Source organism: Giraffa tippelskirchi, chromosome 13 (genome assembly GCF_054371585.1).
Source record: "Giraffa tippelskirchi isolate mGirTip1 chromosome 13, T2T-mGirTip1v1.2.pri, whole genome shotgun sequence".
In the NCBI taxonomy this organism is placed as follows: Eukaryota; Metazoa; Chordata; class Mammalia; order Artiodactyla; family Giraffidae; genus Giraffa; species Giraffa tippelskirchi.
This window is the reverse complement of record NC_137287.1, coordinates 29892020-31042844: the sequence shown is the minus strand read 5'-3', so window position 1 is coordinate 31042844 and position 1150825 is coordinate 29892020. Positions and strand designations below refer to the sequence as shown.

The window sequence follows — 1150825 nt, the reverse complement described above, 5'->3', positions numbered from 1 at the left end:
GCTGCAAATAAGAATTAGTTGGTGAAAAACTAAAAATAGAGTTGTCATATGATCTAGCAATCCCACTCCTGTGTACATATCCAGACAAAACTCTAAATAAACAAATTCATTAAAAAAAAAAAAAAAAGATGTGTGTACCCCAATGTTCATAGCAGCATTATTCACAATAGCCAGGACATGGAAACAACCTAAATATCTACCGACAGATGAACAGATAAAGAAAATGTAGTGTGTATATATAGATATAATGGAATACTACTCAGCTGTAAAACAGAATGAAATAATGTCATTTGCAGCAACATGGACAGACCTAGAGATTATCATACTAAGTGAAGGAAGTCAGAAAGAGAAAGACAAACATCATATTATACCACTTATATGTAAAATCTAAAATACAACACAAATGAATATATCTACAAAAAAAAAAAAAACAGACTTACAGACATGGGGCTCAGACTTGCGGTTGCCAAGGCATAAGTGGGTTTGGGAGGGAAGGATTGGGAGTTTGGGATTAGCAGATATGAACTATTATATATAGAATGGATAAACAACAAGGTCCTGCTGAAGAGTACAGGGAACTATGTTCAATATCCTGTGATAGGCCAGAATGGAAAAGAATACAAAAAAGAATACACATGTATATACATATATATATATTCAGTTATATTGAATCCCTTTGCTGTACAGCAGGAATACATTACATATCAACTATATTTAAATAAAAAATGTTAAAAAATCACTAGGTGAACTTTAAAGGGTCACACCATCTCCACATCCCCAAAAGGGCCTAAGAGACAATCACTGAAAGAGCAAATGTCACAACAGCCACTCTGGTGGTCAACTCTGGTACCCATGCCTCTAGCTGTAGGTAATTTCTACATCTTTTAACAAAGTGGGGCTAGTTATTCCCATTTTACGGATAAGGAAATTGAGGCTCAAGGTAACTAGAAAGCGGCAGAGCTGGGCTCAAACACAGCCCCAAATGCCCTGTCGGCCAGCGGGTTGCAGGCCTTTTAGCTCGTGCTGGAGTCTCCAGCCCCTCTGGGTGGAAAGTCCCCAGCCCTCAGATCGAGAGAATGAGGTTGCTTGTGGTCAGGCTCAGCTGTGGATAAAAGCCCCTAAGAGCTGGGCCTTGGGAATAACTCCTGCCTGACCCCAAAGCCACCCCGGGCCTGGGTTGGCGGCTGTGAATAATGGATGACACTGGGGAGAACTCTGTGGCTGATGATTCATCTTCACTGTGATGATGGTCAACGGCCTCTGGTGCGGGGAGGGGAGGATGGATGGACTTCCCCACAAGAGGCCCAGGCTCCCCCCTCCCTCCCCAGCCTCTCCCCAGCCTCAGAGTCAAAGGCAGGGGCCATAGGAGAATCAGGGGTCAACCCCACTGCCTATTACTCCCCCATCTCAACCTCTAGACCCTTCCACCTGGAGAAGCAAGGCCCAGAGACTAGATTCTGGAGGGTGAGGGAGGGAAGGAATGGCTTTGAAATGTGATGCAGTTGAATGGTCTTCTCAGGTGGCTCAGTGGTAAAGAATCCGCCTGCCAGTGCAGGGGTCCTGGGTTTGATCCCTGGGTTGGGAAGATCCCCCTGGGGAAGGACATGGCAACCCACTCCAGTATCCTTACCTGGAAAATCCCATGGACAGAGGAGCCTGGTGGGCTACAGTCCATGGGGTCACAAAGAGCTGGACACAGTTGAGCACAATGGCACAATGGCTGATGGATAAGGGCTCTGTAGCTCAACTGCCAGGGTTCAAGTCCTCTGACTCATGTTAGCATTGTGCCTTTGGGGGACTCACTCATCCTATCTGAGACTCGGTTTCATTACCTGTAAAGTGTGGAAGATACCATCAACTTCATGGAGCTGTCAGGGGTCAAATGAATAAATAACACATGAAAAGTGCTTGGCCTCGTCTGGCACATAGTAAGTACTCAATAAATGTTAGTTAGGTTGTGTACCCACAATGTGGGTAAGCTTTTCTGCATACTTTGTCTCATGTACTCCTTGTGGCACCCAAGGACAGTATTTGCTATAATTCTCATTTTACAGATGAGGAAACCAAGGATCACAGAGATTAAGTAGAAGATCACAAAGTAGTCCATGAGAGGAGCAGAATTTGAACTCAATATCCAGTGAACAATTTCCAGTACACTCAAGAGTCCTAGTGGAACATCCTGCCCTGCTCTCCTACACTTGTTACCCTACAAAAGTTCCTCAGTTTACACAATCCATCCTTTGTTACACAAAAATTGACTCCAGATTAAGGACTTAAATACCAAAAACCAACAAAAAACCCACCTTAAAAAATTTTTAGCAGGAATGAGAGGAATAATCCTTTCGAACCTAATGATGCAAAGATGATAGATTATAGACTTAAATGTCAAAAACAAAGCTTCAGAAACCTTAGCAGGAAATATAGGTGAATATATTTTAGACCTCAGCGTTAAAAAAGATGTTCAGCATCATTAGTGATCAAGAAATGCAAATCAAGATCTCGACTGGGAACAATTTCACAGTCAACTGGAAAACATTTTTAAATCGAATCATACCAAGTGCTGGAGAGGATGTGGATTGTACCTGTTGCTGGCAGGAGTGTAATTGGGGCAACCATTTCATAAAGTACCTTGCTGTCATCTCTCACAATTGAATATTCATGTATTCAGAATCCTAGTGATTCCACTTCCGGGTAAACACTCCAGGGAAACTCTCGCATGCACAATCAAGAGCCACTTATAAGGATGCCCAAGGATTTCCCTGGTGGTCCGGTGGTTAAGAATCTGCCTTCCAAAGCAGGAGACGAAGGTTCGATCCTGGGTCGAGGAACTAAGATCCCACATGCTGCAGGGCAACCAAGCTCAAGCATCTCAACTACTGAGCCTGTGCACTCTGGAGCTCACAGACCACAGCTAGAGAGAAGCCTGTGCACTGTACCAAACAGCCCATGTGCCACAACTAAGCCCAACAAAGCCAAAAAAATATTAAAAAAAAAAAAAAAGAATGCTCAAACAGCACTGTAAATTAGCAGACACCTGGACACCATTCAAGAGGCTGTCCACAGGAAACCAGACTGGTCAGCCATGATACACTGACCTAAGAGAACATGACACAACAGTTAAAATAAGCAAATCCCAGTATGGGCCAATCTTAGCTATATGTAGCTACTAAATGATGAAATGAAGTCTCTTAAGATTCACATATCTTGATACTCTTTTTTTGGCTATCTGGCTTCCCTTTGTTGATGGATTGAATTGTGTCCTTGAAGAGATACACTGAAGTCTTAATCCCTGGTACCCGTACATGTAACCTTATTTGAACCCATATAGGGTCTTTACTGATGTGATTAAAGTTTATTTTTAAATTTTTTTAAATTTATTTATGGCTGTGCTGGGTCTTCGTTGCTGTGCATGGGTTTTCTCCAGTTGTGGTGCGCAGGCTTCTCATTGCAGTGGCTTCTCTTGTTGCAGAGCATGGGCTCTAGGCACATGGGCTCAGTAGATATGGCGTGCAGGCTTAGCTGCCCCATGGCATATGGGATCTTCCCAACCAGGAATTGAACCAGTGTCCCCTACATTGGAAGGTGGATTCTTAACCACTGGACCACCAGGGAAGTGGTATTATTTAAGTTTAGATGAGGTCATATGAGTTAGAGTAGGCTCTAAATCCAATGACTGGTGTACTTATAAGAAGGGGAAGAAGTCCCAGTAACAATTAGTCCCAGTAACAAACAAAAGAAGTAAAAAGCATCCAAGTTGGAAAGGAAAAAGTAAAATTATCTGTTTGCAGATGACATGATCTTATGTACAGAAAATCCTAAAGACTCCATCAAAAAGCTATTAGAGGACTTCCATGGTGTTCCAGTGATCAAAACTGCGCTTCCACTGCAGAGGGAGCGGATTCCATCCCTGGGCAGGGAACTAAGATCCCACGTGCCTTGCAATGTGGCCAAAAACACTTTTTTAAAAAATCTATTAGAACTAATAAATGAATTCAGTAACATTGCAGGATATAGAAATCAACATACAAAAATCACTTGTGTTTCTATCCATTAACAGGGAACTATCTGAAAGTGAAATTAAGAAAGTAATCACGTTCACAATAGCATTAAAAACAATAAAATCCTTAGGAATAAATTTAACCAAGGAGGTGAAAGACCTGTACACTGACAACTATAAGACAAAAAACAAAACAAAACCAAAAAAAAAAAAAAACCTGTAAGATAGTGATGAAAGAAACTGAAGACACAAATAAATGGAAAGCTCTCTTGCGTTCTCGGATTGGAAGAATTAATATTGTGAAAATGTGCATACTACACAAAGTGATCTATAGAATCAATGCAGTTCCTATCAAAATTCCAATGGCATTTTTCACAGAAATAAAAAAGTACCCTAAAACTTATATGGGACCACAAAAGACTCCAAATAGTCAAAGCAATCTTGAGAAAGAACAAAGCTGGAGGAATCACACTTTCTGATTTCAAGCTATATTACAGAGCTTTAATAAAACATACTGGCATAGGGACTTCCCTGGTGGTTTAGTGGCTAAGACTCCACATTCCCAATGCAGGGGGCCCCGGTTCTATCCCTGGTCAGGGAACTAGATCCCACATGCCCCACAAAGACTGAACATCCTGAGGGCTGCAACTAAGAGCCTGCGCAGTCAAATTAATAAATGTGATAAAAAGATACTGGCATAAAAAAGGCACCGAGACCAGTGAATATTAGAGACCCCAGACGTTAAACCTACACAAATACAGTCAACTGATTTTTGACAAGGCGACAAGAACACGCAATGGAGAAAGGACAGTCTCTTCAATAAATGATGCTGGGGAAGCTGGATGTTCACATGGCAAACAATGAAACTGAATCCCTGTCTTAGACCACTCACAAACTCAAAATGGATCAAAGACTTAAATGTAAGACCTGAAACCATAAAACTACTAGAAGAAAATATCAGGATGAAGCCCTTTGATATTGGACTTGGCAATGATTTCTTGGATAAGACACCAAAAGCTCGGGCAGTAAAAACTAAAATAAGCAAGTGGGACTACATCAAACTAAAGAGCTTGTGTAAAGCAAAGGAAACAATCAACAAAACGAAAAGGCAACCTACAGAATGGGAGAAAATGTTTGCAAACCATACATCTGACAAGCAGTTAATGTCTAAAATATACAAAGAACTCAACTCAATAGCAAAAACAAGAATTTGCTATATTTAAAATGGGCAAAGGACCCAAATAGACATTTTCCAAAGAAAACATTCAGATGGCCAATAAGCACATGAAAAGGTGCTCAACATCACTAATTATTGGGGAAAAGCAAATTGAAATCACAATACCACTTCACACAAAAGAGAACCTTTGTGCACACTGGTGGGAATGCAAATTGGGCAGCTACTATGGAAATCAGTATGGAGATTCCTCAAAAAATGAAAAATAGAACTGTCATGTGATCCAGCAATCACTCCTGGGTATATATCCAAATGAGACGAAATCAGTATCTTGAAGAGATATCTGAACTCCCATGTTTATTGCAGCATTCTTCATGATAGCCAAGACATAGTAAAAAAAAAACCTAAATGTCTTTCAATGAATGAATGGATAAAGAAAATGTGGCATATATATACACACACACATATGTAATATATCATATCATATATGTAATATAATATATATATACGCGCGCACACACATTGGGGGAGGAAATGGCAACCCACTCCAGTATTCTTGCCTGGAAAATCCTGTGGACAGAGGAGCCTGGTGGACTAGTTGCAAAGAATCAGACATGACTGAGTGACTGAGCACGCAGGCATATACGTAAGCACACACAATATAATACTATTCCACCATATGTTAAGTGAAATAAGCCAGACAAAGACAAATACCATATGGTTATCACTTACACGTGGAGAAGAAAGGAAGTGGGAAAGAGATCGAGAAAGAAAGAGAGAGAAGGAAAGCAAGCCAATTTCACAGAAACAGAAAATAGAACAGTGGTTGCCAGGGGCTGTGGGGGAGGAAGAAATAAGGAGATAAAAAGGTCAAAGGGTACAAACTTGCAGTTACAAGAATAGACTCTGAGGGCTAACGTACAGCATGCTGACTATAGTTAACAGTTCGTTACCGTATACGTGAAAGTTGCAGAGTAGGTATTAAACATTCTCACCCCATGTACGTAGGTGCATACACACACACACACAGAGTTAGCCATGTGAGGTGATGAACATGTTCATTATCTCGATCTGGGTAATCATTCCACAATGTGTATGTATTAATATTGGAAGTTTCACACTGTGCACTTTAAATTATACAATTATATTTGCCAATTATCCCTCAATAAAGTCGAGGGAGAAAAGGGAGAGGTGATGACACACAGAGGGGCAGGCATGTGAAGACAGAGGCAGGGATTAGGGTGACGCATCTACAAGCCTCAGATTGCCGAGGATTGCTGGCAACCACCAAAAGCCAGGAGAGAAGCATGGAACACGTCCTCCCCTAGAGCATGCAAAGAGGACATGGCTCTGCCAGCACCTTGATCTTGAACTTCTAGCTTCCAGAGCTGTGAGAGAATAAATGTCTACTGTATTAAGCCATCCAGTTTGTGGGAATTTCTTCCAGCAGCCCTGGGAAGCTAATACACCCTTTCAATAAAGTTAGTAAGAAGACGCTAACATTAAAAAAAAAAAACATAAAAGGAGAAGGGGGGCGGCAGAGGATGAGATGGTTAGATAGCATCACTGACTCAATGGACATGAACCTGAGCAAACTCCAGGAGATAGGAGCCTGGCAGGCTACAGTCCATGGGGTTCCCAGAGAGTCGGACATGACTTAGCAACTGAACAACAACAACAACATAAAAATAGACTTGGAGAATAAAACCGTACAAGAAAGAAAGCAGGGAGCAATGAAGACAGGACCCAAGGCGATGGGGATGCCAAGGCGGATGGGATGGGGAAACCTCAAGACTGGACATTGGCCATTGTTAGGGTCCTAGCTTTTGATTAATGGGTTACGTAGTGTGGATCACATGATTAAAGTAACTGTGGAAATTTTTAAGAAAACGAGGTCATGCAAGAACCAAAGAGAATACACCATGATCTGGGTTATGATCAGTCCATAATTCTCTGTACCTGAAGTTTGCTAATAAAATTACTTAAAAGTCAACAACAAAAAATTACTTAAAACCTAAATAAAAGGGATTCCTGCACCACTGCCTTCTTCCACATCTGTGACAGAGCGCCCCTCTCCCCTGCCCCCTCCCAGCCCCCACACCTCTCCCCTTACTGTCTTTCCCTTCTCCCCCAGCGCATACACAGTCTGACAAGCCCGGCAGAGTACTCATTTCTGCGTTTATAATCTGTCTTCCCTCTGAGAGGCTGTGAACGCCATGAGGGCTGAGGTTCCCGTCTGATTCACGCCTGTCTCCCCAGGAGGGAGCACAGTGCCTGGCACAGAGGAGGTGCTCCATAAAGATCGGCTAAATGAACGAAAAAAACTGAGTGAATAAATGAAGGATATGGTGAATCGGCGATGAAGGGGCTCTGGAGCTCAGGTGAACGTGTGTTTGCGGGGGGTGGGGGGAGGGGCGGTGGGTACCACATGTGGAAATACAGGGCAGGCTTCAGGCAGGGAGGAACCTGGGGGCAGTCATGCCCTCCCCACTCCCCAAGACTGCCCCTCATCACGCTGATAAGAGACTCCAGGAATGAAGACCAGAACCAATCCAGGTTCCTCTCAACCCATGACAACCCAGCTAGATTTTTCCAGGAGACGCAGGAGCCCATGGGATGTCTCCGCCCTGGCTGGGGGCTCTTGTCTGGCACTGAAGTAAGAGCACCAGGCTTTGAGCCACTGTGGGGTTCACCTCTGGTGTGTACCCCACTTCAGCCTTCCATCTGCCCCCATCTTCACTGCTGCTAGCTCCCCTAACCATCTCCTGTTATTTCTATTACATTTTACTTTAAACTAACCCACTTATTTTTTCTTCTCCCTAAAGAGACTGATTTCAAAAGGAATGGAGGAGGCTGGGGAAGGAATTCACTGGTGGTCCAATGGTTGGATGTCCGCCTGCCAATGCAGGGGACGTGGGTTTGTTTCCTGGTCTGGGAAGTTCCCACACGGTGCGGGGCAGCTGCGCCCATGCACCGCAACTACTGAAGCCTGCGTGCCCTAGAGCTTGTGCTGTGCAGCAGGGGAGGCCGTCGTAGTGAGAGGCCCGTGCACCGCAATAGACAGTGCCCCCCGCTCCATGCTACAACTGGAGGGAGCCCACATACATCAGCGAAGACCCAGCACAGCCAAAAATAAAAATCAAGAGCAAATTTTTTAAATAGTTAAAAAAAAAAAAAGAATGGGGGAAATTCCCTGGTGGACCCAGTGGTTAGGACGTGGCGCTTCACTGTTATGGTATGGGTTTTAGTCCCTGGCTGGCAACCTAAGATCCCACCAGCTTCACAGCACAGCCAACATAAATAAATACATAAAAAGGAATGGGTATGTCACTATCATAAACGGAAAAGCAATATCTGGGCCAAAAGTAGACAGTAACATAAACTGCAGAAAAGCAACACGTTGTTCAATTCGAGATGGGAGTGTGGATTGCCCAAGACTGTCAGCCTGAGGTTATAAGGTTATAAGGGGCCCGAGTCAGCGCTAGAGACTCTAGAGGCCAGAGAGATGTTATACTCACTGACCAGCAAGGGCCGATTTCTCTCCTTGACCCAGATTCCTGGGTGACTCAGAGTTAGGTGACGACTTCTGTCCCACCTAACCTCGCCCTGCAGAACTCACCTCTCACCCTTTGCAGAACTGCCCTCTGGCCCAGCAGTTCTCTTCATGTTTAGGCCTGGAAGCCTAAGAGCAGTGGGCTGGGCAGGAGGCCCCACTGGAGTCTCCCCGAAGGCTGGCTGAGGCCTCTCTATTCCCTGGCAAGCCCCTCCCTTGTCCCAGCCCCTCCTGCGCCCCAAGGGAAGTGGGCACAGGGCCAAGCTGGCACAGGGCAGGCCCAGCTGGGCCCCAGCAAGCCCCAGGGAGCCAAGGCAAGCTCAGCCCTCGCCCTTAATTACCTTCCTGGCTAATGAGCATCTAAAAACCTCCCTGTCATCGTCAGAAGGACCCCTGGGATGCTGGGGGCAGGGAAGTTCTACAGACCAGATGTCACCAATGGAGGGAGGTATCAGCACCCCCCCCCCTTGGAGAGAGGAAATGGGCTTGGGGAGGGGAGCTATACTTCCTGTCTCTTTGTAGGGGAGAAAGCTAGGGTTGGGGCAGACAGGGTGGCGGTTAAGTTCAGGACTTGGCAGTCTACTGGGAGGGCTTGAATCAAGGCTTGGTGAGCACCACCTGTGACCTTTAGCAAGTGCACTAGCCCCTTGTGGCACAAAGCGTGGTACCCAAACCATCACTACCACCTAGGGGCTTATGAGAAATGCAGAACCTTGGGCCCCAACCTACTGAGTCAGAATCTACAATTTAACAAGCCTCCCCCCACCCAGGTAATTTCTGTGCACATGTGCTGCTCTGTGCCTCAGTTGTTCCATCTGTAAAATGGGGGTTAAAATCGGTTCATATATATGTTGTAGTGTTTAGAACACAGTTTGCTGCTCTTATTATTTATTCGTTGTTATTGTTATTGTTGAAGCAACTCACTCTGGGCAAGACAGATAGCTGGGCTATTCCCAGCCCCCCACCTTTCAGCACCCCAGAGGTGGGTTGTCCCTCTGAAGACCAAGAGCCTGAGGCTCACAGAAATGCAGTGATTTGCCCAAGATCCAAATGAGGAAGCCCAGGTTCACTCCCAAACCTGTCCAACCCCACCACTAATGTTAAGAGTGAATGGAGTGGGGAGGGAGGTGGAAGGGGGGTTCTGGAAGGGGAAAACATGTACACCCATGGTGGATTCATGTCAATGTATGGCAAAACAAATACAATATTGTAAAGTTAAAAAATAGAAAATAAGCTAATTATAAAAAAAAAAAAGAGTGAATGGAGGACTTCCCTGGCGGTTCAGTGGTTAAGACTCCATGCTTCCAATGCAAGGGGCACAAGTTTGATCCCTGGTCAGGGGACTAAGACCCCACATGCTGTGTGGCATGGCCAAAAAATAAGTATTAAAAAAAAAAAGAGTGAATGGAATTGTTTCCTCTATACTAAACCCTTGTGGTGCTCACAACTGCCCTTGCTGTCACCCCCATTTTTCAGGCAATGAAACTGAGGGTCAGAGAGGTCAGGCTGCTTTTCTAAAGCTACTCAGCAGGAAAGGCTGCACTGCACCCAGACAGTCTGATGCTCATCATCCATGCTATGCTGTATCCCCCCATCACTATTTTTCCCTCCCAGAATCTTTTCTCCCAAAGTGTCCCCGAGTCCCTTGTCACCTTTTTGCCAACCCTGGCTCTGGGGCTCTGGGCCTGCCCCTCCCATCTGCTAACCACTAATGAGGTCTTTGGCCACTTGAGGCTGGGACCACAGAGGCCGCTGAAACTGACTCTGTGGGAAGAACTTGCTTCCTTTCACCCGGGGCTCTCAGGTGTGGCTGACCGGCCAGGAGCCTTTGAGGGTGGCGCTGGGCCAACTCAGGAGTAGGAGCTGTGTTGAGCTGTCTGACTCTGGCCTCTGGGGAGTTGGCCTGGAGCTGAATGCCCCTCTGCCTCTCTGTCCACTCTCACTTAACCCCCAGCTCACCTCCTGGGCCTAGCCTCTTGGCTAGGGTGCAGCTAGGTCAGACCCAGAGGTCTGCAGTTTGCCCATTCATTCCTTCCTTCAGATAAGCACAAATAAGATACTCTTGTAAATGTACAATTTTGCAGTGCACAAGCTAGAACATAACACACAGCACTGCGTGGAAATCAGGGAGGGCCCTCTGAAAGATGGAGTGGAAGAACGTTTCAGCTGAAGCAAACAGCACAAGCAGAGGCCCAGAGATGGGAAACAGCATGGTGCATTTGAAACAGGAAGACACCAACCCCAAGCAGACGGAGCAGAAAGAGCGTGGTGACTACGACCTTGAGAGTGGGGCCTTCCATCTTCTCCCAGAGGGCTCTTTTTTTTTTAAATTTATTTTTGTCTGTGCTGGGTCTTTGTTGCTGCCCAAGGGTTTTCTCTAGTTGCAACAAGTGGGGGTGAGTCTCTAGTTGTGCTTGGGCTTCTCAATGTGGTGGCTTCTCTTGTTGTGGAACATGGGCTCGAGGACACACAGGCTCAGCAATTGCAACCCGTGGGCTCAGTACTTGTGGCGAGGGGGCTTACTTGCCCGGCAGCATGTGAAATCTTCCCGGACCAGGACTGAACTGTTCCCTGCACTGGCAGGTGGATTCTTAACCTCTGGACCACCAGGGAAGTTCGAGGACTCTGCTTGAGACTGGAAAAGACATTTCCAGACAAGACTACTAGTTCCAGGATGAGGTGGTCCACCTGCCCCTTCCTACCTTCCAAGCCAGAGGCGGTGGTCCAGGGAACTTGGGCCACAGAGGCCTTGAAGGACCCACCCTTGCCCCCCTTACAGCCAGCTGGCCACAAGGGGGAGGAGTGTCCTCTTTCTTGACCGCCTTTCTGGGTGGACAAGTGGACTAACTGGCAGTCATTCCCGGGCAAACAAGCCTGGCCTCCAATCCTGTCTTTATTATATGTGGGCTGTGGTACTTCAGTTCTCTGGAACATCAACTGCAAAATGAGTAGCTCTTCCTTCCCCAGTTGTCTCCATTAAGTGTGTTGAGAGGCGAGCACAGGGCCTAGCGCTGGGTGAAACCTAATCGCGGGGGTCTATTACGTTCAATAACCATGATTAAAAGAGGCCAAAAAGCTGCAAATCGTGTTTCAGCCCGCAGCAGAATGAGAGCCCCGTTGAGGGCAGGGTCCTTGCTTGTGTTGTTCGTGGCTATTCCGGCCACCACTGGTACACCCAAGGTACACGGCTGGCGTTCCACAAACGTCGAATGAATGGATGGATGATGCAGTAACGAACTAATTAATAAATGAGTGAATGACCAGCTCCCGCCTCGAGGGAGGACATGTAACTCAGGGGTCCTGTCTGTCTTTTGTTCTGCCCAGGCAGCTTGCCACACTCTTACCTGCTATTTGCCTCAGTTCTCCCCTCTGTTTGCTGGCTGGAGTAAGGGAAGCCTCTGGGGATTGGAGGCGGAGGTTCCGGGCACTGGGGCCCCGCACCCCACCAGCGCCCAATCGACGTGAGCGGAGGCCGAGCCCGCCCCCCGCCCCCAGTTCTGCCAGCTGCGCGCAGCCCCCGCCCCTCCCGGGCGGCCCGCCTCGCGCGCACGTGACCCCGTCCCGGCTCGCCCCGCCCAGTCGTCCAAGCGCGGGCTCCCATTGGCTACTCAAGGAGGATCCCGCCCCCGCCCGGGGGCGGAGCCGGAGACGCCCCGCCCGCCGCAGAGCGGGGCTCCTGCGTCCGGACGGTGCGCGGCGTCCGGACCCCCGGGGCTGCTACGGGGTGATCGGGTCGGGCTGCGGACGGCGCCATGGTGAGCGGAGCTGGGAAGGGCCGGGGCGGGCGGGTGCCGGGTGTTCGGGCCCAGTGGGGCCCTGCAGAAGGGGAAGAGGCGGCCCCGCCTGGGGTTGGGGCGGCCCCGCCTGGGGTTGGGGCGCGCGCTGGGAGGCTCGGTCGCGGGCTAGGGGGTGGGGTGGGGGGGGTCGCTGCGGCGGGGGAGGGGCAGCCTGGGCGGGGGGCGCGGCTTTGGGAGGAGGGTCTGTTCCGGGGGGCCGCGCCCGCGGGCGGGGGTTCTTTGTCCGCTGCGCTGCGGAGAGATCGGGACAAAGGAGGCGGCGGGGGGCGGCGGCGGCAGCTTTGCAGGGAGCGAGTGTACCCCTCACCAACGCAGTCCGTGCCCCTCACCGCGGCCCGCAGTTCGGCGCCCCAGGCCGGCCGCGGGGCTCCTCGGGACACTTAAGAGATTTTCAAAAATTAACAGGAGGCGGGGATCCTGGCAGCCTTCCGGGTGGTCAGGAGGAATCCGGGGGTTAGGGGAGGGGGTTCTGGCGACGTCTGGCGCCCACTTCGCAGGTGGGGAAACTGAGGACGGGCTGCGATGTTTGGTGCCCGGTTACGTCGGCAGTGACTGCGCGGCGTGGGCATGACTGGGTCTCGTAGTCCCGCGTCCCCCAAGCTCCCTCCCCCAGTCAAGCCGACTGGAATTGCCTCTCCAGCTGTCGTTCCCCCTCCAGCTGTCCCCTCACCCCAGGCCGCGTTTCTTCCTCTCTCCAGCCTCTTCTTAGCTCTTTGGTAGAGGCGGGGAGACGACGGAGTCCCCTGGCAGGGTTAAATGAGAGGGTGGTGGAGAGCACCTGGCATCGCGCCTGCACGTCGCCCGCGCTTGGCACGCGGGAGCTGCCCGGGCGCTTGTCATCCCCATGTCCCCAGCATAGAGCCCTCGGCCCCAGTCACCCAGACTGCTCTGATGGGGGCGGACTGGATTCACCTGTCCCCCTAGGCCCCTCAGGCATGGGAGCGGGGGAGGTGGGGATCAAATAATATGCCATTTGAGTATCAGAGTAGAAATCCCAGATTCTGGATCCGGGGCTGCCTGGGTTTGAATCCCTGCGCAGTTACTTTCGAGCTGTGTGACCTTGGGCAGTTGACTTAACTTCTCTGAGCCACAGACTTTTGAGGCTGAGAAGTGATGCTCTGTGTGAAGTGTTTAGCCCAGTGTCAGGCAGAGTAATCACTGCCAACTTCTGTTAGGCATCTACTGTTACTACCAAAGTTGTCCGGCAAGTGGGCCTACCCCGGGGCAGCCTGTGAGAATGACCAGTGGCTGATTCACAGGGCGCGGGCCTAGGAGACTGAGACTGACCTTGGGGCAGTCCCTGGGGCTCTGCCTGCGCCAGCTTCCTCTTCTGCACAGGGGAACCCAGAGGGTTCTGGTGTGAATTTCCTCTTCGGGAGGACCGTGGTGTAATGGGTGGGTGGTGGAAGGTGAGGTGACACTGGACGCAGAGCTGGGCACAGCGCAGTTAATCTCTCATCTGCATCGCCACTGTTCTCGCCCTGGCTCATCGAGGGCAGTGGCCTGTGTGATGCTCCCTTGGGTCCAGACTCCGGCCCAGCCTGGCACAGAGTAGATATTCCACTTGCCCCCTTGACGTGCCCCACCCTCCCCAACAGTCCTGTGTTCCTCATTAGAAACTGGGCAGGAAACGTTTCCACTTTGTGAACTGGGGTCCCCCGAAGAGACAGAGCGGGGTTTGTTGGGACATCTGACAGATGGTTCTGTCGGGGGAAGGGGCATGGCTTAACTGTGCAGAGGTGGTTGGTCCCCTGTAAGCAGGACAGTCCCAGAAGGTAGCGGCTGCAGGGCAGGGGTAGCTAACTGGTGTCCAGCTGGGCCGGGTGACACTCGTGATGTGCCCAGTTAAGCGAGAAGAAGGTGGCAGCATGTCCTTTGAGGAAGGTGCTATTTGTGGCACTGGGCCTGCACCCAGTTTTGTACCCTCCTGGGAGCAGGTCCTTTGGAGAGGGGGTGCTGTGAGGGGCCACCCTGAGGTCTCGCTGTCCTCCCTATGACACCCAAGAAGGTGTGGGGCCTGGCGACACACAAACCTGGTGGTTCCATAGTCCTGTTGTCACATTTCTGATCACTTCTCAGCTTCCCCACAGCCTAGCTGGTGAGGTCAGGGTCTCGTTCCCATTTTGCAGGCTGAGAAACTGAGGCCGTTAGGGGCCAGCTTGCTTGGCTGAGTCACTGTAGCTCATGATATTGAGTGGAGGGTTGGGCTGGGGTGAAGGAGGGGACTCGAATCAAATCTTCTCTTCTGGGGGCTGGGGCTCCGCTGGGCCTGGGGTGTGTGAAGGGACCTCCAGAGTTGGGTTAAGGCTTCATTTTGGGGTCCCCTGAAGAGGCAGGGGTGACACACCCAACTTGACATTGAGGAAGACCTAAGCGGTGGGCCCCTGAGGACAGCAGGACAGTGGGAGATGCCTGGCTTGCTGGTGGCCGAGGCAGGGACAGTCCTTTGAACCCACTGGTGTGTGGTGGGAGGCCGGGGTGGCAAGCTCAGAGGGGTGGCGTCTGCAGCCACTGGGCTTTTACATCTTGTTTTTCCAGGAGCAGTGAGTGAGATCCCAGGGAGGCGGAGCAGGAGGGCGGAGGGAGGGTGGAGGATTGGCACTGTGTGTTTGGGGATCCAAATGGCCTTGGGCTTCCAGCACCAGCCTCCCTCCTGACTAAGGGAGCTGGCAAGGAGCTGCTGTGGAGGTTGGGGGGAGCATGGCCCGTCGCCCACCCCTAGAGTGCCTCGGCTGTGCGCTGGCTCCCAGGCTGGCCTGAGCCTCTCCCCCTGCACTTGGAAGCCCCTGCCCTTTGTTCTGGTGGGGCCCACTTTTGGGTCCCCTCCTCCATGTTTCTACCCAGGTTCACTGTTGGATAATCCGCTCAAGCTCCCCGCGCCTTAGTTTCCCCACCTGTGAAACTCGGATGGGAACCCTCAGCAGCACTAGCCACCAGTTTGTTAGGAGGATCAGGTGATGGTGTGGAATAAAGTGTTAACCACTTGGCTGCGTGTTCTGAGGGGGTCCAGGTTTCTCGTGTACCGTTCTGGGCATTCACCCAGCCTGTGGTCCTCCCTGTCCTTCCCTAGCTCAAGGTGAGGGGTCAACTGACATACAGGAGACAGCTTGCAGGAGGGAGGCCCGGAAGAGATGGAGCCATCGGTAGGGTCCAGCCCAGGACGTGAGGGTTGCAGGGAGAACCAGCCGGCTTCAGGTTGCTCTGGGATCTGCATCTTGGTGACATCTTCCCTTCCCCACAATATGTGTGGGGACAGCTGCCCCTCCAGGGGCTCAGGTCAGGCCTGCCTGGGACCCGCTTGCACACGTGACTCCCACCCCCACGCTCAGGCTGCAGCCTGTCCTTCCTCCGTGGTAGTTTTGAGATTCAGGGGCGTTCAGGGGTAGGGGCTGCCTAGGCCAGCAGGGGGTCTCCTCTGACTGCTGCTCCCTCCGAGGATCAGCACACAAGTATTGAGCACCTGCTGTGTGCTGGTAACAGGGCTGGGGCTCCAGCAATGGGTAGGATGGATGGTAACCCTCCTCCAGGCTCAGAGTCCACTGTGGGAAGGAGTTGGCAGCCAGGGAAGCACCTTTCCTGACCCAAGAGAATGTCAGGAGGCAAAAAAGCACCGGGAAATGAGAAAGTAGGATAAGACCAGGGCCAGTGGGGGGGGGGGGCGTCTGGAGCCTGAGAGGTCTGGGGAGGCCGCCCCAGAGGCATCTTCTGAGAAAGTTCCCTCTGATGCGAAACAGCCAGTCATGGGACCTGCAGGAAAGAACACCGCAGGCAGAAGGAACAGAAAGTGCAGAGGCCTTGGGGAGGGAGGTGGGAGGCAGGAGGGTGTGAAGAAGCTGGGGAGGCAGGGGAATTCGGATTCTCTGCTGGTACCAGGGAGGGTTCTGAGCAGGAGATGACGCGACCAGATTTTGTAAAAGATGGGTTCTCAGGAAGTACTTGCGGAGGGAATGAAGTAATAAACACACACGTTTGGGGGTGGGGGAGGGAACTTGGTCAGGTGTGACTCTGGCCTGGTCACCGGCTCTGTGCTCCCTCGAGGGAGACGCCCAGACCTGGCTCCGCCCCCTCCTCCTGGCCTCGGGTGCCGGGGCGGTGAGGGGGGCAGCAGACAGGGTTTAGAGGTCACTGCCCCTCTCGGAGGGTCCCTTGGAGCTGGGGCTACCTCTGCCTCTGTTTTTTCATCCGTCCTGGGACTGCTGGTTCTCCCCCAGGGCTCAGGGGGCACTTCCTGGGCTCCCCAGCTGGTTTAGCCCCTGAGGTCCCCTCCCCAGGTTCTTGCTGCCATTGTTTGATTTCTGACTTCCTGTCCCCAAACCCACTGCCTACCCCCCAGTCTCCAAACACACACACTTCCCCTTCCGAATTGATACTGACTTCCCTTCCTGTCCAAGAACCCAGGGTTGGGGCAGGCACCCCAGCAGGCGCTGGACACCCAGGAGGACGAGTGGAGAGGGCAGGGTGGAGAGGGACAGGCAGCTAGGTGTGCTCCCAAGTGGGAAGAGAGCATGGGGGTTGGGACAGGTTTACCCAGTGCTGCCAGCAGGCTCTAGGGGTGGGGGGTGGGGGGAGGGGTCACCTATCCTACTTGGAGGCCCACGAGAACGGGCTGAGCAGGGCTGTGGAAGCTGATGGCAGCCCTCATGGTGGCAGGGGAGAGGCCAGGAGGACATGCCCTGGGCGGCCCAGAAGTGCGCGGGGCCACACCTGGAGCAAGTATTCCAGCCTGGTGCTGACACTGAAGCCAGGGTGGCAGACTGAGATGGGTGCCCTGGAGGGAGGGAGTGCAAAACGCAGGACCAAGGGGGCTTCCTGGGCTGAGCGGTCAGGAAGGCTCCCTGCCTGGGCTGGAACTAACCAGGGCAGGGTTCTCAGCCTCCGCATGATGTTTGTTTGGGGAACCGTCCCCAGTAGTGGGGGAGGTTTAGCAGCACACCTGGTCTCTATCCAGTTGGTACCAGTAGCAACCCCCCTGCCCCACACCAATTATAACCAAAAATGTCTTCAGACATTGCCAGATGTCCCCTCGGGGGCATGACTGTCCCCACTTGAGAATCACTGAGCCAGGGTTAGGGGAGCAGAAGCATTTGGGCAGAGGGACCCTGCTGGGCAAAGGCCTGGAGGTAGAAGGGAGTGTGGGGTCAGTGGGAGGTGCACAGGGGCTGGGGCTGCTTTGTATCAGATCCTGAAGGTCACTGACGGGGCACTGGCTGCAATGGTCCCGGTGGACCAGGGAGCCCATTGAGAGTGATGACAGCGGCCTGACCCTGGAGGTGGTAAGAAGGGCACAGACTCCAGATGTGTTGCCCCCTCCAAGCCCAGACCCCACTGCCAGTGTGGGGGTGGGAGCAGGGCAGAAATTTTCTCAGGGCCTGGTCCCTAGACAGACTCAGGGACATTGACTTTGCTGCCCAGAAGGTGGTCCTGGGATGGGGGTGGGGGGAACTCCTTGGTGTGGAGGAGAATCATTGCTAATGAAGGCTGTCATAGCTCAAGGATGGCACTCCATCCTGTTTGGAGGGAAACCCTTCCCCCTTCCAGCGCTGTCTACCTGCACTGATGTCAGTCTTCTCCAAAAGCAGCAGCTTCAGACAGCTGAGCACCGACTCTGCGCCGGCCCTGTGCCCAAGGCGCCCCGGGCTCTCCTGCACCCTCATGACCACCTGGCTGTTACTATTATTTGCTCCTTGTGTGGTCAGGCAGGAGATGTTAAAAAGGGCTAGGTCTGGGACCCAGGGGAGCCACCACCTCCAACCTCAGGGGGCTATCCCTGTCTCCCCGCTCCCCTACCCCACCCAAACCAGCTGATCGCCACTGGCTACATGTGGAATCTTCCCAAACCAGGGATCAAACTCCCTCAGCTCCTCGCACTTGCTAGCGGACCCTCCTGCCTTTCAGAGCCTTAGCAGATGGTGTTCCACTGCCAGGAACGCTTTTCTCCGAGGGCTGACCTTCCCACATGTCCCAGCATCACCTCCCAGGTGTCTGTCGCCTGCCCCGCCCAGTTTAACCTGGTGGCATCTGGTCCCCTATGTTCCCAGTGTGACTTTCCTGCATTTGTAGAAACAGGTGTTTGGCATATTGACCTGTCTGTAGTCTGGCTCCTGCACTAGACGCTGAGCCCGGTGAGGGCAGAGGCCGGAATGTCCCACTTCTCCTGTGCCCTCCTCAAAGTTCCCGAGCCCAGGGCAGCTACAGCTCCTTTGGGAACAAAGGCTGTCACCGGCTGCACCCTCTCATAGGTGTACCGGAAGGCTCGCTGAACTGTATACTTCCCCGGTCGGGGCTGATGTCATTTCCCTGCTTTCGAATCCCTCGTCTCTGGCTGTCTCGAAGTACTGGCTCCTTTCATCTGTGAGTACTTACTAAACACCCAATGGTGCTGGGTTTCTAGAACATTCATTCACCTAGAACAGACGCTCTTTCAGCCTCCACCGCGGTGGGGTCACAGGACTCGGGTGCCACCTCTCCTGCCTCTCAGGTTCCTGCCTGAGTGCGGGTGACTGGCTGGCTAGTAGCAGAGGCACTGAAGGTATTAAATGGAAGCAGCTGGGGTGAGTAAAGAACGCTGGTGGCATCATGAGCCAAAAAAACCAGCAAACGCCAACCGGCCTGTTTTTCACTAGGATGAGGGCAGGCCCGGTCAGGCTTACAAACTGATTAAAAATAGATCCAGTGGAAGACCCAGCGAGAGCCGTGTGAGCCGTCAGGGTCCCCAGCAGAGTGTCCCATTCTCTTGCTTTGTCTTTCAGGGCTCTCGGGTCCAGCCTTGCTGAGCTGTCCCCACGCTAGACCTTCCTGCGGAGCCAGCCTCTCCCCCCCACAAGCGCTGACCATGTCTATTATGGACCACAGCCCCACCACGGGAGTGGTCACGGTCATCGTCATCCTCATTGCCATCGCCGCCCTGGGGGCCTTGATCTTGGGCTGCTGGTGCTACCTGCGACTCCAGCGCATCAGCCAGTCGGAGGACGAGGAGAGCATCGTAGGGGATGGTGAGACCAAGGAGCCCTTCCTGCTGGTGCAGTACTCGGCCAAGGGACCGTGCGTGGAGAGGAAGGCCAAGCTGACCCCCAACGGCCCTGAAGTCCACGGCTGAGCCGGGATGCGGAGGCTCCTGGGCCTGTTTGTAGCCAGCCGGGAGAGGCACAGGAGGGGCAAAACCACAGACATGCCTCCGCCTAAGAGGAAGGGTTGACACTTGCTGGCATGGCCTCGCCGGGCTTCATCATCGCATGCACTGACTCCCGGGGCCCCAGTGGTCCCGATCCGGGCTCACTGGCCCTGGGCAACCCCTCGGCGTCCTGGTGGGACTGCCCATTGCAGGCAGTGGGCAGACCTGACCTAGCTGGGGCTCTTGGCCCCGCAGCGCTTTTTTTGTTACTTGAATGTTTAGCTGAGCCTGTTTTTGATGGAGCTACTACTACTGTAACGCGTGAACTCACAAGCCTGTGAACTGTAAATAGGCCCCAGAAGCACGTGCTTAAGCCTCTTTCGCTGATTTTTTAAAATACCGCGTAGAGCACATGGGACTGTTCGAACTAAGGCTGAGCTGAGTCAAGGCAGTGGGGGAGGGTGGTTTTAGACGTGTAAGACCCACATGGCACTCGGCAGGGGCCTCTGATACACGTGTGTGTACGTAGTGGACGTGACATGTTGGTTTAAGCCTCGCAGCCGACCCTTTGGGGTGCCTTGGTGGTTTGGTTTGTGAGCGCTCAATGGGAGCGGCGGCGCGACCCGCCCCCATTCCCCGCCCCGCTAGCTCCCGGTAGGTGAGGTAGTTAAATGCCTGTTCCCTGTTGCTGGTGGAGCGATTGCAAGGAAGCTGCTGCGGCTGCTTGGGAGCCGGTGAAGGACGAGTCCCGAGGCTGCCAGGCGTCCCAGTGGCAGAGCAGTTTCTGGCCCCCGTGGCCTTGAGCATGCTGGGCGCCCCGCCCCCACCCCCCACCCGGCTTTATTGAGCGCTGGCTTCGCTAGAAAAACACCAGAGCTGCCGCCTTCACCTGGTATCCGAAACCCTACTGGCCCAGGAAGGGGAGACAATGGCGGTTTTGGTTTGTTGTTGTATTTAATGTTTTGTGCACTGGAGGGGGCCGGGGCTTAGTTTCCCCCTCCTGCCCTTTTCACGGATCTGCTTCCTTTCCGCTCAGATTCCCACACACCTGCTCCATTTCACTGTCCTCAGCGGGCCACCGACAAGGAGGGTCCCTGACCTTGCTCTGAGAGTGCCCAGTGTCGTTTCTTGGGTGCCTGAGGAAGCAGGAGTACTTTAGTGGGCCCCAAGGGGAGGGGGCAGGTGGAGGGATAAAGGGCTTAAGGTTCAGGACTTGGTTTTTGCAAAGATAAGGAGCTGGATGGCCATCGACACCCCCCACCCCTCGCCCCTCCATGGTATTCCTTGTGTAGACTTCAGTGAACTCCGGTTTTTAATGACACCACTGTAAACAATCCTAAACGATGATTAGATGGTGATTTGTGTCCACATCCTCGGGAATAAACTGGAGGCCAGCCCTGGCAGAGCTGCAGAGCGCTGGCCCCCAGCACTTGAGCCTCCTGCGGCAGCAGAGGCAGGGAGCGCCCGGCTAACCCCAGGCCGCCCCCCACCCCATCAGAGCTCCCTGCCCAGAGCTCTGGCCTCCTGGGCATACTGAAGGCGGCTCCTCTGGCCTCATCCAGATCTCCCCTAAAAAAGTGTGTTGAACTAATCCAACTTTCTAGAACCCCTAGGAGGGAGCTTAGGGAACACTTCTCTTAGCAGTGTACCCCTAAATTAAGGGTCCAACCTTAAATGATAGCTTGGGGGGAGGAGAGGGGTAGCTAGCTCAAAAGACAATTTGAGCTGAAGGCAGGATTGAGCGCACAGGAGGCTACTGAGGGATCCTTGGAAGGCGGCCGGCTTTAGAGCAGGGGAGATGCTGCCTTTGATCCCCACCTGGGGATGGTCAAGTGTCAGACTGGAAACCAGCAGAGGCAGGACACAGGGTGTGGGCTGGAGGGGGGAGTCAGAGGTTCTAAAGGGGTCAACTGGAAGGTCAAGGAGGTGTGCTTTCTAATGGAGGACGTAAAACTGGGGCAGGTGTGGGGGTGTCTCATCCATTCCCCTCGCATTTCAGAGCTTCGGGCTTTCTACCTCTACTTTCTGCAGCCGGCGGTCAGCACCTGAGGCTGGCTGTCCTTCCCCCAAGTAACCGAAGCACTTGCATTTTCAGTCCGAGCCTGACCCTGAAAACGACCACCGCTTGACTGTCAGGCTTGCCCCGAGCTTCTTACCATGCCCATGCAGTTTCCGTTTTAAGAAAATGAACCGTCACTTTCTCCTTAGTTTCACTCTTGGAGGGTCCTTATCCGTTGACATCTATGCCTCTTGTACCAGGCGTATCAGCATGGTGTCAGTGCCAGGTCACAGGCACAGTGGGGCACTAGTGGGGTCTCTAGGGGAGGTGGAAGGGCCCACAGGACTGGTGACCAACCACACAATAGCTCTGTTCTTCTTTGTCAGTAGCTACTTTTTTTAGCATCGACACCAGAGCCACGCACTCCAATGGCTCAGTTAAGTTATGACCTCTCATTGAATTCTTTTTGAATAGCCCAACTGTTGCATCCAAGTTTCCTGACTTGTCAGGACGTTAACCTTTCATCCTGCGTGTCATGGCAGAGGCAACAGGAGGGGGATGGGGAGGGAACTCCGACTGAGCCACTGAAACAGGGACTAACTTTTCTGACGAACCTTCACATGGACTGTGCTACTGTTTTTGTCTCAAAGCTACCAAGTTTGTGCAATAAGTGGAGGGGATGTCACCCCTATTCAATAAAAGCTGAATGACATTCAAGTTGATTTTCTAGACCACTGAGAAAATCTTTATTTACAATAAATTTCAATAAAATTTGCATAAATATATTCCCAATGTACAGTTTTCTCCTTTGATTTCTTCATGTCATTTTCCAAAGTCAGTCTGTCCGATTCTCGGGGCTCCTCTCAGAGGCCAGCGTGGAAGTGACATTGGCAGGCGGGGGGCTGCTGGCGGGTAGCCGGGGGGCGCCCGGGGGCTCGGGGTGCTCTGAGCGCGCCTTGCTCGGGGGCACGTGGTCGTCCACCCTGTCCCTGCCCTCCAGCTTCCGCTCCATGGTGGCCACCAGGATCTTGAGCCACGTGTTCTCAGTGAGGAGGGTCTCTGAGGCGTCGGCCAGCTCCTGGAGCTTGCGGGCCACCTCGTCGAGCTCCTGGGTCTTATGCTCGTACAGGGCCCGCAGCTGCTCGCTGTGCAGCCGCAGCAGGTCATGCTGCCGCTCCAGTGTGTGCTGCTGCCGGAGCAGCCGGTGCTCATCCCTGCGTGCGCTGGCGAGCCGGGCCTCCACCTGCACCTGCGCCCGCTGCAGGGCACCAATCTCTGCCCGCAGCTTCCGGATCTCTCTCTCCAAGTGGGCAATGTGCCCCTGCTGCAGGACCGCCTCGCTCTGAAGACACTCTGCGGTGGGCGGGCCAGCCAGGTTCCAGGGGGTGGAAGCAGGGTCTGAGTGATGCAGGATGAACCGCAGCAGGTTGGGAAGGGTGATGGGAAGGTCTTCAGGGTATTTCACACTTAGGTCCTTTCTGGGGAGAAAGGGGGAAGGAATCAAAGATCAGAGAGCCGCGCCACCGTTCTTAGTCCAAAACCAGGCTGCCGGCGAAGGTCAAGCTGCTATTTCCTACCAAAAGGAAGTCCGCATGGAAAATGTCATCTGGAAAAAAATGTTCTACATAGCTGAGGATGTCCCCTGTGCTGGTTCTGTAATTAAAGTGGTTTATCTCAAAGGTGTGTCTGCCTATGAGGACAAAGAGCTCGGACTCTGTTCACAACCTTCCTGGAAAGATAAGAGCTCCCAGGCCTAAAGCCAGTGGTGTGTCATTAAGAGTGTCCTGGGGCCAGATCACCACCATATCATTCTTGTGGCCATCAGCAATGCTTGTTGAGATGGGGAAAACCTCCAACACTCAGCCTGACTCTTCAGCAAGCATTTATTACACATTATCTGAGCAAGAGTTCTCAACTGGAGTGACTATCCCCAACCCTTTGGACACCGGGCAACACCTGGAGATACATTTTACTGTCACAATGGGGAAGGTGTTACTGGAGCCCCACCCTTGACAAACAGACTGAGGGGCTCTGAAGAATGAAGGTTGCCCTGCCCTAAGAAAAGACAAAAGGTATTCTATCAAAGGGTAGCCCTTTCCCTATGGAAGAAAAATCACAGGGAAATTAAAACCAGATATGCCCCATTTTATATGTTTATGGAAAATTTCAGGTAAATGGAATAATTTTTTTAAAACTTTGGGGGTAAGCACATAACCATGTCTTCCTTTAAAGCATAGTTTCCTTAACATGTAAGCTTTCTCCAAGTGGGGCCTCCCAGCCATTCAATTGACAACTGAGAACACCGTGGCCCCTGTGAAGAGTGGGTGAGGACGGGCAAGCAGAGGTTGCATCTGCCCCCAAGCTCTGCAGCACAACCTGGTCTTCCAGGACACAGCAAATGTGAACCATCCCCAGCAAAGAGCTTAGTGGGTGTATCTGGGGACACAGGACAGAAAATGACACTGGTAAGCATGCTGTTTTTCAGTGTCTGGAGCAATCTCCATGAACCTACCTGAAGGGTGTGCTAAAATACTTTCAAACTCCTTAAGCAGCAAGGACCCAGAGCATCAACAAGTTGCTTCCCAAATGGTAATCGTTCTGCAGGAGTGGTGGTAAAGGTCCCACTGTTTATCTGACTCTCCTGGAAGTTCACCAAGAGCATGCATATGCACCTCTAGCACGTAATAAAAGGCCAAATGCAAATTGGCCAATGGGCTATAATACAGAAGGAGGGTGGGCTGCTCCTCTAAAGAAGCGAGGTCCTTCCCCAGGGGCCATGCTAGAGGGAACCCCCTCCTATTTCTAATGTGCTGGTCCAGGGCCAGGCCAGAGCACCTGCCTTGTGAAACGTCACACAGAAGACATGGTGGAACAAGAGTGGCTCTGAGATGCCCCTGAGTGGGAACGTGGCCCTGCAGGAGAAGGAGGCGGCCCAGGTTGCACGCTGTGGCAAAGGACAAGCTCTCTCCTACGGTTTCACTTTCATGATGATTAAATCCAACGTGCTCATTGAGGGCAATCTGCAAAAGGTGTAAAAAGCACACAAGAGGCATTCACCAGACCACTTGTAAGCCTCACTCCTGCAAAGCCATCGCCATCAACCCCTTGATACCTTCCCCTCCGCACACATTTTAACCCAGTGCATGTGTAAATTTATATTTTACCAAAATGCATATGCACTTTTCCATTCTCTTCACGAAAGATAACATAAGCATGTGACTGTGAGAAAGGTCTTACTGCATGATATCAGTCTCTTCACGTCCTTTTCTGTGAGCCGTCAGCTCTCTGCCCATCTACCTTCTGAGTAAACTGAACACTCACTTTGGACCAGCTAGTAATGAGCTTATTCACTTCTGATTACCATTTCTTTTTAGGAAATAAGAAAAAAATTCTGTTCCAGGGCTGCCCTGGTGGCTCAGTGGTAAAGAACCCATTTGCCAATGCAGGGCACACGGGTTTGATCCCTGATCCAGGAAGATCCCACACGCCGTGAAGCAGCTGGGCCTGAGCGCCACAACTACTGAGCCTGTGCTCTAGAGCCAGGGAACGCCAACTACCGAGCCCACATGCCCTAGAGCCCATGCTCTGCCACAGAAGAAGCCACCGCAACGAGAAGCCCACGCTCTTCAACTAGAGTAGCCCCTGCTAGCTGCAACTAGAGAAAACCCACATGCATCACCGAAGACCCAGCACAGCCAAACGTAAATAAATAAATATTTTATAAAAAAGAAAGTTTCCATTCCAGGGCAGTAAGACTTTGGTTCTCAAGCTCTCTCTGTTAAACTAGAACTGGACAGTCTTCTCTATTCAGTATTTACTTCCTTGACTTTTCAATTCAGGGAAACAAGAAGGGGCTGCAGCACCCTTCTTGCAGGGCATGTGCGACTCCCTTGGGTGGCCTCAGAGCGAAAAGAGCAACCCAAACACGAAACCATCTAGCTGCTGGGAGTGCCTTCGTGCAAAGGCGTGTACTGGGGGTTATGACTTCACCGCTTTTTCAAACTAGGCTTGAAATTTGAAAAATGAGGTGTTAAACTTCACACCCACCTCTGTCCCACACAAGGTGAAATTGCTTGTATCATTGTCCATGCTTCCTGGACTGTGTGGCACTTGAGATGCTTCTTAGAAAGAAAAAGGCTCATCACCACACAGTGGTGGAACGGGGTGAGTCACGCTCTGTTTTTAGTGCGTGATCTGACAAGACCCTACTACCACAGGAAGTGTTCCAGCAAAAATTCTTTGAGATAGAGAGGAAAAACCAAGGAAATGAATCAGTACACATGAAGGAAGCACTCTCCTTAGAGAAACACGCGAAGCACGACAGTGGCTGCAATAAACAGTAAAAGCGAACGCCGGAGAATAAAACACGTGAGTTAGAGAGCATTACTAAACTCATCCTGCGAGTGCTTTTCCCTGAGAAGATATTGTCAAAGCCATGTGACTGGGTCTCTGAGGACCCATCCTTTTAAAAACAAAAAGGAATTTATACAAAGAGAACATTTGGCTTGTCAGCCTTTAAAAGGCCAAGAGTTAATTTCCCTTCCACCAAAACATCCGGATTCATGTTCGCTGACCGCCAGGTCGGCGTCCTTTTGCTTACCTAACGGCCCATCCCTGCTGGCTGGGCTCTCAGGGAGGGTGCCCTGATGGCTGACCTTGGGGCGCCCTTAGACAAATGTGAAGAGATCAAGGTGACAGCCCTTGAAGTGACATTCATGGGGAGAAGGCTCTGTGAGCCCTAGAATGGGGGTGCAGCGGGCAGGAGAGCCTCTTTCCTCCCTGCACCAGGGAGCCAAGGAAGCCATCCGCAGGGCTCAATGAGAAATGAATGACTCACGTGGAAGCGGGCAAGTCGGGCCTGAGTCCCCGAGAGCCCAGCCACGAGCTCCTCCTTTGCCCACTTGAACCTGGGGCTCTTTGCTGTCAGTCTCAGCACTCACTGTGCTCCTAAGGCCAAGAAGGTGAACGAGTTCCAGCGGCCAGATTCATGCTTGTGTAAAACACACTCCGGGAGGGGCACATCTATTAAAACCACCACCCCTGACACCGTGACACCAAAGCCCCTTTCCCCTTGGTCCCTAGTGGTACATGTGTCAAACAATGCATTTTATTATAAATATTTTAGTAATACATAACGATTTGCATTTCACTTCTGTAAATTACCTCAAACTCATTTTATTTTCGGCAAAAGAATCCCATCTGCCCAAATGCTGGGAAAAAAAAAAAAAATCAGCATTACCTGTTACAGGGAAAAAATAAGACAGTAGGAAGACGATCAACCATGAATTCCCAAGGAAGATCATTCTGAGACACATCGATCCTGGCAAAGGGAAAGAACAGAAAACGTAAAAGAGTAGCCCAAGAAACTCCAACCTGGAACCTGAAAGCATTTTCTCAAATAACTTAAGAACCGGGAGCACCACGTACGCCACACGGACTGGGTCCTGGCAGTGAGCACACCACTGGCAGGCACAGCGCGTGTGAGAAACACCGAGACTCCCAGGACAGGCAACTGCTCATCTGACTCACTGGGAAATGTAGTGGGGTTTTGTTTTTTTTTTTCCCTTTGATGTGGACAATTTTTAAGTCTCTTATTGAATTTGTTACGATATTGCTTCTGTTTCATGTTTTGGTTTTTTGGCCAGGAGGCATGTAGAAGCCTAGCTCTCCGACCAAGGATCAAACCTGCACCCCCTGCATTGGAAGGTGAAGTCTAAACCACTGGACCAGCAGGGAAGTCCTGAAATGTAACAATGTGTTGAAAGTAAAAGTGAATTCCAAAAAATATAAAAAAGTCTCACTAACACCTGACAGGTAGTCCACCTAACTGACAGAATATGGGCAAGTACTTTAACCCATGAATCAGCTCTGGTAAAAGGAAATCATTGTGCAAAATACATCATGCCTCTGAAAATGTAACAAAACTGGGAACGAAAGATAATACTCTATATTTTGTAAGTCTAGACAGAGACCAAAAAAGTTGTATTTTCTTAGCAGATTTTAGATTAATTTTCTAATACAGGAAATGACATCTGGGCTAAATTACCCAACCTGTGCACTTGCTTTCTGCTCAACTAGGTGGAGGCACCTCTTCAGCCAGCACTGAGCTGGACCTGCAGGAGGGCCTCCCCACTCGCCCCCAGGACTGCTCAGCTGAAGCAAAAAGAACATCCTAGGAAGAGGAAGTGGCACCCCACTCCAGTACTCTTGCCTGGAAAATCCCATGGACGGAGGAGCCTGGTAGGCTGTAGTCCCTGGGGTCGCTTAGAGTCGGACACAACTGAGCGACTTCACTTTCACTTTTCCCTTTCATGCACTAGAGAAGGAAATGGCAACCCACTCCAGTATTCTTGCCTGGAGAATCCCAGGGACGGCGGAGCCTGGTGGGCTGCCGTCTATGGGGTCGCACAGAGTCGGACACGACTGAAGCGACTTAGCAGCAGCAGCAGCAGCAGCAGCAAGAGGAAGCGGACCGAGGAAGGCCATCTAGGCCAAAGGATGGAAATGTTCTGAATCATTAACTCAACAGAAGTTTTCAGAATGTATAATTGGGAGCGGGAGGAATCAGTGCCATGCATTTGTCCAGAAGGATGAAATTCACTTAAAAAAAAAATGACATAACCAAATCATAATGGTTTTTAATAGCTTCACTAACAAAACAGCACTCCCGCCTCCCCCTGTGAAAGGCTACAGAGAACATCAGTCCTATTTTTTAAGCAAGTGGTTTATAATCAAATGCTTTTTCTCCTAATTTTTTACTTCAAAGAAAAACTAAACTGTAAAATCAAAAAAATATATTTGTAAACGTCCCCTCAGAATCCCACTGGGCTTATCAGGACCTCCTTTCTGCCATTCTCATTCAAGTTCTGGTGTCTGTGCCTACATACTGTGAAGAGCAGTAGTCATATTTCACATTCTATTCTTTTCAAAATTAACTGTATGAAAAGCATTGTTCTAATGAAGGGGTAAAAATCCTATCAAATGCTCAACCATAATTTATGTAACCATTTTTCTCCTGTCAGATATAAATAACACTGCAATGATGAGCACATGCTTCTCTGGGAGTCCCATTTCCTTAATTCCCCAAAGTGAAATTAACTGGGTCAAAAGTATATAACCATTTTTGTGACTTCTTACAAATGGTGCTAAAATGTTTTCCAAAAAGCTTATGCCAGTTTACTTTCTCTATTAGCTACATCTGACTGTGCCAATTTCATTTGATTTTATCAACATAAGATCCTACCAATGGGAATTCCCTGGCGGTCCAGTGGTTAGGACTCTGGGTTTTCACTGGGTTTGATTCCTGGTCGGGACCTGAAAGCCACATGATGTGGCCAAAACAAAAACAAACAAACAAAAAAAGATTCTACCACTCAAGAGCATTCATTAATAAACGTAAATGACATTTTGCTATTGTTTTAATTTACATTTACTAGATTATCATTTCCCTACTTGTTTATTCACTCTCTCCTCTTAGGTGGAAAGTCTGTTTTGTGACCTTTCTTTCACACCGCAGTCCTTCTCAGCTGTTTCTCCCTCCATCCCCCACTTCCTCTGTGGTAAAATATACATAACACAAAATGTACCATCTTAACCATTTCTAAGTACACAGTGCTTTCATAACGCTGTGTAAACAGGAACTGACCCCACTCGACAACCACTCCCGTTCTCCCCGAACCCCTCAGTAACCACCATTCTGCTTTCTACCTCTATGACTCTGGCTACTCCAGGGGCCTCGCACAAGGGAAACCGCCGCACAGTGTTTGTCCTTCTGTGTCTCGTTTCACTTAGCATGAACATCCTCAAGGTGCACCCGTGTTACAGAACGTCCTTCCTAAAATTTTTAAGGCTGAATAATATTCCACTATACGTACAAACCATATTTTGCTCTCAGCAGTTTTCTTAAACCACTTTAATTTCTCAGGGTCTGGAGTATGAAGGCCTGATTCTGAATCCTGATCCCTTATTTACAGGTTGCTTGACTCTGGGCAAGCTGCCTGATATTTCTGTGTCTCAGATTCGTCCTCAGTAAAAAGAGAGTGGTGATCACACCTGTTCCACTGACTGTCCTAAGGATTAAGTCAGATAACGTGTCTACATAAAAGTCTCACAGCACAGTAACTCCTCAAGTGTGGCTCTAAATCATTATTTACAGCATACACAAAAGGAAAGACATACGTGCTGGAAAATACAGCTACTGTCCTTTTTTAAGTCGGTTTTCTGTATTTTCATTGCACATTTTCCTAGTGAAATCTGTTCATCTTTCACTATTTGGCAAGTTTCCACCTCTCAAAGCAACCAGCAAATTCAATATTCTATTTTCTGTCATTTTCTCTGATTTGATTTATATTTAATTCTACCTATCTGAAGCGGTTTTCTTGGGGAGGAGGGAGAAAGAAGATATAGCTTAAATTTAAATAATTTTCCCTCCAAACTGCCTACTACCTCATCCAAAAACTCTTTGAGCATTGTTCTTACAAAACAGTGATTTAAAATTTTCCTCTTCCTTTTAGGAATGAGGAGGGAAACAAGGCCTGCTGGAGAGATTCGCTCCAGGTCCCAGGGCTGGTTGACAGTGTGTCAGAGACTGACCCCCTTTTGCTGGGCCAAGGCCCCAGTGATGTATATTCCAGAAAGCTGGCCACTTGGGGGGCTGTCTAAGCAAACAGGTCAGCATTGCTCCCACAGAAACACCCTCATGCTCCGATGAATTTGATCAGGGCTGAACACACTCAACATCACGCAAGGAACACTCAATATTCACCAGGAAGACTCTGGCGCCAATGAGGTTTTGCTCACAGCTTCCAACTGACAATCAACTCTGTCTTGCCCAAGTCCACAGAAAACTGGCAGACCCTTGCAAGCCACGTGGCTAAGCTGGAAGGAAGAGCAATGACAGGCACCCAGCCCAGTGCGCTGCAGCACGGGCTTCCTTACCTCGCCACAGTGAACGTGTCTGAGGGCAGGAGCCGAGCTAGCTGGATGAAGACATGATTGAGGGCTGGACAGAAGCCACACCACTGTGCGTAGTAAAGTAGCAACACGTCCTGTGGGAAGAAGTTGGCTGTTACTGGGCTTCTGGGGTCCTCACTGTCCTTAGGGCCCGGCAGGCATTCCATAAATGCTGCTCATGCACAAAGTACAGTAAGAACCTGATCTTTGGGTATTTCTAAAAAATATTTATTTATTTGGCTGCACTGGGTCTCTTAGTTGTGACATACGGGATCCAGTTCCCTGACGAGGGATGGAACCCAGGCCTGCTGCACTGGGAGCTGAGTCTTAGCCACTGGACCACCAGGGAAGTCCCTGATCTTTTGGTGTTTTCAACTATGTGCTTTTTTAAGGATGCTTTGCAATCACAAAAGCACCATGTAATTCATGCACGTTCTGCAGTAAGGCTGTCATGTGGTCAGTCTTTTGAACATCAGCACCAATTGCTCCACACATGACTGCAGCTTTGGAAATTATTTTAATAGGGACAGATGGCTTGATTTCTGCCTCGCTCGATTCCATACCTGTTTCTGAAGGACTACTTCCCAGAAGGTATCAGTCGTCACTTCAGTGATTAAACGCTGAGAAGTGAACTGGGTAGAGTCACTTCCAATAAGATGCCTTTTCAGGGGACTGTAGAGAACACTGAAGTTTTGAATGAAAGACTCTAAAAATAAAGAGAAAATGAGATCAGCTCTTCTCTTGGTACAAGGAGAGTAGCTGGCCCACTTTAAACTCTACACTTTAAAAAGTGGGCTGGCTTCACAGGCCCACATTTTTAACACTTTATGTACAGGCAGAACTCTGAACAAAATCCATGCAGGAGGGGACAGTGGGGTTGCATTGGCTGTAGTAACTCAGCAGACAGCACTTTAGCTAACAAAGCACCGCTCAAGAGTTCCATGGTCTACCGTGCACAGGCTAGGAATTCGATGCTCTTTTTTTTCTAACACTGGTCCACAAGACACCAGAGACTGGGTAAGTCATCAACGAGTCACCATTGAGATTTCAACCTACAATACCAGGACCTTTAAGCCTAACTACTGATGCAGTTAACTGCACGAGCTACTGTAATTTGGGAGGTGTTCAAACACTCATTCATCTGAGGGTGAGGAGCTATGGTTTGTGTTTCCTTTACTAGAGTTCCTCAAGTTTCTTCTTTAATTAAAAGGTTAAGTGAAATAAACAACTATATTTAGTGGGAAAACAGCATAAGACCCATAAATAATCCAAAATCCTAACTTGAACCAACAGTTTTACCCTCCCCACCAAGAACTATGTCTTCAGATTCCTTTGTTTCATCTGAAGCAGCACTAATCGAGTTTCATTTCTTTTTTTTTTTTTCTTCTCTCTCCATTCTGAGGTCCTAGTGAACAATGACATGCTCCGTGGAGGAAGGAGGAAGGGAAGAAGGTTGAGTGAATACTAAAGAGAATCAGTCACCAACATCTGAATGACATTTAGTTGGTTTTTTGAAACATAAAACCCAGAACTGTTCACTAATTTGAATGAGGGCTGAATTCTGAAACTGCCCCAGAGACGGCTGACTTGAGAGTCACCTCTCCAAAACAACACGGTGGATGTTTTTGTATGAGGACTTTGACAAATTTTGTCACCAATCACAGGACAGAGAACAACAGAACAAGATATTTCAGAGTAGATACAGAAGATGAAAAGAAATCAGAAGACAGCTTCTTTTAGATCACCCTTAAATTCAGGGTGCGCCCATCATGAGCTCACTAAATGCTTGACTATCAGCACAGGAGGCAGGAAAATCCAATCAACGCTTCCTTTAAAAATACAGGCTTGTTTCATTTTAAGAAAACCCAGTACACCATGTAACTTCAGGCAACATGAATGATGAACAAGGTGTGATATCAAAAGTGGACGCACTTCATTAAGTGACTATTCACGGGGTTCCTCTACACACTCAGGAGGCTTCATGTTTTAGAATATAATTTGATGTAGGAAAAATAAATCACCATTTACATAAGCCTTTTCAAACGTGTCTAATGTTGGAAACAAGCTTCATTTGGACTTAAAAGACAGCACTTAAAGTGACTAATATTTAGGGATTTTGAGTTTCTTCTTACTTTTATGCTCTCCAAAACTTGAAAACGAAAGGCTGCCCCCCACCACCACATTCCTCGTCTCCACTTGGCAAACGCCGACTTTCCCCCATGGTTCCAACGAGGCTGAACTAACACAGCTTTTGAATTTGCACTTCCTTGTGTGCACATCAAGGATGTCAGCGAAGCCCTGGGAACAGGACATGTGGGCTGGGTCACTGCTGCTGCCAGGCTCTAAGGGCAAGCTCAAGGTGCTTTCCCATAATGATGATTCACCCCCTTCCCAGCCCTGCCCCCAAAGTGGGTCTTGCTGGTTTGCAATCTGACACTTGTTTATTGCACTTGACACTTGCTTGTTACCATCTAGGCACCCAAGGTCACAGCAGTATTCCTCAACCTGCTAAAAAAGAGCAGCAGAACGAATTAGGTCTGGTGGCCCTAATATGTAGTTAAACCTGCAAAAAGGGGGCCAGGTGGTTCTATCACTCCACTGCTTTCTGTGAAGCTCCTGCCAGGGCTGCTCATCAGCCCCAGGGGAGTTACTACCAGACCCACTCAGCACCACCTTGTCCGTCACTGTGGCCAGGTTCCCACCTTGGAAATGTAGCAGGCACTGCCAATCTGGGACACTGGACTCTAAGCCCCCAAGGGCTAAGTGACCAACTTATCCAGAATTTGGAGTTAGGAAGTTTCTGTTTCATTTAATGGACAAAATTAGCTTCTTTTAAAATTACAACTGCAGTGTGAAGATTTTAAATGAGCTAGTAAGAGCCAACCGTCATGAGATCCCTAAATAACAGTTGCCTATGGAAAGTTAAGCAAAGCGTTAGGCTTGGGGAAGGAAATGGCCCACGGTACCTAGGGTGAACTTCATAAGAGCCTGCTTTGGATCCAAGATATAGTGGGACTCTTCCTTCACATCAACAATTGTGGCAAACTCCTTCACCCGAGCGGCGCTCGGAGCACCCAGCCTCTCCGCGTACAACCAGAACAGATTGGAATCCAGAAGGTAGATGTTTAGGGTCTTGTTGGTTCTGCAGCTCAGGCCTGTGAAGCTGGAGCTGTTTGCCTCCAGTTCAGGAAAGAGATACCTGTTCTCCTCAATGTGAGGAACAGAGTCCAGGCTCTCAACCTCGCACTTCTTCTCCAGGGAAGAAAATGCAATGGGCGGGGTTTCAAAGATACCTTGTTCAGAATCAATGAAGCCTGCTACGCCCCTGTTTATGGTCCTGCAACATGCAGTGTAGTAGCTGAAAGGGCTGTAGAAACTTAGAAAATTGCTGCATTCTATGCTGTCTGATGCCACATGATAAAAGGTCTGCTCCTTGAGGTAGAAAGAATCCAGAGCTGCTGCCATCTCGAAGAAGCTGCACTGGGGCACGCTGACCGAGCTCGGCCTGAGGCCGCCGGCTGTCTGGTTGACACACAGTTCACACACATTGTGGGTTCTGGAGATGGAGTGCCACCGTGGCAGCACCACCGTGTTGCAGCAGGGTGACGCCGTTATCAGTGGCGGGTCCGGTAGCCGGGCTGGGGGCTCAGGTGCCAGGGACTTGAACGCCGGGGCGTCCACTCGTCGCAGGTGCTGGAGGAGCCGCTCCACCACCTGGTCCCCGTGACAGTTGTTGTACTCCAAGGCCACTTCGGTGATCTGAAACACAGGGCGGAGCTTGTGAGAGGGGCTAGGGGACCGAGGGACTGACCCGGGGGCTCACAGGCCTAGAGAGCATCCTGTCTGATTCAGAAGGAAGAGCCCTGGCCGGAAATAGCAATAAACAGGAAGCTGTCACACCTAGAGCTATTAATAGAGAGGTCTGGGTCACATTTCAGATCATGTCACTCTGTTAACAAATACTGAACCACCTGTTTGTGGAGACAGAAGGGGTCTTAGAGGGAGATATCTTAGCCTATCACGTGACAGGATGAAGCCGCTCACCCCACAATACACATCCGGGTCGTCGAAAAACCAGGGACAGAATCTAAGTCTGAACCCCCAGCTGAGTCACTTTCCTTTACATCCTTAGACTCCTCCAGAGGAGGTCTTCATTCTTCCTCTTAAATATAACAGCCTAGCCTAAAAAAACTTGCCAAACACCTAACGAGTAGATCAACTATTTCACGGCATCTGTGTTTCCAAATAAATTCATGCACCAGAGGAGCCCACAAATTCAACCTGTTCCACACCATACTCCTCCATTTTGCCTTCCTGCTCCTGCACCACCCTCTCTGGAAAACAGCACATTCAAACCAGAAACATCAGCCAGCCCTGAATTCCTCCTCCGCATCACCCCCACCTCCAGTCCAGCCAGCACTGACTTGGGCAGCGTCTCTTTTGCATCCTCACGGCCACTGCCTTCGACTAGGCCTCCCTCCTCACAGGCCACCATTTTCTCCCCCCACCCACTGAGCCTCCACACTGCCACCCCTTATTTTTAAAAATACCACCCAAAGCATGAGGCTCCTCTGCCAAACGACAGTCAATGGCTTCCCTTATCTGGAGGGGAAAACCAAACACAGTCTGACCCAAGTCTGCCTTTCTGGTTGCCCCATCATCTTTACAGCGGGCTGGGTCGGGGCCTCCTCCACCTGACAAACCTCAACACTCTCCCCAAGACCCTACACCAGTAAAGGCAACTCCACCCCAACCTGGGGAGAGGCAGGTTCCGCATCTTTAAGGTCCCAGAAGTCCTTCCCAGAGAGCCTCACAACTGTCTGTCGAGACACCCCTCTTCCCCATAGGCTCAGGGATCCTCGCAGACAGGACTGGGCTTGATTTATCCTGCTGTGCCCCCGAGCCTTGCCCTGAGCCAGGCACATACCAAAGGCTCGACAAACACATGGTGAACGGAAGGCATCTCAGGGGAATGTACACACTCCCACTTCTTGGTGAGATGATCCGCTTCACCCTGAGATCAGTGTTAGCCATTTAGATTCAAGTTCCATTCTAGGACTCTTCCATTTCCAAACTCAGAACCTTTCACCACCCAACACCGCCCCAGTTTAATGCAAAAGACCAGCAAGTCATTCTAATCCAGAGGCACTCATACTGCCTAAAACTGTGCTAACGTAAGTCAAATCCCGCCACGGTTAGTTAAAGGGTGTTAAGTCATTCAGGATTCTGTTTCATTAAAGAGGGTGCATGTGTGTGTGCGTGTGTGTAAAAACCATTTAGTACGTGCTTTTCCAATTTAAAAGAAAACCCATATTTTATAACACATGTACTTATGGACAGAGTTAATTTAAGACACATGTGTTTGTTCAGAAAAACAAATTGTTCGAATAGTTCCTGGGCATAAAAAAGGTTACTTTAGATGATAAAACCAGTGTTTTGGTCCCCCCTCCCACATACACATGCACACACAAGAACATCTCAGCCCTTCTTAAAGGGTAAGGCTCCAACAGCACATTATACTGCAAAGTTCAAGCCTATGTGATTAATAAAGCGCCCAGCTGCCCTCTTGCCTCATCTTGGTACTGCTTTATATTCAAAGACATAACAGATCACCACCCCCAGTCCCCCGCCAAACCCACAAAAATTCAAGTACAGTCAGCCCTTCATATCCTGTATCTGCAATTCAAACAACATGGGTCAAAAATATTGAGGGGAAAAAAATTTCAGAAAACAAAGTTTGAGTTTGCTGCACACAGGCAACTATTTACATAGCGTTTATAATGGTATTGAGACGTACAAGATGGGGGTTCGATCCCAGGGTTGGAAAGATCCCCTGGAGGAAGGCATGGCAACCTACCCCGGTATTCTTACCTGAGAAATCCCCAGGACAGAGGAGCCTGGCAGACTATGGTTCAAGGGGTCGCAAAGAGTCAGACACGACTGAGCAACTAACACCGTCACTTATACAGTATTAGGTATAAGTATTATAAGTAATCTTAGAGATGATTTAAAATATACAGGAGGACATGCATAGGTTATATGTAAATGCTATGCCATTTCACAATGGAGAACTTGAGCATGTTTGGAGTTTGGTATATGGATACCAGGGGATGGCTGGATGAAAACCCCACATTTACTACAAACAACTTAAAGAACTCTTAATACTAGAGCATCTTAGTAAAGTAAGAGTGTCTTAGTTCATAAAATAACTGTGTAGTGAAGATTTTCCAAAGAAATGAAGTCTTATTACTTCAAGTCCTCCCTAATCAGAGAATCGACAGAGCCATTTCACTTCCCTCCTCTAAGCCACAGGAGCAGCGTCCACTCAGAAGGCCCCCAGCAGGGATGAATCATGTCAACAAAGAGGCTCCAGAGTAGCCATGGGAGGGGCCTGGCCTGGCAAGGGTCCTGCCTCCCTGTTCCCTCAGGAAGGCTCCTGAGGGCCCAGGAGAAGCAGCATCTGGTGAGCCTGGCCAGTGGCTCATGGACTCTCTGAAATTGGTTTTGGCCAATTAAGGGATCCTGGAGGGAAGGAAAAAATTAAACCTCCAGTAAACCCAATTGAGCAATACCAGGCGCTCTCTGCTGATTGTTACTGCTCTAAATGCCTCCGAATGATCCATACATAAAATAAACTCACACCCAGAGACAGGCAACACACTCAGAAGAGGCAGGCGGGAGGGGCTGCCTTCTGATGACGATCGGCTCTGTGAGCCACAGAAGGGTTTGGAAAACACGGGATCCCAAGGTCACCCTACCACTGCTGGACTGAGTGTGGTCAGGGCCGCCAGCCCGGCTAAATGCCTGTGATGACAGCACCCCCAAGGCCACAGTAAACCCCGCCTGTGCTGTCCACCCCCTCCACACCTCTCCCGAACATCAGTCGCGGCAGGAAGAGGGAACCTGGCCCGTCTCCAGAGAGGCCTGGTTTGACCGCCCTGTCTGTTCCGCCTCACCCAGACCTGAGACGCTGTAAATAATACAGCCAGAGAGGCCACGGTGGGTCCCAACCAAGAAGGCACAGGCTCTCCTGCCCACTTACAGGAAGGAGTGACACCACGAAACGCAGCAGCCTCTCAGCAAGTAAGGGAAACCACTCATCGTGGAACGAGAAAAGCCTCTAAGTCAACGAGGTTCGCCTGTTACTTCTGAGACGCCTCCTCCCACTGTGGCTCTTACCTCATCTATTAAAGGGTGACTCTCGGCTAAGGGATTAAAAGGTATGAATACAAAAAGTGCTGGTCCTTTCTTCAGCTCATTGTTCAGCAGGAGACTCTTGCCGCCGTGCGGCCGCAGCCATCGGAGGAGCATCTCTCGGTTTTCTAAGGCCCACTTATAGATGTTCTCGGCGGTGTAGTTGATGACCTCCCTGGGAAAGACCTGGGAAGGACAAACGCACAGACATAAGAGGCGAGGCAGGATCACAGCACCACCCCCGCCCGGCCTCAGCCCTCTCTTCACAGGTGAGGAAAATGAGGCTCAGAGCAGCCACACCACCTGCCCCGGCCTGGGCGGCTGCACTCTGGCTCCGCCTCTCCAGACAGGGCACTTCCTCACAAGTGGCTTGGAAAGCAAAAGCTTCTGTGAGAGGTGACTTTCAGATCATGTGATTCATCTCTTCCCCTTTAGGCAGAAAAGATGAGTTTGTTTATCTATCAACAAATAAGTTTCCCTGCCTGCTGCTGGCAAGTGACCTCTACCTTCCTGCGTAAAGTGAAGAGAAATGATGGAGTCGGGGGTCATTTTATCCTTGGGAAAATCATGTTTCCCTTGTCCTTGGGGACTCTCTGTTAGGGCAGAAGTTTGTATCTGTCTTGCTTACCTGTCTCCCCACCCACCCCCATCCCCCGCCCCAGGGACTAGAATACCTGGCACAGAGCAGGAACTCAACAAATATTTGCATGAAACTCTGAGTGACCTAGAACTTGTATACAAGGCCATGGATCATACTTTATGTATACAGAATTAAGGAGAGATATGCCTAGATTTTTTTTTGCTTTGTTTTTCTCTAACAAAGTATGTCAACATAAAATTATTTTTGAAATTCCAATGATATAAATTACAGGGTTTCAAACAAAACTCCCCCAAAATGCTTGGAGAGTTGCACAAAATGAGATATTTTATACTTCCCCAAACAGAGGTTTAAATCGACTTATAACAAGATGTCCACTGCTTTTACTTTAAAAAAAAAAATACTGGTATCCCATTAATATTTCATTTGCTGAAAGGAATTCTGCTGCTCTGTCAATGAGCTACCCTTAAAAACTATGGAATGGACACCATGAATTCAGTATCTTTTTCAGTATCTTTCTCAAAGTCCTATATTCTTTTCGCCATCTATTTTAAATTTCTTTCTCAGTACCCGTTACTATACATAAACATGATATATGTTGGTTGTAAAGCATGTTACAAAAGAAGGATGAAGTAAAATGATAGACAGCAGAAGCAGATGAAGTCCAAAGAAACTTAAGACAGAGGCACAAGGAGAATGGGCGGGCGGCAGGAGAAACCGTCAGATTTTGATGCCCAGAGCAGGATGTTGGGAAAAAAATGTTAATTGTCTTAATGAACATTTCTATCTGGAAAACATGGAATATATTTGACTTTGGGAATATAAATTGCAAGAAGTAAAGCCATCTGGGTTACTAGAGAAAGGCAGAAGCCAGGGAGACTGGCCACAGAGGGCGCCCCTCAGCAGTCCCTCTGCAGGCAAGAGCCTTGTACACTGAGCCAAGGGGAGCGTGGGTTTAAAGGCTGGGCACACTGGGTACGGGGGTTCGGGTCCTCACTCGACCTGGAAGTCACTGACGCTGTCAATGAAGTCGGAGAGAGAAAACACTGAAGAAAATAAACTCAGTGCTGGGACTGAGGAAGTAGCAATAAACAGAGCAGAAGCACAGGACTAAGCACAACACAGGTCAGAAGCTCAGAAATAGCTAAGTTGGGGCCAGTCCACCAACAAGCAAATAAAATCAGTCAACAAAGACAACAATGGAAAACCGAGGCGCTCTGGGGTGGGAAGCCACCAGTTTCTCACTGTGACTTGACAAGAATTTCCAAATCCATCTCATCAGCTAAAGGAGAAAAGCATGTCACGTTACTACTCTTGATAAATGGAACAAATGAACAAAGGATAACGCCCAATGGAACCTTAACCTTTGAGAACATGGCCCCAGAGGAACACTTCTCCAATACAGCAATTCTGCAATTTCATCCAAGAAGGAAAGCTAACAAGGCTGCATCAAAATCTAAGAATATAAACAGAATTTCTAGCTGTTAAATCCAAGCGCTCTGGGGCACAGGCTCTAGAGGGGGCTGAGGGGACTCAGTTTGCATATAAAACCATATGCACTCTCCTAGAGACAGCGTCTACAGATTTTACCCAGTTCTCAAAGAAGTCTGTGATCTAAACAAGGTTAAGAACCACTGCGCTAATAGAAACGTGATTTTAAAATACTTACAAGTGATGTGTTGAAATGTCTATGTAAATACACACTTCCAGAGTGTACTAAGGATACCAGTTTCGCAAGATGCTTATTTGTGATAACCCCAAATCGTACTGTTCCTAGGTAATCTGAAACAGAAAATTTTCCTTTATTAAAAAGAAAAAGCCTATGCCTTAATACAACCACAAAACCCAATGATCAAATCTTGACACACAGATTTCCCCGGAGCAAAGCTTTTTGGCCACCTAGCCTAGACAGACAAGGAGGAGGCGAAGAATCCACCTCCTCAAACAGAGCGCACGTCTCCTCCCGAGTACCTGCCTCTGACTAGACCTGCGCTGTTTCGTCCCTGTTCCCCTACTCACAAGCCTCACCTGAGAGCCCAGGCACATACTATTCTCTCTGTCTGGACATTTCCATGCCAGTTCCTTCTCATCATTCAGATCTCGGCTCCCACCCCACCTTCTCTGAGAAGGCTTTCTTGACCACCTGCTTCCAGGCAAAAACACTCAAGAGGATGGTCTGTAAGGGGACACCAAGGCTCCCTCCTGACTCAAGCCTTCTCTTTACCATTACTCTAAGCTTTTAATAGCACTTACTAACGTTTACATAAGCCTACTGATTTATTTAGATTTTCTTTGGTCCAACTTCCTCTTAAATCCTTGTTTATTGCTCTTTACCCCAGCATCTACAGCAGCAGCTGGGCATATGTGTATTGATCTCTTGAGCAATAAATGTTAGTTACATGAATCAATCTAGCATATACAAAGAACTCATATGAATTAGTAAGAAAAATAAAACAGGTAAAAATGGGCAAATCACAGAAAAGGAAATGTAAGAGACTAATTGTGCACTTAACCTCACTATTTCGGAGGAAAGCAAATGAAAACACAATTGCCACTTTTCACATTCAAAATGCCCCAGATTTGAAACATAGGAAGTTCCAGACATTGATGACCAGTAAAGAAATGAGTACTCTGCTGCAAAGCTGGTGGAAAAGGCAGACTGGCAGCCACCTGGGGGAGCAATCTGCTGTGCTGTCCACGACGGAACCCGGACACGGCCCGCAGCCCCTCATCCACTTCTTGAAGCCTACACATGTGCCCTGAGAGTTATACCCAAGGGTAGTCACCAAAGAATTGCCTGCAGATGTTGAAAACAGTGGGGCAGGGCAATCTACACAGCCTGAACAGATTTTCTAAGACACATGTGAGTAAAAAAGCAAAGACACCGTGTACCTTTTATGTGGAAAAATGCCTCACACTTACAAAGTATGTTTTCTCCTACAGGCACATATGGTTACAAATATATACAGAATCTGAAAGGATAATAAAAACTGTTTTGTGCTGGGGGTTGGAGATCAAAGAGGACTTGATCCTTATGTGTGAAGCTTTCTTTTTCCCCCTAAGGAGTATATTTAATGTAATATTTGTGTGATTAAAAGTTGACTAAAATATGTAGTATTAAAAGAGGGTGGATAAAACGATGTAGGAAAAGGTACATTTTTTCCTACCCCCTTTCTGCTTTACTAGCAGATGTTAAGTAAAATATCAGTTAAACATTGTGTGCTACACTAGGTCGTTCAGTCATGTCTGACTCTTTGTGACCCCATGGACTGTAGTCCGCCAAGCTCCTCTGTCCATGGAATTTTCCAGGCAAGAATACTGGAGTGGGTTGCCATTTCCTTCTCCAGGGGATCTTCCTGACCCAGGAATCGAACCCGTGTCTCTCGTGCCTCCTGCATCGGCAGGTGGATTCTTTACCACTGCACCACCTGGGAAGCTCTATCTTATGAAAATAAGTCAAAATCACTTTAAAGTGTCCTGTGCAGAGATGTTCACTGCATCATTATCTACAGACCAAAAAAAAAAAAAAAAACTTTAAATGTTACCAAGTGATATCTAAGTAAACACACAAAGTTTCTAGCTTACTCACACAAGCCCACCTTCCAGCAGGGGTGGCCTCTTCCTCTCAGAAGAGGAGTGACTACTGAGGATGAGGCGAGAGTGACTGTGTCCCTCACACCAGGCTGGACAATCTAACACAAACCTGATGAGTTGAAAATGGCACAGAACCAAAGAAACACAAGAAGAATAAGCCCAAAACGACAGGAAAGGCTTATATACAGGGTGGACGGCAAAGGGTGGGGTGGGGTGGGCAATGGGAGCCAGAGAATGGGAATGAGGCAGCTTAACCTTCCTCTCAGCTCCAGACTTAGAACCACAGCAAAGTTTCACAGCCTTCACAATCAAAACCTAGACTCATTACACCAGCCACCGTGTGGGGATCCAACGTGGAACACAAGCACTAACAGACAAACCTGATGGCACTGCAAACACTGCGCACCTCAGTGAGGGGGTGGTGGCTGGTGAGGACAAAGAACTGAACCAGAGAAGAGCTGCAAACAGTTTCTTGACTGGATACTGTCAAGACAGCGAGAGCCAGGCTTCTCAGGGAAGGAGAAAGAAGTTACACATGAAGAGAGAGAGGAAAGTTAAAGTAAACTCTGCAGTGTCAGACTGGAATCAGAGGAAATTAGAATAAACTTCCAATTTTTAGTATAAACTTATGACTTAAGACACAGATAATAGATACAGGACAGAGGCATGCATGGGCGTAGGAATAAACACATATATGTCTGAGCTCTCCACCTGCTGAAAGGGCCTAGAAGTAATGACACTCAATACCAAGAAGCCCCAGATCTGGGTTTCTAAATGTCATTCTCTAATAAAAAGAATCCGGGGCTTCTTGGAGAAGAGGCTGATCCCAGAGCTGGGGCAAAAGCAGTACAAGATGAGCCTGAAACATCTTGCTGAGACAGGAAAGAAGTGCTCATAAAACGAGGAAAATTTGTTCAAAGGACACAGATGCCAACTCAAGATGCTAATGGCCAAAGCCGGAACAATCTGAGCAACAAAATAAACGACCAGTATTTTTCAAAAGTGTCCACGTCATGGAAAGTAAGAAAAGAGTGAGGAACTGTTACAGGAGGAGACTAAGGAGAAAAAATAATTAGCTGCAACACAGGATCCCAGACCGAATCTTGGAACAGAAAACAGACGTTACTGAAAACAATGGCAAAACTCAAATAAGGTCTGCGGTTTACAGACCTTCACACTGGACCAATGTTAATTTCTTAGTTTTGACAAAAGCACCACCACAAATGGTTAAATCATGTTAACACTGGGGTGAAGCTAGGTGAAGGTAGGGCATTAGGAAACTCTGGATCCATCCATCCGCACAACATTTCTGCAACTATAAAACTGGTTCAAATTTGAAATTAAAAAAAAAAAAAAAAGTGGCATAACATGTAAGTTCAGATTCCAAAGCTGCTGGAAGAAAGAGCAGGAGGACCCAGGAGGCGAAATGCACTGGTAGGAGCAAACACACCACCCTCCATCCAGCAGGAGGCTCAATATTGGCAGACCACCACCAATAGAGAGAGGGGTGAAGGAGAAGCAGCCAGTAGGAAACTCATTTGAGAGTCCGCCAAAGTCACCAACATGATTTACTGGAGCAGAGGAATCGGGAGTGACAGCCTGACTCAAAAGCTGAAAGGGGCCATTCAAAAACCAGCTTAACTGCACTCATAAGAATGGACAGCCGCCTGCATGGGGCAGATTTTAACACACCAAACATATTACAATTTCAAAACTTTACAAAAATCACACATTTTAAAAGTTCCTTCAGATAGTGGAAATCTTGCTGGAAGCAGCAGTTTATCTGTTCAGTCTCCTGTGTATAAGGAGCACTTGAATTAGCAGGAGAAGTTCACCGTGTTAAGAATGACACACGAAAATAACACTTCTCATCTCCATATCCAGAACATTCTGTCAGGCAGGGCTCCAGGGCTTTCTACAATAGGGGTCTTTGTCGATTATAAAATGAATAATTTTGTCCCAAAATGAATGAAGCTTTAACATTTTAACTGAGGATTCTGAATGTAGTGAATAATAAAAAACAAAGGCAGTACAAGGCTCTCCCCTCTCCCTTCAGTGGGTACAACAATGGCATGATCCTATTCAATTAATAATAACAATAATAATAATAATAATAAAATCTTAATAAATGCTGTTAGCCAGGTAACTGGCCAGCTACAGTCTATTAACCATCCAGGGAAAGGTGTCAGAAAAACTACTGCAACATGTAATGACATCCTAAAAGAACATCTGGGTGAAAGCAGGAGTTACTGAGGAGTTTCTGTAGCTGGTCACACAGACACGAAGTACATCAAGGTGACCACAGCAAGAAGACTGTGTCTGTTGTCTGCTACAGAAGTTACTGAGTCCTTGGTTTGGTCTCCCTTAGCTACATGGCAACCTGCTGGGCACACAGCCACCACTTGGCTCCCCATGAGACATGGGATGAGCGGAACGAATATATCATGGTATTTCGCTGTTTGTGTGCTTTGAGGAACAAACGGCCTTGCTTTGATCCATGAAATCTTGTCTACTTTCAGCACTTACTGCAGGTTTACCCCTTGCTACCTTTCATGAGGTTGGGGTTCTTTTCTGTCACTCACACAATGCTCTACCCCTGCTTCCCTCACCCTCTGGGTGGAGCTTTCATTGACCTTCCACGCGCCACTTCACCATTTACCTCCTGGCAACCACCAAGGACACACTGAGAATGGAAAGATCTGAAACTCCATCTGGTTTCCACTCAGACTCATCTGGCTCACTTGTGATCTTTCCGGTGTGCATCAGGAGTTTTTGTTTTTGGTCACTGCATCATGTTTTAATATCAGACTGCTTTATATTGCTTAAAACCATTGCTTTAAATTCAATTTTTAACATTAAAACTTCAGTTCAGTATTAAGGTAAACTGAAAACATTCTGAGGCAAGACCTCAGTGAGGCAAAATATTAAAATTCTCAAACATTCCAGAAAAGAACAAAAATTAGTTCCTCTTGTTAGCAAAAGGTTTTTTGTTTCCCTTTTTATTGATGTATGGTTGATTTATAATCCAGTATGAGTTTCAGGTGTACAGCAAAATGATTCAATTTATATTTTTTTTTCAGATTTTCCATTAATAGATGTTTAACTGCTTTCAAATTAGTAATAAAAATCTTGCCAGAAGCAAAGCTACACAATTCACACTCACCAACTAACAGACTACCAGGAAGACACTGAAGTATTAGCTCAAGGAGGTGCCTGCAGGTGACTCAGTATCTTAGGATATAATTGCTTTTTCCCAGGACACCAGGATAACGAGGCCTAGGTCCTAAGTGCATGGTCCTAGGTGGTAGCCACTAACCACGTGTGGCTAGCGAGCACTTGAAATATGAGCAATTGAGGGACTAAATTTTTTACTTTATTTGACTTTAATCTAATTTGAAAGTGATACTCAACTCAGTTATAGGAAAACATTCAAAATATGAGTTTGTAATGTTAAACTAATAACATATTGTAAAGAAACTATATTTCAATAAAAACACACAAAATGAAACAATATAAAACTATTTGGTATGTAAAACACTTTTTTCAGCTGTAAATTGTATGAAATCTAAATACAGATCAAGTATTTCCAGTGAACACCTAGCATCTGAATTGAAGTGTGCTGTTACATGTACAAGACTTGGTTAAAAAAATGTAAAATATCTCAACAGTTTTTATGCTTATTACATGTTGAAATGCTAATAATTGGGATACACTGGGTTAAATAAAATATAAATTATTCAATTGATTTCACCTATTTCTTCTTCAATTTTAAGGCAGCCACTAGAAAATTTTAAAATTTCTCTGTGGTTCATGTTAAAGTTCTACTGAACTATGCCAAGGTGATCATGACGAAAAAGCAAGATTCATGTAACTCAGGAAGAAGATCAGCCTCAGATAAGTCCAGCAGCCAGTAAGCCTTAATAATGGACAGTTATCTGGGAAGGACACATAAGACAAAGATGTTTTTTCGTGAAAACCTCTCTAAATAGCAGAGAATGGTTATTTTTAAGAATGTGTCCCATTCTCTCCTTCAGAAAGGAAAAGGTGGGGATTAAGACCTTGTGACTCTGGATATAAAAACAGCCAAGCTTCTGAAATTAATTCTCTCTCAGAGGTCTACATTAAACAGCATTTGGTGCCCTACAAAGTAAGATACCCAAGGATACACTGAAAGAATGAGCAGACATGCTGGAACTGAATGGAAATTTTCACCTCGGGACCAGCCATCTGCTCTCCAGGAGGCTTCTACGTGAGCTAACCTCTCAGGGATCTCAGGGCAAAATGGAACATCAGGTCGAGAAAAATACTGATACAGAACACTGCTAACAAATAAACCCTGATATTCTTCAAACTGAGTACCACTGGATTAAGTCACGTAGGTTTTAACCTACATGGCTAAGAAGTTATTTACTCCCTGGGAAAATTTCTCTCAATTCTTTACTCTGAGAGGTGGTCACATTCCCAAAGGCAAAACCTGTATTGTGGTTCCTTCCATGCCAGGAACAAGTCTCATTTTACTCTATGCTCTGACATTTTTATTAACTTCTGCTTTCCCACTCTTCTTTCCAAGGCTTTGGACAAGGAAGAAAAAGGAAGACTATAGGATTGTATTAAAAGGGACAACAACAGCCCCTCCAAGGTTACTTAGCATTTCCACTGTAGTGACTTGGCATCAGCCACTGGATGATGACTTCACGCACTTCCAATGCTACATGCATTCATCAAAATAAAAAAATCTGCAAAGAAATGCAACTGTATAGACATGTTTGTCTTCAGTGCATGAACTATAGCTATGGCTGGCATTTTTCCCGCAGAAATGTGACTCTGAGATTTGTTATATTGTCAATTTCTTTTTTTTTTTGGCTGTGCGGCATGGCTTACTGGATCTGAATTCCCCAACCAGAGACTGAATCACCCAGCCCACAGCAACGAAAGCACAGAATCCTAACCACCAGACCACCAGGCAACTCCCTCAAAATCCTTAATGTAAAACACAAAGCAATTATGTAGAAAAAAGTCTGACATGTTTACAAGTAAACATGTAACTTCTTAGCAGTGATTTTCCTTTTACTTGTGAGTTAGGAAGGAGGGAAAGAAAAACATCATCCCAAGTTCATCATTTGAGGGGAACATAAACTATAGAGCTAAACAGGAACTGTCCTATACACTAACATGACCGTAAACACCCTCGCACCATTGTTCTCATTTAGCCAAAGCATAATATTAAAATGATCAATTTGAATACATCTCTTGTATGTATTTCAACTAAGTTTCTTTCTAAAAAAAAAAAGCCTCAGGGAGGGAAAGACTTCACTAAAGAAACATTATCTCCTTAGAAATTCCTCCTCCATCCCCTCTTATGCTGCACTTAGGGTCTAGCATTGGTGTCATATATATATATATATTTATTTATTTATTTATTTATTTATTTTTTAATCATGCTTTACAAAAATAAAAACAATTCTTAGCTGCCAGGTCTAAAAAAAAACAGGCCACGGGACAGAACATTTTCAAGCTGAAGTCTCCTTTAGAGGCAACTAGGGCAAAGCTCCCTTATGCTGCAGATGGGGACCCTGAAGAGTAAGAAGGGGAGACTAGGTGAGTCGTGGTCACACAGGACACGTGCCACTAACACAACTAGTCAGGAGAGCCAGTCCCCAACTACAAGTTAAGAAGATACCACTAAAGTCTAGGAGAAAATCAGAAAACAACATTGGTTGCTAAGTGGGAGACACAGTCAAGGAGTGCAACAAGAGTTCCAAGAAAGGAGCTGGTGGACAGAAATCTCCACTCTGTCTACAGAGCACCAGATGTCACGCTGACTGGGCAATATCTACAACTCCCACAGGACTTCAGCTAGGCCCCGAAAAATTAGGAAGGCAGATACTAACCAGGGTGAGGCACTGCATTTTAAGCAGGATCATGAGCAAAGCCTTGGAGGTGGGAATCGCCATAATAGGCCGCCTGCCTCATCCCAGGAGAGCAGAGGCAGATGGAGTGACGTGGTCGTGGTTCCTATCGCACTCCTCACTTACTGGACGTGACTATATTAAGTCGCTGTTTCTGCTGTAACAAATTACCCACTAATTTAGTAGCTTTAAAAAATATCTTACAGTTTGGAGGTCGAAGTCCAAAAATGGGCCTCACTGGGCTAAAATCAAGGTGTCCAGCAGGGAGTGCTCCTTCCAGAGGTTGCAGGGGAGAATCCATCTCCTTGCCCTTCCTACCTTCAGAAGCTACCTGCATTTCTTGGCTTGTGGTCCCTTTGGTCTTCAAAACCAGCAATGGCCAGACAAATCCTTCTCTCACTGGATCACTCTGACACCACTTTGCCTCTCGATTCCACTTTTAAGAACTGTTCTGATTATCTTGGGCCCACTCAGATACTCCAGAGTAACCTCCCTTTCTCAATGTCAGCTGAGTAGCACCTTAAATCCACACACAACCTCCATTTCCTCTTGTCATGCAATGTAACATACTCACAGGTCCTGGGATTAGAATGTGGACATCTCTGGGGAGCCAGTGACCTGGGGTCTGTTAACAACCTCTCCCAAGCTTCAGTCTCCTCACCTGAGACAGTAACACTGAGATGGTAACATCCTACTTCAAAGAGTGGCAGTGAAGATTGGATCTTCCGGGTAAAGTGCTCTGTTCAGCATCAACTTATCATGCTCAATGTTACATAACAAGCAGTCAAGTGGAGGCCAGAACTGGGTTTGTCTGAACCAAATGGTTTCACTGTAAGTGTGTGACTTTATTATAGAAGGTGATCCCTGAGAGGTTTTTAAGATTTTAATGTTTTGGGTTCTTTGTCTAGGAGACTTATTTCAGCTTAAAACAACAATAAGAAAAAAACCCCACCAAAACCCCACAACAACCCTGGAAAAATAGGATCAAAAATCAAAACACACACAGACAGGGACTTCCCTGGTGGTCCAGAGGTTAAGAATCCATGCTTCCACTACAGGGGGCACAGGTTCCATCTCTGGTTGGGGAACTGGGATTCCACACGCCGCACAGCATGGCCAAAAAGAAAACCCCCAAAACACAACAACAAAAACACATATACATACACACTCATAAAACAGGTAAACTTCAAAAAGGTAGAAAATACCACAAAACAATTAGAAAGTAAAGACAGTGTAATTTTTCAAACACACAGGTCCAAGGATCAGAGTATCTACAAGTGACCACTAAGCTTGGTTCTGAGCTCTCCGCACACCTTTTGCTTCTTTCAGAGCCACCTGTCTTCCACTCTCTTGTTCTTCATCCTCACTCTCTTGTTCCTGACTCCTCATCCTCCTGGGAAACCCCACCCACTTTCAGTCTTCCCTGATTTGACCTGCACACCCCATACCTCCGTGCTCCGACAAAGCCTGTCACAGATGTGTTGCTGCACTCGCCCTGTGGACAAGCCCACCTGTGGGCCACCCTATGGGGGCACTATGGATGGTAAGAGGTGTTACTCTTCTTTACAGCTGGAGTACAAAGTGGACCCTCAAAAGTTCGCTGAATTAATAAGTCATGCTTCTGAATCTAACTCAAGAACAGGAATGTTTGGTTTCAGGCTTAGTGCTTATCTAGCAGCACTGCTTATCTAGCAGGGAGTTGGTGACGGACAGGGAGGCCTGGCGTGCTGCAGTCCATGGGGTCACAAAGAGTCGGACACAACTGAGCGACTGAACTGAACTGAGCAGCACTTACAAGGCTGAGGAGATGTCATAATGGGAATAAAAGCATTTTCTATGAAATAGGATCATATCCTTGCTAAAATAATAGCAACATAATTAAAAAGTCATTTTAAAATGGGAATAAAGAAGTATGGAATTCCTAATATGTTTACTCTAACGTGTATTAATTAGTACCCAGAGGGCCTCAGATCACCAGCAGTTAGTTAGAAAAAGACTTCTCTCTGCAAGTGAGTATAGTGACAATACTCACTAATCAGTACTCATTAATACTCAATAATCTCAACAAAAAGATTATCTGAGAAAACCAACTAATCAAGAAACTGTTTCATTCACGGAGGATTGTTAAACCCAATGCCTAGTCCAAACTTCCAAGAGTTAAGACCCAGGAACCTGAGGAAATACAATAATCTCAGAATCAACCTTGCCTAAGAAGTCAGTCCCTTGCTTTTTGTTTTGTTTTTTTAATGGTTGTTGGTCTTTTAAAAAATGTTATTTATTTACTTATGTGGTTCTTAGTTATGGCATGTGAACTCTTAGTTGCAGCCACGTGGGATCTAGTTTTCTAACCATGGATCAAACCTGGGCCCCCTGCGTTGGGAGTGCAGAGTCTTAGCTATTGGACCGTCAGGGAAGTCCCAGCTCCTTGTTTTTTCAATGACTTTAAGAATGTCACTTACAGGATAAGAAAATCCTACCTTTCAGATCTCTTGATGTTGTATAAATTTTCATAATCTAACAGAGAAATGCTCCAAAAAAGCTTTATTCATGAGTACAGATATGGAGAAGGGAACTTTTTTGTGTCCTGACAGGATTGTCCCAGCAAATCGCAGCACCAAAAAACGCCACCTGGTGGAGGAGAGGGACCCTACACTGGAATTACTTCCTCTAATCAATTTCTATTAAAAAAAAAATTCACTGCAACAGTTATTTTCCAGAAGTGTTCCTTAGAAGACTAATGCCACAAAGTTTGCTGTCAACTATACTCAGGAATTCCTAAAGGTGAAAGAAGGGAGTGGGTCTTTAGTTGACAGTTCAGTATATTTTGAGGATGACATTTAAATATTGTGTGTGTGTGTGTGTGTGTGTGTGTTAGCCACTCAGTCATGTCCAGCTCTTTATGACCCCATCGACTGTAGCCCGCCAGGCTCCTCTGTCCATGGAATTCTCCAGGCAAGAATACTGGAGTGGGTTGCCATTCACTTCTTCAAAATATCATGTGTATTTCAATTTAATCCATTAGGATTCTAGTGTCAGGAGACAGTGAGAAGCCAAGAACGAGCCAGGTTGGGCCTCCGTCCAGCCCAGACTGAGTGACTCCTGCAACTCTGGTCTAGGGAACCTGAAAGGACAGACATGAGGGGACGTGGAGGTGGTGGGCAGGAGATCCAAAGTGACAACATCCCCCTGAGAAAATCACTCCCACCTCGGCAATCTCAAGGTAAAGTGTTCTTTACGAGTTATTCATTCAAACTTTTAGCTAAACTGTAAGAACCGCAGGAGCCCAATGACGAAACCTTGGCCTCAAGGCACTCAGTAATACTGTCTGAACAAACTAGCTCACATTCTGGTGGGACAGAGATGCAGTCAGTTCCATGGGGAGAACACCATGCCTCACCATCATCCCTTGGTGTCCACAGGGAACTGGTTCCAGCCCCACCCCCGCCAACTCCCCTTGAATACAAAAATCCAGGGATGCTCAAGTCCCCTATGCAAAATGGCACAGCATTTGCATGTAACCTACACACATCTTCTGGTATACTTTAGATCACCTCTAGATTACTTATAACACCTAACACAGTGTAAATGCTCAATAAATAGTTGTAGATACAATGTAATGCTATGTCAGTTAGTTGGCAGATGTATGACAAATTCAATTTTTGCTTTGGGGAACTTCCTGGAATTTTTCTAATATTTTCAATCCAGGGTTGGCTGAATCCACAGGTGAACACAGAGGGCTAACTACACAAAAAGAAGCAAGGACGGAGAGCTCCAGGAAAAGGGAAGACGAAGACCTGCTGGTTGGTTTAGGTGCAGAACACCTGGTGTAGATGCTTTTAAGAAAACAGACCCAGAAGTTACTTCAGGTGCTTTCAGTCAGTGGCTTTCTCATTAAACTATTATAGATTTTCAGACTATTACTTTATTCACACACAACATAATTCACACACAATGTGGCCTTGTAAAACAAGCATTTACCCTTACCTCCACTCTCTCCCATGTTATGGCAAAGAAAATCAAACACAGAAAAGTTGAATGTTTTGTTTAAGTGTATAGACCCTGCCGGGGCAGACAAAGGCTAGGGCCCAGACACCAGCTTCCAGGCCCCTGCTTTCCCCTCAGGAAGCACTGCATCCCTTCTGAAGGTCAAATGGACGAAATTTCTTGCAAATTTTCTCTTTTAAAAAGGGCAATGAATCATAGCAGAATATAACAACATTTTACCAAAACACATCTTTACAGTAAACAAATAATCCTAAGACAGAAGAAAATCAAGTAGGCACCCTAAAAATATCAACCCCTCTATCAAATTTTCTTTAGGCAAAAGAAGAAAGAGCCTGTCTGCCAAGATCAAGGTGAAAAGGCTTAAAGAGGAAAGGCTTGGGAGTCTAGGAAGAAAGGAAAAGTACAAGGGACTGGCATCCCCAGGATCCAGAAACACACCCAGAATGCCAGCCCACAGTTAATCATTCAGCACTTTGAAAGGATTAATCAGTAATGAGGGTGTGTAAGACCTTTGGGGCTTTCCACGTGGTGCAATGGTAAAGAACCTGCCTGCCGATGCAGGAGATACAAGAGACATGGGTTCAATTCCTGGATCAGGAAAATCCCCTGAAGGAGGGAATGGCAACCCACTCCAGTATTCTTGCATGGAAAATCCCAAAGACGTAGGAGCCTGGTCAGACGTGACTGAGCATGCATGCATGCCAAGAACATTTACAAAAAATTGAAAGGGAGGTTTGAATAAATGAATAATTATGCTGTGAGCCTAGAAAGGGAAGCTAAATTTTATGAAAATGTCAATTACCTCTAAGTCAATATAAACATTTAATAAAATTCCCAGCCCAATGCACAGATGGATATAAAAGAATATTTCTTAAAACACAAGAACTAAAAGAAGCAGAGTCCAGACTTCACCAGGTACTCACTTACAGAGCAAGAAAGGAAATTATATTTACTCATAAAAAAGAGGGTTCTAGACCAAGAGAAAACACAGAAAATAGACCCAATTACACATAAGACAATATTTTTTGGTTAAGCAGGCATCATCAAGATGAAGAATAAAGGAAGTGTTACTCTGTAAATAGTGCTAACTGATTAGCTAGTAAGAAGTGAGGAAAATCAACTGTGTTCTGTATTTTAAGCCAAGGTAAACCCAGGCAGCATAAAATGTTAAATAATTTTAAAATCCAAAAAGAAGAAAGTGAACTAATTAGTGATCAGATTTTTTAAAAAATAAATAGATCAAGAAAAAGAACCAAAGATTTAACTACATGAAAATATAGAACTGCTATATTAAAAAAAAGATAAAAGTAAAATGGCTGGAAAATAATGGACAGAAATATAACAAAGGGCGACTGCCCACAACCATCTAACAGCAGGGCCAACATAAACTGACGAATCAGCACCCAGATGGAGCCCAACAGGCAGAAGACACAGGTGACTGAGATGGCCCCTCTCAGTACACCACCCCCCGACATCCAAGCAGAGTGCTTCATATATGGTACATTCTCAAAATATTTGTAGACCAATGGCAAGCTAAACAAACGTTAGAGAGTGTCCTGGCTATTTCTAAGGCAATTTTTTTTAAAAAAACAAATCATAAGGCAATGGAAAGACATGTGCATTTTATATACGCTCGTGGCCTGGTGAACCACGACATCTGCTTTCTACCACAACAGTCTAAACACTTCATCAGTTAAGCTCTCTATAACCAAATGTTAAACGGGTCAAATGTTTCTCAGGCCTCAATTTGTGTACACGACAGAAACGCAACAATGACCTAGAATTTACATTTCAAACTGTCCCGTTAAAAAAAAAAAAGCCTGCATGGTCTTCTCTTACTGAACATCGGCTATTAATAGTAAGTAAAATACCATTTGACTTCAGTGTAGGAGAAAGCAAAGGTGAAAAACACCCAGATGCCCAAGGAAGATTTACTTTAGGTAATCCTTCACAGTACATATTTCATAGACATTCACCCTTCCAAATTTGTGTTTTTCTTCTAAAAATGGTCATTAAAGCTTAAGTGGGAGCTTAGCCACAAAAATGGAGTGAAAAATTATTAAATACAATGAACTCAGTTCTTGCAAAGTCCATAGGCAACAGGATTTTACAAGACCCAACTAGAGAGGGAAGAAATGTAGTAAATTTACTGAGCTAGATTTATTCCGAGAAGAAATTTGATATAATCATTTGTCAAAATTAAGTGATTTGACCAAAAGGTTTGTTTTGTACCTTCAAGTAGTCTTATAACCCATTTGTTACCCTCCTTGCTTAAAAAAAGGAACAGAAAAACAAACTTATTAAAAAAACTTTTAATAAGCCAACTATATTAAAAAAAATGGGAATAAAGGCTACTACCTTATATTTGGAAAGATTTTTTCCAAAAGAAGAAATGTTTTGGAAACCTCTGAATGAAAAGGTAATTTAAGATGAAACATTAACACACATTATAAGTCAGCTGGATAACAACAGACCATTTCAAATCTTGAAACAGCTTCTCCAACTCAAGAACTTGAATGCTGCCATTAGTCTAGTGACTAACTCTAGGCTACCCTTTTATACATCATCTTCAAAGGACTTTATTTAGTTTTCTAAGAGGATTTTTGAACATCTATCTACTTAAGCTTATTTAAGTTGGCAGTATTTTGTCTTCAAAATTCAAACTCTGACTCACTGAGCCTCCTTAGTCACCTGAAGCTGTGCAGCCCAGTCTTTCAAGGGGACAGAAGAGACACCTAATGTGACAGGTTGAGTTCCTCTCCCAACGTCCTCTGCATGAAAAGCATGCACACAGTAGATTCTCTGTGCATAAAACCTTAAGACAATGTACACACTAAAATGGCCAATAATACAACTGTTTGACGTATTAATAGTATACTATCATAATATCCCCCCAAATATTGAAGCAATGTACTATCCAGTAACAGGAGGATGGCTACATATTTTGGCTGGCCTACTGAAGGATCAACGCAATCACTCATCTGGCAAATAGTGATTGAGACCCTGCTATGTGCCAGATGCTGGAGAAAGAACACTAAACTGAAGACACACAGTTCCCACCCTCAGAAACCTCCCAGTCCCAGGAAAACGACAGACGGTAAACAAATCATCTCATAAGTAGGCACATAAATATAAACTAGGCTGAGTGCTATGAAAGAAAACAACAAATCTCTCCCCAGCGTGGGAGACTGAGGAGGTGCTATTTGAGGGGAATCTGGAGGATAAACAGGGGTTTAAAAGGTGGAGAGCTGGGCCCTGAGCATGGAGAGGGAACATTTCAGGCAGAAGGACTGGCACAGCAGCCCCTGTGTGAGGAAGGAGTGTCAGGACTGGGTACCAGTTAAGTGTCCACTGGTCTAGTCTAGGGGTGGGAAGAGGCTTGGACCACAGCTTGTAACAAGGAGATGAAGAGCAGATTAAAGTATCTAACAGAGAACTGATTTAATGTCACAGCTGATACAGAGAAAGAAAATGGAGCAACATGAAAAAATGGGCAGGATACAATGTTTAACTTACAAAGCAGGGCTTCAAATAAGATATGATTTAGCTAAGTAAAAAAAATATGTATATATGGATTTGAGAATAGTGAACCTGGCCGTAGGCTGATGCTGTAATGTGACATGACTTTCATACAACTGACAATACAACCGCTAAAAACTTCACACAAAATGAGCGAATATGATATAATAAAATTTAAAGTGCAAAATACAACATTGTAGACACGGTGTGATCAAGTTACATTAAGAAAAAGTCTCTAAACATTTAAGAGACTATACTTGAAACAGCAAAAAATTCTGTCAATAGAACATAAAACAATGTAATACAAATACAGAGAAAAAGAATCAAGAGAACTAAAATAAATAATCACAAAGATAACCTATGCAAAAGTAGATATCAATATACATACATTTCGGTTAAAGCACTAATGTGTTAATACGAATCCTGTTTACCTTTCTTTAATGAATGCAGTGCTGAGGTGAAGAAGGTCAAATAACCCGGTGGCTGGGGTGAGCCAATGAACTCAAAGTACCCGAGAACTCCAGGCTGTAGAACAAGAGCAGAATTAGGTGACTGGGGTATTGCTGGTCACTGCATAAAGAGAAATATTTCAAAACAAGAAAGACATGCCATTATAACTTAACAATCACAATCTGTTGCATTCTCTTTTTTAAAAACCTAATAGAAGCCCATGAAAAAAGTTGCCAGTTAGCTCTGACCCTTTCCCTCCATTTAGACAGCAGACAGGGTAAGGAGTTGAGTTGAGTTGCAGCAGCTTTTACACAGGCAGTTCAGAGGGTCTTCCCACCCTCTGTGGACCATTCTCCTACGTCCCTGGTTTGAAACCTCACCATCAAGTTCAAGTACTCACTTGCCTTTGTTCAGCAATTCTAGGCAAACTAGTTCAAAGATTTGTAACCTTGCTCACATTTCTTCCTCCCCTCACTCCAAACACGCCTTCACGCTCACTGGCAATCAGGCTACCCGAGTGGCTTCACAGCGCTCAAGGTCATCCTTCGAGGGGCTCCTTCCTCCCCTCGCACTCAGAGCCCAGCACTCCACAGGGGCAACACTTCTCTCTTGTCAAGTCAGTCTGCGGAGGGCTCTCTTGTTCCTCCACCCCAGCTTCCACCTGCTCATTTTACTTCTCTAAGCTTAGAATCGCACACCCGTCCATTCTGCCAAACCAATTGACTGTGCTCCACCAGACACATTCTGCTTTCATGTTCAGAATAATTTCTTCCTTCTTAGAAGGCCCTGCAGACACCATTCTGTCTGACTTTGTTCTGTAACTAAATGTTTCTGAAGCCCAACTGTGAGATCCTTGAGCAAAGAGTGCTGGCTGGGAGTCAGAAGACCTAAGCTCAAGTCTGATAGCTCAGTGATCTGGGGTGAACCCTTCAATGTGAAGCTCGGCTTTCTTAACTGGCAAATGGGGACCATTCATCCTGGGGTTACTGAGAAGAATGAGCTTGATGAACATAAAGCACTAGGCAAAGGTAAGGAGTCCTTTCTAGCCCTAAAACACACAACACTGTTTTTAATAAATAATTTTGGAGCTGATGTGATCATTGGGACAAAGACCCAAATAGTAAAATAGAAATTCTCCCTGTTGGTAAAGTTTAAAATCAGTATGTTGTACAAAAAAGGAAATTTCTGACTTATAATGGAACATACTATCTTTCAAATCTAAAGCATTTGTTTAGTCTAATAAGGTTTCATTTTAAATAAATTAACTGCTTTTCATTCTGGTAGAGACTGAGACAATGTTTAAACTTAATATCAAAAAAAAAAATTCAGCAAATAACTAGTTTCTCAAACAACTGAGGAAATAAGAAAGTAAAGTTATTGAAACAAGATTTTTTTTTTTTTTTGCTAAATTTCTTAAAATGTTTTCAACAAGCCAATCCAAAATTGGCTCAAAGTAGAATAACACAGTGTTTGGGTTCCTCAGGTTTTAAACCAACCTATGACGGTGTATCAGCCTTTCTACCATGAACAAAGGAAAACAAGATCTTCAGGACTTTCAGTCAGTTAATACTGGGTAATACAAGATAAAATGAAAAGTGATGGAAAGAAAACACACCCGTTTAAATTTCTTTCAATCTCCTAAATCAAAACCAATTGGAACAAACTCATTCTAAATATTAAGAAAGGTTTTATGACCAAGAATTATATGAAGTGAGCTTCAAACTCTCTTCTCCCATCATGTTATTTCAGGTGGCTTCACAGGAGAAGACATATGGCCCATAAACACGTATCTATCTACATGCATGTATGTAATTACATGTGTGTTTATGTAAACACACCTCAATGGAAATAAAAACTATCTGAATTCTACGTCTTCATGAGAAATGCAGATTAAACCTTTAAAAATGAATAAAGGTTAAACCACTTGCAGGGGTCCTCTGCAGGCCTTTCAACAGCGTAAGGGTTTATCCCTGTTGAGGGCACCACTGCCGTGGTTTACCAAGGGGCTACGCAGTTTGAATGAAGGAGCCTCTATTCTCAGAAGACCTGGTACTGAAATTTCCAAAGAAATTCCACAAAAAATACAAAAAAACCCATAGGTAAAATTATTTTTATTTTTTACTGCCAAAAATAGGAAGATCATAAAATTCAACAACTATATGGAAGGATTAAAGGTTGCATAAATCATAAAATACTAGCTGTTTTAAAGAAACAGGCAACGTCTATTTTAGGTACTATTTTTCAAATATTCATAGTAGTGTGACAGTCTACTAAACTTTGAAAAGTGGCATGTTTCAGAATGTCACTTAAAACTAACATTTCAAAATACTAAAAAGGAAATAAAGTGACAATTATCTGTTTATTTCTATTGCAAATTACCATTTAAAAGTTATTAAACTGGCTCTGGTTATGCTTCAGGTAAAATAAATTTCACAACCATTTCTCCAAAGTTTCAATGTCTCTCCAACCAAAGCTGTTATCTGAGAAATGATTATATATTTCAGAGTTTCCTCCACAGTTCTTTTTTTAAATCTGCAAAAAGAAGTTTGGGGAACAAAACACACGCCTATCCACATACATGACCGTGCCAGGTCTACACTCCTTATTTGCTGGGCTACATATCAACCCAGGGGCTGGTTCAAAGCAGACACCAGGGCCCCTGCCTCATATACTTTTGAGGCTCTCTTTCAGATGAGCAGGCCAAGCACATGGGGCAGCCTGACCTTGGCTGAGGGTGGGGCAGAAGCCTGCTGGCATGCAGGCTGTCCCTCCTCACTCTGATGCCCACCAGTGTGTAACGATGGCCCAACCTCAGGGTCCAGCCACAGTGTTTCCATCAGTCCCTCCTGATGCCAGGACGGCTGTCAGGTGAACAGAACAGCCCACAGGAACCTAACTGCCAGTGTTACCCTTTCCTTCATTTGCCCATCTCATCAAAGGTGTAATCAGGACACACCACAGTCGCAAGACACCTCTGTGCCCTCAACTCCCACTGCTCTGCCCTCTGCTCTAGTCACCGCCCTCCCAAATCCAATTCCTCCCTCAGGACCTTTGCACTCACTGTTCCTGCCTCCTGGAGCACTTTCCCCAAATTTCCTCAGGGATGGATCACATCACACAGGCTTCACTCTAAGTCTCTGTCCAAATGTCACATCCTCAGAGATGTTATCTCTGCCTTCTAAGACACTCACACCTCCCTCTCTGCTCTCATATCTGTCCTGTCACTTGTCTCTGTCTGTAGCAATGGTTTTCTGATATTACCTCGTGTGTTAAAGCCTTCTAGGGCTGCCATGACAAATCACCACAAACTTGGTGGCTTAAACCAACAGAAATTTATTCTCATGGTGAAGAACAAAACACGAAGAGTACCAGATTATACCCTAACCCAGTCTGTGGGTTTTCAGCTCCATTCCATGATGTACAGTATATTCCGTACCTGCTATAAGGAGGCTGGAAATAGGCTAAATGGGCTATTTATAGGAGGCCAGCCCAACCTCATCAGCATAAAATATGTCTTTCCTAAGTGAGCACCATTTGCAGTGTGGCATAAATTTCAGCAGAAGGTGTGCGCGCCCTCTAGTGGCCATGAGAACAGTTACCTCCACGTGTTGCTTTCCTCAATGGCAACAATATTTCTGAATTAATGTTAACCTTCACTTAGAAAATGTAAAGCTACTTAATTCACAGTTGTATAGAACTATGAATTAACATAAACAGTATCTACTTCTTTGTGCAACATCAGAGTACAAACAACACTTTTACTAACAAACAACCAGATAACAGCAGGTACCAGGCAGCATTCTAGGTTTGTCTCCAAAGTGCTCAGATTTCTGTCAATTGGCAATTTACCCAATGCCCTGCTTCTCCCTCCAAACACCTTCCAAATGTTCTCTTAGCCAACTTAAATTTAAAACAACTTGATTTATCAAAACTTCTAAGAATAAATGAATGGATATATGCTAAATCACTGCTCTTTAAAAGATAAATTATAGAAATTCATGAAAAGATTTTGAAAATATTTTGGTTACAGATATGAGCTTTAAATAATACTGTTGGCATCTGGTGGTAGACTGAAAGGTACAAATCAGATGATTCTGTCACATGCTTTAAAATATAAAAAAGTAAGCATTATTGACATAGAAGCTACCAATACTTAAGACAAATGATGTCTGAAAATTACCGACAGAGGAGTCATAAAATTAGTGACTGTGAAAGTGACATTACCGCGCTCAGTCCTATTCCCTTTCCAATCAACTTAATGTCTAAATAAAAATGACACTGGCCTATGTTTGACTATGCTGTCCCCAAGTAATAAACTGTCTTGTCTGTATCTTAAACATGTAGGAAGAACTTTCAAGGAAGAAGAATTTTATCATACAATTAGAGTAAATGAAGAAAGCAGAATTTCTTAACATGGTCTGCAACAAGATGACATAAAGCTCCTGATCTCTGCCTGCAGTGTCCACCATCAAATCCATTTAGTTTTAGCTACATTCGTGATTTATAAGGCAGGTATGATTTTAGTGCATATCTGGGGAGAACATTCTAGACTCTACCAAGCGTCAATCCTGTGATTTTCATACACAGAACACTCCCAGTTCTGCAGAATAAATGCTAATGACTCAATGAATAAAACTTTGCTTCTTTAATAGTAAGTCAATAGCCATGGCCCATCCTTTATCACTAATTATTCCTAGAACTATTCTTAAAGATGAAGGAAAAAAAGTTACAGTCAAGTTAAGATTTCAAAATTTTTCTTCCATGAAGAAGGAAGGATCAAAAGTGACATAAAAATAATTAAACATTCAAAGTTTTAACCTCTAGTTACATGGTGAAATTTCAAATCAGAGACTTTAATCATTCCTTTGTATATAAGGAAGAATCCTGGGAGCCAGAAGACCTGGACTACAGTCCAATCTCCACTTAGAGTAAATCATACCGTCTCTGCCTCTCTGTACCTTTACCTTCTTAATCTGTTTAAAGGATCTACAGTTTCCATCTACCTCACATGGCTGCTGGGAAAATCAGAAGTAAAAGCACTTGAAAACTGCTGGTCACTTACCCAAGCATAGTTTACTCACTCTTTGTTTGCTGATAATGTCTAAGGTATTTTGGAATTTACAGAGTCAAGCACTTACAATATTCACCCTTTAATGTCTTTTTGCAATGTTCAGTCAATTAAACGCAATACTGTTTTCCTAAAAATAGCATCTGGGTTTAGTGTCATATTTTACAAACATAAAAGTATGGTGAATGATGAGCAATCTGATTTGGGTAGGTCTGAGGTATTCTAAGTCAAATAAAATATTGGTTAGGGAATTCTCCCGCAGTCCAATGGTTAGGACTCTGTTTCCACTGCAGGGAGCATGGGTTCGATGCCTGGCTGGAGAACTAAGAACCAGCAAGCCGTGCAACACTGTCAAAACTGTATCCATATATGTATATATACATGCTGCTGCTAAGTCGCTTCAGTCGTGTCCGACTCTGTGCGACCCCACAGACGGCAGCCCACCAGGCTCCGCCGTCGCTAGGATTCTCCAGGCAAGAATACTGGAGTGGGTTGCCATTTCCTTCTCCAGCGCATGAAAGAGAAAAGTGAAAGTGAAGTCGATGAGTCGTGTCTGACTCTTAGCGACCCTATGGACTGCAGCCTACCAGGCTCCTCCGTCCATGGGATTCTCCAGGCAAGAGTACTGGAGTGGGGTGCCATTGCCTTCACACACACACATATATTTTTTCTCCATTTGTTAAAAACTTCTGCTCTTCTAGGTAATTATCAAATAATCTGAAATAGGCTTTTAAAAGGATTTGTCTGTAGGACTTATAAAAGTTCAAGCCAACCTAGAATTAGGGCATTTCTGTTTATAACAGCATTAGAAGCATATGTGAATAGAGTTCAGTATACATAGAATAATGAAGTTTCTGTCAATATAGAAAGTTGTTAATTGCAGGGTAGCATCACTTCCCAAGTAATAAACACTACACAATCTTACAATGATCCACACTGTTCATAAATAGCTGGATTAGAGACAAATTTATAACTAACCAATATGGGGGTATTTTTTAATGAGGAGGAAATTATCAAATGCATTCCTGTAATACATCGCAGACACATCTAGAGACAGAAGCAGTGCCATCCTAACAAACCTTAGAAGTGCCACGGAAACATTAAATAATTATTTCTGCCCAATTTTGGTATACCTAAATTTAAACACACTTGATATTGAAATCCGTATTTGTAATTTCATGGAATATGAAATCCATATTTGTTTAATATGGATTTTGATATTAAAATCCATATTTGTTTAATATGGATTTTGATATTAAAATCCATATTTGTTTAATATGGATTTTGATATTAAAATCCATATTAAACACACTTGATATTGAAATCCATATTTGTAAAGACAACATTTGGATATTGTAACCCAAATACAGATTTTATATTGAAATCCATATTTGATCAAAGCAAGCATCTGTCATACTAAGACTTCTTTAAATCAGCAATACCCTTAACACACTTAGGATGCATGCTTTTTTTGGGCAGGGGGAGGATGTGATACAAACAAACTGAGTAAAAAGCTGAGCATCAGGGACATCTATAGATGAAAAATAACTCATTCCTCGCTCTAGCTCCCCACGGGTAACACTCCAGAATTTTCTAGTTATGGCACTGCTTAATTTTCATCTCTCTACTGACACTGTGATAAGCAGACTCTTGCAATAATTAGATTGTGGCTTTCTGTGTGCTATATGAAAAAATGTGTGTGTTATATTATACTAAGACCTGTGAGGCATCCTAAAGACCTTATTTGAGGAAACAATCATTCAGAGTAGTGGTTCTCAACCAGGATATTTTGTGCCCCTAAGGGACACGTGACAATGCCTGGATATTTTTGGTTGTCACAAGTAAGGGGGAGGGGCGATGTTATTGGTATCTAGTAGGTGGAGGCCAAGGATGCTGCTGACCATTCTGCAGGGCATGGGACAATCCCCCACAACACAGAATTATCTGATTCCAAATGTCAATAATGCCGAGGCTGAGAAACCTTAATTTAGAGGATGCCTATAAAGTTTATTATGTTCCAGAATGGGGCCTCTAAAAATTCCTTTAAACTTTTTTATTTATTCAACTATCAAAACCATGACAGTGGTTTCATTTCTGGATCTGAAATTGTGTCTTTATGCTATCTCACGGAGACTGAATGAAGTTGATATCACTTCTTTCTAGGCAGTATCTGGCACGTTTCACAAGATAAAAAGACTTCTCATTTTAAACCATGCTGGGCTCAACTCCCAAATTCTTTCACAATTAATCAAATACTGTCTCTTGCCAACCCAACAGTTTCATCTCAGTGAACAGGAGCCCAGCAAAGATGGTCCCATCTTGGCAGCCCTCTCTTGGGTCCCATCTAAACGCAGTCTAATCATTGTCGTCATCTTTCTAATTAAGTGGGCTGCCCCCCAAAAAACAACAACAACAAACAACTTGAGTAATGTCACTGGCACAACACCGAGTCTGCTGTGAACTCAACATCAGACTCGGAGCATCATCTCTGAAAGTTGCTGCTGAAAAGCAGGTTCTAAGAATGCAGAAGCTCAAGGTCAGGAATCCTCCTTGCTGCTCAGTCATAGCTGTGCCCTCATCCCTCTCCTGCAGATCCGACTACAGAGACACTAAAAACATCTTAGAGACAGTAATAAAAAAGGGTTAGAAAGATCTCTGATACACATACTCAAAGGAACTGTTTCAAAAATACTTTCCCAACCAATAATGATGAATCTTCTTTTGTCTTGTCTCTTTCCAACCTCTAAACTTACCTAAGCCCAAACAGGAGGGATTATCTGAGCCATCTCCCTTACTTCAGAGATGAGAAATCTGCATAAAACGCAGAAATCAAAGATTTCTGTCAGAGCTAAAACCCAGCCCTATAGAGTCCTAGCTGAGTCCATCTCAAAACATGACCTCTGCTTAAGAACCCGCTCAAAACTCTCTGTACACAAATCTCTCACGAGCTGGATATAATCATAAAGCCACCTCTCTGTGCTCTTTTAAAGCCAAATAATCTCCGTCTTTTTTCCACACTCTTTTGGGGACAGGTTGGTACATGCTGTCTGCTATGTGATGTTCCACAGCTCTTCTCCCATCTCTTTACTTTCTAGAGGACACTGAGTGAAAATGTAAAGGAAAAAAGAGGACACCAATCCAGGCCCAATGTTCTACAGAAGTCTCAACAGAGTTCACCTGAAGGAAGACCTCTTGGCCTCCTTGCATTTTTATGCATTTAATAAAACAGAAAGAACATATTCCTAGCTTTTTTTTTTAAACTAAACTACAACTTAAAAGAAAAACCAGATATCTTATAGTAAAATGCTGTCATTTTTTATCATCTTAGTTACAAAACAAACAAAAGGTTTTTATATAAGTAGGGAATTCCAGCAGATGTTATGCACATTTTAAGTTCTCTCAGTAGTGCTTAATATCCAGGATTTTTCCACAATGTAATTTTCACTAATAGATTTTCATTTATTATGACTACATCCTAGCTGACATTTTCTTTTTTAAATCTCATTTAACTCCTGTTTTACCAATGAGAAAATGGAGGCTTAAAGAGGTTAAGTACTAGCCGGAGGCCACATAGCTAAGAAGACAGAGGTGAGTTTGGACTCAAGTTTGTCTGAGTCCTGATTCTTTCCCATCTTGCTGGACCACCCCCAGTGACTGACTGTCATCTACTGAAAATCTAGGTGAAAACCCTCATCGCACAATCACTGCACCTAAAAGTTTAAAAGGAGTCTCAGGAAAACCCTGCTCCCAGATCTTGATGCCTGGCAGATGAGTGACCTGCCCCAAGTCACAGAACCAGTTGGTGCTGCCAGAGGGATGGGGCCCAGGTGCCCTGCCTCCCACTGTAGGACCTGCTCACCAGCCTCCCAGGAAAATGGGAGCAAGCCCAGAAGGGGCTCGGAAACCTACCCTTTATCCACCTAAGAGTTCGGAAGCATTCACCCTAAGGCACATCTGTGAACTAGAAGCAGAATAACTGGAGAGAAACACTGCTGCCTAGAGAATCTGCTAACAGTTAACACGAAAGTGTTTCTGGCACAACTGAAAAAAGCTGTAAATGATGTTCTGGGGAAAGAAATTCATATCCCATTTATATAAAATATACACAGTGCAAAAGGTAAATTTTAACCAAATGACAATTACTAAATTCTCAAGTAGTGAGAGGTGGATTAATATGCTTTTTGTCTCTACTAGGTACTCATAGTCTTGATTTTGTTGTAGCTAAGTATCATTTTTACTTGTGACCAAGTGGCTGAGATGGTAAAGAATCTGCCTGCAATGCAGGAGGCTCAGGACTGGGAAGATCCCCTGAAGAAGGGAATGGCTACCCACTTCAGTATTCTTGCCTGGAGAATTCCATGGATAGAGCCTGGTGGGCAACAGTCCATGAGGTCCCAAAAGAGTCAGACACGACTCAGCGACTAACATTATAAGTATGATTTTACATTTGATCCAGTGAGTTTTTCTGTGGAACTATTTTTATAATTTTTGAGATTATTTTAAGATTTATATTGGTCTCTCAATAATAACCTGTCCTGAACACGCATTGAGGATCTCAGCAAAATGATCCATCAGGGGTTGACTGGCAATAGGAAAACAGTTGAGATGCCATGTTAGGAAACTTTCTGTTAATAAACCTTGAAATTTTTATGCATTTAATAAAACAGAAATAACATATTCCTAGCTTTTTTTTTTTTAAACTAAACCAAAATTTACAAGAAAAACCAGATATCTTATAGTAAAATGCTGTCAGCATCATATAAAATTTTTAGAAATCTATGTCCTAGGTGCTTTAGTCCCTTCAGTCACGTCTGGCTCTTTGCAACTCTATGGACTGTATCCCGCCAGGCTCCTCTGTCCATGGGATTCTCCAGGCAAGAATACTGGAGTGGGTTCCTGTGCCCTTTTCCAGGGGATCTTCCCAACCTAGGGAATCTTCCTGACACAGGGATCGAACCCACGTCTCTTATGTCTCCTGCACTGGCAGGCGGGTCCTCTACCACCCGGGATGCCCTAAAATGCTGTGTGCATCATGTAAAATTTTTAGAAATCTACAATTTCATATAAATTGTAAATTAATTCTTACATACTCTAAGCTAATTGTGAGACAAACTGAAAGTTTGTTTAAAATTCCCGAATAAAAAATAGTATTCACAAGTTTTCTGTTCTGTAAAAACTCACTTAGCCAAGCCATCCCTATAATTAAGTATCTCCAAAAGCATTTAATTGGGGCTTACCTATAATGTGATCTTTTAATTGCTGCAAATCAGGAGGTATAAAGACTCTTCTAATAAAAACAATCCAATGCAACCCAGTGAAGCCTGAGGAAATGGGAGAAGATAGGAAAGACAGGTACCTCGTAGTTTGAGAGAAAATCTAGTAATTCTGATTGAGATGGGATGTAGAGAAGTGGTTTCATCACCCGGCGGACAAACTTCTCAATGTAAACCGCACTCATGGGGCCTTTGTATTCGATTGGTCCAAAACTAGTACCAAAAAAATAAAAATACACCATGCATTAAACCTGTAATATATAACTGAAATCATCAACACCACAAAATGAAAATCTCCTGTTTTAGGATCCCAACTGGTTCATATGTCAGTAGCCCTCCTTGTCTCAGGAGGGTAGCTGGAGGCCTAATTAACAGCAAGCATTTTATGTGAGGGGAGGTACAACTGGCCATTACTTTTTAACATGAAATTAATTCTGCAAACTGAATTTCAGAGCAAAGTTCATTCTAGTCTCTGAAAAAAAAATTAATTCTCACAATAACATTTCTATAAAAAACAAAAAACAGGCAACTCTGAAAACTGACCAAATGCCAAAGGATTCCAGGATCTTTACACAATTCTGCTGTGGGGTGGGAGAGGGGAGGAAGGAGGAGGGGAGGGGTAGACTTTCAAGTCATTGTGAAATAAGGAACAAGTTGAGGAGTTGGTCCTTGGCCTACTAAAAAGTAGTTACTAAATATTCTCAGAGGCACTTACACAAAGGATCACTAAATAAACCTTAAACCTACTTAAAACTTTATTACAGCAAAAAATTATATGAAGGTATGAAGTCAGGGGACTGTACAAATGATCTTCCCTGTTTTCCCAGGCAGCTGTCCTTGGGGACACACAGGAATTTGATTTAGTACCGATAAGCAATACTGCCAACACCAAGTTATCCTCCTAAGCTAATCAGAATGCTCACAGGGCTTTCTTCACTCTTGCACAATAGACATTGCTCAAATATAACGGGATGGTATGTGGCGAGGATGGGGGAATATGGGGAAGTTCAGCAAATCTATACCCATTCTTCTCTCTGAAGAGAAATTGACACTAAGCTTCCTGTTAATAGCAGCAACAGAGCACAGAACAGAACTATATACATGGGGATCACAATGTTAATATAAGATGACAGAAATTAATACACATACATATAATGTGATGACATAAACACAATCTTCAGTGTGCACTGCAGAATATGACAGCAGACAGAGAACATCAGCATGAAAGAGGTAAAAAGAGCATTCTACACACAGCCGAGACACTGGGTCAGCGACTCGATCGATTCAAGACTTACTACAATTTATTTGCTAACTAATTTGTTTTTAAATTACTACCACCACCTGCCCCATCATCCACCACCAATTTCTGATTTAAAGGAAGAAATCAAAAAAATCATCTGATAACTTATTTTGCTTAGCAGAAAAGTGGGCAAGGGATCTGGAAACCTTGTCTACTCAAGCAAACAGGCTCTGCTGAGGGTTACAAGGGTAACCCTCAGCAGAGCCTCCGTGTTACAAGGGTCCCAGGGACCTGGTGTAACGAGAAGATCCCCAGATGCAGGTCGTAGAGCACGTTTTGCCAGCATACCATGGCCACTGCTTTCAGACAAGCTGACTGAGGGCAGCTGAATTCTGCACAGAGTGTTTTGGGAAAACAACTTCCTGCTTCAGAGCCTTTCCTAAACTGCCTTTGTGACTGGTAACAAAACAAGTCAAAAGATGGAGTCTGCTTTCACACAACAGGAAAGCCTGTCAATTTTTATAGGTAGCTACTACTAGTTAAGCTGTTACACAAACAGCACAGAATACAAAAAGGCTACCTTTTGGGTGCCTCTGCCATAGCACTTTATTTTTGGTACAATGGGAATGGTAGATGTTGAAATGAGTATTAATTGTTCTGAACTGACTTAAACAAGTAAAGGTTTAACAGGCCAAGATGAGGAGCAAGCACTCTAAGGTATACCAGCTTCAGATTCCTCATCTGTAAAATAAAGAGGGCTGGACTAAGGATTTCTGATGTTCCTTTCATGTCCTTTCAATCTTCCTATAAAACTAAGAAAACCAATGGTGTAAGACAATGCTGCACACCCACATATCCTGAAATGACATTTGTACTCAATTCAAGGGAACTCTTGTGATTTTAAATGTCACATCAAGTTAAGTCTACCTCTGGGCAGCGGGCTTGGTTACACACAGTTGCAAGGCCTACACTCCCTGCTAGCCATCTGCGCCCTATTTCCAAAAAAAGAAACACAGGGATCTCTTCAGGGCAAGCTCATCGCCCATTACACACCACCTAGGTTTAGAACTTTCAAATATTAATATAACACCATATACTTACCTTAAAGAAAAGAAGTGACCATCAGAAAGTTACTCAGAGAAACCGTCTTTATACCCAGAGGGAAATTTGAGGGTGGAGATGGGGTAGGAATGTGTCTTTTTGCCCAAATACTATTTAATAGCTCCCAAGAAACAACACTCTGAGCCACACAAGTTTTATGTTAGAGACACAGGAACGTGCTGGAAGGGGATAGATAATCCACACATGATAGTCTGGTGATATCTGTAATAAATCCCCATTGATTAAGGCCCAAGAATTTTAGAGGGAGGTAATAAAGCCTAAAAAGTAAAGTTCTTACTGGTCAACTCTTCTTAACCCTTCAAGCCAATTACACTGAACAGAGCCCAGAATTTCATTTTCTGTCTCCAAAATCCTTCAAGTCAGATTTTAGACCTAACATCCATAATGGGGTTTCCCAGGTGGCTCAGTGGTAAAGAATCCACCTGCCAGTGTAGGAGCCACAGGAGACATGGGTTCAATCCCTAGGTTGAGGAAGATCCCCTGGAGGAGGAAATGGCAACCCACTCTTGCTGGGATAATCCCATGAACAGAGGAGCCTGGAGGGCTATAGTCCATAGAATCGCAAAGAGTCAGACACAACTGAGCAACTAAACACCCAGAGCAAGGCCTGGGCAGTTCTCCAAAATCAAACACCCAGTATCTTTGGAGCAAAATGCGTACAATGGCACCTGATGTGGTGTAAAGACTACAGGTGGCCTCTTGGTACTTTAGGCCAGATGGATGCATTTGGGGACAATGTTCACAGAACTCTTTCAGGTTTTCAGAGCTCTCTGGATTTCAGAATGACAGATTATAGGACTGAAGACTTGTAGTTTTTTTCTTCCCAATTTGAAAAGATGTTAGATATCCTCCTGACTATGCTATGCTGCTAGATAACGGGATAAGGACTTTAGTACATTTTTATTCCATAAAACACTTCTATAATATTTGAAACATACAGCCACACAGTGGAGTAACCAGTACAATTGAAAACAATGCTACTGAATATGTAATGACATGGAAAAATGTTCACAAAAAAAAAAGCAGTTGAGGAGATATTACTACTATCAATACATGATCCCATTTTTTAAATAAAAAGAGGGGGGTGTGAATATGTACAGTCACAGGAGGATATAAATCAAAACACATAGTGATTATGGATGGTTGATAAATCACAGATCCTTTTATTTGCTTATTTGTTATTTTCTCAATTTTCTATAGTGGATACTTTTAAACAGGATAAAACAAAAATTCACGTTGAAACTGATATACTGAATTGGATTAGAAACACTACTTGAAAGTTCTTACCTCCGATGATACAGATATATTACAGGAAAATAAAAAAAGTGTTTCTGTTTTCTGCATTTCCCCTGATTCCACCAACAGTTAACTGCGACAAACAACACCTGCAAGTCAAAGAAGGTTTCAAATGACTATAAATAGCAACTGAAAAATCACCAAGATTTAATAAACAAAATTATAGAAATGAAACAATCCCTCTCTGAAACAGAAAGCATTAAAAAAATCATTTTGGGTGTTCAAAGAAGGGCATCATTTACCCTGACAAGGACAAAGAAAGACTAGTCCACAGTGTCCAGCTGGGATTCTGAATATTTTAGAGTCTGGTCTAAGAGGAAAATGAATTGCTTCAAATCCTAAAGTGAATGACACCAAAAAACTTTTTCTAAGCATGATTATACTAAAACTTACCAGTAGGATATGTCTTTTGATAGTCAAACTAAGCATCTGAGAATAAAAACAATCTTACCTACAGTTGAAATACCAAAAATTTCAAAGAACCGTTTTTAATAATGATATTAAAAACTAATAAAGATAATAGATGACTAGAACTATGCTCTAAAATGTACTATCAGATAGCAAAAATATGGATTAAATATGTATTTATAGGTAGATGCTGAAGTATTTAAGGAGACATATCCCAATGCCTGAAATTTACTTTGAACTGTACCCAACATGGTATGGAGCATAGTTTCTCACCTTTGTTACTACCGACATTTTGGGCACGAATTGATACAGGTTTTCTGCTGCTGTTGTATGTTTTTGCTGGGGGCGGGGGGTGGGAAGGGCACACAGTGGATGTCAGATGCTGCGGGATCCCTGGCCTCCCCTCTCTAGTAGTGACAACCCAAAACCTCTCCAGACAGTCCCAAAAGTCCCCTGAGGACAAAAATGCTTCTAGTTGAGAACCACTGATTACATGGATGATAAGATGAGCAGATACACGATAAAACAAGCCTAATAAAATGTTATTAGAAGTTAAGTGGCAGACATAGCTCCCCTTTGCTAGTATATGTTTAAAAATCTTTGTAATAAAGTACTGAAAAATATGAAGACTACAAATGAAAAGTCACTTTCAGATGCCTTATACTGACCAGATAGCAGTATTGCTCCTTTTATACTCTACCTATACTTTATAACAGTATCTTTACTAAGGCTGACACCTCAAAAATAGGGCACAATCTACCACATTTGCTAATTTTATTAAGTAATGTGACTCCAGAAATTTTTGCCTGTTTCCAAAAATAAATCCACTCCTTCTCCGTACTGAGAACACAGAACAATAAGCTCTCAATTTAGAAGGAGCTGAAAAATTTTTGTGAAAGAAAGCAGAGCATCAGTTGTGGATGGCACTGTAACCTCCACCACTTGTCCTGTGACCTTTAACAAACTGTTCTGCCCTCTAAAACCAAGGTCGTGCTTCAGGGCAACCAGCATCAGCTTGCAGGGCTGTTCTTAGGAGCAGGGGCCTGCACACCAGCACGCGATCCCTACCGTCACTCTGAAGGACATATTCCTTAGGCTGGCAGTAATATAACAAGTAGTTGACACTTACCCTAAAATACAACAAACTCTCACATTTTCCCCCACAAGTGCTCTAAATGAGGAATGACTAACAAAGGAGTGACTTCCTTTAAGCTTGCCTCCCAGAGCTCCCTTCGAGTTGTTTTCTTCCCACAAGTGTCCCCAGCTTGATTACTATCAGCCATTCTTAAGGGGAGTTGGGAAGGAGGGGGAGACAAGGAATAGACTGATTCCATGGGTCCAAAGCTGGAACACGAAATCACAACCCCCTGAGAAGTAACGCTATCAATACAAAAATCAATGTATTTATACAGTACTTGGCATCACATTCAGGGGTATAACATAATTAAAAAGGTTTTACTAGGCTGGGCAGGAAGTCTAGCCACCATTTATAACATTGTTTCTAAGAAAATCCAACTGAGAGTTCCAAATGAACTTCTGAAACTCAACTGTGCCACAGGTCACCCCAGATCAGTGGGTCTCAACAGCAGCCTCTTAGAAACCTGTGGGATGCCTTTTGGCTGACTGCATCGGTCAGGGGGTACTAGAGGGCACGAGGTGGGCAGCAGCTGTGGCACCAACATCCTGCAGTGCTTCAAGCTGCTCTGCACATGGAACGATCCTCCATATCGCCCAGAGCAGTTTTAAATGTCCTGCCGAACACTGACGTGGAGGGAAACCTGTTCATTATTATTCAACTCAGAACTTGACTCCATTTTATATATGTCAATCCAAAGCATGGCTTCTGTGTTCACTGAATTTCTCAAGAAGGCAACCTCTGTTTAATTGAGGGCAGAAAGGACTTTGGTTGGCTCAGAACTTTACCAAGAGCTGTTCACCATTTAGAAAAATCAAGTCGCTGACAGCAATGCCCTCATGGCCCCTGTGTGGCCAACACATCCTACTTTATGGGGCTGCATTTGTAACTGTTGCTGCATTTATAACTCACAGTGGTTCTACATAAAGGTACAGGGACCTAACTTACCCCAGCACTTACATACTAAAACACATGTTTAATTATATACCACTTTAAAATACTTGTTTTATAAAGGTCAACTGGGATCCACTGGATTGAAAACCATTGCCAGACAGAAGGCCTGTATATCAATTGTCTATATATCCCTCTTACCAAGCATGAAGGTGGCGTTCATTAAATATTTGTTGAATGTAGCTATGGTCTAGGTATTTGAAAGGTCTGCCTAGTTACACTGTAGTCATGACACATAAATTTCTCTTACGTAAAATAACTAACCAGCAAATATTAACAGTATATTCAATGAGGATTTTCAGTCTCTCCACTAAAACCAGACAGCTTGGCACCCTGAGATGAGCACTGCCCTCATCACGAGAAAACGTGGCATCTCCTCCCGCTCCTGCCTCTAACCAACTATGACAACCACAATCAGAAAGCCTCTGCTCACAGGGGCTTTACGATTTAGGCTTGAAATAAGGCTCCTGGCTTTCACCCTGGCAAAATCAGCCATCTGGGAAAGGTGTCTCTGTGGGGAGAACCTGCCCTGTACCTGGACTGCCAGTTATCTGATGGTCAGGCTGAATGTCCACCTTACCTGGTCTGAAAGCCGACTCGCTGCTTGTTCAATTTCGGCCCTGGCGGCAATGGACTGGCCACACCACGGAGCATAGAAGAACAGCAGCACCACCTCCGAATCCCGGCGAATGTGCTCTGCATAGTCCAGCTGCCCCTGGAAGAGGTCAAGAACCGGAGACCTCGAGGAGAAAAAGCTGACAGGTGGCTTTGCTGGAATTATCACATCTTTTGCTCGACTAAAAAAAGAGCAAACACAAGATTGTTTAGTTTATGTTCTTCGAACAACAGCTCTGTGTAGAAAGAGAACAAAGCTTAAAAGAAAAGTCTTCTCTTAAATAAGAAAAGGGACTTCCCCAAACACTGGCCTGGAGGATAAAAGCAGTACTTTGTGCTAAGCGAAGGCAAGATTTGACTGAGAGAATGCAAGACTCAAATGACATGTTAAAACCATTCTCTAACACTGTCTGCCCTGGGTGTGGGATGGGAGGGCAGTGGAGAGCAGACGAGAAGAGCGTCTTTGAATAATCCGGACTCTTGCCTCCCCCACCCAAGACTCCATCCTTCTCTCTCTGAAGCCTTGCTCTCCACAAAAGCCACCGATGTCCAGGGTTTCAGAGCCACCAGTGAGCTTGCTCAGAACCAAGGAGGGAGCACACATGGCACCACTAAGGCATGGGAAACGCTTACAGTCCACTCACACTAAGTTCATCAGCCGCGGTTGGCCTGTACTTAGGACACTCAGGCAAAACTAATAATAACATAGATGTCTCCATTTGCATGTATGTATCATGATCCAAAGGTTAATAAAGATGAATAGCAAAGCAACTGCCCATTTCACTGGAAAACAGGTTTCCTAAGTATGTACTTAAGATTCACAGAAGGTGAGGGGGAGAAAGAAAATAAAACTAAACAAGTGGCCAGAGCCAAGACAAGGTCTGGGCTGAAGCTGCATCCCACCAGGTTAAAGGGCCCCAGTGAACACTGAGCTGTCCACACAACGGATTAAAAAAGTATAAAACCATTAGAGCAGCTTAGCTAAGAAACCAAGAGAGGAAATAAAAATGGAACCCTACAAAAATTCAATTAACCCAAAAGAGGGCATTTCCTAGATGTTCAGTGGTTGACACTCCATGCTTTCAAACTGTTGAGGGCCTGGGTTTGATCCCTGGTTGGGAAACTGCGATTCCCGCAGACAATGTAACAGGTAGGGGGTGGGGGGGTGGGGGGAAGGTGAGCAGAAAAAGGACCAAGAGAGGAAAAAAAACCAGAAAGTATAAATGGAAAACAAACTGCCAGATGGTAAACACAAACCCAACCATATCAACAATTACATTAAATATAAGAGGACTAAACCACCCAATTAAGAGGAAGAGATTGCCAGGCTGGATAATGAAGCAAAACCCAACCATATGCTCTCTAAAAGCATTTTATTTTTTTTTATTTATTTTTTTTTTTTAAATTTATTTTATTTATTTGGCTGTGCTGGGTCTTAGTTGCAACATGTGGGATCTAGTTCCCTGACCAGGGAATGAACCTGGAACCTCCTGCATTGGGAGCACAGAGTCCCAGCCAATGGACCACCAGGGAAGCCCCTCTAAAAGCATTTTAAACATAAAGACATAGACAGCATGAAACCACATGGATGGGAAGATAGACCACATATATAGTAAGCACAAAAAAGCTGTAATAAATCATTAGGTGAAAGGATAAATAAACTAATTGTGTGTTCTTACAATTAAATGTTACTCAGTAATTTAAAAAAATGATACATACTATAACTGGATGAGTTTCAAAATACACTGAAAGAAGTCAGACACTAAAGAATACATATAATATGAATGCATTGACATGAAATTCCAACAGGCAAAACTAATCTATAATGAAATAAATCACATCAGCGGTGGTCTGGAGCTGGGAGTAGAGCAATGAAGACTGACTGCAGAGGGCACTGAGGAAAGTTTCTGGGGACAAGGAATTAAAAGGATAGACGTGGTTACACTGGCCAAAAGCCACAGACCTACATATGTAAAATGTGTGAATTCTACCGAATGTAAATTATAGCACAATGGCATTGATGAGAAATAAGTTTGGCTGATGGTCACCTCCTTGGTGAGGACTGCTCCGATGATTCTCCCCCCTTTTTTTTTCTCAGATTTCTGTTAGTTGCTTTCAACAGCCCTCACCATAATCTGTGACTTACTTACTTACCTGTTTATTAACTCCATAAGGGTAAGGACCCTGACTCTTTTTTTCACTGATAAATCCTCACTGTTTAGCAGCTCCCAGTACTGCAAAGGTCAGTAATCTGTGAAATGAACAAACCTACCCTACTCATCTCATTTGAATATATGTGAAAGCAAATTAAACATAAATCCATACAGATATTATTAATCTGAATCAAAAATGTCAGAAGGTCCATTTGCATTACAAGGAATGATTCTAGGGACCACTTTATTCTGTTCTAACTTTATATGTGTTCAAATGAACTTGATCATCTGGTCTCTCAGTACACAGCAAAGTAGCAGGAAGGAGGAACAGGTAGGAACATGCTGCCAGCTCTGAGATATGCAGCAGACAGACAGATACTTAGAACCAAAAAAGAAATCAGACATCTGGGTTGCTTCCATGTCCTGGTGGTGGTTTAGTCGCTAAGTTGAGTTTGACTCTTACGACTCCAAGGACTGTAGCCTGCCAGGCTCCTCTGTCCATGAGATTCTCCAGGCAAGAATACTGGAGTGGGTTGCCATTTCCTTGTCCAGGGGATCTTCCCAACCCAGGAATCAAACCCAGGTCTCCTGCAGTGTAGGCAGATTCTTTACCAACTGAGCTATGAGAAGCCCCTCCATGTCCTAGATATTGTAAATAGTGCTGCAATGAACATTGGGATACATGTGTCTTTTTCAGCTATGGTCTCTCAAGGGTATATGCCCAGTAATGGGACATAGAAGCAACCTAGATGTCCACTGACAGACGAATGGGTAAAGAAGTTGTAGTGTTAATACAATGGAATATTATTCAGCCATAAAAAGGAATGCATTTGAGTCAGTTCTAATAAGGTGGATGAACCTAGAGCCTATAATACAAAGTGAAGTTAAGTCAGAAAGAGAAAAACAAATACTATATATTAACACATATATATGGAATCTATAAAGATGGTACTGATGAACCTGTTTGCAAGACAGCAATGGAGACACAGACATAGAGAACAGACTTGTGAACACAGTAGGGGAAGGAGAGGGTGAGAAGAATTGAGAGAGTAACACTGAAACCTGTATTACCGTATGTAAAATAGACAGCCAGTGTGAAAATGCTGTGTGACGCAGGGAGCTCAAACCAGTGCTCTGTGACAGCCTAAAGGGGTGGGATGAGGTGGAAGGTGGGAGGGAGGTTCCAGAGGGAGGGGACATATGTATACCTGTGGCTGATTCATGCTAATGTATGGCAGAAACCAACACAATACTGTACAGCAATCATCCTTCAATTACAAATACATAAATTAAAAAAAAAAAAAAGAAATCATATAAATACCCAAGACCAAAGCTACTCTTAAGAGCCTTGGGTCATTTAGTTTGAGGAAAAGAGTACACACCCTCCTCTACATCTAGGTGTCAGCTTCCTGAATTAAGACAGTTTTAAATATATTGCTTCCCCATTTTAACAAAAAATTATTAACATCATAAAGTAATGCTGTTAAAAGTCAGAGCAAATCTCCTATTTAAGCACTCATGCTAATATTTTAACTCTGCAATCAGGGAGCTTTGTCTAAGTAAAACATCTTCATAAGCCCAAAAATTCAGTCACTTACACAATAATTAAAAAAAAAAAGAATTCACTGACCAAATGTTACTGTGTTTCAGGCACTGCTGTATAGGAACTAAGGCTATAGGAGCAGGGACCTGTTCTCAAGGGGCTTCCTTTCTCAGGCGAGAAGACATGCAAACAAGCAAACCTGTAAACAGACATAAAACCATACAAAATGATCGTGCTCGCTGAAGAAGTCAACACGGAGATGTGGCAGGGCACCTGGCAGCTCCTCCATGGGGTGGTAGTCAGGGTGGTATCTTTAAAGCTGAGATGTGAGTGATAGGAAGGCAGTCACGCAGAGGGAAGGCCCTGAGGCAAGTTGACACATTCTCAGCAAGTCCAAGTCTTTAGAGGTATTATTTTTCTACTCTTCAAATTGGGTGGTAAGAGTTAAATAAGCGAACGGAAGGAAAATGCAGATCTGTGACAAGGCAAACAAAGGACAATCATCAACCTAGTACTGTTGATGAGACAGCTCCTCAAGTAAAGGAGCCAGACAGGCCCATGGCCCATCAAAAAGCAAACATTAACCAGGGCAGAGAAACCCATTTGCCTCTGCCCCAACAGAAGCATTCATGAGTTGCCATTTAACTCCTAAATTTCCTACTGTTTTTGAGAAACTACCGAGATGAAAGATTTCCTGCAGCTTTGAAGCCAAAGTCTCAGGTACCAAAAAACTCAAAGAGCTGGTTGCAAACAAGGAAGTCGTGTCACAACTCCCAATTTCTATATGAGAATCACGCTCTACACCTCCTTCCAAAGAGGATCTGAGGCAGCTTTGAGTTTACAAAACGAAATAAAGCAAAACGAATATATACACATAGAGAGATAATGAGGGACAGGGAAGCCTGGCATGCTGCAGCCCATGGGGTCGCAGAAAGTCAGAGACGACTGAGCGACTGAACAGAGATAACAGAGACAGACACCCAAAGACACACTTATAACTTTTTCTCCACAAAAACACACCCACAAAGCAGGGTAAAAGGAAAGGATGAAGTTATGGACATTCAATGCATAGAAAGGCAGCTAGGACAGAGATTAAGTGCTCAGAAATGCACAACTAATTATTCATAGTGTTTCAACCCAAATCAACCATTTTTCCTTTTTTCAAAAATTAATTAATTTGGCTGTGCCAGTAAACAATAAGACACTAAAGGGGGTTGTCTTATTTCAGGTCTGGAGCTATTAATAAAAAATAACTTTAAAAAACATTCTACTCTCCTTTAAGCCTCTGTCCTCATTAACATACAAGATCTTAAAAGCAAAATAGGAAAAGAGCGGCAGAAATGTCAGAGTCAGTTGTAGAACAATCAAGTAGTATCATGACACCATTGAATCAAAGGAGATTATAAAAAAAATCAATTTGAGTCTATTAAAAGACTGTAAAATTTGCCAGTGGCACAGAAAAAAGCTAGACAGGCAAACAGGCTGTTCAGTGGCTCATTCTCCTTGCCTGAAACAGGTGGGATCTTGCTCAGCCTGCTCCATTAACTGGATTTACACTGCTTCTTCCTGAAATCTCAAAGGACTTTCATATCTACTAAGTCTTGTTCTCTCAGAGAAATCACTACCTTTTATTGCTATAAATGGACAAACTGATGCAAGTAATCTCTCCACCCTTGTAGGGGAGAGAACTTCTCTTTCTCATCTGAACTCGAATACCAAGTTGCCATATTCTACCCTGTACAATACTTTGTGTAATTCCCTTGTGCAGGACGTGACACAGAACACAGTTAAGAGCCTCGTTTCTGACAATAAAGGATTCAAATTCCAGCTCAGCCACTTATTAGGTGGAAGTGAATTGGGGCAAGTTTTGCAACATGGCCAAAGCTTCACTCCTTCGTGTGTAAACTGGAAGAGAGAGAGAGAGAGAGAGAGAGAGAGAGAGAGAGAGAGAGAGAGAGAGAGAGAGAGAGAGAGAGAGAGAGAGAGAGAGAGAGAGAGAGAGAGAGAGAGAGAGAGAGAGAGAGAGAGAGAGAGAGAGAGAGAGAGAGAGAGAGAGAGAGAGAGAGAGAGAGAGAGAGAGAGAGAGAGAGAGAGAGAGAGAGAGAGAGAGAGAGAGAGAGAGAGAGAGAGAGAGAGAGAGAGAGAGAGAGAGAGAGAGAGAGAGAGAGAGAGAGAGAGAGAGAGAGAGAGAGAGAGAGAGAGAGAGAGAGAGAGAGAGAGAGAGAGAGAGAGAGAGAGAGAGAGAGAGAGAGAGAGAGAGAGAGAGAGAGAGAGAGAGAGAGAGAGAGAGAGAGAGAGAGAGAGAGAGAGAGAGAGAGAGAGAGAGAGAGAGAGAGAGAGAGAGAGAGAGAGAGAGAGAGAGAGAGAGAGAGAGAGAGAGAGAGAGAGAGAGAGAGAGAGAGAGAGTGTGTGTGTGTGTGTGTGTGTGTCTGTCTGTGTCTGTCTGTCTGTCTGTCTGTCTCTTTACTGGGTGACTTAGTGTCTGTGTGTGTGTCTCTCTCTTTACTGGGTGACTTAGTGTGTGTGTGTGTGTGTGTGTGTGTATCTCTTTACTGGGTGACTTAGTGTCTGTGTGTATGTGTGTGTGTGTGTATCTCTTTACTGGGTGACTTTGTGTGTGTGTGTGTGTGTGTGCGCGCGTGCGTATGTGTATTTCTTTACTGGGTGACTTAAGTGATCCATAACAGGCTCTCAGGTCATGTATTAAATAAATAAATGCATTCATGGAATCTGTAGTTCTCAAACAGGCAACTCTGTTCCCTAGAGGACATCAGGTGAGATCTGGAGACATTTTTTGTTGTCATACTGTGGGGGGTAGGGGGTAAGAGCGGTAGTAGGTAGAGGCTAGGGATGCCGCTGAACATCTCAGAATGTACAGGACAGCCTGCTACCACAAGAATTATCTGAGTCAAAATATCAAGGCTGAGAAACACAGCTGGCAGGCTGCACCTGGCACATGGCAAATGCTCAATGAGGTTTGGTTTTGTTTTTTTACTATATGACTTTTTTTTTTAATTAGGGGTATAGTTGTTTTACAATGTTGTGTTAGTTTCTCCTCTACAGCGAAGCAGATCAGCTATACATACACTTCTGTGTGTCTGTCTGTATGTGTGGGTGTGCGCGCGCTCAGTCATGTCCAACTCTCTGCGACCCCAAGGACTGCAGCCCTCCAGGCTTCTCTGTCCATAGATTTTCCAGGCAAGAATACTGGAGTGGGTTGCCATTTCCTTCTCCAGAGGATCTTCCTGACCCAGGGATCAAACCTGTATCTCCTGCACTGGCAGGTGGATTCTTTACCACTGAGCCACCTGAAAAGCCCATATGTATCTATGATTCCCTCTTTTTTGGATTTCCTTTCCATTTAAGTCACCAGAGAGCATTATGTTGAGTTCCCTGTGCTATACAACAGGTTCTCATTATTATCTACTTTATACATATTAGCGTATATGTGTCAATCCCCATCTCTTAATTCATCAGCGATAATTATTATAATTTCTTCTTTCCACTAAAATCTCCAATCTTTTGACATCTCTTTGATATCAGGGGTCACATATTGTCCTTAGCAGACTCCATAAAAATGTTCCAAGTTGAAATCTTCCCAGTGGCCACTATGCCAGACAGTGGCACCACAGACTTATAAATAAACTGGAGTCCCAGGAGACACACTCTGGACACACTAAAAGACTAAAACACACTAGACACGCTAAAACATACAGCAAAATTTGTACTTGTGTCCTTTTCCAAAGCAAGACACATTAACTGTCTTTCCCTCCCCCACTCCACCCACTAGCTCCAGCCTACTCAAGCCTTTCTTCCAGTTTCAGGAAAACACCAGTCCACCAGTCTTGTCCAGCCCCAGGACCTTTGCACCTGCTGTTTCCTCTACCCTGGACATTTCCCCCCAGATCTCCCCAGTACTAGCCCCTTCCCCTTCTTGGGTGATTCTCCTATATAGCTCCCCGGGGAAGGTCTTTCTGCCACACCTTCATCGCTTCTATTCCCTGCACAGCACTTACTGAAACCCTTTAAAATTATATTAAGGTTACTCGTTTACTGCCTGTATACCACCCCCTGGAATGGAGAACGGGGACTTTTGATATTCACCGCTCACCTTGGAGGAGCCCTCCGCACACAGTAAGTGCGGATAAATAATCGTTAGATCCATGAGTGCATGAATTCTCAACGTCGGGACGCTAATGGTCGTCTACGCCTACCAGAGGCATAAGGGAAATAAAACAGGTGATAAATGAGGGTCCTACAGCATGCGCAGAAGTGACAGGTGCACCCTCAAGAAATCGCAACAGGTGACAAGCACATCAGAACCTGGCCCACCTTTCCTCGGTATGAAAATGGGAGGAAAGGGCGCCGGGCAGCATCTCAGAGCCTCGCCTGAGGGCTCGCTGGCCGGAGAGAAGGGAAAGCGGCGGGCAGGGCCGCATGCGGCAGGCAGGAGGGTCAAGTCCACCAGCCGGGGCAAAGTCAGGCCCGACTTCCGGAGGCAGCTTCGACCCTCCACTCTGAGGCCCCCAAGCCGGCCACGTGCCGCCGGCCGGGCCGAGGGGCGCCGGGCCGGGGCCAGGACCGGGGTGGGGTGCGGGCCGCCTCACCTGCAGGTAAACTTGAGGGCGAGGAGCAGCGCGCAGCCGAGCGCCACGGCCCCGCAGAGCAGCTCGGGCCGCCGGCGCGCCATGAGAGAGGCGCCGCGCAGCCCGCGGCGGAGCCGGCCCTCCGAGGACGCAGCCGGGGCCGGGCTGAGGGAGCCGGAGCCCGCGGGGCCGCCGCCGCCGCCCTCGTCCTCGGCGTCGTCGCTGCTGCTGCTGCCGCCGCCGCCGCCGCGGCCTCCGCATTCCGACATTACATGCTCCCCGTCGCCGGCTTTATACCGCCGCCGCCGCCGCCGCCAAGGGCCCGAAGGCCCGGCCCGGCCCGGCCCGTCGCTCCCCAATCCCGCAGCTCGCCGCGCCCGCTAACCCCGAAGCTCCACGTCAGCCCGGCCGCCGCCACGGCTCCCGCCCACTCCGCGCAGAAGGCGGAGCCGGACACCGCCCGGAAGCCCCGCCCTCGTGGCCACGCCCCTCGCTCGTGGCGTCTGCGCGGCCCCACCCACCGCCGGCGCCGCCGCGAAGACGTGTTCGTCCCACAGGCCCCACCCCGTGGCTGGAGTCCCCGCGCACGTCGCCGTTGCCACGTGCTCTCCCCGTTTACGCCCGTCCGTACACTGGGTCTGCGCAGGCGCCGGCGCTAGGTGTCCGGCTGCCTCTACCGCGGGTTCAACCCATTGCTGCCCTAAGGCAGCCCGGGCTGCGGAGAGTCCCCGCCTGGTTTCGGGAGTTTAAAAGAGCTGTGATGGTGACAGCAGTCGCGTGTGGGACACATCTGTGGAATTGCAGTGGTATCAGTACCGACCTCACAGAGATGCTCTGAAGGTTAACTGAGGTCCTTGTTGGAAACTGCTGGGCCCATCGTGAGTGCTAAATAAGTCTTAGGGACTGTTCTCTCCCAGTGTCCATTTCCTGCACAGTGAAGTGCTGTGCGCCACGGTACCACGTCCCTACACCACAGCCCTGGGAAGACGGTCAGTGCATCTTGTACTCACTTTAGAGATGGGAAAACCGAGGCTTGGAAAAGCCCCTTGACCGAGTCCACAAGGCATTAGGGGAGTGGATTCGAAAGCAGTTTGGTTAACAAGCCGCTCCAGCGATTCTCTGCCGACTCTAAATCCTCTCTGACTCTAAATGTTAATGAAAGTGAAAGTCGCTCAGTCGTGTCCGACTCTTTGCGACCCCATGGACTATGCAGCCCTTTGAATTCTCCAGGCCAGGATACTGCAGTGGGTAGCCTTTCCCTTCTCTAGGGGATCTTCCCAACCCGGAGATCGAACCCAGGTCTTCCTGCATTGCAGACGGATTGTTTACCAGCCGAGCCACAGGGGGAGCCCCAAATGTTTTAAATGTTATGTCATTTCTAAATAAGTTTTTGTGATTAAAAACGACAAGTCGGAGAAGGGTGAAATGTGATTTGAGAGTGACAGAAAGAGGTTGTTTACCTGAGACACGTATACCTGGAGCTAAGAGAATGTCCATAATTACCCAACAGCTGGGGCCAAAGATCTAGACTAGAGTTCTGCTGTCAATAACTACAAACCAGGTAAATAAAACATGGAGAGAACTAAAAGCAGTATGATGCCACACAAAAACAAAAAAAAAACAAAAAAAACCCAGAATATGAGAAGTCACCTATGCCACAAGCCAGTGTGCTAACCCCAGTCCAAGGTTTCCAGGGAGGTAGAGGGCTCTAGGAATGGCCACCTGCCTAAGTGGCCCAGAGCATTCAGTTTGTTAACTACGGAGGCTTAACATGTTGGTAGCTCATGTTCGCATGCCATTTTGCTCTTTGGTTTGTATATCTCACATCTTTTTTTTTTTTTAATATTGTTTTTTTTGGCTGCACCAGATCTTAGTTGCAGCATGTGGGATATAGTTCTCTGACCAGGGATGGAACTTGGCCCTCCTGCGTTAAAAGTGCAGAGTCTTAGCCACTGGACAACCAGGGAAGTATCTTGTCTCACAATCACAATTTTTTTGCTCTTTACTTCCTTCCTTTATGTTAACTGGCTCTTGTCTAAAACACTGTTAATTCCTGTAATGATTTAAAACTTATTTTTTTTCAGTTTATATGCTTAGCGGAGGCATTTAGGGATTGTGTGTTAGTTGCTCAGTCGTGTCCAACTCTCTGTGACCCCACTGACTGTAGCCCACCACTCCTCTGTCTGTGGAATTCTCTAGGCAAGGATACTGTAGTGGATAGCCATTCCCTTCTCCAGGGGATCTTTCTGACCTAGAAATCAAACCTGAGTCTCCCCCATTGCAGGCAGATTCTTTACCATCTGAGCCACCAGGGAAGCCCTTCAGAGATTACAGTATACATTTTTTCTGACTCTACTTCAGATTTACATTAACTTAATTCCAGTAAGATATGGAAAATGCTCCAATATAGCTCCATTTCCTCCTCCCATTTTTATGCTATTATTGCTCTTTTTTAATCTACTACAAACTCAGTAATACAGTGTTATGTTATTGTTTTATATAATATTGTTGGAAGAAGCTGAGAAAATTTTTAAAAATGCATTTCTAGTTTTTTAAAAAGATGTTAACTTTATTTACCATTTCTAGTTCTCTTGATTTGTTTAGATCTGAGTTCATACAGTGTATTGCAATGGCACCCCACTCCAGTACTCTTGCCTGGAAAATCCCATGGACGGAGGAGCCTGGTAGCCTGCAGTCCATGGGGTCGCTAAGAGTCGGATACAACTGAGCGACTTCACTTTCACTTTTCACTTTCATGCATTGGAGAAGGAAATGGCAACCCACTCCAGTGTTCTTGCCTGGAGAATCCCAGGGAAGGGGGAGCCTGGTGGCTGCCATCTATGGGGTCACACAGAGTCGGACACGACTAAAGCAGCAGCAGCAGCATTGATAACAAAAACAAATACGGTCCAAAGTCATGGGTACTCATTCACTGTAGGCCACTAGGGAAGAATCCACCCTACTCTTTCATAAGACACCTGTCTTTTGCATAGGCCTTTACAAAGTTCAAAGTGCTTTTGTTGCCTGTGGGCTATTTCATGAGATCCATTATATCTTATGGCAGTGCAGGGCGGTGTCTTACAAGCCAGGAGACCAAGGTATATTTCCTTTGCTCCTCTCTTTCCAGGCATTGCTACTCCAGCAGTGATGGACAATGGGAAATTCATTTCAGATGACACCAGACCATCTGGGTCAGGCTGCCCTGCTCTTCAAGGCTTGTTCTTGTTCAGTCATTAAATCGTGTCAGCCCTAACTAGTCCACGTCAACCAGTATCTGTGCTTTCATGGCCACTTTTCATACCATGATCAAGGTGGTGGCATTTGCATAGCGGGCAGGGAGAAGATTACATATATTTCTGTCTTTGTGCCTGTGCTCAGTCGTGTCTGACTCTTTGCAGCCCCATGGACTGTAGCCTGCTGGGCTCCTCTGCCCATGGAATTTTCCAGACAAGAATACTGGAGTGGGTTGCCATTTCCTCCCCCAGGGGATCTTCCCAACCCAGAGATCAAACCCATGTCTCTCTTGTCTCCATGTTGGCAGGCGGATTCTTAACCACCATGCCACCTAGGACATATATTTTTCCCAGGTATTAATCCTGTCTTAGAATTGCAGAGAAATAATTACTTGTTAATTGTTCTTTAATTAGAGCTCTTTCTTTTTGTGTGTGTGCAAATAATCATAGCTTTTCCCCTGCCCAAAATTTTATAATTCTGTCTTTTTAACTGTCTCATTACTATTGTTTCTAAGCTAAATTTGGTTATTTTTAAAAGTGAGTTACTATGGTAACTCAGAAAGCAATGCTATCACTTGCTTCAAATATTTTATTCTACTTTGTCCCTTCCTTAAATCTGAGTCTCTGGTTTGGTATTCTGTCAGTGTTTCTTACACAAGAAAACCCATATTTTACATCCTGTAGTTTCAACAAAATTTTTTAAAAATTGAAGTATAGTTGATTTACAATATTGTGTTAGTTTCAGATGTACAGCACAGTGTGTTTTGTGGATTACGTTCCATTATAAGTTATTACATGATATTGGGTAATGCCCTGTGCTATATACAAGGTATAGTAATTACAAGAGATTCAGTAATTCCCTGTACTATGTAGAAGGTATAGTAAATCCTTGTTGCTGACCTGTTTTATGTATAGTAGTTTGTATCTGTTGATTTCATACTCCTAATTTGTCCCTCCCTCTCTCCTTCAGTAACCATAAATTTGTTTTCTGTGTCTGTGAATCTGTTTGTGTTTTGTATATAGGTTCATTTGTATTATCTTTTTAGATTCTACATATAATGGATATCATATAGTATCTTTTTCTGACTTATTTCACTAAGTATAATATTCTGTGATCCATCCAAGTTGCTACAAATTTCACTTTTGTATGGCTGAGTTAACATTCCATTGTATGTATATGTATATATGTGTGTATGTATATATATATACACACATATACTTATATACATATATATATAACATGTAAACATTTGTTGTTGTTGTTTAGTGTCTCTAAAAGTCATGTCCGACTCTTTGCGACCTCATGGATAGCCTTCCAGGCTCCCCTGTCCTTGGGATGTCCCAGGCAACAATACTGGAGTGGGTTGCCATTTCCTTCTTGGGGGGAATCTTCCTGACGCAGGGATTGAACCCGTGTCTCTTACATTGCAGGCATATTCTTTACCACTGAGCTACCAGAGAAGTGTACTTGTGTGTGTGTGTATATATGTGTGTGTGTGTATGTATATATATATGAAACATCTAATGCTTGATGATTTTTTTTTTGTGCTTGTTAATTTTTAAAGCCTCAAAGCATTTACTTACTAAACAGGATGTGCCTAACAAGGTACAGGTTGGCAGGTAACACAGGAGAGAGCCCACACCCTGAGCCTACCAGGTAAAGCTGGACAATGGTGCTGTTTCTTGGAGACTTAATATCAAGATAGAAGAGCTGGCTTTCCATAAATTGGCACTCCTTGTTCCCTTGCAACAGATACTGACAGGAAATCCATATTCTCATCTCTGCAGGTCAACTAAGGAGTGTTTGAACCCACACTAACTGCCCAGGAAACATGCTGTCCTTCGGTTTACCAGTGGGGATCGCTGGGAAACAGCCCTCAAAGAGCAGACCCAAGAATGGTGAGGGTGATGGAGAGGGGTGAGCACTTCCAGCCCCAGCCTCCTGTCCAGGCACATCCAACACAGGTGGGAGAACTGGGCCGAGGAAAATCTATCTGCCACCTCCCAACACCTCTTCAGGACTGATGGGACCAGCTCATTGCAGCCAACACAACTTACACATGAATGTTCCTGTTCACAGGAGCCAGAAGGAGGAAACAAGCTGAATGCCCATCAACAGAGGAATGGGTAAACAAAATGTAACAGATCTGCACAATGAAGGATTATTCAGCAGTTAAAAGGAATGAAATGCTGATAACATGCTACAGTGTAGATGAACCTTGAAAACACTGTTACTGTTCAGTCACTAAGTGGTGCCCTCCACAGACTGCAGCAAGCCAGGCTTCCCTGTCCTCTGCAATCTCCATTGCGTCAGTGATGCCGTCCAATCATCTCCTCCTCTGCTGCCCTCTTAAACATTACACTCAGTAAAAGAAGCCAGTCAGAAAAGGCCACATATTCTATAACTCCACGTAGATGCAATGTCCAGCACAGGCAGAAAGCAGATTAGGGACTTCCCTGTCCTTGTCTAGGACAACCCTAGAAAAGACTCCGAGCTCAAGATGCAGGGGGCCTGGGTTCAATCCCTGGTCAGGGAACTAGATCCCACATGCCACAACCTGGCACAGCCAAATAAATATTTTTTTTAAATAAGGAAAGCAGATTAGTGGTCACCTACAGCTTGAGACCAGTAACGCTGGTCAACTTCAGCTGACCAGCTGAAGTTGAACAGTTCTATGAAAACCTACAAGACCTTTTAGAACACCCAAAAAAGGTGTCCTTTTCATTATAGGGGACTGGAATGTAAAAGTAGGAAGTCAAGAAACACCTGGAATAACAGGCAAATTTGGCCTTGGAATATAGAATGAAGCAGGGCAAAAGCTAATAGAGTTTTGCCAAGAGAATGCACTGGTCGTAGCAAACACCCTCTTCCAACAACACAAGAGAAGACTCTACACATGGACATCACCAGATGGTCAACACCAAAATCATATTGATTATATTCTTTGTAGCCAAAGATGGAGCAGTTCTATACAGTCAGCAAAAACAAGACTGGGAGTGAACTGTGGATCAGATCATGAACTCCTTATTGCCAAATTCAGGCTGCAATTGAAGAAAGTGGAGAAAACCACTCGACCATTCAAGTATGACCTACATCAAATCCCTTACGACTATACAGTAGAAGTGAGGAATAGATTTAAAGGACTAGATCTCATAGACAGACTACCTGATGAACTATGGATGGAGGTTTGTGACATTATACAGGAGACAGGAATCAAGACCATCCCCAAGAAAAAGAAATGCAAAAAAGCAAAATGGCTGTCTGAGGAGGCCTTACAAATAGCTGTGAAAAGATGGGAAGTGGAAAGCAAAGGAGAAAAGGAAAGATATTCCCATCTGAATGCAGAGTTCCAAAGAATAGCAAGGAGAGATAAGAAAGCCTTCCTCAGTGATCAGTGCAAAGAAATAGAGGAAAACAATAGAATGGGAAAGCCTAGAGATCTTTTCAAGAAAATTAGAGATACCAAGGGAACGTTTCATGCAAAGATGCGCTCAATAAAGGACAGAAATGATAGGGACCTAAAAGAAGCAGAAGATATTAAGAAGAGGTGGCAAGAATACACAGAAGAACTGTACAAAAAAGATCTTCACAACCCAGACAATCACGATGATGTGATCACTCACCTAGAGCCAGACATCCTGGAATGTGAAGTCAAGTGGGCCTTAGGAAGCATCACTACGAACAAAGCTAGCGGAGGTGATGGAGTTCCAGTTGAGCTATTTCAAATCCTAAAAGATGACGCTGTGAAAGTGCTGCACTCAATATGCCAGCAAATTTGGAAAACTCAGCAGTGGCCACAGGACTGGAAAATGTCAGTTTTCATTCCAATCCCAAAGAAAGGCAATGCCAAAGAATGCTGAAACTACTGCACAATTGCACTCATCTCACATGCTGGTAAAGTAATGCTCAAAATTCTCCAAGCCAGGCTTCAGCAATACGTGAATCGTGAACTTCCAGATGTTCAAGCTGGTTTTAGAAAAGGCAGAGGAACCAGAGATCAAATTGCCGACATCCACTGGATCATCGAGAAAGCAAGAGAGTTCCAGAAAAACATCTATTTCTGCTTCATTGACTATGCCAAAGCCTTTGACTGTGTGGATCACAATAAACTGTGGAAAATTCTGAAAGAGATGGGCATACCAGACCACCTGACCTGCCTCTTGAGAAACCTGTATGCAGGTCAGGAAGCAACAGTTAGAACTGGACATGGAACAACAGACTGGTTCCAAATAGGAAAAGGAGTACATCAAGGCTGTATATTGTCACCCTGCTTATTTAACTTATATGCAGAGTACATCATGAGAAATGCTGGGCTGGAAGAAACACAAGCTGGAATCAAGATAGCTGGGAGAAATATCAATAACCTCAGATATGTGGATGACACCACCCTTATGGCAGAAAGTGAAAAAGAACTAAGGAGCCTCTTGATGAAAGTGAAAGAGGAGAGTGGAAAAGTTGGCTTAAAGCTCAACGTTCAGAAAACTAAGATCATGGTATCTGGTCCCATCACTTCATGGGAAATAGATGGGGAAACAGTGGAAACAGTGTCAGACTTTATTTTTTTGGGCTCCAAAATCACTGCTGATGGTGATTGCAGCCATGAAATTAGAAGATGCTTACTCCTTGGAAGGAAGGTTATGGCCAACCTAGATAGCATATTTAAAAGCAGAGACATTACTTTGCCAACAAAAGTCCGTCTAGTTAGGGCTATGGTTTTTCCAGTGGTCATGTATGGATGTGAGAGTTGGACTATAAAGAAAGCTGAGCGCCAAAGAACTGATGCTTTTGAACTGTGGTGTTGGAGAAGACTCTTGAGAGTCCCTTGGACTGCAAGGAGATCCAACCAGTCCATCCTAAAGGAGATCAGTCCTGGGTGTTCATTGGAAAGACTGATGTTGAAGCTGAAACTCCAATACTTTGGCCACCTGATGCAAAGAGCTGACTCATTGGAAAAGACCCTGATGCTGGGAAAGATTGAGGGCAGGAGGAGAAGGGGACGACAGAGGATGAGACGGCTGGATGGCATCACCAACTCGATGGACATGGGTTTGGGTGGACTCTGGAAGTTGGTGATGGACAGGGAGGCCTGGCATGCTGCGGTTCATGGGGTTGCAAAGAGTCAGACAGGATTGAGCGACTGAACTAAACAGCTTGAAAATCAGGGGGAGTGGGTAGACTAGGGTGTGGGTTTTATTTTTATGGAATGAAACACTTTAAGATTCATTGTGGTGATTGTAGCACCTTTGGATTTTACTAAAACCATGGATTTATACTTTAAAATGGTAACATTGTGGGGTTTTAAAATTGTATCTCCATTTGTTAAACATTGAAACAAACAAAAAATCCACTCTGGAGGAGACAGGCAGATAAACCTGTCCAAGTAGACACATTATTAGTTTCCAGTGCTGTTAATATTGCAGTTTTGCTCTTTTTTTTTTTTTTTTTTGACCCATTTTTTGATTGGGTCATTTATTTTTCTGTAATTCAGCTGCAGGAGTTGCTTGTATATTTTTGAGATTAATTGTTTGTCTGTTGCTTTGTTTGCTATTATTTTCTCCCATTCTGAAGGCTATCTTTTCACCTTGCTTATAGTTTCCTTTGTTGTGCAAAAGCTTTTAATTAGGTCCCATTTGTTTATTTTTGCTTTTATTTCCAATATGTTGTGTTTCTATTAAAGTTTTTCTAATTATTCCCTTACTGTCATTTTACAATTTTTGGACTCTGAAGTCACATCCCTTCTGTGGCTCCTTATACTGGCCACTTGTGTCTTAGTGACTTTCTTTTCTTGATTAGTCGACATTAGTTTTGCTCTTTTATACCTTATTTTCCTTCCCTCCTTCCACTCCACTCTCTTCTCTTCATTTCTCCTCCCACTCCAGTCTCTTCTCTTCATTTCTCCTCCCACTCCACTCTCTTCTCTTCATTTCTAGGATGGGGATGTGACTTCATCATCGAGTAATTAGACTGATTTCCTGATGCTGAATATTCACTGATGCTGGAAGGACTGATGCTGAAGCTTCAGTATTTTGGCCACCTGATGCAAAAAGCTGACTGATTGGCAAAAACCCTGATGCTGGAAAAGAAAGTCAAAAGAGAAGGGGGCAGCAGAGGGTGAGATGGTTAGAGAGCATCACTGACTCAATGGACATGATTCTGGGCAAACTCCATCAGACAGTGAGGACAGGGGAACCTGGTGCACTGCAGTCCGTGGGGTCGCAGAGTCGGATACGACTGTGACTGAATGACCGTAAATCCTGGTGCTGAGACCAAGGCTGTGGCCTGCAGGGTTCTTAGGTGGAAACCAGAGCAACGAACTGGATGACTTAGGCAGAAGTGCGATTTACTGCAAAGATGGTTCAGAGCACAGAGAACTGCAAGAGAGCCGAGGCACAGAAAATTTTGAGGTGGGTTGTGAAAATAAAAAAAATTCTCCTCTTGACCAGTCAGAGGATTCCAAACTAGGTTTCAAGGCTGGATTTCCAAAGTTAAAACAATCAACTTTTTAAACTGCAGGTTGAAACAGAGCACCAGAGATATCTTTTTTAACATCTATTCTCCCTGGAAAGAGCACAAAAGAAGTCTGGAAGGATGGAGAAGAAAAACGTCATGAAGGCCGTCAGACTAGGGAGACTTAGCAGAACGACAACAGTGCCTTTCTGTGTCTGTGCTGACCGTGTCTTCAGCAGCCTTTCAACAACCACAACGACCCTATTGATCACGTCTTGCTAGACGGCTATCTCTGTGGAGTCCCACAGCCAACGTCCTAGCTGACCATGTGTCCCCTTGCTGAGTGTTCATCTGAATGAAACACAGGAGAGCTCCTAGAGCTCCTAGAGGGGTGAGCACATCGGTCAATAAGAGAAGCCTTTTAGCAACCCGAATCGCAGGAGAGTGGGAGAGTGGCAGTTGCTGTCATGTCTCTCCAATTTACCTTCTGTCATTAATTGCTTAAAGAAAAGTGTTAAGAAAATCTAGGAAATTCCCTGGTGATCCAATGGTTAGGATTTCATGCTTCCACTGCCAAGGGCCCAGGTTCGATTGCTGGTTGGGGAACTGGGATCCCACAAGCTGCATGGAGTGGCCAGAAAAAAAAAGATCTAACCTTGTGATTTTAGTACCCAGTTTTAACAATTCTTTGTGAGGCAAGGACCACACCACAAAATGAAAGACATCTATATATAAAATCTTTATTACAGGCAATATTGGTCCATACACTACACAATACCAACAGTACAAGTTTAATCTTTCAAAATCATCATTTAAACAGCAAAAGACCAAGAAATAAAATTTGAGTCAACTGATTATTTTTCAAAATAGTCTCAATGCACATTATCCTCAGTTCCCTTATTATAGTGAAACATACAAATACAGAAAAATACCCCATTTAACATATACTAGTGTTAAATGGTTATTTGGCTTAAAATCTGAGTTAAGAAAATCCTTTTTAGCAACCTACGTACAGATAAGTAGCGAACTTTATTAGACAAATTCGTTCCTCTTAAAAATGCGTGAAGAATTTCATCCATCATGTGTTCTGATCCTAGTACAGTGTTTCTCTCCCACCATCGTGGTTCTTATCTGAAGGACCAACTCAAGGAGTCGTCCTAGACATCACCTCTTCCCCAACACAATTCATCCAAAAGTCTGTTCAACAGATGGCAACCAGTAGCGGTCACTTCGCCATGTGAGGCCCTAAGAGCCTGGCCAGACCTGTCCAACAGCCCGTTTTCCTACCTACTGTGGGTTGCTGCTCAGGAGGGACGAGAGACGCCAATACAAGCAGAAAACCTGCAGCTCCTCTGCTACGTGCCTTAGAACACTTTCAATGTTTCTGGTCAATGCCCTGATTAGGTAACATACATAAAAGCCAGCATATTAGTTTAAATCTTTAAACAAAAAACTATATTTTCCAAAGTCATTATCGTTGGGGGCAATTAAGTGATCTTTTCGTGCTTTGTTGAGCTTCATCTTTAGGGCATCTCTTCTCTCTTCCCATTCATGAAGTTCAGCGTTGCCATGTGCAAATTTACAGCTGCTTCCTTCTGAGCAGGTACCATTCATATACCTGTTAGGACAAGTCAGCTTGGTAAGTGTCCACCCGTTGTTTATAACAATCTTTGAAACGTGCTCTTCACTACCTTTATGGTTTGCGTTAAACTTTTAGCTCAAACTCATAATCCTAGAAAAATGAGTATTTTTAAAACTTTTATATTGGAGTATAATAAAAATGAGTATTTTATTGTCTTGGCATCTAGAATAGAGAAATCAGTACGTTAAACTATTTAAATGCACTAGTTAATGAAAAAGACTGATTGCTAGGGGGCCAAAAAACACTTCACTCCTTCCTGATGCAGTAGAAAGAAATCAGAGGGGATAGGAAGTAGAAAATATCTTCAATAATTCTCGTATCACATGGATCTAAATTGTGAAATCAACAACAAAATAAGGATCAATTCAAAATTACACGGCTTTTCACTGAAAAATTTTCTAACTACACTTAAAAGACTGATACTATTAATACTATTTCCATCTGACCTGAGAAAGTTCCAGGTTGACACTTGAATATAATTCAAAGGCAGTTTCAAAAGTGATGAACATCTACTACGAAAAGATGGTTGTGAAGAGTCAGAGAATCCTCACTGCCAGCTCAGAGATCATCTGGGCAAGCCTGAGTGAACTTACTTCCCTATTTGGTTATCTTAAGATGTTTCACTCCAATGCAGGCAAACTAGTGGATCTTTTCAGGTAACACAGATGAGTGAAGGAAATGTTCAAGGAGCAACTAAAACTCTGAGCCCAAATGCCAACATCCAAGATTAGAAGATTTTGCCACCCAGGTACCCTGTCTGCTGTATCCCAGGTAGTGCTTAGTGGTAAAGAAACTGTCTGCCAAAGCAGAAGAGGTGAGTGACGTTGGTTCGATCCCTGCATCAGGAAGAACCCCCTGGAGAAGGAAATGGCAACCTACTCTAGTATTCTTGCCTGGAGAATTCCATAGACAGGGGAGCCTGGAGGGCTACAATCCATGGGGTGGCAGAGTCTGACACAACGGAAGCGATTTAGCCTGCACCCTGTCTACTGATACAATGACTGTGCAACTCAAGCCCGATCAGCAGAGCTCGCGTGGGGAGCTGCAGAGACCCACGTACCTATCACAAATACTAAAATACCCCGTTGGAAAGCGGTGCTGCCAGCAGTACTGGTCGTCTTCGGTGTGGAAGACCTTCTCTTTGTGCTTCTCGGAGGAGATGTGGCCCTGCCACTGCTTCTCACTGTTGCAGTTCTTCCCGCACATCCAGCAGTGAAAGTCCACCTGCAGGGCACGGAAGACACGCATCGCGTCAGCAGCTACTGTCTGGGGGGCCCCTAATGGGGCACCCATATTCAGGCCCCAGATCGACTAAAAACAACTCCACCTAAGACCCACATTCTATTCCTGGGGAGCCCGTCCAGCGGGGATAGCTGGGAGAGATGGGCCGAGGGTCCCCCCAGCACGTAGGAAGCAGAGAGCCAGGGCAATGGGCTGGGCTGGGGGTCCAGGCACTCTCACAAGAAGCCGGTGTGCCAACAGGGTGTCTGTTGGGAGGATGGGGGGCCAGGTTCAAACCAGGGTCCTGGGGAGGATAAATACCATGAGGAAAATCAGAGAGGATAGGAAAGCCCAGGGCTCACCTACTGCGCCAAGAACAAGGAGCAGCAACTCCACTCTTGCACACGAACCGAGCCCCTACTGCGGGCCAGGACTTGTGCCAGGGGCCAGGGAAGTACCCGCGATGGGAAGACACCACCCCACGGGCACAGACCCATGAACTGTATTAGGAACCCTGTGCTACCACAGATGCAAGCGTGCAGTGTTTGAGCAGTACTTCCCAAGTGCCCTGGGTCAGAATCTTGTGTGACGCTGGGTAAGAACAGGTTTACAGAGGGACTTCCCTCCGTGCTTCCAATGCAGGGGATGTGGGTTTGATCCCTGGCGGGGGAACCAGGATCTCACATGCTGTGCGGTGCTGGGGGGCAGGGGAAAGGCGTAGGGGAGAGAACAGGCTCACAGAGACAGGTGACTCTCACGACCCAGCAAGTCGGGGTGACCCTGCTCTGGAAACCCCAGCAGTACTTAAGAAAAGGTGGCGAGGCAATCAGCGCTGAGCCCAGGCAGAGAGGGCAGAGTCCACAGGGCTTATCGTGAGCAGATACACGTCCCTGACCTGGGTCTGACTGATTCAATTCAGAGAGAGGCCAAAAAAACAAGACTGGAAACAAGAAGCAGAGTTAACGCGGACGTCTGTGTCAGTTTAAAAAACCATGCTGGGCAGAACTACAGATTAGGAATCGACAGTCCAAGATATGGAGACACGGCCTGGAAAAAGACACACTGGATCTGGTCCCTCTGGGAAGGGTGATAACTGGGGTTCCAACCTCATCTGTGACATTTTATTTACTTAAGAGAAGCAAACACAGCAAACTGTTTAACATCAGTTGACTTGGGATGGTTGGCTCAAGATACTATACTCTTTATATTAACCCTTTTACTTTTCTGAAAAATGTTAAAAGAAAGCCCAGTGAAACATCGCAGGTGACTTATGTCTGGATGGAACCCAGAGACAGAGGTCAGACTGCAAGAGGGTGATAAGGGAACACGAGGACTTGGGTGAGGTGGGCCCGGGGGGCACTTCCCTTATGGTCTAGTGGTTAAGACTCCAGTGCAGGGGGCATGGGTTCAATCCTTGGCTGGAGAACTAAGATCCCACATGCTGCACAGCATCCCATCCAAAAACAAGGAGGACCTGGGGGTAGGGAGCCCTCGATCCCTGAGCACCTGCCGTGACCCAGCAGTGGGATACACCTGCAGGCTCATCACGCTTTGTGTCTCCCTCACAGAGGTGTTCAGTAAGCTACCCAGGGTCTCATGCTAGTGACTCACCAGCTCCTGCTTCCAGAGTCAGAAAAAGGAGGCAGGAAAGGAGTTTTGGGGATGAAGAGGCTTAGACTCACAGCGGGGAGCCATCGCAAAGAGAAGATGAAGAGCCGGGAGGCAGGCAGGCCAGCTGGGAGCGAGGGAGCCAGGTTTGGGAGAAGGTGGGAAAGAAAAGAAAGGCCTGGAAGCACAGGCGAGGGAACCAACCTGCGGTACTTACAGTAACTTCCGCGTAATCTGTCGGCATGTGGATTTGCTTTCCATTCTCTTTGCTGGACTGACTGGCTGCATCATCGCTTTTTTCATTTTTTTGGCTCTTTAGCCAGAGTTCATAAAACTGCTCCATATCTTGTACTAAAGAAAAATGAACTCCTTTCAGCGGCAAATATTTAAAGACACCATTTAAATACACACAAGAGCACGCACTCTTTTTGCATCAGTCGGCATAATTTTCAAAAGAAAATCAAGAGGCAAACAGAGACTGATTATGTATTAGGACAGGAGAGACGGGCCAATTCCAGACACCCAGGGTAAGAACCAAATTCAGGTCCGTTAGGGCACGGACAAACGTTAGTTTTCAAGATTGATGAACTCCTCCCTGCATTTGCAAGACCCCTTGTGGGTGTTTAAAATTCAGAAACCCAAGACTTCCCTGGTGGTCCAGTGGTTAAGATTCTGAGCTTCCACTGGAGGGGACACAAGCTTGATCCCTGGTCAGGGACTAACATCCTGCATGCCACATGGTGCAGCCAAAAAAATAAAATTCAGAAGCCATTTCAAGGGCATTGCTGAAAAGGAAAGCCACAGCTTCACAATGGCCCATGTCAAACACTCAATCTCAGTGCCATATCCACAGGCAACTTACACAGCTCCTCACTGTTTACTGAGAAAGGTGAGAAACCGACTATAGGGACCAAGATTCTGACCCTGATGGGGCCCTGTCAGTCCAGCTACTGTCCCAGAGGACTGACACGCAGGGGTGCAATTTACAACAGCACGGTGATGACCAGGTTCTGGGCTGTGGCTGCAAGCTGCTTCTTACAGTAGGAACAAGTGTATCTAGCATTACCATCCACTGATAAAACTAAGGTTTCTCAGCCACAGCACCACCTGGATGCTGAGCCGGATAATTCTTTGCTGCTGGATAAGCCTTGTGCACTGTACAATGTTTAACAATCTCCCTGGCCTCTGCCCACTAGCTTCCAGTAGCACTGCCCCATAAATCATAACAATAAAAAAGGTCCAGACGCTACCAACTGTCCCCAGGGGGAGAGGGGTGTGGGTAGCAAAATTCATCCCCAGCTGAGAGGCACTGAGTTTAAAAACAAAAAAAGCTGGAAATGAGGATCTGGTCAAAACCCGGCTCTACTGTCTGCTCAAGTGTTTCTAACAATATACCTCCACCTAAGATTAGAGATTGATTATGTTCTTCGCAGCCCAAGATGGAGAAGCTCTATACAGTCAGCAAAAACAAGACCATGAGCTGACTGTGGCTCGGATCAGGAACTCCTTATTGCCAAATTCAGACTGAAATTGAAGAAAGTGGAGAAAACCACTCGACCATTCAGGTATGACCTAAATCAAATCCCTTTTGACTATACAGTGAAAGTGAGAAATAGATTTAAGGGACTAGATCTGATAGAGTGCCTGATGAACTATAGATGGAGGTTCGTGACATTGTACAGGAGACAGGAATCAAGACCATCCCCAAGAAAAAGAAATGCAAAAAAGCAAAATGGTTGTCTGAGGAGGCCTTACAAATAGCTGTGAAAAGAAGGGAAGCGAAAAGAAAAGGAGAAAAGGAAAGATATACCCATTTGAATGCAGAGTTCCAAAGAATAGCAAGGAGAGATAAGAAAGCCTTCCTCAGCGATCAATGCAAAGAAATAGAGGAAAACAATAGAATGGGAAAGACTAGAGATCTACCAAGGGAACATTTCATGCAAAGATGGGCTCAATAAAGGACAGAAATGGTAGGGACCTAACAGAAGCAGAAGATATTAAGAAGAGGTGGCAAGAATACACAGAAGAACTATACAAAAAAGATCTTCAAGACCCAGACAATCATGATGGTGTGATCACTCACCTAGAGCCAGACATCCTGGAATGTGAAGTCAAGTGGGCCTTAGGAAGCATCACTATGAACAAAGCTAGTGGAGGTGATGGAGTTCCAGTTGAGCTATTTCAAATCCTGAAAGATGATGCTGTGAAAGTGCTGCACTCAATATGCCAGCAAATATGGAAAACTCAGCAGTGGCCACAGGACTGGAAAAGGTCAGTTTTCATTCCAGTCCCTAAGAAAGGCAATGCCAAAGAATGCTGAAACTACTGCACAATTGCACTCATCTCACATGCTGGTAAAGTAATGCTCAAAATTCTCCAAGCCAGGCTTCAGCAATACATGAACCGTAAACTTCCAGATGTTCAAGCTGGTTTTAGAAAAGGCAGAGGAACCAGAGATCAAATTGCCAACATCCACTGGATCATCGAAAAAGCAAGAGAGTTCCAGAAAAACATCTATTTCTGCTTCATTGACTATGCCAAAGCCTTTGACTGTGTGGATCACAATAAACTGTGGAAAATTCTGAAAGAGATGGGCATACCAGACCACCTGACCCCCCTCTTGAGAAACCTGTATGCAGGTCAGGAAGCAACAGTTAGAACTGGACATGGAACAACAGACTGGTTCCAAATAGGAAAAGGAGTATGTCAAGGCTGTATATTGTCACTCTGCTTATTTAACTTATATACAGAGTACATCATGAGAAATGCTGGGCTGGAGGAAGCACAAGCTGGAATCAAGATTGCCGGGAGAAATATCAATCACCTCAGATATGCAGGTGACACCACCCTTATGGCAGAAAGTGAAGAACTAAAAAGTCTCTTGATGAAAGTGAGAGAGGAGAGTGAAAAAGTTGGCTTAAAGCTCAACATTCAGAAAACTAAGATCATGGCATCCAGTTCCATCACTTCATGGCAAATAGATGGAGAAACAGTGGAAACAGTGGCTGACTTTATTTTTCTGGGCTCCAAAATCACTGCAGATGGTGATTGCAGCAATGAAATTAAAAGACGCTTACTCCTTGGAATGAAAGTTATGACCAACCTAGACAGCATATTGAAAAGCAGAGACATTACTTTGCCAACAAAGGTCTGTCTAGTCAAGGCTATGGTTTTTCCAGTGGTCATGTATGGATGTGAAAGCTGGAATATAAAGAAAGCTGAGCGCCAAACAATTGATGCTTTTGAACTGTGGTGTTGGAGAAGACTCTTGAGAGTCCCTTGGACTGCAAGGAGATCCAATCAGTCCATCCTAAAGGAGATCAGTCCTGGGTGTTCATTGGAAGGACTGATGTTGAAGTTGAAACTCCAATACTTTGGCCACCTGATGCAAAGAGCTGACTCATTGGAAAAGACCCTGATGCTAGGAAAGATTGAAGGCAGGAGGAGAAGGAGATGACAGAGGATGAGATGGTTAGATGGCGTCACTGACTCGATGGACATGGGTTTGGGTGGACTCCGGGAGTTGGTGATGGACAGGGAGGCCTGGCGTGCTGCGGTTCATGGGGTTGCAAAGACTCGGACACGACTGAGTGACTGAACTGAACTGAACTGAAGATTAGAGATAAAATAGGAAATCCTTCTTCCTTCAGGTCAGTGGTAGCAGGAATTGCTGCAAGAGCCCAGATTTGCAAGGATACCTTCAGGAAGGCCAACCTTAAGTCCTCACTCCAAGCAAGGAGTCCCACTCACACAAGTCACTGAATGTTTACATGGCTGAAATACAATAGGTGATGTGCTTAAATCAGATTGGTTCTTGTAATCTCCAGATTGCAGATCTTAAGCCATCAGTAAATTTTGATCAGTTTACTTAAGACTGAAGAACAACGATCCTGGTAGCAAAACCTTTTCTGGTCAGAAGTGAAAGGTTGCCTGAGGCTTCTCTCCAAGGCTCTCACAGTAAAACTGACCCTTGACGAAGACAAGCATTCTCTCCTTGGGCCTTTGCGTCTGGGCCTGTTCTACCCATAAGAGTTCCCGGAAGAAAACTCCAGTTCCAACCTGATGAATTCAGGGGTGACTCTTCACACTAGGAGCAGGTGATCTGACCTGAGCACTCGCGGAGGGACTGAACTTCTCCAGACAGTGACTCAGGGACACGCCTATGATGTCAGAGGATGCTGACCTATGTTTTTGTATCCAAATTTGACCTAAGCAAACACGATTGGTGGTCAGACTGCTTCATTGATAAAATGAGATAGTGGTTTAGAGCACAGACTGCCTTCCGTGTTCCCTGTAAGCTGGCAATTTACAGGGAGGAAAGAGACTTCCAGGTGAGCTGGATTCCGTGGGTGTCAAGGCCATGGTTAATCATCAACTTACTCCCGTTCTCCTTCATGTAGGTCCACACTTCTCGTTCCTCAGGACTGTGAGCAAAGGAACAGTTTCCAACGTACTGACATTTTTTCCCAGAAGCAATATGATTGCACAGCTGTATAAAAAAAAATACATGAATATGCTTTAAGACAGAGTACACTGAGTAAAACTGCCTAATTTTTACATTTAAGCAAAATAAATATTATTATCCATGCTAATGCTGAGTAATATAATTTTTAAATGAGATTAATTTGCTCCTATTCAAATTGACTGTAAGCCCCAAAGACATGAGATGATATCAAGCTTTCTGTCTCAAAACTTTTCAAAAGAGCATAAGTATGGAACTGGAGTATGGAACATTTTCTTATGAGAAAATGTCAACAGATTAACTTATTCAGAGTATCTGCTTTTAACACAGCAGAGCACTTTATCTCTGCAGTGCAAGTCTCTAGCCCTCTCAATATGACATATCCTACTCTCCTCTGCCTGACACCCAGGATACCTCCTTGTCAGCACTTGGGAAGCAGGAAAGAAACGGCAGACGCCTCCAGTAAACAAAGTGAGAGAAAACCTCCGACGTTTACTTCTCACCGATACTGGCAGCTAATCTCAGCCATCATTCACTAGCTCTGCAGTGTCAGAAGACAATTATTCCACTAACCAGGCCATCCAGTTATACAGCATTCAAGTAATACCTCTTGTGGTTATTTGCATTTTTATTTTACAGAGTAAATACTGTGATACTGGTAGGAAAAATAGTGATAGCAGTCAGCAGAACACAGATTTCCCTAAGACCTGTGACTATTAAGAACTAGGAATACCACTGTCACCGAGAGCTCATTCGTAAATATCATCAATGTACTTGTCTTTACGGAGCATAAATCCTAGTACAATTCATTGTTAGCTTGTCTTAGTTTATCCGTGTTTCAACAGGAGCTGGCTCTATGCATTAGTTTACATAACAGTAAATGCTTAGCATTGACTTTCACCAAAAATCAAGAAGCAGTTAACACTAAACACTGCTCCTTTCCTCTCCTGAACCAAAGAAAGTCAGGGACCCCCCCAACCCCTTTACAATTTCTTGCAGGAAATCAAGAGTCAACAAAACATGCTTGTGATGGATTTTCTTATATTCTTTTCCCAGTCAAGCCTCAGGAAGTTCTTAGGTATTACTTGGTAGACACTGACCATCGTCTTTCAAAGCTCAGTGATAAGCAGCAGGGAGAAGAGAAGATAAAGGAGAAGGCCGCTCTGTGCTGGGTTTTTACACAACACCATCTCACATATCTTCCCTAGGATGCAATGATTTCCATTTACAGATGAGCAAACTGAGGCCAACTAACAGGCCATTTGGGCAGACCCTGAAGCCCATCCTCTCTCCGCCTCACCACACTGTCTACGCACATTCACGCACGCAGAGTATTATTTCTTGTTTTAGAAAAAGGATCCCTTAGCAATATCTAGTGAGGTAGGGAAACAGAGGAAATGGGCTCCTATAAACACTGCAGGTAGAACACCGCGTCTGCAATGAGAATAATCAGTGGTCCTAGGCAGCTGCCTCATGAGCTACAACTGTTCCCAGTCGTCTTTGTTTTGGCAAAATTTTGAGGAGTACATCTATAATCTCCACCATCTACTGAAGCACAAGATAATCACTGGTTCTAATAAGCCTTCCTCCTCTCTTATTATAGCTCACTAATAAATCACCCATATCTATGAGGCTGAAACCACAGTGGATAAACACAAACACATCACCTCCTTCAAAGACTGGCCTTGTAACCTGCTTTAAGTTTCACAAACTGCAAGGTGCCCTGGATGAGGGGAAATGAACCCGCCTCTTCCTCAACTCCTTGGCAGTTTGTAGAAGGAGCCTCGTTAGTGGGGACTCTGCAGTCCATCTGCACTGCTGCTCTGAGCAAAAGACTCTCTCCATGTTTCCTCCGCTGGGGCAGAAAGCGCCCCTCACCTGAGCTCAGTTTGTAAAACCCTGCCAGACCCTCGCTTGTGAACAGGGAAGTCGGGCCAGTTTCAAGCTTTGCCCAGAAGACCATCTTTAAGACCACATAGGGGACCAGAAGAACCGAGCTGAAACGTGCCACCTTGTAAGTCAGTTTGGTATTCTCAATCTAAGGGCTTTTAGGGAACATGTTGCTCTAACAGGAAGCATTTTTCCTTTGGGTCACTTCAAGAAAATCCTGTAATGTTAGGTATCGTTTAGCGAGCATCCATTGCTTCAGTGAAAGAAACAGGCGTGATAAAAAAATAAATAAAAACACCAAAACTCGTCAACAGAGTTAATTATACGGAAAGTCTCGGGTTTGATAGCAAAGCTGAGGAATCAAATACAGATGAAATTCTCTCCCATTTGCTCACAGTCATTCATCTGGAAAATAAGCTGAGTCTAGACCATCACTTTTCTCTAGTTCATTTTCTATGTCTCCTAAGTAACTCATTCCAATCAACCTAAAAACTGCACTGGAGCCACACACACAAAAAGGGAAGGAAAACAAAAGGACCACTTAGATTTTAGTAACATGACAAGCATTATTTAAAGAGTACCAGTTTCCATCTGAATTACTACTACTTTCTAATGATTTGAAATGCCTAATAAAAAAAAAAGTGGCTTAAAAATTACGTATGTACATCAAACTGTAAAGGCATTTGTTTCTTTGTGGGAAGAGGACGGATGTTCATCCACTTCTTACGTTCAATAGACATCACTCTCATCGCACGACGATCTTTGGTCCACCTAAGAAAAATGGAGTTCAGAAAAAACAAAAACACACTGGCAAAGGCATAATATAAAGGGGCAGGTACAAAGTCTGTACCTAAGAGACCAGAGATTTTTTTTTTCAACCCTTCTAAAAGAAACGCCTTATGATTCTGTCATTTCACTTCCTGTTGATATTATAAACAGACATTCCCTATGAATCCTAAACAAGGAAATGGTAAAATACAGGAAAAACACTATTGAATTTTGTTGAATTCTTAGCTACTAAATCCTAAAAATCTCTTTCCTTTTGCTTTGCAATTACTCCTAAATTGTCTGCTTTCCTTTGCTCTCCTCACAGTCTTAATCTTTTTTCTTATATGTACGATTTTACGCCCATGAAAAGAAACAGGCACTATTTCCACACACACACTACTTACGAATGCCTTGCTTTTGCACTGCAATATTTTCTGTTTTTGTCTGGTTCAATGACTTGGCCATTTCTCAGACACTGAGCACATACAAATTTTATCTTCATATTAAGGGATCCAGGCATTATTTGATTGCCAAGTACCTTAAATAATAAAGAGATCAGTTTTAATTGAAGAGAAAACCAGTTTTCTGAGAACATATTCATTCACCATGCACAACTCTGTGCTATTATTTTTTTTATATATAAAAGCACACAACTTCTGTTTTTGTCTGGTCTGATGATTTGACCACTACATATATACGATCTGATAACTAAATTTCCAGTTCTCCACCCAAATATAAGAGAATATGATGAAAGTAGATGACAGATGCCAAATCTCAATTTATCAAAGTCAGCTCTGGTGTTAATGTTTAGGATTTGTGGGGAGAGAGGAAGGAAGATGGCTAGATAAAGCAGTCTGGCTAAGTGGTAAGCAAAACTACACAGTCTACCTCCCCTACTCCGGGGATCCCCACAGCCCAAGACCCCAGCTGTTTTGCCAAATAAACTGAATAAGAAAACTGTATCCTGAAAAAAAAAAAAAAAAAAGAAAACTGTATCCTGGAACTTCCCTGAGAGTCCAGTAGTTAGGACTCTGCGCTTTCTACTGCAGGGGATGTGGATTCAATCCCTGGTTGGGGCACTAAGATCTTACATGCTGTGTGGTGTGGCCAAAAGATAAAATAATTAGAGAAAATTGTACCCTATATTCTTTTCTTCTTTGGCTATGCAGGATCTTTTAGTTTCCTGACCAGGGATCAAACCCATGGCCCCTGCAGTGGAATCACAGAGTCCTAACCACTGGACCACTGGGAATTCCCTAACCTGTTTCTTGGCAGGTGTTATGAAATGCCTATTTTTTTTTTTAATGATAATCAACTAAAATTCAGAAAATTTTTTTTCACATTTACTCAATTTTTTTTCCCACTTAACTCAATAAACTCAAGAAAATTCGAGAGTAACTGGATTGTATGGAAGTATAAACTGCATCTGCCAACTACTAACGTCCATCAGGCCATTCCAGAAAAGATCCCAAATGCAGAAGGGACAAAGGAAAAACATACCTGAGCTCCAGGTACGTTTGCTTCCAAATTTTGCCAATATCGCTTAGATTCCTGGGCAATATCATCATGTGAGATACCTGAGAAATGCCGAAGACTTTTTTTTAGGTTCTTTACGCAATACCAGGCCACTGTCTAGGCACAGTCAGACTCAATTCTTTACCCCCATTTGGCATAATCTGTCACCAAGGATGAATATCATACTACTCTTTTGAATGGAATCTTTACAAATACAGCTCTTGGTGCCTTTTGAAGAATCTTTCTTCCTCACGGATCCGTACTACATACATGAACTTGTATCAGCAATTACTATACGAGACCACATTCAAAATAAGCCACTCTAAAGATGAAGTGACTCAGGTTTAAGACTCAGGATAAAATCAACAGTGCTGCCACACCAGACTGATGGAGAAAGGTCTTCGATACCATTTTGTAAACTCTTGACTGCTCTTGAGGGGACCTGTCTCAATCTCGCACAAACCTACCTGTTTCACTTTGCAATATCCAGACTTTCAATTCTACAAGACTATGTGCATAAAAGCACTCGTCTTCCCTTAAACAGCCATATCGAACCTCATGTCGGCATAAATCAAGCTGACACTGGCCATGAAAAGAACGTATTTTGGAATACTTTACTGTTGTCTCTCGCAAAATGTGGACAAGGCACCTAAGAGGAAAATGGAGTGACATTTTACTACTGTTCTACCATAGCTTTTTAAAAAAATGTATATACACACATGTGTGTGTGCTTAACCCCTCAGTCATATCTGACTCTTTGTGACCCCATGAACTTAGCCCGCCAGGCTCTTATCCTTGGAATTCTCAGGCAAGACTACTAGAGTGGGTTGTCATTCCCTTCTGCAGCAGATCTTCCCAATCCAGGGATCAAACCCACGTCTCCTGCATTACAGATGGATTTTTTACCATCTGAGCGACCAGGAAACCCATATACACATACAAAATGTAAAATTCTGGACTGAAAATACATTTTAAATCTTTATCAGAAAAAAACAAATCACTGTATGCAACTGTAGAATTAATTGGGGAGAGGAGAGGATCATTATGTTAGGCTATATTAAAATACCTAAATCCATGTCATGAGAAGCTATAAATCAGTATTGCTTTTCTGTATTAAATCTTAATAATTCATTTTAAAATTCTCGGCAAAACCTATTACCCATTTAAAAATAGTCACCATCCTTCAAAACAACAACACATGAGAGGGGAATGCCTGGGAAGATACTACTCTGATATAAAAAGAGGATTAATTTTGTCACTAAAAATAGTAGAAAATACCAACATACTTATTGTCTTCAAATTCATGCTTTGTAACCGGATGAGAACAAGAAGTAGAATTATCTTTGTTTCTTTTACTTATCATTCTAGGTTTATGATCAAAACATTTCTGAAATAGACAGAGAAGAAGAATTATCTTAAAAACGTAATACAAGATGATAACTTTTGTGTGATGCTGATGACATTCATACTTACATATTACAAGCATATGTAAATTAACACTCGGCAAATAGGACGTCTTAATGTTATTCTTTTGGATAGTAATAGTGGCTACCATTGCTAAGCAAATGCTTTAGCATACAGCAGGACCAGAGCTAAGTACTTGATACTGCTGGGTCAGAAATCACCACCTGTTTCACAGTAGAAAAAAGATTTGGAGACAGTACCTCACAAAGGAATATAAATTCTCCAAGATGCTCCTGGAGCAGTTTGAACACAGTATAGCTGATCTTTCCATTGCCACCAAAGAAAGCCTCTCTGCTGAATGCCCCCTTCCGCTCCAGCGTCCAGACATCTATCTCCTCCTGGCAATAAGCAAATGTGCAGTGGCCTGAATATCTACATTCCTCCTCAGCAGCAACATCTAGAAAGACAGGAAATTAACAGAGGTGGGATGGATTGGGAGATTGGGATTGGCATGCATATAACTAATATGAATAAAACAGATAATTAATGACAACCGACAGTATAGCACAGGGAATTCTACTCGATGCTCTGTGGTGACCTAAATGGGAGGAAAATCTAAGGAAGAGGGGATGTATGTATATGTGTGGCTGATTCACTTTGCTGTAAAGCAGAAACTAATACAACATTGTAAAGTAACTATCCTCTGAAAAAGGACAGTTTCAAACAAGATAAATTTCAAACAAAATTTAAAAAAAAAAGTAGGGGGGAGACAGGGAATTAAAAGACATTTAAAACATGGGCCACTATGTTTTCAAAGCCAATGAATATTAAACACACTAAGGGCATTGTTTAAATTTTTGTAACAATTCATGGATAGCTTCAAACCATGGTACACATATTACTATGCAGGAATGGTGTATCGAAAGCATGAAAGTGTTAGTTGCTCAGTTGTGTCTGACTCTTTGCGACCCCATGGACTGTAGCCTGCCAGGCTCATGGAATTCTCTAGGCAAGAATACTGCAGTGGGTAGACATCCCCTTCTACAAGGGATCTTCTCGACCCAGGATTGAACCTGGGTCTCCTGCATTGCAGGGAGATTCTTTACCATCTGAGCCACCAGGGAAGTCCCAATGGTATTAACTCTTAAACAAATGAACAAACAAAAAACAGCAGCACAATTCTAAATTACTTTTATTTCAGAAAGGGCAAAAAAAGCCCTGATGTTTGCATGTTCACCACCTAAGTTTAGAAAATCATTTCAGTTCAGTTCACTCAGTCGTGTCCGACTCTTTGCGACCCCATGGACTGCAGCACGGCAGGCTTCCCTGTCCATCACCATCTCCTGGAGTTTACTCAAACTCATGTCCGTTGAGTCAGTGATGCCATCTAACCATCTCATCCTCTGACATCCCTTTCTCCCGCCTTCAATCTTTCCCAGCATCAGGGTCTTTTCAAATGAATCAGCTCTTCGCATCGGGTGGCAAAAGTATTGGAGTTTCACCTTCAACATCAGTCCTTCCAATGAATATTCAGGACTGATCTCCTTTAGGATGGACTGATTGGATCTCCTTGCAGTCCAAGGGACTCTTAAGAGTCTTCTCCAACACCACAGTTCAAAAGCATCAATTGTTTGGCGCTCAGCTTTCTTTATAGTCCAACTCTCATATCCATATATGACCACTGGAAAAACCATAGCCTTGACTAGACAGACCTTTGTTGGCAAAGTAATGTCTCTGCTTTTTAATATGCTGTCTAGGTTGGTTATAACTTTTCTCCCAAGGAGTAAGCATCTTTTTATTTCATGGCTGCAGTCACCATCTGCAGTGATTTTGGAGCCCAGAAAAATAAAGTCAGCCACTGTTTCCACTGTTTCTCCATCTATTTGCCATGAAGTGATGGGACCTGATGCCATGATCTTTGTTTTCTGAATGTTGAGCTTTAAGCCAACTTTTACACTCTCCTCTTTCACCTTCATCAAGAGGCTCTTTAGTTCTTCTTCACTTTCTGCCATAAGGGTGGTGTCACCTGCATATCTGAGGTTATTGATATTTCTCCCGGCAATCTTGATTCCAGCTTGCGATTCATCCAGCCCAGTGTTTCTCATGATGTACTCTGCATATAAGTTAAATAAGCAGGGTGACAATATATAGCCTTGATGTACTCCTTTTCCTATTTGGAACCAGTCTGTTGTTCCATGTCCAGTTCTAACTGTTGCTTCCTGACCTGCATACAGATTTCTCAGGAGGCAGGTCAGGTGGTCTGGTATGCCCATCTCTTTCAGAATTTTCCACAGTTTATTGTGATCCACACAGTCAAGGGCTTTGGCATAGTCAAAAAAGCAGAAATAGATGTTTTTCTGGAACTCTCTTGCTTTTTCGATGATCCAGTGGATGTTGGCAATTTGATCTCTGGTTCCTCTGCCTTTTCTAAAATCAGCTTGAACATCTGGAAGTTCACAGTTCACGTATTGCTGAAGCCTGGCTTGGAGAATTTTGAGCATTACTTTACTAGCATGTGAGATGAGTGCAATTGTGCGGTAGTTTCAGCATTCTTTGGCATTGCCTTTCTTAGGGACTGGAATGAAAACTGACCTTTTCCAGTCCTGTGGCCACTGCTGAGTTTTCCAAATTTGCTGGCATATTGAGTGCAGCACTTTCACAGCATCATCTTTCAGGATTTGAAATAGCTCAACTGGAACTCCATCACCTCCGCTAGCTTTGTTCGTAGTGATGCTTCCTAAGGCCCACTTGACTTCACATTCCAGGATGTCTGGCTCTAGGTGAGTGATCACACCATCGTGATTATCTGGGTCTTGAAGATCTTTTTTGTATAGTTCTGTGTATTCTTGCCACCTCTCCTTAATATCTTCTGCTTCTGTTAGGTCCCTACCATTTCTGTCCTTTATTGAGCCCATCTTTGCATGCAATGTTCCCTTGGTATCTTCTAATTTTCTTGAAGAGATCTCTAGCCTTTCCCATTCTATAATTTATGGACATTCAAAGCTCCTTTCCTGAATATTCATTGGAAGGAATGATGCTGAAGCTGAAGCTCCAATACTTTGGCCACCTGATGTGAAGAACTGACTCACTGGAAAAGACCCTGATGCTGGAAAGGATTGAAGGCAGAAGGAAAAGGTACAACAGAGGTTGGCATGATTGGATGGCATCACCAACTCAATGGACATGAGTTTGAGCAAACTCCAGGAGTTGGTGATGGGCAGGGAAGCCTAGTGTGCTGCAGTCCATGGGGTAGCAGAGTCAGACACGAACGACTGAGCAACTTAACTGACTGAAAGCTCGTTTAGGTGACGCGGTCTGACAAAAATGAAAACACTATATTTCTCAAAAATATATTAAAAGAGTACCATTATCAAAGCCTTAGTTCAGTGTTCTGATTCTGTTTAGACTATGTCAGAGAACCGAAAGTTTGAGACAGTTTTCTATTTAAAACCTGGTGAAACCCCTGTTTCAAAAAATAACTATAAAACACCCACTAGACAGCAAATTAAAAGCAAATGTAAAAATAATACAAAAAAATACTAATCTTTCAAACCAAGGAATTTGCTGTTAACTCTAAACATTTTTAGTAACAGTAATACTGGGACCATTGTCATAAAAGTAGCAAATTGTTTCTCACTTAGGCCATGGTATACCAATTAAGTAATTATAGCACATACCTTTACATATATAATAAGGTCCTTCATAATTTGTTTTTGTAGGTCTTGGACGTATTTTTTTCCATGATTTATCTTCTACATTCTTTATCCTACCAATTAAAATATCTTTCTTACATTTATGGTCTAGATTAGCATGATAAGTGAAATCCATTAGCTTAGGGCCTGAAAAAGATATAAAAAGGATTGTTCATGTGCACAAGAAGTATCATTTCATTTTACAGGCACAGTTAAAAGCAGATGTGAGCAACTGAATAACGATTATTAAATTCCCATGAAAAAGTCCTTTCATAACCCCCAAGTACAAACAAGCTAGGGAAAGTAATTTTTGTCTCTTGTGCTGTCAAAGATGAGAACAAAAACACCAGTGCTCCCAAGATATAACCCTTATTTAATTATTAGAATAGGAATTCCAATGGCTTCTAAAGGTAAAGTGAAAGTCTCTCAGTCGTGTCCAACTCTTTGTGACCCCATGGACTCTACAGTTCATGAATTCTCCAGGCCAGAATACTGGAGTGGGTAGCCTTTCCCTTCTCCAGGGGATCTTCCCAACCCAGGGATCAAACCCAGGTCTCCCACATTGCAGGCGGATTCTTTACCAACTGAGTAAAGGTAAAGCATGTGCTTAAATAAACTAAGAAAGAAAATGAATTTGGGACCCGTTTAGAATAAACTGTGTTTGTATCACTTGACTTAGGGGTAAAGGTATGAAATAATCCAACAGAAAGTACTCTAATTTTCACAAACATGGTATCACATACTGGTCTTAAAATGCTTTTTTCTAGTTCTCATTCTGTTTGAAAATGATCAAGTTCTTAAACATATACTTAAAATACAAAGAATTTTCAAAATCAGGTAAATATTCTATTCCAAATGATTCTATACATAAAATTATATCAAAGAAGAACCGAGACTTATCCTATTAGACTCTAAAGGCTCCTAATCAATAATTGCTGCTTCTTTAGAAAGAACTCAAATAAAGATGCAAGAGTCACAATAGTTGGTGTTTCCACATAGATTTACAAATTCCTAAGAACTCTCAGGTTATTGACGGGCTCCTCGGTTTGGTCCTGACCTGATTTTACAAAACAGATCTGGCAAGCTTGTCTCAGTTCATGGGTTCCTTCAAGGGGATGTCTTGGGGTCACTGAAGAAGCGGGTTTAGCTACTGCACTTCCAAAAAAGTTTCCAAAGTCATTCCGAGGGTGACTTGAAATTCCTAGGAAACTCTCAGAAGCAAACAGACTGCCTGGTCCATTCATCTGCAAGAAGCATAAGAAAACAAAAAACAAAAAAACAAAAAACAGCCAACAAATATTGCACTATCACTAAAAAAGAAAACAAACGCATCTGAAAAATGAGACATTCTGTACAGACTAGAAGTGGGACTATTCTGTCCTTACTACGTTTCTGTTTAAGAACCATTTCCTTCTACATTTTCCTGTCTTTGGGGTCTCTAGGCCCCTCCCCCACATTTTGGGATGCTCCATGAGTTGTTATAAGTGATGGGTAATTGTTCTGTTTCATCAGCCAACAGGGTTTTCATGCCCTGATCTTGCATTTCCTCATCATTCACGCTGTGCTAAAGCCTCTTACACTGCTGATTAATTTGCCATGACAGATCCAGCCTTAAACACTGAGCACTTATTACTGGATGTTCCAGAAGAGTCTTATTTTAGCACTCTTTCCCACAGCACACACAAAATTCCAGGGAACTGGTACCGTTCATTCAAATAACTCAGTTACTTAAGTAAAAGACCTATTTGCAATTTAAGCAACGTAGTTACAAAAGAGGAAGTGGCACTTACAAGTAAAAGGGAAGAATTACTGTTGTTAAGCGCTGTTCCCTCTCTAGAAGTTGAGGTGGACAGATCTAAAATAATAAAAAAACTTCAACAGACCTTTTCATTCTAATCATGTAATAAGAACATCAGGGCTTAGCAGCTCACTATGGCTTCCCACCTTATTTCCCATCCCAGTTCTGAGAAGCTTTCTTGCTTATTGTTGACACCCAAAGAGAGCTATGGAGTCTCTCCTCTCCTCCAGAAACCAAGGACATAAATAATCCTTAGACAAACAAATTTCAATAAAAAGCAATTTTTCAGGGACATGAGCTAAGGCAGGGCCTATCAAATGGGAATGTTAAAAAGACTAAGAAGATAATTCACATTAAAAATGGGAAAGGATTCTCTCCTTTTCAAAGTATGAAGCAGAAACTCATCAAAACATTAAGAGAATCAGTCAGGTTCAATTTCTTTCTTTTTCTTAGTGTACCACCAATTACTATTTCTCTGCCCTCTGTTTTCCACAAATTTTCATTTGTTCAGTTGCCAATCTTTAAATCAATTATTTCAATTTTGATTCGTTTAACTGTAATGATGCCTGACAAAAATATGAAGATTTTTCTTGTGGCTACTTAGAGGATACATTAAGCCTAGGATTACAAAAACAGGAGTCAGGCCCAAACCTCAGCAATCCCTTGCAAAAGTAAAGCACCATAGTTTGCTGAGCTCAATGGATGAAGCCAAAAATACATGGTTCTATTATCATTCTAAACACTGATTTTAAATTAGTCTTAACTAAGTATTGCCTAGTTCAGAATTTAAAAGGATAACCTATCTTTAAGACTCTTTAAGAGGGGGTTATCCCTTTTCTAGAGAAAACATTAACAGTCATTCCCCCCTCAACAACAGACACCCACCTTAACAAGCTATCCTATTAAAAAAAAAAAAAAAAACAATAAACAGTGCCACATACATTCCTTCTCTTAGGCCTTTGCTTCTTGATCTCCACAATGGCACAGTTAAGTCCAGGTGAATTTAAAACAGGAAGGTTCAGGTTTTAGAGCTACAATGTATTTTCAGCTACAATGAAAACAACTCAAGTACCAACTATCTAGTGTTAGTTAAACAGACTTTTTTAGAAAATGAACTGTAACTGTTTACATAAGCAGCTTGAGTCTTACCTCGTTTGGATTCACTCATTGAAAATGAATTTAAAGAAGAACAGAAATCTTCTAAGGACGAAGTCAAAGGCGGATACAGCTCCGAGAAGGAGGGCGCTGGTGCGTATCTCGCCCCGATGGGCAAGGCGCCCAAAAGAGACGCCGCCGAGAAGGGCACGTTCGGGCCAACGCTGGGAGTTGGGAGGGGGCCTCTGACTAAGGCTGACGGCTGGGGAGGAAACAAGACCGGATTGAAGTCCGTGAAACTCTGTCCCAAGCTGGCCAAACTGCTGTTAATACCAGCACATAAGAACAAATTATTCCCATGGCTGATTCATGTCAATGTATGGCAAAAACTATTACAATATTGTAAAGTAATTATCCCCCAACTAAAATAAATAAATTTATAAAAAAAAAAAAAAAGAACAAATTATTCCACTGGGTGATCTTGTTAGGTAACAAAGCTGAAGTCAAAATCAAGACAGCAGAATCCAAGCGACAGAGCTGACTTCTTCTCCAGCCCACTTTTTGAAAAGTCTGAAGATGTGACTTCTAACATCACCGTGACCCAAATGAGAAGTCCCTGCTTCATTTCCCAAGCTTCCTAGGATTTCTAACATTCCCTACTCTGAGCCAACCAGATTTCCTCAAAGAGGAACCACAAGGGCATGTATGGGGCCAGGGCAGAAGGAAGAGTGGTTGAGAGAAGGGAGCTGCAGCAGCCTGGAGAACTGGGGACCATCTTTTTGGAGATGTGAATGTACAACCTCACGAGAACAAATGGAACGATGCCTTGCCCCTCCCCCACACAGCGATGATTTTTCAAGAGCTTCCTGTATCAATTAAAATACCTTCCACTATTTTAATATACTTCACAGCAGGAGTCAGCGAACTTTCCTATAAAAGGCGGGATATACTGTCCATTTAATCCTCCTAACCCTCTGAGGTGCATCCTATGAGGACCGTCACTGTACAGATAAGGAAACCGAGGGACTGAGAGGTGAAATAACCTGCCCCAGACCAAAGCGGAAGGAACCAACTCCCCCACCCACACCACACATTGTCTGTCTGCCTTTTACATCTTCTCTTTGTCAGCTCCACAAGGACATCACTGGTTTTACTCTCCCCGGAAACAAGCTCTGAGTTTCCCTCTCCACGTCATCATTCTAGTACTACTGCTGCCACTATCTTAATATACTTCACAGCAGGAGTCAGTGAACTTTTCTATAAAGGGCTGGATATTAATACAGCCCTATTAATATTGTAGGCTTTGTGGATTACACAGTCTCTGGTGCAACTACTCAACTCTGTTACTGCAGTGTCATGAGATATTTTCATGTATCTTAAAACATTCTTCTTTTCCCTTTCTTCCAACTATGTAAAAATCTCAAAACCAGTCTTAAGTGTTCAGACCATATAAAACAGGTAGCAGGCCAGATTTCGCCTGTGGACCCAAGTTTGCTTTATGGTTATGTAGCTATAGAAGAAGCATCCTTAAGGAATGAGAAATCCTTAATCTATCGATTCATTTTGCCTTACACACCGAATGTCTATTCTTTGCCAGGGAGTTAAATTTCCCTTTCCCATAACATGTGATTCCTAGTCTATTCTGTTTTTTTAATTTAAAAAATAACAAAATTAGCCAGTTACTACTGGAAAAGGACGAAAGTAATTTTCAAGAAAGCCTAAGTTTAGCCTAAAGTCAATACTGAAAATATCTAACAGGTTATACCACAATTTTTAAAAAAAGGGGGAGAAAAAAAGGCAGGTTTTAAGAAGGAGTCAGACTGAAATTTACCATGACGGTTTCATTAGTTTCAGGTGCAGAATCCAGGAGATCATCTATTTCATCTCCGAGGACCATATCTCCATCATCTAAAAATGCTTCCGGTGTGCTGAAGGGGATCTTTCCTCCATTTGCCAACACTGTCGATGGTAGAGAACTCTCTTCCACTTGCAGTGGCAAAACAGAAGTTAAGGGCATAATAGAAACTGAGGCCAGCTCATTTCCAACTTGGTGAGAAAAACTGGATGCAGGTATAGAAACAACAGAAAGTGCTTCTTGCCTCGGAGTTAATAAATCTGTAACATGAATGGACATGTGCTCACTTATTTTCAGTATATTTACATAATACAATAGCCAATAACAAAAAAAATGAAGAGCAAGGTGAAAATATGAAAGCAATTATAAACAGATAGATACAACAGTGAAAGCAATTCAAATAAAAGAGTAAAAGCAATTCTAAAAAACAGTTTGTTTTGCCCAGGAACAGATATATTCACTTGTGAAAACGCTTCCTTCTTTCTCAAAATGCCTGGGCTCCTTTTGGGTGGAGCTACTAGAGGGAGGTGACGCCACGGTGGACGCCTCTGCTGACAGTCAGTACCATCAGTCACTGCTGACACAGCCAGAGGCACAGAGGTGGTTTCTGAAATTACTCGTTTTAGTACTAACGACACAGCAATCCTAACTGACAACACTGTAATGTACATAACATCTAAAGCTGGCACTTTTCTTTTTCTTTTTTTTGGTGTGCAGTGAGGCATGTGGGATCTTAGTTCTCTGACCAGGTTCAAACCTGCACTCTGCATTGGAAGCGTGCAGTTTTAACCACTGGACCACCAGGGAAGCCCCCAAGGCTGGCACTTCAGATTAAGAGGACATGTGTGTGAAAACATACCTGGTTCGATATCTTCCACAGAACAGTTCAAAGCCTAGAAATTGAACCAAATAATAGATCATAGTATTTTGAGGATTCTAGACTATAAAGCAAGCTATAAAACTCACTCTAAGAGAGCAATGCCAATTCTCATATCTGACCTCCTTCCAATTAAGACAGAGACAAATAAAACGTGTAAACCTTTGTAATGGCCAGTCCAGTGCACACTCAGTCGTGTGGACCAGTCCAGTGCATGCCCAGTCGTGTCTGACTCTTTGTGACCCATGGACTGTAGCCAACCAGGCTCCTCTGTCCATGGAATTTCCCAGGCAAGAATACTAGAGTGGGGTTCCACTTCCTTTTCGGGATCTTCCCAACTCAGGGATCAAACCTGCATCTCTTGCGTCTCCTGCATTGGCAGGCCACCTGGCTGGGAAGCCCAACCTTTGTAATACGTTGGATTAAACAGTGTGGGCCTCTTGCCACTCATTTTGTGTGGCCTAGTATTTCTCCAAGGATAATCAGGAGCTTTCCAGTTCCAGAGGGACCAGTGTAGCCACTACACCCTCCCCAACTCACAGCGGCCTCTTAACAGCTCTAACAAGACTTATCTCTAAGAAAGATAAATCTTGTTAGTTGTGTTTAACCCCATGACTTCTAAAATTATTACATGGCCCAAACTCACTTTTTCTAATAACACCTAACATCTATGAACGTCCTGTAAAATGCTCCATGGGCCTTCAGGAAATGTTGATTGAGAGCAAAAGATATGACTTGAGCTGTTTGTTTTCTTTTCATAGGGCAGGAAGCTCTGGCCACTTAGGTGTATGAGGAATAAAAAGGTCTCAAAAATAAACAAAAACCAAAAATATTAAAAGCAGAACTGCTAATACTTCTATCTTCTTTTCTTTTTTTTTAAAATTATGATTCTCATAAGAGTAATAACCTTACCTTTGTAGCCCCATCCCTAGGAACTGATTTTAGTGAGAGCTGAAAGAAAATTAAGATGCTACTTTAAAACCAGAACTGACTCCAAGTTACAAAACAAAATGAAAATACCTTATGGCGAGAACTCCAGCTTACCTCGGCTCTAACATATGCTTTTCTTATTTTAAATCCCAATTTCTGAGCTAGTTCTTGAGTTAATTTTATTACATGTTCATCCTGAAAAAAGTCAGAATATACGATTAATGGAGGGTTATATTTACCAACCACAGAGAAGAAGGGACAAAACAGTTCTAACTTATCCTCTGTCAAGACATTTGCTTTATGGGCAATTATTCCCAGCTGCAGCAGGTGGACAGCTGGCTGGAAAACATAACTTTTTGATGCCATTCATCTAAAGCAATAAAATGGCTAGGATGTAAACAAATGAACTAGAACATAAATACCATACCTGAGGCACTGCCAAGGAGCACTTCGCTACAGCATCATAAGCCTCTCTGAATCTTCCCAAATCACTTAGAGCCTTAGATTTCCGATACAGAGCTTTGTAGTTACTGGCATTTAAACTGAGGACTGTATCACAGTCTTCTAAAACTTTATCATGGAAACCCTGGTGAGTGAGACCAAATAAAGTTAGCAATCAATTCATGTCTTGCAATGATGTAAACACAAACAAATTCAGATTCTCCTCTCAAATGGATTGTTAGTGGGTTTTATTGGTCTTTTTAAAATCATTTTCATTATGAAATTTCAAATACAGAAAAGTAGAAAGAATATCATGGTTACCTATGTAACCACCACCCAGACCTTGGGCCATAAAAGACTCCAGATCTTCAAGAAAGAAAGCTGTCCGGGTATAGCTGAGGTCCCTAAGTGTTACTCCCCTGTCCTGTTTTCCTCACCTTTTAGTGGAGCTCATTAAAATGTTAAATGGCAATGTAACTCCCAAAGAGAGGGCTGAAGAGGAATATATTACAGAAAACCAAAGAAATCATCAATGAATGCTCACTGGCAAACAACTAGGTAACAACACGGGTACTTAAAATTCATGGTTAAATGTGACTGAATGTATATATGAAAACTGTAAGAACATCAAAATACGGTTTTTTAAGTTGAGATAAGTGATGAGGTTGTGTTAATTCTTTTGAAGGCTCACTACTGTTGTTTTTTAATTAAAAAGAAAAAACTCCTAAGAGAAACCTTAGGAGCAAACTGTCAGCAGAGACACCTGGATACACCCATCTGTGAATACCCGTATCTTCCTAGGCTGACTTTTTTCTTTTTTTTAAGAGCAGACATCCCCCTCCCCCAAAGCCATACTCAAAAGGGAATCTCCAAGGACCAGTATCTAAGAAACAAATTATTTTAAAAAATTCCTAAGTATTTGGCCAAAACTGATTTTTCAAAGCTTGAGGCCTCTCTAAAGCAGCTAATACATCTTTCTTATAAACTGAAATTAGAAAGCTGACTTTTGCTAATGTACTATGTTACTGAAAACCTTTTTTCTCTCCAGAAACATTGCTTTACAAATCACAACTCACCATATTGGAATAGCAAGCAATACGATTTATATATAGTTTTTCAATGATTTCTTTAGGGATTAAAATTTCTTCAGACTTTGCATAATCAGCTATACTCAAAGCTTCTGAATACTGATTTATAGAGTGGTTCCAATCACGTTCGCGATAAACATCATTTCCTTCATTAAAAAGATTTCTCACAAGAGCACGTAAATATACCTTAAAAAAAATAAAAAGAATGTTACCCCTTGAAACTCTTTAAGGAACAAGTCAGAGTGCAACCAAATTTTAATTTCTGTATCTAAAACTTCAGAGGAAATAATGTGACAGAGCAACAAGCATTGTTGTAAGAAATTATGAAATCCAGGCCAGGTCACTACTATCTCAGCTAGGGTTTCATCCTGCTTCCTTTTTCAAGAAAAAATTCAATTAAGGAAAGTGCTCCAAAAGCAGCCTGTCAATATTTGTTGACATCGCCAACTCTGTGCCAAGGATAAAAGGCTCATGGTTAAATGTTAGAGCCTTTTAAGGCTTCTAACTGGTATTTCTAATTGTCTTCCCAAAAAGGCAGTAACGAATGTGTATAAGTGGCTTGCTTGAGAGCACCCCTGCCAACATGTGTACACACGTGTGTGAGCACCCACACATAAAATCTACCTGTTTCTAGGGGAAAAACGGTATCCTTTACTTATTTGCATATCTGATTACCAGCAAGGTTGAATTTCTCCACATTTTAATGGACCATTTGTATTTCTTCCTTTGTAAATGTTCAGGTGGCTTACTGATTTAGGGGGTGCAGTTCAGTTCAGTTGCTCAGTCGTGTCCAACTCTTTGCAACCCCGTGGACTGCAGCACGCCAGGCCTCCCTGTCCATCACCAACTCCCAGAGCTTGCTCAAACTCATGTCCATCAAGTCGGTGATGCCATCCAACCATCTCATCCTCTGTCATCCCCTTCTCCTGCCTTCAATCTTTCCCAGCACCAGGGTCTTTTCCAGTGAGTCAGTTCTTGGCATCAGGTGGCCAAAGTATTGGAGCTTCAGCTTCAGCATCAGTCCTTCCAATGAATATTCAGGACTGATTTCCTTTAGGACTGACTGGTTTGATCTCCTTACAGTACAGGGGACACTCAAGAGTCTTCTCCAACACCACAATTCAAAAGCATCAATTCTTAGGTGCTCAGCTTTCTTCATGGTCCAACTCTCACATCCATACATGACTACTGGAAAAACCATAGCTTTGACTAGATGGACCTGTGTCGGCAAAGTAATGTCTCTGCTTTTTAATATGCTGTCTAGGTTGGTCATAGTTTTTCTTCCAGGGGATGTCAAATCTTTTTTTTATTGCTTTTAGTATACATGTTCTTATGGTAGGGGCAAAGGTTCTTTAAGTTTCCTTCAGGATTACTATCATTGCTTTAAGATTTTAAAAGTCCCTTTCCGGGACTTCCCTGGTGGCCCAGTGGTTAAGAATCTGCCTTCCAATGACGGGGACACCAGTTTGATCCCTGGTCACAGAACTAGATCCTGCATGCCTCGGAGCAGCTAAGCTTGTGCACCTCAACTAGAGAGTCTGTGCACCGCAACGAAGACCCAGTGCAGCCCCCAAAATAAATTAAATAAATAAGTAATTCTTTCTTAGCAAGGGGGCAGATAAACATGCAGCTCTTCATCTCGTTTCATGAATTCACGTCTAAGCTGATGAAAGTGACAAAGGAAACTGTCCAGATTGATCTTTAACAACTGAGGTGACTTGAGAGACAGGCTGGTTCCCCTCTCTGGGCCCCGAGTGCCCATCTGTAAAATCAAAGGACTGCTCCACATGATTGCTAGCTCTCATACTTTACAGTTATACCTCTATTTGGAGAAAAGGAAGGAAGAGAGAGGCTGAAATGAACAGAGAGGGAAGGAGGCAGAGAGAAAGGAGTGACGTTCAGAAACACCAAAACCCGCAGAGACACAAAGCCGCAGGGAACTAACGGTCTGCAGAGATGAGGGTGTTTAGTTCCAGGCCTAGTAAACTGGGCTTTCTCTCTAACTAGATTCATCTCCAGCTCTTTCATTTGACTATCCAGTCACCCCTTTACGATGACAATTTCTCTGCTAAAGAAAAACCAGCAGATACTCTGTACTCTCCTTCTCAACATAATCTGTCCCTCTCATTCTTCCTGAAATGAAAGGCTAAAAGTAATTGTCAAGGACTCAAAAGAAATTACTTCAAAATTATATTAATAGAGGAAAGAAAATACACAACTGTATAAGTATGACGGGAAAAACTAACCTTGTCTTACATACACGAGTTGACAAACTTTTCCTATAAATACCCAGAGAGTAAGGATTTGAGGCTTTGTGAGCCATACGGTCTCTCTCAACCATGTCATGAAAGCAGCCAGATAACACATTAGCAAATCCACAGCATGGCTGTGTTCCAATAAAACTTTATTTACAAAAACAGACAGAGGGCCACATCGGGGTTTGCCAAGCCGGGCAACATGTGACAGTTCACAGGCTACTTTCAAATAGATCTTTTCCTTACCGCATATTGTTCCTGTGTTCCTGGATACGACAGCGGTGACCTAAGAAGAAGAAACCAGTTAATTTTGATGATCAGGTCCCTGTCAGGATTTGTTCATCCAGGAGTGACCCTAAAACTGGGGTTCTCATTAGCTCACCACTGGTTCAAAGCACATTTGAAAGACCTATTTGTCCTCTATGACCATGATTCACATATAACTGTAGTCATGAAAAAAATCTAAAACTATTCTTTTGTATTTTCTTTAGGGTAACATTTACCTTTCAAATCTACTTCTACTAACAGAGGGCCTAATTCTTCAAATGCTGAAAAAGTTTTAAAATAGTACAGAACCACTAGTTCTACTTGTTTCAATTCACTGCAGAACAGAGGGAAAGAATATCCCCTTCCCAGGAGGGACAAAGAAGTCTTTCTGCCTGGACACAGCCACCCGGGCTGTGGTCCTGTTGCTGATGTGCGTCACGAAGGCCAGTTGGAGACCGGGCTTCTCAACAGAAGGACTGTGACCACAAAAGCCCTGGGTCCTGACCGATGTTGACTTTCCCTCATCAGAGTGAAACTAGATTCAAATTCCTCCGTCAAACATTTTGGGAGATACGTCAGGATTTTAACCCTGAAATATTGGTGACGGCAAGATCCACCTCAGAACACAAAAGGACTGATGTTCCGGGAGCAGAAAGCATTGCTGGGACAGAAATATCTGATTTCTAACCCAAATGAATAGGACTGAAAGTTTCCTATCCCCTGCTAAATGCACAGCCACACCAAAAAGGAACTGCTACGTGGCGAGGACACAGGCGTGCAGGGAGCCCTTACTGTATAAACTGTAGTCCTTCCTTAATGTTCTGCTGCCTTTTTCTTCTCTCCTCGGACACACTGGACATGTTATCCCACACATCCACTTTCTAAAGGAGAAATCTGGAAAGAAACAGGCAAGAAGTTACACAAGGCACGGGGCTCCTGGACCCCAATTAAAACACTCATGAGCGAGGTCATGTCGCACAATTAACTGTGGACGCATCCATCTCCTCCGGCCTGACTAGGGTCTTCGAGGCCAAGGACACCACCTGAGCTGGGCCCGTGGTCCCCGCTGTCTTGTACGCCTCAAGCAGAGGATGTCCATACTGCCTGCTCCACGTTGAACAGCCGGGCAGATTCGGCAGGCCCCTCCTAAACAATCTCCACGCACAAGTCACCTCTCTCTCCCCTTCTCATCTACCCTCCTTCAACTGCAGGTTTTGTTTCTGGCCTGTCTACGCACGCGGAAGCAGTCATGAGAACAGTCCTGGCCTTGTTTTGCTTCTGGAAACCTTCCAGGAGCAAAAAGGTTTCATATCCGCTTGCCTCTGAGGGATTTTGACTTCCTTGTGAGCAGAGTCTAAGCCTGATCTGTACTTTGTTACACAGACTTTTGAAACAATCCTTGTTGATACAACTGATAGAATTGAGGATCTAAGTGAAGTTACTTTAATTGCAATTTTCTGGACAGGGTTTACCTTAAATGTAACTCAGGTTGATGTCAACACCCGGGGTATTTACCCTGACTGGCCATTGTTCATGAAGTATTTCCCAGAAAGCTACAGGAGAATCACAGAGAAGAGAAATGGGATAAAACGTCACCTCTCAGCGTCCTAAACTAGGGTCACTCAATCTCAGCCATTTGGGGAAGAAAGCTATGACAAACCCAGACAGCATATGAAAAAGCAGAGACATCACTTTGCCAACAAAGGTCCGTCTAGTCAAGGCTATGGTTTTTCCAGTGGTCATGTATGGATGTGAGAGTTGGACCATAAAGAAAGTTGAGCACCGAAGAATTGATGCTTTTGAACTGCGGTGTTGGAGAAGACTCTTGCGAGTCCTTTGGACTGCAAGGAGATCAAACCAGTCAATCCTAAAGGAAATCAACCCTGATTTCCTGGAAGGAAATCACTGGAAGGACTGATGCTGATGTTCAAGCTCCAATACTCTGGTCGGATGTGAAGAGCTGACTCGTTGGGAAAGACCCTGATGCTGGGAAAGACTGAAGGCAAAAGGAGAAGGGGACGACAGAGGATGAGATGGTTAGATGGCATCACTGACTCAATGGACATGAATTTGAGCAAACTCTGGGAGATAGTGAAGGACAGGGAAGCCTGGTGTGCTGTAGTCCACAGGGTCACAGAGAGTCCAATGTGACTTAGAGACTAAATAACAACAACAAACTCTCTAGCATGGAGAGCTGTCCTGTGCGCCATGAGATGCTAGCAGCTTCCTGACCTCTGCCCACTAAGTGCCAGCAGCACTCCTCCCCTCAGCTGTGACAAACCAGTATCTCCAGATATTGTTAAAAGCTCCCTGGTGGGGTGGGGAGGGGTTGGGGGGTCCACACAGTCACCCTTGGATGAGGACTCCTGAGAGTTAATTCTAAGAGGACATCATGTCATGAAAACTATGGATCTGCACCCATGTTTCAAGTATACACAGCTGAATTGTTTTAGTTTCATTACTGCTTACCATGTGTTAAGCAAGTTTTATTTTTAATTCTACCGTTTTTCAAAGTGTAGAGTGGGATGGAGGCTGGAGTGCCCTGAAACCTGGGAACTAGTGCTAAGGCTTTTTTCTTTTTTTCCCCTTTTAGTTTTATTGAGATACCATTAAATACAGCACTGTGTAAGGTTAAGGTGTAAAACACAATGATCTGACATAAAAACCTCATGAAATGATTACCATAACAGGCTTAGTGAACATCCATCACTTCGTATAAACACAAAATTTAAAGAATATAAAGATACTTTTTTTCCTTGTGATGTGAACTTTTACTCTACTCTCTCAACAACTTTCATGCTTCCCTGGTAGCTTAGCAGTCAAGAATCCACCTGCAATGCCAGAGACATGGGTGCGATCCCTGGGTAGGGAAGATGCCCTGGAGAAGGAAATGGCAACCCACTTCAGTATCCTTGCCTGGGAAACGGCCATGGACAGAGGAGCCTGGAGGGCTACAGTCCACGGGGTCATGAAGAGTCACACAACTGAGGTAACTGAGCACGAGCTACACACGAGACAGCTCCAGACGGGCTGACAGAGAGGAGCAGCGGTGAGAGAAACCCGGGGGCTGGGAGAGGGTAAGACAGAGTCTCTTCACAGCACACCTTAAAAAGTTCTTTTTAAACCTTGTGAATAAATGACCTCTGGAAAAAGAAAGTATTCAAAGAAGCCTATGTGGCTTCTGAGCCCTTCCTTAGAAAGATGACTTCCAGGGCCACTTGACTTTTTTCTCCTTTAACTTAAGTCAGAGTCAGAACCTTGGAGCTCAAAGGCACCCAGGGCTGCACCTGGGGGCCCAGGGTGGTCAGGCCGGAGGGACTGGGATGCAAGAAGAGAAGTTGAAGGCAAGAAGCCTCTCCTCTCCTTCAGTGAACGACGGGCCTCTCCTCACCCTTGTCTGGTGAGGTGCGGAATTAGTTTGAGGTTCACTTGAAAAGTAAAGCTGGCTCTTGGGCTCGGACCTAGGTGGCGGCCACCTGGCAAAACACACCAACAAGGTCAGAATCGTGGGCAAACCCGGGACCTGTTGTGGGGCCTCCCTCAGGAAAATGGTGAAGAAAACTGAAACCAGCCAGCACCCGGGTACACCTGCTCCTTCTGTGGCAAAACCAAGATGAAGAGACAAGCTGTGGGCATTTGGCACCATGGTTCCTGTGTGAGAACCGCAGCTGGTGGTGCCTGGACCTTCACCTCCACCTCTGCCGTCACAGTCAAGTCTGCCATCAGAAAGAAGACTGAAGGAATTAAAGGACCAGTAGAAGCACCACCATTTGATAACGTTGCCTAGCCAGTAATAAATGGGTTCATTTATGTAACAACAACAAAAACCACAAATCTGTGGACTCAGAAGGGACTCTGGGGTTAGGATAATCCTCTAAGATAAGAGCCTTAGAGCTGCCTCCCCAGGAAGTGCTCGAAAACCTTGAACCCTGGCCTCTTAAGGACAAAGGGCAGCAGAGAAAGAGCTGACGACTCAAGCAAGTGATTAAGAGAAAGTAAGATGTAGATTCTTAACAGCAGGAAACACCATGCCATCTTTACATGTTTCAAGATTGGGGAACATAACATGAGGTGATATTTAAATATATAATACGACACAGCGTTTCGTGTTCTGTAAAATTTTCCCCTAAATTTTGTTATGAAAAATTTTATACACACAGGAAAGTTAATTTTTTTTTTTTTACCATGAATACCATATACCTCTATGCTACCTATATCCTACAATTAATATTTTGGTATATGTAGTACATCTGCCCATCTTTACTGACGCCTGCCCACCCTCCGTCCATCCACCAACACAATTTTGTAAACTGCAAAGTGAGCTGCAGACATCAATTATAACTCACCGCGAAACACCTCAGCATTATGTGGAGTTCAACATCTGTCTGCAGTTTTTAAGGTAAAACGCACACACGTTAAGGCAGGTTTTGACAAACGATAGATACATTCGTGTAACCCAGACCCTGGTCTTGAGACCCACCACTGCCTTCACTCCAGGAAGTTCCCTCGGGGCCCTTCTCTCCCCTCCCCCGCACCCAGGGCATTCACTGTTCTGATTTTGTCCCACCAGTAATTAGTTTTCCCTGTGAGATGAAGCCTCCCCCCACATCTCATCTTAAAATAAAACAATAAAGGCTTTTCACACCGTCTTATTTTGGGATCCAGTCAACAGAATCCGGCCTCAGTTTTAAGGTGAAGGAGAACGTGATAAAGTTAATCCAACAACCAGTTCTCCTCTTCAGATTCAGCAGCACATGACAGGGGTCCCTTCCCTCCTCAGAGTGGCGGGGGGGGGGGGGGGGGGGGAGGGGAGGCTTCATCTCCAGCTGAGCTCTAAACATGAGGGCCCTGGGGTGCACCAGAACCCCTCTGCCTGTGCCCCCACCACCACCCTCTCCCCTCAGGAATCCCTTGCCCTGCCCAGATGTGAAATATTCTCATCAAGGGCCCGACAATGCCCTGTGTCCATCCCTTGGCAGAGCTCACAGATACGTTCTACCCAGTAGTTCTACCTGGATGTCCAGACGCCACCCGCTGTTCAGAAAGCAGGGCTTTAATACCATGACAGTGAAAAGGAACGTCGCCTTCCCAGCCCCATCATTCAGCCGCTTGTGTGCCCTCTGAGGGCAATCAGTCAACAGAACATCATTGACACAGATCTGTTAGGCATCCTGACAAAGACACTCTGTGAACAAAGCTGTGCCTGGACTACAGAGGTGGTTACATGAACCTACACGTGGGATAAGACTGCACAGAAACACACACACGTGAATGAAAAGCTAAGGTCATAGACATGAGTTTCCGGGCTTGGCTATGGCCCTTCAGTTAGGCAAACAACACCACTGGGGGAGGCAGACGAACGGTTCATGAGATTCAATATATGACCTTCGCAGTATCCTGTGAGTCTACAATTATTTCAAAATAAAAGGTTAAAAATATCCTGTCCATATGTTATTTTTTGTACAAACCAGGGCTCCTAACACGTGTCCGCACCTTACTTTGCCGGACTAGTCTTGAAGGTCAGTCCACGTCAGCACATATCAAGCTGCTCCGTGACATGGCTGCACCGTAGCGTCACCAAGCCCCTCGGGATGGACATTTTGGTCGTTTCCAATCTTTAAAAGTTCACCAGGTACACGGGACATTTCATATGCTGCTGCTGCTGCTGCTGCTAAGTCACTTCAGTCGTGTCCGACTCTGTGCGACTGCATAAAGGCAGCCCACCAGGCTCCCCCATCCCTGGGATTCTCCAGGCAAGAACACGGGAGTGGGTTGCCATTTCCTTCTCCAGTGCGTGAAAGTGAAGTCGCTCAGTTGTGTCCAACTCTTCCCGACCTCATGGACTGCAGCCTACCAGGCTCCTCTGTCCATGGGATTCTCCAGGCAAGAGTACTGGAGTGGGGTGCCATGGCCTTCTCCGATTTCATATGCGCATATTTTCAAAGAGTTTCCAAAGAATGAAGAGTAGGCGCATTTCTTTATTTTGCCAGCTACTGCCCAGTTTTACCAAGTGACGTTCCCCACCACCAGTGCACAGGAAATGATGGAGTTTCCAGGCCGTCAGAGAGACAGCTTTGGCTGGGGCTTTGTTTCAGTCTTCCTATCATTAGTGAGGCTGAACACCTCTTAAGATTTAAGAGCCGTTTGTACTTCCTTTTCTGTGAACTGTTTCATTTCCTTCGTGCATTTTTCTTCAAGGCTGAGCTGTTCTGATTCATGGAAGCTCTTTACATGTTGAGGAAAGCAGTCCTTTGTGATGTTATTATTATTTTCCCCAACATGATGGCAAACTTTTGATGTTAGTTATGGTTCTTTCTGACAGCAAAAGTCATTATTTTTAAGTAGCTCAATACTTTTTTTTATGGCTTCTGGATTTTGACATATTCAGAAATGCCTGCTGGGCTTCCCTGATGGCTCGGTAGTTAAGAATGCCTGTCAAGCAGGCAACAAGGGTTTTGATCCTTGATCTGGGAAGATCCCACATGCCACGGAACAAGTAAGCCTGTGTGCCCCAACTACTGAGCCCATGCTCCAGAGCCCGGGAGCTGCAACTACTGAGCCCACATACCACAGTTACTAAAGCCCGCACGCCTTCGAGCCCACCCTCTGCAACAAAAGAAGCCACCGAAATGAGAAGCCCATGCACCGCAACTAGAGTAGCCCCGGCTCGCTGCAACTAGAGAAAAGCCCTCACAGCAATGAAGACCCAACACTGCTAAAATAAAGAAAGAAATAAGATTATTTAAAAAAAGAAAGAAATGCCTGCACCACTCTGAGATTACAAAATAACTCTCCACATTTTCATCTAGTAGTCTGTTTCATTAAAAAAAATTTTTTTTTTCTTAAACCGGACCCACCAGTTTACTCTAAGAAGTGATATATATATACATATTCCCTCTCAAATAGCTACCAGTTGCCCAAATGCCATTTACAAAAAGGCCATCTATCCTACACTGACATGTGTAAGACCCACAGAAAATCCTGGGCCAATGTGTGACCTTTACTTAGCATTTCTAACTGGAAGGCCCCTAATGTTACACCCTCCTCCTCCCAAGCCTAACTCTGCCCTTCTCAGTACTGAAATCTCCTCCTGGTCGACTGCTCAAACCAGAAATCTTTCTCTCACCACATCCAACCAATCTACCAACAAAGCGTCTGTCGGTGACACTGTCAAAAATAGACGCAGGGCACCCCAAACCTGAGAGCGCTCAGGCCTCCTGCGCCACCCCAGCCCCAGTCACAGGTGGGTGTCGCAATTCCCTCCTCCCCCACCTCTGCTCTGGGTCCCCAACCTCACCGTCCCTCCCCCATCCTGTCCCCACACTACACTGAAAGGAATGCTCTTTAAAAACACAAGTCGGGTATTATGGTCTTGCTTAAACTCCTCCGCTGGCATGCCCTCAGCACCCAGAACCAAATCTAGACTCCTGACGGCACCGCCGCCCTCACCCGGCCCGGGTCACGCTGCTCCTCTTCCTGTGGGTCCCTGGGGTGAGTCAAGGGCTCCACGCTTCCGGAAGCTCATGCATGCAGTTTCCTCTGCCCACGACGCCCTTCCCAGATCTGCCCTGAGCTGGCTCCTTTCAGCCCTGAGTCTTGGCTTCAGGGTCAGCTTTAGAGGCTGACCCATCACTCCCTACCAGGAGACCCCCTGTCTTTCTTAGCCACGATCACCTCACACTCCCTGGGTCCAGGTCAATGACAACCTGAGCGAAGAATGAATGAAGTGGCTGAGCGTAAAGAGAACACTCTATTCAAAGTCCCTGGGGCAGTGGTTCAGTCAAGGCAGCGTGATAAACCAAAGGACGGGGCCAAAGAGGAAGTGACCGGACGCCAGCGGGGCCGGCTGAGGGGAACCCCACGTCCTTAGGGAGAAAACAAGGGAGTGAATCAATAGGGTGGGAATCAACCGGACCACAACAGAGGAAAACCCCGAAACCCTAAGCCACTCCTGAAGGAGTTCACTCATCACCAACAGGGGACGAGCCAGTCAGCCACACCTTGAGCCAGTCAGCCACACCTTCTTCTCCTTAAACGGAGAGGAAGTGGTGGGTGGGTGGGTGGGGGGAGCTTGGAACAGTAAAAATAAATAAACAAAATCAGCCAGAAACTCAATTACAGAGTCTGAGCAAACTCTACGAGATGGTGGAGGACAGGTGAGCCTGGCGTGCTGTCATCCAGGGGGCCCGCGAAAGAATGACACGACGGAGCCACTGAACAACAACAACAATTCATTCATTAGCTAAACTCCTGTAAACTGGAACGTGCATCACCTCTCTGGAACCAGCTGATTTTAAGTTCCCTACTCACTTTGAAGCTTCACAGAAGGCAAGGTCCCCTGGCTCTCCAGTGTAACTCCTTACATATTTATTCTGTGCCAGTGAGGTGACACCCACTATATCAAAGCCTAGTACAAACCTATAACTAAACCATGGAACGCGAAACTGTGAAATTCTGGCCTTTCATGGTAACTTTGGGAACCAGCATCCATTATCAGAAGACACCAAGGAAACGAAATGTGACTACAATATACGGCAGAGATAAAAATCACAGCTATCACTGACGGCTCTGACTGGATGCCGGGCATTGTTCCAAGTGCTTTCTGAGCGTGAAATCATCTAATCCTAAGAATCCTGAGAGGCAGGTACTGAGAGGAAACTGGAGCACAGAGAAGTGAGGCCGCCGGGCCAGGCTCACACAGCCAGGAAGCGGCCCAGCCGCCCAGGCTGGCTCCCGGCCTGAATTCCCATCCGAGGAGCTCTGCCAGGAGGGCCAGCGTGGCTCCGAGGGCGCCGGGGCTGGGCTCTGAAAGACACAGGCAGCTGCCATAGACAGGTGGGCACTTCAGTGCCACTCAAGAGGAACAGAATAAATACAGCCCTCTGCACACTCAGGCACACAGGATGACATCTGCACGGGATGAAATTTAAAGCAACTCAGAGAAGCAGAGGGGGTCGATGGTGTGGACACAGGGAATTTTTGGACAGCGCTCCAGGGCCGAGTGGCGAGTGGAAATACGCTCCGCCCACGACATTATGTGTTTAGAAAGAGGAATAAATATTATTAAACAGCCGTACTTCCAAGACATCCTTACACGGGACCAGAGAAGGTGCCCCAGGGAATGTGCAGCACAGTGCCTGAATTTTTGCCTAAAAAGGCATTCCTAAGTTGCAAGTGAAAAATTATAATCATCAGCCTGTAGTCAGTGCGGTCCTCAGACTCAAGCCTCTCTGGGTCAAGGTGTAAACAACACACAAAGTAGTTAAAGTAACTGTTCCCTGTCACCCCAGCTTGCAACAGTGTTCCTGCACTATGGAAACACTTAAAAAAGCAGGTGGATACATTACATCCCAGAGATACCACAAACCCAGGGAGGGAAACATTATTACAGATGTTCTGGAACCTTCTTGGAACAGGGAAATCTCCTCCTGGATACCCTTATGAGGCAGTTTGCCCCTTCTACTGAAAACGAAAGCCCCAAGATGAAGGCTGTGCTAAGCAACATCAGAGAGGAAATTTCACAGTTTTACTCCACCCCCAACCCCTCTCCCCACCCCCCTAGCTATTCACTTTGAACTTGCTCTCAGATCTCTCAGATATAACATGTGCCAGGTGCCCCTTGCAGGGGGCCCAGGCCTCCTAAGGCCCAGGAAACATCTTGCCTGACACAGGAATCCTGTATGGGAGGAATGAACAAGAAAGACAAAAAATCTTGTACTAACAGCTTGCCCAGGGGCACCCAGGCCCTGGGTCAGTGACATGCCCAGGACTGCAGAGGTGTGCTGAACTGCCAGATTACTACCCTGCTCCAGACTCAAGCATTCTAATAAAATACAAAGGTTCCACTTTCTCATTTGTGCAACAGAAAAATTTCTGCCTCTCTTTTACTGTATCCATTACCTGGTCCCCAAGGCTTCACAGTATGTGAAACTAATATTAATTAGGTAACTAAACAACACATCGCTAAACTCATAACAAAATTAAAAAGCAAACTTCTTATTTGGGCAAAACCTGGTAAGGATAAATGACCCTGTTTCTTTGCATCAAGGGAAATTTTCACCTCACTTAATATGCTTCTATTGTGTGTGTGCGTGTATGTGAATTAAATTTTTTAAATTAATGTTTGGAACAAGTACACATTTTAAACTTCTGGATTAATATTATTTCTCCACCCTAAAAATACTATCTAAGGTTTTTCTCTTGATTTGTAAACATTTCACACTTTGGAGAACACAAATTTCACTTCCAATCCTAAGATTCTGGAGAAAAAGTATTTTCACTAACACACACACACTTCAAGATATTATCTGGAAATCAAATCTCCACACATTATACTTTCTCTTGAAAGTCATTCTAGAGTAACCAAGGCAACAGAATACAGACATCTTCTGTTCTGTTCTACCTTGTCCTTTACTGGAATGCTCACAACTCTCCAAGAGTCACTGTCACCATTACTGGACTTGAGATTCTATACTAATTGATTCTCTCCTACTTAACATTGATTTAACCCTCCCAAACTGACAGGTTTTACAGTTAGTCAAAATGAAGAATTAGGGGACAGTATCATTAACAACCACCATTTTTACTCGTAAAAACTGACAGTATCTAACAGTTGGGAAGGGAAGAGTGTAGGTCAGTGTGTGACGAGCACCCAAGAAAGAGCCATGGTAACTTGAAGGAAGGCATTTAGGTGGCAGAGGACCTGAAAATTAACATGTGCTTTGCATTACACACACACCCCACCCCCAAAAAATATTCAGCTTCCATAGCTCACAGTTTGATTCTGAGTGAAACTATCTGCAGACTCCAGTAGACAGCAGATGGAAAACATTTTTTTCAGCAAAGAAAATTCCGTCCACTAATTTGAATTATCCTGAAAATTAGGACAAGATCCTCATTAAGCAATCAGCTGGGCAGTCCAGTTGAGGGTGAGAAGGAAGAGGCAGGGGGTTCCTTGAGAGCCTAGCAGAGGAGGCCACATGCCATCACAGAAGCAGGAAAAAATAAGCAGAGGGCACAGGCTCCTAATCACCCCTGCCCCATTCCGAAGCTCTGGCTGAACGCTGTCCAAGAGAAATATAATGCCAGTCACATATCTAATTTTAAATTTTCAAGTAGCCATGTTAAAAGGAGAAGAGAGAACAAAATGAAACCAGTGACATTAATTTTAAGAATGTATTTAAGTTAACCTATACATTCGAAACATTATCATTTCAACATGTATGATTTAAGCAGGAAAAAAACGACGAATGGGGGTGTTTTACTGTTTTCTCCTAAATGATTTAAAATCAGGTGTGTTTCTTTCACCGAAGAGGGCATCTCTAGTAGGTCAAGCCACATTGCAAGCGCTCTGGCGGTCAGCGGCCACCTTCCGGGGGCAGCTCACACGAACTTCAGGCGGACGGTTGGCTTTTAAAATACCTAACTACGTATCGGAGGACGGGGGGGGGGGAACCCAAGTCCCGAAAATTTCACCCAATCAGGGTGCAGGCGCGACCTCTTGGGACCAGCCAGAGCTTTCCAGCTGGACCACACCCCTGCAGTGACCGTCCCCGATAGGAAATTCACGCTAATGGGAACTGACAGGTCTTCATTCTTTAAGGGTGGGGACGAGAAACCTCCAGCCCGGGCCGTCTCGGTGTCCACAATAAAGACAGGAAACCATTCGTGCGCGTCCTAGACGTGAGCCCCGCGCAAAAAAAAATTAATAAAAAACGGGGGGGGGAGAGTGACCCGAAATGAACGAGTCAAGCGCCCTGCGAGCATCCTTCCAGCCCCCAAACCCAAGGTACTGGATTGGTGGGGGTGGGGGTCCTCGACCACCGAAACAGGAACAAATAGTACGGGAAAATATATACACACACACACACACATATATATATATTTTAAATAACCAGAGAAGGGGTGTTTTGTCAACCGAAACTCATGGAGGAATGCGGCGCGCAGCGGCGCCCGTGCGCCCCACTTGGCGGAGACGCGCCCCCCGCCGCCCCCCAGGGAGGGAGGGACAGGGACCGCCCGCCCCCGTCGGCGCGCCCGCGGGGGCCCGGGCGGCGGCGCGCGCTCGGGCCGCCCCTGCGCCGGGGCCGCGCGCCCTTTGTGGCCGAGCCCCGCGCCCCCGGGGCCGCCGTTCCGCCGCGGGGCGGCCGAGCGCGCCCCTCCCCCGCCCGTGTCCGTTACCAGCCGCGCGCGAGCACGAGGCGGCGGCGGGCGGGGGCCGGGCGGCGCGCGGGGCGGCGGGCCGGCTGCGCGCACCTACCTGCGGGGACGGCCGCGCCGGCGGGCGGGCAGCGGCACACGGTGAGCGGGCGACGGCGGCGGCGGCCTGGGCGCTCGCTCGCAGCTTTCCTCCGCGGCGAACCGGCGGCGGCGGTGGCGGCGGCAGCGGCTCCTCGGCCTCCGCGCGGCGCCCTCTGGCGGCCGGAGGTCGCGCCCGCCGCCCGAGAGACGCCGCCATTGGCTGCGCCCGCGAGCGTCGGCGCCGGGGGCGGTGGCGGCGCCACGTCGGGCCGGGCGGCGGCGGCGGCGGCGGCACCGGGAGGCGGCGACCCTCGGCCCCGGCCCCCGGGGCCGCCCCCGAGGCGGGCGCGCGGTCCTTGCCGGCCTGCGGCCGCGGGGCGGAGCCAATGGAGGGGCCGCGCGGCTCCCGGAAGCAGCGGTCCTGGGCACCGATTGGGGGTGGACGTGCGGTTCAAATGGATGCGCGCCGGGCGTGTGTTTTTCTGGGCCGCGCGGCCCCTGAGCAGAAGAGCTGGGAGTTAGAACGCGTCTCACAGGGAACTGACCTCGTTTTGCCTGTCGGGAGGCCTCCCTCCCGAGCCACTGTTTATTTAGCAAGTCCTTAGCTGGTGCTCCTTACCCTCCGGCTTGTAAACTGTTGGGAGCCTCTGGACATCGTTGTTGTCCTCTTTCCTGCAGATGAGAAAGAGTACGGAACTCAGTGGCGGCTCAGACATGGACGGCTAGAGGGCCTGGCTCCCGTCCTTCCAATGGCACCTCATCTACGTGTATTTTCTTGTTTCTTTTTTAAGATTATTTTTTTATGTTACCTTTTTTTTTTTTCCTCCACCAGAGCATCACTTTATTGTTAATCTGTCGTCAGCAATCTAAAACTCTTTAATAGGTACCCCCCTATCCTGGTGATGTGGACTTTTTTTTAAAGTGTTGGATTTGTTACAATGTTTATGTTTTGGTTTTTCCGGCTTCAAGGCATGTGGGGATCTTTGTACCCCATCCCCACCCCTTCACTACCAGGGATGGAACCTGAAGCCCCTGCGTTGGAAGGCAGAGTCTTGACCTTTGGACCATCAGGAAGACCCCCATCCACCTGTATTTTCAACAGCTAGCGGTGCTGGGGGCTCTGGCGGTGGACAAGACAAGGTCCCTGCCCCATAATGGGATGCGGAGTGGCAGTGGGAACCCACCAAGATGCAGAAAAGATGGTTCTGGGCAGTGAAAAGCCAGGAGACTTAGGTCTGGGTAAAGAGACCATAATGGGAGAGCTTCATTTAAAATAGGAGGGAGGGACGCTTCTGCAGTGGTGATAGTCTGCAGAGTTGAGGAAGGTGCTCCCAGCAGAGGGAGGATCAACTGGCAAAAACCGGGAGGCTGGAGCTTGGTGTCTGGGGAACCGGAGGGAACTCTTTGGCTGGTGTGTTTGAGGGCAGACAGGTCTGAGTAACCGAAGCGGGCCACTGTTTGGAATTTGGAGCTTGTTCTGCGTGGCACTGCTGAGTCTGAATTGGGAGTGACACGATGTGATCTGCATTTCAGGAAGTTCTCTAGGGATATTGTGCTGAGATTGGGCGTTGTAGGAGGGACAAGAAGGGGAACCGGGAGACTGCTGGGTGGCTCTGACAGTGATCTGGGTGATGTCAGTTTATAAACCTGGTGTACTAGCTCAGGCTGCTGTAGCAAGATACCAACAGACCTGGAGGCTTAAACAAGAATGCATTTTCCCAGAGTTCTGGAGGCTGGAAGTCCCAAGATCAGGGTGTTGGCAGGGTTAGTTTCTGACAGGAACTGTCGGCTTGGCTGGCAGAGGGTCACCTTCTCGTGGTGTCGTCACGTGGTCTTTCCTCTGTGTACAAGCCTTTCTCTTCATAGGAGGACACCTATCATATTGGCTTGGGGCTCCACCCTTTTGACTTCATTTAAGCTTAATTACCTCCTCGAAGGCCCTATCTCCAGATACAGTCATGTCAGGAGTTAAAGCTTCAATGTACGAATTTGGAGGGGACACAATTCAGTCCGTAACACCAGGTAAGCACTGTGACAAGCATTCAAGGAGAGCTGACCCTCTGAGGAAGGGATTCTGTTCATCACTCAGGTCTCAGCTCAGATGTCTTCTCTTGGAGAGGCCTTCCCTGACTGTCACCTAAAATTGCCCATTGACTCAGTGCTCTGTTTGGTCATCTCTCTCTGGAATGACCTTGCTTAATCATTTGGGTTCTTATTTGTGGTCTTCCTCCTCCCCCGTAGGACAGTAGAGATTCTTCCTGCTCTGTTCTCTACTCCCAGCCCCTAGAATAGTGCTAGCACTCTATAAACGTTTCTCAAATGGATGTCGCCAAGTAGCTAGGAGCTAAAGTCTTCAGGATGAGCAAGAGGAAACCGGCCGCAGGGGTGCATGGAGAGAGGAGACTTAAGTCAGAAGATGCTAAAAGGGGACTTCTCTGGTGGTCTAATGGTGAAGACTGCACTTCCAATGCAGGGAGTGCAGGTTTGATCCCTGGTCAGGGAACTAAGATCCCATGTGTTGACACAGCAAAAAAAAAAAGAAGAAGAAGATGCCGAAAGGCCAGAGTGGCTGGACCACAGACACCTGAGTGGGGTCCCAGAAAATTTAGAGAGGTTATGAGCAAGGACCAGGCCCTGAAGGGTGTTGTAAAGCTACATGAAGATGGACATCATTTTGCCAGTACAAGGGAAAACTCCATGGGATTGTACGAGTTGCCTCTGGCTGCTGTAACAAATCACCAAGAAACTTAGTGACTTAAAATAATGCATGTGTACTATCTTACAGTTCTGGCGGTCTGACAATGGATCTCGTGGGCTAAAGTCAAGGTATGGGCAGGGCTGATTCCTTCTGGAGGCTCCAGAAAAGACTCTGTTCTCTTGCGTTTCTCATCTTTTGGGAGCTGCAGCCTCCCTTCGCTCACGGTATCTCCTGTCATCTTCAAAACCAGCAGTGATTAGGGAAGCCTTTCTCAGGATGCATCTCCCCAGCTCTGCCTCCGATGTCAGGTCTTCTCTGACTCTCCTGCTTTCTTCTTTCCTTTGTAAGTACCTTGTGACACAGAGCCCGTCCAGATCATACAGGATGATTTTCACATCTCTCTCATCTATCCATGGGAGAGTTCTTATGACCAGAACTGTGTATTCTACTAAGCAAGAGAAGGCAAACCAGGCCTGTTCTTTTTTTTTAATTCATCTATTTTGTTTATTTGACTGTGCTGGGATCTTAGTTTCCACATGCAGGATCTTTCATTGTGGTGTGCAGGCTCAGTGATTGTGGTGCGTGGGCTAAGTTGCTCCGTGTCTTATGAGATCTTAGTTCCCCAACCAGGGATTGAACCAGAGTCCCCTGCATTGCAAGGTGGATTCTTTTTTTTTTTTTTTTTTCAAGGTGGATTCTTAACCACTGGAACACCAGGGAACTCCCAAGACCTGTTCTTTTTATTTTATTTGGCCTGTTCTTTTTAGATGGCTTTTGTTGTTGCTAAAGTGTGTTGCATTAGTTTGTGATCCCAGTCTTCCTGCCCACCTTGAATTCTCCACTCCTCTGCATGTTATCCTGTCAAAATTCTCAACTGTATAAGGAGTCAGTATATGTCTATTTTTGGTTGCCTTGGTTTTTCCTTTCAGCAGGGCACCAAATTAGGAGTCTTAGTTTAAGAACCTCATCTCCTAGCACTCATCTGGAAATGTGGGAGTGAGTTCTTAGACTGTGGGGATCTCTGGCCAGCAGCTCCTGCACCCTGGCAGTAACATCAGTGATGGCTCTGTTTTGTGTATAACGTTTCTGAAGATTCTCAGGTGCAGCTGGCATGCACACATGACAAAAGTGGGTTTTGTCTTATATATTCACATCCTAAGTCCCCTCCAAAGGGAAAAAAAAAATGTTCATACCATTATATAAACACCATTCTCTCTCACTCAAGTTCCTCCAAATAAATATGAAGTGAATGTTGTGGCACGAATGTTTGTGTCCCCTCTCTTAAGTTCATATGTTAGAAATCCAACCCCTCAATGTGATGATATTAGAAGGTGGGCCTCTGGGAGGTTGGGTCATGAGGGTGCAGCCATTATGAACAGGATTAGTGCCCTTATAAAAGAGGCATGAAGGAAATGATTTCTCTCCCCATCATGTGAGGACACAAGGAGAAGACAGCCATCTGCAAGCTGGGACGAGGGTCTCACCACACATGTCAGATCAGTTGTCATCTTGATCTTGGGCTTCCCAGCCTTCATATCTGTGAGGGGAAAAAAAAAAAAATGTCTCTTGTTTAAGCCACCCAATCTATGGTTATTTTGTGGGAGCAGCAGGTACAAACTGGGCCAGTGAACATCTAAGATACAAGCAGTTGGTTAGTAGGAGATAGCACAGTGGGGAGGGGACTTGGAATTTGGGAAACAAGGGTTAAATCCCAGTTTGCTCCTTACCCATATGGATGGCCTGGGGCCCATTTCTCACACCTTACTCTTGAGCTCAGTCTTAATATGTGGCTAATAATCCCTCTCTCATGGTGAGGACTAAATGATGTGTACATAAGGCACCTGGCACAGAGAATGGTCAATAATTAACAGTTACATCTCCCTCAAGGTTTGACTAATGAATGGAATAAACTTGCCGCCATGATCTTGGAGGTGGGGGGGCACTTGCGCCAGGCCACACCCCCAGACACCATGAAGCGCGCTCCCTAGCCCCCCTACATTTGGAAAAACTGTTCCTGGTGGGGGCATGATGGAAGGGTGGCAGATCTCTTAGGTATCCTGAAGGGGAAAAATGCTTGAGTCACTGGCTTGAAAATGGAACCTCAGGGGACTTCCCTGGGTGATCCCATGATTAAGACTTCACCTTCCAGTGCTGAGGGTGTGGGTTTGATCCCTGGTCCGGGTGCTAAGATCCCGCATGCCTCTTGGCCAAGAAACAAAAACGTAAAACAGAAACAAAAATAAAAATAAAACAGAAGTCATATTGTAACAAATTCAGTAAAGACTTTAAAAATGGTCCACATCAAAAACAAAAAATCTTTAAAAAATGATTTAAAGATAGACCCACCATCTCAGAGATAAACCCACTATCTTGAGGCTATTATCAATGTATTATCTACAGAAATGGATTCACCACAGGGCCAACCTCAAATAAGAATGAAAATCTAAATGATCTGTTTGCAAGTATTATATTTGTTGTTGTGGTTCAGTCACTAAGTTGTGTCCGACTCTTTGCGACCCCACGAACTGCAGCATGCCAGGCTTCTCTGTCCTTCACTACCTCTCTGAGTTTGGTCAAACTCATGTCCATTGAGTCCGTGATGCCATCCAACCATCTCATCCTCTGATGCCCCTTTCTCCTCTTCCCCTCAATCTTTCCCAACATTAAGGTCTTTTCCAATGAGTCAGTCTTTGCATCAGGTGGCCAAAGTACTACAGCTTCAGCATCTTCCTTCCAATGAATATTCAGGGCTGATTTCCTTTGAGATTGACTGGTTTGATCTCCTTGCTGCCCAAGGAACTTTATTCTCCAGTGCCACAGTTTGAAAGCATCAGTGAATATACGTGTTCCAGAAAAGGAAAACCTTCAATTTTATGGTGACTCAGAACAGGAAAGGCACATGTTAAATGTTTGCTAAATGACCACATGATACTTCAACAAGCCACACGCATGAATTATCTCAGTGCTCCTATGGGAACCTGTGCTGGAACCTACATGTTCAGCATTTTTTTAAATGTGATATTATTATATTCCTTGAATAGTTATGTGAACTGAGTAATCACGGTAAATCACTGGGACTATACTTCTTCCAATACTTTGGCCACCTGATGCAAAGAGCTGACTCATTTGAAAAGACCCTGATGCTGGGAAAGATTGAGGGCAGGAGGAGAAGGGGATGATAGAGGATGAGATGGTTGGATGGCATCATTGACTCAATGGACATGGGTTTGGGTAGACTCCAGCAGTTGGTGATGGACAGGGAGGCCTGGCGTGCTGCGGTTCATGGGGTCGCAAAGAGTCAGACATGACTGAGCTTCTGAACTGAACTGAACAGATACTTCTTCCACATTCTGCTTTGATGAAATGCTAAAGTAAGAAAGATACAAAAAATATAAACTGGATTCCTTTATTTGGCTTTGTAGGTATATGGATTAGGCATGTGCTTCCTCTCCACTTTCTCTTGGTATTTTTCTCATGTTACTCAGCTTTGAAGATAGCTTGCTAAAACCTCCACCCATGGGCTGGCAGCCTGTACATCAACTTACATGTGTGACTAATTGCAGGTGAGGAGACATCCCGACTCAGGGATCGAAGCTGGGTTTTCTGTGCTGCACTCAGATTTTTTTTACCATCTGAGCCACCAGGGAAGCCCAGTATAGAGCAAAAGAGCCCTAATTATCCAAGAAAATAAAAGAAGCAGACAGATAAATAACTGGAGAAATAAGATGAAAGACTTGATGTTTTACTTGTCAGCATTTTTTCCAGGAATTCTTTGGAGTTCCCCCCCAGAAGGATACAATGTAGGAAAACAGATTTCTGCCTCCAAAGTGTGTTCCCTTGACTCTCAGCCTGGACTTGATACTAAGTTTGGTGCCACAATGTATCACACAGTTCCTTGCTTTTATGTGGGGAGACACATTTAACATTTAGAGAAAGAATTGCTCCAGTTTCTATTAATAGAAGCTTTGGGGAATGGAGGATCATGAGAAATCCAGGAGTGCTGTCTTCACAGAAGAAATTATTTTCGATTTTTTCCCCTACTTCTTGCTGCCCCAAAGCTGGGAGTTCAAGGATCCCCTTTCCGTGTGTTCTGTCTTCCTCTCCATACCTATTCTCAGCTGACTTTTCCTCCCCCATCCACTGATTAATCCAGCCCCTGCCTTCTACTGCCTCCAGCCTCTGGAACTCAAACCACCTGGAAATGGTCCTTCTGGAATAGTGGATGGGATCCAGGGAGCTCCATTCATCTGTTCAACAAATGTGAGTGCCAACTACATTCAGTGTGCTAACTTCCGAAACCTAGAGTTCCTACACTCAAGATACTTAAAATTATACTTGCTATTTGAAGATCCTCCAAGATGTGGGCTTGGGAAATAGACAGAACAGGAAAGAGCACAGGGACCCTGGGCGTGTGTGGTCAGTCTCACAGTCAGGTCAGACTCTTTGTGACCCCATGAACTGTAGCCTGCCAGGTTCCTCTGTCCGTGGGATTTTTCAGGCAAGAATACTGGAGTGAGTTGCCATTTCCTCCTCCAGGGGATCTTCCTGACCCAGGGATTGAACCCGAGTCTCCTGCATTGGCAGGTGGGTTCTTTACCACCGAGCCATCTGTGAAGCCCCTATGATGAACCTAAAGCATAGGTTAAGCAAACGTGATCTGTTGGATGTAGGGTCCAAGATCTCTGTCTTTTAACATGTGAAATTCTCAGGACATGTGTACATGAGGAGGATAAACATGAAATCAGAAGAAAACTTACCACCGACACTGCAGTTTAAAAGGTACTTACTGCCTCAATTAAAGGAAATGGTTGGCAGGCTCCTTTAATCCAACTAATCTACAATAGAGTGCTTTTTTTTTTTTAAACATGCTCAAGGATCATAAATTTTACTCAGTCTTTTATAGCCTTTGACAGGGTGCCAAGGCTTATTAAGAAATTGCAGAAGCCATAAATATAAAAAATGTACAAATTCTCCCTTGAGTAACCACATGAATGTTTCCAACAACATGTCCAAAGCCATTTTCCCCTTCTGTGAAGTTGTTATAAAATGTACTTAGCACAAATCTACATCTGCTGCTCTAGACTGATTTATAGCAAAAATTTAAATTAATGTATTTTTAAAGACATTTGCAAAAAAGGAATAAATGTGAATAAACTCTAAATCTGAATCATAGTCATCTGGTTGTGCTATAAATTTTAAATATCAATTAAAAAAAAAAAAAACCCGAGCCAGCTCTGCTCCCTATCATTCAGCGTCCATCCTTCAGGCATGCTATTTAAGGCATTTGTTTTCATCAGAAAAGGTGTTTCTAGGAACATGCATGTGTGTGTGTGTTTGTATATGTGTGTATATGCTGCTGCTGCTAAATCGCTTCAGTCATGTCCGACTCTGTGCGACCCCACAGACGGCAGCCCACCAGGCTCCGCCATCCCTGGGATTCTCCAGGCAAGAACACTGGAGTGGGTTGCCATTTCCTTCTCCAGTGCATGAAAGGGAAAAGTGAAAGTGAAGTCGCTCAGTCGTGTCCGACTCTTAGCAACCCCATGAACTGTAGCCTACCAGGCTCCTCCGTCCATGGGATTTTCCAAGCAACCCCCCAAAATTCATATATTCCACACAAATTTATTATAGGATGTGCTTAAATCTCTTGTTTCTTTTCTAGAACAAAATCTAACTAGGTTTTAGGGACTTCTCTGGCAGTCCAGTGGTTAGGACTCCACGCTTCCATTGTAGGGGCACAGGTTCAATCCCTGGTCGGGGAACTGGCATCACACAGGCAACACAGCATGGCCAAAAAAATAAAGTTATATATTTTTAAAAAATCTAACCAGATTTTAAACATTCTTAGGTGCATCATGACTTTGTAAGGGCTCCCTTTGCTTCTCAATTCAAATGTTACTTTGCCTCACCTCATCTACAGTATCAGCAAAGTCTGTCTTGCTTTTCTTCAGCTTTGATCAGAGGAGCAGGTTTTAAGTTGACAACCCTTTACTGGTATTTTCTTTCTTTTTTTTTTTTTTTTCCTGGCTGCACTACTTGGCTTATGGGATCTTAGTTCCCCAACCTGGGATTGAACCCCAACCCCTGTCATTGGAAGCATGGAGTCCCAATCTCTAGGGAATTCTCTACTGGCATTTTCTTTAAAGTCTATGAATGGGTATATCAAGAATTTTTTAGTAGCAATGATCTTTAAGTAGGGGGCCCTGCTTAGCCTAGATTAAAGCAGAAGGCGAGTTTAACTTAATCACATGTAAATTCACCTGTCCAGGTAAAGCCAGCTTCAGTGTCAACAAAACCCAGTCTTTCTCCATCAGTCAGCTCTGTTTGTCACTCTCAGGCAGTTCCTCCCTTTATGGAGTCCAGAGAGCTGCTAGCAGTTTCAGGCTTATGGGGTGTCTTCTCAGCAACCCCCACAAATATTCAAGGCCTGAGTCTCATTGGCCAGAACCAGGTCATTGTCTGACCATCCTGAATCAATCACTGAGGCTTGGGGGATGTCATACAACTGAGTTGTTGTCCACTGACATTGTATACAATCATGTTAGAAAATAATGACTTGGGCTTCAATTATATACTCACACCTGGTGCTGGGGGTCAGTATATAATTCTGTTTCTTGGTTGAGCTCTGTCAGCTCAGCCAAGAAAGGGAAAAGAATTATCCCTCCAAGGAAAAGTACTTGATACCTAAAGAAGATTATAAGTGCTGGCACATTTTTCCAAAACAAAGACTCTATTTCTAGTGCTGATAAAAGAAGATAATAAATGGATGTAGGTCCTGTTCTTTTCCAATTCTCTACCGTCCTAGCCAATCTCATTGACGGTTCTGGCCTCCACTGTCGTTTATGCACTGATGGCTCTTCCATGTAGGTCTCTAGCCCAGATCAGTCCTGAGTCCCAGCCCAATAAACAATCCAGCTGCCTACTTAACATCTCTTCTTGGACAGCTCAGAAGCATTTCTAATACCACATCTCAAAAGTTGAACTCATGACCTCCCTGTCTGCATATGACACTTTCTTAGGGAAACCTTCCCTAACTTTCCCAAGGAGATCAAGTCTGCCCAGCAGAGACACTCAGTGTGTGGTATACTTCCCTTTTGGCACTAGACACAAGTGCAAGGTCACATTTGTTTGCATTTTATTTGATTCATATTTGTCTCCCTTCCTAGACTGAAGCCCCATGAGGGTAGTGACTGTATCTTTTTTCCTTAACATCGTATCCCATAGAGACTGGAACACAGATAGTCAATAAACATTTCATTTATTATATTAGTATTTATTGGTATATAACTTTTTATTGAGAAGTGTGTCCCACTACTATATAAATACCCTCTAAAAAAAAGACACTTTGCTAGTCAGAAATTAATCCAAAGTACAGCAGACCAGAGGGGTGGTAGTGGGTAGGAAGATATTGATTATGAATACATGCTCCTTGACACCCACTGCCCTGCAACACAGATTTCCTAAGGCAAATTTAAAAGGCCACCTTGAAAGATTTCCAAGAGCATGAGGGCTCTCAGAAGACACAAAAGTAAAAAAGATTGCATGTAACATCATATACGTATATATTTTTATTGCATATGCATGCATTTATATTATATTTCTATTCAACAATAAAGCAAATCTATTCAGTTCTACATTTGGATTCCTCTAAAATGTATATAGCATTCGTATTTTACTCTAAAGTTATAGATATGGCTTTTATTACAATGAAAATGCTATAATCTTTTCATTCAGTTTCCTAAGCTATTAAAATTTTTATTGAATGAAAGATTCTTTAAATTCTATAATGTTTATAATTTTCAAATGTTTCCCATACACAATTTCATGTAATCCCCTAATAACCCTTATCTCCCCACCCCTCTGTGGCCTCTCTGCACTTACTTCTCCCCACTGGTTCTCTGTTCTCTGAATCTGCTTCTTTGTGGTTTTATTCACTAGTTTGTTGTAACTTTTACACTCCACATATAAGGGATACCATAAATTATTTGTATTTCTCTGTCTTATTTCACTTATGTTCTCCGAGTTCATCCATGTTGTTACAAATAAAACTTCATTCTTTTTTATGGCTGAGTAGTATTCCATTGTGTGTGTGTGTCTCACATCTTCTTTATTCATTCATCTGTTGATAAACACTTAGGTTGCTTCCATTCCTTAGCAATTGTAAATAATGCAGCTATGGACCCTGGGATTCATGTATCTTTCTGAATTTGTATTTTATAACATTTTGTATTTAGTTATGAAAATCAAGCAATTATTGAATAGCATTCTGTCCATTATGGTTGAGATATCCCTGTTAGAAGTGATCAGCCCAGGAGGAAATAAAGCAGAGACTGATAAGATCAGAGAAAAGGTCAGGGAATGAAAGGCAGACAAGGAAGGAAAAGTCAACAATAAGATGTGATCAGCCAGGGAGCAAACTGTCCTTCAACGAAGCCAACTCTGTGACAAAGTTCAACATGTTTAATAAACAAACGTAGCAGTTCTGGTGGTAATTTTTGTGTTATGTGCTTTTTACAATTTTTTAAAGTGGCAGCTCTGGAAATTATTTGCCCCATAAAAGCAATTAAGTAGATTACTAGAAGGCTGTGAAGTAAAATAGCTTTAAAATAGTGAGGAACTGTTAATTTTGATGGCCAACAGCCATCATGAGAAGAATCTATTCTTTTTTAAAAAAATATTTATTTACTTATTTATTTTGGTCATGCTGCGTTTTAGTTTCAGCATGTGAACTCTAACTCAAAGCATTGGGATCTAGTCCCCTGACCAAGAATCAAACCTTGGCCCTGGGGTTTCCCCAGTGGTCCAGTGGTTAAGAATCTGCCTTGCAGTGCAGGGGATGCAAGTTTGATTCCTGATCGGGGAACTGAGATCCCACATATATTGGAACAACTAAGAATGTGCGCCACAAATAGAGAGTCCATGAGCCACAAAGCAGACCCAACACAGCCAAAATAAATAAATTAAAAAAAAAAAGAAAAAACCTTGGCCCTCTGTATTGGGAGCTTAGAGTCTTAGCCACTGGACCACCAGGAAAGTCCCCTACGAGTGAAAGACCACAGAGGAATACTAAAATATTAAAATCAAATGCAAAAGTCAAGAGAAAGGATATGGGAAAAGTGAATAGCATTCACGAACTGCAGGAAGCAAATAAGGTGAATTACACAACCACAATATCAAGAGATTAAAAAGTAAATTTGCTAGAGGAGAAAAAAGTAAAAGTTTTCCTCCATTAAACTCTGAAAGCTCACAATACTCTGAGAGCATCCTGGTAACATTTGAAACTATCTGATTTTATTAGCAATTCTAAAGAAGGAAGTGACATGGTATCTTGTTCAAATTCAGTAATTATTAAGTGATCATAGAATATATCATTTCATTTAAAAAATCACGAGGCTAGTGTAAACCATATTGATGATTTGGTCTAAGATTATACAACAAGCTATCTCTAAACTTTTTCTTTGCAAAATCAGGACCAAAGTTTGATGTATAATAAACATGAAATACAATTTACATATTTTATGTGCATACACATATATGTGCAAACATTATTTTGTAGGTATAATTATGCATTTGCACACATTATAACTATTTAATCCAATCCAGGTTAAAATTGTAATTCTGATTCAGTGAACTCCAAATTAGGACAGTTTTGTTGTATTGGCAGCAACTGGTATTTTCCATGCCTGCATTCATTTTCTTAAGTCTCTTTCTTTTTTTTCAATGAAGTTATTTTTAATTTTTTTTTGAATTTTTTATTTTTATTTTTTAATTAATTTATTTTAATTGGAGGCTAATTACTTTACAATATTGTGATGAACATTGACATGAATGAGCCACAGGTATACATGTGTCCCACCATCCTGAACCCCCAGGTCTCTTTTAGATTTTTACTACTTACAGTGGGGTGGGTGGACCTTTGAGCTTGTTAGAAATCTACTTCAGTACACCTGGGGTGAGGCCTGAGTTTTTTTGCACATCTTACAAGTTCATAGGCCATACCAACACTACTGGTCCATGGACCACACTTCTGAGAAGTGAGATTCCTCTAGAGACTGTCTTATTTGCCTTTGGTAAAGTTTATTCCTTTTCTTAGGGGTCTCTGTGTTTTCACCTAAAAAAAAAAAATGATGAGATATTGGGACTTCCTAGTGCACCCAGTTAGAAAAAATATGTTTGAACATATTCAAATATATTTAATTTATATTCTTTATTCTTTAAGATGAACAACTCCTTTCTTCCCGAATGACAACTCTTGTTTAGTGAGAGTTAAAAACAAACTTTCAGAGGGCTATGACAGGCCACTGGTGACACCCTGTGGTCAGTCCTTATAATTACAATAGCATTTGGGGTGTTTCTTGGTGCGGGGCTTCCCTGGTGGCTCAGATAGTAAAGAATCTGCCCACAATGTGGGAAATATGGGTTCAATCCCTGGGTTAGGAAGTTCCCCTGGAGAAGGGAATGGCAACCCACTCCAGTATTCTTGCCTGGAGAATTCCAAGGACAGAGGAGCCTGGCGGGCTACAGTCTATGGGGTCACAAAGAGTCAGACAGAACTGAGCAGCTAACACTTTCACTTTTACTTTTCAATGTAAAATTAGACAAACTGGCATTAGGTGGTTTTGGTTTTTATTTGTTTTGTTTTTCATTTTTATTGGAGTATATTTGGTTTACTGTGTTGTGTTAGTTTCTGCTGTATGGCAAAATGAACCTGTTATACATATACATATATCCCTTCTTTTTTTGGATTCCCTTCCTGTTTAGGTACCACAGAGCACTGAGTAGAGTTCCCCATGCTATACAGCAGGTTCTCATCTATTTTATACATAATATCAATAGTATATATCTGTCAATCCCAGCCTCCCAATTCATCCTGCCCCTCCCCCTTCCCTCTTTGGTACACATAAGTTTGTTCTCTTCATCTGCATCTTTATAGCTGCTTTGCAAATAAGTTCATCTGTGTCGTTTTTTAAGATTCCACATATAAACATTAATACATGGTATTTGTCTGTTTCTGAGTTACTCTAAATGACAGTCTCCAGGTCTTATAAATTTCAATAGTCTATGTTTTCATACAATTTAATTTTAAAACTTATTATTTTGAAATAATTACATATTCACAGGAGATTACTAAGAAATGTATGGGGAAGTCCCATGTGCCCTTCCCCCAGCCTCTCCCAGCGTTAGTGTATTATACTCTAACACCAGGAGGCTGACACTGACTAGATTTCACCAGTTATACACAGACTCATTTGTGACAATAGCATTTTGACAGATCAAGGAAACCACAGTAGGCCTGTAAGATTATTTTATGTTGGTGCTTCATGCTTAGTCGCTCAGTTTGTGTCCGACTCTTTGCGACCCCATGGACTGTAGCCCACCAAACTCCTCTGTCCATGGGATTTTCCAGGCAAGAATACTTGAGAAGGTTGCCATTTCCTTCTCCATGTTGGTGCTTAAATAATATTAAATTCAAAGACCAACTGGAAATTCTCCCTTAGCCTTGTGGCAACATAAAGTGAATCTTATATTCTATTTTTTTAATTTATTTATTTTAATTGGAGGCTAATTACTTTACAATATTGTATTGGTTTTGCCGTACATTGACATGAATCTGCCATGGGTGTACATGTGTTCCCCATCCTGAACCCTCCTCCCACCTCCCTCCCCATCCCATCCCTCTGTGTTATCCCAGTGCACCAGCCCCGAGCACCCTGCATCATGCATCGAACCTGGACTGGCGATTCGTTTCACATATGATAATATACATGTTTCAATGCCATTCTCCCAAATCATCCCACCCTCGCCCTCTCCTACAGAGTCCAAAAGACTGTTCTATACATCTGTGTCTCTTTTGCTATCTCACATACAGGGTTATCGTTACCATCTTTCTAAATTCCATATATATGCATTAGTATACTGTATTGGTGTTTTTCTTTCTGGCTTACTTCACTCTGTATAATAGGCTCCAGTTTCATCCACCTCATTAGAACTGATTCAAATGTATTCTTTTTAATGGCTGAGTAGTATTCCATTGTGTATATGTACCACAGCTTCCTAATCCATTCGTCTGCTGATGGACATCTAGGTTGCTTCCATGTCCTGGCTATTATAAACAGTGCTGCGATGAACATTGGGGTACACGTGTCTCTTTCAATTCTGGTTTCCTCAGTGTGTGTACCCAACAGTGGGATTGCTGGGTCATATGGCAGTTCTATTTCCAGTTTTTAAGGAATCTCCACACTGTTCTCCATAGTGGCTGTACTAGTTTGCATTCCCACCAACAGTGAAAGAGGGTTCCATTTTCTCCACACCAAATCTTGTATTCTAAAACTCACAGTTTTATTGAGACAAATATTGCAAACAGTGTAACATAGTAAAATTATCACTGGACTGAGAACCAGAAAGCTCAGGTTCTAGTTCTTGGTTTGATTCAACAGAGCAGTAATCTCCCTGTAATTCTTATATCTCTATAAAAAGCTTTCACTTTCTTGGTTTAAGAATTTGTTTCTGTAAGGCGTGCATGCATGTGTGTGTGTGTGTGTGTGTGTGGCCGCACGGCATGTGGGATCTTAGTTCCCTGACCAGGGATCAAACCCACGACCCCCTGCATTGGAAGCTCAGAATCTTAACCACGGGATTGCCAGGGAAGTTCCTATTAGGCTTCTTGAGAAAGAGTACACCTCAAGCCAATGTTTCTGACCTTGTGTGTCTGAAAATATCTCTATCCTAACCTCACCTTTGATTGATAATTTTCCTGAGTATGGCTTTTCTTAGACAGGAAATTATTCTTCTGTTGGGAATTGGAAGGCATCCTGCATTGTTTTATTCTTCCTTAGTTCCTTTTTTTTCTTCTTGCTTGGGTGACTCATTCATCGTAGAGCTTTCTTCAGATGTTTGGTAATTCTTTACTGCCTTGTGTTAAGAACAAAGCATCTAAAAGCCATTCAGGATCTCTTCAAACAGCCTTTTAAACTGGTGAATTTGCAGAAGGAGCATAAAGAGGCCAACCAACTTTTCACTGAGTAAGCCTAGGTCTCTTTACGTTAAAGTGGTAAGTCGCCTGAGAAAGGAGTCTCCAGTCTCCCATGAGAAGTTGGGAGCTGGAAATAAGGACGGACAAGAAGTCTGATGCCCAGTTAACATGGGTGAACTTGATTTTAGATCAACATACATCGTTTAGGCATAATGTTTAACTGCTTCAGTACAGCCATCTAAGAAGTAAATTCTTTTTTTTTTTAATATGTTTACTTATTTTATTTATTTATTTGGCTGCACCAGGCCTTAGTTGCAACACACAGGATCTTTTATTGCAGCATGTAAATTCTTAGTTGAGGCATGTGGGATCTAGTTCCCTGACCAGGGATTGAACCTAGGCCCCCTGCATTGAGAGCTCGGAGTCTTAGCCACTGGACCACCAGGAAAGTCCCAGTAAATTCTTATATTGACCAAGTTTCATGTATCTTAAGAAGCAGGAGGTAGAGTGGAGAGGGAGAGATAAAGAGAGTTGGAGACATTTGAAAGGAAGCAATCATGGTGGAATACAGGGTCTAACTCAGATGAGGGGAGAAATGAAGACATTAGAGGATTCGTGGAAATTGAGAAAATTGGGAGTTTTTTTGTGTGTGTCTGTGTGTGTTGGCGGTCTCATGAGAAAAGAATTTCGAGAGTGGGAAAAATAGCATGAAGGACCTGAATGGGACTTCCCTGGTGGTCCAGTGGTTAGGAATCCACCTGCCAATGCAGGGGACACAGGTTTGATCCTTGGTCCGGGAAGACTCCACATGCTGAGGGGCGACTAAGCCCGTGCGCCACAACTACTGAGCCCACATGTCCTAGAGCCTAAGCTCTGCAACAAGAGAAGCCCCCGCAGTGAGAAGCCTGCACACCACAACTCGAGAGTAGCCTCAGCTCACCACAGCTAGAGAAAGCCCAAGCACAGCGATGAAGACCCAGTGTGGACAAAATAAACAAAGGAGTTAATTAATTTTTGTAAAAATAGAACCTAAAAAGTTGGAATGATTAAAAGTGAGAATTCAGGGCACTGTTGTGGGTGATAAAGTATGGAGTGTAGCAGAAAGGTCATTGGCTAGAGAGAGCCCAAAACCAAGCTGCTGTCCATAAAGTAGTGAATGAAAAAAAATAAAATGTGGTCTCTCCATGCAATGGAATATGATTTGGCATCCAAAAATGAAGTACTGATACAAGGTACACATGGGTGAGCCTAGACACATGTTAAGTGAAAGAAGCTAGCTGCAAAAACCCTTACATGCGTGAAATGTCCAGAGTAGGCAAATCTGTAGAGATAGAAAGTATATTAGTAGCTGCCTATGTCTGGGAGGAATGGAGGAGGACATGGCAACCTACTCCAGTATTCTTACCTGGAGAATCCCATGGACAGAGGAGCCTGGTGGGTTAGAGGGCATGGGGTCGCAAAGAGTTGGGCATGACTGCACACACACGTCTGGGAGGAAATAGGTTATGAGGTTGGAGGGGGCGGGGCAAGGAAAATGTTCTACAGTTGGTGATGATTGCTCAATGGTGAATATACTGGAAACCATTAAACTGCACACTTTAAATCGATGGGTTTAAAAACAAAAATAAACAAATAGGACTTAAAAGCTTTTGCCCAGCAAAGGAAATCATAAAACAAACAAAAAGATAACCTACAGAATGGGAGGAAATATTTGCAAATGATGGAGCCAATAAGGGATTAATTTCCAAAATATACAAACAGTTCATGCAGCTCAATATAAAAAAATAATCAAAAAATGGGCAGATCTAAATAGACATTTCTCCAAAGAAGACATAAACATGACCAACAGGCCCATGAAAAGATGCTCCACGCTGCTGATTATTATGGAGAAGGCAATGGCACCCCACTCCAGTACTCTTGCCTGGAAAATCCCATGGACCCAGGAGCCTGGTAGGCTACAGTCCATGGGGTCACTAAGAGTTGGACACCACTGAGCGACTTCACTTTCACTTTTCCCGTTCATGCACTGGAGAAGGAAATGGCAACCCACTCCAGTATTCTTGCCTGGAGAATCCCAGGGATGGCGGAGCCTGGTGGGCTGCCATCTATGGGGTCACACAGAGTCGGACACGACTGAAGCGACTTAGCAGCAGCAGCTGATTATTAGAGAAATGGAAATCAAAACTATAATGAGATATCACCTCACTCTAGTCAGAATGGCCATCATCAAAAGGTTTACAAATAATAAATGCTGGTGAGGGTGTGGAGAAAAAGGAAGCCTCCTACACTGTTGGTGGGAATGTAAATTGGTGCCGTCACTATGGAGAACAGTATGAAGATTTCTTAAAAAACTAAAAATAGAGCTACCATATGATCCTGAAATCCCATTCCTGTGCATATATCTGGAGAATAACATGATCCAAAAGGATCATGCACCCCAATGTTCATTGCGGTGCTGTTTACAATAGCCAAGACACAGAATCAACCTAAACGGCCATTGACAGAGGAATGTAAAGAAGATGTGGTACATATATACAATGGAATATTACTCAGCTATTAAAAAATGAAATAATGTCATTTGCAGCAACATAGATGGACCTAGAAATTGTCATATGGAGTGAAGTAAGTCAGAAAGAGTTCAGTTCAGTTCAGTCGCTCAGTCGTGTCCAACTCTTTGCGACCCCATGAATTGCAGCACGCCAGGCCTCTCTGTCCATCACCAACTCCCAGAGTCTACCCAAACCCATGTCCATCGAGTCGGTGATGCCATCCAACCATCTCATCCTCTGGCGTCCCCTTCTCCTCCCGCCCCCAATCCTACCCAGCATTAGGGTCTTTGCCAATGAGTCAACCCTTCGCATGAGGTGCCCAAAGTATTGGAGTTTCAGCCTCAACATCAGTCCTTCCAATGAACATCCAGGATTGATCTCTTTTAGGATGGATTGATTGGATCTCCTTGCAGTCCAAGGGACTCTCAAGAGTCTTCTCCAACACCACAGTTCAAAAGCATCAATTCATTGGCGCTCAGCTTTCTTCACCGTCCAACTCTCACATCCATACATGACCACTGGAAAAACCATAGCCCTAACTAGACGGACTTTTGTTGGCAAAGTAATGTCTCTGCTTTTAAATATGCTATCTAGGTTGGCCATAACCTTCATTCCAAGGAGTAAGTGTCTTCTAATTTCATGGCTGCAATCACCATCAGCAGTGATTTTGGAGCCCAAAAAAATAAAGTCTGACACTGTTTCCACTGTTTCCCCATCTATTTCCCATGAAGTGATGGGACCAGATGCCATGATCTTAGTTTTCTGAACGTTGAGCTTTAAGCCAACTTTTTCACTCTCCTCTTTCACCTTCATCAAGAGGCTCTTTAGTTCTTTTTCACTTTCTGCCATAAGGGTGGTGTCATCCGCATATCTGAGGTTATTGATATTTCTCCCGGCAATCTTGATTCCAGCTTGTGTTTCTTCCAGCCCAGCGTTTCTCATGATGTACTCTGCATATAAATTAAATAAGCAGGGTGACAATATACAGCCTTGACGTACTCCTTTTCCTATTTGGAACCAGTCTGTTGTTCCATGTCCAGTTCTAACTGTTGCTTCCTGACCTGCATACAGGTTTCTCAAGAGACAGATCAGATGGTCTGGTGTTCCCATCTCTTTCAGAATTTTCCACAGTTTATTGTGATCCACACAGTACATGTTTATACCCCCAGAAATACCAAGAAGGATGCCCAGAAAATCAAGCATCATCCCAAGGAGGACAACCACATTGTTAAAAGCTGCGATCGTGATAGCAATTCCCAGAGCCAAAATCACGAATCCCAGGCTGGTGAGGATGAGGGAATCCCGGTAACGAATGTAAAAAGGTTTTTGCAGCATGCTTTTTGGTAGCCTTATCCTCCAGTTATGAGGCTCAAACATGGTGAGTCTTTGCTGCTGCAGTTGCAAAAAGAAAAGTAATGTGTTAGATATGCAAAATATTAATATTTCTCTCTATTTGAGATGACATTTTATTTAGATACAATCTAAAATCTACTGTGAACATGACTTGTTAGACTATTTATTGAATCTAATACTCTGAGAAGATAACGTAAAGGGCTAGGTTTGGGTTTTTGTTTGTTTTATATTTTTGGCCACCTTGTACAGCATGTGGGATCTTAGTTCCCTGTGTGTGTGTGTGCTCAGTTGCTCAGTCGTGTCTAACTCTTCGATCCCACCTGCCAGGCTCCTCTGTCCATGAGATTCTCCAGGCAAGAATACTGGAGTGGGTTGCCATTTCCTCCTCCAGCTTAGTTCCCTGACCAGGGATCAAACCCGAGCCCCCTGCCCTGGGAGTGTGGTCTTAACCACTAGACCACAGGGAAGTCCCAGGGCTAGGTTTCAGACAGTACTTTTGTCCTCCATGAAGATCTCTCAGAAGTTACAGTCTCATATACCTTTTTAGATGCGCTTCCCTGGTGGCTCAGCAGTAAAGGATCCGCCTGCAATGCAAGAGACGCCAGTTTGATCCCTGGGTAGAGAAGATTCCCTGGAAAGGAAAATGGCAGCCCCCTCCAGTATCTTGCCTGGGAAATGCCACAGCCTGGTGAGCTACAGTCCTTGGAGTCACAAGAGTTGGACACGACTTACCAACTAATGTACTGTGTTTTTGGATGGGATTACAGCAACAGGCACTGCAGATAATATTCTGGCATCCATTTTAACATTGGATTAGCTATTCATTCATGCATTCATTTCCCAGATTTAAACAGTCTTCTCAGTGACAAAGAAGTTATCAACAAACTTTTGTTAACTATACAGAAATATGAATGCTTCATATGTAATTAAGAAATACTCTAGTTTAAATTCAGCATTCAGCATTGTGTGTGCATCCTAAATCATTTCAGTTGTGTCCGACTCTTTGCAACTCCATGGACTGTAGCTCACCAGGCTCCTCTGTCCATGGGATTCTCCAGGTAAGAATACTGGAGTCGGTTGCCATTCCTTTCTACAGGTGATTTTCCCAAACCAGGGATCAAACCCAAGTCTCTTACATCTCCTGCATTGGCAGGTGGGTTCTTCACCACTAGCGCCACCTGGGAAGCCCATTGAGCACCGTATCAACATTTAAAAACAAAACACACACACACATATAGCCAACAAATAATGGCTATCCCAAGCATGGAAACATGGCTTAGCATGACAAAAGTCACTATAACACAACACCACATTTAAAAAGTATATGAAAAAAGCCCATATGAGTATTGAAATAGGTGCCGATAAATCATTTGATTAAATTTCAGAGCCATTCATGATTTTTTAAAGTACTTATCAAAATGGTGACTGAAATTTTCTTTTACAAAATTTTCTTAATTCAATGCATATATCTACAAAAAGTTAACACTTTCATGAAAGACAGTCGTGTTTTACTTACCCAGTAGTATGTAAACTTAAAAATAAGGAGGAGTTTAAAGAAATCAGCTAGCAGACTTTCCAACCAAACTGGCATAACCTTTGGAGAAGAGTTGAAGCCTTTCCTTTTCCTTTTAAGAGGGAGAGGATCTTGATTAGATAATGACAATAATGTGAACTTTCTGGGGATGCCATTATTAGGCCTCAGAGGAGCACTTAGTCCTCCTTAGCACGGTAATTTGCCCTCTCTGGAGGGCTGTGAAGGACTTCATTAATGGGACTGGTAGTGAGCTTACTCTTGTTAATGTTAGCACAGAGAACACCCAGGTATCTCTGAGTACTCTCAAGACATATGGGTCTATTTCACACGGATAATGTCTTCCACTGAGGAGCTAAACCTGGTCCTTCTATGTTTCCTCTTCTACTAGTTTGTTAACTACTAAGTTAGTGGTTCTCTACTCTTGATGTATATCTGACTCACTTGGGAGCTTGACACAACCATGTGTAAAATAGACAGCTAGTGGGAAGCTCCTGTATAGCACAGGGATTTCATCTCAGTGCTCTGTGATGACCTAGATAGGTGGGAGTAGGGGTGGGTGGAAGGGAGGTCCAAGAAAGAGAGAATATATATATATATACATATATATAGCTGATTTGCTTTGTTGTACAGCAGAAACTAACACAACTGCTGCTGCTAAGTCGCGACAGTCGTGTCCGACTCTGTGCGACCCCATAGACGGCAGCCCACCAGGCTCTTCTGTTCCTGGGGTTCTCCAGGCAAGAATACTGGAGTGGGTTGCCATTTCCTCCTCCAGTGCATGAAGGTGAAAACTGAAAGTGAAGTCGCTCAGTCGTGTCCGACTCTTAGTGACCCCATGGGCTGCAGCCTACCAGGGTCCTCTGTCCATGGGGTTTCCAGGCAAGAGTACTGGAGTGGGGTGCCATTGCCTTCTCCAACTAACACAACATTGTAAAGCAATTTTGAAAGTGAAGTGAAAGTGAAAGTCACTCAGTCGTATCTGACTCTTTGCAACCCTATGGACTGTAGCCCACCAGGCTCCTCTGTCCATGGAATTCTCCAGGCAGGAATACTGGAGTGTAGTGCCATTTTTTTCTCCAGGCGGTCTTCCTGACCCAGGGATCAAACCTGGGTCTCCCACATCACAGTCAGATTCTTTACCATCTGAGCCACCAGGGAAGCCCTTATACTCCAATAAAAATGAAAACATACCCACGGTGTCATCTCAGCTACTATATCAATACCCCTGGGGATGGTGTTTGGGCCTCAGGAGGTCCCCCGATGACTCTAATATGCAGCCAGGACTGAGAAGAGTGGTAATAAATTTATAAACTACTTATGAGAAAGGTCATCATCAGAAATGCTATCTCCTGTATGTTACTTTAGGCCAAATGTTTTACAGACAGAATCTTGTGAGTCAGGTATTGTCATCCATATTTTACCAACAGGAAAACCAGATACAGAGAGTTAAATAAGTTGCACAGAGTTTTCAGGCAGGAAGTGGCAGAATTAGGATTCAACTCGGAGTCTGTTTTCCTTCTATGGTCTCTTTGGCACCATAGAGTAGTCATAACACCTTTGGTATTTCGTAATACCTCCCTTTCAGGCCTGGGCAGGTGGACTAGATCAGAGTTTCTCAAAGAGAATTCTCCAAGGTAGCAGCAGCATCATCACCTGGGATCTTGTTAGAAATGCAAGTTCTGGAGATTCCAACCTAGACCTACTGGATTAGGAATTCTTAGGGGTGGGATCTGGCAGTCTGGCTTTCAGTAAGCCCTTCAGGAGACTCTGAAGCCCTCTCTGTTGGCTTCCCTGGTGGCTTATCAGTCTGTTGGCTTCCCTGGTGGCTTATTGGTAAAGAACCTACCTGCCAATATAGGAGACGTTGGTTCGATCCCTGGGTCAGGAAGATCCCCTGGAGAGGGAAATGGCAAGCCATTCCAGTGTTCTTGCTTGGGAAACTCCATGGACAGGGGAGCCTGGAAGGCTACAGTCCAGGGGTTCGCAAAAGTGTTGGACATGACTGAGCAACTAAACAACAGCAGCAAAGTTTAAAAATGACTGATTCAAGGACTTCCCTGGTGGTCCAGTGGCTAAGACTCTGCATTCCCAGTGCAGGGGGTTGGTGTTCAATCTCTGGTTGGGGAACTAGATACAACATGCTGCAACTAAGAGTTTGCATGCCACAATAAAGATCAATGATCCTGCATGCTGCAACTAAAGCCCAATGCAGCCAAATAAATAAATAAATACTAAAAAATAAAAACAATTGTTTCAGATATTCAGTTCTGTTTGGCCATCCTCATGATGCCTGGAACTCCTCAAACAAAGAAAGAAAACCTCTGTCTTTGCATACTCCCAAGTAGACTGTATGTCTATAGATCTGATATCCCCAGTTTAAAACTACACCAAGAAAAAGAAGAAGCAAGAATGTCAGAAGGGGCCAAGAAAGATTTCTTTATGAGGAAAGAAGATAATTTTAAAATATTTTATTAAAGGCAGGAGTCTACTGCTTCTTCTATTACCAAATCAAACTTGGATCTGCTTGCCCAGATGCAGTAAGATCTGCTCACACTGGGTCTTGGTGAAAGAAAGTGCAGTGTTTATTGCAGGCACCAAGCAAGGAGTCCAGGCAGCTAGTGCTCAAAACACCCAAACTCCCCAGTGGCTTTCAAGATAAAGGAGAGGGGTTGTGGGCACATAATCAGCTCATGAACATTCTTCTGATTGGTTGGTGGTGAGGTAACTGGAGAGTCAACTTCATCAACCTTCTGGTTCCAACCTGGCTGGGGTCTGTGTGCTCGTGGTCAGCAAGCAGTTAACTTCTTCCACTTCATGGGAGTTGAAATACCTGCAAAAGGCTCAAAAACATAGCTCAGAAGATAACTGGTAGCCCTTGAGGAGGAACTAAAAGTCCTTGACTTTGTTTAATGGCTAAAGTATTATTATTGCCTCGCTTGACTGTTTTCCTTTGTTTCTACATTTTTTTATAAATCTCATGTGTTTAAACATTGTTTCCACTGTCCCCATCACTAATGGCTGACCTCGTAGACTTCTTCTCTCCTTCATCTTCCAAATCTTTTCATTTTTCAGTTTCTGCCCTCATTTTCAATTTCCAAGTGTCCTTGCCTTGGTTACCAATCCTTCACACAATCTGATTCTTGTTTCATTTTGTGATACAGCCTACTACCCTAGACCTGAGAATATTAATTATATGTTGAAAGAAAAAAAATATTTTCTGTTTACTATCTGCATCAGTTCCCTCTGCAAATTACTTTTAGCTGTTCTAGCATGAGAGAAGAATTCCTTCAAGGTCCTTGATTCTGGCCTCTGTCTTCCTATGTCAAGGGCCATTGGGTAGGGCCATTGACTGGTGAGATTTCTAGATGAGTAGGTGGCATGGTGAGTCCATTTCTCAATGGTGACGGGGGTGGGGCACCCAGAAACGTCAGAAAAAGGGAAGGAAGATATTCTTTTAGGCACTTTTCTCATAGAGGCATCTGCCAGTTCCCGGCCTGGCAGCAAAGGAGAAGATACAATGAAATAGAAGGACAGCAGTGTGGGTGACTGAAGTTTGTGATCATGATTTGAAGGACACCTTCTTGTGTCACTTGCTCCAGGAGGTGTGGCTTCTTGGGTTTCTGGACTATGTGGATAGGCCAATAAAAGTGCCAGGAATATACAGGAGGGTCAGAGAGGGTGAAAAATTGGGAACCCAAGAGGGACAAGAAAAAAGTCAAGGTGCTATGGGAGGAACTTCCCTGGTGGTCCAGTGGCTAAGACTCCTTGCTCCCAATGCAGTGGGGCCCGGGTTCCATCCCTGGTCAGGGAACTAGATCCCACAGGCCGCAAGTAAGACTTGATGCAGCCAAATAAATAAATATTTAAAAAAAATAAAAATAAAAACCCCACAGACTTAGAGAACAAATTTATGGTTGCCAGGGGGAAGGGATATTTAGGGAGTTTGGGATCGACATGAACACACTGCTATATCTTAAACGGATAACCAACAAGTTACTACTGCAACATGTACAACCTACTGTACAGTAAATGGCACTATGCTCCATGTTATGGAGCAGCCTGGATGGGAGGGGAGTTTGGGGGAGAATGGATACATATATATGTGTGGCTGAGTCCCTTTGCTGTTCACCTGAAACTATCACAACTTTGTTAATCAGCTATACCCCAACACAAAATATAAAGTTGCTTTTTTTTTTTTTAGTAAAATGTTAAGCTAAAAGGAAAAAAACAAGGCACTACAGGAGAGCAAAGAGACCATGGCATCAAAGGAGTGGAGAACTCCATACCATCCAGGATCGTCAAGTAGGGGTAGAAGAGAAAGTTAGTGAGGACAAGGAGGCTGTGTGTTTCGAGGATGCGGGGTCTGCAATGATATTTGGGAATTTCGACAATGCACAGGACAGGACCATGGAGGTAGATAACTCTTGGGGAAGATGGGAACATGACAAAGCATGTGAAGAGGGCTGTGAGCTAGGCACATGTGGGCCTGGGAGGGTCCCCTCTGTGCATGTTAAAGTCCACAGGAATTGATGTGAAGAGAGAGTGAGCAGCAGAAACTGGATCTTAGTGATGGTTGGAAGGGAGCAAGAAGGTTGGTAGTTATGGCAACAGGGAGGCAGAGACTGGTTCCTTCATCTGACGTGAATTTGAAAGGATTCTGCAGAAAGATATTTCAGAGAGGCAAGAACATTCCAAAATCAGATAGTAAGCTTTTTAGAAACCAGAGTTTCTTTCTTTTTTAAACAATGTTCAAGGGGTGTTTTAAAATGTCCAAAGGCACAAAGGTATTAGGGGTTTAACATCAAATTATAAATCAGGTGTTTGTGGTTGGTGCTCCCTTTTCAAAATAGCTATTTCTAAGCCTCTGGGGGTTTCTAAGGTTTGATAACTCTTCTAGGCTTAAGGGTAAATTTTCTGGGTTTTGTTTGACAAGCTTCATACAAGGCAAAGATTGCAATAATGACAATAAAAACAATTCCAGAAATAGCCATCATCATTGCTAGACAAAAAGGTATCTGATCAGCAAAGAAAGCCACTGCTTTCAGGAACAAAGTGATTACTCCAAAATAAAAAAGCCAGATACATTTGTATAAACTCTGTATTCTCAGCAGCTAGCTCCTCAGGTTATGAGCTTGAAAAGTTGGGATCATGACGATCTTATCTGCAGAGGTTAGAAGGAAAAAAATAAGGGCAAATAAATCAAAGGTTGACTGGGAACCCATCTCTCCATTTGCCATGACATTGCTTTTAGACAAAATTTTGAAAGTGAAAGTTGCTCAGTCGTGTCTGACTCTTTGCAACCATGGAATTCTCCAGGCCAAAATACTGGAGTGGGTAGCTTTTCCCTTCTCCAGGGGGACTTCCCAACCCAGGGATCGAACCCAGGTCTCCCACATTGCAGGCGGATTCTTTACCAGCTGAGCCACAAGGGAAGCCCTAGACAAAATTTTGAATTCTATTCACTCTAAGTTGTAATATGTCCTGATGGAGTGAAACAAAGGGCTAGGGTCTAGGATGACCAAGGAAGGTTGCCAGGAAGTCAGGAAACATAAGTATATTAATTTCCTTTAAATACTTATTTCAATAACCATAATGAAACTATCACAAACTTCTGGAACATTTCCACAGAGCACTAGGGCATAGCTCATAGTCCTGTGGTTTGTTGGGGACGAGAAGAAACTCAAGAGCTCATTTTAAGGAAGTGTCAGAATTACTTAAATGCATCATTTAAAATTGTTATACTAGTTTCAGTACGGGTGATACAGATCACAAAGCAAAACCTCTATTAATTTAGGTTTAATGGAATAGAGGCAGAAAACAACGTGTACTTTAGACAAACCCTATCAAAGGTAATTTGAATTCTTGCATGCATGTGTGAGTGTTCAGTCGCTTCAGTCACGTCCAACTCTTCACGACCCTTTGGACTGTAGCCTGCCAGCCTCCTCTGCGCGTGGGACTCTCCAGGTAAGAATACTTCAGTGTTTCCATGCCCTCTTGCATAGGGTCCCTTATATACACAAAACATTGACAATAAAGAAATAAAACCAATAGAAAAACAGAGGGTATAACAAGAAACCCCTATCTGTGGAATTGCAATGGCTGGTGAACTTGAAAAGGTATCCCTGACCTCGCTTAGAAATAAGAAAAAGAGAGTCTTTAATGACTTTCAGACACATCGCTGCTTTTATAAATAAATAGAGGTGATAGTGGGGCTTACCTGGTATGAAATGCAGCTTTTTTCACAACAGAAACCAGCAAACACACCTCAAGATGAGATGCTAAGCACAATGCTTTCTGTTTCTTTTATAGGAGACAGGATCCTGATTGGATTATTGCAATAACATGGATTCTATGGGAAGCCTTTTTCACCCATCAGCTTAGCTTTCTCCCAATTGAGCCAATGATATAAGATGCTGGGGTCTGAGAAAGCTTCTTAAAGGAGACATTGATGACAAACACTTGCTCTATTGTTTGTTACTGTTGTTTAGTCGCTAAGTCATTTCTGACTCTTGGAGACCCCCAGGACTGTAGCCCACCTGGCTCCTCTGTCCATGGGATTTCCCAGGCAAGAATACTGGAGTGGGTTGCCATGCCCTCCTCCAGGGAATCTTCCCAATCCAGGGATCGAACTCAATGTCTTCTGCATTGGCAGGCAGATTCTTTACCACTGAGCCAGCAGGGAAGCCCTTGTTATGTGGAAGTTAAGAGTAATGTGTCTTGGAAAAAAACTAGGAAATGATCATTTGTTTTCCCCCTGGTTGTTAATGGTGGTTGTCTCATTTGGCTTCACCTGATGATGGCTCAGACTTCCCAGATGACGCTAGTGGTAAAGAACCCACCTGATGACGCAGGAGCTGCGGGTTCAATCTCTGGGTCAGGAAGACCCCCTGGAAGAGGGTATGGAAACCCATTCCAGTATTCTTGCCCGGAGAATCCCACAGACTGAGGAGTCTGGTGGGCTGCAGTCCATAGGGTTGCACAGACTCAGACACAACTAACGTGATTTAGCGCACATGCACGCACGATGATGATTTGGTAAACTTGAGGAAAGCTTCCTTCTCAGCTGCAGCCCACTTGATACCAGCTTTTCCCAACCACCTCTGGGCTTGAAAAATCTCAGGGCGCTTGTTGAAAGCTCAGCTGTCCAGATCCTTTCTTGAAGGACCAGTCTTCCATAACCACCTCTGGGGAATCTTAATACCATTACCAAACCAGGCACAGCAAGCTAAACGCTGAGGTGCCGAGGCTTTGCCAAGGGAGGAGACAAACTAGAGATAGGAGAACAAGTCTCAGATCCACTTCCCCAAAGCTGAAGGGAGTTGGGATAGTTGTAAGATAAGCAGAATGGAATTGGGCATGAGGGAAAAGTGATTGGAGGTAGAGGAAAAAGTTGAGGTAACTCTAAGTTCCTGTGAAACAACTGAACCATGTGAAGCTGGGAAGGTATGCAACTAAAGAGAGGAAACAGAAAGAAAGGAAAATAACTGAATCCAGCATGATCAGTGAAGGCAGTTTACAAGCAGAGGGGTTTTAGCCAGCTGCCCCCTGATCTGTTGCTCTGTAGGACAAACTCAAGAATTCCTGTTAGGGCTTCCTTGGTGGTCCAGTGGTTAATAATCTGCCAAGCAATGCAGGGTTTGATCCCGGTCTGGGAAGATCTCACATGCCACGGGGCAACTAAGCCCGAGCCTGAGCATGTTAGAGCCCGTGCTCTACAAGAAGAAAAGCTCTCATGCCGCAAGAAAGAGTGGCCCCTGATCACCGTTGCAACTAGAGAAAGCCCTCACACTGCAACAAAGTTCCCGTGTAGCCAAAAATAAATATTTTTTAAAAAGCACCACTGTTTATTGCAGCACTATTCACAATAGCCAAGACATAGAAACAACCTGTTTTCATCGACAGATGAATGGATAAAGAAGATGTGGTATATACATAATGGAATATCATTCAGCCATTAAAAAAGAATGAAATCATGCCATTTGCACCAACATGGATGGATCTAGAGATTGTCATACTAAGTGAAGTAAGTCACAGGGAGAAAGACAGGTATCATATGATTTCACTTATATGTGGAATCTGAAATATGACACAGGTGGTCATATTTAAATATGACCCTGGTGGTCCAGTGATTACGACTCCGTGCTCTCAATGCAGGGGACACTGGTTAGATACCTGGATGGGGAAGATTTCACATGCCATGTGGCGTGGCCAATAAAAGTTTTAAATTAAGAATTTTTAAAGTAAGTAAAAAATAAAATGTGACACGAATTTATCTATGAAACAGAAACAGATTCATAGACATAGAATAGACTTATGGTTGCCAAGGGGGAGGGGGTTGGAGGTGGGATGGATTGAGAGCTCGGGATTAGCAGATGCAAACTATTATATATAGAATGGATAAACAACAAGGTTCTACTGCATAGCACAGGGAAATACATTCAATATGCTGTGATAATCCATAATGAAAAATAATATTAAAAAATGTGTATATATGTATGTATATGCATGTATAACTGCCTGCTGTATATCAGAAATTAACACATTGTAAATCAATTATGTTTCAATAAAATAAATTAAAAAAAATCATACTCTGTTAACAAGAGATGACAGAGGGTTAGGGAGAAAGGGAGTCCAGTTCAAAGGCAGTTTCAGTGACATTATTTTGTAAGATGTTACTTATACATTACCTAGGATTTTTTTGTTAAGTATGATGCCTGTATTGTCATCTAGTGGGCTGCATGGCGGTCTGGGTTTTGATTACAAAGTAACACATATATTCTTTGGGAGACTTTGAAAAAAATAAGAAAGATCCAAATAGAGGTATTCCGCCACCCAGAACCAATCCCCGTTAACGATGGCTTCCACTGTGTTTAGTTTTTTGAGGCATACTTACTACATATTAAAAAATCATACATATTTGATATATATATTTTGATGTGTTTGGACATATACCTATACCCGTGATATCATCATCAAAATCAAAGTAGTAAATATATCCTTCACCTCCAAAGCATTTTTTGCGTTTCTTGGCTTTTTTTTTGTAAGACTACAACATGAGATCTACTCTCATGTTTTTAAGTGCACAAAACCATTTTGATATCAGTTTTAGGAACAGTAAAATAAGGTCATGTTACAGTGTGTGTGTGTTCCAGGGTTGATTTGTTTTCATTTCTTTGGGGAAAATTCTTGGAATTGTGGCAGCTTATGTCATGGCTACAGTCTGATCACCATGTCATTAATTTCTTCCACCTGGTGAGGGGTTTGGTCTCTACAAAACAGCCCACAGGATATGGCTCAGAACATTATCTATAATCCTTGAGAAGGAACTAAAGGTCCTTGACTTTGCTTACTGACTGTTGTTTTGTCCTATTTGATTGTTGTTCTTGGCTTCCGCCTTTTCTCCCTTCTGATTAAAGTTATTCTTTGGCTAAAGTTTTTTTCATACACAAAAGGCAGGCTGAGGACATGCAGGCCAAGGGCCATAGGGTCCTGCTCCATTTCAATAGCAGAGATAAAATTGGGACATTGCAAGTGAGGAGTCATGAGTTGGGAACCTGGAGTCTTCAATGGGGTCACCTCCGTACATGTTAAAATTAGCAGGAGCCTATATGAAAAGCCAGAGTAAGAGGTAGGTCATAAGTGATGGGAGGAAGAGAGCAAGAAGTTGGTAGAAGCAAAAACCTCTTGGAGGAAGGACTTCCCTGGTGGTGCAGTGGATAGTAATCTGCCTCCCAATGTAGGGAACACAGGTTCAATCCCTGCTCTGGGAAGATCCCACATGCCACAGAGCAACTGAGCCTGAGAGCTGCAACTACTGAAGCCCAAGCACCCTAGAGTCCGCGCTCCGCAACAAGAGATGCCACCGCAATGAGAAGCCCATGCACCGCAGTGAAGAGTAGCCCATGCTCTGCGCAACTAGAGGAAGCCCATACAAAGCAACCAAGACCCAGTGCAGGCAAAAATAAAAATAAATAAAATAAAAACAGGTGGGAGAACACTGGTACATTTATCTGTCACATATTTGAGGGAAAAAAAAGGCTTTCCCCAGGAAGAGATTTCACAGAGGCAATAGGGAACAAGAATTTTCCAAAATCATAACTTTTTAAAAAGTCAACGTTTATTCCTTTTAAAATGCTCTAAAGACTTTAAAAAGGTCCACAGTCCTAAGGAGGTTCAGATTTCAGATAAGATGATAGTCAGGTGCTGACGATTGGAATCTGTTGCTGAAGCTTAAATTTCAATGTGTTCAATTCTATACCTCCATGATTCTTCCACTTGGGGAGGGATAAATTCCTCCAGCTTTTGGCAGACTTCATAAAAAATGAACACTCCAATAATGATGAGAAAAACGCTGGCAGTAATAATTATTGTGATTACCAGGAATAACGTCTTGCGATCCAGAGGGAAAACTGCCATGGCAATTCCAAAAATCAAAACGATGAATACAGCAAAGAACAAAAAGAATTGTTTGTATAATCGATATGAACCCTTGACATGATTTATTCTCGGAAACCAGTTTGACTGACCATAAACTCGAGGTGGTGAGATCATAATGAATCTTGTCTGCAGGGATAAGAGGAGAAAAATGTTAAGGTTAGATAAACTGAAAGGTTGACTAACTATTGCTGATGCTGGAGACACGGATTCAATTCCTGGGTTGGGAAGACCCCTTGGAGAAGGAAATGGCAATCCACACCAGTATTCTTGCCTGGAAAATCACATAGACAGAGGAGCCTGATGGGCTACAGTCCATGGGGTCGCAAAAGAGCTGGACACGACTTAGCAGCTAAACAACAACTGTATAGTACAGGGGACTCTTCTCAATACTCTTTAATGAACTATGTGGGAAAAGACTTCAAAAAAGAATAGAGCTATATATAACTGATTCACTTTTCTATACAGCAGAAACTAACACAACATCATAAATCAACTGTACTGCAACAAAAACAACAAAAAACTTTTTTAAAGCAAACCAAAAAAAAGGTATACATGTTCTATGACTGGGGTTTTAAGAAAACTTAAAAGTTTTCTGTGTTTAATATATTTCTGTGTTGTAATATATTTTCTCAGTCTATTTGGGCTGCTCTAACAAAATGCCACAGACTGGATGACTTATAACAGCAGAAATATAGGATCATGGTCTTGAGGCTGCAACTCTGAGATCAGGAAGCCAGTATCACCGGAGAGAGACCTCTCCTGGGTTGCAGGTTTTTCCTTTTATCCCCACCTTGGGGAAGGGGAAAAGCAGGTCCGTGGAATCTTTTCTAAGAGCATTAATCTCACTCATTAGATCTCAGTCCTTTTGACCTAACCACCTCCCAAAGGCCCCACCTCCTAATACTATCACCTAAAGGGGTAGGACTTCAACATATGAATTTGGGGAGAGAAAAGTTTAGACCATAGCCGTGTTATTTTGATCACACGTATACGAATCATAACTGTAACCCAGTTCAGAAGAAATTTTACAGTTAGAACATCATGGTCAGAAGAATTTGCCTTAAATCCAAGCATATACATATACATATTAACATGTATCTTTGTTGCAGAGAACAATGATATGAGTGATCAAAAAGGACTTTAAAGCATAACATACTTTATTAAGACTCATTTCAGGAGAGATTGAATGAAATGGAAGAACAAATTAAAGAAAAGGAAATAAAGCAAAGCTTGAGACAAAGAAAAATTTGTTTATGTGTATTTCAAATGAATGATGGTGGTGAAGGTTCAGGCTTATACATACATTTGAAAGTGGCATAGCAGTTATTTTGATGGGTCAGCATTTACAATATACCAGAGAGTACATTCTTTGTGACTATTTAAGGTGATGGAAAACTTTAGAAGTCAACTTAATGTATAAGTAACTATGGAGTTTCTCCAAAAATATTATGATACATGAGATCAAGGAAATTGAAGAACTCAAACATAGGGAGAAAAACATCAAAAATTGCCTCATTTTGTAAATTGCCTTTAGCTCAAATGCTTTGGTTATTTCACCATTTTTTACATTCTTTGTGTTGGCAGATTCTCTTTTTTAGAATCAGCAGTTCTATTCTTCTTTGAGAACTTATCAGAAATTGCAGGGAATTTTGTCAAATGCATTTTCAGCAGTTGTTGGTAAATGTGACTTTCTGCTTTTTTTCACTAATATGATGAGGTTTATCAATTTTCCTAATTTGGACCTATCCTTGTGTTCTTGAACTCATGGCCATCTTTATTAACTGGTACAAGTAATTTTCTAACTCATGGCGGCATTCAGTTTTTGTAGGAGAATGCCCCCCCTTTTTTGTAACAGAAGATGCAGGTTCAAGCATTTAGGCAAGAAATTGCTAAAGTCTGCCACTGATTCTTCAGTGATTCAGCCAACAATAACAGCAATAGCAACAAATGTTATGAACATGTGCTAAAGTTACAACAAAATGTTAATTTGTTAACATTAAGGAGGGTAGGTGAGTGTTCATTGTGTTTTAACATTTAACATACTTGAAAATTGTGGTTACATGGAAGCAACCTAGATGTCCACTGACAAGAATGGATAAAGAAGCTGTGGTACATAAATAAAATGGAATATTACTTAGCCATAAAAAATAATGCATTTGAGTCAGTTCTAATGAAACAGATAAACTTAGAGCCTATTATACAGATTGAAGTAAGTCAGAAAGAGAAAAACAAATATCATATTAATGCATATATAAATGGAATCTAGAAAGATGGTACTGATTAACCTATTTGCAGGGCAGCAATGGAGGCTCAGATATTGAGAACAGACTTGCGGACACAGAATGGGAAGGAGTGGGTGGGACAAATAGGGAGAGTTGCATGGAAACATATACACTATCATATGTAAAATAGATAGCCAGTGGAACTTTGCTGTATGACTCAGGGAACTTAAACCGGTGCTCTGTGACAACCTGGAGGGGTGGGATGGGTTGGGAGGTGGGACAGAGGGCCACAAGGAAGAGGACATATATATATATATATATATACTTATGGCTGATTCACATTGCTGTATAGCAGAAACCAACACAATACTGTAAAGCAATTATCCATCAATTAAAAATAAATAGACTTTTAAAATTGTGATTAAAGGTTTTTTAAAAAGTAAGATTTTATTCATTCATTATGTTAAGAACTTTATCAAGTAGGTTTTTAAGTTAGACTATGCCCCAGTTTCATCATGGAGATTTTTATGGGTGCTGGGCTGAGGTAAAATTATCTCTATAAAAAGGTGCCTTTGAAAATTTTCCAGAGCTCAGAGCAATAGGCCACTCAGGCTCTTTAGGTGGAGGTGTGAATTTATCTTCTGGAGTGATTTGTCTGCTGAAAGTATCTGTTACTTCTTGATCCCTTCTGATAACTTTTCAAGGAAACTATCCCTTTCACATAAATTATCGGGTATTTTGATATGTAGTTGTACATTACCTTCTTAATAATTCCTTTTACCTGACTCTATTTCTTGTTATTGCTCACCAAATGCTCATTTATAAAAAAAAGTGTTTTGACAGAATTGATCTACTTGTCACCGTTTATAAGAACAAGCTTTTAGTGTTACCCATCAGGCATGGTATTGTATTTGGTTTCAAGTTTAATTTAGGCTTTTACATTTCCTCCTCTATTTCCATTGATTTTATTTATTCTAGTTTCTTAGATTGAATGCATATTTTCAGTCTTGCTAAGTAAGGAAAGCACTTATGTTTTACTCAGAAAAATGAAATAAAGATGCCTTAAAGAAGAAAGAAAACTCTTGAATGGCATTAAGACATCACAGACAAAGTTTTGGTAAGTCACTATTTTATACACATAAGAGTTAATATCCTTCCTAAACAAAGAACATCAACAAATTAAGGAAAAAAGAAAAGCAGACAAACGGCAAAACAGGAAACACATTGGAGGAACTGCAATGGTTAGTGAATCTAAAAAGATACCTAAAAAAAAAAAAATAACTCTCCCCTCACTGAGTAATTATGAGAAGAGCATCTATAATGATTTCCAAACACCACTACAGTTATGTGCATCTATAATGATTTCCAAACACCACTACAGTTACATGCAAAAAATTGTAGATTTCTTTACCTGGCTTGCAATGCAGCTGTTGAACAAGTAGAAACGTCAAACTCCTTTCAAGATGAAACATCCAACACAGCTCTTTGTGTTTCTTTTATAGGAGACAGATCTTGATTGGATAACAACAACATGGATTCTGCGGAGGGCCATTTCACTCATTAGCTTAGTTTTCTCCCAATTCATCCAATGATATAAGATCCTGGGGGTGCTGAGAAAGCTCTTTAAAGGAGATCCTGGTGACAAATCCTTGCTATATGGTGGTTAAGGGTCATGTATTGTGGAAAACATTAGGAAATCACATAGGTTTTTTCCCCTGCTTGTTGATGGTGGTGGTTTCCATTCATCTTTACCTGATGACGGTTTGGTCAAAGTGAGGGAAGGTTCATTCTTTCTCAGCTGCCACCCGCTTTATACCAGGGTTTCCCTACTTCCCTGAGCTTGAGAATCACTGAGGCTCTTATTGAAAGCACAATTCACCTGGTGCTTCATGGAGTACTCAGCAGTGGGACTGGGAGTATGAGCTTTACACAGCACCAGGGGCTTCTTTTTTTAAATTCATTGGTTTGTTTTGTTTTTTGAGTTTTATTTTGTCTTTGGTCACATCACATAGCATGTGGGATCTTAGTTCCCCACCCAGCCAGGGATCCAACTTGTACCCCTTGCAGTGGAAGTATGGAATCTTAACCACTGGACCACCAGGGAAGTGTCTGATTTTTTGGATTCCATGTTTCAGTGAAAACATACAGAACTTGTCTTCTTTTTATCTAGCTTATTTCACTAAGCATGATCCTTGCCAAGTCCATGCATGCATGCATGCTAATTTGCTTCAGTCGTGTCTGACTCTTTGCAGTCCTATGGACTGTAGCCTGCCAGGCTCCTCTGTCCATGGGATTCTCCAGGCAAGAACACTGGAGTGGGTTGCTATGCCCTTCTCCAGGGGATCTTCTTGACCCCAGGATCGAACCCAGGTCTCCTGCATTGCAGGCGGATTCTTAACCATTTGAGCCACTAGGGAAGCCCTCTCCAGGTCTATAATGTTGTTGCAAATAGCAGAATTTCATTCTTTTTTTATGACTGATTATTGTAGCTAATATTGCTGTGCTGTGCTGTGCCTAGTCCTTCAGTCATGTCCTACTCTTTCCAACCCATGGACTGTAGCATTTCTGGCTCCTCTGTCCATGGGGATTCTCCAGGCAAGAATACTGGAGCGGGTAGCCTATCCCTTCTCCAGGGGAACTTCCTGACCCAGGAATCGAACCAGGGTCTCCTGCATTGCAGCTGGGTTCTTTACCAGCTGAGCTACTTGGGAAGCCCAGCTAGTACTTCTAATACTATGTTAAACAGAAATGATGGGAGTGGGCATTCTTGTCTTGCTCTTGAATTTAGAGGAGACACTTTCAGCTTTTCACTGTTGAGTATGTTAACTGTAGGTACTAGGAGCTTCTTAATATCATCAAAGTTTGGAGAAACACTGCCTAAAATAATTCACTCTATGCTTCTTTATTCACTTGCATGCACAAGTGAGGTACAAAGCCAGCACATATTCAAAGTGTACAATTCATTGAGTTTTGGCATGTATGAATCAATAAAAGCATCAGTCTAATTAAAATAAAAATATATCTATCACCTCCAAAGTTTTATTGTGCTTCTCTGTAATCCACACCTCCTCTCTTCCATTCCCAGGCAACCACAAATCTACAATCTGTCATTAAAAGTGATTTCACATTTTTATATAAATGACATTACCTGATATGTACTTTTCTGTGTCTGGCTTGTTCCCTTAGCATAATTATTTTGAGATTCATTCATGTTGTCTTGAGTATCAACAGACTGTTTGTTTTCACATTGAGTAGTATTCCATTGCAAAGTAAAGTGAAGTGAAAGTCGCTCAGTTGTGTCTAACTCTCTGTGACTGCATGGACTATACAGTTCATGGGATTCTCCAGGTAAGAATACTGGAGTGGGTAGCCATTCCCTTCGCTAGGGGATCTCCCCAACCCAGGGATCAAACCCAGGTCTCCCACACTGCAGGCAGATTCTTTACCTGCTGAGCCATCAGGGAAGCCCAAGGTGGGCTTGGAATGGAAGGGAAGAGGTGTGGATCACAAAGAAGCACAATTCCACTGCAAGGATAAACCTATTCCCTCTGTGGATGGATATGTAAGTTGGTTCCAGCTGAGACCATCACAAGTAATTTTAGATATTTGAAGAGGTACAATGAAGGAGAGATTGCTTCTCCCTTTTCTTTTGAAAAAAAGTCACTAGGAAAAAGTTAAATATGACAGATGGTCATAAAGAAGAGAAGAGAGACACCCTATGCACATGGAAAGACTGTCAGAAAATACACCCTCCTTCTGTTTGAGAGGTGGGGACTTGAATATTAGTTTCTTATAAATTCTCAGTCTCAAAAGTGCAAGACAGGGCTTCCCTGACTGCTCAGTGGTAAAGAATCCACCTGCCAGTGCAGGAGACATGGGTTGGATCCAGAAAAGACCACTCACCACAACTAGAGAAAAGCTCTCACAGCAACAAAGATCCTGCTTAGCCAAAAATAAATAAATAAATAAATATATATTTAAAGCGCAAGATACTTCAAAAGCATTTAGGGGATGCATCCATAGTTCAAGGATGGAAAAGTCAAGGCAAAAAGTCATAGCTGTTTTTAAATGTAGCACATGTGAGAGATGGGCACAGCGCTGGGTACCCACAGAGTCTCCCTGCCACTGGGTAGCACAGCAAGTCTCCCTTTTGAAAATGTAATTTCATGTCATGTATTCTTTAAACAGGTCATCTGGGTATATTTTATTTTTCAACATTTGATTTTTTTGATTACAGAATCTCGAGAACTTCGGGAAAATAAAATTGCAATTTTATTTTTTGACATTTGTTTGACTACAGAATCTTGAAAAATTTGGAAAGATAAAAGAGATGTTTAAGTACAAATAGGGTCAATAGTTATTCCAGCTCCCAGAGACAGTCAACACTGATGATGGTTTCCTTTTGTGTTTCTATCTTTTTAATATCAGTTGGATGGTAAGATATTTCATGGTCTTGTTCTATTGTATCAAGATTTTGAAAAATTCTTCACTGTTGGACATTGTTTTCAGTTTTCCCCCACTGTAAACTGTTCTTCTTGAATTTCTTTTTACGTTTATTGTACACAACTTTTTGAATTAAGTCCTGCTCTCATTTTTAAAAAGAATTTTACTTTTATTTTTTTAAATTGGAGGATAATTGCTTTATAATGTGTGTTAATTTCTGCTGTATAACAACGTGAATCAACTATAAGTATACATATGTCCCCTTTTTCTCAAGTATCCCTCCAACCCCTCTATTTTTTTAACTTTTTATTTTGTATTGGAGTATAGCCAGTTAACAATGTTGTGATAGTTTCAAACAGACAGCAAGGGGTCTCAGCCACACATATAAATGCATCCATTCTCCCTCAAACTCCCCTCCCATCCAGTCTGCCCCATAACATTGCCTGAACTCATAATTCAAGAGTTCCTGCTTTTTTCTTATGAATCCTTTATAACACCCTATTGTTGTTTCAATTATGTAGTATGTTCTAAGTGTCTGAAAATGTCAGTTACCTAGTTGAAAGCTAGGTCTGTTTACTGCTCCCTACACTCTCCATGCCCTCTAACGTCTTCTGAGTTTGCAAACCATGGCAGAGGCTTTCTCAGAGGGTCCTAGCTTCTGGGATCTCCCTTCTCATTTCAGAGGGAAGACCCCAGGGCTTTTGCATAGGGCTTGTTGGAGGATAAGGTTTCCTTGATGAGTAGGTTCTGTTGTTCACTCACTAAGCTGTGTTTGACTCTTTGTGACCCCATGGGCTACAGCACACCAGGCTTCCCTGTCCCTCACTGTCTCCCGGAGTTTGCTCAGATTCATGCCCATTGAGTCAGTGATGCCATCCAACCCTCAGGTCAGAGTAGGTTGAGCAGTGTTTTTATTATGGGATCCCTACATGTTAGGGAAGGGACAGTTTTTCTTTGGCCAGTAAACTTAGCAAAGAGTCTTCCAATTCCTGCCTGAACTGAAAGACTGGAAACAGCTCAGAAAAGCAGGACAACAGTGGTGATCCCTTTGATGAATGATCCTGATTGAAAGGAATTAAAATCACTGAGGCTTTCCTGGTGGCTCAGTGATAAAGAGTCCCCCTGCCAATGCGAGGGAAATGGGTTCGATCCCTGGTCCAGAAAGATCCCACATCCCTAGGAGCAACTAAGCCCATGAGCCACAGATGCTGAACACTTGGTCTAGGCTCAGGAGCCACAACTACTGGGCCCATGTGCTGCACCTACTGAAGCCCACATGCCTAGAGCCCATGCTCTGCAGCAAGAGAGGCCACCGCAATGAGAAGCCCGCAACTAGAGGGTGGCCCCTGCTTGCCACAACTAGAGAAAAGCCTGAGCAACAGAGAAGACCCAGCACGGCCAAAGAAATAATAAAATTTTAAGAAAAAGAAAGGAAGAGATCACCTTTATTGAGTGATTATCTCCTTGGATTCGTGTACACAGGGAGATAGCTTAGTTCAAGCAGGTTCACATGTCTGCACATCACCAGGCATGTAGAAGGGAATGCATAAGGCATGAATAAGGGGAGGAAAAGTAGAAGGTAATTCCAAGAAGAAGCACCAAAGCGATAAGAAGTCGAGGCACTGTGGGAGAGTAAGGAGACCTTACAAGGGTGGACCACACCATTACATCGGAGGATGGTCAGGTGAGGGATGCCAGGGGAATTGCCAGGGCTGTGTGGTGGGAGGAAGGGGTGTCTGAGGGATCGTTTTGGAGACTCACAGGCAACAGTGATGAAAAATTACAGGACAGGATGACGAACAAGATCTGGGCACTGCCATGGAGGTTGGCCATGAGCTGGGCACCTATGGTCTTGGATGGGTCAATTAATATCTGCAGGAGTCCACATGAAAAGGCAGAGTGAGAGGCAGGGGCTGGGTCTTCGGTGATGGTTGGAAGTGCGCTGTGGCAACAGGGAGGAGGAATCTGGCTGGAACTTGAAAGAACAGCTTCTGTAAGAAGACTGAAGAGAGGCAATAGGGAATACAAACATTCCAAAATCAAATAAGCTTTTTTTTAAAAGCCAGAGTTTATTCCTATTTAAATCATTAAAATACCCAAGTCCCAAGGATTTCTAGGTTTAAGATGATATTACAGTCAGGTGGCAACCATTGGTTTTTTTCATTTCTAAAATCTTACAAGGATCCCGAGGGATTCTCCTCCTTGAAAATTTTTCTTGTATGAAAGCTGATACCTTGTTTACTTCACACAAGTACATCAATCCAGTGAGTATGAAAAACACAATGCCGGTAACAATCATGGTCATTACAAGGGCAAAAGGGGGATGACCAGAGAACAAAGTGATGAAAATACCGCCGAGTAACAATGCTAATGTCACAGCGTAGAACAAATAGAAGCATATCCAGCATCTATGTGAAACCTCTTCTTGCGTGATTTTTTGAAACCAGGTCCACTGATTATTAGCTGGAAAAGCTGGGATCATGATGAGTTTTAGCTACAGGGACTAGAGGAAGAAAAAAGTGAAGGTCAGATAAATCAAAAGGTTAACTTGATGTGGCTTTGCTTTTAAATGAAGTTTCAAATTCCATTCACCCTAAGTTATCTACCTGTCAAGGCAGGAGACTCTGGGGATGAGGGTTTGGTCCCTAGGTCAGGAAGATCCCCTGCAGAAGGAAATGCCAACCCACCCTAGTGTTCTTGCCTGGAAAATGCCAGGGACAGAGGAGCCTGGGTGGGCTACAGTCCATGGCACCACAAGGAGCCAGACACGATTTAGTGACTGAGCATGCATGCACGCTAAGTTATCGTGTCCTGGTGATATAATACACAGGGCTAGTAATTAAAACAACCTAGGAATGTTGCTAGAAAAATCAGGGATGATTGGTATTTAATCCATATTTATTTTAAATATTTCTTTCAATATCTCCGTGAAGCTGTCTGTCCCCAGCTTCTGAGTCATTTTCAGAAAAACCAGTAGGGATTCTGGGTATATCATGTTGTCCTGAGGTTTGCTGGCAGACATGAAAAGACTCAGAACACACATTGCACTTTATGGGAATATCAACATTACTTGGAGGTATATCTAAGATTGTTCATCAGATACAGATGAAACGGAACACCAAGCAAGGGCCTCATTATTTAATTTAGATACAGGTATATGGCTTCCCTGGTGGCTCTGAGGTAAACAATCCTTCAGTCAACACAGGAGACTCGGGTTTGATTCCCAACTGGGGAAGATCCCACTTGCCTCAGAGCAGCTAAGCCCCTGAGCCTGTGGTCCAGAGCCCAGGAGCAGCAACTGTTGAAACCCAAGTGCTCTAGAGCCCATGCTCCCCATCAAGAGAAGCCACAATGAGAAGCCCGTGCACCGCAATTAGAGAGCAGCTTCCTGCTCAGCAACTAGAGAAAAGCCAGTGCAGCAACAAAGACTCCGCACAGCCAAAATTCTTAAAAATTAAAATAACATTTTTTAAAAAGATTATAGATACAGATATAATGGTATGGAATGCATGCTAAAAGCAACACACCCTCCAGACAAAAACGGAACAAGAGAACTTTGACCTGCAGCCCAGGGGGCTGTGATTTCCGTCCTCTGCCAGTAGGAAGACCCAGCTGCAAGGTTTGACCAGCAAGACCGAAGGAAGCTTCCAGAAGGAAATTCCCCACCCATGCCCTTGTCCTTGCCTGAGTGGACTGAAGAGGAGTCTTGAGTTCACCAGGCTTCCCGGGGGCACTTGGGAGGGCGGAGTTAAAGAAGAGTCAGCGATAACTCCTGTATTGATCGATGGTTTATCAGACAGATGGGCTGCCTGCTGTCTCAGGACCCACCTGGCGATAGACAGGGTTTCTAATTAGTGCGGTTAAGGGCCACAGTCTCCACAACGTTGTAAATCGACTATTTTTTTTTTTTAATTAAAATAAAAAAAAAGAGCCACAACAATCTCAACTGAATCACAGGATTTATTACTCTCCATTATATTATTAATCTCTAGTTTCTCAGGTATAAAGTCTACTTGATCAACAAATCCTGGTACTAGCACGTTTTGTTACATTTCAAAAAACATTTAAGGAGCAATACCCCACAAGAATACTGTCAAGTGTTACATTTTAATAACTATGAGACCTGGGTTTGATCCCTGGGTTGGGAAGATCCCCTGGAGAAGGGAAAGGCTACCCACTCCAGTATTCTGACCTGGAGAATTCCATGGACTGAGTCCATGGGGTTGCAAAGAGTCGGACACGACTGAGTGACTTTCACTTTCACTTTCTTTCACTTCATTTTAATCCATTGACCATGTTTGCACTTTTGCATGAAAAGGAACTCTATGTTCCCTCCTAAATGAATAGCCAAGTAGTCCTCTACCACTTATGGAATATTTAATCGTTGCACATTGTTTTGAAATGCTACCCCTATCATATTAAATAACTACACCATAGGGTATGTTTCAACACTCTGTCTTCCATTATATCTAGCCTTTTGCCAGTCCTAAATTGTACTGATTTAGACCCCATTTGTGATCCTGTTCAAAGTGTTTCCTGACAATCTGTCTATTAGACATCTCTTGGCATTACCCTCAACAGCCGGAGACAAGTTGGGCCTTATAATTGAAATTATAACTAACCATTTCTTGGAAAGACATTGCATTTTATAATAATAAGAATTCCTTTTCAGGAAGAGCTCTCTACTGAGTTCATCTTTCTAGTGTTAATTACTGCTTTATGCTCAGTTCTTATTTAATATTTATATTTCTGTTCCTTTACTTCTATGTATAACACAAAATTACAATTATATACAATGACATATGATTAACTTAATAATTGAAATTTTTATTCATTCTAATTGGCATTTACCATCATAAAGGAGAACTACTAGATTTGTAAACCGTTTCTTATCACTAGACATTTAAATTTGCTGTACTAATTCTAAAACTCTTCAGTTGAATCCTGGATTTTCTAGGTATAAAACTATATCCATAAGAATAATTTTCCTAGTCATTTTACTATTGCATTTACCTAATTACATCATCTAGAACAGTGATCTTCAAATGAACCTACATGTACTCTCAGGGACGAAAAGTACACCCAGGTGGTTTGTGTTTGGAAAGTTCTATCAGGCTCTACAACCTCAGCTGCTGTCCTTCCTACAGCTGCTCTGCCTGCAGGCAGGGTATTCCTTTGGCAGATGTCTTTCGCCTTCTTCAAACGAAAATCATCTCATTCGTATTTATCTTGCTATGGTGCATTGCGTTAGAGTAGGTATTAAAAAAATATCTGATGGCACCGAATATAGGAACAATTAGAAATGTGGGCAGCTATCTTAAGAAAATAAATGACTAATAACTGGGTAACAGATAGTTTTACAAATGGAAGTCACTTATTTTTTGCTGTTAACAAAACCTGGAGGAATCAATGGAAGCTTCATCTAAGGGAAATAACTCAATAAAAGATAATTTTGTGATTTTTCCATATAAGCTTGAAGGAGTCCAAAATATTAAATAACATCTCTGTACACGCCCATCTCTATGTTTGTGAATCAGTTTCTCTTGTCTCTGAAAAATAAAAGTGTAATGATGCTGAAGTTGGTCTCATTCTAGCAGTGAGAATTCTGTACATACATATGCATTTTGAAAAGGGAAAAAAAAATGAGACAAGAACCTATTATTACATCATTGGAGATGAAGCCTTTACCAGTGTCCTTTTGCTGTTAAAAATATGATTTGCACTATCATATTTTGATCACAGGTATACTAACTGTATTTTTAACTTAAAAGAAACTTAACACCTAGAGTCTTATAGTCAAAAATATTTCTTACAATTCAGGTTTATGTATACTCTTACTGCAGAGAACTAGGAGAAAAGGAAAGATATACCCATCTGAATACAGAGTTCCAAAGAATAGCAAGGAGAGATAAAAAAGCCTTCCTCAGTGATCATTGTAAAGAAATAGAGGAGAGCTATAGAATGGGAAAGACTAGAGATCTTTTCAAGAAAATTAGAGATACCAAGGGAATATTTCATGCAAAGATGAGCACAGTAAAGAACAGAAATTGTATGGACCTAACAGAGGCAGAAGATATTAAGAAGAGGTGGCAAGAATACACAGAAAAACTATACAAAAAAGATCTTCATGACCCGCATAATCACGATGGTGTGATCACTCACCTAGAGCCAGACATCCTGGAATGTGAAGTAAAGTGGGCCTTAGGAAGCATCACTACAAACAAAGCTAGCGGAGGTGATGGAATTCCAGTTGAGCTATTTCAAATCCTAAAATATGCTGTGAAAGTGCTGCACTCAATATGCCAGCAAATTTGGAAAACTCAGCAGTGGCCACAGGACTGGAAAAGGTCAGTTTTCGTTACAATCCCAAAGAAAGGCAATGCCAAAGAATGCTCAGACTACCGCACAATTGCACTCATCTCACACACTAGCAAAGTAATGCCCAAAATTCTCCAAGCCAGGTTTCAACAGTATGTGAACTGTGAACTTCCAGATGTTCAAACTGGATTTAAAAAAGGCAGAAGAACCAGAAATAAAATTGTCAACTTCCTCTAGATCATCAAAAAAGCAAGAGAGTTCCAGAAAAACATCTATTTCTGCTTTATTGACTATGCCAAAGCCTTTGACTGTGTGGATCACAACAAACTGTGGAAAATTCTGAAAGAGATGGGAATACCAGACCACCTGACCTGCCTCCTGAGAGATCTGTATGCAGGTCAAGAAGCCACAGTTAGAACCGGACATGGAATAACAGACTGCTTCCAAATTGGGAAAGGAGTACGTCAAAGCTGTATGTTGTCACTCCGCTTATTTAACTTATATGCAGAGTACATCATGAGAAATACTGGACTGGATGAAGCACAAGCTGGAATCAAGATTGCCAGGAGAAATACCAATAACCTCAGATATGCAGATAACACCATACTTATGGCAGAAAGCAAAGAAGAACTAAAGAGCCTCTTGATGAAAGTGAAAGAAGAGAGTGAAAAAGTTGGCTTAAAATTCAACATTCAGAAAACTAAGATCATGGCATCAGGTCCCATCACTTCATGGCAAATAGATGGAGAAACAATGAAAACAGTGGCAGACTTTATTTTTTTTGAGCTCCAAAATCACTGCAGATGGTGACTGCAGCCATGAAATTAGAAGATGCTTACTCCTTGGAAGAAAAGTTATGACCAACTTAGACAGCATATTAAAAAGCAGAGACATTACTTTGCCAACCAAGTTCCGTCTAGTCAAGGCTATGGTTTTTCCAGTAGTCATGTATGGATGGAGAGTTGGACTATAAAGAAAGCTGAGGATCGAAGAACTGATGCTTTTGAACTGTGGTGTTGGAGAAGACTCTTGAGAGTTCCTTGGACTGCAAGGAGATCCAACCAATCCAACCAAAAGGAAATCAGTCCTGAATATTCATTGGAAGGACTGATGCTGAAGCTGAAACTCCAATACTTTGGCCACCTGGTGCCAAGAACTGACTCACTGGAAAATATCCTGATGCTGGGAAAGATTGAAGGCAGGAGGAGAAGGGGACGACAGAGGATGAGATGGCTGGATGGCATCACCGACTCAACGGACATGAGTTTGAGTAAGCTCTGGGAGTTGGTGATGGACGGGGAAGCCTGGCATGCTGCAGTCCACGGGGTTGCAAACAGTCGGACACAACTGAGCGACTGAAATGAACTGAACCAGTTATGACCAAATAATTTGTTAAATCTAAGTATAGATAAGCCATCTTTTGATTATTTAAATTTTTATAAATTAAAACTATTATGACTAAGTTAAAAAAAATAGGGGTTAATTTTCTTGTTTCGTTAGGAATTTTTACATATGTTTTAAACTTAAGGCCCCAGTTTTGTTGCGGGAATTTTTATGGATGCTGAGACTAGGGTAAATCTATCTACCTTGGTAAAATAATTGCAAAGCCTTCCAGCAACTCAAAGGAAGCAGCTCCTCAGGCTATCCCTAGGTAAATGTGTGACCAACATTTAAAATTATTTGAAGAAAGTGGTTTGTTTGGGGTCTGTCTTTTCTAAATTTAATTTTGGTAATGTCTGTTTTCCAGAAAATTATTCATGTAGTCTAGGGTGTCAAGCATACTGGTATGAAGTTGTCTGTTATTTATAATTTTTTGTCCAACATTTCTTGCCTTATTCATAATAAACTTGAAGTTTTTAATTGACTTGACAGGGTTCCAAAAAGAAAAATACTTTCCTTTCCCCCAAACCAGCTTTTACTTATATCCATCAACCATAATGTTTGCTCTCCAGTTGATTAATTTTAGATGTCATTAAATTCCTTCTCCATTCCGTATGTTTAAGAAGCATTTTTTTCAATTCCTAGATTGAATGCATGTTTTATGTAATTTCAATCTTGCTAAATAAAGAAAAAAGTTCAAGCTTGTACTGAAAAAAATTAGCACAGCTGCCATAAAGGAAAAAAGACACTAGAGATGAAGTTAAAGGGACAGATGGGAGAATATATTTTCAACAAAGAGAAGACAAAGAGTTAAAATCAAACAAAGAACACCACAAACAAAGAGCACAACAAATTAAAGGGAAAAAATTAAACTGACAAAGGGCATGAGAGAAAACACACATCTGAGGAACTGCAATGCTCTGTGAATCTCAAAAGATACTCCTGACCTTACCTAGTCATGAAAAAAAGAGCTTTCTTAATGACTTCCAATCACACCACTACTTTTACATAAATGTAAAAAAAAAATCATGCTTTACCTGGCATTAAATGCAGCTCTTTCTCAACAGAAACCAGCAAACACCCTTCAAGGTAAAATGCTAAGCATAGCTCTTTGTGTCTCGTTTATAGGAAACAGGATCTTGATTGGATAATTGCAATAGCATGGATTCTATAGAGAACTATTTCATTCATCAGCTTAGTTTTCTTCCAGTTCATCCAATGATATAAGATGTCCGGGGACTGGAAAACTTCTTAAAGGAGGGACAGGTTTCATACACTTGTTATATGATGGTTAAGGATAATGTGCCATAAATAAAGCCCAGGAAATGATCATTTGTGTTCCCCTTGGTATATTAATGGTAGTTGTTTCATTTGGATTCACCTGATGATGGTTTGGTCAAGATAAGAGCTGCCACCCAGCGGGTACCAGGATTTTTCCAACTGCCTTGAGCTTGAAAATTCCGGGGACACTTGTTGAGAGCACAGCTCACCTGGTGCTTCATGGAGGCTCCAGCAGCGGGACCAGGAGCCTGGGCCACCCACACAGCACCACGGGCTTCTTAATATCAGCACACTGATGTTAAGCCTGCTGGGGAGACTGCTTAAAATTATTACTCTGTGCTTCTTTATTCACAGGTTCATGGATGTACAAATGACATACAAACAATGGCACAAATTTAAAGTGTAAAATTCAGTGAGCTTTGACATATCATCAGCACAAACAAGATCACTAAACACATTCACTGCCCTCCAAAGTTTCCTGATGTCCTCTTGTTATCCATGCCTCCCTCCCTATACTCAACCAGCCACCTGGTCTGATTTCTGTTACTAAAGATTATTTTGCATTTTATGTAAATAGTATCAAGTACGTATTCTTTTCTCTTTTGCTTCTTTCACTTAGGATAATTATGTTGAGATTCATTCCTATTGTTTTGAGTATCTATAGTTTGTTCCTTTTTATTTTAAATAATATTGCACTGTATAGATATATCACTGTTGGTTTAATCCATTCTCTTATTTACGAACATTAGATTGTTTCCAGTTTGGAGCCATTACAAACAATTTAGGACATTAAAGAGTATAAATGCCAGTTTACTGTTTCTTTATTGAAAAGGAAATTTTTTTGACAAATGCTTGAAATCATATAGACTGGGAATATAGGTTAAAAATTAAAGCCTTATATATTTTGGGAAAAGATGATCAGAAAACCAATCATCCTTATGCTTGGGAGTTGTTGGATTTGAATATCTTCTCTTACAGAACTTTTCAGAAGTGCAAGATATTTCCGAAGTATCATGGGGATGTTTCCCCATTCCAGTGGTAGAAAAGCCAACACAAAAAGTTGATGATTGTGTTTAACGCAATACCAAGAAATGGTCTGTATGTGATGTCAGCAGACAAGCTAGGTACTGTCTTTCAGCTCCTTGCCACTTTTGGGAGAAATATATTTTCATTTCCTATAATATTTCACTGAGCCACCGAGATAGATAAAGACATCTATCCATACATATAGATATATATATATACACAGATAGATGGATGGATCTATCTATAAATGTACATGTGTGTATGCATATATATACATATATATGCAATTTTGGTTTTTAAACTATTTAGTCTTTTTTATTGTTGTTTTTGTTCAGTCTCTCAGTCGTGTCCAACTCTTTGCAACCCCATGGACTGCAACACATGAGGCTTCCTTGTCCATTTTATCGCCATGCAATAAAAAAAAAAAAGCCTTAGTGAAACGTTGAGAAAATCCAAAAAAATTCAACTAGAAACAAAGTTCATTACTTACCCCACTGAGAAACAATCAGCGAAATGGTGATTTCCTGTTACGTTTACTTCTTTGTGACATCAGCTCATGGATGATAAATGTTTCTTTGTCTTATTCTATTGTGTCTTTCAAAAAGTATTAGACATTGTTTTCAGTATTTTCCACTGGAAGTGATTTGTCTTGAATTTATCCCCTCACCTGTATGACACAACAGTTTTGGATTTTGAATTTTTCCTCTCATTTTTGATTTTCAAGAGCCCTTGCATTTTTTTTCTGGATCCTTTATGACACTCTATACTTCATTTATATGCTGCTTCCTACATGTCTGAAATGTTAAAGATATAAGTTGAAAGATGTTTTTCTGTGTGCTGCTCTCTGCATTGTTTGAGCATCCTCTAAAGACCTTTGAGTTTGCCAACCATGACAGAAAGAAAAAGTGAAAGTGTTAGTCGCTCAGTCGTGTCTGACCCTTTGCGACCTCATGGACTGTAGCCCACCAGGCTCCTCTGTCCATGGAATTCTCCAGGCAAGAATACTGGAGTGGGTAGCCATTCCTTTCTCCAGGGAATCTTCCCAACCCAGGGATCAGACTAGGGTCTCCTGCACTGCAGGCAGATTCTTTACCTTCTGAGCCACCAACCATAACAGAATCCTTCCTCAAAGGTCTTAGTTTCTGGGCTCTCCCTTCATATTCAGGGAGGTACTCACGGCTATTGGATAGGGCTGGTGCACTGGTGGGATCTGTAGGGTGATTAGGTGAGTTGGTGGCATAATAAGTCATCATTTCATTGTGGAACCCCCACACACACGTGTTGAGGGAGCAAAGACGTTTGGTCAATTATATTAAAAGACAAAATTTCACTCTTGGGAGTTCCTTGACCATCCATCCAGTGGTTAGGACTCTGTGCTTCCATTGCCCAGACCTGGGGTTGATCCCTGGTTGGGGAACTAAGATCCCACAATCTGCATGGTGTGGCCAAAATAAGATTTCACTGTCCATTAGGACTGAAGGAGTGGGGAACAACCTCAGTAGGGAGTCTCCTCTGAGGCAATAATCATGATTTTCAAAGAAGTCAGTCAACCTTGTAGCATGACTTGCTCTAAGATGTTTGGGTCTATAGATTCATGTCCACAGTGGGAAACTTCAGTGGGCTTCCTATGTGCCCAGGCCTGGAGAGTTATAAGGGGTAGGACATTGGGGTTATTTTCAGTGACAAAGTGTCTCTTCTTGACCCAGATTTAGTTCAGCTCCTCTGAGACCTCGTCCCAATTAGGACTCAACTTCTGCACTTCTCTGCTGGTCTTTGCATCTTCCAATCTGAGCTGGAAACTTGCTAAGTTGGTTTAGTGAGAAACCCCCACCCCTGATGGCTGATCAGATTCCTCTTTCTCCCCACCCCCAGCTCTCAGGTGATGTCACCTTGACCTGCCTTCTGCAAAAATCCTGTTAGGTTGATTTAGCCAGATTCACCATGGCCCCCCAAACCCCTCTAATGTTTCCCCAGTAATTTTCTACCCAGTGACTGATCCCCAAACTTCACCTGCTCCATAAATTCCCACTTGAACATATTGTAGGAGAACTCAGCCCAGGGGGCTTCCCTGGTGGTTCAGTGGCAAAGATTCTGCACTCCCAATACAGGGGGCCTGGGTTCGATCCCTGGTCAGGGAACTAGATTCCACATGCCACAACTAAGGCTGGGTGCAGCTAAATAAATAAATATTAAAAAAAAAAAAAAAAGAATTGAGCCCAGTTCTATGCTGAGGTCTCTTTTCCCATTGCAATATTTCCTGAGTAAAATCTAATTTTATTACTTTAACTACTGGCTGGCTCTAGTTTTCTTAGACATCAAGAAGCTCAGAACTTTTGAAGTGTGGTGAGCCAGTGAGGTGTCTGCAATGATGTTCTAGAGGGTCTCACAGGTAGCATTTATGACAAGGCACAAAACATGACCATGGATGGTGAGAAAAGAACAGGACATGGCAGGTGATAAGGGCCGTGAGCTCGGCCCCTGTGATCTTGAAGGGATCACCTCTGTGCTTATTGAAATCTGCAGGAGTTGACAGTTAAGACCCAGATGAGAAGCACTAGTGATGGTAGGAAGAGAATAAGAAGGTTGGGAGCTGCAGAAACAAGCAGGATAAAACTAGTTTCGAGATGAATTTGAGGGAAAGAGGACTTCTGAAGGAAGAGAGATTTCATACAGGCAAGAGAGAACAAACAGATTCCAAACTCAGAAAACAAAACTTACTAGAAGTCAGAGTTTATTTCTACGTTAATTATACTCAAGGAACTTTCAAAAGGTTAAAAGACCCAGTGATATCTGGCTTTAATATATATCATAGTGAGGTGCTGATAGTTGCTGCCTCTGGTTCAAAACCCTCTGGATGACCGTGGACAGTTCGATGCCTCACTAATTCTTCTGGTCCAAGAGAGGTGTAGTTTGAGTTTCGGCATAATCCATACAAGAGTATCCCTCCCGAAATGAGGATTAAAACGATGCCAGAAGCAATCATTGTCACTGAGAGGGAGAAAGGTAAACTATTACCGAAGAAGGCCACCACAGCAATTTTGAGGAGCATAATTATTAATCCAATACTGAACCAACATATGGGCTTGCAGAATTCTCGCTTTAGTCTTTGAAACCAGGTCCACTGACCACGAGCTTGAGTAGCTGGGATCATGACGAGTCTTATCTGTAAGATGAGGGGTGGGAAAAAATTGTTGTTTGTTGTTTAGTCACGAAGTCATGTCCAACTCTTTTGCAACCCCATGGATGATAGCCCGTCAGTCTCCTCTGTCCATGGGATTTTCCAGACAAGAATACTGGAGTGGGTTGCCATTTCCTTCTCCAAGGGATTTTCCTGACCCAGGAATTGAACCTGTGCCTCCTACATTGGCAGGCAGATACTTGACCACTGAGCCATGTGGGAAGCCCAAGTTAAAAATTAAGCTTTGAAAAATCAAAAGGTTGACCAGGAACCTATCTCCCCAACTGGCATGACAGTGCTTTTGGATCAAATTTTTAATTATATTCACTGAGTTACCAAGTGTCCTGATGGTATAAAACAAAAGACTTCTTTCTGGACGACCTGGGAGTTGACTTCCAAAGAAAATTGACAGAAAATACAAGAGGATGAGTACATATTCTTAATTTCCTTTCACTGTTTCTTTCAGTAACCCCCATGAAATCATCTATCACAAACTTCTAGATTACATCCAGAGAACACTACAGAATTGGGGCCATGACCCACAGACCTGAGGTTTGCTAGAAGACATGGTTGCATCTTATTGAACTATCAGCCAATTCTCAAATGATTCAGAAAATAATTATATACCTATGTACCACATCAGAACATTAACAAGTTTTTGTACCAAAGTGGAGAGTAGGGACTGTGTGTTGTGCCTTTCTAAAACTTGTCTAAGTGTTTGTAAATTATGATTAAAAGTTTTTAAAAGACAAGATTTGCTCGCATTGTTAAGAATTTTTCCATTATATTTTTAGTTTTATCAAGAGGATTTTTATGGGTGTTGAGGTCAGGGTAACACTGCTTTTGCAAGATGACTGTGAAGCTGTTAGAACTGTCTTTTCAGGCCAACATAGATAGATGTGTGACCTCCTTTCTCATTTCTTCTAAAAAGGTTGGTTTATTCTGATGTTTCTACTCTCCTTGATTCACTTTTGGTAACTTTTGGTAACACTCTTTGGTGACTTATTTACTCTAAATATGGCCAGACACAGAATTAATGTATTAGCATTTGTTTAAATAAATGGTGAGAAAGAAAAAGAAAACCATATATTTTTTTTTGTCTAAAATGCCAAGTATATTGCCATGAAGTTTTACATGAACTTTTTCATAACTTCTTTTATCTGACTATATTTCTTGCCTCATTCATACAATTTTCACTTTGTTTTTTTGTTTTTTGTTTTCGGCTTGCCACGTTTAGCTACTTGTCACCTTCTTCAAGAACTAACTTGAGTGTTACCAGGCATGGCTTCAGTTTTCCAATTTATTTTGTTCCCTTATTAAACTCCTCCTCCTCCATTTCTATTGGTTTTATTACTGTTTTTTTTTTCCCAGAGCCTTAGGTTGAAGGCATGTTTTAATTTGTCTGGCTAAATAAATAAATTCTTTTAAGTTTTTCTTGGAAAAAGTGAAACAGGTGCTTTAAAGGGGAAAAAAAAAGGACGAAGGGGAAGGAGGAGAAGCGCTTAAAGCGGCGGGAGCGGTGCGGGAGTGGGGTAGGACCCAGGGCTCAGGCAGGCCCCCGCCCGCCTCCCTCCCGCCTCAGTGGACCCTGCCCGGGGCGGCCGCGGCGGCGGTGGCGGGGCTGAAGTGACTGGGCGGTGCCGGCGCAGGAGACGATGCGGTTTTCCAGTTACAACACAGGGATCACCGCAAACACAGCCGCCACAGAAGCACTATGGCATTACTTCTCCCATCAGCTTAGCAGCCCCCAAGGAGACTAACTGCCTACTCACACAGAAGCTCGTTGAGACTCTGAAGCCCTTTGGGGTTTTTGAAGAGGAAGAGGAACTGCAGCGCAGGATTTTAATTTTGGGAAAACTAAACAACCTGGTAAAAGAGTGGATATGAGAAATCACTGAAAGCAAGAATCTTCCACAATCTGTAATTGAAAATGTTGGTGGGGAAATTTTTACATTTGGATCTTACAGATTAGGAGTACATACAAAAGGTGCTGATATTGATTGCGTTGTGTGTTGCACCAAGACATGTTGATCGAAGTGATTTTTTCACCTCGTTCTATGATAAGTTGAAATTACAGGAAGAAGTTAAAGATTTAAGAGCTGTTGAAGAGGCATTTGTATCAGTTATCAAACTGTGACAACTTCAGGTTAACCCTGAGAGCTATCAAACTGTGGGCCAAACGCCACAACATCTATTCCAGTATATTAGGTTTCCTCGGTGGCGTTTCCTGGGCTGTGCTAGTAGCAAGAACTTGCCAGCTTTATCCAAATGCAATAGCATCAACTCTTGTACATAAATTTTTCTTGGTATTTTCTAAATGGTATGTGTTTAGATTATATTAAAACAAAATTGATTGTAGACACTGAAAAAAAATAAAATAAAGGGAAAAAAAAATTCCTTGACGGGCAAGAGGCATTACAGGCAAGTTATGGTAAATGATCAGTTGGGAGAATGTATTTTATATGCATAGAAAATAAAGACACGCAGAGGGCTTCACAGATGGTTCAGTGGTAAAGAATTAACCCGCAAATGAAGGAAACACAAGAGACTTGGGTTTGATCCCTGGGTGGGGAAGATCTCCTGGAATGGGAAATGGCAAACCAGAATACTGGCAACTCCAGTATTCTTACCTGGAAAATTTCATGGATGGGGGAGCCTGGCAGGCTACAGTCCATGGGGTCTCAAAGAGTCAGAAACTATTGACACATATACACAGAACATCAACAAGTAAGGGAAAACAGACAAAAGGCAAAACAAGAAACACATCTGAGGAGCTGCAATGATCAGTGAATCTTTTTTAGACATACCTGAGTTCACCTAGTAACAAGGAAAAAAAAAATCTTCAACGACTTTCAAACATACCACAACATAACGTTTTTTAAAAACATAGTTCCCTTTACCTGATTAAATGAATCTCCTTAATAACAAACAGGCAAACAACAAACAGGCAAACACCTTTCAAGATGAAAGCTTGAGCACAGCTACCTCACTGCGTTTCTTTTATAGGAGACAGGATCTTGATTGGATAATTGCAATAACATGGATTCTATGGAGAGCCATTATCACCTGTCAGCTTTCAACCCAACTAATCCAACAATAGAAGGTGGTGAGAGGCTGAGAACCTTGTGGGACACTCACGTGTCATATACTGATTAAGGATCATGCATTTACGTAAAACACTAGGAAATCATAGGTTTGTTTATCCCTGGGTTGTTGATAGTCATGGTTTCATTAGGCCTCACTTGATGATTTGGTCAAAATGAGGGAAGTCTCTTCCTCAGCTATTACCCAGTTGGTATCAGTGGTTTCCAACCGCCCTGAGTTTGAGAAGTCTGGGACCCATGTGGACCATTTTTAAAGTCTTTACTGAATTTGTTAAAATATTGCTTCTGTTATGTTTTGTTTTTTTTGGCCATGGTGCATGTAGGATCTTAGCTTCCTGACCAGGGATTGAACCTGCACCGATTCATGAGCTTTTGAAGTGCAGTTCAATGAATTTTGACATATATATATATATGTCAAAATTCATTGAATATATATATATATATATATATATATGAAAGCATCAGCACAAATAAGGTCATAAACACATCCATTGCCTCCCAAAGTTTCTTTGTATCTTTTGGTAATCCACATCTCCCCTCCCATCCCCAGGCAGCAACCACTAATATGCTTTTTGTTACTATATTTTACTTGATACTGAAAGAAGTACAATTAAGAAAAGAGAACTTTTCTTTTTTCATTAGAACAGAAATTTTATGGGTGAAACTTGAAAAATATAAATGGTTAAAAAAAAAAGAAGCAAGTGAAAAATTCTATTTGTATAAAACAGCAATGGAAAATACACTATTCTCATATGTTTGGGACATGGGGTTTTGGATATTATTTTCTTACAAATGTTCAGTCTTTTTTTTTTTTTTTACCATGGGGCTCAACATGTGGGGATCTTAGCTCTCTGACCAGGGATCAAACTGGTGCCCCCTGCAGTGGAAGGTCAGAGTGCTAACCACTGGACCACCAGAGAGGTCCCTAGAACATGTCAGTATCTGGTGGTACTCAGGGAGAAACTGGAAGGGATTTAGAGGCATCTGTATGAAGTTAGTGGGGAAAATGCAAAACATGTTCTGTATTCTAGAATTATATTAAACTACACCCTATTAGGAAAAACCAAATATTGAATTTTTATAAAACTCCCCAATAGTAGGTTTTTATATTTATAAATGAGAAGTTTGAACTTGCTTCTGTGAACATTAGTTCTTATCAAAGCTGTTTGAGATATAATTCATGTAACATACAATTTACTCTTAGCAAGTGTACAGTTCAGAGGGTTTTAGTATGTTTTTCACTCTTCTACAACCATCACCATGAATTCCAGGACATTTTCATCATCTCCCAAAGAAACCTTGTACCCATTAGTGTTACTTCCCATCCCCTCCCTCCCTCTGAACCTGACAACCACTAATCTACTTTCTGTCTGTACGCTTTACCTATTCTGGACATTTTATATAAATGAAATCTTACGATATATGGTCATTGTGTCTTGCTCCTTTTACTTAATACAGTTAAGTCCCCTACATACAAATGCCATTTCAAGAGCAATTTTGTTAAGTCCAATGAAGTTAGTTAGGTACTCAGCTAATGCAATCAGCTATATAGTACTGTCTGACCACTTCCAATTTACTTTGATTCATGGACCTAACATTCCAGGTTCCTATGCATTATTGTTCTTTAACATCAGACTTTACTTCCATCACTAGTCACATCCACAACTGGGCGTTGTTTTCACTTTGGCTCCATCTCTTCATTCTTTCTGGAGTTACTTCTCCACTGATCTCCAGTAGCATATTGGGGACCTACCGACCTGGGGAGTTCATCTTCCAGTGTCCTATATTTTTGCCTTTTCATACTGTTCATGGGGTTCTCAAGGCAAGAATACTGAAGTGGCTTGCCATTCCCTTCTCCAGTGGACCACATTTTGTCAGAATTCTCCAGTATGACCTGTCCTTCTTGGGTGGCCCCAGATGGCATGGGTCATAGTTTCATTGAGTTAGATAAGGCTGTGGTCCATGTGATCAGTTTGGTTAGTTTTCTGTGATTGTGGTTTTCATTCTGTCTGCCCTCTGATGGATAAGAGGCTTATGGAAGCTTCCTGATAGGAGAGACTGACCATTGGGGAAACTGGTTCTTATTCTGATGGGCAGGGCCATGCTCAGTAAATCTTAATTCCAATTTTCCGTTGATAGGTGTTCCCTCCCTTTTGTTTGGCCTGAGGCCAAACTATGGTAGGAGTAATGACTATAACGGCCACTTCCTTCAAAAGGACTTGTGCATGCACACCATTACTTTGCTAATAAGTCTGTCTAGTCAAACCTAGGGTTTTTCCAGTAGTCATGTACGGATGAGAGTTGGACCATGAAGAAAGCTGAGCGCTGAAGAATTGATGCTTTTGAACTGTGGTGTTGGAGAAGACTCTTGAGAGTCCCTTGGATTGCAAGGAGATCCAACCAGTCCGTCCTAAACGAAATCAGTCCTGACTATTCATTGAAAGGACTGACACTGAAGTTGGATCTCCAATACTTTGGCCAACTGATGCGAAGAACTGACTCATTGGAAAAGACCCGGATGCTGGGAAAGACTGAAGGCAGGAGAAGGGGAAGACAGGAGATGAGATGGTTGGATGGCATCATCGACTCGATGGACATGAGTTTGAACAAGCTCCAGGAGTTGGTGATGGACAGGGAAGCCTGGCGTGTTGCAGTCCATGGGGTCGCAGAGTCAGACATGACTGAGTGATTGAACTGAATTGATACAGTACTGTACTGTAATAGGTTTATAAAACTTTTCACACAAATAATGCACAAAAAATAAACAAAAAACAAGGAAAATATTTTTAATCCTATGGTACAGGACCTAGGACAGTACAACAGCTGGCATTAAGGGGCTGGCATCGAGTGAACAGGCAAGAAGGGTTACTGATGGAAGAGGGAGAAGAGGTAGGAGACGGTAGCACTGAAGGATCATCAGCAATAGGAGATGAAGGGCGAACTGCAATTTCACTCACCCCTGATGTTGGCTTGCTGGATTCAATTCTATCCACCCTCTTGCTTCCAGACACCCTGGGCTTGAAATAGATACTATACTACTGTACTCTATCCACCCTCTTGCTTCCAGACACCCTGGGCTTGAGATAGATACTATACTACTGTACTCTATACAGTACTGTACAGTACATTAAAAAGCACAACCGCTTATGGAGGATGCACACGTGACAATATATGCCAGACACGTGAGCCACCTTACGTGACTGCACATGCAAACACATACTTCCACCTTGGAAGTTCAGAGGTTAACAGGTCATAGTATTTTCAACGTCCATCTATGTTGTGGAATCTATCAGTAAGTCATTCCTTTTTGTGGTTTAATAATATTTCATTGAACGGATATATTACATTTTATCCATTCATCAGTTGATGGACATTGGGTTGTTTTTACTTCTTCTCTATTATGAATAATGCTGCTATAAACATTCAAGTACAAATCTTTCTGTGGACCTATGGTCTTAATGTTCTTGGGTGTATACAAAGGAATGGATGTGGTTAACTTGTTTTTTTAAGGTGTTTCAAGAAATGGCCAGACTGTTTTCCAAAGCAGCTGCACCATTTCATATTCCCATTTGCAATGCATTCCAATTTCTTCACATCCCTCTTGTCTTTTAGGGTCAAGTGGTATATCTCACTGTGGTTTTGATTAGCATTTCCCTGATGACTAACGATGACCATCTTTTCAAGTGCTTGTTGGTCATTTGTGTATCTCTTTTGGGCAAATGTCCATTCTGACTCTGCTCATTTTAAAAATTGGACTGTCTTTTGTTATTTTTGAACTATAGGTCTACAGTCTTAAATACACCTTCCCATAGAACCTAGTTTCTATGGTAAACAAATCAATTATGCTAAACCCCTACATTAAATGTAGTATACTCACCTTAAACAGTCTAAAAGGACAGTGGAGTGAAAAACTTTTGTTTCAAAAGCTTTCATGATTTAAAAACCTGGAGAACCACCTAAAGCTCTTATTCCTTTAGTCGTTCTATTCATCAACGACCTGATCTCTGAAAGCATGCCTCACTTCGTCCTTTCTGTATTAGTGACTACATCACTTACCACTCGAGACAATTACCCAGTTCAAATACAGCCGAAGTACCTGCAGTCAATTTACTGCCTCAGGGTATGTTTAACGATGACCCAAGTTTTATAGTCTTTTCTCCTGAGCTTCCTCCCTTAGGTAAGTAAATCTATGTAGGGTGAGGAGTAATCTGGAGGAATAAGGAAATGCTATAGGAAATAAGTATTTTCTTGCTTCCAGCGTGCAGGATTGGATCCAGGGCCTCTATAAATGACGATGGTTAATTTCCCTCAACAAATGTATGCTAATTCAGTGATCTGGAACCTTGGGCCATGGAATCAATTATTAAGACCCATCTCAGCACGGGGGACACGAAACTGGAGTTGGTTACCAGTTCCATGGCTGATTTGCATGCAGCAAGTCCAAAAGTGGCCTGCAGACAAGCTCTGGATACGTCTGCACAAATTATTGTAATGGAACTGTCAAGTGAACAAATGGTTGAAAGCAGATGAAGAAAAGAATTATCTCATAGGCATTCAAGTAAAACACCAACAAGATTTGGAATGCCAACAGTGCATCATGAAACAAATGTGACACTTTAATAATAAAAAACACAACCATGGAGAAGCACTGTATTTTCCCTCTATTATACTAGCAAATACACAGAAGAACAACAAAATAAATGGACTTACTTCCAACTACTGGTTCTTATACACCCATGAATATGTATCAGAATTACTTGTGGAGGTATTACAAAATATAATGAAGTCTAGGTAGGCCTCACTCTGAGGTTGCAGCAGGGGTCAGAGTCAGAACCCAGGTATTTTTTTTACAAGCTCTTCAGATAGCTGAATTTCCTGCTGGTTGAGTCTCTGATTTTAGGTTGACTGGGGTACTTTGGGTTTTTTGGGCCGCTGTGTCAGGGTACGGGGGGCTTTTTTCGCAGATTTACTAGCAGTGGTGAAGAACTTGGCCTCTGGCTTTTTGGGAGTCTGTCTTGGGTCTTTTTTCCCCAGTGAAGTGTTTCTTTCTTTCTCCACCTCTTCTTTGACTCTGGCCTTCTTCCCTGGGCCTTTCCCTGGGGTCTTAGACTCCACAGCTATTGGGGTCTCCAGGGCTGGGGAGGCCTTTCTCTTCTTTCCACGAGCTGTGTTGGGACCAGGACTCTTTTTCGGAGACTTCTTTCCTGTGGCAGCTTTTTGTATCTAAGAAAAAGAAAAAGGTGGGTGAATATGGGCCAGACTACTGACAATGTAACCCAAAGAGCTTCTGTTCTTAAAATTTAGAGAACCCGTAAAAGGCACACTGTAGCACAAAGAGTAAGGAATGGCTTTTTCCTTCTGCCCTGCAAATATTTTGAAAGGCAGCTGCATTTCATTATTAATGACTGTATAAAGGACCCTAGTATCTTCTTGGTCCAATCAGAGGAAAACCATCTTTTCCTAAGGCTGGGGCTAAGGGCTCTGGGAAGCACATGCTGGGAGCACAGCAGAGAGACCTGTGACCATCCTGACTCTTCTTCACCCCCAGGAGTAAATTCCCTATATGTGGGTTAGGGCAGTGGGTTACCCTGCTGAAAATCAGGTTGGTTGGCTGGTAACCCAGTGAAAACCAACTATGGGGCCTGTTAGAAAAAAGGAGGGACCGTACTCCAGGCTGGGACTCCTGGATTTTCCAAGCACCCTAGATGATCCAAGGACAACATTCAAGCGATGGATTGTGTCCCACACAGAGAGACAATATAGACAAAACCACCAACAGGACTTTGTTTCTGACAATATAAAACAACAGACGGAAATTCTGAAAAACATTAAAAATATGATGAAACTTTTGTATCTTTCCCCAAATTTCCTAGGTGGTTCAAAAGGCACACACACTTCTACACTCTTTTTCCAACCATGCTGCACAGCTTGTGGGATCTTAGTTCCCTGACCAGGCATCGAACCCGGGACTACGGCAGTGAAAGCACCAAGTCCAACCACTGGACCTCCAGGGACCTGCCGACACTTGAATACTCTTGAATTGTATCACCCAGGCAGTGATGCTTTCCCCTCTTTAATCTCCAGCATATCACCTTCCAGTCACATTAAAACAAATACAGCTTACTTCTTCTAGAAACAATTATACTGTTTACAGTAAACACACTGATCATCAACATTAATTTCAAGTATATTAAAAAAATCTCAATAGCACTTTGGGGATACTTTAAAAGGAATACTTTCACTAACACAGGAAAATTATAATTCTGTTGAAGATTTTAAGGATCACTGTTACGAAAATATACATAATAGGTAAAGTGCAGGGACAGCCGTGGGACAACCCTGACGGGCTACGCCCAGAGAGGCTGTGAGTCTCACAGACAGATGGTGAGGGCCACCCTCCAATCTCTTAAAAAGGACCCACTGCTCCCCTCTGAGGTCTCTCCCTGATCACTGGATGGATACTCCGAGTGAAAACAAAGCACCCCAAAATAAAAAAACTCAGTTCCTTTATACCACCTCCTCTGAAACCCATGAAGTCAGACTTCCATTAAGAGCCACACAGGGCCAAGTGTTTGAAAAGGTGTCAGAGGCAGGACACAGCACCCAAGTTTCCCCTCAGGTAAGTTTTTTGAGACAAATTATGTGGTGACTGAGGACTCACCTTCGGAAACTGAACCTGCTCTTCAAAACCACAGGCAACATGGTTGAATTATTAGCATTATTAATATGGCTGAGTCTCCCTTGATTCCAAGGTACATGAAGAAAGCCTTGGCTGACTACATGTCACTCTAATATTTAAGGAGGGGGGCAGAGTCAGTCAGGGGTTCCTGGGGCTCACCCTAGTATTTTTCATCCCTTACTTCACAAATTTCTACAAGTGATGCCTCCCAGGTGTAGCACTTCCTGTCCCTCAGCAGTGCCTGCCAGCACACGGGGGGCCCCAGAACCCCTCCACAATGGGCACCAATATTAATGAAAATACCTTGGTGCTTCCTGCAGCTGGAGTTTCCTTCAACGGCACCAGCAACGGGATTTCATCTTCAGAATCGTCTTGTGCTTTAGGCAGGGCGCTCAACCCATTGGTCTTCTTCTGGGGTGCAGGGTCCTGGGCTGGAACACCCCCAGTTTTGGGGGCTGCTGCATCTGTCGTTGGGGCAGGTTTGGCCTTTCCAGCCTGCTTCAGAAGCTTCTTTTCTTTCTTCTCCTGCTGCCTTTTAAGAGCTCTTTCTTTCTTCTTTCGGCTTTTCTTTGATACCTCCAAAAAGAACCAAGCATAATTTTAAGGGTGGAATCTTCTTAGCGCGTACAGTCAGGTCTTTCATCAGCTCCTGAAAGGGCCTAGACCTGCACAAGATCCAAGCAAACGAGCCCCACTGCTACCACCTGAAACCCAACTCCACTTTGTCTCAAAGCCACAGCCAAAGATGCATTTTATGTGGTAAATTCTATCCAGAATCTGGGTATGTGAAGCTTGTAGTCACCGGCTGTGTGGAAGTCAATTTCATCTATAAGTTGAGTTACAAATAATTCAGAACTGTACAGTATGTGTTGTGAAATAGCTGGTTTTCCATATATGCAGGGTTCCATATCTACAGACTCAACCAGATGTGAATCAAAAATATTTGGGGGGGGGATCCCCAAAGTTCAAAAGAGCAAAACTTAAATATGCTGCACTCTGGCAACTCTTTACATAGCATTCACACTGCATTCAGTATTACAACCTAAAGATGATTTAAAGCATATGGGAGGATGTGTGTAGTTTAACTTATATACAGGACATTGTTGTTCAGGCACGAAAACAAACAAACAAAAAAACCACTCATTGGACACATGGATGAACATGGGTGGAGAAACACTGAATCAACTAGGAGACTGGTCCAACCAATAACAAAAGGTTCCACTTTCTCTCCTGCCACTTTTTATAATAGTACCAGCAGTACTTAAAACCCACAAACCAGAACCAAGAGGCATATCAGCTTCAAGCAGTCTTACATTTTGCCCACGAATAACCAAGTACTCAACAGCCTAGATTTTGGGTTTCCTCTTCCTCAGCCTCTCTTGCAGGCTCTTCTGAACCTTTGTTCTCTCTTCTTGGGCTGTGCTTACAGACATGATGAAGCCTGTCCAGGATATGAACTTCTACTAACCTTTTTCAACAGGTCTCGTACGCGGAGTCCCTTGGCTTCACCTTGACTGCTGACAAAGGAAGAGAAGACAGGCAGGGAAACTGACCGCTCAGTCTTCACAAACAAGAGCTTCACGCTCTCCCACTTCTGAAACAGAGAGAAGAGCGACGTCAACTGTGCGGGTTTTGCTTCTTTTACATGAAGGACTGACTGCGAGACATCTGCGAGACCGTACCTCCGGCAGTTTCTGCGAGAGACTTTTCGCAACGGCAACGACATTTTCAACGATGTGCTGAATCGGCATCCCCGTGTGACCGATGCGGATAGTGCTGAAAAAGCATCCGACACAGAGATGTGAAAATGTAACTTGTTTCTCAAAATAAAGCATAGACTGGTATATGAGAAATAGAAGTACACAAGCCAAACATTTTTTTTTAGGGTCGAAACATTAAGATCTTCAGGTCCGCCATTTATTTTAAGAGAAGATGATCATCTTTCCTGTTCTAGAAGAAATACCCTCCTCCTGAAATATCAAGAGGTGATTAGCTGCTGCTCTCTGGTGACCTAGATGGGAGGGAAATGCAGGAGGGAGGGGGTATGTGTATATGTATGGCTGATTCACTTCACTGTACAGCAGAAAGTACACAACTTTGTGAAGTAACTATACCCCTGCCATCAAAACAAGAAATGACTGAGGAGTTGGCACATAATTGTGTGAGGCTGGGAGGGTCAGTGGGGAGGGCCACAGGGAATTCTACCTGCATTCTGGAGAACACAGGTCCCCGAGCCAGCCCTCAAGCTTTGCTGAGGGTGATAACTCCGAATAGTGGCTGTTCTGGAAAGGATCCACTCCCAGAAGGACCACTTGCTATCTTTATAGCCCCACTGCCCTGACGCAGCATCAGTTGCTCGTGGAATAGCATCTTCTGGCCGAGAGCAAAACTATCTCCTCAGTTGAAGCAGAGGGCACCCACGGGCCAGTGGAGAGAAGTGAAGTGCCCACAGCTCAGCCACCAGGTCCCCTGGTCCTGCCAGCTCCCACTTTCCCTACCAGCGGAGCTGACAGGCAGGCTGGCTGTTGGTGGGGTATCTGCAGAATGAGGGTGACATGGGCTGGTGATCCCACCTCCCTCAAACCAAACAAGGGGCTTGCCCATTCTGTGTGCCCACTGGCACTGACCTGCAAGCACACCCTGAACCAGGCCTCTGACCCTCAAGCTAATTGATTCCCACAAACCACTAATTTTATGTCAGCCTATAATATATAGAGTGGGGGGTCCAGGCCTGACTATCAACTCTACTTAGTTCCTTAACTCATCCAAGTAGGAGAGTTCCCACCTGCAGGCAGAAGATGACACCAGAGTCCACCCATCTCCCCCGCCACGCCCTGCTCTAACCTGCCCGGAGACACTGTTGAGGGCTGGCCTCACTGGTGAGCAGAGTCAAGACATCCTGTTTTGTTATGGATGGGACCACTGGGTCCACATGGGCTTCCGGGGTATCTCTGGGTGGAAAGGCTCTACAGCCCTGCCCTACTGGCAGCCGCCCAGCCCCACACCACAGACGTCCCAGTCATCAGATTACGTATTTTATGAAATGATGTTGACTTATGTTTCTTCACATAACTCAAACTTAACCTTCCCTTCAGGGACTCAAACTCAACCTGCTTCTCAGTCTAATTAAAAAAAAAAAAGAAAAAGGCTGAGCCGCTATCTGTCCATCTAAAGGCTGGGATGCAGTCACGGCCCTAAAAGGTCTTTGGTGGGTGTGGGGATTCCACCCAGCTCAGCATTCCAGGAAAGAGAAGCTCCATGAGACCATGCCGAGATATAAGACGGGCTGGTGAAATGGGGGATGAGGAACTAACTCACTTCTCAAGAAGTTAAAGCAAGACTGAAGTGGGCCTTGACTTTAAAGGATAAATGATGCTGGTCAACACAGAAGCCCAGAACTACTAACGTTCCCTAAGCATCGGTCTTACTCTCCTGTTTCCCTGGACATCCGGAGGTACCCTGTCCAATACAGTAAAAGTCAGCAGACGTGCCTTTTTAAATTCAGCTAAGAACAAGTGAAGTTGGACATTCGGTTCCTCAGCTGCAGCAGCCCCATCACGAGCTCAGCAGCCACGTATGGGTCGTCCTCCTGTGAGACTGCACAGCCACAGACCGTCTCCAGCACTGTGGAAAGTTCTAGGGAGCACCACCGTTCTAGAGAACTGAATACTTCAAAGTAATGAATTTTAGTTTTAACTGAAGAATCTGATTTCATTAACACCATCTTATAAATGTTTATACAGCCACCACTGTTGTCATTTAGTCACTGAGTCGTGTTCGAGTCTTTGCAACCCAAATAACACCATTACTAAAGATAAAATTAAACAGAGGCCCACCTTCATGCCTTTTACCTACCTGCAAGAACCACTCTTAGAGATGTTTAAGACCGTCCCCCCAATGCAGTCGTTGATCTCTCTAGATAAAGTCTTGGACTGAAGGTTTACAGATACTGGAACCCTAGAACAACACAATGGCTCTTTACTGCAGCACACACACAGCCGTAAACATCACGTTACTCAAGTCCAGTCACTGCTGAGAAACTTACTTCTTTCTATTGTAGAAATGCCTCCCCAGATGTGAGGGCAAGAGCCGCCTGATTCTGGCATCTGTTATGAAGAAGTCAAAACTACCCAAGAGGCGGAGCTTGGCTTCATAGGCTTTATATTCCTTTTTTAAAGTTCGGAGGGGGATAATCTAGAAAATTTAAGAAAATGTAAAAACGTGAATTAATATACAAAATAGAAACAGACTCAGTGATACAACAAACAAACTTATGGTTACCAAAGGGGAGGGGGAGGGGGAGGAACAAATTAGGAGTTTGGGATCAACAGATACAAAATGATATTGTAAACCAACTATACTTCGATAAAAAAGAAAAAGGAGAAAGAAAGCAGAGGAGAAAAAAAGAGAAAGTATAAAAACACAAAAAAACTAAGAACCTGGACAAGAAGAAGAAATGGGGACAATTTGTGTTTAGATTTTAAAATGCCTTGGAGTCACAGCTGAGTGGACACGAATGTGCCTAAAACAGCACAGGCACTAGGCTGAATGCTGGGGACACAGAGGAATGAGTGGACCGTCAGCTAAGTGTCGAGCCAGAGGCAAACCCAGGACACCCTAAAGGAGAAAGGAGCAATTTAACAGAGCAACCTTCTGTAAAATCTTCAAGACAGAAACATCACTGATGCACATGTAGAGCTCTTAGGCCAACAAACCTCAACAGCTCATTCATTACAAGGTCGAGTTGAGTATGCCCTACCCAAAGCCAATGAGAATTAAAAAGGGAAAATTAAGTTAAAAATTAAATTCCCAGGAGAGGAACATGTACTAGGTAATGTATTATTTGTCTCTTCAACTGAAATCTTTTTTTGGGGGGAGGGGGAGCCAAAAGGCATGAGGGATCTTAGCTCCCTGACCAGGGCTCGAACCCAGGCCCCCTGCAGTGGAAGCACAGGATCTTAACCACCAGAACACCAGGGAAGACCCTCTTGTCACCTCAACTGAATCCAATCTTTAGTTGTCTTGAAACTATTAACCTGCTCCCTACCTGAGAAATGGTTTTGATCCCATGCTTGTTTAGAAGCTTCTTATAAAAACGTTCTGTCTGTTCAGAGGTTAAATTGGGTTCATCTTTGGTAAATAAACAAACATCTGCTAAATCTGATCGAATACCATGAGGCAAAGACCTGCAAAATACATGAGACAGACCAAGGAATAAAGCATTATAACTGATCATATATATGTTTATATTCCACAGAATACACAGTAAATCCAGTCACTTCAATAAACTTTATTCATGTTTTTTAAACAAATAAGCTACTGAGCACAGCACACACATACACACAGTTTTCAATGGTACAGAAAAGTTAAGACTCAAATACTAAATCACCACAAATATCCACAGACTGAAATACCATTAACATTTGGCACGCCATTAAGAGTTAAAATATATCAAGGACACTCAAAATAGTACAAATGTAACTATTATTTGGCCACAACACACATGGCATTTTAGCTCCTTGCAGGGTTCAAACCTGTGCCTCCTGCTTTGGAAGGTGGAATCCTAACGACTGGCCCACTGGGGAAGTCTGATCATTATTTTATATGTTTGCTATATATACACATGTACTATGAAGTGCTAGAATAATCCAGTTTCATCAGGGCAGTTCTGGTTCAGAACGCTACCTTGCAGAAACCTCTGGGCTCCATAATCATAACTCTTAAGAGCTGAAACAGAAAACAGAGCAAACCTAAGGGACCAGCAAACATGCATTATGTTGAGTCTCAAAAAGGGAAAAAAAGGCTTAGCTCAGGTGCTAGGTCTATGTGTCCTGAGGAAACATTTCCTTAGTTTAAGAGGAGAGCAAGCCACAGGGGCAGGACTTGGACCATGAGATGGCAAGTGGCAGAAATCACCAAGAGGTGAGCGGCTGGGAAAATAACCTGGAGAATGTGAGGGCAAAAGTGTGGAATAAAGAAAGAACACACCCAGATACGCAAAGTAGTAACTAAAACATGGCTAGGGCCTTTCATGGGGATGAGTTAAGAGAGTCTGAGGGTTAAAGGGGTCTTCCCAATATATAACCATTCTTTTAAAAAAACATTATTTTTAGATGTCTTCATTGACTTTGTTACAGTGTTTCTGTTTTTTGGTTTTGGCCAGGAGGCATGAGGGATCCCAGCTTCCCAATCAGGGATCGAACTTGCACCCTCCTGCATTAGAAGGTGTAGCCCTAACCACTGGACATCTGGGGATAACATCTCCAATTGTAGCTACTCTTAACCTCCATCCTCCACCCTTATGGGGGAAAGAAGAGCTATCCCACATCCTGGTTTCTATAACAGAGCTAGCTTTGGAAATGAAGGATTCCAGACAGGCAGGTTACCAGAAAGAATACAGGACACTCAGTTAAACCTGAACCATGTTTTAAGTATAATTATGCCCCCACACTACATGGGACCTACTTACACTAACAAAAAAATTCCCCTGTATTTTTATTTGCTGCTGCTACTGCTGCTGCTAAGTCACTTCAGTCGTGTCCGACTCTGTGCGACCCCACAGACAGCAGCCCACCAGGCTCCCCCGTCCCTGGGATTCTCCAGGCAAGAACACTGGAGTGGGTTGTCATTTCCCTCTCCAATGCGTGAAAGTGAAAAGTGAAAGTGAAGTTGCTCAGTCGTGTCCGACTTATAGCGACCCCATGGACTGCAGCCTACCAGACTCCTCGGTTCATGGGATTTTCTAGGCAAGAGTACTGGAGTGGCTTGCCATTGCCTTCTCCTTTATTTGCTAAGTCTGGCAACTTTGACCTAAGAGTTCTGGCAATACGAATGTGTAATCTTCATGGGTTTCTTTTCTGTAATGAATTCACTGTCAAATTTTTAATAGGAAAAACTCATTCTCTGTATATAGGAATGAGTTTAGCACTTCAGTAATTTTAGCCTGGAACTAGTTTGACAAGGAAAGAGAACAGATTCTATGAAAATACAAAAGCTGCTTCATTTATTCTAACCTTTGTCCTCTCAAAAACCAGGTTTTCAGATTCAACAGAACTGAGTTTGGGTTAGGTCAAATCATCCATCAACCGTTCAGAAAACTGATGGAATTTTTAAAAATTTAGGCTTGTTTAAATCCAATGGTTTTCAAATCAGATATTTTGAGTTTGCAAAGTTTCCACCAAAAACTAAGTTGACAGTTGTTAAAGTTCCACGAAACAGCCAAGCAGTTAAGACCAGCAAAAGTAGAAAACAAGAACTTACAATCTGACCCTCAGTTCTTTACTTGGAATTTTCCATAACACCACCATTAAAAAGAAATTTTCATTCTCATTCAGAAGTAATCCATTCGCATTTTTCCTGGATCTGGAATGTGCCAACAGAGCCTCCACTGCCTTCTTAACCTGCAACGTGAAGATACACAAGTAAGTCAAATTTCAATCGAATTTAGCAAAATTCAAAATCTAGCCCCTCCCCGGAATTTGCCCCTGCTCAATTTCTATTTTCGCAGGTAACCTCCAAAACCATATGCATCAAGATTGTGCAATTTGTAATCAGAGGAATGCAGCCAACTGAAGTCCAGTGGCTAAGACTCTTGAGTTTCCACTGCAGGAGGCACAGGTCCACGCATGGCCAAAACAAAACATCAAGTGGGAGCATGCTTCCCCTGCACACAATAATGAAGGTAGCAAACCCCATAAAGGCGCAATACATCTGCATCTCACATTTTCTGAGTGCTTATTATGTGCCGGCCTCCTTGCTTTGCATCACCTTCTCTGATCCTGGAGAGCAGAGCCCATTTTTAAATCCAAGGAAGTTACCAAGGATCAAGCTACTTGGCCAAACGACATGGGGTATGTGTATGCTGCTGCTGCTGCTAAGTCACTTCAGTCGTGTCTGACTCTGTGCGACCCCATAGATGGCAGCCCACCAGGCTCCGCCGTCCCTGGGATTCTCCAGGCAAGATTCTGGAGTGGGTTGCCATTTCCTTCTCCAATGCAGGAAAGGGAAAAGTGAAAGTGACGTACAGCTTATTCATCTAGCTGTACAGCAGAAACTAATACAACATTGTAAAACAACTATACTCCGATAAAAATAAAAAATAAAGCTTTCTAATTAACAGCTTTATTTCTAACAAAGCCTAATTTGCAGAATGTTAAAGGGAAAACCAGTCCATCCTAGAGGAAATCAGTCCTGAATATTCACTGGAAGGACTGATGCTGAAGCTGAAACTCCAATACTTTGGCCACCTGATGTCAAGAACTGACTCATGGAAAAAGACCCTGATGCTGGGAAAGATTGAAGGCAGGAGGAGAAGGGGACGACAGAGGATGAGATGGTTGGATGGCATCACCGACTCAATGGACATGAGTTTGAGTATACTCTGGGAGCTGGTGATGGACAGGAAGGCCTGGTGTGCTGCAGTCCCTGGGTCGCAAAGAGTCGGACACGACTGAGCGACTGAACTGAAAGGGAAAACTTGGTAGGACCTTAGAAAAGAATTCCCTTAGAATACCCAGAAGGAATCAAACCAGTCGTGTGGTTTTCAAGATATAATTTGGGCCTGTTTTAGAGACATTCCCTTTCCTCTTGCCCCACTGTACTGCTGTTATAAGGAGATTCTTTTTGTGTTCTGATACCTACTCATCTTGTGAGAAACAAAATATTTAAGTAATGTTAAACTTGGAGAAGGGGGTGGCAGAGGATGAGATGGTTGGACTGACTCAATGGACATAAACTGCAGCAAACTTCAGGAGATAGTGAAGGACAGGGGAGCCTGTCATGCTCTGGTTGGACACAACTTAGCGATGGAACAACAACAAAAACTCTGTGAGGCAGTTCAAAATGGAGTCACAGTGGCCAGCATGAACTTCTGTATCAGTTGTTTTAAAACATCTGCTAGCAATTTCCCTGGTGGTCTAGTGGCTAAGACTCTGTGCTTCCAGTGCAGGGGCCTGGGTTCCAACCCTGGTTAGGTGGCTAGATCCCACATGCAGCAATCAAGAGTTTCCACATGAGGCCACTAAGACCCGGATCTGTCAAATAAATATTTTTTAAAAACCTGCTGTAAGACTGCAAGTGTCTCAGAGTGATAAACTGAGAGTGTTACTTTAGATGAGAAATTTGATGGGCAATGTGTGTGGAATAGAAGGAGCAACTGATAGAGCCATGACCCACTCCCCTGTAATAACTGTGTGTGCTAAGTCTCTTCAGTGGTGTCTGACTCTGTGGAACCCCATGGACCCACCAGGCTCCTCTGTCCATGAGATTCTCCAGGAAAGAACACTGGAGTGGGTTGCTAGTTCCTTCTCCAGGGGATCTTCCCCACCCAGGGATCAAACCCTGCGTCTCTTATGTCTCCTGCATTGGCAGGTGGGTTCTTTACCACCACTCCTCAAAAAGAGACCCCGGAGCCCAGAGACGTGAAGTCTCCTCGCTGGAGGACCCGTCTCCACGCTGCTGAGAGCTGTTCCAGACGGATACTGCCGGAGGCCTTGTTTCAGCAGGAGCCTGCTTCCCTCTTGGGCTTGTTAAGAGACCAGCTGCCAGACTGCTTCTTGTGCTGCGACGCCTCCTCCCAGGACTTCTCCTTGGAGGCTACTCTTTGTTCTGCGCTAATTATTTGCAATCAACTGAGAGGTTATGAATTGGAAGAAACAAAAGCAAAAAAAGGCAAACGGCAGGGAAGCAAGAGCCAGGTGGGCCTCACTCCAAGGCCCCAAGGTATACCTGAAATCCTATTCAAGATAAGGGACTAGCCTGGCGGTCCGGCGGTTAGGACTCTGAGCTCACACTGCAGATGGCACGGGTTTCATTCCTAGTCGGGGAACTAGAACCACGGAAGCCGCGCGGAGCGGCCATTAAAAAAAAAAAAATCAACTCAAGAGAGCCAGGCCGCAGGGCAGAAGGAGGCGGGCGTCTAGTCGGCTGTTTAAGGCAGCGGGACAACGGAGAACACCGCGAACGAGCGACCCTAAGCCCAGAAGGCGTTCACACCGGCGCGGAGCCCGCCCTCGGAATCAGCGACTCACAAGGCCTCAGCCGCCCCGCTTCCAAACTCCCCGCCCAGGGGCCACTCACCTGCTCTTCGTCCAGCTGCTCCGGGCCGGCAGGGGTCTCTGGAGTCGAAGCGGAAGTCGCGGTTGAGGTTGACGGCGGGGTAGAAGCCGAAGCCTCCATGTCGCCTTCACCGCGTGGAGACTCGCGTGCCGACTCGGGAGCTGGCTCTCCGTGAGCACGCGCGGACCCACTCCCGTAGCCGGAAGCTGGGAGGCGGGAACGGACGCTCGCGTCACTTCCGGGAGCGCGGGGTCGAACGCTTCGGCGTCGCGGCGTCAGGGATTGGCGGGCTTGAGCAAACTGAGGTAGGTTTTCCGTGTGCGATCTGAGTCGCTACGACGAGGGGCATAGATGCCTGTGAAGTTTCTTCAGCTCCCGGTGTCTGTGAGGCGCGGGGAGCAGCCTGGCAACGCCTGGCTCTCACTCTTCCACGAAAGCGGGCGAGCGCTTTGAAGCGAAAAGGGAAGCCAGTCCGCCCACCCGGTGGGGCCACCCGCTCTGGGTGGACCCCGACTTTGGAGCAGGAGGCGCGGGGCGTGGGGAATCCGGCCCCACCACCTACCTGCCGGGTGACCTGGGGCGAACCCCCGCCGCTGCCCAGCCACAGGCCCTTCCCCGCCGGCTGGTGACGGTTCCGTGCACGGGAAACACCGGGCGAGTTGTTAAGCGGGGTGGGGCCCGAACGGTGAGCCGGGGCCGGTCTCCTGAGCTTCGAGTTTCACGGAGGAGGAAGGTAAGAGCAAGTGCAGGTAACGGCGCAGGCTGGAGAACGGGAGAAGGCCCCTCTCCCTCCCCGCGGCCCCACAGGTGACCACTGGCTGCCTGTTTCTCCTGGAGCTTTCCGGGGATGTTCCACGTATGTTTAGGAAATACTTATACTTACTTCTCTTAATGGATGGTTGGGCTTCAATTTAGTTTTTTTTCTTTTTTAAGACAAATAGTAGGCTCTATACCCATCGTTCTGTACGTTGCCCGTTTCTCTTAAGGTATCTCAGAGGTTGTCCAAATCAGTACTTAAGGCTTTGCCTCTTTTTTTTTGTTTTTACAGCCATATGGCCTTTCACCACGGAGGTAAACTAGAGTTTTTTAAGGAGCTTTTTGATGGATATTCAGGATGGCTTGTTTTGCAAAGAGCTACAGATACATGTATATGTATGGCTGAGTCCATCTGCTGTCCACCTGAAACTGTCATAACATTGTTAATTGGCTATACTCCAATACAAAATAAAAAGTTTAATTAAAAAGATTAAGTACAAACTACTGTACATAAAATAGATAAGCAGCAAAGATTTACTGATAAAGAAATTAGCTGAATCACTGTGTTGTACACCTGAAACTAACACTATATTGTAAATCAAATGTCTCTTAAAAAAAAAAAGCTTTGAAAATTTTTATGTGAAAGGATGGGAGTAGGATGCTTTCCATGTCAGTTGCTTTCAAGGAAATGCTCCTTTCCTGTTGCCAAAGCTGGAAAAAGGAGAGTTCTGCTGATCTGTAGTACTGACTTTGTCTTTTTAAAAAAAAAATATTGAAATACAGTTAATTTACAGTATTATGTCTCGTTTTTTCTTTAACCAAAAACTTGTAGGAAAAATGTTCTCGACCTTTGCCACCGATTCCCACTTGCCTGTTTTAGAATCTGGAATTCCATTTAGAATTCCATTTTAACACGATAATGAGCTGTTACTTTAGGCTTCATGTACTGTGTCTCCTAGTATTCTGAAAAGAGCATTGAGGCTGCCACATGTTGTGTCACCTGAGTTCAAGTCAAGAACCAGACTTTCAGGCCAAGGGAACAGCATGAATTCAGGTAAAAGAGGATGGTGGTGTTTGGAAGTAGTAAGTGGCTTGGAGTAGGGATGCGCAGAGGGGAGAAAAAGGAGATGAGGCTAGAGTGGGTAGGTTAAGGAATTTATTATCAAGCTGAAGTTTTATATTTTGGAGAAACCATACGGATACAAGATTTTTGAACTGGTGTCAGGAAAGAAGAGGAATTAGTAATGAATTAGACTTTAGGAAAATTGATCTTTCTGTGGTATTGTCGTGGTTAAAAGAAAGAGTCATATGCCCACAAATTCACTGAAGCTTTAAGTGATGGAGTTTCATTCCCCTGTCCCTTGAATAAGGGCTCAACTTAGTGATTTGCTTTTAATAAATAGAATAGAGCAGAAGTGAGGGAATGTCACTTTGGAGATTAGATTATAAAAAGACTATAGGTTCAACCTTAAGTGTTCTTTTCCCCTCCCTCTTTCTGTTGTTCAGATTACTCACTCTGGGTGAAGCTCTGAGAAGTCCTGAGACTACTCAGGCAACCATCTTCCCTGGCGGTCCCATGGTTAAGACTCCAACCTTCCACTGCAGGGAGAACTAAGGTCCCACAGGCTGCACAGCAAGGCTGAAAAGAAAAAACGAAACTGGAAATACACGAGATTGCCAAAAGAAGCAGCAGAGAGTCAGAATAGAGGTATGGAGAAACCCTCAATTAGGAGACAGGAGGAAAAAGAGCCTATAAAATCGAGAAATAGTTTAGGATGTAAAAGAAAACCAAGAGGGTGCTTAGGAATGGAGAAGTGAGCATGTGTTAGTACCATAAATACTGAAGAACTTCTGAAAAGCCATTTGTTGGGCAGTTAAGTCATGGTGACCTTATAGAAAACAATTTCAGTGAAAGGATTATGAGAGATACAAGTGAGAGAGGAAAAAATGGAACATTGGTATATTTTAAACTTTTGTTTACTATTAAGACAGATGAAGGAAGTGAAAATATTTTTGTGTCCCAGGGAATTCTTTGTATTGCCAATTCTCCTTACTATCAATGATAATGTATATAATAGCACTTGCTTATCTACCTTTCTGTCTTCCCTGGTGACTCAGTCAGTAAAGAGTCTGCCTGCAATGCAGGAAACACGGGTTCAATCCTTGGGTCAGGAAGATCCCCTGGAGAAGGAAATGGCAACCCACTCCAGTGTTCTTGCCTGGGAAATCCTATGGACAGAGGAGCATGGCGGGCTACAGTCCATGGGGTCACAAAAGGTTGGACACAATTATATATTTAAATATAGATTTATATAGATATAAATGCTATGTCAACCTCTATAGCATCTGTTGAATTACTAGTTAGCATTTTTTATTTCTCCACAGATTGAACATCTGTGGTCTTAACCTATTCACTTTCAATCCATAGGTCGCAACTCATGTATGTGCTTACCACCAGGGAGTTTACAACTTAACAGGGCAACAGGGCAAAGTAAGACCTACGAGGCAGGGTGTGATCAATGCTGTAATTTTTATAAGCTGCCACATGAACTCAGATTACTTACAAACTGAAAGGATAGCATTAGTAAGAAGAGTTCTCTAAATTTGGTGTTTTCACCCTTGTGTGATAGTGACTGATGATTAGTTTGTTTCCTCTATGCACTAGATGGAGTCCTTTGAGACCAGAACTGGAGGTCAAGTTTACTTGGTGTACACACAGGGTCTGCATGGCATGTAGTGAGTGGACACTGAATCTGTGAATCCCTTCTTACCTTCTGAAGGCTTTACTCTTTTAATTTTCCTCCTATTCCATTGTCTTCATTTTCCTTTTCTCCACTAGCTGTCTTTGTGCTTCATGTGTGTTCTTAAGAAATAATGCCATGCTATTTTTTTCCCCTGCCTTTTTTTGTCTTTGTAGTCAAGTGCTGTAAAGTGCTTTCAGCTTTCTCCTAACTCCTTCATTTCAATCACACTATTACTATTCTCTCCAAAGTCATCAATGACCTTTTAATTCAAATAATTTTTTAAAAATCCTCATTCTTTTTGCTCTGTTGTATTTGAAACCATTCTCATGTTCAGTGAAATTTCTCGAGGAATTTTATCCCTTCCTAAATATCCATGCCTGCTATTTATTAAGACCTGAATTAGCCATTAGTAAGCACTAGTTTTAAATGTGAATTGTACTTCATTTGTTTCTGTATAGACATAGTTGCCACAGTATGTTATTTAACTTTGGGATTTATGCTGGAAAATGTTTTACTCTTATCGATTAGTCTTTTAAAAGAACTAACCTGAAAAACTAATCCATATTATTCTATAAAATTTCACTCAATACCTGAGGGTAAATATTTCATTCATAAATGAAATAACTTAAATTTTTCTTAAACTGATGTCAGTTCTACCTCTTCTTTTTAAAACTTTTAAACTCAAGTTACTATTGAACACACACAAGATTAATACTCTGTAAACTCTATCCAGACTCCACCTACTTAATTACATTTATGCCCATCTATCCTTTATCCACTTTTAAATGAATTAAACATGATAATTGCCAGCCAAAATGAAAATTGTACTTGTAAAGGAATAATAAAGGCATTTCTATTAGTGGTGACTGAGTTAAAGGAAAAGTAGTAAGTATCTTGAACCATATATACAAATTGCTTTTTAAAAATTAATACATTAACATCTTGGTGAAGAAATCAAAGTAATTAGCATGTACATTTCCAATGGAACAATTACTAAGTTTTGTAGTATTTCTTTTCTAGTAACCATATATTAAGTAAGAGTCAGTCAACATTTTGAGTACCCAGGTCTCACTGAATACTATTGTTTCCCTGAAGATACAAAAAGAGGTTTCTCTTTATTCTTGAAATTTTTTTAGTAGTTGCAAAATCTGCCTGCTTATTAACAAAATGGCATCAACTATATGCAAAGTAGTATATGATCGTATAAAGGATTTAATAAATCATAATGCAACTACCTGCAAAGAATGTATGAAGTTGTTGGATGGTAAAGTTTAATAACAAATTTAATAATGGAGCTCAAATTCTAGTTACTTGAAAATAAACATTTGCTAGAATCAACTAGTAAATCTAGATAGCCCTGCAGAGTTAGGATAATTATTAGTACAAATGGCAAAACAAGCTATATAGTTAAATATCTATGTCTGGGTTATGTAAAAGCAATTTTTAAAATGTTCTGTCAGTGTCCTCAAGATCCATCCTGGTATTGAAATCTGCTAGGAAATATTGATCTAGGCATAAGGTGAAACAGTGTTGCTAACAGTATAGACTGTGGCATAAGGGAAATAGGAAGAATATGGTCTTTTTGGTCAGAAAGATCTGAGTCTGGATCCTAACTCAGTAATATAGTAGTTATTTAGCTTTGGATAAGTCAGCTAATCTTCCAAGCCTCAATTTTTTTATTTTTTTAAATGTGTAAGAGGAAACTAGTTCTCCATTGGAATTGTTAAGAGAATTGAATGAGATAATGTATATATGTACATAGTACCTGGCACATACTGTAATAGGACAGGGTTAGCCCTTTGCTGAAAATAATCATTATTAAAAGGATTGGAAAGTGAAATGTGCATCTTAGGGTCTGAAAGAAGGGAGGCAGTGTACCTAAACTCAAGGAGGGAAGAAGAGGTTGATAAGTCAAGAAATTACTAGATTCTGATTTAAAAAAAAAAAATTTTTAGGGAATGAAGGCCCTAGGGAATGAGAAGCAGGAAAACAGTGAAACCAGAGAAAATTTCAGTAGGGAAACTATTAACCTGTTTGCTATTCCTGTTTAGCTCTCTCCTTGTATCTGTACAGCTATGTGGGGGCCTTGAGTACCCCATTTAACTCTGTCTCACAAAAGACACCAACGCCTCCTTGTACACTATTTAGGAAGACAACTTTTTAATCCTATCAGCCTTAATTTAGAGGAATTATATTCCCTGAGAAATGTCATCAAGACTATTCTTAGAAGTGATTTCTAGGCTTAAAAAAGTTGGGGAGGGCGCCTTTCAACACCATCGATCATCTTATATTATTGAACATAAGCAGCTGACAACTTCTTGGAGGACTGTGTTCATTTAACCATAACAGTATGTAACTGGTAAATGTTATTGATAGTCAAAGTGCATCTTTACATAAATTAGGAAGGTTTTCAATAGCCTCAATATTTAGGCTTCCCTGATAGCTCAGTTGGTAGAGTCCACCTGCAATGCAGGAGACCCCAGTTCAATCCCTGGGTTGGGAAGATCCCCTGGAGAAGAGAAAGGCTACCCACTCCAGTATTCTTGCCTGGAGAATTCCAGTCCATGGGGTCGCAAAGATTTGGACACAACTGAATAACTTTCACTTTCAGTAGCCTCTTTGAAGTATTATGATAGGTCATCAATAAGGGATCAATAGAAGAACTTCTAAAAGTTATTCATACATGTAATTTAATAAAATCTACCAAAAAAGAAAACAAAGACTTAGCCCTGAGATTTAAAGAGTTAATCAGTAGAGGTACAAGTCAGATGAACTTGGTTCTAACAACATGAAAGTCTTATAGGGACAATCTAGTATTTTTTTCTCTTAGTATTTATTTGGCTGCACGGAGTCTTAGTTTTCTGCGTGGGTTCTGGTTCCCTGACCAGGGATCAAACCCAGGCCCTCTGCCTTGGGTGCAGAGTCTTAGCCACTGGGCCAACAGGGAAGTCCTGGGACAATCTAGTGTTATAACTGACAGGGCACATCAAAGGGAACAGAGTGAAGCAGGCACTCAAGACTGATAGATTGGGAGGGAAGCTCAAGTTATTTCACCACCTTTGGTCTGTTTGGTAACAGCTTTATAAAAGCAGATTAAGGAAGGAGATGTGAAGCTTTTCTCCCTGGCTTATTCACTCATTTGCATTTCTAATGATAATTCAAACAAATTACCCAGCAGTAAAGAGAATAAACTAGTGATAAAACAGGTGGTTTAATTAATCTCTGAAACCCCCAGAAAAAAGACAACTGGGTGCACAACATGATTCCATTTACCTGGAGTTCAAAAACAGGCAAAACTAATCTATGGCAGAGTAGTGATTGCCTTGGCAGGAGGAAGGGATGGATTGAAAGAGGCAGAAAGAAACTTTCTGTAGTGATGAAAATGTTCTAGATGTTGATGGGGTGTTAACATAATTGTATACACCAGATAATTCATTGTGCATTTCTCTGTATGCAGTTCAGTTCAGTCACTCAGTCGTGTCCGACTCTTTGCGACCCCATGAATTGCAGCACGCCAGGCCTCTCTGTATGCAAGTTTTATCTTAATAAAAAAAAAAAAAAAATTCTCCTTTGTGTACACATTCTGTCTGCTGGACCTTCTTTATAAACAGTAATTACTCTTCAGACTCTAATCTTTCAAATTTTCTTTCTTTTATTCTAAAACTAAGTGTATTTGCCAGGAAAATAGCAAAGATGGCGATGGAGATAGTTTTTGTTTGAAGTATAACAATTTGTGTGATTTATTAGCAAACACAAAGTTCTTCAGGAGGACTGACTGTACTGCTCAATTCAGAAGAGTGAAGTCTCAACCTAGACAGTCACAAACAAGAGTGCAAAGCAGTTTCAACATGTTTCTTCCATTATGCCTGCTCTAGCTAAACTACTGTACTAGTAGAAATTATCAGTAGCCTCGCTCTTCACTAAACTCATAGAACTTTTGGTGAAAATGCCTTAGACATGCAAATTAGGTTCATATAAATCATGAAATTACAACTTCTTTTACTGCTTATTCTTGTTTATTTCACTTTTAAGACCAATGTTGAGTTTAGAGGACAAATTAAATACAAATTAAATACAAAGAACCACAAAAAGATGCCATGACCTTATACGACTTCAAAATCTTCATGCTAGCATCAAATCTTGGTTCTTTTAAAATTCAGAAAACTTAAAATCTAATTGTAATTTGGTCATCATTTATTCTAGACTGGGAGATAAAATTCTCCACTACAAAGCTAAAACATCCAAGGTACTAATGCTATTTGTCTGTTTTAAGATGCGTTGATACAACTTTTGTATCTGACACTGGTTCCATGGGCCATGAAGTATCAAAAATACTCTATTGTTAGCCTTGCACACACTGCTGTACAGTGCCTGTGTGTCATCTGACGCCTGAACATGACATTGAGAACTGTAAAGAAAACAGATACACTCAGAGTATGACACAATACAGTAATTATAAACAAACGGACAAGTCCTTCAAAAGGGAAGATGACAATTTTTATTGTTATTACAAAAGCAATTTTTTTTAACTTCAGTCATTTGAATAATTGCAAGAGCAGACTAAGGGCTTAATCCTCACACAGGCACCAAGTCAGGCACAGTAGGTAGCTACAAATCATAAGAAAAAGGTTTCTTTACCTTGGATTCCCATAATTCCTACCTAGAGCATTCTGCCATGCTTTGGAAATAGGTTAAAAACCCAGCAAACCTAATCAGTTCCCTTCAATTCTGTTTTTTAAAAAAGGAGAGCTAGGTATTAACCTGCCACCTAGTGAAAACTAGTCAATAAATCCTGGCCTGAGAGAGATCCACATTTCTTCTAGAATAAAGAGAAGAAACTAGTTAACTAAGATGTGTGCCAAATGTTAAGTCCTTAAAATGCAGACCTGGGCTCAGACATCAGTTTCACCTAACGCATGTGGGTGGTCTGGTTGCCTGAGGTGTGCAGGAGCTCCAGCTCCAGCACAAACACTCTTCCCGGGCAGCAGGCAAGGAGGTAGCGGGGACTTGGGCTGACAAGCACTAAGCTAATGTGCCTGGCAGAGGGGAGCCTCGGGAAGCACAACGTCATCCTACCTTTGCTGTCCACAAACCTGAGGTTTCCACAGTACATAGTAAAGGGCACAGTGGCATGTGTGACAAGGCAGAAAAGACTACCACCATTCTGAGGGTCACTTAAATCCTGCCTGATTTTCTGCCTAATCAGACATGGTGCCTTTCTGCTTCTCCTTTATTTTGGAGAACACTCCAATGTTCCCACACCTCCATGCCCTTAAAACACTTCTTAATAAACAACTCAGCTAGCACATTACTGTTTCAAGGAAGCATAGGATTAGAGGTATGTGAAAAGTGTATTTACTGAAGGAAGACTCAGTTATGTCCTAGGATATTGAAAATTAAGAATATCCTAGAGCCAAAACCATCATAAGTAGAACCAAATTTACCCTATCTGAAATTTGGCAGTACATTGGTTCAAATGGAATCCACTGAACTACAGGGAAATAAAAACACTTCCTATTCCATTTACTATGAAATCTAATAAAACCAACTGACTGCTAAATTTAAACCTACTAGTCTTTGAGTTGTGCACGTGTAAGTACATTTATTTACTTAAGTTGCTGCCATGGCAAGATCTCTAGAGGAAAGAAACAAGATCATAAACATGTTAGATGACATCTGCTACAATCATGGGAAAAATCAGCTGGAGGAAATATAAGCCATGTTATTTGGAGACAGAAAATCGTCCCCTAAATTCTGTTGATTGCTATCTACCTTATGTATGTATGTCTGTGAGAGGATTAATGGCACAGTTTATTCTGATAAGATAGGCCAACACTGAACAATCAGAGTTATCATTCTACAATCAGAGTTATAGTGCTGTTACCAGCATTTTCACAAAGCTGAAAGTTGCTTGATGTTAAGAGCTGTAATAAAAACTTTCCTACCCAAACCAATGAAGCTGTCATCCATGAAGCAGCAGTCCATAAGAAGTCCACACCAATGAGGAAAGGTGCTAGAGTGCTGTCAGGTGGAACAGCCATCAAAGACCACGGAGTAATTACAGTCACAACTAGTGTTTCTGAAGATTGCCAGGGAGTTTTCTTGATTTTTTTTTTTCAAAAGTTCATCATGAAAGCAGTTTTTGAGCATAAGTTCACCTTTTTCTTGGGTTGCAAAACTGCAGCTGGTTGAACGTATGACCCCCAATATCTGTAGCACTTCAGCTGAGGATGCCAGTATCTGTCAACTGCATCACATTCAAAGTCCATCCTATTTTGTAAAAGTAGTTCTTGTAGTTTATGTAACTATCAGACAAGTATGAACTACCTCTTGTTACAGTGAATAATCTGTATTCTTCTACAATTCACAAAGTTTTTACATTCAATTATCACATATTTCAAGACTCAATTCAAAACAAATATACATGGGCTTAATTATTCAAGAATACCTTACTACTTGTCACTGAATTTTATAGCATTATATACTCAGTCCATCTCTTTTAGTTTGATTTTACATAGATTTTCACTGGATGAATTATGTTTGCAAATTAAAAATAAGAAACATATTTCCCCTTCTCCCATAGTAAGAAATAAAGGTTTAAAAATGGCAATTATTTAATGTTTATTTCAATTATCTTTAAGTTTATTAATTTAAAAAACTATGGTTAAATAATCTAGCATGAAAGCTGTATAAAGAACATCATTAATGTAAAAAGATGCAAAGAAAATTGTGATTCTAACATATCTATGCTAAAGACAGAAAAGAAAATGTTTAGGTCTGTAATATCCTAAGTCTGTAGCCAATTACCCTGTTTTTGCATTGTCAACAATATAAACACACTTGCACTTGCAGAAGACAAAATGACAGCATAGGAATTGATATTGCTTTTCATAGGTCCAGCATCTCCCCACACTGCTAGTTCACTTCAGACACATCTGCCTGTCCAAGTAACCAGGCAGCGTAATGAAGATTTTAAAATGCATCAAGTAAGCATTCTTCCCACAGAACTTCAAAGCCCACAAAAATGTATGGTGTTGGTTAATTTAACAATGAGGTTTCTTCTAAATAATCTTACTTGCATAAATGTGCAAGAATCCATCGAAAGTTTTATTTCATATTTATTCTCTATATTTTTTTAGAGGTAGGCCCTTCACAGTTGATATCTAAGTCATTTTGAGTCTTGGCAACATGCACATAATATTCTAAAAGTGTAACTGTTTCATTAGCAAACATAAATTTTTTAAAAAATGTGTTTAATTTAAAAATGGAAGTAATTTCAGTGACTCTTGGGCTTTTAAAGATTCATTAAAATCCAAGCAATTGCTAGTATTTTGTTCTTATTAACTTGGAAGTATAAGAAGTTATAATGTACTGATTAAAGCTCCCACATATTCTAGAAAACTAAAAGCCCAGATTTGCAAACATAGTATAACTTAAATTTCATGCAACTTTAATAGCCATGAGTATAGTTATAGGAAACTGCAGGACAGTAACTGTGCTCTGTCTGTAAGATGTAGCCTCATTCGTGAAATGAATGGGAATTTTACAGTTATGAAAACATGATTAGATTTAATTTTTATGTTTTGTGGCTGGAAATAGAGGAGGCTTTTCTTTTCTGAGGTGGAAGATTACAGGGAAGGGACATGTTATTAGAAACACAATTACAAAGTATCTTATTTAGAGATTAAGCCAATCTAAAAGAGGCTAAGTCTTCCATAAATGGCAACACTCAAAAATCAAGGGGGGGGGGCTTCCAATAAACCCAGAAAGAATCCCTGAAAGTATCCCTTTCATTTCCCATTTATTCTCATTAAAAATTTCAAAATCATGACAGTTGTAGCAGAAGGTCAGGATTCCATCTAAAAACCACCACAGTGCTGCACTCTGGTCCATCCAAATCATAATTTAGCAAATTTCAGCATATATTTAAGACAATTTTGAATAATTGAGAAAAATATACTGTGCTTGATTCTACTTGTCATTGTTAACTTTAGTCTGCGCAGATTCTGATGGTTCTAAATATGTGTTCATTTAGTTACTGGATGAGATCTAGCTTTAACCAGCAAGGGTCATCCAGCCTTTAAAATTACTGACATAAACAATAAATAAACTGAGCAAATGTGGAACCGGCACTTGCAATTGATACGGTTTTCATACTAGTTGCATGCAGCTCTTATAAATACTAAAGGAGGCATTTTTGCCAGGTCTCAACATGCTGTCTTTATTGTAAATTTCACTAATTTAACAAGTTAATGGAATTTTTTGTAGGGGTACAATTTCATTATGCTTTATACTTATAAAAACTACAGTATGCTGCTCCTGTGTTTTAAAACCACTTACTTTAAGAAACCATGTTAAAATATCAATTGGCAGGAAATAACTGAGAGACCTAATAAAGCAGTGTCATAGTTGCATAAAGATATTATATGTATGCATTAACCATCAAAAGAAGGGGTCCATCTAACTCTTTCTTTTAATACAAACTTGAACATGGTTTGTAAGCGCCTCATTTAAGTAGTGGAGAGGGAAAGAGTTTAGAAAAGTCCAAGTAATAAAATGTACTTGATTACTTGGTAAAGTTAAAAAGCTAATGCAACAGTGTTACATCCAGATAAAAAACAGTATTCAAAAGCAATTCAAATACCGAAAAGGGTTTCAAATTGAATATTTTATTAACATGGTAGTTGTCTTTGTAACATGTGCACACACACTCGCACACTCAGAATGATCTGCCTGGGGGAAAAAAAGACTAGGTATGCCTAAGGGGAAATGAAAAATAAAAAAATTCCTGGTAGGTTTTTCATTATTGTAGGCGATTATGTCCACATCACTTACAAAGCTATTGCCAAATCTGTCCAAGGAAGCAGAGTTTGAGAGGGGAAGAAAAAAATCTTGGGAAAAATTCAACAGTGGCATAGCAGAGCTCTCAATATGAGAAAGCTGACATAATGTGGACTTTTGCTGTGAATTTTGTCTTTGCAAAGTATGGGGAGAGGTTTGTCAATGGGCAGAAAATAAGAGAAGGCGGTGTGAAGTAGGCTTTTGCAGTCAATTTTCCTCACAGTATTGTGCAGGGTCATCAAGAAAATGCTTAGTCTTTCTCTGGAACCAGTTTCAGAACTTTTCCAATTGCAATGGTCTTACCTAGAAATGAAATTTTTAAGAAACCTTTTCAGTAGTTAACAGCAAGGCTATGTTAGATATTAAAACTTTATCATTATTTTACAATGTAAATTACTAATTAAAACCTATGCTGAAAAGTAAAGTGTAGATATATACATTCAGTGGAATTATTATTTGGCAATAAAAAGGAATGAATTATATACATATCACAGCATGGTTGAACGTCAAAAACATGCTGAGTGAAATAAACTGCACACTAAAGGCCACAAACTATATGATTCTATTTATAAGTCATGTCCAAAAAAGGTAGGCAGAGAAAAAGCAGACATATCATTGCCTACAAACGGTTAGAGATAGAATAATAGGTGGTAACTTTGTAAACAGGTATTTGGGTTCCTTTTTCAGATGTTATAAATGTTATAAAATTAGGATGTAGTGATGAATGTACAACTCTGAACATACTAATTTATTGAACTATATACTCCAAACAGGTCAGTTTCACGGTATATAAATTATCTCAATGCTGCTGCTGCTGCGTCGCTTCAGTCGTGTCCGACTCTGTGCGACCCCATAGACGGAAGCCCACCAGGCTCCGCTGTCCCTGGGATTCTCCAGGCAAGAACACTGGAGTGGGTTGCCATTTCCTTCTCCAATGCATGAAAGTGAAAAGTGAAAGTGAAGTCGCTCAGTCGTGTCTGACTCTTCGCGACCCCATGGACTGCAGCCTACCAGGCTCTTCTGTCCATGGGATTTTCCAGGCAAGAGTACTGGAGTGGGGTGCCATTGCCTTCTCCCATAAAAGCTGTTAAAAAGGGCTCTCAGACTCTATTATTAGACATACAAAATCCATTTGGTCTTATGAAAAACCTAAAAGCCAAGCTATTCTTTAGGGGAAAAAAAAATTCTGAAGTTAAAAATTCTTGCTACATTAATTTCTAATTGGTAACTAAAATTCTCATTTTGTTATATTAATAGGAAAGCCCCAATAGCCAGTTCCACTATCATCAAGAAGACTTTTAAGATAATGATTTTAAATGTATACCATCTTTATATAGTTTCCTCTGAAATAAAGCTCAGGGACCATATCCATCATATTCCTGGTGCTTGGCACAACTCCTAACATTCAGCAGATAGACAGTAAAGTTTTTGCTGAATAGAATTGGAACTAATATGCGCACTGACTATTCTTTATTTCAGGTGAACCATAAAGTTTTATGTAAAGTCTTCCATAGTCTTAAAATAGTTACCTAAATTAATAATCTATAAGAGAAATGTTCTATTAAATACAAAGACATTTTGTTTCTATGATACCAAAGTTTCATAGCTGTTTGAGATAGGAAAATTACAGCTATTCCAGCTCACTCAGGTAGAAGTGGACACACACTAAAGAACATAAATATTAAATCTTGAAAATATTAGGCATTAAGACTATCAATCTATGTACTCCTTTATCTCCCCCCATTTCAGTGCAGTTAAAGTTTATCATATTGGATTTTAAAATGATTTTTTCTGAAAAAATAAGATTATCTACCTCAGAGGTTTGCTTATTAGCAAAAACTTGCTCTACTGGATAAAGTCCTTCAAGATGAGTTTTTATCACACATATTACATAGGATTTCATCATAGAAGTGTCTTATTTAGCAATAAATAAAAGGACTCAAAATCCACTGCCTGCAAAATATCAAGATTAAGGTTCTTCATCTAGAGAATTACTACTAAAATGTATGGTCAAGTCTGTTTAATTCATTCAACTCATAAAACATATATCACATATATTATAAACAGGTATCCAAGTTTCCTATGAACTTCCAATGTGCACTGTACTCAGATGAAAACTACCAAAGCTAAGCACCTTAGACAGACCTCTGGACATCAATTTAAAGGCTTACCCTCATCTCTTAAAGTAAAGCGACCCATCTGAGGGAAGTCTTTAAAGGTCTCAAGGCAGATGGTTCCTGCTGTCCTCAAGCGGGCAATGCACACTTGATCCTGTTTCACAAAACGGGGTCGAGTCTTACTTTTTTCTCCTGATTTCTTGTCTACCAAGCAGATTAAGGCCTATCCAAGAAAAAAGGATGAGATTAGAATAATGCCTAATAAAAGAATCTTTAAGACCAGGAGTGTGAATAATGGTCTTAAAACAAAAACCCCAATTATCTTAAAACTCACTGTTATTTCGACTTCTTCAATACAGGTATGGATATGCAGCACCGCATTATAACCTGGGCAGATGATGGACTTGTGCTCTATAATCACTATCTGTCAAACAAAAAAATTATCATTTTTATCCCTAGGTAAAAAAAGAATGTGTAACTCACAATTTCAGTAGGGCACCAACTTATTTTTGTGTTAGAAGTGATAGGTCAGATTGGGTTACCTCAAAGCATGAATTTTTGATATCCTTTTCCTACTGATCTTGGCAAGTGCCCAAACTTTAAAAACAGGCAACTTTCTTCTCTGGGAAGCCTTTCCTCGATACTCCCCCACCAAGGCGTTCACTGCTGCTCACATGCTAGAATTTTCTCTCCTGATATGAACTTAGTTTTATCCATTTCCCAGTATCCAAGCTCCAAAGTTAACAACCTTGTATCTGACATCAAAATCTAACTTGATTAATCATCATATAACAACTCAAAAATTCTGTGAGTTGTACCAATTACTTATTCTGTCATCCTCCTGGGGAAGTCAGGTTGCTAATAACATGGAGAAATTGTGTTTTCTTATCTAGAAATTTGCTTGCTCTGAATGAGCAGACAAACCATGACTTCCAAGGCAACTATGCTCTACTTAAAGTGAAAGACACTTTTAGCAAAATATTAAGTATTAATATATATTATCAACAAAATAAAAACTAAAAATGCATACTCTCTACCCAGGACTTGTACCATCAAAGACTCTATGGGTATGAGATGTACATCACAGCTGTTGTGATCTCTATATATGGTTTATCCTATTTCAGTTCCCCTTCTGCACACAATGGCGTATCACCAATAATCAGGACAAAGGGCATTTAAATCCTACTCTCATCATGACAGTAAAGGTCATCATGATAACCACAATATCTGGTTTACCTGGGCATCAAATGTGCGACCAGAATGACAAAGATTATTAGGATCACAAAGTATGAACCCTGGAAGAATCTCCTCCTCTTCAATTCCTTTCAGTCTGATTTTGAGGTTTTCACCTGGGGCTACAGAATCGGTTTCCACATCATCAGAAAGGATTCCAAGGACTTCCACATTGTGCTTAAAAAGAAACCAAGATTGGAAAATTTTTGATACATTCACAACATTATAGAATGGAAAATGATCTGTTTGCTGAAAACTTGCAAGTCACATTTTTCTGTGGCTGTTGATTAGCCAAAGTAATTCTTTCAAGTTTAAAACTTTGTAACATTTGTATAACACGAACTTAATGAAAGTCATATCCTAGAATTACAAGTTGCCAATTAAAAAGATTTATCTGTCATCTTTTTAATATCACATCCTAATAATTTCCAAACAGAATATCTGCCTTTTTTACTTTTTTAAAATTAAAACATAAATCATTTTAATTTTATAGCTATAACTTTTATTATTCTTAAATTGCAGGAGTTAAAAGGCATAGCTTCTATTACCTATCAATCCCCAAACATCTGAAGAATGTATTTTTCTAAGGTTATTTGAACAACTAAGCTTTAAAAGCACACTGAATGTTTAATAGGTAGAGGGTTTCCTTCTAGGGTGATGAAAATGTTTTGGAACTAGACGTGGTGATGGCTGCACAATACTATGAACGTACAAAATGTCAACAGTAGTAAAATTTGTCTTTTACTACAATTTTTTTTTTTTAAGCATACAGATGGGGAAAAATGTTAAAAGCAATACCCACAAAGTAGTCCCTTATTTTACTCCATTTCCTCCCTTGGAGATAATTCATATTTTTAAAACACATGCCAGAAAACAAAACAAAATAACAACCTTCAAGACAAAATGAACTTTCTCACAATGGTAGATAAATGGTAGAGAATCCAGAATCATTGTATTCCATACCAGAATTCTACAAACTGTCATCTGCTAAACTCCAGTAGTTTCTCCCTCATACACATACACAAATAATGGCTTTCTTTCCCAAAAGGTAGCTTATACCTTACTGATACCTGTCTTGAAATTCATTCCAAAAACTGGTAGGACAGGCATATTTGCTAGGAAATTCTTTAGAGTAATGGAATAAAGAGGTAGAAACTAGCAGTTCCATCATATATAACCAAACAAGTATGTTTTCTACTTTTTGCCCAAATAATCCAGTGTAACAATTCCTTTCCCTAAATGAAGACTTTTACAACTAAACAATAGAGCAAGTCAAATCTGTAATCCATACTTGTTGAAAATTAAGATTAATTTTTTAATTACTTTCTGAGAGGTAGTAAAGATTTTACCTACTCAAACTGCTTCACAAAAGTGGAGTCATACGTGATTTATGTATGTATGACTGGCTGGCTTATTTCACTTAGTAATAATGCCCTCCAGGTTCATCCATGTTGTAGCCTATATTAGAATATCCTTCCTTTCTAAGCTGAGTGATACGCCGTTTTATGTATACACCATATTTGTTTGCTCCTGCTTCCATGTTTTGGCTATGAACATTGGTTCTTCAAGGTCTGCTTTCAGCTTTTAAGGGTGTATACTCAGATATGGAACTGCTGGATCATGATTATGCTATTATTATTATTTTTGTTTTTGAAGAAGTGCCATTGTTTTCCACAGCAGCTGCACAATTTTGCGTTCCTACCAACAATGCAGAACGGGCTCCAAATTTCTATATCCTCACCAGCATTGTTCTTTTCTTTTCTTTTTTTTAAATAGCCATCCAGATGGCTGTGAAGTATTATCTCACTATAACTTTGATTTGCATTTCCCTAATGATTAATGATGTTGAGCTTCTTTTCATGTGTTTGTTGGTCATTGGTTCATCTTCTTTGGAGAAATGCCTGCTTTAAGTTCTTTGCTAATTTTTTAGTCAAGTTCTTTCTTTTTGTTGTTGAGTTGTAGGAGTTCTTGATATATTATGGATAGTAACCCCTTTATCAGATTTATGATATACAATTTCTTATCCCCATTCTGTAGGTTGCCTACCTATAGTTTTTTAATGTAAAATAGTCTTACATCTGGGCTCCCCTGGTTGCTCAGACAGTCAAGAATCCGCCTGCAATGCAGGAGACCTGGGTTCAATCCCTGGGTTGGGAAGATGCCCCGGAGGAGGGCATGGCAACCCACTCCAGTATTCTTGCTTGGAGAATCCCCATGGACAGAGGAGCCTGGTGGACTACAGTCCATGGGATCACAAAGAGTCGGACACAACTGAGCAATTAAGCACAGCACAGCACAGTCTAACATCTTTTAAAACATTTAATTCTATTCCACTGAAACTCAGGGACTGAAGTAAACTGAGTTCTTAAGGACTGATTAACACTTGTAAGATATGCTACACTGACCTGTTCAATAATTAGTGTAAAGTGATAGTTTCTAAAGAGAACTAATATATTAAGTCTCTTCACCTTTAGCTACAGCCCAGCACTAAGTTCACTTGCCCATAGTAAGTACTTTTCTATTGTGATAAAATACTCATATTTACCTTTTTAAACTATTTTACATTGTACAGTTCAGTGGCATCTACATTCACAATGGTATATATACAACCATTATCAGTATCTGGTTCCAAAACATCATCACCTCAAAAGGAAGTTCTGTACCCATTAAGAATCCACTCCCCATTCTTCTTCCCCCAGCCCCTTGCTTCCATCTCCACAAGCAAACTTGACTTTTGTGATTGCTCAATAGACAAAATACAACAAGGATTCAAACTGACCATTATTTTCATTCGTTTATCACTGCATAGTTACCTTTTAAAGAAAAGAGACTAGGATAGGATACTCTGATCTCCAATGCATACTGCTGCTGCTGCTGCTAAGTCACTTCAGTCGTGTCCGACTCTGTGCGACCCTACAGACGGCAGCCCAGCAGGCTCCCCCATCCCTGGGATTCTCCAGGCAAGAATATTGGAGTGGGTTGCCATTTCCTTCTCCAGTGCATGAAACGGAAAAGTGGAAGTGAAGTCGCTCAGTTGTGTCCGACTCTTGGTGACCCCGTGGACTGCAGCCTACCAGGCTCCTCCGTCCATGGGAATATCCAGGCAAGAGTACCGGAGTGGGGTGCCATTGCCTTCTCCGATGCATAAGGCATCAAGAAACCCCAAAGTATAATTTGTAAGGTTTCAGTTAAACCTCAACAGTACATTGACAATTATCTTTTGTAATATTTTTTGCCTGCAATAAGCATGGTAAAGAAATTCTCAGTTAAATCTAACAAAATCTCTATTTGGAGGTTCTGATAATTCAGACCTTTTCCTATGTAAATAACATCTTTGGATTGTTAGAGAAGTCCTCTGGAAAACAGGTAACAGTTTCTTAGTAACAGGTCATCTGCAATTACCAGCAACTGACTAGTCAGAAATAACACAAAGGAATATAGTTCATTGAGATTTTTTCATGTTATTTAATGAAACCCTCTCCTATAAGGAAGAAACTACAATAAGGTAGTAAGAGTCAAGAAAAGACCCATTTATGATTAAAAAAAAAAATCCCTTTCTCCCCAAATAAATTAGGAGCATACACATTTTATAGTATCCAACATAACTACTATGTACAAAAAATACAGCTAATTATATCAATGTTAAACCTGAGTTTTCATCCATGGCTCACTTACTAATCTAGAATGTTAACAGAAGCAAATCACTTAACCACTTCAGGTCTCTATTTACTTCCTATAAAATAACGAATTGAAGCTCTCATGACAACGTACCTTTTAACTCTGACATGGTGCTAATACTGTCCCTTCTCCATTTGTCAATAAATAATGCCACATATTCTTGATTAAATTTTGCACTTGACATTAACTAGCTCTGCATAGCTCAGTCGGTCAAGAATCTGCCTGCAATGCAGGAGATCTGGGTTCGATCCCTGGGTTGGGAAGATACCCTGGAGAAGGAAATGGCAACCCACTCCAGTATTCTTGCCTGGAGAATCCCATGGAAAGAGGAGCCCGGTGGGCTACAGTTCATGGGGTCGCAAGTTCATGGGGTCGCAAGAATTGGACACAACTTAGCGACAAAACCACCACCACCACCAATGCTGGATTTAAAAAATGGTTTCTTTTAATGAAATCCCTAAGATTGAAAAGTTATGATTCCTTATTAATATTTTCAAGAGAAAATTTAAATGAACAAGAGCATTATTAATTCTTACCTTGTTTGGCATCATCACAAGCTGCTGGCCTTTACAAATAGATCCTGATTCCAGCTTTCCCAGGACCACAGTGCCCATATCCTATTTAAATTTAAAATAAAAAACCAAATGTCAGACTTCTGTTACTACTATACAGGAGTTCAACAACCCAAAGTGAAATCTTGCAAGGCTTGTTCAGAAAAGAAAATCTTTAGCTCAAGTGGTAGAATGTTTAGGATTAATCTTAGACACAGGCAACAAATACTCTGTGTCAAAAGCATATATATATATAATACTAATAAATAAGTATACCTAGGATTTAAAAAGAAAACACACTGCAGGAGACAGAATTTTACGTTTGAAGATCTAAATTTCTTGTTCAAATTGAGGGTCTCTCAAAACTGTCTGAGATGTTCCCTATTTAAAAACTACATGTTCAAGAAATTTAGCATGAAGCTAATGAAATAATGATGTATTTGAAAAAAAGCAAAATACTACATATTGATAGTGCAGTACTTAAAAAAATGAAGCTGAAAACATAGTTAAAAATAGTGAAGCTTATTATTTTTTTCTTTATTGAAGCTTATTTTTTAAAGACTAACATCCAGTGTTGGTTAGGTTATGGTAAACAAGTTCATATACTGCTGGTGGTCATGTAAATTAGTGTGTAAATTATTTTGGAAGGCTATTTGTCAGTATCTATCAACTTTAATGTACAAACTCTTTCAACAGTTTTACTTATAAGAATCTCACCAAAAAATGATCACTGGCTGAAAGAAAAACAGCCAAAATAAACCAAGCTGACGATTAAATTATGGTCTATCTATATCACTGAATAACATAATGTTTATTAAAGAGATACCTGTGTTATGTTGTTAATTATTAAAGTTATTTCATAGTTTAAAACAGAAGACAAAATAATTTGTCACCTCCCATAAAACCTAATTTCTTGAACATTTTGGGTACCTTGTACTTATCCACAATTGGCAGCCTGATTGGTCCATCAACTGATCTATTGAAGTTTGGCAAATTATCCAGATACGGAATAAATGGTAATCCACTGTGAATATAATAAAATTAAAGAGACAACATAAATGTTAAAATTTTAAGACATTACATGGCTCTAACTTTATCTAGTTCATTTCACTTATTCCTCAGAAACGTTTTCTAACAAATAACAAAATAGACCAATATAATGAAAAAGTTTCCCTGTAAACTTATAAAAATATTTAACGGCAAATAACCCACGTTGTAATAAATTGAATCCACTCTATATAACTTTTTATGGACTTTTTCCAGCTCTGAAATCAAGATTCTATAATTTTCCCTTTAAAACTACAGTATGTGAATTGGGAGGTTTAATATTGCCAAGATCACAACGTTCCCCCCAAACTGATCTACAAATTCAGTTCAGTTCTTATTAAAGTCCCACTGCCTTTTTGCAGAAATTTGACCAGCTGATCCTAATGTTCATATGGAAATTCAAGGGACCCAAAAAGGCACAATATTCTGGGGGTGGGGTTGGGGAATAAAAGTCAAAGACACACTTCCCAATTTAAATATTCAAAAAGCTGAAGTATTCAAGACTTTACCTTATAAAAAATTAATCCAAAATGAAACACACACCTAAGAGCTTCAATAGGCTTAAATGAAAATAACAGGTCTAACTCTTTATGACTGGACTGGGCAACAATTCCCTAGGCATGACACCAAAAGCACAATTAAGAGAAAAAATAAACAAGACTTCATCAAAATTAAGACCTTTTTGTACTTCAAAGGACACTATGAAGAAAGTAAAAAGATAGTCCACAGAATGGGAGAAAACGCTTGCAAATCATGTCTCTGATAAGGGAAATGTACCCAGTGCATAAAGTACTCTAACAACTCAGTAACAAAAAGAAAACCCAGTTAAAAGACAAAGGTCATGGCATTTTTAAAGCCAAGGTTACACTCAATATTTTGTTAAATTACTGGGCTTCCTGGGTAGCTCAACCCATGAAGAATCTGCCTGCAATGCAGGAGACCCTGGTTTGGTCCCTGGGTGGGGAAGATCCCCTGGAGAAGGGAAAGGTTACCCACTCCAGTATTCTTGCCTGGAGAATCCCATGGACAGAGGAGCCTGGTGGGCTACGGTCCATGGGGTCGTAAAGAGTCAGACACGACTGAGCAACTAACACATATACACACACTGGGCCTTCCCTAGTGATCCAGGGGCCACGGATTCGATCCCTAGTCAGGGAATAAGATCCCACATGCCATGTGGCCAAAAAATTAATTAAAAATTACTTAATAAGACATAAACTTTAAAAAGGGTTACTTACATGTACCAAGGACAGAAATCTGATTGCTCCTTAAGATTTGCTCCTGTCAGTCCTGAGCATGGCATGAAGTGAATGTCCTTTTTGGGATTGAAGCCAACTTTTTTCAAAAATGGCACCAGTTTCTCTTTACATTCTTCATATCTGTTAATATTTATAAATAACTCAATTATAATGTAAAGCAACTGACCTCTACAGTTTCAACATTAAACAAAGTGTCTATGAAAAAACAATAAGACATCCAAGCTTACCTCTCATTGCTCCAATTTACTGTTGGATCATCCATCTTATTAATAAGCACAATTAAGTGTTTTACACCTGCTGTCTTTGCCAACATTGCATGTTCTCTTGTCTGTCCTCCTTTTTCAAATCCAGTTTCAAACTCTCCTTTCCTGGCAGAGATTACCTGTTTCAAGAAATCAGTAGTTTATTCTTAAACATTCAAGTACACTCTTCTAGCAATACAATATTTTTCAGTTTTATCAGAAGCATCTTGCAAGAAAATAGAAGTGAGTGAGTTAGTCATTCAGTGTGTCCAACTCTTTGTGACCCCATAGACTATAGCCTGACAGGCTCCTCTGTCCACAGGATTCTGCAGGCAAAAATACTGGAGTGGGCTGCCTTCTCCAGGGGATTTTCCTGACCCAAGCATTGAACCTGGGTCTCCTGCATTGGAGGTAGATTCTTTTATCGTCTGAGCATATATATACTTTTGAATGTCACAGTGTCTAAATACTTTAAAATTTTGGTATGTTTCTTCTCATCCCCAATTCTCCAAAATCTAGTACACCTTTATATTTTACATTTCAAACATATATGTGATTTAGTGCTAGTACAATAACTACCCCCAAGTTGCAAAATGACTGAAAATCTTAAACAGATAATTTTTTAGTCGTTTTTGTACCCATAGGATTGAGTACAAAATGGATTAGGTTTAGCCGTCAGTGGACACTAATTTCTGACACAGAAAGAGATAATAGCAATGGTAGAGAAAAGCAGAAACATTTTCATAAGTAAATCAAATTATGAAGATTTCTTGGGCAGATTAGTGAAACAAAGTGAAAATTGTGACTTTGTATATTTTATAGTTCACTGTAATCTAAATTCTAGCTTTTAGAAGGTAAATCCAAGTGTTTACATTTTACAGTTGGGCTGCTAACAAATACAGGGATGAATTGGAAACATCTTTCCTTACCAGTACAGCCAAATCAGCTTGAGAAGCACCACCAATCATATTTGGGACAAAACTCTTGTGGCCAGGGGCATCTAGAATTGTAAAATGTTTCTTTTCCGTTTCAAAATAGGCACGACCCACTTCTACTGTTTTACCCTTGTCTCTTTCTTCCTGATTTGTGTCTAAGGCCCAAGATAAGTACCTGAAATAATTTTAAAATAAGAATACTGGTAAGAACATGAGTTTTAAAAATATTCTTCTACCATTAAATGTGTAATTAATGGTAGAAGAATTTTATGTTCAACATACATTTAAATTATGAACAGGACTAGGTTGAAATAAAAGTTAAATAACTAAAACTTAAATTCTTCTGATTCAGACACTCAAGAGCTTTTATATACATCCAGTGTCAATTATACATTCTGTAAGCAAATATTATGTATAGTAACAAGATGACAACATACAAAGAAAGACTATTTAGTACCAATGCCAATATCACTATGAGTTAAGTAATGAGTTCCTTTATATTTCATTTTAAAAATCATCTAGCACAAGGTATAATACAAATAAGGCTGTCTAAGGGTACCTTTCAAAAGTGAAGGCCACTAACCTGCCATTTGGGAACAATGGTTACTTGCTAAAAATTATTTTGATATTTCATTGCCATATAAAAATTACATAAATAAATTCAAACCACCCATAACAGTGTTAATTTAGATTACCTCATCACATCATCTGTATTTCATTATAAGTAATCCATTTTTTAGTATTATATTGATTAGGAACTTTTCCCCTTAACACAGAAATACAATTAAAAAAAAAAAAGACCACCAATGTCCTATTGAGATAAAGCTTGTTAACTTAAGAAAAAACTAAGATAAGGTTAGAAAGAAGAAAACAGCTGACCCTTTCTCCATGCAAAGGCAACTACTGCCAATATATTATTCTTTTTTCTTTCAACTGTTTACTCACATAATGATCATACCCTTACGTACTATTATGTTATCTGCTTTCTTCCCAAATTCCACTGTAACATCTGTTCCTGATTATTATAAATTCTGTGAATGAAATTTTGTGGCCAGGTAGTGTCTCAATTAAATAGATGCTTTATAATTTATCCCACAAGTCTCCTCTCGTGAATTTACATGTTCAGTTCAGTTCAGTTGCTCAGTCATGTCCGACTATTTGCGACCCCATGAATCGCAGCCTGCCAGGCCTCCCTGTCCATCACCAACTCCTGGAGTTTACCCAAACCCATGTCCATCGAGTTGGTGATGCCATCCAACCATCTCATCCTCTGTCGTCCCCTTCTCCTCCTGCCCCCAATCCCTCCCAGCATCAGAGTCCAGTAGACTACAAAAGCATTAAATAAGTAGTTTCCTGAAAAGTAACTTATAGTGTCATAAAAGTTTACCAAGTTTCTCTGTTTTTTTCTTTAGCTTCTCTTTCATATTTCTCAAGTGTCCGTTTGTCAACCATTCCAGTCAAATACCTGAAAACATTGAAAGAAAAGAGAAACAAACATTTAATTACTCATGAATTGCTCAGTTGTGAAGTTAGGAAATCTTTAAAGCTCTCGAAGGGAATCTGAACTCCATAAAAAAGCTACTTTAAAGTACAAGTGCCACTGGGGTAGATGCTGAAATCATGGAAAATTTCAGTGGAAAAGACATTTACAGTCTCAGATTACCTCCCCCAAGGTAATGGGAAAAAAATAACTTGACAGTGCTGAATTCTGGCAGCGGACACCTTAACCAAGTAATCATGGCTATTATCACCAGTAATAGATAAAACATACTGAATATTGCGATCATCTGCGCTCTCATATGAGCACAACATACCTTGAGATATTCTTTTCCAAAATGCACACCCTCAATCTAATTATTAACATCGTCAAACCCAAACCGAAGAACATCTGATAAAATAACCAAACAGCACTCTTCAAATTATGAAGGTCATGAAAGACATGATCAACATGATCATGCTGTCACACGTTGGAGGAGAATAAAGAGACATAACAAGTAAGTGTAATGTGGAATTCTAGAACAGAAAAAATGATACTGGTTGAAAAACTGGTGAAATTCAAATGAGATCTGTAGTTTAGTTAGTCAGTTTGTATTGGGATGACTATACAATGGTTATTTAGTATGTTAACATTAAGATAGGCTGAATAAAATTGTCTTAACAATTCCACTACTGTTTTTGGAACCTTTCTCTAAGTCTAAAATTATTTCAAAATAAATGTCTTTTTAAAACAGCAAGTGTAAATACTACCACAAAAGAAAGGAATTCTAAGTGTTATCTAAGCAATTAAATCTTACTATTTAATATTTAAAACATACTAGTCAAAATGAGATTGTAATTCTTAAATAATTCCTTAGTAATACCTAGCTGCTTCCCTTGACTCTATCCAAATCAAATCCTGTTCTAAGCTTCTGTCTCTGGGTGTTCTCAATAGTCATCTATAGTGCATATTTCTAACCATTTTGGTATAGAATCTTTGTGAAACATCAATGAAAATTCCAGCCCATAATCAAAAAATATACACTCTCCTAAAACACAACATCAAATGGGCCTGCCACTTCTTTCCACAGAGTCTTAGGTAAGAATTCCTGTATAACAGCCTGCTTTAGGGTCTGTTGTAGAAATTTTCAGCAGTAACTGGCAAATTTACTGATTAAGATTACTTAACAAAGCAAGACAATGAAGATATGCCCTCTAGACCCTCTGTTATCTTTTAAGATAACAGCTTAAAGAAATGAGTCTACTTTAGGAGAGATTAAAAAGATGTTTTAATTAAATTATATATAAAACAAAGTAAAATTTCTTATTATCTAGGGTTCTATATTACTTTTTATTAACAAATCTACAAGACAGCTTTTAGAAATACATTTAATTAAGATTTCATGAGAGTCTTACAGTGATAACAAAAGGTATTTAACAAAAAATATACTTACATTATTTGTCCTCCAATGGTTGACTTGCCAGCATCTAAAAGTAACAACATGATCAACAACAGGCAAACCACAGGTGTAGTCAAACCAAAACACAAGGACTATATAGGAACACAACCAAAGGCCCATTTAACATACCTAATTACAGCTTGCAAAAGCGACTGCAAAGAATAGAATCTGGGTCAGAAGTTCTGGTTACCTTCTCTCCTTGAATCTAAGACCCCCCTTGCAGCTCTATAGTGACTTAGGACTACTTACTGATAATATGAATTACCCAAGGGGAGCCTCAGAAGGAGAACAAAAGTAGCCAAAGACCCCTGAACTACATTTAGGTAGTCTGCTTTGCACTTTTAGCCAATATAGGTGTTCCTTTACAAATTTCAAAGGAGTTCTTGCTACTAAAAAAAAAGCAGAATGGTGTATCATCAAATTCAAGAGAAGGCAGAGATAAGAGAAAGGAAAGAAAAAGGGGCACATAATTCTGTTATTTTTCTTCTCACACAAAAAAATAGTCTTAAAAAAAAAATATTAACTAACAGATGTTATAACATGCTGAGCTATCACCAGTGGCTTACAGACCAATTATGTATCACATACAAATATACTTATTTTCTTCCAGCTACCATGCCACCACAACTTCCAAGAATACACTGCTGGCAGTGTTCTGCCAGGTAAAAAATCCACTGGGTTAAAAATCAAGACATTTTATATTAATTTAGTTTAGTTTCACTAAATACTTCAAGTAGCTAAATAAGATGTTCTCTGTCTGATGGATTCAATAACTTTGGTCATTTCTTATCATTGCTACAAGTACAACTTACCTACATGTCCAATGAATACTACATTTACATGTTCTTTCTTAGGAGCACCTGGCGGTGCAACCACAGATTTAGGTTTTGGTATTTCCTCTTCCTCCTCCATCATTTCCTGGGCACTTTCCTCTGTGGGCCTCCCATCTCCCAAGGAACCACCATCTGGCTCTGCTTCACTTATTTCTTCTTTGTGCTCCCATGATTCTTCTGGGGACATCTCTGTCTCCCCATTTTCTACTGAAATAAAATATTTTAGTGTAGTAGTCTGAAAAAGATTTATCATCTATCTATGCATTAAAACACAGATGCTTTTAAACAACAAACAGAACAGAACAGAACATATTCAGTTCCATATCCTAACATCTAGTGACACACAAGCAAGAAAATCTTTCATAACAGAAACAGACAAGCTGGCCTCACAGGTGACATCAGAGCTCTGACTCAGACTAGGAGAGACTATTTTAATGGAGCTTCATCTTCATAAGGACGAACAAAATATGAGCAGGACATCTAACACTCCTAACAGCTCAATTATTCTGGCATCAAGATGTCCAGTAGAAAAGGGGAAGTTCAAAATCAGAATACAATAAAGTGCGAAAAGATTTAGATTTCTCTTTTTCCTTTGGAAGTAGTAGAACTTGGGTATCAATGTTATTAAACACCTTGGGAATATGAAACCCTTAAGGGTAAGAAAGTTACAAAAAGGAAGAAAATTTTCACAAACGTAAATTAAATACACCTATTCAAACTGATTTAGCATTTCCTCCATTTGATTATTTTATATTTGCCATCACTAAATTTATCATGGCAGTTTTAATGCCCCATTAGCTCTGCTTGCTAAATCCTAATGGCAAAGACTCAATTTTCAATGTAGTTTTAAATGTAGGCATTATATTATCATAACACTTACATTTGCACCTTAAATCTTGAGACTGAAAGAGTTTCATATTACTGTATTAATATGGTCAGAAATTTTCTTACCAATAGGTTCTGAAAGTTCCATGCTAACAGCTGAATTTGAACCTAGACAAGAAATTGAGATACAATATATATTTACAAAATAGTATCTAGATTTACATACCACAGACAATTTAATGCTTTCTCAATTAGTTGTTCAAAGAGTCACATCATAGAAAATTACCTTCACACAACAATGACTGTTCCTCTTGAGAAGATTCCACAGGTGCTGTTTAACAGAAATAAGCTCTATTAAAAATTGAGACCTATACATCCATTTTACTTATCTTTTAAGAAACAGGAAAAACAAAAGTTCAATAACAAAACAAAAACCTCAATAATTCAGAACAATGACAACTAACCCAGGCTTTCAAATTACAAATCTGTTTAACCTAAAAAAAAAAATCTACCAATTACAGCCAATTTTAAAACATTTTCAGTAATTGAAATGCATTCACAAAAGCATGTTTATTCTCTGACTCTACTTCATAAACGTTTCCTTTACAGATACTGTAAAAGTAACCTACAGCCCAGCACAGATAAAATTAGATTTTACTCAACAAATATACATTACTACTCTAGATTCTCTAGCCCAAGAAGCAATGATTAGTCCTTGTTAAGATTCTATAATACATGTTACCATCAAGATCCTTAAATAAATTCTATTCGATACCAATAAAATGAAAAGGACATTCATATATAGTCTCTGGAATGCATCCAGGCCCTTACATCATCTCAGAACAAGTGGTTATAATGATGCTAGTTTTGTCCTATATTAGAATTCTAAGGTCAAGCAATAACCCAGTTTTCACAACTATCACATTACAAACTTTATGACACCACTGGAAGAGATGTATGTGAAATATACACTAATACCCCAATCCATACGTTTATTTTTTATAGTAAGTACTCTTGCTTTAAAGAATCTACAAGAGGCAAAAAGACATCAGAGAATTTGAAGTCACATGAATCCTGCACACCAATAAAGAACAGTGAATTCTTAACCTGCAAGACTCACATTTAAAATCAGTGTCCAATCTGCCTCCTTAGCACAGTAGGCAGCACATGAATCTCATAAAATCAGTGCCTAGGAAGTATTAACACCCGTAAGTCAACAAAAAGCTTGGGGCCCAATCTCCAGTAACATGAAGTGCTAAAGAAAGTAATTGCTGAGAGTTCCCTTGGGGCCTACTAGGATTCCAGGCTTTCACTGCCATAGCCCTGGGTTCAGTCTCTGCTCAAGGAACTGAGACTCCACAAGCCACATGGCATGGCCAAAAGAAAAGAAGGAAAGAAAGAAATTCCTGTCCCTGAAAGGTCAAGGGCAACTGATTTTTTTTGAGGAAGGAAGTGACATGCCAAGTGTGACTTAGGGAGATCATTCTATGGTAGTACACAGATGAACCAGAGAGGTAAAGACACTACAAGTCAGAAAGACCAACAACCCTACTTACAAGAAAGTATGCCATCAGAACAAATGAGTGGTACAACCAGAGAAGGAGTTCAGTGCAAAGATAAAGGGAGCAAAGATCTGACAGGAGCAGGGAGGAAGAATGAAAAGTCTAAGATGACCCCACCCTATGTGATTAGCAGGGTATATTTTAACAGGAACTGGGGGGAAAAATCCTTTGAACTCAGTCCACAAAGTAAAAGGAATTGTACTTCAGATATAATATAGATTTTTTTTTTTTTTTGGTTTTCCTATTAAGAAAAGTTTATAGGTAAGATAAAGAAAACTTACTCAATTTTCAGAAAAAGGCAGTGCTAAATGAAATCAAGTTCATATGCCACCCTAGGGATGGAAGAGGTGGCAAAAGGACAGACCTGAGCTGATTCCTGGCTTGAAATTCTGGCTTGTCATTTGTTAGTTTTCAGATACAATTATTTCACTGGAGTCATGAAGATGACATGACATCTGCCAGACAGGATTAAATGAAAGAATAATTTGTTTAGTTATCAAATAACTCATGGCACCTAGCTATTCAACAAATGAGTCTCTACCTCCTAACATGGACTGAGTATCAATTCTATCAGCTAACATGTACTGAGTGTCTATTATGGTCTAGACAGGGATTAAGAAGCACTCACCGATCCATATAGTGCTGGAGGTAGGGAGGGAGTTGGTGGCAAATTACCCTCATTCCAATTAACCTTTTTTGAGCCCTTATGTGCTAACTGCTGTCTCCTCTAATTCCCCTGAAAACCCTATGAAATAGACAACTACCATCTAACATTCAGACGTATCAGACTCAAGTAGGCTTTTCAAGTTATATAAGTCCCATCCTGCCCTTCCTCAGATGGCCCCTGTTGAAAATCACTCAGAAAAAGTGAACTGAGTAAAAGATGATGTACATATATTCTAAGGCAGGAAAAGACTGAGATAACTGGTATAGTAGACTCTCCTGTCACTTAGTAAGATAACCCAAACTGCAAGTGAGCTTTATAAAATGAAGTAGTACATACATCTGACCACCTAGTTCTAGAACCAACTTACAAATACACAACATATGCATTAGGCTGTAAGGCACTTCTCCTGACAGTGACATCAGTCATAAGTTCACCCCCATGGGTGCATAATGCAAAATCTGTTCATGGTTTTATTTTTCAAGGTATCTTACTTTTATTGAATATTTGTCTTAAGTTTATAAAGCTTAGAGACAAAGTACCAAAACCAATTAAGTGCTTAATATACACCTAATGATATGCATTCAGACCACAGAAGACGTTATAAACTTATTGGTAATGCTAGTGACATTTGCAAACTGATGTTTTTGGAATTAATGAAGCAGAAAAATCACATATAACAAAATGTTCCTTAAATTTAAGCTTCTCAATATGGTTGTACCCAGGCTTTACACATTCATGCAAGCCCTTCTTGTTCATTTTACTCTGGTCTTATTCACAATGCACATCACATCCAGATTTTACTGGCTATTATTAATCCTGGGCTTAGAATTCTACTAGACCCAAAGTCATTTGTTCATGGTTAGCAAACAGGATTATTAGCGCTTGATTTCTCAAGTCTTGCACAGTTCATACCTATCAGTGAAAGAGAAGAAAAACCTCCCAAGGAATGAAATTATGGTTTCATTATTCCAATGGTATCTCCATGTTCAGACACACATTCTTATAGAGTATTTGAAGGAATAATTCTAATAGAGTAGGAAAGTTATCAGAGTGTACAAGTGATTAAAACTGCCATACCCTAAGTTAAAAGGAGAAACTAATAATTGTGGTGAAATTACTACAATTTTTAAAACAAGATTTTACCAAAAGACAGCCAGGCAACAATACTGCCTGTGTTTTAACACAGATGATAATCTGGGTCTTAAAACTGCTAGTTAAATATGATCATGGTGAAATATGCTAGTCACAAAAGGTCACATGTTATACCACTCCACTTCTATGAAATATTCAGAATAGGTAAATCCAGAGAGGCAGAAAGCAGACTGGTGGTTATCAGAAGCTGGAAGGAAAGGGGAAGGGGAAGGGGGGGCGAAAATGCTTTGGAACTAGACAGAGGTGATAGTTTTTACAACACTGCTGCTGCTGCTAAGTCGCTTCTGTCGTGTCCGACTCTATGTGACCCCATAGACGGCAACCCACCAGGCTCCCCCGTCCCTGGGATTCTCCAGGCAAGAACACTGGAGTGGGTTGCCATTTCCTTCTCCAATGCATGAAAGTGAAAAGTGAAAGTGAAGTCGCTCAGTTGTGTCCAACTCTTCCCGACCCCATGGACTGCAGCCTACCAGGCTCCTCCGTCCATGGGATTTTCCAGGCAAGAGTACTGGAGTGGGGTGCCATTGCCTTCTCCTTACAACACTGAGAATGTTTTAAATGCCATGAATTGTTCACTCTAAAATGGTTAATTTTATGTTATACAGATTTTTTTTTAATATAAAAAAATGTAAAGATACGATCATGGATCAAAGGACTTCAACATGGCAACTCCTATTTTGCCAGCTTATAGTAAGGACAGCACAAGTTAGTCAAGACCATACATGTGGCAGGGAATGAAAGCCATGTTTTAATTTAAGCTATATATTTTAAACATAAACGATGACCATTTCTCAAAAAGTGCTTAATCCATCTATTTCATAAATCAGCAAGTTAAATTAGCACTGATTTAGGTATAAAACCAGTCTCTAATCCCCTTAACACACTAAAACAGCTATTTAAAATAGCCATCTTAACTAAAATATCTTACTCCTGTTAGCTAAATGTTGTGTTCATTAAAGAAAAATAAAAACAACTTCAGTGCTGTCACAGAAGTAACACGTGTCCTACACTGCATGGATCTGAGAAATAGTGTGACGATTCTATCTGAGTTTCTACAATGATAGAAATATCTGTGCTGTGATGATAGTCACTAGCCACATGTGGCTATTAAGCACTTGAAGGGTAGCTACTGTGGCTGAGGAACTGAATTTTAGATTTTAGTTTTAAAATTAAACACCCACATGTGCCCAGTTCTGGCTCCTCTGAAGGAGTCACCTCAGTTGCCCTATGAACTTGCCTTATCTGGTTTTCCACTTTGCCCTATTCTCCAACCACTCTCCACCTGAAGGGCTAATGAGCTGGCTTCTTGACTCCTCTAAGATATGACCCTCTTTCAATTATAGATCCACCCACACACACAGCTTAGTTCTTGTTCCTTAGGAAATTATAGACTTCTAGAATGACTGGTTTTCTGAAACATGGAGACTTTTTTCTCTACTTTGTCTCCACAGGTTGGCACAGTGTACTGTATAGAATAAATACACACTTAATTTTTACTGAATTAACTTCAGCAGTAGGGTTCAGAACAATTTTATGTGTGCCAATTTTCTAAGGGAGTTAGAGAAACAATATCCAAGAGATGTTAACAGTTTGAGTAAGGAACTAAAATTCTCTGGCACACAGGTAACCACATAGTCTCACAAAAGCTGAGGCATTTTCTCCCAGACAACACTGGAAAATAGTAAAGGCAGACATCAGAAAGAAAAGCCTGCAGAACATGTACAAGGGTCATTGGTTTTGCCTTAACTACCTAACCCTCTAAAAATAAAAAGGCACAATGTTACAGATAATGGTGATCACAGCTGTTTATTTTACATCATTTCCTAAAATGTATTAAGAAATAATTTCAAAATGTTACTTTAAATTAGAGCATTGCGGGGCTTCACTGGTGGCTCAGTGGTAAGGAATTCGCCTGCCAATGCAGGAGACACAGGTTTGCTCGCTGATCTTGGCAAGTAAGCCCATGCACTCCACAACTACTGAGCCTGTTTGCTGCAACTGCTGAAGCTCGTGAGCCATAAGAGAAGCCACTGCAATCAGAAGCCTGAACTGCAACTAGGGAGTAGCCTCCACTCACAACTAGAGAAAAGCCTGCACAGTAACAAAGACCCAGCACAGCCAAAAAATAAAATAATAAAAATTTAAAACAGAGCATTGCCTACTATGACAATGTACCAGCTACTACTGAGAAAGAACATGGAGACAGTGCCATGGTGCACAAACTCATAAGCCCAGTTTTTGAAAAAGTGTCTCAGTCAAAAGATCGTTTAACTTCCAGTTACAAGGAAACAACTAATGGAATTATTATTACTAAGATAAGCTTTGAAGTCAGATCCAGGTTCTAATCCCAACTCCTCCATTTATTCATGGATGTCACCTCCCCTATTTATTTAGCTTCTCTGAAACTTAATTTTCTTATCTGCAAAAATAGGTCATCAGTATCTATACCTCAAGAGGTTGTTAAGGGCATTTTAACCAAGTGGTAACTGCTCAATAAATTTATTATTACAATAAGCACTTCAATGTCCCATAATGATTGTAAAAACTTTTAAGAATGAAATATAAGAAAGGCAAATTCCAGGGCCACTCTCTCAGAAGATCCATGCTGGTTGTTGTAATTAGCTCTGGGCATGCTCTTTTTTTTGCCATTATTAAACAGCATGGTGTGGTGGAGAGCACTAAATTAGCAACTGGCAAATTTGGATTCTAGACTCAACTGTGTCCTTAAATCTGTGAGTGACCTTAGGCATTCACTCAGCATCTCTTATTATTACTGCCAGGTCATCTCTGGTCCTAACGTTCTGCTGCTGCTAAGTCGCTTCTGTCGTAACCGACTCTGTGTGACCCCATAGATGGCAGCCCACCAGGCTCCCCCGTCCCTGGGATTCTCCAGGCAAGAACACTGGAGTGGGTTGCCATTTCCTTCTCCAATGCATGAAAGTGAAAAGTGAAAGTGAAGTCGCTCAGTTGTGTCCGACTCTTCGAGAACCCCTGGACTGCAGCCTACCAGGCTCCTCCGTCCATGGGATTTTCCAGGCAAGAGTACTGGAGTGGGGTGCCATCACCTCCTCCGCCTAACATTCTAAAGAACCTATTTACTCAGTCACTAAAGCAATATCAACCTGATCAGGCTTTTCTGTTGAGTAACTAAAGTTCTACTCTATTTTTCAAACAATGCTAAAAGATAGTCTTTAAAATTTATATACTATCTGCTGCAAAAAGAATGAGATATTTAATTTCAGATACCACAAAAAAGTACAAAGATAACAGAATACCATCCATGTGAAACCAAACACAAAGGAGATGGACACAGACTGCTTAGTAGTACTATAAGAACTCCTACTGTAGTTCTACAGAAACAGTCAACCCAATGACATTCTAAGGTATGTACTTTTTTAAATAAATTGAGGGATAGTTGTTTGGATGTACAACACAGTGATTCACAATTTTTTTTTAATTATTTTTTTGTGATTCCAATTTTTAAAGGTTATACTCTATAATTATTGTAAAACATTGGCTGAATTCTCTATGCTGTACAATATATCCTTGTAGTTTATTTTATACATAGTAGTTTGCTAAGGTATAGTTTTTTATTTCAAGTGAAGAGAAATACAGTTACTTAGAATGTGGTCTGGAATTTGGTTTGACCACTCTCAGACAAGGCTAGCTCAAAAAATCCTTGCTAAGTGTTCCTCTCACCTAGGAAGGAGAGTATGATGGGGATTGTTTTAACTTGGAATAGTAATGTAATAACTACCCTTCCTTAGAACCAAGTCACTTATGAAAAAACCAACAACACATCTGTAGCCCAGCCGCACTTCGTTAAAATCTACCAAAAGCAGGAATAAAACTCTTAAGAAGCTTTGGTATGAACCATAAACTGACAGCTAAAAAAGGAGTCTGAGGACCTCAGAACAACCAAGTAGCCAAAATCTGGCTTCTCCCAAAATTTTAAGAACTGTTAATTGAATGGTGAAATTCTAAATAAGGAGCCAGAATCACAGTAACTCACCGATGTTTGATATGGTAACTCACATGGTAAAGCGCCTGCCTACAATACAGGAGACCCAGGTTTGATACCTGGATCTGGAAGATCCCCTGGAGAAGGGACTGGCAACCCACTCCAGTATTCTAGCCTGGTAAAATCCCATGGATGGAGGAGCCAGGCAGGCTACGGTCAATGGGATCGAAAAGAGTCGGACACGACTGAGCGACCAACACTTACTTACAAGTAAAGATGACTGGTACTCTAGCAAATTCCTAGCAAACTTGAAGTACAGAAACACAAGAAAGGTGAATTTTATGTTAATTATACCTTGGATATTCACAGGGGACACTTAGTAGAAAACAGATCTGTGGTTTTATGATTAGGGTGACATGACTGAAATTATTTATATAAGGAAACCTGTGAACAGTGCTTCTCAGCTTTGAAAGCCCCCTCTCTGCACTCTGTGTATGGCCCTCTTACCATGAAGGGTCTTCCATTAGAGTAGACTGGGTATCTGATCCCTTTCTGGACTCCTTGAGAATCAGTTATCCATCTTGGTGGTATGACTTTGAGTGCCTAGCACAGCATCCTGCTTTCTGCAGGCAGGCAGTGTCTGTTCATTAACTGCCATATACATACCTGAGCAAAACCAGGGATTCACATCTCGAAAAATTCCATTCCAATACAGCTAACTCACCAGGAAAGATGATCAAATCTCTTTTTCATTCCTTCCTCTCCAATCAGAAAGACAACACTGTTTTAACACTTTAAGACATTTCCTCCCCAGCAAACAAAACAAGGCTTAAAATCTGTTCTCTATATTTCCCAACACACCATGATATGTTTTCATTACCTTTTCATGCAGTACAATTCCAGAAAAAAAGCAAAAAATAAACAAAAGAAAAAAAAAAAAGCAGTGAATAAAACCTGCTCTAAAATTCCCATGGGAATTCCCTGGCAGTGCAGAGGTCAGGACTCGATGCTTCCACTGCAGGGGGAACTAAGATCCCACATGCGGCAATGTGGCCAAATAAATAAAAAATAAAATTTATTCCCAAACAAAGTTTCTAACAGTTGCAACAGCTGCTCAACATGGAGCAGCCCTAGTGGATGCCCTCACTTGTTCCCTGAACCCCCACATCTGAGTCACTCCACATGTAAAATCATGAAACGCGAGCCAAAATTGAATGATCTCTAATAATCAGTATGGCTGGGTAGGAAAAGAAATAATACTCCAGGAACAATACTTTCCCTGATCTCCTCAGCCCACTTAACCAATTCACTATCTCATCTGAAAAGTCCTTTCTATTAGAATTGTTACTGCAGGCATTCAGTCACAAGAAAAATGTCTCGGGGCAACCATATCTACCATCTCTTTAAACTTAACTATCAGTCAACTTGTATTCTTTAACATAAAAAAGTATAAGAGCCCTTCAGGACAAAATGACTGTTACTTTGAGTCTGTATCTTCTCTACTCAGGTGGCCCAGAAGAGGTCACCTTTGGGAAAATTCAGTGAATAACAGCATCCACCAAATGACTTAATCCCCTTCTAAGGACTAACTGGCTTCCCTAGTGGATCAGCGGTAAAGAATCCGCCTGCCAATTCAGGAGACATGGATTTGTTCTTGGATTCCCTGGAGAAAGAAATGGCAACCCGCTCCAGTATTCTTGCCTGGGAAATCCCATGGATAGAGGAGCCTGGCAGGCTACAGTCCACAGGGTCGCAAAGAGTTGGACATGATTTAGTGACTAAACAACGACAAGGATTTACTAAGGACTGCTGGTTTTATTCGGAGAAGGCAATGGCACCCCACTCCAGTACTCTTGCCTGGAAAATCCCATGGACGGAGGAGCCTGGTAGGCTATAGTCCATGGGGTCGCTAAGAGTCGGACACGACTGAGCGACTTCACTTTAACTTTTCCCTTTCATGCACTGGAGAAGGAAATGGCAACCCACTCCAGTATTCTTGCCTGGAGAATCCTAGGGACGGCGGAGCCTCGTAGGCTGCCATCTATAGGGTCGCACAGAGTTGGACACGACTGAAGCGACTTAGCAGCAGCAGCAGCAGCAGCAGCAGCTGGTTTTATTCCATATCCATTTCACAATGGCAGATTTGAGAGGCAATGAGGGAGGGATGATAGAACTCTATACCATTACTTCAGAAGCTCTGGCCAAGTTCTATGGCCTATTTTGTGTTCCTCTCCAAATTCCTACATTGAAATCCTAATGCCCAAAGTAATGGTATTGGGTGGGGTCTTTGGGTGGCCTTAGACCATGTGGGCAGAGCCTTCATGAATGGGATTAGTGCCTTTATAAAAGAGGCCCCCAGAGAACTCCCTTGCCTCGTCAGCCCTGGGAGGACACAGAAAGCAGTCAGTCAGCAGTCTGTTATCCAGAAGAGGAGAGAGAGCCCTCACCCAGCCAGGCTGGCACCCTGATCTCAGACTTCCAGGCTCCAGACTGTGAGCAATAAACTTCTGTTGTTTACAGGCTACCAAGTCTACAGTATTTTGTTATAGCAGCCCAAACAGACCAAGACACCAAGCAATCCTGATGAACACTGCTGAACTTGTTTCTCATTTAACAATAAAAAAGCCTGAACTTGGTGCAAATTGGAACTGAAAATAAGTACATTTGATTATAGAAAATGTTTATTCTGGCACACACAACACTTGTCTACATTTTCATTCATCTGAAGGACTCTAAATGACCATTATTTAGCCATTTTACTTCGATCTGGAGAGAACTGTACTTAAATTTTCAGACATCCAAGGTCAACACTGAATCCCAAGCTGTGACTAGGGATATCCTATAGCTGGATATAAGGATTAACCAGCAGCCTGCCAGTGAAAGTGGATGACTTTTTGTGCAAAAGCATCTCCTCTTACCGGCTGCTCCAAGTACCACTGGGGGGAAAAAAAAAACGGAAGAGAGAAAAAGAAAACTAGCCTTCTTTCTGGAGAATGAAAGATACTCATTATACACATGTACATTTTAAAAGCTGTTAATTCTAGGGCTTCCCTGGTGGTCCTATGCTTAAGAATCTGCCTGCCAATGCAGGGGACCTGGGTTCAATCCCTGGTCCAGGAAGACCCCACAAGTGGTGGAGCAAGTAAGTCCCTGCACCACAACTACTGAGCCTGCGGGCCTACAGGCCCTGGTCCACAACAAGAGAAGCCCCGCACACAGGAAAGAAGACCCAGTGCATTCATAAATAACTAAAGAAAAGTCCTTCGTGATAGTGCTCTGTCTCTAGACTCCTTCAAGAGCTCTCCTGGTATCCAGTTTAAAAACATATCCACCACCAGTTTTAGCTATGACTTAATAACAGAAGAAAACATGGTAGCCCTACAGTTGATTTCCTCACTAAAAAATAGTTGCACACTTTATGGGCGTCCCCTTCACAAATTTCAACCTAAGTGCCATTTCAATGTTTTCCCTGCTTCTTCCAAACATAGTTCTTTGCTCTTATGCTGGTATAATCTATGGGCCTGAATTTATGCTGGAACATGCAATCCAACAGTGCCACATTAACTCTGGACCATCCATTCTTTCCCAAATAGACGTCCTATAGAGGATGGATGAGTTGTTGTTTTTTTAATATTAACTGGCATTTTGTAGAAACAGCTAATAAGAGTCAGTAACACCAAAATAGGTTTCTGATTAAAAAAAAGAAGGAAAGAAAAAACTGACCATCATGTAAAGGTAGGGACAACCACTTCCCTACACTTTCTACATCTCCAACTTCTGGCAGTGTCACAGAGGAAAGGATTAACAGTAAAACTTCAAATTAGCAAATAAATATCAGGAAGAGAAAAGACAGTCCTTCATAAGAGGCAATGCCTACTCATTCAAGAATGACCACCCTTCCAGACCACTGCTCTAAGGATTGCCATCCCTTGATGACTGGCTGATGGCTACATAGGCTGGAAATGGAGTCCTAGGTCTAGTCAGAGTGATACTAGTAACTCTAGATTTACAAGGGAGGGTCAAAAAAGAAAATGGCCAGATAAGAGCAAACTGCATGATAAGGTTTGGGGAAATAGGCACTTTTAGGAGTTGGTAAGTGAACGAGTTTATGTAGACCAAAGGAGTAAGCAAAATTAAGCTTCTGTTTAAAGGGAAAACATCAACGGCTTTACACAAGTAAAAGAAATACCAGTAAATAAAATAACTAAATCCAACTGTGTGCCCAAAAGCATTTCCCCAAACTCTCTTTTTGCCTCGAGAGAGAAAACTGCAGGCAGTTTCTGAAGAAACTAAACTCCTAGAGCACTTTTACAATGTCTACCTATCCAAGAAACAGGACAACAAAGAACTTCAGAGAGGAATCAAGTTCACTCATTTGACATTCCTAGAAAATCAGTACCTGAAAGCATGCTATCACTTAAGCATCCCCTAAGTACAGGGAGATTTTTGAAGACTTGAAGTCACAGAAAGTCACTCGACTAGCCATGGTCAAAACTGCATATGACTCCTAAGAATTATTGTTTTAACAAATGCTCAGGTGTCTGAACAGACTAACTCCTGATACAAGAACACAGAGAATGAGTTACACCAAGCAACCTGAATGAGGCAAACGATTTTTAACCCAATAAAAATTCTAAACGTGTCATCAACTAAGGGGAAGAATCCAAGTCCCACTTAAGAAAAAGGGCACACAGATCAACGTCATTTCCTACACAATTAAACGTTAAGTGAAGAACTCTAACTTTGGGACACTCTGTTAACTTCACAACCTTACAAAATGCTAAGGATCTATTGACAGCCAACAGTTTCGGCCCGGTGGCAGGGCTGCAATGCATCCTGGGATTCCTTCGGGACTGTTCGGGTCCGTGGACATTTAAAACGTAATTACACTTTCGATAACAGGCATTGCAGCGGGGGAAGCTCTCTCGTCTAGGCCCAAGGTTAAGGGAAAACGCGAGCTTTCGTCCGCCCCAACTCCTCAGCGCTCTCAACGCCCATCCGGCCGACTCCTGGCTCCATCTGTCCTGGCTTCTAGGCCTCGTGGCACTGACCCCCTCTCTGTCCCATACGGTTCCCACTTCCTAGCGGGGAACTGCGCCCCAGCGGGGGGAGGTGAGAGGCGAACCCCAGGCCCCACCAGTGCGCCCCGCACCCTGCTCGCGCCGCCCCCCGCCGCGGTCGCCCCACACAGGCCGCCTCCCCGGCCCCGGGTCGCCCCACCCAGGACAGCCGGCGCCGCTGTCAGCGCCCCACGTGCCTCCCGGCCCCACGGCCACGCGTCCCCCGCCGGGAGCGGCGCGCCCCCGACCCCACCCCGGGCCCCGTCCCAGGTGGGCTCGGGCCCCCAGGCCAGCTGCCCCAGCCCTCGCAGCACGGCATCCCCCCGTCCCGGGGGCTGATCCGTGTCCCAGCCCTTTACCCGAAGGGCCTCCCGCGCCGCTGCCGGCTCCGTGGTTGTTGGCGGCGGCGCCAGCTGGGGATGCCGGCGACTGGGCCGGTCCCCGCAGGAAGGACGGCACGAACTCGGCGGCGTGGACGTTGGGCACGAAGGGCTTGGCGTTGACGTTGAGCTGCCGGCTGAAGGCCGCGCTGAGGTGCTCACGCTGGGCCTCGGCCGCAGCCGCCGCCAAGGGGCCGCCGGCGCCGCCGCACGGGCCCGGCCCGGGGGCTTCCATGTCCGTCTGGTCCCAGCAGTCGGGCGCCGAGTCGCTGCTGCTGCTGCTGCTCCCTCCGCCGCCGCCGCCGCCGCCGCCGCCGCCACCACTGCCGGGATCCATGATCGGGGGGGCCGTGTGTGTGGTGAAGAGAGGGCGGGAAATGGAGGCGGGGGCGACGGGCCGGGGAGGAGCAGGCCGCGCTGACCCAGGAAAGCGGGAAGGCAGAGGGCCGGGGGCTAGCGGCACAATCCCCGGCGTCGTCGCGGCGGCAGCTTAAGTCCCGACTCAGCACTCGCGACGACGACGGCGGCGGCGGCGGCGGCGGCGGCGGCGACCAAACCCTCCTCGTGTGTGCGCTCTGGTCTCCTCCCACCCAGCCCCAACCACCTCCGACTGTCTCAGCGCCAACCCCACGCCCGGCGCGGATTGACCCCTCGCCGCCACCCGTACCTTCGCCTCGGTAGTTCTCGGCCCCGGGCGACCCCGTTTCCACTTATGAAGCGCGGCAGAAGGCGGAACTACGAGTTCCGGCAGCGCCCGCGCGACCCCGCTGCGGTTTTCCCGGGGGCCGACGGGAGTCTGAGTTCGGGGCCGAGAGCAACCGGAAGCGGCGCCGGCTCCCGGCAGGCAGCGCGAGGAGGCGGAGGTCTGGTTGCCGCACGGCTGCCCCACCTGTCACCGAGTGGGGGCGGGGGTGGGAGCGAACCCTGGCGCGACTCGGCGCGGGGCGGCGGACCGCGAGCCTCTCAGGTCGCGGAGGTGGCCAGTTCCGTCCTGTTCTGCACAGAACGCGGGAAAATGGACAGCAGTTCCAAGGTGGAGAGAAAAGCCTTCAACTCCTGAAAATCGTCCCCTTCTCGTTTCACCAGCCCTCTGCGTTCCCTGTCTCACAGACATCCTACCTCGTTCTCTTTCATTCCACCTTCCTCCTCCCTGCCCCCAGTCAGAATTTGCCCTACATTTCAAAGACGACTCAGGGCGTCTTTCATTTTCTGTATTCATTTGGTAGAAGAGACCATAAAACTGTGAGCCATTACCACTTAAACTGCTTTGTGGCTCATAAAGCCCAGCCTGGCAGAGGGGATTATTAACTGGAAACTTACAGTGACTCACTGTCTGTATGACTAGTCATTTAAAGCCTTCACTCAAACTTTTCCATCCCTTCCTCCTCTCGGCCAAGGGCTTTGTAAATTAAATAGAGGATTACCATATTCCATGATGTAACCAGCTAGTCCCACCTAACAGGGTTATTTTTGTGCTTCATAATACACCTTCCGGTGAAGCGGTTTTATTTTGAATGGCCGAATTTGCTCAGGTTTTCCCGAAGTACTTTATTGACTGCTCCCAGTTGCTGTTTGGTAAATATGGGAAAAGGGAAGAAAAAGCAGAAGATAAATATATAGATCTAACTGCTGGAAGTAGGAAGGTACCTGTTAAGTTTTCCTGTAATTCACCCTTGCGGAGCCCAAGACCGAGAAAAACATATTGTTGATATTTTTCTCCAAGAAGTCTAGACAGAGTGCAACTAACCAGATCAATAGAAATTACGGCGTACAAGCGGGAACACAGAATGTTTAAGAACCGTATGTGAAGATCCTATATCTAGATTTTAATTTTAATTTTAAATGTCTGTTTTAAAGATAAAAGAGGACCCAGCCTAATGAGACAAATCAAAAGCAAACCTGTCAGTTAACTTTGAGAACGAATCCTACTCTAAAGTGGTTTGAAATTGTGTTTAATATGAAATTAGCAAATTTGCTGGTTGCTTTGTTTCTTTAACACATAACACTTGGGAAATTGAGCCCTATAAATGTAAAGAAACCAGAAACCTCAATTATCACGAGGCTGGATTTAAGCTTCTGGACAGGTCTGTGATTCATGTTCCCTGAAATTTTCTGGATCTTAATTCCCCCACTCCCCATAACAAAGGATTTATTCCTCTCATTAATACAAAGTTCTGGTTACAGCCTATTAATATAGTTCTCTGAAGAGCCCACTGAATCTTATATGTTCCGCTTTAACCTTGGTGTTAAGTGGATTTTCCTCAGGTTTACAGAGAATTTAGCAATGATTGATATAAAAACCAGACCTTCTTTCATATAGGAGGCCACCTTTGCTGCTGAATCAGAATCACAAGAAGAAGAAGATACAATGTATCCAAAATAAAGTGCCTGAAGTGCCCTCACAGTCAAGATTTGCTTTCCCCAACCTGCTTCTAAGAAAATGTCAACACAAGCAACTGACTCAAATAGTGAACCACAGGGTCCTTCTCCTTACCACACTTCAAGAGGAACACCCTGAGGGCACTGGGTGATCACTCTGATAGGTTAGTTCTTCACATCTAATTAAATTAGCAGAGTTTCTTTGGTATATTTTTCCTAGGGATGAAGAAAGTACTAAGACTGCAGCTTAGAGAAGTTGATGTCATTAACTGTCCCTGAATAGGATAATTACTCAGGAAAGAATCCACTCTATTGGTTTTCAAAAGCCTTAACCTGCCTGGGTAGAGACACTGCTCCAAACAGAAAAGGAAGAAGCTTTTTTTTTTCTTTTTTTAAATTGAGATATAATTGATTTACAATGTCTTGATAATTACCGTTGTGCTAAGACTAGGCAACTTGAGGTTAGAATCGTTTGTTCATCTTTTTATATTTATAATGCTCCGTATAATGCCTGGCATAGAAAATGTGCTTGATAAATGTTAGATGAATGAATGGGGAAATCAGTAGGGAATCTGGGACAATACTGCCCTTTTACACTCATTGGGGCTATTGAGACACAGGATTCTCAACTTTGAGAGTTGGTTTTCCAAGGACATCCTGGGAGTCCCTGTGATGCACACACAAAGTTAGTTGACAACAAGAGGAATCACCCTGAGGGCCTGGAATTGGAATATGAAATATGTTGTGGAATAACAATAGCTCCAAACTGGAAACAACCTAAATGTCCATGAACAGAGAAATGGTTAAGTAAGTGATGTATGTAGCATGTGCTAAGTCACCTCACTCATGTCCGACTCTTTGTGACCCTATGGACTGTAGCCCACCAGGCTCTTCTATCTATGGGATTCTCCAGGCAAGAATACTAGAGTGGAGTTGCTGTTTCCTTCTCCAGGGGATCTCCCTGACCCAGGGATCAAACCCAGATCTTCTGTGTCTCCTGCATTGGCAGGCAGGTTCTTTACCACCAGTGCCACTTGGGAAGCCCCTAAGTAAGTGATGGTGTATCAATATTATGAGATAACATTTAGCTATGAGGCCAACTTGGAAATACATGTGTAATAAATATGATGTATCACTATTATGGAATAACATGTAGCTATGAGGCCAACTTGGAAATACACATATAATATACAGTACAGAAGGGGGAAAGCAAGATATCTAATATCTTGCTAATATCTAATATCTGTGTATAAATATGTAGTGGATCACTGTACTTAGTATACAGTCTTATTTATGTAAAGATATCTAGCTTTTTTTAATATTTATTTTTATTTATTTATTTGGTTGTGCCAGGTCTTAGTTGCAACATTTGGGATCTTTAGTTGTGTCATGTGAACTCTTAGCATGTGGGATCTAGTTCCCCGACCAGGGATGGAACCTGGGCCCTCTGCATTGGGAGGGTGGAGTCTTAGCCACTGGATCGCTAGGGAAATCCCAAAATATCTAGCTTTATTTCCTCTGTCTTGAATTCTCTTTCCCTAGATCTTAACCTCCCTAACTGTCGTCATTCATTTCAGATGTCGCCATTCATTTCAGAGACCTCTCCTAACCACCCTGGCCCTCCATCAACCCACATCACTCTCTACCATCTTACCCACTTTTATTTTTTCACAGCGTTTACCACAACTGAAAATCACATTCATTCCCAAGCTTACTGCCCATCTCTTACTAGAAAATTAATTCCTCCAGCCTGTCTTATTCACCATTGAGTTTCCCATCATCTAAGCATTGGCTCACGTGGGTATAAAGTCCTCAGTAAACCTCCAGGAGAGAAGGAAACATATGTATCTCTGGATGCTATAAAGCTTTTTAAAGTTTGGAGAGTTATAAACAGTTAAGGGAGGCTTCCTTGGTGGCTCAGTGTAAAGAATCCACCTGTTGTTGCAAGAAACATGGGTTCGAGTCCTGATCCAGAAAGATCCCACTTACTGTGAAGCAGCTAAGCCCGTATGCCCCAACTACTGAGCCTGTGCTCAAAAGAGCCTGGGAGCTGCAACTACTGAACCCATATGCCACAATTATGAAGCCTATGTGCTACAAAGCCCGTGTTCCACAACAAGAGAAATCACTGCAATGAGAAGCCTGGGCACAGCAACTAGGGAGTAGCCCCCAGTCTCTGCTGCTAGAGAAAGTCTAAGTGCAGCAGTGAAGACCCAGGACACCCAAAAATAAATAAATAAAATGCAATTATAAAAAAGTAAAAATAAAAGACCTCCTCTCTATAAGACTTCCTTTGTTAACTTTAAAAAAATAATAAAAATTAAAAAAATAAACAGTTAAGGGAAGGTATATTTGTGGGATGGGATTGGACATGGAGATGAGCAGCTGGGAAAAGAAATTATAATTTTTAACTTAAACCTTTATGTTTAGATTTTCCTACAACAAGCAAATTGCTTAAAAAAAATTTTTTTTAGTAAGATGAAATTCACATAGCGTAAAATTGACCATTTAAAATAAGTAAGCAATTCAGTCGTACTTAGTGAGCTTACAGTGTTGTACAACCACCACCTCTATCTAGTTCCAAAACATTTTCATCACGGCATAAGGAAACCCATAACTGTTGTGAGAACAATCCCCATTCCTTTAGGATCCTGCTCCCCATCTCCTCTCCCCACTGCCCCTGAAACTCACCAATCTCGTTTCTATCTCTAGGATTTGCCTACTCTGGTCATTTCATATAAATGGAATCATACACTATATAACCTTTTGTTTCCGACTTCTTTCACTTAGCAAACTATTCTCAAAATTCATCCATGTTGTAGTATGTTATTGTTTAGTTGCTCAGTTGTGTCTGACTTTTTGGGACCCTGTAGACTGCAGCATACCAGGCTTGTCTGTCCTTCACTGTCTCCCGGAGTTTGCTCAGATTCATGTCCATTGAGTTGGTGATGCTACCTAGCCATCTCATCCTCCACTTTTGCCTTCAATCTTTCCCAGTGTCAGTGCCTTTTCTGATGAGTCAGCTCTTTACATCAGGTAGCCAAGGTATTGGAGCTCCAGCTTCAGCATAAGTCCTTCCTTGAGTATTCAGGGTTGTTTTCCTTTAGGGTTGACTGGTTTGATCTCCTTGTTGTAGTATGTATTGGTATTTTATCCCTTTTTATGATGGAGTACTATTCCATTGTGTGGATGTACCACTTTTTATTTATCCATTAATTTGTCAATGAGCAAATCGCTTTTGTAACTTAAAGACATTAAAAATAAACTAAAGGTTAAATAGGGGAAGTCCCATTAAGGTGTCGAGGCTACTTAATTGTACTGTGGCAATGACAGTTTCCTGGTTTTGATAGTGTACTATAGTTATTATGTAAGGTGTGGCCATGGTGGAGAACTGGGTAATGGGTACATTGGACCTTTTGTAATGTTTTTTGCAAATTCTTATGAGCCTATGGTTACTTCAAAATAAAAAGTTAAAAGGTTAAAGACTATCATACTGGGACTTCCCTGATGGTCCAATGGTTAAGATTCCACGCTTCCAGTGCAGGGGCACAGGTTCCATCCCTGGCTGGGGAACTAAGATTCTGAATGCTGTGTGGTACCACCAAAAACAAATGAAAAACCTCTTATCTAACAAAAAAAAACACATATTTTTTGAACTCTTAGAGCCCACCTGTAATTATACAGACATTAGCTTAAGTTCCCTAGTCCTTACCAAAAGATTTTTTTTCTGTCCTTCTTAATTAATTTTGTTTGGGCCAGGGGTAGCATTAGGGAAGCTTTTTTTTTTTTAATCTTTGAGGATTTTGTAAATATAGAAGACTACAAAGAATCATAAGCACTCACATACTTAGATATAATCCCAGTATTGTCAGTTTTTAAAATATCATCATCTTGTTTCATGTTTTAAAATCAGAAATAGAACATTCCAGTGTACATGCCACCTCTTTACTCCCACCTCTGTCCCATTCTATCCCCTCCAAAAAGGCAACCACTATTATATATTTGAAAGTGAAAGTCACTCAGTTGTGTCCAACTCTTTGTGACATATACATATACATGTACGTATACATATACGTATTGCTAATACGTATACGTATGTGAACCGTGAACTTCCAGATGTTCAAGCTGGTGTCAGAAAAGGCAGAGGAACCAGAGATCAAATTGCCAACATCCGCTGGATCATCAAAAAAGCAAGAGAGTTCCAGAAAAACATCTATTTCTGCTTTATTGACTATGCCAAAGCCTTTGACTGTGTGGATCACAATAAACTGTGGAAAATTCTGAAAGAGATAGAAATACCAGACCACCTGACCTGCATCTTGAGAAATCTGTATGCAGATCAGGAAGCAATAGTTGTAACTGGACATGGAACAACAGACTGATTCCAAATAGGAAAAGGAGTACATCAAGGCTGTATATTGTCACCTTGCTTATTTAATTTATATGCAGAATACATCATGAGAAATGCTGGGCTGGATTAAGCACAAGCTGGAATCAAGATTGCCGGGAGAAATATCAATAACCTCAGATATGCAGATGACACCACCCTTATTGCAGAAAGTGAAGAAGAACTAAAGGGCCTCTTGATGAAAGTGAAAGAGGAGAGTGAAAAAGTTGGCTTAAAACTCAAGATTCAGAAAACTAAGATCATGGCACCTGGTCCCATCACTTCATGGCAAATAGATGGAGTAACAATGGAAACAGTGACAGACTTTTTTTTTTTTTCGAGCTCCAAAATCACTGCAGATGGTGACTGCAGCCATGAAATTAAAAGACGCTCATTGGAAGGAAAGTTATGACCAACTTAGACAGCATATTAAAAAGCAGAGACATTACTTTGCCAACAAAGGTCCGTCTAGTCAAGGCTATGGTTTTTCCAGCAGTCACGTATGGATGTGAGAGTTGGACTATAAAGAAAGCTGAGTGCCAAAGAATTGATGCTTTTGAACTGTGGTGTTGGAGAAGACTCTTGAGAGTCCCTTGGACTGCAAGGAGATCCAACAAGTCCATCCTAAAGGAAATCAGTCTTGAATGTTCATTGGAAGGACTAATGCTGAAGCTGAAACTCTAATACTTTGGCCACCTGATGTGAAGAGCTGACTCATTTGAAAAGACCCTGATGCTGGGAAAGATTGAAGGCGGGAGAAAGGGATAACAGAGGATGAGATGGTTGGATGGCATCACCAACTCAATGGACATGAGTTTGAGTGAACTCCAGGAGGTGGTGATGGACAGGGAGGCCTGTGTGCTGCAGTCCATGGGGTCGCAAAGAGTCAGACACAAGTGAGCAACTGAACTGACTGACTGATACATATACGTGTGACTGTATAGTCCATGGAATTCTCCAGGCCAGAATACTGGAGTAGGTAACCTTTTCCTTCTCTGAGGGATCTTCCCAACCCAGGGATCAAATCCAGGTCTCCCACATTGCAGGTGGATTCTTTACCAGCTGAGCCACAAGGGAAGCCCAAGAACACTGGAGTGGGTAGCCTATGCCTTCTCCAACAGATCTTCCCGACCCAGGAATTGAACTGGGGTTTCTTGCATTGCAGGCAGATTCTTTACCAACTGAGCTATCAGGGAAGCCCTATGAGAGCCATCTATTTAAAGACATATATACATATAAGTCAATGAAAAATACACTGTATTTAAAATTTACATATAATATACAAAATCTATCTTTCACTTCATGTGTTTATCTTTTAACTACTCTATAATAACTCCATCTATGTTTATACATCTTTTTTTTAATTCACCCATTTCCCTAAACTTTTAGGTTGTTTCCAATTTTTTGTTATACCAACAATAATTATACAAGTGTTGGGATCCTTTCAGAACCAAGTTATAGAAATTTCAACTCAAAGAAAATTTAACTTTAAGAAATGTATTTTCTTACTTAACTATAAACCCTAAGATAGGACTGACTTCTTAGTCCATTGGTTCAGAGCTTAATGACATCACCAGTGACCTACATCTTTCCATCTGTCTGCTGCCTTGGGTGTGGCTTCATTCTCAGGCTGGCCCCAAGATGGGTGCAGGGTTCCAGATAAGAGAGAGTTCCAGATGCCATGCCCAGAGAAGTAAGAGAGAGCATTGTACCCTGTGGCCCTCTTCTAGGAATGAGGAAACTTTTTTCAGAAGCTCTCTTTGAGATATCTCCTCCCATGTCACTGGCCAGCATTTGGATCACCTTCCCATTCTTGAAAAGGAGATCTCTCTCTTTTTATTGTAAAATAGAGATAACATAAAAACTGTACCACTTCAGCCATTTGTAAGTGTACATTTCAGTGCCATCAAGTACATTCGTACTGTTGTGCAGTGAACACCACCATCCATCTCCAGAACTTTTTCGTCTTTCCAATCTGAGACTCTGCATCCATTAAACAGTAACTTCCATCCTCCCCTCCTCCAGCCCTTGGCAATCGCCATTCTGCTTTCTGTGTCTATGATTTTGAACAGATGTCTCATAGGTCTTCCCTGGTGGCTCAGAAGGGAAAGAATCTGCCTGTAATGCAGGAGACCCAGGTCCTATTCCTGGGTTGGGAAGGTCCCCTGGAGAAGGAAATGGCAACCCACTCCAGTATTCTTGTCTGGAGAATTCCATGGACAGAGGAGCCTGGCAGGCTATAGTCCATTGGGTCACAAAGAGCCAGACATGACTGAGCGACTAACACACACACACACACTGATGCCTCATAGAACCCTATAGTAACACATACTGTACTTAACTTGGCATGATGTCCTCCAGTTTCATTCATGTTGTAGAATATGTTAAAATTTATTTCCTTTTCAGAATATCCTCTTTAAGGTAAAATAATATTTCATTGTCTCCATATACTGCATTTTGTTTATCCATCAGTCAGTAGGTACTGAGTTGCTTCCATCTGTGGGCTACTGTGAATAATGCTGTTTTGGATATGAGTGTACAAATATCTGCTCAAGTTCCTGCTTTCAGTTCTTTTATGTATATATGTAGAAGTAGAATTGCAGAATCATATGGTAATTCTATGTTTAATTTTTTGAAGAACTGCTATGCTTTTTTTCCACATTTTCACCAGTAATGCTCAAGGACTCCAGTTTTTCCATATCCTCACCAACGCTTGTAGTTTTCTGTTTTTGCTTTGTTATTTTCTTTTTATTTATTTATTTACTGGCTGTGCTGGGTTTTCGTTTCTGCCTATGGGGCTTTCTCTAGTTGCAGAGAGTGGAGGCTACTCTCTAGTTGTGGTGTGAGGGCTTCTCATTGTGGTGGCTTCTCCTGCTGCAGAGCATGGGCTCTTAGGCACATGGGCTTCAGTAGTTGCAGCACGTGGGCTCAGTAGTTGCAGCTCCGGGGCTCTAGAGCACAGGCTCAGTAGCTGTGGTGCACAGGCTTAGCTGCTCCTGAGCCTGTGGGATCTTCCTGGATCAGGAATCGAACCTGTGTCTCCTGCATTGACAGGTGGATTCTTTACCACTGAACCACCAGGGTTTTGTTATTTTAAATAATAATCATCCTAATGAGTGTGAAGTGGTATCTCACTGTGGAAAGTGAATCTCTTAAACTAGTGGTTTGCACTACTGGTTGCACATGAAAATTACCTGGGGAAACTTTAAACCCAACCCATATCTAGATTCTGATATACTTGGTCTGGGGTAGGACCATGGACACTGATGAATTTTAAGTACATTCCACGCAAAGCTTCCATGTGAGACCAGGCTTGAGAACCACTGGTCAGGTTGTTTTTGTTCTTTAAAAAAAAAATTTATTTTTTGGCAGCACCTGGCAGCATGTGGGACCTTAGTTCTCCAACCAGGGATAGAACTCATGCCACCTGCAGTGGAACCTCAGAGTCCTAACCCTTGGAAGACCAGGGAATTCTCCTCCTAAAAATTTTTTTTAAATTGAAGTACAGTTGATTTACAAATATTTGTCAGTTTCAAGTGTGTGAGTGTGTGTGTGTGTGTGTGTGTGTGTATCTATATCTACATAGATATATATGTTTTTTCAGATTCTTTTCCCTTTGGGTTATTACAAAATAGTGAGTATAGTTAGTTCCCTGTGCAGTAGATCCTTTATTATCTATTTTATATATAGTAGTGTGTATATGTTAATCCCAAACTCCTAATTTATCCCTACCCCCAACCCCGCCCGTGTTTTGTTTTTGTTAAGTACAGTCAACTCTGACTTATTGATAGAAATTTGGAACCAGATAGCAATAATGAACAGAAAATACATGGCTTGTTTTAATTTCCTCACCCAGCAAACATTTTGTCAAAATTGGCAACAAACTCTGTGATAAATTTACTGGTTCTGCACTTTGGCTAGACTTTCTCATTTTATGTGTTGTGTTTATTTTTAACAGCTTATTGAGATTTAATTCACATGCCATACAGTTTGCCTATTTAAAGGTTCCTGTTTGGTGGTTTTTAGTCTATTCTCAGTTGTGACACACTGTCACCAAATTTAATGGTATTTCTTTGTATTTTAAAGTCTAGATCAATGAATATGCCCCTTGGAATGAAATTACCTAAGAGGTGACATCAAACAGAAAAGAAGCAGAGAAAAGGGGTCTCAATGAGTCACAAATACATAAACAAAGATTGCACTGTGCAAGATATAAAGGTAAGCAAAGATTGAATTACTACAGATGATGACGATGATGGTGATATTATTACCTGAAAAACTGGGTTCACCTTTGGGTAGGTGTCAAGCCAAAAGATTTATTACCTGCCACAAGTAAAGAAGACACCGGGGATCTTTCCCTAAGCAACGTCTCCCTGAACAACAAAATTGGGAAAGTTCTACAGTAAGGGTTTATGCATATTCATGAAGGGGCTTGAGCAGAGGAGAATTCAGGATGGAATTGGGGCCATGGCTGACAGAGTCCAAACTTCAGTTGATCTAAGTCACGAGGGTCCACATCACCATTCCATTCTCCACCCAAATTACTGCAGAACTCAAAGTTTGTTATCAGATTGTTCCTCCCTTGAGGAAGAACTAGGACTCTGTCTTATAGCTAAACTATGGTTTCCTGACAGCTTATCCTTTGTTCCTGTGCTCCCCCATTTCCGAGAGCCCTGTTCAAGGGCAAGCCTGGTGGCCAGGCTTACATCACAACATGGCTTAGGCCAAAAACGGCTTCTTTTATGTCAAGAAATTGTGAAATGCCTTCTGCTCTATGCTCTACTGGTAAACAAGGAACTGGGATGTGAACAATCAAGAAAGCAACTTTGGCCCCAGATAGCTAGATGCATATGAAAGAAATGATTTCAGCAAGACTGGATGCTTGCATATTCCTATACACAGAGGATCACTAAATCTTTTCAGTTTTGTTAATCTTTTGATATTCAGATTTCCTGCCCTTTGCTGCAAACTTGTATGTAACCTGGCTCCTACCCCACCTCCACAGAGTCAGCTCTCTCGGGGGTCGCCTGAGATACTATCTCCCAGACTCGAGTCCTTAACATTCCCACCAAATAACATAACTCTCTATTTACAGGTTGTGACTAATATTTTTTTTAGTCGACAAAAGCCATGCCTGGTCCTCTTTCTCCAGGGACTCCCTGCCCTACTTGCTTACAATATTGTTAAAACTTGGTGATGCCAAGGAGATTACGACTTTGAGCCTGAGAACTCCATCTTAATCAATCAACCTGAAATTGGTTCTTGTGAAACTGGCTTCCTCTCCGCTCCTGTGTATTATCCGCCTTTCCGATGAACTGCTACAAAAACCTGTTGTTCTGGTTTCTCCAGAATTCAGAGAGATGCTTCTGTGAGTAAACCTTGTATGTCACTTTTCCCATTCATCTGAAGCAAATGCTTGTTTTCAGAGCTCTTAGTCAGTTAAATCCTGGTGCCTTCCATGTCCAAAATCCAGGAAGTTTAATGATTGCTGAACCCCTGGGGTCCATTTAAATGGGTTTGTCTCCCTAAAGTAGAATGAAGCCACCAGCACCACCTTAGAAGCTGCCTGTTTCCTCAGCTGGCATAGCCCAACTCTCCCTGTGTTATCAGAGCAGGGCCATGAAAAAGTGTCTACATAGCAGCAGTCCCCAAGTTCCACTGGCTTATTGATTTACATTTGAAATAGCTGTCTCAGTGCTAACGATTATCTTGTTACATCCCCTTTGTGAGTGTAAAAGACCCGTGTTGGAGAGCTGAGAGAAAGTCTGATAGTAATCAGCTGACTCAGATGAAAAGTTGATTCATTCTGCAGAAATAAGGGTTCATGATTCCTGAGGTATGAACACAGTGCTGGTGAGGTTTGACACCTTTCATTCCAGGGTCCCCACTCCCCCCGCCCTAACATTTCTACAGACTTCTTGCTGGGAAATGTATGTTGTAGGTGGAAAAAGGAAAACTCCAACTTGGTTCAGTAGTTTTAAACTGCACAGCTAACCTATGAAATCATGTATGAAAGTGAAAGTGAAGTCGTGTCCAACTCTTTGTGACCCCATGGACTGTAACCTGCCAGGCTCCTCTGTCCATGGGATTTTCCGGGCAAGAATACTGGAGTGGGTTGCCATTTCCTTCTCCAGGAGATCTTCCCCACACAGGGATCGAACCTGGGTCTCCCTCATTGTAGACAGACGCTTTACCATCTGAACCACCAGGAAAGTCATGAAATCATGTATATGTTATACAAATATGTAATAATAACAATGATATTTTATTAACAAAAATAACTAGCTTTATATGTCTATTTTTTTAAGAATCGGGGTAAAATATATGTAATACAATTTACCATTTTAATCTCTTTTATTAAAAAAAAAATTTATGTATTTGGCTGCTTCAGGCCTTAGTTGCAGCACTGGGGATTTTCAGTTGCAGCATGAGAACTCTTAATTGCAGCATGTGGGATCTAGTTCCCTGACCAGAGTTTAAACCCATGACCCCTGATTGGAAGCTCAGAATCTTAGCCACTGGACCACCAGAGAAGTCCCTTAGTCACTTTTAGTTCCGTGGCATTAAGTACATCCACATTTTTCTACAACCATCACCACCATCCATCCATATAACATTTCCATCACCCCTGACAGAAACTTTGTAAACAATAGCTCCCTTCTGCTAGCCCCTGGTAACCTCTATTTTACTTTCTATCTCTATCAATTTGCCAATATTAGGTACCTCATATGTGGAATCATGCAGTAGCTGTCCCTTTGTGTCTGGCTAATTTTTCACTCAGCATGTTTTCAAGGTTTATCCATGTTGTATCAGAATCTGATTCCTTTGTAAGGCTGAATAATATTCCATCATATTCCATCCAATTATCCATTGATGGTCACTTGGTGGTTTCCACTTTTTGGCTGTTTCAAATAATGCTGTTATGAACATTGGAATACAAGAATTTTTGAGTCCTGGCTTTTTGGTTCTTTTGGGTATATACCCATAAGTGAAATTGCTGGATCTTATGATTATTATCAATGCAAGAAACATGCTCATCCAGCCTAAACTCAAAGAATGGACTTGGAGAAACAAGCTGCAGCCGGAAACAAGGCTTCAGTGATGGTCTTCCAAGATTGGGTGTCTGGTGGGCAGGCACACCCAGAGTTGTTACACGGAGCATCTTATCCCTAGCACACAAGTCCCTCCCCCAGTTCCTCACTGGCTGAGCACTATGGGTGAACAATCTTCCTGGATATCGCCTAGGTTTGTTGCCTCCCTCTTTATGGGCTGACCTCTGCCTTACATCTTGTTTCCTCCTTTCCTGCACACCTATTCCTGTACTTACATTTTGAATTCACCAATAGGATGAACCCTCACAAAACCCTAATTCCATTCCTATGTTTTGAATTCACCGAACCCGCATGACAATCCTAGGCATCCCACCTATCAGCTATTATTACATCAGCAAGCTGTCACCCAGAGCTAGCTATTCTTGAAAATGGACCACTTAAAGTTTTTTATTTCTTATATTGATATCTTTAACGTAACTTCAAAATTTACTTTAGTGTCACAACAGCCACAAAGAGCCACGTGTTTTATCATATCCTTTGTCAAAGGGAGAAAATTTAAGTTCAGAGAAATTAAATGACTTGAACCCAAGTCTGTCAGACTGCAAAGCTGGGGCTCATCCTCTACGTCTTCACATGTAATACTAACGTCACTGGTATGTCTTGCATAGAAACTCAATCAGAAGCTGCACAGCAGCTTCCCTGGTGCTCCAGTGGCCAAGACTCCATGCTCCCAATGCCGAGGGGCTGGGGTTCGATCCCTGTTCAGGGAACTGAATCCCACATGCCGCAACTAAAAGATCCTGCATGCTGCAACATAGATCTGAGATCCCGTGTGCCACAACTGAGAACCTTGTCAACTTCCAGAGAAGATTGGAAGCATTTTATAATAAAACTGTAGGGACAGTAATGCCAAAAAGCATGAAACAAGAGGAAAATCAGAAACTAAAATATAAAAATAGGAGAAGAAGGGAGAAAGTTTATCAAGATTTATTGATTGAGAAAGGTACATGGACTTAGCTCCAGTTCCTCAGCACAGGGTAAAGAGAGTGAGCGACATCCTTCTCTTTGGTAGTTGAGTACACACCAGTTCATTTATTTATTCACTCATTCATTGGTTAATTTTTTTAATCTTTTTTTTGTTTGTTTTTTTGGCTGCTCTGTGTCTTCGTTGCTACACACAGGCTTTCTCTGGTTGCAGCATGTAGGCTTCTCATTGCAGTGGCTTCTTGTGTTGTGGAGCATGGCCTCTAGGGTGTGCAGGGCATTGGTTCATTTTATTTCAGTTCATTGTGAGTCTACTGGGAGCCAACAAACTTCCTTCTGATCCTGATGTCATCCCCTGGAAACTGACGTTAGCACAACCTACAATGTTGGGCTCTCCTTCCCTTTCTGTGTGCATGTAGGCTAAGTTGCTTCAGTCGTGTCCGATTTTTTGTGATCCTATGGACCATAGCCTGGCAGACTCCTCTGAAGTGGGTTGCCATTTCCTCCTCCAGAGGATCTTCCCCACCCAAGAATCAAACCTGCATCTCCAACTCCTCTTGCATTGCTGGAGAATTTTTTACCGCTGAGCCACTGGAGAAGCCCCCTTCCCTTCCTAATGTCTCATTTCTAACTGTGATTGGCTTTCATTATTTCCACTTTGTTGAGGTCATGACAAGCATGCTCAAAAAGGTGGATTAGACATTTACCAGTGTATAATTCAACATAAGCTTAAGATGTAGCTTTCAGAACATGAGAAACATCAAAGACCATCTCTATCTTCAGTTCTTCAAAGATGGTCCCTCAGTCACTGTCATTATTCTTGTCTCATTGATTCATCAGCAGTCATCTAGTTCTCTGACACCTTTTGTAATGGGGTTTCTTCCTCTAGAGGGCATCAGGATTCTGAGAACTAGCAAAAGATGCACCAAGAACTGCTGATTGCTTTTCTGAGCTTGATTCTACCTTGTTTTTTTCTTATTCTTTACTCTCAAAGAGGGAGGGAAAGAAATGGAGTGAGGGCATCCTTTTAGCCATATATGTAACTAGTTAGTTAGTTGTTTCAAAAAGATATCTGATACAAATATTGCAAAATGTTTTTATTTAACTCTAAATGATGGGTATGCAGGTGTCTGTGAAGTTGTTTCTCTGTAACTTTTTGTGTTTGAAACACTTTGTAATTTTTAAACATCTAATTTGTGCAACAATAGAAATCTATGCAGGGCTTCCCTGGTGGCACAGCCAATAAAGAATCTACCTGCAATGCAGGAGACACAGGAGGCTCAGGTTCGATCCCTGAGTGGGGAAGCTCCCCCAGAGGAGGGCATGATAACCCACTCCAGTATTCTTACCTGGAGAATCCCAAGGACAGAGGAGCTTGGCAGACTACAATCCATGGGGTGGCAAACTGTAGGACACAGCTGAAGTGACTGAGCAGCAGCAGCAGCAGAAATCTATGCAAGGTGATTTTCTAGAGGCTTATTGGGATTTTATTTTTTTCATCTTTATTGAAGTATAATTGACAAATAAAACTGGAATATATTTAAAGTAACAATATGATTATTTGATATACATTGTGAAATGATCACCACAAACAATTTAACATTTATTACCTCATATAGTTAGTTTTGTTTTAATGAACATGTTCTCCGCAAGATTTAAGGGGAAGGCAGAGCAGGGAATAAGTGCCTTCATTAGGAGAATACCCAGAAGGCTTCTCTGAGAAGGTGACCCCTTGGCTGAGTTCTGACAGATAGATAGGAGTTCACCAGAGGAAATGATCTTCAACATAAACTCAGCATGAGATTGCATAATTCAGTTATAAGAGGCTTTGGGGAAGGGAAGTGTATGGTCCAATAATAAGCAGAATAAGTTTCTGTTTATTTAGAGTGATCTAATTATTGATGGGTAGCAGAATATGTCCACCCAACATCGATACAGCATGACAAGCACAAGGGTATGGCTACTGCCTGACAAATGCCAGAACATTTGTCCCCTCAGTCAAACTAACAGAATGTGATCCTTCCTGGCTAACCATTCATTTAACAAATGTTATTTCACACCTACAGTTTTCAAAATTTAAATATTAATGTGCCATTGATTATACACTGAACCCACTCTTGCTGACTGCAAACTTTGCAAATAAGAATAAGCCATAGAAGGACCTTCCTGGGGGTCCAGTGGCTAAGACTAGGAACTCCCAATGCGGGGGGCCCAGATTTGATCCCTGGTCAGGGAACTAGATCCTGCATGCCACAAATATGAGTTTTCTTGCTGCAACTAAAAAAGATCCCACATGCCACAATGAAGATTAAAGACCCTGCATGCCACAACTAAGACCTGGCACAGCCAAATAAATAAATAAATATTAAATTCAAAGTTGAATTTCTTTTTTAAAAAAAGAAGCCATAGAGACTGACTCATTTATTTCTGTTGAAATATAGTTGATTTACAATGTTGTGTTAATTTCAGATACACAGCAAAGTGGTTTAGTTATAAAAAAAAGTGAAAATGTTAGTATTCAGTCATGTTCAACTCTTTGCAACCCCATGGACTGTAGCCCACCAGGCTCCTCTTGTCCATGAAATTCTACAGGCAAGAATAGTGGGGAAGGTTGCCATTTCCTTCTCCAGGAGATCTTCCTGATCCAGGGATCAAACCCAGGTATCCTGCATTGCAGGCAGATTCTTTACCATTTGAGCCACTAGGGAAGCCCTGATTTAGTTTACATATATTCTTTTTTTTTTAATATTCTCTTCCATTATCAGCTATTACAAGATATTGAGTATAGTTTCTTGTGCTATACCATGGGTCCTCATTGGTTATCTATTTTATATACAGTAACATATATAGAGACTGACTCTCGATTCACTCTATACAGGGCAAGGTGTGTCCCCATACCTTGATAAACCAGCTAGTCATGTATCTAGAGATAAATCAGGTTATTTGTGACCATCTGTAAAGAGAAGTGTTGAGAGCCTATATGTTTGAGACGAGTCAGGGGAGGAAAGTAGAACATAATAAAGAGTCCAGCTTGGAGTTAGACAGGTCTGAGGCTGAATCTTCCCACCACATTTAACTGTTTGACTTTGGACAAGCCTTAACCTCTCTGAGCCTTTTCCCCTTAAAACTCTGAACATATGGCTTGTACTCTGAAAGTGGTCATTGTAATATGTTAAGGGTTGTGATGGTAACTCCCCTGAATGATTACTTAAGACAACAGAAAATGAATTTGAGTTGTTGCAGGACTTATTTAGATTACACATGAGGAAGAACTTTCTACTTGTTAGCATGCCCGAGTTAGACAGCAGGCCCTCGGCTGGCAGGATGAAGAGTGGGGAGGGAACAGCCAGAGCTTCTTGGGAGGGCCCATCTAGAGTCTGAAGGTAGGACCATGGGGGTGGCCAGAAAGAAGCCCCTTGTCTCGAGGAAGATCTGAGTTTTATAAAGGTGATGGGCCAGGATCTGTGTGGACTTTGGGACCAACCCACCCTCAACCTCACTTCTCCAACTGTGTCTCCTGCCTCTCTCCATCACGGGCTTCTCTGTACACTTCAACCGCTCCTTTCAAATTCCCCGACTCACCAAGCTTGTGTCTTCCTCAAGTTCTGTAGTCTTGCCGCTCCTTCTGTCTGGCACGCTGTGTCCCCTGAACCTCACAAGACTGGCTACTTCTCGACATTCAAGTTTCAGCTGAGAGGTTACCTCCTCCTCAGAGAGATTTCTCTCTTAAAATAGAAATCCCCCTCCTCCTCACTCTATATCACATCACACTGATTTACTACTCAATCCTTGTTACTTGCAGGTTTGATATTTGCAAATCTGTCTACTTGTTAGAATTTATTTGTAACCCCCAAATCAATACTCGAAACGCTTTCTTGGTCATTCTCAGACATGTATCGAGTGGCAAAAAAAATTCCATCATCTGACATACACTTTCCCTGCTGAGTTGGAGAAAGGCCATCTTCTGCCTTGGTTCTGCTGTCACATTATAAGCAAGAGTCCTTCTCAGGAGGAGATCAGGACACAGACTGCCTGAAATTGTCCCATGTCTGTGTCTTCTTGTTGATTACTGCTTATCTGTGAGCCTCAGCAGTTGAGTTGCTTTAAGAGCTGCAGCCTCAGCTTCCACATCAGGGCTGTCTCCCCTGTGCCTAGCAGGCACTCAATGTGTCCCATTAATGGAGAAACAAATGAAAAGATCAGTCTGTTTGCACTGTGCTGATGGATGACCATGGAAGAGATGAAGGCAGAGAGCATCCAGGCATGCCAGTGTGGGACTACTCATCCAGAAACAGCCTTTTCTGTGTTGCTTACCTGGCCAGGGATGGATCCTGTGGGGACAGACTTCTGAGTGTTTACCAGACACCAAGAATGTGGTCCAAAGATAGGCAGATCAATTGTCATAAAAATAGCATCCACTGTTGTTGTTGTTCAGTCACTCAGTCGTATCTGACTCTTTGTGACGCCATGAGTGCAGCATGTCAGGGTTCCCTGCCCTTCCCTATCTCCAAGAGTTTGCTCAAACTCATGTCCATTGAATGGATGATGCCATCCAACTATCTCATCCTCTGTCGCCCCTTCTCCTCTTGACCTCTTTCCCAGCATCAGCGCCTTTTCTAAGGAGTCGGCTCTTCCCATTAAGTGGCCAAAGTGTTGGAGCTTCAGCTTCAGCATCAGTCCTTTCAATGAATATGCAGGGTTGATTTCCTGTAGGATTGACTGGTTTGATGTCTTTGCTGTCCAGGGGACTCTCAAAAATCTTCTCTAGCACCACAATTCGAAGGCATCCATTCTTTGGTGCTCAGCCTTCTTTATGGTCCAATTCTCATATCCATACGTGACTACTGGAAAAACCATAGCTTTGACTATACTGTGTCCATTGAGTGGGCTGTTTTTATGAGTCAGATGCCTTGCTTGGTGTGGTGCTCACATGTTTAATCCCCGCAACCTCTCTGTGGGGATGGGTTATCCCCTCAAACAGGTGAAATAACTGACCCAGGATCCCAGAGCTAACCCTGATACACTGACCATTGGTGATGTACTGTTGTTTTTTTTTACGTTTCTGAGCTACAAATACATTCTGTTTTCAACTATCTGCCAAAAGCATAAATAGCTGAGCTTTAAAATGACACCTAGCTAGATCTCTATTTGTCTGAATAAATGCTGCATATGGCATATGATATGTTTGTAACTGTTGCAATACTCCTTTTCGTCTTCACCCTGACAGTTCTGTAGAGATACAGTGTATTGTTTTATAGAATTTAAAACATGCTCAACACTTTGTGCTAAGGCATTGCTGCTTCAAAAATGTTTACAATTTGAGAGGGGTGGGGCATCAAGAGAAGCTGGAAAGGCTATAGGAGTCCTCCTGGAGTCTTAAGTTACAGAGCCTGATGGGAGTGGTGGTATCAGAGGATAAAATGCGCTTGCTGTAATTCGTATGAGATAGCTGAGAGTTTAAGTCAAGGGTGATCTTGTGACATCTCAGAACTGGCAGATGGCTTGGGTAGTTGAGGGGAGAGGTTACTGGAAAGGCTTTGGGGAGAGAAGAAAGGTGTGCTTGCCTTCTATTTCTCTCTCTCTTGTATTCCTCACCCTTAATGGTTTTATGATGACCATGCCTGAGATAAGGAGATCCAAGGCATTTCTAAGTTCCATTATAATGTTTCAAACCACTTTTTTAAAGTTGATAAAGGTTTTATTTATTTATTTTTTGACCTCATGGCATGTGGAACTTCCCTGACCAGGGGTCGAACCCATGCCCCTGCATTGGAAGCACAGAGTCCTAACCACTGGACCACCAGGGAAGTCCCCTCTCTATATACATTTTAAATTACTTAGTTGGATTTACTTGCAACATTTCATCTCAACATTATTTATGGATAAGCAAGGTGCCGTGGTACTTGTGCTGAGACCTGTTTGCCTTTTTCTTTCTTTTTTTTTTTCTGTTTGCCTTTTTCATATCACACCTTTCGTTGAATTCCAGGGGTGCCCCCTCAGAGAATGAGTCTCGGAAGGTAGCTATGCCTTCATATGGTCCTGATGGTCCAGGGTCTAGTGAGTTGGCTTTGTGTATTTTTTTCAAGTCATTCAGAGGTTATCAGACTCAGAAACTGATTCATAATTATGAAAATCTTAAGAACTTAGTATAGAAAGAAAAATGTCTGTTCACTTATGTACCTAGAAAAATGTCACTGCTGAGATGACTGGAATCCTGTGCTGGTTTGATAAGAAGATCTCTGCTGTACAGGAAAATGAACATGGGACTTATAAGGTATTTATCTTTTTTGTGTTTGGCTTATTTCACTTAGCAGAGTGTTCTCTAGATTCATCCATGTTGTAGCAAGTGTCAGCATGTCCTTCCTTTTCGAGGCTGAACAATATTCCACTTCATGTGTTTTCATGTTTGGCTTATCCATTTATCCATCAGTGGACCTTTGGGTTGTTTCCACCTTTGTCTATTGTGAGTGAACCTTTGGCTTTTGCTATTAACATTGGTGTACGAATATCTGCTCAAGTCCCTGCTTTCAATTCTTTTGTGTATATACCCAGAAGTGTAATTGCTGAATCATATAGTTGTTGTTGTGTTCGGTTGTGTCTGACTCTTTTTGGCCCCACAGAGTGTAGCTTGCCAGTCTCCTCTGTCCCTGAGATTTTTCCTGGCAAGAATATTGGAGTGAGTTGCCATTTCCTCCTTCAGAGGATCTTCCCAACGCAAAGATGGAACCCACATCTCCTGCATTGCAGGCAGACTCTTTACCACTGAGCCACGAAAGAATCATATAATACTTCTAAGTTAATTTTTTTGAGAAGTCACCATACTGTTTTCCACAGTGGCTGTACCATATTATATTCCCACCAATGTTGCGTGAGAATTCCAATTTTTCCACTCCACATCCTCATCAACATCTGTTGTTTTCTGTTTTGTTTTGTTTTTATAGTAGCCATCCTAATGGGTGTGGAGTGGTATCTCACTGCAGTTTTGATTTGCACTTCTCTAATGATTAGTGATGTTGAGCATTTTTAAAGTGGTTTTTTTTTTTTTTTTTTTTTTTTTTTGCCATTTGCGTATGTTCTTTGGAAAAAAGTCTCTTCTTTATGCATCAGGGTATCCAGTTCTGTAGCATCTTTTTTCATAGCTACATAGTACTCTATCGTGTGCTCTCTTGTTTGTTGTTGTTCATTCACCAAGTTGTGTCTGACTCTTTGCAACCCCATGAACTGCAGCACACCAGGCTCCCCTGTCTTTCTATCTCTCTGAGTTTGTTCAGGTTCATATCCATTGAGTCGGTGATGCCATCCAACCATTTCATCCTCTACCACCCCATTCTCCTCCTGCCTTCAATCTTTCCCAGCATCAGGGTCTTTTCCAGTGAGTCGGCTCTCTGCATCAGGTGGCCAAAGTATTGGAGCTTCAGCTTCAGCATCAGTCCTTCCAATGAATATTCAGGGTAGATGCTCTAAACCAATTTCTCACGGTTTTAAGCAATGTGATGATGAACATTCTTGTAGCCAAATTTTTGAAAGGTTTTTTTGAAGTTATAATTCGATAAAACAAGTTCCTGGATGTGGACTTCTGGGTCAAAGAATGTATATACTTTCAGATCTTTTCAGCCCACATTCCCTAATGCCTTTTGGAGCAAGAGCACTGCCTTCATTCCTGCCCACATTGTAAGAGAGAGAGACACTGCAGTAGTTAGTGTTCAGAAACACGTTTTAAGGCTTTATCCCTCATAAGTTATAATTATGTCCTGTTTCTTTGGGGTTTCAATTGCCTTTGTCAGATTAGCCCGGCTGGTGGATGCTAATCCTCATGGCTCTTACTAAACACTATTAATGTCACTAAGCTAATAACAGCAGCAGTGTTCGACTCAGCAAGCTTGCGTCTCACTTCCAGCCAAGCGATTAGAGTCTGTTTATAATTGCTTGGTGGAAAGACTGGCTGATTTCCAATTAACAAACCAGACAAATAGTGTTCATTTGCAGTGTTTGTTTCTGTATAATAAACCAAGTGTTTCCATAATTCACTTTCTAATTAAACATAAAATCAGAGAATGATAATTTGCCCGATGTTTTCTGATACTTCTTGGATAAATATTTGCACCCTTGTTATTGAATATTTGTTTCTGAAGATGCATTTGGTTTTTGTTTCCACTTGCCCATAGCTTTTCAGTGTCAGATGTAGGAAGGACACGAAAGACTTGTGCGGATCTGCGCAATGATATTCAAATGAAAATGGCTTTGTCTTCATCAGAGTGAACCAGCTCTCACTTGTTTTATGTCTACATGACATTCATGCTCTTTTCTTGCATGACCTGTCATGAATGGGTGGTCCATTTCTAAGAAGACAGCATAAAAAATAGGGGGTTATAGTCAATTAAGATTCTGGTTGAGGACTTCCCTGGTGGTCCAGTAGTTAAGAATCTGCCTACCAATGCAGGGGATACCGGTTCAGTCTCTGGTCCTGGAAGATTCCATGTGCTTCAGGGCAACTAAGCCCATGTACTACAACTACTGCACCTGCATGCCCTAGAGCCTGTGCTCTACAACAAGAGAAGCCATCACCATGAGAAGCCTGTGCACTGCAACTAGAGAAAGAGAGTGTGCACAGCAACGAAGATCCCAGGCAACCAAGAATAAACAAACAAATAAAACCTTAGAAATAAACAAAAAGATTCTGTTTAAATCCTGAGGTTGAACCCAAACTTCAGTGTGTGCCTAATATTTATTGATTTGTTTATTATGTAGCATGTTCTATGGCACTAATATATATATTTTAAAAGATACACAAAAAATTTTAAATTAAACCTTAAGATAGAAAAGTCTAGGGTCTAAAGCCCTAGACTCAGAGAAATTTGGTTCTACTATGTACCAGCCTGGGTGAGTAATCAAATTTCTGTGTGTATCAGGTTTATCTATAAAGAGGCACTATAATAATCATAATCATAGCCTCGCTTTAAATGATAAAACAATTGTAAAAGTGTCTAGCATGCACCAGAAATGTAAAACTATTCCCTTTGTAAATATTAGGTATTATTATTGTTGTTCAGTGGCTAAGTCATATCAGACTCTTTGTGACCCCCTTCAGCACATCAGGCTCCCCTGTCCTTCACTGTCTCCTGGAGTTTACTCAAACTCATGTCCATTGAGTCGGTGATACCATCTCATCCTGTGTCGCCCCCTTCTCCTGCCCTCAATCTTTCCCTGCATCAGGGTTTTTCCAGTGAGTCTGCTCTTCACATCAGGTGGCCAAAGTATTGGATCTTCAGCTTCAACATCAGTCCTTCCAATGAATATTCAGGACTGATTTCCTTTAGGATTGACTGGTTTGATCTCCTTGCATTCCAAGGGACTCTCAAGAGTCTTCTCCAGCACCAAAATTTGAAGGCATCAATTCTTTGGCACTCAGCTTTCTTTATGGTCCAACTCTCACATCCATACATGACTACTAGAAAAATCATAGCTTTGACTATACAGACCTTTGTCAGCAAAATGATGTCTCTGCTTTTTAATATGCTCACTAGGTTTGTTACAGCTTTTCTTCCAGGGAGCAAGCATCTTTTAATTTCATGTCTGTAGTCACTGTCCACAATGATTTTGGAGGCCAAGAATATGAAGTCTGACACTATTTCCATTTTTTCCCCCATCTATTTGCCAAGAAGTGATGGGACTAGATGCCATTATTAGCATAATTGTTATGATGCCTTCCAGATCTTGCAGAAATTTGCAGTAGAACATTTGAGAAGAAAGTGGTGTAACAAGAAGAAAGTGGTATAACTGTACTTCTGTGATAAAATGTTGTTTCAGGTCTGCTAATGCTATTTTGAGTGCTAGCTTCCCTGGGTTGGGAAGATCCTCTGGAGAAGGGATAGGCTATCCACTCCAGTATTCTTGGGCTTCCCTTGTGGCTCAGCTGGTAAAAAATTGCCTGCAATATGGGAGACCTGGGTTCGATCCCTGGTTTGGGAAGATCCCCTGGAGAAGGGAAAGGCTACCCACTCCAGTATTCTGGCCTGGAGAATTCCATGGACTGTATATTCCATGGGGTCACAAAGAGCCGGACACGACTGAGTGACTTTCACTTTCCCTTGGCCAGAGACATTTGAACTTGTTTTGAACATAATCAGGGCTCTTAATTCCTGTGAGGGATGTGCCTTATCAGCTCATAGTCTTTATGTGGGTTAAGCAGAATAGTTGAGCCATTGGCACTGAGTTTAAACTCTGATGCATTCGCAGAGCAGGTGCTTAATAAATGCCTGTTGACTGTTGTCCAGGGATTTAGTCAACGGTATTTTGGGGCACACCATCACCATTTCCTCTCTCTTCCTCCATGTTTTAGGTGACTTTCTTCTTTGAAAATACCTGCCATGCGCTTTCTGAAGACAGTTGTGTTTGTACTAGTTCATTCCACTTACTTACCACGGATGGTTGGACTAAGGTGGCTACCCACTTCAGAAACTGCCATTCTGTGCTGAATGCTCAGCTTCTCTGTACACCAAATTGAATCTCAGAGCCAGAGTTTTGGATAAAATAGGAAAGGATAGCTTTATTACTTTGCCAGGCAATGGGGGCCACAGTGGGCTAATGCTCTCAAAACCACGAGTCTCAACTTGGAAAATATAGAAGTTCTGTAGTAATTGTTCAAAGAGGGTGTGATTGGCTCATGGACATTCTTCTGATGAATCAGTGGTGAGGTAAGTAGGAGTCAGCATCATCAAACTTCAGGTCCAACTGGTCTGAGATCTCTGTGCTTGTGGGCAGCATACCATAGTTAACTTCTCCACCTGGAGGGGGTTCCAGTATCTGCAAAGATATTGTCGTGTGCATCCTTTGATGGGGGTACAAGGCCTTGCCCTGAGGCTGCCTTTGACTATTTCTCACTGATCTCTCATCCCCTCCCTTCCCTAATTAACAACTGCTTAAAACTGCCCACTGGGACTCAGGGAAGGCTATAGAGGTTGAATGAAGGCTGCTTCCTGTAATCAAAGAAATGGGGAACACAGAGAGGCCTTATGCCCAGGAGCCCCACAGGGCCCTGCATGCTATCAATTCTTCTAAGGAAGACTCCTTCCTTGCCTCTGCTAGCTCCTGGGGATAGCCGGCAAATCTTGGCCTTACTTGGCTTGTAGAAACATCTCTTCAGTCTCTGCTTCTGTCTTCACATGGCTTGCTCCATGTGTGACTGTCCAAATTTCCCTCTTTTCTAAAAAAATTTTTAATTAATTTACTTTTTGGCTGCACTGGGTCTTCATTGCTGCGTGCATGGGCTTTCTCTAGTTGTGGTGAGTAGGGGCTACTCTCTAGTTGCGGTGCATGGTCTTCTCACTGCAGTGGCTTCTCTTGTTGTGGAGCAAGGGTCTCTAGAGCATGGTCTCAGTAGTTGTGGTATAGACTTAGTTGCCCCTAGGCATGTGGAATCTTCGTGGACCAAGGATCGAACCCATGTCCCCTGTATTGGCAGGCAGATTCGTCACCACCAGACCACCACAGAAGTCCTCTCTCTTTTTATAAGGACAGCAGTCCTGGATTGGGGGCACCCTAATGACCTTATGTTAACCTGATTACCTTATGTAACCTGGTTACATCAGTAAAGATCCCAGTTCCAGGTAAGGTCACATCGCAGATACTAACGGTTAGGGCTTCAACGTACCTTATTCTAGGGCGACACAATTCAACCCATTATGAGGGGGGCACACGCTGCTCTTTTGGGTCGACAGCATAGACCATGGAAGGAGGGCTCCAAGAGCAGAGTGAAGACAGGACCTCTGTCCTTTGGTGGGAAGGTCCTAGGTGTGTCTGAACAAAAGCCAAGAGGACAGTGTGGCTGGAACAGAGCTCAAGAAGAAACTGAGGCCAAACAGGTTGAGGGGTAAGGGACCCAGGTGGTGGGTGCAGACCTTTCCCCTTATACCCTGTTCTTGCCACAGGGCAGTGCTGGCCCATGATGACCAAAGTGACCACATTTTTAACGAGACTAGAAATCTCAATTTTTAAAATGTGAAACCTCTTAATTTTTGAGCATTAATAACAAGATTCATTTGATGCTGTCAGTTTGAAGGATGGCATTGGAAGAGGAGAGGGAGTCCAGAAAGGCATCATGGAGAAGATTCAAGACAGTGAATAGAAATGAGAAAAAAAAGGACCCAGTTACCAAAATCCAGAGAAAGGAGCTGTAGATGTGGGACAGGGGTGCCTGGCAAGAGTTGTGGCCTGTAGTGGAGAAATGCAACCAACACGCCGTATCTTGGCAGGGAGGGAGCAGGGATATTAATACCTCAGCCTCTTTCCTCCTGTGTCCTATTCTTCTCCAAGTGCCTTCATTTCGCTGAACCCAACTATGAGCTAGAGGGCAGGGATTAACTATCGTTGATGTGGTCCACACTACTCAGCCTCCTGGGGCAGAAAGCAGGGTAGAGGAGGTAGAGGGTGGGTCTGTATGAGTAAGTGGAAACCATTCAGCACAGGAAGAAACTCCACATGTCCTTGGCAACAACGTAGAACTTTCCAACAGTCCAAAAGATAGAATGGGCCACCTGATGGATGAGAATGGTGTTATAGACAACCTAGTGGGATCAGACATCAGCTGAGAGATCGGGCTACATGACAAAGTCTTTATCAAGGACTTTAAGGGATTAAATGATTCTGTGAAAGCTATTGCCACAAGCTGTCCTCCCCCTTTATCCTTAGATGGGACAACAATAGTAATGACAACAGCAATAGTAATAGTAATAACAATAACTGCTAACATGTAATTAACATGTAATGGACACATGGTGTTCGAGGTACTGTGCTAAGCTATTTGCATGCACCACCATATTTATGCCTCACAATAACCCTATTAGGTAGCTACTTTTACTGATGCCATTTTATGGATGAGTAAACTGTAAACTGCAGATGGTGACTGTAGCCATGAAATTAAAAGATGCTTGCTCCTTGGAAAGAAAGCTATGACAAACCTATACAGAGTATTAAAAAGCAGAGTCATCTATTGCTTCGCTGATACAGATCCGTATAGTCAAAGGTTTTTCCAGTAGTCATGTACAGATGTGAGAGCTGGACCATAAAGAAGGCTGAGTGTGGAAGAAATGATGCTCTCAAATTGTGCTTCTGGAGAAGACTCTTGAGAGTCCCTTGGACAGCAAGGAGATCAAACCAGTCGATCCTAAAGGAAATCAACCCTGAATATCCATTGGAAGGACTGTTGCTGAAGTTGAAGCTCCACTATTTTGGCCACCTGGTGTGAAGAGCTGACTCATTAGAAAAGACCCTGATGATGGTAAAGATTGAAGGCAAAAGAAGGGGGTGGCAGAGGATAAGATGATTAGATAGTATCATTAACTCAAAGGACATGAATCTGAGAAAACTCCAGGTGATAGTGGAGGATGAGAGCCTGGCAGGAGTTCTGTAGTCCCTGTCCGTGGGGTTGCAGGGTCAGACATGACTTAGCGACTGAACAACAACAACAGCAACAAACTGAAGCTTAGAAAGAACAGTAACTTGCCGGAGGTCATACTACTGTAACTGTCAGAGTTGGGACTTGAACCCAGGTTTCTGCAATGGATAGATGTAGCCAGAGAAGGCGATGGCACCCCACTCTAGTACTCTTGCCTGGAAAATCCCATGGATGGAGGAGCCTGGTAGGCTGCAGTCCATGGGGTTGCGAAGAGTCAGACACGACTCTGCAACTTCACTTTCACTTTTCACTTTCATGCATTGGAGAAGGAAATGGCAACCCACTCCAGTGTTCTTGCCTGGAGAATCCCAGGGACAGAGGAGCCTGGTGGGCTGCCATCTATGGGGTCACATGGAGTCAGACACGACTGAAGTGACTTAGCAGCAGCAGCAGCAGCAGCAGCAGCCTGAAAGCCAGAAAAATGGTAGTGATCTTGCAGTGAGAATGAGGAGGATGTATGGATTTCCTCTGAAAAGAATGAACTTCCCAGGCATAGACATCTCTAAGAGTGGGACCCAGAGTTCGCTGTGGTCTCTCTCCAGTGTCTGGATGCAGGGGCTTTACTGGCTTCTAGAGCAGCTGAGGTCACCAGTTTCAGTTCTTCCTGACAGTTCACTAGGGCTCCGTCAGCTTTTCAGTCTCTGGCTGAGTCATCCATCAGCTAAGTACATAAACAGAGCTCCCTCTCCAGCTGGGAAAAAGGAGAGCTATAAATAATAAAACTGGGGTTCCGCCTGGAACCAGATTCTCATGGGAGAGGACACCGGTGGTGGCCAAAGTCTGTCAATCTTCCTCTTTGCTGACTTCCAGGCCTGGTTTCTGCTGATCTATGTGTCTTGGCAAACTGAATGGGAATGATGCCCTCCAGAGGCCTCTAACATATTTCAACAGACTCTTTGTGCCTATGACCCAGGGCAGAATTGAGGGTCCTGTTTTTCAGAGGGGAAGATAATAGTTTCAGGGCCACATGGCTCACTGTGGGGAACTATACTTTACAGCTGGCTTATACTCAGTCATGTCTGACTCTCTGTGATCCCATGGACTGTAGCCTGCCAGGGTCCTCTATCCATGAAATTTTTCAGGTAAGAATACTGTAGTGGGTTGCCATTCCCTCTTCCAGGGGATCTTCTCAACCTAGGGATTGAACCCACATCTCCTGTGTCTCCTGCATTGGCAAACAGATTCTTTACCACTAAGCCACCTGGGAATCCCATAGTTTATAGTATGCAACTATAAAGTGAGATCATCATTGAATCCACTGCATAATGAAAACTAGAGGGTACCACGTAAGAAGTATGTGTAGATGGTGCTTGATACCTAGTAGTCACTCAGTAAGTGTTTGTTGAATGAAAAGTGCCTCATGATATAATTCTACACTTGATCTTAGCGAAAAGGCTGAGAAGCGATGATGATATAATTCTAGAAGTAGCACTTCTCTGTTAATTTTGCCCTACTGTGTGTAACATTCTTGGCTGAATTACATTAAATGCTTTCTCTACATGAATTGTGATAATCATATGATTTATTCCTTTTAGACTACCAATGTGATAAATTACAAGGATAGATTTTCTTATGTTGAGCCATCCTTGCATTCTTGAAATATACCCTACTTAAGAAATACTATTTTCTGAATACACTGTTGGATTTTGTTGGCTAATTTTCCATGTAGAATTTTCTTTCCTTTTTTCCAGCTTTATTGTGTGTAATTGACAATTAGAAATTTGTATACTTAAGGTACACAACTTGATAATTTGATAAACATTCACATCATAAAATAATCACTGCAATCAAACTAATTAATATGTGAATCACCTCACAAATTTACCATCTTCTTCTCCTGACTTTTTTTAACGTGGTGAGGACATTTAAGATACACTCTGTTAGCAAATTTCAAGTGTGCAACATAGTACCGTTATTCATAGTAAATGTTGTGCATTAGATTTCCAGAACTTACTCACTTCGCATAACTGAAGCTTCGTACTTCTTGACCAACATCTCCTTATTTCTCCCTCCCCATAGCCCTTGCCAGTCACCATTCTACTCTGCTCCTATGAGTTTGACTTTTCCTTTTTAAATGTTTCTCTTCTTATTCATTTATTTATTTTTGACTGTGCTGGATCTTCGTTGCTGCGTGCAGGCTTTGCGGTGAACGGGGGCGACCCTTTGTTGTAGTGTGTGGGCTGTAAGCACACGGGCTTCAGGAGTTGTGGTGCACAGGCTTAGGTGTCCCATGGCATGTGGGATCTTCCCAGACCAGGGATTGAACCTGTGTCCCTTGCATTGGCAGGCAGATTCTTAACCACTGGACCATCAGGGAAGCCTGAGTTTGACTGTTTTAGATTCCACAAGTGAGATAATGTAACATTTGCCTTTCTGCATCTGCCTTACTTCCTTTAGCATAATGTCCTTCAGGTTTATACACATCATTGCAAATAGCAGAATTTCCTCCTTTATAAAGGCTGAATAATAGTCCATTATTTAGATATATACCACATTTTCTGAATCAAGAAGTAGAAAGCCTTAACAGACCAATAGGAAGATTGATTCAGAAATTCAATTAAAAACTTCACAACAAAGAAAAGCCCAGACTGCAGGAGTGAACACTACCAAACATTCAAAGAATTATTGATCCTTCTTCAATTCTTAAAATAAAAAAAAGAAGAGACAATACCTCCAAACACATTTTGTGAAGCTAGCATCACCCTGAGACCCAAACCAAAAAAACTACCAGAAAAGAAAAGTACAGACCAATATCCCTGATAAGTATTGGTGTAAAAATCCTCCATAGAATATTAGCAAACTGAATTCAACAGTACATTAAAAGGATCATATGCTATGACCAAGTGAAATTTATCCCTGGGATGCAAGAATGTTTCAATACTATGTAGGATTTTGACATCCACATTCATAAATAAAATAGGCCTATAATTTCCTTATATTGATCTTCTCTGGTTTTAGAATCAAGATTATACCCATCTTGAGCTTTCCTAGTGGTCCAGTGGTTAAGAATCCACCTCTCATTGCAGGAGACACAGATTCACTCCCTGGTCCGGGAAGATCCCACATACCGTGAGGTAACTAAGCCCATGTGCCACAACTACGGAACCCACATGCAGCAGCTACTGAAGCCTGCATGCCTAGAGCCCATGCTCTGCAACAAGAGAAGCCACTGCAATAAGAAGCTGGCATACCACAACTAGAGAGTAGCCCTCACTCACCGCAGCTAGACAAAGCTCATGCACAGCAACAAAGACCCATCACAGCCAAAGAAAAGAGAAGATTATGCCAGTCTCATGTTATCTGGACAGCTTTCTCTGTTTCCCTGTCTCAGATAGTTTCTTGAAAGTATCTACTTATAAAATCGTCTGGACATGAAATTTGGGGAAGATGGAAGCCTTTGGTGATTTTTCATTTTCTTTAACACTAATCAGTTTATTTTAGCATTCTACTCCTTTTTCATGCCTGTTCCTAGGAATTCATCTATCTCCCAAGCCATTTGATTGTAATGGCTGAATAAGAGTTCATCTAGTCTAGGTATGTGTGTGTAGGGGCTTCCCAGGTGGCACTAGTGGTAAAGAACACGCCTGCCAGTGCAGCAGATGCAAGAGCCATGGATTCGATTCCTGGGTTGGGAACATCCCCTGGAGGAGTGCATGATGACCCACCCCAGCATTCTTGCTTGGAGATTTCCATGGACAGAGGAGCCTGGCAGGCCACAGTCCATAGAGTCACAAAAGTCAGACATGACTGAAACGATTTAGCATGCACACACACACTTGTGTGGTAACTCATAGACCAGCCTGGGACCTGCCTACCACAAGAGGGCTAGATAGCATATGAAACTGTCTTAGAAACACCTACCATCTTGCACCTCAGGGCATGTAGAAACCCAAAGTCCTCCTCTTATTTTCTGTTTCTTTCCAGGAAGTGTATGTTTTCCTGGCATTCCCCGCCTCTTGGGGTTCTGGTTTGTCTATGTGCCGTCTCTTTCCCACACCATGTCACACCTGATGTGAATTCAACTTCTTCAGTTTCCACAACAGCCAATAAAGCAGAGATTTTAGGGGAAATTATGGCGAGTGCTCCTGCCATATAGTGCATAGCTTTCTACCATTTACTGACTTTTTATCTCCTCTCCTCTTCCTGTCTCTGCCCCCCATCCTCTCCCTCTAAGATTTACCCCTAGAATCTTCTCTTTTTCTTTTTTTAAGTAGCCTCCGCTTCTTCCAAAGCCTTAGTACCCTAACGCCTGAGAAAGAAGTGGAGACTCACTTTCTTACCCATGTGCTTATTTAGTCACCTTTACCAATAAGAGGAATTAAGTGAAGAGGAATTAAATAGCCTCTTGATGAAGGTGAAAGAGGAAAGTGAAAAAAATGGCTTGAAATTCAACATTTAAAAGACGAAGATCATGGCATCTCGTCCCATCACTTTATGGCAAATAGATGGGGAAACAATGGAAACAGTGACAGACTTTATCTTCTTGGACTCCAAAATCACTGTGGATGATGACTGTAGCCATGAAATTAAAAGACACTTGCTTCTTGGAAGAAAAGCAATGGCAAACTTAGACAACATATTAAAAAACAGAGACATTACTTTGCTTACAAAGGCCCGTATAGTCAAAGTTATGGTTTTTCCAGTAGTCATGTATGGATGTGGGAGTTGGACAATAAAGTCTGAGCACCGAAGAATTGATTTTTGAACTGTGGTGTTGGAGAAGACTCTTGAGTGTCCCTTGGACAGGAAGGAGATCAAACTAGTCAATCCTAAAAAAATCAGTCCTGAATATTCATTGGAAGGACTGATACTGAAGATGAAGCTCCAGTACTTTGGCCACCGATGCGAAGAGCTGACTCATTGGAAAAGACCCTGATGCTGGGAAAGATTGAAGGCAGGAGGAGAAGGGGATGACAGAGGATAAGATGGTTGGATGGCAGAGTTTGAGCAAACTCCAGGAGTTGGTGAAGGACAGAGAAACCTGGCATGCTGCAATCCATGGGGTCACAAAGAGTCAGACACAATGGAGCAACTGAACAACAACAACCACCAGTAAGACTGTTCTCTCTCCCTAAGAAGGGATTCTTATTTTGCTGTTAAAGACATATAATTTTCTCAATTTTTTGAATCTATCCAGCTTTGGGTATTAATTATCCAATGTCTAGCCAACATTTGGGCTATTGGGACTTTATTAAGATGAGAAAAGGATAAATAGAGAATGACTGAAACCTATATTCTGGAATGAAAACTACAACCTTAGTAACTTAAATAGAAAGGCACACAATGGATTAAAAGTTATATACAATGGGATTCATTCTGATATTAATTTCTTGTACTTTCTCATGAAGAAACTTTTACACTTTTGTTAGCTTGAACTAAAATAATATTTTGGTTGTGGTTCAGTGGAGTGTTCATTTCTCCCCACTATTCTCTGTACCTTCCTTTTAAAAAAAATTTACTTATGAATACATTTAAGAATTATGTATTTATAGCATGTGGGATCTATCTTTGTTGCGGCATGCAGGATCTTATTAGTTGCAGCTTTCAAACTCTTAGTTGTGGCATGTGGGATGTAGTTCTCCGACCAGGGATTGAACCCAGGCCCCCTGCATTGGGAGCGTGAAGTCTTAGCCACTGGACCACCAGGGAAGTCCCTCTGTACCTTCCTTTGTTCTTATTCCTTGAAGTCTCTTCTGGAGGCAGTTGCTTCCCTGTATCAAGTCCCTTGTGTTCTTTGGATTGAATTCTTAGTCTTCACCTCAGCAAACATGCAAAGTTCCCTCCAAATACCCCATGTTTGCCTCAGAATTGATAAGGGAATGTGCCCCTCTCTACTCTATTCAATAAACTGCAAGTTACAGAAAATCCAAATCAAGCTGGCTTAAACAATGGGAAGGATTTCTTGGCTTCTGTGATGGAAGAAGTCTGGAGGTTGGATGGAGTTGGAGTACTGTTTCATCAGTGTTCTGAAGCTGTTCCTCTGAGTCACTTTGTCCTAGAATAATGGGAAGGTCCTGGACCTCACATCTGTTTAGAAGAAACAAGACTCCCGTTTCTTCATGCCTTGCTCTTAAGAGTGAGGAAATGTTTCATGAAAAGACGCCAAACCATAATCATTATTACAGAAATGAAAATTAAAACCACAATGAGGTACTTCCCTGGCAATCTAGGGTTAAGACTCCAAGCTTCCACTGCTGGGAGAGTAGGTTTAATTCCTGGTCGGGGAACTAAGATCCTGAATGCCATGCGGTGAAACCAAAAACACCTCCCCAAAAACAACCACCTCCCAAAACCCACAATGTGATACCACTTCATTTCTATCAGGGTGGCTATAATAAAAAAGACAGAATAACAAATGGTGAGGATATGGGGAAATAGGAACCCTTATACGTTTAGGGGTTGTAAGAGTCAGACACAACTTAGTGACTAAACCACCACCACCACCAAACGTTGTGGTAGGAATATAAAATGGGGTAGTCACTTCAGAAAACAGTTTTTGGCAGCTTATTAAAAATGTAAACTTAAATTTACCATCTGATCCATCAGTTTCCAAAGTATTCATAAGTGAGAGAAAAGAAAACATATGTCCCCATAAAGACCTGTACAAGAATGTTCACAGCAGCATTACTCATAATAGCCAGAAAGTGATAACAAGTCAGATGTCCATCAACTGATGACTGAATAAACAAAATGTGGTATGTCCTTACGATGAAATATTATTTGGTGATAAAAAGGAGTGAAGTACTGATTTCTACTACAGTGTGGGTGAACCTTGAAAACATGCTAAGTAAAAGAAGTCAGTCACAGAAGACCATGCATCGTATGATTGTATCTGTATGAAACGTTCAGGAGAGGCAAATTCACAGAGACAGAAAGCGGATTAGTGTTTGCCTAGGGCTTGGAGTGGGACTAGAGTTGTCTGTAAATGAGTATACTGAGGTGATGAAAATGTTCTAAAACTATGATGGTGATGGTTGTGCAGTTAAGTAAATTTACTAAAAATCATTCAGTAATGTGCCTGAAATGGTTCATAGTATGTTAGAAAAAAGAGTGAGAGAGAAGAAAATAAAAGAGAGAGAATGTTTTCCCAAATGCCCCTAGCAAGCCACTTCTTTGATTCATTGGCCCAAGCTGTGACTTAGGGAATGGGATGCAGTGACCGGGCCTTGATTCTGGAAAGAGAAAGCCCATGCCTGGAGCTGGGACTGTGGGCAGCTCACCTGAAGCATGTGGGCTGTGGGGAGAGATCACCACCTAAATAAAACAAAAATCAGAGTATTGCAAGGAAGGTAGAAATGAAAGCTGAGTGGGCAGCCACTAAGGTATCAACCACAACCAAGACTGATTGCTTAATATGGTGACCCTACCCCTGCATTCTCTGATCTGTTACCACATTTGGTCTCCGAGTTCTCTGCCTGGTATGGCAAAGGGAAGGAGAGGTTATGGGAAGAATCACTTCTTGAGAATATGGAACCTCAACTAGGGTGACCAACTGACCTGGTTTCCCTGGGATGGAGTGGTTTCCTGGGATCCAGAACTCAAGGTACCAACACTGGGGAAATCACAAGCAGAGAGGCTGGTTACCTGATGACCTCACCAAATACAATATTGAAGCACTTCTAATGAACTGATGAATCTTGGCATCCATGGCTACTAATGCCACAGAAAGTCAATCATTATGTGTCTCTGATGAACACACACCCAACACCACTTCTGAAATGTTTTTTTTTTGGTGCAAAATCTACACCTAAATATAAAGAAATATGTAGATATAATCAGTTAATAGGAAATACAGAGGACCATGAATGATGTGAAATGACTACACACAGGCACTCTAGGACAAATGACAGATGACCTAAATTCTTCAATGAATACATTGGAAGGGGAAAAAACAGGGATGGAGGGAGGATCTGTAGGTTAAAAGACACTTGAGAAGCATATCAACTGATTGCCTTATGCAGATCTTATTTTTTTTTAATATTTTATTTATTTACTTGGCTGCACTGGGTCTTAGTTGAGTCAGGTGGTATCATTAATCTTCATTGTGGCATGTGAGCTCTCAGTTGTGGCATGTAGGATATAGTTCCCTGGCCAGGGATTGAACCCAAGCCCACTGCATTGGGAGTACAGAGTCTTAGCCACTGGACCACCAGAGAAGTCCCTATATCTTTTTTTTCCTAAATATTTGTTTATTTGGCTGCACTGAGTCTTAATTGCTACATGTGGGATCTTGGTTTCCTGACCAAGGATCAAACCCAGGTCCCCTGCATGGGGAGCAATTAATCTTAGCCACTGGGCCACCAGGGAAGTCCCACCCAGATATTATTTGGATCCTGATTTGAAGAAATTAAGAGAGTGTCTGTGTGTCATGGAATGTCTAACAAGTTATTTGATGATATTAAGAAATTATTGGTATATAAAAATAGATAAATAACAAAATGTTCTAAAACTATAGTGGTGATTTACTATAGAGCACAACAAACTATATTCAACATCTTGCAATAATCTGTATTAGAGAAGAATTGGGAAAATTTTATATGTATAGCTGAATCATTTTGCCATACACCTGAAACTAACACAATATTGTAAATCAAATATACTTCAATTTTAAAAATTATTGGTATAATACTGTTTGAGGTTAAACTTTCTCAAAAAGAGTCTTTACCTGTTAGATATACATACTGAAATACTTGCAGTCAAAATGGTTTGATGTCTGGGGATTGCTTCAAAATAATCTGGGAGGAAGTGAGTGGGGGTCACACTGAAGACACGTTGGCCTATAGTTGATAATTTTTGAAGCCACGTGATGGTATATGAGGGTTGTTATATTGTTCTCTTTACTTTTTGAAGGATTGACATGTTCCCTTATCAGAACAATTAAAAGCAGCATCATGGTGTTCTTCTCTTGTCTATGTAACTCTCCCTGCTCGGGGTCTGCTCTTAGTCACAAGTAGGTCAGGATCTCACCAGAATTTAGAATTTCACAAAATTCTGTGAATTTTCCAACAATTTGGGTGAAGGACAAGGCCAACTTTTCCTTATGCCAAATTAAAACAAAACCAGGAACTTCCCTGGTGGTCCAGTGGCCAAGACTCTGCAGTCCCCAATGCAGGGGGCTAGGGTTCGATCCCAGGTCAGGGAACTAGATTCTACATGCCACAACTTAGACCCAGCACAGCCAAATAAGTAAATAGAGTGGGTAGCCCTTCCCTTCTCCAGGGGATCTTCCCAACCCAGGGATTGAACCAGGGTCTCCCACATTGCAGGCAGATTCTTTACCATCTGAACCATCAGGGAAGCCCAGATAAAAAATATTAGAAAAAAGAAAAACAAACAACAATTTAAAACTCCCATTTACTTTCAGCATCATTTCATTAAAGGAAGAGCATACAAACACCAATAACATCACTTCAGAAGAGTCCAGCCTTTCAACTGGGCACAGTGAGCCTCATGGACAGATTTGTTCTGTGCCCCTCTTGTGTCAGTTCACCCTGAGACTGGCTGCACCAACACCCTGGGGACAGAAAGGGAGGCTGGAGGGCCAGCTGCTCTCACTTCTTTCCTGCTAATGAGGGAAGGACTTGGAGGCTGCTGTCATTACCATGTATAAGGCTCGCAAATCTTCAGCCTCTCCAGGGGTTCAGGTGAGGGTCTCCCCCCAAAACTGTATCCCCTGCAACTCATGAATGCACTTCCCTTTCTATTGAATCCTAGTAGTGTGTCTGTGGGAGGTAAGGGAGTTGTAAACTCAGGGAGGGCTTTTCTGCTTGATGAAATGCTTTGTACTTGAATGGAAAATAACAGCTGGGCTCAAGGCACCAAGGGCCCTCTGTCTGTGCTCAGCTGGTGGTGAGGGCTCCTCTGAGACCTCAGGAGAGCGGAGCTGGCCTTGCTGTTTGCATCCATTGGCTGCCTGGCTGTGCCCCTGAGACCTAAGCTACCACCTCATACACTGTAACTTGCTCCTTTTTCCTTCTCTTCCTCCTCTCTCTAGCACCCCACCTAACAAGCGATTTTGATTTTTTCTGAAGGCAATAAATTTCAGGATCAGAGCCCTCTTTTCCTTGAAACTCAGGCACATGGAAGACAGATCTTTTTTGTGTGTGAAAAAATGTTATAAAACTAGATAGTGGTGATAGTTGCAGCACAATGTTACAAATGCATGACATGCCACTAATGGTAGATTATATGTTATGTGTTCATTCATCATTCACTCAGTCGCTCAGTCATGTCTGAATCTTTTGCAGCCCCATGGACTGCAGCCCTCCAGGTTCCTCTGTCCTGGACAAGGATACTAGAGTGGGTTGCCATTTCCTTCTCCAGGGGCTTTTCCCAACCCTGGGATTGAACCCACGTCTCCTGCATTGGTGGGCAGATTGTTTGCCACCGTGCCACCTGGGAAGCCCATGCTATATGTATTTACCACAATTAAAATAAGAAACAAACAAAAAGAAACAGACTGTCCCTTCTGTTCTCTTTGGGGAAGACTCTTAAAGAAGGTCCAATATTAGAATATCAGAAATGGAAGAGATCTTAGAGGACATCTGGTCTACCCTGTCAATTCATAGATTAAGGGTCCTGACGTTCATCCTGGAGAAGTGATGGACCTCAGGACCCTCAAGACCACACAGCAATTTAGACAGGAGAATTTCACCGTCTACCAGTGGCTCTCTTGGTCCTGACCAGGGAGAGGCACTGGTCTTGTGTCTTTTCACAGTAATGATCTCTTGGACCTGGGCACCCTCAGTTTATATGCAGCCACCAGACAGTTTTTTTTTTTTGGCTGTATTGTGTTTAATATTCAAAATTAATTGCTAGCATTTAAAATCAGGCAAATTCTGGGATTTTCCCAGCAGTCCGGTGGTTAAGATAGGACTTCCTATGCAGGGTGTGAGTTTGATCCCTGTTTGGGGAATTAAGGTCCCACGTGCTGTGGGGTGTGCAGACAAAATAAATAAATAAATAAATAAAATCAAGCAAATTCACATAAAAATCCAGATTTCCAGCTTCTTCTAACAGAAAGCTCTGGCAGGTTTGGGCCCATATTCCCACATGGCGGTGATGGGAGCTGATAAGGATTGGGTTCTTCCCAGTTCTCCGTAGTCCCCACCATTCCCCACTGTCTCCCACTTATCCTCAGGTCTCTGTTGTTTTTCTAATGTTCAGCCTGCTTTTGTCATTTCTCTTGCCTGCCTGCCCTGGGGAGGTAGGAGGATTGGCAGCCCTGCTTCAGTCTGGACTGGAGGACTGTGGGTCTCTGAACATTTTTCCTAGGTGCATTTCAGCTGCTGGATGGAGTACAGTTGGCCTTTTGTATCCGCAGTTTATCCGCATCTGTGGGTTCAACTAATCATGGATCAAAACTGTTGCAGGAAGGGGGATCTCTTCCGCGAGCGGGCTCTTGTCTAACACTCAGAAATGAATTGTCCAAGGAGACGCACGTGCTGACAAGGCAAGACACTTTATTGGGAAGGGGTGCCCAGGCAGAGAACAGTAGGGGAAGGGAACTCAGGAGGACTGCTCTGCCATGTGGCTCGCAGTCTCAGGTTTTATGGTGATGAGATTAGTTTCTGGGTTGTGTTTGGCCAGTCATTCTGACTCAGGGTCCTTCCTGGTGGTGCATGCCTTGTTCAGCCAAGATGAATGCCAGCAAGAAGGATTCTGGGAGGCGGCAGGACATGTGGCGTCTCCTTTTGACTTTTCCCAAACTCTTCTGATTGGTGGTAGCATATTAGTTCCATGTTCCTTACCAGGACCTCCTGTTGTAAAACAGCTCACACAAATGGTTACTATGGTGCCTGGCCAGGGTGGGTGGTTTCAGTCAGTGTGCTTCACCTAACAAAACTATTTGGGGTGGGACTTCCGTGGTGGTCCACACTTCCAATGCAGGGGGCATGGATTTAATCCCTAGTTGGGGAACTGAGCTCCCACATGCCTCTCTGTGTGGCCAAAAGCAAGACAAAACAAAAAACTATTTTGGGGGAAAAAAATCCAGATAATTCCAAAAAACAAAACTTGAATTTGCTGCATGCTTTGGCAACCATTTACATAGCACTCATGTTGTATTAGGTTTTATAAGTAATCGAGAGATGATTTAAAGTATATGGAAGGATGTACGTTGGTTACATGCAAATACTACACCATTTTACATAAGGACTTGAGTATCCATGGATTTTGGTATCCGAGAGGCAGGGCCCTTCAGTCCTGGAAGCAGTCGCCCTTGGATAACGAGGGATGACTGTACACCTGGAGTTCCATTTATCTCATCCATTTCAGCTCCACCTACACTGCGGCCCCAAGATATTGTGGACTAGCTTTGGCTGAAGAACTTGCTTCTCTGTGGTGCCTTGCCTTGAAGAAATGTTCCTGTTTTACAGGTGGGGAAGCTATAAGAGGCGGCTGTGATGGCTCCGCGCAGAAGTGAGGCGGCTGCGACGGCTCCGCGCAGAAGTGTGGCCGAGAGGAGCTAGGCGCCTGGGGCCGGGGGCTGCGGCCGAGAAGGGCTAGGCCGGGCTGGGGGCCGAGGGCGGCGGCCGACAGGGCCTAGGCTGGGCCGGGGGCCGGGGACCGGGGGTGGCGGCGAGAGGAGTTACCCAAGGCCCAAGGAGCAGGGGCTGCGTGGGCACAGGAGGGCCGAGAGGAGTTACTCCACATTCAAGGTCAGGAGGGGCCGTCGTGAGTAGATACCCCTTGTCCAAGGTAAGGAGCAACGGCTGCACTTTGCTGGAGCAGCCATGAAGAAATACCCCACGTCCAAGGTAAGAAAAACTCAAGTAAGATGGTAAGTGTTGCGAGAGGGCATCAGAGGGCAGACACACTGAAACTAAAATTACAGAAAACTAGCTAATCTAATCGCACGGACCACAGCCTTGTCTATCTCAATGAAACTAAGCCATGCCGTGTGGGGCCACCCAAGACGGATGGGTCGTGGTGGAGAGATCTGACAGAATGTGGTCCACTGGAGAAGGGCATGGCAAACCACTTCAGTATTCTTGCCTTGAGAACCCCATGAACAGTATGAAAAGGCAAAAAGATAGGACACTGAAAGATGAACTCCCCAGGTCAGTAGGTGCCCAATATGCTAATGGAGATCAGTGGAGAAATAACTCCAGAAAGCATGATGGGATGGAGCCAAAGCAAAAACGATACCCAGCTGTGGAGGTGACTGGTGATAGACACAAAGTCCGATGCTGTAAAGAGCAATATTGCATAGGAACCTGGAATGTTAGGTCCATGAATCAAGGCAAATTGGAAGTGGTCAAACAGGAGATGGCAAGAGTGAATGTCGACATTCTAGGAATCAGCGAACTAAGATGGACTGGAATGGGTGAATTTAACTCAGATGACCATTATATCTACTACTGTGGGCAAGAATCCTTTAGAAGAAATGGAGTAGCCATCATGGTCAACAAAAGAGTCTGAAAGGCAGTACTTGGATGCAATCTCAAAAACGACAGAATGATCTCTGTTTGTTTCCAAGGCAAACCATTCAATATCACAGTAATCCATGTCTATGCCCCGACCAGTAATGCCAAAGATGCTGAAGTTGAACGGTTCTATGAAGACCTACAAGACCTTCTAGAATTAACACCCAAAAAAGATGTCCTTTTCATTATAGGGGACTGGAATGCAAAAGTAGGAAGTCAAGAAACACCTGGCATAACAGGCAAATTTAGCCTTGGAGTACAGAATGAAGCAGGGCAAAGGCTAATAGAGTTTTGCCAAGAGAACGCACTGGTAATAGCAAACACTCTATTCCAACAACACAAGAGAAGACTCTACACATGGACATCACCAGATGGTCAACACCGAAATCAGATTGATTATATTCTTTGCCGCCAAAGATGGAGAAGCTCTATACAGTCAGCAAAAACAAGACCGGGAGCAGACTGTGGCTCAGATCATGAACTGCTTATTGCCAAATTCAGACTTAAATTGAAGAAAGTAGGGAAAACCACTAGTCCATTCAGATATGACCTAGATCAAATCCCTTATGAGTATACAGTAGAAGTGACAAATAGATTTAAGGGACTAGATCTGATAGACACAGTGCCTGATGAATTATGGACAGAGGTTCGTGACATTGTACAGGAGACAGGGATCAAGACAATCCCCGTGGAAAAGAAATGCAAAAAAGCAAAATGGCTGTCTGAGGAGGCCTTACAGATAGCTGAGAAGAGAAGAGAAGCAAAAAGCAAAGGAGAAAAGGAAAGATATTCCCATCTGAATGCAGAGTTCCAAAGAATAGCAAGGAGAGATAAGAAAGCCTTCCTCAGCGATCAATGCAAAGAAATAGAGGAAAACAACAGATTGGGAAAGACTAGAGATCTCTTCAAGAAAATTAGAGATACCAAAGGAACATTTCATGCAAAGATAGGCTCGATAAAGGACAGAAATGGTATGGACCTAACAGAAGCAGAAGATGTTAAGAAGAGGTGGCAAGAATACACAGAAGAACTGTACAAAAAACATCTTCATGACCCAGATAATCACGATGGTGTGATCACTCACCTGGAGCCAGACATCCTGGAATGTGAAGTCAAGTAGGCCTTAGAAAGCATCACTACGAACAAAGCTAGTGGAGGTGATGGAATTCCAGTTGAGCTATTTCAAATCCTCAAAAATGATGCTGTGAAAGTGCTGCACTCGATATGCCAGCAAATTTGGAAAACTTAGCAGTGGCCACAGGACTGGAAAAGGTCCGTTTTCATTCCAATCCCAAAGAAAGGCAATGCCAAAGAATGCTGAAACTACCGCACAATTGCACTCATCTCACATGCTAGTAAAGTAATGCTCAAAATACTCCAAGCCAGGCTTCAGCAATACGTGAACTGTGAACTTCCAGATGTTCAAGCTGGTTTTAGAAAAGGCAGAGGAACCAGAGATCAAATTGCCAATATCTGCTGGATCATCGAAAAAGCAAGAGAGTTCCAGAAAAACATCTATTTCTGCTTTATTGACTATGCCAAAGCCTTTGACTGTGTGGATCACAATAAACTGTGGAAAATTCTGAAAGAGATGGGAATACCAGACCATCTGACCTGTCTCTTGAGAAACCTATATGCAGATCAGGAAGCAACAGTTAGAACTGGACATGGAACAACAGACTGGTTCCAAATAGGAAAAGGAGTATGTCAAGGCTGTATATTGTCACCCTACTTATTTAACTTATATGCAGAGTACATCATGAGAAATGCTGGGCTGGAAGAAACACAAGCTGGAATCAAGATCACCGGGAGAAATACCAATAACCTCAGATATGCGGATGACACCACCCTTATGGCAGAAAGTGAAGAAGAACTAAAGAGCCTCTTGATGAAAGTGAAAGAGTGAGAAAGTTGGCTTAAAGCTCAACATTCAGAAAACTAAGATCATGGCATCTGGTCCCATCACTCCATGGGAAATAGATTGGGAAACAGTGGAAACAGTGTCAGACTTTACTTTTTTGGGCTCCAGAATCACTGCTGACGGTGACTGCAGCCATGAAATTAAAAGACGCTTACTCCTTGGAAGGAAGGTTATGGCCAACCTAGATAGCATATTTAAAAGCAGAGACATTACTTTGCCAAAAAAAGTCCGTCTAGTCAAGGCTATGGTTTTTCCAGTGGTCATGTATGGATGTGAGAGTTGGACAGTGAAGAAAGCTGAGCGCCGAAGAATTGATGCTTTTGAACTGTGGTGTTGGAGAAGACTCCTGAGAGTCCCTTGGACTGCAAGGAGATCCAATCAATCCATCCTAAAGGAGATCAATCCTGGGTGTTCATTGGAAGGACTGATGTTGAAGCTGAAACTCCAATACTTTGGCCACCTCATGTGAAGAGTTGACTCATTGGAAAAGACCCTAATGCTGGGTAGGATTGGGGGCAGGAGGAGAAGGGGACGACAGAGGATGAGATAGTTGGATGGCATCACCGACTCGATGGACATGGGTTTGGGTAGACTCCGGGAGTTGATGATGGACAGAGAGGCCTGGCATGCTGCAATTCATGGGGTCGCAAAGAGTCGGACACGACTGAGTGACTGAACTGAACTGAAGCTATAAGAGAAACAAACAGGGATGTGTCCAAAGAAGAAAGTCGCTTGAAGGCCTGGCACTGTGTTTGAATGGTTGCAGGCTTAGAGTGGTACCTCCACACAATGGAATATTATTAAGCCATAAAAAGAAATAAAGTTCTGATACATGCCACAGTATGGATGCACCTTGAAAACACAGCGCTAACAAAAAGGCACGTTTCGTATGACTTGACTTATATGAGGTACTTAGAAGAGGCTGCCTGTCCACGGGGTCGCACAGAGTCGGACATGACTGAAGCGACTTAGCAGCAGTAGCAGCAGCAGTAGAAGAGGGAAATCCATAGAGACGGAAACTAAAACAGAGGTTACCAGGGACTGGGGGAAAAGGGGGATGAGGAGGTATTATTAAATGAATATAGAGTTTCTGTTAGAGGTGGTGAACAATTTTGGAAAAAGAAAGTGATTATGGTTGTAGGACATGCTGAATATAATTAATGCCACAAGCATAGTTCACTTAAAAGCAGTTAAAATGGTACATTTCATGTTGTATACATTTTATCACAATAAACACGATAAGGAAATAGCAGAGAAAAATGTAATCATCTGCAAGAAGTTCCATGTGGTATTGCTGCATCTTTCTCTAAATACAGAGACAGAGAATGTATTTCTCTAAATACAGAGAATGGTACTAAATACAGAGAAACAGGAATAAACATTTTTTAAAGCTTTGTTTTCATCTAGGACACCACTGAGAAGTGAGTGGCCATTTCCTTCCTACTCTTGACAACAACAACTCATTCCTCACCCAGCAGTTCACCTGTTGCTCCCCTGTCCTTTGCACTCCCAGAATTTTGCATTCACAACATTTAGTAAGTTGCAGTGTATCATCTTTCAGGGTGATGATCTGATTAATGTGTTTTCTCACTTGGTTATAAGCATCACAGCATCATGAGGGCAGGAATCGTGCCTGGTTTTTGGTTCGGCATTATATCCCCAGCACTTAGCCCAGGGCCTGGCATATAGTTAGGATCTCAACAGATACTTCATGAATGAAAAGACTAGAAGTTCATAAAGAAGGTGTACTGGAGGTCAAAGTATCACCAGGGAAGACACATATTCTGTAGCCACCATGTTGCCTAGAGGGTATTTCCGCTATGATTCATGTGGCTTGGGGTTATTCCCCATTTTTGCTAGCCAGAGTCTCTTTCTACTGTTTGGAACCAAAAAACAAACCAAAACAAAAAAACACCTTCCATTATATAATCTCCCTGAGCCTGAGTTTCTTTACCTATAAAATAGAGGTAATAATAGCTTGCCACTGTTGGGACAATTGTGCTTAGTTGTGTCTGACTGTTTGCAACCCCATGGACTATAGCCCGCCAGGATCCTCAGTTCTTGGGATTGTCCTGGAAAGAATACTGGAGTGGGTTGTCATTTCCTCCTCCAGGGTATCTTCCCCACCCAGGGATTGAACCTGTGTTTCCTGCATTGCAGGCAGATTCTTTACCACTGAGCCACCTGGGAAGTCCAGTAATGGAAGGTACTAATAGTACCTTCCATGTATTCATTTTAATAAGGATTACATCAATGAACTCAGTGTTCACCAAGATGATGAGAGAAAAGGAGGAGAAAGATGGTGCCCTGTGTATTTCCTATCCTGCCGAAACAATTTTCCACATACTGAATGGCTTAAAACAACCACATTTATTCTTGTATAGCTCCGGAGATCGAAAGTCTGAATTGGGTCAGCAGGGCTGCCTTCCTTCTGGAGGTTCTAGAGGAGAATCCATTGCCTTGCCTTTTCTAGGGTTGCCCTTTCTTTCTAAAGGTCACCCGCATTCCTTGGCCCATGATCCCCCATCATTCCAACCTCTGTTCCTGTTGGGATCCCTCCTTCTCTGACTGTTACCCTCTTGTCTCTCTCATATAAGGACCCTTGTGACTGCACTGAGCCCATCTGGAAAGTCTATGATGATCTCTCAATCACAAGATGCTTAACTCAATCTGCAGACTCATTTTGCCAAGTGCCTTTTGTCATGTAAGGTATCACTTTTCTTTGGAGGGCTCTTATGCAGCCTACCACTCCATGTGTCTGAAGTTTTGATTTGTAGCTATTTATGTGGTTATTGTGGTTTTTCCAGTGGTCATGTATGGATGTGAGAGTTGGACGGTGAAGAAAGCTGAGCGCCGAAGAATTGATGCTTTTGAACTGTGGTGTTGGAGAAGACTCTTGAGAGTCCCTTGGACTGCAAGGAGATCAAATTAATCCATCCTAAAAGAGATCAATCCTGGGTGTTCATTGAAAGGTCTGATGTTGAAGCTGAAACTCCAATACTTTGGCCACCTCATGCGAAGGGTTGACTCATTGGAAAAGACCCTAATGCTGGGTAGGATTGGGGACGGGAGGAGAAGGGGACGACAGAGGATGAGATGGTTGGATGGCATCACTGACTCGATGGACATGGGTTTGGGTAGACTCCGGGAGTTGGTGATGGACAGAGAGGCCTGGTGTGCTGCTATTCATGGGGTCGCAAAGAGTCGGACACGACTGAGCGACTGAACTGAACTGATGTGGTTATAAATATTCCAAAATTCCAAGAAAAATAAGTTATCTTTCCTGCCTTCAATACTTATAATACTGCTGGGGAAACAAACCGTTTACCAGTCCATGAAGCCCCAGGCAGTGGTCAGTGCTGCTGTGAGAGGTGAAGGTGATGCTTTGAGAATATGAAGATGAGTGTAAGGATCCTTTGTTTCACTGGGTATCTCCTCTGCTCAGACCTGCAGCTTATAACCTCATAGGCTGTGCCTGCTCAGATCCTGGGGGCCACCTTCCCAGGAAAGACGGTGGGAATGTTGTCTCCTGGAAGTGTGTGACACAGCATTCCTGCCTTCTCCTCACAGGAAGTGGGAGCTTTGGGAAAGGCAAGGTGGAATCTCTTCACTAGATCAGTAGACGTCTTTACTTTCTACTTTTGTAGATTCCTGTGGTCTGCATGTCTGTGTTTTTTCCCAAATTCACATATTGAAATCCTAACCCTAAATGTGACAGCATCAGATGTGGGGTGTTTGGGAGGTGCTTAAGTCATGAGGGCAAAGCCCTTCTGAATGAGATTAGTGCTCTTATAAAAGAGCACCACAGTGGATAATAACCTGCCTGCCAATGCAGGGAACACAAGTTCGATCCCTGGTCCGGGAAGATTCCATGTGCTGCGGAGCAGCTAAGCCCGTGGGCCACAACTACTGAGCCCTCACACCTAGAGTCCGTGCTCCATAACAAGAGAAGCCACCACAATGAGAAGCCCGCTCACTGCAATGGATAGTAGACTCTGCTTGCTGCAACTAGAGAAAGCCCATGTGCAGCAGTAAAGACCCAGGGCAAACACAAATAAATAAATAAATAAAAATTTTAAAAATTAAGAAAAAAAAAAATAGGTGCCAGAGAGCTCCTCTCTCCCCTTGGGCCTTGTGAGGACACAGCAGCAACTGTGCACCACTTACCTGCTCATGCTGGTCCCCTGATCTTGGACTTCTAGCCTCTAAAACTGTGAGTACTGCATTTCTGCTGTTTATAGTGCACCCTGTCTGTGGTATTTTTGATATAGCAGCCCTAACAGACTAAGACTCTGATGATTTGGTAAATTTCATGTGTACCCTACAACCATTAGCATTAATTTTAGCTTAGGGTCTGACAGATAAATTGATGGTTAAAAAGGGATAAGTGGCAAGGGGGAAGGCATGTCCCCCTCCTCCAACTTCCCAGAGCCCTGGAGAAATTGTGTCAGTTAGAAATAGGACAGGATGGTCCAAAGAGCAAGAAATCAGCTGCTAGATCATCCACTGTGATACAGTGTGCATTATTCCTAGAAGGCAGGAAACCATGCCCTTCTCTCATCAAGATAGTAAAGCACCACTGCTAACAGTAATAAAAACAGTCTGTGAGCAATTTACTTGGGGTACTTACAAGAGAGTCCTACCACTGTGTGTCCAGATAGACTTTACTCAGCTTCCAAGTGCTCAGGTAACTGACTCTGGGTCTGGCATGTGGCTAGAATGAGTTGGGTCATTCATTGGTGAGTTCTTAGTTTTTCAGCTGGCATCTGTCCTGGGACCTGGTCCACGAACTCTGCTTTCCCAGAATAAAAATTGTGATGTGTGTCTCAGTAAGGATTGGTTGATGTTTGTGAGCTATGTGCCAAATGCGAAGGTCTTAAAACTTACTTATATGTCAAATTAAAAAAAAAATTTTATTATGTGTTTATTTGGCCTTGTTGGGTCTTCGTTGCTGCATGCAGACTTTTTTCCCTAGCTGCAGCAAGCAGGAGCTTCTCTCTAGTTGCGGTGTACAGGCTTCTCATTGTGGTGGCTTCTCTTTTTGCAGAGCTCAGCCACTTGGACGCTCAGGCTTCAGTCGTTGTGGCCCATGGGCTTAGTTGCTCTGCATCAGGTGGGATCTTCCTGGAGCAGGGATCGAACCCGTGTCTCCTGCACAGGCAGGTGGATTCTTGACCATTGAGCCACTAGGGAAGCCCTTATTGTGGTTTCAATTTGCAGTTCCTGGATGGTTAATGGTGTTGGGCATCTTTTCTTGTGCTTATTGACTGTTTGTGTATCTTCCTTGGAGAAATATCTGTTCAGATCCTTTGCCCATTTTGTAATGAGTATATTCAATCTTGAAGGGTCTCCTAAATGATTGCATACAGCAGCCACTATAGAATGGTGATTCATTGTGGGCACTCTGCTGTTGGTGGCCTCGATTTGAATCTCACTTTGGCCATGTATTAGTACATGACCTTGATCATTCTCTCCAGACCTCAGTTTTTCCTGTCCTATTGGGATAGAAATATTAGCGACTTTTTAAGGTTGTTGTAAGGATTAAAAAGGCAGCGCATATCAAAGGCTTAGTAAGAATTAATAAGGACTTAGTAAATATTATTAATACCCATAATGGAAATAACATTAACACTTACTAAGCATACGACATCTCATTTCATCTACACAGCAATATTGCAAAATAGGTTTAATCATCTCCATTTTATAAGCAAGCTTCAGTTGAAGCTCAGGGAGATGAGGGAATGTGTCCCTGGCTATACAGCTGGTAAGAGACAGAGCAGATTCCTACCTGGATCTGAATGACTGCAATGCTGTGCCGTGCTTAGTCGCTCAGTCATGTCAGACTCTTTGCGACCCCCTGGACTGTAGCCCACCAGGCTCCTCTGGTCATGGAGATTCTCCAGGCAAGAATATTGGAGTGGGTTGCCATTTCCTGCTCCAGGGGATCTTTCCAACCCAAGGATTGAACCCAGGTCTCCCAAATTGCCAACAGATTCTTTACCATCTGAGCCACCAGAGAACCCCATATATATGTATTTATATGGTGGCTTCTGACTTTCCACCTTTAACATGAGAAAGGTTGCTCCGGTTTATGGAGGGAAATGCCTCCACTGTAGTAGCCCTTATTGGAGCAGGACTTGGTGAAGTCCAACACAGTAACTAACTGACTACAGGGCCCTCCTCAAATGGTTCCTGCTGCTGCTGCTGCTGCTAAGTCGTTTCTGTCGTGTCTGAGTCTGTGAGACCCCATAGATGGCAGCCCTCCAGGCTCCTCCGTCCCTGGGATTCTCCAGACAAGAATACCAGAGTGGGTTGCCATTTCCTTCTCCAATGCATGCATGCTTCAGTCATGTCCAACTCTGTGCAACCCCATGGACAGCAGCCCACCAGGCTCCTCTGTCCACAGGATTCTCTAGGCAAGAATACTGGAGTGTGTTACCATTTCCTTCTCCATAGGTTCCTGCTATTCAAGTGCAGTTGTCACTAAGCAAATACTGTCAGAAAAGAATTAGTATTTTGGCTCTCTGAGCAGCACCATGGCAGTCGACAAGAACAAGAGCCTTATGAAAGGTGGTAAAAAGGGAGCCAAGATGAAAGTGGTCGACCTATTTTTAAGAAAGATTGGTATGCTGTGAAAGCATCAACTGTGTTCAGTGTAAGAAATATTGGGAAAGCATTTGTCACGAGACCTCAAGGAATCAAAATCGCATCTGATGGCCTCAAGGTTGTGTTTTTGAAGTGACCCTTGTTGATCTGTAGGATGATGAAGTTGCATTGAGAAAATTCAAGCTCATTACTGAGGATGGTCAGGGCAAAAATTGCCTAATTTCCATGGCCTGGATCTCATCAGTGACAAAATATGCTCCATGGTTAAAAAAATGGCAGACCATGATTGAAGCTCATGTTGATGTCAAGACTATCAATGGTTATTTGCTTCATCTGTTCTGTGTGGGTTTTACTAAAAAATGCAACAGATTTGGAAGCCTCTTATGCCCAGCACCAACAGGTCCACCAGACCTGCAAGAGGCTGATGGAAATCATGGCCCGAGAGGTGAAGATAAATGACTTGAAAAAGGTGGTCAATAAATTGATTCCACGGCTTCCTTGGTGGTGCAGTGGCTAAGAATCTGCCTGCCAATGCAGGGACACCAGTTCGATCCCTGGTCAGGGAAGATCCCACATGCCACAGGGCAAGTAAGCTCATGTCCCACAACTACTGAGCCTGCACTCTGGAGTCCCATAAGCCGCAACTACTGAGCCCACGTTCCGCAACTTCTGAAGCCTGTGCACCTAGAGCCTGTGCTCCGCAATGAGCAGCCTCCACAGTGAGAAACTCCACATGCTGCAATGAAGAGTAGCCACCGCTCGCCGCAACTAGAGAAAGCCTGAGCATAGCAATGAAGACCCAGCACAGCCAAAACTACATATGTAAATAAATAATTTAAAAAAGACATTGATTCCAGACAGCACTGGAAAAAACATAGAAAATTCTTGCCAACCTTTCCACTCCATGATGTATCTGTTAGAAAAGTAAAAATGCTGAAGGAGCCCAAATCTGAATTAGAAAAACTTACGGAGCTACACATTGAAGGTAGCAGTTCTGGAAAAGCTACTGGGCATGAGACAGGTACTAAAGCTGAACAAACTGATGGATATGAGCCACCTATCCAAGAATTTTTTTAAGTTCAGACTTTTAATGGTGACAAATAAAAGGTCTTATTTGTGGCACATTTTTTGTGGTCATTCTTTTTAGATAATCTGACAGCTTGTTTAATTATGTGTTCTGATTTGATAGTAATGTGAATTTTTCTGAAAAAAAAAAAAAAGGAATCAGAGAAGAACGTAGTAATGAAATCATCACCAGCTTATTTGGACAGAGAAAAACTATAGCACCCCATGGCCAAGGATGTGTTCATTTCACTTTGGGCGGGTTTTTGAGTCAGAGGATCTTTTCATACAACCCTGGCAAGCTCTCCCTGTTTCGCATGGCTTCTCCTTCAAGAACCTCACAGAGCTAACTGGAAAAGGATGAAAGATAAGAGTCCAGGGAGGCTCCCTCTCTTCCCAGAACCACTATTTATGATTCCTGTGTAGTTCCCCATAGTGACATTAGGTGTCACCTTTGAGTCATCTGAGGCCAGTCTCTCAGCAACTGTCAAAATGCCTCATTTCGCAAGAGTTTCTGGCTCTCTAAAATCCAGTTTGGAGGCGTTCATTACCAGCACCCCGGCCCCAAAGCAGTTTGGATAATCTGGTTCTCATTTACGGAACCAAGCTTGCCGTTAAGAAGAGGCTTCCAGTAGCTGGATAACCTAAAAGGGGCTCTGTGCCTGTGACTTTACAACTGATTTCTCTGTTGTTGAAAGTGGGGGTGATGAATGAGGCTTCCCCGATGGCTCAGCAGGTAAAGAATCTGCTTGCAATGCAGGAGATATGGGAGACGTGGGTTCGATCCCTGGGTCGGGAAGATCCCCTGGAGGAAGGCATGGCAACCCACCCCAGTATTCTTGCCTGGAGAATCCCATGGACAGAGAAGCCTGGCGGGCTACAGTCTATGGGGTTGCAAAGAGTCAGACATGACTGAAGTGACTATGCACGCATGCACGACATATGGATAAGAGACGGTTTATGCAAGGGCCCTACCAGCTCAAAGCCCTGTTCTCCCAGAGTTCTCTGCTCTGCCCTGTCCAATCGGCTCACACCTGTGTCTACACTAGGCTGTGAGCACCTGTGGGCAATGGGGGAATTGGGACTGTTTCCTTTCTTCCCTTCTTCCCTCCCTTCCTTCTTTCCTCCTTTCTTTTCTATTTCTCTTCCCTTCCATCTTTCCTCCCTTTCTCTCTTGCTTCCTTGCATTCCATGCATATTAAGTGCCAGACACTGGAGCTAAAACAGAGAACAAAACAACCAATCTCTCTTCCTTCGTGGAATTGACATTCTGATTCCTTATTTGTCTGTAAGTTCTCAGCACTTAGCACGTGGTAGGCACTTAACTGCTTTCATGGCTTGGTGTATACTCTTCCAGTTTTTTCCTATGTGTATACTAACATGATACATGATATTTAAATTTTAGATGGAAATGAGATCATGCATTAATACTATATGTGTGTGTGTGTGTGTGTATATATATATATATATATATTCTGTAACTCACCACCACCCACCCCAGCTTAATAGTGTCTCATGGCCATCTTTCCAGGTTAGAATATAAAAATCGACTTCAGGGTTTGCATGTCCCCAAGATGCTATTTGGGCTTCCCAGGTGGTGCTAGTGGAGATGCTAGTGAAGATCCCCTGGAGAAGGGCATGGCAACCCACTCCAGTATTCTTGCCTAGAGAAATCCCATGGACAGAGGGGCCTGGTATGCTACAGTTCATAGGGTCACACACTGTCAGACAAGACTGAAGTTACTCAGCAAGCAAGCAAGCAAGATGCTATTTGGAGTCGCTCTGCCCCTTGGAGTCTAGAAAAGACTGGCTTCAACCCAAATTCATTCCCTGTGGAATCTCAGGGTCAGGTTAGGATTGTGAATGGGCCAGGTATTCATGTTCTCATGGTCACTTCTGGTCCCTGTTAATGCTTCTTCTGTTAATTTCATTCAATATATTTAATCAATCTCCTACTATTAGACATTTAGGTTGTTTCCAGTCTTTTCCTATCACAAACAGTGCTGTAGTGAAAAAGCTTGTTCATCCTTTGTTTTATGTGTGTTGAATAAATTGCCGTAACTGGCATTGCTGGGTCATTTAGCAATATATATTGCTATAGATACAGGTATTATAATATCTATGAATACTGGTCAATTCCCTTCATGGAAGCTGTACTAGTTCTCATTCCCAATAGGATATGTTACAAATTGTGATCTTTGCCTAACTGTGCAAATGTACACTCACACACACTTTTTTATATTCTTTTCCTTTTTGTTTTTTTGGAATTGTTGATCTGCGGGAGCTTTTAACATGTCAGAGAAACTATCCTTTTGTAACTTAAAGTACAGATATTTTTTCTTAGTTTATTATTTATTTTCTTATCATCCTTTTTTAAAAAACAGCTGCTTAATATCCCATAAACAATTTTAAGCCATCTCTTTTTGCTAGACATCTTGGTTGTTTTCAATTTTTGGCTATTATAAATGACAAAGATCTTTCTACTAATCTGCAGTGCATTTCTTTATACTAAATTCCTAAAAGTGGAACTGCTTGGTGAAAGAAAGTGCTGTGCTGTGCTTAGTCGCTCTGTCATGTCCAATTCTTTGTGACTGCATGGACTGTAGTCCGCCAGGCTCCTCTGTCCATGGGGATTCTCCAGGCACGAATACTGGAGTGGGTTGCCATACCCTCCTCCAGGGGATCTTCCTGACCCAGGGATCGGACCCAGGTCTCCCACATTGCAGGCGGATTCTTTACCATCTGAGCCACCAGGGAAGCCCAAGAATACTGGAGTGGGTAGCCTATTTCCTTTGCCAGGGGATCTTCCCGACCCAGGAATTGAACTGGGATTTCCTGCATTACAGGCAGATTCTTAGCCGGTTGAGCTACCATGGAAGCCCTGGTGAAAGAATATGGACCATAAAAAGCCTTTTAATACATATTGGGCCTTGGATATTATATTTTTAAAATCTTGTATTTATTTATTTAACTTTTTTTTTTTTTTTGGTTGCCCTGGGTCTTAGGTGCAGTATGCTGGACCTTTAGTTTTAGTTGTGGCATGTGGGATCTAGTTCCCTGACCAGGGATTGAGCCCAAGCCCCTTGCATTGGGAGCATGCAGACTTAGCCACTGGACCACCAGGGAAGTCCTTTCTATTATTTAAAAACAATTGTTTAGTAGTTTAAAAAAAAAATTCCCTATGTCCCAGTGGCCCATCTGCTCAGGGTGAGTCTAATCTATCCTCTCACCCCTTTTCATTTGCTCTGTGTTATTTTGAAGCAAATCATTTCATTTATAAAAATCAAAGGATATAAAGAGATGCTATCTTTGAATGAGAAATTCACCATCTCTTCCCCCCAGTTCTTCTAGGTAGTGGCAATGGAAAGCTACCGTGATGCTGTTTAGAGTCTTCCTCCTGGAGCCTGCTGGGGGGCGAACGTTGAATCCCATTGGCATGCCCCTTCTCTGGAGCTCTGCTCTTGTTTTGCAGACAGGACAAAATGTTCATCCACATGGATGACTCAGCTAGCCCCAAGCCTCTTTGGTTCACTGCAGAATCCCCACATACCCAAAAGCTTTGCTTCAACCGTACGTTTTCACTTATTTTTTATTAATTCCAGAGGCAGTCAGGAAATTGCCATTGGTCCATGAATCATGCAGGAATCTTTTCTCTGCCCTTTCCCATTTGGATGTGGCTTCCTGGAAAAATACCCAGGTGGACAGGCGCTTCTCCCATGCAGTCTTGACTTCATGGGCACTGACGCCTGGCTGGTGGAGGGCTCTGTCTGTCCCATGGCTGAGCCCCAGAGCCTACCCAAGACCCTCCAGGCCATATTCTGAAAATTCCTCCTGCTTCTGACAGGCCTCCAGTCTCCTTCCTTAGTTGGCTTTATCCTGGGGATACTTGGCATTGAGGGGGTTGGGGTGGACACTATCAGCCAGGTCTGCTTCCTCATTTACACAGAGCCAGTTATTGCCAAGACAGCTGCTAGCACTCAGAATTTGGGAAACAGAGAATCAATAGGGGTGCAGCAGTATCCATAACAGCTGCTGGCTGCCTAGCTGTCTCTGCACAAATGACCTGACCCAGTGCTGGCCACTGTGGTGCTGGGGCCTTCTCACTTAGCTCACTAAAGCCTCCAGTGCCCTGTAGACAGGCATGTCATTATTCTGATTTTACCCAAGAGGCTCTCAGAGAGACCAGGGGACTCAATGAAAGCTATATAGCTTTAGCAGGTCCTGGTACTGGAGTTTTGAATCCAGGTCCTTAAGCTGGAATTTTGACCCTAAGATCCTCAACCTTTTGATTCATTTTTAAAATTCATTTTATTTTTATTTGTTTATTTGGCTGTGTCAGGTATTAATTGTGGCACTTTGGGGCGCTTAGCTGAGGCTCAAGGGCTTGGTTTCCCTCGGCATGTGGGGTTTTAGTTCCTTGACCAGGGATCAAACCTACTTCCCCTGCATTGGAAGGCAGATTCTGAACCACTGGACCACGAGGGAAGTCCTTTGATTCATTTTTTAAAAACAAAGCAGGTAGAGGTCATAGCAGAGAGGCTGCCCAATCAACTCCCCCTCTGAGGCCCAACCTGGAGAAACCAAGGGCAGTAAGGTCAGGTTGGGGGTGGCATAAACATTGGCTAATGACACTTTTCTGGGTATAAGTGATTGCCAGATGGAGGCTTCCCAAGGGAAAGTTTGCTTGTAAGTAATGGCTTCTGGCCTCTTTGGGCTACTGTCTGTGTTACCAACTGCAAGCTTCTATTGCTTGCCCCGTGGCAGGACAGTAAATCGAGAGATGAGTTGTTGGGGCAAGGAATAGCAGCTTATTCAGAAAGCCAGAGAACTGAAAGATAGTGGATTAGTGTCACAGAGAGTTGGGCATGACTTAATGATGGAACAACAAGTGTCCCAAAGAACCGTCTTTCCTGAGTTAGAATTCAGGAAGCCTGAATTATACAAAAGGGGAGGAGGTAAAGTCCTGATTCTGGTCAGATTCTGGAAGAGATATCTTAATTTCTTCCTTCTTACAGTCGTTCACATGTGGGCCTGGTCAGGAGGTTTTCTATAAGGTAACAAAGGTATTTTAGCTTAACATTCATTACATGGGAGCCAGGGTTCTCAGAGATAGGCCATTACGTATGATTTAATCTTATGGGCAATATCCCTTTTGTGATTAACTTGCAGCAAAAGCAATGGAAGACAAAGGTTAAAGTAAAAGAAACACATCCAATACGGAATCAGAATTATAGCTAGAGATAAGCGGGGGACCTCTCAGTTCAGCAATGGGCTACAATGGGGGCTTTGGAATGTTCCTCCGTCACTCTGAATGGACAGCCCTGTACATCCCTGCAGATTGGAGTACTTTGCTCAAGGGGGGATGCTGGGCCTGTGGTCTTCTCTGCCCATCTCATCAGGACTCTGAGCCACCAGGAACTATGGAATGTCACCATGGTGGAAATTTGCCCTTCTTATAAGGAGAGGGAAATTTGCACATGGACAGACACCTGGGAGAATACATCTGAGGCATCTGATAGAGGCAAATATTGGAGCCAAGGAATGCCAAGGATTGCTGGCAGTGTCCAGAAGCTGGAAGGAGTGAGGAAGGTTCTAGAGCCTCCAGAAGAACCAACCCTACCAACACCTTGATTTCAGACTGCTGCCCTCCGGAACCAGGAGATGATACATTTCTGTTGTTTCAAGCCATCCAGTTGTGAAAGTTGTTACCTAGGAAACAAATACAGTTGGTTAATTATTTTGTTTGCTTACTTGCTTATGGTTTTTCTTCTGATTGACAAGACTCTTATTTGTTTATTCTCTCTTGTATCCCTAGTGCCCAGCTGTGGGTCAAACACAGAAAGAACTTGCCACATATTTTTAGATGAATCAAATCTCTCACATAATCAGCCATAACATCTTGTCAACTGTAGCTTGTCTTGTGTTCATTGCCTTGTATTATGTCCTTCACTCTCACTTTAGGTCATCATCTCCCTCTGAGTTTTTTTGGGCAGCTGGGTTGTATCTTCCTTGCTGTGCCCGGGCTTTCTCTAGCTGTGGCAAGTGGGCTTCTCATTGCAGTTGCTTCCCTTTTTGAGGAGCACAAGCTCTAGGGAGCTCAGGCTTCAGTAGTTTCAGCTCTTGGGCTCAGCAGTTGTGGCTCAATGGCTTCGTTGCTCCAGGGCATGTGGGATGCTCCCCAAAGAGGGATTGACCCCTTGTTTCCTGCACTGCAAGGAGGATTCTTAACTACTGCACCATCAGAGAAGCCCTCTCCCTCTGAATTTTTGCAGGAGCCTTCCATCTTGTCTCCTTGCAGCTTAACTTTTTCTCTTCATTTTAACACAAATCCGATCTTCTCACTTCCCCATTTTAAACCCTTTATTCTTTCCCTGCTGTCTATATTAGCTGTTGGACCTTGTGTGTGTGGGTATATGTGAGCATGTGTGTGTTCAGTTGTGTCCAACTCTTTGTGACTCCGTGGACTGTAGCCCACCAGGTTCTTCTGTCCATGGAATTTTCCAGGCAAGAATACTGGAGTGGGTTGCCATGTCCTTCTCCAGGGGATCTTCCCAACCCAGGAATTGAACCTGCATCTCTTGCGTTGGACCTGGGGCATGCGACATAAACTCTCAGCCTCAGCCTCCGTTTCCTCATCTGTGGAATGGGAGTAATAATTGCACCGACCTCCCACCAAGTTGATGTGAAGATTAGCTGAGAATCAATTGATTCTCACAGAGCACAACGCCTGGCACATCACAGGGGCCCTGTGAATGCTGGCTTTCACCATTAGGTCAGCATTTGTGTGGGATTGAGGCTAGAGACCTGAGGCTATATAAAATGAGTCCTTTGTTAAGATGGAGAAAAGCATTTTAAAAGTCATGCATTCAAAATTGGCTTGCCCAACAAAGTGATTAAAAGGCAGAGTTTGTCTAGCCTTTTGGCCTGTTAAAGTTTGGAGAAGACATCTATTTTGAAAGCACGAGTTTGCATATCATTAAACATACAATGAAAACACATTAAGTGAAAACCTTAAAGTAGGCTCACATTTATATTAAAATTACATCATTTGTACCATCGACATAATCTTAAATGTGGAAATAAAGGAATTGATTTTAATCATGGCTCAGAATTGATGCTCTCTATTTCTAAAAACCTCTTAATCAGGAAATTTCCCAAGAGAAATTGTTTAAAATACAGGGTAACACATGTGAGAGCAATTCCAAAATTTAATGTGTGCAAATTATTCATAGATTCATAATTTTATTATAGCGTACTGGATTTGGGGAATCAAGCCCAGGTGAAGAGAAGCTTAAAAAAGGCCCATAAGTGAAATGAATTTAAATATTACAACTCCCTTCCTGTCTACCGAGAGCGTTCACTAAAGCACTAGCAATTTTAATAAGATTGGAAGTTCTTGTTGATTTGAAAGGCTAAATTGGTGAGAACCTCTCTTTTTTTAAAAAAATCTTTCTTTGAAGAAGTCAGACTTTCTGTAGAATTGAACAGTTCTGTAATGTGGTCAGATGCTCTTCTCAAGCTGCTTTGTTTGATTTGGCAAGTTTTAAAAATAGTGCCAGCAGGGAAGATAGTAAATGATTGAAAACAGAAATATGAACATGGCTTGCTAGTATTATTATTTACTACTTATTAAAATTAGAAATTCTCTTAAAAGTTAATAGGTGAGGGACTTCCCTGGTGGTCCAGTGGTTAAGACTTCACTTTCCATTGCAGGAGGTGTAGGTTCAATTTTGGGTCGGGGAGTTAAGATCCCACATGCCTCCTGGCCCCCCAGATCCAAACATAAAACAGAAGTAATATTGTAACAAATTCAATAAAGACTTTATAATGGTCCACATCGAAAGAAAAAAAGTCTTTAAAAAGTTAATAGGCAAGAAAGAGGCTTTTGGCCAAAGTATAGTAGACTGGGAGGGCACCCTCGTGTGTGTGTGTGTGTGTGTGTGTGTGTGTGGTGTGTTTAATGACCTTTCTGCCTTGTGATGCATCTATTTCTGGACCCATCTCAGTCATTGCGGATCCTTGGTTTCCTAGAAACACTGAGAGGAGGTAAAGACTGTTTGACACGGAGACCGGAGATTTTACTGTCTCCTGGGAGCATACCAGGCCATGGAAAATTGAACCATGACTTGGGCCTGTGCCCAGTAGGAAAGGAGAACTCTTTCCACTGGCTTATTTTATTCAGTTCAGTTCAGTTCAGTCGCTCAGTCATGTCCGACTCTTTGCAACCCCATGGACCGCAGCACGCCAGGCTTCCCTGTTCATCACCAACTCCCGGAGCCTACCCAAACTCATGTTCATCGCATCGGTGATGCCATCCAACCATCTCATCCTCTGTCGTCCCCTTCTCCTCCCGCCTTCAATTTTTCCCAGCATCAGGGTCTTTTCTAGTGAGTCAGTTCTTTACATCAGGTGGCCAAAGGATTGGAGTTTCAGCTTCAGCATCAGTCCTTCCAATGAACATTCAGGACTGATTTCCTTTAGGATGGACTGGTTGGATCTCCTTGCAGTCCAAGGGACTCTCAAGAGTCTTCTCCAACACCACAGCTCAAAAGCATCAATTCTTCGGTGCTCAGCTTTCTTTATAGTCCAACTCTCACATCCATACATGACTACTGGAAAAACCATACCTTTGACTAGACGGGACTTTGTCTTATTTTAAAAAAGTAAAATCTCCTAAAATGGTCTTTGCTTACACACATATACCTTCATGTTGTATACAATAGACAACAATACAGAAAGGAACTTTCCTGGTGGTCTAGTGGATAAGACCCTGTGCTCCCAGTGCAGGGGGCCCAGGTTCAAGCCCTGGTCAGGAAACTAGATCCCACATTCTGCAGCTAAAAAATCCCACATACCGCAACTAAACATCCCATATGCCAAAGCGAAGCTTGAAGATCACACGTGCTGTAAGCAAGACCCAGAGCAGCCAAATAAAGAAGGAAAGAAAGAAAATAGTATGGATAAAATGATAGTGTCCCTTGACCCTCTTACCCTCCCCTCCCCCTCTCCATTTGGGACACTGGTTCCTCATTCCAAGTTCAACAGCCATCGTTGTTACCATTGCCATGCATCTCCTTCGAGATATTTTCTGTGCATTTGTAAACACGTATGCATAGAGAAACTGAGTTTGTACATGATTTCTAATTCACATTTTAAAAAAATTCTAAGCTATACGTGCTCCTAGTTGAAGGCTCCAATCATTAAACAAGTTCTGAGGAGGAACAGCAGGCCCAGCCGGCCCTGTTTCTAGCTCCCTGTTCACGCTACCCTAAAGTGAACCTTTTCAACTTGTTCCTCATCCCTCTTTAACTCTCAGTAACGAGCTTAGATGTCTACTTCAGATGTTTTCAGCTTCAGGCTTTGTCTTTTGACTTCCCAGGGTGGAAGAAGCTGTAGACTTCTGTTTTATGCTGTCGCCAGCAACTGCTCAACCCCCCTTCTGTGCTCCTCTCATCGTGGTACCAAAATCTTGGTTAGATCAATATTTGAATTATTATAAACAGGGATGTGCCTTTCACAGCTGAGCCATGTTGAATACCATGGAGTTCAGGGGTCTGTTTTTTATTTGCTTTCTTGACATTAGTAATTGTTAAGTTTCCCCATGTGTGTCATGTTCTATATTCTCACCACTAATTAAACTGTAAGCTCTCTCTCCAGATCGTCCCCACTGCTATATGCATTAGGTTTTCCATCAGCCTTATCCTGGAGTAACTCTCCAGGAGCCTTTTGACCTGATCCATTTGGGACTATCTTCTCCCTAAGCTCCATGTACAGATGTTACCCTGGGAACTTTCTTCCCATCACCCTGGGATTGCTTCTCCTTTCTCTTGAGCTGGGTTTCCTCTTGCCTGGGTATCTTCCTCTTTTTTGGTATGTTTATTTATTATCCCCTCCAGTAGATTTCTGAGGAAAGATGTATGAGTATTGTGTGTAGTTTTTCTGTAAGACATATCTTATTAGACTGTTGTTCCATATTATTCCTTTTTTTCTACTTAACCTTGTGTTTTGACAATCTCTCTCCATCGGTGTGAATAATCTCCCTCTTATTTTAATGGTTGAGTAGATCATAGAAACCCTCTTAACTGAAACAATTGGCATTCTCTGTTGGATACTTGGCTTCCCATGTGGCCCTAGTGGTAAAGAATCCGCCTGCCAATGCAGGAGACTCCAGTTCGAACCCTGAGTGGGGAAAATCCCCTGGAGGAGGAAATGGCAACCCACTCCAGTATTCTTGCCTGGGAAATTCCATAGACAGAGGAGCCTGGCAGGTTAAAGTCTATGGCATTGCAAAGAGTTGGACACAACTGAGCATGCACGATGCTTCATTGAAAATTAGAATCATAAGGAAGACATACGGTTGCAAAGAGTGGCTCAAAGCTCACCAATTCTATTTCCTCACAAGAAGACTGCAAGTCCCTGCCTCCCTTGCAGTTAGGGTGGGGGCCGTGAACCAGAGATTGACCAAAGATAAGTGAAATATGTAAATGTATGTATTAGGGTTCTCCAGAGGAACAGAACCAATAGGGTATATATAGAGAGATTTATTGTGAGGAATTGGTCACAGAGGCTGAGAAGTCCCAAGATTTGTAGTCAGCCAGCTGGACACCCAGGAAAGCCAATGACTTTGTTCTAGTCTAAGTCTGAAGGATGATATCCCGGCTCCAAGACAGTTAGGCTCAGAGGGTAGACTTTTGAGCCTTTTTGTTCTCTTCAGGTCTTCAATGAATTAGACGAGGCCAACTCACAATGGCGAGGGCCATCTGCTTTCCCCAGTCTACCAACTCAGATGCTCACCTTTTTCAGAAACACCTTTACAGACGGAGGCAGAATAACATTTCACCAGTATCTGTGCACCCTGTGGCCCAGTCAAGTTGACACATAGGATGTATCATTGCAGTGTGATAGGTCTCTTGCAGACCTTGCCCTAATCCCCCTGGTGGATTCCTCTATATAGTCTTTCTTTCCTCTCTGTGGTGCTTTTGGAGACCACATATTAGAGGTGATGGAGTCAGAGGGAAGGCCTGGACCTCTGGTTCACCATCTGTCTATAATGATATTAACAAATGAATGAATGAATAACTGGGGAAGAAGGAAAAGCCCTTCCTTATAGAACAATGCCAACTCGAACATGTACAAGGAACGATGGAATTAGAAAGTCACCATCTGGCAGCCACCGCAGTGAGGAGTGTTTCGGGCAAAAATCTTCAATGGATGCTAAAATTAGTAGATGAAAGATTGACGAGAAACTGGATATTTGCATAGTTTCAAAATAAATCCGAGTAAGATATTTATAAATCAGGAAGGTTAAAAAGTGACAATTTAGAATGGAGAAACCTGGCTGAGACCATCTTAACCAGCAATCCAAATGGACATCACCAGCAATGTGTCAAATATACATCCTGTGCCTTTGACACAAAGCCCTCAGAGGGACCAATGTCACGTCTGTGGTGTTCTGACCACGTGTGCACCAGGGGGAAAAATGCAATGAACTCCAACCCAGGGACATTCTAAAAAAAGAATAGGCCTGTGCTCATTTAAAAATTATTTATTTGTTTATTTATGGCTGTGCTGGGTCTTCTTTGCTGCTTGGACTTTTCTCTATTTGTGGTAAGTAGGGGCCACTCTCTAGTGCTGGTACACGGGCTTCTCATTGCAATGGCTTCTCTTGTTGCAGAGTACAGGCTCAGAAGTTGTGGAGCATGGACTTAGTTGCTCCCAGGCATGTGGGATCTTCCTGACCCAGGGATCAAACCCATGTCTCTTGCATTGGCAGGTGAATTCTTTACCACTGAGCCGCCAGGAAATCCCTGGGCCTGTGCACTTTGATTTTTTTTTTTTAATTTATCTTTTGGCCATGCAGCGTGTGGGATCTTCGTTCCCCCACCAAGGATTGAACCCAGGCCCTCAGCAGTGAGCAGCTTCCCTGGTGGCCCAAATGGTAAAGAATCAGCCTGCATTACAGGAGATCTGAGTTCGATCCCTGGGTTGGGAAGATCCCTGGGAGAAGGGAATGGCTACCCTACAGTATTCTTGCCTGGAGAATTCCATGGACAAAGGAGCCTGGCAGTTTACAGTCCATGGGGTTGCAAAGAGTCAGACATGATTGAGCAACTAACACTCAGCAGTGAGAGCAAAGAATCTTAATCAAGGAGTTCCCAAGAATAAATTTTTAAAATTTATCTTTATTTAGTTTTTTTCTATTTTTTGGCCACACTGCCCTGCATATGGGATCTTAGTTCCCTGACCATGGATCGAACCTGGGACCCCTGCAGTGGAAGCATGGTATCTTAACCACTGGACCACCAGGGATGTCCCAACGGCCTGTGCTCTTTGAGAAATGCCCAGATAGTGAAAGGCAAAGACAGAGGAAGAGTTCCATACTCAAGGAGAGTTGCTTTCTTCCTGGATTGGATTCTAGACCAGGAAAAGAGATGTTTTCTTTTGCTATTAATGGGAAATTGGTGAGATCTGAATAAGGTCTTAGATGATAGTATCCATGTTCATTATCATCAATATTAATTTCCTGATTTTAACAATCATACTGTACCTGTGTGATAGAATGTCCTTGTTTTTAGGGAATACACACTGACATATTTAAGGGTGAAGAAATATCATGTCCGCAAGTTGATTCCTAAATCATTCATAAAAATGGCAAAATTATGTATATATAAAGAGAGACCCTGATGCTGGGAAAGATTGAAGGCAAAAGGAGGAGAAGGCGACAGAGGAGATGGTTTGATAGCATCACTGACTCATTGGACATGAATTTGAGCAAACTCTCGGAGATAGTGAAGGACAGGGAAGCCTGGTATTCTGCAGTCCATGGGGTCTCAGAGTCGGACACGACTTAGTGACTGAACAACAGCAAAGAGAGAGTATCCTCTAGAGAGAAGTAGAATTACAGAGCAAGTGTAAAATGTCAGCATTTCTGTAAGTATGAAATTTTGTCAAAACAAAGTTCTGGGAATTTCCTGGTGGTCCAGTAGCTACGATTTGGCTCTTTCATTGCCAAGGACCTGGGTTCAATCCCTGGTCAGGGAACCAAGATCCTACAAGCTGCACAGTGTGAGCAAAACCAAAAAAAAATAAAATAAAACAAAACGGCATAATAGGGAAACCTCTGCCATCATAAATCTCAATGTTGATTTCACTACAATGAATTTTCTGAAAAGTAATTTTCAGGTAGGATGTACTTTTTGTTACATAGTGACAATTATCATTGTAATTTTCTTTATTCTATGAAGGGATCCATTAATTAAACATTAAATGTGTTTAATGTTTAATTAATGTGGTGTTAAATGTGTCAAAGGAAATATATAGCAAGTTGCTTTTTTAAAATGTCTAATGTTTTTAGGCATTTTTGTGGATAGTTTGAATGATATACTTATTTCCACTCAGCCTGAGAGGTTTGGGTTCATGGGGCTTACAAAGTATCCCACAATGTTGACAGAAATAAAAAATGTATAAAAATAAAAAAACTCAAGAATGTGTTTCTACCAAGAGACAATATTTACTTAAGTAAAAATTGATGTGCTTTGGGACTTCCTCGGTGATTCAGTGGTTATGACTCTGCATTCCCAATGCAGGGGGCCCGAGTTCAATCCCTGGTCAGGGAGCGAGATCCCTCATGCTGCAACTAAGACCTGGTACAGTTGAAAACAAACAAAATACCATGCTTATTAAAAAAAAAATTGACGTGTTATTATCAAGTCTTTCCAAAGTGTTCAAATTAGTTTTCAAATACACCCTAACTCTTTTTATTTTTCACATTTTCACTGGTTTATGTGATATTTATACAAACAATAATAAGAACGAGTACAAATGTAAATAGGTCTGGAAACCCAGGCAATTGACTTTTGGAATAAACATGCAGTTCAACAAATGGGAACAAACGTACACTTCTGTGTGGTAGTTCAATATCTCCTCCCACTCTTGCTGTGGGCCCCACATGGTTGATCTTACAGACTGGTGAGTATTGATTAGTCCAGCTAGTTTGCTAATTGGAGATCATTAAAGGAAATTTGGTCTTCCCTGGTGGCTCAGTGGTAAAGAATCTGCCTGCTGATGCAGGAGATGCAGGTTTGATCCTTGGGCTAGGAAGATCCCCGGGAGAAGGAAATGGCTACCTACTCCAGTATTCTTGCCTGGGAAATCCCATGGACAGAGGGGCCTGGTGGGCTACAGTCCATGGGGTCTCAGAGTTGAACACGACTTAGAGACTAAACACCACCACCACCACCACCACCAAAGGAAATTCACATTTTATTAACTAGTGTGCATTTACTGTTTGGCTTCCCTGGTGGCTCAGTGGTAAAGAATCTGCCTGTTGGTTCAGGAGATGCGGGTTTGATCCGTGGGTTAGGAAGATCCCCTGGAGATCTTATTTGGCTTAACCATTCCCCTAGTGATGGACATTTCACCAAGATATTCTAAGCTTGGATAATACAGTGTGTCCTAGTTACGACCCATCTCTATGGCAAAACAGATAACAAGAGAGGAAAGGGAAGCTATCCCTGATACTTACCGTCTTGTTCAGGGGTTTTCAATGTTTCAAAGTTGGCAACACCACTCCTAAATTCAGCATGGTTTTCTAAAGAGGCTTAAGAGGGGTTCTTTCCTGATGGTCCAGCTGTAAAGAATCCGCCTTCCAATGTAGGAGGCGTTGGTTTGATCCCTGGTGGGGGAAACTAAGATCCCACATGCCTCAGGGCAACCAGAGAAAGCTTGCATACCGAAACAAAGAGCCCAGACGCTGCAGCAAAGACACAGTGCAGTCTAAAATAAAATAAAATAAAATAAAAAGAGCCCGTTGCTAACATTTTCACGTTGATGGGATTGAGTGTCTATTAGAGAAAGCCAGAAGTAGCTCATTGTATTGGTCAGGACTCTTTAAAATGCAAGACAGGGACTTCCCTGGTGGTCCAGTGGTTAAGACTCTGTGCTTACAATGCAGGGGGCTCAGGTTCCATCCCTGGTCAGGGAAATAACATCCCACATGCAGTGCGGCCAAAAAAATACATTAAAAAAATACATTAAAAAAATGCAAGAGACCGAAAAGAAACTCACATATACTCAAAGGAAAGGAATTTATTGGCATGTATATCTAAAAAAATCCCTAACTTTTGGCACTGCCAAAAGTTTGAACCTTCAGAAGTTCAAATAGGTAAATATTTCCATTAAATTTATCTCTTCCTCCCAAATATTAAGATTCATTAAAGGGAGTGAATCATTTATTGGCTGGAGAAATGTATTGATCAGTCACATATGCCTGTACATTTTAGTCTACGATGTATGTATCTGTAACAGCATTTCCTGAAATGGGTTCCTTAGGACATCAGTTCTGTTAATAGATGTTCTGTGGAAAAGGGTCCATGGTCGGATATGTTTGGGAAACACTGAACTCTGTGCTATAGGATAGAACCTCGCTGTTTACCCATCCTATATAAAAGCTTACATTCTGTATAAAAGCTTACATCTGCTAACTGCAACTTCTCATTCTATCCCTCCTCCAATCCCTTCTTTGGCAACCACCTGTCTGTTCTCTATTTCCACGATTCTGTTTCTGGTTCATTTTTGTCATGTTTTTAGATTCCACATATAAGATATCATATGGTATTCGTCTTTCTCTTTCTGACTTACTTCACTTAGTATGATAATCTCTAGGTCCACGCATGTTGTGGTACATTTCATTCTTTTTTATGGCTGAGTAGTATTCCATTGTATATATGTATTACACCTTCTTTGGCTTCCCAGGTGGCCCAGGGGTAAAGAATCCACCTGCCGATGCAGGAGATGCAGGAGACATGGATTTGATCTCTGGGTCAGGAAGATCCCCGGAGTATGAAACAGCTACCCACTCCAGTATTCTTGCCTGGAGAATTCCACGGACAGAGGAAACTGGTGGGCTACAGTTCATGAGGTCACAAAGAGTTGGACATGACTGAGTGACTGAGCACTCACACATACCACATCTTCATGCATTTATCTGTCGATAGACATTTAGGTTGTTTCCATGTCTTGGCTATTGTGAGTAATGCTGCTATGAACATGTATCTTTTTGAATTATAGTTTTGTCTGATATATTCCCAGGAGTGGGATTAGTGGATCATTTTTTGTTGAACTTGACGTCCTAATGGGAGAGACAAGTCTTAAATAATTATGCTATCCCTTTTGCTGAGCCATAGGGTATTTTTTTTAAAGTTATTTATTTTTTTAATTGAAGGATAATTGCTTTACAGAATTTTGTTGTTTTCTGTCAAACCTCAACATGAATCAGCCATAGGTGTACATATGTCCCCTCCCTCTTGAACCTCCCCCCAGCCCCCTCCCCATTGCACCCCTCTAGGCTGATATAGAGCCCCTGTTTGAGTTTCCTGAGACATACAGTAAATTCCCGTTGGTTATCTATTTTACACATGGTGACGTAAGTTTCCATGTTATTCTCTGCATACATCTCACCCTCTCCTCCCTTCTCCCCATGTCCATAGGTCTGTTCTCTATGTCTGTTTATCCATTGCTACCTTGCAAACAAATTCATCAGTACCATCTTTCTAGATTCCATTTATATGTATTAGTATACAATATTTATCTTTCTCTTTCTGACTTACTTCACTCTGTATAACAGGCTCTGGGTTCATCCACCTCATTAGAACTGACTCAAATGTGTTCCTTTTTAAGCCATAGGGTATTTATAAATAATATTCTTGGTGTGTTAACTGATATTCTTAGTCTTTTTGAGATACATTATGAGACTCCATGAAATATTATTAAATATTTGTAGATGAACATTGATTGGTGACATTGAACAAATCATATAACAGTGTTCCCGATATTCATCTAAGTGATGTGGAAATTGTATATTATGGAACTACTCAAACTTTAAAAATATTTATCAAACGATATATATAACAAGCCGCTTGGAGACTGGTTCCTATGTTCTAGGCCCTGTAATAATTGTATTATATAGATTGCTTTGCAATATCCTTACAACAGCTCTCTGAGGTAGATGGCTCAGTGGTAAGAAACTGCCTGCAATGCAGGAGATGGGAGTTCAATCCCCTGGAGAAAGGAGTGGCTATCTATTCCAGTATTTGTACCTGAAAAATTCCATGGACAGAGGAGCCTGGCAGGCTACAGTCCGTGGGGTTGCAAAGAGTTGGACACAACTGAGTGATGGAACAGGCACACATGCGTGTATAAAACAGGTAACTGATGAGGACTTGCTGTAGAGCGCAGAGAACTCTCCTCAGTGCTCTGTGGTGACCTAACTGGGAAGGAAGTCCAAGGAAGAGGGGATATCTGTGTACATGTGGCTGATTCACTTTGTGGTACAGCAGAAACTAACACAACATCGTAAAGCAGCTCTACTCCAATTAAATAATAAAAAATAAAAGAAAGGTCCATGGAAACCATAGAGGGCTGCTTCCCAAACACGCCTGGAGACTGGCAGTCATGACAGTGACCCTCAGAGGGGCATGCCGCTGGGTTCCTGCCTCCCTGACCATCCCAGGTGCCACCGCTCACCACTGCTTCCCCACCGAGACTCCCAGTCAGGCCCGAGCACAGTCGCGGGACTAGTGCATTGAGCCCATTCCTGTGAGACCCAGGACTCCTCGACAGGAAACTTGGGCTCAAGAAGTGACCCCTCCCATCAGCCTGGCCTTGGCATTCTTTACTACTAGCACCACCTGGGAAGCCCTATTCTTTATAAGTGCTTTTCTTCAAAACCTGTTGCAATCTAATTCTACTTTGGTGACTGCTTCTCAGAGGGCCTCCAACTCACAGTTGAGTTTCTTTCCACTGTACCCTCAGCCCTCATTCACCTCTTTTCAGGCTTTCTCTTAGTACCATGCTTTTCCCTTAATATCACTTTCACAATTTTAGGTAGTTTAAAAAAAATTTTTTTTTCCTGTGTCCTCCACTAGACTCTGTTACAGCAGAGTCTAGTCCTCCACTAAACTCTGTTACAGCAGGAGCCACATCTAAAATGAACTCACCGTTGTATCTTGGTGCCTGACATAGTGCCTAGGACAAAGTGGACACTCAGTCAGTATTTATGGAGTGGGGGGAATTTTCTCTGCTTCTCAAGTCATCTAATCACCCGGGCCCCGCTGTCAGCATGCTCTGTATCTTGTGGGTGTTGGTGTTTACAGTGGAGACAAAAAGTGTCACAAGGAGAAGTCAGTGGTTTGAAAGACATAAAATCAAACTTTCTTGCCATGATGAGTCTTAGAAACAGTCAGGACCCCCTGAAAATCAGAGTGAAGCCACTTTGAAAAATAATGAAGAGCTAATAGAAGGTGGCATTTCCGAAGAGGTTAGAGAAGGCAGAAGTTCAGAGGGGCTGGTCTTCAAAGGGAATCTTCTTGGAAAACTAGCAGATGACCTTGAGACTTGGCCTCAAATCAAATTAGCCTTTTCATGTTCACAAGCAAACAGGTGTCTGAGGGATGCAGAGATCTGAGTATGAGGGAGAGAGGGAGGAAGAAGGTCTTTGTATGGGAATCTGCCATCCCAGGATTTGCCCAGCAGAGATGCTGATGCTTCATTAGATCCTGGCTCTGAGCTGTTCCATCTCCTCCAGCTCTCCTTAGCATAAGCTGAGCCTCCCTCAGGCTCTGTTTCAGGTTTAAGAAGAAACCAGATCGTCTGCATTTATGGGTATATGCCAAAGGGCATTTCTGGCTTCACGAAGTTTGCTGTTCCTTTCGGTTCTTGTTAGTTTTGTGTTCTTTTGAAATTTCTTTCATTTTGGACTGCAGTACACTAGCAAAGGGCTTCCCAGGTGGCTCAATGGTAAAGAATCCACCTGCCAATGTAGGAGACACGGGAGATGCAGTGTTAGAAATGGAAACCCATTCCAGTATTCTTGCTTGGGAGATCCTTTGGACAGAGGAGCCTGGTGGGCTATATAGTCCATGGGGCAAAAGCTTGGACATGACTTAGCGACAACACAACCACAACAACAACACTAGCAAAAGCTTGTTTAGAAATATTTAGTGCTCATAAAGAAGTTTTCAGTGGTAGTGAAGAGGCAGTGCTGCCCAATGGTTAATACTGTGGCTTTGGATGCTGTATCAGTCAGGGTAGATGAGGCCGTGTTGCAGTAACAAACATCACCCAGGTCTCATTCACGCAACATGTCTCAGGATGCATGCATTGCTATCACAAAATATCATAGGCTGGGTGGATTAAACAATAGACACTTATTTCTATTGTTTAGAAATAAATTCTAAGTCTGGGTAGTCTGAGATCAACGTGTCAGCAGGTGTGGTGTCTGGTGAGAGCTCCCTTCCTGGTTCACAGCCGGCTGTCTTCTCCCTGTGTTCTCCCTTGGCACTTGAGCGCTCAAGTTCTCTGGTGGGAACTCTGCTCAATGTCATGTGGCAGTCTGGATGGGAGGGGAGTTTGGGGGAGAATGGATACGTGTATATGTTTGGCTAGCTTGCTTTGCTGTGCACCTGAGCCTATCACAGCATTTTTCTTTTTAAATTTATTTTGGCTGCCCTGAGTCTTTGCTGCTGTGTGTGGGCTTTTGTCTAGTTGTGGCCAACAGAGGCTACTCTCTAGTTGTGGTGTGCGGGCTTCTCGTGGTGGCTTCTCTTGTTATGGAGCACAGGCTCTAGGGCATGCGGACTTCAGTAGCTGTGGCTTGCATGGGCTTAATTGTCCCATGGTACGTGGAATCTTCCTGGACCAGGGATTGAATCTGCAACCCCTGCATTGGCAGGCAGATTTTAACCACTGGACCGCCAGGGAAGTCCTATCATAATATCGTTCATTGCTATATTCCAATGTAAAATAAAAAGCTTAAAACTTTTTTTTTAAAAAAGAAGAAAGTTCCCTGATGTCTCTTCTTGGAAGGGCACTAATCTCATCATAATGGCCTCCCCCTTCATGACCTCATCTAAGCTTCATCACCTCCCAAAGGCCGCACCTCCAAATACCATCACATTGGGAATTGGGGTTTCAACAGATAAATCTGGGGTACAAACATTCCACCCATCACAGTTTCCTTCCTGAATCATCTGGGGCTGTGCTTCTGTCATCCTCCCATTGGAATCCAGGCTCATGAGCTGTCAACATCTGGGCCATTGCTATTCAACGTGGCAGAGGCAACGAGAACATGGTTGAATTAGGCCCTGGCCCCTGTCTTCAAGTGACATGTGTCTCTTCTGCTCACATTCAAAAGCAAGTTATTCATCTATGTGTGACTTCAAAGAGGGGCATGGAAAATACAATCCTGGCTTGTGCTTAGGCGAGAACTGTGTTACTGGGAACAGCTCCAGCGATAGCCAGAGTCACACAGTCTAGACGTTGCCAGGAAGATATTTTCTAGATGTGACCAACATTCAAATCAGTGGACTTTCAATAAAGCAGATTACCCTCCATAATGGGGGTGAGCCTCATCTAATCAGTTGAAGGCCTTAAGAGCAAAGACTGAAGTTTGCTCTTCCCAAAAAAATTTGGCCTCAAGCCTGCAACTTGGAAACCCTAGAATTTCCATACTGCCTGGTTTGCTTTCTGGATTTTGGACTCAATACTGTAACATCAACTCTTCCCTGTATTTTTAGCCTGTTAGGCTGCCCTATGATTTTGGACTTGCAGCCCACAACTGCATGAGCTAATTCCTTAAAATACCTGTCTGTCTATTGATCTCCTTTTGAAATTTATTTATTTATTGGCTATGCTGGGTCTTCGTTGCTGCAAGAGGGCTCTCTCTAGTTGAGGAGAGTGGGGGGCCACTCTCTAATTGTGATGCGTGGGCTTCTCTTGCTGCAGAGCACAGGCTCTAGGGCACTTGAGCTTCCCTAGTTGCGGCTCATGGACTCAATAGTTGCAGCTCTCAGGTGTTAGAACACAGGCTCAGTAGTTGTGGTGTGCGGGCGTAGCTGCCTCGAAGCATCTTCCTGATCCAGGGATTGAACTCATGTCCCCTGCATTGGCAGACAGATTCTTACCCACTGGACCACAAGGGAAGCCCTATCTCCTTTTGGTTCTGTCTTTTTGGAATAACTTGACTAATACATAGTTCTACCCCAACTATACTATTTACCCCTCAACCTGTCAACATCCAGTCCAGAGCTAAGCCTTGTTTTCTTGAACCCGCTCCCAAATCACCTAATACAAATGCAAATCCTGTAATGAGAACTGTCTAACCTTCTCGAATAAAAAGGAAGCACTAAATAATAATTATCAAAATAACGTGTCATAATAAATACCATGGACATCCACTAAAGTAAATGACATTAAAAGCATCTAACCACTGACAGTATCACAACGATATTTGAATTTCTGGAAGCTGTTTTCCTACTTTGAGAAAAAGTAAGAGTTTTGGACTGAACTTGTGGATTTCCTGTGGGCCACTATGCTAGCTCTGTGCTAGCAGAGTCATCAGTCATCCTATACAAAGAGAATTCTTGGGACTTCCCTTGTGGTCCAGTGGCTAAGACTCTGTGTTCCCAATGCAACGAGCCTGGGTTTGATCTCTGGTCAGGGAACTAGCTCCCACATGCTGCAACTAAAGATCCCACATGCTGTAAGGAAAACTGAAGATCCCATATGCTGCAACTAAGACCTGGCACAGTCAAATAAATATTTAAAAAGAAAAAAAGAACTCCTGCTTTTGCTTGCTATGCATTACTTTAGTACTAACCCCTTGCCTTAACCCATCTTTCAAACTCAGGTACATTCTGTCCTCCACCCTTGCAGTGCCTCTTTGCTTCATCAGCCTTTGAAATTCTAGCGTTTATTATTTTTTAATAAATTAATTGATTTATTTGAAATTTCAGCAATTCATGAATGATATTGTTTTCCTGGCTTTAGTTTTGGGGCAGTTCCATTGATCAGCAAGGAGATCAAACCAGTCGATCCTAAAAGAAATCAACACTGAATATTCATTGGAAGGACTGATGCTGAAGCTGAAGCTCAAATACTTTGGCCACCTGATGTGAAGAGCTGACTCATTGGAAAAGACCCTGATTCTGGAAAAGATTGAGAGCAAGAGGAGAAGGGGGCCACTGAGGATGAGATGGTTGGATGGCATCATTGACTCCATGGGCATGAGTTTGAACAATCTCTGGGAGGTAGTGAGGGACAGGGAAGCCTGGTATGCTCAGTCCATGGAGTCACAAAGAGTCGGACATGACTTAGTGACCGAACAACAGCAACTTTTAGTGGGGTCTCCTCCTGGTTATACTGCTCTAGCCAGCCTTGGGCAAACAACCTTTCCAGAAGTTGACTAGCTCTGGGCTTCTTTTTAATAATAACGAAATCACTAAAATTTGCTGAGCACTTACTCTGGGCTTGAAACTTTGCTCATAAATTATTTGTGCATAAATTTACGTGTTTTAGAAATCATTTTACTTAATCCTTGCTACAATTCCACAAAGTTGATATATTATCAAAGACATTGTTATAGATAAGGAATTTGAGGCTCAGAGAGGTTAAGCTACTTGCCCAAGGTCACACAGGATTCATTGTGGTGGAGCTGGGCTTTAGATTTTTCTGGCTCCAAAGCTTGTGCCTTACTCATAATGCTGTGCCACTATGCAGGCAGGATTCTGGACAGCTCTGAGTGAATATTTATTTTAAAACAGTTATTTATTTATTTGGCTGTGTCAAGTCTTAGTTGCAGCATATAGAGTCTTTCTTTGCAGTGTGTGAGCTCCAGAACACCCTGACTCAGTAGTTGCGGCATGAGGCTTCATTGACCCCAAGGCACATGGGATCTTAGTTCCCTGACCAGGATTCCAACGTGCATCTCCCACAATGGAAGGTGAAGTCTTAACCAGTGGACCACCAGGGAAGTTCCTGGGTGGATATTTCAACAGCAAGAATAAAGAGATGTAACAGTCAGGGATGGTCATGGGAGCTGAGCCACCGTGAGTGGTAGAGCATCTGGGACATATTATAGAAATCAGATCTTCCACTGTTGTGGAGGGAGCTGGGGAGCTGAAGACCAGAGGAATCACTGACCAGTTGACCTGTGGAGTCAGGAACGTCCAGTTGCTAACATGGCGCTGTGAGAGGGAGCTTGTGAGATTTGTCTAGGTTGCCTCTTTGCGGCCCCCACCTCTGTGAATCAGCAGGTAACCTGATGGCAAAATGGTGGGGCTAGGGCCACTGTTGGTCAGCAGGGCGTCAGGTGGGAAGAAGAGCTAAATGCAGAGCAAAGGAGAATGAGGATATGCCTGAACCCATGAGGTGTCTTTGTGACCATCCATCACTGCATGTGACAATGATGTCCTTTGGAGAACAGGAAGCTACTGCTTCCTATGCTCTTTCTCAGTCTCATGCATGTTCCTCTGTGGGTCAACTCAGCCCTGGAACCATGTGGGGATGCTGGGAGACACAGCTCCCAGAGAAACCTGGGGGACATAGGACGACAGAGCACAGAGGTTACTCAAGGTGGTCCACAGAAGGCAAGGACTGGGTGTGCAGTCAAGGTGTTGCAGGAAGGGGGACCCCTTCCAGGGCCTGAGAGTGGGCTCTTGTCTAACACTCGGAAATGAATTGTCCAAGGGGACAATTGTCTCTGACAAAGCAAGAGCCTTTATTGGGAAGGGGCGCCCTGGGTGGAAAGCAGGGGTTAAGGGAACCAGGAGAACTGCTCTGCCACATGGCTTGCAGTTTGGGGTTTTATGGTGATGGGATTAGTTTCTGCATTGTCTTTGTCCAACCACTGACTCAGGGTCTTTCCTGGTGGCAAACACCTTGCTCAACTAAGATAGGTTCCAGCAAAAAGGATTCTGAGAGGTAGTAAGACATGTGGTGCCTCCTTTTGTGCTTTCCCAAACTCATCTGGTTGGTGGTGGCTTATTAGTTCCATGTTCCTTACCAGGACCTCCTGTCGTAAAATAACTCACGGAAATGGATACTATGGTTCCTGGTCAGAGTGGGTGGATTCAGTCAGCATGTTTCCCTAACAAAAGGCCTTGATTTTTGTTTTTTTAAATACTTATTATTTATTTATTTTGGCTGTGCCAGGTCTTAGTTGTAGCATGCAGGATCTTTTAGTTGCAGCATGTGGGGTCTAGTTGTCTGACCAGGGGGCGAACCCTGGGCCCCCTGTATTGGGTGCATGGAGTCTTAGCCACTGGACCACCCAGGAAGTCCCCCTTCCAGGGCCTTGTGATGGTGAGTTTTGTGTGTCAGTTTGATGGGCCAAGGGGTGCCCAGATATTTGGTCAAACATTATTCTGGGTGGGTCTGTGTGGGTATTATTGGATTTATTAGCATCCAAATGGGGCTTCCCTGGTGGTTCAGATGGTAAAGAATCTGCCTGTAATGCAGGAGACTCAGGTTCCATCCCTGGGTCAGGAAGATCCCCTGGAGAAGGGAATGGCAACCCACTCCAGTATTCTTGCCTGAGAAATCCCATGGACAGAGGAGCCTGGGGGATTACAGTCCAATGGGGTCGCAAAGAGTCGGACATGACCGAAGCGACTTAGCACGGCACAGCATCTGAATGAGTATACTGAGTAAAGCAGATGGCCCTCGTCCAAAGAGTTGAAGGTCTGCCTGCCTGCAGAGCTGAGAACCCAATCTTTTCCTGCCTTTGGACTCAAGCTGAAACATCAGCTCTTTTAGGGTCTGGAGCCTGCTGGTTCTTAAGCTGGAACTTTAAACTCAGACTAAAACAAAACCATCACTGCTGATTTTCCTGGGTCCCCAGCTTGCCAACTGCACATCTTAGGACTTTTCAGCCTCCTTAATTTAGCGAACCAATTTCTTACAGTAAATCTCTTTCTCTCTATATATACATCCTGTTCTGTTTCTCTGGAGAACCTTGACAAACATAAGTCTAGAGAAATCTACTGAAACCCTTGGAAGAACTTGTGTACTGTTGGTTTGGAGTTCAGAGCTAAAGGTCAGCGTGTTCTGCTGTGAAAACTTGCTAGTCATTTAGTAATTTGGGAAAAGGATCCTTTAATTGAGTGGATTTTCCTTGCAACTGGGAGATGTTATACTAGTCAGTTACACTTACAGAACACACTAATGGCTTTGGAGTTTTGAGGCAGCGTCTTGTCGCTTCTTTAGAGCGTTGAGTGACTGCTGAAGCTTGATACTGACTCAGGGTTTGGTTTTCCTCCCTGTTTTCTCTGTGTAAAGTGATCACTCTTTTGGTGATGTTATTACATCTACAAACTTTTTCAAGAAACTTAAAAAAAAAATCCTTATTGTTAAAATATGCTATTTACTTCTGTTTTATTACTTGGCTAACTCCCCAGATCACAGTCTTTGTGGACTAGAGAGAATTGTAGAGATAATCTGGCCTGACATTTCCCCAAATTGTGTTCACAAAACATTTATTCCTAAATTTTCATAGGTGATCCTTCAAAAGAGGGATTCAGTGACCAAGTAGATTTGAAAAGGCAGTATACACGCCCTCCCGCTTTTGAAGAATCCAAATGTACTTTAATAAAGTTTGAGATACCTCTTTTAAAAAAATATTTACTTTATTTATTTGGCTGTGTCGGGTCTTAGTTGCAGCACACTGCATCTTCAGTTGTTGCGACATGTGGGATCTTGTTCCCCCACCAGGGATTGAACCTGGGGCCCCTGCATTAGGAACACAGAGTCTTAGCCACTGGACCACTAGGGAAGTCCACCCAAATGCACTTTAGTAAAGTTTGAGATTCCTCTTAAACTTTGAAATGGATGTATCAAGTAGGCAGTTGGTAGATGGGTCTGGATTTCAGGGTCAGGGTTGGAGTTGAACATACAGATTTGGAAGGTAAAATATTAAATACCATGGGAACAGATGAGACGAGTAAGGAGAGCTTAGAAGGCATGAGTGTGTGAGGCCTGGAAGCGGTGCAGCTCTCTTGTGACCATGAGGGAAAGATCTGGGAATGGACCCAAGACTCAGAAGATGGCATTGATGAGGCAAGTGACAGAGAAAAACTTCAGCTACTATAGCTGATTCTACTATACTTTTCAGCTGTAATACTAGTAAATTCTTTTTGAACTTAAGTTTTTATGTCATTTCTATGGGAAGAATCCTGACTAACATGACATCTCCTAATCCTTTATCTTTGTCTCCTATGTTTCCCCATCTCCTTTGCTGTCATGGAGGAGAATCAGCTGACCCAAAGATGCCAGAATTCACGTGTTCTACTGTGAAAACTTGCTAGTCGTTTGGTAATTTGGGAAAAGGATCTTTTAATTGAGTGCAATTTTCCTTGCAATTGGGAGATGTTATACTGGTTATCCTTATCCTTAGGAGCAAAGGGGAAGGCACAGCTTACCTCAATCAGTGTCTATTGTTGAAATTTCAGGCAAGAGTGGAGGAATTAGTTAAGAATGGGTGGATATGGATAAGCATTTTATGTTTGGATTATTAGCAGTCAACCCAAACTGACTCTGGCTCACATAAGCCACAAAAGAACTTTATTGGAAGGATCACAGGTTTTCCCCACAAAATCAAGCTGAACAAGCTGAACAGCAAACGCGGGGAAGAGGAGGGACCAGAGCCGCCCTGGGGAGCCTCAGCAGGCTGGCATTACCCTCCTCTCTGGGCTGCCCATCCACTGATGGGTTACAGCTGCAAGCTCTGCCCTCTCTGGTTCAAGCTTGAAATGACTTGGAGAAAGATGCTTTTGGGGAGAGAGTGTGAGGTAAGATGAAGATCCCCAGCCTGGTTCCCAGGAGTCCACCCAGCACACCTGAGAGGCTTGGCAACAGGTCAGGAGGCGATTGCCATGACCTCTCTGAGGATGGAGCCATTCTTGGGCTTCTCCAGGATGCTCGAGGCCTACATGGGATTAAGAACAACCTCTGCAGGGACTTCCCTGGCAGTCCAGTGGCAAAGTCTCTGTGCTCCCAATGCAGGGGACACAGGTTCAATCCCTGGTCAGGGAACTAGATCCCACATGCTACAACTAAGAGTTTGCGTGGCTCAACTGAAAAAGATCCTGTGTGCTGAAACTAAGACTTGGTGCAGCCGAATAAATAAATTATTGTCGTTGTTCAGTTGCCAAGTTGTGCCTGACTCTTTGTGAGCCCATGGACTACAGCACACCAGGCTTCCTTCCCTGTCCTTCACTATCTCCTGGAGTTTGCTCAAATTCATGTCCACTGAGTCGGTGAAAAATAAAGAACAACCCCTGGAGGCCTTCGTTGCTTGTAAGTCCCAGGGAGGGTGCTTTGGCCCTCACGCTGTCTCAGACTCTGCCCATCCTGGTCTGACATCTTTAATCTTTATTATTTCCCCTTTAGACTATGATCTTCATCTTTGGGTAACTTTCCTTTTACTCTACTCTTTTCCCTCCTCCAAGCTCCCCAGCTACTATAGACAGAATTAGTGAGACGACAGCTTGCTGTGTGTGGGCTCTCACCAGACACCAAATCAGCTGACACCTTCATCTTGGAGTGCCCAGCCTTGAGAGCTGGGAGAAATATAGTTTTGTTGTGCATAAGCCATCCAGTCTATGGTATTTTGTATAGTAGACTCAGTGGACTAATATAGCACCCTTTAAAAAAATGGTTCTTATTGAAGAAATAGCCATTACTATTACAAATAATTATTCATACAGTACCAAAATTTTTCAATGAAAAGTAAATTTGTTTTTCCACCCTGGACTTTCTGTCTCTTGCTGGAGGCAATGATTACTATCAGTCTCCTGAGCATCTTTTCAGATGTAGTATATGTTTATATCTCTATATAAACCCTACATATTTTATTTTATTTTTTGTTTGTCTTTAAGTTTATTTTTAAAAATATTTTAAAAATTATTTAAAAATATTTTAAAAATATTATATATTTTATTTGTAAACACAACAGAGAAGATTGAAAACACACTCTTCAGTACTTTTCATTTTCCACTTAGTGATGTACTGTTCACATCAGAGGGCATTGGTTTCATTCTTTTACATGGTTGCATAGTATTCTACTGTGAGGTTTCCCCATGATGGACAGGCTCGTGTGACTACAAATGATGCTGCAGTGAACATCTTTCTACATGGCACTTCAGGCACCTGAGCCAGTACATCTGTCAGAAACAGCAGTGCTTTCCACCAGACTTCCCCGGCATGGCCTACTTTGGCCACTTCCTCTTTCTCTCCACTCCTTAAGTAACTGCAATATACCGACTGACAGACTCAAAGGCCACCAGTGACCCCTTCCCTAGAGCATCAACTCTGACTTTTCCACAGAATTTGATCCCACTTCCTATCCTTCTCTGAAACTCTCCTTGCTTGGCTGATAGGAGAGATAACCTTTGTCCTGGCCTATCTCTAATCATGCTTTTCCTGTGTCCTTTCCAATCTCCCAGGGTCACCATTTGGTGGAGCCTGAGGGCATGGGACCTGCTGGGCCAGCTCTTTCAGCTCTTGGTTGTCCCACTCAGGCTGTCACACCCATTGACCTCACCTCTGGAGGAATGTGAGATTTTGATCAATCTAAGTTCAAACTTTCCTCTAGGCTCAAGCCTTTCATTAAAAAAAAAAAAGTGTGTTCTTTTTAATTCTTGCATTTATCATTGTTTTCATATCAAAAAGTGTAAAGAATAACCAAAAATAAAACAAAAGAATAACACAGGAAATGCCGATTTGTCCACCATTCAGCTTAATAAAATGTGACCAATATAGGTGAAGCTTCTTTTGCCCCCTTTCTGCCCCCTAGAGATATGCACTGTCCTTAATCTGAGATTTTTCCTGTCCTTGCATTTTACTTGAGTCCTGTATTTCTGATTGACTTCTTTGGATATTTCCATATGGGTATCTCTCAGTATGGTTAAATGCAAACACATGTGATTGCATTTATGTAAAAGGAAGAATGAATCAATCAATCTGGCCACCTACAGAAATCCTTCCAGAAAGATCTATATCTCGAATTGGCTAAACAGAACATATTGGCAATAGCATGGGGGACTCTACTCAGTAATAACCCATATGGGAAAAGAGTATGAAAAAGAATAGATATGAGAATATGTATAACTGAATCACTTTGTATAATACAATATCATAAATCAACTATACTCCAATATAAAGTGAAAAAAAAAACCAAACAAAGAACACATTGGTAGGCCTGTTTGCAAATTCTGTTTTATATACCCCAATATTAATGGTGATTGTTTCTGTATGCTACAACTATGGATAATTTTGCTATATGCCCAACTGTTTTTTCAAAGTTTTCAACAGTGGAACATAGACATTGGAACATTCAATAGACATTGAATAGACGTTCAACAGTGGAACATAGAGATAACGTAGACATATGTTATTATATTAATTTATTGTCGTTGTTCAGTCACTAAGTCATGTCCACCTCTCTTTGACTCCATGGACTGTAGCACACCAGGCTTCCCTGTCCTTCACTATCTTCCAGAGTTTGCTCAAATTTATCTCCATTGAGTTGGTGATGCTATCCAACCATCTCATCTTTTGCTGCCCCCTTCTTCTCCTGCCCTCAGTCTTTCCCAGCATCAAGGTCTTTTCCAGTGAGTTGGCTCTTCACATCAGATGGCCAAAGTACTGGAGCTTCGGCTTCAGCATCAGTCCTTCCAATGAATATTCAGTGTTGATTTCTTTCAGGATTGACTGGTTTGATTTCCTTGCTGTCCAAGGAACTCTCGAGAGTCTTCTCCAGCACCACAATTCGAAAGCATTATATTAATAGTCACATATTATTATTATATGACTATTATATGACTATATATTATTATTATATGACTATTAATATAATGCTTTCGAATTGTGGTGCTGGAGAAGACTCCCAAGAGTTAATAGTCATATATTATTATTATATGACTATGTCCCACATATGTCTTCCCCTAGCCCTCTTTTACCTACCTCTTTTTTTTTTTTAACCTCTTTTACCCTAGAAGTAAAAATAGAAGTTGCCTCTTTTAACCTAGAAGTCTCTATTTGTTGGAATTCTGGTAGTCTTCCTAGGTTTAAAACCTGGTAATCGTGCTTCATACTCCTTTCTTCTCACATTCTTCTTTCTTAAAAAAAAAAAAATTGTTCATTTGGCTTTACCCGGTCTTAGTTTCAGCATGCAGAATCTTCAGTTGCAGCAAGTGAATGCTCAGTTGCAGCAGGTGGGATCTAGTTCCCTGACCAGAGATCGAACCCCGGGCCCCCTGCATTGGGCACATGGAGTCTTAGTCACTGGATTACCAGGGAAGTCTCCCCATCTCACATTCTATCTTCCCACTATATTTTGTGGTTATTTGAGTGCATTTCCATCTCCTCTAAGAAATGGCAACCCACTCCAGTATTCTTGCCTGAAAAATCCTATGGACAGAGGAGCCTGGTGGGCTCCAGTCCAAAGGGTCGCAAAGAGTTTGACTCGACTGAGTGACTAAGCACGCATGCAAGCTGTCTCCTCTGTTAGATTTTAAGTTCTTTTAAGTGGCTCAGACCTTGTCTTATCTCTCTCCCTGGGGCCCATCACACAGCACAGATCACAGAACAGATGCTTCAGAAATGGTTATTGAACCTTCTGCTTGATGCCTCAGGCTTGTTGACAGTCCTGCAATTGTCACCTGCCTGAGAAATTTCCTCTATAAATAAGCAGTTTCTGTTTCAAGTATGGTTTGCTCTTGCTGCATATATCCCCTCTCTTACCCAACTCAAGCCTCAAACTTAGAAACTGGAATTAGTGTTGGTATTCAAATCCTTAGCCACAGTACAAAGAGTCAGCCCCCTTAAGAACCAAGTCATCAATGTGAAGTTCTGTTTTTTTTCCTCGACATTCTGGCTGTTGTCACTACATTTGCTGGGGAATTCTCAACAAGAGTTTACTTGTCTTTCCATGCAGTTCTTTCTGTGGTTTCTTTGTTTCTTTTTGTGATCCAGTTCCAGATGGCTCAGCGGTGCTCCCCAAATGAATATTTTGACAGATTGCTGAATTCTTGCAAATCGTGTCAACTTCGATGCCCTAATACCCCTCCTGTAATATGTCAGCATTATTGTAACACAAGTAAGTAATCCTGTTTGAACGATTACTCATTGGTGTGAAGTATTTGCTGTGTGTGTGTGTGTGTGTGTGCTTAGTTGCTCAGCTGTGTCCGACCCTTTGCGACACTATGGACTGTAGCCCACCAGGCTCCTCTGTCCATGAGGATTCTCCAGGCAAGAATACTGGAGTGGGTTGCCATACCCTCCTCCATGGGAATCTCCCCAACCCAGGTCTCCCACATTGCAGGCGGATTCTTGACCGTCTGAGCCACCAGGGAAGCCTAAGAATACTGGAGTTGACTGTTTATTCAAAGAAGAAACATTATGGGGAAGGTGGTGAGATTTTCTGAATCAAAAAGAGAAAGAAAATAAGGCAATCATTTAAATGCCAACAGGAATGGATACTTTTTCAGAACTCAACTCTATTTTATTCTGCAGTCTTAGCAACATAGATTTTTATCATCTCTCCTAATTATTAACTTAGAACTTAAAAGTCAATGCTGAGGAATTAGGGGAACCGGTTGGTAAATAATCTTTACCTGATGTGAATATTATGTTACCAGATTCATTCTCTCTCTGACGTTCTTTTGATTCAGTGAAAGGAACAAATACATTTCTCTGGACCTGTTTGGGCCTGAGCTTGATAGTTTCCTTGACAGTTTTCGTATTGATGTTCTTGCTAAGGAAGATGAGCTCCGAACCATTAAAGGACAAACTTAAAAACACAGGTTGGTTTGATGGTTGATCTTTGAAATCTCTTTCCAAGAGGTGGCTGTTGTGAATTTCAATTCATTTTCTTCTTTCATGTTGTGTATCTCATCTGGTAAGTGCCCTTTTGAGTGTGTTAGATGACAGTTGGGTTAAATGAACTCTTGGGAGAAGTGAGCTTCCTTTCCGATGTTTACACCTTCTTTGTTAATATCGTACCATGTCAGCCTTCCTCAACATTCTTCCTTTGGTATTTACTCTTTTGAAGTACTGAGGCCTCCTTGGAAAACATCCATCTCTTTGACCAAAGTTAGCACATTGATTAAACATCACACTATCAGAAATAGTTATCCGGGTCTGGTACTATCTGAAAAAAGTGTATTTGACAAGACTGGTGGGCATATTTTCACACAAATACAAGTGTTGTTTGCTCAGATGAACATTCTACTGCTGAAAAATGCTAGAAATGAATACCAATTGCTCCTGGATTATTTAAGCAATCGTTTCAAAGATCTTTATCTTTATTAAGCAGTAGAGAATCAGTCCCAGAGAAGCGAATATTCTGCTGCAGAGTTTATTAAGAGAAAAATATTTCAGCACCTTTGCCCATGATCTAATTTCTAAACGCTTTGGAGTCATTGCCCTGTTTCTTTATGCGTGTATTTTCCGTGCATAATCTATACGGCAACATTTCGTCTGCTTTCTAGTGCAGAAAGGGGAGGAAGATGGCTGTTCCATATCATTTACTCATTTCTCTTTTTGCCTGGGGCCTGAGAGACAGGTGGGGAGTGACTTCAACTGTGACATTTTGGAAGATAGAGGTATACTGTGGAACATTGGGAAAGTATTAAAACGTGCCTGCACAGGCGTGTAATGGGGACACAACAGAGACTCCTTCCTTATGGGATCATGAAAGATTCATTAAAAAAAAAAAAAGTAATCTGCCACAGAATGCTCTGTAAGAGAAACATCTTTACTTTGAATTGTAAAGTGTCACCCAAGACTCATTTTTGTATGCTGTAACACATGCTGATCTGTCATTTCACAATTGTAAAAAGGGTCGGTGTCTTAATGCCTCCAAGGGCCATGTGGGTCAGAAACAAATGTAGTGGATCACTGGAGGTTCGGTGATAAGGGAGTGAGTGCCCAGCTTGAAGGAGACAAAGGCTATTGACTCCCAAGTGTTTTCTTGTAGGAATGTCAGTTGCCACTGGCCACATTTTGTTGTCTTTAAAAAAAAAAATAAAGTAAAAGAGGGACTTCCAGGATGGTCCACTGGTTAAGAATCTGCACTTCCACTGCAGGGGGTACGACTTTGATCGCTGGTGGGGGAAGTTCTGCGACCCTTTGGACTTTGTGACCCTATGGACTGTATGTAGCCCACTAGGCTCCTCTGTCCGTGGGATTCTCCAGGGAAGAATACTGGAGTGGGTTGCTATTTCGTCCTCCAGTGGATCTTCCTGACCCAGGGATTGAAACTGCATCTCCGTGTCTCCTGCAGTGCAGGCGGATTCTTTACCCCTGAACCACCTGGGAAGCACCCCCAAGCCATGAGATGTGGCCACAAAAAAGAGAGACCAGTTGTCTAGATTTGTATGTAAAATCTCTTGATTTTCAAATGTGGGCCAACATAAAACAGATAAGCAAACACTTTAAAAATACTGTGTGCCCTAAACTGAGCATGTCTTTGAACCCAACATGGCCCATGGTCTTTCAGCTCATGACTTGGGGTGTAAGGCCCGCTTCTTTAGGGGGAAGACTTCTGTCTTCTCTTGCTTTGATCCCTGATGCATGCTGCTAAGTGTGGCACAACCTAGCACCCTGAAAGGTTTAGGATAATGGTTCTGTTTTTGTGCAATCAGGAGCGGTTCTCCAGAAGAATGCTAACGCAGACCTGGATGTTAGCAATAATAGCAGTATCGTGGCTGAACCTTTTCTTTCAAGAGGCCTGGGGTACACAGTAGAAGAATGTACGTGTGAAGACTGTGTCAGGAGCAAACCAAAGGTCGATTCTGACCATTTCTTCCCCCTCCCAGCCATGGAGGAAGGCGCGACCATTCTTGTCACCACAAAAACAAGCGACTACTGCGACAGTCTGCTAGCCACCACCAGTGTCACAAGGATGGAGCAATCAATTTCTACCAGATAATTAACCATATCAATGGTATAGAGCTACTTGGAAAATCTCTGTCCTAAGGGAAGGATGGTGTCTCAGATCTCTTTAAGATGATTGTACTTATCAGCAGATGATATGACTTTCCAGCCTCTAATTCTGGAAAATCTTTATGTTAGCTATGTTTTTCTACCTTATTGTTTGGAGCTTAACTCTGGAAACTTCCTTGGTTTCATGATTAAATTGATTCACTGAAAAAAACAAAAAAAGCACCGCAATGTGTAGATCCCATAGTCACATATTTCTATGGTTAGGTGGCTTCTCTCCTACACATGCACACATACATTTCAGGACAGACTGGATTTCTCTTTATTGTTAAAGGAAAGCAAGGTGATCCGATGTACTCTCTGTATATAGAAGCCTGGAGTCAGCCACCCTGATTCAGTGTGCAGGGCATGACTGGTTCCTGACCTTGGGAGCTTTCAGCTTCATGGAGTCATACAGGCATTATTTTAATTGTGTAAATGAACGTGTAGCTGCAAACTGTGATAAAAGTGTACTTGGTATCATTTTTGCAGTTAATGCAGGAAGTAATAATGACATATAGCATTTATGTAGCCTTTCTAATGTGCCAGGGGTTGTTCCAAGTGCTTTACCTGTACTAAGGCATTTAATGTACACGACAAATCACAAGGTAGGTGGACCACTACTATCTCCCTGTTACACATGATGACAGAAACGGAATCAGAGCAAGGGTCACATAGACGGCAAATGCAGAGCCAAAATGAAACCCAGACATTCTGATCTATCCCTTTTTCTTCTTCTCACATTAATTTAATTCCATTTCTGAGTTTCTCGTCTCTTTGGGTTACCCATTATTGGGAGAGGGTTGCCTTCCTTGGGTTGTGCAAAGGTCCTGGGGTGTTATAGAAACATGCAATGCCCTCTGGTGTCTGTTGACTTTGATCATTGTTAAGATAATGCCCATTAGCACATCAGAGAACCTCAAGGTCTTGGGGCTTTGTGTTGGGTTTGGGATATGGAGAAACTTGATGAGCTGTTTCTACCTACTTGGGGCCCATCATGGCTCCATTCCAGGGCCTTGAGGGCCATAGATGATACAGCATAGTGGTGAAGACATTGGCTCTTTGAGATTGAATCCTCTGTTACCAGGAAGCTATAGACGCTGGGTGACTGAGAAAGTTTACCACTCCCTGTTTTAGTTTCCCCATCTGTAAAATGAGGATAATAACAGTATCCACTTATAACATTGTTTTAAAGATTAAATGAAAATATACCCACACCTACATTTATTATTATTTTTTCCCATGATACGTTTCGGGTTCATGGTAAGTACTCTGTGTTAGTTCCATTGCCATTGTGGTTTTTATTAGCACTTTGAGGTCTAGTTTCTCTGAGCGCAGGCAGGCACTTTGTCTGTTATATGGCCTGGGAATATTCCTCCTAGCTTCTCACAGCCCTTCTTCCTTCTCTCCTTACTGCTCCATTCCCCTCAATGAGTTTAGATTTTTCCAAAAGCTCAGAAGTGCTATTGACCTTAGGCTTTTGATTCTTGGTTCTCCAGTACTGGGCTAAGTCTCAGGAGGAAGGACTTACCGTACTTAAAGGGAGTAGCTGGTGGGGGAGGATGTGAAGTACACACTACAAGTTCAATAACATATCCCATTTCAAGTGCCAAGAAGACAAGGTACAGGGCACTGTAAGAAGGTTTATCACTCCATGAATCAGGTATGTGATGTCTAGGCAAAGTTACAGAGGCAGACAGACCTAACCTAGACTTTCTGGGGGGGAAGAGAAGGGATTCAGACACACTGATGCTTTAACTAGAATAACAAATTAGCAACAACTGTAAAGTACAATTATGAACATGGTAAAAAAACCACCTTAACAACCAAAGAATTTTCAAGAATTCCCCAACACAAGAATTTTCATTTCTACATTCTATCACAGTCCCTACACATGACTGTGTTTTGACACAACTGTAATCATAGTGTACAGACCATTTTGCATGCGGCTTTTTAAAATTACTGTATTATCTTCGGCCTTTCCTTGTGTTTCCATTACCTTTATAATTAGCATTTTCAAAAACGGTGGGGTGGGCCACGATTTGCTTAGCTATTCTCTAACCTGGCTTTGGTGCTTTCCACTCTCTATTATAAACAGTGCTGCAGAGCATCCTTCTAAAGAGCTCGCAACCTCTGCTGAGTCCACAAGGTAAATTCCCAGGGGCCAGAGATGACGTGTAGAGAAGCAAGGTAATAGCAGACCACCACGGGGCTGTAGGCCACACACAGCTGGGCTGGCATTCTGGCTCCATTTCCCCATGGGGGCCTCAGCTCAGTGTTCTGTGGATCAAGACTTGGGACTGGATCAATCGTTCTCAGGCAACACTGGGGAAAAAAAAAATCAGAGAGAATACATTCCCTGCAGAATTTTGTTAAATAGCTTCTTAAATGTATGCATTTGTGTGCTGGGTTGTGGTGTAAAATGTTGCTTTCTTTCACTCTGGGTGGAGGGCTACAGTCCACTGGATCGAAAAGAGTCCCACATGACTAAGCGATTAACACTTTCACTTTCTTTTTCTTGGGCCAAACAAGACGGGAAAATGCTTCTTTACCCTTTCTGAGCCCTCCTTCTCTTATCTAAAACGGGACAGTAACAACTTTTCAAATACAACCCATCCACTGTTCATGCCACTGCTACCACCCTAGCCTCAGGCACTGGCACCTCTTGCTGAACAACTGCAGTGCCCCCCTAACCAGCAGCCCCTTCTCCCACCCTGACCCACTCACCACGATTCATTCTCAACCCAGGAAGAGGTCATTCTCAACCCAGGAAGAGGAATCACGTTAAAACCTCACTAAGATTGTGTCACTCCTCTGCTTCAGTTCAGTTCAGTCGCTCAGTCCTGGCCGACTCTTTGTGACCTCACGGACTGCGGCACCCCAGGCCTCCCTGTCCATCACCAACTCACGGAGCCTACTCAAACTCATGTCCATCGCATCAGTGATGCCATCCAACCATCTCATCCTTTGTCATCCCTTTCTCCCACCTTCACTCTTTCCCAGCATCAGGGTCTTTTCCAATGAGTTGGTTCTTCGCATCAGGTGGCCAAAGTATTGGAGTTTCAGCTTCAACACCAGTCCTTCCAATGAATATTCAGGACTGATTTCCTTTAAGATGGACTGGTTGGATCTCCTTGTAGTTCAAGTCCTCTGCTTAAACTCCTGTAATGATTTTCCACTCCCTACCTCCCTTCTCTGGTGGCTCAGACCGTTAAGAATTCGCCTGCATTGAGGGAGACCTGGGTTTGATCCCTGGGTTCGGAACATCCCCTGGAGAAGGGAACAGCTACCCACTCCAGTATTCTTCCCTGGATAATCCCCATGGACAGAGGAGCCTGGCGCTAAAGTCCATGGGCTCCCAAAAAGTCAGACACGACTGAGCGGCTTTCACTTTCACCTCCTTAGAGTGAGGCAGAAAAGCCCAACCCCTTCACCCGCATCTTCCATCTTCTCTCTCAAAGCCCTTTTCTTGCTCACCCTTTGGCTCCAGGCAACCCCTGCAGGCAGGAGGTTCCTTCCGGAACACCCTTCCTGCCGATCTTCCCGGGCCACCTTCCTCCTACCATCCAGGACTCTAAAGTCGTCTGCACAGAGAGGCCCTCCGGGACTTCCCACCTCCCTTGTACCCACGCTTTGGCCCATTTCTCTTTTTTAATGTCCCCGTTGCCCTCCTAGGGCTCTCTGGCACCGTGTTGCTTCATGTCTCGTGGCCACCTTCCCGCCTGGCTCCCCCACAGAGATGTGAACTCAGGCTGGCGGGGAGGCGTCCCAGCCGGTCTCCACCGCACCCGGAGACTAGCGAACCACGAGGCGTCCCAGCTGGCGTGTCTACGACTGCCCCGGGCGCCCGGCAACCTTGGCACAACAAGCCGCGCCTCAGTCTGGCCACCTCGCGCGGGTGCCCGTGTTTACCTTCCGGGTCGGGGGCGGGGCCGCGGCAGCTGAGCTCCACTTCCGGGGCGGGGCGGCAGGCGGGCGCGCGGCGCGCCGTCTCCCGGCCTGTCTGGAGCGCGGCAGCGGCAGTGGCGGCAGTGGCGGCAGTGGTGGCGGCGCGGCAGGCACCGGCCTGGGGAGCAGCACCATGAGCGGTGAGTGGCGGCCTGGCCGCTGTCACCCGCCCCGGCCGCTCCGGCTCCCGCCGCTCCAGCTACACATTCCAGCCTGCGAGTCCCTGCGTCCCGCTTGCTCGCGGACCCCGTCCCGTCGCGCCCAGTTTCAGGACCCCTGTACTCCCAGGTTCTGGCCCGTGGTCGCCTGCACTTTTCTGGAGTGCCGGGTCCAGGCACTCCTAGTCCCTAGACCCCTGTCCATCACTTACACAGCCTGCTGCTGGACACCTGTCCCCCGGATCCCTCAGTCCCTCTCCATCCTCCGACCCCCTTGTGCAATTACCAGACCCCCTGTTCTCAGACCTCCTGTATCTCAGTCCCTCCTAACTCCTCGACCCTCTGAGTCTCAGTTGCACTCCTGGGTCCCCCTGTTCCCCAGCCACTCCTGAGGCCTCTGTCCACAGTCACTCCAGTCTCCGCAGGGGCAAAGTGTTGCTGACCATTCTGTTGCTGGTCATTCTTAGTTTGCTGACCCGTGCCCCGCGTTGCCCCTGCTCTCAGTTCCCGGAGGACTCTGAGTTCTCCAGGCTCTTTGTCTTCCCCGACCCCACGGTTCCCTCCTCCCCTCTCCCCCCAGTTCTTTTCTGTTCCAGTCCCCAGTTGTTCCCAGTTTCTCATTTTTCCTCTCTGAGCCTTGCTTCTTGCATTTTGGTTCTTTTTTTCATTCTTCAGCTCCTTCCATTTCTGATCCAGCTCGTTTGAGGTCTCACTTGACCTGCCCTGCAGCGCTTCCCCTGCTGTCCAGTGTAGAGCCCATCTGGGGGTCTCCGCCCTTCCCGTCCATCCCTCTCCCTTCCACTGGAGTGCTGGGTGGTTTTGGTGGGAGGCTGGGAGGGTTGTGTGTACAGCCTGTCCTCAGCGTTTCTGAAGTTTAGTCCCTAGGCTTGGACGGGTGTTCCCAGCCCTTTCCACTCACGAGATCTGTTGTGTTTTGGTGCTAAGTCATCCCTGGGTGTAGTATGTGGAGATGGGAGTGACTCAGGGAAGCCTCCCAGCTACCCTGACTGGGATCTGGATTTACTTAGGAAGACCCGCCTACCCTCCTTCTGCCTGTTTTCCCCTCACTGTGGAATTGCCTGTACAAAATCCTTGCAACCAGCGCTGCTGGCCCTGACCTTGGACCCGGGCTTTTCTGGAGGTTGAGGCGGGGCAAAGTGAAGGCCCTGTGTCTCTCTTCATCTTTAACTTTTAAGTTAACTCTGTGGATCATTTCCAACAATTTAGGTGCCTTTTGTTGTGCTATTCATGAGTAAAGTTTGTGAAATTGATGATGCTGTTGCGGAGCTGGGGAGGGGCGTTTTCCTGGGAGGTAGTCCAGCTTCTGTTGTCAGATGATTTTTGGTCTACTTGAGGGTTTCTGGTCCTTGAACATTAGTGATACCACAACAAAGATATGATGAGTTCATCCAGGAGTTAATGTAGCTTGAAATAAGTGCAGACCCTGGGGGCAGACAGCTTGGGTTCAAATCCTAGCTTTGCCACAGAAAGCTGTATGATTTAGAGCAAGGTGCTTGAACATTCTGGAAGTCTCAGCAAAATGAGAATAAATAATAGTACCTGACTCTTAGGCCTGTTGCAGTGACTAAGTAACATTACTCAGGTAAAGTGATTGGTACTGTGCTTCTCATATGGTAAGGAGCTTGGAGCTGCTATTGTTGTTTCTGTAAGGACCCTGTGGGGTTCAGTTTGGGTTGTTTTCTGGCTTCCCTTCTGGGACAAGGGCTGGGGCTAAGTAGGAGCCCTGGAAATCTCTTCCTTTTTGTGTGAGCATGGTGTCTCTACCTTAGACTCTCAATCCTGTCCCCTTCTCTCTGCTGCCTACATTGTGAGAGCCAGTGAAATCGACAAACCAAGGGAAACTGACCAATGTAGCCTTCAAGGAGCAACTTAGGATCAAAACTAAAGAAATTTTAAAATTCAGTTGAAAAATCCCATTAGGTTTAAGGTTAAACAAATTATAGAAGGAAACTAACACATGATTTTTTTAGGGAGAAGCATTAAGGATGAAAGTCTTCTTTTGGAAAGATTGTAACTGAGGCAGAAAAAGTGGTTGGTGATGATTGGAAGGGAAAGTTCAAGGTGTTTTTCACCTGTGGGATTAATTAGCACATAAAAAAATGTGGCATGGAACTGTTTCCTGTCTTCTGTGTTTTTTTTTTTAATTTAAGAAAATTTCAAGGCAAAAAAAAAAAGCGGTGAGGATAGTCTAATGAACTGTTACCAACTCATGACCATTTCACCCATATACCTATCTACTTCCTGCCTTCCTCCCCAGTTTGTTTTGAAGCAAGTCCCAGATACTGTATCATTTCATCTGTAAGTTTTTTTTAAATATGTGTCTCTAAGCTATAGGGATCTTTTTTAAAAAACATAACTCAATTCCATTATCATGCATCTGAGAAATAAGCAGTGATTCATTAATAACAGATATTCAATGTTCAGATTTCCATGATTGCCTTATAATTTCATTTTATAGTGTATTTTTTTTGGTGGGGGGCGGGGGGCAAGCTGCGCTACTTGTAGGAACTTAGATCCCCGACCAGGGATTGAACCCACCCCAGCAGTGGAAGTGCTGAGTCCTAGCTACTGGACTACCAGGGAATTCCGTATAGTGTATTTTTAAAATCTCAGGGTCTAAATAAGGTTTAAACAATGCAGATTGGTTTGTCTTTTACTTTTTTTTAGATCTCTCTCTCTTTAAGTTTGTTTCTTTAAATTTTTGCCATATTCACAGAATTGTGCAAACATCACCATATGAAATTTTAGAACATTTTCATTACTCCAAAAAGAAACTTCATACTCATTAACAGCTGTTCTTCATTTTCCGTTTCCTCAGCCCCAGGCAACCAGCGATCTAGTTTTTCTCTCAATGGATTTACCTATTCTGGATATTTTGTATAAATCAAATCATACAATAGGTGGCCTTTTGTGTCTGACTCTTTTCTCTAAGTATCATGTTTTGAAGCTTCATCATGTTGTAGCATGTATCTGTACTTCATTCCTTTTAGTGACAAAATAATATTATGTTATGTGGGTATTCCATATTTTGTTTGTCCATTCATCATTTGATGGACATTGACTTGTTTCCACTTTTGGGGTATTATGAATAATGCCGCTGTGAACATTCACAGAGAAGTTTTTGTGCAGATAGCATGTTTTCATGTCTCTTGGGTAGATATCTAAGAATAGAATTGCTGAGTGCATTTTTTAAAGTAATTGTGCTGGGTCTTTGTTGCTTTGTGTGGGCTTTTTCTCTAGTTGCAGCTAGTGGGGGTTACTCTTCCTTGTGGTGTGCAGGCTTCTCGTTTTGGTAGCTTGTTGCAGAGCACAGGCTCTAGGCACGTGGGCTCAGTAGTTGTAGCACGTGGCCTCAGTAGTTGTGGCTCACAGGCTTAATTGTTCCAAGGCATATGGAATCTTCCTGGACTGGAGATCAAACCCGTGTCCCCTGCCTTGGCAGGCAGATTCTTATCCACTGAGCCACTGGGGAAGTCTTGTTGAGTGCATTTGAAGAACTGTCAGACTATTTTCCAAAGTAGCTGCACCGTTTTCCATTCATCCAGCACTGTAAGAAGGTTCTGGTTTCTTCATGTCCTCATCAGTGCTCTTTTTGAAAATAGCCATTCTAGTGAGTGTGAAGTGGTATCTCTTTGTGGTTTTGATTTGGATTTTCCTGATGAGATCCAACCAGTCAATCCTAAAGGAAATCAGTCCTGAATATTCATTGGAAGGACTGATGCTGAAGCTCCAATACTTTGGCCACCTAATGCGAAGAACCAACTCATTAGAAAAGACCCTGGTGCTGGGAAAGATTGAAGGCAGAAGGAGAAGGGGACGACAGAGGATGAGATGGTTGGATGGCATCACCGATGCGATGGACATGAGTTTGAGTAGGCTCTGGGAGTTGGTGATGGACAGGAAAGCCTGGCGTGCTGCAGTCCATGGGGTTGCAAAGAGTCGGACACAACTGAGCGACTGAACTGACTGATGAGTATGGATACTGAACATCTATCTTTTCATGTGCTTGTTGGCCATTTGTGTATTTTCTCTGGAGAAATGTCTGTTCAGAGTCTTTGTCCATTTTTCTTTTTTTAAACTGAGTTTTTCTTTATTGCTGAGCTGTAAGAATTCTATATAATTTCTGGCTACAAGTCCCTTATATCTTTACAATTTTTTTTTCTCCCGTCTGTAGGTTGTTTTTTCACATTCTTGATGGTATCCTTTGAAACACAAAGTCTGTTTTTAAACTATGCATTCCCCTTTCATCTCTCTCTCTTTTTTTGCCCCCCTGACATTTTTATTGAAGGAAACACTGTACTTTGGTGGGATTTTGCTGATGGCATCCTTTTGGTGTGGTTCATTGACATGTTTCTCAGTCTCTCACATAGCCTATAAATTGGCAATTAGAGTTTGCTGTGTTTTGTAGTTGAAAATGTTCCAATAGAGGCAGAGGTCAGATGGCTACAAGGCCCAATACATTAAGTGCAAATAACCAGGAAGTGGAATGGTTAGGTAATGCACGCACAAGACAAATGGGCATCATGGGGCCAGAAACAACTAAGATGACCACTAATAGGGGAGTGGACACATGTATGTGGTATGGTCACATAGTAGAAAGCCTCAAAGATGTTAAAAGGAATAAAATAGATTTATACACATCAGCATGACTATATCTTAACCTTAGGGTTCTCTAAAAAGAAGCAGGGTACAAAATTATACCTAAAATATATACCTTGATGTACATTAAGATGTGCACGTAAAACAGTGTTTATGGATTCATGTATGTGTGTAGAAGGAAATAAGTTGCCAGGATGATGGCTACCTGCCGGATGTGGGTGGTTGTCTTAGCACAATATGTCATGATTTGCTTGTTTCTCTTTAAAGAATCCGGTAGGTAGGAATACTTGATCACCAGCCTCTATCAGCTAAGGCATTCTGATTTTCAGATAACGCTTTTGCTTTTACTGGGAAAAGTAGAACTTGTAGGGGCAGAAAGTCATTATTCTGGTTTTCAGGCACTGTCTTTGGTAAGTCTTTATGTTTGAAGCTCCTTGGTACTCGTTTCAATCAGTAATTATTCTGTCATGAATCCTTCTTACACTAGAAAGACCCTGAAATCCTGGCTTCAAGGTCTGGGAAAGCCAGACCCAGAGAGGTCAAATAATGAGTGAAACAGACAAGCTCTAAGGATCTGAAACACCAGAGATTGGGGGCTTAGTTTACTGCTGCGTCTTGCCTGATGTTTAGGTACATTTTGGCAGCTTTTTCTTATTTTTCTGGAATGTTGAAGGTTATGATTTTCTCTCTGGCATTGACTACCTCATGTCCAGCTTGTATTGGAATAAAGGATCAGCTGATGGCAGGGTCAGGGGGAGACAAATTAGTTTGGGATTAACAGCTAGATACTACTATATATAAAATAGTAAGCAATAAGTACCTGCTGTGTAGCACAGGAAACTATATTCAATATCTTGTAATTAATTGTAATGAACCTATAATGGGAAAGAATGTGAAAAAGAACCTATGTGTATGTGTGTGTGTATATATATATATAAAATATGTATATAAAACATATATAATATATGGGTTTCCCTGGTGGCTCAGATGGTTATATATATATATATCTGAATCACTTTTCTATATACTGAAACTAATAGAACATTGTAAATTACCTATACTGCAGTTAAAAAAAGTGGTTTAAAAAAAAAGAATGAGCTGAAATGAATGAATGGAAAAGAGAATAGCTGTGGTTTTCATTCAAGGCAGAAAAGGTGATGATATCCATGCATAGCTCCCCCCCACCCCCAAATGAAGGCCCTGGGCTGATGTGTTACAGCAGATTGTGAGAAGCAAGTATCCTGCTGTCAGCAGACATTTGACTGCCTCCCTTGTAAGCAAGTGGCATTGGGCTCAGTTCCATGGATCTCCACTCCCACTTCCCTGTCGCATGGCTGTGCCTGGGTGACCAACAGGAAGTCAAACTCTCAGAGGGCTTGAATTTTGAAACTGAATTCTCTAAATTCTGGCAGTGTGAACATGTGTCGTTGTTGTTGTTATTCCATCGCTAAGTCATGTCCAACTCTTTGCAACCCTATGGACTGCAGCATGCCAGGCTCCTTTGTCCTTCGCTGTCTCTGGGAGTTTGCTCAGATTCATGTCCACGGAGTCGGTGATGCCATTTAGCCATCTCATCCTCTGCCACCCTCTTTTCCTTTTGCCTTCCGTCTTTCCCAGCATCAGGAGTTTTCCAGTGAGTTGGCTCTTCGCATCAGGTGGCCAAAGTATTGTAGCTTCAGCTCCAGCATCGGTCCTTCCAGTGAATATTCAGGGTTGATTTCCTTGAGGATTGAGTGGTTGGATCTCCTTGCAGTCCAAGGGACTCTCAGGAGTCTTCTTCAGCACCACAAAATCCCAGATAAAGCAGCTCCCATCCTACCTGCACATCAGCTGTGAGTTTTCAGCTGGTGATATCACCCCTGTGGAGGTGAAACATCTGCTCTTGTGTCTAAGGCACAGATCTGCGTGATGTACAGATTATCTGTGGTATTGCGATTTCATGGTGGGAGTGATTAAGAAAAAAATGTCTAAGAAGGATCCTAGGAGGGAAGGAGAAAAAGCTTGAGAAACACTGACATAGGCTGAAGTAAGTTTATCACTATCACATAAATTCGCATTTTGCTTTTACCCTTAACATTTCTGAATAAAACTTTATCATATTGCTATGTGGTCTTCATATTGTTCACTTTTATGGACTTCACAATCCATCAGTAATCCATCATTATGCATGTGACATAATTTTTAAAACACTGACTTGTGAAAGTTATCCACCCCCTCTATTTTTCCTTTTCCCTTTTTCTGGCTGTGCTGGGTCTTCTTTGCGGTGCACAGGCTTCACTAACTGGGGCATGCGGGCTTCTCTGGCTGTGGTGTGCGGGCTTAGCTGCTCCATGGCATGTGGGGTCTTGATTCCCTGATTAGGGATTGAACCATGTCCCCTGCACTGGAAGGCAAATTCTTTACCACTGGACCACCAAGGAAGTCCCTTTTTCTTTTTCTTTTTCCCTATTATAAGTAATGATGCAGTGAACATTTTTGTTCAAGGTAGTTTTCGTTTCTTTCAATGATGTCTTGAGGATAATTTCCCTAAAGTAGCCTTAACGTGAAAGTATTGATGGTTCTTGATTTCTCTTTCTGCCAAAGCCATTGCGCTTGTTTAAAATGCTACCAGTGAGAGTGAGACGCTAGTGGCAGCAGAATCTAGCCGGAAATTCAGGGTTCAGCATTCAGCAGGCTTTTATTGGGTGACACTTTGGTGCATATTTCGTCACGTAGGAAAAGGCTGTACTGTCAGTGTTTGTTGAAGGGACTCGAATGAATGTACCCAAAGTGTTAGAGTAATGCATGTGTTAACTAGGACTCTTTAGTTGCATGTGGTGGAAGCTGATTCTGCACACTGGGAATTTATTTATTTTTAACTGTACATAATTCTATGTATTTAATTATTTTTGGCTATACTGGGTTTTTGTTGCTGTGCTCAGGCTTTCTCTAGTTGTGGCAAACAGGGGCTACTCTAGTTGCCTGCACGGGCCCAGTAATCGCAGTTGGTGGGCACATGAGCTTAGTTGCATGTGGAGTCTTCCTGGACCAGGGATCGAACCCCTGTCCTCTGCATTGGCAGGCGGAGTCTTAACCACTGGACCGCCAGGGGAGTCCTCAATGGGAGTTTAAAGCATCTTGTGCTGGGAAGGTCTAGGGTAGGTGTCTTCAGGCTCAGCTGGCGCTTAGAGAGTCATCAGGACTACCTTTCTGTCTGGCTGGCTACCACTTTCGTCTCTGTTAGCTTCACCCTCAGGCAGCCTCCCCACCGTGGAGGCAAGAGGGCCACCGGCAGCTCTTGGGTCACATCCTACAATGTAGTAACACCCAAGCAGGGCAGACTTTTCCCAGTTGCTCCAGCGAAATCCTGGGGCTCACTCACTGCTGTCTGGCTTGCCGTGCAGCCTTCCTGGAACCAACCGGTCAGCGTGGCCCTGGCTGCCCAGGCCTGGGTCCTGTGCCCAGCCCAGAGCCCAAGGGTGGGCGTCCCTCCCACCTGTCATCTGGTTGGAGGATGAACTGAAGGGGGAGGGCACTTGTAATTGGGAGCGGGGTGCTCAAGGAAGACGTCATCGTGGGAAGGTTCTGTTTCAGCAGAGACCCGAGGGAGGGGAGAGGCTCCTGAGCTGCTGGATGGGTCAGAATTCCTTTTGCAGAGGTGGGAAAGGGTGTGGGAGAAGCAGCTGAGGCCCCCAGGGGGAGGGAGGACCCTTCCCCACCCTGACTTCAGCTTGTCCACCTGTCCATCTCAGAGCCTTCCGCTCCCTGCCTCTGCCACCCTTCGCCAGCTTCGCACAAGGAGGGAAGCTTGTCCTCAGCATCTCGTTTCTCCTTACCTGCATCAGCATATTTTGGAATCTGCCCTTTCCTCCTTCTCCTTAAAAAAATTAAGCAAAACTCCAAAATGATACCAAAGACTATTATGAAAACATAATAGACCTATAAATATATTTACCTTTCTAGCGTATGAACAGTTTAGATTTTTAGGTATTCACTTCTGTCTGTGGATTGCAGGCAGATTCTTTACCATCTGAGCCACCAGGGAAGGCCTGACTATGTTCAGAGCACAGGCATTTTATCCAATTGCATTGAGTCTACACTTGAATTAGTGTTTCCATATATTATAACATTTTCCCATGTTCTTTCTCCTCACAATTCTGTAGAAATGTGTAACATTCCGCTAAATTGACGTGCCGCAGTTATTTAACCTTTCTCCTAGTGCAGGAAAAGATAGTAAATTCCATTTTTGATGTTCTGGGACGGAGCTGGCAAATGTTTTCTATAAAGGGCCAGATAGTAAATATTTTGTGCTTTGCGGGCCAGCTGATCTCTGTCCCAGCTACGCATTGCTGTTGTACAAAAGCAGCACAGGCAGTACGTAAGTGAAAGGACATGGCTGTGTTCCAATAAAACTTTATTTAGAAGAACTGCAGTGGTTCGGATTGGCTTGGGGGCTGTCGTTGGCTGACGCCTGTGCTAGAACACTGCTGGAAAAATCTGTGCCCCTGACACTGGGTTTAGGCGGGGGTCATGTTGCAGTGGAAAGTGATGTGAACTCAGACAGTCCTGCATTTAACTCCCTACTTGAAGAACCTGGGCAGGTTGTTGAACTGCGACTCTTTATTGGTTTATTTTTATTTTATTTTATTTTTTGGCTTCATTACTGCACTCGGGCTTTTTCTAGTCACGGAGAGCAAGGGTTATTCTCTTGCTGTGGTGCACGAGCTTCTCATTGCGGGGGCTTCTCTTGTTGTGGAGCACAGGCTCTAGGCACAGGGGCTTCAGTAGTTGCGACTAGCTGGCTCTAAGGCGTTCAGCCTTCAGTGGTTCAGGCTTCAGGCACAGGGGCTCATTCATTGTGGCTTGTGGGCTCAGTAGTTGCAACATGCGGGCTCTAGAGCACATGCTCAGTAGTTGTGGCCCATGGGCTCAGTTGCTCCGAGGCATGTGGGATCTTCCCCGACCTTTCTTATCTACTGTGCCACCAGGGAAGTCCATGAACTTCTGTGACTCTTAATTCCCTCATCAGAAGATGGAAATGAAAGTGAGTGATGGGGGCTTGCTTCCCTGGTGGTCCAGTGGTTAAGAATCCAACTTGCAATGCAGGGGATGTGGGTTCTCTCCCTGGTCAGGGAAGTGAGGTCTCACATTCCACAGAGCAACTAAGCCTGTGTTAGTTGGGATCTACTGGGGTCCTGCATGCCAAAACTAAGATGCCACGTAGCCAAATAAATAAATGTTGAAAAAAAAAAGTGAGTGATGAATGTGAGTGTTGTTACTTTTCTCATCACCTGCGCTGCACCCCACCCCCTTCCACCCCTCTCCACCCTTTTCCACCTTAGTTTAGTTTCCCAGGGGTCAGGAAGGTGCTTTGATATTCTTGTAGCTTTTGGTGTTTCCTATACCATGCTTCCCAGGACTCTGAACCACTCCTCATTACCAGTAGTTCATTCCTGTTTCCCTGAAGCTTTACCTGCAGTGGGGAATTCCATTTTTTTTTTTTTAATAAATTGAAGCATAATTGCTTTATGATGTTGTACTAGTTTCAGATGTATACCAAAATGATTCAGTTATATGTGTATTCTTTTTTCCATTATAGGTGATAAGATATTGAATATAGTTCTTTATGCTATGCAGTAGGACCTTGCTGTTCATCTACTATATGTATAGTAGTGTGTATCTGTTAATCCCAAATTCCTAATTTATCCCCCCCACAAACTACTGCACAATTGCACTCATCTCACACGCTAGCAAAGTAATGCTCAAAATTCTCCAAGTCAGGCTCCAACAGTACGTGAACCAAGAACTTCCAGATGTTCAAACTGGATTTAGAAAAGGCAGAGGAACCAGAGATAAATTGCCAACATCCGTTGGATCATAGAAAAAGCAAGAGAGTTCCAGAAAAACATCTACTTCTGCTTTATTGACTACGCCAAACCCTTTGACTGTGTGGATCACAACAAACTGTGGAAAATTCTTTAAGAGATGGGAATACCAGATCACCTGACCTGCCTCCTGAGAAATCTGTACTCAGGTCAAGAAGCAACAGTTAGAACCAGACATGGAACAATGGATTGATTCCAAATTGGGAAAAGAGTATGTCAAGGCTGTATATTGTCACCCTGCTTATTTAACTTCTATGAAGAGTACATCGTGTGAGATGCCAGGCTTGATGAAGCACAAGCTGGAATCAAGATTGCCGGGAGAAATATCAATAACCTCAGATATGCAGATGACACCACCCTTATGGCAGAAAGTGAAGAAGAACTAAAGAGCCTCTTGATGAAAGTGAAAGAGAAGAGTAAAAAAGCTGGCTTCAAACTCAACATTCAAAAAACAAAGATTATGGCATCCAGTCCCATCACTTCATGGCAAATAGATGGGGAAACAATGGAAATAGTGACAGATTTTATTTTTTGGGGTTCCAAAATCACTGCAGATGGTGACTGCAGCCATGAAATTAAAAGACACTTGCTTCCTGGAAGAAAAGTTATGACCAACCTAGACAGCATATTAAGAAGCAGAGACATTACTTTGCTGACAAAGGTCTGTCTAGTCAAAGCTATGGTTTTTCCAGTAGTCATGTACTGGAAAATGTACATGTGAGCGTTGGACCAGACTGCCTTACCTGCCTCCTGAGAAATCTGTATGCAGGTCAAGAACAGTTGCTTCTTGACCTGCATACAAGCACATGTACATATGAGATGTGAGAGTTGCACCATAAAGAAAGCTGAGCAGTGAAGAATTGGTGCCTTTGAACTGTGGTGTTGGAGAAGACTCTTGAGAGTCCCTTGGACTGCAAGGAGATCAAACCAGTCCATCCTAAAAGAAATCATTCATGAATATTCATTGGAAGAACTGATGCTGAAGCTGAAACTCCAATCCTTTGGCCACCTCATGTGAAGAACTGACTCATTGGAAAAGACCCTGATGCTGGGAAAGATTGAAGGTGGGAGGAGAAGGGGACGACAGAGGATAAGATGGTTGGATGGCATCACCGACTCAATGGACATGAGTTTGAGTAAGCTCCGGGAATTGGTGATGGAGAGGAAGGCTTGGCGTGCTGCAGTCCACGGGGTCACAAAGAGCTGGACACAACTGAGCGACTGAACGGAATTGAACTGAACCGCCTCCCTCTCCCCTTTGATAGCCACAAGTTTGTTTTCTGTCTGTGAGTCTGTTTCTGTTTTGTACATAAGTTCATTTGCATCATTTTTTAAAATTCCATATTTAAGTGATATCATAGGATATTCGTCTTTCTCTGGCTTGACTTCACTTGGTATGATAATCTCTAGGTCCGTCCATATTGCTGCAAATGCCAATATTTCATTCTTCTTTATGGTTGAGTAGTATTCCATTTATATATATACCACATCTTTTTAAAATTAATTAATTAATTTGGCTGTGACAGATGTTTGTAGCTCATGGAATCGTCAGTCTTTGTTGCAGCGTGCGGGATCTTTAGTTGTGGCCTGTGGGATCTAGTTCCTCGACCAGGGATCGACCCCTTGCCTCCTGCATTGAGAGTGCAGAGTCTTGGCCACTGGACCACTGGGGAAGTCTGTACCAGATCTTCTTTATCCATTCATCTATTGATGGACAGTTATGTTGCTTGCATATCCTGGCTGTTGTAAATAGTGCCTTTGTGAACAGCGGTACAAGAATCTTTTTGAATTAGAGTTTTTCCCAGGTATATGCCTAGGAGTAGGATTGATCCTCTCTCTGTATATAATAGTTTAGAGCTGCTAATCCCACATGCCCAGTCCTTCCCTCGCCCACCCCTACCCCCTTGGCAACCACGTGTCTGTTCTCTATGTCTGTGAATCTGTTCCTGTTTTGTGCTGCTGCTGCTGCTGCTGCTAAGTCGCTTCAGTCGTGTCTGACTCTGTGCGACCCCACAGATGGCAGCCTACCAGGCTCTGCCGTCCCTGGGATTTTCCAGGCAAGAACACTGGAGTGGGTTGCCATTTCCTTCTCCAGTGCATGAAAGTGAAAAGTGAAAGTGAAGTCGCTCAGTTGTGTCTGACTCTTGGCGACCCCATGAACTGCAGCCTACCAGGCTCCTCCGTCCATGGGATTTTCCAGGCAAGAGTATTGGAGTGGGTTCCCGTTTTGTAGATATATTTAAATAAATATTTTAATTTTTGTCTGGGTCTTTGTTGCTTCGCATGGGCTGTCTCTAGTTGTGGCAAGCAGGGGCTACTCTGCAGTGTGTGGGCTTCTCATTGTGGTGGCTTTTCTTGTGGAGCACAGGCTCTAGGCACACGGGCTTCAGTAGTTGCAGCACATGGACTCAGTAGTTGAGACTTGTGGGCTCTAGATCGCAGGCTCTGTAGTTGTGGCTCATGGGCTTTAGTTGCTCCATGGCATTTGGAATCTTTCTGGACCAGGGATCGAACCTGTGTCCCCTGCATTGGCAGGTGAATCTCATCTACTGCACCACCAGGGAAGTCCTTTGCCATATTTTAGATTCCACATAATTGATATCGTACAGTATTTGTTTTTCTGATTTACTTCACTTAGTATGATAGTCTCTAGTTGCATCCATGTTGCTGCAGATAACTTTATTTCATTCTTTTTTATGGCTGAGTAGTATTCCATTGTATATATGCACCACGTCTTCTTTACCCATTCATCAGTGGATGGAGGTTGAGGTTGTTTCCATGTGTTGGCAGTTGTGAACAGTGCTGCTGTGACCACTGGGGTGCGTGTATTTTTTGGAATTACAGTTTTGTCCACGTATATGTCCAGGAGTAGGATTGTTGGATCATATGATATTTCTATTTTGAGTTTTCTGAGTAACCTCCACACTGTACCAATTTACATTCCCATCAACAGTGTAGGAGGGTTCCCTTTTTCCCCACACCCTCTCTGGCATTTGTTATTTGTAGACTTCCTGATGATGGGCATTCTTATGGTTGTGTTTCCCTGAAGCTTCCCTGGTGGCTCAGCTGGTAAAGAATCCGCCTGCAGTGCAGGAGACCTGGGTTTGATCCCTGGGTTGGGAAGATCCCCCTAAGAAGGGAAAGGCCAGCCACTCCAGTATTCTGGCCTGGAGAATTCCATGGACTGTATAGTCCATGGGGGTCTCAAAGAGTCGGACATGACTGAGCGACTTTCACTTCACTTGCCAGCAAACGGGGAATTTCACTTTAAACGTTTGTTGGTGAATTTAGTAGGTATACAGCGATAGCATGTGGTGGTTGACGTGGTAAATTTCCAGTCTGCATTTCTCCAACCATGAGGGAAGATACACTTGCTCTTCATAGTGTTTGTGGCTGCACTTTTCCTACAGCAAGGATTGGCAAACTGGGCTGACAGCCTGTTTTGTAAATAAAGCTTTATTGGAACCCAGCCACACCCGTTCTAGCCATTGCCTCTGGCTGTTTTTGCACTCTGATGGCAGAATTAAGTAGCTGTAACAGGGACCGTCTGGCTTGAAAAGCCAAAAATATTTACCATTTTGCTCTTTACAGAAAATATGTGCCGACCTCTGCTCTAGAGCGAATTCTTTGCCTGTTTATGAGTCCACTGTTGACCCAGTCTTTGTTTTCAGGCATCACAAGGCCACTTGAACGGCCCAAGCCCATCTGCCTCCCAGCACAGCTTGCCTCTTTCCATTGTGTGGTGGTGGACAGCCTGTCCTTTTGTCCTCATCCACCTGCGCCAGTTTGCCCAACAATCCTGGGAACCAGTGCCCTGACTTTGGGGGTGAATGACTGTCCGTTTTATCTGTTCATGGGCTAGTGCTTCACTCATGCACTGCTCATTGCACTCTCGAGGCTGCTGCTGTGTCCTGGCCGTTCGGGTCTTCTCCCTTCCTTCTTTCCTTGCTTCCCTCCTCTTTCCCTCCCTCCCTCCTTTCTTTCCATTTCTGTCTCTGTCTTTCTCTCTTTCCCCCTCCCTCCCTCCATTCATTCCTTCTTCCTTCCTTTTTCTCTTTCTGTCTTTTGCCACGCTGCACGTGGGATCTTAGTTCCCTGTCCAGGGATCAGACCCATGCCCCCTGAAGTGGAAGCTCAGAGTCTTAACCACTGGACCACCAGGGGAGTCCCAAGACCTCTCCATTTAAAGCAGCCACTTGGGGGACCAGAGAACTGAACCCCAGTCTTTTAAAAATTATTTATGTATTGGCTTTGCTGGGTCTTCGTTGCCGCGTGGGCTTTTCTCTAGTGGTGAGTGGGGGCTACTCTCCAGTTGTGCTTGCAGGCGTCTCGTTGTGGCGGCTTCTCTTTTTGCAGAGCATGGGGTCAAGGGCACGTGGGCTCAGTAGTTGCAGCTCCCAGGCTCTAGAGCACAGGCTCAATAGTTGTGGCGCTCCGGCTTAGTGCTCTGAGGCACGTGGGATCTTCCTAGATCAGGAACTGAACCTGTGTCTCCTGCATTGGCGGGCAGATTTGTTACCACTGAGCCACCAGGGAAGCTTCAACCCTGGAGTCTTGATCCAACAGTTGTTGAGTTCCTTCTGTGAGAAGGGGGACCAGAAACACAAATCACCCAAGATAACGTCCCCCACATACAGGGCTCCATAGACATGCCATGTGAATTGCAGTTTGGCAGGGTATGTTGAACAAATCCTATAATATCATTGCAGGTATCTTGTGTTTGTTGTGTAATATCAGTAAGTCATCTGTTGTGTTTTCATCTGTGCTTTCAGATGTCATGGCCCCAGTGTAGATAATTTGGTGCAGGAGGAGATGGGAACAAAGGAGCTTTGGGCCAGAGCGGGGAATAGCCGTTGTGGAAGTGGTGGCCCTCACCGAGGGCCTGGCCACTGTCGTGAAGGAAGAGCTCTGCTGGACAGGGCAGCAGAGGAGTGGGGTTACGGCTGGAACGGCATGTGGGAGCAAGGCATGGTTTTTATTAAACTGTGGGGGGATATTATGACATCCTCATATGCAGCAATAATTGCATACATGAGAAGAGGGAATTGAAGATGTAGGAGAAAGAGGGACCGTTGGAGCAGGTGAGAGGAGGTGGGGTTCAGAGCACAAGTGGAGGTTTATGTGCTTTTGCCTCTCAGAGCCTCAGTTTCATTATCTGTGAAATGGGATAATTAAATTTACATGAGGGCAGAATTCCCCAGTTTCAGCTCTCTTGACGTTGGCTGGATAATTGTGTCAGGCTGTCCTGTACATGTGGTAAACGCCAGCAGCAGCCCCCTAGTTGTGTCAAAAATGTCTGCAGATGTTGCCAAGTGTCCTGTTAAGGGGAGGAATCCTGGTTGAGAATTGCTTCTCCCTACCACTCCTCTGTTGTTATTGTTGTTTAGTTGCTAAGTTGTGCCTGACTCTCTGCAAGCCCATGAACTCTAGTAGCCCACCAGGCTCCTCTGTCCATGGAATTTCCCAGGCAAGAATACTGGAGTGTGTTGCCATGTCCTTCTCCAGGGGATCTTCCCAACCCAGGGATCAAACCTGTATTGGCAGGTGGATTCTTTACCAGTGAGCCACCTGGGAAGCCTACTCCTCGGCAGGGATCCCTTGTATTAAGTAAACCTCCTTGAATTCTCCTCACTTGAGAGTGCCTGCCACTTCCTGTTAGGAGCCTGACTGATACATCAGACACTCCCTCCCGTCAGTGTAATCAGAAACACGAAAGAGAAGTGAGCTTGGCTTTTCCACCCAACACATGGAAACTTGTGTTTCCATGGGGGGCTGGGCACTCTCTGGAGTCCTGTCCCACCCCTAGGGGACGCCTGCTGTGGTGGCTCCTTTGGCTTCGAATGGGCTTTATCTATTGCCCTTCCCACAAAATGTTTTCTTATTGAGGCGAAATTCAGATACCCTAATGTCAGGGAACCTTTTCTCTGGACTTTCCTGGTGGCTCAGTTGGTAAAGAATCTGCCTGTAATGCAGGAGGCCTGGGTTCGAGCCCTGGGTGGGGAAGATCCCCTGGAGAAGGGAATGGCACCCCACTCCAGTATTCTTGCCTGGGAAATCCTGTGGACAGAAGAGCCTGGTGAGCTATAGCCCATGGGGGTGACAAAGAGTCAGATACGACTTAGTGACTAAACCACCACCATGATGTGAAACGGTGTATGCTTTTAATACAATTAAAACAATGAACAGTTGTGAAATTAGAAATTTAAGCATTATAAAAACAATTAACCAGTTAACAATTTTTAACTGTTTAAAAATGAACAGTTCAGGGGCAGTTTAGCACATGGGAAATGTCATGCACTCACCACGTCCATCTAGTTCCTAAACACCTTCCTCACCCCCAGAGGACACCCTGTACCCATTAAGCAGTTGTGTTCTCTCAGTATGGATTTTCCTCTTCTAGTCTTTCCTGGTTTTTTAAATTATTTATTTGTTTGTTTTTGGCTGCACTGGGTCTTAGTTGCTGCATGCAGGCTTCTTTCTTGTGGAGCATGGGCATGGGCTGTAGGCTCCAGGGTGCACAGGCTTCACTAGTTGTGGCGCTTGGATTTCTAGTAGTCCTGAGACATGTGGAATCTTTCTGGGCCAGGGATCAAACCCACATTCCCTGCATGGGCAGGTGAATCCCTAACAAGTGGATCACCAGGGACGTTGCCTTCCTATTTTTTTAAAGCACAGCTCAAGTTCCCACCTTCCCTGGTGGCTCAGTGGGTAATGAATCTGCCTGCAATCCAGGAGACCCGAGTTCGATCACTGTGTTGGGAAGATTCCTTGGAGAAGGAAATCGCAACTCACTGTAATATTCATTCCTGGGAAATCCCATGGACGGAGGAGCCTGGCGAGCTACAGCCCATGGGGTCGCAAAGAGTTGGACACGACTTAGTGACTTAAACCACCACCAAAATCCCGCTCTTGCAGTCTGCTTCCCCTGGCCCCCAGCAGGCCAGCAGTGTGGCGTGGAAGGTCAGCAGACCAGGCTCTCAGCAGTGCTTTGCTCCCTGACCCCTGGCCCCCAGAGAACCTTGCCATCTTCTTTTCTTATACCTTGTACCCACTGAGTGCCTTGTCAAGGCTGACGCTGTTGTTGTTGTTTGGTCCCTAAGTCGTGTCTGACTCTTTGCGAACCCATGGATCATGGCCCACCAGGCTTCTCTGTCCATGGAATTCTCCAGGCAAGAATACTGGAGAGGGTGGCCGTTTCCTTCTCCAGGTGATCTCCCCAACCCAGGGATCGAACCCACGGATTCTTTACTGCTGAGCCACCAGGGAAGCCCAAGGGTGGGCCTTAGACCAGAGAAGTGACTTTCCCTCTGCTACTGCGTAGGGAGGTAAGGAAGTACTGCTGTGTCAGTGTCTGTGCATCCTTGACCAAGTGACCTGACTCCATGGTGGACAGGAACTGTGTTTACCTTGACCTCCCGGATTTTGACAGGGACTGGAGAAGGAATGTACACCTTGGGTGCATCTTGCTGGTTTTCCCCTTCCCAGATGCCCGAGATGCGTTTTCACCTTCACACTCCCCTGGGCCACAGACACCGAGGCCTGGATTGGATTGCTTTGCCTGTGGTCCAGATGAAAGTCCTTCTTAGAACCAGAGGTCTTAGGCCTCTGGGATGTAGGGCAGCCCACAACAACAGCAACAACAATAGTCAACACGTATAAAGTGCTTGGTGTATACCAGGCACTGTTCTAGATGCGTGATACCCATTCAGTCGTTTACTAACTGTGGGAGGTGCAGAGAAGTTAAGTAACTTGTCCATGGTCACACAGATGGTGACCTGCGCTACTCTTAACCCCTGCTCCGCCTCCCCAGGAGGTCACTGAAGGCTGGAGGTTTGTGGGAAAACATTAGTGTAGGATCTGAAGGCTTCTAAACACGAGAGACAACAGGGAGGCGCGTGAACTGGGTGACTGATTTTCATCGCAGGTGATTTCTGAGATAGAGCTTCAGGGGACCACTGTATTTCTCTGACACGTTGGTGGACCCCTGGGGGTATTCCCCGGGGCTCCTCTCACTTTCTATTTTCATTTTGATGGTGCTCTAACAAAAAATTGGGTTTCCCTGGCGGCTCAGACCTCAGACGGTAAAGAATCTACCTGTAGTGCAGGAGACCCAGGTTTGATCCCTAGGCCGGGAAGATCCCCTGGAGAAGGGAATGGCAACCTACTCTAGTATTCTTGCCTGGAGAATTCCATAGACAAAGGAGCCTGGCGGGCTGCAGCCAGAGTCAGCACATAGTCAGTCACGACTGAGCGACTAACACTTTCACTTCAACAAGAAATTAAAAAGAAACCTGTTCTGTGAATCACTTTGCTGGTACACCTGAAACTCACACAGTATTATAAATCAACTCTATTCCAATTTTTCCTTTTTTTTTTTAGAAAAGGAAGCCTGTTCTGGCTCATCTGACTGATAGTGTTGACTCAGGGCCATTGTTGCAGAAGGAAGGAAGCAGAAAGGCTGGGATTTTGTAGAGAAATCGTTCCTGAATTGGCACTGGGGCTGTCACTGCAGGTTTCTTACAGGTTGAGGGTGAGCAGGATTTAACAGATGGCCGAGTCAGTGGACTTGGAGTTGAATCCCTCCATGAGCAGTGGCCATGAGTGAAGGTCTTTCCCTCTCAGCCTCAGTGCTCTGTTGAGTGGAGCCCACCTTTCCTTCTTCGTGAAGGATTTGATGTGTGTGCGTGTGTGTGTACCCAGTCACTCAGTCGTGTCTGACTCTATGTGACCCTGTGGACTGCAGCACACCAGACTCCTCTGTCAATGGGATTTCCCAGGCAAGAATACTGGAATAGGTTGCCTTTTCCTTCCAGGGGATCTTCCACTCCAGAAGTCAAATCTGCATTTCCTGCATTGGCAGGCAGATTCTTTACTTCTGAGCCACCTGGGAAGCCCTGAAGGATTCGATGCTGGCCACTTCATGGCTTAGCCCACCATGAGGCTCAGTAGGTGGGCACCTGCTCCTCTTGCCCTGGGAGAGGGCCTGTATTCTCCTCCTGGTTGCTGGAGAAGGCAGGAAAGAGCCCGGTGTAGCACTGCTTGCTCTGCCTGCCCATCTCAGAACAGAGCCCCCAGGTTTGCAGACTGCAGAGCTCAGAGGGTATGATCTCATGCAGAAACCAGTGCCCCCAGAAGGGAAGTGACTGTCCCCATCACAGGGTCAGCAAGCAGCCTGACCAGGATGAGAACTCATGAGGCCTCGTGACTTCCCTCCAGCGCTCCTTCCACGGCGCCTCCTCCTGGGCGCCTCCTGCCATTGGTGAATGTTGAGAAGGGCACCCGCGCTCCCCCTGCCCTGGGAGACGTGGGTCTTTTAATCCCATTCAGGGCTAGGATGGTCATGGGCACCCCTCCAGGGGTGAGGATTGTCTCCTTCAAGTGCACTTCTTGTCTGGGGAGGGTGCGTGGCGGGCTGTTTCTCTGGAGAGCAGGCTTTCTTCCCACCGCAGGGAGGCTTTGCAGGATGAGGCAGGGAAGGCTGCTGACTGCTCCAGGAAAGCAGTGTCGCAGATTCCGTAGGATAGCTCTGGGGTCCTCGCTAGGGCTAGGCACTCTATCCTCACTCCTCCCTTGTGCGTCAGCAGCCGGCAGCATCAGCGGCACGTGAGAGCTTGTGAGAAATACAGAGTCCCAGGCCCCACCCAGCCCTTCAGTTAGAACCTGCCTTTTAGCCAAGACCCCAGGAGATTCATATGCAGGTGAAAGCTTGTGAATTACTGCACTAACTAGGATCAGTAATGAGATGATGGAGATTTGTATTTTCTTTGTCAATCCCCCACCGCCCCGATTTGTTGTTATTGTATTTCTTCACATGAATTACTTTATAAAAAAAATTATGTTGAAATACATGTAACATAAAATTTGCCATCTTAACCATTTTTTGAATGTTTATTTATTTACTTACTTTTGGCTATGCTGGGGCTTTGTCGCTGTGTGGGGCTTTTTTCTAGTTGTGATGAGCGGGGTCTGCTCCCTAGTTGTGATGCGAGGGCTTCTCGATGCGGTGGCTTCTCTTGTTGCAGAGCACAGGCTTTAGGGTGCTTAGACTTCAGTAATTGTGGTTCCTGGGCTCTAGGTCACAGGCTCAGTAGTTGTGGCACGCAGGCTTAGTTGCTCTGCAGCATGTGGGATCTTCCCGGATCAGGGATTAAACCCCCGTTTCCTGCATTGGCAGGTGGATACTTTACCCCTGAGCCACCAGGGAAGCCCCTCATATTTATTTTTATTTATTTTATTTGGCTGCTTTGGGTCTTAGTTGCAGCACATGCGATCTTTAGCTGTGGCATGAGTAGTTCCCTGACTGGGGATCGAACCTGGGCCCCCTGCCTTGGGAGCAGGGAGTCTTAGTCTGGACCACCAGGGAGGTCCCCGTCTTAAGCATTTATAAGTGTACAGTTTCGTGGCATTAAATATCTTCTGACTGTTGTGTGGCCGTCACCACCATCCATCCCCAGGACTTTCTTCATCTTGTAAAAGTGTAGATGTGTAGCTATGAAACTCTAACCCCCATTCTCTTCCCTCGCCTCTGCTGACAACCACCATTATACTTTCTTCCTTTATGATTTTGATTACTCTTAGTATCTCATGTAATTGGAATCATACAGTGTTTTATCTCTTTGTGTCTGGTTTATTTCACTTAGCATGATGTCTTCAAGGCTCATTTGTGTTGTAGCATACTGCAGAGTTGCCTTGCCTTTTAAGGCTGAAAAATACCCATTGTATGTACATGCCACATTTTGCGTCTCCATTCACCTGTTGATGTACACAGGAGTTGCTTCCACATTTCAGCTACTGTGAATAATGCTGCTATGAACGTAAGCGTATAAATAGCTCTTCAAGACCGTGCTCTCAATTCTTCCGAGCATACACCCAGAAGTGCTGGGTTGTGGATGATAATTCTAAAACACGAATTACTGTTATGATCAGAAAAAAATAGCAAAAGCACTTCAGGGGGGAAAACCTTGTCAGATTTCCAGTTGGCATCGCCCAAGGGCAAGTAGAGTTGTTGGGTGCAGTAACTTGGAAAAAGGAAGAGAGCAAGGCTGCCTTCCCCATTCTGGTGTTAGAGGGAGAAGAGTGGAAACTCGCCCTCCTGCTGCACGAGGAGCAGGGTGTGCTGACAGAGGTGTGTGTGAGGGCCTCAGGCGGGTGGGGTTTCTAGCCATCCTGAAGGACGCTTCAAGATGGCCTCTGGTCTGGTGGGAAGGGTGCGTGGGCTGACCTCTCTCAAGACCTCTTCCAGAAGAATTATAGTGGTAGTGTTTGGAAAAGGTCAGTTTTATTACTGTGTGTCCATAGAGAGTCTACGGATTGGTTTAAGGCCTGGGGTAAGGCAGGAGCCCATGCAATAGTCCTGACACAGCCCTTAAGGGGCATGGTCTCCAGTTAGGGTCACGGTTCCAACTACTGGTATTCAAGTTAGAACAGAAACCTGGACCCACTATCGTGGTCCACGAGGCCTTTGTGACTGGCTCCTGCCTGCCTCTCTGATCTTTGCTTCCCCTTTTCTGCTTTCTGCTTAAGTCACTGGAGACTTCCTTCAGGTCCTGGGAGACGGAAGCCAGGCTGTTTTTGCCTCTCTTCCCTGGCTGTTTGCTCCGCCTGGAACGCTGGTCTCCCATATCTTTCCATGACTGCTCCTCCATGTTATAAAAGGCTCGGCTGGGGTGTTGCGTGTGCAGAGAACTTCCATGACTGCCCTGCCAGACGTGGCCCTCCAGCTTCCTCCCGGTCTCTTCACTTCATCTGGTTTTTCTTCCTAGTTTGACTCTCTAACACCTTCTCCTCTGTTAGGAACCATTTGTTTCTTGCTAATAGCATTTTCACTCCATGAGAAGATGGCTCTTTTATAGTACTTAACTCCTGTGTCCCCAGTACTTAGAACATTGCCTGGCACCCAGTAGAAGTTCAGCAAATATCGAGTGGGTGAGCGCATGTGCTTGCGTGTCCTTTATGAGCTCTGAGCTTCTGTTTCCCCATCTGTGATTCAGGGATCCTGATACCTGGCTGGTAGGGTGGTCATGAAAATTATAGGACGCAGTGTGTTCAGAGGACTCAGTTTGGTGCCTGGTGTGCAGGAAGTGCTCAGCACATGGGCACGGTTGTTAGCAACTGGGTGGCCCTGGCATGACTTGGATGAAACACTGACCATCTCGTTCTCTCTTTGAAACAATATTTATCTGTCTATTTATTTGGCTGTGCCAGGTCTCAGTTGCGACATGCAGGATCTTTTTGTTGTGGCAAGTGAGATCTAGTTCCTGGACTGAACCTGGACCCCCTGTACTGGGAGCCACTGGACCACCAGGGAAGTCCCAATACTGACTTCTCTTGTAACCCTAAATTTGGGTCTCCTGTGAAACAGCGGTGTTCAGTGTCTGGTGCCACGTCTCTGTGGACTGGAGTCACTGGGCCCCCTGTGGAGCCTCAGCTGTGGTTCTGACGGTGCTCTGCCTGGGCCTTCTGAGTGGCCTAGCCTGCATTTGTGCTCAGTTGCTCAGTTGTGTCTGATTCTTTGCGACCTTGTGGACTGTAACCCACCAGGCTCCTCTGTCCATGGGATTCTCCATGGACAAGAGTACTGGAGCAGGTTGCCATTCCCAACTCTAGGGGATCTTCCTGACCCAGGGACCCGCATCTCCTGCGTCTCCTGCATTGGCAGGCAGATTCTTTACCACTGAGCCACCTGGGAAGATGGAAGTGGCCTTGCCCCACACCCTCTTAAATGGGAGTTTGGTGTCTGCCGTGTGTATCAGTTGGGAATGCTTTTGACTGTAAGTAACCACCCAACGTACAGGGCTTGAACAAATGGAATGATTTGTTCTGTGAGAGCCCTGAGATTTCTAGTGTTGGTTCAGCGGCAAAGTGACATCAGGGCTGGTGTCTTTGTGATCCCATTGGGCTTCCCTTCCCCGCAGACGCTGCTCTGGCTTCCCCCGATGTGTTTAGGATGCAGGCATGAGGGATGGAAGCAGGAATGAAGCCATTAGCATCTGTCCTTTTATAAGGATGGCACAGTTTCCCCAGGCCCCTCCCAGCGCTCTTCTGCTTACATCTCATCAGCTGGAACTTCTTAAGGTCAGCCTTACAAGAGAGGCTGAGTAATTAGATTTTTCATGGGAAAATGATGTTAGAGATGATGGTGAGGTCAGCCAACCAGCAGTGCCTGCTGTACTACGAAATCTATGTTTTAAGTTAGACTATTGGTTCTCAACTGGGGGCAGTTTTGTTCCCCAGAGGATGTCTGGCAGAATCCGGAGATTTGCGTTGCCACAACTAGGGTGTGTGTGTGTTTGTGTGTGTGTGTGTGTGTGTGTGTGTGTGTGTGTGTGTGTGTGCGCGTGCGCGCATGCGCATGTGCACTAATGGTATCTCATGGGTAGAGGCTAGGCGTTGCCACAACTAGGGTGTGTGTGTTTGTGTGTGTGTGTGTGTGTGTGTGTGTGCGCACGCGTGCATGTGCACTAATGGTATCTCATGGGTAGAGGCCAGGGATGCTGCCAGACATCTTAACAGTTCACAGGGCAGCTGCAGAAAGTTATCTGATCCAAATGTCAGTGACATCAAGGTTGAGAAACCCTTAAGTTAGATCATTCCAGAAACATCATCCAAATTTGGGGAACACTTGTTTAGCTGCATTCCTGTGATGTAGTGACAGGAAAGTAGTCAGACCTCATTGTACTGGTGCAGATTATTGATACCTGGTCTTGTTATTGATTTTATTAAAGAGAAGGTTGATGCTGGCTGAGAACAGCAAAATGCTACATGTCAGAGACTCTTAGTAGAAGGCAGATGTCAAACAGAACTAATTAAGCCCCATTGCCTTCTAGGAACACAGAACAATGACATGAAAAGACAGTTTCTGCTGGAGCGACTGCTGGATGCAGTGAAACAGGTAAGAAGAAAGCTCATGTTGGATCTTGAGTTCAAATCATAGTGTCAGATAATGAACGTAGAAGTCATTTCTGCCCTTCTGTCTACACAGACCTACTTCTGCCTTGAATCTGGAAACAGTGAGGCTAATCATTTCCCCCAGCAAGTGATAGTGATCAGAGGTGGGGACAGAGGGGCTCCTGTGTCCTGACATCCTGAAGCCCCCGGAGGACCCACCCCCATCCTTCAGTAGTATCCCTTTGAGAAGGGCATTAATGTGGGTTTCAAAGTCTTATTTCCAAGCAGTTTTTTTGTTTGTTTTTGCTGCACTGCATGGCTTGTAGTAAAATGCATGAACTAAAATCCTCAGATTGAACCCAGGCCCACGGCAGTGAGAGCAGGATCCTGACCACTGGACCACTGGGGAATTTCCAAAGCAGACCTGGATTCGATCCCTGGATTGGGAAAATCCCCTGGAGAAGAGAAAGGCTACCCGCTCCAGCATTCTGGCCTGGAGAATTCCATGGACTGTAGAGTCTATGGGGTCGCAAAGAGTCGGACACGACTGAGCGGCTTTCACGTTCACAGGGTGCTGCAGTGCTGGTTGGGAGCTAGGGCCCCCGTGAGCCCAAGAACAGAAACAAGGCCATGCTCAGGGTCATATGGAGTCTCCAGATGGGCTCTGCTTGGTTTGCTTGACGCTGAATTGGTGCCTGGCTTTCGGCTGGGTGTGGAAGCGGGCGTTGACACGAGGCTGGCATCAGGTTGTCTGCTTACAACTACCTGACAGGCCTCGTTTCTTGCACGTTCATCGTGTGTCTGGCGCTCTGCTGAGTGCTTTCCATCGAATCCTTCCAGCCACCCTATGAGACAGTTCTTGCAATTATTGCCACTTTACAGATGAAGGAATGAAGAACTGAAGCTCAGGTCCAATAACTTGCTGCCAGTGTCATAGTTAAAAAGCGGCAGAGCTGGGATCCAGCCCTAGGAATTCACGTTTCAGAAGGGGCGACTGGCAGTTATTGGTGTGTCATCACAATATAGGGAGATAAATATGTCCTTGAATGGAAGTGCCTGTTAAGGGTTGATGTGGGCTCAGAGAATTTAGCATCTGCCCAAGCCTTGAGGCATCCAGGTATGGCGGAAAGGACACAGACTCAGGTGTAGCTGGGGTGGAAGGCCAGCTTTGTCTCCTGATAGCTGTGTGTGCTGGGGCAACTTACCCAGCCTCTCTGAGCATCCTTCTTGTCTTTAATTGGGTCACCCATCTCTATAGGGCTGTGGAGGGAATTGCTTTTGTTAAAGGGGTTAAGGGCCATGGCCAGCGCCTGGTCCCCAATAAATGTAGAGCCAACGTTATTAGTTTTTTTCTTTCTTTGCCCCAGAAATGGAATGCAAAATAAGATGAAGAGGTAAGTCCAACCACCTCAAATGTAGCAGTTAAACAGAAATAACTTGGATATTCCACCCAGAGCTATTACTACTATTTGGGAGGGTGAAAGTGTGGTACATATGCCTTTTAAAAACCAACTTTAGCTATTACAGTGCTTGGCAAATAGTAATTTCTCAATACATAAAATTTAATAGTTTAGTTTTCTTTAATATCTTGAGTGTTGAGGTTGAAACCCTATTCAATTTAGGATTAATTGGACTGGGTAACCTGCTAGTTTTTACTTCATGTTTTGTTTATTATGTGTATCTTTTCATATGCATGTGGAAGACACTATGATTTCTTAGCTTCATTAAGAAATTAAAATTTCTTCAAGTTGGAAAGAAAAAAATAAAAACCAACTTTATTGAGGTGTGATTTGCATACAATATAAATACCAATTTTAAGTGTGCAGTTCTTTGAGTTTTGACCGAAGTATCATTTAAATTTCTGCATATACACACACACCCCCCGACACACATATGTATGATAATAAATTTAGGAATCTGGTAAACCTGCTACCCACAGTGGAGGCTCTATACCTTTGAAAGAGAGTAGTGGAGAGTGGTAATGGTTGCACAATATTGTGAATTGAGTTGCATAACTAAAAATGGTTGAAATGGTAAATTTTATGTTATCCACATTTCAGCACCGTTAAAGGAAAAAAAAAGATTGCTTTTGTTTCCACCCTCCCTGGGTGAATTGTCATTCAGCACAACCAGAGGGCTTGTTTGAAGCTTGATGTATGCTGTCATAACTTCACAGCAGCCATAACAACTTTGGGCCCTGTCAGAAGGGACCCGTCATCATCACAGATTTGTGGCAGTTTTAATTATTGCCTGTTAAGAGCTCTGAGTTATTGACAGTCAGCTGCTGACAGATAGAAGCAACTTCCTAGAGAATCTGCAGACGGCTTCTGTTTTCCTCTTAGCGCTGCCTTTGCGCAAGGCTCCTTTCCGTACAAGCTGGGGGTAAAAGGGCTTCTTCCTTTAAATGGTGGCTGGAAGGCTGGGGTGCCCGCCGTCCCACTTCTTGGGCTGACCCCCAGCGCTCAGGGACGCCCTGACTCGACCACCAGGGTTCCTGGCCCCGGGTCCCCCCAGGCCCGAAGGCCCCTGGGGGCGGTTTTGTGTGTCCATCCCAATGGCTGATCTCAGCGACTTTTTTCTTCCTGCAGTGCCAGATCCGCTTTGGAGGGAGAAAGGAGATCGCCTCAGATTCCGACAGCAGGTAAATAATGTAGCCTCTGAAAACTCTTACCCTCAAGGCCAAAAAGATAGCCAGAGATACACCAGCTTTTATATTCTGCCTCTGCAGCCAAGTGGGGCAGTGATTACGTTACCAAGTTTGAGTTTGGACAGCAGGCCAATAACTGAGACACAAGTTGTTGGGGCAAAGAATAACTGCTTGATTCAGAAAACCAGCTAACCAGAAGATGCTGGGCTTGTGTCTGCAAAGAACCATCTTGCCTGAGTTAGCATTCAGGCTCCTTTTATGATAAAAGGGGAGGGGATAAAGTCAAACACTTCCTGGTTCCCATTGGCCTCCAAAGGGATGTGTTAATTTCTTCTTCCTGCAGTCATTCACTGATGGTCCTGGTCAGGAGGTTTTCTATGAGCTAAACACAAGTATTTTAGCTTAATGCTCATTACCTGGGAAGCAGGGTTCCCAGACATGGGCCATTATGTGTAATTTAAACTTCTAGGTAACATCCCTTTAGTGATTAACTTGTCATAGAATGCAAAAATTCTTCCCTATTACAATTACATTTGGTTGGGGGGAGGGTGTAGATCTATACAGTGCTGCTGCTGCTGCTAAGTCGCTTCAGTCGTGTCCGACTCTGTGCGACCCCATGGAGGGCAGCCCACCAGGCTCTATACAGTGACTACTTGTCTAAAGTACTCCCAGCTCCCTGTCATCCTCTTTCTAGGAATCTTCTCTGAGGGAATTACTTGAAATGCCTTTCCATGTGAAGTTATTTTCACAGTAATTTATAATGATGAAAACTCAGAAATCTGAATGCTCAACAATTGGGAAATGGTGAATAATGAAACTACTGGTGCATCAGTAGTTTGAAATGTTCTATAACCCATTACACTGATGTCCATACAGAATTTGTTATAAGCAGAAAAATGCAAATGTAGGAATTTAAAAGTAATATATTTCAAATATATTTGAAAGAGACGCGTGTACCCCAATGTTCATCGCAGCACTGTTTACAATAGCCAGGACATGGAAGCAACCTAGATGTCCATCAGCAGACGAATGGATAAGGAAGCTGTGGTACATATACACAATGGAATATTACTCAGCCATTAAAAAAAATACATTTGAATCGGTTCTACTGAGATGGATGAAACTGGAGCCCATTATACAGAGTGAAGTAAGCCAGAAAGAAAAACAACAATACAGTATACTAATGCATATATATGGAATTTGAAAGATGGTAACGATAACCCTATATGCGAGACAGAATAAGAGACACAGATGCATAGAACAATTTTATGGACTCTGAGGGAGAAGGTGAGGGTGGGACGTTCTGGGAGAATAGCATTGAAACATGTATATTATCATATGTGAAACAGAACACCATTCCATGTTCGATGCATGAGACAAGGGCTCAGAGCCGGGGCAATGGGATGACCCAGAGGGATGGGATGGGGAGGGAGGTGGGTGGGGGGTCCAGGAAGGGGAACACATGTAAACCCATGGCTGATTCATGTCAATATATGGCAAAAACTATTACAATATTGTAAAGTAATTAGCCCCCAACTAAAATAAATAAATTTATTAAAAAAAAAAAGTAATATATTTAATAAAAATTAAAAGAGCAGCATTCAGAGTTAATATGGATGCAGAGTGATCCTCCACGTGTTAAAAGACTCTGGCAAAAAACATACCAAAATGTAAATAGAGGTCATGTTGAGGTTAAGACTATTGGGAATCTGTATCCTTTCTGATATTTTGTCACATTTTATTCTGTGATTGTGTGTCCCTTTTATAATTAAAACAAGTCCTAAAAATGGCCATTCACCTTCATGACCCAGGAAAGGCTGACATGACTGCATAAGCTTGTATAAGAGATACAGGCATTTGCTGGAAATGCCCAGTGAAGGTCAAGGCTGATCTGTGCTCTGCAGCTAGGGAAAAGCGGGGGGGAGGGGAGGAACATTCCCGAAAAGGAAGAGACAGGAGGGAACTCACTGCTCAGCATTCATCTCAATTCGGAGACGTGTGTGTTCCCTCTGACCCTGACCCACCCAGCCCAGCCAATTCCTTCTCTGTCCCTCCAACCCTTGCTCTTCTATTGGCACTTTACCAGCCATGAGCAGAGCGTGCAGTGCTACATTTTCATGGAGTTATGGGAACTGTTCGAAACCAGTGCCGATTTAAAATTCTACCCCTCACCCCTACAGTCTCTGCCTCTTCTTTGCTCAGTTTTTCTCCACAGCACCAACTAACGACTGTATATTGTGTTTTTTACATCTTTTGTTTCATTTCTTCCAGTTTCCCCATACCACAATGTCCACCCTGCAGGCAGAGATGTTTGGCTGTCTTGTTCAAGGTGCATCCTCAGTTCCTGGAAGCATCTAGAAGGTGCTCAGGGAGATCCGTTGTCTGGTTGATTGTGTGCCTGGCTTCCTACCACACATGGTCAAGGGTATAAAGATCTGTGAGCTTGGAGGGCAGCGGGGCAGCTTCTCCATTTTCTTCTGAGTATTTTGCACAGACATTCTGTGCCTGTCACTCTTGAGGTTCTCTACGTGTTTGTGGCATTAGATCATTAAACTGATTTATTGCTTCAGTTCTTCCTGAGGGCCTACTATGGAGCCTGGCCTCTATCAGTGCAGGGGTCCTCCTTTTGGGACCAGGGTCACCTGCATGAGAATGGGAGTCCTTGATCTCCTGAACCAGGAGGTAGGGGTGTGTGTGTGTGTGTGTTTATGGGTGCATGGGTGTATGTAGTCAGGAGCTCTTTATCACTTTTTTTCACAATTATGCTTTTTATTTCCTTAGAGAAGCCATCTCTGAATGTTAGATGAACATGTTCTTATATAGTAGAGCTTACCGTTATAACTTATTCTGTAAACTGTTGTATTTTATAGTAGAATTTACAAAGTTAATTCCTTCTATGGTATTAATAACTGTGGTTTCCAGCTTCCAGCAAGACCCCGCTTCATCATGATAATGATAGTTACTGTCTCTGACTGTTCCTGCCGCTCCTTGTTTGTATTGACTCTTAGTCTCAGGGCAGCCCCAGGACAAGCAGAGGTATAATTCTTTCTTCACAGATGAGAAAACAGAGGCCCAGAGAGGGAAGCTAATACAGCCTTGGTGTACCATCTCGGGAATGTTAGGGTTGAAGGTTGGACCCTAGTTTCTTGGGCTCCAAAATCTATTCTTTCTATGTTCTTTCATATTTAGTGATTGCATTGGTATTGAGCTAGGTTAAATTTTTTCTGTTTTTCTCCCCCCTTAAAGAGTTCCTTCTCAATATCTGAGTCTTGGTCTCCTCTTGTCATGTGTCTGGCTAAAGGAGGCACCACCTTTGTGTAGGAAAGGCCACATTATTGTCCTTACTTGGTGAGAAAGTCTAACCTCAAGAGGGAAAGTCAGTGACTGTTTTAAAGCCACTGTCGTGAGGTCTGAAAAGAAAGGTGATTCACCTCTCTCTGCACCCCTTCAGACAGCCTGGCACCAGGATGGATCTCAGATCCATTGGCTTCTCTCCAGCTCCCCAGCTGTCGCCCGTCCCGGTCACCCCGTCGCTCACAGGGCGGCCACCGTGGACCTTCTCCTGTCTCTTTTCTTGCCCTGCCTCCTCTGTATCTAGAGGGCTCTGCAGAAGCAGATTCCCGTCCGTCACCCACCCCCCACGGAAAACCTTCCACTGCCTTCTCTTTGCTCTTGGGAAAAAGACCCACATGCTTAACGACCTGGAGGGCCCCCTAGCTCTCCCCTGGCTCTGTGCCCCTGCCACCCTGGCCTGGCCTTTTCTGGTTTTTGTTTTTCGTTCTTAAGGCCTTTCAGTCATTTTTCAGGGAAGCCTTCCAGGTCCCTGATATGAATCCTCCACACTCTTCTCCAGCCCTGGCCGCCTGGGCTGTTTTCCTCGCTCTAGACCAGGGACTGGCAGACTCTTCCTGTTAAGGCTCGGATTTGTCCTCAGGCTGTACTGTGCTGACCCGGCTCTGTACCGTTCGAGGCTATAAACCTCTGTGTGATGAATGCATTACATCTGTCTGCTCAATTGGATAGCCAGCTGGAGAGAAGCCTGGTTTGCCCACGCTGCTTCCACAGTACCTGACACATACAAGTGCTTGTGTGTGCGTGTGTGTGTGCTGAGTCGCTTCAGTCGTGTCCGACTCTTTGCGACCCTATGGACTGTAGTCTGCCAGGCTTCTCTGTCCGTGGAATTCTCCAGGCAAGAATACTGGAGTTGCCATGCCCTCCTCCAGGGGATCTTCCCGACTCAGGGATCGAACCTGCGTCTCCTGCATCGGCAGGCGGGTTCCCTCTCCCTGAGCCACCAGGGAAGCCCAACAGTGAGTTACTGAACGCCTCCTTGGTGTAACGTTCTGTGCTTGACACTGGGGCTTCCAGAGTATTGCTGACATGTTTCTGCCCCTCAGATGACTCCGTGTCCACCAGGGGATATAATCCAGTGAGGCGACGATGACGGAATGTGACACTGAGGGTGACATCTTAGGGACTGTTGGATGCCCTGCTCAGGCCGGGCTTCGAATGTTATCTCTTCCCCTTTCCAGCTGCATCTCTCACCCCTCTAAGTTCAAGAGTTAGATCTACTGTGATACTGTGATTTATAATAAGAAACATACATCATTGCCCCATTTCTGGTACTACTATTAAAACCCCTGAAATTTCCAAAGCAATGAGAGCCAGAAAGGTATCTTTTGTGATGTTAATGTAGTGACTTTGGCTGGCTGCCAGGAGGACCAACCACATGATTAAGGGGTTGGAACTTTTCAGTTCCATCTCAGGACCACCAGGGAGGGGAGAGGGGCTGGAGATGGAGTTCAGTTGCCAGTGGCCAATGATTTAACCAATTAAATCTATATAATGAAGTGAAGCTGCTCAGTCTTGTCCAACTCTTTGCGACCCCATGGACTGTAGCCTATCAGGCTCCTCCGTCCATGGGATTTTCCAGGCAAGAATAGTGTATAATGAAGCCTCCATGAGAACCCCGGGGTTTAGAGAGCTTCTGGGTCAGTGAATACTTACAGGTGCAAGGAGAGTGGCCCACTAGGGGAGTGGCCCACTGGGGGAGTGGCCGACTGGGGGAGTGGTCCACTGGAGGGGGGGGATGGTCCACTGGGGGAGTGGTCCACTGGGGGAGTGGCCGACTGGGGGAGTGGTCCACTGGAGGAGTGGCCGACTGGGGGAGTGGTCCACTGGGGGAGTGGCTGACTGGGGGAGTGCCCCACTGGGGGAGCGGTCCACTGGGGGAGTGGTCCACTGGGGGAGCGGCCGACTGGGAGAGCGGCCCGCTGGGGGAGCGGCCAACTGGGGGAGCGGCCGACTGGGGGAGTGGCCCGCTGGGGGAGCGGCCGACTGGGGGAGCGGTCCGCTGGGGGAGTGGCCGACTGGGGGAGTGGTCCACTGGGGGAGTGGTCCACTGGGGGAGTGGCCCACTGGGGGAGTGGCCCACTGGAAGCCTTGTGCTCTCTTCCCATACCTTTCTTCTATCTGGCTGTTCCTGAGTTACATCCTTTTATAATAAACCAGCAATCTAGTAAATAAAAAGGTTTCTCTGAGTTCTGGGAGCTGCTCTAGCAGATTAATTGAACCCAAAGAGGAGGTCACGGAAACCCCTGAGATGCATAAGTGGTCAATCAGAAGCGCCCGTGACAGTCTGGACTTGTGATTGGTGTCTGAAGTGGTGCTTGGGGCAGAAGGTATTTACTCTTAGTGCTACTCTGTTCAGGGCCCACAGTGCTGGCTTTCCACTTGCAACAGTGATGGAGTTTTTCCCTTTAAAACAGGTTTATACACATGGAAAAAGTGAGTCGGACTCAAGACGAGTAAATAATAGAAACATCCTCAGGGCCTTTCCTTGCAGTCCATTGGCTAAGACTTCACCTTCCACTGCAGAGGGTGAGGGTTCGATTCCTGGTCGGTGAGCTAAGATCCCACATGTCTCACGGGCAAAAAACCAAAACATGAAACAGAAGCAGTGTTGTAACAAATTCAGTAAAGACTTTAAAAATGGTCCACATCCAAAAAAAAAAAAAAATGGGAAAGAGAAAGAAATACCCTCACAAATGACAAAAGTGGCCGAGATCTCCGTGGATGACTGAAATTGAGGAAGGAGAGAGCTGGTCAGAACTACACGATGTTCAGTATTGTTTGGCTAAAACCCCGATTGCGAAGCACGTCTGTGTCTGTGTCTGTGTGAGAGATTTGTTTGGTTTTGCAAGATGACACAGCAGGACACAGCAGCTCTCACATGAAGTATAAAACAACGTTGATAGAAAGGCAAATGACAGGCGGGGATGTTTTTTCCCCATCAGATCTTGTCCTTGGTAAACCTCTCGGGAGGAAGAGGTGGTGGTCATAAGGCTCCATCCTGCACTCATTTCTCCTCTGTTGGCCTTGTTCTCCTGCTCTGTCTTCTCCTAAGGACAAGGACACATTCTTGTGCTTCATTAAACTGATTGCTCATTCCATCAGTCACACTGGCCTGTGGGGAGGCAGTAACATATCTTTTGAATAGTTTGCCTTCTAGAAAGAATGGCCTAAGAACTAGCGGGCGCTGAAGTCCCTTTGAAGACTACATACGCTGGTGCTCCACAGGTGCATCTTCTTCCCATGTGGGATTACAGAACATGCTAATGTTTCCTGTGGAATTAGAAAGAGCAACCCAAACCAGGGGGCAGCAGAGTGAGCGCGGGATGTGGAGCTCAGAGCTTGAATCCTGGTGTTGCCAGTTCCCGGTTGTGTTGGACCGGGGACGAGTTTCTGACTTCCTTGTGCCTCAGTGTTCTCATCTGTAAATGGGGAGAGTAGTGATAATATTCACTCCATAGAGCTGTGAGTTAGTTCATGTGCAGCCCTTAGGCTAATGCCTGGCGTCTAATAAGTTTCTAGCCATTGTTAGCCGTTGGGCTTCCCTGGTGGCTCAGATGGTAAAGAATCTGCCTGCAATGCAGGAGACCCAGGGTTGATCCCTGGGTCAGGAAGATCCCCTGGAGAAGGGAATGGCTACCCACTCCAGTATTCTTGCCTGCGAAATTCCATGAACAGAGGAACCTGGTGGGTTAGAGTCCATGGGGTCAGAAAGAGTCGGACACAGCTGAAGTGACTCACACTTTTACTTTCAGTTTTCACTGCCATTATAATTTTCTGTGAAGTGTCTTGACACTTGGTAAATATTCTCTGCACATGGGTGTCTGCCATTGTGGGTGGCAACGGGTTGGCTTTGGGTATTTGCCTTGTTTAGACAGAGTAGATTTTTGTGACTCGTTCATGTGACTATGTCAGAAGAAATCAGAGGGGAGCATTCTTTCAAAACATGCCAGGGAAGAGTTCTGGTTTTGGTGATTTTTCTTTGTTGCCATTCAGTCACTCAGTCATGTCCAACTCTTTTGCCACCTCGTGGACTGTAGCCCACCAGGCTCCTCTGTCCATGGAATTTCCCAGGCAAGAATACTGGAGTGGGTTGCCATTTCCTTCTCCAGGGGATCTTCCCAACCCAGGAATTGAACCTGCATCTTGTGCATTGGCAGGCGGATTCTTCACTGAGCCACCTGAGATTTTTCTTTACCTGTTAAGGAATTCGAAACTGTGTTGAACTTTTTAGGAAGCTAAAGAACGAAACCAGCTGCCCTTTGCTGTTCCCTAATATTATTTCTGGGACACCGTTGAAAACTGCCTTGTGTGTTCCTTTGGACAATTATGAAACTGAATGGCTTTTTCAGACATTCCTTTTCCTCTTTTAAATGTCTCTGGATGTTCGTCATGTGTTTTGTTTTTTTTTTTTAATGTTCAGTTCGTCACAGATTTACCAGCCTCTTAGTGGTTTGAGGTGTTGACCGGATATTCTAATTCTTCTCATCCTGGCAAAACCCCCTGGGGTTCATTAATTGGATTTCTTATCTCCTCTGCCTGAGCACTTGCTTTCCACCTTGAGGCTCTAGTAGCAGATAGTTCCATATTGCATTTGCTTTCATTTTACTCTGTGGATCAAATGAATTGATTTCTTTTTGGGAAAAGATTATTTTTAGCAAATAGGGGGAGCCCTAGGGCATTTGGCAAATCTGAGCACATTTCCATCAGAATTTTAATAAATATTTATGTTTTTATATTAATAGTTTTTGAGAGCAGTGCTAGGCCCATAGGGAATCACGGGTCAGCACAGTCATCATCGTCATCGCCACCATCCTGATGTGGAGAGAGGCCTTGAGCATGAAGGATGAGCTCTGGAGTCAGGCATACTTATCTTCATGGTCACCGGGTCCACAGATCACCAGTTGTACATGTGTGCTAACTCAGGTGGCACTAATGGTAAAGAACCTGCCTGACAGTGCAGGAGACGTAGGAGACCCAGGTTTGATCCCTGGGTCAGGAAGATCCCCTGGAAGAGGGCAGAGCAACCCACTCCAGTATTCTTGCCTGGAGAATCCCATGGATAGAGGAGCCTGGCAGGCTACAGTCCATAGGGTTGCAAAGAGACATGATTGAAGCCTCTTAGCATGTACACACGTGGCATCTCTAGACCTTTCTTGCACCATCTATAAAATTAGATGATGAGAGTTTTCCTGGTGGCTCAGTGGTAAAGAATCTGCCTGCCAATGCAGGAGACTCAGCTTCAGTCCCTCGTCCAAGAAGATCCCACATGCCGTGGAACAGCTAAGCCAGTGCTCCATACTTTTGAGCCTGTGCCCTAGAGACCACGCTCCACAATGAGAGAAGCCACCACAGTGAGAGTTCACAGACCACAACTAGAGAGTGGCTCCTGTTCATGGCAACTAGAGAAAAGCCCTCGCAGCAATCAAGACCCAGTACAGCCAAAAACAAATAAATAGATAAATAAAATAGATAAACAGATAATTAAAAAAAATTAGATGGTGATCGTGGTACCAACTTCCTGGCATTGAAATGAGGATTAGATATAATAGTGTTAGCTTGACACACCCAGTGAGAACTTCGTAAGTGCAGTACATTTCCTTCCTGTGACTAGACATACCAGTATTTTGGCTAATTTGGAAACTGAAGGCTAGAATGATTCTCATTAATTCCTTCACTCAGCAGATACTTATTTATAGTCACTGAGTTGGCATTGGCACTGCAAGCTGGATGAGATGGTTGACGTTCTGAAGGAACTCAGTTGAGCCTGGGCAGTGGACGTGTAAATTGCAGACGGTCATGGTGGCCTGTAGTAATAATTACGTAGTATAGACTTGAGAGGCGAGTACAGGGTCTTTAGTTTTCAGATGGGCAGGATGGGACTTGCAGGCAGCAGGAGTAGCAAATGCAGGGGAGTGAGAGAAAGTCTTGGGATTGTGGATGGTGTGTTGTTTGTGCCGGAAGTTTGGCTGTAAAGTCAATAGATTCTTGACTTGTTGTCATAGGGAAGCATTTGAACTTTTTTCGATAGAATATTATTTTTTTAAACTATGGCTATTTGTATAAGATTTTCACAATTTTTGCCACTCCCCATACCGTTTGTGCCAGAGATTGACTTGAGGTGGAATTTTAAGGCCTCCCTTGTCTACTCAGGTTTTGTCAGTGAAGTCAAAGATTGATGGCTGCTTAAATATTCTTCTTGACATAGTAAAATGATTAACCTGAAAATGTTCATTTTATGGTCCCCCAAAAATCATGTTATGTACCGTGTAACCCAAGCAGAATGTGGCAAGAAAGAAGATGATGTTATCAGGTTTGCATTTCAGGAGGGTGGCTTCTGATCAACAGGCCAGGGTGGTGGGCCAGAGAGATGGGGTCGGGGTTGCAGTGAGAGGGGGCTGCTCTGTGCAGTGGATGAGGAAGCTGAATAGAGGTGGTGGTGCTGGGAGAAGGGACAGAAAGCTTAGGGTGAGCCTGGATGAGACTGACTGGGGGATGAGACCTAAATGCTCTGGCTCTAAGAATGGCCAGAAATCAGAACAAATGTATATTGTTTTAGATTTTGTTTATTTTTTAAAAACCATTTTTTTTTGGCTGTAATAATAGGCTGCGAATTTTATTCTCAGTTGCCTTTGCTTTCCCAAAGACATATCTGTACTGCAGGATGGCCTGCATCTTACCTGTTTTTTTGTTTCTTATTGGAGTATAGTTGATTTGCAATGTTGTGTTAGTTTCAGGTGTATAGCAAACTGATTCAGTTTTGTGAATATATGTTGTGTTTGTTGTTTTGTCTCCAAATTGTGTCTGACTCTTTGCAACTGCATGGACTGTAACCCGCCGCCGTGTTCCTCTGTTCAGAGGATTTCCCAGGCAAGGATACTGAAATGGGTACCATTTCCTTCTCTAGGGTATCTTCCTGACCCCAGGATTGAACCCGCATCTCCTGCACTGGCAGGCGATTCTTTACCACTGAGTCACCAGGGAAGTCTGTCTGTCTATCTATGTATCTATCTATCTACTCTTTTTTTAGGTCTTTTTGCTATATAGGTCATTACAGAATATTGAGTAGAGTTCCCTGTGCTATACAATAGGTCCTTATTATTATTTTATGTAGAGTAGTGTATATACACCAGTTCCAATCTATCTCTCCCCCTCATCCCCCCTCCTCCCCCTGCCCAGTAATTGTAAGTTTGTTTTCTGCTTCTGTGACTCAATTGTTTGTTGAAAGGAAGCTTTTGGTGTGGAGTTTTCTTTCTTCCAGGTTATGGACTCTGACCAAACTGGGAGATCCATTGGCCACTGGACCTGATATCATGTCTCTGCTTCCTCATTTCCCATTTATTCGGTCCTTCTGCATTGAGGGGCTCTTGGCTTTCTCCATCCTCTTTTTCCCTTTTGATTTATCAGCTCCATAGACTGATTCCTTCTTAGCTTTCACCTCCCATCCCTGACTTTGAAGCTCCTCATCTACCAAAACAATTCCAAGTGCAAGCAGGACCAAAGCTTGGGGGTCTGTCTACCCCAGAGAAGATAGTTGCTGTGTTTTTATATGTGTGTATTTTAATTAATACATTAATATTTATTTATTTGTTTGGCTACACTGAGTCCCACCAGGAGGTTCCTATAGTTGTTTTGTGTTTCTTTGTTTTTTTTTTTTTTTTGGCCAAACTGCAGCTTGTGGGATCCTAGTTCCCCAACCAAGGATTGAACCCACACCCCCTGCGTTGGAAGTTCAGAGTCTTAACCACTGGACCACCTGGGAAATCCAGTTACTGTATTTATTTTAGTAACTTTTAAAAATGGTCAGAAATGATTTAACTCATTTAAAAATCGGTTATTTTTCCAATTTCCGATTCCTCTGGTAGAACATTCATCTGATTTGTTTTTACATGCCCATCTGCCATCCTCAGGCCTAATAGTATCTTGAAAACTGTTGGCTTGGGGGTTTTCACTGTTACCAAGCTTGCATTTTTTTTCTGGTTCTTTGTTGCTTGCTTTTTTTTTTTCCCCCTCTTTTTCTCTACTGCATCTCTTCTCGCTCCCTCTGGGTAACTTATGTTAAAGATTAAGAATCATTTGTTCTGTGTATTTCTCCACATTCTTACAAATAAAATACACATATGTATACACACATACACGTACACAGGTTTTATTGCCATTGTCTTCCAAAAATTCAATTATATATAATGTTCTGCATCTGTATTTTGTCTCTTGGCACTATGCTGTCAAATCCTTTCCAAGTTAGAGTTCTAAAAATTCTTCTTAAAAAGCTGCACTATATTGTATTACGTGAAATGTACCAACAGTTGCCTACGAAGTAATACTGACTTTGTGTCCAATTTTTACTACTGTGGACAGTGAAACAGTAGACATCCTTGAGCATCTTTTCTCATGTATTGAGGATTTTATTTGTTTGGCAGAGATTTCCGGGAGCTGAGTTGCTGGGCCAAAGAGAACGTGTTTATTTTTAACAGTTGTGGTCAGGTATCTTTCTAAAAAACTTCTACTGGTAGTGCATGAAACTACCCTTTTCTTCCTTTCTAATAATAGTTTTGAGTGTTGTTTTGAAGTTTTGTCAGTCTGATGGGTGAAAAGTGGTGGCTCACTTGTCATTGTAATTTGCATCTGTTGATTGCCAGTGAATTTCAGTTTTTTATTTTTTAATGTTTGTTGGCTATTTGACTTTGCTCTTTTGTGCAGAGGTGCTTCATATTGTTTGCCCTGTTTCTTGTTGGATTATTTGTCCCCTTATCAGTTTGTGAGAGCTGTTTGTGTATGACAGTAATTAATTAACCTTTCATCTGTTTTTTGCATTGCAAATATTTTCCAGATCTGTCCATTATCTTTTTAAACACAGGTAATAGTGTCTATTATAATACTACTTTGAAATTTCTTTTAAAAAATTAATTTTTGGCTGTGCTGGGCCTTCATTACTGCATGTGGGCTTTCTGTAGTTGCGGCGAGCGTGTTTCTCATTGAGGTGGCTTCTCTTGTTGTGGAGCACAGGCTCTGGGTGCGCGGGCATTTGTAGTTGTGGTGCACAGGGTTAGTTGCCCCAAGGCATGTGGAATCTTCCTGGACCAGGGATCAAACCTGTGTCCCTTACATTGGCAGGCAGGTTCTCAACCACTGGACCACCAGGGAAGCCCTTAAATTTTTTTACACAATTAAATGTCTCTTTACTGGTCCATATACTAACCTACCAGTTTCTGGGTTTTCAGTGTTTTATGATCTTCCTCAACATTTGAGTGTGCGTGTGGTCTTTTACATTTTCCTGTAAGATTTTTATTGTTATCAGTTAAGCCTTTGATCCTTCTGGGATTTATCTTTGTATAGCTCCTGGGATAAAATTAAAACCAGTTTTAATTTCTTCTAGATGGATGCCACCTTTCTCAGAGATCTTTTTGGCTCTTTATCTCTGGTCTGCTTTTTACTTGCTTTCCATTTATCTAGCACAGAGAGAGGATGCTCTCAGCCAAAGCAGGGAGGACTGATTGAGAGCACCGCGCTGATTTGATTCACTGGTCCATGGACCCCTGGCTCAGCAAGGAGTGGCAGAGAACCTTGCATGTTGGTGCTGCCTTGCTGTGGGTGAGGAGCCCAGCCTCACCTCCCAGCCCTCATTACCCTTCTCTAGACACATTGGCCTGAGTTTCCAAGGATGCTTCCATCCTCTCACATGAGTGTAGATGATGCAAATAACTGAAGCCCACTCCTCTTCCTCTTTCTCTTCCTCCTCTTTCAAATAGGAATCCTACCATTTCTATTACTCTGTAACTTGATTTAAAAAAAAAAAACAAAAACCTGGGCGTATATTATGGACATTGTTCCATGTCACTGGGTAACATAATTGTGCAGCCTGCCATCAATGGCTTCTTCATAATAAAGAAAGAACAGCCAGTGCCAGTTTTCACTGGGTAATTCCATCGACTGTGAGGCACACCTGGATTTCCGAGACCTTAAAACGTGGAGGAAAAGGTGCTGCTTTGGTTGTTTAGATTTGGCATCTCATTCTTTTAAAATTTCTACCTGGTATTTGGTAGTATTGCAGTCCTGTAACTTATTAGTGTTTTCCTGTTAATGGGCATTCAGGTTGTGTCTAGTTTTGTTTCTGCTTTTATTGTTACCACAATGCCGCAATAGAGATGTTTGTGTATATGTATATCTTTGCCTTCTCGTGCTTTTATATTTGTTTATTTTGGCTTTTAATTGTGAGTTAACTATGGAGGCACAGGCAATTGTAAGAAATAGAAAGATCCCATTTATCTTTTACTCAGTTTTCTCCAGTGGTCTTACCTTAAAAAATTCTTGGATGGTAGGTATTTCACACTTTGCTAGTTTCACGTGTGTATGTGTATTGAGCTCTGTGCAGTTTTATCACTCTGTATGTGTCCCCACCACAGTCAAGGTGCAGAATAATTTAATCACCACAGGGTTCCTTCTGTTTTTTTTTTCTTTTTTTTAACCATACCCACCTCCCTCCTGTCCCTTCCCTCCCCATCCCTAACTCCTGGCCATTACCACTCTCTTCTCCAGTTGTATAATTTTGTCATTCTAAGAATGTTATGTAAATAGAATCATGCAGTGTGTAACCTTTTGGGTCTGGCTTTTTTTTTTTTCCCCCTAATCAGGGTAATTTCCTTGAGATTCACCCAGACTGTTGCGTGTATCAATAGTGTGTGCTCCTTTTTATTGCCAAGTAGTATTCTGTGGTCTGGATGTACCATGGTCTTTTTATTCACTGAAGGACGTCTGGGTTGTTTTCAGTTTTTGGCTACTGCAAATAATGCTGCTGGAAACATTTATGTACAGGTCATTGCTGTGAACCTAAGCTTTCATTTCTCTGAGGTAAGTACTCAAGAACGCAGTTTCTGGCTTGTATGACATTTGCATGTTTAGTTTTATAAGAAACTGCCAACTGTTTTCCATATTGACTATACCCTTTACATTCCCTCCAGCAACGTGTGAGTGATCCATTTCCTCTGCATTCTTGTCATCTTTTAATATTCTCATGATTTTCTATTTTAGCCATCCTATAGGTATGTAGGCGTATTGCACTGTAGTGTTAACGTGCATTTCTCTAATGGCGAATGATGTTGAACATATTTTCATGTTCTTGGACATGTGTATCCTCTTTGGTGAAATGTCTGTTCATGGTTTTTGCTCATTTATAATTAGAAGTGCTTTTATTTTTATAGGATAAATTCCTAGAAGTAGGATTGCTGAGCCAAAGGGTCTGTGCTTAGTTGCTGTCCGACTCTTGGCGACCACGTAGACTGTAGCCCGCCAGGCTCCTCTGTCCATGGGATTTCCCAGGCAAGGATACTGGAGTGGGTTGCTGTTTCCATTGCCAAAGGATCTTCCCGACCCAGCAATCGAAGCTGCATCTTCTGTGTCTCCTGCACTGCAGGTGGATTCTTTACCCACTGAGCCATCCAGGACAAAGGGTATAGTCTTTTTAACAAGTTGTATGGCCTGATCTCTTTGTAGAGAGATGTAGCAATTCACATTCATATTCCTACCAACAGGACCCAATTATATGTACTTTTGCTAGATCTGTGACTGGTTTTAAATTGATAGTCCCAAGTGGTATCTTAGTATTGCAGTACTTTCCTGGTCACTAGTGAGATTGAAATCTTTTCTATGTTTGTTGGGCAACTGTATTTCCTCCTTTCATGGTTTATTGGTTCACCTTCTTTAATAGTTTTTTTGTTTGGCGTTGGTCTTGTCCATCTGTAGAAACTCTTCATGTACTATGGCTTTTAATTTTTTTTTCCAGTTATGTGCACTGTAAATATTTTCTCTAGTCTATCATTTATTGCTTTACCATATTTATCATATCTTTTGCCACGTTGAAATTTAAAATTTTTTTGTGGTTAATTCTATAAACCTTTAAAATTCTGCTTTGAGAGTATCCTGTCCTGAAAGTTCTCCTGTATTTTTCTCTACAATTTTTTACAGTTTTATTTTTCTTGTTGATATTGTTCAGTTGCTAATTGTGTCCAACTGTTTGCAACCGCATGGACCGCAGCACGCCAGGCTTCCCTGTCCTTCACTGTCTCTCGGATTTTGCTCAAATTGATTTCCATTGAGTCGGTGATGCTACCTAACCATCTCATCCTCTGCTGCCCTCTTCTCCTTTTGCCTTCAATCTTCCCCAGCAGCAGAGTCTTTTCCAGTGAGTCAGCTCTTTACATCATGTGGCCAAAGTGTTATTTTTCTACACTTATATATTTTCTTGATCTTGATGCACACTTACATATTTTCTTGATCTTTATGTATGTGGAATTTAGTTCTGTGGTTGTTTGAGACAAAACTTTATTCTTAATTTTCTTTCAGCCCTGTAACTACTTGTGTCAGTGCCACTGTTAAATAGCCCATTCTTGCCCTTCTGAATTGAAGTACTTCCAGTATTATATATAAAATGTTTCCATATTTATTTGGATTTTTGGGGGCAGGGAGGTTCTCTATACTGCTCTATTAATTTGTTTATCACTGTACCCAAAACCACACTGGACCAAGTTCTTCCTGTGATTAGTATTGCAATTATATTAATTGTGTATGTTAATTTGGGAAGAATTGACATTTTTATTTAAATAGATCTTCCCATTTAGGAAAGTACTGTTTTTATTTATTTTGATCTTTATACCTTTTAAGAATATTATGGTTTTATTCATATAGGACATGTATCTTTCTTATTAAAATATGATTTATTTCACTTTTGTTACTATTGTGAATGTTGTTCCCCTCCACCATTTTGTTGACTTAAAAAAATCAACTTTTAATGTTACAGTTTCTTTTATTGCAGCATTTAAAATTTGCTGGTTAAAAACATTTTTATATCTTTTTGTAGGTCTCCTTTTTTTGGCTTAACTTTATAATCTGTGCTTTTAAAAAATGCCATTTCAAATTCTCTGCAAATAATGGTTGCATGATTTTTTTCTCAGTATAACTTTGATGCCATGTTTCTTCATTTTTTGTAGTTCAGGATAGCAGTGTTTCTGGTACTTGGGACATGAATACTTTTTAAATGCAAAAAAAGAAGCTAAGTGAGAAAAACATAGAAGTGAGAAAGACATCACCAGTAATTATTTTACTAGGTTGCTGTTAATTTTTTACATAATTCCCTTCAAATTTTTTTGTGTTTTTTTTAGCATAGTTGAAAACATACTTAATATACAGTTTCATACCCTGCTTATGTTTCATTTCATATTATAAACCTATTGGTTTATCATTATAAACTCTTGATAAATATTTTAAAGGCTAAGTGGCATTCGATTATATGTTGTAGTATCATTTAACCAATTCCCCAAATGTCAAATCTTTATGTATTTTTAACTTTCCACAGTTGTAAAGGATGTTTTGAATATTTTCATTCTTAAATCTTTATCTGACTTGTAGATTACAGTTGAGGATTGATTGGTGCTAGTAAAATTCAGCCAGAAAGGATGTGTACTTCTCTGAAAATTTTTAACACACAAATGTAGGGCATGGCCCATTTCAAATGACTGTCATGTGATGGCCTTGCTGTAGCAAGGCTAGTTGATTGTACTGTGTTAAATCTGAGATGTGGCTAATGCTGTTAATGGCCGGTTTTTATGGGTACTGTCAACTCTGTTCTAGGTGACTTTGGAACTTTTCACATGAGGACGGTCCATTCCATTTTCACTATTGTACTTGCTCTTCACCAAAACATTCCAATAAAGCTGTAACATAGTGAAAGGATCAGTTTGAAGTTACGCGCTCTGTCACCAGGTTAATTTGATGTGGTTCTTAAAAATGCAGCTTTTATTACTAATCCTGTCTGTCTCACATTCACCATAAATGTCTTATAGTTGTCATAAAAAGTACAGGATTCTTAGGATTCTTATTAAAGATTAATGTGACAGGTTAAGCAGTCTTGAAATATAGGACGCAGCTCAGGAAAACCAGTGCCTGCAGAATTTTAGCAGTAAAGCAGTTAAGCTTGTGCAAAGTCCAGCTGTGCTGGTGGTGGTGGTGGGAGACAGTTTTAGCAGGAGAAGGTTATTTCAGTTTTAGCAGGAGAAGGTTATTTCATTTTCCACTGTTAACTCCTTCACTGCTTCAAGCTTTTACTGAGCACCCTGAGGGCAGGTTTTATTATTTTTTTTAAGCAGCTTTATTGAAGTCTAATTTACTTACCATAAAAATCTACTCCTTGTACATGTACAATGCAGTGAATTTTTAAAAGTAAATTTATAGAGTTGTGCAGTCATCACCCCAATTCAGTTTCAGAACATTTTCATTACCCCAAAGAGTTTCTTTATGCCAGTTTATAGTTAATCCCTGATTCCAGCCTTAGGCGAGCACTAATGTAATGGGTTGGCCAAAAAGTTCTTTTGGGTTTTTCCATAAGATGTTAAGGAAAGGCTACCCACTCCAGTATTCTGGCCTGGAGAATTCCATGGACTGCAGTCCATGGGGTCTCAAAAGAGTTGGACACGACTGAGTCACTTTCACATAAGATGTTTTGGCCAACCCAATACTTGTAGTTTCTATATATTTACCTTTTCTTGACATCTCATGGAATCATACAATGTATGGCTTTTAGGTCTGATTTCTTCCCTCTAGCATAATATTTTCAAGGCTTGTCGTTGTTGTAGCATGTGTCAGTACTTGATTCCTTTTTATTGCTGAATAGAATTCCATTGTATCAATATAGGGGCTTCCCAGGTGGCACTAGTGGTGAAGAACCTGCCTGCCAGTGCAGGAGACTTAAGAGACACAGGTTCTATCCCTGGGTTGGGAAGATCCCCTGGAGGAGGACATGGCAACCCACTCCAGTATTCTTGCCTGGAGAATCCGATGGACAGAGGAGCCTGGTGGGCTGCGGTCCATAGAGTTGCACAGAGTTGGATGTGACTGAAGCAATTTAGCATACGCACATGCATGTATCAATATACCACATTTTATTTATCCACTTATCTGGTGAATAGCTGTATACATAAAAACTTGAAGTGATTTTCTTGGCTGGTGCTTTTTAAAAAAAATTAAAACATCCACTGTTAAGTGCCCCGCTTAATTAAAAGCATGGCCAATTCATTAACTTAGAGTAGAGGTTAGATGTGAGAAAATGCCGTGGAGACAGCCCAGTCCTTCCTCCCACCCCCAACATGGGTCTCAGAGAGCACTCAGTGGAGGGCATTCTGGAAGATAGGAGAGACTGAGCTGAGAAAACGGTGAGCTCCATGAAAGCAGGTGCCCCTTTCATTCTGCAGGAAGTATCATCTTGCTCTGAGTCAGATGAGAAGAAATGGAACACCTTCAGGTGACATGATTATAAGTCAGTACCCATAGCATGCCCACCACAAGATGAAGGGTATAGATTCCTGTGGTTGGACAAGTGTGTTCTCTTTGGTTCCCTAGTCTTAACTGTCCTGGATTCCAACTTATACAAGATCTCCAGAGATGCCCCTCTTACCTAAGTAGACATCAAGTCCATGTTCTGAGTTCTTCGAGGGGAGGGACAATTCTGGTCACATACATCGCAGAAGCCAGGCATCCTGCCGGGTGCTGGAGCAACTAAGATGACTGAGGCGTGATCCTGGCTGTCAGGGAACTTGAGTTAGCCAGAGGAGACAGTGGTGGAGAGCAGATTGTTCACAGAGAGACTGGCCAAGTATTGCAGCATGAGGAAGCACTCAGGAAGGCTTCCTGGAGGAGGGGATCCTTGAGCTAAGTCTTGAATGACCTGTAGATATAAGCTCAGGTGAGATGGGGAGGGTGAGAAATAGAATGGCCTTCAGTAAGGCAGACATTTTGTAATAAACTAATTATAGGACTAATGCCCACCTTGGTTTTCTGCTGTGTTGGGTTGATTGCGACCTAGGTGCATCTGGAAGGTAATCCTGCTGATGTAACCCAAACCTCAGGGGCTGTGTTAGTGCTGTTCCTCTGCATTCCATTCACCTTAGAGGCCAGATGTTATTATAGAGTTGGCGGGGCAGTTATTGACTTGTGCATTGGAGCCAAACAACCTGACTGGGATTGTTGAGTTAATCGTTGTATTTGCAGATGATTCGTTTAAAGATACAGGCTGTGGTTTAATATGGAGACCTCTAAACACAGACCAGACTTTCCTGGTGGCTCAGAGGTTAAAGCGTCTGCCTCCAATGCAGGAGACCCAGGTTCGATCCCTGGGTCGGGAAGATCCCCTGGAGAAGGAAATGGCAACCCACTCCAGTATTCTTGCCTGGAGAATCCCATGGACGGAGGAGCCTGGTAGGCTACAGTCCATGGGGTCGCAAAGAGTCGGACACGACTGAGCGACTTCACTCACTTCACTCACTCAAACACAGACCAAGGTTCCCCCTCTGCCTCCTCACCCCACCACCCTGAGACGGGACCCTTGGTCAGGCTCCATTTTATCATGCTTCTCTTTTGGTTTCTGTGGGATTTAGTTTTGGGGGGTGTCCTAGCTTTACAGGGAGCCCTCAGAAGTGTGCCCCTGTGGATATACAGAGAGACTAGCATGTGTACATCTAATATTAGAGTGACATCTGCCCAGTGAAAAGGGTTGTTTCAATGTGAGGGAGTCTTCTGGGACCAAGGTTCATCACTCTTGCACATACCCACTGAAAAAGCATATACGGAGCACACGCTATGTATCAGGCACTGAGGGAACTAGGTGCAGGGGAGCCAGGAGGACCAGTAGGAGTTGGAAGCCAAATAGTGTAGGTGAGGACACGTGTTAGGTTTGGGATGCAGGAAGGGACTCCTTCCTTTGGAGGGCTAACTTTGATCATTGGCAGTAGTAGCCTGGAATGCTGGGATGGATTAGTGATGTCTGCCACAGGCACAGACTAGAGAGTCAGCATACATGTGCTGTGTATTTGCTGATACTGTGTTAGGGTTTCCTGGTATAGTCAGAACACTTGAGTAAAGATGGCATATGGAAGTGAGTGGACTTTTGTCTGAGAATAAAGCCTGTTTGTCATGGTACGGGGTGTAGTGGGAACTACCTTGGATAGCGTGGGGGTGGGTAGGTCTGGAGTACGGATATTGCTGTTAATTACATACTTATTATGTGCTCTTAAGTGTCTCTAAGCCTCAGTTTCCTGACATGTAAAATGCAGGTAATAATACCTGCCCCAATCATATCATCATGGGAGGAGCTAGTGAAATCATGGATGTGAAGATGTTTACCACCCACAGCATGATAAACACTTGGAGTATAATTACTGCAGGTGTGGGAGTGGGTGGAGCAGGAAATGCCTGCAGTTAGGCAGGGATGAGCCAGGTGGTGATGGCCTCAGGGTCTTTACATGGGGCCCCTCTGCCCAGCCTGCTGCCTCTTGTCACGTCTAGGTCATGAGTCTAAGGTTACCTCCATTCGGGCCACACCGTCTAAGCCTGTTCTTGCCTTGGCTCTATCCACCACCTCATCTTGTTTTATTTTCTTCAGAGTTCTCATTAACTGATAGGATCTGGTTGGCTTATTTGTGAATCTCTCCCTGCTGGAACCGTAAGGCAGAGAGAGAAACCTTATCTGTCTCACTCCCACCTTTGTATCCTCAGAGCCTAGAATAGTGCCTGGCACCTGGGACAAGTTCAGGATTTCTTAACGTTTGTTGCCTGAGGGAACGGAAGAGTGTCTGAGGTCCACAGATCCAGTCGGGCTGGGGGCCCGGGAGCCCTGGGAGGACTGTTAAGAATCGAGTGTGGTTATGGTGACCTCATCTCTGTGAACATGATCCTGAATCTCCCATTTCTTTGGTTATTGAGAAATAAATTCAATTAAATGCACAGTAATTGTAACTTAATTGAAAATTTCATCAACTCCAGATCTGCCTTCAACAATGTAATCTCTTAACAACAAAATAAAGAACAAGAATCAGAATTCATATTATTTCTTTAGGGTATGTAACAGGCCATGAAATTACACAGTGTTTCCAATTTGGCAGACCTGCGAATTCAATCTCTGAGAAGATAATCTTGTTTCATAAAGGACATGATATGAATTAGAGTTGAAACTTGTGAATTGGATACAAATTAACACCCAACCCACACACAACTGATTTGTTTTTAAATTGGCTTTCCCCCCCAACCCCCGCTGGCTGGCACCAGTTCCATTTCCCCTTGTCTCTTGTGAATTGTTTCTGTGCTTTCACCAGTCTGATGAACAGCGCTGGACTGCCTGGGGCTGCCCTGAGTTAACCTGAAAGGAACATAGATGGGGAGAGCTAGTGGGGAGTCAGTTACATGTCGGTTACCTGCCTGTAAATCCTGGTGTCTAGTGTGTTCCTTCACTTGCTTCTCCTGGGAGATGCCCACGCCACCCTGGTTGTTTCTCCGCCTTCCCAGGGTGGACTGATGAATCACTGGTTCTCTTGCAGGGTAACCTGTCTGTGTGCCCAGTTTGAAGCTGTCCTGCAGCACGGCTTGAAGAGGAGTCGAGGGTTAGCACTCACGGCAGCCGCAATCAAACAGGCAGCAGGCTTCGCCAGCAAAACTGAAACAGGTACTGCTCGGCTGGGTGAACCCCAGAGCATGTCCCTTCCTCTATGCCCTTTTAAGTTTTATTTACTTTTTAGTAACAAGCAAGGCAGTCATCCTGTGGGACTGCTGGGGGCGGGAGGCCTGTGGTGATGGGAAATCCACGGTAAGGATGTCTCACTCGCAGTCAGTACCTGTATTGTCTGGCATGTTAATTGAAAGGAAGTCACCCTTTTGTGCAGAATTCTCAGAGCCACGTGTTGTGGTCTCAAGGGAGTTGGGGGGGCCTGCCGCTGAGGTGCTTATTTCGCCAGTGTGGTGTAGCAATTGCTGAGAAGTGAATAATCTGTTCTGATTTGATGCACAAGGATAGCAAGGCATTTTATAATTAAATCTGTCTTCAGTAACAGTGACAGAAATCAGGCAGATCTCTGAGCTTAGAATTCTGCTACCATCCATTTTGAAGTTGTCACAGCATTTCCCTTGTTCTGTGCTCCTGTGTCTCTGAACGATAGGAATGATGCTAGTAATAATAACTCTTAGCACCCATGGGTACTAAGTGTCAGCCTGGCATGTTGTTAGTCTTTCATATAAATTAACTCGCTCAGTTCACAGGACAGCGCTGTGAGTGGTCGAGATCTTCATCTGTGTTCTCTGCAGTGCAGCCATCATTTGTTCAATGGTTTGCTTTGGATCTGAACTTTTTTTTCCTTTTTTCTTAATTTCTTTATTTTCAATTGAAGGACAATTGCAATACTGATTTCTGCCTGGATCTTAACTTTTTTGTTTTTAATATTTATTTATTTGGTTGTGCCGGGTCTCAGTTGTGGCATGTGGGATCCAGCTCCCCGACCAGGGATTGAACCCGGGACCCCCCTGCATTGGGAGAGCTGAGTCTTAGCCACTGGACCACCAGGGAAGTCCCTGGATCTGAACTTTGAACTGTATCATGTTGTATAAAACCCCCCCGCACCCCCGATTTTGAAGAGCAGGTTCTTTAAGACCCCGTTTGTGCGTGCCACCTTGAATTCCTGAATCTTGCTGCTGTGATGTCAGTGTCCCTGCTGAATGAAATGTGTCACCTTTTGCTGGTCCACCTCCTTTCACATCGAGAAATCAGCCCTGGCTGTGTTCGGTAGAGCCGTCTTGAAATTCTCTGCCGACTACCTTTCCCTCTCACCCATGTTGGCATATCTTCCTTCCCCTTTCTCTGAGCCCTCCAGCAAGTCTTTGATCCTGTTCATCTCACCAGTTGCTCTTTTTCAGAAATGAATGTGGTTCCTCTTGGGCCTGCAAGAAGGATTCCTGTCACCGTTGATTTTTCTTCCGCCTTCCTGGGTCACAGTGGGCCAGTTCAGAGAAGAGCCAGCGTAAAGAGCCTCAGTCCTCGTAGAAACTGCAGCTAGCTACCTTGGCCACCTTGAATGTCAGTCTCAGTAGTCTCTGTGGCACTTAAAAAAAAAATTTGTCTGAGCCAGATCGTGTGACGTCCTTGATCTTCGTTGTGGCATATAGACTGTTAGTTGGGACATGTGGGATCTAGTTCCCTGACCAGTGATGGAACCTGGGCCCCCTGCCTTGGGAGTGCAGAATCTTAGCCCCTGGACCACTGGGAAAGTCCCTTGGTAGCATCTTATGTCCAGGACGCTTCCCTGAGCTCTGTGTGGAAGTGGTTTAGGGCTGATTGATGGCTATTTGAGGACATGGCTTTTCCCAGAGTACCCCCTGGCTTGCTGGCCCCTCTTTTTATTTCCTTCTTACCTGTCTGTGGGGAACTACCTCGGAGAAACTGGTGTGAAATGGACCACAAGGCTCTGGACAGTTCTGGGCATGGCAGAGGCAACCATGGCTTTGGAGTCAAACTCTGAGGGTAAGCCTGGCATGACCCTGGGAAAATGCCCCTCCGTGCCTTCCATTTTCACTTGTAAAGACAGAGCATCTCGTCTCCCTGGGGGTTTGTCAGGAAGATTCACATGATAACCTCATGTGAAGCACCTGCTTCATTTCAGAGACATGCCCTGCCCCCAAATGTTTAACCAGTTACCTTCTCCTAAACACCCTTTGCACGTCTAACCTCTTTCTCCATCTCACCCCGTCTTGAGGCTCTGACCTTTTGACCATGAAGAATGGCTCTTTCTGTTCCCATCCAGACTAGAATTCGTGTCTTTTTGTTACTTGGCCCTGATGATCACAGAAGCACCTACACATTTGTGAGGCATCACCAGCTTTCACATTCTCATTGTTTCTCTGCATCTTAGCATGATTTCTACCCTCTCATCTTCAAGAGGCTGATAAGCAAGCGGCCTCTGGCTTTGTTTCTGCCGAGGACTGTGTGCTGCCCAGTCTCCTGGCCAGTTAGAAGTGAAGCAAAGACCAGACTAGCTTCGCCCTTGAGTAGCTGCCAAGGGCTTGTGTCATCATTGTCTGCAGCATTAATTAACCATTCACAGGTGCAGGATGGTCCTTGGCTGATTAAAACCTCTTTCCTGCCTTTGAATGTTTGATTAGAAACCTCATGGGTGAGGGGCAGGTGTTTTTTCAGCTGCTAAGAGTTGGGAAAGATCAGATCAATGGCTTTTTATGGTTGTTCTTAAAGCCATTGGAATGGCCTTGCCAGGCAGAATGGAGAAAATGAAATCCTAAGAGACGGATCAGACAGAAAAGAGCCTTGTCCGGCTCCCTCGTCCCTCCTGGCTGCGGGGCTGGGCCCTCTGTGTAGCTTAGTGATCAGGAAGCAGGGTTGAAATCCCCTCTCCGTGACTTGTCACACACAAGCTCTCTGGGACATCTCCTCTCTCAGCTTCTGTTTCCTCTTGTGTAAAATAAAGATCGTAGTAGGATCTGCCTTGTAGGGTTTTGGTGGGGGCTCGAGGCCTTGGTATTGATCTGCCCGAGCTGGTGTATGGTGATAACATGCCAGTTACTTTGCAGCATAGGTGATGGTGTCCTTGCTTTTCAAATGATGACACTGAGTCTCAGATTAGTTAATAAGTTGCCCAAGTTCCCATCTACAGCTGGTAAATGGCAGAGCTGAGGATTCCAGCCCAGGTCAGACCCATGTCAAATTCCTGGCTCTTCCCTGCTCCCTGCCTCCTCGGGCAGCCGGCCTGAGGCCCATTATTGCTCCTCTGTGGACCTCTCCAGCTCCGTTAACTGAATTGGAAGTGACAGGAGAGAATGAGTAGTGGTGAATTAATCCACAAGGCTGTTGCATTAGCTCTGTTTCTAAATGAAGAGAGAAAAGCTGAACTTCAGCATAATGATTGAACAAAATGACATTGTTGAAAATCACAAAAGTGGGATAATACTGAGAGTCTACCAGGGGCACGCCTGCTGCGTTTGGTTGTCGGGGGTTAGGCTGCATGTAGGGCTGAATTTGGAAGTCAGTGCCCTCGCAGAGTGTGGTTTTTTGTGTTTTTTAATTGATTTGTTACAATACTACTTATTTTGTGCATGTTCTGGTTTCTTGGCCCCCGAGGCATGTGGGATCTGGGCTCCCTGACTGGGCTCGAACCTCGCACCACTTGCATTGGGAGGTGAAGTCTTACCCTGGACTGCCAGGGAAATCCTTTGTAGAGTGTATTTAAAAATTTGTTTTTAAGATTCCAACATTGAAAAATTATGAGATCTCATGTGGAGATGTGGGTTTGTAGGTTTTCTTGAACTTGGGGACCTGCACCTCTGGGCCCACGTTGACAGTTAACTCTGCTGAGGGCCCAGCACCCCTGCCCTCTGTCAGGCCAGAAGTGCTTCATCCACCGCAGTCTGCGCCCCTCCCCGTGGCCCCCGACCCTCGAGATAGAATGTTGGCCGCCGTTTATTGTTGTCCTGTTAGTACTGTTCCCCCTCTTCTTATCAGAAATTCAACAGTTTTCAAGAGTAAACCGCTCCCAGGTTGTAAGCCACTGAAGTCAGTTTCTGGAGTATCGGAACTGTTATTTTTGTCATATTTGTCCAGCTTTATCATTGCTTTCAGGGCCAGGATTTGTTAACGTTCTCACCGTTAACAAAAGTCCGTTATTTTTTGTTTTTGTTTTCCTTTTGAATACGCTCTTGTCTTTGCACGGTATCTGGTTATTTTCGACTGAATGCCAGATGTTGTGTATGAAGAAGGGTAGAGATAATTTGAAGTTTGGGATGGTGTGGTGTTGTCTTTCTTCGGAGAGGATTTACTGTTGCTTCTCAGTTAGGACAGAGGGAGATCCACTTAATCCAGTCAAGGATCAAGCCAGTTCACACCTGGGCTTTAGTATTTGTGACGGCCCATGTATTTCCAGGGTGTAGTTTTTTGGGGTTTCCAGCTTATATCAGCTTCCTGGAGGTGCCATGGCAAATTTGCACACCGTGGGTGGCTCAAAACAACAGAGAGATAATTTACCTTTTCACAGTCTGGAGGCCAGGAGTCCAAGATCTAGGTGTCAGCAGGGTTGGTTACTTCTGGAAGGCTCTGAGGGAGGGTGTGTTCCTGGCATGCGGTGCTTGTCAGCAGTCCCTGCCGTCCCTCATCTTGTAGCTTTGTCACCCCCGTCTCGGTCTCTGTCTTCACATGGCCTTCTTTCCTTTGTGTCCATGTCCCTCTGTGTCCCCTCCTCTCCTTAGAAGGACACCAGTTGTATTAGACTAGGCGCCCTCCCCCTTCCCCTGCTCCGGTATGACCTCCTCTCAACTAATGACATCTGCCTAGAGCTTTCCCCCAAATAGTCACATTCTGGGGCTCCACGTGGACTTGAATTCTGGGGAGACATAGTTGATGTGTTAAACAGTGCCCTTCTGCATCTGCAGGTCCTGAACTCTTATTTTCTTTCTTCTTCGTTTTTTTTTTTTTTAAGACTCTGGGAATTCTGAAAGCTCCTCTTACTTCTCAACTACAGAGATGCTCTGTAGTTGGAAAAAGCCTCAGAGCAAAACCTGGCTCTCCATGTAGTTAGGACTCATGTCTGTAGACTTGCCTTCTCTTTGGAATCTGAGTTCCTCACGTCTTTCCTGTCTTTGCAGAGGTCCCCGGACTTCAGCTTTTGTTTTTTTTTTTTAAAAAAACAAGTCTGGCTTTTCCAGTTGCTGTTGTTTTTCTGGAGAAGTTGGTCTGGTTCAAGCAAATCTTCCATAGTTGACAGTGTGTCCTTGAATGGTGCTTCCATTGTGTGCCTTTTCCCGTGGCCCAATGTGCCCCCTCTGTGCATGACCATCTTCAGTTACCTTTATACCAATCGGGTACCAGGATTTCCTCCTGGGATCGACTGTAGTCTGGGAAAGGGAGTTTGCAGGCAGTTTTCCTTCAGTTTTGTGATGATTTTAATTCCTACCTATATATTGTATATCTCCCATTCCCTAGTTTGCTGTCTGTTAGGTGTTTTTGTCTGGTTTATTTTTTAAATTAATTTTTATTGGCGTATAGTTGCTTTACAATGTTGTATTAGTTCCTTCTGTACAGCAAAGTGAATCAGCTATACATATTCATATAACCTGTCTTTTTTAGACTTCCTTTCCTTTTAGGTCACCACAGAGAATTGAGTAGAGTCCCCTGTGTTACACAGTAGGTTCTCATAAGTTATCTATTTTATTATATATGGTAGTGTATATTTGTCAATCCCAGTCTCCCAATTCATCCCACCCCTCTCCCTGCCTTGGTATCCATACATTTGTTCTCTACATCTGTCTCTATATCTGCTTTGCAAATAAGTTCATCTATACCATTTTCCTAGATTCCACATATAAGCGTTAATTTACGATATTTGTTTTTCTCTTGCTGACATATTTCACTCTGTATGACAGTCTCTAGGTCTATCCATGTATCTGCAAATGGTACTGTTTCTTTCTTTCTTTCTCTTTTCTTTCTTTTCTTTCTTTTTTATGGTTGAGTAATAGTCCGTTTTCTATAGGTACCATATCTTCTTTATCCACTCCTCTGTTGATGGACATTTAAGTTGCTTCCATGTCTTGGCTATTGTAAACCATGCTGCAGTGAACATTGGGGCACATGTATCTTTTTGAATTATGGTTTTCTCTCAGTATGTGCCCGGTAGTGGGATTACTGAGTCATATGGTAGTTCTGTTTTTAGTGTTTTAAGGAACCTCGCTACTGTTCTCCATAGTGGCTGTAACCAATTTACATTCCCACCAGCAGTGTAGGAGGGGTTGCTTTCCTCCACACCCCCTCCAGCATTTATTGTTTGTAGATTTTTTTGATAATAGCCATTCTGACCGGTGTGTATTTTGTTTATTTTTGATTTTAGCTTAGCATTCAGGTTTCTCTTTGTTTTTGACTTGGGGAGTTTTTCCCCATTTCACCCCCTATGAAATGTTAGTAAGGTAAACATTATTCTAAGAAGTACATTGCCAGCTCAGCTGTGTCTTGGTGGGCATCCCAAACTGTGATCCCTTTGAATAGACTCTCCAGTTAGTTGGGTTACACAGCACCCAGAGAAGCTTGGAATAAGGTCACTTGGTGTGTCTCCTTTAGAATTCAGACCCCAGAAATAAAAGCCTGCTGTGCCCGGTAGAGTCATTTGCTCTGACTTTGACAAGTGACTGGGTTTATTTGCTCAGACAGTTGATTTACTGGTGATGAGATAGGAACCTGTGTTTTCCGAGTCTGGTCCTGTAATTTGTTTAACTTTTCCATTCCAGTTACGCAAGTGAGCGTGAATAATTACAGCAGACAGTGGTAATTCCCCACCCTGCAGTCCCTTCTTTCTTGCTAATAGAACTCTGATTTTGTTCTGATGTTGGGTGGCCACCAGCTTCAGCCCTGAAGCTGGTTTCAGGGGGAGTGAATCTGGATCAGATCAGGCCAGCCATAATGATTTCCACCTTGGTAGTAGTTGACTTAGGATTAGGTCTGAGATGCAATCCTGACCAAAGGGAAGGAAGGAGAGGTCTGCCAAGAGGCTTCTGAGAAGGCCTCTTGCAATTTAAATGCAGACACAGAAAGGCTTATCTTATGGCCGTGGGTTGTTGTGTGAGACTGTGATGTTTGGAGCTGTGGCAGTGATCTTATGACCATGATGATGGAACAAGTCTGAAGACGAAAGTCAGTACACTCAGGATGGGAGCTCAGAAAGATGGAAAGTACCTGGCCCCTGATAATGTCACTGAGCTACTGAATCAACCAACCCTGGACTTAGTGTTATGTGAGATAATTAATTCCCTAATATTTTAAGGCACTTGAAGTTGGATTTCTTTTTACTCATATCCAAAATCATCCTAACTTAAATGAGAGAGAAAAGCAAGACAACTTAAGAAAAGTCAGAGCCTCTGTGCCAGAAATGGGAGGAATGATGTGATTAGCACGTTCGAACACATTCACCCTAGACATGACACCTGGATGTTTTCTGCTCTTTTCCTTGGACCACAGGCCTGGCTTTCTTAGTGTTTGCTGGTGACTCATGTCGAGCAGCTCTGTGACCTAGGGAGTTTGTCAGACTGTTTGTGCTCCTTTTTCTATTTTATTGTTGAAATGATTTTGCAGAGTGAATGACAGCATCCCCATTTTACAGATGAAAAACAATGAGTCTCAAAGAAATGAAGTAATTTCATTAATGTACCAGAGCCAAAAAGTGGCAGAGCTGGAATTTCTATTCAGGCCTACATGATTGTGATTCTGAAGTGCCTGACTTAAAAAAAAAATTATATTTATTTATTTTTTTGGCTGCTCTTGGTCCTAGTTGCAGCATGTGGGATCTAGTTTCCCCACCAGGGATGGAATCTGGGCCCATTGCATTGGGAACCTGGAGTCCTAGCTGCTGGACCACCAGAGAAGTCGATGAAGCTCGTAATTTTATTCTTAATGGCATATTGTTTCCAGAAAGAGGACTCTCTGAAATACCACGATCACCCCAGTTTGAATTTGTGAATAAATTAAGCAGTAAGTACTGAGTAAGTTAGGATCACTCAGCGTAGAGGTCAGCAAATCACGTCCCACCACCTGTTTTTGTAAATGAAATTTTATTGGAACACAGTCACAAACATTCATCTGATAACTGTCTGTGGCTGCTTTTAGGCAAAAGTTGTGACTGAGGCCATGTGGCCCATAAAGTCTTAAGTAGATACTAGTGGGTCCTTTACAGAAGAAGTGTGCCAAGTCCTGTCTTAGAGAACAAAGGTCAGAGGATGCCACCAAAACCTGTTGTCACACTGTGTTCAGATGTCTGTTGTCCATTTACCCCACTAGATGGTGAGCGCTGGGAGTGCCAGGCACCATGTCTGTTTCGCTTCCTCCTGACTTTCCAGCTCCTAGCGTGGTGTCTAGAAGTATATGGGTTCTTCAATAAAATTATATTCAATAAATATCCTTTGGTTGGAAGGAAGGGCTTCGTTCAGTGTGCGTAGTACTATGTTTCATGATTCCTGAGGTACATTGAGCCATGATCACTCTAGAGTTACTTCTTGTTACTAGTTCATAGCCTGTGCTTTCTTACTGTGTTCTCATGTGGTGGAAGGAGCCTCTTTTATCAGGGCACTAATCCCATTCATAAGGGCTCCACCCTCGTCATCTAAGAGTCCACTCAAAGCCCCATATCCTAATATCATCATCTTTGGGGGTTAGAATTTCAATAGATGAATTTTGAGGGGACCCACTCAGTTATAAAAGTGGCATTTCAATGGCATTACCTTGGAATTTGATGTTCTTGTAGATCACCATCAGGTTATGTGTTGGCAGTCTGTTACAAGGTGATAGGCCTGATTCTGAACATACCAGAGGTGCATTTATTATCAAGATACCCGTCTTGTAAAACTTAAATGTAATTTTCCTTATCTGCTCAGCAGCCTTTGTCACCTCTGACCCTGACACTTTGTCTTCTCTCTTCTGTGATACCATGGCCCAACCTCTTGGCACACTTTCTACCTCTCTGCAGATCCTTCCTGGCGTATCACTTCTACACCCTCAGACATTAAATGTTACTTATCCTTGGATTGGGCTTCCCAGAATCTGCCTGCCAATGCAGGAGACATAAGAGACTCAGGTTTGATCCCTGGGTTGGGAAGATCCCCTGGAGGTGGACATGGCAAACTACTCCAATATTCTTGCCTGGAGAATCCCATGGACAGAGGAGCCTGGTGGGCTACAGTCAAGGGGGTCACAAAGAGTCCAACATGACTGAAGTGACTTAGCATGTATGTGTCCTTGGATTCTGTTGTTAACTCTTGTTTCTACACATATCCTCTGAATTTCTTGGTGAAAATTGCTGTCTATGTGTTGATTAAGTTATATCTCCTGCAGGTCAACTCCTGGTCTTTCTCTTGAGTGTCTCCATTTGAATGTACCAAGGGCTTGTCAGAGTCTACATGACTGAGTCGTCATCCCTACCCTCACCCCCATGTTTGCTCCTGTGTTCCCTGCTTAGTGCAGGGAACTGCACTAAGGGCTCTGCCCTTTACCCAGGTCCCCTGGCCAGCCCTCAGGCTCCCTCCCAGCCTCCTCCTTCCCCCACAACTGCTCAAACTTCTATTTTTTCTCTCACTCTTTTAAAAATTGTCATAAAGTTCAGTCGCTCAGTCATGTCTGACTCTTTGTGACCCCATAGACTGCAGCACACCAGGCTTCCCTGTCCATCACCAACTCCCAGAACCTGCTCACTCATGTCCATTGAGTTGGTGATGCCATCCAACCATCTCATCCTCTGTCATCCCCTTCTCCCACCTTCAATCTTTCCCAGCATCAGGGTCTTTTCTAATCTGTCAGTTCTTCACGTCAAGTGGCCAAAGTATTGGAGCTTTAGCTTCAGCATGAGTCCTTCCAATGAATATTCAGGATTGATTTCCTTTAGGATTGACTGGTTTGATCTCCTTGAGATCAAAAAAGTATTCACACCATTAAAATGTCCATTTTAACCGTTTTTAAGTGTAAGGCATTGAGTGCATTCACGTTATACAGCCATCACCACCATCCATCTTCAGAACCTTTTCATCTTCCCAAATTGAAATGCCACCCCCATTAAATAACAACTCTCCATTTACCCTCCCACTAGCCCCTGGCAACCACCAATCTATGTCTCTATGAATTTGGTTACTTTAGGTCCTTCATGTAAGTAAAGTCATGTAGTATTTGTCCTTTTGTATTTGGCTTATTTCACTTAGCATAATGTCTTCAAGGTTCATGCATTTGTAGCATGTGTCACAATTTCCTTCTTTTTTAAGATTAGGTAATAATCCATTGAGTTATACAAGGCTGTGGTCCATGTGATCAGATTGGCTAGTTTTCTGTGATTATGGTTTCAGTGTGTCTGCCCTCTGATGCCCTCTCACAACACCTACCGTCTTACTTGGGTTTCTCTTACCTTGGACGTGGGTACTGTTCATGGCTGCTCCAGCAAAGTGCAGCCGATGCTCCTTACCTTGGACGAGGGGTGTGTCCTCATGGCCACCCCTCCTGACCTTGAACGTGGAGTAGCTCCTCTCGGCCCTCCTGTGCCCATGTAGCTGCTGCTCCTTGGATGTGGGGTTGCTTCTCTCGGCCACTGCCCCTGACCTCGGATGTGGGGTAGCTCCTCTCGGCCACCGCCCCTGACCTCGGATGTGGGGTAGCTCCTCTCGGCCGCGCTTCTGCGCCATCTGTCGCAGCTGCCGCGCTTCTGCGCCGTCCATCGCAGCCAATCACTGCAGATGGTGACTGCAGCCATGAAATTAAAAGACACTTACTCCTTGGAAGGAAAGTTATGACCAACCTAGATAGCATATTAAAAAGCAGAGACATTACTTTGCCAACAAAGGTCCGTTTAGTCAAGGCTATGGTTTTTCCAGTAGTCATTTATGGATGTGAGAGTTGGACAGTGAAGAAAGCTGAGCGCGGAAGAATTGATGCTTTTGAACTGTGGTGTTGGAGAAGACTCTTGAGAGTCCCTTGGACTGCAAGGAGAGCCAACCCATCCATCATAAAGGAGATCAGTCCTAGGTGTTCATTGGAAGGACTGATGTTGAAGCCGAAACTCCAATACTTTGGCCACCTCATGCGAAGAGTTGACTCATTGGAAAAGACCCCGTTGCTGGGAAGGATTGGGGTCAGGAGGAGAAGGGGATGACAGAGGATGAGATGGCTGGATGGCATCACCGACTCGATGGACATGAGTTTGGGTAAACTCCGGGAGTTGGTGATGGACAGGGAGGCCTGGCGTGCTGCGATTCATGGAATCGCAAAGAGTTGGACACGACTGAGCAACTGAACTGAACTGAACTGAATAATCCATTGCATGGATAGAGCACACTTTGTTTATCCACCCATCATTGATGGGTTGTTTCTGCTTATTGGCTATTGTGAAAAGTGCAGCCACGAACATGTTCTTGCTTTCAGTTCTTTTGGGTACACACTCAGAAGTAGAATGGCTGGATCATACGGTAATTCTGTGTTTATTTTTTTGAAGAACCACCATACTGTTTTCCATACCAGATGCTTCTTTTAAAATTCCCACCAGCAATGCATAAGAGTTTCAATTTCTTAATAATACATAAGAGTTCCAATTTCTCCACGTCTTCACCAACATTGTTACTTGTGTGTGTGTGTTGTAAAATTTTGTTACATAAATTAACCCATTTATTATAGGCTAAAAATGAAAGTATTATTTGCTCAGTTGTGTCTGATTCTTTGCGACCCCATGGACTGTAGCCCACTAGGCTCCTCTGTCCATGGAATTCTCCTGGGAAGAATACTGGAGTGGGTTGCCTTTTCCTTCTTCAGGGGATCTTCCTGACCCAAGGATCGAACCCAGTGTCTTTTGCATCTCCTGTATTGGCAGCTAGGTTCTTTACCACTAGTGCCATCTGGGAAGCTAGCAACACTATCAAATGGTGGTGCTTCTACTGGTCCTTCAATTCTTTCAATCTTCTTTCTGATGGCAGACTTTACTGTGACGGCAGAGGTGGTGGTGAAGGTCCAGGCACCACCAGCTGCTGTTCTCATACAGGAACCACAGTGCCAAATGCCCACAGCTCATCTCTTCATCTTGGTTTTGCCACAGAAGGAGCAGGTGTACTTGGTGTGCTGGCTGGTTTCAGTTTTCTTCACCATTTTCCTGAGGGAGGCCCCATAACGGGTCCCATGTTTGCCCATGATTCTGACCTCAGTGCATTTCGCCAGGTTGCCACCACTTACGTCTGAGCCCAGGAGCTATTTGTGTTCTTTCTGATGGTAGCCATTCTGCCAGGTGCCAGGTGATATCTTCATGGTGGTTTTGATCTCTTCTGTCTTGAAGTTTCAGATATCTCTCAAAGTCATTTATGAGCTCCCTACCAGTTCAGCCTGACAATGTCCCTCCTATTGGTTCCTGCCACCCGCCTTGCCCCCCCAGTAGTCCTGAGTCCTCCTCTTGACAAACCTCAGTATGATGCCACCTGTTTTCTTGTTTCCCTCTCAGTGGTCAGGGGCTGGGTCCATTCTTGGTCACATTGCAGCTTGTGTACTATAAGGACCTGGCCATCGAAAGACTACATTTGGAATAATGACTCGAGGACCCAGACTTCAGGTCTTGCTGCTCGTTCTCCTGGGGTGCCAAGCCCCGCCCCCTTCTGTCTGTACATCTTCACAGTTGAAAGCAGGTGGTATTAATATACCCCCAATGCTAAAATTAGAGAAACCAACTTCCGTGATCCTCAGTGGGGAATTTTGAAAATGGTTGATTGCATTTAACTCAAATCTGAGTTTATATTTTGCTTCACGAGGTCACCTTGGGTAACAATTTCATTTCTGTAGAAAATTATTTGTGGAAGAAGCTACCTGTGCCAGGAGAACCCCGGGCCCATCCTTTTGATCGTGAGGGGAAGTCCACCCTCCCCACCCTTCCATCGCTGTCGTGTTTTCAGTTCCCTGTTTGTATTTCTCTGTTAAATTCACAAACTTGCAAATCAGCTAAGGTCTGGTGCAAGAGACATTGGGCGGATGTTTGCCGAAGGGGCAGAGAAGATGTCCAGATTGGGAATAAAAATGTTCAGCAGCTGGTGGGGAAATGCTGGCCTTAGGGAGGGAGCCAGCGTGCTATCCCCATGGGTGAGCTGTTAACCAGTGAGATGCTAGATTTGCCCGCATTGGCGGGCAGACTCTTTACAACGGAGCCACCTGGGAAGCCCTTACTATTTATAATAGAATATTATTCAGTCATAAAAAGAAATGCTGCTACCTACTATAACATGGATGAACCTTAAAAGCACACTAAGTGAAAGTTGTCAGACACAAAAGATCACATGTTGTGTAATTCCACTTATACGTAGAATCTACAATAGTCAAATTCATAGAGATAGAAAGTATGTGGAATAGAGGTTTACGGGGGGTGGGTTGTGGGAGGGGAGGATGGGGAGAGTGTTAGTGTTCAATGGCTGTGAGGTTTCTGTTTTGATGATGAAAAAGTTCTGGAAATGGATAGTGGTGGTAGTTGCATGACTTTGTGAATGTGCTTCATGTCGCTGAATTAGACACTTGAAATAGTTAAAGTGGTAAATTTTTTTATGTATGTTTTGCCACAGTTTGAGAGAGCAGAAGGAAAGTTTCAAGTTTACATACTTTGTGTGAGTCTTTATCATATGTTCTTCATGGTAAACGCCCAGTCCCTGTGTTCTAGTTCCAAGAGGCAGCCTTGTGGCTGATTGAGTGATGGCCAAGTGAGAAAGCCACGGCCCCTCGTTGGAAACTCGGCTTTGCCAGTGCCCTTGTGTCTTGTTGTCAGGCTCATCGAGGTGTGACTGGGCCTTGAGGACGCCTGTGGTCACCCAGGTCTCAGGCTGAAACGTGGAAGCACTTGGCTTGCCTTTTGTTCCTGGAATGGTTGATACTGTATATGGCTGGCTGATTCTGTTGGTTTCCTACTTAAAAATCCACCCCTCTTTTCTTCTTTGGCTTATCATAGCCCTGATTGTGCTTGGGGCTGTGGGGTGTCCTTCTCTAGGTCAAAGCTCATGAGCGGTTTAGCCAGTCTTGACATGTTCTTCACTCTCTTGTGTGCATTTATCCTTGTCTGAAAAAAAAAATGAGGTAACAGAGCTGGCTTTATCTTATCCTTTTTCTCCTGTTCCAGTTGTGAAGGCAAGGCCCAGAGTGGCCACCTGATGTGAAGAGCCGACTCATTGGAAAAGACCCTGATGCTGGGAAGGATTGAGGGCAAGAGGAGAGGGGAATGACAGAGGCTGAGATGGTTAGATAGCATCACCGACTTAATGGACATGAGTTTGAGCAAACTCCGGGACAGTGAAGGAAGGGAATCCTGGCGTGCTGCAGTCCATGGGGTCACAAAGAGTCGGACACGACTGAGCGACTGGACGACAGCAGAGTGGCGACAGCGCCCTGAGACAGTGAGGTGAAGGTCGGGAGGGTGGGCATTCCGCCCGTGACAGAGCCCTCCAGCCAGCTGGCTGTACCTCCAGACTAAATGCGTCTTTTGTTGTTTACAGGGGGCCTCGCTCCTTATCTTTGTGTTTTCTGTTTCTTATTGAGCGGTGCTTTTGTTTTTTTGTTTATTTTTTATGTTAATTTTCTTTTTAAGGTTTTCGGTCATACTCCATAGCATGTGGACCTTGGTTCCTCAACCGGGGGTTGAACTCGCACGCCCTAAGTTGGAAGGCAGAGTCTTCACCACTGGGCTGCTGCAGGAATCCCTGTTTCTTGTTTAATTTTGAGGGATGTCTTCCCCCCAGAGCCTGCCATGTTGTGGGTCCCCCCGAAATGATTGTCAGGTGATTGAAGAACATGCCCGTGCTCGCTGCATTAGGCTTCTGCTAGTTGCAAGTGACAGCCAGACTCGCAGACAGCCCGAAGCAGAAGAGGGCACTTCCTGACTTCAGTAAATAAGAAAGCTAGGGGTGGAGCCGGATCCAGGGGCTCAGCATCCCCAACGTCTGTCCCTGGGTCTCTCTCATCACCACTTCTCTGGGTTGGCCGCTCTCCCAGGTGGGCCACTCTACATGAGAGGGTACAGTGGCCCCAGGAAGCGCCAGATTGACGTGGCTATTAAGAGTTCCTACCTCTAGCACAGAGGTTAACAGACTTCTTCCTTAAGGGATCGAATAGCGAGTACAGTACTTTAGGCTTTGTGGGCTGTAAGTTTTTATAGCAGCTCTGCCTTTGTAGCAGATGACTTGTAAACAAATGCACGTGACTGCGTTCCAAAAAAACTTTATTTGCACACACAGCGATGGGGCTGCTGAATTTGGCCCTTTGGTTGTTGTCTGCTGACTTCACTCTGAAAGGAGACAAGGCCTCTCTTGTAGTGGTTCAGGTGGAGTCGTGGGGAGTGCCGAGTGGTCCAGGGCTGGGACCGGGGTGAGGCCAGGGGAATACTTACTTTAGGCAGAGAATTGCAGGGAGCTCCAAAAACCCTCAGCAAACAAGATCCATCATATTTTTATATAATATTAAAAAAATAAAAACACAGAAAAGACTCCATCACATAATGGTGACACAAAAGTCATACAAAATGTCAAACAGGGCCAGAACAAGGGGGTGCTGAGTAAGGCGATTTGAGGCACACACCCTGCTGCAGCCAGATGGTTGCTCAGCCCGGGTCACCTGCCGAGCCCTTTGGGAGACAGTGGTTAGTAGTGCTAAAGGTACTTTACAGAGAACCAAACGGAACACGGATCCCCTGGGAAAGAGAGGTACAGTGGCCAGAAGAAAGGGCAAGACTTGCTGTTTGCCTATCTTGGCCATGAAGTACTTCATACACATGCTTTATTTTCTCAGTTTTTTCCCCCTCATCTCAAACCTCAAAGGCAGGTAGTTATCCCCATTTTACAGATGAGGAAAATAAAGGACAGAATAAGCTGCCCGGGGTCACGCAAGACCTGAACTAGAATTTGAGCCAGGGTTTTTGTCCTCCAAAGTGCATTCTTTGAATTGGCATCAGTTAGTGTTGAAACTTTGCAAAAATCCTCTGTCATCCTCTGTCAGCAGGGACCCCCAGGTAGCTCACCTTAGTGCTCCCTTCCTGGCTCTTGTTCTTGTCAGCAGATGGCTTTCAGGAGCTGGGAGAACCAGAAGCCCTCACCCCCTTTTGTAATCAGCCTCCGGTTTAAAGCAGTAAGCAATCAGTGTATATGCCCCAATTAAATTATGGACACTGCAGGTGTTAAGTGGCAGGTGAGCTGCGCTTTAAATAGACCACGTTAATTCTGGCAGTGGGAGTGGAGCCCTGCTGGGATATTGATGATCTGCAGCCGCATCACTCAGGCGAGCTTTAGAAGGATTCTGGAGCGGTAAGCAATTTACAAAATGGAAAGGTGCAAACACACCTTGAAGTGTTTCATGTGTTTTCAAGGTCAGAGGGAGGTGACTGCAGTTTTCACAAAAGACAGGATGCAGGTGAGAGTCACTGGACTGATGAAGTCATGCTGGACGTACTGATGGTTGTCTGGTGGGTTACAATGCAAGTTATTGGCTGGCTGGCTGGCCGGCCCCGAGTGATGCTCTCAGCAAATGCCCTGTTTTGGTTTCTGAGAGAGGCTTCAAGCAGAAGCCTTCCTTCACTTTATTCTATCTTTATGTGCAGACACTTGACTCGGAGTGGTTTCATACAACACTTTGCTGCCTAGGACAGTTTTTTTTTAAAGAAAAATTTTTAACTTTTAATAGGAAACATGTTAAAAGAAAAGTTATGCATTTGTGTGGTTTGGACTGATCTAATGGGTTGCGGGGGACTTCCCTGGTGGTCCAGTGGCCTAGACTCCATGCTCCCAATGCAGGGGGCACAGGTTCGATCCCTGGTCAGGGAACTAGATTCCACATGCTGCAACTGAGTTAAAATTTTAAAGAAGTAACTAGTGGGTTTCAGAAAGGGGTTAGTTTGGCATTAAGGGATTGAGACAGAAGGCATTCTGAGTGATCCACTCCGCTGGTGGTTTTACCAGTCCTTCTTAGGATGTTTCTTCGAAATGATTTCAGAGATTGACTTGATCCACAAATACACACACACACTTGTACGTATGTACACATTTAGATGCTGTGGAGAGAAAAAGGAAAAGAGGAAACAACCTGTATGCTCTTGGATAAGAAGGTAATTATTTAGCAAACGGTGGTTGGTCACCGTGGGCTGGACGTCACGCTCAGTGTTTTATCTCCCTTTTCTCCCGTTACCCCAGTAACCCTGGGGGAGTCTACACTTCGGGGCTTCTATTAGGAGAGAGAGGAGTCTGAAGGGTAGCATGCTTGAGGGACCTGCTCGGTCCCTTCCGCTAAAGACCTCCTCACCTGTTGTCCTGCCCACAGGACCAAAAGCTTGTTAGGGACGCGACCTTCTTGTCTGCCTGGGGGCCCATAGCCTCGCCCAGCTCATGACTCCCAGGAAGAAGGCAGTCTGTACTCCCTGAGCTCAATTGCAGTCTTAGACTGAGCTTATCAGCCTGGTGTTCCAGTTTATGGAGATGTGTGCATTCACATCCTTCTGGAAGGAAGGTTCAAAGATCTTGTCACCTTCTCAGAGGGGTCAGTGAGTCTGTTTAGCTTCCGGGTTGGAATCCATCATGCAATTGTGAACATGATCCTTTTCAAGGAGGCAGAGGCCCCCTCACTTTGCAACACGATGTGATGACCTGGTTCACAGTGTGACAGCTCTGACGTCCCTTTCTGCTGTTCCACTTATAACTGTGTATCACTGGGCCGGTTACTTCACTTGTCTGGGTCTCAGCCTTGTCTTTGACATGGAGACGGCCTTGGTGGATGTGAGGACTGAGGTTAGATGAAAAGTGGGGAGTGCAGTGGCTGGTACGTAGTTAATGCTCAATAAGTAGCAGTGGCTGTCCCTGTTGTTGCTTGTTATTATTATTGACAGCATTGAAAAGTATTGATGAACTACTGTTAAGTAAAGAAGATTGGTCACAAAAGTAGGTATATACTAGAATCACACCTATGAAAAAAAATCTGTGTGTGTATGGACAGAAAAGGCAGGATGTGAAGCGATGTGATGACTATTTTATGGATAAAAACATGCTTCTTAGCTTTTCCCTTAAAGCCTTAAATCTGTTCCTATTCTTAGACATACAGAAATCTCCCTGAAGGAACTAGAAATGAAGATGGTTAGTTATGCACAGGGATGTTCAAAGGGAAAATTGGCATTGTATTATGTTCCCAGTAGTCGTGAAATAAATAGTGTTTAACTGGGGAGCCATTGAAAAGCATGTTTTCAAATATCTTTAAATGTTACGGAGAAAATGTTCATGATCTAGACAAGAAAAGAAACAAGTCCAGATATAAAGCTACATATGTGGTGTGTGTGTGTGTATTATAAATGTACACGTGTCCCTGGAGGAGGGCATGGCAACCCACTCCAGTATTCTTGCCTGGAGAATCCCATGGACAGAGGAACCTGGTGAGCTATAGTCCATGGGGTCGCAAAGAGTCAGACAAAACTGAAGTGACTGAGTGCACACACATACATATATGATACATAGTATGATGATATGTTAATTTCTTTTGGCTGCTGTAGCAAATTACTGCACACTTTGTGGCTTATAACAACACAAATTAATTTTCCTACATTTACGGAGGGCAGAAGTCCAGAGTCAGTCTCACTGGGCTAAAGGCAAGGTGATGGCAAGGCTGGTCCCTTCTCCTGGGCAGGATCTGTTCCTTGCCTCTTCTGGCTTCTGGCAGCTTCTGGTGGCATTTGGCAGTTTCCAGCATTCCTTGGTAGTGGCTGCATCACTCCAGGCTCTGCTTCCCTGGTCATGGCGTTTGCCTTCCCTTCTGCCTCAGATCTCCCTCCCTGTCCCTCTTTTTTTAAAAAATTTTATTATTTATTTTTATTTTTGGCTGTGCTGGGTCTTCATTGCTGCGCACAGGCTTTCTCTAGTTGTGGAGAGCAGCGGCTACTCTTCGTTGTGGTGCATGGGATTCTCATTGCGGTGGGTTCTCTTGTTGTGGTTCCTGGGCTCTAGAACACAGGCTCAATAATTGTGGTGCACGGGCTTCTCATTGTTGTGGGTGCTTTTGTTGTGGAGCGCGGGTGCTAGGGTGAGTGGGCTTCAGTAGTTGAAGCATGTGGGTTCAGTGGTTTTGGTTCCTAGGCTGTAGAGCACAGGCTCAATGGTTGTGGTACACAGGCTTAGTTGCTCCAAGGCATGTGGGATCTTCCCGGGCTAGAGATCCAACCTGTATCTTCTGCATTGATTGGCAGGTGGCTTCTTTACCACTGAGCCACCAGGGAAGCCCTCCTCCTACCTCTTTTAAAGATACCTGTGGTTATGTCAGGCCCAGAGAGACTATCCAGGGTAATCACCCTGTCTCAAGATCCTGAATTTAGTCACGGCTACAGAGTCCCTTGTGCCGTGTAAGGTAACATGTCCAGATTCCAGGGCTTATGATGTGGTTATCTTTGGGGGTCACGATTCCTTCTATCACCGATGTCAGTTTTGTAGAAAAAAGCAAAGTGCGGGCAAAGAGATTGATTTGAAAATGTTAATTTAACAGTGATCACCTCTGGGTGGTGCATGGGAGGGTCATTTTTTTTTCCTGCATCAAGCAGCTTGTGGGATCTTAGTTTCCTGACCAGGGATCGAACCCAGGCCCACGGCAGTGAAAACCCTGAGTCCTAACCACTGGACTGCCAGGGAATTCCCTGGGTAGGGCGGGGTCGTGTTTATTTTGGGTATACTGTCCGGTATCTTCCTTTTCCATGCTAAGAAGTAATTCCTTTACTACCATCAACACCGCCCCTGGATGCTCCTCTGCACGCGATGTGCGCCCCACGGCGTGGTCCCCTGTCTCCACAGAGCCCGTGTTCTGGTTCTACGTGAAGGAGGTGCTCAGCAAGCACGAACTACAGCGCTTCTACGCCCTGCGCCACATCGCCTCGGACGTGGGCCGCGGCCGCGCCTGGCTGCGCTGCGCCCTCAACGAGAACTCCCTCGAACGCTACCTGCACACGCTCCTGGCCGACCGCGGCCGGCTCAGGTACCTGGGCAGGGCGGGGCGGGGGAGTGGGTGCACCCGGGGCCAGGGGTGACCATCACAGGATCTGCCCACCTGCATCCGGGATGGCTGGGTTCCCCTCTTTCAGCCCCAGCTTGGCCGGCTGGGTCGTTGGGCACAGTCCGCCAGAGACCAGGTGAAGATACCTGTCAGGCTCCCTCCACGTGGCAACTGCATGCAGCAGGCACTCAATAGATGCCTGTTATTATTAAGGCCTGGGGTGTGGAGTTAGCTGTTGTCTTAGGACATGTGTGCCCCTCTTGGCAGAATTTTAATCTCGGTTTCTTTCAGATCCAAAATTTCTTGCTCTTTAGATGTCGGGTGTTCAGTGCCCTGTTTCTTGCCGTGTATCTTCTTGCACACTGGGTACTGGATGATTCTTCTGGCCTTTTTTTTTTTTAAGAGGTTTGTTGATCTCAAACTGATGGAAAGTAATAGGGGCGTTTTAAGTTGAGGAGAGAAGTCATTTGTTATTAAAAGCAACCTCTCCCATTCTTTCGGTTTCTTTTTTTCTTGATCATAAAGTTTATTCTGTCAGTTAGTATAGGCGAGGTTACGCTGCCGTAACAAGCGTCTTGGAAACCTCAGTGACTTGAGACCACCAAGTCCATGTCTTCCGCCTGCTACATGTCTGTCATGGGTTGAGGGTCTCATCTCAGGGACCCAGGCTGACAGAGGTGTGTCTCTGCATATGCTTTCTAGATTGCCAAGGCAGACAGGGGGCTCTGGCAAAGGGAAACACTGGCCCTCCAAGCTTCTGCCCACCGTGAAGCTTCACTTCCATGCATATTTTATTGGCCAGCAAGTCACACCACCATGGGCAAGCTCAGCAGGGTAGGCGAGATATGTTTATTCCTCAGAGATAGGGAGAAGGCACTGAATATGTATCAGTGGTAGTACAGTCAGCCACCTTCCCTTCAGAAACATTTGATGGATGCTGTAGAAGCCACTGGGGCAAGACTGAAATCACTCGTAAACTGCATAGACAGCTCTGCTAGCGTGTTGGTGGGTTTTCATGTCATTGTGCTTGTGTGCTGATGTCTATGACTTCTCTTTTCTGTCTCCCTCTCTCTACCCCTCCCTCGCTGTTTCTCTCCCTCTCCCTCCCTGTCTCTCTTCCTCCCTCCCTCCCTCCCTCCCTCTCTCGCTATTATTTTCCCTCTGAGACGGGTGGACCAGACATGTTGTTTTGTGTCACCTGATGGTACAAAGAGACAGTGACCAATTCTGCCCCGGTCCCTTGAATAACTTCCACGTCAGCAGTGCCCAGATCCTCAACAGTGAAATGTCACTTAATTCAATAAGCTGGCATTTATTTCATCAGTGCTATGATACAGTCCCCTGATTTCATATCTTGCTGTGCGTCCCCTGGCTCAGGTCTCATCTGCTGTTTCTTCTGCTGCTCGAGGTCGCCTTTCTTCCAATAGTTGAGGTGTTCCGGTGTTAGGTGTTCCAGGCTTGTGCACTAAGGCTGTTAAAGACACCCTTGAAATTCTCTCATTTGATGCGGCCTGTGATATAGCTTGTCCAGCTGTGTGTTCAGACCCTGTAGGTATGAAATGGGAGGGATGGGGGCCAGGGAGACTGGCGACAGCAGTACCCACGTGCTGCTTAGGACTGTTCACGTCTGAGTCGGGAGGCTGCGCGTGTCTGCGGGTGCCTCTGAGCACTAACCAGCTTTCATTAAAGAAAACACACTTGTGTTTCTTGCTTCCCTGGTGGCTCAGCGATAAAGAATCCACCTGCCAGTGTAGGAGAGGCAGGTTCAATCCCTGGGTCAGGAAGATCCTCTGGTGAAGGAAATGGCAACCCACTCTAGTATTCTTGCCTAGGAAATCCCACAGACGGAGGAGCCTGCTGGGCTGCATATAATCCACAGGGTTGCAAGAGAGTCAGACGTGACTAAGCGACTAAACAACAACTCATGTTTCTTAACAGAAGTGTTGTTTTTTTTTTGCGAAGCTCGTTCCAGCAGATGATTTGCAAGTGCCATCTGTCATCTGTATCCCCAGGTTCTGCATCTGTGGACTCAACCAGCCGTGGATTGAGTGCTGTGTTTAAGATCTGTGGTTGGTTGAACCCATGGTGGCAGAATTTTTGGATTTGGAGGGCTACCTGTACTATGCTCTTGTATGTAAGCATCCTCAACTTTGGTATTCTTAGTGGGTCCTAGAGCCAATCCCCCGTGGTCACTGAGGGACAGGTGTCCTTCAGAGTCGTACTCTCAGTGTCAAGGTTGAATGTGACAGTGAGCAATAGAAGGGAATCAGCTGTTACGACTCACCCTTGTACTTCGCTGAATCACTATCCCCTCTAATTCAGTGTGGGAAAACCAAATTCATTTACGTGCAAGAAAACTGGCTTCAGTCTGTAAAGAGTCACAGTTTGAGGAATGAGAGGTCTGACTGCAATGCCAGCCTGAAGATACAGTCTGTGCTTCCACTGACTTCTTTGCTGGGTTAAGTATGTTGACAGTGATGTCTGTCTTTTCTCTTTCTGTTGGTTGCATTCAGTCACTTCAGCAGCTATGTATCTGGTCTTTCGCTGAACTCCAGGTCACCCATCACTGACCGTACTTCGGTGAAATTGAATTTTGACTCCTTTAGTTTACAGTTCTCTAACCTGGTGGGGATGTCAGAGATGAGGATATTTACTTGTTATTGCTTAGCTGGGGGTCGGCTAAAGAGCTGGGCCAGGGGGCTGGGAGAGCTGCCTTTGAGCCCAGGCTGTACCATTTATTGCTGAATGACCTTGGACAATGGAATGACCAGTTGGCCTTCTGGTCCCCTCCTCTACAACTGCCGTTTAGGTCTGTGGGCTTTTTTAGCTTCCCAGCCCATTCCAGGGGATAATTTGGGCTTTTGAGGCTGCTGCCCAAACTGGTGTTACATAAAGATGCCTTGGTTGAAGGGCCCAGGGAACTAAAATTTTGTTCTGAAATTGTCTCTTCTTGTATGAGTCCACTCAGGGGGTCCCTGTGGGCTGACTTGCATTTCCTGTCTATTTCTTAGAAACATTGCTTAAGTGAAAGTCACTGCTGTTTGTCCCCTTTTTCTTTTCTGCTTTATAAGTAATGCGTTTCCATCTCATGCCTGTCTTGGTACTCTCAGGCTCTAATGATCTCAGGGGACCGATGAGGAAGTTGTAGGGTATACACATTCAATCCTTTATTTATAAACAGAAGACCCAGCGCAGCAGAGACCGTGCATGGCCACTTTTGCATGGACAGGCACGAACTTTCCAGGGAGCCCTATGAAGGAGTTGTCTGGCTAACGGATGCTGAGAACAACGGTTCAGAGCATTCCCTCTCTCTCTTTTCCATTTGCAGCACGTTTTATGAAGACTGGGCTTTTGTCATGGATGAAGAAAGGTCTAGCATGCTTCCCACCATGGCAGCTGGTAAGCTTGGCCAGGGCCAGGGGCGGGGGGCAGTGGGTCCTCTGAAGCTTGGTGAGCAGAGGAGCTGCCTGGGAGTGAATGTGTAACTCCACGGGGTGCTGTGGGTTCTCCCGTCCCTCAATGAATGAAAGGGCCACTCATCACTCGCCACTATCCTTCCTTAGTGGTGATGAACACTGAGTCCATTTATCTAGAATTGTGATACCCTGGCTGGGAAAGCATGGGGTCAAGGAGTTTTGACTGAGGCTTTGCAAGTGTGAGATAAAGATCCAGGGAACTGGGAGAGGAGACACGCCTTGGAAGCCTGGCTCTCCCTCCCTCTGGCCGGTGTCTTGGGGCAAATCCGGTGAGTTTTTTACCTTTACCTTCCTCTTCTGCGAGGTGGGAATACTGATGGCACTGCAGTCTCCTTGATAGGGTTGTGAAAGAATCAGATGAGAGAGTTGGAGAAGGAAATGGCAACCCACTCCAGTGTTCTTGCCTGGAGAATCCCAGGGACAGAGGAGCCTGGTGGGCTGCCGTCTCTGGGGTCGCACAGAGTCGGACACGACTGAAGTGACTTAGCATGCATGCATGCATGCATTGGAGAAGGAAATGGCAACCCACTCCAGTATTCTTGCCTGGAGAATCCCAGGGACAGAGGAGCCTGGTGGGCTGCTGTCTGTGGGGTCGCACAGAGTTGGACACGACTGATGCGATTTAGCAGCAGCAGCAACAGCAGCAGATGAGAGAGTCAGTATCTGATTTGTTCTGGTGAAAGCCCTGCCTTGGTACTAGTTGATGAATTGTTAAATTGTCTAACGTTTGACTCTCACTCAAAACGTGAATGCAACTGAAGAGGGTACCTTGCTTCTTTCTTCCAAATCCTTTATGGCGTCTTTCTCTCTTTCCTGAAAGTTTTCACTGAGTCCCACCTGCTGAGTTTCATTAGGCTTGTCCATTGATGAGGAAAAGTCAGATGACCATGATGTCGTATGTAGGCCATAGGAGACCAGTGCACATTTTTGCCTGAAGGTATTATGGACATGATATTGGTGCACACTTTTTTTTTTAATTGGAGGATAATTGCTTTACAGTGTTGTGTTGGTTACTTTACAGTGTTGTATTGGTTACTGTCATATGACAATGCGAATCAGCCATAATTTTATATATCCCCTCCCTCTTGATTGGAGAAGGAAATAGCAACCCACTCCAGTATTCTTGCCTGGAGAATTCCATGGACAGAGGAGCCTGGTGGGCTCCAGTCCATGGGGTTGCAGAGAGTTGGACATGACTGAGCGACTGTCACTCACTCCCTCCTTCCCTCTTGATCCTCCATCCCCCCTCCTATCCCACTCCCCTAGGTCATCACAGAACGTCAGGCTGGGCTCCCTGTGTTATATAGCGGCTTTCTGCTAATTACCTATTTTGCACAATAGTGTGTATATGTCATGTTTTGATCGCTTACCAAGCTGATTCTGGTGGGTTATGGTCTTTAATATTCTGTAAGAGAGACTGTTGTCCCTCTTTTATAGATAAGGAAACTGAAGCTCAGAGAGGTCATGAATGGCTTGACCAAGGTCTCAAAGCTACTGAGTGGCCATGCTGGGGCTCAGCCCAGGCAGTCCAACCCCAGAATTTAAGCCTTCCCCTCCCCATGACTGACTTCTTATTTGCGTTTGTCTTCCTGACAAATAGGGAAAGACTTTGGAAGACTCAACTCCCATGATAACGGTGTCTCCTGACCCCAGTTTTGTGGGAGTTTTTTGTTTTTTTTTCAGTCACCGTTTGAGATGAGTGTGTACCCTCTTGTGTCCTCTAACGTCTGCAGCTTGTTTGTTGTGTTAGAAGTGTGACTGTTGAACAGCAGACCCTCCAGACTTTTCCCTTTTCGGGGGGTAGGTCTGAACTCCATACTCTTCGCAATTAACATCGACAACAAGGACTTAAACGGGCAGAGTAAGTTTGCTCCCACCGTCTCGGACCTCTTGAAGGAATCCACGCAGAATGTGACCTCCTTGCTGAAGGAATCCACGCAAGGAGTGAGCAGCCTTTTCAGGGAGATCACAGCGTCCTCGGCTGTCTCCATCCTCAGCAGAGCTGAGCAGGAGACCGACCCCCTGCCCGTGGTGTCCAAGCACGTCACTGCCGGTGAGAGAGGACGGGGGTGGGAGGGACGGGGGCATCGAGCGGGGATGAGATGAAAGCCCCAAGGGAAGTGAAATCCGATACACTGGTATTTTCAGTTCACGTTTGTGTTTGTCTTTCTTACTCTTATTCGCTCAGAAAGGGTGCTGAGAGGCTTCCTGGGACGTGAGGATGACAGGGTAGCCAAGCCAACAGCTGAGTCAGAGCAAACCGAGAAGGGAGGGCGTGATGGTCACGTGAAGCCAGGGGAGGTTGCCCTTCGTTCCTTTGTCCCTTCATCCATTCATTCGTTTAATTATCCTTCTGATCAGTGGGATGAAAGCCCAGCTTAGGATGCTATGGAGAATGTAGACTGTTGAGGGGGTGACGTTTAAGTGGAGTCCAGGGAAAGAGAGGAGATGGCCGGCTTTGACTCTAGGCTCTGGGGAGGCAAAGGAAAGCGGATTCAGTTCTGATTAATTTTGCAAGAAGTTTTACAATGCCCCTTGAACCTCTGGAACATCCAGAACGTTGAAACAGCAAAACAGGAAATTTTGGGTATAAGAGCTTAATCCTGTTATTCTCCAATCCCTTAAATAAGGCAGTAATCATAGTCATCTCTGGAGTTATTAATGATGGGGAAGCTCAGAATTCCATGGAGTCTGGTGCACACTGGCTTTGTCTTGCCTTCTCCTTTTTTAAAAAAACTATTAATTATTAAAAAATTTTTTTTGGCTGTGTTGCAGGGCATGTGGGGTTTTAGTTCCCTGACCAGGGATTGAACCTGTGCCCCTTGCATTGGAAGCACAGAATCTTAACCACCAGACCACCAGGAGGTCCCACCCTCTCCTTGTTGAACAGAGACCCCATGCAAATGACATGGACTATTGATGACTGTGTGCCAGAGATGCTGGGATTTATGTATCCAAAAGAGTATCTTTTCCATCCATTTTGGGAACCCAGCTTTTGACATTGTCTCTGAGTTGTGACGCACCAGTGAAGCATCACCACGTCACACCTTAGCAGATGGATTTGTCTTTTTGAAATCGGCTCCAAAGTGCCTCACACCCAAGGTTGATGATTAAGATGCGTGAACAAGCTGGCTCACCTAAGTGCTAGGCACCACGGCAGTCTTGACTTCTGTTTCAGTTTGTCTTTGCTGCATAACAAATAGCTCTGAAATGTAGTAGCTTGAAACAGACAACCTCAATTTATTCCTTCTTCATGAGTCTGTGGGTTGGCAGGATGGTTCTTCTGCTGGTTTCACCTGGGCTCCCTCATGGGGCTGCATTCAGCTGGTGACTGAGCTGGAAGGTCCAAGGTGGCCCCACTCACGCATCTGGAGATGGTGCTGACTCTTGGCTGGGGTATCTCAGTTTCCCCTACATTGGCCTCTCATCCTCCAATAAACTAGACTGGCTTCTTCTGTGGTAGTTTCAGGGCTGTATTTCATGAGGGTAACGCCTGGGCTCTAGAACTCACACATTTGTTATTTCTGCCACATTCTGTTCTTAAAAGCAGAGCACTAAGCTGGCCTAGATTCAAGAGGGTGGAGAAATAGACACCACCCATGATGGGAGCAGTCCTGCTGAAAAGGGGAACCTTGCAGGGCTGGGAGGAATTGTGGCTGTTGAACAATCACTTACAATCCCTAAACTGATTTTCTTGGTCTCATCTCCCAGCCATGAGAATGTTTTCCGAAGTGAAAGGGTAAAAATCATTTCAATAATGATTCATCTTTTGAATCAAAGTGCTTGGAAAGATTGCTTAGAAGGAATGATTGTAGTGTGTGCTCTGTGACGTATTTCAAACCAGAAGTAGAGGTCCGCATCCATTTTGCTTGGTCTCTCATAGACAGATTTTTTTTTTCCCCCCAAGGATTAAAAAAAAGATCTGAGTTTATCTTCAATTTATTTTTGAGTAGAACAGGAAGAGATTTTCCACAGTCTAGAGGCAGAATGGGTTGATCATCACTTTTTCTCGCCTGCTTTTTCTTATCTCATATCTTTTGCCAGATGCCAGATGTAAAAGGGAGCGGAAGAAGAAAAAGAAGGTGACCAACATCATCTCGTTTGATGACGAGGAAGATGAGCAGAGCTCCGGGGATGTTTTTAAGAAGATCCCCGGGGCGGGGGAGAGCTCGGAGGAGAACTCCGACCGGTCCTCAATCAATATCATGTCGGCCTTTGAAAGCCCCTTTGGGCCAAATTCCAACGGAAGTCAGGGCAGCAACTCTTGGAAAATAGATTCTCTGTCTCTGAACGGGGAGTTTGGGTACCAGAAGCTGGACGTGAAAAGCATTGACGATGAAGACGTGGACGAGAATGAGGATGACGTATATGGGAGCACGCCCGGAAGGAAGCGCCCAGGCCACTCGGAGTCGCCGGAGAAGTAAGTTCCACCCGAGAGCTTCTACGGAAGGGCAGTAGGGGACTTCCTGGGTGGTCCAGCGGTTGAGACTTCGCCTTCCAGTGCAGGAGGTGTGGGTTCGATCCCTGGTTAGGGAGCTAACATCCCACGTGTCCCCAGGTCAAAAAACCAAACATGAAAAACAAGCAATATTGTGAGAAATTCAATCAAGACTTTAAAAATGGTCCACATCTAAGGAATCTGCCTGCCAACGCAGGTGACATGGGTTTGATCCCTGGTCTGGGAGGATTTCACATGCCTCTTGAGCAGCTAAGCCCGTGTACCATAACCTGCGCTCTGGAGCTGGAGAGCTGCAACTACTGCGCCCGTGGGCTGCAGCTACTAAAGCCCGCACACCCTGGAGCCTGTGCTCTGCAACAAGAGAAGCCACTGCAAGGAGAAGCCCACACACCACACAAGAGAGAGTAGAGAGTAGCCCCTGCTCGCTACAACTAGAGAAAAAGCCCACACAGCAACGAAGACCCAACATAGCCAAATAAATAAGTTAAAAAAATAAAAGATCCACATTAAAAAAACAACAAACCTTAAAAAATGTAAAAAAAAAAAGGGTGGTACATAGGCTGCTGGCTCTTTCTGCAGTTTTGGGTGATGTTAGGCTGCAAATTTTTTATTTGTGTGTGGCATCTTTCATTATTCAGATCTTGATTTCGGGGGAAGGAGCATGAGCTTAACTCTACTCCTGAAAACTAAGTGGAGGGAATATATATATTATTGGAAGGTACTTATTGCAGCATTGGTGTCAAGATGTATGACCTGAAACTCTTGCTTTGTGTTTATGTCTTTGATTTTATTCCTTGAATTTTGCTCGCATGTCTTACTTGCCACCAGCCCAGGAAGTTCAGGAGAGAGGCAAGGTATTCTAGAGAACAGTCTCAGGCTGGTAATTTCTGTGTTTATCCTTAGGGTAACTTGCCTGCACTTAACCACCTTAACCCTGGAGCTGTAGTATGTTTATACCTTCGAGAGGGGCTTGATACAGGTGAACATGTGAAGCAGAAAAGCAAAGTTAGGATGTTGAACCTTAGAATCATGACAACCCGGGCTGACATTTACTAGCTCCGTGGCTTAGTGTAGACTAGGACGAACGAGTTTCTTCACCTCCCAGAGCCTCAGGCCTCACCTGAGATCCGAGAGAACAACAGCACGTGCTTTGCAGAGTTGTTGTCCAGTCAGTGGGACCCTGCATGTGAGGCCTTAGGCATTGGTGCTGGCACGTTGAGACAGACAGCCCCGGAGCTGTGGCTGCTGTGGTGCTGTAACCCTTGTAATCATTCCTGTCCTTGTTCTTACCCTTTTTTAAAAAGTTAATTAATTCATTCTTGTCTCATTACTGTGAGGGCTTTTCTCCAGTTGCAGAGGACGGGGACTGCTCTCACTTCGGTGCACAGGCTTCTCATTGTGGTGCCTTCTCTCTTGCAAAGCATGGGCTCTAGAGAGTGGGCTCGGCGGTTGTGGCACACGGGCTTAGCTGCCCCGTGGTTTGTGGAATCTTCCCGGACCAGGGATCGAACCCGTGTTGCCTGCATTGACAGGTGGACTTTTAACTACTGAACCACCAGGGAAGTCCTGCTCTTACTCTTGATGCTGAATCAACTAGTGACTTCTCACCCGAGCTCTGCAGTGTGCAGTGCCACCCTAGTCACGGCCGTCTTCAAAACCAGCCTGCCAAAGAGTACAAGGAAGAGACCGAGACCCCACGGGGTGCTGAAGGGGCCAAGTGCGCCTCCAGTCCTAAGCTTGGCGTCTCCATGTGTTGAGTCAGAGTTTTTTTTTCTTTCATGAGACTCTGCCTGTTTTTGTCTTTGATTTTTACTCTTATCCTCATTCACGTGGATGCTCACGATAGTAGCGTTGCCTCCGTATCATCTAGGACAGGCCAGACGCTGCAAGCTGCAGACGCACTGGATCCTAATACTTAAAGCGGTCCCGGAGGGTTCGTGGGTGTCACCCCACTTGATGGATGAAAGACCCAGATTCTTTAATGCAGAGAATTGAGATTTGTCAAAGCAATGGGCAAAACCAGGATTAAGGTTAGGTTGCCCTGGCTCCATTTTTTTTCCTGCCCAAGGTTTTTTCCTCCTCCTGATACATGTTAGGGCAGTCCGCCTGTGGCTTGGTTCTTGCTCACTGGGTATGGATGATTTTGTACCTGGATCTAGTCTTGTGACCCATGCTGTTAGGGTTCTCCAGAGAAACAGAACCGATAGTGTATGTGTGTGTGTTTCTGCATATGTATGTATGTATGTATTTACCTACAGGGATTTACTTTAAGAAATTGGCTCATGTGATTGTGGAACTTGACAAGTCTAAAATCTGCAAGGTAGACCTACAAACTGGAGGCCCAGGGGAGGACTGCAGTTCGAATCTGAAGACAGTCTGCCTATAGAATTTCTTTTTCTTTGGGGGGGAAAAAGTCCATGTTTTTCTACTGAGGCCTTTAACTGATTAGGCAAAGACCCCCTCACTTATGGAGGGTGATCTGCTTTACTTGCACTCTCCCGACTTACATTTTAATCTCATCTAACCAAATGCCTTCACAGAAACATCAAGAATAACGTTTAGTCAAATATTTGGGTACCATGGCCTCGCCAAGTTGACACATAAAGTTAACCATCCCACCTGCCTATGGTTCTTCCCCTGGGCCTTTTAGGAAACGCTATTTGCAATTTCTGTCCCAGTAAGTAAGCACATCTCCGAGTTGCTTCACTCCATGAGTCGGTTCTGTGGCCTCAGACAGTTGTTTCTATTCCTGCTGGACCAGCGCCATTGAGGGGAGGCCAGCTTATGAGCCGGGGCAGCCGCTGGCATTGTGATGTGTGAGACACAAAACAGTGTAGGCTGACCTTTACAGGCTCGGCCCTCCGAGGCCACTGGGCCTCCTGTGGATTATGGACAGCTGCTCCCTGGCATAAAGAGGGGATCTCGAGCCAACATCCTGCAGAGCATCTTGAGGAAAGAGCAGTGATGAGATGGCCTACTGAGTAATGCTTTGATTTTGCTTCTAAGCTAGATTCATGTGAAAGGTCTGGGAACCTGGAGTGGCTGGGACTTTAGAGTTTAATAGCGCAGCCAGGTCTGTGGGAGGAAAGGGGCCAGGCCAGGAGAAGCACGTGTTGGGTTGCAGCGGCCCCTGGCAAAGTCGAAAGCTCTGATTGTTTTTCATTAATAGATGCGCTGTTGGCCAAATATTGGGTTTACACTTCCACGTGCTGGCAATTAAACCACTTCTTGGATGACTGAGGAAAGATCTTGTCCCTCCCACTTCAATATTTATAAGCGGTTCAGTTCAGTTCAGTCGCTCAGTCACGTCTGATTCTTTGCGACCCCATGGACTGCAGCACACCAGACTTGCCTATCCATCACCAACTCCCGAAGCGTGCACAGACTCATGTCCATCGAGTCAGTGAGGCCATCCAACCATCTCATCCTTTGTTGTCCCCTTCCTCCTGCCTTCTGTCTTTCTCAGCATCAGGTCTTTTCCAGTGAGTCAGTTCTTCTCATCAGGTGGCCAAGGTATTGGAGCTTCAGCTTCACCATCAGTCCTTCCAATGAATATTCAGGAGCAATATCCTTTAAGATTGACTGGTTTGATCTTGCAGTCCAAGAGACTCTCAAGAGTCTTCTCCAACGCCACAGTTCAAAAGCATCAGTTCTTCAGTGCTCAGCCTTCTTTACAGTCCAACTCTCACATCCGTACATGACTACTGGAAAAACCATAGCTTTAACTAGATGGACCTTTGTCGGCAAAGTAATGTCTCTGCTGTCTAGGTTAGTCATAGCTTTTCTTCCAGGGAGCAAGTGTCCTTTAATTTCATGGCTGCAGTCACCATCTGCAGTGATTTTGGAGCCCGAGAAATAAAGTCTGTCACCGTTTCCATTGTTTCCCCATCTATTTGCCATGAAGTGATGGGACCAGATGCCATGATCTTTGTTTTTTGAATGTTGAGTTTTAAGCCAGCTTTTTCACTCTCCTCTTTCACTTTCGTCAAGAGGCTCTTTAGTTCTTCTTTGCTTTCTGCTATAAGGGTAGTGTCATCTGCATATCTGAGGTTATTGATATTTTTCCCAGCAAACTTGATTCCAGCTTGTGCTTCGTCTATCCCAGCATTTCACATGACGTACTCTGCATATAAGTTAAATAAGCAGGGTAACAGTGTCCAGCCTTGATGTACTCCTTTCCCGATTTGGAACCAGTCTGTTGTTCCATGTCCACTTCTAACTGTTGCTTCTTAACCTGCATACAGATTTCTCAGGAGGCAGGTAAGGTGGTCTGGTATTCCCATCTCTTAAAGAATTTTCCAAGATTTGTTGCGATCCACACAGTCAAAGGCTTTGGCATAGTCAATAAAGCAGAAAGTAGATGTTTTTCTGAAACTCTCTTGTTTTTTCTATGATCCGGTGGATGTTGGTGATTTGATCTCTGGTTCCTCTGCCTTTTCTAAATCCAGCTTGAACATCTGAAAGTTCTTGGTTCACATACTGGTGAAGCCTGGCTTGGAGAATTTTGAGCATTCCTTTACTAGCGTGTGAGATGAGTGCAATTGTGCGGTAGTTTGAACATTCTTTGGCACTGCCCTTCTTTGGGATTGGAATGAAAACTGACCTTTTCCAGTCCTGTGGCCACTGCTGAGTTTTTCCAAGTTTGCTGGCATATTGAGTGCAGCACTTCACAACATCATCTTTTAGGATTTGAAATAGCTCCTGGAATTCCATCACCTCCACTAGCTTTGTTGGTAGTGATGCTTCCTAAGGCCCACTTGACTTCACATTCCAGGATGTCTGGCTCTAGGTGAGTGATCACACCATCGTGATTATCTGGGTCATGAAGATCTTTTTTGTACAGTTCTTCTCTGTATTCTTGCCACCTCTTATTAATATCTTCTTCTCTTAGGTGCATACCATTTCTGTCCTTTATTGAGCCCATCTTTGCATGAAATGTTTCCTTGGTATCTGTAATTTTCTTGAAGAGCTCTCTAGTCTTTCCCATTCTATTGTTTTCCTCTATTTCTTTGCACTGATCACTGAGGAAGGCTTTCTTGTCTTTCCTTCCTATTCTTTGGAACTCTGCATTCAGATGGGAGTATCTTTCCTTTTCTCCTTTGCCTTTCGCTTCCCTTCTTTTCACAGCTATTTGTAAGGCCTCCTCAGACAACCATTTTGCCGCTTTGCATTTCTTTTTCTTGGGGGTGGTCTTGATCACTGCCTCCTGTACAGTGTCATGAACCTCTTTCCTTAGTTCTTCAGGCATTCTGTCTATCAGATCTAATCCCTTGAATCCATTTGTCACTTCTACTGTATAATCATAAGCAATTTGATTTAGGTGGATTTGATTTATAAGTGATAGCTTTTCTTTTTTTTTTGACCGTGCTGCATGGCATTCGGGATCCTTGACCAGGGACCGAACCCATGCCCCCCCTGCAGTGGAAGCGCAGGGCCTTAGACACTGGACTGCCAGGGAAGCCCCTGATTATTTTTCTTAAAAAAGAATAATACCTTTATTATAAAAAGGGATTTTCCTGTCACTTTATATGTGCCCTATGAAACCAACAGGGAAGTGGGGTGAAAACATAATTCGAAAAGAATTACCAGCCTGAAAAAAATTGCATTTAAATAGCAACTAAGCAAACGCATAGTGAAACCAGACACTGCGCTTTGCCGTCATCTTCATCAAGTTTGAAAAAGAGAAATAGGTGGAGGGCGGCCCCGGGCGAGCGCCCTGCCAGGACGGCTGGCTCTCAGTGTGTCCTCAGTGCTCGGAGTCTTCCAGACACGTAGTAGGCATTAACACGCGTAAAGGTCAGGCCAGCCCTCGCTCACATCATCCTGATAGAGCGTCGGCCACGTCCGCAGCCTCTGGGGAGAGCAATGTGATGCAACGTCAGGAGCCTTAAAAATGTTTTGTTGTTGTTGTTCATTCACTCAGTCGTGTCTGACTCTCTGCGACCCCATGGACCGCAGCACTCCAGGCTTCCCTGTCCTTCACCATCTCCCGGAGTTTGCGCAAAGTCATGTCCATTGCGTCGGAGATGCCATCCAACCATCTCATCCTCTGTCGTCCCCTTCTCTTCTTGCCCTCAATATTTAGTCTGCTCGATTTAGTAATTTCACTGCTGGGAAGCTGTTCTGAGGACGGGTCTCAGGACAAAGGTTGTTGCCTCCAGATGACAACGTGTTGATTTAGAGAGACAATGCAGTGGACCTGACTGAAAGGTGCAGCCTCGGAGGAGCCATTCACAGTGAACAGTGGAGTATTTCATAGTTCAGATCTTAAATCTTAATGTTCAGGATCTTAAACCTCTTGAATGACATCTGAGAGTATCCACATAGTATGAGGATGAACTTATATGTTGAATGAAAAAAGGAAATTATAAAAACCTACATTTAGTTGCGTCACAACCTCTTAAAGAGAAGTATGCGAGTAAAGAAAAAGACACTGAGGCGATTGTGTCCAGGTCAGTCATGTTTTCGATAATGTGACTTTGGGTATGTTATTTTCCCCCTCCTCTTTGGACTTCCCTGGTGGCTCAGCTGGTAAAGAATCTGCTTGCAATGCAGGAGACCTGGGTTCAATCCCTGGGTCAGGAAGGTCCCCTGGAGAAGGGAATGGCACCCCACTCCAGTATTCTTGAAGGATCTCTTGGACAGAGGAGCTTGGCGGGCTGTAGCCTGTCGGGTCACAAAGAGTCAGACATGACTAAGCAGCTAACCCTACCCTCCTCTTTCTGGCATTTTCTAGGTTGTTTTTTTTTTTCTTTTAGAGTATCTTAATGAAAAGCAACACCCGTTCTGTTTTTAAGCCCAGCTGTGGCACCGTATTCTGAATTGGTCTCTGCTTCAGGAATGACTTCAGTGTAACCCCTTTTTGAGGTGGGGTCCTTTGCCCACTTTTATGTGGATCCAAATCGCAGCTGATGGGGCCTGACTTCACCTTGTACTCTGCGCGTGTTGTTGGAAAGTGGCAAGATATATGTCCCCTTAGAAATAGTAGAGTAGCATGGAAACATACATATTACCATATATAAGTGAGATAGCCAGTGGGAATTTGCTGTATGACACAGGGATCTCAACCTGGTGCTTGGTGACAACCTAGAGGGATGAGATGCGGTGGGAGGTGGGAGGGAGGTTCAAGAGGGTGGGAACATATATATACCTGTGGCTGATTCATGTTGATATGTGACAGAAACCAGCACAACATTGTAAAGCAGTTATCCTTCAATTAAAAATAGATAAATTAAAAAAATTACAGAAGTAAAGATTCAACAACAACAAAAAGAAGCAGCAGGAAATCTCACCTGCCTTGAGTTGGTGCAGCAGCAGGAAAGGACTGTGGTTTCGCAGCTGTGTCCCGAGACAGACGCCACTTCTGGGCGTCTGTCTGGGAGTCCCCCTGGTTGCCAGCTGGTGGATCGGAGCCCCGGGCAGGCAGACAGCTCTTTACAGATTGCAGAGGCAGAGCCACGTTCACCCCAGCACCCAGCTCTGCTGCAGGGCACACAGGTGGGGGCGCTAACTTTCCCATGTCTCACGGTGTGCATTACCTGCAGGCTAAGTCACGGAGCTGGCAGAAGTCTGTTAAGGTCACTTCTCCTTGTGTGTCTTGCTGAATGTCACATGTGTGACCAAAAGCTCCAGAGGACTCAAAGGAGAATGGCTATAGGACAAGCCTTAAAGGAAGAGTTGGCAGGGACTTCCCCGATGGCACCGTGGTTAAGAATCCGCCTGCCAATGTGGGGGACACAGGTTCGATCCCTGGTCCAGGAAGATCGCACATGCTGTGGAGCAACTAAGCCCCATGCCCTGCAACTACTGAAGCCCGAGCGCCCTAGAGCTCATGCTCGGCAGCGAGAAGCCACCACGATGAGAAGCCCGTGCCCCTCAGTGAAGGGTAGCCCCCACTCGCCACAGCTCAAGAAAGCCCACACATAGCAATGAAGACCCAGTGTAGCCATATAAACAAATAAAATTTTTAAAAGGTTAAAAAAAAGAGCTGGCAAACTGGCCTGCTGGCCAAATCTACCCCCAGGCCAAGAATGGCTGTTACATTTTTTGAAGCATTGTAAACCAATCAAATAAAAATCAACAAAGTGTACTGGATGAGATGGTTTGATAGCATCACCGCCTCAGTGGACATGAGTTTGAGCAAATTCCAGGGGATGGTGAAGGACAGGGAAGCCTGGTGTGCTGCAGTCCATGGGGTCGCAAAGAGTTGGACACGACTTGGCTACTGAACAGTGACAATGGCCGCATAGCCTAAAGTATTGACGATGTGGTCCTTTTCAAAAAAATTTTGTTAATCCCTGCTCTATATGAAAGAAATATATACATCGTGTAAATGATGGGCAGTGGCCAGGAGACTCATAGTAACTGGATCTGGAAGACCTGGGCTGAATTCTGCCAGCCTTGGTCCTGGCCAAGTGATGGACTTGGACAAGTCTCCTGATCTCTTTGAGTTGTTTTTGTCCCCTCCTTTCCCCTCCCCTTCCTCCTCCTCCTCCTCTCTGCCTCCCTCCCTCCATTAAGTAGCTATGACTGTGATCTACTGTGCTGTTCTTTACATCTGATTTACGACCTGAGTTTATAAACCTTCAAGTCCCACACAGATGCATCCTGGTATTTATCAGTGTTGGCTTCTTGCCCAGAAGCAGATGCTGCAGTGGGCAGATACTTTCTCAAACCCATGTAACCAAACCAGCCTGGCGTTACAAAGGTCGAACAGGCTAGTTTGGCACGTGGTGGGTAAGGTGACACTGTAACAGATCATATGAGCCTGGTTAATATTCGAGCTGACCCCTTTTCTTGGAAGTGGTGCAGACGCAGTCTGGTCTGGTTCTGTCTTTTTACTCCTGAGGGTTTGAAAACCAGTGAGGCAGAGCGACACTGGCCCAAGCTTATTGCAGAACCCAGAGCCCACGGGGCCTCATCTCGCTTCAGCCCTGGCATGTGCCGCCCTCCCCTTCCATCCCTGTTGCCCCCTCCACCTCCCGTCGTGGAGCCAGCGCTTCCCTCTCCACTCACTTCAAACCTCCCTTCTTCAAGGAGTCCTTCCACCACCTTCCTGTCCAGCCCCATGAACCTGAGCTGCTGTTTCTCACTTTCTTGTGGGATCGTATGTTTCATGTCGGGCTTCCCAGGTGGTGGTAGTGGCAAACAATCCGCCTGCCAGTGCAGGAGATGTAAGAGACGTGGGTTTGATCCCTGGGTCGGGAAGATCCCCCTGGAGAAGGGCATGACAACACACTCCAGTATTCCTGCCTGGAGAATCCCATGGACAGAGGAGCCTGGTGGGCTACAGTCCATGAGGTCACGGAGTCGGACACGACTGAAGTGACTTTGCATGCATGCACATCACTTCATGTCTGCACCCCCCAGCAGACAGTAAGCTCCACGAGGGCAGGATGGACCTTGTTGGCTGGCTCTTTGCCAGCACAGAGTGTGTGTGTGTGTGTGTGTGTGTGTGTGTGTGTGTGTGTGTGTGTGTGTGTGTGTGTGTATGCATGTGTGTGTTCACTGCCTGGCAGGTAGGAGGGGTTCAGTACACATGGGCTGAAAGGGCCTCCTCGTGTTCTCAGCCTCGTCCCGGCCTGGCTGGTTCCCCGGGGGGACTGGGTGGGGCCCAGCACCGCTTGGTGCCCCGGGCCCTGACCCGCAGCTGTGTTCTCTCCCCCAGGTCGCGGGACGGGGGCGCCTGCCTCCCCCAGATGCACGGCTGGGCCCCGCTGCAGGTGCTGCACGGTCACGCCGAGGTGCTCTTCCCGGTCAGCGGTGTGGGCTCCTACGGGCCTACAGGTGGGTGTCCTCGGTTCCTCCCCGCCTCCCGCATGGGCTGTGGCCGGAGCAGTGGCAGGAGAGGCCGGATCAGGGGTCATGTCTGTGGTTGGTGGCGGGGGGGGAAAGGAAGTGGGGAGGCCGGGGCTCAGGGCAGGCGGCCCGTGTCAGCAGGGGAGCCCCAGTGGCTTGTCTCCTCGCTGAACCAGGGTATTTTGCGGTACTCTTGCCTGAGCGGGTGTTGACACGTCACCTGGGAGCCCCCAGGCCCACTTCCTTTCTTGTCGGCGATCTGTTGAACTTGGTGGCATACAAGCAGGTTACAAATGGTGACCATTATTTTTGCCTCTCAGGAGGAGGGAGGAGGTCAGCACCTGTAGCTCTAAAGGCCCTCGCACCCTTGGCAGCTGAGGGCTTGGAATCAGGGAGTAAGCTTGCCGAAAAGTGGGCAAGCCTTTCTGGCCCGTTCCTTGTGACTGAGGGGGCGCTTGTGTGGTTTGTTGTTACTTTCTTTAGCTAGAGCAGGTCGTGCTGGGAGGTGTCGGGGTGGGGGTGGGAGTCGTGGCTGAGCCCCGCGCTCCTGGCGGGGTGGGTGTGCGTGGCGCCCGGCACAGCGGAGCGCCGGGTTGCTCTTGGTGCCTCTGCAGCCCCGTGTCGGCGAGGCCTCCCCGGCCCCACAGCACAGGTGCCCCTCTCACCCTCCGAGGCCCAGGTTTAGGAAGCTGTGGACGGTTGTGAACGGGAGCCCACCGGCTGCTCAGGAAGCTGTCGACATTCTGAACCGGATGACAGACGGTTGTCACGGCACCGCGTGAGGAACAGAAACCCCATCCAACTAGCACGGGGAGGGCGGGCCCGTCCCCGGGTGCAGTCGGGGCTGGGGAGAGGGCACGCCGGTCACCTCGAAGTTGCCGAGGCGGCAGGTGGCCGCCCCGCGAGGCGGTGTCGCTGGTGTGAGTGACCGCCGTCCGCCAGGCTGGTCTCCTGTCCTGGGAAGTGCGGACGGCGGTGATGAATGCACAGTGCTCGGTCTGGGTTAGCTCACTCCCTCCTGACCGCAGCCCGAGAGGAAGGGGAGTTACTGTTCAGATGTGGGGTGAAGGTCCCCCGAGTGAGTCTGAGAGGAGAGGCCAGGCATGCAGGAGGGCCCTGGGTAGGCTCCCTGCTGGCTTCATACTAGTGGGGTGACGGGGGGCATCTTGTGGGCGCCGGAGGCTGAAACCTGGGGATGGAGGGACCCAGCCTGGCCTGCAGTCCTCCTGGTCCTGTGCCCCCCTTCCTGGTGGGGGTCTGCCCCGTCTCCTTTCCCTGCTGGTCGGTCTGTGTTCCTTCAGCTTTCTCCCGCTCTCATTTGGTCTGTATCTGGCTGAGGTGCCAACACCACTGCCCTGGCCGCGTATCCTTCTATACTAACCAGGGCTTCTGTCTGGGTCTCGGGTGAATCCTGGAGCGGGCCGGTCTGGGAGCCCCTATGCCCTCCTTCTGCTCAGGTGACCAGCCTGGGTCTGAGTCCCCCAGGCTTGGGACATGGTCACCTCGCCCTTGCCTGCTCAGGGGCAGTGTGGACTCGGGCAGAGTGTCTGAGAAGTAGGCGTGGCCGGCAGGGAGTAGGTGGTCCTCACGTGCATCTAGGACCACTGGAGGGTTTCCAGGGCTTGTTCACAGCATCCGAGTTGGGGTCCACGCCCCTTATTCTACCCCCACCGACAGGCCTTTCGGCTGGGTCGTGAACTGTCGCTGGGCTGGCTTGTCAGGCTGTCCCCAGGGCTTGGCTTGTGTGCTGTTCATGTTGGGGTTCAGTCACAGAACCCGGCGTTCTGGCTGGCCTCGGGGATCCTCGCTGGGAGGTGTATCCCCACCTGGCAGGTTTCTCTCGATCCCTCCTCCGGCTCTCAGCCTCCCAGACCCAGAGGCTCCGTCTTGTCCCTGTTGAGTGGACCCCGAGCTCCAGCTGGTCTAGACCATCCTCGCCAGGGATGCTGGGTGTGAGCCCGTCTGCCAGCCCTTTAATTGACTACAGTAACGAAGCTGCCAGGAGTCTTGGAAGCTTGTGACAGCCTGAGGGGCAAACCCGCTGTTGGTGGGAACATTGCCCGGGAAGACATGTTATTCTCAGGCTGCTCAAAGATGCTAGAATCAGAGCTGCAGGAGCCGTGACTTGGCGGGAATGCCACTCACATCAGATCCCGGCTCTGTGTACTCAGGGAACTCAGTGCTCTGTGGTGACCCAAAGGGGAGAGAAATCCAAAAGAGAGAGAATATATATATATATATATCAGATTCATTTTGCTGTATAGTAGAAACTAACACAACTTTGTAAAGCAACTATACTCTAATATAAATTAAAAAAAAAAAAGAGGTGGGAGTGAGTGGAGTAGCTTCGTGAGAACAGCAGGTGGAAGGGAAAGTGAGAGAATGCTTTTCCTTGTAGGATTCCCTTTTCAACCCCTTAAGAGCGGGGAATCTTGAGCAGAACTAGATGAAAACGGAGGAGGTCACAGGACAGACGGCTTAGGAAGCGAGACGAGCTCCCTTCTGTCCCCCGTCCCGATCCAGGCCTGGTTGGGGGCCTTGACACGCCAGGAGTTTGTCTAGCATGCAGGTGTTCTCCTGAGTGACATTGGCCTTGATGTCCCCCAGGGGCACGGATTTTGCCCTTTTTCCTGGAAAGAGACATGAACAGCGGCTAGTATATCTATGAAGGTCTGTGCTGCCGCTTGCCTGTTGTTTGTAGAGATGACTTATGGCCTCCTTTCTTCCAAATGCCTTTCCTGCTTGGTGCAGGGCTCTTGAGAGAGTGGCAGTCATGCGGTTGTGACAGGTGGACACTGCTGCCCCCGTGTGTCCGTCTCCAGACACTGCAGCCTGGAGCCCTTTTGTCTAACAGCTGATTTATTATTATTCCCTGGTTCTGAGGTTGTCTCTGGATATGGACTTCATGCATAATGCCAGGTGGCTCAAGATCAGAAAGGTTAATAAATCAAGTCATAGGGAATGTAGTCAGTACTGCTGTAATAACTGTGGGTGACAGATAGTTGCTAGATTTATTGCGGTGATCAATATGTAATGTAATCAGTTTCTAATATAAATGCTGGATTGCCATGCTGTACACCTGGAACTGATAAAGAGTATTGTGTGGGAGCCATACTTCAGTAAAGGAAAAAAATGCCGAAGTGGGAGAATAGGGCCTTCAGCCAGTGACTGATGCCAAGTCTGAGATGACGGCCGAAATAAATGAAATGGGCAGCAGACGAAAGCCCAGCATGTCGATGGGGAAGGCCTTGCATGTCAGCGGAGTTAGCAGGCGAGCCGGTGTCTGCACCGTGTCCCTGTCTCATGGGGGAGCTGAGGGCGAGAGCAGAAGCCTGACTTTCTCTGCGGCTGCTGTCTCTGTGCAGATGCCCCCCTCGGGAGCCTGGAGAACGGGACGGGACCCGAGGACCACATCCTCCCAGAGCCGGGACCCCGGTACAGGTGAGCGTGCAGCCCCTACCCCCGGCCGCCTCCGGGACCAGACGGTCCTCTTCACAACTCTGCCTTTCCTTCTTTTTGAAAGTCCCTCTGCTGGGCTTGAAGGGCAGGGCCTCACTTCACAGGAATTCAGTTCAACTTTGGTCTGACATCCTAGGGCACCAAGTGGCCAAGGGTCTCAGGCCCGAGACCTGGTGTTGGTCACATTTCATTTGCACACCACCTTTACTTCTCCTACTTTGGGGGCCATGGCTAGGTACTTCCACTGTCATAATTTGCTTGATTTAATATTTGATGATAAACCATTGGACAATTTTAATATTACACTTTACAGTTTTAGTATTATGTGATATTTAAATGGGGAAGGAAATGGCACCCCACTCCAGTATTCTTGCCTGGAAAATCCCTTAGAGGAGCCTGGCGGGCTACAGTCCATGTATGGGATTGCAAAGAATCAGACACAACTGAGCGCACACACACATAATATTGAAACCACTTTGGTGTCAGGTATTTGTGAAGTGCCTAGGGCTTCCCAGGTGGCTCAGTGATAAAGAATCTGCCTGCAGTGCAGGAGACGAGGGTTTGATCCCTGGGTCAGGAAGATCCCCTGGAGAAGGAAATGGCAACCCACTCCAGGATTCTTGCCTGGAGAATCGCTTGGACAGAGGAGCCTGGCGGGCTACGGTCCATAAAGTCGCACAGAGTCAGATATGACTGAAGCGACTTAGCACACACATGCCACGTCAGTTTTTTTTTGTTTTTTTTTCCAAATCTAAGTGTCTGAAAGGAAAGCTGAGCTGTTCAGAGTCACTGGACGTTAGGTGGCAGAGCTGAGATGGACAGTGAAGACCCCCTGATGCCGCCGTGATCCTTGCTGCCCTTGCAGCTCTCTCCTTCCTCCCCTCCTTGGCTTTAATTTGGTGTCTCTGAGATACAATGTCTGCATTTGCAACCTTGGCTCCAGGGTGTGGGCATAGTTTACCTCTGCCTATGCTTTGTGTTCCAGTCTCGCCCTGCTTTCGGAGAGGCACTGCCTGTAGGAGGCTTGTACAAGTTAGTGCAGTGCCAGGAAGGGTTGGTGTCACTTGAAGGAAACATCAGTCCTTCCAGTGAATATTCACGATCGATTTCCCTTAGGATTGACTGGTTGGATCCCCTTGCTGTCCAAGGGTCTCTCAAGAGTCTTCTCCAACAGCACAGTTCAAAAGCATCCATTCTTTGGTGCTCAGCCTTCTTTATGGTCCAGCTGTTGCACCTGGACATGACTACTGGAAAAACCGTAGCTTTGACTATATGGGCCACTGGGTATTCCCCTGGGAGCTGTTTTCATGAAAGATGTGAAGTGTTATTTTTCCATGTTGCAAATTCTTTGTAACTACACGGCCGGCCAGCTCTCATTATTTGTGGTGGTCGTGTTCTCTCAAGACGGAGCCATTGCCCCTAGGTCCCTAGGAGGGTGTCTGGTCACAGCATTTTGGTCAGTGGATCAGTAAGTACCTTTGTTTTCTGTCTGCTCCTGTTTAAAGATATCTCTTTGAATACCCGTTGTTGACTCGCTGACAGGGAACTCATGACCGGCAGCACTGTCATCGTCTGTGTGTGTGCTAAGTCGCTCAGTCGTGTCCGACTCTCTTTGCGAGCCCATGGACTGTAGCCCACCAGGCTCTTCTGTCCATGGGATTCTCTGGGCAAGAATACTGGAGTGGGTTGCCGTGCCCTCCTCCGGGGGATTTTCCTGACCCAGGGAACCAACCCGCATCTCTGGCATCTCCTGCATTGGTAGGCGGGTTCTTTACCACTGCACCATCACGCTGAATAGAGGCTGCCTCACATAGGTTTCCTCCACGAGGCACCGCACAGTCCTGTGTTTAGGAACACCAGACAGTTTGGGCTTCCTGGGAGGTGCTAGTGGTAAAGAACTCACCTGCAGTGCAGGAGATGTGAGAGACTTTTTGGTTCGATCCCTGGGTCAGGAAGATCCCCTGGAGAAGGAAATGGCAACCCACTGCAGTATTCTTGCCTGGAGAATTCCATGGACAGAGGAGCCTGGCAGGCTATAGTCCTTAGGGTCACAAAGAGTCGGACACGACTGAAGGGACTGAGCACACACACATGCATGTACATGTTCGTGGATGACCATGTCAGCCCCAAGAGTGCGGAGTTTTGGGGTTACAGTTAAACTTCAGGGAGTAGGTGAATTTCCAGATACGGAATCTACACATAGAGGGGATTAACTGTGATCTCAAAGGGCCGCCTTCCCTTCCTTCGAGTTGGGAAACCTGAATGAGCTCATTGCCTGCTGTGTTCGTTTTGAATGTTGAGGTGGTGTGTTTTAAGTGGCTGACTCTTAACTTCCTTCTGCTTGCCTTTCCAGTGTGGAAGCCAGTCCTCCAGGCCAGGAAAGTCCTCTGAGCAGCCTGTTACCTTCTGCCTCGGTGCCAGAGTCCATGACAGTTAGTAAGTACTTTCTGGGCAGTGTCTGCCATCCCTGGGGCCTGCACATCTTGGAGGCAGGGACTTTGCGCTGGCTCCTGCATGACCATGGACTTTACAGAGTCTGGGATGAAGTCAGGTGTGTGGGTGCCTGGTTGTGGACTTGAAGTGTGGTGTGTGGTCGTTAAGCTCCCTGAGCTATGAAACCTGATAACCTGGGTTCATGCATCGTTTTGTTAAAGCAGGAGCCCCCAACCTTTATGCCCCTAGGGATCAGTTTCATGGAAGACAATTCTTCCATTTACCCAGGGGGCAGGGATGGTTTCTGGATGATTCAGGCGCTTTACCTTTATTATGCCGCCGCCCATGTGACAGGAGGCAGAGCTCAGGCAGTAATGTGCGTGATGGGGAGCAGCTGTAAATGCAGATGAAGGTTCCATCGCTCACTGCCTTTCCCTTCTTGCTGTGTGGCCCAGTTCCCAGCAGGTCTTGAACTGGTACCAGCTCGGGAGTTGAGGACCCCTGCTCTAAAGGACACAGAGGTGGAGCAGCAGGGAGGCCGAGGGAAACTTCTGTCCTTCAAGGTTTCAGGGTTTGCCTCCTGCAAGGCCGTCAGCTACAGAGGAGGTTTCTAGTTGGGTTTCGTTTGTATCCCTGGAGGAATCACTTTTGTACGTGAGGGAGAGTGTGTCTCAAAGATGAATGAAGGTTGCTAATGATCAGGTGCAACCTGTTGACAACCTCACCGCTCAGAAAAGGTACAGCAATTAAGGTTAGGTTTCAGTTCAGTTCAGTAGCTCAGTCGTGTCCGACTCTTTGCAGGCCCATGGACTGCAGCATGCCAGGCTTCCCTGTCCATCACCAACTCCCGGAGCTTGCTCAAACTCATGTCCGTAGAGTCGGTGATGCCATCCAACCATCTCATCCTCTGTCGTTCCCTTCTCCTCCTTCCTTCACTCTTTCTCAGCATCTTTCTCAGGGTCTTTTCCAACGAGCCAGTTCTTTGCATCAGGTGGCCAAAGTATTGGAGTTTCAGCTTCGGCATCAGTCCTTCCAATGAATATTCAGGACTGTTTCCTTTAGGATTGACTGTCTCAACCTCCTTCCAGTCCAAGGGACTCTCAAGAGTCTTCTCCAATACCACAGTTCAAAAGCATCAATTCTTCAGTGCTCAGCTTTCTTTATGGTCCAACTTCTCACATCCATACATGACTACTGGAAAAACCATGGCTTTGACTAGAATGACATTTGTTGGCAAAGTAGTGTCTCTACTTTTTTTTTTTTTTCTTAGTCCTTTATTTTTTTTTTTAATTTATTTATTTTAGTTGGGGGCTAATTACTTTACAATATTGTAGTGGTTTTTGCCATACATTGACATTCTACTTTTTAATATGCTGTTTAGGTTGGTCATAGCCTTTCTTCCAGGGAGCAAGTGTCTTTTAATTTCATGGCTGCAGTCACCATCTGCAGTGATTCTGGAGCCCAAGACAATAAAGTGTGTCACCTTTTCCATTGTTTCTCCATCTATTTGCCATGAAGTGATGGGACTGGATGCCAAGATCTTTGTTTTTTGAATGTTGAGTTTTAAGCCAGCTTTTTCACTATCCTCTTTCACTTTCATCAGGAGGCTATTGATGAAAGGTTAGGTTTGAGTGGCTTTATATAATAAAGACTAAACCAACCAGCTGTGGCTTAATATGATAGAAATCGTCTTTCTGTCCAGAGGTAGGCAGGCTGGGCCAGTGTGTGGCTCCATGGTCACCAGAGAGTAGGGCTCCTTCTGTCTTGCTTCGTTGTCCAAAATGGCTGTTTTAGGTCCAGCCATCTCATTCTCATCCCGGGTATCAGGAATGAGGAGGGGGCAAAGGAGAAACTTCCTCCATTTCCTTAGGTAGGATTCAGGGATCTGAACTTAGAAAAGAAATTACAACTTTTTCCTCTAGCCTCTGACTGAAATTTAGTATTCAGTATTGCCTTCATTTTTTATTGTTTTAATTTATCTTTAAAAAATTAATTAACTTTTTTTTTTGGTTGTGCTGGGTCTTCTTGCCGTGTAGGGGCTTTCTCTCACTGTGATGCTCAGGCTCCTCATTGCGGTGGCTTCTCTTGTTGCGGAGCACAGGCTCGAGAGCATGGGCTTAGTAGTTTGGTGCACAGGCTCAGTTACCCTGTGGCAGGTGGAATCTTCCTGGACCAGGCATCGAACCCATGCACCCTGCATTGGCAGGAGGATTCTTAACCACTGGACCACTGGGGAAATCCTTGATTTATTTTTTTTTCAGTTGAAGTATTATTTACAATATTATTAGTTCCAGGTGTACAACACAGTGATTCAAAATTTTTATGGGTTATGTTGGATATAAAGTTGTTGTGATATGTTGGCGATAGTCTCTGTGCTGTACAGTATGTCCTTGTAGTTTATTTTATCCATCATCATTTGTACCTCTTACCCTTTCCTCCATTTTGTCCCTTCCCATTCTCTCTCCCTATTGGTAACCACTAGTTTGTCCTCTGTATCCATGAGTCTGTTTTTCATTTGTTATGTTCATTTGTTTATTTTATTTTTAAGATTCCACATATAAATGATATCATACAGTATTTGTCCTTTTCTGTGCTAAGCGTGGTACCTTCTAAGTCCATCTGTGTTGCTTCTAATGGCAAAATTTCATTCTTTTTCATGGCTGAATAATATTCCTCTGTGTGTGTGTGTGTGTGTGTGTGTGTGTGTGTGTGTGTGTGTGTGTGTGTGTGTGTGTGTGTGTGTGTGTGTGTGTGTGTGTGTGTGTGTGTGTGTGTGTGTGTGTGTGTCTTCTTTGTCCACTCATCTGTTGCTGGACGCTTAGGTTGCATTTTCTTTAATGATGAAAGTAGCAGCGAATTATAGAAACCTTAGTAGTCTCAGCCATGTGAGCGACTTTGTCACTGATAGAAGTCACTGGCTCCTGTAACAGCAATATGAAAAAGATCTCACAATGTCATTTCTACTTGAAAATAGAGTTTTTTAATGAGAAAATGTAAAATCCTGTGTACTAGTCGGTCACTTGTCTTTTTTTATGTTTTGATAATTCTATTTCAGTACAATCAGTTTCCTTTGTAATCTTGAGCGTTTTATGTTGTGTATTTTAAAACATTTTTCTGAGAAGAGATGCATGGGCTTCATCACCAGGCTATGCAGTGGTCCTCTGGCACAAAGGAGATGAACCTTTCCCCTCCCCCAGACTGTAAGGACCCTTCCTAGAAGGTGCACACAGCTTCCCACTTGGTGGCTGACATCTGTCCCAAGGCCTCCCCTGGCTGCTCAGGAGACAACGTGTCCATCCCGTTTTCCCCCCAAAATAACCCCATGGCTAAGGAAGGAAGAGGGCTTCTCTGGTAGCTCAGCTGGTAAAGAATCCGCCTGCAATGCAGAAGACTCCGGTTTGATCCCCTGGGTTGGGAAGATCCCCTGGAGAAGGGAAAGGCTACCCACTCCAGTATTCTGGCCTGGAGAATTCCATTTACTGTATAGTCCATGGGGTCGCAAAGAGTCGGACACGACTGAGCGACTTTCACTTTCGCTAAGGAAGGAAGAGTGGAGTCTGAGGGGCATCCAGTGTTCTTTTATTTATTTAAAAAGAATTTGTTTATTTTTGACTGCACTGGGTCTTAGGTACAGCATGTGGGATCTAGTTCCCTGACCAGGGATTGAGCCCAGGCCCCGCTGCGTTAGAGGGTGGAGTCTTAGCCACTGAACCACCAGGGAAGTCCTAAAAATGGAGTTTTATGTGATGACTGCTGGGGAGAGCCACTCTTAGTTGCCTTGAATAGTGGGTAACTGTGAAAATAAAGATAATGGAAAGGAGCCAGCGCTGGTGAGTCGGCCTGGACATGGTTGCCCGTCTAAGGATGAGAATGGTGCCAGCACCATCTCAGTGCTAAAGGCAGGTATTAAGGTGTTTCCAGAAGTCACCGGGATGAGTGGAAGAGAGCAGAGGAATTCTCTCTCTGCCTGTTTGACGCCTCGTCTTCTTAGCACCTGCAGAGCTGCTGTTGGTCACACTGTGATGTGGAGGGCTGAGACCTTACGCTGGCCCCCAGGTGTATCTGCTCTGAATTACACCAGTTTTTGCCTCATTCACATTTGTTTTGAGAAGGACGGTGACCCCAAGAGTGAGGGTACAAACATCCCGACGCCCCACACCCCGCCCGGCCCCATGGTACCCAGCACTGTGCTTTCACGTGGGTCTCCTGCACCCTGGGATGCAGTCCCGCCATCTCAGACACGATGTGCTCTGTCAGCTACTCTTCAGGGTCAAGAGAGATCGTGGTCTGTGGGTCTGCCTCAGACATCATCTGACTTGGAGGAAGATGCCGGCCCTGCCCGTGCGTTTCACTAAGAACATGCCTCTGAACGCACTTGACTTAGGCTGATGGCAGTGTACGCTTTAAATAAAAGAAGGGCTTCCCTGGTGGCTCAGATGATAAAGAATCTGCCTGCAATGCAGGAGACCTCAGTTTGATCCCTGGGTTGGGAAGATCCCCTGAAGGAGGGAAAGGCACCTTCCCTTGGACAGAGGAGCCTGGCTGGCTACAGTCCATGGGGTCGCAAAGAGTCGAACTGCTGAGCAACTATCATTTTTTAAAAAAGAATTTTATTTATTTTTATTTTTGGCTATGCTTGGTCATTGTTGCTTTGCGAGAACTGCTCTCTAGTTGCGGTGCTTGGGCTCCATTGCGGTGGTGTCTCTTGTTGTGGAGCACAGGCTCAGTAGTTGTGGCACACGAGCTTAGTTGCTCCACAGCATATGGGATCCTCCTGGATCAGGGATAGAACCCGTGTCTCCTACGTTGGCAGGTGGATTCTTTACCATTGAGCCCCCCGGGAAGCCCAGTCCTACACGTCTCTAACAGTGTAGATCTGGTTTTCTTATTTGGTATCTTTGGCAAATCCAGAGTTTATAGCCAGCATCTCTGAAGAAAAACTTCACTACATCTACATTTTGACCTTCGACACTCGGTAGCAGTGTGGTTTATGGGGGATAAGAGTGTGTGTGGTGGGCGGGGGTTCTGTTTTCTGCAGTGGTGGCTGTAAATTTCAGGGAACCTTCACTGCTGTCTGTCCTGTGGGTGTTCCAAACAAGAGATCAGAACCCTTGGAAATTTTGCCACCGTGGGTGCTTTTGACTTAGACCCTCCCCATCTTGCCCCTGCGTCCTGTGTTATTGCAAAAAAAAAAAAATGAGAGCAAGTCTGTCTGGGTATCCAGGGAGTATTATTGTACTTTGCTAGTGTTGTTGTTAACAAAGTACCCTACACCAACAGCGTAAACAGCAGAAGTGTGTTTCTCATAGCTCTGGAGCCTGGAAGTCCCCTAGAATCCAGGCGCTGGCAGTCTGGTTTCTGGTGAGGCCTCTCTCTTGGGTTGACGGCCTTCTCTCTGTGAGTGCGCATCCCTGTTGTCTCTTCTCATAAAGAAGCTTTAATTGCCTCTTTAAAGTTCCTCCCTCCAAATGTAATCAAAACACATAAATTTAAGAGAGACGTAATTCCCAGGTGGTGCAGCGGTAAAGAACCCACCTGCCAATGCAGGAGACGTGGGTTTGATCCCTGGGTGGGGAGGATCCCCTGGAGGAGGACATGGCAACTCACTCCGGTATTCATGCCTGGAGAATTCCTCCTGGACAGAGGAGCCTGGCGGGCCACAGTCCATGGGGTCGCAGAGTCGGACACGACTGAAGCGACTGAGCATGCACACACACACGTACGTATGTGAAGCAGCTTGGATTCCTCTCCAGAGGAGACGCTCGACTCTCACGAACCCCAGAGGAGCCTGGCAGAGGAACCCCAACTCTGTTCCCTGGACGTCACCCTGACGTCCCACCAGGTGAGCCCCAGCCCGCGTTGTAGCTGCGTCACCCTGTCAGAGGGTTCTCCCCTGCCCACCCTGGTGCTCCAGTCTTGGACTTCCGGCCCCTAGAGTGGTGTGCAGTACATTTCTGATGTTTATCAGCTGCCCAGTCTGCTGTGTCCTGTTACTGCTGCTCAAACATACTGAGACCCTGAGGGTCAGTGGGGCTGTGACACTGGCCGCGCTTACCCCTTGTCCATACCAGCCCCTCTTTGCAAGTCGCTGCCTCTCGGCCTCCCAGTCCCCCCCACTTCCGCTGACGCTCCCTGTCCTGGGTTCCTGTGCCACCCCGTGGATGGTCCAGGAGCTCGCCCTGCAGCTTCTTCCCCCTCCCCTCTCTCCACCTTTCCCTCCTCAGAACTCAGGACCTCTGCCACTCTTCTCACTGGAGATGGTTCACAGAGTTTCACCTGCAAAGGTTAAAAGTGAAAGTCTCAGTCTTGTCCGACTCTTTTCCTTTGTGACTCCATGGACTATACAGTCCATGGAATTCTCCAGGCCAGAACACTGGAATGGGTAGCCTTTCCCTTCTCAAAGGGATCTTCCCAACCCAGGAATCGAACTCAGGTCTCCCACATTGCAGGTGGATTCTTTAGCAGCTGAGCCATAAGGGCAGCCCAAGAATACTGGAGTGGGTAGCTTATCCCTTCTCCAGCAGATCTTCCCAACCGAGGAATCGAACTGGGGCCTCTTGCATTGTAGGCGGATTCTTTACCAACTGAGCTACCAGGGAAGCCAGAGGTGATCATTTTCACGTCTTCCTGGAATAATAAATATTTAATTTATTTAATTATTATTCTAATCCTTTTAACTCCCGTTTTCTTTTCTCCACCTTTATCTCAGAAATCTTTGTCTCTCTTTTATGGGATCAAAATATGACCTTATTTTGAAGGGGTAGATAGAAATAGAGTTTGTCTAATATACTGGAATGGATGCAAAAGAAAAGCGTATATTTTTGAAGTGAACCTGGACGCAAGAAATCTGTGTGGTTCACCTCCAAGGCCTTTAAAAATACTCAGCAGGACTTCTCATTCTACCCTGGAATTGGCACAATATAGCTTTCCACCTTGTCATCATTTGCTGTTGAAGCTGACTTACTCCAGACACCAAATTTTGTGATGAATAAAATTCCATTTTCTATTTTGCAGTTCCATTTAACTTTTGGCATTCTTTTAAACTGAATTTGTGGCAACAGTGTTTCAACAGAATTTTAGATGAAATGGTCCTCAGATCCTTGTCTGGGGTCCATGAGGGTCCAGATGGGAGTGGTGGGCAAGAGAGAAGCCATGCAGCAGCACCGTCATGATGGAGGTTGACCCAGACCCCAGGAGTGTTTTTGAAATAGCAGGCATCTCTGCTTTGGCCGGGAGTGCGTTAGTCTGTGTGGTGACAAGCAGGGTTAGCTAATACCGAGGATTCACAGGCAAACGTGGTTCATGGGGTTGGCAGAGGAGGGGCTCTTGGTGGTCAGTAATAATCATGATGATGATTAATACTCATTAAATGGTATCACCCCAGTCAATGCCAGAAACACAATCTATCACTTACCAGTTTCCGTCCACCCTCCCGACAGGTTGGTTGAATGATGAAGAGCACTTATATGATCCGCCCTCTTGGCAAATTTTTGAAGGGTGCTTTTCTGGATAAAGAAAAAAGTGCACTTTCTTTTTGTCCCTTTTCTTCTTCTTCCTTCCTTCCTCCCATTCTTCTACTATTTGATAGATTTTTTTTTCATACATTCAGAACCTCTTTATGCCAGTGCTGACCAGTTGACAGACACTGAGATGCTTCTGGCCAGCACGTGGCAGAGCAAGAGGCCAGAGTCTTGCCCTGGGGACTCACCGGACCGATGGGAGGACAGAGCCATGGGGGTGCTGTTTTCAGGTGCGTTACCCCGGAAGGTCTCTCGGGAGACAGGCTGCAGGACGCGGGGCCGGGGCCGGCCTTGGTGGCGCCTGGGCCGAGGTGAGGGGGCGAGCTGAGCCGGAGGACCCCGGGTGTTACCCCCAGCGCAGCAGGATGTCAGCGGCGGGTCTGCAGCCGGAGCCACGTGACTCTCGCCGCTTGTTCTTGCAGCGCGCAGACTGTTGAGTTGCGTGCCTGCCTTTCTCCTTCCTGGCGGCCCTTCCTCTCCTGAGTGGATCCCCAAGGGCCTCCCTTGTGCCTTGCAGTTGACTCTGCCATCCTCACTTTCTCAAGCGCTGACAGTCCCTAGTGGGCGCCCTGAGTGCGGGGTGCTGACACCCTTAGTTCAGACAGATGTGCTAAGGGCGACGGTGGGAGAGGTTTGGGGTAGGAGGCCTGTCTGGAGCCTTCGTCCTGGGGTCAAGCCCCAGCTCCAGGAACTTCCCAGCTACTTTTCTCTTTCATAAATACTTATTTATTTGGCTTCACCGGGTCTTAGTTGTGACATACAAACTCCCAGTTGGTGGCATGCTCCGCGACCAGGGATCAAACCTGGGCCACCCACCTTGGGAGCACGGAGTCTCAGCCTCTGGACCACCAGGGAAGCCCCTTAGTTTCTTTTCCTTTTTCCCCAGACTCTCTGGGCCCTGGTCCCTCATTGGTAAAATGAAGACACTTAACACTGGCTTCTCAGGGTCGATTGGAGGGTTAAATGCACTAACATCCAAAGGCACAAAACCTGAGCCCTGAACCAGACGTTGCGTGGGGTCAGAGCCTTCTCCTGTGTGGAGAAGCTTCCATAGGTGGTGAGCATCGCTTTTCTGGTTCTGCAGAGTCAGGTCATTGCCCACGGAGGCCGAGGACCCGGCCGAGGATGGAGGACGGTGAGAGACTCAGCGTGACGTCCAGTATCATCCCCCTGTGTACAGGTGTCAGGTGGGGGTGTCACCCCAGGCCCCAGGGGGACCAGCTCTTCCCGAAATCTTTTCTGAGGATCCTCTTTGGGGATCAGCTCTGAGCCCATTCAGTAGCCCCAAGGGTCCACACTCTAAATCCTGTTGTTGTGGTTTGGTCCCTAAGTCACGTCCAACTGCTTCGCCATTCCATGGACTACAGCCCACCAACCAGGCTCCTCTGCCCATGGGATTTCCCAGGCAAGAATACTGGAGTGGGTGGCCATTTCCTCCTCCAAGGGATCTTCCCCACCCAGGGATAGAACTGGCATCTCCTGCATTGGCAGGTGGGTTCTTTACCACTGAGCCACCTGGGAAGCCCACGCTCTAAACCTTAGAGCTACACCCCTGGGATTCTCGACTCTGGTCTTATGTTTCCGTGCTGGTTCTTTCCAGATGATGCCTGCCAGGCTTCACATACCAGATCCACCTGTAAGTTCGTACTTATTTCTGGGGGCAATTACAGATCTTTCACGGAAGGCCTGGAAAAGATGAATAATGTGGATATTTCCCCATTTATTTTCCAAATGTGAACCAGGTTGTATCTATACCATCACCCAGTTTTCGCAACATTCCTGCAAAGTGGGGGTGTTGGCTTCATTTTGTAGTTGGAGAAGCAGAGGCTGTGGTGAAGGTCCCACTGCGAGGACTTGGGGAGCCTGGGTTCCTCCCCTACCCCTGTTCCTGGACACTTGCAGCTTCTGGAGTGCCCTGCCCTCAAGCAAAGCATTCAGGTCTGTGGAAATGACCCTGTGGGAGAGGCTGCCCTTCCCTGGCCACCCATCTGAGGGCCTGCTACCATCACCCGCCTCTTACCACCCACCTTTTTGTCTGCTGGCCCCTCCACTCCCCGGCGCCTGAAACCCTGCCTGCCGTGTACTTGCTGCTCAAAGACACTTTAGTTGGGAGGTCCCTGGGGTACAGTGGATGGGAATCTGCCTGCCAATGCAGGGGACAGGGGTTCGATCCCTGGTCAGGAAGATCCTACATGCCACAGAGCAGCTAAGCCCGTGCACCATGACTACGGAACCTGCAGCTGCAACTACCAAAGCCTGTATGCCTAGAGCCTGTGCCTCACGGCAAGAGGGGCCACCGCAACGAGACCCCGTGCTCCACAGCTAGAGAGCAGCCCCTCCTCGCCTCAACTAGAGAAAGGCCGCACAGTAGTGAAGACCAAGCACAGCCAAAAACAAACAAATAAATAATGAAGACACTTTAGTTGAAGGCATGAAGGAAGGAAAGCACGAACGTGTATTCTCATTCTAACACGTGAAAAATTACAAAGGCTCTGGTAGGAATGAACTGAAAGTGAGTTCCCCAAGCACAAGCATACATCTATTTTCATCACCTTTGCATCCCTCTCCTGGTCCTCGGGAAAAACCCAGAAGTATGAAGCTGCCTGCGGAGTAAAGGAGTGCGTGACTGCCCCTTTCTGCCGCTGCATCCTGGGGCAGAGGGAGCACCAGGCTGGGAGTCGGGAGCACCTGGTTCTGATTCCGGCTCCGATAGCGGCAGGCCCTTGTGCCTCTCTGGGCCTCAGTTTCCCCAGCTCTAAAGCAGAGGAGCCCACCCCCAGGGACTCCTTGCGCTTCTAGCCATCTGTTCCAGGAAAAGGGCCATGATATTCACATCCCCCTTTGCAGCCGTTCCACCTCTGGGTTGTCAAAGTCTGGATGATTCCAGCATCAGGCCTGGTCTCCTGGGCTGTTCTGATGGCAAGACATGCCTGTGCATTTCCCCCTCGCCGACTGTTTCCTCTGCAAATGTGTCGACTGTTGCATTGACTTTGAGTGACCTTTGGCTGCGGGAGCTGGTATCCATGATCACACTGGCTCTGATATTTGGCCTGCAGCTTTCTCGACTCTGGGCCAGGTGTTGGTCGATGTGGGAAGTGTGACTGGGCCCAGGCTCCTGGAGACTACTTTGAAATGATGCTGTCTTCCAGAATGTGTAAAGCAGCATCAGCATTCTTTATGAGAGACAAAGGTCACCTCAGGTTTTCATTCCGAGAGGCCAGCAACCTTGACATAGTCACTGCCAAGTTTCCATCATCAGTACTGCTAGTTCATACATGTACATCCATTGTTACTGTGTTTCCTTTATTTTTCTAGTACCCTGGTATGGGTGGTGGTGGATGAATTGCTGTGAAGACAGCCTTTTGGGGTGGAAGGAATGCTGGAGTCAGGCAGACCACAGTACTGCTGTTCGAGAGCTGTGTGACCTTGGGCAAATGCCTTGCCTTCTCTGAACTTGGCTTCCCAATCCATGAAATGGAAGTCATGTTACCTGCTTGCAGGATTCTCCTGAGGTCTAGTCCAGAGCCTAGGCTATATTGTCTAGGAGCTTCTTGGAGGCCCATAGATAGTTTACGAGACTTCAGAAGCCTTTTGCAGTTGTATGCAAAATGATGTTTGTATATTTGTGTTCCCTTGTGAGTTTTCCTGGAGAGAAGGTCCTTTGCTTTTATCACTCTCCTTCAAAGGATTGCAGACCTCAGAAAGAAGTAAGACCACTTTGTGATAATTGCACCTAGCATCTGCCACAACCCTCATAATCTCGGTATCATCATTCTGCTTCCTGACGATCCTTTCAGCCAGATTGACTGAGTTCTTACCCACCTCCTTCCTCACATTAGCAGTGGGGAATTACTTAACCTGTCCGGGCCTCTGTGTTTTCCTCTATATAAAATGAGTCTCTGCTAACCGCACGCGCCTGACAGGGTCATGAGGATTCAATGAATGAATCGTGAAAAATGCTCAGGATGGTTTATGTAAATTATACCTTGATAGGAAAAACGAAACATAACGTGACTAGGAAGAGTGCCTGGCATATTAAATGTTCACTGTGTCTGTAAGGTGCTATTTTGTTGTTAACATCCTGAAGGGATACTTTGCTGGCTAGTCATCCTGAGAACAGTGTCTGGGCCTTCTTGTTGACTTGCAGGTGCACAGACCTGATTTTGGGTTTTCCTGACGCCGTCCTTCCTGCACAGGCCCCTCGGGGTGTCTTGCCATGGTGTCTCCTCCTCAATCTCCCCTCTCCTCTAGAGGAGATGAACCCGTGTACTCTTTCTGTGAGGCCAGCAGCCTCAAGAATGGGAGTGTGGGGCTTCCCTGGTGGTCCAGTGGTTAAGAATCCGCCTGCCAACGTGGGGGATGTGTGTTTGAACGCTGGTCTGGGAAGATCCCACATATCAGGGCAATGAAGCCCCACACTGCTGAAGCCTGTGCACCCTGAGCCTGTGCTCTGCAACAAGGGAAGCCATCTCAGTGAGAAGCCCGTGCACCACAACGAGGAGTAGCCCCTGCTCACTGCACCTAGAGAAAGCCGGTGTGCAGCAGCAAAGACCCAGCGCAGCTGCAAATAAATAAATCTTAAAAAAAGAGAGAAGGAATGGATGTGTGATGAGATAGGACATTGGTTCTCAGCCGGGGGTGAGCTCAACCCCTAGGGTGCACTTGGCAATGACTGGGGCCGATTTTGGTCATCACAGCTGGGATACGGATGCTGCTGGAATCTGGTGGGTGATCCCCAGGGATTGCTGCCAAATGCCCTGCAGCACACGGGCCAGGCCCCACAGTGGAGAAGTATGCAGCCCCAAATGTCAGTGCCCAGGATGAGAAACCCTGAACACGCAGTGGGGCTATTTTCCAGGAGCCGTATTTTTACTTTAGACGTTTTTTTTGTTGTTATTGTTTTTAAACCACCTGCCTCCTGCATGATTCAGGGAGTGAAACAGGCTAAAAATGAACCTGAACAAAATGACAGATCCCAGAAAGTGTTTGTTCTTGCCTGTGCATTGGGGAGCTGTTCTCTCACCTCTGCACTGAAGGTGATTTAGGGGGGCTGTAGGGTACGTAAGGACAAACACCTGTAAAAGTTACCAGAATAAATGATCCCAGCCTGATAGCCGCAGTGACAGTCACACCCAGCATATGCAGCTCATTCGACTCTTTTGCGACCCCATGGACTGTGTAGCCTGCCAGGCTCCTCTGTCCATGGGATTTCCCAGGCAAGAACACTGGAGTGGGTTGCCACTTCCTCCTCCAGGGGATCTTTCCGATCCAGGGATGAAATCTGAGCGTCCTGCACTGCAGGCGGGTTCTTTACCACTGAGCCGCCAGGTGCTGTTTTCCCAGAACATAATTGAAAATTCCTGCAGTTGATATTTATTGGCATTCATGTAAGCCTTGCGTTCCTTCACTTCCTCTTTAGAAAATGAGTTTCTGCCCTCGAATTTATTTCTTTGTTTGAATATATGATGATTTGGGAAGTTGCAAGAAACCAGGCTCAGCCTGCATCTCTGTCGGTTGCAGGAAGAGCAGCGCTGGAGCCACCAGGGGGCGCTCTGGCCCTTTCTCTGCCTGCCTCTCCCCTGCTTTCCTTCTGGGGCTCGCTGCTGGCTCAATTTCTGACGTCCAGCGCCGGGTGCCCTATTTTAATGGTGCGGGGGTGGTGGGAGCAATGGTCTTTTCTAGAGGAAAACATCACGCGTTCACAGAACATCCTATTTGCCATCAGCACAGTTGTGGCCGTAGGTTGCCAGTCACTTTCTGGTTTAGGTGTCTGGTTGTGTTTTTGAAATGCAATATACAGCTAATTAGAAAATATTTCTCTTTGTCATTATTTTTCATGAGATATAATTGATTATTCAGGGATATTATTCAGTACTTGAATCCCAATCATTGCCTTCTTTTTCCTTTTTTGGGCGGTGGATGGGGAGTGATAGGTAGAGGGGAGAGTTAGGTCCAGATAATCAACCTAATCGCTTCCTTTTGATTTCTCCCCACTTCTGATCTTGAACCAGGGCAGAGGGGGCAAGAGAAACATCCTCAGTTGTCAGTAGGCCTGGCTCAGCGGATCCTTTTTCCTCCTGGCTATTGTGGGAAGGGATTCTCAGTACTAGTGAGGAGGTCTGGCTGGTTGCCTGGCAACGTGGTTCCAAACACTGGGCAGCTTGGAGAGCCCATAGTAAATGATTCAGAGGGAGATGGCCAGGCCCCCCACTGCCTGGGTGAGGGCTTGACAGTGCAGTTTCAGGAGGAGGTGGTGGGCCAGCGGCCCACACGCTAGTTGTGCTCGAGCCCTCTGGCCCTGAACCACATGGAGTGAAGCTAGTTGGTGTGTACGTGCCAAGTCGCTTCAGTTGTGTCCGACTCTTCCCGACCCCATGGACTGTAGCCTGCCCATGGGGATTCTCCAGACAAGAATACCAGAGTGGGTTGCCATGTTCTCTGCCAGGGGATCTTCCCGACCCAGCATTGGGCAGGTGGATTCCTTATCACTAGTGCCACCTGGGAAGCCCAAATCTAGTTGGTATAGCTGACAAAGCCTTAAGTTGGACAAGTTTCTTGCAACGGGAAATTTCCCACTGAATTTTTTCTAGTAGGCTTTCAGCGCCTGACTTGTTATTTGGAACATTCCACATGGAATTTATTTCATTCATTTAAAAAAGTTATTTCTTTTTAAAAATCAGGAGTATAGTTGCTTTACAATGTTGGGTTGGTTTCTGCTCAACAATGATGTGAATCAGCTAAATGCTTACATATATCCCCTCCCTCTTGAGAGGATGGAATTTAGACATATGTCTCCATTCTTTATTCATCTATTATTCAGCCCACAAAGATTTACTGAGCACTTGTCACATGCCGGGCCCTGGGGAGTCCAGGTGACAGTGACCCAGCTCTGCCCTCAGAGGCCCTGTGCCTGAGGGTCACCATCATTCAGGTGCAGGTTGTAAGAGAACCAGCATCAGAGTCGTCATGTGGACCAGATGAATTAGTACAGATGAAGTGCTTATGCCAGTGTGCTCAGGACCTAGTCGATGCGAGCTCCTGCTGCACAGACACTGCCCATAGGGAGCTGAAAATCCGGGGGAAGTAACAGTGGTCATTAAATACAGAAACAAAAAAAATAAAATACTGAGACAAAGTGCGATTGCACAGGGGGAAAGGAAGGCTGTTGGGTCCCCCGCCTTGACCCCCGGGGGGTGATGGTTTCTTTGTTACCTGTGCGTGACCTCCATGGTGACCTTCTCCCACCCCTACCCTGCAAGAGTTCCCCCCTTTCCTGGAAGCTGGGAATCCTAATCCGAGTATCAGATCAGTAGCACAGCTTCGGCCTCTTACCTGGAGCCACAGAGGCCTGGAAACACACTGGGGCCCGGATGATTGGAAGTCACACAGGCTTTGTTTCCTCGCTCCTCAAACAGCAAGGGGAAAAACAGTGGAGGAGATGAGGGTGGTAAGGGTGGGGGCTTGCTGGGGAGAGGGTGATGGAGGAAGAAAGGGTGCAGGGGTGGGAGTGAGGGAAGCCTGGACAAGGAGGGGAGGGCAGGGGCCAGAGAGGAGCAGCCGTGTCAGATGCCTGGGTGGTCTGGAGGGGCTTTTCTCACCCTTGGGGGGAGATGGGGCTGCCGCTGCTCAGTCCCTTGCCCTGTTCACTCTGCCTCTACCGCGACCCCCATGGGAGGGACGGTCTGGAGGAGGAGGGGCTCATTCAGGGAGGCTGTGTGCGTGCAGCCTTGCCCCAGCCCCCCCCCCACAACCTGCTCCCCAGGGCCTTTGCACCCCAAGGCCTGTCCAGGAGTCTCTCTTGCAGTGCTTTAGGAGGTGGCACTGCCCTTGCAGGACTTCTCTTGTGGCTCAGCTGGTAAAGAATCTGCCTGCAATGCAGGAGACCCGGGTTTGATCCCTGGGTTGGGAAGATCCCCTGGAGAAGGGAAAGCCTCCGCACTCCAGTATTCTGGCCTGGAGAATTCCTTGACTGTATAGTCCATGGAGTGGCAAAGAGTCGGACACGACTGAGCGACTTTCACTTTCACTGCCCTTGCAAAGCTAAGCAGGGGGCGGCTGTGGGCTCCCTTGGTCTCAGCGTCGTCTCGGTTCTTTTTTGAGCCATACATGATTTTCTATTTTTTTCCTTTTGAGTTTTCTTCTTTCAGTAGAGGTCGGTTGATCCCTGCAAGGGTCACCGTTAACAACTCCGACTCCTCATTTGTCCACACATGTTGGAAGGAGGGAGCTCCCGGATAACTTTGAACTTGAGCTTTCTCATCCTCTCTCTCAGCCTGGCCTGGTTGCAGCTTATGTAACGGCTCGGTGCAGTTCACAGCAGATCCGAAACAGGCTTCTTGCTCAGCCGATAAGGCGCCAGTTGCACCCATTTGAAGTGTCAGCTTTGCCACCAGGAGAGCCAGGAGGTGGGGCCATTTCGAGGGTGGGGGTCGCCTGGCTGGGCGTGGATGGAACCGGTCACCCTGGGCTGTGTGTGTCCTGAAAGGGGAGGGGCGGTGAGAACACTCCAGCTCCTACAGCTCTGGCCCTGCTATCTGCCGAGCCCACTCATTTCCCTCCCTGGACCCTTTTTCCTTATTTCTAAAAGGAGCTCGTAACACCCACCTGTGAGGAGCCGCTCGCTCAGCTTGGGAGCCTGATCAGTGAACCCAAATTCTTCCAACTCTTCCCTTCTTCCAACTCCACTTCCTCCCCCTTTCCTCCCTCCCCTGGATCTTAAACGTCAACTCAAAAAATTACTGTTAACATTTTTTGTTTTGTATATTAATACAGTTTCGTGGGGTCAAAAACCTCAACAGTTAACTGCTGGGCACAGCAAAGTTTCCCTTCCTGTCTGATCTCAGCCCCAGCTCCCCCTGCAGGGTTCTGAGCTTTGCGGTCACAGCCGTCAGGCCCAGTCAGGGGTCAGAGGGACAAAGCTGGTGCTTACCTATGACCGTCCTTGAGCGCTTTGCAGCGATGCCACCACGTCTCGGCGGCTCTGAGCTGCTCCGGGTCTCCACATGGGCTGTCAGGTTCACGCGCTGATGCCAGCCGTGCCAGCCCGGCTGCCTGGGGCATAGTCCCCTCGCCCCGCCTTTCTTGGCTTGGTATCCCTTCCTCATCCTTTAAGATTTGGCTTAGATGTCACCTCTTCTAGATAGAGAGAGATGCAGGTCAAAATGGTAGCTTGTTATTAATCAAGCTGATTGTGAAACAGGGCTTTAAGCCTGTGGGCAGGTGGGCCTGTATAAGCACCATCTGAGTTTGCTTGTCAGGTGGGGACCCCACAGCGGCGGCTCCTGGGTGTACACCGTGGCTGTGCCCTGAGAGAGGGAGAACCCGCGTGTGCTGAGCTGGGCTGGCCCAGTGCCCCCTCCTGGGCTCTGAAGTGGGACCAGTCACCTCTGTTCTGGGAGCAGAGACTGAGGGGCGGAGAGAGGGGGTGGGGGGCGGGGGGCGGGGGGGCCCTGTTCCAGGTGGAAATGGACAGTCAGGGACTTGGCGATTCCTCTCCAAGCTCCTTGCTTGGGAAGAGGCATCGAGATTTCAGGCTGTTTTTAGATATATGATCGACGGTTAGTGACTTTCCTAAGGCTGTTTTCTCTTCTGCAAAACGGGGTCACTAACCCATCCCCCCCATATCTGCTGGGAACGTTTGGTGAGATAAAGTAGGTAAGGACAGGTGCCTGAATCTGCAGGGTGAGCGACTCTGGCCCATTGGCCCATGAGGCATCTGTGTAGCAGATAGTTACTGAGGACCTCCCGTGTGCCAGGCACCGTGCAGACTCGAGGGCGGGAACCTCAGCCTCCACACGGTTTCCTTTGAGTGAGGTTACTCCCTGTCGTGGGGCTGTCGTGTGAACTGGAGGGTGTTACCAGCATCCCTGGCCTCTTCCCACTCGATGCCAGTACCCCCGCTCCAGCTGTGACACCCGAAACTGTCTCTGATATTGCCAGGTGTTCCCTGGGGGGGAAGTCACTGTTCCAGCAGGAAACATGGACCTTACGTCCCAGAGGGGGAGCAGGGAGACCACAAACGTGTATCAGGTGAGGGCCTGTCTGAAGCAAAATGAAACCGAACGAGAGCGCAGACGGAGAGTGGCCAGAGGGGTGCTGGGTCCTGCCGTCTACCAAGGTCCGTCTGATGAGGGGACTTCTGCGTCAAGGCCTGGATGGAGTGAGGAAGGGTGTTCCCAGCAGAGGGACAGCCTGTGCAAAGGCTCTGGGGTAGGAGGGTGCTGGGCTTGACTTAAGCAGAATCAGCCTTGGACGGTAGGTGGTGAGGGTAGGGCAGGTGGGGAGGCTTTTGCTTCTACTCTGAATGAGATGGGGGAGCATTAGGGACTTAAGCGCAGGGGAGGGACTCCATCTGACCTGTGTCCACTGCGTGGAGAGTTGATGGGGTGGGGGCTGGAGGGCCAGGGAGACGGCAGGGGCAGCAGCTGGTCCAGGCAGGAGATGCTGGCCACGTGAGGCAGGTTTAGGACTCCCCTTATAAGAAGATGACCTCAGATGATGAGTGCAGTACACATCCATGACTGAAGGGCCCGGAACGCCTTTCTCTACCCCAGCCCTGCTCCTCCCGGGATTAAGAGAATCTCTCCATCTTTTAGCTGCTATTTCTGCCGCTCCACAGTCTTGTTGATCCACCGTTTCTTGACTGAACACTTTGTAGCTTTCTATCACTTTCTGCTAGGATGAGGAGGTGTGGTGTGTCCTGATTTGAGCCCTTTTCTGGGCTGAAGGTGGCAGCCTCTTCTGTTCTCAAGGCTTTGCTATTCTGTGTTTTTCTCTCATCTAATTGAGACATCCTAAGGCAGCTTTCCCCCCGGTTTTGTCTTTCAGGATCTTTGGTTTCTCTCTCAATGTGTTCCTCCCTCTAATGAACAGTTGACCCCTAATTAATTTTAATCATTTTATACTGGCGACTTGAGTTAGTCACAGCTGTCCCTTGATGTCTTTTTAATGCATCCTTGTTTTTCCATTTATCATCTCTCCACGGTGTTCTTGTAATCATTAATTTATTCATTCATTCCTAGAGGCCTAACTGTGCGATTAGGGCCCTTCTAACGTTTACTGGTAAAAAGATAGAAATATACTTGAGAAAAATAACTTCCCCTCACTTCCGTTTCCTAGAATTGAAAACCCTCGTCTTGAGAGCCAGGCTCTCCCTGCAGAGGAGGCAGCTCCGACTCAGAACTGGTCTCCTTGAAACTGTGTCTACCCCTTGGTCCCGGACCGTCTGACCCTTAGATGCTTTGTTTGAAAATCAAGCTGTCGCTTGATGTTTGTGGGCACTTAGGTGACAGGAGAATCTTCTCACTGGATTCCAGACACAAACGTCACCCTCCTCCGAGATCTCTGAGGCCAGTGCTCTTGGGAATGTTCTTGTCACCCAAGTTGCCTGGCCAAGTGGCTTCACCCATGGTCACTCTGGGATTAGCTCTGGGTTTGGGATCATTTCCATGCACTGTATTTATCACTGTTGTTATTTTTGGTTTTGGCTCCAATGGGTCTTCGTTGTGGCGTGTGGGCTTTGTCTAGTTGCGGTGCTCAGGCTCCAGAACACAAAGGACTCAGTAGTTGTGGTGCAGGCTTAGTGGCCCTGTGGCATGTGGGATCTCAGTTCCCCAGCCAGGAATTGAACCTGTGTCCCATGCATTGGAAGGCGGATTCTTAACCACTGGACCACCAGGGAAGTCCCAGGAATGATTTTTGTAGTGCCCAGAATAGGTGATGTACCAATTGCTGTGGAAATCTCTTAACTTTTTCTGTGAATGTCTTTGATGAAAGTAGTTGGTGACCCTTGGCTTTATTGCCAGAGTCTTCTTTGCCTTGCTGAGATAGGTACCAAGGAATGATGATGCCAAGTAGAAGGACCTAGAAAGGATGCCAAAGGCTAGTACTGCATCCCATGTCTGCCGGGAATGTGGTTGGTTCCACTCCCGCAGGCGTGTCTGGCTGGCTCCAACTTGAACCTGCTTGGATTTTATCACCGCTTCTTTGTGCCTTGTTCCTGGTCAGTCAGCCCAGGGAGGAATGGAGGCTTACCCTGAGTTTCTGGGAAGTCAGCCTGCATCCTTAAAATGTGAGAAACACACCAAACAATTGTCTTCACAGTTAGACCCACAATTAACCCCAGTATGAAGCCAGGCTGTATGAAGAATCCAATTGTAACACATTACTGACCAGGGGATTTTTGCAGAAACTAATGCCTGTGGCTGGCGACTTGTTATATAAGTGAATACTGAAATGTTTCTGATCATTAATATTCGGGTAATAAAAGATGTATTAATGTGTTTTTAGTCAGTAAATTAAAAGACGCTTGCTCCTTGGAAGGAAAGTTATAACCAACCTAGATAGCATATTAAAAAGCATAGACATTGCTTTGCCAACAAAGGTCCGTCTAGTCAAGGCTATGGTTTTTCCAGTGGTCATGTATGGATGTGAGAGTTGGACTATAAAGAAAGCTGAGCACTGAAGAATTGATGCTTTTGAACTGTGGTGTTGGAGAAGACTCTTGAGAGTCCCTTGGACTGCAAGGAGATCCAACCAGTCCATCCTAAAGGAGATCAGTCCTGGGTGTTCATTGGAAGGACTGATGTTGAAGCTGGAACTCCAATACTTTGGCCACCTCATGCGAAGCGTTGACTCATTGGAAAAGACCCTGATGCTGGGTAGGATTGGGGGCAGGAGGAGAAGGGGACGACAGAGGATGAGATGGCTGGATGGCATCACCGACTCGATGGACGTGATTTTGGGTAAACTCTGGGAGTTGGTGATGGACAGGGAGGCCTGGCGTGCTGCGATTCATGGGGTTGCAAAGAGTCAGACACGACTGAGCGACTGAACTGAACTGAGTCAATAAATTGTTAAAAGAGTATTTTGGGAATAAGTCTTTGGGAATAAGTCCATTAACTAGTTTATGATGAAGTTTGACCCTTGAGTCTAAATTAGATTTTTCTTTTTTCCCCCCTCTTCTGAGTAGCACTGATCATTTAACACAGCAGATGTCTTTTTTCAGATAATAAGTTAGCAATCCCTGGTGGCTCAGTGGGTAAGAGTCTGCCTGCCAACGCAGGAGACGCAAGAGATGCTGGTTCAGTCCCTGCGTTGGGAAGATCCTCTGGAGCAGGAAGTGGCAACCCACTCCAGTATCTTGCGTGGAAAATCCCATGGACAGAGGAGCCTGGTGGGCTACAGTCCATGGGGTCACAAAGAGTTGGACACGACTGAGCGACTAAACAACAACAAAGTTAGCAATAGGCTAAAAATGGTGACATTTGCCACCTGTGTTTGCAGAGTCCTGTCCCCGCCCCCCAGATTCATCGCCCGGTCCTGTTGTGTTTCCCCAAAGTGGAGCGATCACTCCGGAGAGGCGAGTTTGGCCGAGTTCTCTTTGTGTGGGTGTTAAGTTCAGGTGACTGAGCGGAGAAGTTGGGACCGAGGGACTCCGGCAGGACATGTTTAATGCCGTTTGGTCTGCGTGGGAGGAGACAGAGCAGCTGCGTTCCGCAGGGCAGCCTCCATTATCCGTCTTCACTGAGGCAGCTCCTCCCCGGGTACTGAGCGGACGTCGCCATATGAATCAGGAGAGGGAGGTGGCAGAGACACTGCAGCGAGATCATCTCAGCTTCCTGCGAGATGCTTCCATCAGGGACCCGGGAGGCCCGGCCTCCGTGAATCTCCTCTGCTCTTCCTGGCTGGCGTGGGCTGAGGGATGGGACCACTCACCCCGCCAACGCATTAGTCGCTGCGTCGGGAGGTGGATCTGTCGGCGCCTGGGGCAGGAAGTTGCTCTGTAACAAGGACTCAGAGTAACACTGGTTTAGACAGGCTAGGATTTGATTTCTCCCCACACAGCAGCTGGGGACCCAATGTCCTCTCATCTGGTCACTCTGTCATCTGTTGACGTTGCCCTTGTCTGCCTGCACATTTCTGCCTGAGAGGAGGCACGGTCCCTGCTCCTGAGGGTGCGGACCCCAAGTTTTCAGCCTCACTTCCACCCACCTCCCTTCACCTGGAGGGAGTTAGAGGGTCACCTCCAGCTGCTGTGGAAGGTGGAAAGTGTATTTATTCCACATGGTCCTGTGACCAGCTGTGCACAACACCATCAATCTGACCAGGCGCGCGCGCGCACACACACACACGCACACACACGCACGCACGCACACACACACACACACACACACACACACACACGGGCTTCCCAAGTCACAGTGGTAAAGAATCTGCCTGCCAATGCCAGACACTAGAAAATCCCATGAACAGAGGAGCCTGGAGGGCTACTGTCCATGGGGTCGCGAAGAGTGGGACTCGACTGAGTGACTGAGCGCAGGCACAGATAATATAGAAAGCTTTCTGTTTCGAAAGATTTTAAGCCTCATAAGAATTTATAAATTGTAGTAGAGAATTTCCACGTGCCATTCCCCAAGCTCCCCTTGATACCATCCTACAGAACAATAGCACACTGTTAGAATCAGAGAAAGGACACCGCTGCAGACCTTATCTGGGTTCTGCCAGTTCTCATGTGAGCTGTTGCACGTGTTTGGAGCGGTGAGAGATGCTGTCACTTATGTTAGATCCACGTGGCCAGCGCTTTTCAAAAGTGGTGGCACTTTTGAAAATCCCTTCAGTGGTTGCCCATCCTTGGGGATCAAGTCTGGGACCTTCCGTGAGCAGCTCCCACCTCATCTCCCGCTCTCCTGTGTCCTTGACCTGCACATAAACAGCTGGTGTTTCTCTGGCGCTTACTGTGTGGTCGCCTCACTTCCTGCCTTTGCTTATACCCGTAGGTGGCACACTGGCGGTCCACAGAGGGGTTCTGTTTGGGCTGTGCAATGTTGAAAACCTTTTTAGAAATTAGTTGCTGACATTGAATCATCATCAGATTTTCCTGTTAGAAACAGCATCAATAAACCAGTACATTTGACCTCAGTGGAATAAACCCAAACCTTTGCGGTCCTCAGGCGTGTTTGCATTGCCGCATCCTTGTAGAAGGCCATTATCACGCTCCTTTCCAGCCCCATCCTGGGGCCCCCAGGGAGCTGAGTGTGCCCTTCCTGACAGAAGCAGTTTCCTCTGTTGTGAGGGTCTTGCTCAATTTGGGGGTGATCCCTACTCACTGCAAGCCTCTGTGCAAGCGTCTTTTCTCTGAGGAAGAGCTTCTTGGCCCTCTTCACCCACAAGCTTTTGGGGCCCTCTGCAGTCTTTGCTGGCCTCCATCACTCAGCTCCCTGCCCACTGTTAGCCTGGCAGCTGCCCCCGCAAGTCTGCAAGTTCCTGGAGGGCAGGGGGCTGGCTCAGGGGTCGTCTCTTCTTTCCTCTACTGTGTGTTGGCAGCGTTGTGCCTGGTGCCTGGCCCTTTGTAAGTGATTCATCACTGCTGTTTGAGTGAACAGTACAGAATCAAGGTGATTAATAGGTGATCGGTAGGTGTCAGCACATGGACTGCCCACCTGCAGCAGGACCCTGCCCTGAGCTGCGTGCTCGCACACCTTCCCCAAGATCCTGGTGGAATTTGTTCTCTTGTCCATCTTATGTGTGAAAAACAGCAGCCTGGAGAGATTACAGAGCTGGTTTTCAATGACACAATGAGGTACTTACTGGTGAAGCTATGACATGACTTTGGCCATGGGCTTTTTTTTTTTTATGGCCACGGATTGATCGACAGCCCCAGATTGAGACATAAATATGTATTAAGAATTGCTAGAAAAGCACAGGAAAAAGGGAAAGGTCAGTGTTGAGCCAAAGAGATTTCCTGTTAATGTATCAATTGCTGTTGGAAGTCCCAAAGAGGATAATTATGCCAGTTGAGCCGAGATGGCAGACAGGCCTGGCATCGGAGGAGAGGTTCTTCCTGGACAATCTCGGGGCACGAGAAGCCCTCCTGGTGGCAGAGGAAGCTGACTTTTCCTAACTTCCCTGACGTTCTTTGAGAAGCACCGATGGAGATGAGGAAGGGGTCAGGGCAAGATTGGAGGAGAATGCCACCTGGCTGTCGGGGCCAGGTTTCCCGTTGTGTTGCCTCTTTAAGGAAAGTGCTGTGCCAGGCCCTGGGGAGATGTGCTTGGTGACTTCTTTGGAAACAGGAAGGAAGCAGGAAGACCTGACCCAGGAGAGCTGGCTCGGGCTTCGCCCTTTTAACCCTTTGAGTCTTGGAGGTGTAGTGTCTTTTCTTTTTAAATTTTATTTTATTTTTAAACTTTTGGCTGCCTCGGGTCTTCATTGCAGCACACGGGCTCTCTCTAGTTGCAGCTCGCAGGCTCTCTAGTTGTGGCGTGGGATCTTAGTTCCCCAACCAGAGTTTGAACCCACGTCCCCTGCATTGGAAGGCGAGTTCTTAACCACTGGACCCTGAGGGAAGTCTTCTCTCCTTCTTTTAGGAGAGGGTTAGAGGCGTCCAGGCTTGTGAGGCCCCTACTGTTGTATGTGGGCACTCTGTGGGCAGTAGCTCTTCTGGCCTGAACTCACTCGGTTCCCCTGGCAGCCCTGTGAGTTGGGTGGTCATACCCCTGTGCCCAGAGGCCACTGCTGGGGACCAGGGAGGTCAGTTCGGCTCCTCAGAGTTACACAGCCGATGCTTGCTGGAGCAAGGACTCGAACCCAGGCTCAACCCTGAGGCCTCTGCCCCGTTCGCCACACCACGTGGTGGCCTGACTACTGCACTGGTCCTAACTGACTGCGCGTGGCGCCCTGTCCTCACATCGTGGGGCTGCGCCGGCTGAACACAGAATGGACACGGTGGAAGGAAGCTGTCCAGCTCAGAAGCCAGCACCAGCTCTAGAAAGCTCTGGTGAGAAAGACACGAAAATCCGTACAGAACCCAGCATTAACCTCTCTAGCTTCCAGTTGCCTCGTCTTTAAAATGCGGTGAACTCTCTTCCCCGCTTTCCTCACAGGGCACAGTGAGTGTGGAGTTTACAGGTGTCAGCATTGGAGGTGAGGCCGGGGCGGTGCGTGGTGAGCTGGAGTTGGCCTCGGGCTCCGAGCTGGTGGGCCGTTTCTCAGCCTCTGCTCGTCTGTCTCAGGTGACTCTCTTGCCATGTCTCTGCTCAGGGACATTCGTCCCTCCGACAGGGACGTTCGTCCCTCCGACAGGGTTGCCAAGGCAGGAGAGAGGTGGACACGTTGTTATTTGTTTACTTCTGCTCAGTCAGGCCCAGCCCTCACGGGGTTCAGCAGCCCGCCCTTCCCAATTTAATATCTCTTGCCGCCCACCGTGGTGCCTGTGTACTTGTCTGATTAAAGGCTAATTTTCTAGCTCCCAAGGTGGAACTTGGCATAGGTTTTCTTCTTGTCTCCAGATGAGTGGGTTTTACACAGATGCCTTAGACCGTAAGCTGTGAGGAGCCCAGAGGCTTCCAGGGTGCCCCCCACCCCGGCCCGCTGAGCCCCACCATGAGGATGAAGAGAGGACGGGAGGGCATCCCGGTGAGGGGGCGGCTGTGCGGGCTGGACGGCTTAACTCCCTGGTTTCCACAAGGCTTAGCACCGGCCCACCGTCACTTCCCTCCAGGCCTGTTAGACACAGGGCCCGAGCCCCTGGAAGACAGGCTGGCAGCCTGGGAGAGTAAACCTGGTTATGAATAGAAAAGAGCATTCTCCCCAGGGTTTTAGTAATTGGAACGTGTGTAGGGATGCTTGGAAAGAGATGCTGAAGCATCGCCCACAGCACGCTCGTCCTCTTGAGGGGACAGCGGTTTGCCTGGGCGGATGGGAAGGGGGACGTCCACCCCCACCCCCCTCCTCCCCCCACCCTGGATCCCCTCAGTGACCTTTTTCTGCACTTGGGGCAAAAGCAAATTCCTGTCATGGCCTTTAACACCTGCGTGGCCTTTCTCCCTACCCCCGCCACGTTGCTCTCTGTCCCGCTACACGGCCCTTCGGGGTGCCAGGCAGACCCTTCCTTCTGCTTGGAAGCTCTCCTCTGCACCACCCCACCCCGCTCAGCTGAGGCCCCTTACTTCATCACCTCCAATTTCACCTTTTTCTGCCGCAGCCTCACCTGGCCACACAGCCTCCTGGCCACCACGCCCCCTCACGAGCTTCCCACTTCCTTTACCCTCCCAGGTGTCAGTTGGTGAGGATTTCCCCCCTGCTGGTGGTTGGAAGCTCTGAGAGGGACTCCTGCGCCCCAGTGGCTGGGGTTTTTTGCCCCTCCATCCCCCTCCCGCCTGTGGTGTCAGGAGAGGCCTGGGCAGGTGAAAGGTGAACTGGGGCCTGAGCGAGAACGGTGCCTGCTATGGGCTCAGGCCGAGCCTGGTTCTCTGTGTGGCCCCCGCCGTGTGACCTTGGGGGCTCCTCTTTCCTCTCGAGGGGCGCCCTGCAGGTGGGATTAGGGGTGCCTGCCCGCTGCTCCTTCCAGCGTCTGGGCTCTTGTTCTGTGTTCCCATCAGGAAGCCCGCTGCTGGCTCTCTTTGGCCTCTGCCTCCTATCTTTCCTCCCTCCTTTGGGTTTCGCTGGGAGTTTAGCGTCTCGCTGGGAGGAGTTGATGCAGCCCAGGAGTGGTAACTCTCACCCCCAGGAGCACCTGGAGAACACAGTCATTCCTCCCTCCGCCTCCAGGTACGAGTTCCGAGCCCGGCTGCACCATCCGAAAGCTGGAGGGCCTGCCCTCTGTGGCTTTTTAAGTCTCCAGGGGCCAGGATTCATTTCTGCTGGAAGGAGGTTTTCAGCCTGTTTACCTGGGGCAGCGCTTTTCCTTCCAGACCTTGGCCCGGGCTGGGGAAGGGGGCTGAGAGAGACTTGGCCGCACAGACTTGGCTTTGCTAATACAGCCAAGGTGGCCGTGTTGGCTTCCTTTGAGGGGTTTCCTGTTGGTACCGAACCAAACTTGGGTCCGCTCGTCTGTGAGCAGTCAAGCCTTTCTACTGACATCAGGTTATGGTGAAGGAAAATGCTGCGTTTATTGCAGGGACAAGCAAGGAGACCAGGCAGGCAGTGCTCAGAAGGCCTGATGGTGACTTTCAGCCTGAGAGAGGGGGGTTGTGGGGTAGGTGACCAGCTCATGGCTGTTCTTCTGATTGGTTGGCGGTGAGGTCATCAGGAGTCAGCGTGAGCCTTCTGTTTCCAACCAGCCTGGGGTCTACGGGCTTGTGGGCTGTGGTCATCACACAGTTAACGTCTTCCATCTGGTAGGGGTTTTGGTCTGTGCAAAACAGTTCATGAGATTTGGCTCAGAATATTATCTCTGGCCCCTGAGGAGGAACTAAAGGTCCTTGACTTTTGTTTAATCGCTAAACTTATTATATTGTCTTGCTTGACTGTTTTCCTTTTTTCCCCCTGCATTTTTTTTTTTCCCACTTCTCTGATTATCAGAGAAGGCCTGGGAGGCTTAAGTTTTTCTGCAAGCAGGAGGCAGACAGAGGACACGTGGGGTGGGGCAGCGGGGGGGGTTGGTTGTCTGGGAAGGCCCTATAGGGTCCCCGCTGGGTTACACTGTGAGGAGGTTCTGCCCTGAGCGGGGATAGGAGGGAGGGGGGAGACCAGCTTTCCTGCTCCTCCCTGTGCCTGGTGCTTTCTCTCCAACCTTGGCTAATCCCCACAACAGCCAAAGGAGGTAAGTTTGAGTTCCCCATTTTGCAGGTGAGGAAATGGGTTCAGAGAGGTTAATTCATTTGCCTGAGGTAAAACAGCAGGTACCTGACAGAGCCAGGTGCGTAAGCTCACCTGACCACCAGGCTGGGCTGTGTTTTTTTGGCTGCGCTGCCTCCAGGGAGGTCTGTGAGGACCGATGGTGTGCGAGAGGTTGTCGCACCCTGTCAAGTATTTTATCTTGTAGACTCTCCAGGGCCAACCCACGGTGTGGGTAGTGTGACCCCACTGTGGCAGCTGGGGATGCTGAGGCTTGGGGATGACAGGTAACTCGGCTCAGAGTGGGGTCTGGACTCCGTGTAGGGTGGTCCCAGGGAGGCCTTCAGGGACAAAGAGGGTCCACGTCATTGTTCAGGTCCAGGTGGGCCTGAGCAGGGTGCTGTGTGGAGGCGAGAAGTCAGTGAGGAATGCTCTCAGCTGCAAGTAATTGAAAACCCATGGACAGCGGCTTAAGCAGGCATTTATTTTCCTCTAGAATGTGAAATGGGAGGGGAGGTGTTGCTGGCCTGATTCAGCAGCTCGGTGCTGCCAAGGATTCAGGTGGTTTCTTGCCCCAACCTCTTTGGTGGTTAGTTTTCATCCCAGTTTTGGTTGCTTCATGTTTGCAAAATGGTTGCTCCTGTTCTGGCGACAATACCCGTTGTCAAGCAGGAAGCAAGGGAGACGGGGTAGCCCCTGCTGTTTCTTCCCTTTACCAGGAAAATAGAAACCTTTCCACGAGCCCACCTGACCCTGCAAGCAGAGACCTGAGCCACATGGTCCCTCTACCTGCAGGCAAAGCGCCAGGCTTTGGGTGGAGGGAAAGTCTGAGGTGACAGGCTCATTCCTGCTCACACAGAACTCTCCATGTGGCAGGGGAGGTTGTGAAAGGTAAGGCTGAGGCCCTAGGGCACCCCAAGGAGAGGAATTAACTTCATTTGATGGAGTCCAGAATGCCTCCTTCGGGAAAGGACAGCTGAGCTGGGTTTTCAAGGTGTCGTTGGAGTGAAGTGTTAAATCCTGACTGTGAAAGGCCCTGCTGGGTCAGTCCCCAGCGATATTCCTCCTCCGGTGGGGTGGCTCTGAGCTTATGCGTCTCCTTACCTGCACTGAGGGCTTCCCCAGATAGTTCAGTGGTAAAGAATTTGCCTGCCAATGCAGGAGATGCAGGTTCGATTCCTGGAAATGGCAGCCCACTCCAGTATTCTTGCCTGGACAATCCCATGGACAGAGGAGCCTGGCGGGCTACAGTCCAGGATCACAAAGAATTGGACATGACTGAGTGGCTGAGCACGCACAGGACCTGCACTGAGGGCAGCTTGACATGGGTGGGACTCATATCTTGTCCAAGGTTAAAGGTCACCTCTGCTCCTGAGCCCCCAGGGTGCTCGGAGAGTGTGTGTGGCACTGGGCAGCAGTGGAGGACGTGGGACGCCCAGAGACAGCGTGGTGGCCTCGGCATCGGGAGAGTCCAGCACGTGCGTCGTTTCTCAGCCACTCATGTCCTGCTGTGTCTTGAGGTGATCACTCTGCCTTTCCGGGCCTCACTGTGAGACTTGGGAGCATCGTTCTGCCTCCCTTCCCTCTCGCTCATGACTGAGGAGGCGGCTTCAGGGGCTCAGCCAGACATCAGCTCACCTTTCACTGACCGAGCTCCGCGTGCTCCCTCCCCCTCTGTAACTTTGGAGGTGGATGAGCTGCCATCACGTCCATTTCAGAGGTGGGGGAGGCAGGTTCAGAGATGGTGAGCGACACGCGCACGGCTGCACAGGAGGTTGGTGGCAGAGCTGGGACTGGAACCCACTCCACCTTGGCCACAGGGAGTTCCTGTTCTGTGCAGCAGACCTCAAAGCGTCCAAGCGTGGAGCAGGGCAGCGTAGAGTCAGCGTGACTGCGTCTGGCGTGAGGTCTACCTGAGCCCTCTCGATAGCTGTGTGCTTCTAGTTAATTGCACATTATGTGCGTGGGTCTGTTTGACAATTGCCCACACGCATGGTGCCACTGCCTGAGGGCAGACGGAAGCTCTGCCGTGGATGTCCCAATTATTTACGCACATTTCACCTGCAGTTAGTCTTCCTGCCTGTCAGTTAACCCCACCACCATGCTGTGTGGGAGCCCGGTCTCAGTGGGGGCTGATGTTACTGCGCCCTGGGCGGACCTGGGGGCCTTAAACAGGTCAGAGGCCTGTTTCTGCTGGTTGCAGTTAGCAGCCCAGCCAAGCGCAGGCAGCCAGCGGGTGGAACAGACGGTGGGGGAAGCTCGGTGCTCCCCGTTTGCTTGCAGGAGCCAGAAACATGCAGGAAGGCTCAATTCTCGCTGATGATCCCAGAATCTCGGAGCCAGGAGGGTTCCATAGGGTCAACTCGTCTAATCTCCTCATTTTACAGACCGAACGTCTCAGACCCAAAGTGTGTGTGATGTGCCAAACGCATCCTGCCAGCTTGCGGCTGGACCGACCGTGGACCTGGGATCCTTATCTGTTCCTTGTCATCACATGGCGCATCTCTGCTTATGCTATTTTCTTGTCCTCTGTCTCCCAGCTTGCTGGCCGCATGTGTGGCATGGTGGCCAGGGACACCTCCTGTGGGTTCCCAGGTGCAGCAAGTGAGGGGTGATTGCTTTGGTCAAAGGTGGCAGAAACCAGCTCAAACTGACTTAAGAATGGGAATGTGGTTGCCCCAGACCAGAAGCATTCAGGATGCCTGTGGCATTGAGGCTGCCTAGACCCCCAGACTCAGGTGGTCTCCAGGGCTCCTCCTGAGGGCTGAAAATGGGGTGATGAGGAGGCGCATGTCTGTGACCTCTGGCCAAGCTGACTCTGCCCAAACCCACTGAGGCTTGGTTCTTTAATGAAAACCTTGAGAATGTTGATTATTTGGGGGGGCGGGGGTGGGGAGTGGTAAAATACAGGGTGGCATGGGGCCCTAGCCTCCTCTTTCTACCCCACCGTGGGGCTGGGGGAAGAGTGTAGAGTGGTAGGTATGATTAGGGGGTGGTCATGGTGTCAAATATCTTTTATTCTAATATCTGTGTCTGTTTTTTTTATTTATACAAATAGATTTGATTCAAGCACCTGCTTTGTGGGGCTGTTTGGAGGGCTTAAGGAGACGATTTACGAACAGTTTCACCTAGTGTCTGGCACATGGCCTGGGTCCCTTAGCAGCTGTTAGGAAAGTCATTTCCCATCTTGGTTTTTCCACCTATAAAGCAGGGGGCTGACACCACCAGTTCTATGAAATAAGAAACTTGGTTCCTTTAGTACAGCCAAGGTCAGACCCATGCTTCAAGGTTGGTAGTGGATGAAAAATTGCCACACGCAGAGGGGTACTAGACCCTGAGGCCCTGTCTTCTCCTGTCCATCGACTTTTCCCTTTCAGGTCTTCCCATCACCCTGAAACCCCATGTCTTCTCTGGGGGATGCTCTGTCCCTGTTAACACTCACGGTGCCATGGATGGGGCAAGGCTGGAATAGTTAACAGGGATTGTCTGAATTTGGGGTACAGGTATCAGCTCCCTTTCCCCCAAGGGGGAACTTCTGCAGATTTCCCCAGAGAAACCAATTGTGCTTGTTCAGGACCAAGGACAGAGGTGCCCCACCCAGCTGGCTCTGCAGCTGAATGGTGAAGAGCAGGCTCTAGGCCTGGCAGACGCCCCAGCTTCCTAGCTGTGTGTCACTGAGCAGATTGTTCGACCTCTCCAGGCCTTGGTTTGTGCACCTGAAAAATAGGAACAGTGGTGGCCTGTGCTTGTTGGGAGGAGTGTTTGAGGTAACGTCTGTGAAGCTCTCTGGATGACACCTGGCCCACAGTAGGAGCTTTTGAATGATAACTGCTGCCCTTTCTGCCATGCTGAGTCATCTTCAGCCTGGGGTCTCAAAGAGCAATTTCTCTTTAGTTTTCTGATTTTAGTTCTTTTGGCGAATACCTCCTTAAAGCTAAATGATGTACCAGAGCTGTGTTTTTTCTTTTTTTTTAATTTTCAGAGAATGAATGTAGGACTTTTGACTCCTTGATATAGAAAAAGATTTTGAAAAGCATGAAATTATTCAATCAAGGAGATCCGCTCCTCCCCCTTTACTCTTTCTGACCTTCTGACAATTTCGTGTTCTCAGGTGCTGTCTTTTCTGGGCCTTTCTGATGGGGGCAGGCGTGCCTGGACGCTTTTTGGTCCCCAAGTGAATCACTCGGAGGTTCTTGAGGAATTGCTTTTGGAGGCGGATTATGTGCAGCCCCTGCCCATTCTCTCAGTCTCCTGGCGATCTCTGCCTCCATTAGCGCCCCCTCAGACTCTACACTTCTGACATTCTTTGACGTGGAACGGAAGGCTGACTTTTCAGAAATGGCCGTGCGCTGCTTGCTACTCATCTTGACATTTTCAAAATGATGGGTCGGGAACTCAAACTTCCGGAATGGGGGTCTCAAAGTGGGGTCCCAGAGCTGTCGTCTGTTGGCCCAGCCTGGAAAAAATCTTTGTTAACAGCATTTAAAATCAGATTTGTGTAAGAACATAAAGATACATACAGATAAGATACATAAAATCAGATTTGTGTAAGAATGTGGATGTTGGTTTCTTCCAGCCGGGCTGTGTCCCCATGGGGGACAGTGGGCTGGAGGCAGGGCTGGCACCTGGCTGAGCATGTCTGCCCGCTACCCAAGGTCCCTGCTTCCCCCCGAGCCCCTTATAGCCTCCACTGCTATTACTTTTTGGTCTGTCTGTGTCTACTTTGGGGACCCCTGCCTAAACAACTTGCTTTCCAAGTCACTGTAAAGAAACAGTATGTGTATGCGCGTGTGTGTGTGCCTGCACTTGTGTGTGTGAGAGTGCACACACACCAGTGAGAAAACCCACCATCACACATATGGAGAAGTTCACAAAAATTTATCAAGATATTGAAACTTTATCAAGTTATTGAACTTTATCAAGACATTGAAAGATACGTTTCTTTTGTGATTTCCTTGTAGTTTTCATTCTGTTTGCATGGATTCCTCAAACCTTTTCTTCTCATTTCCAGATTGTGTAGAAACGTTTTAAAGTGGGGGTGGGGTAAGGGCTTAGGGGACAGAATTTCATCAGATTCCTGATTTTCCTGGGGAGGGCAAAGGAAGGCTGGGAGAGTTGCTGGAGGCTGTACGCTGGGAGCTGGTTGAGTCTTGAAGGGTGTGCGCTCCGTCCTAGGGGATGGCGAGGCCTGGTGCTGCTGCCAGCTCAGTTCAGGGACGGCTTCCCAGGGGACCTAACCAGGCTGGGTCCTTGCCCCGCCACCTTCTGGTGGTGTGGCCTGGGGCAAGACCCTTCCCTTCTCTGGGCCTCCGTTTCCTCATTCACATAACGGGCGTAGTACACTTTGCTTCTCAGGGAGGTGGTGAGAATTCAGTGAGATTGTGTATTTCAAGTGCTTTTCGCCTTGCTGGGTATACAGGAAACAACGCATAGCAGCCACCGGCCATCTGAACACTGGGAACATATCCTGAGGCATTTTAATTTTTTCATCATAACAAACTGCAAAGCGGAAACTTTGGGTGGGCAGGGGAAAAGGGGAGGCAGGAAGGAGAAACAGAACAAAGAGCTCGAATGGGCCTGAGATCGATTTAAAAAGTTATGTTTTGGAGCTCAATATAGTTCATCCTTTCTTTTAGAGATAAAAGGAACGGGAGTGGGTAGTCAGAAAAAGATATAAAAAGCAGTTTCAAGTTTGGAGAATGGCAGCGTAGGTTAAGTATATATCCACAGAAGAGCACTCACTGTTTATTTCTGTGCATATGCCCTCAGGAGCCCTCTCTTTAAATATCACCACGTACGGGCCCCAGGGGAGTGTTTGTAAAGGCTCTTTGAGGTCTTTGAAAAAAGATGCTATGTAAAGCCAAAGAATTATTACCCAGATCTATGTATATGGGAGCGAGTGCGTGCGTACGCTTGCACGTGTGTGCACACACCCAGATGTCTAGCTACAGCCATCCAGTTTTCTCCCTTTAATCTTGAAAAGGGAATTAAAGATCAGTTGATCTCAGGACAGTTTCCCTCCTGGAAGGCCTTTGTTGGCTGGAGGTGGGAAGGCTCGCTTCCCCTCCCTTAAAGTCACTGTTCAAGCAGCCTGTGACGCCCACCCTCACTGTGTGAGTGGAGCATTCCCGGTAGTGTCTTTTCCATTCGGCTGCTTGGCCGCTGGTGGCTGGCGCCTGCTCTGCTCAACTGTTTCAAGTCGGGGGTTTTGTGTGTCGACAGGGGCGGGGGAGTGGTTTTGCAGGCTCGCCCAGTTCTAGGTCGTGGTCACAATATATAAGAATCCATCTCTTCCTTCCTATGTGTATCCATTCATGAGCCACCTATTGGGAAAAAGTGAGTCTGAATCCCTGTCACTGGGGCAGGAAATTGCAGCCGTGAGCTGGTAGGTAGTTCCTCTAAGTGAGGCCTTGAACTTATTAAACGTGCTTGACATTCCTGCCTGGCCCATCCCGTGCTGGGTTCCAGGAGGTGAGGGGCAGATTCTAGCAGTGGGCGTCAGTCAGTCACTCACTCATGATTAATGACCCGCTTATTCATCCGGCCTTGGATTCGCTCCCACAGTCTCGTGGGTGCTGGGCCCGGGGTCCGTGCTCTCAGGGGCCTCACAGGCTCGGGGGCGGGGCTCTGCCAGCCACGCCTGCAGAAGGACGGGTCAGTCCTGCTGGGTGGAGCGTTCATGGAGGTGAGAATGTACCAGGTGCGGTGGGGCTTAGGGAGAGTAAGGGCCGCGAGCTCTCCTTGGCTTGTTGGGCTGGAACTCAGAACCTCTCAGGTGAGAACAGCAGGGGGAGGCTATGGGGGCTCCCGGCAGCCTGGCTGCTGGGTTCCTGCCTGCCTGCCTCATTCCTGGAGCTGCTCAGTCTCTGCCGGCCGATCCCAGAGAGCTGTCTTGGCAGTATTAGTACGGCCAGAGACCAGGCTGGCCAATGGTGAGTTCACCAGCTCATCAGGGATTCTGCTCAGAGTCTGGGTTCCCCTGTGGCTTTGTCCCATTGTCAGGCTGCAGGGCACGCGTGATATCTCTGATGCCAGCCACTTGGCCAAAACTCAGCCTTCTCTCTGCATTGAGTGGTCTTGCCCCTCCCTGAGGGGCTTTATTGGCTTTTCTCTTTGGGCTTCTGTCTGGGGCTTGCATCTCACGTGTCCCTGGCGGGGTCCCTGCACCTGGCGACTAGCTGGGCCCAGCGCTCTGTCCTCGGCTAAGCTCTCAGCAGGCAGTTCCTGGTGGAACAATTTAGAACTGTTGGCGCTCAGGCCAGGCGCCTCTGCTCCCATCCTCCTGTATCCCTGATCGGAGACGGTGGCCCATCCCGAACTTTCGGAAGTCTATCAGAGTCGGCCAGCCACCCTGGGTCTCAGCACTGCCTTCAGCCTGCGGATGCCCAGAGCTCCAAGCCCGTGTGTGGCCCAGGCCCTCGGCTGGCTCACCTCCAGGGAACCGTCGTAGGTAGATGATGATGTAGGGCAGGAGGCTGAGCCGGGCCCGCCACAGGGACGGAGGTGAAGCCAAGGGGACCGGTGAAGAGGCAAGAGGGATCCGCAGTGTCTAAGACAGCAGTGGGTCCCGGCTGTGTTGCACCTATGAGCAGTCTGTGAACAGTTCCAGCCATTGGGCCCCACCATCGATGCCGTGTCTGGCAGGTTGCACACTAGCTGCAGAGGGCCCGCGTAGGAGAAGGCTGTGGTGGGGAGTGGGGGCAGGAGCTCCTGGGAGCTTCTCTTCATCTTTTCTGTAAAGGCCTGATGGTCAATGGTTTAGGCTGTGCGGCCTTGCAGACTGCATCCCTATAGCTCAGTTCTACCGCCATGGCCTGACCGCAGGACAGACAGTTTGAGAACGGACAGCAACTGGCCGTTTCCAGCTGCGGAAATGGAGAGGGAGAAGGGGCCCAGGAGACTGGTGGGATCTGGGGCTTGATTAGAAAACCTGCTCTGCCTGTTCGCTGCCTTGAGCTTAGTTTCCACAATGGACCAGTTTTCTGTCAGATTGGCCTTCAAGGTACAAAAGTTAAAGAAACAAAACTATCATTTCCTTAATTGACTTGTTCTTTGCTTGCATACTGAGATGGGCCGCTGTTGCTGCAAGGTGGCGTAAATGTTTCCATATTTATACTGTTTTTATTGCTGCATTTCACGTATTTAAATTACTCTTTCTGAACTTTATATTGATATGTAGTAGCAACAGAGATTTAAGTCTTGTTTCTTGCTCCCAAAATGGTTCCCTTCCCCGGCAACATTTATGGACCAATTCATCCTTTTTGCTTTCCAGGTGACTCAGCGGTTAAAGAGTTCGCCTGCCAATACAGGAGACGCAGGTTTGATCTCTGGGTCGGGAAGGTGCCCTGGAGAAGGAAATGGCAACCCACTCCTGTATTCCTGCCTGGACAATTGCAGGGACAGAGGAGCCTGGTGGGCTACAGTCCATGGGGTCGCAAAGAGTCAGACATGACTGAGCGACTAAACAGCTATCCTTTCCACAGTGATTCCAAATGCTGTTTAACCCAGACTGATTTCCCGTGGTTAACGTTCTCCCTGTGTTTTTGACTGGATTTGCTGTTCAGTTCTCCGAAGCCAAGCATGAAACCAGTTTCTTGATAGATTATTCTTTGCCCTCCAGCCTTAGGAGAGAGAGCCCCTGACTCAGCCGGGCTCTGCAGAGGCTGCAGAAAGACTGTGCTGCTGTCCCTCGAAACACGTGCGGTGGCAGGTAATGAAGACGAAAGGAATCACCATGATAGAGACTAAACAAATCATGGGATGCGGGTGCCTGGAGAGGAGAGAAAATGACAAGCTAGGCAGCACTTCTGCCGATGCGTGTTCCTGAGCTTGGAGAAAGTAGATTGTTTACATGATGTGGGGAAATCAACCCCTTGGCGTTACCCATCCCAGAAAAGTCAGCAAAGTGAATGCATATAAAGTTGTGTGTGTATATGCTCATTTGCTTAGTTGTGTCTGACTCTTTGTGACCCCATAGACTGTACCCCACCAGGCTCCTCTGTCCATGATGTTTCCCAGGCAAGAATACTGGAGTGGGTTGCCATTTCTTTCTCCGGGGGATCTTCCTGACCCAGGGATTGAACCCGGGTCTCTTGTATCTCCTGCATTGTCAGGTGGGTTCTTTACCACTGTGCCACCTGGGATGCCCATATGAAGTTGAAGTCTGTCAGAAGAGTGATTTTTTTTTTTTTCTGGAGGGGGGATGCCTGCTCTCAGGCTGTTACCTTTTTCACCGTCACCAGGAGTGCTCTGTTACGGTAATTTAGGCAAGACTAAGGGCACAATCTTTTTTGAGAGATTCACGGTGCCAGAGTCCTGCTGGACCTGTGTTTGTGTCCTCTGTCATTTAGATGTTGGTGCCGACATAGGACCTGTGTCTGGGGGTACACAGCATGCGGGACCAGGGAGGGAAGGGTTATGATGGGAGGAAGTTGTGGCTCAGCAGCGATGCTCATCCTCCTGCTTCTGTGGCTTCCGTGTGGACCAGTTGTGGCCCCTGCAAAGTGCACTTGTGGTCAAGATGTCTCATTGCAGCTAGTCATGGCTGTTCTTTGCCCAGAGGGCATTCATGTTTTCTAGATCCTCCTGGGAAACCCTTCCTTCTCCAATTTTCTTTTCCCCACAGACTGTACACTTTTCAGCTGCATAATTCTGAGTGGCAGTATTCGGGATCCCCACACTGTTTTTGTTCAGTTGCTAAGTCATGTCTGACTCTTTGCAACCCCATGGACAGTAGCCCGTCAGGCTCCTCTGACCCTGGGATTTCCCAGGTGAGAATACTGAAGTGGGTTGCCATTTCCTGCTCCAGGGGATCTTCCCGATCCAGGGATCGAACCCGCATCTCCTACATTGGCAGGTGGATTCTTTACCACTGAGCCGCCTGGACATGCCGTGCTAAAAGCCCAGACCCCCGACCTTACTTCTGCAGTCCCCTAACTGACATCTCACTCTTCCGGCCTGATTTCCCACGTTGCCCTTGCTGAGCTGGTTTGATGGCTCATAAAATTCTATTATCTAGTCTGCTGCCCTAAGGCATAGACCACTTTAAAAGAATTCCTTTTCATTTCCCAAGGTTGAGGTCCACAGGAACTCAGTAAACCCTGTGACTCCTGAAAATGTGCCCAGCCGAATCCAGCCATGCTTGGGCAGTCACTGCTACCTTGTCCCCGTCTTTCTGTCCCTGCTGTGGAAGGGACAGGCACTCATTTATGGTTATCAGTAACGTTTACTGAATGCTTTCTCTGTGCTGGGCGTTGAGTTGTTATAATGCTTGTGTGAGGTAGTGACCGAAAAGATCCCATTTATAGACAAAGGAATCAGTGCTCAGAGAGGGTGGGTGACTTGCCCAAGGTTACCCAGCTACAGAGGCAGAATTTGAACCTAGGACCTGACTCTAGAGATCATGCTCTGAAAGCCAGGACCCTGAACCACCTCCTTGCATTTGCTGCTTTGCAGACACCCCCAGGGAGCTTTAATTTACTCTTACATCCTTCAGGGAATTCCTCTTTCGTATTTCACGTACCAGGTTACCCAGCAGTTTGATGGCTGAGCTGGGGCTTGAACACAGATCTCCCTAGCTCCAGGGCCTGGTGGTAGCAACCTTCCCTGGGTCCTGCTCCTGTTGTTGGAATGGAAGCTATTGGAACCACTGCCCCCTCTACCTGACCTTCTTGCCCTCGGCAGGTCTCCGCTGAAGCCCTTTATCTCTCTCTAGCTCTTGGACCTGCTCAGGACAGTATCCACAGTCTTTGTCCTTAGAGAGGGTTTGGCAGGTGACTTGGGGCCCTGCAGGCAGCTTGACTTGTTTCACATGGGTCCCTGCTCTGTGTTTCTGAGTGTCCTCATCAGGTGAGAAATGAAACAAGGCTTCAGCCCATGTGTCACTAGACGAAGGCGTGCCCGCCACCTGACAGCTGGTACCTTTGTTCTCCATTTCAGAATTTTGCTCAGGTAGAAATCATCTCTCTGCATCACTTAATTTCCATAAACCTTGACCAAATGCCTGGTGGGCCTCTCAGATGGCTCTGCGGTAAAGAATGCACCTGCCAATGCAGGAGATACGGGTTTAATCCCTAGATTGGGAAGATCCCCTGGAGAAGGAAATGGCAACCCACTCCAGTATTCTTGCCTGGGCAATCCGATGGACAGAGGAGCCTGGTGGGCTATAGTCCAGGGGGTCGCAGAGAGTCAGACATGACCGAGTGGCTGAGCATGCACACACATGCACGAGCGCCTGGCATGTGAGAGCTCTGGGGACCCCAGATGCATGTTATGCTGTGTACCTTAAAGAAGTTGTGAGGTGATTGCGAGAGACAGAGGCAGTTAGCTGTTGCACACTCTGCAGCTTGCTGCGGGGTAGGGGAATCATGGTGGGCTTCTTGGTTGAGGTGTCTTTTTCATCCTGGCCTGAATAGATGAGTTTCATCAGATCAGGATTGGGGGGTGGTGGTGAACATGAGGAAATCCATGAAACAACAATGTGTTGGAATGTTATTCAGCCTTAAAAAGGAAGGCATTCCTACCACAGGTGACAACATGGATGAACCTGGAGGACATAATGTTAAGTAAGATAAGCTGGATCCAGAAGGACAAACACCACGTAATTCCACTTATATGAGGAATCTAGTGGTCGAACTCTGAGATGCAGAGAGTGGAAAGGTGGTTGCCAGGGCTGGGGCAGGAGGGAGTGGGGAGATGCTCTTCACTGGGTGTCAAGCTTCAGGCCAGCCAGAGGGGTCAGTTCCAGAGACCTGGTATGCGACGACATTGTGATCGGACATGGCCTTTAACATCCATGAGGAGGGAGATCTTGGGTGAAGTGTTCTCACGCCGTTGGGCTTGCGTCTTATTCAGGGAGAGGCGCTCGCATTTGGGGGGAGGGACAAAACAGTGCAGCCCCATCACTGGAGGGCGTCCCTCAGGGAGGCTGGCTCAGGCTGCTGGCCCAAGCGGATCATGGTCCGCAGGTGAGGCCGGGTAAAGAGGTTGGTGACACCAGGCGGGGGTGGGACACCAGCATCTCAGCATAAGGATTGTGCCTGTGGGTGGTGAGCCGCTCCCTCTAGGAGAAGCTTGGCACAGCCGAGGGACCAAGGGCCCCAGAACTCGAGGTTCCTGCCCTGCTGGGTCCAGGGTGCCAGGCGCCTTGGCCGTGGGTGTGTCTGCACCAGGCATGTGTGCCCTGCTGAGCTCTCGTCCCGCTTATGTCCAGGGCACGTGGCTCTTTACTGTAAATGAGGCAGGCACGTGACACTGCGGATCAGAAGGCTGGTGTGATCCCTTTGATTAAGAGGAGATTTCAGCAGGGCTTGGTGGGGAGGGAGATGAGCGGGCGGAGCACAGAGGATGTTTAGAGCAGTGAAACTGTGATGATACTGTCACGGTGGATTCATGTCGCCGTACAGATTTCCAGACGCAGGGAACATGCAACCCCACGGGTGAAGCCTGATGTAACAGTGGTGATTGTGATGTGTCAGTGTGGGTTCATCATTTGTAACAAACGTCCGGCTCTGCTGGTGGGTGTTGGTAATGAGGGAGGCTGTGCGTGAGCAGGGGCTGCTGGTAGATGGGGGAACCTACGTACCTTCCTCTTCATTTTGCTGTGAACCTAAAACTGCTTTATAAAATAGTCTGTGAAGAAAAAATAAAAGATATCACTTCTTCTAACCTCATGTTGCAACGATAAACAACAACATATCCAGTCCTTTGCTTCTATAAGATGCATGGGGCAGTTGAGACCTCCAGAAGTCCTCATAAGAAGACTCAGATGTCACACAAGTCTTGGAGTGAAGGAGCAGCTTCCCAAGCCTGGGTCTCCAGCACCTGGCTGCAGCCTTGCCCCCTGCTCTGGGTTTCTTGAAGATAAGAGCCAAAGAGATATCACCCAGCTGGTCTTCAGTGATGTATTAAGTCTTGATTTTTTTCCCCCCATGGCTATGGTGTCATGGAATTAGATTACCAGCTTGTTTTTATCTTTACAGATTTGCCAGTGTTTTCAGTTACCATAAAAGTGTGAAATCTAGTGTCATGTCAAGTTCTTCTAAAGCGTTAGTATTCTCTGCTGCTGCTTGCGAGAGGCAGTGTCTTTACTCAGCACCGCCTTGCCTGGTTTCTCCTCTGAAGGTTATAGCACTCCAGAGAGGTGGGAAGGTGGGTGCTGTTCACCCCCAAGAGAAAGGCTCAGAGAGGCTGAGACCCTGGTTCAAGGCTGAGAGCCAGAGTCCTCATTACCTGGTCGTGTTCAGCATGCAAAGTCAAATAGACTCTGTCTCCTAGTGGGCACATGTGACTTTGTGTGTGCTTGTCCTCCATTAAGAAATACTCTGTTAAGGCCACTCCTCCCTTAGGTAAGTCGGGAGCCTGGCTCTCTCCTTGAGAAGGGGCCTTGTAGCCAGCAGGCAGGTGCTCAGTAGATGCTTGTGTTGTTGATGTTCAGTTGCTCAGTCGCGTCCGACTCTGTGACCCCATGGACTGCAGCACGCCAGGCCTCCTAGTCCCTCACTATCTTCCAAAGTTTGCCCAAGTTCACGTCCATTGACTTGGAGATATTGTCCAAACATGTCATCCTCTGCTGCCCTCTTCTCCTTTTGCCTTCCGTCTTTCCCAGCATCAGCGGCCCTGGTTCTGGACCCAGCATACCACGTCCCGTGGGGCTGGGGTCTCCTCTCCTGCTGGTAGGATGCCTTGGCTTCCATCCTGGCTCTGACGTGGAAAGGTGCATGTTTGCACAGCTTATTTCATGACATCTCAGGTTAGTTCTTCTGCCTTAATATCACTGTGATATTTTGCTGAAATAGTAGTTCTTAATTGCTGCAAGTGAGTGGTGGTGATTACCACTAGTTATTGGGGTCAAATGCAGAGGTTGGAATTGTACAAATTTGGACGCCAGCTGTGACTTTACCTCTTCTCTCTGAGCCTGGCTAAAGGCTTGTAGAAGGGCCTGGGAGACCACTTCCTGGAGAGTCATTCTGTGGCACCAGCAAGACTGTGTACACGGGGCCCTTGCCTGATGGGCGCTGGAGTTGTCATCAAATCCTCAAGTCTCCAAGCTCCCTGAGGGCCAGACCACGTGACCCTTCCTTGCTCACCTTGCCTTCCTTGTGTGACCCAACTCACGCCTGCCCCAGGGCCTTTGCATGTGCCTTGTGCCACATGGAATGTTTCCCTCCATCCAGCAGCACACTGGCTCCCTCTCTCCCCTGGGGCCCCCAGAGAGGCCTTCACAGTACAGCCCTCCCCACCACCTGTCTCTGCACCCCACCTGGCTTTCCTCCCAGCATGTCTCGTTGTCCCATCTGTTCCGTGCTGATTGGTGTGTCTCCCCTCCTAGGGAGGGGGCCTGCCTCCTGCAGGCAGAGATTTTGGTCTTCTCTGTTCCCTCTTTACCCACAGCGCCAAGAGCAGCTCTTGGACCTTGTAGGTGCTCAGTAAGTTTGCATCGACCCAGTGAATTGCAAATCTTCCTTGGCAACACCTTGGTTGACCCCAGGAGAGGGACCCCTCAGACCCTCACCAGCGCCTTAGGTGGCCTGGTTTCTCACCATGGGACTCACAGGTTTCACACTGTTACAGGTGTGATGGGGAAGCCGGGGCCTCGACCTCCTAGCTGTGTCCTTGTGATGCTCACGTGGCTGTTCTGGGCCAGAAAAGACAGGGGAGGGCCTATTTTTTGACCCAGAGGCTGAGCAGGAGCTCTCGTGATTCCTCATCCTTCCCTTCCTTCCTCTGAGACCTGGATGGTGGGCTTCCGCCCCCTCTGTGGCCGCCTGTGGACAGCGTGGGTCCTGGGACGCATTTCTTGCCTCAGTGTCTTTGGGCCTCTTTCTGCCTAGGCACCCTGGGTATAAGGGGACAGAGGGACCACCTATTTATCTTGTCCTCGCCCTCCCCCATTTCCTCCTCCTTCCCAATCCATTTGTACCCCAACAACGTGGGGTAGTGTTTCTTAGGTGTGTGTAAAGGAGTAGACGAGATAACACCAGTGTGGGCTTTGAACAGAGCTTGACAAGTAGAAGGGTTTGAATTTTAGCTAAAAAGAGAATACCAACAAACCATACTTCTTTCCAAAAGAAGACTTGAAAGCAGCATATTGAAACAGATTAAAAAATAGAGCGAGATGGGTTATATGTAAATTGGCCCCAGGTGGAAAGACAGTTTGGTGGTCAGAGGGAGGGTTGGGGCATGTTGTGGTGGCCACATGGCCAAAGGGTCTCTCTGGATGTGTGACTTTGGCTGTGAGTTTCTTTGTAGCCAGTTCCAAGAGGGTTGGTTAGGAGGAAAAAAATAAAACTGGCTTTCCAGGGGAAATTCACAAGTTCTTGGGCTTGAGATCTGAGTGTTATGGTACACAGTCCTCCGTGGGTGGACTGTGACAACAGGTAAGCTTGATGTAGATGGAAAACTTGGATGCTTATTGAATTTAAAGGTGTGATTCTCTACCACTGAATTGCCTTCCCATATTGAAGATGTCAGGAGAGCTGCTCCTGCAAGTAATTATGAACTGTGTATTGGAGGGGCCCCTGTCCCCCTTCACAGTATATGGGAATCAGCGCAGGAATACCAGATCTCTTAGTAACCTTGAGTATGTCTGTGTCAGTATGGAGGCAGTGGGGCTTCCCACGTGGTTCAGTGGTAAAGAATCCGCTTGCCAATGCAGGAGATGCAGGAGATGTGGGTTCGACCCCTGGGTCAGGAAGATCCCCTGGATCAGAAAGATCCTCTGGAGGAAGAAATGGCAACCCACTCCAGTGTACTTGCCTGGAGAATCCCATGGACAGAGGAGCCTGGTGAGCTATAGTCCACGGGGTTGCAAAGAGTCGGACATGACTGAACATGCAGGAGCATCAAGTCAGTTGCCTTGAGATCTGCTCTCTGACCTGTGGTTGATAACTGACTCTAACTGGGAATATATCAGCGTTCAAAGTAGACGCCGTCCGGTAGCAGGGACTTGGAAAAGCACTCAGAAATCACCAGTCTGTAACTTCCTTAGCGGCTGGTTATGTTCACCAAGGAAACGCCTCTACATTTATTCTCATCCTGCCCTGCCTTTGGATTTTGTGTGGCTAATAAGAGTGATTGACTGAGCCCACTGGGTCTCCTAGACTGTATAGGAATTATTTTTGAAAGGGAAAAGGGAACTCGTCTAGACAAGTGGCCCTAAATAGCACATAATCCAGACCGGTGAGGGGCGGTGTAGCAGGCGGGATCTGCTGGTTAATTTGGACTTGGCTTTCTTCCCTTAGGTGAACTGCGACAAGCCATCGTGGCCATGATGAACAGGAAAGACGAACTAGAAGAAGAGAACAGGTATCCAGTTCTGGGGCTGGAGGGGCAGCTCCTTCATGGAAATCCTACCTCTGGGGCAGAGAGAAGATCACCGTGAAGGAAGTTTTGCTTCAGGGGCAGAATTGTGACCAGTGATTTCTGATTTTTCGGTCTGAGATGTACTACTTAATTTTTTCAACTTTTTATTGTATGTTAGAGTAGAACCAACTGACAGTGTTGTGATAGCTTCTGGTGAACAGCAAAGGGAGTCAGCTGTATATATACATGTATCCATTCTGGGGTGTATCACCTTAGTATATATAATGTGGCTTGAGTGTTAATAAGGAATGAAATGATCATGCACTATGTTAGAACAAACTGAGAATTTGTAAAGCAGTCTTTTTAATTTTTTAATTCCTTTTTTAAAAAACAGCCTTTGAGATATAATTCACATATCATATAATTCATAAATTATATGATATAACTTAAATATCATATACAACATAAAATCTATTTAAAGTGTTCAGTGGCTTTTAGTGTATTCACAGATATGTGCAACCATCTCACCACAGTCAATTTTAGAACATTTTCTTTACCTCAGAATGAAGCTCCATCCTCATAGTTGTCACCCTGAGCCCCCCTTAAGTGGCAGCTAACCTTTCATTGAGGTTCTGCCCGCCACATTACAAGCACTGGTGTACTTAACATTTTCTCAAGTCAGGGATCTCTATAGCAAGATGGTGTATTGAATCTTTTGATTTTCCCCAAAGCCCTGTTGCACACACTGAGAGGCCAAAGGGTTTTATTCATTTTGATTCCTGGTTGAAACCAGGGCTGGATACCAGACAGCCGTTAGCCGTGTTGCTACCATCTGGCTGCCCAAATGTGAGCCGCTCCAATGCCGGGACCTTGTCTGGGCTACAGGCTGGTCAGTAGAGGGATCTGCCTGCGATTATCTGCAGAGCCTCTGTGAGGACGAGTCTGCTGGCCTGGGGGTCTCTGCCTGCGTTTATCTGCAGAGCCTCTGTGAGCACAGATCTGCTGGCCTGGGGGTCAGGGAGCAGGTGTGTGTGTGTGTGTGTATGCGTGTGCACACGCTCATGCCACCCTCTTTTGCTTGCACCCTGAGCAGGAATTGTGTCCCTGGGGATGTGCATTTTGATTCTCCTTTTTAAAATTTGTTTTGGGCCCTGCTTGACAAGCTTCTCCCTCATCCTTTATGGAAACACACAAGAGCAAACAAATGTGATTTGGAAAAACAAGTGTTTTTAAAAAGGAGTCTTCAGACAGTGTGATTTTTCCAGTGAAAGTAAATCTCAGTGCCAGGCTGTGGACTTTGTAGGATGCTTTTTCCTTTTTCCAGCTGGAGCCATTATCTTGGAAAAAACCACAGGTTTTGTCTTACGTTGTAAAGAACAATAGTCACTGTCAGGTCATTTCTTTTCCTTCCCAGCGAGAGAAGAAAAAAAATCACACCCAGTTTGTGTTGGGGGTGCTTTCCAGGCCCCAAGAGGGGAATTTTTTCAAAACTTTCAAGGAGCATTGAAACACGCCATGTTTGTTTTGGCGCTGAGGTTCAGTGAGCAGTGGAGGTGGGATGGTTCAGACACTACTGCTTGTGGTCTGGTGTCTCATGGCAAGTGTCCTCTAGATTTAGGAGGCAGCTGCACCAAAGTTAGTAAATGTTTTCAAGAAATAGCCATTTGAGGTCCGTAGATGGTTCACAAGAACCCTGCTTGGCTCAATTCTAGGTGGTAACTTGTGGTTATTTCTGGAAGAGCCGCTGTCTTGTCTGCTATTTAAGACCAAAGATGACAGATATTCAAGCGAATGTGTTTGGAGGGTGAACATGCTCCAGATATAGTATAAAACACATTCATCGCAATGTCAAGTTATTCATCTCCGTAGGACAGTCTGTATGCTTTTTTAACCTGGAGGTGGCGATGGAGCAAGGGTGAAGGGCGTTTTGTGGGAGATTGTGGGCAAAGGAGAAATGAGACTCCCGTTGTCCATCAGATAACTGGAGCCCGTCTTCTGTGTGTGTGGCTCCGGTGGTTTTTTTTGGCCTGTCCTGGCGGCCCTTCCTTTGTTAATCTCATACGTAGTGTGGCTGGGCTGAAACGTCTCGGTTGAGCATGCACACCTCAGTGTGGGATGTCTGGGAGGGGGCTTGCCTGGGATTGGCTCAACTCATTGTTTTCCCTCGGTTTAAACCACCAAACCCACAGGCTCTCAGAGCCAGGCCTCTGGTGGTTCCCCGGGGCTCATCCTAATTACGACGCAGAGACTCTTGAGCAGAATTAGGTAGCTCCTCAAAGCAGTTTGTATGAGATGGACGTGAACTGCGGTTTCTGCAGAGCCTTGTGGAAGATGGATGAACTAGGACTTGACTCTGTGAACTGCGGGTTGGCAGCCTCTGAACAGGTGGGATCTCCTCCTCTTCCCAGGTCGCTGCGGAACCTGCTTGACGGCGAGATGGAGCACTCGGCTGCACTCCGCCAGGAGGTCGACACCTTGAAGCGGAAGGTGGCCGAGCAGGAGGAGCGGCACGTCACGAAGGTCCAGGCGCTGGCGAGGTAGGGGGCAGAGGGGCTGGGGGAGGCGTTGGTCAACCCCCAAGCACACCTTTGATCAGTACTTACTAATTTAAAGAAAAGTGACCAATGGAAATAATACTTACACAGCTGAAATTTTAACTTATTAAATACTGAGTAAGTATTAAATAGTATGTATGCACATGGTTCAAAATACAAAAGTCACGAATGGTTAAACCCTGTGATCCCCGGCTCACCTCTGGAGGGTGGGCAGCGTCACCGCCCAGAGATGCCCCTTGTGTACTCGAGCAGATATAAACATTCAGATACATGAACTTTCTCTTCTTCTTATTTCCCTCCTCTCCTCTCTTTCTTCCTTGATAGAAATGGTCCTGTATTCTACACCCTACTCCCCCCATAGCTTAGAGACTGTCGTGCGCTGGGTACACAGACCTGCCATCTTTCTAATGGCTCCTGATACCCCTCTGTCCTCCTGCACCAGGACTCACTTGGCCGATGTGCCAACAGCCAGGCATCTGAGTCATTTCCAGCCTTTTGCCACTTCTCATAACCTTCTCAGTTGTCATTGTGTCCTCGTATGAGTGAATTTGCTAGAGAAGTTCCTGGAAGTAGAATTGCTGGGTCAAAGCATTGTGTTTTTCTTTTCTTTTTTTTTTTATTATTTATTTGTTTAATTTATTTATTTGGCTGTGCCGGGTCTAAGATCTTTGATCTTAGTTGCGGCATGTGAACTCTTAGTTGCGGCCTGTGGAGTCTAGTTCCCTGCCCAGGGACTGAACCTGGGCCCCCTGCATTTGGGAGTGTGGAGTCTTAGCCGCTGGACCACCAGGGAAGGTCCCCACAGTGCTTTCTGAGTTGGCTAAAGGTCTTCAACCTGTGCTCCATGAGGGCTGGGTCTCCACCAGCACAGCCCTGCCCCTGGCGGATCCAGCTTTGGGGTCTTTGATAAAATCACAGGTGAAAGCAGTGCTGGCAAAATATTTTTCATTTTAATTCAGAGTATGGTTGAACCTCTTTATAGTTGAGTCATCTTATTTTCTTTTCCATGATTTTGTTTATATCTAATTAAAGAAAACTGTAAAGCAACCCCCCCACCCCCAAGCTCCAACTGCCATAATGAGATTTTACTGAATTTGTCACATGCAAACACATTTTTATGGGCTCTACTTAAAATCTCCAGCCTGTCACTTCCTAGGCTGTGTTCTTCTACCAATGAAGCTTCATAGTCACCATTTTTATATGCCTGGATGTGGCATTTCATTGAGCTAATGCACCATATGAAATAACCATTTCAGACTGCTGGACATTTGAGTTGTTCCAGTTTTTTCCCCATTTTATGTAAGATAGGCACTTTACCTGGTTGTTCTTTTGTTGTTGTTGTTCAGTCACTCAGTCATGTGTGACTTTTTGCGACCCCATGGACTGTAGCATGCCAGGCTCCCCTGTCCGTCACCATCTCCCAAAGTTTGCTGAACTCTACTGAGTCGGTGATGCCATCCAGCCGTCTCATCCTCTGTTGTCCCCGTCTCCTCCTGCCTTCAATCTTCCCCAGCATCAGGGTCTTTTCCAGTGAGTCGGCTCTCTGCATCAGGTGGCCCAAGTATTGGAGCTTCAGCTTCAGCCCTTCCGATGAATATTCAGGGTTGATTTCCTTTAGGATTGACTTGGCCTGATCCCCTTGCAGGCCAAGGGACTCTCAAGAGTCTTCTCCAACGCCACAGTTCAAAAGCATCAATTCTTTGGAGCTCAGCCTTCTTTATGGTCCAACTTTCACATCTTTACATGACTATTAGAAAAACCATAGCTTTGACTATACGGATTCTTTAAAGCTACTTTAAAAATAGACCGGGAGATGCATCTATCTTGTGCGGGGGTGGGGGGGGCGGTGGGGGTGCCCAGGGTTAAGTAAACTCGACAGCAGCAGCATTACCATCCTTGCACTGTCAGCTGTTGTGAGTGACACTAATGTAATTGTTATGTGTATCTAACAGAAAGCCGGCAGCGTGATCCCATGTTTGTTAATTTTTTAACTGTGCTGGGTCTTCACTGTGGCATGTAGGCTGAGTAGTTGTGGCACACGGGCTTAGTTGCTCCACAACTGCGTCCCCTGCCTTGGAAGGCAGTTTCTTAACCACTGGACCACTGGGAAGTCCCCCTGTGTTTAATTTTAATTTGAACTTCTCTCCTGTGTTCACATTTGAAAATGACATATCCAGAGCATCAGAAACAAGTCCCAGGTGCCTAATTTGATATTTGCTCACCTGGCCCCCATCTTACCTGCCCGTACCAGGGTTCCGTGGTGCGATTGTGTTTTATGTTCTCAGTAAAGACTATAGTCTGTGGAGACCCAGGTTCTGAATCATTGAAGACAGACAGACTTCCACCCTCTGTCATTCTTTATTGTGTCAGGAGCCAGCTCAGCCTTGAGTTGCTGCTCCATTGCTTGCAGATTGGGTGTTGGGTCTGAACCGCTTCACTTACACAAGCATGTGTTTCTTCATTTATGAAATGGACAGGATGGTCTTATTTCCCTGAGAGGGCCCACTGAGGAAAGTGTGTGAAAGTCCATAGGCAGCGGCGAGTGATTGGAGTGTGTTTTACAGTAAATGTGTTTTGAGTATACGATAATTTTGGGGTAAATTTTCTTTAGCCCATGAATGAAATAGAAAAAGATAACTTCTTAACCATGCTATTCCGTAAACTGGTTTTCCCAGTTAAACAGTGGGGTGGCTGAGAGTTTGGGCTTCCCTGGTGGCTCATTGGTAAGGAATCTGCCTGCCAGTGCAGGAGACGTGGGTTTGATCCCTGATTCAGGAAGATCCCCTGGAGAAGAAAATGGCAAACCCACCCCAGTATTCTTACCTGGGAAATCCCATGGACAGAGGAGCCTGGTGGGCTACAGTCCTTGGGGTCACAAAAGAGTTGGACACGACTCTAGTGACTAAACACACAGACAGCTGAAAGTTTAAGGTGTTTGCAAGTTTGCAGGTAGAAGGAAGTTGGATAAAGTGGGCAAACACTTCAGGAGAAAACGGCCCGAAAGCGAACGGAGCAGTGGACGTGCTTTGAAATACTCAACTGCTGACGTTGCAGACAGACTTCTGCCAGCTGTCAGAAGTTTCTCCTTGCTTCTGGCCACAGGAGGAGCGGCTGTCCGTGTTGTCAGATGGTGGGTCCCCATGGTCAGCTGTGGTCGATGGCCTGGGGGTGCTGCCATTGATGGGTCACAGGCAGGGTGTGGAGGGTCGCAGGCTGGGGGCGAGGCCCACAGGGCTGCACCAAGGCAGCCCTGTTCTAGGTCCCCGTGTGTCCAGGGGGTAGGTTTCATAATGCAGGTAATTTAACCTAGTGGTTGGTGGTACTGATTCTGGCGTTGGATCCTGGGGGTCCATTCATGGCTCTGCTGTTTATTAGCTATGTGGCCTTGAGCAAGTTACTTAACTGTCTCTGTTTCCTTGGCTATAAAATGAAGATAAGAGAACTCTACCTCATAGAGTGGTTAGATGATAAAATGAGAGACCATATGTCAGCTCCACGAATGGGGTTCATAAATGCTCAAACACATTACCTATCATTATCATTTTTCTCTAGGATAGTAATTGTATTATTACTAAGAAACCTTGCCTAATCAAAAGTTGTATTTTAATGGCAGTGGTGCAGAAAGAATTAAGAATTAGGTTATTTCATACTCAGGAAAGTGAAATTGTTTTTGCTGTATTGCTAAGAAGCGTGTTCGGGTGTATGTGTATCTGCCTGGCCCTGAGTGTAGAATTGTGAAATGAGAACATCCCTGAGCAAACGAAGTGTCTTATTACACATTCATTTTGCTCAAAATTGATGGCTTTCCTTTCACGCTATCACGGCTCAACAAAGAGCAAGGTCATATAAGCAGCCCAGTGCCTTTGTGGCGCCAAGCATCTGCGCCTTCCCGGGCGGAGTCTTCATCATCAGTAGCAGTTCAGGATCAGTCAGTCTCCCTCCCTGGATAATGGATTGCCTTACTTCCTCTGGAAGTAAGAAATCTCAAGCTCAACAAGGTCCTACTGTTTAAGCACTGGGAACTATTTCCCATATCATGTGATAAACAGGATATGAAATGGAAAAGAACATGAAGAGGAATGTGTATATATATATGTGTGTGTGTGTATGTGTATAACTGAATCACTTTGCTGTATAGCAGAAACTAACACAACATTGTAAATCCGCTGTATGTACTTCAGTTAAAAAAAAAAAAGCTCAACCTGTTGACATAGGTGTGAGTAGAAAGAAAACACACTTAACTGAGCAGAAGTACCTTTGAGGGATGCAAGTGGCCAGGGTTGTGGGGTTGTTGTGGGGGGCATTTTTGTTGCTGCCCTGTTTCTTTCTTTCTTTGTTTGGCTGCATCAGGTCTTAGTTGAGGCATGCAGGAGCTTTGTTGTGTCACGTGGGCCCTTTCGCTGTGGTGCACGGACTCTCTAGTTGTGGAGCACTGGCTCAGTAGTTGTGACACATGGGCTTAGTTGCTACACAGAATGTGGGATCTTAGTTCCTCAAGCAGGGATCGAACCGGTGTCCCCTGCATTGTAGGGTGGTTTCTTAACCACTGGACCACCAGGGAGGTCCCGATCTCTGCTTTTGTTGTATTAGATACCTGTGGCTGTGTAATAAATGATCTCCAAACTTGACAGCTTAAAACAGGGAATGTTGAGGATCCTCTACAATTTTCATGAGTTGGGAATGTGGGAATGGCTCAGGGTTTCTCATAAGTTTGTGGTCAAGCGTTAACCAGAGCTGCAGTCATCTGAAGGCTTGACTGGGGTGGAGGGTCCACTTTGGAGCTCACTCACGTGGCTGTTGGCAGAAGGCTTTGGTTCCCTGCCATGTGGACTGCTCTGTAGGGTTGCTCACAACCTGGCAGCCCACTTCCTGGGGCGAGTAACCCAAGAGCAAGGGAACACACCCAACACAGAAGCCACTGTGATTTTTGTGACCTAATCCCGGAAATGACATACGATCACATCTGCTGTATTCTGTTGTCACGCAACTCAAGCCTGGTTCACCATGGAAGGGGTCTACACATGAATGTCAATACCAAGAAGCAGGGGTCTTGGGGGCCACCCTGGAGGCTGCCTGTCACACCTACCCTGGGACAGCACTACCCCAGTCTTCCGTGGCCGGGTCTTCCTCTTCTCCATTCTGTCCCTGTGCTTTGGCAGAAATAACCCCACCACGGCCCTGCCGGGGTTCCAGAGCAGGGCAGATGTCGCTGGCCTGGACAGTCAGCTTGTTCCATCCCGTGGCCACCATGATTGGGCTGTGAGCAGTCCCTCGAGAGCAACCCACGTGCTGGCAAAGCCTTGGCAACGAGAACTCAAGTCCCAAAGCAAAAAGGGCAGAGTCATACATGAGGCTGAAAAAGGGAGACTTCTGTCATTCTTTCATGATGTCCCATCCTTCAGTTCTGTTGTTTTCTTTCTTACAGCATTAGCATTTTATTAATATATTTTTAGATCATTATAATCTTTTTCTTCAAACTTTAAACCTTTTATTTTGTATTGGGGATATAGCCAATAACAGTGTTGTGGTAGTTTCAGGTAAACAGCGAAGGGACACAGCCATATATATACAAGTATCCATTCTCACCCCGACCCTCATCCAGGCTGCCACATGACATTGAGTCGAGTTCCCTGTGCTTCACGGTAGGTTCTTGGTGATTGTCCATTTTGATGTTCAGTTCTGTGTCATTAAACATGCTCTGGAGGATTGTTTCAAACCCATTATGTAAAACAAAGCTGCAGTCAGTGAGTGGAGACTGGAATCCAGTTTTTGTCTGTATGTCTTTCAGAAGATTAGCATTTGCTTTGCTGCCTGATTCTAAAAGCCTATGGTTGTGACCTGAGAGTTGGGAAGGGAACTGAGAGTGGGGTTCCCCCATTAGAAGAGTTGCTGTAGTGTAGACATTGTATCATTTCCTGAAAAGCTATCCCTTTTATTTTTCCCATGCTAGAGAATCAGCCATCAGTTCAGTTCAGTCACTCAGTCGTGTCCGACTCGTTGCGACCCCATGAATCACAGCACGCCAGGCCTCCCTTGTCCATTACCAACTCCCGGAGTCTACCCAAACTCATGTCCATTGAGTCAGTGATGCCATCCAGTCATCTCATCCTCTGTCGTCCCCTTCTCCTCCTGCCTTCAATCTTTCTCTTTCCCAGCATCAGGGTCTTCTCCAATGAGTCAGTTCTTCACATCAGGTGGAGTTTCAGCTTCAACATCAGTCCTTCCAGTGAATATTCAGTCTGGTTGGATCTCCTTGCAGTCCAAGGGACTCTCAAGAGCCTTCTCCAGCACCACAGTTCAAAAGCATCAATTCTTCGGTGCTCAGCTTTCTTTATAGTCCAACTCTCACATCCATACATGGCTTGGTTTAAAAAAAGTTTTTTCCCTCTTGGCTGGTGGTAGGGGTTGAACTCTCCCAAGCACCTAGGCATCAGCTCTGATCTGTCTAATCTGGTCAAGATAATTCCATCTCCTTTCTGAAATGATCGGTTCAGGTAACCATGGTTTGACCCAACTTGGATTTAGTCCAGGAAATGAGCATGAGGTCTAATTCTCGCCATGGAGCTGTGGTTGAGGTTTGCTAGGGCTTTGGAGGAAGACGGTCCTTGCTTGTTGGATGGCTGGAGCGGCTCCCTTTGGAACACGTGCTGTGAGGTATAGAGGTTGGAACCGCTGTAGCCATTTTACCACCACGAAGGAGACAGCCTGAGGGTAAAGCTTACTTGATAGCTTGGCAGGGAGAGGAGAGGTGAGAACCTTTAATGTGAAGTGATGGAAACCCACCAGAAACTGGCTTGTGAAGAGGTGCCCTTGATTGGCTTGTGTAGCTGACAAATTTGGAGAAGAGTAGCACTCTGCCCAGCTGGACCCAGGGACCCTGGGGGGTGTCATGCGGGATCTATATCCTTCTGTATCTCCCCTTCTTTCTCTTGGTTGTAGCTTCATTCTCAGTCCTGCCCTTCTCTCATGGTGACAAGAGGGCCCCCAGGCATCAATAGGCATAAATCCTGTTGCCTCAGTACCCAGAGGAAGGAGAGCGCGTCTTCCTGAAAGCTCGCGAGAAAGTTCTGGGATTCACTCATTTTCCTGGTGGGATGTGTTATCCTTGTTGTCCCGGCCTCTGTCACGTGCCCCCTGGAGCAAGGAGGTGGCTTGCTTTTCCTCACCTGGCCACACGGAGCAAGAACAAACGACAGGGGCATTTCTTCAAAAGGACATCTGGGGAGCTCATTCTGTCAGATGGGGGTGCGTGGTGGTCAGGCAGAGACTGTGGCTGTCCCCTGCTGTGGGCTCAGTTCCCTGTCACATTTGGAGACTGTCAGTTTCCCAGTGTACAGATCCTGGCACCCTAGAGCTAGCCCTCCTGTGAGTGATGGTGAAGTCTGGGCTTCAGGTCATCCCAGTGTCCCTGCGTGTCTTTCCTTGGTGGGATGTTTACGTCAGATACAATTTGACCTTGTTAGCAAGCACCTGGTCCAGGCACTTTGGCCTCCTTAGATGTGTAGTTCTCAGTATCCCTTTAAAATAAAAATCAACCCTTTTATTATTCTATCCTGAAATGAAATTCATAGCTAACACAACCTGCCTGCACAAATAATTTAAAAAATCAGTATAACACCCTAACTCTAACCTGAAGGAGAAGTAATAGGGAAGTAATTTATAATACAAAGTAGATAGCAGTATACATGGGCTGGGCATGACCTTGCCTGAAAAACATGAAGTGGTAAAGTGCTCTTACCTGCTTATAATGCACACGTTTGGATTTAAAGGCGGTCGGGTCAGAAGTCACTCTTTAGAAGAAACACTGAAAATGGAAGAACAGAGCGTGGGGTAAACCTGGTATATTCAGTGTAGGGTTAATCTGAGGATAGGCTCAGATTACAAACAAGCTTTTTTTTTTTTTTTTTAATATATTTTTTTTATTTGACTGCACCGGGTCTTAGTTCTAAGTGGCACTTAGGATCTTTGATCTTCACTGTGGCCTGTGGAAGCTTTTTCAGTTGTGGCCTGTGGGATCTAGTTCCCTGACCAGGGATTGAACCCAGGCCCCCTGCATTGGGAGCATGGAGTCTCAGCAACTGTACCACCAGGGAAGTCCTTACAAATAAGCTTTTCACTCACATAAAGGGCCATCAGAACGATGGAAAGAAGGGCAGGATATAGTTTGCTCTTGGTTTTTCAGGACAGTTTGTAGCCTTGGCCCCACTTTCTTAATGCTGGCAACATCGTCATCTTGGTGACCAAAAGCATCTCCACACTTTGGCCTTGCTTAGCCTTTGCCATGCATTACAGTCATCGGGGAGCTTTAAAACAATGTCCACACCCAGTTGAGAATCACTGCTTTCGCCCTTTCTGTGTTTGTGTCTTCAAGTTTGTAAATGAGCCTTTAGAATTTTGTTCCCACAGCCTTGTGGTCCATGGTCACGTGGCCTCTCATGGTGTCCTTGGCCAGGGACTGAACCCTGATCACACGGATGCTCCACTGAGCCCCTGGTGTCCCCCTCCCGCTGCCCCTCCCATCCTTCACTTCTCCTTGAGCAGGAAGCTGGCGTCCCCAGGTCGCCAGCTCTCTCGCCCCGCTGGGTCTCATTAGCCGAGGGAGCTGTGCTCTTTGTCATTCCTCAGCACATCCCTGTCAGCAGCTGACAGGTCCTTAGTGATAAACCCCAGAGCAGCCGAGGAGAGCTGAGTGCCCAGGGTGGGACAGGGTGAGGCTGAGACGCGCATGTCTGGGCAGGAGACAAAGTGATGGCCCTGGAGGAGGAGCCGACTTCCTGAAGTTTAATGCTGCCGGGATTGAGCAAAGGATGGTTGGTCAGTTAGTACCCATTTGTTCCTTTGTTGATTCACTCATCAGACACCTATTCTGTGTGAGCTGGGTCTATCAGAAACAGGATACAGCTGACTAACCTCTACTGCTGTTGCTGCTAAGTCGCTTCAGACGGCAGCCCACTAGGCTCCGCCGTCCCTGGGATTCTCCAGGCAAGAACACTGGAGTGGGTTGCCATTTCCTTCTCCAATGCAGGAAAGTGAAAAGTGAAAGTGAAGTTGCTCAGTCGTGTCCGACTCTTAGCGACCCCATGGACTGCAGCCCACCAGGCTCTGTCCATGGGATTTTCCAGGCAAGAGTACTGGAGTGGGGTGCCATTGCCTTCTCCAGACTAACCTCTAGGGGCTGAAAATCAGGGGAGGAACAAATAAACACAGACTTTAACCTTTTGGCTGATAATTCCCTGTGCTCTGGTTAAAGTGGCTGTTCTTAGAAGGAAGTGCAGGGCAAGACTGAACTTGAGTCCAGCCTCATTTTGGCTCAGTTCATTTTGGCTGCGCTGGGTCTTTGTTGTGCTGTGCAGGCTTTCTGTAGTTGTGCTACGTGGGGGCTTCTCTTGTGAAGCATGGGCTCTAGAACACTCGGGGTCAGTAATTGTGTGTGGGCTTATGCGTTTCCCTGGTGGCTCAGATGGTAAAGAATCTGCCTTTAATGCAGGAGACCCAGGTTCAATCCCTGGGTTGGGAAGATCCCCTGGAGGAGGGCAGGGCTACCTACTCCAGTCTTCTTTCCTGGAGAATCCCATGGACAGAGGAGCCTGGTGGGCTGCAGTCCATGGGGTTGCAAAGAGTCAGATGCGACTGAGTGACTAACACTTAGTTGTCCTCCGGCATGTGGGGTCTTAGATCCCTGACCAGGAATCGAACCCGTGTCCCCTGCACTGGCAAGCAAATTCTTAACCACTGGACCACCAGGCAAGTCCCTTGAGTCCAGCTTCTGTAGGACGGGACTAGAGTGAGATGAGTGAGGCCCCTTGGGTGCAGAAAAAGGGAGGCGCTCGCTCACTCTGAGGGCCCGGCGAGTGCTTCTTGCGCTTCTAGATGTTATCTCAACCGGTCATTCCACCCCTGATGCTTCTCACCTAGAAAGCCGAGACACCAGTAGACTCTCCTTGTAGACACCACGCAAAAGATACTATGGTGCCAGTGTGGAGGGAGCACAGCGTGCTCCTTAGGAAAGGGCATAAGTCCTTAGGAAAGGGCAGCAGTGTCTGTGCTTACCAGTTCCGTGTAAGTCAATTTTTCCTCCATACAAGGCTGCACAGAGTCATTTTCTGGAGTTAATCTTGCCGGCTGTTGCTCAGATGTAACTATCTATCTAATTAAGAATTCTCCAGGCTGAGGAGCTACACGCTTTGTTTAGTTCTGACTGTAGATACATGGCAGTCACCAGGGGAGCTTTTAACACTGCGACGACCAGACCGCCCTCCAGACCAATTCCGTCAGAATCTCTGGAGGCAAGACCCAGACCACTCAGGTGCAGCCCGTTGACAGCATGTGGCTCAGAGCAGTGTGTTTCAAACTGTAATATGCCCGCCATGCCCCTGGGGGTCATGGTGGCCCTCAGACTCTGATTCCATAGGCCTGGGGCTGGGGGTCCTGAGAGTGAGCATTTGTAGCAAGCTCCCTGGTGGTGCTCATGCTGCCGGCATCTACACCCCACTGTGAGGAGCCGGGGCTCAGACTGATGCTGGTGATGAGCTGGAGGAGGAAGTTCAGTGGTTCAAAACACCTGGGCTGTTAGAAAGACGTGAAGGCACTTGTGATTGTTTTTCAAATCTCGGAACCAAGTTGGGCTGTGGCCTGTTTGAAGTGCACAGAGAATGCTATACGGTCACTACAAAATTAGCGCTGTTTGCATTTGTCATCGCTGCTTTCAATTTTATTTTTAAGTGAACTATAAACAACATGCAATCTTGCTGTCTGTGGGTTCTGAAAGATCTGCGTGTGGGCTTTTAACTCGAGCCCATCCTTCTGGAACTTGCCTTGCTTGACCCAGCATCAAGTGGAAGGCTTTTAGGTTAAGATGCCCACATGAGGGATCCTGGGCTGGAATTCAGTCATGACTGGCCAGCGTGAGATTTCTTAAGAAAGCTCTTGTTTCTCTGCTTACAAAAATTACTTTTAAGTTGTGAGAGCAACATAACAACTTCAAATGGAGGAGAGAGTCCTCAATTTCATGACCCTAGCATGACAATTATTCCTGTTCTTTGTCCACTTAGGTACAATTTTTACATAGTTATACCACCATTAGTGTGTGCATGTAATTGTAAAAAGAAGTATAGTTGATTTACAATGTTGTTTTAGTTTCTAGCGTGCAGCAAAGTGATCAGTTATATGTGTGTGTGTGTGTGTGTGTATATTCTTTTTCAGATTCTTTTTCCATTATAAATTTTTACAATGTATCGAATAGAGTTGCCTGTGTTATACAGTAGGATTTTGTTGTTTATTTTATATATAGTAGTGTTTATCTGTTAAGCTCCTAATTTATCCCTCCTCTCCCATTTCCCCTTGGGTAACTATAAATTTGTTTTTTATGTCTGAGTCCATTTTTGTTTTGTAAACAAGTTCATTTGTGTCATATTTTAGATTCTATGTAAAAGTGGTATAACCTGGTATTTGTCTTTCTGACTGACTTCCCTTAGTATGATCACCTCTAGGTCCATCCCTGTTGCTGCAGATGGCATTATTTCATTCTTTTTAAATGGTTGAGTAATACTCTATTGTGTATATATGTCACATCTTCTTTATCCGTTTATCTGTCTCTATAAACATTTGGTTGTGTCTATTCTTGACTGTTACAAACAGTGCTTCACTGAACACTGGGCTGCATGTATCTTTGTTTGAATTAGAGTTTTCTCCTTATATATGTCCAGGGGTTGGATTGCTGGATCATATGATAGCTATTTTTGATTTTTAAAGAACTTCCCTACTGTTTTTCATAGTGGCTTTACATTTGCCACCAACAGTATGCCTGTGGGCGTGCTAAGTTGCTTCAGTCGTGTCCAACTCTTTGCGACTCTATGGACCGTAGCCCACGAGGCCCCTCTGTCCTTGAGATTCTCCAGGCAAGAATACTGGAGGGAGTTGCCATGCCCTCCTGCAGGGGATCTTCCCCACCCAGGAATCAAATCTCTGTCTCTTATGTCTCCTGCTTTGGCACTAGTGCCACCTGGGAAGCCCCACCAACAGGATAGGAGGATTTATATATACATACAGTTTATTATTCTGTTTATAATATTTTCTTGTGTTTCTATGTAGATTTCAAATGATGTTTAAGTAGAGATTTTAACCCTTGGAATAGAAAAGAAGTGCACAAATTACACAGAAAAGTTTAAAGAAGAAAATCACTTGGACACAATTACTGTTAAGGTGTTTTATTCCAGTTTATGTGTACATTTATTTTACATAATTCAGATCATATTGAGTTCACAAGTTGATGGTCTGTTTTGAAAACCTGTTAACCAGAGTAAGTAAAATGTCCTCCTCCTGTTCACTTATGTGGATATTACTTATGATGGTTGCATAGAATTTTGTGTTTAGATATGTCCTTGTTTCTCATACCATTTCCCTTCTTCCTGTCCTTATAGTGGTAGTCCTTCTGTGAACTTTTTTTGAGGGGCGGGTCAACTCTTCCTTTTATTAAAAAAGTCTTAAGCTAGATTTCTGGACGTGGAATTCTCATTTTAGAAAGTATGAGTATCTGTAAAGACTCTTGATTCATATTGCCGAAATCCTTTCCAGGAAAGAGGTCTCGCTTAACCACCCCTGCCCCCCATCCCCATCAGCATATGGAGGGCCTGCTTCTTTGGCATTGTTAATGACAGTAAACAGTCATTAACAGTAAACCACAGTTTACTTCGCGGTTTTCATGTGGGTTAGCGTTTAGGCTGCTTCTAGTTTCCTGAGATTGTAGGTAAAGGTTTGGGAAATATTCCTTTGTCTGTAGCTTGTTCTGCCTCTGTCAATTTCTCCCCTCAGTCTGTATTGCAGGAGTGAGGTCACAGGGCAAAGGATTTGAAGGTTTTAATAGCAGATTGGTTGTGTGGTTCTGGCTCCAGGGCAAGGCAGGAGGACCCACCCACTAGAGCTTGAGCTGGTCTGTCATGATTTCGTCACTGCTTGACTCCTGCTTTCCTGACTGTGGAAGGTGAAGGTATTCTTGGCATGATTGATTTCCCAGCTGACTTTCCTTTTGGAAGCAGAGATGGGGGAATCCCAAAAGCATCCATTATCTGAACTTGGAACCGTGGACACTGGAGAGGCACATACATCCCTTCAGGGCCCTTTCAGAAGTCTGTGATCTGTGTCACTTTTCTCGATTTTTGTTTTTTGTTTTTTTCCAAATGAAAATGGTGGGTAGGAACAGCTGGAGGAACAGGAGCACGGCAGCATCTCTCAGAGCAATCACGCGCAAGGGAGAAAGCCACGTGCTTGTTTATTTTCTCTAATGCCTCTTGAATGCAATCAAAGACCCAGGTTTTGTTGCCGAACCCAAATTTTTAGGGAGTAAGCAGCAAGGTATATTTGCAGGCCCATCTGCATCTTGGAGCCCGTGCCCCCGTGGAATGGCTCAGCGGCAGAGCCGTTAGCTGTTGGTGCCAGATGTTCCCCACAAAATGTGCACCAAACGCGGACTTGGGTGGTTCATCAAGATGCGAGAAAGAAACAGCTGTTCAGGGAAGAGGGAGCTGCCTGTGTCTGCAACGTCGCTTGAGCCCATCGCTTTTCCCCATCAAAGCTCAGAAACAGGAGGAGATAAAAAAATTATCCCAACCAATCAGTGTGATAGAACTCTCATTAAAAGGTTATGATAATTATCTACGGGGGAGGCAAATGTGTTTACCATTCATTAACACTCCGCTTGCTGTCTTTTCTAATGAGAAGTAGGTAGAAACGTCTAGAGGAGTAAATAAAAATAAGAGAATGGCTTTGATGGGGAACAGAAGAGCCCAGGAAGGGAGCCCAATTGAGAGAGAGAGGGAGATGATGCTACCAGGTGAATGTCGGGGTTTGTGTTACTTGAGAGAAAACAGTTGAAATGAAACAGCCAGACCTCGGTGACCCTGGGAGCTGGAGCCCTTTGCTCCGCTGAACGCCCTGGCTTCTTCCTCTTTGCCTTGGGAGAGGCAGAGTTGGCAATCTGGTTCTTCACAGAAAATAATTTTCCAAACCTTGCCTTTCCGGTACGGTTCACAAGGTGGCAATTTCCATGTCACTGAACATGAAGGCTGGGTCTTAAATAGAGCCAGCATGTGAATGCCCTGCAGGCAGTGACAGTGGCGGTGACATCACTGCTAAGCAGCTTCTTGTTATTTTGGAGCTGGGGAGGGGAGCAGCAGGAAGCTCAGCAGAGAGGAGATATTCTCGGCAGCGGCAGGAATGCACTTTCAAGAGAGGCAGCTGTCAAGTCTAGTGGCTCTGGAAGTTTGCAGAGTTTATTTGTTCCGCGAGCAAACAAAAGTTCACCAAGTTCATCCCGGGTGCCAGACACAGACAAGGTACGGACACGTGAGACGCTCACCTGCCGTCACGCGGCTCACGCCAAACAGCTCTCACAAACACGTTTTTATTTTAGGCAGAACTGTTTCTTCAAATGCAATCTTTCTTGGAAGCTCCAAAGGTAGCCTACCTGAGAGCTGAGCTTGCACGGGTTACAGCGGCCAGGTTCTGGAACACCACCTCCTGAGTCGCTAAACCCCCACGTGAACCGCACCTAAAAAGGCAGTTTAGAAATGATCAGCTTGTGTGAAACAGATTTTCCTTCAAGTTCGTTTCCCTTGTTTCTGGTAACGTGGGATAAGGAGTTGTTAGGACTGAACGAAACCCACAGATGGTCCCTGCAGCTCTTCTCCATTTTGTGAGGCTGTTTGCTCTCCTCAGGTGGTTTTGCTGGAAGTGGAGTTAACTGTGTCTTATGAGACATTCCTGTTTACCTCCTGCATCAGTCGTTGGTCTGTCAGGTCTCACCGTTCAGCCTCTCCCTTTCTCAGTCCCCCTTATTTTGCTCTTTTCATTTTTTCCGTAGCAGCGATCATCTTCTGATATGTTACTGATTATAATCAGGTGTTACTGCCTTTTTCTCTTATGCTGTAAACCTCGTGGGGGCAGGGACTTTTGTCTCGATCTGTTCACAGGTGGGCCTATCTCGTGGGCTTGTGCATTGCCTGGCACCTAATAGAGCTGGAAATTTGTCAGATGCACAAATGAGTACTTCTGTGTTGTTGCTCGGCTGTGTTTAAGTTCCTAAGATCCTCATGGTCTAAGATGGTTGCGAGAGCCCCAGCCATTATGTCTACATTCTAGGTGGCAGGAAGGGGGAAGCAGAGGAAAGGTGAAAAAGAATATGTGCCAACTTTTTTAGGGAGGTTACCTGTAACTCACCCAAAATATTTTCTTTTACATTTCATTGGCTGTACTCTGTTAGGGATTTTGAGAAGTGTGTGTGTGTGTGTGTGTGTGTGTGTGTATATGTTTAGTAGAACACATTATCACCATAATTAAAACAGAAGGAGGGAAGAACAGATATTTTGGAAGATAAACAGTGGTCTCTGTTCCCTGCCTTGGACATAGTAAACTCTCATAGAACCAAACTGAACATAGAAAAACCCACTTCTGTTGTTCCATGGAGTGACGAGGCAGCTTAAGTGCTGTTCTGTGGACATCAGTATATCAGGTTGACCTCATGGTGATTAACAAAACAGCTTTTGAGTCAGAAAGACCTTGGCTCAAATTCCTGTGTGAAGCTGTGTGACAAGTGACTTTACCTCTCTGAGCCTCAATTTAAAAAAATCTATGAGATGGGGATGGAGAAGGCAATGGCACCCCACTCCAGTACTCTTGCCTGGAAAATCCCATGGACGGAGGAGCCTGGTAGGCTACAGTCCAAGGGGTCGCTAAGAGTCGGACACGACTGAGCGACTTCACTTTCACTTTTCCCTTTCACGCACTGGAGAAGGAAATGGCAACCCACTCCAGTATTCTTGCCTGGAGAATCCCAGGGATAGTGGAGCCTGGTGGGCTGCCGTCTATGGGGTCGCACAGTGTTGGACACGACTGAAGCGACTTAGCAGCAGTAGCAGCAGCATGAGATGGGGATAATATAGAACCTCTTCAAGGGTCAGGGTGAGGATTAAGTGAGATAATGCAGGTGGAGAAACGTGGCCTGGTGTCTGAAGCCCAGAAAGTTAGTAAATGGAGATTGTTATATGTTATCACTGTCCTCAAGTATATTTTCTAGATGTCATCCACAGATGACAAAGAGATGATTTCTGTGTTCCAGAAGCTCACAGAGGGCATTCTGGAAAGAGAGAACCGTTTGTGCGAAGGGAGAGAGGAAGGAAGCAGGGTGACATGCTGAGAAAGCTGCAGGTTGCTCTCAATGGCCGTGGCTCAGCGTCCTGGAGTCCAGGGTATGTTTGGGGAGTGACTGAGGAAGGTTCTTGAAGGGCAACCTGGAGACAGAGTCCAGAGGCCCCAGTGAGGCATTTGGACAGTGGGGAACTAAGCAAGGCTTTAGGAAGGAGAGTAATGGATCAGATCTATTCTATGGACATTCCCCTCTCCAGGGCCCCACAGAGAAGTGGATGGAAGAAGAGAGGGGAGAGTCCGGGCTGGAGATGCCCTGAGCCATTCAGGCAAGAGATGACACTGGCAACAACTAAGCAAGGCCTGCGATTCTAGAGGGAAGATGTGGGCGAGACTGAGGGGGTGTCTACACTGGCTAGCATGAGGCTACTTGTCCTTCTGGTGTTAGAGTCTGTTTTCCCAGTAGACTTGGTTATGTGTGGGGTGGAAGGACGATAAACAGGATGTCAATGAAGTATTTCATACGCCCAGCATAGCTTTTCCAGGTAGAAGATCACATCCAACCCAGGTCCTTGCTGTGCTGTGCTTAGTTGCTTAATGGTGTCGGACTCTTTGCGACCCCATGGACTGTAGCCTGCCAGGCTTCTCTGTCCATGGGATTCTCCAGGCAAGAATACTGGAGTGGGTAGCCATTCCCTTCTCCAGGGGATCTTCCCAACCCAGGGATCAAACCCAGGTCTCCCTCATTGGAGGCGGATTCTTTACCCACTGAGCCACCAGGGAAGCCCTATGTCCTTTCTAGCACCAATATTTTCACTGTAGACATTTACTTCTGAGCCTGTGCTTCTTTATTAACCTGAGCCAAGAAGTGGCAGGTCTTTTGAAGAGCGAGTCAGCATCGAAGCTTTAAAAACCTGTACCCAGTGCCCAGGAACGACAGCTAATGAGCTAATTATTGCCCATCAGTCATGTCTTGAGATCGTGTGCGCGAACCTGCATCCCTTCATAATTACCATGGTCACAAGGGACAGCTGGCCCCGAGCTTAAAAGAAGGAGGTTGTCCCTGGGTCACCCGTGGGGTCACAGCCATGGGTGATTTCGGTTCATTTGTGCAGATTGAGGCTAATTTGTTTTGGCTCCTTTATCTGAAATAGAAATTACTCAGCAGAGACAAGAGATGTGGTCATTTAACAAACAGATGTGCTGGGATGGGGAGTGTGAGGTGGGATGTGACCTGGGTTTTCCTCCAGGTTCATTGCTAATAGGGGTGACCTTGGCTTTCAGAGGACCTTAACCAGGTCAAGATGCCTTTTCTCCCTCTGCCATGTGACCATAGAGAGAAACTTCTAATTGTAGTTGTTCAGTCGCCAAGTTGTGTCCAACTCTTTGCCACCCCATAGACTGCAGCACGCCAGGCTTCCCTGTCCTTCGCCATCTCCTGGAGCCTACTCAAACTCATGTCCATCACATCAGTGATGCCATCTAACCATCTCATCCTCTGTTGTCCCCTTCTCCCACCTACAATCTTTCCCAGCATCAGGGTCTTTTCTAATGAATTGGCTCTTCGCATCAGGTGGCCAAAGTATTGGAGCTTCAGCTTCAACATCAGTCCTTCCAATGAATATTCAGGGTTAATTTCCTTTAGGATTGACTGGTTTGATCTCCTTGTTGTCCTAGGAACTCTCAAGTATTTGCTTATGTTGCTTATTTAACTTTTTAAAAATAAATCTTTCAAGTACATACTAAAGTAGATGGAAGAGTATAACAAATCCCCATGCACTTGTCAGCCAGCCTGGCAATTTCCATATTGTATTGCTCTTGTTTTCATCCCATTCCACTCTCTACTTTTTTTTTTTTTTAAGAAAATATTTATTTGTTTATTTGGTGGCTCTGGGTCTTAGTTGCAGTTGACCCATAGGTCTGTGGAACAGAGGCTACCTGTTAATGATGGGCAAATTGTCTTTACATTTTTTTTTGTCTGATACACTTTTTAAAGGTTACCTTCTATCTACAGTTACGACATGTTGGTCCCCATGTTGTAAGTGTGTCTTTGAGCCTGCCTTACACCCATGAGTTTGTGCCTCCACTCCTCCACCCCCACTCTGCCCTCTCCCCACCTCCCCACTGGTTAAGCACTAGTTCTCTGTGAGTCTGCTTCTTTTATGGCAAAACATATTGTACCGACTAGCTTGTCAGTGTTTTCTCTGTACCAGGGCTCGTTCTGTCTCATGTGTATCCGCTCAGTTAATTCACACGGCACTCCCACCTGAGCGCTGGGGTTTTCTTGTGATGGATGAAGCAACTTGAGGTCACGGGACTGGGACTTGAACTTCTGTCTGCCTCCAGACCCTGTTGTCAGCCCCCCTTGATAGCCACTCTTATTTAAAAAAAATTATTTATTGGCTGTGCTGGGTCTTCATGCTGTGTGGGCTTTTCCCTAGCTGTGGCAGGCAGGGGCTACTGTCTGGTTGGGGTGCACAGGCTTCTCATCACGGTGGCTTCTCGTTGCGGAGCACGGTCTCTCGAGCATGTGGACTTCAGTAGTTGCAGCTCCCGGGCCCCAGAGCACAGGCTCAGTAGTTGTGACGCATGGGCTTAGTTGCTCCGCAGCATGTGGGATCTTCCTGGACCAGGGGTCGAACCTGTGTCTCCTGCATTGGCAGGCAGATTCTTTACCACTGAGCCACCAGGGAAGCCCGACAGCCACTCCTGATGGTCATCAGATGGTTTTTGTCCTCTGCGATTGTGACTCGTGTAAGAACTATCTCTTGTTCTGTCTCTTACTGTAGGGGTCCCATGGCTGGGACCAAAGGTTGACAGTTTAAAAAGGGGCTGAGTCCTTGATTTTTGGCTACCAGGAGGGACATTTCGTCTTCCAGAATTGTCTGATTCTGAACGCTCCATCTTGCTCCCCATCTAGACTTCTTGGCCAGGCTCATGTCAGGTTACAACATGCGCCAAAAATGCCCCACGTTTTGCCTTTCCCCGAATCTTTATGGAGACAGCAGCTTCTTCAGGATGTTTTATGTGGCAAGACATTGTGACAGGAAGACAAATTGTGGAGCTTTAAATCGAAGAAAAACAGAAGGCTATTTGTCTGATGCGTTCCAGTTTTGTTCTTCTGCCTTCCTTGAGTTTGAATCACGGAGACAATTTCCTTTTGCGTTGAAGGTTAAACTGCTGGGAGGTGGTTTCTTAGGGAATGGTTTTGTTAAAGCATTAAGAACAAGAGGATGTAAAGTCCTTTCTTATTTCTGGAGATTTTGACAAGGAAATCATTCAAAGTGTGGCTGTCTTTTACTCTTTCTTCAAAGAATTCTAAAAGCCCTGGAATGAAATGTATTTTAGGGGATGTTGGGCTGCAGGCTTAACCGTAGTTGCCCAGAGAGAGAAAACACATTCTTAATTTTTGAGGTTGAAGCTAAATCCCCAGGCCTGAGTGGTCTTGGTAGGGCAGGCTGTCCCCTCCCCTTGGAGGCCCCTGCAACGGAGTAGGCTGTTCTTTTCTTCCTGGTCTCACTCTGGTTTATAATTATGTATGTGTGTGCATCTGTGATTAGAATCTGTCTCCTCTGCAAGAGACTTGAGACTCGGGGGTGGGGCGTGGAGGGGATCTTGGCTTCTGCTCTCATCTCTGGCTCTTCATTCCCAGGCCTGAATCTAACACACAGGGGATGCTTGGTATCTTTGGAATTTGAGGAATGAATGAAGCTTAAGTCAGGCTTTCCTTCTTACTCGTCACCCCCGGCCCTTCCACCTGTGCTTCTTTTCCGCTAGATGCCTTCCTGCTAGCTTTTCACTTGTCCACTTCCCGTTGGTGCTGGCTGACTCTCTTTTCCCCCACCCCAGGCTGCTCTGTTGTTTGTTGCCAGAGTGGTGGTCGGAGGAGAAAACTCCAATCCACAGGAAATGGATTTGGTTGGGAGGTTTGTGACAGTGTAATTAGGTAGCTGTGTGTGCTTGGAAATATTCTGAGTATGATGTTGGTAGAAAAGCATTGTATTAATTCAGGAAACTCAGAATATGTACAATTCAGCAAGCCTTTGGGAAGAACAGCGAACACTGAGAAATGAGTTGCTGAATGTTTATCTTCTTGAGAACCCAGGGGTGGGATGAGCCAGGGATACCGTCACTAGCAAGTGGAGGAAAGGGACTGGCTCGGGTGGAAGGACCCCAGACCCCTCAGTGGCCTGGTACAGGCCCACTCCTCAGTGAGAGGTGGTCCCGAGTGAGTTTGAGTAGAGGTTGGTGTCACGTGCTTCGATGGCAAATGAAAGGGCAGACTGAGCTGGGTGGCTCTGAGCACCTTGGGCCCGAAACTGTCGCTAGTTTATCCTACTGGAGTGGCCACACCAGCCACTAGGCACAGTGATATGCCCTAGACAGTCAGGCTGACCTGGGTGGAGTCTTGACCCTTCACTTCCTGCTGTGTGACTCGGAGCACGTCTGAGCCTGTGTGTAAAATGGGGGTGTGAGGACGAAATGCAGCCCGAAGCCCCGTGCTCAGACCTGGCTGTTGGCCATTAAATGTAGACCCTGCCCCACATTCCCCAGTTCAGGCCCAACTGGAAGCGAAATCTTCTTGGTCTGTGGGGGTCAGTTGTTTCTCTAACGGTGGATTCGGGATGGGATTTGCAGCACACTTGCTGTTGGTTTTAGTTCAGTCCTCTTGTCAGGACCACACCGGAATTAATATGGCGTGGGTGTTGGTAGAAAGCACGTCTTGTTCATTATCTTAGCAATTAGCCCAAACCGAGCTTCCAAGTGACCCCCGCCGAGGACACCAGCCCAGCAAAGGCTTTTGGCTCCAGCAGTGGCTGGTTCTTCTACAGGGCGTGATGATTCCCGCCAAATTAATCCCCAGCTTTGCCTAATCCCCATTGCCAACAGAGCCTGCAGAGTCCTCCAGGGAGTTGGCTGCGTTCCCCACTCCACCATTCTCTCAGCGCTGATGGCTCAGAGTACTGTGTGTTTGGCCGCTTCTCTGAACAGAGGCGGGGTCTGAATCCTAGTAATCAGAGAGCCCAGCACCTAGCAGAGATAGAAGGATCTGAGAACTCTCACCATTTCACTTGATAGACTTTGGGTTCAGATGTCCTGGACTAAGCTTTTTCCGACAAAGATGATGAAATTTCACCAGGTATGCTGATGACACTTGAGGCCCCCTAGACTACATCTGCTTGGAGACGGAGCACTGTATTAATTAGGAGTTTATCTCACCAGTAGGAGAATAGAAATCTTTACTGAGAGAACCCACACCTTGTATGGGATTCGTGCCCTTGATGAACCTCTCTAGGAGGGAGGGAAATCCAGGGGCATTTGCTAAAGTGTTGCATCCTATGCACATGGCAGACACTGTAGTTAATCACTGCTCTCTGCTGTAAACCCATCTAAGGTCCCTGATATCTAAGTGTGCCAGTATTTCGGGTCCCTGGCATCTAAGTGCATCAGTATCTAAAGTCCCAGGCATCTAAAGAGTCCAAGTATCTAGAGTCCCTGGCATCTAAGTGTTCCAATATCTAAGGTTCCTAGCATCTAGTGCCTCAGTATCCAGGGTCCCTAGCATCTAAGTGCGTCAGTATTGAGGGTCCTTAGCATCTAAGTTCCCCAGTATCCTATGCCCCTGGGGTCTGAATATACTACCCTAAGGTTCCTAGCATCTAAGTGCCCTGGTATCTGGATCTCAGTCATCTCTCTGCACTAGGATATAAAGACTCTGGTATATAAGTGTCCCAGGACCTAGGGTGTGGTCTGTGGCATCTTAGTGTCCCGGTGTCTAGGGTCCTTAGCAACTAAGCGCCCAAGTTCCAAATTATATAGGGTCACAGCATCTCAGTGCCCCAGTATCTAGGCTCCTTAGCATCTAAGTGCATCAGTGTCTAGGGCTTCAGCATGTCAGGGTCCAAATATCTAGGGTTTCTACTATCTAAGTGCCCTATATTATCTGAGGTCCTTAGCATCTAACTGCCTTAGTATCTTGGGTCTCTAGCATCTCAGTGCCTGAGTATCTAGGTAGTCATTTCTGGTCAGAGTTGTTTCTTAGTGAAAACCTATTCTTTGCCTTTCCTATTTCTGTGAACCCTAATAAGGACCCTATGGAAAGGGCAGGCTAGACTAACATCTCAAATAACATGGTTCTAAGACCTCGGAGGATGGCAGGCTTCACCATAGCCAGGAGGAGCAGCGAGCCCACGTTCATGGGCAGGCATGGTGATGATGCCAGTGAAGCTGAGTGTCCGCAATATGTCCTGTTCCTGGTCCTGCTGGGCTCCCAGAACTCTCTCCATGCCACCTTCTCTCCGTATCTACGCTGCAAGTGGGCATCGTAGGAGTAAATGTCAAGCTGTAACATGAAGAAGCTCTTGTCTGCATGGAGAATGCTGGGCTTCCACGTAATTTGGATCTGAAGCTCTTGTCTGCATGGAGAATGCTGGGTCTCCATGTAATTTGGGTCTGCAGTCTTAGTCCTCTGAGCTGATCACCTGGGTGACATAATAGAGGTGAGTGTGCTCTTCTGGCAGCCCACCAGCTTTGAAAGGTCACAGCCAGAAAGATGGTCTGAACACAGCGGTTCAGAATTCCGTGGTGCTGTTATCTGACTGCATGCAGGAGTGATGGCCAGAATAGACAGATTTACTGGAATGCAAAGGTGACTGGCTGTCAGCCTAGGAGTGGGCTGGAGGCAGCTAAGAAGGACTTGCTGATTGATACGGGTTTCTTTAGGGGTGGTGAAAGTGCTTTGGAATTAGTGCTAATTGTTGTAGAACCTTGGGAATATACTGAGGTTGATTGAATTGTGCATTTTAAATGAGTGAATCATGAATTATGTATATCTCAAAAGTAGAAAGCAGTACATGGGGATTTTAAGCTAAACAAAATCATATGTTCATAACAGCTGTCATTAGTCAAACACTGGAAAACTAGGCACAACGGTCAGTACCATTCCCTGTTTGTTGATGACATTGGAACATCAACATGAGGACAGTGGTGACTTTCCCTTTTGGGTCCATAGCAGTAGAGACTTGATTGCTTTCATCTCTGGCCCTGTGCTCTGAGCACTTCATATGTGCATACTTTTGAGATATGCAGTCATCTTTTTCTGGCTTTCCTAATTCCACTCAGAGATGCTGACATGCTATAACTGATCAAAGCACACACCAGTTATGTTTTTGACAGAGATCCAGCAATAACATTTTCATCTTTCATTTGCTTAACAGTTTGCCCCCCACAGAGTGTCCATCTGGTACTTCACAACAGTCTTGGGGTTGATATGATTAATTTCACTGATGGCCCTTAAAGTGACACTGACCTCTTTTCTGACCTTCAGATGTACAGATATACAAGGGCTGCCCTGTAGACTGTTTTCTCCCCCCAGTTTGCTGTCCAGTCTGCCCTACCTTGCTCTGTGCCCCAGGAAGTGCACCTTGATGGGCTGGGTCACTGGGCTCCCCCGCCCCCAACTTCCCGTGGGGCTTGGCCCCTTTTGGTCCAGTGGGAGGCGCAGGCACGAGGAAGGCAAGGTCGGAGCATTGTTCCCGCAGCCACTACCTGCTAGGCTGTGAGTTGTGTTTTCATCCTGGGGGCCATGGCTGCTCATGTGTCCACCCGTGTCCCAGTGGGTCTGGGAACCACTTCCTCCCTCCCCCTCCAGACCTGGAGGATTGTGGGGTGGGGGTTTCCACCATCACCAGCCCCTGTGTCCCTCCCCATTCCTTCTTGGTTTCCCTTCGTCTCCTCTTTCCCTTGGTAGAGAGTCTCTTCATTAAGCCCCATGACCTCTCGCTTCGTGCCATGTTTCCCGCTGGGCTGTGACTGAAACGCCAGGCCTGGTCTAGCTTCATGACTTTGCACTTGGTTATTCCCCCTCCAAGCAACACTCTTTCCCCAGGTCTTGGCCTGGATGGGTCCTTCCCAGACTCAGCACCACTGTCACTGCCTGAGGGGCCTCGCCTGTCTGCCCTCTAAGTCATTCTATCCTAGTCCCAAAGCTTCCTTTCTTCTTAGTACTTTGACCTTTAAATCATCTTTGACATAGTTGACTGGCTTGCCTCGCCCAGAGCATCCTCCTAAGTTGACCAGGGGTCAGCAGACATTTTCTGTAAAGGGCCAGAGAGTAAATAGTTTTGTCTTTGTGGGCCGCGGGGTCTCTGTTGCAGCTGCTGAAATCTGCTTTTATAGTAAGAAGGTGGTCACAGATAAGACATGAATGAATGCGTGTGTCTTGTGTTCCAATAAAAGTTTATTTACAAAAACAGTGGAGCAGAAATTTGTGGTGGTTGTTCAGTCTCTAAGTTGTGTCTGACCCTTTGTGACCCCATGGACTGCAGCATGCCAGGCTTCCCTGTCCTTCATTATCTCCCGGAGTTTGCTCTCACTCATGTCCATTGAGTCAGTGATGCCATCTAATCTTCTCTTCCTCAGTCACCCTTTCTCCTTTTGCCTTCAGTCTTTCCCAGCATCGGGGTCTTTTCCAACGAGTTGGCTGTTCGCATCAGGTGGCCAAAATATTGGAGCTTCAGCATTAGTCCTTCCAATGAATATTCAGGGTTGATTTCCTTTAGGATTGACTGGTTTGATCTCCTTGCTGTCCAAGGGACTCTCAAGAAAATTTGTGGTGGGTAAATTTTATCTCAGTAAAGCTATTAAAGCAACAAAATATGCAGCGCAGTGTATTTGGCCTGTGGGTCACAGTTTGAGGACCCTGAACTAGACTGAGAACTCCGTGAGCATTAAGACCTTCCTGTCTTACTCATTTTGGGCCCCAGACTTTGAATGGGGCCTGTCCCATAGCAAGCGTGTAGTACATGGTCCCTGAAGGCACACATAGTGAATGCCTCTATGTAGGTCATTGTGCTGAGCAGTGGCAACAGTGGAAAAACAAGACAAAACCCCTTTGACCTTGCTGCCCTGGAGGACACGCAAGCCTGTGTTCATTGTACAGCACAACTAGTGGTCCCGATGAACAGGAAAGTGCCGTGTGGGAGCTCGCAGCTGGATCGGCTCACCTGCTGGGAAAATCGGGAACTGGCCCTTAAGGTGAGCACCCTTGAGCTGCATTGGGTTTTGGCAGGTAGACAGGGGGATATTAGGAAGGCAGGCTTTTCTAGAAGGGTGGGAGAAGTATGGTATGTTTGAGGGACTGGACTCTGCAAACCCAGGGCAACACAGGGACCCAGAGGAACATACTGGGCAGGGGCCAGATCCTGAAGACTCCTGCATGTTGTGCTTTGGGACTTGGTGGTCATTGTCCTGTAGGCAGTGGAGGGCCTGCAGGAGGCTGAGTTGAAGAATTGTCAGTTGACACATTGTCATCATGGATGGTACAGAGGGTGGGCTGGGGGCCCAGGTAGCAGCAGAAGACAGATTGTCTAGAACCTTCTTGCCCACAAGCAGATCTTGGTCTGGGGTGGGGTCTTGAGAGGATATATAGTTCTTTAGGCTGTATTTTACCTTCAGCCAGGACCAGGGACTGTTCCCTGCCTTGAACTTGATGTGGGCGTGAATGGAAGGCAGGCTGACGCAGTACTGTTTCAGCAGGACTGATGGATGGCACTGCTGTTGGTGCAGGAGGATGAGTGGGTGATGGTGAGGAGGGTTCGCATCTGCACTTTTTAGTGGGGTGGGGTGGGGAGGAGACAGTCACAAGTACTGTTGACCCATGAACAACTCGGGTTTGAACCTCATGGGTCCACCTACACACGGGTATTTTTCTATAGCAAATACTACAGTACTGCGTGGTCCCTGGTTGGTGGACTCTGTAAACGCGAGGATGATACCGAGGGCCGACTCGAAGTTGTATGCGAATTAACCCCTGTGTTGGTCAAGGGTCAACTGTAACTGAAAAATTTCTGAGAGTTACAGTACTGAGAAGACAGTAAAGAAAGGTGGATGTGAAGCAGGTGGGGCCATACGGGGGCGGCTGTTTCCCTAGTTGTTGTTCAGTTGCTCAGTCATGTCTGACTCTGTGACCCCGTGGACTGCAGGAGGCCAATCTTCCCTGTCCTTCACTGTCTCCTGGGATTTGCTCAGACTCATGTCCATTGAGTTGATGATGCCATCCAACCATCTTACACTCTCTCACCCTCTTCTCCTCCTGCCCTCAATCTTTTCCAGCATCAGGGTCTTTTCCATTGGGTCAGCTCTTCACATCAGGTGGCCAAAGTATTGGAGCTTCAGCTTCGGCATCAGTTCTTCCAATTAATATGCAGAGTTGATTTCCTTGAGGATGGACTGGTTTGATCTCCTTGCAGTGCAAGGGACTCTCAAGAGTCTTCTCCAGCACCACTTGGCGGGGGGTCGGGGATGGAGGAGTTGGGATTGCAATGTTGAGAAGACACCAAATCTCCCATGATTGGGGCCAGATTGATCCAGATAGAGGAAATGCCCTGAGGTGAAGAAGAGTGTGGGGTGTATAAGGGTTGCAGAGAAGGCCAGTGTGACCAATGCAGAACCCTTGAAGGGGAATGGGATACAGAATTAGCTTGGTGATACTTTAGGAGCCCCATCATGCAGGCAGACATAAGAAGTCTGGGAAACAGAATTTCCAGTTAATTGAGACTTCTAGTGAATAGGATACTAGCTAGCTATGCCACTTTAAGAGAACTGGAATTGGGCTGCTTCCCAGGTGGCGCTAGTGTGTAGAATCTGTCTGCCAATGGAGGAGACCTGGGCTCAATCCCTGGATTGGGAAGATCTTCTGGAGAAGGCAGTGCAACCCACTCCAGTATTCTTGCCTGGAAAATCCCATGGACAGAGGAGCCTGGCAAGCTATAGTCCATGGGATCACAGAGTCGTACACGACTTAGCAACTGAACAACAAGAAACATAGTGATTTGTTACGTAATGAGAGTTTATAAGATGCACTTGGGGATCCTTGATGGCGCAGTTCGAGGCTTTCAGAAGTTGAGCTGCTGCACTGTTCCTTCCAGCCCAGCGTGACAACTTTGAGATTTAGCACTGTTTACGAGTGTGTTCCTTTTCAGTTGTTAATATTTTTTTTTTAAAAAACCTCTCACTTTGAAATGGGCTGGCATTCGAAAGCTGTGTGAGCAGTCTGAGCACTTGGGTTGTTTTTAATCCTGGAATTTTCTTATTTTGGGCAGTGAAATTCACATGGAGTGTGTTTATTCATGCCTCCTTGACTCACTTCTCCCACGACTGTTCTTGAATTTGCATTGCCACCGTATGAATGAATCAAGAATCTGTCAGGTTTAGTCTTTTGAGGAACAGATAAGGAGAGCTGATCAGAACTTTCCAAGAGGCATAAGCTTCTTATTAAGTAGAAAATACATGGTTTTACACAGAAGCGAGTGTAAATAGAATAAGCCCGTGTTTTTGCTTTGGAGTCATCATCACTCAGTCTGCCTTGCAGAATGTGCTTTTTCTGGGTAATTGTCCTAAAGCATAGAGTAGGTTGAATGACACTCCACCTGCAAACATCTTTTTCCTATCATACCATGCTTTCTAGTCATCAGATGGTGCTATATGGCTTGTCAAGCCATTCAGCTTTCAGTGGCATGGAAAGATAACTCACTGTCATTTTTTTGTCTCAGGTCAACTCGCTTATGCTTAAGAAACAGCAAGAATAATCTGTGCAGTTAAAATTGTCGATCCTTTCATTTCTCAATGCTTACTCAGCTGAGCATTTTTTATAAGCCTATTTTATGGTCCTATTTTATCATTCAAATGTTAAAAATAAACTTTGATTCCCTGATCACTTTTGGAGGGCATGTGTATCCTTTAGGGCTCTTGATGATAAGTGTCAGAAAATCCAATGCAAATTGACAGAAGCAGAAAGGTGATTGAGGAGCTCCCATGACCCAGATAGATTTGGTTTCAGGCACAGCTGGATCCAGGGTCCATTTCTGTTCTGTCTGTCTGGGCCTCCTTTCTAGAGAGTTTCCACTCTCCATGTTTTCCAAGCATGAGATAGCCACAGCAGCTCCAGACCTCCTGTCTTTTCAGTGTTATGTCCAATGGGCAAGACAGAGTTTCTGGCCTCAGAGCAGTCAAACAGAAGACTCAGGCTTGACTCTCTCTGGCTCATATTGAGGCCAAACGTATGTCCATCCCTGAGTCAGTCCCTGTTGCTGGGAAGAGTGAAGGCCAGATTAGCCTGCTCTGAATTCTGCACCCACCCTTGGAGGTGAGGTAAGTGGAGGGATCAACTCCCAGGTGAGCATCCTGGGAGGAAACCAGGTATGGAGTTGATGTTCCTGCTGAGAGCAAAGCAGGTGCTGACCCCTGAGATGTATCCTGTCTGTGTGTATCCCCCCCGGTTGCCCAGGAGAGCCCAGTGCAGTGCCTCACCTGTACTGGTTAGATTCAGAAATGTCCTCAGAATCTGACTACCTGTCCCTGCGAAGCTGCAGCTGAGGCTGCGTGCAAGCTGGCCAGAGAGGGTGCTGCGGAGCAGGGCTGTGTTCCCAAGTTTGCAGACAGGGATGGTTTCTCTTGTTATACAGATGAATATTTTTACCTTCCTAATTACCTTTATTTGGCTAAGTTTTAGAAAATAGAATATAACCCGTCAAATCTGTGAGTTTTCAAAGCCCGTTGTTTAGGACAAGGTGATGTAAGAAAGTGAGTTAATTAAAAAAATAACGCAGAAGCATTAGCATGGGATCCGTTGTTGTTGTTCAGTCACCCAGTCATGTCCGATTCTTCGTGACCCCACGGATGGCAGCATGCCAGGCCTCTCTGTGATAAAAAGCTTGAGAGTGACTGCTGTGTGTGCAAGCCTGGCCCCGGGACAGGTAAGGGGGTGGGTCTTGAGGCAGAGTGCCCAGAGCCCCCCAGCTCTGCGCACATGGGCTGTGTGACCTTGGACTTCTCGCCTCCTGTCTCTGGACCAATCCCCCTGTGAAGTGGGGCTTCAGTGGGGCTTCCTTGGAGGGTGGTTGGGAGGATTATATGAAATGCTTAGGACAGTGCTGAACACATGATCCAAGTTTAGCCTGTATTGGGTATCAGCAGTAGTAGTACTCATAGTACCAGTGCTACTACTAGTAGTAGTACAGACGTGCCTCAGGGTTAAACGTGTGGTTTGGAGGGTCAGTGAAGTAGGTCCATTAGTTCACTGATGAAATGTGTTCACTAAGCCTCTGCCCTGGGCCAGCTGTGGAGGTGAGCAGGCAGGGCTCCAGTGTCCCATAGGGGAGATGAACATGGAGGCCACAGCAGGAGCCCAGGGCAGCGCGTCTCGGAGGGGGCTGGGAGGAGGGGGCTGTGGGAGGCCAGGGGAGGAAGCCTCTCCCGAGGGCGAAGGTTAGTGGAGGCTTCTGAGCTGGGCCTGGACGCTGGAGGACCCAGGAGGTGAGGATGCGAGAGGAGGGCTGCCCGCCCAGAGAAGCCAGCGAGTGCAAGGGACAGGGGCCACCGCTGGCCGAGTCACCGGGTCCAGGCAGGACCCCCCAGCGCCTGGGATCGAGGAGGGAGCACTCATTTTGGTTGGACTCGATTATGTCCTTTGGGTTATTTCATCATCACATCCTTTCGCCACCTACTTCCCAGGTGATGCTCTTTGTTGGCGCAACAGATCGGGGGCAAGTTGTAAATCCACAGCTCCTGGAAAGTGTGAAAACCCTGTGTGTCTTTCCTCCCTCTGAGGTTCTCTGTTTGCTTAAGAACTGCCACCAGCCACTTCATACATTAGAGTGTGTGTGTGTGTGTGTTTAAAATCAGTGGAAGATGATACACTTTTTAAAAATGATTTCAGAGAATTCCTGGTCTAACCTAATGCTGTGAATTTAATAACTGTAATTACTGGTCTGCTTGGACTATTTATGTTAATTTTGCAAAACAATATTAACTTTGGACTGCTGCATGGACCTCCCCTTAGAAGGGGTCTGCCGGCGGTCAGTGATGGTTGTCAGCCAGGGACATTCTATTGCGACTCCCCACGTGGCTCATTAGCTCGATGCCTGTCTCTTTTGCATCCAGAGGAATGCTTGACTTTATGGGGGACCCTGTAACGAAGTCTTAGCTTTGCTGGCTGAAACAGGAAAACTGACTTCCTGGCCAACTCTCAGCAGGTGAGGTCCTTGTCCTCATTTGGAAATGGAAGTGCCATGTCTTTTTTTTCCCCTGCCTCTTGAGGAATCTGAACTCAGTGGCCCATGACTGTACCAGGTGGCTGGCTGACCTAGAGCTGGAGTCACCCAATAGTCTTTGTCTGAGCTCCGCCAGGGAAGCAGGTGGGTTAGCTGAGAGAGGTGACCGGCGGGCCACCTGTCTGGCCATCCAGACTGGCCAGACAATCACCTCTCTCAGCTGACCCGCTTGGAGCCTCTCTGCGCCCCAGAAGAGTGCTTGAAATCTCTCATAGCTCACCTGGTTGCCTCTTTCCCTGTCAGGATTGGCTTCATCCTCCTCCTCCTCATTAATATGGTCACCGTCTTGGCAGCCACCACTGACTAAGTGCCTAGGGTTGGGAGATCCAGTCATTGATTCTCTTATCACCATCATTAATTATGACTTTGATGATGATGACAGCTCACATACATTGAGTGCTTGCTTTGTTCCAGCCATTGTTTTGCTGTTGTTGTTCAGTTGTGTCCGACTCTTCGTGACCCCACGGACTGCAGTACACCAGGCTTCCCTGTCCTTCACTATCTCCTGGAGCTTGCTCAAACTTATATCTGTTGAGTCCGTGATGCCATCCAACCATCTCATTCTCTGTCACCCCTTCTCTTCCTGCCCTCAATTTTTTCAGCACAGTGTCTTTTCCAGTGAGTCAGCTCTTTGCATCAGGTGACCAAAGTATTGGAGCTTCAGTGTCAGTCCTTCCAATGAATAGTCAGGGTTAATTTACTTTAGGATTGTCTAGTTTGATCTCCTTGCTGTCCAAGGGACTCTCAAGAGTCTTCTCCAGCATTGCAGTTTGAAAGCATCAGTTCCTTAGTGCTCAGCTGTCTTTTTGGCCATTGTTTAATCTTTCAAAAGCCCTGTCTGATTTGACACATGAGACCTTGGCACAAAGAGGTTAAGCCACTTATCCAAGGTACCCTTGCAGGGGAGCAGCCTAGCCAGGATTCAAATTCACATCGTGTGACTCTAGAGCTTAAGTTGTCAACCATGGCCTGTGGGCCCACCATCCATTTTTGTAAATCATGTGTTGCCTGGAACTCAGCCATGGCCATCTGTTTACCCACTCACTTACAAATTGTCTCTGGTGGTTTTTGCATTACACCAGCAGAGTTGAGTGGTTGTAACAGAGACCTCTGGCCCTTTTCTGAAAATGTTTGCCAACCCCTGCTCTGAGCCCAAGCTCTCAGCCACTATGCGTCACTGATTCGCACAGAAAACTAAAAGCGCAGAGTTCCCGCCACGTGCCAGGCACTGGGAGACAGTGATGAATCAGTGGACATGCGTCACATTTGGGTGGGGGGCAGTTGGTAGCTAGGTACTTACTTGATTAGTAAATGTGTGTTTATAAACATAACTATCTGAAAGGAAAGCATAGGCTGTGTGAAAGCAGGAAAGAGGCTCTCAGTGCTGGAACACAGATGGTAGAGGGCGGGGGTCAAGGAAGATTCTCTCGTGGAGTCTTCAAGCTGGTAAAGTTTGAGGGAAGAATCCCCAGGAAGAAGCAACAGGATGTGCAAAGGCCCGGGGGTGAGCAACAGGGTGTAGGAGAGGACAGCTTTCTTTCCAAACGAGGAAACCCAGGCTCAGAAGCTGAAGGGATCCTGCTCTAGGTCACATGGCGAGGTGAAGAGTCATGCAGAGAACTAAACCCACCTTTGACTGTCAACCCACATTGTCCCTCCTGTTCTGTTCCTCTGCTTGCAGTGTCCATCTCCTTACATGCAGTGTCCCAGCTGGAACCATCTTCTCATAATGGGACAGGCCCGTGGGGCCCTGGGATGCAGCCTGGACCCGGGTGGCCAGTAGCACTGATGAACCTGGGCTGTGAGAGCCTGGGGTACCTTTGGAGCCTGGCCTACTTTGCCTTCCTGGTTTCCTCCTTGAGAGCTACTTCTTTTCATCCCTCATCACAGGGAAGCAATTGGAGTACCTTCCTGAGTTCCCTTTGCTGCTCGAATGTTTTAATGATAACATCTTGAGTTATTATTAGATGGTTACATAAATTCCTATCTGTTCATTTTGGTAGTTTGCCCTCTGAAGTGATCCTTTAGGGGATAAAAGAAAGTCATAGGAGGAAGGTGTGAAGGAGTGAAAGTTGGCTTGCATTTCCCCTTGCCCCGAATCATCTTGATAAAGGGCTGAGTGGTTGGCATCTGGGGGTCGGGGCTGGGGGGAGGGGGCTGCCCCACTTCTGAACGGTACCCATGGGGAGGACAGTCCTGCGATAGGGTTTCCCTCCCGAAGCTCATGGCCATAACTGAAGGATGGCTCTGAAGGTGACCTCAGAACTTCAGCTCTTGCTAAGGGCAGGCTTGATAAACCAGAGAGTGTATGAGGGAGAGGGGGATTCATTAGTTATGCAGGTTCCCAGGATGTTAGTTGTGTTGTTATTGTTGTTCAGTCGCTCAGTCGTGTCCGACTCTTTGCCACCCCATGGACTGCAGCACGTCAGGCCTCCCTGTCCTTCACCATCTCCCGGAGTTTGCTCAAACTCATGTCCATTGAGTCAGTGATGCCATCCAACCATCTCATCCTCTGTTGTCCCCTTCTTCTCCTGCCTTCTATCTTTCCCAGCATCAGGGTCTTTTCAGATGAGTTGATTCTTCGCCTCAGTTGACCAAAGTATTGGAGCCTCAGCATCAGTCCTTTCAATGAATGTTCAGGGTTGATTTTCTTTAGGATTGACTGGTTTGATCTCCTTGCTGTCCAAAGAGCTTTCAGGAGTCTTCTCCAACACCACGGTTTGAAAACATCAATTCTTTGGTGCTCAGCCTTCTTTATAGTCCAACTCTCAAATACATACATGACTACTGGAAAAATGATAGCTTTGACTATACAGACCTTTGTCAGCAAAGTAATGGTGTTCATTTTTAAAATATGCGCGTGTCCACTGGACGTGGGCACTGGAAGAAACAGAAAAGATGGTAGAGGTTTGGGCCTGTGTGTATTCGTGTGCAGGTACACGCTTGTGTGTGAGTGTGTCCTTGTGTGCGTGTACACCTGCCTGCTTTTTATCAGCAAGGGAGGTCTTCTTGGGCACACAAGCTGTAGGAATCATGCCCGGAGGCCAGAGAGCTGGTGGCGTGTTCCAGCAGCTGCTTATAGTTCAGTCCAGAGTGTACGACACCTCTGTCCTCAGAGAGGACTGCACTGCTGTGGGGGAGAAAGGCTGGGGCGGCCTCAGGCTGTGGGCAGGGGCCAGTGAGGAGAGGGAGGCAGAGACCCAGGTGGTCGGGGGGCTGTCCCTGAGGGCTGCTGTGGGGATGGAGAAGGGCACCGTCAGGGCAGTTTAGGAGGTGGGCTCCAGGAGGCAAACTGGTTACAAAGAGGGAGCTGTGGAGGTTGATGATCGGGTCTCTGTTGAAGGCACGTGTGCACATGGGTGTGTGTGTGCATGTGTGTGTTGATGGTGACCCCAGCTGAGAAGTCGACTCTTTGTGGTACCCTGAGACATCCAGGAGCATTGATTCCAAGTAGACGGTGGTAGGGTTTATTCATGGCTCAGGAGCCCTGGAGAAGAATTGTGGCTGGTGCTTTACGGGTCTTGGGGAAGTGATATGATTTTATATCTTAGGTAACCCTGCCAGCTTGGAGGAGGGCTGGGGAGACCTTCCACGAGGGCCAGGGGTGCCCCTGGTGGTCTGTAATTCCTTCTCCAGCTTCTGATGGACCCAGAGGAGGGCGCTGACTCTCCTCTCTGCTTGGGAGAGGCTCCCAGGTGGGCCTGCTGAGGGTTCCTGCAGAATCGTACTGCTCCTGTGGTTAACTGGGGGTTTCACACAGCTGCCTGCCCCATCTTCACGTGATAACTGAGGGCAACGAATCGAGCCCGGCTCTGGGGTTAGCTGTTACATAAACCTCTCCACGAGGCTGAAATTTATACAAAAGGAGGGAAAGTCACTCCCAGTCACTTCCATCTTGTGATCAGCCCACGTCAGGTTGCAGGGACGGTCCGGTCTGGGTGTGTCTTCCTCGGAGCTCGAGTTTGTCCGGTGGGATCCATGGTCCCTCTCCTCTTGAGCCTGTGCTGTCGCAGAGAGGCTGTCGAGGGCAGAGGGGAGCACCGTCTCCCCGCCACCGGCTGGTGCACGTGGTTGTCACTCTTTGCAGAGGAGAGTGTGGTTCAGGACAGTAGCTCTCCTGTATAGTCTGTGGTGTTCTGTCTAGGCACGGTGACCGTAGGGGAAGCGGTATGTGTGAGCATTCTGGGTTGCAAATGAAAGGATCCCAACTCAGATGAATTTGTATAAAACAAACAAAACCCAAACCCAAGGAATCTATGGGTGATTTGTGGTTTAGTTGCTAAGTCGTGTCTGACTCTTGGACCCCATGGACTGTAGCCTGCCAGGCTCCTCTGTCCATGGGATTCTCCAGGCAAAAACACCGGAGTGGTTTGCCTTTTCCTTCTCTAGGGGATCTTCCCGACCTAGGAATCGAGCCCAGGTCTCCTGCACTGCAGGCAGATTCTTTACCAACTGAACTACAAGGGAAGCCCATAGGAATCTATAGGATTGGCCAAAAAGTTTATTTGGGTTCTTCTGTAAGCTCTGAAAGGGGGACTTCCTGCAGTGGTTAAGGCTTAACCTCCTTCCAGTGGTTAAGGATTTGCTTTCCAATGCAGGGGGTGTGGGTGTGATCCCTGGTCAGGGAAGCTAAGATCCCACATGCCTTGTGGGCCAAAAAAACCCCAAAAAAAACCCCCAAACATAAAACAGAAGCAATATAGTAACAATTTCAATAAAAACTTTACAAAATGGTCCACATGAACAAAAAAATCTTAAAAAAGAGCTTATGGAAAAATCTGAAGGAACTTTTTGGCCAACCTAATACCAGGTTAATGTAACTAGGAGCCTCCAGGGGCTGGTGTGGGCTTCCGGTAAGTCTGGCTCCAGAGCAGTGCTCGTATCACTGGCCTCTGAGTCTCCACACCACTTCCCCCTCCAGTCCCCTCCGAGTCCCCTTGAGCTTGCTTTCTGGGTTGACGTTATGTTCAGGTGGGCTTTCTCCAGAGGTGGCACGCAGGGCCTCCCTCAGAGCCAGGCTTCCATTCTCCTTGCAGGTCAGGGTCTCAGCGAAGCGAGCACCCCAGTCCCTTCCCCAGAAGGGCCCCCGGCTAGCTCTCTGTGGGTCCTCGGGCCTCCCTGCCTCAGTCTTCAGTTCTGGAGGGATGAGCCAGCTAGGGTCTTGTGCCCACCCCTGGGAGGGAAGGTGGGGCTGTGTGATTGTCACACCCACCAGCATCTTATGAAGGGCAGTTTCTGGAAGGAAGAGAAATGGGATGGCCCCAAAATAGAAGAGTTTCCTCCACCTGAAACCTTGGCAAGTGCCAATGGCCCCAACATCCCAGATTGCAGGTTTTTGAAGCAGAATAGAGAAATTTCTCCTGGTCAGAAGGGTAGCGAGCCTTGTTTTCAGGCATAATACGGCATTTGGGTCAAATTTATGTTTCTCAATATAGGTATACTTTTGAAATGGCCTCGAATGCCTTCTGTGTCCACAGCTCAGCACTTGGTGGGTGGCCGAACAGTTTAATTTGGTCAAGGACTTAATCTTAATTCTCATCTCTGCTTCTTGCCAGCTGTGTGCCTTCAGGCAAGTCTCTTGACCTCTCTGGGCCTTGTTGCCAATGAACACCAAGCCTGCCAGCCTCTCACAGTGCTTTTGTGAAGATCCCATGAAAGTCCTGACTTGGTAAACTGTGCAGTTCCTAGCAGACATCTCTGCTGCTGCTTACCAGTGTCGTTGTGCTGGGACACATGTATTTTATTGTTGTTGTTGAAATTGCATCCAAAACTTTGAATCTTTATTCCGTAAGTGTTACTCGCTCTGATTAAGGAAAAAAACTTTTTTAATCTGCTACACAATGTGAAATGTTGTATACAAATGAAATGCTCATTGAGACCCTGAGGTTTTGTTCACCAGCTGAGGAGAAGTAGTCCATGTCTGTTGTTAAACACAGGATGGCAAACTCTTCTTGGCAATTTATTTATTTAAAAATATTAATTAAATTAATTTATTTGACTGCATGGAGTCTTAGCTGCGACGTGTAGGGTCTTTGTCTGCAACACGGGGGCTTCTCTAGTTGCCATTCATGAGCTTACAGGCCCGGCGGCATGTGAGATCTTAGTTCCCCAACCAGGGATCGAACCCTCATCCCCTGCGTTGCAAGGCAGATTTGTAAATGCTGGACCACCAGGGAAGACCCTTCTTGGCAATTTAAATGGGGAGGGAGTAGAAAGGAGAAGACGGACAGGGCTGGAAGAAGAGTGTGGAGGTGGTCCAGAGGGTACTGCAAGGGTCTGAGATCTGTCACTTTGTTGCTCAGGTGTCAACACCTCCGGCATCCTCGTCCCTGGGGTCTGAAAGAGCAGAGGGCAGGGGATGGGCTAGGTCATCACTGTTGGTGATGGTCATCACTGTTGGTCAGTATCCTTCATTTCTTGGTCAGCATCCTTCATTTCTCTGAGTCTTGTTTCCTCATCTATAAAATGTTATCTTTCTCATAGTGTTGTCAGGATTCAATAAAATAATCTAGGCAAAGTGCTCAGAATCCTGTCTGACAGATGCTAGGGGCTCAAAGAATTGTCATCATCATCAGTATCATGTTTTAATGAACAAATTTGATTTTTACAACCCTTTGAAATACAAAAGATGGATGGTCAGGCAGTTCTCATTTTAGAGATAATGGACACAGATTCAAAAATGTAAAATAACTTCTGTGAGGTGTCACATGGGTTCACAGACTTTGTCTGTAAAGGACCAGGTAGTAAATCTTTTCAGGTTTTTGGGCCATCTGGCCTCTGGAGCAGCGACTCAGCACTGCCATTGTAGTGTGAAAGCAGCCACAGATGACACGTCAGCTGATGGTTGTGACTCTATACCAATAAAACTTTCTTTACAAGAACAGGTGGTGGCTGGATATGCTCTGTTGCTGCAGTTTCCTGACCTCTGATGGAGCTGGTGAATGGCCAGGTGCTGAGTTAGGTCTCGAGTCTGGGTCTTCTGGCTCAGAATTCTAACCCTGTCCCCTGTGACACATGGCTTCCTCTACACGTGGTCCAGGAGAGGCTTATGTACCAACCAGGAGCCAAGCACCTGTTTCTGGAGCTCTTAGAGCCTTTGGGAGAAGGAAAGGCTGCGTTCCCAGCCTGTGAGATGCCTGCAGACACTTCCTCTCTTACGGCTTAATGTGTTGTGAGTCCCTCGATGCTCAGGTGGGTGTTGCTGCCCCTCTGCTGCTGGTTGACAGTTCAGCAACAGTGAACCCTGTGAGCTGGAGGTCGTGACCTGGACTGGCAGGCCCGTCTCAGACTGCAGGGCAGGTCAGCTGCCTCCCTGGTGCCCTGCGGCTGTTGGGCATCTCTGGGGCGCTGGCTGGGCATCTCTGTGCTCCTGAGCTACTGGGATAACCACGTGGGAGGGGTGGAGGAGCGAAACCCACCAAGAGAGCCGGCGACCCTCAGTTATGCTCTGGCCACTGTGCTGAAAGTCAGGGCAAGGAGGAGTCCCATCTTGGCAAGAGGAGTCACTGGGCATTTTCAGCCTTGACCTCTTCTCAAAGGGAAGGGCAGACACACCCGGTTGTTGCTGCCAGTGTCAGCTCCAGGCACACGAGAGACAGAGAGATTTATCATTGGATTTCAGTCAGTCCCGCAGCAGCCTTATCGCTGGGAGCTGGGCTGGGAGAGGGCTTAATAGTGACAGACAGACCAGCTCACGTGTCAGTCACCAACTTTCAAGGTGGCATTTGAACCAGCACAAAAGAATTCTCAAAGCTCATTTAAAAACTGGAGGAATAGGTCTATTTTCTACACGATAACTCTGTTGGTGCTTTATAAATAATGAATAATGAAAAGATTAGGAGGCGACAGAATAATATGAAAATGGACCCTGTGCTGGGTGGCTTGTTGGAAAGTTGCTGTGTTCTCCCCCACCTCTGAGTAATAAACCACGTGTTTGAGGAGAGTTCCTCTTTGGTGGTTTTGCTTTTTTGGATTTTAGGGGCAGGAAAATGATTCTGTAAATTGCAAGTGTTGTTAAGATTTCAAAAATCTCAATCCTTTTGTCCCTGAGGTAGGAGGGTTAGTACATGGCGTAGTGTTCTCTCCTGAGAAGCCTAACAAAAAATGTTAATTATATTTCATTTACCGCTTAGGTAGTTTCTAAAGGGAGATTGGCTTGGGAGTAATTATTTGGGGATTATTCTATTTTTAGGATTGCTGTTGAAGGATTACCTAAATTGTTACTAATCTATTTCTAGACTGTGTTTTACTCACTGCCTCTGTTATAAGTTTGCAGTGGACTTTGGCCCCCAGTGTGGGTCACTATTTGTTATGGACTGTGCTATGTCCTCCCAGAATTCATGTGCCCAATGTGACTGTATTTGGAGACAGGATCTTTAAGAAGATTGTTGTTGCTTGGTTGCTAAGTCATGTCTGACTTTTTGTGACCCCATGGACTGCAGCACGTCAGACTTCCCTGTCCTCTACCGTTTCCCAGAGTTTGCCCAGATTCATGTCCATTGAGTCAATGATGCTATCTAACTATCTCATCCTCTGCCACCCCCTTCTCCTTTTGCCTTCAATTTTTCCTAGCATCATGTCTTTTCCAGTGAGGCAGCCTTCGCATCAAGTGGCCCAAGTATTGGAGCTTCAGCATCAATCCTTCCAATGAATGTTCAGGGTTGATTTCCATTAGGATTGACGGGTTTGATCTCCTTGCTGTCCAAGGGACTATCAAGAGTCTTCTCCAGCACCACAATTCAAAAACATCAATTCTTTGGTGCTCAGCCTTCTTTGTGGTCCAACTCTCATATCTGTACATGACTACTGGAGAAACCATAGCCTTGACTATGTGGACCTTTGTTGGCAAAGTGATGTCTTGATGTCTCTGTTTTTTAATATACTGTCTAGCTTTATCATAGCTTTCCTTCCAAGGAGCAAGCATCTTTTAATTTTATGGCTGCAGATCACTGTCTGCAATGATTTTGGAGCCCAAGAAATAAAAATCTGCCATTGCTTCCACTTTTCCCCTTCTATTTGCCATGAAATGATGGGATTGGATGCCATGATCTTAATTTTTTTAATGTCGAATTTTAAACCAGCTTTTTCACTCTCCTCTTTCACTCTCATTAAGAGGCTTGTTAGTTTCTCTTCACTTTCTGCCACTAGAGTGGTATCATCTGCATATCATCTGCATGAGGTCATGAGTGTGAGACTCAACTCTAATATGGTGGATGTTCTTATTAGAGGAAGAGATGCCAAGAACGTGCACACACAGGTTCAACCGTGTGAGCACAGGGAGAGAAGGCAGCTGTCTGCAAGCCTGCGGGAGCGGTCTCAGGAGAAACCAGACCTCCTACACCTGGGTCTTGGGTTTCAGGTGCTCAGAACTCTGAGACATAAATACCTATTGTCAAGCCACCCAGCCTGTGGCATTTGACTATGACAGCCAATGGTACTCTTAACTGATGTCTATTCTCCCAGCTTCTGACGGGTACAGGTTCATCCTGGGCCCGCTGCTTGCCCGCTGTGAGCGCTTGGGAGAAGCTGATTAATCTGAGTTTCGGTTTTCTTTTCTGTAAAATAGAGTGTGTCCTAGAAATTATGCATTATGTGTATATGTGCTTTTTTTTTGTGTGTGTGAATTGTGAAAGGGGCTGACCCCAGCTTAGCCTTGCTGTCTCTGGATAAGCCCACATGCTGAGGTCCAGTGTCCCTGTGGGATCCTTCTGTGTTGCCAGTGACTCACGTTCATTGCTGCTGGAAACAGGCATCTCGCCAGGATTGATGACGAAGGCGGTGTGGCGTGTGCGGGGGTGCCACCTCAGCTCTGCTGCTCTGTTGGCCATGGCCGTCGGCTGGCTGTGCTCCTCCTCACAGCCTCAGTTTACTCAGCCGAAAATGGGAGTGGGCGTGGAGTTGGGCTGGGTCACTAGCGTTCTTATACGTGATACAAATTCCGATTCTGTGACTCCCGTTTTAGGAACCCGAACGTGACTAGGCCCTGCCTGACTGTCCTTGTGGCTTTTCTTACCTTGAAAAGTATTAGCCTGTTTAGGGTCTTAAATGAAAGCCGTGTTGATCTTCTTGAGAGGTAGACCTTGTTGGTTATATCCTCTTACATTCCTGTTACTGTCTGAGTGCCTGTTATATAGCAGATGCTCAGTTATTTTTATTTTTTAACAACTTTATTGAGATACAGTTCACACTAGTACATACAGTTCATACTGATTCATGCAAGTCACTTGTCTAAAGAATGCAGTTCAGTGATTTTTTTTTTATAGTATATATAGAGTGCTCAATTATTATTTTTTTTTATTTTTGGCTGTGCTAGGTTTTTGTTTAGTTGCCCCTCGGCATGTGGAATCTTAGTTCCCTGATCAGGGATCAAACCCACGTCCCCTGCATTGCAAGGCCGATTCTTAACCACTGGACCACCAGGGAGGGTCCCCTCAGTTACTTTCTTGTCTCAATTATTTTTTAAAATAAGTGAATGAATGCTTTATCTGTTGCTTCATATGTAGTATTCATTCATTCATTCAGTGTGTGCCAAGGGCCTGCTGAATGGAAGGTCAGGTGCTAATTGCAGCACTGGGGATCCAACAGTGTCCCCATCAGGTGACATTCCCTGCCTTCATGGAGCTCACATTATTGTCAGGAGGACATTGTGAACCAAGAGTTGGTAGTGTTGACTTTCTTTCTTTCACGTAACTTCTCTCTACTTACTGAGTGGAGTGACCTTACAGTAACCTAGAGTCCACACGACCTTAGGCTTCCCTGTCCTTGCCATCCCCAGCTGGCCAGTATAGGCTCTGTGTCATTGTAGTTTTCATCTGATCCGTGTTCACGAGACATGGGGAGGGGCCCAGGGACAGGAGTGTGAGGCTGGAGGTTACATGATTCTGCGAGCTCCAGAGGGTGACATGTGCTGGGACCTCTTAGGAGCAGCGTCTTCTGGTGATGAGGTGTGGCTGCAGTGGCGGAGTCGACTCTTCTGGTCTTTTCTGGTCATTTTCCCCTCTCTTTGCCATGGTCTGTGGATGGTTCTTGTGCTGGAAGGGGGCTAATGTAAGCTGTTAACTCCTGTGCGCAGAGGTGGAGGGTTGAGTCATGCTCATTTGAGAATGAAGCTAGAGACAGGTGTTGCTTTGGTTCCACGGAATACAGCCCTCAGTCTGGACACCAACCAGATCCCAAGGTTCCACAAGCCAGCCTGATTTACATCCTCCTTTAAGTCAATCCAGGACCCAAAAGGTCAGACCTCTTTCAGAAAAAGGCCTGGAAACAATTGTGCTGGAAACAATTTGAAAGTCGAATAATCAGGGAACTTGATTCCTAGGCCTTTCTGTGTTTGTTTTGGAGCAGAGAATGCTAGGTGATCGGATTCACCAAAGATGAGTCAGAATGGAACTTTCCAGTGTCCTTTATATTTGAACATCAGTCTGGCTCTAAAATCCTCAGGTTACATCCTTCTTGAGTATCTTAAATATGTTACTACATTTTGGAGAAGCATTGCTGTCAAAGTTGGATGATAACAGAATTTTCTTTCCCTTCAAAGTCACTTGCCCAAAGGAGTTTTTCCCTGTGTCTAAAGTTCATCAATTTTACTAGGATGCATCTCCATATTAGTTATTCAGAATTAGCACTCGCAGATGCCTGGTGGGCTCCTCCTATATGTGATTTCAGTCTTTTTATTTCAGCAAAGTTGATTCAAATCGTAATTTAGTGTCTATTCCTTCCCTTTGGTTTTCTTCTCCGGGGGCTTCTGTTTTCTGTATGTTGGATCCTGTCTTTAATATTTGTCACTTTCTTGCTAATCTTTATTCTTTGTTCACTTTTTTTTTTTTCAAGCTTCCTCTCTTCACCTTCTAGGTGTTCCTTCCAGGCTGCTCTTCATTTCTGAAAACTTTCCTTTAACTTCCTGAGTTTTGTCAGTTCACCATTGAGTTTTTCTAATTCTGGTCTGTGTTGTTCTTTCACGTCTCGTACCATCTCCGCAGTGTCATTTAGTTTGGATTGAAATAGAAAGCTGCAGTTACGTGGGTATTTCTGGCATGCCTTCATTGTAGAAACGTTCTACTTCTTCCTCTTTTTTCCTTACAACTTCTGTATGGGGTGTTCTCTGGCCATTTCTCTGTTGCTCTTCTTTCTGCGTGGTCAAGAAACCAAGCAGTTAGAGGGAGGGGTTAGGTTGAGGGCAGCTCTTTGTACCTTCTCTTGTATTCATGGAGGGACCAGGTGTGTGACAGCTTGCTTTCTGAGACTCCTGGTTTGGTTCTTCTCCCTGACTTTCTTTTTTAAAGTTTTTTTTTTTTTTTTTTTTTTTATGTGGACCATTTTTAAAGTCTTTATTGAATTTATTACAATATTGCTTCTGTTTTATGTTTTGGGTCTTTTGCCATGAGGCATGTGGATCTTAGCTCCCTGACCAGGGATTGAACCCACACCCCCTACATGGGAAGGCGAAGTCTTTATCACTTGCTCACCAGGGAAGTCTGTCCTCCCATTTATTTAGATCTTCGCTTCCCTTTACCTCTAGTGTCTCTGTAGTGCTCAGTTATGATTCCACTCAGGTAGTTTTTTCTTGCTTTTCCCCCCATGGTGTTGACCTGACCTGGCAGGGAGAACGAGGGGGCCAGTTTGGAGGAGTGGAGGCCTACCTGATGTGCCCCCTTGGGGTTCACCTTCCGCCCCTTGCGCTCACCTGCTGTTGGGAGAAGGGAAGCCTCTTCTGGCTTTGTTAGAGTTCTCAACTTGGTCCAGCATGCTTTCCTTTCCAGGATGCTCACTGGCAGTTTGGGGGTTCTTTTCTCAGGGTGTCTCATCAGATGCCCTGTTGCTGCTTCCTTCTCTGTCTGCCTGCATAGATGCTGATGCCCTGCAGGCCTTGTGGCTCTTGGTTTGTCCTTACCTGCTTGCATTTTGGATTTGGGGGCTTCCTTGTCACCTAGTTTTTTTGGTGTTATCCGTCAACTTTTAGTTTTGCTCTGTATTATTTAGAGAGGTTAAAAATTAGACTGCCATCACGCCTGTCTTCCCAGAATCCCCTTCTAAATAGACATTTAAAACACTACAAATAAATGTCCCCTTAATGATGATCCCACCAGACAAAGCACAGAAGAAGGAAGCTGCCTGTGAGGGTGAAATTGAAGGTGAGCAGGCATGCTGATAACAGGCCGATTGGTTACAGGGAGTCAGAACTTACTTTGCTTCACAAAAGTGGTTGCTCTGCTGGTTCCTCACAACCTTGGTTCATTCAGAGCAGAGCTTCCCCGCCAGGGCGCTGCAGAGGCTCCCGGGGCCGAGATAGTGATGCTTTCAGCCCTCGGCGCTGTCAGAGGGACCCAGACGGAGGGACCCCTGCCTGTTGCCTCCAGCCTAAGCGGCTTCATCTGTTCACCCTCAGTGGGATACAGAAATGTCATTTTGAGCCCTGCTTATGGATATATTTATTCATCAAGCATTTCTTTTTTAAAAAAATTCCCTTAACTTTGAATTTTGAAAAATTTCAACCCAACAGAAAAGGAGCAAGATGAGTGTAGTGAACTTGGGTACACACAGCCTTTACCCAGATTCACCAGTTAATGTTTTGCACATTTGTCTTTATTTTCACTCATTTTTCTTAATAGATAAACAAAGGAATAAACACATATGTGTATATCGATATATTTGTGTATTTTTTCTGTCCTGTTAAAAGTTGTTTCAGGCATTGTGGTTCTTGATTCCTAAATCTTTCTACGTTTCTCCCCTAAGAACAAGGGTGGACAGCGACATTGCCACAGTATTATCATTATACCTGAGAAAATGGACAGTAATTCTACTATCTGATATGCTGTCCATATTCACAACTGCCTCATTGTTCCTAAAATGTCTTTTTTAACCATTTCTCCCATGTGATTCAGGATTCAAAAAGGTTTATGCTTCATGTTTGGTTGTCAGGTCATCAGACCATAGCACAAATTCCATGCTGTGTGCTATGCCAGATGTTGGGGACACGGCAGTCAGGTGGGCCCCAGTTCCTTCTTTCAAGGAGCTCGTGGTCTAGAAGCAGCCAGGTTAAAATAAGAGCAGTACAGATTTGGACTTCCTAGGATCTTCATGCTAGTAGCTATATTCCTAAGGGTTTCGACTCACCTTTGTAACCAATAGCATCCAGCTCACTCCTGGTTTTCAAGCCCGCCATGCCTGCTCAGCTTCCTGCAATCTATGGGAATCCATTCATGTTTGGGCTCTGACATGTATTAATATACAGGCGTCCTAAAAGCCTTCAGCACACTGTCTTGACCCTCTTGGCATTCTATTCTACCAGGATGCTGGAGGCCCCAGAACACACCTTCCTTATATTTAGTGGTGTCTTCTATAGCTTCTCAATAATTTATCCCCAAGGTGTGCGGTGAAATTGAACCCAGAGGAAAAATGTTTTAATCAAGTGAAGGCAAGCAGCAGTGATAGCTTGAAGGAGCCTCGTTTTCTTTTTGCTTTGTCAACTCGCAGTCATTAACTGTCAAGGGCGAAGTGATTATGTTTTCTCAGCAGTGTGTTTTTGTTGGCCAGATCTTTGGGGACTCTTGTTGCATCAAGGCAGAAGTGCCAGTTGGAGCTTGCCAAAGGCAGTTTGAACTATAGTCTCCGCGCCATAAGCCACCCCCCAGGGAGGGGTGTAAGACTGGACTTAGAACTCAGTGGTGACCTATTAATAACTTCTCTATCACGTTCATGCTTTGACCCTGAAATTCCCATCCCACTGCTGCCTTTGGAATTTTGTAGGCATCCCAGGAGGGGGTCTCAAACAGGAATTCCAACAAAGGGCCTGGTGGTTAATGGAAGAGGAGGAAGCAGGTCACCTGTGAGGAGGAGGGAGGGCCTGGGGCTCTGAAAAGCGCTCATCTGAAGAAGCAACCGTGCCAGCTGCAGTGGCCTCAAGAGCATGTGAGTTTGGTCAGATGCTTGGATTTTTTAAGAAAAGTTGGAAACATTGATCTGTAAGGGAAATATCTTGATTTCTAATTATTTGCACCTAATTAAAAACATCACACTCACACAGTGCTCTGAGGGGCAACAGAGCATGTCTACAAGACAGATGGTCCTTGTGTCTGGGATGCGTGGTAATCTCCACCCTCCTTAGGTAATCTTTGTCTCTCTCTCGCTGCTGTGTGGCCTCCATTGCTGTATTTTGTTGTTACCTTTTTATTTTTGCTTCATTCACAGTCCCTGTTTCCTGTCTGTGGTCGCAAGAGGCTGGCCTTTGATGAGACTATTGTGACTTGTTCAAGAGCCAAATTGAGTTTTCAGCTTGGTATTCAGATGCAGGATGTCTCTCTCTCCTAGTGCTGTGTCAGTAACAATAGCTCCTCCGTGGCCCATCAGAATCCCCAGACTCCACTCTGCCTCGTGGAAAGAAAGAGGCCTTTTCCTGGCCTTTACCCCCTTTTCCTTATATGAGGGTGTGAGATAATAACAGTGATTGAACACTCTTGTTCCCAAATGTGCCTTGAAATGTTTTTCTAGGTTCTAAGTGGTCCTGCCGGCATTGCCGTGAAGGAGGTGGGCGGATTTCATGAGCGGCACCCCTCTGAACCATGATGTTCATCAAAGTAATAATAGTAGCTGGGCCTTGTTGTTCCCAGACACTATTTAATATTTAATATACTGTATTTATATTTACCAAGCAAATTTCCTTGGCTTTTCAGTGCCAGTTATGAGCTATTCACTTAATTAACCCTTGCAACCCTACTGTGTGGGCTGTTAGGATAAGCCCCTATTTTTGTTGATTGGGAGTTTTTCTTTCCAAAGAGTTCTTTTTTAAAAAAAATTATTATTTTGAAATAATCTTAAATTTGCTGAAGAATTGCAAGAATTGTAAAAGAATTCCCATGTACCATTTAGCTAGGTTCAATTCAGTTGATTCACTAACTCATGTCTGACTCTTTGTGACCCCATGGACTGCAGCACACCAGGCTTCCATGTTCTTCACTATCTCCCGGAGTTTTCTCAAACTCACGTCCGTTGAGTCAGTGATGCCATCCAACCATCTCAACCTTTGTCATCCCCTTCTCCTCCTATCTCTAGTGTTTCCCAGCATCAGAGTCTTTTCCAGTCAGTCGACTCTTTGCATCAGGTGGCCAAAGTTAGGTGGATTAACTAGGTATTAATATTTTGCTATATTTGAGATAATTTATCTATTATCTCCATCTGCATTTACCCATATAAACTTTTTTTCCGACCCATTTAAGAGTTGGTTGTGAACATTATGACCTTTTACCCTTAAGTACTTGTATTTCCTGAGAACAAGGGCACTTTCTTACATCACTGCAGTGTGAAGATCAAATTCAGGAAATTTAATGTGATGCAATATTATTATGTAAAGTACAGGTCATATTCATTTTTCTCCAGTTGGGCCAGTTAAGCCCTTTGTGGCCATTTTCTTTGCCTGATTCAGGAACTGGTCCAGAACCAGCCATTGCATTGAATTGTCCCTTTGCTTTAATTGCCTTTAATCTGGAACACTTCCATAGCTTCTTTGTTTTTCCTGACCTTGACTTTTTTGCATTCCTCTCCTGACAAGTTGCTTTGTAGGACATTCCTCAGTTTGGGTTTGTCAGCTATTTCCTGATGATTAGATTTGCGTTATGCATTTTTGACAGGACCTCATGCATTTGAAATCCATTTCCTCTTGGCCTAATAAAGGGACATGAACATGCAGTAGACTTCTGGTCTTACAGATGGCAAAGCTTGATACCAAGAGGTGCAAGTCAAGAGCAGAGGTAGGACTTGGTGGCCCCAGGAGCATCTCAGCTCACAGATGTGCGTTCTTTGGCGTATGATGTATTTTTAAAAACTGTGAATTAGTGTTTTAAGACCTCTAGACTTCACAGAGAAATCCAGACTTGCAGCTGCTCTTGCAAACTTTGACACTGGGGCTACCCTCCCATGTGCTTGGTGTTGAGCTGTGATGTGCCCTTCATACAAGCATGTGCTTTCCACTGTGACCGTCACACGATACCTGACATGCGTTGCTTCCAGCCTGATTCACTCCTTTATGTTACTTGCCTGCCTCTGGTAGATCTATGACTCCAAAACCTTTGGGATAGTTACGTTCTCTCAGTATCCTGGTCCTATATGTCGTGTACATTCATCTTGGGACCCATCAGGAAACAATTTTCCAGGTCATGTCTACTCTCCTTACCTATTCTTACCTCTTTCGGGGAGGTTGATTTATTTGAACATCTATTCTTCCACAGTGGCTTTGTTTGCATTCACTCGTCATTAAGGTAGACTGTCACGTGGAAGACCTTTGGGTATTCCTGACTGGCTCCCATGGAAGCCCAGTTCGTAGAGAGACTCCTTCAGCTCCCAGTTAATGTAGGAACTGCTACATCCCAAACAGACCTACGTGAACCTGGGGAGACGACGCAAGTATTTTCTGAGGAGGTGAGGATGGCTTGGTAATGCATTGAATTAGCTAGGCAACAGGCTGAAGGAAGAGGACTCAGTATTGATGCCTGACCTGGAAATCTGACCAGGAATGATTTGAGCATTACTCCAGGTTTTCCCTGCCTTTTTACTTCCATGGAGAAACCAGACCTCTTTGGATTAGAATATGATGACAGTGTAGCCCTGGCTTACAATTTATGACTAATGATAATAGTGATAATAAAAATAACAGCTAATTATTTAGTGCTAATTTTTTAGTACTTATTACATACCAGGGATTGAACTTATGCCTGTGACAATGAGAGCATGGGGTCTTAACCATCCGGACCACCAGGGAATTCCCTGTGCCAGATAACTCTGTCAGCTTTGATCCTTGGGTTGGGAAGATCCCCTGGAGAAGGGAAAGGCTACCCACTCCAGTATTCTGGCCTGGAGAATTCCATGGACTGTGTGGTCCATGGGGTCACAAAGAGTCAGACATGACTGTGCGACTTTCACTTGCCAGCAAAAGGGATTTTATTTGGGAGTAGGCAGAGGAATTGGAATTCAGAATATGTGAACTGTGGTGGACCACAGGCAATTCTGAAGAACTTGCTTTTATGGGGAAAAGGGGCATAGTTTGGAGGGGCTCTAATAATCAAAGAGTCAGTTGAAGGAATCTAGGAGTCCAAAGTATCGAGGCTTCTCATTGGGTGGGCTAGTACAGTCTGATTGGCTGGGCTGTCACTGGATGCAGAGAAGTTTTCTTCCTGCTGGATAGTAAAATCGGCAACATCTTTTTGTTTGGAGTAATTGATGTGTTCTGGGGTGTGAGAGCTTTCCCTACAGGCCTGTCCTGACTCTAATTTTAAGTCAGGTTTCTTTAGTTAATTTCGTATTTCCCCCCTTTGATCAAGATCTTTTTTCCAAAAGAATTGCAGATCAAGAGTCAGGACCTTTGTATGTAGTGGTTTGTCACTCAGTACCAGGCGGGGCCTTTCCTGGTTGTCATCTCCCACTTTGTGGGGAAGGTACACAAACCAGTCACCTCATGAGGCCACATTTGAGGAACAATGAAAGGCGGTAGGGAGAACTTTCAGATGTTTCATATTTGGAGTCTGCTTCATCAGTGCTGTAAGCACTAGAAATTATCTTCAAATGCTGAGCTAACATAACCTTATTAGGCATCTCAATTTTACAAAAGTTCAGTAAATAGTAGGTGCAGAACTTAACAATAAGTATATAGAGCAGAATTAAAAACATTCCAGACTTAGTTTGCAAGATGGTTCTAAACCAGATCTGAAGGTAGTCAGCTGAACAAAGAGAGTGGAGTGCCTGGTGAAATTTGCTGTAACCAAGGTACTTGTTTTTAATTTTATGTAACTGGGTCTTTACTTCCTCAAAGGCATTTATCCACATCCAAGAGGTGTTTGCTCTTCCACAGACACTTCTTTGCTCAGCAAGTATATAATCCAGGGCTGTGTCATTACCCAGTGAGTTAAGTGGCCATTACTGAGCTGAAACTGTGTTGGCTGTGGAGTCTACTAACTCTCCTAATGTCAGGGAGAGGTTTCTGAGTGATTGTTCTTGCTCACTTCGATTTGTGGGAAGAAAGCTCTCTCTACAGAGGCAAAGGCAGAATCACATATGCCTCTTGAAAGGTTTCGCTTAAGATGGTTATAGAGGTTTAATGGGATTCACCAACCTGAGGCTTTTGTTTGGTTATGTAGGAAGAACAGGACAGTGAATACAGCAAGGGCACACTGTCCTTGTATTCCCCAGTTGTCAAGGCAATGAGTTGCCCAAGCATTAAGGCCATTCCTCAAACCTCTACATACGAAGTTGTGACCAAGGGGTGCACATAAGGCATAAGTGGTAGTATCTGATGGAGTCATTTCATTGGTGCACAGAGGCAGTTACTTAACCATGGCTCGGAAGTTATATTGTTATACCCTGAACAGTTACCAAGATATATAGATACGTCAGCCAGTTTACAAATGACCTGACTTGCATTACCAACTCCACAGAACCTTTCATACCAATATTTACTCATGGTTGGGTAAAACTGAAGTGAAGAATAATTTTAGGCAGGCTTGGCATCCCGACTCTATGTGATGGGCCTGTGGAATAATTTGGTGAGAAAAGAGTGTCTCGAACCCCAGTGAAACGACCGATAGGGTGAACTAGAGGGTCATTGCTCTGTTGCAGAGCTGAAGTTTCTGATGAGAAATCCAGTGATCAGAAAGTTTTCCCTTTTTTGTAAAGGGTTGGGAAATACGGATGAAGGCATTTCTCATGGAAAAGAGGGAGAAAGCAAGATAAGAGACAATATTGAAACAAAGGCATACAGGCCTGGTCCAGACATCTTGGGAAAGCCATCATTCTCAGATATCATCTGCTCTGAGCCTAGTAAGCTTTCCCTTCAGGTTACTGGATGGTGTGTAGGTTTAATGGGGTTCATTGCTTTCTTTAGGTGTGGCACATAGATCCAGGGGTCTGCTCCTTGGAGTTTGGTACCATAAGGGTTAGTCAGCAGGACTTGATGGGACTCTTTTAGCAAGACTGGAGAGAGAGTCCTTTTGGAGGTGCTTTTTCCATATACAAGATCTCTAGGCTGTAGGGTGTGACATCTGGATTCTTTGTCTTCCATGAGTGTGCTGCAAAAAGAGGGCTCTACCAGTGCATGGTTATTTTGAATAGAAGCAGTTAGGCCTTTACACTATGGAAAGAAGTACATGCTTTCCTTTACCATTTGTGGATCAAAAGAAGCACTTCCAAAAGGAGACTCTCTTCATCCTTGTTAGAACGGCCCCTATCAAGTCTAAGTGGCTGAGTACATTGGGCATCTTGTGATTGCATCAAATGGTGAGAGTTTATGATTCTTGAAGGGGGTAGGCTTAAGAGTCAGAAAGGACAGTGGCGATGCTCTTGGCCAGGATAGCTTGAGAGCTTCTGCAGACTTCACCAGTTTATTTATTTTTCTTTTTTAAAATAATAATTTTTATTTATTTTTTTATTTTTGGCTGTGCTGGGTCTTTGTTGCTGCATGGGCTTTTTCTCTCTAGTTGCAGTGAGTAGGGGCTACTGTCTGGTTTCCATGTGCGACATTCTTGTTGTGGTGGCTTCTTGTTGCAGATCATGGGCTCTGGGGCACATGGGCTTCAGTCATTGTGGCGCACAGGTTCAGTAATAGTTGCGCTCCTGGCTGTAGAGCACAGGCTCAATAGCTGTGGGGCACAGGCTTATTTTCTCTGCAGCATGTGGGATCTTCCTGGACCAGGGATCGAGCTTGAGTCTCCTGCATTGACAGGGAGATTCTGTACCACTGCGCCACCAGAAAAGTCACCAGTTTATTCTTAATGACATCATTAGTGTATTTGAGCAGCCCAGAGGATTGAGGATGATAAGCAGAGTGAAAGTGTTGCAGAACTGGCCAAAGGGCACAAACGGGCTGTAGTATTGGCTTATAAAGTGATTACTGAAGTTAAGAAGGGGTTCCCCAGGTGGGAATGGTTTTTTCCAACAGAATTTCAGATACAGCAAAGAGAGTAGCTTGTTAACAAAGGAAGGCTTCTGTCCAGTGAATAATGTACAAACCATGGCCAGAACCTAAAAGCCAGTTTCCAAAGCTGGAATGGTCCATTGGGCCATTTAAAGTGTCCAGAAGCAGGATAGCCAGGTTTCCCTGAATTAGATGTTGGACAGGTAAGGCAAGCAAAATGAGTGCTTTCTGCAGCTTTATTGATATTTCCCCAACAGTATTGATGCATAAAAGCTATCCTTTATTGGTGGACCAGTGATTTTGGGGCAGGGACAGTGGGCAGAAATAGGAACTCTAAAGTCTTTGGTGTGACCGAGTGGTTATTTTGGTCTGAACCTGAGCTGCTGGTTTTTTTTTGTTTTTTTGTTTTTAAATCAAGCCAGTAATTGTTGAATTTCCATTCTTGTTTTTCTTTTTCTGAAGCAAATGGTTGGGTTTCTGAAATCCGTTTTTCTAAGCGCTCATTGAGGAAAACTTCCCTTTAGATCATGACAGAGGTTTGGCTGCGATTGGCTCCCTTTTTTTTGCTGAACTGTCAAGATAGTTTCCCTTATTAGTCTTTAGAGCGTCATTTAGAATGTCCTGGAATCTGAATAATAGCCAAAGCAGCAGGAACAATTTATGGCAGCTGATGGTTCTGAACATAAGAGCTATTCTTAACTTTATCTCCACTGGAAGTGAGGAAGCCATTTTGTTCCTGTAGCATCTCAGAGTCTCCGGCCGCTCTGAAAGCATACCTGCGATCGGGATAAAGGTTGGCAGCCTTGCCCCAAGGCTAGTGTACAGGCTTGAGTAAGTGCATATAATTGGCCTCTTGGGCCAAAGTAGCCAAGGGCAAGGGTGCCACTTGCCATGGTCAGGTTTGAAATCAGAACCAACAGTAAACTATGAGATGTCAGCATTACTCAGAGGAGTTTCTTGTAGGTCATGGCAGTCGGAGTGTGGGGGGGCTTGCTTAGAAGGTGATTCATCAGTATTAAACAGTTGTGGGGATTTCATCAGTAACAGAGGAGATGAGTAGCATTGTTATGGTTATTATAACGGGAGTTATATGAGGAGCAGTTAGTAAGAGAATCTCATGAGAGGTGAGATGGATAGCAGAAAGATGCTGTGCATAGTGAGAATTTAGAAAAGCTTCCACTGCATGAGTTAGGAAAATGGGCAAAGGAGATCCTATGACTGTTTCTTCAGCTGTTGTTTAGTCACTGAGTCGTGTCTCTTTGCAACCCCATGGTCTGTACCCTGCCAGGCTCCAATGTCCATGGGATTTCCCAGGCAAGAATACTGGAGTGGGTTGCCATTTCCTACTCCAGGTGATCTTCTTGACCCAGGGATCAAACTTGTATCTCCTGCACTGCAGGCGGTTTCTTTACCACTGAGTCACCTGGGAACCCATTTCTTCAGTGGCCTTAACCAAAAAGGCAGTGACAGGGGATGGCTCTCAGGCAGGGAGAGTATCCTTGTGCTACAAGGTGTGGTTGTTGGCTGTGGTACCCTCTGGGCTAGTGGTGATCCTTGTGTTTTTGATCCCAGGAGCATTCCCTTCTTTCTCACACGTGACAAGGAAAGGTGGTAGTTGCTATTTGGGATGCCTAAGAGGAGTTTTCATTAAACTTTCCTTTAAGACTTTAAAGGGTATTCATCCTATTCTCTCCATAGAATCAAGTTGGGATGGTTATTATTATTATTATTTTTTTAGTAAAATGAACAGGGATTTGGTTGTAACCAAAAAAATTTGGAATCCAATTCTGACAATGGCAAGCCAGCCTGAGAAAACGTCTTAACTGGCATCTAGTTTTGGGTTTTGAGACACTCAGGATGCTATGAACCTGGTCTGGATCTAGATTTTAGCCTTTGTTTCAATATCAGGTGACCTTCCCAGGTGGTGCTCGAAGAAGGCAATGGCAACCCACTCCAGTACTCTTGCCTGGAAAATCCCATGGACGGAGGAGCCTGGTAGGCTGCAGTCCAAGGGGTCTCAAAGAGTTGGACACGACTGAGCGACTTCACTTTCACTTTTCACCTTCATGCATTGGAGAAGGAAATGGCAACCCACTCCAGTGTTCTTGCCTGAAGAATCTCACAGACGGAGGAGCCTGGTGGGCTGCCGTCTATGGGGTCGCACAGAGTCGGACACGGCTGAAGCGACTTAGCAGCAGCAGCAGCAGGTGGCGCTAGTGGTAAAGAATTGGCCTGCCAACGCATGAGATGCAGGTTTGGTCCCTAGGTCAGGAAGATCCCTTGGTGGAGGAAATGGCAACCCACTCCAGTATTCTTGCCTGGGAAATCCCACGGACAGAGGAGCCTGGTGGTCTGTAGTCCATGGGGTCACAAAAGAGTCAGACACGACTTAGCAACTGAGCACACACAGATAGGGATCTTGGGTTTGGACAGACTGCAATTTCTCTTGGTGACCTTGTGTCCTTTTAGAGCTAAAGTCTTGGTGGATGGATGCTGTCTTCCTGTGAGGAGGCCTGGGAGGGAGAATAAAGCAGTTAAGTTGTCTACCAAGGGTCACAGAGTAGAGCCTCTGGGAGGCCTTCTGTTATTCAGGCCAGCCTTCAGGACTTGTGAAAAGTAAGAAGGACTTTAAGTAAAGCCTTGAGGCTTTGCTCTCCAGGTAAATTGTTTTCCCTCCTCTGTGAAAACAAAAAGATACTGGCTGGCTTTGTCAACCAGATTAGGGAACGAAGGCACCACATAAATCAACTACTATAAAGAATTTTCTTCAAGTTGGAGTGGATCCCAGTAATGTATGAGAGTTAGGAACAACCGGGTGCCCAGAGATGACCATGTTATTTATCACTTGGAAGTCTTGGACAAATCTCCATCTTTAGCCACTGGATTTGTTTACAGATAAAACAGAGATGTTAGTGCAAGGGACAGTAGGCCTCGGGCCTCCATTATTTCCTAATGCTGTAGTTATTTAGTTGCTAGAATTCTGTCCGACTCTTTTGCAACCCCATGGGCTTTAGCCTGCCAGGCTCCTCGGTACTAGAGGGCCTCTTTAATTATAGGATGCTGGTTAATTTTGGGGAGAGGCTTTCCAGGCTGTCTTTGCATGTTGGTATGAGGTACACTGTGGCGTCTGCCAGTATCTGTGCAGACTTTGCCTACGAGGAAGGTGACAGCTGATCTAATAGGGATGAATGACTAGTGTTCGAATTAGTTTTGCTAACAGAACAGATAAAAGATGTTTTATGATCATTTAATTTACCCAGGTGGCTAATTTGGTTGTTGCTGCCACTGCTGTAATCAGACTCCGGAATTATTTCCCCCTTTTGGAAGAAAGAACTAGCAGCATGGAATTTTTCTCGGAAATCTTGGCCCAACAGATGAATAGAAGCACAGGGACTAAGAAGAAAAGGATGAGTGTCTCTCAGAAGGTCCAAACAGAAAGGAATGGGTATGGAACAAGAGTTGTTGAGGTCTGTTTGAGACCCTCCTGTCTGAACTGTTGAATGCTTCTAGGTGGGGCAGTGGGGTTGAGCACCGGCACCTCCATGGATGGGAAAAAAAGGCTCAAAGATTCATTTTCATTCTGGAGAAGGGGTTTCCCCAAGCTGATTAAGGGGAAGGATAGGGACAAGGCCCTGTGGTTCTTGGGAGCCTTGTCACTGGGGATTGGGTTGGTTGAGGGCTGAAAACACCTGGAGCGTGTGAGCTTGTAACAGTCCTTCTGTTAGTCTCCTGGCCTCTTGCAATAATGGCAGAGACCAGGAAGGTTTTGGTTTTGTTTAGGGGTCTCCTTCGGTTGTAGTTGAAAATTTACGTGTATTTGCATTTGCACCACACTTCTTTTCCTGCTCTCTAGTTTCTGAAGTAGGTACTTTGGTCATCCCATTTTGCAGGTGCTAAAACTAGAATCAGAGAGGTCAAGGGACTTGCCTAAGGTTACACAGAAGCTGGGTCAGCATTCACATTAGGCCTCTCTGACCTCAAAGCAAACACTTTTAATGGCACTAAGGACTGAAGTGAACAATGAGCTGCCTGCTTGATACATAAATGTACCAAGAAGGTAACTTTAAAAAGAGTTTTGAGCGAGTGAAATGATAGTCGGATATGATTCCGGCTATTAAGTTTGGAACCCTGTGATTTTCCTGTTGTACTCAAGATAATTCTGGGTGTGTGTTATCTGCAATTAATTACCTTCATGAGTTGCTGGAGTTGTTTGGGCTGTTTCCCTGGCTCTGGATATGAGTTTTGGGGGCCAGCGTGCCATTCTGTGGGGGATTTACCAGATGGCTAATGAGATGGGGCTTGTAAAAGAAACGGTGAAATGATGGGAACAGGGGAGCAAGCCCTAAAAATCAAACAAGCTTTTTACGGCTCCCCCATGCCCTCCAGCTGGCAGGTGAGATGCTGCAGAGCCCAGGTGGGAGAACAGTCAAGGAGAAATGCCAATTCCCTGGAACTTGAGTTCTCTGGCAGCCCTGGCCCTGTCTTTTTAGACTATAGCTGCGGAGAAAGGAGACGTGGTCAGATATCTTGGAGTGAAAAGAGACCACTCTTTTTTGAAGAGTGTTCAAGGCAGGATCCGGTTAGGATGTGGCGGGAATGTGCAGGGTGGTGTGTGCTCCTTGGGCTCAAGCGTGACCTGGTAGGTCCTGGAAACTGGTTAAAATGCACACACCAGGCCCACCCCAGGACTTATCTGCTGACAGCAGGGCCTGGGAGCCTGCTTTTTACTTTTCACTTTTTTTTTCAAACCACAGAATCCTAGGATATGTCTTCTACAAACAAGACATTTCTCCTTCATAATTGTGCACAGCAATCAGAATTGGAAAATCCACAGCCATGCATTCCTGCCATTGAGTCCTCCCCTCCTGTTGAGCTCTCACATTTTGCCTGTTCTGGCAGATTGATGACATCCGGACTGACCTGTGGCATGTGACTGTCAGGGTTCTTCTGTCTGGAGCAGTTTCTCTCTTTCCTGGCCTGTCGTGACCTTGACATCTTTGACAATTACAGGCCAGTTTGTTTTGCAGCCTGTTCCTCAGTTTGCTGTGTTTGCTGTTTCCTCAGAGATGCGGAAGCTGAGTCTGTGGTACTAATGTCACAGAGGTGACGCGTGTTCTTCTCAGTGTCCTGACAGGTGGTGCAAGGCTTCAGTTTGTTCCTACGATCGTGTTAACTGTGATCCTCTGATTAAGGTCAAGTCTGCCCCCTTCTCCTCTGTGAAGTTACCCTTTTCCCCTTTGCAATTAGTGTTTTGTGGGGCAATAGTTAGAGCCTGTGTAAACATCACTTTATATTGGATTGGCCAAAAAGCTCATTCGCATTTTTCCCCATATGATACAATGGAAGAACCCAAACGAACTTTTTGGCCAACCCATTGGTGAGTCAGATGGTAAAGAATCTGCCCACAATGTGGGAGACCCTGCTTCGATCCCTGGGTCAGGAAGATCCTCTGGATAAGGGGATGGCTACCCACTCCAGTATCCTTTCCTGGAGAATTGCATGGACAGAGAAGCCTGACAGGCTATAGTCCATGGGGTCACAAAGAGTCAGACATGACTGAGTGACTAACACAGGCATACCTAATACATTAAATGCTCCATTTATTCATTTTTGTATTCCTGGGTTCCTGTTTCATTTAGTAGCTCACAATGTCTTACCATCACTATTAAGACATTCAGCTTGCCCCAGATTTGTCCAGTGGGGACACTTCTGACCTGGCATCCAGGCCCTTCTGAAATGACCCCGTGAGTTTACACCAACATCTTGAATTCCAGTCCAACACCACAATGTTGACTTCTGGGTTTCTCCCTGTACATATTTGTCACTACCTCCTCAGACAGCAGAAAGCCTGGCTCCCATTGTTTGCTGTGTATTGAGGTATTTGCCCAACACCCCCCCGCCCTTTTTAAGACTTTCACAATCTTGTTTAAAAAAAACAAACAGAACTTATGACTGTACTGGGTCTTCCTTGCAGCTCGTGTACTTTCTCTTGTTGTGACGTGTGGTGGGCTTCTCTAGTTATGAAGCATGGTCTCTGGAGTGTGCGGGTTCAGTAGTTCCGATGCATGGGCTTAATAGCCCCATGGCAGGTGGGATCTTAGTTCCCTGACCAGGGATGGAACCCATGTCCCCTCCATTGAAAGGTGGACTCATAAGCACTGGATCACCAGGGAAGTCCCTTTCCCACTGGTCTTATCTCTCCAGTGGCCTTTACTGAACAGTTCAGGAAGGAGCAAGCAGTGCTAGGAGAGACCTGCTCTCTGAATAAGCTCTTCCAGCTGATTCTGCTCTAGGAGAACCTCCTTCCTCTGACCATGTTGCCAGAACCCTGGCCTAGTGCTTGAGGGTGTGGACTTTGAAGTTGCCCAGATGCCAATCTCAACTCCACTCCCGAGTGACCTGGGCAGCCACCAGCCCCGCTAGTGTGGATCATGGTGATGCATACTTCATGGTTACAGGGGCTGAGACGAGCTAGGTAAGCTCCGACTGCTCCCCTGCAGGTCTCACTGGGGGAGACCAGCCCCAGCCAAGGGTAGTAAAGGCTTAGACTTGTACCTGGGGCTTGTGTGGGGTGAGATGGGGGCAGAAAGGCAGGTGGTCACAAACCTTGGGAGGTGGAGGCGGGGTCAACTGGAAGGGCTCAGAGAGAAGACGGCCTCCAGGGAGACTCCTGCAGAAGTCACAGGCGTTCAGGGAGCTGGAGCAGGTGGGAGAGTTCGGCTGGTGTGGGTGCCAGTGAGGAGCTGGTGGCCACATCCCAGGGTGGGGGTGGGTTCTGCGTCAGCCCATCCCCTGAGCCACGGGGTGGGGTCAGTGGCCCCCAGGAAGGTCTGGGGCAGGCTCCCCCCTGCCCCCTGCTGTGGCCTGGGGGCCATGCTCTGAATGCATCCTCTGCTTCCTCCCCTGCCCCTCACTGCCTGGATGATGGCTAACCGTGTGTGCCAAGTCACTTCAGTCATGTCCGACTCTTGGTGACCCCATGGACTGTAGCCTGCCAGGCTCCTCTGTCCATGGGATTCTCCAGGCTGGGTTTTACTGCTTCAAGCCTCTTGTGCTTTTTTCCTGTGGAGAGAGGAGTGGTCAGGTTCTGACTCGGAGTCATACTTCCCGGCTTGTAATCCTAGCCCGACCTCTTGCCTGCGCATCCCCTTGGAGGTGTGTGTGTATTTCTGTAGATGGTTGAGAGCCTGCCTGACCCACTTCCCAGTCCTCCTCGCCAGTCAATGCTGGACAAGCCTTAGCTTCTAGTCACTCTCACAGTGAAGTTAGCTAAAGAGGATGTCAACACAGAAATGTCCTGCGAATGACGATGCAGAAATACATGTGCTCGTTTTAACAACAGGGGTGAGGTTGTATGCCCTCCAAAAGGAGGTGGGACTGGAGTTGGAGGTCTGAGGAACATACACAGTTTGGGAAAAATGTATGTTTGTGTGTTACTTTGCAATGAGCTTGGGGGTGACTGTAAACACCACAGAGGTGGGGGATTTATGCCTCCCTTCCTGTCTTTTGTTGATACCAGCTTGGGACATCATTTTCGGATAGCTTGGTCGCTGAGCCACGTTCTTCTAGTAAGGGTGTGGTTATGGGTTGGTACCTAGCAGACTGGTCCGTTCTTTGGTACCCTGGGACCAGCGTCTGGCCGGGGGAAGGCAGAATTCCTGTTCCTGCCTTTCTCTGTGATGCTTTGATGCCTGCAAATTACCAAAGGCACTTAACAGTTTCGTTGGTTTTGTTTTGAGTAATTACCCTTTGAGTGGTGCTGTCTAGGGCTGCCGGTTGTTTGTTCCCAGGGCAGGCATAATTGCTTTGACTTACACACATTAATTATTGCAGTCATTGGAGGCTGTTCGGGAGGTACTTTCCCCCTCTTTGATGGTTTGCTTCCTTTCCTGATGCTTTTAAAGAAAATTGCAGGGTGGCCCACAGGCGTGTTTGGGGCTGGTGGTGGGAGCCGGCAGGGCTGTTTGGAATCCTAGAGATGAGACCTGAACACATCTCTTGTCTCAGCTGCCGCCACCCCAGTCCCCTTGGTCCTGGCCATCATCATCTCTTCCCTGGATGGAGAAGCACAGCAGCTTCCTTCTGGTCTGACGCTTGTCCCCTTTCTACCCTACTCTTTGTTTCTCCCACATAGCCTGCCATTCCCCTGCTGACCACCTTCTGTTAGCAGCCCTTGGGGCTTAGACTAAAGTTCACACCTCGAGGTCCCTCATGATTCCTCACCTGCTCCAGCCTCCTTGGCTTCCCCAAGTTCCAGGAACAGGCCAGGCACTGACTGGCCTTGGGGCTTTTCCTTGGTTTGTTTCTCTGCCCAGAACCTCACTGCTCCACCTGTGGTCCAAGGTGTGGTGACACCGGCATCTTTTGAGGGCCTGGTGGAAATGCTTTCTCAGGCTCCACCCAGACAAGCTGAGTCAGAATCTGGATTTTTGCAAGGTCTCCAGGGCCACCTCCCCCACTGCTACACAGTCCACTTCCTTGAGATCTTGCCTCTTTGTCACCTTTTAGAAAGGCCTTCTCAGAGTCTTTGTATCTTTTTCTAAAGATACCTAAATTACCCTTTGTATCTTTTTCTCTTGCTTCATTTACTTATTTTTACATTAATAGGCCTTGGGGAGCAGTTTTAGATTTACAGGAATGTGAACAGAAAGCCCAAAATTTCCCACATACATCAGTGCCCTCCTCCCTGGGATCCTCTGTTATTAGCATCTTGGGTTGAGTTGGCTACATTTGTTACAATCGATGAGCGATGTGGGTCCTTTATTACCAGTCAGAGTCCATGTTTACATTAGGGGTCGCCCTTGGTGGTGGACATTCTGTGGGTTTGGACAGATGGTGACATATGTCAACTGTTGCACCATCATACAGGCCAATTTCATCCTAAAGGTCTCTGTGCTTCACCCGTTCATCCCTGTCTTTGAATCCCTGTCAACCACTTCTGTGATCTTTTTACTGTCTCAAGTTTTGCCTTTCTCAGAGGGTCATGTAGTTGGAGTCATGAAGTTATAGTAACCTTTTCAAATTGGCTTCTTTCACTTAGCAATATGCATTTCAGTTTCTTCCGTGTCTCTCAATGACTTGATAGCTCATTTCTTTTCACTGCTGAATAATATTCTGTTGTCTGGATATACCATTTGTTTATCCGTTCACCTATCAGAGGACATCTTGATTACCTCCAAGTTTTGGCAATTACAAATAAAACTGCTAAATATTGTGTGCAAGGTTTTGTGGGGATACGCATTCTTAACTCCTGTGGGTAAACACCAAGCAGTGTCATTTCTGGATCATATGGTAAGAGTGTTTAGTTTTGTGAGAAGCTGCCAGACTCTCTTCCAGCATGGTTGTCAGCATTTTTCCTTCCCACCAGCAATGAATGACGGTTCCTGTTGCCGCACAGCCTCGCCAGCCTTTGCATTTGTCAGTGTTCTGGGTTTTAGCTCTTCTACCAGGTGTGGCTTTAACACTTGATAATTCTCATTGTTCTCCAAAGCCTGTGCCTTGGCTGGTTTGACCACCTCTCCTTTGTGACTGTCACTTCTGCAAGTGTAGGGACTTAGTCTTTCTTGTTCCCTCCTCCATTTCTGTTTTCAAAACAATACCTGGTGCACAGTGGGTTTCAGGAAAGCCTTTGTTGAATAAATTATATACTTCCTGCAACAATCCGGTGAGGGTCTCAGTATTCTTCCTTTGTTTGGATGAGTAGACGGAGCTGCAGAGAGAGACACCACCCTTGCACACACTTGTCTAGAGGTGAAGTCGCACTTTGACAGATGAGGGACTCGAGGGTCAGGAATGAGTCACCTTGGGTACTTTATTTGTCCTGTTTGTCATTCTTACTTCCCTGTTCCTTGGCCCTAATTTGAGGATCAGAATACCTGATAGAATAGTTGTAAGGGTTAAGTGAATATAATAAGTAAAGCTATATTAATTATCAGGTGTGTAACAAAGTAACCCAAAGTTTAGTAGATTAAAACAACATGTTTATTTATTTATTAAAAAAATTAAGAAATATATTTATTTGGCTGCGCTGAGTCTTAGTTGCAGCATGCAGGATCTTTCATTGCGACATACAGACTCTTCAGTTGTAGCATGTGGGGTCTAACTCCCTGACCAGGGATGAAACCTGAGCCCCCTATATTGAGAGCATGGAGTCTTAGCCCCTGGACCACCAGGAAAGTTCTCAACAACCTATTTATTATCTCATGGTTTCTGTGGGTCAAGAATCTGGACACATGGCTTAGCTGGTGCCTCTTACTCAAGGTCTGTCTTGATGTTGTAGTCAGGACACTGGGTGGAGTTGTGTTCATTGCAGGGCTCCGCTGGGCTTGGAAAATCTGCCTCTAAGTTCACTCAAGTGGCTGCTGGCAGACCTCTTCCTCACTGTGTGCCCCTCTTTCAGCCTGCCCGGGTGTCCTCAAGACAGGGAGCTGGTGGCTAGAGGAGAGAGAGAGGAGGGGCGGGGCGGGGAGGGAGGGAACGTGCAGAAGCTGGAGAGCACCCCAGGTAGCTGTCATAATCTCTCTCTTTTTTTCTCTACATCAGTATTATATCTCATTTATTTAGTTTTGGCACTAGTGGTAAAGAACCCGCCTGCCAATGCTGAAGATCCAGGAGTCGAGGGTTCAATCCCTGGGTGAGGAAGATCCCCTGGAGGAGGTCATGGCAACCCACTCCAGTATTCTTGCCTGGAGAATCCCACAGGCAGAGGAGCCTGGTAGGCCACAGTCCATAGGGTTGCAAAGAGTCGCACACGACTGAAGTGACGTAGCAGGCATGCATATTTTTTTTTTTTTTCTTTTACATAGTTTTAAAAATTTATTAATTTTTTAATTGAAGGATAATTGCTTAACAGAATTTTGTTGATTTCTGCCAAACGTCGACATGAATCAGTCATCGGTATACATGTCCCCTCCCTCCCAGACCACCCTCCCATCTTCCTCTCGATTCCACCCCTGTAGGTTGATACAGAGCCCCTGTTTGAGTCCCCTGAGTCATACAGCAAATTCCCATTGGCTGTGTAGTTTACATATGGTGATGTAAGTTTCCATGTTACTCTCCCCATACACCTTCCCCTCTGCATATTTATTTTTTAATCAGAGGATAATTGCTTTACAATGTTGTGTTAGTTTCTGCTGCACAACAGTGTGAATCAGCTATATGTGTACATATATCCCCTCCCCCGTGAGCCTCCCTCATAGTTTTTTAATAACTGATCTCACCGCTGACAGCCCATCCCTTCTGCTGTTGGAAACGAATAGTAAGACCCATCTGAACTCAGTTCAAGGAGTGGTTATTGCACACAGTCGCCAATCCTGGGGTCTCTGGGGGACAGTTCAGAGCTGGCTCACCACAGCAGTGTGCAGGACAGCGCTTGGTACCTGCTGAGCACCTTGTAAGGGTTTCGATGGTGCTGCCGCCCCCCCCACCGTGCCCCCCTCCTCTTCCTTCCTCCACCACCTCTACGGTGGCATCAAGGAGTTGGTAAGAACTGGAGCTGAGAGCTGAGCCCAGCTTTGTCTGCTTCCGGATGTTTCCAGTTTCCTCTGCTGCGTCCTCCGGTTGATTGTCTGCTCTGCATCGTGGTCGCCTGAACAAACCCCCCACCCCCACCCCCCGGATGCTGAACTGCAGGGTGGGGGGCAGGGTCCTTGTTCACATCAGCCCTTGTTCAGTAGATGCTTTTTGATGACCATGCTTGTAAAACCCCCCTCAGGGTAACCTGTGGTCGTGAGAACAGAGTCTCCCTTTGTGCATCCTGGGAAAAACACACTCTTTAAAGCACAGCCATTGTGATCTGGGTCTAACGCATATTCCTAAAGAAAAAGAGGAATGACTGTGAGTGAGTGCCTCTGGGTGTTGGTCACTGACTTTATACCCAGTTTATACTCTCATCGTCTCAGCCCTGCAAGGCTCCTCACCTCCTACTTGGGAACTGAGGTGTCCTGGGCTCAGAGAGCTGTTGGCCCCCACCTGGGAGGGACAGGATGGGTATGTGAACCCAGACCTGGGTAACTCTCAAGCCAGACAACCTGCTTCCTCTTTGGCTTTATGCGTATAAAGGATCCATTGTTTTACCGTAAAAGCCTGCCAGGGTATAAGTCCAATACTGATTGAACAAACTAAAAGCCTGAAGCAATTGGGAACAGTGGGTATTTGGTTACTTTTTTAGGTGTGATGCTGGTGTGGGGATTAGATTCAAATAAAGACTCCGCACCACTGAGAGGTAAATCCTGGCATTTTTATGGATGATCTGTCTGAGATTGACTTCAGAATAAGTTGACGAGGGGGCTGTGGGTGTATGTGTGCGTGTGCTCAGTTGCGTCCAACTTTTTGTGACCCCATGGACTGTAACCTGACAGCCTCCTCTGTCCAGGGAATTTTTCAGGCAAGAATACAGTGAGTTGCCATTTCCTACTCCAGAGGATCTTCCCAACCCAAGGATTGAACCCACATCTCTTGCATCTCCTGTACTGGCAGGTGGCTTCTTTACCACTACGTCACCTGGGAAGCCCTGGGGCTGTGGGTAGGTGAGGCTTGAAAAGAAATAAGACTAGTTGTGAGTTGGAGAGCTGGGTGGTGGGTCCATGGAAAGCTGGCTAAGGCTAACCAGGAACCCAGAGTCTGGTTAGCTCCTGGAGACAGTCTTATGCATGACTGGAATAGAACCTTACTTTACTTTTCAACTGCAGCAGCCTGTACCTATTCAAAAGGAAAAATTAAATTGAAAGAATTGGGGGGATAAGTGAAGCTCAGAGAGGCCAGGGAATTTTGTCCTTTTTATTTGTTTGTTCATGTGTTTTCAGCACCTCGATCAATGCTTGGCAGTCAGTAATACCTGCTGAATGAATGAGAGCATTGATCCCTTTTTGTAGCCAACACTCTAGCCCCCATCTGGCTGATGCTTTGGTTAACTAGTGATGCATTCTGCTGCTGCTGCTGCTGCTAAGTCGTTTCAGTCGTGTCCGACTCTGTGCGACCCCATAGACGGCAGCCCACCAGGCTCCGCCGTCCCTGGGATTCTCCAGGCAACAACACTGGAGTGGGTTGCCGTTTCCTTCTCCAATGCATGAAAATGAAAAGTGAAAGTGAAGTCCGTCAGTCGTGTCTGACTCTTAGCGACCCCATGGACTGCAGCCTACCAGGCTCCTCCGTCCATGGGATTCTCCAGGCAAGAGTACTGGAGTGGGGTGCCTTTGCCTTCTCCGAGTGATGCATTCAGTAGAGGTTAAATCCAATTGTCTGGCCACGTTCACACCCTGGTCTATTCTGTTTGGATTTTAAGGCATCTTATGCTCTGATGTGAGCAGTCAATTTCCAGAGAATTAAGGGGGTAATAAAACAGTCGAATCTAGAATGGGACATAAGCTGATTTTAAAATTTTTTATTTTATTTTTTATAATTTTCTTTCTTTTTGGCTTTGTTGGGTCTTCATTGCTGCGAGGGAGCTTTCTCTGGTTGCGGCAAGCGGGGGCTACTCTCTAGCTGTGGTGCGTAGGCTTCTCATTGCGGGGGCTTCTTTTACGACATACTGGCTTAGTTGCCCTGCGGCGTGCGGCATCTTCCTGGACCAGGGATTGAACCTGTGTCCCCTGCATTGGCAGGCAGGTTCTCAACCACTGGACCACCAGGGAAGTCTTAAGCTGGTTTTTGATTCTGCAGTTGAGTCAGGATCTCGGGAAGGAAAGTTCAGGCTCCCCTTGAATTCCGCAATCCTCACTGCCCTGAAGTCTCACGGGACTGCTGCAGTGTACGGACCTCTGTGTGCTGGAAGCCAGAGCAAGCCAGGCTTGATTGTCTTTTTTGTGTTGATGGCCTCGTGTGATGCTCGTTTATGCCTCACAAGTCTTTTGGAGCCATATCTCAGAGTTTCGAATTGGCGTCTCCTTTCATCTGAGCCACATTCAAAGCTGCACCCCTGTCAACAGTAACATTTGCTTGATCGTCTTTCTTAAAAGGAGATAAATCATAGAGACAGCAAGTAGAATGGTGGCTGCCAGGGGCTGCCGGGGTTGAGTGGGAATGGAGGGTTATTGTTTAATGGGTGTGGAGTTTGTTTTGCCAGATGAAAAATGTTCCAGAGATGGGTGGTGCTGATGGGGGCACTGAAATGTGAAGGTACTTAACTCCACAGCACCGTATACCTAAAGGTGGTTAAGATGGTAAATTTTATGTCACGTGTACTTTATCACAATTAAAAATTGGAAAGAGGGCAAACCAAGTCTGCTCTGTCAGATGCTCACTTTGTTACTGTTACTCTTTTCTGTCTTCCCCCTGCCCCACCCGTCCACAGTTGGCATGCCCATGGCTGTATGGTGTCCTTTTCAGGTGCCCATGTGATGGACCCTGGTCAGTCACCTCCCGTCTCACTCTTTTTTATTCACTAGATTTTTTGGTTTTAATGTCTACGCAGTTAAATTCAAGTTTTAAAGGTGTTCAGTTGGCATGGGTTGTAAGCTGTACATCGAAGAATATAACCCCATCACCACAGTCAGGAGACGATAGTTCCATCACCTCCAGAAGTTCTCCCCCACAGCCCCCTTGTGATCTCTCCCCTCATGCCTAACTCTTGTCTGCCAGTGATTTATCCTTCTCCCCTGTAGTTTTAACTTTTCTAGAGTATCAAATACATAAAATCACTATATATATATATATATATATATATATATATCTCACTGTATATATCACTATATATACTATATAGAGTATATAACCTCTGGAACTGGTTTCTTTTATTTAGATGTTTCTGAGATACACCCAGGTCATAACATCCCTGGATACCACATTCAGTTTTATGACCAGCAGTATCCCTTTGTATGGATGGACCAGGGTTTTACCATTTACCCATTGAAGGGCGTTTGAATTGTTTGCCATTTTGGTGATTATGCATGGTGCGGCTATAAACATCCATGGAGAGATTTTGTGTGAACAATGAAAGGTCATTTCCCCAGGAAAAATACTCAGAAGTGAGCTCTGGGTCATACACATGTGTCTGTTTAAAGCTATTTGACTGTTTTCCAGTGTCCCCAAACTTTTGTGTATTCCTACACAGTGTAATTAAGAGTTTTAGTGGCTTCAAGATTCCCCCTGGCACTTAATGGTGTCATTAGATTTTTTAAAGCTAATTTAATATATTCATAGTACTATTTCATGGATTTTGATTTGTATTTACCTAATGAATAATGATGATTAACATCTTTTCATGTGCTTATTTACTGTCTGTTTATCTTCTTTGGTGAATTGTTCAGGTCTTTTGCCCTCCTCTCCTGCCTGTTTTTGGTTAGTTATGTTTTGTTTGTTCTGAGAGTTCTTTCAGATAGGAGTCTTTTACTGAGTTGTAAATACTTCTTCCCATCTGTAGCTTGTCTTCTCCTGCTCTTAACGATGACTTTCACAGAGCAAATCAAGTTTAACTTTTTTTTTGCCTATTATGGCTCATGCTTTTGGTGTTCAATGTAAGAACTCTTTGCCTAACCCCAGTTTCGGCATGAAGACTTTCTCAAGTTTTATACTTTTTTTTTTTTTTTTTAATATTTCTTTATTTGACTGCACCAGGTCTTAGTTGCAGCATGTGGGATCTAGTTCCCTGACTAGGGATTGAACTTGGGGCCCATGAGTTGGGAGCCTGGAGTCTTAGCCGCTGGACCACCAGGGAAGTCCCTCAAGTTTTATACTTTTATGTTTTACACTTATATGTCTTCCAGTTCGACTTAATATTTGTATAAGGTGTGAAGTGTTAGTTGAAGTTTATTTTTTGATGTATGAATAGCCAGCTATTCCCAAACTGTTGAAAAGGTCATCCTTTTCCCTGAATCGCCTTCGTACCTTGGTCAAAATTTATTTGGCCATATTTGTGCGAATTTATTTCTGGACTCGGTTCTGTCGCTCTGCGTCTTTCCTTTGCCTGTGTTACATTCCTTGATTAAAGCTTTACAGAAAGTCTCAGAAGAGTGTGAGTCCTTTGACTCTCGCTTCTATTTCACAATGATTTTGGCTTCTGTAGTTTCTTTGCCTTTCTGTGTGAGTTTTAGAGTCAGCTGAGTATATGTGTAAGATCTCCTGCTGGGGTTTTTGTGGTACTTGCATTCAGTCTATAGATCGATTTGTCGATGGGCATCTTACATCTTAACGGTTTTGAGTCTTACAGCCTATGGACCTATTATTTACATCCATGCAGTCCTGTTTTGATTTCTTACACCAGTGTTTTATTAGCACACAGATCCTGGACATGTTTTTATTGGACTTACACCTGTGTATTTCATCCTTTATTTTTTTTAAAAAAACAACAACAACAAACTAATTTCATTAGGTAGAGCCTCCAGTACTGTGCTGGATAGGAGAGAGAGGTGAGAGAGGCTTCCCAGCTTGTTCTCGGTTGCATGGGGAAACCGTTCAGTCTTTCACCCCTGCGTGTGGTGTTAGCTGTACAGTTGCTCTTGTGTTTTGTAGGTCTGCTCTTAGTCTTCATATTACTGTTCTTTTCTAGTCTGCTAGTGAAGTGTGTTGATGGCATAGTAAACATTTCTTCCTCCTGATTTCATCATTCAGAAACAAGCTCTGTTAATATTGTGCGGTGTGTATATTCCTTCCTGCCTTCCACTATGTCTTGGTTATGGCACACAGATCTTTGTTGTATCACATGGAATCTTTTGTTGTGGCTCATAGACTCTCTAGTTGTGGCGTGCGGGCTTCAGTATTTGTGGCACTTGGGCTTAGCTGCTCCATGACATGTGGGATCTTAGTTCTCCGACCAGGGACTGAACCCACTTCCCCTGGATTTCAAGGCAGATTCTTTACCACTGGACCACCAGGGAAGCCCCAATATCCTGGCGTGTATATTTCTAGTGCAAATAAAAAGTGAAAGTCGCTTGTAATGCACTAGAACTATCCTGAAACCATTCCTCACCCTCCGGTCCACGGAAAAACTCTTTCACAAAACCGGCCCCTGGTGCCAAAAAGCTTGGGGACTGCTGCCGCTCTATATCATTTGTGTGCCATACATGGAAAACTGGTGTTTTTGAGGCATACTGGAGAATTGCCTACGTGTTAAAATACAAACAGTTTGGTGAAGCCCACAGATGATCTCCAGGATGTACCAGCTTTTTTGTGTTTTTTTTCTCCTTTTCCTGAACTGTGAGGAAGTTGTATCCCCCCCACCCCCACCCCCACTTCAGAGTGGAAAGAACTGGGTGGTTACTAAAGAGGCGGCAGGGAGGGGGCTGTCTTCGGGTTTCTCTTCCCTTTCACAGGATGCACTTAATCATTGACCCATCCCGTCATCTCATGAGGTGGCAAAGGAAACGGCATGCTTTTTTGATCATCAGGAATGATACATTCTACATGCTTCCTTTGTCTACAGGTTAAAGTTCTATTGCGTGTTAATCGCCCAGCCATGTCTGACTCTTTGCGACCTCAGGGACTGTAGCCTACCAGGCTCTTCTGTTCATGGGATTCTCTGGGCAAGAACACTGGATTGGGTTGCCATTTCCTCCTCCAGGGGATCTTCCCAACCCAAGGATCAAACCTAGGTCTCCTGCATTGCAGGCAGATTCTTAACTGTCTGAACCACCAGGGAAGTCCAGAGTTCTATTGGCTGGTTGCAAATTAGTCATTCAGAGGCTAGGAGTCATTTTCTTGGGCCTTTGACTTGTTACGTATTAATTTGTTTGTTTATTTGGCTGCATCAGGTCTTAGCTACAGTGCATGGATTCTCTAGTTGTGGTGAGGGGCTCAGTAGTTGTGGCACTAGGGCAGCTCCTGCCCCCAGACCCTCTTGTCTTATTTGTGTTACTCATAAGCCTCGTCTGTCTGCCTGCTGTGGTCATTGAGCCTGTATCTTATTTTCAGATTGTTATGAACGTCAGTTAAAATACTGGGCTGGATAGAACCACATGCGCGATGTGACCGTGTCAGCGTCCTTGATTTGCCATCAGACCATAGTTACAGAAGGTGTAACCCCTGGGGGAGGCTGGGCCAAGGGTATATAGGACCTGTCAGTAATATCTTTGCAACTTTCTGGGTCTATAAGTACTTCAAGATAAAAATTTAAACAAAGGCCTCATCTTGCCTGAGGTCAGCAGCTACTTGCCTCTTTGGGGCAGTCAGTGTGTCCTCCCTGATGTTTGTGTTTGTGTCAGGAGCAATTCTAGTGACCTGATAGTGTTCCTTTCCCACAAAAGGCAAACAGGTTCATTGACGCAAAGTTGGCTGGGATGAATTTATGGTTCCTAAAGCTGCCCATCCGTAGTGTATTCTCCACAACATCTCATCATTTTGATGAAAGTTGGATTTGTATTAAAGTTTTTGATCTTCATCTGTTAGATCGATCTCTGTTGTGGCAAGCAGGATCTTTAGTTGAGGCATGCTAACACGTAGTTGCAGCAGGCGGGATCTAGTTCCCTGACTAGGAATCAAACCCAGGCCTGTTGCATTGGGAGTTCGGAGTCTTAGCCACTGGACCACCATAGAAGTCTTGATATTTAGATAGTGTTAAGATGCTGTTAAAAGATGCCTCCAAACCAGAAGAAAAGCAGCCTCTTGAACATTTCAGTGCTGCTTGCAGAGTTGATAATGAACTAGGCAGCTGAGGGTGGGCCTGGATGGTGTGATCGGGTGAACTGAGACCTGACAGCCCAACACAACTCACCAGTCAATGGGCCTGAATAAACCTATCTCTTCTTGCCTCTTGCACGACATTCTGCACATATCATTGTTAAATTAGGCCATTTGTTGTTCAACCTAAGTCTTGTCTGACTCCTTGCAACCCCATGGACTGCAGTGCACCAGGCTTCCCTGTTCTTCATTATCTCCTGGAGTTTTCTCAGACTCATGTTCACTGAGTAGATGATGCCGTCTCACCATCTCATCCTCTGTTGCCCCTTTCTCCTCCTGCCCTCAATCTTTCACAGCATCAGGGTCTTTTTTAATGAGTCGGCTCTTTGCATCAGGTGGCCAAAATGTTGTCAGCATCAGTCCTTCCAATGAATATGCAGGATTGATTTCCTTTAAGATTGACTGGTTTGATCTCCTTTCAGTCCAAGGGACCCTTGAGAGTCTTCTCAGGCATCGAAGACCATACAGAGATGCATATCAATTTATTTCTCTCCCTTATTTTAAGCTATGTGCTTGGAATTCACACGAGGGGATTAGGAGTAAGCTGGGATGAATGACAAGAGCTGGCGATGGGATCCAAGAAAAGCAGCTGTATCAACACGTCTGTTGGGCAGTGTTTTCCTACCTGCAGATCTCCAGATTCCTTAGTTGTTTATTCACTTCAGACACTGGCTGTTTGTATCACACAGGAAGTGCAGCTGCCAATAGAAACATTTGTGACAGGCTGTCTCAGAGGAGGACAATAATTAAGGAACTCCTTCATGTCTGACTTTCTTTCAAGTTTCTGAGATGAATGTACAGTTTTAGGTGACACCTCAGTATATGGTTGTGTCTGCCGTTGGTACTTGTGTTCTTTCTGCCAAAATACAGTGCAGAAAAGCACAATGCAAAGTGCTATCTCTGTGGGCTGAGGTATAATAAGATGCATCAGAAACAGAGTCAGTGATTTGCAGTCTGCAGTTTGGCAGTCTGCAGTTTTTCCACTGAGTGAATATGTGGCATATTATTACCAAGGAATGGCATCTCCATCCATAAATAGATGGAATCAGAAGTTACCTTGGTGAATTGTTAAATGAGACAAACCAGTTGCAGAAAATTTTATAGTAGGATCCGGTTTCATAAAGTAAACTCTGAGTGTATCAGGTTTGTAGTGACTCTGTGAGCATGGAGGAGACATGAAATGTGTGTACCAGGTACCAGGTGTTTAATGGTGGTTGCCATGGAGAAGGATGTGTGGGACAGTAAACAGAGGAAAAAAATCTTCAAACAGAAAAATTTTGAGGCATGTGAAAGGTCTCTCACCTGTGAATAATTATATTCAGTGATGTATGTATGTGTGGGTGCTCATGCGTGCCTAGAGAGAGAGCTGATAGGATGGATGTAAAAATGTTGTTGTTATTCACTTGCTCAGTCATGTCCAACTCTTCGTGACCCCAGGGACTGCAGCATATCCCCGTCCTTCACCATCTCCTGGAGCTTGCTCAAACTCATGTCCACTGAGTCGGTGATGCTGTCAAACCATCTCGTCCTCTGTCGTATGTTTGTCCTCCTGCCTTCTATCTTTCCCAGCATCAGGATCTTTTCCAGTGAGTCGTTTTTTCGCATCAGGTGGTCAAAGTACTGGAGCTTCAGCTTTAGCATCAGTCCTTCCAATGAATATTCAGGGTAGATTTCCTTTAGCATTGACTGCTTTGATCTCCTTGCTGGTAAGAGACTCTCAAGAGTCTTAAGAAGTTAGTGAGGTTTATTTCAAGGATTTTTAGTGGAACTTTTACATTCCTTCTTAAATGTGTTCTGATTGAGTATTTGCAATGAGTGTTTTATTTTTTATAATCGTAAGAGACACCCAATCATAAAGCTGTTTTCATCGTAAGGCAATATTCCAGCATGCGGAAGAACACTTAGGCTTAAAACGTTGTGGGATAGGGAAAGCATAGAAGCAGAAAGTGGGGAAGAGGCATTTGTCTCTGGGGCCGAGGTGAGAAACCAGTTTCAAATCCCCAGAGAGACAGAGAAGCGCTCATTGGGGCCTTAGAGACATAGACCTGGGTTTGTATCTAGACTGGGTGCCTTGCATATGACCTTGGCATTGGCCACGTGACCTTCTCCATGCCCCAGCTCCTCTCCTGCAGAATGAGGAGGGTATTACAGGGTCACCGCACCTGACATACTGTTAGGTACTTAAGAGACATGCTTCCATTGAATGAAGAGCAGATGGATGAATACATGCATGCTTGAGTCACTGAGGTCACACATGTACAGTCTGAGCTCTGTGGTACATTCTCAGCAGATGGTATTTTTCCCTCCTGACCCTAATGCCCTAGTCCTCAGCCAGGGTACGTGGGGAGTGGATTTAGTAGAGTGGGATCTTGTCATTGCCTGAGTTTCATGTTCCATCCTAGAGTCTCACATGGGGAGAGGGGGTGGGCAGGTGGACTCGGTTAACTGCTTTTCGTCATCGTACCACACTTTGCTCATCTGTAAAATGGGTGTTGTTGTGCTAATATGTACCTTGGAAAGTTTGAATGAGATAGTAAAGACTTCATGTGGCGCCTGGCAAATAATGTTTAATATATGTAGTAGTTAATAAAAATACCGAGTGTTCCTCAAGTAAACAATACCTAGTATGTGTTTCTGTAAATGGACATACTGTAAATTTGTCCATTTTTAAGTTTCTGTAAATACTGCAGAGTGCCTGACACAGAGTCAGTACCTAACAGGTTGTTAGATTCAAATAACCTGAGGACAGCACACGCCAGCATCCTGAATTTTTGGACACTGGAACCAGTTAGCGCTTATTTCCACCATGAATGAGTGGTTCTTGAAGGTGTTACACAAACATGCCCTTGCTAACCTTGTCTTTTCCAGCAATGATCTCTAAAACAGAGTATATTAATATTTACCAGATGACACTGTGTATTTTCCTTACATAGATTTTCTTTCTTCCTTGGGTCTGAGTTGCCAATTTTAAAATACATTTTTCTGACGTTCTTGTACCCACAGAGAAAACGAAGTGCTCAAAGTGCAACTGAAGAAATACGTAGGCGCTGTCCAGATGCTGAAAAGAGAAGGTCAAACAGCCGAAGGTGAGGGGCAGAGGGAGGCCGGCTGGGGAGGGGGCTGCACCTTTGATCACCTCTGGGCCTGGCCCGGCAGACACTCAGCATGGGATGAATACACCTGCAGATGAGTTAGAAAAACGGTGCTGCTTAGGATTCTGGAAAATTAATTAGATGGAAGACCCTGCTCTGCATTCTTGCTAAATTTTAAGACTTACTGGCTGGACTGTTAGCAATCATTGTATCAGTTTGTGCAGTTAGAGAATTTTATGACTAAAGTCATAAGACATTTGCAGGTGGTGAACCTGTAGCACGACTAAGTCATGTCATGCCATGGGTGAAAGCAACAGAATGCCAAAGTGGCGGGGAATCAACAGGGTTAGGCTGATCAGGCTCCAACCCCAGCTCCAGTTCTGTTTCTTAATCTCTCTGTTCTCATCTATAAAATGGAGTCAGTTGGCAGCGCCTACCTCATGAGGCAATCCATGTAGACATCTTAGCATCATGCCTACCAGAGAGGAAGTACTGAGTAGATTTGTTGTTGTTCAGTCACTAAGTCTTGTCCGATTCTTTGCGACCCCATGGACGGCAGCACACCAGGCTTCCCTGTCCTTCACCATCTCCTGGAGTTGGCTCAAACTCATGTCCATTGAGTCATTGATGCCATCCAACCATCTCATTCTCTGTTGTCCCCTTCTCCTCCTGCCCTCAATCTTTCCCAGCATTAGAGTCTTTTCCAATGAGTCAGTACTTCACATCAGGTGGCCAAAGTGTTGGAGCTTCAGCATCAGCCCTTCCAATGAATATTCAGGGTTGACTTCCTTTAGGATTGACTGGTTTGATCTCCTTGCTGTCCAAGGGACTCTCAAGTCTGCTCCAGCACCACAGTTTGAAAGCATCAATTCTTCAGTGCTTAGCTTTCTTTATAGTCTAACTCTCACATCTGTACATGACTACTGGAGTAGATTTTAGCTGCAAATAATAATATTCTTGATCAGAAATACAAGTAGATAGAAAAGTGATCACCTGGCCAAGATCTTGCTAAATAAGGTGGCGCTGTATGCTTCCTCCCTGTGCGGTTTGGCTGCACTTTAACTGTCATGACTCTGCTGAAATGTTTCTTAGGTCAACCTGAAGACAGGGTATTTAACTTTAGCTGAAGTGTCTTGCAACCTTTAGCCAACTGACCAGAACAAGATTTTCTTAAACAAAAACAAGCCCTTGGATTGTGGACATTTTAACAGAGGGGAGTATGCTCCATGCTCACAGGTCTTGGGGGTCATCCAGTCCTGAATTCGAGTTCAGGCGCATCCTCCATAACTTGACCTCTTTGAGTTACTTTGCCATCTGAAAGAGGAAACGCCACATCAACGTTAGAGAAAATCACACCAGTGTCACGAGGGTTGTCGTGGGGATTTACCAAAACAGTGAATGCAAAGCCTTCATTCATATGGCACCCAGTGTATAGTTGGTATGCAGTACATGTAGTTATTTTTCTGTGTCATAGAGAGAGACAGGATTATAATCTGAGTGTGATTTGCATAGTAATATCACAAATGATTGGATTTTTTTTGAGTTTTTGTATTTATTGTGGTCTCCATTTGATGAGGTTCAACACGTTGGTTTTCTTTTTACTTTTGTTTGATAGCATGCCTTGCTCTCTTCATCCCTAGGTTGTAACTGCTACCAGTCTGGGGGTTATCACTGCAGCATTAGTCTTGTCTTTCTCAGGGGGACCCTCAGCCTTTCCATACAGATACTGCTCGTGTGGCCTGGACTCCATCTCATTACACGGGGTTGTGTCTGCGTTGGCCTTGTGACTCCTCCCTTCTCATCTTTGTTTCCCCAGCACCTGGCTTTTGTAGCCAATTCATTTCATTCACTGCATGTTTTGAATAAGCAGTTTAGCCCTTTATCCTTTCCAAGCAAGTTGAAGTCTATTCGCATTTGACTCAGTAATCCTGGGATGAGTAGGTGTTTTCCCTGTGTTTTAAAATATTCATTATTAGAGGTTCAGGAGAGCTTAAAAGTCTTCTCTGTGGCTCTGCGGTGGAAATGAACTCAGGTCATTTCCTTTTAAATCCCTGATTCTTTGCCTTACGAACTTCCTGAACTAGTGTTCAGAGGCCTTTCCTGGGGAACCAAGTACCCGTGCCTCACCTCGGGGGGTCTCGGCACGGGGGCAGGGGGGCTCTCGATTTGCACGTTTAGATGTGTGACTCCCATGCAGGTGACCTGTGGACTATGCCGCCACTGTTTTTGAAATCTACACTCTCCCCTCACTGAAATTTAATTTGATGCAATAAGAAAATTAAACCTGGGGCAGGGAGCACCACTGGGCTTGAATTTTATTTAAAATCTGCAATACTATATAGTACATTTCTGAATAGGAGCATTTTTGGAATGAGTCGTCCTGCCAGCCCCCAAACAGAAACTACAACCTACAGAAGGGTTTCTCACCACAGCCAAAGTCAGTTTTCCTAAGACCCAGCTTGAATGCGCTGAGCCAGAGCCAGGTATGTGGTAACCCTTAAGTGGAACAGAGCAGAGAGGGTGAAGCACACATTGTCACTCATTCACAGTCCTGTTGGTGTTTGTTGTTCAGTTGCTCAGTTGTGTCCGCCTCTTTGTGACCCCGTGGACTGCAGCACGCCAGGCTTCCCTGTCCATCACCAGCTCCCAGAGTTTACTCAAACTCATATCCATTAAGTCTGTGTTGCCATCCAACCATCTCATCCTCTGTCACCCCCTTCTCCTCCTGCCTTCAATCTTTCCCAGCATCAGGGTCTTTTCCAATGAGTTGGCTCTTGGCATCAGGTGTCCAAAGTGCTGGAGTTTCAGCTTTAACATCAGTCCTTCCAATGAACACCCAGGACTGATCTCCTTTAGGATGGACTGGTTTGATCTCCTTGCAGTCCAAGAGACTCTCAAGAATCTTCTCCACCACCACAGTTAGAAAGCATCAATACTTCAGCACTCAGCCTTCTTTATGGTCCAACTCTAACACCGGTACATGACTACTGGGAAAACCATAGCTTTGACTATCCAGACCTTTGTTGGCAAAGTTCCTTTTCAAAAGTCCCTTTTGCAGTCCCTTACCACTTTATTTTCACCAGGTCATAGAAGACCATCTACCATATCTGGGAGTCATCCTGGGTGGAAGGTCTTTATGAAAGTCTTTCAGGCATGAACTGAGTGATACCCTTTTCTTCCTTATTTAAGTCCTGCATTTTATTCTTTCTTCCATGTAAGTAAAATTCGTGAGCACCAGCTAACATGCCAGACACTAGCAAGCAGCCTCATTAGAAGATGTGCTTTCAGAAATTGCGCTCTGGCCTTTCCAGAGCTTTTACCTAATTTTCAAGTGATGTCATCTACTACTCAGAGAAATTGGGACTCACTCCTCAACCCCAGCCAGTGGCTGACTCAGTTTGTTGAAAACTATGGAGTACGTGCCCTAGCCAGATTGGGGTGCCTTGGGGTGCCCTTATCAGGCTGTGGTATCTTGAGGGTGCCCTGGACAGGCTGGAGTGGGGGGCTTGGGATTTCCGGGGAGCTGGAGGACAAGGGGCAGGGAGAGGTTGGCCAGGGAGAGCCTTTTCTGATCCAGGATTTCTGTGGCTAGTGATGTTAGGTGGACATAGAGGTATGGACCAGCTACTCAAATTCTAGGTGAGAATTCAGAGTGCTTTTTCCACAAGAGAAGCCTTTTAGTTTGAGGCTATAAAGCTTTTTTTTTTTTTTTTTTTAAATTCATTTGGACAACAAAATGTTTGTGAAACTGAGCTCATCAGTAGGAAGGAGAGTGAGAAATCATTGAAGCCCCAAATGCCTTCAGGATTGAATAGATGGCTGAGGGCTGTATTGGGATTGTTATATTCATTGTTGTGGGAAGTGCATTCAAGATTAAGAAAAAAAAAATCAACTTAAAATGGATCTTTAGAATAGATTGCTGGCAATCTTTAAGAGGTCAATCGGTAACTTTATTTCAATTCTGAGGTTATCATGACTCTTCTTCTCCCTCAAGTTATTTATGAAGCATCGATATAGGAATCTGACAAAAGTGTTCAAAATGATGTCTTTATTACTGACAGTTGGTTGGAAACTCCAGCTTGACTGAAGCCAGAATCACACTCCCCGGTGCACTGCCTCCCAGGTGTAGACCCTCGGACCCCCTTATGAGACGTTGTTGGGTCTGCTGAATGATGCCCACCCAGTGGGGGCCAAGGAGGAGGGTGATCCAGGGGGGCGTTCTCTTCTTAACTCAGCATCTCCATTTGACTGAGGATCTCACCAATCATGTAGGAGGTGGGGAGTGAGGCTGAGCGTGTGTTAATGGGGGATGTCTTCTCATGGACGTATGGCCCAAGGTGGGGGGGCCCTATGATAAGATCTGTGATGACTGCAGATCTTTCTGAGTGCCCCCTGAGGGAGATGCCAGCAGCAGGTCTGGGTCAGCAGTGTCATTCCCTGAGTAGGCATGTCCTCCATCACGCCTGCCCATCTGGGGAAAGGCTCTGTCAACAGAAGGCAGGCTTGTTTCACCTGTAGCTGTGACCTTTCTCCAAAGGAGTCACCACATCCTAGTCCCTGTACATGTCCCCACCAAAATAGTGGTCATGGCCAAAGCGTTTGGGAATCACTGTGCGTTCCACATTCTCCTTGCTCATCGTAATTGCTGTTAGTGAACGAGGGACCCCTGTGCCAAAGACACTGAGGACTTCCCCAGGGCAACTGACTTAGAGGCCATGTAAGTTTCTATGCCTCAGTTTCTTCCTCTGTAAAATGGGGACTGTAGCAATACCTTCCTCATAGGGTTTTGGGGGAAGAAGAGATAGATTAGTGTATGGAAAGCACTTAGAATAATGTCTGATATGTAGCAGCCACTCGGTAAATATGACAGTTATTGTTATTACTATTTTTACTGTCTCACTTTCTCTCTCATGGCCCCTTTGAACACTTGTAAAATTAGGATTTATTAAAATAGTATATATACTTCATAGGTTGTTGTGAGGATTACCTGTTAAGAGGTATAATTCAGATAACATGCTGGGATATAGAAAATGCTGTGGTGGGTGGAATGTCAGGCCTCCAAAGATGTCTGTGTCCTGATCCCTGGAATCCGTGCCCACACCACCTTCCACGGTGAAAGAGACTTTAGTTGTTGTTGTTCAGTCGCTCAATCATGTCTGACTTTTGTGACCCCATGGACCGCAGCCCGTCAGGCTCCTCTGTCCATGGGATTCTCCAGGCAAGAATACTGGAGTGTGTTGGCATTTCCTCCTCCAGGGAATCTTCCCAACCCAGGGATCAAACCCACATCTCCTGCACTGGCAGGCGGCTGCTTTACCACTGAGCTACCAGGGAAGCCAGAAAGAGACTTTCCAAATGTGATTAACTTAAGGCTTTTGACAGGCAAAAGGAGAAGGCAGCAGAGGATGAGATGGTTAGACAACATCACTGACTTAATGGATGTGAATTTGAGCAAACTCCAGGAGATAGCGAAGGACAGGGGAGCCTGGCGTGCTGCAGTCCATGGAGTTGCAAAGAGTCAGATACGACTTAGTGACTGAACAGCAATAGTGTTGCGTATGCATTTGGGGAGTCTGGGTTCTCTGAGCGCCCCATGGTGGGGGTGGGGCTAGTCTCACGGAAGTTTCCGCTGCAGAGCATCCCCTTGGTGGGTGTCGGGCTTCTCCTGGGCTTTCCCAAGGAACACTTGCCTGTGAGTTGGAGCTGGTTCTCTGTATCAATGAAGAGGTTCTACTGGGGCAGCTGAACATGGGATTCCACACGCGCCTGCGTCCTCCTGTGTCACACGGCTCAGGCCGCCACCCTCGTCTGTGCGTGGTGGCCGTCTCTGGCCTTGTGGTGTCAGGTTGCCTGTGCTTCAGCTTCTCTGGGCCCAGCGTCCTCACTCAGGATCAGCCCCGTGCTGTCGATGAGGCCCTACCCTCCCTCCTGCCCTTGACTTCAGCCGACTAGCTCCAGCTGGGTCTCAGGGCTCTAGTAGGCTGTCATGAGGAGTTCTTCCTTTCCCGTCAGGCCTGGAAGGCTGGGGCCACTGTAGTTCCCTTGTCTCTGAGTGAAGCCTGAGTGTGAGGCTGTCACACGGGGAGAGGAGCTGAGGTGAGAGGCAGAGAGGCACTGGGGGTCGATCATGTCCTTTGAATCCCCGAATCCAGCTGTCCTGATGTGACGGTCCAGCCCTGAACGTACTGTTAAAAAGAGCCATAATTCATTAGCCTCCCCTGCTGCTGTCTTCAAGCTTGGGCTGGGTTTCCATAGCTTGGATGCATGCGTGCTCAGTCATGTCTGACACTTTGAGAACCCATGGACTGCAGCCCGTCAGGCTCCTCTGTCCATGGATTTCTCCAGGCAAGAATACTGGAGCGGGTTGCCATGTCCTCCTCCAGGTTATCTTCCTGATCCAGGGATAGAACCCTCGTCTCTTGCGTCTCCTGCATTGGTAATCGAATTCTTTACCACTAGCCACCTGGGTAGCCCAGTCATGGCAAACTGTTTGCTCTTTACTGGATGCAGGGTCTGTTCTGTCTTCAGGAGGAGCTGTCATTTCTCTGAAGCCTGTCTTTCCTAACCTGCAGTGTCTGTATGTTGTGAGGTCCTTCCTCCTGGCCGCCCTGCTTCCCATGAGGTCCCCTGTCCTGGCCTCCGTAGTCCTATTCTGCGGTGATGGATTTTAAGGCTGCAAACTCTTGTTGGCATCGCCGTTTAATTCATCAGCCACAGGCTCGGGGGCAGAGGGAGAAGAAATGGCCTGTTGCTGGTGGCAATCAGAGTAATCGGCAGTGAGAACAGATCAGGGGGAGGAACTTGATGGATGAGGGAGGCTTGGGAGCAGTTTTAAAAGTTTAAGAAACAAAAGAAGTTTAAACAAAAAAGGAAGCTGTCAGCCTCTGTCCCGTGTCGTGTCTCTGCCTGCATGTGACTTGCCCAGTGACCCCTTGCTCCCACGCCTGTGTGTGCTCTGCGTCCTCCTTGGGGTCTCACTTCCCCCAGGCTCCAGAAAGTGGGGCAGGACGGTGGAGAAGCCGGGTCCTGTGATGATGGAGGGTCATGGGGGAGAGGATTCCTGGAGCCCGTGGGTTTCAGGGGTGGGTGCAGTGCCTTGGAACCTTTCAACGTGCAGCCTCCCTCAGTGACTGCAGGCACTGGGGTGTCTCCCTTGGTGGCCACGTATTCTTGCCCCCAATGTGCACACAGGCGGAGATGTCTCTGTTTGAGGCAGGCTGCTTTGGTTGCAAGGGAAGCAAGCTCGGGAGTCGTGTGTGTGTTTGTGTCTGGTTCCAGCGCGATCAGCCTGGGACCTCGTGGAGACTCTGCTAAGATCTCGTCACTCTGCTGTTTAAAACTCAATCCAGACTTTTAAAAAAAAAAAACTGGTTGTGCTGTGTCTTCATTGTGGCCTGCAGAGGCTTTCTCTAGCTGTGGACCACAGGCTCTAGAGCACGTAGGCTCGGTCATTATGGCACGTGGGCTTCGTTGCCCTGCAGGATGTGGGATCTTAGTTCCCCGACGGGGGCTCGAACCCACGCCCCCTGCGGTAGAAGCACAGAGCCTTAACCACTGGGCCACCGGGGAAGTCCAGTCTGGACTCTTTGACGAGGGCCTGCAGTGCTCGGTGCGATCCGGCTCTTCCCTACTTCCCAGCCCCGTCTCCTCCCGGCCACACTGGCCTTACCAAGTAACACCTCAGGACCTTGGCAGCTGCTCTCCTTCTGGAATGCTCCTCCCTCATCTCTGAAAGGCTGGTCCTGCCTCTCAGGCAGTCCCTGTTCAGGTGTCGCCTCCCCTGATCACCCTGCCTCTCCTTCCTCCTTCGTCCCATCACTTCCTTGATCTCCATCGCAGCACCTTTATGAGCGCCTCAGCGTGTCTCGATTGTCTATTCCCTTCCTTGTTCACTGTCCATGTTCCGCCCTGCCGTGTACCATTTAAGGAGCAGAGACCTTGCCTGTTCTTCCCTCTGCTTGTTCAGAGGGCCCCCGCACAGGCTTCACCCAAGGGATGTGCTCCATAAATATTTTTTTTAAATAATTTATTCTTTAATTGGGGGAATATTGCTTTACAATGTTGTGTTGGTTTCTGCCATACAACAATGCAATTCAGCCATAATTATACATACATCACCTCCCTCCTTAGCCTCCCTCCCCTCCTCCCGTCCCTCTGGGTCATCACAGCACCAGGCTGGGCTCCCTATGTTACATAGCAACTTCTCACCAGCTGTCTGTTTTGCACATAGTATTCTTGCCTAGAGAATCCTGTGGACAGAGGAGCCTGGTGGGCTGCTGTCCATAGGGTCGCACGAAGTCGGACACGACTGAAGCAAGTTAGCATGCATACATGCATTGGAGAAGGAAATGGCAACCCGCTCCAGTATTCTTGCCTGGAGAATCTCAGGGACAGAGGAGCCTCGTGGGCTGCTGTCTTTGGGGTCGCCACAGAGTCAGACAGGACCGAAGAGACTTAGCAGCAGCAGCAGTGTATGTATGTCGATGCTGCTTTCTCCATTTGTCCCACTCTCTCCTTCCCCTGCTGTGTCCTCAAATCCATTATCTATATCTCGATTGCTTCCCTACAAATATGTTCATCAATATCATTTTTCTAGATTCAGTAGATATGCATTGTTGTTCTTGTTTACTCACTCGGTCATGTCTGATGCTTTTGTGACAATATGGACTGTAATCTGCCAGGCTCCTCCATCTGTGGGATTCTCTAGGCAAGAATACTGGAGTGGGTTGCCATTTCCTTCTCCAGATATATGCATTAATATACAATATTTGCTTTTCTCTTTCTGACTTAATTCACTCTATGTAACAGGCTCTAGGTTCATCCACATCACTAAAACTGACTCAAATTCATTCTTTTTTTTTAATGGCTGAGTAGTATTGCATTGTATATGTACCACATCTTCTTTATCCATCCATCCGTCAGTGGACATCTAGGTTGCTTCCATGTCCTGTTGTAAATAGTGCTCCTATGAACACTGGGGTGCACGTATCTTTTTCAGTCATGGTCTTCTCAGGGTATATGCCCAGTAGTGGGATTGCTGGGTCATATAGTAGTTTTATTCCTAGTTTTTTTGAGGAATCTCCATACTCTTCTCCAGAGTGGCTGTCTCAATTTGCATTCCCTTTTCTCCACATCCTCTCCAGCATTCATTGTTTATAGATTTTTTTGATGATGGCCATTCTGACCAGTGTGAGGTGATATCTCATTGTAGTTTTGATTTGCATTTCTCTAGTAATGAGTGATGTTGAGCATGTTTTCATGTATTTGTTGGCCATCTTCCATAAATATTCATAACATGAATGAATAGAAATGACTAGAAATCCAGGAGGAGCTGTTGTAGAACCTGATTGAAAGCCCACGGCAATTAGGGAGAGCTCAGCAATGGGCGAGGTTGTGGGTCTTCATTCTAAGGTCCCTGAGAATGTGCTGTACCACATATAACTGCAGTTTTCAGTTGTACCTCCAACCAGATTCTTCTGATCACATATAGTTTTGGCTCCTTATAACTATACTTATTAGCACATGACTTTGACTCTTCAAGGGTTTCATCATTCAGAGGTATTTTGATGACAAGAATCATAAAAATCCAATTTAATCGGTTTTAAATGAAACAGCAGAAATCCAAGAGTGCCTGTCTTTAGGAATGGCTTGATCCAGGGGCTCAAACAATATCATTAGGAAATGTTTTTTGCTTTTCGTTCTTTTACTTCTCAACTCTGTCCCCCACCCTCCCAATATTAGCAGTGTGGTGCTGCTGAGTGTTGAACCACTAGCCCTCAGAAGAAGGCACTAATTTCATGGTGTCAGTGCTCCATTGTGGTCAGTGTCAAGCTGTTCACATGACATCACTGAATGCAAAGTTAGGAAGAGATGCACCCATGGGCTCCCGTGAGCTGGTGTACCCTGGCTTTGCAATGCCTCCTCGTTTTTGGTTCCTTTTTCAGGCAGGTGTTCTTATGGTGACAGTAAACTGCCAGCAGCTCTTGTTTTAATCTTCCCAGCAACCCAACCAAAAAGCGCTCTTCCCCACTAGTTCCCTTATAAACCACTCTCCCATCTTTCCTCTTGTGGAGCAGAACTTCTCATTCTTGGCTCCATTTGAGTCACCTGGGGAGTTTTGAAAAATCCCAGTGCTTGACCACTTGTAACCACCACATTAGAGGATATTGCTTTCAAGCTGATGAAGTGATGCATGCCACGTCATCATTGAGTTAATGAAGTGCTTCAAATGCGTCAGTGTTCCTTGATTCTTGGCCTGTGGTAGAGATCTTGACTCACATGGACATGAGAAATCAATCATTGTAGTCATCCTGCTCCAAAGTGGTTGAGCCAAAATTGCTCCCCAGGGTTAGGGTTAGGGTTAGGGTTAGGGTTAGCTGAGGCCTTGTTTCCCCTGCGCCCCGAGTTGAGTCTCCCAGAGATGTCTTAGGTGATAAACCTCAGTGTCTGGCAGGTGACTGAGAGATGCTTGTTCTGCAGGAGGCAGCCTGTGCCTGGGATAGCTGGCCCAACTGGTTAGAATCTCCACCTTAACTTTATCCTGAAAAAACCTGCTCTATTCCCGTCCTCCATGGGTCACCGAAACCCGATCATGTACCGTCAGGTAACATGGGGAGCCAAGTCAGAGCATGAAGGACTTGGAACTGGACATCAACTGGGGACAAACAGACGGGCTTCTTGGCAGCAGTGCTGGGTGTGAACCAGATGTGCCATGGACACAGTGAAGGCTCTTCCTTCCATGGGAAAGAGAAGCCTTTGCCTCGAGAAGGAACTCAGAAAGGGCGATGGCAGAGCTTGGAGGCAAAAAGCAGGCACACGTTTTCCATTTGAGGTTATCTGGCTTGAACCTCAGCCCCATTGTCTAGCAGCTCTGAAGTCTTGGACCAAGTTTTAATCTCGGAGCCTCAGTGTTTTTATTTGAACAGAGTGATAATAGTTTTGACTTCCTAGCATTATTTGAAGTTTAAAAGAGATGACGTATGTAAAGTACCAGGCAAATGTTGACATTATTTTAGGTTATAGAGCATTTTGAGGAGTGTCCAGGCTGTGGCAGGTCAGTGTCCATTAGCAGAATACCTGTTCATTAATTTCTGAAAGTGGGTAAATAATTATGGTGTTAATTGTAGAGTAAACCTCTTTGAAAGCTTTTGCAGTCCATTATCCTGGTAAAACAATATTTGTGTGATTAGCCAATTTCCTGACCTTTAAATAAAAATCTGAACCGGTAGCCCCAGTCTCTGGCCCTTACTGAGCACTCAGTACTGCCAACACCAGGAAGATACTCCAGGGATGGTGGCCACAGATTTTAGCTTTGATAGTTTGAAATTAGAATTTGCTGGAAAAGTTCAGAGAGTAATGTACGCATCACCCAGTGTATTCACCACCACCTAGATGTAAAAGATAAATTTCCATATTGATTTCAGACTAATAAAAACTTAAAAGTTGCAAGTGCAGTTCAGGATGTCCTTACTGATGCATGCACAGATGTTTCCAGATTAATTCTGCTTGGCTCAGCTTGGGGGGCAGGCCTCACCTAGACTAATGCTGGGTACTTGGGGGTATATGTGTGTCAGGGGACTTAGAACTTTGGTGGGAGAAGCTCCATCCAAACATTCTGGATTGAGAGGGGAGAGGGGCAGGCCTCCAAAAGTGAGAGATGGGTTGTGCCAAGAGAGGATGTTGAGGAGGAAAAAGATAGGGGTTGTTGCATCTGACGTGACATGGGCAATTCGTAACATCAACATTTTTAGGTAGGAGGGGTTTGGTGGTTTTGTTGGAAAAGGGGTTTGAAGGCATTTTCCAGAGACTGTATCTGCATAGCATGCTGTCCATTTTTGTTGAGTTTGTATGTTTATGTGGGATAGTGTAACAGAACTAGATTTGGCATCATGAAGAAGAAAACCTAGATGACACTGACTTCCACAGATTTTTTATTCTTAGACCTCACATAAGCCTAGAAGTAAATAGTCTAGTCCAGGGCTAGTGTGATAATTTCATAGTTGTGAACTCAGGTTACTCTTCTCATTTTGCTCTACCATCCTTAGTACATGGTTTTTTAGCTTCATGATTGCCTCATGGTATGTATATTGTGGCTAGTGCTCCAGCCATCACATCTATATTTCAGGCCAGTAAAAGTAGAGATAGGGAAGGGCAGAGAGTGCATTTTACAACTGAAGTCTGTAAGGGTTTAAAACTTTAGGATCATAAGCTTTCTCTAAGGAGCTTTCCCACTCCAGATGACTTCTTTAGAACTCTTGAAGGTGTTAGTTGCTCAGTCGTATCCAATTCTTTGCCACCCTTTGGACTATAGCCTGCCAGGCCCCTCTGTCCATGGGATTCTCCAGGCAAGAATACTGGAGTGGGTAGCTGTTCCTTTCTCCAGGGGATCTTCCTGACCTAGGCATTGAACCTGGGTCTCCTGCATTGCAGGCGGATTTTTTTTTTTTTTTTTTTACCATCTGAGCCACCAGGGAGGCCCTTAAAGCTCTTAGGCCTCCCCTAATTATGGGGAAACATGGTTGCTTAATTGGCACATAAGGAAGCAGGGACCACGGATATGGGGTCGGCAGCCAGCAGCCCCCACCCCAGGTGGCTTTGAGAAAGGTGAGGCTGATGACAATAACACCGGGGTGGATGGAGGGAGGGTGTTTCTAAAGTCCCCCCAGGCCACCCCTGAGTGCCATAGCTATGGGGAAAAGCTTCATCAAGGATACAGGGTCAGAGCTGCAAGATCATCCATTCCCTGGTTCTGGAAGTGGCACCTGTCTCTCTGGAGACCTCCCATAAGAGATCATGTTTTATTTGCTCCACCGAACTTCATTCCCTGCAAGATGCTTTCCTCTCCTAAATCACTGCAGAAGCAATTGCCTGAAAATGCCAGGGATCGATTCATGATTTTTGTTCATTTCCTTTTTATTGTTTGGCAGGAAACAAAGGTCCAGAGACAGAACAGGAGTGCTTGGAGTGCCTCCGCTCCCTCTTTAGAGGCCTAGACCAGACATGCATTTATCTTTGTCATTGTGACTTTTTTCCGGCCATATAGGCGTTGTGCTTCTCCTGGAGCAGTTAATCTGTCTGGCGCCTCCTTTGGTTTTGGTGCCTTCCCTTTCTGGAAGCCAGCAGGTGGCTCGTTTTGTTAAACGCCACTTTCATTCTGACAACTACTCTGCTTTAAGTTTCTAATTACAGTTTTCATCAGGCAACTGGTCATTTTGCTTTGTTTGAGTGGATAATGATGCTTCTAACCTGGGCAGAGAGTGACTTGCTTAAATATTTCCTTTGCACTTGGACCCGAACAGAAAAAATAGACATCCTATAAAGAGAGAAAGCCCATCTCTTGGTCTGTGGTTATTTCACTGGTTTATGGCCCCAATTTCATTCTTTGCGTTGCAGGAGAAATACACTCCCTCCTCACCCCTCTACTACCTTCTCTTCATTCAGTTCAGAATCTTTCTTCTGCCCAGTACATCTCCTGTTTACAGGCTGATATTGCTCCAGGAAGCCCAAATGAAGCTCAGCATCATTTTTCCCTGGTTGGTCGCTCCCAGATCTATTGTATGGCTGTGTATTTTGTGCTTTAAAATTCTGATTTCTTCCTTTCTTTAGTGACATATTCAGTAAACGTTTAGCAGGATGTAAGCTCCATGAGAATGGGGACTGACTTGGGTTTGTTTTTTTTTTTTTTAACTTTTTATTTTGTATTGGGGTATGGGTGATTAACAATGTTGTGATAGTTTCAGGTGGACAGCGAAGGGACTCAGCCATACAGGTACATGTATCCATTCTCCACCAGACTCCCCTCCCATCCAAGCTGGCACATAACATTGAGCAGAGATCCCTGTGCTGTACAGCAGGCCCTTGTTGGTTATCCATTTAAAATATAGCAGTGTGCATCTCAAACTCTCTAAATATCCCTTTCTCCCATCCTTCTCCCCGGCAACCGTAAGTGAGACTGACTTGATTTTGACAATATTGTGCACTCAGCTTCTAAAACAGATCCCTGATCCCTGGTGGGTGGGTGATCAGTAGATGTTTGATAAGTGATTGACTGAGTTTATAATAATAATAATAGCTAATGTGAGTGAAGCGCCATATGCCATACCCTTTGTTAACTACTCAATAGGCAACCTTCCTGTGAGGTGAGTACTCTTATCACCTCCACGTTACAGGTGGGAAAACTAAGGCCAAGAAAAGTTAGATAGTATAGGGGAGCCAAACTGTCTGCTTTTAAGTCCTTCCCATATCCTGTGTGAGATCATTGTTATTGTCAACATCATGGTCAAGTGCTCTGCCCACGGCACACAGCTGGTGAGCAGGGGCTGGATCGCTGATGCCCTGACACAGAAGGGAACGACACACAGGAGCTACCGCCCTGGAGCTTGCAGACGGGGTGACTGGGTGGGTACGGTAACCCGGGCTCCAGGAAAGGGTGTACCTGGTCCTTCCAGTCCCAGTTTGCTCCCAGACAGCCAAGCCTGGGCCGAGTAGGCGAGGATGCAGACAGGGGCAGGGCATGTGCTGCTCGGTGCCCTTGAATTGAGTTCCTGGGAGGCAGTCTAGTTCGTCGTTGTTGTTTAGTCGCTCAGTCGTGTCCGACTCTTTGTGACCCCATGGACTGCAGCACTCCTGGCTTCCCTGTCCTTCACCATCTCCCAGAGTTTGCTCAGACTCTTGTCTGTTGAGTCAGTGATGCCATCTGACCATCTCATCCTCTGTTGTCCCCTTCTCCTTATGCCTTCAATCTTTCCCAGCATCAGGGTCTTTCCCAATGAGTCGGCTCTTCGCATCAGGTGGCCAGAGTATTGGAGCTTCAGCTTTCAGTGTCAGTCTTCCAATGAACATTTGGGTTGATTTCCTTTAGGGTTGACTGGTTTGATCTCCTTGCTGTCCAAGGAACTCGCAATAGTCTTCTCCAGCACCACAGTTCAAAAGCGTCCATTCTGGTCCATGCTGTACCCCAAATGGCTCACCTTGCCAGGCTCCCCCATTACCTTTTCATTTTAGACTTAGAATCTTACTGTTTCTGAGGCCCAGTGCCTCCAAAAGCACCCTCCTTTCCCCAGGTGGAGCCAATTAGGCTAAGCTCAACTCCACTTTTAGTTACTTTTGCCCTTATTTGTGTCTGATTTGTCTCATTATAATGCTATTCACAGCGTGGCAGCCAGGCACGGTGCATACACAGTTTCGAGGTCTTGGCTTCCTTCTGAGTAAAATGAAGGACTTGGAATGGACACAGGCACGCACGTACCCACTGGGCAGCAGCAGCCTGCTGAACTCACCTGGCTGGCCTGAAAATTCTTTCAACAACTTTATGTGGAAGAACAATTTGTTAAAAAATGAAACCGTATTCATTACAGAGAATTTAAAAAGATAGAGACAAACGATAAAGGAGAAAAATCATAATCACAAACCCTCAAGCATTATTAATACTCTGGGATAGATCCTTCCAGATTGGTGTAGCACTTCTTTCTGGGAACTCTTGGGCTAAACACATCCGCCTGAAGAGCCTGGGGATCCCTTATCCCTTGCTTGACACGTGGACTTCATGGGCTAAGAGGAGAACTGGATCGTATTTTTAAAAAACATGCCAATAACAAATAATTGGTAGGGATTTTAATAGGAAGATCAGGCAGTGGTCTCATATGACTGTAAATCATGCCAAGGTCCTGTCATAACAAGCCACATGTGTGCCAAAATGACAGAAAGTGTGGTTTGGTGGGCCAGCAGACTGGTTACTGCTGTCTTGTCTTCTTTTGCAGAGGAAGATGTGACAGTGTTCATGCAGGCTGCCCATCCTGTGTTAGAGCGTGAAGGTGTAAACCATCCCATGGGTTCGGCCTGGAAGGTCCTAGCTCTGCCTTTTGCCAGCAGTGTGACCGTGGGCATATAGCCTGGCTTTTTTGTGTGTGTTCTTTCCTTTTCCTTTCTATATGTTTATTTTATTTAAAAAAAAAAATCTTATTTATTTGTTTAGTTACTTTTGGCTGTGCCTGGTCTTCGTTGCTGCATCCGGGCTTCTCCAGTTGCGGAGAGCAGGACCGCCTCTCTAGATGCAGCCTCAGGCTTCTCATCGTGGTGGTTTGTCTTGTGGAGCACAGCCTCTAGGCAAGCAGGCTTCAGTGTTGCAGTTCACGGGTTCTAGAGTGCGGGCTCAGTAGTTGTGGCGCATGAGCTTAGTTGCTCTGAGGCATGTGGCATCTTCAGAGACCGGGGATCAGAGTGGTGTCCCCTGCATTGCAAGGTGGTCTCTTAACACTGGACCATCAGGGAAGCCTTCTGTATGTTTTTGTTTTGGTTAGTTTCTGTTGCCAGGTCTTCAAGTTCACTCATCTTTCTTTTGCAGTTTGCTGTGACACTTTACAGTGGCCGTACCCAGCTATAAGGGATGCTGGGAAGCATTGTTTCTTTGTTTTCAGCCCACGTGTCCAAGTGCCCAGCAAAAAGTTGATGTCTCTCTTTCTAGGGGCTTCCGTGATAGCTCAGTTGGTAAAGAATCCTCCTGCAAATGTGATGTTTTTCTTACTACAGAAGAAAGATTGGCTATTAGGGGATACTAGCCTTAGAGGATATACGCATTTGTATTAATTGCTACTCCACTTTTGATGAGCAAGTGGAAGCAAAGTGCTGGCTTTTTGGGCAGTGGCACTAATGGGGTCAGTTTCAGTGGAGAAATGAGAAGTGAAATGGGAAAGATGATCTCCTCTCAGCACTTGGAAACTCTCACCGTTTGGTGACACAGGAGTCATCGTCTCCATTTTTAAGAAATAAGATGGTCAGCTGCTCTGTGTCCCACGTTTATTTCCCCTGTGAATCTGGAGTGCTCTTGTGGTCTGAAGGATTAGATTTACCATGGGCATATGTCCTACCGATCAGCTAGGTCAGTGCCAAGAGAATTTGGTTAAACTAGAATTGAGACCCAGGTCCAAATCTTGGCTTAATGCTCTTCCTGCTCGTGCTATTTTCAGATGGTGTAAACTCACCCTCGCCGCCTATAAGGAGTGAATAGTAACAGCCTGGCTCAGTGAGCAGTGGATCTCAGGGTTATGAGATCGTTTTAAACTGCTTTTTCTGTATCATTTGATCTTCCACTGGGAGAGGAAAATAAACCTAACAGTATTTTCTTGTTTCCCATGATGTGTTATTGTACTTTCTACCTTCCTTGGATAATTTCTATCTGGAGAGTATGACAGTTGACATTCAATTAAATATGAAATATAGAAGGTCTCTTCTGTTACGTGCAATGAGAAAAATATTGGTTTAATGTGTTAGAATTGATTTCAGTGAAAGCAGTCACTACATAGCTTGTTTGCCATACATTGTTTTTTATAGTTGAGTATTTTATTGGAATTTAAAAAATGAGTTATTTTTAATTTTTCATAACAGGTCCAACAATATAAAGGAGACATATAAAAGAGACCTATAAAGGAGTAATCTCCCTTAATGCTCCTCACTTTAGATAACCAGGGTAAATTGATGTACATACACTTTGGCAAATCTATACTCTACAAACATGTTCTACTTATTCCATTTTTTTCCCTTCAAAAATGAGATTACAGTCTCTTATCAGGGGTTGGCAAACTATGACCCATGGGCATGCCACTATTTTTGTAAAGTTTTATTGGAACACAGCCACACCCATTTGCTGTGAATTGCCTGTGTGCTTTCTCTATACAGTGGAGGGGTTGAGTGGTTCCAACAGAGACACATGGCCTGAAAAACTGAAAACCACCTGGCCCTTTGAAGAAAGTTTGCTGTTCCCCGATCTAATCTGCTTTGACTTTCTCAGGTAATGGTATATAACTGAACAGTCATAACTCTTCACTCCAGATCAATAGATACAGATCTAAGTCATTCATTTTATTTATTTATTTTTCTATTTTTTTTGGCCACACCCCAAGGCAAACAGAATCTTAACTGCCAAAGGAGGGATCAGACCCGTGTCCCCTGCAGTGGAAGTGTGGTGTCTTAACCGCTGGGCTGCCAGGGAAGTCCCTGAGTCTTTCATTTTAACTTCATGTGCAGCTGCATGTCAGAGTTCATCATGTGACTGTGCTGTAATGGTTAAAATCATTCCCCCACAGATGGCATATAGGGTGATTCCAGGATTTTACCATAATAAACAGTATTTCATAAACCCCATATAAGTGTATTTTTATATCCTGGGGGCTTCATTTACGTGGGAAAGATTTACAGAAGTACCGTTGCTGAAGGAAAGCCTGGATTCTTTGCCCATCAGTTGCCTTTTGGTTTGAAACCCATGAGTCATGTCATCAGATGTTCTCTCTGATCTGACACCTCTTTTGGGAATCTGACATTTGTTATAAAAGTGGTTTTCAATCCCTGTTGACGCTGGCTCACAGTAATAAATCTGCTGCTGAAGGAGGCATTTTCAAGTATGTATACAATTGATACCCAACCTTCCTAGAATAATACTTAAGTCTTACTACATGCGAGACAGTCTCATGTTTTATATCCTGTTCTGTTCCATCTTAACAAACATCAGTTGTAACTCACTGAATTGTTTTCACCACCCCAGTAAAGGGACACAACCTGTAGTTTGAGAAACTACCCTTTTCTAGAAAGGGGTACTATTCTGAATCTTGTGATCTAGTTAAGTTTGATGTTTTATCTGTTGGTCAAGGTCATTCCTCTTCCTTCTTTATTTAAGGTAAAACTTTGTTCTTCTTAGTGAAAATTCATACATATCTTCATGCATAATGTCTTTATAGTTGTGAGGTGGGTTACAGACCAGTTTCCTTTGGAAATGGGAGTTGTCCTTGGTCTTCATGTATTTCCCCAGAGAGACCAAATACCTGGACTTTGCCGCCCTGCGGTGAGGATGTACCTGTTAGCCAAGCTACCTCACGGGTGATTTGTCCTCTTTTGGGTCTAGCCCAGTGGCTCACACATTGATCCTGACCACCCCCTGACCCAGTGTCCACACACATCATCACCCCTCTCAGCCTCGACTCCCACCTGTCCTCTGCTCAGTGCTCTGTTGCCTTTGGTCTAGATCAGCCATGAGTACTGTGATTCTGTTATTCCCTCTGGGACTGTTGAGACCGGCAGCCTTATTTTAGTAATAGAACTCTCCCCCGCTTTTGCAAACCAAGAAACCAATCAGAAAGGGTGTTATCTCACAGAACTTCTTCGGATGCAGGTCTGGCTGGATCCAGGTGTGCACAAGCCGTTTACCAGGAAGACCTCTCTCTCTTCCCCTTCATCCTGCTTCAGGTTCTGGTAGCTTTGCTTCATTTTCAGACAGCTTATCTTTTCTTGGGGGAGGAAGGGATCAGATAGGAGCCAGAGAGACAGGCAGGGGTCAGAGCAAAGGTCACTCCACATGACCTGCAGAGAGGCTTGGACTTTATCCTCAGGCTGGGGAACCTGGTGAAAAATTTAAAGTGGAAAATGACACGAGTCAGTCTGCATGTTTTCTCCCCTCACACGAAGGTCTGCCCCACATGTCTTATTGTTCTGTGCACATCAGAAACCGGATTCTTCCTTTAGAGGGACGGTTACTTTCAGCCACCTAAAATATTTTTCTTTTTTTTTTTTTTGAAATTTCTGACATTGTTTGAATTTAATGATTCATATTACGAATTATTCATGAAAATGATCTTTTAAGCTTCTTATAATAGCTGAAATTATCCTTCATTAGATACTGACAGTTCCTGTGATGGGTGTAATTATAAAAAAAAAATATTCTTAGGCTGGCTATATTCTGCAGTGTTAAAATTACGCAAATGAGCAAGAGATAAGAATAGCAGCTGAGTAGGATGGTCAGATTTTATGGGAGAAGGGGGGATGGCAGCATTGCAAATTTTCTAAAAATGAATAAATATATGCTGTACACATTAAGTACGTTTTTATTACTGTCTGCCGTAATGTTCACCCTCTCCTCATTGGCCCGGGAGTGCATTAATTTTAGCGCCCTGAATTGTTTGTAGCTCTTGCCCATATATGAATTGCATCAAGGAGAGTTTTTTTTTTTTCTTTCCTCCTTCTTTCCACTCAGCATTTTCTGCAAGGCAGGCTGTAGTAATCTCTGATAGTTCTTGAGAATGGCACACTTGTTGCTAATACAGAGAAAGCTGAGCGGGGAGGGGAGAGATGGGAGGCTGGGGGCAGGGAGTCAGGTGCCGTGGTGAGGGGTGAGTCTCTGGGTAATGAGCCTGAGAAATCAGGTCTGCATCATGTTCATGTCCCAAGGATGGCCAGGTAGGGTGTTCATGGCTGATAGGGGTCAACCTACTTCTTGGGATTAACCTTGGCAACCTTGTAGTGACAAGAAGAATTGAGGAGCCAAATAGCATGTGATGTCCAGGGGCCCCACATGACCTACTCCTGCCTGACCCCCTCAGGGTCTCTGTTAACAATGCCCCATTTTGCCTCTTCCTCATGTGGTCGCATCCCTTCTTGGGGGCTCTACAGAACCCCCCAGAGAGTGATTAGGGTGAATAGGGTAACATCAGTGGCCGTACAGCCTCAGATCAACTCCCACGTAAAGCAGATGGACTGAATTCTCCCATCTCCCTGCCTTTGAACTGGACCATTCAGTGAAATGAAAAGTAGAAGTGAAAGTCGCTCAGTCGTGACCGACTCTTTGTGACTCCTTGAATTGTACAGTCTATGGAATTCTCCAGGCCAGAGCACTGCAGTGGGGAGCCGTTCCCTTCTCCAGGGGATCTTCCCAACCCAGGTCTCCTGCATTGCAGGCAGATTCTTTACCAGCTGAGCCACCAGGGAAGCCCTGGTGAAAAGTAGAGGGTGATTTCAAAAAGAAAAAGGCTAGCATGTAAGTAGTGCTTACTCATCGGAGGAACTGTCTGTATACTCATTTAATCCTCACATCTGTACAATGTGTTGGATGCTATTATGATCATCAGTCTACAAGTGAGGAAACAAACAGAGAGCTTAAGTCACTTTCCCAAGATCACACAGCAAGTCAGAAGGGTGAAACAGTGCTGGGTAAATTTTCACTGATTGATGATGGATGGGGTGGGGACCTGATCAGCTCACCCAAGAGATTCTCCATCAGGCTTGGGTCTATTCACACAGATGTGACTTCCAGCTCTCTCCTTACACTTTTACCTCTTGTAACCTCATCTCGCTTCTCTTCAGCCTCTGGGCACCCACCGTGATGCCTGCTTCTGTGCCCAGTTTGGTGTGTACCGCCACCCCTTGTGTAGTGTGTCCTGCAGTGATGGCTTGCTGGCTTCCTCGCTTGCACCTGGGCAGCCCTCCACCTTGGGGTTTGGTTTTCTTCTAGAATTATGCCTTCAGATGACAAGAAGTAGATACTTACTTTCCATTATATCTTAGAGACCAGAGGTTGGCAAACTTTTTCGTATTTTTTGGTAAAGGCCTAGTCGTAAGTATTTTAAGCGTTGCAGCTGGTCTGTCTGCTTCTTCCTTTCCTCTTTCTCTCCTTGTTTGCATGCCCTTCTCTCCCTCCTCCCCCTCCTCCTCTCCTAATTATGTATAGTTTTTACTGTAACATAGACCACAGGCTGGATTTCACTCAGAGGGTGTAGTTAGCCAACCCATCTCGTGGGCATTTGTTGGTGTTAAACTGCCTCTCTTAAAAAATGGAACTGTCCTTGTTCCTGTGGGTCTGATTTTTGCTTCACCTGGTCCTTCTTGCATTTACTCTGTCTGCTGGTTTCTGAAGTGTCCGGGACCCACTGGTATGCTGTCTTCCATTCCCTGAATCTCCTCTCTCTCTTGCCTGCTCTGCTTTTGCTCCAGTCAGGCTGGTGCTCTGGACATTTTCTCAGAGTTGCAGACCCAGTGGAGTTAAGGGTGATGCTTATTTGCTCTTTCAGACTTTTCTTTCTGTAGTTTACACGGGGAAAAGCCGGCTTGAAAAAGAAGGTAACCACCAACCTGTGTGTTTACACCTGGCTGTTTCTTTGGGGCGGCTTCTCCCGGAGTGTCTGGTGTTGCGGGAGGAGGCGTGGGGCGGACGCTGTGTGCTCTCCAGGTGCACACAGGATGGTCCTCTGATCCATCCTTCGCCAGCTTGCTGAGGTCACTGGTGTAGGTACCCTTTTCCTCACTTCCAAGTGAGAAAACAGGCTCCATGCAGAGTTCTGCACCCAGCCCACGACAGAGCTGGCGAGTCAGTTTAGGTCTTTGGGTTACATATCTGGGACTCCAACTGGTGCCTCCTCTGGACATGAGTAATTCTTTTTTGTAAAATTCACTTTTTTATTTAATATATTTTTTGGCTGTGCCACATGGCGTGTGGGATCTCAGTTCCCCGACCAGCACTGAGCCCATGCCCCATGTAGTGGAAGCGCAGAGTCTTAACCATCAGGGAGTCTCTGAATGTGAGTAATACTGGAATGCTCTCCTCACTGTGCTTATGGTTCAAAGCAGGGTTTCTGAAGTCAAGACCATCTGGGGGTGAGCCCAGTTCTACCCCTCAGCAGCTGCGTGGTGTTGGGCATGGCATCACTGATCCGATGGACATGAGTTTGAGCAGGCTCTGGGAGTTGGTGGTGGACAGGGAAGCCTGCAGTCCATGGAGTTGCAGAGTCAGACACGACTGAGCGACTGAACTGAATTGACCCTCTTGGGACCTCAGCTTTCTTACATGTAAAACTGAGCTAGTAGTACCATCCTCATGAATTGTTATGACGGTAGAATGAAACCATTAAAATGATGCTCAGGAAACATTAACTGTCCTTGTTTAGTCGCTCAGTCGTGTCTGACTCTTTGCGACCCCATTCACTGTAACCCTTCCAGGCTCCTCTGCCCATGGGATTTCCCAGGCCAGAATACTGGAATGGGTTGCCATTTCCTTCTCCAGGGGATCTTTCCAGCCCAGGGATTGAACCTGAGTTTCCTGCTTGGCAGGCAGATTCTTTACCACCGAGCCACTTGAGAAGCTCCCAACTGTCATGGCTATTTCTTTCTTTTTTTTTTTTTTTTTAATAAATTTTATTCTTTATTGTAGTAAAATACACATAACAAAATTTACCACCTTAACTGTCGATAAGCGTGCACTTGGGCAGTGTGAGTACATTCACGCTGTTGTGTGGCTGATGTCTGGCACTCCTGTGCTCTCTTAGATCTAAAGCTCTGTCCCCAGCCCCCTGCCTGGCTCTTTTAAACAGTCAGATGAGAGCAGCAGGCACTTGATTCACTTGAACACAGCACCTGCCATCCTTAGACAGCTGTTCTGCTTCGCCCTGTGGGTGGCCTGACTCCAGCGGTGGTGAGGGTGGGGAGGTGTTTAGACTTGGGGATCATCTCCCTCCCACCTGGCCCAGGCACCTGCCGTTTATTGCCTGCTTTCTCCTCTCGGGCTGTTGGCTCAGCTCTTTTCGGTCAGCATCTCGGAGTCCACGCCACCACCCTTTCTGGCATGTTCTCGGAGTTCCTCTGTTTTACCTAAGAAGAAACTGAGTCTCAGAGAGGCTCAGCAGCGTATGTCGGACCACGAGGCTCAGACATCCTCCCCCCCCTGGGGCTGCTCTGCATCTGGTGGCCTCGCCCCCTGCGCTGCCCACTCCCAGGTCCTTGCTATTGGACAGCTGCGGTGAGAGTTCTTTTCTCATTGCTTTCCTCAGCATGTGAAATACTGACCCACTTGAGTGGCTTATTGGACCACCCGCCTCTAACTTCAGGAGCGGAATTTCGTTGTTTAGTTGCCTGGTCATGTTTGACTCTTTGGGACCCCATGGACTGTAGCCCGCCAGGCTCCTCTGTTCGTGGGCTTCTCCAGGCAGAAATACTGGAGTGGGGTACCGTTTCTTTCTCCAGGGGATCCTCCCAACTCAGGGAGCAAACCCGCATCCCCTGCCTTGGCAGGTGAGTTCTTTACTGCTGAGCCTCAAGAGTGGAATAGATGTGGCAAATTCTACATCTCCCCACTGCTCCCCCTTCCCTTCCCTCTCCTCCCACCCCCTCCCTTCCTCCCTCTCCTAGTGTCGCTGCTTTCTCTGACACATCTCTATGGAGGGCCTGCCATGGGCCAGTACCCGATGCCCAAATGCAGATATGAAACAAAGTCACTGCCCTCAGAGCTCGTGGGTGAGAAGGGCAGACAGACGAGTAGGAAGAAGTTACAATGCAATGTGATATATGCCCCGTAGAATGACACAGAGGGGAGTCCAGGTGGACATGAGCATGGGGGGGCCCAGCTCGTTCAGGGTCCGGGGTGAGCATCGGCTTCTTCGAGGAGTGCCATCTATCTGGTTTGAGGGTTGCGAATTGAGTAGGAATTTTCTGGGTCAAAGGAGAAGGGATGAGATGACCACAGCTTTCTGAAGAAGTCTAAAGAAACCAGCTGTTCAAAAACAGTGGGTCATTGAATTTAATCTTTCTCTAATAAGATTTTAAATAATAAAATCTATTAAGTAAAAAATTTTTATTTATTTTTGGCTGCAGTGGATCTTCGTTGCTGTGTGTGGCTTTTCTCTGGTTGCGGCTGGCAGGGGCTACTCTGTAGTTGTGGAGCGTGGGCTTCTCACTGCGGTGGCTTCTCTCGTTGCAGAGCACAGGCTCCAGAGCTCGGGCTCAGTAGTTGTGGTGCACGAGCTTAGTTGCCCCGTAGCATGTGGGATCTTCCCTGACCAGGGATCAAACCCATTTTCCCTGCATTGGCAGGTGGATTCTTAATCACTGGACCACCATGGGAGTCCCCCCCCCACCCGCCTCCCCCCCCACCTCCATTTTTTTTTTTTTTTTTTTTAACAGCAAGCAGAAACAAAACCAGGCAATCCACCAAGACAAGCTTGCTGAAGTCCCAGCTCGGCGTCCTTCTGGCTGCTTCCATAGCACCTCATGGTACTTCCAAGAGTACCTCAAGGAAGAGTCCAAGGCAGGTGTAGCAGTATCCCAGGACAGGATCAGTTAAGTTAACTAGGGTTTTGGATTGGTTGGCTGCACACAAGACCAGGTTAGCATCCAGCCTTGGCACCTCCCAACATGGGAAGGCTGCTGGACTTCCTGAATGTTATACCCAGTTCAAGCAAGGACAGAGGGTGTGTTTAACATTCCTAACTAATCTGTAAGTCTCAACCTCCCTGTGTTGTTGTTGTTCAGTTGCTTAATCATGTCCGAATCTTTGTGACTCAAATGGACTGCAGCCCACCAGGCTTCCCTGTCCTACACTATCTCCCAGAGTTTGCTCAAACTCATGTCCATTGAGTCAGTGATGCCCTCCAACCATCTCATCCTCTGTCGCCCCTTCTTTAAAAGACATCTTCCATACTCGACTCTGGGTGTGTTGTAAAGTTTGCAGTAGGCATCCGGGTCAGCTGAGGTCCAGGGTGCAGGGACAGAAGCAGCATGGCAAGTTTAAGACTCTTTCCTGAATTGTTTGAAGAGTTGAGGAGCTGAGATGGGGGTGTCACCCCATCTCAGCAAAGCCCAAACAAGCCGTGGCAGTGAACTCAGCAAGCCTCTTTCTCTCTGTTAAAAAAAATGCATTGACTTTGCAGCCTGCAGCCCTATGTTCACTCTGCCGTCCTCACTGTAGTTAACTCTACAGTAATATACCAGAGTTAATAAAGAGGCCCTCTGCCTCTAAACTAACCCCAGCTAGACAGATGAAACAGTTGAGCTCTGTGTTTTACACTTGGAAACCAGGGCAGCATTCAGCCCTCGTCCTCCAGGATTCCAACAAGAGGTGAATTTATCCAAGGTATGAAATCCCTCACATACAAATGACTTCTCTGCCATCCCAGTCCTTCCTAACAATTAATCCTGATGATGATTAATCTTTTCGCTCTTTCTTTGTCTAAAGAACAATCTTGTTCAACATTCTGGAGGCCTGAGAAGTGCTGTATGTGTTTAATATTTATATGCAACCACTCAGAAAGGTGCAGAATAAATGGAATTAATATTGTCTGCGAGTTTGGGAGGCGGTAAACCAGCAGAGGCCCAAAAGTGAAGTGTCTGCTGGTGGAAATCATGAATCACCTCCTTGCAACAGGAGAATGTTCTCATGATTTTTTAATGGTCCTCCCTGAAAATGAATGTGTGCCATTAAGGTAAACTCTTTAAAAACTAAGGCTTTTGTAATTCTGTGAGTTTAAAAGGGAGAGAGAGAGAGAAGGAAAAGAATCTGTAGACTGTATGATTCAGAGGAGGCAGCTCTTGGGACTGGCTGGGCAGCAAGGAGCTGCGGGGTCTCTGTTCATTGTAAAAAGGAAACTTTGATTTCCTGGATACCCAAATGCCTTGAACTTTCGGGTTTGAGGAATGTTTATTTAACACCCAGTCCACCGCCCAGCTGATCCTATCTGCAGTCAGCAGGGTCTGGCCACAGTCCTTGATCCAGAGCTGATTTGGATCTGACCCTGGGAGGGAGACTGGGACTTGGCCAATTCTCATATTAGTTGGGACTGTGGTGGAGTTCAGACACAGGACGCAGTTCCCATTTGGGGCTTAAGAGCCAGCCTTGCTGTCATCATGCGGTGCAGCCAGGTGTCCAGCAGGGGGCGCGATGCTGTCTTCTGGAGAATCAGCTGCAGCTCTTTGTTTCCTCACTATATCCCCCCATCATTCCGTGGAGCTTAGAGTTCAGACAATAATAGCCCATGGTTAGAATCAGCCTGTTAAGCAGATTTCTAGTCTGTGCATTTTCATTACTTCTTACCCTTGCGTGCTAAGTTGCTTCAGTCGTATCTGACTCTGCAACCCTGTGGACTGTATCCTCTGTCCATGGGGATTCTCCAGGCAAGGATACTGGAGTGAGTTGCCATGCCCTCCTCCAGGGGATCTTCCCCATTCAGGGATCAAACCCACGTTTCTTACATCTCCTGCATTGGCAGGTGAGTTCTTCACCTTACCCTCACCCAAATGATCTTCAGCTCAGTAAGGATGAGGTGCAGATCCCTAGACGATGTGTAATACACGTGTGTGATGTTGTTGGTGATATCAACATCATCTAGGGTGATGCTTTTTATGGACAGCTACCTGGAATTTTTCGGAGTTCTCTTTATTTCAGTCGAGAGCTGAAAGTCACACACATGGAGAAAAACAAAACAAACAACAGACCCAGCTTGGCTCAGTCAGCTTTTTTTTTTGTTAAGATTTATTTTTTGTTTGTTTCTTTGTATTTGTCTGCACTGAGTCCTCATTGCTGTGCATGGGCTTTCTCTAGTTGCGGGGAGCAGGGGCCACTCTTTGTTGCAGTGAATGGGCTTCTCACTGCAGTGGCTTCTCTTTGTTGTGGAGCACAGGCTCCAGGGCATGCAGGCTTTCAGTACTTACAGCACGAGGGCTCAGTAGCTGTGGTGCATGGGCTTAGCTGCCCTGAGGCATGTGGGATCCTTTGAAACCAGGGATTGAACTGGTGTCCCCTGCATTGGCAGGCAGATTCCTAACTGCTGCACCACCAGGGAAGCCCTCAGCATTTGTTCAGTGTCCTTCTGTGTCGAGCCCTGGGAGCTGGTGTTCATCCTGTACAAATCTGTGGGGGCAGAAAAGAGTACATGTTCTATGTTCATGCTGTTTAAAGTGATGTCTCTGGACCACAGGATTGGCGTCATCACCCTGAAATATTAGTGAAATGCAGAATCTCAGGCCCCATCCCGAGCCCCACTGTTTCAGAACCTGTACCTTAAGGCTCTCCACATTATAGTGTGAGCAGCACTGCTCCAAGTTTCTGTAGATAGAGGACGTGTATTGACATCTGTTACTGTTACTTCCCGTCCTGTGCCTGTGGTAGGCATCACTAATCAAACCAGGTACTTTTTTCCCATTGAGCCCTGTCTGAGCTTCATAGTCATTGTCTCTGCAGTAGTCCAGGCAGCCACTTCCAGTTGTTTAGAGCAGGTAGTCAAGATGAGGTTCAGTCTCTGTACCCCACCTCCATCCAGTCCACGATTACCTCTTACCTGGACAACAGTGATGTCCTGGGCCCCCTTCCTTTCTTACCTCCCTCTCTTCCTGTTCTCTGTAACACAGTCATCTTTTAAAAGTAAAAACTACCCTGCTTCAAGCCCTTTAGTGACTTTCCGTTGCAATTGAAATCCGAATTCCTTACCATGACTTGCAAGACCCTGCCTGACCAGGCGCTGCTCATCCCCCTTCCTCCCCAGTCCCTCCTGCTTGCCTGCTGCTCTCCGCCTCTCTGGCCTTGTACCAGGTCCTGGAGCTCTTCCCTCTTCAGGGCTGGGACACACCTAAGTCACCATCGCCCCATTGTCCCCATGAGAAGGTGGAGGACATGGAGGTTTGGTCTGCCTGAGGCCTCATGACCAGTCAGAACCCGAGTGAGTTCATTTCAGAGCCCGAGATGCTTGTGTCTTTACCTCCCTCCCCCCAGCCCCCAATGTTGGACACACAAGGGAGACCCCCCCACCGCTGAGTGTCCGAGTGTCTGCTGAGTCTTCCTGCCCTTCTGTGACAGCAGGAGGAACGCCCCCCTTCCTAGGCTTCCCCCTCCACCAGCATCCTGTGTGGCCGGCTCCTCTTCATCCTCGGGGCTGGCCTTGGGCCTGTCACCTCCTGAGCGGCCTTCTCTGACTGTTCTATCCAAGCAGCCCCCCATATTCTCTGTCTCAGTGCTCTGGAGAACTTGTCATCATGTGCAGTTAGTTTAAAAAAAGATTTTTTTTTATTGGAATGTAACTGCTTTGCAGTGTTGTGTTAGTTTCTGTTGTGCAACAGTGTGAATCAGTCATAATCATACATGTATTCCCCTCCCTCTTGGGGCTCACACCCTCTTCCCCACCCCACCCCTCTAGGTCTTCACCGAGCCCCGAGCTGAGCTCCCAGGGCCGCACAGCAGCTTCCCACTAGCTGTCTCTTTTACACGGTGGTGCGTGTATGTCAATGCTGCGCTCTCAGTTCGCCCCACCCTTGTGCAGTTAGTTTCATGTATTTGTTGTTGGGCTAGTGTTCAGTCCCCGGAGAAGGCGATAACCTTCTTGGTGACAGGATTCCTGTTTGTGTTACTGGCCCCGCACCCAAAGCACCAGCAGTGTGCCTGGCACATAGTAGGTGTTCACTAAATACAGGCTGAACATATGCAGGAGTGAGGGATGCAAGTGCAGGACAGTCCTCAACGTTTTGGGCCTGATTTGCAGTCAAGAGCACATCTGACCTGGTCTCCACTATGTACGTAGGATGAGGCTGAGAAATGGAGAGGTCTCATCTGCTGGAGGCCAAGTGGCCAGTCAGATCCAGAGGGATTTTGTTTAATTGCATGGATTTTTTTTTTTTTTTTTAATATTTATTGATTTAGGCAGGCTGTGCCAGGTCTCAGCTGTGGCACAAGGGATCTTTAGTTGCGGCACGCGAGCTTTTACTTGCAGCTTGTGGGATCTAGTTCTCTGACCAGGGATCGAACCTGTGTCCCTACATTGGGAGCATTGAGTCTTAGCCACTGGACCACCAGGCAGTTCCTACACAGGTGCTTTTTGAAGTTACTCTATCAGGTAGCTCCAAAAAAATATTTTTCATACCATTTTTATCTTATTCCCTTTGAAGAATGGTGTCTTTTCAGACTATCGAGTGATTTTTTTCCTCAGTCCAGTGAGACCCTTTATGCATTCTGCAGAGATCTTCTATCAACAGAATTTATCTAGAATTTGAAATAGGGGTTGCTTTCCTTGGGTGGACAGTCTCCACAGGATGTTGTCTGAGCCGCATCTGAAGGGATGAACTGTGCTGGCTTGGAGTTTCATCTGTGGTCCTTCCTGTGTTCTGCCAAGATCCCTACAGGTAACTCAGTCCCAACACATGCTTGTCTGGTTGGACTCACGGGGTGACTCAAATGAATTGCCTTCATTTTTCCTAGGACAGAAGTCAGCACATTTGTTCTCTGAAGGTCCAGATATTACGGTTTCTGGTTCTGTTGACCAGAGGAATGTTTGTCACAGCTACTCAACTCTGCTGTCATCGTGCAGAAGCAGCCCTAGACATTATGTAAATATAGGCACTGTGGAGTGCCAATAAAACTATTTACAAAAACAGACATTAGCCCAGATTTGGCCTGAGGGCCATAGCTTGAGGCCTTTGTTCTAAGATATCCACATATAAAGCCCCAACTCTTAAATATTAGATAGCTTTCATTTCTTCTCCAATTTGTTTGCAGAGGGCCTCAGAAGACAGATTTGAAGCTGTTCTTGGGACTAAGGAACTGGGTTCTTAAACTTGAGAAACGTCATTGTTCTTCACTTCCTCTTTGGGCAAAGAGTCAAGCAGTGATTTCTCAGTTGCAAAAAATACTTCTTATTTTTCAAATAAACAATCACATTCCCTTCATTAGTCACCCATCTGCTGGGCTCTCTGCTGTTCCAAGGAAAGATTCCTTTCGTCAACAGTAGCAGAATTGCATTATCTAAAGTAACCTTGCTTCTTGAGTGATGGCTCTTTTGTGGAGACTGGACTGTTCTGCACGTGGGTCCATCACTCTTGCCCAGATGCTGGGAGGGTCAGCATTAGTGGAAATGTCAATATACTTGCAAATCGATCCAACAAAACTGCACGTGGACAAGTTTCAGTATTTGTTTTTTGACCAACGAATAGTCGATAGGCCTGGAATGTCCCAAATGCTTATCTCTAAATTAGGTTGGGGAGAAAAGTACAAAACCAAATCTGAAAGTGAGAATGAATGCTACCTTGCCATCTAAATAATTTGGGTTGCAGGTAACCAGTGTGGCTCTGAAGAGTAAGGTTTTGTTTTCCTTTGGAACAAGTCTTGTAAAGGTTGAAGTGGCTGATGAAGAAACCGAGTCTCTGGTTGGTTTGAAAGGGTGCAGATGTCACTCTTCTGGGCTGGGAAGCTTGGACTCTCTCCACCACACTGAGCCCCTTCACTGCAGAAAATGAGCAAAACGGGACTTCCTTCAGATTTTTCTGGGACTTCTCTGGTGGTTAAGAATCCACCTTGCTATGCAGGGGATATGGATTCGATTCAACCCATACCGATTTATTGGCTCAAACCCAGATAAAACCGACGGTACCTGGTTTTAGGACCTAATGAAGCTCAGGTTCTTGATGTCTCATCACAGAAAGAGTTCAATGAGAGACAAAGTGATAGGGGAGAAGTGGATTTATTCAGATTCAGAGAGAAGCCCACTCCACAAACAGTGTGGGCCATCACAGAGGGTGAGTGCGGCTGCGAAATGTAGTGTGGTTGGTTTTTATAGGCTGAGTAATTTCACATGCTAATGAGTGGGAGGGTTCAGTTCAGTCGCTCAGTTGTGTCTGACTCTCTGTGACTCCGTGGACTGCAGCACACCAGGCTTCCCTGTCCATCACCAACTCCTGGAGCTTGCTCAGACTCATAGCCATGAAGTCAGTGATGCCATTCAACCATCTCATCCTCTGTTGTCCCCTTTTCCTCCCGCCTTCTGTCTTTCTCAGCATCAGGGATTTTTCCAGTGAGTCAGTTCTTCGCATCAGGTGGCCAAAGTATTGGAGTTGCAGCTTCATCATGATTCCTTCCAATGAATATTCAGGACTGATTTCCTTTAGGATGGACTGGTTGGATCTTTTTGCAGTCCTGGGTCCAACACCAGAGTTCAAAAGCATTAATTCTTTGGTGCTCAGCTTTCTTTATAGTCCGACTCGCACATCCATACATCACTACTGGAAAAACCATAGCTTTGACTAGATGGACCTTTGTTGGCAAAGTGTTGTCTCTGCTTTTTAATATGCTGTCTAGGTTGGTCATAGCTTTTCTTCCAAGGAGCAAGCGTCTTTTAATTTCATAGCTGCAGTCACCATCTGTAGTGATTTTGGAGCCCCCAAAAATAAAGTGGGAGGATTATTCCAACTGTTTTTGGGAAGAGGTGAAGATTTCTGGGATTTGGCCCACTGCCCACTCCTTGGTCTTTTGACGGTGCCTTGGAACTGTCATGGCACCTCTGGGTGTGTCATGTCACTTGCTGATTGAGGATCAATGTCTAGTTAAAGTTGACTTGTCTGCCATCTTGATCCTATTTGATTCTAATTGGTTTATGTTGTGTCCATGGGCTATGTCATTCTTTCAAAAGTTGTGCCCTGCCCTCTTCCCTTCTTTTGCAGTAACTCTAGTCTGTAACAACTGCATGCCCATCCATCTAGAGGACGGCCAGTTTCTTTAGTCCATTTCCTGCAGAATCCCAGGGACGGAGAAGCCTGGTGGGCAACAGTCCATGAGGTCACAAAAAGTTGGACACAACTGAAGCAACTGAATGCACACATAGGCAAAGATATAGCTGATTGTACTTCCTGAGTCGCTATGGAGGTGAAATGCTTTTTATCCCCCTCTGTTTATAAATTGAATTTCCTTTTGGTGAATTATCAGCTCGTTTCCTTGGTGTTTATGTCTTAGGGATTTTTCCTAATGGTTATATGAGGGCTTGACCTCAATCAATATGCTGGCTCTCTGCTCTAATGGGTTCACAGTTGTAGCAAAAGTTGGAAATTGTCCTCTCCTTTTATAGTGTTCCCCCGTTGAGGTTTTCAGCGGGTGGCCTGGTTAAGGCACTTTGGCAGGCCATATTTCGAGACTGAAACCTTCAAGCCTTTGTTTGAAGGTGCTTATAGGGGCTTATGGTCATTAAGGGGGAAAAGCATCAGGCAGCCCCATTGAAAGCCCCTGTCGTCCTCCCACGACATAACTACTTCGGTAGTGGATGTGTCTAAATGCTTGGATTCTGGGCTTACTTTTCCTCTGGTAAACAAAAGAACAGCTCTGGTGTATAATCCCCCTCTGAGTCCCACAGCAGGCTAGCAGAAACTTGAGGAAATCTGGCTACACTCACAAGAGCGTAATTCTCCCTGAAAGCTACAAGGACTTAGACACTGAGTACTGTGCGCCACCCATGACTTTCAGAAGCAAGCCATACTTTGGAGACTGCCAGCGTCGGTGGGGGGGTTCCTTGATAGCTCAGTTGGTAAAGAATCCATCTGCAATGCAGGAGACTCCTGTTTGATTCCTGGGTTGGAAAGATCCACTGGAGAAGGGACAGGCTACCCACTCCAGTATCCTTGGGCTTCCGTTGTGACTCAGCTGGTAAAGAATCTGCCTGCAACGCAGGCGACCTGGATTTGATCCGTGGGTTGGGAAGATTCCTGGAGAAGGGAAAGGCTACCCACTCTAGTATTCTGGCCTAGAGAATTCCATGAACTCTAGAGTCCATGTGGTCGCAAAGAGTTGGACACGACTGAGCAACTTTCACTTCACTTCAGCATAGACGGGCATATTTAAGCCCTTGCTTAAATAAATTAAAGCCTTGTGCTGAGCTCTCAAGGTGTGGGAGAGGGAGACTGCCTGAGGGGTGAGTCCTGGCCAGACCCTTTTTTGAGCTGCCTGCCTTGGCTAGCTGCTTCTCTGACCTTTACATCCCTTAACTGCAAAATGGGTGTGGTGACAGGTCCCTGACTGCTGTCCTGAGCCAGTCCAAGCCTCTGGTACAGGAGGGACTCCAGTGAGCAGTTTTCTTCCTTGTTTTCCAGCTGACATGGATGTGCCTTGAGTTTATAAAGTGCTTTCGTATCTGTTAACCTCCATTTTATGCATTTAATTTGTTTTATCTTTGGCCACCCTGGGTCTTTGTTGCTGCATGTGGGCTTTTCTCTAGTTGCGGCGAGTGGGTGCTACTCTCTGATTTTGGTGAGCAGGCTTCTCCCTGCAGGGGCTTTTCTTGTCGTGGAGCACGGGCTCTAGGACAGGGGGGCTTCAGTAGTTGCAGCACGTGGGCTCAGTAGTGGGGGCACACAGGCTTACCTGCTCTGCAGCCTGTGGGATCTTCCCGGACCAGGGGTCAAACCTGTGTCCCCTGTACTGGCAGATGGATTCTTAACCACTGGACCACCAGGGAAGTCCACCTCTAGTTTAATTTTGAAAATGGCTTCATGGGTTCTGGTCTTTTGAACATGCAGATTGAGCAAGACCGTTGTGTCACTGCTTAAGCCCCTTCCTTGGTCCCTCATTGCTCTCCGAGGTCAGCTCTGGTCAGCATTTCCTGACTTGAGGTGTCCCCCCATCATTTCCTCATCTCCAGTCCCCTGCCCCGCACCCCTTCCCCTTTCCCTCTCTGCTCCAGCAACGTGGGCCTCTCTCTTCCTCCAGCTTCCTGGGGCCATGACCTTTTTCCTCTTAAGGCCTTTGCACTGATCACTTTCTCCTTTCCTTGAACCCCCTCCAGTGGTGGGGGGGGTGGGGGCGTGGGGAAGCCAACTCCTTCCCCTTGCTGACTGGCCAGCACCTGCATCCTTCAGGCTTCGGCCCAGGGCATGAGGTCTAAGAGGTCCAGGGACCGGGGAATTAGGGAGGTGCTGGGGCAGATGCCTCTAGCACTGGAGTTACTGGCTGGACTTGTGTCCATTTGCACTTCTGTCATCATTTGTGTAATTCTGCATCCAGTTCTGGCTTCCCCACTGGAAGCAGCCACTCCCAACCCTCCTCCCTCCAGCCCCTGGCAGCATCTCATCTGCTCCTTGTCTCTAGAGATTTGCCTGATCTAGACATTTCAGATAGAATGGTGTAACACGTGACCTTGTGTGTCTGACTTCTTTCATTCACTGTGACGTGTTCAAGGTTTGTCCACGTGGTAGCAGGTATCAGTATCAGTACTTCATGCCTTTTTATGATGGAATCATGTTCCAGTGTATGGATATATCATATCCCATTTATTCATTCACCTCTTGTAGACCTTTGGGCTGTTCCCACTTTTTGGCTCTTGTGAATCATGTTGCTGTGAACGTTCATGTACGTTCATGTTGTGTGGCTGTGTTTTTTTTCATTTCTCTTGGGTGCATACTTAGGAGTGGCATTGCTAGTCAAATGGTGACTGTGTGTTTAACTGCTTGAGGAAGTGCCACACTGTTTTCCGAAGTGACTGCACCTCCCACCAGCACTGGGTAAGGGTTCCAGTGATTCTGCCTCCTTGCCAACCTTGGTTGCCATCTGCCTTTTTATTACAGGCATCCTAGTAGGTGTGAAGTTGTATCTCATCGTGGTTTTGATTTGCATTTCCCTGATGGCAAGCGATGCTGGTGATCTTTTCCTGTGCTTACCAGCCATCTGCGTATCTTCTTTAGGGAGATGTCTCTTCAGATCCTTTGCCTATTGTTTGATTCAGCTATCTTTTGAATTGTTGAGTTGTGAAAGTTATTTGTATATTCTGGACACCAGACCCTTATTAGATATGTGATGTGCAAATATTTTCTCCCATTTCATGGATTGTCTTTTCACCTTCTTGATGGTGTCCTTGAGGCATACATGATCTCAGTTTTGATGACGTTCATCAGTTTTTCCTGTTACGTGTATTTTTGGTGTCATACCAAATTTAGTTTTTTTTTTAAATCATTGGTTCTGTCAATTAATTTTATGCCTCAAGATGATGTGATATTTAGAGATTCTGTACCCTTTGGCTCTGGCCCAGTGGCTCAAGGGATTTCTTGAATGGAGGATTGTTCATTCCCTCTTTGGAGTCGCCATCATGCTGCATTTACACACCCCTGTTATTGTCACCAGGTACCCACAGCTGGAGTTACTGGTAGTAGAGCTGTCTCCTGCTGAGCATCATGGGAGATGCTCAGAAAATACCTTCCGAGTGGATGGCAAAACACAGAAGTTCGCATCGAGGCAGGTGTCCCTCTTTCTTTCTCTCTCCGTTGCTGCTTTTCCTCTCCATTCTCCGTATCTGTAAGTGTGTTTGCTGTGTGTGTGTGTGTCTGTGTGCATTCCCCATCCTCCTCCGCCTACCCCCTCCTTTTGATTCTCTCTCTTCTCTTTCTGGCTTTCAGCCTCTTGGTCTCTCCTTAGGTCCCTCTGGCTTGGTCTCTCTATTTCTCTCAGAATCTCTCCCTCTCCTTCTGTCTTTGTCTTTTTTTTCCATTCTTCTTCTAAGCAGTTTGCCCCATCAGATGGTCTTGCAGGTGACTGGAAGCAGTCCTGCTCTTTCTCTCTCTCTCTCTCTCATCCTCTGTCTCTCTTCTTTTCCTGCCTTCCTTTTCTCTTTCTTTGCTGTCTCTCTCCCTCCCCCATCCCCCCTGCCTCTCTTCCTCCTTTCCTTTCCTGTCTCTCTCCCCTTTCCTTTTCTTTCTTCCTCTCTCCCGCCCTGTCTCCCTTCCTCTCCCTCCCTTCTTTCCACCCTGTTTCCTTTCCTTTCCTCTCTCTCTCCTCCACCCCCCCCCACACACACCCTTTCTTTCCTGTGGCTTCAGTTTTCTTTGGTGTTTACTGCATTTGGAGATGTTATACACAAACTGTTGCTTCCTCTTTGCTGATTGGCCCGGGCTGGGAGAAGTTGCTCGGGACCCGTCTGGCCCCAATGCTGCAGCGCTTGAGTTTCCAGCTCGCTGTCTGCAACTCTCTCCCCCGGGCCTGCAGTACTTAATTTGAAATTTGGTTAGCAAGCTGCCGATACACATTTTCACATTCCGAGGTACTTTTTTGGCCTGTCGGATGGGATCTGTGCAGGCAGATTTTTCCCTGTGTGCTACTGCTGGCGTTTGTCAGGAGCTTTATTATGAAAATCACCATTTCTGCCTTTCCATTCTCCCAGGTTGCTCTCCTGTACTGATGTATTTTCACCTGTACAGTGTTGGGCTATCCCTCAGGGTTCTTGCTTTCCAATTCAGTGGCAAGACTCAAAATAACACAGAGGGAAGAAATGGAAAAACCTCTGGGTAAAAGAGATTTGCACTCCACATTTCTTCTGTTGAAAGGAAAATTAATCAGCGTTCTGAACAGAAAACATAAACGCAATAAAAGGTAGATGAAAACATAGGTTGTAAATTTGATCTGTGTGTCTGTGTATGTTTGGAGCGCAGATTCTTATTTACAGGCTCAGTTCTTTGGGGGCATTGTACAGAAACCGGAGGGAACTGAATAGTAACAGGTACAAGGATTCAGAAATAAATAACAATTGAGGGGTTATTGGGCAAGTACAGTATTCTGTTTCTGTAGAACTTGTTTCTGCCTGGAAGAGGGGCTGAAATATGTGTGACTTAAAACCTGATCTCTCTCTTTAATATACGCTGCCTCTGCTTGCACAGATAACCCAGAACTGCTTTGCCTATTTATTTCCCAGTACTATAGGTTTGGATTTTATACCTCTGATTTCTTCATATTAATGTGACGCAAATCTCGTTAAATAAATGTCCATCAACTGTGTTCCAACAGTTAATGATATCCTGTTGGTTGAACCAAAAGACTGGATTGGAGAAGGAAGATGGTCATGTTCAGATTTTGAGTATTTTATTTATTTCTAATTGAAGGATAATTGCTTTGTAGTGTTGTGTTGGTTTCTGCTGTACAACAGTGTAGATCAGCTGTCAGTATGTGTATACACTCTCCCTCTTAAGCTTCCTTCCCATAGCACCTCCCCTTTCCGCCAATCCCACCCCTCTAGATCATCACAGAACACCAAGCTCATTTTCTTGTGCTTACCGCAGCTTCCTACGAGCTATCTTCTTTTACACATGGTAGTATATATATGTCAGGGCTTCCTTGGTGGCTCAGTGGTAAAGAATCTGCCTGCAATATAGGAGATGCAGGAGACACAGGTTTGATCCCTGGTTTGGGAACATCCTCTGGAGAAAGCAATGACAGCCCACTCCGGTCTTCTTGCGTAGGAAATACCGTGGACAAAGGAGCCTGGCAGGCTCTAGTCCATGGGATTGCGCTAAGAGTCAGACACAACTTTAGCGACCTAACAGCAATGTATATCATTTAAAATTATGTTTCTATTTGTTTATTGAGGCTCTGTGGGGCCTTTGTTCCTGGGCGGCTTTCCCTAGCTGCAGCAAGCAGGGGCTGCTCTTCTGTTGCAGAGTACAGGCTTTAGTTGCCCTGCGGGGTGTGAGATCTTGCTTCTCAGACCAGAGGTGGAACCCATGTCCCGTGCATTGGCAGGTGGGTTCTTAACCATTGGACCACCAGGGAAGTCCCTGTGAATATCATTTTGTATTCTCCCATTTCTTTTGGGATTGTATCATGAGCACTTTGAAAGGTGGTTAAATATTTTTTCTTACCAGTCTTAATGGCCACATTATGTCTCATATTCTCTATGGCTGGGCACTGACCCTGTTTTTACCGCTGTTGTGACTGTTTTTATGTGCATGTTTTAGTTGATGATTCTAATGGTTTCTCTGAGGTCAGCTCCTGTGAAGAGAATCACTGGGTCATTTAAGGCTCTTGACAAAGATGCCAAGTTGTTCTCTAGAAAGAGGATATTGATGGCAGCTGTGTGTGTGTGTGTACATGCGTATTGATGGTAGCTGTGTGTGTATACGCATGTGCCTGGTTGTTTCTCACTGGTATAGTTAGGATTTTAACTCTTTGCTAATTTGATGGTGAATTTTGTTTTGTATTTCTACAATGGTTGGGTTTTTTCAAAAGTGTTGACCATTTGTTGTTCTATTTGTTTTTTTTTTGCTGAAAGAAGTAACTTACAGACTTCCCTACTACCCTCCCTCAATCTGATTTTCAGATTTTCTGTTTTTGATTTGGGCGTCCTTCTTGTTTATATGAGTATCAATATGTGGCCTTTGTGGGCAAATACTTATTTTCCATTCATTTTTCTGTGTAATGTTTTTTGACATATGATATTTTTTAATTTTCACCAAATCAAATCTATTGACTTTTATCTGTGATTTAATTGATTTGGAAATTCCTTACAGATACTAAACACTAGTGTTTGCTTATTTGACTTATTTCAAACTTTTAAATCTCTTTAATACATCTGGAATTTATTTTGGTGAAAGGTTTTAGAAGAGGATGTGACCTATCCCCCCTCCCACCCTCACCCACTGATGAAACAGTTATCTTGTTCTGCGTCATTTAGCAATGATTCTTTTCCTTCAGTAATTTGTAATGCTTTCTGTCTTTGTGATAACATTAAAAAAAAAAAGAAAGAGAACATTTTTAGGGCCTGGATCTGGTTATCTTTTCTGTTGCAATAAATCTATTGGCGAACACTTGTATTTTATTATGTTAATTATTATAACTGTAGTATGTGTAAATGTTGGATAACTCGCAACTTACTGTTCTGATAACAGTAAGTTTATTTGATCATTTTCTCGATGAGCTTTGAAATGTAGTAGATTAAGAATTAATTAATTAGAATTCCAATAGTAATCTCATAAAAATGCCTGGATGGCTTATAAGAGGATTAATGATTATTGGGTAAGCTCCTCTTGTCTAGTTTGGCCTGGTGGGTCCCTCAGAAGTCATTGTTGTTGAACAGAGGAAGACAGTTGACTTAGTACTGAGATATAAAACCCTGAAAATCACTAATCCTGTTTTATATTAAAAGGAAGTTTATTGATGTAGGTAACAAAAGTTTTCTGGCTTTAGCCAGTGCTTGATCGAGGACTTGGTATTACCAGGACCGAGAGTCCCAGGGACAGAGGAGCCTGGTGGGCTGCCGTCTATGGGGTCGCACAGAGTCGGACACGACTGAAGCGACTTAGCAGCAGCAGTCTGTCTCTAGGTCTCTCTGTCTCTTCTTGTGTGCATTTGTCTGTTAGTACCTCTCTGTTTCTTTCCTTGTCTGTCTTGCTCGCTCTCTTTCTTTTTAAAACATTTTTTTATTGGAATATAGTTGCTTTACAATATTGTGTTAGTTTCTACTGTACAGCAAAGTGAATCAGCCACATTTATACATGTATCCCCTCTTCCTTGGATTTCCTTCCCATTTAGGTCACCACAGAGCATTGAGCAGAGCTCCCTGTACAGTATGTACTCATTAGTTACCTATTTTATACAGGGTGTCAGTAGTGTATAGTGTCAGTCCCAGTCTCCCAATTCATCCACTCCCCTCCCTTCCCCCTTGTGGCCATACGTTCCTTCTCTGCCTCCCTGTCTCTACTTCTGTCTCTCGCCCATGTAGGCTCTGGTCTCCCCACATGACTGTAAGGTGCCATCGGTCTCCCCACATGACTGTAAGGTGATTGCAGCAGCTGGGATCCTTAGGTCGATAGTAATTTCTCGAGAGTGGTGGATTATTCTCTCCACCTTGGGAGAGAGCGGGGAGGGGAGCAGTGAGGGGGCTGGTGGAGGAAGCTACCAATGCCCTGACCTCCTCCATTCAGTCCTGATCTCGAATCCTGTGAGTGTTGCTGTTTCTAGCCCTCTTCTTTTTTATCTCGAAAGCACCCAGTTGTCAAGGAGCTCTAGGCTACTCAATTTCAGGGGAAGAGCGCGTCGGGAGTTCTGTTATGTGGGCTGTGGCTGCCTTTCATTATTACCAGAGGATCCGAGTCACGCTTCGTCCACCAGAAAACGGAGACACTGTTGTCAGTTTTTTACCTCCTCAACAGATGATTTCTCATAGGACGAAGCCAGGCAGACAGTAATTGTGTGGATATTGCTGCAAAGCAAGACGGTGGTAGTGGTTCATCAAGAAGTCACATCATGACCTTGTGGGTCAGGGATGGATGAGGGGAGGTAGATGGGTGCTTTGAAGAAGGCAGAGAGTATGGGTTAAAGCACCTGCTGCTGCTGCTAAGTCGCTTCAGTCGTGTCCGACTCTGTGCGACCCCAGAGACGGCCGCCCACCAGGCTCCCCCGTCCCTGGGATTCTCCAGGCAAGAGTACTGGAGTGGATTGCCATTTCCTTTTCCAAGGCATGAAAGGGAAAAGTGAAAGTGAAGTCGCTCAGTCGTGTCCGACTCCTAGCAACCCCATGGACTGCAGCCCACCAGGCTCCTCCGTCCATGGGATTTTCCAGGCATGAGGACTGGAGTGGGTTGCCATTGCCTTCTCCACCTAGGTTTAAGCAAAATGAGTTCCAGCATCAAAAAGCACAGTTAACTTTCAAATTTTTTCTTCCTTTTTTTAAATATTAAGCATGGCATTTTTTTTAGTATAATACTTATTTTATTATTTATGTGGCTGTGTTGGGTCTTTGCTGCGGCATGTGAGATCTTTTGTTGCTGAGTGTGGCCTTAGTTGCCCCTCGGCATGTGGGATCTTAGTTACCCGACCAGGGATTGATCCTGCGTCCCCTGTGTTGGAAGGCGAATTCTTAACCACTGGACCACCAGGGAATTCCCCTTCAAGTTTTTCCTTGTCATTTGTGATTCTCTGACACGTTGTTCTGTGGCCTTGGGTGGTATATTGTGTTCCCATGAAAGGTATTGCCAAGCTTCAAATTAAGTGGCTTTTTGGTTGAGTCATTAGTGGCCTCCAGAGAGGCCTCTAATCTGTCCGAGAATGCTGATAGCTTATTTGGACTTGCCTGCTGGCTCAGACTCTTGAGAAGCATTTAATTGGGTTGAATAGTTGTTTGGTTGGGTTTCAGGCCCATCCACTCAGAAGACTCTAAAGGCTTTGATCACAGGCCTGGCGCTGCCGTCGTGGATCTTGGTGACTTTCGGCATCCCTGGGTACCAGGTAGTCCCGCAGCTCAAACAGAAGAGCTGCTGGTCACTGGTCGCACTTGCATCAGCAGGTCACGTGGATTAAAGAGGATAAAATCCATGAAGATTCTGTGTCATCATGGATGTGCATTCAGCGCTCCAGTGTCTATTGTCTAATGTCGCAGAGCCGTTTGTGACTCTTGTAGAGTTTTGCTTCTCACCAGCGTGGGTGGTGACAATCACTAATAATTAGAAATACTCTGGGGAATCTCTTAGGAAGTTACCATTTTGGAGATGCTCCTTCTTCCAGCAGTGGAACAGATGTCGTTTCTGAAGTCAAACACCAGATGCAGTGGCTGCTGGGTATTTAAGGGTGTTTAAGAAGTAGGTAGTATTATAAACACACACACACACACACACACACTCTCTTTGTTAAACCCTACAACCTCTCACTTCAGCAGGAGCCTCGTACAAGGAGGAGCACGTGGCTGCCCAGACTCTTGGGGAGTCTGTTCCCAACACTCGCCCAAGCACATCTCAGCTCGCAAGCTGGAGGACTGGAACTGTGGGGTGGCACTGACTTTATTTCTCTGCTTTTCCTCTCTTTATGTATATTTCAGTGAAGGTCTGGTGTCTCTCACGTACACGCCAATCCACACACATAGTTGAACCTGAAAAAACCTGATGTGCTCTTAATGTCACCACAGAGCACCTGCTGGACACAGCCAGGTGTTAGGCACATTGCTTGAAAATATGTGGGTTATTTTCAAACATCTTTTGATATTGATTTCTCACTTAATTGCACAGTGATAAGAGAACAGATTCTGTATGATTTCAGCACCTTTAGATCATGAGATTTTTGCACCTTGTTTTATGTCCCTGGATATGTTCCATTGTCTCCTAGTTTATAGTCTATGAGAAGTTGAACAGAATTTTTACTCTACTGTTGTGTGAAAATTGTATAAATCTTAATTATGTTGAATTGGTTCATGGTGCTTTTTAGATCTACTATATCCTTCTACTTTTCTGTATATTCACTTATTCTATTAATTTTTGAGAATTTTATATTGAAACTCAAGCTAAAAGTCTTAATTTTTCATCTTAAAAAATAATTCTAATATATTATTATTGTTCAGTCATTCAGTTGTGTCCGACTCTTTGTGACCCCACGAACCTCAGCATGCCAGGCTTCCTTGTCCTTCACCATTTCCCAGAGTTGGCTCAAACTCATGTCCATTCAGTTGACAATGCCATCCAACCATTTCATCCTCTGTCATCCCCTTCTCCTCCTGCCCTCAGGCTTTCCCAGCATCAGGGTCTTTTCCAATGAGTCGATTCTTGGCATCAGGTGGCCAGAGTATTGGAGCTTCAGCTTTAGCATCAGTCCTTCCAATGAATATTCAGAGTTGACTTCCTTTAGGATTGACTGGTTTGATCTCCTTGCTGTCCAAGGGATAATGGAACTATATGTAACTTTGTTTTGTTATCTTCCAAGTCTCCTGTAAATGTGTTATCATAGTTTCATAATGTAAAAAATAAAAAACAAATAGAAAAATAAAAGAGAAAAAGAGAATACATTTGGCAGAGGCTGTTATGGGACATGAGGTTGTTGGGGAACTGGATCCTGGTTAGTATTCTTGTCCCCTCAGAGGGATACAGTGGGGTCTGCAATTCTGAGAGTGGAAGAGAGAATTCTGTTTTTTCCTTCATATAAGCGAACAAATGACGTGTGTTCAGTGGAGAGTTTCTTGTGCTTCCTAGAAGCAAAGCTCCCCTCTCAATACTGACCTGGACCCCGAATGATCTACATGGAAGGTGATTTCCTTCTATGAGGAGCCAGGGCTGCAGAGCTGATGCAAGTGGGTTAATGGGAGGCTCGTGGGTTAATGTTCAACCGCAGATGTGTGTTGCTCCCAGAGTCACACTTCTCACCATTTGGTACTGTTACTTAATTTGAAACTACACTTTTGTGTTCTCAAAAGAACAGTCACGTTTCTCCTTCCAGAGTTGTTGTGGCAACTTATTAGCAGATCTAATTATAATGTTTGTTCGAGGAGGTCTCACTGTAGGGCCTACCTAAGTGGTAATAGCACCGCTTTAAAAATAAGTCTGAAAGGGCATGTTTTCCTTATAATAATGGAGAACATTGATTTCCCCCCACTTATGTGAATTGCTAAGTGGTAAACTTACTGAGAAATGGTGTCTCCCTTTTTCACTGGATCCATCATGCGCTGGCTGAGCGCTTCGGCCCAGGCGTTGGTCCATCTTGTGGAGAATCCTGGCGTGGCTTCATACTTGCTGCATGCCTGTGGGCAAGTTGTGTGATGTGGTGCAGCCTCAGTCTCACCTTGGGCAGTGAGGTTGCTAGGATACTCACAGGTCTGTGATGGTGCTGTGACCGGGTGTGGCAGGCACTTAGTAGGACAGCCCTCGAAACTGCCCAATACTTGTGATTCTCATTAGGGTTACTTCCAGTTTTTATCATCTGTTCGGGTGTTGCTTCATGCTGACACCTTCTTAAGTTTCCTCTAGCGTGAGAGATGCTGACTCTTCCTACTTGTGTTTAAGGGAAAAGTTCTCTTAAATCTGTGTAAGAGTGTAGTTCTTGAATACATTTAATTTTGTTCTTTTTCAAATTTCCTTCTTGACCCAACTAAACCCTGTGGTTGATGTTTATCATGTCTCTGCCCACGCTTACTCCTCACCCCACCCCCAATTTATGGCAGTACTCACAGGTCTTGGTTGCTGAATTCTGAAACAAATGTTATTTGCTCCCAAAGCATCACCTGTTTCTTGGACTAGAAACACACTTGTGCTGGCTGCTCCGGTGTAGGCTGGTTTTGTGGTTGATGGTGTGTTGTGGAGAGGTGAGGCAGGTAGGGGCACACAGAGTTTCTACTGCAGGAACTGGATGGCTTGGTTGACAGTGGAAGTGTTACCTGTTTGGATTTACCAGCCTTTGGGCCTTGGGTTAGTAATTCCCTGAAACCTTGTTTTTCTTACCTGCGGAATTAGGGATATTAACAATGTTTACTTTGTAGAGCTTTTTTTTTTTTCTTACAGATTAAAAGCGTGCACAAAAGGTAACTAACACAGTGCCTGGTATGTAGTAATAAGCATGCCATACATATTAACTGTTAGGTTTTTATTTTGTTATTGCTTTCCTTGTAAAGCACTAATGATGACCCAGAGAATATCTACATGCACGGACTTTGTTATCTTTCTCCTTGGAGTCTGTGTATTATATTTATACATAACTTTATACATACACACGCACACATATATATACACTGAAATAAGTTCAGTTATCAGTGAATTAAGGTGATACCCTTACTAAAGAGATGGGCACATCTCTTCATGGCTCTGAGAACATCTAGCTTGCAGGGATTTTAACACAGGGCTTTGGATGGTCTGAGGAAGAGAAATGATGCTGGTGGGTGGGAGGCAGAACTAACAGTATTTACAGCTAATAATCCCTCCTCCTTTTTGGGTGGGTCTCAGTTGAGATGAGTCTTTGTATCAAAAACAGCACTAAGCTTGATCATTAATGATTACGTCCTAGAGCTAGAGAGTAGCCTTTATGTGTGACCTGCACAGAAGGGCCAGTTTGTGGTATGTTGAGAACAAGGACTCCAGGCCCAGCAGTTGCTGTTCAAAGCAGCAGCTTCAGAGTATCTGCTCAGGCCTGGGGGTTGGGCATTTGTACGGGTCAGAGACGGCTTGGCTTCTCTGAGGAGGAGACGGTGGAGCTCAGATCTGAAAGGAGGAGGGTGTTTGCATTTCCTCATCAGGCTTAAGGCCTGAGGAAGGAGGGGAGCAAGGAGTTAGGGGGACTGAGGAGAGCCTGGTGTTGTTGGAGCTTGGAGCTCGAGGGGACTGTCATGGAGCCCAGGGCACCAAGGGCCCCATAGCTGGCAGGAAAGAGTTTGATCTTTATTGTAAAAAAATGGAAAGTCTTTGAAGAGTCACAAATAGCAGACTGACAGGATCAGAGCTGCATTTTGAATTGATCACGTTCCTTGCACTGTGGAGAGAGGATTGATGAAACAGAGGCCTCTGTGGGGTGACTAGCTGGCCACTCAGCAGTCACTCAGCCTGGTGTGGTGGTGGGCACGTAGGGTGGAGAGGATGGGAATTAAAAGAAGATCAGAGGAACCAGGAGAGGCGTGGGAAATAAAATGGACAGGACGAGGAGCACACGTCTTGAATTTTTTGATAGAATTCTTTCTTATCAGACTGTATTCATTCATTAGTCTTTCTGCCTGTACTTGGTTTTCCTCTCACCTGCATAGTCTGTTTCCTTTTGCTTTTCCCTGAAAATGATTCTGTGGGTAAAAATAAGTGTCTTCCAGCTTAGAGCAGCTCCTCTTCCACATGAAGCAAATGAATGAGTACCCGAAATGAGCAGTGACTTGTATTGAGAAAGGAGCCAGTGACCCCTGATTGACCCACGTGCAGTGTTTCCTCCCAGAGAGCCGTCAGGTCTGTGTGCCATTTACAGAATGCACAGCAGGGCTTGCGTTTGGTGGTGGCATTACCCAGTGGGGCATTATGGTATTGTGTAGTTTATTTTCAGCCTCACTTAAGGTTGAAAAGTCCCACTTTCATGCAGTCTCCAGACTAGGGTTGCTTTTCTTTCTGTTGGGTTCCTTACATGGCATGCTCAGGAGGTGCTACTGAAGTGAGTCTTAACAAAGGAAACCAGCTGTGTGGCAGTCATGTACATTTCCTGTTCCAGCCCTGAAGTTGTACAAGAATGGCAATCAGTCTCATTTTTATCCCGAGAAAGGCAGGTCTGTCTCTGGGTGGTGTTGACCAGTGAGGGGTTACCATGGAAACATGGCTAAGGCAAGCATCTCTCAGCCCTGCCACCTCCCAGTCCAAGTCATCATTATATACCTCCTTCTCCCGGCTTCCTCTCTGGCCGACCTGCCCCTTCTCCGCTGTCAGAGTGATGCTTCGGGAAGAGACGTCAAGTCTGTCGCTCCCCAAAACTCTGTCTCTCGGGCTTCCCTCCATCCTGAGGATGGTCCTCGGACCCCACACAGTCTGGCCCTGCCCTTCTTTATCCTCCCTGTTTCCTGCCACCATCCTGTCCAGACACCTGCCCTCCTTCCTCTCTGGCGAGGCTCAGTCTCAGGTCCCTCGCTCCTGCTGTTCCCGTGGCCTGGAATGTTCTCCTTTTGGATCTTGGTATGGCTTCCCCTCTCCTCCAGGTTTCTGCTTCAACATCACACCATCAAGAGGCCATCCTGTGTGGAATAGCACCCCTGACACAGGCGTGTGCAAAAGCCCAGAAACGAGAGGAAAGCATGGTTGATGGAGGACCCGAAAGAATTACGGTGGGGACGTCTGCCCTGCTCCTGTAGAGAGGTGGGCTGGTGGTTTGCCACTTCTCGGGCTGGGAAGGTGCGAGGTCCCCGAGGACGAGATGTCAGTGGGAGCCCCAGAACAGGGAGCCCCAGGAGTCTGGGCAGGAAGAACCTGGCAGAGAGAAGAGGGTTTCCAGAAGGAATGAAAGTAGACGTCAGTTGGCCAAGGGCCGGCCTGAGGTGCACATGTGTCGGGTCCGGTGGGTGGGGTGCCTGTCTTTCAGGCTAGTTTTCTTCCTGGCTATGCTGTGTATGCACTCTTTCTACTTACTTGTCTCCCTGGGTGCAGGGTCTTGAAGGAACAATGTGGACCTGACCCACATCCTTGGGTTGTGCTTTGGAAAGAGATTATTATTTACGTCCATTCTGTATACAGTCACTCTTGTGCTGGAGATGGAAAGCAGACAACACTGTGCACAGATGGGTGAAGTGCAGGGTGGTGATTGACCCAGCTGTAGCACGTGTGAGGTGGGGAGGGCAGAGAGATGGGCTGTAAGGGTGACTCAGGGCAGACTTCCTGGAGGAGGTGACATCAGAGCTCAGTGTAGAAAGGCAAATAAAGATTTTCTGAGAGAGCCCTGTGTACATCTGGCGATAGGACCCGTGATTTCAGTCTCTTCCAGGAGCAGTCAAGGTCACTCACAGCCAGCCTAGTTTGGGGCACAGACCACTGACCTGGGAGACTGTGATACATACGGAGACTTGGGGTGCTGGGGAAAATGGCACAACAGAGGGCTGCCCACTGCTCCTTTTCTGAACTCCCTGAGAGTCCCTTTCTGGCTTCCAGGGTCCTGCCCTCTGGGCCACAGGCTGTCCTCACGATCATGTGTGGTGCCCTCCTCACACCTGCCTTAGGACTGGCTCCTCCTGCTTCTGGCAGCTTGTGTCTCGGGAAGTTCCACCCCTTGGGTCACACCCCAAAAAGGTGGCAGCCCTTCAAGGGGCTCTGAGTGCCCCGCCATGCAAAGCCTCAGTGGGCCACCAGTTGCCTCTCCAAGTGGCACAGTGCCTGCAGTGAGGGAGCAGCTGCCTCTTCCAGCTGTCTAATTGTGCATCAGATCCACTTGAGCACCAGCTTGACAGATTTTACTCCTCATCCCAAGCCATCTTTTCCATGATCTGCCTGCCAGCCCAGGATTGGGGTGGTTGAGGGGTCATGGGTTGGGTTGGAGGAGCGTTCAGGCCCAGATGGAGGAGCTGGTGGTGTCTGGGCCTCTGAGTCATCTCTGGGGGCCCAGTGATCCCAGAGGACTGGCCCTTTTTTGCTTACTCAGCAGATGTCCTCCCCTCCCTACCATGTGCTGGGCAGATCTGGAGATGAGAGACAGAAAGGTGGAGGGACACAGTTGTCTGGGCTGTATCCCCCTGGTAGTTGGGGCCTCGCCTGCACGTTGTTACTTGTTTTTTCATCCATTCATTCATTATTTTAATGAATATTCATTAAGCGTCTCTCATGGGCCAGGCACCCTTCTGGGCATTTGGGTAAACAGCGAACAGAACAAGGATTCCTGCCTTTGTGGAGTTACAGGCCAGCTCGGGGAGATGGATGACCGTCACCGCGTGTGACCCATACCATGTGGTCGGTTGGAAGGTGATGGTTGCGATGGGAGAAGAGTCAGGAGTAGAGCAGCCTGAGGGGACTCAGCAGGGCAGTGGCTTCAGACACGCGAAGACGCACTTCCCTGAGAAGGCGATGCTTGAGCACAGACGTGAAGGAGGGGAGGAGTGGCCGTCAGGCGGGAGAATGTTTCAGGTGGAGGGGGCAGCCTGGCACCAGCTGGGGGAGGGGGCATGCCCGGCGTGTCTCAGGACCATCAAGCAGGGGGTGAGGGTGGAGTAGGAGGAGGTGAAGTCACCGAAGCTTCCAGCAGGTCAGATCCTGCAGGGCCCCGTGACCCCGTGGGGAGGTTTTGTGTTTTTGTGTATGAAGTGGGGAGCCCCTGGAGGGTTCTGAGATGGGGTATCATCTGACTTAACATTTCCGGTCACTGCCTTGGCTGCTATCTGGAGACGAGGGTAGAGCGGGCAGGAATGGAAGCTGTTGACTGTGCTCAGTTTCGCTTTGGGCAGAGTAGGCTTTGTGGGGGCAGGGGCGACGAGGAGTTGTGGTGTGGATGTGCGGAGTCTGAGATGCATGGGCATCTGGAGGGAGACAGGTGGGAGGTGTGCATCCTGGGAGTTTAGAGGAGATGCCGGGGCTACTATAGACTTGAAAGGTGTGGACATATTAAGGTATTTAGACCCCCCAGACTGGAGGAGATGCCCCAAGAAGGCGTGTACAGATGAGTCAGGACTGAGCCCCAGGGCCTCCCCGCATGAAGAGGATGCAGGAAACGAGGAGGCGCCAGCAAAGGAGATGCAGATGGAGAGGGAGTGTCCAAGGAGGAAGGGGGACCCAAGGGAGTGTGGGGTCGTGGAAGCCAAACAGAGAGCCTGCTTAAAGGACGGTGAGCAGCTGTGCCGGGGGCTGCTGGTGGGCCAAACAGGAGGGGGCAGGTGGACTTTAGGATCATTGAGGGGTGAGCATTTGGGGTGATGTTGACAGCAGATCGCTAGACTTGTGTGACTGGAGAGTGTTGAAGAGAGAACAGGAGAAGAGGAACTGGGTACAGCAGGTGTAGACAGGGCTTCCCAAGAGGCTCAGTGGTAAAGAACCTGCCTGCTATGCAGGAGATGTGGGTTTGATCCCTGGGTCTGAAAGATCCCCTGGAGGAGGAAATGGCAACCCACTCCAGTATCCTTGTCTGGAGAATCCCATGGATGGAGGAGCCTGGTGGGCTACAGTCCATGGGGTCACAGAGAGTCAGATGTGACTGAGCCTGAAGTGTAGACAGCTCTCTTGAGGAGGATAAGAAAGTAGAGAAAGGAAGCATGGCAGTGAACATCAGGGATGTGGAGTGAGACTTAGCTTCGTTTATTTATTTGGCTGCGCTGGGTCTTCGTGGTGGCATGTGAAATCTTTAGCTGAGACGTGGGATCTAGTTCCCTGACCAGGGATTGAACCAGGGCCCCCTGCATTGGGAGCACAGAATCTTAGCCACTGGACCACCACGGAAGTCCTGAGTGAAGCTTTTATTTTAAGAGAGAACAATCATTCATTCAACAGTTGTTCATGGAGCACCTGCTTTGTGCCAGGTACTGTGCTCCTGTCTGACTTCCATAATTCCTGATATATGTGGGACTTGCATCCGCTGGGGGTCGCCATGGGAGAGGCAGGTGTGACCGCTGACCTCCACACTAGCTCCGGTTGTGCATCTTCACCTGCCACCTTGCCTGCTCCTCTTGGATTTATGGAAGCTGAAAGGGAATGCTTGTCCTTCCTCCCCGACCTCCTGTCTCTCCCCCCAGTCCTCTCGGTTGTGTTAAGTTTCTTCTCACTGCTGTAACAGGCGGTCAGAACCTCAGTTGCTTGGAAACCACACAAATTATCTTTCGGGTCTGGAAACCATGGATCTCTCTGGGTTTCAGCAGGATTGTGTTCTTACTGGAAGCCCTAGGGGAGAATCCCATTTCCTTGCTCACTCCGGTGCTAAAAAATTCAGTTGCAGTGGCTTATAGAGCCAAGGTCTTCATTTCTTTGCCAACTCTCAGCAGGGGTCACCTGTGGCTCCTATCAGCTTTTCTGCACATGGCTCTGCATCTCAGAACCAGCGGTGGCAGGTTGGGTCCTTCTCACGCTTGGACTCTGACTTGCCTTTGTCACGTGTCTCCTCTCTTCCTCTTCTGCCAACCTCTCTCATGGGCTTCCAGCCAGAGAATGTTCTCTCCTTTTAAGGGCTCATGTGATCAGATTGGTCACACTCAGGCAATCCAAAATCATCTCCCCCCTCAAGGCTCTGAATCCCATCTACACAATCCCTTTTTCTATCTAAAGGTAATATTTTCATAGCTTCTGGGAATTAGGGCCTGGACATTTAGGGGAGGGAGCCATCCTTCCCACCCTCCCATCTCAGGAAATGCCACCAGCTGGCTGCTCAAACCAGACATCTCGGGATCATCCTGTTTCTCTGGATACTTCGGCTCTCATGTCCAGCCCACCAGGAAGTCCTGTCAGCTCCAAGGTACGCCCCGTGGTGACGGATGGACCACTTCTGACCATCTCACTGCTGCCAGCCTGAGTCAGGCACCACTGTCTCTTGCCTGGACCTTTCCAGTAACTCCTATCAGGTCTCCTCTCTTCCAGTCTTGCTCCTTTGTAGCCCATTCTTCACACAGAAACCAGAGTGATTTAAAAAGAATGAAAGCTGCTTCTTGCACGCCTGTCACTCAGAAGAAGATTACAAGGCTTTTAGGAGCCCTGTGTCAGGAACCGGCTCAAAGTCCTACATATATTTCATAGTGTTTTATGATTTCTTTGTCTCTCCATCTTATTAGCTTAGGGGAAAGAATACTTCCCATCTGCTCTTGTCTCATGGGACTTGTAAAGGGTTGGGAGTTGGTTCCCGAATTTGACGTCTCCCCAGTCAGAGGTGCCAAGTGTGGAAAGAGTGGTTATTTTTTTATCTAATATACAATCAGACACCCTCGAGGACTTCCACTCTCCCTTGGGAAATTTCCTTGAATCTCAGTAGGAGGAGGACTTCTGTCTTGTGTCATCATCTGACTGTAATAGTCAAGTACAAAGAGACTTCCTTAAGCGGACCAGAGCCATCCCATCAGCGCAGAGACAGAGAGGTGGATTCAACCCTGCGGCTTGGAACGTTCCAGTTCCTTCCCCCACGTTCCTCCTCCCCTCTCTCTCCTGTCCTCAGCTTCCTCCCTCCAGATCTTTTTTGCTTTGGGCTCTTGGAAATAAGGTTTTTTGGGAAGTTGTCAGAGCTGCAGAACATCTCTGTGGGCTTTTTGAAGTGGCCTCTGGTCTGTCATTTATTAGCATGTTGTTCCAGATACGTCAGGGTCTGTTTGTCACGTGTCAGAGAAACACTCCAGGTGCTCAGAACGCCGAGTGGTCATGCTGGGCCGCCGAGTCCTTCAGCCCCGTCTTTGGGGAGGAGGCAGGGTGGACTCGCTGGTGGGCTCGCTGGCTGGTGCGGGGTCCTTGCTCTTTCTGGGCCCCCTCCCCCACCGTTCTGACGAGCCCGAATTATGCTGGGAGCCCTGAGGAGCAAGATGGGCCCAGCCCTGGGGGAGAAACTTTGGATGGAGCTGTTCTCCCATCTCCTAGTCTCTGTAAGACATGCTCTCACTGTTTCATGCTCTGCTTCTCAAACATAGCTTGTGAATTGAAATCAAGCCAGTGTTTATTACAAATGCAGATTCCTGGCCCTTCTCTCGGACCCACTGAAGTAATTGCTGGGAGTAGAGGCCCAGGAACTTGCTGTTGACACCTTCTCACTCCCACCCCATCCCTCTCCGAGTCATTCTGCAGAGGGGGCTCCTGCAGTCCACCCTTAGAGCCACGCTGACCTAATGGACCTCTCTGTCGGGGTCACCACCATGCCCTTGAGCGCCTGCCCTGTGTTCCCGTGTCTATAGCCTTCTCCCCCCACCTCACGAATGCAGCCATGCAGACCTTTGGTCCTCTCTGCCAGCCGCCACTTTTCTTGTTTTTCTGTTCCCCTAGGAGGCAGCTGCTAGGTTGAGGCTTCTCCATGATCCCCTTTTTGTTTGCATCATGACCTGACCCCGTGGCATTCTTTAGAGATGTGAGCTTTCAACATGATTTCTTTTCTAAAGCAGTCTTTTCTTACCCCTTGAAACATTAGACTTCCCCGTGACCTTGAGTCTCAGAGATGATGGCTTTTCTTTTCCTGCCTGTGTTCTGGGCGTCCCTTGACACTGCTCTCTGGTGGGTCCCTGGAGCAGGGAAAGATTTCGAATTTTCAACATTAATTCTGTGAGGTTTTTTTTTTTTTCCCCAACCCCTTCTGATAAAATCCTCTTTCTTACCTTCTACAGTGTGGCTTTCCTCCACTGGCTTTGTCCTTTGGGCTTCCAGTGGGGAGGGCCCTCAAGTACTTGCTGGTGTTGCCTGAGGGCTGGATGAACCATCTTGTGGAGCCCAGTCTTGTGTCTCTCACAGCAGGGGTGGGGGTGTCCTTGGCCTGTAGCCCAAGGGTCCTGGAGACCCAAGGACTGAGTGCATTTCAGCCTCATGCTGTCCACACACTTACTCCAGCCCCACAGTGACTTTGTCATGCTTCCTCTGAAGCTTAGGGTTTAAGCAATGAATAGTCAAACCGAAATTGACTGGAAAGTCCTCTGCGAGTCCCATCAGAGAGCGTGCTGAGGCTCATGGAAGTGAGGCCATTGTTCAAGGTCACGGGACACTGTGAGAATCTGGGGGTAGGGAGCATGCATCAACTCTCAGAATTGAAACTGCACCCTGCCCTCGACCCGGCAGGTCCATCTCAAGGACTCCATCGCAAAGAAAGCTTTACACACGTGCACAGGGCAGTGGGTATGAGGCTGCGGAGATGGTGTTATTCAGATGGGGGATCAGTAAAAGAAGGGTGGGATAGACTGTGGTTCCTTCTGGAAATGCAGCCACTGTAAAGAAAGAGGCTGGTTTGTCTGTGCCTTGGGGCATGGTCGCCCTCGCTGGTTGTGGAGGGAAAGGTAACCATGCCCTGTGTGCTGCTTGTGGTTTATAAAGACCAAAACCTGTAAGAGAACATCAGGGTGTGTGCGCATCTATCTGTACATGCCTGGAAGAATAATCCTGGGACAGTAGTGGGGGGAATGGGGGTGGGGGAGGAAAGGTGAGCCATGGTAGAGGGTGCCCTGCACTTTAAAAAAATTTTTCTATTGAAGTATAGTTGATTTACAATGTTATTAATTCCTGTTTATCAATCCAAAGTGATGCTTTGCTGTGCATATATATATATTTTGAGATATATATATATTCTTTTTGTAAATATTCTTTACCATTATGGCTCAAAGAATACTCAAACTACCACACAATTGCACTCATCTCACACGCTAGTAAAGTAATGCTCAAAATTCTCCAAGCCAGGCTTCAACAGTACATGAACCGTGAACTTCCAGATGTTCAAGCTGGTTATAGAAAAGGCAGAGGAACTAGAGATCAAATTGCCAACATCCACTGGATCAATGAAAAAGCAAGAGAGTTCCAGAAAAACATCTATTTCTGCTTTATTGACTATGCCAAAGCCTTTGACTGTGTGGATCACAATAAACTGTGGAAAATTCTGAAAGAGATGGGAATACCAGACCATCTGACCTGTCTCTTGAGAAACCTGTATGCAGGTCAGGAAGCAACAGTTAGAACTGGACATGGAACAACAGACTGGTTCCAAATAGGAAAAGGAGTACGTCAAGGCTGTATATTGTCACCCTGCTTATTTAACTTATATGCAGAGTACATCATGAGAAATGCTGGGCTGGAAGAAACACAAGCTGGAATCAAGATTGCCAGGAGAAATATCAATAACCTCAGATATGCGGATGACACCACCCTTATGGCAGAAAGTGAAGAAGAACTAAAGAGCCTCTTGATGAAAGCGAAAGAGGAGTGTGAAAAAGTTGGCTTAAAGCTCAACATTCAGAAAACTAAGATCATGGCATCTGGTCCCATCACTTCATGGGAAATAGATGGGGAAACAGTGGAAACAGTGTCAGACTTTATTTTTTTGGGCTCCAGAATCACTGCTGATGGTGATTGCAGCCATGAAATTAAAAGACGCTTATTGCTTGCAAGGAAAGTTATGACCAACCTAGATAGCATGTTTAAAAGCAGAGACATTACTTTGCCAACAAAAGTCCGTCTGGTCAAGGCTATGGTTTTTCCAACAGTCATGTATGGATGTGAGAGTTGGAGTGTGAAGAAAGCTGAGCACTGAAGAATTGATGCTTTTGAACTGTGGTATTGGAGAAGACTCTTGAGAGTCCCTTGGACTGCAAGGAGACCCAGCCAGTCCATCCTAAAGGAGATCAGCCCTGGGTGTTCATTGGAAGGACTGATGTTGAAGCTGAAACTCCAGTACTTTGGCCACCTGATGCAAAGAGTTGACTCATTGGAAAAGACCCTGATGCTGGGAAGGATTGCGGGCAGGAGGAGAAGGGGACGACAGAGAATGAGATGGCTGGATGGCTTCACCAACTCTATGGACATAAGTTTGGGTAAACTCCGGGAGTTGGTGATGGACAGAGAGGCCTGATGTGTTGCGATTCATGGGGTCGCAAAGAGTTGGACATGACTGAGTGAACTGACTGAACTGAACCATTATGTTTTATCATAGGATTTTTTTTTAATTAGAAGACAATTGCTTTACAGTGTTGCGTTAATTTCTGCTGTACAGCAACGTGAATCAGCTATAAGTGTGCATATATCCCCTCCCTCTCCAGCCTCCCTCCCACCCCTCTAGGTCATCACAGCCCTATTCTTTCTGTGCTCAATTCTTAGGCATTTGAATTTTTTATTGAGATATAATTTGCATCCCATACAGTTCACCTGTTTTAAGTGCACAGTTCAGTGTTTTTTAGTGTATTCGCCAAGTTGTGTAACCATTACTGCTTTATCACTTCATTTTTATCACCCTGAAAGGAAATCCTGAACCCGTTAACAGTCACTCCCACCCTCTTCTCCCCCAGCCCACAGCAGCTATGAAATTACTTCTTTTTCTATTGATTTGCCTATTTTGACATTTAATGTAAATGGAGTCACAGTATATGTGTCCTTTTGTATCTGGGTTCTTTCACTTAGTATCATGCTCTCAAGATTCACGTTGTGGCATCTATCAGCACTTCATTCTTTTAAAAATATTTAAAAATTTTAAGTTGTGACATATATATAACATGTAACTGACCATCTTAACTGTTTTGAAATGTACAATTTGGTGGTAGTAAGTCCATTCCTACTGCTGTGTGACCATCGCCACCATCTGTCTCCAGAGCTCTCTCCATCTTACTAAACTGAAACTCGGCACCGTTAGACAGTCCCTCCCCAATTCTCCCTCCCCTCAGCCCCTGGCAGCCACCATTCTACTTCCCAGCTCTATGAATTTGACTAAATTTGACTAATCCAAGTACTTCTTATAAGTGGGTCCATACAGTGTTTGTCCTTTTGTGATGGACTTACTTCGCTTAGCACAATGTCTTAAGGTTCATCCATGTTGTTGCACGGGTCAGAATTTCTCACCTTTTCAAGGCCAGATGACTGTACATTATGTACAGATCAGATAATGTTCATTCATTCCTTCATCCCTGGACACTTGGGTTGCTTTCGCCTTTGGAACCGTTGAATACCAGTGTTTTTGTATATCTTCAGTTCTCTTGGGTTCAATCATTTAAAACTACAAACTTATGCTCATGGGTTGATTTCAAATTTTTAATGAAATGGGGAAAAGAAAATAAGTAGTCACATCCACAATATCAAGGTTTCCTCACTTGTGGTGTTTTCTTCTGGGATGTGGTATCACATGGGGGGAGAAAACCCAACATCCCAGAGAAGAGCAAACCCAGTCTGAGGCTTGCTCAGGCTCTCCCTCTGGAATCAAGGTTCCCATCCGTCTCTGCCAGGACAGAAGTCCCACGTTGGAGCTCATGGGCAGAGATGTGGCATCATGGTTCAGATCGCAGCCTCAAAATGCAAAGGTGGATGCTCTGTGTCAGTGCGCGTGAAGTACTTACCATTAGGTGAGCGCCTAGCAAACATCCAGTAAATATTAACCGTTGTTATTATGATCTCATCCTCTTGGCGCTTCCCCCAATCCCTGATATGGCCTTTGGTATGGGCCAAGTGGGAGGTGCTGTGTACATCACTTGGCAAGAGTGTGACCCATACTCTATACGAGAGTCTAGAAATATAATGGATTATTCTATAACTTGTTGGCTGGATTGAGATTTATACCCGGTTAATGTCCCTTGATAACAGTGGTCTGGTGTATGATAATGGCCGGAACATATTAAGATGGATTATTTTTCCTGCAGTGAACATGTGTTACTTTTATAATTTGAGAAAGTAAACTTATGGAAGAAACAAAGAGGAGACATAGCCACAGGGTCTGAGAGCCATGCTAAAAAATGTTCCTCGGTGCTCAGTGGCAGCTCCAGTAAGAGTGGCTCACCGATGTTCTTGGTACATTGATATGTTCCGTTTCTAAGAGATATCGGTCAGCTACCCAGGAAGTATTGAGAATCGAAAATGGGCCTCATTGGATTCTGGACTTTTTGTGGGTTAGGTGAAATAGAAGGGAGCTTTTGCCTTTTAGGAGTTTCTAGAGCTTCCCACCTGACTGAGTGGTAAAGAACCCACCTGCCAATGCAGGAGACTCAGGGTCAATCCCTGTATCGGGAAGACTTCCTGGAGGAGGAAATGGCAACCCACTCCAGTATTCTTGCCTGGGAAATCCCATGGACAGAGGAGCCTGGCGGGCTACAGTCCATGGGGTCACAGAAGAGTTGAACATGACTTAGTGACCAAACAGCAGCAGTCTGGGTAGACGGTCAAAGTCACCATCTGATGCTCCATTGATTACCCTGACATCCCTCATCACCATGACCACGTACACAGCGTGTTCTCTGCACTGGCCTCTGCTAGTAGCTTCGTCTGTTTTCTCTCTGAATCCTCCACGGTTGCCCTGCAGGATGGGTGTGTTATTACATCCCCTCTTTACCAAGCAGGAGACTGGGCCCCGGGCAGCCGAGGGCCTTGCAGAAAGGGGCCGAGCTGATGTTTGAACCCAGGTCCAGCTGACTCTGGCTCTTAAGCCGTTTGCACTGTTGCGTCCTTCTCAGTCTGTTGACACCCGTTCTTCCTTTCTTTTGGCCATGCCGCTTGACTTGTGGGTTCTTCCAGGGATTGAACCCTGGCCACGGCAGTGCAAGTGCAGAGTCCTAACCACTGGACAACCAGGGAAGTCCCAGCTCATTTCCTTTTTAAAAAAGTGCACAACGTCGGCCTGGGGGATGGCACAGAGTCCTAGCACAGAGGCAGTCCAGAGAAATCTTCCACGCAGCCTTTTGAAATTTCAGGAGACTCTTTTTTTAGGTAGGTCATACAGTGATTTCTTAAGGAAGATTTGATGCCCATAAACCCAAGCTTACAGACAAGCAGTTTCTGCCTCTGATAAGCATGGCACTGCTGCTGTAGGGATGAACTGCGGAAGTCACACGTGCTTGTTCGGAATAAAATGATTCAGAGGTTTAGAGTGAAAACTCTGATTGTCATCCACAGCTCTCCACATGCAGGTGACCAGGGTTAGCAGCTCGGGTTGGCCCTGTGTCCTTGTTCAGACAACCAGGTTCAGATCCAGATCGTCCCCCTCCCCCTCCATCCCCCCCTCCCTCCCGCCAAAATGGAACTTCATCACACACACATCTGCTACTAGTGGAATTCTGGCACCTAGACATATCTGCGTTTTGAAATAAACAGTTTTACAAATAGCATTCGGAGCCATCAATGTCAAGCTGGCCGTTGTGGGTCTGTAGAGTGTGGTCAGGTCCAGAGCTCTGTTCAGCAAACACTTTCGCACCACTTAGATCGTGGCAAAGAAAATCGCTCCGTCTGGCAGGCCTCGTTGCCTGTTTTATTCCAGTAACAGAATGGTTCTCACTCTGAGACTGCTTTTCACTTAAGGGGAAGAACACGACTCTCCAGTTTCCATCAAAGCCTCTGCTGGGCTGCATCACACGGGCAGGTGGAAATGTGCTTGGTGACGGGCGTGATGACAGTTCTGGTTGTAGGGAGCAGTCACTCCCAGCTGTCCCTGTGCATGCGTTATATATTTAGATGATCCCTCGGAAGAGAGATGCGACATCTAAACAGGTGAGCAGATTTCTCTGGCAAGACCTGTAGGAGATGGAAACTTCTAGTGAACAGACTTTCTGATTTGAAAAAGAAGGCAGGATCTCACTTTATATTTGCCTTAAAAAAACTATCCTAGGGACTTCTCTGCGGGTCCGGTGGCTAGATTCCACACTCGCAAAGCAGAGGCCTGCTCAGGGAACCAGATCCTGCGTGCTACAGCTAAAGATCCCACATGTCACAACTAAGACCTGGTGTAGTAATAAATAAATAAATATTAAAAAATTATCGTATCTTTACCGCATGAAGCACGAATATAAAGTAACATTCTTTTGTTTAATCCCTACAAGAGATATTATCCCCTTTTACAGATGAGGAAACTGAGGCTCAGAGCCATGAAGTCATGTGCCTGCAGTTTCACTCTGCCTAGTGACAACGCCGAGGTTTGAACCCAGGGATGCACTTGTGTCTCTGCCCACACTTCTGTACTTCCAGTGTGTTTATTGCTCAGTCGTGACTCCAGCTCTTTGTGACCCCATGGACTGCCTGGAAGCAGGAAGCCTGCCAGGTTCCTCTGTCCATGAAATTCTCCAGGCAAGAATATTGGAGTGAGTAGCCATTCCCTTCTCCAGGGGATCTTCCCGACCCAGGGATTGAACCTGGGTCTCCTGCATTGCCGGTGGATTCTTTGCCATCTGAGCCACAAGGGAAGCCTTCTCATCCTATGTAATTACTCGTCTATTAGAAACAGTATCCCCCTCGATCCCGTAGTTCCTGGTCCTGTTCTTGAAGGATACAGATGAGTATGCACCCCTTGGGTCGATGAAGTTGGTGTAATGTCATGTGCTAGGATGTTGTTTAGGTAACATTTTCTTGGCTTGGCTATCACGTGTCCCCTGTTTCTAACCAGAGGATCATCTATCTGTGAAGTGACTAGGTATATATCAGGCTTTTGGAAAATAAGGTTTCAACTTTCTGGAGAGTTTGAAATTTATAGTTACCCACGAACAGGCAACCAAATATGCATGCATGCATGTGTGAGTGCGTGCATGCGTATGTGTGTGTTTCTGTGCGTTTGATGCATTTATGGAGGCAGGTTTTCTCTGGAGTTTCAGCACGTGGCCTGGGAAATCTGTCAGGTGGAAGTTAGTAACACGGTGGCCAGTGGGCTCAGGAGTTAGGGAGGCAGTGTGGTGAGTCTGGGAGAGCTTGGGGCTTTGAAGTCAGGCAGATGGTGGTTTGCAGTACCAAGTACATTGATTGCAGTGTTGTAAAAGAAGCCACACCCCCACTTCCTCATTGCTATGCAGGAGATCCTGCATAGTGGTGGTTCAGGCCGTGTACAATATGATAGAAATCATTTGCTCATCAGGCTCCATAAACAGTAGCTTTCCCCTTTTCCTGCTGCCTGTAGATGTTCTATGCTGCAGCCTGAGACCCTGGCAGGGAGGTGGAACCTTCTCTCACTCCAGTTGGGAGCAGCTATTCCTTTTCAGTGCCAGGATCTGTCATCTGTTTCACTGCCTTTCCCCCTAAGTACCATGGCTTGGCTTCTCATGGAAACTCCGGGTTGAATCAAGATTTCTCAGTTTGGGGAGGGGCAGGTATTCCCTTCCCCAAGGTTGAAACAGGCTGACTAGCAGCCTGAGTTCATCTGTTGCCCCATCCCTGAAAAGCCTGAACACGTTCAGTGATAACTCAGAAAGCCCCCAAGAGAAGCTGTCCTGAGAGATGCCGGAGACTTGCTGCCCTGGTGACAGCTGGTTCTGTGACACTGGAGCCGTGCTGTAACCTTGGGTCCGGGAGAGGAACCACTTCCCCTGACCCCAGCCTGTCCTTGGCTTTCTGGGCCCACGAACACCTGCTGAACAAAGGTCTGAGCCAGAGACTGGGTGTGTCCCCCGTAGTTACTCTGCTGCCAACAGAGCTGGGGCAGGAGCATGTGGGGGAAGGAACAGAGGCTTGGGTTTCATCCTGAACCTGCCCTTTGGTACCTGTCTGACCTTGGGCTCATCCTGTGACGCCTTAGAAACTCATTTTCCTGGGGTTAATAATATCTACCATGTATGTTCACTGTGAGAACAGTACGTAATATATATAGTAACGTGCTCAGCAGTGTGCATGGCAAGGCAGAGGGTTGAAGGATGACCCCAGTGGTAACAGCATCAGGACCCCATGGCTGCACATGAATTGAGTGCTTTGCCTGCTTTATGGTGTTTCATCCTGTGACTGTTTTGGAAAAGACCCTGATGCTTGGGAAGATTGAAGGCAAAAGGAGAAGGTGGGTGGCCAAGTATGAGATGGTTAGATAGAATCACCAACTCAATGCACACGAGTTTGAACAAACTCCAGGAGATAATGAAGGACAGGGAAGCCTGGTGTCCTGCAGTCCATGGGGTCACAAAGAGTCAGACACGACTTAGCAACTGAACAACAAAAACAAGGGTTATTATGAAAAGGCTTCCCTGGTGGCTCAGTGGTAAAGAATCTGCCTACCAGTGCAGGAGACATAGGAGACATGGGTTTGATCACTGGGTCAGGAAGATCCCCTGGAGGAGGAAATGGCAACCCACTCTGGTATTCTTGCCAGGATAATCCCATGGACAGAGGAGCCTGACGGGCTACAGTCTGTGGGGTCTCAGAGTCAGATATGACTGAGGGACTGAGCGTGCGTGCATGTCTAGTGCCTGGCATGTAATGAATCGTAAGTAGCTAGTTGCTGAGTGAGTGAATGGAAGACTTGCCCAGGGTCACTCTCTACTGAGTGGTAGAGCCAAACTTTGCACTTGGTATCTGTCTGATGGCAGAACACACGCTGTCTTGTTCACCGTACCTTCCCCTTGCCGCGGCAGCGAGCACTCAGAATGGTGGATGCTGATATTATGAAGACCCATTCCTTTGCTGGAACAAGTGTGGGTCCCTGCTGCCTTGTAAGGGTCATTGTCACCTAACCCAGGAGGAGTGGTTCTCCTTTGGAGCCTCCAGGTGTCCCCATTCCCATCACACCACACCTGGCCCGCTGTCACAGGACCCGGCACACCTCCTCGTGTCCATTAGAATGTTCAAGAGAACCATCTCTGAATTTTAAGTGGTTCTTTATCCTCTTCCACTGCCTGTACCTCATACTGTCTGCAGCTGGGGTCATGCTAAGATTGTTCAAATTGAAAGGAAAACAGTAATCTTATCATACTGTTTGCCAGGCTGCTCTCCGTGGTAGCCGAAGTTTGGCTTAAAATAATTTAGGCAAAAACCCCCATGTGTTCTCTGGTGCCTTGCCTGCTAGTGAGACCAGCTTAGCGTCTGCTTATTTCAGGTGACTTATCACAGACACCTCGGCAGGCTGCAGGAGGTGAAAAACTGTGTCATGTTCTCTAAGTGTAAATAACCTGCTAGTGGTGCTAACAAACCCACAGCTTTTCTAGAACATGAAAAATAGTTGTGATTTAAAGTGAATGTGTTTGTACCAGACACACTTTCAGTGTCTCTTTGGATGTAAAGAGAGAAGGCTTATTATTTTTGCCAATTTTTTTCCATTTGGAATCTGGCTTGGATAATTATGCCATCAAGGAAATACATACAGGAGAAAACTGCTGACTGCTCAGAGTTTGTACAAGTAAATAAAGTGTAGATTTTCCTGTGAATAATGTGAATGTTAAGTAGGTCACCTGGTTTATGAGGCGTTCTGTGCCAGACCAGTAACCTAGATAGCTTCACCTCTGGCACACACCTCAGCTGGCCAGACTGAGTCCTGTATGGAGGTTCCCATGAATGACACGTTTGAAGATGCTCGGTCAACTCCAAAGTGCTGAGTAAGATGAAGCAATATCACCGTTTTATTTTTATGAAGACCCATTGTGTATGGATGTAGCTTTCAAATTGTGTTTAGCAAATTAAATCCAGCCCTTACTCCATTTTGCTTTTGGGCTTATGTCTTGGCCTTTTCGACACTGTATCCCTTACCCCACCCCCCACCCCCTGGCCACCATCCTCCAGGGATATGTTCTAAGACCCCCAGAGGGTGTCTGAAACTGTGGATAATGCCAGATCCCATATATGCTGTTTTGTCCTATACTAATAGGCGGGTTGTATATACAGCATTGAATACACTGGACAAAGAGATGGTTCATGACCTGGGCAGGGCAGGATGGTACAAGATTTCACCATGCTACTCAGAATAGTATGTGATTTAAAACTTAATGAATTGTTTACTTCTGGAATTTTCCATTTAATATTTTTGGACCACAATTGACCACAGGTATCTGAAACCATGGAAATTAAATTGCAGACGGGGGCAGGCTACTATACAACTTAAGTTTCTCATCCACGATTGAAATATCTAAATATGTGGGTCAGAGTTTCTTTCTGCCCTCTTTGTGCAGCGCTTGAGCAGGGCAGAAGGTCAAGTTCTGAACACTGTCAGAGTAACTCAAACTATGCACGGAGATTGTTAATGAAAAAGTTTAGGCTTGAGATGGCGTTGCCAGCCAGTGTTTTTAAGTCTTGTGTTCTAGAATTCAGAGTGAGCTCTTTTGGACTCAAATAGTTTCCTCCTGGGCTGTTGAATTGTCTTTCTGTGCCCAGACTGATAGATCACTCTCAGGAAACGGATATCTTAAAACAGCAACAACAAACGTGAAGTGTGATCGGTCACGGAGGTGTGTATCTGTTGTTCAGATTTGACGTGCAGGATTCAATCCCAGTTACCCTCGCCAAGGTGACTGGTTTGCTGGAGGATGTGCGGAGAGGAGGAAGCTGTGCTGTAAGCTGCCGTTTTTGGCTCTCATATGACTTGATGCTACTCACACTTTTATTGTGCTGCTTTCCTTGAACACCTGCACGTTCTCGCTCCCATGGCAAATGAAATCTTTTGGGCTTGAAAACACACTGATCAGATGTAATGCTTGTACAAACTTCAACTAAAGGGACAAATGACCTCTGGTGCCTTGCCACACATTCACTTTGTCAGTAGAGAGGTGGCTCCTCTCACGTTCCTAATATTAATCTGTAAGCTGTAGAGGTACATTTCCTTCCATTCATCTGTTGATGGACACTTAGGTTGTGTCCATGTCCTGGCTATCGTAAATAATGTGCTGCTATGAACACTGGGGGTGTATGTATGTTTTTTTTTTTTTTTCCAAATTAGTGTTTTTATTTTCTTTGGATATATATCCAGGAGTGGAACTACTGGATCATATGGTAGCTCTATTTTTAGTTTTTTGAGGAACCTCCATAGTGTTTTCCACAGAAGTTGCACCAGTTTACATTCCCACCAACATTTATTATTTGTGGTCTTTTGATGATTAGCTGTTTTGAGAGGGGTGAGGTGATGCCGCATTGAGGTTTTGATTTCATTTTTCTGATGATTAGCAACGTTAAACATGTTTCCATGTGTCTGTTTACCATCTGTGTATCTTTTTTTTTGAAAAATGTCTATTTAGGTCTTCTGATCATTTTAAAATTGGGTTGTTTGTTTTATTGATATTGAGCTGTAGAGAGCTGTGTATATATTCTGGATATTAACCCCTTATTGGTTATGTGCAAGTCGCTCAGTTGTGCCCGACTATTTGCGACCCCATGGGCTATACAGTTCATGGAATTCTCCAGGGCAGAATACTGGAGTGGATAGCCTTTCCCTTCTCCAGGGGATCTTCCCAACCCAGGGGTCAAACCCAAGTCTCCCACATTGCAGGCGGATTCTTTACCAGCTGAGCCACAAGGGAAGCCCAAGAATACTGGAGTTGGGTAGCCTATCCCTTCTCAAGTGGATCTTTCCAACCCAGAAATCAAATTGGGGTCTCCTGCATTGCAGGCGGATTCTTTACCAACTGGGAAGTCCTGTTACAAATGACATAAATTGGTTATGTTATTTGCAAATATTTTCTCCTTTTGGTAGCTTATCTTTTTTGTTGTAGTTGATGGTTTCCTTTGCTGTGCAAAAGCTTTTAAGTTTAATTAGGTCCCATTTGTTTATTTTTTGGTTTGTTTCCTTTGCCTTAGGAACGTTGAAAAAAATATTGCTGCACTTTATGTTGAACAGAATTCTGCCTATGTTTTCTTTTAGGAGTTTCATAGTTTCTGGTCTTATATTTAGTTCTTTAATCCATTTTGAATATTTTTGTACATGGTGTGAGAGAATGTTCTAATTTCATTCTTATACATGTATCTGTCCAGTTTTCCCAGCATCACTAATTGAAAAAACTATCTTTACCCATTGTATATTCTTGCCTCCTTTGTTAGAGATTAATTGACCAAAAGTGCATGGGTTTATTTCTGGGCTGTCTATTCTGTTCTACTGATTCTGTTGTCTGTTTTTATATGAGTACCATACTGTTTTGATTGCTGTAGCTTTGTAGTATTGTCTGAAATCAAGGGAGTGTGATGCCTCCAGCTCTGTTCTTTCTCAAGATTGTTTTGTTTATTTGGGGCCTTTTGCATTTCCATACAAATTTTCAAAGTATTTTAGTGCTATGAAAAATGCCATTGGTATTTTGATAGGGATTGCATTGAATCTGTAGATTGCCTTGGGTGTTATGGTCATTTTAATATTAATTTTTCCAGTCCATGGACACAGTGCATCTTTCTCTCTGTTTGTGTTGTCTTCAGTTTCTTCCATAGGTGTTTTATAGTTTTCTGAGTACAGATTTTTTGCCTCCTTGGCTAGATTTATTCCTAGGTATTTTATTCTTTTTGATGTGACGGTGAGTGGAATTGTTTCTTAAATTTATCTTTATTTTATAGTTCATTATTAATGTATAGAAATGCAGTAGATTTCTGAATGTTATTTTTGTATCCTGTAACTTTACCGAGTTCATTAATGAACTCTAGTAGTTGTTTGGTGGTATCTGCTGGATTTTCTATGTACGATATCATGTCATCAGCAAACAGTGACAGTGTTACTTCTCCCTTTCCAATTTGGATTCCTTTTATTTCTCTTTCTTGTCTGATTACTGTGAGTAGGACTTCCAGTGCTATGCTGAATAAGAGTGGTGAGTGGGAATCAATATTTTATTCTTGATCTTAGAGGAAATGCATTCAGCTTTTTATTTGAAAATTAAGATTTTTTTAATTTATTTTTTTATTGAAGGATAATTGATTTACAGAATTTTGTTGTTTTCTGTCAAACCTCAACATGAATCAGCCATAGGTATACATATATCCCCTCCCTTTTGAAGCTCTCTCCCATCTCCCTCCCCATTCCACCCCTCTAGGTTGATACAGAGCCCCTGTTTGAGTTTCCTGCACCATAGAGCAAATTCCTATTGGCTATCTATTTTACATATGGTAATGTAAGTTTCCATGTTACTCTTTCCATATAGCTCACCCTCTCCTCCCTCCTCCCCATGTCTGTAAGTCTATTCTCTATATCTGTTTCTCCATTGCTGCCCTGTAAATAAATTCTTCAGTGCCATTTTTCTAGATTCTGTATATATGCATAAGAATATGATATTTATCTTTCTCTTTCTGACTTACTTTACTCTATATAATAGGTTCTAGGTTCATCCACCTCATTAGAACTGACTCAAACACGTTCGTTTTTATGGCAGAGTAATAGTCCTTTGTGTATGTGTACCACAACTTCTTTATCGATTCATCTGTCAATGGACATCTAGGTTGCTTCCATGTTCTAGCTATGATAAACAGTACTGCAGTGAACAATGGGATACATGTGCCTTTTTCAATTTTGGTTTCCTCAGGGTATATGCCTAGGAGTGGGATTGCTGGGTCAAATCACTGCTGATGGTGATCGCAGCCATGAAATTAAAAGACACTTACTCCTTGGAAGGAAGGTTATGGCCAACCTAGATAGCATATTTAAAAGCAGAGACATTACTTTGCCAACAAAAGTCCATCTAGTCAAGGCTATGGTTTTTCCAGTGGTCATGTATGGATGTGAGAATTGGACGGTGAAGAAAGCTGAGCACCGCAGAATTGATGCTTTTGAACTGTGGTGTTGGAGAAGACTCTTGAGAGTCCCTTGGACTGCAAGGAGATCCAATCAATCCATCCTAAAGGAGATCAATCCTGGGTGTTCATTGGAAGGACTGATGTTGAGGCTGAAACTCCAATACTTTGGCCACCTCATGCCAAGAGTTGACTCATTGGAAAAGACCCTAATGCTGGGTAGGATTGGGGGCAGGAGGAGAAGGGGACGACAGAGGATGACTGACTCGATGGACATGAGTTTGGGTAGACTCCGGGAGTTGGTGATAGACAGGGAGGTCTGACGTGCTGCGATTCATGCGGTCGCAAAGAGTCGGACACGACTGAGCGACTGAACTGAACTGATGGTGGTTTTATTCCTAATTTATTAAAGAATCTCCATACCATCTTCTATAGTGGCTGTATCAATTTACTTTAACAGTGCAAGAGTGTTCCCTTTTCTCCACACCCTCTCCAGCATTTATTGTTTGTAGACTTTTTGATGATGGCCATTCTGACCAGTGTGAGATGATATCTCATTGTAGTTTTGATTTCATTTCTCTTACAACGAGTGATGTTGAGCATCTTTTCATGTGTTTGTTAGCCATCTGTATGTCTTCTTTGGAGAAATGTCTGTTTAGGTCTTTTTCTCACTTTTTGATTGGATTGTTTGTTTTTCTGATATTGAGTTGTATGAGCTGCATGTATATTTTGGAAATTAATACTTTGTCAGTTGTTTCATTTGCTGCTATTTTCTCCCATTCTGAGGATTGTCTTTTCACCTTGCCTACAGTTTCCTTTGCTGTGCAAAAGCTTTTAAGTTTAATCAGATCCCACTTATTTCCTTTTGTTTTTATTTCCATTACTCTGGGAGGTGGGTCATAGAGGATCTTGCTTTGATTTGTGTCATCGAGTGTTCTGCCTATGTTTTCCTCTAAGAGTTTTATAGTTTCTGGTGTTACATTTAGGTCTTTAATCCATTTTAAGTTTATCTTTGTGTATGGTCTTAGGAAGTGTTCTAATTTCATTCTTTTACATATAGCTGTCCAGTTTTCCCAGCACCACTTGTTGAAGAGACTGTCTTTGCCCAATTGTATAATCTTGCCTCTTTTGTCAAAAATAAGGAACCCATAGGTGTATGGGTTTATTTCTGGGCTTTCTATCTTGTTCCGTTGGTCTATATTTCTGTTTTTTTGCCAATACCATACTGTCTTGATGACGGTAGCTTTGTAGTATAATCTGAAGTCAGGAAGGTTGATTCCTCCAGCTCCATTCTTCTTTCTCAAGACTGCTTTGGCTATTCAGGGTCTTTTGTGTTTCCATATGAATTGTCAAATTTTTTGTTCTAGTTCTATGAAAAATGCCATTGGTAATTTGATAGGGATTGCATTGAATCTGTGGATTGCATTTGGTAGTATGGTCATTTTCACAATATTGATTCTTCTTATCCAGGAACATGGAATATCTCTCCATCTGTTTATGTTGTCTTTGATTTCTTCCATCAGTGTCTTATAATTTTTTGTGTACAGTTCTTTTGTCTTCTTAGGTAAGTTTATTCCTAGATATTTAATTCTTTTTGTTGCAGTGGTGAATGGGATTGATTCCTTCATTTCTCTATCTGATTTTTTGTTGTTAGTATATAGAAATGCTAGAGATTTCTGTGTATTGATTTTGTATCTTGCAACTTTGCTAAATTCACTGATTAGCTCTAGCAATTTTCTGATACTATGTTTAGGGTTTTCTATGTACAGTATCATGTCATCCACAGTGAGAGCATTCTTTTCCGATCTGGATTCCTTTTATTTCTTTTTCTTCTCTGATTGCTATAGCTAGGACTTCCAGAGCTATGTTGAATAATAGTGGGGAAAGTGGACACCCTTATCTTGTTCCTGATCTTAGGGGGAATGCTTTAAGTTTTTTACCATTGAGAATGTTTGCTGTAAGCTTATGATATATGGCCTTTACTGTATTGAGGTAGGTTCCTTTTATGCCCATTTTTTGAAGAGTTTTAATTATAAATGGGTGCTGAATTTTGTCAGAGGCTTTTTCTGCATCTATTATAATATGGTTTTTAACTTTCAATATGTTAACATGGTGTATCACATTGATTGATTTTCTTATATTGAAGAATCCTTGCATTCCTGGAATAAACCCAACTTGATCATGGTGTATGAGCTTTTTGATGTGTTGCTGAATTCTTTTTGCCAAAATTTTGTTAAGGATTTTTGCCTCTGTGTTCATCAATGATACTGGCCTGTAGTTTTCTTTTTTTGTGTTGCCTTTGTCTGGTTTCGGTATCAGGGTGACGTTGGCCTCATAGAATGAGTTTGGAAGTGTTCCTTCCTCTGCAATTTTTTTGAAAGAGTTTTAGAAGGATAGGCATTAGCTCTTCTCTAAATGTTTGATAGAATTTTCCTGTGAAGCCATCTGGTCCTGGGCTTTTGTTTTTTGAGAGATTTTTGGTCACAGCTTCAATTTCAGTGCTTGTAATTGGATTGTTCGTAATTTCTATTTCTTTCTGGTTCAGTCTTGGAAGAGTGAACTTTTCTAAGATCTGTCCATTTCTTCCAGGTTATCCATTTTATTGCCATATAGTTGTTCAGAATAGTCTCTTATAATCCTTTGTATTTCTGCATTGACAGTTGTAACTTCTCCTTTTCCATTTCTAATTTTGTTGATTTGATTCTTCTCTCTTTTTTTCTTGATGAGTCTGGCTAAAGGTTTGTCAATTTTGTTTAACTTCTCAAAGAACCAGCTTTTTGTTTTATTAATCTTTACTATTGTTTCTTTCATTTCTTTTTGATTTAAATTTCTGCTCAGATCTTTATGATTTCTCTCCTTCTACTAATTTTGGTTTTTTTTTTTTTTCTTCTTTTTCCAGTTGTTTTAGGTGTAAAGTTAGGTTGTCTGTTCGATGTTTTTCTTGTTTCTTGAGGTAGGCTTGTACTGCTATAAACTTCCCTCTTAGAACTGTTTTTTCTACATCTCATAGGTTTTGAATTGTCGTGTTTTCATTGTCATTTGTTTCTAGAAATTTTTTGATTTCCCTTTGATTTCTTCAGTAACCTGTTGGTTATTTAGAAACGTGCTGTTTAATCTCCATGTGTTTGTGTTTTTTACAGTTTTTTTTCTTGTAATTGATATCTAGTCTCGTAGCATTGTGGTTGGAAAAGATGCTTGATACGATTTCAATTTTCTTAAATTTACTGAGGTTTGATTTGTGACCCAGGATGTGGTCTAGCCTGGAGAATGTTCCACGTGCACTTGAGAAGAAGGTGTACTCTTCTGCATTTGCCTAGAATGTCCTGAAGATATCAATGAGATGCATTTCATCTAATGTATCATTTAAGACTTGTGTTTCCTTATTGGTTTTCTGTTTTGATGATCTGTCCATTGGTGTGAGTGGAGTGTTAAAGTCTCCTACTATTATTTTGTTACTGTCAGTTTCTCCTTTTGTGTCTAACTGTTAGAGTTTGTCTTATGTATTGAGGTGCTCCTATGTTGGGTGCATAGATATTTACAGTTGTTATGTCTTCCTCTTGGATTGATCCCTTGATCATTATGTAGTGTCCTTCATTATCTCTTGTAATCTTCTTTATTTTGAGGTCTATTTTGTCTGATGTGAGAATTGCTACTCCAGCTTTCTTTTGCTTCCCATTTGCATGGAATATATTTTTCCATCCTCTCACTTTCAGCCTATATGTGTCTTTAGGTCTGAAGTGGGTTTCTTGTAGACAGCATATAATGAGTCTTGTTTTTGTATCCATTCAGCCAGTCTGTGTCTTTTGGTTGGAGCATTCAATCCATTTACATTTAAAGTAATTATTGATATATATGTTCCTATTGCCATTTTCTTAATTGTTTGGGTTTGATTTTGTAGATGTTTTTCTTCTCTTGTATTTCTTGACTGTATAAGTCCCTTTAACATTTGTTGTACAGCTGGTTTGGTGGTACTGAATTCTCCTAACTTTTGCTTGTCTGAAAAGCTTGCTATTTCTCCATCAATTTTGAATGAGATCCTTGCTGGGTACAGTAATCTTGGTTGTAGATTCTTCCCTTTCAGTACTGTAAATATATCCTACCATTCCTTTCTGACCTGCAGAGCTTCTGCGGAAAGATCAGCTGTTAAGCATATGGGGTTTCCCTTGTATGTTACTTGTTGCTTCTCCCTTGCTGCTTTTAATATTCTTTCTTTGTGTTTAGTTTTTTTAGTTTGATTAGTATGTGTCTTGGCATGTTTCTCCTTGGGTTTATTCTGTATGGGATTCTCTGTGCCTCTTAGACTTGATTGACTGTTTCCTTTTCCTAGTTGGGGAAAATTTCAACTATAATCTCTTCAAAAACTTTTTCATGCCTTTTCTTTTTCTCTTCTTCTTCTGGGACCCCTATAATTCAAATGTTGGTGTGTTTGATATTGTCCCAGAGGTCTCTGAGACTATCCTCAGCTCTTTTCATTCTTTTTACTTTATTCTGCTCTTCAGAAGTTATTTCTACCATTTCATCTTCCAGCTCACTGATTCATTCTTCTGCTTCAGATATTCTGCTATTGATTCCTTCCAGAGTATTTTTAATTTCACTAATTGTGTTGTTTGTTTCTGTATGTTTATTCTTTAATTCTTCTAGGTCTTTGTTAATTGATTCTTGCATTTTCTCCATTTTGTTTTTAAGGTTTTTGATCATCCTTACTATCATTATTCTGAATTCTTTTTCAGGTAGTTTGCCTATTTCCTCTTCATTTATTTGGACTTCTATGTTTCTAGTTTGTTTTTTCATTTGTGTAATATTTCTCTGCCTTTGCATTATTTTGTTTTTTTAACTTATTGTGTTTGAGGTCTCCTTTTCCCAGGCTTCAAGGCTGAATTCTTTTTTCCTTTTGGTTTCTGCCATCCTAAGGTTGGGCCAGTGGTTTGTGTAAGCTTCGTATAGGGTGAGATTTGTGCTGAGTGTTTGTTTGTTTGTTTTTCCTCTGATGGGAAAGCTGAGTGAGGTGGTAATCCTGTCTGCTGATGACTGGGTTTGTACTTTTGTTTTGTTTGTTGTGCTACTAGTGGTTGGGTGATGCCGGGTCTTGTATTCAAGTGGTTTCCTTAGTGTGAGTTCTCACTATTGGATACTCCCTAGGGTTAGTTCTCTGGTAGTCTAGGATCTTGGAGTCAGTGCTCCCACTCCAAAGGCTCAGGGCTTTATCTCTGGTCCGGAACAAAGATTCCACAAGTGGTTTGTTATGGCATTAAGTGAAATTAAAACAAATACCCAAAAATGAGAAACCAGATTAACCCCAGACAAATGGCTGTTAATAATCAAATAATGGAACGTATACATATAGATCCATGAGCAAAGTCAAAATAGTCCAACAAAAATAAAGTACAACAGATTGACCTGTCGAACAAAGGAAATAAAAAATTACATTTACCAGTTAAGAACAAAACTAACTAAAGCACAAGCTGGAAAACAAAACTAAAGCAAGGTACCAAGTGGGGAATAAAGCAGTGAATACAGAAGTAACACATATATTGAGAGGAAAGGAAAGAAAGAATAGATGTGCAAAGTTAAATAGAGGTAGATGAAGAAGATTTATATACATGAAAGATTAAGCACAAGGGAAAAAGAACAGTAGGAAAGGCAAACAAAAGAATAAATGTAGAAAAAATATAATAGATTTTAAAAAAATTAAAAGTTAAAATTACAGAAAAGAGAAAAGAAAAAAAAAGAATGGAAGAAGAAAGAAAAATGGAGAAAAAGAAGGTAAACTCCATGAACTGCAAAACCCTAACGTAGAGGCAGAGGTTTATAAGAACAATAAAAAGGGTGACTGAATATGCACATATACATATACACCCATAAGCAAAATCAAAACAGTCCAACAAAAATAAAGTACAATAGATTGACCCAGCAAACAAAGGCAACCATAAATTGTATCTACCAGAAGAAAACTAACTAAAGCACAATAATTTTTTTTTCACCAAATAAAATTGAGTTTAGTTTTTCAGAGAATTGAGTTTTAGTACAATGTGAGCTTTGTCTATAAAAGATGCTTCCAGCCACAATCTTTCCCCATTTCCCACTGCTCAGAAGCAAACGCTGTCAACCTTTTTTAAAAAAGTTAGTGAGTTTATTATTTTTGGCTGTCCTGGGTCTTTGTTGCAGTGAGCAGACTTTCTCTAGTTGCAGCAAGTGGGGCCTACTCTTCGTTGCAGTGCTTGGGTTTCTCATTGCAGTGACTTGTCTTGTTGCAAAGCAGGGGCTCTAGGCCCACAGGCTTCAGTAGTTACGGCACACAGGCTTAGTTGCTCTGAGGCATGTAGCATCTTCCCTGACCAGGAATCAAACCTGTGTCCCCTGCGTTGGCAGGCAGATCCTTTTCCACTGTGCCACCAAGGAAGTCCTACTTTAATCAATTCTTTTAGTAGTTACCTTGATATCTCTGTATAATTTGTCTATTGCCACTTGTTGATTTTTTTTTTTTTTTAAGTTGTTTAGTTCATTTGCTCAGTCGCTTTGTGACCTCATGGACTTCAGTATGCCAGACTTCCCTGTCCATCACCAGCTCCCGGAGCTTGCTCAAACTCATGTCCATAGAGTCAGTGATGCCATCCAACCATCTCATCCTCTGTCGTCCCCTTCTCCTCAACTGATTTCCTATTGTGGAAGATGAAGGATAGCATTCTCTGGTCCTTCACACCCTTGAAGTATGTGTGTACACACACGAACACACACAAACATATACACACACCCTCCAGTTGTCATAATCTAGTACAGTTATGTAATCATTTTGGTTCAATCAGTGATCCATGATTACATTTTTATGAAGCTGAAAATCCTCTCCACAACTCAGCCATGAGATACATACATGATCAGTATTTTTGGACAACTTTTACATTTCTTCAAAGTCAATGCTTAACTGTTTTGAGTTTTAAAATTTTGTTGGTATTATGTGTACTTTTCACTAATTCAACTCCAGATGCTCCCTCAGTTATATACATCTCAGTATTTTCAAACACTTGAGTCGTCAGTGTCATCCTGAGACAGTCTCTCTTGGAAGCCCTCCGACCTTTAGCTGGAAGAAGCCTGGCTCCTCTGTGCATCTGTACTCTCCAATTCACTCCTCCTTTATTGCAGTGTAATTCATATGCCATACCAGTCATCCCTTTACAGTGCACCGTGCAGTGCTTTTTGGTACATTCACAAGATTGTCCAATCGTCATTTTCTAGAACATTTTTATTACCCCAAAAAGAAACCCAGTACTCATTAGCAATCACTCCCCATCACTCCTTCCTCCCAACTTCTGGAAATCAGTACCTACTCTGGACATTTCATGATATCATACAGTTTGAGGCCTCTGAGTTTGGCTTGTTTCACTCAGCATCATGTTTTCAAGGTTCCTCCATACTGGGACATGGGTCAGCACTTCATTCCATTTTAAAGCTGAATAATAATCCATTGGGCTTCCCTTGTGGCTCAGCTGGTAAAGAATTCGCCTGCAATGCAGGAGACCTGGGTTTGATCCCTGGGTTGGGAGGACCCCCTGGAGAAGGGAAAGGCTACACACTCCAGTATCCTGGCCTGGAGAATTCCATGGACTAGAGTCCATGAGGTTGCGAAGAGTCAGACACGACTGAGCGACTTTCACTTTCACACTTGAACACAATGATCCATTGTGTGGGCACACTACACTTTGTTTATCCATTTATCCATGATGGCCCTGTGGGTTTCTTCCACTTTGGTTGTCATGAAGGATTTTCTCAAACTCACTTGTGTGTTGGATCCACCATATATTGACATCTCTGTGTTCCTCATCTTAGATTTCTTCTCTTCTTTGGGTGGGAGATAAAATTTTTGAGAGGTTGCTTGTCTACAAACGTCGTTAGCATTTCTCACATGGTTTAGCTCTGTAAGTAATTCTAGGTTGAAAAGCATTCCTCTCAGGATGTTGAAGATAGCACTTTATTGTTTTCTAGCTTACACTGATGCTGTTGAGAACTCCTAGGCCATTTCCAATTTTTTATCCTGTGTAAAAGTTCTCCTTCCACTCTGGGCATTTATACCCTCTCATCTTTGTCTCCTGCGTTCTGGAACTTCACTGTTAGCATGTGACCATCTCTCATCGTCAAGCTTGTCCTCATAGAGCTCATTCTTACAGAGCTCTTCGACCTCAACACTCAGGTCTCGGACATTTTGGTTCTGGGACATTTTGTGAATTGAGTCTTAATTTCCTCCTCCTCTGTTATTTTATTTTTTCTTTCTTGAGCTCTTCTCACTTGGTAATTCATATTTTCCTCTTTTGTTCTGTATTTTGCCATGTTTTGTCAGAACTCTCCACCATGACCCATCCATCTTGGGAGGCCCTGCACAGCGTGGCTCATAGTTTCATTCAGTTAGATGAGGCTGTGATCCATGTGATCAGTTTGGTTAGTTTTCTGTGATTGTGGTTTTCATTCTGTCTGCCTCCTGATGGAGAAGGATAAGAGGCTTATGGAAGCTTCCTGATGGGAAATCCCTTATGGTTTTATTCCAGCATGTTCTGTATGGTCCCTCAGATGCCCGGACCAGCTGTAGCCTGGTGGAGGCTCCATGAAGGGCTGAAGGCAGAGCCACTGATCAGTTCAGGCCCAGAAGCCACTCCCATTTTTGCTCAGTCTTTCCCTGTTGTTGACTTCTCCCTGAATGCCTGACCAGCATCTGTGCCTCCCACATCCCATTGGCTGGAGGACTAGGCTTGGCTTCCTTTTTTGCCTCATTGCCGTCTCATCATACTTGATTGGAGCATCCAGGAGTCTCATCTCAGGACACACAAGCCTCTGCATCCCTGATGCTTGTTTTCAGACCCTGGGCAAGTCTGCAGTCTTAAATTCACACCACTGAATCTTCTCAACTGCTTGTGCAGCTGTTTTTCCTACTCTTGTTCTCCTACTTATCTTGAAATTACCTGGCTTTTTTCCAGGTTTTATCTATTTCTATTGTATTTTATCAGTTTCTATCATAGAAGCAATTTCCATGGGCATCTACTGTGCAGATTTTTTTTATTGAAGTGTTGTTGATTTACAATGTTGTGTTAGCTTCAAGTATATAGCAGAGTGATTCAGTTGTACATACATATCTTTCTTTTCAGATTCTTTTCCATTTTAGGTTATTTTAAGATATTAAGTATAGCTCCTTGTGTTATACAGTAGGCCCTTGTTGTTTACCTATTTTATATATAGTCATATATATATATGTGTGTGTGTATATATATATGTGTATATATATATATATATATATATATATATGTTAATCCCAAACTCCTGATATACCCACAACTGAACTACCACCTTTGGTAACCATAAGTTTGTTTTCTTTGTCAATCTATTTTTGTTTTGCTAAGAAGTTCATGTGCCTTATTTTTTTAGATTCCACATATAAATGATACCCTGTGACATTTGTCTTTCTTTGTCTGACTTATTGCACTTAGTATGAAATCTCTTAGGTCTATGCATGTTGCTGCAAATGGCATTATTTCATTCCTTTTTTTATGGCTGAATAGTAATTCATTGTGTATATGTACCCCATCTTCTTTACCCATTCATCTGCCAATGGACATTTAGGTTGCTTCCATGTACTGACTGTTGTAAATCATGCTGCTGTGAATTGGGATGCATGTATCCTTTCAAATTAAAAGATTGCTCTGGGTAGATGCCTAGGATCTAGACTTGCAGGATCCTATGGTAACTATATTTTTAGCTCATATAGCTTAATATCGAAAGAGCAACCCAATCAAAAATGAGCTGAAGACCTAAACAGATAGTTCTCCAAAGAAGACACACAGATGGTCAACAGGCACATGAAAAGAAGCTCAATATCACTGATTATTACAGAAATGCAAATCAAAACTACAATGAGGTGACACCTCACAATAGTCAAAATGGCCATCAATAAGTCTACAAATAGCAAATGCTGAAGATGGTGAGGGAAAATGGGAGCCCTCCTACACCATTGGTGGGAATGTAAATTGCTGCAGTCATTATGGAGAACAGTGTGAAGGTTTCTTACAATACTGTGCTAATTCTTGTGCTGATCTGAGAGCCAGTATCTCGTGGAGATGTCTTTGTATTGTCATTGTGCACTGGCTTTGGAGTTTTTCCAGAAGCTTCCTTGATTCTAAATGCTACCTTAGCAGCCCTACTGCCATTTCACTTCATGCTGTAGGCAGGTACTACCTCCCTGAAAAATTTTTTTGTTGAAGAAAAAGAAAATTAACCAACATAGAAGATGCGTATGTAGGCTCTTATATTTTGCCAAAGCATCATCTGTTTCCCCTGAAATGGAAAGTAGCGACAAGATCGTTTGCTAGACTTCTGTGCGTCTATCTCGAGGACAGTTATTCCATTTTTAAATACAGCTTATCATTCACTTTATTGTACTTGTGTGAAAATGATGCAATGTAGAAGTAGTTAGTAATTGTGATTTCTTTTTTTTTTCTTCTTTAGCAAGAGCTTTCTTTCCAGAGAAGCCATTTGGAAAAGAAGAAAAAAAATTTTTTTTAATTGAGGAAATTATGGTTGATTAAGTTACTTATGGAAGTCTTTTTTTTCCTAAAAGTTGTCCCAAATCTTTGGAATGTTGATGGAGAAGTTACAGTCCCTGAGCAGAAACCTGGAGAAGTCGCCGAGGAACTTGCAAGCTCCTATGAAAGAAAGCTCATTGAGGTAAGGCTGATTGCGTCGATGTGTATCCCTGACATTGGTTGCCTAGAGGACTTTTCAGACATGGGCCTAGCATGTTAGATAGATGTTCGCAAAACAACCAGTGGACACTTCCCCCCCACCTCCCTCACCAACAAACAAAACATGAAATGGTTGTAATTGATATAGAACCCTAAGACGTGGTTCTTTGAAAGGTATCATTTAATGAGAAACCTGTGGTAAGAGAGAAACATATCATGTGAAGAATAAGAAAACAATTGTACCCTTGGATTTGGAGAATATTTAAAACAGAAGAGAATATCACATACAACTTTGTGCTGAGAAATGGGATAATGTGGATGCAGTGGACTGCTAGAATCACATGATGTGGTTAGTTTCTGGGTTGTCTCTGGCCAGTTTCTCTGACTCTGGGACCTTCCTGGTGGCATGCGCATCACTTAGCCAAGAAGGATTCCAGTGGGAAGCATTTTAGAAGGTTGGTGGGACTTGTGGGCTGGTGTCTCCTCTTTCCTTTTGACCTTTCCCGAATTCTTCCAGTTGGTGGTAGCTTGTTAGTTCCGTGTTCCTTTCCAGGACCTCCTGCTTAAGATAACTCATGCAGGTGAGTTACTACCGGGGCCTGGCCAGGGTGGGTGGTTTCGGTCAGTGGTTCTCCTAACACCTGGAGGGTCTCTGCCACTACCACGCCCATCCGTGGATCCTCATTCTGTGGGGTCATGAGACCAGAGTTGGCTGGTGGCGGAAAGCCCCGGTGGAGAGAGGAACGAGCCCCTTACCCTCAGGAGCTGGCGGACTCTGAGTCTCTGGGTGGCAGAGGCTCTCTTTCATCTCTGTATTCTCACTGATCATTTGTTGCCAAGTGGTGACTTTAGCTAAATAGTCCTTGAATGAAAGTATTTGAAATTCTCCTGGGACAGGGACATCTCTGGTTGCTGAGTGATTGAAGAGCCACTGAGCTAGGAAGGATGAAGGGTTCTGGCCAGAAGGAAAGGGGTTGGGAGTGTCTGTCCCTTCAGGGAGACCAGGACACGGTGTCCACTTATAAGGATGTCGTCAGACCCGCCAAGTATAGAGACCGGCGCTTGTGTCCCTGGATTCCTTTGGACTCTGGGCCTGGGGTGGCAATCTGGGGTGCTGACATGCTCATCGGAAGCTCGAGCTTGAAAGGGAGTCAGGAGGAAGTAACTGCCTGACCCACTGAGGAAACACCACCTTTTGTTCATGGGTTGACTGCTCGGTAGTTGGTAGGTTGATTCAGTGTTCATTGGGTGCCCTGTCCCCACCCACTGTGACTGTGAGAGGGTCTTACCACCTCACTGTGTTCCAGCATTGACGGGCGGGAAAGATCTAGGTGTCTGATATGAAGTTGGCGTCCCACTCCCTGACATTGTTGCTCTTGTTGCCTGCGAGAGAGATCGGTGTTGAACTCCTACATCAGAGGGAGTGGCAGTCGGGGTAGAAGATTTATCGTGCCAGCCTGAAACCTTCTCCATGTCTTTGTTACCCCTGGGAGAAGAGGAGTCAGTGTCTCTGGTCAGTGAGCTTGATGAGAGGCGAGGTTGGAGAGGAGATGGTCCTCCCATGGCATTCACTACCCTGCATTGATTTTTCATTGTTTTTGTTTGCAAAGTGAGGTCCTGTCAGCCATCTTTCACTTGTGAATAGCCTTCAAGCTGCATTTTATCACGACTTTTGCCAACCCTCTGTTGGCCTTAATCAAGCCCATTCTTCGTGATGCTTGTCTGTCATTTTATTAATGGGTTGGTTTTTACCAAGAAAGAGTTGTAAGCACACGTTGGAGTGGAGTAACGAAAGGATGTGGGGGAAGAGTCCACATGCTGCTCTTTCCATTTCAAAAGGGCAAAAGCAGTAAGAACGTTTCGTTTGAAGTAATAGGACTATTTAAAACACCCCAACAATTGAATGACTCTCCTCTGATTCATCCCAATGAAATGGAAGTTCCCGAACCTTCTTTCTCTAGGTGTCTTTCAAAGCATAAAAACCATTCCACCCACCTGCACACAGCTGCACCGAAAGCTCAGAACCCAGAGCAACACCATACATGGTGGCTGGTGAGATGCAGGGGCCCCGGACCGGAAGGAGTGTGCAAAGATAGTTCCTGACACCCTGTGATGGTCAACTTTTGAAAACAGGATGGAAGAGAGTCCTGGCAGGTGTAGGTTAATCTGGCAGGAAAGAATACTAATATCAAACATCCTGTAAGAGCTGCGGTAATCCTGGCAGCTTGCTGGCAGCACACACTTTCAATTCTGCTTACTGTGCTGAGGCGTCACGTCTATGAACCCTCGCGGTCCTCAGCTGAGTTCCTTGAGGAAGCTACTGTCCACTGATGAGATTTTTTGAGACGTGAAGTAGCTTGTCTGGGATTCCTCAGCTGATAAGAAGCAGGGCTGAGTTCGAATCCCTCAGGCTGTCTAGCCCTAGGGCCCAGACCCATCTTTCTGCTGTGTACTGGAAGGCCGGGCTCCCTGAGGAAAAGAGTCTTTGAAGAGAAAGGCTAGTCGGTGGTCCTGTTGAGTCAGGTGTGGAGGCAGATGAGGGGGCTTCTCAAAGGTAGCTGACAGACGTGTGGTTTGAACCTGCTGGAGGGGGTCTCGCTCACACTCTCACTTACCACATGCGGAAGAAACTTGTTCTATCTGCTCTGGTACCAACCTGCTTCTGAAGCAACTTGCAGGAGAATGCCAGGCTGGGAGCTCCTCTGGCGACCTGTGGCTGTTGACTTTTCAGGGTATATTCATTGCCCAGTTCGGCTCCAGCACACAGTAGGAGCTTTATATGTATTTAATGGGACAACAGGCAATCAAGTGGGTTCAGCTACTCAGGGTCATGTTCAAAGAATGATAGATGGACTTCTCTCACCGCTCAGGGTGAGAGAGGGAGTTGTAGAGGGCACGCCTTCCACTCAGAGCATCCTGGTGGACGGGATTCCATATCTAATAAGAGGAATCAGGGCTCTTTGGAGGAGGCACATGTTTTTCTGATGGTCAGTTTTAGGGGGAGTTTTAGCTTGGGGAGTCTGGAGGGGACTTTGAGTGACAGATGGGTGATACCAACTCACCTAGCACATATTTACTGAGTCCTTCCTGGGTGTCCAGCCTTCAGCTTCCTATTCTCCACCTTCAGCATCTTCCCTTCCCCCCGGAGCAGTAGAATTGATGACTCTAGAAAGTGAGCCAACAGAGATGTGAGTCTGAAACAGAGATGTTCCTCAAATGGCATCTTCTTCCCTAGACCGAGTTTTCCTTCACTTTTGATTGCAAAGTCATTGATGTTTCATCCGTGGGAAGCATCTGTATAACCAAGGCTCATCGGTGTAGGTTACACAGGTGAACAAGACACAGTAACTGCCTCTGGGGAAGCTCCCGGTCTGGGTGGGGGGTGAGGAAGACATGTCTGTTATGATCATTAAGAAACAGGTTGGAAGGGCCAGAGGTGTAGGCATAGAGTGACACCTGCCTCATGGGCTCCTTGAGCCTTGTCTTCAGCAGTTTTGCAGTTTGGGTGTCTGATTGGAGCTTCTTAAATGTTCCTCCCCTTTTCTTTGGGACTGTCAATGATGATGCTCAGAAATTTCTTTTGTCCGCTTCCCATCCCTCCTGAAGATCTCAGCATCAGAGGAAATGGATTTGTTCTCATCAAGGGCTTTGAGGATAAAAGATACTGGACGTGTCCAAGATAGATCTGCTCTAAGATTCTTCTTTAACACTTTCAAATACAATTCTCTTGGTTTGGACTCATTTCCCACTTTTTTCCTAGCAGTTGCCATCAAGAAAAATGGAGAATGTTGGTGGCATTCAGACTTTGGACCCACGTCGCCTCCTGTAGCCTGGTGGCTTGGAGAGCACAGGTGTCCTGCATCAGACTGAGTTCAGCTTGGCCCCCTCACCACCGTGTACCCCTGAGCAGGTCACCTGACCTCTCTACACCTCAGTGTTGCTGTCAGTAAAATTGGGCAGGTAATAGCTACTGGTAGGGTTGCTTTGAGGATTAAATGTAAAGAATCCAGTTCAGTGCCTGGAGTGGACAGGAGGTTCCCTTGTGCTTGCTTTGTCCCTTCTGTGCCGATGTTCTTCGGAGGAATGGTGGCCCCACCATGTCTTGCTGTCTCAGTCAGGGGGTAAACCCTGCTCTCCTTTGGCCCGGGGGCAGGCCTGTGACCTGAGCCATGGCAGTTGGAGCTTTAGCTTCCAAATTGACTAAGAATGCTTGCTGCTGCTGCTGCTAAGTCGCTTCAGTCATGTCCGACTCTGTGCGACCCCATAGATGGCAGCCCACCAGGCTCCCCCATCCCTGAGATTCTCCAGGCAAGAACACTGGAGTGGGTTGCCATTTCCTTCTCCAATGCATGAAAGTGAAAGTGAAGTCTCTCAGTTGTGTCTGACTCCTAGCGACCCCATGGACTGCAGCCTACCAGGCTCCTCCACCCATGGGATTTTCCAGGCAAGAGTACTGGAGTGGGTTGCCATTGCCTTCTCCAAGAATGCTTGAGAGGCCATTTATTCAACAACCAGGTCCTGGTGACTCTCTATTTGTTGCTGTGTGAACTGGCCAAAGCTATTCTGGCTTCATTTCCTTCTCTGGGCCGAGTTCTCCCAATTTCCTGACTGTTGACAGTAATTCCTTTGTAGCTCAGGTTAGAATTGTCTCTGTTACTTACCTCCGAAGTACCTTAGCTCAGGGGTCCCCGACCTCTGCAATCTAATGCCTGATGATCTGAGGTGGAGCGGATGTAACAATAATAGAAATAAAGTGCACAGTAAATGTAACGCACTTGAATCATCCCCAAACCATCATCACCCCTCGCCCCCTGTCTGTAGAAAAATTATCTTCCGTGAAACCAATCTCTGGTGCCAGCAAGGTTGGGGACTGCTGCCTTAGCTGATATGAAGCTTTGTAAGTGTCTGCGATGCACAGATGCCTTTCCCTTTCCTGTCTGTCTGTCCAGGCTCCTTTGTTTTGCCTTCTCCACGCTGTCCTAGGCCTTGCTCACAGCCCCCACTTTCCCGCTGTCTGCCTGCCTGTGTGCTGTGTACGATGCTGCCAGTCCGTCCTCAGCAAACAGATCTTTACTTCCTCCTGTGTGGAAGGACTCAGCTAGCTGTTGATTGATTTTTCAAATTATAGGATACTTATCATTTACTGTGTGAATGTAGTTAGTCCCTGAATTTTTGCTCATGGGTAAAATGAATGTGTATTAGTGGCATTTGTTCTCATTATAAAGGCAGAGTTACTATTAATGGAAAAGTAAGCTTAAGCATCAAGCTGGTAAAAAATACATTCATAATCACATGCTGTGGATAACTGTGAATGTGATCATCATTTTAATAAAACGGAAGAGTTACTGAAGCAGCCAGGACCTTGGGAGAAGTTACACCAGCAGTACTGGCTTCATAAATCGTCACCAATGTGTTCCAACACTCTTGATGGATCTGAGAGTCATTTTTATACAAACAAAAACAGACTTTTAAATAAAAGCCTGGGTTCTGTGTAAGGGCTCAGAATACCAAACTCTGAGCTGAGATCTCCGTTAAACTGTTCCTCAAAATGAAGCATTTGATGTGGGGGTTTTTTGGTGTTTTAATATTCCATGTTGCTGGGTGGGTGGATTGAGACTATGCTCTCAATTCCTAAGGGGAAGAAAGATTGCTCACCCTTCAAAACTGGGTATTGAAGTGCAATTGTTATGTGTGAATGAAGACTGGTGAGGAATGCTTTCTGGAGGGCTAGGGATAATTCTCAATAAAGTGTGAATGACTAACAAGGCCATATCTCCAAGGAATTCTTAAAATCTTTTTATTTTAGAAAGGTACCAAAATGGAAGAGTTTCACCAGCCTGCAAACACCCATAATTTGGCTTCAGCAGTTGATATAATAACTCCTGGCCAGACTTGCTTCATCTCTGTCTTGTCCTACTCTCCAGTTTCTCGTGGTATTTTGAGTTTTCATATCATTCCACCCCTAAGTATTTCAAGCTGTATCTATAAAAGATGTGTTCAGCCGCTTAGTCATGTCTGACTCTTTGTAGTCCAGTGGACTGTAGACTGTGAGGATCCTCTGTCCATGGGATTCTCCAGGCAAGAATACTGGAGTGGGTTGCCATTTCCTTCTCCAGGCGATCTTCCCCACCCAGGGATTAAACCCTTGCATCTCCTGCATTGGCAGGAGGATTGTTTACCACTAGCGCCACCTGGGAAGCCCTATCTGTAACAGATGTGTGTGTGCATGTGTGTGTGTGCGAGCATGCGTGTGCGAGCTACTCACTCAGTTGTGTCTGACTCTTTGCGACCCCTTGAACTGTAGCCCGCAATGCTCCTCTGTCCATGGGATTCTCCAGGCAAGAATACTTGAGTGGGTTGCCGTTCCCTTCTCCAGGGGATCTGCCCAACCCAGGGATTGAACCCAGGTCTCCTGTATTGCAGGTAGATTTTTTACCATCTGAGCCACCAGGAAAGCCCTAATGTGCTAGAGTGGCTCACAGAACTCAGACATTTTACTCACTAGATATCTGGTTTATTGTAGAACAATGTAAACTAGGAATAGCCGGACGGAAGAGACACATAGGATAAGATATGGGGAAAGAGTATAGGGCATCCATGCCCTCTCCAGCCACTCTGCTCTTGCCAGACCCATGTGTTCACCAGCCTGGAAGCTTTTAGAACCCTGTCCTGTCCATTAAAAACAGAAGCTTCATTTTAGAGCAGGAGAGATAAAATCATTGACCATGGATGATTGACTCAACCTCTCGCCCCTCTCCCCTCCCTGGAGGCCAGGAGGTAGGACAGGAAGTTCTAACCCTCTAATCACTGGGGTCGGTTCTTCTGGCTCCTAGCCCCCATCATTAGGTGATTCTGAAAGTCACCTCATTGACGTAACAAAAGCTGCCTTTTTCATTTTCAACACTTAGGAAATTCTAAGGGTTTTGGGAGCTGTGAACTGAGAACTGTGGCCCAAGACCAAATGTATATTTCTTATGTGTGTTCAGTCATGAAATTGTATCCAACTCTTTGCGACCCCACGGACTGCAGCACACCAGGCTTCCCTGTCCTTCACTATTTCCCGAAGTTTGCTCAAATTCATGTCCATCGAGTCGGTGATGCCATCCAGCCATCTCATCTCTGTCGTCCCCTTCTCCTCCTGCCCTCAATCTTTCCAAGCATCAGGCTCTTTTCAAATGAGTCAGCTCTTTGCATCAGGTGGCCAAAGTATTGGAGTTTCAGCTTCAACATCAGTCCATCCAATGAACACCCAGGACTGATCTCCTTTAGGATGGACTGGTTGGGTCTCCTTGCAGTCTAAGGGACTCTGAAGAGTCTTCTCCAATACCACAGTTCAAAAGCATCAATTCTTCCTTGCTCAGCTTTATAGTCCAACTCTCACATCCATACATGACCCCTGGAAAAACCATAGCCTTGACTAGACGGACCTTTGTTGACAAAGTAATGTCTCTGCTTTTTAATATGCTGTCTAGGTTGGTCATAACTTTCCTTCCAAGGAGTAAGTGTCTTTTAATTTCATGGCCACAGTCACCATCTGCAGTGATTTTGGAGCTCCAAAAAATAAAGTCAGCCGCTGTTTCCCCATCTATTTGCCATGAAGTGATGGGACTGGATGCCATGATCTTAGTTTTCTGAATGTTGAGCTTTAAGCCAACTTTTTCACTCTTCTCTTTCACTTTCATCAAGAGGCTCTTTTGTTCTTCTTCATGGATGAGCTAGTTCCGTGATAAAGGTCATAGGCAGTCCATTTTTTCAAAGTACTTGTTTTTTGTATTTTTTAAAAGAAATATCCTATCTTTTAAAGTTGAAGTACAGTTCATTTGGAATATCTTGTTAGTTTTAGGTGTACAACATAATGATTCAGTTATACATACAGGTATGTATGTGTATGTGTGTGAATATATGTACATAAATATATTCTTTCTTCTTCAGTTTTTTTTCCCCTATTGAAAAAATATTTTTATTATGGAAACTTCGAATGTAAGAATAGACAGAAGAATATAATGAGCCTTCAGGTACCCATTGCCCAGCTGCAGTGGTGGCCAAGTCACGGCCAGTCTGGCTCTGTCCATACCTCCCCCTCCTTCCCCAGCTGCTCTTTGATACACTGAGGCTCATCCAAGCCACAGTGTGGTTTTCCTCCCAAATTATTTGGGAAAGTGTCTCTAATAAAGCATAAGGACCCTTCTGCTTTTTAAAAGAAAAAAGAAAATCCTGTGATATCACTCCAAAAAATTAGCAATAATTTCTTAACATTATCAAATATCTGGTGAGTGTTCACATTTTCACTTCAAACAAACACTTGAATAGGGTTCCAAGCGGGGTCCATCCACACATCATGATCTGTTAATAGACCGCTTCAGCCTCTTTGAATCTACAGATTTCCCAACTGTTTTTTCTCTCCTCTCCCTGCTTTTTTTTTTAATTGATTTTATTTATTTTTATTTTACTTTGGCTGCCGTGGGTCTTCATTGTGATGCGTAGTTGCAGTGTGCGGGCTTAGTAGCCCTGCGGCATCTAGGGTCTTAGTTCCCCGACCAAGGAGCCGACCCGCACCCCCTGCTCTAGAAGGCAGATTCTCAACCACTGGACCACCAGGAAAGTCCCTTCTCCATTTAGTCTTTAGTTGAAGTTTATTCGTGGGAGAAATTAGATTGTTGGTCCTGGAGAATTTCTCCCCCCAGTGTTTTGTGAGGGTCTATTATGTGCTTCGTACTCTGTGACCTCTCTTAGGCTTTTGGTGACATTTTCTTAGAGAAAAGCAAGCCCCGACATTGGCGACAATGATGATAAGAGTGAGTTGAGGGCTTATTCTCTTTTTCGGCCCTGTGCTCATTGTGTCACGTTGGACTGTCTGATTTAATGCTTGCTGCATGTTTTGTTGTTATTCAGTCACCAAGTGGTGTCCGACTCTGCGACCCCATGGATTGCAGCATGCCAGGCTTCCCTGTCCTTCACTCTCTCCTGGAGTTTGCTTAAACTCATGTCCATTGACTCAGCGATGCCATCCAACCATCTGTCATCCTCTATCACCCCCTTCTCCTCCTGCCCTCAATCTTTCCCAGCATCAGGATCTTTTCTAATGAGTTGGCTCTTTGCATCAGGTGACCAAAGTCTTGGAGCTTCAGCTTCAGTCCTTCCAATGAATATTCAGGGTTGATTTCCTTTAGTATTGACTGCTTGGATCTCCTTGCAGTCCAAGGACTCTCAAGAGTCTTCTCCAACACCACAGTTCGAAAATGTCAGTTCTTGAATGCTCAGTCTTCTTTATGGTCCAACTTTCACACCTGTACATGACTACTGAAAAACTGTAGCTGTGTCTTTACAGATGAGGGAACTGAGGCGTGGAGATGACAAACCACCTGCCCGCAGTCACTGGGCTTCACGTATTGAATGAGGTTGTGGCCTTGGCTGTCTAACTCCAGAGTTAGTGCTCTCCGCATGATGTTAGGTAGAAGCAGGAACCAGGCCTTCCTAGCTGGCTGGTTCAACTTTTAACTCTAAGGGGGATGACGGCGATGAAAGCGTTGCCCAGCAGCATGCTAGCTCTGAGCTTGTCAAGCCTGAGGGACTTAATGAAGGGATGAGGAGGGATAATAGGAAGAAATTGTGGCTGATACAGTCTCTGCTGAAAGCCCCAGTGCTGGCTTAGATGGCCTCTTCTGATGCCTCTTGTGCTCATCGTGTGTCCCCAGCTGTTCCTGTGCTCAGGCGACCCTCCCAGGGTAGCAGAGGGGAAGGTTCCACTTGGGGCAGCGCGCCCTTCTCGCCGAGGGGGACCTCTTTCTCTCTTGCAGGTCTCCGGCCCTCCATCACTCAGTGCAGTTGGCTGGGGGTGTTGAGTGGCAGGTGACAGCCCGGCTCCTGGGCGGACGTGCCCACATCGCAGCCTTGTTAGCTCTCGCGCATCCCTGCCCTTGTGGTGTGGCCCCTGCCCTCCATGGAAGATGATACCGCAGGCCTTGCTTTCGCTCCATGTCTCCACCCTGGGATTTCTCTTTGGCTCTGTTCCTGCTCCAGCCTCGTGGCGTCTCTGGAGCCTGCAGCACTTGAGATGGAACAGATGAAGCTCCTTAGAGAGAGACACTTGCAAAATGATCTGCTACTCCTTTTTGGGCAAGGGATAAAAATACTTGTAATTATGGTGGCTGGTTTTCAGCTTTTCAGACCTGCACTATTTTGGGTGTGTTTCATATTTGCTTTCCTTCTTGAGGTGGGAAGTGGCTTCATGAAGCTGCCTCCTGGGGAGGAGTTGTGTGGTCTGGGTGGAGGGGTGCAGGAAGCACTGTGCTGTCAGGGTTGGGCTCCGTGTCGAGGAGGTGCCAGGGGAAGGGGCAGGGCTATCCCATGTGGATCCACCCACCACGAGCATCTAGAGGTTGTCCTGAGCAGTGGGGAGCCATGGAAACTGGAAGTGCGGGGATGGGGGCAGACAGATGCTCAGTTGGGGGGAGGGAGGTGGTGAGTTTAATGCACGTGGATGGAATAACGAAAAACTACCCCAGGGCTATCCCCCAGCTTAAAATTCCAGTGGCTCCTCTTTGCCCTTTGAATTGGTTAAATGTAGTCCCCCCTCCCTTTTTAAAACTTTTTATTTTATATTGGACTATAGCCGATTAACAATGTTGTGATAATTTCAGGTGGACAGCAAAGGGACTCAGCCATACATATACATGTATCCATTTTCCCCCCAAACTCCCCTCCCATCCAGGCTGCCACATAACATTGGGCATAGTTTCCTGTGCTAATACAGCAGGTCTTTGTTGGTTATATAGTTTAAATATAGCAGAGTATACATGTTGATCCCAAACTCCCTAACTGTCTTTGCCCCTGGGTAAACATAAATTTGTTCTCTGTCAGAAACATCTCTTTCATAAAGTTCATTTGTATCATTTCTTTTTAGATTCCACATATAAGGGATGTCATCTGATATTTCTCCTTCTCTGTCTGACTTAACTTCACTCAGTACAACAGTCTCTATGTCCATCCAGGTTGTAGTAAATGGCATTATTTCTTTTTAATGGATGAGTAATATTCCGCTATATGTATGTATATATACATATGTGTGTGTACATACATGCCACATCTGCTTTATCCATTCCTCTGTCAATGGACACTGAGATTGCTTTCATGTCTTGACTACTGTAAACAGTGCTGCAGTGAACATTGGTGTAGCCCCTTTTCATATGTTACTGGGAGACGCTGTATGCCACGGCTATTGCCTTCCTCTTTGCCCATATTTCTCAACTCACCATGAGCTGGTGTCAGTGTCCAGATGCACGTGGTCTCACTCATCTTTGGACCTTTCCATGTGTTGTTTTCTTATCTGGAACCCTGTTCTTTCTCCTTATTCCCACCCCTCCCCATTTTCCTGACTTCTGAGCTTTCAGAACTCGTCTGAGAAATCTTCCCCAGCCACCCTCTGCACTCCTGAAGGCCGAGTTGTTATCCCTAGGTGTCTTATTTCTACTACCCTCTTCCATCCCACCCCTCCGCCACCCCGCCCCACGTCTCCACTCCTCGTCCTGACTGTGCCGTGTTACGTGTTTGCTGTCTTGTCTGTCCTTGTTTCCCTTGTCCCCCCCTGCCCCCCACCTCTCACTGTGCTGTGAGTTCCGCCGTGGCAGCTCCTGCATCGTCCTGCTCACTCTTGTGGTCCCAGCGTCTCCTGTGGTCCCTGGCACCCAGCTGGCACTGATAGAATTTCGGAGTCTTTTGGCTGCAGGTGACAGACAGCATGGCTGATCCCGTGGTGGCAGAGACTGTGCTGGGTGTTCATCAAGCTTGTCTCACTTCTCTCCCCCTGGATGAGCAGGGCTGGTGCGTTTCCCAGTCTCCCTTAGGTTAGACTAGGGCCATGGGACTCGTTCTGGCCGATGAGCTATAAGGAGAAGTGATGAGTGCCCTCCAAGGCTGAAGCAGAGAAAGCTGGTATGAATTCCCTTTGTTCTCGTTGTCCTTGCTGTGAAGGCCCTGGGAGCCATGTGCTCCCTCTGTGTAGCTATGGGGTGATGCTCCCCTGGATCCCCGAGTTACCACCTGGAAGGGATTGGCCTCCTCATGCTGCCAGGCCTGCTGCAGACTTTGGGAGAGCAGGAATAGACTATATCTGTGCAGCTGCTAAAATATCAGGGTTTGCTTGTTATTACAGCAGAGCATAGCCTACCCTGATTCTGCCTAGAAGGAGAATTTCTTGGTTGAAGGGAGAGTTTGGCTTTAGGTGTGGCTGAATCTTGGCGTGTGAGCTCTGTTACTGGGCTCCTGTCTCTGTCTGTCTGTCTCTTTCTCTTCCTTACCTCTACCATGTCTGGGTTGATATCATTTTGGTGGGTTTATCCCTCCTGGTCACAGCTGGCTGTGATAACCCCCGGGCAGATAGTTCTTCCAGGTTCACATTTCAGGGGAAAAAGAGTGAGTCTCTTTCTTGATTCCTGGGGAAAGCCTTGAATTCCTTCCGATAGAGCCAGCTTAGCTTCCCTCTCCCTATTCAGCCAATGGCAGGATACCTCTCATGTGTCAAGGCCAACGGAAGAGCCCAGTTCAGACATGAGAATGAAGGCTGGGGTGTGGGGTGGATCCTGAATGAACACTGAGACTGTTGCTAGACAGAAAATAGGTGCCATAGGGGCAGGTGACCAAGATCTCCTTCAGTGCTGAGTGAATGTTTAAATGTGTGCATGAACGAACGAATGAATGAATGAGTGCCAGATTGGTGGATACATTGATGACTCAACCTCTCCCTTGCTCCAGGGGGCTTGCAACCTGGCAGGGGAGTCAGCATCATAAAGGAGTAGTCAATAGTAGCAAGTGATCAGGAAATCAAATGAAGTCACACAGGAAAGGAGGGAATTCATCAGAACTGATCATGGAGGGGCATGGCTCAGGGTGTCTCAGAGACAGTATTGTGAAACTGTTCATTTCTGAGTTGGGTTCTGAAGGTAGAAAAGGAAATTGCCAGAAAGATAAGGGCAGGGCAATCCAGGTTGCAGGCACAGCATGAGCAAAGGCTTGACCAAGTTCTCAGGAGGCAATTAACTGATACAGAATAGAGTGAGACGGAGGCAGACATCTTCAGGTTTTCTTTTTATCAGCACTCTCCATTTATCATTCTCCTTAGAGTCTTTTCCTCTTCAGGTGCTACGATTAATGTTTATTTTTCTGCACTCTGTACAGTGGGACAGCTTTATCTTTCCTTTGCCTTTTCTCCTGCCCATCTGATTCTCCTTGACACCAGGACGTGTGGACTGCCACACATCCCATCCCCTCTCTGCCTTCAGCCTCTGGATAGAAATTCCTTTCTAAAGCCCAGCCAGTCATCTCTGACCTTCTCAAGAAGGTGTAGTTTTGTGGGTCAAGCCGGTGGTGCTAGAGACTTGTTTCTCTGCAGTTGGGTCCTCAGGAAAGTACCTGAAGACTTCCAGCTTGAAGATTTGTATTAATAGCAGTTTTGCTTGGGTATGATTGGGACACATCCTGTGAAAAGCATTGCCTGAGGGTGTCCATCATTTTAGAAGTGGCACTTCTCCAGACCTTGGACTTTGCCTCCAAATAGCTTGATGTTCTTGCTTGTTTTATCTAAAGGATCTAAAACTTTCCATCACCTGTCTGTCCTCTTGCACCTAGAGGCCAACGCATAGCACAGTGGCTCTGGTGATAGGCTTGCAAAAGCCAAGGTTCGACCAACTCTGTCCAGGTTTGTATGTGAACATTGCTGCTACCATCTATCTGAACAACTTTCTTATGTGGAATAAGTCAGATACCCCCAAAGTGGTTCACTCACCTGGAAGTGAATGAATGATTACTAAGTACAAAATAATTCAGTTGATGCCATTTAATAAGTGCCTGTGTGTGTGTTCAGATGCCAAGTCGTATCCAACTTGTTGCAACCCAATGGACTGTAGCACACCAGGCCTCCCTGTCCCTCACCATCTCCCGGAGTCTGCCCAAATTCATGTCTATTCAATTGGTGATGCCATCCAATCAAGTCATCCTCTGTCACCCCCTTCTCCTTCTGCCTTCAATCTTTCCCAGCATCAGGGTCTTTCCCAGTGAGTCAAATGTTCACATCCAGTGCCTACTGTGTGTCAAAAACTAGACAGGGGCATCACATGCATCCTCTCAAGTACTTATACCAAGAGGTTAGAAACTAGGCTCAGAAAAGGTGAGTCGAATATCCTAAGGCACACAGCAGAGAAGTGGTAGAATAGTTTTCTTTTTTTCAGTTGAGGTTTAGTTACAGTGTAGCTTATATATACATATATATAGTTTGTTTGTTTGTTTGTTTGCTTTACATTAGGTTATTATAAGATATTGAGTTAAGTTCCCTGTCCTCTACAGCAGGCCCTTGTTGTCTTCCTCTTTTATATATACTAATATGTATATGTTGATCCCAAACGTCTGATTTCTTTCTCCCCACCACCCACTCCTCTTCCTCAGTGGCTCAGATGGTAAAGAATTTGCCTGCAATGTAAGAGACCCAGGTTCGATCCCTGGGTCGGGAAGATCCCACAGAGAAGGGAATGGCTACCCAGTCCAGTATTCTTGCCTGGAGAATCCCATGGACGGAGGAGCCTGGTGGGGCTACAGCCCATGGGGTTGCAAAAAGTCAGACACGACTGAGTGACTAACACTTTTATTTCACTTTCACCACCCCCTGCAGAATTGTTTTCTTTTTTTTTTTTTTTTTGAGTCCATTCCGATGGCAGCAGGGGCTGAGATCCTGCCACCTCCCCATTCAGCCGGTGCCTTCCTTTACAGAGGTGTTACTGTGAGAAGTGACAGCGCTCCTTGGAGGTTAAGCATGTGGTTTCTATTTCCTGACACATTTTATGACTGTCTTCTAGTGGAATACTCTTCCAAAGCTCAAAATAGACTCAAAGTTGGACTCGAAACCACTTTGGGGTTTTGACGCTTCTCCCGGCTCCTGGCGGTGCAAATTAATCAAATGAATTATGTAGCCCAGCTAATAACTTGCCTTGATCCAATGACTGTGTAGAAAGAATGAATTGAATATTTTTATTTAATCCACTTTGGGGGCATGTTTGAGTGGATTGAAAAATCAAAAGCACAAAGAATCCTTTGTGTCAATTAATGGTGAACCATTCTGTTCTTGGGGGCAGGTGTCTTTCTCAGTGATGGTTCAGATCCTTTTCAAGCTGCCTGGCTTAATGTCTGTTCTGTGTTTGCAGGAGCCAGGCATTTTTCTGAGCACTTTATCTTACTTGATCCTAAGTAGTCTTACTCTTATCTCTGTTTTTTAGAGGAGAAAGATGAGGCATGGTGAGGTGGCTAATGTTTCAGGTCACATAGGTAACTGGTGGGAGAGCTGGGGGTGAAATTCCAGGCCCAAAGCTCATAACTGCTCCCTGTTGAAAATCACCTTGAATCTGAACTAAAGGAGCTGGCAGAGGTAGTTTGTCTCAACATTGGCCAGATTGTGAGGGTCCCTGTGTTGGCCCTAGCTATGTTTCCCGGCCCTGTTACCCAGCCTCTGGGACTTGTCCTCATCTGTAGCCTGGGAATGTTGATTCTGATGTTTACAGATCAGTCAAGGAATCATTTACACTGCTTCCTACTGGGGGAGCGACAGTGACACTCCTGATGAACAACCCATGCGCCCCAGGGCCGAGACGGGCTGGTAGAAGCACGCAGGGAGAGAGGGTGCGTTGTTTTGGTTTCCGAGGACAAGCCCCTTCCACCCAAGGTCAGGAAGTCCGTGGTCATCACTCCTCTGCCGACTGTGTAGGAACCTGGGCAGCCTTGGCTCCTGCTGCCATGGCGACCGCAGAAAGCGTGGTCTCTGATGACTGGGCGTGGCTTCTTGCCCCGACCCTCTTCTAGGAAGTGAGTCCACACTTCCTCTCTGGGCCAGCCCAGGTCCTTCCACAGCCTGTTTCCCCAGGCTGGCTCCTCGCCTCCCTCTGGCTTACTGTCACAGGGCTGAGGACAGCTTCTTCCACCACTGGAGCCACTCTGGACCACGCTGGGTCTAGACCACTGCTCCCAGTGCTGTCAGAGCCCCAGGGAGACGATGTCTCTGCATCCTCCCCTTCTTGGTTCTCCGCACCACCTGTCCTGGGATTGACCTGACCAGAATGAGGAGCAGTGGGATCTTCGGTCCTCTTTAGGGAACCCCACACCTCACCACAGGGCAGTGTAGTCTGCCTCCTGCCTCCCTTGGAATTTACTGTGATGCTTTCTAGGTTTTGTGTGGGGGGGTTTTGGCCACGCTGAAAAGGGAAGAATCTTAGTTCCCCAGCCAGGAATTGAATGCACCCCCCCATCCCCCACCCCACCCCCCTACAAGGAGATCAAACCAGTCAATCCTAAAGGAAATCAATCCTGAATGTTCATTAGAAAGATTGAAGCTGAAGCTCTAATTCTTTGGCCACCTGATGAGAAGAGCCAACTCACTGGACAAGACCCTGATGCTGGGAAGGATCGAAGGCAAGAGGAGAAGAGGCGACAGAGGATGAGATGGTTGGATGGCATCACCGACTCCATGGACATGAATTTGAGCAAGTTCCGGGAGATGGTGAAGGACAGGGAAGCCTGGTGTGCTGCAGTCCAGTGACTGAAGATCATCAACCCCCACAATGGAAGCACAGAGTCTTAACCACTGGACCGCCAGGGAAGTCCAGCTGGACACTCAGGAGAATCCTCACTCATCCTGTCTGGAGGGGCTGCCAGAGTCCCTAGCCATTCCTCCCCTCTCCTCCCCATCTCAGAACTTTTGCTGGCCAAGTTGCCAACAGCTCTCTGCGTTTTGTTTATAAGAAAGCAATTCTGTCTCACAGCATCCTTTGTGGCTAATTTTTTTCCCCATCAGCATCCTATTTTTTCTGCCGCTTCCATTGACACAGGTACATTTTACCTCTGTACTCGGCGAAACACAGACCTGAGTACACCCTGCCTCCTCGACTTGACTCACAGGCTCCATTTCCGTACCGAAAACCCAGCTTTGCCAGGGCAAGCTGTCGGCCTCCTTTACACACAGTGACAGGTACTTCTTAAAAGTTTCTTTCCCCTTCACAGAACCTTTAAAATACCCTGATCCAACTTCTCTGGGTCATGCAGACAGCTCTGTGGCATGCTTAGGGCAAAGAATATGACTTTTTTAGCAAAGGAGATCGAAATTGGATTCTCTTGATTCTGCCCCCCCCCCCCACGCCCTCCAGGTGGTTTTAAAAAAAGATCCATTTTTAACAGTGTAAAGAGAGAGAAGGGAGGCCAGTCTTCCAAAAACTTGGAAATTCTTTTTTCCTACAAAGACCAACTTCTGTGCCCCAGCTCTTTCATTTCCAGGTGCATGAGATGAATGCTTCTGAAAACGAATCTTTTAACTTCCGTAATTCTCCTCTAAATGAAATGTGTAACAACCCAATTCCTACCATGTAGAAATTATTTTCCTTTTGTGGAGAAAACTGGATTTAAATGCCAAAAATATTGCCTTTGGGGAACACATGTAAACCCATGGCTGATTCATGTCAATGTATGGCAAAAACTATTGCAATGTTGTGAAGTGATTGGCCCCCAACTAAAATAAATAAATTTATTAAAAAAATAAAAAAAAATAAAAAAAAAAATCTTTTTTGCTTTGGTAGTTAAAAGCTTTTAAAATTAATGGAAAATTCTCCAGCCCTTTGCTGCAACTCAGGAGGAGAGCAAGATATCGGTTTCTCTGTAAATAACATAACAACCCCTTTCCTGGTGTTTGAGGTTTGAGCTGCTTTGATGGTGTGTACTTTAAAGCAAAGTGGTGGTCAATTTGGATGAAAAGTGATGAAATCAAGTGGATTAAATTGGCCGTCAGCAGTTAAAATGCCATTTTGCATCTGAAACTTTGTGTCAAACAGCTTTTATATATCTAGGGAAAGAAAAGTAAATTTCTGGCAATTTTTTTTTTTTTTTGACACATCAGAATTATAACTTGCTTTGCTGGTATAAGCACTTCACAGTTTCTCCATCATGGATCGGCAAATGTCTTTTTTTTTTTTTTCCCTATCAAATGATACGTATTTTAGGCATGGTAGACCACATAGTCTCTGCTGTAGCTACTCACCCCTTCTGTTGTCGTGTGCAAGCAGCCTCAGATAATACACAATACGTAAACAAATGGATGTGGCTGTGTTCCAATAAAACTTTATTTTTTTATAAATCTGGCAGTGGGCCAGATTTGCCCTGCAGGTAAGATATGTGCCAGCCCCTGATCTAGAAGAGTCTCCTACTTGATAATGACGATGGTGGTGGTGAAGAGGGAATCATCGTGCTATCAGCATCAGCCCCTGTTCTCAGTGCCTGTGCTGGGCCAGGCAGAATGCATGTTTATTACTGGTAACACTTGAACAAAGGGTTGGTATGAGTATTGCCACTTTGTTGTTGTTCAGTTGCTAAATCATGTCCAACTCTCTGCAGTCCCATGGACTGCAGCATGCCAAGTTTCCCTTTCCTTCACCATCTCCTGGAGTTTGCTCAAACTCATATCCATTGAGTTGGTGATGGCTCCCAACCACCTCATCCTCTGCCGCCCCCTTCTCCTCCTGCCCTCAGTCTTTCCCAGCACCAGGTTGCTGTCAGTTGTGTTATTTGCTCTTCTGTCGTTTTGGAAGCTTTCTGTTAAGCAGTGCCTTTTACAAAGCACAGTGGACTATCTTGGCATCACATCTGAGGGTGAATATGTTTTGAAATCTCACCATGTTCCCAGTTCAGTTCAGTCGCTCAGTCGTGTCCGACTCTCTGCGACCCCATGAACTGCAGCACGCCAGGCCTCTCTGTCCATCACCAACTCCCAGAGTCTACCCAAACCCATGTCCATCGAGTCGGTGATGCCATCCAACCATCTCATCCTCTGGCGTCCCCTTCTCCTCCCTCCCCCAATCCTACCCAGCATTAGGGTCTTTTCCAATGAGTCAACCCTTCGCATGAGGTGCCCAAAGTACTGCAGCTTCAGCTTCAACATCAGACCTTCCAATGAACACCCAGGATTGATCTCTTTTAGGATGGATTGATTGGATCTCCTTGCAGTCCAAGGGACTCTCAAGAGTCTTCTCCAACACCACAGTTCAAAAGGATCAATTCTTCGGCGCTCAGCTTTCTTCACCATCCAACTCTCACATCCATACATGACCACTGGAAAAACCATAGCCTTGACTAGACAGACTTTTGTTGGCAAAGTAATGTCTCTGCTTTTAAACATGCTATCTAGGTTGGTCATAACTTTCCGTCCAAGGAGTAAGCGTCTTTTACTTTCATGGCTGCAGTCACCATCAGCAGTGATTTTGGAGCCCAAAAAAGTAAAGTCTGACACTGTTTCCACTGTTTCCCCATCTATTTCCCATGGATCGATGGGACCAGATGCCATGATCTTGGTTTTCTGAAGGTTGAGCTTTAAGCCAACTTTTTCACTCTCCTCCTTCACCTTCATCAAGAGGCTCTTTAGTTCTTCTTCACTCTCCGCCATAAGGGTTGTGTCATCTGCATATCTGAGGTTATTGATATTTCTCCCGGCAATCTTGATCTATTTCTGCTTTATTGACTATGCCAAAGCCTTTGACTGTGTGGATCACAATAAACTGTGGAAAATTCTGAAAGAGATGGGAATACCAGACCATCTGACCTGTCTCTTGAGAAACCTGTATGCAGGTCAGGAAGCAAGAGTTAGAACTGGACATGGAACAACAGACTGGTTCCAAATAGGAAAAGGAGTACGTCAAGGCTGTATATTGTCACCTTGCTTATTTAACTTATATGCAGAGTACATCATGAGAAACGCTGGGCTGGAAGAAACACAAGCTGGAATCAAGATTGCCGGGAGAAATATCAATAACCATGTTCCCAAAGCTTTCCTAATTCAAGAGGGTCCATTCTGGGTTCTTTAGGAGAGAGAGAGAGAGAGAGAGAGAGAGAGAGTGAGAGAGAGAGAGAGAGAGTGTGTGTGTGTGTGTGTGTGCGCGCACGCATACGTGCTAAATCGCTTCTGTCGTGTCCAACTCTTTGTGACCATATGGACTGTAGCCCACCAGGCTCCCCTGTCCACGGGATTCTCCAGGCAAGAATACTGGAGTGGGTTGCCATGCCCTTCCCCAGGGGATCTTCCTGACTCAGGGATTGAACCTGCTTCTCTTATGTCACCTGTATTAGCAGGTGGGTTCGTTATCACTAGTACCACCTGGAAAATCCCCTTAAGAAGAGTGGCCATTGCAAATCAATGTAATTTGATTAGTCACAATCTTGTATCACCAGGAATAAAAGTAGCATAGGGTCATTGAAAAAAGTTACAGATAAGGAGAACTTAAAAAAATATTCACTTGCTTTTCATCCCAGAGACGATCACTGTTGACACTTTAAGATCTGTTAGGACAACATTTTGTTTCCATAACGGACATATAAATATAGATATTATCTGTCACATTGCTTGTTTTTTGACTGGAATGTATAGAGTTTTTCAAACCTGGCATCATACTCTCTGCTGAGTTTTATAACTTTTATCATTGAAGTCAAATTTCTACTCCGGAGGCACTGTCAGTGGTGGGAGGCTTAGTAGCGCCATTTATAGTGCACAATGTGACCTGCTAATGGATGGTCAGATTTTCAATGCAACAGCCTTTGAAAGCATACAGACAGCCTTTGAAAGGGTACAAACCTGTCCTTGGTCAGCAGCCCGTATGTCTTCCCTCTGAGTTTGTATGAGTGAGTACAAAGTCACATGTTGTTCCCTCTAAAAGACTCCAGAAGCTCATTTTTAAAAAAGTGATATTCACAAACACTTGCCTGAAGGTCAGATGGTCTGTCCACTTGATACCTTTGACCTTGAGTTAAGCCAGTTCATGGCAGGAGCATAGGCAGCATTAATCATCTTCCTGCTTAGAGAATTATTCCTTTGCAGTTTACCATGGAACTGTCTGTGTTGAAGGCTGCAGACCAGTAGCCCATGGGTGTATCTTCTTTGCACATTTAGAATTGATGCAATTTTTTGTTAATAATGGCCAGTGTTCTTTTTTTTTTTTTTTAAATTTGCCTGCACTAAGTCTTAATCATGGCACGAGGGCTTGCCTAGTTGTGTTGCCCAGATTTGGTGGTTGTGGTGGGAGGGCTTAGTGGCCCCATGGCATGTGGGATATTAGTTGGGGACAACCAGGAATTGAACTTGAATCTCTTGCATTGGAAGGCAAATTCTTCGCCACTGGCCCACCAGGGAAGTCCCCAAATGCTCTTTTTAAATTGAATTATTTTGGCCAGTGTTAAAATCCAGGTTTGAGCCGCACCCTAGTGAACCACTTGGCTGCACACACCAGGAGGGACACAGCCAGCCATGCCCATGGCATTGCTTATAATGACAGAGGACTCGGTGCAACTCGGTGATCCGTCAACAAGAGAGGAGATCTTTTAAAAGGTGTGGCATAGAGATCAATACAGCCGTGATACTGGACGAGCCTCAGCTGTGCACGTCAGTGTGGACGGGCCTCAGGAATGTTAGGTGGCAAATAACAGAACACATTTGTATAAAGATGAGTGAAACAGGAGTGAAGTGGAAGAGGAGGTAGATTAGGAATTCACCTATGTGGTAAGCCATCCAGAAAAACCTTCCATGGTGGCTCAGTCGGTAAAGAATCCGCCTGTAGTGCACAAGACCTGGATTTGATCCCTGGGTTGGGAAGATCCCCTGGAGTAGAAGGTGGCAACCCACTCCAGTATTCTGGCCTGGGAAATCCCATGGACAGAGGAGCCTGGTGGGCTACAGTCCATGGGGTCGCAGAGTCGGACGTGATTAGCATACACAGAAAACCAAAGGGATGACAGATACAGAAGTCAGTGCAGTGCTCACAGGGGAGAGGTTCTTAAAAGTACCGGATGTTTCTGTATCTTAAGTGATACAGGCAGTGAGTGGGTGCATAGGTATTTGTTTTGTTACGGTTACTTATTTCCTCTATGTATGTATGATATTTCTTTCTTTGTATGCTTGAACTATTTCATAAATTACAAAATTGAATTGTCTGGAGCGACTGGGCCCATATTCACACACAGCAGCTGTCAGGTTGTTGCCGAAACTCGGCCTCTGTTCACTGGTGCCAAATAGAAATGCAGAGACAGAGTTTTGGGTGAAATAGCAAACAGTAGCTTTTATTGCTTTGCCAGGCAAAGGTGGCCACAGTGAGCTAATGCCCTGAAGACCGTGTGACCCACCCTGGAGAGCGTAGTGAGGAGTTTTATAGTGTTCGAGGGGCAGGGTGTGGCCAGCTCGTGGACAGTTCTTGGATTGGTTGGCATCAGGATGAAGTTTCAATCATCATCAACCTTCTAGTTTCCACCAGTCTAGGGTCTGTGTTCTTGTGGTCAGCAGTTTTCATCTGGAGGGGGTCTGCTTCCTATAAAAGCAATTCAGGAATGTATGTCAGGCCTTTATGTTTCAGGAAACTGGGAGTTTGTTGGTTCTCTTATGTGGCAGAAATACAGTCTAAATTGTTACCAGTTCCCTAGCCCCAAAGCTAGTCTTTGTTTTGACATCTTCACATTTCCCAGTCATTAACTCTTGAGTCTGTATCATTTTACTTTGGAAACAAGGACACAGTGGTTTGTTCACGGTTTCAGGGTGGAGTGGAGTTCCCACTGCCTCCTTTAGATGCTCTGTGCGAACTTTCCTGCTTATTAGAGTCCTTAACCACCTACTCCTCCCTGATGTTCCCATGGCCCAGCCTATCCCGTGTGTTTTCAGTGACGTTTGAGTTTTTGCCCTCCACCCTTGGGGCTTCAGGAGATGCAGCCTGCTGAAAATCGTTGTGTTTTCTACAAGCACATAGGTAAGAATATTGGTGACTACTTACAACACATTGTGGATAATGTGAGAAATTTCTCTCACCTAGAATGTGAGTAATCTAGAATGTGAGTAATCGCCATGTGAGAGAAATTTCTCAGAGTTAAAAGTCTCAGAAATGATTCTCTTGACTACGCAGTTAAGTCTTATGGATGTTACAAATACTGTCACTGATCATGTTTTCTTCTTTGCCTTGGCTGCTGGGAAGCTCAGAGGCAAATGTGGGCTCATCTGGAGCCATTGATAGTGGAGACATTGTAATGTGTGTTTTCTGTTTAACCTTGTTGTTGACTTCGCCTGTTCTCTTGCCTCTCCTCCCTCCTTTGTTTCCTCACTTAATTATAAAATACTGTTCTTTAAGACACCTGTTTGCAAGTGGCCATATTATTTTTGGAAAAAGAGCTTGTAAACAATTCTCATTTACCTAGGATAATGGCAGAGTACGGGTTCGTGAGAGCATTCTGGAAATCTGAGCCTTATCCAGAGTATTTTATTCACAAAGCTGCCTTGATCATCTTTTTCAGTCATGTGGGTTACTAATTTTCCAAGAATGAGAATATAATTAAAATACACTTAACGCTGAAATGCAACTGAACATAATTTGATCTTCGATAATTTAGAAGGCAGTTAAGGAGCTTGCCTTGCCTCAAGACCATAATTATGAACATCAGTTATATAATGTGACACTATAAGAAAAAAAAAAGCTGGTTATTTCAGCTTTCTGATTATTTGAAATCTGTAGGAACTAGAATTTAGAGTCAGTGCATGCAGTGTATATAATGGTCTTTGAATGCCCCCCCCCCCATATGAATAGTTCATACATGATTTCATGGCTGATGAGTGTCAGAAAAGGGCAAGCATATAGTAGGAAGAGTTTGATTCTCCAAACATTCCCCAGGTATTAGTAGTTCCTGTCATGTGCTGAGTGCTGGAGAAGTCTTTGCTGTTTCTGGCTTGATGCAAAAAATTCAGGAATAATTAGGTTTTTTTTTAAGTGTTAAACGCTTTAGCAGTACAGTTTGGTCTCTTACCTGAGCATGAAGTGGGTAATGAAGGGAGTCACTGTTCCAGGAAGTAGTTCTTCCACTGAGAAGCAGAGTGGAAGTGGATTGGGGCTTGGAAAGATCTCAGAAGGCCCAGAACAGCCTGGTTTGTTTAAGGGGCTTGTCTGTTTTTTTCCATCTTTCTCCTCATGGTGATAGGGGAGGAGGTGGAGAAGGTGGTATTATTGTTGGAGGTGGAGGGTAGTGATGGTGGAGGAGAAGGTGTTAATGATGGAGGTGGTATTGACTGAGAATATATTGATGAAGTGTACTGATGAAGGATGTGATGGTGGTGGGGTTGTTTTTGGTTGAGAAAGAGGTAGAGGTAGAGGCCTTACTGATGGAGTAGGTGATGGTGATTGAGGTGTCATTGGTGGAGATGTGGTGGAAGTGTTATTGATGGTGATGGAGATGTTATTGATAGAGTAGGTGGTGGGAGATAGGGGTGCTGCTTTCAGCATTTATTGAGCATTTCTGTGCCAGGCACTATGCTCTACATGCTTTACACTTACTGTCTCATTCAGTCCTCATGGCAACCCTCTGAGGGAAGGTATTTTTTGTACTTTCCATTTTCTAGATGAGGAAGCCAAGGTACAAGGAAGTTAAATACATTCTTCAAGAGATAGGACAGCTGGGTGGAGCCCAGCCACATCACAGCTTGAGGCGATAGGACAAATCAGTATTACTCATCTCGTCTTTATGAAAAATCGTGCAGTTCTTTTCATTATAGAATTTTTGCATTCATCTTGATTTTTCAGAATGTTGCACAAAAACATGATTTAATGGACTTCCCTAGTGGTCCAGTGGTTAAGACTGTGTGCTTTCAGTGCAAGGGCATGAGTTCAATCCCTGTTGGGGAAGATCTCACATGCTAATAAGCATTGAAAAACAAAACCAACCAAACAAACAAAAACATGACTTATCTTGATGCCTGATTGTTTTTGGTGCCCTCTTAAATTTTGCACTGGGCTCCTAGTCACCCCAGGCCCACCCTGAAAAGCAGATTGCTCTTGATCTTGGGCCTATCCAGGCTCTGAAAACCTCAGACACTGCAATTGCAGTTTCCGAATTTCACAGCTCCGGGCTTTGGAGAGGAAAAGACAGTGTTTCCACTAGAATGTGGTCCAATTTCTTGCCTTTTTAATTGGTATGTGGCAAGGCAGAGTAGCTGGGCTTCCCAGGTGGCCCTGGGAAGAACCAGTAAAGAATCCACCTGCCAGTTCAAGAGATTTAAGAGACAGGGGTCCAACCCCTGGGTCAGGAAGATCCCTTGGAGGAGGGCATGGCAACCCACTCCTGTATTCTTGCCTGGAGAATCCCCAGGGACAGAGAAGCCTCAGGGGCTGCAGTTCATAGACTCCCAAAGCATCGGACACGACCGAAGCAACTGAACACACATACACAAGGCAGAGTAGCTACAAGCTGTAACCTGTCAAGACTTATAACAAGCCTTGAAATGTATCTTGAGATCTGTTGAAACAGCAGAGTCTTTGGCTGCAGAATTAGACTATTACAGAGTTTTTGACATCTTCGTCCTGTTCTGGCTGAGGCTAGCGTGCGTGTAAACGTCTTTGAACGCACGTTCTGCTGCCTTTACAACCACACTCCCTCCAGTTGAAATTGAAGGGGACCTGCGTTTGGCGCTGATGGCGTGAGGCAGCGCGCTGCTGCTGGCGGAGCTCTCCTGGCAGCGGCCTGGCCTTCGGGGGTCATGGCGGGATGTTCCACTCTGCTTCCCCAGCACTTTGGAGATTCTTCAAGAGTTATTAGAGACGTGACAGCAAAGGACAGACTTGTCCACCAAGCTGTCCTGTTGAACTCACCAAGAGCCCCTGCGTCCAGAGGAGGCAGAGTGTTGGTCTTGGTGGGAGTGGTGAGAATCGCTGCTCTTCTAAACTTTGTCTTAAGACCAAGGACACTGGGGGACTTCCCTGGCGGTCCAGTGGTTAAGACTCAGCACTTCCAGTGCAGGGGGCGCAGGTTCGATCCCTGGTCGGGGAATTAAGATCCCACATGCCTTGTTGCCCAGCCGAAAATGAATAAATAATTTAAAAGTAAATAAACAAATAAGTTAAATAACAAACCAAGACCTAGAAAAAAAAAACTAGGAAAAATATATTAAAAGGAAAAAAAGACTGAGAACATTGGGATCATGGGGATGTGGCTCCCGAGCCCCTCTGCACCCCAGCTTCCTTGCCTTTAAATAGTTGAAGAGTGGGCTTCAGAAAACAGCTCCGGCCACTGGGATAGCTTTAACAGAAAGATGAAGTTCAGATTTGGGGTGCTCAGAGCTGCCTCAAGTCTGAATTTTCTCCTTCATCGAATGGGGTCCTGACGCCAGCTACACATTGTCTTGGGGGTGAACGGTTACATGTATCAGGGCCCAGCAGACCGAGGGTGTGGGGACTAGTGGGATGTGGTGGTGGTGAGGGGGCGGGGGATGTGTTTTTTCTTGCTGCAGTGAGGATGCTGTGACGTCACGAATGGGAGGAGCGATGTCACGTGGAAGTGTCACCACGCTCGTGTCTCACAAATGGGGAAGCTGATGCACAAGGGAGGACCCGTGCTGAGACCTCATGCCTCTCACAAGTGCTGGTCGGGGTCCATTTTCCTCACCATCTTACCCCAAGTGTCTGGCACAGTATTGTGCAGCCTGGCATCTGAAAGCATTTGCTGGGTGCCTGTCTAGAGAGGATGAGGCAGGAGGCTGTCGATGTAGACTCTGCGGGGGCCCCTTGGGCTCCTGAGCTGTCTGTGAGTATCACAGCCTGAGTGGCTCTGGGATTCCCAGGGGCCTGTCTGCACAGCGGGAAGTGCCCAGCTGCCTTCCGTCAGGACTCGGATTGAGCACCGGCGTGGCCAGGCTAGTCATTCGTATGATCAAATATGACCCTGACTGTCGGCAGAGTGCTGCCACCAACCCTCCGTGTCGTCTTTCACCTCCCCGGTGATCTGGACTCTCGGGACTCTCAGGCCCTCAGCCTCCACTGCTCTGAGTGTGTTGCACAACCAGCAGCAGAGGTGACACTTAGCTGGCCTCTGGCAGGCAAATGCCTGCTGTTTCTCGTCCTTCACCATCTGGCACTCCACCTGGTCCCCTCGCCGGGTGGCTTCTGGGACCTGCAGCCTCTGCTCCGTCTGTACTGACTGTGTGGCCTTGTGACCATTTCCTCATAGGGCCTGATGTGGTCCTGGACTTGATTCCTGCCTCAGGTTTGCTGAGTTGTCACCAGGGCACCGTATCACATGGGCCTCGACAGGTACAGCTCTCAAACCTCAGCACGCCTGCTCGCTTATCCTCCACCTATGTCCTGAGTACCTACTACATGCCAGTCACTGCTCTGGGTGCCAGGGTTCACAGTGAACAAAATAGAAAAAATCCTTGACTTCCTGGGTCCAGGGCTGATGGCTGCCAGGCATGCGTAATATTCGCTGTTGCTATTTACATGTAAGTGATGTTCCTGGACAGGTACAAATTAAAGACAGTTCCATCAATTTCTCAGCTGGAGAGGCTTGACAACACCTAAGGATTTATTTATCTCGTGAGCAAAAGCGACAGGGTACGGCAATTATAAGTGTAATTGTGTAAGTTGTTGATTATGTCCAGACCCATTAAAAGATCATTAACCTGCTGTGTGTGGAGAAGAGTGAGTCAGGGAAATGCAAGTCACAGTTGGCTGGGGATAAAGGTTCAAACATGCATGGTTATGGCAGAGATTGTGTAAAAGGCAGCCTTGCTAGGACGGAAAGGTCGTTTCTCTTTGGGGCATTAGCATCAACAGAAACTGCTCCAAGATAAGATGATCCACCATTGTGCTTGGGAGTGCTTTTGGTTTCTGAGGCTCCACTCTGATTTCTGTGTACCCCGAGAGAGGGGAGCGAAGTGATGGGCTCCCCCGAGAGTTTTGGGTCCGCTGGAGTTGTGCTCAGTTAAGAACTTCGGTATAGACAGAGCGCTTGTTATCTGCAGAACAGCAAGTCTCATCCTATGCCCAAGGTGCTTGGGTGGAGAGATGCAAAGATACACATCTAACTAGCCATCCCCACAGCCCTGCCCATGTCTGTAGCTGATGCTTTGACAGTAGCCAATAACCTGCCAGCGTTCACTGTCCTGAAGGTTTCATGGTCCCTGCTCAGGGATCTGTCTCTCAGGAAGACCCTTCTCCCTGATTCTCATCTCCAGAGTACCCCGCCTCCTCCCATGGTGCCCTGTGCGCTATTCCCATCCTCCCCCTTAATTTTCTTCCCTGCCCCCGCACGTACGCTGATGTGTGACCCTGTGCCTTTCTCAGCTTATTCATCCTCTCCAAGAGAGCAGAGGCTGCTTCGTGCACCAAGAAATCTGTATGCACGGATGTTCTGGAATCTGGTCTGGGAGCTTGGTATCCTAGAGCCTCCATGGTTCCTGGCACATAGTAGGTCCTTTGTAGATGTGTGTTGAATGAAGGACCATCATGAGGACTGTGGAGGTGGGTGCCATCGTCCTCACCTGGCCGCTCTCCAACCCTGGCGGTGACGAGGAGGCAGGGCCAACTCACAGCTTCTAATCACCCGTGTCCATCACTGCCAGGCTAGAGGTGCGGTGCGGTTTGGAGAAACTGGAAGAGTGTCCCTTAGAAGGGGCAGTGGAGTTGAGACTCCAGCATGGGTGTCATGTTGTCTTTGATCATCCCCCTGCCCTTGGCCTGGAATCCATGCACACCCCTTATATCTGCACAGTTCACATCCCGGCTCAGTGCTGGGTCATATTTTGTCCGCCTACTTCTAAAGTCAAACATGCAGCAGTTGGGGTTCTGAGAAATCTGTACACACGGATGTTCTAGAATCTGGTCTGGGAGCTTGGTCTTATGCAATTGCGGAAGCAGGCTGAACCTCTGTAGGGCCATTGTTTTCACCACTGATGCTGGAGCTTGAGGTCTTCAGGGCGGCTGCCAGCAAGGATGGACAGACCTGAAGTGTGGGGTGAAGAGCAGGCTGGCACCATGCCCGGGCCAAGGCCGTGTTCGTTCTCGTTCCTTCCCCAGGGTGTTGTGGGTGCCCCAAAGTGGCTGGGTCCTTCATCACAGAGGTAGACCCACAGCCCTGCCCAGGAGAGAGTGACTCCCAGGAGGACCAGGGAGGATGGAGGAGTTGCAGACCCAGCTGTTGCTTCCCCCAAAGTCATGAGTCAGCAGTGAACAAGAAGGCACATGAGCTATGAAAGGGCTGTTCACTACATTTGTGCCCCCAGATGTCCACTGGAGTCTTTCCATGGACCACCCTCATGGAAACATGCAGGGGAAGTTGGATGTTTCTTCAGTAACCACTGTGGAAGGAGGAGAGGAGGGATACAACGAGATGAAGCTTCCCTCGGAGGACCATCACCTAGTTATGCTACTCTGCTACTGCTGCTAAGTCGTGTCAGTCATGTCCGACTCTGTGTGACCCCATCAACGGCAGCCCACCCAGCCCCGCCGTCCCTGGGATTCTCTAGGCAAGAACACTGGAGTGGGTTGCCATTTCCTTCTCCAGTGCATGAAAGGGAAAAGTGAAAGTGAAGTCTCTCAGTCGTGTCCGACTCTTCTCGACCCCATGGACTGCAGCCTACCAGGCTCCTCTGTCCATGGGATTTTCCAGGCAAGAGTACTGGAGTGGGTTGCCACTGCCTTCTCTGTCACCTAGTTATAAATTGCATTAAAAATAAATTAAGGCTTCCTTTAGATAAAAAAGTTGTAAGCCAGGGCTGGTCGTTTATAATCAACTCCACAGGGCAAGGATGCAAGGATACATCACTAAAAATCAAGCTCTTCGTTTGAAACCCTGTCAGTGGCTCAGAGGAGTCACTTTCTGGCTTTCTGAAATCCCCCTGAGCTAGGAACTTGCTGATTCTTTCCAACCCTTCAGTGCTTCTCCTCCCCAAGGTTGCTGGACCTGTGTCTGGTGGTCTTCCAGCAGGTTCCATCACAAAAGGGACAGATGGGAAATGAAGATTCCGAGGGCTACCTCCTGAGCTCCTTCTATTATGCAGTTCCCTCTGCTGGAAGCACACCTTCTTGCCCGTGGACATCATTTGATATCCTGCCCAGGTGTTTGTTGTTCAGTTACAAAGAGTTGGACATGAATGAGTGACTGAACAACAACCACCAGATGTTGTTTCCTCCAGGCAGTCCTCCTGGACTTCTTGGGCTGATTTAGGTGCTTCCTCCATCCTCATTTCTGGTCTCATTCTCCCCTCTGCTCACTGGACAGCCCTGCGCTGGACTTCTTTTATGTCTTCCCAAAGCCACCTCTGCCTGGAAGTTTCTTCCCAGGACCGGCTCAGCCTTCAGGTCTGAGCTCTCACTTCCTAGAGTGGGTATTTTTGAGCACACATGCTCACAAAGATGAATCTCAAACCCTTCACCTTCCTTCCTTTGGAGCAACACAGTCTGAAGTACTTGTTGATGTCTGCCTGTGGTTAGGATGGTGAACTTGGTGGGGCAGAGACTTCGACTGTCACTGCCGTATTCCTGGCACCTAGAACAGATGGGCAGCATGGGTTGCCCATGATGCTCAAGCCAGTCAATCCTAAAGGAAATCAACCCTAAATATTCATTGGAAGGACTAATGCTGAGGCTGAAGCTCTAGTACTTTGCATAGAGCCGACTCATTGGAAAAGACCCTGATGCTGGGAAAAATTGAAGGCAAAACGAGAAGAGGGCAGCAGAGAATGAGATGGCTGGATGGCATCACCGACTCAAAAAACATGAGTTTGAGCAAACTCCAGGAGACAGTGAAGGATAGGGGAGCCTGGTGTGCTGCAGTCCACGGGGTGACAAAGAGTCGGACATGACTTGACAACTGAACAACAACAAAAATTAAGCTTGTTATAATGAGCTTAATACAGACAGATTATCTTTGGGTTAACCAGAAAAAATTAACTTCTCTCTTACATGAGAGCTCAAGTTGGTATGTGGTCGTGCAGGTATGCAGCTCTTCTCCATGAGATGATTTAGGGACCCAGGTTCCTTCATTTTTTTTTTTTAAAGGCTTACTTTAAAAAAAATTACTTATTTGTTCATCTGACTTCTCTGGGTCTGGCACACAGGATCTTTGATCTTTGTTGTGGCATGTGATGTCTTTAGTTGCAGCATGCAGAATCTAGTTCCCTAACTGGGAATGGAACCTGGGCCCCCTGCATTGGGAGTGTGGAGTCTTAGCCACTGGACCACCAGGGAAGTTTCCAGGTTCCTTCTGTCTTGTTGCTTTGCTGGCCTTCGAGAAGGGAAAGGGAGAGGCAGCACCTTGACTGTGAGACCCAGGAGTTGCTCACATCATTTGTTCACATTTCACTGGGTAGAACTTAGTCCCATGGCCATGCTGGGCTGCAAGGGATGCTGGGAAACATACTCTCTCTGGCAGCCATGTGCCTAGCACAGCTTATTAGCTTTATTACTTTAAAGCAGAAAGGATATTGGGGGAAAGTGAGCAGTCTCTGTTACAGTGCCTGATCACTGTTTGTTGAATAAATGAGTGAATGCCCCCTCCCATCCTAGCCCCTTGAGCATCTTTCTATCACAACACTAATAGCATTGTAATTTATTTATGACTTATCTACCTCCAAACTCCCAGTGCTTGGCCAGGGGCTGGTGCATAACAGATGCAGAGCACAAGTTGAATGAAAACCCATCACTTGTATCGTAAAGGTTTTCCCTTACCTCTGTGCCAGTTGGTGGGAGTTGGGGGTCTGTCTTTAAGAAAGCTCTGTCAATGAGCACAAAGAGCTTTTCTTGTGAATGCAGCTGAAAATGAAGTGTCCCATGAGGCAAGTTTTGTCCCAGGAGCAGAGGTGAGAGGAGCCCAGGGCCTCCTGTTTTTTTGGAGCTCAGGATCTAGCGCCTTATCTTCTCATCCTCCTCAGGAGCATCCTTTGCTGCTTTCCTGGGGACCAAGGGATGGAGGAGATGCTTCCATAGGGCTCTATTGTTTAAAAAATTTATAGGCCAAGTAACTTCTGTGTTACGGATAGAAACGATTTCCTAGATGTGTTATCTACTCTTAGAAGATGGAAATAGAAGAACTTTTACAAAGTTGCCCCAGAGACATTTCTGTGGGATCCAAAGAATAAGAAAACCAGTAAGTATATTGGCTTTGAAAGCCTCTCACAGACAGAAGGATGGCATGGCCCACTGGGGGACAAGATGACCTCTGGAATCAGGAAGGTGTGGCTTTGGGGATGTGGCTTTGTCATGTAGGAGCTTTGAGACCCTGAGTCTTAACTGCTCAGCTGATACCTCTGTGAAATAAATATGACGACACCTCCCTCATGGTCTGTGCCAGGGTAAAATGGTGGTGCCCAACCGCAGGCTGACCTTAGGACCTTTGCACATGCCCTTCTGTCTTCTGGGAAAGCCCCTGCCAACTGTGACCTGGTACATTCCGGCCGGGCGAGAAGGGCCCTTCCATGACCCGCCAGTATGAACTAGGACAGTTCCTATCTTGTTTCTTATTATCTCTGGTCTTAACCTGTGATTATTTGTGTGAGCATTTGTTATCTGCCTGTTTCACCCTTTGACTGAAGGCAGGGTGGTGTCAGTTTCATCACCATTGTATTCTTTGTGCCTCACCCAGTGCTGGGTGTGGAGTAGCTTCCCCACTGATACTGGTTCAGAGAATGATTACGTAATAGAGTCTCAGTAAATGGAATCTCACAACAGTGGTTTCTTATAAAGTAGAGAGTATTTATGATCTTAGCTCTTCGGTGTCTAAGCTAGTCATTGTTCCTTATAGACTTCTTTATATGTAGTCTTTGTTTAGACTGCTATATATATTCCTAGGATTATATGAAATATTATAGCATTTGTGAATGACTGAAACACAGATGAGATCTATCCACCTGAAAGAAGAAATACAGCATGATGGTTGGGGGCAAACTTGAGCCAGATGGCCTGGTTTGCAGTCTCAGCCCCTTAACTTTGTAGCTGTGTGATCTTGGCTGAGCTACTTACCTTTTCTGAGTCTGGTTCCTTACCTGTACAATGAAGATCATAGAATCCCATCCCTGTCCCCCCCCCCCCCCATCAGTTTGTCATGAGGACTCAATGAGTTAACGGAGATGAAAAGTTTAGAACAGTGCCTGGAACATGGGAAACACTATCTAAGATTTGTTTTTAAAAAAACTAAAATTGTGTCTTCAGCATCTTCTTCTCCTGAGCATTTGAAACTGAAGTTCTTTGACTCTAATTGAAATTGTGGTTGAACCGAAAGGGAGAAAAAGCCGCAAGAGGAATAGAACCCAGGCATGTCTGGGGCCCTTGGTAGCGCCTGGTGGATAAAAAGTGACACTTCTGGTGTCACTCCGTTTCCCCTGGAACACCAGACCCCTCTGTCCTCTGAACGGTCCTCGCGTGGTTTCTGAATTATACTGCAGATGTTGCTAGCAAACTGTGTATCCTCACAGATTGCCGGAGGGCTGGCATTTGACAGGTAATTCTCTTCCCTTTTTCCCTGGGTGTATCTTAATTATGGCTTTGTGGGCTTGGGTTTTTCATCTCTGGTATCATACTCCACAATCAGAGGTGCCTCAGTCACCGACCCAGGAGAGTGATAAGACAACCGATGATTGGATGATTGTGAATCTGAAGAACGTCTCCCGGCGCTCTGCGCTGGGCTTCTCTGGGGTCTCCTGATGAAGGGTCTTGGGAAAAAAATGAGGATCATTGTGACACAGTAAACACAACAGGAGCCCTGCTCTGGACCAGGAGTCAGCAAGCTTCTGTGCAGGGCTGGTTGGGAAATGTTCCATGCCCTGCCGATGTGCTGGTCTGTGTCACAGCCAAGCTCTGCTGCTGAACCGTGGTAGCAGCCAGAGGCCATGTGTCAACCATGGGTGTGGCTGTGTTCTCTTTGTAGGGAGTGGTGTTCCCACCTCCTGCCCCCAATTCCTGTGTTGGAGCCCTGCCCCACCCCAGTGTGACTGTAGTGGACACAGGGCCCGTAAGTAGATCCCTGATGGCTCAGTGAGGAAAGAACCTGCCTGCCAGTGCAGGAGGCACAGGAAATGTGAGTTTGATCTCTGGGTTGGGAAAATCCTCTGGAGTAGAAAACAGCAACCCACTCCAGTATTCTTGCCCAGAGAATCCCATGGACAGAAGAGCCTGGTGGGCTACAGTCCATGGAGTCACAAAGAATCGGACACGACTGGGTGACTAAGCGTGAGGTCATAAGAGTAGGTCCCCGAGTCACCAGTAAGGCTGATGTCTTTGTTGGAAGAGGAAATTTGGACACACAAAGAGACACCAGGGCTGTGCGCTCACAGAGGAAAGGCACATGAGGTCACAGTGAGAAGGTGGCCATCTGTAAGCCAACGAGAGAGGCCTCAGGAGAAACCAGCCCGCTGACACCTTGATCTTGGACTTCCAGCCTCCAGAACTGGGAGCAGTAAGTTTCTGTTACTTAAGCCACCCTGTCTGTGGCATGTTGTCATGGCAGCCCTAGGAGACGGATCCAATGCCAATAAAACTGTATTTACAAAAGCAGACAGTGGAGGGCTGTCAGCACTAAAGAAAGCAATAGAAGTCTTGGATCACATATTCTGGGCCAGGTGCTGGGGGCCTAAGGAGGGCATGAGGCACACATTCTCTGCTGGATTGGAGGTGACATTCTCGTTGGGCAGACAGTCAGCAAAGGCACAGATAAACAGCCAAGCTGATTCCAGGTAGAGCCCCCCTACTCTGCAAAGAACTGGGTAACGTGATTGGGTGACAGCTGGGTGAGGGGCAGGGCAGAATGGTCAGGGGTCCTCTGAGGAGGTGATGCTTGAAGTTCAAGGTCTAGGAGTGTAGTGTCCCAGGCAGACAGCCAGCCAAAAGCCAGAGGCAGGATCAAGCTTGGTAGGTCGGAGGGCCTGGCGGTAGCCTCAGGCGTGGGAGGATCCAGGGCACTTGTCCCAGGGAGGGGCTGACTTGTTGACTAGTGTCACCTGCAGAAGGTGCCTCTGCTGGCATCAGGCCTTCCTCTCTGCGACTTCAGGGCCAGCCCTGCCTGCCTAGGGTTACTCCCTCCATTCCCACTGCTGCTCCCCCGCCCGCCCCCAGGGGCTCACACAGGCACATCCCCTTCTCTTCTGCCCCTTCCTTCTCCCGGTTTCTGTGTGTGCTCCTCCGTCTTGGCTTTTCCCACAGCCTCCAGGTGGACAGAATGATGAAGACAAGGCCGCTGCGTGGCGAGCTCAGAAGATGGCAGGAAGTGAGAGCTTCCAAAGCCACGTGCAAAGTCATCAGAGGGTTCTGAGCCAAGGCAGGGTTTAAAAGATTCCTCTGGCTGGCGAGTGGAAAGTAGACCATGAAGTGGTGGCCAGGGCAGAAGCCCCACGTCCCTCCTGGTTAGACACCTCTCACTTTATTATTTGTTTTGTTTTTTTTTTAACTATTAAATGAAATTTGACCCGTACCCTTCTGGCTCAGCTTGCCTCCTACCTGCTTTGTTTGGAGGAAATCTAATCATAGTCATTCCCCTCCCGCCTGCCCTTGTCCTCCAGAAATTTCTCTCTCTACCTTGTCATTCCCAGGGCTTCTCCTGCATTGCAGGTGGATTCTTTATTGTCTGAGCCACCAGGGAAGCCCTCACAGACGGTGTCAGGTATTAATCAATTTAATGTGCCCTGGATTGCTCACAAAGCAAGGAAGTATCATTCTCAGGATCCCAGGGCTTCTCCAGGAAAAGGGCTGGTGGGCGCTCTTCTGGTCTGTGGGCCCAGAGGTGGCCGCTCCCAGGACTCCGTGCATAGATTGTAGGCAGGCAGGGGCCGTGCTTGGGCACAGGCCTCCATATGTGACGCTCCCTACCTTTCCCATCTCGGGTCCTGCCCCCTGAGCTGGTGATCCCCTTCCCCCATCGTCTCCTCGTCCCCTGACAGCTTTCTGTCATGACTCTTTCCCATGACTCATGATCCTCACAAACAACCCATCCTTTATTTTCCTGTCCCGTTTTTAAAAAATTGTTTATTATTATTATTTTTTGCTGCGCTGGGTCTTCATTGCTGTCCATGGGCTTTCTCTAATTGTGGCGAGTGGGAAATACCCTTTGTTGTAATGCTTGAGCTTCTCATTGCAGTGGCTTCTCTTGTTGCAGGGCATGGGCTCTTGGCACATGGACTTCAGGAGTTGCTGCATGTGGGCTCAGTTGGTGCAGCTCCCGGGCTTTAGAGCGCTGGCTCATTAGTTGTGGTGCACGGGCTTAGTTGCTCCGTGGCATGTGGGATTGTCCCAGACTGGGGATCAAACTCCAGCATTGGCAGGTGGGTTCTTAACCACTTGACTACCAGGAAAGCACCCCGCATCACTTTCTTGTATGATGGGGCTTAGTGACTCATTTAGAGATGCCAGGGAGTTTGGGCAGCTGGGCCCCAGACCCAGGGACCACTTGAGCACCTGCTGGCCTTTCCTGGGTTCTGTCTGTAGACCCACAGTGACAGCCACCCTTCCATGCCCTGAAAGTGGGAGGCACTGCTTGTCAGGCCACAGAGAGCACTTCACAATCTCACTTCCTCACTTTGCTCACTTTGTGAGCAATCCAGTGCACATTTAATTAATACCTGACACCGTCTGTGAGGGCTTCCCAGGTGGCTCAGACAGTAAAGAATCCACCTGCAATGCAGGAGATTTGGGTATGATCCCTGGGTTGGGAAGATCCCCTGGAGAAGGGGACGACAACCCACTCCGGTATTATTGCCTGGAGAATTCCATGGACAACGGAGCCTGGTGGGCTACAGTCCATGGGGTCACAAAGAGTCAGACCTGACCAAGCGACTAACACTTTCACTTTCACTGTCTGTGAATGTAGGGTGAAGGTACCTGTGTTAGGCACCATCGTATACATGGTGGCTTGCATACAGTGGACACTTAATAAATGTGGAATGAATATGAAATGAATCAAATATGTGTTGTTAACCGGATGACCCCGGACATGTTCCTGAAACTCTCTAAGCCTCAGCTGCTTAGAGAAGTGGTAGGGTCAGCAGGCCCAGGAAGTGTCTGCTCCGTGTTCAGCACGAGTTGGCTCAGATCCCTCCTGTAACAGCCCTGGGTGGTGGTGGGGGGTCTTCCTTGCTGTGTGGACTGTGGAGGCATTTAATCAGGAAGAAGGAAGAAGTGGCATTCTTTCTCTTAGAAATTTTCCTGCACGGGGAGGACTGCTTGGGCTCGGCCATCATGAGTTGGCAGGTTTCCGTAGCTTCCACCAAGAGAGGAGGTCAGGGCGCAGGTTGAAACGCCCCTCCTGCCAGCCGCAGGCTTCCCTCATCGCCGGCCTCACCTGCTCCCCAGGAGTTGCTGCTTTTCCACAGCCAAGCCCAGCTCACTAGACGAGCCGACAGTGAGGGAAACTGGTGGCTCTAGGCTGACCCGTTGGCTTGTCCTTTTACTCAGTGAGATACGGAGAGACTGATTTGTGGGGAAGCAGATGGAGCAGACACAGAGGACAAGTGTTCGTCCCAGTGTTCCCACAGAGGACCTGAGCCGGGACCCGTCGTCCCAGTCGTGCTGGTGGTGGCAGTGGAGCGGGGAGTTCCCTGACTGTCTGATCCCATCATATGTTCCACCCTGGAGCCAGGAGAGGAGCCTCTTGCCCAGAATTACATGGGGTCACCATTGGAAGTCAGAGGCCATCACAGGAAGGACAGGGAATGGATGCTGGGTGGGGTAGGGGGGTCGGTGCCCACCAGGTGATCACTGCAGATCTCGTGGGATCCTGCCCCTTGGGAAAGTAGAAGTCTGGTCCTGGGTAGCTGAGCTGCTTTGATGGAATACCCTAGTTGATAAAAAGAAATCTGCAGTGTACATCTTTGTTTACAATATGCATAGATTATTTATGAGACAAAGCAAAACCCTGAAACCTTTTAAGATGTCAGGTAGAACCAGATCTGAATTGGAGCACCCGTGTTTCTTTCTGCGTCTGTGGGGATTGTCTCGAGCACCCTGCTCCGACGACCCTCATGAAGATGCACTTACCTAAGGCTGAATCATCACCCGCCACATGTCTTCACGCCGTCACCTTGAGTTGAGTCATTCCTATTTGACTGTCATGATTTTTGCCGTATCTGCCCGCCAGTACCAATTTGATATTTTCTTTAAATTGGTTCTCAGTTTTTGCCTAACATAAATTTATTTATAAGGAAAACCAGTACTGTCCTTTGCCCTCAAGAGAAAACAACTGCAAATACCATGATGAATACAAAACAACTGGCCAGAAACTGTTGCTTGCCCAGAGGTGAAAAGGGAGATGAGCCCCACGCTGTATCTTCAGAGAGACCGAGAATGTATTCAGGGAGAACTTTGTCTTTGGAGCTCAGGGTTGCTCTCTGGTGTCCAGACACTGCAGAAAATGACCCCGGGTTCTGAATTCTCTGCCTGGGGAGACACTAGTAGGGTGGTTAAGGGCTTGTGCTCTCGAGAGGGATGTATATGAGTTTGAATACTGACTTTATCACATCTCTCCCGTGCCTCAGTTTTCCCATCTGTAATATGGGCCTACCTCCTAGGTTTGCTGGGAGTAGACAGAATCAGATTTTCCAATTCTTCACATAACAGGCAATTGATAGATGCAAGCTTGTATTATTAGTGGTTGGTTATTTGAGCCATCCCATGTTTTCTTCATGACTCAGTCCATTTTCTCAGCATTTCATGTGTTTTTAGGCAACCCTTTAGTTTTGAGGACCGTATCTTTGGAGTCTTAGAAAACAGAGCAGTTCATCACCAAGTGGTCTCTGGGTGCTATGAAGGTGGCCTCAGCAACACAGACCCCAGCAAGGTCCAGGCTGGGAGGACGGGTGAGGGAGGCCATGGCAGGACTGTGTAGAAGATGGGAGTGTCCAGAGAGGATGGCCCTGGGTCAGTGCCAGCTGACTCTTGCCCTGGGAAATGCTTTTGGCATTTACATGTTGACACCTGGCTAATGTTTTCCTTCTGTACGTTATACAGAGTGAGCAAAACCCATTTGTAATCCCTGGCCTGAGTTCATCTGTTGAACCAATTCTGTCTAGTACTTTTGCCCCCACGTAGTTGACCTCAAGGGGGCTTCCCAGGTTTCTCAGGAGCAGAGAATCTGCCTGCCAGTGCAGGAGACTCAGGTTTAATCCCTGGGTCGGGAAAATTCCCTGGAGAAAGAAATGGCAACTCACTCCAGTATTCTTGCGTGGAGAATCCCATAGCCAGAGGAGCCTGGCGGGCTACAGTCTATAAGGTCGCAAAGAGTCAGACATGACTTAGCAACTGAGCACAAAGTACGGTTAGTTGACCTTGAAGCTTAAGTGTTGGTTCTTTGCTCATCTCCTAGCCCCTCTGATGGTAACCAGTGTGCCATGAACTCAGCTCAGAGCTGATAAATGGTCCTCCTCACTCAGTAATCCATTTCTCTGGGACATTGCTGAAACCTCCCAGGCTGCCTGGACATTCATTGTTAAAGCCCCAGTAACTCCATCAGGTAATGAAAGATGTTGAGAGAAATTAGAGAAGCAGAGAAAGCAACAGCAAAGTTTTCAACCAGGACACAAGCTCTGAGTGACTTCACCCAGAAGGCTCTTTCTCTCCCTTTGTCCCCTTACATAATCCTCCTTAAAGGTAAGTATGTTACATCAACATTGCAAAGCAACTGCCTTGTGAAAGGAACAGAAACCATGTGATGACACCCAAGTTTCAACTGACTTTCCTTTGCAAAATTTTGCCCTGGGAAAAGAGAATCAAAATCTAAGAATGCCTCCATTTTGACCGTCTCCACTCCGGTCGACCCCTCTGAATGTCATTGGTAAGAATGGCAGCATCGTTAGAATGTTGCAGGCATTTATTTGCAGGGTATCAGAGCAGATCTTAATTTGACAAGGAAATCTGCCAAAAGAGGGTGGAATGGGAAGCCAGCACGGGATGACTTGGGAAAGGTTTGCTTTGTAAAAATTAGTTACATGCATTCCAGCAGCTCTTCTTTGAAGGTTAATTGTGGTACCAACTGTTAGGAAAAAACCTAATTAATAATAGCAGAAAAAAAAAAGCTACATTTAAGTAATATCAAGGTTGTGACAAGCACTTTATAAAACCAAGAATTCAACAGTAAGGTTTAGACTTGATCTTCCAACCTGTGGCCCATTGTTCCCAGGTGGTGAAGCAGATAAAATGCATTAATTAAATATTTGGGAAGCACTTTGCTGGTTCTTCTTCTTTATTATCTTGTATGAGGTTGACATCTTGGCAATGCCTGAGAACAAAAGAACCTGCAGAGAATTTGATTTGTTCTTTATTTTATCAGGAGGACTATATTTAAATACAATTTTTTCTCTCTCTCTTTTTTATCTTTTCTCCTGTCAGGGTGTGAAGGGCAGTCAGAGTTGGGGAGAGACCTGGAGGGTTGAATGGGGTGGGCTTGGTGTGAGGTCAAGAGCCAATAGCAAGGTTGGCAAGCTCCCATTTTTTTAAAAAAAATATTATTTTTTGCTACGCTGGGTATTTATTTCTGCGAGGGCTTTTCTTTTTTCTTTTTACCATGAAACAGAGTTTATTGTTATTATTTGCCACTTTTTTATCTTTTAATTGAAGGATAATTGCTTTACAGAATTTTGCTGTTTTCTATCAAACCTCAACATGAATCAGCCATAGGTATACATATATCCCCTCCCTCCTGAAACTCCCTCCCATCTCCCTCCCCATCCCACTCCTCTAGGTTGTTACAGAGCCCCTGTTTGAGTTCCTGGAGCTAGACAGCAAATTCCCGTTGGCTATCTATTTTACATATGGTGATGTAAGTTTCCATGTTACTTTCTCCATATATCTCACCCTCTCCTTTCTCCCCTCCCCCCATATCCATAAGTCTGTTCTCTATGTCTCTTTCTCCATTGCTGCCCTGCAAATAAATTGATCAGTACCATCTTTCTAGATTCCATATATATATATATATATATGCATCAGTATACGATATTTACCTTTCTCTCTCTGACTTTCTTCACGCTGTATAATAGGCTCTAGGTTTGTCCACCTCATTAGAACGGAGTCAAACGTGGGCTTTTATCTAGTCGTGGGGAGTGAGGGCCACTTCATTGCAGTGTGTGGGCTTCCTGTTGTGGTGGCTTCCCTCGTGGAGCACAGGCTCTGGGACACTCGGGCTTCAGCAGTTGCAGCTCCCAGGCTCTGGAGTAGTGCGGCTCATGAGTCCTAGAGAAGGGCCTCAGTAGTTGTGGCTCATGGGCTTAGTTGCTCTGCGGCATGTGGACTCTTCCTGGCCCAGGGATCGAACCCTGTCCCCAACACTGGCTGCTGAATTTTTAACCACTGGACCACTAGGGAAGTCCATGGCAAGCTTTCTGTAAAGGGCCAGATAATTTGTTCAGCTTTACAGCCACATGGTCACTGTGGCATCTACTCATTTTTGTGGATGGCACAGAAAGGCTTTGGCAGGGCTGTGTTCCAAAGAGACCTGCTGTACAAAAACAGTCAGCCGGCTGGCTGCGGCCCATGGGCTATAGTCTGTCAACCCCAACTGGAGTCTGGAGTCAGATGGCTTGGGTTTGAATCTAGGTCACTCGCAAGTCTGCAAGCCTGAACTAGTGCTTTCAGTTTTTTGGAGTTAAATGGGGATAATAATGTACCCGGTCTCACAGTGGGACAGTGACGGGGGCACAGGGCCTGGAAGCCGTGTGTGTACAGAGGGTGGGGTGGGGGGGTTGCGGTGATTGTGGCCGGGGTCAGTGGAGGTGACCCCATTTGGCTGGAGCTTGGTGCATTTATTACTGTGGACCATTGTCAGAGACATTTGGGAAACACTGGACTGGACTGGAGGCAGCTGCTAAGAGTGGGGAGATGTACTTGAGGCTTCCTGTAGGGCTGATGGGCCTCTGGGCTGTTGTGTTAGAAAACTAGGGGGCGCAGGATTTCATGTCTTCTATGTGAGTTGTGTGTGGTCAGTGTTGATGCTGAAACAGCCCCTGGGCAGCTTTATTTATAGAACATATTTGTTGTTGTTACATGCTAGTCATGTTTGACTCTTTGTGACCCCATGGACTTCAGCACACCAGGCTTCCCTGTCCTTCACCATCTCCCGGAGTTTGCTCAAACTCATGTCCATTGAATTGGTGATGCCCTCCAACCATCTCATCCTCTGCCACTCCCTTCTCCTCCTGCCCTCAGTCTTTCCCAGCATCAAGGTCTTTTCCAGTGAGTCGGTTCTTTGTGTCTGGTGGCCAAAGTATTGGAGCTTCAGCTTCAGCATCAGTCCTTCCAATGAATATTCAGGGTTGATTTCCTTTAGGATTGACTGGTTTGATCTCCTTGCTGTCTAAAGGACTCTCAAGAGTTTCTCCAGTACTGCAGTTTGAAAGCATCAATTCTTTGATGCTCAGTCTCCCTTATGGTCCAACTCAGATCACTGGGTTCTTGTTAAGCTTCTGAGCCATCAGCCTTGGCAGCAGGTTGGGAGCTCCTCTAATTTGGGGAGATCGGAGGGAATATTAATTGGCTCAGGCTGCCATGACCAAATGTCACAGGCTGGGTGGCTTAAATGACGTGTTATATTTTCTCCTAACCCTGGAGACTGGGATGTCTGAGACTGAGGTGTCAGCAGAGTCAGTTTCCTCTGGGGCCTCTCTGCTTGGCTTGTAGATGGCCACCTTCCCCACATGGTCTTCCCTCTGCCATGTCCATGTCCTGATCTCATCTTCTAAGGACACCAGTCATATTGGCCTAGGGCCACCCTGGTGACCTCATTTAAAGACCCTATCTCCAATACAGTTGCATTCTGATATCCTGGGGCTTAGGATTTCATTCCACTATGTGAATTTGGTGAGAACATAGTTCAGATCCTAACAGGTGGAGTCTCTAGGCACATAAAAACCAAGTGTGTGAGTGAGAGCAAGTGTGCAGGAATCAGAGAATGCAGGGCACTGGCGGGTGCAGGGAAGACTCAGGAAGGGCGATGAATTGGGCCACGAGCTGGGCTTGCTCCAGGGAGGTCGCCATTTTGGATGCGGTCCCAGTACCATCTTACTGAGTGCCAGGTGGCCAGGGCCCTTCGTGCCGCCTGCCTGAGTCACGATCCTCTCGACTTCCATAGGACCTTCCTGTGGCACTCAGCCCCACTCGGGGACCATATTCACACAGAGTCACAGCCAGACAGTGGGCAAGAGCAGCATTGTGGACTCAAGCTGTACCCCTGGGCAGACGCTGCTTTCCCAAGGATCAGTTTTCTCACCTGTAAAATGGAGATACATATACCTATCTTAGAGTCTTGGGACAACGTAGTGAGAATCTGCATGTAGACTATTTAAGCCTCCTACACAGTATACTTTGTGAACAGTGGCTGTTCTGTTATGACAGCTACAGTCCTACCTTGCTTTATTGAGCTTCACCGACGCTGTGTTTTTACAAATCAAAGGTTGGTGGCAACTCTGTGTTGAGCAAGCCTATCGGCGCCATTTTCCAACAGCAACTGCTCACCTCCTGTCTCTGTGCCACATTTTGGTAATTCCCCAAATATTTTAAACTCTTGTATCATTTTTTAAAATTTAATTTTGGCTGCGGTGGGTCTTCATTGCTGAGTGGACTATGTCTAGTTGTGACGAGCTGGGGCTGCTCTGTTGCGGCACATGGTCTTCTCATCGTGGGGACTTCTGTTGTTGTGGGTGCACGGGCTTAGGATTTGTGGCACATGAGCTCAGTTGCTCCATACCATGTGGAATCTTCCTGGAGCAGGGATTGAACCCGTGTCCCTTCCATTGGCAGGTGGATTCTTAACCACTGGACCACCAGGGAAGCCCCTATTTCAGAGTTTTTCATTATTATCATATTTGATATGGTGATCCATGATTGGTGTGTTTGATGGGACTGTTGCAGAAAGATTATGACTCCTCGCTGAAGGCTCAGATGATGGTTAGCATTTTTTGGCAATCAAGTATTTTTTTAACTAAGGCGTGCACATTGTTTTTGTTTTTTTTTTAAAGACACAGTGCTATTGTGCCCTTAATAGACTGCAGGACAATGTGAATGTAACTTTTATATGCACTGGGGAACCAAAAACCCTGAACCCTGTGTGATTCACTTTATCGTGATGGTCTGGAACCAAACCTACAACATCTCCAAGGTCTACCTGTATTGCTCTTGTTGTTTGACTACTATAATTATGAGTAAAAAGTGAAAGTGTTAGTCACTTAGTCGTGTCTGACTCTTTGTGACCCCATGGACTGTAGCTTCCCGGGCTCCTCTGTCCATGGGATTTGCCAGGCAAGAATACTGGAGTGGGTTGTCATTTCCTTCTCCAAGGGATCTTCCCGACCCAGGAATCGAACCTGGGTCTTCCGCATAGCCGGCAGACTCTTTACGGTCTGAGCCATACCCTCAGCCAAAGATGTTTCTGGTTTGTTAGTATCTCTTGGTCTTTCAGATCAAGATTGTTTATTAAAGCGGCTAATTCTAAAACAGACTCATTGGCATTCTCAAGAATCTTAGAGCTAAATGGAAAGGAGATTCTTCCACAAGCTCAGTAGCAGGCTCTGGGCTGATTGAGCCCCCCCAGTAACAGTGTCTTTCATGCTGGCAACAACTGTTGGGAAACAGAAGCACAAGCTGTGGCCCCGGCCTTGAAGCACTTGACTCTTGGCCAAGGTGAGGCTGCAGATGGTAAGACTTCCTGGAGCATGACTGATTCCTGGTGCCCGGGATTTGTGGGTCTCCGTCCCCAGAGGACCAGACTCTCTGACTCATCAGTCACCTTCCTGTCTGTCACCACGGTCAGGTCTTTTGTGAGGAGGAATCGTACATCCCTTCCCCTGGGCACTCTGCTTTTTTGGAGTACATTTCTATCACGGTTCCTGTGTCTTATTTTTTGTGTCTGTGTCTCACTTTTCTCTTTGTTATGAGTGCCAGAAACCCATCTTAAAATGATTTAAGCATCGCTAAGCAGAGTTTTACTGGCTCATGTCACAGACTGATCTAAAAGAGGCGGCTTCAGGTCCGGCTGCTTGTGGGCGCAGATGTGATGCCGTCAATGCACTGTCCCTGCTCTCTCAGTGGCCTTTCCTCACTTGACTGCATCCTCCAGGGCCTCTTCACCCAGAGAGGCAGAATTAGCACCATGACTTCAGGCTTCCATGCTAGTGGTTCAGCAACCCCAGCTGAAGACCTGGGGTAGAGTCTCCATTGTCACTTGGAGAGGACTCGGTAGACCGGCCAGATCCAGGCACTTGGCTTAGCCCCTGGTACCATAAGCACTGAAGGTGGGCAAATCATGGTTTCCCCCAACAAAATGGTTGTGTCGTCACCAGTAGACAGACAGGAGATGTCTTCTTAAGCTCCATAGGGCCAGGAGCTCTGACTTCCTGGGTTCTGTTGTCTCAGCGCCTTGGAGAGTGCCAGGCAGATAAATCCCAGGCATTGAACCAACTTGTCACATGAAGATAATTTGGATCCTCAACTGGACTCTCCTGTTGGCTTTGGTGATTGTGTCTTTCAGTGGCATAAGTGATCTGAGAATGATTGGCACCCTGTACAGCCCCATGAGATAAACAGGAGATGCCCCACAGATATGCTGTGTGATTGTAATATTTCTTAGCCTCTCTGAGCCTCAGTTTTCTCATCTGTGAAGTGGGAACAATAGAAGACCTATTACACCCTGTTTGGAGAATTAAATAATTTACAGCATAAGTGTTAGTTACTTCTGTTGTTGTTACTGCTGCTGTTAACATATCATTACTCTTCTACTCACCTTAGAAAGGAATTGGGAATCTGGGAAGATGGGCTTTTAGTCTGGCTTTTAGTCTGGCGAGGCAGGGTGTGTGTGTGCTTGTGTATGCACGCATATATGCATGTCCTGGCCTCATTGCCAAATGATTGCATGGGTTTTCCTCTGCTTGAAATGCCATCATTTTCCCTGGATTCTGAGCAAATTAACATTTGCTTCTCACCGAGATGGCTCATTAGTGTCACGCCTGTTAGGAATGGCTTGTTAAAGCAGTTTTATTGGTGATATTTTAAAAATGGGTTACTCTCTGTGTATCCCTTTTGCCTGTTGAATGATGCCAGCAAATCTCCCCCAGTCCTGATTGGTTTTAAAGCCATGACCACAAAGCTTGAGAAGGACCTGGCGCTTGGTGGGATGGCTGTACCCCCCGTCCCCCAGCCCTTGGTCCTTTGGCAAATGCTTTTGGCTTGCGAGAACTCCCATCTTCAGGCCCACCTTCCAAGTTCGCCCTCATCTCTAGCTCCTGGATGGACCCCCATCTCTCTGTTACTCTTGCAGGCTGATCCCTGTCGCTCCCCTGCTCCCACCCTTGATTCCACAGACCCTGCTCTCCTCCTCTGTGCTCACAGTCCCGTCTGCGTTTCTGCTATTTCCTCTGGGTTTCATCTGCTCTCTTCCCTCCTCAGGACATCTACCTCAGCTTCAAGCCTCTGCTCCAGGCCAGCTCCTCCCCTGGGCCAACTTCAAGGCCCCCATGTGAGCCCTGCTCACGTTGTTGTTGGAAGTCCACCCAAGTCGAGAGGAGATGGGAGGATGGAGGAAGGGAGGGTGGGGTGTGGTTGGTAATACCTCTGATGCACTGGGTGCCATGTTGTACGGTCATTGGACAGTGGTGATGGTTTTCCCGTTTGAGAGACAAGAAACCCGAAGGTCGGAGAGAGTCAATAATTTGACCCATGACTTGTGGTGATGAAGTGTTAAATTCTGAATTTGTTGGTTTATTCGTTCATTCAGCAGCTTTTTTTTATCAAGCACCTGTGATGGCCCCAGCACCTTTGCACATGCTGGGCAGGTAGCTGTCAACAAAAGGCTCTCTCGCTTTTGGGGTTCACAGTCCAAGCTTAAATCCAGGTGTGTCTGACTCCAGGATGTCGGTTCTTTTTAGGGCACTGCATCATCTATAAGGATTTCTTCCCAAGCAGGTCCTACTTGGAACACAACCCCATCTCCCACAGAGCCTTCATTTGGGGGGCCTGGGTAGAAGCGAGGAGCTCCTACAGTGTTGAATGGCTGATTGAGAAAAGAGCGGGTTTGGCCAAGTCCCGTCCGGCTGTCCTCAGAAGTCCTGTCGAGAGTGACAGGAGCAGCTGTTGACCCCGCTGCACGCGGCCCTTCTGTTTCTCGCTGTCATTTCATGGCTCTGAGCGCACCCTCACGGGAATGCTTGTTTCCTGCTGTAGCTGATGGGCCTATTTGTTAAATATCTGAGTTGTTTAATTTTGGGGTAGCCTTTTAGGAAGAAAAATAAAGATGGATCATTGCTTTCAGCTTAAAGGAAACAAATAGGAAGCCATGCTTCAAAGACAGGGTCCCCTTGGAAGCCATCCCCTCTAGAGTTTCAAGTTTTGACTGAAGACAAGTGTAATGAAATGATGAATGTTGGTTTAAAACTGTAGGCGGTCTAAAGAGCTTTGGGAGGAGGATTTTAGGAGGAAGATGAATGCTCCCTCTTTGCTCAGAGCAGCTTTCTCCACAGTCGCTTGTTGATGGCCTTTTGATGGAGACTCCCTGGAGACTAAGGTCTGGGCTGGGGTTTTGTGAGAGTCCCTCCTCCTCTGTAGACGGTCCCACTTCAGGGAAAAATATTACTAAGCCGCATTTGGACATTACCATATGCGAGGCACTGCATAAAGCACTCAACACCAATTATCTCATTTAGTCTCGATGTGTACAGCAGATGGCCGAAAGTGGACGCGGTCCTGATGACAGTGGATTCCTTCCCTTGAAGATGAATTCATTTGTGAAATGAAAGTGAAAGTCGCTTAGTCGTGTCCAACTCTTTGCGACCCCATGGACTATACAGTCCATGGAATTCTGCAGGCCAGAATACTGGAGCAGGCCTTCATTCCAGCGGGCCACTGGAGTGGAATTCATTTGTGGGACTCCTTTAAACCAGAGCTCGAAATCTGGCCAACTGGGCCACATCAAGCCCAAAGATCTGTTTCTTTTGGCTCCTGCCATTTTAAAGATTGAATTTATTGATGATATTGAGCAGCCCACCGTTGAATTTCCCATAAAATCTTCAATTTCCGTTTTCTCTGGAAAACACGGAGCAGTCCAACAGCAATGGGTCTGTGCTCGCCCAGGGCCGGGCAGCAGCTACCCCGTATCTAAGAGCTGGCCTGGCCACATCTCTAGCCCACCTGGCCAGTTTCTCTCTCTGATTTTACCCTCCTGACCCCTCAAGGCATTTGTTCCCTCTCTCTCTCCTCCCCCCACCCTTTACTATATCAGTCTTCCTAGGCTTTTTTTCTTTTTTTTTTATTAGGGAGGGGGTACTTTTTCTTTGTTGCTATGCGGGCTTTTCTCTAGTTGTGGTGAGCAGGGCTACTCTCTAGTTGTAGCACACGGGCTTCTCATTGTGGTGGCTTCTCTTGTTGCGGAGCTCAGGCCCTAGGGAGCCTGGGTTTCAGTAGTTGCAGCTCCCAGGCTCTAGAGCACAGGCTCAGTAGTTGTGGCACACAGGCTTAGTTGCTCTGAGGCATGTGAATCTTCCCAGATTAGGGATCAAACCTGTGGTCTTCTGCATTGGCAGGTGGATTCTTTTACCACTGAGCCAGCAGAGAAGCCCCCTGCTGCCCAGGCTTTTTAAAGCAACGCTTTCTCCAATTTGATTTCATATGCAAACTTTCAGTCATGTCATTCATTCAGCAAATCTGTGCCAGAAAATGAAATCTGCGAAGATGCCTGAGAGGTTGCTTGCCTGTCGCTTCACAACCGTGTCTGTGGGAAATGACTTAAATTGCAGCAGGGGAGAGGCAGCCAGGTCCGGGCAGCAGTGCTTCCCACAGGGGTGCCCCATGGAGGCCTGGCTCCTTTGGGGATTCATGTGGTCAGTCATGTCTTTGATGGCCAGTTTATAGATCCTCGAGGACTTGGGAGTCCAGGTGTGTGTGTATGTGTGTGTGTGTGTGTGGTCCCATTATGGGAAAGAATCATTAATTTTACCTGAAACTGTGGCTACATGGAGTGTAAGAATTCAATTCATCCATCCAAAAAGGCTCCAAGCAGTGCTGTTCAGTAGTCATAATATTGTACCAGCAGCTAATGCTGTTTACATTTTCACTGTGTGCCGGCTTGTGTGCTGGGCGCCTCAGCCAGCCCATTTCAGTGATTTCTTAGCGCAGCCCCTTAAGACGGTCACCGTGATCATGCCTGTCTTACTGATGAAGAAGTCAAGGCCCAGCAAGATTCAGTGCAAAGTCATAGACCTCTCGGCGGACAAGATCAGGAATGAACCAGCCTTCCCTGGTGGTTCATTGGTTAAGAATTTGCCTACCAATGCAGGGTTCAGTCCCTGGTCAGGGAAGATTCCACGGGCTGTGGGGCAACTAAGTCTGTGAGTACAGCTACTGAGTCCTCACCCAAGTGTCCTCTAGCCGCAACTTCTGGGCCCACACACTGCAACTGCTGGAGCCTGTGGCCCCAGAGCCTGTGCTCTGCAACAAGAGAAGCCACTGCAATGAGAAGCCTGCATACAACTAGAGAGTAGCCCCCACTCACTGCAACGGGAGAAAAGCCCATTGGCAGCAACGAAGACATAGTGCGGCCCAAAAGAAATAATTTAAATAAAAAAAGAAAAAAGGTCAGGAATGAACCCAGGCCATCGGACTCACCACCTCCACCCTCTTCTGCCTCCCGTGGACTGAGACCGACAAAGACCGTCCGTCTGGGTCCGAGTGTGTAACAGTGACCAGGGCACTATCTGTCTTTGTTAAACCATGATTGCTTTTGAGGAAGAATCAGGTTGGTATTGAGGGAGATGGAAAAGCATAATATTTTCATTTTAAATCAAATTAAATTAGACCATTGCCAGAGATCCAGAGGCACCAATTACTCTCAGAACAACTAACAGAAGGTTGAAATGTCTTGGTCTTTCAGCTTTTAGGGAGGAAGTTCTGGTTTGGAACTCAGTGTTGCACATGTAGAGAAGGTGTTCAAAATAGAGTCTGCTCAGCATCTCGAGGCGGCATGGCAGCCATAAATAAGTCTGACTGCAGAGCCGTTCTTAGCAGGAATTAAAAAAAAAAGTCCTGTAGCAGGTGGTACTGTGACATGACACGAAACTCTGTTCGCAGTGCCCTGTATGCGTGAGGCCACCATTCAGGTTGGCCCGGCCACACTGGCGCTTCCCACTGACTGCTCTTTGTGTTGTGGTGACTCTGGTATCTTAAAACTGTCATCTTAGAGGACAGGGATCAGTATTAGGGGGCTTCCCAGGTGGCGCAGTGGTAAAGAGTCCGCCTGCCAATGCAGGAGATGCAGGTTCGATCCCTGGGTTGGGAAGATCCCCTGGAGAAGGAAATGGCAACCCACTCCAGTATTCTTGCCTGGAGAATCCCATGGAGAGAGGTACCTGGCGGGCTATGATCCATAGGGTTGCAAAGAGTCAGACACGACTGACTGACTGACTGAACACACATACACACCAATATTAGGAGACTTTTTTTTTTTTTATCCAGGGTTTGCATTTAAACTCTTGACGCTCATTTTGCCTTGTGTCTTCTGGAGGGATGGCAGGTGGCATGTGCTTCGCTGTCCCATTTTCGAGGTGGACCATCAAGGTACGAGGAAGCCACATCTTCCTGTAGCCATCCCCTAGGGCTGGTACTAGAAGAGGCTGCAGAAGGCAGAGGGGCTGAGCGTTCACTTAGCACCAGCCTTGGCCAGGCCTAGGAAAATTTTTTTCTCCCGTTTTATCTTCTGAACCAGCCGAGGCAGCCAGTAACATTAGACCTTTTCACAGACAAAGACACAGGACGCTGAGCTTAAGTTATGGCACCTGTTCAAGGTCACCCAGCTAGCAGGTGATGGAGCTGGGATACAAATCTATTTTTATTTACTTATTTTAAGGCTACATTTAAAATTTTTATTTTATATTGGAGTTGTTCTGTTGCTCAGTCGTATCCGACTTTTTGTGACCCCGTGGACTACCGCATGCCAGGCTTCCCTGTCCATCACTGTCTCCTGGAGTTTGCTCAAACTCATGTCCATTGAGTTGGTCATATTGGAGTATAGTTGATTGTCAGTGTTGTGTTAGTTTCAGGTGTACAGCACACTGATTTAGTTATGCATATACAAGCATCTATTCTTCCTCAAATTCTTTTCCTATTTAGGTTATTACAGAATATGAGCAGAGTTCCCCATGCTGTACACTAGGTCCTAGTTGGTTACCTGTTTAAAATACAGTGGGGTATACATGTCCATCCCATGCTCCCTAACTAGGGGCTGCAAATCTAGATTTGCCTTCCCTCCAAAAGCTCCCTTCATATCCCAGTGCCACATTGCTCCTGAAACTGTGAGATATCAATCTTTTAAAGTACCCACTGAAGCTTCCCTTTCCCCTCGCCACCAATTTGACCTTTCCGCCTTTCCAGAATGTCCTGAGGAAGACAGCTGCAGGTGAGGCATGGTCCAGCACATGGAAGCAGTCACAAAGGATCAGAGTCCTCTCCCCTTTCCCTCCTGTGCCTCTGTCTCCCCACACTCCTCCACTGCAGCTCTGGAGCCCCCAGACTGGTCCAGGAGCCTGAGAAGGCCGCCAGCTTCTCTTTCCAGAAATCTCCACTCTTTTTTCATGTAAATACCCTAAGGAGACTTTTAAAATCTCACTTTGAAGAAGAAAGCCTGAGAGCATCTCCCAGCCCATTTGCCCAGATGTTTAGTGGAGACGTGACTTGTGGGGGGTCTGTCCAGCAGTGCAAGAACAGTGAACTCCTGGAGGAACTCGGAGCTTCCAGTCCTGACCCAGAAGCTGCCACTCATCCCATGTCTGAAACAGTCCAGCTCAGGTCCTCGGAATACGAGCACCAAGGAAGCAGACAGATCTTTCTTCGAAACCAGTGCTGAGTGACAGTCTCTGGGGCTGAATAACAGCAGAGGGGAACTTCCACGGCCCTCCCTCAGCTGCTTCAGCCCAATGGGCTGCGTCCTGGAGCCAGAGTCGTGTTCTCTCTGCAGCCATGTCCAGAGTAGCCTCTGAGGCTGGTGGAGAGCGTTCAGTGTGTTGTCAAACTGAGTTTCTGATGGGTTTTGCTTCTCGGCATAAGTAGATTTCTACCTCAGTGTCTCCTCGGTGTTTTGGGGGCTGAGTCATTATACAGGTGGGAGGCTGATCAAGTTTTTAGGCTAGACATCACCTGTTTAACTTGCTGACTGCAAGGACTCTGTTTCTTTGACAAAGGAAGTGTTGGAGAGCAGTCCATGTCCGTCACCGTGTGGAGATGCCCCAGGTTCATCCTCCAGCACCGGTCCACACTGCCCTCCTGGACTTGAGCCACATTCATCCTTCTGTCCAGTTATCCATGTCCACAGTTCACTGCTTGCATGAGTCTCTCCTCCATCCTGGAGAAGCTAGGTGGTTGCTGCCTGGAGGGGCTCCTCTCAGCTTTAAGCCAGTGCTGTTTGGGATGAGAAAGAGACTGTCCAGGGAGAAAAACATTTTCTGGTGCTCATAAAATTTAATGTTTTTCATTTACTGTCTTCCTTTGGAAACTTGGACGTAATTTATTGAGCCCTGTTTAAAATATTCAGGAGGGCACTTTGTATTCCTTCCGAAGGAGTGTGATTAAAAATGCACTGGCTTCCCCTGACTCCTAGAAGATGTTAGAATGTGACAAAGAGCCACATAATTTCTTGATTTACATTTTTATATGAAATCCTGCGCTTTCCAGAGCACCCTGCACAATAAATGTAAAAACAACCCTTGAGGGTGAAATATTTCCTGGAGAAAACCTCTGAATGGGGGAGCAAGTGGCAGGTTGGTGATATTATGTAACTTCTGAGGTCTGGTGTCTGGGTCTCAGGAATGAGAATAAGCTGCCCCGCCTGTATGCCAGCCCGGGGCTCTGAGGTCAGCTCTTGTCCCATCAGGGTCTCCCACCTGCCAGCCCAGTGGGTCCCCACTTCATAGCCCAGGAGCCTGGGGGACTGGATGGGAAATGGCAACCCTCTCTAGTATTCTTACCTAGAAAATTCCATGGACAGAGGAGCTTTATGGGCTACGGTCTATGGGGTTGCAAAGAGTCAGACATGACTGAGCCCAGCACAGCCCAGGGGGCTGCACACGAGTGCTGGGACCCGGGAGCAGCTGGGCCTGGGTGTGAACTGGCTCTCCTGCCTCCTGCTGGCCGACCTCCCACCCCGCAAGCCTCACCTTGGGTACCGTCTTTGGGATCCATCCCCTGGTGCCACTCCTCCCCAACCCCCAAGACTGGGTGCCTTCCCCCATGCCCCCAAGACCCCAGTGTGTTCCGCTGGCACACTGGCCATTCTGTATGGGAACCATCAGCATCTTGGGAGCTCCCTGGAGGTCACCACTGATGTCCAGCACCCAGGACAGCACCTGGCACACAAGCCAATGACTGTATGGGTGAAGGAAGTCATTCCAGATGCAACTGCAGGCAGGAGGAGCTTTATAAAGGAACCGCCCCCAAACCAAGAGGCGGTCCCTTGTGGTGGCAGTGAGCATGAACTCAGGGTTCAGAGCCCAGGCCCTGGACTCGTCATCCTTGACTAAGACTGAACCTCCTTGCGCCTCTGTCTCTTTGTCGGGGTTGTTGGGGGCGTGTTCCTGCTAGAATGGAGACCCATTCCAAGGCAGGGATTTCTCTCTTTCGTTTGCTACTGTGTATGTAGTACTTGGTAGATGTACCGGGCTTGGTCGATGCAACATAGAAATTCGTTGAATGAATGAATTTCTGAGCATTTTTGGATACTGAAGATTAATTTCTTTTTTTAAAAATTTTTATTTACTAATTTTTGGCTGTCTTCCCTGATATCTCAGATGGTAAAGAATCTGCCTGCAATGCAGGAGACCCAGGTTCAACCCCTGGGTCGGGAAGATCCTCTGGAGAAGGAAATGGCAACCCACTCCAGGATTCTTGCCTAGGAAATCCCATGGATAGAGGAGCCTGGCAAGCTACAGTCCATGGGGTCACAGAGTCAGACACGACTTGAGTGACTAACATACACATATCTTTGGCTGTGCTGGTTTTTTTCATTTTGCTGTGTGGGCTGTTCTCTAGTTGTGGGCAGTAGGGACTACTCTCTGGTTGCAGTGCACAGGTTTCTCATTGCGATGGCTTCTCTTCTTGCAGAGCAAGGGCTCTAGGGCACGCTCGCTTCAGTAGCTGCAGCATGTGGGGACAGTGGTTGCAGCTCCCGGGCTCTAGAGCACAGGCTCAATAGTTGTGGTGCTCCGGCTTAGCTGCTCCAAGGCACGTGGGATCTTCCTGGATCAGGGATCGAACTCATGTCTCCTGCACTGGCAGGTGGATTCTTTACACCAAGTCACCAGGGAATCCCCGATGAATTTTTGAAGGAGAGAGAACACCGTGGCTGGGCCTCAAAAGGTTGCCTATGGATGAACTCACGGAGGGACAATGCTGGGAACTGGGTCCATCCCAGGGTGTGTGCTCAGCAAGTGTGTGTTCTTGATGATGATGGCCTCTCCCTTTCCTCCCCCGCTCAACGCTAGAAGGCTGGAGGAGGCCCTCTGTGCTGGACAGGGAGATGAGGCCAGCGCCGAGCTGCCTTCCAAGTCCACGATCCCTGGGAATCAATAGTTGTCCTCCGTGAGCAAGCCTGTAACAAAGGTGCTTTTGAAAGGAGAGGCCAACAGAGCCTTTCAAAGTAATTCTTGACCCATTTTCACAAGCCCGGCAGAGCACAGTGCTTTTGTAGTGGTGATGGGTTATAATTACAACCACTGTATGATGCCAGGTAAACGACATTATCTGCTGTGTTTACAGAAAGGGACCTTCACCCTCTACCCATCTGTGGCCTCCTACCTTTCATTAATCTAGCAGAAATGAGCCCTGGAAATGTCTGGTTTTGTTGGTGGCTTTGGCCTCGGTCCCCAGGAAGACACATGGAGTTGGATGAGAGCCTGTGCTCCAGGCCAGGCCTGGGGAGCAGTGTTGTATGCTGTGGTGTGCAGAGGCTGCCCCACTGGGCCACATCTCCTCCTGGTCGGGGGGGTGGGGTGGAGGGTGGGGCTTGTGTAACAAAAGAAGTGTGGGTTGAGGTGTCCCTGAGTGCCCTCACCTCTGTGGGACCACGAGCAAATAGTCCAGCTGCTTTGGGCCTCAGTTTCCTCTCCTGTAAAATGGAGCAGCAGTTTGCATCTAGCGAAATGTCTAAGGCTTCTGTGTGTGGTTGTGCAGGTTGTACACTGCACAAGGGCATGTGGCTCTGGGGACCATGTGGGAACTTTGTTAGGCCCACATGCCCCTCACCTGGCCCCAGTGGGGCTGTGGCTGGTGTGGCCCTGAAAGTGTTTGACATATAGTAAGTGCTCAGTTCAGTTCAGTTGCTCAATTGTGTCCAACTCTTTGCGACCCCATGGACTGTAGCACGCCAGGCTTCCCTGTCCATCACCAACTCCCAGAACTTGCTCAAACTTATGTCTGTTGAGTCTGTGATGCCATTCAACCATCTCATCCTCTGTCGCCCCCTTCTGCTCCTGCCTTCAATCTTTCCCAGCATCAGAGGCTTTTCCAGTGAATCGGCTCTTCGCATCAAGTGGCCCAAGATATCGGAGCTTCAGCTTCAATATCATCTCTTCCAATGAACATTCAGGACTGATTTCCTTTAGGATTGACTGGTTTGATCTCCTTGTGGTCCAAGGGACTCTCAAGAGTCTTCTCCAGCACTTCAAAAGCATCAATTCTTCAGCGCTCAGCTTTCTTTATGGTCCAACTCTCACATCCATACATGACTACTGGAAAAAGCATAGCTTTGACTAGGTGGACCTTTGCTGGCAAAGTAATGTCTCTGCTTTTTAATATGCTGTCTAGGTTGGTCATAGCTCTTCTTCCAAGGAGCAAGCGTCTCCAAATTTCATGGCTGCAGTGACCATCTGCAGTGATTTTGGAGCCCAAGAAAATAAGTAAGTGCTCGTGAAACTGTAACTGCTCCTACACTCTTGAGGAATCATTTATGGAGAAAATGGATAAATGTGTCAAAGGATCTGGGGAGTAAGGAGAACTGAGATGTGAGTTCGTCTTTGAAGGCTAGATGGGATTCCAGGAGATGTGCCTGGAGGGAGGTGGAGGTGCAGCATGTAATCTCACGTGGTCAGTGTAGGTTTTTCCTTTGAAATATTTCTTCCTACTTCCTTCTTCCCTTCCCTATCTCTCTCCGCCCCTTCAACCCTTCCCCCTTTTCCTATCACTTGTATACCATGCCAGGGAAATTCATGGGAATCCATTGAAAGAAATTTTTAAACTTTGGGTTATGGAAGAATTTTAATATGGGCAGAATAATGTCATGTCCCTAACCCCTATTTATCACATCATCTCAGGTGGCTCCAGTTCCCAAGGTTAACCGTACTCCATGCCTCGACCTTTGTGTCATTTGGAAACATTGCAGACCTCTGGTCATTTTCTGTTGTCAACATCCATGAGAGGTTTTAAGCAGAGAAGGGATGTGCTCAAGTTTGGGTCATAGGGAGGCCATTTGAGCGTCAGCTTGTGTGTGGGGCCGAGGAGAAGAGAGTAGTGGGAAACGGAGGGCTTCTCAACCAAGACTTGGGTGACGGAGATGACAGGGAGGGGACAGATCTGAAGATCTGAAGGCTGTAGATTCTGCAGGACCAGTGACACTGGGTGCTCTCCTTGGTGCTGCTTTGTGTCAGACTCTCTTATGACCCCATGGACTGTAGCCCGCCAGGCTCCTCTGTCCACGGGGTTTCCCAGGCAGGAGATGCTGAAGCAGGTTGCTGTTTCTTACTCCAAGGGATCTTTTTGACCCATGGAACAAACCTGAGTCTCTTGCATCTCCTGCATTGGCAGGCAAATCCTTTAACACCTAGGCACCTGAAAGTGAAAGTGTTATTCGCTGAGTGGTGCCTGACTCTTTGAGATCCCATGGACTGTAGCCCACCAGGCTCCTCTGTCCATGGAATTCTTCAGGCAAGAATACTGGAGTGGGTTGCCATTTCCTTCTCCAGTGAATCTTCCCCACTCAAGGATCGAACTCGGGTTTCCAGGCCCAGGCTGGTGAAATCTATATGCCCAAAGCCACAGCTAGGAAGTGGGGGAGGGTGGTTTTTAATCCCAAGACTCTGGGCTCTGGAGTTTGGGCTTAAATTCCAGGCTGTGCAGCCCCTCTGGTCATGCTACACCAGGATGGGTGATAGTGTCATCTATTTATTTATTTATTTTCTTTTGGCTGCATCACTCAGGATCTTAGTTCCCCAACCAGGAATTGAACCCATGCCCCCAGCAGCGGAATTGCAGAGTCCTAATCACTGGACTGTCAGGGAAGTCCCAGGATGTGTGAAAGTTGATGGAACGTGTTTAAAAACTTCTATAGTTTCGCGATGCCTCTTATGTTCCTCTGATGAGAACGTGTCTTTCAGCAGAGTGCTAGAACTCAGGGTTTTGGGTTTGCTTTATTTCCCTCTGTTTTGCTCATCGACCTCCAGGAGGGGGTTGGCTGCTCTTTTATTATGGCTGTTTCTGTATGTCCTGCCCTTGCTCTTTAAGGGCTGTTCGTGGAAGGCAGGAAAGGGAAAAGTGTTACCCAGTCAGGTTATCAGCTGCTGCTGTGTGTGACCTTTCTTCCTGGCTCGCCTGGTGTGTTCTCTGAAAGGTCGGGCGTCAGGGGAAACCAGGGCCAATGCTGAGGACGGGGACCCAGCAGCTCTGCGGCGGGGCCGTACCAGTTACATAGCATCCGTTCTCAGAGACGTCCCATAGGCTGTAAGTGCTGAGTGTTCTGAGTGTTTCCTTCTTCCTCATGAAACCATAATCCCAGGCAAATGTTTTTAAGCATCCCCTCCTCAATTTCAACTTCCTGAACACAGAGGAGATGAAGGGAGGGAGTCTCTCTTCAGTGTGAACTCACCTCAGCGGCTCTGCAGATGGAGCCCACGTGGCGCGGTCCAGGTGGCACTTGAGGATGGAGCTGGCCCTCCCCCAGCTTCCGGTGAGTCTGTCGCTTTGTGGCTTGACAGTGTGATGTCCAGGAAGATCCGTCCTGAGGTCCCAGAGCTCTGCCTCATCAGGGCGAGCCTGCCTGCCTTTCTGGGGCCGGCCCCACAGCAGAATCAGAGTGCAGGGTGGGCTGGAGGGCACAGGAAAACTGAGGAGACTCTGGAGATACACGACCCTGAGCCCACGGCGACTTTAAAAATAATCACAGCCTAGAAGTTGAGAGTTAGGTTTTATTTGGTGGAAAGTTTAGGACTTCAGGCCTGGGATCCAGCATCTCAAGTGACGCTGAGAGAACTGCTCTGAGGGGGCGGGGGGGAGGGGGAGGAGTCAGGTTATATAGAAGTTTGTAATAAGGAGGAGGTAGTCTGAACATCAAAAGATTATTGTTAATTAAGGAAAATCAGATATTTCAAGGTAAGGAATTTAGCGCTTTTCTATGTATGGGAAGATGCAGGAGTCTGGGCTCAGTGAAATCATTTGTTTTATACGTATCTCAGCTCTCTGGTGAGCATCCTACGATTTGGTTTTTCACATCTTTTTAGTTCCTTGCTCACCGCTTGCTGTAGGGAGTTTCAGATGGCTGTCCGGTACCCAGTATTGTTCTTCCTGGGTGCCCTCGGGGCTCAGAAATTCACATTTGGAGGGCCGGAATCACGGATGGCTATGACATCCTTGTTTATTGATGTGGCAGGAAATATTCCATTTCACACTCCTCAGTCAAACTGGCTTTGAACCATCACTTTACGTTGCTGAGCCTTGCTTTCCTCATCTGTAAAATGGGCATAAAGCTCAACCTCTGAGGCCATGGCACATGCTTCTGTAAAGTACCTGGAACACTGGCTGGCCAGAGGAGGCACTCCCTTGGGATGAATTCAGGATCACGCCCTGTGGCAGGCACCAGGTGCTGCCCACACTCTTGTCATGTTTTTGTTGCTCATGACAACCCAGACCACAGGGTGCAAGACCCTCATTTTATAGAAAAGACACCAGGAGTCAGAGGTCACGTGACAGCAAACAGACAGGACCCGAGTTTGACCTCCACAACCCTCACCGTTCTACGCCTGGTCAGAGGCGGCCTCACTTATAGGGCTTGTTGATGCCGCACATCCCCAGGTGTCCCTCACTGTCCCCGGACCGGCTTCCGGTTGGAATTTCCTTTGCTGGTCTCTGCAGTGCCTGTGTATGAAGCAAAGACCATGTTAAACAAGTCTCATTTTGGCTGCCAGCCAAGTTGCTGGGTTTCTCCTTTGGACCCTGAGTCCCGCAGTCGGGCTGCCTCTGCTCGGGTTTTTGTTCACTCTAGATGCTCCTTCCTGTACTGCCAGGGTCTCCTTGGGCGTTGGAGAGTGTTGGTGCAGACTGGTCTGTGATAAGCCAGACTAGGCCTCAGGCACACCCAGAGACGGTACCTTTACCAGCGGTGTGCACGTGTGTGTGTGATGTTCTCAGTGCTCAATCCCAGTTTCCTCACCTCCTCCAGGTCCTCTGGCATCTTGAGATGCCAGCTCAGCATCCTGGTCACGGTGCATGCAGAGAGGCAGGGTAGAGAGTCTGCCTCAAAACCCAGAAATTTGAAAACCAGTTCTGCTGCTTAGGGCTTCACTGGTGGCTCAGCTGGTAAAGAATCTGCCTACCAACGCAGGAGACCTGGGTTCTATCCCTGGGTTGGGAAGATCCCTTGGAGAAGAGAATGGGAACCCACTCCAGTATTCTTGCCTGGAGAATCCCATGGACAGAGGAACCTGGCAGGCTATGGTCCATAGGGTCACAAAGAGTCGGACACGACTGAGAGATGATCGCTTTCACTTCTTTCTGCTGCTTGCTTCCTGTGTGGCCTTGAGCAAGATGCTTACCTTCTCTTGCTTCCTTTTGGTTTGCTGCTCAGGTCCTGAGCCTTATCTTCCTTCTCTGGGACATGGACATGATCAGGCAGCTGCAGGAAAGGCTCACTATCAGTCTTAGAGAGAGTGATGGCAAGTGTGATTTTTGTTTTTTGGTTGTGTTGGGTCTTCGTTGCTGCGCGGGCTTTTCTCTAGTTGAGTGAGGGCTGCTCATTGCAGTGCACAGGCTTCTCATTGCAGTGGCTTCTCTTGTTGCGGAGCGAGGGCTCTAGGCATACAGGCTTCAGTCGCTGTAGCACATGGACTCAGTAGTTGCGGCTCCCGAGCTCTAGAGCACAGGCTCTGTAGTTGTGGCGCACGGGCTCCGTTGTTCCGTGGTATGTGGGATCTTCCCAGATCAGAGATGGAACCCACATCTCCTGCACTGGTAGGTGGATTCTTCACTACTGAGCCATCAACTGTAATTTTTTGAGGATGTCTGTGTCCTGGGCTAGGTCTGTGCGTGTGTTCAGTTAACGTTTGTGATTTTCTTAGTCTTCAAACCTACACTGACACTGTAACAAGGAAATAGGGTGTATACATCTGAAGGCCAACAGATGTTGATAACATTGCTTCTTATTTTTCCTTTCTACTGTCTTTACAAATTTTATCCAAAAATGGTCATATTTTGGCTTTTTAAAATCCTTATTATTAGTCATTGTTTCTAATAATGATTAATGCAAGACATTGTTTCAAGGATGGCATATGTGATATATATAGGTGCTTCTCAAACTATCTGTGAATAAGCTGTTTTTTTTTTTTCCCAATATTTCTAATTCATTACAGACTGGAACCTTTGTAATATGCGGAAAAAAAAAACCCAAAACAAACTAACCCCCCCAAACTAGAAAATCTGTGGAATTTCCTGGATTTCATACCAAGATGAGATTGCTTCACATGTTTTGAAATGCTTACTACGAATTTCTGTGCTTGCCTCAGATGGGTAGCAGACAGCTGACATCCTAGCTGCCACTCACGGCGCCCTCAGGCAGCACTGTTGCAGAACTCCTGTGCCATCGCAGGAGGAACCGTTCTGCCCAGGGCGCTCGCTGCTGTCTGTTGTTGGCTGGTAGGCTAGATGAGGTTTTTCTCTGGCTGTGGCTTTGTTCACCTCCTTGAGAATCCAGAAGTTGAGAGCTGACAAGTGGAGGAGCTTCCATGACCTCCTGATTCTACAAATGCTGAACTGAAAAGCTCTCAGTTCACATCTGTGTGTGTGAACTCTCTTCCCCCCTTGTCTTTGCCAGTGGTTCCCAAGTCTGATTAAGCATCACGGACACTAGGGTCTTTTAAAAGTATTACTCTGGACTCCCCCATGTTGAATGAGCATTTCCGGGAGTGAAACCCAGAAATCTGTATTTCTCAGAAACCTTCCAAACATCTAACCATCAACTTGCTTCGGGAGCCATTGGTCCACACTGCACTGCTACCCTGTACTCTGTGGGACTGGCTCATCTTCTTAACCCCTGAAAGGCTCGTCTCCTTCCTGTGCCCCAGAGTGGAGGGCTGGGGACACAGACAGTGGCTCTGACTCTGATGCCTTTGGCTCATAACCTGACCTCTCTGAGCCTCAAGGCCCCATCCGTAAGAAGCCTTGCCACCCACAGAAGGGTGGCAAGGGTCACGTGAGCTGGATGATCTAATGCCTGGAAAAGGCCTGATGTATAGTTGGTGTTCACAGGTGTGTTAAGGGACTTCCCTGTGTTTAAGACTTCACCTTCCAATGCAGGAAGGGCAAGTTCCATCCCTGGTGGGGGAGCTAGGATCCCACATGCCTCCTGGGCAAAAAGCCAAAAACATGAAACTGAAGCAATATTGTAACAAGTTCAGTAAAGCTTTTAAAATGGTCCACATCAAAAAAAACAAACAACAACAACAAAAACCCTTCAAGACAGGTAGGCACTGGTGAGGGCTTTGTCTCTCAAAGGCCGTTGCAGTATCCTCACCACAGCGGAAGGTTCCAGGTCTCTCCCCATGGCCGTTGTCAGTGGGACTCACACACAGCCTGCACATTTTATAAAATTGAGGTAGATTCTGAGGCATCAAGTCAGTGTTCTCTGAAAGTTTGGGGATGTGAACAGAAGAGTCTCAGCTGGTGTTAAAATTTGGGGGTGCGTGTGTGCCAAGTCGCTTCAGTCTTGTCCAACTCTTTGCCACCCTGTGGACTGCAGCCCACCAGGCTCTTCTGTCCATGGGGATTCTCTAGGCAAGAATACTGGAGTGGGTTGCCATTTCCTCCTCCAGGGGATCTTCCCGACCCAGGGATCGAACCTGTGTCCTTTACGTCTCCTGCATTGTCAGGCAGCTTCTTTACCACTAGTGACACTTGGGAAACCCGAAGTATCTTGGTCTAATTAGTCAGGACATGTCTCATTAAGTAGCCAGAGGAGGGGTGAAGCAAGATTTAGTTGAATGTGATTAGATAGAACATTCTGATATGAAAGTAAATGCCAAAGGCATTTTTTAAAAAATTATAATCTTTTCATGATTTGGCAGGTCATTATGATAATTCCTGGGATTTTCACAGACTTGAGAGCTTTTTCACAGACACATTTTTTTTCAGAGAGCATCTTCCCTGATGCTCCAGCTGGAAGGGATTGCTCAGCCTCTTGAAGCTCCAAAGGCATCATTTTATAAAGGCATCATCTTTAGCCCAGCTCAGACTTCACCTTCTCTGACACCTTCCCCCTACCCCTTCTGCCAGGAATGCTAAACAGGTGTCATCCTGTAGGCCAGCACTGTGATCAATTGGTTAGGGGTGCCTGAATGTCTTCTTGAGGAAGGAAGCACTGATTGACTAGTGATGTCTGCCAAGCAGCAGGAAGTGGGGGATAGCAGCAGAACCTGAAAGATTTCACTAGGCCCTGTGGTTGGGCTTTTAGGTGGCTTCCAGCCATTTGGAGCTAAACTGCTTGAGCACAGGCAGAGGCACAGGATACTCTCCAGCAGGGGTTTGCTAAGCCACAAGGTGAGAGATTTTAAAAGTTTGACATGTATTGCCAAACAGTCTTGTGACTTAAACTTCTTAAATCTTTCTCCCCTCTTCTTTGAAGCCTAAAGGGTGAAACCCAAATGATGACTGATAAGCAGTCACAGGTTATTAGTTCATGAGTTGTGCACCTTCCAGACGCAATCTGGGAGCCATCCAGGTGTTATTTTATTTATTCATTTATTTCTGGCCACACTGGGTCTTCGTGGCTGCACAGGCTTTTCTCTAGTCGCACCAAGCAGAGGGTCTTCTCTCTAGTTGCACCACGTGGGGGACTACTCTCTAGTCGTGGTGGCTTCTCACTGCAGAGGCTTCTCTTGTTGTGGAGCAGGGACTCGAGGGCTTGCAGGCTTCGGTAGTTGCAGCTCGTGGGCTTAGTTGCTCCCTGTCATGTGGGATCTTCCTGGACCAGGAATCAAATCTACGCCCCTTGCCTTGGCAGGCAGATTCTTAATCACTGGACCACCAGGGAAGTCCCGTGGCTGACTTTTAAGGCAGCCCTGAGCATTGATGGTCCTGGAACACAGTGAGTGCCTGACTGTGATTTAGGGCATGGATCAGCCGTGAGAGACTGCCTGGCATGTGTCAAGGCCAATCAGAGGAGTGACTCCTGAGTGTTGTCTCTGGTCGAGGCCTTTTCTGATACCCCGTCTTCCTTCCAAGTCCTCCTCTCTCTCTTGAGTGCTAGTCCAGTTTGTCTGACTTCTAGGATGTGAACCCCATGACTTCCCTGTGCCTCATCACTGAGAACAGTGCCTGGTGGGTGGTTAGCAGTTCTCTGGGTGATGCTCCCGCTTTGGGGGACAGTGAGTCTCTCTCCACAGCCCTCTGAGCCGCTCGTTACGGCCCATGAGGCGCTTTTCCATCTGGCTTCCAGAGGTCTGCCTGTCCTTTTCATCCTTTCTCATGTCCCTTTAATGTGATCACCCTCCATGTACAACCACTTCACATTCACTGAGCCTTTGCCACACTCGGGCACAGTACTGAGCCTTCTAAGGGCCGCAGCTCATTTCATCCACACCACGGCCCCATGAGATGAGTGTTGTTTTCTTTTTTTTTTTTAATTAATTTATTTTTGGCTGAAGTCCATGGGGTCGCAAAGAGTCAGACACGACTGAGCGACTGAATTGGACTGAATATTTGGCTGCCCCGGGTCTCCATTGCTCCACACCGGCTTTCTGTAGGTTCCGCGAGCGGGGGCTGCTCTTCATTGCGGCATTCAGACTTCTCATTGTGGTGGCTTCTCTTGTGGATCACGGGCTCTAGATAGAGCGTGTGGGCTTCGGCAGTCACAGTGCGTGGGGTCGCTAGTTGCGACTCTCAAGCTCTAGAGTCTGTATGGACCCAGTAGTTGTGGGGCACTGACCTAGTTGTCCCACGGCATGTGGACTCTTCCCAGACCAGAGATTGAACCCCTGTCTCCCCTGCATCGGCAGGCAGATTCTTCAGCAGTGGACCACCAGGGAAGTCCGTAAGTGTGGTTTTTAATCCCCGTTTTGTAGGTGACGAGCCTCAGGGTCGTAGCGGTTAAGTGACTCGCACAAGAGCATGCGTTAAGTGAGCCAACCAAGGCTTGTCTTGCATCAGAGTCTGAGCCTTTAAGCACCTCTTTCGGCTGCTTTCCTGCCATCCTCTGGGCCTCTGCACCTGTCATTTCTTCTGCTGGTTGTGTCTTTCTCCTCTTTGTTCACAAGGTGAGCTCCCAGAGCTCAGCATATTTATGGAACGTAGAAGGCCCCGCTGGGTTGAGTGACTGGCGAGAAAACGCGAGAGGAAGGGGCAGGAGATGGTGTTAGGGAGAGAGGCTGAAGCCAGATCTGCAAGGAGATGGATTTTTATCTTTAGGGCAGTGGGAAGCATTGAAGATTTTAAACAGCAGGTGACAACATCAGCTGTTGCTTTGGGAAGATCACTCTTGCTCCTTGGCGGAGAAGGATTGGGGGACATTTCTTTCTCTCTCATTCCCTGCGGCTGTTGGAAATAGGGAAGGAAGGTCATATGCAACCTGTAAGTGCCCTCAGAGCCTCATAGAAGTTCCAGCAAGCAGTGGTTGTGCCTTTTATTTTGATGATAATGGGAACCATTTGTGATTTCACTATTTCTCTTCTGAGACTGGCTCTGAATCTCGAATTCATTTCTAGTTATACTATAGTTTGGAAAGAGTTATTTGAGGAGTAGTAAGCTCAGTGTGGTTTATATAAGATGAAAGCTGTTTATATCAATAACTGTTTGTGGGGATATGTAATGGAGAAATCCAGGGTTTCAGAGCTTAGCTTAGTAACAGCATTGCTGTTTTAATGACTGCTGAAAACTGTCAAATTTTGTCGCCTCGGTTCCATAGGGTTTTTTTCCCCCCATTCTCTAGTGAGATGAAAGTTTTGTCTGATGTGGTCAAGTTACTCTCCGGCTGCAAAATAGAACCAGGGTTTTGACAGTTCGTGATAAACATCACTTGCAGCTGGAATGTTCCAATGTTTTATGCATTTATGGAAAATTGTTTTAACATCCTGGCTTCCACTGCCAAACAAAACACAAACACAAAGCAAAACCCTGCTTTGCTTTGGAAATGATGGTGACATTTATTTAAAGCTTGTATGTTGTAGGGGCATATTAGCAGGTATTTAGCAGCAAAATTGGCAGTCGTATGTGTTTCTTGCTTACTGTGTGGTAAATGGATTCTCAGCCCCAAGGAAGCTTGAGGAGGGTTTGTACGATTTCTGTGTGGAGGAATCAAGTAGGTAGTATTAGTGATGCTCTTTTTGTTTGTGAAAGCCCTGAAGGTCATCTTAAGCTTTCTTATACAAAAATAAGGCAACTGGGGAATACTGATTTTAGGTCTGTATGACACAAGAGGTTGGTCAAAGGCTCAGTGACTTATTCTCTGTTAGTTAATTGTGTGGCCATTACAGTGTCTGTTGTGCAATTTTCACTTTGCATTTCTCACTGGTTTGAATAAGGTGGGCACCTGGGAGACAGAGGGATTGCCATCTGAGTGAAGATCCACTGAGCAAGTTAACAGAAGCATCAGGATTGCAGTTGGGAACGTGATAAATTTCATGCTGATTGCACCTGGCTTCTTCCTTGAGTTGCACATGAAGAATTTTAATTCTTTTAAAGAGCCTGAGTGGTTATTCTCTGATAAATGAAAGAGTGCTCATTATTAAGAAACTGAAAATAAGGAAAAGTAGAAAGAATGGAAACAAAAAATATCCCTTGACTAATGTTCGTATCTTCTGTATTTCCTCTCTATGCCTTTTACCTTTTATATATATTATATTCAGAAAAATAAAATGACGGCTTCCCTTTATTCCTTCTGAAGCATCTAGATTTAGGTTAATCTCTTTTTTGCCCACAAAACTTCTCCTTATATCCCTTCTATATTCTAACAGTATGTTTTATATTTCACCTAGAGTACTTATTATAAATGTTCTGATACTATTTATGCATTATACTGAATGTAGCAAGTACCTGGCTAAAGTCTTGGGTATAAGAGGGGTGATTTCTTGGGAGGGGCAAGGGGACAGGGGCTGGCTGGGGTCTGCTTGACCTCTGCATTCGGGAAGGGGGTGTTCTCAGTAAGGTACTTGCCAGAGTCTTTCATGGTTTCTGATGAGCATGGCAAGATTATACCTCACATTTCTCTAAAAATTTTTTAAAAATAAATTAGTTTAATTTGATTTTAAGCCCTAATAAGATCACTTTTTTTAATCCTTTTTTTTTTTTTTTTCTATTTTTTGGCTGCATCACATGGGATGTGGGATCTTAGTTCTCTGACCAGGGATCAAATGTGTATCCCCTGCAGTGGAAGTGTGGTGTTTTAACCACTGGACTGCCAGGGAAGTCTCAACATCACTGTTATAATCAGAGGAATTACTGTATGCTTTGACCATATGGGATATCCTTGTTCCCTTTGTATGTTACACCTGGAAAGATCTGTTATTGATTCTGTGCACCAGTCATAGGCTACCTTATCCCAACCTCCATTTTTTATTTGGGATCGGCCAAGAGTATTAAAATGTGGATAAATCTGCAGGCCTCTGCAGGCCTGCGTGGCTGCACAGTGGAGTGGCAGGATTGTGGCATGTGGCCCAGTGATCAAGAGCCAGGGCTCTGGAGTCAGCCTTAGCTGTGTGGCTGCTTAGACTCTTCTGACATTGTTCCTCTGTGGTATGGCAGGAGTAATAATACCTACCTCAGGTGTCTTCCTGGCAGAGAACAAGCAGGGAGCACAGGGCATCTGTGCTACCACAGGTGTGTCTTCACTCTCACCATCACCATCCTCAACAAGGCTCTGGTTCTGTTGTCTTGGTTTTCAAAACCAAAGCCTCGATGAACAGAAATGGTTCATCAGGGACTTCCCTGAGGGTCCAGTGGTTAAGAATCTACCTTCCAGTGCAGGGGATGCGGGTTCAATCCCTGGTCAGGGAACTGGGATCCCACTTGCTACAGGGCATCTAAGCCTGTGTGCAACAACTAAAGAGAAAACCCACACACCACACCACAACAAAGACCCACATGCCATAACTAAACAAATTTTACAGCCAAATAAATTTAATAAAAATAAATTTTACAGCCAAATAAATTTGTTTTTTTAGAAAAGAAGCAATCAGTCATTCTACTTGTGCCATTATTAGCAGGGGATTCTTGACAGGTACACCTCCGATGAGAAAGAAAGCCTTTGCTAGAAAGGTATTCATTTCCTAAGAATAAAAGCCTCAGGTCCAAAAATGACCTTGATGCAGTCATATTCCAGACTGTAAACTGAGACCGTTGATGCTAAAGTGTTCAATTCCAGCAAGTTGAAAACATATTAAACTTAATGGGTGGATTTGTGTGCCTGTGTGCTTAGTTACTTCAGTTGTGTCTGACTCTCTGTGACCCCATGGACCATGGCCTGCCAGGCTCCTCTCTCTATGGGACTCTCCAGACAAGAACACCAGAGTGGGTTGCCATTTCCTTCTCCAAATCTGACCTGAAACAAGCCAAAACTGATCCATAAGGAAGCAGCGTTCATTGTTTCCAGCCCAACAACGTCTTAATGCTAGCTGACAAGTGGTGGGCTCAGAGAAGGCGGGATGGGCTGTGGGGAGGGTCCACCCTTGAGCCTCACCGTCTGGTGCTTGTGTGTTGCAGGTGGCGGAGATGCACGGGGAGCTGATTGAGTTCAACGAGCGCCTGCACCGGGCCCTGGTGGCCAAGGAAGCCCTCGTCTCCCAGATGCGGCAGGAGCTCATCGACTTGCGGGGGCCGGTGAGTGCCCCCAGCCTTGCCATTCTGCCCATGCTGTCTGTCTGCCCACCACCTCTGCTGCCCACAACCGTTCTGTTACATCAGTGTCGAGGGCATGGGAAAGTACAGAGACTAAAAGGGGCAGCATCCAGGTACCCCCACCCAGATGGTTGGTGGGCAAGTGAGTGAAGCTTCATCTGTGTTTACAGCCACTCCCCATTGTTCACATTAGCAGCTGAGCTCTGCCTCCTGTCAGATCTGCGGCGGAATTAGATTCTCATAGGAGTAGGAACCGTACTGTGAACTGCACACAAGAGATATGTAGGTTGTGTGCTCCTTACGAGAATCATCCCCAAACCACCCTCCCCCCCACTGCCTGTGGGAAAATTATCTTCCATGAAACCAGTCCCTGGTGTCTAAAGGTTGGGGGCCACTGTAATAGAGGGATTTTGAACTGTGGCCCTCTTGATACTTCGAGCCATTTCCTTCTTTGTCAGGGGCCGTCCTGTGCATCGTAAGATGTTTAGCAGCATTCCCAATTTCTACTCACTAGAGTCCAGTAGCACCCCCTACCCCTGCCACCCCAGTCACGGCAGCCAAATACGTCCCCAGACATTGTCAGATGTCCGCTCAGGAGCAGAATCACCCCTGGTGGAGAAATCCCCACCGAGTTTGTTCACTTTGTTAATTCTGTAATTCTCTATTGAATGAAATACTGCACTGTTTTAAATCTGGTTGTGTGTTCATAAACACTGTGGTTGTTCCAATATTTTGCTATTGCAGAGCACGTTGCTGAGAGCATCTTGTCCTTTTGTGCACATTTATAACAGCTTCTTCTTTGCTTTAAAACTTTCGTATGATGTCAGATGTTAATAACACCCAAAGGTCGGCAGGTGTGTGATACACTTTGATGTAATCATTGTTCTATTTAACTGTTGTCAGTCACGGTCAATCTTATTTCAGGTTACTAACACCTGCTTTCCCCTTCTGTAGTGTTTTGAATCAAATATTAGGCATTATTTCATCTCTAGACATTTCAGAGTATAGCTATAAAAATCAAGAAAACAAATAGAGCAATCAAGTATAATTGAAACAAATATCATTGTCAGCCTCCATTATCAATAATTCATTTATACCAACAAATATCAGTGTTCGAATTTCTTCTTGTCTCATAATTTTCTTAGTTTTTTGAATTGTAGTGAGAAGTGACAGATCTGGGTTTGTCTGCTGTCAAAGACTGGATTTTTTTTTTTTTAAACAATTGAAAATTATCAAAATTTGGACTCTTGACAAACCTTGTTACACACATGCTAAATAGCCAAGTAGCATAAGAGGGTATATTCAGTGAAAAAGAAATCTATTTTCTGTCCCAGAGGCAATAACAGTGATCAGTCTTGGGTTTGTCTTTCCAGAGATGAGCATGGCTTGAGTAAGCCACATGCACGTACCTACATGTTTAATCACTAGTCGCCTGCTTTATTCACTGTTATGTATATTACTTTTCTTCCTTCTAACTATACACTTTAGAGGTCACTTTATTTTACCAATATTTTGCATGTAGATCTATGTCATTCTTTTAAAGAGCTTCATTGTACTCCTTTGAACTGGCAATACCATAGTTTGTCTGCTGCTGCTAAGCTGCCGGGTCGCTTCAGTCGTTTCCGACTCTGTGCGACCCCATAGATGGCAGTCTACCAGGCTCCCCCGTCCCTGGGATAGTTTGTCTAACCAGGCTCTATTGATTTATATACGGTAGTTTTCTGCTTTTATTTTTACAACAGAGTTGACATAACATCCTTGTGAAATCCCACACTTAGACCAGAAGGTTGTCTGGGAGCTCATGGAGCTCACTTGGCTGGATGTAGATCTGGAGTTCTCATCTTACAAGATTCTGGGCACTGAATCTTCTTTTTGTCCTCCTTCAGAAGGGAGGACCTTTTTCTGTCCTCCTCCACCTGTTGCAGGAAAACTTTCTGAGCACCAGTATCCATCAGGAGCTCCCAGTTGTTGGAGTTCCAACTGTGTGTTGGGCACATATGGGTCTCGGCCTTTGTTATCTCATTTGATTTTTTAAGTCTTTATTGAATTTGTTACAGTATTGCTTCTGTTTTGTTTGGGTTTTTTGGCCAGGAGGCATGTGAGATCTTGGCTCCCTGACCAGACCAGTGACCCCCTGCGTTGGAAGGCAAAGTCCTAGCCCCTGGACTGCCAGAGAAGTCCCCTCTCATTTGAAGACAAGCTGAATTGTCTTCAAATGAGAATTGTGAGTTGAATGAAACTAGCCTTCTCTTTAGTAAGCATGGCAGCTGAGATGCAGAGGGTTCAGGCCCCACTGGACTTATGATTAAGCTCCAGTGTGGTGCTGGGCCCCCAGCCCATCAGGCTCCTTCAGCTCCAGGTCCTTGGCTTTCTCCCCCTGTGGGGCCTCTGCCCCTGTCCCTTCTGCCTGGAATAAGGCTCTGGGCCCAGGCCACTCACCCTCAGAATCCACTCATCACCTTCTCAGGAGACCCAACAAGGGCAGGTTGTTGAGTGTGATGTTTGTATGCATCGCTTTTTTCTTCTCTTACTATAATTTTATGTTTATCTCTCACTCATCAGTGTCTCGATGAGGTACCACCACCTCTTTGAGGCTAAGTGCCCTGTCTCTCTCTGCTCCCTTTAAATTCCAGTGATTCACATAGTAGGTACTTAATGACTGTAAGTTGACTTACAGAATGAATGCGTGAACGTCAAGTAGTAAGTGGTAGAGTCCAGGTTTTCCCTGGACCCCTGACATGTGATGTGACCCGTCTTCTCTCCTCGTGCTACACTCCCTTTGGCCTGCAGTCTGGATGCCCGTTAGGGCAGTGACATCCTTTACCCAGAGGCAGCTGAAACTGTCATCAGAGCCTTTCTGGTGGACAGGCTGTGATGGCCAGGAGTCAGGAGGGAGCAGACTGTTGGGAAGAGCTGGCCATTTTGACACTGGCCCCAGGGGAACCCCTGACCTTCTCTTTATTGCCTCAGGCCCACTCTGGTCATCTGCCTAGAGCCAGGCAGCCCAGGCAAAGGAGGGAGGCAGCCGCAAGCTCAGTTTCGGTTCTGGAGCCCACTCTTCCTTCCCAGGTGGCGCTAGCGGCAAAGAACCCGCCTGTCAATGCAGGAAACATAAGAGACACGAGTTCGACCCCTGGGTTGGGAAGATCCCCTGGAGGAGGGCGTGGGAATGCACTCCAGTATTTTTGCCTGGAGAATCCCATGGACAGAGGAGCCTACCGAGGCTGCGGTCCATAGGGTCGCAAAGAGTTGGACACAACTGAAGCGATTTAGCACACCTGCATGCTCCCCACCCATCCTGAGGGGTCTCTGTTGGGGGAGGCTCCTCCCATTGCCACTCTCTGCTGCCCTCAGATTAAACTTCCTCCCAGACACCAGAGTATTCAAGGGCCTCAAGGGCAGGGTGGGGTCTGCTGGATTTGGAAGCCCTGGTTTCCTTTTCTATCAGGTGGGGATTAATGTGGCTTCCGCGATTGCACGAGATGCTGCTGGTAAAGGCACTTGTTGGTGGGCACTGGGTGGGGGCCCTGTTTTCGTCTCTGAATCTCCATGACCAGGGCTGTGCCTGACACAGAGTAGGTGCTCCGTTAAGTGTTTGCTAGGTGAGAACCTCACTGTTATAGAGCACAGGAAGATTCCATGGACCAAATAATAATTTTTCTTTTGGTAGCATGCAGGATCCTCCCTGACCAGGGACTGAACCTGTGACCCCTGCAGTGAGAGTCAGAAGTCTTAACCACTGGACCGCCAGGGAAGTCCAAACGATAATTGTTTTTTTTAGAGATAGGTGCAAAGACACAGTGTCTTCTCAGTGGTATCTTTTTATGATGTTATAGACTCTTAAGGTAAGTCATTTATTTTAAGGAGGAGTTTGGGATTCAGGATTGAATTTTTTCCTTTTATTTTTTTGAATGTAAGTATTTTTAGGACTCTCTCCTCATTGTTGTCTGCCCCCCTCTGGTATAAGATGTGAATGAATGCTGGAGTTTTTGTTTGTTTTTTTAAACCTTTTAGCAGGATTTGATTACAGCACTGAAAATTCTCTGGAAGAACAGCTCCTCTTTTGAGTCAGTGGAGACGGAGAAGGAGAGCCTTGTAAGACGGCGGGAGGTAGCGGTCAAGGTCAATCACAGTCATGGCGCACAGAGAGCAGCTCATTAAGTGCGCGTTTGCTCCCACCAGGGGTGAAAATCTGGTCTCACTTTATGTGACTGCACTTGGATCGCTCCCTTTCCTGCTGCCTCTGTGGATCTCTGTTTCCCTGTCCCATGTACTGTTTAAGTTGATCACCTCCGCTTAAGCAGAAAAGACGGCGCCTCCTGGTACGGCTAGAGGTCTGTAGCATCACTTCCCTGGCTCGAAGCCTCAGCCCTGTTGGCTTGTTCTCCTGTCACCTGTCCCCTCCCTTGTCTGTTTGATGAGAGCCATTTACTACGTGCTTGGTGGTGGCGTACACTTTTAGCCTTTCCCCTAGTACAGTATATTCATTAGGTCCATTTTTCCGCTTAGCAAACTGAAGCACAGAGAAGTTTTAGGACTCACCCCCAGGCACACAGCTCCATGGTTGCACCAGATTGCAAATCCAGAACCATATCGTTCTATATCGTTCTTCAGCACCGTGCTGCTCACTCTCCTGTTTCTTGTTCCTTTTTCATTTCAAGCAGGATGTGATGTCTTTTGTCCTCCAGACACAACCCTCCTGGGGATTTTAAAGGTTCCCATCCCTCCGAGGCAAGGCTCTCGAGCATTCCACTCCCTGCCCACAGACTGCATCTTCCACTGCCTCGTCTCCCCATCTTGCTTTTTTACATCAAAATGGATTGTTGTTGTTGTTGTTTTTTACTTAACTGATCACTTCATCTTGACATCAGACTACACTCTTTGGAATTTGTAATCTAGAGAAGATGGAGTTTTCTGAGAGCAGAATAGTTTTCTGAGAGTAGAATAGTGATTCAAAGGATGCACATAGGTGGTGATGGTTGTTCATTCACTAAGTCATATTCAACTCTTGGCGACCCCTTGGACCACAGCAAGCCAGGCTTCCCTGTCCTTCACCATCTCCTGGAGCTTGCTCAAACTCATGTCCATTGAGTCAGTAATGCCATCCAACCATCTCATCCTCTATCACCCCCTTCTCCTCCTGCCTTCAATCTTTCCCAGCATCAGGGTCTTTTCCAGTGAGTCAGTTCTTCACATCAGGTGGCCAAAGTATTGGAGTTTCAGCTTCAGCATCAGTCTTTCAATGAATATTCAGGGTTGATTTCCTTTAGGATTGAATTGGTTTGATCTCCTTGCTATCTGAGGAACTCTCAAGAGTCTTCTCCAGCACCAGTTTGAAAGCATCAATTCTTGGGCGCTCAGCCTTCTTTATGGCTCAACTCTCACATCCGTACATGACTACTAGAAAAACCATAGCTTTGACCCTGTGGACCTTTGTCGACCAAGTGACATCTCTGCTTTTTAATATGCTGTCTAGGTTTGTCATAGCTTTTCTTCCAAGAAGCAAGCGTCTTTTAATTTAGTGGCAGCAGTCACCATCCATAGTGATTTTGGAGCCCAAGAAAATAAAATCTGTCACTAGGTGGTACATATAAAAAAGAAGGGGGTATTGTGATAAATCATCTCAAACAAGGATGGTCAGGAGGCCTCTCTCTCTAGCACTTTCCACCAGGGCCATCCATGAAGGGTAGACCTGGCACGCCTGTTATGCATTTATTTCCCCAAGGACCATCTTTTCTAAGATGCTTTCCAAAGGATGCTTTTAGGAAAGTTAGGGCCGAGTTATATATCACATTTGTTACCCACACATGCTGCAGGGAGATCCTGACAGCCTGGGCTGTCCCATGAAGCTTTCCCAACCTGGGATCCACAGAGCCTGGAGGGGGAGGTGGCTTTGCATGACTGTGGGGTGCCCTGGACCTGCCCCTCTGGAGGTGAGTGACTGGCTGGGCGTTTAGTCTTGGGTTCTACTGCCCTCCCCACCCCCCACCCCCATTGGCCTGGCTCTCGGTCATATGAACTCCTCTGTGTTCCCAGGCACTTTGAGCCTCTTCCACACAGAGAGGGGGCCATGCAGGGCTCTTGGATTCTCTGTGCTGTCTTTTTCAGCCTCTTACTTATTTATTTGGCTGTGTCGGGTCTTAGTTGCGGCATGCAGGGTCTTTATTGTGTCATGCGGGATCTTTCATGGTGGTGTCCGGGCTTAGTTGCTCTTTGGCATTTGGGATCTTAGTTCACTAACCAGAGGTCAAACCTGCCTCCCTAGCATTGCAAGACAGATTCTTGACCACTGGACCCCAGGGAAGTCCATCCCTCTGCTTTTTAATCTCTTTCTTCTGTCTCTTTGTGTCTCTCTCCCTCCCTACTTCTCCTTGTTTCTCGCTCTCCTTTCCTTTCTTTCTTGGTCTGCCTCTGCCTGTCTTTCCCTCTCTCTCTCTCTCTTTCACCGACAGTGTGTGTGTTGGTCTCTTCGCCCCCGTCTGTCTGTCTGTCTGTCTGTCTGTCTCTCCCCAATGCCGAGTTTCTGTCTCCAAGGCTGTCTCATGCTCTATCTCTCGCCTCCCCCTTCCCTTCCCATTATCTCTAGTTTCATAAACATGTCCATTGCTCTACAGCGTAATGATGATGCTATTCATTGCAACTGCCTTGAAACATTTTAAACCCTTTCCATTTCAGGTCCCCCAAAGCGCCTTACAGTAGAACCACCTTCCATGAAAGCATTTACAGACCCTTCCCTCTTGCCCGCACCCCTCCTGAACACCTGGCTAAGCCCCTAATCGGTTCCAGTGACACTTTGTAGGTCAGCATCTGTCACTCTGTATTATCACTTGTCATTGAATTTTCCTTTTTTAAAATCTGAGGATGGATAGCTGCCCGACAACAGGGGCTCTGTTCACTTTCTTTTTCTTGGAGACTGGGTGCACACACTCAGGGAGCAGGCGCTGTGTGAGTCAGCCCATGCACCTGCGGTAGCTATGGAAACTCTCTATTAACCGCAGTGTTTGATTATCCAGAAAGGTGCCATTCTGGAGGCTGTCGGATGGCAGAGACTTCCTGTTAATTCTTGCTGTAAGCTGCTCAGTGTTTCCATGGGACCCCTTCTCTCCATTATTGGAGTGATGGAGCTGATAGGAGAAAGAGACGAGGGATTTAAAATACAGGTGTGAGATAGATGGAAGACGCTCATCCCAAGTTTTGTAATAAGGTTCACTTTGAAATAAAATGCTTCTTGGGACTTTCTTGGTATCTTTAAAACCTTCTGAGGGAGTGATCTCATTTGAGAGCTGATGCTATTTAAGTCCTGAAGCTTAATAAGAAATATATTTTTCAGCTGGGTGGCACTTGCCGAATATCTAATGATCAAGTACTAAATTGTCTGTGGTCCCAAGGCAGCTCTAAACAGCGTGTTCCAAATTATAAGAAGCTTTTTAATTTGGCGCTTGGACATCCGTGTTCTAATCGTCTACCGTCTTGAAGGAGATTATTTTTAAAAGTGCCATTTAAGATAGGCTACTAAAAATATGTCTCACATAGAAGCTTAGCTCAGAAATATTAGTTTTTGACACAGAATCATCCGGAAAGATGCTGGCAGAACCCACTTTAAACAGCTCAGTGCCAGGGAATAAAAGCCCCTCTTTGAGCCCAGTCATCTGTTTCTGTCTATGTGCAAATAGGCAATCACATGCTCCATGACGTTAATGCTGAACTCACAGGTCTGTCTTCCCAAGGGTGCCCAGGTTATACCCCTGGTTTATGCCTGGTTCACTCATCACCACAAGTAGTTCGGTTCCTCTCAGGAACCCTGAGGGGCTTGGGTTTCGGGTTTGGGTGGACAGAGCCTGGCTAACCCAAAGCTTATGGCTGCGGAACTTTGAAATTACATTTGCAGTAAGATTGGAAGTGTTGGCTGCTCAGTCGTGTCTGACTCTTTGTGAACCCATGGACTGTGGCCCACCAGGCTCCTCTGTCCATGGAATTCTCCAGGCAAGAATACTGAAGTGGGTTGCTGTTTTCAGTTGGATGACTGAAATCCTGAGCTCATGACCCATACCAATTATTGGTGCAAACAGGGCTGCTGCTGCTGCTAAGTCTCTTCAGTCGTGTCCAACTCTGTGCGACCCCATAGACGGCAGCCCACCAGGCTCCCCCGTCCCTGGGATTCTCCAGGCAAGAACACTGGAGTGGGTTGCCATTTCCTTCTCCAATGCATGAAAGTGAAAAGTGAAAGTGAAGTCACTCAGTCGTGTCCAATTCTTCACGACCCCTTGGATTGCAGCCTACCAGGGCTGTCCATGGGATTTTCCAGGCAAGAGTACTGGAGTGTGGTGCCATCGCCTACTCATCTTTATTTAATAACTTAGCTCTGATCTCACTTTTTGCCTTCTATGGAAGCTGCTCCCAGCCTCCACCCCCACCTCTCAAGGGTTAAACCTCAAGACCTTGAGTTGCGTGGCTCCTAACCATTGTGTTTTACTTACATGTACGTTTCTCAATCTAACGTCATTAACCGGGAAACACAGTTCTTGAGTCTCAGGTAGCCACGTGGGACTCCTGTGTAGACTGGCCCAGGGTTGGACCTCTGCCTCATGCTGTCAGTCTGGGCCACTGTCCTTGACTCATGTCATTCTTGTCATCCTCAAAATGCAGATTCTTCAGCCTCTTCTGTTATGTCCCCATGGTGCCTTGTCAATTCTACTGATCAGAATGTGTCCATCTAAATTCTGAGTTAATTGACCATATTTCTGCTAAATTAACACACACTGTATTTCCAAGGATACATAATAACTGCATGATTATACTCGTACATACCCTCTAACTAAATATAGGTGCTTATTTCTTAATTTAATAAGTATCTTTCTTCATGATAACAGAGCTCCCTTCTGATTAGTCCTGCTTTCCCTACCAATTACCTGTGACTTAATTTTTTTTAAAAGATTTCTTTCTATTTTTTATAATTTTTTTAAAAGGCTCATCTCTTCTCCTTTTCCTCCTGGTTCATCATGAACTTGGGACTGTTGGTATGACGTGAGGTTCAGTGACGGCTCAGTTTTCATTGAGTGCCATCAAAGCCTCAGAGGGACCTTACAGCTTGTTCTGGGAGCGTTCCCAATCTCCTTGAAAAGTGAAAGTGTTAATCGCTCAGTCCTGTCTGACTCTTTGCGACCCCATGGACTGTAGCCCACCAGGCTCCTCCTCTGTCCATGGATTTCTCCAGGCCAGAATACTGGAGTGGGTTGCCATTTTCTTCTCCAGAGAATCTTTTGACCCAGGGATCAAACCCACATCTCCTGCATTGCAGGTGGATTCTTTACTGTCTGAACCACCAGGGAAGCCCAGTCTCCCTGAAGTGGATTTATATAACCTTCCAGTGGAAATAGATGCTGATTTTACTGTGTGTGTCATGGAGGTGGGTTCCCTGGTCAGCCGGTTTGCAGGCTCTAGAGCAGACTGTGCCTAGATCCGTTGTTAGTGTCTTTTCTGGGAAACCAAGCCAAACCATTAGCTGCTGTGACCTGTTCTTTTGACCTCTTCCTGAGGGAGAGGAACTGTCTTGGAACTGACCCTGGGGTTCCTGAACCTCCCTACCCGTCGGGTCGACAGAACTACTGCTGCTCTTGTTTCTGAGGAGAAAGGTTTTGCTGACCAGGGTTCAAGTGGTGTTCCCCTGAGCCCAGATCCTGCAGGCCTCGTCTACACTGAGGTGGGTGGCCGTGGTTTGAGATGTGACTGCAGTCAGCGAGGCATTTAAGATCAGACTTCGCCACAAGGTTTTTGATAAAGTCAGAAGAGCCTTGTGTTCACTTAGATTTTTATTTCTTTCCTAGGAAAGTAGCTTTCTTTTTTCTTCCTTCTTTTTTTTTTCCCTTTTGCTGTCCAGAGTGTCATCACCTCTGCCTGCATGAGAGTATGTGCCGCCAGTGTGAATCCCTGCCTCTCCCTGTTACAATGAGCCTCACAGCCAGCTGTGGCTCCCAGAATCTCTGTACAGGCAGATCGATATTTATTTATTTGGCCTGTGCTGGGTCTTCGTTGCTGTGAAGGCTGCTCTCTAGTTGTGGCGAGCGGGCTTCTCATTGCAGCGGCTCTTCTTATTGCGGAGCACGGGCTCTCGGGCGTGCAGGCTTCAGCAGTTGCCTCTCCCGGGCTCCAGAAAAGCACAGGCTCACGGGTTGGGGCGTGTGGGCTTAGTTATCCTGTAGCATGTGGGATCTTCCCAGAACGGGTCGAACCTGTGTCTCCTACATTGGCAGGCAGATCCTTTACCACTGAGCCACCAGGGAAGCCCGCAGATCTTTTAGTTTCTCCCTCCCTCTCTCCCCCACATTGAAGTAGATTTGAATTATAATGAATGCTGTGTTAGTTTCAGGTATACAGCAAAGTGATTCAATTGTAGGTATTCTTCTTTCAGATTCTTTTCCATTATAGGTTATTACAAGATATCGAATATGGTTCCCTGTCCTATACAGTAGGCCCATTTTGTTTATCTGTTTTTTCTGTGCTATTAGCTTTGTTTTAGAAAGATCTGGCAGATGCTGCAGCAGGACCTGACTCTGGCCTTGCCTGGCCCCTCACTGTTGGCCCATGGACAAGAGGCCGGCCCCTCCCCTGTGCTCATGACCTCCAGCTTGCATTGCCTTGCTTCTCTGCTTTTTGTCTTTCAGAAGATCTGCTTTCAATTTTTTTTTCTAAATGATGCAAATAATGTAAGAACCTATTTTTGAAAGAAATTAAGTATTATACAACTGAAGAGAGTATACAAGTATACAAGTGCCTCTCTCCCAGAGATCCTGACTCTGAAGAGCTTGGCGTGTATCCTTCATGAGTATGCGTCTCCTTCTCCTCTATGCCCACCCTCCCAAATCGTCTCCACCCTTGAAACTCCAGCTCATTCTAAAGCCCGCAGTGACTTGATCAGTTCTAATTTTTTCTTTTTCTTTTTAACTTCTGAGTTCCTATAATCCTCTTCCCCTCTGGACCACCCATTTTGTCTACTTTTCTTATGTTGTCTTTTGTTTTGTTGTTCAGCTGCTAAGTCATGTCTGACTCTTTGCGACCCCGTGGACTGCAGCTCGCCAGCCTTCCTTGTCCTTTGCTATCTCCCAGAGTTTGCTCAAACTCATGTCCATTGAGTCGGTGATGCTTTCCAACCATCTTATCCTCTGTCCCCCCCTTTCCCTCTTGCCCTAAGCCTTTGCCAGCATCAGAGTCTTTTCCAGTGAATCAGGCCTTCGCATCAGGTGGCCAAAGTATTGGAGCTTTAGCATCAATCCTTCCAATGAATATTCAGGACTGATTTCCTTTAGGATTGACTGGTATGGTTTGGTCTCCTCGCTGTCCAAGGGACTCTTAAGAGTCTTCTCCAGTACTATAATTCAAAGACATCAATTCTTCCTCGCTCAGCCTTCTTTATGGTTCAACCCTCACATCCATACATGACTGCTGGAAAAACCATAGCTTTGACTACCTGGACCTTTGTCAGCAAAGTGATGTCTTTGCTTTTTAATACTCTGTCTAGGTTTGTCATAGCTTTCCTTCCAAGGAGCAAGTGTCTTTTAATTTCATGGCTACAGTCACTGTCTGTAATGATTTTGGAGCCCAAGAAAATAAAATCTGTCACTGCTTCCTTTTCCTCCATCTGTTTGCCGTGAAGTAATGGGCCCTTTTGTTTACTTATTAGTTTGTTGTATTGAATTTTATCCAGTTTTTTTTCTGCCACTGGACAGAAGTTTGTCGTCCAGTGGAGGACGCACAGAGACACAGTAGCCATGTGATTGTAGTGCTGGGTGAGGAGGGTCTGGCAGAGGGAAGGCTCTTGATACAAATGTGTTGAAGGACCAAATTAACAAATAAGAGGATTATGCAGAATCAGGTGTAATGATGGCACAGTGGTGGGTTAATTAACTGCTGAGATTGTTCTGGAAGGCGTAAGAGAGGAAACGTTTGACTTGGGTTTTGAAGGATGAGTAGGACTTGGTTGGGAAGATAAGTCTGTCATGAGAAGGGACTGGTAGTGTGAATCAACATGGCACATCCATGGTTCATCCCCTGGTTTCATGGGCGTATCATTGGGCTTCTCCATCAGATAATGAAGTCCCTAAAAGTGAGGGTGGCATTTCCACTCCTGCCTTCAATGGGCAACATTTATTGAGCACTGTTTATATACCAAATACTTCCCCAAACAGTTTACAGGTAGTAGCAAGCCCATAAGGTGGATAGTCCCAATTCCATTTTAGAGATAAGGAAACTAAGGCACAGGTGAGAGAGATAATGTCCCCATGTCATCAGGACTGGTAAGCATGGAGCTGATCAGTCTCACTTTTTCATTCTTCTTGTTCCATCCTTATATGGGGTGATGCCCACAAGAGAGTTCTTTGAGGTTTGAATTAAATAAGATAATTCCTCTAAATCATCCAAAATTGGGGTCAAATATCAGCCTGTCAAAAGCCTGAATAAAATAGCACCCACACCCCCTGCATTATTAATATTTTTCTTCATAGCACTTATCACTGCTTGGCATAGAGTTATTTGCTCCCTCAACCTTTGTCCATTGTAAACTTGACTGTATCCCAGTAGCTGGCAGAGTATTAAGTATTTATGGCACGAATGAATGAATGGATATTAGTTCTCACTTCCCTCCATAGCATCCTGACTATGGCTACTCAGAAAGTACTTGGTAAATTTGAAGCAAAACACTCTAAGCCTGCCCCCTACCCTGGCAAGGCATCATGGATTTATATGTCTCACGATGATCAGCATTTGCTGTCTTCATTTTTTATTTGCTGTCATCATGTTCGTGGAACTAAATGTCATATGTCTCCCACCCCTTGATTCTTGTAATGTCTCTTTGAAGCCTTTCCAATTTGAATATGAAATTATTTATCAGTTACAGAGAGAATTTTTGCTTTCCTTGGTGGCCTGGAACCAAACCAGGGCTTAACTGGAGAAACTGTTGATGGGAGAGTAAAGGCTGGCTGGAGGAAGCTCGCCCCCCTCTGCCCCGGGGTCCCGGCTGGAATATCACTTCTTCCCTGGACAGTGGTCAGATCTTGCCCATCCCCCAGGATCCAGGATAACACCTCCTCTGTTTATTCATTGTGGACACATTAGCATCCTCTGTATGTCAGGGGTTGACCGGAGCACCAGCAATTCAGAGAATTGGCCTTGGAGTGTCAACTGGGTCCTTCCTATCAGCAGCATGCTAGAGAAGATGCCCATGTGAGCCAAGCTGGGTTGATAGCATCCAGGCCCTTGCCAGAGCCCATGAGCCACGAGCATGTATTCCAGGATGTCTCAAGGTCCAGATGCATGAGCTCAACTCCAGTTCAGTGGAAGGAGGATCTCTGCAGTGGGGCCAGAACTCCCCTCTTGTTGACATGAGTGATTCTAACACAGGTGGTATTGAGAACCATGACGCTTAGAATTTAATGATGTTCTCCTTTCATTGGATTCAGTTTGCTTTCTCTATATAGCAAGTACATTTGGTTTTCTGTTTGCCAGAGTGATTTCCTGTTGAGTTAATTTTATAAGTAAAAAAGGTAAGTTGATTAAAAAATTACATCAGTGAACAATAGTGCAAATAAACAATATGCGAATGTGGCAAACATCACAACGGTGCCTCATGGTGGACTGAAGTGTGGGAAGTCTCGCTCCATTTTATCACGGGGTCCGAGTTTTAGGCCTCCTGATTTTGGCTCTTGTAGCATCACTGGGACTAACTGGGCAGTGTACCAATGATTTCTGAAGGGCTAGCACAGAAAGAGTGAACAGAACTCACCATTACACTTTTCAGGGGTTGTACCAGTTGTCAATTTCTGCATAAAAAATTGTCCCAAAATGTAGAGGCAGGAATAACAATTTGAGATAACAACATTTATGATCTATGGTATCTGAGGGTCTGGAATCCACGTGGTTTAGTTGGTTCTCTCTCAGGGTCCAGGCTACAAACATCTCAGGCCTGACTGGGGAAGGGTCTATTTCCACGCTCACCCATGTGACAGGACTTAGTTCCTCAGGGGCTTTTGGACTGAGGGCCTAGTTCTTCCCAGGCTGTTGGCTGGAGGCCATTTCTTGCCACCCAGGTTCATCATAGCCATTCACTTCATCCATGTGAGTGAGCCAAGAAAGAGAGAGACCAGCTCAATGGAAGTCACAGTCTTTTATATCCTGACCTAGGAGGTGGCTTCCCGTCACTTCTACCTCCATCTGCTGGTTAGGAGGAGTCAGTGGGGCCTGCCCACCCTCAGGGAGAGGATGACACAGGACAGGAATGACTGGAGGAGGACTGCTTGGATGTATGTTAAGAGACAGCCTAGCACGGACTATGCTGAAGACACCTGCTAATTCACACCTGTCACCTGGAGGGTGGGAGAGCGTCCCCGCAGGTCCTAACATCTGTGCTTCCTTTCAGCAGTCACTGGTTATTTTGTGGACACAGTGAATCTTGTAACTGGTTTTGTTTCACTCTTTGGTTGTGAGGCGTTTGAGTCAAAGTTACTGCTTTTTATTGAATATAGAGAAATGATTGTATAGAAATTTATTATTTTAAATCTGAAGACTTAAAAACATTATTTTATTTATTTGGCTGCGTTGGCTCTTAGTTGCAGCACACAGGATTTTTGGTCTTCGTCGTAGCGTGCAGGATCTTTAGTTGGGGCATGCAGGATCTTGTTCCTTAACCAGGGATCGAACCTGAGCCCCCTGCATTGGGAGCGCGGAGTCTTAGTCATTGGACCACAAGGGAAGTCACAGGAAGTCATAGAAATTTATGATCTAGAAATTCTGTGGCAGGACTTCTTGTGTATCTACTCTCTCTGTATATAGGTATGTGTTAGTCGTTCAGTAGGGTCCAACTCTTTGCAAACCCATGGACTGTGACCTCTGTCCATGGAATTCTCCAGGCAAGAATACTGGAGTGAGTAACCATTTTCTTGGTGGGGTCACATGGGGTCCCCATGTGTCCATGGGGTCACAAAGAGTCAGGCATGACTGAGCGACTGACTTTCTCTAGTCTGGTCTTCAATAGTAATTTTATTTCTTTTATCTTTTTCCTCCATTCTTTTTGCATTGTCGTACTGATAATAGTAATATTATATGCTATTATTATATTATACTGTATATATTCTTATATTCCTGGACTTTTGATGTCTTGAGGTTTGGAAACTTGTTGAGTTTTGCTGTTTCAGGGTGGACTCTTGGTTTCTGAGGTACAGAGGGGTCAACACCTCTGCTTTCCTAGTGCCCAGAATTTCCAACCAGGAGCATGTGGGCCAGGCTGACAGTGTAAGCCCTGAGTCAGCTGATTGGGGGTATAGATAACAACTCCTCAGAACCTGAGGAACAGTGGCCACGGCCATTTTCTCCTGGCCTGCACATGCCTCTCTGCTTCAGTAATGACATGGTTTGGGACAAGGCCTCTTTGAGCCTCAGTTTTCCCTTCTGTAAAATGGAGTTGATACATTAGTCAGGGTAGGCTGCGTTATGCTGCAGTAACAAAGAACTCCAAAATGCTGGTAAGGAAAACACAATGGTTTCTGTCTCGTCCATGTGGCGTGCCCTTCATGAACTGGCCGGGCCTCTACTGCATCTTGTCATCCTCATACCCACACCCAGGCTGTGATGGGGAACTAGACAACCTGGCCGAGTACACAGTCTTCTCTTCCACCCAGATGTGAGACACCTCATTTCTCTCTTATTTCATTGGCTAAGCAGGTCCCTTGGTCACACATCGCTTTGAATGGGTGGGGAAGTATAGTCCTCCCAGGCTCCTGGAAACAGCAGAGTTATTGTGGCTGGCCCTGGTGACTTCCAGCGGTGACCGCATACTTGCCTCCCAGGGTGGTGATGAGGCCTCAGTCAGATGATCTCTGCAGAGCTTTTGATGCCTGGCATCTCAGTAGCACTCCCTGAACCGTGATGCTGGTGGTTATGGCAGCTCTCATGGTGATGCTGATTAGAGAAGTAAAGGTTGTCTAGGGGCCTGCAGCGTATAGACCTCTGCTTATTGATCTGTTCCTTCAGTCCATGTGTGTAGAGTTCTCAGTTTGCTGGATTCCACATACTATTCTTTGAACTGGAGATCAAAGACAAGATTGACGTGGTCTGTAGCCTTAAGCAGCTCACAGTCTCTCCTTGGCAGCAGGGATCGAAGGATTTCCTTTGGGTTTTCACTGTGAGGGCTTGGCCTTCCTAGGAAAACATGAAATGAAATAAATGCCGGCACTGGAGAGGATCATGGTTTCTGTATCAGTTAGGATGCATTCAGTGGCAGAAACAGAGGACTCGAGTCAGATTGGCATCAGCAGAGCAAGGCATTTGTTTCAGTGGGTCACTGAAAACTTGAAAGCGGGGTGAGCAGTGGCCCCATCTTCTCGGTCATTGTCAGGAGAAAGAATGAAACTGTCCAGTGTTGCCAGCAAAATCTCCAGGCTTCACTCTTACTGAACCAGTTTGGTTTGTTGACCAATCTTGAACTAATCACTGTGGCTGTAAGGACAGGATGGGCTGACTGACCTGCATTATTTGGTGCTCACCCTTGGATCCAGGCATGGGGTGTGCTCCGCACGAGTCTCAGCCCCTGGGTGGGCTGATCTCCCAGGAGGGGAGTGGACGCCAGGCCTTAAACAGCCACAGTCCACCTCTTCATCCTGCCCTTTCCTTTCCTTGGACAGGAAATGAAAGTCCAGAGCAAGGAAATGACATTACCTGCTTCTACTCAGCATGCTAGAGACAGAGCAGGGGCCAGGCTGTGGCCTGAGGACTGTGCTCTCTTGCTGCCTTGACTCAGTTCCAAAAGCATTATCTTGGGAAATCATCAGTTTCAAAGGGATTAGGGAAGCATCACACTTTGGGAGCTGTGATTATAAAACAGGTGCTAAATTGCACTGTCCCCAGCATCTTTAGCAAAACTTCATTATTTATTGCTTATTGATAATAGGTTGAAGATCAGGCAAATTCCTCTGTGGCAGGACTGCTTCTCATGTGTGATCTCTGCAGGGAATGGTTTGGGGCTCTGAGTGGAGGATTTTGGTGATTGGCTTCCTAAGTCATCAGTGGCAGCAAGTGGAAGCTGCCCAGCCGTGATGTGGCCATTGTTTAGCTGGTTGTGGGAGCCACTGGTGTGTGTGTGTGTGTGTGTGTGTGTGTGTGTGTGTGTGTGTGTGTGTGTGTGTGTGTGTGTGTGTGTGTGTGTGTGTGTGTGTGTGTGTGTGTGTGTGTGTGTGTGTGTGTGTGTGTGTGTGTGTGTGTGTGTGTGTGTGTGTGTGTGTGTGTGTGTGTGTGTGTGTGTGTGTGTGGTGAGGCTGTTAACTTTGACACGTGCACTATTGTGGAGTTACTGTGAGTGTTCATTGCCAGACATCACATGGCAAGTTGCCTGGGGACGAATTGCGGAATGGGCCTTTTTAGTGTTTGAAAACAGGAGCTCAGCTTTAAAAGAATTCTTTCCCCCACCAGTGTCATCATCTTTTACACTCCCTAAGGCGGACCAACTGCCCACACTGTTCTGTGGAGTCGATCGACCCATCTGTCCTCCCACCCATCTGGCACTTCCAAGAGCAATCACGCTGCGGGTCGGGTTGGCTGAGCAAATGTAGGAAACGGTTTGCACCTGTAGGCAGTGTGTTCCTCATGGAAGAACATGTCTTCCAGCCACTTCCTACCCCTGACTTCTGACATGACTGTCCTTACCAGTAAATAAATAAAACCCTGACCCGTCTCCCATGCCTTCAGGAGATGCTTGCTGAGGGCTCCCTCTGTGCCCTGCACGGGGATACTGTATCCCAGACTCTGTGTTTTCTTTTGATCCATAAGCACGGCAGGGAAGTATTACTTGCCTGCTTTATTTTTTTTTAATTAAAAAAAAAATTTATTTGGCTGTACTGGGTCTTAGTTGTAGCACTCAAGATCTTTGCTTTGGCCTATGGGATCTAGTTCCCTGACCAGGGATTGAACCTGGGGCCCCTGCATTGGGGGCATGGAGTCTTAGCCACTGGACTACCAGGGAAGTCCTGTGCCTGCTTTGTAATTGAGGAGAGAGGGGCTTGGAGAAGTTGGGGGCCTTGGTTGGGATGGCAGAGTAAGAGTATAAGCCTAGATCTGTGAAACCCCAAGGCTGAGTTCTTTCATTACGTGTTACTGTGCATTGTAGGCTCTGGAGCCCACGCCTGAGTCCACTCCCGGCTTGGCCACTTACAGCCCTGTGCCCTTGAGCATGTGAAGTCAACTCTCTGTCTGTTTCCTCATCTATAAAATGAGGATGGTGATAGTATCAATCCTTTAGAGTAATGAGGCATTTAAAATGTATAACACAGGCCTGGCAAGAGATCAGTGAATGTAACAAATCTCCACAAGCTTGGTGGCTTAAAACAACACACATTCATTCTCTCACAGTTGTGAAAGCCAGAAGCCTGATATCAAGGCTTTGGACTTCCCTGGTGGTCCATTGGTTAAGACTTTGCCTTCCAATGCTGTAAAAAGCAATATTGCATAGGAACCTGGAATGTTAGGTCCATGAAACAAGGTAAATTGGAAGTGGTCAAACAGGAGATGGCAAGAGTGAACGTCTACATTCTAGGAATCAGCGAACTAAAATGGACTGGAATGGGTGAATTTAACTCAGATGACCATTTTATCTACTACTGTGGGCAGGAATCCCTTAGAAGAAAGGAGTAGCCATCATAGTCAACAAAAGACTCCGAAAATGCAGTAGTTGGATGCAGTCTCAAAAACGACAGAATGATCTCTGTTCATTTCCAAGGCAAACCATTCAATATCACGGTAATCCAACTCTATGCCCTGACCAGTAACGCTGAAGAAGCTGAAGTTGAACGGTTCTATGAAGACCTACAAGACCTTTTAGCATGAACACCCAAAAAAGATGTCCTTTTCATTATAGGGGACTGGAATGCAAAAGTAGGAAGTCAAGAAACACCTGGAATAACAGGCAAATTTGGCCTTGGAGTACAGAATGAAGCAGGTCAAAGGCTAATAGAGTTTTGCCAAGAGAACGCACTGGTCATAGCAAACACCCTCTTCCAACAACACAAGAGAAGACTCTACACATGGACATCACCAGATGGTCAACACCAAAATAAGATTGATTATATTCTTTGCAGCCAAAGATGGAGAAGCTCTATACAGTCAGCAAAAACAAGACTGGGAGCTTACTGTGGCTCAGATCATGAACTCCTTATTGACAAATTCAGACTTAAATTGAAGAAAGTGGAGAAAACCACTAGACTATTCAGGTATGACCTAAATCAAATCCCTTACAATTGTACAGTGGAAGTGAGAAATAGATTCAAGGGATTAGATCTGATAGAGTGTCTGATGAACTATGGATGGAGGTTCGTGACGTTGTACAGGAGACAGGGATCAAGACCATCCCCATGGAAAAGAAATGCAAAAAAGCAAAATGGCTGTCTGAGGAGGCCTTACAGATAGCTGGGAAGAGAAGAGAAGCGAAAAGCAAAGGAGAAAAGGAAAGATACTCCCATCTGAATGCAGAGTTCCAGAGAATAGCAAGGAGAGATAAGAAAGCCTTCCTCAGTGATCAGTGCAAAGAAATATAGAATGGGAAAGGCTAGAGATCTCTTCAAGATGATTAGAGATACCAAGGGAATATTTCACGCAAAGATGGGCATAATAAAGGACAGAAATGGTATGCACCATGACTTTGAGTAAACTCCAGGAGTTGGTGATGGACAGGGAGGCCTGGCGTGCTGTGGTCCATGGGGTTGCAAAGAGTCCGACATGACTGAGCAACTGAACTGAACTTCCAATGCAGGGGTTCAGGTTTGATCCCTGGCCGGGGAGCTAAGGTCCCATGCTTGACAGCCAAAAAGCCAAAACAAGCAACAAATTGAATTGTAACAATTTCAATAAAGACTTAAAAAAAAAAAATCTTTAAAATCTTAAATAAATAAATAATAAAATCAGAGCATTGACACTGGCAGAGCCAGGCTTTGTCTGGAGACTCCAGGGGAAGAGCCTTCCTGCCTCTCACAGCGGCCCGAGCGTTCCTTGACTTGTGGCCGCATCGTTTCAGTCTCTGCCTCTGTCTTCACGTGGCCTCTGCTTCTCTCTGTGGCTTTCTCGTAAGGACATTGGTCATTGAGTTTAGGGCCCACTTGAATAATCCAGGGGGGTCTCATTTCAAGATCTTTGACTTAGTCACATCTGTAAAATCGTTTTTCCAAATAAAGTCACAGTTAACAGATTCTGGGGCTTAAGATATGGACATACCATTTGAAGGGGGCATGCCATCAACTCAGTACAGCTGCTGTCATTTAAAAATTGTTTTGGAAAGCACCGGTATTACATGCGTGGGCTTCCCAGGTGGCACTAGTAGTAAAGAACCTACCTGCCGACGCAGGATACATAAGAGATGCAGGTTTGATCCTTGGTCAGGAAGATCCCCTGGAAAAGGGCACGGCAACCCACTCCAGTATTCTTACCTGGAGAATCCCATGGACAGAAGAGCCCAGCAGACTACAGTCCATGGGGTTGCAAAGAGTTGGACACAACTGAGCGACTCAGCATGCATGCAGTATTACCTGAGTACGTTCTGCATGCAAACATTCAGGCATTAAATTAAAGTCCCCATCCCCACCCCCACCCAGGACCACCATCCTGATGAGTTTGGTGCTCCTCCTTCCAGACCTTCCTGTTAGGACAGAAAGATAGATGTCACAGATCATGACCCCGTTGCTGGGCCCTATGAGAGGTCCTGGGCATCTGAGCGGGGAGAAAGCACTGCCTGGGGCCTGGTCAGCTCTCAGGCATCCGGAGAAGCAGGGAGTAAACCAGTGACTTCCAGGTATATGGGAGGGGCTGTAACAAGACACATGCAAAGTGCATGGGAATAGCCCGGGGCAGCCCTCAGCTGTCTTTGCAAAAGGAACATCTCATTCTAAAGGCTTTACTGAGTCGGGGCACCTGAGCCTTTTCGGGTTCAGAAGATGCCAACCATGAAAGTCACACGTCCGGGGAATGGGTGAGGAGGGAGCCTGGGTTGGACGTGGTTCGTGGCAGGAAGTGAATCCAGAGTTCCTGGAGGCTGTGCCTGGGGATTCTCCTCTCAGGGATTGGGAGTTTTTCTCCAGGGTGGTGGGTTTCAAACTGCGTCCCCTGGGGGCCCCAGGCCTCTGAAGAGAGGACACTGGGGTCGGGGTAGGTGGCAGGACGGCCAATCTCCAGGCTCTCACCCAGCCAGGGCCCCAGAAGCCCCTCTCCCTGGTGAGGGACATGCGCAGGGGTTGCGCCCAGTGGCCCGTGGTCCCCTCCCACCTCGGTCTCCATCAGCTGCCCCAAAGCTCCTGAGCAAACACGCAAACGAAGGAAAAGCCTCGCAGTTTGGACGACCGCTGTGTCGACAAGTGGCAATAACAGGTCTGGAGGGACAGTGAGGACCATAGGAGCCGCCTCTGGGTGACTTTTCAAAGTCACCTTTTTAGGGTTTTCTCATGTGAAGGACACAGAGGGTATCCTGTGCATTGCAGCCAGAGGGACTGTGTTCTTTCTCCAGGACTGACGGGAGACAAAGCTGCCCAGACCCAGGCCTCGCCAGCCCCTGGGCTGCCGTGGGTGTGACTAGTGAGAGGTGCTCAGACCTTCCGGAAGTGTTAGATCTGTCTCCACACCCAGCCCAGTGGACTTGGCCTTGCGAGGATTCCTATTGGGCCTCCACGTGCCAGGCTGCTCTGGGTGACCACAACCACGGCTGCACTTGAAGCCCTGGCATCTTGGACTTTCTTCCCTGCACTTGACGTCAGTTGTCTCACTTCTTCAGGACAACCCTGTAAGGCAGGTGGAATTGATGTATTTATTCTACAGAGAAGGAAGCAGAGGCACAGAGAGGGTGAGTCACTTGCCAGGCTGACACCGCAGGGGAGAGGGCCCCGGGGGGCTGGGCACTGGTGTCCATGCCCTTCACTCTTGCTGTCCTGCTGCCCTGCATGCATCCCCCAGCCCTCAGCTGCCAGAGTGCTGCCCCACAGAGCAGTCGGGGCACTGCTGTTAACGCTGGGCCTCTTGGCAAGATGTCAATCAAGAGAAGTGGTTTGCTTAAAAAAAAATTGAAATCCTCAAAGTACAGGGAAGGGAAAACCCACAGATGCGTTTTCAGCCTGGGCTGTATTATTGGCAGATGTGTGGCAAATACAGTGCCAGCTCATTGTTAATAGGAGAGGAGCTGAAGGGTAAGAAATGACACAAGAAGCCTTCTGTTCCAGCAGAGGAGACACGTCAAGTAAGAGAGGAGCTTCTAGGTTTCTGTTACCGGTATGCAGAAGCCAAGGTGACCGTTCCATCTTTGGCACCTTAGCACCGACTAGGAGGGACACGGGCTACGTCAGTGCTCTTTGCTCCTTGTGACACAGCTGGGACAGACTAGAAGTGCCCTCCGTGGGAGGACACGGAGGGCTCGCCCAAGGGCCCGTTCCTCCCTGTGGGGCCAGTGCTGCTTTGCTCAGAGTAGCTGGTGGGCGGCCCCCGAGGCAGATCAGGAGACGTGGTGGATTCTCAGTAGTAGAAAATAGGTTCCGATTTAAAAAAACAAATGGACTTCCTTGGTGGTCTGCCTTCCCATGCAGGGGATGTGGATTTGATCCCTGGTCGGGGAGCTAAGATTCCCCCATGGCACAGAGCAACTAAGCCCGTGCACCACAGCTAGTCTAGAGCCCATGGTCCAAAACAAGAGGAGTCCCCCATGGACCTCAACCAAGACCCAGCGCAGTCAAACCAACCAACCTAAGCTGAAGGCAGGATCGCTGAAGTTCAGCGCTGGCCCAAGTTCCCCTTCCTGTTGTCTTTCTCCTGCAGGGAGGTGACAGGGAAGGTGAGAAATGGCAGGCGAAGGCGATGCACTAACCACACAGGCAGCGTGTTGGGTGATTTATAACCAAATGGTACAGAGGTTGGGATGGGCGAGTGCTGGTCCCGTTTTACAGAAGAGGGAACTGGGCACAGATTTCATAGATAGTAAGCGGTAAGGCTCAGAGGTGCCGGACTTTAAGACACCAGAGTCTGCGTCTTTCCCTGAGGACCTGGGCATTCTCTGGGAATGGCTGGAGAAATTCCTGAGAAACTTACCCGCCAGCCCACTCCACAGTCCTGAAGCAGCCTCCAGGGTGTGGCTCTGTTATTTAGAAAGAGTAGACATTAAATCCCCATAAAGAATCCTGGGAGGAAAGATTCCAGAGTCCTTCTGCTTTTATCTGCCAGTCAGCAGTGCCCACTCGTCTGCCGATGTAATCACCACACCCGTGAGGGCAGAAATACAGTCTGGACACATCGGTAGCCGCAGAGAGGGAAGGTGAATACCTCTCTGATCGCCCGAGTGTCTTCATTTCTGTCACAGGAACAGATTCCTGCCTTCAGAGATTAGCCTGGATTCTTGTTTTGCGCTCTTGATTCTCTGGGCGGAGGCAGTGGGTCTAGGCCCAGCTCGGGGTTGAGCTAAACTGGGCTTTGAATTCTCTGTGTGTCCACAGGCACCTCACAGAGGCCCCTGAGCCTGTCGCGGAATAGGGCCAAACACAGGATCCTCAACGGTGAAACACTGCTGTGAGGTTGAGGTAAATGCATATATATATAAGGGCCTGGATCCTTAAATGTCACTTGTTTTTAAAAAAATTTTTTTGATCGGAGTATAATTGCTTTACAATGTTGTGCTGGTTTCTGCTGTACAGCAGTGGGAATCAGCTGTACGTATACATATATCCTCTCCCTCTGAAACCTCCCTCCCACTCCCACCCCCCTCAGATGGTAGAGAATCTGCCTGCAATGCGAGAGACCTGGGTTCAATCCCTGGGTCGGGAAGATCCCCTGGAGAAGGGCATGGCGACCCACTCCAGTATTCTGGCCTGGAGAATCCCATGGACAGAGGAGCCTGGCGGGCTGCAGTCCATGGGGGGGGCGTCACGAGGAGTCGGACACGACTGAGCGACTAACACTTTCACTTTCACGCATCTATCCCCTCCCTCTCAAGCCTCCTTCCCCCTCCGCCCCCACCTCCTGATGCCTCTGTTCCTGCCCTGCAAATCCCCCCGGTCCCGTTTTTATGGATTCCATATATATGCATTAATACACGATACCTTAAATGTCACTTCTTATCCCTCCCCCTCCATTAAGATCTGGGGTGTCTCGTTACTCTCAAGTCAATGAAAGTCCTTTCATGAAGCTGTGGAGCTCAAACATTTGTGTGAAGAAGTGTTTCCCTGAAACTGCCGATAATTGCTCTACATCTGTTTGGGCATCAGCGACAGAAGTGGGCAGACTTTTCCGATAGATGCCCAGAGAGTCAACGTTTTAGGTGTCGCTGGTGCTACTGCCTCTGTCACAGGGACTGGACTTTGGGGATAGAGCGACAGCAGCTGCAGGTGATACACACACATAGCCGTGTCACTGTGTTCCACAGAAAATTTATTTACAAACGCAGGCTGGGTTTGGCCTGTGGGCCATCGTGTACCAACCCTTGACCTCGAATCTGGAGAGGTAGTTGGTTTATGAACCGGAAATGTAAAAATGAACAAGCTGGGGAGTGGAGGTGAGGGGCTTCTGTTGTCCTTATAGCCTGGTGTCTCCAGCGCAGTCAACCCAGATAGACCCAGATCGGCTCCTGTCTGCAGCCGTGAGCTCCTCAGACCTGCTGCTTAAACCTCCTTGGTACATCTTAATGCTGTCAATGCGGCTTGTGGTCTGGCTGATTTCTAAGTGACAGCTTCAGTTGTTTGCTGTGTATTCGGAGAAACTCTACACCCACTTGCCAGTTACAATGGAAGCCCGGGGAGGACAGGTTTGGATTCTAGACTTTACACAGTGCCGCTTCTCCTCGGCATCTTCTGGCAGCTCTGTGCCTCTCTGTCTCTGGCTGTTCAATGCGAGTTGAGGATGAGATGAGGCAGTTTGCACAGTGTGTCCTAAACTTCTCTCTTTTTGAGTAAATCATGCTTGTGTAACCTTTTCTTTGAAAGGAGGTCTGCCTTGGAAACTCAGTTTGGGAAATGCGTTGAAGTATTGATAGAAGCTAGGGTATATTTTTATTTTTATTTTTGCTGTTGTTGTTTGTTTGCTTTTGCTGTGCATCATCAGGATCTTAGTTCCCCGACCAGGGATCAAACCCCTGTCCCTTGCAGTGAAAGCATAGAATCTTAACCACGGGATCTCCAGGGAAGTCCCTAGAAGCTAAGCTGGTCTTGCCGAAGAAGGGCATGAGGGGAGGCCCTCTGACCACTAAGCCCTTGCAGCAGCTTCTAGAAACTTTGGGACCTGTCAGGAGCAGACAAGCCCCCCGATGTGGTGTGAGGCTGAAGAAGTATGCATGGGGGACCCAGCCACTCCTCATCTGTAGCGGGAGTGAGTTTGGATAAGTTGAATGCTCTCAGCTCCTTCCTAAGAAACCTGAGTCTCTCGCTCGAGATTGTTTGAAACTTCATAACTGAAGCTGCTGCTGCTGCTGCTAAGTCGCTTCAGTCGTGTCCGACTCTGTGCGACCCCATAGATGGCAGCCCACCAGGCTCCGCCATCCCTGGGATTCTCCAGGCAAGAATACTGGAGTGGGTTGCCATTTCCTTCTCCAGTGCATGAAAGGGAAAAGTGAAAGTGAAGTCGCTCAGTCGTGTCCGACTCTTAGCGACCCCATGGACTGTAGCCTACCAGGCTCCTCCGTCCATGGGATTTTCCAGACAAGAGTACTGGAGTGGGGTGCCATTGCCTTAGAGGTGACTTAAAAGTGCCTGGGAGGATGTGCGTAGGTGACATGCAAATACTACACCATTTTGTATAAGATCTGAGCATTCTCGGGTTTTGGTATCTATAAGGGTGCTAGAACCAATCCCCTGCAGATACCAAAGGACACCCCCACCTATTTTGTGATCTTTAAAAGCTATTCACAATCTCCAACACTTGTAGTTACGAGTTTTCCAAGAAAAATTTCCAGATCTGCTAGTCATATTGAGAAGAACTTCATATGGATTATCTTCCACCTTCCTTCCAACAACCTCGGAAGGGAAAGTCGCTTAGTCATGTCCGACTCTTTGCAACCCCATGGACCGTGACCCACCTCTGTCCATGGAATTCTCCAGGCAAGAATACTGGACTGGGTTGCCATGCCCTTCTCCAGGGGATCTTCCCAAGTCAGGGATCAAACCTGAGTCTCCCACATTGCAGGCAGTTTTTTTTTTTTTTACCGCCTGAGTCACTAGGGAACTAACAACCTCAGAAGGTATGGTTAATTGTTACCTTGAATGTTAGATGAGGAAACATGGGCTCATGTGTTGAATGACCTGCTGAAGGGCTAGAGTATTAGTAAATTGGTGAGCCTGAACTAAAAAAATGCAGGTCTGCCCTGATGAAGATGTTCCTGCCCCCTCAGTGCTGCCTCTTCAAGAAATTCTACCGGAGCTGTGTGGTCTCCACACCTGTTACGCTGACCACGTGCCGTGAGGGCAATGCAGACCATAGGTGCTCCCAGAGTGCAGTCACTGAGAGAGGCTTCCAGAAAAGGAAATCCTACACCTGGTCCTGCTGGATGTGTGGCACAGGGCCAGGCTAACACAGGGACAAGGTGAGGGCACAGATCAACACAGGCCAGCTTGGAACACTGGCCAGTTACTGGAGAATGCGGAGGAGTGCAGATATAGAGGAGGGGCCACTGGTCTTGTGACTTTACACTATGGCCACAGTCACGGACTCACTTTTGGGGTCATGGATGAGCTTTGTTTAGGGGTAGCTTTCTATTAGCAATTAAGCCTAGAAAAGCTATAGACAGTTGTGGATTTCTTCTAGAGGTCCGCCTTAAAAAAAATCTGTCGATGAAAAGGTGATGGGCAGACAGGTTGGCAAATGATCTGGCGTCCAGAATTGAGATGGTGTGTGTGTGTGTGTGTGTGTACACACACACTTACTCAGCAGCCTCCTGGCTGTTCCCTCTTGCCTATTGCTCGATCTTTCCTCTGCAGCCAGAGTGACTTACTCGGATGGGATCTCTTCCAGTCTCTCTCTTGCTTAAATCTGCTTGGAGGTTTCCTTCTACGCAAAGGCCAGAGCCTTGCTCTCCTCCTTTGGGCCCCAGCTCTCGCCACGGTCCCTCCAAACCTCTCTCCCTGTTGCCTTCCCAGACACCTTAGTGAGCCTAGTTTTTCTCTGTGGACTTTTCACACCATAATTGTGTTATCAGTTGTTTAAGGACTGTCTCCCTGGGTGGACAGTGTGCTCCTTCATCTCCTCTGCCAACTCTCTGGTACCCAGAGTGCCAGGGCCATAAGAGGAACCTAATGTGGATTTGCGGACTAAATGTCTGAGTAACGAGGGTGTGTACATCTTTACTGGAGCAGCTGGCGCTTCACTCGTGGGTGGGGACTGCCGGGCCCCAAACGTCCGTCTGTTCTGTCCAATGCCCTTGAACTCTGTCTCTGAACCGTGAGAGTAAATGCCACTTAGTAAGCCCTTTGTACAGATGTTGTCCATGCAACTTAATCACTTGGGGAAAAAAACTAGATGTCCATTCTCAATAAATTAGATAATTTTTGTCTCCCAACCTGACCCTCTTATTTCTGCTCTCATCCACTGTCCCGTCCCCCATCTATTTGTTCATCTATGTGTTTATTCATCCACGGGAAACATGCTCCGAGCGATCAGTACGTACCCGATATCATCTGGGGCCCTGAGAATATGGTCCTTGAGACCCTCAGAGTCTTTGGGGAAAAACAGACACATCCAAAAAAAGTTTACAGAAGTGTGCCAGGCTGCATTTGTGCAAGCTTCCAGGACTACTCAGAGGACAGAATTAATAACTCTTTAAAGTTCTTGTTTGCCAGTTCTTTATTCCCAGCGGAGAGTCTTTGGCCTCCGCTGACACCTCTAATTGTATATTTGTACAAACAAAAGAACAAATTAACAGATAAGCACAGAACCCTGAAAGTGGTCCAGACCAGATAGCTGCCTCCCTCCTGGGGACGCGAGGAGAGCTTAGGGCTGTCCTCTGGCCCAGCCAACCAAGCTGGAGACAGCCATGCATCTGACGTGTTATTCCTTCTTAAAAAGTGAGATGAGAAAGCAGGGTATTGGTGGAATGTGAAATAGTTGTCATTTCTGGCAGTGCAAAGTGAGAGCTAATCACTTTGGGGAAGGCTATTTGAAAAGAGGGGTGTGTGAGAAAGCGACTGGAAGACATAAATTACGGGTGTCATTTCATGATTGGGACCAAGATTCACAGTCCTGTATTGTCTGCCTTTTTGCCTTGTCTTCTGAGCATTGAATCCGAGAGCCCTGTAATTAGAAGACAAAGCCTGTGATTCTCTTCCTTTGGTTCCTCTTATCTCCAAACTAGCTCATCCTTCTCATGCATGATGACTGAGGATTTGCTCCAGAGCAGTTGGAGGCTTGATTGACACTTCCATGGAAATGGAGCTTCCTTCATCACTCCCTTGCTTCCTCAGTCCCAGATACTCAGTCAGTGCCCACAGTGTGCCAGGGCCAGTATGAATGAGAAGACATGGAGGCTGCTGTCCCCGAGCTTGCAGGGAGCAACCAGTTGCAGCCTGAGCCCCAGGGACAGTACAGGGTGGCAGTGGAGGGTGTGCTTAGTTCTGGTGGTCAGGAAGGTGTCTCACAGGAAGTCATCTTTTAGCTGAATCTTGAAAGATGGGGGAAGAGCCAGTTGCACACAGGCTGGGGAAAGAAAGGAGGGGGACGTGACTTGCAGTAATGCTTGCTTCACATGTTTATTAGAGGATTAAGTGTGCGAATACTTTGGTGCATTGTAGGCATTCAACTTTGGCCACTGGATGCTAAGGGCTGATTCATGGGAAAAGACCCTGAGTCTGGGAAAGATTGAAGGCAGGAGAAGGGGGTGACAGAGGATGAAATGGTTACATAGCATCACTGACTCAATGGACATAAGTCTGAGCAAACTCTGGGAGATAGTGAAGGACAGGGAAGTCTGTCGTGCTGCAGTCCATAGGGTCGCAAAGAGTCGGACATGACTGAGCGACTGAACAGCAACAAGAGGCATTCACCACACTTTGGCTTCCCCTCCAGCCACCATCGCTGTTGCTTTCTAGCAGGGCCTTCAGAGAGCCACGTGACCTCTCAGACAATCAGTGAAGGCTGCCTTGTGTACCCAGAGATGAAAAAGGGTTCTGATTGTCTGTGGGTCTTGCCTGTCCCTACACGCTAATGTGTGCAGCACCTGGGGTGTTCACTCCAGAAAGGCCCCGAAATCCTGGCTGCTCTTTGTCTCCAGCCATAGGCTCTGCCTTTCCCTGCGAACCATCATACTGCCCCCTGACCCTCCCGCCAAGACCACAGCCCAGATGGTGAGCCGCCTCCTCTGTGGGACCAGGGAGAAGGGAGGTGAGGATGACCATGCTTTCTCATGCTCTGGGTTGGTGGGAACCAGAGAGAAGGCTCCATCACGGAGGCGTGTCCTCCAAGAGTCCCGGGGCTTCAGGAAGGCATGAGGGATGTTTGTGGCCAGTATCAATAGAAAGCTGGTTTTTCTTAACAAAATCTCTGCCCCACACTTCTATCACGGCCAGAATTGGAAGTCAAATCAGCTTTCGGGATGATTGCTGTAACCCTCAGATGCTCCCTTCTCCAGTCTCTATAGACACTATGAAAAGATACCTGGTTAAGTTGGTGAAGAAGATTTGCCATGTTGTCATCCTGCATTTGCTGTCGACCCAGGCCTTATTTTCAAGATAGATCCACCAAGGTCAGAAAGTTCATGGATTCTTTTTCCAGCCAGCCTCCCTGAAACTGAGGATGACTCGTATCTCCTGACTTGCTAATGCCAATAATACCACCAATTAGAAGAAAAGCTCCTGAGCAGGAAGGGTTTAACAACTCTCAGATATTTACATTGGAGAAGGAAATGGCAACCCACTCCAGTGTTCTTGCTTGGAGAATCCCAGGGACAGGGGAGCCTGGTGGGCTGCCGTCTATGGGTTCGCACAGAATCGGACACGACTGAAGCGACTTAGCAGCAGCAGCAGATACTTACACCCACTGTTTGAAAGGGTCCCTACAAACAAGCATTTGATGTTTTGTTCAGTCGCTAAGTCTTGGCCGGCTCTTTGCGACCTCGTGGACTACACCACACCAAACATACCCAAAGGGAAAGTTATCTGTCAGGAAAATAACTTCTTTTTTTTAAAAAAAGTTTATTTTAATTGGAGGACAATTACCTTACAATATTGTGGTGGTTTTTGTCATACATCTACCTTCTTTTTAAAATCGATCACTTTGAAGAAGCTCTCTGTTCACATCACTGTAAAATAGCATCTGTCCTTAAAGACCTTAGCTTGTCCTCTTTTGTTTTGATCTCTCTGGTCACCCTTCCCCTCAGCCTGGTGAGACAGGCAGTCAAAACCTTCCTTTTTGTGAATGAAGTTCCCTTTGTCCAAGCTTTGTTCATGTCTGAACTGAGACAAGGCTGCACTCAAAGGCAGTGTGGTGATGCCACTGATGCATTCACGGTCTGGGATTCCTGCCTCTGATCTGTTTGCCTGACTCACGTCATGCCAAGGAAGCTTCTTCCAGTCTTGTTGTTGTTCAGTCGCTCAGTCATGTCTGACTCTTTGCGACCCCGTGGACTGCAGTATACCAGACTTCCCTGTCCTTCACTATCTCCCAGAGTTTGCTCAAACTCATATCCATTGAGTCAGTGACACCATCTAACCATCTCATCCTCTGTAACCCCCTTCTCCTCCTGCCTTCAATCTTTCCTAGCAACAGAGTCTTTTCCAATGAGTTGGCTCTTTGCATCAGGTGGCCACAGTATTGGAACTTTAGCTTCAGCATCAGTCCTTGCAATGAAAATTCAGGACTGATTTCCTTTAGGGTGGACTGGTTTGATCTTCTTGCAGTCCAAGGGAATCTCAAGAGTCTTCTCCAGCACCACAGTTTGAGAGCATCAGTTCTTTGGTGCTCAGCCTTCTTTACAGTTCAACTCTCACATCCATACATGACTACTGGAAAAACCAAAAGTCAAAAGGCTTCAATTCAACATACCTTTGTCAGCAAAGTGATGGCTTAGGTGCAGAAGTAAACTCAGAGAAGCAAGTTCCAGAGAAGGCACTGGATTCCACGTGGAAGCAGCAGGGGGAGAGTGGTGTTTGGAAGACGGGCTTCAGAGCTGCCCTCAGCCCTTTTGCATCCCCGATGCAAGGGAGACGTGAAGACATAGGCCCTCCCATCCAGTGGAGGAGGATTGCAAAGAATGTTTTATTTACTTTACACATTATTGCGATCCAGATGCATCTATTAGTGGTTACAGGATTAATGCATCTTCCTTGTAGAAAGTACAGAGAAGTCCAGACACATGCTACAGATTCATTTGACTGCCCTCTCTCTGATACCCCACTGTCTTTCGGATCTCTTCCATCCCCACCTTACTGATCCACAGTCATTGCTAGTTTTATCTAGGACACATACTGGGTGTTTGCAGTTCATGTTAATAGCAGCTTTAAAAAAAAAAATTTTTTTTTTTTTGGTTGTGCCGCACAGCTTTTGGGATCCTAGTTCCCTGACCAGGAATTAAATCTGAGTCCTGGTATCTCAGCTGGTAAAGAATCTGCCTGCAATGCAGGAGACCCCTGTTCGATTCCTGGGTTGGGAAGATCCCCTGGAGAAGGGATAGGCTACCCGCTCCAGTATTCTTGCTTAAGTGCACTTAGAAGTGAAAGTGCAAAGTCCCAACCATCTGGACCACCAGGGAATTCCAAAGTAGCATTTTATTAAACAGAGAACAGGAGCTTTTTTTCTGTGCCATTAAAAGTTTATCAAGAGCACTCTTTGATGGGATAATACATTTTAGTTTACATTTTTAATGGATATTAGTTTATTTCAGAACTCAAATAGTAGATATAAAAATGTGTTGAATGAATAACCTCACTCCCACCTTGCTGTCCAGTCCCTGCCCCCAGGGCTCGTACCCCTTTGATTGGTGCCTTGAACTTCACTTCTATACCTTCCTAATGCAAAAAAAAATAGATACAACTTGATATTCTTCCTTCTCCATTTTTGCACCCAAGGTAGTGTATTACACCCACCATCTGTAGCCTGCTCTCGCTTTCCTGTTATGGTTTATCTTTTAGATGGTTTCATAACTGCACATGAAATGCTATCTCATTCTTCAAAAGCACCTTTAAATTCTTTTAAAGCAGTCTACTCGATCATTGTTTTTCAATCTTACAGAAAGATAGCGAATGAAAAATAAGCGTAATTTTTCTCCCCAATCCCACTCCTAATCTGTTATCAGTGTTGCTGTTTTCTTATATACTTTCCCAGAATTATTTTTGTGCTTGTACCCTCATGAGTGTGTGTTTATGTATTTATGTGTATAACTCATTTTTTTAAACCAGATATCTCCTATGGACATGTCATAATTTCTTGAATCATTCCTCTGTAGTTGTACTGTTAGATTCTTTTTTCTTTTACTTGTCTAAGCCTGGAAAGAGGAATCATCTTCGATGTAAATTTTTGTTGACGTCTTTGTTTCCTCTGGATGAATCCTGGGAGTGTGATTTCTGGATCAAAGGATGAAGATGTTTTAGGGATCTTGGTACACACAACCTCATGGCTTCCCCCAAGGGATTGTACCTGCTCTCACCCTAGACACCCTGAGGAAAATGACAGTCCGTCTAACAACAGGGCCACCCCAACTCCCAGCCCAGGAAGTTTCTGGTCTTTTGTTCATTGCAGCACTATTAACAATAGCCAAGACATGGAAGGAACCTAGATGTCCATCAACAGATGAATGGATAAAGAAATTGTCATACATATATGCGATGGAATATTACTCAGCCATAAAAAGGAACGAATGTGACTCAGTTGAACTGAGGTGGATGAACCTCAGGCTTGTTATACAGAGTGAAATAAGTCAGAAAGAGAAAAACAAATACCATATATTAACATATATATATGGAATCTAGAAAAACGGTACTGGTGAACCTGTTTGCAGGTCGTAACAGAGATGCGGGCATAGAAAATGGACTTGTAGACACAGCAGGGGAAGGAGAGGATGGCATGAATTGAGAGAGTAGCATTGGCCTATGTGCACTACAATGTGTAAAATAGATAGCTGGGGGAAGCTGCTGTCTAACACAGGGAGCTCAGCATGGTGCTGTGACAACCTAGAGGGCTGGGATTGGTGGACTCAGGGGAGGGAGGCTCCAGAGGGAGAGGATATACATGTATATCTCCATGGACAGAGGAGCCTGGCGGGCTGCAGTCCATAGGGTCAAAAAGAATCAAGACACTACTGAGCGACTATCACATGGCTGATTGGTGGTGTTGTATGGTGGAAACCAACACAATATTGTAAAGCAATGATCCTCCAATTAAAAAAGAAAAAAAAGGAGGAAAGAAACTGATGTTTTCTCAAGTGGTTAGGCAGGTTTCTCTTTGCTGGACTTCAAAGACTCTCTCAGCATCAGCTCCTCAGCACAGCCTGCTGCCCAGAGCCCAGTTGAATTGCTTATTAGCTCCAGGAACCTGGAAAGGGCTCAAATTGGCCGTCCTCCTTCTGGGCTGCCGAATAGAAGGTGAGACACCCCTAGGGTTGTTGGCAGATTAGTGTCTGGTGTCAAGGATAGCACACTGCTGTTCCTTCTCAGTAGTTGTCATGTTATTCAGTGAGTGAGTGAAAGTCGCTCAGTCGTGTCCGACTCTTTGCGACCCCATGGACTATGTATAGTCCATGAAATTCTCCAGGCCAGAATACTGGAGTGGGTAGCCGTTCCCTTCTCCAGGGGATATTCCCAACCCAGGGATCAGATGCAGGTCTCCCACATTGCAGATGGATTCTTTACTAGCTGAGCCACCAGGGAAGCCCTGTGCTGTCATATTACTATTATAGCACACAAGTCAATCAGGGAGACCCTCCTACCTGCCTGGCACTGTTCCACACACACAAGACGTGTCAGCACCTCTTGTGCTCTGGATAAACCTGTGCCTATGACCGTTATACCCATTTCACCGACAAGGACAGTACAACACAGAGAAGTCAGGTGACTTGCTCATGGCCATGCTGTTAGGGGCTCAGGACTAGATCGGGAGCCATGTGGTCCCAGAGCCCAGGCTGCTTACCCATCCCTCTTCCTGCCTCCCAAAGGAGCCTGCTGTTTCTTTAGGGACTGCCTCCTAGTGTCTTCTTATCCTCTATTCAGGCAGAGCTTTGTCAAGTCTCTCCTCCTCCCGTCACCTTTGAGCTACCTTTTCCTCTTTGCTAAGGGTTGGTAGTAGAAAAGCCTTGAAAGTGGAACAGACCTGAATTTGTCTCCCCTTCCTACGTGTGTGGCCTTGGACAAGTTCAGCCTCTGAGAGCCTGTATTCTCTCATCTGGGGGACATTACCCACCCCCAGAATCGTTATCACGATTTTTAAAAATCATTTAAAAAGTTACTCATTTGGCTGTGCCGGTTCTTAGTTGCGGCATGTGGGATCTAGTTCCCCAACTAGGGATTGAGCTTAGGCACCCTGCATTGGGAGCACAGAATCTTAGTCACTGGGCCACCAGGGAAGTCCCCGTTAACCACAATTAATGATGATTGAAGATAACATGAATGCCCTGACGGTGAACAGTGTGAAACGAAGGGCCCCTTTCCCTCATCACCTCTCCCCCTTCTCTGTGCCACTGGATTCCTCTCAGTTTTGATCCACAGTCTTAAATTCTCTCCAGTTCACATTTATTTTCCTTTTTTAAAAAAAGCGTATTTTATTTTTTGGCTGTGCTTGGTGTTCATTGCTGCACGTGGGCTTTCCCTGGTTGTGGCGAGTGGGGGACACTCCCTAGTTGCAGTGCTTCTTCTTGCAGTGACCTCTCCTGTTGCTGAGCACAGGCTATAGGGTGCAAGGGCTTCAGTATTGGGGCGCTTGGGCTTAGTTGCCCCCAGGACATATGGGATCTTCCTGAGCCAGGGATGGAACCCATGTGCCCTGAATTGGCAGGCGGATCCTTAACCACAGGACCACTGGGGAAGTCACCTCCAGTTCACATACGATCCTGTCACAAAAGGAAACTCACTCCCAGGGTCTGATAGCATCATGATTGACTGAGCATCTACTAGTGCCAGCTGTCTGCTGTCTGCGAGAATTACCATCCCACCAGGTGATTTAGCGTCTTGCACCCAGTCCTGTTCTCATGGGGCCCTTCTGAGTCAGAAGAGAAGGTCATACTCAGCTGCCTTAAATTGCCCACACACGGGAGGGGAAAGGATGGAGCCGCTTCTGTGTTTGCACACCAGGTGTGTCTGTGTATGTGACCGTCATCCTGGTCACAGTGACTATTTTTTGCCATTGCATGTTTGATATCTCACCTCTCAGCTCCTAATTAGCGCTCTCTAGCTCCAGAATTACATGCTTTTTCGCGCCCACAATGATCTCAATGGGATTAACAGCCTTTTTTTTTCCTGTGAAGGTAATTGAGATCTTTCATGGTGGCATATTTTTACTACTGTAACTCCGTCTCTAACCATCCTTCCACAAAATCTCTTTACTGTTTTCCCGTAACTGCTGCTTCACCTCATTCTGAACAGGAAATGTTCAGGGACCATTGAGAGTCAGAATTTCCCGTGATTATGCAAACCATGGTAACCGTGATGTGTTTTCTCTCTCCCCCTCCCCCCCTCTCCTGATGACAGGTGCCCGGAGATTTGAGTCAAACATCCGAAGACCAGAGTTTGTCGGATTTTGAAATGTAAGTCCACGGCGCCTGCTCATGAAGGGCCTTTTCGAAACAGGACTCTTGTTGCTTGGCTCACATCCCAGGAGACCACAGCAAAAAAAAAAAAAAAAATGACTTTAAATCTGCACAGCTGATTTGGTTTTTGTAGAGTTGGGGAGCTGTCTGCCTGCAGCCTGAGTCTGGCCTTTAGATGTGTTTTTAGTCTCCCTCCATGGGTGTTGAAAAACAATTTAATCTTTTTGGCTGACATTTAAGAGTTGGAAGATGCGCATGAAAATTTAAATTTCTCCCTTTTCTTTAAAATAAGAAATCCGGGCAAGGCCACCATCAGCTAGAGCTGAGTTGCAGCCTCCTCTGCTGTTCGGGGCGTGTGCCCCTCCGCTCGCCTCAGTTCCCACTCCACTGGCCCACTCCACTGGTTCCATTGTCTGGGTGTCTCCTGTTTCAGATTTGAGTTTGCAGCCCCAGGGTTATTGGTACCTTGGTCTGATTTTTTATTGGATTTAATTCTATCTGGTGCCTCTGCCTATAACCCTTAGGCTATTTAGTTGGTCTTCAGACTGACTCTTTCTGATTGAGTTGCCTCGGTTTTTGGACCGAATAGTCCTGTGGGGTTGCTGAAGAGAGTGGATTGAGTCCTGAGTCAGGGTCAAGCACAACCTCCCTCCTCTCATTCAGTTGTGCTGAGTGGAGGAAGGTTTAGCCTCCCCAAGAGATGGTGTCATACGTCCGTCTGCTTCTGGAGAGAGAGGGAGGGGCATTGGAAGAGCACTTTGTTAGAGCCAGGCTGAGCCAAGTCGAAACCTTAGCTGCAGGACTCACAGCTAAGTGAGTGACCTCACTTACCCGGTGTGACCTCGAGTAAGCTGCTTAACCTCTCTGGGCCTAAGTTTGTTCCAAATAGGAAAAGGAGTACATCAAGGCTGTATATTGTCACTGTGCTTATTTAACTTATGTGCAGAGTACATCATGAGAAATGCTGGGCTGGATGAAGCACAAGCTGAAATCAAGATTGCTGGGAGAAATATCAATAACCTCAGATATGCAGATGACACCACCCTTATGGCAGAAAGCGAAGATGAACTAAAGAGCCTCTTGATGAAAGTGAAAGAGGAGAGTGAAAAAGTTGGCTTAAAGCTCAACATTCAGAAAACTAAGATCATGGTCCCATCACTTCATGGCAAATAGATTGTGAAACAGTGGCAGACTTTATTTTTTGGGCTCCAAAATCACTACAGATGGTGACTGCAGCTATGAAATAAAAAGAAAAGAAAAGTTATGACCAAGCTAGACAGCATATTAAAAAGCAGAGACATTATTTTGCCAAAAAGGTCCGTCTAGTCAAGGCTATGGTTTTTCCAGTGGTCATGTATGGATGTGAAAGTTGGAATATAAAGAAAGCTGAGCACCAAAGAATTGATGCTTTTGAGCTGTGGTTTTGGAGAAGACTCTTGAGAGTCCCTTCGACAGCAAGGATATCCAACCAGTCCATCCTAAAGGAAATCAGTCCTGAATGTTCATTGGAAGGACTGATGTTGAAGCTGAAACTCCAATGCTTTGGCCAACGGACGCGAAGAGCTGACTCATCTGAAAAGACCCTGATGCTGGGAAAGATTGAAGGCAGGAGGAGGAGGGGACGACAGAGGATGAGACGGTTGGATGGCATCACCAACTCAATGGACATGAGTTTGAGTAAACTCCAGGAATTGGTGATGGACAGGGAGGCCTGGCGTGCTGCAGTCCATGGGGTCGCAAAGAGTCAGACACGACTGAGCGACTGAACTGAACTGAAGGTGCAGATCACAGTTGGCCTTGTGAGGCCGAGGTAGAGATTAGAGGCGGGGGGATCAAGAGGCCCCACAGTCCTGGTGAGGGGGATGGTAGAAGTTAGAGGTGAAGGATGAAAATCAAAGACGTTTGCCTCTGCTGGCTCTTTGGGAGGGGGTGAGTGGAGGGGAGTATAGTATGAAAGAGGGTCATGAAATGGCAGCTCTGGTGGAGGGTAAGGGGGGACCAGTTGGGGAGAGAGGTGAAAGCCGTATCGGGGATCCCAGAGACGGGCCACTCATGAGGTGGAAAGGACTCGTTGTTGAAGCAGGAATTCATCACTGCCTGTTGTGGGAGGCCAGGTCCTGGTAGAGGGGCTGAATCAGCACACCCTGCCCTCAGGCAGCTGCTGTCTGGTCTAACCACATCCTCCTCCCTCCCCCAGGGTGCTTGTCTCCACTAAAGCTAGAGGGAAGTGCCATTCCCTCCCTTGAGATGGAGCTGCAGATCCCACCTGTCCTTGCAGGGAAGGCCCTCGTTGACCCTGGCTCCATCCCCCTGCCCTCTCTTCATTCCAGCTGCCCTGGTGGACTGGACTCCTCCAGCTTATCTGGTCTTCCATACACAGGATCATGATTGTATTCACTTAACCCACACTTGTAAATGTAGGAGAGAGATGGTCACGTAAACAGTCAATTCTTATACAGTGTGATATAGACTCTGAAAGGGGGACACACCTAACCAACTTGCATGATCTCCTTCGAGGTTGTCCAGACCTCACCCATCCTGGGAGGTTAATGAAAATGGTAGTATTAGTTACACTTCTGCACCCTTCCCCCGGCTGACAGTAATGAAGGGGGAACACTGATCACTAGCACAGTTTTGGGGGTCTTTCTAGGAGAGGTGTCGTTAGATACCCAAGCCAATTCAGTGGTTCAGAATTGCAGGTTGTACTCAGATTCCCGGGGAGGTGATCAGTGGGGCTTATTTTGCCCCATGAAGAGAGTCAGTGCCTTAGCTCAGAGCTTGGAAGAAATGCTGTTTCAGGAGAGAATCATTTCTTTGTGAAAATGAAACGCTCTTTACCCTGGAGGTTGTGAGGCTGTTGAGTCATGGAATCTTCCACCATCAGCGCCTCAAACCATGTTCCAAGCACAAGTGGCTGGCACATTTTTATGAGCCGCTCTTTAGAGAGTAGGAGAGCTTGAGAAAAAGCGTTTATCCTTGGAATGACTCTGAATGGAAGCAAGGACTGGGACCTCCCAGCCCTTCCAGAAATGCGCAATACTGTTATTCGAGCTGTTGGGAGTGATCTGGAAGTTTCAGTGACAGCTTATCAGCTCTGGATGATGTTGATCCAGCTGTGGAAGAGTGGTGATGGTGGGCGTGTGCACCCACAACTCAAGAGTGTGGTTAAAGTCATCCAGTAAGGCAGGACTGTCGCGATACCAAAATAACCCTTGAAGTTCTCTCAAGTAGCCTGCGAGGATCAACTGAGATGATCTGGGTGAAAGCATGGATCTGTCCATGGTACATGCTCAGTAAATTATTCTGCATTTGAATTTAAATCTTGCTTTATTCAACCCTGACTTCAGACTATACCACAAAGCTACAGTAATCAAGATAGTGTGGTACTGACACAAAAGCATAAAAATAGATCAACAGAACAGAATAGAAAGCCCAGGGACAAACCCACGCACCTGTGGATACCTTATCTTCGACAGAGGAGGCAAGAATATACAGTGGAGAAAGACAGCCTCTTCAGTAAGGAGTGCTGGGAAAACTGGACAGGTGCATGTGAAAGAATGAAATTAGAACACTCCCTAGCATCATAAACAAAAATAAACTCAAAATGGATTAAAGGCCTAAATATAAGGCCAGACACTTAAGACTCTTAGAGGTAGGCTTCCCTGGTGGCTCAGTGGTAAAGAATTCGCCTGCCAATTCAGAAGACATGAGTTCAATTTCCTGGCCTGGAAAGATCCCACATCCCGAGGAACAACTAAGCCCATGCACCACAAATACTGAGCTATTGAGCCTGTGCTCTAGAGCCCAAGAGCTGCAACTTCGAAGCCTGAGCACCCTAGAGCTCGGGCTCTGCAACTAAAGAAGCTACCCCAGTGAGAAGCTTGCACACTGCAACTAGAGAACAGCCCCTGCTACAAGAAAAGCCCATGCAACAATGAAGACCCAACAGAGCCAAAAATAAATAAATAAGTAAAATTAAAAAAAAAAAAACTCTTAGGGGAAAATATAGGCAGAACACTCTTTGATATAAATTGCAGCAAGATCCTCTTTGCCCCACCTCCTACAGTAACGGAAATAAAAATAAAACTTGCTCTATTTGAGCCACACAGTGCTTTTGGATAAGTTGCAAGAGTGGTTATTGATGCTTGACTTTCTGAAATCCCCTCCCCCTGCCCCAAACAGCCATTGCTTGCATGGCCATGAGTGTTGGTCTCATGGAATCTGATCTTAAAGTGAGGTGATGATGCTGGTTTAGTCACTAGGTCGTGTCCAACTCTTGTGAACCCATGGACTGTAGCCTGCAGGGCTCCTCTGTTCATGGCATTTTCTAGACAAGAATACTGGAGAGGGTTACCATTTCCTCCTCCAGGAGATCTTCCTGACCCAGGGACTGAACGTGGGTCTCCTGCATTAGCAGGCAGATTCTTTACAGACTGAGCCACCAGAGAAGCGCCCCTCCCCCCCTTAAAATGGGGGTCCGGGTCTAAAGTGGGCACAGTGAGGAGGCTGCATGAATCATCTGAAAACTCTAGAAACCCTGTGAGCATTAGTGTTGACCCTCCCTAGCCTCGTGGAGTCTTCCTGTGGTCAGCCCCCTCCTCAGATGAGCAAAATGAGGTTCAGGTAAATTACAGGCCACATCACTCAGGTAGTAGGAACTGAAGGGCAGCTGTCTGTCATTCCAGAATGTGAACTGCACCTATAAATTTTACACACACACACACACACACACACACACACACACACACACAAGCATTTTGAACTAAGTTCCCTAAAAATAATCTTGGGCAACTAAGTAATGAAACTAAACTGTTTTAGTCTACTATCAAGTGTAATATATGTTGTCATACATTGTGTGCCTCTTGGAGGAGAAAATTAATAGCTTCCTCCCTTTTTTGGTAAATTGAAATGACCAGTTTCGATCTTTCTTCTGTTTAGATCAAACCGAGCCCTGATCAACGTCTGGATCCCATCCGTGTTTCTCCGGGGCAAAGCTGCCAACGCCTTCCATGTGTATCAGGTAATTACCTGGTTTCAGTTAGACGCCACTGCCAGGGCGGAGCCCACACTTGCTTGTTATTCTCTGGAGCTTTTACATCTTGGTGGTGGAGTGTGGCATGCCATACGGAGAAGCCACGGCCTCCCAACAGCAGCATCTACCTGCCCAACCTCCCCAAGGCAACGATCCTTCCATCAGGCAGGAGGAGGCTGGGGGTGCTTCCTTGTGCTGCCTGGGGTTCCTAGTGTGGCTGTGACCACTCAGCTCAGGCTGCTTGAGCAGAAAAGCAGGGCTTTGATGGCTTCTGTTACAACTGAAGAGTCCGGACATGGGTCTGGCCTCAGGTTTGGCTGGACCTGTGGTCGGGAACCTGCTACTATTTTCTCCTATTTCTTTTGCCAGTGCATCCTTTTCAGGCTACTTCTCTCTGTAGGTGGACCAGGCGGCTCCCAGAAGCACCAGACTCTCAGCCAGTCTGGGCATCTTTCAAGGGTCTGTCTTGGATCCCAGGCACATCCCTGAACCCAGGGGTAGAGTGATGGACTTCTGTGATGGGCCAGGTTGAAATCATGTGACCCCCTCCACTGGCACTGGGGTTGGAGTTAACCTCATCTGACCTTGTTACTGAGAGAGGGGCAAGGCAACACCGCAGATGAAAACCAGGCCTCTCTGTGTCAGAGAAGGGGCAACAGACGGTTGTCAAGTGATGTTCAATTTTTCTCCTGGGGTGGAGCTGGCCGGCCTACACCCAGTTGGGGATTGAGTGTCTGGGACAAGGGGAACCTTTGCTTTAGAGGTGATTTTGCCCCAACAGTTGGGACCCTGGTTTTCCATCTTTTCTCTGACTTTCTGAGGTCTTTTCCAGCCCTGCCTACTTACCCTGTTTTTTTTCTTTCTTCTTTCTCTTTCTTTTCTTAACTGAACTCCAGCCATTGGTGTTTTGTCCTGGGACTGTTTGGTTTTCAGCTTTGACTCTTAACTGCTTCTGGTTCCACTGTCATCTTGTATCACAACAGCTTTCATTAGGTTTTGTTCTTATTCCCACGAGCTCTGTGAAAAACCTTGTTGTTGTTTTTTTTTTGTCATTTTTCTTAGTGGGGAATTGACCATTGAAGAAGTTTTCTCAGCTATTAAGGCATTTCTCCCGGAGACTGGGGTAGGGCTGAAAGGAAGCTGAACTTGAGAATAGGGGCCCTGGTTTCACTTTTGTGGCTTTAGGTAAATATCAGTTTCCTCATCTGTAAAATGGAAATCATAGTAATGCTTACTTGGGAAAGCTTTTGTCAAGAGGACAATACATGATGTCCAGTAAGCACTTGGGATTTGTGTCTCATCTTCCGAATTGGTCGCTGCCTTTGGTCACTGGTGGCAGGACTGGCAGTGGGCATGGGTTATAGAGGGATGGGCCTGAGCATGTTACACATCTCTTACCTGAAATCTTCTGGACAGATGAGCTAGAGTTTGGCAAGGGAGTTTGCACTAGAACGTCATGTTAGTTTGCTTGTTTGGCCAGGCGACAATAGCACTTTAGTAAATGTTAGAGAATCTACGTGTTCGCGATGCTCTCAGCTCTGGCTTGAAAAGAGAACGGAGATGACAGATTTCTGAATGTCCTCTTCTCCTTTTTATCCCAAACCAAACCAAGAAGACACCCTCTTATTTGAATGTCCTGTAACTTCTGCTTTGCGATCATCAGAAAGCTGGGGGTGCTGCCTGGAGGAGGAAGAGAGGGAGGCAGACAGCTTTATTTTAGAGCAGAATTAAAATGCGAGCTCCCTGGAGAGGTTTCCTTGACCTTTCGTTTCTGACTCCTCCCCCACCTCACCCTGGCAAGTCGCAGGGCCGTTTTCAGTGACCAGAAGTCTGTTATGGAACAAGACAGACACAGTACATATGCCGTTGCCCGGGAGATTGTTCCCACAGTGGTCACAGTGGCATTTGAGCCACACTTGCCCCGTGCTTGACCAGAGTATCCAGAGCTTTCCTGGGTGTGATCCAGCCCATTGTGCGGAGGACGAGGCCCAGATCGCATGGAGCCGCGGGCCTGGCAGGCCCCGCATCACCCAGAGCAACTCTGTCCCACATCACGGGCTCTCTGAAATCCCCTCTGGTCTTGGAGTGTACGGAGCATTTCTGGAATGCAACTGTCTCTCTCCTTTTCGCAAACAGTGCTTCCGGTTATTGCCTCAAGAGCAGACTCTGAGCATGTGTCTGGAAGCTTTTGAGAAAGGCTTTGTTACAGTGTGCTTTGTTTTGACTTTGTTGTTTTTTAAACGATAAATGATAATTGGAGAGAGGGTGACGCATTTAAAATACTGGTACCCTTGGACTTCATTTTTACTAGCTTAAGAATACATTTTATATAATTCCACAAAAGATTTGAGACAATTTCTAGAGAAACTCAGAAAAGAGTGATAAAATAGAAGAAATAAAATATCAGAATCAGAGAAAATGTAGCTATTTTGGGTAAGACCATCACTAATTGGAAGAAGATATGTCAGTTCCTCAAAGAGAGCTCTAAAAGAAACGTCCTTACAGGACTTTAGACTAAATAATAGAGGACATGGTAGACGATGCCCTGTTACATCCCTGTGACAAATCACTGTCAGGTTTACTTAAGATTTCCCTTCAAGGAAGCCAAGCGCTTAACCATAAAAAGAACCTTAAGTCCATTTGAAGAGCCCAGACAAAAGGAGCAGCATGTGTAGCTTTTCCAGCAGATCTGCGCTGTCCAGTCCAACAGCCACTTCCCTCATGCGGCCATTTAAATTTGACTTAATTGAAATTTAACTCGAGTACCTCAGACACGCCATCAGCATTTCAGGTGCTTCATAGCCACATGTGGCTGGTGGCTGCCATATTGGACAACATAAATACAGAACATTTCCATCATCACAGGAAGTGCTGGATGGTGACCATTTAGATCAGTCTCTCCAGAGTGGCAGGAAGCTAGATGGTCTTCTGTGTGGTCTTCTCTATGCTTAGTGAAGTTTTGGAGTGACAGAGATTGGACATCCAGTGACAGGTTCTGCAAGGCGACAACCACTGGTCTTTCAGCTCCTCCATCACTGGCAATGATGTAGAAGAGGAAGTCTCCCTGTGGCCACGGGGCCTTGAACGCACTCTAGTCTTGCCTCTTAGCAAAGACCGAGGAAGACCCAGGATCAACACATTCGACAGGCAGCAGACTCTATCTCAGTGAGCTACATTGTTTTCTTTCGTTGTAGGTTTTCTAAAAATAATACAACTTTATGCCTGCCTTCTACTTGTGGCAGTCACTTCAGTCATGTCTGATTTTAGTCGTGTTTGACTCTTTGCGAACTTGTGGGCTGTAGCCAGGCTCCTCTGTCCATGGGATTTCCCAGGCAAGAATACTGGAGTGGGTTGCCATGCCCTCCTCCAGGGGATCTTCCCAACCCAGGGATTGAACCTGCATCTCTTACATCTCCTGCCTTGGCAGGTGGGTTCTTTACCACTAGTGCCGCCTGCACAGGATTCTGTTTTTCCATTTAGCATGGTGGTGTGCAGTTTCCTTTTGAAATAAACTTGAGAAAGAAAATGATTCAGTTTAAAGAAAAATACTAGATGTATGATAGTGAAAACAGCAAGAAGTTTAGGATAGTGATACGTGAATGAATAACACTTGGGAAATACCACTTCTCACTGGCCTATGTATGTTACACAAAGCAGCTCACTCAATCCTCACAACAACTTGGTGAGATAGCAAGCGCTTATTCTCCCCATTTTATAGATGGGAAAACAGGACACAGAGAAGCAGCTCATTCAGAAACACGATTTCCAGAACTTCCCTAGTGGTCCAGTGGTTAAGACTCTCTGCTTCTGCTGCAGGGGGGACAAGTTTGATCCCTGGTTGGGGAAGTTCCACATGCTGCATGGTGCAGCCAATAATAATTATAAAAACTAATTTACAAAAAGAAACATGATGTTCAGACCCCAAAGCATTTCCGGACAAGGTACCACTTTGCACAGATTCTATAAATGTGGGCGGAGTCCAGCTTTAGCAATCCAAGGAGCAGATTGGCCGGTTGCCTTGGAAGGACCCAGCCTGACCAGGAACTTGCCTGTGTGGATAGCCACCTGTATCCCTGAGACCGTGGACCAAGGACTCCCTGCAGCCAAGCCAAGATGTCCTGTGCCTCTACTCCGAGCTCCCTGCAGCACACACATCAGAGCCCTGCAAAGCCCAGAGCAGCCTGCGGTGGGTTTGCTTTGGAAAATTGTTAAAGCGGGTGCCTGTTGGCCGTGACTGCTCTTGTTTGAGCAGCAGCAGGGTCCCCAAGCCTGCCCAGATGCTTGGGAATTGGGGTACTTCTGACCACAGAGGAGGAGCTAAACTGGTTCACCAGCTGCTCGTAGTTGCCCAGCTCTCACCGCCTGTATGTGGAAGGGGTCTGGGTATGTATTTTGCACACAAGATTCTGGCCAGAAGCACTGTAGTCCCTTGACAGGACTGAATGCAAGTTACTTAAAAGGTTTGTATCTCTGAACACTGCGGTTTCCATGCTCGCTCCCATGTCCCGAGGTGGGCACTGAGGTGTGCTCTGGCATAAAAGTAAGAAGTGGCAGCCTTTGGCCAGTTTTCAGGACAAAAGTAAAATTGATGTCCAGAACTTTCCCAACTTAAGTTTTTCTTCCACGAAGGTTTCTTACTTCTGGCCCTTTTACAGTGCTTCGCTGCCTGCAAACACATGCCAGAGACAAAATGATTAAACAGCAACAAATAGAATGGAAAAACAAAATGAAACCCTATTTACTAACTGGTCTTGCTTAGTTTCTGTGTGTGTGTATTAACACGCAGTTATGCTGGTGGGGTTTGACTTTCTGTCCCTTCCACATGACATGGTTACATTTGTCATTTATCAATTAGCTCCTAGTTTATACCTTTGCAAGTGTTTGCTCTTATTCCCCAAATACCCCAACTTCTGGACAAGTTTGAAGTCCACTGTCTTAACATCCTACTGTAGTATTTACAAAGGCATGTTAGACCTTAAAACAATCCACCTATTTTTTTTTTCCTTAAGCCAACATTACAGCCACTGAATTGGTGCAAACTAATACATCAATACACTTATTCTCTGAATCCTTAGATCTTTCCCTTTGAAAAGCACCAATAGCATACATACAGCTGGAATCAGTCCTCTCCATGGCGTTCATTTCAGCCTTTGAATTTCACCACCAGAAGCACTGGCTATGGTACCATATTTCACTTGCCCAGATTTCCTTTGTAAAGACGGTTGCTTTGTTTCACCAAAGCTTTTTTGTTCTAGAATAAGCCCCCTTTCCTGGGGACCACAGTGGGGCTGTCCTGACTTGGAGGAAAGACGATGTCCCAGGAAGACTCGTTCAGTTTTGGAGTTCCCTCACTCCCTGAAGGATATCATGCAGCATAGGCAGAAGTTTTCAAGGTTTATCCTGGAAGAGCATATTTATATATGCCATGCAGGGAAAATCCGTGATTTTTTGTAATAATAATAGATCACAGGGTCTGGTGGGATGCATAGGAGGATGGCGATGCTTTTGTACCTCAGTCTTTGGGTGCTTCAGCCCTTTTCATCTCTGTGCTAAGATAGTTTACACCTCAGGCCTTCAAGTTTGCTTTTGCCCGCGGTTTCATCTTTATACTTTCTGAGTTGGTAGCTGTGCAGAGAGGGAGGAATTCATTAAGCAGAGAAGGATGAGATGTTGGAGCCCAGCACAGAAATGGGCATGGCACCCTCAGTAACATGGGCTGATCGGAAGCCTCTGCTCTCATGGGTTACGTTCCAGAGGTGGGGGACACCGGACGAGTTCTGAAGCCAAAGGGGTTCACGTCAGGTCCCTCCCCCCACACTGCCGGGAACCGGGCAGTGGATTGATTTCTGAGTTTCCTTCCAGCCAGGCTGATGTCTGTGCCGCATGATAAGCAAAGCTGTGGGAGCCGTGGCCTCTGTTTTTGCTCTGTCCTTCCAAGAGAACTTTCCACACCACAGAGTCAGGCACCTCTGTGGATTCTAGCACGTTCACCTCCAGCTGTTCCTGGGATGCTCAAGGCTTCTGGGAAAGCCTGATACAGGTGGAAAACAAAAAGCCAAACCAAAAAGGCCTGTTTTCCTCCCCTCGGACACTCGAGTCACTATTATTCTCTGTTACTGCTTTTATCTTCTCAAACAGGCGGAACTTTATGATTTTTCCTTTTGTAGTGTAATTCCTTTATCCCAAAGCTGTGGATGGAGGGTCAACTAGATGCCAGGCACGTGTTAAATGCTGCAGAGCAAGGCTTGACATTGCATTTACCCTCCCACCTTCACAGTCTAGAGGGGACAGACGCCACCAGCTAAATATAACAATCTCGCAATAGAAGGGCTGCAGAGAGAGGTACCAGTGGGAGGGACGGGCACCCATCCTCTCACTTTACAAAGTGGCAACAGAGGATGACGGATAAAGCGGTTAGCACAGTGCCTGGCACACAGCTGCCCTGCAAACGCTACCCTTAGTGCTCCAAGAACTGCTTGACTTGTGATCGACAATTAGACCTGAAGGTAAACATTGAAGGATTTCCTCCTGTTGAATGTCTCTGGGCTCATCTGCGTGTTTAGAAAAGCCTTTATTTAGCATCTGCTTGATCAAGGACTCCACCTCAGCCTCCTTAGAGGCTGCAAGGAGCAAGATCCCTTTTTTCCAAGTGAGGCAGGGTGGAAATAATTACGTAAAAAAGGAAGAGAGGTATGGAAGTCCTTCCTTTTATCTGTAGTGCCCTGAACACTGCTGAATGGGCCCTCTTCAGCATGTTTGCCTTAGCCCACCTTCACCCTCACCATTAGAGAAACAGAACGGAAGAAAGAAAAACTTGGCTAAGATGTGAATCTGTTTTGCTGCAGTAATTCCCTTTTCCCCATTCCCCAGTCCCAGCCAGCTAGCTGCTCCTTTTCTGTTCCCTGGTCTGAAGGGAGAGTTCTGGTGAAAACAGAAATCTGGACAAAGCCACTTTCCTGCCTGGCTGTTGCTTTTCAGAAGTCTGAAGTTTGTCTTTTTATGAGAGACTCCTCTGCATCACTTTTGTTGGTCTCCTGAGGAGAGAGGGTGGGGCCCCGGCCTTGAGCTGCTCGGGAGCAGAAACCAGGACCCCGCAGGCAGACAGCCCTTCCTTAGTTCTTGCTCATTCTTAGTTTTTGACTCAGAGAAGAAAGCAGCACAGCTTTCTTCTGCCCTGGGAAGAAAAGTTCTACAAACCACAGATCAGCGAATATTTTCCATCTTCACTCACTGGACGGCTTCTTGGCGTTCCCCGTTCTCTCCATTTGGCTGCAGACTTTCTTCTTTGAGCTTTGGAGAAGGGGAAAAACGAAAGAATCAGGTTAAAGTTGGGGGGGTGGGCACTTTTTCTACTGGAAGTCCGGATCGCATGCAAATGTGACAGCCCCAAGCTGCCTGCCAGTGGCATGTTGTTGGAAATTGGAGGATCCCTGCTGTTGGGAAAATGGTGTTTCCTGGCACAATTACCTAGTCACTCCTTGTAATACTCACCTGCAGCTTTTTAATGACCAATTATTGTTCTGTTGCAGAGTTAATATGGTACAGAGCTAATTGGTTGGTGCTATTTTTATTCTTATGAACTTTACTGCTTTTCATCAATACCTGTAAAACCATATACCAGTGCCCCCTAAATTAACCCAAGCAAGAAAGAAAGCATCCTCCTTCACCATACAAATCACAGAGTGTTCCTGTTGACAATGAGAATTTTTTTTTTTCCCCCAGAAAGTTGTTTTCCAAATGGAATGGGTAAGAAGGGGAAAGAGTACCTGTTTTATCTTATTGTGGTCTTGGATTTCTGGGCGTGGTTTGGCCGTCTACACCAGTTTCTGTCCTGCTGTGTTTTTCTCCATATGCCTGAGAACAATTCTGGTCTCAAGGCTTGAGGATCTCCTACTCAGAGTCAGCTCAAATGTCTCTTCTCCCCATCACCAGGAGCCATCGTTGTAAACCTGCCTACACTTGTCTCATGCCTCTTGCTAGATGATGGAGGGGGTTGGGTGCTAGGGATGCGGCTTAACACCCTGCAACACACATAGCCCCCACGACTATGATCTAACTCAGGGTATCAGCAGTGTCACAGTTGAGAACCCCTGGTCTGTTTAGTTCTGATGCTTTTGTTTGCTCGTCCCTGTGCGTGGTCCCTTGTGGACAGGTTTAATATGAGGGCTCGAAGTGGAGGGTGAATCTGAGTAGAGACTGGATAACAGGGTGTCTAACACAGCCACCTCTGTGGCAGGACCCAGGCTGATCCTGCCACGTGAACCCCCTTCACATCCAGGCCAGAGATCCTCAAACTGGGACAATGTGGGTGGCTCAGTTGGTTAAGAATCTGCCTGCAATCTAGGAGATTTGGGTTTGATCCCTGGGTTGGGAAGATCCCCTGGAGAAGGAAATGGCAACCCACTCCAGTAATCTTGCCTGGAAAATCCCATGGACAGAGGAGCCTGGCGGGCTACAGTCCATGGGGTCACAAAAGTCAGACACAACTTAGCGACTAAACCACCACTACCAACTGACCACCCGATTCTTCTAACCAGGACATTAATTCCTGATCCGCCCCAGCACTCTCTTCCTTGTAGGAGATAGAAATCCAGGTCGATCCAGTGTCAGAAACGAAGGACATTCATTGACTGCCTAATAGGAAAGACCAAGGACGTGCATGGCTTGAATTTCAGGAACTCACGGGCATGAGGACTCCCCCTCCACTCTTTGGGGAGGGTTGTCTTGCTCTCTGTGCTGCCTCCATTCACAGCCAGGCTGTGGTGGCAGGAGGTTGGTGGGCAGCTTCTGGCTTGTGTCCCCTCAGCTCAGCTGCCCCCATTGGAAAGGCCTCTGTTCTCCCCAGTTCTGACAAGGGTCCTAGATCTGAGCCTCTTGGTGATGGTGGCCATGCCCCTTGTCTGCCACTCTCTGTGTCCGCCTGGGCATCATGCTTGCATACCTCCTCATAAAACTGCTGGCCAGTGGGAGTGGGTGCTTCCTCCCAAAATGAGTATGTGCTTACCAGCAGAAGGGGGATGGGGTCAGACTGGCCCAAAGAGCACGTGGCCCTCAAAGGCTACAAGCTGCTCTTAGCCTGAGGTTGACTCAGTTTGGTGACATTTAAGTATCTCTACACCAGAGTTTCTCAGCTGTAGCACAGTTGACATTTGGGGCCAGATAATTCCTTGTTGTGGGTTTCCGTGGTAGCTCAGTGGAAAAGAATCAGCCTGCCAATGCAGCAGACGTGAGTTCGATCCCTGGGTTGGGAAGATCCCCTAGAGAAGGAAATGGCAACCCACTCCAGTATTCTTTCCTGGAAATTCCACGGACAGAGGAACCTGGCAGGCTATAGTCCATGGGGTTGCAAAAGAGTCGGACATGACTGAGCGACTAAACAACCGCAGTTCCTTGTTGTGGGGCCTCACCCTTGCATGTAGGACATTGAGCTGCACCCTGGCTTCTGCCTAGTGTCACCTCTCCCCTCTCCCCACTTGTGATGACACACGATGTCTCCAAACATGGCCATTATCCCCTGGGACATAGAACCTCTGCTTTGCATGGTGCCATTAAATCCTACTGTGGTTTTTATCATGTTCATTGGTCTTCTTCTTGGACAAAAATGGAATACAAGATACATGCTCTCCTCTCGCAGTAAATAGACCTCTCTTCTCCTCACTCTTTTTAAGCTTCTGCAGAGTCATTTTCCAGTATGAAGGAAGCATTGTTTATGTAACTGTTGTCGTGATGGGCATTTAGATTGTTTTATTTCCCAACCATTGCAAACCAAGCTGCCAGAATCGTCCTTGTATGGTGTAGACCTCTTCGTATACATTGTAAGTAATTCCCTAGGATAAACAACTAGAAGTGGGTTTGCTGAGTTGAAAAGTATATACTTAAAAAAAAAAAAAAAAAAATAGGCCCAGCCAAATTGCTCTCCTAAAAGGCTGAACCAATTGTCAATCATACCAACGAAATAAAGAAATATTTTGTCCCCATGTCCTTGCCAACTGGGTATCATCAGTCTTTAAAATTTTACCAATCTGATAGAGAAAAAAAAATGTTTAAGTGATGTTGGAACTTGCATTTTCCTAATTACTTGTGAGTTTGTGGTTGTGTGTGCTTTAATTTGCCTTTTTTTTTTTCCTTTTTCTTTTTTTGTGTAAATTACGTGTTTGTATCCTTCCCCCATTTTTCTGTGAAATTGCTCATCACTTTTTTGGTCAATTCAGCAAGTCCTTTGGATAGTAATTCTTTTTCCTGGTCTCTTGCTTATCTTTTAACTTTATTGTGAGAATTATTGTTTGTTCTTTTTTTCCTGATCTCCAAATCTTGGGAATCAAGGAGGCTCTTGGTTTACCTGATGAAGTGCTTATGTTTATTTCATTTCATTGTTGCAACAGTCCTGAGATCCTATAGACTTTCTTTCCATTTTTGCAGTGGAGAAAGACATGTTCAGAATGGTTAGGAAATAACTTGTCCAACGTCAAACTAAAGATTTGCCGTTGGCCTCCACACCCCAAGTCCCAGGTTTTTACCTGGACTCCCAGCTGTCTCCAGAGGACTGAATGGAGACCAATAAGTGAAAGTGAGAGAGAAACAATTTTGGGTTGATCCTCCTTTTCTCTGACCCTGTATTCTTCTTTGTGTCTGTTTATCTATCCAGCCAGCCTGCAGGAGGCTGGGTGCTAAGGATCTCGTTGTAAGTGACAGAGATACAGTCTTGGTCATTGACTACTTACTTACTATGAATGAGACTGAAAGTAGAGAGCCCTTCGAGGCAGGGTGGTCTTACCAAATGCTGATCTTGACTCCCCCAGCCACAGTTGACCCTTGTCCCGTGTAGGGGGGACCAGATGACCTCTGAGGCCACTTTCCATGCTTGTAAGTTTGTGAGAACTTAGCTCTCAAGTCTTGCTGGTCTGTATGGGGAAAAGGCCCTTTAGCTACTCTCTGTCATTGCTGATTTTGCTGCCCCAGCATGAGAAGTGGGCACACAGATACCCATCCATCCATCTTGAGGATGTGAATGCAAACAGCAGCCAATATGCTGACTGACCTGGAGAAGGGAATGGCAGTCCGGTCCAGTATTCTTGCCTGGAGAATCACACGGACAGAAGAGCCTGGCAGGCTACAGTCCACGGGATCGCAAAGAGTTGGATGCGACTGAGCAACTAACACACACATGCTGACTGACCTCCAGCCTTCACGTCGTAGATGGAGTTCCTTCCCTCTGGGTACTTTGCAGCTGGCAGAGTTAAGAGTAGACTGAGGACTTGACCCTCATCTGGGGAGGGGGGGTGGGATCAGAGCCCCAGCCTCTCATCCCATTTCATGGTGACTCAGCAGAAGCCGCTTAGGTTGATAGCATGGTTCTCATGAAGTCAACATGGCCATGGCTACCATGTTTGTATCCCTAACCTGGACCCAGCCCCTGAGGTCTAGACCCAGACCCACAGGTGCCACCATATGCAGGCTGTGACCTGCTGCTCACCCAGTAGGTCAGCTCCACAAAGGCACAGGTGAGTGTCAGTTTTGTTCACTGCAGTGTCCCCAGTGGCTGGAACAGAGGAGGCAAGCTCTTTGCATATTAGATGGATGGATGGATGAATGGATGGATGAACCAATACATGAACCTACAAATGAATCTTTCTGGTAGGAGGCCTGTGATCTGACATCTTGACTTCATACTCTTGACTCCAGTTCTTCAATTGTAGTATATCCTGATGGGCGCTGAGTTCTTATTTTGCATTTCTTATAAAACGTCTCCCTAAACAATCAGTCCCTCCTGGATCATTCCCCTTGTCATTCAAGGTCAACCCTGCCTCAGTTTTTCATTATTCTGGCAACTTTCCTCATCACTGGTTAACTGGCTCAACCTTGGTTCTGAAAGTTTTACACGCCCAGGTATTATGCAGTCTTGTGGTGTAGTAGTTCATTTCAGTCGCTCAGTCGTGTCCAATTCTTTGCGAACCCATGGACTGCAGCACACCAGGCTTCCCTGTCCATCACCGACTCCAAGAGCTTACTCAAACTCATGTCCATCTAGTCGGTGATGCCATCCAACCATCTCATCCTCTGTCGTCCTCTTCTCCTCCTGCCTTCAATCTTTCCCAGCATCAGGGTCTTTTCCAATGAGTCAGTTCTTCGCGTTAGATGGCCAAAGTATTGGAGTTTCAGCTTCAACATCAGTCCTTCCAATGAATATTCAGGACTGATTTTCTTTAGAATGGACTGGTTGGATCTCCTTGCTGTCCAAGGGACTCTCAAGAGTCTTCTCCAGCACCACAGTTCAAAAGCATCTATTCTTTGGTGTTCAGCTTTCTTTATAGTCCAACTTTCACATCTGTACATGACTACTGGAAGAACCATAGCTTTGACTAGACGGACCTTTGTTGGCAAAGTAATGTCTCTGCTTTTTAACATGCTGTCTAGGTTGGTCATAGCTTTTCTTCCAAGGAGCAAGCATCTTTTACTTTCATGGCTGCAGACACAATATGCAGTGATTTTGGAGCCCAAGAAAATAAAGTCTCTCACTGTTTCCATTGCTTCCCCATCTATTTATTATGAAGTGATGGGATCAGATCCCATGATCTTCGTTTTTTGAATGTTGAGTTTTAAGCCAGCTTTTTCACTCCTCTTTCACTTTCATCAAGAGGCTCTTTAGTTCTTCTTGCTTTCTTCCATAAGGGTGATGTCATCTGCATATCTGAGGTTATTGATATTTCTCTTGACAATCTTGATTCCAGCTTGTGCTTCATCTTGACCTTGGTTCCAGCTTGTGCTTCATTTCACATGATGTACACTGAATAGAAGTTAAATAAGCAGGGTGACAATATACAGACTTGATGTACTCCTTTCCTGATTTGGAACCAGTCCACTGTTCCACGTCCAGTTCTAACTGTTGCTTCTTGACCCGCATTCAGATTTCTCAGGAGGCAGGTCAGGTGGTCTAGTATTCCCATCTCTTTCAGAATTTTCCGCAGTTTGTTGTGATCCACACAGTCAAAGACTTTGGCATAGTCAGTAAAGTAGAAGTAGATGTTTTGTAGTAGTAGTTTTGTTTCGTTTCTCTAGAGTTTGACAGTCAAGGGTAGCTCAAACCTTCAGGTGGAATCCCTAGACTTTCCCATGATCCCCTTTACACACTCAACGCCCCAGTACTGTCACCTCAGATGCTGGGGGTGAGAGTTCAAGATCAGTAGGAGGGGCTTGAGAGGGTCAGACAGTGAGGATTCAAGGAGCCCCTCATGTGAGTCAGGCACTGTGTTGTGTCCTGGGGATACATCAGTGCAGGTTATAGACGTGATCCCCCCACCCCAATGGAGCTTGCAGTCTTAACAGAGGAGACTTTAAACCTATTAATGTGAAAATATTTACAAATGAATCAGTAGTTACAAACTGTGTATGTGCTGTGATGGAATACTACACAGGGCTCCAGAGATTACAGGAAGGGGCCCAAGTAATTGGGGGCAAGAAAGAGATCCTCTGAGGATACCTGCTCATTCCTGAAAGATGATGTAGAGCTCGCTAATAACTAGAAGAGGAATATTCTAGGCAGAAGGAACAACGCATACAAAGCCCTGGACGTGTGAAAAGGCTTGGTTCCCAAGAGGAACTGGAAGGCTGGTGTGGCTGGGGCAGAGGGCAGTGGGACTCAAGGCACTGCAACCAGCTGGGTCTGTTTGTCTTTATGTCTGTCTGTCTGTCTGCCTGCCTGGCCACCCACCCACACAGAGTGACCACGGAGAGGAGAGCAGGTGATGAGTCCAAGATTCCTGGGCACCTGAGGTGGTGGTCCAGACATTGGCTCAAGTGTGAACCCAGAGCTGCCGCTTGGTTCATAGTTGGGTGACTGTTTGGAACAGGGTCTCTATTATCCTGTCCAAGTCATGACTTTCTCCCCTTTTAAGGAGGGCTGCTGCTTCGTTCACGGGGTCATTGTGGATTGGAAGATGTGTGCGCCGTGGGTCTTGACACCCACACATTTGCACTCACAGGTACACCGAGGCCCCTTGTCCTAGAAGTAGCTTCCTCTGCAGCAGGGAGCCTGGAATCCAGGTTACCCCATCTTCCGTTCCAGTTGTTGGAGTCTTTGGGCACAAGTGTCTGCCCCTCCCTCCTTGGCCGTGAAGTTTCCCTGTGACCAGAAGACCCATCCTCATTGGAAGATGCCACTCCGGCCCAATGCTTACGTGAGGTGAAGGGAGACAGATGTAGAAACAGTTTATCAATCATTAGGCAGCTGTTCAGATGTCAGCTGTCATGATTTATGTTTATGTGATGAATGCTTTCCCAAGGCCTGTGGTGCAGGAATGATAGCTATTTCACTCCTGTGTTTGAAACAATAACCCTGGGCATGGTGAATAGATGCTTCTCCTAGCTTGGGTGAGTTCCCTTATGATCTTGAGAAGTCGAACTGTCCTGGCATGAGGAGGGCTTTTGCATCACCTCTCCAGTATTCTTGGGTTTCCCTTGTGGCTCAGCTGGTAAAGAATCAGCCTGCAATATGGGAGACCTGGGTTTGATCCCTGGGTCGGGAAGATCCCCTGGAGAAGGGAAAGGCTACCCACTCCAGTATTCTGGCCTGGAGAATTCCATGGACTGTATAGTCCATGAGGTCGCAAAGAGTCGGACTCGACTGAGTGACTTTTACTTTCACTTGCATCACCTTAGTACACATTCATCTGAACCGATGAACTTGAACCATTAAGGCTGTTGTGTTTTGGGTTTTTTCCTCCTCCCTGGTCTGGGCTTGGCAAAGCCTTTGTCTCCTAATAAAGTCAGTTGGGGGGGCCGGGGGGAGAAGAGGGGCTGTCACTGTAAGTTTTGGATCTTCTACCCCTTCCAGATACTGAAAAGCAGTTTGAGTCCAAGCTTTAAAGGTTATCTCTTTGTGCCGCCGGCAGGCGCATCCAGAGAGACTGTGAATCCCAGCTCCGTGCCAGACTTCCCCACAGAGTGAGATTCTGCCAGACTGCTCTGTCTGGAGCCGGAGGAGGCAGCTCAAGTTGGCGGCCATGTGGAGGCTGCTTTTTTTTTCAGGGGCTGCAGAGAGGAGAGTAAGAGAAAGGAGAAGCATGCTGATTGGGGTCTCAGGGAGTCCCGAAGGACGGTGCGATGACTGTCCCACAGGGTGGTGGAAGGGGAGAGGAGGAATCTCACCTTTAGGGCTGCCATGCTGCTGGTCTGCTGTGGTCCTGAAGACTTAGAGGGAAAAGAGGTTCAAATACTTCAGCTACTGGAAAGGAAAGGAAGGCAAGGTGCATTTTGCAGTGGCAGCTTCGTGCTGGACTGTGGAAGTAAATAACGGAATCATGTTACCAAGTGTGCCCCGACCCTGGAGATTTGTACCTGAAAAAAGGACGTGGGAAAGAGATTCACAGGCCACTGTTAATAGTAAACACTTAATACTTACTCAGCCTTTCATTACATAATTCCAATTCTGTGCCACCAGCCCGTGAGGGAAAGAAGTTTCCTGTTTGTTTACAGATGGGTAAACTGAGGTCAGAGAGGTTTAGTAACCTGCCCGAGGTAACACAGCTGGTGGGTAGCAGGCACCACCTGCAAACCTAGGTCCGGATGACCTTCCAATTCTGTATACTTTAAGAGAAAAATGCTGCCTCTTTCTTAACAGAGTTTCCTCTCAGAAAGGAGAAAGTGAAAGTCGCTCAGTCATGTCTGACTCTTTGCAACCCCATGGACTATACAGTCCATGGAATGCTCCAGGCCAGAATACTGGAGTGGGTAGCCTTTCCCTTCTCCAGGAGATCTTCCCAACTCAAGGATCAAACCCAGGTCTCCCACATTGCAGGTGGATTCTTTACCTGCTGAGCCACCAGGGAAGCCCTAAGAAAGGAGAGAGACATGAAATACAGATGAGGAGGAGGAAGGTGGTTGATGAGGATGACTGATGAGGTTGAAGGTGAGGATGGTAGTGGTGATGGTGTGTGGGGGGGAGGATGAGAATGGTTGATGACAAGGAGGAGGACGGTGGTTGATGATGATGATTGATGAGGATGCTGGTAATGCTTGATGAGAATAACTGATGGTTGATGAGGGGAGCAGGTCTGTTTGCCAAGTACTTCCCCTGCACCCTGGTGGCTCAGAGGGTAAAGTGTCTGCCTGCAGTGCAGGAGACCTGGGTTCAATCCCTGGGTTGGGAAGATCCCCTGGAGAAGGAAACGGCAACCCACTCCAGTATTCTCGCCTGGAGAATCCCATGGACAGAGAAGCCTGGTGGGCTACACTCCATGGGGTCGCAAAGATTCAGACATAATTGAGCAACTTCATTTCACTCACTCCCCTGTACCAGGCACTGTGCCAAGTTCTCTTCATGTTTTATCGCCTTTAAACTCACACAACACCTCGATGGGAAAGTTCTAATTTCATCTACAGGAGTAAGAAGAGGCACACATTTCCTTCAAATACCCCATCATATCAGGAAAGATTCAAGAATCTTTTCACTGTTAAGAGAAGATTTTCTGCACATCACAGCTGGTTTTCAGGCATTCACAGTCAGGCACCTGAGAGCCTGGGGATGGAAAGCCCAATTTAGTCCCCGCACCTCCCTGGGGACCCTGGCGTGTCCTGTCTCCCTGACTAGATCTTTGCCGAGACTTGCTTAAAGCACAGAGTAGCTGCTTTCCTTTCCACCCCTCCAGCCCTGGCTTTTAGGAGTAGTACCGTCACTTTGGACCTCTTGCTCTTTTCATGAAGAATAAAGAAGTTGTGGCCAACTTGGCTTCTGCTTGTCATTTTTATTTTTTAACACCTTGGGCTCTGAATTAGAAGGCAAAACCCACCTGTCTTATTTACCAGCTGTGTGTATTTACCACCTGTGTCCCTTGGCTGTAAAATGTAGCTACTGGCCACCTCTCATGTAGGATTGGTGGAAGAATTGTGAGATATATAAGAAAAGTGCCCAGCATGGTACCTGGCACATAGTAGGTGCTTTACAGACTAGTGTCTCCTCCGTGCACCCTTCTTGCTGTCACACTGCTGCACTGTCTTTTGTGTATTTATGAGCTTGCTTGTTTACTTTCTGTCTCTTGCACTTTCTCCACCAGCACTGTTGTATTTTTCTGCTGTATCCTGCTGCCTAGACCAGTGCCTGTTGATAAATATTTATTAAATGAATAAACAGGCAGACATGCATATGCATGCATTGGGAAAACAAGGATTTGCATAAAGAGTCAAGGCATATGGGCATAAAAGCTAGTGAGGCCGGCAGGGCTCTCGTACGAGGCTGTTCATATCTTTCACCATAGAGCATAAGTTCCACGGAGTGAAGTTATAAGTTCATCTTCTGAACTAGTCAGTCACAGGGGAGCAGGACCACAGGTAGCCTCACCTATGCCTGTGACTGAGTTAGAGCCTCACAGGTAGGGCTGAAAAGACTCAGTTTTAAAAGGATGATGTGTAATGTACAAACCCCAGAAGCCAATTTCTGCTCCCATGTGGTAGGTGGTGACTTCGTCTTGTCAATGTCCATCAGAGGTAGAAGGAAGAGGGTGGGGTCTGGGTGAGGTGCGTGGACGGTTGGGTCCATCTAGGGTGTGGCCGCTGCCCAATGCTTAAGTCCCTGCCCAGGAGGCCCTCTTATCACTGTTTTTAGTTAAAAAACTTTTAACTGGAAGATAATTGCTTTACAATATTGCGTTAGCTTCTGTCATACATCAGCATAAATCAGCCATAAGTATACATTTGTCCCCTCCCTCTTGAACCTCCTTCCTACCTCCCATCCCATCCCACCCCTCTAGCTTGTCACAGAGCACTGGATTTGAGCTCCTTGCTTCCTACAGCAAATTCCTGCTGGTTGTCCATAATAGCAAATGAAACAACTGACAAAGGATTAACCTCCAAAATGTACAAGCAGTTCATACAGCTCAACACTAGAAAATCACTTTCTGTTCCCCACCTCGTGCAGGAGTTCTGTCTTGTGTTTGTTTGCTTTTTTTTCTCCTACCAGTGCATGCTTTACAAAGAAAATTGAAAAGATAATTGAATTGTGGATGGTTTTCTGTGTTGAATGTGCTAATAACCTGAGGATGATAATATTCTGTCTTAAATCCCCTCCCCAGGCAACTAGAATCTTAGTAAGGAACTTTTTTGGGGAACCAAGAGACTTCTGGTACCTGCAAATTTTTACTTAATAACATCTAAATATCTTTTATTGCCAAACAAGAGGCGGGAATCCTTTAAGAGCCTGGGGGCTTAATTTAGTGTGAAATATGCAAAGAAGGAATGAGCTTATAGCAAGCTGCAGGAATTAGGAAATTGACTGGCTTGCTGAAACAGACCTTGTATTTGGGGATGGGGTCCTGTCTTTGGACATACTAGTCACATGTGTTCTCCCTACTTGCCTCCTTCCCCTCCTTTCATTCCCCTCTTCCCTCCCGTTATGGGTCAGGCACCATGTTAAGGATTGAATCACAGTAATGAGAACATGTAAAGTAAGCTCTTCTTATCATGGAGTTATCGCCTAGCGAGGGGAAAACAATTATTAATCAACCACATAAATAAGAGCAAAATAACAACCATGACATGCCCAGCCACAGAAAACAGATGAGTAATCTCTGACATATTCACACACATAGAGCACCAGACAGCCAGGAGTATGAAGATCTATAACTGAATCCAGCAATATGAATGAATCTTACAAATGATGTTGAATGAAAAGCTAGATTTAAAAACAAAGAGGAAGGATATATATACATATATATATATGACTGCATTATGACTGATCTGCATTGTTGTACAGCAGAAGCACAACATTGTAATTATCCTCCAATTTAAAAAAATTAAAACTATTTTTATTAAAATACTCTTCCTCCTCCTCCTCCAAATCCACGCTATTGCATGGGCCTGTTGTGGTCAGCAAGAGAAACAAGTTCCCTCTGACTGCCCAGTCGGCCATGAAGAAAGCAGAAGCACCTAGCACACTTGTGCTCACTGTGGAGGTCAGGGCCAGCGAACACCAGGCCCAACAGACTGTGAAGAAGCCCCGTGACATTGATGTGGCCAAGGTCAACTCCCTGATCTGGTCTGCTAGAAGAAGCACGCGTTCAGTTGGTTTCTGACTGTAGTGCTGTGGATGTTGCCAACAAAATCAGACTCATCTAAACTTAAGTCTAGCCAGCTTATTCTAAATATACTTTTTTTTTTTTTGGCCATAAAAAAATTCCTTCCAAAACAAGGCCCTCTGGGAGCCTAGTGATGAGAGGTGCCTGATGGGGGTTGCTTAGATTGATGGGGCTCAAAGTGACAGTGGAGGAGCCGCGAGAGAGGAGAAAGCTGGGTCATTCAGCACGCGTTGAGAAACCAGGATCAAAGCCCAGGCTGATCTCAGAGAGTTCTTACTCTGAGAGCGTGTGTCCCAGTGTGCACACAAACCACATGAGTGTCAGGGATCTGCTTCTCCCCCGGCCACCCTTCATTTCTAAGTTCCTTTCATAGTGTGAGCATCTCACCACTTAAAGCTACCTGGGTTTTGTGGCTCCTTCTTCTACCCTTGGGCACCACCAACACAAGTAACCATCTCTGTCTGCCGTGCGAGTTGGTGTTTCCTGCAGGGCCGATATGGGCCCTCCTGTCCCGGATCGAGCTGGTGCACAGGGCCCCTGACCCAGTCACATCCTGTCAAGACCTTAAGGCCCAGGCTTGGGCACTGGCCAGAGATTTTTTGTAAGGTGGCTTGATTTCATCTTTTAGTTATTTTAATTTTTAATGTTTTAGTATGTTGATCAGCTGAGGCTTCATTATGCTGTTGTAACAAATAAGCCCCAAATCTTGGCCGTGGGCAACATTAAGTTTATTAGATGTTGTTTCCCACTCGCGCTACACGTCCATCCCGGGTCAGCTGTGTTCAGGCGCCACATTGTCTGCGTGTCAGGATCCAAAGCAAAGAAGCAGCCCTGAGCCAGGACATCCTGCTCTCACGGCAGAGGGAAGAGAGAGGATGGCAGACCGTGCTTGCGTCTGAAAGCTTGCGCTCAGAAGTGGCACACATCACTTCTGCAAGACGCAGGTCAAGCCTGGTGGTAATGGACCAGGAGGAATAATCCTCTTGCAGAGAGGAGGCCCCGCAGAGGGGAGAATCAGACTATGCTGATACACCTCAAAAGTAATGCTTACTCATGGAACAGTCAGCCAAGGTAGATAAGTATTATATAGCTATTAAAAATGATGATGTAGGTCTTCCATGTTAGCTTGTGGCCAGGAAGGGGGACCCCTTCCAGGGCCCAAGAGTGGACTCTTATCTAACACTCGGAAATGAATTGTCCAAGGAGACACATGTGCTGACAGAGTGAAAGGGGCTGCTCCAGTGAAGAGCATCAGGGTCAGGGAACCCAGGAGGACTGCCCTGCCTCGCTGCTCCAAGTCTCAGGGTTTATCAGGTGGGGTTAGTTTCCAGGTTGTCTGTGGTCAGTCATCTTGCCCTGCCCATATTTGATCTGACTCAGGGTCCTTCCTGAGGGCACATGCCTCTCCGTCAGAATAGGTTCCAGCACAAGGGTTTCTGGGAGATTGGCAGGACATATTATGGGCTATTGTCTCCTCACTCTTTTTGGCCCCTCCCAAATTCTTCCAGTTGCTTTTGTTGGTGGCTCATCAGTTTTGTGTTCTTTATTGGGACCTCATGTTATGAGACATCTTATACAAGCACCTAGCAGGCAGTTTTGGTCCAGAGTTCCCTAACAAGCTTGGGAGATTATTTCTTATATGTGACAAGTCAGGGGAAAATAGGTAACTAAATAGAATATTTTGTTTAATCTCATTTTAAAAAGTAACCATTTTTAAATGTGTGCATTAACATAAGAAATATAAAATGGAAAGTTCTAGACAAGCTGTAGTAAACCTAGATGTCTATAGAGTCTAGGCAAGAAATGACCCAGGTCAGTGATCTCAGTGCTAGCTGATTGTCGCCATGCAGAAACTGGGACTCCGTGTCTCTGATCTTTAGGCTTTTTAATTTTAAATGGAAATCTGGATTTAAACACTAAGATCTCTTATTTTTAAATGTTGGCAAGTAATTAAAAATTTTAACCTACACAGGCTGCCAGGTTTATAGTCTTTGACATGAACCAAAAATGATTTTCTCTGGGCAGTGAGATTTTGAACGTTTTCTTCCTTTTTCTTTATCTTTTTTTCTCAAAATGGCTGTTTTTTCCTCAAAAATGGCTGTTTCTTGGTGACATGTAATGGGGAAAACAAACAAGAAAATCACTCATAAAAGGGAAAATGTGTTTTAGCTGCTGGAATTGCTCTTGACTTTGTAACTCTATTCAGTTGATGGTTAATCAAAAATCAGTGGTTAATCAAAAAAGTAGTGACCTAAAGAATAAGCCATATTTGGAGCTGCTTGATTGAACAGCCGAAGACCTGATCTCGGGTGGCCCTGTCCTGATGCAGCTAGAAGCAGGGTTTTGGTTCCCGGCCAGAGACTGAAGTCATTCCCCGGTAGTCAGAGTGCTGAATCCTAGCCACTAGGCTGCCAGGAACAGTGGCCAGTGATGAAGTCCTGGCTCATCAGCTGTGTAGAAATGAATTTCCACACAGAGATGGAAAGTAGTGAAACAAGTATTTATTGGGAGGAAAAAGAGTACGTGTGGATAGACACATGGGCATCCTCGTGGTAGATGGAGGTAGATTGAATCACTTTTATGGGCATTTCTTCCAGGTTTTTCCTCTGGCCAGTCATCTTGCTTTGCCAGGTTCTGAGTCTGTATTTGGTGTATCTCAGGGTGTTCCGCTGTGCGTATATACATCTCTTAGCCAAGATGGATCCTAGCGAAGAGGCCTATGGGTAGGTAGACATCACCTACTGTGGGGTGGCATCCCCTCCCTTTTTGACCTCCAGGGAGTCTTTCTGCGAGTGTGTAGTCAGGAAGGTCTCCTTGACCTCGAGAATGAGGAATGTGTGGTCTTTCATCTCTTATCTGGGCAGGCCTCAGCTCCTCTTTGCTCCTACAAAGTATCTATCCACAGGCGACAGACTCCAGCTGTTTGGCCCTGGGTCCACCTGTCTCCTGCCTCAGACCCAGGTCTGTGATCAGGAAAGGCCAGGCCCTTGGGGGAGGTCATGGGGAAGGGAGCCCAGGGGTCCTCTTTGGTATCTTGCTGACCTCAGGCATCAGGATTCTCTTGTGCTGAAAGTGATGCTGTGACTGAAGAAGCAGTCAGCCCTCTTCATGGAAAAAAGACAAGCTTCTGAGGACAAGCTCCCAGGGCAGTCTGCTTAAAGTAAGTCAGGTGAAACACATGGACCCCAGGTGCATTTACCAAACGCACCTTTTGTCTTTGAGGATGCCGAAGATGGTGTGGAGGGGAAATGTTTTGGGTTTGAATGTGGATGTAGGAATAAGCTTTACATTCTTGACATGCTGTTGAATATTCAGGGTTGTTGGGTTTTTTTTTTCCATTTCATTTTACCCCCAACTGTAATTCCCTGCTTCATCACCCATCATGCAAATGTGATTCTTACATTTTCTGATGTTACTCTTTCCCTAAACAAGTAATCAAAACAAGGTTTTGAGCTGTATTTGAGCTGCAAATAAGTTTAGTATAAAATGCAATTATTCGCCTCCCAAAATCAAGAGAGACAATTTGGACTTTTCAAAGGCTTGAATTATCCTTAATCAGAACTCAGAATGGCGTCCATTCCGAGGATTTAAAATCATCTAGGACTCAGCCCTAGTTCATAATAGCCAGTTGCTTTAAGGGGGAAAAAAAAACATTTAAAAATGCTAAAAGTAGCACACGCTCATTATAGAAAATTTGGAAAATAAAAGAAAGTTAGAACTAAGGAAAACAAATGACTCCATCCCACTGTGTAGATACAATTAATACCTTTCATTTCTGTGCGCTTTGCTCTGGGTGGAATCATCCCATGGATGAACTCCTGCTTCCTTTTCATTTGGCTTCATTTTTCCCATGTCACTCTGCACTTGATGTTAAAATCATCTTTCACAGATGTATCATGTTCTCCCATAGCAGTTTAATTTCTCTGCTCATTCTGATAAAAAAAAAAATTAATTCAGTCATGTTAAACATTTCAGGAGTTTCTTTGAACAAACCTGGATTCCAGTCAGACGAAGCCAAACCAGAAGTGGCTCAGAGCCTTCCACGGACAGGAACTGGGCAAGACTTTTGCAGAGAAGATAGGGCAGCAAAGAAAGGAGGGAGATGGTTTGCTCACCTGTAGCTTGAGTGAGCGCATTACCTGAGAAAGGCTCGCTGGCTGTTTGTGACGGGTGCGTCTTAGCCTTGAGGCCACTGCAGAGGCTGACTGTGGCTTGTTTATGTAGGCTGCCTGAGGTCTCAAGCTGCCACAGTCTCTGGCCTTCCTGTCTGATCATTTTTAATAACAAGTCCTGTCAACATTGTTTTTTTCCAGTTTCTCACTGTCCTGAGCAATTACAGAGGACCATGATATCCTTCAGGGCTAGGCTGTATTTTATTTTATCTTTTTTTTAAAAAAAAAAAAAGAAATATCACCTTTATTACAACATAGGGCCACCATGGACAGCTCCATGGAACAAAAATAAGACAGTCTCCTGGTGGATCAGACAGTAAAGAATCCGCCTGCAATGCAGGAGACCTGGGTTCAATCCCTGGGCTGGGACGATCCCCTGGGGAAGGGCATGGCAACCCACTCCAGTATCCTTCCCTGGTGAATCCCATGGACAGAGAAGCCTGGCGGGCCACAGTCCATGGGGTCGCAGAGTCGGACAGGACTGAAGTGACTCAGCACGCATGCAAGACAGGAGTGTCAAATTGCAGCAGACAGGTTAATACTCGTCACTCACATCCTCTCCGTCAGCACTATCCGCTCCATCCTCTTCATGATTCTTCTCAAGGGTAGCCATGTCCTCACAGACCTCAGCAAGCTCCTTCCCCCATGCCTTCGCCCACGTACCAGTGACCAGACACACGCTCGATGTGCCTGTGTGCATGCTAAGTCGCTTTAGTTGTGTCCGACTGTGCGCGACCCTAGGGACTGTAGCCCTCCAGGCTTCTCTGTCCACATTAAACCTGTGGTCCAGGTGAGCCCAGGTCTCAGCAATGGCTGTGGTATTGTATGCTATGTTTTAGATGCTTTTTCTTTTTAAAAAAAAATTAATTTATTTTTGGCTACACTGGGTCTTTGTTGCTGTGCCTGAGCTTTTTCTAGTTGTAGCGAGCAGGGGCTGATCTCTGGTTGGGGTGTGTGGACTTCTCATTGTGGTGGCTTCTCTTGTTGTGGAGTGCAGGCTCAGTAGCTGTGGTGCTCGAACTTAGTTGCCCCGCAGCATGTGGAATCTTCCTGGACCAGGGATCGAACCCATGTCCCCTGCACTGGCAGGCAGATTCTCAACCACTGGACCACCAGGGAAGTCCTAGATTCTTTTTATAAACTGATCTGTGGTTGGAGGAAGGGGCAGCAGTATGATACAGTGGGAAAGGGCCTGGATTTCTAGAGTAGATGGATATGAATTCCGATCCTGATCTTACTGTTTTCTTGCTCTGTGAACATAGGTGCCTTATTTAATTGCCTGTGCCTTTCTTTATCTGCACTTTGGGGATGGTATCACCAACTTAGAGGTCACAAGGAAGCTTATAATAATGACTGTGAAGTCCCTGGCCTCCAGGGGACACGTAGATAACTTGACATGCTGTTGGCTGCAGGGAACAGATCAGACACACCAGCTTTGGAATCAGGTCATTCCTGGGTTGACATCACACCTCTACTCTGAAAGAGCTGAAACCTTGGGCAAGTTGTATAACACCCACAAGGCTCATTTAATTCACTTGTAAAAATGGGGATGGTGGTACACAGCCTGCAGAGGGATTATGAGGATCAAGTGAAATTAATAAAATGAGATTACATGTACAGTACTCCATATAGTGCCTGGGCTACATATAGTGCACACTTGGTACATGGTGGTCATTACTGTATTATGTCTATCCCCCTCATTGTTAGCAGCGCTGTAAGGGAGCTCTGCAGAAGCTGCTGTGGACAAATAAGGGGAGACCCTCACTCACTTTCCAGTGGTGGTGGGAGGTCATAGAAGCTTACAGGAAGAATTGATGCCTGGACCAGTCTGTATTTTTTTTTAATATTTATTTATTTGACTTTGTGGGTCTTAGTTGCAGCATGTGGAATCTTTATTTGTAGCATGCAAACTCTCAGTTATGGCATGCACGATCTAGTTCTCTGACCAAAGATCGAACCTGGGCCCCCTGCATTGGGAGCTCAGAGTCTTAGCCACTGGGCCTCCAGGAAGCCCCTGAACCAGTCTTTCATGCTGAGCCAGGAGGTAAGAGAGGCAGAGGGTCCCAGGCCCCCACAGAGATGAGAGCAACCTGGGGGAGGAATGACCAGCCACCCCCCCCACCATGCAGGTGTCGCAGGGGCAGACATAGATGACTTCACCCCGTTAACTGAGCAAGGGGGCGTTAGGAGGAGGAGGAGAGGACTGAATTCCTCTTGCTGATTCTCTCTCTGGGGCTGGCCCTTTCTTTTGTTCTTACATTCCTGTTATTGATCCGCAGTGTCAGAGTGATGCTCCCAGCTCTGCGGTGGAATGAAAAACCCAATTCTGATGGAACACATCAGTGAAATACTCATTCCTCCTTTTAAAAAAATCTGACCTTTTGCAGAGTTTCAGAAAACGAGTCCTTCCATATTATATAAAATGCTCTTTGGTTTTCTGCCTGAGTTGAGCAAAGTCAAGAAACAACGACATAAACATTTTCTACTTCAGAGTGTTGAGTTCAGGGATGCCACTCTGTGGCCAGTGTCTTCTGAGCTGTTAGTCATGCCCTTGGCGGACCCCATGAGGTCAGAGTGCAGGGAGGGGTGGCTCACAAGCTTCTTTCTTGTTGTTTATTCCTTCACTCGTTCATGCATTCATTCATTCATTCTTTGAACCAACCAACCAAGGACCCCACCGGCAAATATGTTTTGAGCACCTTCTGTGCCAGACTGTTTTCTGTGCCCTGGGGATGTACTGATGGGCCCAAATGGATACAAACCCTGTCTTCTTGGAGGAAGAATCTCACGTCCCAGTGCAGATGCTCCAAAAATAAGCCCAGAGTGTAATTTTATTCAACAGTAGTGCTGGGAAGCAAATAAAACCGGTGATGTGGTGAAGAGGACTGGGGCATATTCAGGTGGAGCTGCATCTGGTGGGGTCATTGAGGAAGGGCTTTCTCCATTGGTTGGCATGGGATTGAGTCCTGGGGCTTATTGGTAACCCCAACTGGGTGAATTGGTGCTCCCAATTCACACAGTCATCAGACAGGTGTGGTCCCTTACAGCTCTTGGTACTTGACTGTGGGCTCTCTGCCTGGAGAGACCGGCTCCAGTGGCACCTGAGCGACCCACTAGCATTAGCTGCTGTCAAGAATAAAGGGACTTTGTGGGAAAACATTCCATCTTACATATGTTTCTTAAAATCCTGAGCTGTCTCTCCAGCTTAGAGAAAGACCCCATTTATTAAACTGAGGACCAGCAAGGAGGCGGTCAGGTGATTTACTTGCTCGAATAGATCAGGAGCTGCCCTTTGTGGTGTGGGAAGCACAGTGAGGCCCCAAGAATCTCCTGACGGAAATGCTGATCAGAGCTTCGTTTCCTTCCATTTCTTCAAATATCTGTGGACATCTTCTGTGACACGGCTGTTTCAGGGCACAGTTTAGAAAGCACTAGTTTTGTAGGACTTCCCTGGTTGCTCAATGGTTAGGGCTTTGCCTTCCAGTGCAGTGGGTACAGATTTGATGCCTGGTTGAGGAGCTGAGATCCAGCATGCCGCATGGTCAAAAAACCCAAACTAAACCGGACAAAAATCAGTTTCAGTACCTATTTCCCCTCTTAGTTAACACAGTTCTACCTAGTAGCTGAGTCCAGGGGCACCACCTGGTCCTCAGCATGACGTCTCTTACTCTGCTCCCTGAGGACAGCGGAGGATCCGTGTCCCCCAGTCCTGCCTGGAGCCGCTGCCACGTGGGGAGAGTGCTGCAGGTCAGGGCCCAGGCAGGTCTCTGGGCTTCAGGTCTGCCTCGCTGTGGGGCAGCCTCTAGGATCGGACGAGAAAGCTGCCTCTGACTCCAAAAGGGCCACACTTGACCTCAGAGCTTTACATTGGGACACAGCATCTGTCAAGGTTGATGTCCCGAAAGGTAAAGCCATTTTCTGAGGATGCTTTCCAACGCCAGGTGCTCCACACAGCCGCCCGAGGTGGCACTGTCGTGGGTGAGGGTCACGTCATCTGCCTGGGTTGAGCGTGAGGCTGGTGACAGCAGGCAGCAGGTTCGGGAGCTCTCCGACAGACATTTCTATTCAGAGAGAAGGGAGGGCATGAAGGCAGGAACACAGCACCATTTTTAGCACAAGGAGGCGCAACAACTTGGTGTCAGCGCGTGGCATGACACCTCCGTGTGTAAGATGTGTGCTGCCTGGTGGGGTGGAGAGCCAGCACCTGGCTGGTTGCATCCTGCCAGATGCCTCCAGGAAGACGCCTGCGTTGCTCAGACAGGTGTTCATGGCCTCCATTGCTCAGACACCGGCTGTGCTCAGGATGCAAGGCAGTTGAACGTCCTCTCTGAGCCCCACTTAACGCCTGCAAGAGAGATGCTGGGTCCCTGGCCCCAGCCTGCGGAGACATGACCATTCCTCCAGGGCACCTTCTGCCTGGGTGGTGGGTGACCTTGGCTGCTGGGGACTGAGCTTCCCTTGTCTGTGAACTTGAGGGTCCGGGTTAGACCTGTCAATGTGTGAAAGGAAAGTACCAGAATTGAGATTCTGAAAGACTGTGTTCCAGCTGAGAGTAAGACACAGGCAGTCAGCGTGGCCACAAAGACCTGTTATTTTTTAGTGATATGGTACTGAAATCCTATATTGTGTCACCAGAACCAAAATGAATCTATTTCTTTCTTCCTTCCCTTCCTATTCTTTCTCTTTTTCTCTTCTTCTTCTTTTCTTACTCTCTCTTCATTTATGCACTCACACATTCATCCATTCTTTAACATCCGAGTACTGGTGGGATGATACTGTGCTCAGGGATAGGGATAAAGTGGAGGGGACCCAGGGCCTGCACCCCTATACTCTCAGGCTCATTGGGGAAAGATTCACATGTTCAGACCACCATGATGCTGAGGATCGGGTGGAGAGAGAGGGGCTCCTGGGGTGGTGAGTGTGCCCCTTCCTGGAGGGCAGGTATCACCTGAGTCTTGAGTCACAAGCCTAAAAGAGATTAGCACAGAAAGTGAGGGGAAGAGTCAGGTGAGAAGTTAGAGCGCCTCCTCTTTCCACTCTTAACCCCTAGAAACCAGTCATCTGCTTTTCTTTCTCTGTGGGTATCTCTACAGGTTTGCCTTTTTGTGACATTTCAAGTAAATGAAATCATTCAGATCTTATGATACATGGCTTTTGTGTCTGGCTTCTTTCGCGTAACATAGTACCTTTAAGGTTCATCCATCTTGCAGCAGGTATCAGTGCTCCATTCTTTTTTATGGCTGTATAGTATTCCATTGTATAGACAGACCACGTTTTGTGTCCCCCTTCACCCATGGATGGACATCTGCGTTGTTTCTACTTTTTAGCCGTTTTGGCTAATGCTGCTGTGAGTATCATGTACAGGTTTTGTGTGGGCATTTGCTTTCAGTTCTCGTGGGTATACACCTGAGAGTGGAACCACTGGGCCTACATCGTTTCTGTTGATGATAGACATCCTAGTAGTGTGAAGTAGTGTCTCTTTGTGGTTTTAATTTTCACTTTCCCTAATTTTCACTTCCCAGCTAGCTTCCCTGGTGGCTCAGTGGTAAAGATTCTGCCTGCCAATTCAGGAGACTCAGGTTTGATCCCTAAGTTTGGAAGATCCCTTGGAGAAGGAAATGGCACCCCACTCTAGTATTCTTGCCTGGGAAAGCCCATGGATAGAGAAACCTGGCAGTCTACAGTCCATGGGGTCACAAAAGAGTTGGATAGGACTGAGCGAATAAACAACAACAAATGGCTAATGATGTTGAGCATCTTTCATGAGCTTACTGGCTTTATGTATATCTTCTTTGAAAGTGAAAGTTGAAAGTTCAGTCATTCAGTCATGTCCGACTCTTTGTGACTCCATGGACTGCAGCACACCAGGCTTCCCTGTCCATCACCAACTCCCGGAGCTTACTCAAACTCATGTTCATTGAGTCGGTGATGTCATCAAATCATCTCATCCTCTGTCATCCCCTTCTCCTCCCGCCTTCATTCTTTCCCAGCATCAGGGTCTTTTCCAATGAGTCAGTTCTTCACATCAAGTGGCCAAAGTATTAGAGTTTCAGCTTCAGCATCAGCCCTTCCAATATATGTTCAGGACTGATTTCCTTTAGGATGGACTGGTTGGATCTCCTTGCCGTCCAAGGGACTCTCAAGAGTCTTCTCCAACACCACAGTTCAAAAGCATCAATTCTTTGGTGTTCAGCTTTCTTTATAGTCCAACTCTCACATCCATACATGACCACTGGAAAAACCATAGCTTTGACTAGATGGATCTTTGTTGGCAAAGTAATGTCTCTACTTGTTAATGTACTGTCTAGGTTGGTCATAGCTTTTCTTCCAAGGAGCAAGCGTCTTTTAAAAAATTTCATGGCTGCAGTCATCATCTGAAGTGATTTTAGAGCCCAAGAAAATAAAGTCTGTCACTGTTTCCACTGTTTCTCTATCTATTTGCCATGAAGTGATGGGAGAGGATGCCATGATCTTAGTTTTCTGAATGTTGAGCTTTAAGCCAGCTTTTTCACTCTCCTCTTTTCACTTTCATCAAGTGGCTCTTTAGTTCTTCACTTTCTGCCATAAGAGTGGTGTCATCTGCATATCTGAGGTTATTGATACTTCTCCCGGCAATCTTGATTCCAGCTTGTGCTTCATCTAGCCCAGCATTTCTCATGATGTACTCTGCATATAAGTTAAATAAGCAGGGTGACAATATACAGCCTTGACATACTCCTTTCCAGATTTGGAACCAGTCTGTTGTTCCATGTCCAGTTCTAATTGTTGCTTCTTGACCTGCATCCAGATATCTCAGGAGGCACATCAGGTGGTCTGGTATTCCCATCTCTTTAAGAAAGTTCCACAGTTTGTTGTGATCTAGTCAAAGGCTTTGGCGTAGTCAATAAAGCTGAAGTAGATGTTTTTCTGAAACTCTCTTGCTTTTTCGATGATCCAAGGGATGTTGGTAGTTTGGTCTCTGGTTCCTCTGCCTTTTCTAAATCCAACTTGAACATCTGGAAGTTCCCAGTTTACGTACTATTGAAGCCTGGCTTGGAGAATTTTGACCATTACTTTGCCAGCGTGTGAGATGAGTGCAATTATGCAGTAGTTTGAACATTCTTTGGCACTGCCCTTCTTTGGGATTGGAATGAAAACTGACCTTTTCCAGTCCTGTGGCCACTGCTGAGTTTTCCAAATTTGCTGACATATTGAGTGCAAATTTGCTGGCATCTTCTTTGAGGAATGTCTTTTCAAATCCTTTCCCCATTTTTAAATTGGATTATTTTATTTTGTTTTGTTTTTGAGTTCTGAGAGTTCTTTGTATATCCTGGATACAAATCCTATATCTGATTTGCAGGTATTTTCTCCCATCTTGTGGTTGTCTTTTCATTTGGTTGATGGTGTCCTTTGATGCATACAAGTTTTTAGTTTCGATGACTTCCAATTTATCAGTTTTGTTTCTTTTGTTTCTCATACTTTTGGTATGATAGCTGAGAATCCTTTGTCTCACCCAAGGGCATGAAGATGTACTCCTATTTTCCTTCTAAGAGTTTAACAGTTTTAGCTCTTATATTCAGGTCTTGATCCATTTTGGCTTAATTTTTATACATGGTATAAAGAAGAGTTTCAGGCTTCATTCTTTTGCCCATGGACCCATTTATCCTGACACGGTTTGTTGAAAAGACTATTCTTTCCCCCACTGAAAGGTCTTGGCACTCTTGTCAAGAATCAGTATAACGTAGATGAATAGGTTTATTTTCGGACTCTCAGTTCTATTCCGTAGATCTATATGCCCATGCTTAGGACAGCACCACACTGTCTTGATGCCTGTGGCTTTTAATAAGTTTTGAAACTAGGAATATGCCCCTCTACCATTCCTTGTCCTGTCCTCTATTCTTCCTTCCTTTCCTTTATCTTTTTGTGCATTCTTTTTTACAAAAATAATTCATTTTGGGCTGCGCTGGTTTTTTGTTGCTGCTCGGGCTTTTCTCTAGTTATGGTGAGTGGGGTTTCTCTAGTGGGGTTTCTCATTGCAGTGGCTTCTCTTGTTGCCGAGCACAGGCTCTAGGCTCATGGGCTTCAGTAGTTGCAGCACATGGGTTCAGTAGTTGTAGCTCCTGGGCCCTAGAGCACAGACTCAATAGTTGTGGCGCACAGGCTTAGTTGCTCTGCAGCATGGGGGATCTTCCCAGATCAAGAATCGAACCCGTGTCTCATGCATTGGCACTCGGGTTCTTTACCATTGAGCCACCTTGGAAGCCCTCTTGTGAATTCTTTAGAGCAAGTGCTCACAAGTGTTTTCAGTAAAGAGCTGAGCATCACAAGAGAGGATCATACTGCGTATCACCAGCCTGGGAAAAGTTCAGAATTCAAAATCTGAAGAGCAGTTTCTGCTGAATGTGTATCCCTTTTGCACCATCATAAAGTTAGTCCTGAGTGGAACCATCATTAGTCAGGGACCATCTCTGCTGCACTGAGATGGCAGAGCACTGTGGTCTGTGAAGCCAAGGGGAGCTGCACTGCCGGGTACCTCTGTGGGGAAGGAAAAGAACTTTCCTCTCCCTTGTAGGTTCTTCTGGCTGGTCTAAGAATTAAATTGATATGAGGCAGGATTAACAGAAGAAAAACAAACAGAATGTGAATAACCTGTATACATGGAGAGACCCAGAAAGACTGAGTGACTCACCAAAATGGCTGAACTACTACTCCTACATGCATGCTCAGTCATGTCCAACTCTTTGTGACCCCATGGACTGTAGCCTGTCAAGCTGCTCTGTCCGTGGGATTCTCCAGGGAAGAATACTGGAGTGGGTTGCCATTTCCTCTTCCAGGGGATCTTCCCTGCATTAGCAGGCAGATTTTTTTTTTTTTTTTTTTACCACTGAGCCAGCTGGGGAAGTGGCTGAAACCCTCACCCTAAATACCATCTTCAGCTAAAGACAAAAGAGGCTGTTGAGGGTGGGAGTTTGGGGCTTCACAGGGGAGGAAGGCAATTCACATGGAGATGGAGCAGCAAATGTTTGGTAAACAAATGTTTGCTGGACCAGATGGAGAAGGTGGGATGCAGTGGACTCTTGATCTCCAGGCCTTGCTGAGTTCTCCCCACTCACCTTCCACCTTCACAGGGAGCTCTGGTGATAGACCTCTTCCTGGATCAGGCTCTTTATCCAGATTCTTTAGGCAGTTAAGTGAAAGTGTTAATTGCTCCGTCGTGTCCGACTCTTTGTGACCCCACCAGGCTCCTCAGTCCGTGGAATTCTCCAGGCAAGAATACTGGAGTGGGTTGCCATTTCCTTCTCCAAGAGGTTAAAAAGAAAGACTTCCTAATTTTTCTGTTTCCTAGAAATAATCAGCCTAAAATAATCCTCCAAAGAGACATATTTCTGGGTGACAAATTTCGCTTTCTGATACTCTGACCTCTGAAGTGTCTCCAAAGAAGTTTCATAGTCCAGAAGCTGAGTCTGTAGGTTGTTCCATCTCTTGGGAGCAAGGATGGGTTCCAAGGATGGGTTCTAAGGATGGGTCAGTCCAACTTAACTCATCTCAGGAAGCGGTGCTGCAGGTGGGCCCCCAAAGTTGGGCCTTTGGTACAAGCAACCAGGTGTTTAATAAGAGGCACTTCTGTGGAAGCAATAGAAAAAAATGATTAATGATTTTAACAGTAATCCCAGTGTCTGAGTTTTGAAGGCAGCCAGTTGAAAAAATTTTTATTAATAGATGTCCTGCTGGAATCATTTTCAGTTGCAATGAGGGCAGCTAGTGACAGACTGACAGATCTTCCAACTTTGCTGCTCAGATGTCTCTGGTGATCTTTTCTGAGTGGTCCAATACAACAACAGGCCAAAGAATGTCTATATATAAGCTGTCATGGTGATTTCTCTGAAGTGTATATCAAGTTGTCTAGGTTTAGTCTACAGAGCTTTGGGGGAAAAAAGGCAGTTTTAGTTATTAATGATTCCAAGTCAAAAGGATGGGGGAAGTTGGAAACGTTGGTTTGGAGAGTTGCAGCCAGATATGAGGAACTCTAAGAATTCAGGCTCTAGTCCAGTTTATAGGTAGAAAACAAGTCTCAAAGACAAAGGATAGTATTAGGATCTAATAACCACAAAGGTTTATTACTGAAACAATTTTTCCTCTCTAAAATCACCCTTATTTCTACCAGAGATAGCAAATGATGACTGATTTGTTTGCAAAATAAGCTTAAACTTGGCCCAATTGTTTACCTAAGTTCATCAAGAATAGTGATTGATCATATGCGTGCTCAGTCGCTTCAGTTGTCTCCGACTGTTAAAACCCCATGGACTGTAGCCCACCAGGCTGCTCTGCACATGGAGCTCTCCAGGCAAGAATACTGGAGTGGGTTGCCATGCCCTCTTCCAGAGGATCTTCCCAACCTGGGGATTGAACCCTTATCCTCCTGCATTGCAGGCAGATTCTTTACCCACTGAGCCACCTGGGAAGCCCCCATTGATCTTATAGGCTCTTTTAAATATGCTTTGCTGGAACTTTCCATGAGGAATTGCCAGACTGAATTTTAAATATCTCTCAAGGCCTGGAAGCCAAGCCAAATACTTGCTATCAGACTCATCTGTAATACCTATTTGTTGTCCAGTCCTGTCTGACTCTTTGCGACCCCTTGGCCTGCAGCATGCCAGGCTTCCCTGTCCTTCACTGTGTCCTGGAGTTTGCTCAAACTCATGCCCATTGAGTCAGTGATACCTATAGATTTGGGTGAATTCTCTTTTTGAGGTCCCTTAAATATCCTGAGGTTCCTGCACCTGCCAGGAAGTGACCTACCTCACTCACCAGATGAAGCTGCTGGGATCTCTGTAAGCAAAGTACCAGACTTTTTCCCCCAACAGAGCTTTATTGGCTCTTAAGTCAACCTTAAGTTCTTTAAAGCTGTCTGGTCATATCTGAATCTATATGCATGTCTCTCTCAAATATGGCATATAATATGGCAATATGTCCACTTTCCAGTTGTGTCCTGTTATGAAAAGAACAGATTCTTATTGAACTTAACATAAATATAACTATACTGCCATGAGAAAAAGCCATTCACTAGGAGCTTCCAAATTCTGGAGGGATTGGTTAGAGAGAAAAAGGTATATGTATATGTTTCAGTTCTGGTTATAAAGGTATAATTTACCAAATTGCTTTAGTCATAGTTAGCAAAAGAGGAAAGATTTCCTTCTATCTGGAAACAAAGCTTTAAGAGGCCAGAATATTTCAGATAAAAGTCATAAAAATTATATCATCAGTTTACTCAGAACTGTGTAACTGTACTGAATTGATTTTGACCTTTTGTTAGTGGTTTTATGAAGCCATTTTATTTTTCCATTTAGAATTCTGTAATGTCTTACCCAATTCAGTGGTATGATTTGAAAGTTATTAGAAACTTGCATTTTAGAATACTTGTTGGATTCCTTTCCATGAATTTTTCTGAAGATAAAACGCATTTGCAGGAAGCTTTTGTAAAACCATCTAAGTAGAACAATAACTGTCTGTAGATGAGAAAGACTTAAAAATGGCCGTTCCATTGTTAGAGTTCATTTTTTAAGGAAGTATAGTTAGTTTTGTGTTGTACAGTGTTTTAAGATAACAGTTGAAATTATGATGACAACATATCAGGGTATATCAGATTTTTAGAGCTTTCATAAGATTTCTGAAATATTTATAATGTATACCTATACAGACACAGCATAAAGAAGCTTCTTAACAATGGTTCCTATGTAATTTAACATGTCAAATAAACCTAATTAGTTTAATATCTCCTTTTTATAAGAAGAGAGAACAAATCCTTTGAAATGTTTCAGGGGCCCTCTGAAAACATCAAAATTAGTTTCATGTTTTAAAAAAGACTTCACTTAGAATTTGATTTAGGGTCAGTTTGTCAAAACTATTCAAAAAGCTTTAAACTCTTGATTAAATATTAGGATCACAGGTCACTGTGAAACAATAGGTGCTCATTTAACCATGGTAACAAAGACTTTGCAAGCAAATACAGAAGCTTAAATAGTTTTAAAAAGCCTTAGCTCTTTTTTTAAAAGATTTTTTTTTTTTGCTTTGCTCTTTTAATATTGAAAAGGCTTTTTTTTTTTCCTTCTAAGTAGTTAGAGACCTGGTAGAGACAAAACAGAATCTTTTTTTTCTAGACAGATTACATTAAAGGTAAAGAAAAACCTTTGTTTACAGTTTCTCATTAAGAACAGAACAGTAATGTAATAAAACCTTGTCTTTCTGACAGAGAAAAAACAAATTCTAATTTTGCACCGGTGTACCTTTCATAATGAAATTCATTCCCTCAATTAATTTATTCCTATCTTAGCCAACTTGATCACATATAAAATTCATTTACCAAAATTCCTTTTGTGCAAACCTTCTACAACTTTGTGTCCATTTTTGTTTGCTTCTTGTTCTCTTTTCCATTTAGAAATAGTCAGCCGAAGGGCAAAAATCACTTTCATTCCCTCTATAAAAATGCATCTCCATTTGTTGTTCAGTAACTCAGTCATGTCTGACTCTTTGCAACCTCATGGACTGCAGCTCCAGACTCCCCTGTCCTACACCGTCTCCCAGAGTTTGCTCAAACTCATGTCCATTGAGTCGTTGATGCCATCCAACCATTTCGTCCTCTGTCGTCCCCTTCTCCTCCTGCCTTCAGTATTTCCCAGCATCAGGATCTTTTCTAATTAGTCAGCTCTTTGCATCAGGTAGCCGAAGTATTGGAGCTTCAGCTTCAGCATCAGTCTTTTCAATGAATATTCAGGGTTGATTTCCTTTAGGACTGACTGCATCTCCACATCTCATACCTTTTTTTAGCCCAAAATACACATTACTTTCCTTGCATACAGAATTGTTCTCATTAGTTCTAGTAGCCTTAATCACATATATTAATTACCTTAATTTCTTGTGAAAATAAAGAAGTAAGTTCTTAGGAACTGTGACTAGCATTTTTGGCTTGGCATATTTATAAATACCTTTTATAATTTCTAGAGACACGTGCCCTTTTAAATAGTGTAATCTTTGAATGTGGCAAAAGACATGGTTACTAATAGACCTTACTTTTTCTTTAGTTTCTCTACTAAAGAAACTGAAGTTTGTTTAGGAAGCCAGAAGTAGATAGATTTATGTTCTGTAATGCTTTTTTTTTTTTTTTTTTTGGTCTTCTTTGGAAATTATCTAGATGTTTAGTGTGTTTACCTGACTCATCATTTAACTCAGTTTAGCAAAACTTTGAGGATTCTGGTAACCAAAAAGATTTTGGAAGCTGTTTGTAAGTTTGCATATACCATAACATATAAGTATTGTTAAAAGGTTCACCTAAAAACTTTTTATCCTGCTTAGTGGTGGTGGTGATGGTGGTTTAGTCACTAAGTCATGTTCAACTCTTGTGACCCCATGGACTGTAGCCTGCCAGGCTCCTCTCTCCATGGGATTCTCCAGGCAAGAATACTGGAGAGGGTTGCCATGCACTTCTCCACTTGATCTTCCTGACCCAGGGATTCGAACCCCTGTCTGTTACATCTCCTGCATAGGCAGGTGGGTTCTTTACCACTGTCACCACCTGGAAAAGCCCTTTTATCCTGCTTACATTTATTTAATTTTACATGTTATTAACAAATATATTTAGATTACCTGTAGAAACTTTCATGAGATATTAGATAAAATCAGTCATCATCTCAAGCTATATATATATTTTTTTGTGAAACATTTTATAAGAGAGGGAACATGAACTTATTTGATTAACAACCCAGATGGAGTAAAAACTTCATGTCTACATTGTATCCAGTGCTGATACACAGCGTAAGTTAACATGATATAAAATGATCTTTGGTACAAAAGATTATTTTATATCATGTTAACTTGAAAAAAAATTGGGCGGTTAGTTTCTAGTATATTGTTAAGAGGTTTTATATAAGCACTTGTTTGTTTAAGCCAGTTAAATAGAACTCTTTTACAAATTAATTTTGGCAATACCATTGTTGGGGGGAATCACATATCTCTGCACATAGAGACACAGACGTGAGCAAACGCATGAGGATATAAACACACACATGAGCATACAGAACAAATACATGAGTATATAGACACATGAGCATATAGACACAGACATGAGCACACAAACACATCAGCATACAAACACACATGAGCACATAGATAGAAAGATCTTAGAGCTTTCGTTTTTTTTTTTTAAATTAGTCATGAGACGGGTACAATAGTACAAAACTCACTGGTTTGTAAGAAGAACAGTTGGACCCAAATATTGTTTTGGCAGCTTGAAAAAGTTAAGTTTGTCTGTTCAGATGGCAAAAGCCTTTTTTACTTTTTGGAAAGTGAAAGTCGCTTAGTCGTGTCCGACTCTTTGCAACCCCTTGGACTGGAGTCCATGGAATTCTCCAGGCCAGAATTCTGGAGTGGGTAGCCTTTCCCTTCTCCAGGGGTTCTTCCCAACCCAGGAATTGAACTGGGGTCTCCTGCATTGCAGGTGGATTCTTTACCAACTGAGCTATGAGGGAAGCATTTACTTTGTGGAGAGGACTTAAGATTTGTATTTGACAAGTAATCTTAAAGAGGCTATTTGGGCAAAAAAGCTTTTCTTGTAGTTTGTATCTTTTAAAAAGACTTCTTTCCTTCTTTTTTACCTGCTTTTGGTTTCAGGTTCTAACTGTTTGAATTAAACCAGCTCAGTTTCAGGAGATGGTGCCTAATGTTTACCTTTCTGAGTTTGTAGCGATTTACAAGACAAAAGCAGTTGTTTCTGTTGGCCCTTGGACACTGGCCTCCTGCTTACACCTCACCTCTGTGGGTTCAGGGCAACCCTCCTGGCCCCCTTTAGCACATTCAATTAACACTGCCCCAAGGGTAGAATCTGCTTACCAGTGCAGGAGACATAGGAGTCGTGGGTTCGATCCCTGGGTCAGGAAGATTCCCCTGGAGAAGGAAATGGCAACCCACTCCAGTATTCTTGCCTGGAAAATTCCATGGACAGAGGAGCCTGGTGGTCTACAGTCCATGGGGTCACAAAGAATTGGACACTACTGAACTCTCTCACACACACACATACACACACACACACACACGGATTTATGTGCCATGGGGTCACAAAGAATTGGACACTACTGAACTCTCACACACACACACACACACACACACACACACACACACGGATTTATGTGCCCCTGTGTTACAATACAGGCAGGGAAAATGAGACATGGTGCCCAGCTCCACTAAACAATCAAGCAGAAGAGACATAACCCTTCTAACAGAAAGCCCAGTTTTGCTACAAACTTCCACCTCAGTTTCATTAACTCTATTTTAAAAATTGTAGTATAGTTGATTTACAATATTGTGTTTAGTTTCTGATGTTGGGGAAAGTGATTCTTTAATGAATGGATAAAGAAGATGTGGAGTGTGTGTGTGTATACATACAGTGGAATATTAGTCATTAAAAAAGAATGAAATAATGTCATTTGCAGCAACTTGGGTGGAGCTAGAGATTGTCATACTAAATGACAAAAGTCAGAGTAAGACAAATATCAAATGATATTACTTATATATAGAATCTAAAATATGACACAGACGAACTACTTACACAGCAGAAAAGATCCACAGATGTAGAAAACAGTCTTAAGCCTTCCGTTAACTCTTCTACCTCTGAACGAGTGCATTTCACTAGGACCCTATCAGCTGGTCTGTTTTACAATTTTGGATAAAGAAAGCGTTCCTGACCAGACCCCAGATCCATTCCTATGAAACACTCAGGCAGAGTTGACACAGCCTCTTCATGTAACACCCACTCAGACGTTCTAGCCTTGACAATCAACCCTCGCATTTTTACGTTTTCTCAATATAATTATAGCCCGAGTTGATGCCCCTACAGTGGATTTTGGTGTCACAGCCCAGTAGGCTCCCACATCAAGGGGTCCTGGAAACCTCTCTACCTCCCTGGCCACTTTACCCATTTCTGTGCAAAAGGCCTTGGCTCCCAAGTGAGGGGTCCAGCCAAGGGTCCCAGGCCTTTGTCAGTCTTTAACTTGCTTAATCGGCCTAACTGTTGACCCCAAAAGATTGCTGGTCTGGTTTCTCAGTGTCATTTTTGCCTTCTGGCTTTTTAAATCTCTCTAAGTTGATATGAATAGAACAGACTTGTTTGGGGCCTTTTAATGTTGGGTGGAGGGATAGGAGGTCCCTTTGACCCACCCTACCTTAGGTAGTGCTGTATTAAAACCTTTGTTTAACCCCATCAATATCAGTTTTATATAGCCCATCTCTTTTTTAAAATGTATCTATTTATTTAAATTGGAGGATAGTTACTTTACAACATTGTGATGGTTTTTGCCATACATCAGTATGAATCGGCCCTCTTTATACATGTATCCCCTCCATCTTGAACCCAACTCCCACCTCCCTACACGCAAAGCAGCAAAGGAGACACTCTGTGTAAAGAACAGACTTTTGGACTCGGGAGAAGAAGAGGGTGGATGATTTGAGAGAAAAGCATTGAAACATATTCATTACCATGTGTATAATAGATAACAGTGTGAGTTTGCTGTATTTCTTAATAACTATCTAAAGATTTCCATCGTGCTGGGACCAGTCCTCTTGACTCCTCCCTTGATTTCCTCTTTGTTTTGCCTTTTTCAAATATTTGCTTTATTCGCCTGTTTCTTACTGACCCTTTAAAAATTTCCACCTTTGGGAAGTCCATTCACTCTCTCCTTGGCCTCTTCCCATTCTCTTGATTAACATTTCTTTGCTTTTTCTTTTTAAATTTTAATTAAATTTTTAAATTGAGATATAGTATTTAAATTTAATTGATTTACAGTATTGTAAGTTTCAGGTGTACGAAACAGTGATACACAGTTTTGAAAGGTTATACTTCATTTATAGTTATTATAAAATATTGGCTATATTCCCTGTGCCATACAATATATCCTTATAGCTTATTTATTTTATACGATATTTTACACCTCTTCCAATCCCCTTCCTCTGTCTTGCCCCTTACTCTCCCCTCTCCCCTCTAGTAACCACTCATTTGTTCTCTATACTGTGAGTCTGTTTCTGTGTGTGTGTGTTGTTGTTGTTACGTTCACTAGTTTGTTTTGTTTTTTAAATTCTGCATGTAAGTGATGACATAGAGTGTTTGTCTTTCTTTCTGACTTATTTCACTAAGCATAATACTCTCCAAGTCTTTCTATGTTGTAAATGATCATAGTTCATTCTTTTTTATGACTGAATAGTATTCTCTTGTGTGTTCACCACACTTTCTTTATCCATTCATCTATTAATGGACACTTAGGTTGCTTCCATAACTTGGCTATTATAAGTAATGCTGCTGTAAACATTGGGGTGCATGCATCTTTTCAAGTTAGTGTTTTCATTTTCTTCAGATGGATACCCAGGAGTGGAATTGATGGATCCTATGGTGGTTTTTAGTTTTTGGAGGAAACTCCATACTGTAAACTGGTGGCTATACCAATTTACATTCCCACCACTGTGTCTGAGGGTTCCCTTGTCACCACATTCCCCTCGTCAGCATTTGCTATTTGTGTTCTTTTTGATGATAGCCATTTTGACATGGCAGCTCTTCCCTGGTAGCTCAGCTGGTAAAGAATCTGCCTGCAATGTAGGAGACCCCGGTCCAATTCCTGGGTTGGGAAGATCCACTGAAGAAGGGATAAGTTACCCACTCCAGTATTCTTGGGCTTCCCTGGTGGCTCAGCTGGTAAAGAATCCGCCTGCAATGTGTGAGATGATATCTAATTGTGATTTTGAATTGCATTTCTCTGATGATAGTGATGTTGAGCATCTTTTCACACGTTTGTTGGCCGTCTGCATGTCCTCTTTGGAAAAATGTCCATTCATGTCTTCTGCCCATTTTTAAAATCAGTTTGTTTGTCTGTATTGATCTGTAATAGCCTAATATTTTTAGCATCTGTGAGACCCATAAGGGGAAGCTGAGACCCATAAATTCAATAAGGCTTCTTGAATGCAACCTGGGTTGTTGTTTGTTTGTTTTTTTCTGTTTTAATTAGAGGAGTTCTTAAAATTAGACATTCATTTTCTTTGTGTCTATCTTTTAATGTAATCTTTCCAAAGATACCAATAAAACAGTTATTTACAAGGAGAGCATTCTAAAAATTCACCAAGTTAGAAGTTTTTCCAATTCAAAGGGTCCATCATCTGCCCTTTGATGAGAAGGACCTTAATAGCGACTCAAACCAACAAGCCTCTTTATAGCTTAACCAAGGATTGAGAGGTATCCCCGAACGAGCATTCAGGAAGATGCAGTTCTCATCAGATCCATCAGGTTCACTTTTCAGAATAGGCTAAGAAAGCAGAGACCTTGGTTGCACAGATGTTACGGATGGTGTCGTGCCAGCACGAACAAAGCAGTGAAGGTCAAGACGACAGAGGCCCCTTGTGGACTGGGACCCTGATGACGAATTCCCCTGATATCTGGCTCCGCTGGACAGAGCGACATTACCAGTGCCTCTGACCAGCTGGCTATAGCTGCTGAGAATCCCAGTCTGTTTGACTGACTGCCAGACTCACGCCTGGACGTGAACCTTCTGGATGGCAGAGACTGGGATGAATATTCTCACTGATCATAAAGCCAAGCTCTCAGAATGTAGAACAGAACCAAAGGAGAAATCTCATCTGACTTTTTTTCTTTTTTTATATAATTTTATTTACTTAGTATTTTTATTTCTTCTGTGGTGGGTCTTGGTTGCTGCTTGGGCTTTTTTCCAGTCGCGGCAAGTGAGGCTGCTCTTCATTACGATGGGCGGGTTTCCTGTTGCAGTGGTGTCTCTTGTTGCAGAGCGTGGACTCTAGGCTGCAGGCTTCAGTAGCTGCCCCTCCCGAGCTCTAGAGCACAGGCTCAATAGTTGTGGCCCACGGGCTTAGTTGCTCTGTGGCATGTGGGATCTGCCCAGACAGGGATTGAACCCATGTCTCCTGCATTGGCAGGCAGATTCTTTACCACTGAGCTACCAAGGAAGCCCCTCATCTGGTTCTACTTATGTGCAAATTAACAGGTATAGCTAAGCCTTGTGTCTCTTGGAACCAAACTGATAACCCAAAAGGGATGTGACTCGGAGTTGGGGATTATATGTTGCTTTACCATGTACCTCATGGCATGGAGATTTTCTTGAGGTTGACAGGTGACCTAGGGTCTATCTAACCCATTCCATGACCAACTGATCCTATCACAGGTGCCTTCTTAAGGTGCCAAGTGCTATAATGGCTCTTAAATTCTCAGCTTGTGTCTACCAATTTGTGCAGCTTTGGCTTCTGAGATTTCCCTTAGCAATAGCTTCCACCTCACGTACTTATTAACCCACAGCAAAATTTTTGACATAACAGATGCCATTCTGGTGAGACTTGCAAATTCACCAATCTGTGGGGCTGGTCTGGACAACAGGCTCCTAAGGCCTATGCCTGTACCCTGTGCTATGGAATTTCCTTCTTATCACAAATAACAATATTAGGCAAAGTCAAAGAAAAGCAGTAACCGTCTCTGGGAGGAAATGAAGGCTACTGCTACTGCTAAGTCACCTCAGTCGTGTCCGACTCTGTGTGACCCCATAGATGGCAGCCCAGCAGGCTCCGCCATCCCTGGGATTCTCCAGGCAAGAAGACTGGAGTGGGTTGCCATTTCCTTCTCCAATGCATGAAAGTGAAAAGTGAAAGTGAAGTTGCTCAGTCATGTCCGACTCTTAGCCACCCCATGGACTGCAGCCTATCAGGCTCTTCCATCCATGGGATTTTCCAGGCAAGAGTACTGGAGTGGGGTGCCATAGAGTACTCTAAAAAGTTGACCAGAGTTGCTAACCCCTCAGAACTAGTTCCACAAATATTTTCTCTTGCTAATCTAAATTGAGAGAAGAGAAAAAGACTCCTGTCACTCTCACTTCCAGTAGACCTTGCAGGCAGAGATCTGCATGGTAAAGATGCTTTCCTTCTGCCAGTGCTTGTTCGGTCCTGAGATCTCCTGGCATCAGCAGCCTCAGAGGAAGCGGAGTCCAACCAGGGCTGTTTATCCTGACAACTACACCAACTTTGGGGAAGGATAAAAAACTTCCCTTTGCCCTTCTAGGTTCTTCTGCCTGGTCTAAGGATTAAAGTGACATGCGATAGATTATCAGGAGAAAAACAGACAAAAGTTTAATACCAAGCATACCTGGGAGAGACCTGGGAAAACTAATTTGCCCAAATGGCCCAAAACCTCACCTTATATACCATCTTCAACTGAAATAGGATGTTGGGGCAGGGGTTTGAGACTTTAAAGGGGAGGGAGGCTGTTCACATGGAGATGGAAAAACAAATGTTAATACACGTTTACTGAGCCCTTTTCCCAGGGGCCTCTGTGGTAAAGAATCTGCCTGGCAATGTGGAAAATGCATGAGACACAGGTTCAATCCCTGGGTCGGGAAGATCCCCTGAAGGAGGAAATGGCGACCCGCTCCAGTATTCTTGCCTGGAGAATCCCATGAACAGAGGGGCCTGGTGGGATACAGTCTGTGGGGTAGCATAGAGTCAGACATGACTGAGCACACACACACGCTGGGGCAGAGGCAGGGGCATGCAGAGGGGGGACTCTGAGCTTTGGGACCTGGTGAGTCCTCCTACTCACCTTGCCCACATCTTTGCAGACATCTCAAGCCATAGTGCTCTCCCAGGCCCTGTATCTAGATTCTTTAGACAGCCAAGGAAGAGGTGAAAAAAGCGACTTTCTGAGTCTCCTGTTTCTTAAAAATGATGAGCCTAAGATAATCCTCATGCCAAGGAGACGCTTTGGAGGCTGGCACGTCTCTGACTCCATCGTGAAGCCCTGACCCAGGGGAGCAGGGAGCCACCCTGCAGAGACTCGGACAAACCAGGGAGGAATGAATACCGGCAACACATTGTCCTTTTTCATCTGAAAAACACCCAGTGCTCATTGCTCCCAGCTGATCAGCTCTACAACTTATTCAGTTCAGTTCAGTCGCTCAGTCGTGTCCGACTCTTTGTGATCCCATGGACTGCAGCACACCAACCCTACCTGTCCATCAGCAACTCTCAGAGCTTGCTCAGACTCATATCCATCAAGTCAGTGATGCCATCCAATCGTCTCATCCTCTGTCATCCCCTTGTCCTCCCACCTTCAGTCTTTCCCAGCATCAGGGACTTTTCCAATGAGTCAGTTATTCGCATCAGGAGGTCAAAGTATTGGAGCTTCAGCTTCAGCATCAGTCCTTCCGATGAATATTCAGCACTGATTTCCTTTAGGATGGACTGGTTGGATCTCCTTGCAGTCCAAGGGACTCTCAAGAGTCTTCTCCAGCACCACAGCTCTAAAGCATCAATTCTTTGTCACTCAGCTTTCTTTATGGTGCAACTCTCACATCCATATATGACTACTGGAAGAACCATAGCTTTGACTTGTAATGTCTCTGCTTTTTTTTTTTTTTTTTTTTTATGGCTATCTAGATTTGCCATAGTTTTTCTTCCAGGGAGCAAGCGTCTTTTAATTTCATGGCTGCAGTCACCATCTGCAGTGATTCTGGAGCCCAAGATAATAAAGTCTGTCACTGTTTCCATTGTCTACAGCTTTCTCAGGAGGGTACGAGTTTTTGAGCCAGTCCAGACTTGGCTGCATGCCATCCTGTGTGACTTTGGTGGGGTTGGTCAGCCCGAGGGGCCCTCAGTTTCCTCACTTGTATAGAGAGGGTGATGATAGTACCTTCCTCACTGTTGTGAGCATTCAGTTCTTAACACAGCACCTTGTCCACAGCAGGCACTTAATAAGGTTAGTTTCTGCTTTGCTACTTATTCCCACTGCATCCCACACTGTGATGGATGGTGAGGAGGGTAGAGGTAGCTGAGACCAGCACCCGGGAGTTCCCTGAACTCCTGTGACATGTGAATATGTGTATGTGCACTCGGTTGTGTCCAACTCTTTGTGACCCCTGTGGACTTTAGCCCACCCAGGCTCCTCTGTTCATGCAATTTTCCAGACAAGAATATTGGAGTGGGTAGCCATTCCCTTCTCCAGGGGATCTTCCCAAACCAGGGATCAAACCCATGTCTCTTGTATTTCCTGCACTGGCAGGCGGGTTCTTTACCACCTGAGCCACCAGAGAAGCCCCAGATACTCAAGCATTGGCTGCACACCCTGGGACAGAGCCAGTACTGGCTTCCGTTTTTGTTGGTCTGGGGTAATTCTCATCCATACTGGAGTTATTATGTAAGGGCTGCCCTGGGAGGGGTATTGAAACTGTTCTCCTGGACCTTTTGAGTGTCAGGGAACATTTCCTCCCTTACCCCTAAGCCTGGGTTGACTCATTTGAAAAGACCTTGATGCTGGGAAAGATTGAAGGCGGGAGAAGAAGGGGACGACAGAGGGTGAGATGCTTGGATGGCATCACCGACTCAATGGACACGAGTTTGAGTAGACTCCAGGAGTTGGTGGTGGACAGGGAGGCCTGATGTGCTACAGTCCATGGGGTCATAAAGAGTCAGACATGACTGAGCGACTGAACTGAACTGAACTCTAAGCCTGAATCCCCAGGCCACAAGCCTTTCTTTTGTCTCTTCCCCCCAGCCCTGGGTCCACTGTGCAGGCCCTGCCCATCATATCTATGTTACTCTAGATCAAGCATCAACAAACTACGGCCTGTGTCCACATTGGTCCCCGGACAGTTTTTGCAACAAAGTTTTATTGGAATACCATCATAACCATCTTATATACCGTCTGTGGCTTCTTTTATGCTACAATGGCTTAGTTGAGTCTTTGTGACAGAGCCCATAAAATATTCTGAAGCCTGAAGTATTCACTGTCTCGCCGTTTACAGGAAACATTTGCCACCCCTGCTCTAGATGTCCCCCTTCAGGGCTCTTTCTCATCCCCAGGGGGCGTCTCCGTTTTTGCACTGTTCACACTGTGCAGTGATGGGCTGGCCTTCTGACTGTCTCTGCACCAGGTTGGGGAGCGCCTGGAGAGCAGTGCTTCTTTATCCAGGGCCCCCATCTCTCTCAGTACAGACACAAAGTAGGTGCTCCGTTACCTGTGAAGTGGATAAATGACTGATCGGTTGGCAGGCTGGATGAGATAAGCATACTAAATAGCCCGCTTGAGATAGAGTTCACCTTCCTAGATGAACCTAAGCTAAGCTTTTTCACCTGCAGAGATGTTGCCTCAGTGTAGAGTTGGCCCAGGAATCCCACCTGCAGTCCATCAGCTCCCTCCCCAACTCTCATAGTGAGAAGGTGTCACTGATCAACGTAACTGGTCCTCTTATGGCACCTGCTATGTGCCAGCCTCTTGCACTAAGTGCTTTAGGGATATTAGCCAATTTCAGGCTCAGGATGACCCTCAGAGGGAGGTACTACTTCCATTCTCCAGATGAGGAGATCAGGTGTTGGAGAGGTGCACAGGCTTTCACAGGGGTACCTAGCTGGTTAGTGTGCCTGTGAGCGGACAGTGGGGAGGGGGCTTCATTCACACCCATGCAGCTGAGCTCCAGAGTAATGCCCCTGCCAGGACACAACCCTGCCTCGCTGCAGCCCCAGGACAAGCCATTATAACAGTAGCTTCTCGTTGCATTTGCTTTAAGACAAGGAAACTCCTTTCCGGTTCTCAGCTTCAAATCCTAAAAGCACAGCACGGTCAATAATTGTGCTTTTTCATCTGGTGGCATATTTAATGCATTCACCACCTTTAACTGAATGGGTAGTTCAGGATTGATCGCGCACTCCAAGAGGCACCCATTGTATACTCAACGAACAGAGAAAAGCATCGCAAGAGCTCATCAAGGACTTGTCTCAGAATAGGAGCCAGCAGTACATGTTATCGTTGGGAAGAGCTGGCCCCGTGGAGGGAACGCCTCAAGAGATTTCAGGGCTGTGAGGCTCTTGATAACTTCTCAAGGAGCCCAGGTTTCCCCTGCTGGAGGTGGAGTGGGTCAGCTTAAACCAGGGTCAAGGGACAGGACCATTAAAGCAAAATCAGGATGCTGTGACCATAGAACAGGGTGTGGACATACTGGGAAGAAGCAAACGAGAAAAATGGCTCTTGCTGTTATTGGCACAGATTCAACTAGATGATGTTGTTTGAAGTGGGTAATGCACGTAATGAGATTGGTGTATGGCACTGTAACTGGGAAGTGACAGAAAAGTCAACCCAAAGGGGCCCAAACATTGGAAGGGAATTTATTACTCCCTGTAACTGACCAGTTCTGGGGTAGTCCAGCTTCAGGCACAGGTTGATCAGGGCCTCATATGAGGTCCATCTGCTCTTGACAGTTCCCTGCTTTATTCTCTGGGGGCACATTCTCAGACAGACTCTCTTCTCATGGGTCAAGTCAGCTGTAGCAGCTCTAAATATGATCAACTGTAAGCCAGTGGGAGAAGAGTAGGAATCGCTTTCCTATTCATCCCAGCAAAAGCCTCACCACATCCTAGGAGGTCTTGTGCTCTTTCTTGAACCATTGTCTGTGGCCAGGGGAGTGAGGGAATGAGCTGACTGGCTTAGGCCTGGTGATAGATGCCTTCCAGAGCAGCTGGAGAATCAGGGCACCATCTTACCGGCTGGCTCAGGGCAGCTCACGTCCAGTGCAGGCTGGTGAAACAGGTCCTTGTCTGCTGTGCTGGGAGCTCAGGCAGTGCCCAGAAGGAGACAGGGAACCTGCAAAGTGTTTCGGAGACAGCAGTGACACATATGGGGGGGCGATCCGGGCCAGTCATTGTGGCAGTGGGAAAGATGGCGTGGATTGGGGCCCTTTGGCGATCCTAGCAAGAGTTGATGAAGGACTGAGCTCAAGAGTGAAGAAGGGGGAACAAACCCAGAACATGCAAGGAGGCAGACTTAGCCACACTGGATGGCTCCTTTGCCTGGTGAGAGACGTGATTTGCACTGTGCTAAGAGCTCAGCTGGGGACCCAGTCCCAGGGGAATAACAGGGCTTTTACCTGTGATTTTAAACTGAGTGCTTGCCTTCCACAAGCAAGGGAGAAAGTCCATCTCTTACCCACATGGTAGCCGCTTTTCTCCTTGAATAGAAGAGCTGCAGAAGTACTTACTGCTATTTTTATTTATTCGGCAGCAGCCGCTGAAACTCTGAGATGTGCACCTTCATTCCTCTGCACCACATTCCCCTAAAGGACACATTAGATTCATAACCACAGTTTCAGATTCCAGAGGCTTAGAGGTGGTCTTCATCTTAGAAAGTCGCAGAGCCCGCTTTCTGAAAGCATGGGACCCAGAAGGGGTTGTTAGCAGCACACTTGAGACCATCTGACTTAATGGTGGTGTGTGCCCTGCTCCCACCCTCTGTGCAGATGTAGACCTCAGAGTGCAAACACGGCAACTGACCACCGGAAGTCTCGAAAGCAGGACTATGAAATGCATGTCACTCATGCCACCACTGCCCATTACCGTGTCCACAGCAGACATAGCTCATCAATCACTGCCTTTCTCGATGAGCTCAGACCCATTCTCAGAACCCTCCTCCACAGAGCCACTGCCTTCCCCAGGCAGCTACCACTAATGGACTAGAGCAGGCAAGCAACCCTCGCCTTGGCAGATCTGCCATCCTTGTTCTGAATCCTCACTGGCTGTGTGGCCCTGGACACATTAAACGTAACCCTTCCAAGATTCTTCTGCAAAACTGAAATAATAATAATTCCTTTGAATGGTCACTATGAACACTAAGATGTAAAACTATATAAAGTGACTAGCATAGCACTCAGTATATAGTAAGTGCTCAATAGTTAACTGCCTTCTTATCTGCGTAAAACTTACCCTGCCAAGACTGCACCATGATTTGTGGTCCGTTTCACTCCTGCCTGATATCGTCATTTTTCTCTTCAACTGCATTTGTTTTAGTCTTCGATCAGATTGTGGGTACTTAGAGAGCAGAGATGATGTCTTTAGATTCTTTCTGTCTGCTGGTCTTCCATCAAGATGTAGCAGCTGGATGTATAGGAATGTAGCAGAATCTGCTAGCTGCTTGCCCCAAATAGCCATTTTGCGTATCTTTTAGCAGTGGGGGCAAAGTGCCCAAGGCGAGAACACTAAATTTCTCAGCTTCCCATGCACCTGCATATGGCTATGTGACTAAACTCTGACCAATGAGATATAGACATATTGGGGGTGGCCTCCGAGGAGGGCTGCTAGGGGAGATAATTCATCTAGGTGCTACCTGCTTTGCCCTTTTTGTCTCCTTCCTATTGTCTAAAATTCAGATATGATAGCCAGAGCTTTGTCAATTTTGGTCCTTGAGGATGGCAGCTTAAGAGTGAGGATGGCAGAGCAGAAAGATGGACAGCATGTGGTCCTCTAATTTTGTGGAGTGGCTGTACTAACCCTGGGCTGCCTCCCTCCAGACTGCTTGTCCAGGAGAAAATAAACCCCCAAATGATCAGGGTCGCTGCTGTCTTGGAGCCAGATGCAGTTGTTCACCGCTACAGAGAGTTCTTTGAAAAAAGTTATGAGAATTGCTTTCCCAGAACCCTAGAGGCGATACAGCACATAGCACTTAAGGATCTTGGAATTCCATTTGTTTTTTCACCACCTATTTATGAGTTCCAACACAGGTCAGGTACTGCTGGGCAGTAAGACTCATGGCTGTGTTCTTAAATAGCCCAGGCAGAATAATCAGAGAAGAATCTGAGGAAAGAGAGAGGCCAGAGAAGATCCCACTGTGCCCTTTAAGTCGGATCCAGATTAAGATTAGACTTCACCTTGAGCCCTGGTGACTCAGACGGTAAAGAATCCGCCTGCAGTGCTGGAGACCTAGGTTCAATCCCTTGGTTGGGAAGATCCGCTGGAGAAGGGAAAGGCAACCCACTCCAGTATTCTGGCTTGGAGAATTCCATGGACAGAGGAGCCTGGGGGCTACAGTCCATGGGGTCGCAGGAGTCGAACGCAACTGATCGACTTTCACTTTCTAACCTTGAACACCAGATGAGCTCCTTTGATTGGCTTCGATTCCTGCTTTGGAAACTTTGCTCTGGCTTTGGCATGGAGAAGGGGTGGGAAGGAAGAGAGCTGCCTTCACCTCTCCTGACCAGAGTTCTCTCTTCTAGAAGATCTGAGCCTGTCAGCCAGCTCTAAGACTGCCTTTTCCACAGCAGAGCCCCAAGTCTAACTTGGGCAGCCAGTCATAGCTCTTGACATTCTGGGCTTGGCCTTCTAGACCCTTGGTCAGCTCCTATCAAAAGCCCTTTGGAAACCTCCTCTATTCCTGGTCAGCCACATGCCAGGCAAGCAGTGAAGGCTTGGCCAGCATCCGCTGTGTCTGTGACTGACCTCTAGGTGGTGGTGGTTGCCCACCACCGCTCTGGCTCTTGGCGCCATGGCAACTAGAAGTCTTTCCTCTACATGAGCCAGCGTGCCTCGTCTCTTTCCTGTCTGCAATTTGGACCCAGTTAACCCATCTCTTGCTGTCTCTTTTATGCTGCCCTTCTGACTTCCATGTTTTCACTGCTGTGGATGTCATGGATCATCTTTACAAAAAAGCCTTTCTTTGCACAGAGGGATATCACGCACAGAAGTCCACATGCATATACCTTGGTCATACGTGACATGTACACCTGTGAAAGACATCAGTCCATTGCTCTCTGTTAGTCACCAGTGAAGTCACTTGTACCTACCTGGGGGTGGAATTGGGGGGGGCCGGTGTTCCCTGGTGGCTCAGTGGTAAAGAATCTGCCTGCCAATGAAGGAGATGTGGGTTATCCTTGGGTGGGGAAGATTCCCTGGAGGAGGAAATGGCAACCCACTCCAGTATTCCTTCCTGAGAAATCCCATGGGCAGAGGAGTCTGGTGGGCTACAGTCCATGGGGTTGCAAAGAGTCAGACGTGACTGAGCAACGCAACAACAACAGGCATTGAGTGAGCTGAGTCTTGGGAAATATGTGGGTTTCTGCCTGGCAGATGAAGAAGGAAAGGCCTGCAGACAGAGGGCCAGGTATAGACAAAGGCCATGTGGGCTGGAGCAGCCACGTCAAGGAGGAAGAATTCGGGGGTTTCTGAACAGCTCAGCACGTGTGGCCCAGGCTGCAAGACGGAATGAGGGGCTGGGGTCGCCGAGGCAGGCAGGGAAGCGATGGAGAAGGGCCTCGGGAGCTTTGTCAAAGAGCGTGGACTTGATCTTCCAGTCCAGGGGCTTTCAGACCTGGGATCGTGGTGACCTGGCACTTCTCCAAGGGGCCTCAGATCCACCCTTGGTTGCAAGACAGAGGTGGAGCCCTAACCTCCTCCTTGCCTTTACCAGAGCTGCTCTGCCGTCATCTTCTGTATCAGTCTCTAGCTCTTGGACACAACTGAGCACGCACACACACCCCCATTACACAGTTGGTGCTCAGTAAATGGTGGTGGTGGTTACTATTATAATTCATATTAGTTTTCATGTCTTTTGTCTTTCCTGCTTCCTCTCCAGTGTTTAGCGTGGTTCTGGGTACACAGTCGTCTCTCACAAAATTATTATTAGTTGTCATTTCCCTTTTCAGCCCAGATCCTGTGGCAATAGAGCTCGTCCCCTGATTCCTCTTTCACGTCGAGCACAATGGAGGCTAGAGGAAAGACAGTGTGACACAGTCACTAAAAAGTTCAGGCTCTGAAGAGCAAACAGGTTGAGGTAGAATGGTTGCTCTGTAACTTTCTACGGTGTGAGTTTAAGCAAGTCATATAACCCTCTGAGCCTTAGCTTCCCAATCTGTAAAATGCTTGGGATGAAAAAATAAGATGTGTAGAAAGCAGGACAGTGAAAAACAGTGACCACGTCATAAGAGCTCAGCGGAGTAGCTTCATATGCATTCAACTTGTCCAGTTTCACCTATTCTAGCCAAGTGTACCAGCCAGCTCTTGCCACAGTAATGTTGTGTAACAAACAGCTCCCAAACTCAGAGGCTTAAAATAATTTTTGCTCACGTGTCTCTGGATCATTTGGAGGTTGGATGATCTAGGCCAGGCTTGGCTCCAACATGCGATTGGTCTACTCTCCTCATGTCTCTCATCATTCTGAAATGCAGACTGATGAGGGTGTGCCCTCCTGGTGGAGGCAGAGGTGCAAAGACCAGCCAGACCATGCACATGCATCTGAAGCCTCAGCCTGAGTTGCACACACTGATCTTTTGTTGACCGAAGCAAGTAACACAGCCAAGCCCAAAGTTAAGGGAAGTACTGTCTGCCTCTAGTTGTGTGCTAAGTTGCTTCTGCTGCTGCTACTGCTAAATCGCTGCAGTCGTGTCCGACTCTGTGCGACCCCATAGATGGCAGCCCACCAGGCTCCCCTGTCCCTGGGATTCTCCAGGCAAGAACACTGGAGTGGGTTGCCATTTCCTTCTCCAATGCATGAAAGTGAAAAGTGAAAGTGAGGTCGCTATAGCAACCCCATGGACTGCAGCCTACCAGGCTCCTCCATCCATGGGATTTTCCAGGCAAGAGTACTGGAGTGGGGTGTCATTGCCTTCTCCAAGTTGCTTCAGTCGTGTCCAACTCTTTGTGACCCCATGGACTGTAGCCCACCAGACTCCTCTGTCCATGAGATTCCCCAGGCAAGAATAGTGGAGTGGGTTGCCATTTCCTCCTCCAGGGGATCTTCCCAGGAGGAACTGAACCTGTGTCTCTTATGTCTCCTGCATTGGCAGGCAGTTTCTTTATCACTAGCATCACCTCGGAAGGCTCTAGTAGAAGGACCTGCAGTCACATGCGAGCGACATGGAGTATGTAGGGGGAGAGAAGGGGAAAAACTGGGCCAGTAATAAAGTGGCCCACGGTTGGCAAAAGAAAAAGGGAGAAAAAATTTAAATCATGTTGCCAGCCTACTTTTCTCTCATTAAGTATCCTCAGAGAAGCATAATACAGGAGACAATCTGCTGGCCCTTGGCTTGGTCTTCCATATAAAGTTGCTCCCAGAGTATAGTATTTAAAGAGCTGCCTCTTCTATAAAATTAAAAATCTTATAAAATTACATTTTGTGCATAGCCTTCATGTAGTATATAACACTGTGTGCGTTATACATTTATATAGCCAAATTACCACTCAGAGTTGTACACCAGACCCAGCTCACTGTATTTTATGGGCAGTTTAAGACATCTCCAGGTGGTAATTTTGACCAAGCTCACTTTTTGCCTCTAGGCTGGTTTTAATACATTAAGTTCAACTTCATTTAAAGTTGTTTTATTAAAGGTCCATAACCCATAATAGAAGAGAAGCGAAAAGCAAAGGAGAAAAGGAAAGATATTCCCATCTGAATGCAGAGTTCCAAAGAATAGCAAGGAGAGATAAGAAAGCCTTCCTCAGCGATCAGTGCAAAGAAATAGAGGAAAACAACAGATTGGGAAAGACTAGAGATCTCTTCAAGAAAATTAGAGATACCAAAGGAACATTTCATGCAAAGATAGGCTCGATAAAGGACAGAAATGGTATGGACCTAACAGAAGCAGAAGATATTAAGAAGAGGTGGCAAGAATACACAGAAGAACTATACAAAAAAGATCTTCACGACCCAGATAATCACGATGGTGTGATCACTCACCTAGAGCCAGACATCCTGGAATGGGAAGTCAAGTGGGCCTTAGAAAGCATCACTACGAACAAAGCTAGTGGAGGTGATGGAATTCCAGTTGAGCTATTTCAAATCCTCAAAGGTAATGCTGTGAAAGTGCTGCACTCGATATGCCAGCAAATTTGGAAAACTCAGCAGTGGCCACGGGACTGGAAGAGGTCAGTTTTCGTTCCAATCCCAAAGAAAGGCAATGCCAAAGAATGCTCAAACTACCCCACAATTGCACTCATCTCACATGCTAGTAAAGTAATGCTCAAAATTCTCCAAGCCAGGCTTCAGCAATACATAAACCGTGAACTTCCAGATGTTCAAGCTGGTTTTAGAAAAGGCAGAGGAACCAGAGATCAAATTGCCAATATCTGCTGGATCATGGAAAAAGCAAGAGAGTTCCAGAAAAACATCTACTTCTGCTTTATTGACTATGCCAAAGCCTTTGACTGTGTGGATCACAATAAACTGTGGAAAATTCTGAAAGAGATGGGAATACCAGACCGTCTGACCTGTCTCTTGAGAAACCTGTATGCAGATCAGGAAGCAACAGTTAGAACTGGACATGGAACAACAGACTGGTTCCAAATAGGAAAAGGAGTACGTCAAGGCTGTATATTGTCACCCTGCTTATTTAACTTATATGCAGAGTACATCATGAGAAACGCTGGGCTGGAAGAAACACAAGCTGGAATCAAGATTGCCGGGAGAAATATCAATAACCTCAGATATGCGGATGACACCACCCTTATGGCAGAAAGTGAAGAAGAACTAAAGAGCCTCTTGATGAAGGTGAAAGAGGAGAGTGAAAAAGTTGGCTTAAAGCACAACGTTCAGAAAACTAAGATCATGGCATCTGGTCCCATCCCTTCATGGGAAATAGATGGGGAAACAGTGGAAACAGTGTCAGACTTTATTTTTTGGGGCTCCAAAATCACTGCTGATGGTGATTGCAGCCATGAAATTAAAAGATGCTTACTCCTTGGAAGGAAGGTTATGGCCAACCTAGATAGCATGTTTAAAAGCAGAGACATTACTTTGCCAGCAAAAGTCCGTCTAGTCAAGGTTATGGTTTTTCCAGTGGTCATGTATGGATGTGAGAGTTGGACGGTGAAGAAAGCTGAGCGCCGAAGAATTGATGCTTTTGAACTGTGGTGTTGGAGAGGACTCTTGAGAGTCCCTTGGACTGCAAGGAGATCCAATCAATCCATCCTAAAAGAGATCAATCCTGGGTGTTCATTGGAAGGACTGATGTTGAAGCTGAAACTCCAATACTTTGGGCACCTCATGCGAAGGGTTGACTCATTGGAAAAGACCCTAATGCTGGGAAGGATTGGGGGCGGGAGGAGAAGGGGACAACAGAGGATGAGATGGTTGGATGGCATAACCGACTCGATGGACATGGGTTTGGGTGGACTCCGGGAGTTGGTGATGGACAGAGAGGCCTGGCGTGCTGCAGTTCATGGGGTCGCAAAGAGTCGGACACGACTGAGCGACTGAACTGAACTGAACTCATAATTCAAAACTCTGGAGATCAACACAATTCAAGATACATGTTTTCATTTTTCTTCTCTTTTTGAACTTTAGGAAGGAATAAGGGCATAATGAGCGGGTCTGGGGCAGCACCCGTAACCAGACAGTCAGTGTCTCTGCAGTGAAACAGGGGGGCATTCACGCTCAGTGGGATGGCCAGGTTTATAAACACCTTCACTGGGTTCAAGCAGGTCCCACTGCTGAATGAGTCAGCACTACACTTAAAAAGAGCCTTTTGGTTTTCAGAGCTTTTCAGATCTGGGGAGTTGGGGGGGGGTGTGGCTGAGGGGTTGGGCTCCTGTTGACATTCCGGTTGTTGACATGTCCCCCCACACACAGGCCAGTTGGTCCTGGGTCCTGGGTGCTGTGAGCTGCAACTACTGAAGCCCATGCGCCTGGAGCCTGTGCTCCGCAACAAGAGAAGCCCGTGCACTGCAACTAGAGAAAGCCCAGGCACAGCAATGAACACTCCAGCATATCCAAAAATAAATAAATAAAACTTAAAAAGCACAAATGCCTTCCCCACACCAAGGGCCACTTGAGGACATGTTTTTGCCTAAGTCCCTTGATTTGGGTTAGCAGGTACCAGAGGTGTGGTTTTCACAGCTCCTTTCTGCAGAGAAAAGTGAGCTGTCAGCTGCTGTGGGCTCAGACACATCTCAGGAGGACCTGGAGAGGAGGCCCGCTGTGCTCAGCCACTAGATCGCCCTGGGCTGCCGGGCCATTGACTCGGGCACAGGCCTTTCTGACCCTCTCGCTCTGTGCACAGAGGGTGGGCCTGAGTGGGCAGCTAGGACCTAGGACATGAGGATCTCCTAGAAGCAGGATGTGGGTGTCCTCTGGCACCTTAGGGCCTTAGGTGGACCCTTGTGGAGCTGGAGATGCCAACTCATCTTTTGGAGGTTGTGTGTCCCCCTCTCTGAAGAGAAGATGTGACTCTGGCCTACAGGGTTGCTGCAGGAAGTAAAGGAGTGAACAGGCTAATGCCACTGAGCTGGCCCACAGTGGGTGCTACAGCAGTGAGGTCGGGGATGTTTGGCAGTTCTATTTCTTAGACCTGGCTGCTGGTGACTTCCTCACTGTGGTGGCTGGATGGGCCCCAACTTTGTTGAATGGTCTGAGATGATTTAGAAAAGTATATGTACTGTGTGTGTATATATTTGTTTTTATGTATACACCTACCTGGTGAGACTGTGTGTGCATGCATTTGTGCTAAGTCGCTTCAGTTGTGGCTGACTCTTTGCAACCCCATGGAATGTAGCCTGCCAGGCACCTCTGTCCACGGGATTCTCTAGGCAAGAATACTGGAGTGGGTTGCCATGCCCCCCTCCAGGGGATCTTCCAACCCCGGTGGGGAGAGGGGGGGCGGGTGTCGAACCTGCATCTCTTATGCCCCCTGCATTGACGGGCGGTTCTTTACCAACGTGTGTGCAGTTGTCTTTTTTTCAAGACAGAATCCCCAGGCTTTGTGAGTTATTTCAGGGAGTCTGTGGTGAGTGTGTGACCTTGGAAAGTGGAAAGGCCAGGTTGGTAAGAACTGCTTGAGGCTCCCCTGCATATAAACTCCTAGAAGGCAGGAGACCTTCATGGTCTTTCCACCAAAGACCTCTAGAGAAAATGCTTTGTGCATTTTCTTGGTGCCAAAGGAATGTTTGCATGAAATTACCACAGTTGACTGTGACCGCCGTGCCCCCACTCTAGTGGGCAGTAAACTGAGCTGTCAGGCAAGCCCTTTTCAACTCCTTTCTTCCCCTTACCAAGTAGCAGATCATCCCAGCATTCCCAAGTGTTCATTCCAGCCCTATCTTTGAAAAAACTTTTTAAGTTTTATTTATTTATTTTTGGATATGCTGGAGTCTTCATTGCTGTGCCTGGGCTTTCTCTAGTTGCAGTGCACGGGCTTCTCTTGTTGCGGAGCACAGGCTCCAGGCGCATGGGCTTCAGTAGTTGCAGCTCACAGGCTCTAGAGCACTCCAGTCCCATCCTGAACATCAGAAACGTTTTTTTAAAAAATGGTATCTTATTGGCATCATTATAAGGAAGAAATGAGTACATGGGCCAAATTAACTGTATTACGATGTTTGTGATCTGCAAGCAAGCAGCTCGGTTATGTAGGGGGATAAAAGAGGGCTCTTCCTAATGACTAATGTGTCTCTTTAAGCGAACATTAAGAGAGAGGTGCACAGAGTTCTCATCTGAGATGTTCTATTGTTGTGTTTGTTTTTCATTGCTCTGAAATGATTACTGCGAAATTTCTTAAATTGGATGCTTTTCGAAGAGGGAGATTAAAGAACGCAAGCACAGGCTCGCAGCTGTGTTAAAAAGAGCACGCATCAGGGTTGCTTTAGGATGCTTTGGGCAGCGCGTCTTCAGCTTCACCTTGGGCTCTCCGACAGCTTGTGAAGGAACTTTGAGGCCTCTTGGGGGTGCATCTGCCATGCTCCCTCCATGAATCTGTGTGGAGCAGACTTGGCAGCTGGTAGCGTCCCTGCCCGAGCTCGATGCCATCTTTTTCGTGTTATTTAACTAAAGCCTCATAAATGCAGTTTGATGGGGGTAGGTTTCCATAACACCAAGACAGAGATGCGGAGGCATTCTGAAGAAATCCAGACTGAATGAACTGAATGAATACACAAGGGGGAAGAGAAATCTGGTCTTGACATGCTCGCTGAAGTCCTCTGCAGTGACTGCCTGGGAATTCGTAGCTATTTGATTAAGGATCAGTTCTAATTGGAGAGTTCTATATTTATTATCCACATTTTTTGGTCTGTTTGACAGTCACCACTTGTCCTGTTTCTAGACTGTGCTAGGGGTAGTATTCAGACTCTTGGCTCAGCTCCAAGGTTATCTAAGCCCACAGTCACCAGACTCACTACAAAGGGCACCAGAAGAAGCTTCGTGTTGTGTAAATAGCTGAAGGCCTCTGTGGAGGAGGAATCCTTTGAGGCTTCTTCTCCTTCTCTAGAAATTGCCCCCTCCTCTTACATACACACTGCACAGATACACAGACACTTGCCAAGGCTAGTTGACCCAGTGTGGATACTCACCCAGGGGAAAACTGTGTAAATACTTGCCTAATCATCTCTCTTTTGGTCTTAATTCTTTTGATTGCAAGTGGCAGAAATGTCTTAAAACAGAATTTATTGGCTTAATGTGTTCAGGTATGGCTTGATCCAGGTGCTCAATCACTCCCCCTCCCTTTTCTTTCTCCATCTTCCTCTTCCTCCTCCTCCTTCTCCCACCATCCCTCCCTTTCTCTTATGACTTTATTCTCTAGTAGGTTCCCCTCCTTGTGGGCTTCCCCTCCTTGTAAGGATATAAGCTCCAGCAGATCTGAGCTTACATCCTCACAGGGCAAATACAACTAAAATATCCCTCACCTCTTTCCCAGTCATACAAGCTCCCTATTAGCCTGGCTTGGGTGACATGCCCTTCCTGTGGTTACCCCCAGGGCTTTGATTGGTCAGGCCTGGATCTCATGCCTGCCTCTAGGATCAGAGCTCAGGTGGGGTCCACAGGAAGCACAGGGACTGAGGTTGGGTAGACACTGGGTCCCTAGAAGAGAATTGAAGTGCTGCTGCCAGAAGGAGGGGTTATGGGTGCCCAGCAGAGAGAAATGCCCAATGTTCACTGTGGAGGCTCTCCCCTGGAACATTTAGGATTGGGAAGGCCACGAATGGGTCAGTCTGAATGTATATGGGGCTGAGTCTGAGAGGTGTCACGTTGGGACCATGAGCTCAAGAAGTAGAGAAAGCCAGCATGCAGAGAGAGAACGCGCAGAGTGTAGGATGCCTGGCTCCCTGTCCTGGTTCTGATGGCTCTCTGGCTCCTGGTCTAGCCTCTTGCAGAGCCCAGCAGCACTTATAGCCCTTGGTTGTCTGAGATACCCTTGTATCTTTCCATTATGTCCCTGTTTCCCCAAAGTGGTCATGAGCTGATTTTGCTTCCCAGCAATGAAAGGGTCCATGACTGGGCAGAGAAACACCAGGGACGGTGTTAGGCTAGCTCACAGGGTTTCTCTCCAGGAGAGATGTGCCTGCAGGAGATTGATGTGCCTGGAACAGAAGCATCGTGCAATGGACCCACGCCTGATATGGATCGAATTCCGCACATCATGAGCAGCTCCCAGTTCTTTAAAGGACAATTAGCAGCAGCAAGTGGGGGAAGGTCACTTAATCACATTAGAAAGTGACACTCATGGTCAGCCTTGCTGAATTATTGCCTCCCTCGCCCATTCATTTACACGAGAACTGCTTGCCTGAAAGATGCTTGATCACACAGCCCAGGTCTTTGGAGGCCAAATGTGACTGAATAGTCCCGATGTGTCTGAAACTCTTCACTCAGAAAGGGAAGCCCTAAAACCATCTTTGTGGTTAGCTGTCTCTTTGGTATCTTCAGAGTTGAGTGTACTGCTTGTTCAGACACCAAATTCTTTTATCACGAGTTCATTTTTGCTATTTCTCTATTCTTAAGAACACTTGATTTGGAAAGATCTCCGTGTAATCCGAGTAGAAAACTCCAGTAGCTTTGACTTGGATTGTCCTCACCCCTCCTTCCCCTCACCCGTGAAGTCTTTGCTTAGACATCACCTCCTCCAGGAAGCTTTCCTTGATGGACTCCACACTGCATTCCATGCTGCTTCTCCTTGTCTCCCAGCCCCCTGTGTCATAGCACTGATTCCACCAGACTGTAGTTTTTGTCCATTCAGTTGTCTTTCAGCCTCATTCATTTGGGACCTTTTAGAGCAGGCCAGAACTTTGTCTGTGCTGGGTCTTATTTGCAGCACGTGGGATCTTTATAGTCAAGGCATGCAAACTCTTAATTTATTTATTTTTATTTATTTGGCTGAGTCAGATCTCAGGTGGCATCTGTCATCTTTAGTTGTGGCATGTGGGCTCTAGTTCCCTGACCAGGAATTGAGCCTGGGCCCCCTGCATAGGGAGCTCAGAGTTTTAGCCACTGGACCACCAGGGAAGTCCCTGCCCCCACTTTTACATTAAGAAATTTAAGTCATGTGGAGAGCTTTAGTCAATTACTAAGGTTCACAGCTAATAAAGGAGGTGAAGTCAAGATTCGAACCCAGGCAATCCTAGTCCCCAGACAGCTCGTTTATCACTGTTCCAAACTGTTGGTCCACCTCCGTCTATCTCCTCGCAGCTTGCTCAGGTCCTGGCTCCTAGTAGGTGCTCAGTAAACACTTGATGAACTGAAGTAGATTGAATACCTACGTGTGTGCAGCTTGGCTTAGAAGGACATTTGTCAGGTGGTTTTGCTTCTTTCTTTTTATTCATTTATTTTGGCCATGCCATGTACCATGTGGGACGTCAGTTCTCCAGTCAGGGACTGAACCCATGCCCCTTGCTGTGGAAGTGAGGAGTCTTAACCACTGGAGCTCCGGGGAAGTCCTGGTTTTGCTTCCTTCGTGGCTGTGATGAGAGTTAGAGGCAGGGTTGGCTTCCCCCTTGAGCAGAGTTGTGCAGCCAGAGAGTGAGTTTTCACTGGAACCCTTCTCTCCGAGGCTAAGAGACTTTGTTTGTAAAACTTCTTTCCCACAGCAGCAACCTCCTCAAAGGCTTTAGCTCTGGGGTGACAGAGTGACAAGGAACTTCCCATCTGTCTCAGAAGTGTCACACCTATTTGTGACTAGGGAGCTATTTGGAACATCAGATCTTCCAAGAGCGTTTTCCTTGCAGTTTCGTTATAGTGACAGAATTCAGGTGCGTATGGAGATCAATATCTCAAATATCCTGGCCCCCCTCCCCCTGCCCCGGTTCTGCCTTCACAATCATGCCCAGCTTGGTTTCATGCCGTGGGCAGGCCTGCGTGGTCCCCGGGCCCCAGCGAGCTCTCAGGCCCTGGAGCCCAGGTCAGGGCCCAAGTCCCTACCCCCATCACTCATTCAGGTTTCCTCCTAAGTGACAAGGACAGTTGTTTTGTTTTGGAATGTGGCCATGCATTTCAAAGCGGCTCTGAACATTTATCCAGTTGCATTTGGAGAGAAGGGGGAGGGTGACTATGCATTGTCTTCTCAAAGCCCACCAGAAGCCCCACTGACCTGAAATGTATCATTTCATTTTTCTCTCATCGAAGTCAGTATTCAGCAGAAGCAGAAAAGTTGGGAAACTGGGAAAACCATAACGGTAATAAAAATTTACCAAACATTCCAGCATAACCGCTGTTAATGTTTTGATTTGAAGCCTTCTGGTTATTTTCAGGAATATAATTGCACACATACACACATGTGATTAGAGTCACACTTATCGTCTCCTAAATGGTCTCTAAATTGAATTATTTGAGAGTAAACAGATATCCAACTTCTGCTTCTCCCCTTCCCCCCCACTTCAGAAGAGTTGGCTGGTATTTATATCCGTGAAGAGAGAAGCAGAAGGTTTCACTGCCTTTTTCAGTGAGTCTGAAACCCCATTCGTAACTTCAGTGCTATGAACTGAGTAGCCAGCTTTTGGCAAGTGAATATTGACTGCCGTGCACATGGCCCCAGTCATGATGTGCATGACTCAGCTATCCAGACTGCAGCGTGTGACTGCGGGATGAAATCATGCTTCCTTTCGAAATTCCCCAAATGTGATCCCTGGAGCCCTCGGCAGCTTGGTGGGTGGAAATAAGCCCCCATCACAATGGTTCCAGCTATTTCTGAGTTTCCTGGGAACTGTCTCACGCACACTTGGGGACCTGCCCCTTGTGGTTTTCTCCGTGGCCCGTGACATTGCTGCTTGGCTGAAGATCACCCTTATTAGATGGCCAGGGATCTGGGCACCTGGCCCACTATGGTCACCTTTGCTCTGGCTTGGGTTGGGGGAGGGGGTAGGATGCTTTCTCTAATTTTGTATCTTGTTGTTCAGTCGCTCATTCATGTCTAACTCTTTGCAAATTCATGGGCTGCAGCAGGCCAGGCTTCCCTGTCCTTCACTATCTCCCAGAGTTTGCTCAAACTCATGTCCGATGAGTCGGTGATGCCATCTATCCATCTCATCCTCTGTCGTCCCCGTCTCCACCTCGCCCTTAATCTTCCTCAGCATCAGGGTCTTTTCCAGTGAGTCGGCTGTTCGCATCAGACAGCTGGGCCTGTTCCCTGTGTCCCCTCAGCACACCCGAGACCAGGCCAGAACTTGTAATAAAACTGCGCCAACAGTGTAGGAATCGTGGCCAAGAAATACAGCACCGGGAGAACTCGCAGTTGGGGCTGCCCTCAAGTCCAGGGGTCTCAGAAGGGTGACTCTCTGCCTTCCTTCTGGTCTCCAACTCCCTTGGAAGGGCAAATGACTCTCCCACTGGAGGAGAGTTCCACCCTATCGTGGGGTCAGATCCATGAAGTCAGAGCACAGTCGGGGTCATGCTGGTTTCCCTCTGGTCCTCCGGCCAAGGCTGCTGTTAGCAGTGATGGGGGCTGCAGTGGGTGTCTGGCAGAGCAGAGGGTCCTGGTGGGCCTGAGGGGCCTGGAAGGTCCATTAACCCAGCAGGTGTGACATGACATGGAGACATTCCCCATGGGTCCTCTGTGGGAGTCCGTCTGCCTCTGACCTTCACCGGAAGTGATCCCACCTGAAACTTACCTAGTCAGACATTTGACTTTAGAGCCAAAGGGTGAGCCTCCGGGTCGGGAACTCAGCAAGCCAAAGGGACCCGAGTCCCAGCTTTTGTCACCAGATTGCTGGGTGGTCATGGGAAGATGGGATCCCCAGAGTCAGGAAGACCTGGAACCCAGTGTTTGCTCGCCTTCTGACTAGTTCTGTGTTGGACCAGTGGCTCAGCCTCCGTAAGATAAGATGGCAAATGAAAGTGCAGATGAACGGTCACTGCAGCCATGGTTCATGGGCTATAATGTTTAAAAAAAAAAAAAAAACTTTCCTCTTTCCTCTCCTCTTAGAGACTTAGGCCTGGAAAATTCCACAGACAGAGAAGCCTGACGGGCTACAGGTCGAAAGAGTTGGACATGACTGAGTGACTGAGCACAGCATAGCCAGAGACAGTAGAGCTCAGGCTGGAACATGGTGTGTGCGCGGTGATGTAGTCCCGGAAACACAGAGACTGGGCAGGTCTATTCCGCTTCTAAACTGCTCATCCTCTATCCTTCTTTCTTTCTTTATGGCTGCACTGGGTCTTGGTTGCTGCGTGGGCTTTCTCTCGCTGTGGCTGGTGGAGGCTACTCTTGGATATGGCGCTCAGGCTTCTCGTGGCGGTGGCTTCTCTGGCTGCAGAGCCTGGGCTCGAGGGCGAGAGGGCTTCGGTAGTTGTAGCACACAGGCTTAGTTGCCCCTCGGTATGTGGACTCTTCCCAGACCGAGGACCAAACCCGTGTCCCTGGCGTTGGCAGGCAGATTCTTCACTGGACCACCAGCGAGGTCTTCCTCTCTCCCCCTTTAAAAGGCATGTGGGGTGATGCTGGCAGTTTATGGTAACGCGTTTCCGCCTTTACAAGTCTGCCTCATCTACATAACCCAGTGAACCAAAAAGTCGTTTTTCTCCAACTAAGTTATTCATCTTATCCTCGGCATTTGGCTGTAATAATATCACTCCATCAGCATGATCATGCAGTAATTCAGGCTTTTTGTTCTAGCAACGAGGACACTTACAGTTAATAACACATGAAGCCATTTCATTAAGAGGAAAGTTTTGTTCGGAGCCATTAACACAGGCCACCAACCAAAACACAAATCATTTCCTTCCTTGGATATTAAGGAAGCAAAATGAATCAGGAACCTAAAGCTATTTCTCAGAGAATCTTTCTTACCCCGAAGTCATCTGGCTCTCGGCATTTAACAGTCCTCATAAAGGGCATCTGAGCTTAGAGTTTATAGCGCTTGCCCTTCTCTGGGGCCGAGAGCATGCGGCCTGGTCTTCAGGTATAGCAGCAACTTAAGGCCCAGTTCCAGTTCTGCTCCTCACCCCCTGGGTCATATTGGATGCATTGCTTAGTTGCTCCAAGACTCCATTTGGTGAAAATTGTAGGTCAAATGTCTGTCCCATGGTTGGCAGTACTAAATGGTGCATCATCTTCTGGAGGTCGGAGGACATTCACATAAACTTAGCTTCCACTCTTGAGTATCACAATACATATGAAAAAGCATTTGGGGACTTCCCTGGTGGTCCAGTGGTTAAGACTTCATGCTTCCAATGCTGGGGACATGGGTTTGATCCCTGGTCCAGCGAAATAAAATCCAACATGCCCTGAGGCATGGCCAAAAGATTAAAGGAGGGAAAAAAACCCACACATTTGGTTTTAAGATGGAGGAGTGTGGGTAATAAGAAGTTGCCTGAAGGACTTGCCTGGTGGTGCAGTGGATAAGAATCTGCCTGCCAGTGCAGGGGACACGGGTTCAATCCCTGGCCCAGGAAGATCCCACATGCCGAGGGGAAACTAAGCCCGTGCACCATGACTGCTGAGCCCACACTCTGAAGCCCACAGCTGCCTCTACTGAGACCCATGTGCCTAGAGCCTGTGCTCCACAGGAGAAGCCACCAGAATGAGGAACCCCCACACCACAACTAGAGAAAGCCTTCACAAAGCAGTGAAGACCCAGCGCAGCCAAAAAAAAAATAAATAGAATAAAAAGTAAATTTAAAAATGAAGTTGCGTGAAGCTGGAAACAGAGAGGCACGCGTTTGGAGGAGGTTTTCAAACAAGCAGCGTGTAAATGAGCATTTATTTCAGGGTTCTTGCTACATTCCCATCAGCAGCTTTCTCTGCAGGGTCTGATCCTTGCAGAGGTTAGTAGCATCCATCAGGTCCTACCTGTGAAGTCCCTCTCCCAAAAGAGCACCTTATCTGGAGACCTTGGTGCTTGTGCGGCAGGAGCTGTATAAATGCCCGTGTGCAGAGCTCGTTTCGAGTCAGAAACCCCAGTAGCACTTCCCCAGGTTTCATTTGCATCCTTGAAAACCCTCCCAAGAAGGTCATTTACTGAACTCTGCTGTTTCTGTTGACAGTTTTTTGGAAGCAAAGGGGATGCTTAACTGCCCAGCCCACAGACTGTGCGTTCTGTTTGTGTTTCCTTGCCTGCCTGGCATTCGACAATTAATTAGGCATGGTAATTACCTGCTTTAATTTCGTGATTGCACAGCCTATAATTACCCCTAATTCTGTAATAGGGAAGTTCATGTACACAAAGGCAAATGAAGACGAAGGTGATGGGGTTACCATATCAACAGCTGCCATCGCTTCCTTCCTGCCAGGCACAGCATCTCACAACCACCCGACAGGATTGGTCTTGGCCCCATTTTACAGATTGAGAAGCTGAGACTTGAGGTGGAGTGTTTGAACCCAGACCTCTCTTCCTGTACAGCCCATGCACTTTCTCTGTGTCCTTCTGCCCCTCGCAGGACAGGCCTCAGACATGCCTAAGGTTCAGCATGTAGCTGGCTAAAGAACCTGTGCTTGGCAGATCTTAAAGCAGAGCTGACACTTCAGCCCACTGAGAACAAGCTCTTAACTCTTCATTCTCCCTCTCCTCTTCTGACTTCTTGGCTTGCTCCCTCCCTTCTTCATATTATCTATATCTGTCTATATACATATATATAGAGAGAGAGAAAGAGAGACAGAGGGCTTCCCTGCTGGGGTAAAGAACCTGCCTGCAATGCAGGAGACCAGGGTTTGATCCCTGGGTTGGGAAGATCCCCTGGAGGAGAGCATGGCAACCCACTCCAGTATTCTTGCCTGGAGAATCGCGTGGACAGAAGAGCCTGGCAGGCTGCTGGTCCATAGGGTTGCACAGAGTCAGACATGACTGACGTGACTAAGCAGTAGCAGCAGCAGCAGTGGGGAGAGGGAGAGAGAGAGGGAAAATCGATGCTTGAAGAGGTAAATTAACATACCCAGGATGGCTTGGCTAGCAAGAGGTAGAGCTGGAATTCAGACCCAGGTCTCCCCAAGGCCAGAGTCCTGTCCCTGGACCCCCTCTCAGCACTGACATCTGACTGTGTCAGGTCCACGTGGATGCTCACAGACTAATTCGGACATCCCGCCATCATAAATTAGGGTAGAAGCTCACTCGCCTGAGGTTAGTATAGGCATGGCTTTTTTTGACTTTCACTTTTATATCCAGGTTTAATATAAATATCAGATGCTTAAATCTTTTTTATTGACGTATAGTTTTCTTTTAAGGAAATATTTATTAATTTATTTGACTGTATCAGGTCTTAGTTGTGACACACAGGGTCTTCTGTTGTGGTATGTGGGCTTCTCTCTAGTTGCAGCACACAGGCTCAGTAGTTTTGCCGTGCAGGCTTAGTTGCCCCACCAGGGATTGAACCCATGTCTCCTGCTTTGGAAGATGGATTCTTAACCGCTGGACCATCAGGGAAGTCCCTTGAAGGATAGTTGATCTATAATGTTGTCCAATCTCTGCTATATAGCAAAACAATTCTATTACACACGTGTGTACATTCTTTTTTCTGTTCTTTTCCATTATGATTTATCACAAGATATTGAATATAGTTCCCTCTGCTCTACAGTAGGACCTTGTTGTTTATCCATAGATGTGTAAATCTTAAGTTTATGTTCAATTAACTTTTACTTCTGTGTATTTCGGTGTAACCCTGCCCAGAGATAAAAGGCATCTCCAGCACCCTTGATTATGCCCTTCTGTGCTCCTTCTGGGAATCCCTACCTATCCCCAAGGTCATGAAGCTATCCTTCTAGGCTTTCTCTTGGTAGCTTTCTCATTTTACCTTCCACATTTAGATCTATGATCCCAAAAGGAAAGAATGCAAAAGCCATATATGCAATGGAATATTACTTAGCCATAAAAAGGAACAAATTTGGTAATTTGTAGCGAGGTGGATGGACCTGGAGACCTTCTTATACAGTGAAGAGGGAGATGAGATGAATTGGAAGCTTGGGATTGACATATATACACAATTGATACTATATATAAAATAATTAATGAAAACTTATTGTATAGCACAGGGAACTCTACTCAGTGCTCTGTGGTGACCTAAATGGGAAGGAAATTCAAAAAAGAGGAAATACATGTGTACATATAGCTGATTCACTTTGCTGTCCAGCAGAAAATAACACATTTAAAGCAACTATACTGCAATAAAAATTAAAAAAAAAAAACAAGAAAACAGATGCGTCAGTGCCCATAGCTGCCTTACCCATAGCTGCCTTAGTCCCAACTGGAAACAATCCAGATGCCCATCCCAGCACAGAGGGTGTATAAGCTGTGGCCTGTCCACACCGTGGGCAAGCAGTGAGCAAGGACACGGAAGTGCCATCCACACCACGCAGAAACGTCGCCCAAACATAACAGGGAGTGAAAAGAACCAGACACCAAGGGGCACGCTCAGTGGGGGTCCATCGAGATGAAGTCCAGGAGCAGGCGGAAGAAGCTGGGGAGAGCTTTCCGTAGAGTGGGTGGTGCTGGTAGGCAGAGGGCACGAGGGGTCTGATGGGCACGCCCCTTCCCAGCAGACAGTCTTCATCTTCCAAATGAGACTGTCTGCACGTGAGTCTGCCCTGGGCTCAGTTCACCCAGACTGAGGTTTTTGCCTCCTTCCCCCACTTAACCTCTCCTTCCTTCCCCCCCAGGGTTATTACAGACATCCCTGGGGTCATTCTTCCTCATGGAAAAGAAACCTCAAGATTCGAATTCCCTCTTAAAATAGAGAAGAGAGGACTTGCCCTATTCCTGATGACAGATATTACCCTCCTATTTTATTTCTCTTTTGATAAGTTGAGGAGATTGGACTTGAAGTGTCTTTTTTTTTTTTAATATATTTATTTATTTTAGTTGGGGGCTAATTACTTTACAATATTGTAGTGGTTTTCATTGCTCGTTTTAAAAGGGAACTTGTTTTTGCTGGGAGAGGTCAACTGTTTTTATTTCTCCAAGGAATTATTATTGTTATGGCTCAAGCAGACAGAACTGGGGCCTATCAAACTTAATTTGGAGGGAGCAAGCTCTTAAAAACAAAACAAAACAGGAATAGAAACCTAATAATTTTGGACATAAACCCTTCGAATTCTTCAGTGAAAGAAGTGCACAGTTTGCTTAAGTATAATTCAAGGACAACTTAATTTGCAGAGATCATTTCCTGATTTCAGATGCTAAAAGCATGGCTGTTGAGGCTGGGCTGTTCGGGTAATTCTGGATGATTTTGATGGCATTAGATTCCTGAAGGGAGAGGCATGAATGAGAGAATGCAATTGAAGCCGCTGGTACCAAGGAGACTGTTGTGAGGACGTGTGGTCTCCCCAGCAGAGGGGCAGTTAGGCCTCAGAGCTGTTGAGCAGGGACCTTTCTTGCCAGTTGCCAGCATTGCTGGCTTGGGGTTCCTGGGACCCTGGAGAGCCTGGGTTCTGCAGCTGTGTGCTGTAATAGAAAGGGTTGGGTCTGGACTTCCCTGGCGGTCCAGTGGTTAAGACTCTGAGCTTCCACTGCAGGGGGTGCGGGTTCAATCCCTGGTTGGGGAACTTAGATCCCACATGCCGCTTGGTACAGTCAAAAAGTACGGCCAGAATGGGATGATCCAGAAGGATGGGATGGGGAGGGAGGTGGGTGGGGGGTCCGGGAAGGGGAACACATGTAAACCCATGGCTGATTCATGTCAATGTATGGCAAAAACTATTACAATATTGTAAAGTAATTAGCCCCCAACTAAAATAAATAAATTTATAAAAAAAAAAAAAAAAAAAGTACGGCCAGGCGTTAGACATCAGGCAGACCTGGGTTCAGCTTTCCATTTCCCCACCTCCTCTGGGCAGGTGAAACACCCCCTCTGAGCCCACATCTTTATCTGGAGAAGGGGCAAGTTCACACCGTCTGCCTTGCAGACTCACGTGAGGATGCCTGGTGAGGTATGTGGCATCCCTTACACATGGTAAGTGCTTCATAAATGGCAAGTGTCAGCATTAAAGGCGTTGCTATGTTATTGGCATTCTGAAAAATATCATTTCACTCTCTTGGGTCTGACCGTGTACTTGACTCTCGTTTCATGGCTTTGACTGCTAACCAGAGAGATCTGGGTTTGATTGACATCCAGGCAACAGCAGAAGCTGAGAACAGGGATACTTGACCGGAAGTGTGTTGTTGGTCTCCGTGGGCTCCGTGACCAACTTCCCCCGCCTTGTTATCAAATGGCCTCCAGCTAGAACAGTAGCTGGTGCCAGAAATGCCCACTGGCTGCTCTTCACCTCTGAGATGGCCTCAGTCTAATGATACTGGCTGGGGCAGCGATCACTAAACTTGAGGAAGCGCCTGGGCCCCTCTCTGCCCCAAGTCCCCCCTGGGGCATCAGTTCTCCCCACCCAGTGTTCCCAGGAGGCTTCTCTCCCACTTGCTGGGTGACTCAGGCAGCTGAGCTTTCGAGACAGAGGCTCCAGGGAGGGTTCTGCTGTTGCCCTACCCCTTGAGTATGAAATCCTCCTAAATCAAGCCCAAGGTCAGACCTCCTGCCTGATTTTCATGAACCCCTTGGTCTCTGCAATGAAATGGGAGTGGAATGTGGGTGGAAGAGCCCAGTGACGTTCTTGTGGTTTATGAATGACCTAAGGACACAGAGGCCCCCTGAGGGGGTCCGTGAAGGGACCTAGAGGCTCTCTAGTTCAACTCCTGCATTTTATGCAGGAGGAAGCGAGGCCTGGAAGAAGTGGGGCTACTCCCGGGAGCATACACAGTGGTCGAAGGGCCACCCCATCCAGTCTCAGGGGCAGAGCTGCTTTCACAGACTCTGGAGGAATAATGTGTCTTGGGAGTCATGTTTAGGGAGATTTTTAGGGGAGGGGCATGATAATTCATATTTTTATTTGAAGTTTTTAATGACCCACAGCATAATTTGTTCTGAACTCTCAGCCTAAGGCTCAGCAGTAATGTCTATACTTGTTCTTTACTGAGCAGAGCTCCTAGGGTGGAGACTGTAGAGCTAAGACAGGTGTGACTTCAGCAGCAGTGCTTCTTCCCGTTTGCAGAATTTCATGTTTTTGATGATGATAGTGATAACAATAATAATAATAATAGCATGCATGCTAAGTCGCTTCAGTCGTGTCCGACTCTGTGCGACCCCATAGACGGCAGCCCACCAGGCTCCTCCATCCCCGGGATTCTCCAGGCAAGAATACTGGAGTGGGTTGCCATTTCCTTCTCCAATGCATGCATGCATGCTAAGTCGCTTCATAATAATAATATAATATAATAATATATATATTAATATATTAATATAATATAATAATATATATATTAATATATTAATATAATATAATAATAGCTAAGTCGCTTCATAATAATAATATAATATAATAATACATATATATTAATATATTAATATAATATAATAATAGCAGCAGGTAACTCTCATGGCATTTTTATAAACACTTTCAGGCACTTTTTCCCACCCCGCCCCCCTCAGATTATACCCATTTCTCAAGTGAGTAAACTGAAATTCAGAAGCAGTTTACCTAACATCACATAACTGACTGGTGGTCAAGGTCTGATCTGGGATTCCCCCTGCAGTCCATGAGCCAGCTGTGACCATCCCCATGTCCCAGTAGAACCCAGTTCCCATCAGCCAAACCATTGGAGGGGATAAATATTAAAGCTGATTACCAAGATCAGAGTCTTATAAAATCCAAACCTTTGTAAATCCCCAATGGCAGCCTAGCCAATGGGTTGCATTTTTTTTAATGTTATTTATTTGTGTGTTTTATTTTTGGCTGTGCTGGGTCTTTGTTGTGGCGTGTGGGCTTTCTCTAGTAGAGGCGAACTGGGGTTACTCTGTAGTTGTGGTGCGAAGGTTTCTGCTCATTGCAGTGGCTTCTTTTGCTGCAGAACACAGGCTCTAGAGCGGTGGCTCAGTAGTTGGCAGCATGTGGGCTCCAAAGCACAGGCTCAGTTGCCCTGAGGCCTGTGGATGGGATCTGAGTTCCCTGACCAGGGATTGAACCAGTGTGTCCTGCATTGGCAGGTGGATTTTTAATTACTGGACTACCAGGGAAGTCCTTATGTTACATTTTTAATTGTTTATTTATCAAACACTCAAATGGCATCTTCTATCTACCAGATAGAATAGGATCGACCCTTAGAATAGGGTCCTATTCTAAGCCTGTTACACGTGTGAACTCATTTAATCCTCCCAAGACCCAGGGAAGGAGGTGATACCCTCATTTCTCAAAGAAGGAAGCAGAGGCACAGAGAAGTGAAGTGACTTTCTCAGGGCGCGTGGCTAGTGCGCAGCAGAGCCAGGCTTTGAATCCCGGAGTTTGGCTGCAGTGTCTCTGCTCTTAACTGCCTCCATGCATCGGGTTTGCTTACTGGTGACACTGCTCTGACGTCAGAGCCCCCCTTCTCCACCACCAGGAGCTTGCTTCCCTCCCTGCCCCAGTCATCATGCCCGTGACCTTCCCTCTCTCTGACGTTGCTTATTCAGATTGTCAGCCTGGGTGGCTTTCCCCAAGCCATGGGCCCCCAGAGCCAGACATCAAGGAGGATGTGAAATGAGCAGGCAGTATTTGTCACAGGTTGGTTGGTGGCTGCATCGGGTCTTAGTTGTGGCTGGAAGGCTCTCTGGTTGTGGCGTGCCAGCTCTAGAGCGCACAGGCTCAGTGGTCACAGCACATGGGCTTAGAGGCCCGTCGGCTTCTAGTTCCCCAGCCAGGGATCAAACCCGTGTCTTCTGCATTGGAAAGTGGAGTCTTAACCACTGGACTGCCGGGGAGGTTCCTGAACTAATGGTTTCTGAGGTCCTTTCTAACGCTGCCATTCCAAAGTTCTGAGTTCTTGAATGCCTGCTGTCCCTCAGAGCAGAGGATAACACTCGGAGTGTTGAAGGCCGAGGGACGATGCTATTTCTAGAAGACGATGTTTGCTCTGATTCGAACATTTTTAAGAAGGTTTTAAACAATGCAAGCAAATCAACACCATTCTGGTTGTTAAGACATTTTTAAGAATTTAAGAGGTGAAAGAATTTTAAAGAAAATGCAGGCAGGTTGGCATGATCCTGGTTTGCCAAAGCAAGGAATGGAGCCTGAAGTGAGATGGTTGTAATGATGCAGGAGCCTTCCCTGTTGATGAACCTGCCCCAGAACCTAGTCTCTGGCATGAGCACCCTTCTCGGACAGCCGCTGAAGGAGTTTGAACAGGGGAGGTGAAAATGAATGGGGAAACAAGCAAGGCCGAAAAAGCACCTGAAGCCTGCTGTTGTGGTCCCAAAAGAGTGGGGCTGACTCTGGAGGTGGGGTTGGCAGTCCCTGCTGCTCGGTACTTTGACATGGGGATAACGAACAGCACTGGTCAATGCTGATGCCCAGATTTCTGACTCGGGCAACTCAGCGGTCCATTCGCCGAGAGAGTGAGGTAGAGATCCTGAGTGTAGATGTAGACAAGAAGAGCTTTCTCAAGTCTGAGTCCAGAGTTCACATCAGAAATCCAGAGTAGAGATAAAGATTTGAGAGTCGTTGACCTAAAAGTGAAACGTGCAGACGTGGGAGTGGACGCCTGTGTCAGGGCAAGGAGGGTCCCGGGGAACATGAGCAGAAGAGGAGGTGCCCACGAGGAAGGCCAAGAAGGGTCCGTTGGAGAGGTAGAAAGGACTCAGTGCTTCCACAGAATGAAGCATTTGGCTCTTGAATGTGTTATGAGAAATGTAGAATCGTAATTTATAGCTCACATTAGAGTTGCCAATTTTTATCGTTATGTGAGAGGTTTTTAAGATGTGTATTGACATTCAGTGATTACAGATTATAAGAGCTATTTATCATTGGAGATTTTACTCTCTGGGCTGTCCTTAACTCATGTAATTTTTAAAAATGCATTGATGCAGTTGCTATGTGTCCCTGGGAGCTGTGAGGACCTGTAAGATGCTGATGAAACAGCCCTCATGTGTTGTGCCCCCAGAGTGTTCTCTTGATTAAAGAAGTTTTACGCCCCAGTTATGCTTATCCCATCTGGATGTGACTTTCCATCCAACTGGGTCGATCTCAACTCTGGTCTCTCCCTCCTTCCCCAAATCAGTCTCCACCCACTCCGTGTGCTGGTCTTTGGGAAGCCAGGCATAGCTGGATGGCTTCTATACCTAAACACTCTCCATACTGCCTTGGGAACAGGCTCTGTCAGTAAGGTCTCAGCTCCATTTTATAGATGAGGAAACACATAGAGAGGAGGGATAGTCTGTGCTTTACATTAGAGGTTCTCCTAATTCCCCATTGTCTTAGTCCACTTGGGGTGCTGCAACAACTATAGACAGGGTGATTTCAACAATAAACTCTTCCATACAGTTCTAGAGGCTGGGAAGTCCAAAATCAAGGCTCCAGACAGCTCGCCTCTCACTGTCTTTGCATGACGGAAGGCATGAGGGAGCTCTGGGGTCTCTTTCACTAATCCTAGTCATGAGGGCTCTACCCTCATGACCTAACCATCCCCTGCCCCAGTACCACATTGGTGGTTTGGATTTCAATATGTGCCTTGTGGGAGGAGGGGCACATTCAGACTCTAACATCTCCCACTCGTCAGAATCACCAGAAGGCTTTGGAACTCTAGGAATACCTGGGTCCTAGATGATTTCTGTGTGGACCAGCCCAGGGCTGGTAATTATTGGAAAGCACCGCCCTTCTCTGCACTAGATTTGGATATGTTTGTTGAAAAACAACAATAATGAGGACTTTCTGAGTATCTAAATCAGGAACCAGAGAAGTTTTTTTGTAAAGGACCAGAAAGTAAATGGCTTCCCAGGTGGTGCTGGTGGTAAAGAACCTGCCTGCCAATTTAGACGTAAGAGATACGGGTTCGATCCCTGGGTTGGGAAGATCCCTTGGAGGAGGGCACAGCAACCCACTCCAGTATCCTTGCCTGGAGAATCCCATGGATAGAGGAGCGTGGCAAAGTCCATAGGGCCACACAGAATTGGACACAACCGAAGTGACTTAGCATGCATGCATGCAGAGAGTAAGTATTTTTAGCTTTGCAGGCCATGTGATCTTTGTTGCAGCCACTCAACTCGGCCATTGTAAGCAGCTATAAACAATAGGTAAACAAGTAGCATTACCAGCTCAGTGAACATGAATTTGAGCAAACTCCAGGAGATATTGGAGGACAGGAAAGCCTGGTATGCTGCAGTCTGTGGGGTCGCTAAGAGTCAGACACAATTTAGTGACTGAACCACAACAACAAACAAATAGATGTGGCTGGATTTGACCCGCAGGGCCACAGTTTACCTCCCCTGACCTAGATAATTTGTTTTGTACTTGATGATCAGATAAGCAATTAAATTTGCCACTCTTGAGGGGATATTTGGACTTGTATAAAAATATAGTACAAGTAGATACAGTCCATTCAAGATGTATCAGAGAAGAATGGCATTCAGCCATGAGTCTGTAGACCTCTAAAACATTAGCTTGAACAGTTTAGAGGTGAATGTTTCTCTTTAAAAAAAAAAAGTTTTGACTAGATTATCTACTATTTGGTGTGGTTGCCCCATAATTTCATCAGAGACCCAAGGTCCTTCCACTTTTCTATATCCATTCTCCTGATCGCCTCATGATCATAAAATGACTGCTGGAGCTCCAGTCTTCACATCTGTGTTTGAGAAAGAAAAAGACAGGGAGAAGAGCAAAAAGGCACTTATCAGCTGGGTCAGATCTCTCCTAAGAGCTTTCTTTCATTTCATTGTTGTTCAGTCGCTAAGTCGTGTCCAACTCTTTGCGACCCCGTGAACTGCCGCACATGAGGCTTCTCTGTCCTTTACTATTTCCCTGAGTTTGCTCAAATTCGTGTCCATTGAGTCAGTGATGCTATCCAACCATCTCATTCTCTGTTGCCTGATTCTCTGCTTGCCCTCAATCTTTCCGAGCATCAGGGTGTTTTCCAATGAGTCTGCCAGGAGCACCGGAAAATGTAGTTAAATTTTTTTTTTTTTCTGAACACGTTGTTCTCCCCAGAAGTATTGGGGGGAAATGGATACTGATTGAGCAGCTCGCATTTGCTGTGACCTGGGAGGACCCAAAGAATGCCCTACAAGTGCTGCATTAAAGTCCTGTGAGCTCCTGGGTTTATTTGCCAACTGATCCATCTTGTCTCAGTCTGTGGAGACTTAATTCCTGAAGTATCCATTCCACAGCTAGCCAAGCCTTTCCAGATGCTTCTGGGGTCTAATTATCCTTCACTGTTACAAAGCAAATCCTTGCATAATTGTGATAACCGTCTGTCTGTTGTACCACTGCTTGGGCACCTACTGCCAAAAAAGCTCTTGAGACATATCCTTTTCTCTTTAGGCGACTTTGGCTGCTATAAAGTTCTTTCCTAATGAAATTTGTCTTTTTCTAGTTTCTGTCTACTGGAAGTTTGCCTCCTAGAATCGTCCAGAACACATCATCTTGGTCTTTCCTTTTCCTCATTACAGTCTTCAGAGATCGCTACCTCCTCCCATCTTTGAGGCTCAGTTTATCATCCTCCAGTGTCTTCCATCTTCTGATAATTTGGTTGCAGATCATCTCTGAGGACCTGTGCTTCTAAACTTTAAAGTGTGCGTGAACTAGTTGGGGTTCTAGTTAAGACACAGATTCTGAGTCAGTACATCTGGGGTGGAGCCTGAGATGTTGCATTTCTGCCATCTTACCACGTGATGCTTATGCTCCTGGTTCGAGGACCACATTTTGAGTAGCAAGTTTTCTGGGTATTTCTGAACCTATTTCAGTTCATCTTTTAACAGGCAGCAGCCAAAACCTAACTAAGGCATGGTCGATTTAGAATAGAGCAAGACTTGTCAACTCCTTTTATTTAAAATATATCAGATACCTTTTAATGAGCTCTAAATAGTTGGAGAAGGAGATGGCAACCCACTCCAGTATCGTTGCCTAGGAAATCCCATGGACAGAGGAGCCTGGCTGGCTACAGTCCAGGGGGTGGCAAAGAATCGGACACAACTGAGCAACTAAAAAAATAGTACATAGGCTTTTTTTTTGGTGACCCTTTCACAGTATTCACTTAACTTGAATTTACTAAAACCCGTGAGTCTTTATCCCACAGGCCATTGCTGTACCGTATCTCCCCCATCTTATCTTATAGTGTTGGCTTTTGGGGTTGTATTCCAACTTCTGGCACTGATCTTTTGAAGTTTCATCATGTTGCATTAGACTCATCCCTCAAGCCTCTTTGAGATCACTTGATATCTGTTATCCAGGATATTTACAGTCTCTCTTCACGTGGGGGCTTCTCTCAGACTCGATAGGCCTCTGTTTCTCCATCTAAGTCCACTGGAAACTTCCATCCATTGATTGGCATTTTTTGGGTTTAAATTCACCTTCCTTCACCTTGTTCGCCAGAATATTGGTGATCGCCTTCCCAGAGCTCAGATATATGAGATACACATTTGGGGATGCAGGGTGCTTTGTAGAGAGAGGCAGAATTTATCAGTCACAGTAGAGATGCCTACTTTTATGGTGGAAGAGGTTTTAAGACATGCATTGACATTCGCTGACTGCAGATTACAATAGCAATTTATCAGTGGAGACTTCACGCTCTGGGCTGCGCTTTTCTTTTTTTTTTATTTTATTTATTTTTGGCTGTGGCGGGTCTTCATTGCGGTGCACAGGCTTCTCACTGTGGTGGCTTCTCTTGTTGTGGAGCACCAGCTCTAGGGTGTGGGCTTCAGTAGTTGTGGCCCACGGGCTTAGTTGCTCCACAGCACGTGGGATCCTCCCAGAGCAGGGATCAAATCCACGCCTCCTGCATTGGCCGGCGGACCCTTTACCACTGAGCCACCAGAAGAGCCCTAGGCTGTTCTTATTAACTCATATAATTTTTTAAAAATGCCTTGAGCTCTCTCCCACTTCTCCGTTTTGCCTTCTGATGTAGTTGCTGTGTGACCCTGGAAGGTGTGAGGGCCTGTTAAAAAAAAAAAAAAAACAGATGAAATAGCCCTTACATTTTATACCCCTTGAATGTTACCTTGAGGATCCCATCTTGATTAAAATGAAGAAGTTTCATGCCCCAGGTGTGTGTATCCCATCCTGATGTGACCTTCCATCTGGTTCTGCTGATCTCAGCTCTTGCCCTCTCCCTCCCTCCTCCTTCCTGGGATTGATTTCAAACTGCCGCCCCCACCGGCATGCTGGTCTGTGTGATCCAGGCACAGCTGCAGGGCCTATAAGCCTGACTGTTCTGGCCACCACCTTGGGAGGAGGTGCTGTCAGTCAGCTCCATTAACAGATGAAGAAACGGAGGCCAGCGAGGATGAATGGCCTCTCAACTGCCATCTGTCACTGTTACAGCATGCCTGTGACAAAAGCATGGAAAATGCATCTCTGAGATGAATGGGCTGTTGGTCTCCACTGATACTGGGAACTGATGTTCATCAGTATGCAGCCTGCCAGGTGGTGCCATTCTCTCGTGTACCCATTTATGCATGTGGTACACTGAGTCCCGCATCCACGCCCAGCACTGGGCCTCCAGTGACCCAGGGGGCAGACACGGCCCTGCTGTCACAGAGCTGGTTTTCCTGGCGGGGGGTGGGGGTGGGGTAGGGAGGTGTTGCCAGAGCCCCAACCCCTTTGTAATGAGAATTTTTTTTCGCTTTTTTATTTTTAAAAATTTTACCTTGTTGTGTTCGTTTCTGCCATACAACAGTGCAGATCAGTTGTAATTAATACATATCACAGCAGCTAGGCTCCCTGTGCTATACAGCAACTTCTCATCAGTTGTCCATTTTATACATGGTAGTATATAGGTTCATCAACACCATTTTTCTAGATTCCACATATATGCATTAATATACAATATTTGTTTTTCTCTTTCTGACTTCTTTCACTCTGTTTAATAGGCTCTAGGTTCATCCACCTCACTAGAACTGACTCAAATTCATTTTTTATGGCTGAGTAATACTCCATTGTATAAAGGAGATGTACTGCATCTCCTTTATCTGAGATTCCTTAAAAAACTAGGAATAAACCTACCACATACCCACCAACCCCACTACTGGGCAAGTACTGTGAGAAAACCACAATTCTAAAAGACACATGTTCCCCCAGGGTTCATTGCTGCACTGTTTACAATAACCAGGACATGGAAGCATCCAGGATGGAATGAGAGTTTTAAGGGACTTGACATTTTCTTTCTCTTTTCGTTTTCTCCAAAGGTCTACATCCGGATAAAAGACGATGAGTGGAACGTCTACCGGCGGTACACGGAGTTCAGGAGTTTGCACCACAAGTTACAGAACAAATACCCTCAAGTGAGGGCCTTCAACTTCCCACCCAAGAAGGCCATTGGAAACAAGGTAGGTGCTGTCACTGCTGTGGGCTGGGCAGCTCTCCTACTGGCGCCTCTGTCTTCTCCTTCCGCCGGAGATTTAAACATCTGGGTTCCTTTATATAACTCAAAAAATTGGCTGATATGAGAAAAAAAAATGGGAACGAAGTAAACAGCCACCCACCATTCATTCCCCCAAAAGACAATCGCATTACATCTTACCTGCGTGTCCATCCTCTGATTTCTCCAGAGTGGGGCTGCCACACCTGTTCTGATAAAAGGCCAGAGAGTGTGTGTCTTGGCTTCGCAGCCCCTACCACTTCAGCCAAAATACCCAGCTCTGCCATCATGGCAGCAGCTGCAGACAGTATGTGCGCACATGAGCATGCCTGTGTGCCAGGAAAACTTTATTTATTAGAAGAGGTGGCAGCTGGATCTGGCCTATGGGACATAGTTTGCCAGCTCCTGTTCTGGACCAAAAAAAAAAAAAATGTCTTCTAGTTTTTGTCATGATATTTATTTGGACTTAAAGAGCTTGGAGTTATTTCCCAGGTAAGGCTTTCTCAGAAGAGCTTGTTTTATTACAGGATTGCTGCCTCATGAGGGTTGGTCATTGATAATGAACTAGTTTGTTTCCATGTGTTCATCCTTGTACCCTGGAGAATGGAGGCACTAGCCCTTCTTTCTGGTCAGTTAGCATCCATCCACTCATCCAGCCAGCATTACTGAGCACCATTCAGTGTCACACTGTAAGTGGCACCAAAGATGACAGCCGAGCTTGGCATAGGGCCCTGCTGTGTTGTCTGCTTCAGCTGGTTGGCATCATTTTTGTCATCCATCACATTTGCAGCCATTCTCCATCTTGGCTGGGCTTTGGATCACTCGGGAAGCTTTCCAAACTCTGCGACCTGCCCACCCCCCACCCTCTATCCTGGGCTGATTGGCCTGGAGTGAGGCCTGTGCATGGAGGGGTTTCAAGTGACTCCAGGATGCAGACAAGCTGGAGAGCCCCTGGCTTCCAGTCAAGTAGGAGAGAGACACTTCATCAGTTGCACCATATGAACTAGCTTGGCAGGAGCACTTGAATCAGATGAGGTAACATGGACTCTTCTCAGGGCCTGGGAGAAATTGGGCCTTGGATAGGAGGCAGTTTTCGGAGTGTGACCCCCGATCCACAGCATCGGCCTCACCTGGAGCTTGTGAGAAATGCAGGTTCTCAGGCTCCGCCCTGCACCTACTGGAAGACAGGTTCTGGGGCTGGGACCCCACAGGGAGGGTGGGGCTTAGCAAGCTCTCTGGGTGGTGCTGACCCACAGGAAGTGTGGGAACCACAGCGCTGTCACATGGATAAAGCCTGTGAAAGTCCTACTGGCCTTGAATTTCCTAGGATATCCTACTGTCTTTTACATAGAAAAACCAGAGCAAGACTTTCCATAACCCGCTCCTCACACTCACCAATTCCATAGAGAAAACTTACTGACCGTTGTGTTTACATGTTCAGAGGTTTCCATGTTTAAACCAGATTAGAAATCTGATCACATCAAGGTCTGCTGGAAGATAATTTAAAGAGGTATAAAGCAGGTTTGTCTCAGACCCAGAATAAATCTGTTGTTCCTTTTCTTCTGTTGAAGAAAAATAGAGTTGAGCCCATAAAAAACAGAAGACTGAGAAATTCTACACTTGTTCACAGCAGGGAGCACAATACTTCTTATGAAAATGGGGGAGGGGACTATATTAGTGATTTAATCTCATAATTTGCAGGCTCATACAAATCTTGGGACCCATCCAGAATATCTTTAAGTGTCATAAAATGAAATTCTATGTAACGAACGTATTATTACTGTAAGATGTTCTCATCTGCAGAGAGCATTACCCTGGCGCAGCCCTTGCATGACACCTGCAGGGAACGTGGCCTGTCTGCGTCTCCCTGAGGGAATTAGTACAAGGCTGGACTGGGGGCATGTCTGTCTTCCACTGTGTTTTCACTTCCTGTGGCTGCTGTAAGGGGACTTCCCCGGTGGGCGCAGTGGTAAAGAACCCGCCTGCCAATGCAGGAGATGCAGGCTTGATCCCTGGGTCCGGAAGATTCCCTGGAGGAGGAAATGGCGACCCGCTCCAGTGTTCTTGCCTGGGAAATCCCGTGGACAGAGGAGCCTGGTGGGCTGCAGTCCTTGGGGGCTGCAAGAGTTGGGCGTGACTGAGCATGCATGCATGCACATGGCTGCTGTAACAGTTTCTCACACGTTTAGTGGTTTGCAGTTAATTATCTAAAACCAGCCTCAACAGGCTATGATTCAGACATGGGCAGGAGCCGTATTCCTCCTGGAGGCTCCAGAGGAGAGGCCACTCCTTGCTATTTGCAATTTCTAGAGGTCCCAACGTCCCTTGGCTTGTGGCCCCCTTCTGTCTTCAAGGCCACAATCTCATCTCTCTGGTCTCTGCTTCTATCAACATAGATCTCCTTCTCTGACTCCTCTTCTTCTAATAAGGACCCCTGTGATCACAGTCCCCCACCCCACCCCCCAAAAATCTATGATCGTCTCCTCTCTCAAGTTCTGCAAAGTCCCTATTACCGTATAAGGCGAGATGCTCTTGGACTCTGGGATGAGGATGGAGAGGGACACCTTTGAGGTCACACTTGCTGAATTCTTTCTCTGCAGCCCCAAGGGCTCTCCACTTCATCTCTCCTCAAGCCCTATGGTTGCACCGAACTTATTTAAGACAAGACCGAGCCATCCAGGGCACCGCCAGTGTGCACACCAGTGTGCTGGTGTGCCAGGCTCAGGTTTAGTGAGAGGAAGCGCAGGCCTGAGGAGTCGGAGGAGCCTTCTGGAGTTTCGTGACCACAGACAGAGCACGAGCAGTCCTGCCTCTCCTGTGTCAGACACTCCCGGTGAGAGGGAGTTTCCCCTCTGAGTGGGCCCCCCGCAGCCCTGCTCCTGGTCTCCCATCCCTGTCATGGCCTTCAACAGCAGCGGGCTTCGCGCCTGTGAAATCTATCAACAGGATACCCAGGGCAACCCTGTTTGCAAATAAATGAGCTTGGAATTAAAGGTACGCTCTGGGTGGGCCTGACCCAGTGATGACTGGCTTATACACACGCACTGGCTAGTTCTTCACTAGATTGTTGGTTCTGTTCCCCATGGTCAGGAGTGGATCTGACAATTTCCAGTCTTGCTTAGGAATCTTAACAGCTCAGGGCCTTGGCTGCTTGTGTAGTCTCTGTGGCCCTTTAGCTTTTAATTGGCTGGTTGGGTTCTGCATGCATGAGTGCTCAGTCGTGCCTGACTCTTTGCGAACCCGTGGACTGAAGCCTACCAGGCTCCTCTGTCCCTGGAATTCTCCAGGCAAAAATACTGGAGTGGGTTGCCATTTCCTTCTCCAGGAGATCTTCCTGATGCAGGGATTGAACCTGTGCCTCCTGCACTGGTGAGCAGATTTTTACCATTGAGCCACCTGAGAAGCCCTGGTCAGGTTCTGACTCTAGTTTAATTCCCTCTACTCTGTGCTGCTAGAGAAGGCAGTGGCACCCCACTCCAGTACTCTTGCCTGGAAAATCCCATGGACGGGGGAGCCTGGTGGGCTGCAGTCCATGGTGTCGTGAAGAGTCGGACACGACTGAGTGACTTCACTTTCACTTTTCACTTTCCTGCATTGGAGAAGGAAATGGCAACCCACTCCAGTGTTCTTGCCTAGAGAATCCCAGGGATGGGGAAGCCTGGTGGGCTGCCGTCTATGGGGTCGCACAGAGTCGGACACAACTGAAGTGACTTCGCAGCAGCATCAGTCTATGCTGCCGCCCCCCTACCCCCATCAGATCTGAGGATCTGTCTGATTTTCAAGGGCAGAGAGTCAGGATTCAGGACCTCAATGCCCAACAGAGGCCAGTGATGAACTCTTCTTACAAGACCAAGCTTTCACTGGCTACACCTGAGTCTAATAACTCAGGAAACCTGCTTTGATACTCTGAGGGCAAAGTTTCTAGAAGAGCTTGATTCTCAATTGAGCCAGAAAAATATACCCCACCGAAATCTTTTCTTTGATTGGGTCACTTTACCAGTGGAACACTTGCCTGCCTGGACCATTGAGGCATGTATTAATTTGCAGACACACATCCCCAGGTGGCTTGAGTTACACGCACTTTGTTGCTCTAAGCCTTAGACCTCTTAAATGATTCACTGTAGAATCCACAGTCCCGGACAGTATTCAAGGATGTATTAAACACATTGTAGGCTTTTAAAATTCATCAGATGAGTACTTTTCTAGCCTGAATTTCTGTTTCCCTAGAAGCAAAATGTCATCTTAACCCCAGTTTGAACTTTTTAAAAAATCAATTAAATTTACACATTTTATAGTTTCTGGATGCAAGATTTGTCTTCACCAATGCATTTCTTTTACCGTAATATGCTGTGTGTGTGTGTAGTTATAAATGCACAGGGAGCCCAGTATACTTGATGGAGATATATTCATGCCTTCATGTACCAATCCAGCCCATCGCATTAAAATAGTTTTCTGAGTATCAGTCCACCACTCAATGAAATATGTATTCCTTCTTAGCTAAGTCAGGCCACAGTAGTTGTATGTTAAAGTTGGTAGTGGTGGTTTAGTTGCTAAGTCGTGTCCAACTCTTGTGACTTCATGGACTGTAGCCCACCAGTCCATGGGATTCTCCAGGCAAGAATACTGATGTGAGTTGCCATGCCCTCCTCCGGGGGATCTTCTCAACCCAAGGATCGAACCTGCATCTCCTGTACTGAAGGCAGTTTCCTGCATTACAGTCAGATTCTTTTCTGCTGAGCACCAGGGAAACCCATGTTAAAGTTGTTGTTCAGTTGGTAAGTTGTGTCTGACTCTTTGCAAACCCATGGACTGGACTGCCACATGCCAGGCTTCCCTGTCCTATACTATTTCTCAGAGTTTGCTCAAACTCATGTCCATTGAATCAATGATGCCATCCAACCATCTCATTTTCTGTATATTAAAATACTGGAGTGGGTAGCTGTCCCCTTCTCCAGAGGCCCTTCCCACCCGAGGGATTGAACCCAGGCCTCTTACACTGCAGGAGGATTCTTTTCTAGCTGAGCCACCAGGGAAGCCCAAGAATACTGGAGTGGGTAGCCTATCCCTTCTCCAGTGGATCTTCCCGACCCAGGAATTGAACTGGGGTCTCCTGCATTGCAGGTGGATTCTTTACCAACTGAGCTATCAGGGAAGCCCCTAAAGTTACTTATTAGCTATTAAATATCATAGTCATGGGACTTGTATCATTCAGGATAGGCTTGCTTTTTTGTTGTTGTTGTTCAGTCACTCAGTCGTGTCTGATTCTTTGCGAGCCTATGGACTGCTGCACGCCAGGCCTCCCTGTCCCTCACCATCTCCCAGAGTTTGCTCAAGTTCATGTCCATTGAATCAGTGAAGCCATCCAACCATCTCATCCTCTGTCAGCCCCTTCTTCTGCCTTCTGTCTTCCCTGGCATCAGAGTCTTTTCCAATGAGCCGGCTCTTCACATCAGGTGGCCAGAGTATAGGGGTTTCAGCTTCAGCATCAGTCTTCCAATGATGAGTATTCAGGGTTGATTTCCTTTAGGATTGACTGGTTTGATCTCCTTGCTGTCCAAGGGACTCTCAAGAATCTTCTCCAACCCCACAGTTCGAAAGCATCAATTATTTAGCACTCAGCCTTCTTTATGGTCCAACTCTCTACTACAGAGACCTTGAGCACATGGACCTTTGTCGGCAAAGTGATGTCTTTTTAATACGATGTCTAGGTTTGTCTTAGTTTTCCTGCCAAGAAGCAATCATCTTCTAATTTCATGGCTGCAGTCACCATCTGCAGTGATCTTGGAGCCCAAGAAGAGGAAATCTGTCACTGCTACCACCTTTTCCCTTTCTGTTTGCCATGAAGTGATGGGACCAGATGCCATGGTCTTAGTTTTTTTAAGTCGGCTTTTTCACCCTCCTCTTTCACCTTCATCAAGAGGCTCTTTAGTTCCTCTTCACTTTCTGCCATTGGGCTGATATCATCTGCATATCTGAGGTTGTTGATATTTCTCCCAGCAGCCTTGATTCCAGCTTGTAGCTCATCCAGCCCAGAATTTCACGTGATGTGCTCTGTATATACATTAAGTAAACAGGGTGACAATAAACAGCCTTCTTGTACTCCTTCCCCAATTTTGAACCAATCAGTTGTTCCATTTAAGGTTCTGACTTTTGCTTCTTGACCAGCATACATATTTCTTAGGAGACAGGTAAGATGATCTAGTGTTCCTTTCTCTTTAAGAGTTTTCCACAGTTTGTTATGGTTTGACTGAGGTAACAAACAGCACCGTGAGCTTAGCAGCCGAAACCACTCAGGCTCACACTCAGGGTCCGTCATGTGTCATCGGTGAGGAGCTCTGCCACTCACAGCATCACCGCCCAGGCTACCGGAGTCTCCTCTCACCATGGTTATGGCAGCAGGACAAGGGACAGAGGCAGACCGGAAGTGGGTGCATGTCCATGCTGTTCTCTGGCCTCTGCACCTGCTCCTTCCTCTGCCAGGAATGACTTTTCCCCCATCTCTGCCTGGACCGCTCCTTCCACTCCTGAGGGCTCAGCTCAGCTCCACTCCTCAGAGAGAAGTCTTCCCCAGCATCCTTGTCAATGCCGCCCCCTCAGTCAGTCTCTAGCCCACCACTCTGTTTTCATTTTCGCCCAGCCTCTCCCGGCACACACTGTGAGTGGAGATGGTTTCGTTGTGTCTTTGAGTAGCATCCTTCTCTCTGCCCTGGAATGGAAGCTCATGAAAACCGCTCTCTCTGGCTCCTAGAATAGAACCCAACACACCAGAGACGCTCGTGGCCTGAATGAATGACTACATGAACAGAAACGAAATGGAAAGGTTTCCCTTTTACTCTCTTTACTGGGTCTTGGCACAAATGCAGAAAAATCTGAATTCCAAAAAGCAGTAGAGTAACTTTCAGGTTATGTTTAGAGGTTGTTCCCGTTCCGTTTTTGGCTGAATGTTTCTTGTAGGATGAGCAGAAGACCGGCAAGCCTTTGCAGACAGGAAAGCTGGCTGCCTAGCAACCAAAGGTCGTGGCTTGAGAGCTCCCTGTCCAAATGGATTTGACTGGTACGAGGACTTAGGTGGAAGACATGTTTTTTGATGATACTACTAAAAATCTCCATTATTGCTCAGTGAGCAAATGAGAATTAAGGGCCTGTCGTTTCTTCTTAGGATAATGGAGTCAGTCTCTGAAAGTTCATTTGGCACAAAGGCATGGCGAATCGCTTTCCCCCGAGCCACAGATAATTCAACTTGTTAGAGAAATTATGCATTAAAATTCTCATTAAAAACACACACACCAGTGTGCTGTGGAGGAACCGACGGGCACATGCTAAGTCGTGAAAAGCGCTTTGCTACTCCCTAGAGGCGTAGATTTCAATGCAGCCCCCGGGGCCAACAGCAGGACCCCAGCAGAGGTTGGAGACAGCAGGAGGAATGAGCAGGCATCTGAAGGAACACAGAGGTGAATTCTTCCACTTAGCAAACACGTTGCAAGGTCAGGACTATCATGCTAGGTGTGCAGAGTCGAAGATGATTCAAAGTGTGGTCTCTGCTTTCACAAAGTTCACAGTCTTGTGGGGAGAAAAGCTAGTGAATCCTGAAGACTGGAGGGGGGTCCCTGTGAGCTCAGAGAAGAATGAGGAGGGGGAATCAGGGTTGCTTTCTGTTGGAGGGACGATGCTCAAAGGGCCGGCAGGCATCTTGGTGATGAGTCTCACACGAGGGAGCAGGTGGGAACGCAGGCAGTTGTGGGGAGGTCTTCCCCGTCCGTGTGCCGTTTCCTCCATGCGTCTGTGTTAGCTTCCGATGACTGCCTTCTAACAAATACCTCAAACCTGGCAGTTTAGAGCAATACACATGTGTTGTCTTACAGCTCAGGAGGTCAGGGGTCTGAGCCAGGTCTCACTGGGCTGAAGTCCCTGGTGGCTCCAGGGAAGAATCATTTCCTGGCCTTTTGCAGCTTCTAGAGGCTTCCTGCATTCCTTCGCCCATGACCCCTGTCCCCATTGTTAGTACCACATCTCTCTGACCACTCTGCCATAGTCCCATCTTCTGCTGACCACACCAGGGGAAGGTTCTCTGCTTTTGAGATTAGTTTTGGTCCAACCAGGTAACCCAGAAACATCTCCCCATCTCACAGTCCCTTATCACCTCTGCAAAGTCGCTATTGCTATGTGAGGTAGTGTAGCCAGGTCCTCGAGATCAGGGTGAGAGCATCTCAGGGAAGATGATCAAACCAGTCAATCTTAAGGGAAATCAACCCTGAATACTCATTGGAAGGACTGATCCTGAAGCTGCAACTCCAGTATTTTGGTCATCTGATGCGAACAGCTGACTCATCAGACAAGTCCCCGATGATGAGAAAGATTGAGGGCAGAAGGAGAAGAGGGCTTCAGAGGATGAGGTGACTGGATGGCATCACCAATGCAATGGACATGAACTTGGGTAAACTTCGGAGATGGTGAGGGACAGAGGCCTGGCGTGCTGCAATGCATAGGGGCGCGAAGAGTCGGACAAGACTGAGCGACTGAACAACACCACCACCTCAAAGAAGGCATCCTTTTGCCTGCCTCACACCTCCTTCTTTGCCTGGAGCAGAAAACCATCACTATGACCTCACTCTACAAATGAAACAAGAGACACAGGGAGGGGAAGTGACTTGTCCAAAGTCATCTCGCTCAGTGGTGTCAAGGCTGCTGTGTCAGCCCAGGCAGACGGTCTGCAGGGCCCTACGCCTTCACCCTCTCACTACAGATCTGCCACGGAGGATGCTGGAGGGCGGGCGAATGTGGATTATTTAGCCATTGCTCAGTTGGTGGACATTGACACTGATTTCTTAAGTCAGTTTCTTTATTTTTTAATTTTTTGGCTGCACCACGAGTCATGCAGGATCTTATTAATAGTTCCCTCGCCAGGGATTGAACCCAGGTCCCCTGTAGTGGAGGCGTCTTAACCACTGGGAGACGACCAGGAAAATCCCCTAAGTCAGTTTCTTAACCTTGTTGGTATAGCAATCAGGGAGCAAGGCGAAGTCAGAGCCCTTGATTGCCTCTCCCTTCTGCTGAACCATCTAGGTTCACACACCACCCACCCTCACTTAGGGGCCATTTCTAGATCTAGGAGCTGGCCTTTATAGTCAAACAACAGGCTGATAAACTTTCCTGATAAACCTAAGTGTATGCAGCATCATTCATTCACCTATTTGTGTATGTATTCCTTCTGTAGGTCTTTGCCAGCCCTGAGAGTAAAACAAAAAGGATAAAGGTTCTCACTCACTCACTAGCTGTGTGTGCCTGGGCAAGTTATCTGACCTCTTTGTGTCTCAATTTCCCCTTCTATGTACCAGGGGCAGTGTCAGCATTTCCTTCCTAGTGTTGTTATGAGGATTTGTTGTTATGAGGTAATGTGTCTGCATCACTCACAACTGTGCCTGCACATGGTAAGCGCTGCATGCCGGTTGGTTAAAGGGGGCGCGTGGCTCGGTAGTGAGATGGAGCAAGTGGACACATAAGCACGCACATCTTTCCCATAGAGGACTCTGAGACTCTGAGCCCAAGCAGTGGACAAGCCTGACACAGGTGGTCTGTCCAGAGCCCCCTCACTTTTGTGTGCACATTAGTGCCAGCCATCCTGTGCCTGGCTTGAATACTGAAGGCTCTATAGTCAATTTCTTATCCTGCAGTTCTTGCCAGGCCCTGTAGAAGGATGTCTTACAGATGAGAAAACTGGCTCGGCTACTGTAAGCCTCCCACCCAAGGTCCCGTGGCTCCCAACAGGGATCAAGTCCAGCTTGTGCTGATGGCTCCCGGTCGAGAAGCCCATGTGAGCCCCCACCCAGACCCAGGGGCCAGCACCACAGGGAGTAGCGTGGTACCGCAGGTTTCTCTGCAGAAAGGCAACGTCTCGGGGGATTCTCCCAGGAGCATCCTCGTGTGGGGAAAAGATCCAGAAGGCAATGCAGATATGGCCACCCAGTCGGAACCGAGACACAGGGAGTGCAGACACCGTCCCCGGAAGCTCACAATTTTCCAGAGAGAAAAGATGCTTCAGCTGAATGAAGCCATAAATGCAAGCTTGTTTCTCTTTTGACACCCTGCCAACTACTGTGTAAATAGTCCTGGTACTTAATGTATTAAACAAGAAGGAGAAAGAAATTGGGCTCATTATACACCACACATTTGTGTTTCCCTTTAATACATTGAAGAGCCTCTTATGATATTTTCCAGAGAGCAGTTGCCAAAGTCATATGGCCAGAAAAATTGTCTCAGGAGAGAAACAGTGCTGAGCCTTGGATCTAGACTATATATTCCTAAATATGGAGATGTGGATTCTTGGGGGGACTGCTCTATAACATCTAATTAAAATCCAGTTTAAAAAAAATCAATATCATTTTATAAATGAATAGTCCAGAGCCTCAGCTAGAGGTGTAGTTACCGCTTTGTTCCCATCCCCCACCTTTTCCCGTGTAGCGTATGAAGAGTTTGATTCCAAGAGGATCATCCTGGTGGTCTCAAGTCACAGACCTTGCAGGTGCCACCTTCTCCAGAAAGCCTTCCCTGAACTCAGAGTGTCAGCTGTCTTTCCCCTGACTTCCTTTTTCATGCTCCCTCTGGGGTGCCTGATGCACAGTCCTCTCTCTGCCTCCGTTATCCCATGGAATTAGAGAGCAGGACCAGGCCTGCTGAATCTTTGTCTTCTCAGCATCTTTACTCAGTGTCTGGCATGCAGTAGGTGCTGAGTTAAATGTTGTTTTCTTTTTAAATGTTTATTTATTTTTGGCTGTGCTGAGTCTTCATTGCTTCGTGCAGGCTTTCTCTATTTGTGGCAAGTGGAAGCTACTCTCCAGTTGCAGTGCGTGGGCTTTGCATTGCCATGGCTTCCTCAGTAGCTGCTGCTCGTGGGCCCAGTAGTTGCTGCGCACAGGCTTAGTTGCCCTCTTGCCCCCATGGCAGGTGGAATCTTTCCAGACCAGGGATCAAACCCATGTCACTTGCATTGGCAGGCAGATTCTTAAGTGCTGGGCCACCAGGGAAGTCCAAACGTGTTTGATGAACAAATGAACTCAAGCTCCATCGATATCAGTGTGTGACACATGTTCTGTGGCTTCAGTTCCCTTTCTCCTCAGTTCCCTGCATCACTGAACACTTACAGCTCTTTTGTTTATTTTCTAGGAGCATATATCAAAGAGCTGTAAGTGTTGCAGAAGATCCCACATGCCACAACACTCAAAGCTCTTAGGTGATTGCTCCTAGAAAGATGCTCAGACCCTACCTGCCCTCTGGATGTAGACCCAGCACTGAGAATATTTGCAGGAGGATCTGCAAAGACATTGCATCAGCCGTGCCTTGTGACTGACTGGGGCCCTGGCCCCTCAATTCACCAGCTAGCTTCCCCCTCACTCTGCTCTGGTTGAGGCCTCTGCTGCAGCAGTGTGGAACCCATTGGTTTGGAAATGGCCATGAATTATAGAACACTGGACTCACTCCTGGGCATTAAGGGTTGCCCCACATATTTCCAGGGCTGTTAAATAACTTGTATGTCACTATTTAATCTCCCTTCTAGCTCTGAAGGCCCTTCTGAACATACTTAATTCACGTTATATCTGCTTTCCCCTCACATTTTTGGACAACTGCTTAAAATCACAACCCAGAAGAGTACCTCTCAGCTTTCACTCACGTCTCCAATAAGTAAGAATAATTGCTCCCTTCCCCTTAAGTGCTCCCATTGACATTCGAGAGCTGTGTGTTGCAATCTCAGTTCATCTCAGCAACTAGGGAAAAACATCTGTAGTTTCTCAAGTTGCTGCCATCTTAGTTCTGTCCCCATTGCCAGGTCTCTGGGGTCAGAATTCCTCATGTATGGAGGGAGCCATCCGCTTCCCCTTGAATTTCTCTGCAGCATGTGCATTTTTATTTTATTTTTTTCAATATTTATTTGGCTGCACTGGGTCTGAGTTGCAGCATGCAGGCTCTAGTTCCCTGACCAGGAATTGAACCCTGCATTGAGAGCACGGTGTCTTAGCCACTGAACCACCAGGGAAGTCCACTTAGGCATTTTTAGAAGCGTTGCAATTTGGCTTCTAAATTGCCAGAGGCCAAGAGGCTAAGGGTGTGGGCTTTGATGTGTCATTAGCCACAGCTAGACCCTGTCTCTGATTCCCTGGTGGCTCAGATGGCAAAGCGTGTGCCTGCGATATGGGAGATCCAGGTTTGATCGATCCCTGCACGGGGAATATCCCCTGGAGAAGGAATGACAACCCACTGCAGTATTCTTGCCTGGAAAATCCCATGGATGACGGAACTTGGTAAGCTACAGTCCATGGGGTCGCAAAGAGGCGGACATGACTGAGCGACTTCACTTTCCTTTCTTTGCCTTTCTGGCATACACTGGCCATGTGACCTCAGAAAAGCCTGTGACTCGGTTATCTCAGTGGTCATGTGGGATGAGGGCTTTCGTGATGATCCAATGAGGCTCTGCTACTTAGCTGTTAGCCCAGTACCTCAAATGCTAGCTTGAAATAACAGGTCTACAGAGAAGCCTTCTGAATTTGGTTGCCATTCTTCTGTAACCTCTGATGACTCAAAACACAGGCATGCTGGGTTCTTTCCTCCCTTCTGTCATCTTCCTCTCCCTCTTCATTTCTCTCGTTGCTATGGTGGTGGTTTTTGTTGTTTTTTTAACTGAGGTATAGCATATCTCCAATCTTAAGTGTGCTGCTTGATGGATTTTAACAAAATGAACACACCTATGCTAACAGCACGGAGACCAAAACGTAAACCATTAGTAGAACTCCCATCCTCCACTTCTCACTATCCACACAAGGGTGGCCACTCTCCTGATTTCTAGTACCATCGATTCATTTTGCCTGGTTTAGAACTTGACACCAGTGGGATGATAGAGTCTGTCCTCCTTTGTGCCTGGCTTCTTTCTCTCAGCATCACATCTGTACGATTCATTCATATTCTTGCAAAGAGCAATCTTTTTTTCATTGCTGTGTAGTATTCCATTGCATGAATAAGTCACACTGTAAATTGCACTGAGAAAATTCAATTGTATGAATATATCACAATGTTTGTTTGACTGTTGCTGGATATTTGCATGGCTCGATTATATGTAGTGCTATAATTAGCAACCTTGTACAGAGATGTCTTCTAGTGGAGATCAGCCCTGATTTCTGTGGGTCTATACTTAGGAATGGAATTGCCAGGTCAGAGGATGGGCATGCTCCACTTAAGCAGATACTGCCAAAGAGCTTCCCAGAGTGGTGATCCAATGGTATATCGTTAAACAATGATGAATTCTTAAAGAAAGGGGGAAAAATGCAAGAAAATTAGAGATTCCAAAAAAAGCATTTCTTGCAAAGATGGGCACAATTAAGGATAGAAATGGTATGGACCTAACAGAAGCAGAAAATATTAAGAAGAAGTGGCAAGAATACACAGAAGAGCTATACAAAAAAAGATCTTCATGACCCAGATAACCACGATGGTGTGATCCCTCACCTAGAGCCAGATATCCTGGAATGTGAAGTCAAGTGGGCCTTAGGAAGCATCACTGTGAACAAAACTAGTGGAGGTGATGGAATTCCAGCTAAGCTATTTGAAATCCTAAAAGATGGTGCTGTGAAAGTGCTGCGTTCAATATGCCAGCAAATTTGGAAAACTCAGTAGTGGCCACAGAATTGGAAAAGGTGGTCAGTTTTCATTCCAATCCCAAAGAAGGGCAATGCCAAAGAATGTTCAAAATACTGCACTCATCTCACACACCAGCAAAGTAATGCTCAAAATTCTCCAAGCCAGGCTTCAACAGTACATGAACCAAGAACTTCCAGATGTTCAAGCTGGATTTAGAAAAGGCAGAGGAACCAGAGATCAAATTGCCAGCATCTGTTGGATTATGATCCAGAAAGCAAGAGAATTCCATAAAAACATCTACTTCTGCTTTGTTGACTATGCTAAAGCCTTTGACTGTGTGGATCACAATAAACTGTGGAACATTCTTAAAGAGATGGAAATACCAGACCACCTTACCTGCCTCCTGAGAAGCCTATATGCAGGTCAAGAAGCCACAGTTAGAACTAGACATGGAACAACAGACTGGTTCCAAATTGGGAAAGGAGTACGTCAAGGCTGTATATTGTCACCTTGCTTATTTAACTTATATGCAGAAGTACATCATGCAAAATGCCAGGCTGGATGAAACACAAGCTGGAATCAAGATTTCTGGGAAAAATACCAATAACCTCAGATATGCAGATGACACCACCTTATGGCAGAAAGTGAAGAGGAACTGAAAAGCCTCTTGATGAAAGTGAAAGAGAGTGAAAAAGCTGGCTTAAAACTCAACATTCTAAAAACAAAGATAATGGCATCCGGTCCCATCACTCCATGGCAAATAGATGGGGAAGCAATGGAAAGATGAGAGACTATTTTCTTGGGCTCCAAAATCACTATAGATGGTGACTGCAGCCTTAAAATTAAAACATACTTGCTCCTTGGAAGAAAAGCTATGACAAACCTAGACATATTAAAAACCAGAGACATTACTTTGCCGATAAAGGTCCATATAGTCAAAGCTATGGTTTTTCCCGTAGTCAAGTATGGATGTGAGAGTTGGACCATAAGGAAAGCTAAGCTCAAGTAATTGATGCTTTTGAACTGTGGTGTTGTATTAGACTCTTCAGAGTCCCGTGGACTGCAAGGAGATCCAGCCAGTCAATTCTAAAGGAAATCAGTCCTGAATGTTCATTGGAAGGACTGCTGCTGAAGCTGAAGCTCCAGTACTTTGGCCACCTGATGAGAAGAACTGACTCATTGGAAAAGACCTTGATGCTGGGAAAGATTGAAGGCAGGAGGAGAAGGGGATGACAGAGGATGAGGTGGTTGGATGGCATCACCAACTCGATGGACATGAGTTTGAGCAAGCTCTGGGAGTTGGTAATGGACTGGGAAGCCTAGTGTGCTGCAGTCCATGGGAGCACAAAGAGCCGGACAGGACTGAGTGACTGAACTGACTAATAGAACTGAAGAAAATGAGCACTCATATTCCTGCTACCTGGAATTCACGGCTGTTCCCTTTTTGTTGTATTTACTGTTAAGCTTTTAAAATTTATTACAGGATATTTTACCGTTGACCCAGAATACATGGGAAAATATAGTGAGCATGCATGTATCCTTATCCAGATTTAATAAATGTAAATGTTTAGAAATGAAACATTTCAGATGTAGCCGAGTCCTCTTTGTATCGTTGCTCCCAGAGGGACCCAACCTGTGGATCTGTGCATCTTTCCTGTCTGTGGTTTTACACTTTCATTATCATACATATGCTTAGGAGAGGGTTTGCCTTTTATGATATTATGACATCATGACATAAATGATACCAATCTTTTTATCTTTTCACATGTTGTGTTTTTCACCAATATTACCTTGTGGCGATCTATACATTTGGATGCATGTCCTTCTAATTCACTAACTGCTGTACTTACTGGTACTCTGTTGCACGAATATTCTGTGTTGTATATTGATTCTCCCTTTGACAGGCATTTATTAGGTTGTTTACGAGTTTCCTTATTCATGCATTATTACTGTGAACGTCCTTCCACATCTCCTGGCACACACATTTTAGACTCATCGGGGATGTCCTCTGAGTGAGGTGCCAGCTCACAGGTCATGTTTGTCTTCAGCCTCCCTAGCTGTTGCCAAATTGTGCTCCCCAGTGGTGGGACCAAGTGTTCCCTCCCAACCAGGAAGATGAGAACTCCCAATTGTTCTCAGCAATAGTTGGCACCATTAGACTGACAATTTATGTTTTGCCAACACAATGAGAACAAGATGGTACCTCATCGTGGTTTTCACGTATTTGCCTGATTACTGATAAGGTCGATGCTGTGTTCATGACAAGACTGATGAGCGTTCCTGACTTCTGACCCTTCCTATCTCCTCTTCCCTTTCTTGCTTGTCTGTATCCTTTGGTCATTTTTCCATCAGAATTCTTGTATCTTTCTTGTTGGTGTCTGTAATCGTCTAATGTTTTCTGGATGCCACCCTTTGTGCATTCTTTTAAAAAGACATGACTCTTTTCTTCATCTCCAGTAAACCTCCCTCGCTGCCCTCCCACCACCTCTTCTTTCTTCCTGTGCTTCCCATGAGCTTGGTGCCCATTTCCTCCACAGGCTCCAGAATGCTTTAGTGCATACACCTTTCCATGTCTGCTTTCCTCACTGGTCCAGTTTTACAGAAGAGCACTGATTTCTCATCAGACTCTCATGCCAGGACACTGGCATGAAGGTCACCATCACTGGGGGTTGGTCAGTGGTTATTGGCACAAAGGAACTTGAGGCCCCAGGTTGCATTTTTTAATGTGCACTTAGGGTTCACCCGTCCATGGCTCCTCTGCTTGAGATGGAGTTCAGAAAGCCTTGTGTGTCCAAGAAATGTTGAACACAATTTCCTCTGCATCTTTGGAGAGCTAGTCTTCTCTACCACTAACTTAACTGCCTCCTTGGCACTTTCTCATCATTACTTTCTCAACTCTTCTGCTTTCCCAGGGAAAGCAAGGTACTTTTTGTAATGAGTTTAGAAGCTTTTTTTGAGTCAAGTGCCTGATCCTCATAAGCCCATGAGAAGGGAACTGTTTTGTATAATAAAGGAGGCTTTGATGCTGGCTTTTAGCTCTCCCTCCTGACCTGGGCTGCAGTATTCCTAGCACCAGGAGATCAACAAGCCCTCTTTCACATCAGCACTGCCATTTTACCAAGAATAGCAGCTGTTCATTGAGCGCTAACTCCATCCCAGCCTGGTGCCAAGGACTTGCCTGCACATCGTCATCTAATCCTCTCGGCATCCAGGTGGCCAAGGACCCATTATCCCTGCCCCACCTCAGACCACTGTCCATGTCTCCCTCTGAGGTCTTGAACCCTCAAGCTCTTCTGTGCCTTAGGGCCTTTGCAAATACAGTTCCTTCTAGAACACTCCATCTCTCATCCTTCCTGTGACTGATGTTTCTCGTCTGTCAGGTCTCAGCTTAAATTCTACCTCCTCAGGTAACCCTTTCCCAGCCCCCCCAGAATAAGTGCTCTCTCTCCACTAGGGGCTTTTTCAGCCCAGTGGGGTTTTTTTTCCTTTTTCCTTTGTAGCATTCATACATTTTGTAACTGTGGGGCTTTTCCGATGGCTCAGTGGTAAACAATCCACCTGCAGTGCAGGAGACTTAGGAGATGCAGGTTCGATCCCTGGGTTGGAAAGATCCTCTGGAGGAGGAAATGGCAACCCACTCTAGTCTTCTTGCCTGGAGAATTCTATGGACAGAGGAGCCTGGCGGGCTACAGTCCATGGCGTTGCAAAGAGTCAGACAGAACTGAGCACACATGCACGCAGCATTCATACATTTTATAACTATAGTGATTTGTTTAAACATGGTCTATGCGTGGAGGAGTGTGTCATGTGTGGGGGGAAGCCATTTAAGAATTTCAAGCAGAGGAATTAGAATGGTCTCATTTTTATTGTGGACACATTGCTACTGTGCAGAGGATGGCTCAATGGAGTGAGCAGGGAGACACATGCCAGGTCATGGGCAGAACATCTACTCCTGGTGCCACTGAGGTTTGGTTTGTCCAGAGGACTGAGAGAGTCATTAGCAGACCTGGAGATGTGGGGTCCAACCTGCAGAGACGGAACCCTGTAGGAGAGACGGACACACATAGGTGACTGTACTCTGTAGTGCTGGGGTCCCATCCTGTGCCCTGGACAGAGCCCCAGCACGGAAGTTGTCAGCTGATGGCACCCTGGTCACAGTCCACCTGAGACACAGCTTGTGTTTGATGATGGTGGTGATGAGGTTCGCAGTGACAACCGTAATAATAAACCCCTGTCTGCAGTTCAGAGCACACAGGCTGCCCAGCTATAAGAGGCCGGTCTTTATCTTGGGTTTTCTGGTGGCAGCGGTTGGCAGGAGCTGAAGCTGGTCGTTCAATGGGGCGGGTGCTGCCCAGGCTGCCCGGCTGCTCTGCTTCTCTCACTGCCTGTCCCCGAAGGCTTTTGAACTTATCATCTCTGGGAGTTCAGGGCAGACTTCTTGGATGAAGTAGCTTTTCAAGTAAGCTTTGAAGAATTAAGTAGAGAGAAGCGGGAAGGGTGTTCAGTCAGGGGAAAGCCTCCGCACAGGTCTAGAAGCCTGAAAAATTAACAGGTCCAGGCGTGTGTTGGATCCATTATGTCTCAGTGCTCCAGCCCCTCAGCTGGACAGCGTGGAGGTCCAGTGATGGCTCCGGCCTTGGATGAAGTCCCGGTGAGCAAGAAGCACAGTTATATTGGAACCCTGGGCCCTGTGCTTTCTCGAGAGCTTGGATCTGCTCCTTCCTGTTATCTCCAGAATGTCTGACTTTGAAGATCTGAGAAACCAGCACTCAGGGGACAAGGCAATGGCAACCCACTCCAGTACTCTTGCCTGGACGAAGGAGCCTGGTGGGCTGCAGTCCATGGGGTCGCTAGGAGTCGGACACGACTGAGCAACTTCACTTTCACTTTACCCTTTTGTGCATTGGAGAAGGAAATGGCAACCCACTCCAGTGTTCTTGCCTGGAGAATCCCAGGGACGGGGGAGCCTGGGGGGCTGCCGTCTGTGGGGTTGCACAGAGTCGGACACGACTGAAGCAACTTAGCAGCAGCAGCAGCAGGGGACTAGAGCAAACTGAAAACAGCCAAGATCCCGAGAAGTCCATGAGTTCTTGTCAAAAAGGCCCTTAAAGCAAAAACAGATCAATGGAAAGCTTCAATAATTTCCAGATAAACTTTGCTTCACCCTTTCATTTCACAATCTCTGTTATGTATCTATGCTACATCAAGTCTTAACACTTGTGAGGTGAATGAGATGGGTTTCTTGCCCTCAGGGAGTTTACAGTTTAGAAGGGCAATTGGTAGGTCACTCCCACACCCAGGAAGTACTATCACTTCAGTTCAGTTCAGTCACTCAGTCGTGTCCGACTCTCTGCGACCCCATGAATCGCAGCACGCCAGGCCTCCCTGTCCATCACCAACTCCCGGAGTTTACCCAAACTCATGTCCATCGAGTTGGTGATGCCATCCAGCCATCTCATCCTCTGTCGTCCCCTTCTCCTCCTGCCCCCAATCCTTCCCAGCATTAGGGTCTTTTCCAGTGAGTCAACTCTTCACATGAGGTGGCCAAAGTATTGGAGTTTCAGCTTCAACATCAGTCCTTCCAATGAACCCCCAGGACTGATCTCCTTTAGGATGGACTGGTTGGATCTCTTTGCTGTCCAAGGGACTCTCAAGAGTCTTCTCCAGCACCACAGCTTGAAAGCATCGATTCTTTGGCACTCAACTTTCTTCACAGTCCAACTCTCACATCCATACATGACTACTGGAAAAACCATAGCCTTGACTAGATGGACCTTTGTTGGCAAAGTAATGTCTCTGCTTTTAAATATGCTGTCTGGGTTGGTCATAACTTTCCTTCCAAGGAGTAAGCATCTTTTAATTTCTGGCTGCAATCACCATCTGCAGGGATTTTGGAGCCCCAAAAATAAAGTCTGACACTGTTTCCATTGTTTCCCCATCTATTTCCCATGAAGTGGTGGGACCAGATGGCGTGATCTTAGTTTTCTGAATGTTAAGCTTTAAGCCAACTTTTTCACTCTCCTCTTTCACTTTCATCAAGAGGCTCTTTAGTTCTTCTTCACTTTCTGCCATAAGGGTGGTGTCATCCGCATATCTGAGGTTATTGATATTTCTCCTGGCAATCTTGATTCCAGCTTGTGTTTCATCCAGCCCAGCGTTTCTCATGATGTACTCTGCATATAAGTTAAATAAGCAGAGTGACAATATACAGCCTTGACGTACTCCTTTTCCTATTTGGAACCAGTCTGTTGTTCCATGTCCAGTTCTAACTGTTGCTTCCTGACCTGCATACAGGTTTCTCAAGAGACAGGTCAGACGGTCTGGTATTCCCATCTCTTTCAGAATTTTCCACAGTTTGTTGTGATCCCCACAGTCAAAGGCTTTGGCATAGTCCATAAAGCAGAAATAGATGTTTTTCTGGAACTCGCTTGCTTTTTCGATGATCCATTGGATGTTGGCAATTTGATCTCTGGTTCCTCTGCCTTTTCTAAAACCAGCTTGAACATCTGGAATTTCACGGTTCACATATTGCTGAAGCCTGGCTTGGAGAATTTTGAGCATTACTTTACTAGCGTGGGAGATGAGTGCAATTGTGCGGTAGTTTGAGCATTCTTCGGCCTTGCCTTTCTTAGGGATTGGAATGAAAACTGACCTTGTCCAGTCCTGTGGCCACTGCTGAGTTTTCCATATTTGCTGGCATATTGAGTGCAGCACTTTCACAGCATCATCTTTGAGGATTTGAAATAGCTCAACTGGAGTTCCATCACCTCCACTAGCTTTGTTCGTGGTGATGCTTTCTAAGGCCCACTTGACTTCCCATTCCAGGATGTCTGGCTCTAGGTGAGTGATCACACCATCGTGATTATCTGGGTCGTGAAGATCTTTTTTGTACAGTTCTTCTGTGTATTCTTGCCACCTCTTCTTAATATCTTCTGTTTCTGTTAGGTCCATACCATTTCTGTCCTTTATCGTACTATGGGGGAGGTTCAATCAGGGTTTCTGTGGGTGCAGATGGGAGGGTATATCATCTAGGATGCTTTCCACTGCAAGTGAAAAAAAAACCCAAATCAAGCTATTTTTAATTTAAAAAGAGTATTTGTTGGCTTGTGTAACATAGAAGTCGAGAGCTGACTTCAGGAATGGCTGGATTCAGGAGCTCAATGACATCATCAGAGGCCAATATTTTCGCCAATCGTCTTCTCTTTTGCTCATGCACCCTCTTGCTTCTTATCTGTCTACCTGTCTGTTTCTCTCTCCACCTGCTTTTTTTCTGAGTTGGCTGCACTTGTAGGCAGGCTCCCCTCTCTTGGCAAAGATGGTCACCCAGCTCCAGGCTTTCTCTGTATCCCCTTAGCAGCTCAGGCAGAAAGAGCCAATCTCCTTTCAGTGTTCTGGTCTTGGCTCTGACACTCACTGGCCCAGTTTGAGTCCTGTGCCTATTCCAGGGTCAATAGTAATGAGTATGATTGGCCAGGTCGTGTGCTCAGCCTGGAGTCAAGGGGTGGAATTAATCCCATCCCAGCCCTGTGATCTGAGAGTGGGAAAAGGTTGATTTTTCCCCAGGGGAAGATTATAGCACTGTAACCAGTAAAGGGCTTGGGGAGTGTGTAGACGAAACAGCAGGGGGACCAGCCTGGGGCAGAAGGAAAAGAGAGAGATCAGACAAGCTTCAGAACAGAGGTGTGCCCTGAAGGATGAGCAGGGTCCTGCTGTTGAGTGGGATGGGGAATTCCAGGCAAAGGAAACAGCACTTTGGAAGCCAGAGTTCCTGGAGCAGCTCCACTCCTCCGGCTTCTTGAAGCCGTGTGGAGGATGAACAGCAGGAGAGACTGGCCCAGAGAAATGCCCAGAGGTCTGCAGACTTCTTGAGAGGAGCATCATGCATTCGCTCACTCATTCATTCAACAAATCTTTCTTGAGCACCTACTATGTGCCAACCACTGACGCTAAATAGATAAGGGCCCTGCTTGCACAGAGCTTACAATTTGGGAAGAGGAGGGCATGAGGAGGGAGGACAGATGAAGTCTGCTGAAACAAACATATAGTTTCTGATCTCTGAATAACATGCTAGGTCAAGCAGATTTAACGCCAGACAGACAATGTCTGCTTAAACAAACATAGATAGCTTCTGATCCCTGAATAACACACTAGGTCAAACAGATTTAATGCTAGAACTGTCCTCGAAAACTGTTCTGGGGAAGGTTACCCAGGTCAGAGGAGGTATTAAGTTATGAACTGAGCAGTATGGAATTTCTTCAGCAAAGTACAAAAACAAATATATATATATATTTTTTTGCACAGTGCTGCCAACCAAAGTAAAATTACCCAGCTCCCTTTGAAAGACAAGGGTAAAAATAGAGAGGTAGTAGGTTTTCAGCTAGCAATGGACTATCATTTGGACTTGACCTTCTGCTGCTTGATGTTTGAAGCGGCTCCGTGTATGGGTAATGGATCTGTAATTCGTTTTGGACAGGTACATACATCTTTGGGGGAAGCTAGAAAAATGAGCCAGCCGGGCCACCCTGGCATCCTGCTTAATCCTCATTTCCGGCTTTTGTCCTCTCCCCTCGCCCTCTGCTTATTCCTCTTCTTACAGTGGGGAATCCCCGCAGAGTGCAGACTGGAGTTTCACACAGGCATTCTTCAAATCAGAGCATCAAATAAGGGGCAGTTTTGCTATCTGGGACTTCCCCTCAGTGCTCAGACAGATCTGGAGAGCTGTAAATCATGTCCCTCAGCATTGCTTTGGGGACTATCGCAGACACCTCAAGTGCATGGATTTTGTAAATAACAGGGCATTACTGTTTTCCCTCTTCCTTAGATGAGGCATCACTGCTGTGCACCAGATGGCTGATGGTGTGCCAGTAATACTGGTAATGGAACAGGACAAAAGATGGCTGCGTCTGTTCAGATTCTCAAACAGGGTGGAAAGTTATCACCTCCCATGCATGTGTGCTCAGTCATGTCTGACGCTTTGGACCCCATGGTCTGTAGTCCTCCAGGTTCCTCTGTCCATGGGATTCTCCAGGAAAGAACACTGGAGTGAGTTGCCATTTCTTCCTCCAGTGGCTCACCCCGACCTAGGGGTTGAACCCAAGTCTCTTTTGTCTCCTGCATTGGCAGGTGTTTTGTTTACCACTGCACCCCCTGGGGAGCCGTATTACCTCCCAGGGATCTGTGTTTAGTCCACATTGCCTGACACTGGTTGGCACCATGGAGAGTTCCACGGCGGTTGTCAGTTACTTGATGGTTTCCCACTCTGGATATGTATCTGAATCATTGGGTTTAAACACATTCAGATACTCAGACCACACCTCAGACCTACTGAATTAGAATCTGTAAGGGTGAAACCTGAGAATCTATGTGTATGTTTTTTATGCTTGGAAAGTGTTGACCCAGCCGCTCTGCAGATCAGAGATGGAAGCCACTGGCCAAAGGCCGAGGAAGAGGAAACCAATTGCCCGAGGTCACATGATAAGGTGTTCAGAGAGTCAGGATTGGAACGTCTGATGAGTCCACTTCTCCTTATGGTCTCAGCAGGCTCCCTTACTCTCAACCTTGTGCTTCTGGGCCATGGTCTCCAGCCAAAATCCAGTTTAACATTAATGATATCAAGTAGGACCTCAAAGGATGGTTTCAGATTCTGTGTCATATCTATTCTTTCTAAAGATCTCACCACTTAAGGTGTGTTTCTTGCACCATCTGCATCGCCTCACCTGGTCGCCTGTTAGAAATGTGGAAACTCAGCCCCATCCTCCCTACCCCCCAGGTTCTAGCTGAATCAGAATCTGTGTGTTTAACAGACTTGCCAGGCGAGTTTGTACACACGAAAGTTTGAGAAACAGTGTTCCAGGGGTTTTTGTTGTTCACTGTCTGACCTGGATCCTTCCAGCAGGGCTCTTCCTCACTCCTTCCTGTTCCCCTCTAGGGGGAAAATTGCTGCTTGAGTTCTCAAGTGGTCAGACTCTGAGTCATACCTGTCAGTGGGCAGAGTCACCATGTGTTAAATCAGTACATCAGGATGTGTCCGTGTCCAGTCTTGACCTCCTAGGTTGAAACAGGAAGTTCCCTGGAAACAGGCTGGCTCAGTCCTCGTTTGCTTTTTCTTCTTCCCATATGATTACCCTTTGTATTCATTAAGCAGTTGTGTTTTGTTTTGTTTTTTAGCAGTTGTGTTAAGTCAGTAGGGAAAGAAAGATGTGGTCCCTGCTCTGGTGGCACTTTTAGATCAGCAGAGACAGACATTAACAAACAAACGTATAAAGGTACTTTCAAGTACTTTTATGAGCTCTTATGTAGGAACAGCACAGAGAGCTATAACGAAGAGGGTCTGATCTAGTCAAGGGGTCCAGGCAGGGATGTTTAAACTGAAATACAGGAGTTGTGTAGCAGTTAGTCAGACACAACTCAGAAAGCCTGCTCCAGGCAGAGGCAGCAAAAAACGCAGGCCTGCAGGCAGCTCTGCGCCGAGTCCTGGGTCAGAAGCTCTTCTCTTCTCAGCTCATGCAGCATTTCCTCTCTTTGGGATGGAAAGATCCTAGTTCCTGGTGAAAACTTAGGGTCAGAAATGAAGACATTTTTTGTAATTAAAAAGACAGAGTGAACAAGAGATGACAGCAGCCATAATAATCGTACTTTTCCAAAGAGTAGCTTTCAGAATATTATATAAGTAATTTTTACAGTTTTAATTTAAGATTACAACCATTTTTTTATTCTACCACACTGGAAAATACTTGTGAAAATAAATGATGCATAGATCTAGGAGAATGTCTTAAAAACTGAACTACCATACAACAAATCAGTGTGAGAATACTATATGCAAGTAATATAAAGATGCATTTAAACACATTCCATTGATATGTTTCATAAAGCATAAATACATTTCACCTACTTACTGTTTAGAGTCTGGGTTGTCTCCAGGCTCAGGACTGCCTGACCCAGGGTGAAAATGTGTTCCTTATCTACATGCAAGGTTTGGAACCAAGGCCTCGAGTTCTAAATCATGTCTGACTTCAGCCTCTGGGTGTTTATCTCCCTTAGGTCTCTGGGAGCAGTGGGTGTAAGAGGCGGTGGAAGAGAGCATGGGTCTGGGGTGCCCTGAGTTTGAACTTGAGTCTGAACCCTGATAACAGTGTAAACCAGCCCATCACCTTGCTGTGCCTTGGTGCCCTCACGCATTGGCATCTTCTTCTTGAGGTTGCTACACGGATTAAGAGGGGGTAACCAGAACATGCTTGGCCCATAGTGAGAGCTCGGGAGTTGCTGGTGGTGGCCGGTGCTAAGCCATCTCCTGGGTCTCCTGGCCACAATCTCTTAACGCCACTCCCCCACCTCCTCACTCCCCTCCCCTCCCCACAGTGGGCAGGGCGCCATCCCCAGCCCACTGTACCAGTAGGGACACTGGCTCAGAGTGGCCTGCTCCAGGGCTCACCCTGATCTAGCCTGGGAGTTCTTACCCTGAGGTCTGAGGATAAAACCCAGGCGATCAGTGAACAAGGATCACACCTTTATTTTCACTAATATCTAACTGACACATGAAGTTAGGCTACAAACCATAACAGGAGTTGTATCATCTGTGACTTTGTCCCCATAGAAATCAAGTGTATTATCCAATCACGTGACAGTTGCTGCAGATGGCTTACTGTCCTAAAGCGCATCACCACTTTAAAGGTAGTGATCAGACCTGCCACTCCATCTTGTTATTTATGTCCCAGCAAAGAAACACTTGGACGTCCCAGGTGGCTCAGTGGGAGAGAATCCACCTGCCAATGCAGGAGCCATGGGTTCAATCCCTGGGTTGGGAAGATCCCCTGGAGAGGGAAATGGCAACCCACTCCAGTATTCTTGCCTGGAAAATCCCATGGACAGAGGAACCTGGTGAGCTACAGTCCATGGAGCCGCAAAGAGTCGGACACGACTTAGCAACTAAACAACAAAGAAACACTTGCACCGCTTATCCCAAATGTGACAGCTGTGCTTAAAATATATGTGCTTTCTTTTGAATTCTGTGTATCTTGGTTCATGAATTTAAAGGCATAGTTCTGACGAGGGGATGGCAGGACTTCCCCAAGGCCTCACAGAGAGCCCTCCCAGCGTCCCCCTCACGTCCCCAGGGTCTGTCTCTCTGCCACCCCTGTTGCTCCCAGTCCTGGTGGAGGGCCACCCCGCTCCTCTGCTGTTTTCAGCAGCCTCGCTCTTTCCAGGCCCTTCCCCCGTCCCTTCCCCACCAAGTTCCTTTTTTGTACAAGCAGGTGCTGGCTAAATAATTAATAGGGTGAGAAAACTTGTTGGGAATAGCACAGCTCATGTTTATTTTTAAGCAGCTGAGTTACAGAGCCCTGCTCCAGGTGCGGTGCGGGTGCGGACAGTGTCTTTGGCTAAAAAGAAGCGCTGTGAGGCTGATGGGGGCTGCTGCCTGCAGAAGGCGGAGAATTTTTGGATAAGCCTGGGCCCTGGGAGAGTTGGGGGTTTGGGGGCAGGTTGGGGCTCCAGTTTGAAAAACCCAGGGAAGGAGTGACCTGAACAGTGAGTGCAGGGTGCCAAGGAAAGAACCACAGGTGCAGTGAGGAACTGAGCAAAGACCCTCCCAGACTGGCAAAGGCATGAGAGGAATTTGATTTATGTGGTTGGAGAGAGCAGGAATGGATTGCAGCTTCAGACATCGCTGGTCCAGGGCTCATAGGACCCCATCAGAACTGGTCTCTCCCTCCCCCTCCTTCCCTCTCTCCCTTGCTTTCTCTGTGCTGGCTTCTTTCCCGACAGGTATTGTCCAAGACAGACCTGCAGTTCTAGGCATCTGTCATCCCGACAACAGTCTCAGAAGAAAGAGCTCCTTTTCTAGCAGTTACAGCAAAAATTCTGAAATTAAATTTCATTAGTCTGTCTGGATGATGTGCTCATTCGTTTTTTTAAAATAGCTTTAATCTACTTTTTTTGTCTACAGGTTTGCCTGTTCTGGAAATATTATCATATGTAAATGGAGTCATATACTATGTAGTCTTCTGTGACTTCACAGAAGCATGTTTTCAAGGTTCGTCTGTGTTATACATCAACACTGCATTCATTTTTTTAAAATGTATTTATTCGTTTCATTTATTTGGCTCTGTTGGGTCTTAGTTGCAGCACACCGAATCGTCATTGCATCATGCAGGATCTTTCATTGCAGTGAAACGGGCTTCAGTAGTTGCAGCAGACAGGCTGGCTAGTTGTGGCTTGAGGGGTTGATTGCTCTGGGGCAGGTGGGATCTTAGTTCCCCAACTCGGGAGCTAACCTGCATCTCATGCATTGTAACTCGAATTCTTAACTGCTGCACAACAGGGAAGTCCTACCACATGTTCCTTTTTACTGCCAAATACTGTTCCGTTGTATAGATATACCACATTGTGTCTATCAACAGTTGATAGACGTTTGGCTTTCCACTTTCTGGCTATGATGAATAATAATACTATGGACAAAGCTGAGTGTTTGTGTGGGCGTATGTTTTCCTTTCTCTTTCGTTTCATACTCTTGTTTCATTTCATTCCACCCAGGAGTGGAATTGCTAGATCATATGGTGATTCTGTGTTTCACACCTTGAAAAACTGTTTGTTTTCCAAAGTGACTGCACCATTTTATATCCGCATCAGCATTGTATCAGGGTTCTGATTTCTCCAGATTCTTACCAACACTTACTATTATTTGTTTTTTTAAAACACCACCCTGATGGCTATGAAGTGATACCACATTGTGGTTTAATTTGTGTTTCTCTAATGACTAAAGATAATGAGCATTTTTTTTATGTCCTTATCTTCTTTGTATCTCTTCTTTGGAGAAATACCTATTCAGATGCTTAGCATTTTAAAGTTGGGTTGTCTTTTTATTGTTGAGTTGCAGTAGTTCTTTATGTGTTTTAGATATAAGTCCCTTATCAGATTGATGATTTACAAATATTTTCTTTCATTCAGAGTTGCCTTTTCACTTTCTTGATGTCCTTTCCAGAAAACAAGTTCTTAATTATGACGAAATCCAATGTGCTTATTCTTTCTTTTGTTCCGTATGCTTTTTGATGTATATAAGAAAGCTTTGCCTAACCACCCAAAGATTTATTCCCGATTTCTTCTAGCGGTTTTATAGTTTTAGTGCTTGCATTTAGTTTTGTGATTCATTTGGAGATAATTTATGTGGTTTAAAGAAATGGTCTAATTTCAGATGGGGAAACAGTGGAAACAGTGACAGACTTTATTTTCTTTGTTGTTGTTCAGTCATTCAGTCATGTCTGACTCTTTGCAACCCCATGGACTGTAGCACACCAGGCTACCCTGTCCTTCACTATCTCCTGGAACTTGCACAAACTCATGTCCTTTGAGTCAGTGATACCATCCTGGTTGGATGGCATCTCGTCCTCTGTTGTCCCCATCTCCTTCTGCCTTCTATCTTTTCCCAGAATTCCATCTTTTCCAGTGAGTCAGTTCTTCGCATCAGATGGCCAAAGTATTGGAGTTTCAGCTTCAGCATCAGTCCTTCCAATGAATATTCAGGACTGATTTCCTTTAGTATTGACTGGTTTATCTCCTTGCAGTCCAAGGGACTCTCAAGAGTCTTCTGCAGCACCACAATTCAAAAGCATGAATTCTTCAGTGTTCAGTCTTCTTTATAGTCCAACTCTCACATCCACACATGACTACTGGAAAAGCCATAGCTTTGACTATACAGACCTTTGTCAGGAAAGTAATTTCTCTGCTTTTTAATATGCTTTCTAGGTTTGTCAGTTTTTCTTCCAAGGAGCAAGTGTCTTTTAATTTATTTAAAATTTAAATATATTTATTTTCTTGGGCTCCAAAATCACTGTGGATGATGACTGCAGCCATTAAATTTAAAGACACATGCTCCTTGGAATAAAAGCTATGACAAACCTAGAAAGCATGTTAAAAAGCAGAGACATTACTTTGCCAACAAAGGTGCGTATAGTCAAAGCTATGGCTTTTCCAGCAGTCATGTGTGGATGTGAGAGTTGGACCAAAAAGAAGGCTGAGCACCCAATAATTGATGCTTTCGAACTGTGGTGCTGCAGGAGACTCTTGAGAGTCCCTTGGACTGGAAGGAGATCAAACCAGTCAATCCTAAAGGAAATCAACCCTGAATATTCATTGAAAGGACTGATGCTGAAGCTCCAATACTCTGGCCACCTGATGAGAAGAGCTGACTCATTGGAAACGACCCTGATGCTGGGAAAGATGAAGGCAACAGGAGAAGGGGGTGGCAGAGGATGAGACGGTAAAATAGCATCACCAACTCAATGGACATGAGTTTGAGCAAGCTCCGGGAGATGGTGAAGAACAGGATAGCCTGGCGTGCTGCAGGCTATGGGGTTGCCAAGAGTCAGACACGACTGAGCAACTGAAAAACAACAACAAATTTCATTCTTTGACGTGGCTATCCAGCTGTCCTAGTACCATTTGCTGAAAAGATAGTTCACACCCCCGTTCAGTTGTCTTGTCATCCTGGTGGAAAATCAATTGACTAGAAGTGTGAGAGTTCATTTCTGGACTTCCAGCTTTTTCCCATTGATCTAAATACCTATCCTCATGGCAGTACCATTCTGTCTTGATTACTGTAGCTTTTGTATTAAGTTTTGGAGTGGAGACATGAATCCTCCAGCTTTGCTCTTCTTGTTCAAGAGAGTTTGGCCCTTCTGGGTCCCTTCAGCATCTACATGAATTATTTATTTATTTATTTGGCCACGCCAAGTCTTAGCTGTGGCACATGGGATCTTCAGTTGCAGCATGTGGGATCTAGATCTCTGATCAGGGATCGAACTTGGGCTCCCTGCAACAGGAGCATGGAGTCTTAGCCTCTGGATCACCAGGGAAGTCCCTCCATATGAATTTTAGGGTAAGCTTGTCAATTCTGTTAAAAAAAAAAAAAAAAGGAGCAACTGGAATTTTTGTAAGAAATTTCATTGGATCTGTAGATCAATGTCAGGACTCATCATCGTTATAATAGTAAGCCTTCCTTTTTATGAACATGGGATGTTTTTCATTTATTTAGGTCTTCTTTGGTGTCTTTCAACAATGTTTTGTAGTTTCTGGAGTACACATCTTGTGCTTCTTTTGTTTTTGTGCTCATTCTTGAGCCAGTGTCTGTGACTAGAGGGAACTTGCAGTTGCTGGACCTGTCTCATGTGAGCCTGCTTCTGGGGCTGGAGGGGTGGGTGGTGAGGGCAGCCCTTCCCTGCCTCTGTGAACTGAAAGTGAGGAACAGGAGATCTTTGAAAGGATTATTTTAGTCTTCTTAACAGAGCCATGGAGGGGATGGTCGCTGGACAGGCAAAAATAAGAAAGGAGAAAAGAAGAAAAATCACCTATTATAAATTCTTACAATCTCAGCCTCAGTAAAGGCATCTAAAGGATATAGAGGCAGTGGAGCCAGGATTCCAAAGGCCATTGTCCACTTGATTACCCCAGGGAAGAAGAGATGAAAAGAAATCACTGAAATCCAGGGCATCTTAGCATACAAAAAGGCGTTTTGTTTTGGTTTTTTTTTTTTGAATCTTATGTTTATCAAAGGCTTAAGAGTCATTGGAAAAGACCCTGATGTTGGGAAAGCTTGAGGGCAGGAGGAGAAGAGGGAGACAGAGGACAAGATGGTTGGATAGCATCATCGACTCAATGGACATGAGTTTGAGCAAGCTCCAAGAGATAGTGAAGGACAGGGAAGCCTGGCGTGCTGCAGTCCATGGGGTTGCAAAGAGTCAGACACAACTGAGCAACTGAACAACAAAAGACATCAAGGCTTCATCAAGGGCTTCAGACAAGGCTGGTTTAAGAACCTCAACTCTGATCAGTAAATGGTAGTATTGAAGAGTTAGCTGGGGAGATGGGGTCTCCTGCCTGGAAAACTTCCACTAACCACACCTCCCTCCCCGACATGGCACCAAATCCAGCCAAAACCCATTCATTGCTCTGGTCTCTTTCCTGAGGCTGATCATCACAACACATATAAGTTGCTTCTAATCATCCCTCGGTTTTGCATTCATTTGTCTTTTTAGAGCATGAAGACCATATTTTGTGTGCTTATCAGCCAGTGGGGATAATTACCATGCTGAACCCATAGGTTATTTGTGGAATTAAACAGCACAGTGAGGATCATGACAATGGTCTCAGCTGACACAGACTGAGTGCTCACTTTGTGCCAGGGGCTGCAACTCCTACTATCATCCCTCTCTCAGAGATGATAAAACTGAAGTAACTGTTCCAAGACCACAGATCTAGTATGTGGTAGAGCTGGGCTTCAAACCCAGGTGGTCTGACCAGCTCAGGTTCTTCACCACCAATTCAAAGCGCTGGTACAAGGTGTGGCACAGAGCAAACCCTCAGTTTATGCTGGATTTTGTATGTGTCAGAGGAGGAGCATCTTTACTGCTGTGCAGAGTTCCTGGTATTTGCGCACTGGCCCCGGGGTCCCATGGCTGGACACCAGTGACCAGGGTAGAACAGAGGCCACTAGCTCATCCCTTTCTCCACATGTTAGCTGGGGCAGAGCTCGCTGCTGCCACAAATTTAAACCCTGCACTCTCAGTTTGTTCCTTGCTGGTCATTCATATATATAACTCTCTGGGAAGATCCCCTGGAGGAGGAAATGGCAATGCACTCCAGTTTTCTTACCTGGAGAATTCCATGGACAGAGGAGCCTGTGGGGGGCCGAGGGGCTACAGTCCATGGGGTCACAGAGAATTGAACACAACTCAGCGACAGAGCATGAGCACCTTGACTCCTGGCAGAATCAGTTTCTCCTTTCATCATGTCTCCTTAGCTCTAAAATCCTAAGCAATTTTTTTACATCACTTCTTTCTTTATTTTATTTGACCGCACCGCAGGGCATGTGAGATCTTAGTTCCCTGACCTGGTTCAAACCCACATCCCCTGCAGTGGAAGCGCTGAGTCTTAACCACTAGACTATCAGGGACGTCCCCATTGTTAGTCTTAGTGTCTGATGTTTGTGGTCAGGAGTGCCCACCACCCAGAGTATGAGGATTAGACCCAATAATATATGAAAACTATTTAACATTGAGCCCAGCAGGGAGTGCGCTCTGAGTCCATGGCTGCTCTTGTTATCACCAGCATCACCATCCACATCACTCTCAACAGACAAAGGGGGCGCTGCTTGTTGAATTAGAGCTTCCCCTCATTCTCCGGTTGCAGCCCCTACTTGAGACACTTCCCGGGAGCCCTGCAGGAACCTCCTTTGAAGACCCCCGAACTCCACGAGACTTCATAAGGCCCTTTGGTTCTCACTGGCTCTGAGTTGAGGAGCCTGGATTAAATCTTGGCTGCCAGGCGGGTCTGTGCTTCAGTGGCCTCCATCTGGGCGGTAGGCTTGGCCACAGCTGTTCTGCCATCAGCAGGTCATCTGAGGCCGAAAGGGAGAAGGACAGAGCACATTTTGAAGGAAGTTCAAGAGAAAAAAGGAGGAGGGAAAAGGAATGGCCCCCAGTTCATTGCAGCTCTCCCTGCAGAGAGGGATGGGGGAGACACACCAGCCCTGAGCCGCCCCCACCTGGAACTGGCAGGGACCACTCTCATCCGCTGCCCGTTGGCCAGAACTCGTCCTGGTGCCCCGCCTCCCTGCAGAGGTGACTGAGAAATGGGACAGATCCTGTAGATATTTTGTGAGCACCAACTTTCTGTGCTGTAGCCTTAGCCGCCACTGGATCCCAACTCCTGACACCGCGCCTCGCATGTCATATTGGTTGAGTCAGGGCATGATGACAGCACCCACTCGCATTTTACAGACACAGAAACTAAGACCCCGAGTTGGGGCATGTCTTGACTTGCGGTTCCTTATTTGACTCTGACTTTATTTTTAGTGTTCTTCAGGAAAGGAAACTCCAGAGACCTTGTCCAGTGTAAATCAAATTCCCAAGTAAAACTTTAAGATAATCCCTTGATCCTCCCAACGTCATCTTATCCGTTTGGTTTTATGATACTGTGATATAATAAGAAATACATATTTGCTCTTTGTCCCTGGTTCCTGGCAGAAAACTCCCAAACCCCTTGTAATCTGCTGAGTGAGGAGGAGAAAGGAGCAGCTTTTGTGACACTATTGGATCTGACACAAGAGCTTCTAAGACCCTTAGAAATTGTGGCTCGATAAGAGTAGGTTTTTGTACGGTAATGAAATGACTAGTGGCTGGAGCCCTCAGATAGCTTGAGGATGGGGTCTGGTCCCCAGAAGGACCAAGGCATGATTAGAAGGTTGGAACCTTTAGCTTCTGGGGAGGGAGAATGGCTACAGATTGAGTTATCACCAACGGGCAATCATTTACTCAATCATTGCTGTTTAATGGAATCTCCAAAAAAAATCCTAAACCCTGAAGTTTGGAGAGCTTCTGAATTGGCAGACATTTTGAGGTGCTAAGGAGCGTCCCTGATGGCTTAGACAGTAAAGAATCTGCCTGCAATGCAGGAAACCCCGTTACAATCCCTGGGTCAGGAAGATCCCCTGGAGGAGGGGATGGCAACCCACTCCAGTATTCTTGCCTGTGAAATCCCGTGGACAGAGGAGTCTGGCGGGCTACAGCCCACAGGCTCCAAAGAGTTGGACACGACTGAGGAACTATCATTTTTACAGTTGAGGTGCTGGGAAGGTGGTGCACCCAGAGAGGGCAGGGAAGCCTCATCCCCTCACCAGTACCTTGTCCTCTGCGTCTATTCCATTTGGCTGTTCTTGAGTCGTATCATTTGTAATAAACTGGTAACAGTATGTAAGCTGTTTTCCTGAGTTCTGTGAGCTGTTCTAACAAATTGTCGAACCAGACAAGGGTGTCGTGGGAACCACCGATTTATAGCTGGTTGGTCAGATGTACCAGTAGCTTGGACTTGGACTTGGCATCTGAAGCGAGGACAGTCTCATGGGACTGAGCCCTTGACCTGTGAAGTCTGACACTAATCTCAGGTAGTGGTGTCAGAATTGAGTTGAGTTGCTGGACACTAAGTTTGTGTCCAGAAAGTTTGAGAATTGGTTGTTGGTGTAGAAGAAAAACCTCCACACAATTGGTGTCAGAAGCATTGTAGATAAAACAGTTCCGGTTTGCATTAAACTCAGACGGCCTGGCCCTGACCTCTTCCTCCTTATCCTTCCTAGTGGTGCAGCAGGCTCGTGGTAGAGGTCAGTCTGAGTTTCTGAATCAAATGGATTTTTTGTAACCTTCCCCTGTGTAGACAAAGAACAGTGTAAGACAACCGAGTCCCTGGAAGTTCGCTGGACCTAAGTTCAAATTCTATCCCTGGGACTTCCTGGTGGTCCAGTGGTTAAGAATCCGCCTGCCAATGCAGAAGACACAGGTTCGATCCCTGGTCCCAGAAGATCCCACATGTTGCAAGGCAACTAAGCCTGTGCTCTGCAACAAGAGAAGCCACCACAATGAGAAGCCCTCACATCACAACTAGAGAGTTGTCCCCACTTACTGCAACTAGAGAAAAACCCGCTTGCAGCAATGAAGACCCATTGCAGCTAAAAATAAATAAATAATCAATTCATTTTAAAAATTCTTTCTCTGATCATTCTGTCATGACCAAAGGCAAAGTAATTCATCTCTGTGAGTCTCCATGCCTTTCCTGTAAATTGGAGATACCATCACCACCCTAAGTAGTGTGTTTTGAGAGTTAAGAAAAATCCTGTTATTCTGAATGTCTAGCCCCAGTGGGGGGTGTGCTGGGCATTTGGTCGCTAGCAGGGTAATCAAGGGAAGGAGTCCAGAGCAGACCATAGTGTGTAGCCCCAACCCTGCTCCGGAGCTGGGCTCCACCCCTTCCTGGGGTGTCTGGATTGTGTCTCTGGAAAGGTGCTTGGCCCCCAGAAGCATGGATCCATACCCCACCCCCCACCAGTAACATAGCTTGGGGGGACTAATTTTGCAGAGATCTGTGTTTGATGACCTAGTGATTTTTTTCCTCTGGCTTCTGGATGGCCTGTGGATATATTTGATTTCATCTGCACCACCATAGTCAAGCACGTGAATTAGCTGCCAACTGATATGAGAACTGAGATACTTCCCCTAACAGTCCAGGTTGGCAGCTTCCCCTGAAAGCTGAGGAGTGGCCCTACAGGCCCCCAAAGCCCCCTCACAGTGGCGTGCCGAGCATCCTGCTTCTCCAGCGTCGCTGTTGCTCTTGTGTCCCACATATCAGGCCTGGGCCCTGGAGGGTGGAGTGTGTGCCCCTTGTCCCTGCCTTGTGGCCGGGGCCGGGTGTTGGCATCTGTCTGCCGGCTCTCAGGAGGGATGCAGCCGCCTTGCCACCTTCTCTTCCTTGGCGTTGAAGCCTGCTTGTTCCTCCCAGCCATGTCCCACCTGGAGGGGCCTCCCTGGGGGCGTGGTGGCTGGGTCCAGCGACAGGAAGACCAGTCCTCTAGTCAGTTCCATCCTGACACTACTGCTCCTTAGTTGTGTGATCCTGGGCCCAGCACTTAACATTTTTGAGCCTCATCTGTGAAATGTTGGGGTCAGAAATAACACTCATAACCGTGTCCACTCAAGTCCTGGCATTCGACACGCACTGGCTGGCATTAACGTTTTGGCTCCATTATGCCTCTCTTTGCTCAAATAGCCATTTCAGGCTGTGGCATCAGCAGTTAAGGATTTATACTGGTCGTAGAGACTACAATTAAGACAGTCAGAGACGGCTCCACACAATGCTGCTGTTGCTGCCATTAAAACTTTCTCTAAACCAGACCCTATGTGACCATCACACTTGCAATAGACTGTGAAATGGTCAGGGCATTGTAGGGAAATGACTGTGGTTGCCATCTGTCTGCCCAGCAATTGCTGTGGTGGTCTGGGGCCCCCACAGGCAAAACAGTTGCATAGAGGAGTAGGGAGGGAGGGGAGTAAGGCCCCATGGAGTCCTCAGGGGAGACTGGGACATAAAATACATGCAGGCACTCTGAATTTCTGGTCTTAGCCTCTGAATTTGTTGGAGTTTTTCAGGGCAGGATACATAGGAACACAGGATCCCATGAGGGTCTTTGGATCTGATGGATGGAGGTCCTGGCGTTAAACAAGTGCAGAATGAGAAAATACATTTCTCCTCTCTGATTTTCCTCTTTGGACCTCCCAGACAAAACAGCGAGTTCATGCTATTGCCCAGCTCCTGATGCACGGATCTCAGTGTTCACTCTGAAGCCTCAAGTTCATTCACCATCCCTTCTCCCATCAGCTCTTCTCGCTGCCACAAATAGCTGCTCCATTATGTTTGTCTCAGAGCTGTAAATTTGTGTGTTCCCTTCTAGAATATGTTGCATTAGTCATATTTTTAATTTACTTACATGGCATGGTCCTAGTCTCCATCCTTTCACTTTTTTCATTCAGCCGCCTGTTCAGCTCTATTCATGTGGCCGCGTCAGCCTGTACTTTGCTTCTGTGACTGTTCAGTGTATTTTGGGGAGCACGCACCACATTCACTTGTCCTTTACTCTGGAGATGCCTCCCAGTGGCTCCTGACTGTTCCCACTCAAAGCAGCACAGCCATCGGTCTCCTTGGGAGACCTTGGGTCCTGTGTGAGAATTTCTCAGGATAGGTACTCAGGGTGGAATTGCAGGGCTGTGTAGTAAACTATATATATTCCATTTCTTTTTTTAAATTTTATTGAAGTATAGCTGATTTACAGTACAATGGGTCATGTAGTATACTATATTTAATTTGACCAAATACTGCCAGACTAAAGAATATGGTAGTTTTAAAGGCAGACAGACCTGAATTGTGACTGCTTCAAAAAAGGAAATGTCTGTGTAATGAATGTCTACCGTGGGTTGAGAACAGCTGCGGTTTTTGTTTTGCACACAGCGTCTCATTTGATCACATAATAATCCTCTAGGTCTTGTGTGCTAAGTCACTTCAGTCATGTCTGACTTTTTACGACCCCATGAACTGTAGCCCACCAGGCTTCTCTGTTCACAGGATTCTCCAGGCCAGAATACAGGAGCAGGTTGCCATGCCCTCCTCCAGGGGATCTTTCCCACCCAGGGATCGAACCCACATTTCTTAATGTCCCCTGCATTGGCAGGTGAATTCTTTACCCACTGAGCCACCTGGGCTGTGCTGCACGAGTGGAGAAATTGAGGTCCAGAGAGATGGAGTAACTTGCTCAGGGATCACCCAGCTAAGCCATAGCCGGGGCTGAGCTCAGCTCTGAGGGGTTCTTGTGGATACACCATGCTGCTTTCCTAAAGAATCCCAGGTCCTAGGTCTTCCTTCCATAAATTTGTGGAAAGCATTCTAAGTTAAGGAGCAGCTCATTAGATCAGACATCTGAAATTGTGGCCTGTCTTCTGTTTTGTTTGATCCACCTGGACTTTAAATCTTTTATGATTTTCAATATTTAAAAATCTGAGTTTTCACTTTAAAAAAACCTAGGTGATCTGGCAACAGTGGGCCCACTTCCCCATGAGGCAACAATTACTGGGATTAAAGTTGTGGCTGTATCTTTCCTGCTGACCTTGTCCCCACTGGCACCTGTGGTTGCCCGTGTTACTTGCTGGCCCCTCCCACACTGGAGCTCGCAGCTCTGGGAAGAGACAATTGCATGTGGATACAGTCTTCCCCCCACCCTGCCCCACTCTGAGTTTTTCCCAGTACATGCATGAACCAGCCTTTCCCCCGTCCCCACCTCAGCTGTCTAGCCTGCAGGTTGCCTTGGTTGCAAAGTCAATAACAGAGAAAAATAGGCTTTGACTGTGACAGAGCCTTCTGTTCTCCTGCTAGGAGATCATTTGTCATGTCCTATCTAGGACCCAGCCTGTACCAGCACCACGGAGGGCGGAAGAGACGTTGCAGGCTGGCTCCCGCCTGTGGGCGGACAGGTCCCTGTATCCAGTGCTTCTTGAGCTGCAGAGGCTGCTCTGAAGCTTCTGTCCATAATCCCCCCTCCCACTGACAGGCAGCTTCCAGTGATAGAAAGATGAGACTTATCCAGCCACAATACATAGCGCTGTGCCACAAGGGGAGCTTTTAGAGCTCTGGTATCTGGTTCACCCCACATGAACCGCAGGACTACTTTGTTTTTTTATTCCGTTTAGCAAAGCTGTAGAGATCCTGCTGTTTATGAATATGTTGACCCTAAGAACCAGGACAGCACCGCGGTTATGAGCTGAGCTCAGACAGACATGGCCCTACAATCCCAGCTCTGTTCCTCTCTAGCTCAGTCACTTTAGGGGAGGTACTTAATTTCTGGGTGCCTCAGTTTCTTCATCTGCAAAATGGGAATATTAGTATCTACTCCATAGAGCTGTTGCAGGGGTCTGTTGAGATAATTCAGGTGGACACTCCACATAGTGCACAGCACACAGTAAGCTTGACAATAAATGGTATTATAATAATTATTATGATCATTATGAGAAGTACATGGGGGAAAGTGTAAATGTATGTTGAGCCCTGGAGATGGGGGTGGGAGTTTCTGTTCCTTTTCTGAAATAGAGACTTGCTTTGTTTCTTGTGTTTGCAGTCCAGGTGTGAGGTGGAGATCCTTTCATTGCAGGTGGGGGTCGGCATCCGCCTTCTCTTCTGACTTTTAGTGTAATTCATGGACATCATGCGAGTGCTAAGTTACACTCTTCAAACTCTTCCACATTGTATTCCTTCCTTGAGCCGCCCAGCCTTGGGGATCTGATCTGTTTTCCCTATTTGCCAGTAAGGTATTGTGAGCCATGAGGCTTGTCTATAGCCTCACTGGGGGCTTTCTAAGCAAGAGGAGGAGGATCTCCTGGATCAACAGGAAGTGCAAGCTTAGATTTGATGCAAGCCCTAAGCCCCCTGGCGTTTTTCATGAAGGAAGTGTGGGGAGGACTTTGGGGTCTGTGGTGTCTTCTCGAACCTGCCCTTTCTCTTCCCACCACAGGCAGCGTCTCGCCCGGAAGCCCTCAGATCCTCGGGGCTGCCAGCAGAGTCATGCATCTTGCTGTGAGTCTTGTGGAAAGTCCTATTTCAGATACGATGGGGGAGGCAGTTCTGTTTTCAGTAGCCCCTTGCCTTTCCCAGGGAGTGTTAGCCTGTGCCATTGATGGAGACAGAGGAGCTGGCTTTATAGTCCAGGGATCTTAGCTCCTCTACCGGGAATTAAACCTGCACCCCCTGCATTGGAAGGCAAAGTCTTAGCCACTGGACCACCAGGGAAGTCCTCCATCAATGCCTTTCTGTTCCTCCCCTGAGTCTTGACTTCTGGGCCTCCCAGACCCCCAGTGCGTGCACTTGGTCTCCCCCAGACCCTCTGCACTGACTTCACGCCTTAACCGTTGGCCTCTCTCCAAAGCCTGACTGCTTCAGCCCACACACACCCCCACCCCCACCCCCACCGAGAGGATGTCACTCAACCCCCTGAGCCAGGGCTCCCCTCGCTTCCCTCAGGCACTCCATCCGGATTCCTTTCCTCCAGATTCCTTTCCTGTGCTTGCTGATTCCCAGCAGCCCAGCTCAGAGGGCGTGCCACCCCCACTCCAGGAGCTCTCCTCCTGCACTGCCAGTGTTGGCCCTGACCTCCTGGTGGTGTCCGCCGACACCAGGACTTGTCATCTCATCTCGGGGGCCCCCAGCACAGGGTCTGGCCCAGCAGTGTTGGGAGAAGGAAGGGGTTCTCGATGGCAACCTCCATGAGGGCAGCCGTCCTGTTCACCTTCTCCAGCCCTGCTCATCACGGGCCCTGGAGTGAGGTGGGCGTCCAGGGCAGGTATGAATGAGCGAGTGGAAGCCCCTCCACTCTGCCGCTTGGTGGATGCTCAAATGTATGGATGAGTGAGAGGCCGTTCATGCCTTTAGGGCAAGAACTGGGTGTTTTTTCACTCGGACTAACTGGGCGTGGCAGGGGAGGCTTCAGGTAAATGTTTGCTTGGGTGGACAACTGTAACATCCCAGGACTCAGTAAATGTTCGGAGCAGGAGACGCTGACCCCCACAGGGCTACACCTGTTTCCTCTCTGTCTCTGTTCATCCCAGCCCATCACCAGGCTACTTGGTAAATGATGGCCAAGCTGAGTCACTGGGGGTAAAGTAATTCAGCTAACAGGAGTGTGCTCCCCTGGCCCTGCAGGAGGAGCAGTGGCTCTGGTCTCTAAATTAGTGGATGTCTGTCAGGGCTTGGGACCTGAAATTCTCAGCAAGGATGCCTTAGAGACACATGGGCCTTCTTTACCCCTCACTACCCTCCCCTCTCCCCCAAACTGGTCTAAATAAAGGCCTCCTCCTCCCCCCTTCATTCACATCTGGTCCTTCCAGCTGATGAAAGTTGAAAGCGTTTTGTCGTTAAGACTCTTTGCAACCCCATGGACTGGAGCACGCCAGGCTCTTCTGTTTGTGGAATTCTCCAGGCAGAATACTGGAGTGGATTGCCATTTCCTTCTCCAGGGGATCTTCCCAACCCAGGGATCAAACCCCGGGTCTCCTGCATGGCAGGCAGGTTCTTTACCAGCTGAGCTAAGGAAGCCTTGTGATTTTCCAGGTAATTATCCAGCTGATGATTACCTGGAAGAAAGCCTGGGAAACCAGACTCGTTTAAACAGCCAGGGCACGCCCACCTGTTTGGCCCAGATGTGAACATCTGCACCTCTGTCCTGACCTCTGGGGACCCACTCGCGGTGTACAGATTAGGAGAGCTTCCTTTTTTAAGTTGCGATTTTATTATTTCCGAGTTAGGCAAGTGAAGATACTTTGTGCAGTCTTGCTAAAAACACCCAGTGAGACGCTTATTGAAGGGGCTCAGTGATGTTTGCGAAGCCGCTATGAGGATCCTTCCTGCCCCACCTTCATTGCTCTCAGAAGTCCCCGTCCAGGGTGCTTAAAGCAGCAGCGACAGGCCCTTTTTCTCCTCGGTTTTCCATTACCAAATGTGTGATGGTCTCCCCAGAACAGCCCTCCAGCTGCTGTGGTCTTTGGACTCTCTAGGTGGTTCTCAAGAGCAGAACACCCTTTACTGCCTCTCTCTTAAAGCAGAGCAGATCTCGGCTTCCTGGGGCTGAGTCCTGTCTCCACCCCTCAGCAGTTACATGTCTGGACACTGCACCTCACCCCCACCCCTCTGAGTGTCAGCTTCTCTCTCTGACATGGGGATACTAACAAGTATCTATCCCAGTGGGTCTCTGTGAATCCAATAAAGCGTTTAATGTGCTCAGTCTTGCCAGGTGGTGCGAATGGCAAGGAGTCCACCTGCCAGTGCAGGAGATGTGAGTTCGATCCCTGGGTTGGGAAGATCCCCTGAAGAAGGAAATGGCAACCCACTCTAGTATTCTTGCCTGGAAAATCCCATGGACAGAGAAGCCTGATGGGCTACAGCCCGTGAGGTTGAAGAGTCGGACACGGCTGAGCATGCACGCACGCGCTCAGTCCAGCGCCCAGCAGGGAGAATGTTCAGTAAACATTCTATTAACAGGTGTTAATAGTAACACCTCCTCTTCCTGCTGCTGCTGATGCTACTGTAACTATTATATCACATGAACCCAGGAAAGGCCCGCCTGCCCCCCATGTGCTCCCCACACCCCCCACAGCAGACCTTGTGCGCACCTTTATCACGTGTGTTCCTGGCCTCATCACACTTTTTGTAACTATTGATTAGTCTGTCTTTTCCATAGACTGTAAGCTCTGTGAAGGCAGCATCCGAGACTCATTTATTCCTTCCCCTACAGCACCCGGTTCACAGTAGGCTATCTGTTGCATGAATGAGTGAACTAATTTGTGGCCAGATCACTGAGTAAACAAATGAATGATAGTTGACCATCAGCACATCCCACCAGGGTTGTTGGCTCTAAAATAGAACTTGAAGTCGTTCACTGATGCTGGGCTCCTTGGGAAACTAGTTCTAGAATTCTCCAGCCAGTGAGACACTGTCAGATCAGCTGACTTGCCATAGCCTCTATCGACAGGGCCTGATGCCCTTGATGGACAAGACCTTCTGTATATTGTATAAATCACTGCGATATACTTAAACGAGACTGAAGAGGCACTCTGGAAGTGCAGATGCATGGGAACAGTCCCCTGGAGAGACGGGGTGTGGTCGAGGAGGCGCCGTTGTAAGGAAGGACCCAAGAAAGAACAAGTGGGAAAGTACAGGGGGCCAGGGGTCTGGGTCTAGGGATGGTAGCTCGTTGTCTTGTTCACATCCTTCCATCGTTTTAAAAATAGCTCTTCTTCATTTGATGGCGTCTTTATCTTCTTGAAGCTCAAAATAAAATTAACCTTTTCGGGAAGGAGAGAAAAAAAAATACCCCCATTAAAATAGTCCTGAGTGTTCTTTTTTACCGTGAGGACTAATTGCGTTTGCTACTCTTGGTCCTCAACCGTAACTGACAACAGTATTACGCTAAGAGTGCCGCACAAGATGACTGCAGGGCCACAGGCAGCGAGGACTCATTAAGCGGCCACCAGAGGCGTCTGGCGCATTCCGCAAGCTGGGCTTCCATCCAGCCCACCGCTGCTGATGCTGCATGTTGGCGGCAGCCCCAGGAGCACAACCAGAAAGCTCACGTATGATCCATGGCCCTTTAAGTGCTGGCCCCTGTCCAGCGGGGCAGGCCCTATGTGGACACCAGTCTCTTCCCTGGGGGCCCAGGTAACAGACGGGGTCCCCAAAGGACCAGCCCCCCCGTCTTCGCTCACTCATTGTCTGCCTCTCACTCCCTGCCCAGGGGGAGCTGGGGACCAGGGAGCTGGCCTGCTGCTGCTTCTCTCCATGTCTCTCCCCATCAGGAGGCTTGTCATCTCTTGTCTGGGCTCATTCTCTCTGGTGGCCTGCCTTGTCGCCCCTAAACCCCCCCCCCACATTTGTATGTTCTTACAGCAAGTGTTTATGGAGCTGCAGTGAACACTAGGATATGGGGTGTGTGTTGATGGGGTAGGGGTAGGGTAACGTGAAAGGAGGTTGGCAGGGCAAGCTCGGCCACGTCGAGAAGGTTCCAGCGAACCATGCTGAGGGCTGAGCTGTGCACTCTGGGCAAGGGGGCAGAGTTCATGGGCGTCTCTTTGCATCAGGCTGCCTACAGCCCATTGGCCACCAACAGTTTTTCTAAGTGCACTTCCTGCATCCCACCTCCATTGGCGGCCTCTTTCACAGTCCTTGAGGCTGTGTGCCATCCAACCCCTGCTGCTGCAGCCTCAGCTCCTGGGAGCCACTGAGCCTAGCCCCGCTGGCCTGCCTTCTGCCGCTCCCATAAGCCACACTCCTTCTGCCTACAGCCTCTGTATTGCTGTTCCCTCCACCTGGCATGTCCTTCCTGCACTGAGGGCTCCCACCTAGACCCCTGACGGGTGTCTCTCCTCCAAGAGATGCTGAAGAGCCCCTTTAGGAGTCAGCTCCTCAAGTGAAACCTTCTCTCTGTTTCTCACATGAACTTCCCACACTCTCCCTTGCTCACCTCTGGATGACAGCCTCCCAGCACTTGCCCTGCCTGGGCACTACTGTCTGCCAGTCTGTCCCCACACAGAGAAACTCCCTGAGGAAAGGCATCCTGGCTGAACATACAGAGACATCAGCATCCATCGCAGAGCCTGGCCGGCGATGCTGGCCACCAGGCGCTTAGCTTAGGCTATCACAAATGACATAGACAGCACCCTTACCCCATTTTGCAGATGAGGAACCACAGCTCTGAGTGGTTTAGCTGCCAGACAATAGAGCTGGCCAGTGGCAGTGCAAGCTGTTCTGGAAGGTCACCTGGAATGTGATCACCTGGAACATGATCGTCTCACTGGGTGGATCTTGGGTGGGTCTGTAGGGCCTTGGGCAATACCATGTGGTACAAAGTCGGGTCCCCATGGAGGCCGGCTGGGATGGTGGCCCTGTGCTTCCAGCTGTCGAGGGCCACTTCTCAGGAGCGGCCAGGAACCTGTATTGGATGCAGCTCCATCTGTCTGTGCTCAGTTGTAGTCCGACTCTTTGTGACCGTATGAACTGTAGCCCTCCAGGCTCCTCTGTCCATGGGATTCTCCAGGCAAGAATACTGGAGTGGATTGCCATTTCCTTCTCCAGGGGATCATCCCAACCCAGGGATCAAACCAATATCTCTTGTGTCTCGTGCATTGGCAGGTGGATTCTTTACCACTGCACCACCTAGGAAGCCCCTGCACCCTGGTTTTCATGTTGTTAGGCCACACAAGCCCACTAGCAGCTTGCGGTGAAAAGGCACCACCATCTGCACCTTTTGGTCAGTTGAGTTCAGTCACTCAGTCATATCCAACTCTTTTCGGCCCCATGGACTGCAGCACCCCAGGCCTCCCTGTCCATCACCAACTCCCGGAGCCTACTCAAATTCATGTCCATTGAGTCAGTGATGCCATCCAACCATCTCATCCTCTGTCGTCCCCTTCTCTCGCCTTCAATCTTTCCCAGCATCAGAGTCTTTTCATATGAGTCAGTTCTTCACATCAGGTGGCCTAAGTATTGGAGTTTCACCTTCAGCATCAGTCCTTGCAATGAATATTCAGGACTGATTTCCTTCAGGATGGACTGGTTGGATCTCCTTGCTGTCCAGGGGACTCTCAAGAGTCTTCTTTAACACCACAGTTCAAAAGCATCAATTCTTCAGCACTCAGCTTTCTTTGTAGTCCAACTCTCACATCCATACATGACTACTGGAAAAACCATAGCCTTGACTAGACGAACCTTTGTTGGCAAAGTAATGTCTCTGCTTTTTAATGTGCTGTCTAGGTTGGTCATAAGTTTTCTTCCAAGGAGTAAGCGTCTTTTAATTTCATGGCAGCAGTCACCATCTGCAGTGATTTTGGAGCCCAAAAAAATAAAGTCTATCACTGTTTCCACTGTTTCCCTATCTATTTCCCATGAAGTGATGGGACCAGATGCCATGATCTTAGTTTCCTGAATGTTGTTTTAAGCCAGCTTTTTCACTCTCCTCTTTCACTTTCATCAAGAGGCTCTTTAGTTCTTCTTCACTTTCTGCCATAAGTGTGGTGTCATCTGCATATCTGAGGTTATTGATATTTCTCCTGGCAACCTTTATTCCAGCTTGTGCTTCATCCAGCCCAGTGTTTCTCATGATGTACTCTGCATAGAAGTTAAATAAGCAGGGTGATAATATACAGCCTTGACGTACTCCTTTCCCGATTTGGAACCCGTCTGTTGTTCCATGTCCATTTCTAACTGTTGCTTCTTGACCCGCATTCAGATTTCTCAGAAGGCAGGTCAGGTGGTCTGGTATTCCCATCTCTTGCAGAATTTTCCACAGTTTGTTGTGATCCACACAGTCAAAGGCTTTGGCATAGTCAATAAAGCAGAAATAGATGTTTTTCTGGAACTCTCTTGCTTTTTCGATGATCCAGCGGATGTTGGCAATTTGATCTCTGGTTCCTCTGCCTTTTCTAAATCCAGCTTGAACATTTGGAAGTTCATGGTTCACGTCCTGTTAAAGTCTGGCTTGGAGAATTTTGAGCATTACTTTGCTAGCGTGTGAGATGAGTGCAATTGTGCAGTACTTTGAACATTCTTTGGCATTCCTTTTCTTTGGGATTAGAATGAAAACTGACCTTTTCCAGTCCTGTGGCCATAGGACTTTTGGTCAGAACCTCACTAATCCCAAGGGGGAATCTGATCTGAACCAGACTGCATTCAACCTGCTGGAGAATAGCCAGCTTTGTTCTGGGATGGACTCCACCCTTTAAAAAAAAAATCCCATAAGCAGTAGGCACATTTGAAAATTCAGATGTTTGAATATACACTAGGTATGAGGTAACACCAACACATTATCATTCATTTTATTAGAGGAGACCTCAGTATTGTGGTTCAATAGGAAAATGTTCTTAGTGTTTTAGAAATACACCCTGAAGTGTTTGGGGATAAAACATCATGATAACTATAATTTACTCTAAGCCAGCTTAGCAAAAAGGTGAAAATGATGAAATATGGAAAAGGGTTAAGACTTTATTAGATAAAGGGTCATGAGGGTTCATTATACCATGCGTGCTACTGCTTTCTGCCATAATTTGAAACTTTCATAGTAAAAAATGAAATGACAGTCCCGAGAAAGACTGAGGTATTCTGAGATCTTGCAGTCTCACCGCATCCTGCTGAATTGTGTGTGGCCACTCAAGGTATCCAAACCCCCAGGAGGAGATTGAGATCTGAGGACAGTGTGTCCAGGTAGAGGCTCATGGTCTGAGGACAACCCCCACCATCCTAACCCCGCCTCCATCATTCGGGTGTGACTGGCTTGCTTCTGTTACAACCAACAGGCAGGTGCAAGTTCTATGAACTGCATCTTGACTGGGAGATGGCTTGGGCTTTAAAGGACCCATAGATTTTTCTTCTGTAAATTGAAGAGTGTCTTCAGAATTGAAGCCAGCTCTCACTTGCTCATTGGCCAATGACCTGGGACCCTGCTGAGCTGCATCCAGGTCCTGAGACCTCGGACAATTTCCCTACCCTTCCCGAGCCTCCACTGTGCTGGAAATATGTGGTGCTGGGAAAGCGCTGAGCGCAGAGCATGCATGAAGACTCCACAAATACCCGTCTCTTGTTCTGAACGGCTCAGTAGAAATTGCTTGGCTATCAAACTCAGATTGCTGCCATGTTGGGTTTTATCAGAAGCTGGCTGGGATTTCCAGGGACTCGCGAGCTCGAGGAATCAGTGCATGGCAAGGATGTGGGATTCCTCCAGTTGGTAACCTTTCTGCCAAGCCCCTGTTGGCCCTGGGACCTGGGCAAGAAGCAGCCCAACTGCAGACAGACAGATTCGACTCCTGGGTGGGATCCTCTGACCTTCATCTGGGGGTCCTCCCAACCTCCCCTCCCAGGACCGTGTAGCCCAGCATGGCCCCCCAAGCTGCATGGGGAGCCATCCCCACCCTCTCCTTGATGCTCAGAGTGTTTTGAGCATCATTCCTCTGAAAAAGGAGAAATCCCCACGAGTTCTTCCGGGACTGCTGGGCCCCTTTCTTGCCTTCCTGCCACAAAGCCTTTCAAGCTGTCCTTGAGGGTTTCTTGTGCAGATTAAAAACCAGACCTGAGTGGCTCCATTCAGCATTAACCTGGCATATTAATCAGCTTCCCAAGGAGGAGCATCTAATTGCTTATGATGGGTTGAAACTTAGAGACCGCAGAGCAGACCCAGGCATCAGATGGGTGAGCGGAGCCCAAGTGGCTGAGCTTAGGGCGAAGCCCGGTGGTTCTCCTGGCCCTATGCCTTCACTGCCCCCACTGCAGGAGATTCCAGCCCCAACCTGGGACCACGCTGGCAATCAAGTTGGACGGCCAGCCACAGTGTTGGAGCCCCATTCCCCTCTGGAGAAACGTCCCGCTGAGGCACTACGTCAGAGGGTGGCTCAGGGAGAAAAGACCTTGCTGTGACCTTGAAGTGGCCCCGGGGGGGCAACAGATGCTCTGTGTTCCTTCCTCCCCGCTGGCATCCGGAGGAGGGTTGCAGATGAAATACAGGGCACCCCGTCAAATCTGAATGTCAGATAAACAGTGAATAATTTCCAAGTCTGAGTCCCAAATATTACATGGAAAGGTTTTATTGTATAGCCATACTTGAATACTGAAAAATTATTGAGTCATGAATTATTGAATATGGAGTTATGAATACTGAAAAATTCATTGTTTATCTGAAATTCAGGTTTCACTGGACATCGTGTCTTTTTATTTGCTAAACCTGGCAGCACTGAAGAATCACCCGGCTGTGCTCGGGTTCTTGGCAGGGCCTTGTGGGGACAGGGCTTGTCCTCAGGTGTCTCTGAGTGTGTGGGCACATTTTGCAGACTTCCAGAGCCCCAGGCTGGCTGGGGCGGTTGGAGAGGGGGGTGATGGGTGTCCTGCTCTGGGTGTGGGGCCTTGTGGGCGGGCAGCCCAGCCTCGCTCTGGGCCACAGTTCCCTCATTTGTCATGTGAGACTCATCAGAGAGTGCGTCTCGTGTCCCAGTGAGGATGAGTAACCCTGTTCCTCCCGTCCCCTCGCTCTGCCATGCCCTGTTCACCCGACTCAGCCTCCAGTCTGGAAGAAGCATCGCTTCCTCAAAGAAGGATGTCCCCCACCCCCAACGCGGGTCTGATTTCCTTATTCCAAGCCAGCCCCCTCTCCCCACCGCCCCCCGGCCAATTCAGATGCACATGAGCAGGTGGGGCTCTGGGATCTGTGGGGCCCATGGCAACAGGCAGATGTAGGGCCCCTCATGCGGAAATTATTCAGATTTTCACCATGGGGACAGCAGGTTACCACACGGGTCCAAGTTCTCACCCTGGGGCATGCCTGGAAGCCAGCCCTGCCTACAAGGGCCAGGCAGACATGGGGGTGTGGGCCAGGAGGGTTCTGAGCGTGGACCTGGGGCCCTGTGCCTGCCTCGGGGCCACACCGAGCAGACCCCCGCCCCTGGAGTGGCCCTGGGAGTGGGGCCGTGTCGCTATGTCTCCTAGTTTTTCAGAAAGTGTGACATTTGTTTATTAATGAAATCCTTCTTAAATAGTGGTGACTGATTCCTATTTCAGAAAATTCCCATGAAGGCAACATTAAGCACCCCCTCTGGAGGGTAGCACGCTGAGTGTGATGAATGACGCTGTGTGCTGGCCTGTGTGGTCACTGGATTTATTTATCTCCTCCACCAGGGCCACCACAGTGACCCTTTGTGTTCATGGTCTGTCCCAGATCCCAGCGCCACGCTTGGCACGTTGCAGGTGCTGAGATTTCGTTCGTTCCTGGGACTACACTGTAGGAAATTTCATGAACCCGCATTGCCCCCACTTAGCAGTAATAGTGGGGCTTCCCTTGTGGCTCAGATGGTAAAGAATCTGCCTGCAATGCAAGAGACCTGGGGTTCGATCCTTGGGTTGGGAAGATCCCCTGGAGATGGGCATGGCAACCCACTCCAGTATTCTTGCCTGGAGAATCCCATGGACAGAGGAGCCTGGGGGGCTACAGTCCATGGAATCACAAAGAGTCAGACACGGCTGAGTGACTAACACACACACACGCACACGCACACGCACACGCAGTAGGAGTATCACGAGCAACTCCCCTGTTGCCAAGTGTGGTCACACGTGTAAAGCCTGAGGCTCACTTGCACTTGCTCTGGGTAGAGAAGATTGTTGGTCGCGTGTTCTCCGGGTGGTTGAGGAAAGCAGAAAGCCTACCTGAGGATGCCTGTCTGTCTGTCTGTCTTCCCAGGACGCCAAGTTTGTGGAGGAACGCAGGAAGCAGCTGCAGACCTACCTGCGCAGCATCATGAACAAAGTCATCCAGGCAGTCCCTGAGTTTACCGCCAGCCCCCAGAAGGAGACCCTGACCCAGCTGATGCCCTTCTTCGTGTGAGTACCAGTCACGTGCTCCGCCAAGTGCGGCCTGCCTTCTCTCCTCTGAGGTTAGGCTGCGGCGTGTCTGTGTCCTGGGCACCCCAGAGACACGAGAGGGCGAGCCTGCAAGTCAGCATTGTTGATTCGAGGCTCCCAAAAATTCAGAACTCTGCAGTTTTGTCCCTTGGTACATTTTGATCGCAGGAAAGATTGCAGCCCACAGGTGTCCCAGAGTTAAAGTAGTCTCTCTCAGGCTTTCTTAGCATGTCGGCAGTGAACCCAAGGAAGCTTCTCGAAGACTCCCATTGGCGCCGACTTAAATGACTTTCATATTTATATGACTTAAATATAAGCCAACTTAAAACTAGGTATATAGTCCTTGTTCTTACAGGTCGTATAAAAGTAAAAGCAAAAAAGATGTTTACATATCAGACACTTAGAACATTATCCCAATTCAGAATCGTCAATTATCACAGTGGCCACTGTTTTTTATGAAACCAAGCCTTTCCTCACAGTGATATGCAGAAGAAGCTTGGCTTCTCCCAAGCTTGCCACATACCTGGCTGGTGATCCACGTGCTGACCCCATCTTCCCCTGACCCAACTTTCCTTGGGTCATGTTGCTGGAAAACATCTGTTTGAGCCACACCTTGGGGCCGGTGGGCCTCACTGGTGTCACTGCCTTATCAGTGATTATTTCCCATAGTCCTCATCAATCTCTCATTATATCAAGATATCTACATGCTTGGATTCAGGGAACCCAAATGATGAAGCCGTCTTTACTTTTTATTGAGTCTTCAGATGCTAGAGAATATAATTATACTCCCCCCTTGAATCACATGGAGGTAAGAAGCGCCAACCTCCCTCCCAGTTGAAAATCTGTGTATAACTTTTCACTCCCCCCAAACTTAGCTGCTCATAACCTACTATTGACCTTACCAATGACATAAACAGTCTGATAACACATATGTTTGGGTGTCTACATTTATTTTATACATTTGTGACATCCCTAGCTTTTTCTTAATTTTTTAGTATTTCTAGACTATGCAGTTTATCTGCGAGTCTTTAAATCTTGGCAAATCTTCAAAAATCTTTCTAATATCTCTGTTGAAAAATACTGTGTATAAGTGGACCCGCTCAGCTCAAACCCATGTTTTCAAGGGTCAACTGTACATGATTTCTAAAATGTTATCATCACAGTAGAAACAATAGACCTAAGAATCCATATAGCAAACCCACGGGCCTCTGAAAGTAGGTTGGGACTTGTCATTTGAGAAACACTGGTTTGCTGATAATGCAAGAGTTTCCTTTCCCTGGAGCTCTTCAAAAATGGGTGTGCTGAGGGTTTGTGAATCTGTTTTGTCCTAACGGTGTTGCTGTACCTCAAAATGGGGCTTATTTCTGCTTCTGTGTGTGGAGAGTATCTTTGGCTTCACACTTTCTGGAATTTCCAAGTTGAACTTCCAGCCAGACAGACATTGGCAGGACTTACCTGCTCCATGAAATTAAAAGATGCTTGCTCCTTGGAAGAAAAGTTATGACCAACCTAGACAGCATATTAAAAAGCAGAGACATTACTTTGCCAACAAGGGCCTGTCTAGTCAAAGCTATGGTTTTTCCAGTGGTCATGTATGGATGTGAGATTCAGACTATAAAGAAAGCTGAGTGCCAAAAAATTGATGCTTTTGAACTGTGGTATTGGAGAAGACTCTGGAGAGTCCCTTGGACAGCAAGGAGATCCAATCAGTCTATCATAAAGAAATCAGTCCTGAATACTCATTGGAAGGACTGATGCTGAAGCTGAAACTCCAATACTTTGGCCACCTGATGTGAAGAACTGACTCATCTGAAAAGACCCTGATGCTGGGAAAGATTGAAGGTGGGAGAAGGGGACGACAGAGGATGAGATGGTTGGATGGCATCACCAACTCAATGGACGTGAGTTTGAGTAAGCTCCGGGAGTTGGTGATGGACAGGGAGGCCTGGTATGCTTCAGTCCGTGGGGTAGCAAAGAGTCAGACACGACTGAACAACTGAACTAAACCTGCCCCAGGCTTTGAAACTGAAGCCCAGTCCACTTACTCCCATCCTTTAATTGTTTTAGGACCTTTATGAGAAGATTCAGTTGTTCTCTGCTATCTCTGATAAAAAAGATGCCTCCCCCACCACCCCTCCAAATAGAATACATCATATGATATTTTTCCTTCATTTGATTATTTGTGCTGCTAGGGGCTTCATTTCATTGTTTCGAAAACACCACTACAGTTCATGAGAGGAGGTCCCCTTCTTTTCTTTTTTAAAAAAATATTTATTGTATTTATTCAGCTGTCCTGGTTCTTAGTTGCAGAATGTGGAATCTCTTAGTTGTGACATGGGATCCAGTTCCCTGACCAGGGAAGTCCCTGCTTCTTCTTTTAAAGGCAGCTCCCTGGCCTGTGATGAGGACTGGAAATCAGCTTCTCACTGAGTCATGTGTGTTTGGATCAGATTTCCTGGTGAAAATGGAGTCTAAGACATGGTCCTAAGACCCCGATGTCGTGAAAGGCTGCCCACCGCAAGTATGAGAAGAATAGACTGCCTCATAGGGGTGAGCTGGTGCCCCTCCTGCTGGGGTGGGCGGTTCAGGCAGTTCTGGTGGGGCATGTACCAAACTCCAGCCTGTGGAATCATGACAACCGCCTGTTAATACGGGAGTGTCTTGGCATGTCATGCAGTCCCAGCCACGCTGGTTGCCATTGATCACAGCTGAGAGAGAAAGCTTTGTGCCCAGTTAACATGGAGAACGTGGGATTCCATTTCATGGGCTTTAAAATGTACAAAGCATTTTGGTAGGAGACTGTAGCAAGTGACCCAATGTTGACACGAGACTCTGGACTCAACCTTGGTCTCAACTCCAGTTGATATTAAACAGCTTTCCTTGCAGTTCCACCGCTCGCTGCCCTCTCCTCCTTTGTCTTTTTGAAGTCAGATGGTACTGCAGGTTGGAAGTTGCAGATCATTTCATGAGGGGGTGACAGAAGGTGAGCCTCGCCCTGGTCTGTCCTTGCCCGGTGACCGCCATGTGATCATGTCCTGTCTGTGCTTCCTTCTAGAAAATAGCAGGCGTGCCATCTCAGCTCAGAAGCTCACTCTGAGAGAGTCCCAGTTAAAAAGCATCTATCTCTACTAAGGAAATAACCCCCCAAAGCATGATTATTCTTAGAATCTTGACAGATTTCCTTGGGTCTTTCCTTTTTTATTTTATTGTATTTCTTGGCTGTACTGGGTCTTTGTTGCAGCATGCGGGCATCTCTGCTTGTTGCACACAGGCTTCCCTAGTTATGGCGCATGGGCTTAGTTGCCCCTTGGCATGTGGGATCTTAGTCCCCTGACCAGGGACTAAACCCACGTCCCCTGCATTGGAAGGCAGGTTCTTTACCGCTGGTGGAGGTGGTCGTTCAGTCGCTCAGTCGTGTCCGACTCTTTGCGACCCCATGGACTGCAGCACGCCAGGCTTCCCTGTCCTTCACCATCTCCCAGAGAGAGAATGTATTCCCACTGGGCCACACCCGGCTGAAGTTCCACAGTGCTGCCCTGTCCCCGCCGATCCCCACTTACCCCTGGACACTGAGCCGTCTTCCCTGCCACTTGCTGTTAGTGTTTGGCTGGTTTTTACCCACAGTCACTCGTATGACCTACCCAGCCCAGGAGACACATGAGTTTGCAGGGCTGGCTCTGACCCGCTGCTCAGCCGTGTAGGCTCTCTCTGGCTGTGAGGCACCCACGGTGCATTGCTCACCCTCTGTGCTCCGAGGTGTGTTCTGTGAGCTCATCCACTGCTGAGCCTCGGTCAAGGTGGTCCCTTTTCCATGAGGGGCGGGAGGGTGAAGGTAGGCAGGGGATTAAACCTAGCAGGTAGAATTTGCTCATTTCTCTTCACCAGAATCCTTCAAACGTTCAGGCTTGTGCAGGGCTGGCATCCAGTATCCCATGGCACCTGCTGTTACACACACTTTTCCGCTTCGTCTTTCCTGTTTAACGTGTCAGTATTTCACTGTGTTCTGCAAGGGGCAGCATGACTTCCAAGGCTTCTGCCATCTGCACACGTCTGAGAGCTGAGGAATCAGCAGGTTGAATTCTTTTTCTCCAGATCTCTCTGTCTCCCATTGACTTCCTGGCTAATGCCAGCAGCAGTCGGAATTAGAAAGTAGGACAGTAGGAAGTGGGCCGTTTCTCTTCCATTTTGAACCCTGTGTGTGCCTGGCCCACGTGGAGATTAGAGCCTGCCCCCCAAACCGGCGAATCAACAACACACCCTAGTACCCTCTTCCTTTGGAGGGCCCCATGTTTGCATCCTCTTGGCGTTTTGGAGGGACAGGCGGACCCCAGGACATGACATGTGGCAGAGGTGAGCAGTTACTTTGGGAAATGTCCAGTGCTCCTTGGAAGGTGCATTAATGAACTGGGGGGGATCATGGATTCCAAGAATTCATTCTGCAGAACCAGACTGCAGCTCCGTGAAGATTTCAGTGATTTGCGGTGCTGTTGTTTAGCATGTTATTAAAATGTTTTTCTGCAGAATACTTCAACCTTGGGAAATGCACCGTGTTCCGCCGCTCTGTGGGGGGAGAGGAAGAGTTCCGGGGGTGGGAACAGGAGTAATGTAGGGCACAGCACACACTCCCCACCGGATTCTCAGCAGAAAACACGGTCGATGTTTTCCCCACTCCCCGCCCCCATCTGCTGCCACATTTACTCTCAAAGCTGTTAAATATATTTTTTGCTGAAATAGGAGCTGCCACGTTCTCCCCGCGAGTGGGAGGTTTGGCTTGGGGTTGAGATGTTCCAGCCTGGGCACCGCCAGGATCACGCGGAGCCCAGCGGACATGCTGCTCTGCCAGGGGCCACTCACAGGAGCCATTGAATTCCTTCCCAGGACCCTGGGCTCACATTGCTTTTGGGGACTGGCCTAAATCTCCCAGGCCAAAAAAGAGTGCAGACCCCATTCAAGAAGTTTCACTTTTGAGGCCAGACTGGCAGACTGGTGAGATGTGGGCCATGCTTAAAATGAAATATCCGTGTGAGTGATTTGTGATGGGCAGATGAGTCTAGACTCCCAGTGTCCAAATGGAAAGCCTGGGGATTCAGGAGTCACTGCTGTTCCCCACTAGCTCTGCCACGGAGGAGGAGGGTGATCTTGGGCCAGGATGCAGCCTCTTGAGTCTTAGTTTCCTTATGTGTGAAATGAGAGGAGAGGTATTTATGTCCCTGTTCTGCTTGGATGGTAGGTGAGGGCTCTGTGTGAGAGCGGAACTCGGCCATTTCTTTAGGTCAGCTGCAGTTGATGACGAGACTTGTGAGAAAGACCAGGAGAGAATCCCCATGAAAACCCTATGGACATGTCTCTATCTGTCTCTTCATCCATCTCCATCCATCTATCCATCATCTATCCATGTCTACAGGTGAAAAACTGGGTTCTAGGAAATTTAACCGATTTGCCTAAGGTCCTTGTGAGAGTAAGTTGCAGGCCAGAGCAAGAGTCCAATGCGTTGCCCTGAGATCCAGGGCCTCTGAGCGCTCAGCTCGTAGTATGTGCTCATGAAACGCTAGCTGATAACATGACGTTTTCCGGAAGTCCGCCTTCCCCTCCCTCCTTCCCCACAGGGACCTCTCATCTGGACGCAGTGACTCAGGGAGAAACCTTGTGTACCAGCTGGGCTCTGGCTTTCTGTGGACTCTGAGAGACCATGGCAGCACTCCCTCTGGGGCCCAGGCCTCTCCCCCAGGAGACACCCCATCCCTCAGAAGCTCATTACCCGGAGGTCTCTCGCCGAGGGGGGACCCGCCACCCTGTCGCCTGGAGAGATGACACGTAAAATGCCGTTTAATCACCTCCATCTGCTGGCCTTTGGAGGGGCTGTGTCGAGGGACACAGAGAAAGTGCAGTCCCCCGGGGTACCGGCCCTCCACGTCCGCAGGACTCCCGCCCGTGGAGCTCAGAACAGATGACTCTTTCTGAAGATAACGAGGGTGACAGATACTCTTCTCTGTGAGTCAGATAGCCCCCCTGCCCCCCACACATCCCACCAGTGACGGTAATTATGTTCCACTCCTGCCATTTCTCTCTGTTTGGTGGTGAAGAGGAGTGAGATCAGCTTCACAAAGCTGACGACGGTGCAGCTTTTACAAGTCCAGGAAAAGCGGGGGAGCCTGGAACATCTCCAGGGCAGGAGCACTGCTGAGCAGATATATGGAAAACCCCCATCAAAGGGACTTGTGTTCGGCAAACCACCCCTGTCATCCAGTCAGTGTTTACTGAGCACCTGCTAGGGACTCAACAGGCACAGGGGATGTAATAGCAAACAAAATAGGAAAAAAGAGCACAAGCCACCTTAACAGAGTCAGAGAGATGGAGAATGGACAGATAAACGTGTCATATGCCGCTAAACAAGAAGGTCTCTGAAGAAAAGTAACGAAGAGTCAGAGGCTAGAGAGTCCCGGTCATGTGGCTGGCGTTTCCACCAGATGGTCAGGGAAGGCCTCTCTGAGGGAAGACCTTGTGAATTTCCAAGGGAAGGGTGTTCTGACAGAGGGAACAGTGAGTGCAAAGGCCCTGAGGCAGGAGTGAGCCTGGTGTGTCAGATAAGGCCAGTGTGGCTGAACAGAGAAGCAGGAGAACGAGGCTGGAGAGGTCACCAGGGTCAGATCTCACAGGGCCTTGGAGGCCGTAATAATGACTTCAGGATTTACTCCAACCTGAAGGGGTTGGGGCAGGAGTGTGACGTGACCTGCATTATGTTTTTACATCCTCACTCTGGATGTAGATTAGCAAATAGAATCAGGGTGGGGGTGGGGGGAGGCAGAGGGGGAGGCTTTTTTAGGGTCCAAGCAGAAAGAAGTGGTGGCTGGACCAGAGTGATGAGAAGAACCACGTGAAGGGTGATTGGACCCCAGATACATTTGACGGCTGGCTCTTGGGGGTGAGAGAAGAGGATTATGACACACTTGAGGTCATAACAGACCAGGCAGATGTGGAGATGCTCCGTGTTATTATGTACAGATAACCCTGTATTCTCTGGTGGCTTCCCTGGTGGCTCAGATGGTAAAGAATCCACCTGCAATGCAGGAGACCTGGCTTCAATGCCTGGATGGGGAAGATCCCCTGGAGGAAGGCATGGCTGCCCACTCCAGTATTCTTGCCTGGAGAATCCCCATGGACAGAGGAGCCTGGCAGGCTACAGCCCAGAGGTTGCAAAGAGTCAGACACAACTGAACGACTAAGCACAACACAACCCTGTATTCAGGTCACAAACACCTACGTGACTCCATGCAGGCCTCTGGGGTGGTAAGGAGGTTGGTGGGGAGTATCACCACATAGATGACTGAGACAGGGCCCCAGGCCTCAGGGTCAACAGGTGAGCGGGTCATACAGTTATTCCAAGGCAGCATTTCTTCCCTTCATTCCCGAGCTCATTCACCAGGAAATTTGCAGAGTGCCTAGGTAGGTGTCAGACTGTCCCATTTGTAGCCCCACTCTGCTTCAGACTAGATGTGTGGCCTTGGGCAGCTCACTGAAGCCCTTCCAGCCTTCAGCATCTTCCTCTGTACAGTGGCAATGTTCCCAGCACCCTCTCGTGGGGCCAACAGGGTTCCACGTGCACGTCGAGCTCTTAGAACAGTGCCTCGCACATAGTAAGCCCTGTATGTGCGTAACTATTTTTTACCAGCAGAAAGGGAGCACGGGAAAAGGAGTCTGGGGAGCAGACGTTTTGGAGGAAGTGATAAAATCATGGTATTAAAAAAAATCCTGAAACACTACAGAAAGATATAAGAAGGAGAAGTAAACATCACACCCCACTCTGCTGTGTGTCGGGGCCCCCACCTCTGCGATCGCTGTCAAGTTTCTTATATAACTTTGCAGAAAGCGTCAATACTTATGTAAGCCAAAGCCAGGCTCCAACCAGCCCTCTGTAGTTTGCCTTTTTAATTTAATAAAGCTGGCTCATTCCCTTTGAAAGCTACAGAGTACTCAGTGCAATGGCTGTTTCATAATTTATTTCACCATCGCTCCATCTGAACACTTAAGAGGTTTCCAGATTTGGCTCCCTCAAACAGTATTGCCAGAAATGTTTCAAATAGATGTACGTTTTGGCAGGTAGGTCTGTGGGACTGATATTTCGAAGTGGTTCTGGCTCTGGGGACAAGCACATGTTTCAATGTTGACAGATATCACTAACCCCTACCCATGCACCATTCTGTTAGGCATGAAGGGGGGAGATGTTTTTTTTTTCTCCCCCTAGATGTACAGAACAGTTGCAAAGCTCAGAGGCCCCCTGTCCTCCACTGCAGAGAACAGGGCTGGGAGCTCAGAGGTCTTGAATGAGTTGCCATCTTGGTCGCCAGGAAGGAAGTTCTTGCAGGTCTCTGAGCTCAGGTCTGTGCTTCAGGAGGATCCTACTGGCAGCCGGGGATGGGGCGTGAGCACTAGGGAGACAGGGCACAGTGCTTTTATAAGAGCCCAGAGAAAAGGTGGGAGGGCCTGCACCAGACGATGCCAAGATTTTTTTCCATTTATTTTTAATTAATGGATTTATTTTAACTGGAGGATAATTACTTTACAATATTGTGATGGGTTTTTGCCATACATTGACATGAATCAGCCACGGGTGCACAAGTGTCCCCCCCAATCCTCAACCCCCTTCCACCTCCCTCCCCACCCCATCTCTCGGAGTTGTCCCAGAACGCCGGCTTTGGGTGCCCTGCTTCATGATGCCAAGATTCTGAGGCTAAATATCTGGGTAGGTGATGGTCAAGGGGACAAAGGGGAAACTGGTTTTGGAGAAGATGAGAGTATGGGGTGTTGGACTTAGAGACGGTCTCTGTGGGGTCCTGAAGGCAGGAGAGAGAGGTGAGCGTCTCTTCGGATGGCAGCCTCTGGGCTTGGGTATCAGCCACGAGTTCCTGCCTGCATTTCTCAGGAAACATCTCTCTCTCCAGATCTCAAGAAAAACAGGAAATCAAGAAAAAGTGTGATGATCCTCCTGTGAAAATTAAAGCATAACAGTCAACATCCCTGGTTGAAGGAATCCACATTAATGAGGCAAAAGGAAGAATAGGAGGAGCCACATGTGGAGTTGAGGGCAAGATCAGTGGTTCCAGGAACCAGGGCAAGAGCTCGTAGGAGAGAAAGGATCACGATCTCATTAGTCAGTCTTGCCTTCAGCTGATGCCATGTCATAAGTAGTGTATCTGTGGCTCTGCCTACTGCAAAAAGTGAATTATTCTTGCAAATGAAATAAATGCTAACAAGTTTATTGTGTAAAATCACTGCAGATGGCAACTACAGCCACAAAATTAAAAGATGCTTATTCCTAGAAGAAAGCTATGACAAACCTACACAGCATATTAAAAGGCAGAGACATCACTTTAATGACAGAGGTTTGTATAATCAAAGCTATGGTTTTTCCAGTAGTCATGTACAGATGAGAGAGTTGGACCATAAAGAAGGCTGAATGCCAAGAAATTGATGCTTTCAAATTGTATTGGAGAAGACTCTTGAGAGTCCCTTGGACAGCAAAGAGATCAAACTGGTCAATCCTAAAGGAAATCAACCCTGAATATTTGTTGGACTGATGCTGAAGCTGAAGCTGTGATACTTTGGGCCACTTGATGTGAAGAGCTGACTCATTGGAAAAGACCCTGATGCTGGGGAAAGATTGAGGGCAGGAGGTGGCAGATGATGAGATGATTGGATGCCATCACTAACTTACTAGACATGAGTTGGAGCAAACTCTGAGAAATAGTGAAGGACAGGGAAGTGTGCTGCGGTCCCTGGGGTCACAAAGAGTCGGACACTTCACGATTGAACAACACCATACTTGATGTGAATGGCATTCCAAGAAATAAGTTTCAGAAGCACAAGATGTCTTTAAATTGCCTGTTTTGACACAGGACTCTCATAGGAGATTCACACATTGCATAATTATCTGAACAGGACTCCTTAGTGTTCACTAGCATTTCCCGAGTTTGAATATTTGCTCTAGGCTATGACTCTTTGTGAAACACCTCTGAACTTAGTATTTCTTTCTTATTGAGCAGATCATGTTAGAGTTCCACAATAAAGAGTAAATTGTATGAAGAATGTTGGGACTATTTTAAGAATAACTTGTGATTTGGGGAATGAATTTCCAAGAAAACACGCAGGAATTACTCTGTAATCTCTAAGACTCATCTCTTTCAGGATTTTGGTAGCCCTTCTTGGGAGACAGTTTCCCTGCACGAACTTGGGAATGGGGGTCATGGCACCAGGGTAGGGCCCTCGGGGAAATAGGGTGAGCAAGAGGAGGTGACAGTGAAGGAGCTGCGACAGATTGGGCCAGGAGCCGGCAGAGCAGGGGCACAGGAGGCGGAAACCTGGAAAGAGCTGGGTCAGGGTTGCCAGGAGAGAGAGCATTTCCCAAAGAAGGCTTCCTCTGCGTGAACGAGCTGCCAAATTCACACCTAGTGCCAGAGCAGTAAGAATAGCAAGCTGTCCTCCTTCCTCACCGCCAAGTTGGCTGAGGAGCACGAAGCAGGTGGCGGAGCACAACTGTGGTGGCGTCCCTGCCACCCGCGTCAGGGGAGTGCGCCACGAACAAGTCATCGAGGGCAGCGGGGGTGGAGCGCCTGTGAGATCCCCAGCTGCCTGGTTGGCCTGGGGTTTTGAGGGGGGCGCAGAGGGCGGCCGGTTCCACAGCTCTGCTTAAGAAACATGTGCAGGACTCTCTCTGCAGGGACCTTTCGGGGCCTGGTAGCTGTCCGAGGTCCTGAAGGACTATTGGCCTAGTCTCTTAGGTTGGGGCAGTTCATTCTGATGTGGAGCCCCTTGCAGAGTTCAAAGCTTCCACCTGGGGACTCAGCCCTGGTGGCTTTTTGGCCGGTGTCTGGCCATTATTTCAGAAATCATGGCCCTTTGGGGTCCTGGATTCCCTAGTGACTCAGACATTAGAGAATCTACCTGGAATGCAAGAGACCTGGGTCCGATCCCTGGGTTGGGAAGATCCCTGGAGAAGGAAATAGCAACCCACTCCAATATCCTTGCCTGGAAAATTTCGTGGACAGAGGAGCCTGGTGGGCTACAGTCCATGGGGTCGAAAAGAGTTGGACACAACTGAGCAGCAATCCCTTTCAATAACTCTGATCAGATAGAGGTCAGCTAGGATTGCAGAACCTTTGACTCCTTTTCTGATACACTGGTGCTTCATTTGGATTTGGGGCTTATCAGTTGGCGCTAGTGGTAAAGAATCTGCCTGCCAATGCAGGAGACGCAAGAGACACGGGTTCAATCCCTGGGTCAGGAACATCCCTGGAAGAGGGCATGGCAACCCAATCCAGTAATCCTGCCTGAGAAATCCCATGGACAGAGGAGCCTGGCGGGCTACAGTCCACAGAGTCGTAAAAGGGATTGGCATGACTAAGCAACTGAGCACATTTGGATTTGGTGGGGCAAAGCACTGATGTCTCATCCCCAGCTCAAAGACGGCTTTTTTTCCATTGCCGCCTTAGTCATTGTCTCTGAGCTTCTGCCTCTTACCCCACCGTTTTAATCAAGTGGTTATTGGGAGAGGAAGGAGTTCACCACCAGAACTGGAACCCTAATTGGGACAGATGTGCCCTGGTGGGAGGCCCCTTCCTTGTTTGCATGATCTTTCACCATCTTGCTTATGGAGGTTTTGCACTTGACATCATCTGGGATCAACAGAGCAGACAAACACCCCAAGTGTATCCCTGTCAACTGGATGATGACCACAGCAAACTTGGATACAGATAGGGTCCGGGGCAGGTCCTGTACGTGAATGAAGCCAGTGAGCTGTGTTCATAGGGAGGTGTGGGGAGTGGCACTCAGGGTGTCAGGCCCTACTCAGCCTGGTTGATTATCACTGAGACCACAGGTTGGTGGTCTGTGAACTTTCCAAGAGATGGCAGAAGCCCATGTCTTGATATGAAATCTGACTCTTAAATTAGTCGGCAGCTAGTTTGTCTGTCTGTGGGCCAAACACAACAGCTGTGAGCTGCATGTGGCCCACTATATATCACACGCCTTCCCGAGTCCAAAGGGCCTGTGTTAGATGAATATGTTGTAACACCTGAAGAAATCCGGGGCAGAAGCAGGCAGTGACCTACTCAGGCAGTCACAGAGGACAATAACAATAGGATAACAGCCAGGGTCGCTCTGGCCCCCAATGCTCAGGACACAGCGGCCCCTGCAGTTCTGACGGAGGCCTGGTGAGTGACGAGCCCACTGGAGCAGGCCTAAGGCAGTAGACGTTGATCGGCTCAGCTTCCAAGCTTCCAAGTGCAGCCCGTCAGCCTTGCCTGCTTCCACGGTGAAGAAGGTACCGTGTTCCCAGAGAGGGGCCTTGACCAGCCAGATGTTCGGCTCCTCCAGACAAGGTGCCTGCCAGAGCCTCCCATGTCTTCTCCGGGGTGGTTCTTTTGTTTCTTATCTTTGTGTAACCACAGGCCATCGAACCCGGGTCTCCTGCATTGCAGGCAGATGCTTTACCTTCTGAGCCACCAAAGAAGCCTTGTGTAACCACAGGCCATGCTTATTTACATGTAAAAAAAACACGGCTAGTAATCATGTGGTTTTGCTCCTAGCAAGAGGAACATGGAGGACAGTTACCCTTCCAGGGAGCTGGTCACAGGTTATTAGGGCTGACATGTTACTGACAGGTTGTTAGGTTCATGGACAGAGGAACCTGGCAAACTACAGTCCATGGGATTGCAAAGATTCAGACACAACTGAGCGACTAACACTTAATTAGGATTGAAAAGGAAGTCTAGTCATCTCACCTGTTAAGTTCAAGAAACAGATTCTCTTCATGGGTACAGTTTACCTGAAGGGCTTTTGTGCAGAGAACCTTTTTACTATGATTGTGTTTGTGTGGCTTCTTTTTTTTTTTTTTTTTAACTCACTGCCACTACCCATCTAACTCCTGTTGAGTCTCCTCCTGCCTCTAACTCCATGATTCTCAACTAGGGGCATTATTGCCTTCCTCCCCAAGCCCAGGGACAGTTGGCAATGATTAGAGACATTTTTGGTTATCACAACTGTAAGAGGCAGGGGACTAGAGTCTAGTGGGAGGAGGCAGGGATGGTGCTCAGCATCCTACAGTGCACAGGACAGCCCCCACAGCAGAGAGCCACCTGACCCAGATATCAACCCCACTTCAGCCCAAGAAACTGGTCTGTCATTGGATTTTTTTTTTTTTTTAATTTTTGCCTGCACGCGGTCTTCACTGTTGTGTGTGTAGGCTTCTCTGTCTAGTTGCAGCAGGCAGGGGTGACTCTCGATTGTGGTGTGCAGGCTTTTCACTGTGGTGGCTTCTCTTGTGACAGAGCACAGGCTTTAGAGCACGCAGGTCTCCTAGGCTCAGTAGTTGTAGCACAAGTTGCTCCGTGGCATGTGGGATCTTCCCAGATCAGGGATCAAACCTGTGTCCCCTGTATTGGCAGGTGGATTCTTAAACCGTGGACCTCCAGAGATGTCCCTGTCATTGAATCTTGTTTGGCAAGCTGCAAATCCCTCAAGTGCCATGGCCAGGAGAGAGATAAGAAGACCCCAGGAAACGGGCCAGGAGCTGTTCTCTTATTAAGTCCTCACATCTACCCTGTGAGGTTGGGGTTATTGTTCCCATTTTTCAGATGAGGAAACTGAGCCTCTGACAGTGACAGGACCTGCAATAGTCTCACAGCTGGAGGTGATGGAGTGAGGAGTGTAAGCTGGGTTTGTGTGGTTTGGCAGTCTCCGCTCTGTGTCACGATTCCATCAAAATGAAAAACGTGATAAAGCATTCCTAAGTATCTTCTGATGGGCTGTTGCCAAGTTCAGGATTCTAGTTGTGGGTTCTCCACACCCCAGGAAGTAAGCCTGGCTTTGTCACACTTGTTGCTGTCCACTTGTCTCTCCTCTGAGGGGTTTCTGGCATGGGCTCGGGCCACTGCTTTAAACCTTTCTGCACCATAGCTTCTTACCGTGCACATCTGTTCTACGGCCGCTGCTCGGTGCTGTCCAAGGTCCTACCCATCTCTGACTCTTTGGGGTTAGCTCCCAAATTAAATGCTGTAGAAAGAAAGGGAAAATGGGGCTGAGGGTTTGGAACTCATGAGGGCTTTGACCCAGTTGAAAAAAGCGGTCCTAGATACCCGCTCCTCAAGCACTTCACACCCCTTCCCATCCCTTCCTCAACCAATTTGCTTGCAAGCCTCAGCCCTTTTCTTATTCTTTGTGAATCTAATACACCCAGGATGTTTTAACTGGACCAGAAAGGTGAACTGAAGTCCTGCTTGGGCCCTGGGAACTCTCTTTTGAACACACCATATGCTGGTTTAGCAAGCATCACTCAGAAGATAAAGCGGGTCACGGACTGCTGAGCGAGAACAGGATGCCTTGTTTTTATTTTTCTTTTTCACACATGAGAACTTACTGTGACAGAGTTTTGGATGTTTTTCTCACTAGCTTGTTCTGGGAAGGCAGGTTGAGAAATTACTAATGCAACAGGAAGCAAGCCATTCTGTCAGAGTTTGGGATGCGGCGTGTTTTATGACTTTTGCATTAAAGGTACGAGCTAACTGCATTGTTGTTAAAAGAAAGAGTTACAGTCATGCAGACCCTAGTGCCACTCGAGGCCATCCCGTCTACTAGCTCAGGGATCTCAGATCAGAGCCTTTAAGGACGTTATGCCTCAACATCCCCATCTGAAAAATGGGATTCAGACTAGGCCCCACCCCACCCCCACTTCAGAAGGCTGGTTCAGAGCTTCAGCAGTGCTGAAGCACTTACAACAGGCACGTCCTAAGCATTTACTGGTGAGCTGTGGCTGTAGGGGTGAGACGATTGGTTCTGTTAGCTGGAGGGTACATGACTCCTTTCTGTCTTCTCAGAATCATGGCAGACCTTGGAGCTACGGTATTGGCAAGGCATGATGGCCTGAGGAGCACATAGCAAGTGCACTTGTTGGGGATGTGTGGGAGACAGTATAGATTTCTCTGCGACCCTCCCAGCTATGGTCAATCCCTTTCAAGTTAATTAACTCCCAGTCAAGTTAATCTGAGAGGCTGATGCTCTGTGATCATGTTAGCATCAAGATGGCAACCCCATGGCCAAGCCCTAAATTGCTGAGCCCAGTGACCAGGTCACAAAGTGCCAGGTGCCCCTAAAATATCAGACCTATTCACCCCAGTAACTCTTCACTCTGATGGGTAGATCACATGAGCAGATAGGCTGAAGCTCTGTTACTAGTTTCTTACAATAATAAAACAGCAGCTTGATGTCTAACTAAAAGAGTAAGACTTTGAGTCAGACAGTCCTGGGTTCAGTGTCAACCACAGTACCTAGCAGCCTTGGCCTCTCTGTGCCTCAGTGTCCCCAGCTGTAAAATGGGGCTAGTAACACAGACCTTGCTGGCTTGCTAAAAGGATTACATGAAATATCACCTACTAGGAACTTCTCCAAGGGGAGCTGTTTTTGCTGTAGTCACATTTCACTTCTTTGTTCAGACTCTCACTTCAGTCTTGAAATGATTTGAGTTGGCAGCTTTGAGATTGTTACAATTGCTTGCCCTACTTCATGTCTTTTATGTTTTAATATTGGAACATCTGAAAATTTAGTTTGGAGCAAGGGAAGCAGATTAAGTTATTTTAGACACAATAACCTCCGTCCAATTTGGTGTTAGTAAAAAAATAATAGTAGTAATAAAAGTTCTCTAATATTGGGGATAAGACCACAACATGCAAGAAGTTGAGTGCTCTTTGCAGATGGGATTCTTCTGTTCCACTACATTGTAATCAATCTCCGTGGCAGCTTTTTTCTCTGTGGGTGAAACAATTTCACAGCTTTCTGCATTTCCCCCTGCTCTTTTCAAATGTTCTCTCTGAGTGGTAATTGAGAATGGTTGCTTAATTGGGTGATGTATCAGTTATCTACTGCCACGTTAATGCTGTGTAATAAACAACCTTGACACCTTGGTGGCAAACAATAATAACAACGTATTGCTCACATATTAGGTGATGGGTTAGGAAGTTCTGCTGATCTTGGTGTCATTTGCTTCTATGCCAGCTGACTGTCAGCTGGTCCAGGAATGGCCTTGACTGGGAATGGGAATAACAGGGCTGCTGGGACCAGCAGGCCAGCCTGGGTGTGTATGGCAGAGTGAGAATGGGGAAAACCCGATCACTGCAGCACCTACCAAGCTCTGACTGTGCCATATTTGCTAACACCCCATGTTGGGCAAGGCATGCTCTGGACCACAGTAGAGACCAGAGTCAGAGCCAGAGGGCTCTGCAAAGTCACAGAGAGAGTGAATAACTGGGGGCATTTGTGCAACTACCACAGATTAAGAACTTGTTCTAGGTAGAAAGTGAAAGAGTGTGGGGGAGGCACAGCTGTAAAGTTCTACCACATAATATTTCCTCCAGTAGGAAGATGGACGGAAGCCCAGTGATTAGAGCCCCAAGTGCCCAGTAATCCACAATGGGGCTCAGAAAGGGGTCATCTCGATGCATTCTGGGAAGGGGCCAGGTTCATACCTTGCATATATTGACCAGAGTTCTGCTTGCCTTGACTTAAAAAATAAATAAATAAATACAGCAATGTCTTTTTAAAATCAGCATGCAGGGAATTCCCTGGTGGTTCCAGTGGTTCAGACACGATGCTTTCTCTGCTGGGACCTGGGTTCGATCCCTGGTTGGGGAACTAAGATCCCGCAAGCTACACGGCAGGGTCAAAAACAAAAGCAGCATAAAGTTATTTTGCATGTGTGTGTGTTCAGTTCTATGAATATTAACACATGTATAGATTTGAAAGCCATCATCGCAATCAGGATAAAGAACAATCCTATCACCCCCCAACGCTGTCATGTGCTGTTCCCTTAAGGTCACATGCTCCCCCAGCCCTGAGCCCTGGCCACCACTGCTCTGTTCTTACCACTGCAGTTTTCTTTCCAAGACTGTCATCTACATGGAATTATATAGCATCTAAGCTCTTGAGACTGGATTCTCTCACTTAGCACAGCTCCTTTGAAATTCACCCAGCTGGCAGGTGTATCGGTTGTCTGTTCCTTTTTATTGTTGAATAGTGTTCCGTCATATGAATTTCCACAGTTTATCTGTTCACAGAAGACACTTGTGAACAACTTTTGAATGGAGCAAATATAAACATTCATGAGCAGCTTTTTATGTGAACTGAAGTTTTCATTTCTCTAGGATAATACCTAAGAATAGTGTGGCTGGGTCATAGGGTAAGTGTAAAACTGTGTCTCGGAATTGCTATGCTGTTGTGCAGTCCCACAATTAGTGTGTGAGAGTGTCAGATGCTCTGCACCCTCATCATTGTTTGGTGTTGTCACAGCTGTTTGAAAGGATGCCCCGTGGGATCTGGTCATGGTCTTCATTGGCATTCCCTTAGTGGCTAATAATACGAAGCATCTTTTCATGTGCCTACTTTTCTTCATTGTGTCCTCCTTGAGGAAGTAGCCGCTCAAGTCTTGGGCCCATTTTTAAATATTTGGTTGGTTATTGTTTTACTATTGAGTTTTCTAAAAATGTAGTTGACTTATATACTATAACATTTTACTAGTTTCAAGTGTACAACATAGTGATTTGCTATTTTTATAGATTATACTCCAGTTAAAGTTATAAAATGTTGGTTATGTTCCCTGCACTGTGCGTTATATCCTTTGTTGTTGTTGTTCTGTCACTAACTCGTGTCCGACACTTTGCAACCCCATGGACTGCAGCACGCTAGGCTCCCCTGTCCTTCGTTAACTCTCAGAATTTGCTCAAATTCATGTCCATTGACTCAGTGATGCTGCTAACCGTCTCTCATCCTCTGCTGCCACCTTCTCTTTTTGCCTTCAATCTTTCCCAGCATCAGGGTCTTTTGCAGTGAGCCAGTTCTTTGCATCAGGTGGCCAAAGTATTGGAGTTTCAGCTTCAGCATCAGTCCTTCCAATGAATATTCAGGGTTGATATCCTTTAGGATTGACTGGTTTGATTTCCATGCAGTCCAAGGAACTCTCTACCATCTTCTTCAGCACCACAATTTGAAAGCATCAGTTCTTCAGTGCTCAGCCTTCATTATGGTCTAAAATAAATAACATTATATCCTTGTATGTTAATTTATTTTAGACCTAGCCATTTGTTCCTCTTAATGCCATTTCCTATCCGGCCCCTCCCCCCATCCCTTTCCACACTGGTAACCACTAGTTTGTTCTCTATATCTGTGAATCATTTCTGTTTTGTTACATTTGTTTGTTTTATCTTTTAGATTCCACATATAAATGAAAATGTGCAGTATTTTTCTTTTTCTAACTTATTTCATTAAGCATAATGTCCTCCAAGTCCATCCATGTTTATGTAAATGGCAAAATTTCATTCTTTTCTATGGCTGAGTAATGCTCCATTGTGTGTGTGTGTGTGTGTGTATCACATCTTTATCCATTCATCTGTTGATGGACACTTAGGTTGCTTCTATACCTTGACTATTGTTGATGATGCTGCTCTGAACATTGAGGTACCTGTATCTTTATGCATTAGTGTGTTTGTCTTGTTAGGTATATACCCATAAGTAGAATTGCTGGATCATATGGCAACTCTATTTTTAATTTTTTTAAGAACACCCATATGTTTTCCTCAATGGCTGCACCAATTTATATTTCTGCCGACAGCGAATGAATATTCCCTTTTCTCCACATCCTCACTGACGTTTGTTATTTGTGTTCTTTTTGACAGTAGCCATTCTGGCAGGTGTGAGGTGATGTCTTGTGGTTCTGATTTGCATTTCCCTAATGAGTAGTGATATTGAGCATCTTTTCACGTGCCTCTTAGCAGTCTGTATGTCTTCTTTGAAAAATGTCTATTCAGGTCTTCTGCATACTTTTTAATCAGTTTTTTTTTATATATATATATATTGAATTGTATGAGCTCTTAATATATTTTGGATATGTCGGGTTTTGATGGTTCTTTATGTATTCTTTGTATGGCCTTTGTTAGATAGATATTAATAATTTGTAAACATTCCCTATCTGTAGCTTGTCTTCTCATTTTCGTAAGTTTTTTTTTTTTTTTGCTTTATAAAACCTAAATTTTGATGAGATTCAGTTTCTTAAGTTTTTCTACTGCAAATTATGCTTTTGGTGTCATGTCTAAGAACTCTTTGCCGAAACCAAGATCACAGAGACTTTCTCCTTGTTGTTGTTGTTCGGTTGCTAAGTTGTGTCTGACTCTGCGACCCCGTGGACTGCAGCACGCCAGGCTCTCCTGTCCTTCGGTGTTTCCCAGGGTTTGCTCAGACTCATGTCCATCGAGTCGGTGATGCCATCCAACCATCTCATCCTCTGCTGCCCCCTTCTCCTCCTGCCTTCAGTCTTTCCCAGCATCAGGGTCTTTTCCAGTGAGTCAGTTCTTCATATCAGGTGGCCAAAGTATTGGAGCTTCAGCTTTAGCATCAGTCCTTCCAGTGTATATTCAAGGTTGATTTCCTTTAAGATTGACTGGTTTGATCTCCTTGCAGGCTTTCTCTTAGAATTTCTGCTAAAAATTTTTATAATTTTATGTTTAGGTCAGTGATTCATTTCGAGTTAACTTTTGTATAAGGTGTGAGGATTGGATTAAGATTCACATACTTTCCATAACATGTCCACGTCCAAGACCAAGTGCAGGGGGACACAGATAAAAAGCACTGAGGGTTTGTCCCGCCCTTGTGGGGCCAAAGCGCTTTCATTTGAAGAATATTTCCCCCATATCAGTTTCCTACGCCCACTGTAACAAACCTACCACAAACTGAGTGACTTAAGACAACACAAATGTATTGCCTTTGAGTTCTGGGGGTCACAAGTCCACACTCAGTCTCATGGGACCGAAGTTAAGACCTCAGCAGGGCCGGTTTCTTTTGGAGGCTCTAGAGCAGAATCTGCTTGCTCACATTGTCCAGCTTCTAGAAGCTGCCAATGCCATGGCCCCTTCTTTGCATCACTTCAGCCTCTGCCGCATCAGCTACTCTGTGACTCTGACCCCCAGTCTCCTTACGAGAACCTTGTGATCACACTGGGCCTTCCTGAATCATCCAGGATCACCTCCTCATCTCAAAGCCTTAAATTAACCACATCTGTGAAGATCCTTCTGTCACATAAAGTAACAGGGAGTGAAACAGGGCATCTTTGAAAGTGAAAGTCACTCAGTCGTGTCCGACTCTTTGCAACCCCATGGACTGTAGCCTGCCAGGCTCCTCTGTCCACAGAATTCTCCAATCAAGAATACTGGAGTGGGTTGCCATTTCCTTCTCCAGGGGATCTTCCCCACCCAGAGATGGAACCTGGGTCATCTGCACTGTAGGCAGATGCTTTACCATCTGAGCCACGAGGGAAGTCCCAGAGCATCTTTAGGGAGCCCTTATTCGCCTTTCCACACCCTCCCTCAGAGTTTTGGGTGCTTCAGGACCAGACTGAGGCATGAGAACCAGAGGAAGGAGAGAAAAGAAACACAGGACCCCCCCCCCAACTCTTTCTGAACATTAGGAACCCACTCTTCTGCCTCTGAATAGAACCAGAAGGCTGGCCCGGCGCACTCTCTGTCCCACTCAGGTGTCCGACTGTCCTGAATCCAGGCTAAAAGATAGTCAAAAGTGTGAGCTCGCTTGAGGTTCAGTGGTCATCTTCCCCAGTCCACCTGCCATTATTGACTTTTCAGTATCTGTAGATAGCTCCCTTCATACATTCTCTCCAGGTTTTATAGCCGCATTTGGTGGGAGGCCCAGAGTGGAATGAGGCTTACTCTATTCCCCAGATCTGGATGCCTTCTTCTGCGTTTTCTACACCAAACAATCATGGACCAGTTGTGTATGCTAAGGAGGAGTGTTCTGTATAAATATGTGTTATGTCAGGGAGTGAATGCTCAGTGCTAGGGAATGTTCCTGGTAATTTCGATGGGCAGGATTTATCGAGCACTTTCTCTCTGCCAGAATTATTAATATCTCCATTTGCTAGAATTATCTTACTTGATATTTACAGTATTCCCTCTGAGCGCAGGTATCATGTTTAGGCCCATTTTACAGATAAAGAAACTGAGGCTCTGGGAAGCTGATGAACTTGCCAAAAGATCCACCCATAGTGAGTGATGAGGACAACATCTCAGACTCAGATGTGTGTGACTCCAGGGTCCCAGGTCATAACCACTCTGTCCTGCAGTTTTTAATCACCCTTCCCTAATAGGAATTGCCCAGGTTCTTGCCACAGCCCAGCCTCTCTCGCAAGTCCAAACGCTGGCCACATCTCTGTCTGACTCCATCAAGTCTTTCTTTAGCTGGCTTGACACGCTGGTACTGTTACTGAAAGGAGTGTGTGGGGGTCTGGCTGCTTGCCGCTCAAAAGCCAATAAACAGGCCAGGTCAGTGGAAAGGAAAGTTTGCTTTCCTTCAGGTGCTGGCATCTGTCGGGGGAGGGTGGTGGACCTCTGTCCAAAGGCCGACTCCCCCCACCCGACAAGCAGGGGGTGAGAGCATTTATAGATAGAGTGGGGTGGGGGGCTACATGCAGAGGCAGCAGAATCATCTCTAACAGTTATCTTTAGTTGGTCATCAGTGGTCTGACTAGCATCATCTTGGATGTTTTGGGTCCAGTTTATCTTCAGTTCCAGGGTGCACTCGTTCCCATTTCTTTGCGGTCAGTTCTCGGAATTGTGCAGCTCATGTCCTGGGTACAGTCTGATCACCATGTAGTTAACTTTCTCCACCTGGTGTTCTGGTATCTATAAGACAGCTCACAGGATATGACTCAGAACATTATCTATAGCCTATCTTGAGAAAAGAACTAAAGGTCCTTGACTATGCTTAATGATTACATTATTATCATTTAGTCTCCTTAGGCTGTTTTCATTTCAGCATTTCTCACTTCTCTGATTAAACTTATTCTTTGATTAAAGTTTTCCACAGGCAGAAGGCCAGCAGAGGACATGGTATCGGGGGGTGGGGGGTGGCAAGGGCCATAGAGTCCTGCTTCATTTCAATACCAGCTCCATCAGGCAGGGGTGGGCAGCCCTCTGCTGATCCCCACTCCTCCTGTGCTTCCCTCCACTGAGGCCGCCAGGCCTCATGCTGACCTGTGTGGACGTGTGTCTCTCACCCTCTCCAGTGTAACCATTTAGAGGTCAGGAACCTCCCTCCCCTTTGATCTGTGCTGTGGAGCTTAAGTGTAATGAACCCAAAGCTCCTTTCCGTTGACTCCTCAAAACAGGGACCTCCCCAGGTGGGAGGCGTGATCCGGTTAAGGAGACTTGTCTGATACGTCCAGAAGGGTGGAGCACTGCTTCTCTCTGTTTTCCTTTACTTTTTCTCTTTTTTTTTTTTCCTTCTTTTTTCAAATTAGTATAGCAGACATAGACCTAATCCCCAGTTTTCTCAAATCCTGCGGTGTTGTCTCCTCCCAGAGTGTCCCTAAAAGGAGCCACCATTTCTGATTTAACCACCTACGCTGGTGCTCCTGCCGTGTGTCAGGCCTTGGGTTACACATTTTACAGGCAGGATCTCATTTCATCTGCAGTTCTGAGAGGTGAAACCCATCCTTATTCCCACCTTGTAGATGAAGTTGAGGCCTAGAGTGACTGAAGGACTTGCCTAAGATCACACAGCTTGGCAGGTTTCAGAGCTGACACTGAACCTGAGTTTAACTCCTCAGTGGGTACTCTTTGAAGGCGATGCGTTGTAAGCGTGGACTTTGGTCCCAGGTGGGTACTGAGCCCTGGTCTCTGACTCTTAAGGTCATTCATTGCTGGAAATACTATACGCTGACTGCTTTTTACAAAAATAAATTATTAGTTAAGTGAGAGAATGAGGTAAAGGCACATTGTGTGGCAACCCACTCCGGTATTCTTGCCTGGGAAATCCCATGGACAGATGAGCCTGGTGGGCTACATTCCATGGGGTCTCAAAGAGTTGGATACAACTGAGTGACTAAACAAGGTATCTAGACCCATGATAGGCCCTCAGAATGCTAAACGCCTGAGTCTCTAAAGGTCCCAGAAGCATGGTATGTGTCACGAGGGACTCTGGTTTGCAAAATTTCAGAAACCTGCTTTGAATTATCTTAAACTGAAAAAAAAATACTATTAGCTCATATAACTGTAAAGCCCAAGGATAGTGATGACTTCAGTGGCTGGATCCAGAGGTTCATATAATGTCAACAGGACTCTATGTTGGCTTCAGTTTCAAGGAGATTTTTCTCTCTCTGATGAAAGGTGGCCCCGGGCAGCTGCATGCTCTTATGGACCCTACCGAGGCAAGTCCTAAAGAATCAGCATCCACGGTTAGTTTCCTCCCAGCCTGTAGGTGGAGGTGTGAGGGACTGTCTATATTTGAAGGAGAGCAGTTTTGTCTGGGAAATCCTATGGACAGAGGAGCCTGGCAGACTACAGTCCATGGGGTCAAAAGAGTTCAACACGACTGAGTGCACTTTAAAAATTAATGCGTCTAGGCCGAGAGGTCTTACCACACTAACAGGAACCCTCATGGCCCTTCGCCCCAGGTCGCAGAGGTAGACTGCCATGCCTGCTTGTGAATGAGGAACAGATCCAGTGAGGTGGGTGCGGGATGGAAGGGGAGGGGCTCAGCCAGGGTCACCCCACAACTGCAGAGGCCCTGGACGCCAGACCCAGCTCTGATTTGTCACATCCTGAAGCCACAGAAGTTCTACCTATTGCTCCTGTCAGCAGGGGCAAAGGTCTTTCAGCAGTGTCGATTGCTGAAGGCTGTTGCAGCAAATAAGTCCATGGTCCTAGGCTTTGTTGTCTAGATCACACAGCAGGAGGGAGAGGGAGGTGTGTGCATTGATCAGGAATCACGACACCCAGGGCACAGTTCATTGTCACAGGCAAACACGGCCTTAGGACTGTTCCCGAGAATGGCCTCGGGGCCTCCAAGGATGGGTGTCCCCCGATGCTCAGGCAAGGTTGGGGGAGGTGGACCCTGTGGTCATCAGGCAGCGAACATCAAGAGTGTTGGACAGGGAAGCTGATGTTGGGAGGGGCCCTGGGGCCTGTCTGCTGAAGCCTGATGGCTCTGTCATCTGCGGAGACTAAATTTCCTTTCTAGCCCTTGTCTTTTTTTTTTTTTTTTTAATGTGAGACCATTTTTTTTTTTAAGTCTTTATTGCATTTGTTACAATATTACTTCTGTTTTATGTTCTGGTGTTTTGGCTGTGAGGCTTGTGAGATTTTAGCTCCCCAACCAGGGATCGAACCCATGCCCTCTGCATTGGAAGGTGAAGTCTTAAGCACTTCAGCCACAGGGAAGTCTTCTGAAGAGGCAGGTCCCTTCTTGGGCCCTCTACGGAATGTTTATGTGGGGACTATATGGGGACTGTACATTCTCCCAGGATATTCCATTAAATGGCTCATTTGTCCAGCAGGTGTTTATTAATCCATTGTCATTCCTTATTCTCTGTCACACCCTGGGATTAGAGGGTTTATGGGAGATCCCACTTATTTTCTCCCTATAGCCCCTGAGAGAGCTGTTACCTGAATTATCTTCACTTAGCATCCTTTTCATAGGAGAAGGCAGTGGCAACCCACTCCAGTACTCTTGCTGGAAAATCCCATGGACGGAGGAGCCTGGTGGGCTGCAGTCCCTGGGGTCACTAGGAATCGGACACAACTGAGCGACTTCACTTTCACTTTTCCCTTTCATGCACTGGAGAAGGAAATGGCAACCCACTCCAGTATTCTTGCCTGGAGAATCCCAGGGACTGGGGAGCCTGGTGGGCTGCCGTCTATGGGGTCGCACAGAGTTGGACACGACTGAAGCGACTTAGCAACAGCAGCAGCAGCATCCTTTTCATAGGGGCAGGAAAATTAAGCCCAGAGGGGTGGAATCATTTGCTGTGGGTCACACCACTGGTAAACAGCAGAGCTGAGATTCCAAAGCTCAAGCTCTTAACCCTGCCAGGGCCTCGGGCTGGGGAATTCAGCAAGAGCCCCCTGGTGGGATGCCCAGAGCTTCTGAGGGAGGGGTGATAATTAACTCATTTATATTCAGCTTGAAGAATTTCAGAGCTGCACAAATCCCAATGGTAGGTGTAGCAAGGGGAGTAGATCAGGCTCAGAAGTCCAGGATTTGGGGAAGGTAGCCACAGCTTGACCCTCAGAGAAGAACCCGGAAGTGTCAAGGAAATAATACACTATCTGCATGTGGACTGTCCATGACCCGTGGTGGGTGGACCAACAATGAGCATCTGTTAGATATTATCATCCCCCTTCTCTGTGCACATTATTTCCAGATGCGAAAACTGAGGCTCAGAGAAGTCAAGCAACTTGCCTAAGATCACACAGCCAGGAGGCAACAGAACTGGGCTTTTCATGGCCACTCTGAAACTCCATGGCCCAGGCAAGCTCTTCCCACCCCACCAGCACAGTTACTAAGTGCAGACACTCTGCTGGCCCCCAGAGAAATAGGACTGATTAGGAAGGGGGTGGGGGAAGAGGTGACAAAGAGATAGCCTCTGCCTCCCGAACAGCTCCGCAGAGTTCTGGTGAGTAACCGGCTTACCACATGGACCTGTTTAAACATGGAGGACCTGCAGCCCCCAGGGAGGGGGCGGTGTTGACTCCCAGGGCACAGATGGTGGCGCCTCCTGGCTGCCACACCCCAGGGGCACAGTCACCCTTCCAGCCTGGCCCCACCTGGCTCCATCCCCCGGGGCTGCTCCCATCCAGCTCGTGGGCTGATAAAATACCACCTCGCTCGCTGGTTCACTGGCTCGAGGACCTGCAGCCTCGGAGCAGGACTTTGCCCTCCTGTAGACGGCATGTCCTCAGAGCAGGTGATGAGGGCCTCTGCCAGCCGGGGCTTTTTACAGAGAGCTAGTTTGAAGCAGACTGAGGAGCCTGTTTCCTCTGGAATCTGTGCATACAGAAAGCAAAGGTCAGGTTGTTTTCTTCTGTTCTCAGAGCCCAGAGTATGGCCTTTACCTGGCTTGTCGCCTCCAAATAAAGAGTGGTTCAGAACTGGCCCTACTATTACCTAAACTAGGGCTTCCCTGGTGGCACAGTGGTAAAGCATCCACCTGCAGATGCAGGAGGCACAAGAGACGCAGGTTCGATCCTTGGATCAGGAAGATCCCCTGGAGCAGGAGATCGCAACCTATTCCAATATTCATGCCTGGGAAATCCCATGGACAGAGGAGCTTAGTGGGCTACAGTTCATGGGGTCAAAAAGAGTCAGACATGACTGAGTACGCTAGTGTGTATACACACACACACACCATTGCTTTCCCCAGAGGCTGGAACACTCAACAGTTTCACCAACAGTGTCTAAGATGACTGCATGAAATTAAAACGACTTTTAATGGGCCAGTACATTTAATGTTGCCACGCTGGTTTTTGTTCCTGTTGTTCCAGAAAGATGTGATTGACTATGAATGGTGCATCCCACCATTGCTGACATCCAAAAATCAAGGAGGGGCTTCCCAGGTGGCTCAGTGGGTAACAGGATCTGCCTGCAACACAGGAGATGCGGGTTCAATCCCCTGGAGGAGGGCATGGCAACCCACTCCAGTAATCTTGCCTGAAGAACCCCATGGATAGAGAAGCCTGGTGGGCTACAGTCCTTAGGGTCGCACAGGGTCGCACAGAGTCCGACGCAACTGAGCACGCAGCACGCGTGTTACCTAAACTAGAGGTTCACAGACCTCTAGCCCAGGGGCCAGATCTGGCTTGCTGCTTGGTTTTGTTTTTTTTTTAACTTGGAGGAGGGCTTTGTTTATTCTGTAATCTGTAATATTATGTTCATGGAAACTAATTTTAATTTTTCTCATGTTTACCACATTTTTTTAATTAATTTATTTTAATTGGAGGCTAATTGCTTTACAATATTGCGGTGGTTTTTGCCATACATTGACATGAATCGGCCACGGGTGTACCTGTGTCCCCCCGTCCCAAACCCCCTTCCCACCTCCCTCCCCACCCCATCCCTCTGGGTCGTCCCAGTGCACCGGCTTTGAGTGTCCTGTGTCTTGCATCAAACTTGGACTGGGCATCTATTTCAAGTATGGCAATATACATGTTTCAATGCTATTCTCTCAAATCATCCCACCGTTGCTTGTTTTCATAGATAAAGTTTTACTGGGAATAGAGCCATGCCCATCTGTTATTTACTGTCTGTGCCTGCTTTCACACTGCAGTGACAGAGGTGAGTGGTTGCAGAGACTGTATGACTCTTACAGCTTAAAATACTTATTATCTGGCTCTTTACAAAAGCTTGCCAACCTCTGCACTACACAGTTCCTAGCAGTGACCTCAGGTGCAGTTAATCCTAGGAAGGATGACTTCAGAATTCAGAGTGTAAGTTAAAGAGAGAGGTTGTGTGGACACAGAGGCGGGGAGGAAGGAGAGGGTGGGATGTATGGAGAGAGTAACATGGAAACATACATTGCCATATGTAAATTAGATATCCAATGGGAATTTACTGTATGACTCAGGGAACTCGACACCAGGGCTCTGTAACAACCTAGTGGGGTGGGATGAGGAGGGAGGTTCAGGAGGGAGGGCACATATGTATACATATGGCTGATTCATGTTGATGTTTGGCAGAAACCACCACAATACTGTAAAGCAATTATATTTCAATTAAAAATAAATAAATTTAAAAAACGACAACAACAAAAAAGAACATATGCATGAAAAAAAAAAAATAGGGAGATTGGGTCTCATCTCAGCAGACAGTGTAGGGCAGTAACTAAGAGCATGGGCCTGGGAGCCGAATCAGGTTCCAGCCTGGACCCTGCCCCCAACCAGCCATCAGACCTTGAACAAGTTACTTCACCTCTCTGAGTCTCAGATTCCTTGTCTGTAAAGTGAAATTAATTGTTTGGTTGTAGTGAGGATTACACCTAGAACACTGTGTAGGCCATGGTAAATGTGGTATATGCTTTTGCCATCTTCCCTGCTGCTGCTGCAATTATTATTATCCAGAGCATGGACGTGATGTCAGAGCATGGACCACGTTCTCTGTTGTTTGATAGGTGTGTAAATCTGGGGTGAGTCACTTAACACATTATTGACCAGGGGAGTTTTGCAGAGGCTAACGCCTGTGGCTGGTGATTGTTATGTAAGTGGATTTTGAAACACTCCAGGCAATAATGTTCAGGTAACAAAAGCCATATTAATATGTCTCTGGTCAATAATGTGTTAACTTCTCCAGGCCTCAGTTACCTCCTTTATAAAATGGGCACAGTTGTAGTTCCTCCCCCTTGCTAAGGGAGGCTGAGTGAGACTAATGCACCTAAAGTCCTTGCTGTACAGTCAGCACAGGGCTGTGCTCCAGAAGACAAGTGTGCAAAGGCATGTTGGTTGTACAAGAATGTTGAATTTTGTCAGATACTTTTTCTGCATCAATTGAGATGATCTGTTTTTCACTTCCTTGTGTTTGTGTACTGTTACATTGATCCACTTTTGTATGTGGAGCCATCCTTGCATTCCAGGAATAAGTCTTACTTGTCATAGTAGATAATCCTTTTAATAAGCTTCTGAATTTGGTTTGCTAGTGTTTTATTGAGGGTTTTTGCATCAATATTCTTCAGGGATTTGAGTCTGTAGTTTTTGTTTTGTTTCTACAGTGTCTTTCTCTGGCTTTGTGTCAAGGCAATGCTGGTCTCATAGAATGAGTTAAGAAGTGTTCCCTCTTGTGTTTTTATAAAAAGTTTACAAAGTACTGGCATTCATTCTTTAAATATTTGGCAGAATTCACCAGTGAGGCTATCAGGTCCAGGCCTTTCCTTTGTCAGGAAATTTTTGGTTACTGATTCATTGCCCTTACTAAGCAATACATCTATTTGGATTTCCTATTTCTTTCATACATTCAGTCTTGATAGGTTTTTTGTTTCTAAGAATTTGTCCATTTCAGTTAGGTTATCCAATTTGTTGGCATGCAATTGTTCATAGCACTCTTATAATCCTTTTTATTTCTGTAGAATCAGTAATGATGTCCATATTTTTATCTCTGATTTTAATAATTTGAGTGATTCTTCTTTTTTCTTAGTCCATCAAGACAAAGATTTGTCAATTTTGTTCATCTTTGCAAAGAACCGATTTTTGGTTTCATTAATCTCCTCAGTTGAATATTCTCTATATCCTCTGTTCTCATCCTTATTTCCTTCCCCCTGTTAACTTTGGGTTTGGTTTGCTCTGTTTCTAGTTCCCAAACTCATAAAATAAGAGTTCTGATTTTACATCTTCCTAGTTTTGTTTTTTTTTAATACAAGCATTTATAGCTAGAAATTTCCACCTTAGCACTGTTTTCACTGCATCCGTAGGTTTAGGTATATTGAGATTTTGCTTTCATTCCTCTTGAAGTATTTTCTAATTTCACTTGTGACTTTTTTCTTTGATCCAATTGTTTTTTAAGAGTGTGTTTAATTTCCACAACAATTTGTAGATTTTCCAGTTTTCCTTCTGTTACTGATTTCTAACTTCATCCTCTTATGATTGGAGAAGATATTCCATATAAAATTGATCTTTTAAAAATCTGTTGAGACTTGGTTTGTGGCCTAACATGTGATCTATCCTGGGTAATGTCCCTTGTGGCCTTGAGAAGCATGTGTGTACACCTGTTATCCCTAATCGGTTTATTGTATTATGTCTTCTTTTTTCTTACTTATCTTCCCTCTGGGGCTTCTGTCCACTGTTGAGAGTTGGAGTATTGAAATCTCCATCTGTCTGTTTCTATTTCTCCCTTTAAGCCTGTCAATATTTGCTTCATGTATTTTGGTCCATTATTTGGGGGGTGGGGTGGCAAATGTTTATAATTGTTATTGCTTCTTGTTGTATTGAACCTATTGTTAATCCCTAATGTCCTTCTCTATCTTGGTTACCTTTTTAAGTCATTTTGTCAGATATCCATGCAGCCATATCAAGGGTGCAGGGGTGGAAAGGAGACTCTCAGTCACCCTGCCTTGAGATTAAGTCCTTTATTTAAAGCTACTTGTTGAGCCTCCTCTGTGCCTCCCAGGCCCCATTCTGGGCTTTGGGAATGCACAACCAGCAGTCTGTCCTCAGGGGGCTTCATGTCAGCCTGGAGGCTCAGCTGGAGGTCAGGAGGCCCAGTCAGTGGAGGGGTCTGACTCATCTTTAGATTGTTGGGGGTGGGTGTTATGGAGGTGGCCCCTTGGCACTGCCACTGTTAGAGTGACTGTGACCCCATTACCCAAGAAAGGGTTCCAGTTATACCTGTGGCTACCACGCAGGACCCAGGTGAGGTCCCTAAGACATGACACGGGAGCCTCGGCTGGTCTGCGGTTGGGGAGGTGTTTGTTGAGTGAGGAGGATGACTGGGAGTCAGCCAACAAAGAGGGCAGGAGGAAGAGAGGAGGGAGGCGTGGAGCTGGAGGGTGGGGGCCGTGGGCCAGGGCGGGCAGATGGCAGCAATGAAGTCAGGGTCTAGGCGAGGGCTTCAGGGGTCACGATGAGGCCTCTGGATTCCAGCCTGAGACCCAGGCGCAGCCTTTGGAAACCAGCACTCTCTCCCTCACTGGGCACACGGGCACTCTCATGGCACTTGGAAGCTCTGGGTGGCTTCCTCATCAGACTCTGGGCCCTGACTCTGCAGGTTTCTGTGGGCAGAGAGGGACAGTTGTTGGCACAGCCAGCGAGGTCAGGCAGACACCAAGTCTGGGCTTTCTCCGCTTCACGCGGCTGCCTCAGCCGGTGTTCAAAATCCGTACGACCTGGCCTTGGCAGGACACCCCGAGCCTTCAGTGAGTCACAATCTTTTCACAACAGTAACATGAAAGATCACTGATCACAAATCACCACGGCAGATATAATCAGCATAAACAAGTTTGAAATATTGCGAGGCAGGGGCAGGCGCCCCCGCCCTGCGTGCTGCCAAGCCGGGCCGGTCTTCCCTCATCACAGGGGCCCTGCCAGCTGGCTCCTGCTCCCACAACCCGAGGGCTGCATGGAGGCAGCGGGAGGGGCGTGACTACCTCTAGGCATGGGAGACCCTTCTGAGAGAAGAAATACAGGCACACATTTTATTGAGCTTTGCAGGTTGTTTTTTTTTTTCCCCTCCCCGATTGAAGGTTTGTGGCAACCCCTCCTTAGGCAAGTCAACCCCACTTTTCCAACAGCGTTTGCTCATTTCCTGTCTCTGTGGCATATTTTGGTAGTTCTCGTAATATTTCAAACTTGTTTATGCTGATTATATCTTCTGTGGTGATTTGTGATCAGTGATCTTTCATGTTACTGTTGCAAAAAGATTGTGACTCACTGAAGGCTCAGATGGGGGTTAGCATTTTTCAGCAATGAAGTGTTTTTTAATTAAGGTATGTACATTGTTTTAAGACCTAATGCTATTGCACACTTAAATGGACTACAGTATTGTGTAAACATGAATTATTTATGAGAAACCACAACAATCGTGTGACTTGCTCCATTGCGATACTTGCTTTCTTGCAGTGTCTGCAACTGAACCTGAGGTATCAGGAAAGAATGAGCCTCAGTGGGGGAGCCTTAGCAGCCCAGATATGGGGGAATATGTATTTATTTATCCTGTATTTATTTATACTTTAGTAGGGACTGTAGTTTGACTATCTGAATATCCAAAAATAAAAAATACAACTGTAAAGAATGGGGCAGTCCTGGGCTCAGATCCCCAGTCTGTCACTTAGCTATGTGACCTTGGGCAATTTATGCTCTTCTCTGCACCTCATCTTTCTTCATCCATAAAATGGAGCCAGTAACTCAGACCTCACAGCATGGCAGTGGGTACTGACGCAGTGGTTATAAAACAACCAAGTATGTAGTCAGTGCTCTACGCCATCAAGTCAAAAGTAATTTCCCTTCTTCATTCTTTCTTCAACCCAAGAAGGATGATATGAGTCAAGTATAAATACTAACTTGATCAATCAGTAATTATAAACAATGATTCAGAACAAAGGGAGAAAAATCTTTTTATTTCTTAATACATGTAGAACCCCTGTGATTAAAGCTGTTGTTTTGACTAGAAAACTAAGAAAACATGATGAGAAAATTACAGAGACATTTAAGCAGCTACCTTCTACGCAGGTACATTTATTATGGGAGATTTTAAATATAAGTGATTAGGATTGCTTTCAAAATAGGTGCAAATAAAGAGATTAAAATTAGTCTAAACACTAAAAGGTACATTCAGCTCTCCCCAGGATCTGTCAGAGTTCCAGGAAGAAGCTTGGCTGCCTCAGCCTCAGCTGGGCCAGGAGGGGCACTGAAGTCATGGTGGGCTTGGAGCAGGAAGAGTGGGAAGAAAGAGTCCTCCATCTATCTGTCCATTTTGTCCATCCCACCCAGCAAATTCTTATTGTGTACCTACTACATGCACCTTTTCAGACTCAGATAGTTCAACACTGAATAAAACAAAGTCACTGCCTTTTGGACCTCAAATGAACGTGTAAATGTATGTATGTTGTTGTAGTTCAGTCGTCAAGTCATGTCCAACTCTTCACGACCCCATGGACTGCAGCACACCAGGCTTCCCTATCCTTTACCATCTCACAGAGTTTGCCCAAATTCATGTCCATTGAATCGATGTTGCCATCCAGTCATGTCATCCTCTTTCGCCCTCTTCTCCTTCTGCCTTCAGTCTTTCGCAGCATCGGCGTCTTTTCCAATGAGTCAGCTCTTCACATCAGGTAGCCAAAGTATTGGAGCTTCAGCTTCAGCATCAGTCCTTCCAATGAATATTCAGGGTTGATTTCCTCTAAGATTGACTGGTTGGATCTCCTTGCTGTCCAAGGGTCTCTCAAGAGTCTTCTCCAACACCACAGTTCAAAAGCATCAATTCTTCGGTGCTCTGCCTTCTTTATAGTCCAGATCTCACATCCATGCATGACTACTGGAAATACCATAGCCTTGACTATATAGACTTCTGTCAACAAAGTGATGTCTTTGCTTTCTAACACACTGTCTAGGTTTGTCATAGCTTTCCTTCCAAGAAGCAATCGTCTTCATGGCAAATAGAAGGGGAAAAGGTGGAAGCAGGGACAGATTTCCTCTTCTTGGGCTCTCAAATCACTGAGGATGGTGACTGCAGCCATGAGATTAGAAGATGGTTGCTTCTGGCGGTAAAGCTATGACAAACATATATATGTCAGATGGTCATTACTCTGGAGAAAAGTAAAACAGGAAAGAGCCACCCAGAGGGTGTGTAGGGGAAGGGGCTTGTTGGGGTTGTGTCATGTATGGTTGGAGAAGGCCACAAGGATAGTTAGATAGCATGGAGACCTGAGGGACTGAGTCAGGAGTCAGAAACCACAAGTGCAAAGGCCCTGAGGCAGCACCTCCTGGAAAAGCATCAGGGAAGCCAGTGTAGAGGGAGCAGAGTGAACGAGGGGGAGAACGCCAGAGGTGAGGTCAGGGGGGCGAGGAGGACAGTAAAGGGAGGACTCTGGCTGTGGACTTGGAGTGGAGTGGGAGCCATCAGAGGGGAACAGCTCTGTTGTGAATAATGACAGGGGACCAGAAAAGAAGCCAGCAGGCCGGGCAGGGAATGATATGGTCGCTGAGGTGAGAGGAGGTAGTGGCTGGGTGGGGCCGTGCTGTAAGCAGCAGTCACATTCTGGATGCATCCTAAAAACAGAGCAGACGGGGATTCGCCAGTGGGTCCGTGTAGATGTGAGGGAAAGTGGGGAGTCAGGCTGGCCCCAGGGTGGTTGGGGTGAGGAACTAGCAGAAGAGAGTTGCTTTTTATGAAGTGAAAGTAGCCAAGGGCAGTGGGGGAATCAAGAGGTGGCCTTGGACGTGGTATATTTGCCATGCCTGTCAAACATCCAGGTGGAGATGGGCGCTGAGTCTTGGAGCCTGGAACCGAGGATGGAGGGCTGGGCAGGGGTTGGAATCTTGGGCGTCATCACACACAGGGCATGAAATGCCCCCAGCCTCGGTGAGGTTGTCCTGGGAGGCAGGATGGAGCCCTGCCCACCCACCTGGTAGAGGCTGGTAACTGAAAGGGACCAGCCAAGAAGATGGAGGAGTCTGGGAGTTCTGGGAAGGATCCAACTGGAGACCAAAGCAGAATGAGCGCGAGGACTGGGCTCTTTCCACCGGAGCCTCCTCTGACCTTTGTCCAGGAGGCTGGGATGTAGTGGGAAGACCCCCAGCGCCTGACATGCAGTCACACACTTGCCAGCTGTGTGTGGGCTCCGTGGCATCGACCCTCCGAGAGCCTCGTCTATAACAGGACACTAACATCCATTTCTGTATCAATTTCCTGATCCTCCTGGTCCACACCCCAGAGCTATTGTTCCCCATTTCACTATTCAGATGCCCAGTCTTTGACCCTTGAAAGTAACCAGTAGCTTTAGATGTTGCACACAGCCTTTGAAGGGAAGTTGGAGGATTGGGACGAGGTCAGCAAAGCCCTCAGCCAGGCCAGGAGGGGCTGTTCCTACAAAGCTGCACAGCTCGTCTTCTCTGTCACTTGCTCTGCCTCAGCCTGGAGTTTCTGCCTCGTCTTTTTTTTTTTTTTTCATTGAGGTATAGTTGATTTGTAGTGCTGTGTTAATTACAGTTATACAGCAGTGATTCAGTAGTTATACACACACACACACATATTCTTTTTAAAAAATACCCTTTTCCATTATGGTTTATCATAGGATATTGACTACATTCCCTGTGCTATGCAGTAGGACCTTGTTGTTATCCGTCCTGTACATAAAAGCTTACGTCTGCTAGTCCTGACCTCCCGCTCCATCCCTTTCGCACCTCACCTCCCCCCTTGGGAGCCACCGGCCTGTTCTCTATGTCCATAGAATTCTGTTTCCCTTTCATAGGTAGGTTCATTTGTCTCATATTGTAGATTCCACATATAAATGATATCATGTGGTATTTGTCTGACTTCCTTTACTTGATATGATAATCTCTAGTTGCATCCATGTTGCTGCAGATGGCACTGTTTTCTTTTTTATGGGTGAGTAGTATTCCATTACACACACACACACACACATGGGCATATATATATACACACACACCACATCTTCCTTATCCAGTCACCTGTTGATGGACGTTTAAGTTGCTTCCGTGTCCTGGCTATCATGAATAGTGTTGCTGTGAACATAGGGACCCATGTATCTTTTGGAATGGTAGTTTTATCTGGGTATTTGTCCGTCATCTTCATTCTCTTCCGAGTAGAACCCTTGACTTGTGACAGAAGCGGTGCTGTCAACACAGGCCCACTCTCCTGGGGCCGCATTTCTGCCTCTTCAGCTTGCGAGTTAGTAAGGTCCCTTCTTGAACCAGAGACTGGCCAAGGGCAGTCTGATATCAGGCAAGGAGCCCAGGCAGGGACAGGAAGAAGGTCCACTGGGCAGAGGAGGGGCTGGACTTGTCTTTAAATAGCTGGAATAAAACACTTGATGCCAAGAGCCAATTCAGTGGAAAAGACCCTGATGCTGGGAAAGGTTGAAGGCAGGAGAAGAGGGAGACAGAGAATGAGAGGGTTGCATGGCATCACTGACTAAATGGACATGAAATATCTGAGCAAACTCCAGGAGATGGTGAAGGACAGGGAAGCCTGGCGTGCTGCAGTCCATGGGGTCACAAAGAGTCGGACACGGCTTAGTGACTGAACAACAACCACCACCCTAGATGCCTCACTTCCCCTGAGTCTCCGCTCCTCATCTCTGAAGTGGGTGTATTGCACTAAGCCCCTTCCTGTCCAGCGCCCTACCTTAGTAGGTTTTCAGTGGATGAGCATTTGCCGTGTCTTCCTTGAGTCAGAAGAAGCACAGCCACATATGGGCTGATCTAGCAGTCTGGCAGGCTCCCTGGGGGAAGTGGCTTCTATCCCAGGCATTTTGAGTCGGCATCTGGAATGCTAATCCGTTTGGGTCCAGCTGTGGGCCCCTGACGCCAGCGCCCCGGTGTGTGCCATCCCAGTCAGTCACCATGGTGATGCCCAGTATCTCTCTGTCTCAGCCCAGAGGTGGCATCGGCTGCTTGTCGAGACCATGCTCGGGACAGCTGGTCCTAGTGGAACCAGGCCAGGTTTAGGAACGGAGCTGAGGTCTGATTTTTGTAAAACAACAGTGGCAATAATAATTAACGGTAGCTGTCATTTGTGGAGCTTGTCTCTGAAACTGGGGGAGACACTTTCAATGCCTTTTCTAGTCTCATCCTCAACCCTGTCACTTAGCATTGTTGCCATTTTACAGGTGAGCAAGCTGAGGCTCCATAGGTTAAGTGACTGGCCTGAGATTCCAGAGCCGACCCTGCTGACTGCAGAGTCCAAGCCTTCCCGTTCCCTGCCACGGCTCCCACTCAGAGACTCACCCCGAGAAGGACATGAGGGCTGCTGTGTTGCCTCACAGCTGAAAGCAGGATCCAGGCTGCAGCCTATTCCGGCTGCTTTATATATAGGAAGAGGGCGGCAGAGAAACCCAGACACAGAGAAACCACTCCTCTCATGCCTGAACGAGAACGTTCACCTCTATTAGGGCTCCAGTGCAGAAAGCGTGGGAGCTGCACATTGATTTGCCTCTTTTCAGGTGAGAGCGGCTGTCAGCTGCCACAGCTCCCTTCCCATGGGCTGGGCACGGGCCGGCTGCTCTGATAACCGTCTCTCAGTTCTCACCACGGGTCCTCTCTGACCCTCAGTGTTCTCCTCTGTGCGTGCGTGCCAAGTCGCTTCAGTCGTGTCCGACTCTTTGCTTATCGACTGTAGCCTGCCAGGCTCCTCTCTCTGTCCATGGAATTCTCCAGGCAAGAATACTGGAGTGAGTTGCCATGACCTCTTCCAGGGGATCTCCCCAACCCAGGGATCGAAACTGTGTCTCCTGTAGTTCCTGCACTGCAGGTGGATTCTTTACTGCTGAGCCCCCGGGAAGCCCTGTCCTCTGTAAGACAGGCTTATTACTAACCCTCCCTTAGAGGGACGCAGCTGTGCTAACAACTCCTTTTAACTTCCCTGCGTCAGACCCTGCACCCAGCACCTTCCGTGTATTTACTCTTTGACCCTCTTGACTTTGGGGCCGTCAGGGTACCAGCCTCACCCTACAGAGGACGGCACAGCAGTGAGGGGGAACCCACCCGGCCCCGCGGCCTCTCCTGAGGGCAGGGACGTAAGCCTGGGCTGTTTGCCTCAGAGCCTCTCAGCTGCTCAGTTAAACACGATGCTCTAAGAGCCTGGCGTGTCGCTAGGCAAACAGTAGGTGCTCAGTGTACGTTAGTTTTCTCCTTTAGTAAGTGCTCTGAAGGAATTCCTGCAGGCTCCCACGGGAGGGCTGGCCGGCCTGTGCGCTGCCCAGCTTGGGCTTGAGGAGAGTTTGTTTCTATAGAACTTCGGTCCCTCTGAGTCTTTTCAGAGCTTCCTCGTGGCCTTGAGCTGGGCCAGCAGGGCCGAAAGCGACCCCTGCCCACCCCAACCTAGTGGCACAGGGAGTGGGGGCCCAGGCCGCAGGCTGGAAGGCTTTCCAGCCAACGCGCTGGGCCTGCCTTCTCTGCAGAGGTTTCCTCTCCACTCCCTCAGCCCACACCCTGTGCAGCGGCCAGGAGGGCTGCCCACGGGCAGGGCCTGCAGTGGGAGCGTGGGGGTCTCTCCCACAGCTCCGTCGCCTGGTCGGGGGGACTGACCTGCCCACCCCCGTTGGTGGAGGCCCACCTCACATGGTGCCCGGCTCACGCCTGCAGGTGTCTGAGAAGTGGGTACATGGGGCAGTGGGTACCTTCCTATTGGAGAGGGTTGAGTCCTTCCTCACAGAGGAGTGAGGCTGCATAGGGCCAGATACCAGGCGAGACATCCTCACCTGAAGCCAGTCCCCGAGCTGGCTCTCCTGCCTGCTGAGGCCCCGTCTCCCTTGAGGGAGGAAGTTCTCACCTTTGGTTTTCCTACTTCTAGCGCCTCTGGGAAGCTGGGCTCCCCCAAAGGAGGAGAGGGGAAGGGGGTGCAGAGGGCACCCATTTGACCCAGGTTTGGGGTAAAATCAAGGACATGCTTGGGAACTGGACACCCATGATCTAATCCTGGCTCTGCCAGCCTTGCAAGCCCAAAGGTTGGACTTCAGGCCGGGCTGTCCTGGCAGGGAGCCGCCTCGTGCAGAGGGCAGCAAGCCCTGCCTTGTGCCAGGGATGGAGCAATGAGCCAGGCGCCCTGGTGCCCGCTTGCCCAGAACTCAAGATGAGTGCAGTGAGAGGGCGGGGTGTCGGGGGTCCCGAGGTCACCCACAGATCCAGTGAGCCACTTGGAAAACTCAAAGACCCGGCAGAGACTTGCACTCTTGGCTCTGATTTATCCTGGTGAGTGGATACAGGGCAAGGTGAGCAAACAAGAAAGGTACGGGGCTGGAGTCCAGGGAGGTCCAAGTGCAGGCTTCCAAGATCCTCAGCCAGGGACTCACACCGGATGCACTGAACTCTCCCAGTATCAGACTGTGACAGCGCATGTGAAATGTGGCCAAGCTGGGAAACACTTCAGAGACTCCACAGCCAGTCTCTTTCCTGAGGGCTGACCGTGGGGGCTGACATGCCAGGCAGCCCCAGGGATGGTTTAGGCCAGAGGTGGAGAGTATAGATTAGTGGTCAAACTGCCTTTAGTCCACTCGAAGCATCGCCAGGGGCTTCCCTGGTGGCTCAGCGGTAAAGAACCTGCCTGCCAGTGCAGGAGATGCAGGTTCGATCCCTGTGTCGGGAAGATCCCCTGGAGAAAGAAATGGTAGCCCACTCCAATGTTCTTGCCTGGAGAATCCCATGAACAGAGGGGCCTGGTAGGCTACAGTCTGTGGGGTTGCAAAAGAGTCAGATTAAGAAACAACAGCAGCATCACCAGACACTAACTCTGGGACCAGAACAAGGTCTCCCCCTAAGCCTCCACTGACTCATCCATCAAATGGGCTGCACGCTTGCGGTCAGCAGCTTCCATGTGGTGGGGCTTCTGCTTCCTATAAAAACAACCTAGGATCGACGAGTTCTGATGGCTGCGCTGCGCCGGGCCGCACAGCCCGGGCCAGGCTCGCCCGGGGCTCCCGCTGGGAAGCAGGACTTGAGACAGCTAAGCTATTTATTGCCAAGGAGTTTTTAAGTACTGTAACTTTAAAATAAATAACTACAAAACTCAAAAAAAAAAAAACAACCTAGGAGTATGTGTCAGGCCTTGGTATTTTTCAGGAACTGGAAGTTCGGTGACTCTGTGTGGCTGGTTTACAGCTTACATTGTTACCAGTCTCCCAGCCCTAGAGCTGTACTTTGTTTCTACATCTTCACATTTCCTAATCATTTAAAAAAAAAAAATTTGGCTGCACCAGGTCTTAGCTGTGGCACATGGGCTCTTGAGTTGCAGCATCTGAAGTCTTAGTTGCTGCATGTGGGATCTAGATCGCTGATCAGGGATCGAACCCGGGAACCCTGCACTGGGAATGTGGAGTTTCAGCCACTGGACCAGGAAGTCCCCACACAGCCCCATCACTAACTCTTGAGCCTTTAGAGACTCGGGGAGGCCTGGGAGACTAAAGCAAAAGCCTTTGACTTCAAAGGACAGGAACACAGGGTTTTATATGGGGTTTCAACCCCCTCTTTTCTTTGATTCTCCTCAATGGGTTTGAGCAAACTCCAGAGTGAGATAGTGAAGGATGAGGGAAGTTTGGCATGCTGCAGTCCATGGGGTCGCAAAGAGTCGGACACGACTAAGCAACTGAACAACAGTTTTGAGGGGAACAGATTCAGGAAAAGAAAGGGAGTAAAGATTTGTATAGAGAAAGTTAATCAGAAACTTGGCAGAGGACTCAGCAGGAACACCTTGGTCTCAGCCCAGTGAGACACGTCTAGAGCTTCAGGCCCCCAGAGCTCTAAGAGAATAAACACATCCGTGTTGTTGGAAGGGAGCACGTGTCAGGCAGCTTGTTACAGCAGCCGTGGGACCCGAATACGCCACTCTTTCCCGTCTGCCCTTGATTCTGCTCTCTGCTTTGCCGGGTCTCCTTCTGAATCCCCTGCTTTCCGAGGCTCGGTCCAGATGTCACCCTTCTTTATGACCAGCCCTTCCTGCTGCATCTCTGTGACAGGTGAGGCACTTTTCTCTGACAGCACTGTCACCGCCTGGCTTGTATGGGAATGCAGGGACAGTTTGTGACAGCTTGTGTATCCTCTGATCTGTGTGCCTTGAAGGCGAAGCCCTCTGGGAATCACCTCTGTCTGGCGCCTTCTATCGGCTCTCAGTAAAGTAAGCTTGAATCAGTCTCTTCTCCTTGAATATTCATTCAAAGCACTGATGCTGAAGCTGGAGTTCCAATACTTTGTTCACCTGATATGAAGAGCTGACTCATTTGAAAAGACCCTGATGCTGGGAAAGATTGAGGGCAGGAGGAGAAGCGGACGACAGAGGATGAGATGGTTGGATGGCATCACCAACTCAATGGACATGAGTTTGAGAAAACTCTGGGAGATAGTGAAGGACAGGGAAGCCTGGTGTGCTGCAGTCCATGGGGTCGCAAAGAGTCCAACATAACTTAGCTACTGAACAACTTCCTCTTAAGCCCCATGAACTTGGCCAGCCGATGTGCTCTGCCCAGGCCGTCAGTGTGAGTCCTGCACTCCAGCTAGAGCTGCAGGGGCCCTGGTCAGAGGATGGACCTGATGCCATCCAGCTCTCTCTCAGTTCCTTGAGTCCCCAGCCAGGGTCCTGGGTGTGCGTGCTGCAGATGCCGGCATTCATCTAGGCAGCTGATGTTTTCCAGGGACATGCGTGGGCCGAGTGACCAGGGAAATCTCAGAAAATATGAGAGCTGAGTGCCCGCTCTCCTGGTGGTTTTGGTCTGCTGAGGGTAGCAAAGAAAGCTGAACAGGTGATTCTAACTACAGGCCAAGGGGTCAGGGCAGAGTTCTCCAACGAAGGGACAGCTGGTCACATCAGGACATCTGGGCAGACCAAGCGTGGGGGCGGGGGGCCAAACAGGAACAGGTCATGGAATGTCTTGGAACTTACTGTCATGCTTACAGCCAGCTGCTCATTGTAGCATCTGGGTTTATGTTCAGTGATGTGGTTTCTTGAGGACACAGCAGATGGAAAATCCTGGGATCAAATTTTGACCTTTTATTTAAAAATTTTCATCCTCATCCTTGTATTGCTGTCTGTTAAGTGTCTACAAGTGAGGCCCCCTCAACAGGCCAGACCCCTTCAAGATGCTGTGTTTTAGTGTCATTTTGGATTCTCCCATACCTCTGGGAAGGGTTGGAGTGAGGTTCAGGCCTTGCCCTAGGGCCCAGTCCTAAGCCTAGGTCTCTCCTACCCCAGGCCTTCCATAGCCAGCCTTAGCACTCTCAACTTCTGCACATGTCTCTGAAAAGACAGAGCACAGGACTTCCCTGGTGGTCCAGTGGTTAAGAATCCCATCTTTTAATGCAGGGGATGTAGGTTCAATCCCTGGTCAGGGAACTAAGATTCCTCTATGCCGTGGAGCAACTAAGCCCATGGGCCGCAACTACTGAACGAGCACACCGTAAGTAGAGCGAGTCCGTGTACCACAACAAAAGATCCCATGTGACCCAGCTAGAACCCAGTGTGGCCAAATAAAAAAGAGAGAGAGAGAACAGAGCTGCCTAAACCAGCTCAGAGCAGTCCCCATGCCTGGCATTTTGGTGTCCTGGATGCTATTCAGGGGCCACTGGAGACACCAAGCAAAATCTGTTCCAGCATTTAGCTCGAAACGTGTTGGGTGATAAACAGATGGCTGATTTCTGTTTGCTGTCAAGTGCTCATAGAGGAGAAAGCCCATTCCTGGTCCCTGCGTTTGGGGCCAGCCAGCCCTGCCTCCGTGATACCATACAGCCATTGATGGATAAGATCCAGCTGGGATCAGACAGCCAGAGAGTTTAGAACAGAACTCAATAAACCATGGCCCACGAGCCAAGTCCCACCCACTGCCTGTTTTTGTAAATAAAGATTTGTTAGGACACAGTCACTCCCATTTATTTACATACTGTCTGTGGTGCTTGCATGCTTCATAGGCAAAGCTGAGTAGTGCCACAGAGACCAGAGGGCCTGGAAAGCCTGAAATGTTTACTGTCAACCCCATTAGAGAGGAAGTTGGCCAGGCTCTGATTGGGTCTGATCTATGTATGCATGCGTGCATGCATACTCAGTCGTGTCCGACTCTTTGTCACCCCACCAACTGTAGCCCCCCAGGCTCCTCTGTCCATGGAATTCTCCATGCAAGAATACTGGAGTGGTTGCCATTTCCTTCTCCAGGGGATCTTCCCGACCCAGGGATCGAACTCACGTCTCCTGCATTGGCAGATGGATTTGTTATCACTACACCACCTGGGAAGTCCCTGATCTATGTACAGTGATACAGAAAATCTCCAGGATATATCATTAAGAGGAAAAAGCAAGATGTAGCATAGTGCCTACATTTTCACTTTTAGAAATAGCAAAGAATATATGTATATTTTGTGTGTGAGTGTGTATGTATATACACACACCTGTGTACATGCTTTATGTCAGGAATCTGGGATCTAATGCCGGATGATCCAAGGATGAGATGATGTAATAATAGAAATAAAGTGACAACAAATGTGATGAACTTGACCCATCCCCAAACCACCCCACCCTGACTCCCCTACCCCCAGTCTGTGGAAGAGTTGTCTTCCATGACATTGGTCCCTTGTGCCAAAAAGGTCAGGGACCGCTGCTGCTCATGTGATGGATAGCCCTGGAAAGATTAAAAAGTCACTGCGCAGGATGAGGGTAGGGAGATTTGCTTGTTATGTTTCCTCTGCGTATATACTTTTTCATTTTATACCACTTTCTATGTTCCTTGTTCAAAAAAATGAAATAATTTTGTTTAAAAAGTACATTGAAACCAAAGAGTTAATATAAAGAAGGTGGAGGAAGGAATATCTTTTGCCTTATTTTCTTTTTTAGGAAGACAGAGCTACTTTTTTTTTTTAATGGGACCTCTCAATTCAAATTACATTTTCATAACAGACTCTGGGAAGAAGACTCTGTGAAGGAAACTCAGTATTGCCTGTTATACGGAAGTGGAAATAAATCTCCAGTTGACTCACAGAGGTAGAAAGGCTTAGGGCGCAGTGGAAAGTGATCTAAGTGTTTCTCCATCTCAGGACGAAGGATCTGTGCTCCTAAGTGAGTGCATCCTGGTGGGGGAAGCAGAGCTTCCTCATCTTCTGGTCATGATGCCTGACCTGGAATGATGAAACCAGGGTCCATAGCTGCCGGGAAAGTATCAGAAACCACTGGGGACCCTCCACGAGTCTCTTCCACCAGCAAAACTCCATGCACTGTGCTCACATCTGCCCTCTTCCAAGGATGGTTCAAATCATTTCGTCAGGAAGTTCTGACACTAATCCAGTGTTCCACCAGTTCGCCAACCCATCAGAAACCCACCTGTGACCCCAGAGACAAAAGGGCATTGTTCTCTCTCTCATTTTTTGTTTGTTTGTTTGTTTTGTTGTTTTTTTGTTTGTTTGGTTGGTTTTTTTTGTTCTCTCTTTTAAAAAGTATTTATTTATTTGGCTGCACTGGGTCTTAGTTACGGCATATAGGATCTTTGGTTGTAGCATGTGAACTCTTAGTTGCCATATATGAGATCTAGTTCCCTGACCAGGGATCAAACGTGGGTCCCTTGCACTGGGAGTTCGGAGTCTTAGCCACTGGACTAGCCGGGAAGTCCCTCTTCTCTCTTTAGCTGGTCTTTATGTTTGCGGCTCTCAGCCCTGGCCTGGCACACTGCTGGATAGTACAGAGGCCCTGCCCCCTGCCATGTGGCCCTGGTGGAGGGGGCGTGGCCTTGGCAGCAGGCTATAGGAGGGAGTATGGGTCTTCCCAGGTGGCGCTAGAGGTAAAGAACCTGCCTGCCAAGCAGGAGCCTAGAAGATGCAGGTTTGATCCCTGGGATGGGAAGATCCCCTGGAGGAGGGCATGGCAACCCACTCCAGTATTCTTGCTTGGAGAATCCCGTGGACAGAGGAACCTGGTGGGCTACAGTCCATAGGGTTGCAAAGAGCAGACACGACTGAGTGTGACTAAGCACAGTGGCCTTGGCAGCAGGCTGTAGGGAGCGTGGGATTTATTCAGAGTGCAGTGGACAGCCTTTGAAGGGCTATAATCAGGGGAGTGAGCTACTGATCATAGCCCTCTGTCTCAAGAAGTTGTCTAAACCTAGTTAGAGGTGACCATTCTGACACCATTAGCCGTCTCTCATCAGAACCACCACATCATGCAGGCTGGGCCTAGGGATGCAGGCTGGGGTGGTCATGGACACCTGGCTCCCAGCTCTGGGATCCTTCTGGGGTTTTTTGAATCCTTAGTCAGTGCCCGACTGCAGTTCTTCCTAGGGGCAGTGCCGGAGGACGGGGACTCGGGAGTAAAGACGGAGACTCTCCGAGACCACTGTTGACTGGAGGTCCTCACCCAGGCTATGCACGAGGGCAAAGTTTAGAGTGGGGCAAACATGGATGGAAATGCACCAGGGCTGGAGTCTGAGCGACAAGGGAGGCAGAGGGGACGGTTCGGTCTTCCCGGGGCTTGCTGAGGGGTGATGAATTGAACAGGTTACCGGCAGATCTGGTCACTAAAAACTCGTTTAGATGCGCTCTTGCTAGTGGAGCCTGCCCCAGTTTCGCTCGGCTCTGGGTGGCTTCAGCCTGTCCCAGCTGGTGTGCGTGCCATCCCCGGGCGGGAGAAGGAAACTGGAGAAGGTGGGGGTCTCCAGGCAGCAGCTCAGCAGCTTTTTCGGGGACTGTTGTGTTTCTTAATTGTGTTTTTCATTAAATGAGTGACATGTTCTAATTGAAAGGGTTTAAATAACGTGAATATACAGAACAAGCACAAATAGGGCCCTTCACCACTGTCCTTCAGGGCTCCCCTGGTGGCTCAGTGGTAAAGAACTCTCCTGCCAATGCAGGAGACACAGGTTCGATCCCTGGATGGGGAAGAGCCCCTGGAGGAGGGCATGGCAACCCACTCCAGTACTCTTGCCTGGAGAATCCCATGGACAGAGGAGCCTGGTGGGCTACAGTCCACGGGGTCGCAAAGAGAGTTGGACACCACTGAGAGACAGCGTGCATGCATGCCCCCGTCCTTCTGGTCTCTGCAGTTAGATGCCTATTTATGTGCACCTGCATTTTGAGGTTTCATTTTTTCATAAAAACAGGATCCTCCTCTGTCTTGTTCTGTAAGCTGTTGTTTTCGCATGATCGTACCCTGGAGATGTTTTCTTGTCCGTGCACGTTGCATCCTTTGTGACGGCAGCTCTGCTGTTTACACAGGCGCCATCGTGCATTTAATGTCTCTCTGCCTCCAGGCAGGGTGTTTCCACGCTTCCTCATTAGAAACCACACTGCCTCTGCAGGAGTGGCACTTAGAAGTGGCATTCCTGAGTCAGAGGGTGTGCACAAGTATATATTTGTGTGTGTAAACATGCACATGTGTGAACTCACAGCCCCCTCACATCTCAGTATCCATATCAGAGCTTGCTAAAGGCCGTCTTTCACCTTTTGCTGGGACGACTAATGAGGGTGACTCTGGATGTGCTGGGTCCCCCAGCAGGACTCATTCATTCCCCAAGTGGTCACTGAGCACTCCTGTCTCTACATGCTGAGTTACAGTCAGGAACCAGACCCTCATCAACATAACACACCAAGTGGGTGTGGGGTAGGGGGTGGGGGAGAGGGCGGCGGCAGGGAAGGCGGCCCTGAGAACATCCCGAAGAGGAAAGACCTGGAGGAGGAGGGAGAGAGCCAGGCCAAGAGCCCTCCTTGCTGTGGGAGTGAAGAGACAAAGTAACTGCAAAGGCCCTGGGGCAGGCGTTTGCCCAGCTCTGCTGAGGAGCCCTGATGTTGGGGGTGGAGCGGGGAAGGAGACTGCCTGGTCAGCGATGGCCTGGGAGAGCATCGTGTCCACAGAAGGTAGAAGACTGGCAAGTTTGGAGCAAAAGAGCACCGTGATCTGGCTTGTTTTGTCAGCCGGATCGCTCACCCCAGAGGAGAGTAGCAGCAGGCAGAACATGGGAGGGAGCGGGGTGGGGTGGTTCAGGTGAGAGGAGATGGTGCCTGGGCCGGAGCGGGGTGGGGTGGTTCAGGTGAGAGGAGATGGTGCCTGGGCCCCCAAAGACACCTCCCCAAGAGCAGGGGCTCCATCTGCAACGGGGCACGTAGTAGGGCTTCAACAAATAGCAGAATTACTGAAAAACCTAAAAACCTGTTTGCTTTTCTACTGTCGAGCGCTCTCGGTATCCTTTCCCCGCGTGCTGCTGGGCTGTAGCCTCTTTCTGGTTGGTTCATAGGAGCCCCGCACACACTCTGGACATTTCATTCCCCACCTCCTCCCAGTCCACCTGTCGTTTAAGGGAGTCACAGCTCTGTCTTTACATATTTCTGCAAATGGCATTAGATCTGTTCACTCCAACTCGTATCCCAGCCCAGTGTTCTCTCTGCAGCCCTCCTGTTATAACCACTGTAGCTTCTGCCTGAAGGGACAGACCTGGGTGATGCTTTGGAGGCTGTTATTTTTCTTATTCCCAGTCTCATAAAAGTGATATCACCTCCTCTGCTTTCTATCAGAGAAGTGAATATGGGTCATTACTTGTCTTTTCAAATTGAACCACGGAGGCATTGAATGACTTTTTCACAGTCACACAGCTGGTACGTTACAGAGTCAGATATCAACCTGGGGCTTTCTGATTCTGAGGCCCGGGTTCTTATGGAACACGCTGCCACCTCCTCTGGGTGAGGACAAAGCACTGTTCAACCAGGAGGACAAGTCTGGTGGGGATGAGCTTGGTGTTTACAGGCCCCTTTGACATTACCCAAAAGGTTAAGTGGACCAGGCACAATTCTAGGCACTGGGAAGAGGGTGGTAAAGATGCCGCTTCAGAGAATGACAGGTGCTGTAAAGAAACCAAAAGAGAGTCACTGGCAGTGACTTAAGTGAGACTCGGAGGAGGACTTCCGAGCAAGCCAGGGGGTCCCAGTGCAGCTGGAGGAGGTAAGGACGAGTTGTAAGGATTTGACTGAGTGCAGAGGGAAGCCATGCAGGAGGGGAAACGGTGGGGTGACTTTGAGTTGCAGAGGAATCAAGAAGAAGCAGAGAGAGCACATGGGAATCTGTCCTAAGTGTCCAGACAGGAGGTGGTGGTCGGACCTACAATGTTAGAGCAGAGTGGACCGCTGAATGTGTATCTACAGGCGGAGCCCGAAGGGCCCATGGGGTGGGCCCATTGGATGGGGTCAGGGATATAAGGGAGAAGCCAAGGTGATGTGTTAGGGTCTGGTTTGTGCAATGAATAGGGTGGGGGAACTGCAGCAGTTACTAAAGCGAAGACCAGAGAAGGAACAGAAGTTTGATGGGGAAGATCAGAATTCGCATTTGGGCCACGTTCAAGACAGGGATGCCTATCAAACATCCACGTGGAAATGCCAAAAATTCCACTGGGTCCATTAACTCCGGAACTCAAAGGCAGGCAAGGCTAACGTGTAAGTCTGGGACTCTCTGGCATTTAGACACGTGTGATCCCCTGGGTCTGGATGAAATCCCACATAGGCGCTGTTGACAGAGACGAGGAGAGGACCCAGGCCCAGGATGCTCGGAGGGGTTGGCCTTCAGTAGGAGCAGGGCCGCGTGATCCTGTGTCAGGGGGAGGAAAGGAGCCAGAGCACCCCATTTCTGGGTGAACTGCCAGGCATGGCGGGTCGGGGATGGTCTGGGAAGAGGAAAGAAATGAAAGTCACTCCTGTGGGTGGGGCCGGGTAGGGTTAGCTATGAACTGAAAATACAGCCAGTAGCCCCATCCTGGGCTTCTGTTCCCCCAGCTCTGCTGCTCAGCTTAATTAGCATGGGGTTTGGCCTGGACTTTGTGATGGGGAGGAGCAGCCATGAGGGGATGAGCAGTGATTACCATGGAGATGTGATGTGGGCTGACGTGTGAGAAGGGGACTGAGAAGGGGTCAGGGGTGGGATTCAGAGAGGGGGCTTCATGAAGGACTGACAGAGGGGTCCTAGAGGGCAAGAGCGAGAATCATCTAGCCCCTTTTCCAAAGAGCCTCTCGGGTAAGATCCCCAACCTAGGACATGACGTATACAGACCTTTTGAAATGTCAGTCGAGTCAGATTAGGAACCCCGGAACCCCAACTCTGGGTAACACCCCACTCTGGATAAAAGGAGCTGTAACTGCAGAGGCTCCCAGCCAGGCACCCAGTGCAGCCACGTCAGCCTCAGGGCCACTTGTAATGATCAGAATCTCATCCATCATAGTTTGTTCCATGAAGGGATTAAAGCTGGCATGTCCGAGCTCACGGGTAGACAGTACAGTGTGTGTGTGGACTTGCATGATCTTCCTGGCAAACTTGGCCGAATGCATCTTTACATTTTTAATAGCATAATTTATCCTAGGGACATGCCTGCCCCCCATCCACCTGTCACTTTCTGTACCTCCCCCCCATCCCCCACCCAAGCTCAGCCACTTTCCAAGCACAAATGAAACCCGTTCTCACTGCCCCATCCGATTGGTCATGGAGCCTTAGGGATGCGGTCTCTTCAGCACCTGTGGCGCGTCATCCCAACCCTGCTGCTTTGCCTCATCCCGTCTGGGTTCTTTCCTCAGGATCCTCCTCCCAGGGCGGGGTTGCACCAGTCCCACAACAGGGTTCCCTGTCTCTGGGGCTCATCTCTGTCCCATGGCTCCCAGGTCCATCAGATCTTTAGAAGCTGTACCTTCAAAGTAGGTTCCACCCCTCTTGCAGCCCCCGCCCCCGCCACGATCCTCTGTCCATGAGGCAGCCCCTGCCAGTCCTGCCCCCCAAGCCCGCATTGACAGAGAGCATCCCCTAGGTTGTCCTGTTTAACCCCACAGCCCCTTGTGTGAATGGCAACCATAGATTAAGAGCCTTTGCTGAGAACAAGACTAAGAAATTTCTTAAAAATAGGTGACTATAGAGAAGATGCAGAGATGGGGGTGGGTGGAGCATGAAAAGGCTCACTCGAGGCAAGTAAAATCACAAACTGTAGAGTCTTCCCAGAGCCTTAGTGCCTTCCCCCCCCACCCCACCCCCACCCCTGCAAATACTGCCCTGTCACCTGCCACCCAGCCCAGAGGCTGAGAACACGGGCCTGGACTTCCATCCTGCTCTGTGACATAGGACTTGTGCGACATCACACAAGTCCCTGCAGCTCAGGAAGCCACCCTCCACGGCAGCTTCTTGAGTTTTCACATATGAAACAGAGACCTTCCCTCCCAGGGTTGCTGGGAGGGAGAGCTTCGTAAAGTAACACTGCTGAGCCCTACACCTGCCACATAGCAAGCCCACCGTGAGCGGACCTGGTAGACTTACATATCGTCACGGTCACCAGTCTTTTCTAGGACACATCACCAACATCTGTGGCATTCTGTGAGCAGGATGCTTTGATTTAAAAGGATGTCAGATTTCAAAGCAGGTCTCTCGAGGAAGTTACCATTTTTTATATTGAAAGATCCACTATGAGAAATGCACATAGAAAGTGACCTGGAAAACCTAGTCTTGCACGAACAGCTGTCGCCCACGGAGGGCAGGATTACAGGCTGTTTCGGTTGTTCCCTTCTTCGTACCTGTGCACACTGGTACCATTTCTCCCCCTACAGTGAGCCTGGGTCACTCCTCTTTAACTTTTGTTAATGATGAGAGGGTTCTCTATACCCTCCTGCTCCCCGCTGCCCTTTTTGAAAATCTGGCTATGCCGGGTCTCAGTTGCCACGTGTGGCCTCTAGTTCCCTGACCGGGGATGGAACCCAGGCCTCCTGCACTGGGAGCGTGGACGGAGTCTTAGCCACTGGATCACCATATAAGTGATCCTCTCCTTCCCTTTTTAACTTGTGCATGTTTAACCCCCAGGCCAGAACTTGGGGTAGCAAAGCTGAAAGCTGAAATGTTAGAAATCTGTCAACAGAGAGCAGCAATTCCATCAGAGCACTACTGAAATCACGCGAGAAAGATCTTGAGAATATAGTACGGGGTTTGCTAAAATGGGGTGTGCGGTCTCCTGGTGATAGATGTGCCCTCCCCAGTTCAAGTTGTTCCCAAAGATCAGACCATCAGTGCTGAAGGCACAGCCGCTCAGATGGCAGCTCCCAGCAAATGAAGTATTGACCGGCCCTCGAAAGCCACTTCCTAAGTGAAATGAACAGCAAATCTCTCCTTGAGGTCACTTTCACTGATGAGTGGTTGAGACCATGGGATCAATTTCACCTGTGTGCTGGGAACGGGAACACCATGCCAATGTGCCCCCAGAGGCTTATTAAAAGGAACAGTCCTCCCCTCTCCAGGGCTCCTGGCAGGGGCTGCTTCCACAGGCTTGGACTCCCTTGATGGCTTGATGGTGGCAGGCACTGGGGAGCGAGTTTCTGAACAAACGCCGAACGCATCTCAGGAATGGGAGACCAGGCAGGATGAGGGGGCTCATTGGCTCAGCTCTGGTCCCCCATCCCTGCAGGAGAGGAGAGGAAGGGGGTACCCTGGGGATGTCTGGGCTGTCTCCGTGGGCAGCCATCAGACCTCAGGAGGCTGTTTGTCCACCGCCTTCCAGCTGAAGGCCCGGTTCTAGCTGAGCTGTGTCAGGTATAAGGTGTCAAGCCCTGGGGAAGCCACATCCCCAGAGAGCTCCCCAGCCCTGTGACAGAGGGGTCCCTGCGGCTCAGGAGAGCTAGCATCTTGCGGGTTTGGGGAAGGAAGCCACGGCACCATTGCCTTCCTGGTTTCCTGCCCGCTGGTTGGAACTGAGCCTCCAGGACTAACACTTCACAGCCCCAGAAATGGCTCCAGCAGCCCCACAGGGATGACAGGGCTCAGTGATGACTGGGCACAGTTCCCTCAGAGACAGAGTGAGCCATGCTGGAGGTTGGCCAAAGCCGAGTTGAGAAGCAGGTGAAGAGAGGGGACATTTACTAAGCATCCTCTCTGGCCATCTAGCCACCCAAGCACAGAGTACATCCCTCAGCTGTCAACAGCCTGCCAGAGAAGATCCTGTAATACTCTTCTTTTTTGTTTTTTTAACATGTGCCATTTTAAAAGCAGCCTTAATATAGTTCACATACAATTCACCCATTTAAAGTGTATACAAGTCAATAGATTGTAGGGACTTCCCTGGCAGTCCAGTGGTTAAGAATCTACCCTGCAATGCAGGGGATGTGGTTCAATCCTTGGTCGGGAAACTAAAATCCCACATCCGTGGGGCAGCTAAGCCTGTGTCACAATTACTGAGCCCGTGCACCACAACTAGAGAGTCCGTGCACTGCAATGAAAGATCCCACATAGCGCGACCAAGATCCCACAGACTGTAACTAGGACCCGATGCAGCCAAATAATTAAACTTTTTTAATCAGTAGATTTTAGTATATTCACACATATACACAGCCATTGCCACTGTTTTTAGTACATTTTTATCACTTAGAAGAGAAAGCCCACACCTTCCTTGCTCCTGGAAACTACACACATTTACTTTGTCTCTAGAGATTGCCCTGTTTTGGACTTCCATACAAATAGAATCATAATGTGGATTTTTGCATCTGGCATCTTTCACTGAGCACAGCTGCAAGGTTCTTCCATGTAGTGCATGGAGAGGGCAGTGTTGTCTCTCTTCTCTCTTGGGGTTTTTCACCTTTGTTGTTGTTCAGTCACTAAGTTGTGTCCAGCTCTTTGTGACCCCATGGACTATAGCATACCAGGCTTCCCTGTCCATCACTAACTCCCAGAGCTTGCTCAAACTCATGTCCATTGAGTCAGTAATGCCATCCAACCATCTCATCCTCTGTCACCCCCTTCTCCTCCTGTCCACAATCTTTCCCAGCATCAGGATCTTTTCTAATGAGCCAGCTCTTCGCATCAGGTGGCTAAAGTATTGGAGCTTCAGCTTCAGCAGCAGTCCTTCCAATGGATATTCAGGGTTGATTTCCTTTAGGATTGACTGGTTTGATCTCCTTGTCTTAATCAAACTGACATAAGATGGAAGAACAGGGGAAGCTCATCCAGGTTTGTAGAAGGGTCATGTGACATGGGAACCTTAGTAAGGAAGTGAAGACTCAAAGAAATGGCCTGGCCAGACCTACCTGCTGTTTCTTGAGCTGATTTTATATTACATGAACAGAAAGGGTCAATTGTGAAAAAGTAACTAAACTATGTGAGTAGGGCCAAGGAAGACAGTAATTTTAACAAGACCTATTTGTACAGAATTCTCTCCACCTCAACTTCTCATCCTCGACAATGAGAACGTGACTTTCCTTCTGATATGGTGAGGACGTCTTTCACTTGGGAATTCCGTCTCCTGCTTTAATGAAAAATGGGAAGGTGCAGAGTGGCTTTTTGGTGTGTGGTATATTCTGCCACCTTCAGCACCTTCAACGATTCATGCCTCCTGTGGCTGAGTAAAATTCCATTGTGTGGATAAAGCACGTTCTGTTCATCCATTCCACTGACACACATTTGAATTATTTCTAAGTTCTGGCTGTTATGAATGATGCTGTTCTCAGCACTCATGTACTAGTTTCTACGTGGACATGTTTTCATTTCTCCGGGGTATATACCAAGAAGAATCACCGGGTCACATGGTCATTCTGTGTGTAACCATCTGAAGAATTGCCAGACTGTTTTCCAAAGCTGCACAATTTAATGTCCCCATCGGCAGTGTGGCCGGGTTCTGATTTCCCCCCATCTGTGCTGGCACTTATCATCATCGGTCTTTTCAACAGTCACCATCCCAGTGGGTGTGAAGTGTTATCTTATGTTGTCGGGGTTTTTTAAGTGTTTATTTTTAGCTGTGTCAGGTCTTAGTTGCAGCTCGTGAGGTCTTCTTTGAAGCGCGTGGCCTCATGCGGTGCACGGCTTCTCTCTATTGAAAGCACACAGGCTAGAGAGTTATGGCACTCAGGCTTAGTCGCCTCAAAGCATATGGGATCTTAGTTCTCTGACAAGGGATGACCTTCCCCCACATTGGAAGGCAGATTCTTAACCACTGGACCACCAGGGAAGTCCCTCCTGTTGTGGTTTTGATATACATTTCCTGATAAGGACGTTGAGCATCTTTTCATGTGCTTGTTGGTCCTCTGTGTATTGAGTATTTGCCCATTTGTTGATTGAGTTGTCTTTTCACTGTGATGCGATCCCTTCTTACAGGTGAGGAATCTCAGTCCCAGGGAGCATCAGTGACCATCCAGGCAGTCAGTTGGTAAATGACAGAGTCCGAGATCTCTGTCCCCATGGTCCCTGCCCTTCCTAGCTGTGGAAGAGGGTGAGGTCACTGTCTCCTGGGAGACCCAGAGTGGATGCAAGGCGCTCCTTCATGCAGAAAAGGCGGAGATTTTTAAATACAGCCTTTCTCAGCCAGGCTTCTTAAGACTGAAGTAAAATTTATATGTGGTAGCATTTCCCCTTTTTATTATATAGTTCTGTGAGTTTTGGCAGATATGCAGGGTCATGTCACCACCAAGAACAACCCCCAGAACCACCCCCCAGTGCCTGTCTGTAGCCCGTCCCTGGCACCCGCCGCTGTGGCTTCTGTCCCTATACTTTTGCCTTTTCCAGAATGTCTTAGGAATGGAATCAGGTGGGGTGTAGCCTCTGAGTCTGGCTTCTGTCATTTAGCAGAAAGCCTTTGGGATTTAACCATGTTACCAAGAATACACATTTTGAAGGAGTTAACAACCATTTGGGGTGGTAAATGAGCCAGTGGTGATATACAGGAAATGTTTTTTTTTTAATTTAGTATTAGTATGCTTAAATCCATGTTTATGGATGATTTTGCATAAGCCAAAGTAACCTGAAAACAGAGGTAAAGAAAAATCTTGGGTATTACATAGGAGGTGTGAAGATCATGGGGGGTAGGGGGTTGAAAACATCAAAGATGATAAAGGCAGTATTCAAGAAACATGGCTCCATGTTCCCATCACAGCCCTGGGCGGGGTGACCCTGGTCTCCAGGATAAAGAGGCCATGGCCCTGAGAATCACATCCCCGATGTGGCGTGCTACACCATCACTGACCCTGGTACCAGAGGAGCCTCAAGGCCATCTAGACCATTGGTTCTGACAGTCCCGTGTGTGGAACTTGTCCCAGAGGGAGTGTTCTCTGAGCGAGAGAAACCACAAGCAAAGTAGTAAGACCTCCCCTAACCTAAGTGCATCACACTTTAACAGTGGCTTTTATTCTGAGAGTCTATTACTACTGTTAGCATCAGCGGCCATGCAAATAGTTGGATTGTAGTCATGTGTATTATGTCCTTAGTTGGCAAATTGACAACCTGAGGTTGAGGTTGGTTGCCATTAAGTCATCTCGGGCCTTCTTGGCTGGCAGTCCAGTGGTTAGGACTCTGTACTTCCACTGCAGGGGTTGCAGGTTTGGTCCCTGGTGGAGGAACCACGATCCTGCATGCTTGTGATGCGGCCAAAAAAAAAAAAAAAAAGTCATCGCTTGCCACAGGCTGACTGGGTCCCCACCTTTGAAAAGGTAGTTTGTAGAACTCATGTAGACCAGAGGTGTCTACATCATCTGGAGGCCTTCCTGGCCCACCAGACTTGGGCAGCGGCAGGCCCCACCACCTGTCTTGCTCCCCGTGGAGCCTTTTGCTGGCTGCTCTTCCTGCCCAGAAAGCCCTTTGCCTCCCCCTCTACTCCACTGAGCCTTGCTTACCTCCCCCACCACCCCGCTACCTCAGTGCTCAGGCCCCTTCCAGAGACCCTCCCAGCCCCTGACTCTGCTGCTGTGTATATTCTTCATTTCATCATTTATTTCCCCCTCTCCCACCCTTGCCCCTGTTTTGAGCAGCTTGAGGGTAGAAACTGACTGTTGTCTTGATGTCCCCAGAGTTTAGCACAGGGTCTGGCCTTATCTCAAGGGAAACAGTGGTTTGATCTTCCTTTACAGGAGCGTCACGATTTTCCACCCTTGTTCCCTGATGGATCCACCTGTTTGCTCACTTATTTCCTTAAGCTGTCTCCAAACAGCCCTGCCAAATCCCAGGTCTCTTCTGTCTCTGTAAAGTTTAGGACTCCTCTTCCAGAAAACTTAGTCTGGTCTCTTCAGAGAAGGTTTCTTTCTCTGTCTCCTGCCCCCAGGACAGACAGATGGAAGACTTGAGCTGTGCTGGGAAAAGGAATGGGAGGTATATTACTTTTCTTTTTTTTTGGCCATGCCATGCTGCTTGTGGGATAGATCTAACCCACACCCTGTACAGTGAAAGTATGGAGTCTTAACCACTGGACCACCAAGGAAGTCCCTGGAGGTATATTTCTGTAGTTTGTAAAATCTTTATAAAAGCTTCTACCCACTTCCCTTGATATATTGATGCCTCAGCCATCAGAGTTCTTAAGATTTTGCTGGCTAGAATTTGCCTATGCCTCTGAATTTTATTTCAGAGATCCTGGGATCTTGAAACAGCCAGTTATATTCCTATTTATAACAGACTTAATTCATACGTGTTGAATGATACATGAACAGTGAAGAACCAATATTATACCCATTTCACAGATCAGAAAACTGAGTCTTGGGGAGGTGATGTATCTTCCTCTAAGGCCCTAAGGGGTCTAAGTGAAGGCACCTAGGTTTTCTGACTTTGAATGTGGAGTTTCTGTTATTCCATACACCTTTAGGATGTATTCTTATGATGGAGGTGGGGCCATACCCCCCTTCTTGTCTGCAAAATTGGGGTAGACGTGTGCTCAGTCTTGTCCGACTCTTTGCAACCACTTGTACTGTAGCCCGCCAGGCTCCTCTCTCTGTCCATGGGATTTCCCAGGCAAGAATACTGGAGTGGGTTATCATCTCCTTCTTCAAGAGATCTTCCCAACCCAGGGATTGAACCCATGTCTCCAGCATTGGCAGGCAGATTCTTTACCCCTGAGCCACCATGGAAGCCTTGGGGGGTAGACAGACCTCCCATATTAAAACAGAATCGGGTAGATGAGGAATGTAATTTTGCCTTGCTCAGTGGTTCTGTTCCTGCCCAGACCCAGAGTCACCAGCCCGCTTTATTATAACAACATAGTCAGCAGGAGGTAGAGAGAGCTTCTTGGTGGCCTGATTTCTATTGATGGGGCCAGGTGAGAAACACACCGCTCCTTTAAATCTCAGTAGTGCGGGTGGCTCACAAAGGCTGTAAAGGACGAGGAATTGAGAGACCAGCGTTCACACACACACACAATTGAGAGAGCAGCATTCACACACAGACACACACACACCAGCCCCCAGCACCCCCAGGTGTAAAACCCATAGCTAGCAGGAAGCTGCTGTATAACACAAGGAGCTCAGCTCCACACTCTGATGATCCAGGAAGGGGAGGGAGGCTCAAGAGGAAGGGGATATATGTAGCTGATTCACGTTGTCGTACAGCAGAAATATTGTAAAACAATTACAGTCCAATTTAAAAAATTAAATACAGGACTGTTGACTGTAAGTAGTGTTGTACAGATCTTGAACTTACTCACCTTTTTTAAAATTTAATTTTATATTGGAATATAGTTGATTTACAATGTTTTAGTTTCAGGTATGTGTTCATTTTTTAAAGATTCTTTTCCCATATAAGTCATTACAGAATATTGAGTAGAGTTTCCTGTGCTATATAGTAGGTCCTTGTTGATTATTTTACATATAGTAGTGTGTATCCGGAGAAGGCAATGGCACCCCACTCCAGTACTCTTGCCTGGAAAATCCCATGGATGGAGGAGCCTGGTAGACTGCAGTCCATGGGGTCGGGACAAGTCTGACACGACTGAGCGATTTCACTTTCACTTTTCCCTTTCATGCATTGGAGAAGGCAATGGCAACCCACTCCAGTGTTCTTGCCTGGAGAATCCCAGGGACGGGGGAGCCTGGTGGGCTGCCGTCTATGGGGTCACACAGAGTTGGACACGACTGAAGCGACTTAGCAGCAGCAGCAGTGTGTATCCATTAATCCTAAATTCCTAATTTGCACCCCCCGCCCCCAAACACGCTTCCCCTTTGGTAACCATAAGTTTGTTTTTCAAGTCTGTTGAAAAACAGACTTGTTGAGTCTGTTTCTGTTTTGTAAATAAGTTCATTTGTATCATTTTTTAGATTACATGTAAGTGATACCACATGATATTTGTCTTTGACTTCCTTCACTAAGTATGATAATCTCTAGGCCTGTCCACGTTGCTGCAAATCACAGTATTTCATTCTTTACAGCTAATATCCCATTGTGTGTATGTGTACATATAGACACACATATACCTTTATGTTAATATAACATATATACATTAATGTATGTATACATGTATGCATTAATGATATATACATTACATGTATATATATTTATATATATATATATACATACACACACATTTTTTTATCTGTTCCTTTCTTAATGGACATTTAGGTTGCTTCCATGTCTTGGCTGTTGTAAACAGTGCTGCAGTGAATATTAGGTTGCATATATCTTTTCAAATTATGGTTTTGTCCAGATAAATGCCCAGGAATGGGATTGCAGGGTCATACAGTAGCTCTATTTTTCTATTTTTAAGGAACCGCCATACCGTTCTCCATTGTGATTATACCAAGTTACATTCCCACCAACAGTGTAGGAGGGCTACCTTCTCTCTCTACCCTCTCCAGCATTTATTGTTCATGGATTTTTTGATGTTAGCCATTCTGATCAGTGTGAGGTGACACCTCATTGTAATTTTGATTTGCATTTCTCTAATAACTAGCAATATTGAACATCTTTTCATGTACCTCTTGGCCATCTGTATGTCTTCTTTGGAGAAATGTCTACTTAGGTCTTCTGCTCATTTTTTGATTGGGTTGGTTTTTTTTTTGACATAGAGCAACGTGAGCAGTTTGTAAATTTTGTGGATTAATCCTTTGTTGGGTGCTTTGTTTGCAAATATGTTCTCCCATTCTGTGGGTGGTCTTTTGGTTTTATTTATGGTTTCCTTTGCTGTGCAAAAAAACCTTTTTAAGTTTCACTAGGTCCCATTTGTTTATTTTTGTTTTCATTTTGATTATTCTAGGAGATAAGATACTGCTGTGATTTATGAAAGTGTTCTGCCCGAGTTTTCCTCTGGGAGTTTTATAGTATCTGATCTTTAGTCCATTTTGAGTTTAGAACTTACTCAACTGAGACATTTTGCCTGTCGGTTAGTAACTCCCTACTCACCCCTCCCTCACCGTCCACCCTTCGGTTCTGGAGTTTGACTGTTTCGGACACCTGCTATAATTGGAATCATACAGTTATCTGTCCTTGTGACTGGCTTATTTCACTTAGCAGGAGGACACTATACTATCACATATGTCAGCATTTCCTTTTTTCTTGTAAGGCTTGAATATTGCTTGGTACGGATGAAACTTTTTTTTTTAATCCATTCATAGAGATCTAAGTTATTAATAATTGCACATCTTGGCTGTTGTGAATCAGGCTGTAGTGAACATGGGAGTGCAAAGAGAGCACTTCCAGATCCTGATTTCTGTTCTTTTGGATAAATATTTATTCTACCCTAGAAGCCATGGCTCAAAGCTGACAAGACACCTGCCTGAGAAAATGCAGTGAACTCTCTCCTCACTCCCACAGTGCCATCTCTGAGTGGCAGCCCCCCCATCCCCCTCCCCTCTACTAATCCTCACACAGTAGGTGCCTTTGGAGAAACAAATGAAGTCCCGAGTCCCGGCCCCATAACTGTCCCCCACTCCCGCCTTTCTCCAGTCCTCCCAGGAGCCGGCTTGTCCAGGGACCACGGGCCCTCACCACCCAGCTGGGCAGGAGGGCAGGGTGAGAGAGCTTTGCAGCTGGAGGCAGGCGCTGTGACCCTTAGAGTGCCGGCAGCCTGTAGAAGCTGGAAAGGCCAGCTTCTGGCCTTTAGACTCTCCCTTAGAGCCTTCCAGGGCTTCCCAGTGACAGCTTATGGTGAACGATGTCGGATTCGTGATCTCCAAAGGAGATTGAGCTTCGGGACCAGGCTTGATCACTCAAGAGCTTTTGTGTAGCAGAGTTTTATTAAAGTATGAAAAGGGAGAGAGAAAGCTTCTGACATAGACATCAGAATGGGGATGAAGAGTGTTTTAATTGGTTATTACAGTAAATCAAAAGAATGTCTCAAGGTTGTAAAGATCTTACCAGACCCACTCCCATAATATACATTTTAAGATAACAGGATCAGTCAGAAGGTTTTCAGGAAGGAGAAACTGTCCTCAAGAGGGATTCATTGTTATATAATCCTTAGTACAGAGTTTAAGCTGAGTTGTTTGTTGTGTAATCATCAGTTCTGGGCTTAAAGAAAAAAACGTTGTAGGTGACTAAGACTAAGGAAGGTAGAGGAAAAAAAAGACGTTTGTCCTTTCCTCCTCCTCGAGAACCCCAGATTTCTTATCAACTTACCTAGGAATTGACTCTCTGACCAGGTGGCTCAGCGGTAAAGAACCCACCTGCCAATGCAGGAGATGCAGGTACAATCCCTGGGTCGGGAAGATCCCCTGGAGAAGGAAATGGCAACCCACTCCAGTATTGTTGCCTGGGAAATCCCATGGACCCGGGAGTCTAGCAGGCTACAGTCCGTGGGGTCACAAAGAGTCAGACACGACTGACCACACACACTGCTGGCTCCAAGTGGTACATCTTGAACGTAGCCTCATAAGACCCACTGGGGACTGCCAGCCTCCAGAACTGTAAGACATCTCAGTGTGTTGTAATAAACCACGCAAGTGTGGTAGTAAATGTGTTATAGCAGCTGTGGGAAATAAGACCAAGTTCACCGCCTCTACATTGACAGCCCCAGCCCTGGCCCTGTGTGCCTGGAGCAGTGACCTTGGCAGCGGGCACTTCAGATGTAACCAGAACATGGACCCCCACCTTCTGGAGCCCTCCACCCAGTGTTCCTGTGCCCAGAGCCTCGGGGCCCCACCCCAGGCACTCCCTGCCTTGCTTTGGACTCCCCACTCGGGCAGGCTTTGTACCCCAAGTCTTAGAGCGGACGCATGATGTTTTTAGCCCTCCTTCGGACTGTGAGCTCCACAGGGCCTGGGAGAATCCGTTTTGCTCACTGTTTAGCCCCAGTGCCTTGCACACGTGCATGCACAGATTCATGGAGTAAACAAGTGTACCCTTCAGGTGCTTTCTGTACCACCCCCCTACTGTGCTTTAACGTGGGTTGGAATTGAGAAATGGATATTTCCTGCCATATCAATAAACAAAGGATGTCATAGGCATCAGTAATTATGGATGGTGACCTCCTGAGGAAACTCAGGAGGGGAAGAATACCCACCATCTAGCAGCCATCAGACTGCAGGCACTCCCTACAGGGAGCCCCTAGGAGACTCAGGACACTGGCCCCAGACAGCTGAGGTGCACATCAAAGGAATGGTTTCAGTGAGCCCGGACTCTTGTACAGAGAAAAGCGCTAAATCCCTTAACTTGGGATACCTGGTTTTCTTTACACAACAAAAATCTTTTGACATTCAGACTACCTGCCCTTTGTTGCAAAACTTCTTTTAACATATACAACCTGGCTCCCCCCCTCCCCTCCTGGGAGCAGTTCTCTCAGGGACACTTGAGATGCTGTCTCTCGGCTTGAAGTCCAAACATTCCTGATGAATAAAACATAACTCTCAACTTTTAGGTTGTGAGTATTTTTAAGTCTGCAGAAGCATACACCCTCACTGGCCCATAAACACACGTTTGTACCCTTCTCTTCATGGGCTGCCACTGCCTCTCAATGTAGGGGTTTTATATCCAGTGTCAGCGAGCCCCTCACATTGGACTCACAAGTAGTTCCCTATTTTTGGCTCTTTCACACAGTACTGTCGTAAACGCCCTTACAATCAGACGTGGGCAGACCTCTGATTATTCTTTTAGGATCAACTCCAGGAGAATTCCGTCTCCTGGGTTTTCGCATCTTTTGACTTTTAAATGCAATGTTCTCCAAAGCAGTTTTTTTCTTTCTCTTTGACTTTGAAATGTGCCTTTGCTGGAAGATCAGTGAAAATGGTGAGAAGAAAGCCAAGACCAGAACCTTCTTTCATCGACTTAAAAGAGGGCCCGGAACTGTGGCCCCACAACTGTGCTGGACACGATAGACAGGAAGTTTATTTCTCCAGGTTGTTCTCGCCGCCCAGCCAGGCAACAGCCGGTGACCCTGAGCCACTCCCGCTGTTCCCCTCTCACCCCTTACCCCACGACGGCTGCCCGATCTGTGATCATTTGCTCTCAGAACTCCTGACTTACCCCGATTCTCTCCACTCTGTCTTACAGCGACATCACTCCTTCCGGAGAAGCGCTAAACAAGAACGGCCGGCCCAAAGTGGCTTCCCGCTTCCCCAAGCTGTCCCGAGGTCACCCCAGGGAGACGCGCAACGTGGAGCCCCAGAGCGGTGACCTCTGACCTCGACGGTACCCCAGACTCTGGCCCTACGTGCTGCGCCAGCTGTCTCCTGCCCGGCCATGGCAGCTGGCCCCTGCCACCTCGGAGGGACCACCCTACCCCCACCGGTGAACCCCAGAGAGCACACCTGCCCCACCGGGTGCACGACACCCCGATTAAACTGGGCCGTGTGAGAGCAAGGCGGCTCCTTGCTGTACGGATGCGGGCACGTGGGCCCTGCTCTCCCCGCGCCCCGCCCCTGGGCCTCGAGGGCTAGGCGTTCCCCTCCCTCCAGCCCAGAGGCCAGCCGGAGGGTGAGCACCGGGTCAGGCTCAGAGCCCCCTGGTCGCGATGCACAAGTCGGTCTCATTCAGTCAGAAGGTTCATTCACCTTTTGACTCTTTCCCACATGGGAATTTGAATGACTGTTACTTTTTTCTTTTCCCCCTGTTTAATGTAATTGCCTGCTACAACCTATGAACACAGAGGGTTGGGTGAGGGGGGGCTAGTTCCTTTCCACGCACGCCCCATCAGTGGTCAGTAGACACCCTAGTTCTTGCCACCAGGCTCCAGGGAGACAGTCCTGTGGCCTTCGTGCAGCGGAACCATTAGGGATGCGGAACTGTGGCTCTTGGAGAACTTCCTACCTCCTCTCTGGTTGGTTCTGGAAGGACCGGCCCCTGTAGGAAGCCCATGTGCACCTGGTCAGGCCAGCTGTCAGCAGCAGCCTCGTGACCTGTACCGGAAAGCACTGGGCTATCTAGGGGTTGGTGGCCTTAGCCGCGAAAGCCAAGAGGAGAGTCATCCAGGCTTTGAGAGACTCGGTTCCGGGAAGCACTCCAGAAGGTTCTGTGGGCCTCTGGGGGTTCCGTGGAACTCAGCGTGACTCTCTCTGAACATGACTCACTCCAAAGAAATCATAATTGTCACCTAAAGACGGCGCGTGTGTTGTTGGCCAGTATGCTCTCGGTGGGAGCAGGGCCCTGGGTGCACCCCGAGACTGACCCCTCTGCTCCTCCCATTCAGAGAGCACCCCCCCTTCCACCACCACCAGCAGCAGGTGGGAACAGGAGAACAGCGTCAGATCGCCCCCGTGGGACCAGAGCTCTTTGGCCAGTTTTAACATCCAGAAGCGCGGAACTCTCCCCCACCCTGGGCAGGAGCCACCCTCAGCTGCTGATACAAAGAAGGACCAAAAGGCGGTATAACTGTGTGAAAAGCAGAGGGCTGAGCACGCCTCAGCTCACGCCTGGGTGAGCAACGTGGATCATCATCGAGCGTGTAGTGGAAGCCCTGGAAGGGCCGTGCCACACGTCCCCTGCTCACCAGACGGAGGCCTGTCAGAGCTGACGTTTGCACACGGCCCTCCAGGGACTCAAGGAGGCTGGAGCGACTTTGGAGGGGACATTCTACCTGGTGAGCCAGCTTCCTCTGTGGATGGAGGTGGCAGTGTTTGTATGTGGGGGCCCTGCTGTCAGCCCGTGGGGGTCAGAGGACCCGAGGGACGCCATGTCCTAGAAAGGCAGCGTGTTTGGTTTCTCCCTCGTGTGCCGAGGGATCCACTGCGCATGCGCCATGTTGGAATTCCCGAGCCCTACAGTGCTCCCTTGAACACAGAGCCCTCCTCCACCCAGTCCTCCAGGACCATCTGGAAGTTCCAGCTGCCCCAGAGCTCTGCCCCACACATGGGTCCCTCCACAGGGGTCACTTTAAGGCCAGCTGATGGCTGAACAGCCAGATCTGAACCCAGGATGTCTCCTCTTTGTTCACATGAGACCCAGAATGGATCCAGCGCCCCAGCATCCCTCCAGGGCCAAGGGTTCTGATCAGCCAGGCTGTGTTGGCGCCTGACCCCAAACACGTCTGAGTACAATTTCTAGCCTCGCCTTCTCCAGCTACCCCAACCAGGAAGCAGCTTTAACATTCTGTGCATGGAATAAAAAAAAAAAAACAGCAAAAAAAAAAAAAGGGCACTCAGAACTACAAGCGGGAGATACAAGAGCACTCTCCGCCTGTATTTGGAAAGGAGAAGCTCTGCCTTCTTGTTTTTAAAGCTTAATTATTCATGGGAAGCTTGCCCTGCCCTTCCAAATACGGGTTGTAAAAAAGCATGTTCCAAGGGGCCCTGTGGGGGCCCCTCCAGGCTGCTTGCCCTCTGTGCCCCCATTTCTGTGACCCTGCAGAAACCCCTATCTTCAGTCCGTCTGGTTTCAGCTCAGATACGCGTGTGACGTGCACATCACAGCTCCTCCTCAAAGCCTTACCTCTGGAGTCACACGGAATGTTCTGCCATGATACAGCCCTGCTCGCCAGGGCGGTGGGATAGACTTAGAAGGGGCAGACCCCCAGCTCCTGGAGAAAGAGAACGGAACCCCAAGGTCCAGGCCAAGACCTGGGGCACAGAATGCCACCCCCTGAGGCCGTGTCATTGTCCATGCACCAGCCCCAATCTAAGAAGGCAGGATGTCCTCCCCGCCCCCAAGACCCATCAGGTGAAGGACAGCCCCCCACAAAGGACCAGCTGACATTGGTTTCTGTCTCCTTGATCAAAAGATTCTTTGGCACCTAAGAATGTGCCCCCCATTCTTCAGAAAGTAACGGAAGGGTCCTTCTTTCTCCAGAAGGCCTTGACCCTCTGGCGCCCCACCTGCAGTGGGAGCAGGAAGCGCCCCCTCCAAGTCCCCAGAGCACAGCCCAGCTGGCTGTGCAGGGGAAGCTTCAGCCGATCGGGATGGAGGCCCAGCTGGGTCCAGCTCCGCCCGCATCTCGTCTTTGTGCATCTCGTCTTTCTGTGCATCTCGTCTCTGCACAGAAAAAGCAGAGACATCTCTCCTTAAGAGAAAACCAGAGCTCCCAGGGAGGGAGGCCGGAGGCTGGTGTACACCGCAGCTCCCGCAGCCCCTGTGGAGTCCTGGCTCAAAACAGCACAGATCTCTCTACAGTCAGGCCCCGGGGGAGGAGGCGGCTTTCATTGAGAGGCCGTTGCACTCCATGGTGGTCGCCATGAACACTGTAACCTGGCCCATCTAAGGGCTTCCTGGCTATAAAAGGATCACCTGATGGAGCTGCAGAGACAAGAGACCATCTTGTGAGACCTGGCAAGAGGCGCGAACAGTGAGGGAGAGGGCGGTGGGCCAGGGTGTGTGGACCAGGTCTGGTCACCCAGGGCAGGCCCCACTGCCCCGCTCGGGGCCTCTTAGGCTGCATTCTTTAGTAACCGCTGGATTTGACGGCACTGCCAGGCCGTGTTGTGCCTTTCAGAACACAGAGGCAATCAAAGTTGTTTATACCCTGGGACTGGTAACACAGCTGCAGCCAGTTCCGAGAGGCAGCGGGCACTGGAGGCCCGAGAATTCATCCCCAGGTTGTGGGCCCGGAAATAAGAAGGCAGACCCTCCGGCCAGCCCAGGGGATCCGAAGCTGTGCTGCTTTTGTCTCCTGACACCCAGCACCCCGGGCTCTGTGGCCTGGGGTGGCCTCACCTCCTCTTTTCCTCCTCTTTGCTCATGAGACATTGTGCCCACCAGAGGGCCTGGTCACAGGGCCCCAGGCCTCAGCCCCCACATGTCCCCTGCTCACGTTCACAGGGGTCCAACCCGGAGCTGCCAGCTGGCCCCACACCTAGAAGTCAGAGCCTGTTCTCAGGTCCCACCAGACCTCTCCTAACCAGTCACCTTCAGCATCCTTCATCCCTCAGCCCAGCAGCTTGGTACCAGCACCAGCGCCCGTGCGCGGGAGGCGCCTTCCTCTAGTAAGGGGCATCTCGCCTGGGCGTGTCACTGACAACCGGCTGGATCCTCAGCCTGGAGCTGGGATGGGCAGCCTCCAAGACCTATCAGAGAAGGACCCTGCCCAGGAGCATCACATGAGCTAAGAGCTTTCTCGAAGGAGCATGCCACGCTCAAGCTTCTACCCCAAAGGCAGTGATTGTCTTGACTGTGCCTCAGTAGTCCCCTTCCAGACAGTGCCACCCATGCTGAACCTTACCCCGGGCTGGGTGCCCCCGGCAGGCAGGCGTCTGCTCATGAGCAAGGCCTTTTGCAACGATCCTTTTTCAAAATATTGCGCATTGTTTCTTTAACATTAAATGTCTGCTGTTCAAATTGGCTTTCTTTGCTAATTGCGCACAGTTGTAGCACTGTATGTTTTATCTAACATTACCATGCCAAAAATTTTATTTTTCCTGTTTCCCTAACATGTGGTCTTGATTATGTTCCTAAAAGAAAACTTCAGCTCCCGGATCAATAGGAGCGAGCAGGGAGCACTGCCCATCTCCATGCTCTGAGCAGAGCAGCTGTCTGCCCAGCCTGCAGTGGAAACGCCCCTGCTCAGTTCATCTCGGCATTTCGGACCATCCCATTTGCCAGGAATGGCCTGATTTTGGTAGTTCTCAATTCTAACAACCACATTGAATGGGTTTCCTTACTTACTCAATCCATTTCTGAAGAGAAGCAAAAACAAGAAAAAAATCTGGTTTTTCTAAAAGATGGGTGAGCTTATAGCAAGGATGAGCAACCCCACTAGAAGAACAGAAGAATGGCCGGATCCATGAGGGTTTCAAGGTCCAGGGATTCAGTTGTTTCTGGCACAGGGATTTACCATCCTCACCGAAAACCACTAGCTGACCTGCCAAGATGCCCCCCCTTGCCCTCAGATCCCATCCCTGCCTTCACGAACTGCAAGGGGAGAAGCCATGTCCCTCTGGCGATTCTGCCATCGCTTGAGGCCATACAAGGGGACCTTTGCAACAGCTGGGACTGAAGACACAGAAGATGGGGGATCGCACATTTGCAGCCAGCATTGAGATGAGCTGGAGAATGGGCATTGCCAGGAGTGAGAGGGTGGTAAAGCTAATTAGGGCTTTTTATTACCAGGATCCATCCTAGAAAGAATGTCTTTACCTCGGTAACCTTAGCGGCACCATCTCTGGTATCACCATTTGGTAAAACACACTGCGTAACTCATCAGATGCTGACTTGGTGGTAGAAGAATTCTTTTGACTGCAGGCTCCATGGTGACCCAGCTGGAGTCACCCATGAGTGGGTCCCCGGGAGCCGTCTGTTCGAGGGGGAACAGGCAACAAATCTGGAGTCTATTGTCTGGATGTAAGCAAGGCTGAGAATTCCACAGATGGGCTGTGAAACGCGTAGTATTATCTTAACTACCCTCTTCTGTTAAGGTTTACACAATAGAATTTTTAAACAAATGTGTTTAATTTTCTAAAATCTCTTGTATTAAAATTTTCTTTTGGAATAAGCTGTGGTAATTTTGTTACAATCTAGTTGAGACACACCTCTTTACAATGACAAAATTAAAACGGTTACATTTTCTAAATTAGATGTTCAGTATATGGTCTAATTCTTTGTGTCCATTCTTTTTCAGCAGTTGGGGATTAGGTGAACTTTCAGTATACATTATAAAAACTTCTTATAAGGTCCTTCAGCATTTCACATGTTACCCTGAACAACATGATTTGATTGGACAAGCATCACTTTTATTTGAAGTAGAGAAAGAGCCTATTTTGTGTTATTAGGCAGATCTATATTAATTGGAGATGTAGCATCAAAATTCTGTACAGAAAAAAAATTCCCTTCATTATAGGTCCCTATTCACTCAGAAACCATTTTGGGGCACCTACTGTATACCATCATGCCAGGCCCTGGGCATACAGCAGTGGCCAAGGCAGAAAAGACCCCTGCCATCTTGGACTAAGATTCCAAGTAAGACAGATGGACAATAATGTATATTTCTGTGTATCTGTCTATCTACACACGCTTCCCTGGTGCCTTAGCAGTAAGAAATCTGCCTGCCAGTGCAGGAGATGCCGGAAACACGTTCAATCCATGGATCAGGAAGATCCCCTGGAGAAGGAAATGGCAACCTTCGCCAGTATTCCCGGAACATCCCACGGACAGAGGAGCTTGGTGGGCTACAGTCCATGGGGTTGCAAAGAGTCAGACACAACTGAGCATGCATGTACACATCTATCTACACACAGACCCTGTTTAAAATCAGCCATGCAGACCATTACAGACCACCGTAAGCTCCACAATGGAAAAAGCAGGACTTGGAGAAAGATCTCCTTCAAACAGTTCAAGCCAGGCTTTCTCAGCCTCAGCATGGCTGACATTTGCGGCTGGATAGCTCTGGGGCGTGAGGACAGTCCTGTCACTGGAGTGTGATCAGTCCTGGTCTCCAACCCCTAAATGCCCTAGAACCCTTTCTGTTCTCACAACCAGCTGTGACCACACATCCCTGGAGTGAGGATTGGTCCCCTGTTGAGAATCCTGAGGCTAGACCAAGGGATTCTCTTGGCAAAAGTGACATTTAAGCTATGGCCTGAAGGATGAGAAAAAATGCTACCCAGTCCCCTGCTCCCCACCCCAAATTTACATTGGCTTAAAAAATTCACACCCTGCAACCAGGTGTTTAACCTTTTTAACCAGGATAGTAAGAGGCCAGGTGGCTTCCCTGGTGGCTCAGACAGAGCCTGCAATGCAGGAGACCCAGGTTCGATTCCTGGTATCTGGAAGATTTCCTGGAATGGCTACCTACTCCAGTATTCTTGCCTGGAGAATACCATGGACAGAGGAGCCTGGTGGGCTACAGTCCATGGGGTCGCAAAGAGTCAGACATGACTGAATGACTAAACACATGCTAAAATAAGATTGCTATTTAAAAGGCATTCCAGCAAATCATGGGCAGATGCTTCCCAGGGGCCCACAAGGGAATACTGCAGACCCCTCAGCCCAGGGCTGTGGGAAGGGTACTTCCAGGCTGATACAAGGGAGGAGGGACCAGCACTGGTTTTCGAGGGCGTGTATGTGGACCACACTGCGCCTGCGCTCTCCAGCCTCCATGTCACTTAACCCTTCGGCCACCACAGTACATCCCCTATTTGGACAGATGAGAATGAGAAAACTACGTGCAGGTTGAGTGGTGGCCCTAGTCCCCAAGCTTCAAGGCAGAGGAGAAGCAGGACTGTTTCCATCGGGCCCACAGCCAGGACTGGCTTGGCCACACTATAATCTGCCCAGGTCTCCCCTCCCTCGCGTCCAGTATGTGTGCAACAACCTCCCCGTTATCTCTGACCTCTCCCAAGTGAAGTCTCTCAGCTCCTCAGCCATCCCCAAGCACAGCTGCCTCCCCTAACTGGAGGCTGTCTCCTTTATTATCCCTCAGTCTATATTCCTAAGGGCTTCCCTGGTGGCCCTACTGGTAAAGAATTTGCCTGCAATGCAGGAGACCCCGGTTCAATTCCTGGGTCAGGAAGATCCACTGGAGAAGGGATAGGCTACCCACTCCAGTATTCATGGGCTTCCCCGGTGGCTCAGCTGGTGAAGAATCCACCTGCAACGTGGGAGATCTAGGTCCAATCCCTGGGTTGGGATTGAACTTACTTCCCTACTTTAAACCACTTTGCCTCCTTAAAAACCTCAGTTCCCGAGGAGCTCATGCCATCCATTTGTATCACCCTCTATGTCTAGGCTTGGACTCGTCTATTGACCTCCGAGCTGCTTCTCACGAACTGATGATTAATTCATCACTCAGGGCCCATTGATCCCCTCCAGCCACACCCCACCTCTCTCTCCTCTGAACTTCTGCTTCTCCAGAGGCCATTCCCCTGTGCCACGTGCAGCTCTTCAAGACCAAGGGACAGCAGCCATCACCACACACCTCTGTAATCCTGACTTCAGATTCTTGCTCTGATCCACTCTGCCTCCTAGCTCTTCTCTCTAGTGGCCCCCACCCCCAGCAGCAGCTCTTCAAATTCTTCAAGACTGCTCTCTGTCATCTTAAAAAACCCTGTCCTCAGGACTTCCCTGGTGGCCCAGGCTTAAGAATCCACCTGCCAGTGCAGGGACACAGGTTTGATCCCTGGTCTGGGAAGCTTCCACATGCCACGGAGCAACAAAGCCCGTGCAACACAACCAACGAGCCAGCACTCTGGGGCCCAAAAGCCTCAGCGACTGAGCCTCCACACCTAGGGCCTGTGCTCTGCACCAAGAGAAGCCACAGCAATGACAAGCCCCCGCTCACCACCAGAGAGAAGGCTGAGCAGCAACGAAGACCCAGTGCAGCCAAAAATAAACAACAAAAACACAAGATCCTGCCCTCCTTGACAAGCCCCTGCCTTTCCCACATTGGTCTGTGGCCCATGATGATCATTGCTCCCTTGGGGTCATCCTGATTCCCCCCGTGTCTCTTTCATACTTGCTTGGTAAAAACCCAGCCCTAGTTAAGCTCAACTGACAAGCTAGTCTAGAAGCCAGTATCATTTGTAACTTTGGTTTGTAACTCCACATTTTGTTTTCTATGTAATTTAAGAGACTAATGCATTTAAAAGAATTACTTGTTTATGTTTGGGGGCACACAATGTATAAAGATGTATGAAGGGGTGGGGACAGAGCTATAAAGGAGCAGAGTTTTTTTTCCCTAGTTGATACGAATTCAAATTATTCGAATTAACTTCAGGTTGTTAAATGTAATCCGCACGATGATCACAAAGAAAACAGTTGTAGGATATACACAAAAGGAGATGGAAAGGAACATTCATGACAAAAAAAAAACATGAAAGAAGTGCATTGAATGAGCTATGAGACATACAGAAAACACAGCAATAACAGAATAATTCCTTCCTTATCAGTAGTTACTTTAAATGTGAATGGATTAAACTTTACCGCCAAGACAAAGATTGGCAGAAAGAATAAAAACACATGATCCAACTATATTTTGTCTACAAAAGATTTACTTTAGTTCCAAGACCACAAATAGATTGAAAGTGAAAGCATAGGATAAGATATTCCAGGCAAGTAGTAACCAAAAGAGGTAAGGAGTGGCTATACTAATAACAAAATAGATTTTAATGAAAGTTTCAATACAGAAAGAAGCTATAACAATTATAGGCATTTACACACCTCATAACAGATGATCAAAAAATAGGAAACTCAGAACTGAAAGGAGAATTAGACAGTTCTACAGTAGTCCATGGGGTTGCAAAGAGTCAGACACAACTGAGTGACTAACACTTTCACAGTAATACCTGGTGACTTCAATACCCCACTCTCAATAGTAGACAGAACAACCAGGCAGAAAATAGGTAAGGAAGTAAATTTAACTGGTTTACTGTGTTAAACCCTCTAACAGACATACACGGAGCACTCTACCCAACAGCAGCAGCACACACATGCTTCTGAAGTGCACGTGGGACATTTTCCAGGGTAGACCATATGCTAGGCCACAAGTTAAGTCTCAATAGATTTTTTTAAAAAGATAAAATTTCATACAATGTACCTTCTCCAACCTGATGGGATAAAGTTAGAAATCAGTAACAGAAGGAAAATGGAAAATTCACAAATTTGTGAAAAACAGCATGAACAACCAATGGATCAAATAAATTGTGAGGGAAATTAGAAAATAACTTCAAGGCTTCAAGACACTGAAAACACAACATACCAAAACCTATGGGCTACAATGAGAGAATGACAAGGGGGAAACTGACAGCTATAAATGCTTCTATTAAAATGACCTAAAATCACCACTCTCATCTTGAAGCAGGAGGTGGATGCCCCTGCTCCCCGAGGTAAACATTAGTTTCTTCCCTGTGGACAGAAAGTCCAAAATCTCAATAGCAGGACAATGAGAGAGGAGGCTGGGCCCCGGATATAAGAGACCACATATTTCTCAAAGTCAAGGATACCCTCCCAACTAGAAAGCTCTTTGGAGGTCAAAAGGGGAGTGATGCCAAGGCTACCCATAGGCCTCTTCACGGGAATCCATCTTGGCTGAGAGATGTATGTATACAGGGGAGGACCCTGAGGTATAACAAATACAGACTCAGAACCAGGCAAAGTGAGATAACTGGCCAAAGAGAACCCAGAGAAATACCCCATATAAGTGATTTAAACTACCCCAAGGCTGAGACTGAGTCGGCCCGTATATCTATCTACATGTACTGTACTCCTTTTCCTCCTAACAAGCACTTTACTTATTTCACTACTTTCCATCTTTGCGGGAATTCTTTTCTGCAAAGCCGAAGGGCCAGGGCCTTGTCACTGACCACTGGTCTGGTGGCTAGCATCTGGTGCTTTCACTGACGTGACCTGACCTTAATCTCTGGCGCAGAAACCAAAACCCTGCTTCAAGCAGCTGCAGGCTGAGGCCACCTGAGATTATATGTGCTGCTGAAACCTGGGAATTCAGAAAGTCAAGGTAAAGCAAGGGCTTCCCCCAGCTGCGGCTTGAGGCCCTTGACTCGCTCTTGCTTGCTTTCTCTCACTCTCCCCTTTGCTTTCTTTTCAAGGCCCACGGAGCATAACTTCTGTCTGTCCACAGCCTTATGGCTCCCTGCCAACACTGGGGGTCAGGGGGACTTCCCAGGGGCCATGCAGATTCAAATAACGCTTGGGTGACAGCTGGCACTGTCCTTTGGGACATGGTGGAAATGTGATTTCTGACCACAGAGGAGCCCAAGGGGTCTCACTCTTCCTCTCTCACTGTTCCACATGGAACGTTCCACTAGGGTTTTCTTTCCCACCTTACTCACACAACAAAGTCTCTTTCTTACTTCCTATCTCCGTGTCCTTTTAGAGAAGAAATCTTGCACATTATCCCTAAACTGCATCCCTGCCACTGTCAAACCTGGTGCTGGGTCAGATAAAACCGTCAGATGATTCCCAATTCTACCTTAGCTGCCAGACAGGTAGCGCAAAGGATTTGGGGCTCTTCTGCTGTCTAGTCTCTCCACCCTGTGCCCAGAAATCTACTATGAGAGTTTCTCCCCTCCCGGCCCTCAAGGGCCTTAAATCCCGTGACATTGTCCATAGCGCCCAACTCCAATTTTTCCAAAGGTTTCCTCTTTGCATCCATTGGACCCCCTTTACTCCAGGCCTTGGCAGCCTGAACACTGCTACAGACAGCTTATTGGGCTGGCTGCTGCCCATAAGCCTGAATCATAAACTCTGTAGATGCTCAGTCTCAAGGAATCCACCCCAGCATAGGAAGACTTGTCATAGGACGTCAGCTCTATAGACAAAGGATCCCTCCTCAGGAACATCTTGGCACCCCGTTTGCACTGGTTCAAATGTCCTCCCTTGACCACATGGGGAAGCACCTTGTGCAAGATACCAAGGAAGACTAGAAACGTCTGATCAGAAATCCATGGGAGAAACCCATGCTTGAAACCCCATCAGGTTTGAAGGGAATTCAGGTGACGCCCCGAACCTCTTCAGGTTGAAGCCTCCTGGTAAATGTGTCCAGGACCCTGGATTCTGTACCTAGGAGTGCTTTTTCTCGGTTGCAGGTCGCCCCACGTGGGAGGATCCACCTCCAAGCCAAAAGAAACACCTCTGGAGTATATCCCTAAGAACTGGGAATTTTTCCAATAGAAGGGCCAAGAAAGGAAAACCTTAAGTTCTACTCTACCAGTGCCCGGCCTTTGTATGAGCTGGGGAATGAAGAAAACTGGCCTGAAAACGGGTGTCTAAGTGACACCATTCTGCAACTGGATCTTCATTGCCTCAGAAAGGGAAAGTAGACTGAGGTTCCTACATTCAGACTTTCATGATCCTTTAACAAAACCCTGCCCTATATGACTCTTGTAATTTAAAACCTGGGGAAGCAGAAAACTCTCCCGACATTTTAGATGATCCCCCTTCTAAGCTCTCCCGTCTCTCGGGGGGAAACTAAGCATCCCCCTTCTCCCGACAGTACCCCCTTCTTCTCCAGAGTCACATCCTTTTCTTGGTCCCCCTGACCGATTCCAAACTCCATGTCCCTGTGTCCCTCCATTACTCCAAAAGAGAGAAACCAGTCCCTCTGGGGTGACCTGCAGCAAAGCTCCCTGTGACCCAGGATCAGGGAAATTCTGCCCTCTTGGGAAGGGGTGAATGGCAAAGGGGCAGAGTACACGTGCCCTTCTCTCTGACTGACTTAGCCCCGTGTACATAGAAATCGGGCCAGTTTTCTGAAGACCCCGGTAAGTTTGCTGAAGAGTTTCATACCCTCACTCTGGTCCACGATTTAACTTGGAAGGGTGTCCAAGCAGTCCTCTCTGCTTGCTGTACTCCTCAGGAAACACAGAGAATCTGGACAGTAGCCCAGGGATGCACTGACTAGAGGGACTGCCCTCAGCCCCGAAGGGGAAGGGGGGCTCCTGCTCCCAAGATGGCCCTGCTGGGCGACTGAGGCGGCCTGGAGATTCTGGGGGCTCCCCCCAGTGAGACTTCTATCTCCATCAAGAAACCCCAGGTAGTCTTTGACGTGGCAGGTAAGAAAATCGATTTAGTAATTGATACGGGAGCCACTTGCTCTGTCTTAATTCCTCACACTGGACCTCTCTCCTGCAAAAGCTGTACCACGACTGGTGTTGATGGAAAGCCTCCCACTCATCACTTCACTGGGCTCTCACCTCTCAATTCCAGCAGTGGCTGATTTCAGTTGCCCTTTTAGTGTCCAACCCCTGTCCTTGGGAGGGAGCTTCTGAGTTCCCTTGGGCCATACCGAGCAGTCCCTTATCTTGACTCTGACTAAGACAGACCAGCCAGAAGAGTAAGATCCTATTCCCAGCTATTCTACAAGCAGTGGACCCTTCACTGCGGGACAAAGGAATCCTTGGAAGGGCTGTAAGTGCCCAACTTGTAAGAATTAGCCTTAGGCCAGAAACCACCTATTTTTAACAAGACTCAATAAAGTTCCCCATAAAATTGGAAGCAAAGAAGGGTTTTACAACCCCTCATGCATACTTACAAATACTTACTAGTCTTTATAGATACCTTTACTGGATGGATAAAGCCTTTCCCTACTAGAACAGAGAGGGCAACTAAAGTGGCTAAGGCTCTCCTAAGGGAAATTATTCCTAGATTCAGGTTGCCCCATCACCTTCAAAGTGACAATGGACCTTTGTTTGTGGCAAAGATCACTCAACAGGTTTTGCAGGCTTTAGGAATTAAGTACCACCTCCATTCAGCCTCAGGAAAAGTGGAACAGGCTAATCATACCCTAAAGAAAACTTTGGGCAAACTCTGCCAGGAAATGTCAGAGTTGTAGTATTACCTGCTGCAGTAGCTCTCTTAAGGGTCAGGGCAGCCCCTAAAACAACCACTAAGTTAAGCCCTTTTGAAATGACATACAGAAGGCCATTCCTTACTCTAAACATGCTAACTGACCCAGAAAAGCAGCCTCATCTTAAATGATTATAAATCTAGGCCACATCCAGATATGGCAACAGACTATAGTCCTCTCCAGATGACAGTCCAAGACACTCTGTTGTAAGCCCTGGAGACTGGGTACTTTTATAGATCTGGAAGAATGAGTCCCCTGGTGACCAGCTACTCCCAAAATGGAAGGGTCCCTACCAAGTCTTGCTGAGCACCCCTATAGCAGTTCAACTCCAGGGGAGTCACCAGCTGTGTTCATTGGTCCAGGATTAAGCCTGTCCCCATTGATACATTACAGGAACCTGAAGACCCACATTCCAGCCATCCCTGTGAATCCATGCCTTTCTTTGAGTCTCCACAGGATTCGGGGGACGCAGGATCACCTGAAAATTCCAGGTGGATATTGAGGCACTCCAAGACCTGAAGCTCTTATTCAAAAAGGTCAGAAAGACTTCTGAGACCCTAGGCTGGGAACTGAAACCCTGCTTCAAGTTACTGCAGGCCAGAGCCATCTGAGATCAATCTTACAATTTCAGGAACCAGTAAAAGAAGAACAAACTAAACTCAAAGTTAGCAGAAGGAAGGACATAACAAAAATTAGAGCAGAAATGAAATGGAGAATGGAAAAGCAACAGATAAAATTAAAATTAATGAAAGTTGTTGAATGAATCAACAAAATTGACAAACCTATAGCTAGCTGGACTAAGGTGAAAAAGTGACGCCTAAATTTGCTAAAATCAGAAATGAAAATGGGGACATTACTAGTGACTCTATAGAAATGAAAAGGATTATGAGTACCATGAATAATCTTATGCCAACAATTTGGATAACCTAGATGAAACAAATTTCTAGAAACACAAAATCTACCATGACTGGATCAAAGAAATAGAAAAGCTGAATGAACTTATATATAACTAGTAAGAAGATTGAATTAGTTATCAGTTTCCCAAGAAAGGAAAAGCCCAGACCTGATGACTTTACTGGTGAATTCTGCCAAACATTTAAAGAACTAATGCCAATCGTCAAACTTTCCCCCTCAAAATTGAAGAGAACAAACTTGGGGAGAACAAGATGGTAGAGGAGGAGGTGGATGTGGAGTACATCTCTCTCCACGGATACATCAGTAATACACCTTCAGACACAGAATTGCATGTAGAACACCAGCTGAGAGTGGACATGAGGACCTGACCAGTGGAGAAGAATATACAGAACCACACAAAACTCACTAGGACGAAGGAACCAGGGGGAAAAACAGGAGTGTTAGTAGGACTGGAACTGCCCTCAGCAGGTGGAAAAACTGAAGCAGGGGTCCGATCCCCATATCATGGCAACTGTCTGAGTCAGAGGAGAAACATTTAAGGCTGAAACAGCTGATCTGTGGCAGCCTAAATGGAATGAGAAGCAGACAGTCCTTGCTGCCGCCATACATAACCCCGGACAGGGACGTGGGTCCCCTGGGAGGCGCAGCGGCTGGGAGCTGGAGTTTTAGGGATTGTGGAGCAATCCCAGGGCGAGGGCTGCTGTTGACTGTGGAGACATGGATCTAGGGGATGTGAGGGAGGAGGTTGTGGTAGGAAATGCCTGTGGAGGAAAGCCGGGCAGCCATGGAAGCAAGGCGATACTGCTGAGTCACGCGTAGAGGGTGGAGCCATCACCATAGCCTCTCTCTCCCCACATGCCAGCATCGGGAGCTGAACAATATAGAGATGCTGGCTCATCAAACGCCTGACGCACTGAATTAGAGTAGGACCCCACCCAGGGTGCCCCTTTAAGTGACTGATGCGCTGAACAACAGAGAAGGAACTCAGGCAAGGGAGCCCTATAAGTGCTTCAACGGGCGGAGCTACGGAGAAAGACTGGCCAAAGAGGCCTTCCGATCGCCAGCTACAAGAGGCTCTGATAGGGCCGTAACTCCCGGGGTGGAGGCAGTCTGTGTCCCCACACACTTGGTGCCTCCAGGGTCCCTGCAAGCCAAGCAGCTGCGCCATCTTCACGCTCAACTGTCAATGGGGCAGAGCTGCCACAGGCAAAAAAAAAAACCAACTCACATCTATGTGCGCAGGGTCGCTTTGGCCGTGTCCGACTCTGTGGCCCTGTAGACTGTGGCCTGCCAGGCTTCTGTCAGGGGTGTTCTCCAGGCAAGATTACTGGAGCGTATTGGCCAATACTGGTTGCCACATCCTTCTAGAGCACTGTATTTCCTGCTGCCCTAGCCGCCAACTCCCCTGAGTACCTGGTGCTGCCAGAACCGCTGAGACCCAAGCAGCTGCACCACCTCTACACCTGGCAGAGGTGGAAATAAAACCACAGTTGAAACCCATGGGCAGTGTGGCTAAGGAAGAAGACCCAAAACCTTCCTATCAGCTATACAAGCTGCAGATTAAATCCACACGATCAACTAGGCAGACTCGGTGTCTATGGAACATATAAACAACATTGAGAGCTCCCACAAAAGAAAATGCACTAGTTCTGATAGCTGTGGACATTGGAGGCAAGAACACACAGGAGCAGGACCAGATTAGAATCTGAGCTGCCCCCACAGCAGGTCCAGAGATCAGCACAGTGTTGGAGGGCATCCTAGGGAGGTGAGGTGGACTGTGACTCCCAGCGAGGGAAAGGACTCTGACAGCAGTGACTCAAGAAAAACATTTATTATTCTTATGCTTTGACTTGTTCTATAGATTCTTTTGGAATTTTTTTTTCTTTTTCACCCCCCTTTGTTGTAGTTGTCGATTTTATTGGCACTATGAAATCTAATTAAGCTTTTGAGCTTTTTTTCCCCGAGTCACATTTTTTATAGTTGTTAGAAACCTCTGCCTCTACGCTGGGCTTTTGCAGTTCTGTGGAGCTTTTTTTTTTTCTTCTCTCTTTTCTCTTTTAATTTTTAAACCTATTATTATTTTTTCTACATTTATTCCCTTGCTTGCTTTTCCTACTATTCTTTTTCCCTTGCAGTTGATCTTTAATGTATATAAATCTTCTTTATCTACCTCTAACTTTGCATATCTATTCTTTCTTTCCATTCCTCTCAACATATTTGTTAGTTTTATTTTCATTGCTTTATTCCCCAATCAGCACCTTGCTTTACTTTTGTTTTCCAGTTTGTGCTTTAGTTAGTTTTATTCTTAACTGGTAGATATAATTTTTGGTTTCCTTTGTTCGTTGGATCAATCTATTGTACTTTACTTTTGTTGGACTGTTTTGATTTTGCTTAAGGGTGTATATGTGTATATTCAGTCACACTTTTTATTTTTGTTATAAACCTCTGCCTCTACGTTGGGGTTTTGCAGTTCTGTGTTTTCCTTTTAATTCCTTCTTTTCTATAATTTTTAATTTTTTTCAAACCTATTATATTTTTTCTACATTTATTCCTTTGTTTGCCTTTCCTACCGTTCTTTTCCCCTTGTTGTTAATCTTTAATGTATATAAATCATCTTCATCTACCTCTGTTTAACTTTGCCTATCTATTCTTTCTTTCCTTTCCTCTCAACATATTTGTTAGTTTTGTTTTCATTTATTTATTCCCCACTTGGCACCTTGCTTTAGTTTTGTTTTCTGGTTTGTGCTTTAGTTAGTTTTTGTTAACTGGTAAATATAATTTTTGATTTCCTTTGTTTACCAGGTGAATCTACTGTACTTTATTTAAGTTGGACTGTTTTGACTTTGCTGGAAGTTCTAGCCAGAGCAATTAGGCATGAAAAAGAAATAAGAAGCATCCAAATTATAAAGGAAGAAGTAAAATCCTTTCTATTTGTTGATGATAAGATCTTATATGTAGAAAACCTTAAAGATTCTGCAAAACAAACAAACTGAGATAATAACTGTTAGAGACAATAAACAATTTCAGCAAATTAGTAGGGGACAAAGTCAACACGAAAAAATCAATTGTACCTCTGTACATTAACAATGAACAGTTTAAAAGGAAAATTATGAAACAGTTCAACTGAGAATAGCATGAAAAAAAATACTTGGGTGTTAACCAAAGAGGTAAAAGACTTGTAAATAAATTATAAAACATTGCTGAAAGAATTATAAGTCATAAAATAGTAGAAACACATATCATGCTCATGCTTAGAAGAGTTAATATTAAGATGTCACTACCCAAAAGAATTGACTAATTCAATGCAATCCCTATCAAAATCCCAGTGACTTTTTTTTTTTTTTTTTTGCAGAAATAGAATGTGTTAGTCACTCAGTCATGTCTCACTCTTTGCGACCCTATGGACTGTAGCCCACCAGGCTTCTCTGTCTATGGGATTCACCAGGAAAGAATACTGGAGTGGATTGCCATCCCATTCTCCAAAAAATAGAATGATCCATTTTAAATTCATATGGAAGTTCAGGGGACCCAAAATAGCTAAAGCAATCTTGAACAACAACAAGCCTGGAAGACTCACATTTCTTGATTTCAAATTTTTTAACGAAGTCATCAAAACAGTGTGGTAGTGACATGACTAGAATAGAATGGGGAACCTAGAAACAAACCCTTGCATATATGGCCAAATCACTCATTGACAAGGGTGTTGAGACCATTCATGGGGGAAAGGACAGTCTTAACAAATGGGAAAACTGATTGTCCTTGGGTAAAAAGAAGTTGGATCCTTGTTTAACACCATGTACAAAAATTATCTCAAAAGGGATCAAAGTCCTAAATAAACGTAAGACCTACAACTATAAAAGTTTTGGAATAAATCAAAAAGGGAAAGCTTCACAACATTGGATTTGGCAGTGATTTCTTGAATATGACACCTGAGGCACAGGCAACAAAAGAAATAGACAAATTAGACTTATGAAAAAATTTAAGCATTTTGGACATCAAAAGACATTATGAACAGAGTAATAAGGCAACCCAGAGAATGGAAGAAAATATTGGCAAATCAAATTTTTGATAAGTGATTAACATCTAGAATATGTAGAAAACTCCAAAACTCAACAACAACAAAACCCATTTCAAACACAGTCAAAAGGGGCTTCCCTGGTGGTCTAGTAGTCAAGCATCTGTCCTGCAATGCAGGAGATGCGAGTTCATTCCCTGGTCTGGGAAGAGCCCACATGCCAACAGGCAACTGAGCCCATGTGCCACAACTATTGAGCCTGTGCTGTGGAGCCTGCGAGCTGCGACTACTGAGCCCATGTGCCTCGAGCCCATGCCCCGACACAAGAGAAGCCAGCACAATGAGAGGCCTGCGCACCGCAGCAAACAGTAGGCCTTGCTCACTGCAAATAGAGAAAGCCTGCACACAGCAATGAACACTCAGTGCAGCCAAATATAAATAAATTTTAAAGCAATTTTTTAGCTTTTTTTAAAGAATGGTCAAAGGACTCAAATAGACATTTCTCCTAAGAAGATATCCAAATAGCACATGATCCAAAGCACATGAAGAGATGCTCAATGCTAGTGATTACGAGGGAAATGCAAATCAAAACTGTAATAACACCTCCTACCCATTAGGTTGGCTTTCATTTTTAAAGACGCAAACAGAAAATAACAAGTGTTAATAAGGATGTAGAGAAACGGAATTTTGTGCATTGTTGGTGGGAATGGAAAATGGTACAGCTGCTGTGAAAACAGTATGCTGGGGACTCCTCAAAAAGTTAAACAGAATTACCATGAAAGAAGTGAAAGTGTTAGTGGCTCAGTCATGTTCGACCCTTTGTGATCCCAGAGACTGTGGCCTGCCCAGGCTTCTCTGTCCGTGGAATTCCTCAGGCAAGAATACTGGAGGGGGTAGCCATTCCCTCCTCCAGGGGATCTTTCTGACCCAGGGATCGAACCTGGGTCTCCTGCAATTGGAAGCAGATTCTTTACCATCTGAGCCACCAGGGAAGCCCATTTTCTTCACAATTAAAATAAATAATTATCCTGATTTCCTCAAAGCAATGATTGAAGCCCAGAGGAGTGACTAGCTTGCCTAAGTGTAGATGGCTTTTACATATTAATATAATTATTATATTTCATATTAATATTGCTGAGGATTCAAACAAGTCTGTCCACACCCAAGTGATAGCTCTTTTCACTGAAGGGCATTAAAAAAAATAATGAAAAAAAAGTTGAATGAAAGTTCACTAATGTGTGAGTTTTTCTATCCTATGCCACCATGGGTCTGTCACTAATATGGACTTCAAAGTTTTAAGATTTTTAAGTCAATATAATAGAAAAACTTATAACAGAAACATTTATCATGGACTGTGTAAAGACTCCATGAAAGGGCTTCCGTGGTGGTCCAGTGGATAAGAATCCACCTAAAAATGCAAGGGACACCAGTTTGATCCCTGGCCCAGGAAGATCCCACATGCTGCAGAGCAACTAAGCTAGGGCCCCACAACTACTGAAGCCCTCACATTAGAGCCCAAGCTCCACAACTAAGAGAAACAAGCACAATGAGAAACCTTCACACCACAACTAAAGAGTAGCCCCCACTTGCTGCAACTTGAGAAAGCCTGAGTGCGGTAACGAAGACCCAGCGCAGCCAAAAATTAAATAAATAGATCTTTAAAAAAAAGACTTCATGGAAAAGGTAAACTTTGTGATCAAACAGAGGTGAGTGACTTGGGACTTCCCTGGTAGTCCAGTGGTTAAGATTCTGTGCTCCCAATGCAGGGGCCCAGGTTTGATCCCTGATCAGGGAACTAGATCCCACATGGGATAAATAAGACCTGGCACAGAAAATTTTTTTTAAAAAAAGAAGTGAGTGACTCTCTCTCAAGAAGGCTGCTGGAGAATCACTCAAGCTGGGGGTTGGACCAAATGACTTCTAAAATTCAGGTATAATTCATTTTAGCACTCATCACAGATATTACTTTTTTTTTTTTTTTTAACAAATTGAAGGTTTCTGACCACACCGCATTGTCAGATGACAGCATTTTTTAGCAATAAAATATTTTTTAATTAAAGCATGTTCATTGTTTTTAAGACATAATGCTATTGCACACAATAGACTACAGTATAGCATACACATAACTTTTATATGTGCTGGGAAATAAAAAAAAATCATGTAACTCACGTGATTGCTATGTTAGCTTGATTGTGGTGGCTGCCTCTATCCTAACAGTCCACAGGGAAGGGAGACGGGCAGGTACCAGGGCTGGGAGCCCTGAGGAGGAGAGAGAAGCCCACCTGCCATAAAGGACCCCTGGGACTTCCCTCTTTGATGACATCAACAGCACTTACTAGTTCCCCAAGTTTGCTGGCATAAATGTGATGCTCAGACCCAGAAACACTAGGTGAGTGAAGAAAGGAGCATGTGAGCACCCTGAATGAAAAGGCATCATCCCCTGTGAGGCAGCAACCTGAATGCCAGCTCCGCCATCTCTTGTGTGACTATGGGCACCTCCCTTGACCTCTCTGGGTCTCAGTATTCCCTTCTGTAAAATGGGGATAACAGCACACCTTCCCTATTGGTCATGGTATTGAGTACAATAGGTAAAGTCCTTAGAGCACCAGCCCCACTTGGGCATCCCCAGCATCCGTCAGAACGGATGCTGTTCAGCATCTCACGTTCATTTGTTATCACTTATTGATCCAGGCGGAGAAGGCAATGGCACCCCACTCCAGTACTCTTGCCTGGAAAATCCCATGGACAGAGGAGCCTGGTAGGCTACAGTCCACGGGGTCGCGAAGAGTCGGACACAACTGAGTGACTTCACTTTCACTTTTCCCTTTCATGCACTGGAGAAGGAAATGGCAACCCACTCCAGTATTCTTGCCTGGAGAATCCTAGGGACGGCGGAGCCTGGTGGGCTGCCGTCTATGGGGTCGCACAGAGTCGGACACGACTGAAGTGACTTAGCAGCAGCATTGATCCAGGCTGCACATTCCAGGTGGGCACTTGTTCCTCACATTCTCTGCTCTGACCCCGGTGCCCTTCCAGGACTCCCCTGGCATGTTTCGGGAGCAAGAACACATTGTCAAGTAAAGGCACGAGCACATCCCCACATCCGCTTTCTTATTTAAAATCCTCACAATCTCACGAGGTGGGGATGACGATCAGCCCGTCCCACCACCAGGGAACGGAAGCGCCTCACAAACCCAAAAACCCTGAAGAAGCTCCACGGAGATCCTGAAGGTGGCCTCAGTCTGCCTGTCAGGTGGGAGCGACCTCACTCACTTCATAGGTTGGACGGAGAACCACGAGAGGATGGTGACAGTGTGAGAGCATACAGCAGGTGCTCAATAGATGGTCCTTCCCGCCCCCCCCGCCCCTTGCTGTGGAGGCTTGGGCTGCCCCCTTACAGTATCCCATGGAGGAAACAGGCCCAGAGAGGTATAACGACTTGCCCAAGGTCACACAGCACTGCAGGCTGACTTAAATAAGCACTGCATGCTGGTGGGGGCAGGGCTGCTATGTCCAGGCCTCGCCTTTGCCCGCACTCCCTCTCTGGGGATTGTAGATGTGTGGAAATGAGATCAACCTTCACGTGTCTTTTCCAGGAAATAATAATAATTTCCTCTCATTTCCCATCATTATTCTGTGAACATTCTGGCTTCTATCTTACTGGTCCGCCTGCCGTGTTCCCCTCTCTGTTTCCTTTCTCTGGCGGTTTCTGAGGCAGGTATTGATCACTTTGTGTCCTTTGTCTTCATGTCATCAGAGTTTACTGTGAAAGAGCTCAGTGATGAAGCTGAGAGACGTCCTGTATGCGCAGGTTTTTTAATTTGCGCACCCTCCGAGGTGGCCTGACAAGCTGTGACAGCTGAGACACTTGGCTGGGGCTGATTCTGAGGCCACCTTCTTGCCTCGGTGACATCCGTATTTGTCGCCATCACTTTGGGGGACGGGGCACTGGTCATGAGGAGAACAGGACTACCTAAGGCTGACAGGTCCGGGGACCCAGATCCCGGGCCCTCAGAGGGGCACCCTGGGCAGCGGGTTTTTTATGTATACAATTTTTAATTAATTTTTTGGCTGTGCTGGGTCTTCGTTGTTGTGCGGACTTTTCTCCAATTGCGGCGAGCGGAGTCCGCAGGCTTCTCATTGCTGTGGCTCCTCTTGTTGCAGAGCAGGGGCTCCAGGGCACGTGGGCTTCCGTAGTTGCGGAACGTGGGCTCGGTAGTAGCGGCTCATGGGCCTAGTTGCTTCGCTGCACGTGGGATCTTCCCAGATCAGGGATCAAACCTGTGTCTCTGGCACTGACAGGTAGATTCTTCACCACTGAGCCACCAGGGAAGCCCTGGGCGGTGGCTTTGTGGGGTCTTCAGTGCTGCCAGCCTCTGCCCTCAGCTCCTTGTTCCCTGTGACTGCTGCTCAGAAACCCAGCCCCCCAGCTCCGTACCCCAGGGGGTCTCACATTTGATGCTAAGTTGACATCCCTCAGAGGGCTTGTTAAAACCCAATCACTGGGCCCACTCCCAGGACGTTGGTTGCTGGAAGACTAGATGAGGCCTGAGAACGTGCATTTCTAACAAGTTCCCAGGCAACACCTCCTCCCCGAGTCTGGGGACCACCTTGGATAACCTGGGAGGGTAGGTCACAGCAGCAGTCACAGGAAAAGAAGTGTTAGGCACAAACAGCCACCAAATGCCTGTCAGATTCTAGGCTCCAAATGGCATCCCTTCACATAAATATCTCATGGCTCTCATCTCAACCCTGTGAGGCAGGTGCTGTTACTACCCCATTACACAGATGAGCAAACTGAGGCCCAGGGAGTTTAAATGGCCTTCCTGCCTAGTCTAGGAATGTCTGCATTGGGGCTTCACAGCCTTCCCAAACCAGTGAGGAGGCCTCTGGGTGAACGGGTGCTCATGGCTCCTCCCACGAGGGCAAGTGTTCTAAGACAGAAGGCCATAGGTCACCCGGCTGGTGAGAGCCGAGGCCAGGTGTAGTCTGTGTTTGCATTTTGGAGATGTAAGGACCTCACCTCGCCTCCCCTCACCCATTCTACTCCTCTCCACCCACCTTCCCATGGCTCAAGTGTGCCAACCCCTTACCCACCTACTCCAATGCCTCTACACAGGCTGGTCCCCCTGCCTTGATTGCCTCCTTTGCCTGGCTCACTCATTCTTTGGGTCCAGATTGAACATCATGTCCTCAGAGAAGCCTTTCCTGACCTCTTGGTCTACCATCATCTCTTCTCCATCAGTCTCTCATAAACTCTGTATTGTATATGTACTCAGTTGCTCAGTGTGTGTCCAACTCTTTACAACCCCAGGAACTAGAGCCTGCCAGGCTCCTCTGTCCATGGAATTTTTCAGGCAAGAATACTGGAATGGCTTGCAATTTCCTCTTCCAGGGGATCTTCCCGACCCAGGGATTGAACCCAAGTCTCCTGCATTGGCAGATGGATTCTTTACCACGGAGCCTCCTTGGAGGCCCGTGTGTGTGTGCTTAGTAACTCAGTCATGTCTGACTCTTTGCAACTCCATGGGCTGCAGCCCGCCAGGCTTCTTTGTCCATGGGGATTCTCCAGGCAAGAATACTGGAGTGGGTAGCCATGCCCTCTTCCAGGGGATCTTCCCAACCCAGGGATCAAACCCAGTCTCCCACACTGCAGGTGGATTCTTTACCATCTGATCCACCAGGAAAGTTCATGAATACTGGAGTGGGTAGCCTATCCCTTCTCCAGGGGATCTTCTCAACCCAGGAATCGAACTGGGGTCTCCTACATTGCAGGCGGATTCTTTACCAGCTGAGCTACCAGGGAAGCCTGGGAGGTCCGTATCTCTACTCAAATATTTATTTGCAGTTTGCTTATTAATGATGGCAGCTGCCCCTGCTCTAGGGGAAATGGACCATGTGGGTTTTATGCACCATTGCACCCTCATTGCTAGACTGTAAAGGACACTCAGACACTCATTTGTTCAGTGAATGAATAGTGAAGTGAATGAATGAATGAATGATCACTCACTTTTATGACTCTTCTCTGTATCTCCTGGTTAAAAGGCCTAATTATTTACCTTCATCTATGCGACTTCTCCAAAAAGCTGGCCAAGGTGCTGATTGGATGTTGGCCCTAGATGGATAAAGGCTCAAATTTATGCCTTACTGATGCTTGCCCCCCAAGCAGGTGCTCTGTGAATGGGGGTGATGTGTGGGTCCTCTCAGGTTCATCCATCTTTAAATACTCCACCCAGGTGACTATGAACCTTGAACTAGGGATGCAGTGCATGTGGGGCCCCAAACACATCACTGGGACCATGAGAACTCAGTTTAGCCTCATTCCCATAGGGCATCCCATGGGACTGTCTCCAAGGACGAGGCTCCCTGTATTCTGTGATGGGGGGATTCTGTGTCTGTCACAGAGGTGAGTCTCTTGAAGAGTTCTTTTTGAGTTTCCCTATCCCTGGCTAGTGAAAGTGTTACTCTCTCAGTCGTGTCCAACTCTTCGCAACTCCATGGACAGTAGTACAACAGGCTCCTCTGTCCATGGAATTCTCCAAGCAAAAATACCAGAGTGGGTAGCCATTCCTTCTCCAGAGGATCTTTCTGATCCAGGGATTGAACCTGGGTCTCCCAATTGCAGGCAGATTCTTTACCGTCTGAGCCACCAGGGATGACCATAAAGAAGGCTGAGCCCTGAAGAATTGATGCTTTTGAACTGTGGTTCTGGAGAAAACTCTTGAGGATCCCTTGGACAGCAAGGGAATCAATCCTAAAGGAAATCAAAACTGACTACTCATTGAAAGGACTGATGTTGAAGCTGAAGCTCCAATACTTTGACCACCAGATGCAAAGAGCTGACTCATTGGAAGACTGATGCTGGGAAAGATTGAAGGCAAGAGGAGAAGGGAGCGATAGAGGATGAGATGTTTGGATGTCATCACTGACTCAATGGACATGAGTTTGAGCAAACTCTTGAAAATAGTGAAAGACAGAGAAGCCTGGCATGCTGCAGTCCCTGGGGTGGCAACGAGTCAGACACAACTGTGACTGAACAACAACAACATCATCCCTGGCTAAGAAGAGGAAAGCAAAGCCTGGATCACCCAGAGGCTGACAATTTACTGATGCTGAATACTGTAAAAGCTTTTTAATTCTTGACAAATCAAAAGTGTTTCCCTGCCCCACTTGAAATGAATTAGGTGAATTAGAGTGGGCTGATTTGTCAAGTTACATGCACACACGGACCATAATTCTGATTTATCTTGGCAGTACAACTGCAATGTCTTAAAACTCACCTTTTTTATTGCTGTTACCATAACCCACCCTTTTTAAAAATTGCATTTCTGTTTCTGAAGATTCACAAAAGCTGCTGGTACTTCTGTTTCTTCGTTTTGAAATCTCTCAGCATTAAGACACAAGGACGGGTATCATCCTCTTCTTTTCTGAGGATCTCACCCATGACTTTGAACACCATCTATGCACATGCATGATACCCCAGTGTATTCATTCAGCCTCCCATGGGAATGCCTAACGGGCATCTCAAACTAAGTGTGTCCCAAACAGAACCTTCGAGGGATCCCCCAGAATTGTCCTTACTCCTCTTCCCAACCAAGGTAAAGGGCACTTCCCACAGGTTGTTCAAGCTAAAACTTGAGTCACATTTGACTCCTCTTCCATCACCCTCTAAGTTCAATCCATCTGCAAGTCCTGTCTACTCTGCCTTCAAATTTTGTCCATACTGGTTGCTTTGTGTCCACCCCAAATTCGTGTCTACCCGAATCTCAGAATGTGGCCTTGCTTGGAAATAGGCTCATGCAAGTGTAATTAGTCAGTAAGATGAGGTCATCGTGGCATAGGGTGTCCTAAATCCAATGACTGGTGTCCTCATAAGAGGAGGAGACACACAGAGACAAGGCTGTGTGAAGACTGGTGAAGAGACTGGAGTGATGCTGCCACACCAAGGATGGATAGCCAGCACCAGAAGCTGGAAGACACAAGAAAGGACCCTTCTCAGAGACTTCAGAGGGAGCGTGGCCCTGCCAACACCCCGATTTGGGACTGACAACCTCTGGGACTCTTGGAGAATCAGTTTCTGTTATTTTAAGTCACCAAGTTTGTAGTAGTTTGTTACAGAAGTCACAGGAAACCAACACAGTATCCAAATCCATCTGCTTCTGCCATCACTCCCTCCAGGTTACCATCAACCTCACCTGGAGACCCAGTCTGCCTGCTGGTCTCTGTTCTATGTGCTTATGTATATATGGGTGTACATATGTATACATGTATATACACACACTTACACATATATTTAATACATGAAAATTATATAAGCAGGTATGTAAATGTATAGTCCATGTGTGTAATATATACTAGTGTATCACATGTATGTTACATTTAATAAGATTGAGAATATTTCCTTCTTCCCAGAAAGTTCTCTCCTATGGATGTAACTACAGATGATCATACTAAGTGAAGTTAGTCAGAAAAAGAAAGACAAATATCATATGATATCACTTACATGCAAGATCTAAAATATGGCACAAATGAACCTATTTACAAAACAGAAATAGACTCACAGACATAGAGAACAGACTTGTGGCTGCCAGATAGAGTAGGAGTCTGGGGTTAGTAGATCCAAACTATTATGTATAGGGTGGATAAACAACAAGGTCTTACTGTATAGCACATGGAACTATGTCCAACCTCCTAGGATAAACCATATTGGAAAAGAATATAAAAAAGAATGTATATATGTGTATAGCTGAGTTACTTGGTTGTTCAACAGAAATTAACATGACATTGTAAATCAACTATACTTCAACTTTTTAAAAAAAGCTTTAAAAAAAAGTTCTCTCCTACCCTTTCCAGTTAATTCCTGCCCCACCCCTCCAGGCACCCACTTTCTGATTTCTATCACCGTAGATTAGTTCGCCTGTTCCTTGGTGTCATATGAATCAAATTGTATAGTATCTACTCATTGTATCCAGCTTCTTTCACTCAGCATAATCTTTGGGAGACTCATCCACAGTCATGTGTCTATCAATAATTCAATCTCTTATTGCCAAGTTTTTCCACTGAATCAAATAATGCTTTAAAAATACATTCAGGGACTTCCCTGGCGGTCCAGTAGTTAATAATCTGACTGCCAATGCAGGGGACGTGGGTTCCGTCACTGGTCCTGGAAGATTTCACATGCTGCGGGGCAACTAAGTCCATGTGCCATATCTCTGAAGCCCATGCTCTGCAACAAGAGAACCCACTGTAATGAGGACCCCACACACTATAGCTAGAGAGTAGCCCCCACTTACCATAACTAGAGAAAGCCTGATTGCAGCAACAAAGACCCAGCACAGCCAAAAACAAATAAATGAAAAAATCCAATCAGATATCATCACCATGCTTAAAACTCACATGCCTAAAACTCATTAAATGAAGTATTGTGCAAGAAAGCTCAAATATAGGTTATGCTTTGCGTATTATTCATTGAAAAAGTGAAAGTCACTCAGTCGTGCCTGACTCTTTGCGACCCCATGGACCGTAGCCCACCAGGCTCATGCTATTCATCAGTATCCCTGGTTCTCTCCTTCTGGACACTCTTTGATGTCAGGCATAACCACGTGAGTTGCTTTTAGCTAATGAATTTGAAAGGAAGTGATACATGTCTATTCCAGGTGGAATCCTGCATGGCTGGTGCATGATTCCCTCCACTTCCTTGCCTCTGCTGACAAGCAAGTTTGTGTTGAGAGAGACCCTCTACTGGCCTGGGCAACAGAGTAGCTCCAGTGACCACAGCCCTCTTGCTGACCTCTGCTGAACACATATTACAAACAAGAAATTAACTCATTGTATGAAGACAAAGACATTGGGGGATGCTTGTTACTGCAGTGCAGCCTGTCCTATCCTGACTTGTACAGCTTTCTTCTCTGATGCATTCTCCAAATTCTTCTCCTCCCATTGCACTTGAGCCCGTCTGAGCCAGCATTTCCCAGTCACTGACCTTAAACTACTTCATTAAGATAAGAATGAAACTGGAGGAATCAACTTTCCTGACTTCAGACTATACTACAAAGCTACACTCATCAAAAGAGTATGGTACTGGCACAAAGACAGAAATACAGATCAATGGGACAAAATAGAAAGTCCAAAGATAAATCCAAGCACCTATGGACACCTTATCTTTGACAAAGGAGACAAAATATACAATGGAGAAAAGACAGTCTCTTCAACAAGTGGTGCTGGGAAAACTATGTGTAAAAGAATGAAACTAGATGAAGAACCCAGTCAAAAAGTGGACAAAAGATCTAAACAGACATTTCTCCAAAGAAGACATACAGATGGCTAATAAACACATGAAAAGATGCTCAACTTTACTCATTATTAGAGAAATGCAAATCAAAACCACAACGAGGTTATCATCTCATACTGGTCAGAATGGCCCTCATCAAAAAGTCTATAAACAATACATGCTGGAGAGGGTGTGGAGAAAAGGGAACCCTCTTGCAGTGTTGGTGGGAGTGCAAACTGGTACAGCCACAATGGAGAACAGTGTGGAGATTCCTTTAAAAACTGGGAATAAAACTGCATATAACCCAGAAATCCCACTGCTGGGCATACATCCTAAAGAAACCAGAATTGAAAGAGACACATGTACCCCAGTGTTCACTGCAGCATTATTTACAATAGCTAGGACATGGAACCAACCTAGACGTCCATCAGCAGATGAATGGATAAGGAAGTTGTGGTACATATACATGATGGAATATTACTCAGCTATAAAAAGGAAAGCATTTGAGTCAGTTCTAATGAGGTGAATGAACCTGGAACCTTTTATACAGAGTGAAGTAAGTCAGAAAGAGAAAGACAAAACTGTATATTAACACATATATATGGAATTTAGAAAGACGGTACTGATGATCCTACATGCAGGGCAGCAAAGCAGACACAGATGTAATGAACAGACTTTTGGACCCAGTGGGAGAAGGTGAGGGTGGGATGATTTGAGAGAACAGCACTGAAACATACACATTACCATATGTAAAAGAGATGACCAGTGCAAGTTTGAGGCTGAAGCAGGGCACTCAAAGCCAGTGCTCTGGGACAACCCAGAGGGATAGGGTGGGAAGGGAGGTGGGAGGGGGGTTCAGGATGGGGGGACATATGTATACACCTGTGGCCAATTCATGTTGATGTATGGCAAAAACCATCACAATATTGTAATTATCCTTCAATTAAAAGAAATAAATTAATTGAAAAAAAAAAGATTACCAACAACCCCCCATCCTCATGGTGAAACCCAATGGTCAAATCTTGGTCCTCATGTAGCTTGACCATTATAGCATCTGGTGAGGTTGCTTAGTCCTTTGTTTTCTAAACTTTTCTTCACTTGGGTGACAGGACACAACACTCTCCCAGCTTCCATCCTATACTTCTCTGGACACTCTTGTCCAGTCTCTCTTCCTGGCTCCTCCACCCAGGATCTCCCCCCATCTTCTTGCAGAGCACCCCAGGGCTCCTGAGAACCTGACCCTCCCCATCCAGGCTTGGCCCCAGACCCCTTCTCTCCACTCCTGAGTGGTCACATCAGGCTCCTGGCTGCCACATACTGATGACCCCCAGGTGTGTCTGTCTGTCATGCACGCTGCTCCCTGATTCCCAGCCTGTATTTTCACCTGCTCACTTGACAGCTCCACATGACATCTCATCCACATTTCAAACTTAACATGTCCAAACAAAGCTCCTGATTGTCCCCTCAAGCCTGCTCCATCCCTAACTTTTCCTCCATCAGGGTCTCTGAGTAACTATGATGAGCAGGCTAGAAACTCTGGAATAATTTTTCAGTACCCCCATCAACATTTTTTTTCATGCCTCAGGCATCCTGTTAATCAGCATTTCCTGTCAAAATGTATCCAGAATCCCACCTCATCCCACCACCTTCTCAGCTGCCACCTTGCTCCAAGCCACCTGTACCTCTCCTAGATTATCGCATTAGCCTCATAACTGCCCCTACTCTCATCCCAGCCCCCACCAGTGATTCTCAATCCAATAGCCAAAAAAATTCCATTTGAAAATGTCACACTTTTTCTTAAATTCCTCCAATTGTTGCTCGTTTCTCTCAAAATAAAACCTACTATGTTATAGACTCACAGATGTAGAAAACAAACTAAGGGGGATGGGGGAGGGGAGAAATTAATTGGGAGATTGACATATACATACTACTATATAGAAAATAGGTAACTAATAAGGACCTACTGTATAGAACAGGGAATTCTACTCAATAATCTGTAATGACCTGTATAGAAAAAGAATCTAAAAAGTAGTGGATATATGTATAACTGATTCACTTTACTGTACAGCAGACACTAACACAACATTGAAAATCAACTATACTTCAATAAAAATTAATTTCTAAAAACCCATCATGTTTATGTAAAAGAATGAAATTAGAACACTCTCTAACACCATACACAAAAATAAACTCAAGATGGATAAGAAACCTAAATGTAAGGCCAGACATTATAAAACTTAGAGGAAAACAAAGAACACTCTTTGACATAAATCACAGCAAGATCTTTTTGACCCACCTCCTAGAGTAAAGAAAATGAAAACAAAAATAAACCAATGGGACCTAATTAAACTTAAAAGCTTTTTCACAACAAAGGAAACCATAAACAAGAAGAAAAGACAACCCTCAGAATGGGAGAAAACACTTGTAGATGAAGCAACTGACAAGAAACTAATCTCCAAAATACACAGCTTATGTACCTCAATATACATATATATATATATATATATATATATATATATATATATATAAACCCAAACGACCCAATCAAAAAATGGGCAACTAAACAGCTACAACATACTGTGTATAGAATAGATAACTAATGAGAACCTAGTGTAAAGCACAGAGAATTCTACTCAATGCTCTGTGGCAACCTAAATGGGAAGGAAATATGAAAAAGATGGGATATATGTATATGTATCCCCTGGGGGAGGGCATAGCAGCCCACTCCAGTGTTCTTGCCTGGAGAATCCCATGGACAGAGGAGCCTGGCGGGCTACAGTCCACGGGGTCACAAAGAGTCAGACATGACTGAAGTGACTTAGCACACACGCACGCATGTATATGTATAGCTGATTCACTTCGCTGTCCAGCAGAAACACAACATTGCAATGCAACTACACTCTGATAAAAAATTGTTTTAGGTAAAAATAAATAAATAAATACTTGGTAGGCGGAGTTCCAAGTCCCCAGTGACCATCTAGAGGGGGTGTAATCTACAAAATGATGGGATATCAGTCCAGTGATCATATTCTATACACAAATACATAAGTGGTTTTGTAGATATAATAATTAAGGTTAATAATCAGCTGACTTTGAGTTACTCGAAAGGGAGAGCACCAATATCCAGTGGACATGACCTAACCACATGGGCCCTTTAAACTGGGTCTAGAGATGGGAGACAGAGGAAGCTAGAAGTTCAAAGCATGAGAAAAATCTGGCAACCGTGGCGGGCTTTGCAAATGGAGAGGAATAGGTGGGAGCAGCTCCCAACCGACAGCCAGCAAGGGAATGGGGCCCTCAGGCCTACAGACACAAGGAACTGAATTTGCCAATGACAAGGATGAGCTTGGAACTGTATTTTCCCCATATCTTCCAGATAAGGACTCAACCCCACTGACGCCTTGATTTAGGTTTGAGTAGAGCACGTAGCCAAACTCGGATGCACTTCCAACCTACAGACCATTTGTGCTGTGTATCTGTGGTTATAATTGTGGTAATTTTCTGTGTGGCAACAGAAAACCAAAACAATAACAACCTTCAAATCTCTGGAGTAGGAGAATATATTTTTGCAATTTACATATTCCACATAACAACTCAGATCCAGAAGATAAAGAACTCCTACAAAAGAAGAAAAAGACAGGAAACCCATTAGGAAAATGAGCAAAACACCTGCATAGACATTTCATGAAAGAGGATACCCAAGCGGCTCCGAAAACACATGAAAATGTATTGAATGTCAGTCATCAGGGAAACATAAATTAAAACTGTATATAACCAGAGAAAACCATAATTTCAAAAGATAGATGCACCCCAATGTTCATAGCAGCACTATTTACAATAGCCAAGGTATGGAAGCAACCTAAACGTCCATCGACATCTGAATGGATAAAGAAGATGTGGTACATGGATACATTGGAATATTATTCAGCCATAAAAAGAATAAAATAACGCCGTTTGCAGCAACATAGATGGATCTAGAAATTACCTTACTAAGTAAGTCAGAGAAGATAAATATCATATGATATCACTCACGTGGAATCAAAAATAATGATACAAATGAACTTATTTACAAAATAGAAACAGACTCATAGACCTAGGAAACAAACTTATGGACACCAAAGGAAAAAAGTTGAGAGGAGGGATAAACTAGGAGCTTGGAATTGTCATATACACACTACTATATATAAAACAGATAATCAATAATGACCTGCTGTATAGTACAGGGAACTCCACTCAATATTCTGTAATAATCTATGTGGGAAAATAATTCAAAAAAGAATAGATATGTGAATGCGTGCTAAGTCACTCAGTCATGTCTGACTCTTTGAGAACCCATGGACAGTAGCCCACCAAGCTCTTCTGTCCATGGGATTCTCCAGACAAGAATACTGGAATGGGTTGCCGTGCCCTCCTCCAGGGGATCTTTCTGACCCAGAGATTGAACCCATGTGAATATGTACAACTAAATCACTTTGTTGTACATCTGAAATACAACATTGTAAATCAACTATACTCCAATAAATAATTTAAAAAATTTAAAAACTGAAATGAGATAGTAGTACACACATACAAAAATCCTAAAATGGAAAAAAAAAAGGAAATATCAAGTGCTGGCCAGGATGTGGTACAGCTAGAATTCTCATTCTGCTGGAGGGAGGGCAAATTAGTACACACACTTTGGAAAACTGATATATCTACTGAGGTTGAACATATGTGTCCCCTATGATCCAGAGTTCCACTCCTGGGTCTATAAATTAGTACACATGTCCAACACACATCAGGCATAAGAATATTCATACTTGCATTATTCATAGTGACTTACAATGGCTGGGCTTTCCAAGGCCTCTCTGACCTCACCTGCCTGTACTCACCACTCCCACTTGCTCACTCTGTTCCATCCTCACTGACTTCCTTGCTATCTCTAAAGCAGGAGGAACTCTCCTCCCTTGAGGTCTTTGCATTTCTGTTCCATCTGCAAGGGAATCTCTTGCCTTCGAGTAGGAGTTTGCAACTGGGGTGTGACTTGGTCCACCAGGGGACATTTGGGAATATCTGGAGATGGCTTTGATGAGCATACCTGGGGGATACTACTGTCATCTAGTGCGTGGGGGGTCACGGATGCTGCTAAATGCCCTACTGTGCACACAATGGCTTCAACAATGGAGAATTCCCCCGTTTAGAATGCCCAGGTTGCTGGGGTTGAGCAAGTCCATCCTGCATGCCATCATGGCTTGATGCCCAACTTGCCTGACACCTTTGCTGGAATGAATGTCACTCTCCCAGTGAGGTTTTCCCAAACAACCCTCATGAAATGACCCTCCTACAGGACACTCCTTCCACACAGCCCTTTGTTTCTCCATAATAGTCATCATGATTATTATAAGACACACCATATAGTTTACCGATGAATTTGTTACTGTCTCCACTCATCAAAGGTACACTTTTACAAGGCAGCAATTCTTGCTTGCTCTCTGCATTCCCAGCCTCTAGAAGAGGTGCCCCATAAACATTTATTGGACGGATACCAGACTAAATGGGAAGGGAAATAACCAAACTTTACTATTGTGCCCAGAAATTTTATTTACTCTCCTACACTGATGGCAAAAATTGCACTGAAAGGTTGGAGACAACGGTGGAGAAAGCACCAATAAGTACATGCAATGATTGCAAAGGAAGGCTTCTCATCTGCCTATATTTTACTTGTTGCAGCTTGCTTTCAAGGTCTAGTGTTCTGCTGTCAAAATGAGAGTCTTTGTTCAAGGCAGCTGGCCATTAGTGTCAATAAAACAAACAGGGGAAAGGAAATGTGGAGGCAAAAACCACGTGTTTAGAAAGCAGATCCTGACAACTGTGTTTACGCTCAGTCACTCACACTATCCAGTTGTAAAATCCTGATGGCCAGAGGGTATTTTGTGCTGGATAGGGTTCTTCCACTAGACAAGTGCTTTCCTTTCTAATGCCATTCATCTTGGCTCCTTGAACAGAAGGAGTTGAATTACCCACGACTTCAACTTTACTGCAGAAGATAAACACCCCCATCCTGGGGTTCTAACGCGAGAGCTGTAGGCAGAGGGACTCAGTAAGAACCAGGGCTGACTCTAACAAACAGTAGGAGGAGCTGTCTGTGAGGCACCCTACTATGACATCAGCTTCTCTTTTGGTGTGTGCTCCCAGAGTTCTTGATCATGTGACCTTGCCTGCCAGTTTCTTAGCATGAGATGAGCTCACAATAGTTTTTTCAGTTTTTTGGCTTTGTGTTGCAGTGCATGGGCTTCCCATTGTGGTGGCTTCTCTTGTTGCAGAGCATGGATTCTAGGACGTGCAGGCTCAGTAGTTGTGGTTGGAGGGCTTAGTTGCTCCACAGCATGTGGAGCCTTCCAGAACCAGAGATCGAACCCATGTCCCCTGCATTGGCAGGCAGATTCTTAACCACTGGGAAGTCCCAAAAGAAATGTGTTTCAAGACCCTGCTTAATATATATCTCAAAATGTTGAGCACAGTTACTATCTAACCTAGTACTTATTCTTGTAGGTATATACCCAAGAGAACTGAAACATGTGTTCAAATAAAAAATGTGTACACAAACACAGTAGCATAACTTGTTATAGCCGAAAAGAAACAATCTGTCCATCAGTTGATGAATGTATAAAAAATGTGGTCTATGCATAGAGTGGAATAATAGTTGGCTATAAAAAGGAATAGAGGAAAGAAACAGAGGGAAACAATAGAATGGGAAAAGACTAGAGATCTCTTCAAGAAAATTACAGATACCAGGGGAACATTTCATGCAAAGATGGGCTCAATAAAGGACAGAAATGGTATGGACCTAACAGAAGCCGAAGATATTAAGAAGAGGTGGCAAGAATACACAAAAGAACTGTACAAAAAAGATCTTCATGACCCAGATAACCACAATGGTGTGATCACTCACCTAGAGCCAGACATCCTGGAATGTGAAGTCAAGTGGGCCTTAGGAAGCATCACTATGAACAAAGCTAGTGGAGGTGATGGAATTCCAGTTGAGCTACTTCAAATCCTAAAAGATGATGCTGTGAAAGTGCTGCACTCAATATGCCAGCAAATTTGGAAAACTCAGCAGTGGCCACAGGACTGGAAAAGGTCAGTTTTCATTCCAGTCCCTAAGAAAGGCAATGCCAAAGAGTGCTCAAACTACCACACAATTGCACTCATCTCACACGCTAGTGAAGTAATGCTCAAAATTCTCCAGGCCAAGCTTTAACAGTACTTAAACCGTGAACTTCCACATGTTCAAGCTGGATTTAGAAAAGGTGGAGGAACCAGAGATCAAATTGCCAACATCCATTGGATCATTGAAAAAGCAAACGAGTTCCAGAAAAACATCTACTTCTGCTTTATTGACTATGCCAAAGTCTTTGAGTGGGTGGATCACAACAAACTGTGGAAAATTCTGAAAGAGATGGGAATACCAGACCATCTGACCTGCCTCTTGAGAAACCTGAATGCAGGTCAGGAAGCAGCAGTTAGAACTGGACATGGAACAACAGACTGGTTCCAAATAGGAAAAGGAGTACATCAAGGCTGTATATAGTCGTCCTCCTTATTTAACTTATATGCAGAGTACATCATGAGAAATGCTGAGCTGGAAGAAACACAAGCTGGAATCAAGATTGCCTGGAGAAATATCAATAACCTCAGATATGCTGATGACACCACGCTTATGGCAGAAAACGAAGAAGAACTAAAGAGCTTCTTGATAAAAGTGAAAGAGGAGAGTGAAAAAGTTGGCTTAAAACTTAACATTCAGAAAACTAAGATCATGGCATCCAGTACCATCACTTCGTGGCAAATAGATGGGGAAACAATGGAAACATTGACAGACTTCATTTTTCTGGGCTCCCAAATCACTGCAGATGGTGACTGCAGCCATGAAATTAAAAGATGCTTATTCCTTGGAAGGAAAGTTATGACCAATCTAGACAGCATATTAAAAAGTGGAAACATTACTTTGCCAACAAAGGTCCACCTAGTCAAGGCTATCGTTTTCCCAGTGGTCATGTATGGATGTGAAAGTTGGACTATAAAGAAAGCTGAGTGCTGAAGAATTGATGCTTTTGAACTGTGGTGTTGGAGAAGACTCTTGAGAGTCCCTTGGACTGCAAGGAGATCCAACCAGTCCATCCTAAAGGAGATGAGTCCTGAATATTCATTGGTAGGACTGATGCTGAAGCTCCAATACTTAGGCCACCTGATGAGAAGAACTGACTCATTTGCAAAGACCCTGACGCTGGGAAAGATTGAAGACGGGAGGAGAAGGGGACGACAGAGGATAAGATGGTTGGATGGCATCACCGACTCAATGGACATGAGTTTGGGTAAGCTCCGAAGGTTGGTGACAGACAGGGAAGCCTGGCGTACTGCAGTCCATGGGGTCTCAAAGAGTCGGACAAGACTGTGCGACTGAACTGAATTGATAAAAAGGAATATGGGCTTCCCTGGTGGCTCAGTGGTAAAGAATCTGCCTGCCAGTGTGAGAGATGCCGGTTCCATCCCTAGGTCAAGATGATCCCTGAAGAAGCAAATGGCAACCTACCCCAGTATTCTTGCTTGGGAAATCCCACGGACAGAGGAGCTAGTGGTCTATAGTCCATGGGGTTGCAAATGAGTTGAGCACGACATAGTGACTAAACAACAACATAAGAAGTAAGGTACAGTAAGTCCGCTACATACAAACCTTCAAGCTGTGAACTTTCAGAGATGCAAGCATGCATTCCCATGTCCAATCATATAAGTTGGTTCATGTGTCTGGTGTACACTGTCATGTGTGGGCATCCTCTGCAAGTGGCTGGGCTTCTGTGTACTTTACTGTACAGAGTGCAGTAGCACAATGTCTATTTCAAGCCTAGGATGTCCAGAAGCAAGCATGAAAGCAGCAGTGATGTAGCTGGTACTATTGTACTTTTCAAGGTACTGTACTCTAAGATTAAAAGCATTTTATTTTTTGTGTTTGTTGGTTTTTAATGTTCCACTTGTGTGAAAAGTATTATAAACCTACTACAGTACAGTACCATATAGCCAATTGTGTTGGTTGTGTACCTAGGCTAACTTTGTTGGACTTAACGAACGGGCTCTCAGAATGGAACTCATTCACATGTAGGGGACTTACTGTACCAATACCTGTTACAACACGGATGCACCTTGAAAACATATGTAAATGAACCCAGACACAACAGGGCAAATATTGTATGAGTCCATTGATGTGGAAATGTCCATAACAGGCAAATTCAGAGAGACAGATAATAGGTTGCCAGGGGCTACAGGGAAGAAGAGAATAGGAGACTGATGGTCAGTGGTTGTATCAGCTTTCTTTTTGGGATGAAATGAAAACATTGTAAAGTTAGATAGTGATGATAGTTATACCATCACTGTGAATATACTAAGATTGACCTGCTTTAAAGGAATGAATGGTATGTTATGTGAGTTCTCTCTCAATTATGCTGTTTTAAAAACTCCTTTGGCAGCTTTCCATTACCTTATGCTATATCCGTGTGCACAATTATTAATATTTTCCTTTAAAGCCACTCAAATTTTTTACTGGATATCTTTCAAAAAAGAAAATTATTACTCTCTTAAATGAAAGGCTAATATCACTTGAGAGAAATAAGGGAACTACTGACAAGCTCCATCTTGCTCTGATTGGTCAGCATTCATACCATCACTGCTACTAAATATTTTGCATTTAAATAAATAAAATCCACAACTAACTTCTAAGATCTGTTTTCTGAAGTCTGCTCTCAATTTTTAAAGAAAAGAAAGGTGGGGAAGGCGATTAGTGCTAGGTGTTAAAGACAAATTAATATCCACGGGAGAGTTCCTCCTTGATGTGACCAGGCTAGAAAGGAAGAGGAAAAAGGAATAACTTTTCCTGTATGGGACTTGATAATTTAATGTGGCCAGCATGATGCCAGATATGCAGATGATACCCCTCTAATGGCAGAAAGTGAAGAGGAAGCTAAAGAACCTCTTGGTGAGGGTAAAAGAGGAAAGTGAAAAAGCTGGCTTAAAACTCAACCTTCAAAAAACTAAGATCATAGCATCTGGTCCTATCACTTCATGGTAAATAGATAGGGAAAAAGCAGGAGCAGTAACAGATTTCATTTTCTTGGGCTCCAAAATCACTGTGGACAGTGACTGCAGCCATGAAATTAAAATATGCTTGCTCACTGAAAGGAAAGACATGACAAACCTAGACAGCGTGTTAAAAAGCAGAGACATCACTTTGCCGACAAAGGTCCATTTAGTCAAAACTATGGTTTTTCCAGTACTCATGTATGGATGTGAGAGATGGACCATAAAGAAGGCTGAGCACCAAAGAGTTGACACTTTTGAATTGTGGTGCCAGAGAAGACTCTTGAAAATCCCTTGGACTGCAAGAGAACAAACCAGTCGATCCCAAAGGAATCAACCTTGAATATTCACTGGAAGGACTGATGCTGAAGTTCCAATAATTTGGCTACCTGACGCAAAGAGCTGACTCATTGGAAAAGACTCCGATGCTAGGAAAGACTGAGGGAAGGAGGAGAAGGGGGCAGCAGAGGATGAGGTGGTTAGATAGCATCACTGACTCAATGGACACGAATTTGAGCAAACTCAGAGAGAGTAGAGGACAGAGGAGCCTGGCTGCAGTCCGTGGGGGTGTAAATAGTCGGACATGATTTAGTGAATGAACAATAATGACAACAATGTAATGTCTACCTGAAGGACATACCAACTCTTTTGGAAACATTGACCTTGATGAGGAAGGCTCACGTCTAATCCTAAATACATTTAAACTCCTTCGGAGTCACGACAGTTTATCTCATTCATCCCTGGATCCCCCTGTGCCTAGAATCCTTTAGGAGACACATTTTGCATTAAACATACTCTAGTACTTGCTGTCAGTTCTCCCAGGGGTCTCCTATGGCAGCAGTCCTCAACCTTTTTGGCACAAGGGACCAGTTTCATGGAAGATGATTTTTCCATAGAACAGGGAGAGAGAGATGGTTTCAGGATGATTCAAACACATTACATTTATTGCGCACTTTACTTCTATTACTACTACATCAGCTCTGCCTCAGAACATCAGGCATTAGATCCCAGAGGTTGGGGATCCCTGGTTGATGGGTGTGATTACTTTAAAGGCTGTAGTTTCAGACTTACGGTTACCAAAGGGGAAAGCAAGGGCAGGGTAGGGGAGAGAGAAATTAGGAATCTGTGTTTACCACATACACACTACTATAAATAAAATAGGTAAACAACAAGGACCTACTGAATAGCACAGAGAGCTCTATTCAATATCTTGTAACAGAATACAGTGGAAATGAACCTGAAAAAGCATATATATGTGTGTGTTTGTGTGTATAACTGAATCATTTTGTTGTACCCTTGAAACTAACACAACACTGTAAATTAACTGTACTTCAAGAAAAAGATCTTGGAAAAAGATAAATAAAGGCTACAGTTTCTCTCTCAATAAGGGTTGAGTTTTCCATCAACAAACTCTTTTCATATAGAAGTTAGACATCATCTGTCAGGAATATGCAACAGACTCCTGGTGCAGGGGTGCCTGTGATCCTGGACAAGTCAAAGTTTCTTCCAAGTTTAAGAAGAATGAACACACAGGAATCCACCCATGTCCACTTTCTGCAGCAGGGAGCTGTGCTGAGTGCTGTGGCCTTGGTTGTCTCCCTCAAACTCAGTTGTCCCATCTATAAAATGGGGACACCATGCTTACCTTTCAGGGCTATATTAAGGATTAACTATATTATTGAATGATGCAGTGGTAAAGAATACATCTGCCAATGCAGGAGATGCAAGAGATGCATGTTTGATCCCTGGGTCAGGAAGATTCCCTGGAGAAGGAAACGGCAACCCACTCTAATATTCTTGTCTGGAAAATGGATAGAGGGGTCTGGTGGGCTATAATCCATGGGGTCCCAAAGAGTCAGGCACGACCAAGCACATACATATACATATAATTGGAAGGTGGACAATTCAGGGAAAGGAGGACAATAGAAGGCTCTGAAGTGTGGCCCAGCCAGTTTTCAAGCATCGCCCTTGTCTTGAAGAAGGGAAGAGCGGGAAAAGCTGACCCAGTAGCCTAGTTTTCTCACTGTAGTTCTTTGAGGTAGAGGTGAGCTAAGGTTTTGGCTCCACCTTCATTGCCCTTATCAGCAAACACTTCATCTCATCAGTTTTCTCAGAAGTGGAAACATTGCCCTCTCTTCCACCTCCAGCCATGATGGGATATCTGCGACCCAAATCAACGACTCTGTAAATGACTATAATACTGGCAAAATATACGAAATAACTGGGCCCCGAGTTTGTGCAACTGACTGCAGGACTGTAATCCCCCAGACACAGGGAACAAGGGAGTGCCAAGATTTCTGCTTGAGATCCCTTCTGGACACAGCAAAGGAAGGCAGAGTCCAAACAAAGCAAGGAAGAGAGAGATTGGAGATTGGAGGGGCTGAACTGCCTGGAATCTGTGGGGAATGGTCCTGGAGAGAAGTGAGCTGCTCAGAGAAGGGGCTACAGAGAACGGCACTGGGTCCTTTTGAGTATTTGGCTTGAGCATGCGGCTGTGAGTGCAAAGGTCAATCTTTTGTGACATTGGCTATGAGCACCTGCTGCAGAAAGAATGACCCAGGAAAGAAAACACTAGGAGTTGTGAGTTGAATAAACATCAGAGCTCACAGGTCTGGGAGGCATTCCACGTCAACCTTCCAGTCTGGAGGGGCCCTGCTGAATCCACAGAACTGTCAGGAGAGACCCCAGGGAGTCGCACTTAGGAGTAGGGCTAAGCTAGCCTTAGAGGAAAGGCTACTCCAGGTGCACACCAACAAATTTTTAAATGAATAAGCTAATTCACAAACAAGTAACTGCCTGCTGAAATAACATTCGATTAATACCACAGAATCCTGACACTCAAGAACAAAGAATCCATACAACGAAACATTCACTGCATATGACAAAGCAGGAAAAGGTAACCATAATCCAGAGAATCAGTCAATATGAACATGTCCAGAAATGAGACTCATTATGCTGTACACCTGAAACTAACAACACTGTAAATTCAGTTCAGTCGCTCAGTCATGTCCAACTGTTTGCGACCCCATGAATCGCAGCACGCCAGGCCTCCCTGCTGCTGCTAAGTCGCTTCAGTCGTGTCCGACTCTGTGCGACCCCATAGACGGCAGCCCAGCAGGCTCCGCCGTCCCTGGATTCTCCAGGCAAGAATACTGGAGTGGGTTGCCAGTTCCTTCTGCAGTGCATGAACGGGAAAAGTGAAAGTGAAGTCGCTCAGTCATGTCTGACTCTTAGCGACCTCATGGACTGTAGCCTACCAGGTTCCTGTGTCCATGGGATTTTCCAGGCAAGAGTACAGGAGTGGGGTGCCATTGCCTTCTCTGCAGGCCTCCCTGTCCATCACCAACTCCCGGAGTCTACCCAAACCCATGTCCATCGAGTCAGTGATGCCATCCAGCCATCTCATCCTCTGTCGTCCCCTTCTCCTCCTGCCCCCAATCCTTCCCAGCATTAGGTTCTTTTCCAATGAGTCAACTCTTCGCATGAGGTGGCCAAAGTATTGGAGTTTCAGCTTCAACATCAGTCCTTCCAATGAACACCCAGGACTGATCTCCTTTAGGATGGACTGGTTGGATCTCCTTGCAGTCCAAGGGACTCTCAAGAGTCTTCTCCAACACCACAGTTCAAAAGCATCAATTCTTCAGTGCTCAGCTTTCTTCACCGTCCAACTCTCACATCCATACATGACTACTGGAAAAACCATAGCCTTGACTAGACAGACCTTTGTTGGCAAAGTAATGTCTCTGCTTTTTAATATGCTATCTAGGTTGGTCATAACCTTCCTTCCAAGGAGTAAGCGTCTTTTAATTTCACGGCTGCAATCACTATCTGCAGTGGTTTTGGAGCCCAAAAAAATAAAGTCTGACACTGTTTCCACTGTTTCCCCATCTATCCCCCATGAAGTGATTAATTTTGCTTAAATTTGTAAATAGTTAAAAAAAGAAATGCAAATATTTTTTTAAAAGTTGGAAATTTTAAACCCAAAACTACAAAAGTGGAGATGTTCACTGGAAGGAAATCAAAGAAGTACAGACATTGCATAGAAAAAGAGAAAGACTAATGAACTCGAAAATAGAGCAATAGAAATTATCCAGATTGAAGCAGAGGAGGGGATAAAAGGAGGGAAACAGAGCCTTAGTGACCTGTGGGAGAAAAATCAAGGAATCTAATGTGTGATTGGGGTATTAGAGGAGAAGAAAAATTGGGGCAGGGCTTCGATTTTTATAGCAGAGCTTAGATTGAATGTATGGCTTCCCTGGTGGGTCTGATGGTAGAGAATCTGCCTGCAGGACAGGAGAGACCTGGGTTCAATTCCTGGGTTGGGAAGATCCCCTGGAGGAGGAAATGGCAACTCATTCCAGTATCGTTGCCTAGAGAATCCCATGGACAGAGGAGTCTGGTGGGCTACGGTCCATGGGGTCACAAAGAGTCAGACATGATTGAGAGACTAACACTTTCACAGCTTCTAAAGGAGAAATGTGTGAAATCAGTGACTCAGATCTCTACCTTAAAAAGTTAGAAAAAGAAGAGCAAGTTAAACCCAGAACTGGCAGAAGGAAGGAAAAAATAAAGAAGGGGAATTCAATGAAAGAGAAAACATATAATGTTTTAGAAAAAAATCAATAAAAAATAAAGTTGAGGAGGTATCTCATTGTGGTTTTGACTTATGTTTCCCTGATGACTAGTGATGTTGTGTATCTTTTCATAAGTTACAAGGATGTAATGTACAGCACAGGGGATAGAGTCAATCTTTTATAATAACTTTGTTTGGAGTGTAATCCGTAAAAATATTGGATTTCTATTTGTACCCCTGAAACTAATATTGTAGGTCAACTATACTTTCAAAAAACTAAAAAAATAAAAAAATAAGCTGAATCTTGGAAAAAGTTGATAAAATTGATATGCCACTAGGCTAGACTGATTAAGATGTTAATATGAAGGGAGGGTTTCTCTGGTGTCCAGTGGTTAAGAATCCACCTTACAATGCAGAGGACACTGGCTTGATCCCTAGACCAGGAAAATCCCACATGCCACGGGGCAACTAAGCTCATGTGCCACAACTACTGAGCCCATGTGCTCCAACTATTGAAGAAGCCTGTGCGCCTTGAGCCTGCTCTCAGCAACAAGAGAAGCCACTTCAATGAGAAGCCCACACAACACGGCCAAAAATAAATAAATAAAATTTAAAAACAAACACATGAAGGCTAGCCAATATGCTTGTGAATAACCAACAGATCACTGAAGAAATCAAAAAGGAAATAAAAATATGACCAGAAACAAATGACAATGAAAACACAACAACTGAAAACCTATGGGACGCACTAAAAGCAGTGCTAAGAGGGAAGTTTATAGCAATACAAGCCTACCTCAAGAAATAAGAGAGACATCAAATAAACAACCTAACCTTACACCTAAAGCAACTAGAAAAAGAAGGACAACCCCCACCACACCAAAGTTAGTAGAAGGAAAGAAATCATAAAGATTAGAGCAGAAATAGATGAAAAAGAAATGAAGGAGATAATAGCAAGGATCAATAAAACTAAAAGCTTGTTCTTTGAGAAGATAAACAAAATCGACAAATTGTTAGCAAGACTCATCTAGAAAAAAAACGGAGACTAAAATTAATAAAATTAGAAATGAAAAAGGAGACGTTACAACAGACAACACAGAAATACAAACGATCATAAGAGACTACTATGAGCAACTATATGCCAATAATATGGACAACTTGGAAGCAATGGAAAAATTCTTAGAGAAGGATAACCTTCCAAAACTGAACAAGGAAGAAATAGAAAATCTGAACAGATCAATCACAAGCACAGAAATCAAAACTGTAATAAAAAGTCTTCCAACAAAAAAAACCCAAATGACTTCATAGGTGAATTTTACCAAACGTTTAGAGAAGACCTAACACCTATTCTGCTCAAATTTTCCAGAAAATTGCAGAGGAAGGAAAACTCCCAAACTCATTCTGAGGCCACCATTACCCTGATACCAAAACCAGACAAAGATGCCACACACACAAAAAAGAAAATTACAGGCCAATATCACTGATGAACATAGATGCAAAAATTCTCAGCAAAATTCTAGCAAACAGAATCCAACAACACACTGAAAAGATCATGCGTCATGATCAAGTAGGCTTTATCCTAAGGGTGCAAAGATTCTTCAACATATGCAAATTAATCAATATACACAACAATGTGATACACCATATAAACAAATTGAAAGATAAAAACCATATGATCATCTCAATGGATGCAGAGAAAGCCTCTGACAAAATTCAACACCTATTTATGATAAAACTCTCCAGAAAGCAGGCACAGAAGGAACGTACCTCAACATAATAAAGGCCATATATGACAAACCCACAGCAAATATCTTCAATGGTGAAAAACTGAAAGCATTTCCTCTAAAACGAGGAACAAGACAAAGGTGGCCACTCTCACCACTATTATCCAACATAGTTTTAGAAGTCCTAGCCACAGAAATCTTAGAAGAGAAAGACATAAAAGGAATCCAGATTAGAAAAGTAAAACTCCCACTGTTTTCAGGTGACATGATCCTCTACATAGAAAACCCTAAAGATGCCACCAGAAAATTACTAGAGCTAATCAATGAATATAATAAAGTTGCAGGATATAAAATGAATACACAGAAATCCCTTGCATTCCTATACACTAACAATGAAAAAATCAGAAAGAAAAATTAAGGAAACAATCCCACTCACCATTGCAACAAAAAGAATAAAATACTTAGGAATAAATTTACCTAAAGAGACAAAAGACCCATATGCCAAAACCTACAAGACACTGATTAAACAAATCAAAAACGACATAATCACATGGAAAGATAAACCATGTTCTTGGATTAGAACAGCCAATATAGTGAAAATGACTATACCATCCAAAGCAATCTATAGATTCAATGGAATCCCTATCAAACTACCAATGTTATTTTTCACAGAACTAGAACAAATAATTTCACAATTTGTATGGAAACACAAAAGACCCCAAAGTCACTCTCAAGCAATCCTGAGAAAGAAGAATGGAGCTGGAGGAATCAACCTTTTTGACTTCAGACTATACTACAAAGTTACAGTCATCAAGACAGTACGGTACTGGCCAAAAACAGAAAACATAGACCAACGGAACAAGATAGAAAGCCCAGAGGTAAATTCATGAACCTATGGGCAACTCATCTTTGACAAGGGAGGCAAAAATATGCAAGGAGAAAAGACAGACTCTTCAACAAGTGGTACTAGGAAAACTGGTCAACTATATGTAAAAGGATGAAACTAGAACACTTTTTAATACCATACAAAAAAATAAACTCAAAATGGGTTAAAGACCAAAATGTAAGACCAGAAACTATAAAACTCTTAGAGGAAAACATAGGCAGAATACTCTGACATAAATCACAGCAAGATCCTCTGTGACCCACCTCCTAGGGTAATGAAAATAAAAACAAAAATAAAAAAACAGGACCTAATTAAACTTAAAAGCTTTTGCACAAGGAAGAAAACTATAAGCAAGGTGAAAAGACAACCCTCAGAATGGGAGAAAATAATAGCAAATGAAAAGAACAAAGAATTAATCTCCAAATTATACAAGCAGCTCATGCAACTCAATACCAAAAAAGCAAGCAACCCAGTCAAAAAGTGGGCAGAAGACCTTAACAGACATTTATCCAAGAAAGATATACAGATGGCTAATAGATACATGAAAAGATGTTCAACATTGCTCATTACTAGAGAAATGCAAATCAAAACTACAGTAAGGTAATCATCTCACATCAGTCAGAATGCCCATCATCAAAAAGCCTACAAACAATAAATGGTGGAGAGTGGGTGGATAAAAGGGGACACTCTTGCCCTGTTCGTGGGAATGTAAACTGATATAGCCACTGTGGAGAACAGTATGGAGATTCCTTAAAAAAACAAAACAAACAAAATAAAACTACCATATGACCCAGCAATCCCACTACTGGGCATACACCCTGAGGAAACCACAACTGAACAAGACACATGGACCCCAGTGTTCATTGCAGCACTGTTTACAATAGCTAGGACATGGAAGAGACCTAGATGTCCATCAACAAACAAATGGATAAGGAAGTTGTGGTATATAAACACAATGGAATATTATTCAGCAATATAAAGGAACACATTTGAGTCAATTCCAATGAGGTGGATGAACCTAGAGCTTATAATACAGAGTGAAGTCGGAAAGAAGACAGATATTGTATATTGACACATATGTATGGTATTTGAAAAGATAGTACTGATGATCTTACTTGCAGGCAGCCAAGGAGACACAGACATAAAGAACAAACTTTTGGACACAGCAGGGGAAGGAGAAGATGGTATGGTTTGAAAGAACAGCATTGAAACATATATATCATCATATATAAAATAAATAGCCAGTGGGAGTTTGCTGTATGATGCAGGGAACCCAAAGCTATGCTCTGTGACAACCTAGAGGGGTGGGATGGGGACAGATGGAGAGAGAGATGGATTTAAGAGAGAGGGGACATAAATATACTTGTGGCTGATTCATGTTGATGTATGTCAGAAACCATCACAATATTATAAACTAATTATCCTCTAATTAAAAAATTTAAAAAGTAAATTAAAAAATATATAAAGGGAATAAAATTAATTATCAACATTAGGAACAAAATACATTGCAATAATCTGAGAGACATTAAAATAGTGAATTTTATGTACAATTATTTCAATAAATTTGACAAATTTTAAAAAAATCATTCAATTCTCTGAATGAAACAAATTACCAAAACTGAAGGAAGAAATTGCAAATCAAAACAGTTCTACTTAAATATTCAGATCGATAATTAAAAAGCATTCCACAAAGAAAACTCCAGTCCTAGAGGGCTTCACTGATGAATGTTACCAAACATTTAAGGAATTCTGTCAAGCCATGTGAATGCTAAGCAGACCTCTGTCTCTCATAAATCTATATCCTTAACAAAATACTGAAAAGTCAAAGCCAACAATCAGATGAAGTTTGATTCTAAAATGCAATATTGGTTTAACATTTGACAAATCAATGCAATTTGCCACATTAAGAGGTTAAAAAAGAAAAATCATACAATCATCTCACTAGACGCAGAAAAAGCTTTGGGGGAAAAGTCCAGGTGCATTCATGACAAAAACTCCCAGAAAACCAGATAAAGTGTATCTACAAAATACCTACAGCTAACATTGTACCTAGTGACAAACAGCTTTGCTCAAAGATTGGAATTTCTATTGAACATTTTACAGAAAGTCCTAAACACAACAATAAAAGAAAGATTGAAAGACATAAAAATTGAAAGAAGAGCTAAAAACATCTTTATTTACACATTGCATAACTGTATATGTATAAAATCCTAAGGAATCTACCAAACCAAACAAAAACCTACCAGAACCAATAAGCAAACTTAGCAATATTGTAGGATATGAGGCAAACATACAAAAAAAAAAAAGTCATTCTATTATATCAGCAATGAATAACTGAAAATGAAATTTTAAAATACCATTTAAAATAACATCAAAAAACATAAAATACATAAGGATGAATTTCAACGAATATATAAAACCTCACTAAAACTTACAAAACATCACTCAGAGAAAGTAATCTAAATACATGAAGAGATATATTATGTTCACGGACTGGAAAATTCAGTGTTAAGGTGTCAATTCTTTTCAAATTCACCTACAGATCTAACACAACCTCAATAAAAATTTCAGTGGAGTATTTTTTGTTAGCAATTGACATAGTGAATGTAAGATTTATATGGGAATGCAAATGTTTTCCAAAAAACAGACAAATAGAACAATGGAACAGGACAGAAAGCCTTGAAATAGATTCACATCTATGAAATCAATCCCATTTCTTTAAAAGGTGCCAAAACAATTTAATGGAAAAATGAAAATCTTTTCAACAAATGATACTGGAACAACTAGATATACATACAGAAAAACAAAAAAGAATTTTGACCCATCTGTCATTTCACAGACAAAACTTAGAATGAGAGGGATCAAAATTCTAATGTTACTGCTGCAACTATAAAGATTCTAGAAAACATAGGAGTATCTCTTAGTGGTCTCGAGATAAAGATTTCTTAGACAAGGCACAGGTATTATCGTAAAAGTTTTTAAATGTTAAAATATATTTCATAAAAAAATTCTGTAAAATGGATATCACTAAGAAAATTGAAAGCCACTAGTTAGGAGAAAAATAAATATGTACAGCTGACAAAGGACTTGTACCCAGAATACAGAAATGAATTTTATATCTCAATCACAAAACGACAACAAAATAAAAATGAACCAAAAACTTTAAGACCCCTTTATGAAGGAAGATACAGGAACATCCAATAAGCACAAAAAAAAAGCACTCAGTGTCATCAGTTGCAAGGAAATGCAATTTGAAATCAATGAGAGACCACTACACGCCATCATAATGGCTAAAATTGAAGACTGTCAACCTCATGTTTTCAAGAATGTAAAGCCAATTAACTCCTATACACAGTGGAGATGTGTAAAATGATACAACCAGAATAACTGCTTCTATAATGTTAAACATAAAACTTCTCTATGATCCCGAGATTCCACTCACAAAATAAATGAAACTATGTATCAAAAAAAAAGCCTTGTACAGGAATGGTGACAGCAACTTTAATCACTGTAGCCAAAATCCAAGAATTATCCAAATGCTCAACAAGTCCAAGAATTACCCAAATGCTCAACAGGTGAATATATAAATGATGCTACATTCATACAGTGGAACAATGTCTAACAAGAAAAGAATACATGCAAAGTTGCTTTTGTGTCTGACTGTGTGACCCTATGGACTGCAGCCTGCCAGGCTCCTCTGTCCATGCGATTCTCCAGGCAATCCTGGAGTGTGTTGCCACACCCTCCTCCAGGGGATCTTCCCAACCCAGGGATCAAACCTGCATCTCTTATGACTCCAGCATTGGCAGGTGGGTTCTTTATCACTAGCACCACCTGAGAAGCCCAAGAAAAGAATGAACTGCTGATAAATCTCACACCATGGAAAGACCTGAAAACAGGCTGTGCGAAAAAAGGCTGAACACAAAAACAGGACACACTGTACGATTCTGTTACATGAAGTCCTAGGAGAGGAAAAACTAGTCCACAGCAAAAGAAATTGAAACAATGGTAGCCACTCAGCTGGGAGTGGGGGGTTGGCTGGGAAAGGACGTGAGCCATCTTTCTGGGGATGAAAACATTCTGTGTCTTGGTAAGGATGTGGGTTACACAGATGTGTGAATCTATCACTGAACTCTATACTTTTAAGATCTGTGTATTTTTCTATAAGTATCTCAATTTTTAAAAAGCATTAAAAATTGGAACAACAACTGCTGCCAGGCCTGAAGTTTCTAGTTTTCTTGAGCTGAAGTTCCTGTGCAGAGAAAGCCATATTCTAGATTTCTCCTTTCCATCACCATCAGAGATGCCTCCATTTATTGAGCATTTACTATGTACTGGGCGCTCTTCTACGTGCTTTACGTAGATTAGTTTCCCAACAGTCACAAATGGTCTTCGTGATGTTTGTCATTTTGACTTTACAGATAGGAAAGCTGACCTACACATTCCCACTGGTGGCCTCACCTGGGAGACCTTTATAGATGGATTTCAGTTAATGACAGTGGCCATACCATGTCCTGAGGTGATACGGCTTTGCCACTGGCCAGGTGATGTCACAGTTTGCATTTAATTACATCAAGTTCACGAGTGAAGATTGTAGATCTAAGAAACAAAGCTAATCAAGACAAGTCTGAAATACAGGTTTTCTGGAGCATACAATGCACTGGCCCCTTGAGCAAAGGGATTATTTAGGACACTGAGGCTGGTGAGGAAGGGTACTTCTGTCCGGGGACTCCCCAGGGGCAATGTTTGGGTCATGCTAGGTCCTCCCATGCAATCTTCCAATCGTTTGCATCCTTCATGCAACCCCACTCAACACATAAGGGACAAACCCAACAGGGCAGGCTATCATGGAAGCAATTTAGGAGCACCCCAAAGTCCCATGAGATCACTGTGTGAATTTACCATTTCCCTTGGGAAACAGCTGAGTTATAAATGGAGTCCTTTATTTTTAATATTTACTTGTTTTTCCGTGTTGGGTCTTAGTTGTGGCAGGCAGAATCTTCATCCTATCATGTGAGACCTTTGGTTCTGGTGCAAGGATTCTCTAGTTGTGGCACATGGGCCTCAGTAATTGTGGTGCAGGGGCTTGGTGGCCCCCCGGCATGTGGGATCTTAATACCCCAACCAGGGATAGAACCCGAGTCCCCTGCGTTGGAATGTGGATTCTTAATCACTGGACCACCAGGAAATCCCTGGAGTTCTTTATTTTTAAGCACATTGGTATCTGTGTGTCCATTGCTACATGTGGCCAAAAAGGAAGAACCATAGTGCTTTAGGGTCCCTGCACCCTTTCTAGGTTTCTGTTGGACGTTGGGGGAAAACATGCCCCTCAATACCCCAAATGCATCTAGAGTTTTGGTTGCCTGTAACATGTATTTGTGCAAATGAGAAAGTAGTGTGTCTCCCCCAGGCAGAGACAGCCCCACGCTCGTGTGCTCAAACTTGGCAAGTGGGTAATTGGCTGGGTTTTGTCTCCCACTTGCCCCATCACGGGACATCCCATGGGATTACATATGACCTGCCCAGTTACACCCAGCAGCCCTTACAGAGAACTAGGTTCTCCATCCAAGAGGAGAACACCGAACAGTTGCTGTCTCCTACCCCGCTTACCCACAGAGCTCTGCTATGATAAGAGAACTTCTGTGTAACCACATCTCAAACAAGAGCCCTGCTTAGACAGTGAAGGAGCCACCTTTGACTGAGGTCTGTGTTAGAATTACAAGTGTTACTGCATGGGTCTCCTGATATCACAAAACTTCATCCTTTCACAATGAGAAGAATCAAGGCAAAACCAAACCCAGAGAGATGGACTGGCCCATGTTTTGTTGGGTCTCTCATCCTGGATTCCTTCACTTACGTCCCTCTGTCTTCTATGCTCATCTCCCTCAAAAGATCCCAACTTGACCCTGTTCACCTTCCCTGGTTTAAGTAAAAGTCATTGGGTATTTTTTTAAATTAGTTTAAAAACCACTCTGTATGGTGAGAAATGAGACCCAGAGAGAAAAGGTATGTCCACAGCTACACAGCTAATAGAGTCAGAGCCAAAGTTAGACCCAGGGCTGCCAACTCCAAATTCAGTGCTCTCTCCATGTGTCCATCTCACTTGGGGTTCAAGCCAGGAAGGCACCCCTACAACTATCAATATTCATGACACTTAAGAGGACGGTATTGATGCCTCCTTAGAGGTAAATATGCCTCTGTGCATGCATGCATTCCTGCTCAGTCATGCCTGACTCTTTGTGACCCTGCCAGGCTCTTCTGTCCATGAGACTCTCCAGGCAAGAATACTACAGTGGGTTGCCATTTCCTCCTCCAGGGGATCTTCCCAACCCAGGGATCAAACCCATGTCTCTTGTGTCTTCTGTCTTGGTAGGTGGGTTCTTTACCAGCTGATCCACTGGGGAAGCCCTAAATACGCCTCTAATGAATCCAAATTAAAATCATAATGATCTATCATTTTATACATGCCATGCTGGCAAAAATTAAAGTAACAAGTGGCAGGCAGAAAAATGGTTCCAGAGATGTCCACGTCCCAATCTCTGGAACATATGAGTCTGTTCTGCTATGTGGCAAGGGTAAGTTTAGGGTGCAGATGGAAATAAGGATGCCCGTCAGTTGATCTAAGATGGGGAGGTTAGTTGGGTAGGTCCAGCATCATCACAGCATCCGTCAGAATGGAAGATGGAGACAGAGAAGGGGAGGGAGATGTGAGTGATCTGCTGTTACTGGCTTTGTGGGAAGGCGCCACAAGCCAAGGAGTGCAGGTAGTCTCTAGAAGCAGGAAAGACCAAGGAAATGGATTCTCCCAAAGGAGCCTCTGGAAAGATTGTGGCCCTGCATACACCTTGATTTTTAGCCCAGTGAGACCCATTTCAGACTACTGAACTACAGCACTGTAAGATGATTAATTTGTGTCATTAAGCCACTAAGAAAGTAATACTTTGTTAGAGCAGCAATAGGATGCCAAACAGCCAGCAGCTCTCCTGCACATAGTAGTGATGGGTGCTATGGGAACACAAGATCTCCAAACCCAGCTTTGGGAGAGAGGAAAAGTGTAGAATTGAGGAGACTTTCTAGAAGAGGCAGTATCTAGAGTTATCATATGATCCTGCAGTCCCACTCTAGGGCATATATCCAGAGAAAACTACAATTCCAAAAGGTATCCCTATGTTCTTAGCAGCACTATTCACAGTAGCCAAAACATGGAAACAACCTAGATGGCCACCGACAGATGAATGGATAAAAAAGATGTGGTACATATAGGCAATGGAATAGTACTCAGCCATAAAAAATGACATACCGTTTGTAGCAACATGGGTGCAACTAGAGATCATACTAAATGAACCAAGTCAGAAAGAGAAAGATAAATATCATATGATATCACTTATATATGGAATCATATCACTTATATGTGGCATCACTGATTCAATGGACATGAACTTGGGCGAACTCTGGGAGGTGGTGAGGGACAGAGAAGCCTGGCGTGCTGCAGTCCATGGAGTCGCAGATTCAGACACAACGTGGCAACTGAACAACATCTGTGGAATCTAAAATATGGCACAAATGAACCCATACAAAACACAAACAGACATACAGACATAAAGAACATACTTGTGGTTGCCAAGAAGGAAGGAGGGATATAGAGGGGTTGACCGGGAGTTTGGGGTCAATAGATGCAAACTATTACATTTAAAATGGATAAACAACAAAGTCCTACTGTATAGCACAGGGAACTATCTCCAACATCCTGTGACAAACCATAAAGGAAAAGAATAGTAAAAACAATGTATATATGTATATAACCGAGTCGCTTTGCTGTACAGCAGAGACTGGCGCATTGTAAATCAACCATACTTCAATTTTTTAAAAATTGAAGGAAAAAAAAAAAACAGCTAAAGGTTCAAGTCACAGAAGGAAGGGGCCGTGATTTCCACAGAGACATCCATGGAAAGGCAAGCTAGAAAGAGGTGCCTGGGGGAATGACAAGCATTTGGTTCTCTGCTCGGGAGGATGCAGCAGGCACTGAATGCGATTGTGGGTGGTGGGCACTTTTAAGGGTCATGGACTTTATTTCCAATGCAGCAGAGACTCCGCAGAGGATTCTAGTTGGGTCATCAAATTTGCCTTTTGCAAAGCCCACCCTGGCTGTGGAGAGTGGATGGGAGGGTGGACTGGAGGGAGGCTGACCACACGAGAGGCCACTGCAGCATCCAAGCCAAAAGCGATGGAGGCTTGGACCAGGCACTGGTCCAGATGCACGTGGTCAAGGCAGTGGACTTGCCTGGACCTGGGGATGTGGGGAGGAGCTACCTGGGTGTCTTGTTTGAGGTTCCTGGCACGTCCCTCCCACATTCTTTTCATCTCCCTTGAGTCTCCAAAATCTGCCCTCTGCTCCTTGAAACCACTGCCAGCTCCCTCCTGTCCCTAGAGAAACGTTTGTCACGGAACAGGGGTTGTCACTTACCATCTGCTGAGAGACGCCCCAGCGGAAGATGAGGCATGTTAATTAGGAAGGGGCAGAGGAGAGGGAAAGACAACGACCACCATCTGCTCTGAGGCTCTGGAGGAAGGGGCGGGACCAGGATGGGGAGATGGAACTGGTGACCCCAATTTAGTTAAAACTGCAGTGGTCTCGAGGTCTGAGCCAGAGGGACCCAGATGTCCTTGGCAGTGCCCTTAGCAGACAGATGGAGTTTCTGCAGGCCCTGCCTCGAAAGTGGTTCTGGGCCTTCTCAGACAGAGTGGGGTCAGCAGGAGGGGGTCTGGCTGCACAAGGGGTCCACGGGAGGGTACCTAGGCAGGAACCACGACCATGGTGGGGGGATGATGGGTCTGTTGGCTACAAAAGATGGGGTGTACAGGGAAGAGGAGGGAGGAAGGGAGGGAGGGAAGCTGGCTGCAGGACAAATAGATTCATTCTGAAAAGGATAGATACCATTTTCCAGGCAAAGTTGGGAATAAGAGTAAGAGGTTCTTATACAGCCCAAATACTGTGTAAGTGAAGAATTTTTTTTAAAAAAATAATTCATTTAGTCTTTATAACGATCACACAGAGAAAAGGGATGAGTCCCATAACATCGTCATTTGATAGATGGGCAAACTGAGGCCCAGACAAATTACAAAGTCAAGGCTAGTCAGTGTGCAAGACTGCAGTTCTGGTCTGTAGCTCCCATGGGCTTTGTTTAGCCACACAAGGGGACTATCAGCTTAAGAGCAGAGCCCTGTGTGCTGGTCCTGTGAACCTCTCCCCAAACACTGAGCCACTGCAATTGGCTGACTTGGTCCACTGAATGACTCTTGGTTAGCTCTGATAACACAAGCTGATAATAATGTCAATCCTAGCTCAGGAAGAAATTGCTGCTCTAAACCAGGGATAGGCAAACATTTTCCTTAAAGGACCAGTTAGTATTTTGGGCATTGCAGGATGTTAGGCCTTCAAGGACTCAACTTGGATGCCTGGCATAGCTGTGATCAAACTCTATAAAATGGGGGACTGGCTGGATGTGACCACAGGCCAAAGTTTGCAGAACCCCACATAGCCTCTATAGGGGCTCTCCTAGTAGCTCAGTGGTAAAAAATCTGCTGGCCAATGCAAGAGACATGGGTTCAATCCCTGGTCTTGGAAGGTCCCCTGGAGAAGAAAATGGCAACCCAATCCAGTATTCTTGCCTGGGAAATCCCACGGACAGAAGAGCCTGGGTTAAGGGGTGGAGGGGGGCCGGCAGCTACAGTCCATGGGGTCACAAAAGAGTCAGACATGATTTAGCGACTTATAACACACTCCATAAGCTATTTACTGAAAAGCCAGCTATGAGGATGTGATATTTGATCTTAAAGAGGCTCATGTTCTTTCCTCTTCCTTTCTCCAAGAAAATGAACAAAATCTGCATGAGGACAGAATAAGGACCTTGACTCATAATTTGGTGTCTACTCCCTTCCAGTGCCTTCCAGTCATGTGTTGCAGTCCTTAAAATCATTCTGAGGAGGAAGAGCTTCACCTCATCTGCCAGGTTCCATCCCTGGGTCAGGAAGATCCCCTGGAGAAGGGAATGGCAACCCACTCCAGTATTCTTGCCTGGGGAATCCCATGGACAGAGGAGACTAGCGGGCTACAGTCCACGGGGCTGCAACATTAGATGGTAACCACACTCCAACCAGAGGATGTAGATGAAAGGGAGACACACACATACTTTGGTCATGCTCCTAGCATTAGAACTGCACAGACCAGAAGATGATAATCATTTGTGAGCCAGCAAAACCTGGGTTTTTCTGTGCTTGAACTCAAAACCAGAGACAGATTCTTGCTCATTTCCTCTCCACACCCTGCACCACCTTGTTGGTTCCCAAGAAACCTTCCAACAGCCACAGGGTCTGGGATAAACTACCCAAGAAGAGACATTAAAAAAAAAAATGGTGTCCTCATGAAAAGATGCTCATCACTGTTAATTATTAGAGGAATACAAATTAAAACCATAATGAGGTACCACCTCACACAGTTCAGAATTGCTAAGATTAAAAGTGTACCAATAATAAATGCTGGAGAAGGGAACCCTCTTACACTCTTAGTGGGAATGTAAATTGGTACATCCAAAATAGTATGGAGGGTCCTCAAAAAACCAAACACTAGAGTTGCCATATGATCCAGCAATCCTATTCCTGGGCATATACCCAGACAAAATATAATTTGGAAAGATACATGCAATCCTATGCTCATAGCATCACTATTCATGATAGCCAAGACATGGAAACAATCTAAATGTCCACTGACAGATGAAAGGATAAAGAAAATGTGATACATATGTCCAATGGAATATTAGCCATAAAAATGAAATGCCATTTGCAGCAACATGAATCGCCATAGAGATAATCATACTATGCAAAGAAAGACACAAATATTGTATCAGTTATATGTGGAATCTAAAATATGACCTAAATGAACCTATCTACAAAGCAGAAACAGACACATAGACATAGGACAGACATGTGGTTGCCAAGGGGAAAGAAGGGTGGGGAGGGATGGATTAGGAGTATAGGATTAGCAGATGCAAACTACTTTAAAAATAATTTTATTTATTTTTGGCTGTGCTGGGTTCTTTGTTGCTGCACCAGCTTTTCTCTAGTTGTGGCGCACGGACTTCTTATTGCAGTGCCTTCTCTTGTTGCAGAGCACAGGTTCTAGGGTGCACAGGCTTCAGGAGTTGCACTCCTGGACTCTAGAGCACAGGCTCAGTCGTTGTGGCGCAGAGGCTTAGTTGCTCCGTGGCATGTGGGATCTTCCCAGACCAGGAATTGAACCCTTGTCTCCTGCACTGGCAGGTGGATTCTTTCCAAATAAGCCACCAGAGAAGCCCCAGATGCAAACTATTATGTAAAAAATGGATAAACAAGGTCCTACTGTAGAGCACAGGGAACTATATTCAGTATCCTGTGAAAAAGCATAATGGAAAAGAATATAAAAAAGAATATATATATATCTACACACATATAGTCAAAGCTATGGTTACTCCAGTAGTCATGTATGGATGTGAGAGTTGGACTATAAAGAAAGCTGAGCGCCAAAGAATTGATGCTTTTAAACTGTTGTGTTGGAGAAGACTCTTAAGAGTCCCTTGGACTGCAAGGAGATCAAACCAGACAATCCTAAAGGAAATCAATCTTGAATATTCATTGGAAGGACTGATGCTGAAGCTCCAATACTTTGGCCACCTGATGCAAAGAGCTGACTCATTAGGAAAGGCCCTGATGCTGGAAAAGATTGAAGGCAGGAGGAGAAGGGACAAGATGGTTGGATGGCATCACTGACTCAATGGACATGAGTTTGAGCAAGCTCCAGGAGATGGTGAAGGACCCAGAAGCCTGGCATGCTGCAATTCATGGGTCTCAGAGTCAGACATGACTGAGTGACTGAACAATAACAACCACACACACACGCACATTATATATATGTAAACGGAGTCACTTTTATGTGCATCAGAAATTAACAAAATATTATAAACCAATCATACTTCAATAATTTTTTTTTTTAAATGATGCCTCAGGAGCAAAGCCACGGTCATTCATTCCTACTTTTCAATTTGGGTGCACGTGCTAGTTTTTTACAAGGCCAATCAAAATCAGATGATGAAAACTAGGAATAAAACTACCATATGACTCAGCAATCCCACTACTGGGCATGTACCCTGAGGAAACCATAACTGAAAAGACATATGTAGCCCAGGGTTTCATTTCACAACTATTTACAATAGCTAGGACATGGAAGCAACCTAGATGTCCAGCAACAGATAAATGGATAAATAAGTTGTGGTATATGTACACAATGGAATATTACTCAGCCATAAAAAGGAATGCATTTGAGTCAGTTCTAATGAGGTGGATGAATCTAGACCCTATTACGCAGAGTGAAGTCAAGTCAGAAAGAAAGAAAAATATCATATTTATGCATATATATGGAATCTAGAAAGATAGTACTGATGAACCTATCTGCAAGGCAGCACTAGAGATGCAGACATAGAGAAAGGACTTACGGACACAAGGGGGTAAGGAGAAGGTGGCAAGAATTGAGAGAGTAGCACTGAAACATATGCACTACCACGTGTCAAATTATTAGGTTGGTACAAAAGTAATCTCAGTTTTGCATTGTTGAACTCTGTCATTTGATACTGGAATACATTCTTAAACAAACATGGTTATGTTATAAAAAAAAATCAGATGTTGTATCAGAGCACTCAATCAGAAGAGATATGCAAGTGGGTTACATTTTGATCCTCGATCTTGATTTTTAAGAATTATTAGTGCTGAGAAAGACCTTAAGAAATCATTTGTGTATACACATGTAGAGAACAAACATATGGATACTGAGAGGAGATAGGGGTGAGGTGAATCGGGAGATTGGGATTAACATGTATACACAACTGATACTATGTATAAAACAGATAACCTAACAGACACACATGCCTAACAGATGACCTGTTCCTAACAGGAACCTACTATACAGCACAGGGAACTCTACTCAATGCTCTGTGGTGACCTAACAGGAAGGAAATCCATGGAAGAGGGGACATATGTATAGGTGTGACTGATTCACTTTGCTGTACAGCAAGAACTAACACAACATTGTAAAGCAACTATACTCCAATAAAAAAAGAAAACACGATCTTACTGATATCAGGTAATTTTTTAATTTAATCTCGACTACATTTTCTCAGATTTTGTTTGCCCCGCCCTGACCCCGCAAAGAAATCATTTGTGTCTAAACAGAGCCATGCCCAGAGAGTCCCTTGTTACAAAAGAGGTGAAGAAGTTGAACCAATAACTCAACAGCATTTGAGGTAATGAGCAGAACTGACATGCCAGACAGGTCTTTGTCCTGCAAAGCAGGAGAAAGGGCCAGAAGCCAGAAAGCAAAGGGAGAAAACGATTAGGGAGAAGAATAAAGAAGAGTGACTCTAAAATCTGTTGGTTTTCCCAAGAAATTGAAACAAAAATAATAAAGTTGAGGAAATTATTTGACCCCGAAGAATATTAAGGTTTTAGTATCAGGAAATAAATTCTGAAAATATCCAGGAAGACAAAGATTAGCCCACAAAAAGCCAGAAGTATTTCTGGGGAAAAAAAATTAGAATAGAACAAAATCTAAAGAATTTTGGGAGGAAAAGCTATGATGTAGCAATTTAATGCCCAACCAAGCTGTTGTTCATGCTTAAAGCTGAGAAAAAGACATCGGAAGAATAAAAAGGCAAGAAAAAGTAAACAATAATTGGTGGTGACTAAGCAATCTGTATGTTAAAACTGCAATAAATAGAACAGTGTGACGCTAGCATTAGTCCTTTCATCAATGGAACTGAAATCAATAACCTTAAAATGGGCTCCATTATAATTTTATAAAACTTGGGGACAATGCCAAGAGTCATGCTATCTTCCTGCTACTTTTAAAAACTGTACTGGAGGTTGTAATCTATGTAAAAAGAATAAGAAGACCTATAAATATTAGAAAAGGAAATACAAAACTAATTATTTACAAAAGATATAATGGAAATATTCCCTAGAAAATTTAAGGGAAAAAGTTGATCTCCTGGAGGAGGAAATGGCAACCCATTCCAGTATTCTTGCCTGGAAAATCCTATGGACAGAGAAGCCTGGCAGGCTACAGTCCATGGGGTCACAAAGAACTGGACACAACTGAGCATGCACACACACACACACACACACACACACAGACCTTTTAAGTCATAAAAGACTGATAAATTTGACTGATAAATTTTAAGGTTCTACATAACACAATATAAACAAAGTTAAAAGTCAAGCAACACTGAAGGTATTTGTAGCATATATAATCATTATCTAGAGAAATATATATATATGTATAATTGGGTGGAGAAAACCCTTTTTACACTGGTTAAAGCAAATCAAAAAGAAAATTTTGAACAGTGGCTATAAATGACCAATTTGCATAAGATGACCATATGAAATGATCATATGAAAAATCATTTAACTGCATTAGCAATCAGAGAAATGCAAATTTAAACAATGAAATAACATTTCTATCTGTTAAATTGCTCAAAAATTAAAAGTGGTAATTGCTTTCATATATCGCTGGTGGTAAATTGCTATAGCCCTTTGAGAATATTTTGGCAGTAAAATATTAATTAGTGCATACCCCAGGATGCAGGTTTCACTACCACCCCCTGGAAAAGCACAAACAACAGTTTGCCCATGTCAGTAAGAATGCCTGAACAAGTGTGTCTATCACATCGTATATAACAAAATCAAAAAATTACCCAAATGCCTACTGTTGCATGAATGGATAGACTCTGATATATTTGTACCATAATATATTGCGCAGCAGTTAGAAAGAAGGAAATCTAAGTATCCTGAGAGAGCTCGAAGATGTGTGTTTTTTTTAAAAGCAAATTGAAAAATGATGCATACATCATACATACATATTCCTGACTCCAAAAACAAGAACAACAGATTCTAAGGGTGTGGATATGAACACGTAGAAAAAGGTCTGGAAAGGCACACTCTAAACCAGTGACAGAGATCAGGCCAGAGAAAGGAAAGGATGGGAGGCCTGGGATCATGGCTAGCGGCCCAAGATGACTTTACTCTTATAAGCCTCCTTTTTAAAACATCCAGGTTGTGATGAATGTAAGTTTCTGAAAGGATCAAGACTATACATATCGAGCACTTGTGAATCAAAGTCCTGAAAATGATCTTGAGAAATAGCCAGTTGAATCCTAGGAAAACAGGCAATGGATATGAATGGGGGCCCAGACTCAGATGTATAAGGTTAGGTCTAGTTGACTCAAGTAAACCAATTTCAGGAGGAAAATTTCTGCTTGTTAAAGTTCCTGGAGGATCAACCTAATGGCCTAAGAAAGTAGTAATTTTTCTGGTTCCCAGTGACAGTACACATGTAGTTACAAAAATCAGAATTCCCAAATTCAAGTGCTAACTCCATTATTTCTAAACTGGCACTCTTTGGGCAAGCGTATAATTTCTACATGCATAGAATGGGATGACATGGCAGCCCCATCTACCTTCTTGGATTATTTTGAATCTTACATGAGATAATATCTCATTAGCAAAAGTGCTATGAAAGGTGACAGAACTATAAAGACATAAAATATGACACGGCCTCTCCTCCTCAAAAAAAAGCCCCAAACACACCAGGATAAAATATGAACATACTCATTGAGAAATTAAAAATTTGTTTTAAAATGGCTCTTTCTCATCCAGAATTCCTCATCAGTTCAATATCTCACACCACATTCTTTTTAAAAAGCCCAGATGAAATAATTAGTCAAATAGTAAAAACAAAACCATTAAAAAAAAAAAAAACCCAACGATATGGTTCTTGAACATAAAGGAAATATTTGATCACGTGAAAACTTTAAACTCCTTTACACCATGCAAACTATTATATATAGAACAGATGAACAATAAAATCCTGCTGTATAGCACAGGGAACTATATTCATTATCTTGGGATAAACCATAATCAAAAAGATATGAAAAATAATGTGTATAGATACATATATAACTGAATCACCTTGTTGTACAGCAGAAGTTAACACACCACTGTAAATCAACTATACTTGAATAAATTAAAAAATAAACTCCTTTAAATCAAATAATGTGTAAAGGATAATAGTTACATATTTCTTTGGAGGGGTACTAATTCTTTGATAGTGTGTATTTTACACTTTCTGCATCTTAATGCATATGCTAAATGTTTATTGCAAGTGTATTTTCAATTTCATAATATTTTCAGTTGAAAAAGGATGTTCATGTACCCAAGTGGCTCCAAACATACTTTTTAAAAAGTTTTCTAGTAACTGAATGGCGTATCAGGTTTTAAAATTGATTCTAAATTAAACCCCAGTTGCTCAGTCCCACCAACCTGAAAGCTACATGTGGCTAGTAACTACCTTACTGGACAGCATAGTCCTAGAATAAATCTGACTCATCAACCCATGCCCCAGCCCTAGGGAGGGCAGCCCTTCTCCCAGCCTCCTGAAGCCTGTCACAGCAGCTCTCTGATTAATATTCATAGATATTTTGAGACTTACACTCCTCCTCCAATAGATCCATCCTGGCATCCTTTTCCGGTTCCTGCTGTGACTTTTCCCATGAGGTGCACAGCCAGGCCCATCACCACTCACCTTGAGTTCTCAGGCTCTAAATGGTAAAGAACAATGGGATTAACAATAATAATAAAGCACACTGGGTTCTGGGCTTCCTAGGTGGTGCTAGTGGTAAAGAACCTGAGTGCCAATGCAGGAGATGTAAGAAACACAGGTTCAATCCCTGGGCCGGGAAGATCCCCTGGAGGAGGGCATGGAAACTCCAGTATTCTTGCCTGGAGAATCCCATGGACAGAAGAGCCTGGTGGGCTACAGTCCATAGAGTCAGACACGACTGAAGTGACTTTGCATGCATGCACAGTGGGTCCAACCTGTTGAGAAGGTCGTGGTATCCAATGCTTTCCACTCTTATAAATAACCTATACCCTCCCATTTACAGACAGGAGACTAGGACTTAGAAAAGCAACAAGTTAGGGTCAGGTGATCAGTAAGTGGCAGACACTCACTGCTGGAACCAGAGCTGACCGGCCCTAATCCCTTGCTCTCACCCCTTCTCCACGCTGTTCTGTGCCCTTTGTGTGTTAAGGCTCCCTCCCCACCATGCAGTCACCCACAGGGGCCCTCAACCCTCCTGCAGTGTCAGGTGCATTGGGGTCTCATACGTGGAGTTGCTTCTTCTCAGAGTAAGTCATTAGGCCAAGTCGAAGGAACCGCGATATGAGAGCCTACTGGGTGGCAGGCCCTCTGCAATAGGAACCCACTTTCTAGAGAATGACCAACTTGCCCAAGAGCAAACAGCTAAGAAGGCGGGGCTGGGATTGCATATTCAGATCTGTGTCCCACGTGACTGGTGATGCAAGGTGTTTCCCCCGGCGGTTCAGTCTCTGAGTTTATCAAACCCCCTCTTCGGATCTGTGGTCATAACTGAGTATTATAACCCATAACATGTCCAATACTTTGGCCACCTGATGTGAAGAGCCCTCATTGGAAAAAACCCTGATGCTGTGCAAGACTGAGGGCAGTAGGAGACGGGGGTGACAGAGGACGAGACGGTTAGATAGCATCATCGACTCAGTGGACGTGAACGCGCGCAAACTCCAGGAGATGGTGAAGGACAGGGAGGCCTGGCGTACTGCAGTCCATAGGGTCGCAGAGTCAGATACAACTGAGCGACTCAAAAACAGCAACCCTGCAAATTGTGTAGCTGTGCCTTCCAGGAAGCTAGAGAGGCAAACTTGGGCCCTACTTCAGACCTGCTGAATCAAACTGTGGGCAGGGATCTAGCCGGCTGTGTTTAAGAAGCATGACGTGCCCCACTGCCTGGTAAGTGAGCGGCCCGGCCTCTTCCTGGCTGTCTACATAAACCGTGCAGAACTTTTCCACTGGGGCAAAAACCACAGGCCTACTTGTGGGAAAGGGTGGTTTAAAGAGTCCCCTGCTTTCTGCCTCCAGCATCTGCCTTCCCCCTCTCTGCCATTCAGAGCCGTCAGTCCCGAGGCAAATTTAACAGGAAGCTAATGATATTTCAGCCTTCCTCACTTGCAAAGGCCCCTTCCAAGACCCAGTAACTATTTTACATCTGTGATTCCGCAGTCTTTTCCTAAAGAAGTCCTGCAAGTGTAAGAGCTGCAGGCCTAGTGCACTCAGACCTGCTGTGGTCTAGACAGGCAGGTGGGATTATCTGAGTTGTGATATTTCAGTTGCTAAGTAACGGTAGGACATGGCTTCTCAGATGTTCCCATGCATCAGTGTCACCTGGAGAGTTTGTTAAAAATCCAGATCGCTGGGTCCTGCCCTGTTTGTCAGGAGGTCTGAGTGGGGTCCTACGTGTGTGCTAAAAGTCGCTTCAGTTGTGTCTGACTCTTTGTGACTCCATGGACTGTAGCCCGTCAGGCTCCTCTGTCCAGGGGATTCTCCAGGCAAAAATAATGGAGTGGGTTGCCAGGCCCGCCTCCAAGGTATCTTCCTGACCCAGGGATTGAATCCGAGCCTCTCATGTGTCCTGCATTGGCAGGCGGGCTCTTTACCACTAGCGCCACCTGGGAAGCGAATGGACATTTCTAATATAGCCTGGGTGAGGCAGCTGTGGCTCCAGAGGCCAGGCTTTGAGAACCAGAGTCTTTGAGGATTCTTCCCACCTCCACCTGCTCCTCATTCCCCAAAGGGTCACGGAGCTAAAGCTGCTCCCTCGGCCAGCAAACACCCTTGATTTCTGCCTTTGAGGGGCCAAAACCTGCTTGTCCACCCCGCTCCAGGAGGTCCTCCCTGACCTCCCATTCTGGGCTTGGAACCTCATCTTCGGGCAGCTTTAGCTCTTTTCTGTCAAGCCCTATTGTGACGGTCAGTTGCTTACCGGTTTTTAATTTTTTAACCACACCCCGTGGCATGCAGGATCTTAGTTCCCTAACCAGGGATTGAACACACACACACCCTGCATTGGAGCGTGGAGTCTTAACCACTGGAGAATTTCCCAGAAAAGCTCTTTTTATCTGGATTCTCGGTGCCCACCTCCACTCTGCAGATGAATGGGAAGGCACCCCCTTCTCCATGGACTATGACCCCGGCTGCCTGCCCGGGGCCTCGCCCCCTCCCCAGCTGGAGCTCCTGCACGAAGCCTCAGGTTCCTCCTGAGAGGACCTGCAGGTCAATGTGACTTTCTAGAGAGTCACTGGAGGGAGGTGGAGACCCAGGTGCCGCAGGAACCAGGGACGTAGAAGTCTGTGTCTCCGGGGCTGAATTATTACCTGGGAGGTGGCGGCTACTCCCAGCACGGCCGTCTCAGCTGCTTCCTAATTAGGTTGCAGCCAGCGGAGGGGACAAAGGGACCGGGCTGCGGCTCTCCTTTCCAGGCGCCCGTCCTCTCACTCCAAGAACAGTGCCCAGAGCGTGAAGCTTGTGGAATAACAGGCCTTCATCTGACATATGGTCTCCGGTCTCTCTCCACTCTCCCGGTCTTGCTGTCCCCTGCCTGTCCCTGGGGTGTCACTGTCCCAGGGGTGCTCCTCTGCTTCTCCGTCACTGGCACAAGCTGGCCTTTGTCCCCTCGGTCATTCTGCCTCTGCCCCTTCCCCCCATGCCTGGCATCCCCTCCTCCCAACCCTCCAGGAGTGAGTGGCATCCCAAAGTGGCGGGAAAACCCAGAGACCTGGCCCAAGGCGGGGTTCCCAGGGTTACAGACACGGTTTGAGGTCCATGGAGCTGTCCAGGCCCCGCCCCGTCCCCCTGAGGATGGAGGGGAGCTACTCACCCCTCTGGCTTCCCGGGACATCCTCCCAGGTCTGCAGATCTGGAAAGGCCCAGCCACGAAGCACTGGGGTCACGTGGGCTTTAAGCTGGGTGAGTTAACATGGTCTACACCTGGTGGGCCCCGGGCTGACCCTTGGGCAAACTCTCAGCTGGCCTCTCGGCCCCGGGGCTGAGCCTTGATCTCCATCACCTGGGTCAGATCACCTGAGCTGCTGAGCAAACATTCCCAGTCACCCCGTCCCCACCCCAGACCCACGGAGTCACTGTTGCTGCTGGTGGGGGCTGGGAGGTCTGCATTTTCACAAGCAACCCCAACACACACATACACATACAGCTTTGAGGACCACTGCTCTGAGATCTCCATCATTCTTGATGCACATTTTCAGGCTCTTTATTACCAGGCGAGGAGCCTTGGCTGTGAGAGGTTTTCTTCTTTCTTCAGGTTTTATTTATTTGCCTTATTTATTGTCTTAATGAACGAAGGTGGGAAATGGCATTAGCTCTTACCAGGAGCCAGATGCTTCACAGACAAGGAAGAAAAGCTTTATCATTGCAAACCACCCTGTATAAAAATTGTGGTTCCTTCTGTTTATTCAAGTCTTGCACGTCCACTATAAGGAACTTGCAAACCAGAGCAAATTATAAAATGACAGTCATGCTGAAGCTGAAACTCCAATACTTTGGCCATCTGATGTGAAGAACTGACTCACTGGAAAAGACTGATCCTGGGAAAGATTGAAGGCAGGAGGAGAAAGGGGGTGACAGAGGATGAGATGGTTGGATGGCATCACTGACTCGATGGACATGAGTTTGAGTAAGCTCTGGGAGCTGGTGATGGACAGGGAGGCCTGGTGTGCTGCAGTCCATGGGGTCGCAAAGAGTCGGACATGACTGAGCTAATAATATTATTTACATGCTCCTCAGCGTGTAGGATCAGAGATTGAACCCGTGTCTTCTGCATCAGCAGGCAGATTCTTTACCACTGAGCTACCAGAGAAGCCCCCCCGCCCCCAACGCCATTGTGATATATTTCCATGCAGTATTTTTCCTAACGCTTGTATTTGAACATAACTGAGAGTTTATCAAAGACCGTTTTCTTTAAAAACAAAAAATGAAGCTTGATCAAGGTATAATTGACATACAATAAGCTGCTCATATTTAATGTGTATAATTTAAAGTGTTTTGACAATTGTATCCACTCATGAAACCATCACCGCAAGTAAGATAATGAACAGATCCATCACTCCCAAGTCAATTTTTTAAATGGAGTTTTTATTTTGGAACAATTTTAGACTTGCAGGAAGGTTGCTAAGATAATAGAGATCTGGTATAGCCCAGAACCAAGTCCCTCTAATATTAATGTCCTACGTACCATGAATGGTAAACAAACTTACTGCAATGGGGGAGACATGGGTTCAAGCCCTGTGTCAGGGAGATTCCCTAGAGGAGGGCATGGCAACCTCCAATATTCTTGCCTGGAGAACTCCATGGGCAGAGGAGCCTGGCAGGTACAGTTCATGGAGTGGCAAAAGAGTTGGAAGTGACTGAGTGACTAACACACACACGTACCATGAAACGTTTATTAAAACCAAGAATTTAATATCAGAACATTGCCATTAACTTAGCTACCGACTTAATGTGAATTTCACTAGCTTTCCCACTGACAACCTTTTTTTCATTTTTTAAAAACCTTTTATTTTATACTGGAATATAGCTGATTAGCAACGTTATGATAGTTTCAGGTGTACCGCTAAGAGGACTCAGCCATATATATACATGTATTCATTCTCCTTCAAACTTCCCTCCCATCCAGGCTGCCACATAACACTGAGCAGAGTTCCCTGTGCTACACAGGAGGACTTTGTTGGTTATCCATTTTAAATACAGTGGTGTGTACATGTCCATCCCAAACTCCCTAACTATCCCTCCCAATCCTTCCCCGCTGGCAGTCGTAAATTTGTTCTCAAAGTCTGTGAGTCTGTTTCTGTTTTGTAAATAAGTTCATTTGTACCATTTCTTTTTAGATTCTGCTTATAAGGGATGACATCCTTTTTCTGTTCTAGGATCCAAGTCAGGATATCAAATTCCTTTTAGCCAAATGTAGTTTGATATTTTACCTTCTGTGACTTAGCATTCGATGGGGACAATTTCTTCAAAATCTTGCTTTAAATGAGTGCCTCATACTTCTTGGTATCAATTTACTACGGTGCTTGACTTTCTTATTTTTTGCTCTTACTAGCAATGTTGCCATGAAAACCTTTGTACTCATATCTTTGTTCACACCTTACATTGCTTCCTTGAGAGATTTTCTCCCCCTCTCCAGCTTTATTGAGATAGAATTGATATATAATATGATTTCCCTTGAAATATAACTAGTAGGTCAAGGTCCTTTGATATACACTTACTTTTCATCTTCTCAACAACGCTATGAGATTCAGCAACTATTATGATACTTGTTTCCGTGAAGAATCGTCAATGGAAGCTAAAATTAAAGAGCAAAAGTTTGATGAGAAACAGGATAGTCACATGGTGTCAGAATAGCTCCCCACTGATTCCTGGTTGATTACAAAGGCAGGAGTAGCCACTTGACGGGGGAGAGAGCCTGCAGGCACCGCCTTAATTGAGTGATCAAAGTTAAGGACATCAGAAAGAGACAGACCACATTGTGAGCCGCCTCCCCTGACATGCAAAGAAAAACACAAGATCAAGCTGGGACATCCCTGCCAAAGACGTATTACCTGAATTTCGTGATGAGAAAATGTCAAGCAAACCCAAATGGAGAAAAATTCATAATTGGCTTGTACTCTGAAAAGAACATCAAGATTCTGAAAGGCAAAGAAAGGCTGCAGAACATTCTAGAAGGAAGGAGATTAATGAGACATGCCCACCAAATGCAATATATAATCCTGAATTGGATCCAGAGTAAGAAAATACAGTTAAAAATATTTTTATGTAAAACATATTATTGGGAAAATTGATCCATGGATTAGATAATAGTACTATATCAATGTTTATCTCCTGACTTTGATAAATATATTTTATGGCAGAAGGGGCATGGACTTCCATCAATAAGGTACTCCAGAAAGACCCATATTAGACTTTTTTTTTAAAGTGCTAAGAGGCATATTACGATGCTTTGTAATTCAAGCAACAGAAAAGCTTTATTATTTCACCAAGATGATGGTGAGATGCTTCCATAAAGTCGTGGAGTTTTCAACTTACATAAAAGTTGCACAATTGTAACAGAGAATTCCCATACACCTCTCATCCAGAGACCTCATTTAAGTTTTGATAATTCGATGATGCTTTCTAGGACAAACCCATCCATTCCAGATTAAGTGTTGTAACCAAGTTTCACGTCCCTCTAGGCTCCTTCAATCTGGGCTGGATCAAGAAGGAAGGAAGGAGTAGACGGAGGGAGGAAGAGGGAGTATAGATTTTTAGAGCATCCTTTTGTTTTCTGAACAAGTTTCTGAGCGGGAAAATTTGGAAAACACAGCAAAACACAGGAAAGAAGCTAACCTCAGACTCACTTCAGTCAGAGATAAGCATGATTCTCTTTGATGAGCCTCATTTTTATTCTTTGATCGTATGTGAGATTATAGTGAATATATAACATTTTAAGAATGCACAGCATCTCTTGGTGAGCGTGCTAAAAACAGATTGTTTTGCCCTGGTCCCATCCCAAGTGAGGACCTGCAGGACTGGTGTCCTGGCGTCTGTATTCTTAACTAGATTCCAGGGATGCTGAAAAAGACCCAACTTTAAGATTCACTCTTTGTATGCTGCATTTGCTATTTAATATTAGGTCATAAACATGTCCCTTCACTGTTAGGAGGCCTATTCAATCACTTATAGGAGCATACATTATTTATACTACCCAAATGATATTTTATTCAATAGACAATCTTTAAAAGGCCACCCAGCCTCATAATCCTGATTAATAACTTGTGTTCAAGGACCTACGTAGAGGTGGATACCTAGCAGGGGCCAAAGGAACGTCTGTGGAATCTCAAAGGAACAAGTAGGATCCACACATCAGTAAATGGAGTCAAGTGGATCCTGTCTCAGAGACGCTCACATATTTTGGGGAGAGAGTGAGTTGTGACATTGCCTTGGATGGTGCTATCTCAGTTCACTTCATTTCAGTCGTTCAGTTGTGTCTGACTCTTTGAGACCCCATGGACTGCAGCACGCCAGGCTTCCCTGTCCATCACCAACTCCCAGAACTTGCTGAAACTCATGTCCATCGAGTTGGTGATGCCACCCAACCATCTCATCCTCTGTCGTCCCTTCTCCTCCCACCTTCAATCTTTCCCAGCATCAGGATCTTTTCTAATGAGTCAGTTCTTCGCATCAGGTAACCGAAGTATTGGAGTTTCAGCTTCAGTATCAGTCCTTCCAATGAATATTCAGGACTGATTTCCTTTAGGATTGACTCGTTTGATCTCCTTGCTGCCCACGGGACTCTCAAGAGTCTTCTCCAACACCACAGTTCAAAAGCATCAATTCTTTGGCGCTCAGTTTTCTTTCTAGTCCACCACTCACATCCATATGTGACTACGGGAAAAACTATAGCTTTGACTAGATGGACCTTTGTTGGCAAAGTAATGTCTCTGCTTTTTAATATGCCATCTAGGTTTGTCATAGCTTTTCTTCCAAGGAGCAAGCGTCTTTTAATTTCATGGCTGCAGTCACCATCTGCAGTGATTTTGGAACCCTCCAAAATAAAGTCTGTCACCATTTCCATTGTTTTCCCATCTATTTGCCATGAAGTGATGGGACTGGATGCCATGATCTTAGTTTTCTGAATGTTGAGTTTTAAGTCAACTTTTTCACTCTCCTCTTATACTTTCATCAAGAGGCTCTTAAGTTCTTCTTCGCTTTCTGCCATAAGGGTGGTGTCATCTGCATATCTGAAGTTATTGATATTTCTCTTGGCAATCTTGATTCCAGTTTGTGCTTCATCCAGCCTGGCATTTCGCATGATGTGCTCTGCATATAAGTTAAATAAGCAGGGTGACAATATATAGCCTTGACGAACTCCTTTCCTGATTTGGAACCACTCTGTTGTTCCATGTCCAGTTCTAACTGTTGCTTCTTGACCTGCATACAGGTTTCTCAGGTGGCACGTAAGGTCATGGTATTCCCATCTCTTGAAGAATTTCCCACGGTTTGTTGTGATCCACACAATCAAAGGCTTTGGCGTAGTCAATAAAGCAGAAGTAGATGTTTTTCTGGAACTCTCTTGCTTTCTCAATGATCTGACAGATGTTGGCAATTTGATCTCTGGTGCTATCTACTGAAATTAAAAACACACTTAGCCATGGGCCCAGCAGTTCCATGACTGGGAACTGGTTTCCTGTAGATATTTTGACATCAAGTGAAGATGGATGATCTAAAGAGCTCATGGAAGCATCGCCTGTAATAACAAATGATTGGACACAACATAAATATCATCAAATGACGTGGAAACCGAGTCATGGAGTGCTGGGCAACCATGAAAAGAGTGAGGCAGTTCTCCATGTAGTGTTATCAAGAGAGATCCAGAATGCCTTATGAACTAGGAAAAAATTATGTGCATGTGTGTTTTAAAAAATTAGATAATTGCATTTGCACATTTCTGTATGCATAAGACATTTCTGGAAGGACCCACAAGAGACTTAAAATAGCCATGGCTTGGGAAGAGGTGGCCTCAGAAGTCTGGGGTGAAAGGAAGATCTGCTTTTTGTTGTATGTTTTCTTGTGCTGTTTGACAACTTTACCATGTGTCGGTATTATCTGCTTAATTTTTAAAAATTACAGGAACTATATTCAATGTCTTGTAATAACCTATAATGGAAAAGAATCTTAGAAAGAATATATATACACATATGTGTGCATGCTAAGTCACTTCAGTCGTGTCAGACTCTTTGTGACCCTATGGACGGTTGCCTGCCAGGCCCCTCTGTCCATGGAATTCTCCAGGCAAAAATACTGGAGTGGGTTGCCATTTCCTCCTCCAGGGAATCTTCCTGACCCAAGGATTGAACCTGAGTCTCTTATGTCTCCTGCACTGGCAGGCAGGTTCTTTACCACTAGTGACACCTGGGAAGCCTATATATATATATAATATATATGCATATATATATATAAATATATTGGATTCTTCATAATGGCTTAGACGGTAAAGACTCTGCCTGCAGTGCAGGAGGCCTGGGTTTGATCTCCTGGGTTACACAGGAGAATTCTATGGGCAGAGGAGCCTGGAGGGTTACAGTCCATGGGGTTGCAAAGAGTCAGACACGACTGAGCGATGAACACTTTCACTTTCATATTAATATATAACTGAATCACTTTGCTGTACACCTGAAGCTAACACAACATTGTAAATCAACTATATGTCAATAAAAAATAAAAAAATGATTAATGACTAATAAAAAATAAAAATGATTAATACTTAAAAAATACTAGCACTAAAGGAATGAATGCATGCATGAATGAATGCTGATGAAATATTAGCTGGGGTGGGAAGGCAGTGATTTGAGAGTGTGCAGCTGTTGGTCCCAGCATGGCATTCCCAGATGATCCTAATGGGTCTTGACACCTCCTCCTAATTAAAGTGGGAGCCAGCGGTGTCTGTTGGGTGGTGATACCTCCATCGCCAGCCCCCACTGCAGGGGCAGGTTTGGGTGATTAACATGTAGAATGCAGAGTCCCTGCTCTGCCCACTCAAAAGTGCAGATCCAATCCAGAAGCTTCCAGATCGGCTCCCACACCACTCCACTTCTCCTCGCTGCCTCCGTGTAGCCCACTTGTCCTTGCAAACTGCTGACTCCTCCTCCTGGGTTTATGAAGTGTCTTCTGTGTCTTGAAGCCCATCCCGCGTCCAGTCTAAGGTGGTGGTCATGGGCGTAGGCACAGAGGGCAGAGACAGCAGGGCTCAAGGCTTGCTTCCACCACTTACTGTGCAGCTTTGGGAAACAGACCCAACTTCTCTGAGCCCCCCTTTCCTCATCTGTAAGATGGCACTAGTCATAGTATCTATCTGAGTTCCCTGGTGGTCTAGTGGTTAGGATTCAGTGCTTTCACTGCCGTGGCCCAGGTTTGATCCCTGATTGGGGAACTAAGATCCCATATGTGAAGGAGCAACTAACCCTGAGCGCCACAACTACTGAGCCTGAGAGTCACATCCAGGGAGTCCACGCACCACAGTGAGGGATCCCACACGATGGGTCCCACACGATGCAATGAACATCCTGCGTGCTGCCACTAAGACCCGAAGCAGTCAAGTAAATAAATATACATATTAAAATAATAATAATAATAAATCCTGGTCAGGGAACTGAGATCCTACAAGCCCAGTAGCACAAAGAAAAGAAAAGAAAAGTCTACCTATCTTAAGGGGACATAAGTGTTAAATGAGATAATCTCTAATAAGAGCTCACCAAATGTCAATTGGGCTTCCCTGGTGGCTCAGAGAGTAAAGAATCCACCGGCAATGCAGGAGACCCAGGTTTGATCCCTGGGTGAGGAAGATCCCTTGGAGTAGGAAATGGCAACCCACTCCAGTATTCTTGCCTGGAGGATCCTATGGACAGAGAAGCCTGGCCGGCTGCAGTCCATGGGGTCGCAAAGAGTCAGACACGACTGAGCAACTAACACTTTCACTATTTTCCAGAATCAACTATTCATTTAACTAACAAACATTTATCAAGTACCTTAGCCTGTGCCAATTCTTTTTGCTAAGAACTTGAGATTAAAAAAATTTTAAGGTGAAATGGTCTTTGCTCTTAAGTAATTCACAGTTTAACAGGCACAGGATCAAACATTATATTTAATAAATTGTTTTCAAAATGCTTCCAGATTTATTAACATCTTTGATTTTGATTATAATCCTATGAGGTAGTTCTGATTACTCATATTTTCAAAAACATTTACTTTTTTTTATTTAGTTAACTGTGCCAAGACTTAGTGGCAGCATGCAGGTTCTAGATCCCCAACCAGGGATTATACCTGGGCCCCCTGTTTTGGGAGCTCGGAGTCTTAGCCACTGGACCACCAAGGAAGCCCCTGATGATTCATATTTTATAGATGAGGAAATGAAGGTTCAGAGACCAGAGCAGCGGACTGTGATAAAGAGGAGGCTTCTGGGAAAAACACGCCTGTGTTTCTCCCATGCTCGGTCACTACTGTCACACTTCACTTCTAACACCACATGTGTGGGTTTTTCACATATCAGGCAGTTCTCTGCAACACCAGCCAAGTATGCTACAATCCACTTTCAACACGACTCAGAGTTAGTGCAGACCCCACTGGTTCAAGGATCCATCCCACCAGTGCCCCCACTAACTTCAGACACCAATCACGAGTAGTAGGTCCCCAGGTTAACCGTAATGTCTTCTAACTTGGCTGCAAATCAAAGGTTCCCATGACCTCTTTCTGGGGTTCCATAGTTTGCTAGAACAGTTCACAAAAACTCAAACAAGGGGTGAGGCAGGGCATCACGGAAACACAGCCCATTTGTGGGCTAAGAGATGCTGGAGTGTGTGGAGGCCAGACACACATGACGCTGGGACCCTGCGAAGGCTCCTCTCTCCCTGGACCAAGTTCAGGTCACGGGCCTTTCTGAACTGGAGGGCTGCTGAAGGCATTGGTTTGGTAGTCAAGCACCCCAGCAATGTTTGTCCCCTTGGCTGACCCTCCAACTCTCTTCTGAAAAAAAGGTGCAACAGTTTGGGGTTGCAAGTCACAGAATGCCTGGCTAAAAGTGGCCCAAACAGCAAGGACATTTATCTTGTCCTTGAATGAGCAGCCTGGGGGTAAGTGTTTTCAAAGTTGCTTCACTCAGCCCTTTGATGATGTCCACACGGACTCTAGGACAGTTTCCCCACAATTTTTGTTTTGTTTTACCTTCCTCCATGGGTTGCTCAAATGCCACAACCTCACGATACCCAAAACAGGCAGGGAGGGAAGGAGGGGTTCCTTGAGCACACATCCTTCTTTGAACCCGAGAGGAAAGTCTTTCCCCAGAGCCCCTGCAGACTCCCCCTTGCATGTTGTTGGCTAGAACTGGGTCACGTGCCCCAGGTCTGGTAATTTCAGCCTAAGCTTCTTTGCCATAGACATCTTTGCCTCAAGCATTTTTGCTGCAAACGTTTCGCCACATAACTAAATGGCAATTTTGCCATGAAAGATAAAATAATCGGTTGACAGAGTGTTTTGACAGTTTGGTTTTCAACTGGTTGGAATTTGCTAGCACTTCTTCCAGTCAGTGATGTTATTGATGGCTTTATCAAGCTGGAAGATGATGAGAATTTGCCCAAGAATTGTTTTCTTATTTTGTAATGCACTATATGGAAGGAGAAAGAGGCTGAGGGCCTTAAAGATTCAGAGTTGAACCCACATGTCCCACAGAACTTTGGAAACCTATGGATGGATGTGTGACAGTAAGTCAAGAACACAAAGTGTAAGGTTTTCCTGACACATTATAAATCCTCAGTTTCAATTACACACCCTGGTATTGGGAAATTAACACCTCTCAATTAAGGGAGACATTTTAGTGAAAAAGTGCATCCTGAATGAGGAAACAAATCAAGAAGCAAAAAAAGCATAAAGCACAAAAGGCACTGGAGACAATTGCTTTGGTACAACCATCAAATCAGTTTTTTTTGCGTGCCGTCGCCATAAATCCACACATATTTTAAATGTATTCAAACATTTTGTAGTTCACAATAACATCTTTTAATTTTGTTCATCATTTCTCATGTTTCATTAGGTCCTCTTTAAAGTCCCTCTTTCACTTTTCATTATTTTACCTTTTACAGCAAAATTGTCTAAAAAAAAAAAAAAGAATTGCCTCATGGCCAATTAGTTATGTGGGAAAAGGGTCTGTGGAAAAATTGCTACAGCAAAGATGTCTATGGCAAAGATGCTTATGAACCCTCATGGCCATGCCTGGACCAATCACTGGATGCTGCCAGCCTCATCAAATGCCTCTGTCCCCACAGTGTTCCTTGAATGACAGGGCTCCTGCCTGATAGAGGACCTTTACATGTCATAGTCCCTGTGCTTGGAGTGGCCCCTGTTAATACCGATGCCACCCAGTATCTCGATTAAGTTTTTCAAGGCAAGTTTTCACTGAACCTCTCTAGGCCTCCCTATCCTCCTCGGCAAAATGCATTCGTATCATTTGCTTGTGTATCTTTGGCTGCTCTCACACCTGGCCTGTGCAGGCGCCACAGTGATTGTGACAAGATAGCCTCACAGTCTGGCGCCTTGGAGGGGACGGCTGGAGGGCTGGCCCTTCTCTCTCTCCTCATGTGGTCTTTTCACGTGACTTGGGATTCTTTATGTGGTGGCTGTATTCGCACAAGCGCAAAACTGCCACGTTTTCTGGAGGCTTGGATCCATACTGACGTGCTATTACTTCTGCCATATTCCATGTGGTTAAAATGAGTCACAGGACCACTCTTGGTAGGAGGAAAAGTCTGGCATGGATGTGAGAGGGAAGGTGATGGAAAGAATGCCTCTTTCTGCCCACTGCTAGACTAGATTTTCTTACAGGGCCATCCTAGCTCTAACATTCCAGAATTGTACATTTTTTTCAGTAAACTTAGTACCGACTTAATGATTTGTCTAACCCAGGACATAATGGAAATATGTGTCTCTGGTCTCTTTGTTCCTTCTTTGTATCTTCTTCTTTCCTGATAAATGTAGAGATTATTGCTTAGAAGGAATAACTGTAAAGCATTTAGCCACATCTACAAGCTTTTGCTCCTGGAATTAATGATTTCAGCCTTGTGAGATGTGAGTCACCTTCTCTTTTTCTCCAGAAAGACATTGAAAAGCCACCTCTTTAGAGGCAAGGGGTCATTAACAATGGGAAAGGGAAGGGCCCCTTCCGTTTAATGTGTGGATAAAAGTAGGGTGCTGCAAAAAGCCTTTTAGCATGTGACCACAGAGGTGGGACAGGCTGTCACAGGCTTCAGTTGTCTTGGAAAGGAAGCCACAGGTTCCACTGCAGAAAAGAGAGGTTGGGCGTGGAGCAGCATCCTCCCCAGAGGGTCAGGAAGGCTGACAGCCCTTCCCTAGCCCTCCCCTAGAGTCTCCACCAAGAATAGAGGGATGGGTCAAGGGGCTGACCCTGGATGCCATTTCTGACAGCTTTATAATTACACCAGCTATTTGTCAAGTTACTGGTAACCTTTTGATCTTCTCACTGAGGAGCGTGATGTGCCTTTTATCCTAGCCTGATAGTCTAATCATCATTTTCTCTTTTTTCCCCCCTCTCTGGTCCTCTTGATTGCATAGACCACAACCCTGGATTCTCAGGGCCCACTTGGATTCTCTTTCCTTCTGCTTTTTTCCTATTGTTAATTACCTTGAACAAGCCCCACCACCTCTCTGAAGTCAGCTTCTCATTAGTGAAATAAAGCATTTTGACTGGATTGTAAGCATTGGTGACACAGAATACTAGACTCAGGCAGCCATGTCTCTGACCAAGTTCTCATCCTGTGTCATAAGTGGGCCCACTGAGGAACATCCCCAAATGGTGTTCCCTTGGGGATCTGAGCTGCCCGCACAGTCCACCCCCACCTGAGCCACAGTGACCTTTTCTAACTGTAAACTGGATCATTTCACTTCCCGGTACCATCCTCACACGTTCCAAGACCAATCTCCCTGTTCTCCGAGGACCCACGCGGTCCAGGCTCTGCCCACTTCTCCTCCCTATTTCATGTCACGTCCTCTCTGTCCTCCAGCCTCCCAGCCTTTCAGCTCTTCAAATGCCCCAAGCTCCCTCTGGTCATATCAATTGGTCCCCTGGCCTAGAAAAAGTGGCTCAGTGGTAACAAGTCTGCCTGCCAATACAGGAGACACAGAGACATGGGGTGACTCCCTGAGTCAGGAAGATCCCCTAGGAAAGGAAATGGTAACCCACTCCAGTACTCTTCCCAGGAGAATTTTATCGACTGAGGAGCCTGGTGGGCGACAGTCCATGGGGTCGCAAAGAGTCAGATATGACTGAACAATTGAGCACACAGCCTAGAACAGGGGTTCTCACACTACAATGCTGCACACTACAATCACTCTGGAAACTTTAAAAAATCCAAAGGGCAGCCAAGATGGAGAACCAATAATCTGGGGCGCCCTGTTTCCTTTTTTCATCTCTTACTTATCATGTCCTGCCATCCCAGAGGCCATGTCATAGTGCTATCCTGGACCCCCACCTATGTCTCAGTTAGGCCTCTTATTACTTTCACAGAATCAGGGTCTGTGCTTTCAGAGCACACACCTCAGTTTGCAACTGTCCACTCATGAGTGTGATATTTATTACTGTCACCTGACTGTGATGGCCGACCTCCAAGATGGGCCCCAATGTTCTCCACTTCCTGGTATTCAGACTCAGTGTGGCCTCTTCCCACAACGTATTGATACCAGGACTGGATTCTATTACCAACAGCATATGGCAGAAGTGATGGTAGACCACCTTGAAGATTAGATTTTAAGGGACTTCCTGCTGGTCCTTTAGCAAGGCTAAGACTCCGTGCTCCCAATGCAGGGTACCTGGGTTCAGTCTTGGTTAGGGAATTAGATCCTAGCAGCAGCAACTAAAAATCCTACAAATAAGACTCAGCACAGCCAAATAAATAAATAAATATTAAAAAGTAAAGATTAGGTTTTAAAAGACTAAGGCTTCTGTCTTGGAGATTCTCTTTGGTCATTTACTTCAGGGGACACCAGCCACCATGTCATAAGGACCCCCTACACAGTCTATGGAGAGACCCATGTGTTGAGCACAAGGGCCTCTGACTAACTGCCAGCAAAGAGTTGAAGTCTCCCAAGAGTCACATGAGTGAGCTTGGAGGTGGATTCTGCAGCTTTCAGGTAACTGCTGTCCCAGCCAATAGCTTGACAACAATTTCATGACAGACTGGGCCTGAACCGCTCAGTAGAGCTCCTCCTATATCCGCAACCTTCAGAAAATGTGAGATAATAAAATTTGTTTATTACTTGCACATTTTGGGGTGATTTTTTTACACAGCAGTAAATTACTTATACATTCTCATAGTTCCATAAGCATGGAGACCAGGGCTATGATGCTCACCACTCTATTGCCAGAGTCTATAGGAAGGTTCAACAAAGATTTTTTAGAATTTGTCAATCAAAAAATGGCTCCAGGGACTTTTCTTGGTGCTCCAGTGGCTAGGACTCCCCACTGCCAATGCAGGGGCCTGGGTTCAATCCCTGGCCACAGAACTAGATCCTGCATGCTTCAATTAAGAGTTCACATGCCACAACTAAGAATTTGCATGCTGCAACTAAGATTTGATGCAGCCAAACAAGCAAATAAATATTTGTTTAAAAACGCTTCTCGAGTACCTCCTCTGGGCTGGCGCGGGACTAAGAAAGGGAGATACAGTGGAGAAGGGGATGGTGTCCTGTCCTCAGGGCATCTACATTCCAGTGGGATTTGGTGAATAAGCGAGAAGTGGAGTCTAGAAAGAGGAAACAGTTGGAGCAAGGGTGGGGAAGTTTGGAACACAGAGATGTGTGGTAAGTTAGAGAGGATTCAGTTGTGAGCAAAGGGGGTTGGGGCTTCTCTAGCTGCGGATGGGCCTCAGGGAGGTCATGAACTCATTAGCCTGGTGTGTAAAATGATGTGCAGATGTGCCTTTGGAACACGGAGGGATTCTACATGACATTAACATCTCAAAAGGAAGGTAAAGGACAATTGTTGTTGTTCAGTTGCTAATTCATGTCAGTCTCTTTGTGACCCCATGGACTGCAGCACACCAGGCTTCCCTGTGCTTCACTATTTCCTGGAGATTGCTCAAATTCATGTCCATTGAGTCGGTGATGCCATCCAATCATCTCATCCTCTGTCACCCTCTTCTTCTTTCACCTTCAATCTTTCCCAGCATCAGGGTCTTTTCCAATAAGTTGGCTCTTCACATCTGGTGGCCAAAGTACTGGAGCTTCAGCACCAGTCCTTCCAATGAATATTCAGGGTTGATTTCCTTTAGGATTGACTGGTTTGGTTTCCTTGCTGTCCTAGGGACTCTCAAGAGTCTTCTTCAGCATCACAGTTCGAAAGCATCAGTTCTTCAGCACTCAGGCTTCTTTATGGTCCAACTCTCACATCCTTTCATGACTAATGGAAAAACCATAGCTTTGACTATATGGACCTTTGCTGGCAAAGTGATGTCTCTGTTTTTGAATATGCTGCCTAAGTATGCCATAGTTTTCCTTCCAAGGAGCAAGCGTCTTTTAATTTCATGGCTGCAATCACCATCTGCAATGATTTTGGAGCCCAAGAAAATAAAATCTGTCACAGCTTCCACTTTTCCCCCTTCTATTTGCGGTGAAGTGATGGAACCAGATCCCATGATCTTAGTTTTCTTAAGGATAATAAAGGATATTAGGCCTAAATGAATGCTATAGGTGAGTGCTGTGGACTGAATGTTTGTGTTCCACATCCTCCCCTCATCACATTCATAAGATGAAACCCTCACCCCCAAGGTGATGGTGTTTGAAGATGCGGCCCTAGGGAGATGGTCATATCACAAGGGTGGATCCCTCATAATTGAGATTAATGCCCTTGTAAAAATGTAAGAGATAGCTTGCTTCCTCTTTGCTCTCTGCCACGTGAGGACACAATAAGAAGGTTGTTGCTGTTGTTCAGTCACTCAGTTGTGTCCCACTCTTTGCGATCCCATGGACTGCAGCATGCCAGGCTTCCCTGTCCTTCTCTATCTCCCAGAGATTGTTCAAACCCATGTCCATTGATTCAGTGATGCTATCTAACTATCTCCTCCTCTGTTGTCCCCTTCTCCTCCCACCTTTAATCTTTCCCAGCATCAGAGTCTTTTTCATTGGGTCAGCTCTTCACATCAGGTGGCCAAAGTATTGGAGCTTCATTTCAGTCCTTCCAATGAATATTCAGGGTTGATTTCCTTTAGGATTGACTGGTTTGATCTCCTTGCAGTCCAAGGGAGCCTCAAGAGTCTTCTTTAGCACCACAATTTGAAAGCATCAGTTCTTAAGCATTCAGCCTTCTTTATGGCCAATGAGTATGTGTGTGTTAAGTCAATTCAGTCATGTCTGACTCTTTGCGACTCCAGGGACTATAACCTGCCAGGCTCCTCTGTCAATGGGATTTTCCAGGCAAGAATACTGGAGTGGGTTGCCATTTCCTTCTCCAAATGAGAAGGTGGCCATCCACAAAGTAGCAGACTCCAGATCTGCCAGCATCTTGATCTTGGACTTGCCAGCCTCCGGAACTGTGAGAACTAAATGTCTCTTGTTTAAACGACCCAGTCTGTGCTCATTGGTTCTATCAGCCCAGACTAAGACAGGGAGGCAGGTGGCGGTCCTCCAATACAGCCAGTTCCTATTCTTGTTGTGGGCAGGAAGGCAGAATGGGGAGAAAGTTGGACTTTGGGGTTTAATTATGTGCTCTGACATCCACCATCTGCAGACTCTGGACAAGCTACCATCTGAAGCCTCAGATTCTGCACCTGTACACTGAGTACTAGAGCAATGGCTTCATTTTCTCATGAAAATGAAATAGAACATGGATGTCAAGCTCTGAGCCCAGAGCCTGCTGCCCAACAAAGGCCTACTGACAGCTGTTAAGATCCTTAATGGGGTGAAAGAGATTTGAGCTCTGATGCCTTTTTTCTCAGGGCTTCTCTGGTTGCTCAGTGGTAGACTCTGCCTGGAATGCAGGAGCCCCAGGTTTGATCCCTGGGTTGAGAAGATCCCCTGGAGAAGGAAATGGCAACCCACTCCAATACTCTTGCCTAGGAAATCCCATGGACAGAGGAGTCTGGCGGTCTATAGTCCATGGGATAGCAAAGAGCCAGAGGCGATAGAGCACACATGCCTGTTTTCTCAATATTTTTAAATGAAAAAATTTCAAATGTAATGAAACATTGTAAAGGCTTTGCAATAAACACAAACATACCCACCACCCAGGTCCTACCATTAAAGTTTTGCTGTATCTACTTTATCATATAGCTATCCACCACTGTCTGCTAGACAATGGCGTTGCCTGACTGATGTTCTCAGACTGTAATTAAAAATCTTTACTAGTTAAGAATCCTTAATTCTTCAAAGCTCAATGGAACTCTGGCACTGAGGAATTCAAACAAGTCTCTTGCTCTTTTTCCTTTTATAAACAAAAGCACATGGTGAAATTTATCAGTATCAATGAATATTTGTACCTGCTCTAATCCTTTAGGTATTGAATGGTTTTCCTTTCTCCTGGGTTCGATTTCATGACAATAAATGGTACCCAGGGCACACTGCTACATTTAAAATCGATAACCAACAGGGACCTATTGTGTAGCACAGGGAACTGTGCTCCATGTTATGTGGCAGCCTGGATGGGAGGGGAGTTTGGGGGAGAATGGAATATGTATATGTATGGCTGAGTCCCTTCACTGTTCACCTGAAACTATCACAGTATCCTTGCCTGGAGAATCCCATGGACAGAGGAGCCTGGCAGGCTACAGTCCATGGGGTCTCAAAGAATCGCACATGACTGAGCACACACACACATCACAGCGTTGTTCATCAGCTACACTCCAATACAAGATAAAAAGGTTTAAAATAAATAAACGGTACCCGGGTGCACAATGATTGCATTGGTGGTTTGAGCTGAATTTCTGACACTTAGCAAAACTCACCCCAAAGTAGACAACTGGCTTTTGAGCCCTCGAGGAGCCCAAGCTGAGAGGAGATCTGTGAGGTGTGCAGGACAGAGAGGCAGAGAAGAGTTTCTGATTTCTAGCTCTCCAGGATCTGCTGTTATCACCGTCAGACAAATCCATCATGCACCGAAAGGGCGTCACAATTATCAGCCCTGCTGGGGGGGGGGGGGATGTGGCTGAACTGTCTACACAACATCAACAAGCTTGTTTTCTTAAATCATAATGAGAGACTCTCCACAGGGGAGCTAGTTCATAAAGATGCTCCCTATGACACCGCTCCCTGAGCACAAACCAGCCAGACGGGAAACTGCGACCAGCAGGGCAGAGGCTGCCACTAATTAGACATGACATCAGCATTTAGACTCCGCTAGCCAGTGATGTCGGGAGGAGTAAATTAAGCTAATGAAACTTTCTTTTCATCTGCACCAGGAGCTGTGGCAACTCTGTAGGTAGGTAGGGTTGGCCCAGAAACTCCTGCTGGAAATCTTTAGGGGGAATGTACGATTTTATTGGGCTTCCCTGGTGTCTCAGTGGTAAAAATTCCACCTGCAATGCAGGAGACCCAGGTTCGATCTCTGGGTTGGGAAGATTCCCTGGAGGAGGGCATGGCAACCCACTCCAGTACTTCTGCCTGGAGAATCCCATGGACAGAGGAGACTGGTGAGCTACAGTCCATAGGGTTGCGAAGAGTCAGACACAACTGAGGCTACTTAGCACGAATGCATGTGACTTTATTGCTAGAATTTGTTGGGAGGGAGAAAAACACTTAACTAAGTTGTATTAATTAAATGGATAAACTTGGTTGCATGTGTCACAGGAGACATAGTTTTAGAATGGGAGTTGCTGTCCAGGCTATGACTCCAAGAGGAACAAAAGGACTTCCATGTCGGAGGACAGACTGGGGTCCTACTTGGTGACATGTCCCCCGCTGTGCAGCTGAAGGGGGATCTGCGTTGTTTACACCCCTTCTGCCACAGGGGGCTGGAGACTTGCTCCCTTCCAGACCCCCGGAGGATCACTTTGAATCTTGATTCAGTGTGGAGGTCATGGGTTCTGGAACCACACAGCTGGATTTTGATTCCCAGCCCTGCCATTTATAAACTGTGTGATCTTAGGAAGTTCCTCCATGCCTCTGAGTCTCCATTTCCTTATCGGTAAAATAGAGATAATAACAGTACTTACCTTGGACTTCTCTGGTGGTTCAGTGGGTGAGAGTCCATCTGCCAATGCAGGGGACACGGGTTCGATCCCTGGTTCGGGAAGATTTCACATGCCGCGGAGCAAGTAACCCCATGCGCCGCAACTACTGAGCCTGTTTGCTGCAACTACTGAAGTCCACTCGCCTACAGCCTGTGCACTGCAACGAAGAGTAGCCTCCATTCACCACAACTAGAGAAAGCTCAGATCTAGCAATGAATATCCAGTGCAGCCAAAAATACATAAATAAGTAAATAAAAATTAAAAAAATATCAGTTTATCAGTCAACTTCTAAAAAAAAGTACTTACCTTAGAAGGGTTGTTTCAGCATTCAGTGAGTTCAGGAGCATGGAGTGATTAGCAGAGTGACTGGTCATTCAGTTGACCTCCTTGGCTCCTTTTTCCTTTTGAGCCCGAATTGTAAAAATGCCAACTGCGTGCATGTGTGTGCGTTAAGTCACTTCAGTTGTGTCTGGCCCTTTGTGACCCTATGGACTGTAGCCCTCCAGGCTTCTTTGTCCATGGGACTCTCCAGGCAAGAATACTGGAGTGGGTTGCCATGCCCTCCTCCAGGGGCTCTTCCTGACCCAGGGTTCAAACTCAAGCCTCTTCAAACCTGCCTTCCCTCTGCCCTAACCCCCTCTGCTACACCCCTTCTCACGTCTATTGTAACAATGATCAATGAGGTTATCCTGGGAAGTCAGGAATATAGATATACTTTATAAGGAGCCAACCTAGGAGGCTCAACACAGGAGGGGTTCGGGGTGGTGTGGGCCTTCATGATACACTACTGGGCTTTATGTGGGTGTGGGGGTGGGGAGTCCAACTGTGATGTTTGATGATTCGCATCTGTGATGTTTGATGATTTGCATCCTTATTTTCTACATGTGCATATTCTGCATCTAATATGCTAAGACATTAAAGAATAAGCTCATTTCAACTTTACAGGGAAGGTACTATATTATACCCATTTTAAAGATCAAGAAACCACTACAATATTGTAAAGTAATTAGCCCCCAACTAAAATAAATAAATTTATTAAAAAAAAAAAATCAAGAAACAAAGTCCCGCCAAAAGGACCTACCTGCCCAAGGCCACGGAGTTACTGAGTAGGTCGCAGAGCCAGGATTCAAGCCCAAATGGGCTGACTCTGTCCCATCAACATGTTTTCCTTCTGGGCCTGGAAAGACATGCTGGAGGGAGGGAGATGGGCTGGGAGGCTGCAGCAGTGGTTCAGTGACCCGGATGGCAGCCGCGGCTACATGGATGCCACTCACTGAGTGCCCTCTGTGTGCCTGGCACAAGGTTAAGAGTTCAACATGCATTGCTTAGCTTAATCTTCTCCGAGGTACCCTTATCATCCTACAGATAAGGACGTGAAAGTCTGCAGGAGCTATAAACATACACTGTTGGGTAACCACTAGTAATCAGATGGTATCTGGGTCCAGAGTCTGCATTAGGGGCTGTCACTACTGCGGCACTGGAGGTCACTGTGGTGTTGGAGGTCGTGAGAGATGGGACACGGGGCAGTGGCAGAGGGAGAAGCCGGTTTCTGATTCTCAGCAGATGGTAGGGAGTTGTTGGCACTTGTCAAGGCAGGGAACAACAGAAGAGGAAGTGGTTTGACAAGGGAACTGAGTCCTCTCTGGGCCACTGTTATGGGTCTGGTTGGCACATGGAGGCTGTGAATCACAGGCTTAGAAGGTCATCACATCTTAAAAATGGTTTATGTGGGCACCATCATCACAAAAGTGACAACTGATGCTTCCTAAGACAGAAAGGGGCAGAGAGGGCTGTCCGGGATGCAGGAAACATCAACATTTAAATAGTCTCACTGCTCCCCATCAGTGGCCAACAAGAGGCTGTCCTGTCCCCAGGGGCTCATCATCTTTTCTGACAGACACTGGAGACCAGGGAAGTACAGGCCTACAGGGTAAGTACAGGACAATGTCATTGACAAGGCTCTTGTCTTTGACAGCAAAAATAGGTGGTTTAGGGACACAATGTTCCAATTTGATAGTTTCCACAAGAAGCAAACCCAGAGAGTCTTTCAAAGACATTGTAAGAGATGAAATGGATGAATTTCTCCATGAAAGCTTGAAAGAAGAGCTTCAGAGCTCAAAGAGAGACTTTGATAGACCTGGGAGCAAGCCACACCTTGAATGTGCCCTCCTTCAATGTCTAAAACATCCCATAGGGTCTATCTGGGGCAGAGATCCTATGGAAGCCAGATGGTTACCAGTCTATGCAGACGGTGGCCTTTGCCTAACAAGACAGAAGTGAACTGAGCATAAATCAGCGAGTCTAAGCCCCTCACAATGAAGCACAAGCAGAGAGAAACTCTGAGAAATGAATTCACAGGATACAGAATATGCCTGTCAATTAATCAATCAACCCAGGCTCCTCCACTCTTGGTATCACCAACCTCTTCACTCTCCTCCCTCTTATCTCATGGCCAAGGCTGTGCTCCTCTTCAATGTCCCTGGCCCATCAGTTATTTCCTTTCTCACTCCCACATTTTTACCCACCTTCTCTTGATTGCTGTTGCCTCTGTTAACATGCTCAACCCACACTTTTTCCACTTTGCCCTCAGCCTATTCCCTTTCTAAGGTTCCTGGAAAAACTGGTCTTTGCTAATGCTCTTTCTTACTATTCACCCCTTCAGCAACTTGTCGGGTGGTGTCCAGTTAGGCGAGCATTCACAGTCACTGATGGTCCTGAACTCAAGCTCCCTGTATTTCTTTGTGATTGGTACTGACTATTGCGTTATAGCACTGGCATTTCTGGTTCTGGCCAAAGGGATTTCTGGAGAATGTTTCCCAATGATTGCCTCTGGGCAGTAAAGACCCACCTCACCAGCTCTGTCTTCCTGTTTTTGAACATGGTTCTGTGAGGATGTGATGCTCGGAACTGTGCAGCCATCTTGTCAGTAGGAGTCATGGAGTCCTCAACACAGAAACCTGACACACTGAGCTGCTGGAACATCTCAAAACCACTGACTTCAGGACTCAGGGCTGCTGCTGTATGAAAAAAATGTGCCCCAACCTGTAAAGTCATTTCTGATCTGATATTGTTACCATCAGCTAGAAGCATGCCAACTGATGGAGTGTGTGCACTTTTACAGATGAGGAAACTGAGATGCAGGGGACTGTGCCAGACAACACACAGCCATAGTACAACCCGAGAGCCTGGATTCAAACCTGGGTCTGACTTTGGAGGCAGAGCAGTTCTGGAAACAGCACATCATAGGACTGAATGCCTCCCTGGCAAACACTGAACACAAACACTGCTCTCTCCCAAGCTAGAATAAGTTCTTCTTTTCTAAAATTATCTCTAAACAGCTTTACTGAGATACAACTTATGTAAAATAAACTGTTAAGCTGCACATATTTACAATATTTAATTCGATGAGGTTTGGCAGATTACACACCAGTGAAACAACCACACAGAAGGATACAGAACACACTTTCCTCACCCTGAGTCTCTTTGCTTCCCCTTTTCAAGCCATACTTGCCTCCACCCCTGTTCCCTAGCAACCACTGACCTGTTTCCTGTCACTATAGATTAGTTTGTATCTTCTAGACTTTTATGCAAATGGGACAGACTTAAATGTATGGAAAAAAATGTGACTTCTTTCACTCAGCAAGATATCTTTGCAATTCATCTGTGTTACTGCATGTATCAGTGGTTCTTTTTAATGCTGAGTAGTACCCCATCATAGGACTAGACCACATTTTGCACATTCATTCAGTTATTGATGGGTATTCAGGCTGTTTCTAGTTTTAGTTATTACAAATAAGGTACTACATACAAATTTTGGAGTGGAAGTATGTCTACAACTTTCTTAGGTAAATATTAGGTTGGTGCGAAAGTAACTGTGATTTTGTATTGTTGAATTTGCTGCTTGATACTGGAACATATTCTTCAATAAATGTGATTATGTTATACATCATTTTAATGTGGATTTCTCACTTTGAATTTTCTTGATAATGGTTTATTACTTGCTGTTTATTTTATTTTAGACTATATAAATGATGTTAGACAAAAAGCAAATTCAAGCGACTTTTATTAGAGTTCAAAATGGGTTGTAAAGCAGCAGAGACAACTCGCAACACCAACAACGCATTTGGCCCAGAAACTGCTAATGAATATACAGTGCAGTGGTGGTTCAAGAAGTTGTGCAAAGGAGACAAGAGCCTTGAAGATAAGAAGCATAGTGGTCAGCCATCGGAATTTGACAACGACCAATTGAGATCCATCATCGAAGCTGATCCTCTTACAAAATACACAAGAAGTTACAGAAGAACTCAACATCAACCATTCTATAGTCGTTAGGCATTTGAAGAAAATTGGAAAGGTGAAAAATCTCAATTAAGTGGGTGCCTCATGAGCTGACCAAAAATCAAAAAAAAAAAATCATCATTTTGAAGTGTTGCCCTCTCTTATTCTATGCAACAACAATGAATCATTTTTTGATTGGATTGCGATGTGTGACAAAAGCAGATTTTATATGATAACAGTGATGACCATCTCAGTGGCTGGACTGAGAAGAAGCTCCCAAGCACTTCCGAGAGCCAAACTTGAACCAAAAGAAGGTCATGGTCACTGACTGGTGGCCTGTTGCCCTCCTGATCGACTACAGCTTTCTGAATGTCATCTAAACCATTACATAAAAGTATGCTCAGCAAACTGATGAGATGCACCAAAAACTGCAATGCCTACAGCCAGCATTGGTCAACAGAATGGGCCCAATTCTTTTCCATGCAACCCATACTTCAAAAGTTGAATGAATTTGGCTACAAAGTTTTGCCTCATCTGCCATATTCACCTGACCTCTCACCAACTGGCCACCACTTCTTCAAGCATCTCAGCATCTCCCTGTTTGAAGGGAGAACACTTTCACAACAGCAGGAGGCACAAAGTGCTAAGGTTTGTTGAATCCCAAAGCAGGATTTTTATGCTACAGGGACAAACCCAATTATTTCTCAATGGCAAAAAATGCGTTGATTGTAAAGTTCCTATTTTGATTAATAAAGATATGTTTGAGCCTAGTTATAATGTTTAAAATTCATGGTCTGAAACTTCCATTACTTTTTAATCAACCTAATACCTAGGAATAAAACTGCCATGTCATATGGGGGACTTTCATTTTTTAAGAAATTGTATAGGATTGTACAATCCTAACATGCTTGTACAGGATTTTTCTTTATTCACTACTCACAGAACACTTCTGGTACTTCTGCTCCTCAGATATTAGGTATTTTTTTTTCCTCCCCACATGAAGCAATTCTGCAAAATGCACTGGGCGTACTACAATGTAGCTCAACTCTGACATTATCTACCTAGATATCAGGTCAGATTCCAAAGGTTAAGGTTCAGTGCCACAAGACTGCCTCAGCTGCACTTCAGATGCAAGTCCAGGTCCTTCTGTGCTTCTGAATGATCAGCTCTAGAGTGGAGGTTCCCACAATGCCCTTGTAGGGTTAAACGAAATTTGCTATAGGGCTCGTAGAACCCAGGGAAACATTTCACTTACTAGATCACTGGCTTATTATAAAAGGATATAACTCAGGAACAGCAGGATGAAAGGTGCACAGGGCAAGGTGCGTGGGAAGGGGCACAGAAGCTCTGTGTCCCCTCAGGTGCATCACTTCCAGCACCATCACCCATGCTCTGGGTGTTCATGGAGACTCTGCTACCTGGCACCATTGCTTAAAACATCGCTTGTGGTGGTTGATGGTGGTTTAGTTGCTAAGTCATGTTCCACTCTTTGTGTCTCCGTGGACTGTAGCCCACCAGGCTCCTCTGTCCGTAGGATTTCCCAGGCAAGAATACTGGAGTGGGTTGCCATTTCCTTCTCCAGGGGCTCTTCCTGACCCAGGGATTAAACCCAGGTCTCCAGCATTGCAGGCAGATTCTTTGCTGTCTGAGCCTCAGGGAAGCACCAAAACATCACTTACTGGTGATTAATTCAGTCTCCAGCCTCCTGGCCCTCCCCTGAGGATGGGGGATGGGCCTGAAAGTTCCCACCTTCTAATCTGGTTCCCTGGGCAACCAGTCCCAATCTCAAGATTTCTAAAAGTCACCTCATTAACATAGACAGTTCAGTCCAGTCACTCAGCTGTGTCCAACACTTTGTGACCCCATGGACTGCAGCACACCAGGCTTCCCTGTCCATCACCAACTCCCAGAGCTTGCTCAGACTCATGTCCATTGAGTCGGTGATGCCATCCAACCATCTCATTCTTTGTCGCCACCTTCTCCTCCTGCCTTCAATCTTCCCCACCATCAGGGACTTTTCTAATGAGTCAGTTCTTCACATAAGGTGGCCAAAGTATTGGAGCTGCAGCATCAGTCCTTCCAATGAATATTCAAGACTGATTTCCTTTAGGATGGACTGGTTTGATCTCCGTGCAGTCCAAGGGACTCTCAAGAGTCTTCTCCAACACCACAGTTCAAAAGCATCAATTCTTCAGCGCTCAGCTTTCTTTATAGTCCAACTCTCACATCCATACATGACTACTGAAAAAATCATAGCTTTGACTAGACGGACCTTTGTCAGCAAAGTAATATCTCTGCTTTTTAATATGTTGTCTAGGTTGGTCATAGCTTTTCTTGAAAGGAGAAAGTGTCTTTTAATTTCATGGCTGCAGTCACCATCTGCAGTGATTTTGGAGCCCCCCAAAATAAAGTCTCTCACTGTTTCCATTGTTTCCCCACTGGATGGGACTGGATGCCATGATCTTCCTTTTCTGAATGTTGAGTTTTAAGCCAACTTTTTCACTCTCCTCTTTCACTTTCATCAAGGAATCCTTCTCTCTCAGCATTTAAGAAATTCCAAGGGTTTTAGGAACTTCGCTTGGGAAAGGGATGAAGACCAAAAATATATTTCTTATTATGAATCACAGTATCACAGAGCTGTACCAAAGTCTCACTAACATTTGGTATTGTCAACCTTTTACCCTTTTAGCAATTTTACTTAGTGACAGATAGCACTGCACTGTAGTTTTAATTTGTACTTCCACGTGGGCTGTGATGGTGAGCATTTTTCATCTGTTTGTTAGCCATTCATATATTTTAAGTGTCTGTTCAAATATTTCATCCATCTTTTTTAGTAACCTTTTTAAAATTGAGTTGTAAGAGTTCCTTACATATTCTGGATACAACTGTGCTGCAAATATATCATTCCAGTATGTAGCTTGCCTTCTGATTTCTTAGTGACGTCTTTTGAACAGCAGAATCTTTTTAAAGTTCAATTTGGTGATATTTTGTATTTGCTGAGAGTTTGGAATTTGTAAACTTCTATCTTTTACCAAATATGGGAAGTTGCTGGCTTTAGAGTCTTCAAATATTTTTTGCTCCATGAGTCTACTTTTAGGGACTCATATTACTTACAAGTCCCTGATGCTGGGAAAGACTGAAGGCAGAAGGAGAAGAGGGCATCAGAGGATGAAATGGCTGGACAGCATCACCAATGCAATGGACATGAACTTGGGCAAACTTCAGGAGATGGTGAGGGACAGAGAGGCCTGGCATGCTGCAGTGCATGGGGTTGCAAAGACTTGGACACGACTGGGCGACTGAACAATAATAACATTACCTGTATAGGGGCTTTCCTGGTGGCTCAGACTATAAAGAATCTGCTATATTTGCTTCCCTGGTGGCACAGAGGTAAAGAATCTGCCTGCCAATGTAGGAGACACAGGTTCAGTCCTTGGGTTGGGAAGATCCCCTGGAGAAGGAAATGGCAACCCACTCCAGTATTCTTGTCTGGAAGATTTCATGGACAGAAGAGCCTGGCAGGCTACAGTTCATGGGGTCACAGAGAGCTGGACACAACTGAGCACACACACACTTTACCTGTATATTAGACCTTCTGACATTGTCCCATAGGCCCCTGAGGCTTTTTTTCCAATCTTTTTTTTTGTCTTTATTTTATTCAATATTTATTTATTTAGCTGTGCTGGGTCTTAGTTGCGTTATGAAGGATCTAGTTTCCTGCACAGGGATAGAACCTGGTCCCCTGGCATTGGAAGCATGGAGTCTTATTGACTGGACCACCAAGCAAGTTCCTTCTTTAAGCTGGGTGATTTCTACTCACCTATCTTCATGTTCATCCATTCCATTCTCATATTAAGCCCATTCAGGAAATTTAAAAATTTTAGGTATTGTTTTTTGATTCAGAAATTTCCATTTGATTATTTTTATACATTCTATTTCTCAGATGAGATATCCTTTATAGCAATTCATTATAAGCATATTTTTTACTTCTTTGAGCACTGTTTTCATAGCTGCTTTATTGCCCCAGTGTGATAATTCCAACATTTGGGATATCTTGGGATTGACTACTTTTTCCTTTGAGAGTGACTCACCTTTTCTTGTTGTTTTTGTTTGCTTTTTGTTTGTTTTTTTGTACATCATGTGATTTGGATTGCATCCTGGGAATTGTGCATGTTAAACTGTGGAGACTTGGGATTCTGTTATATTCCTCTGAAGAATGTTGAGGTTTTTGCTTTAGCAGGCTGTTAACTCGATTAGACTCAAATGGTAAGTCCTCTGTTGCTTGCCCTAAGCAGCAGTTCAAACAGCAGTTCAATTCTTTAAGCTTCTGCTGCTCAGTCTGTACTGTTCATGTATTCTTAGTTAAGCCAGAGATTTGTATGAAGTTCACTTAGCAAATCAGGAGATTACCATCCTCAGCTGTCTGGGATTCTTCACTCTCCAGTGACCTGGGCTTCCTCCCTTGCTTCTCTGGTCACATAGATGGTAGGTTTGGGAGAAACCTTTATCCATCTCAGTTGACTGCTCTACAACTGTGGTTAACCCTCAGGGCAAAGTGAAGGGGGAGAAGGAAAGTTCTGAGCTCCCTGTTTCTGTCCGCCTTCCAAATGACCAAGTAGGATTTTTAAGTCTATAGTTATCTGCAGAAGGACTGGTCCGTAGGAATTAAACCACTCAGCTCTGAGTAAAGCTCATTCCTTTTTCTATTTCTTCAGTGTGCACCAGTCTGAACTCTAAAAAAAAAACAAAAGAATTCCTCTTCACCCCTTCTGTGACTTCCATCTGTCTTTTCTTGTGCTGAAACAAAGATGTTCCCTAAAGGTCTATTCTAAGGTTCTGATCTTAAGGCTCTTCCAGGACTGCTAAATTTTCTCAGGAATCTCATTCATTCACATAACCTTTCTGGGAAGCACTTCCAAGATGAGTTTTTCACTTCTTTTGAGTCCCTCACTTGGATTTTCAGCCCTCTCTTTTCCCATATAATCTTCGGTCTGGAATCAGTCCCTTCTCTGGGCTTACCTGCTTTGGTTACTGGTACAGTATTTGTTCAGTAAGCAGGACTTATAATTACTAAGTCAAGGACACTTCTCTTTTTACTCCCAATTTCTTCACTTTGAGTGGAGAACTCAAGATAACACTGATATAGTTATTCACTGACCTGTTGTTGACAATACCTAACTTTAAGGACAATCCCAAAGGAACTACCACAAGGCTTGGTAATATGGCCTCTTTTCCTTCCTTCCTTCCCTGTATTGAGTGTTAATGTATTACATGAATACATTACAGTACTGATGTCACCATCAGTATTGCTATACATCTTATTCCACATTCATTGTCAAGTCCTTACTGAGCAGCTACTCAGTCCCAGGCAGGGTTCTAAGCATTGGGAAGAGTGGCCAATGAGACAGACAAGGTCCTTCCTGCTGTGGAGCTTGCATTCTGGGTGGGGGTGGGTGGTACACATAAAGATCATGGAAAAACAAGCGAAGTTCTTAGCGATATGCTATAAAGAAAATAAATGAGTGGGGGAGCCGATGCCTGTGGCGGAAAAGGAGCATAACGACAGGTGGGGAAAGAAGGCCATTCTGAGGACTTCTGAGCTGAAGCCCCAAAGGACAGGAAGCCAGTTCCCATCAGAGGAGACAGCAAGTGCACAGGGCAGTGGGACTGTCAGCAAGAGCAAGGGGGCGGAGCCCAGGCCGAGAGGCGGGGCGGGGGCAGAGTGGGCGGGGCCTGGGAAGTCACAGGAAGGAGTCTGAACTTCGTTCTAAATGAGATGCAAAGCCCCTTTAATGAAGAAAATTACTTTTTAAAGACAAGTATCAGAACAGAATAATAAAAGGTAATTTTTGAATATTCACATTTAGTGAAATTATTTACAGAGTTTGTTTTTTTTTTTAACTTCTATAGTTTCTTTGGGTTTTATCTAAAGAAAAAAGCCAATCTGAATGTATATTTTTGTGGGCGTATGTGTGTAGTCACTAATGAAAATCCACTGACGGAAAAAGAGAATTTAGTCACTGAAATGTTTTCTAGAAAGATGCTAGAGGTCATTCATTATTCCAAGAAAAAATCCTCCATTTTGTGTGTATATAAATATACCTAAGAACTCTCCAATGGCATTAAGACAGTATTTTATGAAGTTATTTAAAAAAAATCAATATTACCTGTCAAGTACTATCTCTTGCATGTGCAACCAAAACCGCTAAGGTTATCTGAACAAGAAATCCCTGGCGTCTATTACAGAGAGCTTTTAATAGAACTTGCCTTGACAATTTATTCCTGAATCTTCTTTTTTCCCCTTAGCTCAATACAGTATTGCTACTTAATTTCACGACTGCAAAAAACTGTTTTAGACACTACTTAGGGAATAAGTATTAAGGGTTCAAGTAAATGCAAATGATGTTTTTGCTACCTTTTCTCAAAAGATTTCACATAAGAGAACAGACTGTAGTATTAAATTGTATTATGTATATATGTAGATTTATAACTCAGTCTCTTTTGCAGGTACATAAGGTAAATGGGGACTTGCTAGGTGGCTCAGAGGTAAAGAATCTGCCTGCCAATGCAGGAGATGCCAGAGACGTGGGTTTGATCCCTGGGTCAGGAAGATCCCCTGAATGAGGAAATAGCAATCCACTCCAGTATTCTTGCCTGGAAAACCCCATGGACAGAGGAGCCCAAGAGTCAGACACAACTGAGTCAGACACAACTTGAATATGCACACAAGATAAATGGTCCTAGTTTTGTTTGTTTTTTATAGTGTTTTGTTGTTCAGTCACTCAGTTGTGTCCGACTCTTTGTGACCCCATGGACTGCAGCATGCTGGGCTTCCCTGTCCTTCACGATGTATCCTTTTAAAAAATTTCTATTGGAGTATAGCGAATTTACAATGCTGTGTTAGTTTCTGCCATACAGTAAAATGAATCAGTTACACGTATACATAGGTCCACTCTTTTTTTAGATTCTTTTCCCAGTCCTAGTTATTCAATTCAATTGACGTGAACTTGACCAAACTTGGGAGATAGTGAAAGACAGGGGAGCCTGGCGTGCTGTAGCCCATGGGGTCTTAAAGAGTCAGACACGACTTAGCGACTGAATCACACGTTATTCAGGCTTAAAACTTGAGTTTGCCTCATAACTGTCTTTTAGGGACTATCTTGGAATACTGAATATCAAGACATTATGATATGCTCCTGGAAATTTACTACATCCCCCCACCCCCACTCTGCCCTCCAACCTGAGGGGACACATGACTGAAGCCTTGAGATAAACTCATTTATTGTAAAAAGCAAATATGGTTGAGATGATCATCTCTCCACCTGTGGTCCTGAGTCTTGACAACCCGATTCTAGATCACTGTAAATATCCTTCCTCCTTTAGCAGTCCCTTATTTCTTTTCCAATTAAAATCATTAATTGAAGGGGGAAGCCCTGAGAGAGCAGCTGGCTTCCTACCCCCTGGGGTGGGAACTGAACAAGGAAGGAAGCATCATCTGCTGAAGCATCTAGTGGTGTGGCCAGAGCTATGTCCTGTGGCCCATTATGGTTCAGTTCAGCTTTTCAATTTCCTCCAGTGAAAATTCTCTGCCTGGAACAACCTGTTCCTTGGACAGGCTTTCGCCACTCTGAACCTGGTGTCAGAGAAGGGGCTTCTGGGCCCTGCTCAGGCTTTGCAAACCTTGGGATGAAGTCCCAGGGCCTCTGACTAACACTGAGGGCCACATATTGACTACTGCCAAATGCAGGTACAAACCTCTCACTTGTGAAAAATGTTCCCCAGGAAAGAGGATAGCGTTGGGGAACATAGGCTCAGCAGCTGGACTGCTTACACTTCAATCCTGCCTTGCCCACTGTGACCTTGGCCAAGTGGCCCCACTACTCTGAGCCAAAGGACTTAAAACAGTACTTAGCACATAATCAACAATCAAAACCATGGCATTTATGATCATGGTGTGTTTTATTGTTTATCATGGCATAAGGCACTTGTAAAAAAAACATATTTCTTTTTAAAAGGAAAAGGAATCATAAGTGAACACACTGGTAATTATCAACTATCAGATGGAATAATACTTTCCTAACTCGTTTCTGAACCTAACACCACTAATAATGCTGTTTGCTTACTTTAAAAATGGAGAGGATTTCATAGGATTCCCTCTTCTTAGTATATTCTTGCTGTGTTTTGAGTCAATTACCTTCCTTACTAGGTTTCTGGAAAAGGAGATCTAGAAGTGTCATTTCCATTACTTTGAATTATTTCCATATCCTTTCCCAAACCCAAGTGCCACAGTCTAGAGTATTTCTTACAGGTGACATGACAAGGCGTCTCCATTAGCCCTTGGTGATGAACTTCCCCAATTGTCCCCAGGAACTCCAAATCTGCATTGACGATTCCAGTTCACAAGTTACGACATCCCAGGCCTCAGAAATCAAGGCTTACTGGTTACACCTCTTCCTGAATTCCTCTTCTTGATTTCTTCTAGCCACATCTGTTGTAAAGAAAGATGAACACAAGGCAAGAATGCGGCAGAACTCTTAAATAGAAGCATACTAATTTTGAAAATTTTTCATTTTCTTGCCACATAACAATGAGCTATGGTGTGTCACCGATCTGGAGTATAATTAACTTCTTGTCTTTTGTTCCTTATGAATTTACATATCCAATTATCTTTCTCTTTAATTTCTCACGGTTTTGCTACATTGACTAAAACTTTTCAACAAGAAAGTCATTTAATTTAATGGACTTTGCAGTTCATTTGTAACCAGTTGGGTTTTTTTTTTTTTTTTTTGGATGACTGAATGCTACTGCGTAACGCTGTGAAGTTTTCCTGGCAGGATGGTGAGTACCTAGGTTCCTGGTCGACCAGGACATCTGCTGAAAAAGAAGATGTGGATGAACTAACGCAGTGGTCAGGAACAGCGGAGAAGCAGCAGCGAGGTAGATTAAACATAGACAATGTTGATTTTAACCCATCCATGCTCCTTGATCAAGGCACCAGTGAGCGCATTTAATCAAAATTGGTACCAATTTAGATAACGTGGCTGAAAGCACTGTTTATGCCCCGGAGTAATTTACGCTTGGTTTCTGGAGAACTCTGCATCAGTTCCCATGTTTTCTGTGAAAGCAGAGCTAAGAGTCTCATAAACGAAGGATGATTCCCATCACAGGAGAACGCCCACATGCGGAGGGAGTTGCTACAGCAACAAATGAGAGGGAATCAGGTGTGCCGACCTTCACTGCAGAGATGGACCTTCAAGGGCTCAGTTCTAGTCTCTGGGATGAGGTTTTATGGACAATTTATGGCTTCCCAGGTGGTTCTTGCCTGGACAATTCCATGGACAGGGGAGCTTGGAGGCTATGGTCCATGGGGTCGAAAGAGTCAGACACGACTAAGTGACTGAGCACACGTAGGTGCAAAGGTGACTTTTCTAGCTGCCAAGAAGGTAAAGTCAACATTTGACCTGCATCAACTTCATCACTGGTCCCAGACTTTAACAGCAAATGTCAGCTACTCAGCTCCTTATTAAGATGAGTCTACGGCTCTAGTGATGGGACACGGTGATTTGTTTTGTTAGGAAGGAAAGGAGATGACCTTCATTTTGCTTAACATTTTGGGAGTCCTGACCACAATTTATTATAATCAGATGCGGTTTGCTCAAAGGATCATCAGAGATCACACTTGGATGTCAAGGTACGACTGAAGTCGATAGGTAGACATTTACCAAAGGCTGCCAGAAAACCACCTAATGAAGAGCAGAGTTGAGAAACATGTCATTAGGAGAACGTATTTAATCACCCATGCAGGGATATTCTAATAATATCATTTATTATTTCATTTTCAGGCTCCTCCCTCCTCTCTTTTGCAAAGGGAGGGCAGTTCCATTTGAGTATCATTTAGGGCAGGACCCAGCTCTCTGATTTAAGCAGAAAGACATAAATTCACAAATCTGACTGGAATGCTTTTTTTTTATTTCAATAAGGGGTTGTATGCAGCTACTGTTTCTAACAAAATGAAAAAAAAAAAAACCCAGTAGAAGTGAAAAGTAAATCAATCATAATCGGCGATTATTTTTGCTTCAACAGATCCATCAGATCGTCTTCTATTCCCTTCTCACTCAGCTCATCTAGGCTGTAGTATCGGTGGACGATTTTCTCAGCGGTGACCACCACAACTCGGAGCCCATGGGTATCTTTGCCCAGCTGGCATCCGATGGCGGATGATACCACCATGTCGAGGTTCCGGTAGGTGCCCCCAGCATTCCTATGGTAGTGGCCTGAGAACACAGCCTTGATACCTGCAGGGGAGGGAAAGAACGTTAGGGGGCCAAGGATTTCCACTGAGATAACCGGCGGTCTCCAAGGGTTTCTTCTGTGAACAACAGCACATTATTAATTATAAATACATGATATTATTCAGAATTATATAATAAATAAGAAGGTGGCATATGTGACATCTAGAATCTTTCCAAGGATAACTCAGTACACAATACATTACTCACCTGTTTGTCATGACTTGCACAGGAAAGCACTAGGGAACAAGGAGTAGTATGTATATGTGCTCAGCCACGTCCGACTCTTTATGACCCCATGGACTGTAGCCCGCCAGGCCCCTCTGTCCATGGAATTTCCCGGCAAGGATACTGGAGTGGATTGCCATTTCCTACTCCAAGGGATCTTCCCGATCCAGGGATCGAACCTATGTCTTTTGTGTCTCCTGCATTGGTAGGCAGATTCTTTACCACTGAGCCACCTGGGAAGCCCCAAGGAACAAGGAGAGAGAGGGTGATAAGGTGAATGACTTTGAGAGAGATGAAGGAGACCTTCTGAGGCCTACGTAAATAGCGGTAGAAGGCAGAAGGTACATGTCCATGAAAAATCATGTTTATGGAGTTCTAATCAAGACAGCACAGCAAGGTCAACATTTAATGTACCTCTTCTTCTCCAAACTAAGAGCCACAATGGGTAAAATACGAAAAAAGAAACCAAAGGACAGAGGTAACCAAAATAAATAGTTCTAGCGGCCAGAAAAAAAAGCAGAAAGACAGAGTAGTGAGTGGGAGCTGAGCTCTTATAATCGAGACTGAAAGCACTTTCTCTGAGATAAGGAAATAAGGGTTGGCTCCTGGCAGAAACAGGGGAGCCTCAATACCTCCATTTATGGAAAGAGATTGAAGGAAACCTCTGCTGCCCTGGGCCAGGGCAGTGCTGGGCTGGTGTGGTTAACAAGCTCTCCAAAAAAAAAAAAAGAGACTTGACTTGTAAAGAGTCAGATATGACTTAGCGACTGAACAACAACAACAAAATATATAGCGGAACTATGTGTAACTTTGTTCTGTATTTTCCATGTCTCTTGTAAATATGTTATCACACTTTCATAATTTTAGAAATAAGAAAAAATAGGCAAAGAAGAAAAAAAATTATCTGTCTTCCCCCCCCCCCACAAACACACAAAAGAAAGTGGTAAGTGTTGAGTATGTTGAGTATTACCTTTGCTTCTTAATATAATTTATTTAATGATGAGTTCGTATAGTTAAATTGTAGTAATGGCTTTTAACAACCAACTCATATAGCTCCTTAACATTTAATCATCGGTTTTCCTGTGCTGGTAGGAGGTGTCTCCAGCCCAGAACTGGGTGAAGGCTGACTGCGACCCATGGACCTAAGTAGGGAGGACAGACACAGACTCAGGTCAAGGAACCAAAATGTGTTTCCCCAGGATGACTGTGGGACCAGGACTTTAAAGCACTATTATAAAGGCTGGTCCCAGATGGAGCCTTTTGGGGTGGAAGTAACCAAAACCACTGGACAGAGAGAAGTTAGTCAAGAGAAACGCGAGGGAAAAACAAAACTCCAAAATACTTCTTACTCAAATTGAATCTGAAATAAAAAATCCTACCAGCCATGAAAAGCTCACGCTAAGTAACAGACTCTTCAATCAGGGACATGAATTCATGTCATGGGAAATCAATGATATCAACAGTCTGGAAAATATTTAAAATAAATATTTATGCTCTCAAATATTCTCAATAAAGGACTAATATCTGTAGAAAAGAACAAGATGTTATGAAACAAAATAGTCATGAATCGAATGAGAATGAAAATGAAATGGTAATGAAAATTTAGAAATGGTGAACATAAAAAAAGTTTTGAAACAAAACTCTCAATAAATTGGGTAAGTTGTAGACTAGACACTAATCAGATAGGGCATCAATGAGTGAAAAGAAAGAACTGAGGAGCTGAACCATAAAACAACACAGAGACCCAGACTCAAGCAATATGAATGAGCAATTCAAAGAACCCAAAGGATGGGTTAAGAGGTATCAATGAATGCTTAACAGGAAATGGAACAGAAGGAAGGAGGCAATAATAGTAAGAACAATGTGAAGAAATAATAGCCAGGAATTTTCCAGAAGGGGGGAACATATGGGTTTTCAAGAAAAACAGTACTAAGTAGGATATATAAAAATCAATTCACACTGACATATGTCATGGTAAAATTATGGAGCATCAAAAAGAAAAGTTTTCAAAAGATATCATGGCAAAAATATTATAAAGGAATGACAATTAGACAGGTAGCAGGCATCTCAATCATAAAAGAACCAGGGAGTAATACCTTCAAAATGCTTAAGGCAAGTAACTGTGAACTCAGTTTTTTTACCTAGCTAAACCATCATTCAAATTTAAGGGCAAAATAGATGCACATTTGCATATATAAAGACTAAGAGTCTACCACTTCTCAAAAACATTACACTAAGTTAAGAAATATCCAGAATGGGCATATCCACAGTGAAAGAAAGCTCACTAGAGGTTGCTGGAGGAAGAGGGGAAAGAAGGAATGGGGATGACTGCTAACAAGCACAGAGTTTCTTTGCAGAATGGTAAAAACGGTCTGGAATTAAGACAGTGTCAATGGTGGCACAGTTCTGTGAATATAGCAAGACCACTGAATTTTGTAGTAACTTTTACTGAGTTTTTTGAGTTCCTTGGACTGCAAGGAGATCAAACCTGTCAATTCCAAAGGAAATCAACCCTGAATATTCACTGGAAGGACTGATGCTGAAGCTCCAATACTTTGGCCATCTGGTGTGAAGAGCCGATTCACTGGAAAAGACCCTGATGCTGGGAAAGATTGAGGGCAGAGGGGAAAGATTGAGGGCAGGGAGAAAAGGGGGTGACAGAGGATGAGATGGTTGGATACCATCACCGACTCAATGGACATCAATTTGAGCAAACCCTGGGAGATGGTGAAGAACAGGGAAGCCTGGCGTACAGACAGGGTTGCAAAGATTTGGACATGACTTAGCGACTGAACAACAACATGATTGGGATTACAACAGTAATTGATCTCTGTGATCATAATTATGGCATGAGAAAAACATCTGATAGATTCCAGTAGACCTTTTAACTTCATGGCTGCAGTCACCATCCACAGTGATTTTGGAGCCCAAGAAAAGAAAATCTGTCACTGCTTCCACTTTTTCCCCCTCTATTTGCCAATAGATATTCTATAAAATACCTGACCACTACTTCTCAAAACTGTAAAGGTCATCAAAAACACGGAAAGTCTAAGAAATGGTCACAGTTAAGAGGCATCCACACAATGGAACACTACTCAGCAATGAAAAGGAATCAACTACTGACAGATGCAACATCTTGAATGGATATCAAGGAAATGTCATTGATCTAAAAAAAAAGCCAACTCAAAAGGTTCCATATTCTATTTACCTAATTCTTTCTTTATTTGGCTGTGCTGGGTCTTGGTCGCAGCACATGGGATCTTTAGCTGCAGCATGCAGGATTTAGTTCCCTGACCAGGGACTGAACCCAGGCCCCCTGCATTGGGAGGGCAGAGTCTTAGCCACCGGACCACCAGGGAAGTCCCCACTTCCATTACATTCTTAAGGTGACAACATTACAGATATGGTTGCTAGGAGTTAGGGACAGGGTGCAGGGGGGTTGGGTATGGGTGGCTACGGGAGGGATCCTCATGGTGAAGGAACTATTCTGCATTTGGCAATGATTCCGCAAAGCATGAAGAAAACACGACCCAAATGTTGAGCCCTGCTCGTTAGTAGAGGTCTGGGAAAGGGAACAAGAGCCCTGCAGACTACAGCCACTCTCCTGCAGTAGGAACTGAGACCCACCTGTGCATAAATGTGGCTGTCTGCCGGCCCAGGCCCGCAGCTGGGGATGGAAAGAAACGTGACCCAGGTTTCCCTACTTAAAACAGCCAAGGGTGGGGAGACAGCTGTTTCCATTGACTGTTATTAAGATGCAAACAGATTCAACGCATTTCAGAGGGTAATTAGGTGCAACTGGGTTCTCACATTTTGTTGTGCATTCCCCTAGACCAATGCCAACATTTTCACATAAACATATCCTTTGGAAATGCCAGAGAAGAGCCCACAGGTGTAGGTGTGTTGTGTCTGTGGTCATAAATACAGAGTGTGCACAGAGGCATTATTTATAATATTCATTTACAGGAGACTGGATAAATTATAGTACGAGTATTTTTTTTTTCAAAAGAGGTAGATTTACATACACCAGTGTTGAAAGGCACCAAATATATTATTTAGTATGAACAGCAAGATGTAAAAAAAGTTGTGTGGTCTTGTTTTTTGTAAAATAAAGATAACGTCCATATGTAAAACAGATACCTAGTGGGAAGTTGCTATATAACAGAGAGCTCAACCTGGTGCTCTGTGATGACCTAGAAGGGTGGGAAGGAGGCTCAAGAGAGAGAGTTCTGTATACACACACACACACACACACACACACACACACACACACACACACACACACACACACACACTTATGGCTGACTCCCGTTGTATGGCAGAAACCAACACAACACTGCAAAGCAATTACTCTCCAATTAAAAAAGAAAAAGATAATGTCTGTATGAGAGCGTGTGTGTACGTGTGTTTGTATCCTCAGCTGAATGGGTGACAAACAAACACTAAACTTGCACGGGTGATTTCACAGCCAGGCTAGTGGGGGGGCGGGGTCAGCAAGGGGGGAGGCATCACTTTTTATGTTTTCGTTACTGTAATGTTTGCAGTGATCATGAATTGACCTGGCGATCGCAAGCCAACATTGAGGTGACATGGACCAGGAAAGGAGGACAGGCGGGACGGAGCCGTGTGGCTAAAAGCTGCAGCTGGAACCGTATCACTGGGGATGTGAACAGCTTCTGACCATGCGGGCTGGAGGGCTGTGAAAATGCCTGCCTGCTCCACTGCCCTCCTGGGGTTTCCGAGCGTTATGGTCTGTGCTGTCGGAAGTCCCAGTGGGAGCGTGTGCAATTAGACTCACCTTGGGGAGCTCCTAATGGCCAGTCGGAAAGCACTTAGTATTATTCTTTTGTTGTCTGCTAAATTATGTTTATGAAATTTGGCTCTTAATGCCTAATTCATAGTTGCAAACTGTACTATTCTGGAAGGAATGCTTGGCAATTTTGAAAGTAGCTCGCATTAGCCATAATTAGCTGTAAAAACTCACTTATGTTTAAATTTCACGCCATACTTATTGGCATTTGCAGAGACAGGAGCATTAACAGAGACTGTGCAAGTGACCAGCAGAGCTTTCAGAAAGGGTGTCAGCAGGCTGTGGACAGCTGGGTTTCTCCACCGCCAGTGGGTCCCATCCATTCTCTGCCCCTGGCCCCTGAGTGCTCATCGTTTATTGTTAATGGCCTGGGTCACAGAAAATGTGACCACATGAGGATTTTTAGGTGAGCAAAGATGACAAAGGGGACTAGAAATAAAGATTTTGAAAGAGACTGTCAGCAAGCAGAGCCATCGTGTTCAGACCCTTCTCGTTTCTGGTAAAAGAGATCTCATTCCATTACAATAAAGAACTTGGTATTTGCATCCTGAAAAGGCTATGAGGCAATGACCATTTGATAAATTACAAAGGGACTTCAGGCAAGAGGCTAAAGTCTGACTCAAAGTAAGGACATACAAATGATTCTCCACTCTCCTGGGTACTGGTGTGGACTTCAAGGCTCTGCGACATTCCCAGTTGGCCCAGGGATGAGACTCAGGTGCGCGGGAGCCTATTCTTGGGTTGGAACACGAACCGGGAGTCTGGCATTTGGTACTAGAAGTTTCTGGGTCTATTTCCCACCTCCTGGGAAGTCCAGGAGTTCTGAATAAAAGTCTCTCATCACATCTCCCGGTCCCGTCCCAAGTAAGGGCAGACACTGAGGCAGAGTGGGTGGAGGGAGGCTTGGAAGGAGGGCAGGACTCGAAGGACTTTTCACCTAACATCTCGCTGAATCCTCCCAATAGACCTCTGTCCTGGGCGGGGGGGGGGGGGGGGGGGCACAGAAGTCATTCTCATTTTACAGATGAGAAGACTGAGGCACGGAGAAGTTAAGGAACTAAGGCAAAGGGACTCAGTTAGAAAATAGGTCAGCCAGGATCAGAACTCAGGGACTCGGATGCCAGAGCCTAAGCCTGCAGACTTGGGTTCTGTCCTTGGGGATCTTGGGCCACCTACTGACCTTGGTGAACCTTGACTTCCTCACCTGTAAGAGAATAATGACAGCTGCCTCATGAGTGACAGATAGGTTTGGATAAGGGCATAGATGCTGACCCTTTTGCGACCCCATGGACTGTAACCCACCAGGCTCCTCTGTCCGTGGAGCACTCAGTAAACAGCGGGTGCTTGCCATCTCCCCCCGAGGGGTCCCTCCTGGAGGGGGACACAGACACAACCAGCTTGGCCCGGTAACATGCAGGCCTGTCTGAGTTACTTCTGCCACCAGGACCTGTATGAAGTTTGAGCCATCTCAGTTTGGTATTAGCTTTTGATGGGGACGCATTGATTCACAACTCAATGCAGGTTAGGAATGTGTTAGTAAATCATGGTTTTCCTGACAAGGGGATTGATTTTAGCGGTGTTTTCTAGAGTTGGGCAGAATTTCCATTCGGCCCGTTCATCAGTCATCTGTGGCCGACATGGCTCTGTGGTTCCTTAATTGAGTATTATGTATAGATTGTTTTTGAATTATGAACTGCTGTAAGTAGATGACAAGCATCTTCTTAAATTACCACCAGAGGAAGAATTCCTGGCCGAGACAGCCCCTACATCAGGAGGAAGCCTTCCGTGGCATTAGCTTCATATTTATTTCTCCATGGTATCAAGTCATAAAGATGCTATAAAGGGTATTTTTAAGCTGCCCTGATTCAAGTTCATTTCAAATCAATCAGAGGATTAGGAGGCAACCTCCATATAATTTAGTATTCTCATTAATATCAGAAATTGCCTCGAATCAATCAGGAAATTGGGGATGCACCCTGGTAACAATTTTGGTGTTAAAAACTGACTTCCTTAATGCTTTCAGTGTTACTTAGGCTTGGAGAGTATAAACAGATTTTCCTTGGGCACTTTTTACTTTTATCCTGCCTGAGTACATATTTATGAAAATTCTGTGCATCTTTACGTTGCCAGCTGTCACAGTGAAAATGGTGCCACAAATCATTAGTCACACTCAATTTATTCTGTCTCAGTGGTAAGGGGGAAAAAATGGGCCTCATAAACAAAGAAAAGGGTAAGAGAAATAAAGGAAGGTTGTTTTGAACATACGGAAGTGAAGTGAAAGTCGCTCCGTTGTGTCTGACTCTGTGACGCCATGGACTATACAGTCCATGGAATTCTCCAGGCCAGAATACTGGAGTGGATAGCCTTTCCCTTCTCCAGAGGATCTTCCCAACCCACGGATCAAACCCAGGTGTCCCGCATTGCTGGCGGATTCTTTACTAGATGAGCCACAAGGGAAGCCCAAACATACAGAAAGCAGGTATAAATAATTCCTCTTGCAGGTAAGCAATTTCTCAGCCAGGCAGCCAAGATGCAGGCCTGAAGATGATGATCCCTGCGGGTAGCCAGTGGCCTGGGATGGCTGAGATAGCATCAAGGGAGATATCAGAATATAAGAATACCAGAATGGGTTGCCATTCCCTTCTCCAGGGAATCTTCCCAACCAGGAATTGAACCTAGGTGTCCCACATTGCGGGCAGATTCTTTACTGTCTGAGGAACCAGGGAAGACCCAGCATGACATACTTCATATTAAATTATGATATTGAGTTGCCAATTTGGGAGTTCTAGATTCCAGTACAATAGCTCTCAGAATTTCACTGGCAAGTATCTTTTCAGATGCCCAAGTGTCCATGACCCAAGTCTGCTAGGGACCATGGAGAAAGGAAACGGCCTGCTCCTCGTTTTCCGGGTGAGGTAGGATGCCGTTTCTTCAGGCGATTCAAGGCAATGAACATTTGCAGAGCTCCCTCTCAAAGCCAGGTGTTGGTGGAGCCTAGGGGGGCACACAGATCAACCGTTCCTAGCAATCAAGAGCTTAAAGTCTACAGCTGGGTAGCACTGTAAAGTGCTTTCATAATAAAATGCAGAAAGTGAAAATAACCCAGTTTAGCAGTGTTTTATTTACTGAGCATCTGCTCTGAGCTGAGCACTCTGCACGTGCATCATCTCAGTTAAGCTTCATAACGACCCCCTCGAGGAAGATAATGTCCCCTTTTAACAGATGATGGGATCAGGCACAGAGAGGTTAAGTAACTTGCCCACAGCTAGGATTTGTACCTGGATCAGACTGACTCAGAAGTAGTTGCTCTGTCTACTGCCCTGGACGTACAAAGTGCCACGGATCATGGCTGGTGCTGGGGTCCGTTAAGAAGTCTTCCTGGAGGGGGTGGCTTTGACCTAAGCACACTCTCAACTTCTTCCAATTCTTTGCTTGTGCCTGACCTGGAACTTGAAGGCTGGTCATGAATGTTGCTGTTCAGACACTAAGTCGTGTCCGACTCTTTGAGACCCCATGGGCTGCAGCATGCCAGGCTTCCCTGTCCTTTACCATCTCTCGGAGCTTGCTCAAACTCATGTCCATTGAACCAGTGATGCTATCCAACCATCTAATCCTCTGTCATCCCCTTCTCCTCCTACCTTCAATCTTTCCCAGCATCAGGGTCTTTTCCAGTGAGTCGGCTCTTTGCATCGGGTGGCCAAAGGATTGGAGCTTCAACTTTAGCATCAGTCCTTCCAGTGAATACTCAGGGTTGACTTCCTTTACGACTGACTGGCTTGCCATTTCCTTCTCTAGGGGATCTTCCCGACCCAGGGATAGAACCTGGGTCTCTTAAGTCTCCTGCATTGGCAGGTGGGTTCTTTACCACTGGCACCACCTGGGAAGCCCATAACAACTATAATAGTAAAAGCTAACATTTGTTGTGGAGAAGGCAATGGCACCCCACTCCAGTACTCTTGCCTGGAAAATCTCATGGACGGAGGAGCCTGGTAGGCTACAGTCCATGGGGTCGCATAGAGTTGGACACAACTGAAGTGACTTAGCAGCAGCAACATTTGTTGAAGATCTACTACAGGCCAGGCATCAGGAACAAGCCTCATTACATGTATTAATTTACACTCTTCAACATTCTCAAAGTATATTATTGTATATGGGGGATGGGAGACCCCCCGACCCCCTCCCCTCAAGATGGGAACCCCTCTTGTGTGATTCCTGCTCTGGACCTCCTGCTGGATCAGGCTGAAGTCCGACTCAGCTGAGCATGCATCCTTCTTGACTCCGTCACCTGCCCTGACACATTGTTGCTTCCTGTTCACTCACATGTCCTCCAATTGTCCTCTCAGGCTCTGCCTCCAGAGAAGAGACCCCGATCTACCTGGGTTGGACTCCCTGCTGCCTCTACAGCTCAATTTGTGAGGCTCAAGGGCTCACCAGCCACCTGACTTCTCCCATGGCTCCACCCATTTTAAAAACACAGTCTTTCTATCAGAACCTTAGCTTGCTCTCTTCAGTGGGTTTAAATTTTCCATTGCACTCTTCATCTTTGTTTTTCTGCTTTCAAAAGTAATGCATGCCTGAGGCAAGCAGCTGAATAAACTATGGTAAACTCGCTGCTGCAAAAAACAAGGAAGATCTCCATGAACTGATATGGAATAACTACAAAGAAAAATGTAATATGCAAAAAAGTATATATAGGAGCCTACGTTTAGTGTAAGGAAGGGAAAAGAAAACACACATTATACGTGCAATACACCCTCAAATAGATCAGAAAAATATACTTGCAATATCTATTGCAAATAATAAAACAATTAAGCAATTGACTGTAAAATGCCAGATAAAGCTGGGTAAAGGGTATATAGGTATTTCTCTTTTTTACTTGCTACTTTTCTGTAAGCTTGAAAATACTCCCAAATAAAAAGGTTTTCTTCAAAAAGCAATGCATGCTTGCTAAAGGTGAAATCAAATACTATAAAAATACAAGGCTTTAAAAAAAGGGGGGAATCTCTCAGTCTCTCTTCTCATTTTAGGAGTTCTGTGTTATTCAGATAATTTAAATGTCTCTACTAATAAAATAGATCTAAGATATACATCTACTGAAATAAACACATACACAAATACATGTAATTTCATAAAAATGAGATATGCTATCTATGGATTCGAAACTTGCTTTTATTCACTCAGCAATCTCTCTTAATTGTTTCCCTCAGGACATATAGCTCTATTTCAGAGCTGCCACATTATAAAATCCTGAAAACTGTATTTGCAGCGTGTAAAATCTAGGCTGTCAGATGATCATTCTATACTTTAAATCAGGACGTGGGGACATTCAGAGACTTCCAGCCCTCCAGGGACTGCTCAGGTATGTGGCTTGAGAGTCTCAGGGGGCGCTGGGGCAGCGACCCTGCAGGGAGGAGGCATCCACCCACCCGGCCCCTAAGGCCAGCTCTCTGGGGAGGGGCCCATCCCCTGCAGGCTCATCAGCACAAGAGACTCTCTCAGGTTAAAATGCTCCCAGGTGCTCTGCAATGATACCTAGAGGGATAGGATGGGGTGGGAGATGGGAGGGAGGTTCAAGAGGGAGGGGACATATGTAGGTCTGCGGCTGATTCATGTTGATCTATGGCAGGAAACAGCATAATAGTGTGAAGCAAATATCCTCCAGCAGAATTTTTTTTAAAAAAGAAAGCAAACGTTTTTACAAATTATATCAAAAAAAAAAAAAGCTCCCAAGCAGTCCTGCTTCTGTATGAATTGACCAGAGATGGGGATGGGGGGATTATCTGCTACGGGAGTTGAACCCCAACCTTCTGAAGGGCATGAGCCGCCACAGAAGGCTGGGTGAAGATGACTTCACTGCCAGGGGATCAGGTGCTGGGCCACCGCTGGAAACCTGGGTTCACGCCTCCCTTTCTTTTGTGAGTGCTATGGAACATGCAAACAACATCTGGTCACTTCAGGCACTTGCTCAGATGTCTGGTCCATGTGCTGTGAAGCATCCGTTTTGTCTTGAGGATTCATAGCCTCCTCCTTGGATTCTCTCTTTTTGTTTAGCTTGGGTCAAAAGTAATGGCCCAGTTATTGAAATGACCTTCACCCAAGGCCAAGGGATTTCTTTTCTCTGTAGAGTACGAGCTGGCATTAGGTGAAGAGGTTTCTTCTCTTCTAGATTCCACCCCCACCCCAGGTTCATCTCGTAGAAAAAAAAAATTGCCATGTAAATTACACTCTACTTCCTCTAAATAATTATCAACAAAAATGACATTCTTCCCTCCCCAAGGCTCCTCCAGTTGAAACTATAAGATGGTGGGAGGGCTGGGGGATGAAGCCACAATTCTCGGTGGCAGAGAAATGGATCAGAGAACACAGAGGGGCTGTGTGTTTCCAGCTCAATCAGGATGGGAGTGGTTTTGCTGAAAAAGTTCCCAAGAAGAGGGGCTGGAGAGAGATTTGCTTGTCAGTCATCACGCCCATATGGGAGGCATTGGAGAGGGCCCTCCACCTGTTCAGAGGGGAGGGCTGTGGTTTTTTTTTTAACTTTTTATTTTGTACTGGAGTATAAGCGATTAACAATCTTAATCCAGGCTGCCACGTAACTTTGAGCAGAGTTCCCTGTGCTACACAGTAAGTCCTTGTTAGTTATCCATTTTAAATATGTGTACATGTCCATTCCAAAACTCCCTAACTATTCCTTCGCCCCCATCCTTCTCCTTGCCCCGGAAACCATAAGTTCATTAGAGGAGGGTTGTATTTTACTAATGTTTTATTAATTTTCATATTTGGTTGCCAGAAAAGCAATGGCAGCTTGGGGTAGGGACTCAGGGGATGCTGGCTTTAACCTCAGCCTGCCACTGCAGAGCTCTGTGAGTGTAACATGTGCACGCCCTGCTCTGAGCCTTGGCTTCCCCCCATTGGGAAGGTAGGACTAATATCAACCACTCCCGGTTAAGAGCCGTGCCCAAGGTCACACAGCAGGAAGCTGCACGTGATGTCCTCAGGCCATGCTCAATAATTACACCTTCTTCTCATCTCCTCCAAGTATCTGGTCAGAAGATTTTTTTTTTTTTCATTTGCACAAATTACATCTTTCTCACTATTCCTAATTTCCTCTTTATTTTTAAAAGAAGACAGCAGGCCTGTGTGTGAGCTGGAACCGTGGGGGCACACAGTCAGGTTTTAATCCAGAATGGACAATTTTCTAGATTTCCATTACCCGGTTTCTATGCCCTATCTTAAACACAGCTGTCAGGACAAGAGGCTCATTAAAAAGACTGTTTTGACTGACGGCATGTTCATGTATCAAATTGGAAATCTGTCCAAAAATACTTGATGGAGGTAGACGGAGGTGGCAGCAAGCCACGGGAGGGAGATGTTATGCAGAGTGCTGGAGATGAAATTTACTTGGATAAAAGTCAAGGCTATGGGTTTTTCCAGTGGTCATGTATGGATGTGAGAGTTGGACTATAAAGAAAGCTGAGCGCCAAAGAATTGATGCTTTTGAATGGTGGTGTTGGAGAAGACTCTTGAGAGTTCCTTGGACTGCAAGGAGATCAAACCAGTCAATCCTAGAGGAGAACAGTCCTGAATGTTCACTGGAAGGACTGATGCTGAAGCTCTAACACTTTGGCCACTTGATGTGAAAAACTGACTCATTAGAAAAGACCCTGACACTGGGAAAGATTGAAGGCAGGAGGAGAAGGTGATGACAGAGAATGAGATGGTTGGATGGTATCACTGACTCAACAGACATGAGTTTGAGCAAGCTCCAGGAATTGGTGATGGACAGGGAAGCCTGGCGTGCTCCAGCTCCTGCTGTGGCAAAAAGTTGGATGCACTGAGCAACTGAACTGAACTGAATGGCTCTAGGTCAGACCAGGTGGGCCCAGAAGGGGACTGCTGTGCCATCGCAATGTGGGGACCTTGTGAGAGTCAGTTTCCATTTCAATAACCAGGTAAGGAAAGAGTCCACTCAGGCAGAGATGCCTTAAACAACATGGAAGATGCCTAAATTATATGCTTTTCCATGAGCCCTTTAGATGGCAGCCTTCCCCGGCTCTGCCAATGCCCTTCTCTGCTCACTGGACAATCACAGCCTGTCGTAGCCTCTGCCACCCCGCCTGCTGACAACCCAGATCATTTCCCAGCCCAGAGTCAGTTCTCCCATTGCTCAGAGGACCTCTCTTCCTGAAGTCCCTGCAGTTACTGCAAGCTCACTTCTTCCACCCCATGCCTGCTCCTCCTCGTGGGCTTCCCTGGGCCAGCACGCAGCCACCTGCTTCAGGGCCGTGGGCTGTGCATCTCCTGCATGCCGTGGGTTTTCTGCCTGAACCTGCTCACAGTCCTTTCTGCCCTCCATCCCCAGGGCGGTTTTTATGGCTGTCTGCTCAACCCTCTTTTCTGACCCAGGTGTGTCAGGATAACATTCAGCTGTCAGCTGCTTAAACAAGCAAAGCATGTGCTTGTATTTACCTCTATCTGTCCATCCCATACTGAGAAAGAAGGAGGGCAGTCAGGATGGGTGCAGCTGCTCAACAATTTTCACCAAGAATCCAGGCTCCTTCTGTCCTACTCCAACCTCAGCTAGTGGCTTTGTCCTCTAGATTGCAAGATGGCTGCAGGGCTTCCAGGCATTACATCCAAGTTCCAGGCAGAAAGAAGAGGGAAGGGTCAATGAAAAGCTTTCTAGGAAGTGCCACTTGCTGAATTTCAGGACTGGGACATGTGGCTACACTAGGTGTTAAGGGCATCGGGAAAGGAATGTTTTCAGCCTGTCATAAGGTGCCAGGAACAAAATCAGGGAAAGAAGGAAGGGAAAATGCATCCAGGACAGACAGGGCAAGGTTGTCTTTCTAAAATGCAAAACCTGATTGTGCCACTTCTCCACGTAAAGTCTTCCCGTGCTTTTCCATCACCCTGGGGCTGGATCTGGCTCCTGTTTCATGTCATCCACACCTGAGCCCTCCTCTGGTCACCAAGGAGCTTCAGTGCCAGCCCGGTGCCTGCCCAGCTGTGCTATGGCTCCAGCCTCAGCCTGTGCTTTCCCGGTCTCTCAAGTGCCCTCTTCCTGCCCACAGGCACCTGATGACCTCTCACTCATCCTTCAGGACCCTGCCTCTCCTCTCCTGGCAGAAAACATCCTCCCAGATGGAGCAGTCTCTCCTCCCTCCTCTCCCTGCCACATTCTTCTGCTTTTGTCCTGCAGTTTCTTGCTCCCACCCTGGTGGCCCCTGCTGGCCTGTGAGGACAGAAGCCAAGTCTAAGTAAACATCCATCCCCGGAATGAAGATCATAGGGCTGCTGCTCTATAAATGACGGTTGGAGGATGGATGGATGTAGAGTTAAGACAGTGAATGGATACATGGAATTTGTGGCAGCTCACAAGCTGCGTTTTAGGAGGTGTCCTGGAGGAGACAAACCTCCTCTTTGCCGATATTATCTAAGGAAAAGTTGAGTGCCAGTATTTTCTGCTATTACAAAGGAGTTGCCAGGTTCCTTACAAAAGGAGGCCTGATGTTACTAAATGAGGGTGGGGGGCAGAGACGGTGGAGTAAGTACTGATTCTGAGCCTTAGATGCCACATGAACTCCTTTACTGTCCTAAACGTTCGTTTCCTCAGTTTTAAGAAGGGGATGATAACAGATCCCTCATGGAATTGTGAGTTTCAAAGATGATGTGTCTGACACCCAGTGCAGGCTCACGAAGACACCCTGGGGACACAGCACTTTTCGGGCCTGGGTGGTTTTTTAAAAAAAATATTTTTATTTATTTGGCTGCACCAGGTTTTAGTTGTAGCATGTGGGATCTAGTTCCCTGACCAGGGATCGAAGCCGGGCCCTCTGCCTTGGGAGTGAGGCGTCTTGGTCACGGGACTACCAAGGGAAGTTCCTCAGTCCTGTTTTTAAAAGAAAGCGTGAATGTGGTTCCTCCTTCCTTGCCATGGGAGACAGTGCTGGTTGCCTCCTGATATCCATGCCCTTCCTTTTTCTCTTTGCTACAAGGATCCTGGTTTTGCCGTGGCAGGTCATGAGCTGCATTCCCAGAACCAAGAAGGAGGCAGTGCTCTTCCCAGGGAGCCTGGGAAAGGGCCTGTGGTCCAAGTCTGTGGGAGGATATCTGCTGGGGGTCCCTCCCGGGAAAGGCGGTGTTTCTTTCTTTTTTTTTTACAAGTCCCCTTTTCTGCCTCCTGGGGGTTGCCAAGTCTGAATGTAATGCTCAGAACTACAGCAACCCATCTGAGAAGGTACAAACTAAGGAAAGGGCCAGACTGGGGCGAGTCAGGGGCGGGGGGGAGACGGCAGAATCACAGCAAGATCCTGTCCCCAAGTTAGACTTGTCTGAGAGCCTGAACCACACAAGATCATAAACTTCCTTATTCTCTGAGCTGGGCAAGTTGGGGCTTCTGAGTACATACAGCCAAAAGGAACAAATATGATCCTATCTTTTTTAGACCTGTAACTCTAAAGTCTCTCGGGGTGACCAGTAATCTGCTTTTAGACACAATGTAAGTTGGATTTTGGAAGCTCCCTGAAGATAATACAAAAGGTCCCAGGACTTTCCTTGATATGGTCGGGCTCAGTAGGACCCAACAGAGGGTTGTTCTGTCAGAGATATATCTGACATCCTTTCTACAGCGTGTGAAATTGCTTTCTCAAGAATCAAACATTCAATAAGACCAAGGCGTGAACCCAGGGCAATGCCTGGCACAGAGGAGGGGGTGGGGCTCTGGGTAACCTTAGGCCTTGGTGGCTCAGATGGTAAAGAATCTGCCTGCAGTGCAGGAGACCCGGGTTCAATCCCTGGGTTGGGAAGATCCCTTGGAGAAGGGAATGGCAACCCACTCCCGTATTCTTGCCTGGAGAATCCCATGGACAGAGGAGCCTGGCGGGCTACAGTCCATGGGGTTGCAAAGAATCAGACACCATGGAGCAACTAACACTTTTTACTTACATACAACAACTTGGAGGCAATCTGGAAGTGAGAAGTTGATAATACCCATCAGAGACAGAGTGTGCTATTAAAAGTCCCAAAACATGATCAACAGAAAACAAAGAAAGAAAATCTCCTCCCTTAGATTTTAGTCTCTCACTTGTGGGTAGATGAGAGGGAACGTGGAAAATGCTAAGTGGCTTAATCTTTTGAAATAACTGATGGCTCTGTAACTATTATCCTTAAGTACAAGTGTCAGTGGAGAGTGATCTTAAGTACCTATACCAGGGGTTAGGAAACCACAACTCATTGTCTCAGCTCTTAAGAACTGTGAATGAAGAACGCCTCTTACATTTTTAAGTGGCTTATGTTTTGGTTTATATAAGCACCTATGTATTCTTTCCAATTTTACCTCTGGGCCCACAAGGCCTAAGAGATTTACTACCTGGGCCTCTACAGAAATAGTCTGCCAAACCCTGACCTTGACTTCATTACAGGAATTCTTTTCATTACTCTTTTTTTCATTTATTTTTGAGAAACTCAGAAGATTCAGATGAGGCAAAAAAAAAAATAACATTTATATTCTCACCACCCACAGATAATAAATATTTCCATCTTGTAAGATCTCCTTTTCACAGCTTTTAAGAAAGAAAAATTATAATGATATAATTTATATAAAATTATAGCCCATGTATCCTTTGACCAGCCCCTTCTGTCCCCAGACACTTGGCTTCACCTCTAACGAGTGGGCACTTCAGCCAGAGGGTCAGTGACCTCAACAAGATTGAGAACAGTTGTTCCATACTCTTGATTAGAAGACAGGAAGCGGGGACACTGATCACCATGCTTCTGGGTATTGATGGATCAACTGCACAGAAAGGTTTCTTTTCCTAGAAAGCAGCCTGTGCCATGATATGTGGGCTCAGCAAACCCCAGTCTACTAAAGTAAGTGAATGGGCGCCCCCAAAGCAAACATTTCATGGAGTGATTTCATGAAGGCACATCCTCAAAGTAAAGGTTGTTACGAATGAAAGTAAAGGAAGGAAGGGGGATGGACAATGGAGGAAGAAGGAAAAAGAAAAGAGGAAGGAGGGATGGGATGCCTGGGATGTGGAAGCCATCCATGGCAACAGGTACAATGCAGTTCACACACTCTAAAGGGAAACAATGCCCCTATCAAATAGGTAGCAAGAAAGTATTTAAATATCTTCAAATGTGATTTATGGAGTTTAGTGAAAGTTGCTTGGTCGTGTCTGACTCTTTGTGACCTGATGGACTACACAGTCCATGGCATTCTCCAGGCCAGAAAACTGGAGTGGGTAGCCATTCCCTTCTCCAGGGGATCTTCCCAACCCAGGGACTGAACCCAGGTCTCTCGCATTGCAGGCAGATTCTTTACCATCTGAGCCACCAGGGAAGCCCAAGGATACTGGAGTGGGTAGCCTATCCCTTCTCCAGTGGATCTTCCTGACCCAGGAATTGAACCAGGGTCTCTTGCATTGCAGGTGGATTCTTTACCAGCTGAGCTACCACGGAAGCCCTGATTTATGGAGAGGGGGATTTAAATATTAAAAACAAATCCCTAATATCAGGAACGGAGAAGGCAATGGCACCCCACTCCAGTACTCTTGCCTGGGAAACCCTATGGACGGAGGAGCCTGGTAGGCTGCAGCCCATGAGGTCGCGAAGAGTCGGAAACAACTGAGTGACTTCACTTTCCCTTTTCACTTTCATGCACTGGAGGAGGAAATGGCAACCCACTCCAGTATTCTTGCCTGGAGAATCCCAAGGACGGAGGAGCCTGGTGGGCTGCTGTCTATGGGGTCGCACAGAGTTGGACACGACTGATGTGACTTAGCAGCAGCAGCAGCAACATCAGGAAGTCCTCACTCTAAGGCTTCCACATTGATTGTAATTCTCTGGTTCCCTCCCGACTTTGCCCCCAGGATTGAGCTTTGTGAGGTTAAGACCAATGCTTACTCATCTTTGTTCCTCTAATTTCCAAATGCAGAGAACATGTGCAATAATGTGACCATATGCAGAGTACCAGACTGCATTCTCCAGAGCTCCAGAACTCTTCCAGTTAAAGTGCCGAACCGCCTCAGCAAAACGTGACTCCAGGTCATGCCTGATCTTACCAAGACCAATTTCAGGTGTTTGTTTCATAAATAAAAGCAAAAAGCAAAGGAGAAAAGGCAAGATATACCCATTTGACTGCAGAGTTCCAAAGAATAGCAAGGAGAGATAAGAAAGCCTTCCTCAGTGATCAAAGCAAAGAAATAGAGGAAAACAATAGAATGGGAAAGACTAGAGATCTCTTCAAGAAAATTAGAGATACCAGGGGAACATTTCATGCAAAGATGGGCTTGATAAAGGACAGAAATGGTATGGACAGAACAGAAGCAGAAGATATTAAGAAGAGGTGGCAAGAATACACAGAAGAACTATACAAAAAAGATCTTCATGACCCAGGTAATCATGATGGTGTGATCACTCACCTAGAGTCGGACATCCTGGAATGTGAAGTCAAGTGGGCCGAACAAAGCTAGTGGAGGTGATGGAATTTCAGTTGAGCTATTTCAAATCCTCAAAGGTGATGCTGTGAAAGTGATGCACTCAATATGTCAGCAAATCTGGAAAACTCAGCAGTGGCCAGAGGACTGGAAAAGGTCAGTTTTCATTCCAATCCCAAAGAAAGGCAATGCCAAAGAATGCTCAAACTACCACACAATTGCACTCATCTCATACGCTAGTAAAATAATGCTCAAAATTCTCCAAGCCAGGCTTCAACAATACGTGAACCGTGAACTTCCAGACGTTCAAGCTGGATTTAGAAAAGGCAGAGGAACCAGAGATCAAATTGCCAATATCTGCTGGGTCATCGAAAAAGCAGGAGAGTTCCAGAAAAACATCTATTTCTGCTTTATTGACTATGCCAAAGCCTTTGAGTGTGTGGATCACAATAAACTGTGGAAAATTCTGAAAGAGATGGGAATACCAGACCATCTGACCTGCCTCTTGAGAAACCTGTATGCAGGTCAGGAAGCAACAGTTAGAACTGGACATGGAACAACAGACTGGTTCCAAATAGGAAAGGGAGTACGTCAAGGCTGTATATTGTCACCATGCTTATTTAACTTACATGCAGAGTACATCATGAGAAACGCTGGGCTGGAGGAAGCACAAGCTGGAATCAAGATTGCCGGGAGAAATATCAATAACCTCAGATATGCAGTGGAATCAAGATTGCCGGGAGAAATATCAATAACCTCAGATATGCAGATGCTGCTGCTAAGCTGCTAAGTTGCTTCAGTCGTGTCCGACTCTGTGCGACCCCATAGACGGCAGCCAACCAGGCTCCTCCGTCCCTGGGATTCTCCAGGCAATACTGGAGTGGGTTGCCATTTCCTTCTCCAGTGCATGAAAGGGAAAAGTGAAAGTGAAGTCGCTCAGCCGTGTCCGACTCCTTGCAACCTCACGGACTGTAGCCCACCAAGCTCCTCCATCCATGGGATTCTCCAGCAAGAGTACTGCAGTGGGTTGCCATTGCCTTCTCCGATGCAGATAACATCACCCTTATGGCAGAAAGTGAAAAACTAAAGAGGCTCTTGATGAAAGTGAAAGAGGAGAGTCAAAAAGTTGGCTTAAAGCTCAACATTCAGAAAACAAAGATCATGGCATCCAGTCCTATCACTTTATGGCAAAGAGATGAGAAACAGTGGCAGACTTTATTTTTTGGGGCTCCAAAATCACTGCAGGTGGTGACTACAGCCATGAAATTAGAAGACGCTTGATCCTTGGAAGAAAAGTTATGACTAACCTAGACAGCATATTAAAAAGCAGAGACATTACTTTGCCAACAAGGGTCCATTTAGTCAAAGCTATGGTTCTTCCAGTAGTCATGTATAGATTGGAGAGTTGGACTATAAAGAAAGCTGAGCGCCAAAGAATTGATGCTTTTGAACTGTGGTGTTGGAGAAGACTCTTGAGAGTCCCTTGGACTGCAAAGAGATCCAACCAGTCCATCCTAAAGGAAATCAGTCCTGAATATTCACTGGAAGGACTGATGTTGAAGCTGAAACTCCAATACTTTGGCCACCTGATGTGAAGAGCTGAGTCATTTGAAAAGACCCTGATGCTGGGAAAGACTGAAGGTGGGAGAAGGGGATGACAGAGGATGAGATAGTTGGATGGCATCACCAACTCAACTGACATGATTTTGAGTAGACTCTAGGAGTTGGTGATGGACAGGGAGGCCTGCCGTGCTGCAGTCCATGGGGTGGCAAAGAGTTGGACATGTCTGAGCGTCTCAACTGAACTGAACTGAAGCATTTTTAAGATTTGGGCTTGTTTGAGCAGAAAGAACTTCATGACAGTAGCATTTATCACAGAGAAAAATTGAAAACAACCTCAGGGTCCAATAATGGCAAAAGAGTTCAATCAACATGGTCTATCTACATGGTCTAAAAACATCTGTGTTGGAGAATATTTTCAATGACATGAGATAATGCTTTGTATGACAATCTTATGCTTCTAAAATGCTCATATGTTCTCAGCTGTATAAATAGAACTTAATAGCAAGAAAACATTAATGAATGAATTACTTATAAACCAAGCCCCTGGCGACTACTCCTCCCCACCTGCCTTGCGCAACCAGGAAGAGGCACTTTTGTGTTAAAATCACAAATCATACCAAAGAGGAAGGATTTTATATAAAGCTGATGAAAAGTGACACCAGGGAACTGTCCGAATCATGGGGAAGCCATCAACAAACAAGGCTCTCACAGAACACACACCTATGGGCACACACATATGAGTTCCACAGTGGGGAAATAATTGGATTATTGATAGATTCAGAAAAAGACCCTTGGGAAAATTGATGAAAGCTGCATATATTTTTTCTCTTATAAGAATGACCCTCAATTATGCTGTTGCCAATGTCAAACACAGGATGCTGACAAAGGATTATTTTATACAATTTAGACTAAGGAAACCAAATGACACTTGATTTATTCTTTGTTCATCCTAAGGGTTGGTGTATATTTGGAGTAACAAACAACATTTTCTCAAACACAAGTTGAAATAAGCTGATGGCCATAATTTGCCTCTTTTCTCAAGATAGTATCTCAAACCAACCTTTATTTTTATTTGCTCACTATTTCTATGAGCTACAGTTGTCATTTTTGAAAGTGAGCTTTTTCTGGTGCCCTAATCCTCAGATGAGCTTCCCTGGTGGCTCAGTGGTAAAGGATCTGCCTGCCACTGCAGGAGACATGGGTTCAATCCCTGGGTCAGGAAGATCCCCTGGAGAAGGAAATGGCAACCCACTCCGGTATTCTTACCTGGAAAATCCCATGGACAGAGGAGCTTGGTGGGCTACAGTCCATGGGGTTGCAAAGAGTTAGACACAACTTAGTGAATAAACAACAACAGTCCTTAGATGGGAGCTGACCTGGACTTGTATCCCAGGGGAGTTGGCCAGACTCTACAGGAAAGTAGAGATCCCTTTGTTTCAAGCAGCATCTTTGTCTGCAGAAGGCATAGTCCCCCTACTCAAGATGAAAGGATGAGCTGAGGGGTTTACTCTGGAAAAAGATTGCTGCTCACTGAAGCCAGAGGGGAATTCCACACCCTGCAGGACTTCCTGGACCCCCACCCAGCAGGACTCCTCCAGACGCTGTGATTCTAAGCCTCCATAACTGGAGGGACCAGCTCCTTCCCTGGGGCAGCCCCTGAAGAAGTACAGGTGCAGAATGGAGGTGGTAGCTGAATGGGTGGGAACTGCCCCAACACAAGCTGGCCTGACTCCTCTCATCTTGCCCAACGTGCACTCTACTCATTATCCTGAAAGCACGATTAGGAGGCCAGGGGTCCGAGCCAGAGCCCTGGGTCTGGAGCTGACCTGTGTGAAGCTGGGCATGCGATGTGTCTCTCCGTGCCTCAGTTTCCTCATCCATGAAATCAGAGCAATAGAACCTGTGGGACTTCCCTGGTGGCAGAGTGGATAAGAATCCGCCTGCCGAGGCAGGGGACATGGGTTTGATCCCTGGTCCAGGAAGACTCCACATGCCTCAGGGCATCTAAGCTGGTGCACCACAACTATGAACCCTGCACACCCAGAGCCTGTGCTCCATAGCAAGAGAAGCCACCGCAAGGAGAAGCCTGTGCACAACACTTGCTGCAACTAGAGAAAGCAATGAAGACTCAGTGCAATCAAAAATAAATAAATAAATGAGTAAATACATTAAAAAAAAAAACCTGTAGTACAGACTTTAGTAAGTGGAAACTGTTGCGATGTTAACGTAATATTGTACTTTCAACGGCTTATGAAGTAAAACTGACACTTGAGGATGCTGGTAACCCTGGGGCCTTTAGCACTCACTTGTGGGGGTTGACTCAGGGATATGGGAGCCCCATGTGATGGGCACAGGAGACGCAGAAAGAACACAGTCAGAAAGACTCGGGTTCCAAGTCCGGGAACCCTCCAGCCACCCGGCAGTGGGTCAGAGCTGTGAACTTGTGTGAAGGAGAAAATAGGTTCCTTACACATTACTTTCTCTGATGTTAAGTCACCTACAAAATTTTTATCATAGTGAAAATGATGACAGTAAGATGGCTAATCCTAACTGCACGTCATCACTGAAAACTTACCAGCAACCAGACACTTTGTCGAGGTGTTGGATTTACCTTATCTAATCCCCATAAAAACCCAGAGATAATCTATTCCTCTTCCCAGTTCTGTGGCCTGAGCAAGTGATTCAGCCTCTGGGACTTTGCTCGTCAGTAAAATGTCAAGAAAGCCAACACCTTGAGGGGTGCTGTGTAGGCTGCAGGGATGATGAGCACAGCCACCAGCAATAACATGAGCCATAATAAAAACAGAGTATTAGCCATGGCTTGCAAGAAGCTTGTGCATCTTTTGCCTTTTTCAAAGGAAAAACTGCTCTGTGAGGTGCATTCAGTAGCATCATTCAGTAGGCTACTCACTCCAGTATTTCTGGGCTTCCCCTGTGGCTCAGCTGGTAAAGAATCCACCTGCAATGCGGGAGACCTGGGTTCAATCCCTGGGTTGGGAAGATCCCCTTGAGAGGGGAAAGGCTACCCACTCTAGTATTCTGGCCTGGAGAACTCCACGGACTGTATAGTTCATTGGGTCGCAAAGAGTCGGACATGACTGAGTGACTTTCCCTTTCAGTGGCATCATGGAGGAAGCAAGGTTAGGATGTAAAGTTACAGCCCCCGAGGGAGACAGACCACCACAGGCCCCACCCAGTAGGAGGCTGGAGCAGCATTATTCTGGCCAGGACTTGCTCGCCTCCCCACCCCAGCAAGGCCCTGCAAGGACTCCTAACTTGCGCTTGCCCCAGGGACACTTAAGAGAAGCTCTTTTCCTTCCTCCTGCATGTCTGGAATCTAAATCTGAAATGGACCCAGGCTCCTCACTGCTGCGTGCTTGGGTTCCTCACCTGGTCTGCACACATGGTCACAGGACCCTGGGCTGTGACAACAGGGCACAGAGGAGGCTTTTCCCAATTGGGCCCTGGTCTTTACTTCTATTTAAATCATCAATAGGCAAACACTTCTGTTAAGTAAAATTATAAACCTAAACTAAAGCAATTTCCAGCTTAAAAAATATACATATAAATATGTATTTATTTGGCTATGCCAGGTCTTAGTTGTGGCATGCAGGACTCTCCATCTTTCTTGTGGCATGTGGGATCTAGTTCCTGACCTGGGATGGAACCCAGGCCCCCTGCATTGGAAGTACGGAGTCTTAGCCCCCCTGGACCACCAGGGAAATCCCCTCCAGCTTATTTTATGTAGAAATATTCCAAATTTTCACCATATACTGTTAGTCATGGGGCTTCTCAGGTGGTGCTAGTGGTAAAAAACCTGCCTGCTGACACAGGAGACATAAGAGATATGGGTTCGATCCCTGGGTCGGGAAGATCCCTGAAGGAGGGCATGGCAACCCTCTCCAATATTCTTGCCTGGAGGATCCCATGGACAGAGGAGTCTGTTGGGCAACAGTCCATAGGGTCACATAAAGTCAGACATGACTGAAGCGACTTAGCATGCATGCCCTGTTAGCCATAGTGGGGGCAAGTGCCTTATAAGTGAAAGCAAGTTCAGTAAAGAAAAAAATTACTTAAACTAGTATAGGAAGTGGAGAAGGCAATGGCACCCCACTCCGGTACTCTTGCCTGGAGAATCCCATGGATGGAGGAGCCTGATAGGCTGCAGTCCATGGGGTCGCTAGGAGTCAGACACGACTGAGCGACTTCACTTTCACTTTTCACTTTCATGCATTGGAGAAGGAAATGGCAACCCACTCCAGTATTCTTGCCTGGAGAATCCCAGGGACAGGGGAGCCTGGTGGGCTGCCGTCTATGGGGTTGCACAGAGTCGGACACGACTGAAGCGACTTAGCAGCAGCAGCAGCAGCATAGGAAGTAGAGTGTTGAGCTAAGTGAGGGACATTTCAATTTTACATAGGAATCCCACTGCTCAATTGAAAATAACACTAATTGCTATTTTAAAAACATGATTCCCCCTCAAAAAACAGCTATAATATTTTGACTTCATAAGCTTAAACGGACACTGCTGTTTCCCCTGTACTTGTGGCTCCTTTTTGAAGCATCACAATGGGGTTTTCCAGCAAGATTCTGAATTTTCAGTTTGAGGGTGACCTACAGTACTCTGTTGTGTGCATTCCTGTCCTGGGTGCCCAGCAAAGGGCCCAAGCTATTTGCTGAGTGGATAGATGCTGACTTAACTTTGGGAACCAGAACACACTTACGCACACCAGATTTGCAATTTATAAATATTTACCATCAGGATTTGAGTTTAACTTTAATTAGCCCAACTGTTAAGGATACCTCCAAAGTGAGAAATGTAATCCATTACTTCGCACCAGATGTAGCTTCCGCAGTTGGTCTTTTATCTCGGTTTATAGTGAAGGAGACACAGACATCAAATGACTAAAGCATGAGGTTTTATGGTGAACTGATTGAAACATAAAGCAGACCAACCTGGAAGATGAACTCAAGACCAAATGTAAATTAAAGAGGGTGAAATTCCTCAAGCTGATATGCACCCAGGAACTGAATTCTACAGATGCTCAAAAAAAAAGGACTGTTTGTTGAGTTCTCACTTGAAAGTCAGTTAAAAAAAGAACCATTAAGATAGCTTGTTTTTGTTTTAGGGCATTTTAAACAGAGAGCACTGTATGATGACGGCCGTTGCCTATGGATCCATTTCCTGGATTCAGAAAAGTCTGACCATGAGATTACACCTTCCAAGGTGTGTTTATCAGCATATTAACTGGTGGAAGTGTGTGTTTAAAAAAAGTAAATGCAGAGTCAAATCCTCTCACTAAATTCCATAGGAATTTACCATCTAGTTCAGTGCTTCCCAACCTCTTAAACTAATACGCACTTACTACAAAACTGAAAAGTGTGTATTCCTCATTCACTCTGAAAACCCTCCTTGAGATAGTCTATCTTCCTGCACAGCCCAGAAGCCAAGAGGTTTCTTGTCTAGTTTCACTTGCTTAGTTTGTATTCTGAAGAGAGCTGCTGATTCCTTTTCCTTTTCCAATGTGTGAAGTTATCTTGGCCCACTGCAGGCAAGTCCCCACATTCGACGTGCCTCTCCTTGCTTTGTACACCCTCACCAACATCCTCCCAAGAAGAAGCTGCCTGCTCCTGCCAGCCCTGGGGGCACGGGCGGTGGGGAGGAAAGCTCTAACAAAAGGAGGAAGCCAGACCCCGGGTAAAGCTATTGCGTGCTGTGGGCATGCACTCTGGTCTGGGGTCAGATAAGGACATACCACCCTTCATCAAGCACAGGCTGTGTCCTAGGCGCGGTGCTGCGTGCTCTTACACATGCCTCCCTTTACCTGATTCTCATACCAACCCTGTGTGAGAGACACCTGTGAGGTTGGGATGAGTAGCCCCATTTAACACGGGAGTAAACTAAGGCAGAAAGATGTTCAGCAGATTATAGGAAGCCACTTTGCTGGGGAACAGGCCTTCTTGGTGGCTCAGTGGTAAGGAATCCGTCTGTCAATGCGGGACACCTGGGTTCAAATCCTGGGTTTGGAAGATCCCCTGGAGAAGGAAATGGCAACGCACTCCAGTATCCTTGCCTGGGAAATCCCATGGACAGAGGAGCCTGGTGAGCTATAGTCCATGGGGTTGCAAAGAGTGAGACAAGACTTAGTGACTAAACAACAATAACGACTCGGTAGGGGAGTGGCACCAAAGAACTTGAATGCAGGTCTGTCTGAAGCCACAGCCTGCCCGCTGACCTGTGAGGTTATAGGGCCTCAGGCACCCCACCCTTGAGAACACATCACCCCTTGTACCACCATCACAAATTTGGCCTTCCCTGCCTACTACCCATGCTACTTGTCACATTATTTTTCTTTCACTTGATGAGCTAATTATAGTTTTATCCTAACACATGTTACAAAAGCATTTAAGTGCCCCGAGAACCTGCACCCCACACCCTGGGCCTCCAGTAGGATGAGCCGCACCCAGGCAGGCCCTCCACTGAGGAGTCTGGGGCCCCTTCTGAGCACACTCTTCAGTGAGCTGACAGTTGTGACAGTGGGGTCACCAGAAGCAGACTGGAATTAGACGTGTGCATATTGCTGACAAGGTCTCAGGGGAGAGAAAGGGTCTCACACTGTACTGGGAACATTTGTCTAAGCCAAGGATGGAAAATCTATGGCCTTCAGGCCCACCTCCTGCTTGTGTAAATAAAGTTTTATTGGAATCCAGTCACACTCATGTGCTTAGGTACCACCGGTGGCTATTTTCATGTTACAGAGGCCAAGTTGAATAGTCGCTACAGAGACTGCAGGGCCTCCCTGGTGGCTCAGATGGTAAAGAATCTGCCTGCAATGCAGGAGACCTGGGTTCAATCCCTGGGTTGGAAAGATCCCTTGGAGAAGGGAATGGCAACCCACTCAGTATTCTTGCCTGGAGAATCCCATGGACAGAGGAGCCTGGCAAGCTACAGTCCATGGGGTCGCAAAGAGTCGGATACAATGAACACTTTCACTTTACAGAGACCACAGCCCAAAATGTTCACTGTCTGACCATGTGCAGGGCAAATTTGCTGGTAAATACCGATCAAGAGATAATATGCACATTACCTATGATTCCACTGATGGGTAAATGTGAATCAAGTTTAACTCAATTTCATGTTTACTTACTGAGTGGCTACTAAGTGATAATCTTGGCTAGGAGTTGGCTTTATAGAAATGAACAAAGCTGGGACTCCATTTTCTGGAGGAATCAGGATGGAAAGAAATAATTTCAATACAACCCAGTATTAGATGTCAGAGCAGGGTTTGATGTTTCATTTTTTCTGTGAAGCAGACCCTGGAAACCTGACCTTTTTGTTCTTTAAAACTTTGAAATTCTAAACCATAGTATTACATGGGCTAAGATGTCTCTTTCCAGTTTTTCTTTTTTTTTTAAAGCATAAATAGAGATGAAACTATAATTCTGTGAAATTACTCATTAACTTTTACAGGAAAGATCAACTTATTGGAATTTTTCATAATTGCCAAATTTGCTCTGGGCTTTCTACTGCACAGTTCTAATCTCTGTGTGGAGAATGGAAAAAAGAAAAGGTATCAAGACATCAAGGGAAGCAGGGTCAGTGAAAGAGCTAGACTTCGTTTTTTTTTTTTAAGATTGAGTTTTTAAATTGAAATCTGTTATTAACTGGGTCACACATTAACCCTCTGCTGAAGAAGGCATAAGGGATACAGACAATGGCCAAGAGGCTCAACTACGATTCTATCATCTATTGCTCTTGCAACTCCAATGAAGTATCAGGTGAATTAAGTGAAAGAAAGTGAAAGTGAAAGTCGCTCAGTCACTTCGGACTCTTTGCGAACCCATAGGCTATACAGTCCATGGAATTCTCCAGGCCAGAATACTGCAGTGGGTAGCCTTTCCCTTCTCCAGGGGGATCTTCCCAACCCAGGGATCAAACCCAGGTCTCCCATATTGCAGGTGGATTCTTTACTAGCTGAGCCACAAGGGAAGCCCCAAGGTGAATTAAGGGGAAGACCATTTCTACATCCTGTGGATGTGATGAAATTAATTATCCTTGGGCAGAGCGAAAGAAGACGGAAAATAATGGTGCCGCTTCACACCTATGCAACTGTCCTGCCCTGAAAACTGTTTATTTGTCCTGGCTATTGACAACTTTTTCAGATCATACAAAGACTTTTTTTTTTGAGCTTCAAAAGGAGAAACAGAATGCATCTGTTTCTAGGGCAACCTGAGCTCAGAATCTCAAGGCTTTGATTCACGGAGCGCATCCCTACACACATGGTGGCCCGTTGTATAGTAACACCCCTCCTCCTCATTTACCTCATCCCATTTAGGAAATTAATGCCACAATGTGAGATGATTGTTGATGTTCGTTATTAAATCATTTATTCATCCCACACAATGATTCAGAATTACTCATTAAGCTCTCTGGAAGGAAGCTGGGTGTTACCTCCAAGTGGTGGTTTGAGGAGGGGTGTGCTCTTTAAAAGGATATTTTATAACAACACAATTATCATAATTAAAAACTACCCTGATATTCTGATGAGCTTTTGACATATTTTTGAGGACTGGCATTTTAGTACATGGAGATAAATGAGACTGAAATAGTATTAGGGAATAATATTGCTGTGGGGGATAAAAAAGCTGGAGGCAGTATTAAATACCATCTGTCATCATCACCCCCAATTTGATCATGGTCTTTAAGTTAATGAATTTCACAAAATGTCATTTGAACTGCTTGGTTTCCGAAATGAGTTCCAGAATCACGTGGCCGTGACCTGAGCAATCTCCTGCATCACTGAGTCGTGGGGGCCTGCATTCCCCATGGCAGCCCACCTACCCGAGCTCCCAAACCTAGTAGGTCACGCAGGCTGCCATGGAGCTGTGACTACATCTGATCTCTATCTCTGCCCAGCGGTGCCTATGGCTTGTTCTGAGTTTGAAAGGTCATTAGGCAAAGGGGCCTGGTTTGGGAAGCCACGCCAAGTGGCAGGTGACTGCAGGAAGGGCACCTTTCTTTCTGCTTCTCCCTGGTTGAGCAGGTCTAGGGGAAGACTGCAAGGCCAGTGACCAAGAAGAGCAGCCTGTTCACACATGAAGGGGTTGCCTGGTGGAATAGCAAGGGGCCACTTGGGAAGAGAGCGATCGACTGCTAGGCAAACCTAGAAAGCGAGTATGGGGGTCAGAACACAGTCACACGCATGGCCTCACCCAAGATGGAAGGACCAAACTCAGAACACTTGCCCAACACTTGGAACACACCATGCAGAGGCTGCATTCAGGAGCTCCACAGAGTGGGACCTGGCCTTCTAGCAGGCACATGGTGGGTGCCAAACAGAGAAACGAGCTGGGCCGCTCGGCCACTGAGGGAAGGAGCCTAAGGCGGAGGTTCAGTTCTTCACTCATTCCACAAACACCAATGAAGCACTCGTTAAGAGCTGAGACCTGGGCCAGGCCTCCCCTGCACTCAAGGAGCTCAGAGTCTAGGGGGCCTTGGACACCTACAAATGCACTGGAAACAAGGGAAGCTGGAGAAGAACCCAGTGGGTGGGGCTGGGGACACCTCGTGCAGAAGGTGAGATGGCGTTGGCCAGATGAAATGGAAGAGGCAGAGACAGCGGTGAAGGGTGAGGTCTTATCCTAAGGGTGAGGGGCCTCAGAAGGGTGAGGCTGTGGGGCTCCACACCCGTCTGGCTATAGGTGGAGAACAGACCAGGATGGAGCAAGAGTGGGGCAGGAACTTAGAGCTGTTGCTACGACCCAGATGCCAGGCAGTGGTGGCCTAAAGAAGCGGACAGGCTGGAGAGATATTAAAGAGGTAGCATTAAAGGCCCAGGAGGTATAAGTCTTCCTAGGCAATGAGGCCCAAAACTAGAGATGAATCCACCAGGGTTCCCGTGCCAGATGCCATTAAGAGTTGATAAGATTATTAACAACAGCCAAGACGTAAGAACCAACTCAAGCGCCCAGCAACAGGCGATTCGATTAAGAAGATGTGGCATACACACACACATACAAACACACACACACACACACACAGAAACAATGGAATATTACTCAGCCATAAAAAAGAAACACTACCATTAGCAGCAATGTGAATGAACCTAAAGACTATTATGCCCAGTGAAATAAGTCAGAGAAAGACAAAAACTATATGATATCATGTGCATGTGGAATCTAAAAAATAATACAAATGGATGTATACGCAAAACAGAAAGACTTACAGACACAGGAAATAAACTTGTGTTACGAAAGAGGAGAGGGAAGGGGGAGGGACAAATTAGGGGGTATGGGATTAGCAGGGACAAACCACTATATATGAAAGGGATAAGTAATGAAGATACACTGTATAGAACAGGGAATTGTATCCAATATCCTGCAGTAACTTATAATGGAGTATAAGCCCCCAAAATACTGAATCACAATGTTATATACCTGAAACTAACACAACAATGTAAATCAATTATACTTCATTTTTTTTTTTTAAAAAGAGCAAGTAAGAAAACTACTTTCCCTGCTCTGTCTTATGCTTAGCAAGATCATAACCCTGATTATAACCTGACCTTTCACGTTGTTTGGCCTACAGGAAGAGACTGCCTTGCTGGGGTGAGGGGGTGGGTTTCAGCCTTGCTCCAAATTAATAAAATACTGTTCTGGTGGTACATCAATCTCTGTGAGCTGGGGCAACTGGAGCCCACCCCTGAGACACAGACCAGCTCTGGGTACACCGACAAACCCTCCCTGAGCTCAGGGGAGCTGCAACCCTGATGTGCGACGAGGCTGGTGCATCCCAGACTCGATGCCACTGTCTGGGGTTCCTGGGGGGTGGGCATCAGGCTTTCTTTGAGGAGGCCCTGTGAGGTTTGGGGGGCTCTCTCTTTGGAAGTGTCCCCAGCTCTCAGTATCTGGGGGTGTTCATGGGCTGCCTGTGTTTGTCCCATGATGGATGAGAAACCCAGAACCACCCGCTACTCAAGGGTGCAGGTGACAAGGACAGAGGACAAAGACCAGCCACGGGGATGGTATCCGCATGGTTTAACATTTGATATGAAAGGGATCGTTTCAGTGGCACGAAGCGCTCTCGCTGGCATTACTCTCTGTTACAAAGCAGTTTCTGTGGGGGTGCTGCTGCCATCTTGACACTTCATTTCCTTGTCATCAGCAACGGTTCTCTGCACCAACTCAAGCATGGCAGAAAATTTCAAAGGCCTTAATAGAAGTTTTCCAACTTCATCTCCATGGAACAGTTGGAAAATGTCGCCAATTATGCAAGCTTTTTGTAAAATGTCTCGAAAAGAGAGAAGGGCCTATTGTCCTTTCTGCAAGTAAATGTGAACACATTTAATGCTCAAAGATGAAAAGAGTGTCATGAGTTGTTTTTCTTTTTTCCATGTCATAAAGGCTTTTATTGTGAGGTAGTGTTCCCCCCCACCCTTTTTCCCGATCTTATTTTATCTTAATTGGAAGATAATTGCTTTATAATGTTGTGCTGGTTTCTGCCACACAACAACGGAAATGAGTCATAATTATATGGGCTTCCCTGGTGGCTCATATGGTAAAGAATCCGAACGCCAATGCAGGAGACCCTGGTTCAATCCCTGGGCGGGGACGCTCCCTTGGAGAAGGGAATGGCAATCCACTCTAGCATTCTTGCCTGGGAAATCCCATGAACAGAGGAGCCTGGTGGGCTACAGTTTATTGTGAGGTAGTATTTTTATTTTTTCCCTTTTTTCCTGATCTTATTCATTTTAATTGGAGGATAACTGCTTTATAATGCTGTGTTGGTTTCAGCGGTACAACACGGTAAATGAGTCATAATTATATATATATATGTGTATATATATGTGTGTGTGTATATATGTATATATATGTGTATATATATATATATATATATATATATATCTCCTCCTTCTTGAGCCTCCCTCCCCTCTCCCACCGCACCGCTCCAGGTCATCACAAAACCCCAGGCTGGGCTTCCTGTGTTATATAGCAGCTTCCCGCTAGATAGGGATTTGTTTTTGTTTTTTTTTTTAATGAATGTTTGCTACTGGGTCAGACTACTTCCTTCTCCCTACACCCTAGCAAATAAAAGAATGTATTTAAATTTTAGAAGAGTTTGATGAAATACACTCTTGGAAGGATCTGAAAGGAGGCATTAGGGCCTAAACAAGAGATACAACAGTTGTTACAACTGGAATCCTGCCAAGTCACTGGTAACACAGGGAATCGGCTGAGAATGTGCCACTTCTCAGGAGAGGAAAGCTGCAGGGGCTCCCAGGAGGAGAAATGAGGTGTGTGGGCTGGCCATGCACAGGGCGCCACCGGAACTGGAGATCTACGGTGGTGGGGCATCTTCATGTTGGGTGTGTGTGCATGCGCATGGGTACCTGTCATGTGTATGATTAGCTTAAAACTCACAACATGATAAGATCAGACTAAACAGACTTCTTTGCCTGCTTCGGGAAAAGAACTTGGTCCACCTCATAAAGGAACAGGGGATGAGGCTCCACGACCTGCTCTGCAGCCACATCCCAGGATATCCCTGGGTTACATCTAATACTGGTAGGAAGTGTGGCTCTTAGCTCTTAAACATCGTCTGCCCCAGGCAAATTCCTGCTTCCCAGAGCAATGAGAAAAGATAACCCTGGCCTCTTCCTTCCCCTGGGGCACCACCCTGGCCTCTTCCTTCCCCTGGGGCACCACCCTGGCCTCTTCCTTCCCCTGGGGCACCACACTGTAGCCACACTCAGACACCCCTCCCATACCCCCACCCTTCAGGGTCCCCATTCTCAGCAGTGAGCAGTAACAATTCAGCCCTCAGCTAGCGGGCTGCTCTAACGCGGTCGGGGCCGTCTTCTCACTGAAGTGTCAGAGCCATCCTGCGAGAGCTGCCTCCGCTGTTCCTACTTGACAGACGAGGAAGTTGAGGCTCGCAGGCTAAGGTCACACGGCCACCAGTGGCAGAGCTGGGTGAGAACCCAGTTCGGTCCAAGGCCCCGCCCTCTCTCCCCTCAGCCTGGAGAAGGATCTGGACGCCTCGTCTCCAGACCACGCTCCCCCCGCCCCCTCCCCGCAGCCCCAGGCCTACCTGCCTCCACGAACTTGTCTGCCATCTCCTTCCGCACGGACTTGGTGAGGTTGAAGTAGTCGTCGTCCTCGCCAATGCTCTGCAGGAAGAGCGGGATGTGCTGGAAGACCACGGCGTGCCGGCAGGCGCGCTGCCCCGCGGTGCGCAGCTGCTGGTCCAGCCAGTGGTCGTGCTCCTGCTTCAGGGCGGGGCAGCTGGAGGCGTCGTACAGGAACTGGGAGTTGAGAACGAGGAACAGGACACCCCCGACCCAGAAGCTGAAGTAGTCGTCTCCCCAAGTCCGCTGGAACTCTGCGATGGTCTCGGGGGTGGGGACGTTGCCCACGTCGTGGTTGCCGCTGACCAGGACCAGCGGGATGTCGCTGTCCACGGTCCTGAGCACCCGCTGCAGGTCCTCTGTCTGCTCCTTCCGCCAGGGCCTCCCTGCAAGAGAGGGCCCTGTTCTGAAATGGCCGAGGTTGTTCGTGCCTTTGCTAACATCAAATAAGAGAGAATAGTCTAGAAATCCACTCAACAGGACCCATGGAAACTGCAAAGAGCACTCATGCTAAAAACAAATCAACACACGAGGTGAGGAACCTCTGTCCCCCTTCCCAGGGACATTCAGCAGCTAGGTGGCCACCCGACCCAAGGTTACTGACTGAGCTGATGGTGCAGGCTCATTCTAATTGTAAATGTTAGTGAAGCTGAATTTCTATGTTTCATTTAGAAAATAAATAGAAATAGTTTCTGCCCTGTTTCAAGGGGTCATCAAATGTACCCCTGAGGTGTGTGGACCCAGTTGTGAATGCTAATCTCCAACAACAGGTATTTAAATTTTTTTTTTTTTCACAATACACATGACTCTGTAGACTGCGTGACCATCTTTATGGGAAAAATTTTTGAATCCAAATGGCTACACCAACTGGCCTATGCATCCTGCCAAACCTCCCTCTTATGGAGGAAGCCTATTTTATATTCTACCGACAGTGTCTAGGGGCTTCCCGGGTAGCTCAGTGGTAAAGAGTCTGCCTGCAGTGCAGGAGCCGCAGAAAGATGCAGGTTTGATCCCTGGGCTGGGAAGATCCCCTGGAGGAAGGCATGGAAACCCACTCCAGTACTCCTGCCTGGAGAATCCCATGGACAGAGGAGCCTGGTAGGCTACAGTCCACAGGGTTGCAAACAGTTGGATACAACTGAACTGACTTACCACGCACACAATAGTGTCTAAGAGTTCAGGGGCTCAGTGTCCTAAGGTGAAGCACATTCTCCCTGGGACTCCAGAGTCATCATGGAGATGACTGTTTGGACAGAGTGGGGTTCCCCCATCCCTCAGATTCCTGGCTTCCACACTCCCTGTAATAATGTATTAAAGCCTTAATAAATGGGTTTTGAAATGACCAATGTAACCTCAGATCTGTTTCTTTTTGTGTTAATTTATTCAACAAATATTTATCGAGTACCCACGATGTGTAAGGTACTGACTTAGTTACCCGGGTGAACTGTGAGTCAGAGACACAAACCTTTCCTTTCAAACTGGTGAGTCAGATATTCTGTCAAGTAAATTACAGCAGCACACCCATCTGTATCAGATATTACCAAAAATGACTGAGAAAACTAGAGTGGGGAAAGAACAGAATTCCTGATAGGGAATAAGCTCAGCACCCTGCAAAGAGAGCAAAAGAGAAACAGTGAAAGAGAGCAGTCCACCTTCACAAGGGATGATTAAAAACTCACCTGAAAAATCCTGCCACGAGCAGATGAAAATTATACCCCACATTCCATTTCCATCATGAATTAAAAAGAAAGCAGAAAAATCTCTACAAAGCAATTACAGCCAAGACCATAAAGCAGAGGTATGGTCTAGAAGGTCAGAAAATAGGCAGATGTGAAATAGGAACTGCTACAACTAACTCAGAGCTTGTTGGGCTACTGACCTCCATGGGGTCACAGAACAGTCAGACATGACAGAGAGAGAGAGAGAGAGAGAGAGAGAGAGAGAGAGAGAGAGAGAGAGAGAACCAACTCAGGCAAGAAAGAGAGGGAAAAGACAAAGCCATTTCAGAAATTACGACCACAAGGAGATTAGCAGTAGTGAAATTTCCTTTGCTGTTAGGTAGCTAAGTCATGTCTGACTTTTTGTGACACCACGGGATTTCCCAGGCAAGAATACTGGAGTGGGTTGTCATTTCCTCCTCCAGGGGATCTTCTCAACCCAGGGATCAGACCCACCCTGGGTCTACTTGGCAGGTGGATTCTTTACCACTAAGCCACCTGGGAAGCCCTGAGATTTCCTTTATGGCCAAGTATAGGCCTGTTTTTCTAAATATCCCATGAGAGTATGTAAAGAATGTGCATTCTCTAACTGTTGAACGTGGAGTCCCTCATATTTCCACTCAATCAAATGTGTTAATGGGGTGATTCAAATTTCCCATGTCATTATTCTTTGCTCTTGGCCTATTGAATCTATATCAGTTTCCAAAAGACTTGGTTAGGTCACCACTGTAATTATGGATCAATCCATTTCTCCTTATAATTCTGCCAAGTCTGGTGTTCACTTACTTTTAGCTACGTTGTTAAGATGCTTCAGAGTTCAGAATTCCCATATGTCACAGAAATATTTTTATGTTTAATCCTAATAAAATAAATTTTAAAAAAGAAACAGGTAGATCTATATTGATGTTCTGGAAAGATCTGTAATATAAATTAAATTAAAAAGCAAAGACACGAAGGGGTAAAAATTATACACAGTTTAGAAAGGCTTATACATAATTCATATCTTATGGATAGAACTTTTCCAAAGATACAACGGAAACTATTAACTCTGGTTAAAGCTAGGAAACGGAAGTGGGGCGTGAAGGAAACTTTCATATTTGGTTTAAAACCCTTTGTACTATATTTTAAAAGTTTCTTCCTCACTTTTTGCAAGCTTATGTATCATTTTCATTTTAAAAAAGAATTAAATTTTAGGGCTTCCCTGGTGGCTCAGGGGTAAAGAATCTCCCTGACAATGCAGGAGACATGGGTTTGATACCTGGTCTGGGAATATTCCACGTGCTGTGGAACAACCAAGCCTGTGCCTGACAACTATTTAGCCTGTGCTCTAGAGGCTGGGAACTGCAACTACTGAGCCCATGTGCTGAAATTACTGAAGCCTGTGCGCCCTAGAGCCTGTGTTCCACAACAAGAGAGGCCATCACAATGAGAATCCCTCACACCACAACTCGAGAGTAGCCCCTGCTCCCCACAACTAGAGAAAAGCCTGCATAGCAACAAAGACCCAGCACAGCCAAAAATAAATAAATAAATAAAATAAAAAAAAAAAGAATTAGATTTTAAAAGCTTATTATTTTCTTTTTTTTTTTTTAAAAGAATTTTTAAAAAATCCTTAGCCCCGGGATCCTAAGGATTAAAGAAGATTCGGGGGAGGCCAGTCAGGTGGCTGTATTTACAGCAGATCCCAATCCTGGGGTGAGTGGAATTTTCTGGAGAAAGGCTGGCTGACCCACAGTAAGAGCTCAGGTGAGGAGAAGAGCAGGTCCTGCTTGGCACTGGGGACCAGGAAGCCTCTTCCTCAGTGGTGCTGGATTTGCCTGTAGTCAGCATCTGCCTCGTCACTAGTCTGGCCTGACCCTGGGGCTCCTGATTTGAAGAGGCCACTGACTAATGTTGCTTCCTTAGCTGACCTTGGACTGTGCTGTGTTGATTCTAATGCCCTCTAAGACCCCATTGGTCAGTTCCTTTCCCAGGTGAACAGACTGCTGGTTACAGAGGATGAATCCTTTATGACCTCGAATAGGACAAACCATCTCAAAGGGACTCTATGAATCAAGAGGAATTTATCACTACTTTTCATAACCCATTTTCTAAAACACCTCAAAGCCACCACAACTGTCTCCTTTCCATTGACTTGGGGATATTTTCTGGTGCTCAGTACTAGCCAATATTTACTGAGTGCTTACTCCAGGCCAGGCACTGTTCTAAAAAGTGTTCGAGCATTAACTCAGTTGACAACCAGTGAGGGACTTGAACTTGGCACTCCAGCTATGAGTGTGGGTTCTCATTACAGCGTCCTGATCCATTAGGACGAGGACTTTATAATACACTGGAGCGCAGAATCTCGCCCATTCTTGATTTTCAAAAGCATTTCATCACAGTGCTTCACACACGGCCTAAGCCAGACACAAAGAACGTTTAAGCAGCTAATGACCATGCACAGGGAAGTTCAAAGTGAACACCTCAAACAAACAACTTGATTCAAAACTTGGAAAGGAGGCCTTGTCTAGAAAGCAATTTATAGTGAAGAGCTGTGAATTACACATAATAGGATGTCTGTTTATTTCCAAACTTCAGAAGGATGTTGCTCTTCGACAATCACAAATAATCCCCAATAACCTGTTAAAACACATGAAGTCCATCTTCCCTGGATCCCCTCAATCAGAAACGAGCCTCTCAATGGATAAAGAAGATGTGGTGTGTATACATACACACAATGGAATATTACTCAGCCATAAAACAGAATGAAATAATGCCATCTATAGCAACATGGATGAACACAGAGAGAGTTATACTAAACAAAACAAGTCAGATAGAGAAGGAGAAATATCGTATGACATTCCTTATACTTGGAATCTAAAAAGAAATGACACAAATGAACTTACTTACAAAACAGAAATACTCACAGACTTAGAAAATGAACTTGTGGTTGCCAGGGGGAAGGGATAATTAGGGAGTTTGGGAAGGTCATGTACACATTGCTATGTTAAAAATGGATAACCAACAACTACATATTGTATAGCACGTGGAACTCTACTCAATGTTATGTGCCCACCTGGATGAGAGGGGGGCTGGGAGGAGAATGGATACATGTCTATGTATGGCTGAGTCCTCCAGCTGTCCACCTGAGACTATCACAACATTGTTAATCAGCTATACCCCAATACTGCCTCTTACCCTTTTCCATCAGAGGGCAGACAGATTGAAAACCACAATCACAAAAAAAATAACCAAACTGATCACATGGATCACAGCCTTGTCTAACTCAATGAAACTATGAGCCATGCCATGTAGGGCCACCCAAGACAGACGAGTCATGGTGGAGAGTTCGGTCAAAATGTGGTCCACTGGAGAAGGGACTGGTAAAACATTTCAGTATTCTTGCCTTGAGAACCCCGTGAATAGTAACTGAAAGATGAACTTCCCAGGTCAGTAGTTTCCCAATATGCTACTGGAGAAGGGCAGAGAAATAGCTCCAGAAAGAATGAGGAGACGGAGCCAAAGCAAAAATAATGCCCAGTTGTGGATGTGACTGGTGATGGAAATAAAGTCTGATGCTGTAAAGAACAATATTCAATAGGAACCTGGAATGTTAGGTCCATGAATCAAGGCAAATTGGAAGTGGTCAAACAGGAGATGGCAAGAATGAACATCGACATGTTAGGAATCAGTGAACTAAAATGGAATGAAATGGGCAAATTTAATTCAGATGACCATTATATCTATCACTGTGGGCAAGAATCCCTTAGAAGAAAGGGAATAGCCCTCATAGTTAATAAAAGAGTCTGAAATGCAGTACTTGGGTGCAATCTCAAAAATGAAAAATGATCTCTGTTTCCAAGGTAAACCATTCAATATCATGGTAATCCAAGTCTATGCTCCTACCACTAATACTGAAGAAGCTGGAGTTGAACAGTTCTATGAAGACCTACAAGACCTTCTAGAACTAAGACAAAAAAAGATGTCTTTTTCATCATGGGGGATAGGAATGCAAAAGCAAGAAGTCAAGAGATACCTGGAATAACAGGCAAGTATGGCCTTGGAGTACAAAATGAAGCAGGGCAAAAGCTAATAGAGTTTTGCTAAGAGAACACACTGGTCATAGCAAACACTGTCTTCCAACAACAAAAGAGAAGACTCTACACATGGACATCACCAGATGGTCAATACCGAAATCAGACTGATTATATTCTTTGTAGCCGAAGATGGAGAAGCTCTATACAGTCAGCAAAAACAAGACCAGGAGCTGGTTCTGGCTCAGATCATGAACTCCTTATTGCCAAATTCAGACATAATTTGAAAACAGTAGGGAAAACAACTAGGATATTTCAAAGGAAAGTGAAAGCGATAGTCATTCAGTTGTGTCCGACTCTTTGCACCCTGAAATTCTCTTGCTTTTTCTATGATCAAATGGATATTGGCAATTTGCTCTCTGGTTCCTCTGCCTTTTTGAAATCCAGCTTGAACATCTGGAGGTTCTCGGTTCACTGGAATGGGTAGCCTTTCCCTTCTCTGGAGGATCTTTCCAACCCATTTAGTTATGACCTAAATCAAATCCATTACGATTATACAGTGGAAGTGACAAATAGATTCAAGGGATTAGATTTCATAGGCAAGAGTGCTTGAAGAACTACGGACAGAGGTTCATAACATTGTACAGGAGGCAGTGATCAAAATCATCCCCAAGAAAAAGAAATGCAAAAAGGCAAAATGGTTGTCTGAGGAGGCCTTACAAATAGCTGAGAAAAGAAGAGAAGCAAAAGGCAAAGGAGAAAAGGAAAGATATACTCATCTGACTGCAGAGTTCCAAAGAATAGCAAGGAGAGATAAGAAAGCCTTCTTCAGTGATCAATGCAAAGAAATAGAGGAAAACAACAGAATGGGAAAGACTAGAGATCTCTTCAAGAAAATTAGAGATACCAAGGGAACATTTCATGCAAAGATGGGCAAAATAAAGGACAGAAATGGTATGGACCTAACAGAAGCAGAAGATATTAAGAAGAGGTGGCAAGAATACACAGAACTGTACAAAAAAAGCTCTTCATGACCCAGATAACCATGATGGTGTGATCACTCAGACATTCTGGGGTGCAAAGTCAAGTGGGCCTTAGGAAGCATTACTACGAATAAAGTTAGTGGAGGTGATGGAATTCCAGTTGAACTATTTCAAATTCTCAAAGATGATGCTGTGAAAGTGCTGCACTTAATATGTCAGCAAATTTGGAAAACTCAGCAGTGGCCACAGGACTGGAAATGGTCAGTTTTCATTCCAGTCCCAAAGAAAGGCAATGCCAAAGAATGTTCAAACTACCACACAATTGTACTCATCTCACAAACTAGCAAAGTAATGCAAAATTCTCCAAGTTAGGCTACAACCATACGTTAATGGAGAACTTCCAGATGTTCAAGCTGGATTTAGAAAAGGCAGAGGCACCAGAGATCAAATTGCCAACATCCATTGGATCATAGAAAAAGCAAGAGAATTTCAGAAAAAATATCTACCTCTGCTTCATTTACTATGCTAAAGCCTTTGACTGTGTGGATCACAACAAAACTGTGGAAAATTCTTAAAGAGATGGGAATACCAAACCACCTTACCTGCATCCTGAGAAATCTGTATGCAAGTCAAGAAGCAGCTATCAGAACCGGACATGTAACAATGGACTGGTTTCAAATTGGGAAAGGAGTACGTCAAGACTGTATATTGTCACCCTGCTTATTTAACTTATATGCAGAGTACATCATGTGAAATGCTGGGCTGGATGAAGCACAAGCTGGAATCAAGATTGCTGGGAGAAATACCAATAACCTCAGGTATTCAGATGATACCACCCTTATGGCAGAAAGAAAAGAGGAACTGAAGAAGAGTCTCTTGATGAAAGTGAAAGAGGAGAGTGAAAAAGCTGGCTTAAAGCTCAACATTCAAAAAACGAAGATCATCGAATCCGGTCCCATCATTTCATGGCAAACTGACTGGGAAACAATGGAAACAGTGAGAGACTTTCTTTTCTTGGACTCCAAAATCACTGCAGATGGTGACTGCAGCCATGAAATTAAAAGATGCTTGCTCCTTGGAAAAAAAGCTATGATCAGCCTAGACAGTATATTAAAAAGCAGAGACATTACTTTGCCGACAAAGGTCCATCTAGTCAAGGCTATGGTTTTTCCAGTAGTCATGTATGGATGTGAGAGTTGGACCATAAAGAAAGCTGAGCACCAAAGAATTGATGCTTTTGAACTGTGGTGTTGGAGAAGACTCTTGAGAGTCGTGGGCTACAAGGAGATCAAACCAGTCAATCCTAAAGGAAATCAGTCCTGAATATTCATTGGAAGGGCTGATGCTGAAGCTCCAATACTTTGGCCACCTGATGCGAAGAACTGACTCATTGGAAAAGACCCTGATGCTGGGAAAGATTGAAGACAAGAGGAGAAGGGGATGACAGAGGATGGGATGGTTGGATGGCATCACCAACTCGATGGACAAGAGTTTGAGCGAGCTCCAGGAGTTGGTGATGGACAGGGAAGCCTGGCGTGCTGCAGTCCATGGGGTTGCGAAGAATAGGACACAACAGAGTGACTGAACTGAAATGATACCCCAATACAAAATAAAAAGTTTAAAGTTTGAAGAAGAAAAAGATGAGCCTCTCTTGCGCAGGTTTTTCAGAACTTTCTATAGCCCAACCTGGAGGCAACGTGTTGATGTGGAGTCTATGACTCCTGGGTTTGGACCTTGGCTCTTGCCCTTTACAAGAGTCTTGTGTGGCCTTGACTAAGTCACCCAGGTCCTCTGAGCCTCGGCCTCATCATGTGAGAAATAGGCATGAAAATCCCCACACCTCAGTGCAGCTGTAAGAATTCCTACCATGATGATTCCAGACTTTGGTACAAACAGGTATGCAAAATGTTATCTGTCTTCCCTCCACCCTCACATCTGAATGTATTAATTCTTCCCTCTTTATCAATAACCCAACTGTGTACACATAGCAATCAGTGTATCATTTTTTTGGACTTCCCTGGAGGTCCAGTGGTTAGGACTCCATACTTTCACTGCATGAGGCATGAGTTCCACCCCTGGTTGGAGAACTAAGATTCCAGAAGACAAGCAGTGTGGCCAAAAAGGGGAAAGAAAATCATTTCTGAAGGAATGAAAACATTCTCCAGGAATATAAATAATTTTTAGGTAAGAATTTCAAAGTAAAAGAGTAAATTCTAGATGGTAAAAACCCAAGTTGAATGAAAACATCTGCATTATGCTAAACATGCTCATTTGTGGATATCAGAATTTCTTTAGGGTGAGAACAACAACAACACCTTAGAATTAACATAGCTTATAGCACACCTTAGCACAGCTTCCTAAAAAAGTCATAATATTGTAGCAAAGCCCAAAGCCAAACCTCACGAGCACCAGGAGGAGAAAAAAATGGAAACCTGGCCAAGGATCCAGAGCTCCCGTGAGATGTTTATTAAGCAAGGCTCTGTGCTTTACCAAGAAGACAGGGAGTGAGGTAGAAAAATAAATGACTCTGGCTAATGAAGAACTGTAAAAAATGACTCAAAGAGAGAAGGAGAAGGATTGTTCTGGGCTGGAACTGGATGAGGGGCATCTGCTGAGAAGTGGGTACAGAGACCCACTGAGAGAGCAGGGACCCAAGGTCAGCACACAGCTGCTACGTGCTGAGGATAACTGCGTGGGACTGGCAAGGGCAGTGTGGAGAGCTATCATGTGTTTAAAATACCTTTCTTAACAATTTAATGCAATAAATTAAAAGTAAACCAGGAGGTAAAGAATATTATAAAAAATAATAACAAAATACTATTTATACCATTTATTGACTTTGAATTTTTAACATGTGGTACTATGAAATGCGTAACTAATTATTGTCAATATTCATCAAAGAAGAGATTATCTTGTTGCCTTCAGATCAGCCTTAAAATACATTGATAAAAACCTCTTAGCTGAAGAGAAATAAACATCCTTCACTTGATAAAGGACATGTGTAAAAAACCTAAGGCTAACCTATACTTAATGCTTTATGACTAGGAACCAGGCAAGATTGTCTGCTCTCACCAATTGAGTGCAACATTACATTGGAAGTGCTAACCACTGTAATATGGTAAGAAAAAATAAATAAAAAGCATACAGATTGGAAAAGAAGAAATAAAACCATCTATTCTCAGAAGATATGACTGTCTCCATAGAAAAATCCCAAGAAATCTTGAAAGAAAAAAGTCTCCTAAAATTGATAAGGGAAATTAGCTTGGTTATTGTATGAAAAATCAACATATAAAAATTAACTTTATTTCTATATACTGGCAATGAAGAGATGAAGGTATAAGTAGAAGGATTTAAGAGATATTTAGGAGGTATAAACTAGAGGAATCTTCACTGTATTGACTACATGAAGGAGAAGGATTCAAACATAATTCCCAGACATTTGAGCAACTAGAAGATTAGCCATGTCATTTATTGACATGGAAAAGACTAGGGAAGAAATAGATTAGAGATAAAAATGAAAAGCTTTTTTTCAGTATAAAAGTTGATGTTTTGGTACAGGTAACATAAGAAAAAAAAGACAAATTAAACTTCATGACAATTAAAACTTCTGTACATCGAAAGACATCAACAGAGTAAAAAGACAACCTACAGAATGGTAGAAAATATTTTCAACTTATGTATCAGATAAGGCACAATATCCAGAATATATATATAACTCCTAAAACTCAACAACAACAAACAATTTGACACTAAAGTAGGTAAAGGACTGAAGCGACACTTTCAAAGAGGATACAAAAATGGTCTATAAACCCATGAAAAGATGCTCAACATCACTAGTCATTGAGTTCAGTAGTTTCAGTCGCTCAGTCGTGTCCAACTCTTTGTGACCCCATGGACTGCAGCACACCAGGCTTCTCTGTCCATCATCAACTCCTGGATCTTGCTCAAACTCAGGTCCACTGAGTCAGTGATGCCATCCAATCACCTCATCCTCTGTTGTCCCCTTCTCCTCATGCCTTCAATCTTTCCCAGCATCAGGGTCTTTTCCAATGAGTCAGCTCTTCCCATCAGGTGGTCAAAGTATTGGAGCTTCAGCTTCAGCATCAGTCCTTCCAATTAATAGTCAGGGTTGATTTCCTTGAGGATTGACTGGTTTGATCTCTTTGCTGTCCAAGGGACTCTCAAGAGTCTTCTCCAACACACAGTTCAAAAGCATTAACTCTTTGGTGCTCAGGTTTCTTTATGGTCCAACTCTTACATCCATACATGACTACTGTAGAACCACAGCTTTGACTAGATGGACCTTTGTTGGCAAAGTAATGTCTTTGCTTTTTAATATGCTGTCTAGGTTTGTCACAGCGTTTCTTCCAAGGAGCAAGCATCTTTTAGGGAAATGCCATTAAAAACCAAAATGGGATACCACCTTAAATCCATTAAGATGGTCACAATAAACAAACAAAAAAACAGAAAATAACAAGTGTTGGTGAAGATGTGGAGAAATGCTAACTTTGTACATTGTTACTAGAAACATAAAGTGGTCCATCTGCTATGAAAAACAGTATGGTGGCTCCTCAAAAACTTAAAAATAGAATTAGCATATGATCCAGCAATTCCATTTCTGGGTATATGCCCCCCAAAGTTGAAAGCATGGTCTTGAAGAGATATCTGTACACTAATGTTCATAGCGGCATTATTCACCATAGTTAAAACGTGGAAACCCAAATGTCCATCAGTGAATGAGGAGATAACCGGAATGTGGTATATACACACAATTCAGCTTTAAAAAGGAAGGAACGTCTAATATAAGTTACAACATGGAACAGTCTTGAGGATATTATGCTAAGGATAACTTGCCAATGACAAAAAGACAAATATTGTATGATTCCACTTATATACTGGAGTTGGCATTTCAAGCCAAAGCACAGGTAGGCTCTGAATTTAGAGTCTGCCTTTGTGAGGGGTGCCCTTTGGGCAGAATCCCTTCTCAGCCTCAGTTCTCTAGCCCTTAAAATGGAAATTTTATCACCTCCTTTATGGAGATGCTGTCAGATAAATGAGATCATGCCTTAAGTGCCCGATGTGTAGTGTGTGTTCACCTGCCTATCTCTGAGCCCTCTCTCTCTCCCCACCCAGCCCTCCCAGTAATAAGGTGAGGAGGAGGAATGTGAGACCTTAGGTCATCTTAGATCTCCCTGGTGTCTTCATTCTCAGGCTGACGGGCCCCTGGCTCTGCTGCTCACCCCTGAGCTGTGCAGGAAAGGACAGCACACATGTGCATGCTGACACCCTGGCCCATGAGTGGGGAGACCATCCAGCTCGCCTTTACCTGGCAATTTGTTTGTGGTCTGGAGGCCAGATGGCACTGATGAAAGATGGATGAATGGATGGACAACGCTAAGACACTGGTACTGAGGGAGAGCCCTGCCACAGACAAGAACTTCCAACGCCAGCCCCCAAGACATCTCTGGAAACACCATCAGAGGTGGCCCTTTGTCACATGAAGGTTGGAAACAGAGCAATCACATTCAGGTATCTACTAAACGGCTAATATCATAAACTGAAACTCTTTGCAGGGCACAGTTAGAAATACATTCATTATATCTAGTGTCCAAGCAATTCCATTTGTAAGAATTTATCATACAGAAATATACTCGTGTGCAAGACATGACTATTCACTGTAGTATCATTTGAGAAGTGAAAGTGTTAGCCCCCCAGTTGTGTCCAACTCTTTGCGATCCCATGGACTGCAGCTCACCAGGCTTCTCTGGCTAGGGAATTCTCCAGGCAAGAATACTGGAGTTGGAAGCCATTCCCTCTCCAGGGGATCTTGCTGACCCAGGGATCAAACCCAGGTCTCCCACATTGGAGACAGATTCTTTACCATCTGAGCAACTAGGGAGATTTATTTGAGAAGATATAAAAAGGTGAAATGACTTAAATGTTCATCAATAGAGAGTATGTCCTTATTGTGGAATAAAGAACAGATAAATGTGTATAATAAAAGTGTATATTTGTGTATAAATATATCATATAAATATATAATAAACAGATAAGTAAATATATACTGCTAAGACTTGCGAAACTATGGCTTGGGCAGAAAAGTTAGGTGAAAACAGTTAAGTTGCAAGAACTAGTATAAGTAATTCGGTTGAAAATAAGTCAATAATTAGTATGTTCAGAGAAAAAATTTCTGGAAAAATATGGACAAACTATTAATAGTAATTATCTGTGGGGGACTGGAATGACAGAACTCATTTCAGTTTCCTGTGAAGTCTGAATTCTTATAATGACCATGAATTACTTTTATAATCAGAAAAACAATCAAGATATTTAAAACATAACAAATGCACTAGAATTAGATCTTGTTGAGTAAACAAGTATAAATAAAATTTTAATGGAAACAAATATAAAACAAATGACAAGGCCAATGTGTAAGACAAGTTCTTCACTCTCAGAAAGAAAGAAAATAGAGAAAAGACCAGGAAGGTGTTTTCTAAAAATTCTTTTTTTTTTTAATTCCGAGGCTCAGAGGACCTGGGTGACTTAGTCAAGGCCACACAAGACTCTTGTAAAGGGCAAGAGCCAAGGTCCAAACCCAGGAGTCATAGACTCCACATCAACACATTGCCTCCAGGTTGGGGAATAGAAAGTTCTGAAAAACCTGCGCAAGAGAGGCTCATCTTTTTTCTTCTTCAAACTTTAAACTTTTTATTTTGTATTGGGGTGTCATTTCAGTTCAGTCACTCTGTTGTGTCCTATTCTTCGCAACCTCATGGACTGCAGCACGCCAGGCTTCCCTGTCACGATGGTGTGATCACTCACCTAGAGCCAGACATCCTGGAATGGGAAGTCAAGTGGGCCTTAGAAAGCATCACTATGAACAAAGCTAGTGGAGGTGATGGAATTCCAGTTAAGCTATTTCAAATCCTCAAAGATGATGCTGTGAAAGTGCTGCACTCGATATGCCAGCAAATTTGGAAAACTCAGCAGTGGCCACAGGACTGGAAAAGGTCAGTTTTCATTCCAATCCCAAAGAAAGGCAATGCCAAAGAATGCTCAAACTACCACACATTTGCACTCATCTCACATGCTAGTAAAGTAATGCTCAAAATTCTCCAAGCCAGGCTTCAGCAATACGTGAACCGTGAACTTCCAGATGTTCAAGCTGGTTTTAGAAAAGGCAGAGGAACCAGAGATCAAATTGCCAACATCCGCTGGATCATCGAAAAAGCAAGAGAGTTCCAGAAAAACATCTATTTCTGCTTTATTGACTACGCCAAAACCTTTGAGTGTGTGGATCACAATAAACTGTGGAAAATTCTGAAAGAGATGGGACTGCCAGACCATCTGATCTGTCTCTTGAGAAACCTGTATGCAGGTCAGGAAGCAACAGTTAGAACTGGACATGGAACAATAGACTGGTTCCAAATAGGAAAAGGAGTACGTCAAGGCTGTATATTGTCACCCTGCTTATTTAACTTATATGCAGAGTACATCATGAGAAATGCTGGGCTGGAAGAAACACAAGCTGGAATCAAGATTGCTGAGAGAAATATCAATAACCTCAGATATGCAGATAACACCACACTTATGGCAGAAAGTGAAGAAGAACTAAAGAGCCTCTTGATGAAGGTGAAGGAGGAGAGTGAAAAGGTTGGCTTAAAGCTCAATGTTCAGAAAACTAAGATCATGGCATCTGATCCCATCACTTCATGGGAAATAGATGGGGAAACAGTGGAAACAGTGTCAGACTTTATTTTTGGGGGCTCCAAAATCACTGCTGATGGTGATTGCAGCCATGAAATTAAAAGACGCTTACTCCTTGGAAGGAAGGTTATGACCAACCTAAATATCTTATTTAAAAGCAGAGACATTACTTTGCCAACAAAGGTCCATCTAGTCAAGGTTATGGTATTTCCAGTGGTCATGTATGGATATGAGAGTTGGACGATGAAGAAAGCTGAGCGCCAAAGAATTGATGCTTTTGAACTGTGGTGTTGGAGAAGACTCTTGAGCGTCCCTTGGACTGCAAGGAGATCCAACCAGTCCATCCTAAAGGAGATCAGTCCTGGGTGTTCATTGGAAGGACTGATGTTGAAGCTGAAACTCCAATACTTTGGCCACCTCATGCAAAGAGTTGACTCATTGGAAAAGACCCTAATGCTGGGAAGGATTGGGGGCAGGAGGAGAAGGGGACAACAGAGGATGAGATGGTTGGATGGCATCACTAACTTGATAGACATGGGTTTGGGTAAACTCCAGGAGTTGGTGATGGACAGGCAGGCCTGGTGTGCTGCAATTCATGGGGTCGCAAAGATTCGGACATGACTGAGCCACTGAACTGAACTGAACTGATATGCAAATAAAAACCACAATGAGATTCCACTTTATACCCACTAGAATGGCTCTGACCAAAAAGACAATAATAAGTATTGCAAATTATTAGGACCCTTGTACATTGCTGGTAAGAATGTAAAATGTAAAATGATGTTTTGGGAGACAGTCTGGCCGTTATTTAAATGACTAACAATACAGTTACCATATGATCCAGCAGTTTTACTCCTAGAGAAATACCCAAGAGAAATGAAAGCATACATCCACACAAGCAGTTGTATATAGTTGTTTATAGCAGCATTATTCATAATAGCCAAAAAGTGGAAATAGTCCATATGTTCCTCAACTGATGAATGGATAAGGTCAACAAGATATCATCTGTACAATAGAATATCATTCAGCAGTAAAGAAATGGAGTACTGAACGGAGTCATGGCCAGCTATAACATGAATGAGCCTCGGAAATACTGATAAGTGAGAGAAGTCAGCTACTCAAGACCATGTATTGTAAGATTCTGTCGTTTTTGTGATTGCATCCAAGTACTGCATATTTGCATATACCTAATGACTAATGATGTAGAACACCTTTCTATGTGCTTATTGGCCATTTGTTCATCTTCTTTGAAGAAATGCTTATTGAGATCCTTTGCCCATCTTTAAGTTGCATTATTTGCCTTTTCATTACTGAATTGTAAGAGCTCTTTATATATTAAGGATACTAGTCCTTTATCAGATATATAATTTGCAAGTATTTTCTCCTTTCCATGGGTTATCTGTTATCTTTCCACTTTCTTGATAATGTCCTTTGAAGCACAAAAGTTTTCAAGTTTGATAAAGTACAATTTACTTATTTTCTTTTTTTTGTCATTTGTGCTTTTAGTAGTATATCTAAGAAATTACTGTGTGATACAAAGCCATGAAGGTATATGCCTATGTTTTCTAAGAGTTTTATGATGTTAGCTTTGATTTGTTCTTTAATACATTTTGAGATAAATTTTGTATATGGTGTTGAGGCAGGGGTCCAAATCTAGCCTTCTACATGTGAATATTCAATTGTATCCACCATGCCATTTTAAAGATCATCCACCACTGAATTGTCTTGGCAACCCTGTCAGAAATCAGTTGACCGTAAATGCAAGGGCTTGCTCCTGGACTCTCAATTCTATACCACTGATATCTATCCTTATGCCAGCACCACACTGTTTTGATTACCATACCCTTCTAGTAAATTTAAAATGAGCAAGTGTGACTCCTCTGATTTTGTTCTTTTTTAAGGTTGTTCTGGCTATTCTGGGTCTCCTGAGTTTCCAAGTGGGTTTAGGATCAACCTGTGGTAACTCAGAATTAAGGGGAGCTAAGCTCAAGGTCTACCATTCAGGAAACATATAGCTTTTAAGGAAATCCTGTCTGAGTTTCTGTCATTGCAGATACACCCACAGCCATACTGTTCTGGGACTGGACTGTGACCCAGTAGGCTGGCCCATGCCCAGGGATCAAAGATGATAGGTACTTCTGAAAATAATGTCCTGACCACCTGTACACCTGCACTGTAGAAATGAGGGAGGCAGTGAGGGTGTGGGGCCCTAATGTGTTCTGGGAAGGGGGTACCATGTTAGGAGGATCATGTCCTCAAGAAGATTCATATGCCAAAGGCAGTTGGAAGGAGCTTAGAAGGAAGCAAATGGAGGAAGAGGGGCTAATAGGGAGGCGATTTTATGGTTTTCAGCCAAGAGGTAATAAAGATTGGAACAGGGCTGTGATACTAGAAATGGCCAGAAAGGAGAACGTAAAAATACATGTAAACTGTACCCTGTTTGACTAAGAAAATGTGGAGGAGAAAGACGTTCTGCCATTAACTGGACTTGGAGCTGCTGGCCAAGATCTTACATGAGTTATTTTTCCCTCCAACATGATCCTCTACCTGGAATTTGTCTTCTTTAGAGCCAATCTTGGTGCTATAAGTTCTGTACATACATAATAAAATATTCTGTTTAACAAAAGGCTGTGGGGCACTTGGTATACATAAAACACTGCTTAAGGCTGATGCTGTTAAAAGACAAACCAATACCATGTCCAAGAACACAGAAGCTCCAGGACGGTTACGAGCAAGTCCCCTCTGAGGAAGGAATGAGCACAATTCATTTCTGTTCACAGCTTCTGGGGTGCCAGAGGCATGAAAAGGTCTTACTTAGAATGAACATCTCTTTCATATTTGTTTGTTTATTTTTGGCTGCACTGGGTCTTCGCTGTTGCACTTGGGATTTTCTTGAGTTGCAGAGAGTGGAAACTACTCTCTAGTTGTGGAGTGTGGGCTTCTCGCTGCAGTGGCTTTTCTTGTGGTGCACAGGCTTAGCTGCCCCCAGGCATGTGGGATCTTCCCGGACCAGAGATGGAACCTGTGTCCCCTGCACTGGCAGGTGGATTCTTACCCACCAGACCACCAGGAAAGTCTTGAGTTCTTCTTTTTACTTCAAGATTTAACTTTATAACTTGAATTCTGGCACTGGCAGCTCGGTCCCTCAATCACTGGTTCCAATTCGGGATTTTAAATACACAACCTAATGAAAAGTTAATAGGAAATTCAGAGTGAAACTCCAAATATAGTCAGTGTTCTTTCAAAGCCAGAGGCAAAAATCTAAAAAGTCCCAAGCATTGCGGGGCTAGAAGAAATTATTTGTCTTCGGCTAGCTAATCTGATCACACGGACCACAGCCTTGTCTATCTCAATGAAACTAAGCCACGCCGTGTGGGGCCACCCAAGACGGATGGGTCATGGTGGAGAGGTCTGACAGATTGTGGTCCACTGGAGAAGGGCATGGCAAACCACTTCAGTATTCTTGCCTTGAGAACCCCATGAACAGTATGAAAAGGCAAAAGGAAAGGACACTGAAAGATGAACCCCCCAGGTCAGTAGGTGCCCAGTATGCTAATGGAGATCAGTGGGGAAATAACTCCAGAAAGAATGATGGGATGGAGCCAAAGCAAAAACGATACCCAACTGTGGATGTGACTGGTGATAGACGCAAAGTCTGATGCTGTAAAGAGCAATATTGCATAGGAACCTGGAATGTTAGGTCCATGAATCAAGGCAAACTGGAAGTGGTCAAACAGGAGATGGCAAGAGTGAACGTTGGCATTCTAGGAATCAGCGAACTAAGATGGACTGGAATGGGTGAATTTAACTCGGATGACCATTATATCTACTACTGTGGGCAAGAATCCCTTAGAAGAAATGGAGTAGCCATCATGGTCAACAAAAGAGTCCGAAATGCAGTACTTGGATGCAATCTCAAAAACGCCAGAATGATCTCTGTTCGTATCCAAGGCAAACTATTCAATATCACGGTAATCCAAGCCTATGCCCCAACCAGTAACGCCGAAGAAGCTGAAGTTGAACGGTTCTATGAAGACCTACAAGACCTTCTAGAACTAACACCCAAAAAAGATGTCCTTTTCATTATAGGGGACTGGAATGCAAAAGTAGGAAGTCAAAAAACACCTGGCGTAACAGGCAAGTTTGGCCTTGGAGTACAGAATGAAGCAGGGCAAAGGCTAATAGAGTTTTGCCACGAGAACGCACTGGTAATAGCAAACACCCTATTCCAACAACACAAGAGAAGACTCTACATGTGGACATCACCAGATGGTCAACACCGAAATCAGATTGATTATATTCTTTGCAGCCAAAGATGGAGAAGCTCTATACAGTCAGCAAAAACAAGACCAGGAGCAGACTGTGGCTCAGATCATGAACTGCTTATTGCCAAATTCAGACTTAAATTGAAGAAAGTAGGGAAAACCACTAGACCATTCAGGTATGACCTAGATCAAATCCCTTATGAATATACAGTGGAAGTGACAAATAGATTTAAGGGACTAGACCTGATAGACAGAGTGCCTGATGAACTATGGACAGAGGTTCGTGATATTGTACAGGAGACAGGGATCAAGAAAATCCCCACGGAAAAGAAATGCAAAAAAGCAAAATGGCTGTCTGAGGAGGCCTTACAGATAGCTGGGAAGAGAAGAGAAGCGAAAAGCAAAGGAGAAAAGGAAAGACATTCTCATCTGAATGCAGAGTTCCAAAGAATAGCAAGGAGAGATAAGAAAGCCTTCCTCAGCGATCAGTGCAAACAAATAGAGGAAATCAACAGATTGGGAAAGACTAGAGACCTCTTCAAGAAAATTAGAGATATCAAAGGAACATTTCATGCAAAGATAGGCTCGATAAAGGACAGAAATGGTATGGACCTAACAGAAGCAGAAGATATTAAGAAGAGGTGGCAAGAATACACAGAAGAACTATACAAAAAAGATCTTCACGACCCAGATAATCACGATGGTGTGATCACTCACCTAGAGCCAGACATCCTGGAATGGGAAGTCAAGTGGGCCTTAGAAAGCATCACTATGAACAAAGCTAGTGGAGGTGATGGAATTCCAGTTGAGCTATTTCAAATCCTCAAAGATGATGCTGTGAAAGTGCTGCACTCGATATGCCAGCAAATTTGGAAAACTCAGCAGTGGCCACAGGACTGGAAAAGGTCAGTTTTCGTTCCAATCCCAAAGAAAGGCAATGCCAAAGAGTGCTCAAACTACCGCACAATTGCACTCATCTCACGTGCTAGTAAAGTAATGCTCAAAATTCTCCAAGCCAGGCTTCAGCAATACGTGAACCGTGAACTTCCAGATGTTCAAGCTGGTTTTAGAAAAGGCAGAGGAACCAGAGATCAAATTGCCAACATCCGCTGGATCATCGAAAAAGCAAGAGAGTTCCAGAAAAACATCTATTTCTGCTTTATTGACTACGCCAAAACCTTTGAGTGTGTGGATCACAATAAACTGTGGAAAATTCTGAAAGAGATGGGACTACCAGACCATCTGACCTGTCTCTTGAGAAACCTGTATGCAGGTCAGGAAGCAACAGTTAGAACTGGACATGGAACAACAGACTGGTTCCAAATAGGAAAAGGAGTCCTTCAAGGCTGTATATTGTCACTCTCCTTATTTAACTTATATGCAGAGTACATCATGAGAAATGCTGGGCTGGAAGAAACACAAGCTGGAATCAAGATTGCCGGGAGAAATATCAATAACCTCAGATATGCGGATGACACCACACTTATGGCAGAAAGTGAAGAAGAACTAAAGAGCCTCTTGATGAAGGTGAAGGAGGAGAGTGAAAAAGTTGGCTTAAAGCTCAATGTTCAGAAAACTAAGATCATGGCATCTGGTCCCATCACTTCATGGGAAAGAGATGGGGAAACAGTGCAAACAGTGTCAGACTTCACTTTTTTGGGCTCCAGAATCACTGCTGATGGTGACTGCAGCCATGACATTAAAAGACGCTTACTCCTTGGAAGGAAGGTTATGGCCAACCTAGATAGCATGTTTAAAAGCAGAGACATTACTTTGCCAACAAAAGTCTGTCTAGTCAAGGCTATGGTTTTTCCAGTGGTCATGTATGGATGTGAGAGTTGGACTGTGAAGAAAGCTGAGCGCCGCAGAATTGATGCTTTTGAACTGTGGTGTTGGAGAAGACTCTTGAGAGTCCCTTGGACTGCAAGGAGATCCAATCAATCCATCCTAAAAGAGATCAATCCTAGGTGTTCATTGGAAGGTCTGATGTTGAAGCTGAAGCTCCAATACTTTGGCCACCTCATGCGAAGGGTTGACTCATTGGAAAAGACCCTAATGCTGGGTAGGATTGGGGGCGGGAGGAGAAGGGGACGACAGAGGATGAGATGGTTGGAAGGCATTACCGACTCGATGAACATGGGTTTGGGTAGACTCCGGGAGTTGGTGATGGACAGAGAGGCCTGGCGTGCTGCAGTTCATGGGGTCGCAGAGAGTCGGACACGACTGAGCGACTGAACTGAACTGAACTGAAGTGTTTCTTTGATGCATATCTGCTGTCCTACTGTGTGTTAGGTCACGGTCACACCAGAATAAGCAAGATATTATCTTTGTTCTCATGGAGCTCAAAGTCTGGAGGGGGCCCACATGGAAACAGGCAACAGCCATACGGCATCAGATGAGCTGTGAAGTTTGTGATGGGAGCACTGAGCCCTGGGGAAGAACAAGGTGGGGGTAACTGATTAGTCGGGAGGTATTCAAGAGCCTTCCCAGAGGAAGCAAACCAAATATCAATAGGCTTTGGAAGAATGAGTGCCTACTGAAGGTGGGGAGGGGGCTTCCCATGTGGTGCAGTGGTAAAGAATGCACCTGTTAATGCAAGAGATGCAAGAGACGTGGGTTTGACACCTGTGTCGGGAAGGTCCCCTGGAGTGCATGCTTGCATGCTCAGTTGCTTCAGTCATGTCCAACTCTTTGTGACCCCATGGCTCCCATGGGGATAGCCTGCCAGGCTCCTCTGTCCATGGGATTTTCCAGGCAAGAATACTGGAGTGGGTTGCTATGCCCTCCTCCAGGGAATCTTCCTAACCCAAGGATCAAACCCAAATCTCCTGCATCTCCTGCATTTTGCAGGTAGATTCCTTACTGTTGAGGCACAGGGGAAGCCCATCCCCTGGAGTGGGAAATGGCAACCCACTCCAGTATTCTTGCCTGGAGCTTTCCGAGGCAAAGGGAAGAGCAGGGTGAAGGCAGAGGCCAGAAGGAGAACCTAGTGCCTGTTGGGAAGTTGAACAGTGAAGACTGTACAAACCAAAGTAGATGCAGGGAGGGTCCGTTCTGTACTCAGCACTGAGCTAAGCACTTTACACAGATGATCTCATCAGCTCCTATGAGAACCCTATAGGGTAGAATTAACAGAAAAAATGAGGAAACTGAGGCACAGCTGAGAACCTCATTCCAGGTCACAGAGTTCACAGCTGGCACAGTTGGATTTTAACCCAGGTAGGGATACCAGATAAAATACAGGTTGCCCAAGTTACATGTGAATTGCAAATATGTGTTTTTTTTTTTTTTTTTTGCGGGGGGCAGGGGGTAGTGGTGGTGGTGTGGAGATTACGTCCCATGCAGTATTTATATTCCTATATTTTTATTTGCTAAATCTGGCAAGCCTAAACTTAGATCCCGCCTGGGTTAACCCAGCCTGACTCCAGAACCTGTGTTCTCAGCTAGGACTTGGAAAGGGTGCGAACACCATCTCCTGGTCAGTGCCAAGAGCAGATGCAGGCGAACACAGTCAGGGAAGAGAGAGGGAGCAGCAGTTAGAACTCCGCGTGTTTCTATGTTGAGAAACAAGACAATAATTTCAGGCCCAATCCTTGAAACAATTAGCTCGACCACATTCTTCTCGATGTGTTATTCATCCAATTGGCAACAATCAAAAAGTGTTAATACTACAATTTGTTGGTGAGGGCACAGGTAAACGGCCTCTCTTAAGAGTGTTGGCTGGAGTGTAAATGATTTCCTTTACTCAAATTTGACAACCTGCATACATGCTGACTGTAACATTTTAACACTGGAGAATTTTCCCAACACTATGTGAAAAAAAAAAAAAAGTACAAACAATTTTACTGCAGCCCATTTATAAGAGCACAGCAGGGCTTGGAGCTGGAAGAGGAGAGTGAATGCAGGATTTAACAGGGCACTCACCCTTGGGTTTGTGCAAGTGTTGGCCCTGCATTAGCACAATCCTGAAAGCAAGCGCCTCCTTAAATTCTGTTCTCTAGATGCCTCCTTTGTTTTACAGGTTCCCCAGTCCTGCAGCCTATCATCACTGACAATCTAAGGGAACACAGACAGGAGACAGGGTAAATTAGTAATAGTCAATCCATAGAATGAAATACCACATAGCCACACAAAAAATAAGATAGACTTGTCTACACTACAGGAGAAAACAAGATCAAGTCTTTGTGCATAATTTGCTAGCTATTAACCGGGAGCTGACTGTGGCTCAGATCATGAACTCCTTATCGCCAAATTCAGACTTACATTGAAGAAAATACGGAAAACCACTAGACCATTCAGGTATGACCTAAATCAAATCCCTTATGATTATACAGTGGAAGTGACAAATAGATTTAAGGGACTAGATCTGATAGACAGAGTGCTTGATGAACTATGGACAGAGGTTCATGTCATTGTACAGGAGACAGAGATCAAGACCACCCTCATGGAAAAGAAATGCAAAAAAGCAAAATGGCTGTCTGAGGAGGCCTTACAAATAGCTGGGAAAAGAAGAGAAGCGAAAAGCAAAGGAGAAAAGGAAAGATATTCCCATCTGAATGCAGAGTTCCAAAGAATAGCAAGGAGAGATAAGAAAGCCTTCCTCAGCTATCAACGCAAAGAAATAGAGGAAAACAATAGAATGGGAAAGACTAGAGATGTCTTCAAGAAAATTAGAGACACCAAGGGAACATTTCATACAAAGATGGGCTCGATAAAGGACAGAAATGGTATGGACCTAACAGAAGCAGAAGATATTAAGAAGAGGTGGCAAGAATACACAGAAGATCTGTACAAAAAAGATCTTAACGACCCAGATAATCACGATGGTGTGATCACTCACCTAGAGCCAGACATCCTGGAATGTGGAGTCAAGTGGGCCTTAGAAAGCATCACTACGAACAAAGCTAGTGGAGGTGATGGAATTCCAGTTGAACTATTTCAAATCCTGAAAGATGATGCTGTGAAAGTGCTGCACTCAATATGTCAGCAAATCTGGAAAACTCAGCAGTGGTCACAGGACTGGAAAAGGTCAGTTTTCATTCCAATCCCAAAGAAAGGCAATGCCAAAGAATGCTCAAACTGAAAAGGTCAGTTTTCATTCCAATCCCAAAGAAAGGCAATGCCAAAGAATGCTCAAACTACCACACAATTACACTCATCTCACACGCTAGTAAAGTAATGCTCAAAATTCTCCAAGCCAGGCTTCAGCAATACGTGAACCGTGAACTTCCAGATGTTCAAGCTGGTTTTAGAAAAGGCAGAGGAACCAGAGATCAAATACCCTCTGTATCATCGAAAAAGCAAGAGAGTTCCAGAAAAACATCTATTTCTGCTTTATTGACTATGCCAAAGCCTTTGACTGTGTGGATCACAATAAACTGTAGAAAATTCTGAAAGAGATGGGAATACCAGACCATCTGACCTGCCTCTTGAGAAACCTGTATGCAGGTCAGGAAGCAACAGTTAGAACTGGACATGGAACAACAGACTGGTTCCAAATAGGAAAAGGAGTACGTCAAGGCTGTATATTGTTACCCTGCTTATTTAACTTATTTGCAGAGTACATTATGAGAAATGCTGGGCTGGAAGAAACACAAGCTGGAATCAAAATTGCCAGGAGAAATATCAATAACCTCAGATATGCATATGACACCACACTTATGGCAGAAAGTGAAGAAGAACTAAAAGCCTCTTGATGAAAGTGAAAGAGGAGAGTGAAAAAGTTGGCTTAAAGCTCAATATTCAGAAAACTAAGATCATGGCATCTGGTCCCATCACCTCATGGGAAATAGATGGGGAAACAGTGGAAACAGTGTCAGACTTTATTTTTGGGGGCTCCAAAATCACTGCTGATGGTGATTGCAGCCATGAAATTAAAAGACGCTTACTCCTTGGAAGGAAGGTTATGACCGACCTAGATAGCATATTTAAAAGCAGAGACATTACTCTGCCAACAATGGTCCATCTAGTCAAGACTATGGTTTTTCCAGTAGTCATGTATGGATGTGAGAGTTGGACGGTGAAGAAAGCTGAGTGCCGAAGAATTGATGCTTTTGAACTGTGGTGTTGGAGAAGACTCTTGAGAGTCCCTGGGACTGCAAGGAGATCCAACCAGTCCATCCTAAAGGAGATCAGTCCTGGGTGCTCATTGGAAGGACTGATGTTGAAGCTGAAACTCCAATACTTTGGCCACCTCATGCGAAGAGTTGACTCATTGGAAAAGACCCTAATGCTGGGAAGGATTGGGGGCAGGAGGAGAAGGGGACAACAGAGGATGAGATAGCTGGATGGCATCACCGACTCAATGGACATGGGTTTGGGTAGACTCCGGGAGTTGGTGATGGACAGGGAGGCCTGGCGTGCTGGGATTCATGGGGTCGCAGAGTTGGACACGACTGAGGAACTGAACTGAACCGATGCAAAAAAAGGAGAAATATATACATACATATGTGCATACATTGTTGTTTAGTCACTAAGTCATGATTGTCCCCATGGACTGTAGCCCCGCCAAGCTCCTCTGTCCATGGGATTTCCCTGGCATGAATACTGGAGTGGGTTGCCATTTCCTTCTCCAGGGGATCTTACCGACCCAAGGATCGAACCTATGTCTCCTGCATTGGCAAGTGGGTTCTTTACCACTGAGTCACCAAGGAAGACTGTACATATATTATTATATCTTAAAAATTGGTTTTGCGTCTTGCCTATAAGGAGGGAAAGTGGGTTAGGAGGGGACCTTTTATACATTCTTTTCTAACTTTTGAATGCTGGTCCACATAAATATATTCAGCGGGAGAAAGCGAGGGTGGGGTAATTTGAGACATCAGAATTGAAACATGTACATTACCATATATAAAACAGATGACCAGTGCAAGTTCGACGGATGAAGCAGGGCACTAAAAGGGAAAACCCAGAGGGATAGGCTGGGGAGGGAGATGGGAGGGAGGTTCAGGATGGGGGGGGGTGGCATATGTATACTTGTGGCTGATTTATGTTGATGTATGGCAAAAACCATCACAATATTGTAATTATCCTCCAATTAAAATTAATTAATTTAAAAAAATGCAAGATTATGAAAATAAAATTAAAGTAAAAATATGCCTAGAAATGTACCTGGAAAAGATACACAAGAAACTGACAGTTGTCTCTGGTTAAGAAAACTGTCATGGGGCAGGGGGGTGGTGGGGGAGATGGCTAATTTACTCATTACTAACCCACATACAGGATTTGATCCCCTACCTCATATGAACATATTACCTTAAAAATTGAACATATAACAAATTGTATGTTAATTACACATACATTACACTGCCTGTGCAGACACACACACTTGTATATGTTTCTAATTAGAAGGTCATTAGAACCAAACAAAACTAGATGCCTTTATACAGCTGCTGGACAAGCCCAAACAAGAGCCCAAATGTAGGTTTGGCAAGTATCTGGCATCATTTTTCTCCCCAGGGGATGGCACCCAGAGCCACTGATCAGAGCAGTGTGGGACCAGGTTTTTCTCATCTGTGGAGAAGGAAGCCTTTGCCCTAAAAAATGAGAATGTTGGATTCTCTTCTGTATTCTTCTTAACGGTCCCTGATATCAGACACTCACATGTGTCTTGGCTTCAGCCGCTACCAAGTCCTTCTCAAAGAGGTTTTCTGTGTCTGTGTGCTCAGCGCTCTCTCCCAGGGGTCTGTGTTTTGGCTAAAGAAACTTCTTCTCTGAACTTCTGACATTAACTTGGGTATTCAATTTTATGCAGGTCTATCAAAGCTCAGTTTACAGCTCAACACGATCAAACAAAATTATAGGTTGTTATTAGGACAAAACTCCCATGCCTGGTCCATTTATTCCACAATTAAGTTCTTTGGGGCGTGGTAGATTAAAAGTAAACATCAGAATGTACGTGGGATAGCTATTTGTGGAATATTGCCATAATATTTCAGAGGCAATGGTAAAAACCCCCAGAAGGATGAGATGAACTCTTGGCCATGTAGCTGTTCTTAGGATTTTAATGCATTACAATTTATTGTTTATTGAGAACCCGGGTGGTTTCTTCATTTCCAAGAACCCAAGTGTCCACATCACTGACATTTTTACCCCTAGACTAGGGTTCCACCTCCTAAAGGGAAAATAATCACCATGTGTCATGTAAAGTTTATCTCAACCAGAAGCGTAGGCAGACACCGCAGAAACCTTTGCGCTTACCTGCCAAGCACAAAACATCATGATCATATACATTTCTTTTCCCCTTTGGGGGAAAAGAGAAACAGAAGCTGCTGCAAAGCACTGGAGAATATAACCAGGTTACAGAAAAGACAGAACAAGAAGCAAACACTGAACCCGCGTGTTTCCATTGCCTGTAAACCACCCACCCCTGCTGGCAACATGCAGCAACGCAAAGTCCCACCAGCAGATTACTAATAAGAACCTTCCACCTCTGAGACTTTCAAAATACTGTCTCTCTCTGTGGAGGTCATCTAAATAAGAGATGCTGTGAAAGGCTTTCAACAGGGTTATGAATGTATTTGGGTTTCCCTGGTGGCTCCAACAATCAAGAATCCACCTGCAATGTGGGAGATCTGGGTTCGATCCCTGGGTCGGGAAGATCCCTTGGAGAAGGGAATGGCTACCCACTCCAGTATTCTTACCTGGAGAATTCCATGGACAGAGGAGCCTGGCGGGTTACAGTCCATGATATCGCAAAGAATCAGACACAACTGAGCGATTAACACAAACAAATGAATATAGTTACTGTTTTAGTAAGAAGTTTATCCTCTTTTTTTTTTCCAATACGAACAAGGAAACCAATGTTTTCAGTAGCAAAGCGACAAGAAAGCATGTTGTTTAGTTAATGAAAATAAGACCTCTATACACCCCAGTCGCTGTAGGCACGAGAACTCAAACAAGAACTGATGATAATACACTCAACCACTGTCAGGAAAATTTAAATGAAATAGCAGAACAGTAGAGAAACAGTCAGGTGAGGTAAATGGGCTACTCATTCAGGCGGATCTAGCATGGACTTCCCAGTTCAATACCAGCAATAGCGAAAAGAACAACACAATCAATACAGCCCTCGAGGAAGCCCATTCTGAGCAGTCACTCGCAAACCAAATGATTTCTCCAGCTGAGCCTGGTGAAGAGGAGGCAGATGAGTCAGCCTGCGATGGGGAAGGATTTCCTGGTGCGAGACCACCGCTGCCGCTGCTGTGTTCTGTCCAATCCTTTAGCCCCAGTGCCTCTTGCCTGCCCCAGCTTCCAGGTGCTTCCTTCTGTCTGGGATCTCACGCAGACCCTGGCTTCCCCACGGCCCCCTGAGGCTGGGATGTGTAGTGTGAGCAGTCTCCAGCAGCATTTCCTTTGCATGATGAAGCTGCTCTGGTAGATGTGTATGGACTGGGTCTAATTTGGTTGAGTACAGGAATTAATGGGGTTGGGGGCGAGGGCTCCCCTGGTGGTCCAGGGAGGACCACCTCAAGAATCCACCTTGCCATGTGGGGGACATCAGTTTGATCTCTGGTCTGGGAAGATTCCACATGCCATAGGGCAACTAATAAGCCTATGCTCCACAACAAGAGAAGCCACCACAATGAGAAGCCGTGCATCACAACTGGATAGTAACCCCCGCTCACTGCAACTGGAGAGAGTCTGCTCACAGCAATGAAGACCCAGCAGAGCCAAAAATAAATAAACACATTTTTTAAAAAAGAAATTAATAGGAAGATTTGGGGCTATGCACCAGACACCCATCTCTTTTCCCTCCTCTTCCTAATTTCAGCAGTAGGTTATGGGCTAGGCAGCCTCAGAACCCATGTTCCTCAGTCCAGACTTTCTGAGAAGAACGGAAGTCTAGCAGCTTCTTCACCCAGCTTCAAACCAACTTCTACATACACAAACTATTCCTCTGTCTTCTAAACTCTCTTCTCCTAACAGAGTCATAGCCAATTCTTAGGCAATTGAAGGCACGACATACAGCTTGTTGCAATCTGCGAAGCTGTAACAGGTAGAAGCAGCAGCCTCTTAAGGGCTGAATTGCCCCTTCCTCCCCCCAATGCATATGCTGAAATCCAACCCTGTACAGGAAAGCTAGCCCCTTGTCCTGTACTTAAATCCCTCTCGGGACATTTCCTGGTGGTTCAGTTGTTAAGAATCGCTTTGCAGTACAGGGGACGTGGGCTTCATCCCTGGGTTGGGAAGATTCCCTTGGAGGAGGAAATGGCAATCCACTCCTGTATTCTTATCTGGGAAATCCCACAGACAGAGAAGTTTGGCAGGCTACAGTCCATTGGGTTGCAAAGAGTCAGACATGACTAACTGAACATGCATGGTGGGGCTGGGATCCCACACCCAGTGGAGCAACCAGGCCCTCATGCTGCAACTATTGAGCCCCTGTGTCATAACTGCGGAGTCTATGCACCGCAACAAGGGATCCTGTATGCTGCCACTAAGACTCAAGCCCAATAAATGAATAATAAATATTAAAAAAAAAATTCCTTTCTACCCATCCTTCCTGCATCACAGAAACCAGCAAGACTTTGTTTCCTCTCCCCTGGTTATAGCTCACTGCCCAGAGGACCACCATACTCTCCAGGCTGCTGCGAGCGCCCCTGGGACAGTGTGTCGCCACACAGCCAGGCCACCAGCCTGTCAAATCGCTCGCTCACCTCTCCAGTCACAAACTATTCACATTTTCATAGATTTATCCTTCTTCTATATTATCCCATCTGATTCTCACGTCATCCCTTTGATGGCCCAACGGATGACCTTATGGCATCTTACACGAGAGACATCTTCTGAAAACCTCACCTAATTCACAACTTGCCTATCTCCAGACTACTCCTGAAACAGGACGGTACTGCTTACCAGCTGAAGTGTCCCTGCTGCTTTGCAAAAGTACCAGAAGTTTTGCATTTACTCATCAATAGCTTTATCAGCTCTAAAATGACACGATTCTCGACAAAGGTGTGATCCGAAGGGATCTGACTCACTTCAAAGCTAAAGCATAAAGAGAGGCTTTTTTTTTTCTTTTGGTATCACACTATTTGGGGTTCACATAGTACTGTTCCGTTCCATCTCATGGTTCTGTTATCGCTGTTTACAGACAACCAAATCAAGGCTTACTGTGGAGAGGACCGGAGCATGAGGACTCAGAGTTGAGCTGCATGGAACGCAGGGCCCAGTCACAGAGGTGCGGCCTGGGGATGGGCCCGTCAGCGGGGATCACTGCTGGGGCCTCAGAAATGGGGAGACCCCGTGTTTTAAATCTCACTCTGTAACCAACTAGCACAGCCCTCGCTATCATCGGTGAGGGTTTCTATCTGCCAGGGCACCAAGGAAGGCACTTCTCACATACTATTTCATCATGACAACAGTGCTGTCACCATGACACCACTTCTTCCTTAACTGCGTGCTGCCCTCACTTCTCCAGGTATGAAGCAGCAACAGTGAACTCAGCGTGTCTTATTTTCAATGAATGGAAAAAGTTGAAAACAATGACAGGGGACTTCCCTGGCAGTCCAGTGGTTAAGACTCCCTGCTTCCACTGCAGCGGGCATGGGTTTGATCCCTGGTCAGGGAACGAAGATCCCACATGTCGAGTGGCATGGCCAAAACAGACAGACAAACAGACAAAACAATGACACATGGGGCTAGGTACCTGGGACAGTGTGAGGAATGAGACGGACGCATGCCTTTCCCCGTGAAGCTCGGGGTGTGAACCCAAGGCGACAATGGAGCTGCCAGGAGGAGGGCACATCTCCCACGTGGTGCTGAGGACCATCCTCGCAGCATCCATCAAGGAATCACTGACTCGGTAACAGTAAAGAACTGACAGCCCTCACAGGCTTTCGACCATAAACAATTTGACCCCTGGGTATGAGGTATAGTTAGTAAGTCCAAATGTGTAGAATAGAGGAGAATCCTAGAGAATTCCTGAAATATATCAAGTTTAATCAATCAGACAGGCACTCCAGGTCATGGGAATAGGGAATATATAGCAGCAAATCCTTTGACCAAGTCGTCATATCTGCCAAAGGGATGTTGCTGGAATTGCAGCGGAGATTCTGGGTACCAAAGACATTTTCTCAAGCATTCCATTCTGATGGAATAATGTCAATTCTCCAAATAAAGATGAGGTGCTGTAGTTCCTGCATTCATCATAATCCTGCATTATGAACATTATAATGTGGATTTATTAACTTGCAAAACTTGTAAAGTATCCCTTTTGTAGCAACCAACAGTACTGAAAGAAAAGGGAAAGACACTAGGATGAGAAAATTTTTTAACCTCATACAGTGGTCTTCATTCTAAAAATGGATTGGGTGTGGAAGTTCGTTCATAAACTGACCATTTGAAACGCAACGAGGGTTTGTCACAGAAATAACACTGCAACTGGTGATTAGGGCTCAGGCTAACTCACAAAAACCTAGTTGTTTTTTTTCTCCATCAAAACACAGATGAATGTACTAATTCAACCACTCAAGAGGTATAATCAAGCTCTTCTCTCTAGCAACACTGTTTACTTTCTAGTAAACATTTGAGATTTGTTATCATTACCAGATTTTCTGTCTTCCCTTCAAAATTCTCTTACCAGCTAGCATAGGAACCTAACCACTATTTATACCCATAGGTATAGTAACAAATGATCACATGGGAATATAATATACTAGAGACGAGACATGTACTATGTAAAATATTAAGTATATTAAATGCATCTGACTAGAGGGTTAGAGAAGGGAATGGCAGTCCACTGCAGTATTCTTGCCTGGAAAATCCCATGGACAGAGGAGATTGGCAAGCTCCAGTCCATGGGGTCACAAGAGTCGGACTCAACTTAGCGACTAAAACACCACAGACGGTTGGTAAAGGTATAATCACGTAGCTATTTATTCTTAGAAACACTATCTGCTACATTAATAGAAGTAAACTGTATGAAATTAGAGGCTTGGGGATAACATATGTGATGAAGCAAGGAAGATAAAGATGAAGGGTCTGCAGGCTGATTATACTCTTGAGAGTCCAAAGAAACAGTCAGGTAAGTCAAAGTCACAGAGTTTGACTAAATGAAGCATAGAACTCTACTGGTTACTCAGAAGCTCACTCTATAAGAAGAAATAACAAACATTATCAGCTCTCATTCATAGAATTCTTACTGTGTGCTAATAAGCATCTGCGTGACTGCACCCTGACAAGCCTATTACTTTACTACAACATGTGACATGTTGGGTTGACCAGCTGACTGGGGCTCCTCCTCATGCTAATACTATTCTAATGAGTAAAACCACACTGGATGAAGTGAACTATAACCAGGGGAGAGGAAACAGTTCTGTAGTGCAAGAGGGATGGCTAAAGAGGAATTTCAGTGCAGGATAAAGGGTTGCTGCTGCTGCTGCTGCTAAGTCGCTTCAGTCGTGTCCAACTCTGTGCGACCCCATAGATGGCAGCCCACCAGGCTCCGCCATCCCTGCGATTCTCCAGGCAAGAATACTGGAGTGGGTTGCCATTTCCTTTTCCAATGCATGAATGGGAAAAGTGAAAGTGAAGTCGCTCAGTCGTGTCTGACTCTTAGTGACCCCATGGACTGTAGCCCACCAGGCTCCTCTGTCCATGGGATTTTCCAGGCAAGAGTACTGTAGCTCTCCTGAAATACAGCCTGGGTAGTAAATGGATGGGGACATCCAGAGTCCGGGAGCATGGAGCATCTCAGGCACTGGGGGTGTCTATCATCTTGTCTGCCTCACGATCACCACCACTGTCAGCAAAGCTGTCTGGGGCTTCTTGCTGCCATCTTGCCCTGCCGGTTGCCATCTCTGCACAAGAAGGAGGCCCCAGAGGGTCAATGGGGGTCAACACACACCACTCCTCAGGGAAATACGATCTGACTCCCAATTCACGGCTCGAGGGATTCCACTGTGCCCCCTGGTCCTGGTATACAAACCAAACTGGTGAAGTTCCAGGGCAATGGGAACACCTGGGACACATACTCAGGATGTTACTAAGGTTAAATATTAAGATGCTACAAGGTTAAATGTTGAGATGTTACAAGGTTAATGTTGGGATGTTACAAGGTTAAATGTTCAGATTTGCCGAGACTTAGACATTATTTGATCAGCTCAAAAATCCTAAATACAATAGTATACTCAAGGGTTTTACAAACTGAAGAAAAAAAATTTAAGGGAAATAATCCCAACAAACGATACTTTCAGTTTGTGTTCTTTATTAATCATTATATCTGATAAAGACATGGAATCATAATTATCTTATCATTGTGTTCACAGTGCAGAAAACAATGTCTAAAGCAGCTGTGAAAGGCTGAGAGCCACAAAACAGTGTTTTTTATAAAACCATTAAGCAGAAATGACTCAGGAAAAAAAAAAACGGGATAATTATGTTTGGTGAGACTGAGAGCAATAAAAAACCATCTTAAAAATCATAACAGAACCTTCCAGTTAAAGATGGTTGGATTGAAAACACACACTTAGCTCTGTTCCTTCCACAAGCCATACTACAAAGACAGTAAGTTTCCCAGGCCAGAGATAATAGGGAAAGAGAAAAGAGCCACAGATATTTGGAAACCAGAAAGCAGACAGACAAGTGGTAATGGCCTTAGCCAGTTTAGAAAGTTAAATATTCGTCTGACAGTGGGAAAAGTTAAGAAGCAAACGGCTTGGTACAACCACTTTGGAAAACTCTTGGGTGGTACTTACCAAAGATAAACCTACATCTTTCCAGTGACCCAGCAATTCCATTCCCAGGAATATAAAGAATTAAATGCACAGTCTATTAAAAGACATGAACACCCTGTCTGGACTCCTGACCCACAGAAACTGTGCTCTAATAAACGTGTGTTATTTTAAGCCAAAAAAAGGGACATGATCAAGAAGATTCATGGCAGCTTTATTCATAAAAATCCAAAAAGATAAATGACCCAGATATCCATTAACCGTAGAATGAGTAAATAAGCTATGATGCAATCACTAGATGGATACTACATAGCAATAATAAAGAACTAATAGCAGCTACATGCAAAAACATGGATGACTCTTAGACATTATGTAACAGTAGAGGCCAGAAGACTACATACTGTATGGTTCCATTATTCTAAAGTTTAAGAACAGGCAAAGCTGACTGACAGTGACAGAAAGGTTATTGATAGAGAAGAGACACGAGGGAGGCTTCGAGTATGTGGCAAATGCTCTCCATCTGAGTGGTGCTTAAGGGTGGATTCACATTTTCAAACTCATCACATCAGATTAATTGCATTTCAATTTATTTATATTAAATCTCTCTTTTTTTTTTTAAATGTAAGGAAAATGAATGAAAAGAAAAAAAATCTGCTTCACCTTACAGATACCACATAGGCTCAGGAATTTGTGGTGACAGGTATCCTTGGAAATGAGAGTGAAAGGGGAAAAAAAGAAAGACCTAATGACACTGGTATTGGGGACAGGGTAGGACTTCGCTGTGGTAGAGACCACGGAACATAGGCCCTCCCACAGGAAGAGTCCAGTCAGCTTTCTAACGCTGCACTGGTTTCGTGGATGTGTGCTACACCCTCAAACTGCAGCGGGCAGCCAGATCAACAGACACCTGAGGAAAGTGTATGACATGAAAGACACTCCCAAAGGATCAAAACACGGAGAAACAGACTACCTGGTGAAAAAAAACATTACCAAACAGTTGATACCCAGCCCAAACTGCCAATTTAATGTGAGGGTAGACTGAAGATATTTTCAGATATAATTTCTACTCCAGAAGCTGCAGGAGGATATAATCCACCTAAAAAGGAAAGAAATGAGGATCCAACATGAGACAGCGGTAGTCAGTCCCCCGAACAGCAATGGAAATCCTAAGATGTCAGCTGTTAGACTTAGAGAATAACCCATCAGTGAAACTGACAGAATGCCTAATAATTTTTTTAATGTAGTGACATACCTTCCAAAGGTATGTGCACTTAAAAAACCTTTTGAAGAAAAGACTGACATTGATCTAGCACATTTTAAAAACTGAGAAATTTTATTTTTAAAAATGCAAATAAAATTTTCAGGAGAAATAAACACAGCATACTTCATAGACAGAGGAGCCTGTGGGCTACAGCCCATAGGGTTGCAAAGAGTCAGATACATCTGACTTAGCAACTAAACAACAACAACTATATGGCTCAGTGGTGAGTAGTGTTTAAAATACTGTATAAATGGATGAACTGTTAGAAATATGGAATACAATATAACCAAAATTAGGATTTAACGGAGATGCAAATTCAATCAACAACAACAAGCAGATTCAGAAACAGCAGCATACACATGTTATTTAGAACGATGGAAGTGATTATGAACAAAATTGGCTAAAATCACTAACGGTGGTGGCCACTAGGATGACCAGTGGGCAGGTGAGGAGTTGTGAGCGGCTGCTTCTCATGATATCCTGTGTACAATCTGACTCACTAATCTGTGTGTATATACAGTATATTTAACATTGACAAAGATGAAAAACTAAACCAGAAAAGCAAAACTTTTAATCATAACTCTTTGTTTTCTATAAAATAGCAAGTCCATAACCTATATAAACCACTACACAGTAATTAAAAAAAGAATCCCTTTCCTGTCGCCGAAGGTATTTAAATGTCTGGCTCCAGAAGGCAGTTCATCTCCCTTAAGTATCTGCAGTTTCCCATGACCCTTCATCAGAGCAGATGAAGAGAGGGATGGAAGCTGCACCCAGTGGGTCCCGGGTCCCAGCATGCACCCCATGAAGGCCACCAGGCAAGTGAGCCTCTGGGAGAACAGAGTTTGGCCAGGGCCCGAGACCAAAGGGCTCCTGTCTTCCCTACACTCAACCACTCCCTCACACCCAACCACTTCCCCAAGCCCAGCACCAGACTTCAGAGACCAGGCACGGCAGGGAAATGCAAGACAGGAACACGATGAGGGACTTCCCTGGTGGTCCAGTGGCTAAGACTCTGTGCTCCCAATGCATGGGGCCCGAGTTTGATTTCTGGTCAAGAAACTAGATTGCGCATCCCACAACTAAGACCGGGTGTAGTCAAATACATAAATACTTTTTAAAAAAAATTATTAAAAGAAAATAAAGTGGAGTGAGCCCTGCCAATGGGCAGAGAAGAAGCAGGGTCCCTGACTGTCTGAAGGATCCGGTGGGGAGTCTTGAATCACCGCCATCACAAGTATACAGATGTCCCAGGAGATCCTAGGTGCAACTCCTTTTTATGGGCCTGAAAATCTGCCCCTCTGACATACTCCATGGAACAATGATTATTTTTCCCTTTTAAAAAAATGTCTTTATTTATGACTGCTCTGGGTCTTTCTTACTGCACAGGCTTTCTCTAGTTGCGGTGAGCAGGAGCTACTCTCCAGCTGCGATGTGTGGGCTTCTCACGGCGGTGGCTTCTCTTTAGTGGAGTACAATCACTAGGGTGAGGGGGGGCTCAGTAGTTGTGGCGCATGGGCTTAGCTGCTCGGAGGCATGTGGAATCTTCCTGGACCAGGGATCAAACCAGTGGCCCTTGCATTGCAACGCAGGTTCTTATTCACTGTACCGCCAGGGAAGTCCTATCTTTCCCTTTTCATCTCTTCAGGAAAAAGAGGCATGAGCAGCCTATGACCATAAAACAATTTGCACCAAGATCCAGGTGTCCCTTCCCCAAAGATAAATTGCATGCAGTGTAACAATATGTCTAATTATACTGCCTGCTTTAACAGGGCTGTTATGAAGATGAAGTGAGTTCATCCTTGCAAAGCACTTAGAAAAAAGCCTGGCACACAGCAAGCTGTATAAATGTTAGTTACATAAATGAAGTAAAACCAGGGAAGAGAATATGGTGTGTTTGCAAAGGTGTTATGAGAAGTCTCCATCCAGAAGCCGTGTTCACATGCTGATGAAATGTTTCTATGAGAGATTAAACAGGGCCTGCCCCCTCAGAGCCCCCACGAGCAGAGGAAAGTTATATTTGGATGAAACCAAATGGTGGAAGAGAGTAGTTTGGAATCTAAGATGCTATACAGACAATCTATCTCAAAAAATACTTTTAACAATTTTTTAAAAATTAATTTGACATAGTGATAAATATTTGGGGGTTTTTTTTGGACCCTTCTTATACAAATGTACCTATTTACAAAACAGAAACAGACTCACAAATTTTGAAAACAAACTTATGGTTACTAAAGGGGAAAAGAGAAGAGGATGATAAATTAAGAGTTTGGGATTAACATATACACACTACTAGTTATCTGGAGACGGAATGGTTATGCACTCCAGCATTCTTGTCTGGAGAATTCCTTGGACAGAGGAGCCTGGTGGGCTACAGTCTGTGGGGTCACAAATAGTCAGACATGACTGAGGAACTAACACTTTCAACACTACATATGAAACAGATAATCAACAAGGACCCACTGTATAGCAAAAGGAACTCTAGAACTCTACTCAAAATCGTGTAATAGCCTATACAATTAGAGAATCTAAAAAAAAATAGAATATATGTATTGATATATGCATAACTGAATCACTTTGCTGTACACCTGAAATACGACATTGTAAATCAACTATACTTCAATGAAATTAAAAGCAAACCAAAAAACCTCCCCAGTCGCAATGTTCTTATTGCCCACAGCTTTTCTAAAGAACGGAAAGTTAACAGATGGTCTAAGTTTACCCCTGCCTTATCAAAGAATTGTATGAACCACATCAGGTCCGCAGAGGCCAGAGGGGCCAGCTGAGACACAAGAAAACGAACACTGGAGCCGGGCAGCAATGGGGCTCGAGGCCACCAGATGGTGACCAGAGAGGAAACAGCAGAACGGAACAGCTGGAAGGAATACGTGAGTAATTTTCTGACTTCTTGGTATTCACCCTCTCGGTGTCAGGGGACACCTGCCTGCAAGACTGAAGGATCTGGCTGCTTTTTTTTTTTAATGTAAAAATTATCAAGGAAAAGTCATCATGACAATAAGAATGCCTGATGCCCACTCATGATCAATTGTTAACATGGTATTTGATGCAGTAGAGGGTCTGTGAGCAGATGTGGCAGAATGTAGGTTATTCTTTTTAGAAAATTTTAGTTCGTATCACGAAATCCATGAGATAATCCAAACATCCATCAGTAAAGGAGGGTGTGTTCTTTCTTCTTGGGGAAGGGTGTTAAGAGGGGTTCCTTAAGCCATAGGTATGGAATGGCACCCTTCCATTATAAATAATTTTCTACAAAGAACCAGATGTGGAGCTAAAGGCAGGAAAACAGGAATGCACAACTCAAACACTGTGACTGCTTTCAGCAAAGATGGCCTTGGACCACCCTATCCTCACCACTGAGCCAACCTCTGTAGCACCCAAGCCAGTGAATCTCCAACTTTGCCACCAGGATGAGAGAGGAAAGCAAGGCTGGTTGGTAGTCATGTGATTCTCTAAGAGACCAGCCTCCTGGAGGAGCCCAGGCATGCCCACACCACAAGGCACGAGGGAGCAAAACAGGGAGGGGCCTTGAAGTTCATGTCAATGCTTGGTTAGTAACGGACCCAACAACTGGACTGCTGGGCGCCAAGCTGCTGCAAGACTGGCAGGCTTCCTGCTAGTGAACATGTGAGTTACCTGCAGAGAAATCATCAGACCGAAGTCTCTATAAGGTAGCAATTACTTCTGCGTTGGGAACAACCTCCTGCAAATTCCAGAAGCACTTTAGACTATTTGATAATAGCAAGGCAATCATATGCAGTCTCATATAGACACAGAGAGAGAAAATGAAAGGTAACAGGCAAGAGCTTGGAACTAGAAGAAAAACATGAGGTACTAGTTCTTTTTTTGTTGTTGTTAATATTTATTTGGCTGTGCGGGTCTTAGTTGCTGCACACAGGATATTCGTTGCATCACACAGGATCTTTCATCGATGTATATGGACTCTCTAGCTGTGGCGAGGGGGCTTAGTTGCTCCACAGCATGAAGGATCTTAGTTCCCTGACCAGGGCTTGAACCCGTGTCCCCTGCATTGCAAGGCAGATTCTTAACCACTGGACCATCAGGGAAGTCCCTAGTTACTGGTTCTTAATTATTCTAACACAGAGTTGGGATCCACCCTGCAGATCTGTTGCTACAAAATCACTCCTTAAGTTACACATTCAATGTAGGAGGAAATGATTTCTTTTGAAGGACATACATGAAATTTTTTTTTTCCTGAAAATTTAAAAATTTCTCATCTGATGGGTCCTCATATTTGGAAGCAGCCATCATACCACACAGTAAATTATTTGCCAGGCCTTGAACTGCATAACCAAAACACAACCAAAAATATTTTCTCCATACTAACTTTAGTGTTGGCCTTGATCACAGAAATCACAGTACCCCCCTCCCCCAAACATGCACTACAGTCACTCAGAATTCTAGCAGCTGTCAGTTGGGTGCCCTGCAGCACTGTCAGTTGAGGGCCCTGGTCCAGATGTTCGCGAGGCACTCCACTTGGAGGTAATCTGAACAGAAAGGTTGGGAAGAGGAAGGGAAGGACGAGGACAGCCAATCTGAGGATGCGCTTTCTCACTGTGTCCTGGTAAATCTGGACTTGAGGTCAGCACCCTCCTGCCTGCTGGGCGGAGGAAGTCAAGATACACAAAACAGGCCAAGAATATAGGAGGCAGCTGCGGTGAATCATAAAGTGAGGAAGACACTGAACGTTTAAAAAGAGAACAAACACTGCCAGAGAAAAGGGGAGACTGGCAAAGAAAGGACAATCCCTAGGTATGAACCACCGCAGAACACATTTTTAACAAATCTTCTTAAAGAGGCAGATCCTGAATGAAGCAGATCTATCATGAAAATGTTTCTATCTTGAAGTAGAAAAAGTAATACTACTTGTGGCCGATTCATGTTGAGGTTTGACAGAAAACAACAAAACTCTGTAAAACAATTATCCTTCAATTAAAAAATAAATAAAATTTAAAATATACTGAAGGACTTCCCCGGTGGTCCAGTGGTTAAGAATCTGCCTTGCAATGCAGGGGATGAGGGTTCGATCCCTGGCCGGGGAACCAAGATGTCACATGCCGAGGGGCAACTAACCCTGAGCGCTGCAACAAAAGAAGCCCTTGTGCTCTGGAGCCTGTGAGCTGCAACTACCGAGCCTGGAAGCCACAACTAAAGAGTCTGTGCTCTGTAATGACAATCCCATGTGCTCTAAGACCCAACACAGCCAAATACAATATAATCATAATCTGAACATCGAAAATACTTTTACTTAAGGGGCTCTGGTCATTGTTTTATTTTAGTGAACATGTAAAAATTATGAAGGATGGTGTGTTCTTAATGAGGGGACATTATGCAGCCATTCACAATGATGCTTATAATAGTAAGGAGGCTTGTTTATGTTCTGTGAAAAGTCGCAGCACCCAAAACCGCAAATAATGTATGACCTCAGCTATGTAGAACACATTTAAGATTAGGAAGGACATATGGCATAAATGTTAATAGTTACTGCCTCTGGGTACTATAGAGTTATGAGTGATTTTTCTCATTATCCTTCTTCCCAAATTTCTTTCAGTTGAGCATCTATCACTTTAATAATCAGAAAAATCACACACATTAAAAAACAGGTTGCAGGGATGAAATATCTACAAATATTTTAGTTCACAAATGCAGAACTGTAAGCTGTGAACATGAATATAGATGATCATTGTTTCGTTTATCCTGAAATAAGAATACTGGGGCTTTCTGGAATAATAAAGGGCAAAAGCTCCTGGCAAAGTGCCTTACCTGCTCAAACAGAAAATGATTATGCAAATTACTTAGTCTTAAGAGTAGGGACTAACCATGGGGTAAATGCTTCTTAAATAGCCTACCATCCAAGGCCCTGTACTAAAAATTATAACCCTGCTCATAGAATGAATGTCACCTCATTAGAGCCCAAATGTAAAATCACCCCCAATTACAGTTGCAATATTATTAGCAAGCTGTTTTTTTTTTTTTACCAAAATATGTTTCAGGTAGAAGCTAAATTCTGTCAGGCTAATAATCATTGCACCCTGATAGAAAAAAAAAAATCAAATGTAGGGGCTTTCACGGGATCAGCTATAATCATTCTAAAGACAGCAGAGCATCGTGGAAGGTGAGACCCAGAGGGAGGGAGGGAGGTTTGGGTTTGAGCCTTAATTCTGCCACCAACAGAGCTGCATGACCTCAAGCTAGTCATTTATTCTTCCTGAGATTCCATTTCTACTTGCAAAATGAGTATAATAATGCCCACCTTGCCAGAACTGCCATGAAAACAAGGAAAATGCATCTGAGAGTGACTAATGCTTGGCTCATACTGGACAGCTGATGAATAAATGAACAAATAACCAAAACGAGGGGATTTTTTCCTACTTGTCCACTAACACCAAAGTATTTTTTCTGGTAAGTATTGGGGCAACAGGGTGAGGCTGACCACTTCCGGTAAGCTAGCCTAACTCCCTTTTTCCCCCCGTTCTCCTCCAGGATAGAGGCTGGAAAAGCTACCCACGTGGTTTCCAAACTTCCTTCAAACAAGTAACAAAGTGATATAAGCAGAAATTGACTGGGTGGATTCTAGGGAAACTGATTTCTAAATGAAAGGGTCAGATGTCAGTAGTACTGTCTCCATACCTTCCTTCTTCTCTGAAACGTGCAGGTGATGGCTGGGCTACAGTAGCCATCTTGCACTTATGAGGAAAGTAACAAGAACATGGCAGAGATGCCCCATCACAATAGTGTTAAGCAACTTGGTTGATGCCAAGAGCTGCCTATTTTTAGATTTGTTGTCAATAGCTTCCCTAATAGCTCAGTTGGTAAAGAATCCACCTGCAATGCAGGAGACCCCAGTTTCATTCCTATGTCAGGAAGATCTGTTGGAGAAGGGAAAAGCTACCCACTTCAGTATTCTGACCTGGAGAATTCCATGGACTACACAGTCCATGGGGTCACAAAGAGTTGGACACGACTAGAGATTTTCACTCATTCAAGAAAAATAAACCCTACCTTATTTAAGCTACTTAAAAAAAAAAAAGAAAAACCTACAACCGAAGCATTCACAAAGAATACAAATCATGAGTATAATTAGGCCTGGTGCTTGCTCTCATGGAGCTTATTGTCTACTGAGAATAAGGATGATAAAAAGGGCTCACAAATAAATGTAAACTTAGAATGCACAGTCAGTCCTCCATTTCCAAAGGTTCCATATCTATACTCAATCATCTGCATATGGAAAAGATTTGGGGAAAAAAATTCTAACATGCTCCAAAAATCAAAACTTGAACTTGCTGTGTGCTAGCAACTACTTACATAGCATTTACATTGTATTTACAACTATTTTCATAGTATTTACATCATATTAGGTACTGTAAGTGGGCTTCCCTGGTGGCTCAGATGGTAAAGAGTCTGCCTGCAATGCAGGAGACCCAGGTTCAATCTCGGAGTTGGGAAGATCTCCTGGCATATTATAAGTAATCTTGAGATGACTGAATGTATACTGGAGGACATTTGCAGATTACATGCGAATACTACATCATTTTACATAAGGAACTTGAGAATCCACAGATTTTAGCATCTGAAGTAGGGAAGGGTCCTGGAACTAATCGCCCCATGGATAATGAGGGACAACTATATTTTCAGTGTTTTAAGAAGAGGCTGCTTGAGACCCCTTCAAAGATGAGAGCATTTGAACCAGCTGAGGTGGTCAGAGGCAGCCTCCCTGACTGCGTCATGATGTTAAAGAAGGTGGGGATGAAGACAAGAATTCTCAGGGGAGTAAAGAGCAGGTGAAAGGCCCTGTGGCAGGGAAGAAGAGTACAAAATAGGAGGATCTTATAAAAAGGACGGTGGGCGGGCACACAGAGAGCATGGAGAAGGCAGTACAGCAGTGGCCCCCAACCCTTTCGGCACCAGGAACAAATTTCGTGGAAGGCAATTTTTCCATGGACCGAGGGTGGGGGGAAGGTTTCAGGATGATTCAAGTGCATGACATTTATTGTGCACTTTATTTCTAATCTAATGCTACCACTGATCTGAAGGAGGTACTGGTCTGTGGCCCAGAAGTTGGGGACCCCTGCAGTACAAGATCAGACGGTGGAGGTGGGCAGGGTCAGCCCTCTTTGGACCTTGTATTGAAGTGTTTAGTGTCTGGCATCTTATGTTTTTTGTATTTTGCTTTTCCCTAAGAGCAAGGGAAGCTACGGAAGTGAGTCAGGCAAAATGGTGACATGTTCAGGTTGATTCTGGTGATCGTGTGACATCTATCTGCAGGTGTGGTGTGGCGTACAAGAGGGAGAGAGAGTTGGAGAATACACTCCTGTGGCCAACGTACCTGCTGTGCCCCCAGTATCCACTCTCCTCCCTCCCCTTCCAACAAAAACCCAATTTTGTTGGGGGCAACCATGTGCTGTGCCCAGCTGAAGAGCAATAACTGGTCCACACCAATGAGCACATTCCTCTTACCTGTTTTCTGCGACTCCCTAGGGTCCATAAATGGCCACGTCACCCAGATCTGGCTGATGGGACCTCAGCAGGTTTCTAAGCACTGGTGGGGAGGGGAGGGGAGGGGTGTGTGCCAAGGGCAGAGTCAGAGGGAGCCAATAAAAGGGGACCCGTAGGTGGCCAAAACAGCCAACTTGAGACCACAAGGCAACAGGCAGGAATTTGAAAGCCAGCGTGCTAAGGATGTAGTATATGGCAACCCACGCCAGTATTCTTGCCTGGAAAATTCCATGGAGAGAGGAGCCTGGTGGGCTACAGTCCATGGGGTCACAAAGAGTTGGACACGACTGAGCACACACACACAAACAATGCTAAGGATGACTGTGCTTAAAGTTAGAAATACTCTGGGTCTCTGAGGGCACTGCTTGGGCTGCTGAACTGCAGACCCTATTTGTTTAGGCTGCCTACACTTGGGTGGTCTAGTAATTGTAGCCAAACACTTTCCTAAGTGATGCATAGCTTTCCTCACCTAATTGAAGGAGAAAAGGCTAAGGGTCCACACTGATTCAATGTGCTTGATAAGTAATTTGCTTAACGGCTCTAAGGAGCCAGCAACGCACTAGGTAACATTCCCACTTTTACACCAGGAAAACTGCCTGACACAGCAATATAACAAAACCCAATTAAGACAAAACACAACAATAACTTTAGATCAACCAGCCCGATGATAATTAATAGTGGGCATCAGAAAGAACTATTCTGCCTCAGAAATGGCAGAGATGCTCACAACAGTTTTATATCAGATTTTTTTTTTTTAAATGGGCAGAAAAAAATAAATTCTCCTTTGGATGCTTTTCTGTACAATAAGTGAATTGAGACAGACATGTTTAGAGGGAGCTGCAGAGAATCACACGTGATCAGAGAGAGATGGCAGTTGTTGAGAGTGATAAAGGGATGCTATTCACTGTGGGTGTGATTTAAGTCATTAAGCTCAATTCAGAGCAGTTTCTGAAATGAGCATGAGTATTTGCTTCCCCTCATTAGGGGAAGAAATTAGTTTGGCACTATTGATCTTTTCGTAGAAGCACCAGGGAGAATCACTATCAAAAAGCAGGTCGGGTATGTGAAGTTCTCTGAGACAAAATACACTGCATGGACTAAAAAAAAAGCTATCTCCGAGAATTTTATAAGAGGGCTCACAGTTAACTGTACCACAGCTTACAATTTCTAGTATATAATGCCAGTCACCGTACATGTGTTTACCTCACATCTCTGGTCTAAGTCAACAGGATTCAAAACATGACAAAATAGAGATGTTCTTATAAACACATGAAGAGAAAAATAGGTAGAGATGACCAGAACTCTTGTAGAAAACATATCTTAAATAACTGTACACATGCCTTTCATGTTACTGAAATCCATTAATAATGAACCACTACCTACAGAAACATCACACAAATAAAAGCAACTGGCTAGACAGGTGGCTTGCTATGTTAGAAATATAGTGACAAGTCTTAGTTCAGCTGGTATAATAAAGTACCACAGTCTGGATGGCTCATAAACCATAGAAATTTATTTCTCATGGTTCTGAAAGCTGGAAGTCCAAGATCAGCATGCCAGCATGCCAAGGTTCTGGTGAAAAACCTCTTCCAGGTTGGCAATGTCCTCACATGGTGGAAAGAAGAGTAGAGAGCTCTCTGGGGGTCTCTTTTATAAGAACACTAAGCCTAATTATGATGGCTCCACGCTCATGACCTAATCGCCTCCCAAAGGTCCCACCTCCTAACACTATCACTTTAGGGGTCAGGATTTCAACCTAATAAACTTGGAGGGGACACATTCAGTCCACAGGAGTAAACAAAGGCAGAAATGTGAAGCATGTTAAATATAGGATTTTAAATTCTCAAAATTAGGAAGATAGAAAATTTCTAACTTGGGACATTAAAAGAACTATAAATGTTCCAAGATGTTAAAAAAAATTATGATTGCTAACTTTAAATAATATGAGAAAATTTATTTCACTAATTGCAAAAACATAAAATGTGCCCACCTGAAAGATTTATAGCTGAATATTTAACTTTCCTCCAAATTACCATAGCACTTTGCCTATTTCTTTCTTATGATATTAATGATCATTTACTGAGTGATACGGGGCTTCCCTGGTGGCTCAGATGGTAAAGAATCTGCCTGCAATGTGTGAGACCTGGGTTTGATCCCTGGGTTGGGAAAAGTCCCCTGGAGAAGGGAATGGCTACCCACTCTAGTATTCTTGCCTGGAGAATTCCTTGGACAGAGGAGCCTGGTGGGCTAAAGTCCATGGAGTCCCAGAGTCAGACATAATTGAGCAACTAACACTTTCACTTTCAAATAGTGATACAGGGTATGTGCCCGGAATCGGCTAAAACACCTGAAAGGGAAGGAGCTTAGATGTTTAGGTGAAGAAACTAATGATTAAGAGTAGTTACGAACACTGCCCAATATCTGCCTCTCAGGATAATTCTGATATCAGCAGGGAAAGGACAGCGCGTTGGGTTCTCAGGCCCACCCCTAGGTTGGATGACTCGGGAAGGGGACTCACAGGACCCAGCACTAGTACTCATGGTGTGATTCATCCCAGAAAATGCACACAGAGCCGGATCAGCAAAGGGATCAGGCGCTTGTGCAGGAAATCAGACGCCAGCTCTGGAGAGCCCTCTCCCAGTGACTCACGCAGGCCTCCTCCAGCAATGAGATGTTTCAGCACACATGACATGTTGTGTATCAAAAAGCTCATTAGAGGCCCCTCACCCAGGCTTCTCACTGGGAGCTGGTCACCCAGGAGACTCCGCCTGGCATAGACCAACATCCCAGGCTTGCAGAAGGAAAGGGGGTGTTGGGTATAAACCACATGGTTCATGCAGTCCAAGTACAGTGAGGCCTTCTTATCAGGTCTGGGAATAGTGGGAACCTCACCCCTGCCCCTCCCCGGAATCCAGGTTCCCGGTCGCCAGCCAGGGGCCGACTTTGTGAACAGGCCTTTCATATAGGAAGTCTCAGGACTGCCAGGCTGTCTTCTCTGCACAGATAGACTATTCATTAGACAGGGATGGGGCAACTGGTAATCCCGACTGGAAAAAAATAGAGTAAGATTGGGTCACTGTCCCTACCACACACAAAAATCAGTTCCAAACAAATTAAAGACCTGGAATACACAAGAACTTTTAAGCCTTTAGAAAAAAATATTAGTAGAATATCTTAATAACTTCAGGGTTGAGTGTTTCTTAACTAAAATAAAACAAAATGCACTGACCTTATTAAAGGAAATTGATGAACTGACTACATTAACACTTGAAACTTCCACTCATCAAAAAACAATGTAATTTTAAAAATGAAAAGATAATTAAATCTAAGGAAAGGTAGCAACAACCAATTTAAACTGACAAAAGATTAATCTATAAAATATATATATAAAGAAGTATTCCAAGTTACTAGAAAAAGACATATATATCTCAATTGAAAAAAAATAGGTTGAGACGAACTGACAATTCAGAAGGAGGACATCTATGTGGTCAGAAAATATGTGAAAAGATGCTTAACCTTTCCAGTAATTACAAAAAGGAAATTGAAACCACAATGAGGACTCACTTCTGTTGCCAGCCAAGGAGGAAGCATACATACTAGGTTTACCCTCCTGCCTGGAACGATTAAAACACTGGACAAACCACATGACCCAAGGGCGTTCAAAACAGTGGACTGGGTCATGGCCGTCAGAGATCATGAGAGATAGGAAGCAAGTAGGGTAAGCCCTACAACTGCCTGGATACTATGTGGAGAGTTTCTGGGTCATTCTGAGGGGAAGGAGACCCAGACAGAGCCTGTCTGTCTTCCTGAGTTAAGAAAACGGAGCTGGAAGTCCAGGCATCAAGGGCATGAGGGCAGAGAACAAGCAAGGAGAGTCACTGACAAAGAACCTCAGATACTTGCTGAGTGTCCCAACCCCCTGCACCCCCACCCCCAGCAAGCCTTTAGTGAGAACTGATCAAGGCAGGTAAGGCAAGTACTCTAGGCCAAGGAAAGAAACTCTTCTAAGGACTAGTGGGGAACAGTCCCCAGTGCTCACACAGGGCTGGGAGCAATTCCCATCCAGAGAGGAAGACCTCCTAATTCATGAGCAATCAGGCAGAAGAGACTTGAAGAGGTCTGCATTAGCAGTGGGGGCAAAATTAGTCCCAAACCAAACTCTGCACTGGTCCTGCATAACAAACTTACAAGCAAGACTGAAAGGATTAGCTGTTTCCAAAGAACAACTGTGTCCGAGAACTCCTCCAAAATATTTATAGGAAGATAAAGTATCTAGCATCCAACCAGGTAAGATTCACTACATCTGGAATCCAACTAAAAATCACCAGAATTGCAAAGCAGGAAAACAACACCCAGAAGAGGGAGAAAAGGCAAGCAGTTAATTGATTAATGGAACAGAAGAGAATAAGAACTGAAAACATCTTATATGTCCAACAACAAAATAATGGATAATGATAAATTACAGTACACTCATATGCTGGAATACTCTACAGCAGTGAAAAATAAATGAACTAGGATGATTCACGGGAATGTGGATGACTCTAACATACAGCTGAATGAGAAAAGCAAGTTGTGGAAGAACATATATAGGATATAATACCATTTACATAAAGTTTAAAAGCATGTAAAATAAGCCTATATATTTCTGAGGTATACATACACATACAGCAAAAATATAGAGACACAATTTTTTGGAAAAAAAAAAAAACCTCTTAATTTAGGATAGTGCTTATCTCTCAAGGAGAAGCTGCCAGCCGCCTACCTAATAACCATTCTTTTCTCACTTGCAGAACCTACATTTTGATAGCAGTAAAAATAGTCTCTGTCAATAACTACAATTTCCAGTACAATTCTGGTATCTCTGGGATGAAAGTCATTGGATGCGCCTCTCTGAAGAACCCTTTTGCCACTGGCATTTTTCTCCTTCATGGAACTAAGATGTGATGGCTGTAGCTCCAGCAGCCATTCTGTAAGCATGGAAACAAGGGCCACTCCCTAAAGACAAAGGAGCACAAAGCTAGAACAGAATGGATCCCAGGAATGCCTACCCCAAAACTTCTCATTACTCAAGAAGAAAACATTTATTTTCCCTTTTACTTGGATATTCTGTCACATGTCCTTAATCTCTAACTGAAACTAGCACACAGGCGGCTTCAAAAGCATTGTTAATGTTTTATTTTGTAAGCTGGCTGGTAGATACATGTGTATTCATTATATTAATCTCTAGGCTATTTTTGGTGTTCTTTATGCTTTTTAGTTTTTCTTAAATACTCAAACATTCAAAACTCTTAGCCCAATACTTAATCCTCAGCAAGATTTTGAAGACTCAATGATAAAATGTACAAGAAATGCCTACAGTAGGCGACTCAATAAATAAGCTGAATCAGAAATAAAATGAAAGCTTCCTAGTCACCAAGCTAACAGACAGTGGTGCCAGAATTCAAACCCAATTTTGTCTGATCTCCAGCTTCAAGCAGTTCTCCAAACACCCTAAATTAACGAGTAGATAAACACAACTTTGCCTTGAAGATAAGTTTCTCATAATAAACTAGTTCTGGTTTAGAAAATCAAACACAACAGGAATTGAGCAGAGGTTAAAGTGCTATTTTAAAATGAAAAGCCTCATTCTTTCTTTAAGAAAATCTATTAAAAGAACATCATGTGTTGTAACTGGCACAAAAACATCCCTTGGATATTAAAAAGCCTACTTGATGTTAGTTTATAACATACACATGCACCTGAATTGCTGTTTGGGTTTTAATGAGCTGCCATGCTGGATAAGAAACTCTTGTGTTATGTATTACTCGACCACACAAACAGGGAAGCTTTGTTTAATCTTGACAGCTCCCACTTAATTCTCCCTAACTGCCGTCTGTTCAACCACAGCTGTCTGCAGATTGGTGAGAATAAATCAATTTGTGTCAGCTTGAGCAGATCAAATTTATTAAACTCTGAAAATCAGTTTCTTGAGGGCTATCTTGGCAGGTAAACAAATGAATAAGCAGAGAGAGATTGTATGGAAGGGTATGAAAAAATCATCTATATGTTCTCTTCTGCCTGGGTGGCAATACCAACTCCAAACTCGCTTGCCTTTCAGATTTACAAGCTGAAGACTGACAGCAAGATGAAGATCTTTCTAAGTAAATTCGAACGTCTGAACCATCATAAATTTAGTACAGTGTGAGTTTAATTTTTTTCTTATTTTCCTATTACTTTATGTGTGTGTGCTATGTGTGTGCTTAATCGGTCAGTCGTGTCTGACTCTTTGCAACCCTTTGGACTGAAGCCCACCAGGCTCCTCTGTCCATGGGATTTTCTAGGCAAGAATACTGGAGCAGGTTGCTATTTCCTCCTCCAGGAGATCTTCCCAACCCAGGGATTGAACCCACATCTCCTGTGTCTCCTGCATTGCAGGCACATTCTTTACTTGCTGAGCCACTGGGGAAGTTTCCTATTACTTTATCAACCACCAAAAATATTTCTCTGATTTCTTAACATGTTGTTATGGACTGAATGTTTGTGTGCCCTGCTAAATTCCTGTGTTGAAATTATAATCCCCGATGTTATCGAATTAGGAGGTGGGGGAAGGTCTGTGGGAGGTAATTAGATCATAAAGCAGCAATCTCATAAATGGAATTAGCGCCCTGATAAGAACAGACTCAAGAGAGTGTGCTTCCTCTCTCCTCTCCACCAAGTACGGATTTAAGGAGAAGGTGGCTATCTGCAAATCGGGAGAAAGGCTCCCAGATCCCAGATCAGAAAAATGCAGAAGCAGAGGCACCTGGACAGAGAGCCATGGAAAGATCTTCCATTAAGCTCTGTTTCCCAGCCCCCTAGAGCTGGTCGGTTCCTTCCACTTTCCAGGATGCCTATTTTTTAGCTTTTCCTTCAGTCCTCTGAACCACTTCTTATTCTTTCCATTGCTTTTTTTTTTCCTCTTAAACTGGCCACTTGGTTTCCGGTGCTTGAAATCAAAGAACCCTGGGCAACAAACTAAAATGCCCTCCTCCCTCCTCTAGGCAGGCAACTTCTGGCAGACGACACCAACCCCATCTGCACACGGGTATGGGGACGACTGCCTGTAGCCGATGCACAGTGTGACCCGAGCACTTGGCAGCGGCGGGGAGGTGTCAGGAGACACCTGACTCCGGCTGAGCTGATCATGTGATCTCTTCTGGGAAGCTGAAATTGGGCCTTTGGAGATTGATGCTTCTCACTCAAGAGCTGAGGTGTGAAATACTGTGAAGGTGATCGGAGCTCATCCTGTACGTGCACCCAAAGCAAGAAAGCTGTCTTCCATGGAGCAGAGGCCAGGTGGGCCCAGGGCTGACTCAGGTCATGGGCCGATGCCAGTCCTATGTCCCCACACCTCCTTGCCTTCCAGGACCTAAATGCCCTTGCATCCCATGAACTCCTCCTGAGACCCATACGCTCCCCACCCCCATTCTCAGTGCTTTTTTTTTCCCCTCTCAAGCTAGTCTGAACAGACTCCTCTTTCTTATAATAGAATCACCCTCTTCCACATCCTCATCACCCCCAATTTCTCCAGAATCCCCTGTGCCCACCCCACCACCCTGTCCCCACGACATAGGGTAATTTGAACACTGTTGTTGTCATTCAGTCGCTAAGTCGTGTACGACTCTGCAACCCCAAGGACTGCAGCACACCCGACATCCCTGTCCTTCACTGTCTCCTGGAGTTTGCTCAGATTCATGTCCATTGAGCCGGTGATGCCATCCAACCACCTCATCCTCTGCTGCCTTCTTCTCCTTTTGCCTTCTTTCCCAGCATCAGTGTCTTTTCCAGTGAGTCGGCTTTTCTCATCAGGTGGCCAAAGTACTGGAGCTTCAGCTTCAATATCAGTCCTCCCAATGAATATTCAGGGTTGATGTCCTTTAGGATTGACTGGTTTGATCTCCTTGCAGTCCAAGGGACTCTCAAGAGTCCAGGACCTATTTCTAAATCCGTGGTGTTTGTGTTTGCTTTGCCTGAATCACAGGCCCTGTGGGAGCCCCTCACCCCCACGTGGTTAAGAGTCTAACCTTTGGGATTTCCAACCCTATTTGGTGACTGACACAGGAAAAGAGGAAATGCAGCTGCTTCTCCAGTGTGGATTGTGGAGAACCTGGACAAGATGAACCAAAATGGCCAAGAACGAGGCTCTGGGTTACTGCAAAGTTTATTATGGTCATTTTTTTTTTTTTTTTAAAGGAGGCGACCTCCCTGGTTCTTGACCCCTTTCCTCTCTGGTGTCTGTTCTTTTAGTCTTTGATTCTTTACGTGGCACAGCTTTGTCAGGCAGAAGAAAACGAGAGATATTTGATCCTTGAATTTCATCTCAATAACAGACAGCCACACCCAGGTACACCGTGCCCTTTGAATTCACCCATTTGAGGTTTCATAGTCTTGGTTTGACGACAGATAAACTAACCAATACTGGTTTTGAAACTTGCTCTGTCTCTAGATCATTTTGACAGGATGCTTTCAAGTCAAATCAAAAACAGATGAAGCCCTCTTAGTTCAAAGCAGCTGTCACGAGCAACTCCTTGATGGTTTTGTGGTTGGGGCATAGGGGGTGAGGGGGAGTCTTCCTCCTATGAGAAAGTCCCCTACCATGAACAGCAGTCATATTAAATACACTGTTGGAGGAGCACAGTTTTTAAATCTGATCTACACAAATCTGATTAAACAAACCAAGGGCACGGGTGCACAAGTACATTCTTGGCCTTACAAAAGGGTAAAATGCAGAGACCGTCTTGAGATCTCTGCTGCCTTCTATTTATAAAAATCCAATTTTCACCGGTGCTTCTCTACTGCCTGAGAGAAAGAAGGCAAGAGGGAGAATACCAGCTTTTCTCTGACTCTACCAATAGACCAAATTAAAGAAAGTGCTAAAGTACAGCAGGAAAAGGGGGTCAGATGCTCCATAAAACTGCACGCAGGAAGTGGTGGGGCAGGAGGCGTGTTCCACATGAAGCCGAACCAGTTCTTGTCTCTGTCTCTCTCCCCGGCCTGAGGCAGCAATAATAGTGGGGTCAAAACAGTCCCCATGGATGTCTTCTGGCACTGGAATTGCATCATTTTTATGACCACTATCACAGTGACCCTCATGGTTTAACCTCTGAAATTCTCTCAGGGTGACCCTTTTACGAGCACTTCAGTTCACATCTCTATGTAGCTACCAGCTACGCAGTTAGACCATGTGGTGCAACAGGTATAAATACTTTGGACAAGGTTCATATGCATATAAAACTAATTCCTTCTCTGTCGCTTCTTCACATGAAAAAGGGCTAGACACATTCAGCAACTTTGGCAGAAATGTTTGGGACCATGTGATGGAACTCCCAGGTTAAAGGGCATATTTGAGATGTGCACTGGGGGCTCTGCTGGGTGCCTAGAAGCAGCAGACGTGGGTTCAGATGCAGCCCCTCTGAGGCAGGTTCAACAACATGCCCACAGGACAGGCGATGGGGAAGGCACACTGTCCATACCAGAAGCGGGGACACGGGCAGCTACGGTTGTAACTAGGAGCCCCATGTGGACAGTCTCGAGGGCAAAGGAGGCAACAAGAGGAGTGACCTGCCAGAGGACTGCATCTCACACCCGCACGCCTGTGCAAACAGCTCCCGGGGAAGAGGCAGCACACACGTATTTATTTAACAGCGGTTAGTGATTTGCTCGAGAAAATGCCAGGAAAGCCAGCCAGCGACAAGATAAATCAGACAAGAGCAAGCAATTAAAGGGTATTATGGAAAGCTCAGGGCACAACTTTTAACCCTTGAGATCAAAGTTACAGATTTCAACTAAACCGCTCTCCCTAGACATGTCCCCAGACGCTCAGATGCTTTTCCTACCGAGAGGTGAACGTTTATATTAAATGGGTGGATTAACAACTTGCCAGGTCTCATTTTTCAAATTTTTAGTTACAATACCCTGAAAAATGCTTTTCTTCTCAAATTACCATCTGAGTCTGGGAGAATCTTTTGGTAACACGTCAAGGGTGACCAACCAGCTTTGTTTGCCCAGAAGTGAGGAATTTTTCAGGATGTGAGACTTTCTGGTGCTCTTCACTGGGATAGTCCACATCAAATCAGGCTGCTTCCCTGAAACTGGAGCGATACAAAACTCTTAACGCATAACAGCAAACATTACCATGGCTGCTGGAAGAGCACCATATTCCCCGTCTGCCTATAAGGTTTGCCTACCAAAATGGTACAGGAGGACCTTAACACACTTGAAAATAAAAACTCATAAATAAGTCTTGGGGATGTAATGTATAGCATGGTATACATTATTATATATGTATTATACATATATATTATATGTATCTTATATATAAGTATATGTATTATAATATATATGTATAATATAATATATAAATATATATTATAATATATGACATTATATATTATATAAGAATATATATTATATGATATTATATATTATATATAAGTACATATTATATCATATATTATAGTATAGTATATATAAATATATTATATATACATATATATTATATACATGTATTAGCATGACAGCTAATAATGCTGTGTTGCATATTTGAATGCTAAGAGAACAGATCTTATAAGTTCTATAAGAAAAAAATTGTGTAATTATGTATGGTGACAGATGTTAACTAGACTTATTATGATGATCATTTCACAATATATACAAATATGAAATCATTGTGTTGTACACCTAAAACTAATAACATTACACATCAAATATACCTCAATTTAAAAAAAAAGATTCAGGAATTCCCTTGTGGCACAGTGGATAAGAATCCACTTGCCAACGCAGGGGACATGGGTTCGATCCCTGGTCCGGGAAGACCCTACCCATGGCGGGGCAACTAAGCCCGTGCAGCACGGCTACCGAAGCCCACACTCGAGAGCCTGGGAACCGCAACTACTGAAGCCCGAGTGCCCAGAGCCCGTGCTCCTCAGCCGAGAGAAGCCACGAAGACTGCGCACCTCAGCCAGAGAGGGAGCCCCCGCTCACAACTAGAGAAAGCCTGCACAAAGCAATGAAGACACAATGCAGCCAATAAATAAATAAATAATTTGTTTTTTAAAAGATTCAACTTCAAAAATGAAAAAAGAAAGAGAGAGCCCACATGACTTAAGGCTTTGGGTGTTTTGCAGACTGAGCCTCAGACCCTACGCTCTGATATTCCACGTGGGGGCCTTAGCAGCAGAGGTCTAGTGAAGGAATAATGGTCTGCACCATGACGAGCTTCATTCCCTCCAGATCAAACCAATCCTAATGGCAACGTTGTAAAAAGTCTTCCTAGCATGCTGACAGATGATGCCAGAATAAAACACTGTGTCATTATTTACAGGAGACGGTGGTGTGTCAGAGCATTTGGCTGAAAAGACCATGTTTCCAAATAAATTTGGTAGCTAGCTAGGGCTGATCTAAAGCCAGCAAAATAAACAGCAAAGAAAGGCAGAAAAGGATCCAGTCATTTGGACGAATCATGTAATTAAATGACTTCCCAGTTGGTGCAATGGTAAAGAATCTGCCTGCCAATGTAGGAGACACAAGAGACTCTGGTTTGATCCCTGGGTCGGGTAGGTCCCCTGGAGTAGGAAATGGTGACCCACACTCCAGGATTCTTGCCTGGAAAATTCCATGGACAAAGGAGCCGTGTGGGCTACAGTCCATGGGGCCTCAAAGAGCTGGACATGACTGAGCATAGACACACATGTAATCAAATACCCTGTTTCGTCACAGGGCTCCCTGCTGTTTTTCTGTGTAAGTTTTTGGAATATTCTGAATAAGAGCTGGAAGGTCAAAGAAAGAAAAAACAGAGCCCCTTTCTAAACCTCACATTTCCACTTCCTGCAGGAAAAAAGGACAAGCACCACTGCCTGGTCCAGCATAGTGTCATGAGGATGAAGGAAACTAAGCCAGGACATCACTCTCTAACTGCTTCACCAAGGTCTGTCACAGGCCCCGTAATTTATGATCTTGTCTGATCCTCTAAACAACCCAGGAACATAGATACCATCTCCTCTGGCTTCCAGATAAGGAAGCAGACATTCAGTGATGTGTAGGACCTTGCCCATGGCCAAATAGCTCTTAAATGACACTTAGTTTTAAATCCAGGTCTGCCTGTCTCCAAAAAGCTTACATGCTTTGAGCACCTGCCACGTGTCAGACACTGGTACTTTCTAGGATACACATGGATAAATAGCAGGGAACCTGTCCTCAAGCGGTTCACAAGCTGGGAGCAAATACAAGAAGGGCCACTGTAATAGTCATTAACAATGACTGAGGACTCCCCTGGTGGTACAGTGGATGGGTGTCCACCTGCCAATGCAGGGGACACAGGCTGGATCCCTGGTTTGGGAGGATTCCACATGCCGCAGAGCAACTAAACCCACGCACCACAACTACTGAGCCCAGGTGCTGCAACTACCGAAGCCCCCGCGCCTAGAGCCCATGCTCCGACCAAAAGAAGACACTGCAATGAGAAGCCCGCGCACCGCAACAAAGGTCCAGTGTGACCGTAAAAAATAAATAAAATTTTTAGAAAGAAGAAAAAAAAAATGACTGAGTGCTTACCAGGTGCCAGATACTGTGTGAAATGTTTCCCAGTCAGTATTTCAGGTAATCCTCCCACATGTCCACGGGGACAGCTGGCATTTTCCATGTTTTACAGAGCCTGAGGCTTAGACAGTTAAGTAACTCAAAGTCACAGGGTGAATCAGTCATGTCTTCTGATTCCAAAACCCAGACTCTTCACTGGACAGCACATCAGACAAATGCAGAGGATGATATGGGCTCAAAACCACATTAGTGAAGCAGACCACTGAGCTTAAGGTAGAATCACTTAAAAAAAAACCTGGTACTTCTGAAGTTTTCAAGAAGAAGAGAGGAAGGGGAGCTGAATCTCAAAGGAAGACATGATGATGATGATGACGATGATGACAATGACACCAGCATAATGAAGGTGGAGGGGGAAGGAGGGGCTGGATGGTTCAGGCATCATTTATTCAATTTCTATGTGGTGCTAGCCCTTTATGTGCATCATCTCACCTTATTTCCACAACAAGCCTCTAAAGTGGGTGCCAGGACTTCCCTGGTGGTCCAGTGGCTAAAACTCCATGCTCCCAATGCAGGGGGGCCGGGTTCGATCCCTGGTCAGGGAACTAGATCCCACATGCCACAACTAAGAGTTCACACGCAGTGACTAAAGATCCCAAGTGCTGCAACTAGGATCCGGCACAGCCAAATAAATAAATGTTGTTTAAAAAATAATAATAAAGTGGGCACCACTGTCAGCCTCATTTAACAGAGGAAGAGGACCAAGGTCACATGGCCCATGCTCTGGACCAGCACCTCTGTGGACATAGGGCAAAATGAACATGGGAAACACACTCCATCTCTGGATAGGAGAACTGCAAAGGCAGGCTGCAGGGAGGGGAGCAGGACTGAGGTCAGTTTGTAATAAGAATACTACAAGGGTGGTGAGACCAAGCCTGTGACACAGAGGGGGTGGCCCAGGTGGGTAATGGAAGGGACAGTCTGATGAGGGGCCATGCTGTCAGCAGAGAATGCAATTGGGAGGCAGCTGCACACGTTCTGACACGAGTGTCTGGGGCTAAGAGGACAGAGGGGAGTCAGGGTGACAGGGGGACCAGGCAGGACTGGGAAGGGGTTGGGTAAAGAGGAAAGATAGCTCAAGATAGCTCAAGGCTGAATCCAAGGGCTTCCCTTGGTAGCTCAGGGGTAAAAAATCCACCTGCCAATGCAGGGCTGGATCCCTGGTCCGGGAGGCTCCTACATGCCTTGGAGCTACTAAGCCCGTGTGCCACAACTACTGAGCCTGTGCTCTAGAGCCTGGGAGCCGCAACTACTGACCCCACGTGCCGCAGCTACTGAAGCCCACACGCCCAAGAGCCCATGCTCCACAACAAGAGAGGCCATCGCAATGAGAAAACCGCACAACGCAACTAGAGAGTAGCCCCGGCTTGCAGCAACGACAGAAAAGCAATGAAGACCCAGTACAGTGGGGGAAAAAAAAAGAATGAATCCAAAAAGGTTGATCCTTATAACTGAGGGAACAATGAATGAGAAGGAAGCTCAAAGAAGACAGTGGGTTTGGTTTTCACGTGATGAAACTGAGATGGAGTGGGACAGACAGACCTGGGGAGAAGTATGCAGCAGACTGTGCCCCAGGGTGGTAACTGGGCAGCACTAGGAGAAGGGGCTGTGGCAGCATCCATCGGTCAGGTTCTCTGTTGCACACAATGCAACAACTGCAACACAATGCAATTCTGGCTGGTTTGAACAGAGAAGCAGTTTATAAACGACACTGGGTAGCTGAGGGTCTTACAGAGAGCTGGAGAATCAGGTTTCAAAGCTAAGGCAGAAGCAGCACTTCCAATCATGTGCAAAAATGCTTCCAGGGAGAAGGGTTGGAAGCAAGAACTGAAGATTCAAAATCTGCTTCAGAGGGGTCTGGGGGGTTGAGCCTGGGTCACAAGCCCCGGTCCTAGCTGCATGGGAGGCTGGAAAGAGCATCAGGGCATCTGGCTTCAGTCACAGCAAGACACCCATGGGAGGGAAAGTGGAGTTCAAAGTAATGGAAGGTCAAGATGAAGGATGGGACTTCCCTGGCAGTCCAGTGGTTAAGACTCCATGCTTCCACTGCAGGGAGAGAGGGTTTGATCCCTGGTCAGGAAACTAACATTCCACGTGCCACGTGGTAAAGCCAAAAAGAGAAAAAAAAAAAAGACAGAGGATAAATGTCCACTGCAAGTGCCTTGTTCTATCTTTTCTAAATAATTGATGGTTAAATGTGCCCCTCACAGGTAGAAACATTTTTTATGTCTTGGAACGAACAGAGTTTAAGATGGCAGCCACATTCATCAGCGGTGGACTCCGGAGGCTGCTATAATGATACGGTCTATTTTCCTGCGGTTGAGGGCCAGGAGGCCTGGTCACTGAGAATAACACAACTGTCCTCTGTTCAGAAGTGTTGGCACCAGCTGTGTGGAAATCCCTGAATTAGAGACTCTGGGGGCCGTTTTTAATTTACCAATAAATGGAGTTTTAAAATGTGACATCTTTGAGTACCGCTGCCCCAGTCTGTCAAACACAGAGGAGCAATTCCCATGCCAGCAATCATCCTAAAGCTGATAACGCTAAGGGGGCTCAGGGCTGGTGGGATGGCCTCATTTGTGACTAAACAGCACCCTGTTTCCAATCACAGAAACGTGGCCTCACCCTTACTACAGATGCTGCATCTGGAATACAGAGGCAGACCATTTTAGATTTTGTAGGTTTAGCTCCAAAAGCACAGCTGGGGCTGGTGGTCATTAAGTTTGAGATGGGAACTCCTGTCCTCCCCCTCCAGCACTTCCTTCCCTGGACTCACGTAGCCCTGGCCTGTAGGATGGCAGCAGATAAAGGATGTGCCCTTGGACAGCTGTGACTCCTCCTTGGGGGTCCAGTGAAAGGAGCCCAGGCTCTGAGTTATTGAGCTGGGCTCAGCCCCAGGATCATCTCCCGGCAGGCAGAGCTGGGCAAGCTGTCTGACCTGACCGTTTGTTCATCTGGAAAAAGGGATAAAAGCACTATTCTTTCATCGTAATACAGCTACCTTACATCTCTGTACTACCATGAGCCCTACTCTTTAGAGTAATGAGCTCTTCCCAATTTCCAGAGGGTCACTTAGTTGACCTAATGATAGGAAGAAATCAAGGAAGACTGTTTTTTTTTTTGAAGTGATTGCATCAGAAATAATAGGGCGGGGGGGGGGGGGACATCCCTGGTGGTCCAATGGTTAAGAACCTGCCTGCCAATGCGGGGGATACAGGTTCAATCCCTGGCCAGAGAACTAAGATCTCACGCGCTGTGGGGAAACTAAGCCCCTGTGCCTCAACTACCGAGCATGTGTGCCAAGAGCCCGTGCTCCACAACAAGAGAAGCCACTGCAATAAGGCCCAAGCACTGCAACCAGAGAGGAGCCCCTGCTCGCCACAACTAAAGAAAAACTGAAGCCTAGCAATGAAGGCCCAGCACAAAAAAAAGGAATGGGGAATTCTCTCTGGTGGTCCAGTGGTTAGTACTCCTCACTTTCACTGCTGAGGGCAAGGGTTCGATCCCTGGATCCCTGGTCAGCGAACTAAGATCCCACAAGCTGTATCACACAAGCCAGCTGAAGAGAGAGAGAGAAAAAAAAAAACCAAAACCAATGAAGTACTGACACCTGCTTCAATACAGATAAACCATGAAAACATCAAGCTCCGTGAAAGAAGCCAGTTACAAAAGACCACACATTATATGATTTCATTTACACAAAATGGCCAAAACAGACAAATCCATAAACACACAAAGTAGATTAGTGGTTGCCTAGGGCTGGAGATAAGGATGAGGGGGGAGGGATGCGGAGAGGAATGGTTAATCTGTGCGAAAGGAGGCTTCTTTAGGGGTTGACGAAAATGTTCTAAAATTGATGGTGGTGTTGTTTGCACAACTTGGTGGGATACATGAGAAGTCATTGAATTAGACACTTTAAGTGGGTAAATTATATGATATGAATTAGATCTCAATAAAGCTTTTATAAAAAAACAAATAACCAGTGGAAATAATTTTAGTTAGTCGATGGTATTAAATGCCAGACAGTGTTTTGAGCACTTAAAAGTTTTATGAGACACCTACCTTAGCAGTATCGTTATTATCTGCATTTTACAGGTAAGGAAACTTGGCCCCTGAGAGAGAAGTAAATTGCCCAAGGTTACCCAGTCAGTAAACAAGGGATCCCACATGTGAATCTGAGGAATCTGACTTCAGAGCCATGTCCTTAACAGCTGCACATGCACACAGAAGTGCACTGGTCACCGCAAGACTCGGGGCTCAACATAAATGCCCCCCAGCAGGGAACAGTTCAAACACATGCTGGTATCTCGCCCGGTGAAAAGAGAGACACAGGTCTGAAGCCGATGCTATTGGAGACAATAGAAACGACAACAGATGCTGTGCTGCTTTTTTCTTCCATCTGCACAAAGCACTCTACACGCAAGTGTACATAAGCTTGACAACTTGCTGTTACTTTTCACGAAAAATTAATAACTGTGGGTTTCCACTAAGAAGCAGGTCAGTGTTGGGGTGGAACACTGATGTTCCCCCCCGCCCGAAAACCTTTTGCATGCATGCGTGCTATGTCGTTTCAGTTGTGTCAGACTCTGCAATCCTATGGACTGTAGCTCACCAGGCTCCTCTGTCGGTGGGATTCTCCAGGCGAGAATACTGGAGTGGATGGCCATGCCCTCCTCCAGGGGATCTTCCTGACCCAGGGATCGAACCTGAGTCTCTTATGTCTCCTGCATTGGCAGGCAGGTTCTTTATTACTGAGCCACCAAAAACCTTTCAGTACTGTTTGTTTTTTTTAACCACGAGCAGGGCAGGGACTATCCAATACTATGCCGGTTTTAAGGCAGCCTTCTTCAACCTACCCAATCAGGACTGCATCTGCTCATGGCACCATGACTGGAATCCCCATGCCTTAAATCACTAAGTCTACTGTTTTATTTCATTTGTAGAGCTTTTCACTTCCTTCTTCTCTCCCTGACTATAAGCTTCCTGAGGACAGGCATGGAGTTTGTTTCTTGCTAAGCAGTTTGTTTCTTGCTGCTGGCACACAAGCAGACCCTCCACACTTACTTGCTATTATTGATCAAACAAATAAGTAAATGGATTAAGGCTGAATTACCTGACTTCACCTGCCAACAGTCAAGGGCACAAGCAGTGATGGGTGGAACAGGAGGACACTTGGCTGGAAATCCCCAGGATCGGGGACTCCACTCAAGCAGCCTTGAGTGGAGCTTAAGAAAATGATTTATTCCTTCAATTAAAAACATTTGCTTTCATCTAGTCCCAGAGAATTTATAGTGCCATAATCCTTTCCATCTCAAATCTTCTCCATTATCTTTTCCTAATTAATTGAGGTATGTAAATTCGTTTGATCTAAATCTTTGTCAGCATAAACACTACTCACGTGGTGATTCTGCAGCACATTGCTGGCTGATCAAGTTTAATCAGGTTCTACCGGTTTTTAAATTATACATGATATTAGACAAGATTCATTTAACTCTGCATCTAACAGCTACAACTTATTATATTGGCTGCTCCCAGACATTTATGGCAAATCACTGTTGAATCATTACTATGAATCAACTTATTGTTGCTGTTTAGTCGCTAAGTCACGTTCAACTCATTGCGACCCCATGGACTGCAGTGCACCAGGCTCTGCCATCCAAGGGATTTCACAGGCAAGAATACTGGAGTGGGTTGCCATTTCCTTCTCCAGGGATCGAAAGCAAATCTCCCACATTGCAGGTGGGTTCTTTACCACTGAGCCACAGAGGAAAGCCCATGAACCAACTTAGGATACAACTAAAAAACTGTTTGACACAATAGGAGACTTTGGTATGATATAAAATATACTTTGATGTACTTTGGGCAAAGAAAAAAAACAGATTAAGGAAAGTATATTATCCAAGTGAAATTTCTCAAGCTGTTACCTTACAGATCAATACAAAATCTCTTCACAAAAGTATTTATGGATTAGGACAGCAGGATTTCACCCAAATAATACACAAAGAAAGGAGCAGTAATTTTTTTTTTTATACAACTCAAATATATGGGGAGCAATATGTAGAATTCCAAACCTGCAGACGAGTCTCCAGATTCTGGGGGTTATGAAACACGCATCTGCAGTGGTTTCAGCACTGAAACATGCTCCCTTTCCCAACCTCTCGTTATTTTCTTCATTTCACATTCTGATCACTTGACCAATTACCTGGGACCTCAACTCCTTCAGCATCACGCTTTTTTCATATTTCATTTACTTGGAGATAACAGGCCCATTACGGAGATGAAATGTCCCAATTCCAGAAAATGAGTGTTTAGGGCAAAAACAATAAAAGGAAAGATTAACCATTCCAATCGGCTAAGCACAAGCCAGAAAGGGGCTGGTTCTGTCTACGCTGCATCGGTGTGCCAGGGCTCTGTACGCTCCGGGAGCACCCGCTGGCCATCAGGAGCCCCCGAGGATGGGCGGAGGGTGGAAGTGGGCTCCGGAGCCGGTCTGCTCAGTGGCCTGGGCTGCTCCGAGGGCTGGCCTGGTGTCTCGGAGCAGACTACCAGGGGTGTTTGGTCTGAAGGCCTCTACAATCACGGTCTGCTACAAAGGAAAGAAGTAGGGGTCGAACCTGAGAGAGAGCTGTGCTCAGTTGCTCAGTCGTGTCCGACTCTTTGTCACGCTATGGACTGTAGCCCACCAGGCTCTTCTGTCCATGGGATTCTCCCAGGCTAGAATACTGGAGAGGGAAGCCATTCCCTCCTCCAGGGCATCTCCCCAACCCAGGGACTGAACCCGAGTTTCTTACAACTCCTGCATTGGCAGGCGGATTCTTTACCACTGAGCCACCCGGGAAGAGAGGTAGTCAGTCCCTAGAACAGGGGTGGGAATCCCAAGATGACAGCTGTGAAGCTTAGAGAACAACCAGCCAGGAAACAGAAGGCTCTAGGAGAAATTTCTTTAAGAAGCTGAAACTGATAGAATGCCTAACACTTTTAAATGTACTGACATGAAATGTAAGTCATTCTAGCTCTGGGAGCAGGCACTGAGGTTGAATCAGTATATTTAAAAACTAAGAGAAAGCGTCCTGAGATGGCAGACAAAAATGAGAGTACTCTGATCATAAGTGATTTCTGCTCCTTGGTTCCTTATTCCTCTGTTGAGTCACAGAGCCCGTGAGGAAAAAAGCTTTTTTTTTGTAGATCATCTCCCCATTCTGGTCTCCAAAGCACCTGTGCAAATACACTGGATTTTGCCCAGAGTGATGGGTTTGCTGGTCAGATGAGCCTATTCACGGACCTCATACCCAGGTTATGACTCTTACTTCTAGAAGTCCCCTTGCTGGACATCATATTACTTAGCGCCCCGGAAGGGAACCTCATTAAAGTTTCTTTTAAATCCAAGATTTCCCAAGGGACTTCCCTGGCAATCCAGTGGTTAAGACTCTGCGCTTCCACTGCAGAGTGTGTGAGTTCGATCTGTGGTTGGGGAACTAAGATTCCACATGCCATGCAGCGCAGCCAAACAGGAAAATAAATAAATAAAAATTAAAAAAAATAAAATCAATCTAAGACGTTCCAGAAAAAGCTGTGATCCTCTTAGACACAGGTATGACTTTGTTTCTTTCATAACAGTTTCTTTTCTGCCTGGCTACGTGTGTGCTTGCATCAGTTGCTTCCGACTCTTTGCGACCCCAAGAACTATAGCCCGCCAGGCTCCTCTGTCTATGGGATTTCCCAGGCAGGAATCCTGCAGTGGGATGCCATTCCCTTCTCCAGGGGATCTTCCTGAGATCTTCCAGCGATCAAACCCACTTCTCCCACATTGGCAGGCAGGTTCTTTACCACTGAGCCACCTGGGAAGCCCCTCTGTCTGGCTAGCCCTCCGTCTCATCGACCACAACAGCCCTGAGGACCTGCCTCCCTCCCTCCAGCCCTGACTTCCTATGTGAACTTATATTTTCTCTGGTCCTGATTGGTTGTTCCTTACTTATATTTTCCTGTTGTCTGTTTCTGTCTGCTTTAAGCCTTCTCAAATGCTTCCTGGAACAAACAAGCAAGTAAGACAAGACTCTCTCAGTTTCAGTTTTTGATCCAAACACTGGAGAGAAAGCATATGAAAGGGTTTTATTTTTTTTCCCCCTTAATCAAAAGACGACTGTTAACTAGCTCCTGTTATTCAGCTCATTTCATTTCAAGGACTAATCAAATGTTCACATTTTCCTAGCTACAATTAAGAAGTGTTGTAGCCTTTAATTAAAGGTACAGTTTCTGCTATTGAGTTTATACTTTGGTCAATTATACGACTAGTCAGACAAGAGTGTGTCCACAAGTATACATGGATAAGGCCTCAATCTGGGGTCCACAGGGGTCTGTGCATCTACATGGGAAAAAAAAAATACATTTCCACAGACCTCTAACCGAAATTCAGCATTTCCTCCTACCATGACGTCAGGCAGAAAACCACAGAGGTATTCATGCTCCTGTGACTCTGAAACCAACAGAAATCATAAGGGCTTTTCACATCCCATTACAGTTGTTAACAATACCTCGAACGCTGCTTAAGTTAGCACCACTTTGAAAGTATGGTAGTTATTAACCTTGCTATTTACACTGTGTTCTGTAATAACAGATCAACAAAGAGGCATGTATTTCTCTAGCAAATAAATTTTAAAATATTTTGATGACTGTATTTCAAGATAATTGGTTTCTGTGAAATCTCATGCATTCTATTCTTTGCACTTAGAACACTATCGTGAGAGGTGATCCAGAGGCTTCACCAAGCTGCCAAAGAGGTCTGGGCACAGCACAGGCTGAGATGTCCTGACTCTGCCAGCAGGCACAGTGCCTCTGCCATGAGGCCCCGGGGCAGACCCTGGCGGGGGAAGGAGGACAATCACGCTGCTTCAGACCACACACAGCATCAGAAACAACTTTGCAAGTGATGCTCTCAGCTTGCTAATGAGTAATATTAGGTCCATTAGCTCAAACCACTTTCAATGAGCTCCAGCAGAAGGAAAGCATTGCCTGGATTTTTCAGCAGCACTTATAATGGACATGAAGGATCCCGGGAGTCCTGGGCTGGCTGACTGCTCCAGGTCGCCATCGTAAAATGTTCAGCCTGCATACAACCTACCAGAAGAGCTGAAGTCGGCAGCTGGGCCCAGCCCAGGGCCTGGTGGATTTCCACCAAGACGCATCACTTTCCTGCATCCAAAACAGAACCCCCTGTAATGTTTCTATTAAGTCGTGTGGTAACCTGCCTTTAAATCATGGCATTTCTTAGAGCCTGGTATAGGCACATAAAAATAACAACGCAAGGCTAATTATGCAGCCGAGGAACTAAACGTGAGTTAACTGCTGCTGCTGCTGCTAAGTCACTTCAGTCGTGCCCGACTCTGTGCGACCCCGTAGACAGCAGCCTACCAGGCTCCTCCATCCCTGGGATTCTCCAGGCAAGAACACTGGAGTGGGTTGCTATTTCCTTCTCCAATGCATGAAAGTGAAAAGTGAAAGTGAAGTCGCTCAGTCGTGTCCAACTCTTCGAGACCCCATGGACTGCAGCCTACCAGGCTCCTCCGTCCAAGGGATTTTCCAGGCAAGAGCACTGGAGTGGGTCGCCACTGCCTTCTCCTTGAGTTAACTGAGCTTCTTTTAAAAAACAACAACAGGAAAAAATCCTACTGTAAGAGGAACAAAAGGGCTTCCATCCAGTGGAAACTTTCTGAGTATCAAGGGTGTGGTAGGCAGTACGGGCAGAGATGATGTTGCACAGAAGAGATGCTACAGAAGAAAGTGTGGCTAATCCCTGAAAGGGGTCCTCCCGGGAATTGCAGAACCAACTGCCCGGTGTTCACACACTGCAAGTGCTGGGGCAGGTCTCAAACAAGCCGACCCGTTTTGACTTCAAGCCTAAAGAACAGCTGACCTGAGCACACAAGAAGAACCTCTGCTGGCAGCACGGTTAAGACGATCACTCCAGAGGAGAATTGAGAGGAGAGAGGAATGCAATGGAATTGCATGGAATGCAATGCAGTTATTAAAAGCCTGACATAAGCCTCTGTGTATCAACGTAAAAGGATTTTCCTGGTGGATGCAAGGGGAGAAAGCAAGGCACTGAACAGTGTGTACAGAATGCTGACATTTATATAAGACCAGGTTGTTCAAAAACATACATACTTTCAACTATGTTGACCCCAATGGATGGATAAATTGGGGGTTACACAGTTTACTGTACTCACAGATACATTATAGATTTTAAATCTTTACAGAAAGAATATATTCACATATTGTTTGTGTGTCATCAGTCACTCAGTTGTGTCCGACTCTGTGACCTCATGGACCATAGCCCGCCAGGCTCCTCTGTCCATGGAATTTTTCAGACAAGAATACCAGAATGGGTTGCCATTTCCTACTCCAGGGGATCCTCCCGACCCAGGGATTGAACCCACGTCTCCTGCAGTTCCTGCGCTGGCAGGCAGATTCTTTACCACTACGCCACCTGGGAAGCCCCATATTACTTGTGTAATTTAAAAATCTAATAAAATAACAATAAAACATTCACAGCTACCTGAGTTTCAATCCTACAAAAGATGAGAATGATCAAAAATAATAAAAACTTCATATTTCCATGTGTCCCTATTCCTTATTTCTAGGTCAAGCACAGGCTTTTGTCTGTTTTATTCACTGTTGTAGCACAGGCATCCAAAACAGTGCCTGGTTCTGAGCAAGCGTTCAACAGAGATGTGTTAAATAAGTGAAATGATTACTTATCTAATCCAAAAACTGGTACCCAGTACCTACCATGTGCCAGCCACTTGCTAAGGACTCTGGGAAACATACAGTGATTCACTTGACCTGTTAAATAAAAATACACACCAGTGCATACACACCTCTGCTGCCCTTTAGGAACAGAGAATTCGGCTTGAGGGAAGGTGAACTGTAGAGGTTGGAAGGAGGCGATAAAGCCTTTTCCCGGCCACAGCCTTAATCCTGGCTTTGGTTTTCCAAAGTGTGCCTCCAAGGCTTTACTTATCACAGTCTGTCTTGTACCAGAATTACATTCACACGTTTGCACCTGCCCAGCTGGGGGAAAAGAAGCACCAGCCTTCCTGGACCGTGTGAACAACCAGAGGACAAATGGCTTATTCTTTGCCTGATGCCCAGCACGCCAAAGCATTCCATCTTGCTGTATTTCCCAGTTCCACCCATTCATCACAGAATTAGAGATCTGCAGTGGGGAAGGAATCTTGATGGTCATTTGGCCAAGGCTACTTGTATCTGGACCTCGGCCCAGCCCTACATATCTAATTTAAGAGGGATGTGTGTGTGTGTCTGTGTGTCTGTGTGTCTGTGTGTGGGTGTATATTAGCTGCTCAGTCATGTCTGACTCTTTGTGACCTCATGGACTGTAGCCCACCAGGCTCCTCTGTCCATGGAATTCTCCAGGCAAGAATACTGGAGTGGGCTGCCATTCCCTTCTCCAGGGGATCTTCCCAACCCAGGGATCGAACCTGGGTCTCCTGCATTGCAGGTGGATTCTTTACCACCTGAACCACTAGGGAAGCCCCTAAATTAAGGTGAGGGGCTACCAAACCAGATGAAATAGAATCTTCCAGATCTCGTGGGAAACCACAATTCTACGTGTCAGCAGTTCTGCTGCCCACTCGCACAGTGTCTCCCACTCCTAATCACCACACCGCTGGTCCCATTACTCCCCAGCCTTTCACAGCCGTATCTACAGAAACCCAGTCTTCTCTACCTTGAAGTGAAGACTTTTCCACCTAAGTAGATTATCCTGCAGTTACCTGTAGCAAACATCATCTTTGTGCATGGACCCTCTCTTTCAATTTGTCAGAATCATTTCCAAATTCAATTTCATTTTCATATTCAGTCACTCTAGTCCCAACAGGAATGGTCCCCCAACTTCAAATATAAGTTGCCTGGGAACACTTTTAACTTTGAAAATAAAATGTGGCCATTGTGCAATGGGTGTGCAGAGGTGAATCTGGGAGATGACATTAAACGGGAGGGAAGGAAGAGCCTTCTGCTTCTAGTGATGAAAGGTTGCTTTATCTATAAATTCCGAAAGATCAACACTGCAAGTTCACATGTTCTTATACAAAATGTTTTGGGCAAGAGCTGAATTGAAACCTAGAGTTGTTTTTTGTTTGTTTGGGTTTTTTTTTTTTTTTTTTTGGCTATGTGACCCGTAGAATCCTACTTCCTCAACCAGGGACGGAATCAGTGCCCCCTGCATTGGAAGAGCAGAGCCCTAAACACTGGACTGCCAGGGAAGTCCCAAAATCTAGTTTTTCAAACTCTAAAATAGCAATGCCAGGCAGACTGTGCTCTGTGTGCTCAGTCATATCTGACTCTTTGTGACCCCATGGACTGTAGCCTCCAGGCTCCTCTGTCCATGGTATTTCCCAGGCAAGAATACTGAAGTGGATTGCCGTTTCCTTCTCCAGGGAATCTTCTCAACCCAGGGATCAAACCTGGGTCTCAAACCTGGGTCTCCTGCATTGGCAGGTGAATTCTTAACTACTGAGCCACCTAGGAAACTAGCACAGCACTTATTAAACTAATGCTAATGCAGGTTGAAAGACAACAGTGAAAAAGCTGGCTTAAAACTCAACATTCAAAAAATGGAGATCATGTCTTCCTCGACTCATGATGGGGTTACATCCCAATAAACCATCATAAGTTGAAAATGTAGTTAATACACCTGATCTACCGAACATGGCTTAGCCCAGGCCACCTTAAAGGTGTTCATGCACCCCTATGGCTGATTCATGTCAATGTATGGCAAAACCCACTACAATATTATAAAGTAATTAGCCTCCAATTAAAATAAATTAACTTAAAAAAATGGAGATCATGGCATCCAGTCCAACACTTCATGGCAAATAGATGGCGAAACAATGAAAACAGTGACAGACTTTATTTTCTTGGGCTCCAAAATCACCGCAGATGGTGACTGCAGCCATAAAATTAAAAGACACTTGCTCCTTGGAAGAAAAGCTATGATAAACCTAGACAGTGTATCAAAAAGCAGAGACATGACTTTTCCAGCAAAAGTCTACATAGGCAAAGCAATGGTTTTTCCAGTAGTCACGTATGGATGTGAGAGTTGGACCTTAAAGAAACCTGAGCACCGAAGAATTGATGCTTTTGAATTGTATTGGAGAAGACTCTTGGGAGTCACCTGGACTTCAAGGAGATCAAACCAGTCAATCCTAAAGGAAATCAACCCTGAATATTCATTGGTAGGACTGATGCTGAAACCAAAGCTTCAATACTTCGGCCACATGATGTGAAGAGCCAACTCATTAGAAAACACCCTGATGCTGAGAAAGACTGAAAGCAGGAGGAGAAGGGGAAGACAGAGGACGAGATGGTTGGATGGCATCACTGACTCAATGGACACGTGTTTGAGCAAACTCTGGGAGAAGCTGAAGGACAGGGAACCCTGGCGAGCTGTAGTCCATGGGGTGGCAAAGAGTCAGACATGATTGAGCAACTGAACAACAACGACACAGGCTTGCCTCATTACATAAAAATGTAACAGAGAACTTCGGAGGCTGAATCAACTGAAGAGATATCATGTAACAGCTGCCCCAGTGAAGGTCAGTAAACAAAGAACTCTTCAAGGAGACTCTACTGAGGGAAGAATTCCTCCCCATTACCTGTTTCTTTGGTTAGAGCCCTTGTTACCAAACAGGGACAGACACGTGTGTTAATAACCAAGAGGTTCCAAAGGCTGGAGGGACTCTTCCTGTGCTCTAATGGTATCATCACAACCCGATTTGTCGGCTTCTCACAGTAACTGCTGAAACCTAACAAGGCTCCCGGGGACTGCATCAGCAGGTCGATGCCTCCACGTCAGGAGGGCCAAAGAAAGTCACCCTGGGCTCAAGAGTGAAGGACTGAAAAATCAATGGTCTCAATATTGGTACAGGTCTTCATTTGCTATTTATAATGTGGTTTATCCCACAGAGAAGCTTTATAAAATAAGAAAGATACCAAGATAACCTAAAAGATGACAGCAGAATGAAAACATGTTTCAAAACTAAATGGGCTTTGTCCTGCATTTCTTTTAGGCTTTTTCCTGCAGGTCTTGGCACCAATAGTACCTCTTAACCATCCTGGGTTTTGCACTTTCCTTGCTAGACTCCAAGCTCCTTGGAAGGGCTGGCCTCTCATTTCTAACTATTGCATCCACAGTGTCTAGTGGTATAACTGGCACTTAGTTTGCAGATAATAAATGTGTGCAGATGAATGGATACTACCATGGATATGAAAAAAACATATTAGGACTTCCATTAGAAAAAGCATTACTTGTAAAGTTTTTTTCTCTGACTTGAACTTAAAACTACTTGGCCCAAGAAAATATTTATGGTAGAATTAAAAGTATGTTCTCTGATTTTATTTGTCTATTAATATATGCATTTGATAATTAACAATGGTGCTAAGCGGTCAAAGCAAATAATTACTTTTCTAGTGTCTGCCCCTGTGTACGAGCTAAATGAAGGGGAAGCCACCAACTGCATATTAAAAATGCAATTAAATGCAAAAAAATGGTAATGAGTTTCAAAATGTTCTGTTTAAGCCTCAGACCACAATATTCAGAACAGTTACAGTCCTTTCACTGGCTCAGTTACAATTCCACAGAATAGTCCAAATCTTCAAAACAGACACAAATTCTCCTCGGGTCACATTGAATATAAAACCAGTTCTCAAAAGTTTGCCAGTTTACATTTTCGAGGTCTTCTGACCAACTGGTAGGGTTGACCATAAAAATCCTATCTTTACATTTACTTATGTTCAGTATACTTTATTTAAGAAGCAACATAATCACATAGAATGCTTTTATTTTAAACCTTATTTTGAAAAGACTGAATACATTAACATAATTCAGAAAAGTCAGTAAACATCCACAAGAACATGTTATATAATCCCAGTGAGTCTCATAATATTCTATTTTCAAAGGAAAAAAAAACACTGGACAGAAAAGCAGTAAATTTGGAATCTGTTTCAAGTGTCCAATAAAAGCAGAAGCTGGCTCACTGTGTGGTCCGGACTGAGAGCTCAAGCTGATGCTACACTATATATCGGGCCAAACAGGTCCAAAGAAACCAGCTGACTGCAAATCAGACCATCTGGAAGTGGCATTTACCTTGTGAACTAAGACTCTTGAGTCCTGCTGTGATTTCTTAATTCCTTTTGAAACTGGGGTGCTCTGTGGTCACTTTGGACCTGTACGATCTCAGCACAGGGGAACCCTCGGCCAAGAGTCACCAAGGGTGGTCAAGTTCATTGGCAGCTGAGAGTTTTACCTCTCTACAAAACTCAGCACCATCCTGAGAATGTGTTTCTACCAAGCTGCTGAGATGCTCGCATGCACGGAGGTATGGAGTCTCTGCCTTGTGCTGGGTTGCCCCAGACTGTTGAGGTTTTAGATTCTAACTGCCATCAATGAGTTCTGGACTCAGAAACTGAGGCTCTAAGGAGGTGAGCAGGGGACTTCCCTGGTGGTCCAGTGGTTAAGAATCTTCCTGCCAACACAAGGCACACAGATTTGATCCCTGGTCTGGGAAGATCCCACATGCCTCAGGACAACAAAGCCCATGTGCTACAACTACCAAGCCTGTGTGCCTAGAGCTCATGCTCTTCTGAAAAGACAAGCCTGCACACTATAACTAGAGATCAGCATCCACTCAGTGTAACTAGAGAAAGCCCGCGTGCAGCAACGAAGACCCACCGCAGCCAAAAATAACAAGTAAAATAAGGTTTAAAAATAATAAGGTAAGGGGTCTGGCCAAGTGTCCCCAGTGCATCAGGGGCAGATGTGGAGCTAGCATCTGGGCCACCAGAGCCCTAGTGCAGGCCCTGGTCCAGTGTCTTATCTTCCCCCTTTTCCATCCAGTGACTGTAGCCATGAAATTAAAAGACGCTTGCTCCTTAGAAGGAAAGCTATGACAAACCTAGACAGCATATTAAAAAGCAGAGACATCACTCTTGACAGAGGTCTGTATGGTCAAAGCTATGGTTTTTTCAGTAGTCATGTATGGATGTGAGAGTTGGATCATAAGGAAGGCTGAGCACTGAAGAATAGATGCTTTTGAACTGGGGTGTTGGAGAAGACTCTTGAGAGTCCCTTGGACTGCAAGGAGATCAAACCAGTCAATCCTAAAGGAAATCAATCCTGAATATTCATTGGCAGGACTGATGCTGAAGCTGAAGCTTTTCCAATCCTTTGGCCACTGGATGTGAAGAGCTGACTCACTGGAAAAGACCGTGATGCTGGGAAAGATCGAAGGCAACAGGAGAAGGGGGCAACAGAGTATGAGACGGTAAGATAGCACCACCAACTCAATGGACATGAGTTTGAGCAAGCTCCAGGAGATAGTGGAGGACAGAGGAGTCTGGTGCACTACAGTTCATGGGGTTGCAAAGAGTTGGACACAACTTAGCAACTAAACAACAACAACAAAGAGCAGGACAGGCTGCTTCTCCAGGGATGACATCACTGGGTTTTCCAGGGGGAGTCAAGGACGCAAGTATGTCCACAATCGTGACTTTATGTAAAACATGAGCCGATGGAGAATGTGGGAAGGTCTGAGGGTTCTCCCTGCTGGCCGTACTTCCTGGACTTCAGGGAGAGTGGTTCTGGGCAGCCTCTCTTCCAGCCTCACACGTTCACCCTGGATTGCTCTGGATAGGTGGGCTGCCGGACAAGAGAGCCCTGGTGGGGAGGAATGAACGCACCCGGGCTTGCTACAGATGACCTCGGCTTCTAAAGGTGCTAGACATCACAGCAGGACTTGGGGACTTCCCTGGGGGTCCAGTGGTTAAGACTCTGCACTTTCACTGCAGGTGGTACAAGTTTAATCCCTGGTCAGGGAAATAAGATCCCACATGCTGCATGGTATGACCAAAAAGAAAATAATAATAATAAATAAATAAATCATAGCAAGACTCAAAGAGTCTGAGTTTACAAGGTAACATTAGCCAAAAACAAACACCCACAGCAGCTGCAGCATTTTTTGCAGTGGTCTTTGGGTCAACTCTGCTCAGTAAGCAGAGACCAGGACAAAGATGAGAGTGATCAGAGGTGCCTCCTCTGCCTCCCAGATGAGCAGGGGTGGTTTCCGCTTGCTTATTTATACTTGCTCACTGGGTTTTATCCTTGCCTGGAGAGAAAGATGTCAGAGTAGGAAAGGGAAATTTAAAAAGGAGGACAGTTCTAGAAGGCATCTATTATGTTCACATTCCTAGTATCTCACTTTTCTTGAGGGGAACCATCCTGTTCTTCTGACTGCTTGGCTGCCATGGAGCTGCTCCCACATCCTGGCTTCATGGGGCTGTGTGAGCTGGATGGACATTGGTCTGGAACTTTGACTGGGCCATCAAGAACAAGGCACTTTCTTTCTGTTGTGGTTTCAGTTAGAAGGACATAAACCTAGAGCTCCCAGGAACTACTACCTAGAGAGTGCCTGCAGGAGAATGAATTCAACTCAGAGGAAAGCAGGGCTGAGCAAGGAAGAGATGGAGTCCTGATAGCAACTTCTGAGCCCCTGGATCCAGCCATTCCTGAAGCCCAAATTTGCCCCGGACGTTACAGTACCAGAAAATAACAATACCCTGGAGAAGGGCGGGGCAACCCACTCCAGAATTCTTGCCTGGAGAATCCCATGGACAGAGGAGCCTGGTAGGCTCCAGTCTATAGCGTCACAGAGTCTGACACAAGTGAAGCAACTTAGCACACGTGCAAAGTAACACACACTTAAAAAAAAAAAAAAAGCCAGTTCAAGTTAGCTTGTCATTTGAAACCGAAAAAGCACGAACAAAGACAGGAGAAATAAAAGCATAAGAAGGGGGGAAACAAAAGGAGAAGATTATGTTTATGGATGTGGGATCTGAAAGCAATTCAAGTTTATCCCCTGTACGTGAAGAAAGGTGACACGTGGAAATCTGTTCCATTTTTCATAGGAAGCACAGATAATCAGAACCGTGGCTCTGCCTTATTACTGTGCAGTACTGTGAATATTACCTTGCCATATTCTAAAACTAAAATGAGTGTGTATTTTCTGATGTTTGATGATCCTGCAACCATTGTGAAGAGAAAGGAATGAGCCGTTACTGAGCCGAAATGTCTTTTAAGAGAGATCTTTTTTTTTTTTCTGACTAGGGAAGGAGACAATATCACAGTGACCACCAGAGTCTTACCTGGCATGGCGTGGACGAGGTCCCCACACAGAACGAAGAATTTGGGCTTGGGGCTCAGTTTGTTGATGGCCTGGACTGCTTGCTCAGCCAGATGGATCTCCTGTTCCCACTCATCACCACCGCTGTCACAGTCCCCAGTGGCCCAGGCCTTCATCAGTCCAAACTGGGGGTCTGCACCTTGGATGAAGTAGAACGGGCCTTTCCATTCCCTTTCCTTTTCTTAAAAAGAAAAAAAAAAAGAAAAGGAGAGAAGAAATATTATAAAATCTGTCAGGGAAAGCATCCAGATTATCGTGCGAGTGGATACAATGTTTTTCTTAAATTAAGTAGGTCATTTTAATAAGCTTCTGTTCAAACATACCATTTTCTTGTCATCGGCTAGAGGATTTTGATTTATACTAATTATGCCTGGGACCTGGTGATTCCCAAAGGCCGGGAAGGAAAAAAAAAAAAAACCACGTTGGCTGTTAACAGTCACGCAACCAAGCTGTTTCTTTAAAAATTAGATGGCCAAGATGAAGCATGGAGGTATCACGGCATGCTGTATAGAGCATATTAATGTTCAATAGTTTTTTAATTAGAATTTAAAATACGCAAATTGAAAGTTGCCAGAAGTATTATGTTTAAATGACTAGGTGAAGTGTTGTCAAATCTTTTATGCCAGGCTTAATGGCACAATTTGTGCCGTTTCAGGGGATGTGACAGAAATTTAATTACAAAACTTGGAGTTCAGAAGCTCTGGCTATCTGGTTGGAAAGGCAGCACCAGAAACGAAATCTTAGTCAATGTGGGGGAAAAAAAAAAGATGCTAACATTTCCAAGGCAGCATGATGTGGGCATAGGTGAGGGGTGAGGCTGTGGGTCAGGGTGGGGGAACCAGAATCTTTAAATCTTTATGTTCTTGGAAAGCACTTATATCACCTGAAGGTAAGTGATCAGACTGCCCTGCCTACTGGTTTTGCCAAAGCCGTGGGGGCCACAGGTCTCTACCCTAGTCTGCCAGCAATGTCTGCGTTTGCAGAGCTGGAATGCCCATCAGTGGGCACAGAGGTTTCAAACTGTGGTTTCAAACTTCTCTTTGGCCACAGAATCCTTCCTTCAAACAAAATCACACGTGGCAGACCAATGTTGAAAACACGCAGCCTCCTCTGCCCAAATGGGCTCTGGGGACAGAGCAGCCTGAACACATTCACTCACTCACCAGCCCAGATTTTATCCTTGGCCCAGAGAGGTGACATGACTTGCCTGATGGCTGTCAGCCATCAGCTGCAGGGACAGAACTACCCTGTGACCTTAAGGCTGTCTTCTTCTTTTGAACAAATGACTGTATTTTGCAGGTGAGCTGCATAAACGGCATTGTCTCTGGAAGTCAAGAGGATACTAGAATTTCCAGAAAGCCCCCTGGAATCATTTCACATCTCTGTGTTCATCTCATTCGTTTACTCGATATTTACTGAAAGCCCACTGTTTGCCAGGCCCTGTGTGACATGCTGACAGCACACGAGAGGACCAAGACAGGTGAGGTCCCAGCTCTCTTGAGCTTAGTTCTCATGAGGAGAGACAGCAAGTAAGGACACACACAGAGAGGGTAGCCGGAGGGTGCGAAGGGCTCTGCAGAGGATTAACCGGAAAGGGGGCGCAAGTGGAAAAGAATCCACCCGCCAATGCAGGAGATGTAAGAGATAAGAGTTTGATCCCTGGGTTGGGAATAACCCAGGGGAGGGCATGGCAACCCACTCCAGTATTCTTGCCTGGGAAATCCCATGGACAGAGGAGCCTGGTGGGCTACAGCCTACAGGGTTGCAAAGAGTTGGACATGACTGAATCGACTTAGCACAGCACACAATGGCTAATTTAAACTGGCTGCACAGAGAGGTAGTGTCATTTAAGCTGAGATCCAGATGTTGCACACAAGCTTTTAATATTCCACGGTCACCCTCCCACCCACCATGCCTAGCTTACTATCATCTCAGAGTAGATCTCAGGCTTTAGGTCTACCTTCCTTTTCTCCCTCCTTTTCCAGAGCTCAAGAAGACAAGCATGTAAACAAACAAAACTACCTATACATACTTGCCAGAACAAATAGTATGTATGTGTTAATCTGCCGGTTCCTGACTTACAGCTCAGAAGCCTAGCTGTTCAGGCAAATCACAGCTTGACCTGAACTCAGTCTGAACAAGGACTATGGAACCCTGTTATGTGCATCCCATTGCCAAGGACAGCAGCTCAGCACTGCCAGAAATTTGACTTACATTCATCGAGCCCTTACTACTCATGGCAGAATGAATCCAGAATGCTTCCAAAGACCCCTGAGTCCTGATAGTCACATCCTGTGCGATCTCCTCCCCTTGACTGTGGGCTGGATCTAGACCTGCTTAGCAACTTGCCTCTAATAAGCAGAATACAGTTATGGGATGAGCCCTCAGAGACTGTATGCATATCCTGGGGTATGCTATGAAAACAACCTAAATGCTCCTCGATGGACAAATGGACAAAGAAAATGTGGCATTTACACACACGGGACTATTATTCAGCCCTAAAAAAGGAAATCCTGCCATTTGGGACAATATAGATGGACCTGGAGGACACTAAGCTAAATGCAAGAAGCCAGACACAGAAAGACGAATACTGCATGATCTCACTTGTATGTGAAATCCACAACAGTCAAATTCATAGAAGCAGAGAGTAGAATGGTGGTTTCCAGGGGCTGGGGGTGGGGGTGAGGAAAACAGGGAGGTGATAAGCTCCAATACTTTGGCCACCTGATGCAAAGAGCTGATTCACTGGAAAAGACCCTGATGCTGGGAAAGACTGAAGACAACAGAAGGGGGCAGCAGAGGATGAGATGGTTGGACAGCATCTCTGCCTCAATGGACATGGGTTTGAGCAAACTCTGGCAGATAGTGAAGGACAGGGAAGCCTGGCGTGCTGCAGTTATGGGGTCGCAAAGACACGGACATGACTTAGTGACCAAACAACAACAAAGTTTCAGTTATGCAAGATAAATAAGTTCTATCTTCTATACAGGATGGTGTCTACAGTTAACAATATTGTATTGGAGACTTAAAATTTGCTAAGAAGGTAGATCTTAAGTGTTATCATCACACACACACAACAACAAAAACTACAAAATAAAGTGGGCAGGAAGAAACTTCAGGAGGAGATGCACGCTTATGATAGATGTCTATGGGAGTGATGGTTTCACAGGTGTAAAGTTATCCCCCAACTCTGGGTTGGACACACTAAATATGTACAGCTTTTCACATGTCTTCACACCTCAAGGCAGTGGTTCTGAAAAGGAGAGAGATTAAGCGAAAACAAAACTAAAGACCCCAACTTCCATCTTGCTTGCTCTCCCTCACTCTCTCTTGGAGCACATGTCTGGAAGGGAAAAGGCTCCCATGATGAGTAGCCCAAATGAGGCGAGGAACTGAGGCAGGTCTCTGGCCAACACCCCGTGAAGACCCGAGGCCTCCCTGTGCAGCAACCTGAAAGGAACTGAAGCCTGCCACGGGCATGTGGGTGCACCTGGAAGAGGATTCACCCTGGGCGAGCTTTTGGATGAGACCATGCCCCAGGTGACACTTGACAGAGACCTCATGAGACCCTGCAGCAGAAGGACATGGCTAGGTTGCACCCAGATTTCTGATGGGACATGGGAGATAATGTAACTTAGTTACCTCAAACTGCCAAGTTCCTGGGTAACTTGTTAACACACATCAGGACTTCCCTGGTGGTCCAGTGGTTAAGAATCCACCTGCCTATGCAGCAGATCCCTGGTCTGGGAAGATCCCACAAGCCACAGAGCAACTAAGCCCGTTTGCCACAGCTATTGAGCCTGTGCTCTAGATTCTGGGAACTGGAACTACTGAGCCCACGTGCTGCAACTACTGAAGCCCGTGTGCCCTAGAGCCCATGCTCTGCAACAATAGAAGCCACCGCAGTGAGAAGTCTGTACACCACAAACAGAGAGAAGCATCCACTTGCCGTAAAGAGAGAAAGTCCGAGAGCAGCAGCAAAGACCCAGTGCAGCCAAAAAGAAAAATAATAAAATTAACTTTAAAAATATCTGTTTCACAGATCAGACTTACAGGGCTACGAAGGAGTCAGCAACACTTCTTCACAAGCTGAAGGTTGGTGTCGTGAAAAAAACTGAGATCCTGACTTGTGTTTTAAAGTTCATTGTTGGCACTGTTCATTCATTTTACTTAAATAGTAACCTTTTTGTGCTGATGAATGCTTTTCACTGCTTTTCCTGTTTCTGAGGCAGTTTGCAAAGCAGTTTAAACTGGATAAATTAAACAGGGAGGGGGATGATTGTCATCTGAAGGTTGGGGCATAAATCAATCTGCTACAACAAATAAAATTTATAAACAGTTTTCTACAGTAACATTTTAACAAACATAGTTTTCTGTGACAAATAGTCATAGTCCTGGAAAGTCAGTAGTCTTTGGAGGTATTGAATCCTTCATTATTACTCGTTTACTTAGTAAAAGCTTAGAATCTCAAATTTATGATGACAAGGCACAAAATAAACAGATTTGATCTAAAATAAAGGACAGCTCACATGTCACTGTTCCATCTACCTTATCCTTCTAATAAAGGCAATCTGTTGATTCAGGGCTCTGTGTTCTCAGAAGCACCTGGAGCCTCTTAAAGTTCCTGCTACAGAAGTCTGTGTGGTGGTTGGTCTCGATTTTAATCAAGGTTGAATTAAAGATACTTGAGGCTGGTAAGGCTTAGTACTAGGTGGAGGAATCTTTTGTAAACTTATACCTTCCCTGCTCCCTCAGAAGGGTAGATTTTTATATTAGGAAAGCAAATTCTTAACATTTGCATTAAGTTATTTCACCAAAGTCAAGAGTTAATCCCAGGACAGGGCTCAGGTATTAGTTGACTGACACCTACAAGAGCCTGGGAGAGCTTACAATGCCTTCCTTCCAGGGCAGAGCAAATAGCTGCCCCCCAAAACCCCACACACAACCAGCTTCTCTCTTTAGAATCATAGAAAGCACTGTTCTGCCAGCTGAAACCGTCGAAGTCTGGATACGGTGAGGTCTATCCCTAAAGCTCTCTGATACACAATCAGGGCATTTAAAAAACGCTTAAGGGAGGCTTTCCTGGTGTTCCAGTTGTTAAGAATCCACCTGCCAATGCAGGAGACAGGAGTTCGATCCCTGGTCCGGGAAGATCCCACAGCCCTTGAAGCAATTAAGCCCAAGTGCCACCACTACTGAAGCCCGTGTGTCCCAGAGCCAACAAGAGAAACCTCCACAATGAGAAGCCAGTTCACTGCAACTAAAGCCCACATTCAGCACCAAAGACCCAAAATAAATAAAATTTAAAAAAAAAACACAACACATCATTTTTAAAAATTTTCCTAGTTCGAAAGAGCCTAAATGTGAGACAGCCTGGTAAACGCCTGACAACCCAAATGAAAGAGCAGAAATACCTGGAAGTGGAGACTGAAGGAGAAGGTGAGGATGAACAGAGAGCAGCTAGGAGATGCAGGCTGCGCTCGGGCACAGGGGGCGGGGCTGAGCCTCCGCCTCAGTCCTCAAGGCCTGGTCCACGGACCAGCAACATCATCGTCACCTGGAGCTCGTGGGAAAGCCTGCCACCCTAGATCTAGAATCTGCGCTTTAACAAACCTCCAGGTGATTTTATGCAAATCCAACTGTGAAAAGCACTGGCGTACAACCAAGGAACCGCTTGAATGTGTTTTATATCAAACAGATGGAAAGCAATAGTTTCCCTAAATTGAAATAATGTCTTGGAGGGATTTTGTTGTTGTTGTTAGTGGTTACGGGTTTTTTGTTTTGCTTTGGTTTTGTTTTGCATATTTTCCTATTCATTCTGATGTCCTGCTTATGTCCAGCTTAGGTTGTTCTCGTTCACTCGCTAAGTCATGTCTGACTCTTTGTGACCCCCATGGACTGCAGCACGCCAGGCTCCTCTGTCCACCACTATCTCCTGGAGTTTGCTCAAATTCATGTCCGTTGAGTTGGTGATGCCATCTTATACCAGCTCAGGTATTTGGTCCTAAGCATTTCTCCACCTTATCCATTACTATCTAATCATTTCTTCCTTTAAATCACCTTTCAAAACCAATTCAATATTCCTTATAAGAGTTCCAAGATTCAAGGTAAGAACTTAACTGGTGAATTCACTACTAATTAGTGAGATCTGACCCTTCAGACTTTCACACGACATCAATGCAGACAATGAAAACACCCATTAGAAATTGTGTGTGTGCTACACAAATGTGTGTTTTCAAAAGCACAACAGACAGGGTACTTTCTTTGCCCAAATTTGATACAAGTATGCAGTCGGGAACTCTAATTGATGACTACGATAAGACCAAACTTTGACATAAACTAAATCCTTTAGAATGAATGGATTAAATAATAAAATGAGTTGATTAAGATCTCATTTCTGACCCTGATGGTACCAAAACAAGGCTGTAATCTTTTGAAACATTTGACACAAACCTCTGAATAACGCCTATACAGTTCTTAGTGTTAAGACACAGTAATGCATACATTCATTTAACTAAAACACTTATATCTGCTATGAATGTCTACACACTTCCCAAGTGGTGCTAGAGGTAAAGAACCTTCTAGCAACACAGGAGGCTTAAGAGACGTGGGTTCAATCCCTGGGTCAGGAAGATCCCCTGGAGGAGGGCACAGCAACCCACTCCAGTATTCTTGCCTGGAGAATCCCATGGACAGAGGAGCCTGGCAGGGATCCATGGGGTCACAAAAAGTTGGACACGACTGAATGGACTTAGTACACACACATGAATGTCTACAGTGAATTTAATTTTTTCAATATTAACTTTTTTAATATTTATGTTTATTTATTTGGCTGTGCCATGTCTTAGCTATGACATGCGGGACCTTCAATTTTCATAGCAGCACTTGAGATCTTTAGTTGCCACATGTGGGATCTAGTTCCCTGACCAGGGATTGAACCCAGGCCCCCTGCATTGGGAGCAGAGTCTTAACTACTGGACCACCAGGGAAGTCCCCTCAATATTAATTTTTTAAACAAATTCAAAGAGATGGTATATTAGCTATCTACTGCTATGTAACAAGGGCTTCCCAGGTGGCTCGGTGGTAAAGAACCTGCCTCCAATGCAGGAGCCACTGGAGACTTGGGTTCGATCCCTGGGTCAAGAAGATCCCCTGGAGGAGGAAATGGCAACCCACTCCAGTATTCTTGCCTGGGAAATCCCAAGGACGGAGGATCCTGGTGGGCTACAGTCCATGGGGTCACAAAAGAGTCTGACACAACTCAGCAACTAAAATAACAACATCCTATGAAGGCTGAAGGCTTATCTCCTACAAACCCACCTTTCCCCCCTAAAGAACTGGAAATTGTGCTGGAGGGATTCTCAAGGGAGTTACTTCAAGCATCCTTCTCATTTAACCAAGTGGGGAATACTGAGGCCTGTCTAGAGAGCTTAATCATGGCTTAAGTTCAAGGTTACACAGTTTATGAGCAGCGGCTTCTACAGTTCAGAATCTCTGGGCTGGCCTGGAGAGGAGAAAGCCATGCATGAAAAAGATGCAATGTTCCCTGGGCTGCCTGCAAGCTGCCCACCTCCATAAAGACATTTTTGTCTCCAAAGAGTTTCCTTTAAATGGCACATCTTGGTGAATTAGAAGGCAGTACACAAAGCCAATGCTGGCAAGGCCCAGAGCTCTTCCCCAGGAAGCTGCAAAGCACACAGACCCTGCCAACAGCAGAGGGCTGATTCAGGGCGACAGGCTGGGGCCCAGGACTTCTTTCTTCTGTAGGATGCTAACTGGTAATCTCCTCTGCAGATAACACACTCCAGGTCTCTGGATGTGATCTGCCTGGCAGATGTGTTCTGTTTGGCCCATGCAGTGTTTATAAAATTATGAATTTGTTGCCAACAGTTTAAGCGCATGAGTTTCGTATATACACCTGGCTTCCTGGATTCTCATGAGAAATCTGGCCACAACAGGCCCAATTGGGCTGTGCCAATGAATGGCAGGAACTGAGCAGCAACTGTCTCTTTACTGGGGTAAAAGCTCTGGAATTCACCATGGTCCACACCTGGCCCCATTCACATGGTCCCTGAAGCCATGTGAGATGAGAAGCCCTTATCTATGGTAACCCTTCCATTTTGCTTAGAGGTACAGAAGAGGAGGCTCACGAGGTCAAGGGTAAATAACTTGCTCGAGACTAACAAGGGGTGAGGGGCAGAACCAGGCCGATTATGCCACAGAGCCCTGACTTCAGGGCAGGTGATCACAATGGTGAAACTACAGAGAAGACTCATCCGGCTAGGAGTGCTGAGCTCTGCTCAAATAACAAGCCAGAAACAGACAAGCTCCAAGCTACCAAGATAAACTGCCATAATTTAGAATGTTACCAGAGCCTACATCAAATTTTAAAATTGACTTAAAAATACTTCTTAAAGGATAAACACACCTTAGAGAGAAACCTGGTTAATCCCTCAGACCTGATTCATCCATCGTATACAGAGTGACAATATCTGGCCAATTACAAATTTCTGCTAATAGACAGAGGCTGCCATAGAAGCAGTTTTTTTCAAAATCGAGGGATAAAAATGATTCTGGGTGGTATTAAAGCATGGTCAGGAAAGGCCTGCAAGTCTCCTTTGAGCATTATTAAGTGCAAAGAGACTCTACACAAAGAATCTTAAACACCTTTTAAAATTCACACAATTCCCTACCAAGAATCCTTCCTTCCTATGAGATTCTGTTTATGTGCCAGACTGAAAGACGGGTACTCAAAATGCAATCCTTCTTCACATTTTGCACATCAATATCACGAACTAAATGTCTTCTTGGATTTGCCTCTGCCAATATTTTTCCTCTCGTTTTTATTATACTTTGGGGGCATATTTGTCAATTGTTAATGAAAGCTGTCCTTTTAATATATATACCAAGAATTAGAAATTTTATTGATCTTTTCATTCTTACCAGTTAATCAATGAGTATAACAAACGCACCCCCAAAAGCAAATGAATCATCCAACTAGGAAAAGGCATCCAGGAATCAGTCATGTCACTAATACCTGATACTCTAATAATTTATGTTTTAATCATGTGTTAAGCCTGCTATTTTCCAGGCAACCCCAAATAATTCAAGATGAAATACAATGATAGATAGCTTTCTGAATTTACTTAAAATTTTTTTTTTTCCATTTATTTATCTGGCTGCTCTTAGTGGTGGAAAGCAGGGTCTTTTATTTGTGACATGTGAACTCTCAGTTGCAGCATGTGGGATCTAGTTCCCTGACCAGGGATTGAATCCAGGCCCCCTGCACTGGGAGTGTGGAGTCTTAGCCACTGGACCACCAGGGAAGGCCCCTGAATTTTCTTTTTATAAATGAAAATCTCATATTCTAAATGTAGTGTGACTTTTGGAAGACAGAGTTAAAATCACAAGACAGTGGTTAAAAAATCTGAGAGCTTGGGCTTCCCTGGTGGTCCAGTGGTTGAGAATCTGTCTGCCAAGGCAGGGGTCACAGTTTCCATCCCTGGTTAAGGGAAGATTCCACATGCCGCAGAGCAACTAAGCCTGTGCACTACAATGAGAGAAACCACCGCAATGCAAGGCCCACACACTGCCTCTACAGAGTCGCCCCCACTAGCTTCAACTAGAGAAAAGCCCTCGCAGCAATGAAGACCCAGCATAGTCAAAAATGAAAAATTTTAAAAAAAGAAAAAAGAAGTCTGAGAGCGGGCGGTCTGATTCACAAGGTTCCTATCAGTACAACACACCACTGCATTATAAGAATATTTAAGAATTCAATGCTGTGACTCCTGTTAACTGACTCAAAATAATACATAAATTGGGACTACACAGGCCACATCTCTCCACTGGACTAGAAAAAGAATTAGCATTAACTGACAGCACCCCCACTGCAGGCCAGGTCTTCATCCTTCCCACCCAGGGGACAGCTCCACCAAGACAGCTCCGTGCAGGACTCCCCGCTCTGTGCCGCCTCAGCCGATCACCACCATCAGACTCTTCCTAAAACGCTCACCCTGATCACCACACTCCCTCGCTGAAGGGCCACCGCCTTCCAATCTCTGTGAGAAACGGTCCACATTTGCTTTCCCTTTCCAGCATACTGTCAGCATGCTTCGCATGGTTCCTGGCAGGTGGGAGGCATTCAGTAAACATTTGGTGAAAGGATAAATGAAGATGTCAGTGGATCCTCGCCCCTGCTGGCACCTGGAACTAAAACGTTGCCTGAAACTCTTCCAGCTGCACTGATTACTGTTCCCATTAGACCAGTGGCTCTAAATCAGGGATGATTTCCATCCGTCACACTGGGAGGGGGATGGTGCTTCTGGCATTCGGTGGACGGCGGCCAGGGATGGTGCTGAACATCTCACATTTCAAGGGCAGCCCCACAAAAAGAAGGATCCAGCCCACGTCGAGGCTGAGACCCAAGAGCCCTGGACAAGACACGCCAAAAGCTCCCATCACATGGATCAGTATCAGCTCCTCAAACACAGTGCCTTCCTGCCCCTTCCTCCAGGGGCTGCACTCCTTTCTACCAACTCTTCCTGCTGGGATGCCATCTGCCCCTCTGGGCCCAGCTCACATGCTTCCTCCCCTCCCCTGCAAGTGAATGTAGCTCTGCCTCCTCCCCTCACTCAGCTAGTCTGTTCTGAGGATGGGTGCCCCGCAAGTCACCTAGACATTCAATGGTGGACAAGGCTGCAGGTCCCATTCCTAAAGACCTTAGAGAATAGTGGCAAGACAGACAAGGAACAGGTCAGCCACCAAGCTCATCACACACTGTGCTCCTTGGTACTGCAGAAGTAAACAGGGTGAACACGGATGGAGTAACTGGTGGGTGGGAGAGCTCTGCGGTGGATGGAGCAGTGAGGCAACACGGAAGATGAGATCTGAGGATGGGACAGAGTCAGGCGGGGGTTAGGGGGATGCACCCCGGGCACAGCACACAGCCAAAACCAGACCCTGAGACAAGGGGCAAATGTGAATATAGGGCAGAAGATAAGACCGATCATACCCACACATATGGGCTTGGGGAAGGGCTTCAAGACCTTGGATCACTTTGGGACTTCATCTCCTAAAGCCCTAACCTGGTCCCAGTACAGCCCAGACTCAGAGGCTTGAGCGCCAGAATTAAATCCCATTTCCCCCCTTTACCAACTCTGTGACATGATGCAAGTGCCTAACCTCTCAGGGTCTCAGTTTCCTTATCGGTAAAGTAAGGATAGGGCTTCCCAGGTGGCTCAGTGGTAAAGAATTCACTTGCCACGCAGGAGACACAGGTTCAATCCCTGATTCAGGAAGATCCCCTAGAGAATTAAATGGCAACCCACTTCAGTGTTCTTGCCTAGAGAATCCCATGGACAGAGGAGCTTGGCAGGCTACCGTCCATGGGGTCGCAAAGAGTCGGACACAACTTAGCAACTAAACAACAACAACGAAGAAAGTAACTCACATACTTCATAAGCGGTGCTGAGTTACTGAGTTAATATATGTGAAGCATGCAGACTTGGCACATTGTAAGTCGTCAAGTATGAGCTTCTATGACCATGATTGTTACTCATGGTAACTCCTACCTCTGTCCTAGCAGAATCTTCGAAATTTTACCCATTTCTTTGTTCCCCAGAGCACATACCAGGGCTCAGAAAGTATCTGATGGTGTGCATATGTGTGTGTGTGTGCGCGCGCACATGTGTGCACATGCTTTTGTCTTAATATCTTTTCCGTCACATACTGTAGATACTGCTTTGGTTATAAAATCGCAAAGATGGGTAGCTATACAGCTGCCTGGAAGCTTTCTGGCTAAAGAGCAAATGCCAACGAAATGAAATGTTTGCAGTTGCTCGCAGCAGCGATCGGCACTGTGAATCACGATCTAAATGTCTTCAGTAATACCTCTCATCTTCCCTGGGGACTAATCTCATTTTAGTGGCTTTAAAAAAAAAACTACACACACAACAGTAGCAAAATAATCTTCACCACTTTGGGACTCTTTCTGGTTTAACAATCAACAATCCAAATGTCCCAACAGGAAGACTGCCAGAACCTAATGCCGCACTTAACAGGGTCTTTCATTAGTGGCTGCCTGGGCCTGGGGGTTGGGGTGGGGGTGCTGAGGATGGGGGTGACAGCTAAGCTGTGCGGGGTTTTACTTTAGGGTGGGGAAAATGTTCTAAAATTGGCTGTGGTGATAGTGGCGTATCTCTGTGCATAGACTAAAAGCCACCAAATTGTTCGTTTTGAAAAGGAGAACTGTGTGGTATGTGAAGCTGTTTTAAAACAGCAGTGTCCTTCAGGACCCTCTCCTCCCCCAAAATAAGTAAGTGTGACAGCGAAATCCAGAGTCTCCGAATTACGTTTCCTAAGTACCAAAGGGAATTTCTTGGCCTCCACGTGTCCAAAGGTAGCTTTAGAGATACACAAAAGACGCTGAGTCACAGCTTGGCTGCCACACTTGCCATGTGGGGATGAGGGGCCTGCCAGCATCTTTATCTGCAGCCCTTCAGAGAAGTAAGAAGGCAGTTGGGCCAGGAGGGCTTGGCCAGGAGGCTCTCAGCATCACTGCACTTGGCTGATATTGTTCTAGACAATGTCTAATTGAGGGTGGAGGGGGACATTTTCCAAACCTCTGTCACTTTTCAGAAGCAAAACTCCACTCAGGGTCTGGCTGTGTTGGGTGGAGGTTTGCTGTGACTTTTCTGCGCCATTCCCCATGATTCGCTGCCAAGACAGTCAGTGACCGCTGGCCCTGGCAGCGCTTCAGGGAGAACTGGAAGCAGGCGCTCACTCTGAGCAGAGGCAGTCCTGCAGGCAGAGGCTGGGTAAATGGGGGCCCTGGATGGGAAGAGATGGCCACCCTTCCCTGAGACAGACGCAGTTCCACGGGGCAGGGGCCCCGGCCTGGAAATAAGCACCACCCCCAGCAGATGCCTCTGAGTAAGGCACCAACCACCCAGGGGTGCATGGTTTGCAAGGGTCCTGTTGATTGGCTCAATACCTTGGTTCCTGCTGGTTTTGTCCAGAGAAAACATGGTGTGTGTAAGTGGTGGGTTAGTGTAAGTAGTGCGTTAGTGATCAAGGGGCATTATATTCATTTTCATTCATTTATTCATACAATGAAAGGCCACTGAAGGTCCACGGCTGCCAGACACCCTCCTAGGCCCAGGCTTCCTGCCCTCCCAGGAATTCATCATCTAGAGCACAAAAGGACATCCAAGTCACAGGAGTATAGACACAATTCTATTCACGGATGCAAAGAGCTGACTGATTGAAGGCAGGAGGAGAAAGGAACGACAGAGGATGAGATGGTTGGATGGCATCACTAACTCAGTGGACATGAGTTTGAGCAAACTCTGAGAGATGGTAAAGGCCAGGGAAGCCTGGTGTGCTGCGGTCCATGGGGTGGCAAAGAGTCGGACACAGCTGAGTAACTGAACAATTATCATAAAAGAATGGGTGACGGTGAATGGCAGGGGACCTAACTCAGAACGGGAGAACCAGCCCAGGCCTGAAGAACGAGGAAGCAGTGAAGAGGGAGACAGAGACGAACGACGACCAGGCCTGACAGAGCTGGGTTTTGTTTCAAAGATCTGACTCTGGGTGCTGTTCAGGAAACAGACTGGAAGCAGAGAGGTGGATGGACCCCAGGTGTGCCCCGGAGGGCTGTGGGTGCTGGGACACGGAGAAGGGGGAGAAGCAGGGCTCAGAGTGACTCCCGGGCTGCCGGTGGGACAAAGGAGCTGGGGGAGCCTGAGAAGGAGCAAACTGGGGGCTGCGGTGGGGGGACATAAATGAGGCGCTCCGTTCTGCTCTGCTGGGTTCCTGTGGCGAGGCCAGGGGGCGGGGAGCCAGAAGAGCTACGTGCTCCTCTGGACCCCCCCCACTTACGAGCCCGGGGCCTGAGATCACTGAGTGCCACAGTGCCCCACACAGGTCCACGCACAACACACTCGCCACCCAGGCTGCTCCTTAACTCAGACCTGGCCACCACTCGGCCTCCATCTTACAGCTGAGGACCTGCAGCAACAGCTCCATGAGGAGTGTTCTTCTTTTTCTTTAAACAAGGAGACATGGGGGAGTCTGGACATTCTTTTGCTCATTTCCTGGGGGTCTGACGCCACTCCAAAATCACTGCAGATGGTGACTTCAGCCATGGAATTAAAAGAAACTTACTCCTTGGAAGGAAAGTTGTGACCAACCTAGACAGCATATTAAAAAGCAGAGACATTACTTTGCCAACAAAGGTCCATCTAGTCAAGGCTATGGTTTTTCCAGTGGTCATGTATGGATGTGAGAGATGGACCATAAAGAAAGCTGAGCACCGAAGAATTGATGCTTTTGAACTGGGGTGTTGGAGAAGACTCTTGAGAGTCCCTTGGACTGCAAGGAGATCCAACCAGTCCATCCTAAAGAAAATCTGTCCTGAATGTTCATTGGAAGGACTGATGTTGAAGCTGAAACTCCAATACTTTGGCCACCTGAGGTGAAGAGCTGACTCATTTGAAAAGACTCTGATGCTGGGAAAGATTGAGGGCAGGAGAAGAAGGGGACGACAGAGGATGAGATGGTTGGATGGCATCACCAACTCAATGGATATGAGTTTGAGTAAACTCAGGGAGTTGGTGATGGACAGGGAGGCCTGGTGTGCAGCAGTCCATGGGGTCGCAAAGAGTCAGACACGACTGAGCCACCGAACTGAACTGACGCCAAAACAGATGTGGTCCTGAGAGCGGCGGCAGCCAGCCTGGGGCGTCTGCAGTCTCCACTTGCCCTGGCCCCACGTTATTGCCCCTTGCTCATTGGAGGGTTTGACAAAATTAAAAACCACATACTGTACGAATATAAAAAGTCATCGCTGAGTCCTCTCCTTGAAGAAGACACTCCCTTAACAGACGTCCACTAGACCAACGTGAAGGTGTCACCAATACTCTCCATGCCCCCGCAAAGGCTCTGATCATGGCCCAGGGCAAGCTGGTGGCCTCTCCATGCTCTGCAGACCTCTGCCCTGACCCTCACGGAGTTGCCCTCAGATCTGTTTATGCCTGCACTCATTTTTAAATCGTCTAATTTAATTAAATGTGCAAACCTGAGAAATATGAATGTAAAAAAGGTTGCTTCTGATAAAGCAAAGATGGTTGCTTTGGGAAGGCTCAATAAAAGCAAGCTGGTAAAAAAGAAAATACAATTGAATTAGGTATGGGGAGGCAAGTGTAAAAGATCTGATGAAAAAGTATAAACCTAAAAGAATCCTTCACTCAGAATACTTGCTAAGGTGATTTTTAACTGATTACTCCACTGGGGAAAAAACCCAAACTGGAAAAGACTCCTTATGAGTGTTGTTTACACAAGAAAGGCTCCCTTGCAGGCCCATCCATAAACCCAAACTATTAACATAAGATAAGACCTTGGCCTGACCTCAAAAGGCCGGTAAATGAATGTACGTTTATATTTAGAGTTTACATTAAAATGAAATGCCAAAAATGTGTAATTCTTTAATGATTCCCCTCTTTAGCTAATTCTTTCTATTCACTGACAAACTATCAGGCTTCTACTGTAGTAAAAAAAAAAAAAAAGGAAATTTCTAATTAGACCCTTACTTCACACCATACATAAAAATTTACCCAATATGGAACCAGACCTAAACGTAACAGCATTAATTATAATACTGTTAAAAGAAAACACAGGAGTAAAAATCTTCACAATTTGGGTTCAGGTAAAGATTTCTTGGGTTTCCCTAGTGGCTCACAGTAAAGAGTCTGTCTACAATGCAGGAGACCTGAGGTTCGATCCCTGGGTCAGGAAGATCCCCTGGAGAAGGGAACAGCTACCCACCCCAGTATTCTTGCCTGGAGAATTCCATGAACAGAGGAGCCTGGGGGGCTATAGTTCTTAGATATAGCATCAAAAGGACAAGTAATCAAAGACAAAGTTGGTAACTGGGACTTCATCAGAATTAAAAACCTGGGTGCTGCAAATGACATCATCAAGAAAGTGAAAAAACAAGCCACAGAATGGGAGAAAAGATGTGCAAATCATATATTTGGCAAGCGACCTGCATGCAGAAAATACAGAGTCTACAACCATACCACCCTGAACACGCCTGATCTCATCAGAACACAGAAAGAACTCTTACAATTCAATAATAAAAACAGAAACAACCCTATTAGAAAACCAGGCAAAGGATCTGAATAGATAGTTCCTCAAAGATTACAAACAGCCAATAAGCACGTGAAAAGATATCCAACATCATTAGGCATTAGGAAAATGCAAATCAAAACCACAATGAGATTTCACTTCACACCCGTGTGCTGGGTTATAAGCAAAAGGACAGACAGTCTCAAGTAAGGATGAGGGCACGGAGAAATCTGAACCCACGTGCATTGCTGCTAGGAATGGAAATGGTGCAGCTGCTTTGGAAAACAGCTTGGTGGTTCCTTAAAATACTAAACACAGCTACTTACGTACATGTGTGCTCAGTCGCTTCAGTCATGTCTGACTCTGTGACCCCGTGAATTGTAGCCCGCTAGGCTCCTCTGTCATGGGATTCTCTAGGCAAGAAGACTGGAGTGGGTTCCCATCCCCTCCTCCAGGGGATGTTCCTGACCCAGGGATCTAACCCATGTCTCTTTCACTGGCAGGCAGATTCTTTACCACTTAGCCACCAGGGAAGCCCTGAAATGAAACATATGTCCATACAAAAAGAACTCTGTGTGGATGTTCGTAACAGCTTTCTTAATGATAGCCAGTGTCCAAATGGGAGAATGTCCGTCAATGTCCAAAAAAATTATCCAAATGTTCACCAATGGGTGAGTGGACAAACAAAATGTGGTAATCCATACACTGGAATATTGTTCAGTAGAAAGGAACAAAGTGCTGATACAAACTGCAACATGGGTGAATCCTAAAAAGATTATGTTAAGGGAAAGAAACTAGTCACAAAAGACCACAGATTATATGATTCCATTTATATGAAATGTCCAGAAAAGGCAAAGTTACAGAGGTAAATTAGTAGCTGACTGTGCTGGGAATGGAAACATAAAAAGAGACTGAAAATGGACACAAAGTATCCTTTCTGGGGAGACTGAAGAGGTTCTAAAATTGTGATGCTGTACCACTCCACAAAATTTATTAAAAACCAGTAAAACTGAAAATAAGTGAATGTTACGGTACCTCGACTGGAGAAGGCAATGGCACCCCACTCCAGTACTCTTGCCTGGAAAATCCCATGGACGGAGGAGCCTGGTAGGCTACAGTCCATGGGGTTGCACAGAGTCGGACACGACTGAAGCGACTTAGCAGCAACAGTATGGTACCTCAACAGAGTCTTTTAAAAACAGAAAAGCAAACAAAAAAGGCATTCAGAAACACAAGTTCACTTGTCTTTTGGAAATGTTCTAACGGGAACTTTTTACGCACTGATTTTTACAGCTAATGAGAGTGAGGAGGGAATATATCGAAACTCCTATTTTAGTCACAGGAACCCTTCTTAAATAGGGAACTGGTCTGGCCTAGGTGGATGGCACAATTAAAGGTATTCATTTCATTTTCTTCACTGATGGGTTAGAATTTTTTACATAATGTTTTCAATCCTGTTCAGACTTGAACCAACATTTCCAGGTTGATAGTTCCTCGAGAAGTCCTTAGGTGAGACCTGAGGAAATAAGTTTATTCTTTAGTAATTTCATTTATTATCTGAAAGTGAAAGGGTTTCCAGGAGGGACCAAGAAATATTCAGAATTAGTGAACAGAGTTGGCGCCTCTGAAACAGCTATGGAGGCTTAAAATGTCCAGGGAAATCATCTTTTTAGGTCAACCACTGATAATCCCTGTACTCCGAGGGGTGAAATACCTGGTGACAAAATGAACTGGAAAAACTGATTGGGACCTGAAAACAATTAAATATAGGTAATTTTTAAGACATGTTTTAATCTTGGTAATTTCTCCCTTTGAGAATTTCTTCAAAACAGGTGTTAACTTTTCAGAAAGACCATTATTTGCTAGCAGAAAGTAGTCTTAATTAGGATACGTGTCAAGGAAATATAATGATCAATTTGCCTAATTAAAATGAATATTTGAACATGCCTGAGGATTGTGAGCCTTCTCAGGTGAGACATGTACAACTTACTTTCTATAAACATCTATTCACGGAGCCAAGCAGATTGTGTTAGCAGGAAATGGGTGACTGAGCCAAGCTTAACAGACAACAGAACTGCATGGGAATATTGTTACTCAAAAATCACCAGGAGGAAGTCTTAAAGTGCTTGCCATTGACTGTCTGTGTCCTCCCCAAATCCCGACACTGAACTCTAACCCCAAGTGTGATGATATTTGGAGATGGTGACTCTGGGAGGTGATTAAGCCCTGAGGGCTCAGTACCGGGATTACTGCCCTTATTAAAGAGACCCGAGGGCTTCCCTGGTGGTCCAGTGGTTGAGAATCCACCGCCAATTCAGGGAACATGGGTTTGATCCCTGGTCCGGAAAGATTCCACATGCCACAGGGGCAACTGAAGCCCAGTGCCGAGAGCCCATACTTCTCAACTAGAAGCCCGCGGACAGCAACTGGAGAGTAGCTCCTGCTTGATGCAACTAGAGAAAGACCTCACAGCAACGAAGACCTAGCTCAGCCAAAAAGAAAAGACAGAAAGAAGGAAAATTTTTAAAAAAAGAGAGAGACTCGAGAGAGCTCACTCCCCACTTCCTCCACGCGAGGACCCAGCAGGAAGACAGTCATCTGCTGTAACGACGGTTATACATCATTATACAGTACACATACATTGTACATAAAATGCACAACTCCAGGAGTGAACTGTAATGCAAACTGTGGACTCTGGCTGATCACGTTGTGTCACTGTATTCCTCAAGTGTAATGAACATACCACTCTGGTGGGGGGATGTTGATAATGGGAGAGGCTACCATGTGTGGGGGTGGGGTGGGCTATGTGGGAAACTTCTGTACTTTCCTCCAACTTTGCTAGGAAAGTGCAACTGATCTAAAAAATTAAGTCTTTTAAAAAAAAGAAGAAGAAGACCCATCTATGAATCAGGAAGAAGGTTCTCACCAGACACTGAATCTGCAGGTTTCCTGACCTTGGATGGTCCTTTGACCGGCCTCCAGGATGTGAGCAATGCATTTCTGTTGTTTTTAAGGCACCCAGCCTATGGTGTTTTGTCATAGCAGCCCCAGCTGGCTAAGAGAGCACGCCTTCATTTACCTGACAAGGTTCACTTGAGAAATGAACTGTTTAATTCTGGAGGGGACTTCCAGTAGGGAGCATGAGGGTTTATCAGGGCTGTGATTTTAGGCACAGTTACTTGAGTTCACCAAAACCTCCTTGACAGGCAATGTGTATTTTGGCAAGAGACAGAAAAAGCTAGTTCCTTTCCTTTCTCTTCCAAGCCTGCCCTTGGGGCAATTCCACCAGCTCACCCCCTGCCCACAGAGCCTGAACTGGCAATGGAGCCTCCAAGGGCATGGCTCAAAGTCACCAGCAACGCTAACATGGATCGGGGACCCAGGGAAGGCAGCGACAGGGGTAGAGGCAGCCTGGGGATGGACTAGGTGCTCAACATAGGGTGAAGTGAACCCGCAAGACTAGGGGTTTTAAGCCTGGCCCTCCAAAACCGGGGGTTTCCGTGATGGCTCAGAGGTAAAGAATCTGCCTGCACTGCAGAAGACACGGGTTCGATCCCTGAGTCAGGAAGATCCCTGGAGAAGGGCATGGCAACCCACTCCAGTATTCTTGCCAAGAGAATCCCATGGACAGAGGAGCCTGGCGGGCTACAGTTCAGAGAGTGGCAAAGAGTCAGACGTGACTGAGCAACTGAGCACACAGGCACGCTCCAAAGCCAGGCCTTTAGAAGCCCTGGGCTATATGGGATCGCCACCCGTGGGCTCCTCTATCCATGGGATTCTCTTGGCAAGAATGGGAGTGGGTTGCCATGCCCTTCTCCAGGGGATCTTCCCGACCCAGGTATCGAACCTGCGTCTCCTGCGATGCAGGCAGATTCTTTACCTCTGAGCCACTGGGGAAACCCCCAGTTTTGGAGGGCCAGGCTTAAAACCCCTAGTCTTGAGGTTCACTTCACCCTATGTTGAGCACCTAGTCCACCCCCAGGCTGCCTCTCCCGCTGTCATTGCCTTCCCTGGGTCCCAGATCCCTGTACATACACATACTAGGCAGGCCCACTGGGGCTGCTCAACCGGCAGGGGAGACCAAGTGAGGGCCCCACTTCTAGAAGTCCCAGGTCATTTTCCCTCCTCCTATTTCATCAATTTATCTTCTAAATCTCTCTCCATCCCCACATCCCTGCAATTTTTTCCCAGGTGGATGCTTCTCTGGTCCTATGGCAGCCCCGGGGCAGTTCCAGTGAGCTGGGAAACTTCATACCTCAGCACCCCGTAATCTCCACCGGAAGCCCTTCACCACCTCCACCTGTACCTCCAGCGACTGAAAATCAACGAGTTCAAAGTGAACAATGTGTGCCTTGGAAATGTTGCCTCAGGACAAGTTGCTGAGCTCCAGCTTAAGTTCCTCGAAAGAAGCTCTGTTGCTACTGCTGCAGCCAGACGGTTCTTTCCAAAATGGAAATGGGATCACCTCATACATGCAGCTTAAAAGCCCTCAGTGTAACGGGCTTCCCTGGTGGCGCTAGCGGTCAAGAACCCACCTGCCAGTGCAGGAGATGTAAGAGACGTGGGTTCGAACCTTGGATGGGGAAGATCTCCTGGACAAGAAAATGGCAACCCACTCAACCCACTCCAGTACTCTTGCCTAGAAAATCCCATGGACACAGGAGCCTGGGCAGCTATAGCCTATGGGGGGGGGGTGTCACAAGAGTCAACACGACTTAGTGACTGAATAACCACCACCATAAGATAAAAACAAAACTCCTCAATGACCCCCTTTCCCACAAGTCAGTCTCACGCCACACTGCCCCGCTCCACACTCAGGAGCTTCTTTCTCCTTTCAACCTTCCCTCTCCTGTCCCACCAGGTCAGACTTCCATTCATCCTCTGGTCCACAATGGCCTTCCTGCCCTTCAGGGCCCAGGTCCCTCCCACTCACCCTTCAACCAGGGGACAACACACAGTTCCCCAGGGAAGCCTCCCTCAGGGCCTTGTTCAGATGCCCCTCCCTTCCCCAACATCTGCCACAGCTGCTATTTATGCTGGTTCATGTGACCGGCACGTTAGTATCAGGCTCTCCAAGTAGCTACGTGCCAGAGGTGGACTGTGTGGACTGTGTTAGTCACTCAGTCGTGTCCGACTCTTTGCGACCCCATGGACTGTAGCCTGCCAGGCTTCTCTGTCCATGGAATTCTCCAGGCAAGAATACTGGAGTGGGTTGCCATTCCCAGCTATTTTCACTCATCAATGCACTCTGGGATCTAATACAATTGCTGGGACAAAGGAGGTGCTTAGTACATTTGATGAGTGGGCAAATGGATGAGCCAACAGACACATGGATGGATAGACAGATGAAACGATGGACATATGATGGACAGACTGGTGAATGGATGGTCTGGGAGATAGGTGGATAGACATTAAAGAGAGAGGTAGGGAGAGAGACAGAGAAGGAGGAAGAGATGGTCAAAGAGAACATTTGTTTCCAGGGCCAAGCCCTCTTCTGAGCCCTCAATCCCATTTTTTTCCATCTCCTCAGGTACTGCTCTCCAACCAACAAACCTGCCTTTTGCATTTTTCAATCCCAGATACATCTCAGACCAATTACGTGACCTTGGGCAAGTTGCCCAGCCTTTCTGAGAATGATTTTTTCCCCACTATAGAAAGAAGATAATCATAATAGCTAGTTCAATGGGACTGTTTTGAAGATTACATGAGGTAGTCCACAGGCTTCTCTTGTGGCTCAGCTGGTAAAGAAGATGCGAGCAATGCGGGAGACCTGGGTTTGATCCCCAGTTTGGGAAGATCCCCTGGAGAAGGGAAAAGCTACCCACTGTAGTATTCTGGCCTGGAGAATTCCATGGACTGAACAGTCAGTTATAGGGTGGGGTCACAAAGAGTTGGACATGACTGAGCAACTTTCACTTTGTTTCACTTGAGATAGTCCACACACAGCACAGAAAACAGTGCCTGGCAAGCCATAAAGAGCTGATAGATGTTAGACGCTCCTATTGTTCTTACCATCTTTACTACTGTTGCAAACCTTCAGCCTTCCAGCAGCCTTGATCCTTCCTCAAACTGCTAGTGTCCTACATCAACCCTGCAGCACCAAAGGGCTCCAAACAGAATCCTATGCTTGCGGACTGCACATCCTCACTCTGCATTCCTCAAGCACCATGCCAACAGGCTTCCCCCTACAACTCTACTGAAACTGTCCTCCCGAAGGTGACAGAACAGTCAAACCCGCTCAGCTATCACTCACCTAGACATCTGCAGCACCTCAGCTTATGCACCACCCTGCCTGAGCCTCCCCAACTTTGGTACCAAAGCCGGTTCCTGGGTTTATCTTCCAAAATTTTTGGTTGCTTCCTGTTCTGAGACCTTCAGAGCAGGTCTTTTCCTTCTTCTTACCCCCTAAACGTAGGTATATCCTAAGGTTACACGCACACACACACACACCATCCACTACTCCACGCTTTTCCCCTGAGCAATGCCACTGACTCCTACAGCCATACCATCTACTTGCCTCTCTGTGGATGGCAGCTCCACACCTCCACCCCCAGCTGTGCACTGCACCCTCCAGGTTGCCCCAGATTTCCTGACGGCACTTCGAAGCCACCACTTCCCAATCAATCCCATCATACCTGACCCTCCTCCTTACTCCCCGATTTATGTTAAGAGTCTCACCAACACCCAGGACCAACGCTTAAAATCCCAACTCTCACTGCAGTGGCCTATTTTTGTGTCATAGCTTTGTGCTTAGATTATGGGTCCTTGCCTTCCCCTTGCTTTTTTCTACTTTGCACAAGATACCAGAGAATGCAGTAGGACTGTAATAAATACTTCCTGAACTGAAAAGAGACAGGGCAGAGTCACAGGGAACTCTCATACCCTGCTAGTGGGAATATAAATTGGTGCAAGTATTCTGGAAAGTGATGTGACAAGATCTAATAAAGCTGGAAAGATCATATCCTGCAACCCAAATCTTTGCTCTCCTGGGTGGACGCCTTGGAGAAATTTTCCCGTGTGTCCACAAGAAGACTTGTACCAGAATGCTCATAACAGCACTGTTACCAACAGTGAAAAACAGAAAGAACTGAATGTCCATCACATCAGGATCCTCGCAGGAAATAGCTGTCATGTTCAAATTATGACAATTAAAGGAGCATTTAAAGGGGGATTATTTGGGATGAGTAGTGTTGAACATCAAAGGATGGTTTAGTAGTCCAACACAGAAAAGCAAACTCCGTTTGAAAGGAGGGAGGAAGTGGTTACCCGAATCTGAAACGGGGGTTCCAGCAGAAAGGCCATGTTGAAAGAAGCAGCGAATTTCAGGGGAGGAGTACAGCTAGGGAAAGAGTAGCATGAAAAACCTGGCTTAAAACTCAACATTCAAAAAACTAAGATCATAGCATCAGGTCCCATCACTTCATGGCAAATAGATGAGACAACAGTGAGAGACTATTTTTGGGGCTCCAAAATCACTGCAGATAGTGACTGCAGCCATGAAATAGAAAGACATTTGTTCCTTGGAATAAAAGCTACGCCCAACTGAGACAGCATATTAAAAAGCAGAGACATTACTTTACTGACAAAGGTCTGTCTAGGCAAAGCTGTGTTTTTTCCAGTAGTCGTGTATGGATGTGAGAGTTTGACCATAAAGAAAGCTGAGCACCAAAGAATTGATGCTTTTGAACTGTGGTGTTGGAGAAGACTCTTGAGAGTCTCTTGGACTGCAAGGAGATCCAACCAGTCCATCCTAAAGGAAATAAGTCCTGAATATTCATTGGAAGGACTGATGCTGAAGCTGAAGCTCCAATACTTTGGCCACTTGATACAAAGAGCCAACTCATTGGAAAAGACCCTGATGGTGGGAAAGATTCAAGGCAGGAGGAGAAGGGGATGACAGAGGATAAGATGGTTGGGTGGCATCACTGACTCAATGGACATGAGTTTGAGCAAGCTCCAGAAGTTGGTGATGGACAGGGAAGCCTGGTGTGCTGCAGTCCATGGGGTCGCAAAGAGTCGGACACGACTGAGCGACTGAACTGTACAGCCAACCAGAGGCAGCTCCACAAAGAAGTCAGGGGAATAAACCCTCTAGCTTTCCCATCTCTCTGGTCTCCAATCAGGACTCCCCACTGGCTCAACCCAACAGAGGCCTGAGGGCAAGGAGCCCATGGATGAAGCCAATGGAGGTCAACCTTCTAGAGCTCGGTGGGGAAGGAAGGGTGTAGATTTGGAAAGCAAAGGGAAGATCCTTAGAATATCAAGCAACGGAATGTAGCAATATATGATTATATAATGGAATACTGCCCAGAAGGAAAATGAGCAATGAACTGCGGAAAATTCTTCAAGAACTACTTATACCAACATGGATAAATCTCAAAAACCTCACACTAGATTGAAACAGAGAAGGAACCTGCAGGGTCCCCCAAAAAACGAAAGTCTTTCCGTGTCCCCCATTTCTTGTTTGAAGAAAAGACTTTAGTCTCCTAGACCTTCCCTGAGTTCAAGGGGTAATAATGAGGGACTTGAGGGAATGCAGAAACGAAGGGAAAGCAGTCAAGAAACAATGGTGACGGGATAAAACAGAGTCCCAGTCCCTCCACAAGGGAGGCACATAACAATGTGATCCAGTCTTTTGAGTTCTGCAGCCCCCCCACTCCCCAGGTGGAGGATGATAACTAACATGGTGAGACCCCCTAGACTGGTCAGAACTAGAGGCTGAGGCCTGAGATTCCTGGAGCCCTACCCTGTTACCTCACCAGAAACCAATCAGAAGAAATTTGTTCACCCTGCAGCTGTCTCCCCAACTGTTGCCTTTAAATACTCTTCCCTGAGGGACTTCCCTAGCAGTCCAGTGGTTAAGACTCCCCCTTACAATGCAGGGGGTGTGGGTTCAATCCTTGGTCAGGGAGCTGAGATCCCATACACCTCCCAGCCAAAAAAAATCATCCACATTAAAAAAAAAAAACTTAAAAAAAGAACCAAAACCTCTTCCCTGAAAACCAGAGGGACCTGGAGACTTTTGAGCATGAGTTACCTGATCTCCTAGCTTGGCCCTGCAATAAACCCTCCTCTGCTCCAAACTCTGATATTTCGGTTTGTTTGGCCTCACCGTGCATTGCGCACATGAACTTGGGTTCAAACAATGGTGAAAAAGTCACATTAAAACAATATTTAGAGAATGGGCACTATAATAGGTTGTATTTTAAAATCCACTCAACCAGATCTCTGGCCCCATATGCTCTTCCAGAACCCTGCCTCCTTCCCCACCCTCCCACCAACAGTTGCAGAAAATAAAAGAATAAAACTTTAGACCTGAGAGTTACAGAAAAAAAAACCTACTTTAGCAACGATGACGAGAAGGTGATCAAACTTTAATTAAGGTGTGAAGGTTTGAGAAAGAGCCAGACCCATCAGCCAGCTATTAGCCAGGCCCTACAGAGAGAAAGGGACTTGGCCTTTTAAAATGGGAGTTCAAGAAACCCAGTGAAGCAGAATTGAGCAAGAAGAATGGCGAGCGGGAAGCAATAAAGGTGAGCACAAGCTGGATTCTACAGGGCATCTGGGGTGACTTCCCCGGGGTGACAAAAACCGGCAAGTTCATGGGAGGGAAGGTGACTCCACGCAGCAAAACCCGCAGTGAGGAGCAAGGAGCGGGCTTGCTCTTAGGGCTCTGGAGTGAACATTCACTCAGCACTTAGCCTGTGTCAGGAACTGTGTTACAGAAATTCTTGGAACCTGCTAACTCCCCTGTGAGGTAAGCATTAACAAACCAATTCTCACAGCGAGGCGAATTAGCTAACTCCAAAGTCCAAGCACGGAACTCAAACACAACTCCTGACTGCCTCCCCGCTCTCTTAGCTCTGAAGGCACTGCTAACATTTGGGTGAATGACTCATATTGTAGAAGATAACCATGATTACGGAGTATAAAACTACATCATGGTCAACAACCATAATAAAAATAACCGCATCGCACGTGCACCCAGCGCTTACTCCGTGCCACACAGAACCGCGCTGCTTTATTTCCGCTTTACAGATGAGAAACTGAGGCTAACACTCCCTGAGCCACGTATCCAAGGCAGGACTTAGAAACCAGGTCTAACTGCACAGCCCGGGCTATCAACTATGTTTTGCTGCCTCACTTCTATCTTCTCTCCGAGAACCTCGGTCAAGGCCAACGAGGTTCCATGACTGTCGGACCCCCAGCCCAGGGACGCCTCCCTCACAGGCTCCCCTGGAAGCCCCACGTGCGGGAGGTGCGGTTGCTATTGCGGTCCCCAGCCCCCGAGGTGCAGCCCCCACTGGAGTCCGGCTGGAGGTGCGCATCCCAAGCTAACGTTCCCGGCGCCAAATGTTCCGCAGCCCTGAAACCACCCACTCCCCAGCAGGAAGTACCTGAGGAAAAGGCGTCCAGGGTCCTACCCCGCGCTCTGTGGAAAACATCCCCCGCCTCTGCAGCCGACATGGCGAGCGAGTATTTTCGCCTCAACTGAGTCCGCTGCGTAGCAAGGAGCTGCGAGAGTCCTAACTGCCCAAACGCCGGGTGGGGCCTGCCCGGCTGGGGGCTGCACCCTCTGCTTGGGGCGGGGCGGGGCCGGAGGGCGCGCAGGACTCGGTCGCTCGGGGCGCCACTAGTGCTGTCTGAGCGGGGCGGAAGCGTGAGCGGCCCCTCTGGAATCGACTGGGGCTCCTGGCGAGTGGAGGCCACTTGCCAGTCGCCTGCGTGGGCAGAGGGAGTGAATTTGGGCTCAGGCATGGGGACAGCCCTTCGCTAACGGTGGGGGCTCCAGGTTTAACAAGTAGAGATGAACCCAGGTCTCCCGCATTCCAGGCGGGTTCTTCACCCTCTGAGCCACCAGGGAATCCCAAGACTGCCACTAGGGAATCCCAAGATTACAAGACACCCAGTTGAATTGGAATTTCAGATAAGGAATGAATGATAAGAATGTCGTATGTAATTTGCAAGATGCTTGTACTAAAATCTTTGTAGTTGTTTATCTGAAACAGCAGTTTAAGTGGGAACTTGTATTTTATCTGGTCCAAAGGACCCAGCCCTGTCCTTGGGGAGTAAGACAGGAC

At 45.4% G+C, this 1150825-nt stretch overlaps 8 protein-coding genes, 8 long non-coding RNA genes, 5 other non-coding genes and 4 pseudogenes across 35 annotated transcripts; 11 read left to right on the top strand and 14 right to left on the bottom strand.

The window, feature by feature from the left end:
* Positions 1-12388: 12388 nt before the first annotated feature.
* Positions 12389-22423, top strand: SNN (stannin). Of its 2 annotated transcripts, none has more exons than XM_081560393.1 (2): positions 12389-12479; positions 19271-22423. In XM_081560393.1, the coding sequence occupies exon 2, from the start codon at positions 19354-19356 to the stop codon at positions 19615-19617; it is 264 nt and encodes an 87-aa protein (XP_081416519.1). In that variant the 5' UTR covers positions 12389-12479; positions 19271-19353; the 3' UTR covers positions 19618-22423. The 2 variants fall into 2 exon arrangements, with proteins under 2 accessions (XP_081416519.1, XP_081416520.1); XM_081560394.1 differs by lacking the exon at positions 12389-12479 and adding an exon at positions 18627-18872.
* Positions 22350-81617, bottom strand: TXNDC11 (thioredoxin domain containing 11). Of its 6 annotated transcripts, none has more exons than XM_081560375.1 (12): positions 80768-81617; positions 72926-73142; positions 69843-69940; positions 66277-66406; positions 55834-55927; positions 40045-40157; positions 37763-37963; positions 33550-34342; positions 31147-31289; positions 30569-30678; positions 26871-26951; positions 22350-23109 (listed from the first exon to the last, which is right to left on the bottom strand). In XM_081560375.1, the coding sequence occupies exons 4-12, from the start codon at positions 66376-66378 to the stop codon at positions 22467-22469; spliced, it is 2280 nt and encodes a 759-aa protein (XP_081416501.1). In that variant the 5' UTR covers positions 66379-66406; positions 69843-69940; positions 72926-73142; positions 80768-81617; the 3' UTR covers positions 22350-22466. The 6 variants fall into 6 exon arrangements, with proteins under 6 accessions (XP_081416501.1, XP_081416499.1, XP_081416500.1 ...); XM_081560373.1 differs by having other exon boundaries at positions 81264-81617; XM_081560374.1 differs by having other exon boundaries at positions 33877-34342; positions 81264-81617.
* LOC145533300 (uncharacterized) lies at positions 23637-32626 on the top strand. Its single transcript, XR_014073985.1, has 2 exons — positions 23637-23703; positions 30467-32626. It is a non-coding gene; the product is annotated as an uncharacterized LOC145533300 (long non-coding RNA).
* LOC145533302 (uncharacterized) lies at positions 27178-30467 on the bottom strand. The gene is made up of 2 exons (XR_014073987.1): positions 28875-30467; positions 27178-28231 (listed from the first exon to the last, which is right to left on the bottom strand). It is a non-coding gene; the product is annotated as an uncharacterized LOC145533302 (long non-coding RNA).
* A 229-nt stretch (positions 81618-81846) lies between the features above and the next one.
* On the top strand, positions 81847-90167 carry LOC145533293 (uncharacterized). 2 transcript variants are annotated; one of them, XR_014073981.1, is made up of 2 exons: positions 81847-82803; positions 86264-90167. It is a non-coding gene; the product is annotated as an uncharacterized LOC145533293 (long non-coding RNA). The 2 variants fall into 2 exon arrangements; XR_014073982.1 differs by having other exon boundaries at positions 81872-83210; positions 86264-87881.
* A 1471-nt stretch (positions 90168-91638) lies between these two features.
* On the bottom strand, positions 91639-132093 carry ZC3H7A (zinc finger CCCH-type containing 7A). The gene is made up of 23 exons (XM_081560370.1): positions 131991-132093; positions 120524-120625; positions 119711-119750; positions 117198-117395; positions 116108-116266; positions 115795-115875; positions 115663-115701; positions 114733-114766; positions 113850-114133; positions 112073-112280; positions 110916-110980; positions 110183-110369; positions 109111-109272; positions 105694-105890; positions 105316-105416; positions 104497-104678; positions 104015-104091; positions 102919-103052; positions 102412-102517; positions 99775-99883; positions 95612-95745; positions 93626-93789; positions 91639-92541 (listed from the first exon to the last, which is right to left on the bottom strand). Exons 2-23 carry the CDS (start codon positions 120589-120591, stop codon positions 92352-92354), a joined length of 2919 nt encoding a protein of 972 aa, XP_081416496.1. The 5' UTR covers positions 120592-120625; positions 131991-132093; the 3' UTR covers positions 91639-92351.
* LOC145530917 (large ribosomal subunit protein eL43 pseudogene) lies at positions 123055-123489 on the top strand (annotated as a pseudogene).
* Positions 132094-172229: 40136 nt separating the features above from the next.
* On the bottom strand, positions 172230-179350 carry LOC145533294 (uncharacterized). Its single transcript, XR_014073983.1, has 3 exons — positions 178916-179350; positions 173865-174008; positions 172230-172683 (listed from the first exon to the last, which is right to left on the bottom strand). It is a non-coding gene; the product is annotated as an uncharacterized LOC145533294 (long non-coding RNA).
* Positions 179351-183136: 3786 nt separating this feature from the next.
* On the top strand, positions 183137-185705 carry LOC145530916 (poly(A) polymerase alpha pseudogene; annotated as a pseudogene).
* Positions 185706-191062: 5357 nt separating this feature from the next.
* RSL1D1 (ribosomal L1 domain containing 1) lies at positions 191063-203381 on the bottom strand. Of its 2 annotated transcripts, none has more exons than XM_081560368.1 (9): positions 203224-203381; positions 200407-200546; positions 198194-198332; positions 197192-197340; positions 197002-197103; positions 194829-194922; positions 194615-194740; positions 193450-193722; positions 191063-191690 (listed from the first exon to the last, which is right to left on the bottom strand). In XM_081560368.1, exons 1-9 carry the CDS (start codon positions 203320-203322, stop codon positions 191364-191366), a joined length of 1449 nt encoding a protein of 482 aa, XP_081416494.1. In that variant the 5' UTR covers positions 203323-203381; the 3' UTR covers positions 191063-191363. The 2 variants fall into 2 exon arrangements, with proteins under 2 accessions (XP_081416494.1, XP_081416495.1); XM_081560369.1 differs by having other exon boundaries at positions 194615-194737.
* LOC145533289 (uncharacterized) lies at positions 202999-216637 on the top strand. 2 transcript variants are annotated; one of them, XR_014073977.1, is made up of 4 exons: positions 202999-203507; positions 204918-205012; positions 205465-205666; positions 216317-216637. It is a non-coding gene; the product is annotated as an uncharacterized LOC145533289 (long non-coding RNA). The 2 variants fall into 2 exon arrangements; XR_014073978.1 differs by having other exon boundaries at positions 203480-203935.
* Positions 215353-244752, bottom strand: GSPT1 (G1 to S phase transition 1). Of its 4 annotated transcripts, none has more exons than XM_081560366.1 (15): positions 244649-244752; positions 231486-231530; positions 231326-231367; positions 230354-230581; positions 229536-229569; positions 227993-228070; positions 226600-226780; positions 225656-225810; positions 225408-225548; positions 224053-224146; positions 223108-223188; positions 218897-219070; positions 217995-218084; positions 217715-217883; positions 215353-215846 (listed from the first exon to the last, which is right to left on the bottom strand). In XM_081560366.1, exons 3-15 carry the CDS (start codon positions 231345-231347, stop codon positions 215794-215796), a joined length of 1500 nt encoding a protein of 499 aa, XP_081416492.1. In that variant the 5' UTR covers positions 231348-231367; positions 231486-231530; positions 244649-244752; the 3' UTR covers positions 215353-215793. The 4 variants fall into 4 exon arrangements, with proteins under 4 accessions (XP_081416492.1, XP_081416489.1, XP_081416490.1 ...); XM_081560363.1 differs by lacking the exon at positions 244649-244752 and adding an exon at positions 243942-244579 and having other exon boundaries at positions 231486-231532; XM_081560364.1 differs by lacking the exon at positions 244649-244752 and adding an exon at positions 243961-244579.
* LOC145533291 (uncharacterized) lies at positions 234938-239482 on the bottom strand. Its single transcript, XR_014073980.1, has 2 exons — positions 237627-239482; positions 234938-235088 (listed from the first exon to the last, which is right to left on the bottom strand). It is a non-coding gene; the product is annotated as an uncharacterized LOC145533291 (long non-coding RNA).
* A 19766-nt stretch (positions 244753-264518) lies between the features above and the next one.
* Positions 264519-264590, bottom strand: TRNAG-UCC (transfer RNA glycine (anticodon UCC)). Its single transcript has one exon. It is a non-coding gene; the product is annotated as a tRNA-Gly (tRNA).
* A 29530-nt stretch (positions 264591-294120) lies between these two features.
* LOC145530915 (small ribosomal subunit protein eS1 pseudogene) lies at positions 294121-295267 on the top strand (annotated as a pseudogene).
* Positions 295268-310162: 14895 nt separating this feature from the next.
* On the top strand, positions 310163-310235 carry TRNAV-UAC (transfer RNA valine (anticodon UAC)). The gene has a single exon. It is a non-coding gene; the product is annotated as a tRNA-Val (tRNA).
* Positions 310236-325676: 15441 nt separating this feature from the next.
* TNFRSF17 (TNF receptor superfamily member 17) lies at positions 325677-329251 on the top strand. Its single transcript, XM_081552267.1, is given in 4 exon segments — positions 325677-325719; positions 326022-326195; positions 326758-326889; positions 328732-329251. Coding segments are annotated over 4 exon segments (636 nt in total). The 3' UTR covers positions 329019-329251.
* A 1754-nt stretch (positions 329252-331005) lies between these two features.
* Positions 331006-332951, bottom strand: LOC145533288 (uncharacterized). Its single transcript, XR_014073976.1, has 2 exons — positions 331796-332951; positions 331006-331393 (listed from the first exon to the last, which is right to left on the bottom strand). It is a non-coding gene; the product is annotated as an uncharacterized LOC145533288 (long non-coding RNA).
* A 122-nt stretch (positions 332952-333073) lies between these two features.
* Positions 333074-918788, top strand: SNX29 (sorting nexin 29). Of its 2 annotated transcripts, XM_081560361.1 has the most exons (21): positions 333074-333156; positions 357485-357549; positions 360134-360186; positions 381900-382024; positions 401680-401860; positions 405207-405277; positions 407159-407407; positions 409399-409774; positions 419481-419599; positions 422977-423052; positions 425424-425506; positions 468822-468885; positions 471291-471419; positions 544191-544273; positions 621126-621232; positions 688995-689111; positions 724772-724827; positions 729769-729850; positions 808240-808380; positions 857155-857294; positions 918480-918788. In XM_081560361.1, exons 1-21 carry the CDS (start codon positions 333150-333152, stop codon positions 918607-918609), a joined length of 2454 nt encoding a protein of 817 aa, XP_081416487.1. In that variant the 5' UTR covers positions 333074-333149; the 3' UTR covers positions 918610-918788. The 2 variants fall into 2 exon arrangements, with proteins under 2 accessions (XP_081416487.1, XP_081416488.1); XM_081560362.1 differs by lacking the exon at positions 333074-333156 and having other exon boundaries at positions 357484-357549.
* On the top strand, positions 379641-379713 carry TRNAW-CCA (transfer RNA tryptophan (anticodon CCA)). The gene has a single exon. It is a non-coding gene; the product is annotated as a tRNA-Trp (tRNA).
* Positions 393790-396298, bottom strand: LOC145532166 (large ribosomal subunit protein eL43 pseudogene; annotated as a pseudogene).
* Positions 551776-551848, bottom strand: TRNAR-UCU (transfer RNA arginine (anticodon UCU)). The gene has a single exon. It is a non-coding gene; the product is annotated as a tRNA-Arg (tRNA).
* Positions 643341-647495, bottom strand: LOC145533290 (uncharacterized). The gene is made up of 2 exons (XR_014073979.1): positions 647300-647495; positions 643341-643613 (listed from the first exon to the last, which is right to left on the bottom strand). It is a non-coding gene; the product is annotated as an uncharacterized LOC145533290 (long non-coding RNA).
* Positions 707058-707130, bottom strand: TRNAW-CCA (transfer RNA tryptophan (anticodon CCA)). Its single transcript has one exon. It is a non-coding gene; the product is annotated as a tRNA-Trp (tRNA).
* A 97303-nt stretch (positions 918789-1016091) lies between the features above and the next one.
* On the bottom strand, positions 1016092-1150291 carry CPPED1 (calcineurin like phosphoesterase domain containing 1). Of its 2 annotated transcripts, XM_081560359.1 has the most exons (4): positions 1150142-1150291; positions 1123579-1123797; positions 1049560-1049982; positions 1016092-1016438 (listed from the first exon to the last, which is right to left on the bottom strand). In XM_081560359.1, exons 1-4 carry the CDS (start codon positions 1150209-1150211, stop codon positions 1016209-1016211), a joined length of 942 nt encoding a protein of 313 aa, XP_081416485.1. In that variant the 5' UTR covers positions 1150212-1150291; the 3' UTR covers positions 1016092-1016208. The 2 variants fall into 2 exon arrangements, with proteins under 2 accessions (XP_081416485.1, XP_081416486.1); XM_081560360.1 differs by lacking the exon at positions 1049560-1049982.
* Between the last annotated feature and the right edge of the window lie 534 nt (positions 1150292-1150825).

Excerpts from the sequence above, each read along its gene's own strand:
- SNN (XM_081560393.1), top strand. The coding sequence starts at position 19,354 with ATGTCTATTATGGACCACAGCCCCACCACGGGAGTGGTCACGGTCATC.
- TXNDC11 (XM_081560373.1), bottom strand. The coding sequence starts at position 81,511 with ATGTCGGAATGCGGAGGCCGCGGCGGCGGCGGCGGCAGCAGCAGCAGC. Across the intron at positions 69,941-72,925 it reads CGAGTCGGCTTTCAGACCAG|GTGTTGTTTGTCGCAGTTAA; the intron begins GTAAGGTGGACA and ends TTTGACTTGCAG. Across the intron at positions 30,679-31,146 it reads AAGTAGTCCTTCAGAAACAG|GACGTGTTGCTACTTTACTA; the intron begins GTATGGAATCGA and ends TTCTTCCCACAG.
- ZC3H7A (XM_081560370.1), bottom strand. The coding sequence starts at position 120,591 with ATGTCCAGTGTGTCCGAGGAGAGAAGAAAAAGGCAGCAGAACATTAAG. Across the intron at positions 115,702-115,794 it reads AAGCATATGTTAGAGCCGAG|CTCTCACTAAAATCAGTTCC; the intron begins GTAAGCTGGAGT and ends ATTTTCTTTCAG. Across the intron at positions 104,092-104,496 it reads GATATTGCAAAGTGAAACAG|GTATCTCACATGATGATATT; the intron begins GTAGGTTTGTGC and ends GGCATTTCTCAG.
- RSL1D1 (XM_081560368.1), bottom strand. The coding sequence starts at position 203,322 with ATGGAGGCTTCGGCTTCTACCCCGCCGTCAACCTCAACCGCGACTTCC. Across the intron at positions 198,333-200,406 it reads AAAGAACTGAGGGTCAGATT|GTCTTTGCCTCATGGTATTC; the intron begins GTAAGTTCTTGT and ends TGTATTTTGCAG. Across the intron at positions 197,341-198,193 it reads GGATCAAAACCATTTCTCAG|ATTATCCCCCTCCGAACTTT; the intron begins GTAGGGAGCAGG and ends TAAATTTTCTAG.
- GSPT1 (XM_081560363.1), bottom strand. The coding sequence starts at position 244,318 with ATGGATCCCGGCAGTGGTGGCGGCGGCGGCGGCGGCGGCGGCGGCGGA. Across the intron at positions 231,533-243,941 it reads GGTAAAGGGCTGGGACACGG|AGCACCTGTGGAATCTTCTC; the intron begins ATCAGCCCCCGG and ends TTTCTGTTAAAC. Across the intron at positions 225,549-225,655 it reads GTAAATTGGAGCAATGAGAG|ATATGAAGAATGTAAAGAGA; the intron begins GTAAGCTTGGAT and ends AAATATTAACAG.
- SNX29 (XM_081560361.1), top strand. Across the intron at positions 382,025-401,679 it reads CGCCAGCAAAACTGAAACAG|AGCCCGTGTTCTGGTTCTAC; the intron begins GTACTGCTCGGC and ends CTGTCTCCACAG. Across the intron at positions 425,507-468,821 it reads GCCAGAGTCCATGACAGTTA|GTGAACTGCGACAAGCCATC; the intron begins GTAAGTACTTTC and ends TTCTTCCCTTAG.
- CPPED1 (XM_081560359.1), bottom strand. The coding sequence starts at position 1,150,211 with ATGTCGGCTGCAGAGGCGGGGGATGTTTTCCACAGAGCGCGGGGTAGG. Across the intron at positions 1,123,798-1,150,141 it reads CCTGGACGCCTTTTCCTCAG|AAAAGGAAAGGGAATGGAAA; the intron begins GTACTTCCTGCT and ends TTTCTTTTTAAG. Across the intron at positions 1,016,439-1,049,559 it reads AGACAAGTTCGTGGAGGCAG|GTATCAAGGCTGTGTTCTCA; the intron begins GTAGGCCTGGGG and ends CCTCCCCTGCAG.